This window comes from Podarcis cretensis, assembly GCF_951804945.1.
Source record: "Podarcis cretensis genome assembly, chromosome: 11".
NCBI classification, from domain to species: domain Eukaryota; kingdom Metazoa; phylum Chordata; class Lepidosauria; order Squamata; family Lacertidae; genus Podarcis; species Podarcis cretensis.
The window spans coordinates 31,010,191-32,163,623 of NC_137180.1; the positions used below are offsets into that span (position 1 = coordinate 31,010,191).

Here is a 1,153,433-nt window from a genome sequence, read left to right on the forward strand (position 1 = left end):
GAACTATGCTCTCACCTCTGAGCCTTTTTGACAAGGGGTTACCAAACATTTAAAATAAAATAATTGATTTCTAAGGCTACATATATTGACTGTGTTTGAACGTCATAGTAAGCATAGCTGAGATTCCTGCATTGTAGGGGCTTTGACTAGATGAACCTCATGGTCCTTCCAACTCTATAATTCTATGGACAGTTTGCCCCAGTTTTATTGCTGCTCCCTCGAGAGCAGATGCAACAAACCACAATCCTTGGTTTACGAGATTGTGTCCAAACGAGGATTGTGGTTTGCTCAAATTAGGCCTATATTACTTTTGGGCAGGGTATCTTTCCAATCCCAACTCCAGGAAGCCAATACAGAACGACCACAAAACCCTAAAAGCAGATTATATAGTACATCTGATATACTGTTTTTCATAGCTGTTTCATACCTGTCTACCTAAGGTTTGCAGAACACCATGCATAACAACAGTGTTTTATGAGAAGCAACAATAATAATGCAGGTAATAATAATTAGCACTAGTTACTATATATTGGCAATTGCTAGGTGACAAAATTCACTTCAACACTGGGTAAAATAATGTTGACCAAGCTACCCTAGGAGAGCTTGGTCATCTGAATGAGCTCTAGATTATCTGCCCATATGATTGAGCTGCATTTCTTCCCTTAAAATTGCTTCCACAAAACAAGTTTCCTGCCTTTTCCAATTATTTAACTCCTTTCTTCCTCGAAGATACTAGTAGGATTGTCTAATATGTTCCTCATTTGAAAATTCTGATTTCAACCCCAGGCAAGTAGTGAAGGGCAAGCAAAGTGAGTTCCTACAGTTGCACACACAGGTGTCACGCAATGATTAATACTGACCCTGTTAACTCACTTAATATGCACTGTTAGGATAAGTGAAGTAATTTACATAGGGAAGGAGAAAGGCTGTATTCACATTAGTATTCATAGGTTGTGCAGCTACTGTCCTGTTCATCAAGTTGAAAATATACCCTTTTGTATGGTGATGGGAAAATGTCATTAGGTACAAATGGTTACAGAAAGGAGTGTAGCAGGGTCACAGCAAATCCCCCTTATTTTGTTTTCCTTGAGGAAGTGCTCTGCTCTAGCAATGCTTATTTGATCCAATAGTGTCTGTAGCATCTGTCTGAAAAGAAATGCTGGGATTCCCTTAACCTGACCTTCCCCCTTGCTATACCACCCAATATTTTAAAAGTAATGTTCTGCTAAAGATACATCAGCAGTGATATGTGGCACGATAAACACTCAGCTTCGTCACAGGAATTGCTGAGGAGAGTCTACAAACCTCTATTGGTTTCCACCCACAGCTATGTGACTGGTGTTAAAAAGCAGTCTTTCAAAAACAATGCATGAGGGCTGAGTTTTCAGTTTCTTTGTTATTGACAATTCCACTTTTTTTCATGGTCATGTCCAAAAAGGGATTTGGCTGAAAGTTTCTCTAGCTGTCACTTTGTGGTTGATTTATGCTATGTTGTTTGCAATTCAAGGATGTTTACGTTGTTCTGGTTGTGTTCTGAAAGTTACCTTGAGTTCACTTGGTGAAAAAAGGCAGGTTCTAAGTTCTTAAAATAACACAAAGATTTTTCTTTAAAAAAAAGGTTTCAAATGTGCCTTGTCAATAGGTGAGTAACATTAACAGTTGACATTTCTCTTTAGCCACTAAGCTTTTCTGCCATCTACAGACATCACAAGTAAAATGAACTGTTCTGTTTAGAAAGGTCATTTTAATTCCTCCATTGACAGGCAAATCAGCCAAGCTTTTCTCCTCATGCTTTTCTTTGGGGAAGGCAGGCAGATTATTAATTCCTACAAGTAAATCATAGTTACTAAATGAGTATTAATCAATGTATAAGCATATATTAACTAACAACCTTCAGATTATTAGCTTAGAATGATCAATATACACAGTGTCTGTTGTTAAGAGGAAGCCTTGATCTGGACCTTGTGTGGAAAGGAATTCAATCCACAAGTGTGGTGAGAGCCAGTGTGGTGTAGTGGTTAAGAGCGGTGGACTTGTAATCTGGTGAACCAGGTTTGATTCCCCGCTCTTCCACATGCAGCTGCTGGGTGACCTTGGGCTAGTCACACTTCTCTGAAGTCTCTCAGCCTCACTCACCTCACAGAGTGTTTGTTATGGGGGAAGAAGGGAAAAGGAGATTGTTAGCTGCTTTGAGACTCCTTAGGGTAGTGATAAAGCGGGATATCAAATCCAAACTCTTCTTCTTCTACCATAAGAATGTGCTTCAAAGCTTTATTGCAGAACAGTCTTGAATACCAGTTACAATAAGAGAACAGTATGAGTTTAGGGACTGTGAGCATCATCATGGGAGGCGTGTTTTTAGGGTTTGAAACTGTGAAGCTCCCTGGTTATTTTTGCTATTGAATGCTGCATGTTAAGTAATCATATATATATATATATGTATATATATAGTATCAAAATGTGACTTTTTGTATGTTGTTGTATTTACTATAGTTTTGCTGTGTCATTATGAAATTGTTATTATGCTACTGTATTGCTATGTTATTATGAAATTGCTTTTGTCATGTTTGTTTGAAATGCAGTCCTCTTTTCTTTGTTGTAAACCTCTTTGAGCATGTTTTGTGTTTTTTTTTTTTTTGGTGCAAAAGCGGAATATAAATAAAATGAATGAATAATATTTAAAATGTTTGCAAACAAAAAAACCCCAACACATTTTTTGTATGAAGTAAGATCCAAGTTATAAAGATGAAAAATTCCTGCTTTTTGCTCTTGCTTTTTAATGTTTTGGTAAACACGGTACTCCCCAGTCAGATGCACTAAAATCCTGGATAGCTGAATTGCTTTTTATGGGACAGCAATCACTTCTCTGCATGGAATGGAATTAAAAGAGATCTAGAGGTGTGGGGAAGGATGAAATTATCATTCTGGGGAAGAATGTCAACGATAAAGATGAGTGTTTTGCCGAAAATGTTATTTTTATTCCAGACAATTCTGGTTATAAAAGGGGCAACTATATTTAAGGATTGGCAAAAAATAATTTCAAGATATATCTGGCAGGGCAAGAAGCCTAGAATAAAATTTAAATTGTTGACAGATGCGAAAGAAAGAGGAGGCTTCGCCCTGCCGGACTTGAAATTATACTACGAAGCATCTTGCCTCTGTTGGTTAAAGGAGTGGGTGAAATTGGAAAATACGGAATTGTTGGACTTAGAAGGATTTGATAATAGATTTGGATGGCACGCTTATTTATGGTATGATACGAAAAAAGTTCATAAAGGTTTTGCAAGCCACATATTTCGAAGATCTCTGATAGAAGTATGGGATAGGTATAAAAACCTATTAGAAGCAAAAATACCCCATTGGTTATCACCTCTAGAAGTTATGAGTGTGAAAAAAATTAACATGAAAGGGGGGTGGATAACTTACGGGGATTTGATTATTAAAGAAGAGGGAAAATGGAAGTTAAAACCATATGAGGAAGTCAAGGAATATGTTAATGATTGGTTGCATTACTATCAGATTAATGAAATGTTTAAAAAAGTGTTAAAAGAGAGAGGCTTTTCGGAAAAAGAGTCAAAGTTTCAAAAAGAAATAGTGAGTAATGAAATTAAAAACCTGTCAAAAATGTATAAATTGTTGCTAGAATGGCATACTAAAGATGAAGAGCTAAAATCAGTAATGATTCAATGGGCCAGGGATTTTGGGTATAATATACAATTTGATGAGTGGAATAAATTATGGATTGAAAGGATAAAATTTACAGCTTGTACTGCACTGAAAGAAAATGTGATGAAGATGCTTTATAGATGGTATATCACTCCAGTAAATGTCAGGGAACTGCAGGCAGTGAGGGAGGAAAGAATTAGAGGATACAGGGAAGGATCTCCACTGCTCAGTACTGAGTCCTCCTCAGAAGACAGAGAAGAGGATAGTGAGTCTGGGGAGGAAGGGGTGCTTCAGAGAGAGGGGGATCCACGTCACAGGGGAAAACGGAAGGGGCTGAGCCGTTGGTTCTGTTGGTCTCGAGGGAGAGGGAAAAGAGAAAGTAGTTAGAGCAACGCGTCATGAGAGACGGGTCGCTTTGTTTATTCTGCATGTAATCTTGTCAGAAGGAAATAAAAAAAGGAATTTATGGCTAGATGCCGGGAGTGTTTCTCTGCTAAGTGCAGCAACGCATGCAGCTGGCTAGCTGACAGTAAAACTAGCAAAAATATATAAAGTAAGTAATAAATGTTGGAAATGTAAAGAAAAAGAAGGAATATTTTACCATATGTGGTGGGAGTGTAATAAGGTTAAAGTATTCTGGGAACAGACATATAATGAGTTGAAAAAGATGTTGAAATATACATTTGCTAAAAAAAACCAGAAGTTTTTTTGTTAGGAATGTTTGGAAATGAAATAAATAGAAAAGATCAGAAATTATTTCTATATGCAGTGACGGCATCAAGGGTACTACTGGCCCAAAAATGGAAACAGGAGGAACTACCATCTATAGAAGAGTGGAGAATGAAATTAACAGACTACGCAGAACTAGATAAATTAACAGGGAAAGTCTGAAACCAACGAGATCACAAGTTCACCGAGGACTGGAGTAAATTTGTGGATTATATGAAAAGCATATGTGATGAACAAATAACGTTTGTGGGTTTACAGGAAGCTTTGTGAAGAAATATGTATAGAAACATTGTAAAAAAGGGAAGATAAAAGACAATGACAAATTTTGAACTTGCAGTATAAAGACGAGAACATGGAGGATTCACGGATGAACGTCAAAAATATGTATTTGTGATTGTATTGAAAATGTATGACTAAAAATTCTTTTTTATTGGAAATTAATAAAAAATAATTCAAAAAAAAAGCAATCACTTCTCTGCAAGAGAAAATAAACAGAAAAGGTTTAAAAAGAAACCAATAAGATGTTAGAAGTGATGAGATGCAACTCAGATTACACTGAAGGCTGATGTGTCTACATACAAAAAAGGAGAGGAACCTCCAGATTTTGTAGACTGTCCTTCTTCCTGACCTAACCTTCTTCCTTGCCTCAGGTGTGCTACTCCAGCATGGATTCAGTATTCAGGTATGAAGAAGGAGGAGCATCAGCATAGTCTAAGACTGCTTGGGAAGTCGAGCCGGGAGGAGATTTAGGCAGCTGTGGGAAAGCATGGACCTTCAGCCTCTACAATTGCCTCATAGGGGCAAGGCCTACTGAGAAGAGTTGCTGTGCTCATTAGGCCTGGTGCTTCTAAGCTGGCTGTGTTTCCTGTAATAGTTAATTTCACTTACTCCATGTGATTTATTTATGACACCCGCTTCTTGTCTGACATGGAGCTTTAAAGGGCTTTCTTTTTCTTTTTCTTTGCACCAGAGCTTTCTCTGTAAAAAAACCACTCTTTAATGCTGAATCAGAGCATGCAATGTGCAGAAAATCTGAATTGCTGCTTGTTGCACTACAGCTTTAAATAATGAGTTTTCGCAGGGAAAACATCACAGCAAAAAGCAAAAAATAAAAGCGGAGGTTCTGTGCCTGGGAATTGTGGGGCAAAAAGGTAAGTGTGGATATGCCTTAAAGAGCAGATTTTCCCTAGGAAAGGAGGGGGCCAAAGGCAAACCCGCTCAGGCCTTGCTTTCTTTAGCAAGGGACAAGCAGAGGTGTGCATGATGTTTTCCACCTTGAAGTCGTGCTTCAGGGTACAACAGTTCAAGTCAGGACGTTTCAACCCCGGACTTTCGTCTGTGATACTATTGCAGCGCAAATGACTCTCGAGTTGGACGGGTGGGACGGATGATGGTGTCTTGATCGGGTGTGCATGGGCGGGTTTTTTTTTTTAACCCATGATGTATTCCAGGCATCCCCAAACTTGGCCCTCCAGCTGTTTTGGGACTACAACTCCCATCATCCCTTGCTACCAGGACAAGTGGTCAAGGGATGATGGGAACTGTAGTCCCAAAAACAGCTGGAGGGCCCAGTTCGATCCTCACCCTCGAAAACCATTCCAACCCACTCGTTTATAGAGAATGGTTAGGACTAGATCCCAGAGTTCAACTAACAAGTTGCGACTCCTGCCCAGACTTTTGCCACGCGCGGTCCGGAGGCTCCCTGCCCTGCTTCCCCGCCTGAAAACAGGGAGGACCCTGTCTGCCTGCCTGCCGAAACGCTGCGCAATACGCAGCCACTAACCCCCCCCCCCTAAACTGCCCCCCTCCCACAACGCGCCGCTCTTCCTGAAGCCGGAGCCGAGGAGAAACCCTCTCCAAACACCCGAGCGCGACAACCTCCCCTCTCCGCCGTTGGAGCCAGCCGCCTTTGCGCCTGCGCACACTCCCCGCAGCTCCCTCCGACGGGCCTTGGCGGCGGGCGGAAAAAAAAAAAAGGGGTGGCGCTAATTTGCGGACGTGGCGCCGGCGCCGCTCCGCTGCCTCGGCCGGGGCCTGGCCTGTCAGCGCGGAAATAAGGCGAAGCGGCTCCTCGGAGGCGGCCATTGCCAAGAGCGGGTCGCGAGGGACAGGTGCCGCCTCCAGTGTGAGGGGCGGCGAGAAGTCTGTCAGCGTCGAGGCGGCGGCTGAGGCGGGAGGCTGGCATGTCTCTTTCGCGGGCTGCCTCCCTCCACAAAGAGGAGCCCCTTCCTGAGGGAAGCAGGTAGGGTGGAAGGCGGGCCGCTGCGGGGCCCGGAGCTGCAGTCCCGGGGAAAGGGGCCCGCTCTGTCTGCTTCTCTTTTTGCCCCCTTGGTTAGGAGCGTTTGCTGTTCCCGAGGGGTCGTGGGCGGGGGGGGGGGGGGTCGGCGGAAGCCCAGCTCGGCCGGTGGGGGTGGGTGAGCCGCCGGTGGGGGTGGGCAGCGCAGTTGGGGCCCTCGGATGCTGCTTTCCGGTTGGCCGCCGGGGGCCGGACTAGACGGGCCACACTGGCCTGGCCCAGCAGACTCCTCCGATGCCCTTCATCATGCGATGCTCTGGTCGGGGTGTGGGGGGGGGCTCCTTAGGCATCCTCGCCTCGCTCACTTCTGAGGGTCTTCGGGGGGGGGGGAGGCGCTTTTGATGACAACGCGTGTTGTTATTTCACTTCGGAATGGGAGGCGAACTAGGCCTTCTGGGCTTTAAGGGTCCTCCTGCTCATCTTGCCAAGGGGTGGTCCAAAGTCCTGCCCTCCTGAGTGCTCCGCTTCTAGGTTTTGCCAGCTTTCCTTTCTGGGCTTAGCTACCTGGGTGTTTAGGATGTGTAGCTTCCAGACCATCATTCAGCAGGTGCCACTTTTCCTCCAACTTGCTACTGTTAAAAAGACGCAGGAGGGTGTCAGAAGCAAACTTGGCTTCTTCTTACAGGTCCAAGCCCCACTCCTCTGCCCAATAGGCAAGCTTGATGTAGGGATCCCTATACAGATAATGCCCAGATAATGTTGATGGGGGTTGGTTAGGAGCTGAGAAGATGTGTTTCTGTGGTGGGCAGGTGGTTCTTGTATACACTGTAAATCAGAAACAGGATTGCTTCCTACTGAAATAATTGGCTTCTCATATAGATTACTAGATAGTTTTCTTACTTCCAAATATGCAGGTTCAATGATAGTCTTCATTCTCTGTTCTTCCCTCTCCATCCCTGCAAGCACTGTTGTCTCTCTAGTGTCCATTTCTATTTGTTTTGTTTTCAATTATTAACCTGGAGAATCTGTGCATGCCAAATGGTTTGGTGTTTTTTTTTAGGAATATGTGTGGGTTGGCAGCAGGGAGGTGAAATTGTTGTCCTATTGCTCATAGGTGTTCTATATAAATTAGTACTTAAGCTGGGGTGCTCTGTTTGACTGGTTGTCCTATTTTTCTTTTTCTTCTGTTAGACTCCTTTTGACAGAATGACAGCAAAAAAACAGAATTTCAGTTTCCAGCTCCCTGCTGCAGTGCAGCCCACAGTGGATAATCATATGTATACATTTGGGAATGGTATCAGTTCTGACAGTGATGTGCTGGAAGATGAAACGGAGCTGTATGAATTGCGACCCAGGGGAAGGGAGAAAGTCCGAAGAAGTACATCAAGAGAGAGGATTGATGATATCGTATTTATAACCAAGGATATAAAGGAAGGAGACACACTAAATGCAATAGCTCTTCAGTATTGTTGTTCAGTAAGTCTGTATGCAACTTTTCCCAGTGGAATTTTGTGACATGTGAACACAGAAAGCTTTTAAATTCTTATACAAAAATATTAACTTATTTGCAATAGAAAAAACTTGTTTGACACAACCCAAGATGCATTGTACAACTTGATTTGATAGATTCATACCACATTGAAGTGTGCTGTGAAGCAATTACAAGAGTCTTGCATAGGTTTTGGAATTGTATTTAACTTTTACTAAGTAGACCCATTAAAATGAATGGGCATTACTAGCTTAGGTATATTAATTTTAAACTAAGTGGAATGTAACCCTTGATGGTTTTTGCCTCACTGAATAGGAGTATATTATGGTGCTGCCACAGAAGGTTCCAGAACTTTGTTGGTGATAGCAGGTGAAAGTTTCTGCTCTTATGTGCAGTGAAGTGATAACTTGGTATCAGGATACCCATGCGTGGATGTGCATGCATGTTCAAATGAATCATCATTTGGATCTACAACAACCAAATGGTTGCAGACCTAAATAAAGTGGTATGTGTGAGTCAGCACACAATAATTATGTTTCCAAAATGTTTTTTGGATAATGTTTACTTCTCATAAATTCTAGTCCACTAGGCCCAAATTACATGTTAGAAGAGCCCCTCAGATTACTACTACATTCATTCATTTAAGTGTAAAAACATATATTCCGGTGGGGGTAAATGAGGAAAGAAAAGCAGCAAGTCCTACTGTTTTAAATGCATATAAAATCTTGGGGGTAAGACAAGCAATGGGTAGGAGCAGGGAAAGGTTTGAACACAGGTCCTTGCTTTGTCTGAACTCTGTTATCCCCAGTAAAGGCTTGGAGGTAATTCCCTTTGACCTTGCTGCCTGGTAAATGGATTTTAGGATTGCAGCCTTAAAGGCTATTGGGCTACAGTTAGCAGCTATTTACATACAGTGCATAGTTTGGAACTTGTCAGTTAAGATATTGCACAAATTAATGTTCAAATACTTTTTTAAAAGGCAGAACCCCCTGGGTGTTTCATATGTAAGCAACCTAAGACACAAAGTTTCTTAATTTTTTTAAGAGAGGTGCATTCCTCTCCCCTTTCTTAGACTAGGGTAAATTGCAAGAAGGGCAACACAATTGCCTGTTTCGGAGAATGTGGTCCCATATCTTTAATCAAGTGACTAACATTTGTTATAGTAGCTGAAATTTCTATAGTATCCCATCAGCTGCTACTTTTATGTTCCTAAGAAGTTCTGAACAACCCCTTATACCATATGGAAAGCTCTTTGTTTTTTAATTGAAAGGCGTTTTCAAAAGACGGTTTGTAATATGTCATGGCAGATGGGGAGTACATATTGTTTAAAGAAAAGGATCTTGAATACAGCTAACTTAGGTTTTCCAGATACCAGCATCTTGCCAGTTGTGGGGAGTCAAAGCACTTTGTATGAGTGGTAATTGGTTTAGATGCATAGAATAGTAGAAACGGTGCTTTACAGCTAGTTATTTAATCAGTTTCATAGAACAAAAATGCTGGTTGCAAAAATAAAAATAAAAAATGGATTCTGAAAATCAGATAACTAAGAGAACTAAATTATTTTTTTCTTAGGCCACAACAGCTGTAACAGGCTTTGGGTAAAGTGCTTACTAGGTGCACATGTGACACAAGGATCACCTTTAGGAACTTTTTCTTTATATGTGTAGTGTTAACGGGCCAATAACAAGTGCATTTAAATAAGACTGGGTGTATGTGGAACACCTGTGACTTACACAATATCTGGTTTTGCCCTTGAAACATTGGACTACATGTTATCCTATCAGGAGTTTCTTGAAGCACTGACTCACTCCATGACTTTCCCTGCCCTTCAGGAAGGAGAAAGAACCCCAGAATAGCTCTTTGCCTAGAGAAAGGAGCCATGGTTGGCCCTAGGTAACCCAAACTCCTGCTGCTAACTAGGCTATCATTTTCTTTTTCAGTTGAGTAGTTGACTCTTTAATAACAAATTTCCTCTGCTTCTCTCCTGATTAAACAGTTTAAGCAGAAGAACCATAACAAACAGTACAGCAACATAGTTGGAGGTAAAAAGCCCATTCTAAGTCATTTGATTCACAGGGGCTCTTCTTACCATCCTGGGGAAATAGGAAAGGCAAGGTGAGCCAGTGCTTCCAGCGCCCCTCTTTCTTTCTTTTTCTTTGACCTGTTGGGATTAGTTCCTTTAGACTCCCATAGCCTTTCCTACCCACAATCATAATTGGCTGTTTCAATTGCAATAACATGTAGCCAGGCTTTTTGTTCCAATTTATTTTTTAAAATAAGTTCAACAGTTAGGACTTGGAAAATGAATGCTGGTCACTCAAGAGCTGCCTTTTCAAAAATGCTAATTCTTTCCTTTGTTAACTGTTGTGTTTCAGGTAGCAGATATCAAAAGGGTGAACAATCTTATTACAGATCAGGACTTCTTTGCACTGCGAACTATTAAAATTCCAGTCAAGAAGTTCAGTGTATTGACTGAGACACACAGCTTTCCAAAAAGCAGGCAAGCTTCAAGATCTGCCTCTACTTTGTACTCTACAGAAACCCCAGATGCATCACAAGCTTCTGAGCCATTCTCTACAGAAACTGTTGGTAACTTTCTGAAAGAAGTAGACCGTGATATAGAACAAATAGTAAAGTGTAATGCTACAAAGAGAGAGAATCTTAATGAAGTTGTTTCTGCCTTATCAACCCAACAGTTAAACTTTGAACCGGACGGTAAATCCATAAAGCGGAAAGATCCTCATTATGGAGCAGACTGGGGAATAAGATGGTCAACAGCAGTAGTGATAATGGTAGTGGTGGTAATAATAACTCCTGTTTTTTATCTTTTATACTATGAAGTTTTAGCTAAAGTGGATGTCAGCCACCATTCTACAGCAGAATATACTTCAGTTACAGCACCATCTCAGCCCAAACCACTAGAAAATGGAATAAATCACCCTATTTCATGATAACTGAAATTTTTGCTTTACATGCTAAAGTCTTTGGCAATCATTCAATGTGTTCTGCAAAGAAAAAAGAACAACGGGTCCTGTGTGGAGTTGGAAAGTAGCTATCTTTGTGGTGGCATTTAATAAAAACTCTTGCAGAGGGTATGGAAGACATCACCTTTCAATGGAAAAGTTGTTGCCAAGTTCAGTGTGAGATTGTTGATTGAATACCAATTGTCTGGATCTGCCAAAATATGTGGATCTAAGCTGGCAAACTTCCACTAAGTGAAAGTACCTTCATTGCAGCCAGCAAACAATGAAATGGTTTTCTTTAGTCTGGAAGTAAGCTAGCTTCCTGTATTATAAAAGATAAACCATTCTCTTATAGCATGGAATATAATACAAATCATGAAGGTAGGGGTTAAAAACAGTTTAGCTTATCAGATATGCAGAACAAGTACAATGCTCTGTTGTTGATCTAACATACACTACATGGACTATGATATTTACAGTACCTTTTCGTGAGAAAAGACCAATGAGACTAAACTGCATTTGGCATGCAAACATCTGTAATAGTGTACTGATACTGTTACTACTTTTAATAACAGTTTTGGGAGGGCAAAAGCTGTTGAGCAAGGAAGGGTATTCTTAAACCATTGCCTACTTTTAATCTTTCTGCTCCCAAGCGACCCCCCTAAGTGCTGTTACTATTGAAGAGTTCCAAAGGTGCAAATGTATATGTAATTTGGTGCATTCTCCCCTACCCTTTAAATGGAAAGGCATTGGAGTCCCAGTGGACACTTTTTGCAGGGAACAGTTACCTGGTGTGAAAAGAGGTTTTAAGCCTTGCACCAGCTCTGGGACTGCTAGGGATGCTCTCTTTCCCCCTCACCTGCAAGGTGGCTCCAGGACTTTGACTATATGTGATGTTTGCATATATGACTAACCCTTGGAAGTGAACCCCTGTGTAAAATGAGGGATTACTCATACAAACATGTGACTCACATGTCTAAACTGATTTTTATTGCAGTAAACAGGGATGTATCCAGTGTTAATAATACTCCAAGTAAACCATTTGAAATTGATGGAAATTGCATTACATTAATTAAGGTGGACCTGCCCTGAGTAGAACGTCATTGAATAAAACCGTTACTTAATGCACTTGACTACATAGAGTCAGCTAACGGTCCCCTAAATTGTTTTTCTCTAGCAAAAAGGAAATATTTATGTTCTTATGCAGAAGCATACTTAACCATGAAACCATGATGCCTTCTCATGTCATATTAACTTGCAAAGTTGGAGTTTTGCTAATAATAATACTAAAAGGCAGAGAAGCAAGCTAACACAAGTTGTTGAGAAAAATAGAAGCCAGGTTTTTTCTTAAGCAGTTCTTGGTTATTTTGAAGAAATATATTCTAGTATTCTAGTTTAAAAGTTCCACAGAGAACTCATGCAGTAGAAAAAATGGCCAAGTATTAAAAAAACCTGCTAGCTGGGACTACAGTAATTGAAAATTAGTGAAACACACATTCCCATAATCCTAATTTAATATGCCCCTTATTTATACATAAATGTTTCCCTCTTTTTTTAAAAACAGTAAGAAGTATGCTGCCAGCCTGTGCAATACATAAGCTTGCTTCCGCATATTTTTAGATGTGTCTTCTAGAACAGGATTTTGGCTGCAATCTGAAGCTTCCCACATTTTCCTGGCAGGAAGCACCACAGAATTCATTAGGACTTACTTCTGAGTAGACATGGTTCAGATTGTCATGTTAATGTATTTACATGACATGTAATGCTAAAGTGTACATCATGTATACGGGGTAGAACTTCGTAGTCTCAGTCTCCAACTCCAGCCCGAACAGAAGGCCAGTCCACTTGTGCATGGACATATGCAGCAGGAATTCCAACAGGCAAGACCAATATCTAAAGAAAGTATTGGTCCTGCCTGTTGGTATTCCTGCTGCATATGTCCATGCACGAGTGGACTGGCCTGTTCAGGCTAGAATACAAGTTTGGCACTTAAACTGTCATAATAGAATGCCGACACAGACATCTTCACATCTAGTCACTATGACTAACGGCTCACTCTTAAATTCTCAAAAGCAAGTTACTGCTTTATATACACTTGCTAGAGAACTTGATAATGAGCTGATTATGATTCAGGCAGTATCTAAATCTCAGCAAGTTTTTTGTGTATGAGAAAGCTTTTTGGACTTGATGTTAAGGAGGGCTGGGCAATATCTGGTTTTCAACATTACAATATATCACCAGTTAAACATCACAATATAACAATATATCACAGTGTCTGAAAAAAGGATGGAGCTGTGCAGAGGTATTGACTGGCTTCATGGTTTTCCCCACATAATTTTTGCATAGCACACACATATACATCATGATTCAAAATATATTGCCAGGTCAAAAACTATGAAACAGATATCATGATATGGACTTCCAGCTGGTTTTGGATGATATATCAATATATCGCCCAGCCCTAATGTTAACTATTCATTCCTTTAGATTTTCTAGGGTGTATCCATATATTAGGACAGACCATAAGAAAACTATTTGGAGTTAATTATGTTGGCTTCGTGTATAATTGCTTTCATAGAATTAAGTTTTAGTGCTGTGCCCTTGGCTTTTCTGGATGGCCACTCTAAGATATAACCCTTGGAACAGTGTTTCTGTGTTCTGGAAACTGGTAGTGAACAGTATCCTCTTAACATTACCCATGACCCTATATATAAAGATCCTTCTGAAAAAATACCTGTCTTGAGTTTAGCTGCAGGGAAATGTTTGTTGCATCAAGTGAGTTTGTGTGCTTTTTGATGTTGGACAAGGAAAATTTTATGTTGGCTGCAGGGAAATTAAGAGCCAAATCTGTGGTTGAACTCTGAATGTCTTTTTTCTTTTCTTTGTTATGGTTTATAGCCGAACAAGTAAAGGTGTTGCTTGACAATATATAGTTGTAGTAAAATATTCACATGTGTGAAATGATGGCAGCAGAAATCTTTATTATATAGACTCTTTATTTTTCAATAAAAGCCACAGAAGCAAGCTATTTACAACTTATTTTTAAAGTTTGGTTGTAATGTGGTAAATAGCCCTTATTTTTAAAACTGTGCTATGGAGTTCCAAAAACAGAGTATGTTATTTGTAGGGAAGATACAAGGTTTAAAATTTGAACAAAATCTCTGAGGCATAGGCACGTTCATCAGTTGCAGGAAAAACATCACTGGCCCAGCTCACATGCCATGCTAAAACATTCTCTTAGTGTTATGCTCAAGTAGGGATCATAGTTTGTTTCACACCAAACAAACCACAATTGGTAAGCCAAGAACAAATTGTAGTTTGTCTGAAGTGAAACCAACCACTATCCTTGCTTTGGATGTAAGGCCAAGGATCAGAGTTTGTTTTTTGGAGCAGCCAAGATTGGTGTGTTCACAGTCAACCATTAATTGTGGATTATGATGATGTGTGAATGATTCCAAAGTCCTATGGGATTCTAAATGCTTAAAAAATTATTATAGCGGAAGCTTTTGTGGACCACACAGTTAATGTTATCAGATTCATGAAGCATTATTCTGAATTACTAGTATTCATCCCTGGATGTGGTTGCTCTGTTTTATTGTGACTCGCTTATGGAACAACACCAATGCCGTTGCTTTCTGCATGTGTTACTCCATTTTTTCTTTTAATGAATTTATAAGAACAGGGGTGCTTAGCCATCTGGTTTTGTGTTTTAAAGCTCCCTTACCATCCTTAATCATGCGTGAAAATATCTGAGATGTACTTCATGAAATTCCTCAGTTCCCCATGGGAAAGCTGTGAATTTCATTGTCTTTAAAAGAAATGGAGAAAAAAGTATCACTATCACTATGCAGCCCAGCACTGTATATTACCCCTTGGATGTGTGGCTGGGTTTGGACTGCTTTGATGTGGTGTTGGGTGTAGCATATCTTGAGCTTATCATCCTCCTGGATTAGAATGGGGAAACAATGGAATGTGCTTTCAATAGGGTATTTATTAGAATAGGCTCATCCCCATTCATATTCTGCTGCAAGTAGTCACACAAATACGATTTTTTCTATATGACTATGGCTGGATCACAGTTGATGTGGGCAGCAAAAAGAGACAAGAGCAGTATAGCAGGATCCATACAACTGGATAGACTGCTTCACCTAGCGAAGAACTATATCTTCGGTGACCTAGGCGACTGTTATACAGGTCTTTAAAAAAAGACACTCTAAGCCACTAGCTCAACTTTTTCTGACCCAGGATCCACCTTTAACCCAAGCATAAATTTAGGGGCTAATAAAAAAACATATATTTGTATGGTGGTGGTAGTGGTACTCTTGCAACCCATCTTAAACCAGGCTGTAACCTATAGCGGTTCTTGACGCACCCACTGAAGATCAGTGCTCTAAGCAATCAGTTTCGCATGTGAATTCAAATGAAATGACCTGAGGGAATGGAAAACTGCAGGAAAAGAAAGTTGCAGATGTGCCACTTCTGAAATTTTTTTGGGGGGTGGGGTAAAGTGGAATACCAAACACAGCCAAGTGTAGAAGAGTTCTAAACATAAAAGGGGAATTTATAGACCTAACTAGATTTATTAAAATTCTCTGTCACTTTTTAGATAAAACTTGCAAGGCAGCATGCAGTAAAATTTCTAAACGACCTACACTTGAACTGTCTACACATCACAAAGACTGGTTGGTGTACCACAGCTAAATCATTTTTGTGGTGATAATTTGAACTGAGGCATCTGAAAAATTATTGTCAAATAGTGAAAATAATAATCAGCATAGTATTATGTACCAAAAATACTACCTTGGACTTTGCTATAGCTCAAGGATCTGTGCCTTATTTCTGCAATTTAACTATGCTAAACCTGTTTCTTTTGTGAAAAAGTGAATAGTGCAGTCATGAAATTGAAGGTCTGTTGAAATATCACAATGAGGACCTGCTTGTTTTATTAAAGACACTGATTTATTTTCTGTGTATGGGACTTGCAGTAGCTTTAAGGAAAAAAGTATGTTAAAGCACTTCATATGTGCTGTTGGTGTATGTATTTCTCTTTTCAAAAACAATGTGGCAGAAATGAGTACTTTGTAATCATGTGTGGTGAATCTATGGTTTGGCAAGGATAGAAAAAGATAATCTAATGTTCCAGAAAATGGATTATTGGATTATTATTATTATTTTGCTGTGCATTCTAGTGGTTCCTGTTGACAAATCTAGCTCAGTACTAAAGTTGTCCAAGCCTCCTTTATTTCAGGGGGAACTTCTGCCTACATACTTAGGGTTACAGTAGTAAATTTTAAGAATTCTACAAAAAAAAAAAAATATTTAGAATATGGTCACCAGATTTCTAAATACAATCCATGGTTGAACAGGGAAATTGGCTCTTAATCTGTGTATTGTACTATGAAACCACGTGAAATGTTTTTACCCCTGGATTGGTTATTCAAAGGAAAACTGCCACAAATGTTCTTTACATAATTAAGCCGTTTATAAAAGTTTTGGAATTTATAAGATGGCAAGAATATATTTTCTTTTTGAATTCTTAATTCCAGAAAAATAAAAATAAAGAAATATATTTTTAATCCTGTTTAGTGATCAATTGATGTACCCTATGGATATTCCACACTAATCCAAAAAGCCGCTTTAGCTACAGCAAAGGATTTTGGCATGCCCATTTCTGTGTTCTACTGTGAAAAGCAGACTCCAACACATCAGAGGTGTCAAGAGAGGATTCTTCTGCAACATGTTTCTTGTGCAGCAGATCTCCTAGTCCAAATTTTATTTCATTATTGATTTAAGGTGTTTATATATACAGTACGGCTGTTCAGGCACACCCAATCAAGCAGTTTACATAAGATTACAACTTGATTTTTTTTTAAAAAAAGCTACAATGGAAAAGACAACAACAACTGTATTTTGGAGAAGTCCCTGGGGTGACATTTGGAAAAGGGAGAGGCCACTACTGGAAACTGGATGGTAGGATATATGGAATTAATTGTGCTTCTTTTAAAAAAAAACCCTTTTAACCAGGGATATAAGAAGTACTATTACTATTATTTTATTTTATTTACTACCATAATGTTTCTTGGAAGCACTGCAAGACTGTCATTGTTGGTGAACTTTTATCAGACAGCAATAAATCAGTTCTTGCCATTTGAGTTTTGGTTGTCCTGTAACTGAACTGGAAGTTCAGTAAGCATTTTTATATTATTATTCAGGTGGCCTTACCAAGTACTGTTTATCCAAAGCTCTTGTGATGATGCAAGGGGGCAACCCTTTATTAGAAAGCAAGCTAACCTGCAACTGTATTTTATCACACACCGGATCCTGTTTTCAGTAAACAGTTTTTATTATTTAAAGGCTAGATTTTTAAACTTCAGTGCACACATTTCTCTTCCTTCCCCACAACATAGTTTCATAAGCAATGCAAAGTGATATGGTACTCTGCACAGGCTAGCTCAGTATTATGTTGTCAGGCACATAACATTTCTGCAAATTAGTTCAGGATAACAAAGCATGGCCTATATAGGACACATCTGAGTGCTTTAGCATGCCGCCAACACAATCGTACCATTCCATCAACTGGAAGTGAATATACAGCCTGCTTCAAATATTGAGTCAACATACTCCCATACTGCAGCAAAATGAGAGTTAATCATCATTGTTAATCCTCTGAAATTATATTATTTCATAACTAGAGGTAACTCAAGAGCATGTTCAGACTTTCCAACTGTATTTCCCAGCTACTCAAAACAATTTCAGTAAGTTGCTTCATCCATGTCATCATCACTGCCTGCTCCATAGTCATCTCCATCTTCAAAATAGGAAGCAATATAGTCGTTCTCCTAGAGGAAATCATATTAGATACTGTAAATTGCTACGTGCAAGAAGTACAGTCGCAGATACTTCCTTGTGTTTATATCAAACCTTATGTAACTGGTGGAAATCAATGTTACACATGCAGCAAATAAATATAGATCCCAGTGAAACGTGCTGGTAGTTGAAGGCAAGGTAATTATAAATATAAATGCTTGTGTTAACAACATACCTAATTTAAATGTTTTTCAGTCACTTTTGACACCCATGCCCTCCATTCCTAAATGAATTTTCCTTGGTAGCCAATTGATTTCAATGTAATGTACTTTCAATTAAGTGTGGTTAAGACTATGGCCATAAAGCATTTTCAGAAGTGACACAAAAAGCAACCTCCCCCAATCCTTCTGTTGACAATACAATATACAGTAGAAAGTGGAAGAAAGCTGCTTTATAAAGTAAACAAGATACAGATTGATATGGTTCTTTCATTTGGTCTGCAATGAAAATACATATTATTGTTAACTGTAACATAAAGTGCGAGGAATGGAAACATCTTATGGAAACACCATACTACTTACGATGGGGAATCTGCAGCCCTTCAGATGTTACTGTACTCCAATACCCATCAGCCCCAAGCAGCATGGACAATGGCCAAGAAATGATGGGAGCTGTGGTTCAGCAGCGTTCAAAGAGCCACAGGTACACCAAGTTTATTGTACTTGCCCCAATCATGTATAATGTCAAGAAAATTATTGCCACCATCTTGCTCTCTACATAATTTTATTTGTTAAGAAAACCAATACCTCTTCGTGCTCTTCTTCCTCATACTCCTCTGGTTCTCCCTCCTCCTCCTCTTCCTCTTTATCTTTTTCCTCCTCATCTGACTTTTCTTCGTCTCCTTTCTTTTCTAGCTCCTGGGAAAGGTTAGCAAGATGTCTGTGACATCATCTGAACTTCCAGCTAAGTTTTTTTTTTTATTATTCTTGCTGGTCAAGTAACGAACGGATAGGTGAACTAAGCAAAGAACTCAAGGAGTTCAAAAGGATTTTAGAAATAGCATGATTATGACATAATTCTTGGACTTAACTGTAATTTAATTTCATCTCATCACATGCTACTTATTTTCCAAATGGGGAATGAATAATCCTTAACAAATTTCTGGTATCCCTTTCCAAAGTCCCTTACTCAAGGATCAGAAAAAAAATATGAATTACGAGGAAGTGGATCCAGTGGAAAATCCAGAAACCTTACAATTTAGATAAGAGAAAGTGGCTTAGTCAAACGTAGGGTAGACCCACAGGAATCAATAGTGCTTAAAATACTCTAGCCATGATTTCAATTGGCTGGCTTCAACACAATGGTTTGTGTTCAAATCTTTTTAAAAAATATTTTTAAATATTTGAACATGCCAGTTGGTTGTTGTTTTTTATTTGCCATCCTGTCACATAGCATAAAATTGCTCAAAGCAACTATCAGTTAAGGCAAACAAGAACTCCTTGCAGTTATGTAAAGGTGCCCTAAATTATGCATAAGTTTGTCATTCCCCCCAGCCCAATGAGTTTTATAGAGCCTAATCTACTTTTTACATCACTGTTCACAGTGGAGACATACTAGCAATAGTGACTACTGCTGAATAATAAAACCTAAGAAGGTAAAGCAGAGTAAACTCTACCTCTATCTTTTTCAAAACATCCACATTAGTTTTTGGTGTTGCAGTTTTTGCTTTCTTCGGTTTTCCACCTGCTGAAGAAAAATCCTCTTACCTTAATACTCTTCAAACGCAGTTATAACAAAGTTTACTCATTATGGAAGTGAAAAAGCTCCCTGTTTGCAAAGAATGAATCAGGAAGAATTTACTATACCAAGAACCAAGTTCTCCTGTGGAAATCCCAGGAGTAACTTCATTTGTGTTAGAATTGGGAAGGAGGTGTTAATCACACACACACACACACACACACAGAGAGAGAGAGAGAGAGAGAGAGAGAGAGAGAGAGAGAGAGAATGAATAACAGTGTAATTTACCTGACAGTGGCAACTTTTGTCAAATGCTTGTAAATTTCAGGATTACCAGATCAATCCCTTGCAAAACCAAATGCCTAAGTTATTTTAAGGTTTTGGTTGTGTGTGTTTTAAAGTATTCTCTTTTCTATGATCCAACAACCAATCACCCCTTTCTCATTACAATTATAGCACAAAATAAGGCATACTGAACAATATTGTTGGTCAACAGCCCAAGAAAATATTTTTACTCCTAAGAGGCATGTTACTTAATATTACTTAATATGCATGTTACCTTTTTCAGTCTTCTTCTTTGGTTTCAGCTCTCTTGGGAGTCTTCTCCAGTCTTCACAAAAGATACATTAAAGTTTTAGTTAATTTAATAGTTTATGCTCCTTCACGTTAAAGGTATTTCTATGACCAAAGACATTTTATTCAGAACAGTAGCAAGACTTTCCCATCCTGGCGCTTGCCAGTGGAGATCATGGGACTGTAGTCCAGCAATTCAGGGGTGTAGCGTGGGGGGAATGGCCCTGGGCACATTTTTCTGGGGGATCCTGCTCATGCCATCATGCCAGCCCTGTGCCACTTTGCGAGGCTGGGATCTGATTTGAATGATTTGCTGGGTGAATCATTTCAGATCAGATCCCAGCATCGTAAAGCAGTTCGAGGGTGGCAGGGTGGTGTGAGACAAACATAACAGCCATGCACCCTTTGATCCCAGCCTTGCAAAGTGAGGCACAAGATGGCCACTGGTGTCCCAGTTCCAGCTATCAAGCTTCTGTTTGAATGTGGATAGTATCATTACTTGAGAATTGGCAATGCTGAGAAAAGGGAATGGCAGAAGTTTGATATGTGGGCTATTTACTGAGAAATATGGCCCTCAGTATTTTGTACACAGCTCAAGATGCACATTTTGACTGAGAAGACCCGAAATGACTCAGGGGAGTCAACATATACTAGACCAGGGAGGAGGAAACTTGTGCCTCTCTGACTGGTGCTTAACAAAAACTTCCTTTATCCATGACCACTGCTCATGCTGATTGAGTCCCACAAGTTCACTAGCCCTGTTCTAGACAAACTTGGCCTCACCACAATTACAGGCCCTCCATCTTTCAAGTAAGTGTGGCAAAGGAATGTATTGTATTCCTGAGGGACCACTGGGAAGCAGTCCTTTCTTGAAAGATGTGAAAATATGGGAATGAGTCTATCAGCTCTGAATGAGTGTTTGTGGTTGGTTGAAGTGGAAAAGAATTCTAGGTGTAAATGCACTTTTAAAAAAATACCACTCAACTCTGGGTGAGAGGTATTTATTTAGGTTTACATTTTTTACTAGTTGAATAGCACAGAGGAACCTAAAACAAACAATGAACCAACCATGAAATGGGTTCTACATCTAAATACTGGAAAACAATGCAAAATTCTATGCCAAAATTAACTGGAATTTATGTTTCCTTACCTGGGGTCCATTCTAGGTCTTTTTCATTCATCTGCAAGTATTTTTTGCTGTATCTTTCAAGAGGTACAAAACCTGAAGACAAAAACCTAGAGTTGTGAAATATACATACTATAAATTCAGACAAAGCCAATGCAGAACCACAATCTTTATTTAGTTAAAATGCACAAAGGACTATTTTCAGGGGGGAAATCCCTCTTCTGCTTTGCTCACGATAACATATTTGTGCATTTATTTTGTATAAGGCTCTCAAGAAAAACCTTGGGGATTTTATGGGGATAACCACCTTCGTTTGAAGGATTTGGATCACATCACAAACAGAACTAGAAGATGGGTTAGAACATGTCCAGATCGGAGGGGTACAGATTCAATGGCACCTTAACACTGTTCTTCAAGAAATTACTGATTGCACCCTTAGTTACACAGGATTAATTCTATTACAGAAAAAATTGCATGCACAATACTTTCCAGAATAAAATGATACGGCAAACTAACCTTCATTTTCATTCTTTTTGGTCATAAAATAAGGCGTCCGTTTCATTGCCCCTCTGAGCTCTTGTTTTAAAGCCAAAAGGTAATCCTCATCCTCTCCCGTTTTCAGTGGTGTTGGTTTGTAATCTGTTGTCTGTGAAAATCACACATATTGGGTTTTTTTAATGGTAGCTTTGTACTAGTGGAAAATTCTTTTGCTTGTGTAAGGTGAGACACACTCTTCCTCATCCAATCCCTGCTACATTCTACAGCCATTGCACCATATCCTGTCTTGTTCCAGAGGGGCTCCCAACTGTGAGAAAGCAACTTTTTTTTTGGGGGGGGGAGTGGTAGGGGCTGCAATGCGTCAAAGAGATTGGCAAGAATCAGTTGCCCCTCCTTGTGCAAGTGTAAGTGCCTTCCAACGTCATTACTTCAATTGCAAAATAGAGTTTTATGCCGTTCTCTCTGTCTCTCTTGAAAAAGAACTCACATAACCTTTTTTTATTTCATAGGAATCTTCATAAAATGCTTCTCCAGCAATGACAGGAGTACTGGAGGGTACAGCACACAAAGTGCTGTGACATCTTTAATTACTGTCAAAGAACAGCAGCTAAAAACCCTGGGCACTTTTTATACCAGTAGCCCAAGTGCATGCTGGTTTGGTAATCTAAGAGAAACAATTCAGCCAACACACACACACAAATGCGCCAGCACCTGGAGAGCCACTACCAGTCAATGTGGACAGTACTAAACCAGATGGACTAATGGCCTGACTCAGTATAAAACAGCTTCCTGTGTTCCTGTCTAGCATCACCTTCACTAAGTTTAAGCCTAAAGGCCTGGCCTATTGTTTTCCAATATTAGTCTACCAGCAGTAGGACTTGGCATTTTCTTGCTCTTTTTATGTGGCATGCAAGTGCAACAGTTCACCCCAATGGCAACTTGTGGTTTGAAATTCTGGCTGCTTGCTAGATACTTACAGGATATAGCGGAGAAGGCCCAAATACTGCTTCAGGTAGCGCTTCGCCTTTAACAAAGCCAATTGCTGCAATGTCAAAGGTCAAGGCAGCACGCCCTCTTCCTCGGCCTGACCTGGCCATATCAAATTCCTGAAAAGAACACCTTGCATTTAATATTTATTCTTGTTCTACAGAGTATACACAGAAAATATGATTTTTTTAAAAAAAAACAAATAGCCACCGCAAGAAGTAACTTGAAGAAACACATAATCCACTTTTGCTACTAATTAGCATGCCCGTCGTATTAATAAAAAAGCACAAACCAAGTGCAGAACCTGCAGTCGGTGGGGTTAATTAGGCCTCGCTGTACAGCCGACAGGGCCATTTGGCAAAGCCACATCCAACTGCCATATGACAACAGCAGAGCTGTTTTAAGCATATGCGGTGCTGAGGTGCAAAGATCCGCCCGGTGCCCCCCAGGTTGCCCAGTCCCAGGTGTGCAGGAAGGTGGAGCCGGCCAACCACTTCAGTGTCTCGCTGGCTCGGTTGACCCCGAACTCGCGGTGCAGAGCTGCCCGCAGCAATAGAGCCTGCCATGGCGCTCCGACCAACGGGCGGGCTTTTCCTCGGACTCAACTCTCAGGCCCTGGACTTTCGGCCTGGTGCCCCTGAAAGCCGGCGCCCGGGTGCTCCACACCCCTAGCGCCTCTGGGTGAGACGGCCCTGGACATCAGGTAAAGGACACGTAACAATGTGGCCCAGCCAAAAGAAGGTTTGCTGGCACTGCTTATCCTTGGTACCCCAAGGAATCATGGCAGGAACAGCAGTTTTCTTCCCCCGCCCAGGCATTTTCAGGAATGCAGCCCCTTCCCCCAGTGAAAGCCAATGCCTCCCATTTCCACTGATGCACATGGAGCAGAAGCATCTAGCAAAATGGCTAATGGACAAGCACAAAAGCAGGTTGCCTGCAAATGACCCTCAAGGCAATAGGGTCCTTGCTGGGAAATGGGGCAGAGTTTTACCCCTCACCAGCACTTTTGAGGAGTGTAACCTTTTTCCAGGGTTGTGGCTGGTCTTCCTGCTGTGTGAAAAAAGACAGATAAAGAGGCAATGATTGGACAGTGTCATGTGCATGCCCAGTAAGAAGCGAGTGAATGAAGCAGGGCTAAATGCCTAATGGGGAAGCACTCCATGTCCCATTGAACCAAATTGATTTTGCTTTAAATAAACATGCATGGAATCATGTACATACATACATGCACATGTACTCAGAAATAAAAACTCCACTATCCAGAAGGGCTTCATGCCTCCAGATGAGGTGTCACAGATAAAAAAGGAGACTCTTGATGCTCCTTTCACCCTCCCCACCTTATGCACCGATGAAACCTTATCTCTGCCTGTTGTATACTAAACTGATCACAAAGCCATCCTTAAGAATACTTCATCTCACAATGCGCCTGTCTGCAATTCAGTACAGCAACATTTGCTGTTGGCGGTGGCTTAGAGAAACCACACACTGGCTTGACAGGACCAGACACTGGAGCAGCCTTCCTCAACCATAGGTTCTCCATAGGTTTCGGACTACAACTCCCCTCAATCCCAGCTAGGGCCAAGATGCAGTTGCCCCTTTCCCCTTCCATCTACAATCATAGAGTTGGAAAGGTCTCCTCAGGGTCATCTAGTCCAACCCCCAGCAAGGCAGGAATCTCTTGCCCAACAGCTGGAACCCAAGACCCTGAGATGATGAGTCTCACGCTCAACCGACTGAGCTACCTCACGAAACATTTTTTTATCATAGGAGTGTCAGTGCATTAGGAGGAACAAATAAAAGAAAAATGAACAGGGGCAGCTGGAGCATATGGGATTGGGACTCACTTCCCCAGGGTGCGCGCTTGGAACTGCACGAGATAGCCCCAAACGAAGCTGCCGCGAGCAAACGACCCTCCGTCGACTCTCACGAAATATTTAAAAGGGGGAAAGCATCGGGAGAGCCGTGCCTCTTATTCAGCAGCACGTCAAGCACCATCATCGCACGGCATCTTCAAAGCCCAGCTGCAGCCGCCTTCTCGCAGCCTCACGCCTCTCCGGTGCAGCCTCGCCAGGCCGCTCCTCCTGCAGCCTCGCCTCGCCCAGCCCGCCATCCCCGGCCCGCCCGCTCGCTCGCTCGCGTGCCCGGCGCCGCGCTACCGCAGTGGGCAGGGACGGGGCGGAGACCTCTCGCTCGCTGGCTCGCTCTCCCGAGCACGTCCCGCTCCGGCGCCTCCGTCCCCGCCTCCTCCCCGGGCTCCGCCCCAGCTCCGCGCGAGAGGCGCTGCAGGCGGCCGGGCAGGTCGGGGCGGCGGCGGCGGCGATGTCGGCGCTGGAGTGGTTCGCGCACAAGTCCCTGGGCGGAGGCATCTACTGGATCCAGGAGCGCTTCTACGAGTCGGGCAACCGGGCCAACATCTGGCTGGTGCGCGGCTCGCAGCGGGACGTGGTGATCGACACCGGCCTGGGGCTGCGCAGCCTCCCCGACTACCTGCGCCTGGCCGGGCTGCTGGGCGCCGAGGGCGACGAGAAGGCGCTGCTCCCTGCCGAGGGCGCCGCCGGGCGGTCCAGGCCGCTGCTGGCCGTGGCCACCCACGTGCACTTCGACCACGCCGGCGGGCTGCACCAGTTCGACGAGGTGGCAGTGCACAGCGCCGAGGCCCGAGCGCTGCGCCGCGGCGACAACTACGAGACCGTCACTTGGCTCTCGGACAGCGAGGTCGTGCGCCAGCCCAGCCCGGGCTGGAGCGCCCGCCAGTTCCGCGTGCGGCCCGTGCAGCCCACGCTCGTCTTGCAGGAGGGTGAGTAAAGGAGCACGACCGGCGGCGAGCGGATGCCCAACGCCCGCCCGGGGCAACGCCAGGCTCCGGGGCCTCTTCGGAAGGACGGAGCTGGACAAAAAAAGGAAAAGAAAGAAAAAGCACCTCTGGCCATGCACAGAGGGACTTTCTCTCACACCTCCAGGGAACCGTCTGGGACTTGCGGGACTGCAGGCGGGCAGGTTTGAATTGCAGCAGTCCGACTGCTCGCCTCGGGTGTGCCAGCAGAATGGCACGGATTCCCCTCAACTTAGTTAGAAAGTTTCCCATTATTTTGCAACGAATAATAATAATAATAATAATAATAATAATAATAATTTATTATTTGTACCCCGCCCATCTGGCTGGGTTTCCCCAGCCACTCTGGGCGGCTTCCAACAAAGATGAAAAATACACAAAAATGTCACACATTAAAAACTTCCCTGAACAGGGCTGCCTTCAGATGTCTTCTGAATGTCAGGTAGTTGTTTATCGCTTTGACATCTGATGGGAGGGCGTTCCACAGGGCGGGCCACAGGGCGAAGGCAGTTGGAGTGGCAAATGTCCATGTGGTATGAATTGCCCCAAGTGCCTCCACCTCTCATGTATAGTTAGCAAATGTGCTTGTGTATGTCACGAATATTAACACTGTCCTTTGCATTCTATATGTAATTATATTGCTCATGTTACTATAGGTGCATCATAAATACTCAGGGCTGACGGTGGATGTGTGTTTGGGGTCTGTTGCAGAGAATGACAGGCGGGGGCGTCGGCTTCAGTATACAAGACAATGTGTAAAGGGAAGGGGTTTTTTTGAATGCCCTGGTCCTATGTATACAGAGAGAGCAGAATCAGGGCTGTTCCTTCTCTGGCTTCACCTCTTGGGATGTGTAAAAGGGCAGTTCTGAGCTTCGAGAACTGAGATTTCTGGGATAAATTAAAGGTAGGCAAGTGCATAGCTTCACTTGATAGGCTTTGAGATGCCTTAGGAAAAACATGTAGCAGGGGTATGGAACTGCTGGTAGGGTAGAGAAAGGAGTTGGAAAGGGACTGTTTTTTGTTTTACATGGATTTTGTATCTGTAGACACTTTTTTCAAAAGCTTGATAAAATAGAAGCAAAAGGCTGTAGCCCACCCTTTTCCCTTTTATAGGGAGGGAAAGAGAGAGAACTAAGGATCTTATAATCCTACTCTTCATTTTGTGCCCCCCTCCCTGCTCTGTGTGTGTAATGTGGGGTGTGGTATCTTCTCCTTTAAGGTTTGAGCATCCATATATGCAGGAGTTGTGGGCATCTGGCAAAATCCACGCATGTTGATATATTTTAAAGGGCAAACCAGCATGAATATGCACTATGTCTGTGAATGAGACAGTATGGGTGGAGACATTTCTAGTAGCTCCTGAAAAATATGTAGGAGATGGTCTTAGGCATTTGTAGATGTTTTTGCTATCCATAATGAGTTTTGAAAAAAGAAATCCCCAGTAGCAGATGCAAGCTTAGCCAGCAGATATATGTAGCAATAAGAATCTACACTGGAGGTTATCACTTCGGGGGTGGAACTAAGCCACAGCCTTAGTTTATGGCATGCTTTCTCTCAGCTGGTATACATCAGTCTATGTACAATTCTATTTTTTTTATATAAAATATTACATTATATATACACATATTGACCTAAATTAATTAGTAAAGAGAACAGATAAACAGAACTCTACAATTCTATGATTCCTTTTAAGCACTACCCCAAAGTAACATCCTCTGATAATAATCTAACAGTCCTGTGCATCTTTACTCAGAAGTAAATCCTACAGTACTTAGTAGGGCTTGTTTACTAATAAGCATGCTGAGGATTGCAGCCCAAGTCATTGTGATATACAGTTTCATATCTTAACTACAGTTCAATTATGTTCTTGTCTCTAGCTGTCCTATTAATTAGGTTGGTTTCCCCTCTCAAATGTACGTGTTACATAACAGGGATGGGGAAGCCTTGTGACACAAGGCAAATCAGATCTCCTTTCCATCTGTGTCTTTTCAAACCCCGCCCCTATCGCACCTATTATTTTAGACTGGCTTGGGGTAGGAAAATCTCAGGCCCGGCAGCTGAATGTGGCTCTTCAGGACATATCAAATCCTTTGACCTGGGTGGACCACATCCCTGAAGTGTCATAATGCTGTTTGCTTAGAGGGATGGAGGATGCAGAGATGTTTGAGGGGGCTGTAGAAAACTCTGTTTTTTGAACAGCTGGAGTACAGCCTACTGTGCAAAGCAGTCTGCGGTTGTAACAATTGTTTTTCTCAAAATTTATCTTCTGTTCCATGAAAATAAATAAAAACAGAAAAAATGTCCCCCCATTGCTCTGCCTGCTTTTACCTCCAGCCCCAACTATCAACTTTACCCATGGGGGAGTGTGGTGATTGGCTTGAAAAAACGGTTTCCCATCCAGGCTCTTCGTTTGTTTTTAAAGCCAAATCTGAAGCAAAAGGACAGAGCTTTGGCTTGTGTGCGGACACCAAAACGAAGAGTTGAGGGCCCCTCTGCCCCTCTCCTCCACTGTTAAACAAGCATTGGGTAAAGACAACACAAGAACAAAGAGTGTTACTTGGCTTCCAGTCTCCTCACAAATTTTATATAGTAATTTATGAAGCTGCCTTGCTGTAGTTTGGGCTGTTGGGACACCTAGCTCAGTATTATCACAGTTGCTGTGTTTGCACATAATACTAAGCCATGGTTTGTTCAGCAAACCACAAGTTGTCTCACAGATAAACAAAAAACCCACAGTTTCCTCCCACACCAAATTATGGTTTGTTTGTTGCCAGAAAACAATGGTTCGTCTGCTAAATAAACCATAGTAAGGGCAGGGAACTAATTGTTCACAGGCCAAATTTGGCCCACCTTGCCCCCCCTATTTGGCCAGTGAGGCTGTTATTGCCATACCACACCCAACTGCCCCACACCTGACATCATATGTGATATCAGGTGTGGGGCATGTAGAGACATGGCCTGTCTTCCCCATAACTATCATGGTGACTATCCCCACACCCTTGTAGGCCAAGTTTGACAACTAGGCAGGGTGACCAACTTATCGATCAGCTGATATTATGACATCTGATGATTGATAGGTGGGTGGTACTGACCACCTATAAGAATTGGCCCACGGGCTGGAGAGAAGATAAAGATCTGAAATCACTGGTTTTAGATGGGTCTTTCCCAGCCCTTCCTGGAGATGCCAGCGTTTGAACATGAGGTCTTTTGCATGGAAAAAATGTGCTGCATTATTTTATTTTTTTTATTTTTTTTATAATAATTTTTATTAATTTTCCACACATATAATAAAGAACAATATAAAACAGTATAACTTCATGCTCATCGGTTCATACCCTTCTTTCTTTGACTTCCCCATACCTCCTCATCCCTGCATCCTTGTTTAATAATTCTTTAGCAACCCTTAAGTCCATTGTCTTAATTCCCTTTCATAAAAATTTCTTAAGTTTTTTTGTTTACTGCTGCAATTCTTTACTTCTTACCCCCTGACATCTTAACATTCCTCAATTTTGCAATTATTTTTAAGATATATTTTGAATTTCTTCCAGTCCTCTTCCACTGTCTCTTTCCCCTGGTCCCGGATTCTGCCCGTCATCTCGGCCAGTCCCATAAAGTCAATCACCTTTGTTTGCCATTCTTCCAGAGTAGGTAGTTCTTGCATCTTCCAATACTTTGCCAGTAGAATTCTTGCTGCTGTAGTGGCAAAAATGTGCTGCATTATTGCCCTACAGCCATTTCCCCCAAAGGTGAGGCTGGGATGCCAGGAATAAATAAGGTATTTGTATCTGCCTTAAGTTATATTTAATAGTGTATTTGCAATGTTCAAATGTACGTATTACCATGTCCATGCTTAGTAAGTTCTCAGTAACAGTATATCTACATGTGGGCATCTAGGTGTATACAGTGTCACATTAACGGTTCTGCTAACCATTCTTGCCAATTAAATATAAAATGCAAAGTGTTTGGGAGAACATTAAAGGAAGCTATTGGTTATCGGTTGTAACATTTCATTATTGAATCCTGATTTGTCTTCAGGGTCCTTAAGAAGGGGTGACTAAAAGAAACAAATATATTATTTTCTGATCTAACTAGATGAAATTGGATTCTGAGTATACTGTTCTCTCATGGGGAGGTGACGTTTCAGAGGTGATAAGCATGCCAGTTTGCCTCTTTGATTACAGGAAAAACACAGCTAAGGTCCAAGAAGACCATTTGATTAAGATGTCAGAGTGAGATATGAGATCATAATCCCATGCACTCACATTTCCAGATGGAGCACACAGTTTCTGTTAGTGTCAGATCCCGGAAAACTTATCTGAAATATATTTCCTGGGATCACAAGTTCAGCATGCAATCATCAGATCACATTATTTGAAGTAAACGTTACTGAAATAGTGAATGGTGTTATTGTTGCTAGCTCTCACACAGAAAGGCTTACTATGGTGAAAACTCACAGTGGCCTGTTTTACACATACGATCCCAGATTTATAAACCCATGTATTATAAAGTTAGAAACAGGCATGTTCTTTCCTTGCTGTTCCTATCATCAGCCCAGGCATCAGCCCAGAGATCCAGGTTAGTTTTAGAACAGAGTTCCCTGATATATTTGAAACAGGAAACTTTGGCTTAATGTTGGCTGACTAACCAGGATGTCAAATCAGAACCAGGTCAGGTCCCAGCTTAATATCCTGGTTAACTGATATTATCCCAAACTCCCCCATTTTGGACACAGTGGGGAAATCTGGAATACAACAAAGATATCTGGACTAAATAAATCTGGTATGTAAGGAAGGGAAGAGCAAGGAAAAAGTTCATGGTTCCAGATCACAATGCCTGTAGGTTTGCAGCCTTTGTTTAGACAAAAAGATGTCTTCTTCTGAGATGACTTAAGAACAAATAGCTACTGGAAATATTCTGAAATTAATTTCAAGCAACTAAAAGTATTACTGAACAGAAGTTAAAGTGTTTGTGTATATATTTAAAAAGGACATGGTTACTACGAGATTTCCTGTCAGCAATTTTGATTGCCTAGATTTGCAAAATTAAACAGATTTGAAATCTAATAGGATTTATGAAATGTAGCAACCCAGCTTTATGCACTTTATCCCTTAACTCCTTATCCTCTGGTTCATCCCATTTCAATTATCATCGATACTATGAAAAGAGAAGAATATAAATAATTCTAATGTGTTTATTGCCAAGAAAATCCAGCCAGTGATACCAGCCAGTAAGAATTCACTATAGTGATAAGCATTTCAGAATAATCTAAAAAGTTTTTTTATTTAATTACAGGCAAAAACAAGTGTTGCCATATGGCCTGGTTATTTGGGATTGCCCAGATTCTGGGCATGCCATCCAGTGTTGGGGGCCATTGAGTTGGTGCAGCAGATTCCCAGCATTTTCCCCGATCTGTAGATAAGACAAAAGTTCAGGCACTATTCTGCTGAATTGCTTGATGAGCACTCACTTGAACCTTCTGTTGCTCTAGCCAGAGACAAGTTTCAGCTTTGATAGTGTTCTACTTTGTCTCCCTTCCATATATGACCAAGAAGAAAAATACACGTACGTATACACGTCCACCCACCCCATTGGAATAATGACAGCTGGGAATGGAAGTCTCTCCTAGTGTCAGTATTCTGATATTTGTTTGTTGGTTGTATGGGAAATTTTATTTCTTAAACTTTTTTTTAAAAAAAACATCAGAGTCCCTGAAGATGCTTTTAAGAAAATGAAACATCTGGAAATGTGAGTTTGGCCCTTTGCTGTTATGACTAAAGGCCACTGGCAGACCTGCCTTAAACCCACCGAAGCTTGTGGCCATTGCAGCATCATGTGAATTCTTTTAAGAGGTGATTGCACACTGTCTCCCAGTAAACATAGTTAAATAATAACAACTTCTATTATTTTGACAAAATTAGCAGCTGTGTTTGCTCTTTTCACACTTTTCTAAAGCTCTGCTATCATCTACCCCCTTTCTGTGACAAAAATGTCATTCACCACCCCACCCTGCGATTATTTCAAATGCCCCTTTTGTACCTCAAGCTCAGCAGGGTCCTTTCTGAGAGGCAACATTTTTTATATGGGCAATCCTGTTATGAGATGATACTGCTGGTTGTTTCATTTGACTTTTTTACTGCTGCAATACACTGAGCTGACGTTTTCAGTGACATTTCTTTCATGAACACAAGACCACTTTGTGGGTGTTTGCAGCCAATTCAGGTTCTATCTGCATAAATATGAAGGTTAGATTAAAAAAACACCCCCAAAATGTATCACTTTGAACTTATTTGCACTGAATTTCACCTATTAATTAGCATGCATAATGCACATTAGTGCATTCAGATGAGAAACTCGGGTGATACGGTAAAATAATTTCATGCCAAAAAATCATTTGAGAACTTTGCTGTGAATGTGTCTGTGTTCATGTGCAAAATTTATTAGAAAGGGGATATTTTTATTTATTGTATTTCATTTTAAAATCACCCTTCATCTAATAGCATCCTAAAGCAGTTTACAAGCATTGCTACATTAAAAACAATTTAAAAATTCACACTACAAATTTGAACCCATAATTAAAATACCATTGGAAATATTTTACAGTGGGCAATCAACATAACCGCTAAGCTTAATGGGTCAATTTCTTCCAAAGGCCTGGGGGAAGAGGTACATTTTTAACTGGCACTAGAAAGTTAGGTAACATCAGTCCCAACCATGTCTTTGAGGGGAGGGGATTCCATAGAGGGAGCACCACCACAGAGAAGGCACTGTCTTGCGTCCCCATTCCAGGGGCCTTATCTAGCGGTGGGACATCCAGCAGCGCCTTCCCTGCAGCTCTTAGTAGTAGTGGTAGTAGTAATAGTAGTAGTAATAATAATAATAATAATAATAATAATAATAAATTTTATTTATACTCCACCCTCCCCAGCCAAGACTGGGCTCAGGGTGGCTAACAACCAATATAAAAACAAGTTGATTGAAATATAACTTAAAAAAACAAGATTAAAATAAAACATTAAAATGCTAAAACATTAGTATATGGGCGGACTAGCATAGGGTGTATAGCTTGGCTGATACAGGGAGTGGTGCTGGACCAATAAGCAAAGTGTTCATGCATGCATTGTTTGACTTCCTATTAACATTTCTAACGCTGAGGTTTGTCAGAGAGCTCAACCTTTGTAATGGAAGTAAATTTGGTGTTATGTTTCTTGCGATCATGCTTCAAAGTCCGATTCCTCCCCCCCACATTATTTTGTTCTTTGTTTGTAGGGGATGTGATCCACCTTGGTGATAGACAGCTCACTGTCATGCATATGCCTGGCCATTCAAGAGGAAGCATTTGCTTACATGACAGAGAACGGAAGATATTGTTCAGTGGGGATGTTGTATATGACGGATCAATGATTGACTGGCTTCCCTACAGCAGGATAAATGACTACGTTACATCCTGCCAGCGACTGATAGACTTAGTGAATAGAGGTCTTGTAGAGAAAGTCCTTCCGGGGCATTTTAACACATTTGGAGCTGAACAGCTCTATCGTTTGGCTTCCAACTATATTTCTAACGCTGGTATGTGCCACAAAGTTTCTACATGTGCAGTCAGATCGATTGCAAGCCTAGCACTCCGGGCCACAAATTCCAGAACAACTTCATAGTATAACTTGTTTAATAATAGTATTATTATTGTAAAACCCAATGGCATATGTAAGTTTATTTAAAGGAAAAGCTGGCTGATAAGCCATAAAGATTCTTATTTTTATCTACTTAATTTCTACTTTAAAAAAATACCAATATAAACTAGTAGCTGTGCCAAAGCTACTCATTTTCCTTCTATTTTTTCAAGGCAGGTTTGCACATACGTTGAGTACTGTTTGACAGATGTTCTAAATTAGTTGTTTTGTATTTTGAAACATATATATGCTAAATGAAAAGTTTTGCACCCGTGTCAAACTTTATTGATGACATCTTGAATTAGGGTAGGGATATGTGTTGAAAGTTGATTTTAAATGGTTGAAAATTATTATAAGCTGTAGTGGGGGTAGGTTGGTCTTATAACATTCCACTGTCTCATTACATGCACTAAGATAAAAGTATCAATAATTTCATTTTTATTGTATGGGGTGAATTTAACCTGAAGTCATTACCAAATGTTAATATAAAGCACTGCACCCTAAGTTGTTACTTTTCTTGAATTAAGTCTGTTGCATTTGACTATTGTTTCTAAAATGAAATGTAAGTGAATATTTCAAGTGTATTGCTTGCTCTTTAAATGTGACTAATGGTGTATGTATGAGTACGTAACTGTTAAAAGATTCCGTCGGATAATTTTAAATATAATGCACACACCCGTGATCATCCTTGGTTTCTTCTGTATAGCAGCTGTAGAAACACTTGTGTGTTGCAAATTGTTTTATGGATTGTAGAGAATAAATTGGGTCTCAGGAGAGTAAATTGAAATTTTGGGGGAGATAGCTGCCAAAAAGCTACAGCTCTTGAGTCATATGTGGTTCTTTTCACATTACAGGTGTAGTTACGATTTCAAGTAGTAGCTTTGCAACCTACAAATGTCATTCTTCTTCTTTTGTTTCTTTTTCCATTTTCCATAATGTTTACTTTCAAGCAACTTGACAAAAATTCCTTGTCTGTTGTTTGTACTTTTCCAGTATAAAAATCCTGTGCAGCCCTCTGGGGTGTTACCAATTTATTGTGCGAAGCAGGTTTTTATCTTGTAACTATGACACTGAAATGAAATCGATAGTTTGAGATATATTAGGAAGGATATTAACAGTGGCCCTTGTCTTGTGAGAACAGTGAACAGCTTTGGGTTGTGGCTGTCACACAAAATTAATTTTTATCCTTTTGCGACTTTATTGCATCATATTTCCCATACATCAAAGAGTACTGCACATACAGAGCTTGACCTCAGTGTAATCAGCACTTTAGCCCTCAAGGGTGGATAGGTGGATGTAGTTAATTCTTTAAATGTTAACAGTGCCTATTTCCTGTTGTAGACTAAAGCACAACAGTAAACAGGAAGATCAGACTTGCTGGTGAATGACCACTTAGAAATGAGGTTAGCAATTTATTTTAGCCCTTATCTTGTTTGAAGCTTTCACCAAACTAATGGCGAAAGATATAATGTTTCAGACTGCTTCACTTTGGCTATTGGCTTTGGAAATACCATTTATTAACAGCCAAAGCCACTAATTTGATACCTTTTAATGCTAGGGAGAAAAGGCACCCATGAGCTTGCAACTTTACAAGATATTAATCTAAAAATTAGCAAATGCAAAACTCATCAGGTTGAAGGCTAGTGCAGATATAATGGAGAGGCCCTCTTGACTGTGGTCAAGCAATTAGAAATGGGTTGCCGGATCATTCACTCCTACTTTTAGTGGTGCCAACTCCAGTCCCCACCAAACTTTTGCTGTGGGTGCCTGGCCACCCACTGCCAGTCGCCACCTTACCTTTGGTGCTCCAGTGCTGCGGGGTCGTGACATCATGTCACACCCTGACATCACGGTGTTGTGGTGTGCGTGCTGGGCATCCACAGTCTGGGGCCCAAGTTGATGCTGCTGCCTACCCATTTCCTTCTCAAGTGAATTCCCTCCTGTTTTAACTGCTGCTAAGCATTGTGTCGACAGCAATATTTAAGCACAGTTAAGGCTAACCTGGTTCCTACTTCAATTTGCAGCCAACTTGAGACTGGTACCTTGTTCATTTTGTAGAAATGTGCACCTTTTGGAATCAACTGCTACAAAATCATTCTGTTCTACTGGAATACTGCTGAGGTGCTAGTGATTTTGAGGCTTTAATGGTGATGTTTTTCCCAAAGTTAAAGCAAACTGCCTAAAGCCTCTATTCCTTCTTTCCTACCCACCTTCTCAGTGTCTTGAAAGTTCTTTTCCAAATGCCTTACTGTGAGTGGCACATACTAGACAGCTCACTGTGGAAAGAATTTAGCTAAGGAATACTGTGATTGTCAAAGGTTAGACTACTCTTAAGAACTGATCTGAGTTTCTGCTCTTGGAACAGTTCTGTTGGTACATTTTTGTTCTATAAAATGGTACATTTCTGTTCTATTTCAGTGCTCACAAAGCCAGATTATCTTCTGAAGTCTTAAGTAGTTAAGTAGTTCTCGGGAAATGTAGTCAAATAGGAATCAGGCTGTGAAACTCTCCCCAAGCATGTGTTTACTCAAAAGCAAGTTCCACTCAGTTCATTGAGTCTTTATTCTTCGTAAGCCTGAGTCAGAGCTTTAACTTAGAACAGGGGTGGCTAACCTGTGGCCCTCCATAGATTGCTGAACTACAACTTCCATCATCCCTAATTATTGGCCAAGCTGAATGAGGCTGCTGGGAGCTGGAGTTTAACGTCATCTGGGGGACCACAGGCTAGTCTTCGCTGACTTAGAAGTAAGTCGCACTTGGCTTTGGTTAGTAAAGTACAACCTTAGAGTGAAAATATATAATCTTATCTTTTGTCTTAATTATTTTTATATTCTAAGACCTTGTGTATTTCTGAATGAATTTATTGAAAGACCTTTATCATTAATTATTGTAATGCCTTTAAAAACAACAAAATATATGTGTTCACTTTAAATATTACAGAGTATGATACATTTACTATTGCTTTATTTGTAAACATTCTCTTGACATCCCCTCTGGATTCAGTATTTACAAAGGCTTAAAATGAAATTCTGTTCAACAATGTTCTTGGGGTTAAGGCAATGATATGTTGTTGATTCAACAGTTTTTGGATTGTGCTGTAAAATGCAATTTAAAAGCATTTTAAAAAGTTGTAATGCATTGTTCTGTCTACTGATGAAACTTTACTAATGTGCCACTGTTTTCAAGGGGAAATTGTATATTATTTTATCATAGATATTGATAATAAAAGAATTATGACACAAAACAGCTCTCCAGTGATCATTTCCATTTCCTCTTTAACCCAACCAAAGGAGAAAGTTACATATGTGTTGCTTTTGAGAGATGGAATGGATGATGCCAAATGGTAGTCGTGTGATAGCCAGGCCATAACAGCTGCCATCACTCTGAAATAGGTTTTTGTGTGGGGTGGGGTGGGCTTTTGAAAGTTGAAAGGGTTCCTTGCGGAAATGCCCAAATCCTTTTGTGAAAATGAGAACATTGACCATAATTTCTTGGGATTATTTTGGAGCATAAAACCATTACATCCTACATCTTGCTCTAATGCCGCAGAAAATGCTTTCATTGTGTTTATTATAGCTGATTCAGCTAACTGAACATCAGAGCTCACCCACACTAACTGAGATTGAGGACATGTTCCTAGGCACTATACTATTTACACCACTTATGAACACATCTCCCTTTGCATCTGGATTCATTCCGGTTATCTTCTGTTGTGCTTTTTCTGTGTTCTTTGTAGATAACTGTTTAAATAAGTCTGGTTGCTCACCCATGTAAGAGCATAATGCAAAAGGAATAAAAAAGTTTGTGCCTAGAGTAAATTGTAGAAGAGAGGTTCACAAACAAATGCAAAGTGAAAAACACAAGCTCAACACGTTCACACTTCTCATAAAAAGGGATAAAGGGAGAGGTGAAAGGTGTTTTCAGAGTTTAGGAAGTTACAAGTTGCTTGAGTTTTGCAGTAGTTTACAAGACAATACAGCTTATGTATTATGTATGTACAACGCGGGTGGCGCTGTGGTCTAAACCACAGAGCCTAGGGCTTGCTGATCCCCCCAACAGGGTGAGCTCCTGTTGCTGCTCCTGCCAACCTAGCAGTTCGAAAGCACGTCAAAGTGCAAGTAGATAAATAGGTACTGCTCTGGCAGGAAGGTAAATGGCATTTCCATGCGCTGCTCTGGTTCGCCAGAAGCGGCTTAGTCATGCTGGCCATATGACCCAGAAACTGTCTGAGGACAAACGCGGGTTCTGGGGCCTATAGAGCGAGATGAGTGCTGCAATCCCAGAGTCGTCTGCAACTGGACTTAACGGTCAGGGATCCCTTTACCTTTACCTTACAGCTTATGTCTGAAAATGTAATGGGCTGGAGCTAGTTAGAATTTTTGTTTTTACTTTCACACAGAAACCAAATAATCTCTTGGAGAAAAAAATGTGAGTAAATAGAACAAAGTTTTATTCAGATATTAAGATTCTCTTGTCCTTTCAAATATATACTGAACAATTACTTTTTTAAAAGAGATGCCATCTGCTGGTTTAGTTCTATATATACAAATATGATATGACTCAGTTCAAAATACGATTCTTCCGTGAATAGCCTTCAGAAATTGTAACAGATGAGCTTAACTTTTTTTAAAAAAAAACTACACTGAGGCAAGAAATGAAAATAATACAAGCTGCAATTTCAAACAGTGTGTAAGCTCAGAACTAAGTTCTGAGAAAAGAGATGCTGAGGAGGAAGGATTGCATTAGACTGTAAAAAGTAATCTTTGTGTTTTTTTCTCTGGTAGGTCCCTTAAGGCTCTGAGAGAAGGAGTTGCCAGTTCTGACCTGGGAGTTCTACTCTTAGAGTACCTCAGATGTCATCTAGTCCAACCCCTGCCAGTGTAGTAATTGCACTGCTGCAGCAACTCTGCTTAAAAATCTCTATCAGAGAATCTATCACTTTCCAGGGGCGCCTGTTCTAATGCCTGTCAGCTCATACCACCAGGAAGCTCTTCCTAATGTTCAATTGAAACTCTGTTCCTTGTAAATCGAACATGTTGATTTGGGTCCTACTCTCTTGGAGTAACAAAGCAAAATTGACCCATCATCACTGTGACAGCCTCCCAATAGTTGAAGACTGCCAAACATATTGGCTCTGAACGTCCCCTTCTCCAGGATAAACATACCCATCTCCCTTATCATTATTCACACAGGAATGGAGGCCCGAGCCCTTACCATCTCTTCACGTTGTAGTTTGTCAGTAGCCACCTTCAGTTGTGTCCAGAACCGGACATCGTATGCCAGGTGAGGCCGGACCAAAGCAGAATAGAGCTGTACATACCATTACTACTTGTATCTTGGACATTATACTTGATGCTTGATGGGGTCTTTCTGTCGCCAAATTAGGAAGAAACGGGGTAAACTAGGCTGAAAGCTTGTGACTTACCGAAATACACTCTGTGGGCTTCAGGTATCCAAATCCAAAATCTTGGCTAGTCCAGGTCCAAAGCCCTTGCATCACAGTGGCGTATTTTTCATCTTCAGAGACCTCCAAACAATTGCAAAGTAAGCATGCACTGATGTAGCAAATTCATGCTGTCAGTCCCCCCCCCCCTCATGTGTTCACCAGCTATCAGTCAAGAGCATAGGGCCAGGTACTGGATATAATGAAGAGACATATACTATGTCCAGTAGCTATTGATGGCTTCAGTTTTCATGGATTTGTCAAATCCTGGTGATGTGATGCCCATAACTATTACCTTGTGATAGCCAGTTCCATAGTACAGTACAGCAATGACTTGTGTGAAGACACACGCGAGTGTAAAGAGCTCCCTACTCGTAGAAAGGAGAAGGGTGTGTGTATTAATGTCAAGAAGGCTATTCTGAACGGTGCTCCCGTGTGCTTTGATTTTCTCTGAGCAGAGCCTTCTCTATGTGAGGCCATTCAAATATGCGCCCTCCAGAGCATGAAGCTTTCATTACTAAATTCTGTCCATTGCATAAAATGCCCTTGACTGATAGGTTCGGATTTGTCCCTCCTAAAACGACGACTTTATTGCTTTCGTATTCATATCCTAGGGAGGATGCGCTACAAGGCTGCAGCCATTGAGACTCTGGGACGGGCGGGCTCTTATTGCGTCAACAATCAGCGCGGCGACAATTTGCCCTGAGCCGCGACGTTCCCTCTCCCCGGCTTCATTGTGACGTCTATAAGCAGCAACGCCTTCTGGGTAAAACGTTGGCGGCGTACCCACCAATTTTCAACAGGAGACCCGGGAGGCGCGCCTGGGACTTGATTGACAAGCGGCTTAGCCACTTGCGATGGCGCTGTGAGCGGCGGGGCGGGAGGGACGCTTCGCGGGGTCCAATTAAAGCTCGCAATCCGAAGAGGGGAAGCGGCGTTGTCGGAGGGAACGGGTTTCGCGCCCCGCTTTCGAGGGAAAGGCTGTTGTTCCTCTTGATTCCGGGTTCCGGTGGCCAAAGTAGCCGAGACACGCTGCCCCCCTTCCCGCCTGGTTTTAAGGGGTGGGGCTGGGAGAATGAATTTGGTGGCGAGGTTGGTACCTTGGCAGGAGGGAGGGAAGCCGCGAGCGAAGGGCTTTTTGCTTCTTGTTGCCATGGCAACGCAACGTGTTTTCTACCCCCCTCCCCACCGTCGCGAGCCGCCTTGTCGCGATATTTGCCGCAGCGAGCGTGCGCACTGGCTCCGGCTGCCGCGCGGCATCCCCTTCCCCCCTCCCGTCGCAAAAGCATTTGGGAGCCGACCGATTCCTCTTGTCTTTCGAGTCGGGGATTTCAGCTTTTTATTAGTATTATTATTTTTTATTATTTACATCTTGTTTTGTTGATAGTTGCCTTGGACCTTGTAGGCGAGGGAAGAGGAAGGAAGAATAATGCGCGTCCCCGCTTAGGTTCTCAAAGCTGCTTGTGGAAGTGATTTAATGCCATTTAGATTTATAATCTAAGCACCTTTAGCGCATCGAATAATGTAAGCTGGCAACCAAGGTGAATAGGTAGGCAGCAGCCCAGCGTTCACCTTAAAGGATGGAGTGAAAGCTAGAGACCCTTCTTATGTAGGAAGACACGCACAGAGTTGTGTTTTCGGGCTGTGATGCTCCAGGCCATCTTCATAAACGTTAGATCCTTGGTGAGGTGGGCTGCCACTACAGAGCACAGAGCCATAGCTTAGTGGAGCAGCAAATGCCTTCCCTGCACACATTTCCAGATTGGTTCTTGGTATCTTCTAGGCAGGGCAGGGAATGCCATCTCTGAAGCCATGCAGAGCCTCTACCAACAGAGCTTTCCAAACTGTTGCAACACCTTAGTGTCTTGGCTGCAATGCTCCCCGTGCTCCTTACCAGAGCTCAAAAGGGGTTAGTTTAACCTCTGGTTTGCTAGTAAAACTGAATTACTGTGTCATAGAATTATAAGAGTTGGAAGGGACCCTGAGGGTCATCTACTCCAACCCCCTGCAATGCAGGAATATGCAGTTGTCCCATACAGGGATTGAACTTGCAACCTTGGCATTATGAGCACCATGCTCTAACCAAGTGAGCCATCACTAAATGATGCATGTCTAAAAAATGTGTCACCAGCCTGAAAAGTTTGGAAAGCTCTGCAGTCTACCATAGTACTGAACAAGATGGTTTAATGGTCTGACTTTGTAGAAAGCAGGTTTTTTTGTGTTCAGTTAGGTGCAAACACCAGCACCCTTGCTTTCCTTACTAAAGCAGTATAGGAACTCCCATAGCCTTTAGGAATGCAGAAGTCCATTTTAAGAATATAATATCAGGGAAAAGGTGAACTAAAAAGAGCAGAAGGGAGTCTTGATGGCAGACAGAGTATGCTGTTTTGTCATTGCAGTCTCTAGTCCAAGTGTGGCAAACATTTGGCCCTCCAAGGTGCTGGAAGAACTACAGCTCCCCTCATTCCTGGCAATTGGCCATGCTTGCCAGGGCTGATGGAAATGGTAGTTCAGCAACATCTGGAGGGCCAAAGCTTTCCTATACCAGCCTTAGCCCAAATACAGTTGCGTATGAATCCATCATAAATCTTAAAACTAAGACTGGACATTTCATGAAATCGGTTCTCATTCTGTTTTCTTCATCAAGGTGACACATACCTACCCACTAAGATATGCCACTGAACTAAAATTGTGTGTTCTTTAAGAGAGAAAAAAGCATACCTGACTACATTTGTCTTTATGTTCTAGATCTGAGCTTCCTGTTGACAAAACCAAGAGAAAGAAAAGAAGAGACTTGACTGAAGAACAGAAGCAAGAAATTAAAGATGCCTTTGAGTTGTTTGACACAGATAAAGACAGAGCTATAGATTATCATGAACTGAAGGCAATTGATTTTCTTATAAAAATATTGATATTTTGCTTTATAATTGTACAGTGTTGTATAATCCTTATAAGGTGTGTTAGCTACATATTGTGATACATTTTTCTGTGGTATACATGCTATGAACGAAGATGGCTGATTCATACAGAGTAAAACTGTGGTGTAATAGCATTTATATAGCACTTGCTGAATATTCAGTAAGTATATAGTATACAATATTAGTAATCTTTGCAACCTTCCTATGAGATAGGCTAATATTGCCCCCATAGTGTAGAGGAGGCTGAGATTGTAAGGAAGTGGTTTGCATGTAGTGAGGTTTGAACTAGTTTTATAGCTCACACTTTAGCAACTTCACTGCAGCAGCTCTTGAATTGGTGTTTTTAATGTTTGCGATCTGTTTCTATGATGTTTAAACCAGCCATAAGGCAGAAGCACTTAAAAGTAAATACTAGGAAAGATGCATTCCCCTTGGTGCTCATAGTTAACATAGATATGCATTCCAGAGGAAACTATAGATCTAGAATTTTAGCATTGTGGTATGGTATACATGATACCATCATAGCCTGTTTCTCTTAGTCAGAAACATCTTAAGGCTGCTATGCGGAGTTATGTGCAATATATTAATGTTCTAAGAACCTTGATGTCAGTGGTTCTCCAGCAATACAATCTTAAACTTGTTTGCTCTGAGGAAAGTCTCCATGATTTCAGTAAGGCTTAATCCCATGCAGCCTTGATATAATAAACATAATTTTCAAAATGTCATACTGTCAAATCTTCTGCTCTCATTTTGTAAGAGCCAAAGGCAGCATGGGTGGGAAATTTATTCCATCTGGTTGCCATCCCAGAGTGTCTTTTTCATAGAGCTATTTTTTTCTTGTTCTTTTCTCACAGAAATTCACTTTTGGAACTTGGAAACATAGAAGTTGTTGCTGAACTGTTTAGGATACTGACAGCACAAACCAATACATTTCTACTCAGTCAGCATGCTTATTTTGTAATGTCAGTAAACAAGAGGTTAAACAAGGACGGCAAGTTGGTAATCTGCGGGTGCACCCAGTTCTCTCCATTCACTCCAGCAGTAGCATAGAATAAAATATTATGCTCCTTCAGCATTTGGCTTGATCACTGCTGCTCTCCTAGTGAATTTCACTCTGAAAAAGTGCTGGCAAGGCCAAAAGTATAGCAAGAGTTACCTTTTTCTCCCTCCACTGGTAAACCTCCACCCAGAAAACAGGAAATCACCATAGTGGCTCCTGTGGCATCACAGGATCACGTTAACTCTCATCTATCAAAGTAGCACTTCAGGTGCTGCTTTTGGAGGCACCAGACGCTTCTTGGCTGGAGATCAGGAAATAAAGATCCATAAATGATGTGCAGAGTGCTGTTTGGCTTGGCTTCAGAGCACCCATTTTGCTCAGGAATCTGAGATTGTTGCAGAGATCTCTGCAGTGTTGCAGGAGCCTCTTGGTAATGCCCTGTTTGCTGCCAAGAGGGAAGTATTGCTTCTCCCACTCTGGACGCCAGATGTGTCAGCTTGGGTACAGCAATCATGTTCTGTCCCCCCCAGCCAGCCAAGCACTTAAAACTGCACAAACTCCAATTTTTTTTTGTCCTCCAGGCATTTGTGGAAAAGTGGGCAGACTTTCAGAAATGTTTAACCATTTGGAAGTTTTATCTTTACAATCCTATACATATACCTAGGATTTTTTTTCTTTACTATCATCTAGGAAATTCTCATGTGAGTAAAAATGTCATTTATTATCATCAACTTGCTATTGCAGTCAGTATGAACTACGATGAATAAATGGTTTGTGAGTCAACATTGTTGCATTTCTGTCTTTTCCCAAAAGGTGGCAATGAGAGCCTTAGGTTTTGATGTGAAAAAAGCAGATGTGCTAAAGATACTTAAAGATTATGATCGGGAAGGAACTGGGAAAATCACCTTTGAAGATTTTAATGAAGTTGGTGAGTATTGGATTTTAAACATATATTGACAGGAGGAAATTGAGCAATAATTGATAGCTGGAAATTTAGCTGGTTTGATTCTTAATGGATGGGTATGCAAATGTATCGGGGATAACAGCTGAGCCTTTTAATGTTTACAGCATTGTGTGTGTCCCCCCAAAAGAAAGAAAGAAAGAAAGAAAGAACGAAAGAACTATCAACATTTTGCTTTGACCCTCTGCATTCACTTTCTTCTCTTCTATCCCACCTTTATCTGCCAAAGGGGATAGATAACCTTAAACTTTACTAGCATTCCATAGGTTTTTCATGTCCTGCTTCCCCCCCCCCCCCAGTATCTCCTTTTAAAACTGATTACTTTTTTTTTATTCTGTATCCACAACTTTTTTAAAAAAAACACCTATTGGACTATGGAAAAGTAATTATTAGGGGCAATTTTTGTATTTAACTTCGGCAGTCGTATGTAGAAGATTCCTACAATATTTGCTGTTGCTATAGAAAGATCAAAAGAGAGAGTGGGTTTTCTGCAGAAATGAAGTATGACTACTCGGTTACCTTTCTAAGTATTTAGTAAGTTGTGACATTTTCCATATATTCACTTCCTATGTGGAGTTCAAATCCATGCAGTTGAGGTTACTACATGTGCATACACCCTGCCCCCCGCCTCTTTAGGTAGATGACGAAAGCTAATCTTTTAAATTCTTTGGGTCAGAAACCTGAGGGTTTGGAATAGAGTTGGAGCATTTCAATGCAGAATTATTATTTTTTCACCAACAGAAGTAGAGTTAATTTCATAGAAATAGACAGATCTCCCAATTGTTTTCATTTTAGTGACAGACTGGATACTTGAGAGAGATCCTCATGAAGAGATACTCAAGGCATTTAAATTGTTTGATGATGATGATTCGGGTAAAATAAGCCTGAGAAACCTGCGCCGTGTAGCTAGAGAACTTGGGGAAAATATGACTGATGAAGAACTTCGGGCAATGATTGAAGAATTTGATAAAGATGGTGATGGAGAAAGTAAGTTCTAAAAGTGTTGTGTTCATGTGCTAATCATAAATATGATATAGAAATAGTGCATTGAATTTGTTTTCTGTGTGATGATTTTATGGTCAAGCAAGTGACTGATTTTCTCTCCAGAAAATGTAATCCTACAAACTACCCATGGATCTGGGAATGAAATTCAATTTCTCCCTATTAAAGTATGAAATTATATGCCGTAGGTTATACATGAATGTATTGGCCTCTTCTGTTATTTTGCAATGAATAAATAAAACTGGGGTGAATTATTGTCTGCCTACGATGCTGTTGAATCTGCAATATAAGTCACTAAAAAATAACCATAGAATCTTCTTCAGAAATCAGGAATTTTAAGTGTACCTTCAAATTTAGAAGACAAGGCCAAGAGGATTTGGGGCTTTCAGCAATATGCAGCATGAAATGTTAGCAGCAGATATATATATATTTATATGTAAATAATTACCAACTAGTCTGTTTTAGTAAAGCTAAATTATTTTTATTTCGTGTGATAATTGCTTGCTCTGAGGATTTCATACCAAGTTAATCCTTCAAAAGGATCCACTACAGACTTTCCAAATGAATGTCAATTTGCTTTAATATTTTTGAGAGAATTTCAGTATTTAGCCTCCTTCAGACTGCCAAAAGGAGCTTATTTGATTGATAAAAGCTTTCAAATAAGATATGCAGTCAATACTTACCTGTTTTCTTCGTTTTTTTTCAGTCAACCAGGAAGAATTTATTGCCATCATGACTGGAGATGTTTAACGGTACAAGAAAAGAAATGAACTTGGCACAAAAAGGAAGGATTATCGGCTTTCAGCATTGAAGCTGCCACCTTTCTGTTTAAGTTAATTTCTGTAGCAGGAGCCATGCAAAAAATAATTTCCCTCAAAGGACCAAAAGAAACACAAAATCTATGTACTAAGAGGTTGATATTTTATATCATTAAATTTTAGATTAAGCAGTGTTACGTTTGAGTACTCATTTGTAAAATAGCTTTGTATAAGAATTTTAAATTAAATCATAGTATAAAACCTTTTGAAGTTGACATTATTTTAGCATTAGCCGTGGCCTTAGTTTTTATATAAGAGTTTAACAGACATCCATTTTAATAAAGTATTCTTTTTATATTCTGTAACCCTTGTTGGAGTGTTTAATCCAAATGGATTGTGGTTGCAATTGTCAGCTGTAGTACTGCTTAATTTGGTGGTGAAATCACATTTAGCCTTTTAGGTTATGCTTTTGTTATGCAGCAGTAATTGTAAACTATTTATTGCATTACATTTTGTGCCACTCCTTTCCCCCAAGGGGTTTACTCCGAAAGTCTTTCTCATGAATGAGTATAGCTGCAAGGCAGCAGCGTTCTAGGATCAGTTTACCATCTCCTAGATGGGCTACCTTCCCAGGTTGATGAGCCCCACCTACCCATCATTTTCCTCTATGGCCTGTACGGTAACCACCTTCTTGGCTGTTGGATCCACTATTGCTGTCATCCGCTCAATACTCCGGAGCCTGTCTTCACATGCAGAGGAAGACTAACTCACTGAGGGTTTGAGACCCATCAGCTACCATTGGGGTGTATGAGGTGTTAGGGAAGGGCTAGAACCTCTGGTGAGGGTGATGGGCTTCTGGGGTCCTTTGTCCACCACCCTGCACTCAGCTCTTACCTGTGGCTCCTAGAAGTTTTCATCATGCAAGTGGCCACACCCTGGGAAATGGCTTCAACTGTCCAGCTAAACCAGGTAAAATAGAAAAGTAACTGAGTTCCATTCCTTTCGTTAGGTCTACTCTTGAGTATGACTTGGGGAAATAACTTGCAATCTTATAAGAGGCAAACTGCCTTCTAACTACTTCCTTTTTCTTGGGGAAACTAGCTGTAACCTCAGTATACAGTGGTACCTCAGGTTACAGATGCTTCAGGTTACAGACTCCACTAACCCAGAAATAGTACCCTGGGTTAAGAACTTTGCTTCAGGAGGAGAACAGAAATCGTGCAGCAGTGGCACGGCAGCAGCGGGAGGCCCCATTAGCTAAAGTGGTGCTTCAGGTTAACAGTTTCAGGTTAAGAACAGACCTCCGGAACAAATTAAGTTCTTAACCCGAGGTACCACTGTAAAAGATTAGATATGTTGCATAAAATGCATTCCTGATTGATCCAATCAGAGGCTATGTTCTTAAGCTATCATACCTTTTTTGTTTGCCTTTTGCATGCTTTATGTGTGTTCTGGTAAGTCGTCTTCCATTTGGCTAGATGTGTCATTGCTGCAGACACCCTTTCAGCAACTTTGAAGTTAGGTACCACAAGTTACTGGGAGATAATGTTTTGATGTTGATGCTCAGAATCTTAAGGGTCGTTTTTTTAGAGCAAAGCTTGCTTTAGTTGTTTGAGAGATGCATTTCATATATCCGAACACAAGATAAACTTTTTTATCTGAAGTTTAAACAACAAAGTTGAAAGCGTAATGCAAGGATGCCAGATGGCCCTGCTAACATCAATCCTAGTGTTGGGGAAAAAATGGCTTGCATGTCATGAAGGGAGAAGAAGCAAGTGATTCACACATTCTTCACCCTATTTTAGGTGTTCCTGTAAATCAGGCATAGGGAACCTGTGGCCAAATTAGCCCAGCAGGGTTGCTAATTGGGCCTATGAGGTAATTCTTCCCTAGCCAAGCCTACCTGTCCCACACTAAATGCCATATGATGCCCAGTGTGGAGCAGATAAAACCCTACAAAGTGCACTCCCAATTATTCCTCTGCAAGCAAGGCTTCCGCTGGGCATCTTAAATTTGGAGCCAAAGTCCTAATGAAATGAGTTTCTCTCAGGAGCTACAAGTAGAGCTGATCCCTGCCAAGTCAAGTCTCTTGGCAAGTTGGAGTGGAAAGACGGCAAGCAGAGAAGTAGTTAAGCATCCTTTTCCTCCCCACTTTTTCTAATCAGAGCATTTGAAAGCTGCTTTGCAGGGGGAAAGATGCCAGAACAACTAATATGCACATTATAATGGTAAGAGAGGCACTGTACACTCTTCCATGCTTTTCAAACACTCCTATCACCCTCTGCCAGCTTGGCCAATGACTAGAAATAATAAGAATTGTAGTCCATAGGGCCACAGCAGCTCTACTTTGAAGCAAGCTCTTAAAAGAATATACAGTTGCGAGAGTCCATTGTGTTCTCTGCACTTCTTGTCCCTGCAGCCAGACTCCGACAAATATTTATTTAAAAGGAGGATGGATAAGATACTTGTTGCTTGACTTCATTCTGGGTTCCTGGTATTCAGATGATTTACAGAAGACAAATGGGGTGCATAGCTCAGTTCGCAGAGCATAAGGCTTAACCACAGGGTCATGTGTTTGAGCCCCATGTTGGGCCAAAAATTGGACTAGAGGACCCCCGTGTTCTCTTCAAAACATTGCAGTGAAGAGTGCTCCTCTTCCCTGGTGCTTTTTTTCTAGAGAAAAAGGTGCCAGAACGCACCTCTTTGGGCTGGGTGTGTGTCTCCTTGAGAGCCATAGGCTTGTTGAGGCTGCTCCGCTGAGGCGCAGAGAGGTTTCCAGAGCAGGATGGGGGCTTGTTCAGCTGAAGTGTGGCTTTCCCACTGTCAGCTGTTAGCTGGAAGGCTGCAGAATCTCAGCAAAGGCCTGCTGCACTTCTGGCTCACGAGGAGACCTTCTCAGGATGTCCCCATCAGGCTCCGGGGAGGGTCTCCTCGTGAGCCAGAGGCCCAGCGGGCCTTTGCTGAGGCTGGCCATGTCTCTCCCCACACTTCCGTGGCCCAGCTGAGGGCTGTCGGAATGCCTTTCCAGGAAGTTCCAGCTGGAGGAGAGAAAAAAAGCCACCTCGAAATCAGCTCTCCAACCACTGAGCACGCTCAGTCCTCATTGCACTGTTTGGAGGGTCCTCCCCTAAGGATTTTTCTTTTTTCTAGACATTTTTGGTACTTCTGCAAACCTCCCACAAGCTGGCCACTACAAATGCTGTGGTGAAAATTGCTCCCACTTTCTTTTTCTTTTTTTCTATTCTCCAGCATTCAATGGGGGAAAAAATGAAAATTCAAAAATTAGGAAATTTCTGCAAATTTCTAATGGATGGGGCACAGGGTTTTTGATGCACTTGCCTTTCTTTCAAAGTTGCGAGGGGAGAGTGCCTGTTATTTCATTCTACAAATCACTTTTTCAGTTGTGTACACACGATACTTTCTTGGGAGCCTGCATTTCTTGAAAACATGACATCTACCACTATTTTGTAAGTACTGGAAAGTGAAGATGCTGCCTACTGTGTGCCTGACAACTGCTCATAAAAAAGTGAAGTGTTTTCACTTTAAAGAAATCAGTGCTGAATTATTATTATTTAAATAAAAAACAGAAAAGAAAAAGAAGGTCTTCACTTGAAAAGAAAATCGGCGAGTGCACCGACCACACGTGCTTGACAGCCATTCTTCTATGTTTCCCACGTGTCAGTTTCCCAGTTAAAGTTCAAGGGAAGAAGTCATGAGGTAACTCCCCCCCCCCCAGGTCAGCTTCAGGGGGTTGGTTCCAGGCATGGGAGAATATTTTACTCATTTCGTAAAATTTATATACCTCTTAACTGTAAAAACAAACCTCAATGCAGTTTTCAAATCGGAGAAAACTCTAAAATCATCAGTAAAAACAGTTAAAGATAGTTTTTTAGAACATTGATGAAATACTTAAAATCAACAAGAAGCTAAAAATGGATTAGAGCACATGTCAATATTTTACATAGCCTCGCCTAAATAGGAATTATTTTAGCAGGTGCCGAAGAGAACAGTAAATGTGTCTGCCTGATGTCAATAGGCAGGGAGTTCCAAAGGAACAATGTGCCACCTTTGGCAGCACCAATTCTGCAGATCAAAGTCACCAAATGGACATATATGAGGTAAGGCAATTTCACAGGTAAAAGCACATGCGCTTTACGGGAAGAAAAGCACATGTGCACTAGCAGATCTCTGCCTGGATGGTGCTGTTTTGGCTGCAGAAGAAACCACATTCATCTCTGAAACAGAAGGAATGATTTACTGCTTTCTTTAACTGTGTTTGGATATTGTTGGATTTTCTTAATGACTAAATGAGGAAAGCAACCAGTGCAGAAGGGAGAACAATTTGTCTTGTACTAGAATTAGCCGGTGCAGAAGCCAGAGCTCGTTCTACTGTTGTATTTTTTCATTAGGTCAAGAGTTTCATCAGATAGCGGCTGTCGTCAGCAAAACCTTCCAGACATCATTTCTGTACCAGTCTTGGGAGATAATTGCCACTATAGCAAGTCTGCAGGGACATTCGGAAGGTTTTCATCATTGGTTAACAAAAGGAAAATGGTCTCTCTGAGAAAAAAGAGAGGTCAGTGTTTCAAGATCTTCCTTCATCCCCACATTATATCAAGGGAAAATCTGTACAAATACAATTGGGTAGTTTTGCTACAATATCAAAGCTGAACAGGAGGTCACGCGAAGCTTCAAAAATCTATACAGAGGATTGTTTGCTTTTCTGTCTAGCAAAAACATGCTACAGGCACTATCTATTAGCTGTGGACTAGTAAGCATTGCATCTCAAAAACGTAAGACAGCTTGCTTCTTAATGCCATGCATACACCATGAATATGACTTAAATATCTCTTTGTTGCATAATCCTGACATTGAACTCCATGCTATTTTTAACAGAAAACTCAAAGATCCACTACTCCACTGCCAAAACTGCCTCCCCAACCCAAGTTATCCAAAAGTGTTTGAAAACTATTATTAATCCACCTCAAATATGCTGGCACACTTTTGCCAAGATATTAATACCGCTATGAGTTTGTGAATACAAGGACAGTTTGGTGGAGAGGAGTGCCTGGATCCAGCACAGATTCAAATGCTGGAATAGCCAGTCCAGACAGGTGATTAAGAAAACCAAGGAAATGGGGCTTTGTGCCAGATGACAAATGGGTAAGGCTCCTCCTCCAGCACTTAGATATGAAACTAGGCCTGGGTGACGTATCAGAGTTTTCATGTCAGAGTCTGAATTTTTAGGGCAAAGTTAGCTGTTATGTGAGCCAGGAAAGGGAGAAAAAGTAGCAAGCCGAGCGTAAGATATACCTCGGTTTTTGAACGTCTCTGTTGATGAACATTTCGGAACTCGAACGCTGGAAGTAAATGTTCGGTTTTCGAATGCTTTTTGGAAGTCGAACACCCCTTGCTGCTTCCGTATTGAGTTTTCCATAAGTAAATGCTTCGGTTTTTGAATGTTTCGGAACTTGAACGGTTTTCTGGAGTGGATTACGTTCAAAAACCAAGTTACCACTGTACTTGATAATCAGATACAGTAGTGCTAATATTCTTTACTTGGACATCATTATTTTAACCAATGCACAACTGTACTCACTCAACATGCCCATTTTATAATTTTGTTTTTCTCTTTTAATTATTATCTGTTATATTTGTTCTCTCTGTTTTATATACATCATAACAGAAAATTATCTTAGTGTGAGACAAGGTTTAGGAAACTCACCAATTACAAAGGGAGGGAGATGAATTGTCTTCTTACTTTTCCAGACACAATGCTTTCATGTTAGAACTCATTTTTAGTGTGTGCACATGCTACCTATTAATTCCCACCATACCCCCCAAATCCTTTTTAAAACTATGTAGTTGTAGGTCTGTGCTTATTTTGCATTGTTATACGATTTGAGGAACTTGGTACACATCAACGGTAAATCCAATGTAATGGATTGAGTATTCTGTTAACGTGATGAAATACTTAGCAGGTAAATTTCCATTTTTGTGCTTGTATCTGGACTGGTGGGGCTTCTGATGTGATTGCTTAATGAAGCAATTCAGTACTGAAGAAACAGCATATCTTGCATGATATTATTAAAGTGGCATACAAAGCTTAATTAAATCTCTTCAAGCATTCATTTTTACGAGTGGGAGAGAACTTTGAATGTAACAATCAAGGTTGCCATAGTGGATTAGCACAGATAAATTTAGAAGTTGAACAGCATAGATTTTAGCTTTTTCCCCCACTAGGGGGACCTATTGTTATTATATAGCAGCATCTGAAAAAGTAATAAAGGGGAAAAGTGGTCTTTTAACTCTGTCAGTGCATTGACACCTTAAAAGGCATAGAGTTTTTCACCTGTTGTAATCTCTGATTTTTTTAGACATCTAATTTTTAAAGTAATCTCAGATTTCTTTATAGCACCACAGACAAAAAGTGAACATTTAAAAATCTACACACGTTTGATCTTTTTTTGTGTTCTATAAAATACATTCTTCATAAGGAAAGAAGCAGGCATTATGTGAGTTTAACTCACTTCTTTGTTTATTTTACTGAGAAAGCTAAGATTGCACCATTCAACTCATGGACATCCAATAAAAGGAAGTGCCTCTTTGCAGCTCATAGTTAAACTATGGTTCTCATTCCCACAGGAGGCAGTAAAGGCCACCAACCTAGATGTCTTTGACAGAGGATTAGACAAATTCATGGAGGGCAGGGCTATTGGTGGCTATTAGCCATGATGGCTCTGCTCTGCCTTCACAGCTGGAGGCAGCAACATGTTCAAATACCAGTTTCTAGAGACCACAGGAGGGGAAGGTGATCTTGTGTTCGAATCCCGCTTGTGGGTTTCCTACAGGCATCAAGTTAGCCCCTTTGTGAATAGGATGCTGGACTAGATGGGCCATTGGCCTGATCCAGCAGCATCTTCTTACATTCTTACTTCATCCAGCTGTTTACATGTCAAAAGCGTGTGTGTGTGTATCTCAGTGGCGTGAGTGGATGGAGGGCAAAAGCCAAGGGTAAGATGGTTTCCCTCCTCAACAACAGTTAGTGTTTGTGTAAAGTACTGTACTGTATATGGTATTCTACCCATAGAATCATTTTTTAAAAAAATAATATTTATTAAAGATTTTCAAATATAACAAAAAAAGAAAAGCATCCAAATTTAAGGCCTTATTTTCAATATCATCTTTCCAGGACTTCCCCCTCCCCACCCCCTCTTATATTTCAATTCTTTCAAATAGATTCAACAAATTCTTACCCCAAATTTTAAAATTATTATCATTAACCCAATTTAAAAAATATTTTCCCATCCCCTCAAATCGACCTGTTCCCTTCCACGAGTTCCCCTCTTTAATATAAAATACAGATTAAGATAAAAAAATTAAAAAAAGAATAAAATATAATTTAACACCCTTTGAATTCCAAATTTCCCTCTCCCCTTTCCCGGTTGCGTTCCCAATGTCCATCAATATCTACTGTCTCCTGGAGCTCCCACATCTAAGCCATAATCCTTCACCAGTCCGCTTTGCCGTCTTTTTAATAGTCTTTACCGTCTTTTAATCATCTTTAATTTCAAATGTCCAATCTTGGAAGGGGTCTATCTTCCAACTTTGTCCAGTTCTTGTTATTCTTGTTGTTCTTGTTGTTCTCTCTTCTCCTCTTTTTTCCCCCCCCTGCTCTCCTGCACAAATGTTCTAATTCCAAAAAGCTTGTAATTCCTCTACAGAGGCTTTGTTATTCAGGAACAAAACATTACGTCAAGTCCCTTCCATTCTTCAGTAGATAAATCTATTGTCTCCTTTAGTGTGTAGACCTCTGTAGACAAAATAGTGTTCCATTTCTGCAGTTTCCCAGGAGATAAAAAGTCCGATTCAAATTCCATGCCAGCGATACTTGTAATAACCCACAGCTCCTCTAGAGGGATTATAGTAACTCAGTTTCATTCCCGATCTCACCCACCAGTCAAAGTAACTTATTATTCCTTGTTTTAAACAGTTTATATCCAATTTATAACAAATGTAACCAGCAAAGTCCTCGTAACAAAGTTCTCTTTTTGTTCTTCAGTTTTGGCAGCTCCTTTGACAGCTGTCAAAACCTCTATTTCTCCTCTCCAGGCGCTCTCACGGATCGCTCCCGGGGTTTCCGGGGGGGGGGGTTGTCTTTTAATTCACATTCCACTCTTCTCCTCCAGCCCAGCTTATAATTTTCCATCGCGAAATTAATATCTTTATCAAAAAAAAAAAAAAGTTGCACTCGATGTTAGTTGTCAGGTCCTTTGCTTTAGCTCCTCTACAACAGGGGGGAGGTTGACTTCCTTTTTATACCTCCCCCGCTCGCTCCGAATTTAAGAAAAAATTTATTCCCCTTTTTAATCCAAGTTCCAATTACTCACGGGTTATTCTTTTAAGTCCAGATTTTCAATGGAAGAAGTCAGCGCTCTCCGCCAAATGGCATGCGGCTTCGCTCGGCAGGGGAAGCGGAGGACTCACAGCACCCCCCCCTGTCACCCGCTCCGCAGCCTTTAAAAAGGCTCCTTCGCGTGGTCGGGGGGGGGCGCAAACGGTGCCCGCCGAGTCACCATGCCCATGGGTTTCAGCGCCCATGGTTTTTGAGGGTCCCCGTGTCGCTGGCGTGGTAGAACCCAGCGCCTGCCGAGCAGACTCCCTCCGGAGCTCGGAGGGAGTCCGCCATTCGGCGATGGCGCCAACCCGGAAGTCCTCTACCCATAGAATCATGAGCAGAACGGAGAAAATAGCTTCTGTGAGACGGTGTCCAAGAGTACCTCTATTAGGTAAAATTCCAAAATCCATATTAGTGCAAAACGTCTATTAGCGCAATCAAAATGTCAGGAAAATAGTGTGCAATCTTCTACAGGTCTCATGCTTCTGCTTGTGTGAGAGGCTGAATCTAGTTTCCCCTTTCCTTCATTACACTCAGCATAAGGTATAAAATATTCCTCTGGGAGCAGTATGCATGTTTGCATGCATAAAGGCACCTTTGGATACAATCCATAGCACGCACACACATGTACTTATGTGAAATGCACGTGTGTGCACACTCACAGTTGGTTGAGAGAGGGCTAGGTTCAGGAACAATGGATTTTTATTATTTTTTATTTTATTGTTTCTGAGCCCTGAACAGGTCTGGGGAGAGAGGTTTAAGTTGTTGCTGGTAAACCAAGCAGGCTGCTGCTATCTCATTCTTTTCTGGGCTAAAGTCCAACTCACACAGCAGTTGCAAAGGAAAAGCAAACGCATCGCTAAATTCATCGAGAAATATTTTAACAGTATATAATCTCTGTCAAGATAAAATTGCTTTGTGATTTACATTACAATAAATCCTGACCTTGAAGCGCTGCAGACTAAGCGAAACTGCACTGAGCTTTATCCTCTCACTGAATCAGTGCATGGGAGTTGAAGTACGATGACTGTATCAATCCCACTGTTATGGTATTGGAGCGTTTATGGAGGCAGAATGTTGTACCTCAGTTGCAATGTGCACAACTGATGTAATAATTGTGGTAGGTTAATAAGCAAACTGAAGAGACTCAATGTCACTAGGAATAGAACTTAATTAATGGATAAAATATTAAAAGCTTGAATTTAAACACACACATTTATTTTTTTTGAAATTTCAGTGGGAATTAGAAATCCAGATTGATTCGAATGCCCACTGTGAGGTAGAAGTGTCATCACATTTTCCTACTTGTGAGGTAAAGCCTTCTTGTGAAAGCACCGCCAAGTGGTACTCTCACAAATTACAACATCCTGGGGGAAAACCATACACTTTAAAGCAGAGGAAAGCAGACAGTAGGTTAGGATCTACTGGTTAATTTTTGGGTAATTTGTACCAGATTGCTGAGTTTTTGTCCCCCAATTATTTAAAAATAGCAGTGACCAAATGGCACTACCAACACATTAGACAGTTGAAATGAAGAAAGCTTGGAATAACCAGAAACTGATTTTTGTGAAAGTGAGTTCTTTTGTGGAAGAAATGTGAGCTTACTTAAGTTCTGGTACTTAAAACAAGTCCCTGCTCAGAGAACTCCTGATCTTTAATTTTGCACCTGGCTCCAATTGGTGGAACTGGGGGTTCTAGTAAAACACAAAGTAGGTCCTATAAACGTGAAGTCTTCCCTGCTTCAGTGTGCTTTTAGTGAATCTGAGATCATCACAGGGAAACACTTAAACAAGACTAGTTTTTACCTAGGAGCACTGAGGATGCAATATCACTGTGTGGTGAGTTGACCCCAAAGAATTAGCATTGGACCTAATCCTCATAAATGGGCCACTCATGGTGCATATAACTGCTCCTTTCTAAGATCCCTTATTGGTTATTTATTTATTTATACATAGCTTCCAGATTACCTGTCTATTGAGCATCCATCCCGATTTAGTTGAAGGAAGGTTAGATGACATTGCATCAAAGCAAAGTGTTATCCTATACCTTCCAGTGCATTTCATCAGCACTTTCCATATTGCACAAAGTCTGATCTTTTTGGGAAGTAGGTTTGCTGCAGAAGACCTTCCAATCAACTACAACTGAGCAATCTGAATTTGATAGTACTTGACTGAATTCCATTTGAAAATAGGGACAAGCTTGAAGGTTCCTTGGTATAGTTTTTGTGGGAGGAAAATTATATGAATCCTTATGACTCACATGTGTAAATAATAAAAGAATGGGCTGGGTGCCTGGTTTCAAAATGTGGCCCTTTGCACACACTCTTGCGGGAGAGAGCCCCCAGCAGAGTAATAAACAGCCTCAGAATTAAGCAGCAGTATAGTGTGGAATATAGGTTGTTAAACCCTTTGCATACCCCGTTTAGTCTGCTTTAAAGTTCTTGACCCCCTCTCTCAACCCCTTTACTTACTAAATCCAAAGGTGTGATCCATACATTGTTCCATGCAGCAGCAAGCTGAACACAGGTAGATTACTATAGAGTGCAAAATGCACAATATAGTTTCAAAGATGTGGTCTGAACTAAGAGCAAGTTCTGACACATCTGTCCTGGTCGGTTACATGGCTGGAAGAAGAAGAAGAGTTTGGATTTGATATCCCGCTTTACCACTACCTGAAGGAGTCTCAAAGCGGCTAACAATCTCCTTTCCCTTCGTCCCCCTCAACAAACACTCTGTGAGGTGAGTGGGGCTGAGAGACTTCAGAAAAGTGTGACTAGCCCAAGGTTACCCAGCAGCTGCATGTGGAGGAGCGGAGATGCGAACCCAGTTCACCAGATTACGAGTCTACCGCTCTTAACCACTACACCATACTGACTCTCACTTGAAAAGAGTGAGGAAAGGAAATAGAAGAAACTTCACTTCCTCCCCCACAGAGGAGAGGGGGCATGACCTAGCTGGGTCTAGGATATAGAACTCTCTGGTCTTAACCCCTTTCTGCTGCAACTAGCACACATACATAGTTATGTTTGACTGCAATCTCTCACAATTTTGTGTTATTACACCTGATAATTTATCCACACCTTTTTCTGACCTGAAGCTTGTCTCAGAGATCCCCAGTGAACACTCTTGCCTGGGAACTGGCAACAACCAAAGAGTTGGTCACACTGTGTTACTCAGGTCCAGCAGCTTAGCCTCAGATGCCTCAGAGATCCTTAGTTGATCTGCTGCTTGGCAGGAAGGTTAACTGGTGAAGACTCAAAATGAAGGCAAAGAATGCTGCCTTAATAAACCCGGCACTGTGTTGCTACAGATGATATTTGGAGACCTTTCTGAATGTATCATGCACATCTATTGAAAACTGTTTTGAGAGCCTCTTCAGACAATGGAGTGTAAGTATTCTAAATCAGGGGTTCCCAATGCTCCATGAGTTTCATTCGGTGCTCCATAGCATGTCTGTAAAACAGAATTTAAAAATGTATATAACACAGCACATAACAATTGCTACAACAGGCAGAAAATTGTTAAATGGTTCACCAAGACCCTCAACATTCTTCAAGTAGTTCATGCGGGAAAAAGTTTGGGAACCACTATTCTAAATAATAAGCAAATTATAATCACCTAGAGATCAACTCACAGATCCAGATCTGCTTCCCATCCACCCATATATTTCTCAACGCAGAGATTTCTGGACACAAGAACCTGCTTTAGTGGTGTTGAGAAATAACATACAATATCTACTTTGAACTTTTAGTTCCCATATTTATATATGCACGCAAAGGCACTCCTAAGATTGCAATATATTTAAGGCTATTCAGACTCCCCCAGACTAGCTGAACAGTCTAGACTCTATAATTTTGCATAGAGGGTATCTCATGCTGTGGAACTGACTGCTTGTAGGTGCTTTGAGTGATACTATTAACCACATTACTTCAAATTGTACTGGCAGGGTGGGTGGGGGCGACTGCAACTATTTTTAACTAGCATAAACCGGTCCACCTTGTTATATTTCTTCAAAGGTCTGTTACACTTAAGTTTCATTCTTGATCTCAGACATATGTATGCATGTACATACGTATGTATATATGCGGTGTTTTGAGGAGGTTCACAGTTACATTATTTGCCATTTTTTGTGAGCTCTTTTCGGATTATAATGCAGCTCCACTTATACTGTACATGCTTACTGTGGACATATGCTCACACTAGACAAAATCTGGTAATCGTTTGTCACAGATGGCAATGAGTAATGCTTTTGCTTATTTCACCCACGAAAATCACCCATATAGCACTCATGCAAAACAAGTTCCCAGCGATTCATCTGGTGCAAACAAGAAATGCATTGTGGTGGTATCTTTGTTTCTGTAGCCACTATTATTAGTAGCAATGCTCAAAAGCCAATAACCATCGTAATCAAGGAGGATACAATTACCTACCTTCTCTTCTGGATTCTGTAGCTGGCAGAGAACCAAATAATTCATCTAGCTTTCCTGAGAAATTGTGCCGTCATTTCAATATGTGGTCTCAGATTCCAGCTTCATTGTAATGAATGGAAGCAGAGGTGCATTGGTCAGACGCACCTTGGCCAGGGAAAGAATCTCTTTCTTCTCCTGTACTCGGTGGGACTGGGTGAGCAACTTGTCTGTATGATGAGCAGCAGCATACATGCCCCTCAGAGCTCACAGATATGACTCAACTGCCTATTTAGGGTATGGGGGACAGAGCACTTTTTAATGGATTGCATTCAGTGGCATCATCCTGCCACTGCAAAGCCCATACTGTTAGTGCAACCGGCAAATCCAATGGTTGGATTCCATTTTTGTAAGATGTTGTGCAGCCACTAAGGTACATAGTGGAATTTATTGCAATTTTATCCTACTTCTTTTCAAAGGGGCTCCAGGTGGCAGACCCTGGGGGTTGTGCAGAAACCACAGGTGCAACTAGGCAAACTCTTCACTGTTTGGGAGTAATGTTAGGATTGATGTCACCCAATACTTTGCTCTTCTTTATCACTTTCCTCTGGGTGCTTGTATTTACTTTTCCTGTAAAACAAACAAATATCATTATGCCCTTTTGCCGACAAACATTTGCTTTACTTGAGAGGCAAATTGTAACGAAGCCACAAAATCTCCAAATGATTTCTCACAGAGTTCCACTTTGAAGGAGGTGGTGACACCCTTGGGATGATGAGCCAAGTCAGGGGTGAAGCCAGTTTTTTAAGCAGGATGCTATCTTTTGTGACTACAAAGGTTAAATAGAGCCTTGTCATTTCCCCAAGCTGTCTATGTGAGAGCAAACACAGTGACTGTTTCCACATGTTTTGGAATACTTGAGCTGAATGAGGTGAAGGTCCGAAGCTCAATGGTAGAAGAACCGCATCCAGAATGTCCTAGGTCCAGCAACCTCAGGTAGGGCTGGGAGTGTCTGTCCCCTTGTCTGAAAGCCCAGAAAGTCATTGCAGGCAATACTGCACTAGATGGACTGACTCAGTACAAAGTAGCTTCCTATATTGTTGTTATTATTTTTTAAAAGTTTTATTTATACTTTTCAAATTTATACATTTCATTAATTTTACAGTCATTTTAACATTTCAAAGTATGACTTCATTCCCTCTCTTTCTGCGGTTCCTTAAATTAATTTTTTTAATATCTTCTGCATATCCAGATTCATGTAATTTGCTCATTTAATTATCTACTTTAAATATATATCCTTATGACGCTGCAGGTTATTACAATAATCCTGCCAATGTTTTTACCTGTCTGCAACTTATCTGTAAATATTTAATAAACCATTTCCATTCTTTTATAAAAAGTTTGTTCAGTGGCGTAGCGTGGGGGGTGCAGGGGGGGCCGGCCGCACCGGGCGCAACATCTGGGGGTTAGGGTTAGGGGGCGCAAATCCACGGGTTAGGGGGCGCAAATTACTTGCCTTGCCCCGGGTGCTGACAACCCACGCTACGCCACTGAGTTTGTTACCTTGATTTCTTATTCTTCTGGTAAGTTTACCATTTCTGCATATTCCATAAGTTTTTGTACCCATTCTTCCTTTGCTGGAACTTCTGCTTCTTTACATTTTTGGGTGAGTAGCATTCTTGCTGCTGTAGTAGCATACATAAATAAATTTCTATACAATTTAGGTAGTTCTGTCCCTATAATTCCCCAAAGAAAAGCTTCTGTTTTTTTTTTTTACAAAGGTTATTTTGAACATCCTTTTCCATTCATTACGTATCATTTCCCAGTAATCTTTAACCTTACTACAAGACTACCACATATGATAAAAAGAACCGTCTTTCTCTTTACACATGTTTGATTTAGATTTATACATTTTTGCCAGTTTACTCAGTGTTAGATACCAATGATATATCATTTTCATATAATTTTCTCTTAAACCATAACATGCTGTAAATTTTATATCCATATTCCACAACTTCCCATGCTTCCATGACTATATTATGACCGATATCTATTGCCCAGTATATCATTGAGGATTTTACTTGCTCATCTTTCCTATGTTCTTAACAGGATGTAAGGGCAGCTCCAGATGTTACTTGGTGTGTCAATCAAGAGGAGAGCCTCCTGGGAACTGGACCATAATGAGAAGCAGGAGCTGACAGAAAATAATACGGATAAGGTATTTAAACACAATCTGCACAAGATAACTAAAGTGAAAACATTAATGGGTGTGCATTGCAAAATATTTGCTCATGTGTTCATGAGTTCACTATTGACAGCTAATCCCAAAAACCACAGACAGTATTCAGTATTTCCCCATTACACCTTGGTGATGGACTTCTATTACTAGAGCAACACCATGGAATGCAGCCGTTCCCCGTGATGCTAAAGATGGCCCTTGAAACAAAAGCACTCAAAAACAAATGATCTAAGACCACAAGGGTAAGAGCATAATGTAATCTTAAAGTAACATATGACATTTATTTAATACATTTATGTACCAGTTAATACCAGGACAGTCTCTAATGCAGGTGTCAGCAAACTTACTGTGCCTCGGGCCGGTGTCTCCAGCGCCTATCGCACAGCAGGCTGGAGGGCAGGGGAGCGCATGCCCATACGCGTGCGCACACGCTATTTTGGGTGCACATCTGGGTTGGAGGAGCACCAGAAATAGCTTGTGCACATGTGCAAGGGCCTCCTCTGACCCGGATGTGCACCGGAAATAATGCTTGCACATGCACAAATAATGCTTGTGCATGTGCACAAGCTATTTCCGGTGTTCCTCCGACCTGGAAGTGGGCAGCCAGGCAGCGCAGCACTGGTAAGAGCGGGTGGCGGTAGCGGGGGGTGCCACAGGCCAGATAAACGAGTCCCTTGGGCCTTATCCGGCCCACGGGCCTTAGTTTGGGGACCCCTGCTCTAATGGTTTCCAAAAATAGCATGTGTATTGGGTTCTATCCAACCAAATCATCCTATTCATGCAAGGACTTCTGCTAGGGCAATGGAGCTGTCCCCCTCTCCCCATGTGCCCTATGTGTGCCTCCTCAACTGCTCTGGAGGACTTGGGGAACATCCAGTACACATTTGGGGGGAGTGCAGGAGGAGAAGAGGAAGTTCCAGTCACAAGTCCTTGCATGAATGGGATGATTTGGTTGGGTACACACACACACACACACACACACACAGAGAGAGAGAGAGAGAGAGAGAGAGAGAGAGAGAGATGGCCACTGAGCTTTAAAGTTCATACAATAATCCCACAATTTATGTACATTTAACTTGTATGCATTCAGTGTTACATGCTTGGCATGCACGCGCGTGCGTGTGTACGCGCGCACCCCCCCCAACACTGTATATATGTATGTGGAAAAGGCACAGGCATCCAGGAAAAATGACAACCCACCCACCATTGAACCCAATGTGTTTTGACTGTATGAGATTTTGGCTTTAGGCTTACTGTAGCTACATCTCTCTATCTTTTCTTCACCCAGTTGACAGTTTTGTGCTTTACTGGTAAGTTACATTAGAAAAAAAATCTACAACAATGCAAATTGTTGATGTATTGTGTGTTGCTGTGTTGCTGTTTTAATTCCTGAGCTTATTTTATTTTTTGACGCAGTGTGCCGTTGGCAACTAACGGAGTGCAAAGCGAGCACTGGCATTATAGAACGTGGTCTCCCCTCCAACTTCCTGAACGGTACCATAGCTGGATCTTTAAATTGGTTTCTGTGGTCATCAACTACAAAGAGTAAAAGAAATAGCAGCAATCTCTTAGACTGCCTGGGTATTTTTAGATGCTTTGTGGGATATGTATCAATTACTTGATAGCATAGAGTTAGTAAAGAATGCACAAGATACATTTAGTATCCTTTGAGTGTATTTTAAGAGCATTTGGTCCAGACGTTTAATATATAATTTACTGGATTGCAAGTTACATCATTATAATGCTACATGTTGGGAAAGCAACCAAACTAAAAGTCTTTGAAGTGTGAACTGGTATGAAGATACATTCTGGGCGGTGGAGGGGGGGTGATTTCTTTTTCTTTCTTTTTTAAAACAGTCTTTGGAGAAGAAGAAGAAAAGATTATTTGCTTCCTGCCAATATTTCTGAACTTAGAAGGGAAAAAAAAAATCATCTGTATTTTTATCTCTGACATACTGCACACTAGTGACATTTATATGTCCAGGATCTTCCCAAGGACTTTCAAAAGAATGGGCAAAGTTGTTGTCCTTCAAAAGAAAAACAAAGAAAAGAAGCAGACACAGAAGTAAAAACTAAGCGTGATTGCAGCATATGAGAATGGAAAGATGTTTTGCTTTATAAGGACTACTCAGACACCGATATTTTGTTCCCACCCCCTAATCGGCCTTAGAGCTGATTAACTATGCAACATGGTAAACGTACGGCTCCAGTCTGAACGAGGTATAATATGAAAGCAGAGCAGGTGAGGTTGTGTTCGGAGGACCCTGGAACCAGCCTCTGCACAAAACCTATTTTACCCCTTTCATAACTTGCAGCATTGATCATCACACAATTCTTCCAGCTGATATAGGGAGTTTCCATGCCAGTGCTTCTCATTTCTGGTGTTGGCTACCATGGGATCCAACCAAGTCCCTCAGGCACTTCCCAAAAGCTTGTCCTTGTCATGGCTCACTCTTGATGCATCCTGTCTCCCATGGCAGCCTTTCCCAACATGATGCCCTCCAGATCTTTGGGACTACAACTCTCATCAACGCCAGGCAGCATGGCCAATGGCAAAGAATGACAGGGGTTTTAGGACAACAACAGTGGTAGGGCACCAGGTTGGATTGTCCTATGAGCTATTTCTTCCAAGAAGCAGCCAACTGTAGTGCAGTTGTAGAAGGACAGGTTTTGAGCTGGATAAGTAGCATTTAAAGGTAAAGGGACCCCTGACCATTAGGTCCAGTCATGACCGACTCTGGGGTTGCGGCGCTCATCTCGCTTTATTGGCCGAGGGAGCCGGTGTACAGCTTCTGGGTCATGTGGCCAGCATGACTAAGCTGCTTCTGGCGAACCAGAGCAGCACACGGAAACACCGTTTACCTTCCCACCAGAGCGGTACCTATTTATCTACTTGCACTTTGATGTGCTTTCAAACTGCTAGGTTGGGAGGAGCAGGGATTGAGCAACAGGAGCTCACCCCATTGCAGGGATTTGAACTGCCGACCTTCTGATTGGCAAGTCCTAGGCTCTGTGGTTTAACCCACAGCACCACCCGCGTCCCTTATAAGTAGCATTTGGGAAATGAGTTAGGTGAGTTATGGCTTCATGGATTGTGGCTTATTACTGGCAATTTGTTGAGGGACATGAGTGGCGCTGTGGTCTAAACCACAGAGCTTGCTGATCAAAAGGTCGGCGGTTCGAATCCCTGCAACGGGGTGAGCTCCCGTTGCTCAGTCCCTGCTCCTGCCAACCTAGCAGTTCGAAAGCATGTCAAAGTGCAAGTAGATAAATAGGTATCGCTCTGGCGGGAAGGTAAACGGTGTGCTCTGGTTCGCTAGAAGTGGCTTAGTCATGCTGGCCACATGACCCGGAAGCTGTACACCAGCTCCCTCAGCCAATAAAGCGAGATGAGCGCTGCAACCCCAGAGTCGTCTGCGACTGGACCTAATGGTCAGGGGTCCCTTTACCTTTACTGGCAACTTGTAATATGGGCAAAGCTTCCAGTTGAGGGTGATAGCCCCATAAGCTGGTTGTAAATGCTCTTGTAAGGTGATTGGACAAATTCACAGAGGAGAAGGCTGTCAATGGCTATTAGCCACAGCTGGAGGCAACAATGATTCTGGATACCAGGTTCTGGACACCACAGGAGGGGGAAATGTTCTGGCACTCAAGTCCTGCTTGATGGTTTCTCACAGGCTTCTTCATGACCACTATGAGAACGGGATGCTGGACTAGACGGGACCTTGTCCTGAGCCAGCAGGATGTTCTTATTCTCACCTGCTGTTGACATCAACCGTGGGACTGACCGTGCACATAATTTTTGCATTAGTGACATATATTTCAAGAAGAAAAACATAAGAATAATGTGGGTGATGGCAGAGAGTTCTTAAAGTATGTGTTGCCACATTGGCACATCAAATCACTTTGCAGCATGTTGCTTTACAAGATGCTGAAAGCACTGAGTGGTTGCATGTTTTTCAGATACAGAATCTGCTTGTGCTGGTCACCTAAAGTGACTGCTTATTTTTAAGCATTTTAACATTCAAATACATGCATATTCTAGGTATTTATGTTCTACTATGCCAGAGTCCTCATCCATTACTAATACATCCTTTATGCAGAGGAAAGCCTAACTAAGTACTGGCCTGGGTAACCAAGTGTTCCTGGAGTGAAGACATTTGAAAGACATTTTATGCAGTGGCACCATGCAGAGGGCATTAATATTGATTGTGATTTCCTCTTACTGTAACAATGAAAAAGCTTTACATGTAGAATTCTCAGTAAATCAACCATTCTTGGGAATTTAGATGCACAGTGTGATAAAGGCAACAACTTTCAATACCTAGAGGCAATTTCCCTGTGCTTTGTACACTGGGATGTTTGAGAAATAAAGCTGTGAAATTTATATTTAGTACTGTTTAAAATGCAATCACTGAATTATGATATTATTACTATCGAGTAAATAAGTCCTTTTGCAAAAATGAAATATAAAGCAGCAGAAACAATTAATAAACAGTTAATTAGCACACATTGTATGAAGTTTCATTTAGGATATAGCCATAATTGCTTAGAAAGTCAATTGACTGAAGCATTTATTACATAGTGCAAGAACTTAGTATTATTTTGCCTATGAGCAATGCATGTGCATGAATGGAAAGGCATATATTGCATGAAATTAATGTATTCAGCACTGTATATTAGAACCCCCCTTGGTGTGTTGTCATTTCAGAGGGCGTTTGGGCTACAAAAATTGAATATGTTTTGATACTGCTCATCATTTGCCTTTTTGTTTTAAAAATCCTCTCACTAATATGTTAGGTTGTTCATCAGGACTATATTACAGAATTACGATATTTTAATGTTCTGACTTTGATATTTTGTTAACCACTTCAGATGATTGACTGTGGGATGCCAAAGTTATTAAATAAATAAGTAAAGTATTTGACAAAGCTGGCACTACTTTCTTCAATGTGTGTCTTTCTTCAGTGCAGTTTGAAGAAGCCAAATATGTGTCATTTTGCATCACAAAGAGAAGGCTGACCATGACTAATCCTCAGGCATTTGTCAAGCCTGGGTTTCCCATGGGAGATGATTTCCCCCCTCTTTTTCTATACTCCATAGCCCTGGGAGCAAACTGGGACACTGGTTGTCTTTTCACATGGATAACAACTTTACATGACATCTAAGTAAGCACACATTATATATTAATTGACAGCTTAGATCCCCACAACTCAAGAGAAGCTGACAAGTGTGTGAAGACGGAGTTAGGGTCAGATGACAAAATGTGAAATGTCACTGGGTGGGTCATGGGCTCATGGAACACCTAAGAAATAACTTGTGTGTGTGTATTTTTAAGTTTATCGTGATATTTCAGCTTTGTAAGCATCTCAAACATTTATTTATGAGGATCAAATACCATGTAAGTTTTCAGTACAGTCAACTAATTTTAGGAATGAGTGTCTATGAGAGGCGAAATATCTGATAAATTCAAAAGGGTTACTAGATGTGGGGAAATTACCTTTTTTTCTTCTTCTTTTGTTTTTATTCCAATTTTGGAATTGCCAGTAACCAGATACTGAGCTGAATCTAGACTTAGGCACCTGTCTGGGAGTAAGCATTACTGAATTCTGTAGACCTTACTTCTGAGTAGACATGCTTAGGATAGCACTGTTAAGTCATGACTAACAACTCACATTGCTTTCAGGGGAGCACTTGGTCCAGAGATACTGCACCTCCGGGAGAGTATAACATTATCTTCATTATGCTGTGCTCACTGAGAAGAACGTTTTGTGGCAAGCATTCTGAGGTATGCATACAGCCATCAATCACAATTTTTCTGTTCACAGAAATAGGCCTGATCCTTTCATGTTCATGGCTAAGTATGTACCACATCATGTCCACAAATGGGGATGTGTAAGGTGAGATAAAGTTCAGACCCTCCAAGTGTCCTTAATTTCCAGGGACGTCCCTGATTTAGAGAAGCTGTCCCAGTTTCTGATTTGATCCCAGAATGCTCCACTTTTCCTTAAAGGTAAAGGTAAAAGATCCCTCACAGTTAAGTCCAGTCACAAACGACTCTGGGGTTGTAGCACTCATCTTGCTTTACTGGCCGAGGGAGCCGGCGTTTGTCTGTAGACAGTTTTTCCGGGTCATGTGGCCAGCATGACTAAGCTGCTTCTGGCAAAACCAGAGCAGCGTACGGAAATGTCGTTTACCTTCCCGCTGGAGCAGTACCTATTTACCTACTTGCACTTTTTGGCATGCTTTCGAACTGCTAGGTTGGGCAGGAGCTGGGACCGAGCAACAGGAGCTCACCCCGTCGCGGGGATTCGAACCGCCAACCTTCTGATCGGCAAGCCCTAGGCTCAGTGGTTTAGACCACAGCACCACCCACATTCTTAGGATGTCCCTATTTTCATTGGAGAAATGTTGGAGGGTATGGAGTTATCCGACCCTCAAGCTGTCTGAAGGCAATCCTGTATAGGGAAGTTTTTTTAAATGTTTAATGTTTTATTGTGTTATTATATATGTTGGAAGCTGCTCAGAGTGGCTGGGGCAGCCCAGTAAGATGTGTGGGGTATAAATAGTAAAATTATCATTATGGAAAGGGATGTCCCTATTTTCATCAGAGAAATGTTGGAGGGTATGAAAGTTATTGTGGGGCAAACCATGCCATTTCACAGAGATAGGGAATCTGTGGCACTCCAAACGTTGTCTGACTCCAGCTGACCTCTGAGGCAGCATGAGCAATAGTTAGGGATTTCTTGCCCCTAGCATATAAGATGAAGGGATAGTAGCAGTTCATTTATTTGTCAGAAGAGGAAGTAGCAGATTTGGTTGGATTGGGCTGCAGGATCTAGGACAACTCTGACAAATTCTACAGTCTCACATTTGCTCCCTTCTGTCCTAGTCTCTGGTGTTGTTTTTTTGCAAATCATGTTCAGCATGTTTCTCACCTGTTTGCGTGCTTTTAATGAGGCTGTATTCTTTTCTTTTCTTCCTTTGCTATAAAACATAGCAGATTCTATAAACAGTAGTAGGCTGTTAAAAGAACGTGCTGCAGATAATTAATGCAGTTATAAGACAGGAATTAATCAAGGCAAACAATACATGACTTGTCTGTTATTTAGTTTAGAGAAACTATTACTGTCATTAAACAACCGAAACATATCACTTATATCGAGCTGTTTCCTTTGATGACTCTATCCAGACAAAAAGGTCTGATTGTGCAATTGTACAGAAAGATAAATATCAATTGCCAGGCAGTAAATATGCCTTAGGCAGTAAGGTTAAGAGTTTGGGCAGAACTAATAAATAATTTCTAATTTCAGAAATCCTTGTTTGTAAATTGTCCAAAGGAGGACACTGAAGAACATATAATGGCAAATAATTACCACTTAACATCCTTTAACCACCCTGTCATTATTACAATCAAGGTGGTTACACAGATATTAAAGGGTGGAGATTTTTTTATCCTTTCCACGTATGCTTGTAGGTGAATGCGACTGTACTTTCTGATAATTCTGATAGTTTTCCACATGATTTAGCATGGAGTATGAGGCCATGATTTTGTGTGCATGGTATAATTTGTGCAGATTAATCCTTCCTGATGATTTTCCTATTAGAAGCAGCAGTTTAACCCTGTTTAAATTTAAGGTTGCGGGGGAGGGTTAAATGAGGAGAATGCAAGTTATTTTATTATGCTCACTAACTTGCAGCAAAATTATTGCTGCAAGCCCACAAAGTGTGTTGTTCATAGTACATCCACTTGTTATTTAAGGGTTCGTTCAAAAAGATAACAGAGACATCCTTAATAGGGCCTATAACATATATAGGCTACACCAGTAAGATGAACAATGGCTGGTGTCATTTCTTGGTTTCTGTTATAAGTACCCTAAGGTATTAGGGCACAAACACAAATGTGCAATTTTTCTTTAGGGGAAAAATGGGACCTATAGACACTATCGTTTATGTCTCCTTTGAAAGAAGCATTTAGTACTGCTTTTGATTGTAAACAATCTATATACATGAGCAGCATGCAGTTTTGTTCAGTTAATGCTACCTTTAGTACACATTTAACTGAAATATATCTCCTGTATTTAAATTATTGTATTTTTTTAAAAAAAATATCAAAAGGAAGATCAATAGCTGCTATTTCTTTTAGTTGGAAAAACCTACAGGTCCACTGAGTGAGATCTCTCTTTCTGTCAAAATGCTCTGACATAGGCATTACTTGTCTAAATTTCAGCCTATATTTTCCGCGAGAAAGCTGGTAATTTAGTTACTGCACAATGGCATTTGCTGGTTCGGAGCATATCATCTGTAAAACCCAGCTGACTCAAGAGTGGAATGATGGACTTTCCAGGATCTGAGAAAGTACAAGTTGTAAACACTGGGTAATAAAAATGCCTTCTGTGCTATTTCCCATTGGCCAGTTGTCAAGCTGTTCCCTACCCACATTTGTATCTTCCAAGATCCATCCTTCCTTAAACCAGTGACTCTGTGATAGTGTATGCTCTGGTTTGGGTGCTTAACACACATTCACAGTTGTACAGATGAAGCAAAAGCGGGTTCAGTATTACTAGGGGAATGTCTGCTAAATGCTGTCACCCAATATAACATCTAATTGCTTGTTTTGAGCTCTATGGCCCCTGGGCTAGTAATAAAGCAAGCATCGAATGGTTTAGTAGAGTTGCAAAAATTAAAGATATATTTTCCTGGTGAAACATTTAAGAGGAATCTTAAAACTTAAAACAATAAAGAAATCACATTACTGACAATAATTTTTGTTGCCCTTTAAATCATATCCTCCCATCAAAATAACCTCCCAGGCAACACACATAAACCATGCAGGTGACTGCAAGTACAGAGTATTGACTTCCCCATTTACAGTTTTCCCACTGGAAAAACTAGTGGAAGATTTGCATCGGTCTGCTGCCATGTTATTCCAACAGGTGAAAGTAAAAGAAAAGGCCAAGAGCTTTCTATTTTCTAAATCCTATCTCTGTTCAGACTTAGTATCTTTAGGAAACTCCTTTCATGTTGACTTGGCTAACAAGGGTGCTTTCAGACAAGAACTTTCTACTACCATTCTGGGTCCCTCCCCCAATGCACATTTGACATGTTAGCTTCCAAGCATTCCCATTGCTTCAGTAACAATCTTCATTGCTGTGCCACCCCTTGTTGCCAACATTTAAATGGTGGCTTTTTGTCCCTTCCCTCAACCACTCCTTCACCACTCCCCCCTTGCCCTTTTCTATTCTGGGCCTGCTGTCTTGCAGGAAAGGTTGTCCACCATCACCTCTCATTAAGGAATGTCCAAGGACTGACGGGTCAAAACCTGCCACAGAATTGTGAGGGAGAGACATTCCAGTACTCACAGTCAATTCTTGCTAGATCAGTTCTTTTACACCAGGCTACTTGAGGATCTTGTCTATGCTCATCAGTAGCATCACTGACTTTTTCAGGACTTAGAAATATCCAGACAGGCTTAATCCAGTTTGGCATAATAGGGGACTTGATAGATAGTGGAAATTAGCCAGAGTCTATCCAACACTCCCTCTCATTTTTACAGAAATAATAGGAACCATGTCCATGTACAGAGTGCTTACATATCACAAACTGCAAACCCCAACATTTTAAGCAGTTGAGCAAGTCTCTGAAAGAACTAAGAGATTTGGTTACACACCAGCAACAATCGGTTTGCTTCCTGGACTTCCACCACACCAAGGAAACACCAAACTGAAACACCATACTAGACACTGACTCCCAATCAGGCAGGTTGGACCAGTCACTATATACACAGCACTTCCGCTCCTCTGGTCTTGAGGATGACCACTTAAGACAAATAATAAAATAACAAATAACAAAACATGTTTCAGCCCCCTCCAGGCTACTACAATATGAATACAGTCGTACCTTGGAAGTCGAACAGAATCAGTTCCAGAAGTCTGTTCAACTTCCAAAACATTCAGAAACCAAAGTGCGACTTCTGATTGGCTGCAGGAAACTCCTGCAGCCATTTGGAAGCCACAGAAGCCCCATCGGATGTTTGGCTTCCAAAAATAGTTCGCAAACCAGAATAGTCACTTCCGGGTTTGCAGCATTTGGGAGCTGAAGTGTCTGAGAACTATTCCTGACTGTTACTTTAGAATTGCTAGTTTCTCTGCCACACTGCCACTTCCTGGTGAGCCAAACCATTTGAGGTGTTACCTGGAACTAGCCAGTCCAGTTGGATCTGGCCCAATTCCTGCCAGTCAACACCAGCTCCATTAGATTGAGACTGATGCCCTGCCAAAGACCTTACACATTTCCTCCCTTAGATGCAGGCACAGACTGAAACAAGGAAACTTCCAGCTTGTGAGCCTATGGGGAAATCAACCCCCCTCTTCTGCTTCTGCCTATTGCACACCAAAAAACTCAGCCTGAGCTAGTTCTAGGCAGCTCTGCATTTCAAAGCAGAAAACAGATAGTCCTGCCAAACTTGCCTCAGTGATATCAGGCAACACTTTTCAGTTGTGAACTCCTGAAAAGTTTGTTTGTTTGTTTTGTTCCTATTTTGTTCAAGTTTTAATATTGTTTTATAGATATGCATATTGTCGTAATTTGTGAATCCTATAATATGATTTTTGGTGTAACTGTGATGTCTAGCTTATTTTTTAGTTGTTTCATTAATAGTGTTACATAGATGGTAATTGTTTTATTTGTGATTGTTTTACTGATGATTTGTTAAGTATTCTATGCAATATATGCTGTATTTGTGATGTTCCACTATGTTATTTTTATCTTTTGTTTGTAAGCTGCTTTGGGATTTATTTGAATAAAAAGCAGCATAGAAATACTGTAGAAAGAAAAAGTTTTGTCATCTATTTTGAGAGAACCCTATAAGGAAAACATATTTAAATAGTATCCATTATATATACAATCAACACAGGAGAAACTTCAGCAAAAGAAACCTCTCCTCTCCCACTCACAGCTTGCAGACTGCATCTGAGCTCTGCATCTGAGACTGTGAGATTTATTGCAAATTTTACACCCCCCTCTGAACCAGGGAAAAACCAAGAAACATTACAGGTTTGTTTCCTCTTAAATTGCTCATTGAAGCTTGTGGTGTCGGAGCAAATCCTTCTGTGGCTGGAGAGATATTGCATGTTCTATCTTTTGGGTTCCCTTTAAGGGTGACTTACTCCCAAACAAACCTACAGAGTTTTAACTTTCTGCAGCTGAGGACATATCATGTCAGAGGCCACTTCAGGGCCTCATCACAGACCAGATGAGGAGGTTCTGGGGGCACAGCAGGTGCCACCACTATTACATCCAATGGAAGGCAAGATTTTGGAGTCACATAGGGCACCACTGAAATTTGAGATGCCAGGGTCTGCCACTGATCATGAATTACCTTATGGCCCCGTGCTAGGACTGTCAGCTTGAGAGCAAACAGACCCGGTGGTATTCAAGCTTGCTCTCTGAATTTCCTGCATCTCATCTGTTGGTTAGTAAAAGGTACCTGTTGCTCCATGGAATGGACTCCTTCAGGAAGTTCATTGGAAGTTTTTAAGCAAAGTTTGGATGGCCATCTGTCTTGGATACTTTAGCTGAGATTCCTGCATTGCAGAGGCTAGGACAAGATGACGCTTGGGGTCTCTTCCAACTCTACGATTCGATGGTACTGGTACCCAGCTTATTCAGGTGGATTTAAACATCTAGTCCAGGAATGTGGGTTGGCCAAGTAGCATGGTCAATAGCCAAGGATGAAGGAAGATGACATCCTGCAACATCTGAAGGGGCATAGATTCTTTACTCCTATTCTGAAGCATATTGCTGTGGTCCTACCCTTGACCAGTGACTGAGAGACTAACTTGAAAGAAGAGGCATCACCAGGGCCAATGACTAGGAATGATGGGGATTGTAGTAGAACAGCTTTCGGAAGGGGCACAGGTTCTGCATCCCTGAGCTAGCCCATGTTTGGAGTTGCAATTATTGTTAATTAACAAAGTGGGGAATGTGCAATACCTTGGATCCCTTTGCATTACGTTGAGCCGGAAGGAGTTACACCAGAGGTGGGCCTTTAGATGCCACACTGCATATAATAATAATAATAATAATAATAATAATAATAATAATAATAATATCTTTATATGTCAGCTCTCTGCATCAGTGTGATGAATTTGATTCTAGTAGGTTCCTTCTGGTTCCCTGAGCAGCTGCTTCTACCTCCTGAGGAAGAACCTTTGGAGAAACGGGATTGTTCCAGCCTTCCAGATTCCCATGTGCTATTATTTGTCTTAGCACTAGGCAATGAAATAAATAGGTGGGAGTGAATGGTTCTAGGCATATGCTAGAGTCATTCCCTTCCATTTATTGTCCAGTTCTGAGAAGCTGGTATTTATTTCCTACTGGAGAGGGAGCATCTGCAGAGGAAGCAACAAAGCATCACTTCCCCATACCTTTTTAAAATAATAATATAATAATAATGGAAATGGAAGAAAGCAGCTTTATTTTACAGACCAAGCTTAAATATCTTAGCACTGAATTATTCATACCAATAATATACTAAATCTATAATCCTGAATTAATTGCCCTTGCTGGTGAGTGGAACTAATAATTTGCCATTTGAAATACAAACATATCTTGCACTAGGAAAATATTAACATAATTCATGTCATAGGCTTGCAAACATTGCCACCTTTCCTGTCGCTGTTTCAGACCAAATTTCACTTGCGCAACCTGCCTCTGCTCATATGGTTCTGAACTGGTTACTCTTACTGTGGAACATTTTTTAATATTTGCAATTTTATTCTGATATTATTGATTCTTCTAATTCACAATTAGGGGTTGACTAATCTGTCAATTCCTGTTTCTCTCAGTGTCTCAAGTTTTTAGTTTTCAGTTCAGTTTGGTACATTTTTGTATCAGTTTGAGATCTCCACACACAACTGCCCCTCACCATAATATACATTTCTTCTAATGCACACTTTTTTTGTAAGCAATTTCTTCTAATATAATAAGGGAATAATAATAGATTATTACGTATGTTATTTTCACTGATATGTACATTTTAATGCACATTTTCCCCTAATGCACACATTTTTGTATAACTTCTTTGCTTGGTGAAGTGAATCACAAGATTTAGAAAAGTGTGTGTATTGAAGGATAGCTGGGTTTCGGTTTGTGAAATGTTTTGAGAATCGCAAATTAAGTAGATGCACATTAAAACAGAGAACTGAACCAAATCTTCCCCCATCCCTAGTGACAAATCAATATAGGCCGTTATTTTGTCTACCATAATTCCTCACCCCCCAGATATAATTCTTTGCTGGGGTGCATTTAAAGTGAAATTAATGGAGTTGGGTACGTTTAGCCTGGAGAAGAGGAGACTGAGAAGAGATATGATACCCATCTTCAAATATCTCAATGGCTGTCACATGGAAGAGGAAACAAGCCTCTTTTCTCTTACTTCTGGAGCGTAGGACTTGAAGCAATGGCTTCCAGTTGCAATAAAGGAGAGTCCGACTAAACACCAGGAAGAACTTTCTGACAGGAAAAAGCTGTTCTCAGCAGAACAGTCTCCCTCTGGAGCTGGTGGACTCTCCTTCCTTGGAAGTTTTTAAGCAGAGGTTGGATGGGCACCTGTCATGGCTGCTTCAGCTGAGATTCCTGAACTGCAGGGGGTTGGGCCAGATGACCTTTGTGGTCCCTTCCAGCTTTACAATTCTACGATTCTATTAATCTATGGTTCTCATTGAAATATGTGGCTTCTTCACCATAGAAAAAAAAAGTAATCCTGCCTCACACTTTATCCTGTGAATACTTTTGGGATGGGCAGTTAGCTGCTGTGCACTCTTATGACTTAGAAGTCTCTAGAGATCACACAACACATCCATTGCTCCCTTTCTAAGAAGTGAAAAGTATATATGGCAATGGATGTTCTCCCCTTCCTCTGGGTGGGTGGTTGTTACAGAGCCTCATGCTCCGTCACCAGCCCCAGGCAGTCAGAATGCACATGGCTGGGTGGCTGATGGGGAATTTACCTGGTCACCTGGCCAGCTGGCTGAAGCTCCTGCCAGCTCCTGCAGCTCAAATTGGCCAATGAGAGGCCTCTCTGGAGGGTGTGCCTTGCTGGCCAAAAGGGCATTGGCTGCCCGCCTATCTGGGCAGGCAACGAGGCATAAAACCCAGCAGTGGTAATTGTCATTCTGGAGAAACTGAGCACCTCCTGGGGCACATTTCTCCTTTGTTGTATCTCATGCATAAATTTGATTTACTTTTTTAAATCTATTTATCATTTACTACCTTAAAGCCTAAAATTGGATTCAAAGCACCTTTCTGATTCATGGTTAAAACATGAATAAAAACACAATAAAAAACAGGCATGCAAAGGAAATTAACTAAAATTCCTCTACACCATCAACAGACCTAGTGTGGGCAAACTTCAGTTTGGTGGGTTCTACTTTGCTTTGCTTTATAAACCCTCAAGGTGTACCAGTGATGACCTGACACAGAATGGGAGGTGGACCCGGATGCGGTAAGTTGGAACCAACCACCTACTACACTCAGTGGGATTTGCCACATATGCAAATACCTACCTAAAGCAGAGTTACGACAGATGAGTGATTCTAACAATCTGATTTAGAAGCGGGAGAAAGCTGCTTTGTTGTTGCTAAGAAACCCTCCCCAATTTACAGCAAATAATCCAGAGATCTACCAGTGGATTCTGATCTTCCTTCTGCACACCCCTCATATTGATCACCCCCCCAAAAAACTATTGAACTCTGCAACAAAAAATGGCCCATCCTTCGGACAAATGGCATGTTGTTGCAGGTACCGGCCCTCTGTCCCACTAGAATAGTACATACCGCTCTATGTTTAAAATCTGTCTTACAATTGTAAGCTTAGTCACAGTTTTAGATCAGAGCACTACAGCCAAGCTATTCTAATTCAAACGTCTTGTTCTCCGTTTTATATATGTAAATAAAGCAATTGCTTAAACAAGGTGCTCATAATTAAGGCTTTTTATATCCTGCACACGAGCTATATAAGCTTCTCCTCCTTTTCAGATGAATACCGCATTCCAGAGGAAGCTCACTCGACATCTATAATCACGCTTCCTCCTTTTTATTTTTGCTTTCGTCGACTCTCTAACTGCTGTGCACCGAAACCTGCACCAAAGACCACATTCGGTTCAGGCTAGCCAATAAAACACTGCCTGGGAGGTTGTTGTTGTTGGTTTGTTTAGCATTGAAGTGGCAACACGATTCACCCAGAAGGGGGAGCTGTCAGCCTGCATGTCGTGCAGGAAAGATGCAGGCTGGTTATTCTGTTCTAAGGCTTAACATTTGTCTGACGGAAAACGATCAGTACAAATCATGCGCTCTGGTGCTGAAGCATACTGGACTTCATCTGCTGGGAAAGATGTGCAGATATACTTATCACACTTCATAATTTAATAAACTTATATATATGTACTCCCCTCCCCCACTCGAGCAATGCAAGTCTTGTACCCAAGCTCATGTAACCACAGAGACATTTAAATATTTCACTAATATGTCAGGAATGCTGTGCCCATTGCAAATTAATGAGTCTCTGAATAGCAGTGTGCATTTGTCATCTGAATTTATGCTAATCACTGAGGTCTCCTGATTATTCCGATAGTCCACAGCAGCTGCTCAGACTATAAAGTCGATAAAGGCATATTATTTCTTTCCACTTTTTGAATTCTTTCCCCCCCCCTCCTCCCTCAGATTTCCTAGGCTGTCATTTGGGCAGCAGTCCTGCAGCTGGTTATTGATAGGGCTGCTAATTATCTTTGACTTTACACCACAGGTCTGACCTCAAATGCTGAGCAGAAGTAATGGATCAGTGTTGAGAGAATTATGTACATCACACACTGACAGCCTCAGACCAGGAGGTCAAAAGAAGTTCACTGGGAACCAGTGGTATTTACCGAGTGTGTTGGCACAGTAACGGATAACATTTTTTCCCAGATACAGAGTATAATTTATATTAATAAGTTGGTCTGAGACTGTAACTGTGCACATAGGACTTATATTTCACACTGCAGATAAAGAAAAATTTAAAATTTGAGTGGGGAGGGGGATGAAGGAAGGCCCTTTAACTCCTCAAGTGGTTGATCATGGCCAAGCCACTCTTACTCAGAGCAGCTTAGGACATAAATCATATTTTCACATACAAGAAGTGTGTGAATTTATGTTTTCTGTGCACACACATCCACCACCACCTTCCAGAAAGAGCTGTGTGCACCGAACTCATGTCAGCGGGTCATGTACCTCCCTGCTTTGGAAATTAGTTATATCTGCAAATGCAGGAAGCATAGTCACATGCAGGAAATGTATCCACATGCTTCATGTATTTAAGCATATCATGCAAATATTAACAACTTGCTCCCCTCATATTATTTCATTTTCCTTTTTTATCAAAAGAAATCTGTCTGTCTGTCTGTCTGAGTATCATTGGTCAATCAAAACTATGCAACAGTAAGATCCATAATATCTTCACATTCCTTTGCTCTTCACAATACAACACACCACCAACTTATGTGAACCTGAAATATTTGATTAATGATCAGCATTTAAATTATCCATTGGTGAGTTAATGGCCTCTCGCCCTCCTTCTAGTCTTCAGCAGTGAGAGTTCTCACTGGCACAGACCAATAATAACTTATGGAAATATTCTTGCAAGAATCAAGAGCTTTTCAGGCATTCTAATCCTTTACATGATGAGGAAAAGTGGGGATAAGTGCGCTTGATTTGCTTCTCACCACCGTCCCCATCACTTCACACAAATGTGAGTGATAACTTCTGAAGCAGGAAACCCTAGAACTTGTATCTTCCAGGATTCTAAATTGGGATGGAAGAGAAATTTGATTTTGTTTGAGTTTTAATGAGAAACTACCTTACCTGGCCTTCTTGAACCAACAGGCATACCAAAACATAGCTATCCTTCAAAATTCACACTCAGGGCAATATTATACACACTACTCAGCACTAGCACCTGAATCATGAACAGATATCTTCTGGGATAATGTTCTCTGGATAGTCTCTGGAAGAAGTCCAGAGAAATATGGGCCTTCCCAAATGGCAATGCCCACTGATCCAATTTTCTCCTTAGCACTTTGCTCCTACAAGCCCTTATCTGTCATTAATACTCTTTCTTCTGAGGAAAAGTTACAACACTTTTGGGACTTTTTAGTTAGGGGGAAAAGACAAATAAGAGGGAATGTGGTAGAGGTGCGTAATATTGTGCACAGAGTGGAGAAAGTGGATAACGAGATTTTTCTCCCTCTCTCGGAATACTGGAAACTGGGGCTATCCAATGAAACAGAACATTAGATGATTCAGAACAGACAAAAAAGGAAGTACGGTACTTCTTCACACTAACTATGAAATTCACCACCACTAGATATAATGATGTCTGCCAACTTGGATGGTTTTCAAAGGGGTTTGGACAAATTCATGGAGGATCAAGCTACCAGTGGTTACTAGCCACAATGGCAATGTAATACCAGTTGTTGGGAATCACAAGGATTGAGGGCTTATCCACCTTTCCTCTGCTCTTTCCAGGCACTTAAAGCTCCATGTCTGAGCGCCCTTTCTTTTCGTTCCACAGCCTTCCTTGTGAAAGTCCACTCTCTAAAACTCAATCAGAGCCAATGGCAGTCTATGTAAAACCCAAATTGACATTTGTTCTGATGCAGCTTTAAAGAGTGGGTTTTCATGGGAAAAGCTCTGAAGCTCTGAACAATAACAACACACTCGGACATGGAGCATTAAAGCAGACAGACCTCTGCCTGAAAAGAGTGGGGCAAAAGATAAGTATGGATCTTCTCATAGTCATCTGGTTGACCACTGTGAAAACAGGATTTTGGACTAGATGAGCCTTTGGCAGCAGGCCTCTTATGTCCTTATACAAGTTTAATAAAGAAAGAAAAAGAATAATAAATATTTATGTGATGGTCTGATATCACACAGTGTGTAGGATATGCATTTGCTGGAGGTATGGGATATGGAGAGAGGGATCAACCTATCTGTGTTTGAAAAATGCACTAAGAATGTTCTAGTAAATAAATTCAGGGAGATATGCACTCTGGTGTCCGAGAAGGTGTCCACAGAAGTAGGGAAAGGACAGGGGCGGGCGGGAATTGATTGATAGCACAGCTTTATGTAGATATTCAGTGTCTGGACACTGAATATTCAAAGGGGAAGCAGTGAAGGTGCATTTGAACATATGCATCTAGGTTGGTGGCAGGGCCTGCTGTTATATGGTCTAATATAATGTTAGCCTGACAAGTGGCAGACTTTGGGCTCTCAAATTACAGTGGCGCCCTGTGTGATGCTAAAATTCTGCACCCCCCCTTGCGCTCCTGCATTGTTGTGGCACCCCCTTCAGCTTGGCACCCAGTATGGCAGAGCCAGTCATGCTGCCCTAAAATCGACTCTGGGCTGACTTCAGGCTTGCAAAGTTTACATTGATATCCCTGCCCCTCTGCCCACCCCAAACACCCAGATCGACCAACTAGAACCAATTGCAAAATAGTGGCACAGCAGGATGGGCTTAGAATTAAGGAAGATTTTGCACTAGAACTCATGTACAGATAAAAAATTTCTGCTCTTAGTTCCAGATCTAAGCTCAGAGTCTTTTCACATAAAATCCATTCCTGGTCCCATCCTTCCAAAGCTTCTTTAGATGAAGTATGGCATTTAACTTTAGCTACTATAAAACAATAGGGTCGGAGGTCTTCACTATGTGCTTATTGACTGCATCTCACCCAGCACGTCCCGATCTATCTTTTGCCCACCCTCGTTCTAATAACTGCCCTAGAGTAGAAGTAGCTGTCATGGGTGCCCTCCCATCAACCCCAGTCAACATGGGCAGCGATCAGGGATGACGGGAGTTGTAGGCTAGCAAGACCAGACTGCCTATCCCCAGTGGCGTAGCGTGGGTTGTCAGCACCCGGGGCAAGGCAAGTAATTTGCGCCCCCTAACCCGTGGATTTGCGCCCCCTAACCCTAACCCCCAGATGTTGCGCCCGGTGCGGCTGGCCCCCCCTGCACCCCCCACGCTACGCCACTGCCTATCCCTGCCCTACATTTGGTTTGTTAGCAGAAACAATGTTAGCAGAGCAATGACTCGTAACTGTGCAATCCTATGCATGCCTCCTCAGAAGCAAGTCCTGTTCTGTTGGGGCTTATTCTCAGGTAAGTGGGTATGGGATTGCAGCCTAAGTGGAACAGGATGGAGTTACCAATGTCGGAATTGGCTTGAAAGAGGTACCCCACTGCCTCTTAAATACTGGGATGAAGAAAAAAAATTGCACCAGTAGTTAATCTCAGAATATTACAAGCTGAGCTCTTGAGCTTGAACAATGGAATATACAAAAGGAAAAGAGAGCTGACTGTCTCCACAGCTTCAAAGCTGTTCCACACAGACTCCCGGGAGGGCTTCTTAATATATATCTAGATCTGTGTATCTAGCCCCATTCTGAGGGTTAAAGGCCCCCTTCAGAGGAACAGACTTTGCTAAGAAGCAGCAAATAGCTCCTTTGCTACAGCTCGGCAGCCCTTCTTATCCAGGAGGGATAGACATTTCCCCCTGTTCTCAGCAAACTTTGAAATGTAAACTCATTGGATTGATGGCTCCTTCTGGTCCTGGCAGTCTTTTTGATAGCTAGTGCTCTTTTTGGTAATACTTGTTAAAATGACTCTCCAGCAAAGTTTCCCTTTCCCCCCTCCCTGCGCTTTCCCTTGGAAAGAAGAGAGTGGAGCCAGAGTGGCAGGCAACCCCTCTTGCGTGAGGGTGCTTGTCCAAACACAGTAGCCTTAGCTAGCTGCAAGCCTTCCCGTACATGATTGGGTAGGATCCCACTTCAAATAAGGCTAGAGTGAACCACACTACCAAATTTGATTTGGTTTGGCTTTCTCTGTAGCATACTTCCAGAATTAATCACCAAGACTGTCGCTGTTAGGAGGACTGCTATGCTTCTCTTTATCAGTTCCCTGCTTTCAAAAAGTTCCCTGAGACCCAAGGGCACTGGAACAACAGACCTGCCCTGGACTCGGTTGTTTTGTTTCCCAAAGAGAACAGATAGTTTTCATTTGCTGCTTTGTCCCTGGAGGAATGTTCTGAATATTCCCACCAAAGCTTTTGTGTCAAACAATTCAAAGTGTTTGGACAACCACCTTCCTGCTTCTTTCTCCTGCAGGCCAACAAGGCATCAGCCTAACAAGGCTTCTAGCAATGCACTGGTAGCCATTTCCTTTTGTTTGCTGTGAATGCTGAAGCGCGAGATATAGGCCTTTGTGATTTGAAAGCTCGCTTCAAGAGCTATATGAGCACTCATTTCAGACAAGGGTATATCACCTCACTCATTTGCTCTAGCTTTCTAGATCTGTCAAAGCAATGTAGCTTCTAAGATCTGTAATAGTTTTGTGGTCTCCGATCTTGAACTGAAAGGAGCTTCCAGGTGGGAATTTGGTGTGGTACTGGACTGCTCATGAATCTCCACCAGGGATGGGCAACCATTTTGGCTTCGCAGGCTAAATCCATGTCAGGATCTGCCTTGCAGGCCAGTTTTGACAGGTGGGGCTGGCCACCTGCCAATCACATGGCAACATTATGTCACGTGATTGACAGGAGGGTTCTTTTGCCCACCTGTCAAAATCCCTTGCATAGAGTTCCCAAGCGCACAACAGTCAACTGGCTGTCTGGTGTTTGACAATGGCAGCACAAGGGGCATTGTTAGTCGTGTGTTCAGAACTTTGAGGATGGCTGGCATCATGGGACACTAGCATTAAATTGCTCCCTGCAATGGCTGTAGCCACAAGTCAATTGGTTCTTATGGGGTAGCTTACTATGGAAGCTGGCAGGCATCCTCTTTGGCTTTCCATAAAACCCATTTCCTGACCCACACAGGTAAATCTTATTGCTGATATTAATGTTGCACAGCTTGAAGCAATAGGATGAATAAAAACTGATTCCTCTTGGAATAAAAATTGTCCAGACCAAAAATTATGGTTCTAAAACTTTACTAACAGACCTTGTTCCAAAACAAGACACAAAACAGTCAATGTTACATCCAGATAGTTGCATAAAATTATATGCTTATCCAAGCATAGGCTTGGCTTCTTACAAATATAAAATAACTCATAACAGACCTGAAATCAAAGGTCTTTCTCACCACATAGACTCTATTACAGACTGGAGCTGTTTTCTCTTCAGGAGAGATGTCGTTAGCACACCTTTGTCTTCGGTGACTTGAGAGAACAAAGACTCACACAAAACAGCGGCTTGCAACTCTTGCGATCTAAGGTTAAATGCCACATGAGAGAGCAGAGCAGAGATACATCCTAAGTTAATTATCAACCCTTTAGGTGATCAGAGAGCTCTCTAGTTTAGCTCAATGGAGATTCCCCCAATGTTCTCTTTAGCAATACACATTCAGAGTTATTTTCCATTTCCATGTACAATTAAATAATTATACTTAACAATAGGTAGACTTCTGTACACTAATGGCTCAGAGTTTGGATACAGCAGCAAAGGGAACTGTAAATCAGCCATTTTGTGTGCATTGGCCCAGAAAGTGCTATATTACTGGTGTATGTAAATAAAATATTTTGGTAGCTGGAGTGCAGAGCTCAATCCAGGAGTCATGATTGCCCAGGAAGCCTCAGGGAAAAGGTGTGCATCAGGTTGGGGAGAGGCTGTATGCTACTTCTGGTATTAACTATATTGGATAAGCTATTATTTCTAGGTGGAATCCAGCTGCTAGCTGCAATAACGTGGATCACTGCCACCACTCCTCACATCAAGGTCCCACCTTCTCTCTCTCTCTCTCTCTCTCTCTCTCTCTCTCTCTCTCACACACACACACACACACACACATTTTTATTTTCCCACACAGGAAATGGTAGTGTTGCCTGTCCCCCCATTATGACTCTCACAAGAGAGCTAAAAGCAGACCCACATCTTCCAAAAATGGGTCTACAGAGCAGGCTGAGAGAGGCCTGTAGGCTAGATAGAGTGAAAATTTAGGCCACCTGCACATGACCCAAAACCAGCAGGTTCCCTTCTCTTCTGCAAACCCATGTTAGTTGTGGCACCATGTAGTTCAGAACCAGCTTGCAGAAAATGGCCAAAAACTTTCAGCATGCAAGTAGTGTGCGCATTCTCTATTTTTGGTAAATGTACAGCATTTAGAAACTGGGAGCTGATTTTAGCTTGTAATTGCCATTTAAATGCACAGTCATGTAAGAAGGAGGCAGGTGGATCTGAAGTTAACCAGCAAATCGGCTACGGGCTTTTGATGCTGTTGTTTCTAGCTATGTATGTACATGGAATTCGCTACTTTAAGAGCCAGTTTCTGAACGTTTCCTCACTAAAACACATCACTATGAAAGTGGCACGTTTACAACCAGCACCAAATGCTGGGCTTCTAAATAAGGGTTCAGGGAGTGGCCACCCAGCCACTTAGCCCACCTCTCTGCAGCCAAATGATATGGCAGCCACTGGAAAACTCTGTGACACTTCCAGATGTGCCACATGAAAAATAATTAAACTGCATTACTGCAAATGATGGGTTCAGGGCATTTTGGTTGCTGCCATATGCTCCATCGTGCTGTGAATCAGCCTTTTCCAGGAAATGTGTTGCTTCTGCTATGGAGCAATTCAGTTTCAAAGGTCGCTGTAGCCAAAATGTCTTTGGGTAGAACATTAAATGAGTCGTGCTCAGTAAATGAATCAAATCACACCTTATGAGGAATGGTTGAGGGAGTTGGGTATGTTTAGCCCGGAGAAGAGAAGACTGGGGTGATATGACAGCCATCTTCAAATATCTGAAGGGCTGTCACGTGGAAGGTGGAGAATGCTTGTTTTCTCCTGCTTCATAGGGTAGGACCAGATCCAATGGATTCAAATGATGAAAAAGGAGATTTTACACAACTGAGAAAAAATATTCTCTGGTGCACAGCCCAGTCAGATTTAGATGCTACAAACATCGAGCAGCTATGACTGAAAGTAATTTTCAACCAACTACTGTGTTAAATTTCCCAGGTACCTTTCAAAGGAGATTAAGAAGAATTTTCTGACAGTAAGAGCTGTTCAGTGGCGGAATGGTCACCCTCGGAAGATGGCAGACTCTCCTTCATTGGAAGTTTTTTAACAGGTTGAATGGCCATCTTTCAGGGATTCTTCCATTGTGATTTCTGCCTTGCAGGGGGTTGAACTAGATGTCAATTCTATGCTTATGTGATTCTAGTTTCTGGTCTGTCTGTTTTCCTTTTGGTAGCACTCCTATGCCATCCCCTTTATGCCAGATAGTGTACCAGTTGGAGTAATTGCTGGGGTTTGCAGCAAACCACTCTGCTGTGTCAACACAATACCTTGGCTTGGCTCATGGTACTAGCACAAGCAAATTAACCAGGGGCAATGCATGCACAAACCCCTCTGGTGAACACAGCAGATCCGCATGGGGAAGGCGGTGCCAGTGACATTGATCTGTTTATTTACTTAAATCCATTTATGAATCTCTTCTCATACCTCAAAGTGATTTTGCATGAAAAAAGCGTTAGCAGCAAAAACAATTTCACAATTTCACATGTATAACAATTACAATGTTGGGGGGGGGGAGAACCCATTTGAAAACACTTTTGTTTGTAAAAACAATTAAAAACACTTTCTTATATAAAAACAATTTCAAATCTGATGCTCGGAGGATTCCGCAATGGAGAGAGAGGAAGTCCCCACAGATTCAAAACAAAGCAAAACAAAAACCTCATTCCACCACCATCTGCACCAGTCATCTGCACCAGTCATTCCACCATCATCTGCACCAGTGTGGTGCAGTGGTTAAGAGCGGTAGACTCCTAATCTGGGGAACCGGGTTCGCATCTCTGCTCCTCCACATGCAGCTGCTGGGTGACCTTGGGCCAGTCACACTCCTCTGAGGTCTCTCAGCCCCACTCACCTCACAGAGTGTTTGTTGAGGGGGACGAAGAGAAAGGAGAATGTTAGCCGCTTTGAGACTCCTTCAGGTAGTGATAAAGCGGGATATCAAATCCAAACTCTTCTTCTTTTTTAGTGGTGCTGTGGCTCAAGAAGATCAGCCCAATGGCTTCACAAAGGCCACTCACCACTTTCCCAGGGGGCGACGGTTGCAGCCCCCCACTCTCAGCCTCCTTTCCTGATGGCCTGGGCACACACATTTTCCGGCCATTTGAGAGGAATTCCCTTCAACTAGTGGAATCTCAGGGTCAGTCTTCCCACCCAAAAGGCATCTTAAAATTAGCCAATGAGTGGCCTCTCCTGGAGGTCAGTGCCTTTCTATCTACAATCCTTTCAAAAGGAATTATCCACGAGCATTTCTATGATTCTAGCATTAAAAGGGTACAGTCACATCAGCTGAGCGTGCACCTGTGGCTTAGAGATGGACATGAAAGGGATGGAACTGACCCTCTCTTTCTCCTGCCACCTTGAGTGTCTCTTTCTCTCCTACTCTAAATTAAAATGTTTTCCTAAAAGCCATTTGTTTGATTTTCTATATGCAGCTTGCACAGATGCTATGTGGATGCCAGAAAGCTGTTTAACATACTAAACGGGATGAGCTCCTAACTGAAGAATTGGGCGGGGGGAGTTGGGGAGGTTTCTCAGAGACATTTGCTTGAAACATGTTTTTCGATCCACCGAGCATCTTAGCGCGTGTCTCCTCTCGGCAGAATTCAATAGCTGAAACCAGCAATGGCACCCAAAGCACCTCTTCTCTTCTTTAAGCTGCACAATGCCGGCATTCTACAGCCACTAATATGCCGGATCAATAGTACAAGTGATTCGGCTTCTGTCCTTTGAGATTTCTCCCCTCTCCACATCGCTGCAGCGTTAGCCCTTTGCATATTCTCAACCTTTTATCCACAGGCCCCGATTCTAGGCTCTTTTGTACATCCGCCTATACAGTGGAATCAAAAGAGTCTATTGCTCAAATGTTATCTTATGGTGTGAAGGGGTGTAATTAATAGTCAACATCTACTTTATTCTATACATGACACGGTACTCATGCTTAGTTCACAGGATGTATGGCTATGGAGGGAGAGGGGCAGTGAGGTACTGATGCAGGAATGGGAATTTGCATCTCTGGGATGCTTTTTAATGGACAGGTTCCCCTTCCTTGCTCTGGAATGGGAACAAGGCTTTCAAGTTTTGCTGTTGTTTGTGGCAGATTATCATAGCCGGTGTCAGAAAATGAGGAAAATAGTCAAGCAGAAATGAAACACTTCATGCCCTTGATGGGGTCCTACTTCATGCTAGACATTAAAATGGGAGCACTTTTTGCACAATTGTTTGCATTTCTTTACTTTTATAAAAATTATTCAGTTTTACACTATACATTTAAAATCAAACAGTAATCCTAATCATCAACATTTAGGATTCCCTGAATCCTTAGACTTCCTTCCCCCCTCCATGGTTTCCATTACCAAATTTTATCTATTGCATCATGTAATTTCTCCATTTTTCTTAAAGTAATCCATTTTTACCTTAGTTTTTAGTACATTACAAGTGTTGCTCAAATCCTGCAAAAGTTTTTAATTGTTTACAATGTTCTCTTAGACAAGAGGACCAAACCATGTTTCAATATGCAACAGTAGCTGCCAGGATACTGCTAGCGCAAAACTGGAAAACCCCTAATATTCCAACCATTAGAGACTGGCAATCTAAGTTATTTGAGTATATAGAGCTAGCAAGGATGACACAGAAGATCAGGCATCAGAAAAATGTAAAATTTATTAACGATTGGAGTAAATTCCTTATATACATGGAAGCAAATCTAGGTAACGTTAAAATCACAGTTGGCGATATATAAAGTTTGAGAGGTGTAAACAAGGTAATAAAAATACCCCGCAGGAAAATAACATGGGAGTATAACTCAAGCCGTTTTGAAGGGAAGTCAATCACTGTTTTGGGATGGGTGGGTGTATATATATATATATATATATATATATATATATGTGTGTGTGTGTGTGTGTGTGTATGTGTATATATATATATATATATTCTCTTTTCTGTATGGTTGTATGTGTTGGTGGTTTTGTAACTTTGCTATATGATACCTTTGTTTGTTATTTCTTGTCCTTTTTTTTTTCCCTTGTATTCGTTTTTTTTTGTTTGTTTGTTTTTGGTCATATGAAAAAGAGCTCAATAAAAATATTTATAAAAAAAAAAATACAATGTTCTCTTAGGTAATTTATAATTTTTTCCCCATTTCTTGTTAAGGTTTCTATCTTCCTGGTTTCTGATTTTTTCGGTCATTTTCGCCATTTCAGCGCAGTCCATCATCTTTATCACCCATTTGTCTCTGGTCAGAACTTTGTCTTCTTTCCATCTCCGGGCCAGTAGTATCTGTGCTGGTGCTGTCGCATACATAAATAATAGTTTCTGCTTCTTTGGTAATTCTACATCTAATCCTAGTAAGAACGCTTCTGGTTCTTTCCACAAATGTTATTTTAAACATTTTTTTCAACTCATTGTATATCATTTCCCAGAATGCTTTTGTTATTCTGCACGTCCACCACACATGGTAGAATGTGCCTTTGTTTGCATTTCTAATTGAAAGCTAAATGGGGAAGCTCAGTGGGACAGCGCATGTTTTGCATGCAGAAGATCCCAGATCTAGTCCTAGCTGCATCTAAAGGTCTGCCATGATGAGCTCCTGCCCTTCAAAATTTAGCAATACATGACTGGGGGTGGGGGCAAGCTGGAGTTTCCCAACTAGAATCTTGAGCTTCCCCCAGATACAGAATGTACCCCTAGCAAAAAAAACCCCAAATCCCCTCATGCAAGCATACACTGAAGGTTGCATGCCTCTCAGTAATTGCTACCACATACCAGTGGTTCCATTGTACAGAAGGGAATATCAGCACTTCCTCTCTCTGCTATGTGCTGCCTCACTTGAAACAGAAACAGGGCAGCCCCTGAGCATGCAGAGCAGTGTGTGTGCCTTTGTTTGGGCCCCACGGATCCTGCCTAGTGAGGGCAATATAGAAAATATCAGGTACCTCTACACTGTACTGATAGCAGCAGATTCACACACTTTTCTGTATGCTCACAAATTACTGATTTGAAAGGTTCATGGGCATGCCTAATTTTAACAAAGATTGTTACAGAAAGTGGTCTATGTGTTGCTGCCCACCTTGTTGACTGCCTGGGTGAGGGAAAGTGATATTTCTTCTCCAGATTTGATTTAATCCAAGCCAGAAAAGAGCTGGGGCTTTTACTGCTCACATCCTCAGTGCTAAGCGTTGCAAACCTCTGCTTTGGATCACATAATTGTAGCATTGGAAGGGGCCCTTGAGTCCAATGAATGAATTTTGATGGCATCTCTGCTTATAATATGTGTATATGATTGTCAGGGAAGAGACACGCCAAAGAGAGCTTGTACATGCAAGACAAGCATGCATTCTGCTTTCCCCACCTCACCCCAGCTGTCCTCACAGGTTCCAGAGATTATGCATGATGAAACAAGAGAGGATGTCATATTAGACTTTGTAGTAAGCTCTCTTATCCCTTTCAGGTGGGTAGCAAGAAAATTTCCCCGGCTTTGCTACCATCTTTTAAAGCGCTAACAAGTGTTCTGTGGTTTCTAAAAGACTTCTCTTTTTCTTTTATAGCTACAGGGTTACCACCCCGGTAGGTAAGGAAGATCTTTCTTCAGTGCTCCACGAGACACTTTGTGAAACGCCATCTAGCTCAATTCAAGGAAGAATGGGTATGTCATAAGCCAAATGATTTTATTTTTTTACTTTGTTCCTAAAAATCCTAGGATACTTTATCTTTTTTATGTTGTAATGCAGGAGTCTTTTATTGATAGCCACCTACTTTTCCTGATCTATGTTCTGACAAAAGCCTGACCTCTTAACACGTCTTCATTTGGAGCGTGCTTCTAAGGGCTATGAAAGGTACCTGGGAAATTTAACACGGTGTTTGAAAATGACTTTCAATCATAGCTGCTCGATGTTTTTACCAACTAAATCTGACTGGGCTGTGCACCAGAGAATATTTTTTCTCAGTCATGTATATTTGTGCATAAAATCACCAGAGCTGAACAGGAAAAATCAGGGGAGAATCTATTAAAGGAACTATAAAGGTTTGAGTCCAGCTTCCCAAGGCCATTTAAAAACAAAAAAATGTCATTGCAATCCAAAGAACTGGTTGCATCCAAAGTCTGCAGCCAAAGAACTGGCTGGTTAATTGTATGCCCCTGTCTCACTTCAGTCTTTTTCCTCAAGCCTCATCCTCCACAGATCATTCCTCAGGTTCCTCTTTAGTAATCCACAGTCTCCCGTTTTAGTATGGATAGAATGAATCCACATGAAGAGGGGTGGCATTGTGGTGGCAGACTCTGTCCTGGTCAGCATCCATTCATTTTAATATATGAAATTGCTTAGGTATTTCCAAGCACACAACATGTAGACTTGCTTGTGATATTGCAATCAATGCACATAGGTGAGGGGCAGATCCCACCTCTGATATGCCACCCTCCCCATGCTTTTTTCTACTCAAATCGAGTGTATGAAAAGTGCTCTAGTCTTCAGGCATCCCTTGTGCAAGGCGCTAATCCCAGCCAAACTGGCAGCTTCCCCTTCCCTCCCAGAAATTGGATTAACAACTGCTTTGTTCCCTGATCAACTGAACATTTTAAGCTGCCCCAGCTGCTCAGGTGTCAGACACTCCACTTTCACATGGGCAACACAATAATAAATGGCCGGTTGCAAAGGGCAACAAGACTTTTGCACCTTTAGTAGTTGTACAAAAGAAGGAACTTGGGCACGTTGGACTACTTGTCGTGCAGGGTTAAGAAAAGCTGCATCTGCCAAATCCCATCTTCTGCAGAACTATTTAAAGGAACAAGAGCCTTGCTTGCTTTGCATTTTGTCATGCTAATCACTGATGAACGGAGAAGTTCTCCTCGAACAGTGAAAATGCAATGCAAACAGCATGTAACAGACACACAAATTATAATGGAAAGTGTACTTAGAGAATGAATAATGAATAAGCAGACATTGTTTGACAAAACATGTTAATAATATAATACGGCAATACCTTGCAAAAATGGGGTATCATATGCTATCCTGCTAATGTGTATAGTGGATATGTGATTGCTGGTCATTTTCTTGTTCTTTTTATGTACATTTCCCAAGACACAGATCCCATATTTCACACATTTACCATAATGTGGGTGTGTGGGTGCATGTCTGTGGGAACATTAACTATACAGTATCTTCACCCCAGTCCATTAACCATAAAATGGGTGAATATGTTTCCTTTTTCAAAACTAAATAAATTAATATCCCCCCCAAGTCCATTTATGTTATTGTTGTTTTCCAGATGGGAAACTGAGGCTAAACTAATGACTTGCTCAAGGCCACCAAGTCAGTCTCTGGCTCTGCATTCCAGAGTCTCATCTGCCCAATCTAAGTCAAGCAGTGTATATCCTCTAATTAAAACAACAGCACACTTCTGAAATGTATGCTTTCGTGGCTGTTCACTGACTCTGTACAGCATAACAGGGATGTTAGATCGCTCCTATATCAGTATGCATACTTATTAAGCAATTATGTGCTTGAGCTAATTGCTTAATTGTGAAAAACTCAGCTCTTCAAAAGCCAGTTACTTCTTCCTTTTGATTCTGTTCCCATTTCAAACACTAAGCAGGTGCATGGTGATATTTGCTATGTTTGTAGCAAAACGAGTTTTGCTTTGAAGATTAGACTTTTTTGTTTACATTTATCTCAAGTCATCTGTGCTAACTCCAAGCTCTGACGACTGCTGGCATGTGGTCTTCAACTGTTGGCCCACTCCTGGTTTTGAGTTCAAGTTGTTTGCTGAGACTATTGAAGCCTGGTCATATGTGCATGCAAAACACTCAGAAGGAGAATTGTGATGACTTATGCTGTTCTACCAGAATTATAGCTCTTGTTTTATCTATCTATCTATCTATCTATCTATCTATCTATCTATCTATCTATCATCTATCTAGATGCCCATTGCTTACAATAAAGAGAATCTAGCCAGATCAAGGCAGTCTTTGTATGTATCTTGAATATAAAGTCACTCACATCTGTTCTGATCTTGACACTGCAATTGGTACAATCCCAGTGGAGGTATCCAAAGCACCACCTAATCAGATTTTATGGGATCGCCTTCAGTTATTGTGGCCTGAGGAAGCAGACAAGTTTCTTATGACCTTACAGCTACTGAGACTTATTAGCTACTAAGCGTCAGCTGAGGGGGATTGACTGGATGGGGCAAAGGGGTGGAAAATGCCTCCATGTCAGAAAGCAGTGCCTTCAGCTCCTGAGGAACCCCTCTGGACCCTGCTCACAAATACCACTGTACTGGGAAAGGTCTCAAGAGAGATTGGGGACTGGGTTTTTTTTTTTTTTTTGAAGAAAACATATTATCTAAACACATTATAGTCTTCTTTCAGTCCTGATGTTGGGATTAAGATATCCTTGGTTGCCCTGGTAGATGACCTCCTTTGGGAGACAGACTCTGTTGATTCACATTTATCTATCAGCAGCTTTTGATACATCAGCCATGGTATCTTGCTGAACTGGCTCTGTGGGGAAGAAGCTGGAGGCACAGTGATATGGTGTTTCCAGTCCTACCTGAATGACGAGTTCCAGAAGGTGATAGAGACTGAAGTTAATTCTCCATGGCCGTTATGCTCTGGAGTATTACAGAGTTCCTTTCTGTTCCTCATACTGTTTAATAGTTATATGAAATCACTGAGTGAGGTCACTAAGGAGTTTGGCCTTGGATGCCAATATGGTGCAGATGACACTCATCTCTAGTTCTCCCTCTCACCTGAGTCAGCTAAGGAGGTGGATGTGCTGGACCAGTGTCTGAACGCTGTGATGGGCAGGATAAAGGTCAATGAAGTTTGACGGAACTCTGGAAAGCCAGTGGCTCTGTGGATTGGTAGTTCTTGGGGCTGGGACTTAGGCAGGTGACCTGCTGGATGTGGTTGCATCCCCCCTGAAGGAGCAGGTGTGTAGTTTATGAGTAATCCAAGATCCATCCTTGTCTATCAAAGGCCTGGAATTCCTTTGGCCAGCTACGACTGATTCACCGACTATGACTGCTCCTTGTTAGAGATAGCCTATCCTCAGGAGTAGGGGTGTAGATGTAGAACAGCTTATTTTTAGGAATCAGATTTTCTGCAAAATGCAAAAGAAAAGAAAAGAAAACGTATGAGCTGGTATTTTGATGACAACGATATCACGACAAGCAAAACTGTGTGCATGAGTAACACCAATTCCACAATAAACTCCTATCTGGAAACCCCCAGAGCCTCAATAGTGATGTTTTAACATTCATTGGCTTGCCATTTATAAAATGCCTCTTTTCAACCAATCACACCTTTTGCCTCTATATCTTACCTTAGCTGTTGTTTTTGTCGACCTTGAACATGTTTGATCTGATCCCATCTACCTCAGACACAGATGCCTATGTTTTGGGCATCTGTTTTTGCACTCTGAAAAAAAAAGAAGAAGCAACTGATAGTTATTTTGTGCCTTGTTTTCTTCTCAGCCGAAAAGAAGAATCTACTAGTACACCAGCACATCTGGGAGAAAACATGTTTTCTAATAGTTTGGTGAAGGTTTGTTTGAAATGGGGAGCTATCAAATTTGATGTATATGTTATAGGGAGAAAATGCACAATGATGCCTTGTTGGCAAATAACGGATTGCTGCAAGTCTAAAGCGAGTGTGTGTATATGTGTGTAGGAATGAATGATCAGCCTCAAGGTTCTTTTGTTGTATTGCTTTCATCTTGGGAAAAGTCCTTTAAGGATATTGAAGCTTGATTTGTTTTCCTACTTGCCACTTGCAAGTCTGTCCAGTTCACAAACTTGCATTTCTTTGTTGTCTCTCTGGTTCTGCTGCCTTACACAACACTTTCTCTCACTCGATCTTTATTAAAAAATCCCTAGGCCCCAAGATAAAACAGATGCCCTGATGTAGTGACTGGCATATACCAGCTATAGGCATGTTCACATGAGAAAATGCTTTGACAAATATTTCGTCTATCTGAGATATTTTCCAGCTGAGTTCCTGCCCTATCCTGTTCCCACCACATTCTCAGCATTGCATTGTGAAAAAAGTAGGGACATTTAACTTCAGCAGCCAGACCCAGAAAGTCAGGCTTTGGAAATAAGGATATTTCCCTCCTCTTTGTATGCCCCCTCCTGCTTAATCTTGCCCTTGTTAATGGGAATAAACTTCACTTCACTTGATTCTCTCTCCCCCCCCCATCTGTTTTCAAAAAGAGCAAATTGAGGAAGGATTTTTTTGTATTTCCTGACTACTGTCATTTTTCTATTACAAGGCACTCCCTTATTATTGACAAATTACAGAGACTGGGGTGGGGGTGGGATGGAATAACTATGTTGCCACTAAATTGGGCTTCCAACAAATACGACAATTTGGGAGTGGGTGGAAGGAACATGTTTACAGAAAAATACATGACTGCTACAACTTCTTCAGTAGAGTAATAGCAATATTTGTGTTAAGTTTATTCTATTTTTAAGCCACTGATGCAACAAATATAATGTCTAATGATAACAGATTGGCAGTCTACTATCAATCAGACTTTTTCCATACAGTTCTGTAGTTCCTGCTTTTAGGGATTATTGCCAGGGAATACAGAGACATTTGAATCAACAACCACAAGGAATAACTCTGCAAACAGAGTATACCAAATCTTTCATATATCTTGGAAGATGGCCGTCTTCTACACATACCAACACAAACTCCAAGGTCCCTTTCAGAGGCCCTTTACTTTATTATTATTATTACGGCTATTAGCCCATAAAATATGTACAAACATAAAAGCACAGAAGCATAAAAAACCAATACATCTAACAACAGAAGGGGAACACCACGATGCAAGGGTGGGTCATTGAGCAGTGACAAATAACAGCTTGGGGCCCGGAAAGATCCAAGGGACGGTTCACAGAAAGGACGGTTCACAGAAAGGAAAACTGGAGGCGAGATCCGTCATGCACTCTCGTCATAACTGTCCGATTAGTTTTTGTTGTTGTTGTTGTTGTTTGGTGGTTTTTTGGTGGTTTCAGAGGCCCTGCTACAAGTGACACAGGTGGCTAAAGGCACAGCACAGACTCTGAGCAGGGAGGAAAGGCAAGTGCACCTTGCTTCATAGGAACCAACCCCCAGGGGCCACGATCCCTTCTCCGCCCCTCCAATAAAATATTTGAGGGGCCCCCGCCCTCAAAGTTGATGGGCATTGCCATTCAAATGGTGTGCGTGCACAGCATCTTGTACAGGGTGGGGCTCCCCAATATTTTATTCAAGTTGGCACCTCTGCCTTGCTCCAAGTACCCCATAACAGGCAGACCTAATAACAGTAATAATGATAATAGATATTGCAATTTCTTACCCACCCTTCACCATAAGGTCCCTGGGCAGGATAGAACCATTAATAATACAATACTAGAAACAGGTTTTTTTTATTTATTCCTAGCCTTGGCTCTAATACAGTTCAACCCTGTTTGATTGCCTGACAGTAGAATTATTGAGGGGACGCGGGTGGCGCTGTGGTCTACACCACTGAGCCTCTTGGGCTTGCCGATCAGAAGGTTGGTGGTTTGAATCCCCACGACGGGGTGAGCTCTCATTGCTCGGTCCCAGCTCTTGCCAACCTAGCAGTTCGAAAGCACACCAGTGCAAGTAGATAAATAGGGACCACTGTGGCGGGAAGGTGAACAGCATCTCCATACGCTCTGGCTTCCATGCCCATCACGGAAGCGGTTTAGTCATACTGGCCACATGACCCAGAAAGCTGTCTGTGGACAAATGCCAGCTCCCTTGGCCTGAAAGCGAAATGAGCACCGCAACCCCATAGTTGCCTTTGACTGGGCTTAACTGTCCAGGGGTCCTTTACCTTTTTTTTTAACCTTTAGTATAATTATTACAATATTAATTTAAAATAGTGCAATGCTAGTATTGCGTGGTGGATAGAATACAGAGAATCAGGTTTGACTTCCCACTGAGCCATGAATTCACTGGGTGACCTTGGGCCAGTCGCCATCTCCCATCATCACTCACCTCTCAAGGTTGTTGAAAGGATAAAATGTGTGTGAGAGAGGGAGGAAGGCACCTGTATGCCACCCACAACTCCTGGCGAAAGTGTGAGGAACGTAATACGTATTTTGTGTTTCTCTCTCTCCATCCATTAAGATTTCTTATCACTGTAAGCAGTAATTGTGAATTCTTTAATAAATACCCAAAATGCAGCCGGAGGGTGACTCAATATGATACACATGGTTGCTTGAGCAACAGACTAGCAGTACCCTCAGAAACTCTGTGGGACAGCGATGGCAACCACAAGGGGTAAAGGGGTCACCTCTGCACAGGGGCTTCTTTCATTGACACAGACGGTCAACTAGAGGGCACATGCACAATGTTTCTGGCACTCTCTCTGTGTGCATGAATCCTAGAGCTGCAGATTTTGGGCAGGATGGCATCATATATTATTAACAAGCCAGAAGAAAAAGCAGGCAAACAGCAAGACTCGCAGCTAGCAGAACAATGTGGTATTATTAACTGGGTTTTACTGGAATAGAGGAAACGACAAAAACAAAATAGAAACCACCAATCTGGCCTTCCTTCTTTTAGCATTTAGTGAGGCTGTTTGCTTTTGTATTTATTTATTTATTTTTGCTGAAAGGGACTCTAGTGGTCTCTTCCATTTCATTGTAGAATGTTAATATTTCAGTTTGTTATCTCTAGCCTAGCACCCCTTCTTGGAGTCCCAGCTCAGCTTTTTCCCTAGCAAAGGATGAAGCAAGCAATAGGACAGGCAGAAAAACCATTAAGTGTTCTGCCAAGGTCCTCAGCAATTTTGAAGTGGTCCATGGGAAAAAGGAAAAAAAAAAGTAGGAACCACTAGTATATGATATATTCATTGCCTTGAGAGCAATAACATCTCTGACAAAATGTTCTGAAACCACTCAACTGATTTCCACTATATGGGATACAGGGGCATTAAAAATAATATTGAGAAACAACATCAACTTAGTTAGCCCTCAACATTTGTGAAAAGTTTCTTTGAAAACCCAGAAAGCTTATGTTTTATTTCTGACACCCGAAGGCAATTTCTTAATGCAAGCAAGACAATTTGCCCCAAGGCAGAATAATTTTTAAAAAGAGTATCTGTAGAGATAAAAATCCCTTGGTTATTTAGCAATAACATACAAACAATATCAAGAGCTTTCATGTAGCATGGATCCATATGTTCATTGTGTAGTGGTTGCGGGTTTTTTTGGGTGGTGGTGGTTAAGCACATAATAACTTATCAGCAACAGGGTTCTGAATAATATTTGTCTTTCCTTTTAGTTTGCTCCCCTCCCCTGAGGAATTTTAAAAAATCAAATCTTGGCATCATTACTACCACTTCTCATCATGAACTTCAGGAGGATATTCGTGTGCAGATCAACTTACTCTTATTTAGGCTGTTTACCCTTTTTCAGCGACATCGTTAACCTATCATTTTAATGGCATCTTCATTGCAGTTGCTAAATTTATGAAATTACTGCTTTATTATCTGGTCTAACATTTTATGATGGAAATTTCAACATGATAAAAATCAAAACTGCTTGTATCCTTTCCTCCATGGGTGGGAAAAGGAGCTATTTCCGACAGGTAAATGGCAGGAATGGAAAGGGTTAAAGGCATACTGCAAGACTTGACTGGGGCCTCTGAAGCCACATTGTCTTTTTTTTTAATTAAAAAAAACACTTCTTTAAAAAGGATCAAGCAGCTGAATATCATATGTGTTTTGAGTAAATCAGGTCCTGGAAACTAAAAGTGAATGCCTGTAAATACTGCAAGGAATATAAATAAAAACTAGAAAGAATCCCATCAAATCATGAAACTAGAAAGGGGGCTATAATGGCAATCTGTAGCTGTCTCTGTTGTTGACTGTCAGTCACAACTTCTTGCAATGGATCTTTCCTCTGGTCTATGTTTTCTCTTTGCTTCCATCCTGTGGGGCTCTTTCAGCTCTATTACTACTTCTTTCCCCAAGTCACACAAAACCTTGTGGTTATGTTTCCAGACAGCAGCTATGCTGTTGCTCTTCACTGACTCCCCACATTCATTCTTGGCCTTGCTTAGCAGGATTGTCGTTGAGTAAAAGGGAAAGGGAAAGGGACACCTGACCATTAGGCCCAGTCGTGACCGACTCTGGGGTTGCGGCGCTCATCTCGCTTTATTGGCTGAGGGAGCCGGCGTACAGCTTCCAGGTCATGTGGCCAGCATGACTAAGCCGCTTCTGGTGAACCAGAGCAGCGCACGGAAACGCCGTTTACCTTCCTGCTGGAGTGGTACCTATTTATCTACTTGCACTTTTGACGCTAAGTTGGCAGGAGCAGGGACCAAGCAACGGGAGCTCACCCCGTCATGGGGATTCGAACCGCTGATCTTCTGATCGGCAAGTCCTAGGCTCTGTGGTTTAACCCACAGCGCCACCCGCATCCCTTGTCGTTGGGTAGGCTTTGCCTAATAAGCCCCATCAGCGGAAGCCCCACACAAGGACTTCCACTTGCACAATGGGGCTTCCCCTCTCTCCTTCCCCTGTGTCCCCTTCCCCTGAAATTGGATCGGGGGATTGGGAGAACCCCCAGAACAGTGTGCAGAGTGAGGATGGGGGGTGTCATTCCATCTGGTGAGCCGAAATGCTTGTGTTGGCATGACATTCAAATCCACCTTTTGCTCTTTCCTAAGTGCCTAGTGTATGAAGCACACACATGGTCCAATATGAGGGTGGGGATTGGTTTGATGACTGCTGATGTCACCAAAGAAACAATCACTCTCCAGAGCAGGGATAAATGATGCTCACCCCACCCACATGCATGTCTAAAGGAAATGGCATTTGTAAGGTTCCCAGGTGAAACATCCTAAAACACAGTGTTACTACCTTTCTATTATTCTCAGCTTTCATACAGTACTTTGCCCACAATGGCACAGCAGATCAAGAGATCAAGACAGAGCAAGTAGTCCTCTTCAGGTGTTTCTTGCCTTACAATCTCAATTACAGACTCCTACTGTTGCACTCTGTGCTGGCCCTTCCCCAACGTTGTTGACTGAAATAATTCTCCTGTATTTTTAAAGAACATTTCCCATCAATCAATGAGAAAAGAAATTGCATTTGAAAATTATCAAAGTGGAATGTTCATGGGTTTTTGTTGTGCCTAGGTTACTTTTGAGGTGGCCAAAAGGTGCTTGATAAATGTCCTTTCTCTCCCTCCTCCCCATTAATTCTCCAGTGGTCTGCACTTTACAGTCTTCCTGGATGCCTACACTTCCCCTGGTGTCTTCAGCTGGGTTCTCCCTTCAGTGCAGAAGGAGAGGTGCAAAGGGCAGACAGCTTACCATGTGCTTGACCACTCTTTGGTGTTTTTTGTTTCAAAGTGAAGTCTCTCTTTTTTCAGTTTTAAATCAATGCACATTTTGTGTGTGTGTGTAAAAGGAAGGGCTTCCTTAAAAAACAAAATTAGTGAGTAGACTAATCTCACTGCAACATTCCTCTTATCCCAGGCCTTTGGCTAATTAAACTATGGCTTTTTAAACTGTGGGAGGTATTGTTTTGTTTGTTATGATGGTATTTTTTGTGTTTTTATATTGTAAACCACCCTGAGATCTTCAATTGAAGGGCAGTATAGAAATTCAATAAACAATAGTAATAGAAATGCTCAGTAGCCATCTGTCCCTGCTTTTCACACTTAATTTGCCATGTAATAATTCCTCCCATCACCCTTTTTGAGATCAGGCAGCACAGGCAGCTGGGGAGGCTGCAAACTGCTGCAGAAATATTTAATATGGTCATCTTTCAACAATAATGTAAGCTCAGTCACCCACCAAAAGTATACAAAAAAGCCTAAAACTTTTTGTAAAAGAAGTATGAGCAATACACAATGCAGGAGCCTCTTTTCCAGGTGCACAAAATGAGGACATGGGTGACAGGTTTTGACACAAACCTACTATCAACATGTTAGGGGAAGATGTGAAGAGGGGAAGTTGCTTAACATGTGTTGGTGTCCCTCTTAGCTGCCATGCAGGGTTCTAGCTCATGGAGAGAAGAAGAAGAAGAAGAAGAAGAAGAAGAAGAAGAAGAAGAAGAAGAAGAAGAAGAAACAACCTACCGTATTTTTTGCACCATAACACTCACTTTTTTCCTCCTAGAAAGTAAGGGGAAATGTCTGTGCGTGTTATGGAGGGAATGCCTATGGGTGGCGGGGGGGATCTGCTGCAGTCATGAGCAGAGGATCCATGGTTCCCCTTCCTTCCCTCCTCCGTGGCTCGCTTTGAAACAGCAAAGCGGGAGAAGAGCCGCTGAGTGGGGAGGAGAGAGGGACAGAGAGCCTGCTTCTTTAAAGGAGCAAAGCGGGAGAGGAGTGGAGCCTTCTCCCCTTATACCCCTCTTCTGCATTATTAGCAGCATCCTTCTCCACACACCCCACGCGTGCTCCTTGTCCCTTGAGTGCTCTTCCTTCCCTCCCCACTTAAAATGTGGTTACAAAGCACGGATCCACATGGGTCCTCAGGATTTTTGCACTGGGTCACCCCAAATTCACCATCAGATCACATAGCATGTCCATGGCTACATCTTGCACCAAAAAATCACGCACCCACTGTTGCCTGGGGCCGCAGTGGTGCAAAAATGTGGTTACAAAGCATGGATCCACATGGATCCTCAGGATTTTTGCATTGGGCTACTCCAAACTCACTGTCAGATCACATGTCTGTGGCCACAGTATGAACCACAAAAATCATACATCCACTGTTTCGTTTAGAATATTTTTTTTCTTGTTTTCCTCTAAAAACTATGTGCGTGTTATGGTCGGGTGCATGTTATAGAGTGAAAAATACGGTACTTATACCCATCTTACTGGGTTGCCCAGCCACTCTGAATGGCTTCCAACATAATATACATAAATAGACAGGCTTCTCCCCTTCTGACTTCCTGATTCCCAAAAAATGACAGTATGAGGACGGAGTGTGGTGATGCATGCAGGGCAAGGAGCTTCACCCAACTGCCTTTCTCCATGTGATTGAAAACCCATGGAGACAAGCGTTCAGAAAAGGCCTAGAGGCCCACAGAGGTGTAGACATTGTTACACAAGATTATTCCAAGAGTAGACATAGAGCCCAACTATAGAACACATCATTCAGTTCCTTTTGAAAACAATGTTATCTGGTAATGAAACAGACCAGTAAGGACTTTATACATAGAGCGAATGCTGTAAACATACAACAAAAATGATGGGCTTGCAGCCTATCTTGGGGGAGGAAAAAAACAAAAAAAACCCACAAGCCAAATTAACTGTGATTTGATGTACACATGAATATTCAGTTGTGCCTCAGAGGAGCACTAGGAAACAAACTTAATGGAAAGAAAAATGTTTTTCAGAAACCTATTGCTGATAATTAGTAAATTGTTACTAACGTCAATAAAGTATGATTATGATCATGCAAATCCCTCACATCCTGCGTGAGTGATTGCTGACTATTAAGCATTTGATGCTTTTATGTGAAGTGGAATGGGGAGAAGACACCCACTAACATACTCAAGTTGTCCAGTATGTCTGCTTTGCTGCCATGGATGAGGAGAGTCGACGTTGCCCAGTTGCACCAGACTGGTTAACAAATAAAGTAGAAGAGGGGCCCACTGTGGCTTAGTGGCAAGTGTGTGAATGTCTGGATGGTGAAAGACAGCTATTGTGGGCCATTGTTGGCTACTAGCCATGATGGCTATGCTCTGCCAGCAATGCTTCTAAACACCAGTTGCTGGAAACCAAAGGAGGGGAGGGGCTCTTGTGCTTGAATCCTGCTTGCAGGTTCCTCACAGGCATCTGGTTGGTCATTGTGAGAACAGGACGCTGGACTAGATGGGCCATTGGCCTGGTCCAGCAGGCTCTGATGATGTTCTTATGTGCTTGCACCCCTATATTTGTCTAGGCATGTGTCTTCTTTGGACAGGCTCCAGTTCCAGACTTCCCTTGAAGACCTCGTGCTGATTCAAGCAAGAGTTACAGAATTCATGGGAGCTTCCCTCCTTGTCTCTCCCTGTGAGCATATATTTCAAAAGTCTTGGCATACCAAACTGTTTTAAATTAATTGGCAGAGCAAATTGTCTGAAGTACCCAATAGTGTGTTAGTCATTGTCTGGACAGTGGTCTACATCCTTGTGGTTTAGCGAATAAAACATTCTTCAGTTCTCTGTACAATAAACAACACAAATCTGTGCTCTGTAACCGGTGACATTTTTCTTTTCTTTTCAGACGAACTAAAAAGGAACAAAGAGCCACAATCAGTAGGTTTTCTAAAGCTGGACGTCCTCGTTCGCAAAAGATAGGACAGGACAACCTGAATTTAGTGGTCATCTGTGACAACTTATTAGCATACATATTAGCATTCTATTAACATTTTTGTGACAATATTTGTTTTCCCATTATTTAGGTCCCTTTTCGTTTCTAAAGGTGATGCAAACTCGTTATTATTGGCAGGGTTATCAGGAAAGAATTATCCTTCGACTTCTGCATTGACAGGTTTGGCAGGGACATTCTGTAACCATTTAGGTAAAGCAACTGGGCTCATGAAGTGGACTCAACATTGATTTCTTTCAGAAACTTGCCAGTAGGTGCCAGTGTGACAACGTTAATGTAGACTCCTCCCTGCAACCAAACGCAAAGGTCTCTTTCCATGGTGAAAGAACCTTCTCTGAATCCAACTCACATTCCAACCCCCTTTGTGAAAATGAGAGACTTTTCTGAATTTCATTTTTGAAAACACATTTAACTATCCTTCAAGACTTCTTGCCTGATCCTTTAACGCCAGATCCTTTACAGTTTTTTCTTAAATATAATTTAATTTCTCTCTTGTAAAATTGAGATGAAGTTATCGTATGCAAGGACAACAATAATAATAATAACTGGCTTCCCACCCTTGCTCCTCAAACCATCAAAAAAAATTATCACAACACATTTTTGAGGTAGGCTAAGCCAAGAGCTCGTTTCAGGTCACCCATTAAATTTTATGGCTGAGCAGGGATTTAGTATTAAACCCTCTTGCCACTACACCACACCATTTCTCTCAAGTGGAGACAAGGTAATTTTTTTTTTAAATGTTCTTGAAAAGAGTCTGGGTATGTGTCACTTACATACTATCTGTTGCCAGAATCTTCTTTCATACCAATTGAGGATTTTAAAAATGGTGTGTGTGTGTGTGTTTATTCAATACTTTTCCTTTTGAACCCCATTCAGAACTTGATTCTTCTATCTCCACCTCTTAGTTTTACTTAAGTATTCATAATGTGCGTTTTAATGCGTATGGCCACCAAACTTTCATCCACCAAACTTTTAAAAAGGTGGGTCTGAGACCAGTGTTGACTTCCAGGTACTGTATAAACTTTTTATTTTAAAACAATGAGCATTTAATGATTTATTTATTTTTGTCATCAGTAGAGAAGAGGCCCGTGCAAGTCCGTCCAGAGCTTGCAGTTTAACTCTTTGTAATGAATATTCAACATCACAAGCATATTTATGACAAGAAATATTTTCACAGTCTGATGTGTGGGCAGGAACAAATTATTTCCTTTTGGTAACCTTCCTCACCTCACAGCCTGTATGCTCATCGTCAAGGAGAAGCAACAGACGTTACTACTTCTTTTCGCTCAGCTCAATTAACTACATATAAAAGTTTGAAAAAAAGAAGAAAAAGGAACATAAGGAAAACATTACTTTTTTTTTTCAAACAGGCAGAACTTGTATGAGCTAAAATGACTTTGGATCAGATATGTAAGCAATAAAGCAAACACTGAAATGATATAAGAAAGGAAACATATTTGCTTTACTAGGTTGGGCAGATCGTGTTCCCCTTCTCACTCCTATTGCCCCAATCAAGCCGTACAGCCAGCTTAAGAAATGTGAAGACAGAAAGAGAAAACCTGTAAAAAAAAAAAAAAGGTTCTTTCCATTGCCAAACAAAGCAGAAATCTTTCCAGTTTGGATTGTACAGTTTACATAAACCTACGCTTTGAGGGATTTTTTTTTAATGAGGAAAAAAACCCCCACCGAAAATTAACATCAGTGATGTGTAGTGAATACATTGTATGAGAAAGGAGAAGGCAAATGTGAAATGGAAGGTGTGTTAGTTCCCAGTTTCCATATCTGACCATTTTACCTAATCATCATCATCATCACCTCAGCATTTCCAGCAGACATGGGAAGCTTTTTCCGCATAAGCCTGCATTGTAACAGGGGATTGAATATCTTAAAGACTTTCTTTTAAATGTGACCATTTAAAAAAACCACTAAGAGGGGTATTGTAGGTTTTCTGCGTGCTTGCTGAATGGTGGAAGAATGGAAAATTATCCTAGTAAACAGGAGTTCAGGTCAGAGGTGCTCTCGTTATTAAATCTGATTATTCACCTGGATGGTTTCTGTCCAGTGGTATTTTAGGCTCTTAAAGAGAAGCATGTGGATCATCATAATCCATGCTGCGAAATCCCCAGCTATTCTGCTTCTAAGATCTCCCACTGTCATCTTCAAAGGTGGTAAGGTGAGAAGAAAGTAGCATTTTTTTTAAAAAAAAAAGCAAAACACAGCATTCTGTAGAGCTCCAGTACTGACATTTTCTCTTTTACAGCTTAATCCTGATTCCCAGGGTTCTGCAGCCTGAAAACAGTAAGAAGGCAAAACTCGAAAGGAGACCATTCTTCCCAACCTTTAATTCTGGGGGGCTTCTGAAATGTCAGATGTCAGGTTCCCCTCTACTGAGAAATGAAAGCAAAAATGAGGAGAAGGCCATTGAGGAGCACCTTCACATTTTCCCTCTTCCCAATATCATAGCCAGCTCTTGGGTATACCTGTATTGTATAATTAAATTTGTAACTGAGATGGGAAAAGAAGAAGATAGTATATTTTGTGATATGTAGTGATGTAAATGTACAAACAGCTAGCTGAGAAATAGTCCAGAGGTAATCTTCCGATTGGCTTTCATCTACCTGCAGAGCAATGAATAATTTGTCCCTACAGTGAGCTCCCAGGAGGTCACCAGAGAAAGACCACAAGAGCGTCATTTTGGCCACAGACTCCATATTAGCAAACTCGGGGCCAGATGGTCATGCGCAACAATTGCCTTGACCAACTTCCTGCAAACCCCACAAGGAGATCTTTGTTGCTGGTATGTAACTCTTGCACTTCCCCAATCTTGCACAGAATTGGGTCTGGCTATACCTAAGGCCTTCCCAAGTATTCAGTACATCCCTAGCAACTGTGTCTTTGACCCTTTGGCCAAAGAAATGTCACACTTCCTATGACACATAGCTGTAGCTCAGTAGCAGACTTCATGCTTTGCATATAAGAGTAAGGTTACCCGACGTCTCCAGTTCCTGGGGACAGTCACCGGATTTGCAAATATGTCCTCGGACAAATTCTGTCCCCGGAATGTCCCCAGATTTGCAAATCTGTTCCCGGGAAACGTGGCAGTGGCAGCCTCAGCAGCCCGGAGCTAACCTGATAATGCAGTTGGCTCTGGCTGGCTTCAGGAGCTGCTCGCTGCTGTGGCACCTGCCATTTTTCCTCTCTGGAAGTCCCCATATGATGTGTCTTGTGCGCAACTCATCATATGGGGACTTCTGGTGAGGGAAAATGGCAGGCACCATGGCAGTGAGCAGCTCCTGAAGCCAGCCAGAGCCAACTGCGCTACCAAGCTGGCTCCAGGCTGCTGACTGCCGCTGCCATCGCCACTGCCAAAGGGGAACCAGGGATGTCTGGCGATACAGATCTCCTGCCCCCTTCCCCCTTTGTTTTGACTGATCGGGGGAGGCTCGGGGTTGCAGGTGGGCGGCCGTTGCCCAGTTTTTTAAAAAAACTCTGCGCATTTATATTTCACAGGGTGTGAAAGAAGGGCTTTGTACCTTGCCTGGCAGAGAAACCGTGCACCTCCTGGGCACTGGCTGGCCGCCCACCACTCCCGAGCCTCCCCGATCTGTCAAAACAAAGGGGGAAGGGGGCAGGAGATCGGGGAAGGCTCGCGAGTCACGGGTGGGCAGCGCGTCATTGCCCAGTTTTTAAAAAACGCTGCACATTTATGTTTCACAGGGCACAAAAGAAGGGCTTTGCACCTTTATACAATATGCATGTGTGCTTGGGCCCAGGGTCTTTTGCCTCACCACCCCCACTACTGACTCCCTGTTGCTACTCAGCTTCATAATAATAATAATAATAATAATAATAATAATAATAATAATGTGTCCCCGGATTCATTGAAAAAAAACTGGTAACCATATATAAGAGGGAATATGTTGACTATATCCTGCCAACCTAGCAGTTCGAAAGCACATCAAAGTGCAAGTAGATAAATAGGTACCGCTCTGGTGGGAAGGTAAACGCTGTTTCCATGTGCTGCTCTGGTTTCGCCAGAAGCAGCTTAGTCATGCTGACCACATGATCTGGAAAAACTATCTGCAGACAAACGTTGGCTCGCTCGACCAGTAAAGTGAGATGAGTGCCGCATCCCTAGAGTCGTTCATGACTGGACTTAACCGTCAGGGGTCTTTACCTTTACTTTTCTATGTTGACTATGAACTACATAGATGGACTGATCGAGCATAAGGTAGCTTCCTAAGGGAGATGAAAATTCTTGTTTTAGCATTGTATTCCTGCCCCCTTTTATTGGTGAACGACAATCTAAGGAAAATCATAACAGTAGTTCCACAGTAGGAGAAATTCTGTTTTTCTTTTTTTCTTACTTGGTGATCATTGGGTTCAGGCTTTTAATTCTTTTCTCCTCTCTGTGTTCAGAGATTCAGCTTTTTTCCTGACCAAAACTTCTTTGTTTTAGGAAGAGATATTTTATCTTTTTGCCCTTTGCTGTGATTGTCAGTTATTTTGAAAAGGACACTGTCTTTCTAATTATATGAGCTTTCATACTGAACAGGTAAAAAAAAATCTAAAACCATCAAGTTATATGCAAGGGCTCCCCCCCCCCTTTTCAGGTAGCATTATTAATGCCTGTCATTTTGAAGATAAATGCATTTCCTCATTTTCTAGGTTGAACGGATGGATTTACTGGCATGTAAAATTTGTACCTTTCAGTATTTGAAACCATGTTATATCTTAGTGACCCAATTTTTTCTCAAGCAACACACCCAGACCTGTGCAGGTGCAAATGTTTTAAGAGGATGCACTTCCATCAAGATTGAAGGAAATTGTATAGGGGGAAAAAGAAAACAAAATCAGGAACCCAAAGTTCAAAGGCAATTACGGATAGGAAATTAAAACCACTTTGTGATGCTACACAAAATGTTGCAGTGCGGAGTGTTGCTTGTTCAGGGTTTCAGCCATTCCATTTCCACTCTCCTCACCCCCATTTTCTGCCTCCTTCCAACAGTTTATCAGCATTATGCAGTCACTGAACATGCTTGGTTCTCACTGGGGTTTTGTGGCACTGTGGGTTAAACCACAGAGCCAAGGACTTGCTGATCAGAAGGTCGGCAGTTCGAATCCCCGTGACGGGGTGAGCTCCCGTTGCTTGGTCCCAGCTCCTGCCAACCTAGCAGTTCGAAAGCACGTCAAAGTGCCAGTAGATAAATGGGTACTGCTCCGGCGGGAAGGTAAACGGCATTTCTGTGCACTGCTCTGGTTCGCCAGAAGCGGCTTAGTCATGCTGGCCACATGACCCGGAAGCTGTACGCCGGCTCCCTTGGCCAATAAAGTGAGATGAGCGCTGCAACCCCAGAGTCGGTCATGACTGGACCTAATGATCAGGGGTCCCTTTACCTTTTTAATCCCCATATGAATTTCCTCACGGATGTCTTTGGACTTTTACAAACCTTGGGGCTATACTAAACCTGCCACTACCTTCCTCTTGAGTATGGCTGGTGCTGTTTTAGCTACTTAACCCAAAGGCAATGACAACCTAAACATCAGAAATAGAGGGAGTTACATACTCTGAGTCCTAAACAGCAGTTTTGCACAGCCTTCCCTAAGGGGGTGAGGGTGTAAGATTGAACTGTCCCAATCCCCTCTGAGATATCCTTTCCCTCAGGAGCAAATTGAACCACCTTTCAAGTTGTCCTCTGCGCATACAGGGAACTTGTGTAGGGAGAGTGGAATTATGGCAACAAATCCAACCCCTGGTCTATGTCCATTCACTAGACCCATTGTTCCCAACGTGGGGCACATGCCCCACAGGGGGGCAATTTGATTTTTAAGGGGGGCAATTCAAGAATGAGTTATTAAAAGTGAATGGCCTTTTATGCTTCCTCCCCTGAATAGGAGTTCACTTTTTGAATAATAAGAATTATATGTCACGGGGGTGGGGAAGGCATCAGGGTTTTAGAGATGCTTAGGTGGGGCATGGCCAAAAAATGGTTGTGACCACTGCACTAGACCTTCAGAACAGTCCTGTATGCACATAGGCTCAGTATATACTTTTGGGGACTAAGGAAATGGGGGGAGGTATTGTATTGCTTTTGTTTTTATTATATATTCTGTGTTTTTATCTTGTATTGTTATGCTGTGAACCACCCTGAGATCTACGGATGACGGGCAGTATTCACATTTAATATTTAAATTAAAAAACCAAAACGAAATAAATTCTGTTTGCCTTTAAAAGGCTATCTAAACTGCCGAGCCTGGGGCTTGCAGATTGGAAGGTCGGTGGTTCGAATCCCCGTGAAGGGGGATAAATAGGTACCACACCAGCGGAAAGGTAAACGGCGTTTCCATGCACTGCTCTGGTTTTGCCAGAGAGGCTTAGTCATGCTGCCCACATGACTAAGAAAAACTGTCTGTGGACAAATGCCAGCTCCCTTGGCCTGTAAAGCGAGATGAGCGCCGCAACCCCAGAGTCGTTTGTGACTGGACGTAACTGTCAGGGGTCCTTTACCTTTACCTTCACCTAATTCAAAGTTTCTAAAACAATACATGACCTGAAGCACAGCCGTCCTTTGAAATTCAAACTTTTGAATTTGGCAACACAGTATTCCATCCAAGTAATGTGTACAACAAATCATATACGAGGGTAACACCTGCATAAAAATACATGTACTGGTGAAAAGGCCCACATATTACATGAGGAAATTGCTTTGCAAAAATGTGCATGCAGTATTAGGGGAAATTGCATCCCCAAATATGCATATGAGGAGAAATTTGCACTAAAATGTTGATGAAGTTTTGTGAGGACTATAAAAAGAAATTGCAAATGTGGAGAACTGAATTTGAGACTAAAAGAATTGAAGCTGAGGGAAACCAAAACTGACCGATCTGCCCAACCCTACTGGGAACTAACGAAAAGCATGGTTATTGACTGCATATACCCCCAAGCATTGTTTGGTACTTCTACCTATGCAGCTGCGGAGAAATTAATGTGAAGCAATAACTGAGAACAGTAAGGCAAGGCAGGCAAATGATTTCCCCCTCCAGAAAGTGATCCACGGCCAGGAATGTGGGCTGTTTCCTGTTGGACTATTAATACATGTCTATCCAAAACGATGTTAAAGTACTGTTTTAGGCTCTCTTTGACATTGGCAGAGGTTTCTGGCACAGGATAGCCTATGGTCATCATGGGATGGTAAATCAGATGTACTCATTCAGCGGATCAAGCATGTGGGAAATTGAGGAAGGTGTTTTTCTGGGAGGTGTAATTGAGCTGGCATAAAATGCTCTTTTTTCTTCAGGCACACTAAACTGAACTGATTTCAAGCAGGAAGTCTGTGTGAAAAGATGTGTAAAACCCTTATACTGAAGCCAACACTCCAGGCTTTTCTAATTAGGTCATTTGGAAATAATAAAAAAAGATGACCTTTTTGTTTCTGTGGTGCTTTCCTTTGGATCAAGTGTCTCTAATTATCATTTGTATTTTATTAAGCTGTCGACAAGCTCAGACCGTGTGCGCGAGGGCCTGTGCGTGCCAGTGAAAAAGAAGGGAAGGTGGGGAGAATGTAGACCTTTGATGGAGCCCAACATTCTTCTGTCTTCAAACATGGAGAAAATTAGAAATTGAGAGGGAAAAATGTGCACAACTGATATTATCATTAGAAGGACCAGCTCAGATGGTCTAGCCATCAGCTCGGTATGGGAAGGGCTATAGTTTGTGGCATCTACTTTGTGTTCAGAAATTCTCAAGTTCAGTCCCTGCCATCTCCAGGTAAGGGCTGAGACTCCTGTCTGAAATTCTGAAGAACTGCTGCCGGTCAGTAGAGCTTGATGGACCAATGACCTGACTCAGTAGGAGGCAGCTTCATATGTTCCTATGCAGAAATAACAGTGAGCGGTCTACTCACATGAGCATTGGAACATCTGGTAAGGCTATTCATTCACTGAAGCCCTATGGGCATTCTGTGACTTACATTGCTCATGCAAGTAAATGGGTCGTGTATGTTTTTCATTTCAGAACCATTCTTTTAAACTTGTCTAATATTGTTCTGGGTGTTAGAGAGGATAGTTGAGCAAATGAAGAAGAGTTTGGATTTAATATCCCGCTTTATCACTACCCGAAGGAGTCTCAAAGCGGCTAACATTCTCCTTTCCCTTCCTCCCCCACAACAAACACTCTGTGAGGTGAGTGGGGCTGAGAGACTTCAAAGAAGTGTGACTAGCCCAAGGTCACCCAGCAGCTGCATGTGGAGGAGTGGAGACGCGAACCCGGTTCCCCAGATTACGAGTCTATCGCTCTTAACCACTACACCACACTGGCTCTCTGAGTCAACGATTAGATTTTTTTCTGAATCAGCTTTCGGATACATGGGATTTAAGTGATGAGGTAACTTTATGGCAGTTTTCTACTTTAAATTATTCAGGGCTATAAAGCTTGCTTTACTTGTTGGTAAAATCTGCTCTGATATTTATTTTGCTCCTGAGTGCTGGAAGTTGATTATACTGCAGAAGCCACATAAGGAGTGATTATGATGTTTTCCTCAGTAGAACATTGGCTAATTTTCTGTAGTGTTTGTAATAGATGCAATCCCTAAATCTAGGACGAATTCCAAAAGACCTTTAAGTTAGTTCATCCCAAATGTTATAATGAACTAAAAAGATAGACGGAACTCTGGGAAAAACAACCAGTGAGTTTCTTGAATGGGTGCATGTGATTTGATCTGTTAAATTCTCATGGTTTATGGGTCTTTGAAAGCATCAGACCTCTGTGCCTTTAATTTCTAAGCTTCCTTGTACACAGAATGTGTGCTCACAGTGGCTTCTTAGTGGTGGCTTACTTGAACCCACTCTTCCCCAACCTGGTGCCCTCCAGCTATTTTGGTCAAAATGCAGCACTTTCTTCTGAATTTATTCTTTCTTTTCTTTATTTTCTCCTCAGCACATTTTTTTAAAAAAATGTTTTCTTTTAAAACCTGTTCATATTTCATTTTTTTAAAAAAGAAATGTACATTACACCCACTTTTAAAATAGTAATCCTACACAGCTGCTTTTGCTTGTGTGAATAATTCTGTAGTATTTATTTCTTTTCTTTTCTTCCTTTTTCATTTCTGTCAGCTTTGTGTGCGGAGTTTTTCCTAATACTACTGCTTGCCTCTTTATTTTGAGCAGAGTCCTTGGATTCAAGTTGATGGATCTTTTACAGCAACCACCCTCGGTCTTGTGTCTCTTCTTCATCATCTCAAAAAAGCTTTTCTTTCCCAGCATATCTCCCCCCATTGCTTCTAGAACTGCTGCTTGTCTCTATAGCATCTATTTTCCTGTTTGTTGAAAACAAACATGCATGCTTGAGTAGTATTTTACTTTTTGTGATTTCTATATATAAAAAAAAGATGTTCTTTTTCCTAGGATAAAAGAGTCATTTCCAAGTCCTGAAAGCAAGGGTGCTTGTGGATATGGATATTGCTCTTTGTCACCCTCTTGCTTCTAGGTGTCCCAACCTGTCTTGGCAAAGGAGTCCTCAAAGCAGGCAAGCAAGGTTGGCGTTGGAGCATCACAAAATGCGTAACAAAGGTGAGAGGTGAATTGTGGCCTCTTCAGCCTCAGTTTCCATTCTATTTGTCCTAGGCTTCACCCCCCTTTTTACAGCACCAGTCCTTAAAGGGCCAACCCTAAGACCTGCCAACTGCCACTTCTTTTGCACTCCTTGGCCTCCCACCTAGAGGACCCCCTGCCATTGGACAAGCAAGGCACTCAGTTCTTAGGGCCCAGGGGAAGGCATCCATGAGGCTCTGGATCTATAGGCACTGATAATGTGGGATCTGGTCCAGGAAGCTTCTACCCACCAACCTCAGATTGAGTGGCATTCTGGTCATCAATGTCAGGATCAGAGTCAGGAACCTAGTCTGGCTCCTTAGCCAGTAATTCTGTAAACTTGGTATCTTAGTTGCTGCTGGAATCTGGAGTCAGGTCAATTCAGACTGATATATCTGAAATAATGAGTGAGATCCAATGTCATACTATTGGATGTTCAGGGGGGTCTCCCAACCCATCAGAGCAGATTTGTGGGGCATGTGTGTGGCTGCCAATGAAAGATTGATTGTAAACTAGTCCATCCAAGGTGTTTAACTAGACAGAACAGACTGTCATGTATACCTGTATATGATCTAGAGATAATTAAGTTTCCCAGCATTTGTTTGCCTGTAATTTCTGACAGTCCTGGTGTATTTGGGACATTGGCTAGAATGATGGATTAGGCCAAATTCGAATCACCACACAGCCCTGACATTCACTGCATGACCCTGAGCCAGCCATCTATCAACCTAACCTACTTCACAAGGTAGTTATGAGGATAACCTAGGAATAGGATTATGTACACCACCCTGAGCTCCTTGGAGGAACTCAAGAAAAGTAAAGTAATATCAGTCAATCAACCCAGACCATTGCAAAATTCAGTGTATATGCCAGGGAGAGAAGGGACTTGAGCTATTGTATAATGGTGGCAATTGGATCGGCAGTGGCCCTTACATTGAAGTGTTACAGGTTGAAATCCTATAACCATATACCATACTTTTCTGTGTATAAGATGAAGTTTTTTTTACTGTAAAATAATGCTCAAAATTGGGGCTTGTCTTATACACGGATACTGCAGAGGGGGGGATGGGTGATTGGTGGCAGGAGGTTGTCAGCGGCGGTTGGGTGGGTGATTGGTGACTGTAGCAAGGGCTGCTTTGGATTGGCTGCTGCTGCGTCCATTGGGTTGTTGATTGGTGGCTGTGGCAAGGGCTGCCGTGTATAGACTTCTGCTGTGGCAATTGTGCATGCTGGTGGTGATCAGGCAGACGCTTTGTGGCTTTTGTGACACATGCGATTGGCAGTGATTGGCAGTCTGGTGAGTGATTTTCAGCATTCCGCCTCAAAAAAGCTCATCAATTCTGGGCAATCCCCCCCCCCATTTTTTGAAATTTGAGTCCCCCCAAATAGGGGGCATCTTATACACTGAAAAATACAGTACTTGGGAGTAAGCTCCATCAAATTCAACGGGACTTACTTCTTAGAAGATATGCATAGGATTACACTTCCAAGTATAATAATAAATTTTATTTATATCCCGCCCTCCCCAGCCAAAGCCGGGCTCAGGGCAGCTAACAACAATAAAACAGTACAAAGTACAGCACAAACAGCACTCTAAAATCATTCATTATAAAATTAATTCAAATCAAGTCACTGGCAACCATTGGGCCAGAGCTCCACGAAGATTGGAGAGGGAGGGAGTCAGGCTGTGCCCTGGCCAAGGGCCTGGTGGAACAGCTCTGTCTTGCAGGCCCTGGGGAAAGATGTCAAGTCCCGCAGGGCCCTAGTCTCTTGTGACAGAGTGTTCCACCCGATCGGAGCCACAGCCGAAAAAGCCCTGGCTCTAGTTGAGGCCAGCCTAACTTCTCTGTGGCCTGGGACCTTCAAGATGTTTTTATTTGAAGACCGTAAGTTTCTCTGTGGGGCATACCAGGAGAGGCGGTCCCGTAGGTACGAGGGTCCTAGGCCGTATAGGGCTTTAAAGGTTAAAACCAGCACCTTAAACCTGATCCTGTACTACACCGGGAGCCAGTGCAGCTGGTATAGCACCGGGTGAATGTGATCTTGCAGTGAAGACCCCGTAAGGAGTCTCGCTGCAGCATTCTGCACTCGCTGGAGTTTCTGGGTCAATCTCAAGGGCAGCCCCATGTAGAGCGAGTTACAATAATCCAGTCTGGAGGGGACCGTTGCGTGGATCACAGTGGCTAGGTCAGGGCAAGAGAGGTAAGGAGCCAACTGCTTAGCTTGGCGGAGATGGAAAAATGCCACCTTTGTTATAGCTGCATTCTGCGCCTCCATGGAAAGGGAGGTGTCGAATATTACACCCAAACTCTTAACGGACGGTGCTGGCACTAATTGCGCCCCCGCAAGAGATGGGAGTTGCCCCCCAATCCCATATCGTCCCGTCCCAGCCACAGGACCTCTGTCTTTGAAGGGTTTAGCTTCAACCGGCTCCCACGTAACCATCCAGCCACAGCTTCCAAACATCTGGTCAGTGTCTGGGGCCGAGTCAGGATGGCCATCCATCAACAGATAGAGTTGGGTGTCATCAGCATACTGATGGCAACCCAGCCCAAAACTCTGGACAAGCTGGGCGAGGGGGCGCATAAAGATGTTGAAAAGCATCGGGGAGAGTATCGCACCCTGAGGTACTCCACACACCAAGGAGTGGCGCGATGACAATTCCCCCCCAAGCGCCACCCTCTGTCCCCGACCAGAGAGAAACGAGCGCAGCCATTGAAGGACTGTGCCCTGGATCCCCACGTCGGCAAGGCGGTGGTCCAGGAGTTCGTGATCGACTATGTCGAAAGCTGCTGACAGATCTAGAAGAATCAGCAGCCCCGACCCACCTCAATCCAGCTGTCTATGAAGATCATCTGCTAGGGCAACCAGAGCCGTCTCGGTCCCATGACCAGCGCGGAAGCCGGACTGGAATGGATCCAGAGCCGATGTTTCATCCAGAAACCCACCAAGCTGTTCAGTAACCGCTCTCTCAATCACCTTACCCAGGAACGGAAGATTCGAAACCGGGCGGTAATTGGATAGATCTAAAGGATCTCATGATGTTTTCTTTAGGAGCGGGCACACCACTACCTCATTCAGTTCCCCTGGGAATGTCCCCGTGCCAAGGGACAAATTGATGATATCCCCCAGGAGGGCCCGCACCTCGTCTGGACACGCTCTAATCAGCCAAGACGGGCACGGCTCGAGAGGACAGGTGTGGGCTTTCCAGCTCGGAGTAGTCTGTCCACATCGGCTGGGGATATCCAGTCGAAGTGGTCCAATACTGGACCTGAGGACAGTCGAGGGGCCTCCAGTTCCTTTATTGTATCCAAATTGGCGGGGGCCACTAGGTGGCGCATCGGAAGATGGCTGACAATAACATCTCTCCGACCCACACGAGGTAATTTGGAGGCTATGATGGGGGTAATTAGCCTCCTTAACCCCCCCAGGATTATGGGGGGGACGGCCCTTGCCTGCTGTGCCCTATACCACCCCTGAATTTGTGGGGGTGGGGGCACTAGGCACAAAGCCCTCCTGTGGGATTTTCGGCACTCCTCGACGCCGTCCCCGATTCGCGCCGCTGGTTGCAATGATCTTTAAAAGAAATAATTTGGACATGATTAATTGCACATACATCAAGGAAAAAGGGGAGTAAATACTGCTGACAGAAGAGATCTCTGATAACAAGACAACAATAAAATACGAGAAGAACGTCAAGATACGGTAATGACTGAGGGGGGAGGGGGGAAAAAACCTGCCTCTACCTTTTTATGTGATTTAACAAGAATCCCCCTCCCCTAATGAGTCAGAAATTAAGGACTTAAGCTGTGGATTTAAGGCTGTGTGGAGATAAACTTTCGATCCAAAGCAATGTTTCAAGATGAAGCTGGAAAGCTAAGAGTTTTGGAGTGACGCAGTCAGGAAAAAATGCCGTTCGCCATTTTGTGAGGCATTGTGGGAGCTCTTGGGTCTGGGAGGAGAAAGAGAGAAATAGAGTTGTTTACATATCGTGAATCAACTCCTCGGTGGGACTTAAGAGCGACAAATGCCAAAATTTACGATGGATAAAGTGATGTTATCTACGAAGGAGATATATGGAAACCATCTGGACTTAGTGGAGGAACGGGAAATCCACACAGGATTATTACACTTGCTATTGGCTTAAGGAGACTAACAGAAGAGATCGTAAAGGAAAAAGAGAAATTATACGAACAAGATATGATGTGGCAACACCAAGATAAGACTGGATAGAATTATGAACTTTGTTTGGACTGATTGGGACTGATTTGGATATTAACACAGTAATAAGATGATCTGAATTCCCCTTTGGATCTTGAAGTATGGGTTCCCCCAACAAAATTTAAAAATTTGGCTTTGTAATTCGGAATTTATATGATGTGATTTAATTTGATGTGATTGGCCAGTTAATAAAAATTATTTTTTTTAAAAAAATATTGTATCCAAATTGGCAGGGAGGTCATGGAGCAACAAGACCTTCTCCGCAAAAAAGCTCGCAAATGCCTCACAGCTGTGTGTCAAATTGTTATTTAAATTTGGCTGTCCCTCAAGGGTTAAAGACCTGATTATACTAAATAATTGCGCCGGGCGAGAGCTAGCGGATGCAATGGAGGCCGAGAAGTAAGACTTCTTAGCAGCCTTCACTGCCATCTCGTAGGTTTTCATAAAAGCCCTATAAGATGTTCTTGAGGCTCCATCACAGGCACCCCGCCATACTCGCTCTAGCCGGCTGAGGTCCCGCTTCATTTTCCGGAGCTCCTCGGTAAACCAGGGAGCCCGGTTTCTGCGGGGTCGCAGAGGGCGCTTAGGTGCGATCTCATCGATGGCTGCCAGGAGCTGGGTATTCCAGCCCTCAACAAGCTCAGTCAATGAGTCGCCAGGGGGAGCAAAGTCCCGCAAGGCTTGACGGAATCTATCAGGGTCAATCAGCCTCTGCGGGCGAGCCCAAATCGGCCGCCACCTAAGCAGGGTGGGGGTGGAAAGTCAATCCTGGCTTTCAGAGCGTAGTGATCAGACCATGGCACCTTCATCGAAGGAGATATGATCACATCTATACCTACGCCAAAGATCAAATCCAGCGTGTGGCCTGCTTGATGTGTGGGGCCCGAAACAAACTGGGAGAGCCCTAGTGTCGCCATGGAAGACACCAGGTCCGGAGCGTGTGAGGAGGGAGTGGCATCAGCATGGATGTTGAAGTCCCCCAATACCAATAGGTTAGGGAACTCCAAGGCCCAGCCGGCCACTGCCTCCAATAGGTCTGACAGGGTGGCTGCTGGTGCGCTAGGTGGCCGGTACACCAGCCAGACAGCCAAGCTCACCTCGGAGCCCTACACTAGGCCAACACATTCAATGCCGGGGATCAATGGCGATGGTAAAGCCCTGAAAGAACAATCTTCCCGGATTAATAACGCCACCCCTCCCTCCCAGCCCACAGTCCACGACTGGTGGAGGACGGAGAAACCTGGGGGCACCATCTCTCGTAAGGTGACTGTTGCCCCTTCGTGCACCCAGGTCTCCGTCACACAAACCAGGTCGACCCCCTGCGAGGTAAAGAAATCTCGCAGGGTGGCAGTTTTGTTGCCTATAGACCTGGCATTGCACAGCACCAGTGACGGAGGTGAGTAATCCTTGCTCACCCTACCCTCGTCCCTCGGGATGAGGCGCAGATTGGAAGGGGTACGAACATATCCATATCTCGATCCCCTTCGCCTATAACATCTGCCCCGACCGCCATACCTCCCTCGCCCCTCCACGGTAGCAATCCCAAGCCTCATAGTAGCCTCCATTGATGGCAATTAATGTTATTCTTTCGCAGCCTAAAACAATAAAACCTTAAAACAATAAAAACAAAAAACAAAAACAACCCAGAAAACAATAAAACAATACAAATAAAAACTGCAAAAATTACAAATTCATCAAAATCTAACAAATTCCCAAGCCCACCCAAACATCCATCCCATCCCCATATATAAAAAATCTAAAGGGAAAGGAAAATTTTAAAACATGTTAAAAAGAACTCTGCCCCCCTCCGGGTCCTCCTGGGCAGTAGCAGCATCAGTGGCAACAACTGTCCTTGTGAGGCCCCACCCTGGGCCAGATAGTAAGTGGCAGGAGCAGTCCTTGTGAGGTCTCTCAGGCCCCGCCCTGGGCCAGATGGTAAGTGGCAGGAAGGAGCAGGGTCCTCAGGCACTCACAAAGGGGAGTCCTCCTGGGCAGCAGAGCAGTCCTTTTGAGGCTTCAGGCCCCGCCCCAGGCCAGATGGTAAGTGGCAAGAGCAGGGCCCTCAGGCACTCACACAGGGGTGCAAGAACATCTCTGTTTTCATATTAAATATTGGAGGGGAAGTGCCTCTATACTTAGAATTTGGCCCCAGTTTTTAAAGCCAATATATACAGCATCACAACGTGTTAGTTAGCAAGATCTGACAGTGCAGTGATGCTTTACTAATTGAGGAGACTTTTGCCTAGAACAGCAGCACCCTTACGTTACAATTTATTCTTATATGCATTTCTTTTTTACATCAGTTGCACAAATGATAACAGACTCTTTGAGTTCTTATGCAAGGCAGCATTGGTTGTTCCAAAAATGAGATTCCTCTCTTCATTTCTACAAGGAAAAAAAAAAAGAAGAGAAAAGAAAAGCTGTTTACAAGGCGAAAGAAAAAAAGTTCCCATCTGTGAGTCTAACTTTATTATAATTATATCAATTCTTTTGGTGAAGAAGAAAATACCTCTTATTTCAAAGCTAGGCAGTTTTCAGCATTTGGTTTTCAACATTACCACTTCTAGTAGACACCAAAGTCTTGTTGAAAAGCAAATCTGGTGTGACCATGAATAAAAACTACCAGCAAAATAGTTTGCATTGTTATTAGTGCAGTAAATCACTTAAGTGAAAATCCCTTTGTAATCCTGGGATTTTCATGTCACCCTCCTATTATTTTCATCTTAAAATTTCTTATTAAAAAAAAAAAAAGTAACAAAGGCACTATGCAGAATACCACAGGCAGCTGCCTCATACCAGATCAGGCTATTTAGCCTAGTATTGTTACCTCTGATCGGCAGGGGCTCTCTGTGGTTTTAAGGGCTCCTTTAAGATGTGAGGTTTAATGCATTAGTTCTACTGGCTATAATGTTAGTGCTTTTGTTTCAATTTCTAATGTTCCTTTTACACTCAGCTCAGAAAGAAGAAACGACATGGTACACCTGCACCAGCACAAGCAGATACCTTCATCTGTCCCAGCTACAACAAAACATGTCTTCCATATCATTCTCGACAGCCACAGCAGGCACCGTAAACTCTCCAAAAGCTTGATTTCAATAGTGGGCAGTCATTGGACTAAGGGTACTAGGTTATTTCCCTAAAGGTTCCCCTGGTGTCTCCAAAGCTCTGGTACCTCCTTTGCAAAGCCCAGGAAGCTTCTGTCTGACTTAGGCAAGGCGGAGTGATGATGATGAAGAAGAGTTTGGACTTGATATCCCACCTTTCACTCCCCTTAAGGAGTCTCAAAGAGGCTAACATTCTCCTTTCCCTTCCTCCCCCACAACAAACACTCTGTGAGGTGAGTGAGGCTGAAAGACTTCAGAGAAGTGTGACTAGCCCAAGGTCATCCAGCAGCTGCATGTGGAAGAGCAGGGACGCAAACCCGGTTCGCCACATCATAATGTCACATGAATGACATTGGCACCCCACCCCCCTCACAAGCTGGCGCCTCTGGATCAAACTGTTCCTGTCTGGAAAATTTCACTGCATGCCACTCCTTGATTTCAGCCCCAAAGGCACACTCTTCTATTGTTTTTTGAGACAGACAGATGCCAACGAACCAGTTGTGTTATGAAACTATGGCTTTTTTATTGATATCCTGCCACGTCATGCTACATTTCATTCACAGCAGTGGAGATGGTGTGCCACAATGAATATCATGGGAAGTGTTGTGGCTATGATAGCCATCTTCAAATATCTAAAGGGCTGTCACGTGAAAGATGGAGCAAGCTTGCTTTCTCCTGTTCTGGAGAGTAGGACCAAAACCAATGGAGTCAAGTTACAAGAATGGAGATTCCAACTTATCAGGAAAAACTTTCTGACAGTAAGAGAGGTATGGCAGTGGAATGGGCTCCCTCAGGAGGTTGTGGACTCTCATTCATTGGAGGTTTTAAAGCAGGGTTTGGCTGGCCACCTGTCATGCATGCTTTAGATGAGATTCCTGCATTGCAGGGGCTTGATGACCTATGGCCTATGACCTATGACCTTCCAACTCTACATGTCTATGATTCTATGACTACTTCCTCACACTTTCTGAGCATGACTGCTTCTGTTCTCCTATTGGCTCCTTATCCTTATTCAAGTTCTCACTTTCCCACAGCAAGTAGGTCTCTCCTGGGAATGTCAGTGTGCTAAAATATTTCCCAAAGTTTTGTTATGTGAGCAAATCTTCTGCGATATTAAGGATTTCAAGGGGTGCAAACAATTCCCATGGAAATAAGCACTAAACCTACACTAGATTCCATTAGATTCCAAAAACACAAAAATTAAATAATCATCAGGAATATGAAGTAAAGTGTCGTCTGAATGCAACCAGTGAGAGACAGATGTTTCTGAGCACCTGCCTCCTGATATCAGTTCATTTAGAGGTGCTAAAGACCTGCATTCAGAGTTTGTACTCTGCTACTGAGCTATGGACCCTGCTTGCACTGTTTTCATATTCATTTCATTCATCTTAAAACATGAAGAGCACCCAGAGAGAAAATTCAGAGGTAGGTATAGTTAATCCATATATGTCAAACCAAGGCTGCAATCCTGTACGTGAACTCAGTGGGCTTTACTTCTGAGTAAACATGTATATGATTGTCCTGTAAATTGATTCTCTCAGCAGTTCTTTGGAAAGTTCATATTATGAGCCACAGATCTGAAAAGTTCACAGCTGCAGTACTACCTTCTTTAAACCTAATAATCTGTATTAACTGATACATCTATACCTTCATCCAAGTGCATGGAAGGGAGCCTTTCAAAATAGCTGAAATTCTGATGATTAGCACTTTGGCAAGGAAGAGGGAGCAGAGGGTGGGTAGGATGAATCCTGACCTCTCTCTGCTCCCCTCTTGAACAAGTGATAAGTAGAATATTTGAAAGTGTTCCCTGTACCCGACTGGAAAGGAGAATCACACATACTTAACTCTGTTGTCCCTGCAGTTTCTGTTGGGTTGAGACTTTGCATGCAGAATTGTACTTCCGCATGCATAGTGAATCTAGATGGATCAGAGTGATGGAGTGTTTCCTATGTCCTGAACTACCATTGTGTTATTCAGGACAAAATTGATTTTCATTTGAAATTTTCAGAAATAAGCACCTTATATCACATCTCAGTATTGATTCACAGAGATCTCTCTTACATAATCCAGTAAAATAATTAATAGGAGCATAAGCACAAAATTCAAACCCTCGTCTGAAATCAAAGTATGATTAGCACTCTCTTTTGTATAATATGTGGTTGCTTGGTGTAAGACACAGAGGCATTAAGTATGATGGTAAAACATGCTGGTGAGTGGGTGGTGGGGTTGCATGGATCAGTGTATTTCTGTTCTGCTCTGTTTCACACATTTCCCAGTTATTGATCTGTTCTGTCTCATTTCCACATCAGTGTATTTTTTTTTTTTAATGCACAACAGAATTTTGCTGAAATACAATTATCATACACATAGTCATGAGTTTATGGGTGCCAGACCTCCCTAAATTCCTAGATCCAGTAAGTGTTAGAATTTAACCAAGTCTTGGGGTGTTAGCAGTATGTGATGTTTTAGAACAGGTGTCACCAACCTTTTTCAGCAGGGGGCTGGTCCACTCTCCCTCAAACCTTGTGGGGGGCCAGACTATTTTTTTGGGGGGGAAATGAACGAATTCCTATGCCCCACAAATAACTCAGAGATGTATTTTAAATAAAAGGACACATTCTACTCATGTAAAAACACACTGATTCCTGGACCGTCTGTGGGCCGGATTTAGAAGGCGATTATGCTGGATCTGGCGCCTGGGCCTTAGTTTGCCTACCCATGTTTTAGAACAATATAGCTAATATCATTCTAATAAAGTTAAAAAGGTCAGTGTAGATCCAGCCCACATATGGTAATCACACCACAGTCTCTACTTTACCTCATTCCAAAGGAAACACAACCCAAGGTAAGCACCTGAAACCTTTAGAATCTTACACCTCTCAGAGATTGGAATGACGTGCAACAATATTTTGCCTATTCTTGGGCATATTGGTTTCATTTTGCATATATGTACAAGGAGAAATGCAGCATCTAACTCATAGTTGGTCATTGCTCTGTGCAACGGTTCAGGGGCACATGTGTTCCTGTGCAAATGTCGATTTGGTCTGCATCGAAATGTGAACCAAACAAAATACACAAGAGTTCCTAATTGGTGGAAGGCTGAAGTTCCTAGAACAGTGTCATAGACATTATTTTTCTTCCACTTTGCTCTGTTGGGCTCCCATGCTGAATGACTGTGTGTGTGTATGTGTGTGAGAAAATACTGTAACCACAAAGGCAAGACCAATCGCATGGGTCTTTCCTGCTGTATTTAGACATTCTCTAAAAGCTACCATGTGGTGGGAAAATGGCTGAGTGGAACCAGCTTTTAACTTACCACATGCTAAAATATTTTCACAGTTAAAAGACAAACTGTGCTCTTGGGTCCAAAGAACCAGGAACAGAATTCTGTTTCTGAAATGGGCCCTTTCTTTCCCATCCCGTTTCCCTCACTATATATTTTCTTCATTTTAATCCAATAAGTATCTAGCACATGGTTTCCTTAGGAGAAAAAAGCCATGGCCGAGGAGGTCAGCTCCTGGAGAACTGTGGCTTGGCTGGAGAAGTCACTACTCTGTGCAAGGCCTCTTTCAGAATACAGTTTGCTATATCATTAATTTAGTTTGTGGTGAGTTTCTCTATAAACAGAAAGGGACAAAACACCCCCATCTCACTGTACTCCAAAGGGTTGGGGAACCCTGCAGAATGGCTTGCTGAAGAGGGCACTATAGCTGGGGAGGAATCAGCAGAAATGGGAGGCAGCCCCACTCATGCAATTGAATGTGCCCCCCCTTCTTGCAACATCTAAGCGGTGGAGTGTTTCAACCACGGCCTCTGCGACAATATATGAACAAATCACCAAGTGGGCAGAATCAAATAGTTAAATTAAAGCATTAAACTAAGTCTTAAGGCTCTATTTTTGTCTCCACAAGTTCAATGCTTGTTTGAATAAGCACGTATTTCTGGTTTGGGTTAAAATATCCATACTGGAATAATAAGCTAATAGTACTATTCCAATTTAAAACTTCACGTTTTCTCATGGAAAATAAATGCACTAGGCAACCGAAGCATCTGCTCCTTTTATTATTTTTGACTAGCAGCAAACTGTGGTGCTAATCAGGCAATGCCGACTCTGTTTGATCAGTGTTTGAGCAGCTGTGTTCGATGCTAAAGATGCACTCCTTAGATTCTGTGTTACTTTGCAAATTGCCTAAAGGTTTTGCGGCAGCGGGAGGGGGAAAATAAAATGTAGAATTAACATGAAGGTATTTTGCCTTTAATGCCATAGAATACATATTTCAGATGAATGCATTGCAATCTTTTTTATTGCTTAATTTCTAAGAGCTTGAAAACCATGCGGTCTGCTTGAGGGAGATTGGAGAAAGGTACTCTCCACATGCTCAGAGTCACTTTTCCTTACTCTTTTCAAATACTGAAGGGCTCCAACTTGGTATTGAAAAGGGATTCTGAAGTGGAGTATTACTTAAACCCTGGTTTTCCTTTAACTGCTTGAGACTTGGGCTGTGTACACACTCCCATTTATGCTGCATCCTACACACTCCCACTGATGGTTTATGAAGACATTTACGCATGGAGTTAGCCACAATCCACATCTATCTTGTAGTAGAACCCATGTGGTACAGTAGTTAAGAGTGTTGGACCTTGGGTTCAGATTCTCAGTTGGCCATGAAGCTCACTGGGTCTCCTTGGGGCAGTCACTGCCTCTTAGCCTAACCTACCTCACCGGGTAGTTGTGGGGATGATAATGATGATGATTATGAATGATGCCTCTGCTTCCAGTGAACGTGGATCAAAAACACTAAGACAGGAATCCTGTGGTCCCTGGGGAAAGTGTTCCTGGGATCAAAGCATATATTGGAGACCCCTGTCTGACATCAGAGTTCACCTGAAGCACTGGCTCAACTGATGCTAGAGCTCCAAGGTTGGAATGGCAAAAAAACAGGCATTCTGGGAAGTCGCTGATACATAAAACCTTCTTGGGTCCCTGGAAAACTGGGGGGATGGGGCTTAAAAATAAACACAGTGTAGGCCCATAAATCGATAGAAGAATGTATAGTGTTCCTCTGTGAGAGAACGCTAAAGCACTGAAAAGGACAGTAAAAAGGCTTTTGGATTTTGTGCCCCTCCTCTCACCAGAATGCACCCTAAACTGGACGTTTTCCATGGGAAAGGCTTGCCATTTTTGTGCTGGGGACAAAACAGTTCAAAACGACACAGAAAAAAGTAGATATTTTTGTCAAGACCTGCTGACTGGAGAAGTAAAGTGCGATGGCTGTCAATGAGTTAAATCAATATGCATTGGTCTCAAGTTTGGCACATATTCTCAAGAATCCTCTCCAGATGGTACAAAAAGATTCCTCTTACTATTATTTTTAATGCTCATTTGTTTCTTCAAACTAGAATGTTGTAGTTTAATCTGTTGCTTGCCAAACTTTTTAAAAAAGAGATGGGATTTTCTGCTTTGCCTCTGGCAAGTCAAGCCCTTCTTTGTCCTGTTGTGCCAAAATCTGTCCTCCAATTTCTGAAAATTTTCCAGACAAAAACACTCCTCTGCAACCAGGCCTTTGACTGATTCATATTCTACAGCCTTTTAAATGTACCTGAGGGAAGGGTAGTTATTGTTTTGCTGTTTGGTTTTATTTTTTTTTACTTGTTTTATCCTGTATTTTATTCTGTGAACCACCCTGAGATCTTATGATGAAGGGTGGCATATAACTCTAATGAATAATAATAATAATAATAATAATAATAATAATAATAATAATAATTCTGCATGCAAAGCAGATGTCCCATCATGGAGGAACAGCTTTTTGTACTGCTCAGGCATACATTCATACCTCAGGTTGTGAACGTGATCAGTGAGGGAGGCACCTTCGCAACCTGCAGCGTTCACAGCCTGAAGTGCTGCATCTGCGCACACGTGTGACACGATTCAGCACTTCTGCGCATGCGCATGTCATTTAGTGTTTCTGCGTAAACGCTGATACCCAGAAGTAACCCTCAACCCGAAAACACGCAACCCACAGCATTCATAACCTGAGGTATGACTGTATAGGAAAAAGCAGGTACATCTAGGATTACTTATGATTATTGAATAACTGAATAATTCTCACAGCTAGGAATGAGCCCCCCTCCCTGCACCATGGAAGACTGGAGTAAAAGTAAAAGTAAAGCTGACCTACATTCTAACAGTTTTTGCTGACCAGATTATTTAAAAGGATAAAGGGCTAACTGTGGCAAATCCACATTATGTGTTAGCCAAATAATCCCAATAATAAAATAGATCTTAAATTCTTCATTAAGTCCTGACAGTTTCTGGATCACATCCCTGCTTCCTGAGCATGTATTCTAGTGATACTCAATTTGTGCTCGATGTGGAGAGAAAGAAACCAGGGACTGAAAAAGGAAGCAGGGATAAAGCATAGGCAAGCCCCAAAGCCCTGTTGCTTGCAGAGATCAGTATTTTTTCACTGAAGAGAAGCACTGTATCTAAAATAAACTGCACTTATAGCTAGTGAATTAACATATGTATTTACAGCACTATGCACATGCAATGAAACTGTGCAGCATTAACATTAGGGGAATGGAGAATACTTAGATCTTTGAAAACTGTTTTATTCTGAAATATCTTCTGCGACTTTCCTCCCACTATCCTGCATCAGCCTCTCCAGTTTTCACACTAAGAGAAATCCCTTGTGCCACACTTATGTCTTCTGCAAGACTCCAAAGAGCCAGGCTGGCTGCTTAAAGAACATCTTTCACATGCAAGGGCTGTTTCCGATATTACAATTTCTGTTCGTGTGGGTGAACATGCAAGTTATCTCCCCCTACCATGCAAACTGGAGTTGCAGAAGGATTTACGGAATAAAGATACTCAGAAATACTGAATGCGATCTTCAGCACTGTTACATTTAGCTTGTGAGAATGTATAGGTATAAATCAGGGGTCATCTGCCTGGCCCCCATGGATTCCAGAGTGCCTGCCTGTACCGCCAATGGTGCCTGCAAAAAAGTCTTAGTAAGTCTCCCCTGAAAAATCAACAATGTATGAGAATGTATACATCATTTCCTGTTCCTGTCTTCTTTCTGCTCTTTTATATATGGAAGCCATTTTGTGTTAAGCCACACCCACATGGCTGCCATTTTGAGACTGGTACTTAATGGATATATTTTCCATAAATTGGCCACTTTTTAAATGTTCTATTTGGTTGTTGCCATAATATTTTATAGCAATACATTTTATCTTGTTTGTCCTGTGCATAGTTCCAGCCAGTTTTGTTACATGAATGTTTTGAAAATGAGAAATAATGTTATATTTATGCATTCTCTCTTTGAGGATTGTTTGTTTTTTTAATTATAATCAAGTGGTAAATCAATTTTATGAAATTAATTCTCTCCATTCTCCATTACCTCATCCCTTTTCTTCTTTCCCTGCTTTATGGCTATAACCAAAGAAAATTTGTTGTTGTCGTCGCTATCATGTAAATCTCTGCCATTAAATATTGCAACCTCTGTGATATTTTTGTCTTTGTCATCGCCACTACCAGTAGTTCTGGTGCTGCACTAAGATATGTGTTGCCCAAACTTGGGCTCATTGTGTCGCTCTCTCCCGAGACTAACTATGAGATGTAACCAGGGATTGGGGGATAAATTCTTTTTGGTTCTCATTTACAGCCAACACTATCAAATTTTTACTTTCTAAAACAATATGAGAAGCAAACCACAGCTATCCTATGAAATTCACACTTATCCAAATTTTGCGATGTGGCTCTCCAACCAACCTGTGCTTACAAAATTGCATATGCTGCATTAAGGGTAAATGTGCAGAAAAATTCCATGTTAGTGAAAATAACATACACAAATGCATTATATTAGTCTAAAACTGCATACAGTGGTACCTCGGGTTAAGTACTTAATTCATTCTGGAGGTCCGTTCTTAACCTGAAACTGTTCTTAACCTGAAGCACCACTTTAGCTAATGGGGCCTCTCACTGCTGCTGCGCCGCCAGAGCACGATTTCTGTCCTCATCCTGAAGCAAAGTTCTTAACCTAAGGTACTATTTCTGGGTTAGCGGAGTCTGTAACCTGAAGCGTATGTAACCTGAAGCGTATGTAACCCGAGGTACCACTGTACATAAATGTGTTTATTAGGAGAAATTCACACTAACATGCTGGTGAATTTTCATGAGCATGTTAAAGGAAAAAAGTGAATAGCTGCAGAAATGTGGAGAACTGGGTTTCAGATTGTAAAAATGAGAAATTGAGAGAACTGAAACTGATAGATCCTTCCATCCTTAGCTGTAACCTTTGTTCTATGGTTTAGGAATTGTGGCTTGTCCAAGAGAGCTAAGCAAAGAGTTCAAGTTCAGACAAGCTGCTAAGCCAAGCAATGCTTAGCTCAGCGCAGCAGCAGCAAAGGAGGGAGGAGGGAAGCAGATGCCATCTCCTTTTTGGGAGCCCACACACTCATGTTTTGGGGCTAAGCCATTGTTGGGCTTCACATGACATACTAACCAGGCCAATGAAAGACTGCAACTTGAAGTAATGTAATGAATCAAGGACCTGTTTGTGATCAATGCAATACTGAAATCATCAACGGCTATCTGAGACTCAAACAAGTGATGTAATCACATATTTTAGGGAATTAAAGGAAGACTAACATTTTTTCCTCATTAAGATAATTTTCTAATCATTCTCATAAGGCCTTAATGAGTGACACACTGACACCAAATACAAATTTATGATTTCCCAAAATAACAATTTGACTAGCTTGAGTGATATATCTTGCATCAAGTAATCACACTTAATTTTTCTTTCTGAAGAGATTTGACTTTGCCAGTCTATCATGTCAATGGGCATCATATAGGCGGTATTTCAGTAGCTCCTCTTGAGGAATTCCTGTGAAGGCATTAGACTCATGGCATTTTGGGGCATGTGCATAGAGATATTGCAGATTAGCAGAGCAATCCTAAACATAGGAAGCCAGGGAAATTTGTGCCACTTAAATTAAGCTGGCCTATGTTACCCCTACTCCAGTCTCCTTTCAGGAGCATGGCTGTGTCCAGCAGAGAGAAAAGCAGGTCTAGAGTTCTTCTTCTTCTTCTTCTTCATAATAATAATAATAATAATAATAATAATAATAATAATAACAGCCCACCCATTTGACTGAGTTTCCCCAGCCACTCTGGGCGGCTTACAGCATATATCAAAACATAATAAAATATCAAGCATTAAAAACTTCCTGATACATGACTGCCTTCAGTTGTCTTCTAAAAGCTGTTCTTTATCTCCTTGACATCTGAAAGGAGGGTGTTCCTTTCAGGGAGGGTGCCACTACCAAGAAGGCCCTCTGCCTGGTTCCCTGTAACTTCACTTCTCGCAGTGAGGGAACCAGCAGAAGACCCTCAGAGGAAGACCTCAGTGTCCAGGCTGAATGATGGGGGTGGAGACTCTCCTTCAGGTTTAGGCCATTTGACTTACACCACCCTTTTTGTCTGCATAAATACCTGTGAGTTGCCAGGCCACATGACTGAGATGAACAATGTTTGGAAGAGGTGTAAGTTTCTCCTTGTCCTGTTCTGCCTCTACCACATCCCCAGAACATCCATTTTGAGGAGCTTCTGCTGATTTCCCTGGCTGAGCCAGTACAACTCCTGCTGAGACAGGTGAGAAATTGACCCTGGTGTAGCTCCAACTCAGCCAAGACAGCCCAAGATCTTTCTATTCCAAGTTCACTTATTCCAGAAGATCTTGGGTTTGGATTGTGCTATTAGTCATCAACAGCAGATATCTTAAATTCATTAATATAATATACTGCTTTTCAAAAATAAAATTCTGCCCAAGGCAGTTTACAAACTATATGAAAATATAAGCCACAGAATACAGTAAACACCACTGAAAACATCTTTCATCATCTCAACATGTTATGTGTGCAACATTATTAAAATTAGCAAACACAGCTATAATCCAACAAAATATTACATAGTGTAACTTAATGCAGCCACCAGAACCAGACTTCACAATCAGCTTTCCAACAAGACTTAATAAATTCCTAAAAGCCATGGTAAAAAAGTGGATTTTTAAAGCTGGTTTGAAAAAGATTCAGGGATGTGGCCTGAATAGCATGTGGCCAGGGATAGCATATGTGGTCATACTCTACTGCCCAAAGTGCCTTGGTTTGTGTGCTTACCAATCTAACTTCCTTAGCTGGCAGATTGGAGTTGTACAGAAGGCACTCTTGGTAGTGGTGCCCGCCCTGTGGAACGCCTTCCCATCAGATGTCAAGGAAATAAACAACTATCTGACTTTTAGAAGACATCTGAAGGCAGTCCTGTTTAGGGAAGTCTTTAATGTTTGATGTTTTATCATGTTTTTAATATTCTGTTGGGAGCCTCCCAGGGTGGCTGGGAAAACCCAGCCAGATGGGCGGGGTATAAATAATTTTTTTAAATTAATTGTTGTTGTTGTTGTTGTTGTTGTTATATACAGTACTGTCTCAGTATATTGTCTCCGACAGTGTTAATGCTTTGACCAAGGATAATGCATAATTGTTAAGGAAATATAAGATGTACCAATGGGAAACCTGGTTTAAATCTAAATGTTATACAAATTAAATCTTTTCTTCTTGGTAATTTCAATCATTATTTCAATCATGTTGATTTAAATCATTCTACTCTGGAGCCAAGAAGCCAATTTGCAATACTTAAGACTGAACCTTGCTCAACCAGCCTAAAGGTTTTAGCCTGCGGGAGTTACATAGGACTTCTGGGTTTACTTCTGTTAGCATTTGAGACTCGTTGGAAGAATACTGTCAACATTTCAAGGCAGGATAAAACATCTAGGCAGCTTCTTCAGATGTCTTGCCTTCATGCAAATGTGGTGGTTTTGTCAGGAACTCCTGTGCAAATAAAACTGTTAAACAGTAACAGAGGAGAATGCACTTGGTAGCTGGAAAATTATGCATATGGGCTGCTATTGAGCCTTGCACATCTCCTGGAGCTCCTTAGAGGAAAGGTGAGACATAATTGCAACCAGTCAATCAATCAATCAATCAATCAATCAATCAATCAATTAATTTATCTATACTTTTACCAGAGCAGCATCTTTGGGTTGTGTGAGAGAAGCAGAGGGCAGATCCAAGAAAGTCGCATGGTACAAATCTGACTTTCCCTCCTCAGTCTTTGCTTGCTTCCTAGTTCCAGTGCCAGTTATTTGCCACAGTAATGTACCTTGAAAGTAAGAAAAGCAGCAGAAGCTAGCCAGAACTTTAAGACTATGCCAAAGATTGGATTTTTTTTGGGGGGGGGGCAATATTTAAATTGGAACCTAAGAGACCAAGGTTCACATCTCCAATCAGCTATGACTTTCAAGGGGTGACCTTGGGCCAGTCACTGCCTCTCAGTCTAACTTACTTCGCTAGGGAAGAGGTTTTCAATCATTTGGGGATCATGGCTCCTTTGACCAACTACATTCATTCTGCGGCACCCTTATGGGGCTCAGGAGCCCAGTTATGTCACCCCTTTCCAGGAGAGCCAGCAGCCCCTCACCACTTCCCTCAGCCTCCTCTCCTCTCCCCTCTCCTTGGGAGTCCTTTGGGCAGCCACAGCTGCTGCCCTGGTCTCTGAGCCACACTATCCCCCACCCCAAAGAGAGGTGCCTCCTCACACTGCCCCACATGGGGCCTGGGAAGCACCCCCTGGCCAGCCCCAGAGGCACCATGTGCCTGTTGAGCTTTTAGCCAGGGCTGCTGCAAAACAAACAGCTGTGCAAGCCTTTGAGAGGCAGAGACGCAAGAGGGCAACAGAGGAAGGGAGGGAAAGAAAGAGGGACATAGGCCAGTGTTGCCCCTGACCATCATTCAAGGCACTCCAGGGTGCCACAGCATACTGGTTGAAAACCACTGCACTTGGGTGTTGTGGGGATTAAATGAGAAGTGTGTGTGTGAGAGAGAATCATGGGAGAATCAAGGAGCTCCTTGAAGAAAAAGGTGGAATATAAATGCAATAAATCTCTCTCACACAGTCACACACACACCTACTACTCTGTTGATTGGTCAGTGGCTTCAACGTTCTTCATAATCCCATCCTCATTATTGCATCACAATGGCCAGGGTTAAAGTCTTCCCTTGTCAAGTCCTTCTTTTACCAAAAGAACCAAAAGAAGGTTCAAATCCTTCTTTTACCAGTGATTCCCTTACCTTTGAGCTCTTCTGTTTGAGTAAACAGAAGAGGTTGGACTCAGATGGCCCTTCGGTCCCTTTGAACTCCAAGATTCTATGATTCTATGAAACTACTTGTTTAGTGTGGTTAATACTTAAGTCCAAGGAGTCACTGTTGCATGTAATGCCCTTGCACATGGACCACAAACCAAATAGTGACCCTATAGCAGAGGTTTGTTTCCTGCTAGGCATCCAACATTCAACTCTGAATGAGCTGAACCTTTGAACGTACCTGGTTTGTGTGCTCACGAGAGCCCACCTACTATCTTAGTGATTGTAGTTATTGAGAAAAGAAAGGCAAATATCCTTGAAAAGGAGAAGCAAATACATACGTCAGCCAATTGAAAGGATCGGAGAGCCGACATTCTAAAAAATCTTGTGAAATGTCAAGTCTTCCACGCACGAATATGTACTTAGCTTCCCTTCTTATCTTTATTTTTTGTCAACCCGCAGCAGGATTTGGTTGCCCAGTGGAAATTTGACAACATGCTTGCCTGTAAGCATTAGTAATTTGAGGACACTCAATCTATGCATGGCTATTTTTGGTAAGCTAAAGGAAAAATAGCAGCCTGCATGGGAGAACATCTGGGAGTCTGCCAAGGCCGTGATGTAAAGCTCTCCAAGTGAAAAGCTATGGGTGAATCATAAAAGCATATCTGAGGCGGGTTATGCTGCAAGATTGCTCCTCTTGAAATGCAACTCCACATCTTATATAGAACGGAGGTGGTATTTCAGGCCATTAGTAGCTTTTCACTCAGGCGAGGCAAACAGTTTTAATGGTCTAAGTTGCAGAGGCTCTTTAATTAGGGTAAGATACTTGATTCAGTATTCATTAGGGGTGTGCATAGGTCCCAAGGCTCACCTTGTATCTGTACTTAAAAAAACCACCCATATCTGTTTTTGAGGCACTCTGTCTTCTTTGATCTGTGATTTAGAATAGCTCAGTTGGTAGAGTAGAAGGCTCTTAATCTCAGGGTTGGGGGTTTGAGCCCCACGTTGGGTAAAAGATTCCTCCATTGCAGGGGGTTGAGCTAGATGGCGCCTGTGGTTCATTCCTGCTCTACAATTCTATGAGTTTTGAGCTGCTCTGTATAAAATGCAGCTTTATGTCCCACATAAATGGACATATATTTCCGCCCCCCTTTTAGGCAGAAGTATATGAAATCCAGTCCCACTCTTGTACTTTCCCCTCCTTGTTGAAAAAAATATATATGAAAGGAACATAATTATCATTCTTCCAGTTTATGGTCACCTCTTTGAATGAGAGAAAAATCTACAAATGTTCTTGAGTATTGCCAGTTTAGACCAGCTGACTCATACCAGCACAATGAAACAATGTTTTTGGAGGGAAAAGAGAGATGTATTCTCTTGCAAGCTATTATTATTTAATATAGCAGTTGAACATCTGGCCTGGGCCTCTGCCTGCTTTCTGTACGGGCAAGTTGTGGATTTTGTATACTTAGCACAGCATCTTCTCATCTTTACCTCCACTGGCTTCTGCAATTTGCCCCCAATGCACTTTGCTTTCTTGTCGTATTTAACTCTGCAAAGTGTTTTGGGATGCCGTTTATTTAAAATATGATCTTTGAAATACAGATGTATTACAATGAGTTACTACTTCCCATGACGATAACTTTGCCTCCTTTGGCAGCCTGTCTGCTTCTTCTTCATGTTGAGGCTGCTTAAATCTTTAGGGATATATATATATATATATATATATATATATATATATATATATACTTCCCAAGCCCCAATCACTTATCTTCCTGGCTCTTTTGCTTTAAGACCTACATTCTGGGCCCAAGGTGCTCTTTTAATCCTGTTATTCCATGAATATCCTTTATGCCTCCCCACTGGGAGACTAGTACTGACACATATTTCCTTCCAGCACCATCCTGTTCAATTAACATCCTATGGCAAGTTGTGGTCCCTCCTCAGGAGCAATGAGGGAGCAGGAACATAAGTCTATCTTTTGTTTGGCAGCTCTACAGAGGCATCTCATCTGAAGCCTAATTCTCTGGTGAGAAACTAAGTGAATCTCATTCTCTGCTAATTTGCATCTTATACCCAGTATCTTACTTTGTTTTCATTTATATTGATGATGCATCCCATTATATGGGCAATTCCTTCCAGAGCAATTTTCTAGTTGCCATTAGCCTTGAAGACACCAGTCTCAGGCAAACAGCTGAGTGCAAGCAAGAAAGGCAGAATTGTCTCTCCAGCCCCAATTTAGCATTTGTAGCCAAGGCCAGATGAAGGTGGTTGGAGGCCCTGGTGCAGTTTCAAATATAGGCAGTTCCCCCCCCCCCATCTAGAACTTGGCAGAACTTGGTTCTGGCACCTCTCATGTGGGTGCCGTTGCCATTGTAAGAGAACAAGGGAGGTTTTCATGGAGAGTTCCGGCACCTCATTTTCTAGAAAAATCGCACTGAATATAGGGATCCCCCAGCCCCACAAAAGGAACACATAAAAATGTACCACAAAAAGTCTTGTGGTATGTTAAAGAGTAACATGTTTAAAATGGTATAAACTTTTGTGGACTACAATACACCACAACCCCGAGCTTATGCAGTTTCATAACTCTCAGCAAACTGCAAATGATTTTTTTGTTTCCTACCTTGATAAATGAAAAGAAAATACTCTGAGAATGTACACTCAACTCATCACTGCCTTTGTTCGCTTCCTGCCCTGGGCAGGAAACCAACTCTCAGGCTAATCTACCTCACAAAGCTGTTATATACTCCAAAAAGTTTTTGCATTCTCTACCTGTCTGGCTGGAATTTAGTGCTGACATGGTCCAAGAAAATTATGATCACACCTTTCTAGGGTTTTTTTAAAAAACATAATAATATAAAAATGAATATTTATCCATTCTCCAACCATCCACAACAAATTTTACCTGGCGTTGATTCCTGGATGCTGATATTCTCTATGCAAACATGTGAGTATTTGTCTTTAAGAAAAGATCCCACAGAATAGCTGCAAAATAATTACATCCTTAATATTTTGGTAGCGCAGTGGTGCATGCTATGTAGCACTTCAGTACTTGCAAATAAAAACTATTGGCAGAAACTTGTGTCAGATGCAAAATCAGACACATAATGAAGAGGCAAAATAACAGTGACATGATTTCCTGTCAAACTGAAAATTAATGAGGAAGATGGAGAGAAATTACTGTATGCCTTCCACCTGAGTTAGCTTTTAATTGAACCAGAACCTGTGTGCTCTGTATAAAAGTTATTGTCATCTCGGAAAGTAACTATTTACCTTCTTCCTATGGTTCATGCAAAATAAGAGACAGAATCTTATCATATGCAGTGTCTAGTACAAACTGACTTTAAAACAAAGAAACCAGATTAATACTGTCAACTATGTCACTTTTTAATGAACGAAACACTTTGTTTTCTGTAAATGAGGAGATCCTTCCTTGGTCTCTGTGTTAGTTTAAGCTGGTCTCATTCCTTGGGAACATGCTGCATCAGATGCACGGGGCTGATAATTGCATTGGACTTTTGCTCTTTTCCCGCACGCTTAAATCAGCAAAGCAGGGGTTAGTTCTTTGATTCTCCCACACTCTAGAGACCTACTAGTGATGATTAAGTTGAGAATCCCAACCCTGATAATTAGCTGAGAGATTCTGGATTCCTGTTGAGAAGAAGTGTTTTTTGGAGCAGTTAGCCCTGGGGGTTGCTTAACCAGCTGTCTCAGATTTGGGAACTGTCAACATCTGGCTAGTCAAAATAGGTGTATTGTATGAAGGTAGGTGAGGAAAAGGTTTCTTTCCAGTTTCTCAGAGTATTCTTATTCTAATTTTCTCTTTGAGATCTCGATGAGAGGAGGGTTTTGTGTGTCTGAGTTTAAGGAGAATTAAAGGAGTCAAGATCTAAAAGGGGGAGGGGCATGGAGAAAACAAGGTAGTAGAATCATATATTGTCAAATATCCAGTCTTCTAGATTCCATTCAAGGCTGCATCTGAACTACAGCTAATCAGGGACCAATCCCATAAGATCTATTTTAATGTCATGGCTCAAACCATAAAATATGAAGTTATTTTTTAAGTGCCTCTGAACATGTGCAAAATTCCTTTCCATCACTTCGGAAATGTTGCTGTTTGCAGCAACCTTCTCCCATCTTAAATAGAAAATTATGGGAAAGCAATTGGTTTAAGATTAACAGCACCCACATGAGATTTTGGACAGATAGCAAATTAGATTCTCACGGATGGAATGGAGTATCCTGATGGAAAGTGTGGCGGATTGGCTGGAACACCACACAGGTATGCTCCATACCATAACATTTTGCTGCAGTTCTACTTATTCACAACTTGTGCTCACTTTTGACCAGGTAGGGATTTCTCTGTCTTCTCTTTTGCTGAAAGTACAATGGAGGCAGAACCTTGGGGCTAAAACGTGTGTCTCTGGTACCATCAGTAAATTCAAAGGAAAATGTACCACTAGTCCTTTCAGGTCTATTGGGGATCAGCAGCTTCTTCAAAAATTAGAGGACCATTACCCTCTCTTCTAAATCTTGAGCTCTGAGCACAAGGGACCCTAGGCTCTTATCTTGAAGCACACACCCCTCCCTCATCCACTACATTCTTTGCATTGAGAAAAACCCAGGTTTTGGCAGAAAAGTTTGCTTTGAACAATCGTTAAAAAATATGGAAAGAAATTTGTTATCTACTTCTTGTCTCAGTTATAATTCAAGTTGCTTATTTATTTATTTTAGATGTCAGTAATGGGCAATAAACTCAAATAAACCATAGCATTCATGTTTCCATCATCAGTGCAGAATAAACAGATCTTTGCAGCTGAAACCTTCATGTTTCATTTAGAGTTGCTGTGTTCAGGGATCAGGTGGTGACAAAGGCAAAGGTCAATCAGCTACTCTTGTCGGGAGCAGCATTCATGGAACTGAAAGAATCTAGATTCCCTAAAGGAGCACAGGCAAGTCCTTTGACAGATTTGCCCAGGGAGGGAGTGAGAAGAAAAAGAGGGGGGGAATTGTTCTCTAATCCCCTTATCTTACCAAGGGGAACTGACATCTTTTCTAACCCCTTACGCATAAAGTGTGTTCCTTGAGGATTCTTAAGATGTGTATTCTGCTGTCTCAAACAGTGCTGTAGAGATCAAGCATTCTTTCCCTTCCCAGAGTGTGTTTGACTGATGTCCTTTCACAACGATTTCTCTTGCTTATGTAAGGTGTTATGGGCTCAATTCTCCGTCTAGTATTAAAACCTCCCCCCCCTTTTTTTTGCCAGAGCTAGGTCAAAAGCAAGACCAATTCAAATGAAAACAGACAAGCTGGCGTCTGATTTTACTATATAAACAAATAGTAGAACTGCCTATCATCACAGTGTGGGCATTTTCAGACCTAGGACAGCTGGCACTGTACTTCCGGAAGTAGGTCATTAAAAAAAAAAAAGGTGTACCTTTTGCACATTGCAGGGAGGGAGAGTCATTACTCAAAACGGTGAAAGCAATTCAAGTGCCTCCTGAACTCCATGAAAAAGAAAGCACCTCCATCAGAAGGGGATGTCTTTTTCTTTCAGCAAAAATTGTATGCTTTTCAACCGAGAGACTCAAAGGCAAAGCTTTGTTCTGTGAGCCAAAGTGACAGGGCCAAAGTGGCCATCCTCCCCACCTGATGCTATCAAAGTATAAAAGACATTCATTTTTTCACATTAGCTAAGGCCACAATCCTAAGCCTACGAACTGGGGAGCAAGTCTCACCAAGCTCACTAGGAACTGATATCTGAGTAAACATTCTTAAAGACCCCCCAAGTGCCCCCATTTTCCAGGGACAGTCCTAGATTTATAGAAGCCGTCCTGGCTTCTTATTTGATCCCAGAATGTCCCACTTTTCCTTAGGACGTCCCTATTTTCATTGGTGAAATGTTGGAGGGTATGGAGTTATCCAGCCCTCGAGCCATCTGTAGGCAGCCCTGTATAGGGAACTTTTAAAATGTTTAATGTTTTATTATGTTAGTATATATACTGAAACCTGTCCAGAGTGGTTTGGCAACCCACTTAGAATGAATGGGAGGGTATAAATACAACAACAATGATAATAGTAATAATAATAAGACATCCCTATTTTCATCAGAGAAATGTTGGGAGGGTATGTTCTTGGATTGTGCTCTATGGTTCATAATCAACCCCAGATCAATTTAATAGTAGGCTGCCTTAAGGTGCAGTAGACGCTCCTTTAATATGTGGCAAATTGGTAGCAAAATTACAACAAAACAACACTAGAGAGATGGCCAGCTTTGAATCTGACAGTCCAATCCTCTACATTTCTATTCTCATTAAGTACAATGGGGGCTTACTCCCAAGGAAGTGTAAGTATATTGCAGTCAAAATAACACACACACACACACACACACACACACACACACCCTCAGCACTCTCTCTCTCTTTCTCTCTCTCTCTCTCTGGACTGCAATTCCCATCAGCACCAGCCGACCGTGGCTGATGGGAGTTGTAGTCCAAAACTGATTGGTGAAGGCTGCTCTACCTGGTCCTATGCTATGTTTAAGACTGAAACACAGGATAGAAAAGATGCTCTGTTCTTATTGACAAGGTACACATGGCATGGCTCTGGATCATGGATAGCTCTATATTTGACAAAATGAGGGTGGTTTTGGAAGTGGGAACATACCTTGATCATAAACATCTGCCACTTCCCTCTTAACTCATAACTGATCCAGCTCTGCACACATGGAAACCATTGCTGAATCAGAGCAGGAATGTGAAATATAAAAGACATATCCCTGCAGGAACACACCTCCCCTTGTTTCCCTAAGGTGCTCTTATTGTTGCCTTCACTGCGCTTCACTTTCAAAGTCCTCTTCTTGTCTAAGTGAAGCAGGTTTTGTACATTCTGGGACTGTCTCTGGAAAATCAGGACACTTGGAGGGTATGCAAAGCCATCTCAGAGAAAATGCTCCCTTTCATGACTACTCGGAGAAGTACCATTGAGCTCAATAGAGTTTGCTCCAAGGTAAGTAGAAGAAGATTTCAACCTTGACCATTTCCTGGTTTTCCCCAAAATTGAGTTATTTCACATGCTTTATGTTAAAATAATGGCACATGAATGTTGCCAGTTCGGCTAAGATACATGATTAAAAAGTTAAAAGGTAGCTTGTGAGGATGATACATTTATTTAATACAACCACAGAGTAGGAAGGACCAAGTGGCCATTCGTTTAATCCAAAGTTCTGCCTCCAGGTATGATTCTCCTCACCTCAGACACTAGACAAAAATCAAGATCTCAAGGTGCAGAGGAGAGAGAAGCATTTTATTTTGGTTATTGTGCCTTTCTGTTATTTGCTTGCAATTTAAAAGAAAGGCCTGCACATTTATTTTTTATTTTTAAAAAACCAACCACCAACACCTCTACAGAGAATCTTAAAGAAGTTGAAAGTGCAAATCAATATCTTATATTTGCCAAAGGCAGCTTAGGAAGAATGTACCTCTAGTCATGGATTTCTGTTCCCAATTCCACCAGAAAGGTCAGAAACGCAGAGCAAACGCAACAAAGAGTCTTCTGGCATATTAAAGACCAAGGGTGCTTCTTGATAGGGATGGGGAAGAAATTTGATTCAGTTTGCATTTCAGAAGGTGCAAGTTAGGTGCATTTCCCTTTAAATGCGAACTGAATCAAATTCCATCCCCATCACTATTGAGAAGACTATGTCCGAACTAAAGCACAATTATTCAAAATTCACACTACTCTCCAAGACAATAATGCCCACTCACATCACAAAGAACTCATAACCCACCTACTCTCAGCAACGAGAAACATCATAGCCAGACACTTGAGAGACCTGTCAGGAGTAAGCATGGACCAATGGTACCAAATAGTATGGGAAACAGCCCTACTAGAAAAATTAACCAATAAACTGAAACTGACACGGGGACAAATAGAAGAAGATGCCTTCACCCTGGTATGGCTCCCCTTTATCACATACACAGCCCAACAAGACAACGACAAGAATCCACCAACAGCACATGAATCAGTATGGCTAACCTGATTCAAAAACACCCACCCACCCCACTCACACATGAAAACAAAGTTCACCACAGCCAATCACAAAGAAGCAACCACATCCTAGGCCAACCCCAATTTCTCTCACCACCAAAAGAACACAAGCAAATAGCAAAGAGAACCCGCACAAGTGATGCTGACTCAAAACCCCACACATATATTAAGCAAATTAGAAACATCGCCTCCCGACCCCATCCCCACTCGCCTTTCCGCCCTCCACCTCTCCCCCCCCCTTTTCTTCCTAATGTAACCCTAATGTCTCAACAAATGAAACTAGCCTATGGAAAATGTAACTTGAAAAAAGAGACATTGTGCATACCTTTGTAAACCAAGAAAACTAATAATAATAATAACAACAACAATAATAAAAAAATCACACTACTCCAAATGTTAAAATGCAGTTCTTCAGTCAAGAAATGTGTACCAAAAATGTATCTACCAAGGTAATGTGTGCATAAAAACACTTATAATGGAGAAAGAAAACATACAAAAATGCATTACATTAGAGGAAATTTCTATACACAATTAGGCAAAATCCTGTGTCTATCCCAGATAAAAGTTTAGAGACTTAATGTGATCCCTGGTTACCAGCCTGCTACAACTGCAACTGTATTTTGGCTGAATCTTGTCAAATAAAATTTATTTATTAAATTTATATGCCAGCCTTCAACTGGGGATCACAGGGTGGTTTACAGTAAAAAAGACCACGGTAATACGTAGCATTGAATCATATAATTCTATGTTCTGTGCTATCGTGTTGCCATCCTCCAGATCTTTCATGGAGGGAGCCAGTGAAGAAGGGACTCTGATGATCACAGGGTCTGGGTTGCTTCATATAGGGAGGGACAGTCTTTGAGGTGTTGCAGTCCTGAGCCATTTAAAATAAAGTTACTTTCTGTAATGGAAAGATATCCCCATTCACAATTAAATCTGACACCAAGAGAATTAAATTTGGTGAATATCCCAGGAAACCTAAATAGTCTTTGACTTGTTTCTCAATATTGTCATTTTTGTATTAGATTTGAGTCCTTTTTATTATTCTTATTAGAGGCTGTCCAGTTTCTTCTCTGTAAATAGCAGATAATGTTGGCAGGTAATGGCATATATCATGAGCAGGTGAATGAATGCCTCACTGTATGGCAGACATTATGAAATCTCCTAATAGTGTTGTCTAAGTGCAAATTGGGACATAATTGCCTTCAGGATTGTAGGGCCTGGTTTCTGGGCTTGCCTTTGTAGGGTTTAGTACCTTTTCTTGCTAAAATAACTCTCAGTGATAATTCATTGTACTTAATTGATTTTGTGGCTCTGTGAGATTTGTGCAAGGAAGGCCTTTTCTGGGATGCTTGAGACCCAAACCATATAGAACTTCACAGGTCAAAACCAGCATTTTGAATCGGGCCTGGAAACATTCTGGAAACCAATGAAGAAGTTGGTTACCAATGCCTGTGACCATTCTTGTTCATAGATGCAAGCTTGGACCACCTGCCATTTATGAACTGCTTTCTTTTTAGGGCATTCTATAGTAGTCTAAGCTAGAAGTCACCAAAGCACACAAGAATGCGGGTGGCAAGATATCTATCTTCCAACAGTGTGCATATCTGTTGAAAAAATATGAAAGACACTCTTGGCCTCAGCCGCCCCCTGAAAACCCAGTAGCCAAACCATGAGAAGCTTGAGAAGCATCAAGCTAGGAACCTACTTCCTAAGGGAGGGTGTTATTCTATCAAGGAAAGAACTTTCTTCCACTACTTATTCCTCCAAACCCAGCATAATCAACTCTTAATTTGGATTGATGCAGTGATTTGTATAGTGATTACAGTTATGACTCAATAGCCTGATTATGTGGAAATGGGTCAACTTGGTTGCATACTTGAAGTTTTGTTTATTGTTTATGACTAGTTTTGTTATGCTTATAGTTATAAAATTGTTATAGGCTATAAGCCAATTGAACATGGCTTTTACGTCGGAAAGGTGGCATACAAATAAAATGATCGAGTGATTGATTATCTGAATTTCCAATACGTGTCAGGCATACTTGCCCTGCACCATAAACACACATGCATGTTTCTGTCAGTGGGGGATGATAAACCAGATAAGTTGATTTGCATGTGAACAGCTTGTCAGAAAAGCTCAAGAAGGAAAAGGGGAGAGGGAAACACCCACATTTATATTGCTGAATTTCCACTTTCTTTCCTCCTTTAGCTGTTTTCAGCTCAGATTTAAATTGAGCAACAAAATTGGAAATGTGTTATTTTCACTGTATTAAAAATATTATAAATGACTCGAAACAGACTGAAAATATAGTCACATATTGGAAAGAAGATAATTATTAAAAAAAGGAAGACAAGACCAATTAACAAAAATTAATTAGCAATAAATGCATTTTTTAAAAGGCAGGAAAGGTGTTTATAACAGAAGTCCATACTATTTTCTCTTATCCTTCTGCTATGAACTATATGCTCCATAATTATACAAACAGCTTCTTTTGGCGAAGAAAGAAAATGTTGCCTGTATTTGTTTAACTACATGAAAATCTAAGAAGGCTTCATGCCCAAAAGGTCTGCATATCTTCTGTGAAACATATTTCAATTAAAATTTATATTTTCCATCTGAGCAGTTCACCCTGCTCAAAGGGCCAGTGTAGTCATCATGGAATGCAGCAAGCTGGACGTGGCACTGAGAATTAGGAGTTCAAATTGTAGCTTCAGTGAGGGTCAAAGTAGATATGGGCAGGGCAATCTCTTAGATCTTCTTAAGTGTGTGCTTGCCTTATTCATGTAGATATTTGAAGATGGCTATCATATTTCCTCTCAGTCTCCTCTTTACCAGGCTAAACATACAGTCGGGTTGAAGTAGCTTCAGGATGAATATTTTCGGGTTGCACTCTGCGGCGACCTGGAAGTAACGGAGTGCGTTACTTCCGGGTTTCGCCGCTCGCGCATGCGCAGATGCTCAAAATGACGTCACGCACATGTGCGGAAGTGGCGAGTCACGATCCGCACACGCGCACGGACATGGGTTGTGTTTGCTTCAGGATGTGAACGGGGCTCCAGAACAGATCTTGTTCGCATCCAGAGGTACCACTGTACTCGGCTCCTTCAGCCATTCCTCATCAGGCTTGGTTTCCACACCCTTGATAATCTTGATAATCCTCTGTGCATGTTCCAGATTGTCAATATCTTTCTTAAATTGTGGCGCCCAGAACTGGATACAGTACTCCTGGTGTGTTCTGGCCAAGGCAGAATAGAGCAGTTTTAAGACTTCCCTAGACTCGGACAGTATATTTCTGTTGATCCAGACCCTTCAAGTGTCCTATTTTCCAGGGACAGTCCCAGATTTACAGTCCCAGGTTCTAATTGATCCCTGGATGTCCCACTTTTCCTTAGGACACCCCTATTTTCATTGGAGAAATGTTGGGGGGGGGGTATGGAATTATGTGAACCCCCAAGCCAAGGAGATAAATAACTATACAACATTTACAAGACCAGACCTCTGAAAGCAGTCCTGCATATGGAAGTTTTTAAAAATATTTAATATTTTATTGTGTTTTTATGTACATTGGAAGCTCCCGAGAATATTATGGAATAGGACTTCCCTATGTTCATTGGAGAAATGTTGGAGGGTATGTAGATGCAGCCTAGAAGAGCATTCATACTTTTTGTTGACTCATGTTAAGCTTGGGGTCTCCTAAGACCCCTAGATCCTTTTCATATCTACTGCGTAAGTGCAGAACCTGACATTTGTCCAATCTGCTAAGGTCATCTTGAATCCTGATTCTGTCTTCTGCACCATAAGCTGATAAACGTGGTAGGGGAGAGAGAATGTTGTAAAGTCAGCTATTATTGTGGAACACAGAAATGTGTGCCAAAGTCAGTTAATGGTGGGTGCTATGAATGTGGGATAGATTTGATTCACTTCACCTTTAAAGGTGCATCTACATAATTTACACTTTCTGAGAGGATACTAGAACTAAAACACAGAAATCCTTTGAAATTCATACTTCTCCAAATTGTTCAGTGCAGGCCTGCAGCTTAGTAACATGCAGAAAAATGCATATGCTGAAAAATGCATTTATTGGTGAAAATAACATACCAAAATGCATTGTATTAGGGGAAATTGTTTTGGAAAAAAATGTGCATATTTGACTAAACAGAATACAAATGTGTACATTTGCACTAAATTTGCACTAAAATGCTGATGAATTTTCATGAGGGAGTTCTTTTTTTAAAAAAAATTGCAAACTGATGTGGAAATGTGGAGAACTGTACTTAAGACTGGAAACAATGAGGAACTGAGAGAAAATGAAATTGACAGATGCAGTCATCCCTCGTGGGTGACATTGCATTTTGTGAAATTGCAAATTGTGTATTAGATTGAGTGCAGTTGGCAGCAATTACTACCTGTTTATGAGGGAAAATCCATGGATTTTCATGGTACTCCTGCATGACATGCCTAATTGGAAGCAGAATTGCATCCATCAGTTGCTGGGTTTCTTTCTTTCTTTCTTTCTTTCTTTCTTTCTTTCTTTCTTTCTTTCTTTCTTTCTGCCTTACCTATGCATTCTTCCTCTACAATGTTGTGGCATACTCACAGGTAAGTGTGCATAGGATTGCAAGGCAGACAAGCTGGAACTATCTGTATTTAAGATTGTGGCCTCCAATTGCAAGGAAGGTGAGCTGGAGCAATTCATATTGCTACCAACCTTCAATGCACAGCGTTGCTGCTTCCCCCTCCTTTTTGTGTGGATTCCAGATTCTGATGTACCAGAAAGGTCATCACTCAGGTTTGGATGCTGTTAGAAACCTGAGTAAGGAAATACATTTCTCTATGTAAGCAAGACTGACAAATCAATAGCTGGTACTCTATGCTGGAGGGAGCCAGAATTGAAGAAAAGAAGGGTGGGGGAAGAAAGAAGAAGAAGAAGCAAAACATTGAAGCTGCTGTGTTGCATCACTGAGGCTGCAATCCTGTCCTCAACTACCTGGGAGCAAGGCTCACTGATCTCAGCTGCACTTGCTTGTGAGAAGACACATATAATTTGGCTATGTTAGTCTCATTCTAGCCATGCCAAAGTTATTTTTTTAAAAAAGGATGTCTAGGAGGAGGGAAGAGAGGGAAGAGGGCTCTGAAGCATTAGCAGAGGCTTTGAGTGAAGGTCAGCTCCAATGAGGCAAGTTTTTTTGGCACTGCAGCAACACCACCTTGCATTTGCCTCCTCGGCTCTGTTTCCCACCCCCTCAGAGTCTCGGTAGCTTCGGGAGCGATGCTTTCTGACAGACAAAAGATAATCTTACACTTGCCTTCCAATATCAAGGCTTTTTAAGTGGCACACTTTATATTGAATAATTCATGGGCATTCAAGCTTTACTTCACTCCACAAAGAAAAGTGCTTTCTCTTCGCAGCGACAGTAGATATGAGCAGCTAATTCATTATTTAAAGAGATTAAGTATTAGCAACTGGTATGGGCTCTTTGGAGCTCTCTTTATTCCCTTTGCTCATGTTATCCCCTGCCACTCGCCTGCCTAGTACAGAGTTTAGATTTATTTTGTCACATTAAAATCATCTTCGGAAAAGATCACCCGCTGGCTTTTCGGAATGGCACGGCTTTGTTTTGAGAACGTGGAGTCATAACTAAACTGAGACTTGTGGCTGGTTGCTTGGATGCCTCGAAAAAAATGCTTTGTGTTTCCTGGTGTGGGAAAAGTAGAGGGGAAACCTATTGTTGTTGTTGTTGTTATTTGTGTGAAGGAGATGCAGAAGAACCTTGTCCACAGGGCCAAGTGTAGAGCAATGTCACCTGGGGATACTTGGTGCACAATTTTGGCATAATCAATGGGATTCTCTTACATATGCTTTCACCAGCTTGTGTGGCTTCTACAAAACCCTGGCTTGCTTCCAGATCAGCACTTTGGAACTGCCATCCATTGGTCAGTCTTAAAGAGCACTCAGAAAGCATGTTGTCAGCCTGTTGCGTTTCAGTATTTTCTGTATTCCCGTTTTACCCAAACAACAATTGGTGCTTTTGATTGATTTTGCAAATAAATCAAGATTGCACCAGCTTCATTCGGTGCAGACAGGCAAAGTGCCATGAAGACTTGTATTTTGTGGGGTCCTTTCCCTATAATTAAACACTTCCTGTTTACAGGTTCAGCCCATTTTATTACTTCCTGATGAGTTCAGGTGGGTGATGAATAGGCTACTAATTGCCCCTTGAATAGCTTTCCTTAATTGCTCTGGTGTCAGTTTCTGATCCTGCGGGGAGGCTTTAATTACTCGTTGCCCATCATTAATCATTAGTAGGTTATTTATCACTGTTACCCTGCCCATGGCTCATCAGGAAGCAATAAAATGGGCTGGGCCTACGAGAGGGAAATTTTAATTAGTGTTTTGGGGAACCTTTGCTGCACAGGACTTGCTTGAACAAATAAACATTATTGGTTGTATGTATCCGACTAAGTCCAAGTTAGACCCATTGAAATCAGTTTAGAAGTTAGTCATCAAGGCTGCAAATCTAACTATGCCTACTAAAAAGTCAGAGCCATTGAATTCAGCATGGTTATAATTCTGTGTCCCGCTGTTTCTGGAAATACAATTCCTTAACACTGCTCAAAGGTTCTAGAGTGTAATCAGCTCTTCTTTAAACCCTTTCCTTTCATTCTACTTTTCAGAAAAAGACAATTTATACGTTCAGCGCATATATTGCATAAACAAATCCCCATTGAGATAGAAATGTCTACAGAGTTATTTCAGTAATTTACAAAACACACTCACCTATTGGTGAATAAATATTGTAGATACTATGCGTTATCAAATATGTTAATTTTTCCACCTCTGCACAATCTATGCACTTCAGCAGCTATCCCCACATGGTCAGAGATGGTGGATTCCCTACTTATTCACCCATATGATTTTTGCTGAGATTAACAAATCAGAGGTGAAAAATCAGACGGTATATCTGTTAAACAGTTTAACTATCTAGTTAAAAAGGATAAGCGTGGGCCTTAATCCCAGCCTTATCACTGTAATCTCTGATAAATATTTCTCTCCAGAAATCATTTGTAGATGTTGTATTTTATTAATTACTGCACAAGCATTCCCACTCAAATAAATAAATAAATAAATAAATAAATAAATAAATAAATAAATGGTGCTACATGCTTAATAAAAAGGAACATTGTAGTTTGTTGCATAAGCAATAACATGAGGGCTGGGGGAGGAATTGCAGGAGATGAGCTGAAACTGATAGGTAGAATGCTGTTAGTGCTAAGAAGATACTGGTAGTCTTCTAAAATTGCCCCAACCACCACTGGAACACTGTGTAGCCCTGTGAGAACCTAGAGAGACCTGTATATCCCAAGAGAAAACAGAGAGGAGACATGGCTTATGGCTTCAAGTCAAAATACCAGTTTCAAAAACTCAGTCAAAAGATTGGAGGTGCCCTTTGCAGATAGCAAAATTACAAAGACTGCTTGGCACCTTTTGCTGCAATCATGCACACAGTTAGGCTACTTAACTTTCATTGATTTGGGTGGGAATTAAGCAGTCCAACTCTGTGCACGATTGCCATCTTTGAGACTAATTGGTTTACAGCAGCATACACTTCCTTTGGCAAACAAGTCAGCATCAGCATTTTCAAACCTTCTTGTAATTGGGGAATCCTTTGATTTGATCTGCCATTGAACCTTTTCTACACTGCATAATATTCTAGGGGGCATTCACATAGCCAGGTCTCTGTCCAGGCCTGTACAGAAAATTCATTTGGGGCTGTGCAAAGCTGGGGAGGATGGAATCAGCATCGCGTTTAGGTCAGTGCGTACAGTTCCCATGCACAGGCAGCCAAGCCAAGGGGGCACAAAACTGAGAAGATCTGTAACTGAGAAGATTTATTTGGGGGGCACCAAATTTTGACCTCACTCAGGGTGCCATATTACCAAAGATTACCAAAGTCTGCCACTGGTGGAATCATGGACAAGCTGCCTTTTAAGGAAGTGTTTCTGCAATTTGTGATCTACTTACTGTTGAGGAACTATGACTGTGTGTGTGTGTGTGTGTGTGTGTGTGTGTGTGTGTGTGTAGAGTCTTCTTCTTTCGGCAGAATCCATTTTTTGTAAGTCTTCCCCAGAAAAGCATTGCAATAGAGTGCCACCATTCAGCTTGGATGTAGCCTGATAAGCCCTGGGATGTCTGGCTATTTTGGAGTAGTGGTGATTCGAAGCCTTGTCGATGCGATCCATCTCTCAAGCTCAGCTCTAAAAGCATTAGAAAAACTAGAGTTCCTCATGGAAAAGATAAACTTAGAGAGCATTAGTCTCTTGCAGAAGACCTTTGGTCACCTGTGTTGTGTAGAGATCTTTATTTATCCCATGTATTTATCAGAATTAGAGGCCAATGGAAACCAGCCTCCTATTTGAAACAAAGAGTAGTTTGGGATAATGTCAATCCCAGCTCCATGTTTGACGCAATCGGTCAAAGTAGCCAATCAGAAATTACTTAAAATGATGCTTGCAAGATCTGAATGATGCTGCCGAAATTGGGTTAAATAAGTAAAGAGAATTAAATCCAAAATCAAGGATATAGATCTATGATCTTAGTGTGTTTAGCCTGTCACAATAGAAGAACAGTTGGTTAATGTAAAGGGGGCGGGAAGGAGTTAAATATAGAATCACAGAACTGTGGAGTTGGAAGGAACCCTGAGAATCACCTAGTTCAACTGCCTGCAATGCAGAAATATGCAGTTGTCCCATATGGGGATTGAACTTGCAGTCTTGGTGTTATCACTGCCACAGTCTAACCAACTGTGAAGACTGTATCCTACACCAATGCTATAGGTCCTTATAAGCTCTTGGCATGGAACCAAAGTCTAGGACACCCTAGATGCCACTGAACATCTGATGAGCTTCCAAAGAAGCCTAAAGTCTCCTTCACACTTTACTCATTTGAAAGGGCATCACAAGATTAAAAGTCTTCAGGGAATGGGCTAGGGCTTGGCCAGGCTGAGCTGGAGAGGTAGTCCTGCAGCCCTTTTAACCTTGGAATTCCCCTTCAGGTGAATATAAAGAGACCATGAAGTTTTTCAGAACACAGTTTGAAAGCCAAGAGCCTACATGAAGCATTCCTCAGCAAAACTGGATTTTTGAAGTCCCATTTCAGGGTTTTGTTTTTATTTCAACAGTAGGCTATATTTTGAGAACATTTTTTTAAAGGATTTATTTTTTTTTGTATGGGTTGCCCCTCAATCATTTCCTGTACTTTTATGTTCATATAGGTGGAGACAAGACATATTCACCAGAAATTGAGTTTCCTCCTATCCTCAGAAATGAGGCTGAACAAGCAGGACTTTGTGGTTTTGAATCTCGTATGAAATTGAGAAGGCCTGGAGATTTATCCAGCATGCTTAATAGGCCTTGCGTAGCTGAATTTCACATTTTTCATTAACAATTGCAGCAGAGATGTCCAAATACCACCCATCAACTTCTAAACTGCATTCTGTGGCCACTCTCATATTCACCCTAGAATTGCTATTTATAGAAACCACCAGCTTCCATGGGAAAGTTCTCTGTCTTGGAGATTCGGACAGATGCTGTCTGTCTTCCTTTATTCAAAACAGGTGCACTTTATGGCAAATGGCCAGATGTGTGGGCCATCACAATCAAGACATAAGACACCAATCATTTCCATACCATTGGCACATCTAGTCATCTTTAATGGTGCCTTTACTTTTATGGGCATAAAAGACCAACGTACAGAATCCTTTGGGAACCTCACCTGACTGCAGTGAATGGAAGCATAGAAAAATGCAGTTTAGCAAAGAACCTCTCATTTCAATGCATTTTGGCATGGGAAGTTTTCTGGCGGATTGTGGACAGTGAGATGAGAAAGATACTCTTCAGAACTGAACAAAGTGATTGTACCCATAATCTTTTATAGTCTGTTTCTTTTTAGTTTTTCTCCTCTCACTGCTATTATAACTCCCTGCCCCCAACTTGGCCAATAAACTGAAAAGAAGCATTAAAAACAACATTTAAAAAGGTTCAATTTCCCTTTTGGTCATTCTTTCTTGCTTATGTTGTTTCTCCTTCGCTACTCACTTTAAAACACATTCTTTTAAACAAAGGGAAAGAATCTCTTCACTGCTGCCAGTGCCAGGCTATTTTGTACCCTAGGAAAGGCTAACTAAATGGACACCGCCCAAAACATTGCTAACATCAATATTCAAAAACAGATGTCTGGTGGAAGAAATGAAAAGCACAAAACTTGAAACTGCAGAATTTATTTTAAATCGGAAGAATAAGAAATACAACAATCTTTTACTATCTTTATCAAATGCAAAAGAAACTGCCTTCTTGACCTATGGACCCAATATTGGTCTCGTCCAGTCAATCCACTGGAGCCTGATTTCACATGCAAGGGAAGTCCCTAAGTCACCGAGGGTCTGAGACCCATCACCTTCTGCATCACACTGTTGACTCATGTTAAGCTTGTGGTCTACTAAGACACCTGGATCCTTTTCACATGTACTATTGGTAAGCCAGGTGTCCCCCATCTTACATTTGTGCAGCCGGTCATTCCTACCTAAGTGCAGAACCATACATTTGTCCCTATTGAAATGCATTTGGGCCCAGTTAGTTAGTTAGTTTGGGCCCAGTTCTGCAGTCCGTTAAGGTCATCTTGAATCCTGATTCTGTCTTCTGCAGCATTCCCAGTTTGGTAGCATCTGCAAATTTGAGCATCCCTTCAATTCCTTCATCCAAGTCATTTATAATGACATAAAATAAAAGTAAAATATTATCAGAAATTTATAAAATATATAAAAAACTAGTCTGTATAAAACTGTGATCCTCAAAGGTCAGTACTGCGCTGTTCTGAGTCCCGTGCCTTAGATTGCTGCCTAGTGATAGCACCAACCCTGCTCTCCTCCACCCCACCATCAAAACGTGAAGTCAGAAAAATCAGTTTTGTTCAGGCTGTCACTGAAATTATAGCCAAATAACTTGCAAATCCCAGGCTTTGCAATGAAAACGAGCAATAGCTCCGGATCCAGTATAATAAAGCTAATTCGCACCACTTGTTTTAAACTTCATTTCATAAAAGAAAACCAACATATTTTTGTCATTAAAGCAGAAAATAGAGCCCCATTCCCATCCTTGGGAGGATTTGGTATGATTCTTACTCTTTAAGTCAAGCCCAGTGAGCCAAACCTGTGGCTGGCTGAATCAAAGCATTGTTTCTGAAGAAAGTGCGAAAAGGAAACACTCATTCTCTGAGTTTATGCAAAGCCACAAAGTTGGCAGGCCAGTGAAACTTCCCAGTGCAGTTCACGTCAGGTAGGTCACTGGTAGATTTTCTTGGATCTTTCTATTGCTATCATTTATATCTTAGAAATTCCACTTGTGTATTAAAACAAAATAGTGGGAAAACCTTGCCAACACAGTTGATCAGCCCATTTGCCATCCTACAACGACCACTGCATATGATCCATGCTTGTGGGTATCGAGCAAAGCTCATGAAGGTTTAATTCTATTATTCCTCTTGCTGTTTCTTCTTCTGTGACTCTCTTTTCACTTAAATGAAAATTGTACATTAGTTCCATGTACAATTAAGAGAGCAAGACCTTCCAATAGTATAACACGATGTGAATTTTATTTATTTGGAACTTATTTTTCTTTTAACAAAAAGTATTTTTGCCTTGTATGCTTTATTATATCCTGAAGCAATATATACTGTATATACATAAGTAAGCGCTAAAATAATAATAAAAAAGTGCAGCAGAGTTAGGTTATAAAGACTTACAGAATAAATTTATTCAATATTGCAATGCTAACTTCCCTGCAATAAAAATATACTATAAAGCTTTTACTCAGTACAGCTTTGCAAGCTGTTGCATGCTTTTACCACTAGGTCACATGTAGGTTTACAAATCCTAAATATTTCTTACAGAATAATAATCATGATAAAAAATACACATTTGTCAAATGCAAGTTAATGTGCATGAAGCTGCCAGTATATATAACTTTCACTAGAGGAAATGAGACTTTGTAAACCAAGAAAATGTACTTGTGCAGAAATAATACAATGCACATTTGCCAAATTTCCATTTGTGTCTGGGACATTTCCAGACCTGGTAATAAATATTGGCCTCGGTCTAGAGTCCCATGTGCTATTTTGTGCTCACACTGAGCTCCTGCATAGACAGGCTTTCCATTCACATCAATGGAGAGGACATTTTTAATACATAGATCTTTTAATATGTAGAGCTGCCCCTTCCGTTGAAGAAAATGGGAGATCCTTCATGAAGGAGGTTATTGTGCTCAGAAGGGCACTTGATTGGAGCCATGACATATTACCAAGGCTTAAAATAAGATCCTGGCTTTAAATGTGAATCTGACAATTTTCATTCATTCACCACCATACCATAAACTATCAGCACAGTGTAGAGTTAAAGCATGGAACATCATATATATATATATATATAGAGAGAGAGAGAGAGAGAGAGAATATTTCTATATTGCAATATTGCAAATTTATATTGACTTGTTTATTATACAATTGTCTTTGTGGTTTCTAAGCTCATGTATGAAAAGTGAGATTTTTAGTGAGGTAGCTTCATCTGTTGTTAATCTGAACTGAGAAAATTCAATTATGAGCCACATGCTCAAAGGTCTGGCAAGGTCTGGCTTCCTGTTCACTTTGGTGGGGAGGCCAAATCAATGCATACATCTCTTTGAGTTTATACAGGACGTTCTGTGTGTATGTATCAGAATCCACACTCGCTGCCTCATCTGCAGGAAATGTTGGAGCAGAAGGAAAGTGTGGACTTTTAAGCATTTACAAAATCATGCCAATGGCAGCCGAATAATAATAATTTATTTAATAATTTATTTCTACCCCACCCATCTAGCTGGGTTGCCCTAGCCACTCTGGGTGCAAGACCCCATACCTCCTAAATATGCTCTTGAAATAAAATTAAATTATGAAGAAGGTTGCAGGACCCTCTAGGGTGGATTTAAGTGGGACACAGAGTTAGAGAGTGAGAGGGAATCTCTGAAAATTGTCTCTGTTCCCATGCCCATTGAGGGATACCTTTTGTCAACCAACCAATAGTATTGGATATTATGCAGCCCTCAGTTTCTGTGGGATATTAAATGTTTGGTAGATCTTTTTTTTAGCTCTTATCTACATCAACTCTCTCTCATATTGATCAGGGATGGAGGCCCATGGAACTCCAGATGTTGCTGCTATACAGATGTTGTCATTCCTGTCCACTAGAAAGACATGAAGGGCCACAGATTCTGCATCCCTGAGATGGATACATAAATAGAGATCTCTATTAAATACATGCTTGTGTTATAGGGATTCTATCTAATATAGCATATACAAAATTGAAATATTACTAAAATGTGATACTATGTCTGAAGTACTTTTGCACCCATAATATTATAAATATATACTACTATGTATGTAATATTTTTCCCCTGGCTAAGAATTGATTTTGGAAATATTGAAAAGCAAAAAAGAATCTTATCTGTTTGTTGTATTTTTGTCAGTCAGTAAAAGATGTGTAGTCAAAATCACTTTGTTCAGTGGTCTCTTTTTTTAAGCATAGGCTTTAGGCTATTGGCTCATGCAGCTTCCTAGATAGCTGGTCTAAAGCTATATCTAAGGCAAATGTGTCTGATTTAAGAGTGCTTTGCATGCTTCTGATTTGTAGCTTAGAAAGAGTTAAGTACAATGAAATTCAGTGCAATGAAATATCTATTTTACAATATGACCCTGCACATGTTTACTATATTCAGTGGGACTTACTCCTATGCAAGTGTGCATAGGATTAGTGTCTTCATATAGGAAAAAAATGTATATATCATAAGGTAGTTCTAACAACAGTGCAGGGATATGAAAAACAAATTTGTCCAGTTTGTTTTCCCCCAGTTCCTCATTCCCCTTTGTCTGAATCTTAAGCTCAGATCTCGGTATTTCTGCATTAATTTGCTCTTTTTAAAGAAAAATTCATTGGCACGTTAGTGTGAATTCCTCCCAATATAGACAACTTCGTATGTAATTTTGCCTATTATACACATTTTTACAAGCAATATTTCCTGATATAATGCATTTTTCTACGTTATTTTCACAGATGCAGAAGCATTGCAACACATTCTTTCCCCTAATATATGCATTTTTGTACACAGTATTTGGTTGTAGAACTGCATCACAAATTTCAGATCTAATCCCTGGCAACTCCTGCTAAAAAGGATGAGGATGGGGGAAAGTCCTCTGTCTGGTACCCTGGAGAGTAGCTGCCAACTGAAATAATCATTGCTGGGATATTGGAACAAATAGTCTGGGCTGGTATATGGCAATCTCCTCTGCATATTCCTTAAAAAAATAAAATAAAAGATTACAGGTCCCTTTGAGCCCTCACTTTCACACTCCCATAGTCTGATCATTTTTCAGATTGTAGTTTATCCCCATTGAAAGGACGTCAAGAGCCAGGCACAGCCCACCAATTGCATGCCAGCTGATACTAAGGGCAGAACAACATTTTCAGGGCTTGTGCCAAAAACTACCATTCAGTCTGGTGTGAGGAAAGAGCTGCACGTTGTCAGCGTACGGGCATGATTTGAATGTAATTATTTCTTGTCACATAATTTGGGGGAAACAGTAAGGTGGGGAAAAGGTAAACACTGCGAGCAGACCTTGTCTTTTGTTACACCTTATCTCTTGCACGCAAACACAGCGAAGTAAAATATACAAGAGTCAGGGTCTTTCTGAATGCACAAAGCAGAAGTGATGATTACACAACTGTAAACCGAAGCCTGATTAGGCTAATACTAAAGGTATCGGTAATTGCTAACTATGGCATACTCAGGCAGAAGTGATTGCCTGCGAAAAAGAACACATTGATGACAAGAATATCTTTATTTTGCACTAGCCGTCACCACATGTTAAAGAGCCCGCTGACGATCTCCCGATAAAGAGATGCAAGTTTTGAAAAAAAGGAATTAATGGGCTGTATTCAGATACCTACAAAGCCTCCAATGCAAACAGTTGATGTGTGCATTATTAATGCAGTCCTTTCACATAAATAACAGCTACCTGACCTTTTTGTTCTGTGGATCAGGCAGTGAATTGACTATAGGAAACCTATGCAAATGTTTAGCTTCATGTGGAATCAGACAGGGAGCTTGTTCTGCCAATGGAAAGAACAAGCAGGCAGCTTTTCTGTTTCCAGAACTGGTCTGCTGTCTTGGCATAAGGAGAAATTAGAATAATATAACTGTTAAGGGAAATCAGTGGGGTAGTTAGGTCTTACAGGTGGCTCCCTTTACATAGTAATGTGAGTTTCTTTTTTCAAAATGTGGCAAGGCAGCCTTGCTGTGTTTAACGGCCCTCTTGCACATTCTGCTGGGTGGGGCCCTGGACTTCTGCCCAACAGTGATGTAGCGTGGGTTGTCAGTTCCCCGGGGCCATATGGAGGGGTGTGTGGGAGGGAAGGAAACGGATGGAGTACGCATGCTCTTTCAACCATCTATCAACGTCTATGTCATCCAGGAGACTGCAGTCACAGAGATAAGAAGAGTCATTCCATTGTCTGGAGAGGTCACTTCCTGATTCACATGAAGAAGACGTTTTCAACAGAGCCCAGTGATTGAAGTGCGCAGCACTATTGGGGCAGCATCAGATGTGGAAATTTTGTACGCCTAACAATTTTACGCCCAGGACAACCACCCCTGGCCCCCCCACTCTATGCCACTGCTGCCTGAGGGTGGAATTCTAACTCAGTAAGAAGGAAGGCCCCCATATATAGTATGAGGCATCCAACAGAGTCAGAACATAAGAAGAATCTCCTAGATCAGGCCAATGGTTCATTTAGTCCAGGGTCCTGTTCTCACAGTGGCCAGCCTGATGTCTGTGGGAAGCATGCAAGCAGGACCTGAAAGCAAAAATATCTGAGGCATTCTGCATCTTGCTGGGAGTCTATTTAACTGTCTGTCTCTCTCTGTGTGGTGGAGGTATCTTTGAAAAAATGAACTGTAGGTTAATATTCTAAATTTAATATTTTATTCATTCCATTTCTATACTGCTTTATATTTTTAAGAAAAAAATCTCTCTATTGTATAAATATGTCTATTGTTTTCTGTCAATCAAACACAAGTAAAATTATTAAATATTAAAACACAACACAACAGTTTTACAGAAACACAAAGCTAATAATTAGGCAGACTTTCTCTCTTTAAAATAAGAGCCCCCCCTGAAAAGCACCTCTGTTTCTGCCCCAAAGTCCTGACCTGACAAGAGGTGAAATGTCAGATTTAAAGCCATCTGGGCACAGGTGTCATTTCTGAACAGCATTTTGATGTGAAACAAATATTACCAAGTAGAAGTAGTGGAAGTAGGCATCTTAAAATAAGCACTACAGAGTTACTACAGAGTTTGCTTTCTTTTGGGTAAGAGAGCACTGGAGACTCACTGGGAGGAATTCAGTGTTGCACTTTTCTGATCGTTCCATCAGTGCTAGTATTTCTGCTTGCAAGATGGAACAAACCCCACTCTCTCCTCCCCCTGTGTGCTGTTTGGGGATTCTCCTGACCCTTTGCAGTGGATTTGGGGCCAGTGTGGGGGCATGCAAGGGAGTGAGAGAGGGGAAGCCCCATTGCTCTAGCAAGATTCCTTGCGGTGCCTTCCGCTATCACGTCAGGTCAGATGAATCTGGGCCATTGTGTCATGGATATTGATTTTATTTCTAAATATACAAGCAGAGCAAAGGGGAAGCTAGCAGGCACCCCTTCAACAGACAACAAACACCTCCTCAGAGAACATGTGCTGCCCTTCCATGAGAACGGCACACCCTCTACCAATGAACTTCAGCTATAAACTCTCAGCTCTCAGTCTATTTGCCTCCCTGCTAATTGCAAACTGATGTTTTGTGTGCTTTCTCTCTGTCCCCATCCTGCGGCAGCCGCAACAATATGTTATTTGCCATTCTGTTTTAATTAGTTATAAAATATATTTGTTGCATTTATTCATTCATGTATTTGGATTGTAGCAGAGATGGGGAACCTGATGCCCTCCATGTGATGTTGGGCTGACTCCCATCATCTCTGCTCTTTGGAATGGGCTTCAGCAACAACTGGTTGGTCCCTTGTCCCCCACCCATGAGTTACAGTCTACATTTGAAGCAGGAGAAATCAAGTCATGAAATGAAAAATGAATCTACTCACCATCTTTGGGTGTTGTTTAGGAGTTAGGTTCTTGTGCTCCCATGACTGAATAAAGTGAGAGGATTACACTAAAATGAGCTGAAGTAAGTGCTTTGAACATTATCCAGGGCAGTCTAAATGGGGTAATTGTGAAGAAAGCTCTTTTCCCTCCCTCTTTGTGATATACCTTGTTCACTCCCAGGGAATTCTGGGGGAGGTAAGTAAATCTCTCCTATGTCAGCAGTTTCAAAATGCTGTATATTGTCACCATGTAGGTTTTGAAATGCAAAAATCACAGTTATATTTGTAATTTATATATGCTCAGTGCAATGCATCCTCGGTGTTTTAGCATGGCTCTTCATTTTTCATTTTACCCCCTTCTTTTCTACTTCATTTTCATTCATATTTCATAAGATTTTTTTAGACAATGATGCTACAGAACAGAGTAACTAATTTATTATTACTTTAACCAACCTGCCCGGGTCCATATGAAACAGATGCTTGCTTTTCTAACATGTCACTTTTCATTTTTCTTCTCTCATTCCTGCTCCACATCAGAGTCCCTGAATCCAACCCCTTTTGTATTTCATAAACATTGTACCCTGATGCCTTGCTTGTACCTTGATGCATTGATTTAAATAAATTCTGGATATTACTGTTTCAGCTGTGGCTTGACTGTGGGCCAGTAAAGGCCACTGAATATGTGCACTCAACCCATATTGTTGTCAACAGGAGCTGAACACGAAAGCAAAAAGTGAAGATTCTGAAGTTTTATGCATCTTGCCAGCAGATTTGCCATAACTCACAAAATGTTGAGCCTCAAGGTCCCCCCTTCCCGGCAAGTTCTTCCCTCTGTCAATAGGCATATGTTTACTATTCTAGAACGGAGGATGTGTAATTCAAAACAGATCTCAGAATAAGATCTTGAAATCTGTATGCTTTTTGAACTCACACAGTAGTTTGTATTGTAATGAGTTTGGGGTCAGTCTAGCTGGTTCCCTGGATCCCTTCAAATTCTTGGTATTCTGTACCTGTTGGGGTAGAATGTATAAGTGCATGCTTGAAAACCCAGTTCTTTTATCAAGGTAACACTAGTTAAGCACCAGGAACTAGCATAACCACGGACGTTGCTCTGTGCCATAGAACAAATGTGTGGGCCTTTCCCTCACTGCCCAGCTGCTACACTGGAGAACAATAGCCTCCTATGTAGTTGGGTAGTTAGTGAGCTGTGAGCTGGAGGCAGAAAGATCTGTCTTGCTCTGGGCTACTCTGTGCTGGGTTTGGGGGACTTCTTTGGAAACCTAATGCAGAAACAAGATCTGCCCTCCACCTTATGCTCAGGTTGTATATACAGTGGTACCTCAGGTTACAAACGCTTCAGGTTACATATGCTTCAGGTTACAGACTCTGCTAACCCAGAAATAGTGCTTCAGGTTAAGAACTTTGCTTCAGGATGAGAACAGAAATCGTGCTCCGGCAGCGCAGCAGCAGGAGGAGGCCCCATTAGCTAAAGTGGTGCTTCAGGTTAAGAACAGTTTCAGGTTAAGAACGGACCTCCGGAACGAATTAAGTACTTAACCCGAGGTACCACTGTACGTAAAAATACAATCATATATCCCAAAGATACTACAGTCCCAATGATCTTCATTTGAGGGAACCCAGGAAAAGTGCTGGGAATCCCCAGAGTCTCTTACCATTCAGAGGTTGGGGTGGAATGTGGCAGTATGCTATGTCCATAAACTGTATGGTAAAGATGAGTCTGTTAAAACATTGACTTGTGCACACCTACAGTCCTAGCCATCCCACAGTAAGCATTCCTGCTGACAACATGATGAATAAACTGGGCAATGCACAGATGCAGTTAGAACTGGAGGATGCTAGGAGCAGAAAAAGCTCTTTTATGCAAGCATGTGCCTGAGGAAGACTGGGACTGCCTATATAGCATGGTGGAACTTTGTTCAGACTAAGAGCCACACTCCATTGGAAGATATGCTATGTGGACCACATGCCAGTGGTGAGTGGTGCCAGAGGCAAAAGTGGGTGGAGCAATGGGTGTGGCTCTGACATTTGAGCTGTGTAAATCACAGGTTCACACACACACACACACACACACACACAAAGCTCTCCATCAAACAAGCAACAGGGATCATCACAGTTGAAGGACTTATTACAAAGCACTGAAGGATAGTTTGGTGAGTCATTTAGAGACAGGCATGGACTGAGGGCTAGACAGAGAAGCCTGGTGCACTGCATTTGGGTACTGAGCCTCAAGACCCCCAGCCTACTGTAGAGTCAATGTTTTCTGTGAACCAGCATTGTCTATATACTTCAATAACACACACTCAAGTTGCTACAGTTGTCCTGAATTCTCAAAAGTTGTAGTGTTTGCTGATAGCCCCACTATTTTACATTGGGTATGCAAAAGCTTAGCCATTTGTAAAATTACAGCAATGCTGTTGCCATGAGTTGAGCTCTGGAGTTATTATTAAGCACTCTTCGGTTACCTGAGCAGGTGAGGTCCAGTGACTGTGCTTCAGAGTTCAATTTCCTTCTGATGACAGAGTTTTAATTATAAATGTAGAAACAGAGCATTTGTTGTTGTTTAGTCATTTAGTCGTGTCCGACTCTTCGTGACCCCATGGACCAGAGCACGCCAGGCACTCCTGTCTTCCACTGCCTCCCGCAGTTTGGTCAAACTCATGCTGGTAGCTTCGAGAACACTATCCAACCATCTCGTCCTCTGTCGTTCCCTTCTCCTTGTGCCCTCCATCTTTCCCAACATCAGGGTCCCTTCCAGGGAGTTCTCTCTTCTCATGAGGTGGCCAAAGTATTGGAGCCTCAGCTTCACGATCTGTCCTTCCAGTGAGCAGCCAAGGCTGATTTCCTTAAGAATGGACAGTCCATGGGACAGTCCTTCTTGCAGTCCATGGGACTCTCAAGAGCATAGTACAAACAAATAGACTCCTAAAGCAGGCTGCAAAACTGACATTCTTGCATCAGATGCCCAGAGAGCAACTGCACCCCGATGATGGTTTCATTTTAGTCAAAATGAGCTAAATACTTTCTGCTTTCTTTCTTTGCCTCTCAATTCAAAACTCCCAAGTGCTTCACCATTTTACCCCTAAGCTTTGCAGATTATTGTCACAGACACTACCCTTCAGGGAAATGGCCCATTTAGGTAAACATCTCCAATCATTAACTCCCAGTCAGAAGGTATCAACTGATTGTCCCTATTTGCTAGCAATCAAAGGATGGCTACCCATTAGTTTGTCAAAACTATAGCAATAGGCCCATCCATTCTAATCAAGACAACAACTATAGGTTGTAGTTCCCATGTGACCCACAAAAGATGCAACAAAAAATTGGTTGCCATTGCAGTGATATTTCAGTAGTTTACCGTTTAATAGTAGTATTATGATGTTTCTGTCTCCCATGATACGTCTTTAATGTTAATAGTCTCCAGACAACTAACAATTAATAGTTGTAATCAACTGAGAAGCGGGTTAGGAATTGCATCAAATGACACTCCTGTTTTGCATGGAAACAACTCAATTAGCCCTCGGGGGAATTAGTTTATCCTCCTCAGCCAGGGCTCTGGCACTTTATATCTCAGTGCTATCCCAACACATTTTAACACAGCAGTGCTTGCACAGTAACCAGTTTTGTTCTTCTTAGTATGAGCATGTCTCTTTGGGGAATATTTTGTAATGAAAAATCAGATACAAGAAGTGAACACAGGCCCCAAAGGGGATTGATACTAGGGATATTAAACCTCCAGAGTTCTTATCTGCATTGCACTGCTTCTCATTATGACAAGGAGAGTGTTGATTCTCAAGCAGATTTGTAGCACGAATCTTTCTTACTACAATTCTGAAGTTTACATCTGAGATGAGATGAATGCAGAAATCCTTTTGATAGAATATATTTACTTTGTTAAAGCAGTGGAAACATTCCAGTATAAGGAAGGAAGGCAATAGGTAGTTCAAGATGTAAAACTCAAGCTAAAGGAGAAAGAAATGGTGAAAGCACAGGCTAAATTGAGGTAATAATAATATAGAAGAATACAGAATTGCATCAAGTGAAAAATATTGTCCCTTAGCATAGGTAAATGCATGCCTGTTCAAAAGTACCTACAGACCCTCCAAGTGTGCCTATTTTCCAGGGATGTCCCTGATTTAAAGAAGCCATCTTGCTTTCTGATTTGATCCCAGAATGGTCCTGCTTTCCCTTAAGACATCCCTGTATTCATTGGAGTTATCCGACTCCCGAGCTGTCTGAAGGCAATCCTGTATAGGGAAGGGTTTTTTTTTAAATGTTTTATTATGTTTTTATATATGTTGGAAATTGTCCAGAGTGGCTCGAGGAACCCAGTGTGGGGTTTAAATAGTAAAATTATCATTATGGAATGGGGCATCCCTATTTTCATCAGAGAAATGTTGGAGGGTATGTACCTATGCAACAGTATTCTCAATATACATGTTAGTGTTGTGGCTCTGTGCTTAACTCACAAACCCAGATCTGGACTCCTGAAATAGTAAAAGAGATTTGTGTGAGGGGGGAAAGTTTCAGAGGAAATGTGACTGTCAGGGGAAGGGTTTATCACTCCCTTTCTCCCACACTTTCTGTACACGTGACCACAGTTTGCCCCTCAGCATTCCTGACATAAATCTCTAACTCATTCAGATAGAATCAGGCAAGCTGCACAAAGGGAAAACTTCCATCTAGCCCCCTCCCCCACCTCCATTCTTGCCTCTCTGTCTTTCCGTTTTTCTTATGTTTGCTTGCAGCTCCACCCTCATTAAAGCACTTGAACTTTCTCCTGCAGACAGAACTTTTCCAAAGGCCACAGAGAAGGGAGATGTAGAACTCCAGCAGCATCAAATGGGAATGTAATCTTTTTAGAGGCAGCATTGATTTATAAAGCCAACTCCCAGAGGTTCAGACAGGTTTATCATACTGCTATAAATGTCTGAATGCATAATGGAATGCATGGTCTAATTTCTGTAATGTGTTTGGATGATGCATTGCTCATCAGGAACCACAGATGAAGCCAGAGAGGAAAGCTCAAGCACATTCTTCTGAAACTTTGGCCATCTAATTCATTATTAAAGATTCTAGATAAAAAAGAAGAAAATGCCACACAATCTGGCTCAATAGGAATAGAGTTCACGTGCTAGCATTTGACTGCAATTTAATCTATAGGAATGAGCCCTTGGCTTCTAAGCATTTACAAATGCACTGAAAACACAGAGCTCTGAAAGCTTAGATTGGAATCAGCCTTTCCTGAGAAATAAGTATAATTTATGATTATGGCGTGCTACAACTTTCTGAGGGTGCTTGTAACCTCTGCTATGGTCTTAACAAGGATATCGGAGTCACTGTATCTTATTAAGAGTGTACAGCTTGAAAGTACCACTGTAATAATTTATGCAATTGCATTTTGATTATTATCACATTTGCATTCACCAGTTAGATAAATGACTTTATTTTTATAGTTAGTTTTGAAAAAGCTACAACAAGATGAAAAATGTAGCATGCAATTGTCTGAATGTCAAACAAGATTTTTTTTTTTAGTTTGCATTTTGTGGTACTAAAGTTATGATGTTCTGAATTGGACCTGAGACAGCCTTGAACAGACTTGCTCCTTGAAACTGGATTTTTACAGCCTGAAGGATAAATTTATTTTAAACCCTTGAAGTGGGCATCAGAGGATGGAGTACTCTAAGCAGCTGACCAGTCTCAGAAAGAGCTGGGTGTGGTCATGTTCAAATCTATACTGGATAGATGCAGAATGGTTGCTATCTAGCTTTATAGTCAAGCTCTCTGCGAGCTGATGTTCAATTGGCGCTGAACTGAGCTATGTCCCTTCAGTTCATTTTATCCCTGTGGTATACATTGGGCAGAATCCAACATGAAGTGCCTCTGCACAATCCTTTTGAGTTGTATAGAACCTACATGGGCTCTCTTCCCGGTAGAATATGCCCATTCACCACCCACTGTGTTGCTTGGCTAATGTGGGGACCAATGGACCATGAACTGCCTGCCAATTTTGGCTTCACATTTTTCAAATATTCAGTTTGCCACATGTATGCATCAGTGTGCATTTTTTTAAAAAAAGTTGTTTTCTCTTTGTTGTGTTTGCACTTTTCTCCTTCTTTGTAATAAATTTATACAGTACGTATATTTTTTAAAAGTCCTGACAAAATCCACCAGCCTTTCAGTGTGCATTTTTCTTACTATATACATTTTAATACACAACTTCTAATGCACAACATTTTTGCAAGCATTTGCCCTTCATATAATGCATTTTTGTTTTCTACTTTCAGCAATATATGCATTTTTATGCACATTTCCCCCTAATGTCCACATATTTGTACACTTTTTTTTTACTTGAGAACTGTACCACAAAATATTTAGGATTGTAAATTTCAAAGGATTGCTGTGCTTTAATTCTGGAAGTGCAAAATAAATCACATTTCTCCCCCATTCCTAGTGGGGAATGGGGGAGCTCAATCACGAGCATGACAACTGACATGAGCTCAGTCATGACCTCTTGGCCTTGATGTATTGCAGACAGTATTGCAGACAGCTAGACTGCATTTGGGTCAATGGAGCAATGCCATAGGTCTGCACATAGAGAATCAGGAAAGCTGATACATCAGGGGTTCCCAAACCAGTGGTCCATGAGCTTCATTCCGGTGGTCTATGGTGTCCATCAAAAGGCAGTTAACAGCATACAACATCCAGCACAGCTCACTGCAATTGCTACAACAGGCATAAAAACCTTTAATTAGTCTGCCAAGACTCTCAACACTTTTAAAGGGGTCCATTGGAGAAAAAGTTTGGGGACCACTGATCTGTGCTATAAGGTTAATGCTGCATTCTGCATAGGCAAATAGATTTTTAAAAAATAAATAAATAAATTTACCTACACTGGAAAACCAAAGAGACATTCAAAGCAGAGCAATAGATTTCTTCAAAGAGCTTCACTTCTCCTTCAGTTTCAGTATCATCCTAGACAGATTTGCAAGTACGGCTTGCAACCCAACTGACAGTGCTAGTTAAAGCAATTGAGATCTCACGGCCATTGGTTTGCAGCCCTGTAGTCAGCATATGTCAGTGGAAATTCATTCTAACTGCAAAGCATAATCTCAATTCATTTTAGGGACGGTCATGCTAATAACAGAAAGGGTTTCCTTCCTTTCTTTCCATTGGGTGGCCCACTCATTCATATATTTATTCCAGTGAATTTACACACCCTGCCTTTCTCAAAGCAAATGAGAAACTCCATCTTTCAAGGTATAAATCAACCAGGGGAGGGGAACCTGTGACTGCTGTATACAACTCCTAATGACTGAACATACTAGGTAGGGCTGATGGAAGTTGGAGTCAACATCTGGAAGGCCACAGGTTCCATACCCCTGGCAAAAAAGTAAAATTTATTATACAATTGTATAAAAATGTATTAACAAAATTCTTAATAAAATTTTTTTTTAAAAAAAGCAAAAAAGCAAAATTTATTAAGATTGCCATCTAATTAATACTCTATACTATACAAATAGCAACCTCAGCAGATCAACACTCATACATAGCTATCCATCAGAAACCCAAAGCATGCAGAAATAAGAAAACTTTGACTGCCAGTCAGACCCATAACTTCACTGGGTATTTTACATGATCCTTGACTTTATCTCTGCGAAGAATATTGCATTGTCTCAGTGCCTGAATATTTAGGGTCTGAGCAAACTCAATGTGGCAACTGAAGTAGAAAGGGAACAATGTTGCTCATGTATTCTGGTACAGACAGGCTAAATGCCCAGCCTTTAACATGATTTCATGTCTGGAATGAAATGAGATCATCCAAAAAGCGATATGATTATGGAGGCGATGCAGAGTGGATCTTTTAGCTAATTATTATAGACACTGGTTATACAATTCATGGCACAATAACAGCATCCACTCCAAGTAATACTGTTAATGGTCCCAAGGAAGGAAATACAGCACTTAGCCCCACTTCCAAAGAGAGGTCAAGGGCTGTGAGAGCAAAACATGCTGGAATGGCAAATACCTTATTCATTTGTTGAGCAGATTTATGGTTATTGGTTATCAGATGCTGAGTTGTTTTGCATGTTTGTAAAAAAAAATGGATCCAGTCTTACTGGGTATCTTGGTGTAACATGGAATGCCCTGGGATACACATGGAAAACTACCATTGCACCAGACTCTTGAAAACAGTAAATTCTATTTTTGTCAGAACCCCAGGCTTCTTAAAAAGTATATTAGAGAAGCAGCAAAGAAATGACCAGACTACAGAACTTTATAGCATGTGACTAGACAGACCTAAATTTGGATCAGGAGGTAGCTATAGTGGCTAAAAGCCCATCCGTCAGAAACATGTGCCTTTTTGAACACTTAGATTGGCTTGAGGACTTGCTCCATGTTCCCTGTTTTACTGATATAAGATCTGCTATGGTTCAGAGAAACACACCGAAGATCTGGATTGATTTCCCATGAGAAGTCTACCTGCTCTGCATCACTACATGGCAAGTTGAAGGTTCTGATTCAAAGAGGCATTTCTTGTTTTGGGAAATCTGTGACTTGTTTGCTGTTTTTATGAAGTTATTTATTTACCTTCAGGATTAAGTGTGTAATTTGTTATTTTTTCCTGATTTCACATAGATGTTTTTCTTGTTGTTAATCTTGGCATGGCCGCAAGGAGGAAATAAGGAACTTTAAAAAAAATAACTTTTAAGCTAACTACAGTTTAGCATTATGTCTGAACAAAAACAAGCTGTGGCCAGTCTTAATTACGATTTATTGAAACAAGCCAACTTCAAACCTCAGGTAATAAGCCATCGCTTAGATTAACTACAATTTAGGTTTTGGACATAACACTAATGTGTGGTTGACTGAAAATGGCAGTGAATGTTTATGATTTTGTATTCACAGCAGTGCCAGATTTCGGATGGTGGGGACTGTTCCCCTGCACAGGGCGCCAAGCTGAGGGAATGCAAAATATTAACTGAGTTGCCGTAACTATGATGCAGTGCACTTTAGAAGGATGGTTTAGAAAAACTTGAGTTGAAGCAACAATAAATCAGCTAAACATGTCTATCAGGTAGACCTCCCTTGCCCATTGGTGGATTTATCTGGTAGTGGCAGCATAAGGGTAGCTGGTGCAAGCCACCAATTTAAATTCTTACAATGTCTCCTTTAAACGACAGCTAGACCCAGCCATCCAGCACTACTTGAAGCACTTGTTTGGGGAGCAAACTAAAGAAAGGCAGGTTAATGCATGTATCACTGATGGTCACGTTGAGGGCTCCAGAAGCTTCCCAGTATGCCATTTGCTAAAGCTGGTTCTATGAGCAGCTCCAGAATGATCCTCCCTTCTTCCTTCTCTAACTCGCATCAGTGTCACACAGTTAGTATCATCTCTTGCATGGACTTCTGGGAGGCCAATGAGCTTTGCTTCTTTCCTGGTCCAAGTGAGATTGGAAAATGAGTCCTGACAAATATACAGTATAGCACTTCATAGCATACCCGCGATCCCCAATAGACTTCATTGTTACCAGTTCTGCTCAGTTCAGTTATAGGGTTGTTCCTCTTGTAATTCTACTTTGTCCCTTGTCTGGGGAGAGAAGTGGGGAAGTCTTGAATCATTCAGCATCCCTTGTCCTTATAGCCATCAATCTACCATGAATGAGCCATGAGGGCCTACAGGTCTTTAGCATCAAAGGACTTAAGCTTGTCCATCATGGACCTATCTGACTGGCCCACATCTGTGTCTTTCCAGATGGGATCCTCGTAACTGTTGTGGTGATCAAGGTCACCAGGACAACCCAGACCTTCGCCTGAGAAGCAATGCATTTTGTTCTGAGCTTCTGAAATCTCTCTACATCTTGGCTTGATTCTAGTCCTGTTTTTCACTCCTAGTTCCTCACCGCAACCACATAACTTGGCCACAACTCTGGATGCTTATGACTTAGAGATGGTTTAGACATAGATGTTCATTGTTCAGCTCTGTTCTGTTTCTTGAATGCTCTTCCTTCAACCTGGACCCTGAGACCTACAGTTTGCATGTTCATCCTGTAAGTCTTGACCCCAAGAAGCTATAAAGGGGTTGGCTATATAGTTAAGTGCTAACCTGTGTCAGATATGAAAATATGGGTAGGAATGTGCAATCTGTTCCAGTACCTCACTTCACGTTTATGGTCAGTACCAGTTAGAGAATACAGTTAGGGCTACAGAGTACAACCTGATCTTCCTACCCCATCTTTATATCTCTACCAAACTGACACAAAGAAGAGCACTCAAAGTTCAAATGCACGTTCCCAAGAACACTCTAAAATATAAAGGAAAAATAGCACAAACAAGTCCAAGTAGTCTGTTTATATAGCTCTAGAGATTCTGATAAAGAAAAACAAACATAACCTTTTCAGCTGTTCCTCACAAGGGAAAAAGAAAATGAAACATTTGATTATAATTGTTTTAATGAGCTGTGATTCAAAATGAAGTTGTAATGGTCTGGCTAAAAAATATTCTGTTAATGAGCTTATACTTCTATCAAAATGTGTGAGATATAAAACTCTCTGAGGATAAAGTTAAGCAGCAAGGAATCTTTAATTACTGGGGGCGGGGGGGGGGAGGAAACTGAACAATATTACACTAGTGTTAATAATAGTGGGGGAGTATAAGCTATGCAACAACCTCTAGTAACTATTTCCATTCCCCGAATCCATTAACACTTCCATGAATATTGGACAGTCTTCATGGTTTTAGTTAGAGTTAATTATACAAGAAGCTATAGTGGTCACTTCTCTATTAATCTGCAGGGGGCAATGCAAATTTGTTTATCTTGTTGTAGGGAATGATCTAGTTGATATGGTAAATTTGTTGGTGGATCCTCAAAATGGTGGAGAAGTAGGGATGGGAAAGAGGTTGCTCATTTTTTTACTTGGTGGTAAGCTCTGTTATGTCGGATCTGGAATAAATTTCATAAAGGATACATACATATTGGGCCGCTGCATTAAAAGACAGCTTATAATTGGTTCAAAATGCAGACACCAGGATGTTAGCTGAAGCAAGATGTTCAGAAAATATTACACCAATCTGATATCAATTGGACTGCCATTTGTTTCTCAACTTAGAAGTGCCACTGTTAACCTTTAAAGAGCCTAGAACTAGTTCACCACTTGTGTCTATGTAATAAACCCACTGAAGCTCAAAGATCAGCCTCTATAGCTCTGGTTTTTGGCCTGACAATAGCAGTGATAAGTTAACAGCTACCAGGGGCAGGGCCTCCTCAGTGGTGGCTCCACAACTGTGGAATTCCTTCCCTGATAAGCTATATTGGTGGTGGTGAGCTCTTTCTGTTTTTAGATTAGCTTTGAACACTGTTTTACTCTGCAAAGCTTTTTATGAATAATTAATATTAATTAGTTAGTATTTTATAGTTGTGTTTTTTTCTTATTGTTGCCATTTGAGATTTTAATTGTTTTAAGATGTGATATAAAAAACACACAGTAAGAAAATGTGAATATACACCAAGTTGTACAGTAGTGGCCATTTTAATCTAATTTTACAAAACAGTCTTTTCATGCCTTAAAAGCAGTGCAGACTTTACATTCGCAACTGCCAGGGGGAGAATAGAGAGGTTAGGTCCTATCACTGCAAAATGACTCATTTTGCGTCCAGCTCCTTAGGCTTCGAAGGAAGTTCACATTTGCAGCTGAGCTTTCTGACAACCTGCTGGGCTTGAGTCATCCTAGTCTTAATTATTGTCTTTTGCAGGGTCCGTGCTTGTTTGTTCTTTGGCTCAGAGGAACTTTAACACCTCTCTCTTTTTAAAATAGGTACCAGAAAATCAGCTGCACTTTCCCCTCCTTTCCTCCTTGTTGAGAACTATTTATGGGTCCACTTTCACCCATCCTTAAAGTATAGAACAAAATGTTCCCTGAAATGTAATTTTACTTGGTGTTGGACAGATTCTGAAAGCCTAAATCCTGAAGGTACATGAGATGGTCTGCAGGTTGCCATGGTTACATTCTTCTGTGGCTCAGATAGGGATGGGGCCAATTATCAAGTTTTGTTTGCTCAGTTTTAAGTGGTTTGTTACCTGGATACTCAACAACTAAGAAAACAGAAAATAAGACTTGTTTTCTTTCTTAACTGAAGAAAAGAGGAAACAGTCATACTTGCTTTATAAAAAAGAAACCCACACCATTTCTTGGCTGCACAGTGAAGTATTTAACTGAGATGAAGACTTTGTGAACTGTTGCCTTTGCTGAAAGCTAGGGAGAGGTTTTGAATAAAGGTAAGAAGAGAAACTGCCGTAGAAATGAATTTCTGGCTAAATCAGTTGTCACTGTTAGACTGAATTTTCCCTCCTCCTACCCCCTTTCTCACCTTCCTACAATTCTAATATGACAGTTGCATTTTAATACATAATTTAGTAAAAATGATACCACATGTCATTTTTGTATGGGTAAGGAAGGAGTGGATTTAAATCTGAGAATTTAAATCTGGGAAGGATACTGTAAAACAGAACATTTCTGCTCTGCAGCATGGCTTGCAGTAAACAGATGCTCATATGATTATCACTGAAATGGAGTGGGGTGTATTTACAACCCCCTCCCCTCACCCAAGAGTTTCATGCGTTCCCTTTGTATCAGGAGGAGAAAGTGGTGCAGGAAAGAGAAATCTGGTGCAAAAGGGGGGAAAGGGGGCATGTTCACAGATGTCAAAGAAAATGATTTGAATTTCACATGTCCTGCAGATTTCAAACATCTGCACCATGGAAGGTCCCACTTTCAGGAGCATGGAATAAAACAGGCTACAACTTTATTGTCAAATAATAATTGAAATTTCTGCAAAACATTACATTACAACTAACAAAATATTATACCTAACAAATGTCACTTTGGGGAGGAAGGGTGGGATATACATTTAATAAATAAACAGATAAAATAAAAAGGCTAGTGATGGAGGAGATCACCATCACCCCCAATTCGCTGTGACTTTATTTTAGATGCAGTTTAATGCAGAAATGGAATAAATTTATGGGCAAAACCAAAAGTGGCAGAGCCTGGAAATGGACAAATTACTCTACCCCTAATCTCAAGGGCAGCATTAGGTCTGAATGCTTGGAGAGCACTCTGCTACATAGGTTACCACTAGAAAAGCTCCAGTTTCCCACAAAGAACAACAAACATATACCTATCAATCATCCCAATTTAAGCAGGACATCCTAGAACTACAGAAACCATCCCAGCTTCTGCTTAGATCCTGGAATGTCCCGTTTTTTGCTCCGGTGCTCTGGGTCTCGTGCTCTCGCATGAATCAGCTGTCATTGAGAGCTTGGGAACAAAAGATGCTCGTTTCCCCCCACATCTCATGCTCTGGCGTGAATCCGCTGGCTCCCACGAGAACTCGGGACCGAAAGACAAGCATCCCAATCAGCAGGATGTTGAAGGGCATGCAAACATAGGGCTTGAGTTAGGCCTGATTTCAATTTGATGCTGGACAAGTTACTCACACTTCTTTTTCATGGAACCTGCTTATTGTTTAAATTGGGCCCCTCATCACTAAGTATGCAGACCATGATGTCTATATGATGTCTGTCCAGGTGAAGGGTCTCTGACATACTTAGATGTGCCAGTTATGTGGAATGATGCAAGGGTATGGTGGTATTTTGTGCTTTTTCTTTCTTTTTTTTAAAAATGCACCTAGCACCCGTAATGTAGGTTAAGTTCCAATTCAACATACCCATTCTGGCAATTAGGTAGTAGTATGCAAGAGTGCTTCTGGGAATGTAAGAACACTCACGATGGCCTCAATAAAAACAAAAACAAATGAGAGGACACCATGCAAAATAGTTCCGTCACCCCTCCATGTTCTAAAATACCCTGCTATTTTCACCAATAATCTAGTTTGCTGCACTTTATTAATAGCACTGCTTGCTGATGGTTTTCTATTTTGAGGGGGGGGGGTAACTTGTAATTTTCAAGCAATTTATTTTAAAATAACAGCTGCCTGTTTAAGAGTAATACTAGCTCAGAGTTTATATTTATTTAAGGGCTCACAATGTGCTACATAGTATATTCATTTGAAGATGAATTGTATCATACAGCTGTTCTTTCCCACTAACCTAGGCCCAAACCACATGCCAATATGCATTACAAGTCTTCTTGTCTCTGATGCATGTTTTAAGGCTTGTGGGTGTTCCACTTTTTGAGTGTGGCCAAGGAGATTATGTTTACTGTCTTCATTAATTCTTTTTAACTGATGCAGCTTTACAAGCAATACCTTGGAGAAGTAAGGAAAACGGAGACTTGGTCAGTGAACCAAGGTAACATAGAGTTGAACTGAAAATAAAATGGCGTCTTGCCCTTTGTTTACACAGAGTTCCTTTCCCTACCAACTGGGCACACCACAGTGACCAAAATGATAGCCATGGACTTCACTTTAATAAAAAGCAACACGTTTTTAGTGTAAAATTAGCACTAAACAACATCAAGAACACAAGCATGTGTCATAAACTGGATCTCACATGCTCACTGACACACAGTATTGCTGTAAGACCAAATCCGTTTGCCTTTTGGGCTTAGCATGAGTTAGAGATAAAACATTCATCCTCGAAAACAGTTTCTTTGAAAAAAGAAACAGATGCTTTTAGCAATTCCATTCAGCCTGAGGGAGACCTTTTCATGGTACTGGGAGACTAACTACAAAGCCTGATGAGTGTTTAAAATTTTCTCTTTATAAGTAAGCACCAAAGTTCATTTTTAAGCTTACAATTGAAATTGTCCACTCCCATTTTTCATAGTTGAGTATATAACAGTTTGTATGATACAAATTGGGCATCCAACCTTTACCCGTGTTCTACAGAATAACTGGAGTTTAAATTTGCATTGCATATAGGAGTTACATGCAAGGAAATTACCATTAAACATTCAAATACTGTTCACCAGTGGTCAAAAGACCTGGAACTAAGTAGGTGGAATCCCTCACACCTTAGAATGAATTTTGATTGTGGTGGTGAAGCCTTGTCAGGAGGGAGATGGAAATGAGCAAGATGGGAGGGAAGCAATGATAGGTGAGAAGCAGACATTGGGTTGATGGTACTACATTCCATGCTGAGCCTTCTTTGAGCCACATTGAAGCCTACTCATTAGAAATCTTCCACAGCTTTTGAGATTATTTGGAAAAGGAACATGACACTTAGAAGCCTTCCTATGATCAGGAAATCTCCTTTATCAGAAGGGCAGCACACATGCCTCCAGTCTCCCTACATGCCTTTTGCTCCGATGTGCTCAGGCTAAGCACATTAAAAGCACCATGATGGGTTGAGCTAGTCAGGGACCTCAACTGAATATGACAAACTTACTGGTTATATAGGAATGCAGAATAAGCCCTATAGACTTTAGAGCAACAAGCCAATAACTCAGGGGAGAGGAAAAGACTTCTCAGAGGACAGGAAAATGTGTTTGGTTACTCCTGTGGCATACCTTCAAAATACTGAACTCTGTATCTTTAAGGAGAGTGCATTTGGCACACACACAGTTTCTGTGCTAATGAATTTCTCAAGTTGCAGTCATAATGGCCTTTTTAATCTTAGTAAGAGTAATTAAACAGACATTTGTTATTAATGATGTTGTTAATGGCAGTAGATATTATACCGAAGATATGCTATAAGAGAGAGAGAGAGTTGTGTTTTTTAAAAAAACGATTTAGGCTAAGTTCGGTTAGGCAGTAGATTTAAAAAAGCGTAGCATCTTTTCTTATTCTTCGAGCTGGAGCTATTGATTTTTATGTGTGTGTGTGTACATAGAAGCAACTGCTTTCTTTCTGATGTATTCTTGAGGGGGCCAGTTATCTTCTCAGTAACATGTTTCCTTAGGACAGCTTGACCCCTGTCCTTCTGCAGGCCAGAAGTGATGCCACTGCATTGTTGATAAAGATTGCTGCCAAGCCAAGAAGAAAAGAGAAAAGAAAAGAAAAGAAAAGAAAAGAAAAGAAAAGAAGCGTGTTGTGTTACATCACCTCTTCATTTTCTAACTGTGCCTCTTCTGCTTGCAGGTTGCAAATATGGGAAATAAGGTGAAATTGGCTACTTGATTCCCATGCGATAACTTATGCGATTCCTTATGCGACTACAAGGTTATCAGAGCAGCACCCATTGGTTTGTGTTGTGCAAGCATGACATCTGGTAGCTGGGGTGAAATTCCAGGAATCTCAGTTTTAATCATTTGGAACTAATCTGCCAGAGTTGCCATATGTCCAGGAAAACCCAGACATGTCCTCTTTTCGGGGGCCAACATGCCCATCTGGGCAGATATTGTACATTTTAAAGGAAATGACTGGTTCTTTTGCTTTAAAAAAATAAATTGGGGGCTTGGGAGGCCACGCACATGCTCGGGAAGGTGCTGTGCCCCGGAAGTGGAAGCCACCACAGTGAAGCGAGGCTGTCACAGCGAAGATTAGGTAGGAGCTGGGGTTTTGCCTCTGCTCGGGCTGGCAGTGGCTCAGGCTCATGCTGCTCTGTACACCATGTCCGCTGCCAGCTTGAGTCAGGGAAAGATCTGCAGCAGCCACGTGTGCACGAACACCTCTTTTCCTGGCTCAGACTGGCAGTGGCTCAGGCTGTCCTCTGTTTTGCTTTTCAAGATATGGCAACCCTAGTTTATAGGGTGGGTGTGTACCATAGGATGGATGGATCAGACTATTTCCTTGCCGTGTCAGTTTCACGTGCATTTGATGATAAGCCCATTCAGTTCCGTTTTCTTTGGATCTTTTTAAAAGGCACATGAAAAATTCACATTTAAATTTAGCACATGTTGTATGCACTCCCCTATAAAATGCACACATTTTTATACCCTTAGCCCCCCAAATATGTGTTTTGTATGCTTTTCTATGCATTTCCCTCTAGAAATACAAACTTTGTATGCATTGGGTACACATCCCTCCCCTCAGTAAGATGTGCATTTCTTTGGAACTGAAACTGCACCACAAAATTCAGAGAAGTGTGAAATCCGATTATTAACTGCATTCTGATCTGCAAATAAGTCTAAGAAATGAATTCAGTAGTGCTGGCTGTTGCCCCTTAAAACTGGCAGGGCAGAAGGAAGGGGGACCAAGTGCAAATGAAGCCAGAACTAATGACCGGCAGAGCCATCTAGCTTTGTCCCATTTCCTATCTGCTAAGATCTATAAGGACATTACTGAGACTAAAGAGCAAGAAGCTGACATCCAATGCCATCCCCTGGACTGCTTGAAGGCAAGCAAATGGGCAGGAGGGTGCTGAATGAAGCTGGTAGGGCACTGCCCCAGTAGCCCAAATAGGCCAGCCTCCCCTAAATTTGTGTGTGTGTGTGTGTGTGTGTGTGTCTGTGTGTTCAACCTTGTTAAACGGAGCTGTGTCCCTTTCCTTATACAGTGGTACCTCGGGTTAAGAACTTAATTCGTTCTGGAGGTCCGTTCTTAACTTGAAACTGTTCTTAACCTGAGGCACCACTTTAGATAATGGGGTCTCCCGCTGCCACGCCGCTGCCACGCGATTTCTGTTCTCAACCTGAAGCAAAGTTCTTAACTTGAGGTACTATTTCTGGGTTAGCGGAGTCTGTAACCTGAAGCGTCTGTAACCCGAGGTACCACTGTACAAATCTAATTGAATTCAGTACTACTGAATTATTTTGGCCATTTAGGGAAAGTCTCTTGTATCCTCACAGAATCTTGTGAACTAGTTTGGCTCCTCCTGCCATTGGAGACATTTAATTCTCCTGAGAAAATGTTTTGCTGCTTGTTCCTTTCAGGACAGTGTTTGTTAGGGAAGCTTCCAAGCTCTCAAGCCTCTGAGAATTCCAGCTAACACCTTTTCAGGACTGTTCACCCTGACTCTGCATTTTTTCTCACGAAGACCAGAGCGTTCTCATCTCAGGTCTGATATCATTTCATTTGCCTTTTTATTTCCTTCTCTCAGAGATTTCATACCACCATGACATTATGCTATGAGCTCCCCCCAACACCCACCCACTCCAAACCTGGAATCAGTTGCTAATTTTTCTTGTTCTGTCAAGATTAGGCGAGCAGTTCTAAGTAAGCCTGCTTTGTTTTCTCAAGGGAGTATGCCTGAAATAATCCAGTGTTTATTTTTATTCAGATTCTCACAGTACTACAAGGTTTCAGCGACTTCCTGGGATGTTTCTAGTTTTTTTCCACTGGGCCAAAAGGCTATTCTCAGAGGTAACTCCTTCATGTAAACCTAAAAATGGAACTTTCCCACATTACAGCTTATTGGGAAGTTGAAAGTTCATTCGTCTGTCTCTCAGGAAAGTAAAGCAAAATGCATATCGGCAGTTCCCATTCCACTTTCCGCCCAAAATTGTAGCTCAGTCATCCTAAGTGCAGCCTATGACGGCTGAACGGACTTTAGGCAGCCTTTTAGAATGAACATCTCTGCACACACCATTTGGTTCTATCAAAGATCTGGTCCTGTGATCTCTTCTTTAACTCACTACTCATTAATGCGTGATGCATACTGATACCTACTATCCATGCTTAGAGCAGAACTATAGTTCACTTGGCAAACGCAGATTTCCTAAACCTGTGTTTACCATGTGTTTAATTTAAATCTATTTATTTTAAAAGCTTATATCCGGCTTTATTCTACCAAGCGGACTCAAAGCAACTCATGTATCACTAATGACCAAGGGAAGCATTGTAGGGGAGAATCAGCTGGGGTGTGTGTGGCACTTTAACCTTCCCGCTTTCATACAGATCCCCCTATATTTTCCACACACACCCCGCTTCAAAACTGGGCTTCAAAATAAGAAAAAAATCTAGCTTCTTTTTCCTCCCAAAGTAGCTCCTTTTACCCCAGTGCTGCCACAAGGTGGGAAAACTGTATTATTGGTTTTTCTAGTGCTGGGGCATCCTTTTGCAAAAGTCCCTGCTCACTACGAAAGAGGATGTCTTTTGTTTGGGGTTTTTTTGTATCTTTTCCAGATAAATTTGAAGAACATTTGAGGGGGTCAGGGAGGTTCTACTTGCCATTTTAAATCTACAAGTTGGTTGAGTTGGTATTTTTTTTTCTTTAGCAAGGGTAAGAAACATTTTCGAGCCTAAGGATCATGTTCCCTTCTGGGCAAACTTTAGAGGTGAGAGCACATGCCAATGGTGAGTGGGGCAACAAACTTGAATTTGAACTTTGTACCGGTAGACTGGTTTCTACACATATTTACGTATCATCCTTATTTGGCCTCCATCCAGGCAAGGAAGAGCCATTATCAGAGTTTGAGAGCACTCACGCCAAAACACTCAAGGTGGGTGCAAAGTAAGGGGGGGGTGAGGAGTACAGACTTTGGAGGGGGGGAGTGCGACATAGGGGTAGTCTCAAGAACTAGACAGAATACCCTTCAAATAGGCCTATAGGGCTGCATTTTACTTCTGGGGCTGAGATTCCCCACCCCTATTCTGTAGAGGGGGAAACTGGAATATTTACAAAGGTGAAAGCTGTTTCTGAGTTCTGCTGGATCTCTCTGCGGCTTTTGATACCATCAACCACGACATCCTTCTGGACCATCTAGAGGGGCTGAGAGCTGGGGACACTGTTATACAGTGGTTTCGCTCCTTCCTCCTGGGCCATGTTCAGAAAGTGGTGTTGGGGGATGAGTGTTCAGACCCCTAGGCTCTCACTTGTGGGGTGCCTCAGGGTTCCGTCCTCTCCCCCATGAACCCACTAGGAGAGATCATCAAGCGGGTTTGGGCTGGGCGTTCATCAATATGAGGATGATACCCAGATCTACCTCTCTTTTAAATCGGAACCAGTGAAGGCAGTAAAGGTCCTGTGTGAGTGACTGGAGGCGGTTGGAGGATGGATGGCGGCTAACAGATTGCGGTTGAATCCTGACAAGACAGACGTACTGTTTTGGGGGGACAGGGGGCGGGTGGGTATGGAGGACTCCCTGGTCCTGAATGGGGTAACTGTGCTTCTGAAGGACCTGGTGTGCATGGAGGCACAGGCCAATTCTGTGTCCAGGGCAACTGTCTACCAGCTCTATCTGGTATGCAGACTGAGACCCTACCTGCCCGTGGACTGTCTTGCCAGAGTAGTGCATGCTCTGGTTATCTCTCGCTGGGACTACTGCAATACACTCTATATGGGGCTACCTTTGAAGGTGACCTGGAAATTACAACTAATCCAGAATGTGGCAGCTAGACTGGTAACTGGGAGTGGCCACCAAGACCACATAACACTGGTCCTGAAAGACCTACATTGGCTCCCAGTAAGTTTCTGGGCACAATTCAAAGTGTTGGTGCTGAGCTTTAAAGCCCTAAAAGGCCTCGGCCCAGTATACATGAAGGAGTGTCTCCACCCCCATCATTCTGCCTGGACACCTGTCCAGCGCCGAGTGCTTTCTGGCAGTTCCCTCACTGTGAGTAGCAAAGTTACAGGGAACCAGGCAGAGAGCCTTTTCGGTAGTGACGCATGCCCTATGGAATGCAAACAACTATCTGAGTTTTAGAAGACATCTGAAGGCAGCCCTGTTTAGGTAAGCTTTTAATATTTGATGAATTATTGTATTTTAATATTTTGCTGGAAGCTGCCCAGAGTGGCTGGGGAAACCCAGCCAGATGGGTGGGGTATAAATAATAAATTACTGCTACTACTACTACTACTACTACTACTACTACTACTAGTTTGCTAGATAGGCACGTGAAGCTCACAGAGTTTTCCTGTAGGTTTGATAAAGAGAACTCCTATTGTGCCCTGACAGGGGGAGGGTGTAGCCATATATAATCTCCTCACCTGTCTGGACACCTTGTCTTTGATCTTTCACTGCATTCCAGCAATGTAGAACATATGCTAAGTTTGAGCCACAGCTCAGACAAAATCTTAAGCTAGACTTAAGCACATCATTGTAACCGAATCACCATTTTAAGTCTGCCAGAACAAAGCTGCTGTATCTATTATTTCGCAACAAGCGTTCTGAGTGAGTAAATTTTTTTTTTTTTAACCTTTGAAAGATTGCTTGTGTGATTATTGTTTTAAGGGGGAGAAAGGGGGAAACACCAGGAGAATCCAGTCTGCCTTGAAGCATCCTGGATTACTTAAACTAAAAGGCTGAAACTAGCCTAACTAAACTTCCGTTTTAAGCTGTAAAGAGATGCACTCTGCTGAACTCACAAACGTGAGGAAGGAAGGAAAATATTTAATAAATATATCCTCTCTTGGCATCTATGCAAACCCCTACAGAAACCCTTGCCCTGTGGGAACAAGTCCCATAATGATAATGTGGTCATGTGACATCAAGCGGCCAAACAATCTGTATAGGAAGTGCTGCATTCTGGGAAGTTTTCAAGAGGAGAGCCTTGCCTCCCTTGCAAGTGTGAACAGGGCTTTTCTAAAAGGTTCAGAGCAACAGTTGTCATATGTCTGTACCTATCATATATTTTCCAAATGTCTAAAAACCTTGTGCTCTAAATATGACAAATGAGAATGTGCTGATGAACAGAGCAGGCACTTGCCTACAGTGAGATTGTAATGGCGGTAACTGTAAAGAAAGGTGAAGCAGGTTGTTGAAGGATGGAGGAGATTGTTTGGTCCAGGGTGGCTGAGGGGAATGGAGAGTGAAGGTGGCTTGCAGGCCAGGTGAAGAAAACAGGGATGGGAGGAAGCAAAATTTCACACATTGATTTGAAGAAGCGAAAACTCTGACTGCAATCCCTAGTATTATTTCAATTAGGCAATGAGCCATTTAAATATCTGTTTCCCAAAGATTATGTTTCCTTCCCTCCCCCTGCATTTAGATACCTACTATGTGAAGGCAATGAGGTAATGTGGTCTTGCAGCTTTCGTGTGTGTGTGTGTGTGTGTGTGTGTGTGTGTGTGTGTGTGTTCTTTTCCCCAGCTCTTTCTTTTGGCACACGTTCCTACATCTAAATTTCAGCCAAATACATTTTCAGTGTCCGTGAAGGGATATCCAAAAAAAATTGCAAATCTAGCTCTTGTATTTCCACCTGACCCAAACAGAACTGTTCATCTGGTATAAACTATACTGCAATTTTCTTAGAGGGAAGAGTGGTGTGGGGTGGGGGAGGGAAAAAAAAAGACAAAAAACAACAACTCTGGAATGGAAGTCAAGTGTCTAATTTCTCTCGGATCCAAATGTGAGCCTATAAAATGAAAGGAGCCCCACTGCCTTAGAAATGGGGGGAAAATGAGCCATTTCCAATTGTTCCCTTTGGCAGGAATTGAGATCAGTAATTTCCTGAAAGATAATTATGAATAAATTCAAAGGTAATTATAGCCGAAACCTTCTCTTCAAGCATAAGCAGTTGTTTATAATCATTTGATTCAACTTGCATCAGTCACAGAGGAAACAAGCATATGCACTCGGCTTGGCAAAGTGGGACTATTAAACAATCCAAAAAGAACCCTGCCTCCAAATGCCAGGCCCAAACCTTTCTGTATTTTCTCCCCCGGGGCTCGGAAGCCAGATTGTAGCCCCATGTTGGCTACATTAAAAGGCTTGGCGGTGATTGTTGAGGCAGCAAGTCCTTTCCTCTACATCTCACGACTGAAACTGTGCAATGCATTTTTCTCTTCAGTGAGGGGCACCAGTCCAGTCTGGTATGTGTCAGGGACTACAAACACCCACAGAGGGTAGAAAGCAGCGTCACCTTGAAAGCCATGTTTGACTGACAATTTTTTCCTCTTTGGCGTGTGTCCCTTCCTTCCTTGAAGCAGGCAACAATTCTCAAAGAGGCAGAACAACTAGGGTGGCACGATGTACTTGTCACTTCTGGTCTCTTAGGGCCAGCAGGACATTGTGCCTTCCGTGATATCACCCTGCAAATATACAAAGTGAGTCGGGAAGGGATGGGGGGTGGGGGGGGTGGGCTCGGTTCATATTTTAAGGAAAATCTATCAAATTTGCACAATGGGAAACAATATTAGAACCAGCCATTAAAAAGTCACACTTATCTGAATTTTGTGATGCAGTACTTCAAGTGAACAGTATTTACAAAAATGCATATATTAGGAGTAGTGCTATTTTTCTAGAAAGAGAGGTGCTGGAGCTCACCATGTATGCCTCCTTTGTTCTCTTAGTATGGCAATGACACCCACCTGAGAAGTGCCAGAACTGAGTTCTGGTGAGTTCTGGCTGAAAAAAAGCACCGATTAGTTGAAAGTGTGCATAATAATAAAAATATTTGTGAAACAGCATACACATTTTATGGTTTTATGCAGCGCTTTTCTTCTAGAAAAAAGGTGCCTGTACTCACCATGAAGTTGTTACAGTCAGTGCCAGACTTTTAACCAGTGCTTTTCTTCTGGGGGAAAAACTGGTGCCAGTACTGTGTGCCCTTGAGTACCACCAGGGGAAAAAAGCACTGGATATATGTACTGCCAGTGTAAACCACTTTGATTTTTTTTTTGGGGGGGGGAATAGAGGTATATAAATAATTTGATTTAAAATATACATTGTATTAGGGAAAATTGTACATAAATTCTCACCAAAATGCTGTTGATTTTTTATGAGGGGTGCTTTTTCCCCCAGAAAAAAGAAAACCGCTGCAGAAATGTGGAGAACTGCATTTAAGATTAGAGAAATGAGAATCCAAGAGAACTGAACTTGACAGATCCTTCAATCCCTAGTTGGGGGTCAAGATTTCAGCATCCTGAAAATCTCAAATTTTATAATTCCTTAAAAACGAATTCATCTGTGTCTGTGGGGCACTGCCTAATTTATGTGTATCAGGGCATTTGTAGGGAGCCCCAACATGAGCAGAACCCTATGTGGGGGCTTCTACAGACAATCTAGTGAATGCACATTGCCCTGGGCAGAGCCATCTCCCTTTCCTCTATCGGCACACATTCTGCACAAATGAATGCTTACTAAAGACCGGCTTGTGAGGCATTGTAATATCACAGAAGCCAGAGGACAGGCTGAACAAAATTTGGAAGCCAGATCTTCAGTGCTCTGCACAACACTTTGCCCTTCACCATGATGAGCTGAATCAGGGTAAAATTATACGCATCCTGATGAGCACATTTGCATAATTTATACAGGTTAGATATTTTGTTGGTGTACACATTTGAGGTGCAGCACAGAGTGCACACAGATCTGCTGAATACTCGTGGGGTCCTAGAGGTGTGGGGTAAGAGAGACGTAGGTGTTTAGCCTCAAAATGATTATGACACCAACAGTGCAGTCCATCCACCAAGAAAAAGGCCAATGAGCTCAACAGAGCTTGCTCAATGGGATTGCAGTCTAAGCTTACTTTCTTGCAACGTTGCTCACAGAATAAGCAATTTGTTAGAGTATTTTGAGGCAGGGTATTCATTTCCCTGAAATTTCTAAGCCCCCCCCCCTTTCTTTAAATTATCTGATGTCAGCATGGAAGAAGCAGAATTTGTCAGTGAAGTTAACTCTTTATTCAAGAAAATGACATACAACTCAGCAACACTTCCCAGCAGATCTTGCCCCAATAGAGCAGTTGCCAGAACTGAGAGTTTCTCCTCTTCCCCTGCACTGCTCTAAGTCTCTCCCCTCTCCCGGATGTTGTTCAAGCATTCTCAAGCTACGCTTGCACAGAACTGGTCTCTGTTCTGCTCTCATTATCCTGCACTTTCTTGGAGACTATGGGGGAGGGGAGTTTGTCACAGCAGGAGAGGGAGATTCCCAGATTCTTCAGCAGGCTCTTGGCCTCCTTCCTCTGCTTCAGCCTCTGTGTCTGAATTGCTCCCTGCCACTGGCTCTTCCTGCTCACTAAACCCTGTTGCCCCTTCAGCATCTGAACCTCCCCGCCCAATCGTCTCCCTTTGACCCCTCCTCAGTGTCCCTCCCGTGGCTCTGAGCCTTCCTGCTCTAGGGTTTCCCTGGGGGGTTCCCAAGTTGGTGCCTCCCACCAATCCTCTTTGTTCAGCCAGTCCCTGACATCTGGGTATGATTCAGACCAAAGTTTCTCTGTCTTTTCTTCCCTAGTGGGGAAAGTTAAGCAAGTGCTTACATTGTTTCATTGAAAACAGTGGGAATTAAAAGTCCTCAACTTTGCTGAGCCACTTCAGACAAATGAGATAGTGGGGTGTAGTGCTGGAGCATGGCTGGAGAGACATAGGTTTAAATCTCCCATTTAGCCAGTCATTATCTCAGTCTGTAAAGTATCTACACAGGCCTCTTCTGAGGGCATATAGGGGGTAGGGATGCTCTATCACCTTGACCTACTTGATGGAAATGTGGAGTTTAAATAAATACATTAAAATCATAACACTTCAAAATGGAAGGAATCACACATTTTCCCAGAGAGAGAAGCAGGATATTTACCCTGCAGTGGAATACGCAACTGATTTTCAGTTCTTTTAAGGATTTTATTTGAGTCTCCTGTAGGCTGATTTTTTCCCCCAGTTGAAGTTGGTAGCAAGGGCCTTTTAGTCAAAGAGAGAGAGAGAGAGAGAGAGGGAGAGGGAGAGAGAGAGAGAGAGAGAGAGAGAGAGAGAGAGAGAGAGAGAGAGACTTCCGGGTTAGCGCGATCCGGTTAATGGCGGATTCCCTCCGAGCTCCGGAGGGAATCGGCTCCGTTGCAGACGGGTCTCACCGCGACGGCGACGCGGGGACCCTCAGAAACCGCAGGCGCGGAAGCCTGCGGACCTGGTGACTCGGCAGGCACCTAAAGCGCCCCCCGACCCACGAAGAGCCTTTTTAAAGGCTGCGGAGAGGGTACGGGGAGCGGCGTGGTGCTGTGAGTAGACCGCTACTGCAGTGGAGCGAAGCCGCGAGCCATGGCCGGAGACCGCTGACTTTCTTCCCTGAAATTCGGACTTTAATTAATCCGTGAGTAGATTGGAATTTGGACTTTAAAATTTTTATCCTTGAATTCGGCACGATCGGGGGATGTGCTAAAGGGAAGTCCGCACCCCCCTGCTTACAGAAAATTTAAAGCAAGGATCGGAGAACTAAGGTGGAGAGTTCTTTCTTTGGTGTTTTGTAAAAGATAATATTTGCACGAATTTGACAGAAGAAGATTTGTGCTGGAGAGTAAGAGTGGAATTTTAGAAGCTTTTGTTTAAACCTCCCCAGACCCGGGAGTGTCCTCTATGTGAGCTGGAGAAAAAGGAACGAGGAGTTTGACAGCTGTCAAAGGAGCTGTCAAACGGGCAGCGAAAGTTAAAAACCTTATTATTTAACACCTTTCTGGACTTAATTTGCTACATTTGAACTAAAGTGGTTGGAAACAAAGTAGGGAAATAACAAGGTAAAGGACTATTGGGAAAAGACTATTAAGTAACCAGAATCCCCCTAGGGGAAACATTGAAACACTACAATGGCTGCAGATGGAAAATTACAGGCAGAGTTAGAAAGAATGTTTTTTCTTGTGGGAAAGCTGCAGGAGCAGACTACGGCTATGAGTAAACAACTTATAACCTTGAACTCTAAAATAAGTGACTCTGCTGAAGGCACAATGGACTTGACTGGGGAAAAATCTGCAGCTGAATCAGAAGAGATAACTTTGGAACAGGGGGAGAGTGAGCAAGGGCCAGTACAGATGGAGAGTACCAACCACAAGCTTACATTGTTAGAATACAAAGAAGAAGACCCTTGGATTACAAATCTGCGAAAGATGCGAAAGAGGAGGGAGGAAGCCCCTGGAACATTTGGAATATTTGAATTTAAAAGAAACAAGAAATATGACTGGGGCTTCCTCTTCGAGTATGGATTAGCTGACCTTCTGCAGCAGCTGGTATCAAGTACTTTGGATGGAAGAAATTCTGATGAGACCGAGCTAGAACTCCCTCGAGACCCGAGGACCAGTAAAGAGGGCTACCAACAAAACCGGCAAAGAGAGACTGATAGGGACTTAAAGGCCTCAGATGTGAGGAATCCAGGCTAAAAACTGTTTTTGTGGACATGGGGACATTGGGAAGGGACAGAAACCGGGGCTGGGGGGGGGAAAGGAAAAGAATTTTTTAAAAATGTTTATGACTTTTGTGTTTGATTATTATGATCTATTTTTAAGATAAAAGGGAAATTCGTGGAAGGAACTCGAGTCGACCTTAGAAAAGGTTTTAATATTTATAAGAAAATTGGATAAGTAAAATCTGGCCAAGTAAAAGGTTTTTTAAAAATATATATATACAATAATAATATGTAAAGGATGAGAGATATGAATTTGCTGAGTTAATTTAATTGAATTAGGATGTATGAAGGGGAGGTGGGGGGAGGTCAAGAACTGGGGTTAGGAAAGTAAGGTTATGAAACTTCATATGTGTTGTCTTTGTCTATATGTGTGTATGTTTGTCTTTACAAAATGTGAAAATTTAATAAAAAAATTTATAAAAAAAAGAGAGAGAGAGAGAGAGAGAAACAGAGATAGAGAACTGAAAAGTTAGCCCATCATAAAAAAATAGGCTAATCGTTTAATTCTTAAATGAGGGAAGAGATTATAAGAGATCTGGTATGTATGACCAATAACGCACACCTAACCTCACCACTGGTATGTGAGATAGGATTGCTCCTCAGGAAACTAAATGTGCACACACACACACACATGCCCAGCTCACAAGGAAGGATTTGTACTTTGGCAAAGTCGGAGGTGTACTGGTTAGTTCAGAAAAAAAATCAAGCCGATATTGGGTTTATAGGGTTGCCACATTTTGTTCATAAGGGACTCCTCCGCCTTTAAATAAATGCATGACTGGCAGAAATTCAGTAGGTAAAAAAGCTTCCCCATGACTTCAATTTTATATTTTTGGAAAATATTCACCTGTTTAATATTTGCCATCACACATCTGCTCAAATAATAGAAGCTCTGACAGGAGAGAGAGAGAGAGAGAGAGAGAGAGAGAGAGACATGGCAACCTTCCAAGACCCTTTCCCCATTTCCCCACCCCCTGGTGCCTGAAAAAAACAGCTCAGTAATTACTGAACTAATGTTATCAATTCCAACAGATATCACATTTATTAAATAAAATAAAAAAGCTAGATTGCTGTTCATCAGTTCACAATGTGTATAATTGAAACATGAATATGATGCCGGTAAGAATATATGTGATTCATCACGAATCTTGTAAGCCCCGCACACACTTTCTCCTTTTCTTAATTAAACTGTCAAATGGAAAACTGATAATTAATGCAACAGCATATTTTCTTCCTTACCTCCCTGTAACATTCTGCACAAATGTCAGAGGAATTTTCCATGTGCAGTTGGTATACTAACTAGAGATGCAAAATCTCCAAAAGCATGGGAAAAGCTGGGTATGCTATTTATTTATTTATTTATTTATTTATTTATTTATTTATTTATTTGAATAACGCATAAAATAGACTAAGGAGGTGGTTCTGATTACTTGGTAGGGAGGGAACAGCCAGCTGCCCATGCTCAGAGATGCCTTCTGCCATTGTTCCATTAACCACTGCAGTAGATTCAGTAGGTTCTCAAACTAAAGATCTGGTGATCCTTTATTTGCATTATGCCTTGAACAGTCTGAAGGTTTGCCATCCCTATAGTTATGTGGTGGAGGAGAGTCTTATCTCACATTTACGATCACTGTGGACAGAGCCTAAGAATTGTCCTTCCAGATGATATGAAAGTTTCAGCTCAACACTATCACCAGCAGAAGGCATTAGACCCATGCTTCCATGAAACTCACAAAGAGGCATGATGGAAAGAGCCTTCTCTTTTATCCATCTGAATGATCTATGTTCTATGATTTCATGATTCTATGTCAGTTCTGGATTCCCCTGCCCCCACACACATAATGTGTAGCAGCTAACTGCCATCATTATAATTCCTAATTTCATCTGCTAACAGGCACTCATACAAAATGCTGGTTTTATTTCGGATGAGTGAAGCTCACAGTGCAAGAATGGTCTCTCCAGCAAACAAGACCCTCCTCAACTTGGCCACAAGATTTCCATCTGCCTTTTTACACCTCACATCAGATTTACAACGGCTTCATTTTTGTGCCAAAAGAAATACCTAAACAGCAGACAGAGGGAGGCACTGGGGTTTGTGGGCACTTGCAACTGCCAAATGGAGCAGCTGTATTGCTGCGGGTGCTTGAGAAACCAATTAAAAACACATGGGGTGACCGAAATGAAAAAGAGAGAGAGAGAGAGAGAGTACATAACATAAGATTAGCACAGTAAATGTTGTCACTCTGTGTGAGAGCAGGCAAGCAATGGTAGAATGGCACCAGGGACTAACACAGGGAGAAAGTATTCATGGTGCCCCAAAGACAAACGGGAAATTGGTCTCAATCTTCACAATGATCTGACTGCGTTCCCAACGCAGAGGAGGGTGATCATAACCATAAAGCCTGTTGCTACTGAATTTTCAAAGATTTACAGGAAGTGGTGACATTCAAAATGCATTTACTTCAATGAAAGGGGAATATATATATATATATATATATATATATATATATATATATATATATAATATTAATTTGTCCATAGTCCAGTTCACATATACAGTGGTACCTCGGGTTAAGTACTTAATTCGTTCCGGAGGTCCGTTCTGAACCTGAAACTGTTCTTAACCTGAAGCACCACCTTAGCTAATGGGGCCTCCCGCTGCCGCCGCGCCGCTAGAGCACAATTTCTGTTCTCATCCTGAAGCAAAGTTCTTAACCTGAAGCACTATTTCTGGGTTAGCAGAGTCTGTAACCTGAAGCATATGTAACCTGAAGCATATGTAACCTGAGGTACCACTGTAATGCAGACGCATGATTCCAGCCAAAGCCTGCTTCCTTGCACAGGGGTTCCACATATTACCCATAACACCTGTGGCATCCCTGGACAGAGAGAGCTTAGCCAGTTATCTAAGCCTCTGGTAACATCTTGGATTGGCAATTAATTGTGTTGTCTGTGGGTTTGGCTCGGAATGCTGTTCAGAAACAGGTAGTTCAAAATTTGGTGATCAAGCTTCTAAGACATGGAGGGGTGACCCTCTGAGCATATAGCAGGTTCTCAACTTCACAGACATTTCTGTAATGATTGCCTGGTGAGGAGTTGGGTGTCATTGGGGATACAAAGTTTGTGGTGGGATCTGGGGACATGTTCTTACGATCCTCCTCAGGTGATTGTGTGGAAATCCAATCTTTATTTGTCCAACATTTAAACTGCCCTTCATCCAAAAGAGATCCCAGGGTGTGTAGCTTAGAATGGAGGAGAGCTGACATCAGGCTTGAAGGATCTACTTTGTTTTTACCAAACCCCAAGACCCACTCACTGGAGCAAGGCAAAAAAAGAAAAAAAAGCCATTTATTTAGAATTAAAGAATTCCAAGCCCACAAGTTTGTTTTGAGTACCAGAAATGAGCTGAGTTAACTTCTTCTGCACAAAATTCCGTTCCCGGTTAATCCCCCCCACCCAAAATTTTCTTTATCTCAGGAGTATTCTGTATGTGTGGAGTCTTTTTGTTGTTTCCATTGTTAAACAATTGGGACAATCTACTTCAAATCATCCCATAGATCCCAGTCTACCTTCGGCCCAGCCCTACCTTGGGGTGTTGCATTATACCAAAAATCTTTGGCAACCTTTGTTCCCTTAGCAGACAATTTGATGTGTGCTAGAGTATCTGAAAGTTGATGTTACAATTGCCGGTTCTTAGTTTGCCATTCTTTATAATCATTTTTACTGAGGCTGTGATCTTGTATTTTGTGTTATTGGGCAGTTGCCTGTAGTAACCGTACTACAACTACTACTGAAGGGAGAAAGTTTGACCTGTGGGGCAGGAAATAAATTCAATGAGAGCTTCCTCAGCTGTTTCCTATCCAGACAATATAGCCTGAAAGAAGTTAGCAGCATGACTTCTCACTAACTAAGCGGCAGAAGCACCAGTTTGCCTTCAGCAGAGATACAGAATGAGAGATTTTGCTGACAGTGGTCTGATGTTTGTAGGGCAACAATTACATTGGATTAAACGGCAATGTAATCTTGTAATATGTTTAGTTGGCTGGGCAGCAAAAATGCACGTCACCAAAAACTGATTACGCCGAGGAATAACAAGAGTGATAGGAGAGGAAATATTTGAGTGGAAGCACAGATACACATCCTTTATTACTCAAATCTGCCTTAACAGCTACAAGAGACCAATGGACTTGGTGAATTTGATTTTGATATTTTTTCTTCCCATCAAAAATATTTCATGCCCTTATTTTGTGCCCCTTTCGGTATATTGCAGGGCTTTACTAGTGGCTCATGCCCAATTTATTTCTGTGAATTCAAGCAGACAATGCTCTCTCTTCAATTTCCGAAGGAGAGGAAAAAATATACACATTTTCTTATTTGTTTCTTCCCACTGAGGGGACTTCAGTGTAAATATTGTATATTGTATTGTAAGACAAAAACATCCTTATCAAAACCTTACTTAGAAGTTGATTCACTGGTTATTTGCATCAGGGTTGATTGGTCCAATGACAACAGCTTGTGTTTTATTTAGATGGTTATGTGTGGGTAACTCGCTTAAGTTTAAACCTTGTACCCATGCCTAAAGCAGATTCACAAACATGGTTGAAACTGGAAATTTTGACAGTTGTATACAATCTGCCCACACTCACTGATGTGCAGTCTCATAAATGAGCAAATGAGCCTTGAGCAAATCAAGAAAATTGTATCTGTGCCATTGTTTTGTCAATATGCATGCCTAGTCATGGAAATTGCTTGCTGGCATTATCCTAGGTCTAGAATCATAACTTATTCTGGCAATTAACAAATGCTTATATTACAGAGGAAATGAAAAGAGGTGTGCTTTCTTTATGGAAAGTGAACAGAGTGTCCCATTTTATCAGGGGCTGCCTTTGAAGATGATTTAGTAACATTAACTGGTTCAAAATGCAGCTGCCAGGAGGTTATATCACATTACAACTATACTAAGCCATCTCAGAGGCGTGGTGTGGGGGGCAGAGGGTCTGTGGCTCCAGGTTTACATTTTTGAGGTGGCACAATCAGGCGCCCTCATGACAGGCATGGAGCCCTGGCAACCGAGGTGCAGCAGCAAGCAGGTTGATCTAGTGGGCAGGTGGATTGAGGCAGCGGGTGAGAAGCCTGTTGGAGGTGGGTTCCGTTCAGTGCCGGATTTATGTATAAGCTAAACAAGCTATAGCTTAGGGCCCAACTCTCTTGGGGGCCCAAAAAATTTTAACGGAAATAAAACCTGGATGTACATTTCCAAAATATAAGATAAGAAACAAATAAAACAAAACTTACATATAGCAACAGTGTTTTGTGTTGTGTAGGCTCCTATTTGTTATGTGCAAATGACTTTAGAAACCTATTAAGTCCATAAATTACGATATAGCATACAGTGGTACCTCGGGTTAAGTACTTAATTCGTTCCGGAGGTCCATTCTTAACCTGAAACTGTTTTTAACATGAAGCACCACTTTAGCTAATGGGGCCTCCCGCTGCCGCTGCGCCGCCGGAGCACAATATCTGTTCTCATCCTGAAACAAAGTTCTTAACCCGAGGTACTATTTCTGGGTTAGCAAAGTCTGTAGCCTGAAGCATATGTAACCTGAAGCGTATGTAACCCAAGGTACCACTGTATATTCAACACAAAAAACAGTGATAATTTGTTGTTGACAAAGGACAGCTGGACATATAAAGTGCCCCATTACCTTCAGTAGCTTAGGGCCTCATCAAACCTACCATAAATCTGGCCCTGGCTCCGTTCATCCTCCATGTGGGCTCAGTGTGTCCTCCGGCACACCCACCCCACCCCAGCTGCTCAGTCCACAAGGGAGGTGCAAAACTTTCTCTACCCCAGGCACTGGCAACCTATGCTACACCACTGAGCCATCTTCAATGGTAACCAGATTGCTCAAAGGTTCAACTCAAAGTTGTGGTGCTGGGTCAGGATTAGCAAGAGCTCTGTCCTCCCAGATGAATCTGCCCTGAACACCAAGGTTATACCTCCCAGGTCCTATAATACATTTGTACATACTCCTGTGTATCAACACCTCTGTGTGTTTAAAACAAAAGTTTGTTACAAAGTGTTTTAGGGGGTTACAGGATCTCCCCCCAATGCAAAATAAATAGGGCTGAGCTAAAGCGGCATTCTTTAGTTCTCCACATTATTTGTGGATGGAGAAATGAGGGGATTTTGCTGAATATGCTCATGGGAGAGGTGAAATTCAGCAACAGTTTATCTTAGAAAACTCTCTTCTGTGGAAATTTAAGCTTACTAAGTTTGTATGGTTGGATAATATAACATAATATTAAAACTGGAGCCATAGTTGTACCCAAAGTGCACGGATAGATAAATTTGGGGAGGCAATTTCACCAATTGTTCTGCAGAGGTGGACTGAAATATACTCAATAGTTCAGGAGGAATTTGAAATGCATTTTTTTTCCTAAAAGGAACTGCCAAAAATTCTATTTGGATACATTTTGCCTTAATTCTAAAAATAATATTGTGAGCAGAAACCATATAGTAATCCTTAAAGATAACAGGAAGGCATGCTTATCTTCAAAGCTATGAACTCTTGCAAGTCTTGCTGAAGGAAATCAGGCTTGCTTTTAACACCATGGTACGGAGGTTGGATTGAGGTCGGTGACCAGGATTTCAACAGATCTCTGGTTGCTCCCAAAGGCTATGGAGAAATGCAGAGAGATGCACAACATTACGAGCCTTCACATCAAAAGTGGACACCCCAGCTGCAAGAGTTGTGCAACAGGTCACAAAAGCACCTTATATGATTAAATCCATGACATGTGTGAAGAAAACTCAGTGGGAGTGCTTATTGATTATGCCCTATGGTAGAGGCAGAGATAACTAATGTTCTTTAATGATTCTGTTAATGCATGGATGGCAGTTTTAATCCTTCTCTTACATCCACTCATCATGTTTATTTAATCGTAGCTGACGTTTGCCTTTTGTGGCCATTTTGAAAGGGCTCCATGAGTGCTCCTGCATTTCAGTAGGGAAGAGAAGAGACACTCAGCATTTACTGTTATTTCTTAGAGATCACAAAAATGGCAAGCACATTGTGTCACATGGGCAGTGACATCACAAGAAAGCTCCAATTGGTGCCTGTGACCCTTGGGCAACTGTATTCCATACTCCTAATTTGAGTACTGATATATTGCAATCTGTACTCCTTTAAGGCTGCAATCCTATCAGTTAGTGAGGAATAAGTTTAACTGAACACTTTCTGCTGGTTAAATGTGTACAGGATTGTGCTGTTAGGGAGGAAGTTTCCAGTATGCAGCTGTATTCTCATAGTAGTCTATGGATACCTTGGCAGCAATATCTGTCAATTTGAAGCTGTCACATTCAGCTGATTTGGTGTCTTTTCTGCTCAAAAAGCCTGTCTGGAAGTTATATCTTTTGATTTGGCAGTGCTTCCACTAGATATATGAGGGCTGGCTGCGGTCAGCGGTGAGGCAAAGGATTTCTCCCCAGCACATCCTTGCAGAAATTCATATTTAATTTTACCAGAAGCCACAATACCACCCAATAAACTGACCTGACAAGGTCAGATTGGTACTCGGGAGTAGTTTACTACAGGGTAAGGCCAGAAGGGACGTGGATGGTGCTGTGGTCTAAACCACAGAGACTAGGGCTTGCTGATCAGAAGGTCGGCGGTTCGAATCCCCACGACGGGGTGAGCTCCCATTGCTCTGTCCCAGCTCCTGCCAACCTAGCAGTTCAAAAGCATGTCAAAGTGCAAGTAGATAAATAGGTACCGCTCTGGCAGGAAGGTAAACGGTGTTTCATGCGCTGCTCTGGTTCACCAGAAGCGGCTTAGTCATGCAGGCCACATGACCCGGAAGCTGTCTGTGGACAAACACCGGCTCCCTTGGCCAGCAAAGCAAGATGAGTGCCGCAACCCCAGAGTCATCCGCGACTGGACCTAATGGTCAGATGTCCCTTTACCTTTAAGGCAAGAAGAGAATCACAATACTGTGTTTTGTCATTTACAACTCCTAGCTAAAACCAGTTATCATTGGTATTCTACTGAATAATGAATTCCTCTCACCCATTCCTCATTTATAGACATCCCATTGGGGGTCTTCAACAAACTGAAATTCCAGCTCTGTCCCTGTATTCATTCAGTGGCACTATTATGGGATGTAATATCAGCATTCAGGCCATCAGGGCCTCATTCACCTCTTCATCCTGCCACCACCTTTTTTAAGGGAAGTTTTTAATATTTAATGCTGTATTGTTTTTAACACTCGATTGGGAGCTCAGCCAGATGAGCGGGGTATAAATAATAAATAAATAAATAAATAAATAAATTATTATTATTATTATTATTATTATTATTATTATTATTATTATCACTTGCAAAAACTTCTCCTCTTCTCCATAGGACAAACCTGCCTGTCTCTGTGCAAGAGAATAAATACCGGAAGTTACTATTTGATAACACAAAGTCATTATCCAGAAACTTCTGGAATGACATTCTCCAAAAACACTCTGCAACAGAGGAGCTATAGCAACATGCCATAGTCTCAAATCCAGGGGGAAATATAGTGTATACACTATATACACTATAGAGCTATAGTGTAACAATAAGTTTGATTATGTTCATTTAGGACTTGTTCAAGAACCAGGTTCTTCCTCTCATTAGTTGCATTAAACTAGCATACTAAAACTAGGAAGATGGTTTTATCACCAAATACAGTACAGCTGTTGTGAATGGCCACTGTAATGGTTATACTGTATATACATTGCAGCTTTGCATAAAGTTACAGATGGCAACTCTTGTTTGTATATCCTGGCCATTTGGCTCCACTGTTTATCTATATTTGCCAACTAAATCTAACAGTTCATGTATCTGATGTCGTGGGCATCAAAAGGCTATGGCACAATAAACCTGTTAGTTTTTAAGGTGCCACTAGACACTTTTTTTGGTCTTTACTGCAACAGACTAACATGCCTGGCCTGCTGGGATTTGTGTCATAAAGTTCAAAATCCGATTTCATGAGTTCTGACTTCTTTTTAAAACTCAAAATAGCAGGGGACGTGCCTCTAACCTTCCGCACTTGTGCCCAATCCTTCATTTCCATTTACTGAGCCTGCTAGAGAAGTGAGAATGTGTCTGTCTGTTTTAAGCATTATTTTTGCATCCTGATGTCTAGGCGCTGCAGAACTTGCTCCAAAACCTGCTCCCTGGGTAACAGCTCAGTTGGAAAGATCAAGGGCGCATTGCTCTGCTGGCATGGCTAAAGAGTGAACACCCCCTTTGCCAGCCGATCACATTCTGCTGTCACTTTTGAAAATGAATTTGGAAATTAAAAGTAAAAAACCCTCTCCCTCATTTAAAAATAGGATTTAGATGGGATTCCTCTTCCCTTCATTGCCCGATTAGGTTTTCTGGGGATGGAGCGGACATGAAATCTATTTCTGAACCTGGAAATGAATTCACAAAAACCTGGCATTAAGGTCTAGGTCTCAGACTGGCTGAGCCTAAACCGCAAATCCAACACTTTGAGGCACACTGGAAGTTATATGAATTCAGGATCCAAATTTCTGTCCTAGATTTGCTGTGGATATGGAAGATTCATTTTGGATGTGCCCAGTGAATTTAGTTTCTTACAATGCCGAAATTGTAGTCTTAAGACTGGCAGGCATATACCTGATGAGACCTATTGCTAATTCCATATTTCCACAAGAACTGAATTCCTTCTCCACCAGCATTAACCTGCATTACTAAACCAGTTACTTCCATCTTTACAGACAGATGGTGTTATTTCTTCTAATATAAAATGGCAACGACATTTGTAGAAAAGGAAAAGATTTCGATGGATTTTTATTCACCTTGAAAACAGTTGCAATTGTAAGGAGCAGGCATATAAAGTTATTTAGTGCTGTACTTTTCTTAAAGAATTTTCTAACCTGTGACTTACATTCTGTATTGGAAGGTAATGACTTTACACTCTCTCTATACTGGAGCTTTTTGCCAATAGAGATGACATTTCTGTAAACATCAAGGCAGAAAATGCTCTAATTACATTTAACAGCACACCCCTAGGGATGTTTCTTCAGAAGTCAGTCACTATGTTTTCAGTGGGGCTTACTTCCAGGTATGGATTGCAGGGTCTGTGCATTTTGATTTTCCTCATTTTTTGCAGTCTTAATTTCAGTTACCTACATTTGCACATCATTTTTTTAAAAAAATTAAAATGAAAAGTCAAAAGCAGTTTAATGCAAATTTCTCCCAAGACACATATTTTTGTGCAGTTTTGCCTAATGTGCACATTCCCCCCCGATATAATGCATTTTTTGCATGCTGTTTTCACCAATATATGCATGTTTAATGCACTGTAGTATACACATTTTGTGTACACATTGCTTGGCTGCAGAACCGCATTGCAAAATTCAAAGAAGTGTGAATTACAAATTGGCAGTGTTTCTCTTCACATATTTGGGAAATGCAAAGTTTGTGGGTTTGCCTTTAAATGTGAGCTGAATTTCTCTCTCATCCCTACTCCCCAGTAAGTGTCCATACAGGATTGCAGCTGGGCAGAGCAAACCTTCTGGGTCAGGGAAGGAAATGGTTGTGGCAGAGGAGTCACCAAATCCAGTGCTTTACTGGCAGATTGCAAATGGGAGCGAGCTGCATTTCCCCCTTGTCTCCCTTGCACTATGACATGCTGCAGACCAGTGGCGTAGCGTGGGGGTGCAGGGGGGGCCGGCCGCACCGGGCGCAACATCTGGGGGTTAGGGTTAGGGGTAGGGTTAGGGGGCGCAAATCCACGGGTTAGGGGGCGCAAATTACTTGCCAGCAGTGTAAAAAACAACAAGCCTTCATAAAATACCTAATTGGCCAAACTAAGACAGATAAGAATATTTTACATGTTTTTTTTTAATGCAGGAGGTCTGCAGGATTTCCCTGAAAAGGGAGTTCCATAGCTGCAATTGAAAATACCCAGTCTTGGGTCCCCACTATTCCTACTCATAAGACTATGTGTATGGTTTCTCCCCCAAACTGCAAAATGCAGGTCAGAACATACTGGTGAAGGTTCCAAGTCATTTAGGGCTTTGTACACTAGTATGAGGGATGTGGGTGGCACTGTGGGTTAAACCACAGAGCCTAGGACTCAGCGGTTCAAATCCCTGCGATGGGGTGAGCTCCTGTTGCTCAGTCCCAGCTCCTGCCCACCTAGCAGTTCAAAAGCACGTCAAAGTGAAAGTAGATAAATACGTACCACTCCGCTGTGAAGGTAAACAGTGTTTCCGTGAGCTGCTCTGGTTCGCTAGATTCATGCTGGCCACATGACCCAGAAGCTGTACGCCGGCTCCCTCGGCCAATAAAGTGAGATGAGCTCCGCAACCCCAGAGTCAGCCACGACTGGACCTAATGGTCAGGGGTCCCTTTACCTTTTACACTAGTATGAGCACCTTGAATTTGGTCCAATAGCACACCCCCTGGCTCATTCACATTTCATTCTAAGTTTTGTTCATGCATTACTCATGTGTAACAAATAAATGTGTAAGGTGAGGAGCAAGCCTGTAGTTTTAGCCCTGTTCCTGCAGCATTTCCCAACAACAGCTTGTTGCATGCACTTGTGTGAAAAGAGAACCCAGTGCACGATCTCCTGTTCACAAGTAGGAGCACAGTCCCCTATGCACAGATCCCCTACTTGCGAGCAGGAGCGTGACCTGCACATAATTTGTGGTTGTTTAAAAAAATGTTACATTGGGGCAGAGCTAAAAGAATGGTCCTCACTTTATGCCAGGGAGGGAAAACTGTGTCCTTGCAAAAGTTCTTGGACTTGGACTCTCCTCCAGCCATCATTGTCAATGACTAGGGAAGATGGGAGTTGTAGTCCTGCAACATCTGGAAGGCTGCAGGTTTCCCATCCCTGTTCTACGCACTTAGGCTCCATGAGCAAGTAGCATGCGAATGGGGCTTTCTAGTCAACTATTTTTTTTTGCAATGCTCAAATGTAAATTACAGTATATAGAGCAAGTAAATAAAATATGCACATATACAACTCTTTCATGCTTATGTGCAGATGCAGACTACTGCACATTAGTATTAAGAAAGTGTTTAGAATATGCTAATATTCTCTCTCAGTCATCAGCTATTATTTTATCTTTAGCCGTCCACCTGTCTCTTCTGCTACCCAAGCCCTTAATTGTGAGTGATGTTTATGACTCTTCTTCAGGGATGGGCCTGCCTAGAAAACACCCAAAGCCATCCTAGGAGACAGCAAAGAAAGTGCCATAAATTTACTGCTGAATCAGCTTAGAGGGGAAAAGCTGGGGCTAAAGAGTAACAGCTGGCTCTCGGCTGCGTGTGGGAAACAGTGCAGGGATCATTAGTACTGGTCATTCCCATGAACTTGAAGGTTCCAGCAGGGCAGCTTGGGCGGGTGACACCAAAGTTTGTGTAAAGCTTGGATCCCAAGGATGATAGATTGCTTGCAGATAACCAACAGGTTCTATCTCCTCTCGTAATGAATGGGTTTCTTCAACAGAAGGAGCTTCAGTGTACTCCTTCAAGCAGTGAAAGGTAAATTTCCAAATGTAAATAAGTCCTTAGTCGAGTGAACGGCTTACATCTAGCTTCACAATCAGTGTAACATAATCCTAAACATTTGTGCTGCTCTGTCTGCCTGTGTCATGGGCATACCATGTCTACTATTGCATACCAAAAGCAGCAAGTGTCGCCCGCCTGTCTGTCTGTCTGTTTCTGTCAAGAGGCTGCAGAAACATGGCATCAACAAGATTCCTATTTGGACATTGCAATTTTCAACCCATGAAGGGGTAAGAGGGATTGCAAGCAGTAGCTCCACTCCAAGAAGTTCTGAATGGGTTTCCTTAGGAAGATGATGATAACAACAACAACAACAACAACAACAACAACAACAACAACAACAACAGGGATGTCCAATAGGTTGATCGTGATCTACTGGTCCATCATGGACTGTCATCCTTCCCCAAAAAAGCTTTGGCTCACCCCTCTGGTCAATCCAATAGGTAGATCACTGCCAGTTTATTTATAGTGGGAGCAGATCGCAGTCTCTTAGAAGTTGGACACCCCTGATAATAATAATTTATTTACACCCCACCCATTTGGCTTGGTTTCCCCAGCCACTCTGGGTGACTCCCAACAGAATATTAAAAACATGATAAAACAACAAACATTAAAAACTTCCCTAAACAGGGCTGCCTTCAGATGTCTTCTAAAAGTCGGATAGTTGTTTATTTCCTTGACATCTGGTGGGAGGGTGTTCCACAGGGCGGGCACCGCTACCGAGAAGGCCCTCTGCCTGGTTCCCTGTGAGGAAACTGCCAGATGGCCCTCGGTGCTGGACCTTGGTGTCCAGGCTGAATGATGGGGTGGAGACGCTCCTTCAGGTATACTGGGCCGAGGCCATTTAGAGCTTTAAAGGTCAGCACCAACACTTTGAATTGTGCTTGGAAACGTACTGGTGCATAATACTGAATCAGACCAACAGCCCATCTAGCTCAGTATTTCTTACATTAACTGGCAATGAAATTTCTCAGAAAACTTTTTAAAAAACTGCTTTTTGAAACTTTTCCTTCCAGAGATCCAGCCGATGCCACCCACAAGTAACCAAAACATTAAGACTGTCCAACATCCCCACCCCATCCCTCTTGTTTGAGTTTCAGCTTATTTGTCCTCATCCATCCCACAAGTGCCTCCAGAATTTCAGTCTCTCTGGTGTATGGAAATGGATATGAGACATTGAGCAGTGTGTCACACAGACGTCCTGATGACAATTCCACCCAATTCTGCAGATAACTTCTTCATTCCAGTTCTGAAGTGTGTCTATCGGTTACCATTTCTATGTATTTCCCTCGCTCTTGTAGCTACACACATACACAAAGTGAATTAATGGCAACATTTTTATGGCCAATATCAATCCAATATCTTTCCTTTCTCTTCTAAACTGAGCTGTGAATGGCCACAGGCTCTCCCTTTGCTGAGATAATAGAGAAATCAATCACCTGGGAGGGTTTATCTCGATGTCACAGTTAGATCCACAAAGCTCTCTGGAGTTACATAATTATCCCTGTCATAAGAAAACACTGTTCTTATTGAAGTAGCATTTCTACTCCCAGTTAGCCGAAACCCTGTCGGCTACTATTGATTACAATCAAAGCTGTAAAGAAGATCACCCAAACCATCTCTCACTCTCAGCTATAATATACTGCAGTGATAGTCTCTGAAACAGAGTCAAAATGTCAGCAATCATGAACCACTAGAGTTGAAGAACAGTATGGGTAAAACATTTTCAATGGATTGGTTTCCTACTGCTATATATTTTTTGCTAATTAGTTCTCCAGTCTGCTATCTTCCATTTTTGTATGCAGAAAATGGGTTCTTAAGGACTTGAAGTTACTAGACTTTAAAACCAATGGCATTAGTATACATTGCATGTGTGTGTGTGTGTGTATAGAGCCCAGTCCTAGAATGAATTTACATGACCCTTTTTAAACAGGGGATTCTCCTGGACTCAGTGCTATCTGCTGAAGCATTGGCAGTGGTGGTGCTTTTTTGTGATGGCAGTACCTTCTCCTTCTCCTTTGGCTGCCCATGGTGGCCATTTTGTTCTGGCACCCACTGTGTTGTTGTTGTTGTTGTTGTTGTTGTTGTTGTTGTTGTTGTTGTTGTTATTTAGAATATATATACCACCCTATACCTGGGAGGTATACGAGGGACGAGGGACGCAGGTGGCGCTGTGGGTTAAAGCCTCAGCGCCTAGGACTTGCCGATCGAAAGGTCGGCGGTTCGAATCCCTGCGGCGGGGTGCGCTCCCGCTGCTCGGTCCCAGTGCCTGCCAACCTAGCAGTTCAAAAGCACCTCCGGGTGCAAGTAGATAAATAGGGACCGCTTACCAGCGGGAAGGTAAACGGCGTTTCTGTGTGCGGCTCTGGCTCGCCAGAGCAGCGATGTCACGCTGGCCACGTGACCCGGAAGTGTCTCCGGACAGCGCTGGCCCCTGGCCTCTTGAGTGAGATGGGCGCACAACCCCAGAGTCTGTCAAGACTGGCCCGTACGGGCAGGGGTGCCTTTACCTTTACCTTTTTATACCTGGGAGTCTCAGGGTGGTTCACAGAGTAAAATCAAGATATAAATCCACAAAATTTATAATAAAAATAAAAACACAACCCAATAGCCACCCATATTTATCAAGCACCTCATATTTATTTATTTATAACTTTAAAAATGATGGCCTTTGCTATCTCAGGTTAATAGACCAGATGTGGCCCTATTAACAGTGGGCCTTGCCTTGGTTATTTATGTCCCAGCTGCAGCCATGCTAGACTACTAGACTACTAATTTCGTGTCAGCTGCACCAATTACCTGTTCATTTCCAGGCCCCATATAAAGTGCTGATATTGATCTTTAAAACCCCCAAACCATTTGGAATTAGGTGTTTTATACACACGGTATATATGTACACACAGACACACTGCAAAATAAATAAAGCTACTTAATGCTGCTGCTTTTAGTTTAACTTTTTTGCATATTGGCTTTTACAGGTTTCTATTATACAGATTTTATAATAAACTTGAGAAAACTTTTATTTTGAAAGGGGGCATAAATAACAGCTCATCTGCTTTCACTGAAACCATGAAAACTAGGAGTTTATGTTTGGTTAGTTTTTTTTTTTTAACCCTCAACACCATCAACAACTTTAGTCTTCTTCAGTCCAACTCGTCATCTTTCCTGCTGCAATGCCAGAAAACACATGGCATGAAATAATCGCCGCAATGCAGATTTCTGTGTATCACCTGTGGTACAGAAGCAACAGCTTGTGTTATTAACCAGATTGATTTTGTCATTCACATTTCCCCCCCAAATTGCTTGTCCAATACTGGTATTTAATATTTAATAGGAAGCAAGACGAGAGTGGGTGGAATCTCTCCCCGAAGCTCTATTCCCGAAAGGAATAGTTGTTTATCCCATACAGGTTGCAAAATAATGATTACACTGGAAGGCATGATGACTGCCCAAAGTATTCCTGAGTCAGTCAAGAACCAAGGAGAGGGTTGTTCTTGGGGTGTATTTTCTTCCTTTGCTATTGAGTTGCCCTTGGAAATATAAACACTCTGTTGGTATTTTGGGAAAGGTTTCATTAAAAATGGATTTGGTGACCATAAATCAGCTTTTGTTCGTGGGTTCAACACCAGAGCTGGGCTGTGTGTACTTTGCTAAATTCATATGGTAAACAGTACAAGGCCTAGGATTGCTCTGGTGGGTTTTGTGGTCAGGTCACCGAGGAGGGGCAAGAAGACAAGAAAATCAGTTACGGTCATGGACTAGCTACATCCCTTTTATGCCCGTGCATAAGGCCAGGACTCATGTTTGCAGCAACTATTTCACAGGGATGTATTGAGACTTGGGAAGCGGGGGAAAAACACCCCTGACTGCAGTCCTTGGCAAAATGACAGTGTGACCACAGAAGAGAAGTGCTCACACATACTCACCTCAGCTGCCCTTTCCTCTAGCATAAGCCCAAGATAACCCTACTTCCCTGTCACCAAAAAAAGAGAGAAGAGGTGGGGAGAGTATAATCTATTTTTAACATGTCTTTTAAAGATAGATTGTGCTAAAGGAGAGTAGTAAAACTGAAAAATACTAGGGAAAGAATACAAATACATACTATACAGCCTTGAAACTTTAATGTGTTACTAGGGGTTTTTTCAGTGTGAAGCTTATGCATAAATCTGACCTCTTAGTTCTATGGGGTGGGGCAACGCTTTTTACACATCCCTCCAGCTATAGCAAGTGATGGACAAATATATCAGTTTTGGCTTCTCTTGGTTTCTCATTTTTCTAATCTCATTTCAGTTATCCACATTTCCATATTGGTTTGCATATTTTCCCCCTAAAAAATACTAATTTCCCCATGAAAATTCATTAGAATTTTAGTGTGATTCCCTCCCCCCCCCAAAATTATGCATCTTTATATGCAATTTTGCCTAATGTTCTCATTTTTGCAAAGCAATTTCCCCTAAAAAAACACATTTTCTAAGCTGTTTCCACTAACATATGTATGACTTGACTGGAGAACTGCATTGCAAAACCCAGAGATGTGTAAATTATGAAGGATGGCTGTGTTTCAGTTCATGTATAGTTTCAGAAAGTGTGAATTAGGTATGTTTGCAAACCGGATGGAATTCCTCCCTCATCCCTATCTATAACTAAAGGGTTTCATCTGTTGCAGAATGCAACCAGCAGAATAAGAGGACTAGAAATACAGTGCCATGTGTGGACCATACCATGGTGATGTGATATGGGGGAATCCAAGCTCTGCCCCTGCCACCATCTTCTCACAAGAATTTATAGGCATGTTCCAAAAGCTAAAGCAAGCACAGTTGAGGAAAATAATAATAATGAGCTACGTTTCCACTGAAAGTGGAACCACAATTTAAGAAGGATATTGACAAGCTGGAACGTGTGCAGAAGAGGGTGACCAAGATGATAAAAGTTCTGGAAATGAAGCCTTATGAGGAATAGTTGAGGGAGTTGGGTATGTTTAGCCTGGAAAAGAGGAGATTGAGAGGAGATATGATAGCCATCTTCAAATATCTATTGGGCTGTCACATGGAAGATGGCGCTAGCTTGTTTTCTCCTGCTCTGGAGGCTAGGACCCAAACCAATGGCTTCAAGTTACAAGAAAGGAGATTCTGATTAAACACCAGAAAGAACTTTTGGCAGTAGAACAGACTCCCTTGGAAGGTGGTGGATGTTCCTTCATTGGGAAGTTTAAAGCAGAGGTTGGATGGCCATCTGTCATGGATGCTTTACCTGAGATTGCTGCTTTGCAGGCGGTTGGATTAGATGACACTCAGGGTCCCCTCCAAATCTAAGATTCTTCAATTCTATGATTCTATAAGGTGCCCCATTCAAAGAGTGCACTGCCCAACTTTTTGGATGCTTTTGGAAACTGTGGCCACATGCTAAGCAGCTTTAGCCATGTTTCACATATACTTTTCACAGGATGCTGCCTTGTACTGAGTCAGTCAAAAAACCCCTCAGTATTTTCTACGACGACTGCCAGCAACTATCCAGGATTTCAGATAAGATTCTTTTCCAGCCCTGACTGCAGACAGAACCTTCTGTATGCAAAGCAGGTGCTCTACCATTGAGTTATGCCATGCTTTGGATATTTGCTTCCTGGAGTTCATACTTTCAAGGTGCTTGGACTAAAGAGACTCACAAGATCAACTCTACAGCCGCATTTCAGCAAATAATAATCTGAATCTCTATATTCTCAAGCTGAGTGTATTCTGTTAAGTAAGCAACATACTTATTAAAGTATCATCAGACTTTTCAATTCTGGTGATAAATTCTGGGTGCCTACACATAGATAAAACTTGTATTTCATTAATAAAGACGGTGGTTTTTAATATAAAAAACCCATACCCAGTTTTTTTTTATTTCCCTAAAGATAGAAGTTAGGTAGATATCCCTGCAGCTATTTATTATAGTTCAAAAGCAGACAGTAAAAATATTTATTTTTAATAGTTCAAATTCTCTTGGGGAAAAAACCCTGCTTGTTATTCCTTTGATGGATTTAGTTTCTTAAATCCCTACTAAAAAATTGTCATATCACATTTTTGGATGGCCATCTGGTTTGTTGAAGACTAGAAAATCTGCCTAACACCAACGCAGAAATCTTGTCAGAAAGAAAACAAATCTCAAAGAAATCACTGCAAGCATTCATAACAAAACAATTTAAAATATATATGTATGTTACACACACACTCCCCACATTCCCTAGGGGCAGCACTGCAGACTTTAGTTATCTTTGTATGCAAGAGCACTGAAGTCTTATAGGGTGCATTCAATTGTGGTGATTACTACATTGGTTTTCCTGGTTGGGATGCCAGTGCTTCTGTCCTAGTTTCTAATATTCTCTTCTGATTGATACTCTGCCACATTGGTTAAATTTAATTCACACTGGTGGTCATGGTGTGACACAACAGAAGATGTCACCAGACACATCACCATGGCACATGGACATACACAAAATGGCAGGGGGGGAAATGATATGGCAGAATACCACCCCAAATTTCATTGCGAGCACACACACTGAACCCTGTCCGTGGAGCCTACCCTCCCAAAGAATGAGACCAGAGACCGAAGTATGTATTCAAATTGGCCACAGCTTTATTTAACTTCAGAATGTGGGAAACTTGGCATAGGCCTTGGCATGTAACCCTCTCAGCCCGTCCGGGACCAAGGATGTGCAGGGCAATGAGGTGCAGTGGGAGCGGACTGTAAAGCACAGACTTACACAGCGTGCCCTCCTACTTTACCTCAGCCGGGAGTTTGACCTACATGCCGCCGTTCTAGGGCACATCACCATGGCACATGGTCATACACACAATGGCAGGGGAAAAAATGATATGGCAGAATACCACCCCAAATTTCATTATATGAGTGGTGGCAGCATGATTGATGAAAACTGTGGGGAAATCACAGCACAAAACTTTGATTTTCCAGGTTAACAGGGTTGTAAGTGGATTTCTTTTTGGAAGCAATTAACATGGAAATGAGTGCTAAACTTCCACCAGATTTTCAGAAATGACTTTTGTGTCGTGTGAAATATCACATAAAGCACAAAAATTCAAAGGTAAGGAAACATCGGGAAAATGACAATGAAATGCTGTCTGAGTGCAAACACAGGGTCTTTGAAAAGAAAACACTGTGGGGAACAAACCCCAAACACAGCCACTAATCCTGCGTCCGATTCCCAAATAGTCCAGCTAACTCCAGATGAAAATTTCTCTGTGTGACTCTGTCCGTACAAATTCAAATGTGACATATTCTTCTAGTTGCTTCCCTAATGGTGTCGCCATCCTCATCTCTCTTCTCATAAGATGTCACATTTTGGAGGCTAGGAAAGGAAATTTCCAGGTCATTTAAATCCTATAATCTATTTGTTACATAGGTGGTTATCCACCAACCATGTAGGGCCAGTTCTGCCATTAGGCAGAGTCAACTACCCAGTGCCTAAGACTTAGGTATCAAATGCTAATGGCTAGGGAGTACGGATGAGATGTTGGAAGACAGGTAACTCTATCTGTTCCTGCGTCCCCTACACAAGTATGGTGCCCTGCTGCCAGTGTAGAAGCAAGATTCAACTCCCAGTCTGGTTGGTTTCTCTATATGGAATGGGGATGGGGGGGTGTCATTTTGTTGTTTTGCCTCAGGCACCAAAATGTAATGGCCTGGCCCTACAACTGCATCAGGTAAGACTATAACTTTTTCAACTTTTTACACCACCCAGTGGAGAGAGATGGAGATACCCCTGTAAACCATCCAATTTCTGTGCCTCTAATAAGTTTTGACTGCAAGTGTGTACAACAAACAGGAAAACAGATTTTTAAATGATGTGTGTTTGTGTGTGTGAAAGAGAAATGTTATGGATCCAACAAATGTCAGTGGTGTTAGCAAAAAAGAAACCAATCAGAAAATGCTTTAAAGAACAACAGCCAAAGTTCAGGTGTTGGTGATGAAAGCATATAAAGAAGCAATCAACCTGATATCTGATCTACCTACAGTATATTTTACTCTATAAGACGCACCAGACCATAAGATGCACCTAGTTTTTGGAGGAAGAAAACAAGAAAAATAAATTCTGTGCAGCGATCCCTTTCGCTGTTCTGGCTTCTGGGATAGCTGCGCAGCCTGCATTCGCTCCATAAGACGCACACACATTTCCCCTTACTTTTTAGGAGGGAAAAAGTGTGTTATAGAGCGAAAAATACGGTATTTTAGGATCAAGAAAACTTTGTCATTGTCTAACTGTGGATTTTGGAATTAAGAAATCCAGTCAGTCAGTCAATAAGTGCTGGGCAAAAGCGATTATAGTAGTTGACAACCATAAATCTAAACCTCTGGAGTACATTGGGACAATTCCACACATATTAGCATTTTAGTGATCTTCTGAACCAATGTCACATATCAGTGGTCAAAAATGACCATGCAATCCCAACATTGTAGCTTTTAGTGGGTACACAACAATGGGTCTTAGGGATGTTGTTAAAGTTTGTAATTACCAGGTTTGTGGTGCAAATTTGTCCATCACACAGTGCTTGACTGCATTGCAAATTGAGCACCTGTCTTCCTGTATGTTTTTCTCTGCTTCAAAATATAAAGTGAGGTTGTGGGCATGAAGTTATTATTCAACATAGTGGATGCCTCAAGAAAAGTGTTCTGTAAGAGCCTGAACAAGGGTTAGTCAATGTTAAAGCAGTTATTTTCGCGGAGACACTTGTTGCTTGTTGTGAGACTATGTGAACTACAATCTGAACTGCTATGCAGGTTGCTTAGTATTAACTTCTTATGCTTGATGTAACTTGATGTTGCTGTGAGCTACGTGGCTAATTCCTCCCAGGCAGCTCTTGTGCTTTGAAACTCCCTGTCTATTGATGGTAGGCCAGTACCCTATATTTGTTTTAGATGCCTCCTGAAAACTTGTTTATTTTAGCAAGTTTACCCAGAAACAAACTTCAGTTGCCTGCATTTGTTCTAAAAGATCTGTTTTTGTTGTTGCTACTCAACTGGGAGAGGAAGCTAGACCTTGGTTACCTCAGAAAAGTAATTTTGAAAGTGACGATGAAGATTTTTTATTATGTATAAGGAGTGGAAATAATTTAACAATGGAACTCGCTCTCACAGGAGGCAGATTGCCACTAACTTAGCTGACTTTAAAAGAGGATGGGACAAATTCATGGAGGAAAAGGCTATCAGTGACTCTGAGCCATGAGAGCTATGAGCTGCCTCCACAGTTGGAAGCATCAATGCTTCTGAATACTGGTCCCTGGAATCCACAGGAGAGGAGAGTGCCCTTGTTCTTGGGTTTTACCTGAGGGTTTCCAAATGGCATTTGGGTGGCCATTGTGAGAACAGCCTGTTGGGCGAAATGGGCCATAGTGTTTCTTATTCAGATTTAAAATGCTTTTCTTTCCCCTAGTGTGTTTGAAGGGAGTGGGGAGTTGAATTTCTGAGTACGTCTCTACTATGTCTGGTGCTGGGAACTAGATAAGGCACATACCTATTGCATCACAAGGGACATCAATCAAAGCCAGTGAGAGAACCCTTGGAATACAGAACTTCCCCCCTCAAATATGTTCAAATAAATCTAACATTTGCTGAGACGAATCCAAAAGAAGCTGAGGGAAATTGTCCTATCACTAGGTTCAGAAATGTTCACCCAATGTATCGTGGAAGGGGGCCTTTAATCAGAAGTAGGGCTGGGTGAATCTGTCAATTTTCATTTCTCTCAGTTTCTCAGTTTTCCAGTTTTAAATTCATTTCTCCACATTTCCATGTTAGTTTGCAATATTATTTTTAAGTCCTGATGAAAAATTCACCATCTGTTAGTGTGAATTTTGCTGAATACATGTTTATATGCAATTTCCCCTAATATACACATTAAAAAACCCAAAACATTTCCCCTAATATAAGAAATTTAGTTTGTTATTTTCATACATATATGCATTTTATGCACACTTTACCCCAATATATGCATTTTTGCACACATTACTTGGCTGGAGAACTGCACTGCAAAATTTGGAGAGGTGCAAATTTCAAAGAATATCTCTGAGTCACCTCTCATATTCTTTCAGAAAGTGTGAATCAAGTACATTTAACTTTAAATGTGATTTGAATTTCTCCCCATTCCTACTCAGAAATAAGATTAATAAAAACCAACAGCATTTCCTTTCAGGTAAATCAGATTCATTTAGCAAGGTTTACTAAGAAATAACTCCCTATGACTTTAGTGGGATTTACTCTAAAGGGTGTTTAGAATTGCAGCCTTTGTGTTGGGAAAGTAAGACTGCAATCCTAAGCAATTAGCAGGGAGTCAGCACCAATGAGCTCTATTTCTGAGTACAGTAAATGTGTTTAGGATTTTCCCACTAGGATCCTGACAATCTTGTGTAGTGAATTTTCATATTGTACTCTAACTTGATCCTGTCAATTAGAAACAATCCATTCAATCAAGTTCACCAAAGGGATGGAGGAATTTTTTTACCAACAAAAGTCATCTTGGCCACAACCAGAGATATCACTCTGACACACAAACCTTATAGAGAAAATATTTTATGGCCACAAAAAATGGTACTGAAGCACAAAATTAAAGTCTGTCATTAACACATTTAATTTGGTTCTAAATCTAAAGTTTTATTCCTTTTCACCCCTTTTATTTTAAAAAAGAAAACCTTGCATCAACATCTGATAATCTAGGTTTTAGTACAAGCAGATAAAGGGCAAGAAATGCTTAAGATCTCTTTGGACATGTGGTTTAATTACAAGTTTGTTGATAACAGAGCAAGTCCTTTTTGGAATGGTATAATTACAATTAATTATTGTCATCAATTCATTATACAGCACCAGAGATAGGCAAAGAATTTTACACACAAATAATAGTGGCCTGTCTGTATCCTAAGGTGCTCTATAATCTGAATCAGACTGAGCACAGCAAGGGATTGAAGTTCTCAATTCCTCCTGGGAAAGGGATATTTTGGTGGCAAATGGGTGTAAGATGCTTCTTACTTAAAAAAATAATAATCAAATATTGCAAACTTAATGCATGCATGTGAGGCCCCTATCAAGTCTTCCTTTCATATGAAGCTTTGAATCAGTTGTAATTATATAATCAAAAGGGCCAGCTGGAAATCTTAGCAGTGTCTGGTAGAATTTTGTATCACATTTTAATAAAAGCAAAATTGCCTTTTTTTATCCCTTACTGATATGCTTTGAGAAGATGTATCTGGTGCTGGCTTCCCCATCTCAACTTTTCTTGTTGATAGGTTTGCTAGATGGCTGCACCATGTTTTGGCATTTTCTTTCCCTCCTTTTCTTTCTCTTTTTCACACTGAATTGATTACTGCCCCAATTTCCCAAAGTGAATGTGGAAAAGCAGTGCATCAGTACACAGAATGCATTGCTTAGGAGCACTGCCTGCTCACATTGGAACAAAATATTTTTAAAAGTTTTTATTCATTATGTCCAAAATGTTTAACTTCTCTATCTCAAACGCTAGGTCACTTTTACTAGCAGTTTATCCTACAGCTTCTGCAAATATATGTGTTTCTTTTCCCTGTTATATCTGTGCAATCATACATAACCATTTAGCCTTAACAGCAAGGGTTTTGTTTCTGATCATTAGACAAATATAAGGAAGCTCCTGTCACTGTTGTCTTCAATCCCACTGTTGTCCTGTTTCAGTGTTGGTCAAATGTTAGATCTGAATCAGTGTATGTGTGTCATATGGGAGAACACATTCTGTAAGACCAAGATGGCCAACTGGCAGTCCAATGGACTGTATTACGCATTGAAATAATGGGTGGGAGAAAAGTAACCAAACGTTTCAGGAGGGGATTGCCTCTTGTTTTACTGGGTCTTGCCAGCTAGCGGGAAGTTGTGGAGAGAGCCCCATTCCACTTTGTGACAGCAATGCTTCCCAGAATGCACTGGAAACAGAGCAATGTGACACGGCATCATGTCACTCTGAAACCATTCCTGGTTGTATGGCAGCTGGGAAGATGGGGAGAGTGACTTGTATTGTTTTGAGTAGTGTAGGACTTCTTTTTTTTAGGGTTAAGAAAGGAAAACATGGAAAACACTTGGCCACTTGGATGGGGTTAAATAAGATTAGTGGCACCCCTTCTCCTGAAACTTACAGAGAATGACTTCCTCTTTTGTGGGCTGTCCCTGCCATGCTTTCTGGCCAAGTGACCCATTTTAAGCAATGCTAAAAAGAGTGAGGAATGAAGACAGTGTGTAAAGAGGGGGCGGGCAGAAAGGCTTTTTGAAGCATTGGGCCGAGCAGGTGAATGGGTGGGTATGGATTGGGCTCCAATTTAGAAACACCTGGGGATAGCAACAGAACTGCACAATTTGCCCTGCAGCAGCTGGCACATTAGTTGTGGCACCACAGGCCTGACCGTTCTCTGCAGGAGAGGAAACTGTAGCAGGGATGAGGCTCCCTGGCCACTGAACTGGCCCCCAACATTTTGCTGTCTGAGGCAGAGGAGCAGATGCTGCTGCCTCTCGCAGGTTAAGACACTTCCTACTAAGAACTGGCTCAATGTCGGCTGGTGCCCGTTGGGATTGGTAGGGTGAAAGGCTCAAATAGTAGGTGGAGCTAGAGCCAATAACAGGCAGAGTCAACTAACCCAAGTTTTGTCCCAGTTTTCTTCTTACAAGCAACAACTCATGAGATTAAGGAGGAGGAAGGTGGCAGCCAATGCCCCATCTGGTCTGGATGTATATAATGCAGGCAGGTGGGGGCTGGCTGAGGGAATACTGAGTTTGGTGTGGCAGTGCCCTGTTTGCCTTAATGGAGCAGCTTCTCCTAGTCTGGTTAAATGATTTTGGATGTTGAAAAATCCCACATGCACATCTCATTGTGAGTAAATATAGAATAATCATCTTTTTTTATTTTTTTAAAAAGTAGCAATTCACTGCCCTTTCATGACACCTCTAATCAGCTGCCAGGAGCGGCCACATCGCTCTATGCCTAACAGTAGGGCCGGTTCTGCGAGGCTGCCTTTTCAGCAAGCATTGTTCTCAGTTCTTTCTTAAAAGAAACTTTGGTTTGCATTTTACTTTTGATTTAGCAACTATCAACTTGAGGCTAAAAAGCCTGTCAAGGAGGCAGAGAAGCCAGATTGGAGGAGGAGGCGGTGAGAGTTCGGAGTGGGGAAAAGCAGGAGGGTGTGTGTGTGTGTGTGTGTGTGTGTGTGTGTGTGTGTGTGTGTTTAAAACTTAAAGCTTGGAAAGTAAAGAAGAATGTGGATGGTGTGGTAATTAAGCTAAGATTCTTTTCTTTTCTTTTCTTTTCTCAGTTCTAACTCTTAGTGCCAGTTTCTTTGGAACTCTTTTCAATTCCCTTATCCACAACTCTGAGTCTACAGGGGATTTTTTTTTATTCCACATTAGGGGGGCAGTTTTTAATGCCACAGTAAGATATTTTAGGGTGTATTGCTGAGATAATATCAATACTTGGATGGCTAAAGCATAGAGCCTTTGGCCTCAGCTCTGGAAGACATGTTGGTATCCTAAAGAGCGGGAGAAGCTGAAATGTCATATCCTGGGGAGAAGGAACTGCTCCCCTCTAAGAGCACTTTGTGAAACTGCCGCAAGTAGTTCAAATTGTATTGTCTAATATTAGATGTGCAGATGTCACTTAAAGAGTTTTGGCAGTCAAACCTTTAATGAAAGTAACAGGTTCTCCCACTACTCTCTATAAAGATAACTTACATTTTAACATGGCATCTATATCCAATTTGTTTGGCTGATAAAATGACTGGCATACATGAGCAAGGAATAAAAGCCCCCCCCCCCCACTTTAAAACAAACAAAACTTTGATATAGCAACTATCAACTTGAGGCTAAAAGAAATCTGACTTGATATGAGAACATATAAAAGTTTCCTTGTATTGCCTTGGGGATGGATGGTTCAGTCTTTTTCCAGTTTGAGTCCATTTCACATGTACTCATTCGGTTTCCACATTAACCTGTGCTATTTCTTTTTCTTTTATTTAAGTACACACTTTTTTATTTAAGTACATCTTTTATTCTCTATTTTATTACAAAATACATATTTTATAGCAACATGCATGTTTTATGCAAAAATACATGACATGTTTTGGTACATGTTTTGTTTTTGTTTTTAGCTGAGAACCGCACCTCAAATTTCATGAAGGATACATAAGTTTCAATATACACAAAGACATGGATCAGGTCAGTTTTGCAATGGAATCCACAGAAACCCAAATTTCTTAAGCATTCATGATTCATTGTATTGAATACAGTCGACTCCAGCTGGCATAGGCTCTCAGGCTGGGGTCCTTCACCTCATCCTCCTGCTACCCAAGAGCTTTTTAGATGGAGATGCTTAGGACTGAACCTTGGACCTTGCATGCACAAAGCATGCGCTTTGCCACTGGTCCTATGGCACCACTGATTGATTACGTTCATTAAGCTGCGTATAAGGGCTGTTTCACCCACGCACTTTCCTCAGCATGTGAACAGCTGTGGCCCATCCACAGAATATAACTCATGGGGGGAAGATTAGTGTGAAGCATGGATACAGTTGCAGAGAGCACCATTACTGTGGCAGCTGAAAAAAAGTACTGCTAGATTCGCCACATGAGATGCTAAATGGCCTCCGTATTATGATAATGTGTAGATCACACTTCAGAGAATGGATGCATGGACCATGGGGATTCCCCACCCCCTAAAGTTAATTATTACAATACCTTCACTAATGAAGAACAAAGCATGGAGACACCGTGGTATAGTAAATATGTGTGTTGGACTCTTTGGTCAGAGTTCAAATCCCTACTCAGCTATGAAGGGGAATGGGTGATCTTGCCCCAGTTTTGACCCTCCCTCTCAGTGTACACTACTTAACAGGGCTGTTGTGAAGATAAGGGGTAACTCACATCTAGGTACACCACCCTGAGCTGAGAGGACGGTTGGGTGTTAATAACACTATTCTCTTCTGACATATACTGCCCATATTTGTGTCACTTTATACCCAAAGTTAATTTCCCACAAGTAGGTTTCCGTCCAATTTCAGGACCAGAACATGAAATATTTTTTATCAGTATCATTCCACTTTAACAGTCATGGAGAGTCCTGGGAACTATAGTTTGTCAAGGATGCTGGGAACTGCAGCTTTGTGAGGTCAGAACCCTGAACAAACTACTACTGCAGTTCCTGGGGGTTCTCCATGACCGTTGAAGTGGCATAAAATGTGCTTTAAACAGATGGTGTTTGGCGTGACCTGAGATCAATTTGATCAAGTTCTAGAAATCATTTGCACTGCCTGGAATTAATTCTGAAAGAAGTAATAATGATGACTGATCTCCTGAGTGTGTGCAGAGTATATTGTACTCCAGCTTAAATAATGAGACATTTACAACTCCAGCCTGTCTTTACACTCAGATCATCTCTGCAGGCCTGCCTTAGAATGCTAAGATGAGTAACAAATGAGGGAAGGACCTACTGGGCTGTATGAAATGCACTCTCTCTCTCTCTCTCTCTCTCTCTCTCTCTCTCTCTCTCTCTCTGCTTCCCTCTTGGCATCAACTTCAGTCTTTTAAAATTTAATCTGCAGTGGGAAGTTTTAACTACTGCTTTTATTTGACTGGTAATATATGTTGTTCTGGTGCTTATTTTTATTTGATTTTTTCCGAAACTATTTATTCATTATTGACATTAACAGAAATAGATTCCTTTCAAGGCTCGCATTTCCAGGTTTTACATTTCAGAAGTTAACAAAGCTATTCCAGCTTTCAGCAAAGTTGGCATCCTGTAATCTGCCTTCTTTCCTTTGAATCTGCTCAGCTAATTTACCCATTTCCACAAGTTCTAAACATGTTAATAACCATTCCTGATCTGATGGAACCTGTTGACTTTCCCACTTTCTTGTTTATAAGACGATCCTTAGTAAAGATTTCAAGTCTTTGTACATATCCTCCTTGATCACATTAAACAGGACCAGCATTGGTGTATAATCCCCATCATATCATGTTATGTTTTTATATATATATATGTTTTGATTTCTAGAATGTAACGCGGGAGAAGCATTCCCCTTAATAAGGTGTTTGAAATGCTATAATTTCCCACTGATAGCTTAAAGCTTGTAATCATGACTCATACAAAAGTTTGGACTGAGTGACCTTAGAGATCTTTCTGGATTTCTGAGTATTTTTTTTTTTAAGTTCTACAAAGAAACTACAAGAGACTTCATTCTGCAGAACAGTAAACTGTTTTTTTCTTGTAGGTTGCAACTAACAGACACTTACTTCCAAGTAAATTGGAGACCTTGATGTTAATTGTATACTATGCATGACTAAATTTGGGCTGCAAAGAAACCACCAATACCACCTAAGATTTAGGGTTATTTTTAAGGGCTAGCCAGGCAATGGTCCCTTGTGTACATTTAAGCAAGCTAGACTCTGCACCACTTCTAATCTGATTAAAGTTATGTAGAATGACCAAAAGTATTTTTAAAAATATGTAGTTATGATTAAATCTTAATATTTACAAAGGATTGTGTTCAAAAGATGCATCAATTCTAACTCTTGGTTATGTATTCAGAGAGATTAAAAACAGTAGAGGTTGAAATTTTTTAAAAGAGGCAAATATTAAAGTGAAATGTAATTTAAAGGTTTTGGTGAATTCTATCTGAAACAGTTTCAGATCAGATTGGGGAGCGTGTATATGGGGGGGAACAGGCATTAAATAGCTTCCCATTAGTCAATAGGCAACTGGCAATGTATTTCTGTGTGAAAAATGGCAATTCTAGATTGCAATCATCTTTTGAGAGAGCATAAAAGTAGCAACATCAAAGATGCCTTGAAAAAAAATGGCACAAGGTCTTTACCACTCCAAGTTTTGATCAGTATTATTACCCCTTGGCTGCACACTTTAGCTCTCTTTGTTAGAAAGCTAATCACAGTGCCACATATCTTGCTACGCAGCAGTAATTAAGAATTAAGCAACAAAACCTAATACATCATCCACTGTTGTGGGGATTCAGTGTTCTGACAGAAGGGGGGGGGGGGGAGAGTTCACAGCAAAGGTAGAATTTGCAGCAATCAATTATGTTCCTTGAATGAGCAAATGGCATGCCGGTGAATCAGAACCACATGGCAAAGATGTCGCGTTTCAACCGCGTGGCTTTATTTCATGGCAACAATAAACTGGAAAATGTGCACCCTGATACCTGCCTCGACCATCACTGTTGAGCATCATGCAAAATTTATAATGGCTCCACGAAACCACTCCATTGTTATTTAAATATGCCACAGAGGGGCTTTCTGTGAGATTCAGAATGTGTGCATGATACATGCTTTTTGTGTGTGATTTTTTTAATTTTTTTTTTGCATGCAGCCTACATATCTTTCTTTAAAGCAGTACTAATGGGGGGCACAATGGCTGGTGCAGTAAGACAGAGGTCAGTCAAGGAGGTCAACAGTAGGGGGAGCCAGAGCCCATGAGAAACACAGCCAACTAATTCTAGTTTCCCCCCTACCCTTCCTTCTGCTAACTTTAGACAAAGGAGGAAGAAACTGACAAACAGTATCACCTCTTGGAATAGATATAAAAGGCGAGTGGGGGCTGGCTGGGGACAGAGTGCCCCATTAGCCCTAACAAACTAGCCTGTCTATGGGGCGGGGGGAGAGCTTCACATACATCTCCTATACTGAAAGCATGTGGGGGTGTTGAGTCAGCTAGACCGACTCTACATTGATGCATATGCCAGCCAGCTGTATATGTGCACATGTAAGGCAGGGGGGAATCCTTATTGGCCAGCAATCTTCCCTCTGGGGAGGGAACTAGGGGCTTGGAGTCTGTATGTGTAAGACACAAAATTATCACCCTATTCTCTTTTGTCAGTGCATGCTTTATGCTCCTGTCAGATCTTACAGGCTGTGAGTCCTGGGAGACCTGCTCCCTGCCTTGCAGGCCTTTTTCCACCTGGCCTGGGAAAGTGGAATGACTCCAGCTACAAAAACTGAGGCAGCTGAATAGACTCCTGAGTTGTGCAATGCTTATGGGGGTTTTGTTGGAGAAGGTAGTTGCCGCTATTGATATTACAGTGGTACCTAGGATTAAGAACTTAATTCATTCTGGAGGTCTGTTCTTAACCTGAAACTGTTCTTAACCTGAAGCACCACTTCAGCTAATGTGGCCTCCTGCTGCTGCTGCACGATTTCTGTTCTCATCTTGAAGCAAACATCTTAACCCAAGGCAATATTTCTGGGTTAGCACAGTCTGTAACCTGAAGCGTATGTAACCTGAAGAGTATGTAACCCAAGTTACTACTGTATTATCATTATTTTGTAACTTTTTATTTTTAGACCTTATTATGACTTGTGTGGAAATTGTTTTGATTTGGTTCTGTACTTTTAAATGTGCTTTATTTATTGTTCATGACTACTTTTGTTATATTTGTAATTATGTACATTTTTCATGGGACGCGGGTGGCGCTGTGGGTAAAAGCCTCAGCGCCTAGGGCTTGCCGATCGGAAGGTCGGCGGTTCGAATCCCCGCGGCGGGGTGCGCTCCCGCTGCTCGGTCCCAGCGCCTGCCAACCTAGCAGTTCGAAAGCACCCCCGGGTACAAGTAGATAAATAGGGACCGCTTACTGGCGGGAAGGTAAACGGTGTTTCCGTGTGCTGCGCTGGCTCGCCAGATGCAGCTTTGTCACGCTGGCCACGTGACCCGGAAGTGTCTCCGGACAGCGCTGGCCCCCGGCCTCTTGAGTGAGATGGGCGCACCAACCCCATAGTCTGTCAAGACTGGCCCGTACGGGCAGGGGTACCTTTACCTTTACCTTTACCTTTACATTTTTCATGTTGTAAGCTGCCTTGAGCATGGTTTTAACTGTAAAAAGGTGGCATACAAATAAAAGAAAGGTAATCCAGCTCTGGTTTATTCGTGGACACACACCCCCAACAATCTCCAGAATGAAGGCAGGAAACATTGCTCTCTCTCTGAATTGGCTTCAGATGTCACTGTGTGGCAGTTTCCACAAAGGCGGATTCCAGAAATCTGGAGTCTTGTGGGTAAAAGTAAAGTGCTGTCCACCATCGGTATGCAGCAAAATGGCTGGCAAGCTTCTGCCACACTTCACATCTGTTTGCACCTCTGAAAAGATATTAAATGAAACACTCCCAACTTTGTAGGCCCTGACTAGGGTGGTGGAATGCAGGGACTGGAGGGAGAAAGATTTCACCTCAGCCTTATACAAAATACTTATGAGAATCAGCTCTCAGACATATATAAAAAAGTGAGGCATATAATCCATTTTGAATTATGATGCCTGTTTGTAGTTGAGGTTCTGTGACTAAAACGTTTATAGAGCATGTTTTATAGCATGTCTCAATCAGGGAGGCACTGCAGCCATCAGCCTACAAAAATAATTTCTGATGTGCTTCTGAAGTCTGAGTTTCCCATACCTCTTCTAATTGGTAGAAGGGAAGACTGAGGATGGATGGCAGATGTTTTGTTAATTAATATCCTACTGAGTTAATCAGCAGAACCTTGGGAGATGCTAGAAGACTATTGATGTATCCTGGGAGGAAAAATCCTTGATCTATAGATTTCTTTTTTAAAATTTTGCTCATAGCTCTTCCAGCTATTTGATTATGTGATACTTTTAAACAGTAAATAGCTGCTAGTAAGGAATTAACATTCTTTGTATAACATTATTATGCAGTCTCTTTTACATCTTTCAGTGACACGTGCCTGATACTGATATTAACTGATAATACGTTTTGCCTGTACAGTATGTATTTCTTCATTAGTCATTCTTTGATCTCGATATTTCCCCACAATTTCACCGTAGTGTACTGCGTTTTATCCTAAACTCAGGCTTTGCCACACATACCAGATTAACAGGACTAGTATTACCAGGTATTACTGTCATAATGGCGTCATCACACAGTCTTCCAAAGACTGGTGCATGATTTAGCAATGTACCTGTTCTTTAAAGAAGTCCCTGATTTTGTGATTCAGTAATATTTTCCAAGTTTGAGGGAACCACTACATATGGTATTATGACAACCTTATCCAAAGTACATGGATGAAAATGGGCTTTATGCAACCTCTTCAAATAATTGTCCTGTCCCTTTCCATCAATTGGCTATGACTCTACTCCTTTCAGTCCTCCACTGAAGGACTGAAAGATGCAGTGCCATTGCTTCCTTCATCCACTAATAAGAACTAGCTGTAGAGTTTCATTCAGCGCGGAGCTGAAGCTTTTCAGAAGAGATTTTCCTGAGAAAAGCTTCTTCCGGGAATATTTGGGATGTATAAAATCTACAAACCACACTTGCAACCTGGTCATAATGCTGCAGTAGAGAAGAAAGATATATGTCACAATTAAAGGTACAGGAAGGAACTCTGCCTGTTTCTGGATCTTTCTACATAATCCTAAGGACAGTTGCCCTATTATACTCATGAGTAAGAACATATGAGTGGACAGAGTGGGGACACTAGTTCTGCCCTCCTGTCACCATGTGTTGGGGGTCAAACTTCTGAAGGGAGGTGCTGTTCTATTTGTGTAAACTCCACCATGATGAAGATCTCTGGAAACTCAAATTCTATATCATACAGGGAGCCTGCACAACTGTAGGAATGTCCCCGCTTCAGATGGCCACCCAACAACTTGTGTAGGGTGACAGGGCAAACAAGATGGGGTGAAGCTTGTCCCCTCTGTCTATCTTAAAGGTAAAGGTACCCCTGCCCATACGGGCCAGTCTTGACAGACTCTGGGGTTGTGCGCCCATCTCACTTAAGAGGCCAGGGGCCAGCGCTGTCCGGAGACACTTCCGGGTCACGTGGCCAGCGTGACATCGCTGCTCTGGCGAGCCAGAGTCGCACACGGAAACGCCGTTTACCTTCCCACTGGTAAGCGGTCCCTATTTATCTACTTGCACCCGGAGGTGCTTTTGAACTGCTAGGTTGGCAGGCGCTGGGACCGAGCAGCGGGAGCGCACCCCGCCACAGGGATTCGAACCACCGACCTTTCGATCGGCAAGTCCTTTCGATCGGCAAGTCTGTCTCTCTTAGGAATAGGCAAATCATTGAATTTCAGTTTCTCTCAGGCTGGATCTAGACACATCAAAAAAATGTTTCAGGAAAACGTGTTGTCAATCTTATAATGGAAAATGCATTGGTGAAAGACAGAACTCCACAGCGCCATCTGGTGTCACAGTGTTATAACACATTTAAAATGCTTTTTCTTTACTAATGTTGCTGAGTCCTCAGTTAATCATTTTTCCAGTTCAAGATCAGTTCTTCACATTTCCACATCATCTCACAATTCCTTCTAAAACACACCTCTTTGCATGCAATTTTGCTGAATACAATGCATTTTGGCGTGTTACTTTCACCCATATACTCATTTTCAACCCCACTTTACTATAGTATATGCGTTTTTGCACACATTACAAGGCTAGAAAACTGCATTGCAAAATTCAGAGAAGTGGAGATTTTGAAGGATGGCTGCATTCCAGTTCACATATTTTTTGAGAAAGTATGATTTATTCACATTTAAATGCAAACTGAATTTCTCCACCACCTCTGCTCCCTGTACATGTGTTCTACTTGCTTCTGAATGGAATGGCTAACAGAGCCTAAAACTCCAGTGAAGTAAATGGAATTCATTTCTAAACACTATTTGGAAGATTGAGATACCAGGGTAATTTCACTGAAAGTAAGGATGAGTTTACACATAAGCATGTTCATTGCTTGCTGACTGTCTAATCAAGTAGTGGCTTCCTTCTGCAAAACCAGAGGTTGGCTTATTATACAATAGAGGCAGTGCTTTCTGGTTACTGGGCACCATCCCAACCACAACATTTCTCAGTTGAAGGCATTTCACAGATGCAGCTAATGAGACACTTAGTGATTCAGATGCACTGTGAATAAACTGAATAGGCAGTTTAGGCAGAATAGGCAGAATAAACTGAATAGGCAGTGGTAATAATTTAAACAGAGATTATTCCCAAGTAGTTGTGATTAATGCTGGGCCACCATCTACAACCCACCTGATAGACACTGTCCATGTGAGGGTGATGTCATTTACTTGGAATGTAAAAATGGCTCAGAAGAAAGGTATAAATGAAGGTTCTTTCAGAACAAAGGACCATTGGATTCCAAAGTATTAATAGTCTATGGAAATGCCTTGGAATATGTGCTTCCAGTAAGGTAATGGAAATTCAAGTAGCATGCAGCAGGATCCTAAGTATTTTTACTTAGAAGTAAGTCTCAGACTGCTTCCAGATTGCTGCTATTTTGTGTGTGGAATTCAGCCGCACACTGGAAAATTCAGGTTGTGCAACTGAAGTGGATTTGACATTTTTGCACAACTAATACCACCACCCAAAGCAGACTATTTGCAATAAGGAAAGTGACAAGAAATGCACTAGAAAGTGTGGGATAACATTTGCTTGACATGAAATCATATAACCTCCTTTCAAATGAATCGGGATGAATGCTCAATAGAGATAATCTGGAAATGATAGCATTGAGTTCATTGAGACTCGTTTCCCTGTAAGAGTCCATAAGACTGCAGGCTCAGTATGTATCTGAATCAGGTTCAGTGTATGAATACATAAAGGCAGTGCTGAGATTACAGGAGACCAGAACACACCTTTTGTGATGGTTCCCTTAGTTACCTTCTGGAAGAGGCTATGGGGATGCATGCTTTGGCTTTGAGAGTCAGGGTCTGGGGCTTGTGGCTTTCATTCAGAATACCCTACTTTTCTACCACTATATAGATGGTAGTAGTGATACATTCTTCTGGGAAAGAAATCTTCCAGAAATGCATCCAGTAGTGTAAATGTGAACGTTTTATAAGATAAAAGCAATCTAAAAATATTTCCTCAAAACTGGGTCAAAAAGGAAGTTATAATCCAGCATCTGATCCTAATTAATGTCCAAGAAACTAAAAACGTATTGAATTCACAATGGAAGTTTCACTATATGAAAGCATATTGACAACCAATTATGGCTCACAGAAGTTGCTGCCGTGAAATGCCAGTGCATCTGTTCAGCGAAACAATAATGAAGAATGAGTTTTTTGTTTTTGTTTTAGTGGTGAACTACTACATAAACGAGACTAATACATAGATGTGAGCAATGACAGTAAGCTTCAGAATCCAATAAACTTGTGTCGGAGACAAGCAGAACACAGTAATATTGTCCAAGAACGCTGCCCCCCTCCCTTGCCTGGTTTTGCACATTGTAGTTTCAGCTCTTGGGGAATGCCATCTCAGAGTGGAAAGGAATTACTTGCCTCTTAAGATGACAGAGAAATCACTTTTTTAACTAATCACTGTAAATCTTTATTGTCTTCAAGCTAGCTCTCTCATGTTACGGCTGTGTAAAGAAATTTCAGTGGATTACTCTTAAATTACACTGGTGTGAGTGAGAGGAGAATTGGGCCCTTTGAAATCCTGTCAGGTTTCTCCTAATTAGTAATCCTAATTAGCCATCTTGATTGTATTAAACCGAGCAAAACAATAGACAGTGGTATATGGAAAGAACTCCACGTTGGTTTCAAAGAAGAAGGCCAGAAACAGCATGACTGGGAGAGGAATGCATTCCTGAGATGACACCATTTCCATGCGCTTCACATCTAACGCAGTTGACTGGGTCACAACGCAGTGAAATCTGGCATTCTCCTGTCAAGAACAACGTTGCTGTTCACTGGACTTTTTCGGGGGGGGGGGGACCAGATTTCATCATGCCAGGGCACAGTAAGAGAAAATGCTTGCCTTTGGGTGGTGTTAGTGACTCAAAAGTGATTGAGAGAATTGGATCTCAGTATCTAAAGCAGGAATCACGAACATATGATGTTGGGCTCTAACTCTGATCAGCCCCAACCACCAGGAACAGTGGTTAGAGATGAAGGGAGATGTAGTCCAATTGTTTCTGGGGGGCCACTGGTGCTCTATCACTGACCTAAACAGAGCCTTTCCTGTGAAAAAGCAAATATTGTGGTTCGAGGACCCGAACCCCGCGAAGTGAAATGAAGACACAGGGACACGTGATATAAGGTTAATGGGCTAGAAAAGGCCACAACTTTATTGATTACAGCAATGAAAAGGTATTGGCTTAGGCATTGGATCGTGAAACAAGTGGGTTTATTCACCAGGGGTTCATCACCTGTTGATGCTAATCCAACTATAGGCTCACCCCTGATGTCACCGAGGGTCGTGCCATGGCCCTCCCGCCAAGCAGGCTTCGGACGGAATACACGACCGCCAGATTCCTTTAACGGAATACCCCTAGAAATTGAAGGCATAGGCGATGGCCACACCTAGCACTTCGACACACCACAACACATTATTCCAATGCCTAACCTACCCACCAATACCACAAAAAGTTGTGACGATTGCTACGAGGTAGGCGAAAAAAACCAAAAAGCCTAATGCCAAATGGAAAAACTCCTACCAGGCCCCCCGGGCAACCGGGGCGACCAACCTAAGGTCCATAGCAAGGCCAATGACCTAAGCCCTAACTCAAAGGGAGTGGAGGGTGGGTGACTCGCACAGGACGATGAAGAGAAATGAGGCCGGGGAGAGAGGCTGGCACTGCAGCATAAAGGCTGCTGGACACGCCCCCCATGGCACCTGGTTGGACGGCCACTGGGGGGGTGTGAGTGCCAGCCAGGTGAGCTGGAGGCAGGGGGCGACACCCCCTGCTAGGAGCGGTGTTCGGGTTCCCGCCCACAACCACTCCCCTCTCTTTCAGGGAGGAGAGTCTTTCCCACGCCCAGCTACTACAAATACACACTGTGGACAGCTCAGTTGGGAAACTCAAGAGGCCCACATACTATAATCCTATGTTCAATTCAAATGTCTCTGTGATCCTCTGAGGTCCTTTCTTGTGTGTCTCCTTCACAAGTGCTCCAGAGAATAGCAATGTGAGTGGCTCCCCATTTGTGGAATGGTCTCCCCAGGGATGTTTGGCTACCATCTTCATTATACCCCCTTAGGCACCAGGCAGAAATGTTTGTCTTTAACCAGGCCTTTGACTATTGACATCCAATGTCTTTTTAAGAGGGGATTATTGTGTCATCTTTATTCTCATTTTTATTATGTATTTTGTGTTTTTGATATTGTAATTCTATGTTGTGAACAGCCCTGAGATCTATGGGTATAGGGTGGTATAAAAATTTAATAATAATAAAAAGTCAGTTTGTTTGTTTTAAGTTAAATAAAAAAATTCTAAACAATTTTTATTTGGTATATTCATTCTGGCCTGAGAGAAAATCTGTATGACTGTGGAATAGCTATCACAACTTGTCATAGAATGATATACCAGTGTGTGGACTACATCAAACTTCAAATATCTGAGGGCCCCAAATGTATTCTGTAAGTGAGGTTGTGATCCAGGAAACAGGGAATATCTGAGTTACGAAGGTAACAGGTAGAGCCTTCTTCTGTAGGCCCTGAACCAGGAAGAGAGACTGTGATGAGGGATGTGCACCCAAGCTGGGAATCCCTTTTCTTTTGTGAACTGGCATTCTGCATGGAAAGGTTCATCACAAATCTCCAAAGCTCTTTCAGATAGCTGCTCTCATGTTTCAAATTTTAGCAATTTAAACAAGGTCGCAGCCACACTGTATAGATAAAGCACATTTAAAAAACATGGCTCCCCCAAAGAATCCTGGGAATTGTAGCTTTGTGAAGAATAAACTATAGTTCCCAGGACTCATGGTGGGGGGGAGCCACACATATGGTGTGGATGTGATCTAAGTAATGCTACTATTGCATGAACCCTTGGAACACCATAATTAGGGAAGCTTGAGGAAATCATACTTTGCAAATTTTGATTATTTTTTTTTAAAGACATGATCCACACCATTTGAACTGGTGTGTGGAAGGCAGTTTGCTTGCAGATTTCACTCTTTTCTCAATTTTGCGATATGGTTCTCAGGTCAAATAATGTATCAACATATACCAATTTTCTAAGCTGGGAAGAAAATAAATTTTTATGTGGATTTTTAAATTTTTTTAAAACCTACAAATTAATGTGCAAGTGGGATATAGTTGACTTATTTGTTAAGCTTACACAGACTGGAAGAAGACTGAACTGTCTATCCTTTCCTGTATTGCTGCCACTTCTACATTATGCCACCCTGGCTACCAGTATTGTCAGCTCCTTGCTTCAATGCTTGCTCTGTCCTGGGTTAAATCTCCTCCACTCTAGCAGGAGGTGTCGGGGGAAGTAGATTCCCTAAAACGATTCTAAATTATTGTACAAATCATACCTCATGGTGAGTCAATGCTTAGCTCAGGCATAGGTAATAATAATAATAATAATAATAATAATAATAATAATAATAATAATAATAATAATAATTTATACCCCGCCCATCTGGCTGGGTCTCCCCAGCACCCTGGACGGCTTCCAACAAAGTATTAAAATACAGTGGTCTGTTAAACATTAAAAGCTTCCCTAAACAGGGCTGCCTTCAGATGTCTTCTAACAGGACCAGTGGTCAGGGATGATGGGAAGTGTAGTCTCAAAACATCTAGAGGGCTGAGTTTGCCTATGCCTGGCTTAGCTGATTCTCCTATCAGTTTGTAAAGCAGATCTATAAAATAGATGCTTTTTCTGCTCAGCAATTCATTTCCATGCTAAAATGATTGTCCTTCAGGCACAGAAGCAGTCCTTTTGGAGCTGCCATCACATTTATGAAACAGGGTTTTACGATCCCAACTTGTTTGGGAAAATGAATGTTCAGCTCATATGTGTCATAGAACACAGATTTCGAGAGTCACCATCTGTGAGTGTTCACACTTGAAGCCTGATTAGAATCAAATTTATTCGATCAAGGAATAGAAAGAATGTGATGTGACTGATGGGAATCAATCAAAACTCAGGGTCAAATGAGACGAGCCATGGTTGTTCTCTTGATGTGCCATTTCTTTTCCTAAAGAAAGAAGCTTTGAAGGTAGGATTGGATTGTCCCATGGCACTGGGAAAGAGTAAAATAAGCACTTTGCCTCCCATTCCATTTCCCAACTGGATGCCCACCCACCCCCATTCCAAGCTGCCACTAGCTCTTGAATGGGTGGCGGCAAACAGGTAAACAACATAGGGAAGGCTTAACCCACCTCTCCCTAGCACCCTGGTCCCAATTCAATTCAAACTCCAGAAGAAGTCAGTAATTGCCAAGTCCTCTTAAAAATCAATGGGTCAAGTTAGATGTGACCAATTTAAATCCTGTTAATTTCAGCAGCATTTAGGAATAACTAGTATTCACTGGACCAGAGCTTAAGAAACTGCTACAACTGTGCCAGCACATTGAGAAGCATGTGGGCTTAGAACAGGGGTCAGCAAACTTTTTCAGCAGGGGGCTAGTCCACTGTCCTCAGACCTTGTCGGGGGCCAGACTATATTTTGAAGGGGAAAAAAGATGCAAGAGCACCACGAGCCCCGGTGACTGCTTACCTGTGTCTTGTGAGCTGCAGGGGCTGGTGGCGGCAGTGGAGGGATGATGAACGGCACACAAAAGGGCTCCAGAGAGGGGCTGCTTAAAATGGCAGCCGCTCGAGCGCTGCTGCTGCTTACACCAACAAAGCCCAGCCCTTTTCCTCCTCTAGGCGGGGCGGGGAGAAGCCAGGAGGAGGGAGGGAGGAGGCGTCGCCACCGCCGTGTGAGGGAGAGGGAAAGAACTTGCATGCTGGCGATCCATGTGGTGATTCCCAGACCATCCGCGGGCCGGATCCAGAAGGCAATTGGGCCTGGTCCGGCCCGCAGACCTTAGTTTGCCTACCCATGGCTTAGAACATTGGAATGTGTTCAATCAGATATGCTCATTCTGCATCACCACACTATCTACTTACAAAGAGAAAAAGAGTGGCAGTTCATTGTTTCTGAAAGTGTTATGTATTTATTTTTGGATATCAAGCATGTGTTGAAATGAGAGGTGGGTGTATGCTAAAGCAGTTCCGTTATCACACGGGGCATCCAAGTCAGCCCTCAATAAGTCAATTTTGCGTTGTGTTTCTAAGTAAATATTTCTGAACAAAAGTACATGGCATTTCTTAAACGTGTAGAACACAGAATCCCACAGGGGACAACTCATTTGGAGTTGATACTATATTTTAGCCTATCAGGCTGCTATTACGTGTGTCAATTCCACTCTTCACTTCCACTCTGTGTGAAAAAGTTTTTGTTGGCTCTTCCACCATCATCCCCTACCAAGGATTGAGCAAGACAATAATTGGTATGTGGTGAGTCTGAACAAGCCAAGCTGATAGGCATTCAGGTAGACAAATTACCTGAATCAGGAATGATAAAATCAGGTAGGCTGTTCTACAAAACATGTGCAGGGAATATGCTTCTCTCTCTAACAGCAGTGTTTGCCTCTTTGATATTTGTTCCAATGAAATTGCAAGAGCCTTCTGTAGGTCAATATGATTCAAATGTTCAAGAATATGTGTTCATTTGCTCTAATTAGCTGGCAGCTTGAATTATCCGACACACTGTATCTAAACACCTGGAAATATAAAAGTAACCACCTCCAGCAACCTGTCTTTTTTTTTTTTACTACATGCAGTTTAATAAGTAACCTTGAAACCCAGTCCCCAGTCAATTTATAATTGCCAAGATGAAGCTACCCAGACAATATCTGTACTGTTGTCCCTATTCTTTTGTATTCTAGCTGATGTCAGATTTTTATAAATCTGCCTGGATGAAGGAATTGCTGCAAACAGTTTTTAAAGTTGGATTATCTCCATCTCATTGATTACCTATGAACTGCGAGTAAGGCAGATGCATTGCTCAAACCATAACCGTTTACTCAGACTTTCAGCTTTGTTGATGTGTTAATCTGATCTACCAATTTGTGGTGTATTTTGCATTTCTTTTGTGAGTGCAGTTTTATTGTTGGTTAATTTTTTCTTAATGCTGGTGGTATAGAATTTTTTTTTTCAAATAAGTAAAATAAATAATTGCTAAACAGAGACTAATGGACATTGACTATTGTAACAAAAGCAAAATCACCATGGTAATTTTATATGCACATCACCTTTCCACAAAGAGAATCATGCTCAAACCAAATCTCAAAATCAGCCATCGCAACAATTTCATAAAAACATTTAAACAGCACAATAGCAACAACAACCCAAGTCAGTACTATAAATATACCGTATAAATTGGACCAAATATAAGCCGCACCCGAATATAAGCCGTATGTTTAAAATTCCGCAGGCACTCACACCCATTCTGTTTTACCGTACGTCTATTTCAGCAGTGGAATCATAAAAGCCAATTTTTGTAAGGACACGATTGTAAGCCGCACTTTAACTTTTCACATTTGGAATTTGGGGGGGAAAGTCAGGCTTATATCCAGGCCAATACAGTACTACACCAAGATGACATTAATAGCACCACACATGGCGGCAATAGAAAAAATAACAAGAGAGCTTGAGAGTTCCACCTTGACCCTAGAAACACCCTTTCCATTACAGTGGTACCTCGGGTTACATACGCTTCAGGTTACATATGCTTCAGGTTACGGACTCCGCTAACACGGAAATAGTACCTCAGGTTAAGAACTTTGCTTCAGGATGAGAACAGAAATCATGTGGCGGCGGCGCGGCAGCAGTTGGAGGCCCCATTAGCTAAAGTGGTGCATCAGATTAAAAACAGACCTCCGGAATGAATTAAGTACTTAACCCGAGGTACCACTGTATTTTGCTCACAGTCCCTCTCTTGCAGCAGCTTCTTATAAGCAGAGAGTGGGGTAGCTGGAAGCTCACTTCCCTGGGAAGTTCACAGTCCCTCTAAATTTATTGTTGAAAAGAGTGGTTTGAAAACAGAGTCTCACCCATTTTTAAAGCCTTCTGTGATGAATAATATGTAGGCAGGCAGAAGTGGAATAGGTGAAGCTTTTCTCATTTTTGCATTGCACCAAACTTGTTGAATGTTTGGCTGCCCTGTAGCCAGGAAAGGCACGGGAGCCCAGCTAGGGATAAACAGGAACAACTCCAACTTGATGACCTAATTGCCTTATTAGAAGGGAGTCTATAGTATGTCTTTTGGCGGATCTATGTTGGCTAGGCTATACACATGAAGCACTAAAATACCATTTCCCATAGATATGAATAAATTGGATGTGAGGATTGTAAAAGGGTTGGGGAGGGGAGAATAAAATTGACAAGTGTTCTGTTCAAAAAAGGCCTCTGGCTGATTAATTTTCCATCTGGTGCTTGTCTGTGTTGGAATTGTTACTGGTTCTTTTGTCATTTTTTTATGATTGAGTTAAACTTGGGTTGTTTCCCCCGCCCCCCTTTCCCCTTTTTTGTATTTGAATATCCTGGTATTCTGATGTGTGAGACATCATGAGTTCCTCAGAAAGTCGACTGAATATAAGTTTTTAAAATAAGTACAAATTCTGAATAAGCCTCCACTCTCTCTGGAAAGCAGCAAAGGGGGAAGAGTTAATGCTCTGCTTGAGGTCTTCCCAGAGGCATTTGCTTGGTCACTGCAGAACATGGGGCGTTCTTTTGGGGGCACCACTGGCTGGATCTAGCAACATCTTCTTACATGCCCTGCATTTTTGCAGAACAAAGCATAAGTGTCAGAAGTGCATATATAGAATTTCCCAAAGTAAGCTAAATGCTAGCTAGCACTGCTGGCTTCTAACATGCTCTGGATTTTTGTAGAACAAGTGGATTACTTTAACAGTTCCGGTGACAGCCAGCCATTTGTCCTCCCTCCTTTGCTAAATGCTGGAGGATGCAAGACTATAGTTTTCTTGACCTGGAGCTGTTAAAGTAATGGACACTATCTCTAGATCAGGAGCTTCAATCCCTATCTGTTGAGCATGATTAGGGACAGGATACTTGCTTTTAAAGCACTTACCAAGCATCATGCAAGCTTCTTGCGATCAAGAGTGGAAAAAATGACTGGAATGGTCCCCTCCACCCTACTTCAACAGATTCTGTGTTAGTCTGAAAGATAGTAGGTTCCTGGTTGTTTTCATTGTTGTTGATGGTGATATCATGTACAAAAATGTCATAAATCATATAAAAATAGAATATGCACTTGAAAGTCATCACAGTGTTGCCAGTTGACAAGGGAACAAAATCCTTTGGGCTATTCAAGTTTAGGGTTTTTGTCTTTGGACAAAACTGACTTGCAGGCATTGTGCTTTAGGGAAAGATGTCAGGGGCAGAACCTTTGCTAGTTATCTGATCCTAGGATGTCCAAAACCATCCCACTTTTGTTTGCAAACACAGCTCAAGGAACTGACAGGTGAGCTGAAAGCTCTTATTTACCTGTCCAGCGAGAGCCAACTGATTTTTCATGTTAAAAGAAAACCAACTTTCCCTTTTAATGCAGGCATTTTTTATTCTGTTTAACGCAGGCTTGAGTACTTGTTCTTCTATACATTCTTCCATTTCAAACTGGAAAATACTCAAAATAGATCAATTATGTTGGAAACCATTTCACTCAATAATAGGCCTTTTATGGGCAGTGAATCTTTCAGAGAGACATCTACTTGTTATCTCTGAAACACATATTCAGCAGAGTGCAATTCATTGACTTCCAAGAAAAAAAGAGAGGCTACTTTGCTTCAGTAAACAGAAAAGCAACACTGGAAGAAGAAATACTGACAGAATGAAAACTATGCTACCTTTAATTTGTAATATAAATAAAAAATTGAGGAGAAATGAGACCCAAAGCTAGTATGAACAAGGCAGACAGGTGCTATTTTAAATTAGGGTGGTGTATATTATATTCAGAAATGTAAAATACTAAATTCTAGAAGAGTTGTGTCAGGGCTGATTCAGATGCTAAAATGAGAATATTTTCTGAATCCTTCCTAATAAAGAGCACAGTACAGCCAAATATATGCACAATTAAATCTTATGTTCCTTAACATCTATATGAAGTCATCAGGGAGGCTAGGCAGCAATGCTATCAATATGTAGATGACACCCGGATCTGTTTCCACCTCTCTTCTGAAGCAGGTAAGATTGTGCAAGTGTTAGGGAGCTGTCTGGAGGTAGTAATGGGCTGAAGGAAGGCCAATAAAATGAGTTGGAGTCCAAGAGGTGCTGGGAGTCTGGACACAGGGGTAGATAGCCTGTTCTGGATGGGATTCCACTCCCTGTGAAGGAAGAGGTATGTAGCTTGGGAGAACTTCTTGATCCAGCTAGGCACTAAAGACCCAGTAGCCCAGAAAGCCTATTTTCAGCTTCAGTTGGTTCACCGCCTACAACCATTTCTGGATAGAGATGGCCTTGCCGCAGTAACCCATGCTCAGGCAGGAATGAGCAGTGGAGAAGGGTGGTGACACCTTCCTTGTCTCCTAGCAGTGCTGTCACTGCCATGTATGGAGGAAGGGTAATGAACATAATGAGTGAGGAAAGCCCACATCAGCCATCATCTCATCAGTATTTATAGGTATTGCATTTTTGGCCCTATAAGTTGACATCAGTATGCACGTTTCTGAGCATTGAATGGGTTCTGCTTGACCATATCAGGGAGCGGATGTTGTGACCATGGCATGTAGCCAGGGCAGAGACAAGATAGATATGCTATCTATGATTAGATTAGTTGGATTTTTACCCTTCCATTTCCCATGGGTTCGGGAAGGATTGCAACATCTTTAAGGTCAAAAGATAAATGAAGCTGTTGAAGAAAATAAAATATATAAACTGTCAGAACAACACTCCAACCAGATTAAAATTACAAATTAACCTCCCTCTCCTTTCCCTTCTATGTAGCAGCCTGGTAATTGACACTGAAAGCCAGCCGAAAGAGGACAGATTTAGGGCTGATTCACACATTTATGTACCTTACTGAAATATGTCATGCTTGAGGTAATAATATGATGGCATTTGATTTTTGACAGCTGCTCACACATTCAAGATCTCCTGATGCTATAGGCCTGGTTATCACAAAAGGAAGATGAGAAAGTCAAGCTCTTCCTGGCCCACACTTCTTCACATAGGGGCTCATACAAAAAAGTGAATTCCCCAATATACAAAGAATTGTGAGAAGTTCCCTTCTCTCACATCTACTATTAGTGAAAGGCACCTGTGGGAATATTGGCCTGATGCAGTGGGCTCAGCCTAAGTGGTTATGTTCCTCTGTAGGTTTCTGATTGGATCCATACCTGCTTAGCTTCTGACAATGCTTTAGCATTGGATTCTCCCACTGCATTTTCTCCCTCCAAAATTGATTCGAGAGAGAACATAAGATGAGACATAATTTTGATTTAGAAGAACTATCAGATTTAGAAATTGGAGTAGCTTGCATAAAAGGCCTTCAATGCTATCAATAATACACAGCGGTGGCTCCTGACGTAATGTTACCTTATCCTAGTTTGGGACCTGAGCCAATGCTGAGTTCTTATTGCACAAAACAAATCGTTCCATTATGGGTTAGCAAGACAGAGTCCATTTAACAACAAGCGCTCAATACCAATGCTCTCACTCAGAAACATTTTTGCCTTAAAAAAGAAAGAAAACCAGCTTGAAGAAGATTTCTGTGTAGCTCAAAAGCTGGCATACTGTTTGTGACCATTGGTTGATCAGAACAAAGACATTGCTTTGCTCTCCCTATGACTGCTATATAATCTGTAAAATCAATATTTGTTGCCATCAGAGTGGTTGTATAAACATTTGGAGGCTTCCTCCAGCGCCTAAAGAAATCAATAGAAATATCTCACTGAAGCTTTGGGCCTTGGCTCAAGCATTATCTGTGTCCTCTGAGTCTCCTTTCTCTTTCCCTCTCTTGTTCCTCTGTCCCATTGTTTCAAATTCATTTATAACAGCTCTGCTCTAATTAGATTATTAATCCTTAGTTAAGTGTCAAAGCAGTCACACTGCAGTGTCTGAGTGTGGGAGGGTTCCTCTTTCTGAGAACTGTCTGTGGATCAAACTGTGTTGTCACCAGATTCGAGTCTTCCAAGTTCTTTAAGCAACTGTCTATGACTCGCAGCTACATTACTTTAAAAGGTGTGATAAATTTATTTCAACACCAGTGTGGAAACAACAAGTTGTATAGAAGTTAGGCAGTCTAAATGCAAAGGGGGTATATAGTTACGGAAATGTGTTTAATTAAAATTTTAACCAGACAAGCAAGGAAGTGTTTAGATTGTATATAAGCTTTTAAAAAAGAGGGAATATTTCTACATAGCTTTCTGTATAATCAGTACAAGCAATGACTTCTTTATATAGCACCACAAATTTACATAGTGCTGTTTGAGTTTTAAGCAAATGCTTTAAAAACTCTCTTTTATAAGGCTGGCCTTGAATGATAGACATAAAATACCAAGCAGTCATTCAAATAATTCTTCCCTACAGAGCCTCAAAAATGTCATGAATCAATCATCTCTTTCCTATCCTGCTTATCAAGAAGATGTCTAAAATATAAGAAAATTGGATTACCTTAGATGGCATGGCACTGATTGAAGCTCATTACAGTCTAATATGAATGCTAATCTTAAAACAGTCAAATTTACTTTCCTGATTATGAAGACTTTCGATCAGAAGTTAGCTTCCATAAAATGGGAGCATCAGATTTCAAAACACATTTGGATACATGTAAGTCGGTACCCTTGTATCCGAAAACTTTCTGATTCTGGTTCTCTAAATTTATATGCCACCTGTCAGGGAACTGACATCAGAGTGAGAGGCGGAGGCAGGGCTCCAGAGCGATGCCGGAGAGGGGACCAGCAGGGGGGAAGGAATTCAGCGTAACACCAGTAGAGAAGAGAGGGAGATGGAGGAAGTGGAGACAGCTCTCCAAGACCCTTCACCAGAGACTAGTGGAGAGAGCGCTGACATGCCCCTGCCTTCCCTGTACTTGCGCAGACGAGTTCCACGCAGGGAAAGTAGGAGGAGACTAGGCGTCAAACAGCTCTTATGCTGGAAGAGGTTCAAGAAACGCCCACTGACGGATTCTGCAAGTGACTGACCGGTCACGGAGTGTGAGCTGTCAGCCAAAGCATGGTTGGCCAGGCAATATAACTAAAACTGAAGGCAACTTACGCACAAGTAACCCCCTTACAACCATTACACCACCCTTTATCAAAAGACCATGGGGCAGTTGAAGACATAGAAGACAGATGTGATGTTACATGACACATAAGCAGAAACACAGTCTGGTTTACTCTAGCATGCTTCCATTTGTATGTCCCTGGAAACTTTCCCCTAATCATCCACGCACCATTTATTAACTTCGTCTGTTTCAAATGGTAATGGCAGTACAGTGGTACCTCGGTTTATGACGAGTCCAGTTTACAAATTTATTGGTTTACAAACTTCGCAAACCCGGAAATAGTGTCCCGGTTTGCGAACTTTACCTCGGTCTACAACTGGAATCCGAATGATGGAAGGGCACCGGCGGCGGGAAGCCTCATTGGGGAAAGTGCACCTCGGTTTACGACCGGACGTACCACTGTATTGTTTAGCTTAGTGCATTGCCCAATAGTTCTCCTGTGGACCAGAAGAGAAATGACTGCTGATATGAGTGCAGAGAGCAGAAACACCATGGTGCATCTGTAATAGTGAAACCAGACACCTCCATCTGCCCCAACTGCAATGAAGCACGTTTCTCCCGGGGGGAAGATGTTGCATTCAAAACAGTGTGAAAAGGAAGAAAATTATTAGCAAAATTATCATAGGTTGTTGCAGCATTTGCCTTATTTTCAGAGTAGCCATTGGGATTTGTGAGCATCATTCCTTTCATCACTCAAATCAATTCACCCATAGTCTGTATTCTGAAATTTACTGGGTGCTTGTGTTTCCTGGAAAGCAAACAAACCATTACATCCTCAGCTGGGCTTTTCTGTAAACACAGGAAGACAGGGCTGGCCCCAGGATCAATAGCACCCTAGATGAGGAGTGCCTTTGGCACTATTTGTAGTCATATTTGTAGTCATCTTTGCAGGGCCATCTAGAGGGTTTATGGGGCCTGGTGCAGGTGTGATGATGGAGGCCCTGCTACTGTTTCCTTACAAGGACCTATGCATGTGAGTACCAAGCTGAGGGCCACTTATGAGAATCAATTGCATGCATGTGAGAATTTTTGCCTACGCCTCCTCCCAACCTTGGGATCAGGCAGAATTACAGATATTTGGAGCATTGCTACCAAATACCAACCTACTTCAGACCCTCCAAGTGTCCCTATTTTCCAGGGATATTCCCACATTCACAGAAGCCATCCTGGTTTCTGATTTGATCCTGGAATGTCCCACTACCCCATGTTGTTTAGTCATTTAGTCGTGTCCTACTCTTCGTGACCCCATGGACCAGAGCATGCCAGGCACTCCTGTCTTCCACTGCCTCCCACAGTTTGGTCAAACTCATGTTGGTAGCTTTGAGAACACTGTCCAAGCATCTCATCCTCTGTCGTCCCCTTCTCCTTGTGCTCTCAATCTATCCCAAAATCAGGGTCTTTTCCAGGGAGTCTTCTCTTCTCATGAGGTGGCCAAAGTATTTTTGACCACATCCAGCCTACCATTGTACATGGATCTTACATTCCAGGTTCCTATGCAATATTTTTCTTTACAGCATTGGACTTTCCTTTCACTTCCAGGCATATCTGCAACTGAGCGACCTTTCGGCTTTGGCCCAGCCACTTCATCAGCTCTGAATCTACTTGTACTTGTCTTCCTCAGTAGCATGTTGGACGCCTTCCGACCTGAGGGGCTCATCTTCCAGCGTCATTACTTTTATGTGCCTGTTGTTTTTGTCCATGAAGTTTTCTTGGCAGGGATACTGGAGTGGCTTGCCGGTTCCTGCTCTAGGTGGATCACGTTTAGTCAAAACTCTCCAATATGACCTGTCCATCTTGGGTGGCCCTGCACAGCATAGGTCATAGCAACTCTGAGTTATTCAAGCCCCTTCACCACAACAAGGCAGTGATCCATGAAGGAGCACTTTCCCATAGGAAATAACAGTATTTATAGCTCTTGATTCCAAGGAATCGCATGAGCATCTTTGAAAATTGTATATAGTAAGAGACCAGACATTAGAATGAAAGACTCAAATAGTTCTGGAAGGGCATCAGGGACAATCTGCCTTGGGCTTCATGTATCGGAAAGCCTTCAGTGGTACCAAGGTGACAAATTGCAGCCAAACTTCTAAGATTATTCCTCCATTGCACAATGTGCCCTTCGCCTTGTGTGACTCCTCTTCCTGATTACTTGTCAGCTGCTGCAAAGAGTTCCAGTTAAAGTTCATTGCAAATAAATTCTTGCTTCTAATTTCTGGGTAGTAGTGTGTATGCTGACATTTCTGAACACAGCACTCCCATTTTGTAGCTTGGCTCTTTGGGACCCAGTTGCCGTATTAGCAAATATTCAACAAATATTTACAATATTTGTAAATAAGACACCAGAGCACTTTATCTCCTAAATATTATCTGAAATGATATCTCAACAGAGGGTTTTCTTTTCTTTTCTTTTTTAAAAAAGCCCACAACAATCATCACCCAGTTTGGCTAGCGCTCTCCTCCTTAGAAGTGAGACTGCTGTGAAATGTGAGGATAGCACTTGATGTGTTACTATTTGTTGTGAAGTGATTTAATAAATGTTTAAACAAGTCGATGCTGCTGTGACAGCATTTCTTCGTGAGAAGCTGTAGTTTGGATATTTGTCATGCGTGTGGTCCTGGAACGCCCCTCCCCCTTTTAACGTGTTCCACTCCAGTGTTCCACTCCAACAATAGTTTTTTTCTGAGTTTATATTCAATTTTACTGTCAGAACAAAGGACCAAACCAGAAAAGGAATATCCAAATCAGTCTTTAGGGGCTTACCAGGAATCTCTGGAGCACCGTGTTTCTGTTAGTTGTGACATACTATCCATATATTTTGTATTTTTTTCTTGATTTTCTTGAGGCTTTTCTTAAACTTAAGCGGTGTATGAATTTCATAAAACAAATAAAAATGTACAAGCGAGGTTTGCCATTGATTTTAAACTTGAATTCAGGGCTTCTTTTCAAGGGGAACTCACAGGAACTCAGTTCTGGCACCTCTCAGGTGGGCACCATTGCCATTCTAAGAGAACGAGGAAGTGTTCATGTTGAGTTCCGGCACCTCTTTTTCTAGAAAAATAGTACTTGCACTTGCTTGAGTCTTTTTTAAACAACAACAACTTGGATTTTTATATATTTTCTCTATCTGAGGGCCCTGTACTTGAAAGTACTGAAATCCTTTCCACCTGCCTACAGGGCAATTCTATGCATGTTGTTTTTTTAAAGGAAAGCCCATTGTGTTCAGTGCCACTTAACTCCCAGGTTAATATGTTGCATTAGATTGCAAGATATCAGTTCATAACCCTCAATGGCTTTCATCTCTTGATGTTTCCTGCTACAACTGGTGCAAAGAGGAGAGAAAGATATCAGAGTTTGGAATAAGCAGCTACTGGAATCAGTGGAATAGAATATCAGAAAGGCCTCCCCAATTTGGCTCTTACAATAGCTTGAACAATATTAAATAAATCAATAAATCAATAAATCAATAAATCAATCAAGTTTCTTTTTTTAAAAATTTTTTTATTAAAGTTTTAAATGTTACAAAAGGAAAAAGAGATAATTCCAAGTTAAACAAAAACTTAACAACACATCACAATAAAGAAAGAGGAGAATAGAAAAAAAATATTATAAAAACCAGAAAAACAGAGAAATAGAAACAATTAAAAAACACAACGAACCTTCCCATAACTTATCTTTCATTTACTTGTTTCTGGTTTACTGCTTCCGCTTTGTCCGGAAGAGCCTGGGTTCAAATATCACTAAGCCAAGCACTGGCTGAATTCATAGCATCATGGTAACAGTAGGGCCGGAGGAAGAGTAAAATGACCACAGTCTTCTCATCAGAAGCCCACACGGTTGCTTGTTTGCAAAAAAAAAGATCGTAAGCCTTTTTTTTTTTTGTAGGGACTGTATTGTTTTGTTTGTAGATTCAGGTAGGTAGCCGTGTTGGTCTGACACAATTGAAATAAATAAATAAAAATTAAAAATTGTCCAGTAGCACCTTAGAGACCAACCCAGAACAAACTTAGTTGGTCTCTAAGGTGCTCCTAGACAATTTTTAATTTTTTTTGGTTTTGTTTGTATACTTTTTGGCTGAAGAGCAAGGTACCAATGCTCTAAATAAATAAATATAAATAAATCTATGCTGCCATCATGTTTCTTTCGCTTCAACCAGTTGCTTTCAAAGTGTTGGGACTGCAGGAGGAATAAATAATTATTTCTTTGTTTTAATTTTTTTAGGCAAGGACTTTTACTTATTTTGATGTCTTGCTAATTAAAACAAAGTTTAAAAACAGTGAACAGGAGAAACTTGACAAGATTCCTCATGGCCTCTGACAAGGTTCTTTATGATCTCCATTCATCCACATGACTTCAGGGCAACCGTTTTCATCATTTCATCTCTGCTGCTTGGCAACAGAACTGGAAATTAGTAGTATAATACCTCTCAAAATAGGGGAGGGGGTAAGAAGATGACATACCTCAGAAATAATAAGCCAAAAATAATTATTTGTTTGCTGTTGAGGTGGTGCTTTTGCAGAATCCCGCAAGCTTTACCAGTACAGAACTCCCATTAAATTAAAAGGGTGGCTCCTATTTCTTATGAAACTGAACCCATTAAATGGCTTGCTGAAAGCTAGATATGTTGACTTGAGGCAGAACATGAGAGAACCCTGCTGGATCAGGCCAATGACCCATGTAGCTCAGCATCCTGTTCTTACAGTGGCCACACAGATGACTGTAGGACCTCAGCACAAGAGCACTCTCATTTCCAGCAACTGGTATTCAAAAGCACTACTTCCTCTGATTGGTTCTGACACTGCAGGGTGGTCAGCTTCTCCAATGGAAAAAGAGAGTGCCCCTACTCTAAGGGCAGAAAGCCACTGGGCATGTCTACAGTAGGAAAACAGGAAAAGGCCTTATATGGAACCAGATGAGTAGGCGAACTCTGTTTACACCAGAGGTCACCGAGCTTTTTAGGGTCGTGGACATATTTGGGTTATCTTTCCTCTCCCCTGAACCAGCTCCCCCAACACACAGAGAGAAAGAAAACACACTTTGCTTTTCCAAGAGATCTGGGTAAAATAGTTCATCTGAGTCTTGAAATGCTCATACAGATTAAGGAAGAAGTGGGAAAGCATGTTGCACTTCCAACTTCTTTCTTCACATTTATGTATTTTTTTCCTGGGAGAAAACAACCACACTAACCATTGCATGATGAAGTGGGAAAATATAAGAGGGGAGGTTAACATGAATTCTGAACATTAGAAGAAGACCTCAGGACTGAGTGCCATTTATGGTCTACACTGATTCACAGCAGTTCTGTAGGTTTTCAGACAGAAATCTTTGTCAGCCTAGCCTGGAGATCCCAGGGATTGAACCTGGGACCATTTAGAGTGATCCTAGAAGTGTTTGCTAAAATATGGGAACGAGATTCTGTGTGATGGTGGATGGGTAGAGGAAGAGAGATGCAGCCTTTTGAATCATGGCTGCCAAAACTGTCAGGTATTTTCAGAGCCACCCTGTCCATAGAGCACAGGGGGAGAGTTGCTTCAATCCTTTTGGAATGCAAAATGATCTTCTTTGATTGGTCTTCTATATTATTCTAATTTTCCTCTTTTCCTCCTTTCCCTATCCTTCACTCATTCCCCCACAAAAACAACAATGAAACAACCTGAAAACAATGGCTGATTCTGGAGAAAATTAAGTAATTAATTAACAAACAGCACTACCAAGTTGGGTAAAGCAAGTTTTGTGGAATTTCAACTGCTGGTTTTCTTAGTACACTGACCATAATTTGCATAGTTTGGTGGATTTTGAATATAACATTCTAAAGACTACACACACACACACACACACACACACTACCGGTACTTTTTTTTTTTTTAGGCTGCAGCATGTACTGTATGTTTTTCAAGACTGACACAGGGTTGTAGTGTTGAGCCAGCAGTTGACCTCCCTTGCACTACTGAAAGTGAGTGGGTGGGGTGGGGGAAGCTTTCTGCCAGGCCTAAGCGATCATATTTCCCGAGGATGTGAGCTCCGTCTTTTGCATGTGCAAAGAGAGCAGAGAAGCTCAGAGCAGCACCAAAATGGCATCTGTTCTTTATACGAAAATGAAGAAGCTGCAGAAGGTTTGTGGAAACTTGCTGAGGCTTGTTGTCACTTAGCAGGAAGTGTTTAGGAGTTTGTGAAGAACAAAATTACAATTTGTCAAATGTTGCAAACCTCAGAGTGCTCACACAGCCTCTGATTTCACTGTTTCTATAAATAGAAATTCACTTGACATGATTTCAAGATGACCAACTTTTTGCTTACTGGTAATGCTCGGTTCTGTTCTTCTAACTTTTAGACAGAAAGTCCATACAAACAGAAAAGGATGTTTAACCGCAGTATGTGCAATTTGTCCAGCCATTCCTAGGGAACTGTATTAAGGGGCACGGAATCACTTTTCTTTGTGCAGATTCAAACATGGTGTGCTCTGAAATTCATATGGATAAAACCAGGGCTTTTTTTTCAGCCGGAACTTGCTGGAACTCAGTTTTGGCACCTCTCTGGTGGGCACCGTTGCCATTCTAAGAGAAGAAGGGAGGCATTCATAGTGAATTCCGGCACCTCTTTTTCTAGAAAAATAGCACTGGCTATAACATAGAAGACAGTAGAAAGAACTTAGGCACTCACCCTCATTTAAGCTGCATTCATACATGGGGTTCATTGTGTTAGATTAACTGGTTATAATGCCAACACTTCTGTTCTTGTTTGTAAAGTTCCTTTTATACTGCAGTGCCTGTTCTGTTATGGGACTGTGGCTTCTTGATCAATATATTGCCACAACGCACTAAATTTTTAATGGTGGGAAACAACTGTATGCCGGGATGCGACCCAGATCAGATTCTCAGATTCTCAAACCTTTATTGGCATATATACAGAATGGGATGCCACCCTAAATGTAATCACGTGAACTTCCAGTGCAAAACTTGTGGATTATTTTTTTCCTGGAAACAACATGGAAATGACCTCTAAACTTTCCACTAGATTCCACTAGATTTCCAGAAGTGCCTTTTACATCATATGAATGATGACATAATATGTAGAAATTATTAGGTAAGGAAATGTCAGGGAAATGGAATAAAGTGCTGTCTGAATCCAGCCTTAATTGGTGTCAGTTTTATCATGGGCAAAAAGATGTGTTTCCATTGCAAATGCACTGCCACAATACAGCTTATAAAAATGGTGCTTTACTTAACTGGAGACTATGGCAGTATTCAGATTATCGGGGAGAATAGGAACCACTTAATGAAATCTATAAGGCCTGGCCCATGAATCACCTCAGTTTTAGCAAAATTCTGCCCACTTCCCTATAACTTTCTAAAGATAGCCAGTAAGAAGGCTGTCAGAAAAGTTAAGGAAATAATCAAAACATGGAGTTTCCTTATAAACTGCTGGAATTTGAAATGTCAATTTAACATGACCTGAAGTAATGATAATTTCTTGATGTCTTCCTTGTTTCTTCATTATTTAAAATAATATATGATATAATCATTATATAGGGAAACATCTGATGATTTTATGTACAAAAAGCAATTGTTTTGCATTTTCTTTTTTCTTTCTTTTTACAAAAGTAAGGGAGCCAGTCCCCTTCTAATTGCCCTGTAAGTCAAGCACTGAGCATGGCTGATGATAGGGAATGAGGTGGCTGAGAGAAACAGAATGGTTTCATTGCAATAATGGAAATAATGCCATTTTCACAGAAAAATGAGTATTCTGAAGGACACACATTCATCAGAGCTGTATTAAAAGGAAAGTAAATGTATGAGGAGATGCAATGCATTCCAAAAAACACAAAAGAGCGGATCACATTTCAAAGATTGTTGTGATTTTCTCACACTGGGCAGGAACAAGGCTATTGTTATGCCACTTCAAAATTTTCTAAAAGATCACTTGAGGCAGTGTGTGAAATCAAGATTTGGGTTCATAGCAGAGTGCCCATACAATTGCTTCATCATGTTCACCAGTTGCCAAATAATCTCCAAAAGTATGAGTCCCCTTTAGCCTTAGAAACTATGAGAAATTTCTTATATGGAGACAGCCTTGGCAATAAACTGTTGAACTTGCTTACATTCCACACACCCCCCAACCAGTTCACCTAAGACATTTTCTCCTTGTCAGCATTGGGGACCAACATGGGGAAAATATATCATAGTTATCCATGGGAAGACCTTTTCTGTGGTATTTTTAAACCTGCTGTTTAATTCCTGCTTTTATATCCTGCCAATCTATTGGTTCTTCCTTGCTTTTTCTTTCGTTGATTTTTCATGTTAGTGTGTCTTACCAAATCCCACCAAAAACGTTTTTGGCTCCAAGGTAGCCATTTTGCAAATGGATAGTGTAATTCCATTTGTAGGAAGACTGGCAATTCAGTGGAATCGCCCATTCAGGGAAGGAGAGGGGAGGCTTTGCCAATTTCCCTTCCCCCTGTAAACTCATTCACTTCACTCTTGTGCTGTTCTGGAGCAGATTGAGGGGGTGATAGCCTGCAAGGGAAAGGGGGAATAATAGAAAATTGTTTCCAGCCTTCTATAAGTTGGAGGTTCTATGAGTTGAACTATTTCTTCAAGTTAACATACAGTAGAACCTTGGTTCTTGAATGTAATCCGTTCCAGAAGACCATTTGAGTTCTGAAACATTCAAAAACCGAGGCGCAAATGACAGCCTGCAAATTCAATACAGAAAATGGGAAAACATGCAGCAGAAGCCATTCAGATTCCAAGGCACATTAGAAAATGGAAGCATTTACTGCCAGGTTTTTGGCATTCGGGTTCCGAAACATTCATCAACGGAGACTCTTGAGAACCCAGGTACCACTGTAATTTGTTCAAATATAGATTTTGATAGCCAAGCATTCTTGAAAATTTATGAAAAAAACTCACAAGTGCATGGAACACTTCAGGGAACATAAACTATAGGAAGTAGAAGATGTCCATTTGCCAAATCTTACACCTTAAATTGATTGGCTTGATCAGGCCTCATTAAAAAGAGGGAAAGTGCCTCTGCTGTGTTACCTCTTAAAAATTGTTGTTGTTGTTTAGTCGTTTAGTCGTGTCCGACTCTTCGTGACCCCATGGACCAGAGAACGCCAGGCACTCCTGTCCTCCACTGCCCCCCGCAGCTTGGTCAGACTCATGCTGGTAACCTCGAAAACACTATCCAACCATCTCGTCCTCTGTCGCCCCCTTCTCCTTGTGCCCTCCATCTTTCCCAACATCAGGGTCTTCTCCAGGGAGTCTTCTCTTCTCATGAGGTGGCCAAAGTACTGGAGCCTCAGCTTCACAATCTGTCCTTCCAGTGAGCACTCAAGGCTGATTTCCTTCAGAATGGAGAGGTTTGATCTTCTTGCAGTCCATGGGACTCTCAAGAGTCTCCTCCAGCACCATAATTCAAAAGCATCAATTCTTCGGCGATCAGCCTTCTTTATGGTCCAGCTCTCACTTCCATACATCACTACTGGGAAAACCATAGCTTTAACTATACGGACCTTTGTTGGCAAGGTGATGTCTCTACTTCTCCAGATGCTGTCTAGGCCTGTCATTGCCCTTCTCCCAAGAAGCAGGCGTCTTTTAATTTCGTGGCTGCTGTCACCATCTGCAGTGATCATGGAGCCCAAGAAAGTAAAATCTCTCACTGCCTCCATTTCTTCCCCTTCTATTTGCCAGGAGGTGATGGGACCAGTAGCCATGATCTTCGTTTTTTTGATGTTGAGCTTCAGACCATATTTTGCACTCTCCTCTTTCACCCTCAATAAAAGGTTCTTTAATTCCTCCTCACTTTCTGCCATCAAGGTTGTGTCATCTGCATATCTGAGGTTGTTGATATTTCTTCCGGCAATCTTAATTCCGGCTAGGGATTCATCCAGCCCAGCCTTTCGCATGATGAATTCTGCATATAAGTTAAATAAGCAGGGAGACAAAATGCAGCCTTGTCGTACTCCTTTCCCAATTTTGAACCAGTCAGTTGTTCCATATCCAGTTCTAACTGTAGCTTCTTGTCCCACATAGAGATTTCTCAGGAGACAGATGAGGTGATCAGGCACTCCCATTTCTTTAAGAACTTGCCATAGTTTGCCATGGTCGACACAGTCAAAGGCTTTTGCATAGTCAATGAAGCAGAAGTAAATGTCTTTCTGGAACTCTCTAGCTTTCTCCATAATCCAGCACATGTTTGCAATTTGTTTTTTTTATATATATATAAATATTTATTAAGATTTTTTTTAAATACAAAATGCAAAAATGATAAACAATGTAACATGAATCATAACACATTTTTCAAAACTTCTTTGGACTCCCTCACGTCTCCCACTCCCACTTACATCATTATGACCTTTTTCCAGCAATTTATCATCTTGTTTACATTCTTAGATCTCGTTCAATTAATTTAATCTAATAATTCTCCAAAAATTTTATATTTTCCTCAATCTCACTTATCGTCAAATTCAAATCTAATTCAATGGTAGGCAGTTATTTATGATCTAGTATCCTTCTTAGCCTTCTACCAAATTACAATACTTTTGTAAATAAATCTTGAATTTCTTCCAGTCTTCTTCAACCCTCTCTTCTCCCAGGTCTCGAATTCTACCAGTCATCTCGGCCAGTTGCATATAGTCCATCAGCTGCATCTGCCACTCTTCCAGTGTGGGTAGATCTTGAGTTTTCCAACTCTTAGCGATAAGTATCCTTGCTGCCGTTGTTGCATACATAAAAAATGTTCGGTCCTTCTTTAACACCTTCTGGCCGACAATGCCCAGAAGGAAGGCCTCTGGTTTCTTAGTGAAGGTATACTTAAATACCTTTTTCAACTCATTATATATCATTTCCCAGAAGGCCTTCACTCTAGGACAAGTCCACCAGAGGTGAAAGAATGTTCCTTCATGTTCTTTACATTTCCAACATTTATTATCAGACAAATGGTATATTTTGGCAAATTTAACTGGGGTCATGTACCATCTATATATCATTTTCATTACATTTTCCTTCAAAGCATTACATGCAGTGAAGTTCAGCCCTGTGGTCCACAACCTTTCCCAGTCCTCAAACAAGATATTATGCCCAATATCCTGGGCCCACTTTATCATAACCGATTTAACCATTTCGTCTTGTGTATTCCATTTCAACAGCAAGTTATACATTCTTGATAGTACCTTATTTTTTGGTTCTAACAATTCTGTTTCCAACTTCGATTTCTCCACCTGGAACCCGCATGTTTGCAATTTGGTCTCTGGTTCCTCTGCCTCTTCTAAATCCAGCTTGCACTTCTGGGAGTTCTCGGTCCACATACTGCTTGAGCCTTCCTTGTAGAATTTTAAGCATAACCTTGCTAGCGTGAGAAATTAGTGTAATTGTGCGATAGTTGGAGCATTCTTTGGCACTGCCCTTCTTTGGGATTGGGATGTAGACTGATCTTCTCCAATCTTCTCGCCACTGCTGAGTTTTCCAAACTTGCTGGCATATTGAGTGTAGCACCTTAACAGCATCATCTTTTAATTTTTTTTTTTTTTAAAAAAAGGTAAAATTTTAAATAGTTCAGCTGGAATACCATCACTTCCACTGGCCTTGTTATTTGCGGTGCTTTCTAAGGCCCATTTGACTTCACTCTCCAGGATGTCTGGCTCAAGGTCAGCAACCACACTACCTGGGGTATATGAGACATCCGTTTCTTTCTGGTATAATTCCTCTGTGTATTCTTGCCACCTCTTCTTGATGTCTTCTGCTTCTGTTAGGTCCTTTCCACTTTTGTCCTTTATTATGGAAATCTTTGTACGAAATGTTCCTTTCATATCTCCAATTTTCTTGAACAGATCTCTGGTTCTTCCCATTCTATTGCTTTCCTCTATTTCTTTGCATTGCTTGTTTAAGAAGGTCTTCTTGTCTCTCCTTGCTATTCTTTGGAAATCTGCATTCAATTTCCTGTATGTTTCACGATCTCCCTTGCATTTTGCTTGCCTTCTCTCCCCCGCTATTTGTAAGGCCTCATTGGACAGCCACTTTGCTTTCTTGCATTTCCTTTTCATTGGGATGGTTTTCGTTGCTGCCTCCTGTATAATGTTACGAGCCTCCATCCATAGTTCTTCAGGCACTCTGTCCACCAAATCTAAATCCTTAAACCTGTTCCTCACTTCCACTGTGTATTCATAAGGGATTTGACTTAGATTGTATCTTACCGGCCCAGTGGTTTTTCCTACTTTCTTCAGTTTAAGCTTGAATTTTGCTATAAGAAGCTGATGATCTGAGCCACAGTCAGCTCCAGGTCTTGTTTTTGCTGACTGTATAGAGCTTCTCCATCTCTGGCTGCAGAGAATATAATCAATCTGATTTCGATGCTGCCCATCTGGTGATGTCCATGTGTAGAGTCGTCTCTTGTGTTGTTGGAAAAGCGTGTTTGTGATGACCAGCTTGTTCTCTTGACAGAACTCTATTAGCCTTTGCCCTGCTTCGTTTTGATCTCCAAGGCCAAACTTGCCAGTTGTTCCTTTTATCTCTTGACTCCCTACTTTAGCATTCCAATCCCCTATAATGAGAAGAACATCCTTCTTTGGTGTCACTTCTATAAGGTGTTGTAAGTCTTCATAGAATTGGTCAATTTCAGTTTCTTCAGCACCAGTAGTTGGTGCATAAACTTGGATTACTGTGATGTTAAAAGGTCTGCCTTGGATTCGTATCGAGATCATTCTATCGTTTTTGAGATTGCATCCCAGTACATCTTTTGCCACTCTTTTGTTGACTATGAGGGCCACTCCATTTCTTTTACGGGTTTCTTGTCCACAGTAGTAGATATGATGGTCATCCGAACTGAATTCACCCATTCCCGTCCATTTTAGTTCACTGATGCCCAGGATGTCAATATTTATTCTTGCCATCTCATTTTTGACCACCTCCAACTTACCCATGTTCATGGTTCTTACATTCCAGGTTCCTATGCAATATTTTTCTTTACAGCATTGGACTTTCCTTTCGCTTCCAGGCATATCCGCAACTGAGCGTCCTTTCGGCTTTGGCCCAGCCGCTTCATCAGCTCTGGATCTACTTGTACTTGCCCTCCGCTCTTCCCCAGTAGCATGTTGGACGCCTTCCGACCTGAGGGGCTCATCTTCCAGCGTCATAACTTTTATATGCCTGTTGTCTTTGTCCATGGAGTTTTCTTGGCAGGGATACTGGAGTGGCTTGCCGGTTCCTCCTCCAGGTGGATCACGTTTGGTCAAAACTCTCCACTATGACCTGTTCATCTTGGGTGCCCTGCTCGGCATAGTTCATAGCTTCTCTGAGTTCTTCAAGCCCCTTCGCCACGGCAAGGCAGTGATCCGTGAAGGGGTCTTAAAAATTAGCATGCCTGAAAAATGTTGTTCTAAACAAGAGATTTTGTTTGCATTCACATGCTCCCCACTTCCTTATGTGATGAGTTGTTCCTGGGAAATTGCTGCAGGGCTTAATTTCTCCTTCCATCAGTAGAGTACAGGAGAGTTATAGTGTCTTTGTAATATTTATTTTCTTTCTAACTATACGCAGAGAACAGTGGATGCAAGTATGTCTTGAAATTTTCCTAATTCTGTCATATAGCCAAGGACTCATTTTGTGGACAGACAATAATCCTGCATTAGATCTCCAAAGAGAGCATCTGTACCCTATATTGATCCCCAGGGCAGGCTGGTCTCCCTCTTGTCATGGCGCACAGTGGCCCTTGATGCCCTGACTGGTGACTGAGGCTGGACAAGGGGCTGCCAACATGGTGCCTTCCAGATTTTGTTGGTCTGCAACTTCCACAATCCCTTTCTATTGGCCATGCTAGCTGGGCATGAGAGGAGTTGTAGTCACACAGCAACTGAAGGACATCACATAGGCTACCTCATGCCAGAGTATATTACCCTTTGACTGAGCAACAGTTCACAGCTTATCCACCACCACCAATTCAAAACTGGAACCTTTCAACTTCTTTGTTTGCTCTGTTTCACAACTGAAGAGTGTGATGGTTATTACATCTCAAACGCAGGAGATATTCCCATGTCTAAAGAGAATGTCTTTTGACATTAGCTTCCATGAAGGAAACATCAGCTATCATTATCCAGGCCAGAGCCTGACAAAGGATGATCTTAATTTACCATGTGAGGAATTTCCAAATTGATAGATCTTTGTACTGTACAAAATAAGAGACGGTGTGGATGTTTCTTTATAAAAGCCATAGTGGATTTTCACCAAGTCAGTAATGGAACTTTTAAAAGCTGCACAAAGAGAGAGAGAGAAAGAGAGAGAGAGAGAGAGAGAGAGAGAGAGAGAGAGAAAGGTGTATCTTATGAAATTATGCAACCTGAACAGTAAAAAAGCAGGTGCTGTCTGAGTCTCTGTGAAATGCATGGCAGCTACCTGGGTTGCAAAATGATTGGTTGTCAAGGTTAGGACTTAAAGCCAAAGAATTAGCAGCTGCGGTTTACAAAAAAAAAAGAAAAGAAGAAGTTTCAACTCATCAGTAGGAAAAAGAAAGAAGGAAGAGTTTATCCTGCTGCTAAGCAGGAATATGTCATTCGATAATAAAAAGGTATGGAACATTGAAAGGGGAAGGAAGGCGTGTGTATCCCCTGGCTTGAGTCAAGTCAACATAAATCGTTTTTGGCTGAACAACCCTCGCTTCAGCCAATATAAACCATTTAAAGTTTCAGTCAGCCTTTCCCTTGGCAACGGGAAGGAAATCAGGATGGGGAACTGTTTGCTGTATGAGCTAAGCCAAAGCTTTGTAAGAGGAGGGACTTCCTAATTGATCGAGCTTCCCCTCCCGTCTAGTCTGGCCATGTTGAAAGATTATTCAGATCTTGGTAAAGCCAACACCTTGTGTTGCAATAATGGTTAGGCAGGGAATGTCACTCAAAGCTGCTGCAGTCTATTTGCAGTCCCAGGACTTGTTGTTCTTTATCTTATCTGTTGTTCATGCCAGTGTGCCAACAATATGCCAGGTGCCTTGCAGACACCAGAGCTCATTCAGAGCCAGAGCTTGGCACAGTTTTGCTCTAAAGCCTGCTTTCAGTGCCAGGAGTCAATCGTGAGACGTGAGAAGTAATAACTGCAAGAATGGAATGCCTTCTGGAAGCAAAATAGTGGCCTCTACAGAAAATGGTGGTCACTTTGTGTTAAGGAATCCCTTTTCTTCTCTTGAAACTATGTCACTGTGGCTCATATTCTGTGGAGTGTCTCCTTACTCCAAGGAGTGTGGAGAGCTGGGTGCACCTAACATAGTCTCTGGATTTCAGGGTATATTCAGTCTATCTTGGGCCACATGCTAGTACATTCTCGCAGACAGTTTGGGAATTGCTAAAATTGGAGTTTAGGCTTCAATCAATTTGTCTGCAAATAGCCAGTTTATAATGCGAATGCAAAAACTACAGTGGCTAGAAGCAGTGCCGGATTTATGTATAGGCTAAGTAGGCTGAAGCCTGGGGCCTCTAAATCTAGGGGGCCTCTCCAGCCCACCCACTCCCCAGCGGGCAGTCTCCCCTCTCCCAAAATTGCAAACCCAAGACTTCATGCGAGGGCAGAGCAACTCGGGCCCAGCAACTATGAGACTCAGGGCTAGCCAGTGCAGCCCAATCTGAAGCACTGGGGTGCAACTTGATTTTTTTTTTTTTTTTTTGGAAGGGCCCCAGTTCACAGCCAAAGTCTGCAAAATCTTATAGATATAAATAAAATCCATCTAGATTGCACTGGTGTGGGGCCTCCCCTTAGGAGTGGTCCACAGAGCCCAATTTAGCCAAATTGCTCCAATTGCCTTAAGGTCAGCCCTGATGAGACTGTGCAGGGGTTGGACTGACAAGCCCTTCACCTTCTAGGTCCCTGGTGTCGCCATTCAGAGTACAGACTCAAGGACTTGTTATGGGAATAAAGGGGGGCAGTTTTGTCACCTCTTCCCCCTCCAAAACCCCGAGACTGAGCCTAACCACCTTTTATTCACAGTTGCATAAGCACTACACTACAACATGGCCATAAACCTGTACGTTCAACCGCTGAAACATGCACCCAATATTTAGCAATGGAGATTTATGTTACTGTTTTATGAATGAACCCCATGTTTTATGACTGGATTCTGTATTTTGTGAATTACCTAAGAGCCACCAATAGGGAGCTCTAGAATCTGACAGTTAACCAATCGGGTACTACTAAACATTGACCCCTATTGCTGAAGCAGGTAACCAGCAGGGAACACTTCAGCTCAGCCTTTGCACTGCTCACTAAACATCCCCAGCTATGCAGATAATGGAGAAAGCTCATAAATTGTATCCCTTCTGGCATCCTGGCCAACTCTATTATACTGGTGTAAATGCTGGTACACCAAAAGCCCAGAATAAGAGCAAATAAAATCCACTCATATGTCAGCAACTGATAAGACTTGTCAACCAGTTCTTCCAAAGTCTTCTTAAATTTTAAAGCTTCAAATTACAGGCGAAAAGAGAACAGGTCTGGGAAAAGCGAAGCATACAATGGACACCACCAGTGGAAAGGCCCTGCTTCGTGTAGCTCCTGTCCTCCCATTTGATAGGGTGCCCACTTGCCCTCCTTCTTGACATGGAATGCTCTCTATTGGAGTCTCCAGGTCCAGTACAAAGACCATAAGAAGGGAAAGCAGGGACCTTGAAGTTCCCAACAGCTGTTAATCAAGCAAGCAAGGAAGCACACATGTCACCTTTGTCACAGTCAGGGCACCTATGTCCTGGCCAGGCCTGCACCCAATCTTGTTTTTTTACAATCTTGTTTGTTCTCAGTAACCAAAATTATCTTATCAACACATACAAGCAGAAAAGTTGTTTTCCTTCATTTGCAACGAATCGTACAAAACAAAGTGGCACTAATAAAGATAAGTTCCAGGGTGGCAATAGAAAGCAAACTAAAAATGCTTTTGCAGTTCATGAAAACTATCCATCAATATCAAGTTATAGGAAAACTGGTGGTATTAACAATAATCCTTCTAGTTGGTTAATTGGTTCGGCGGCTTCCTTGCACATGATGTGTGATGTTAATTATTTCTCCAAAGAGTTAAATGATAACTAATCAGAGGCAGCTACAGTTGCAAATAGCAACAAAATATTTGAAAGGAAGAGGAACAGGTTTGCTCAAGTGCGTTGCAGGTAGAAATACTGTTTGTAATGAAGTGAGAGTAGTAGTTTACTTGCTCGAATTAACAAATAAGAAAGTTTTGAGAATTTAAATTCTAGATTAAAATTGATTACTTCATTGAGAAGGGGTTTGTAACAAAAACACTGGGGCCTAATTTGAATAGTAGAGTGCCTGGTATCTGGTGGGCAATCTCATCATTTATTTCCACACTGCGGCTGCAGACCAAATCACCTGTCAGGAGAGTTATGAGACTCGCCCTTAGACTACTGCAATGCATCAGAGGGAAGACCAGTGAGGAAGCGGGCTCAATAGGCAATACTTCAGCTTTCTGCACCCGTCTCCATAGGGCAGAGGTTTTCAACCTTTTTGAATCCACAGCTCCCTTGACCAACTACATTCTTTCTGCAGCACTCAGGAGCCCAGATATGTCACCCCTTGCATGCAGAGCTGGCAGCCTCTCACCCTTTTTCAAACACCCTCCCTTGTGGAGTGTTCCCTCAGCCTCCTCCTCTCCTCTTCCCCTCCTTGGGAGTCCTCTGGGCAGCCGCAGCAGCTGCCCCATCTCTGAGCTGCCCCCCCCCACTCACAGAGGGGCCTGGTAAGCCCTCCTGCCCCTGGCCAGCCCCAGAGGCACCATTCGCCTGGGGAGTTTGTAGCCAAGGCTGCTGCAACAAACAGCCTTGCAAGCCTTTGGGAGGCAGAGATGCAAGAGGGGATCAGAGGAGGGAGAAAGGAAAGAGAGAAAGAGGCCAGTGTTGCCTACGGCACCCCTGGCCATCATTCAAGACACCCCAGGTTGTCACGGCACACTAGTTGAGAACCACTGCCAATATGGCACAGTGGTTCTTTGCTTCCCTTTTTTAGTTGAGTCCCAGTTTGCTTTTGGAATGTGAAACTCAGCTGATTCTCATACATAGTGCCTCCTAAGGAGCCATTGTCATCCATTGTTTCAGTGAGCTGAAAATAATGGGAATGTCTCATTGATGTCGATAATGGCTTTCAAGGAAACAATTCTGCTTAAATTGTGTGGCACCTGTGGAAAACTATAGAGCTGCGGTGGTAAAGATGTTCTGTACTTTCACCGAACTCCTTTGAGGCCGTTATGATAATGCATGAGGAACATTAACAGTGTATTTAACAGTGTATGTCATCTTTTGCCTACAGTGGTAAAAAAGAATCACACATGAAACCTGAACAGTTGTATAAAAGGGGGGGGGATATGAAACTCTTATCATACACACATCCTAAGTATATATAATGCCTCATTTGCAAGAAGGCTGGTTTTTTCATATTCTGAAATAATTAAAATTAGTCTCCCTCAAGATCTCTGCTCATAATCACTGACACGGGCTATAATTTCCATTCTCCCCAAAAGCATTTTTTGAAAGAATAGAGAAATCAGCTACCATTCTACAACCAGTATAATTGTGGGTATGAGGGTCAGGGATTCAGCTTTCATTTATTGGTCCCCATCAAGCTCATCATGGCCTCCACACACTGATCCAGCACCTGCACAGCCTCTCCTGGGTCAGATGCAATAGAGAGGTAAAGCGGAGCGGCATCTGCATATTGAAGGTATTGTGCTTCAAATGCCCATATAGCTCCCACTGGCTTCATATAGGTATTAAAAAGTGTAGGGGACAACATAGATATGTGAGGGGCACCACATCACAAATGCCCTGGGCCCAGTCTTCTTGTGCTACTCTCTGGCAGCAATCTAGATAGGAGGCAGTAGGCACCCAGGAGAGGCCATTTGGTAGCAGAACAAAATGGCTGGGAAACCTAAGGTGAACAGCTGTGATATTGCTGCCACCCATCATCTGTGGTGGTCACATGCTTCTCCCCAATTATAGGACCATCCCTGAGCATGGGCAAGTGCTATTGGACACTTGCCCATGGCAGTTATGTGCAAATTCAAACCCAAATTAGCACTGGATATAGCCATTGACTGAAGAGACTATGAACAACCACCATATGTCGTCTAAATCTTCCTCCTGAATCTCTGTTGCAAGGGCTCAGCTAACTCTCATCCTCTGAAATTAATGCGAGTGTTTTATTAGATCCCTTAGATTTATTTGTTTAGGCCAGGCCACTAGTCCTTAACTGAGACCACATTTTGGCTATGCATTGTTTATGGACATATAATTGCTGTACATAACGGAAATGAGTTCATGGCAAATAAAAAGCTTTAGCTTAATTTTCTGGCCACTGTCAGCCCCATCAAGGCTATTTTGTCTTCTTTTTTATTTATGGCTCTTGGTGATATGAGTGTTAAATAAAATATACGTCTGCCTACAGTGAATTAAGGGCCTAACAGGTGAATGAATCCTTGCCAAGATAATGCTGTGCTTGTCACTGCTTGTGCACTTGTAAGTGGTACATTGGAGAACATTCTGATTGTATCAACATTCTATAAATAGGCACAGGTTAAGAGCTCATTCATACTGTCAAATTCCTCCATAAGGTTATGTACACACAGGTATGTAACTAAGGACGGATAGTGCACTGAGCTACTACACATGACCACAACTTCACTTTCCCCCATCGAGCTGCCTCCCCACATTCAATACCTGAATTCCTTTAGCTTTTCTCTGCATAGACAGGTATAGGACTCTGACCATTGGAATGGGCCCTATACTGTATATTCTTGCCATCATTGGGTTAATGATTACAGATGATAACGTGCTTGAATGTAGGGGTCCTCTAGTTCTCCCTTGGGTCTAATATGGGTGCCCCTGACACTGAGGGCATGAGGCCACCCAGTGCAACAATATATGCCCTGGACTCAATTGCACTTAGGTTTCACAGTGCTCTGATGCATAAACACAAGGTTAGCGACATGCTATGTAAGTATAAAGTTCTCTCTCTCTCTCTCTCTCTCTCTCTCTCTCTCAAATCGTTTTTATTTGGTTTTACAAATGCAAAGTTATAAAAATCCAAATGTATATCCATATACTGAGATTACTCCAAATCTCGGGACTTCCCTTCATGGGGTCCCATATTAAACATGTAAAACTGCATATTCATCCAAACTCTAACTTTTATATCAATCCATATTATCCATGGCGATTGTTACACTACAAGTGAAATCAAAATCCTGCCAATGTTACAGTGGTCTTCTAAATAACATAATCCCCCCCATTCTTTTGCAATTTTTTTGTCCTCTTGGTTTCTGAGTTTTCTAGTCAGCTTTGCCATTTCTGCATAGTTCATCAGCTTGGTTTGCCATTCCTCTCTGGTAGGGAATTTAAGAACTATAATTTTTTACACCTAAATGAGAAAATGTGCTGGGGAGGAGGAAAAGAAAGCATCTATTTTGAAATTAATTGTATTTGGGGAAGCTTCACTTGCTGAACACCTTATCTTTTGAAGACACTCCAAGTATTTTTGAAGAGTAAAGATGTTCTATCATTATATGTTCACTAGAATATTTGTAGCGAATCCTTCAGCTTGAAAGTCCCTAAGGTATCTCCAAATTAAGCACCTTGTGGTCTAAATTACGCAGAATATCTTTGCTTGTTTTTTTTAAAAAATGGCCTGCATGTGGGTTTTGCATTCTAGCAGACATTCTGTTGAGAAAAAGCCCTTCCATCTCCCCATCAACATCCATGCCTGTGCAAAAAGGTTCTTAAATACCGTATTTGAATACTGAGACTTAAAAAGCTTCTTTGGCGCATTCAAACATTTTGCATATGCATGGATGTTGATGGGGAGATGGTAGGGCTTTTTTCAAAACACTAAAAACAAGCAAGTATCGGTTTTATTATGGCAAATACATTGAGGATTCCCCCCCCCCAAAAAAAAGAAAGAGAAAACACCAACCATGTTTCAACCTGAAACTAGAACTTGGCGAAATCTCAGAACAAACATGTTCCTTTTTTATTTTATTTGTACAACTGTATTAAGAAGTTGAGCAGATGTGCATGAACTTATTTTTGCTTAATGTCATTTTACCATATTCAAGTTACAGTGAAGGCTATGAACAGAACGAGGGGAAATAAAGCTTTTAAAGTAATGCTTATAACCCAATCCTGTTCATTCTCACTTAATTCAGTGGGATTTATTTCCAGGTAAATGTATATAGGATTGTGGGCTTAAAATAAAAATGCATGGAAACTACCACGTATGATTGTTCCTTGCATAACAAATCAAAACCTTCTATATTTATTCAGTTTAATTGTATTCTTTCTGCCACCATAGACAAGAGGCCCAGGATGGGCCACAGTAATACACTTCTCTCTCACACACTATGGCTGGATGTAGACACATCCAAGAAGCATTTCCATATAAAGTGTTGTAAATTTAAACAGGGAAAACAGGTAGAGGAAAAATGGGGCTCCATGTCGCCATCTGGTGGCACAATGTTATATTGCACATATGACGCATATAATTGGGAAATGTTGGGGATTGAACCTGGAACCTTAAGTGTGCAGAGCTGATCATAAGCATTGCCACTGCATGATGGCCTGTCTGTGTCAAACAGCAGAGCAAGGCTGGGGGATGTGTGGCTCTCCAGAAGCTGCTGGACTACAACTCCCATCACCCCAAACCATTGGCCGTGTTAGCTGAAGCTGATGGGAACTGTAGTCCAACAATGCGTGGCAAGCCATAGGTTCCCCATCCCTGTAGTATGGAGAGGCGGAGAAATTTTGGGAGATGGATTTGTGGCTAAACTATCGCTGCATAGCTCCTTGCGAAGATTCCAACTGCGACTCCGTCCAGTTTTCCAAAATGATTTTCCAGATAATTCCATTGCTCACACACATCTATTCAAGTTGCTAGCATTTACCTCAAGTGAACCAAGACTGGGACAAAGATAGTAGAAAAAGGCTCCTCTTGTACTTTTGGGAATCCCTTTCCAGACTGTTTTAAGTTCATTACCTGAGGCCCACTTTCCTACCCAGGAATATGATGCTAGAATGTTATTTTCTCATTTTGTTATTCAAAAAAAGGGGGAAGTTGGAAAAAGGGTTGAGACGAGATTCAGAAGAACAGTGAGGCCTGTGTAGATTTTTGTTGTTTAGTCGTTTAGTCGTGTCTGACTCCTTGTGACCCCATGGACTAGAGCACGCCAGGCACTCCTGTCTTCCACTGCCTCCCGCAGTCTGGTCAAACTCATGCTGGTAGCTTCGAGAACACTGTCCAACCATCTTGTCCCCTGTCATCCCCTTCTCCTTGTGCCCTCCATCTTTCCCAACATCAGGGTCTTTTCCAGGGAGCCTTCTCTTCTCATGAGGTGGCCAAAGTATTGGAGCCTCAGCTTCACGACCTGTCCTTCCACTGAGCACTCAGGGGTGATTTCCTTCAGAATGGATAGGTTTGATCTTCTTGCAGTCCATGGGACTCTCAAGAGTCTCCTCAAAAACCATAATTCAAAAGCATCAATTCTTTGGCGATCAGCCTTCTTTATGGTCCAGCTCTCACTTCCATACATCACTACTGGGAAAACCATGTCTTTAACTATACGGACCTTTGTTGGCAAGGAGATGTCTCTGCTTTTTAAGATGCTGTCTAGATGCTGTGTAGATTTACTTGGAAGTAAATTTCATTGAAGGGACACAGGTGGCGCTGTGGGTTAAAGCCTCAGCGCCTAGGACTTGCCGATCGAAAGGTCGGCGGTTCGAATCCCTGTGGCGGGGTGCGCTCCCGCTGCTCGGTCCCAGCGCCTGCCAACCTAGCAGTTCGAAAGCACCTCCGGGTGCAAGTAGATAAATAGGGACCGCTTACCAGCGGGAAGGTAAACGGCGTTTCCGTGTGCGGCTCTGGCTCGCCAGAGCAGCGATGTCACACTGGCCACGTGACCCGGAAGTGTCTCCGGACAGCGCTGGCCCCTGGCCTCTTAAGTGAGATGGGCGCACAACCCCAGAGTCTGTCAAGACTGGCCCGTACGGGCAGGGGTACCTTTACCTTTTTAAATTTCATTGAATGAAGCTAAACCTAGAGGTTCTGTTGAACTTAATGGGGCTTACTTCCAGGCACGTATAGAAGGAGTGGGGAACTGCCTTGCTGTAGGCCTGATGCATCTTCATCCACCCCAATGGCCTCTCCTCCCCACAGTGTCTGTCATTTTTAAGGTAAAAACAAGACATTCACATACACACATTTATGTATCCTAAATTTTGCTCTGCGTTTTGGCTTAAACCTGACATTTCTATCCTCCCTCTGAAATGAAGCCAAAGCACACCTAGATACATTTGCACAGCCTTTCTTCCTTTTGTTGTGTCTTCCCAGAACTAACTTTATCTTGTGAGCTCTGTAGTGCAGAGACCTGTTTTTTGCTTATTCTTTTCTATAAAGTGCATCAAAAGATACTAACATAATAAAGCTCACCATCACGAAGTTCACAATTCTCATCAAGAACAAGGCTTTTTCTACCAAGAAAGTTCATGGAGGAGCTGGCTAGCATGCCACTGAACAGAAGATTATCAGATGTGATGATTGCACTGAGTTTATATGTACACATGAAGTTATCACATGTGACAACGTATATGACGGATGCATGCTATTCCTTTCACAGGAATGCCCATTATGCAGCAATTTTGTCAGTTTTGAAGTAGCTTACTGAAGGCAATTTGCTCATCAATCATGTTTGGGGACTCTTATTTTAACCTGGTATAATTTGCATGATTAAAATTGTTGATCATCCTTTTCAACTCTTCTTCTAGTGTTTCCTTTCCTTTCCGTTTTTGTTCTCTTCTGTCATATTTTCTCACTTTTTTGCACTTCAGAAAACTTCATTGAACTTGTTCTTTTAAAAAGCCTGATGAAAAAATTATAGCCTTATTCCTGAGAAGAATGAAAGCTCTCCCCCATTATACAGCCTATTTCAATAAAGCTCTTTGGTGATATGACCAACTGTTGTCCTGGTATGATGGTAGTAAATATTTATCACTTCATTGAATAGATCTGATGAATGTTGACGGGTTTCCTACCACATTTTCTATAGCTGGACTCTGATGTCTAATCACAACAGCAAAGTACGACAACATAATTCAGTTTATCCATAATACATGCTACACCAGTTGTCATGGATGAGTTTAAGATAGAACTTTCCCACTTTTTTCCTTTTTCATCCAGAGCATTTGAGTTGATTTGCTATCTATACAAGAAAACAAAAGCACCATGGATGCCAAAGTGACTAGGAGCTTCATCTGACCAACCATGTGCTCTGCAGTGAAGCAAGTATGCCTATTTTCAACTAACACCCTGATGGGAGTAGCCTTGATGGAGCAGCAAGTGCTGCAGAAGCTTCATTAACATCTGTCATGCTGATATCTGGGCAGGTTTGCTCAGCTATACTCCATATCAGGGACAGTTCTTTGCTGCTTCTTGGCCTCTGCCCCAACATGGGCTTGCGATCTAGAGTTTAGTATTGTGGTGTCCAAATACTTGCAGGCATGCCACCCTCCTCCCTGTCACTAATAATTTCAGCCTTTATGTGGTCTGCCTGAACGTTAAGATCTTCACATGAGTCCCTTCTTCAAGTGGGCAAAGCACATTTTTTCACCACATTGTAAAGACTTATTTTGTTATTTTCCCAGGCAAGTTTATTGGTTTCTTATGGTTTCTGTTTGCTTCCTCGTTTGGGATTTTGTTGCCTCATACTTGTATTGTTGTATTGTGTTGTTTCATTATATTGTATTTATATTCTTGCACACTGCCCTGGAATCTAATGGATGAAAAGCAGTATATATGTTTTTAAAATAAATAAATAAAATAATTTCAATGCTACTTAATGACATTGGAGAAGACCACCCGCCATTACAAATTTTCTAGAGATAGTGGTTGCCCTTTAATTTGTCTCTGAAGAAGAAACCTTGCTGTACTTGGCTCAGTGGACCCACTGAATAAAGGAACACAAAAACCACACATGCAACAAACTTTCTATTCTGGTCAACAGTTTTCAATATACAGTGGTGCCCCGCAAGACGAATGCCTCGCAAGACGGAAAACTCGCTAGACGAAAGAGTTTTCCGTTTTGGAGGTGCTTCGCAAAACGAATTTCCTATGGGCTTTCCGAAAATGTCTTGTGAGTTCCTGCGGGTTTTCCCCCCTTTCCCCCCTCTTTTTCTAAGCTGCTAAGCCGCTTATCCGCTTATCCGCTAAGCCGCCAAGCCGCTAAAAGCCGCTAAATCGCTAATAGCGCTAATCCGCTAATCCGTCAATGGGCTTGCTTCGCAAGACGAAAAAACCACTAGACGAAGAGACTCACGGAACGGATTCTTTTCGTCTTGCGAGGCACCACTGTAGTGGCTTGTGTGATGTAAAATTTTTACTCAAGGCTTTACACTAAAGCAGGGATCAGCAAACTTTTTCTGCAGGGGGCCGGTCCACTGTCCCTCAGACCTTGTGGGGGTCTATATTTTGAAAACAAATATGAACAAATTCCTATGCCCCACAAATAACCCAGAGATGCATTTTAAATAAAAGGACACATTCTACACATGTAAAAACACGCTGCAGGCAGGATTGGGCCGGATCCAGCCCCTGGGCCTTAGTTTGCCTACCCATGCACTAAAGCCTTGTGGCTAAATGTCTCTTGCACAGCACCAGCAACTTCTGCCTCTCCTGTAGTCTGCTTCCTAAGGCCCTAGTGAGGCTCCTGGGTCAAGGCATGGGAAGGTGGCAGTGGAGGTTACTCTCTAGGCCCGGGGGGGGGTGTCGTTCCTCACTTGGGATGGGTCTGGACCTACCAGTCCCAGAATCACCTATGGAAACTGATGCTATTTGTGTCTTTTCTGTCAAAGAGAAAGCCCCCCCCCACTACAAGACCAGTCCCACCCTCAACAGTAGACCCAGTTCCAACCATAGAGAAACAACATCCTCTTCTGGGGCCTGAGGGGTGCCAGTCCCTGCCATCCCCTTCTGAGCCTTGTCCCAAGCAGTTACACAGCCCATGGAAAGCAGGGGAAAGGGGAGGTGGCAATAGTGGTTGCAGAATGGAGTCAAGGAGGGACCTGCGGCTGCCTTTTCTCCTACATAGCCAAATGTTATCTATACTAACTTTGGCTTTCTAGGGTTTCAGCCTGGGGACCTTGTGCATGCAAACTCTGAGTTGTACTACAAAGCTATGGTCCTTCCTCAATAGCTTCACCCATTTTGAAGCTCTCGAATCACCAAATCCCCACCCCCCACCCCATCCAGTTCAGTATTCTAATAGCGTCATAACATAATGATAGTAAATCCTTTCAGTTATCTCTCCCACACTGCTGCATACAAATCCACATGACAATCAATGTCACACATTCTTTCTTTGTGGATTATTCTCCTTGTTAATTTCACACATTTCACCCTAAGCAATAATAAAAAAAAAGTCAGCTCTTCTTGCCTCTCAACAGATGCGAGCACACAATCCCCCTCAATTCTGGTTTGAGCACATGGTAAATATTGAATATAAATGGGCATAAAATCTTTTTTTCCTTAATAAAAAACCCCAAAGAAACAAGTAAATTTGGAGAATCAACAGACATCCTAATCGCTATCATGCTCAAATCAATCAAGGGGTGCTGGAAAGGCTGTTCAAAACAGAACACAAATGCTAGGCATTGTTCAGTCAGATGAGTTAATATTTTCAGAAATGCTATAGTGACAGCCTTGCCTCAGTATACTTATTGTTTTTAAAATAGAAGGAACTCCCCCCCACCTCTTTAGCTCCTAAAACAAAGAGATTATGGCTCATTAAAATAATAATAATATTAATAGGTAAGAGGGGTTCTTTGTATTCCACAAGTATTGTCAAATTAGTTAGTTTCTAAAGCAAGGGTAGACAATGTGGTGCTCTCCTCAGATTGTTGGACTTCAATTCCCATCAGTCCCAGCCAGCATGGCTGATGGCCAGGGATTATGGGAGTTGTAGTCCAACACATGGAGTTGGCTACCCCTGTTCTATAGAGGAAAGTGACAGGATTTGGTTTCACTCTTGCCCAAAAGCCATGCATGGAGACTTGGAATCTCTGTTCCCTAATCCAAAATGTTTGGGGTCTAGCTCTGAAAGGAGAAAAGCAACTTGCATATGTTGAGAGGCATTTTGTTGCACCTATTCCAGGGCTGGGTGCTGTTGACAATCAACACAGCCCTAGCCATATTGACAGTGTGGTTCACAGAGCAAAGAGCTAGACACCACTTCCTTTCACATATAGTGTATCACAGGAGGAGGAGCAGGACCACATCTGCTCCTGAACTGACCCCAGGTGCTCATGGCATCTAGGCAGACAGAGCCTACCCATGTACAAGTTGAATGTGCATTGGCTTTTTCTCTCCAGCATAGGCTGTTGAGATCACTGCCCCTCTCAGCTGGTGCTTACTTTGGTGGCCCGCTTGGTATTTTAAGCCTGTGTGTTTCATAACCCAGGAACACTCGAGCTTTTGGCTTGAAACTCTCACTAACCAGTGGATGAACTTTGTTTCTGGGAGGCCTCCGATTAATACCTTTTGAAAATTTATGAAGTGAGAAGAATGACTTAGCGCTAGGGAAGGTCTTCTGTGTGTGTGTGCTGTAAGCGTGCCAGAAGCAAAAATCTGGTGAAGCGCTAATGCTCTGGCACAAGGCATTGCATGTCCTCTGATTCAGTGTTCAGACCCTGGCTAACCTATTTCGAGACAGGCTTGCATGGTAATTTTCATGTCATCTGCCCTCATAAAATATAGATCTCACCATCATATTCTGGATTCTTAGTGCCCAGGCTGTGGAGAAGTAATTTTGCAGCTCCCAAAAAGAAGATCTGTTTGAATGGAGATTATATATATATATATATTCAGATCTTTCATTGCCATGGCACTGCAGCTGCTGTAGGTCAGAATGAGATGGTGCATGACGCTCACTAGCAGCAGGGGGGAAGCCTTGAGGCCTTCCCTCCATTTTACTTACAATTTATTCCAGGAAAACATGAACTGAAGTCCATCGGATGTCAGAGCTAAATAAAGAATGTAATGATCTTAGCATCTGAGGTTAAATGTGCACCATTCCTATGTAGAAAACGCTGGTCTCCTCAATTAGGTTTGGAAGGCATTTTTCATGTTCTATGTACGGCTGCTAATATTCTGCGGCGATGAAAGCTGGGTCTGTCTTGATACATTGGCTTTGGGAACAGGCAGCTAATAAAATGGAGTCTGAGAATCCTATGCAGAATTTGGATGAAGGCCTTTTATACATATGTGAGAGTAGAAGGTATTCTAAGGTGTCTTCTTTGGAAAAATTCTTATTGAGAAACAAGGTCTGCCTAGCTCTGCAGCTTCTTTGAACACCTGCACAAAGTTGTTGTTGTTTAAGTACAACTTATTTATTTAAGCATACACCATACACTTTGGGGTGTATGAGGTGTTAGGGGAGGGGTGGTGTTATGTATGCAATGGTCTGTGTTTGCTTGAGCTTGAGTCTGGACTAAACATTCTGAGCCCCTGTGTTCTGATTTGTTACATGATATCCAATCACTGAACATTTCAGGATTTGGGACTCTGACATTGGCCCTTAAACTCTGACTTATGATTCGCAGATTGGAAGTTTAGACAGCCAATCACGTTGTGAGTGGGAGTGGCCCAGGCCTCCAGAAATGTATATAAGCAGTTGCTTTGCCCCTGTTGTCCAGTTATGTAGTTCAATAAAGGTTATTGCTATTATCACTGTGTCTTGCCTTGTGGGAGCCCCTTCAGGTAGCGCCTCTGGTGGGGGATATGTCATGCTCCTTCTGGAGTAGTTTGTCCAACTTTGGGCCTCACCCTTCACTCATCTCTCACTTGTGACTCCTAGAAGCTGTCAGCATGCAACAGCAGCCACACCCTGGAAATGGCTTCAACTGGTCAGCTAAACCAGGTGAGGGTAGCCAATGAGTTTCAAACCTCAGTGAGTTAGGACTTCTCCTGTATGCAAATACAGGCTCTAGCAGCAGACAAGACCAATATTGGGTCCAATGGTCGAGATGGCAGCTTCTGCCTAAGCTGTAGAGGAAAATGAGGGGTTGATGAGGTTCATTAACTTGGGAAGGTAGCCCATCTATGCAGGCTATTATGGGTCCATAGAAGGGGACGACAGAGGAGATGGTTGGATAGTGTTCTCGAAGCTACCAGCATGAGTTTGACCAAACTGCGGGAGGCAGTAGAAGACAGGAGTGCCTGGCGTGCTCTGGTCCATGGGGTCACAAAGAGTCGGACACGACTAAACGACTAAACAACAACAACAAAAATAAGCTGGAGCAGCTGTGTGGTGGATCATTTACACCTGAAGAAATTGCACTGTGGAAGCTGCCAGAATTTGATTTGTGCACCTTAGCTTAGAAAATAGAGGCAAAGGATAATATCTTACTACTTATTTATAGATTAGTTGTAGAACTGCCAGACAAACTCTAACAAACTATGCAAGCTACCTTGGACGGCAATCTTAAAATGTTCAGTGACAGAAGATGCTGAAGACTGAGAAAGAGACAGGTTTATCTATGTTCAACAAACAATCAGGCAGAAGACCACCCGCTGAAGTGGTAGGGATCAGGAGAGCTGAAAAGTCTTTTCCTTTCAACCTTCAGTGGGAAACAGGTGAGTAATGTTAAAGTATCAGTTGACAGTCACTCTTCATTCCTGGAAAAATGGACGGCAGTATCACCCCAAATTCATCCTCTATTTTCAAAGTTCCATTTTCATTATAATTTCTTTTTAAAGGGAAACCCATTTGTAAACATAATTAGATCAACCAATCATACAACTTATGCATTACTTAATTACACAATTACTCCCATAAGTATACCTAATTACAATCAATTTCTTAATAGTGCAGTCGGTTCCAAAATGGGACTAGCTAAGTGTTATGTCTTCCAAAATGTTCCACAGATACCTTTTGTCTTGTTACAAGGAGCTAGCTGTTGCAATTTTGCTAACACTCAGTGACCCAGTTCGCACAAAAAAGCTAAGCTGGACCATGGCTGAGAGTATGGGTGGGCAAACTAAGGCCCGGGGGCTGGATTCGGCCCAATCGCCTTTTCAATCTGGCCCAAGGATGGTCCAGGAATCAGTGTGTTTTTACATGAGTAGATTGTGTTCTTTTATTTAAAATGCATCTCTGGGTTACTTGTGGGGCATAGGGATTTGTTCATCCTGCCCCCCCCCCAAGAAATATAGTCCAGCACCCCACAAGGTCTGAGGGACAGTGAAAAAGTTTGCTGACCCCTGGCATAGAGGGAGCACCCAAGTGTGTGGGTCCGTGAAGAGGAGATTGTGGCTGCTTTGCTCTTCTTCCAGTTCTGCTGCTGATGCACCGCTGTCAGCTAAGCCATAGTTTGACTTAGTGTTTACCTCACTCCTGAGAAACCATAAGCTGCAATCAAGGTTGTTTCTTGATTACATCAGCCGCTTTCTCTTACCAGATCCCTTTCACAGAACAAACTTCTAGACCTGTGTTTCTTAACCTTTGTTAACCTGGGCCCCCTTTTAGCTAATATAAATGCCCCATGTCCCCAGGCTCCTCTAATTATTTTATTGAAATTTTGAAAAGGATTGAAATATCACTACTTTTAATCACAAGTAATAGTTTTGGACTTAGTAATAAAAATGCATCACCTCCCAAATTATTTCCCCCCATAATAATAATAAAAAATCCACATGAAATTTCAAGGATCGAACCATCAGTGATAAAATATAAGGCACCTTAAAGAACATAACGAGAGCCTGCGGATCAGGTCAATGACCCATCTAATCCGGCATCCTGTTCTCACAGTGGCCTCACAGGCTAGCACATTTAATGTAAAAGTAAATGACCCCTGGACAGTTAAGTCCAGTCAAAGGTGACTATGGGGTTGCGGCACTCATCTCATTTTCAGGCCAAGGGACCCGGCATTTGTCCACACACAGCTTTCCAGGTCATGTGGCCAGCATGACTAAACCACTTCTGGCACAACTGAACACCATGACAGAAGCCAGAGAGCATGGAAACACCATTTACCTTCCCGCCACAACAGTACCTAGTTAGCTACTTGCACTAGTATGCTTTCAAACTGCTTGGTTGGCAGAAGCTGGGACAGAGCAACAGGAGCTCACTCTGTCGCGGGGATTCGAACCGCCAACCTTCCAATCAGCAAGCCCAAGAGGCTCAGTGGTTGAGACCACAGCGCCACCTGCATCCCAGTAACATTTAGTGTGGTATAAGTTTGCATGGACAAGAGTCCCTTGCAACAGATGCATGAACTATACAGTGTGAAAATAGGATTTAAATGCCAATTAGAATTTAAATGTTTGTGCAGCGACCCTTTGCAATAGCATGGCTATATAAGCAACTTGAATTGATTATATATTGGGAGAACCCCTTGGAGCATCAAATTTTAGTGGCGCCTTGGTGTGATGTGAATTTCAGTGTCTCCTGCCTCTCACTTTGCATTCTACCCCCAAGGCTCCATGCCCAGTGCACCTGAACTGGCTGCACTCCCCTAAATCCCCATCTGTCTCAGTCCAACACCATTGGTCACTTGGAGGAAGATCTGGAGACAAATAGATAAGAACACATGAAAAGAAGAGAGGACTGGTTCTGACTCTCTCTCTCTCTCCCCCCCCCTGCCTTTCTCTCTAGAATAGTCTCAGGTTCTCAGAACAATTGCAATTCAAAATATCAGGCAGTATCCATGCTCGAAGCTTTCTTTTATGTTTCTGCCTTGTTGCTTCATGTAACATCCCCTTATGTCACAGCCCATCAATGAGATGACAGGTCTCAGAGCATCAGCTGACACCTGATACACCGAGATGGGGGAAAATCCCTGCAACAGCAGCTGCAATTCTTGACCTAAATGATGACTCTCAGATCCAGGCCACAGGGAACAGTGGAGCTGAAGCAGCCACATTTCAAATCACTCTTAGTAAAAGTCCGTGCTTCGCTGGGGGACGGGGTGGAGTAACAGAAAGGAGGCAGTGGGGAATGGCAGGTACTTGCCTGAAAAAAACACAGGTAGAATATCTGAAGAAATTTTTTGGTAGAATATCTGAAGACATCCATGGGGTATATTGCTGGATACAGTAAAATAAAGAGGTGGTAGAATCCAGTTCCATTTAAGTCAATCACAGTTGTACTGTATCTCGGTTGAGCTATGGATTGTCCCTCTTTTCAGCCAATAAATCACCCCTCTTATTATTTTATACACACCATTGATATTTGTGGAGTGGCAGTAGATATAAGAGTTTCCTTTCCCTCTCTAGATGCAAGATGAGTAGAAATAATTACACAGCCATGGTTACACAGAAAATTAAACTATATGATTATTACTGAGATCATATCACCAGTGTAATATAGGTGCTGCAATATAGTAGCAAATGTGAATAATTTTCTAAAGTTAATGTTAGATGTAATGCAACAAAAGCTTTTTGTTTGTTTTTTTGAGGTTGGGATTGAATTGCACCATTGTCAATTTCTTCTTCTTACATGACTACTGGTGAAGAACATTAACTGCTCACATGCCCACTAAAAAGATATATAAGATCTCTCAGATTGGTGGACACAGGAGATGGAGACTTTTTGTGATGGTTCCATTTGGAATGCCTTTTGGCAGGATGTATTCCTGGTTTCCTCCATGTAAAAGAAGGCATTGAAAGACCTTGATGGTTCAGCCTGATTTTAGCTGATTTTAGTAAATTTGATAGTTTACAGTTATGGGTTTAGCTGTTACCCTGCTTAAAAAATATTTATGTCTTGCTTTGGAATGTTGTTTTAATTCCATACTTTCGGTGAACTGTATTATATATATATCATATTTTGGCTTTCTCAATGGGCTCGAGAAGCTTTTTTACATTTGAAGCCAATGTGAAACTATTACAAATAAATAAATAACTTCTGAATTTCTAGCCAGCCAGAGTTTAGACTTTATTAAAGTGCATTTGAGTTGCATGCCTTTTAGCTTTGCTTCATAGTTTGCAGCTATATGTCTGAATAACAGATATGAGAACACTAGGAAACAGCAGGGGCACAATACTATTATCTATCTATTACATTAGGCATGTATGAAATTTATGAAATAGCACATGTCTTACAGATTTCTTAGATGAGTTTGTGATGAGATGCACATGCATCACATTTCAGAGATGTCACAGAAGCATGGCATACCTAAAATGCTAAGGGATGCTATGACAAATGGTGGTGAGTCAATTCACACACATTTATTAAGCCATCTTCCTGCAACATGACATGGTCTATGGTGATAACCAGGGGGATTTGCTCGGAGCTTAAAAAAGACTCCGAGCAGAGGTCCATGACATACATTTGCATAAAATCGAATCTTAGATCTTTTTATTTCACTTACCTGATGCCTTTTTCACTGTACAAAGAACTGAATACCAGCAGCCAGGAAAGAGCTGAGAAAAGAGAAAGATCTTGAAATGTCTGCAAAAGTACCCCGCCATAGTTGCTCACTTGATCTCTGTAGGGAGCTCATTTCAGAAAATGGGCACACAGTGGAGGACGGCCTCACCCCTAGATTAGTAGACAAACGTCTGGAGACTAAGGCTATCAAACACTACTAGCCAGGATGGCTATCTTCTGCCTTCACTGTCGGAGGCAGTCGGCCTTTCAATATCAGCTGCTAGAAATCTCAAGTGGGGAAATTGCTATTGTGCTCAGGTCTTGCTTGTGCAGACCCTCCAAGGGTCCCTATTTTCCAGAGAAAGTCCTGGATTTACTGAAGCCACCCAAGTTTCTGATTTGATGCTGGAGTATCCCACTTTTCCTTAGGATGTCCCTATTTTCATCAGAGAAATGTATGGAGGGTATGGAGTTATGTGACCCCCCCCCCAAGCCAAGGATACAAATAACTATACAACCTTTAGAAGACATCTAAGGTAACCCTGTATAGGGAAGGGTTTTTTTTAATGTTTAATATTTTATTATTATTTTTTAATCTGTTGGAAGCTGTTCAGAGTGGCTGGAGCAACCCAGTCAGATGGATGGGGTATTATTATTATTATTATTATTATTATTAATTCATAACATGGAGAAATGTTGGAGGGTATGCTGTGGGCTTCCCATAGGCCTCTAGCTGTCCAATGTGGGAAAAAGATGTTGGACTAGATGAGCCTTGGGCCTGATCCAACATGGCTCTTCTTTTCTTCTGACTTGTAAATTTGTGTGAAGGCGCATGCACCAGGTTTGAAATAGTATCTCCAACTAGGTGTCAGGCTCAGGGAATCTGATTTCCCCCTACGGCTGGCTGCCAGGGATAGAAGACAGGAAAAGCACTTACCCAAGTCTTTTATTCAATATTCACAGAGAGAGGCTTAGAAAGGTAGCCTCTTGGAGTAATGGCGTTGCTCTGAGTAAACTCCTCCCCCCCCTTCCCTTCTCAGTCGTCATCATCACCCCACCCCCCTTACGGTGGTTGCTTAAGGCCAATTGCTTCTTAGCTGTTTGCTCTCCTACTTTCACTGCTTGCCAGGTTCTGGGAGAAGGAGGGGTCTGGAATGCTCTCTAGTGTAAGGTTTCCAGATTTTTTTCATTGAAGTCGGGGACACTTTTCAACTTCAGTTGGAATGATAGTGGAAATGATAGGGGACTGATTCACAAATCCATGGACTGTCCCATGAAACGGGGACGTCTGGTAACCTTACTCTAGTGAGAACATGTCAGCCAGCTGTTCCTGCTCTGCTTCTTCCCCCTCCTCTTCTCCATTATTTCCCAGCTTTGCCACTCTTCTATCTCTGAGCAGTGACACTCTGCAAGCCACCGATGTAAATCTATACTGTCCTCCTCTTCTCAGGAAGGTTCAAGAGGAGAGAGAGGAGATCTCCACCATTCCTCCTTCGATGTCCAGTCCCTGACACTAGGTCTTGCAAAGTGCTTTCGGGATGTTGTAAAACAACAACAACAACAACAACTGCTGTGGGGGGCAGCATGGAAGGGAACTCTAAGGGTGGGCAAAGGCCTCAGCTCAGAAGTAGAGCATCTGCCTTGCATTCCCAAATTCTTGGCATGTCCAAGTAGGGCTGGGAGAGATCCCTGCCTGAAACCCCAGAGAGCTATTGTCTGTCATTGGAGACAGACCTGAGCTAGACAGACTGTTGCTCTAACCTGCTATAAGGCACCTTCCTGTATTCCCAAGGGAAGGATGGGAAAGATCCCCAAATGTGGAGGAAATACAGCTGTGGATTTAATTAAAATCGCCAGGCCCCTGGGCAGGAAATCCAGTTGCACTCTGTATACATGTCAGATTGTATTTTTTAAGGTGAGAATCACTGGATCATTGTTCTTCTTTGTTTGAGAAGTGTGGCCTTGATTTGGAATATAAAAAAAATGAAGAATAGAGATGTTACTATTATTTCCACATAGCATTGACTGTGTATTGATGGTTCAAGGAGCATTTTCTAAGCAAAGGATGAAATGGTGTTATATGGAAAACTATGTGGTCGTGTGGAGCGTGCATGATTTAATTACAGCCCAGAGGTGCCACTTTCTTTTAAGGGATTAACATCTGTGTTCTGCACTGTAACTGGGATTTGAAGTTCAATGTGAACGAGCTCTGTTTATTTTTCAGATATGTTTGATTATTCCCAAGCCTGTGCTGATTGCCCCTCTGGGTATGCAGTCCATATTGTCTAACTTTTGCAGTGGATAACTTAATTTCTGCTGTGCTAGTCTCGAACACACCTGCGTAAAGATTTAACAGCTTGTAAAGCTGAAGATGTTTCCCTTGCTCCCTGTTGCACAACCATCATGGCCACCCGAGGAACCATCAAGAAAGACAACATAATAATAGCTGGAAACGCAGGCGGGAAAATGTCGGTGGTGGAGGTGAAATGTAGTAACACTTTGAGGGTATAATGAACAGAGCAAGTGAAACAGGTCTGGTGAACTTCACAGTTTTCTGGAATTAGTAATTGGAGAAAGAATCCGAACAGGTAAAAGGAGCTTAGAAACTGACGCCCTACACACACACACACACACACACACACACACACACACAATCTGCTCACAACTGCCTGGTGAGTACTCTGAAATTTAAACTGCAAGGAAGACGGACAGGTTCACAAGTGTGATTTAAGAAGACTTTTAAGAAGAAGAGATGTTTTGCTGGCCACATACATAAATTGCATCAAAAGAGCAGAAGTGAATTATTAGCTGAGGCTTTGACAGCAATGAGCAGTGTCAAGGAAGCATTATACGCAGGACCAACACCCAATTCTACAAACCTCTGACAGTGTTGTTCACTTATTTGTATGAAACAAACCCCAGGCAAAGCTTCTGATCCTCTTGCTACACTACATTGCCAGCACTAACACTGCCATAAAGCTGAATTAACTGGTTCCTAGAAGATGCTTTTTGGAGTTGCTAGCATATGTCATGGCCATGATTTGTTTCAATGCCCAGCTATTAAGATAGGGCCACAGCTTTGTAGAAGAGACCAGGGAACACTTATGGGTGGGGAACCTTCAGTCTGTTAGCCAAATGTAACCTACAGTCTTTTTTATTTGGCCCCCGGGACACTTCCCAGCTCAAACCTCCTTCATAGACTTGCCAGATTGTACCCTATAGTTTGACTCTGGCATGAAAATCTCTTGGCTTGATTCTGCCTACTTTGGACATTTCCAGTTCTCATAGTTGACTGACACGAATAGCAGGACTGATCAACCACAAAGCACACACTCAGGCATGTGGGATGTAAACACAGGAACAGTCAATGACAACATTCCTAGAGTGTACATGTTAGAACATGGGGAGGGATGTCTGTCTAGCAAGCAGGTAAACTTCCTAGGGACAGACTTCCTCCGCATGTGACCAGAGGTGGGTGTGGCCTCACCTGTGCAGGTAAATGATAAAAACACAGGGCAGGCAGCCATATCTCTCTCTCTCATCTTCATCTTCTGAAGGAGCAACATGCCCTCTCGGCTCTCAGCCAAGAGAGGACAGTACTATCTTCCTATAAGATAGATTCTGAGTGTATTTTACCTTTTTTAAGCTGTCTGCCTTCTGGGATCATATTGTGAACAGAACGTGAGTAAACTCTTTTATACTTTTATAAAGACTGTGTCGTGTCTTGTATTTTAAGAGGGAACAAAAGGGGAAATTACCAGAGTAATTATTATAGTGGTTCTAGTGAACCTGTGCAGACGTTACCGTTGTGAACTAAAAGGGGAATGTCATAAAATCTGCTGATATTTTGGGAACTTGTTAGCACAAGTTGGATTAGGATATAATCTCACAATATATCCTCTCCTGCACCCCTGAACATTCCCACAAGGCAATCCTCATCCCAATTCCTCATCTCTGATATAGACTGGAAGTCTGAACGGCACACAATATCATTGCACCTAAACTGCAGTAGTAGCGCGAACATCCTGATCTCTTCAGAAGGGTTTTTCTGTGTTTTTGATACCCCGGCCCCCATGAATTTAGCCTTATTCTTCATATCTGCTCTCAAGATTTGAAACAAAAAAAGTAGCATTCCTTTCTCCAGACAAGGAGTGATAGCTTTTGTTGGTATGTTTGCTTGTTTTAATTCAAGCATTGTCATGCTTAATTGAAACTGTCACAGCCATTCAGGATCCTTAAGAAAAAACACCCCACCTTTATTAAGGATCTGCAATATAGAAATGTAATCAGTTAATTAATTGGTTGAAAGTCAAAACAATAAATTTGGCTAAAAGATCTTTAATAGGCTGACAGCTCTAATTTTCACTCATCGGAAGTGATCATTGTTCAGCTAAATGTGATTCAGTGTCGGCTGGTGCATGAAAATCCCTTCTTCATGGCATCCTGTGTGTCTCTATTGTGCCCATTTGCTATGTGGTGCCTTGACTCATTCACCAGTGGCAGGAGTTGAAATTTTGTTTCCTACCATTAGGTATGGGCGATTCCATCCATTTTCATTTCTCTCAGTTTCTTATTTTTCCACTCTTCAGTTCAGTTCTCCACATTTCCACATCGGTTTGTGAATGTTTTTTATTTTGTTTTAAGATTCACATTAATTTCCCCAGCTTGCTCTGGAACCTATTAGAGATTACAGAATGCAAACAGGGTACAAATTGTACCGTCATCTTTGTATGTGTTTTTGATTAATAAATAGACTCATTTTGTTTTTGCAAAACTATTTCCCCTAATATAATGCTATTTTCATGAATATATGCATTTTTATACAGACTTCCCCCCCAGTATATGCATTTTTATATACATGGCTGGAGAACTGCACTGCAAAATTGGGAGGAATGTGAACTTGGAAGGATGGTTGTGCTTCATTTTGTGTATTTTAAAAAATATTATTATTATTATTGTTATTATTATTATTATTATTATTATTGTTGTTGTTGTTATTATTATTATTATTATTATTATTATTATTATTATTATTATTATTGCAGTGCACAGATTAGGTATTAGGTTAGGGTCACTTTTAAATGCAAGCTAGATCCGATTTTTCCCCACCCCCACCATCCATTATGGAGAAGTTTGTAGCAAGGTCAAAGGGCATGGTGGCAAGGAAGCACAACTGACCAATGATTTAATCTTGATCATGATTTTCTCAGTTTGAATTGGGTGAGTCTGCTTTGGAATCTGCCTAGTAGATGCTACAGTGGTACCTTGGCTTAAGAACTTACTTCGTTCTGGAGGTCCGTTCTTAACTTGAAACTGTTCTTAAACCTGAGATACCACTTTAGCTAATGGGGCCTTGTGCCGCTGCCGTGCGATTTCTGTTCTCATCCTGAAGCAAAGTTTTTAACCTGAGGTACTATTTCTGGGTTAGCGGAGTCTGTAACCTGATGCGTCTGTAACCTGAAGCATCTGTAACCTGAGGTACCACTGTACTAAGTTCCGTGGACCTTACTCCCAGACTGTCCCGACTAGTAACTCTGCATAAGATTGTCATCATGTGGATCCTAATAAACTGGATAGTATGTATCAGAGCTGCCCCTAGGTCCCAGCTCACAGAGGACCAACGCGAGGCTGTCGTTATGTACAAAAGTCTTTATTGAGGTTCAGTTTCCATTTCAAAGCCGCAGCGCGCAGCTCTACGTCTTAACCCTAGACCGGCGAAGTACCGTCTGAGTCTCCTCTCCTATGACACCAGTTTAAGATCCTAGCCCTGCTCCACCTTTTACGCTGCTCTCTCCTCCTCTGGGTCCTCCTGCCCGCTGGGGCATTGCCCTTTCTGGACTCTTCCGACGCTGAGTCGCTTAGCTCCTCCCCCTCCCTCCGGCGGGCTTTAGGACCCGGTTCCCAATCCTCATTCTCTGCTGTCCCGCGCTCCTGTACATTTGAACTTGCCTCTCGCGCCAACCAAGTGACCTTCCTCCTGACCGTTACACTACTTCTGTCACTGCTTCCCTCTTCCGGGATACTGGCCGGATCTGACCTCCCCTCCGTTGTCTGACTCTCCGATGGAGGTGTGGTCAGCCCTGCCTTATCTTCTCTCCCTGGTGGGAAATGCACTGGCCCCGATCCTTGGGACTCTTCCCCCCCACTCTGCTCTGGTGGGGAAGCTGGTCCTGATTTCCAACTACTGCTCTGGGAGTCCCTGCTGCCCCCTTGCTCCTGGGCCGTTCCCCTTGGGAACCCCCTACCTCTGGCCACTGGCGCCCCCTTCTGTGAATCTTCCGATTCGCTGGAGAGGCTCATGGAATCCCTCGGTCCACTGTCCTCTTCTCCTACACTCCCCTCGGATTCTTCCCCTTTGCTCTCCATCTCCTCTCTTCCCTGTGCCTCTGCTCCTGAACCCCTGACAGTATGCTTTTGGTGTATAAGCAGTGTCCCCCTCCCCCCCGGGGTACTTAAGTGTACATAGTACAGGCACCTTGTTTTCTAGAAGGAAAACACTGTATATAGGTGTGTGAGAGTGTATGTGTGCATGGATATTATAATGATAGATCCACTTCCTGCATGTTATGATGAGCTCCTGCACGACAAAACTGACTACTAAACCCCTGGTTAATATTTGTGAATCATGTTGGTCTGCCACACATAACATAAAGTTCTCTGCCCAGCCTTCGACAAGCCACTGGATGAATACTGCTGTGAAGATGCCTTTGTCTTAACACTTTTTATTACAAACTCTGAGGGACATGATACAGCAGGCAAATGGCTTGCCCTCTACCCTGCCCTTGCTATTTTATTTTTGGCCCAAGATTTGGACAAGAGCTTCTGCTTTGGCATTGAGAGCCAGTGTGGTTTAGTGGTTAAGAGCGGTGGACTCGTAATCTGGGGAACCGGGTCCGCGTCTCCGCTCCTCCACATGCAGCTGCTGGGTGCCTGTGGGCCAGTCACGCTTCTCTGAAGCCTCTCAGCCCCACTCACCTCACAGAGTGTTTGTTGTGGGGGAGGAAGGGAAAGGAGAATGTTAGCCACTTTGAGACTCCTTCGGGTAGTGATAAAGCGGGATATTAAATCCAAACTCTTCTTCTTCTTCTTTCCATACATCCCTTTTGGACACAAGCCAATGAAGGAAAAGGATTGTCTCATAAAGTCTTGAAACAACCTTTTCTCTTAAGCATTGCATTCCTTGAATAATTTCCTAGCAGGTACCGCTGTTGTTGCAGAAGAGGTGAAGCTTTATGCCTGACTGAAATTGCTCTGCAACCAGTTCCTTACAATTTGGGTGGGCATGGGGGTGGTTGGGCAGGAGGTGGGGGAGGGAGAAGGGGTCAGAGGTTTTAGGCAAATGAGCACTAATGTCAGTACTCAAATGAGTACTTGCAGTATATTCTTCCCCCCTCCCGCCACCGGAGCAGCAACAAAATGGCAGAGATGCCAGCTGCCTCATCATACACATACACAGACTCCTACACAAACTATGCTTTGTACATCAGATGTAGCATAAATACCATGTCATGTGGCAGTTGCCATGGTAACTTTTATTTAATGAATAGCAGATGGAATAAGCATGTAAAACTTACAAAAGTTGTTAGTAATTCGTAAGTAACAGCAGATCTGCTGCTGCTGTAAAGTTTATTTTTTTTTGTTTTTACTGTTTCTATCCCCCCCCCCTCCATACAATTATCAATCACTCCCTTTCTTCCTGCTGAGTCTACCCCACTCTGAGATACATGCTCTGGTGGTGCATAATAAACAGCAGAAGCTAATTCTTTCTCGATAAGGTTTCTATAATAATACACCGGGCAAAGTATACTGTATTGGAGGATAAAGCACGGAGGATAAACCATGTTACATTTGCTATATATATATATATATATATATATATATATATATATATATATATTTACAAAAACAACATGGTTGTGTATATTTGTGAGAATGTGTTGGGGTTGCACTAATATAGTGACCAGTGTCTTTTCCCCCTAGAAAAATAGGTGCCGGTACCCACCATGAAGTTGTTAGTGTCACACTTTTTAACAACAACAAAAAGAGGTGTTGGTACTGTGTACCCTTGCGTACCCCCTGGAAAAAAAAAAGTATTATCATGAAGCTTCTCTGTAGAAATTAAAGTTATTTTAATGAAAAGCCACCAGGGTTTAATGTAGCAATGAGGGCTACATTAGAAATGATTCAAGGCTATTCTTGGTTAAAATGCTGAACTGGTAAGCATGAAAATCTCTTGAATAAAACTGCCATAATAAACCAGATGTCAGAAAGGAAGAGGTAAATAAATATTCTTTGACTAATATTGGGAAACTCAAAGCCTTTATCTTATTTTCATAGTGTTACACATTCAAAGCATTAAACCTTAACCACAATGAAAGGTCTTCAGGAACATCGATGCTAATAGTACATTCTAATATTCCATGGGATTTCTACGTAGGTAATAGGAACAGTTGATTTAGGCCGTTGAATTTAAAGTCTTAGAAGTTATTTTCTCTCACTGGGAAACAGGGAGGAAATAATTACTGCATTCTTCTTATCTCTCTTACTAAATTAACCCTTCACTCTGTGGGAATCTAAGTGAAAATTAAGTGCTCTCAATTCACGAGCGCTCCATATTTTTCCGCCTTAAATTTACATTTTATTACAAGTGTAATTGCAGGCTAATTTTGTTGAAGTGGTATATTGCTTAGAACAGCAAAATAGCTGTAATATGAGTGCGGGAGAAAATGCTTTACTTTGAATGAATTTGAAGGCTTTTTCAACCCTGAACAGGAACTCATGAGAGGAACAGCAGCATTTGGGTGAGGAACGTTACCTTCTTTCAGCATTCAGTGCTTTAAAAAAATCTCTGTGCCAAAGAGTCATTTGCTTCCTACATAAACAGTAGTTTCCTCCTCCTCCTTTATTTCATCTGCATGGGAACATGTATGCCCCCCATAAACCACTATGATAGGGGTTTGTTTGAAGACTAAAACCCCAAATTTGCTTTGGGTGGCAGGTTATTTTAGCAATATTTCAGGTCAACTTTTTATTGAGTTAAAGCAATACTTTCAATTAGTATGATGCAAAATTTACAGACACCAGTGTAACAATCTTCCTGTATAATTCCACTTTTTCTGGTCCTCTCAGACACTCCACTGTGCCTTCCCAGTTTTTCTCCTCTGTGTCTTATCTTAACACAGGGATGGGACACTTCTGGCCCTTCAGATGTTGTTGGACTCCAAGGGATGATGGAATTGTAGTTCATCCACAGTTGGAGGGTCACAAGTTCATCACCCTTAATGCATCTACTTCTAGACTATAAATCAATACTGATAAATAAACATATCCGATAAAGGTCCATTTGGTTACAAAGCAGAATGAATGCAGGCTTTGTGGTTTAAGTTCATCTACATGAAACAAGTCCTCCTTGACTGAAATTTTGACTTGTTCTTTTCCATGAAGTGCAGCATTATTATTTTTTTAACAAAAAGGTGCAAGAAATACAGTGGCTTAAAATAAGAGGACACCACAAAGTTTCCTAATCTCCATGCAACTTTTTATTGGTTGCATCTCAGGCTGCTTTCTGCTCTTTGGGAATATGGTTGAACTCATCCCATTTATGTCCGACTCATTATGGCATGAATTATGATTTTAAAAAAAAGAATAAAAAGTACATAACAGAGTACATAACAGAAGAGAGGACAAGCAATGTGCTAAAGAAAACAAGAATTACAATAAAACCAAAAATGTAACCCACTTCATTAGAACATAATTCATTCTTATGATCTTAAAATATCATCATAATTTAAACCATCACACCCTTAAATGTACACATAAATTCATCTCTGGCAGATGTGTTAATAAGCCTATGTAATGAAAAGCAGATCCTACAAAAGCCATGGACTGGCGAAAGCTGAAATCAGTGCAGAGGATTCATGACAAACTAAACTAGTGAAAGTCTTGAAAAGTCTTAAATGGCCAGGGACTTGAAAGGCTACTGTGGACCAGGACCAGGTGAGCATCCTTGTTTTCTACACAATGAATGCAGATTCCCATATGAATAGGTGGGCTACACTAGCCTACCCTTGAAAGAATAATGGCGCCTCCAGACTATCCATATTTTGTGGGAAGGATTCAAGAACATATCAGAACTTTGGGGTTTTTTTGCAGTTTACACAGATTGAAGTGTTTAGTCACACAAGTACAACACATCTACTTTGTGGAGGGAAACCAACCCTGGATTCTTTGAAGTTAGAAAAGTGATGGGAAAATGTACTATAAGGTGTGGGAGGATTGAAGGATTAAAGGGAAGACGTGTAAGCACCCCACAAGCAAACCAAGACGAATGCTCCTTGTTTTTATTATCATTATTTATTAAATTTGTATACCACCCTTTGTCAGGGACTGGATTGAGGAGGAATGGTGGGAGCACCCCCTCCTTTTCTGAACCTTCCCAAGGGCAGGAGGGCAGTATTGATTTAGAACAGTGGTTTGCAGAGGGACATAGTCCAGAGGGGAGAAGCTGGGAAATACTGGGTGAGGAGCAGCTAGAAGAAGAAACACCAGGAGAGAGACAGATGGCAGATTCAGTGTTCTTGGACAGCATTCATGACACACACATCCTTCCCCTAAGACTAGACGGGCCTGGAAAGTGATGGCACAGAAAGCACAAGGGCAACAAGCTCAGATTACCCGACATAGGAGATGCGTAGATTAATGGGGATGGAGGGGGTAGATCTTTACTGGGAGCAATGCCATTTTTTAGTGTGATGTGCATTCCTTTGTCTCTCACTGTAATTATTAAAGAACTTATCTGGTAAGAACACTCCTTTCATTTGACCTGCTTATTTACTGCCACCAGGGAAGGGATCCAATTCCCTTAAGCCAGACATCTTTCAACTGAAGATCACAGGGGGGTTCACACTTGAAAATGTAACAGCTCCCTCCTAATACACACAGCCAACTATAGCCATCCAAATTGATAGCCACCACCTACATCTTATGGGGAGTTAGTCCCATAGTTTAACTATGGCAAGAAGAAAATTGTACACACCCCACACCCCAATGATGGTACTGAGGCTGTACTTCTACACAGGTGACTTCTCACTTATGGGGGGGGGTGCACACATAAGTGAAATTGCATAAATTTGGGAGCACCCTCTAAGCACCCTCCATTTTATCCTCACAACAATCCTCTAATGTAGACTAGGGTGAGTGCTAGTGACTGGCCCAAGATCATCCACTGAGCTTTGTGGCAGAGTGGGGATTTGAAGCCTAGTCTCCCAGTTCCTAGTCCAACACTCTAACCACTACAGCACACTAACCCTATAAATGAAAAAAATGAAAAATAAATCTACATTTTGCCCTGAAATTCTTAGTTCTATGGAGATACTGGACAACATTTACCAATAGCTTCTATGAATTTTTCTTTTTCTTTCAATGCAACTGTTAGTTCAAGCATACTCAGTTGTTTCCATCATTTTACTACAAAATCTAGTATACTAGGTTCCCAGTTACTTTCCCAGGAACTTGCATACAGACTCCTAGCCAATGTGGTGCCTGATTTTGATGGTCAGGTCTTGTGTAAGTTTTCACATATTTCAATAGGCGCTAAAGGGGTCTAATGCTACTTCACAAAGTTACCATATGCCAAAAGCCATTCCTTTATAGCATTTCTACCATAAATGAAAGTAGTCATCCTTATCTGCATTGCAATGCCAGCATTTGCAGTTCTCATATTCTTATGTAACATAAAACAAATGCACAGATTTCCATCTGACAAATCATGGAGAATATGCAGTCACAGTGATGGTTCTGAGTCTGTCATTTGTTCTTAGCACTCTGCTGTTTTTTGCAAGAACTGCTTCATAATTTACACTTTTTTTTTTTGTATGTAAGACTACAAGAAGAGCCCTGCTAGATCCCACCAAACGGCCTCAGCTCAGTAAGTATACCTGAAGGAGCATCTCCACCCCCATCGTTCAGCCTGGACACTGAGGTCCAGTGCCGAGGGCCTTCTGGCGGTTCCCTCACTGACAGAGAAATGAGGTTACAGGGAATCAGACAGAGGGCCTTCTTGGTAGTGGCACCCACTCTGTGGAATGCCCTCCCATCAGATGTCAAGGAAATAAACAACTATCTGACTTTTAGAAGACATCTGAAGGTAGTCCTGTTTAGGAAAGTTTTTAATGTTTGATGGCACAAACATTTGTGTTTTTAATATTCTGTTGGGAGCCACCCAGAGTGCCTGGGGAGGCCCGGCCAGATGGGTGGGGTATAAAATAATAATAATAATAATAATAATAATAATAATAATAATAATAATAATAATATAATCATCCAGTATTCTGTTCTCACAGTGGCCAACCAGATGCCTCTGGGACGCTTACAAGCAGGATCTGAGGACAAAGCACTCTCCCCGCTTATGATTCCAACCAATTGATGTTCAGAGGTGTACTGCCCCTGACCAGGGAGGGAGAACACAGCCATTGTGCTCATGAATGTGATCTTAGTGACAGGAAGAGCATCACATATACCATCACACATGAACGGTGCCATCCTGCTTATTTTGTGTAGCATGGTGGGAAGTTCTGAATGGTGATCACTTTCCAGTTCTAGTCATGTACGTATGTAGTAAAATACATCCATGTGTGTTCGCTTGAGCTGTATATGCGTTTTCATGAGTGGGAATCCTGATGATATATGAAGGCAGCACCACGTTCCTCCTTGGCTCAGTCTTCTAGTAAGAACTATGTTTTTTGCAATAATAGACAACATTCACTTGAAATGAATCCTTAATTTGAACAACCAAGTCCTGTGAGAGGAAAATATGTCAATTATTATTTCTTTTTTTAAAAAAAAGACAACAAGATTAAACACCAAATCCCACCACAACAGGAGAATTATTTCAAATCAATGGAAAGCTAAAAGCAAAAATTTAAAGAATAGCTTCTGGACATAAATCAGTTTTCATTTAGCTTATAGGACTCTAAACTGTACGGCATCCAATAAACTCTGGGCAGTGTTTCTGCAGCAGCTTTCTGCTGAAGAACCTTTATAGATCATCAGTATACTAATAAGGGAGCAAACTGAGCAGTCTAAGCAAGATCCTCAGATACTATTAGTTTCATTGACCCGACTACGATTCAGCAGTGACTGCTTCATTCATGTCACTAACAAAAGTCAATGATTGCAACTGTGGGATCCTCCTGGGCAGAGGATGTGATGAGAGCCTCATGGCAAATTGCTCTCATGCACAAATGTTTACTGGAGAGGGACCCAATTGTGAAAGGAATAGGGAAATCTGAACAAAAGAATCTCTATATCTTGTCTTCACAGCACAAGCATTCTATATACTTCATCTGAAAACTTTACAAACAACTTTGAGCTAATGGAAAAGTGGTATAAACTAGCAAAACTAAACAGTATATTTTCCAATTTAATATAACCAACGATATATAAAATGTTCTTCCTCTTCTTGCTATCCTACATACAGGACAGACAGATTCTGTGCAATATAAATTCTACTGTTTGCCTGTATAGGTACTTCTCTATATTATCTATGCACACAAATGCATTCAAAGATGCAAGTGGAGAAAATTAAATCACATTTTTCTCAAATCTTACTTCATTATAAAAATCTTACTACAGATGTTTCTTGTAACAATGAAATCTTAAATAGATCTTCAATTTTCCTACTTTTGCTTTCAGGTGTTCAGATAATGTTTCTTTTTATAGGAATCTAAAGATAAAATTGCAAATTCCCTGCATGCATTTACTGGCGTAGATCTATTGTGCTTTGATAATTTACAATCCACAAAGACACGATTCATAATATTTTGGTCTCCAAAACTATTGTGAACTTATTGTTTTATGTAGCCTCATTTATGTTTTCTTTGTTTCAAAGGGCAATCTATTACAGAAACGAAAAACCTAGAGAAGTTTCTGGTGAGATCTGGAACCTGTAGCAACTTTCACAACTGTCTGTTGCTATGATGTTCATGAACTTCGCAACAGCAGTTGCTCCCTTCGACATCTTCTGTAAAAATCCCCAAATAGGTCCCCAAATCTGTGGTGATGCTAAAAGAGGAAATAATTGCTAAACCTTTAGCGTAGGAAAAGCACTAAAAATCCCCCTTCTAAACCACAGTGTAGGAACTCAAAGGGGGAAGTAGACTGCTGGCCTATCTGAAAAGCCATTGCACCTGGCAGTGGCAGAAGCTTCAAAGCCTCATTAAAGGCTTGTGTGCAGAAACATCTTTTTCTCTGCAAATGGGAGGGAAGAAAGATGAGCACTTGAGCAATCTTTCCAACAAAACCCATTTGTTCTGGAGTCCTAATGTGCACATCTGCAGTGAAGCAAGATTAAGAAGCAATGCAGCCATTGCCATATGCTCCTAGTTCTCCTCGCTGGATTACTGAGAGATAAATGTAGATAATAAGAGGTGAAAGTCACTGTGGCACAGTAGAGACTGAAACATGGAGGGTCCCCCCCCCATTGGCAATAGCCTACTTCATCAGATGCACACGATGAACTTTGGCACTCAGCATGTATGTGCTGAGTGTTTAGGTAGATAATGCACAACTTACAACAGAGGGGCATGATCCAGTCAAAGTGAAGCACTTGTAGGTTCCTGTAATTCAGCTGGAGAAACTGAACATGTGCCAAATTCACCGACACCTTGAAGTGCTTAATTCTGGCTGGATCATGCCCAGGATTGGCAACACATATTACTTAATTCTTCATAGCGGTTAATATACTGGCTGTGAGACACTTCTGTTGGTTAGAACATTATCTACATTGATCTTCTCTTAATGGGCCACCACACCTGCTCAAATATGTGCTCTCATTTGCCTCCTTGAAACTGCTCCAAGCATTGCAATGAAATATTATTCAGAAAAGTAAAGAGCGAGTCACTGGGATTTGCAGTATTCTATACAACAGTCATCTTAAATGTTTCACTGGCCAGAAATTAACGATGGCTCGGATATTGACACACATTCTAACCGCTTAGTGCACGAGACCCAGATAATATTGAGAAATGGTAGAATGTATGTGAGGCAAATGAAAAGTCTGTTTTTTACTTTCTTAAAAGATTTATAGTCCACTTCTTCTCCATGTGGTCGAACTGGCTTAAAATAAGAAATGAAAGCAGCAAATACTTTATATGCATTTTGCAATGAAAAGCCTCCCACAGGCCTTGGAGATAAGCGGGATGTGCAGTTGGCAAGGAAGCTAAAGATTAAGGCAGGTGTGTTGGGAGGCAGGGCAGATTGAGAGTTGAGAGTGGGAAGATTGCATAAAGGCCAGAAAGGTAGGCTGTGAACTGGTTTAATGCAAGGACAGGTGTGGGAAGCAGACAGCTGAAAGAGAGATGTGCAGAGGAGTTAAGAGAACTGAAGTATCATGAAAAGGAGAAGCCTGGCAAAAAACCTCATTCATGGCTTGGCTGTGTTCTGATGGCAGGCAGGAAGGGGCTTTTTATTGACTGCAGGTGTCCAAGCTGTCATATCCGAGTTCTGGTTGTTGTTTTGTGTATAATATTTACCATATTTCTTAGTAGGCAGAAGTTCAGCTACTGAAGGTTCTACTGAGTTAGACTTCATCCCCTCTTGGAATTGAAAGGATCTTTCCGAAGCAAATGACACACTGACTATGCCTTTGGGACATCTTGCAGAATTTTTATAAGTAACAACATTTAGGAGTCGGGATGGAAAATCAAGTGTATCCTGTCCAATGGGAATTAAAGTAACTGTTCCAGATGCATAGAACAGAACTTGGAACAAGTCCAGGAGACTGGGGCTAACACCCCCTGTGCTTGCATAAAATGCCATGGGATCTTTTCACAAGACTAACTTGCAGATTGCAAAGCAGTTACCTTAACTGGCTCCTGATGTGCTATATCACAACTCGCTCAGATTTCCATCTGTGGTGTCTGTAACTACTGTTCATATGCTGGAAGTTCATCGGCAGAAATAAATAGGCTGGAGATTGGCAATGCTGATGCCAATGCAGGATGCTTTTATCATTTGCCAGGCACAACCATTTCATCTGAAGGATGCTTTAAAACTGTAAGAATGCCCAGAAAACACTACTTAATAATCTGGGGTTGTTTGGCATGAGTCCTGCCACCAACCCACCATCTTATAAAATTATCTCATTGTTATATTCCAGCTGCATACATTGCTTCATGAAGCGTCAGTCAAATAGTTTTGGGTCTGGTTCAGATTTCACATGGAGAAGGTCTGATAACAAATTCATGATACAGTATTGATGTTTCTTTATAAAGCATATCCTAACTTATCCTAGTATTGGCTTTCCTTTTCTGCACCCCACTCAAACGCTTTTGTCTGGCTGGAGTATGTTCTTGAACTATGCTTATGCCTCTTGCTCAACTGGATGGAGAAGGAGAGCTAAGTGTGGAGAGACCACCGGTTTTTGAGTGGCTGGAACGTAGCCTGTTGAACAAAGGTAAACATCACATGGTTGCCCATCAAACTTTCACCTCTGGCCCTACCCACAGCTAGCATGTCACCTCCAGAAGGTTGTCCATTTAAAAAATGTGACCCTCAGGCTGGAAAAGTCCCCTGCCCCTGGCTTCAAAGCTTGGGACAAAACAACTACAATGCTGTGTCAGAAAACTGGCTTATTTATGCCATAAGCACTTTTCGGAGCCTACAGCTCTGCATGGACACACATCTTTCTAAGATGCATTCTTGTTTTGTTACTTGCATACGTGCCAAAGATGGGCTCCATCTGTTAGGATATTTCAGTTCCACCTTAAAAGGGAGCAGGTTGTTGTGTCACAGCCTGCGTATTTCCTGTTCACAGGAAGTTTCTCTTTTGTTTATTGCTTTCGTTTTCTCTCTGTGTCTGAACATCAAAGCAGGCAGTCATGTTTTTTCTTTGTTCTGACCAACGCTGAATAAAGTTGTAAATAATGCTCTCCTGAGTGCATCTTTCACTGTGGGAACTCTGCTGAAAGAGCATGCACAAGCCTTGGAATGTGGCATGTTATTTCTGAGGCTCGAGTCGCTAATTGACTGATACTGTATCTACGGGAGATCGATGGATCATCCAGAGACGGCGTGGGGGCATGATGGCCTTTGTCTCCTTGGCAGTATCCCAACACCATCCTGGCCAGTGAATACTCTTTGGTACCTGTGCCTTGAATAAGATGCAAGTTAGTTAAATGCAAGAGGTGTTATAACATGGTCATTCTGACAGATAAAGAACAACTTTATCACCATCACCATCATCATTAGAATAATAGAATAGTAGAGTTGGAAGGGACCCTGAGGGTCATCTAGTCCAACCCCCGCAATGCAGGAATATGCAGCTGTCTGATACAGGGATCGAACCTGCAACCTTGGCATTATCAGCACCACACTCTAACCAATTGAGCTATCCAGCAAGGTTCTTCTTCTTCTTCTTCTTCTACTACTACTACTACTACTACACATGGGCAACACAATGCTACTATCTGTATAGCATGAGCACCTCAACAAATAATTTCAGCAAGTAATGCAATATGTCACATCAGTGGATGGCATAACACAAGAGGTCTGCTTAAAAGAGAAGAATCCTATGGCTTTGTGGTGCAACAAGGGCTGCACTGGGGGTTGGCGCATTTCCCTTTTAGTTTTCACAGGAGACACCAGTTCCTGCTACCATCTATCCTCTCCTCACAATACAGCCTAAAACGTGTGTGGCAAAGTCAGCCCTGGGTGAAATGCCCCGTATGATATAATTTCAGGTTACTAGGTGTATCTGCTTGTGTCACTCGGCTGACAAAAGCCTTCCATTAGAACGAAGCATTTTGCAGCAATTTTCCCACTCTGCAGCCTCCCTCCCCATACACCCCATAATCGGGTTCCAGAAGGTTGGGGGATCCCCTGGGAGAGATGGAGAGGGTGAGATGGAGGCTTCGCAAGGTAACAGGTAGAAATTTCTTTCCTCCTCGTTCTCCTGATGGAAGCCTTACTTTCAGCTGATCGACAGCAGTGATACAACCCTGTGTTCTGAAAAAGGATAAAAACTAGGATGGTTTCAGATATAGTTACATACAATTTTTTTTTAACAGAAATACTTCACTATACAAAGCCTAAGCAAAAAAGGAAGAGTAGATGTATTTCTACTCCAGCTAATAATTTGTGTGAATTCAATCTGCCATTATTTTCAAATTTGTTGCTTACATTGGGGAAATGAATAACTTCAAATACTAGTGTAAAAAACAGCCCTTCTTTCTTTCTCAGTACCTGAAAGCATAACTCAAAGTGTTTCAACAAATATGTAAATGTATATGATTGTTTTTTGTGTTTGTTTTTTTTAAAATAGAATTTACCTGCCCAAAGAATCCCTGTTCTTGCCCCCAAACAATTAAGTGGAGTTGCGTAAGGGATAAATTTGGCTCTTGATGTTAGTAGGGAAATGGGATGAGATTTATGTCAAGCTGTTTTTTATGAACTTGAATCCAATTTCTAATCATCCAGATTGCCCTGTACAATAAACTCTTGATTATGACTGCTGGCATTTACAGTTTATAAGACAAGATGATGTGTAGCACAATTTTCTTCATTCATCTCTTCTTCTGCCACTGCTCCTAAAAAGACTTTATATTTTTCTGCTAGCTTTGTTTTTAAAAGTCAAGTAAAATTATTGACATTATCAAGCATGTCACATATCCCCAGTGCACATGGAGTATTTAGTTGATTGCCATGGAGTCTGTCTTTGGACGGAGGATTCAGCTCTTGTTGATGGTCTAGGAAAGTTGACTTTCTTGTCTTCAGGAAGCCACATCTACGGATGTCACTTTCTTCTTCCAGTAAAAGGAAGCAGACATCCCAAAGTGGTGTTTGTTTTAGCCAAGTACACTGTATGCATCTGTTTTATGCTTCTGATGCCTTCCTTTTATTTTTTGCTGCCAGTTCTAATTTAAAAAGTAACATAGGAAAAAATCAGGCACTGGCCTAGCCTGCAGTCATGAAAAGCAAGCCACATGTTGGAAAGTTCAGTCAACATAATATTCAATATACAGTACAATATATGGATATACAGACAATATACAATATACTGGTGTTATATTAGCTGCAGGACCTCAATAATATCAGGGTATTGTGTCATGATTTGTATTGTTAACAGTGAATGACTGCCTGTATTATGTGGGATGGGGATACTGCATCTTCCTCTGTGCAAAAGACTCCAATTTGTGCCTTTGTGTGAAGGACTGACTTTGGTAACTAAGAGACTGTAAACCTTGAGGCTTTACCAAGCTCTTCTTTCTGAAAACCTTTCAGCTGTTACCAAATTACTTCAGTAAAAGAAGAAGCATAAGCAAAGAGTCAGAATACATTTGAACTGACTCTGTTCTTATACCTCTAAAAGATAACTGTTCCCTAACCATAAACCACCTTCAGGATTTGCTTATCTAGTCTTTTATTAAGAGAGTCTTTTTATTTCATGTATATTTTTATAAGAAACATGTCATATGGGTAGGGATATGGACCCTGACTCACTTTCATATTTCATTGGTTTCAGTAAGAGAACTACATACTCATCCTCCTCATTTTGAGTAGATTTTTCCTGTGTCTCACTAAACACTCAAATATCTGCTGCCATTATCCCATTGGTTTGCATTCCATCCTCATGAGTAAATTGTTTTCTCCATCTTCCATTTTGATTATTGACAGCATTTTTAGATATTTTTAAACTGACATATTTTATCTTAGTGGAATCTACACACATATATAAAATGTTCTGAAAATACTTTTTTTTTTTTTTAAAAAAAGCATTTTTAAAAATAGTGGTACCTTGGGTTACAGACACTTCAGATTACAGACGCTTCAGGTTACAGACTCCGCTAACCCAGAAATAGTACCTCGGGTTAAGAACTTTGCTTCAGGATGAGAATAGAAATCATGCAGCAGCGGCATGGCAGCAGTGGGGGGCTCCATTAGCTAAAGTGGTACCTCAGGTTAAGAACAGTTTCAGGTTAAGAACGGACCTCCAGAATGAATTAAGTTCTTAACCCGAGGTACCACTGTATGTTGAATTTTCCATAAGGCTCACCATCACCATCTAGTGTCACATTATATATTGCACTTAAAACACACTTAAAATGTTTTATGTGCAGCTGCAAAGCTGCTTTTACCAACAATGCAAAAATTAATAAAACCTCCCCAGTTTTCTTTCCTCGTTGCTTGCTTTTAACCTTCAGTTTGTTTCCATCTTTCTTTTGGTTGCTTTAACGGTACACAAATTTCTCTTTAAAATATTATTTTGAAACCATGATAGAAAGTAACATATGCCCATTTCCCTTTTTTGCTTATGTCTGAACTACACATTCAGAAATACCATGTGGTGCATCTCTCCTAGGGCTGTATCACTTCAGAAGGCAGTTTGGGGCATCAGGTCCCAGGTGGCAGCTGGTGAAAGCAGGTCCCTTGTTCAGAGTCACAAATCTTGTAAGAAAAACCTGACTTCCTGTTGCTCAGATTCCCCCCCCCCCGATGGCACGTGGGAAGATTTAGGGTGTCGAATAGCCTGGATCCTCAGAGGTGCCACACTCAGCTGTTTTGTTTGGAGGCTGCAATATGTTTCTTTAGGAAGTGAAAAGGAAAATGAATTTTGCTGCCCCATTCAAAATTAATGGAACTAGTCTAGAGAATTCATATTTGCATTGGCATCCTCTTTTGAACATCATTATTGCAGCCCTCATTAAGGGCACCAGTAGAATAGACTTTTTTAAAAACTCAGATAGGAGCCAGGATGTGGGTAGATCAGATTAGGATTGCCGTGCTGGGGGAGGGAGAGTTAGACAATTCCTTCCATGCCTTCTTCTCTAATTAAAAACACTACCCCCAGAACTGTAATTTTTTAGAGGGGGGGGCAGCGCATATTGATTGACATCCTGTTTCACATCAGGATGGCCCCATCAGTTTTAGAGAACATAGCATCAATTTCTAGGCCTGCAAACATCAACCTAGCCTTTAAAGGTGAAGGTATGTAAATTCTACAGCTTGTTCCACCATTTCTAACAGCAATCATTAAGATGAAATGGCACTGGCAATTTTGTTGATGTTGCAGCGTGATGCACAATAGTGCTCTTTTGTTTTGAGGTAGGAACATTAGTATGAGATTACTGACACACAAAGAAAAGTAAACCTATAAATTCTAAAGACACAAAGAGAGAAGAGACGGACAGTAATGAGCTGCCACCACTTTTATTCACTATGCCTAGCTATAACTATATTTCAGAAGATAACTCCCTGAAGATTTCTAATGTTTAGCAGAACATTTATTTTCCTTTAGTGGCTCTCAGATGCTCCTTCTCAATGGCTTGATGGCTCTAAGAAGAGAGAGATCTCAGTATATCACCACAGTATCAACTTTTTCTGACTGATTATGGGTGGGTTGGGACAATCACCGAACAGCAATGGCTGATGTGGTGATTTTGGGGCCAAAAATACAGATTAGGGATTTTGCTGATGTACTGAAGACCACACTGCCCATCAGTTCCTTCCTGAGCTGGCTGAGGTGGTCTCTGATATGGTGTTGGAGAACCCATGAATGGTGTTCCTGGAGAATTTTCAAAATACATGCTGAGGCTGCCTTAGAAGGACCAACTTGGAACTTCATGCCTGCCATTACAAGCAGGGGGCTATCTCTAAACCTCACTGGTCCAACTTATTGTGGGGGATGCACTCTGGATCTGATCTTTTCTATAGAGCAGGATATAGGTGGCCTGAAATTGAGAAGTAGGGGTTGTAATAACCCTGTTGCCATGGTCAAATTACATCTCAAAGAAGTTTAGATTGAGAGTGCCTTTCCCCTCTACACCAAATTCTTATTCACTCTGGCATTTTAATTATTGTAACTGGTCCAAGTATTTTCCATGTGTGGGTGTGGGGATGTTATTAGCCTTCTCTGTTGCTTTAGCCACCTCTTTGTATTTGGACGAATCTGTTGCTTGTAATTGTTGTTTATTTTGTGTTGTACTCTACCCTGGTCTTTCTTAGTACAGTGGTAACTCGGGTTACATATGCTTCAGGTTACATACACTTCAGGTTACATACGCTTCAGGTTACAGACTCCGCTAACCCAGAAATAGTGCTTTAGGTTAAGAACTTTGCTTCAGGATGAGAACAGAAATCGTGCTCCGGTGGCGCGGCAGAAGCAGGAGGCCCCATTAGCTAAAGTGGTGCTTCAGGTTAAGAGCAGTTTCAGGTTAAGAACGGACCTCCAGAATGAATTAAGTACTTAACCCGAGGTACCACTGTATAAGACAGCATAATACATACCTAGCAAGAGAAGGCTTACTTTTTCTGGAACCTTCACCTTTCTGCCTCATGAGGAGGTGCCCCAAACAATGTAGATCAAGACTGGGGAATCTGTGGCCCTCCAGATGTTATTGGACTCCAGTTCCCATCAACCCCCAACCAGCGTAGCCAATGGTGGTGAATGAATGGAGATGGTGTCCATCAACATTGTGGGGGATGGGAAGAGCACAGGTACCCCATCCCTGGTATCGCTGTCCAGAGGGCATATATTTTCAAAATCAAACTCTTACCAGGAGGATGTCTGTTGGTGAATATTTAAAAACAGAGACCCATAAATATCATGGGTCTGTTATGGAAAGTTAGGTTGTCAGATGTATGAGCCAATGTGATAGATAAACATTTTCCCTACACTTTCCCCCCTAGTGCAAAATAAAATGTCGAAGAGCAGTGATAAGAGTAGAAGGGTTACACAAGAGAATTCTGTTCCCCTTCATTTTAGTAAATGTACTTTGTTCATCGTATCCATACCCTTATGAAAACTCTCACTTCAGAGTGTTTGTTCTGGGCTCACAAAGCTGTACAGGTGGTGCTGGCTCAGCAGGAAACCTGCTCCTTGCTGAAGAGCTGCCAATTACTTGCTGCGAAACTAAAACAGAAGAATAAATATTGCATGTTGATGGATGCTTGTCAGGAGACGTAGGGGTACTTTCAACAGGGCTTGTCAGGTGAAATACCTTCAACAAATCCACATGCTCAGTGGCAAAATGGAGAGTTTGCTCCAGCTGCTTCACTGGCAAACCTCGAGCTTTGTCACATAAATTTAAATTATAGATGACATAGTGGTGGAATGGAAATGGATTGCACCTTTAAAAATAAATCCCATGAAAAAGCTCACACGCTGAGGGCTTGGCCATGCCACGGAAGAGCCTCAGAATGATCCCTCACCTTTCTCCGTGTCTAAAACTGAGGAGATGCCGTCTGCCTTCCCTCCCTCATGGCAGTGGCTTCTCTAAGCACTCCAGAACGAGCTGTTCCTGTTTCTCAGCTGCTTGCGGAGAATACTGGGGATGCAAGTTTGCAACTATAACAACAAGCTTGCTGAGGGCTGGCATATTTTCAATTGTGTCAGCAGTTCAATACTTTTGCAGTGTTATTCTACCACAGGGTGATGGGAGAGAGAGAGAGAGGGAGGGAAGTGTGGGAGTAACCCTTCCAAACGCAGAAAAGATTATTTGACAGAAAGCATGCAAGGGGTGTCAATAAGTGCCGTGAAAATGATTGCCTGCATTGAAGATTTAACATTAAAACCTTCAGTGTTATTCCCTCATAATAAATCGTCAAACAAGGGAGGTGACAGGGGGGAAGGAGATTGCAAGAAAATGTCCGGCATCTGATAAATGGGGGGAAGAGGAGAATCTTTGTTTGAAATATGCTGGCAGTCTATGCAAAAAATAAAATAAAATGCAATGGCTAAAGTGCACTCTACTGAACAACACTTTAAAAACAGGGTGCCTCCCCATTTCCTCTTCCTCTATCTGATTCATTGAAAACTTGTGGGAATAGCACTTATAAAGACTGTGGTTTTCCATCCTGAAATAACAGAAAGGAACATTTATAGCTGATTTGCTGTTGGTTGTGTAATACTGATGTATGTGTGGGTAAAGGAGAAGTTGGGAGTTCATTAGAAGCGGGTGAGGCTAGCTACTCACAGCATACAGGTCCACTGCATTTCTAGAGTCCAGAAAGATAAAACAAAGCAGCACATTTTATTTTTCACTATTAGGACACACCCTCAATACTACTGTAAATGGTTTTCCCCCCTTCACATTTATGGGAGGAGACAGTTCTTTTTAAAAGCACTTATAGGAGCCTTGCCTAACCTGATACCCTCCTGATGTTGTTGAACTTCAACTCCCATCACCCTTGACTGCTGACTGGGTTGGGGAAGATGGGTTCATAATAATCAGCTCTTGGGGAGACAGGGCTGAAGTGATCTCATGGAGGACACCGTGTGAAGGAGAAGTCTGATAATAAAAGAAACTTCACGAAAGAACATCCAAATGCCAAAAATTAGGGCAGAATCAAATGGTCTCCAGCAAAAGTATTTCATATGAAAAAGGAACTCTGGGGGAAATGGTTCTTGAAAGAGCTTCCTTTTCCAAACAAGTTTGAATGTTTGCAGCCCAGATCAGCTGCTACTTCAGTGAAAAACACAAACCCTTCTTGATACTAGTAATAGTGATGTCATTATACAACCAATCCTATTTTGTCACTGAGCAAAGCATAGGACATGGCTGCTCCCATGGAACATCTTAGGGTCAATTGATATAGTTTACTGTCACACAGGCAATACCATATACCACCCTCAAACTCCCAGACAAGACATACAATCCAGAGCACAGCATTTCAAAAGCGAAGGTTCCAACATAAGCCTATTCCATAATAAATTTGTTCATCATTAAGGCATCACGTGATTTTTTTTTGCTTTTTTGCCACAACAGCCACAAAGGCTATCCCTCTAGAAATAACAAAGGTGGGCCATAGGTATTGCTGAACTGCAAGTCCCATCATCCCTAGCCATTGGCCATCCTTTAGTGGAACTTTTGTGGCTGATGGGACTTGTAGTTCAGCAACATCTGGAGCCCCAAAGGAACCCCCATCTGCTGCAGAGCAAATGGGTGCCCAATTATTAAAGTAAGTGACCAAACTGCATGTGGTAAGGAAGGGCAAAACAGCCAGAGAAGACCTCAGTGTCAAACAGCACAAAGTCCTTCCTGACTCCTGTAGACCACTGGTAGAAGGCTAAGGATATAAAAATCCTATAAGCTCTGAAAGTGCAACGTAATAGCTATGCCTCTTACGTATCTTCAATCTAGTGCAGTTTGCTATGTTTCTTCTTCTTATTCCCCAGTTTTCCCACCTAAGCTATCAGTGTGTTCTTTACTGCAGTAGCTAAGTGAAGCACCATCTGACTGGTCCCTCATGGCCAAAGTCCTCACTGGAAACTGCAGCTCTAGCTCTGAAGTTCCACTAAAACGTGTGGCATTTCCCCCAAGAGGCACGGTGTTCCTTCTCTGCATTGGTTGGACCATTTGCCACTCAAAGGGACCCATTTCCTGGTTTCTTGCTTTCTTTCTTTTTTGTTCTTGCAAAGTTGAGGGGGAAAACTTCAACAGACATTCCAAGCCTGATCTTTCCCAGAAATGATTCTGAATGCTTTAAGATATTAGCGTAATTATCAAAAGCTAATGAGTTTTTAAAGCTTTTCAATATGAAACCATGATTTCAGAACCTCTTGCTGTCAGAACTATAACTAGGTTACAGACGCAGTGGCATGATTTATGACCCATTCACACTAATGACTAGAGAATGAAGATACAGCTCCTTATGAATAAGCACTCTTGCCTGATCATGACAGGGCAGTGAAAGCTCTGAAAATATGCTTATGTGCGCCCGCATAATGGATCAGAGGCTTAATAAAAGGCCACCTTAATAGCATGCATATATTCCTCTACTAATATAACAAGGGGTAGCTTGCAAGCAGAGCTGAGTGCCTATTATCTGAACTTCTGCTGCTTGCAAACTTCTAGTTAGCCAAATTCTCTTGTGTGCATATGTCAACCACCCACATGTTGCTCCTATTATCATTATGAAATTAAGACCCTAAAGTAGATGGGCATGAGGAATTTGATTTTTCTGCATTCCACTGTGAACTGACCCAATCCACACTTCTCAGATTTAGGTGTAGATTGGAATGCATTAGTCTCTCAAATTTTCCACTACACTTGTTGGCTAAAAAAAAAAAAAAAGTACCAAAATGCCTTAAAAACCTTCAGATAAAATATATTTAGAAACATTTACAATGATATATAGTATTTTTCTGCATGGGTATTTTGAATTAAAATTTGTACTTAAATATGAATTTTTGTGCGGATTTTTTGACTTTTTTTTTAATCAAAGATTCATGTGAAAATGGAGTATAATGGGTTTATTAATTAACACATGCAAAACTGCCACAGACCATACCTTGGAGTCCCTGGGTTTTGTTTGTCTTCCTGAAGTGTGCTTCTTTGCAGATTCAAAAGCAAAAGGAGATGGATTATGGGGGAAAGAGCTTGCCAGCAGGACTCATTTGGGCAGAGGTGGGGAGTTATTTATTTGCAGGGTGCTATACTATGTCCCATCAAGCAATCATTATTCCACACATTCCAGTGCATTCCCCCATCATTTGCCTTACTGCAAGAAGTTTGAGGTTCCTTTTTGGATGGGAGTTCCTTGTGCAAGAGCACCAAGTCGGCTTAACTTACTCAGCCTGAATTTGCCAGTTCATGCTTCAATTCTACCCACAAAAATAGCGGCAGTCTGGAAGTGGTCTTGCTGATATGGAGCATGGGAGTAGTACAGCTGTACTGGAAGGCAGAAGGAGTTGAATTTGGCTCTCAGGAGCTTGTAAACATTCTCCCGTTTGATGGCCCCAAGATAAGATAATGTTCTGGTTTGCTTGTTCTTGGAGAACCACAGCAGCAATCTTCAGGGTGCCACCACTGCTGTGAAAAGGTCAACACTGAATGAAACCTGAACCCATCCATATAATCTGTCTATATTGGACTGGAGTTGTTTGGAGGTTTGGGACTCAATTCCAGAGCATGTGGTTTGCATTCTCGTTAAAATTACTTGGGCTTTTTTTTTTTTTTTAAGATCTTTTGAGATCTTTGTGATTTTCTGGCTCTAAAACATAGCTTTCTTTTTCTTAATCATTTGATTTGAGTTCCTTTTTTTGCTATCCTATGTCTTGCATATAATCCTAAAGAGAGCTCTGGAGGTTTTTTATTTATTTATTCCAGGCATTGCATCATTGGTTGGCTGTGGTTTTCTGCTGCTTGACATATATTAATCCTTGAGCAGTTATGTCATTACTCAAGGGAAAAAAAGTTGTCCCCCCCCCCAAGCTTGCTTATTGCTTTTGTCCTTTCTGCCTTTTCCTGGGAAAGCTTTCATAAGCTGTAATTATTTGCCTGTATGTTCAGGGGATTTTGAAGCTTTGTCTTTTTTCCAATGGAACAGAGAGGCAGGGAAGTGGCTGGCAACCCGCACACAGCTCTCACTGGGCTATGCAATGGCAACAAAAACAAATTTAATAGATTAATACAGAACTAGGCACAGAGAGCCCAGTGTTACACATTCTTACTCAGCGAAGTCACTGGCCATGATCCAGTAGTGCACGTGCACCAGATGTGTGAGCACATTAGGTTTATTGGGCTATTTGCCTTCTTTTTATATAAATAATTTTTATTAATTTTCCAACACAAATATACAATTTTATCGAAATTTCCACAAATTTAGTTCTTTTTGGACTTCCTTTAGCTTCTCTGGCGATCATCCATATTTACCTCTCAGTTACACATTTCTCTGTTTATACAGTATTGCCATTAAACTTCCCTCCCACTCCTGTTTCTTTTTAACAATATATTTCAACTTTCACAGTGCTTCTTGAAACCCCGCCAGCATTGTTTGCACATCACATATTCTTTTCAGATATTCAACAAATTTTCCCCAGTCCTCCATGAACTTTTGGTCTAGAAGATATCTAATTTTTCCGGTTAGTCTGTCCAGTTCTGAATAGTCTGTCAGCTTCAGTCTCCATTCTTCTATCGTCGGTATTTCCTCTTGTTTCCATTTCTGGGTTATTTGCCTTCTAGCAGCTCTGCATGTGGAAACACGTGTGTGTGTGTGTGTGTGTGTGTGTGTGTGTAGCCCTTCACTGGTTTCAGCATTGCTTCTTGCATCCCTCTTCTTGGGCAGATCCCACAAGCCCGTTCACCACTCAGTAGAGCTCTGCTGGACAACTACTTGAGAATGCAATGGTGGCAGAGAAGCACGGCTTTTTTAAACCACATGGTAGGCACAAAGATGTGCTCATACCTGTGTTTACCAAGATTCATCCTGAGATTTATGCCAGCTTTGCTCTAGCTGTCATCCTTCCTGCTTCATTACCTGCAGCAATCTTGAGTTCGAGGGAGATTGTAGGCTCTGCAATGTTGGAGGAAACACCCAAGAATAACCCTGTCTTCTTCTTTGGTGATCACTCGTAGTTGAGTAAAATTGTCTTCCATAATAGCCGATCACCATGGGACTTTGGGGGGCTTGGGATGGGTTTTTGGAAGACGCCTGTGCGTGAATTTGTTTTATGTGTGTAGATCAGTGCACACTGACCAATGCACAGTCTTCACAGTAAGACTCTATTCCAATGGCATGAGTATCACGATGACCGGTAGATTCTTATCTGCTGCAGCCTTCATCCGCCTTCTCAGCTATTGTAAAATACTGCTTGTTATCATCTGCCTGTTCTGCTGTTGAGGACTTATTGGATCATTCTTTGTCTAGCTCCTCCCTTTTGACCTTACCGCCTTGGGTGACCCTGCTGGGTGTATGAGACTCTCAATGGCTTCGCTCACAAGGGTCATAGGAACATGCAAGCCCGCTCACCACGACCAGGTGATGATCTAGCGAGTGTCTACAGCCCCTTCTGCCCACCTGTTCTACAGGGAGACTGGAACATCAAAAGAGGCACCAACCATATCACTTGGAATATCCCTCCAGAGCATTCAGGAATCCATCAGATTCCATAAGTCTCTGTGGGTGGACCATCTTAATGCCCCCCACCCCTGCAAAGGAGTATCACTACTGTCAAACCAAACTTCACCAGCTAACAATTCACCTGTGACAACAGGCTCACCATGAACCCCCCACAAGAATATAACACCACCTTCACACCTTGCTCCAGAATAAAATGAAACATATGTCCTACCACATGGTTTCCCACCAATCAGTGCTCTTCTGCTTTTTAAAACAAAACAAAAACCACAGCAATAGCTTGCTTGCCCTGCTTCAGGCTAGTCTGTTCTTTATTCATAAATGTAACGCAATGACTGACAAGACACTACTGGGCATGCAGCTAATGAAAAGAACTAACATAGCTGCATAAAAAGACCATCATTATTTTACAGATTGCCTGCATAGTGTACAGTCCATTATATGGATGACTGGGAATCAGTGTTTCCATATGGCAACTGCAGTGCCAAGCACACCAGTTACATGGAAAATTGCATGCTGAGACTGACCATGGCAACTTTGAAACAAAGCACAAACTCTCTATTTGGAGATGAAACATCCATTTCTTATTAGTCAGAGCACATCAGTGGCCATAAACAAACACAGATGAATCGCTCACCACAAATTAAGTGGAAAATCAGAAACCGAAACATTCACCACATCAGCTAATTTCCTAAGGGTGATACAGAGGCTGAAGAACCTTCATCTTCAGCCAGGTACAACCTCAGTATAATCAAATTCCACGTAAAGGAATGATCCTGCAAAGTCATGGTACCATATAGAGTTTTAGCTTTCCAGGAGTGCAAACAATAATTTGACTGCTGTTGTGAAGCTCTAAGTAAACTTGGCTGGGAATGAAGTGACCTGTGGAGTAAAAATCTGGGGCTAGGGAAGAGTTCAGGATGTCCCTACCACAAGCCTACCACTTACCCTGTTCAGGGAAGTTTTTAATGTGTGACATTTTAATGTATTTTTAATCTTTGTTGGAAGCCGCCCAGAGTGGCTGGGGAAACCCAGCCAGATAGGCAGGGTACAAATAATAAATTGTTGTTGTTGTTGTTGTTGTTGTTGTTGTTGTTGTTGTTGTTGTTATTTGCCAGAAACAGTCCTTTACAGTTGTTTGATTCAACTCTTCTTTGCTTCTCCGGTTAATTCTTCATGCAGCATACTTTAAACCTTTTGATAACAATCTTAACAATGGGAGGGCTCGCACTTTACCATGTTTGCTGGAGAAGACAGTCACCCAGTTACCAAATATAACTTGGTTGGAGGCAGTGATGCTTCTGAATACCAATTGCTGGAAATCACAGCAGGGGCGAGTTCTTCCTGAGGGTTCCCCACATGTATATGTGTGGCCACTGTGAGAACGGAATGCTGGACTTGATGGGCCATTGGCTTGATCCAGCAAGCTCTTCTTATGTTCTTCCCATGGAGTGGACAAAGTCACTTGGTACACTCAGTTTAGTAATCTGGACACCCAAAGTGTCCTGCAAGATGGTGAGGAGAATTTGCTATACCTTTCTATTTCCAGATTGCTGTTCTCTTCACTCCTTGGCAGGACTACATAGGTCAGGGTGGGGGAATCGCAAGCACAGGAGCCAAAGGCAGAGAGGCCTCCCTCAGAACTCTCTCACAGACATTAGCCCAAGAGGTACAGATCAGGTCATTTTATATAGGGATTTGCACAGATCAAATTCCCCAGTCGTCCTTATTTGGAATGCTGTTATGGTAGGACAAACCCTACCCTCCGTTTTCTACATACATTCTAATTCAAATTTATCCATAAAAATGACATGGGTTGTTTTTGTCTTTTCACTTACAAAACTCCTCACCTCTTCTTTCCAAGGAACAGTGCGCTGCTGCTCATCATGCATATATTTAGCCCCCTAATCTTTCTAGCCAAGTGCTTGTCATACTTCTCTTGACATCTTTTTGTATGTTTCTTGACATTTGCTTGCAAACTCCTGCAGCCTATTCAGTCCCGATATTCAATTTTTTTTTTCATCTGATGATGTTTCCAGACTCCTTAGATATGCAGATTTCATGGGTTTCTTCCAAATCTTGCCTCCTAGGTCGTTCCAAGACAGTCAATCCTGGAGGCACCTTCCTGTCACTTCTGCATTTGTTATTGCTCTCGCTCCCCGCCAACCTCAAGATCTCCATAGGGACAGTGGAATCCATTTGGGAACACTGCACTTGACAGATATTTCAGCAGTGCAGCAGTTTAAAGACAGATAAACTGCACCAGCTTAAAAGTGTCCATGCGATTGCTCTAAAAGGTTTGGCTGGGCTGCAGGCAGCAGTCTGGAGTGACCCAGTGTCAGAAAAGATGACCAAAACTAGTAATGTAAGAGTTCTCTTAGACCTCATCCAAGTAAAGCACCATTTATACAGAAAGACATCAACTTTATATTCCTTTCTGCCCAGGAGGAGTAAATTGCCAGCCAGTAAGTGGAACTGGTCCAGAGCCTGGAAGACTTTTCATTGAGTAGCTGCAAGTATGTGCATCACCACTTGGGGTGTCAAGTCAGCCATTCCCACCACAAAGGACACATTCCAAAGGTTTATTTCATTCCAGGGAGACATTTGAAAGGTGATACTTGTACCTTTGGTATCATTGAAAAATCAGAGATACACATATATATTTAATGCAAGTAAATATCAGACCACAGCCACAAACTATGCAGAATGTGCATAGTCTACTCATTGACATCTGTTCCTCAAGAGGAACAGAGAATCATTGGAATCATTACACATTATCATCACTGGGTTTATTAATTCCTACCACATCTTTCTACGAAAGTAAACAAGGCAGTTTTCATAGAGGAGGAGGAGGTGAGGAGCTGGTGGTAGTGGTGGTGTATGGGTGGTGTATAGGATTGCATCATTCCTCCCACCTCTCCAGCAGTCTCAAACAGGTTGCCTTCTTGAACAACAGGGATGGATATACAAGTACACATGTCACTGAATGTGGTCCACAAAAGAGGTCATCAGAAGAAGCCACATATTGTCAGGCTTCAGGGAATCTGATCCCTCCCATGGTGGCAGCCAAGAAGCAGATAATAATAAGAGTTCTTACCATGTCTTTTATTCAATATTCACACAGAGAGAACATAGAAATGAAATGTCTCTTAGACAATGGCGTTGCTCCGAGTAAAGTCCCACCCCCTCCGTCTCTCTTACTATACAGCATCCCTGTGTTGGCTGATCAGTGCTTTCTGCCTCTGAGCTTTCTGTTCTTCTACTCTCAATGCACGCCAGGTCCTGGGAGAGGGCTAGGGTCAGGAATGCTTTCTAAAGACACTGAGTCTGTCAGCTGTCTCTCCCCTAATCCTCCTCTCCCAATATTTCCCATCTTTTCTCCTCTGCAGCCTCTGAACTAAGACCTTCTGCAAACCACTGTTGTAAATCTATACTGTCCTCCTTCTCGGGAAGGTTCAGAAAGGGGGGGGGGGTCCACACCATTCCTCCTCAGTCCAGTCCCTGACACATATGAATGGTGAGATGCAACATCCATGTGCTGGCTTTCACCCTCTTGGCCAGCCTTCTGCTTCTAGTAAGTACTGTCAAGCTCAGTATATCATGAGGGCTCCATTCATGATGTAAGAGCATTAGTAGATGGTGTGATTGGGCTGCATGGCCATCTGATGTCTCTCTCACCCAGTCACTATGGCTTACTAGGATGGAGAGGGGAAGGGGCATGGCGGTGGCCAACTCAGTGTGGTGCAAACACAATGGCAGGAGCAGCAGTTTGACTCCGCCGCTGCATCAACACTGGACCTACCACACCACCACCTCAGTCCTCTCGCTCTTTGTTCCAGTATGCAGCAGTGGCTCATCCAGAGGGGGGTCAGTTAAGCAACACAGCCCTTTCATGCCATCTGCTAATAAATAAAGCTCACAACAACACTCTCTATATCCTTGCGCATGAGAGTGTACCAAAGCCTGAGAGACTCTTAGGATCTATGTGATTCAATTTAGACCCTGGGCAATTTGGAATCCAGTCCAGAGTGAAAGACTGTGGAAGGAGACTCCACAAAGCTTGGCAGTGATGGGAATCTTGGTTTGGGAAAATTCTATAGCAATCCTAGTTCTTTGGCCATTGCCTTCATGCTGAGCAAGTGAGATGAGGCAATTTAGTGGACAGTCTAATCTATCAATACAAAGGTGGAAAGACATACATATATGCATTGTTTGCAAGGCTTAGGAGTTTGGAATAAATATGAATAAGGAAATAACCTGCAAAACATACAGGCTGAGGGTTTCCCAGATGTAGCACATTCATTAGAAGATAAGGATAGAATAATAGCATAGAGGTTAGAAAAGTGGAATTTCATTTCCTCCGGTAAAACTGGCAGCCAGGGCTGCCACAAGCCATCTTGCTGCCCAAGGCAAAGGGCTAAATAGTTCCCCACATTCCATGTACAGAAGCTCTCCTGTGGCTGTTGACTTACTTCCGAGGCAGAACACCTGAGGGTTCTGTTCTCAAGGAGGGCATAAAACCGGGGTGTGCTGCCCGAGGTGGCTGCCTCACTCTGCCTCATTATAGGGCCAGTCCTGCTATCAATCCTCACTCCTAGTAGTGAATGACTGAGCACTAAGCTTATGTTAAAAATATGTAATTAGCCTTCAGTTGCCCTGGGTCTGTCATGATGTGCCTTATATCAACTGAGGTTAACTAAGTTGATGTTATAAAATTTCATTAAACTACAATCTTTGTATGGTGCTATTAATTACCGAAAACTTGGGATATCATGCCTTTAATAATAAAAATGCTGACCTTCAGCTGTTCACACACTCCTCCCCTTAATTTGCAAAGCATGTCACTTTTCAAATTGTGTGCACAAATGGCCAAAACGCATGCAAGTGTTCACAAACACTTTTGTTATAATAGTGAAGGTACCAACAGTGAAAGTGAAGGTATTATGCAGGGAAGGCAGAGACTGGGTAAAAGCCCCTGCATGCCCAGGAACTGAAGGGAGCTCTCTAGGGCTCCCTACTTGGTCCCTGGGACTTTCCCTATGCCAAGCCTCCTTCCCAGGCTTCTCCTCAAGCCAAACCCAACACTAGTCTTGTTTTATGCCCTCCTTGAGAGATTTTGCCTGCCTGGATGTGTCTGCTAACGGAGATAATGCCTCTTGTTTGCCTGGATAGAGGTTTGTGTGTGTGTTTGTTTGTTTGTTTGTGTGTGTGTGTGTGTGTGTGTGTGTGTGTGTGTGTGTAGAAATCTGTGGCTGGAATACTGTATTGCTCCACCCTCTCTTTTCTGTAGTCCCACCCACAACTGGTATTCTGACTCTGGAAAGTTCCTCACAGAGGAATTCAGCCCTTGGCCGAAGACATTTCCTTGCCCCTGCTCTATAGAACACCATTTGTTTTATTATTTCAATTTTGTTTGGTCTGTATTTTCAAAGGACTCAGAGCCTAATCATCTGGAGGTCAGAGACCTGGCTAAGGAACACCCACCCTAACTTTCCCCGAACTTGATTTATTTATCAAGCTATAGCCAGGACCAGTGGACAGAAGTAACTTCACACCCTGTGTGTTATCTAGGGGAAGCTCAGAACTATCACAGATAATATCCCTGTGTGATTCTGGGCAGTGGTAGCTGGTGCCCATTGGGCTTGGTAGGGCACAGGGCTGGGCAGCGAACAAAAAGTGGATCCATGAATCGCAAATTCACTTTGTTTTACATAGAAAAAAGTTTCAAAAAACGCATTCCAGAAGAACATATTTCAGAGCGTTCTGAGAGGCAAGCCGGTTACCAAGACACGCAAAGTGTGTGTGGCTTGACAAGAAGGGGGCAAGGAAGCACATTTCAGAATGGTATCAGTAGTAAATCCCAGTGAGTTCAAGAGGAGTTACTCCCAGAGAAGTGCTAACATATGGTATCATAATGTAAGGCTGACTGTAATCTCAATGGGGGGAAACCTAATGGAAAGGGTAGAAGAGAACTTGGTTTAAAATAAAGTTCAGTGCCTGCTTTAATTTACTGTAGTTAATTCGCTTGAGAAAGGGGAAAACCTTTTGTTCTGTACATGAAGTGGAACTTTAAAAATATTATATGTGAAAGCAAGCAACAAGGTACAGTGGTACCTCGGGTTACAGATGCTTCAGGTTACAGACGCTTCAGGTTACAGACTCCGCTAACCCAGAAATAGTACCTCAGGTTTAGAACTTTGCTTCAGGATGAGAACAGAAATTGCCCAGTGGCAGCGCAGCGGCAGCAGGAGGCCCTACTAGCTAAAGTGGTGCTTCAGGTTAAGAACAGTTTCAGGTTAAGAACGGACCTCCAGAACAAATTAAGTTCTTAAACTGAGGTACCACTGTATTTGAAAAACTTGCTGCTGTTGAACTGTCTGGGAACCAATGATTGGGAAAGCAGGAACACCAGGAAAGAGCAGAAGCTGTTGTTTAGAAGGTGCTTCTCTTGCTTTCCTAAGGCTCAACAACAGGATGAGTTTACTGGATGGCAAAAACACTCAGACAGCATCTCTGGAAACATGGCTTTGTGTGGTGTGTATATTTTTTAGTCCAAAAAATTGTAAACTGACAGGTTTATTTCCAAATGAAAATCCCACACCATTCATACACTGCTATCATCCCTAGGCCTGTTTGCTCAGAAGTGACTCCCCAGTGGATTCTATGGGGTTGCCACCAGGAAAGTACAAGGTGGGGAACTCAGGCTCTGATGTTTGTTTGTTTTTTGTGGGAGGGCTCCAGCTGAAAACCCCTCCCTGATCACAGGGTCGCTAGTATCTGGCTAAAACAGGTGAATGAATGCATTGGGATCTGGAGCAGAGGTTAGGTCTGTGTGTTTGAGGCACTGTATTCTGTACTTTCCATCAAATTTAGAAGAGCCATATGGGCAATACTCCTCAATCTTTTCTAACGATATTGGAATTTTAAGAAGCTATTTCTTTAAAGTATTTCATGAGAAATGGATGTTTCTCTGGATATGTAAACAGTGAGCTAAAGGACTTGACTTCCTGAGGTGAAATAAGTTACTTCCAACAGTTGTTAAGGTATCATTAATAATCATGCATGCAATAAATAACACAAGAATTAGTTCCTAAGAGATATATGGCTGCAAATTGCAGTAACAAATCATGGTCTGTGTAAAGAATGATCATTACTCCAGTGTGTACAAAAGCTCCTTTAACAACTATATTCTTTATTGAGAAGCTCACCCTAATTAGCCTCTCCGATTCCCCAGAGAACATCTAAGGAACATTTTGACATTGTGATGTTTGAGCCGGAGAAAGGAAAGAGGGGAGAGTTTCTAAACCTGGAAAGCACTGGGGCCACAAGCTGTGATTTCAATTATTCCACTGTATTAATGAGTGTAGGAAGTAAACAGACCCCCTTTAAGTGTACAGATAAATGGGCTATTGGGGAATAAGGGAAGAATGAATCAGTTAGATGGGTGTAACTACCATAGTATGCAGATCTTTATTGTATTCTTGTCCATGTAAATAGACAATACTCACGTTCTTTGGACAGCTATGTATGACAGTAATCCTGGGCTATGTGGCCGAGATTGATGTTTTACACCCAGCCCCTAAAATTACCAATGCTTTTGATGGCAATTTAACCACTTACAAATAATAAAGGTATAAAGGCATATGGAATAATGTGAAAATAATGAGACATGATAGTAAGCAGAAAACTCATTATTTTTGTACAGAAAGCATTAGCAAAGTACACAGAGCATAAGTGAGACTTCAGCCTATAACTTGTAACGTTTTCTAGCAGGTGTCAATTGCAGGTGGACAGGACTCACTGATAAAAAAATTAAGTGGCCAGAATTATTTTGGCATGGAGACTGTAAAGTTCTCATTTCATAGACTTATTTTTTTTTATTTTTTTTTTAAAGTTAGATTTTTCTGCAGGCTTATTTAAAACATATAAAAAAATACATATGTCACTAATTTATTAGGAACATATAATCACATCTTTCAGTGTATGTAACTATATGGTATATACATAGTGTTGTAGAAACAAGTATATATTTCAGACACCAGGAATACTCGTAACATTTTAGATCCAATTTGCCAAAACCAAACAGAGAAAATCATGATATGCATTTACCATTTGTGGCGATTTTGCCAAAAATGCAATATAAGGATATGTTTACTTTTTCTTCAGTTACATGATTGCTTGTTCTCCTATCAGATATTTTATGAAGTGTGGGGGGCGGGCGCAGGGGAAAAATAATTTTGTTGCCATTTACAATGGACATAGATTTTGTTTAACATACCCTTTAATGCTTGTCATAAGTGCACTTAAAATCTGAAATGGTATCAAGATAAAAAAGATACAATGCAGAAGATTGTTGAGGTTTGTTTTTATACTGAGTAATAATTTGTCACGATTTCTTTTTAAAAGAAAAACCCTTCATTTAAAAACTGGCTCATTTACTACTTCTTTCATGATTGGATCAGCCTTGAAAAGGACTGCAGTTGTCAGGATAGCTGTCAGTGGTGTGGAAACTCTCCATATGATAGGAATGATTCATGTGGCAAATCACCCTACATTTTAGTGTATTATTATTATTATTATTATTATTATTATTAATAGTAGTAGTAGTAGTAGTAGTAGTAGTAGTATTAGTATCAATATTGTCACAGGACAATTCTTTCCCTGTCTCATGGTTGCTGCTTGCGGCAATTGTTTTAGCTACTCTTATTGTAGCACCAGCCCTATCCCAGAGTGCAACTTGATAGCCTTCCTTCCTTCCTTCCTTCCTTCCTTCCTTCCTTCCTTCCTTCCTTTCCATTCACTAATTCTCAATCCTTTTTATGTCAAAAGAGTTAATGGACTGATCCATCTGATTCACTAAGGGAAATGGAAAGTGAACCCTTATGTGTTATTTCTAGCTTCTTACTGAGCCCAGGAATGCTGGGATTCTCACCAGACATGTCCAAAAAGTAAAAGCTTAAAGTTCACAAGTTCTGTGGTATTCCACAAAGACAAGGAACATAAATTACTGGTAACCAAAGAAACACAAAGTTAAAATACAAAATTTGGTTCAATCATATTCCCCACCACTCTTGGATTTCTACTTGATTTAGCAACAGTTTGAAAACATTGACATTACATTGAAGTTAACATCTAAAATTAATTGTGTATTTACTCATCGCTCCTCTCTTGCTAATGATGTCTCTGGTTCTCTAGCAGGTGCCTAATCCTGGCCTTGCAAGGAAAGTATATTCTGATTTCATGTCACTGGACAAATATTGAGGAAAGTTGGCATGAGCTTTTAAACAGAGCCATTTCTCCCTATGACCATAAGCAGTGTGTTTGTAAAAAACTAAACTAAAACTACTGACAATTTTAGAAGCAAAGCTAATACTGGTGGTTCTTGGGTTTTATTTAAATTAAAAAACCCAGAAGCCCTGACCTAGCAAGAGCAATATGTATGCATTCCCCATACTGAGGTAGAAACTACACATACAAACAGTTCTATGTAATAGGGATGACTCTGGAGTTTGCCTGAATCATTTATTTATTTAAAAGCATTTTCAAACTAGGTAACATTTAAAAACCTCTAACATAAAACTGTATCATTAAAAACAGAGAAACAATATAAAAAGGGGGGGCGGTTCCTATCTTATGGGTTAGAGAACGCCTGGGGGAAATGATGCGTCATAAGATCAGCCTGCTGGATCAGGCCAATGGCCTATCTAGTCCAGCATCCTGTTCTCACAGTGGCCAACCAGATGCCTGTGGGAAACCAACAAGCAGGATTTGAGCACAAGCACTCTGCCCTTCTGTGCCTTCCAGCAACTGGTATTCAGAAGCATTACTTCCTCTCACCATGGAGGCAGAGCATAGCCTTCATGGTTAGTAGCCATTGAACCGACTGATGAATAATGCTTTATGCATGGCAGAGGGAAAGCCATTCCACAGAGCAGGGGCAATGGTGGGAAATGCCTGTTTTTCATGCTTGAATAGTGAACTTTGGGAGATCCCATCCTTCCTTCTCTGATGCTCCAATGTCCTCTTTAGCAGTATGTCAGCCAATGGACTATAATAGTTCATGGGGATGGTTTTTCCAAATCCCACAGCAACTGCCCCTTTCTTCTTCTTTGTAACTGTGAAGAGAAGAGTGAAAGCATCCACTTCCAAAATGTGGTAAGCTTAAACTAAGATTTATTGAAATAAAGCAAGAACAAACTGTGGTTCCCGATCTTGCCTTGCTTCAATATTCCATGCTTTAAACAAACCACACTTTATCCGGGTTCAAATGGAACAATAAACTGTGGTTAGCTAAATTCAAGAAACAGTGGATTCCAGTGGCTCCTTCATGGTCACACAGGCTTTATCACTGTGCCTTAACTGGGCCTATGTGTCAACTTTTGTCACACATGCATTTATCCTGGTCTCATGAATGCTTCGACGTGTGTTAAAATTATATGAAGAAAAAACAAAGACTGACTTTTCTATGCTAATGAAGATTTCATGGGGGGGGGGGGGCGGGAGAGACAACCAAGTCTGAAAGTAAAAAATCTGTCATAAAACTTTAAGCACTCCAATATGAACTCAATATATTTGGATAAATTGGAAGAAATATGCTGGTTGGAAAGACAAGCATTTCATAAGGACAAATGCTGCACGCAAATGCTCTGTTCTTAATTTTTTTACAAAGAAACAAATGATTTTAGTAAGGCGTCTCTGAGCTTTTAAAATGTAGTTAATTAATATAAATCAGCTCTATAAAAACAATTTGAGCTTATTTTCACATTTGTTCTTGGTTAAGCTGCTTCCATCAACTGACTCCACATGTATGGTAATCACTCTTGCTACCATCCCATCTGAGAAGTCTAGACAGAAAACGTATGATTTATGCTTCTTTGGGGCATAGACTTTTCTGCATTATACAATGATGCCTTCTTACCATGGATTTTACTATTCATGATGGTCAAAAATAGCAGGTCCAGTTAATGGCAGTTCTGGAGTACATTTCTAGGTTTTTACTACAGCCTCTTGATATTAGCGTATGAGGAGTTGTGTCAGTCAACTTCAGACACAAACAAACGATAACTGTAACCAATAGTTGTGAATAATGAGACATTCTTTATTATGGTTCTCCTTCATCCCTGCTTGTGTGTGCAATCAGAAGTAACTTGCAATCAGATGTAACACAGCTATAATTTAAGAGAGAAATCACCTCAAAATAATTTGTTGGCATGGTGATCCATTATGAGAATGCCTGACACATACCAATATTGGGTTGGGATCTCAGTTATGGGATCTCTGCTACCAGCCTCCCTCTAACACTACAGCTTCTGGCAACACAGCATCCGATGAGGAAGATCTTTGGGTTTTCCTGTCAGAAAGGGGAGGCACCGTATTTTTCGCTCTATAAGACGCACCAGACCATAAGACGCACCTAGTTTTTGGAGGAGGAAAACAAGAAAAAAAATATTATGAATCTCAGAAGCCAGAACAGCAAGAGGGATCGCTGTGCAGTGAAAGCAGCAATCCCTGTTGCTGTTCTGGCTTCTGGGATAGCTGCACAGCCTGCATTCACTCCATAAGACGCACACACATTTCCCCTTACTTTTTAGGAGGGAAAAAGTGAGTCTTATAGAGCAAAAAATACGGTACATTTTTGGATTTTCCCAAATCCTGATACTCAGCAGAAGAATCCTAAAGGTCTCAAAACCAGACTAGGACCTCTTAACATCCCTGTCCCTTGAAAATTCCATTAAACGACTTTTGTCTAAGTATTCTAAGAAATGACTGTATGAAGCAGTTCTTGGCCATTTATTTAGTAAGTATACTGACAGTAGCATTTTGTATGAAAGAATATGCAGCATCTATTATTTTGCTTCCGTGTGCTCTCTATTTCCTAAGGGACATGACTTTGACAGGTGAGCTGGGTGTTCCAAACACACACACACACACACACAGAGAGAGAGAGAGAGAGAGAGAGTGTTTAATGAGGCCCCTTGGTTGCTTGCTGTTAGTTCCTTTGTGCAATAAAGAATAAAGAATACCTACAGCTGCAATCCTATGCACATAGTCCAACCTCCTACAATGCTGGAATCACAGTCAATCACTTGTTGGGAATTAATGTCCATTGAATTTTGCAGGATTTACTTCTGAGTAGATATGTGCAGGACTGCAACCAGGATTACACATGATTAGCGTTCCATTCTGCTGACTGAAATATATACTGCTTGCTCACAACCAGACACCTTTATCTACCCCAGTTGCAAAAAAACCATGTCTCTCCTGTATCTTTCTCTACATCCACAGAAGGCACTGTAACCTTCCAACAGTTTGACTCCAACTCCAAGGCGCACTCCTCCACTGTCTCCTGAGACAGACAGGTGCTCACCATTTGAACACTATTACTTTATACATGTTTACATACATGGCACACACATGCAGATCAGCTCTAGAGTAAATCACATTGTGAGAGATATCCTAGATGACAGCTGAGAATCAAATGTGAGCACCTTTTGAACTTCCCTGTCATCATTACATATAGTGAGGCAACATTTTAGCCCAAAGAGGATTAATGGGGGTGTCATACTACAGAGATAACTAGATCCTTGCAATATGAGACTTTAAAAACCTTGCAATATTGATACTACATTGATTATGGGTTGGCGGCTATCAGAGGCTGAGAACCTTAGCATCAAACCCGATTGGCGTACTTGAAGAGGATCAGGTAGGATTAGAGTTGGGAGAACGTTATCTTCCTTTCTTCAAAATTGGAAAGCCTGCATTTAAAAGGCAAGCAAAGTTAGCCTTTTCTTTCTCCCATGGTCCAACAAACAAGGCATACAATTTTTTTAAGGAACTGTTTATATATAAAAAAATAAAAAATAGAGCCATTTAATAAAATGGACATTCTGCCTGATGAAGAACTACAGGACAACGCCCCATGGTTTCACTCCTGATTCATTAAAAACTATGGGAGGTTTGCAATTGCCTTCAATGGGGTCAGATTTGAACCCTGCGTTTTTGACCTTTTAGTGTCTTTTGACACAAATTGATTTTCTTCTCCAGAGTCAAAAGCAGCTTGTCCCACTGATTGAGTAATTCAGAGGATTACCCAGCATGCAAGCATTTTTTGCCTTTTTAAACGTGGGCTTAGGTATATTTGGTTTCCTTTAATTAAATATTGGTATCAACGATTAGACTGATGTGATTTCACAGGCACAACAGGATTCATACTGCAAATTAGAATTGTTTTTAATCTTTGACGCAGTACTGAAAACAGCTGGATTGGGACAAAAAGAGAGCTGGGTGAGAATGGTGGTAGGGGGGCACTTTGAAAGTGTCACTCAGTAGTACAGCCATGCGACTCCCATTAATATAAATCACTAAATCACCACTTTGAAAAATTGCCCCTTGAAGTCTGTTTCCAAAGGAAAACCATCAGGTAGTTTCAAAGTGCAGTTCTTATTGTCTCCCTTAGTTTCAAAAAGACCACCAATTTATTTAACCCACTATGGAAAAATACTTATTACTTTGCTATTGTTCTTTTAGTTAAATTCAAGACTGTTCATTGTCTTTGGTGTGCGTTATTCATGCTATAATTGCAGAGGTTTCTGCTTACGATCCTGATATATAATCTATGTGATCCACTATGGGCTCTTTGCAATTAATAATAATGTGGAGCTCAGTTTATGGTTTACATGAAACCTGTTGCCCATCTGCTTCCTCAGCCGGGAATCTACAGTCTCAGGATTTATTCAGACTACTCTCTTTTCAAGGAACAGGGAAGCTGGATAAGTTACACCTTGATGTTGCATAGCTAAGATGAGAAGATTTTCTCTCTGCTTCTGTTCCTTCATTGTTTCTGTGCTGCATCCCACTCCACCTGAATTCCAGTTGAACTGGGGTAATTTAAAACAATTATTTGTTTTTAAATCACTGTATTTTTCGCTCCATAAGACACACCTTTTCCCTCCTAAAAAGTAAGGGGAAATGTGTGTGCATCTTATGGAGTGAATGCAGGCGGGAGTCTCTGTTCAGCGCTCCCTTTAAAGAATAATTTTTTTCTGGCATTCCCCCTCTAAAAACTAGGTGCGTCTTATGGTCAGGTGCGTCCTATGGAGCGAAAAATACGGAAAGTCACTTATAAATTCAAGTTGCAGCTTGCCACACCTTTTTATTCATTTGCATATTTCTTCCCCTCTTTTTACCACCTACATATGTGCATTCATATAATGCTGTGCACACACCCACAAGTAATCTTGATGTTTGCATATATCATTGCATCAAGATTCATTTTCTAAGTGATATGCACTCAATAAACACTACACAAAATGAATTCTGCTAGCCCAGACAATCTCATCCAATGTGCTTTTTTGCAGTGTTTTATCAATGAGCACCGTGTACCAGTAATGAAGACAAGAGGAAAGACACAAAGGAACTGAAAGCTGTGGAAACTGGGGGCCTGCTAGGGGCGCCTTGGAAGATGGCAGATATTAACATCTATCCAGCTCGCACAAGGTAATTAGAGGCTGATTATGGGGAGTAAATCAGTCTCCCTTCATCTCTCCAGGGGGGAGAGATGCTGTTTTTCACCCGCTGTTGCCATAAATCACCTCCGAGTTCAGAAAAAGGAGGGGATGAGGCACTGGGTGTACAACCCTCGGCGGGCTTCGGAACTCCTCCGAAGCTGCTTCCAGGTGTGAAACTAGTTGCGCTACTTAAAAGGAAAAAAATTGGTGAAAGATAACGCACATGCTTCAAGAGAGGCAGGAGGTTTTTATCTACTAACAATTTTACCACTGAAAGGAAAAAGACTGAGACGGACTGAGAAGGAAGATTACATCAAAGCACTACTGTTATGGTATGTGGATTGGAATGCAATGGAACTAAGGGGGGGGATGACTTTTTATTTCTTTTGCTCTATGTGATTTACTAATAACCCTCCCTCTGAAGATCCGGCACAGCAATTAATTGCAAATGGGACTAAAAATGAATTGTGTGGGAATAATATGAACTTAAAGGTTTTACTCTGTGAAGGATTTGGAAAGAAGAAGGGCTCTCTCTTGTGATGCAGTAAGAATGGAGATCTGATATAACACCTGTGTTGCTGGAGTTGGTCTTGGGGAGGGCGAGCCGAAGATATACTATTTTCGATGAGATTGTGAACTGGAAGGGGTAGCCCTCCTGGAAAAAGACTAATTTACAATGCAACAGGTCGGGAAAGCAAAAGAGCGAGCTTTTAGACTGTATTTCATCGGAACGACAATATGGCGATTGCTCGCTCGAGCGAAAAGGACTGTTGGATGAGAGTGATTTATGAGAGAGCAGTACAAAGCCCACACAGAAACACAAATAAGACTGTTTTTTTCAACCCACTTGCGGAGCAACTCGGAAGTGAATGAAAAGGAAAATGAGTAATGACAAGGATTGCGAAGAGGGGACTGGAAACATCATTCTTAATATGAAAGCAGAACAAATATTCGAGGATTGGACTCCTGCCAAGCAAGAAGCATGGGTACCCCCCACAAAAATTTATAATTTGGAAAACAATTGGATTATATGATACGTATTGTTATAATTTGGACTAATTGGTTTGATGTGTTTAATTTGGTAATATGAAACTTAATAAAAATTATTAAAAAAAAAGAAAGCTGTGGAAACCTTCAGAAACACAATATTTTGTGCAGCAAAGGGGAAATTTCTAATGTGCTAGTTTCACAAGCCCAGGTAATTTGTTACTCCAAAAATGCTGCAAGACTTGCCAAACCCTAACTACCATTGCACAGCAGCTAGTGCTTTTTCCCTTTCCATGAAAAATTATTCCATGTCAATAAAGAATGCTATCAATGCTAAATGCCACAGCATATCACCTATCAGTACTGTCAGGGAACTGCCATCAGAGAGTCAGGTGGTGGAAGGGCTCAAGGAAGCTAGGAGACCCTCGGATGCTGAGGAAGGAACCAGCAGGGGGAGAGAGAGAGTTCCCGCAGAAACTCAGTCGGAGGGATGGCTCCAAGATACTTCCAGTGAGAACAGCGGAGAGGTCTCAGGACTTCCGCTGGGGATGCCTACTCCGCGCAGGAAACTGTCACGCAGAGAATCCAGAAGGAGAGTTTCCGTTAAGGATCTCTTATGTTGGCGTAAATTCCGGAAGCGCCCACTGACGGATTCTGCCAGCGATTGAGGTGGCCATGCACCCATGGCTCCGCAGTCTGGGAGAGTTTTTAGAAACTGATTGCATGAGTTGAGAACTCAACCATTTACGCACAAGCAGCCCCTTAACCCATAACAAGTACCTATCAGAGATCAAATATTGAAAGCCAGTATCATCAAATACAGCAGCAAAAATCAGATATCAGATATTGTCGGACATTAAATGCTAACAGAGATCAAACATTTAAAAAAATTTTATTTAATTATTTCCCTTTAGCTGAAAAGGCTCTCAGCGGTTTATAACAATCAGTGCAAAGATGGTCCATGCAGCCATCAGGCTCACAAACTAAAAATACATGACATGCAAGGAAAAAGAAATGGGAGGGAGGAGGAAAAAAACATTCAGTGAATATTAATCAAAATGTGCAGAGGAGTAGGTTGGGGAGAAAAATTATTTCATCACAATAAATGGTGCCTCTAATAAATCTCTTTAACACTTTCTTTGTTTACATTATCAATGAATTCATAAATGTGATGTCCATAATAGTTGTGTGGTGCAGTAGATCTACAGATTCACCAACAATACTAAATTTGCACATGTAAAAACATTTTGTTACAACCCCCCCAAAAACCTCTACTACAGATCATCCTGATATTCTGCTCCTTTTTAATTGTTTAAAAATAAGTTGCAAATATGTTATTTCAGAATAAACTACTATTTCTTTTTAACTAATAATTCACTTAACTGTCTGACACTTCAGCTGGAATGATTAAATTATGTACCAGTACAGAAACCTCAGGAAACACTGACAGGCGACAGAATTCTACTAATAGTTATCTGAAAGTGGGGGGAAGCAAGTCAAAATTCTATACAAGATTCAGCTTCATTGTTTTCTCAGGGGGAAAAAACCACCTTCTAGTTGATGTATGTTAGCTATTTAGGCTGCAGTCCTTTTCCTAGTTACTTGAGACACTAACTGCCTTTCAAGTTAAGATTAGCTTTCCAAAATCTGAGCCATTATCATCATCATCATCATTATCATTTATTACATTTGTATAGGGCTTTATAGGTCAAAACCAGTACTTTGAATTGTGCCTGGAAACTAATTGGCAGCCAGTGCAGCCAGACCATGGCGGCTATGCTCAAACCATCTTAACCCCAGTGAACAATCTGGCCACTGAATTCTGTACTAGCTGAGTTTCTGAACTGTTTTCAGAGGCAGCCCTATGTATAACATATTGCAGTAATCTAATGCAGGCATTATCGGAGCCTCGACAACAGAAGTTAGGCTATCCCTGACCAGATGGGGTGCAGCTGGGTCACCAGCCAAAGCTGATGAAAGGCACTCTGTGCCACTGAGGCCTGAGCCTTAAGAGATAGCAGGAGATCTAGGAGGACCCCCAAGCTACATACCCGCTCCTTCAGAGGGAGTGTAACCCCCTCAAGAGCAGGCAACCCCCCATTCATCCAGTCTCAGGAACCACCCACTAACTGTGCCTCAGTCCTCTTCTTCTTCCTCCTCTTCCTCTTCCTCTTCTTCCTCATCTTCTTCAAATTTGTATACTATACTTCATCCATAGAGCTCAGGGTGGTTCACGACCGGGGGTTACGGGGATTAGATAGTTCATTAAATAGTTCAGGTCTAAGATCCCATAAGCAGACACTTATGGGAGCTTACATGTGAGGTGAGGGAAGTATGTCTTATCAAGCAATGTAGCTTATGCCTCATAAAGGATTCTGTTTTTTCTACTAACACAGATTATGCAAGGCTGCTAAATTAAGCTTTGCTAGCCGAGCTTGCTAGATCAAAGCAAAACACTTTGCCCTATAGCTCAGCTCCTTGGAACACTTAGAAGCTAGAGCAGGGGTGAGAAATATCAGGACCATGGGCCAAATGTGCCCTTCTAGGCCACTTTGTTAAGCCATCAGGACTCTTTCCATGTCTTACCCCTTCTCCATACCTCATCCCTGGTAGCATTTGGTGTCTAGATGCGAAACCATATGGGAACTCTACAAACACCCTTGAGCTGCATGGTTGAATAGCTCCCATTAGAAATGTATTAGGTAGATGATGATAGATGATAGATAGATAGATAGATAGATAGATAGATAGATAGATAGATAGACAGATAGATAGACAGACAGACAGACAGACAGACAGATGATAAATATCACATATTGGTAGTTCAGTGAATAGGTCAGGTTTAATGTTCTTTGCTTTTGTAAAAAAAATGCTTTTGATATTGTTAGCTAGTTGTTAAAAGTAGAGTTTGGGGTTTTTTTAACCCCTTTAAAACAAAAAATTATTTTGGGAGGTGCAGCTTGAAATACACCTGCCTTTTCCCTGAGCACTCCTTCTACTCCCTGTCCCAATTGTGCCCTCCAAATGGCCTACTCAAGATGTTTCTTCTCAGGAAAGTCTGTCTGATTCATCTTAATTAAGACAATCATTTCTTCCCTTTGGAACACAATAAGCAAATGCTCTGCTAGGAAGGGAATGGCTTGTTATCGATCTTTACATGATTCAAATTCTTAAAACCCATGGAAAAAATTATAAACCTCTGTGTTGGCTTTTTCCTAATACTTAGGACCTATGCTGGGTGTGAAAGTGTCACAATGTACTGAAGTTTTATTCAGGGGAAATCTGTTTTCAGCGAATTTGATTTATCAAATTCTGCAGCTCACAGTGCTTGTAACAATTCAAAGCCCCTTGTGGAATTGCCTAAGTAATCCCTCTATTCCTCAGAAGGGACAACAAAGACATGTCTACTGATTTATTTCCTGTGCTCTCCAATGATGATTTCCTCCCCCTTCCTCCTGCAACACCAACTGCTCCCAACCCTTACGATGTGGTGGCACACTTTCTCCCTTGGAGATTAGCAAGCATTCCTCAACAATGAGTTCCTGCAGTAATCGTTCCCCAAAGACATGACTTCTTTCAGGGAGCCTTCTTACACTCATTAAAATGTTTGAAGTGACAAAGCTCTTGGTTCTCATTTCCTCCTGAACTACATTCAATCTCTGTTCTAATTCTGTTAATTGTCCAGTCAGGCATAATTGCACATTTCTATATGTGCAATAGCCTTAATGCCCCCCCAAACCAGAGCAAAAAACTCAACACATTCAATCAAAGGTAGGAGGTGTTCATGTTGAAGATCTTTCTGGCATTATCAGCCTTTATGTCATGTCTTGAAAGTCTCATTCCTAAAAAAGACTAAATGGGCTGACTGACTGGATATTAAAGCAGTATCGTACCACATTAAACAGTCATAGTTTCCTCCAAAGAATTCTAGGAACTGCAGTTTGTTAAGGGTGCTGTGAAGCATCAGAAAACCCCCGTTCCCCTCATTTGGCCTTAAAATGAAGTACTGGAGAGTTGCAGTTAATTGTCATGTTACGCAATACCCATCAAAGTTGAGCAGATATAACAGAAGCTTAGAATCTGACTGGCTAAATATTGTGTTCCTCCAGTAAATGTCTGCTTAAGGCTGAATACCTAGGAGTCTCTTTACGATGAATTCACTAGTGGAATAATTTCTCCTTTGCAAAAAAAAGGGGGGAAACACAGAGAACTGGAAATATTATGAAACATGACCTTTAAGACTGCTATCTTCTGGTTCAGAGGGCGAAAACATTTCACTATGGGTAGGTTGTAGTTTGATTTTAGAAATAAAACATCTCTCAGGCCTTCAGAAGCTAATTGGTAAAATAAAATAGAAAATAGAGTTTCTATATTTGAGGGCTTGAATTGTAAGGAAACTGAAGTCTCACATATGGATGCCATGAAACCCAATCTCAGGTGTCTTGGAGCAGGGTGCACTGCGATGAGAGAAATTAACTCCAGACATGCTCAGGGACACTTTGTTACCAATATGTCCTGAATGATGCTACTGTACCTCAGTTTAAGAAACAATAATTTGGCTTAAGAGATAGTTAGTCAAGGATCCAAAGCCCCAACAATATGGCTTTAAGGTATATTTAATTAAACTTCTGTGTGGCCAAGGGGTTATGAACAAAAAAAGATTGGCTGGGAAGTTTCTGCACCGTTTCTTTCCCCACCTGTTAACAGGGAGAAAAACGCTTACTTTTTCTCTCTCCACGGCTTGCAGCTGATTATAGCCTGTTTGTATTATACTGTAAAACATTGGCTTTTCACCCAGCAAAAGAAGGATTAAATTTATAAATGTTGCCTAATTGTAGGGATTTTGACAATAAAAAATCAAGAATTACAAAGGAAAACATTGGTGTTATTCAGTCTAAGGAAGAAAGTAACTGACATATGCATCTATCTGATATTCTGGAATCCCCATTTGCTTATGAGATTCATTTATTTGATTCAGTTGCTTTTGTGTTCTGTTCCATTATGCTGCAGAGAAACTGCTTGGTATAAAAGCCTGATTGCTGTTGCTGTTAGCAATGGTACATTTCCATGCGTAATAGTCTTACTTTTGTCTTCTGGGAAGCACTTTACTTATTCTCTCTCTGTCTTAGCTGTGCATACAGATCCTGAACTGTGAAAAAACAATCAGGGATTTGTTTATCTGAATTGCTTTAGTACATGTTTCCTTCCATTTCCCTTTTAGGGTGTAATATTAAAATAATAGCTTAATATGCTTCTGCTGGTGCTGATACTGCCAAAATTGAAGCATCCCTATCTTATTCAGGGGCTTTCATTCGGATCTGCAGGGTATTATAAGGGGGGAAATAGTTCCACAGGGATTTAATAGTTTACCAATATCATCCTGGAGAAATTGCATAATGGTTCAAGAACAATAAGGAGACTAATGGCACCTTAAATGCAATCATATTTCTTATGGCATAAGGTTTTTTGTAGACTAGATGAAATGGACTTTAGTCCACCCTAGACATTTCTGTTCATCTTTAAGGTGCCTCAGAACTCCTTAAGTGGTTTTGTTGCAGTGGGATATAACAGTTGCACTCTGGGCCACCTGAGGCAAAATGGGAATTGCCGCCTCTTGTCCCCCTGCTGTGCCACTGCCCACTGGTACCACCACCATACCCCCCCCCCATTTCTGCTGCTGAAATGCCCTGCCTCTCACTGAACTTGGTGGGAGTTTGGGCAGTCTGCATGGTGCTGCTGCTTGTCATGTCTGCCCCAGGGTGGGGAAGCTGAGCTGAAATGCCACACACTGGAACAACTCCCTCTCGCCAGCAAGAGAAGGGCATCCTGCTGGCGGCAGAAGTGGTGGGGCAGGTGGAACTCTGCCCCTTGTGCTTCTGCCACTTGAAGTGGGCACTTCACTGTGCCACATAGTGGGCCAGCTCTGGCACCCAGTTAGAGAAGTCTGCTCTAGAGTTAAACAACCACACGCGAGTCCCAAAACAAACCAATTAGCATTTGAGAAATCTAAAAAGGAAAGCATTGCTATTTGACATTTCTCTGAGCAGTTCTCTGGAAAAAATAAGTAATTAAGAATGACTGGGCAGTCATTAAATAACTAGGCAAGATGGCAGGGTGCGGGTGGGAAACGCTAGGCCTTGTAACCTGGCTGACAAGGCATGTGCCTTTCTGGCTCTCTCCCAAAATTGAACATAAGAAGCTGCTTTATAGTGAACCATTGGGCCAGCCAACTTAATGTTGTCAACATGGACTGGCTCTCTAGGGTTTCAGGCATATGTCTTTCTCCGCCCTCCTTGGAGATGTCAGGATTTGAACTCCTGCCTGTAAGGCAGGTGCTCTATAGCTGAGCTACAGCTCTTCCCCAAGGTACTGGATACTTATGCAATGGCAGAAGCCATGTCAAGCAAACTCAGGATCTTCAAATCTATTCTTTTCATTCTGGTGTAGTATGATTAATACCATATTCAGCACTGCTACCCGTGTACCCTTTGTGTCTTATGACTGACACCACTTCACTTCAAGGGTATTTTCCAGTTGGAATGAAGAGGAAAAAGCCACATACCAGGCATCATATTCAGGAACATGCACTATAAGACCTCTAATGAGATGGGTCTTTTCAGAGTCTATAATTGGTGACAAGGTAAGGCAGCTTCATATCAAAAATAGATGTACAACACAGGGGTTATTAAGGAGGATGAAGCGTCATCGTCAAGAAGTCTTCCAGTGACTGGAAGACAGGAGATTGTAAGGGGTGCTTTACATGGATATGTCCAATATCTTCAATCTGCATTATAAAACCTTTATGTAGGCTGGTTCAAATTAATCTCTGATGGGATCCTGTTCACCTTTGCAAAAAAAGGGGGGAGAGATAAGTAATGTGGCCAGCAATCCATCACTTCATTTCCTGGTCCTACTAGACAGCAGCAATGTGCAGTCCTGCAGAATTTAATTGGGTTACTTTGGTAACTCTCCTTTGTTTTAAACTTTAAAAAAAGAAGATGATGTGCAGTCATCTAAGCACATGAAAACTAGCCACAGTAGAGCTAAGAATCCCATAAAGGTGAACTCTTGATATATATAGAAGACACATATTTTTAAGAGTAAAATTTGCAAACAAGTTATACAGACAACAATAATACTGTCAGTTCTGCCATCAGAGTAATCATTTTCTCAGACAGTTGCATTATAACTGTTAAAATGCAGGTGGAGGGGCATGTTTTCAGCATCAACAAAGAGTGGGGGCAGGAGAGAAAAGTATTATTTGGGGTACATCTTATTTCTTCAATGCAATTTATCAGATTATTGTTAGAAAATATTTGAAGATGCTATGACTTGTCTTTAGATTAGCCATGCTGATCTCCCTGAAGATCAATGCTTCTGTTAAATCTCTCCCTGTCGCTGTTCCAAACATTCAGGCTAAAATATTTTGTATCAAATATCAGTAATTACCAATTAAAGAGTTCCCCACTCCTGCTTCAAAAATGGATTCTTCACATTTGGTACTGCTGCAGAAAGTGTGAAAGAGGGGGTTATTCAAAAGTTTAAAAGCTGGAGGTTGAAAAATTGGGAGGTATGATATACTTTCCTGTGGAGGTGCAGCATTCACACAATTGTGATCTTCATAGGGTTCAAGCAAAATGACTCTCTATTGTAATATTCCATTTTTTCTTTTCCATCCTTCCTCAGCTGGTGATGCTACACCTCTTGGACCTATATGCAGATAGGACACGGTTATCCTTTGGATTTGACACTTCTCTCTGAATTTTGTGATTATTTAGCTGTTCTTGGCTAAATTTTAAAAAGCCCCATATACATGTGTATTTTAAAATAAGAAACAATTAGAAATGCATATGTTGAGAGAAAATATGTTTAGAAATGCAGGCTTTGAAAAAACGCAAGTTCAATAAACATAAGTATTAATAAGCACAGGTATTTCTTACTTTACTTTAAAGCAGATCAAATACAGGGAGAGGACAAAGTGGGCTTATGAATGAACATATACAAAACTGACACATCCATACCCTCGGCATGCTCAGACTCCAGAACAGAAGTGGAAGTCTAGATGGGTATATGGGAGACACACAGAGACCTTCTATTCCGTATAAAAACCTCTTAGATGCCCACACATGATCCCCTCCATGTACCAATTGGGAGTGAAAGGAAACAGGGCTTTATTGATCCCTATGACTGTGCCATTTTCCTGCATTTCCTAGCTCCAGGATACCTTCATTTGAGTGGCCAGAACTATACACAGTATTCTTAAGGAAGGGATGGAGAACCTGTGACTGGCCAAAAGTGGCTGTGCAACAAATTGCCATCCCTGACTGGATAGGTGGGACTGTGGAAGTTGGAGTCCAACAATATCTGGAAGGCCTTGTAGTCATAATGGAGTCACACTTTGGTTTCATAACGGGGTTATACTACATAGTTTCTGCATCTGCCCCAAAATCGTTGCCCTGAAGTTGCTGCTATGCTTGCTAGAGCCCTACAGAAAGGCAAGATTCAGACCATGAGCTTCTGCAGAATCATGTTCCACTGCTTGGAAAAGCTGACGACATTACCTCTGAGATGTGAAATGCAGCTTTTAAAACCAAGACAGCAATGTCTGCTTTTGAACGGTAAGCAAGTAAGCCTATTGTCAAAGTGATTTCAAAGACTCTCATGCTACCAATGGCACCATGCAGTCTGCACTCTGTTCTAATGGGTATGCACTATTGATGACAACTAAATAATACCAAAGGTCAAACTTGCTGTGAGTGGAAGCCATGGGAAAAAAAGATCTCAGTGGAAAACAGATGGAACTCTCTTATGAAGATCAGCCATGTGGCAACACTGTGTTTGGTATTCTCCCTTGGGGTCTATATTCTTTCCCAAGAGATGACTCTCCCTTGGGTGGCATGTCTTGAAATATGAAAACCTTGTTATTTGGATCCAAAGACATCTATTAGAGCTGGACCACAGAGACTGCAGTGAAATTGACACAGTCTAGCAAACAGCTCTTTCATTCACAGAACTCTTCACTAAGAGCAACTTGGTCTAAAGAGTTGTAAAAATAATTGCTTGTGTAGTGGTTGTTTCCCCCCCACACACAGTTAATCCAAATATATTAATGCACTAAAGTGTGCATAAAATTTTGTTTGATGGGTGCTTTAAGTAAAAGACATCATGAACTGATGCATGGAGCTTATTGCCACATCTTGTGATGAACCCCAATAGCTTAAGTGGTGCATTGCTTTAAAAACAACACCTATCAGACAAAATCAGGGAGGACAAGGCAATTTGCATTAATAAACAAAGGCTTCTATAACATAGGAAGCTGCTCTATATCAATTTAGCCATGGGTCTCTCTGTTTCAGCACTGTCTGCTCCATGGGTGGACAGAAGGTAGAAGTAGATCTCTGGGTGATTTGAAGAAGTGTGTGCATTGGTTCAAGATTGTGTTAACATGTGAACCAAACAAATTTCTTCCCCATTTGAAGATAGCATCTTCAGAGAAAGCTTTTAATAGCTGCATGCAATAGCTTACTGTAAGCAGGAGTGGAGGGATTTGTTAATTTTGGTCCTCTCATGTTCTTGGTTTCCCAGTCTTCAATTCAGTTCTCCATATTTCTGCAGCACTTTGCAAATTTTCTTTTTTAAAAAATCCTCATGAAAATTGTTCAGCATTTCAGTGAGAATTTATCCTAATAAACATATTTCAATGCATTTTTTACTGATTTACACATTTTTGCAGGCAATTTTCCTAATATAATGCATCTTGTATGCTGTTTTCGCTAATATATTCATTGTTTTGCTCACTTCCCCCTAGTATATGCATTTTTGTAAACATTTGTTGGTTGGAGAACTGCATCGCAAATTTCAAGTGCAAAGTTGGCTGTGTTTTGGTTCGCATATTGTTTTGGAAAGTGTGGATTTAATAACTTTGGCTTTAAATGAGAACTGAATCAGATTTCTCCCCAATCCCTACATGTGACCAAGATGCAGTGATGGTGAACTTTTGCCTCTCGTGCTCAGGAACCCTGTGGGGAGAAAATGCAAGCACACATTCCACTGATTAATAACAAACCTGTTTTAAAATGTGCTGCTTCGTAAAATCAGTCTATTGTAAGCTTGAAGATGTGATATATCCATAAGTGTTCTGATTTTGCTTGGGCCTTGACCAAGTTAAAGATGCCACAGACCTTGCCTGCACCCAAACCATAACTTTATAAGAAAACGAGCAAGGCAGGTGTTGTATATGTAAGCAAAGAGTTGCCACAAGTGAACTGCAGAAGTTGGTGGTGTGTCTCATTTGATGAACTTATTTGTTATTCAGAATTTAGAACTGAAGAATTCTTTGGATGCATTATTCATTGCAAATTTGACACTTGAGAAGGGAAAGAAGTTTCAAAAAATTAAAAACCTGTTTTTGCCCTCGGCTTGGTGTTTTAGTTTCATGTAGAGTTCAGTTCCTTTTAGGGTTTTGCTTTTGATGTCTTGTGTAGCTAAACTTCAAGAGCTGGTTGGAGAGCAATGTTTGCTGCACCACCACTCCCAGTTAATACACAGTGCATCTGTCAGTAGACAGCAATCTCTCAGCTCATCTGAATCACAACTTTCTGTGTCATTCGTAGAAACACCATAGTCAGTCACTGTAATGCTATAACCAGTGAGTTGCACTGAAGAAAATAGTTATTTCAGGCAGCTGGCCCATGAATATGAATCTTGCTCTCTCCTCACAATGGCCAGATGTTTCACTAACTTCTTCACAACATCCATTCTTCTTAAAATAAATCATATCTTCTTAAGATCTGGAGTAACTACTGTCTGTTGTAACCAGACAGGAGCACAATAAAATCAGAAGGCATGCATGTGTGGGTGGGTGTTTTCTATATTAAAAAAAAAAAATCACATTAACAAAATCAATTTCTTCTCTTGATGCGGCATTTCTCGTAATGTAGTAGTTTTCAGGTTGGGGGAGCAAAGAATATCTAGCCAATATCAACAACTTTCATGGCTGTTTGAAAACCTTTGCCTTGAGATGCACAACTCCAGCTGCTGGGGATCAGTCATTTTAATGATAGGCACTATAGTGTATAGGAGAAAGGAGCAAAAACCATGAAATGAATCAAATGAGTTATACCTTCTAGGTCCCTGTAATGCAGGTTTGGAGAATCTCTGGCTTGCAGAACATTCTTGGCCCACCAGGTAACCCAGTTTGGCCTGTGAGGCCATTTTCCTCAAAAAAACCACCCACCCTCCCACCAGTGTCATTGGTGATGTAATCCCTTATGGAGATGCTTATTTTTCACAAGTTAGGTACAGTGGTACCTCTGGTTATGAACTTAATTTGTTCCGGGAGTCTGTTCTTAACCTGAAACCAATCTTAACCTGAGGTACCACTTTAGCTAATGGGGCCTCCTGCTGCCACTGTGCTGCCACCGCATGATTTCTGATCTCATCCTGGGGCAAAGTTCTCAACCCAAGGTACTACTTCGGGGTTAGTGGAGTCTGTAACCTGAAGTGTTTGTAACCCGAGGTACCACTGTAACCCGAGGTAGCACCTTTTATCATTACATTTTCCACACAAAGGTCAAAAGGAGGCCAACACAAGCTGGCATTGGGGGCATATTCATCGTTGAAGATACGGAGAGATTAAAACAACATTGTCACTAACTTCCTCCCTAACTGCTACCCCTATCTTGGGAACCCTTGTGCTATGTTCGGTGACGATATCTCTAGAGGTGTCTTAATCCAAAATAAAAGACAGAAAAATGGACAGATGTACTACTTTTCAAAATATATACTAGATGAATATTTCTATCAACACTTTACACATAGTGAAAATGTGTGACACAATCTACAGAAGTACCTAATTCAACCAGCAACAGAGTTCAGGAGCAAGTTTTTCCACAGCAAGAAAAGAAAAAAGCATCAAATAAAGTCCTCTCCCATCTCTAATAAGAAGTCAAATGAGTTCAATAGGGTTTACTCCCCGTTAAGAGCATCTTGCTGCTTAAGTTTGTTAGAGGAGGGGGATGGGAAAGTGTTGTGCATGGAGGACTGCTTTCTGGACTGCTTTCACAATTTTTTAAAAGGAAAAAACACAGAACCATATTACAGTTGTGGCTTCTTCAGATAAAAAGCACATGCGCAGCCCATTGACTGTGTTATCAGGCAGGAATCTGATGCCATCACAAAGCTGGTGAAGCTGGAGTGTGGAGGAGATGCATTTCCCTGGGAATACCCATGGCTCAAGTAGGACAGCCGAATGCAGAGAGTGAGAGAGGCTGGAGAGACTTTAATCTTGAAATTCTAAAGTCAATGGGCAACTTTTATTAAAAGCTTTGTCAGTATTGCCTTCAGTCTGTGGGCTTGCAGTTCTCTTGCTGGAAACTTGTTCAGTGCAATTTCACCCAAAGAAGACAAAAGACATGTCCAATCCTTTGCTTTGGAGAAGATGTGCTTCTTGAATCTTGACTCCGGGAGGTTTGGAAATCTGTTTTTATATATATGTATATATATATACATATATATACATATATATATATATATATATATATATATATATCCCCTTCATGGATCACTGCCTTGCCGTGGCGAAGGGGCTTGAAGAACTCAGAGAAGCTATGAACTATGCCGAGCAGGGCACCCAAGATGAACAGGTCATAGTGGAGAGTTTTGACCAAACGTGATCCACCTGGAGGAGGAATCGGCAAGCCACTCCAGTATCCCTGCCAAGAAAACTCCATGGACAAAGACAACAGGCATATAAAAGTTATGACGCTGGAAGATGAGCCCCTCAGGTCGGAAGGCGTCCAACATGCTACTGGGGAAGAGCGGAGGGCAAGTACAAGTAGATCCAGAGCTGATGAAGCGGCTGGGCCAAAGCCGAAAGGACGCTCAGTTGCGGATATGCCTGGAAGCGAAAGGAAAGTCCAATGCTGTAAAGAAAAATATTGCATAGGAACCTGGAATGTAAGAACCATGAACATGGGTAAGTTGGAGGTGGTCAAAAATGAGATGGCAAGAATAAATATTGACATCCTGGGCATCAGTGAACTAAAATGGACGGGAATGGGTGAATTCAGTTCGGATGACCATCATATCTACTACTGTGGGCAAGAAACCCGTAAAAGAAATGGAGTGGCCCTCATAGTCAACAAAAGAGTGGCAAAAGCTGTACTGGGTTGCAATCTCAAAAATGATAGAATGATCTCGAGACGAATCCAAGGCAGACCTTTTAACATCACAGTAATCCAAGTTTATGCACCAACTACTGGTGCTGAAGAAACTGAAATTGACCAATTCTATGAAGACTTACAACACCTTATAGAAGTGACACCAAAGAAGGATGTTCTTCTCATTATAGGGGATTGGAATGCTAAAGTAGGGAGTCAAGAGATAAAAGGAACAACTGGCAAGTTTGGCCTTGGAGATCAAAACGAAGCAGGGCAAAGGCTAATAGAGTTCTGTCAAGAGAACAAGCTGGTCATCACAAACACGCTTTTCCAACAACACAAGAGACGACTCTACACATGGACATCACCAGATGGGCAGCATTGAAATCAGATTGATTATATTCTCTGCAGCCAAAGATGGAGAAGCTCTATACAGTCAGCAAAAACAAGACCTGGAGCTGACTGTGGCTCAGATCATCAGCTTCTTATAGCAAAATTCAAGCTTAAACTGAAGAAAGTAGGAAAAACCACTGGGCCGGTAAGATACAATCTAAGTCAAATCCCTTATGAATACACAGTGGAAGTGAGGAACAGGTTTAAGGATTTAGATTTGGTGGACAGAGTGCCTGAAGAACTATGGATGGAGGCTCGTAACATTATACAGGAGGCAGCAACGAAAACCATCCCAATGAAAAGGAAATGCAAGAAAGCAAAGTGGCTGTCCAATGAGGCCTTACAAATAGCGGGGGAGAGAAGGCAAGCAAAATGCAAGGGAGATCGTGAAACATACAGGAAATTGAATGCAGATTTCCAAAGAATAGCAAGGAGAGACAAGAAGACCTTCTTAAACAAGCAATGCAAAGAAATAGAGGAAAGCAATAGAATGGGAAGAACCAGAGATCTGTTCAAGAAAATTGGAGATATGAAAGGAACATTTCGCACAAAGATTTCCATAATAAAGGACAAAAGTGGAAAGGACCTAACAGAAGCAGAAGACATCAAGAAGAGGTGGCAAGAATACACAGAGGAATTATACCAGAAAGAAACGGATGTCTCATATACCCCAGGTAGTGTGGTTGCTGACCTTGAGCCAGACATCCTGGAGAGTGAAGTCAAATGGGCCTTAGAAAGCACTGCAAATAACAAGGCCAGTGGAAGTGATGGTATTCCAGCTGAACTATTTAAAATTTTAAAAGATGATGCTGTTAAGGTGCTACACTCAATATGCCAGCAAGTTTGGAAAACTCAGCAGTGGCCAGAAGATTGGAGAAGATCAGTCTACATCCCAATCCCAAAGAAGGGCAGTGCCAAAGAATGCTCCAACTATCGCACAATTGCACTAATTTCTCACGCTAGCAAGGTTATGCTTAAAATTCTACAAGGAAGGCTCAAGCAGTATGTGGACCGAGAACTCCCAGAAGTGCAAGCTGGATTTAGAAGAGGCAGAGGAACCAGAGACCAAATTGCAAACATGCGCTGGATTATGGAGAAAGCTAGAGAGTTCCAGAAAGACATTTACTTCTGCTTCATTGACTATGCAAAAGCCTTTGACTGTGTCGACCATGGCAAACTATGGCAAGTTCTTAAAGAAATGGGAGTGCCTGATCACCTTATCTGTCTCCTGAGAAATCTCTATGTGGGACAAGAAGCTACAGTTAGAACTGGATATGGAACAACTGACTGGTTCAAAATTGGGAAAGGAGTACGACAAGGCTGCATTTTGTCTCCCTGCTTATTTAACTTATATGCAGAATTCATCATGCGAAAGGCTGGGCTGGATGAATCCCTAGCCGGAATTAAGATTGCCGGAAGAAATATCAACAACCTCAGATATGCAGATGACACAACCTTGATGGCAGAAAGTGAGGAGGAATTAAAGAACCTTTTATTGAGGGTGAAAGAGGAGAGTGCAAAATATGGTCTGAAGCTCAACATCAAAAAACGAAGATCATGGCTACTGGTCCCATCACCTCCTGGCAAATAGAAGGGGAAGAAATGGAGGCAGTGAGAGATTTTACTTTCTTGGGCTCCATGATCACTGCAGATGGTGACAGCAGCCACGAAATTAAAAGACGCCTGCTTCTTGGGAGAAGGGCAATGACAGGCCTAGATCGCATCTTGAGAAGTAGAGACATAACCTTGCCAACAAAGGTCCGTATAGTTAAAGCTATGGTTTTCCCAGTAGTGATGTATGGAAGTGAGAGCTGGACCATAAAGAAGGCTGATCGCCGAAGAATTGATGCTTTTGAATTATGGTGCTGGAGGAGACTCTTGAGAGTCCCATGGACTGCAAGAAGATCAAACCTCTCCATTCTGAAGGAAATCAGCCCTGAGTGCTCACTGGAAGGACAGATTGTGAAGCTGAGGCTCCAATACTTTGGCCACCTCATGAGAAGAGAAGACTCCCTGGAGAAGACCCTGATGTTGGGAAAGATGGAGGGCACAAGGAGAAGGGGGCGACAGAGGATGAGATGGTTGGATAGTGTTTTCGAGGTTACCAGCATGAGTCTGACCAAGCTGCGGGGGGCAGTGGAGGACAGGAGTGCCTGGCGTTCTCTGGTCCATGGGGTCACGAAGAGTCGGACACGACTAAACGACTAAACAACAACAAATATATATATATATTCCCAAGCAGAGTGGGAGAGACTCAACATTCCCAGCCCAAACCATTTATCCTCCCACAAGAATCTAATGGTCTGGTTTCTATTATAATTAGTAGAAAGCTTTTAAGCTTAATATACATTAATAGGAAGCACATCGCTGCAGCACAGCTCTGGTTTCATTGGTTGCAACCTTGATCCTACAGGGATCACAGCTTTATTTTGATCTTGACTTCAGGGGAGACAGGACAGCACCCAGTGACTTACAAGGAAAAAGAAGAGAAGTTAGGTTGCAGTCCTCACCTCATTTACTTAGGAGTAAGCCACCAATGAATTCAATAGTCCCGAGTTTAAGATTGTACTGTTGGTGACATGTGAGATGTGACACGCAAGTTCCATTCTTGGACTGCAATTCTGGAGCAGCTGCCCTGGGGGAGGCAATATTTAACCCCTTGCCCTGCCCCATGCCTTCTCCTCAATATAAACTACTCCCCCCAAATCCCTATTACCTCATGAGGTGAAAGAGGACAGGCATGCTACAGGTGTAGGCACTGCTTTGCTGCATGTGTATTCTGTAAGGACCTGTGTGCATTTATCACTCACGATAATCCACACACAGATTTTGCCATATTTCCTAAATTCAAGAGCTTCAAATGAAGGAACAGTGACAAATCTGAAGCCGCCCCAAGCTGGAGATGCGCAAGTAGGATATGTGGCTTTTCATAGCCTTGTGACAATGACAGCCATAATATTAACGCCACAATATTAATCATCTGTAATGTGACACCAGTGCATTAAATTCACTTTAGACTGTGACAGACGGGCAGGCAAAAAAAGAGAGAAAGGACATGTCTAGGAACTGCTAAGCAAAACTCACTTCCCAGGCCCAGGTATGATGAAGGGAGGAGAATGGAATCTCCAAATATATAGCTCTAAATGTTTTTTCTCTCAATTTTGCAATGTGTTTTCTGAGTTTTCTGAGCTGAGTACTATGTTGGAACATTCATTAAGTGCAGTGAATAAGTAAATCCCAACCCACCTTTTAGCAGGAGGCAAGGACCAAGTCATGTTACTCACACAAACAAGGGGTAGCTGGGCTGCCCCTGAGGTTGCACAACCTCCCCAGCTCTGCTTCCAGCATGGATGTCTACAGGGGGAAAGCCTACAAAGCCAGATCTTCACACATCAGGCTTCAGTGGGCTCTGTCAGTCAGTGTTCAAGGTCCCAGGGAAGCCGGAAACATGGAGATAATAGGCCTCCGCCTTCAGATATCCATGCCTAATGCATGGACATTGGAGGAAGCTCTATAACCTCAGCGGCAGAGCCAGCAGCCCTTGGAACACAGGAGCAATGTGTGAATGGGGTTTATATTTCTCAAGCATGCCCACTCCCAAATGTTGTGGGCTTTCTGACTTCTCCCATTTCCAGAGTCCTTATATTTCCATCACCGCATTAGGCCTATTCTTCTTTCACTTCGCACAAGCTAGAAACTCTCACTCACTTCTTCGCAGCTTGGAGGTTGAAGACTGAGTTTCTCCTTCTGCCCTCTCCACAATGCCTCCTTTGACCAGGCTCGTTGGTCCTCAGGATGTGGCTAGAGAAGGCAATGACAAGGAGAGCAAGGAAAAGTTTCTACTTCACACAAAGGACTGATCTACACTGGTCAGTTAAAACATTAAAAAGGCATTATAAAAATGTGACACCAGAGGGCACTGTAGAGCAGTGATCTGTCATCAATGAGGAATTGCATTGAAAGCTATATTGTGGGCATTTTTATATCAGTGTAGATCCAGCCAAAGTCATGCTCAGGAGCTTTGTTTTATTTTATTTATGTTCCCTTTGGTGAGCTGCCCAGAAACTGCCTGTGTAGCACACAAACCATAGTTTGTGGAACCTTTAAGGAAAGAAATTTATTAGTTTGCCTCTGTCTGCACTTCCATAAAAGCTGACCACGTCTTTTTTTATTACTTGTTTCAAAATAAAGTCCAGCAAAACATTCTCGTTTTGAGAAGGATGGGGCTAGAATGGGGTTTATAGTGTACGCTGTATGATGAAACTAAGACATTTCTCGGATGTATCATACATCTCTTTTGGCTTTCTGTTTTGATTAGCTCATTGTAAGAGTTCATGTCTAATCTTGATAAGCTCATTTATATCGCACAAAAGTAGAACATTGCCTCTATTTGCATTTGCTTGTGCGTGCGGATGAATTTGATAAAGCATCAATTATTTGGGAACTGACTAGTGAGTTTGATGTTCTAGATTTTATTTTCACATGTCTGCCAGAGTATAATTGGTTAAGACAACACATTTAAGTCATTAGCAAAGCTAAAAAAGAAAAGAAAAAACCACACACCCTATAATGACGATTGTGTTTAGTAGGTTTTGTGATCTTCCCCAGTTGCAGATCAGCAGAAATACCAGAAGGGCTCTATTCATGTGGTATGCTTAATTATAACCAATAAGCCGGGATAGATTAGTCTTGTGTATGTCCCTGCTGGATATTTGCTTGTATCATGATGGATTGATATTTCTTGGAAGCAGAGGGCCTTTTGAATAGAGCTCTGGACTGTTACTTAGTTGCTATATAAAAGGCAGCACACATAAGCAATAAATTCAGCAGTAAGTAGCAAAAGACATTTTCTAGATAGAGCTGATTCTAGCAGGCTGCTGCTTGCCTGGATGAAGGGGGAAGGAAATCATGCATAGACACCTCCTTTAAAATTTGTTGCTGATCCCCAGGACCTTAGACTAGGGATGGGGAACCTGTGATCCTCCAGATGTTGCTTAACTCCAACTTACATAAGCCCTGGTCACGATGAACCATGGCAACAGTGGAATGTGCACAGGTTCCACATCCCTGCCTTAGACTTATAATCATGGTCTCAAACAGGAAAATTGTTGTAAGCAGTAGCAACAACAACAAATTTGACTTAGAATTAAGGTGATCCTGTTCAGTCAGTTGAGGGAGGATCTAATGGGTGCAGGTAACTGCAGATAAAGCAGAACTGGTTTCAGCTGAGGGCCAAACTGGTACAAAACAGTGAAAGTCGACTTCCGGGTTGGCGCCTCTGGCAATGGAGGAATTCCTCTGATCGGGAGGAATTCGCTCCGTGGAAATTAGGGTCTGGCCGCCATGGCGAAGGCAGAGACCCACTAAAATCACAGGCGGGAGAAGCCTGTGAACGTGGAATTCGGCTGGCACCTTTTGCACCTCCCCTACTCGTGGGGAGACCCAGTTTCGGGCATCCAGAGCGACGTGGGGTGAGCGGCACGGTGCTTTGAATTGATTGCTTTTTTCACGGAGTGAAGCCGCATTGCTGTTGCTGGAGAGCGCTGACTTTTTCCTGTGGACAATTTGATTCTAAACAACTACCCGTGAGTAGAACGGAAAATTGGATTCTTAAACGTTTTAATTCGGCACTGAAATGGGGAGGCTCTAAACAGGAAGTCCGCCTTCCCCTTTTGTAAATAGATTGAAGCAAAGAGCTTGTAAGCTAAAGTCTTGGAAAGTCCTCTGTAAAGGATTAAACTTCCATCGGCTAAAATAATTAAACCCCCCTTGGAAGCAGGAGAAGAGGGGGGAAATTTTGGATCGCGTAAGCCTGCAGGAGAGAGGGAAGAAAGTCAAATTACCACCGCTCTGAACCTGGAAACGGGCTGCTAGCAAGACCGATGTTTTGGGAAAGTTTATTGTTGTTGACAGCTAGTTAAATAAGAGAAATACATTGTTTCCATTGTCTCCTTCTGCGTTTAAAAAGGAGTAAAAGTAACTGAAAATTGAAACAAATTTTATTGCTTGAACTGTGCCTAAAAGGATTGATACAAATAGAAATGGTTTCCCTCTAGAGGGAGCCTTTGAAGCTGTTAAAGGGGTTGATCTGGGGGGATTTCCAGCTGCAAGATAAAAAATTGTGAGAACCAGGGATTGACCTTGGATTGTTTAAGAATGTTGACAGAAGAAGCCTTAGTGACTGCATTTTGTAAGATAAGTGATTCATTGGAACAGCTCCACAAGAAGATGGACGTGGTGACTATTAAAATTGACAATTTGGGTCAAAAAGTGACCAATTTTGGACAAAAAGTGAATATCTATACAGAAACTATTCAGGAATCGACACAGGAATCTATTTTGATATGGCCAACTGTGGAGAACGCGAGGGAGAAAGTTGTTGTTGCTGAACCTAAAGTAATACAAGTGGAGAGGGAGAGAGCCCCAGTTTTACAGAGGCAATTTGATGATTATAAGTTGTTGCCTTCAGAATTCAGAAAAAGTCAGATTTTGAGGATTGGAGGCCTGCTTGGACTGGAGAAGGAAAGTTGGATAGATCCCCTCATGCAGGGATTTACTGACCTTTGGGACCTGGACCTGGGTCAGGAGGAGATTGGAGTTGTGGGGACCTTCAGATTTGGAGGAATTTTGAAACATGTCCTGAAATATCTTTTGGATTTTAGTTTTAACTATGGAGATTTGGCTGACCTGTCGAGAAGGAATAAAAACATTGCTAGGTCGGTGCTTCCTCGAGATCTACTCTTTAGCATCAAAGGAAGGAAATTAAGAACAAGATCAGCAGAAGACAAAGTAAAGTGCATGTATAAATATGAAGAAGACATGCAGAAGGGACTTGGAAAAGAGTTAAGAGCCTCAGACAGAAGATCACCAGGTTGATGGACTATATGGAATTGATGGAAATGACTGGCAGAATCCGAGACCAGGGAGAAGAGACGGTGGAAGAAGATTGGAAAAAGTTTAAAGTTTATTTATAGAAATATTGTAAAATTAATGAGTGTTAGAAAAATGTTGGAATGAAATTATATGGCTTTAGTAGAAATGTTATAAGGAGTTAAGCATAAATAAGTATTATAGTATTAATGGAAAATAAGGTTAAAGTAAGTCAAGATAAGACAGAAAATAGAGAAAGATGGAAAGGAATTGCTGAAACAATTAATAGAATTGGAATACAAAAAGGGAGGTGAGAGGAGGTCGAGGAAACAAGGGAATGAAGGATAAGACATGGAAATGGTATGATGTATGTTTTTAAACTGTTTTTGTTCAGTTTTGTTTAAGTTTAATGTGTATATTGTAATGTATTGCTTTTTCTTTCTTTTGCTTTTTCTTTTTTCTTTTCTTTTTCTTTTTTTTGTAAGGTTTAAAAGTAATAAATATTATTTTTAAAAAACAAAACAAAACAGTGAAAGTCAACCTTGGGATGGGGGATAATAGAAGCTGCAATTTAATTTTGGAACAAAGGCATTTTGAGAGGGAGCACTTAAATCTGTCCCCTGCAGGCCATGTTTGTGATCAAAATGCTCCCCTTCCATCTGATAATGTTGACAGCCTTTACTTGGACTTTGTTATCTTAACCCATGTGCAAATGTGCTCATTCTATGTGCCTGTTTTATAATTTCATTTTCTCATTTTTATCTGTTGTTATCTACATTATAAAATGAAATAATAAACATTACCAAAAAAAGAGCTCTCCCTCCAATCTGCTTTTCCAACCATAGAAGGAAAATACAGGGGACTGATTCATGTGCAGTTTGGCCCTCAGCCATCACAAGGGAAGGGATACAGGTAGAAGGACCATTGGCACAAACAACAGTCAGCTCTGCATCTCAAGTGGCTCAGTGGGGAACCAATCAGTCAGGAGCAACATCCTTCTTGAACCGATCTAGAGAGCTAGAATTCTTGAGGCTGCCATATATTGAGTCACATGAGAGGTCCAATTGGCTCAGCACCATCTCGTTTAATGGGCAACAGCATTTCCAAGGTGCCAGCCATGTTACATGATATCCAGGTAGCTGGAGACACCAAGGAGTGAACCTGGGATCTCTTGCATGCCAAGCATGTCTCGCCTAGGTGAAGACATTGCTGGAACTGACCACTGGCCCCCACCTTCCCCCTCTAGCCTCTCACTGCCGATCCCTCCCAGATGTAGACTGCAGTGAGGGGGTGGACTTCTCTACTGGACCTGTCTGGCCTGTAGCTCAGCAATGCGAAGGACCCTTCTCAAGTCCCCATGTGTCAGGGGCGGAGGAGAACCAGTAGGACTGGGAGTCAAGCTGCTGGGCAGCAAGGGCAACTTCTGACTCCTCTCTGTCAGAGTCTGTGCTCACAATGAGACTCTCAGCACTCAACCCTGTCCTGGAAGAGCCTTCATCTTCTGACACACACACCCCGATCACTTAACCCCCCTGCATCTGGCATCTCCCAGCTTGTCCCTTCCGCAGATTGGTCCTGTGTCCCACTACCACTGTCCTGGGCTATTGTCATCTGTGTCATCCCTGGGGGGCTGTTGTGTGGGCAACACCCACCCCTCTTCCTCGTCCAGCCAGTCCCTGACAGATGGGCAGATAAGTGGTTAGTCTTAGGCTTCTTGAGCTGGCCTACACTACCTCCCACTGGTGATGAGAGATTTCACTTGGGAGGAGCCTGAAATGTGTATGCTCCTGCTAAAAGAAACAAACGCAACCTCCCTTCCACTTTGTGTTGGGTGTAACTCTCTCTAAGTTGAGTCCAACTCAAAATTAATCTCTCACCCTGCTCTTGCCTAGAATGCTCACCAGTCATTTCTACTTTCTACAAGAAAAAGAAAAACCACACACAATGAATCCCTGGGATAGGAGAAGAGTGTAATAGACTGACTAGAAGGCCCTAGAAGACTTCTCTGAAGTGGGAATTTGCGGGCATGATTTCCTGGTAGGAATCATGGGACTAATCATTTATTAGTCATCCCACAATCTTGAATTCCCACAATCCCCAGCAGAAAATGATGTTGCATGCATCACTGCCAGCTAAAGTAACAGGGCTTTTGGTATTTTTCCTTGGGGAAGGTGGGCAGATTAGCAGGGAAGTGCATTTGAACCAGTAAGATTTTTGAGCATTTGACAGGACTGCTCAAAACCTGCAGTCATTTCTTGGGATATGTGTGTGCCAAAGAGGCCTCCACATCTTATTGCCTCATGTGGGTACAATGTTGGGTAACTGCCTGCTTGCTGTCCTGAATTTCCTTGTAGAAAGGATAGCCTACTCATGTGGTTAATAATAATCATAACAATACTAAGGATGTGACCCCAACAGCAGACTGAGATTTCTTCTTCTGCTCATGCATAAATTATCTGCTAAAACAGTCATAAGGAGAAGCACAACAAATATAGATCCAATGCATTTGCAAAGGTAACCAGCTGTTATCAGCCAAATATGACATGGCTTCTGTAAATGAAGTGTAAAAATATATCCGTTCATAACCTTTTCTTTGATAGGCATGCCAGTCTTGGCACTGAATACTTGCACTGCATACTCTTACACTTCGAGATAATGAAGTGATTTGGAAAATAATTATTAATCTGGTAATTTATTTTTATTTAAAATACAACATCTGATGTTGCTTCAAGTACAATCTGGGAGACAAGTGGAGCTTCATAAAAGGGGTTATTATATTATTAATATATCATCTCAGAGAAACAAAATAAGAAGCAGAAGTAAGCTGGAATTTATCCAGAAACCCAAGAGAATTAGAATAGATTATTACAAAACAACTTGAGCACTGAAGTTCTGTAGGAACTAAAAAAATAATCATGCAGAAACAAGCTTGATGGTCAGAGCATTTCTATGGGGACAGGGAAGGAAGAATCTGTGGCAGCAGAACCATCAGGTCCAAAGCTTCACCAGGCTTCCATTAACAGGGCAGAAGAGGAAGTTTTGCCCTGGTTTTGTTTGTAATCACTTGCCACTTCCTTTTATATCTGTCCTTTCCTTTGTATTTTTCCTCCCATTGATTCCAACAGGGATGGAAAAACTGGTATGCCAGCTCCAAAGCCCACAGAGATGTCACCACAGGATTGAGCCCTTGCTGAATACTCACAATACAAAAGCCTTTTGAGGAAAATCAATGAAAGGATATAGTTTTGGAGCAAGTATATACATAAACATATAGATGCATAAAAATCCATGGCTGCCGTCACACAATGCAGCTTGCGTGGTTAACTTCAGCATGGTGAACAGCAGGCAGTAGAGTGAGGAAGCAGTGCTGGTGCATTTCTTTAATGGACAAGAGGAAAAGGCGTTTCGCAATATGGTCTAGCAAGTTGCAGAAGGATCAGGCAGTGGCCCATCTAGTCCAACATCCTGTTCTCAAAGTGGCCATTGAAGTGAAACCACAGGGGAACTGCTTGCAGGAACTGCATGAGGACATAGAAGCTGGTTGGGTTTAAATACCCAATAGGCGAACCAGAGTGAAGCCTACAGGCTTAGTCCAATCAGCCTGGATTAGCGGGCAGGCTATAATCCACTTCCAAGGCTGGCACGAGAACCATTTTGGGATTTCACCAGCCTAGGAAACCCCCCTCCCCCTATACAAAGCCCCTCACTGGATCATGGTGGAGTGAGAAGCGTCATTCTACAAAGCCCCCTGACCATTTAAGGTAAGCAGGCTTGTGGATTTATCACTGGCATCTGGCTGGCAACTTATAGCAAGCCACTCTGTGAAAGGCTTCTCTCTCTGCTCTGTGTCCCTTCAGTCATACAGTGCAAGAAGGTGACTGGTGGGGACGAGTCGTTGGGGGTGGGACTTTGCATACAAAGTTCGCTGCCCTCTCTGTGCATTTTCCTGAAGAGCATTTAGGTGCTAGAATATCAATGGCAATAATTCAGAAGGCATGGAACAAAGGAAATCTGATTGCTCTCAGTATTATTAACACTGCCCAATCAGCAAGCAGAGAACAAGCTGTGACATACACATGTATTTGAAATGATAACCCATATCAATCACTCCTGAGCGTATTCTATGGTATTCTAAAGAGGCCGTCTAAAAATGTTGCTGCAATTCAACATGATCAACATTTAGTACTAGCGAATTAATTTTTTTAAAAAATGTGAATGCTTGGACTAAATTTAAGCATCTGAACCTTCCCTTGAACTATTTAATTGTAATTCTGTTTCATCCAGTGATGGCCTTCACTGAATTGCAAATCGTTTAACAAGCTTTCATACTGTAATGCAAGGGGAAAGCTGTCTAAGTTACAAATGAATGATCAGAACACTTTCAAAGGATTGGATCATTCAATTCAGACAGTTGGATTCCAAGTTTCAAAGGGTTACATTGAGATTCAATAGTGCCAGAGGGTTAAATCCAGGTGTTTCAGAAAGTTGGATACCTGTATTTCCAAAGTATACTAATTGTATGACAACTTTTTAAATTAACTACAGTGAGTAGCAATGCAACAACAAAAAGTACATCTAAGAGAAGGGAAAATAACCACACAGAAGATGCTATCTAATGATGAACATCCATGAGCTGAACAGATTTCCCATCATGCAGAGTGACTTCCCCTTCTTTTCCTCCCACTCACATCCTCCTGTGTGTCCCTCCCCCATCTGCTCTCGAGAAATGGGAGTACTCTGGATGTACCGTATTTTTCGCTCTATAAGACGCACCAGACCATAAGACGCACCTAGTTTTTGGAGGAGAAAAACAAGAAAAAAAAATCTGAATCTCAGAAGCCAGAACAGCAAGAGGGATCACTGTGCAGTGAAAGCAGCAATCCCTCTTGCTGTTCTGGCTTCTGTGATAGCTGCACAGCCTGCATTCACTCCATAAGACACACTCACATTTCCCCTTACTTTTTAGGAGGGAAAAAGTGAGTCTTATAGAGCAAAAAATACGGTATATTTGGTCGGACAGAAGGGCTGCAGGTGGGAAGAGAGGAAGGTGTGTTTCCCTCATGCAATGTTGGATATCACTCAGTATTTTGAACTATGCTGGCTACCCTCCCCACAATGATTAAATTTGGGTACAAACAAATATAGGGGTTTTGTTACCTAACAGCTTTACTTTATGAGTTTCATCTATTTACTCTTCAAATGCATGATAATTTACAACTTCTCACTTCCTATTCATACATCAATGCTATGTTGCCATTCTATTTTGATGTCTGTATAATTGTTTCAATTATTCTTCTATACTAGATGCTCCAGTGTTGTGTAAATAAATGCTTAATTTTGTTATTTAATACAAAATAAATAAATAAAATATTCCACAACCTTGGGATTCCCGGGAAATCTAATCCATGTTGTTGAGTGTTAATAAAAACCAGTTAGAGGTGCAAAGAAAGTAAGTGTGGGTGTGACCTAATATATACCTTAAATGAGAATTAATTTTCTTTTTTTGCTATACATTCCTTGATCCCCCACCCCCCAGTTTGCAATACAATCCCACATGGTTGTGCTATTGCCTTTGAATACGTGCTTACCCAACTATCTAGTTAAGGCTAGAATGCTGCAGGGGCACACTTTGAACTGATCATCTGGATAAAGTTTTAGTTGCTGGTTACTCTCAATAAAACATTAATCTTATGCTTTAGGCTAGCCCAGAGAACTGTGAATGACTCCAATTAAGAGGCGTGAATATCATTTACACCTTTCTGTTCCACTCTGAAGAAAGGCTACAGCTGCAAAATGCAGGCTGAAAAAAGTGGATGTTTCGAACAGAAATGGTAGAGCATACTTAAAACCATAACTTTTTTAATGGAGGAAAAATAATATATGCAGCATTTTAAGGAGAACTAAAATTATTACTTTCCTTCTGTTTGTTCTCACATGGAAACAAAAACAGAAGACGATGAGACAATGGCTGCCATCCAGTAGCCATTGATCTCAGAGGGTTGCAACTCACTCAGCTTGCTTTGGATAGCAACCGAAGAAACCATGCTTCAAATTTTTTAATAGCTTTCATTTTAAATCAATATGTTATCTGCATACATAAAAAGTGATTCTAGTAGGGTCAAAGGAACTAATTAAGTAATGGATCAATTTATTTGATAGAGCTGATGCAGTTTTAGTGATAGCCAGTTACCCCAAATCAAAGACTTAAAAACCACATGAAGATTTAGGTTGTGCAAAATAAAACAACCTTTCCCATCCCCCATTCAACAACTGGCGCTTTGCAAAGCTGCTATCCTTGTGCCCACCTCTAACAGCAGGCTGGTTCCACACATCCTTCTTCCCTAAGCTCCACTTTCTGATGCCTAGGGCAGGACTTTGGGGCAGAAGCAGGCCTGTACAGGGGGGGGGGGGACAGCCAGGTAGTACACTTGCCCCAAGCCTTGGAAGGCTAAGCTGGATGGCTGGGAGACCTGCCAGGGACCTGCCAGGGACCAGCTGCTTTTTTGTTTGAGTGTATCCTCTCTAGGTTTGTAGACAGCATCTTAAAGCAGAGACAAAGGTCCATATAGTTAAAGCTATGGTTTTCCCAGTAGTGATGTATGGAAGTGAGAGCTGGACCATAAAGAAGGCTGATTGCTGAAGAATTGATGCTTTTGAATTATGGTGCTGGAGGAGACTCTTGAGAGTCCCATGGACTGCAAGAAGATCAAACCTCCTATCAATTTTAAGGAAATCAGCCCTGAGAACTCACTTGAAGGACAGGTCCTGAAGCTGAGGCTCCAATACTTTGGCCACCTCATGAGAAGAGAAGACTCCTTGGAAAAGACCCTGATGTTGGGAAAGATTGAGGGCACAAGGAGAAGGGGACGACAGAGGACGAGATGGTTGGATAGTGTTCTCGAAGCTACTAACATGACCAAACTGCGGGAGGTAGTGGAAGACAGGAGTGCCTGGCATGCTCTGGTCCATGGGGTCACGAAGAGTCGGACACAACTAAACGACTGAGCAACAACAACATCCTCTCCAACCGCTCCCCCCAACAAAATCTAGTTGCTCTTTCACTATATCCTCTGCCTTTGTTTTGGTGCTACCTGAGCAGTTTGTAATAGATGATGCTAATTCAAGATTTAATTGTGGCTCAGAGGGCTCATGATTTAATTGTGACTCAGACCTGGGCAGGTAAGCCAGGTGAGCCAGAAGGTTGGAGAGTGTATGTGCCATCATCCATCAGATTATCCTTTCTGTCACCAGGAAATCTTCTGAACTCATGAAAAAAGCCTATCTTCCACACATCAGAATCACCCCCAATAGATGAAAGGACTGTAAAACAGAAATAAATAAAATGAAGACAATTCTCCCATGAATCTCATTCAAACTGTGCTTTCCACTTAATGAAAAGAAAAGCTTTAGCGAGATTTTTACAGCCTAAGCAGTTGGTTCCAAGGTGTTGATGGTCATTAGCAATATCTCAATTCAGCCAATTAGAACTATTTTTGTATCAAATTAAGCTTCAAGTTTTCAAGGGCTTTGTTATGCACAAACCTTTCCCTGACAATGCTTTGGAGAATTCCCGTTCCTTAACAAGCAGAGAATGCATTGAAAGAAAATGTATTGCTAGATTGAAGAAGGAGGGGAAGGGAAAAGGCATCAGCCCGTCTGAAAGGTGATCCAAGGTCACCTCAGAGAAACAGGATGGAATGCCAAAGGAGACAGAATCAATGAGAGTGCTGGTGGCATCTTGATCTTCTGGGTCTGAGGAGACAAAGTTCTATTAATGAGACTGGAATTAACAAAGTGGTACAAGAAGTTTCTGCATCTGTGTCATTTGCCACCACCGCTGCTGCTGCCACCACCTCCTGTCTCCCAGGTATATGAGCTGAGAGAAGAGAAGGCAGCAGAGATAGGAGAAAGGTTTAAGGCTCCAAAACATTGCACTTCCCTTCTCTTCTATCCTGGTTTGGCGACACTTTAGAACCTGATGAATCCATGAAGGCACTTGTGAAGTGGACAAGTTGTGGACTCCAGAACATGCACCCTTCTTCTCTGGAGGATGTTAAACATGAGCTCTGGTCCAGAATGTATGTCATGACTTTTCCCTGTGCTAAATGAGAAAGTATGCATGCAGATGGTGTCAACTACACATTATATCCAGAATATCACTTGCATGACTCTTAAATTATTGTGTGGCAAGAGCCCTTCTTATGACATTTCACTTCCTGGGGAAGAAATACCAGCATCAGTGCCTTATTTTCAAACACATAACAAATGTTTGAAGAATATGTTGACTACTCAAGTTGTCAGCAGTCATTAAGGAGTCTAGCATGGCAACCTATTCAGCTACTAACACAACAATTTCAGGATTGCCTTGAATGTATTATGTAGCCACACGGGAATGCTGGGGAATGTTTCTCATGTGGCATATCATCTTTGAGGACATCTCTGGAGGGCATACTCAGCTAATCCAAGGTAACAGGTGGAATATCCTTTACAATTTCACTCTCTAGTAAAGCAGGGGGTGGATCTTTCATTTGTAAAACTTCACTGCGTTGGTGATAAGTGATATCACTATTCCTGCTGTCATGAGAAAGTCCTTTTGTTCACGTTAAGCAGAATCTCTGTTAGCCTGGTACTTTATTGTAGTAAGTATATCAAGCTGATAGGCTGTGCACTTTATTAGAGGAGTTCACAGCATAATCCTATGCATATTTACTCAGACGTAAGGCCCTTTCTGCACATTTATAGTGGCTTAGTTGCTGCGGAGGGGGTTCTGGATTAATGGACATGGTGCCACATGGCACCATCCTTATTCAGCTAGTGTTCTGATATACTGTACTAAAAAACTTCTTTTTCTTCTATTGTAAAAAATCCAACTTTTGTGAAAGATGCAGGTTGGAGCCTTGATAATGCTTGGCATGTGGATAAGCATCACCTCAGTTTCTGTATGGAGTGGGTGTGGTTTGAGATACATCTGCCTAGTGCCACTTTCCCCTGAGTCGTTTCAGCTGTCAGTTTGCGACCTCAGTTCAGGCGATAGAGATGGCAGAGAAAGATGATGGACCTGAGTAAAAGTACTGTGCAGTAGAGCAATCATTAACTACAGACACAATTTAATCACAGTAACCAGGTATTCTAAAGCTCAGGCAGACCCGTAGTCAGGGGCGTAGCTAGCTGCTCCAGCACCCAGGGAGGTGGGGGCAGGGTGATCCGCCCACAGGGGTGGGGCAATCTGCCCATGGAGGTGGGGTGATCCACCCACAGGGGCGGGGCAATCCACCCAGGGGGAGCCACAGTGATCCACACATGGGGGAACCATGGCAATTTGCGCACGGGGGTGTTGTGGCAATCCGCACACGATCCCTTCCATGTTTGCAGCACTGCCCCTGAAGTGGCCCTTTAAATCCACTTGATAGTCCAGCTGTAGGTGCTCGTCTTCCGGGCAGAATGAAAGGCACACCCACTGATCCCACTTCCCTTCCTGCCCCCCTCCATTGTTCACTTGCCTGCCTCCTTCCCATCCTCTCCCCTGCCTGCCTGCCTCCTCCAGCCAGGAGCGTGGGGCAATGGTGCACTGTCCACGACTCCCAGTCCTAAGCCTACCATGAGCCATTGGGGGAAAGGGTGAGCTGCTGCGCCGCAGCAAAGTGGCACAGCTCCCTGCTTCCCCCGACGGCTCACGGTAGGCTTGGGACTGGGAGTCGCAGATGGGCAGCACATTGAATGTCACCCCTCTCAGGGATGACACCCAGGGCAACCCCACCACACCCCCTTCCTCCACCACTTCCCATGGTTCCTCTTCTAATCTCCTATACATCCACAATATCAGTATTGTAGAATGCTAGGCATCAAGGGCTATCTCCATGCACATGTTCATAACACTGACATTTCTTGTCTGGAGGTGGTGGGCTCACATTTATTGGAGGTTTCTAAGCAGAGGTAAGATGGCCGTCTGTCATAGATGCTTTAGTTGAGATTCCTGCAATGCAGGGGGTTGGATTAGATGACCCTTGGGTCCTTTCCCACTCTATGATTCTGTGAGAGTTGTGATTACAGCCTTCCATTAGTGTGGAAAAGAAGAAAAACAATTTGCTCTCAGACAACAGCGGCAGGTGACCAAAGCTGCAGTCAGTCGGCCAAAAATTCTGAAAAACATTCAATCCAACAGTTACTATACCACATGTAAATGTGGAAAGCTCCTGAGTCTTGCTATGCTTGGTGGGACTAATTCCTCAAATAGGAGCACAACCTCACTCTTTGAAAAGTTATATATTGTTGTATCCCTTGGTCTTTTGAACAGTTCTGCTCTTGTTTACATTATTTTTTGCCATCCGTAGATCCAGTTATCTTGCCTTTTGTGAAACTCCAGAACCGGCTGCCCTGGTGTATCTCTAACACAACTAGTGTTTATGTTTGGTTTTGACTAAAGCTCAGTCAAACTTTTCAGCACAGCTTTTTTTCTTTTTTCTACCGAAGTAAAAAAAATGTGAGAATATGAAGAGAAAGAGAAACAGAATGATAAAGCAATTATTGGGGCGCAATTAAGCAAATCCATCCCTGAGTGCTGGCTTACTTTAACAAGTGTTGACAATAGCAGCAGTGGCATTTTTATGCATGTTTTTTAAATTATTATTATTATTATTATTATTATTATTATTATTATACAACAGATTGTAAGTACACCACTCTGCTCTTATCTTTGGAGTGCTGAGCTGGGTACCATCACTCATTCCTGATGCTGCTTGCTGATGTGCTGCTGCTCACCCTTCCATTAGATCATAAGGGAACCACCAGGACAGTGCTGCCCCTGATTGACATGAAGCCTATTCTGAGCAAGGTGAAAGGTTCCTGCTCTCACTCTGATTTGGCTTGGTGACACTGGTATGTAGAAAAATATGAAGTGTGACTATGTGACGATGGTGACCATGTGATCTCTGATTGGCTGGGGTTGCCTCAGGAAGAAGCCCTTGAAAAATAGCACCAAAAGTACAGAATATGAAACAGTTGTGTTCAGCATGGTTTGCTGTATACTGGAATGGAGGGGAGAGGGGGAAGGCTGTTGTGAGATCAGCACACTGTAAATGCACCAGATTGGCTTTACTACCTTACTACTATCGCCCCCTACCCTTTCAATCTCAGTATGCAACAAGGATGCAGGTGGAAGGAGGTCAGGTAAGTGTGATGCAGCCCAAACCCATTCACTACAGATGGGAAACAGTTGCATAAACAAACAAACAAACAAACAAACAAAAAAACAAACTTTTTACCTATCCTCCCTTTGTATCCTACCCACTTTCATGGGCAAAACTATAGTTCAGCCCTAGTCTTGTAGTTTAATTCTTTGTTTTCTCTAAACCTAATACACAGCAAAATGCAGTGCGAAAAGCACGTTTATAGGCACTTGCATAGTGCTAGTACTTTCAGAGCATTGTGTATTATACATAATAGCCTGGACCATTAATTCCTGAACTCACCAGCCCTTCATTGTCTGCCTGTCTATATTTCCCTCCTCTTGCTTTTCCAGAAGATTCCCAGCTTCTCAATAGGGTGATGGGTTGCTGTTGATTAATTTCCATGTTTTAATGTCCACATCAATGTCACTTTTAAGTGGTTGACTTTACTGGGGGAGAAATTTATGTTAGCTTCACACCCCAGTCATTTTTCAGAATTGACATAAAATTAAGACAAACCTATCCATTCAAAACTGACTTCAGCAGGAGCCTTAATATTCACGTCCATGGAAAGTCACATATGAAATAGGTCTTAAAAACTCTTGGTTCTTTTTACAAACTTCTGCAACTCCAGCCCCATACTTTCTACACCTGCTTTTATTTTATAGATGTAGTGCCATTACAGGAATGACACTTATTAGGGCTTTTGTAGCCTAACATTTTGAATTGAAAAGGTTGCCATTTGGTTGATTAGCTTTCCCTTTCATTATGGCCATTTGTTCTGGCCCTAGCCAACCTGATGTTCTGGCCAGACACAGATATTGGACTCCCTTCCTTTAATGACTCAGTAACCCCCCTCTGACATATCCCATCCCCTTCTGTGGCATGCCCTCCATTGATTCAAACACTACTTCTTGGAACATAGCAACCAAGGAAGCTGCATTGTACAGAGTCAGATCATTGGTCCATCTAGATAGTATTGTCTGCACTGACAGGCAGTGAGTCTCCAGGGCGGGAGTCTCTCCCCAGCCTACCTGGAGATGTTGGGGGTTGAACCTAGGACCTTCTGCATATGAAGATGTTTTATAACTGAGCTATGACCCTTCCTCTCTGATCCTTGCATGGTACAGCAGTTCCTGCTTCCTCTCTGCTGTTTGATGCAGAGATGCTTAAGAAACATGTCCTATGGATGTCTAGCAGCTGCAGCATGTTTCCCCCCTCTTCCCCCCAATTCTTGACCTGGGAAAATTTAACCGGTTTAACCAGACAAAGCCTCACCAGGGATGGTAATGACAGATGGTGGCTTTCACAGCAACATTCAGGACAACAATTCTATGTATTCAATAAATAGACCAGTTGCCGTACCTGTCTTTAATTTTTGTATCTGTTGTCACCTACTGATTAATGTGCTTTGGTGGAATAATTCCAGCCCAATATCAATGTGCTCCTATCGAAATGAAATCGTAGAGGGAGTGGCTCGTACCAACACATATTTAATGCAAGGCAAGTGGGTGAGTTCATCAGGCCAAAGCGCCTATCAGTTACAAGACCAGGGTTTTGTTTTCTTTGTTTTTAGCAGGAACTTCGGCCAAATTTTTGCCGGAGCCAAAATTACACCTATATTTGTAATCAATAAAGTTGTGGCCATTTCTAATCCAGATCATTGTCTACTTAAGATTATCAATCCTATCTTACATTTAGCCACTGCCCCGGGGGGGGGTAGTGGGGGGCACTGCAACTGGGCGCATCATTTTTCCCAGAAAAAAGCACTGTACAAGACGATTGTAACTGCTTACTACAATATATTAGAGATATAAGAAAGCCGCCCAGAGTGTAAAAAATGAAAGAGTACACACTACACCATCCTCCTTCAGAGACAAGGAACTTCAGGAGTAAGACTGAAATGTAGGCACATGTCACACTGAAATAGCATCTCACTTAGAGTGCAGCGAGGCATAAACTGAGCTGAATGCTTTCTCCTCTCACTAACATAACATTATTCCAGCATGATATGTACGGCAGAGTATTGTAATTATCCAAGTCCTAAATTAGATTTATATATATATATATATAAAGAGCTAGCCTTTATTTCCCATAATTTCATATATGCCCTAATGTTTTCTACAATGCAATATTAGTTGTTTACAAACATTGTCTTATTAGAGCCATTCAGTGTCTCCCTTTTTTAAAAAAAATAAGCCAGCCACAGCCCCTTCGCAATCTTGCACCCCAGTCATTAACGAAGATGTGTAATGGCGAAAATAGCCAGGCTGGCATGTCTTCAGCTCTAAAATAGTACGAATGCTCCTGCTCTCTGTTGAACCTCTGCCATTTACCTTGAAATAATTAAAAGAGCCTCATGGTTTTATTTTTATAAGACAAGCGCAGTGATCGAAGCACGTTTGGTTTCAAGTTACCACCGCAGAGCTAGTCAGCTATCCCCAAAGTCTTTTGCTCCCGTTCTCGTGTCAGCATGAGATCACAAGCCTCCCAGTTACCCTTCGGGTGCTGACGGTGAGGGTCATGCTCTTACAGCAGCATGTGAGAAACCATGCCTGACTTTTCTTTGGGGGGGGGGGAATCATTCTTTTGCCCATAAAAGGAATGAATCAACGAATGTGTACACAAACTTCCTTGTCTTGAAAATTGGGGCTGTTTGCTACCTTCTCACAGTACAGAGAGCTGATTTGGACAAGCACTGTGGTCCATTGTGTGAACAATCTGCTTTCAAACTTGTCCTTTCACAGTGAAGTTTTGTATCCACAAAAAAGATCAAGGAGGGATTAGCCATTGGGTTGAACCTGCTACAGAGCAAAGGCAATGCTAGATAAAGAACCCCTGCCATGGCTGAAATAGATGGATCCTTTTCAATGCGTACAAAAGGGGGGGGGGCACAATTTTTTTCTCTGTCCTGAACTTCTTTAAAAAATCGTAACATGTGAAATAGTGGCTACCCTCAACAATAGACAAAAGAGCAATGGGCACTTTCCCCCCCAGAGGTAGGCAAATTTACTGATAAGGATAGTACATCTAACAGCATTGGAACAAAATACACTCTGTAATGCAAAAGGTATTTTTGTGGGGTGTTTTTAGGGCAGGGCAAAATAAAATGAACAGGCATGTGTGGGTGTGCATTTGCTTCTCTCTAGTTTTTGGTGTGAAGATTAGTATAGGGTTATATAGAACTAAAGATGCTGCAAATATGGAAAAGCTTTGAAAGGGGGTCACACATTTACCTCCCTTTGCAGTGCTGAGGAACAAGATTGATTTTTTTAAAAAAATGGGATATATCACCAAAATGGGATATATCGCCAAGTTGGAATGTGTGCCGAGGACGGCAACCAAGATGATCAAAGGTCTGGAAATCAAGCCATATGGAGGACAGTTGAAGGTGTTGGGTATGTTCAGCCTTGAAAAGAGGGAAGCCATATTAAAATATCTTAAAGGCTGTCACATGTAAGATGGAGCAAGCTTGTTTTCTCCTGCTCTAGAGGGTAGGACTTGAACCAATGGTTTCAAGTTGCAAGAAAGGAGATTCTGACTAAACACCAGGAAGAATATTCTGATGCTAAGAGCTGTTTGACAGTGGAAGGGACTCCCTCAGAAGTTAGTGGACTTTCCTTCCTTGGACGTTTTTAAGCAGTGGTTGGATGATCATTTGTCACAGATGCTTTAGTTGAGATTCCTACATTGCTTGGGGTTGGATAACATGACCCTCAGGATCCCTTCCAACTCTACAATTCTATAATTCTATGATAGAGAATTGTGTCGCCAGAAAAGAATTTTCTAGATAATTATTCTCTGAGTCCCATCCAAGTCAATGGAGCAAGTGTGCTGCTTTTGCTTATGCCAAAAAGTAGGGGCAGCGATCTAGAAAACTCTCCAGGAAGGGATTCATAAGCTGTCTGCTCTAGATCAGGTAGATGGAATGTGTGGCCCACCAGATGTTATTGGAATCCAACTCCAATGAACTCCAGCCAGCATGACCAATAGTCAGGACTGATAGGAGATGTAGTCCAAAACAATCTTATTCCTGCTCTAGACCTTTGACGTTTCCAGAATGTGGGGCAGGAGTGGAAGTGTGTGTTGTGCAAACTTCATCCCAACATGTTAAAGTCAGTTTCTCATGATTTTCAGAACTATCAGACTTTCCAAAGTGAATCCAAGTCCTGCATCGTCACAAGTGAAAGCAGTAGTGGATTTTCCCAGGAACATTAGAGGCCTCTCTACTAATTTCAAACTCTACTAATTTACTTACACGGCTGTAATTGCACCTAGGAATTCAGTTACATCTCAGTTTAATGCAAACCACTGAATTTGTGTGTCCCAAAACAATACACAAAGCAAAGCACAGATAGCCAATGAAATTCACACTTTTCTGAATTTTGCAATAGAAGTCTCCAGCAAAAAACATGTACAAAAATGCACATATTACAGGTAAGTGCTTAGAAATGCATAGATTCTGTAAAAATAACATGTTTTATATATGTTTTATATTCGAGGAAATTGTTTGCAAAAATGTGTATATTAAGAGAAATGTGCATTAGAATGCTGACAAGTTTTGGGGAGAATTTTGTTTGGGATGTGGGAATGTGGTGAGCTGAACTTACGATTGCTAAAATGAGAAGCTGACAGAAATAAGAAAGAGCAACCCAGCTCTGGGGGAGGGTTGGGCGGTGGTCCTCTGCCCAGCTCTGCTGGCTAAGCTGACCTCGCATTGGTCAATGCTGACAGTGACAAGGGGCACCTAGTGCAGAGCTTTCCCTACCACCCACTGAAGGCAGACCAGGGGGAAGTGCCACTGGCAGGCCCCTAAACAAGGTTTTCCAGTGGTGAGGAGGGAATGTGCCAGGCCCAGTCACTTGACCAGCTCTGGGATATTGCAGCAATCATCTTGTTCCCCACCTTCCACCCAAGCAGAGGCGGAGCTTCCTGCTCCAGCACCCGGAGCGGCTCACATGTGGGAGTGTGGCTGGTACGCGTCTCTGGGGGCATGACATGCATCCCAGGTGGTGCATGGTGAGTGCCTCCCAGGGGCGATGGCGTGCAATGTCACCCCCTGGATGACACCTGGGGTTGGCCACACCCCCTGCACCCACCTTCCTCCGCCAGTGCACCCAAGTCACCATTCATGGCAGGGCTGCAGATGTGGCTGTGGCCCCATCATTCTGTAAAGCCCCACTAGTTATCAGCCAGGGTCTGGGTTGCCTCCTAAATTACTATTAAAGAGAAAGACAAATGCTTAAGGTAAAAATGCTTACTCAGGGTAAAATGATTTGTTCATAGATTTGTTCATCTTTTTACTTGGACACTGTTTTACAGACACTTGGTGCCAAAAGCAGTAATTGCTGAATAAGTGTTTGAGGATTTGGTGATGGGGACAGATAGCACTTCCAACTTGCAATATTACTAATAGAAACTATAATGACTGACCATGGGATTGGAATCATCTGTATGCTCTGTGTTTTATTTAGTTTCCTGAGGATATTCTTTCTGATTCATTTCAAATGTTTGGTGATGGAGAGCCAATTTTGATATAATGGAGGGCTTGGCATTGGAATTGGAGCAGGGCAGTGGTTTGTTTCAACACAGCAGCATCATCCACAATGCACTTTTGGCAAACAAATCAGGCCTGTGTCCAGCCTAGAATTGCCAAGTCAGTATGCATAAAATTATTGGATGAGCTTTCAGTTGTAAAAGAAGCCCCACTGAAGATCCTTGAGGAATATTGGAGTAGAAGTTTTTCTGTTGTGCTTGCCAGACTATCTCCCACGTGTACACTTCTCACATCAAAATGAAAAGCAGAATTTTTTCCCTTTGTTTTCTTCTATCAGTTGAAACATTCATGTTTGTGGGAAATGCCAGTTTTATTCCAGCCCCCTTAGATTAGGGGTTGGATGAAGGGGCTGTTCTGTTGATTGTTAGCTTTCCAGTTTTGGCTTATAGCCTACACAAGAACATTTGACTGTTCATGGTTAGGAATTTAGGCCAGCAGACTAAACAGTTGTTGCAAAATCCCATTATCAAATCTTAGCCAGTACTAGGGGGGACTGAATCTGTCCATTTTGGTTTCTCTCATTTTTCCAACCTTAAAATCATTGTCACATAAGTTTGCACTTTTATTTTTAATAAATACTTAGGAAAATTTGCCAGCACTTTCATGCAAATTTCTCTTAACATATGTATATATGTTTGTCTGCAACTTTGTCTATTATAAACAATTTTTAGTAATGCAATTCCTTCTCATATAATGCTTTACTTTTTTTTAGTCTTAGTAACATATTCACTTTTAAGCACACTTTCCTCTAAAATGTGTGGTTTTGTACACATTCTTTGCCTAGAGAACTGGCTGCAGGTAGCCCTCAAGTGTGCCTGGACTCAGGGGTAAACAGAATAGCCCCCTGCCCACTTAGGAGAGGAGACAATCCTACTTACCACTGGCTCAGGAGAGTGATTGGTGCACCAGAGCTAGCAACCAAGTGCTCTTTGCAGCAGTCTCTACCATGCCTTTAATGATAATTCCCACATTCTTTAAAAGGATGAAAGGAACTGCTGCAGAGGGCTCAGTCCCTAATCTCCCATGCTCGGATGAGAGAGCAAGGACTGACTTAAAGCAGGCACCCTTTGACGCAAAAAAGGTTCCCCACTCCTGGTGTAGACAGTACTAAGCCAGACAGATAAATGCTGAGTTAGTCCTAAAGTAGGAGTGGTCCAATAGCAGGGCCCTGAGGCAAAGTCAAGGTCAAGCATGCCAGAACAGAACAGTCAAGAGTAGGCAAGAATCAAAAAGTAAGGTTTTAGGTGCAGGGAAGGAGCAGGAGCAAGAAACTAAGTGGTTCTAACTGGAAAGGTTATGTAGTCTGGTCACCTAGAACCTGTGCAGACCCAGCTGTAACTGGTTACCCCAGCCTTCATGGTTCTCTGCTTCTGAGGAGGCCTCATATTCCTGAGGAGGCTAGTTCTTCTTAGTCTTGAGGTATAGAGCCCTTTGATCAGCAGTTGTCTATGCCTCCACCTTCTGACACCAGCATTTTCTGGTTCTAGGAGACAGTTCAACTCCACTCTCTGATTCCTCAGGGGAGGCAGCTGGTACAGGGGAGTCAGGAATCTTGTCCTTGAGTCCCTCCAAATGGGCCCACTGCAATGTTTCCTGAGATGGTGGAAGTGTCACAAGTACAGCTGAAGTCAGGAGGCCCTGGGAGTCCCTCATATCATTGGGTTCCTCATCTGAGGAGGAGTCAACCTGGCTTGGACCTGAGTCAGGCCTGGATGAAAGGGGGCATTCCTGCTTGCTTTCCTTTCAGCTTAATTCCAGGTATGGGCCCATTCATGAGTGTCGCTGTCTGCAACCAATGTTTGCAGGCTACTCGAGGGCAGTGATGGTGTGTGCTCAGCACTTTATCTCTGCCACCTCTAGTGAGCTCATGATCCTCATGCATTTCTCAATGGTCCACCATATTTTTAGAGGCCTGATCCAAGCCTTCCCCACCTCTCCCCCTTGTTGGTATCCTGCGTGTTTGTGCACAAGTTACCTACCTTCCAAAACAAGGTGGAGTAATTTGTCATTGTGAGTGTTTTTCAACATTTTTATTTGTGTGGGGTGCTTAGGGAAGAGAAATTGCTGTATAAAAAGGGTCGTGATACATTGGTGATGCAGAATGGATGACTTATAAACACAAAAACCATCAAACTGCTGTTTCTCCCCCCCTCCAGTTAATGTACCAATTTGGTGATGTGCTTGATGTTTCACACTATTTCGAAATGGCAGCAGAAGCATTTCATTATTATTGCACTCTATTTGCCTTATGAGTAATTCTAGGAAGATAAGAGAATCCTCCCCCCTCAATTGAGCTGATTAGTTTAAGAATGACAGGAGCAATTTTCTTTTGTATCATCCTGTTTGCAGTGATGATAGCCCTGAAGCCACTGTGGCATGTACACAGAATGAGTCATGAGAAGAGACACTCAGCCTTCTTACAGTTTGAATATGTACTACTACTCATCTTTTAACTACAAGACTGCTATCCACATCCATCTCAATAAATTCTATTTTGGTACAGTATATAATCTCTACCAGGGGTAGCCAATGGGGTGACCTCCAGATGTTGTTGAACTGTAATGCCCATCATTCTTGACCATTGCCCATGCTGGCCCAAACTAGTATGTTCAATAACATTTGGAGGGTACTACATTGGCAGCACATGATCTATTTTAAAATTTACTGATCCCCCCCCTTAAGTTCCCCCAAGCACTAGCAGAAACTACAATTTCCTTTAAAGTGCAAATCAAATATTTTCCCCTTTCCATTTTAGAATGGGACACACAAGGATCTAAAATCATGGCCTAAATCAAGAGGTAGGCTGCCAAATGTTATCCATGCCCAATCCAAGACAAGAAGGGTCCCCACCCCCAATGTTCTTCTCTGGCTCGGTTTTTAAGCTTTACTTCTTTTTCACTTTTCTCTCCCTTCTGGTGATGCTATTGCCTAGTCTATGCAAGGATTTAGGAAGGACCATATCATGTTGAAGTATGTGTTTGGGTCTTGTTCACTAAGCCATGGTTTTGCACTATGAGAATGAGCCACAGTAGCCTCTAGATCTGATGCAGAAAAGAGGAGTTTGGAAAGCTTTGTTTTGCAGCTTCTTGTATTGTCCAAACCTAGGCACACTGTGGTCAGTGTTAACTATGGAGTTTATAAAGTTAACTCATTTCAACTAACCATATATAAGAGTCATGGAAGATAAGGCTACCAATGCCTGCTAGCCATGATGGCGATATTCTGCCTCCATGTTCTGGAATAGGCAAGAGGGGAGAGTGTTGCTGTGCTCTGGTCCTGCTTAGGGGCTTCCAATAGGCATCTGAGTGGCTACTAATAGAACAGGATGCTAGACTAGATGAGCCACTGGCCTATTTCAGCAAGGTTCTTGCTAGTCACAGTTTAGTGTCCTGAGGACATACTAAACTGCCTTTAATTTAAAGTGGAAGCTTCTAGTCTCTTTCTAGCTGTGCTGGAAGAGGAGATCTGGAGGAGCACATAAGCCCAGGGTTTGTTTCAGCCCATTCTCATAATTCTGTGGCATGGTCAAGCATTACATCTGAATATCGGCTATGCCTCAGGATTATATTTATGCAACAACAGATTGTTTTTAATTTAGGTGTGAAAAATGTCCCTACTTTTATCATTTGCAACAGTTAAGTGCTATCCCAAATAAGCCTATTCTTTTCCTGCTGTTAATGAATATTCCCAAAGCTATAGATTCAGTAGTTGCCTGTGGCTGGACTGTTTGTTACCTCTCAGTAATGCTGAAAGCACATTGTACTGTTACAAACTAGACATTAATTAAGGTAAGCAGGGGACTGGAGCAGATAATTACTGTTAGAAAGTGTAAAGGATGTTGAAGAGAGTAGCAAGAGTTTTCTTTAAAAGGGAGGAAATACAGTGTGTGATCCTTCAAAATACCATGAAAGAAGAGCTGAGAAACACACTGGAGTTACAGAATTTCATTTTCTTAATTATCATCTTAACACCTCATGGATTTTGCATAAAAATGACCTTCATATATAAGATTCTTTTTTGGAATGCATATACTATAATTTCTGTCCCTCTATATTATTTGGATCAAAGATGAGAAGGATTTATTCACTTCATCGTGTGTTCTCTCTCTGTGTGTGTGTATTTACATGCATAATGGCTAATACAACTTTTAAGAAAAAAGGGGAAGGAAATCCTAAAGATTCAAGAACAAGAATAGTCCAAATCTGAATGACACTCATATCTGTACAGTCAGAGACTGTCAGCTGGAATAGTTTGGGGGGAAATGGGCACCATTCATCTCTACATGTACAGAGATTAGCACACAGCTCAATTGATTTCCTCCCTCTCAATTCCAAGCTAGCACAAGGAAGTTACATAAAAGAACAGAGTGCTTCTTGGGGCCATTTCTTACTCTGCATGGAAGCATAGCCAGGCTGGACACCTAGGCTGCAATCCCATATAAAGGTAGCTGAAAGTAACCCCCCTTTTAATTCAATGGTACTTCCATCTGAGTAGACTTGCATAGGGTTGTGCTGTTATTTATGCATTGCTACGTATAAAACTACTTCATTTGCTCTGAGTGGCTAACAACACAGAATGACGAAATACAATTAGAATCACAAAATCAAAAAAGAGTTTTGCTTTGTGAACTCAGATGCAAAACCCTTTCCTCCGCCTCCTCCTTCTTGATTTGTTTTTAAAAAGGAAAGAAAAAGGTCTCTCCCTAATGGAATAACAATTGTTTGTGTGATGTTAGCTGTAGATGCACAACCGTTTTTGGGGTACGAAACCTTTGATCTGTGCACAATTGTTGTGCATCTACAGCTAACATCACAAAAACCATGACAATGAGACTGAATTCCATGCACAATGCAGTGCTACTGTGCAGATTAGACATATCATTAATCAGGAGAGGGATTCTCCCACCCACCCCTGTCTACGAGGTGAAAGATCTTGGCTGCTGTTGGAACATCTCCTGCCCCCATCGCTTTCTTCCCAGGCCTGTATCTGCCTAAGCACAAAACAGATTCCATAGTCATACGATAGTGACAGAAGTAGGCTACAGATCTGAGACTATGTCCAATCAGTGGCAATATGCATACTAATATGTGGCACAGCTTGTGTAATGAAGTTCCCAGCATGCAGCCTTGAAAAGGTATCCTCAAGTGTGTTGGTTGATTTATTTCCTCTGTCAAGAGGCAGGACAGTGAGGACTTGTCCTCCCCTTCAGTACCTGCAAGAATACTCTGTCATTGTTTGAAATTTTAATAACATCTGGAAGTGTAGCCTTAGTTACATTATTTAGCATCCTTTCATTTAGCAAGGTTACTCCCCCCGCATCCCTTTTTCATCCCTTGCAATGGTATTAAAACAGTTGTTCCTATCTCAGTGCCAGGGAATTGGAGGTGGGAAACGAGGGCCGGCCTCCTTCTCATTTTAAATGAGAACCTGCTGCCATTTCTGACTTTACATTCATCTTCCGATAGCGGCATCCGTTCTCATAACAGAATGCCATCTATGACCAGCATAAAGGTGCAGGCTACATTGCTTTCTGCATCTATAAAACCGGCCATGGAGGAATTGGCCGAGAATTTCTTCTCTCTCCTCACACCACTGCTCACCCCTACCCAGAACATGTAAATACATGAACAGAACCAATAGTGACAAATGTATTCCCCTCCACTTTGGCATAAATCAAAGCTTTTTCAGATAGAAAAGCAAAAGTTGCTCGGCAGGTGCGGTGAAGCTGCTACATTAGCTTCCTGGCCTGTGGGTTGTTGTTGCTTTCCAGGAAGGGGAGAGGGCAAGGTGGAAAGGTGTCCAGAATGGTGCAAACACACCAGCAGGAACTCTAGAATGGTACACTTTCAGCACACCAGTGTTTGCACAAGAGCAATCCACAGACCAGGAAGCTGGCATGGCAGCTCTGCTCCACCCAACGAGCAGTTTCTGCATAAAAAGGACGTAAAATTAAATAAATGAACACATCTTAATATTTTGTAAGTTTCTTGTTTTTTAAAGCAATGCATGGGAAGCTTTGGGTGTGAAAAATAAATGCATAAACACATCTTAAAATATCATTTAAGGTTCTTTTTAAAATAATGCATGAGGATTGCTGGGAATGCTTGGACTTTCTTGGTGGGTTTTCTCTCCAACCATTGTCACATATATATATTTTTTAAAAGCGGTCCTCTTTTTAATGAAATGTCTCCTTAGGAAATCTCATAAGCAGTAGCAGCAGGATCTTTAAGGCAGGTTTAAGAAAGAGAAAATGGGCATTTTGAACTTCTTGCAGTTTTTGAGAACTTGTCACGCTTTTCAAAGATTTCTTTGTTACTGAATTCTACAAATAAATGAGGTATGAGTCCATATGTGAGAGGGTAAAATTCCTAAGAAAATCAAGAAATAAACATATGTGGAGTTATTCATTTATGGCAATCGTAGCAGCATGCAGACTTTTTATCTTCAAATATGTGTCCTGAGAAAGATCCAGGATTTTGTGAGATATTCTTCACACATGGTGGTGATAGCTGGAGAAGCTATTTTTCTCTTCTTTCATGTAGCGCAGTAATTAGAAACACCCTTTAAAACTCCTTGGTGGCTAACGATCCCATTTTACAGAATGGAAGCTGCTGGAGGGGAGGATGCTCTTCTGTTTGGGTCCTGCTTGCCAGATTCCCACAGGCATCTGGTTGGCCAGTGTGGAAAAAGGATGCTGGTGTAGATGGTCTACTGGCCTGATCCAACAGGCTTGTCTTAGGTTCTTACATGTGAACTGAATTTAATTTCTCCCTGTCCGCAGCAGAGGAGAATTGTAAGTTGCCCGCTCCAAATGGGGATAGCAGCAATATGGATGACAATTAACCCAAGAACACTCTGCAATTTATTTTAATATTGTAATTTGTTTGTCTGCTAGTGTAGGAAGCAGGAGGCAGAGAAGCATAACATTTATGCCCATCTCAGGAATATCCCACCTGATGCTACAGTACGCCTATTAACCCTGTATTTCATAAGCACATGGGAGAGAGAAATGCTACCACAAACTTGCATTGTATCAGTGTATAAGCTTGCAGAATTACTCTTAGCACATTTCCCATTGAATTCCCCCCCCCCATCTTCTGCCATTGAAAAACCAAGACTGGTCTGGCAGCAAAACGAATGGAAAACAGCAAATCTGTGTCCATTAGGACCGTAGCACTCAGGTATGGCTAATGTAAATTCAAAAAATGCTAATAAAGTCAGAAATTTCCCAGTGGGGGAGTAATGGAATGCTTTTAAAAAAGGTACTTTCACTTAATGACTAAGGCTTTTTTTTTTTTCATTCTTCTTTTTGCTAAGAGCAATTTGGCTTCTTCTATCAGGTACCAGGGAGCGGGGCGGAGGGGGGAGGGGGAGGGGAGGGGGGAGGGAAGCATTAAACAGTAGATTAAAATGTCTTTGCTGCTTCTCAGTAATGCAAGTCGATGCTGCGAGCTAAGACACATGAGAAGTGGCAATTTAGCTGGTGACCATGTTTCATTTTCTGGGAAGGGCAGTCAGTCAGTGCCCTGCTCAGAAGGCAGCTCTTTAAACACAGAGGCATTGAAAGAAAGTAGCGGAGCCAGGTTGGTGTCGGTCACAGACTCTACAATCTGTTCCTTCCTTTCATTTGTGTCACTAATTAAGACGCACTCGCGACAGAACACCGAGAGTGTACATAACCTGTTGAAATTCTGTCAGGATCCATCTCCGCTTTCTCGTGTAGTTATTTATTTATTTTTAAAATTCTGCTCAACAAAACGTCTCAACTGAGAATGGAAGACATGTGCGGGAGGAGAACAGATACTTCAGATTAGAATCTCCTTCCCTCTCGATATTTCTCTTTGCTTGCCTTGGCCTTTGCAATCCTGCTCATCCAAGACAGGCACGCTAAATAATAAACAGAGCTGAGGCGATATGCCAGGAATGTCTCCTGCGCGGGTCCCTTTCATTTCAATGGGGCTAGTGCCCCAGAGGATTTCATTTGATAGTGCCAGGATGTAAATTCCACAATTTCCCCATTGCTGTGAGGACCAGAGCAGAAGCTGGAAACAGAACACCTAAACATAAATGTAAACCCAGCAGCACTGCTATTAAAGCAAGAGGAAAAAGGCATATTTTGCCAACAAATACCATTTTTATGAGGTACGCTTTAAGGGAAACAGGCAAATAAGTGTATTTAAAAAAAAAAAAATTAAAAAGTGCTCTGTGTGTGTCCTGTTACAGTTCTTTAAATATTTCCCCTCCCCGTCTTTTCCTGGGTCTGCCTTGGCAGGTCTTAGTCTAGGCTACCAAAGTCCAACTTCCCCCTCTTTGTCCTTAATTGGTCCTCCGTGCTATATAACGGTTCATTCTTGTATAAAAACTGGATTGTATTACACCAATTGACACTGTGTGTGTGTGTGTGTGGAAACCCATTTTTATAATGTTAAGGCTTATGAACATTTCAACATCTGGAGCCCATGGAACTGCTTATGGAAATCTCATAAGAATCGGAGAACGTTGCATTGGTGTTTCTTCAGTGGTATGATGGGTTTGTTCCCAAGCTTTGACTCTCTTGCCTTCCTATTTTAGATAACTTCATTGCCTGCTAGAAACTTGGGTGGGTGGGTGTTTGTGTGTGTAAGGAATCTGTTATAGGTTTCAGAAACTGAGGAGTCTAGTTTAGGAATTTCCACTAGACTCTATGACCTTTTCTCATGGGCCTCCATCCAAATATAAAGGACTTGAGCTTAGGCATAACTTTTAGCCACTGTGTAGTCAGATTGATTTCGCTGGAACTTCTCATGTGACTGAAGTTATGCACACACATAAATCATTGCCTGGTTTATGGTGATAATATTGTGACCAATCCAAGGCTACAAAATGTCACATGGAATGCTGATGGTCTTATTGTGGATCTCATCACAGTGCCGACATTCACCCTAGAGGAACATGGGAACAATGATTCTCGTGAAACATATTGGCAGCATTTAACATGGCACTTGATTGCATTTCTTCAACGTCTTCCTTACTGTTAATTTTTGCATGATATCTGAGCTTCCACACGACATAAAAGCCACTTCTGGGTAACTAATGAAATATAGCACATGTTTAGCACCCATTTCTCTATTACTTGATTTGAGAGGGGGAAATCATTTGCAGTCCCCTTAACCTGGAAAATTGCAGAACTAAAGTGACAAAATGTGGGCAGTTGTTGTTGTTGTTGTTTAGTTGTTTAGTCGTGTCCGACTCTTCGTGACCCCATGGACCAGAGCACGCCAGGCACTTCTGTCTTCCACTGCCTCCCGCAGTTGGATCAAACTCATGCTGGTAGCTTCAAGAACACCATCCAACCATCTCATCCTCTGTCGTCCCCTTCTCCTTCTGCCCTCAATCTTTCCCAACATCAGGGTCTTTTTCAGGGAGTCTTCTCTTCTCATGAGGTGGCCAAAGTATTGGAGCCTCAGCTTCAGGACCTGTCCTTCCAGTGAGCACTCAGGGCTGATTTCCTTAAGAATGGATACGTTTGATCTTCTTGCAGTCCATGGGACTCTCAAGAGTCTCCTCCAGCACCATAATTTAAAAGCATCAATTCTTCGGCGACCAGCCTTCTTTATGGTCCAGCTCTCACTTCCATACATCACTACTGGGAAAACCATAGCTTTTACTATACGGACCTTTGTTGGCAAGGTGATGTCTCTACTTTTTAAGATGCTGTCTAGGTTTGTCATTGCTTTTCTCCCAAGAAGCAGGCGTCTTTTAATTTCGTGACTGCTGTCACCATCTGCAGTGATCATGGAGCCCAAGAAAGTAAAATCTCTTACTGCCTGCATTTCTTCCCCTTCTATTTCCCAGGAGGTGATGGGACCAGTGGCCATGATCTTCGTTTTTTTGATGTTGAGCTTCAGACCATATTTTGCGCTCTCCTCTTTCACCCTCATTAAAAGGTTCTTTAATTCCTCCTCACTTTCTGCCATCAAGGTTGTGTCATCTGCATATCTGAGGTTGTTGATATTTCTTCCGGCAATCTTAATAGGGATTCATCCAGCCCAGCCTTTTGCATGATGAATTCTGCATATAAGTTAAATAAGCAGGGAGACAATATACAGCCTTGTCATACTCCTTTCCCAATTTTGAACCAATCAGTTGTTCCATATCCAGTTCTAACTGTAGCTTCTGGTCCCACATAGAGATTTCTCAGGAGACAGATGAGGTGATCAGGCACTCTCATTTCTTTAAGAACTTGCCATAGTTTGCTGTGGTCGACACAGTCAAAGGCTTTTGCATAGTCAATGAAGCAGAAGTAGACGTCTTTCTGGAACTCTCTAGCTTTCTCCATAATCCAGCACATGTTTGCAATTTGGTCTCTGGTTCCTCTGCCTCTTCTAAATCAAGCTTGCACTTCTGGGAGTTCTCGGTCCATATACTGTTTGAGCCTTCCTTGTAGAATTTTAAGCATAACCTTGCTATCATGTGAAATGAGTGCAATTGTGCAGTAGTGGGAGCATTCTTTGGCACTGCCCTTCTTTGGGATTGGGATGTAGACTGATCTTCTCCAATCCTCTGTCCACTGCTGAGTTTTCCAAACTTGCTGGCATATTGAGTGTAGCACCTTAACAGCATCATCTTTTAAAATTTTAAATAGTTCAGCTGGAATACCATCACTTCCACTGGCCTTGTTATTTGCAGTGCTTTCTAAGGCCCATTTGACTTCACTCTCCAGGATGTCTGGCTCAAGGTCAGCAACCACACTACCTGTGGTGTACGAGACCTCCGTATGTTTCTGGTATAATTCTTCTGTGTATTCTTGCCACCTCTTCTTGATGTCTTCTGCTTCTGTTAGGTCCTTACCACTTTTGTCCTTTATTATGGTAGGGCAGTATACTGGCCTAAAGTTATTTTCTACCATTTTCATGGGGGAATCATGGGAGAGCAAAAGCACACTTGTATGGACAGAATGGGGGAGTACTGACATCAGTGCTTTTTTTCTTTAAAAAATTGTTTAGGGGTACTCTCATTTTGCCTCAAGAAAACCACCATTTTATAGTTCGAATTGGGGAAAATAAATACAGTAAATGGACAAAAATACAAACATTCACAAAATGTTTAGGGGTATGCGTCCTCCCAGAAAAAAGCACTGAGTGACATTGCCCAATGACATTTGTTGTTGTTGTTGTTGTTGTTGTTGTGACATGCCAGTATATCAGCCAAAAAGTCACAGTTCCATAACTTAACAGATGATAGGTAAAGGGACCCCTGACCATTAGGTCCAGTCGCAGACGACTCTGGGGTTGCGGTGCTCATCTTGCTTTATTGGCCAAGGGAGTTGGTGTACAGCTTCTGGGTTATGTGGCCAGCATGACAAAGCCGCTTCTGGCGAACCAGAGCAGCACATGGAAACGGCGTTTACCTTCCCGCCGGAGCGGTACCTATTTATCTACTTGCACTTTGACGTGCTTTTGAACTGCTAGGTAGGCAGGAGCAGGGACCAAGCAATGGGAGCTCAGCCCATCAGGGAGATTCAAACCACTAACCTTCTAATCGGCAAGCCCTAGGCTCTTTGGTTTAACCCACAGCACCACCCGTGTCACAGATGATATTGCCATATAAAAAGAGCATTAGAAAACAAGGCAGAAGTGCTACCATGATAATCAGGAACGCTAACAAAATATTCTCCACTTTTGAATGGACCCGTTGTCAATGAACTCTGGATCATTTTCAGACAATGTGGCTTTGCTTACTGCCTGTGTCTACTAATTGCAGCTTTGAGGTTTCTGTGTCTATCTCTGGCTGTGTCTATCTCTGGCTTTTTAAAAGTGGGAATATAAACCTACAAGTGTCATGTTGTCAGGGAGTGAAGGTTTGGACTAAAGGATATTTAATACCTGACAGCTCAGTTGGTTGAGCATGAGACTCTTAATCTCAGAGTCATGAGTTTGAACCCATGTTGGGTAAAAAGATTCCTGGATTGCAGAGGGTGCAATAATAAGGGACCCCTGAGGTCCCTTCCAACTCTACCATTCTATGATTCTACTATTCTATGAAATGCAGGAAGAGAAAACAAGTGAATAATTTTGACCACTGTAGATTCTGATATTTATTTATTTGAAACATTTCTATTCCATCTTTCTAAAAGTAAGAGGCTCGTGTCAGAATAAAATAAAATAAAGCAGTCATTACAATCAATGTAAAACACTTTCATGGCACTTACAATTAGCAGCATTTAAAATTATATACATAGTGCAAGAAACACAGTTTGAGGCAAGTCACAGGCAAGCCTAAGCATAACATTTATTTATCACTGACACCAGTTGAAAGTTCCCTTGAACTGCAAATAGCAGCTTTAGAGAAGATATTTTTGTCAGAACTTGAGAGGGAATATTGACCTCTTCCTTGCTATCTTCCACAGTCCTGAAGCAGTTCAGGCTTCTTTTGTGGGTTTTATTTACACAACAAGAATGTGCTCATTCACACAACTAAAGTCTAGGAGTCATCAACAATTGAAGGGAGGCAGTGGACTCCCAGGGCCTTCTTGGAGGTAGCACATTGGTGCTGAAAGCTCTTCCCAGATTGGTTCAACAAGTGCCGCCTTCTGATTATTTCAACAAAAGGCAAATACTTTTATATTCCCTCCAGAGTTTTGCATACCATGATCTTCATGTCTTGAGTTAGGGATGGTTGAATCTGCCATGTTCTGGTTTCTCTAAATTTCTCATTTTTCCAGTGTTGTGTTTGGTTAGCTCCAGTTTTCCATATGTTTGGATTTTATTCACCTTTTTAAAAAGAAATCAACATGAGAATTCATATCTACTTCTTATTCATTTATCCTAATACTACATGCACATTTTTCTAGCAATTTTGCCTAGTATATGCATTTATGCAGCCAGTTTCCCCCCTCATAGAATTGCATGTTGTTTTCCCTAATATACACAACTTTTTCTTGCACTTTTCATTAACACATGCATTTTTGTATGCATTTTTCTGTGGGAGAATTGCATTGTAAAATTCAGAGAAGCATTAATTTTGAAGGAGAACTGTGTTTCGGTTTCCATATTTCTTTGGGAACTGCAGATTTGGTAGCTTCATATTAAAATATGAACCAATCAAATTTATCCCCCATCCCTGGTTGTAATTTACTACTTTTACATTGCCTATTTTTCGTCGTGCTGTGAAACTGGTTTTATTTATTTGCTGGCTGCATAAATGCTTATGCTGTAATTTTCATGTTTTAGGATACTGTATTTTAATATTTATTTTGTTGTTTTATGCTGGTTAGCCATCTAGGGAACCATTCTGGGGAGCATATATGAATGATGTAAGGAAACAAATAATTTTTTTCAGTAGAAGCTGGCTGGTCTCTGTGCCATCAAATTCACTTCCCCTCTTTACTGGAGTAGGTTGTTGTATTTTCCAAGCCTAACAGACAAATGTTTTATCAAATATATTTGCAAGTTTTAGTAAAAAGATGGCAAGTGTCGGGGAGAGATGATGAGGAAGAGAAATCAGTACACTGGATTCAGAGTCAAGGATGTATGTCATTTGAAGAATGACCACTGGTTGTGGGGGGCAGTTGGTTTCTTTCTTCACTAGAAGAAAATTCACACATACCTGTTGGGAAATATGACTGTATAACCACCACCACCCCCCACACACCCCACACTCTTAATTCTGTCAGCTCTTTCTCCTGTAAGACTGCAATGAAAGTTAAACAAATGCAAGGCTTGTTGGGAATGGCTGGGTGGCATGATTGTAGCTGGTTGTGTGTTTAAAGCTTTTAACCTCCCCCCTTAAATAAATTCAGACAAGACTCAAATTTTGGTTTGGTTTTTGGCAGAATTTAGGCCACAACTTTATTGATTACATCAAGTGAGTGGTTGCATAGGCTCTGGTTTGACTAGCTCCCTGCACTGTGGCAGGTAGCGCTGACCCAGGCACCAGCATAGGTCACCAGCATAGGTCAGCCAAGGGTGAACACCTGGAACAGCGGAAAGCTGGGGTCAAGCTAGTCCACCACCCAGATGACTCAGGCACAGGCACAACCCCCTCTCAGGGTTGACCAAACCATCAAGTCCCTGGATTCCTTTAACAGAATACCCTTCACATCCCTATCACCTGAACAAGAGCCTATTTGCAACCTTACAAGTTGTGACAATTTGCTACATGGCAGGCGAAACCCAAATGGCACCAGACAATCAGCCAAGTGGGGAGAATTCCTGCCGTGCCCCTGTCCCAATGACAGATGACACACAACGGCATAGCCAGGTCAAGCGCAAGCCTAAATATAGGGAAAGGTGGGTGGGTGTTTCGATGCACTGGCCCAAAGAGGAAGCTCAGGGTCACATGCATGGGCATACATAGGTCCCTCGATCCATTTGGCTAGCGTCCCATTGGCCTGATTAAACCCAGCATCAAGGGACCTACCGATAGGGTGTTGTGGCTATCCAATTGTACCCACCCCACAACACATGGTTTGGTTGCCAGGTCACACCACAACATGTGCCCTCTTTGAGGGAGGACACAATTTATACCACAGAATGCCATTTGATCAGACTAAAAAATGCGCACAAATTTAAAAGAGGACAAACTGGGATGAGGAAATATTGTCAAATATACTATGGTGGTCTGACTTACAAATTCATAAAACAGGAGTTTGCGTGGCAAGTTACCTCCCCCAGATGAAATGAAGACACAGACACATTATTTAAGGTTAATGGGCGTAAAAGCCACAACTTTATTGATTACGGAATTGAAGGTATTGGCCTTAGGCATTGGCTTCTAACGACTACCCGGCATGGTGACCGGGAAGGGTTGAACACAAACCGCAGGAGTCCTGTTGAAGTACGCCAACTAGGATCCCACGGGTGTCACCACTCGGGGGCGTGCCGGAGGCCCTACCTCTCGAGGCTTCGGACAAGGCCATGCCCCCCTGGGAGTCCTCTACCGGACTACCCCTTCTCCTTGGGGGAAGGTGATGGCGCTCCCTTCCCCCCTCCATTTCCTAAAATTTGCCCCATGCCAATGCCTAACCGCCAATACCCGAAAGTTGTGACGATTGCTACGAGGTAGGCGAAAAAACCAAAAGGCAGGAAGTGCGCCAATTTGGAAAAATTCCTACCAGGCCCCTTGCGGCGACCAACCGGAGTCCATAGCAAGGCCAATTCTAGCTAAACCTGAGGGTGGGTGGGATGGGGAAACCGCTCAGCTGCTGGGTGAGGGGGAAAAGAGGGCGGTCCCTGGGCGTGCCTGGCCTTAAGTAGCCCAGGCCGCGCCTCCCCTTGCCCGCCGATTGGCAGGCTGGGTCGCAAGCACGCCCAGGGATTCCCCAGATCTCGGGGGGGGCGAGGGAAGCCCCCGCGAATGTGGGAGGAGCCTGCCCGCAACACCCTCTCCTCTGCAGGCTCGGAAAGGGCTTTGCGTGGCAAGTTACCTCCCCCAGATGAAATGAAGACACAGACACATTGTTTAAGGTTAATGGGCGTAAAAGGCCACAACTTTATTGATTACGGAATTGAAGGTATTGGCCTTAGGCATTGGCTTCTAACGACTACCCGGCATGGTGACCGGGAAGGGTTGAACACAAACCGCAGGAGTCCCGTTGAAGTACGCCAACTAGGATCCCACGGGTGTCACCGCTCGGGGGCGTGCCGGAGGCCCTACCTCTCGAGGCTTCGGACAAGGCCACGCCCCCCTGGGAGTCCTCTACCGGACTACCCCTTCTCCTTGGGGGAAGGTGATGGCGCTCCCTTCCCCCCTCCATTTCCTAAAATTTGCCCCATGCCAATGCCTAACCGCCACACGAGCAAAGCTTGCCGCCAATACCTTCAGGCCCGTAACCAACCCCTAATCCCTGCTATGATGTCCCCCAACCAAATGTCATTTCCAGCATCTGAAAGATGCACGCCATCCCATCTGTAGAGGGCCTCATTGCTGTACTGGATGCCTGGGTGGCCGATGACACACCCGCCCAGATCCGCCACTCTACGCGCCACAGCCCGCTCCAAGACCTTTCTAGCTTTATTAATTCCAGCCGGGCTCACGCAATCTCTCCATGTCCTCCTCTCCAGCAGCGAGGACCACAGAATGGCAACGCTTGGATAAACTGCCCTCAAATCTGTCAAATCGTCAAAAATGCTCCATCTCAAATCGATAGCTTTGCGGTACGCCAAATCGTTTTCGCCCAACTGGATTATCAACGCATCAGGCGGCCCCTCAATAGCAGCTCTCGCCATAACGGCTGGTTTGAATTCGCTCCAGCGCATCCCTCTACGCGCAATCCAAGCCAGCTCGACATTCGCAGGCAGATTTAGGTTATGCCCCATTCCGGAACTCACAGCGCGGTTTTTGGCCCAATATACAATGCTGTGGCCCACCAACCAGATGCGCACCTTCTTGGGTTCTGAAAGGAAAGTAGACGGGAAAACGAAGGTCAGGACTATCGCTGCGAGTCACAGGTTTTTCCTAACGTAAGCTTTGTATGCATTAGATTTCCACCTCCCAAGATCCTTGATCCTCTCGGTGGAGAGCCCTAAATGCACTGCGGTGGTCGCAGCTCTGATGCGAAAGGAGTGGGCTGCAAATTCCGCCGCAGGAAAACCGCAAGCTGCTAGTGCAGTGCGTAGCACCCGCGTGAACTGGTGCCTAGCCAAGAGTGACCCATCCGCATGTATCAGAAGTGGGCCAGGGCCGCTGGGCCTCAAATAGAGGAAACACCGTGTATCCCTTACAGGACAGGGTCCGCTACCTTGCACAGCCGCTAGCCGCAGGAGCGCACCCTTACCAAGCTGGTCTGTCTTAGAGCTCCGCACCAGGACGAATAGCTCGGACTCGGACAGGGACAGATCACTTATCAGTATACCCCGTTGGAGGTGAGCCGCTCCGCGCTCGCAGACGACCTCCCCAATGCGGAGAGCGCCAAAGAAAGCGATGGAATAGGCGGCCGAAAACAGGCGCGCCTCGTATTTTGACCAGCAAATTTCCTGTAATTTTTTGTGAATCTGGGTCAAAATGTCAATTGTTATGGGCCTCCTCCTATCCACACTGGGGGGGTGCTGCCGATGCCAACCCTCGAGAGTCTTACGGACGATAAAAGCTGAACATGGGTCTGTTGCGAAGAAGGCTTTGCAAAAATATGAAATCCCTGCTGTCAGGGGCTCAGGAGCAGAGGCACAGGGAAGAGAGGAGATGGAGAGCGAAGGGGAAGAATCCGAGGGGAGCGTAGGAGAAGAGGACAGTGGACCGAGGGATTCCATGAGCCTCTCCAGCGAATCGGAAGATTCACAGAAGGGGGCGTCAGTGGCCAGGGGTAGGGGGTTCCCAAGGGGAACGCCCCAGGAGCAAGGGGGCAGCAGGGACTCCCAGATCAGTAGTTGGAAATCAGGACCAGCTTCCCCACCAGAGCAGAGTGGGGGGGGAAGAGTCCCAAGGATCAGGGCCAGTGCATTCCCCACCAGGGAGAGAAGATAAGGCAGGGCTGACCACACCTCCATCGGAGAGTCAGACAACGGAGGGGAGGTCAGATCCGGCCAGTATCCCGGAAGAGGGAAGCAGTGACAGAAGTAGTGTAACGGTCAGGAGGAAGGTCACTGGGTTGGCGCGAGAGGCAAGTTCAAATGTACAGGAGTGCGGGACAGCAGAGAATGAGGATTGGGAACCGGGTCCTAAAGCCCGCCGGAGGCAGGGGGAGGAGTTAAGCGACTCAGCGTCAGAAGAGTCCAGAAAGGGGGATGCCCCAGCGGGCAGGAGGACCCAGAGGAGGAGAAAGCAGTGGAAAAGGTGGAGCAGGGCTAGGATCTTAAACTGGTGTCAGAGGGGAGGAGATTCAGACGGGACTTCGCCGGTCTAGGGTTTAAGACGTAGAGCTGTGCGCTGCGGCTTTGAAATGGAAACTGAACCTCAATAAAGACTTTTGTACATAACGACAGCCTCGCGTTGGTCCTCTGTGAGCTGGGACCTAGGGGCAGCTCTGACAACTGCGGACTGAATGTTGAGTGTTTTTGGGGCCCTGCCCAGTTCCCGCAGGTGAGCCAAGTAGCGGAGAACCTCCCTCGTTGAAGGAATGGAATATAACCCTGTGTTGGGCCTGCTGCTGCGAAATTTTAAGAAGTCAGCCCAGGCCTTCTTATAAGATCTCATAGTGGACGGGGCCACGGCACCGAATAACCCCTCCATCACTTCTTGCTCCCAATATTCCAGAGGTGCTCCGGGAAAGGCATCGATGATTGCTCCGTGTCTGGCGCCAACGAGCGGAAGCGCTCCATCTGAAAGCGAGATAAAGCATCCGTGATGTCATTGTTAATGCCAGGTACAAATTTGGCCGAAAAGCATATGTTATGCTTTAAACACCTAAGAACAAATGAACGCAGGAGATTACCAACTCTGGTGGAATGCGCAGATTGCCTAGATATAACCGCTACCACAGCTTGATTATCCGTGTTGAAACACACCCTACAATTACAGAACTGCTCTGACCAAAGGTGTACAGCTACTATAATGGGGAAGAATTCCAAGAATGTGAGATCCCGGGTGATGGGTTGGCCCTGCCACTCTGGAGGCCACCTTTGGGCGCACCACTGTCCCCGGAAGTAAACCCCGAAGCCTAGGGTTCCGGCAGCGTCCGACTGAACTTGGAAATCAGCCTTTAGAGACATAGAATCTTGCCATAAGGATATGCCGTTACAACTGTCGAGGAATTGCAGCCACATGCCCAAATCCGCCTTTACCTCCTTGGAAAGGCGAACTCTATGTTTGGGAGCCCTAAGTCCTGCGGCCAATCTAGCTAGGCGAATGCAAAAGGGGCGGCCTGGCGCAACAACTCTACAGGCAAAGTTAAGGTGGCCCAGCAGGGATTGAATTTGTCTAAGGGTGATCTTCTCAAGGGGCAGGAGCTGCTGGATCACTGCTCTAAGGGCGGATAGCTTCTCTTCTGGCAGGCGAGATGTTTGCGCCACTGTGTCCAATTCGATGCCTAAATAAACCAATGAAGTGGATGGGCCCTCGGTTTTTTCGGCAGCAAGGGGGACCCCTATTTCCTCTGACAAGGCTGTGAAAGCCCCCAGAAGGTTGGCACAGCCCTGCCTACTATCGGCCACTACGATAAAATCGTCGAGGTAATGGGACACACCTGTAGACCTTGTTCTAAAGCGGAGGGCCCATTCGAGGAAAGTACTAAACGACTCAAATGCCGCGCAGGCCACAGAGCAGCCCATAGGCATCGCTTTGTCAATGAAATACTCCCCTTGGAATTTAAAGCCCAGCCAGCGAAAGTCAGCTGGGTGGACTGGGAGGAGACGAAAAGCCGACTCGATATCCCATTTTGCCAGCAGTGCTCCCTTCCCAAATTGCCGAATCATTTTGACTGCTTGGTCGAAAGAGGAATATTTTACCGAACAAAGCTCCTGGGGGATGGCATCGTTGACAGAGCCTCCCTTCGGGTAAGATAGGTTATGTATCATGCGAAATTCTCCTGGGGACTTTTTTGGGATGATGCCCAAGGGGGATAGGTGAAGCCCTTCGAATGGAGGCACGGAGAAGGGTCCTGCCACCCTGCCTGCCTTAATTTCTTTTTCTATCTCCTTTCTTGCTATATCGGGCCTCTCCCTGACTGACTTCTGATTTTGTGGCTCACTAGGGGTAGGGGGAACCGCAACGGGTATTCTGAACCCAACAGAGAAACCCTCCCAAAGATATTGCGCGGCCTTTTGGTCTGGGTAATGATCGAGAAGGGCTCTTAGGGGCTGAAGACGGATAGGGGTATAGGCCAAACCGAGCTCCAGATTACTGGCGGTTACTCGGTCCTTGGTGAGAGGGTCCGGGGGTGCCTCTGGCATTGTTGTGGAGGAACCCCCTGCCCCCCGAAAGGGCTGCTGTTTGTTCTTAAAGCACGAGGAGGCAGGATGGTTTCCCCAGCACCTCTCACATTCGTGGGTATACTTACAAAAGGGGCGAGAACAGACGCCCCGATTGAACTCCCAGCACTGGCGGCGTCTTTTTGCTTCAGTTTTACCGTTTTTTGATGAGTCCAGGTTTTTCTTATCTATGTACAGGTTGACATCTTCTCCCCAGTAATTAGGATCAGTTAGGTCCCAACGTGAGGACGGCAGGAGAGAGGCATTCCTACGAAAATTCTCATCATACGTCAGAGCTGCGTTTTCTCCCGCGAGTGAGTACGCCCTCCTCACATGGGCCAAGTAGGCCACTAAATCTATGGATCTCCGGGGATACGCAGCACAAATGACCCCCATAAAGACCTGATACCCATCTAACCAATTTTCAAATGTGCGCTCTGCCTTTGGGGTTCTATACCTCCTTTTGCCATAGGAGCGCCTCTTTTCGCCCTTTCCTGTTAACTTCGCCGGGGGGAGAAGGGTAAATATATCGACATAGTCTCCGTTGAGGATCTTATTCCTCTTTTTTTGAGACAGATGATTCCCCAGTATGAAATCCATTGCCTGGTTGGTGGAGATTTTAACATCCTCAACCAACGCCCCATCTTTCCAATCCAGCACCCCATTGAAAGTTTTTCGATGGGAGTTAGCCCTCCTCTCGTGAGCCCAGAGCGGAATCCCATGATTGCTCTCACCTAAAACCCTGTACCCATCCATCTGGTCCTCAGAATCTGACCCTGAAGAAGACGTACCTGAGTCGTCCTCCGTCTCAGACTGCTTGCTCCGCTTCGTCTTTGACGACGTATGTTTCTTCTTAGCTTTTCTCTTACCCCCTTGTTTCTCACTGACTGGTGTGGCCCCAGTGGCCGCCGGCTGAGCACTCGGTGGATCGGGCTGCTCCCCCTCCGAGCCAGAACAAGCACTGTCTTCAGTTGAATTATGCTGGGCTTGCTGCTCCTGAAAGACACTAGGGATGTCTGTGGCCTGTGAGAGGGTGTTGCTGCTGGTTCTTTTTGCAGGTGCCTTCCCCTTACTAGAACCCTTCGCCTGCACCTTCCCTTTCCCCGTGTTGATGCCTGTCTTCCTGGCGATGGCCGTCTGGGCACGGGTATTGGGGCGGCTTGTTATCGAGGGCCCGGGATGTGAACTGCCCCCCAAGTTTGTATCCGCACCCTGCTGCCCCTGTTCGTTCGGGGGAGTATCAGGAATCATATCCTGTGATTGCTCGGGTGCCGGAAGAGCCAGCGCTCCTCTAGACCTACATTTTTTGTAGAAGGTTTCAAAAGCCATAAAAAATTGGGCAAAAGCCTGAGGGTCACATGGCATGGCTGGAAAATGTGTGCCCCCAGGACTGTTGAATGCAGGCTGGGTGCCGGAGGTGGAAGGCTGCTGATCACTCCCTGAAGCCATACCTAATTTAAAGGCCAACTGCCTAAAACTCACAGTCCAAGAGACAGTTCAGTATGGGCTACTCTGGCTGGCTGTATATGGCTTACCGTTAAACCTTTATTTATTGAGTTTCCTACCCCCCTACCTTTTTTTTTTTAAGTTATGTTATTTTATTATATTTACTTATCCGGGTTTTTTTTTTTAATTATTATTATTATTATTTTATTTTATCTTATTTTATTTTTAATATATATATATATATTTATTTATATATTATTCCTATTGTTATCAATTATTATTAAAATTATCTAACAATTTGTGAAGCTAATCTTATTTAATTAGCTTATTAATTTATTATTATTTTTTAAAAAAAAATTTTAAATTTTTTTTAATTTTTTTTTGAATTTTTTTAAAAAAAATTTTTAAATTTTTTATTTTTTTTATTATTTTTTATTTATTTATTTATTTATTTATTTAATCAAGCTCCCAATTTATTAAATTTAATTGTATAATTGTCCCCTTATTCAATCCTGTATTTATTTCCCTATCCGCTTAAAACTTCTTATCTGCTTGCGCGTAATTTACTTATAGTGCACCCCTGAAAATTTTATTTTTTTATTTTCCGCTAATCGTCTCTTGTAAACAGGCAATAAACCTCAGCTGGACGCTAGTATACTTGAGCCGCGCACAAATTACTTCTGTTGCCCAACAAAATAAAGGGGGTCGAAATTACACTTAATTAAAGGATCGAAAATTAAAACCTCGCAAAGGGGTGTAGTACTACACCTCCTGCCACTAGATGGTGGCGCACACCAGGAGTTTGCGCAAAACCACGCAGCTAAACTAATGTACAACAATTCGCTGCTCAAAATTAGGTAGAAGCTGCAAGTAATTACTAGCAACACAAAAGCAAAGGATAAATAATATAAATTTTGAAAGCTAACAACAGCCAAGGCAAATATTAAAAGACTTCTAAGTTCCGCTTGCCAGCCCCTTTCCCTTAAAGAAAATGGCCGCCTCCTGCTTCGACACGTGGCCTCCCCAAAATGGCGGTCAGAAGGTGGAGGTGGTTGCTGTCCTGCCCTCAGTTAAAATGGCTTCCAAGCCTTCACCACAAGGCTCCTCAAAATGGCGGCCGGAAGGTGGATGAGGTTGCTGATCTGCCCTTAGCTAAAATGGCTTCTGAGCCTTCACCACGTGACACCCGCAAGCTTCTATAGCAACCAGCACCGGGAAGTGCACCCCTGCGCGAAGCGCAACCGAACGGCAACCTGAGCTACTGATGAGAATAAATAAACAAGCCCACGCAGCAGACGGAAGGGGGTAACGGGGGAGAGTGAGCAAGGAAGCTGAAAATAAACCGCTAATACCTAGCAGACACGGTTCCAGCACACAAGGATTCAAGGGTTTTGCTTTTTAAAGGACAAAAGGGGGGGGAGGGCTAAAGGAGGGGGAAAAGGACGCACGAAGCGGCAGCAGGCGAGGGGAGGAATCCAGAGCACGTTATGAAAAAAAGGGGGGGCAGAAGGGGAAGGAGCAAGGAGCAATGAGGTTGAAATGAACTGCAAAGAGAAGGGAGACTCGGCAAGCGCGTGTTACCCTTTCCTCAATCAGTGCCGTAATCAGAAATCTCTGCCAATCTTTCCGATGCCCGCTGTGCCCACGAGACTATCCAGGAAAAATTCCAGAGCAGGGGATATCCAAACTGCAGTTCTTCGCCGACAGGTAACCTTGGAAAAAAATTCCTCAGCTGTACAGAAAAGCTCCGCTCAGCTGCCAGGAAGAGGAAACCGCTCAGCTGCTGGGCGAGGGGGAAAAGAGGGCGGTCCCTGGGCATGCCTGGCCTTAAGTAGCCCAGGCCGCGCCTCCCCTCGCCCGCCGATTGGCAGGCTGGGTCGCAAGCACGCCCAGGGATTCCCCAGATCTCGTGGGGGGCGAGGGAAGCCCCCGCGAATGTGGGAGGAGCCTGCCCGCAACACCCTCTCCTCTGCAGGCTCGGAAAGGGCTTTGCAGTGCTATAAAATGTTTCTGGGAAATTATTCACATGTACAGTGGGGGGCGGGATCTTTGAGGTTGGGTTGAAGCCATAGCTGTCAACTGTTCCCTTTTTTTAAGGGAAATTCCCTTATTCTGAATAGGATTCCTCGCAAGAAAAGGGAAAAGTTGACAGCTATGGTTGGAGCCGATCTAAACAAACAAACAAAAAGGGATCCACATTTAGATCATATTGTTGTTGGATAGAACAAAAACACCCCTGCTGGAGATGCCCTAGCATACGTCAGGTATTTGTGAGAAAAGAAACCCTGATCTCAAGCTATTATCTCCCCCTCCCTCTCAATTTTGAGGCAATGCCATTTCCAGTTCTCCCAGCAAATTAATTAAGGGAGGAGAAGGCGATCAGACAACTAAATATAAGTGCATAAACAGAGGTGTTGGCTGTTGGTGTGTAATATGTTTTTTATGATATTATTAATAGTATTAATTTATGTAGCACTTTTCAGTTTACAGTCATTTTACAGTTCTAAATTCAACGTGGAATGTCAGATAATGTGATTGAAGTGCCTCCACTCAGCCACACAGATGAAAGTAAAATATTTAATGTCTTACGGAACTAGGTTTACGTTTCAAATCTTGTTTGTTGGCAGGGGAGATGGAATAAAAAGCTACATATGTGGGATTTTCTTTTCATGAAAAAAAAATGTATTTCTTATCCTTTTTTCTAGCACACTTTTTTTTTTTTTTTGCTCAACCCTAAACATTGTGGGGATGTGTGGCATGACACATGGGTGCCAAGTGAAAAGCCTCTGGAGAGGGCACGATTTATTTATGTAAGACTTGGATGACATTTACTTTGAGTATAAACCATAGCTGCACCCACCCAATGCCATTTAAAAGGTAACAATTGCTCAGTTGTGAAAAAAAGTGTTTTTCCCTAATTCCCACTTGCAAGGGTTTTAACTAAGCAAAACCAATTCTTTATATAGCGTCTTCAGTGAGTCACCAGCAGCTCCTTAAAATATTTTCAAGTTTGTCCTAAAAATGTAGTTAATATTACTCTGATCTCACTGAACTACAGACAGGAAGCTTTTCATACATTCATTTCAGTAACTTTTTGACCTTTTTGCAAACTTTTAGTGCGGTCTCTTCTCCCTACACAGCACCCCCTTGTTGGCATTTGCTTTGTATATAGTTTATGGTTTCTACGCAAGGAGTTTTACAACGAAACAAAGAAAGTGAAGACACTTGTGTCTTAATGGGATGCTTTCCCCCTAGGTTTCTTGACTTGGCAATCATCATCTATGGTGCTGCAGGGGGCTCGGTGTGAGGTATCAGGGACAAGTAACTTCCATTTCATTGACACAAGTAACTCACATGCCAGCCAGACCCTAGCAATGCAGAGAGAACAGTTTAAAACATGCAAGACATTTTTATTGACTTCATTCAAAAGATCTAAAATGAGAAGCAAATCTTAGCTGCTAACATTCTCTCACCAGCACAGGCTCCCTAATAATCTGAGGTGCTGGAGCACCCCAGATTATTGGATAAGCATCCTTGTCTCAGGGCTCCAGAATAGACGTCTCCCTCCTCCTAGCATTTAACTCCTCTTCCTCACTAGCACTTAACTGTGCCAAAAGTTTCCAATCTATATTATCAGCACCCCACCCCATGGCTTTGAGTAGGTGAACCAAACAGGAGCTCCTCTGGACTTTGCATTTATTGGCCAGAACACTGGGACATGAGCAGATTTCCTCCTAATTGAGCAATTGGTACAATCCTGCCTACGCACAAACACTCCACAAGTAGTAAGAGTTAGAGGTTAACTTTTTTAAATTAAATCTATAAATTTGGGGGTTGTCTGGAATATCCCCACAAGAGAGGCAGGAACACCCTACTCCAGGCCCTTCTGTGCTACAGCATTTTTAAATTTTTTCCTCTTATTCTGCTGCACTAGTATGACCATTCAGTTGCTTTCACACCTCCTAACTCTGCATTGCTCTTTAGTTATTGTTTGGAGCGGGACGGGGTCTGCCCACCCATGATACAACATAAGGCAACCTTGTCAGGCAGCAGGATCCACAGGGGCAACAGTTTTGATGTAGATCTTTATCCCCCCCCCCTTTTGTTCCTGAAGTCAGTGTTCACTCACCCTTTCTTCCCTGGCAGGGAAGAGGGGGCCATTTGGTGGTCACCTCAGGGGTCAAAATGTCTTGGGCCAGCCCTCGGGGGTGAGGAATAGGGGGAGAGAGAAGTTGAGGAACTGCACAGGGGTAGAACCTTTCACAATGTGAGAAGTCACATACAGTGGTACCTCAGATTACAGACGCTTCAGGTTACAGACTCCGCTAACCCAGAAATAGTACCTCACGTTAGGAACTTTGCTTCAGGATGAGAACAGAAATCGTGTTCCAGTGGCGCGGCGGCAGTAGGAGGCACCATTAGCTAAAGTGGTGCTTCAGGTTAAGAACAGTTCCAGGTTAAGAACGGACCTCCAGAACAAATTACGTTCTTAACCCAAGGTACCACTGTATTCATACATCTGCCATTGGAAAGCTAGAATTATTAATTTTGAATTAATTTATGGGAAGGGGCTGAGAAAATATCTCCCTGTTCCAAACACACACACAGAGAGAAACACATCAGTAAACTCTGTTGAAGGAACTTGCTCACAAGGAAGTGGGATTAAAATCACAGCCACAAACTATTTCCAGGAATAAGCTTTGTGTTGAAATGGAAAACTGTTTGGCCCTATTTACCAACCAAGGCAATAGTTTTGTAGCAGCCAGGAAGTAAGTGAGAAAGCCATATGTGTTGAAAACTCCTAGAAAGAGGAGCCAACTTGTGAGTTAAGCGTGTCAGGTTGCTCATACCTATTTGTGGCTGGAGGGTTTTGGTGCTCTGGCCTACCAATCCACAATTGCTGCCCTGCCAAATATTGCATTAATTTACTGTCAAAATAAAAGTTAAACACGAACTTGCAGATATTCCTGTAAAATACCTCTCATCTGTTATAGGTTTCCGTCTGATCAATATTGAAATTAGACTAAGTAGGAAACACTGTTTCTACAGTTTCTGGCAATAATCAAAAGCTTATAATTATAAATTTTTGAGACTGTAAAGTGTTCTATTTTGGAATAGAAATATAGATTATTACCACCTCATGCTGCTATAATTATTACCACTGACTGCAAAAGCACGGCCTGCCGTTTTATAGTTGCAGAAGTTATCTATAGTTATAAATCTGCGAAGGAAAGTGCACAGTATGAACTTCTCCATTTGCCCAGGATACGACAAAAAAGATGTTGTAGTTCTGCTCCTGGTGCTAAACCTTTCTCTCAGATTTAACCAGCGGTTAGTAGGAAACATTTGCCACATGGCTGCAGGATGCTTGTACTGGACACCTTTAGTTTGAGAGTTTTTCTAAAGCTTTTCTTAATTTTTTTTTTAATTTTTTGGTCCAGATTGAATTAAATTTTAGTCATTTAATTCTATTTTATTTATGAAATTTACATACCACACTTCATCTCAGAGTGGTTCACAAGATTATAAATACAGGATAAAAGCACAAAATAAATAGTTAAAACAAAACAAAACCTTTTCAGACAGGTTCACTCAGTTTGAGGACATGAATCTTGGCAATTTCAGATTAGCAGCAGTAGTTTGGGGATCTGCTCAAATTCCTCCCCTACATTAATTGGAAAGACACCTATAACTTTTTCTTTGTTTATCTGACTGAGTCAGATGAAATTTGTAGGTACAAGTGCCCTTTCGGAGGCTATCCTGCTTGGTTAAATGTTTGGAAATAAGGAATCAAGATATGTAAAGTGGGTTCAACTAGGGCCCCTTTATACTGAACAACAACATATCTGCAGGGAAAATTGATCAGTGTGGGGACTAATAACCTTAATTTGGCAAGCCTGGCCTGCAATATTGTTTGGTGAGCAAACCCTGTCAACTGAGCAGCAGTTCTAACTGTCCCTGCCCACCTCCCAGCCCCAGAAATAAGTTAGGAGGCATTCTTGCATCACCACTCCCTGGGCCGCCAAAACTCTGGACAGGTGAGGCAGTTTGGTCCCAACGTTGACCTGTATCCTGCCTAGGCTCAGGGATCTCGCATCACCCTAAGGGACCTCACTGATATCCTTACCTTTCCCAAAGTTCAGCCCCTAACTGCCAAAATGAACAAATTTAACTGTTTAAAGACACCCCTAGCTAATCAATTGCCTGAAACCTGGTGGGAACACAGTATGGTGTCGGTGAAATCACAAGGCTAATGCACGAGGAAGCCAAAAATTCCTACTTGGCCCCAAATGCAATCAGCAAAATTCTTGTATTGCGACCCAAACAGGGTAAGGTGGGTGCTGGAAGCTAACAAGAAGGAAAGGAAGACAGGACAGCCTTCTAGAGCCTCATATGCTCCACCTCTCTGATGTTCTCCAGATGCATGTAGATCCATGGCAGCAGACCGTGTCTCTCATTCATCCTACCCTGCTTGCAAACTTCCCTGCTAACCGGTGCCTGCAGCCTGTGTGATGAAGGAAGGTAGATTCCTCTTCCCATGAGTTTATAGAGCTGCTCTTCACTCATGTATGGGCGTATACCCTATACTACAATGCAGACTGGATAATTTAATTTACTGTTTATCTCTAGTTCAACCCTCCAGACTGGTTGGCATTGCACAATCCTAACCATGTCGCAGTAGTCTCACATTCCCTTCGATCAAACCAGAAACCAGTTTATTCCTCATCCAACACATTTACTTGTTGTAGTCCCAACAATAGCAGTGTTAGTCAATCATATGCAAAATATTAATTAATGTCAAGCAAAAGTTTGTATGATGTAATTTACAAATATCATCATGAAAAGTGCTGTCAAAATGTAGCATTTTTCATTTGAGTTTTTTTATTCTTAAAAAGAGGGATTGCAGTTTAGATGAAAGTGACAAATGGGAAATTTCTTTTTCTAGCTATGTTATTCAGGTAAAAACAAACAGATTGGTGCAATTACTATGGGGTGTTGAGTTACCAGGAGTTTTCTGTATCATCAAAGGCAATTCATTATAAATGGTTTTATTAGAACACTGAAAGGAAGTTGCTGTTAGATGTTCCTGGTGGTGGATGGCTGTGCTGGGTATTTTTTCCAAGTGTTATGGGTAATCCATTGGTGAGCCATTCTCACTATACTCCCACTGCACAGAGGAACCAACATGTGGAAGCTATTACTTCCAGCCTTCTAAAGGCTGGTACCGTGCACAGACTACCCTGATTCTCAGCTTGCACCTTGAAAGTAATAGGATTCTCACCCCTGTGAATTATATGGCAACAAAGGATAGAACCACCTGATTCATAAGATGGCCAGGATGTATAAGGATATTGTAGTAGTTTGCTGGTGCAATGACTGACATATCAAATCATAGCTACTTATCTATCAGCTGAGCAGAGTTTTGGATCAGATCATTGATCTGAATTTACCTTTTGGGAAATAGCACGTGTCATTAATTCAAAGAAAATCAACAAGAAAAAACATATCTGAAAAGGAGCATTTTGTTCTATTTGTTTGTGTTCAGTTTTGGTCACTCCATGACCTTAGACCATCCCATGTACTCCTACATACACAATGGTGGTCTTCACCATTCTCTTCAATGGAAGTCAGTACTGCATTCAAAATAAATGAATGGGGAAACCCCTGCCCATGTGAGATGCCTGTAACAATGTTGCAGTTCCCACATGTCCAAGGTCCTGTTAGATCAAGGTGCTTCTTGTTATCTTCTCTCCATAACCTTCCATTTTTCTTTATGCATTTATATTTCCATATTTTCTGTATTTGCTGTCTAATAGTATGCATATCGTCGAATCTTTTCAAATATGTTTTCTCATACCATCCATATTTTCCTCTCCTTAACATATTTTTGTTTAATATTTATGTATTGTAAATAATTTTTAACAGAGACAGACCTTTAAACATAATGTATCTTTTTACAGTATGATCCACCCACTCTGTTAAAACACACACACACACACACACACACACACACACACACACACCAAAATCAGAAGAAAAAATCCTACAATTTTGGAACATATAGTTTAAAATATCTACTCAAATTAACACCTCTTGCTTTATCAAATTTCCTTAAAATACATTATTTCCATTAGTATGTACAACACAAGCCCCCAGATATTTGCAATGGGAAATATATGTGGGAGCCCACAGCACTGGATGTTTATACTGTGGGTACCTCATTAATTTATTTCATCATGCTAAGATGATTACATGTTTTAGTGAGAACCATTTTTGGAGCAGAATGGAGTCCCCAGAGCCAATGAGAATATTGGGGGATGCCACAGGGATTTCTGGACTGTGGATTTTTCTTTGAGAAGTAGAGGTACCATTAGGGAAGACAGGGAAACTGTCCTGCTACTTTGTCTTTGTTGATATGTGTTGATTGTCCCTCAGGAATATTTCTGGCCAACTCACTGGTTTTACTCAAGACACTTAATTCAGACATAATAACAAACTACTGCTTGCCATTACATACATGAACAGCAGTGATCCTTGGACATGGATGCTTGATCCACTGAACTGAAGTATATAGAGCAAAGCAACCAACAAGCCCTTGGAAACCCCTATACAAATGTTAAGCAATGTTCTCCTCCTTCTCCATGGTCCAGGGCAAAGGCAAAAACCTACACTTTGTCAAACTGTGAATCATATTATTTGAATGTGCTACATAGCAGTCACGAAATTAAAAGATGCCTGCTTCTTTGGAGAAATGCAATGACAAACCTAGACAGCGTATTAAAAAGCAGAGACGTCACCTTGCCAACAAAAATTCGTATAGTTAAAGCTATGGTTTTCCCAGTAGTGATGTATGGAAGTGAGAGCTGGACCATAAAGAAAGCTGATCACCGAAGAATTGATGCTTTTGAATTATGGTGCTGGAGGAGACTCTTGAGAGTCCCATGGACTGCAAGAAGATCAAACCTATCCATTCTTAAGGAAATCAGCCCCAAGTACTCACTGGAAGGACAGATCGTGAAGCTGAGGCTCCAATACTTTGGCCACCTCATGAGAAGAGAAGACTCCCTGGAAAAGACCCTGATGTTGGGAAAGATTGAGGGCACAAGGAGAAGGGGACGACAGAGGACGAGATGGTTGGACAGTGTTCTCGAAGCTACCAACATGCGTATGACCAAACTATGGGAGGCAGTGGAAGACAGGAGTGCCTGGCGTGCTCTGGTCCATGGGGTCACGAAGAGTCAGACATGACTAAATGACTAAACAACAACAACACATGGAAAGGCTTGTTTTCTAGATTTATGGTGAACTGTTATTATTACTTAGTTTGTGAACCACAGGTATAAAAGCTGCAGTCCTCATTATTCAAGCCATATCCTTCAAGGCTTGCGCGCGCGCGCGTGCGCACACACACACACACATACAGAGTGAGAGAGAGAGCACAAAACCAAATGAGAGCTGGCAATGTTGAGCTTCCTTGTCCAATGTGGTTGCTGACACCCTCCTCCAAATAACCTCTATACCTGATATGGGAAAATAATTTTGGAGAGTGAGAGAAAACCAAGGAAGTTATGACTTGATTACAAATTTGTTTTAGCAAGTCCAAACAGAGAGGATGAAACAATGGCTACCTGCCATTGCCCCAAAAGAGGTGGTTCCCTGATGCCAGCTTTGTTCTATTTTTACGGCACCCTATTAGGCTGGCAAATCACACAGTCTGTGTTTCTCTTCCTTATAGTTTAAGGATGTTGAATAAATCAGTATCATTCTCTGTGACCTGACAGCATTAAAATGTTAAAATGTTCATTTCAAAGAAAGTTAAAGAAATTAACTAATGCATTCACAGTTAATTGTCCTAACCATGTCCAAATGTCAGCATCTATGAAATATATCCTTTTCAAAGCACTTAGTTTCACGTGCTTCTCTTTGGAATATTCAGAGTTCCTGGTCTCCTTTCCCCACTCTCTGTTGTCATTATAATGGTAATACAATAATATTTTGGTATTGTGGTGAGTATTAAGGTGGACCAAAAGTTCTACAACATCCATAAAACCTCTATTTCAATATCATCCAGGCTAGTTACAGTTATGCATAGGACTAAAGTGATGTGAAGAGCAATAACGGCCACATCTGCACCATACATTTAAAGCACAGCTTTCCCCAAAGATTCCTGGGAATTGTAGTTTGAGTTCTGAGAGTTGTTTGAAAACCACTATCCTTCTCAGAGCTAGAAGTCCCAGAATTCCTTGGAAAGAATGGCTAGTTGTTAAATTGCTTTGGGAATTGTAGCTCTGTGAGGAGAACAAAGTTCTCTTAACAACTCTCAGCACCCTTAACAAACTACAGTTCCCAAGATTCTTTGGGAGAACGGTGACTTTTAAAGTGCTATACTAGTACTTTAAATGTAAGTGGTCAATGGCTTTCTCTATAGGGCCCATCATTAAACACTGGAGATAGTGATGACACATAGTCACTCATCACAGTATTCTAGATTTCTCCTAAGCCTCCCCAAGTTAACCTATTTCAGCTCTGCATTTTTTTAATGCTTCTTGTCTTGTATATCATAACATTGCTTTTATGATCTGCATTATGTTTTATATTATTTTCATGCTCCTTTGATTTTTGTATTTTATTGTTACATGGAGTTGGCATTTATTGGAGACTGTAAGCTGCACAGTGGAGGAAGTTCCTCCAAAAAGCAGAGTATACGTTTTTAAATAAATAAATAACTGAGAGAAAATGTGCCCACCGCAGTTCTGTTTTCCTGAGTCTTCCTTATGGGTGAACTAGCAAAGAAGTATTTTAGGAGGCATTCAGTTGTACAATAGGTCCACAATTTTGATATTTCTGTAAAGAAAGGACCTCATTTCTGAATACAAATCCAGAAGTAATCCTCTAGACTGCACCTACTACTGCAATTGCTGTCTGCCTGTAACTTGCAGCCTTAATTTGTAATTTCTTTGGATATTTTTTTTAAAATGCAAATATTCAGTCTGCAATCAAGTACAGACTTTGATTAAAATGTAAAGCTGAAAGTGTCATTTCCTGCTGTGCTTTACCTCTAACAAGGTTATACTTATTTCGTGTTTTCTTTTGCCTAAGGTCATTTTGCATAAACGAGCCTTTTTTTTAACATTTAAAAAAATGTAGACAATGCTTTTCCCATGTGAAATTACCACCTGTGTACCACTGAATCTAGTATGATATCTTTATTACTTTTAATAACATATTGGAGAAACCAAAAATCTCTTAATTGACGTGTCCCCAAGTAATTATTTTCACTAGATCAGGAGAACTAGCAGTTAAAAAAACAACCCCACAACAAAATCAAGGTGTTGCTTCCTTCTCTATGGGATAAGCATTTGTGCTTAAAATAACAATGTATGAGGTTTTAAAATTCTCCTCCCACCCGTCAAGAGACAACTAAAATGTTGTGCATGCAGAAAATGAAGCATCTTCTTAAGGAGATGTTAGATTTCGATTCAATAAAAGCTTCAAAGACAGGAATCAGAGGCTTTGATTTGACGTGCTGATTTAAGCAAGGGAGCCATGTAGTTGTTTGAAGTTGGGAGATGAGTGTTTATTGGAACAGCTGGTAAATCAGCAGGAAAACACTGATTTTGAAAACTATTATTCTTCAGAAGAAACAGACCCATTTAGCAACACTGTTATAGCTGAACCCTACAAATACATTAAAATATCATTAAGGATAAAAAAGAGAAATGGAGAAAGCCAGCCTTTCTCAATTAAAGGCTGTCACAGGTCTGCTGAAGGCTGAAAGCAGTAATTGAATAGTTGGTGTGCTTGATTAATTAATAGCAATTAAGTAAGGGATATAAATTGGATTTTAATCCAAACTGTCATGTTGGAAGTGGTATTCATTCCACATTGACAGCATTGTTGATAATCATTTGTGTGCCTCTCCTGATTCAGGCTCTGTGTGTTTGAGGTTTTGTAAATACGTGGTAAATTGATTGCAAGCTAAGCAGTAGCCTTGACTGTTAACTGTGGCAGTCTTCACACATTCATCTTCATTCAAAGGAGCAATGGACCTGAGGGGGCCACTGTTTAGCTCCGCCCCAACATCATACAACTCCTTCTAGATCTTCACGTGTTGAGGAATAACTTCTGAAGCAGGGAGCCATTTCCATCTGTAGAGGCTTCCCACATGATTTAGAACCCTGATCTTCCAAGGGAGCATCCATTCGACTTCCAAAATGTTTGAAAACCAAATCACAGCTTCTGATTGGCCTCAGGAAGCTCCTGCAGCCAATCAGAAGCCCATGGAAGCCCCACCGGATGTTTGGGTTCCAAAAGAACATTCGCAAATCGGAACAATCACTTCCTAGTTTGCGCCGTTTGGGAGCCAAAACATATGAGTTCCAGGGCGTTCAACAACCAAGGTACGACTGTAATGGCAATGGCGGCCACCTGAGAGGTGCCATAACTGAGTTCTGGTGAGTTCCAGCTGAAAAGAAGAACTGTGAGTAACCCATGTTGTTTCAGCTGATAGTGCTGTAAAAGTTGCCTTCCACTGGCTTATGCAACTAGTCCTTGACCTCTGAAATAGAGAAATGTCACTAAAACATTACCTGATGATGTATGATTACAGCGATGTGAGTCATTTCAGGTACCAGGGATTCAGCATGGTGCTCCAGGAATCTCCATGTCTTAGGACTCCTTGGTTATCTGTGTATGCCCAGAAGCTCAGAATATTTTCCAAGCCAGAGAAGAATGTCACATGCACAAAATGCTTAATTTGTAAAGTGGCTGAGGATTCCAAGTTGGCAGAATTCTTGGGCCATGCAGGTAAATCTGATCATCAGCAACATCACTAGTGGAAACTACAGCAGTAAAAGCAATAAAGCAAGCTCTGGCTGTACATGAGGGGAGAACTGCATGTACATGTTCTGTGTTTTGGATAGAGCCTCATATGGCTATGCTACTCTGCATAAAGAAGTGCAATCTCTATTAACATTCTCACTATCCTAGTTGCATAGTAATCCTTATCAAATTGAGAAATCAGTTACAAATCATGGCAATAAATAGCAGTTTATTGCTACATGAGGTTCTAGAGTTATCAGAAAACCCTATGGAGCTGGTTGAAACACAGATTTTCCTGACAAATGATTTTAAAATATTCTTCTCTGAATGCATTTATTTTTATTTTATTTCTTTATTTTGACAAGAGAAAAATCTCTTTAAATCCAGCAGGGAGAGAAGTCACCAAAGAATTCAATCCGATCACATTTCACTCACAACGTTGAGAGTGGTACCCTTCCTCATCTAAAAGAAACACAAATGTTGAAGAACATTTTTTATGCCAAATAGCGGTTAATGGTACTTCAGTGGATTTCATGTAAATGCATAGACACTTGTTGGCAGACACGGCAGAAAAATGATCTTATGTATCCATGCAGATTTTCTGAGTGCATACAATATATCACTCCCCACCACCCCAACTATATATTTGGTTCAGCTAAGTTAAACAAGTTAAGACTATTACGCCAAATCACAGTTCAGAATCTCTGGTGCAGTTGTGTGTTTCTGCAGAAGTTGATTTGCATGTGTCCCTCCTGCCATGGCTTTGCTAATGCTGCTGTGCATAAGGCTTAAAACTAAAATGTGGTGTGTGGTGTGGTGTGTGTGTGTAGATAAAGATAGATTGATAGATGATATAGATATAGATATAGATATAGATGATATAGATAGATGATTGATAGATAGATAGATAATATAGATGATAGATACAATGCTATTACACAGACTTTCCCATTCCTTTCATTGAAGTGTGCAGTTCTACTTCCACAAACAAATTTCATCTCTTCTGGATAGGGTAGCTCTCTAGACCTTGGAGACTGTAGGCAAATCAGGGCCAGTGTCAGGCTTTGGTGGCCCTTTGCTAGGGAGCTTCCAGTGTTCTCCCAATGGTGACCTGGTCCCTGGTCCCCTCCAGGGCTCCACTGCTTCTACCACTATCAGGCTCCTGCTGCCATCCGCTACTACTGCCACTTGGATCCCTGAAAGCAGTGAAGCTGCCAGTCTCTCATCTTCTCCTTGAGACATGCTCAAGCAGCAGTCTTGGTGCTTTTGGAAGGGATATGAGTGGCCATTTGGCTCCATTTGGTGCCAGCATCTTGGTTGGCAGCCATCTGTCTCGGGAGACAATGGAAGAGTGCACCTTTGAAGGTGAAGTCAAACAAATGGAGAGTTACAGTGCCTGCTTTGGCTGTAGAGACATGTTTTGTTGCAACTGGGGCAGATGAAGGCCTCCAGTTGTGCAGATGCAGATGCACCGTGACATTTCTTCTCTCTGCACTCCTTCCTGCAGTCATTCCTCCTCTGACCAGCATCTTATATTTCCACCAGCCAATGCTGGGCAGACCAGCTGTGTCTCTAGTTGCAATAGTGGATCCAGGTTTCCAGATCTTATTCAACAAACATACACATCTTTTTTTTTTAAAGAAGTCGGTAGAAAAATAGAAGAAATTTGTAATTGGTAACAACAACAAATACAAAAATGGGTTGCAATGCTCACTATCTGCCTGAAAAATTAATCTATGGATGTTTCAGCCACTCTACTTTCCTGACTCCCCTTCATGGATCACTGCCTTGCCGTGGCGAAGGGGCTTGAATAACTCAGAGAAGCTATGAACTATGCCGAGTAGGGCACCCAAGATGAACAGGTCATAGTGGAGAGTTTTGACCAAACGTGATCCACCTGGAGGAGGTACTGGCAAGCCACTCCAGTATCCCTGCCAATAAAACTCCATGGACAAAGACAGCAGGCATATAAAAGTTATGATGCTGGCAGATGAGCCCCTCAGGTCGGAAGACATCCAACATGCTACTGGGGAAGAGCGGAGGACAAGTACAAGTGGATCCAGAGCTGATGAAGCGGCAGGGCCAAAGCCGAAAGGACGCTCAGTTGCAGATATGCCTGGAAGCGAAAGGAAAGTCCAATGCTGTAAAGAAAAATATTGCATAGGAACCTGGAATGTAAGAACCATGAACCTGGGTAAGTTGGATGTGGTCAAAAATGAGATGGCAAGAATAAATATTGACATCCTGGGCATCAGAGAACTAAAATGGACAGGAATGGGCGAATTCAGTTCGGATGACTATCATATCTACTACTGTGGGCAAGAAACCCGTAAAAGAAATGGAGTGGCCCTCATAGTCAACAAAAGAGTGAAAGCTGTACTGGGATGCAATCTCAAAAATGATAGAATGATCTCGATACGAATCCAAGGCAGACCTTTTAACATCACAGTAATCCAAGTTTATGCACCAACTACTGGTGCTGAAGAAACTGAAATTGACCAATTTTATGAAGACTTACAAGACCTTATAGAAGTGACACCAAAGAAGGATGTTCTTCTCATTATAGGGGACTGGAATGCTAAAGTAGGGAATCAAGAGATAAAAGGAACAACTGGCAAGTTTGGCCTTGGAGATCAAAACGAAGCAGGGCAAAGGCTAATAGAGTTCTGTCAAGAGAACAAGCTGGTGATCACAAACACTCTTTTCCAACAACACAGGAGACGACTCTACACATGGACATCACCAGATGGGCAGCATCGAAATCAGATTGATTATATTCTCTGCAGCCAAAGATGGAGAAGCTCTATACAGTCAGCAAAAACAAGACCTGGAGCTGACTGTGGCTCAGATCATCAGCTTCTTATAGCAAAATTCAAGCTCAAACTGAAGAAAGTAGGAAAAACCACTGGGCCGGTAAGATACAATCTAAACGAAATCCCTTATGAATACACAGTGGAAGAGAGGAACAGGTTTAAGGATTTAGATTTGCTGGACAGAGTGCCTGAAGAACTATGGATGGAAGCTCGCAACATTATACAGGAGGCAGCAACGAAAACCATCCCAATGAAAAAGAAATGCAAGAAAGCAAAGTGGCTGTCCAATGAGGCCTTACAAATAGCGGGAGAGAGAAGGCAAGCAAAATGCGAGGGAAATAGTGAAAGATACAGGAAATTGAATGCAGATTTCCAAAAAATAGCAAGGAGAGACAAGAAGGCCTTCTTAAATGAGCAATGCAAAGAAATAGAGGAAAACAACAGAATGAGAAGAACCAGAGATCTGTTCAAGAAAATTGGAGATATGAAAGGAACATTTCGTACAAAGATTACCATAATAAAGGACAGAAATGGTAAGGACCTAACAGGAGCAGAAGACATCAAGAAGAGGTGGCAAGAATACACAGAAGAATTATACCAGAAAGATATGGAGGTCTTGTACACCCCAGGTAGTGTGGTTGCTGACCTTGAGCCAGACATCTTGGAGAGTGAAGTCAAATGGGCCTTAGAAAGCACTGCAAATAACAAGGCCAGTGGAAGTGATGGTATTCCAGCTGAACTATTAAAAATTTTAAAAGATGATGCTGTTAAGGTGCTACACGCAATATGCCAGCAAGTTTGGAAAACTCAGCAGTGGCCAGAGGATTGGAGAAGATCAGTCTACATCCCAATCCCAAATAATGTCAGTGCCAAAGAATGCTCCAACTACCGCACAATTGCACTCATTTCACACGCTAGCAAGGTTATGCTTAAAATTCAACAAGACAGGCTTAAGCAGTATGTGGACCGAGAACTCCCAGAAGTGCAAGCTGGATTTTGAAAGGGCAGTGGAACCAGAGACCAAATTGCAAACATGTGCTGGATTATGGAGAAAGCTAGAGAGTTCCAGAAAAACATCTACTTCTGCTTCATTGACTGTGCAAAAGCCTTTGACTGTGTCGAACACAGCAAACTATGGCAAGTTCTTAAAGAAATGGGAGTGCCTGATCACCTCATCTGTCTCCTGAGAAATCTCTATGTGGAACAAGAAGCTACAGTTATAACTGGATATGGAACAACTGATTGGTTCAACATTGGGAAAGGAGTACGACAAGGCTGTATTTTTGTTTCCCTGCTTATTTAACTTATATGTAGAATTCATCATGCGAAAGGCTGGGCTGGATGAATCCCTAGCCGGAATTAAGATTGCCAGAAGAAATGTCAACAACCTCAGATATGCAGATGACACAACCTTGATGGCAGAAAGTGAGGAGCATTTAAAGAACCTTTTAATGAGGGTGAAAGAGGAGAGCGCAAAATATGGTCTGAAGCTCAACATCAAAAAAACGAAGATCATGGCCACTGCACCCATCACCTCCTGGGAAATAGAAGGGGAAGAAATGCAGGCAGTAAGAGATTTTACTTTCTTGGGCTCCATGATCACTGCAGATGGTGACAGCAGTCACGAAATTAAAAGACGCCTGCTTCTTTGGAGGAAGGCGATGTCAAACCTAGACAGCGTCTTAAAAAGCAGAGACATCACCTTGCCAGCAAAGGTCCGTATAGTAAAAGCTATGGTTTTCCCAGTAGTGATGTATGGAAGTGAAAGCTGGACCATAAAGAAGGCTGATCGCCAAAGAATTGATGCTTTTGAATTATGGTGCTGGAGGAGACTCTTGAGAGTCCCATGGACTGCAAGAAGATCAAACGTATCCATTCTGAAGGATATCAGCTCTGAGTGCTCACTGGAAGGACAGATGGTGAAGCTGAGACTCCAATACTTTGGCCACCTCATGAGAAGAGAAGACTCCCTGGAAAAGACCCTGATGTTGGGAAATATGGAGGGCACAAGGAGAAGGGGATGACAGAGGACGAGATGGTTGGATAGTGCTCTCGAAGCTACCAGCATGAGTTTGACTAAACTGCGGGAGGCAGTGAAAGACAGAAGTGCCTGGCATGCTCTGGTCCATGGGGTCACGAAGAGTTGGACACGACTAAACAACTAAACAACAACAACAACAACAACTTTCCTGACTATCTTGGGTTATTGAAGTTTGCCAAGAGAATTATAAGCAGCACCTGTCAAAGAGGATTGCTTCACTATTGTTCATGCAAACATTTATTCACACTTAGATGAAACAGAGGTGGCTCAAGAACACCTAATTTTCTAGAGGTGATCAGGTGCCATTTCAGCTCACTTCAGCTTCTGATCTCATCTCAGAATATGTTGATGCTCAATGGTTGAGCTGACTTAACCAGTTCAGCCACTTTACACTGTGGAGAAAATTCTAGAAAGTCTGGAGAAATGCATAGCCACTGTGGCTGACTTAAGGTTCCCTGTATTCTCTCTCACTCTCCTCTTCTGTTAAAGCTCTGGAGAGAGCCAAAGAAATGATCAATAGGAAAGTTATTAGCCATGAGATCCTAGTACGCTACCCATAACTTTCCTTTTAGTGTTGTGTTCAGAACAGCATTGCAAGAGGGTCTTCAGTATATGCTGAAATCATTAAACTTGAATCCCTATGGAGCATATTTGAAATTGTTGTACTCAGATAATGGCTTTATTAATGTGGTCTCAGTAGACTTGAAAAGCAATTGTTTGACCGTGGCCTTCTTAGTCTAGCAGTAAAATAATTTACTGCTATAATATGGCTTCCATTAACTTGAACTAACATCATTTCCCCATGGTAACAGGGTCCCTGTGGAATTTAACTACAACTGTTTTGCCCTCTGCACGGCATGATGGGTAAATTTCTTTCAAACGACTCAGAGTATACTTGTTGTGCTTCTCTTCATATGCAACATTTGACGTATAATATTTGGAAACACAGGGTATGCAACTAGTTTGTCCAGGTTAAACTCCCCCCCCCCAACCTGAAAAGAAGACTGAAATTATTCTTCTAAAATAAATAGAAAATATTATCCAGTGTTTTGGCACAGCGGTTACAACAGAACATGCACAAATGATACTTGGAGATTTGAGTATACTGGTGTTTTTTTGAAATTGATTTTTTAAGAGGTCACACTAATTCAGTAACCATACCCACCAAGCCATACAGCACCCATTATGCACCTGTGGCAATCCCTAAGGACAGATGGACTGAATTGCGCAGTCAGAGCTAATAGCACACACTGTACAATATAGCAACTCCCTTCACCTCACCCTGTTTTTCTACATTTCTACTTGAGATTAAGGCAGCACATCAGAGGTACAGGAAGTTCTCAGGAGACCATTGCCCAAGCTATACCCTGTCTGACACTACAGTGGTACCTAGGGTTAAGAACTTAATTCGTTCCGGAGGTCCGTTCTTAACCTGAAACTGTTCTTAACCTGAGGTACCACTTGAGCTAATGGGGCCTCCCGCTGCCACTGCGCTGCCAGAGCGCAATTTCTGTTCTTATCCTGAAACAAAGTTCTTAACCCAAGGTACTATTTCTGGGTTAGCAGAGTCTGTAACCTGAAGCATCTGTAACCTGAAGCATCTATAACCCGAAGTACCACTGTATACTGAAATGTAGATACAAGTGTGTGTGTGATGGAATTCTGGTCAACAATTCTGGTTCCATCACTTGCCAACTCTGAACTGAAAATTCCAGCAGCTGTTCTGAAGATCTGCTGTGTTTTCCATCAGTCCACCTATGAATGGGCTGAATGGCTGTTTTCTGCCAATCACCTATGTTGTTATGGCATTTAAACCTTTTGTTTTTGTTTTTGTTTTTTTGCATAAGGGGGTATACTAAATCTCCTTCATTCTCAGGAACACAAATGAAATGATGTCTGCTATTCCACTTAAAAATGATAAATTCCATGATGCAACAGCAAGCTAAACATGCAACAGTGAAAACATTCCCACAGTACCAGCTGATTTTATCTCTACATGCCCTCTTTTTTTTCCTATGAAGAAGGAATGATGTAGCTTTTCAACAGTTCAAAACATTTGTGGGAAACCTGAACCAATGAAGCATCACATTCTTGTGTAACTTGAACAATCTGATTCATTTATTTCTTTTCACTTGTATAAATCTCACACAGAAGAATGAGGAGGAAGGCTGTGGTTAGAAGCTGATGGCCTAAGGGGTGAAATCTTCTTTACTGCTAAGAAGATTTATGTAAATCTCCACGAAGGGAGTGAATTTCAGATCTCTGGAGAAACTTTCATGATTATAATGTGACGGGTACTTGTTTTCCACTTCATTTGAAGTGTTTCCTTGTTCAAAAAAGAGCAGAAAAATGTGTCCTCTTAGAACAGAATGTAAGAGCATTTAGCAGTTGACTGCTGTGGAATTTCAGACAGGTTGTATGTGACATTACATTAATGAGTATTTATTTTACCATGGAGGTTTTTCTCACCAACCTTAGTTGCTTGGAGATGCCTACTAAAGCACCACTCATGCTTTTAATTTACAGGCTAAGCCTCTCTTCCTCTGCATTTCTGCAAGTATACTGCACATTTTTAAATATAAGATACGTGTCACCCTCAATGAAGTTTTCCATAGTTATTTGCTGGAGCTCCTCTCTGAACTTGGCAGTGGTTGTAAGTTTGTGGACTTGCAGTGCTAAATTCAGATGAGCCTCCTTCAGCTTTTTCCTCATTCACGGTGACTGAGGAAGGATTCAGGGAAAGGGCACAGCAGAGGCAGCTTGATGAAGTGCTGAGGATAACCGAGGGCAGGGAGATTAAAGCAGAGGGATGATTTGTCCAGGTTTTAAGGGCAGAGCACATTAACTTGCTTAATGTGGCCATCTAAGGACACAGAGCATGCCCACTATGTGGCGTTGGCTTTTTAAGGGATCAGAACACGCTTTTGTACACAGCTCCTTATGCCACATAATCTCTAAAGAGGCCATTTTATGCCATCTGGCTTCTCTTGTTATTCTCAGTCAGCATTTCACTCTTGAAATATGTTTCCCTTTCATTTGGGATAGATCTTCTCAATACTATTATCCACACTGAATATATAAAATCAGACCTGGAAATGGAAGTATTCTTTTACAGTCACTCTACCTATGACTGACGGCAGGCCCCATCTCAAAATGCTTTATTCCCTTCACCATAGCTGCCCAGCTACTTACACCTTAATCTCGGCTGAATCCCCTCCTAGGCTTTTGCCAGGCTAATGGGCAGGTTGAGGGTGCAAAGATGATATGAACATAATAGGACAAATCAAGTGCTATTTTTCTAGAAACAGAGGTGCCAGAACTCACCACGAATGTCTCCCTTGTTCTCTTACAAAGCCAATGGTGCCCATCTGAGAGGCAAGTTCCAGCTGGGGGAAAAATCCCTAGGACCAATATTTTCAAAACAAGGGGTTGTATTCAATGTAAAATGAACTTCTGCGTCCTGCCCCTAAGGAACTGAGCTGTGACTCACTGAGGTTTTCCCATTCACTTTTATTGAGATTTTTAACTCACTCTCACACCAATGGCAACAGAGTGCACTGCCGCTAATATACTCATTTTTCATACACACTTTCTCCTAACATATGCATTATTTGATTGAAAAACTTAATTTCAAAATTCAGAGAATTCTGCATTTTGTAGGGTAGGTGTATTTCAGTTCCAGTATTTTTCCCCAGCAGATGCAGATCATGTAATTTCACACTAAAATGCAAACGGAACCTAATTTCTCCCCCATTCCTAACCTTGAGAGCCTAACTAACCGAGGGCCAGTGTGGTGCAGTGGTTAGAATGTCAGACTAGGATTTGGGAGACCAGGGTTCAATTTGGGTTCAAATTTCCACTCAGCCATGAACGAAGCTCCCTGGGTGACCTTGAGTCAGTGACTGCCTCTCAGGCTAACCTACCATACAGGGGTGTTGTGGGAATTAAGTGAGGAGGAGGAGGAGAACCATGTTTGCCACCTTGAGCTCCTTGAGCCAGCATGGTGTAGTGGTTAAGAGCGGTGGACTCATAATCTGGTGAACCGGGTTTGCGTCTCCGCTCCTCCACATGCAGCTGCTGGGTGACCTTGGGCTAGTCACACTTCTCTGAAGTCTCTCAGCCCCACTCACCTCACAGAGTGTTTGTTGTGGGGGAAGAAGGGAAAGGAGACTGTTAGCTGCTTTGAGACTCCTTAAGGGGAGTGAAAGGCGGGATATCAAGTCCAAACTCTTTTTGTTTTTGAAGAAAAAGGTGGGATGCAAATGCAATAAAAAAAAGAAAAGGAAAGGAAAAAACACCCCTACATGTAACATTGATGAAGGGATTGGCAATCATACTCCATTTTTAAAAATGAAATAAATAAATAAATAAATACTCAGCATTGCAAATCACACACACACAACTCACACACAAATCACACACACACACACACACACAACATGCAGGATTAGTATTTGCAAATAGACACCTGTTCATAGGTTTTGTTTTCTAACATTAATTACCCCAGTAGGTTTGTGTGTTGATTTGCACCAAGACTGTGTCCGATGAGGGGAGGCTTATATTTACCTTCCTTTTGTGCTTGGGTGCCACTAACAACCCCCTTCCTCCACATCTGGTGTTTATTTTTATTTTTTTAATGTGCAACGTGGTTACAAATCACATTATTAATGGAATTGTAGTCAGGCCTTTAGTCTGACTCAGCAAGACTCTTCCTATGTTTTTATCCCTCCTTCCAAATCCAGGGGAAGGCTGGCTTGTGTATGTATTTGCATGGGTGAGAATCAAATCTAAAAATCCTTTGCTTTCAGGAGGCAAAGGATCCCATTAGGACTGACTCAAAACTGGCAGGCTTTGGTAATCTAATGCAAATTTCCGTGACATAGCAAAATTTACCTAGTAACTTGAGAGCCTGGCTTCTGATATGGACTTCCAGAGTCTCCTTCTAATCTGCGTTGCCTCTTGAAGCGAAAAGGTCAGTCTGAATCTCTTTACCTGACCATAGGGGCAAAAGCCTGCTGAGACGCTCTACCTGCCTTTGGTGAAGAGATGACTAAAATACAAGGCAGATGATAAGCCTAAGGTCAAAGCTTCTCTCTAAAGATCTTCTGTTTGTTCCAATACTATGCTGGCCACATTGATATCCCTAACTAAGAGGCGATACTGTACACTATCATGGATCAAGTGCACTAAGAATTAAACCATTAAATGATTTTAGAAGAGATGCAATGAGATCTGTCTAAATCAATTTGGATTTCTAAGTGCCATTAACCTTTGGAATGTAGGTCGAAGCCTTTGTATGTGTCTATATGCCTGACCCAGGTTATGCTGGCTCTTTCTATATTGTGTCAGGGAAGGAAGGAGAAAAAGATTTCCCACACTTCCCACTTCACCTCTCCAAAGGGAATTGAACAATACTGTAACGAGACTTTCGCCATGTAAAAAAAGTCAAACCCCAGGCCACATTTTCAGACAGAGATCTGGCACATGTAAGGGGATGGGGAGAACAGAAACCGGACCTTTTCTTTTATTTGTTTGTCTCCCTGCAAATGTTTCTCATCCCCCCCCCCAATATGTCTGATTTCCAACCCGGAGATCAATCCACCCCCTGCTTTTCCTCGTTCTACTTTTGTGCTGGTATTGTCTGAATCCCAGAGTGAACAGCAATACATCATCCTGCTTCAACATCTGCTAGAGCCCTCTCTCCTCCTAATCTGCCCAGATCCCAAAAGCCTTCCCCACCTGCTATAGCACCAAATGCTCATTATAGCACACAGCGACGCCCTTCGCTGTCCTTTCTCCCAGACTTTCAAGGTTAACGTTGGAACAATGGCTATTATTAAACTGGGATGGGGGTGGGGGTGGCCTTCGAGAATGGAAAGGCAGCCTGGGTTTGAGGGAAGGGGGGGGCGGAGTGCTGTGATGCCAGCAGTGCTTGTAGCTCAGATCTGCTGGAGGGCTGTGGCCGGCTTGCCAGTTGAAACGTGAGTCACCGAGCAAAGAATAGCTTCCCTGTTCTGTGGCTGATGCAGGCAGGAACCACGCCCAGCTGTGGTCTCTGTGTCAGGGCACTGTGGGCACTGAACGCAGCAGTGTGGTGGAAACCAGGGAATCAAACTGGCCATTTTAAAGGAACTGGTTCCCCCCGTGGAAGGGGAATCATCACTTAGCGCTCTGCAGTTTTTAAGTAATTGTAAGCCTCCCCCCCACTCCCACTTGTACACTTTTCAGCATATTGGTAACTTCTGTGCTACAGATTAGCTCATGCTGCAGACCTCATCAAGCTGCTGTCAATAGAAAATGAAAGGCAGATCAAGCTGGGCTGCAGGAGAAATCAGGAATGAGCCAAAAAAAGAAAGGAGGAGACAGTTTAGGGCACTGGCCATTGCAGTCTAAGCAACTTTTCATCTCAAAAAAGCCATCTACTTGAATGTGATCAAGTAGTTGATCAGCTGCGTCATAACCTGACCTAAGCCCATTTTCAGGTGTTACAGGTTAAATAAACTCATCAGGGACATCACCATAGCCGCTCCTGTCACCCGTAAATTATCCTCATAGTCAAACGAAAAGGCATGGCAGATACTGATCAGCTTCTTTTGCTGAAAGAAGCCTTCTGGATGTACATGTTAAATGTAGATTTATCCACGGATTTGATTGAGAAATTGGAGGTTCAGATATTTCTTATGTGTATATCATATTTCTGCATTATAACATTTTCTGTCATGTCATTTTTCTAGCAGTTAAAATTGGTCAACCCAACAAATCCAGCTCTTGTAATTTGATGAATACCTGAAGCCCTTTCACATCTTAAGTTTAGGAGCAAGGATAGGGCTCTTTTCCTACTATTTGGGGGCTATTTAAGAGCTAAATGGTCCAATATGAGCTGCATCAAGATTGGCATATGGGAAGGATCCTGATGTTCTTTTGTTACATTACTATTTTTATTGTATTTTAAAAATATGTAATTGAATATTACTTGTAAGCCATGTTGGTAGGATTTATATGGTGGGGTTTAAATAATTGCAATAAATAAATTAAATGAATAAAAAGGAGAGATTAATTATCCACCATTTTTATTCCCACCTTTAGCTGAATAAACTCAGGTGTAGTTCTGAGGATACAAACAGAATTCTTAACAAGACTAAAGAACTCTCCAGCTTAGGGCTCATCTGGCCTTCATTTTGTGCGACATTTTTAGCTCTTTTTCTGACTTGCCAAATGGCTGTTTTTTCCAGTAAAGCCAGTGCTTTTCTTCTGGGGGGACATAGGGGTACGCATACCACTAAACATTTTGTGAATCTACTCTAGCACGGTGAATCGTCAGTTCTGTTGCTACCCCCAAGGGCGGCCTCATTTCCTGTCACGAAGTTTCCTGAGTCTCAGACGGAAGCAAGCATTTAATGTGTGAAGCAGTGTGGAATGTGGATGTGTGATATTTGCGTGTTCAGACCCAGAAACCTCCCCCCTAAATAAATTCACACATGACTCAAATTTTGGTTTGGTTTTTGGCAGAATTTAGGCCACAACTTTACTGATTACCTCAAGTGAGTGGTTGCATAGGCTCTGGTTTGACTAGCTCCCTGCCATGCAGGTAGCGCTGACCCAGGGTTCCAGCATAGGTCAGCCAAGGGTGAACACCTGGAACAGCGGAAAGCCGGGCACAGGCTAACTTCACCACCCAAATGTCCCCCTGGACTCAGGCACGGGCACAACCCCCTCTCAGGGGCTGACCAAACCATCATGTCCCTGGATTCCTTTAACGGAATACCCTTCATAGTGATGGCAAGAGCGTTCTCCCATCCCTATCACCTGAACCAGAGCCTATTCGCAACCTTACAAGTTGTGATGGTTTGCTACATGGCAGGTGAAACCCAAATGGCACCAGCCAATCAGCCAAGTGGGGAAAATTCCTGCCATGCCCCTGTCCAAATGACAGATGACACACGACGGCATAGCAAGGTCAAGCGCAAGACCTAAAAGTAGGGAGAGGTGGGCGGGTGTTCTGATGCACATACCAAAAGAAGAAGCTCTGCAGAAGTATTTCTTGGGAAATGCCATGTAGTTCAAGAAGAATGCTTTATACTTCCACTTTTGCTCAAAACTGGCTCTTGCTATCTTGCTTGAATGCTGATTAAGCATTATTATTATTATTATTATTATTATTATTATTATTACCCCACCTTTTTATGCATGCATTTAACATAGCATCTGTATGGGGCTAATGGCTTTTAGTTGGTTCAGATGCTCAGCTGGTAGTACTTATCAAATGGAAAGTAATCCAGAGAAGCAAAATCAACTGATGTGCCTCCATGTTTGAACTGGTACTTATGTAGGGAAATACTTTGACGATGACCGGTATTTTGTAAATCTGAACTATTAAATGTTAACATCAAATATAGCAAGACTGGCCACTCATGATTCATTCTCTTGAGCATGTGGTACCTGCAGGAAATAATTTGTAGAAGACAAAGCAGGCTATCATGAGACCGCAGTCAGTTGCCAGCAAGGAAAATAGGAAAACTACAGCTTTGGTACTTTAATTTTGCCTAGCAGTTGACCATTGCTTACAGTTCCAAATGAACTGCTCTGCTAAGTCACCATTTCCAGGGCAAAGAACCACACAGCACGCCCCACCCAGGGAGCCTCGCCCTGTAACCAGCCTATCAAAGGGTCTCAAAATAACTTCTGAAATAAATTCAGTGCTGCATAAACTGTGTATCTGCTCTTGAAGCATTCCATTTAAACAAGAGGAAATTATTATGTAAAACATACTCTGCATGCAGCACTTTAAAAACTCTCATCCTTTTTTAAAAAAAAAAGTGTTTTGATGATAAATAGCTGTTATTCTAGCAGGACTATGATAGCAGCTGCTCTAGCTAATGTCACCCAAATGCAAGGTGCTTTTAAGAGCGTTACCTGGTGAATTATGGCTCTTTTTACAGTCGTAAGGTTGGGAGAAGGGAGGAGGTAGGGAAACTTTGGAAAATGCTTGGAAAATGAGTCTAACTTTTGCTCGTGTTGGACGTCTGTATAGCACAGCAGAACAGCTGCAGCAATCTACCCGTTTCTTGTCAAAGCTGGCATGGATGTCATTGACTCCATTTTATGTCTTTCTTACCTGTAAATCATTGTTATGTCATATGAGACAGCCTCAGATTGTGGCGTGCCTTATTCTGAAGCAAGAAAAGATGGTCTGAATTAAATTTTTAGAAATAGTTTCTTTCATTTATTATTGGTGTGTGTGGTTAGGGACCACACTTCTGTCAACTGGACTCTCTAGCATTTCATAGTATGCACTTCTGGCCACGTTCCATGGGGAATTTCAAGATGAAAAGGCTTTGCATATGAAGGAATGGGTGCATCTTTCTAGGAGCCCGTTCGTAGGGTTCACAAGCATCTTGGCTGTGTTCCCAAACCCATAAAGACCCACACAGATTTGAAACCTAGGTGTAAGCTCCAGGAAAATGCGAAGAAGTGATCTAAGCAGATGATGGTTTTATCCCTACAACTTCAGTATCAGACAAATACTTAAACTGAATGTCAGAATCTTTCATGGCTGCCTAACTACCCCAGCCTGTGTAGAGAGTTTGAATACAGTGGTGCCTCACAAGATGAAATTAATCTGTTCTGCGAGTCTCTTCGTCTTGCGGTTTTTTCGTCTTGCGAAGCACGGCTATTAGCGGCTTAGCGGCTATTAACGGCTTAGCGGCTTTAAGAAAAAGGAAACAAACTCGCAAGAACTCGCAAGACGTTTCGTCTTGCGAAGCAAGCCCATAGGGAAATTCGTCTTGCGAAGCACCTCAAAAAACGGAAAACTCTTTCGTCTAGCGAGTTTTTCGTCTTGCGAGGCATTCGTCTTGCGGGGCACCACTGTATCAAATTGCATCAGGATTGGAAATGTTCCTAGTTTAAGCATTCTAGGACTCCTAGGAAAAGATGGACTGGTCTTGTAAATATTACAAAATGAAGATCGTGTTTCAGTTCCTGACATCCCAAAACAACAGTCACAAAGGACTAGCTATCACCCTATGTCTGCAAATGACACGATTCACCTCCCGTTTGTACAGAGCAATCTTTTTGTGCAATTCCAGTTCCCAGTGCTATAGCTTTGTAAAGGCATTTGGTACAGATGAGCCCCCCAAAAGCATGTTCCCTATTGATTACAGTACTCATCTTAGTCATTCAAACATATTAGTGCAAAGAGAGAGAGCTTACTCTTATACCCACCCAGTCTCTCCACTGTCCCTATGAAACCCCTATGTGGTAGGACTGGATGAAATCCCCCCTCTAGGTTCACCCAAAAGTTCCTCCCCTGATCAAATGAGGGCCAATCTTCTGTTGCTTTCTTTGAGGCTGGCAGTTGAGGCCTGCAGTTTGCGGAGATGATTCACAGTGCCTTGCACTGCTCTGACCAGCACATGGATTATTAAAAAAGTTGTAAAGCAAGCAGCTGGTGGGAACCCCTTGGTCTCCTCGTAAAGTTAAGTAAAGTAAGCAGCAACGCTCTCCCCATTTATTTATTTTTTGAGAAACACCCCTACCTGGTTTTTCAAGAGACTTTCACTTTGCCCAAGCCCACCCAATGAATAACTTGAAATTTCCGACATGTATCTACCATGTCGTAATACTAGTACAAGCATGGAAACAATGGAAAGGGCGGAGTGAACAAGGAATGAAATCCTGTGTGATGTAGCAATAAGACTGTGGAACTTGGGCCTGAGAGACCAGGTTTCTAAGCCCTACCTGGCCATGAAGCTCACTGTGAGATCTTGCACCAGTTACTGCCTCTCAGCCTAGCCTACCTCTCATGGTTGCTTTGAAGATAAAATATGGAAGAGGATAAATATATATGCCTTCTGGAGCTCCTGGAAGGAAAGGTGGGATAGAAATGCAAGAAAATGAGTAACAAATAAGTTGCCAATCAAATGGGCTAGTTTGCTTCACTCCTAATAAATTTATTGCTCTATATGCATGGCAGCAACTGAGGAAGTTTAGTCAACCTGCTGTGTTCCTTCTCCTGCACACACATTTGTTTCGTCTCCTTTTTAAACAATGTATGGGGAACAACTGTTTATTTAGCATTTCTGAAAATAATTAAATGGGATGTTAAGAATTTAAGTACTAAAGTTTGGCTTATGGGAGGGGAAAATCTTGTGTGGCTATCCTTCAGGAATTCCTCTTCTCCAACTTTTTCAGACATCCTGGATGAAGCAGCCCAACCAGTGGCTTTCTGGGAGCTGGCTACTTCCATTCAGCTGACATTTTAAAGGTAATTTAAGAATGGAGTGCAACTGAAATAATTCATACTCCATGTACCATTAAAACTGAGAGACAGAGAGAGAGAGAGAGAGAGAGAGAGAGAGAGAGAGAAAGCTTCATTCATTTCAGCTGGCATCCTTTTTATCAGGTACACTATATAAGCAAACATGGTGTTGAGCTGTTGAGTCTGAGGTCATGGCTGTCCCGGAGCTGGAGCAGTGGTATATTTTAGTATGCGTTCATTACAAGGTACAGTGTACAGTTAAGAAACATGCCTGTGGCGCCAGCATGTGATTATGGCAAGACAGACTGACCACTGGGAAATTGCTGAGCTAACAGGGAGGGAGCCGGGCAAAACTCTCCTGGAGCCAAGTTTACAGATGGTTACCACACCAGCACACCTTCTAATGACATATGTGAAGCACTCTGTCCTCGGGATATTTGCTGCACTGAGATCTTGGGTGGGTTCCCTCCTCCTCTTTTTTTTAAAGGTGGCATGCCATTTATGAAATTCTCCTTCTAATTTTTAAAAAAAATCACTAGTGTGTTTACATTGTCTCTTAAATTGTCACTAGGGGGTCATGTTCCATATCCTCCAGAAGCACTGCTGTTTTCCACAAGACCTTCTTCATAAGCCTTCAGTTTAGGAGGAGGTAAATTTCTTTCCAGCTTTTGTGGAAGTATGATCCTTTAATAGAGCTGCAATCACTGTTTCACACAACCACTGCTATAATGGGATAATTGTACTTTTCAAATGACAAACACAATCACGTGAATTGCTTCAAATTGTTCTGAGGCAGGTAGAATGTGAAAATATTGGATAATTAAAGGATACCCGTTGAACATTTGTCATATCAAGCGTATCTATGTCTTTACTAGTGGTCCAAAATATTGCACCTATACTTTTTTTTTTGTCTCTTCCAGAAATGGGGGGCAAGTAGGCAAAAATGGCACCCAAAGATTAGAATAATCTTTGAGTGTTGGGTGAATTTTGTTGCTTAGGGCAGTGGAGGTAGATTGACATTAAAGAGAAGCAGGCAGGGGCTTCTACTTCCTTCCACACGGAGACAAACAGTTTTGCTGCCTCTTCAAAGGGCAGTAGGGCTACCTGAGTAGTCTGCTTTAATTTCATGCAGAGTAGCCCAATTAGAGGGAGGCGGGTGGTGCTGTGGGTTAAACCACAGAGCCTAGGACTTGCTGATCAGAAGGTCGGTGGTTCGAATCCCCATGACGGGGTGAGCTCCCTTTGTTCGGTCCCTGCTCCTGCCAACCTAGCAGTTCGAAAGCACATCAAAGTGCAAGTAGATAAATAGGTACCGCTCTGGCGGGAAGGTAAACAGCATTTCCGTGCGCTGCTCTGGTTCGCCAGAAGCGGCTTAGTCATGCTGGCCACATGACATGGAAGCTGTAAGCCAGCTCCCTCGGCCAATAAAGCGAGATGAGCTCTGCAACCCCAGAGTCGATCACGACTGGACCTAATGTCCAGGGGTCCCTTTACCTTTAGCCCAGTTAGAAAGATTCTTCATCATGATGTAGCATCACCCCCATTCGAGCATTCAGTTTGCAACAAGGGTCGAACGCTGCTTATTTTAACTATGTGGTATGTAAGAAGTATTTCTGTTTGTCTGCCCTGAGCCTCACAACATTCAGCATTACAGTATTATTATTGTTGCAATTTATAACCCACCCTTCACCATACAACAATTAAATCACAGCACTAATATTAAAACACAATATTAAAAACAGTTAAAAGCGATGTAAAATTCCTTTTTAGGGAAGGGGTGAAGTTTGTGGAAGTTGGTAAAATGTATTCCTGGCCAGTAGCGTAACTTGACTTGGCTTCCCAAAAGTAGCCCAGAATGTGGGATGGCACTTTGACTATGCCTGTGAAAATACAAAGGGAAATGAGCACGCCTCATCCCTCTAGGTAGAGAGGCCACAGACTCAATGCCAAGAATGCAGATTTGCATCACCAGCCAAGGAGACAAAGGGCAAAACACATTTCCGTGTACAGATTCAAATTTAGGAATAATTAGAATAATTTAAATAGAAATGCAGGAAACTCCAGCTCCCTGAATGAGGCGCAGATTACCCCAAGTTAGGCTAAATCCATACAGAGGAAAGAGAGAAAATCCCACAGTTGCACACAGTATACATTTGGTATTTTAGAGGAAGGTCTTAAACGTCATTGCAACCTGAGCACAATCTTGAAACAGCAGCATCTGGGACGAAATAAGACTCCTGCCTGGTCAATGCATTTTGTCTGTTGGTTTATCCATTCCATGAGGCTATAGGAGAGGGAAATAGGAAACTTCAGGGACTCTCTGTTAAATCTGCTGAAACATCAGCAACTTTTGACTCCTCCTCTCTAAATGCTTCCATTCCAGCTGGTCACTACAAGAACTCAGTAACTAAGAAGCAGTGCCAAAACTTTCCCTTTCTCAGTCCCTTTTCCTCTTCTGTAATGCTTGTGAACCCAAGGACAGAAATTGCCTTATCAATTATATTTGTAAATCTTCTTGGGATTTTGTTTTGTTTTTGCCAAAGAGCAAGATAAAAATGTTTTTAATCATCATCTTAATTGTCATTGGCTTACCCCTAAACAAGAAGTACTAGTTAAGGACTGAGGTAGTTGCCTCTCAATCTGTTTTGGAGGGGGGGAAATAATAGATGTGAAAACCATCAGAATTCCATACTCCAAAAATCACAAACAGGGAGATGTTGCATCATACATTAAACAGACAAAGTGGGACACGGAGTGGGGTGGGAAGTGAGAAGAGACCATGAATAGAAGTGAAACAATTAAGGACATTGTGCGTAGCATGTTAATATCCAATTTTTGTCCATCGGAAACATCTGTCAGGGCTTTTGCAATGTTTCATGTAGTCCACAAACATCTCCATTATTATTTCCTTAAGCTGAAACCAATCTTATTAATCCGGGTGCAGAAAGAAAGCTTTAGCATGTAAAGTCAGATATAATAGGACCTAATAAAGAGGCCAGAACCTGGAAGCACGTTTGCCTCATCAGGACTAAATAACACACTGGCAATTGAAACCAAAGAGTGCTCTAATGTCAGTTCCTGGGTTACTCATCGGTTGTCTAGCGTATGATACATCTAATGAGCTGTGGGGGCTTGCACTTTAGTTTTTGCCTTTGTAATGGAGCCAGATGATACTGATCTACTGTAAACCAATGCTATTGATCCAAAGGCACTGTGATACCCATGAGCAGCCATGGAACTGACAGTAAGAGATTAAGCCACACTTCCCATGCAGAAGCATTAATGGTTCGGTATGTTTTAGAGGTGCATACTTCCTGGAAAATCAACAAAGTGTTTTGTAACAACTGAAAGCCTAACACATGTCATTATGGCATCAGCTTTTGTGGACTGGAATCAACTTCAACAGATGCATGAAGAAGACCAATCCTCACTTGCAGGTGGTAAGTGGAGGTGGCAATGAGGTCAGAGGGAAAGGAGGGCACAGTGATCCTTTACAACAGCAGTGATTGGTGTGAAAACCATCAACCTGACAAGGCACCTGCCATTCAATCCCCATATTTAGTGAGCTACTTAGGAAAATGTTTAAATCTCTTCACGGTGGTGGTGATGTTTTCCTGTCCACCTCATCAGATAGTTTGAGAAGCACTGGCGTAAACATGCAGTGCAGGGTGGGGATAAACTAGCTAACTGCTCTTCTGTCAATATTCCAATAACCCTCTGCATTTTGGAGGGTCTCCTGTACTAATGGAAGCTGTCAGCTTTCTAAAGCACACAGAGTGCCTCCAGAGGTACAGGAGACCCCATTTCAGAAGATCACCCTCCATGAGTCCCAAAATGACAGGCATGGAGACGGGAGCTAGGCTAGCATGCTAATCCTTGTAGCCATCTCCCTCCTGTATTTACTTTACATATTGTCAGACAGCTGCAAGCAACTCCTATGGCCAGTCGCCCGGACTGTACAAAGACAAGGAAAAGTTTCTTACCATCCACTTTTTATCCAATATTTACAGAGAGAGGTTTTGGAACACAGCCTCTTGGATAATGGCGTTGTCCCAAGTGACTCTCTATCCCCCTTTTCTCCCACTTCCTCATTCGACATTGTCATCACCTCCTCTATGTGTGCCGCTTAGGGCCCTCTGTCTCTGAGCTCTTTGCTCTCCTACTTTCAAGGCTCGCCAGGTTCTGGGAGAGAGGTGGAGGTCTAGAATGCTTTCTAAAGACACTGTGTCCATCAGCTGTCACCCCCTGGTGATTCATCTTCTTTCTCCTCCTTTCCCATTATTTCCCAACTTTCCCCCTCAACTGCCTCTGAGCTGTGACCTCCCTCAAACTCCTGTTCTAATTCTGAACTGGCTTCCTTTTCTCTGGAAGGGTCAGGCTAGGGAAGTGGTCTCCACCATTCCTCCTCTGCCCAGTCCCTGAAACATATACACTTGATCTGAATGAGCTTGCAGGGCAGCAGCTGAAGAAGGAGCAAAAAGGGTTTTATTGTGTGTGTGTTTCTTGTGGCTGATTAGCTGCTCTCCCTGTGCAAAGGTCAGAGGGGGCAGGGTTTCTGTTGAGGCAGGTGATTGGCTGTGGGAGGAGCTTATCAGAGCTTGCAGGGTAGCGGCGCGCGCCTAGCGGCGTGCGCAGTTTGATCCATCTTTTAGATTTAGGGGAGCTAGTCTCAAACGTTTGTTGGGGGAGACCTAGGGTTTTTTTTGGGGGGGCGTTATTTGTCCTGTCTTCACGCTTTTTATGGTGGAGGACCACTGTAGTCACCCCCAACGACACGTTCTCAAGATGGAGGATGAGGGAACAGCTGCAGTCGCCTGCGGTTCCTGCGCAATGTTTGCCATCTTGCCAAAGGTTGCAGGCAGCTTTACATGAAGCAATTGCATGTTGATTGCCCTCTTAGAAGACAAAGTCCAGCAACTGGAGGAACGTGTAGCTACGCTCCAAAGAATTAGAGAGCTGGAGCTCTTCTTGGAAGCAACAGAGCACACCATCTCCACCAAGGGGGAGACAGGGGACTCCCCTGAGAAGGAGGCTAGTTCACCAACACAGGAGCCAGATATATGGAGAAACATGACTCAAAGAAGTAGGAGGCCCAGGGTTCGCTCTGATTGTTTAGAAATACACAATTGCTTTGAGGTCCTCTCCCCTAGCATGGAAGACGAAGAGCAGACTCCATTTGAGGATCTCTCCCTCATTACAGTCGATCAGGTATATGAAGACGAGCAGCAAAGTCAGTCCTGAGGGAATGTGCAGGCGACCTTGGAACGGACAGCTCACGGAAGAACCCCGACCAGACCTAAGAGGAGGCGTGTAGTGGTGATAGGGGATTCCCTCCTGAGGGGAACAGAAGCAGTGATCTGTGGGCCTGACAAGATGTCTCGGGAAGTGTGCTGTCTCCCCGGGGCTAAGATCCAAGATGTAACTGAACGACTGCAACGAATCATAAAACCCACTGACAAATACCCCTTCCTCTTGGTTCATGTGGGAACCAATGACACTGCAAGCAATAGCCTCCAGAAGATCAAAAGAGACTACGACGCTCTGGGCAGGAAATTGAAGCAATTAAATGCACAAATTGTCATCTCATCTGTCCTCCCAGTTGAACGACGTGGCCCAGGGAGAGAGGGGGAAATAGTGGAAGTGAATAGCTGGCTTCGCAAATGGTGTAAACAGGAACGGTTTGGATTCTTAGATCACAGACTGCAGTTTCTTGAAGATGGACGTCTGGCAAGTGATGGGCTGTACCTCACAACGGTTGGGAGGAATGTTTTTGCCAAAAATCTCAGAAACCTCATCAGAAGGGCTTTAAACTGACTAATGTGGGGGAGGGAGACAGTGCTCCTGAAGGTAGGAGTCTATCAAGTGATGAAGATGATCATCCAAATGTCATAGACCAAATGGAGCAAACAGCACGCAGACCTAGTGGTGGGAGGAAAAAATCCTTAAATAAGAGTCACGGGGGAATGATTAATGGACTTCAATGTCTGTACACTAATGCGCAAAGCATGGGAAATAAACAAGATGAGCTTGAGCTCTTGGTACAGCAAACTAAATATGATATAATAGGCATCACTGAAACCTGGTGGGATAAGTCCCATGATTGGAATGTAATAATAGAGGGATACAATCTATTTCAGAGAAACAGACCAGACAAGAAAGGAAAAGTGGTGTTATATGTCAGGGATGTGTATACCTGTGAAGAGATCCAAGATTTAGAACCTCAAAGCCAAAGTGAGAGCATTTGGGTCAAAATTAAGGGAGAGAAGAATAACAGTGACCTCATTGTGGGAGTTTACTATAGATCCCCAAGCCAAACGGAGGACATAGATGATGCCTTCCTGGAACAGATGGCCAAGCATGCAAAAGGAAGGGAGATAGTAGTAATGGGGGACTTCAATTACCCGGATATTTGTTGGATGTCAAGCTCAGCCAAGAGCATAAGGTCAAACAGATTCCTCACTGGCCCTGCAGACAACTTCATTGTCCAGAAAGTGGGAGAAGCAACAAGAGGAACAGCCATTTTAGATCTGGTCCTAACCAATGTTGATGACCTGGTTAGTGGGGTAGAAGTGAAAGGATCATTAGGCGTGAGTGATCATGCTCTTCTGAAGTTTAGTATACAGCGGAAAGGAGCAGCCAAGCATACTAGGACTCAATTTCTTGACTTTAAGAAAGCCGACTTCATAAAACTTCGGGAAGTGCTGGGTGAGATCCCATGGACAGTAATACTAAAAGGAAAGGGAGTTCATGATGGCTGGGAGTTTGTTAAGAGGGAGATAGTAAAAGCACAACTTCAGGCAATACCAATGAGATGGAAACATGGAAGGTGCCTAAAGAAGCCAGGGTGGCTATCTAAAGAACTTTTAACTGAGTTAAGATTAAAAAAGGATGTGTACAAAAAATGGAAAAGGGGGGAAACCACCAAAGAGGAATTCAAACAAATAGCCAGCACGTGTAGACACAAAGTCAGAAAAGCTAAAGCACAGAATGAACTCAGGCTTGCTAGAGAGGTTAAAAGCAACAAAAATGGCTTTTATGGGTATGTTCGTAGCAAAAGGAAGAACAAAGAAACCGTGGGGTCACTCAGAGGAGAAGATGGTGAAATGCAAACAGGGGACACAGAAAGGGCTGAACTCCTCAATGCCTTCTTTGCCTCAGTCTTCTCCGATAAAGAAAACAATGCCCGACCTGAAGAATTTGGAGCAAATGATTCAGCAGAGGAAACGCAGCCCAGAATAACTAAGGAGATAGTACAAGAATACTTGGCTAGTTTAGATGTATTCAAGTCTCCAGGGCCAAATGAACTGCATCCAAGAGTATTAAAAGAACTGGATCTCAGAACCACTGGCAGTCATCTTTGAGAATTCCTGGAGAACAGGCGAAGTCCCGGCAGACTGGAGGAGGGCAAATGTTGTCCCTATTTTCAAAAAGGGGAAAAGAGAGGACACAAATAATTACCGCCCAGTCAGTCTGACATCAATACCAGGGAAGATTCTGGAGCAGATCATTAAGCAAACAGTCTGTGAGCACCTAGAAAGGAATACTGTGATCACCAATAGTCAGCATGGATTTCTGAAAAATAAGTCATGTCAGACTAACCTGATCTCGTTTTTTGACAGAATTACAAGCCTGGTAGATGAAGCGATCGCAGTGGATGTAGCCTACCTTGATTTCAGCAAGGCATTTGACAAGGTGCCCCATGATATTCTTGTAAAGAAGCTGGTAAAATGCGGTCTTGACTATGCTACCACTCAGTGGATTTGTAACTGGCTGACTGACCGAACCCAAAGGGTGCTCATCAATGGTTCCTCTTCATCCTGTAGAAGAGTGACTAGTGGGGTGCCACAGGGTTCTGTCTTGGGCCCGGTCTTATTCAACATCTTTATCAATGACTTGGATGATGGACTCAAGGGCACCTTGATCAAATTTGCAGATGACACCAAACTGGGAGGGGTGGCTAACACCCCAGAGGACTGGATCACTCTTCAAAACGACCTTGACAGATTAGAGAACTGGGCCAAAACAAACAAGATGAATTTTAACAGGGAGAAATGTAAAGTATTGCACTTGGGCAAAAAAATGAGAGGCACAAATACAAGATGCCTGGCTTGAAAGCAGTACATGTGAAAAGGATCTAGGAGTCTTGGTTGACCACAAACTTGACATGAGCCAACAGTGTGACGCGGCAGCTAAAAAAGCCAATGCAATTCTGGACTACATCAATAGGAGTATAGCATCTAGATCAAGGGAAGTAATAGTGCCACTGTATTCTGCTCTGGTCAGACCTCACCTGGAGTACTGTGTCCAGTTCTGGGCACCACAGTTCAAGAAGGACACTGACAAACTGGAACGTGTCCAGAGGAGGGCAACCAAAATGGTCAAAGGCCTGGAAACGATGCCTTATGAGGAACGGCTAAGGGAGCTGGGCATGTTTAGCCTGGAGAAGAGGAGGTTAAGGGGTGATATGATAGCCATGTTCCAGTATATAAAAGGATGTCACATAGAGGAGGGAGAAAGGTTGTTTTCTGCTGCTCCAGAGAAGCGGACACGGAGCAATGGTTCCAAACTACAAGAAAGAAGATTCCACCTAAACATTAGGAAGAACTTCCTGACAGTAAGAGCTGTTCGACAGTGGAATTTGCTGCCAAGGAGTGTGGTGGAGTCTCCTTCTTTGGAGGTCATTAAGCAGAGGCTTGACAACCATATGTCAGGAGTGCTCTGATGGTGTTTCCTGCTTGGCAGGGGGTTGGACTCGATGGCCCTTGTGGTCTCTTCCAACTCTATGATTCTATGATTCTATGAATGCCTGAAGAAGGCAACAAATGCACACAGATATATATTTCAAAATGACCTCTGGATTACAGTCAGTTATCAACTTTCACTAGAAACTGATCTAACTGTGGTAGTTTACATAACCTGTCAATGAGCCATGTTGAATGCATTCAGATGTAACAAGAAACAATGGCTTATCATGATGTGAATGACTGTGGTTCATCAGCTGCCCCTCTCTCTTCCACCTCCAATAAAACTGCAACGAGTCTGGAAGCCTTTGCTTCCATTTTTTAACAAACCATGGTTTAGCATTATTATCTAAACCCAGGCAGACTGCAGCAAGCCTTAATTGTACTGTACTAAAACAAGCCAACTTCAAATCTTGGTCTATGCAGCTGACTTATTTCAACAAACCATAGTTGAACAAAGGAACACAGGAAGCTGCCTTATAATGAGTCACACTATTGGTCCATCTAGCTCTGCACTGATAGGAAGTGACTCTGCAGGGTACAAGGCAGGAATCCTCCCACCGCTAACTGGAGGTGCCAGGTATTGCACCTGGAACTTTTTGCCTTACTACTGAGCTACAACCCTTCTGCTAACCTTCTGAGGTTAGTTTAAGATGGAAGGAAAATCCATTTTTCATCTCCAAGTGGCCACATGAGAGGAGGGGAGGGGACTGTATTACATTCATTCAATATTCATCCAAATACAGCCATTGTGTCCCAATACTTCCTTTTCATATTCTTAAAAATTAATGTGTCTAATCCGCTCATAGTTAAATTTCAGTTCTTTGAATTGTTTCCTTGTATCTACAACCGATCTTCATCCTCTGCTACTCTACCTTTTATTTGATACATATAAATATATATTTTCCGATGCAAAGATTCTCTCCATTTTAGGATTCAGGTAGGTAACACGTGATGTAGTTTTACATTAAAAAGGTTTCCTTGAGCCCAAAAAAAGCACTCTATAGTTCATGATATGGATCCAGGGTGCAAGGAGTAAAGGAGGAGGAGATTCAAAACCCTGAATCTATTTTGCAATTTGATTTGTTGGAATTCAGATCCAAAATTTGTTCTGGCCTAATTTTGGTCTTACCTGCAGCTTCACATGCAACCTTATCCTCCAGGTAAATTTTGCCAGCTGTATCTAGCTGAGCTTGTCACTCCTATCCCTGCCTGCTGTCAATTTTATTGCTTTTCCCATGACTGATATTCTGTTTTCTTTTAAAAACAAGCTTTTTTAAAAAGAGAGAGAGAGAAAAAAAGAGAAGGAGGGAGGGAGAAACTTAGTAATTTAAATTGGAAGTTATTTGTTTTTCACAACAGATGCTCTGTGAATTTTTTGAACGTATGCACGTCAAAGCTTCTCAGAAGTATTCAGATGCACTGCTGCAACCTGTAAAGTTTAGCAGGATAAAAGAGAAAATTATTCCTGACATCTATTTGCACTAAACTATATGCATCCGAGAAATGCTAAGCGCCGTCTTTGCACTTGCTAGAAAAGATCTAGGGTTTCAGTGGCACGGCACACACAAAACATAAGTGCTATATAAAGCATGTGACCTAAAGGGCTGGATCTTAACACTGATCCAATAAAAAAAAGACAAAGTGAGAGAAAGAGGGAGAGAGAGAATGGGGGAAGGAAACCCACCATATGTGATTCAATAATTTCAGTGCATTTTTTGGGGAGAAGTTTGCTTTAATCTTTGCTATTTTTTAAACTCAGTCTGGAAAAGGATAGTCACTGATCACTTGAGGTATTGGGTCAAACGTTGTTTTCTCATGGAGCTATTGGGGCATGGGGAGTTGCCATTTAATTTTGAGCCCATCTAGTCCAGCATCCTGCTGTCACAGTGGCCATCCAGATGCCTGTGGGAAACTCTCAAGTAGGATTTGAGCACAAGAGCACTCTCTCTTCCTGCGGTTTCCAGCCATGGGTACTCAGAAATATTACTCCCTCCAGCTGTGGAAGCAGAACAACAACCATAATGGCTAGTAGCCATTGACAGCCCTTGATAGCAAGAAATTATTAGAAACTAGGCCTGTACTTAACCAGTGAATTAAATACACAGCAGACAGCTTTGTGACTTGTCCCCCCCCCCCCGAAATCATTATAAGGGTGACATATAGTGGAGCTTGGTGTATTAGGGTGAATGGGGCACTGCCTTTTGCCTGAGTAGTCCCAATGGACACCATCCATTGGTTGGTGCCCATAAATCAAAATGAAATAATGATGATGATGATACCAATGCAAGTTAAAAGTGTGTAAAACCACCCTCCTGAATTTTTCATTCAAATTCAGGATATGCAACATGGGATATGGCAGAGATTACTTACAGATATTGTCTCCATTTTCCTCTGCTATGAAACCAGCTGCTTGTTTGGGACAGCGCAAGGACTTTATAAATAACGGTGCTTCCAAAACTGGTGTCCATATGCATTGCAGTGACTTACATTTGTTACCACGGCTCATACTATCATTCTCTTTTAGATAAAGGTAAAGGACCCCTGGATGGTTAAGTCCAGTCAAAGGCGACTGTGGGATGCAGCGCTCATCTCGCTTTCAGGCTGAGGGAGCTGGCGTTTGTCCACAGACAGCTTTCTGGGTCATGTGGCCAGCATGACTAAACCGCTTCTGGTGCAACAGAACACTGTGATGAGTGCCAGAGCACATGGAAATGCTGTTTACCTTTCCATCGCAATAGTACCTATTTATTTACCTGCATTGGTGTGCTTTCAAACTGCTAGGTTGGCAGAAGCTGGGAGAGAGCAATGGGAGCTCACCCCGTTGCACAGATTCGAACCGCCAACCTTCCGATGGGCAAGCCCAAGAAACTCAGTGGTTTAGACCACAGCACCACCGTATCTCTTCTATTCTCTTTTACACAAGCACTACTGTGGGTAAAAGCCTCAGCGCCTAGGGCTTGCCGATCGAAAGGTCGGCGGTTCGAATCCCTGCGGCGGGGTGCGCTCCCATCGTTCGGTCCCAGCGCCTGCCAACCTAGCAGTTCGAAAGCACCCCTGGGTGCAAGTAGATAAATAGGGACCGCTTACTAGCGGGAAGGTAAACGGCGTTTCTGTGTGCGGCTCTGGCTCTGGCTCTGGCTCTGGCCAGAGCAGCGATGTCACGCTGGCCACGTGACCCGGAAGTGTCTCCGGACAGCGCTGGCCCCCGGCCTCTTGAGTGAGATGGGCGCACCAACCCCAGAGTCTGGCAAGACTGGCCCGTACGGGCAGGGGTACCTTTACCTTTACTTACACAACATTAGTTTCTCCTTTCAAAGTTGTTCTTGAGTTTCTTCATCAACTTTTTATACACAGATGCAGATGGTAGAACACATTACTCAAAGGAAAGGTTTTCTCTTCTTGTGTTCTCCCAGCATTCCTTGCAGTTACTGCCTTTACTTTAACAGAAAGTGCCACAGAGAATTCTTAGTATGAAAGAAATAAAGTGGAGAAAGAGGCATTCTCAGAAGGAGTTGAGACAGCCCTGCTCCTGTCACATTCTGAGGAACTTCCTCTTTCTCCCTACTTTCAGTATTAATGCATTGAGCAGAGAAGAAGAGAAATGTAGGGTGCCTCAAGACCACCAGTATTTTGCAGAAAGCCTTTAAGGGCATACCAGAACTTCAGGTTTGCACATCTAAAGTGGATTAACACACGCTTGCCCTAGCACAGCAAATCCACATATATATTTTTTTTAAAAAGAAGAGGAGGCTTCATGTGGCTTGGAAAGTGCTGAGGAAATGCATTGAAAAGTGTGGGGTGAACAGGAAGGCGTGCAAACACCTTGCAAGTGGATCTGGATGAGTGCTTGTTGCAGTGCAACCACCCCACAAACAAATCAGAATGCATCTTCAAGAAAGACTGAACCAGACATAGTCTAACCACCGGATAAGCTTTGTGCAAGCAAATCAGAATGAAAGTGGAATAAACAATTCATCTGGGGGATCCTTTATATAAGCATTTAAAGTCTGGTTCTTAAAAATACAGTTTAGCTTGTGAATGCAGTCAGCAAGATGAACAAACTATGTCTTGATGTTATCTGCAGTAAGTTAGACAACAAGAAAGGACACAGCTGCCGCCGCCACCACGAACACAGCTGTTATGGTGACAAATACCACAGCTACCGAGGCTCCTGTTACCTTAAACCATAGAAGGGGACCATCTGAACAAATGCTCGAGTTTGACTGTCAGATTCTTAGATGTGTCACATTTTTTTCTGTAGAGCTTTGGGCTGTTGTAACAGCTGTTTGTAAACACCGCAAATCCAACATTAGCCCAGGAAAGGAGGAAAGTATCTGTTTCCCTCACCCCTTATTCTTCTCAACGTCTTTCTTCCTGCTCTGTGATTTTAAAATATTGCAGATATGCTGACACTTCTGCTGTTGATTTAAATAGCAACTAGTCTAATCTTCCCACTGAGCGACCAATTGGCAGGCTCTATCCTTGACTCCTTCTGTGTCAGGTGACTCATCAGCATGTCTGAGAATGTCTATTAGACTGCCAACCCCGGTCAGACAAACACAACAGTCAATTAGAAAAGTATTTGGGAGATGTCGGAATTCTGGCTCTGTCCATTCTGGTGATGAACAAATATATTCATAAAGGTGTTAGCATGTGCTGAGTCCCAATGAGGTGTACAGGGTGATAGTGCTGAATGCCCCTGGCATTACTTTTCCATAACACTAGGCTGAAACAGTGAGGAGAAGGAAAGAATTTCAAAATAGACACACTCATACCTCCATCTTTGTAATGAGCTGACAGTCAGATGCAAGACTGAAACAGGAATTTGACAATGAGCACTCACACTTTACATTGTGGGTGTCCTTTGTGGGATCGCGCGTGGTGCTATCGTTCCCAGGGAGCTTAATGGGAAACAGGGGCTGGCCTGCCTCTCAGTGTTATTATTTGGAGGTTCACACCCAGCCTCAGTAGTCAAGTTGCTCAGGAGATTCACCCACCCTACCCTCCCTTAGTTTAATGTTTTCTCGTTTGCAGGTTAACTTTTTCTTCCTGTTCAGCGGGTGCTTCTATGGTCTTTGACTGGTTGCTGTTGAAGGACCTGGAAGAAATTTTCCTGTATTGGCAGGTTTTTGTCTTCCCGTAGCAATTCATCACAATTTTGGCTGTTTATGGCCTTGGGTGGAATCCTTTAGTCTTTTCTTCCCTATAATGGGGGGTGGGGTGAAGTGGTGACTCACCCCCCTGTGGTGGCGATTCCAGGGTCCCCTCTTAAAAGGGGTTATATAATGGGTGTCACTGGCCATACACTGAAAAGCTGTCAGTGAACTACCCTGGGTGCAGGGATATGGGCTGGGCTGCCCGTGTACACATACATCTTGCAGTGCATCCCCATATCCCATTTACCTCAATGTGCCTCAGTTGCCCCAGCTGGGGGGCTGGGAGGGATACATGCCCAAGGTCTAAGCCAAGGTCTTCCTACATTCAGAAGTTTAATAAAGTTGTGGCCTAATTTTAATTCCATAACACATTTTCAGAGTCTTTATTCCTTTCTTATAATCCCTGGGGGCTGGGGCTGTCGCGGCCTGGTCACGCAAAGCACCCTGAGTCGTTGGCTACATGCACACTAACCCATTTGTAGTACAAAAATGGTTTCCCCCCCCTCATTCCAGAATTGTTCATGCTCATCCTCAACATGCTGATTTCAATCTAGATTTATTCTAGATCCTGCCATCCATAAGGATACATTTGGTTACTTGAGACACATTTGAAAACTTGCCTCTTTATTAGGTTATCCATGCCTTTTGCTTCCTGCACATGCCCCAGGTGAATGACAAAGGAAATGTGGATTGTGATGTTGATATACGTCCACACACAGTGTCAATTGTGAGGTGTGTTGTTCATGTCTATAACCTCATAACAGAGAATCTGTATCTGGGGAGCTGTGGATACACATACACCCTCATTGCCAAGGGTGCATACATCTGTTTTCATCTGTTTTGAAATAGACACACTGTGGCATATTCTAGAATTATTCCACAATGAGCTTTTCTTTCCAGAATAATACCAGTTTCTCAAGAAGCGCTTTTCAGGGGCATAAAAATATACAACAAATAAAGATTGTGTGCGGACGACGTAGAAAAAAGTACTCAGTTTCCATTGATTTGAGAATAACATGTTGTCTGTCCATTGCCTTAAAATGGCACTTGAACTTTAGGAATACTAGGTATAGTAGGGCAGAACTGTTCATTTCAATATATTCTAAATCTCCTAGCATTTTAGAAAAAATGGAAAATTCTTGATCTTGGCAGGTCTCTTCAGGCACTACAGCAAACGCCTGAGAGCTTAAACTGAGGAGATGCACTCAGGGGTGAGAAAAGGGCTTTATAGTCACTTATTTTCTCAGGTGCCCATTGTCAGTTCCTCAGACCTTGAAGCGGAGGGAAGAGGAGGTATGGGAAACTTGGAGGTGGAGGAATATTGTTCTTAATTTATTTAAATATTAATCATTTGCTTTCTTTTTTCTGTATTTACATTTATTCCCTTACATTTATATCCTGTCTTCCAACATGGAACCCAAGGTGGTGTGCATGAGGTTCTTAGGCATGTGTCTAGGCATTGACAAGATCTAGACTTGCTTAGCTTCAGCAAAGTGGTTGCTTCATGTGCCATACCCTCAGGTAAAGTCCAGAGTGTGATAGGCAGCTGTTATTCCAGCATAGACTCATTGAATTGTAGAGCTGAAAGGGACCCCTTGCAATGCAGAAATCTCAACTAAAGCATCTATGACAGATGGCTATCTAACCTCTGCTTAAAAACCTCCACTGAAATGAAAAGCACATATTTAAAAAGTGTGTGCTATTGAAAATAATATGTACCAATGCACTGTTATTAGGGGGGTTGCTTGGAGAAAATGCATACACAAGGCAAAATGAGAAACAAAAAACACACAGAAATTTTCATGTGGATTTTTTTTTAAAGAAGTGTATGCAGAAATAAGATGAACCAAAATTAGTCAAACAGAGAGAAACTGAAACTGACAAATTCATCCATTCCTAATTACAAAGTGAATTACAAATCCAGTTGTTTCACTGACTGAATCAGATATTAAATGGAAGCATAGCACCAGAACACAAAGGCAGGCAGAGACACACACAGAGTTTTTCACAGCTGGAGCGGGAGTGAGAAAGAAGCTAGGTAAGGGACAGGATTTTGAGATGGCAGCTTTGGAACTGGAGGTCGGAGACTACACCCAAATTAATCCCAATCATAAACTAATCAAGAGATGTTGCCCCATCTTTAAAAAACAAAACAAAATGAAAACAGCTTTACATATGAGTATAGTCGTTCACTGACAGCCTGATCAACATAGTTTCCTGTGCTTAATTCCCATGCTTAATGAATTCAGATGCCACCAGCTGGTCTTAAAAAATCCCATTGTTTAAATAAATAAGAGCAAAAGAGAGAGCTATGAGCTGGTAAGAAATAATAAATACAAATCATATTGGGTCAGCAAACACGATTATCAGTCAATGGTTCAATTCAGATATCATGCCAAATCATGGTTTGTGTGAACCATAGTTTAGAAGACAAACCATTGTTTCATCTTTCAGCAAGCAAATCATGAATTGCAGCTGCTTGTCCGCTTCCATTTTCCCTCTGCTTAGCACTCAAGTGTTTAGGTACTGTGGCCTCAAGAGGCGGAGCAACAAGCATAATGCTTCATTATGTCAGAGATCAAAGGAAATGAAAGAACTACATTTCCAAAGCATGTTTTTGACTCTGATCTACCAGCCTTTTGCTGACCATAGATTTTTCACTTCATGCATCATTCGAACCCAGATGTCGTTATGTTCCAACTCGCATCAGCCCTGTCAACATGACCAGTGGTTAGCAGTGAGGTGTTGTCCATCTTTGGAGGGTCACAGGTTTCCTAACCCAGCTGCAAATGATAGCTAAGCTTTCTTATCCAGAATATGGAGCGAGGTTTGAATTGAGCTAAATCCTCCTTTGATTACACATATGTAAATTGATTACTTTGATTACTCCAGTATTTGCTGTACTTGTAATGACTGATTCCTTGCGCCCTTTTCTAAAGCAATTGCAGGAGCATCTGATAACGTTTATTACATACTGAACGATAGGCAGTATAATGATTCATGCACCACGCACCATCTTAGTCCCAATGATTCTTTCTGTGTATTATGTGAGGGTTTTTTTTTTTTTTTTTTTACTATATTCCCCTTTTCAACATGAATCACAAGTATTATTCTTTTAAACATACAATCTGTCCTCTTTAACTCCTTGCAACCCCCACAGGGAAAGTGTTTGGAAAACCACACAAATCTCAAAATAACAATATAAAATTAGAACTCAAAATGCTGTGACCCTCCACATTTTCCTTCAACATATTGGAGCCCACCTACAGTAGCTATTTTGGTTCAGCAGAAACTGAACTGCAGCCATGCTGCCAAGACTACAGTGAGTAGGATAATTACGAAAAGTGTAGGGGTTGTTGATTTTTATTGTGTCTGAACAGCATTCGAAACCAAATGGCTCAGCACAATCATTATCTTGGTGGGTGACAGCCCACTCCACAATCCATTTAAACCAAAGGTCTTGGATTTAGAAGCTGAATAAGAATCACTGGAGTCAATGGGACTTCAGCTAATCTAATGAAGGCCACGAGACTTCAATGGAACTGAACACAGAAGTCAGCTGAATCATTTCCTTCCAACATCAGCCATGATTTCTCATGCTGCTGCTGAACCCGCAGTCGGAAGGCATGCTATTTGTGTTCATAATTCAGAAAGCTAGTTTGTCAGGTGTATGAGATAATCCTCGATAAAATGAAACCACAGGGTGGGTGGGGAACATCAACACCCATGAGGTGGGGGTGGGGGTTTTCTTTTAGCAGGAGAAAATAAGATTAATAAAATGGAAATGGTCCTAATTTTTTAACATTTAACAATTGCTGGTGTTTTGAGAGCTGCTGCTTTACTGTGAGTTCACATTTGGTGCATATTATGAATGCCTCTATTTATTCCAAGATTAAATCTTTCACCAATTAACCATTCAATTTAAAGCTTGCAAGCCTAGTAAAACTAGGTTACATTTACTTATCAAATTGACCTGAGAAGACCAGATTAGGGGGCATGCAGATCTATAAACTAGGCATAAGAGAGAGGATGATAGCTCAGTGGTAGAGCATCTGTTTTGCATGCAAAAAAATCCAGGTTCAATCCCAGACATTTTCAGGTACGGCTGGGAAGCCTGTCGGAAACCCCAGAGAGCTACTGTTAGTGTTGATAATAGTGAGCTTGATAGACGTTTGGTCTGACATGGGCTGTATACACACGACACATTTAAAGCACATGACTTCCCCCAAGGAATCCTGGGAACTATGGGTATCTGCAAAAATAAAACTAAAAAGTGGGGGCAAGGTCTATGCCTTTTAACTACAGGCTGCTGACTTAACTACTTGCAGTCTTTACACATTAATGGTCCAGTATTGTGTTAGTTGGTAAAATTTTGACACAGCTGATAGAATATTTGCTTATGGTATATATTTCCCGATATCCAGCGATTCCTGTCATTCAGGTTGTACAGCCCTGATAGCTGCCTCCATCATTTAAGTTGGGACATTCTCATCCCCTCCCGCTGGGTCATATTATGTATGTGCTCAGTGCTCACTAGCTGTCTTCTGCTTTTTGAAGTAATTGCTTATATTCTTAACTAAACAAATGGAAATGGATCTGCTTCTTTGTCTTGTTTCTTTAGCAACCTTGTGCCTTCTTTTCAACCTTCAACCAAACAACTAGCACTAAGTTTCTGCTTGCTAAGAAAATGATTTCTGCAACTCATTTCCTGAGAGCCTTGTCAGCAATTTTGGTTTCTGTTCCGCCGGGCTACTTTTGGTTTCTATTCCTGCCCTCTGCCCCTCAAACCTTGGCTTATATTATCATTGTATTTCTAGGGTTTCCAAATCTTGTAACATTTTCAGAAGCAGCACCCTTAGACCAGTACATTTACCTGAGCCGCCTTCTGACCCAGGAAGATTTTCCTCCAGAAAAGTCCAGGTTTGGTAGTCCCTCAGTAGAAGAAGTCTCAGAAATCACTCTAAAGGTCTTGTTGACTAGCTGACACCCAGGCTGGGAATTGCAGTTTATCCCTCACCAGAGATGCAATTCCTAGCACCCTTAGCAAACTACAATTCCCAGGATTCTTTGTGGTAAGTCATGTGCTTTTAATGTGCTTCAGAAGGTATGGTGTGTACACAGCCTCAGTATACGGCAGCTTCCTACGAGATACATTTTTAGACAACCCATGGAACCATGCCCTTTAGCAAAGTCTAATATGGAAGCTTCCATATTCTTTTAGGAGCATGGAAGAGCTTCTCACAGCTGCAACTCCAAATAAGTATTATTGTTCTGTTACCAATTTTAATTCATCAAAGGCACTTATATACACACAGAGAGAGAGACAAGCCCAAATGAGTCCATACAGGCATGGATATGAACACAGTGAGTGGGCAATTCTCTTGCAGACGACATGGCAAATGTCACTTAGGAAGACTATGAGCCAATAATAGCCATATACCCTTCCAACAGCAGACCTCTCTGTCAGTTAAACTTCGTAATCTCCCAGAATACATCACAACACCCCCACACACTTTCCTTTCTGAAATTCTCCAGATAGTTGTCCATCTGCCAAGAAAGCCTGGTCCAAATAAATAAAGGCCACGCTGGATAGCTGCAGAATGCAGATGCAGTTCTTTAACTTCAGACAAATCTAGAGACATCCTGGTGAACTTGAAAGAATGAATATGCAAGAACCCATTATCAGTGATAATTGTGACAGCAGCCCCCCCCCTCCCAACACACACAAACATTGTAGCTATTCTGACCATTATGTTTTCATTTTGTTTTTCACCTGAAGATGATGGATGAAATATTAAAAGGTGCGCTTAAGGTACATTCTTCAGATATAGGTTGAACTGTCAGATAAGCAAACCAAATCAAACACTGATTCAAGCTGGTGTTTTCACCCCAAAGTAATTGAGCCTTCAAAAGAAATGCTTAAGGGACCCAACTGCCTTTTCCGCCTGCTGCCCTTTTCCAAGGGGGGAAAAAACATATTGGGGAGTGTGATCTCCCTCAATGATGGAAGAGGTTTGCTTGGCACTCCTCTTTTCAAGATCACAGGAATTAAAACATGGTCAGTGTAGAGATAATGACGGGGCTTTTTGGTTGCTGGCAGCAAAGATGCTGACTAATGCCTGCCTCACAGGAAGATGAACAAGAATGATTGCACAGTCAAACCCTCAGCTTCAGATTATCTCCTCATCTCATCCCTCTTGTCCTGCCCTTCCCGTTCTCAAGCACCTAGCAGCACTTTGATAATTTTCTCCAGTCAAAGAAAGTGATGGTGGGGCAGTGAAGGAGGAAGGTGTGAATGAGCCTGGAAGGGGCATCCCCAGAAGTGAGAGAGCACACTTTTATATTTGGATGTGTCGTACCTCTTGAGTCCAGTTCAAATATGACTCACATTACATGGAGATATTTGAAAAAAATGCTTCTGTGTGGAAGCTCTCCACTTGGTGAGGCATCATATTTGTCCTGGGCTTACCACACAAGTCATCTCAGCCACATGAAATGGCTACTTCATTGCTGCATTCCCCGCTGGAAGCTGCAGTAGAGACATTTCACCAGATTCTTTGACTTACACATTAAGTACATTGCAAAAAGTTTTATTTGCTGGAGCACCATAACACAACAACACTACTTAGATTCTTCACTGTGGACTGAGTAATATTTGAATTGGCCCAGCGACTTCATGAATCTGGTTTTATCTTTTTGTAAACTGCTTTGAGATTTGTTGTTGTTTTTTTCAAAAAAAACCAATCAAGCAGTGTATAATTTTTTTTGGAAAGAAATATCGAGTTGTTGTTTTTTTCAAATAAAGGGTGGAAAACTCTGAAATTACACCAAATTGTTGCCCAGCGCAATAGATACTCTTCTATTCAAGTATCTGAAGGACTGTCACATGGAAGAGATAAGAAGCTTGTTTTGTGGGGGCCCAGAAAGTAGGCCCCGAACCAATGGAATCAAATTGCAAGGAGATTCCAACTAAACATCTAGAAGAACTTTCTGACAGTAAGAGCTGTTTGACAATGGAACTGGCTACCTTGGACTCTCCTTCATTGGAGGCTTTTAAACATAACAAACTGAACATTGCGCAATGTGTTCCACAAAACAATCTCGGAAAAGCTGTTGCCCCAGTGTCAATTCTCTGATGTATTCTGTTCACCCTCACACAGAATGCATTGATTCTGACTTTCATTACAGAGGACTCCCCACTTTCTTGCCACCTGGGGGGTGGGTAGCTTCACAGGGTAGAATAAGATTCTATCCTTCTATAAGAGCAGTTCAACAATGTATTGAACCAATTGCTGAGGTGGAGGACACACTCCAGGTCTGCATTTCCTGCATCAAACCACTGTGCGTGTGTACTAAATGGCCTACAAGTTTGCCCTCCATTCTATTATTCTAAGAGGCCCAAGCACAACCCAAGTCACCCTTGGCAGCAATAGGCCTCCCCTTTCCTTTCTGAGCCCTTTAAGTGCTGAGCGGGCCACAATGTCCTCACTCTGCTGCTAGTGCAACCTGAGGGAGTCTTGCCCACTTGTGGTAGGCTGCCTCTTAGCTTCCATAAGTGCACCAAGCTACTGGCCCTGTCACTACTTCCTCATATCGCAATGGAGGCCTCCAGGATAAAGTGAAGGATGCCACAGGTAACATGGTGCCTATCTCTCAAGTAATTCCAAAAGAAGCCTAAATCCTGCCTAAAAGCATAAAGATTCAAGTTCTGGGCCCACACTTGATATACTTTCATCAAAGCTTTGGTTCTGTGATGAAATATGGGACTACTTGTGTGTAAGCGCTTGCACTCTCAGAGTTTTGTAATCAGTTTCAAAATTGTCCCTCTCCGCGCAGCCATCGGTGCATGGCTGCCTTAATCGCTGGCAGAATCCGTCAGTGGGCGTTTCCGGAATTTCTTCCAACATAAGAGTTCTTTGACAGAAACTCTACGCCTTGATTCTCTACGTGACAGCTTCCTGCGCAAAGTGGGCGTCCCAAGGGGAGGTCCTGAGCTCTCCCCGCTGTTCTCACTGGAAGCGTCTCGGAGCCGTTCCTCCGACTCTGTTTCCGTTGAAACTCTCCCTCTCCCCCTGCTGGTTCCCTCCTCAGCATCCGAGGGTCTCCTAGCATCCTGGAGCCCCTCCACCACTTGGAGCTCCGATGGCAGTTCCCTGACAGGTTCCAACCCAGATTTAAATCTGTTCCATCTTCTAGCTTGGCAGTGTGAGTATGTGTTGGTATTTATTGTTGTTTGCATGGGCCTTTACCTCCTTTCCTCCTCTCCCCTCTGTACAGCTATTTGTACTAGTCAGAAATATACATATCATAACAAGAATAGGCTGGATTTCCTACCCTGCTTGCAGATTACGCATCCATGAAGTGCCAAGGAAATGCCTTCACTTACGAACAAGCTTGACCTTTGGTCCGTCATAATTTCCTTTCTTTTTTGGATCATTTTACTGAAAACGTACTGCCTGAATGTATTTCATAAACTGATATGTATTTGATCTTCCTCACCCCACCGTTTGCTATAAAGCTGGTGATGGTTTAGCTTTGATAGCAGCAGGTGGTAATCCAATGTGACTTGGATTTCCTAAAGCAATAACTTTTGGCAGCTTCACTCCTCATTGTGAGGATGCATTTCTATTTTTGGCCATACCTTGTGGCAGAGCCATAAATATAGAAAGCTTAATGGACAAAGGATTTTTTTTTTTAAGTTGCATGGCATGAACCCCATTTTCTTTATTAGAGAACAAAAGAAGGAATCCTAATGCACTTTTTAACGCACCACATGTATTTCAAATGTAGCACACTGTTGTTTAAATAGAAAAAATATATATGAGGATCCTGCAGAAACAAAGTATTTTGCAGTGCAGACTGCTCCCTGTTCAGCTGGCCAGTTTTGCCCTGTCCCAAGATCCTCAATTCCATTCAGTGGCATAGCGTGGGGGGTGCAGGGGGGGCCGGCTGCACCGGGCGCAACATCGGGGGGGGGGGCTCGCCGCCTCCGGAGTTGCTGAAGAGCCTCGGGCGCAGGCTGTAGCAGAGCCCCATGGCAGCAGCCCAGGCAGCAGCAAGAAGAAGCTGGCAGCGGTGGCAGGTTAGGGGTTAGGGGGCGCAAATTACTTGCCTTGCCCCGGATTAGGGGGCACAAATTACTTGCCTTGCCCCGGGTTAGGGGGCGCAAATTACAACCCACGCTACACCGCTGATTCCATTTTCTCCTCCCAATCTTTTCTCTCCACATTCCCTCCACAGTCAGACTGTGTACACACCATGGATTTAAAATACACAACTTTCCCCCAAGAACCTTGGGAACTGCAGTTTGTCCCTCACAGGGCAACAATTATAAGCACCCTTAGTAAATGCCAGTTCCCATGATTCTTTGGTAGAAGCCATGTGCTTTAAAGTTATGGTGGGCACGCATCCTCAGTCAGCAAGTCCAGTTCTCATTAGACTGTTTTTGGGGCTCTTCACCCTTAGGGTTCCCCCCTAAATATGTTTTGTACTTCTGCAAACCTTGGAGTTTCTCAAGCATGCTGAAACTCTCTCTCTCTCTCTCTCTCTCTCTCTCTCTGTGTGTGTGTGTGTGTGTGTACATTGTCACTTCCTCACTGCAGAATGGAAAAGATAATGCAATCTGTTGCAGAAGTTACTGTAAAATGAATTTATACTTTTACTACCCTTTGATGAAGACTGCAATCTGAAACATCTGGATCGAAGGAGGATCAGTGCAATGGAAGGTCATGGGCCTCCCTATAAATTGGCTGTTACTTTCTTTTCATATATATAAAAAAGATACTTTATAACTCTTTATAATAAAGAGCTTTGTTAGCTCTTGAGTATTCCAATGAAGAATGCGTTTGGAATGTCTTTCTACATGACTACTGTTGCATGCGACCCCAATCTCTAAGTGGTGCAAGATTCCAGGATACCTCGTACTTACCTAGGGTTTGTGTTTTCTTTTGGGAATGAGGCAAAGTGGTGACTGTGGTTTCTTTATGACATATGGTTTATTCACACACATAAACAAGTTGAGCCTACGATGGAGGGGTTCACAGTATGAACATCTCAATGGGTCGTGTTTCTCCCACAGTCACAGGCTAGCGCTCTCAAATATTGTTCTTGCTCTTGCTCAGCCTCCAGCTTGTTGCTTTACTTCTAGATCACATCCCTGCTTCCCCAATATTTTGAACTCGTCTACCCATTTGCCATCTTGTACCCTTTTGCCCCTTAACTCCCCCTTAATGACTCATCACCCAGGTTATCACCTCACCAGGAGGCTAGCCTGGCTATTCCAAGAATTAGAAGCCTTGATTAAATTACAACACTTGCAGGATCCAGGGATTACAGGGGTCTGGCACTCATCTTAACATAACACTGTGCTCACACAGAACAAGACATCTGTCCCCAAATCTACAAACAGCCAAAATACAGCTTTCTTGTTAGCAAAGGCATTATAACACATGTCATCAAAAAATGATAATAAAATACAATTGCACTTTTAACCCAGCACCAGCACAGTAACAGCTTATTCATTTCTAACAAGTTCCAGTAAATCAGAATCTCTTCAGGCCTCCCTCTTTCTCTTTGGTGCACAATCCCAGTCTGTTTCGTATCCTAAAGCAGTTTACTCAGTCTCCCACATTTGGCAGCCCCAAAATGTTGAATTTTGACATGTTTAACTCAGGATGCAAGCCTCTGTACCAGAGCTGTGTTATTCAAAGACTTTGTTTATTCTTTCCTTTGTGCTAATGCAACACAAAGCAACTTACAAACAAACACATAGTTACCTGAACCATTCCTAAAAACAGTTCCCATCATCACAAACAAGCAACAAGTACAAATCAACAGCATTTCAAAAACCATTGCCAAAACTTGCAGGAAATGTCCCTGCAGCAAATAAGCAAACAGTCCCAAAAAGCACAACCCTGTCCTAAAAACTGCAATACATTTTGTATTGCCACTGCAATTTTCAGTCAAGGATTTGGACTTCTACGATGATAATATTCTGCTTGCATTCCACTTTTTGCAAACAAACAAACTATTTCCCCCCCTTCTGGTAGCACCTTAGAGACCAACTAAGTTTGTTATTGGTATGAGCTTTTGTGTGCATACACACAAAAGCTCATACCAATAACAAACTTAGTTGGTCTCTAAGGTGCTACTGGAAGGGGGGGGGGGATTATTTTGTTTTGACTACAGCAGACCAACATGGCTACCTACCTGTAAATAAAATAAAGTGTGGCACATCAAGTTTGGTAGAACAACCAGAAATTTCTCAGGACTCTCACAAAACTACAATCTCCAAAATATCTTGGAGAAGTTTAAGAATAACTAAAGCAGCCTAAATGGTTAGATTTGTAGCATTCCATACCAAGAAAAATCAGGATAATATATTCTGTAAAGAATTTAAAATGGCTACCCCTTGTCATCTCATCTGTCCTCCCAGTTGAACGACGTGGCCCAGGGAGAGAGAGAAAAATAGTGGAAGTGGTGTAAACAGGAACGGTTTGGATTCTTAGATCACGGAGTGCAGTTTCTTGAAGATGGACTTCTGGCAAGCGATGGGCTGCACCTCACAACGGTTGGGAGGAATGTTTTTGCCAAAAATCTCAGAAACCTCATCAGGAGGGCTTTAAACTGACTAATGTGGGGGAGGAAGACAGTGCTCCTGAAGGTAGGAGTCTATCAATTGATGAACATGATCATCCAAATGTCATAGACCAAATGGAGCAAACAGCACGCAGACCTAGTGGTGGGAGGAAAAAATCCTTAAATAAGAGACATGGGGGAATGATTAATGGACTTCAATGTCTGTACACTAATGCGCAAAGCATGGGTAATAAACAAGATGAGCTTGAGCTCTTGGTACAGCAAACTAAATATGACATAATAGGCATCACTGAAACCTGGTGGGATAAGTCCCATGACTGGAATGTAATAATGGAGGGATACAATCTATTTCAGAGAAACAGACCAGACAAGAAAGGAGGAGGAGTGGCGTTATATGTCAGGGATGTGTATACCTGTGAAGAGATCCAAGATTTAGAACCTCAAAACCAAAGTGAGAGCATTTGGGTCAAAATTAAGGGAGAGAAGAATAACAGGGACCTCATTGTGGGAGTTTACTATAGATCCCCAAGCCAAACAGAGGACATAGATGATGCCTTCCTGGAACAGATGGCCAAGCATGCAAAAGGAAGGGAGATAGTAGTAATGGGGGACTTCAATTACCCGGATATTTGCTGGATGTCAAACTCAGCCAAGAGCATAAGGTCAAACAGATTCCTCACTGGCCTTGCAGACAACTTCATTGTCCAGAAAGTGGGAGAAGCAACAAGAGGAACAGCCATTTTAGATCTGGTCCTAACCAATGTTGATGACCTGCTTAGTGGGGTAGAAGTGGAAGGATCATTAGGCGCGAGTGATCATGCTCTTCTGAAGTTTACTATACAGCGGAAAGGAGCAGCCAAGCATACTAGGACTCAATTTCTTGACTTTAAGAAAACCGACTTCATAAAACTTAGGGAAGTGCTGGGTGAGATCCCATGGACAGTAATACTAAAAGGAAAGGGAGTTCATGATGGCTGGGAGTTTGTTAAGAGGGAGATAGTAAAAGCACAACTTCAGGCAATACCAATGAGACGGAAACATGGAAGGTGCCTAAAGAAGCCAGGGTGGCTATCTAAAGAACTTTTAACTGAGTTAAGATTAAAAAAGGATGTGTACAAAAAATGGAAAAGGGGGGAAACCACCAAAGAGGAATTCAAACAAATAGCCAGCACGTGTAGACACAAAGTCAGAAAAGCTAAAGCACAGAATGAACTCAGGCTTGCTAGAGAGGTTAAAAGCAACAAAAAAGGCTTTTATGGGTATGTTCGTAGCAAAAGGAAGAAAAAAGAAACAGTGGGGTCACTCAGAGGAGAACATGGTGAAATGCAAACAGGGGACACAGAAAGGGCTGAACTCCTCAATGCCTTCTTTGCCTCAGTCTTCTCCAATAAAGAAAACAATGCCCGACCTGAAGAATTTGGAGCAAATGATTCAGCAGAGGAAACACAGCCCAGAATAACTAAGGAGATAGTACAAGAATACTTGGCTAGTTTAGATGTATTCAAGTCTCCAGGGCCAGATGAACTGCATCCAAGAGTATTAAAAGAACTGGCAGATGTGATCTCAGAACCACTGGCAGTCATCTTTGAGAATTCCTGGAGAACAGGCGAAGTCCCGGCAGACTGGAGGAGGGCAAATGTTGTCCCTATTTTCAAAAAGGGGAAAAGAGAGGACACAAATAATTACCGCCCAGTCAGTCTGACATCAATACCAGGGAAGATTCTGGAGCAGATCATTAAGCAAACAGTTTGTGAGCACCTAGAAAGGAATACTGTGATCACCAATAGTCAGCATGGATTTCTGAAAAATAAGTCATGTCAGACTAACCTGATCTCGTTTTTTGACAGAATTACAAGCCTGGTAGATGAAGGGAATGCAGTGGATGTAGCCTACCTTGATTTCAGCAAGGCATTTGACAAGGTGCCCCATGATATTCTTGTAAAGAAGCTGGTAAAATGCGGTCTTGACTATGCTACCACTCAGTGGATTTGTAACTGGCTGACTGACCGAACCCAAAGGGTGCTCATCAATGGTTCCTCTTCATCCTGTAGAAGAGTGACTAGTGGGGTGCCACAGGGTTCTGTCTTGGGCCCGGTCTTATTCAACATCTTTATCAACGACTTGGATGATGGACTCAAGGGCATCCTGATCAAATTTGTCAACCATATTTCAGGAGTGCTCTGATGGTGTTTCCTGCTTGGCAGGGGGTTGGACTCGATGGCCCTTGTGGTCTCTTCCAACTCTATGATTCTATGATTCTATTCTATGATTCTACATGATTATCCCCCATAAAAAGTGTTATTCTTCAAAACTATACATGCAGAATTAAGCATAGCTGTCAACTTACAGATTTGAAAATAAGGGACCAGCAGCCTTGAAAATAAGGGATCAGCAGCCAAAATAAGGGACCTGCAGCCTCACCTGTTCCAGGCACTCCAGTCTTCCTGTCCTCCTGCAGTCTGGTCAAACTCATGCTGGTAGCTTCGAGAACACTGTCCAGCCAACTTTGTAACCAGAGGTTCAACTGAATAGAATCTGAATCACATGCACCACAAGGCCTATGCAGCCTCAACTTAAGATGGCTCCCCGGCCTGGCTTTGCACTGCAAAGTTTGCAGCAGCACGTGCAATAAAATGGCATCCAGCATTCAAAAACCTCCTCAGCTTGCATTAACTAGCCACACACACACAGCCTCCCCCCCCCCCCGCCACGAGAGCGCCAGTCATCCACCATTTTAGGCAACCAGCTCCTTTTCTTTTCCCCATAAGTCAATCGAAGGAGCCTCCAAAACAAATTCAAAAGCCCCCCCTCCCACGAGATCTCCTTTCCTATTCCCCCACCATGTGCCCCCGCTCCAGACAGACCTTTTCGCCGGCAAGGGTGAGTGGGCTGTCAATAACGTATCCATCCAATTCCGATCCGAGCACTCAGCACAGGTATGTTCAACTTCTGAGCCCCTCTGAGCCAAAGGCAGAAAGCCTAGCCAGCAGCCAAATGAAGCCTCAAGAAAAACCACCGTCACCTCTCTGCTGGGAAGCACTGAGCAAAGGCGAGTCCCCGGGGAACACAGCCAATTTGATCAGCACAAGACTGCAAGCTCCACCCCCCAGTCATTCTTAGACTTCTTATTGGGTGAGCAACACAGCCAAGCAAGACAGTTGGAGCCTCCCTCCTCCCTGGCCGGCAGGGAGGGAGGGAGGGAGGGAGAGGAGCTGCTTCCTTTGAAATTTAAGGGACATCATTTAAGGGACATTTAAGGGACAGCCATCAATAAGGGACAGCAGTGGGACATGGCGCTGGAATAAGGGACTGTCCCTTCAAATAAGGGACGCTTGACAGCTATGAGAATTAACATGTTTCATGTATTTTGATACTGAGGAAAACTAGACATTAGTGGTTCATTTACAGCACATTCCTACACGTGTCTTCTCTGAAGTGTTTAAGAGTGCAGCCCTAATGTATTTAACAGTGATAAATAAAGATATAGTGCAAATGAACCTCAAATACTTTCCGAGCAATATCCTGTAAGAGTATGATTCCTAAAAAGCAGCTTCCTATTGAGTGGAAAAAGTAGTATGAGGGATCTGTGTTATTCTAAATAATAGCACAGGAAGGGGTGAGTGGAAAAGAAACCAAGAAAATATAGCTTTTTTAAAAAAAAAAAAACACCATCAAATCTTTGGGCTTTATTTGGGTTGATGAGCACTCATAGAACTCAGACACTGTACATGTATGAGTCCTTTTATTAATATTGTGAGGTATTATGTCATTCTAGCTGGGAATTGTTTAAATACTCCTGGTTGCATAGGAACTGGGTTTCCATAAAGTGAACTTTCACATAAGCAGTTAACTTTAATTTTCACATCATAAAAGAACCTGTATGTCATGAATTGCCAACTCAGATCATAGTTCCGTACACACTGCTAAAAAAAAAAAGTGGAACTTCCATTTCTGCAATGGGGAGCCTCAGGTTACATCCATTCCCTACTCTAACCACAATTCATTGTTGTTCAAGTCAGTCCCCCGAACCCTTGAGAATGGCTATTTCTAGCCTCTTACACCATGGGCTAGAACTCATTTGCCAAGTTCAACATGTGGAGCAGTGAGGTGATTTTATCTAAAAGTGTAGATATTCAAAGCACGAACCCTGAGCAATAGATCAAAGGCAACAGCTTTCACTGCACCAATATATTAATTAGAAGTGTGAGCATTTTCTGGAGCACAGGTGTAATATCTGTATCCAAGATGGACCACTAACTAAGCAGTGTCTTGGGCAGCCTTTCAGGCAATAAATATAACAAGTCAACTCGGGAAGGCCAACGAATGACAAATGCCTGCAAACAATGAGAGAACATCCGTATTTTCATTGAGTGCATTCTCCTCTTCTGAATTATTTTCTTATCTCACAAATACTGCTTTTGAACATGCAAGAAACTCAGTCATGTTAATAAAAATAAGAGCCCCTTGACTGCTGAACCATATTTGAGGGAGGCATGGTATCATACTACATTCCTGGCCAGGACTCTATACGCCTCACAAGGAACAGAAAAGACAGATATTTCAGCTCACAAAGTTTCATTCAGATTTAGGTATCCACCATCAATGTATCTATAACTTGCAGCCAAGAGAATCACAATAGACGGTCTGCCCTGATGTCTGTCTGTCTGTCTGTCTGTCTGTCTCTATCTTTCTTCCTTCACACAGGGACTGATCCCACTTATTGTTCACTAAAACATAAACAGAGAGGCAATAAAATAACTCTGCAGATTTGCTGTTTTGGAGTTAGAGCACAATCTGGAGAAACAAAGGTCCAGAATAATGCTACAAACCTTGATTTTTTAGCATCTTGCATCACTAACCCTCTAATATTTATTTTGATTATTTATTTATTCCCTTTATATCCCACCCTTCCTCCCAAAGGAGCCCAGGGGCAGCAGACAACAAGTGATAAAACAATAAATAATAATATTAATAAAAAACAATTCCATTTTTTTAAATACCGGTAATATTTATTAAAGTTTTAAAGGTTACAGAAAGAAAAAATAAAAATACCACATTAAGCAAAAACAAAACAACACATCACAATATGAAAAAACAGAAAAATAAAATCCATTAAACAAAAACGAAAAAAAACAAAGAAAAATACAGCAAATCTTCTCATTACTTATCTTTCATTAGCTTATTTCCTTGACCTCCTCACACCTCCCTTTTTTGTATTCTAGATCAATTATCCATTTCAGCAAATTCTTTCCCTCTTTTAAAATTTTAGTCCTGTAATTTATCTTAATATAATGTAACTTTACTTTTCCTCCTTTCACCAATTAACAGTCAGTTATTCCCAAATCCTTTATATCATTCCTGCTAAAATCATATAATATCATTCCAACATCCTTCTAACAATTATTAATTTTACAATGTTTCTGTAAATAGTCTTTAAATTTCTTCCAATCTTCCTCCATCGACTCTTCTCCCTGGTCTCGGATTCTGCCAGTCATTTCCGCCAGTTCCATATAGTCCATCACCTTCATCTGCCATTCTTCCCGGGTGGGTAAATCTTGTGTCTTCCAGTATTTTGCAATAAGTATTCTTGCTGCTGCTGTAGCGTACATAAAAAAAGTTCTATCCTTCTTTGGCACCAATTGGCCGACCATGCCCAGGAGAAAGGCCTCTGGTTTCTTCAGAAAGGTATATTTAAATACCTTGTTCATTTCATTATAGATCATCTCCCAGAAAGTCTTAATCCTTGGGCATGTCCACCAGAGGTGAAAGAATGTACCTGCAGTCTCTTTACATTTCCAACATTTATTATCGGGCATATGATAGATTTTTGCCAGCTTGACTGGTGTCATGTACCACCTGTATATCAATAATAATATTAATAAAAAACAATTCCAGTCCAGATACAGACTGGGAAAGAGAACAACTTTAAAGCCTTGTTAAAGGAGGAAGGTCTTCAGTTGTCACCGAAAAGACCATCGTGACAGCAGCTGTCCTATATTCCAGAGGGGAGAATTCCAAGTGGTAGGTGCCACAATGCCAAAGACCCAATTCCTACATTGTGCAGGACAGATCTCCTGATGGCATCTGCAGGAGGCTCTCAGCTGCAGCAGAGTGATCAATTAGGTTTATAAAGAGATGAGACCATTTTCTGGTATCCTGGTCCCAAGCTGTATTGAGCTTCATTCACAAAAATCCAGCACCTTGAACATAGCCCAGTAGCTAACAGCAGGGTAATGAATTGGCAATATCCTGCCCTAGAAGATGCTTGGGAAATTGATCTTTCCAAATCCTTCTGCAAAATGACCTGCTAACTCCTGGGCTAATGCCTTGACTACAGATTGGAGTTAAGGCGGAAAGAGTCTAATCATGACCTTGGGGTCGGATAGCATGCTGAGCCAAACTTTGGCCTAGATACTGCACCATATTGCACTAAAGGGACTGGGGAGAAGCACAGAGGGTGTGAGCTGCTCTCTAGGATCCAACTCATTCATGCAATCCATCTAAGTAAACCATAATTTGGTTTACAATGATGTTCAGATCAGGCCATAATCTGACTCCCCATCTGTAGTACCAGTTTCCTTGGTCTTGGGAGACAAAAGGATGTGCATCAATTTATAATGCAAATCAGGTGGCTTAGAACACACTACTAAAGGTTCTTTTTTTAGTTTTCTCAGCCATGCGTAGTGGCTTTGAGAAAAGAGTCTGACTCACATGGTAAGCTGCTGCCATCAAACAGTTCTCCATGCAGCCACACAACCACCGTGTGGAGCTATACAGCATGATAAAAATCACTGATTAGCCTGACACTGCTGAAATATAGTTTCACATATAAGAACTGACAACATGATGCAATAACCTCGATGAAACGAAACCAGTCTGGGTCTGGTCACTGCCTATAAGAGAGACCATCTTGAAACCTCTCATCATCCATGGAGGCTAGGTGAGATAGAAATTGAATTAATGAGAATATACAAGATGCTTGCTCCCAGGGCCGTGTCAAAACAAGGGCTAAATTTTAAAGGTGACCTTACTTTTCTAGTGTCGTCTTTGGACCAATAGTCAGTAATACTCTAACACTGGAAAAGTAAATGTTAGTTGCTAACCAGATGAAAGTTGTCTTCATTCTTGGGTTGATTATTCCTTCTCTCTCAGCAGGTCTATCAACAATGAGCTGGAGGTGAGCTTCAAATGATCAGTCAGCAGCTCCCAAGTTTTCCAAGCCTCCCCCTGCACCTCGTATTTGAAATAACAGTTTTTCCTGCATTGTGATTTTTGCATAGTGTGTGCGTACACACCTACACATCATGAGTCGCGATATATTGCCAGGTCAAAAATGATGAAACCAATATCATGCTATGGACTTAAAAGTGGATTTGGACAATATATCGATATATTACCCAGCCCTATTCATGTTGCAGAATCAGTGCAGTTTGTGTGCATTTTGCTACACTGCACACGAACAAGGCTGTTGTGTGAATACACTTTGTCATCAGTTGTGAGAGTGGCTAGATGTCAATGCTCTGTAGAACACCACCAAGAGGAAGGGCTGTAGCCTTGTCTTCAAAGGGTCCCAGATTCAATACGTGGAACCAGCAGGGGATTGTCTGAAACCCTGGGAAGCAACTGCCAGTCAGTGTGGACATTATTGAGGTTGATGGCTCAATGGTCTGATGCAGAATAAGGCAGCTTCCTTTGTAGGAAATGCTCAGCAGTGGATGTACACATCAGAGAAAGCTATGATCCATTAGTGAATCCCGTCCGATGGAATATACAAAAGATTTTTGTGTGTGTTCAAAAATGCCGCTTGGCCCTATACGTTGTTGTGGAATATTCCCACAAATCCTTTTGGAAGTTCAGCCTGTTTCAGCCAGCAGAGAACACAGCAAGAAGGGACAGGTCAGCTCTCACCCTAGAGAACAACCAATGCGTCAACTCAGGAGCTATTTTTATAGCAACTTGTTCTATAAATAAGCTCACAAAGAATTGCCAAAGGAAATGAAAGCCCCCACAGCACTTCTCGAGAGAATGTCTCTGGGGGAAGGGCTGGGCAGGAGGAGGAGAAGGGTAGAGACAGACAGGTTCCGTTGTTTACTGTAGAGTGTTATTGCAACGTGCCTTGGCAGAATCAGATCAAAAGTGTGAAGTACAATGGGCAAAAAAAGGGGTCAAGTATAAGCTCTGGTATTCCGACATCCCTGCAGATAAGAAGAGAAAGCTTATCCAGATATTCACTTCCTAGCAATCTCTCCATCTTTGAAATCATGTCCAGCAAGAGCACGATATTTGTTAGAAAGTCATGACCTTTCTTGTTTATATCAAAAGAAAGACTCGTTCAATAAATCGTTCCTATTCTTTCACCCAAAAGTTACTGTCGGTGTCCTCAGCTGTTATTGTGGAGAGTTATTTGCCAGTTTCCCTGCACTGAATCTCTGAAAGTAAAAGTATTCAACCTCCAAGAACTATCACTGCAACTGCACTATGGGGCCTACTTTTATTTTATTTTTAAGTATGCATGATTCTTTGAACTGGGATAAAAACTGAGTTTTGTGCATGCAACATTAATCTTGAAACCTTAATATTCACATTTTAGCTAGTCTAACACAACCCAATGTGTAGTTCACATAACATTGCCACCTTATTTTCTTTAAATATTTTTTTAAAAAGAATTGCTTTGTTCCTCCCCTCCCCAAATCTGCATTATGTAGGACTTTTGATAATAATAAATAATTGGAAGTAGTGATCAGCCCAAAGCATAGAGGTCAAAGCACAAACATTTGTCCACCTGCCATTGTGCAAAAGTGGGAGAGCTATACATTCCCCCATATCATTGTTAGTAGCAGTTGTTCTGGGTGCCACAATTTAAGAAGTATATTGACAAGCTGGAACGTGTACAGAGGAGGGCAACCAAGATGATCAAGGGTCTGGAAACTAAGCCTTACAAAGAGCACTTGAAGTAGCTGGGTATGCTTCGCTGGGAAAAGAGGAGACTGAAATGAGATATGGTAGCCATGTTTAAATATCTAAAGGGATGTCAGAGGGAAGAAGGAGCAAGCTTGTTTTCTCCTGCTCTGGAGGGTAGGACTCAAACCTATGGTTTTCAAGTTACGAGAAAGGAGATTCTGACTAAACATCAGGAAGAACTTTCTGACCGTAAGGGCTGTCACCCAATATTGGAACATTGTCCCTCGGGAGGTTGCGGACTCTTCTTCACTGGAAGTTTTTTAGCAGAGGTTGGATGGCCATCTGTCATGAATGCTTTAGCTGAAATTCCTGCATAACGGGGGGTTGGACTAGATGACCCATTGGGTCCCTTCCAATTCTACAAATCTATGGTAGCTGCTGGGGATAAATCTGTTTCAAGCTCTGTCTGCAATAACTCTTGTGGTGGGAGCCTTTTTTTGGACATACATCCTTTTAAAGTGAAGCTCTTGTCATTAAAATACACCAAATTTATGATTCCTACTCAGTTCCTATCTGCCCTGGCTTCACCTACATCAAGAAGGGCTAGAAAATGTTGACATTTCATTGGATGCCACAATTTGACACCCACCACCCCTTTCATTCTAAGCAGAAGAGGGAGGCAAAATGTCTGCTGCCCCTTCTCAACAACAGATGAAGGAACATTTGTCCCTCCAGATGCTGCTGAACTACAACTCCCAGAAGTCCCAGAAGGTATTATCAATGGCCTGGGATCATGGAGTTATGGTTCAGGAACATCTGGAGGCACAAATGTTTTCCACAGTTGCCCTGGAACCTGCCAGGGGAATTCGCCCGCATGTAACTTTTCTCACTGCAGTATTGTGACCTGCCAACCACTATTTCTTTCTACAAATTATCTATCGTTATTATTATTAATGTGAATACTCTGTCCTTAAACAGGTTCCAGAGTTAGCTTATAAAAAGTTACAAAACTTATTGAAACAAAGCTATTAAATGGCTACAATATAAAAGAGCACTAGGAAATCGGTCAGTAAATATAACCCTTTTTTGACAGACTGTAATGAAGAAATACCGCATGAAACGGAATTTGCAACTTTTGTTTTACCTGATTGATCAAATTACATTAAACAACAGAGCTAGTAATGTGCTGCAGGGCACTTCATTGATGAACAGGAATCGGATGGAACATTGTGAGGGCAAAATAAACAAGATTAGTTCATAGGACTTCAAGACATAATGACTCACACATTCAGGAAGGGTCTGCTGACAATATATTTTGGAACAATTGGGTAGTAGGAAGGAAGCATGAGTGGGTGGAAGAGAAGTGGCTGATACTCATATGACTCTCTCTCTCTGTCTCCCTCTCTCTCTCTCTCTCTCTCTCACACACACACACACACACACACATACACAAAGTCACTGATGCAGAACATAAAGGTGTTAAACAACTTTTCTAGCAATGTTTCCAAATGATTTTAAAAAAAGAAAAATGCAACCATTGCCAAGTTTCTTTGCTAATGTTTCAGTAGCATGGAAATTTTCACAGCATTAATTTTGCTGTTTTCTGCTACTGGAAAAAAATGTGATTACCCTGATCTCCAAGAAAGTGCAAGTGTTCCATTTGTCTGTGCCCTGTGGCTAAGTGGGTACACTAGCATCACACCAGTGGCACTTATTGGACAGTTCCTGTGATGTCACTTCTCATGTGCTACAACTCCCCCTTCATTGCCATGCTATTTTTAAAACTCCATTTCTTCCCTTATTAGTTTTTGGGTGTGTTCATGTGTGGTGGGGTATTTGTGTGCATGTCCATATATAGAAATAGCTTATCTGATGACGCCGTTCCACTTCTTAGCTGTTCTGATTATTTTATCATTTGTGTGTTTGCCACCCTTTGGCTCCTTTGGGAGTAAGGACAGGGTACAAAACAAGCAAATAACTATTATGAGATAAAACATGTATAAAAATTTGTACATGTGTGTTTTTTCAAAATATGTAAATATGCATGTGGATTTTTAGGGTGACATCCAGTGGGCTTCTGCTTATGCAGAGTAACTTGTCCTTTCTCTCTTCCCTTTCACGGCTCCTTGCATGGATACCAAATCAGCTTGGGAGGGTTGGGGGCTCTCTGGGGCAGATTTGGGAGGCACAGGGGCTGCAGGGTGGGGAAGAGAGGAAGGGCAACTCCCATCACCCATATCTTGAGATTTTTTTTTTTAAAAAAAATAATCATTGAAAGTGATGGAATTATATGGGTAAAAGCCAGCAAAAGTGATACAGACTTGAAAGAGATGGCTTCATCCATCCCTAATAACTCCCCACTAGAACTACTTAGGAGACTTGTTTAAGGTGAGATGTGGGCAGTCTTCAAAGGACCATGAGGATGGCAGCGTGCAGGTAATTGACAGGGTTAAAAGCACTTAGATCCTTAGATCACCGTAAATGATGATGAAATAAAGCAAGCACCAGACTTTTCTTTACAGCAAAATGGTCAAGAGAATCTTGCACTGCTTGGTGCTTTGCGGGGAGGGACCTAGGAATTCTATAACAGTGCAAATTTAGTTTTTAAAGTAGAAAACATGCTAAAAGTCTTGAAAGGTCTGTCCATCATTGTTCTTTTCAGAGGCTTTTAAACAAATGGAGGAGGGGGTGGATTGCTGTTACAAAACATATAGTAAGTGAACTAATGACCTGCTTCTACAGGGAATGCACAGTATTCACAGGCACTTAGGTGTATCTAGATTAACAAATGATAAGGGGGGGAAAAACCCACGAACCATTTACAAAGCCATACTGGTTCTTTGTTTCCAGTTGCAATCATAACCTCATAATTGTGAAGTAGGAAGGGAATAGTGTGAAGCCACAGGGAACCTAAAAGCTTCATGCCATGTAACTCACCAGCTTGTCTGTAGCCTTTCAGTTCCACTATCTAAGTGCTACGTACTCTAGTTAAAACCTTGTGTTTATCTCCACTGGTCTCCTGTTTTGGGGCCTGGCGTTCATTACTTTTCTTCCCCCCAGAGGGAACCATATGTTAGAATCTAAATGAATAACTAAAGTAAATGATAACAGTTATGCACATTCCAGATCTAGTTAAGTGTAAATGTCTTTGCGAGTGCTCTCTCCCCCCCACCAGGCAAAATAATTCCTGCAGCATTGCCAGGTTTGGCTTTTAGGGTTCACAGCAACGATTGATGGAACGAAGAAGGGAAGGTGGATGACAATATGGCAGGCAGCTTAAGAAGTGACAATGTGCCTCCTGAGTTATGAGAAGACACAACACTCAGCGACATGCTATTGCAGCATCTCTGATGCACTCATTCCATCTTCCTAGAAAGCAGGCCTTCATGACACTTTCAGCAATCACTGATAACAAATTGTGTTCTCAACTTGTCATGCCCTTTCTCATGTTTTCTTTACAGGCTGGTAGTTCTCTATTTTAGTTTTATTTATATGCATATGAAGGAACCATGCAGTTGCTATAGTTTGCCCTGTTTCATCCCGGGCAACCCACATCAGTGGGAATCACTGGGAACAAGCATGCAAACTTGACTCCTCATGCTCCAACAACCTTGTCCAAAGGTATCCTGCTCTCTCAGACATCTGCTTTCTCTTGTGATTATTGTTATACCTGAAAATGCCTCCCTGAATGCCATTTCTCTTCTTTCCTTCCATCGCTTCTCAGAAGCTATCTTTCCCATGAAACCTCATGACATCCCTCATACTGCATGTTATGTGAATGGAATTCCCTGATCTGGACTTTGAGCAGTATTCTGCTCAGTATGAATCACTATGAATCACTAAGCTCTTCATGCCAAGAAAGATTTTCAAATTTTTACTGCAAATTATCCTTAAACTTGTTACAAAGAAACCTGTTGTAAATACAAATCAACACATTGCTCTTAAACAACCAGTAATGCAATTCAGTTTTCCTTAAGTTTTTACTTTCAGTATAGTCCAGGAACTCTCTGGTCCCAGAGAGAGATTCAGATAAACAAGTTGCTTCCTCAATATGCTGACAACTTTTGAGTGAGACCCAGACTCCCAGGAATGAGTCAATTAATTAGCATAACATTGAAACAAACATTCCACCCTCTTTTTGCAGCTTAACATCTTTTGCACATGCTGCAGTTCAAATGCAAACCTGCATTAAGTTTCATACACAATGCATACAAACATAGCATTTTATGCACATTACATGGCAGGTGTGCTGAACCTTTCCCCTCCGAGCCCTGGGGCTGTGTTCACCCTTGTTCAACTCTCTAGAGATCACATTCCAGTGGGGACAGGAGTTCAGTGCCAAAATGTAACCATAGCCACTAGGTAAAGGTAAAGGGACCCCTGACCATTAGGTCCAGTCGTGACCGACTCTGGGGTTGCGGCGCTCATCTCGCTTTATTGACCGAGGGAGCCGGCGTACATGTGGCCAGCATGACTAAGCCGCTTCTGGTGAACCAGAGCAACATACGGAAACACCGTTTACCTTCCCGCCGGAGCGGTACCTATTTATCTACTTGCACTTTGACGTGCTTTCGAAGTGCTAGGTTGGCAGGAGCAGGGACCAGACAATGGGAGCTCACCCCGTTACGGGGATTCGAACTGCCAACCTTCAGATCGACAAACCCTAGGCTCTGTGGTTTAACCCACAGCGCCACCTGCGCCCCAGACCATAGCCACTAGGAGCCACTAGGAGCTATCAATTTCAGTTCTCAGTTTCTCATTTCTACAATCTTAAATTCCGTTGTCCACATTTTAGCACCAACTTGCAAACTTTTAAAATCAAAATATCCTCATGAAAATCCATCAGATTTTAATATAAAATTCTACTTATAAATGCATTACTGTAAGCAGTTTCACCTAATATACACATTTCTGAAAACAATGGTCATGATGATTATGAATCACAGAATTTTTGTTATTATTCTCCTTCCTCCTGATTCCTGGAAGGAGAGATCTCCAAATATTTCAAAAGGACACCAGTAAAGAGCTGAAGCTGTGCATTTCCTTTTTTAAAAAAAGGTAATACAAGATACGTGAACTAACATGGCCACAAGTATTTATTCACTGACAGACAAAAAGGAGCTGGTTAAATTGCTTCCCAAATTGATATAAGGAGCAACTTGAGCCTTCAGCAATGCAACACAGTTGTTTCTTCCCACATGTGTAAAGAACTCTTTGGACCATGGCCTCAGTTATTTCTAATAGATGCCTAAGGATGGCCTTTTGCACACTAAAGGCTTCTAGGGATTTTTTAAAACTACTTCACAAGAACATAATGAGAGCTCTGCTGGATCAGAGCAAAGGCTGATCTAGCCCACCATTCTCTTCTCTACGTTGCCAATCAGATTATTCTAGAACTCTCCACAAGCACAACATCACTCTCCCCATCTTGGATGCAAGAATGGAGCAAGCTGCGTGACAGAGAGATTTTAGTTACCTCTCTGTTTGGCTGTGGATAACACAGCTGTGAGCTGAAGACAAGAGACTGCTCAGCATGCGGTTCAACAAATGTAGGTGAAACGCCGTCATTACACCATCGCAGTCAGACTGAGGGTTGTGTTTGCTGTGGAATGGTGCTGTAAATAGGTGAAGTGGAATAATCTCTAAATGAAGAAATCCGAGAAAATTAGAATTCTGCCTGGGGCGATACCTGACAGCCAGGAGGAAAGTTAAGTCAATCATGTCACTTGCTTCAACACAGTGGGAGCTCGGGGTGAAAACATTATGAATGGGTGAAACCTCATTTTGATAGTAAAATCTACACACATGAAGCTTGCTGTGTTGAATGCATCATATCGGATTTGGTTAGCAAACTGCATTACAGATCATGAGTCGAATAGGAAAGATGGGGCTGGAATGCCATTGTTTTTTGACCTGAGTGGTGGTGGTTTGCTCAAAGGTGAAGAAGAATATGTTCAGACATCTACCTAGCCTGGCTGATCCTTTCATGTAGCAGTAAAATGGATAGGACACACATTCTTCTTTCTGCCTAAGTTTGCCATATTCCAGCTCTGCAAATCTAGACAGGTTAATTTCCATATTATACATTTTTTGTCAATTATGCAAATCAAGTTGTGGGTTGGGAAATGGCTGAGCACCCTTCTGCTGATTTTCCACAATAGCAAACCATTGTGCTTTTCTTACATGTTGCATGGCAAAGTATTATTTAAGCCTCAGAGGTGAAATAAAAACAAATGCTACTTTAAATTGTAACAAACCTAAGGATGAGTAAGCAGGATTTACTTTTGTATATAAGATTGCACTGTTATTCTAACAAAGGAACCCTCAACTTATGTGCATATGCACCTGCATATACAACTCAGATCAAAACTTCATTAGCTTACCACGCAATTGTTTGATAACACTGTTTTGCCTTCCTTCCTTCCTCTTCCCACAGCCCACTTGTTTTATATGTGAAAACATATGTGGAGCATGACTGAATATGGTCATGTGCCAGAGGAAGCGGTCTCTTGAAAAGCATGCTTGAATGTGGAACAGAAAATGGTGAGGTAAGGGTTATACAATGCTAAATAACAAGCCTGTGCATATTTCTTTGAAACTGGTTCTGTCCCTGCTCAGATTTGTACACTATTGGAAATTCTAAGCTGTCAGTTACCTTGCAAATCCATGTTACCTTCCCATTTTCTCTCCCCGTTGGTCAAGTTTTGGTGTTGAAACATGTTTCATGTGTGGGAACAAACTGACTTGGAACATAGTCTACCCCCTAGCAAGCAACAGTAATGCAACCAACCAGAGGTCAGGTGAGGGGCAGTGTTGAACCACACTGTCCGCTACTGATTAGAATCCCCAAAAAGTGTCCAGAAATAGGGTGAAACAGATGGTGATGATTCCACTCATGAAATAGCCACATGGTTTATGGAGTAAAACATAAGAACACCGTCATCCAATAAAATGAAACAAATCATATCAATAAAAGCTGCAATCCCATTAAAATAGCAGTAAAATCAGCACAGCGAAACAAAAGCAGTCTTAAATGAATAAATAAAACCTCAGAAAAAGGAGGCTTTCCAATTCTTTTGGAGCAAAGAGGAGCCTAAAACAAACTCTCTCAGGTTTCAGTTCACTGGGGCTGCCACAGCAAAAGCCCTGCTCCTTGTAGAGGCTAATCTACTTTCAATATACAGTGGTACCTCTGGTTAAGAACTTAATTTGTTCTGGAGGTCTGTTCTTAACCTGAAACTGTTCTTAACCTGAAGCACCACTTTAGCTATTGGGGCCTCCCGCTGCCGTCGCACCGCTGGAGCATGATTTCTGTTCTCATCCTGAAGCAAAGTTCTTAACCCGAGGTACTATTTCTGGGCTAGCGGAGTCTGTAACCTGAAACGTCTGTAACCCAGGGTACCACTGTATGATGGAATCTGGGGCAATGACACCTCAAAAGATTGTAAATGCCAAGGGATGGCTGGGCATGCCTGGGAATGATCACAGATAAGACAAATCCATCACTTTGAATTAGGCCAGAATCTAGTGTAGGACCTGATAGGGCACTACATTAAATCCCAACTATCTATATAGCAATGTGTTTTGGTTTCTTATGTAAAAGATAGATGGTGTAACCAGCAGCCATCAATACTGCAAAGACACCGCTTGCTAATTTCGCTCTGGCATCAGTGGCAGTCTGGAATGAACACTTACTTTATAAACTGGAGCACACAGTAAACTATTAATGGTGGTGAGGAAATGAAAGAAGAATGCTAAAGCATGAAACCACTGAGATGATGACGTTTGCAGTTCACAACTGTGCCCCAAGCGAGCCTCTTGGAAATATTTGCAAGCAGCCTGTGCACTCCACTGCTTTCCCAATGTATCACTGCAGGCAGAAATAAATATTGATTGATTGCATGATCGGTGTGCATTGTGTTTTATACAAGAGGACAATCACAGACCATTTGCCAGCCCACCTGAGCTACACTTCATTCAAGCACCAAGATATCTATGGCTGACAAATGGAACTGAAAAGGTGCTGAATGGCTAAAAGTAACATTTTAAGACAGCAGCCTTTCATCTCCATCTTTCTCTCCTCTGCCTGCCTGCCTATAGTTATATATACTATAATATAAGTAGTGCTTTTTTTCCTGGGGGGATGCAGGGGTACGCATACCCCTAAACATTTTGTGAATCTAAGTTTGGCCTCATTGGGGGCAGTATTTCAATATGAGTAGAAAACAAAAGTACCCCTAAACATGCATATATATTTTTATAAAAAAGCACGAAATATAAGTGTTTGGTTTTGAGCAGACATGAGGACCAGGGTCCAGAAGCCACTTTGCCGTGTGTTATAGAACTTTGGGTAACTTTCCCTGCAAATGTTTCAGGGTCCTTTAGCCCTTCTCCATCTACTACCAATTCACGAAGCGTAAGTAAAAGTAGCCCTATATAAACAACACAGATGGAAGTGATGCTAACGGTACAATGTCAGCAGTATCCACAGATTGACAGCATGAGTTATGTTGCCAGATGCACAGAATGTTGCACTACTTGTTCTTTATAAACGAGACTTGATGGAGTATGTCAATGTCAAACTCCTTGCTGATTTACACACGAACATACAGAGACAGGCACACTGACAGTCACTTACGTTCCTGTGATCTATATCAGCTATACCATCTGCTTTCTGCTTTGCATGTGGTAGCGAACTAACTATCCTACTGTGCATGGTTATCACAGATTACATGCTGTGGAAGTAAGCGACAACAGTGTTCTCTCCCTCCCCTTATTCTACTCTCTCTTTCCCTATTTTAGTGTTAGAAAACAAGCTGTTTATCATCTATCATCCATGATGTACATATATTTGACATGTATTTCTGAAACTTGATTTTTGGTTTTTTCCCTGTTGTTTTTTTTGCTGTTGCCTTTGCCAGTGCAGCTTATTCACACTGATCAGACAAGGAATTTCAATCTGTGCTTAACAGAAATTCCCTGGCTTCTAGCACAGCTCCTCTATCAATTTCTGCACACCCTGATGAAGCTCTTTAAAAAAAGAAACCACATTTAATGCAGCTCCTCTATCCTCCACAAAGAGACAATTTGCACAACTGCATTTTCATCTTTGGGAATAATAATAATAATAATAATAATAATAATAATAATAATAATAATAATTGCAGTCACCTCATCAGGGCTGGCTCCAGGTTCCTACCAGATGTGAGGAGTCAGCAGGGCATGCTGGAAGAGGAAAACAATAGAAGTAGTAGTAGCAGTGGCAGCAGCTATGATCTTTTGTTGAGCACCAGGTGGCCACCATTGCAATTAGAGGGGAGGGGTTGTGAGCAGAGCCAGTTCCTGCATATACAGGGATGCCCCCTGCTTTTGTTACCTGACTGCCGCGCCGCATCCCCTGCAGCCAGCCAATTGGTCTGGCCTGGGGGTGGGGTTTAGCCGCACTCTAGCAGCCGTGGTGGCACTGCCCACTCATTTGGTCCTGGGAGGTTAGGCATTGGAATATGTGTGGTATGTTCAAGGGCAGGTTGTGGCCAGCACCTACCCCTCGCCTTTTGGGTATTCCTTTAAAAGGGTCCGGCGGTCGTGGATCCTGTCCGATGTCCTGCTGGTGGCTAGGGCCATGGCACGACCCCCAGTGATGTCAGGGGAAGCTTCCAGTTGTATTTGCATCAACAAACTCCTCCCACTGGTTGTTAACCCACTGATGACTCCTGCAGAGCAGGGTCAAGTCATGTAGAGATCATTTCATCCAATGCCTAAGCCAATACCACTCACATGCTGTAACCAATAAAGTGGTGGCCTTATTTAGCCCATTAACCTAAAATACATGTGTCCTTGTGTCTTATTTATCTCCAAGCGGGTGGCGGGTCCTCGATTCACAACCCACAGTGCACTAGAACTGTATAGCATTAATCTGGGGCATTCCAGGTAACTGCAATGACAGCAGGTTGACACTGAAAATGGAGTCCAGGGCAGCAGCAGCAGCTGCAGCAGCTGTGGTGGGTTCTTTGCACCTGCCTGAAGTTGCCACCTTCTGCCAGCAGCCTACACCTCACAATAAGGCTCACATGAAGATCAGTCTTCCTCCCAATGCACAGCACACCCATCATGCCTTGACTCTCCGTACCAATAGTCTTGGATCCAATCAGACCATACTACAAACTGCTTTGATCTATGAGTCTTCACATGCATCAAAAGCAACTCAAAGTTCTACTGGAATATTTCACATAATGCTTAATTTGAAACAGGGCTCACATTTAAACAGATTTCTATGGCAAGACTGAGTCTTACACAGGGACATAAGAACATAAGAAGGACCTGCCAATGGCCCATTTAGTCCAACATCCTGGTTTCACAGTGGCCAACCAGATGCCTGCAAGCTAGAAATTAGCACAGCAACACTCTGCCCACCTGCCATTCCCAGCAATTCATATTCCGAAGCATCTCAACATTTGTAAAATAATGCCCTGTTCCCAATTGCCATAATACCCTGGTTCCAAAGTATGATCTGAAGGCCTTGGTGATGCTAAGTGGGTCTGGTCAGTTCCTGGATGGAGGATCTCCTGCACACCACATGTATGCCCCCTAGGGGTTCCATGATGCAAGAAAGGTGGGAGAGAAATGTAAGGAAATAAAAATAGTAACAATGAGATTCCCCACAGATCAACCATTTGGAAGCAAAAGTTCAAATGCAGAAGGTATGAATTTCCTGCAGCCCTAAGCCCCATCATGTTTCATGTTAGATATTAAAGCCTTACTTCAAAGGAATGGAACGGAAAAAGGTTTACTTTTTGCCTCTGTTGCTGTCAAAGGCTTCCCAGAACCTTCTCCCCCTTTTTTGCATGAAAGTCAAAGTTGAATAAAATGCATAGAGGCATGTGGGGTGGGATTGTGTCCCTTGGTCCTAACCCCCCTCCCCACACTCATGTGTAGACAAAGCAATGATCAAAGCCTACCAATGCACAAACTGGGTGCACATCGACTTGGTCCACATGGAAAGGGTCTGGGCTGGAAGTCTGAAAAGTTGAAATATTCAGTTGATATTCTAAGGGGGGAGGAGGTTGAACCCCCTCCCCTCTTTAATATTGGTGGGGGGCAGGGAGAATTTTGGGTGTGGAGGAGAGACAAGCCTCAGTAGCATTCCTTCTGCTCCTTGAACTGCTGGAGACATTTTATTCCAATACGCCTCTTAGAAAAAATGCTACACCACTGCCTATTTCACATGTTATACCTGCGAAGGAATATCACATGATTAAGGGGGAAGCAGGGCAGTGCTTCTACCCTGACTCCTGACACTGCCCATCTCCCCAGACCTTCTCCCACATCCATGCTTTGTATATGGACCTCTGAAAATGAAAAGAAAACCCTGGGCATCTGCTTGCATGCCAGTTTCTCCTTTCACATATCTGTGATCTCAGCCTACAGGTGTCAGGTGGGAGAGCAAATAATGTGGCCTAACTATACAGTAATATCTAAGTCAAAGGCAACAATGCTTTTGAATACTAGTTGCAGGAAACTGCAGGAGGGGAGCGTGTGCTTGCGCTGAACCCCACTTGAGGGTTTCTCACAGGCAACTGGGTAAGAACAGGATAATGAATTGGCCAAATCCAGTAGATTCTTCTTAATACGTTCTCACCATTTCCAGCATTGCTTGGGATTACTTCTTTACCATGAAACAACACAGAGGCAAAGTCTTATGTGATACCTGTGTCAGGTGTCAGGTGACTCCCAGCCGTTAGGTGTCCTATTAATGCAAATCCATCCAAATTGCCTGACCAAATATGAAAACAATCATATTTGAAAGAATGGCCTCCAATGTTTCGGCACCTATATTTTACTATTTTTAATCACTAATGTGCAACAAGAAGCTTTTTATCATGTACAGGGAACTCATTCTTTTTCATTTGGTGACAACAGAAGATAGCGCATGTAAATGAGCTCTTCAGTTTCAAGTAGGGTTCAGCTCCTGTAACAAACACATTTTAAAAATTATTTTTGATGGACAGACCTTGTGCATGTGTCTTTTGAAATGTCTTTGTCTAACATCACTATCGGCTCTGGGGGAAGAATATCACAAGACAGGAACAGCGCTGGAAGGGACAGAAAGCTGACCTAGCGACAGCCAGCGCCTAAGGTCTCTTTCTGACCTATTTCCTTGTCTGGCACCTGTCCTTATGAAATCTCTCTCGGAAGATCTAAGGAAATTACACTTATCCTCTGGTAACTAGGTAACATAATCTCCCAAAGGCTAGCTAATTGCAGCCCATGATAACTTCACATACTCTGCAACTGTTAAATTTTTCATTTCTTTCAAATTATTGTGGATCAGTGGAGAGGGTATTGATTTGATTCATTAACCGATTCCCAGTTGTTCCAAGGTTAATGATTGCATGTATCTCAATTACATCTTTAACAGGTTATACTCTATGATTTGTTTCAGCTGCATTTGTACATGGCGTATGGTCCACACCTGAAAGCCTTCTTAGCACTTCATGATTTAACAAGGCATTTTCTTTTTCCCCATTATGCTGTGCATGCCTAGAAAGAGAAGAAAACTCTTTGGGAAACACTGTAGAAAGGAAGCTTTTGTCCAAATCTTGAATGAACATGCAGGGCACACAGTTTGAATAACACCCTTTATAAGGGCAGATGGATATAAGGAGAACATTTGCAGATGGTCAGTATTGCAAATGAATTCCGATTAAGCTGAATGGGGTAGCTTTTTTCTTTCTGCTTATAGTTGCAATTCAAGCTTTGATGCCTGAGGAGCCGCATGCCCATAATTAAGGAATATGTTTGGTGTGCAGATGATGTCTTAAGCCTTTGATCTCAACAGTGTACTGTGGTGGTCTATTCCTTATGTATGGGCAGGGTCTAAGCAAAATGAGAAGTTAATATACCTTCCCTTTTGACTAGACTTTCATTCATTTTAAAACCACCTGGAATTTTATATTCCAGATAAATAAATAAATCCCAGTGAGTCCAATGGAATTTACTCCAAGGATTGTATGCAAACCTATCCATGTTGTCTACTCAGAAGTAAATGCCATTGCAACCCAAGTTTCATATCCTAAAGCAAAGTCCAAGTTAAGAAACACATCTTAATGCCCATTTTGTTGCTCTTACTTGTAGGTGATATTGCCTAGAGGTAGTTATGCTATTAACAGAAAAAGAGTACTTCCAGCTTTCTCTCCTCCCCACCTCCCTTTCCTTTTCTTTAGAAGCCCAAGATACTGTAGTTTAGTTTAGTAACTAGGAAGCCAAATGAGTATAGTCAAGAGGAAAGACTTCAGTTATACAATCCATTAAGTAAAACAATAGAGCCTGCAGCTGAGCTATTAAAAAGAGTAGAGCAATTTTTATTTCAATGCCTACATTTTATTTCCTCTTCTGAGTGACTGTTAACAAAGGGCTGCTGAAAGGACTGGATAAAAAGTAGACGTCAGATGCAGGATCCATGAGTTAAACAACATTATTAGATACAATTTCATAAAATCTAGTTGCTTTTCTGCTACCAGAAATCATGTCCTTTTGTCAACTTGTGGTCACATCAGCACTTCTGTTGATATAATTTGCTCCAGCTGCAGAGTGTAGCTGGCCTGCAAATCAAGGACTAGAATAGGGACAGTCAGGAATAACTCAATAGCTTGGATAATGTGCAAATCACTACACATCTTGCTATTAGTATAGTTTATTTTCACTCTGAATATTTGGAGCATAAAAAATTTATCTTTAGCAAAACAGCCGATCTGACACTTTCACAGAGCAGAACAGGGATGCGTAGAATATTAGAGCCCCCTCCCCCCATGACCCCATATCCACACAGCACTTTGTAATCATTTAAGTGGGATTATCATATCAAAACCCTTCATTAAGTTTCATTGAATTGAAACCAAACACCTCATTTTGTATATTGTTTGAGGTCTCTCTGTATCACCGCTTGAATCCCTTTGCACTAACTCATCAAATGCAAGAAGGGGCCATTTTCTATTCCATACTTCTTCTCTTCTGTTTACCCCTTCATACCCTTTGACCAGAAGTTACACAGTGGGGGTGGGACACACACCATATTACCTTCACAGCAACAATATATTTCAAATGCAAGATGTAAAAGGAGATGGGAAGCTGAATTTTTAAAAAATAAAAATACAGGATTCAGTGGAGCTGAGAAGGAATGTATCAGCATAGTATAGAAATGAAGGTAACTACTTTCAAGAGAAGTTAATACAGCCCTTTCAAATGGGGACCACATGGAGAAAAGTTAAATTACATTTAATTTGTTCACACAGATTATTTTTTAGGAGGAATATTTAAAATATTGTGAACTTAATATGATATTTACATATTACATTACATATTACATTCAATTTATTTGCATGGATTATTTTTTTAGAAGGGGTTTTTCCAAATACTGTGTCCTTAATATGATATTCACGTCACTCAATCACGCATTGATTCACAGGGTGGAAGACATGTTACTGAGGGGATTTAAAGGATGGGGTGCTGTATTCCTATAGATTTCTGTGAGGGATAATCAGAGTTTTGTTAATATAATAGGTTGGGATACATTAATGGAGGATTGGCATCTCAATTGCTATATTTGTGATTGCTAGGAATGGACTCCCTTGCTCCAGATGTGATTTCTCTCTACTCACAAGGCACTGGGGACAAATAGCAGGGCAACACGTCACCCTCCAGATGTGACTCGATCAGCCCTAACCAATGGGCAGGGTTGATGGAAGTTGCACTACATCAACACTTGGAAGGCAATAGTTCCCCACATCTAGAGTAGTGGACAGCTTCACCAATTGTCTCCTGCTTACGAGTTACTGTCAGCCAATATAGACCTTTGCTCTGAACCAGCACGTCTCGACTTAGGAAGTAGTTTATAGGTGACAGCCATGTGGAAATTGCACTATACATCCCTTAACCCCTTCCCCCATCCAGGTCCATAGCATTCATATCTCTGCTTGAATTCCCACATACCTCCAACACAGGGACTAGACTAGAAAGCCATATCCGGCACCTACATACATGAACTCACAATCAGAAGTAGTAATTTAAGTTGACCTATGACACTGATGACGTTGTCCACTTCAGCACCTGTATAAATGCTGGCAAATCAAGTGAGCAGATATCAAAGGACATGTGGAGAAGCAGTGGCCAGCTGAAGCTCAACCCAGAAGTGAGTTAGAAAGAGTGAGGAGGAAGGTTAGGCTCGTTGTCTAATAATTTGCTCACCAGCCATTAGGGCACTGTTCCATCTTTAGATTGCACTTGTTTTGTGAGGTCTATAAATACTAATCCTCCCTCGGAGAACAATAATAAATACCCAATTCAAAGATATGAATGGGCTTAATTAAGCAATCAGGCTGCATCCAGGCCTAATCAGCTTCAGAGTATAGTTTTGTGGCACACTGTTTATTCAAGGCCTTCCTACAATGGCACAGGAACTTCCTACAATGGCACAGGAACACATGGTGTGCTTCTCATGGACACATGGCAAAAGGGGACATATGCATCACACAGGGAGGAAAGCAAGAGAAAGCTAGGAGCAAGTTTTTTATTGGTTATTGCACTTTTTGCTTAGTTAGGAGAGTGCTTTGTGCCAAGTTAGCATAATGGTAGGTTAGATATTGATGGTTTTGTAAAAAGCTTCTAGGATCCAATACATCGGCTACATAGGGCTGCAAATACTAATAGTCCATGCCGTTTTATATTATTAGCAGGAAAAGGGAAGTGGGGATCGTGGGGGAACTTGATTCAGCTCACATTTAAAGGCAAACATATCCAAGTTGCACTTTCCCAAAAAATATGTAAACCAAAACACAACCTTCCATTGAACTTCACAGTTCTCCGAATTTTGCAATGCAGTTCTCCAGCCAGGAAATGTATTCAAAAATGTGTATGCTGGGGTAAAGCCATAAAAAAGGACATAAAACAAGAAACAACATGCACACATCCAGTATATTAAGAGAAAATAATTTGCAAACCTGTAGAGTGCGCAGAATTGCATACAAAAGTGTGGATAAATTCACACTAAAATGCTGGTAAATTTTCAGGTGGACTCTCCCCCCCCCGCCCTAAAGCAAACTGAGGTGGAAATGTGGATAACTGAATGAAAAAAATGAGAAACTGAGAAAAATGAAATTGTCAGATTCATTCATCCCTAAATGAAACTGAATCTAAAAGTGGATTATGATGGAGATTTCTAATCAGCAAGTTTCTTCACCTGTGCAACAATTTGTGGGTGTCTAGACCAGGTGATAGATAATGGTTGATGCTTTAAATGATAAAGCTTTTAAAAACCTATTCCCAGATTATTCTTTTGACATTCATTTTTGAAAATAAGAATAAGAAATACACATGTTTTCATGGTGGACTTAAAAAGAAACCACGCCTCTATTCTGAATTAAACTTAGTTGAATACCAACCACTGAATCCAGTCAAGATGGAGGTGTTGTGTGTTCCAGGTTCTTGGGTCTGGGAAACAAAATTACTGCCTGCTCTAGATGGAGTTTGTACTCCCTGGAGGAGCAAATGTATAGCAAATGTATAACAATGCATTTATTTCTGAAGTGCATATTGCACAGGCATTGTGCTGCTTCTAGTGGCAGATAAAGTCACACATATTTGTGCATGTTTTTGGAAAAGTGGGGTGAGACTATGTCTCAGTTGATTTAATCTCTTCTGTAGGGGCAGGGAACCTTCTTCCCATGGGCCATGGGAGCAATTTGCTGGAATATTGGGTGCTTCCAACCACTGATGGGTGGTAGGCATGTGTCTTGCTCAAGAGGAAGAAGAAGAAGAAGAGTTTGGATTTGATATCCCACTTTATCACTACCCGAAGGAGTGTCAAAGTGGCTAACATTCTCCTTTCCCTTCCTCTACCACAACAAACACTATGTGAGGTGAGTGGGGCTGAGAGACTTCAGAGAAGTGTGACTGGCCCAAGGTCACCCAGCAGCTGCATGTGGAGGAGCGGAGACGCGAACCCGGTTCCCCAGATTACGAGTCTACCGCTCTTAATCACTACACCACACTGGCTCTCAAGGAGAGGAGGGAGCAGTTCCTATTCCATGGAACCCACTTCTCCTTCCCACTGCTGCTCTTTGAAGCTGCCCCATGCAGCCCCTTTCCACCTTTGACGTAGGAAGTGGAAAGGAGCTTTAAAAGCCCTTTACCGTCCTCCCTACATACTCCTTCCAAAATCAGGGGTAAGAAGGAGAAGCATTTGGGAGGATTGCAAAATGCTCTGTAATTCTCCCCATGTTCTCCTTTGCATCTCTGACATTTGAGGTGCAAAGCAGAAGGTCAAGGGATATCACAAAACCCTTTATTCTGCTCCTCCTTTCAACCAACAGTGTCATAGCTTGGAAACATTGCCATGGGGTGGGCTTTGCAAGCATTCCTGTGCTCCGACTTTCAACCTTCAATGTTGCAGGCTAAAAGGGAGGAGCATGGGGAAGGATTGACATCCCCAACTTGTGGGGCTGATACCTGATTTTGTCCACCACTAGTGCAGAAAGTGAGAGAAGGAAGCCTGCATTTTGGGAACTACCAAATACATTATTCATCTCACTATTGGCTCAATAATGATTATGCAAATTATGTAAGTCAGGAGGACACACGTATTATTTTCAGATTTAAAGCAACTGCAGCAGCAAAACCTGATCACATTCACTAGATTGATTTCATTTCAGGGCATGAGATGATGAAGAAGAAATCTCCTCCCCTGTTTCTGTTTTTATCAGAATTCTCTGACAACCCTACTTACAACATTCCTGTACCAAGAACTGGGCAAAGTGTAATTGGTAAAGTGGCTCCCAAAGAGAGAAAATGCATTTCAACTGTACTTTGTGGCCTTTGATTCTGTTTGCGTGTACAAAAAGTCTATGGCTGATCATTGTTAAAGTTTGAATACATTCTTGCAAGCCAGCAAAATGTACAAAGCATGGACAAGCGATGATGTAAACACACATGCTTTGCTGTCCAAAATTATGTATCCTCTCTTGTTTGGTCTGTGTCTAGAAATGGCCTGGCAACCAAACTAGCTACATTTTCCCGTGGTTTCCTCTTCTAAAAGGAAAATGTTGCCCCCCCCATCCTGCTAAAATTAAAAGAAAAAGACACTGTATTGGGGAAATAGTTCTCTTTTTGATTCACAATAGCCCATCTTTCATTTTCTCCACGAAAGGCCAGTGAGAGGGTATTGATCTAGAAAGTCGCTGGCTGTTATGGTTTTCTATGAAGCAAAACTTGAGATTTGGTCAGCTGACACACACACATAAAGAATCTCTATGAACAGTGAATGAGCAACTGCTGGGATCTGGTTTCGTAAGGTGTAGGACCTGCAGTGCAAAGAGAAATTAATGCTTTTCGATCACCTCAAATTCAAAAGAATCATAGTATGAAAGATGGGAATGAGATTATTGCTAGTTTGCAAGCTGGTCTGCTAGTTTAGGAAATGCTTTTACTGGCAGTAGGTGATTCTTGTAAAAGATAATGCTTTGTGCAAAAAAGAAAAAAAAAGCTTTTCATACCTTTTAATTTTATTGCCTTTCCTTCCTGCTTCCTGTAAGCTCATAATAATACAGCAGAGATGTCAGCTGGCCACAAGAATATGCTGGGGAAGAGAGTCACTCTGGTGGGACATTTTTGACGTGCAGAAAAAAAGAAAAGGGAAAACCAGCTCCCAAGTGCCACAGAACTCTTGGGGCTGAACATAATCACAGAGCTGATGATGAAGGAATCCAGGACAGAAAAGAATTTGGAACCCTTTATGTTATTCCATCAGTTGTTTTGTCTGGTTGAAAGAACTTATCGGATTGTTCTCCCTTTTGTTTTATTTTGCATATGGTTCTCTTCACTGAGTTTATTGGAAACAAAGCGCAGTAGCACAGACAAAGCACCAGAAGGGACAGCACTTGTTCAAACTTTGCAAAAAAGAGAGAGGATCATTTATAAAAATTAGCACTGAAACTTTGGCAGCTGGCCTGCAAGTGGTTTCATCATTCTCTTCTCCCTACTCGATGGTAAAGCTTGGTTCAGTTGCTGGAGAGCAGGCATGGGACACTAGGCGTTCAGATCTGTTTGCAGCTACACAGTTGTCAACGTGCCTTAGTTCTGCTCATCTATGAAATGGATATTATAATTGCCTCATTTTTGTATGCAAAAGATTAATGCATTGAGTTTTGCCTAGCTTCAACAAGGCATTTGTTTTGACAAGACCACCCTAAATTCAAAACACAAAATCAAATGCAAGTGGTAGCATAAGTACCTCAGGAAACTGGTCGGTTAGGGGAGAGAGAAGGCTCCTCTGCTATGTTATTTATCTCTATTGTATTTAACTGCTCACGTGACAAGGCGTCTGTGGCGCAATGGTTCAGTTTTTTTGGCTGTTAACCAGAAGGTTGGCCGCTGTGGGCAGGATTTCTGTGTTGCAGGGAATTGAACTAGATGACCCTCTGGGTCCCTTCCAATTTTACGTTTCTATGATCCTATGAACCATGTATCATAAGTTTCCTTCTCTGGAACTATATTTTTCATGTGAGTAGTCCACTGGTAGTACCTTCCCAGTTGTCCCTCTTAGTTCTGCTGGACTCTCAGTGATGTTTGATACTATTGGTCATGGTATCTTTCTGGAACATCTGACTGAGATAGGCCTCAGATGTACTGTTTATGGTGGTTCCAGTGCTTCCTTGACAGTTGACACATGGTGTCATGATATTGCCCTCCATACTGTTAAATGTCTACATGAAATGTCTGGGAGATATTATCTGGAGATTTGGAGTGTGTTGTCCTTAAGTTGCAGGTGACACACAGCACTGTTTCTTCTTTTCATCAGATTCCAGGAAAGTGGTTGGTAGATATTATTTTGGTTGAGCTGTGGAATAGGAATCCACTCTGTTTTGAACAATATTGCACTCCCCTTAAAAAAACAAGTTCCCAGTTGGGGGGTACTTTGGGATCTGTCTCTGCACATGGACATGTGACATCAACAGAACAACCCTAAACATTGAACTGAGATCTATGGCATTTGTTTCATTTCAGCTATGTAAAGGTTGAATTCAGCGGAGTCAGTAGGGACTTGACTTAACTAGAATTTTAAAGGGGTGCAGCCAACCTATGTAAATATTATCACCTTGCTATTTAGAAAATCATCATTTACCTTCTTTTAAATTTCGTTTCACCCAAAACTCATTTCTTATCTGCCTGACCTGCTAGGACACTTACCCTTTCCTTTCCCAGACATCCTGCTTTGGTTACAGATAGGTAGCCGTGTTGGTCTGCCATGATACCCAGAGAGAACTTGCTGCAAGACAGACCCAAAAAAGAAAATAACAGAACACCTCTAGTCATCACATACAGCTCCCAAGTTAAAACAGTACAACGCATCATCAGAGATCTACAACCTCTCCTGGACAATGACAGTTCTCTTTCTCCAGCTCTGGGAGGAAGACCTTTCATTGCCTACAGACAGCCACCCAATCTTAAACAACTCCTAACCCACAATAATACTACAACCAGACTTAACACGGACACTGGCACCAGAGCCTGCAATAAACCCAGATGCCAACTTTGCTGCCACATACACGCGGACAACACCATTACTGGCCCCAACAACATCACACATACCATCTCGGGACTATTTAATTGCTCATCGTCTAACATTGTGTATGCCATCAAATGCCAACAGTGTCCTTCAGCTCTCTATATTGGACAAACAGGCCAAACCTTACGCCAAAGAATAAATGGACATAAATCTGACATCAGGAATCACAAGACAGAGAAACCAGTAGGAGAACACTTCAATCTCCCAGGACATTCTATGCAAGATCTCAAAGTAGCTGTTCTATTACAAAGGAATTTCAGAAATAGACTGGAAAGAGAAGCTGCTGAATTGCAACTTATTACCAAATTTAAAACCATGGAGAGACCTGGTCTGAACAAAGACATTGGATTCTTATCTCATTATACATGACAAAGCCATTTTTCACCATCTCACCCCTTGCTTTTTCCTGTAAGACCTATTGCAGTCAGTAAGAGTCATCAACAGGCTCATCACAGCTATCTGCCAATCACCCAATCCCACCACCCTTCTGAGCAATACCCCTCCCCACCTTCTCACTATATAGAAGGGTCTGGTGACTTCTGTTTCAGTGTATCTGAAGAAGTGTGCATGCACACAAAAGCTCATACCAAGAACTAACTTAGTTGGTCTTTAAGGTGCTACTGGAAGGAATTTTTTTATCCTGCTTTGGGTGAGTGGAGAAGCTGGAGAATAAAACTGGGATTCACAGGTATGGGTAGAATAAGACCCTTGATCCTTTGGACTCTCCAATTAGAGCTATGCAGCTCAGTCTTAATATGTCTACTCAGTAGTAAGTCCTATGGAATTCAGTGGCACTCACTCCCATGTAAATGGGGTTAGGATTGCACTTAAAAGCCTGGATTTCTGGAAGCTTGGAACTTTAATAAATAAACAGCAACATTAGAAACCTCGCCCACAGCTAGCAATTAGCTGTTTTCTTTTTAACCCACATAGGAGCGTCCAATTTTCTTTGAGGAACATTTCTAGAGATGGATGAAGGGTGATATATTTATAGTAGGCGTTTAGGGTGTCTCTTACAAAATCATCAGATTAGTGAAATACCCCAAATCACAAAGTCTACTATGTACCTGAAGGAAACATTTATTTGGAAATGTGTACATTTGTATATATTTATACACAAACACTCTTCTTCAAATGGAGTAAGCAGTGGGAAGACATGTATAAACGTGTCGTCTTTTCACATATATCTGCAACATCTGGGCATGGCTTGTTGCTACATGAATTCACAAGATTAACCAAGTTTCCATACAGTGCTAAAATGTTGGGTCTTCCTATAGATATCAATCCCTGCTATAGAGAATGAAAACATGGCAAAGCAGTACTTCACATGTAATCTGGGTACAATTTATCAAGCAAATATGTGCAAACCAGACATTCAGGGGAGATCAGTCGAAGAACCAATATGTGTCTGGATATCGTTCAGGCTTTCCTGAGATACTTTGCTTTTATTCAGGAATATTAATGCACAGACAAGGATGGACTGATTAGCCCATTTCCTGTCCATGGCAATCTCACATGTGTTCATTCACTAGTCTCTTCTTGTCCCATTTCTGCATTGAATTGGAATAAAAAATAAAAAATCTGCAAAAGCAAAAACTGTATTTAAACCGTGTCACAAAATACATGCTTAATATTTTTATCTGAATGTACATATTTCTCAATGTACCTTATTCCAAGGCACACATTTTATGTGCATTTTTTGCACGTCACTTGCTTTTTTTTAGCCAAGCATGGTATCACAAAATTGGGAAAAGTGAGAAATTCAAAAAATAGTTATTTATCAGTCCACATGTTAGTCTGTGAGGGGTAAAACCAGGGCAGTTCGCATCAGAATTTACCAAAATAGAATTTCTCATGCATTCCTGTGCACAGATTGAGGCTTTGTTCATTATAAATTAGTTTGTCCTATCTTCTGAAATTGCCAGTATGCAATTTTCAGTAATCCTGAAAGAAAATCTTAGACTAGGAGAAGATGGGGGGAGTTGAGCAGTGTTGCGTAGGTGGTTTTGATTAGAGTTGGCAGCAATTTAAAACAAGATGCATCTTCCAGAAGAAAAGATAATTTCATTCAGGGAAAATAATGATAAGACCTTTAAAAAGGGATCAACAAATTAATTGAAAAGGAGTGTTTTTAAGAGGAGAAGGGCAGATTTTTTTTAAAAAAGACCCAAGTAGCAGGCACTTATTCCCACTGAGTTTAATGTGGATTTAAGAGTATAACTGTCTTCTGTGATTGAGAAAATTGCCCCCTGCATTCCAAGCCATTTCAGACTTCACTTGATCTTCCATTTCCTCCATTTCAATGCTACAAGGTTGACTCGTTATGCTTTTACATTCTTGCTCTGTTGTTATTGCATTGCTATGCATGATCGCACTTTTATGATTTTTGTTGTTCTTACTGTAAGCCACTAAGAGAACTTGTTCATCGGGCAGATGTCAATACTATTGGCTATCAAATTTATAAATTAATATGAAAAACTTTTCTTTCTTTCTTTCTTTCTTTCTTTCTTTCTTTCTTTCTTTGCCTGTCCCTACAAAACATCAACATATTCTTCTGATTATGATGTTGGGGTAGAATTAGAAAATTTTCCAAAATATCTATCCATTTAATTACTTATTTGATTATTTTTCTGTTTCCTTTACAGAGCACATAGTTAAGGTTCACAATAATTCCCACCGACATGGGTGGCACTGTGATCTAAATCACTGAGCCTCTTAGGCTTGCTGATCGGAAGGTTGGCAGTTCGAATCCACGCAATGGGATGAGCTCCCGTTGCTCTGCCCCAGTTTCTGCCAACCTAGCAGTTTGAAAGCACACCAGTGCAAGTAGATAAATAGGTACTGCTGTGGCGGGAAGGTAAATGGAGTTTCCATGAGCTCTGGCTTCCGTCATGGTGTTCCGTTGTGCCATAAGTGGTTTAGTCATGCTGGCCACATGACCCAGAAAGCTGTCTGTGGACAAACGCCAGCTCTCTCTGCCTGAAAGTGAGATGAATGCCAGCCAAGAATTATGTATAAGTTACTAACGGATGCAAAAGAAAGAGGCGGCTTCGCCCTGCCAGACTTGAAATTATATTATGAAGCTTCATGTCTCTGCTGGTTGAAAGAATGGATAAAGTTAAAAAATACTGAGTTATTGGACTTAGAAGGTTTTGATAACAGATTTGGCTGGCACGCATATCTATGGTGTGAGAAAAGAAAGATTCATAAAAGGTTTCGAAAACCACATCTTTAGAAGATCTCTCATAGAAATATGGGAGAGATATAGAAGTTTATTAGAATCAAGAACTCCCCACTGGCTATCTCCGCTAGAAGTTATGAGTCTTAAGAAAGTCAATATGAGGGGGAACTGGATTACATATAAAGAATTGATTATAAAGGAAGGAGGAAAATGGAAAATGAAATCCTATGAAAAAGTGAAAGTGTGTGTGTATGATTGGTTGCATTATTATCAGGTTAACGAAATGTTTAAAAAGGACCTAAAAGAAAGAGGTTATGAGGAAAAAGAATTGAAATTTCAAATAGAAATAATAAGCAATGAAAATAAAATTTTGTCCAAGATGTATAAAATCTTGCTAGAATGGTATACAAAAGACGAGGAAGTTAAATCAGTTATGATACACTGGGCCAGAGATTTGGGTTATAATATACAGTTTAATGATTGGATAAAACTGTGGAATGAAAGTATAAAATTTACGGCATGTACTGCATTAAAGGAAAATGTTATGAAAATGATTTATAGATGGTACATCACACCTGTGAAACTGGCAAAAATGTATAAAACATGTAATAAGTGTTGGAAATGTAAAGAAAAAGAAGGAACATTTTATCATATGTGGTGGGATTGTAAGAAGGTGAAGGGCTTCTGGGAAATGATATATAATGAGATGAAAAAGATGTTGAAATAAACGTTTTTTAAGAAACCAGAGGCTTTTCTTTTAGGAATAGTAGGAAATGAAATAAATAGAATGGACTGTAAACTTTTCCAATATGCAGTAACAGCAGCGAGAATATTATTGGCCCAAAGATGGAAACAGGAACAACTGCCGACGCTCGAAGAATGAAGAATGAAACTGATGGAGTATGCTGAACTGGACAAACTAACAGGAAAGATCAGATATATACGAGATCAAAAGTTCATTGAAGACTGGGGAAAAATTTCAGACTATCTGAAATGTGTATGTGATGAGCAAATAACGCTAGTGGGATTTCAAGAAGTTCTGTAAATGATAGAGGACTATTGTATTGATGAAAACTAAGTGTGTGAAGGTTTATAAAATGCAATATAAAATCAGGAAATGCGTATTTAAAAAAATTGAATAATGGATGATTGTCAGAGAGGTTGAAGGAAGTCTAAAAGAGAACATATGTGATAAATTTAGATTGGATACTGTAATGGGGTATGGGGTTGCTTGTGCGTAAGTCGCAAACTGCTCCGAGCTGAGTAGTTTGGTTAAAACTTTCCCCAGGCTGGACAGTCAGTACACCGTGACTGTCTCAATCACTGGCAGAATCCGTCAGTGGGCGTTTCCTGAATTTCTTCCAACATAGAAGTTCTTTCACACCCAATCGCCGCCTGCCTTCTCTGCGCGAAACCTTTCTGCGCAGAGTGGGCGTCCCCAGAGGAGGTCCCGTGCTCTCCCCGCTGGCTTCACTGGAAGAGTCCTGGAGCCTTCTCTCCGAAGTTCCCTCAGACTCCCCTTTCTCCCTGGCGTCACGTCTATTTCCTTCCCCAGCGGAGGCTTCCTCTCTCTCCTTGCTGGTTCCCTCTCCAGCATCCTTTTGGAGCCTCACCACCACCCTTGGCTCCAATGGCAGTTTCCTGACAGATACTATAAATGTATGTTGGAAAATTTAATAAAAAGAAAGAAAGTGAGATGAATGCCACCCCCCATAGTCACCTTTGACTGGACCTAACCATCCAGGGGTCATTTACCTTTTACCTTTACAATAATATTAGAAATATATACTATACATTAAGCCCCAGGACCATTAAATATTAGATCAAGTCTGACTCCTCATGTGAACACAGCCTACAACCAATAGGGATGTCAGAAGGCATCCATTTCTTTCCTGATCCATATTCACTACATGCAGAACTACTATATATCTCTTCCACTGCAGCTTCCAACAAAAACTGCATTATCTATACTGTTGTCTACTGCAGCATAATTTTATGTAATTCACTATGTTATCATTTCATTATTCCACACCAATTATTTCAATGAAATGGCCACTGTATGTATGTATGTATGTATGCATGTTTTACAAGTTCATTCACAGAAACATATTCTTGCAAATATTAAAATTTAACGCAAGATTCTTTCAAATCCTAGGATTTCCCTCCACCCCTCCATGGGTTTTTTGAAAAACTTTTCCAGCTGCATATTATAAGTCCATCCAGTTTACAGTCCTCCATTATATCCTAAGTCAAAAGGGCCACTGATTTTAATGCAAGGGGTTGGTGGCAGCTCGGAAGAAGGCCTTCTCTGTGGCAGCCCTAAAGTTGTTGAATTCCTTCAACACAGGGCTGTGCCTTCAGTATACAACTTTCAGTGAATGCTAGGGTTGCATTCACTTGCCCCCCACCCAGGTTGGCCGCTACTGCTGAGTCCGAAGTAGAACCAGAACAGCCCACACCAAAGCCCGAGCACGAGCATGAACCCGAGCCGCTCACACACAGTTTTTTAAACCCTCCCCCCAACCCGGCCATATGCCTACAATTGTAAAAATACCCCAGAATGGAATGTAGGCCTCCCCAAACAGGACATGTCCAGGATTTTCTGGATGTATGGCAACCTTAGGAATGCTGAAGACACATCCCTTTACTCTGGCCTTTGACACCTGGGAGGTGTGTTTTCAGGGCCCACCTATTCCTGTGACTGTAATCTGTTTTAACCGTTTTTAATTCCAAATTATTGTAACCTGCCCTGGGACCTGATGGTGAAGGGAAAGTAATAAATGTATAAATCAATAAATAAATCACAGAAACACAATGCAAATGGGAGGCAGGCATATTGATTCTGTAGCATTTATAGGCTGCAAAGGCGGAAGCAGCAGCAGCAACAATCAGGGCTGATCGTATTGGTAATGTCTGCTCCTGTTTCTGTCAGAATTCTTTGACATCTCTAATGACCAAAACCCAATACAGATGGCCTAACCAAAACACTACTATCATCCCAAGGCCTGTGTGCTTAGGTGTGTCTTCATTTGATGAAAAACCAATGAGGCTAATTTACACACCTCCAAAGGAAGGAGCTTCATGCATAAAGGCTGTCTTTAACTATATATGAAAAGTAGATTGAATTGTTACCTGTTAACCAGCAGCAAGTCCTTGCTGTTCTTGGTTGTCAAAATAACTTACTCCAGGAAAGTAATGTATCATTACTTTACATCACCTCAAATATGGTTTCTTTTCCCCCTGGGGTATCAGTTCACACATTCTTGACATTAGACAGCTGCATCTGTGACAGTATCACTTCTCCAGCTAAAAGAAATAGGTATCACTGGGTGTGATAACACCATCTCCAGATCTTTTCAAGATCTGTGGAAAATGCATGACCAGCAGTCTCAGTGCTTGACAAGCATCAGATTCCAAGACTACATCATACAGTGATGACAGGGCCCACGAACAGGATGGTAACTGGTATGCTTTATGCTAGCCCAGACTGCTACCCATCTTCATAAGAAAAAAATAAATTATGAGGCTATGCAAACTCATTTCCCTAAATTTATGAATTTTGATAGGGGGTCAAGATGCTGTAAGATTTTCTGGAACCAATCGGAAACAATATTAGAGCAGAACAAGCAAAATTATGAAAAATGAGCTATGGTCACAGCCTTCTAGAATAGAGGTAAGCCCACATACCCATAGCAACCAAGCCCATGTATTCTGGCTTGGTCTGAAAGGGGCATCGAACCCAACCTAAATCAAGAGTGATGGAACACTTGCATTAGCAAAGCCCAGGGCTTCTAGTTTGAGACACACCAGTGGTGGCCTCTGGGATGGGGCAGAGCCATGAAGCTGTCCTCCCAGTACCTGTTTCAGCGCAGCTTACCTGGATGGTGTGCTGCAGGTAGCAACAAAGACTTGCAGCATGTCTGGCTGCATATATATGGCGTCTTTAAGAGGCTATCTTGAAATGGGAGTTTGAGGTGTGGTCATAGAAGCCCAGCTTGGAGCACATTATTTAGGCCAAATTTATCACATTTGTATCCCATCTTTTTCTCCAAGGAGGTCAAGGTGGTGCAAATGGGTCTCCCTTTCTTCATTTAATCACCACAACTACCCGGTGGAATAGGTTGGGGGAGAGGCAGTGACTGGCCTAAGGTCCCTCAGTGGACTTCATAGCTGAGTGGAGACTTGAACCCAGATCCTAGTCTGAGACACTAGCCTTTAAGTGCAGGGAGGGGGAGTTTCCACAAACTGTCCATGCAAGGGGCGCAAATCCAGATCAAAACCTTAGCATACGGGGAAGGGGGCTTTACTTCCCATGACTATGGAACTAATCTGGACTGGGACTTTGCAGCTGCAATTTGCACTGGAAAAGAAAACCACCCATTCTCTTGAACAGGGGCTTTTCCATTTTAGGGGAAAGGGTTGTAGCTCCTCTTACTACCACCACCCCATTAGAATCCTGATCTGGATCAAGGGCCCTGTGTTAAATTTGTGTTAAAATGAACAGTTCTTCTCCTTGGAGTAAACTCATTGCTTTGGTTTCTTTTTACATAGGACTCGTAGGAAACAGAGGCCTGAGCAGTGAGTTTGGATATAAGCTATTTTGTAAATCCTGTAAGACACAGCATTTAAATCACAATCTTCACTCAATAAGCTTCTTTCCTTTCTTGCTGAAAATGGGAAAGGCAACCCTACAGCAACTGAATGGTACCCCCAAATTGCTCTTTTGACCATATGTGCAATTAAGAAACAATTCACTATACAAACTGTAATTACTGCAAATTGTAGTAAGTACTGGCAACTGAAACACTGCAACCAAAACTAGATGGCATTTTGGGGTGAGACAAACAGCATGGCAAGAAAATGGGGATGCCAACAAGTTGGTCCTCTCAAACCTATCTCTCGGGAGCCATTCCTCTGAATTTTATTGGAGTATTCCAGAGTAAAGAATGGAGCTGCAGGGGTGGCTGCAGCTTAAGAATCTTGGCATTAGAAGCAAAATGCTTTCCAAATCTAGGACATCTTCTTAACTTCTAAGGCAAAAGAAGAGCTAATAATAACGTTGTGTAAGAAAATGTGCCAACATATCATGACAACTGAGGGCTGCTTCGCTTGTTACTTGTTGCACAGAAAATTGTGTGTGAGCTGTCACTTTGTGTTAAAACTTCTTAGATCGCTCTCTCCCCCCTGACTCCCCTTGTTCCATATTGTAATAAAACAGTGTTAAAGTAAAATCATCCTCATTGTCAATAAGTGGGAGACAGCATCTTACAAACATAGCAAATAAGTGTTGAACATTTAGTCACCTGGAATGGTCAGGTTAGGGCAAATGTTCTACACATACATCACATCCATCCATGAAGAATATATCCTACAGGTATTTAGTTACATATGATTGATGCATTTTGCCAAATCTACACACCGCAGGAAGCTCCCATCAATCAATGCTTTCTATACCGATGACATGATGAAATAAAAACATGTCTAATGAACTGTGGCTTGTTCTGTTTCATGTATTGTTCTTTATGATGTGATGGACTTATTTACATTTGTGACCCACCCACCCTTGGGATGGCATGGTTATAAAGGGCATGATATATGTTTTGGCCAAAACATCACCATTTTACCTTGCCACTACAAATGTGATAGAAGAAGAAGAAGAAGAACCCTCCCCCTTGAAAACATCATGAAAGCAGGCTTTGTTGATGGGTGTATATTTCCAGTTTTGTGATGGCAGGATATAAATTAAGTTGTGGAGCAGAAATGGGGAATTTAACGCAGGGCTGCCATTGTCGAAAGCAGCCCCAACTACATTAAGTGGGTTATTCCATTCCAAGTCATAGTAGTACTTGTACTATTATGTTAAGGATTAACGAGTCATGATTAACGGCAGTATTCAGCTAACACATCCCTTCAGTGCAAGGATTTATGTATGTACAATGGGACTTTCCCTCCTCTTTTCTCCTCATGCACATCCTGCGCTCTTTGCAAATCTGCTCCAGGGGTTTGAGAGAACCCCTAGATCAGATTTAGGGGTGGGGTGGGGGGAGAGAGAGGGGAAAGTCTCATTGTGCAAGCAGAAATCCTTCCACTGACGGGATCTCTTTCTTAGTGCTACATTGGATACAACCCATTGTGACAGATTAAAGATTAATATGATAAGTTGCTTAATTGCTGTATCAGTGCTGTATTCAGATATCCATCCATTACTGATGCATGCACTGTAGCAAGAGGAATTTTACATGGAAGGGCCAGAATGAGCAGATTAGGAAAGTAAATGTATGAATACACACACACACACACACACACACACACACACACCAAATGTAAAAACTGTTTCTGTACTGCTTTTCAGGTCAAATAGCCTCACAGAGTAGTTTATAATCAATAAACATATCCAGTCAAATATTATAAATATTAAATACTTATTATGCAAACTGCTTTGAGGTCACTTGGTGATGAAAAGTAGTATATAATGACATTAAATACTAAATACAGACAGACAGAGAGGCATGCATGCATTCATACTATACATCAAATATAAAAGAAAATATAAACCCAGGAAAGAACAAATACCCCATTTAATTCAACATCAAAAATTAACCCCCAAAAGCCAACACAATCAAGCTAATATTCATTCATTCCTGTTTGGTGTTTGTATACTGCGCCATTCAATGGTTGAAAATGAAAATAAGGAAATAAAAAGGTTCAAAACACCATCATGTTGGCACTAGGCATGCCTTTCTGAGCAGAGTATTCTGATGCCCTGGTTGCCAATTATCTACTGAGCTAAAGTCTAGATGTTAATTGCTGGTGCACAAAGCCCTATGCAGCTTGGAACCAGGATACCTAAGAGATAGTTCACCCTTTATATATCCAGCTGATCACTCTGGTCTGTGTGAGAGAGCATCCTGCAGATACAATCTTATCCAGAGGTGCATTCCATAGGATGTAGGAATTGGGCCTTTAGCATAGTGACACCTAAATCCTTTGGAATTCCCTGTGGCGTAGCAGGGATTGCCAGCACCCAGGACTGCGCAGAGCGGGTGGGAGGGAAGGAAATGGATGGAATAGCCATGAGCATTCAACTGCCTAACGGTGTCTGCATTGCCCAGGAAATCGCAGCTGAAGAGATAGGAAAAGATTCCATTGTTTGGAGAGGTCACTTCCTGGTTCACATGGAGAAGCCATTTTCAATGAACCCCATGCTAAGGAAGCATGTAGTTGTATTGAAGCAGCGCTGGGTGTTGAAATTTTGTGCCCTTAAACAAGTTTGTGCCCAAGGCAACTTCCCCTGTGCTCCTCCCCACGCTATTCCACTAGAACTTCCTCCTGTTACACATCAGACAGATGCTGTCCCGATTGCTTTTGGTGCCTATCATAGGCCTTCCTTTTAAAAACAAGCCTTGTGAACGTCTTTATCCTAGTCTGTAGCTGTACTGGATATGAAATTGCTTTTTTATGTATGAAATGGTCTTTAATTGTTTTTGCTTATGAAATTGTTTTTAATTGTGTTTCTTCCCCAAATTGTTTTTATAAATGTAATTGTTTTTAATTGCTGGTGCTTTTATTATGAAATTGCTTCAAGATAGTTTGTGGAAAGCGATTCATAAGTGGAATCAAATAATATAAATGCAAAGCCAAAGTGCCAGCCCTGAAAAGACTTGCTCTCTATTATCAACCTCAGAAGATCTTCTTAGGGTCTGAGTCAGGTGTAAGCCTAGTGTGATGGTGGGGACAATAACCGAAGGAAGTTAACTGCCTTATCCTAAGCACTGTTAGGCTTGAGCTGGGATGACAGTTGGAAGCTCTGTCCATTTCCTGTTTTGCTTTTGCTTTCTTTAGCATTTTCCATTTTCCTCCCCATGTCAAACAAGAGATTTAGACACAACTCAGGAGTGTGGTAACTTTGGCTTGGGGGCATTTCAAGGGATTGAAACAGCTTTGGATCCTTCAGATCCCATCTGGCCTCAAGTCCTCTCAAAGTACGATCCCAACATATCACTTTTTTGACCCCAGCAACACCAGAGCTTTAGTGTCAATTGAGCCAGGGCACCAGAGGTTTCCACTGCAAGATCCCATCCCACCCCCATCTTCCCATAGCTCTATTGTTTATTTCTCTTTCTCTTTTGCCTTTTCTTCATGATTTTTTGTATGGTGTGTGGTCCCCAATTCAGGGTTAATGAGTGGTTAACATGCAAATGAAAGTGATGTTAATTGATGAAGGACCCTGTGTGTGAGGCAGAGAAGGGAGGATGGAAGAAGAAAGGAAATCTCCCAGGTGAGAGCTGAGAGGGCTCACCTTTCTCTGTGTGGGACGAGCTAAGATTTACCTGTGAGGGAGGACTTTTTATTCTTTCTCTCCTGGTTCTTTGCTTTTGTTTAGATTAGTTTCTTTTATTGCAATGTATTATGAAAAGTCTTAATAAAATCTTTTTTAAAAGATTATATAGACACATAAAATATTGGGGAGCCAAGGTAAGCCCTGCCCCACATACTTAAACACAAGGTGCAGCACATACATACCATTTGAATGGTAATGCCCATCAACATGGGGGGGGGGAACCAACCAACCCCTCAAACATTTTATTGGGGGGGCGAAGGGCCCTTGGCCCCTAGGAGTTGGCTCCTATGTACTTTGTTCTCCCTGGGATGTTCCCCCAGAAGCCCTGAGATTGCTCCCTTAGGGTTGTAAAGGCTATTCTTAATACACAACACTGGGCCTGGTAATGGGCTGGAAGGCAATGCAGATGGCTGAGCTGTGACATAATATGGCTTCACCCTTCAGCCCCTGTTAACAGTTCCAATACTGGAGAAAGCTTGCTTTTGATTTCCGTCAAGGAACAGAACCCCCTGGTGCCTTTATGTCACGTTTCTAAATATAGGAAAGCAACTGGAAAGAATAAGGCTAATTTCTTCTTAGCAGCATTAAAGATATTTTAAAATGCAAATGGTAGAAGAATAGTAAAAATTCCAAACAGCAGCCAACTTCCATCAGTCTCCTTCTACTCCCAGAGGTAGTCACAACTACAGGAACTGTGTCCTGGCTCAGGTATTGAAAAGTCTCATTGGAGTTATTTATTGCACGCACGCACGAACACACACACACAATTTCTGGACACTTAACACACCTCTAAGAGAAATGCGCTTTGAGCTTCTGGTAACTTTGAATTAATAGGGGTGCGAATAAAATGCATTTTTTTAAAAAGCATCCGAATTTTTCAGCACTTTGGAATAATGAGGTCCTGAAATACTTCCAGATGGCGGGCGGCTTGGCCAGAAACAAAATGAATTCTTGGCTTGTGAAGGGCATTCAGTGCTAGGATTTGACATTACATCTGGTTGGCCACTGTGAAAACAGGATGCTGGACATGATAAGGCTTTGGTCCCATCCAGTCCGTCTCTTCCTATGTTAATCCCAGGAAACAGCAATGGGTGGGAGGTGGGGGAGAGATTACAGGATACAGTTTTGGCTCTTTCCCCCAGACAATGTTTTGATTTTGGTTTCAGTTTAATTATAAGTATTTGTTCTACAACAGAGACTAAACATGAGGAGACTCTCCTTTCATCCCTTCTTTGGTTATGAAAATGTTTGGAATTGTATTTCATTCTGCTGTGATGACATGCTAGGGAAGGTTGCCGTGGTCTTTATGTCCTGATCCAGAGAAGGAGATCAGCAAGGGGATGCAAGCTTTCATATGCAGATCTTCTTTTCTGGATTAGGAATTGTGTCATAAAGTGCCCAGACATGAATATCATCCATGTGCACCGCATTGCTTTAAATGAGATCCATATGCAGACTCCATCAACATTCTGGTGTAACTAGTCACATTTGCTGTTGCGTTTGGTAGTTGTAGTTCTTGGCTGTAGCCAGGAGTGGCTTTGCCCCAGTTGAGAGTCAGGTGAAGCAAGTAATCACTATGCCCGTTCCTGGAGAATGCAGATGTGGCTACGGTGACACATGCCTTAGTTATACCACATCTGTAATGTGTGCTACATGAGTACTTGGATGACTAGTCCAGGATGCCACAGCCAGTGGCTGCATAGAGGGAGCATGCTACTTATCTGTTGAAACATCTGCACCAGCATCTTCTGGACTTAGACCAGGGGTATCTGAAGGACCACCTTCTATACTATCCTGCCCACCTCTTGAGATGATCTTTGAAGATCCTCCTGGGAGTCCCAGAAGCCTCAGGAAACCATGGAATTGCACCCACATGACTTTTTCAAAAATCCAAATGTGCAAATGAGTCCCAAAAGTTTGGTGATTCCATCTGAGATCAGCTGCCATCAAAACCTGAGATGATATATTACCACAGAAAGAGGATCTGCACCAAGATTCAGATTCCCAACAAAGAGACCAAGAAAAGGGCAAAAAGTGATCTCCGGAGGTTAGCACCTCGTGGGACATCTTACAGCAAAATTCAGGGGAAATTGTTCTCTTAAAAGCTACAGCTAGGGGTCAGTGGAGCAAGGTGGATTCAAGGTGTTTACGAAGCAAAACACAACAGATCTGGGGCCAGAAGGACAAGATGTACCCTGTGTTATCTGTTGCCTGCTATTTGTCTCCAAGTGGGACTTTTTATGTGCCAGAGCACCCAGCTGGGAAACATTCATCCAGAATGTGTGTCAACCTCAGCATTAAAATTTCAGAGCAAGGCACAGACTCAGATAGATAAAAGCAAAGGCACCTGAGACTTGGTCCTCACATCTTTTGCCATATGGAGCAATCAAAAAGCATCACTATGGGGCAAAGACAAGCTGTGCTGTAAGCATTGCCATTTGATTTAATGGTCTAACATATTAAAGGCTACAAAAAACTCAGGCATCTGATCACCTGCATGCCTCGGAATTTGGTGCTCACCTATAGAGCGCTCAAAGATTTGGCTTTGTATAGTGTAATCGACTTTAAAATGTCAATTTTTAAAGAAGATATTGCATCCGGGACTCTGGAATATTCTTCAAGTCTTGGCCACATTGCAAATTAAAGCCTATTAGGCATTCTTTTTTAAAATCCCAACAGGAACGTACATTTTATTCAAATGCAACACTAGAAAATATAAAAGAACTATCAAATCAGAATCTTGATGATAAGGTGTGCAAGGTGGCTCACACCAAATTAAACACAAACTCTCTTACATACACAATAAAATCACAACAATACAATGAGGGATGACTGCATTTGTCTATTTCTGGTTTGAATCAGTTTAGTGTGTGTTCATTCATAAATCCATTGCATCCCCATTTCATTAAGTGCTATACTTTATTTTTAAAAAAATTCACACAAATTTGTGTTAATATAAGTCTTTTTGAGTGTTACCTCACCCAAAAACACATTTCTAAATGTATTTTCTCTTGAAGTCCACATTTATAAACACATTGTATACCAAAAATAAACAAACACACATGTTTACAAGACTTTTGGTAAATTTTTGAGTGGAGTACTACATTGCACAATTCAGAAAAGTGCGAAATCTGCAAAATACTTGTGTTCTGATTCACACATTAGTCTGAGAGGTTCAGATCGGATCAGTCCCTATCATAATTTGTGAAGAATGAATTCCTCAAGCAGTACGGAATGAAGTACCGTATAATAATAGCTCAAAAACTGGAGCAATAGTAACACAATCCATGAGTAGGAGAAAAGAAAACTAAATAATTAAGACAGTCCAAATGTCTGGCAAAGCAGGAACAACTTCACAATTCACTTGAATACTCAAAGAGATGGAGCCATCTGGGCTTTCCAAGGGAAGAAATTCCACAACCTTAAGATTATCTCCTAGGCAGCTAAACCAGCATACCCAGCTCCACTATATTTTTAAGCAATATTGTACCACTTTAAGCAGCCATGGCTTTCCCTAATGAATGCCCAAACTGTGATTTGTTAAGGATTTTGAGAGTTGTTGGGTGACCCCCTATTCCCCTCACAGAGTAGTTTAACAATCAATCCCTGTTCCCAAAGAATTCTGGGAATTGTGGTTCTGTGAAAGGAACAGGGGTCTCCTAATAGCTGTCTCAGCACCCTTAACGGACTACATCTCCCAGGATTCTTTGAGGAAAGCCATGACTGTTTCAAGTGGTATGATGCTGCTTCAAAAAATATAGTGCAGATGTGGTCACTGTGGGGGAAAACTCCTGCAGGGAAGGCAGTCCTTCAAATATCCTGGTCCCGGGACTTCCGGGTTAGTGCCTCCGGTAATGGCGGAATTCCTCTGATTGGGAGGAATTTGCTTCGTGGGAATCCGGGTCTGGCAGCCACGGCGAAGGCAAAGACCCACTAGAAATCACAGGCGGGTGAAGCCTGTGAACGTGGGATTCGGCTGGCACCTTTTGCGCCTCCCCTACTCACGGGGAGACCCGGTTTCGGGGATCCGGAGCGACGTGGGGTGAGTGGGGTGAGTGGTGCGGTGCTTCGAATTGACTGCTTCTTCCACAGAGCGAAGCCGCATAGCTGTTGCCGGAGAGCGCTGACTTTTTCCTGTGGACAATTTGATCTTAAAGCAACTACCCGTGAGTAGAGCGGAGAATTGGATTTTTAAACGTCTTAATTTGGTGCCGAAACGGGGAGGTCTAAAACAGGAAGTCCACCTTCCCCTTTTGTAAATAGATTGAAGCAATGAGGATGCAAGCTGAAGTCTCGGAAAGCCTAGTGTAAAGGACTAAATTTCCACCAGTAAAAAATACTAAACCCCCCTTGGTGGCAGGAGAAGAGGGGGAAAAGTTTTGGACTGAGTATACCTGCAGGAGAGAGTGAACAGAGTTAATATACCACCGCTCCAATCCTGGAAACGGGCTGCCAACAGGACTGACGTGTTCTGGAAGGCTCATTGACCGTGATTAGAACGTTCACTGACAGTTAGTTAAATAAGAGAAATACATTGTTTCCACTGTCTCCGTCTGCATTTAAAAAGGAGTAAAAGTAACAGAAAATTGAAACTAACTTTATTGTTTGAATTGAGTTTAAAAGGACTAATACAAATAGAAACTGTTTCCCTCTAGAGGAACTGTTTCCCTCTAGAGGAAGCCTTTGAAACTGTCACAAGAGTTGAGCTGGGGGAATTTCCAGCTGCAAGATAAAAACCTGTGAGATTCTGGGGACCTTGAATCGGTTAAGAATGTTGACAGAAGAGGCCTTAGTGGATGTATTATGTAAGATAAGTGACTCATTGGAACAGCTTCACAAAAAGGTGGATGTGGTAATTACCAAAACCGACAATTTGGGACAAAAAGTGAACACCAATACAGAAACTTTTCAGAAACTGACACAGGAATCTACTTTGACATGGCAAATTGCGGAGAAGGCTAGGGAGAAAGTTATTGCTGTTTAACCTAAAGTAACACAATTGGAGAGAGAGAGAGTCCCAGCCTTACAGATGCAATTTGATGACCATAAGTTGATGCCTGCTATGATTGACTTTAAAGAATATCAGATTTTGAGGATCAGAGCCCTACCTGAACTGGAGAAGGAAAGTTTGATAGATTTCCTCACACAGGAATTTGATGATTTTGGGACCGGGACTTGGGTCAAGAAGAGATTAAAACTGTGAGGGCCTTCGGACTTGGAAGAGGAGAAGAACAAAGAGAAGAACAAAATAAGAGACTGTTGGAACTACCAGAAGAACCTAGAAGAACAACAGTCAATAGTGGAAATTTTAAAAGACGTCCCGAAATATCTTTTGGATTTTGGGTTTAACTACGGAGATTTGTTGCCCTGTTGAGAAGGAACAAGATCATCTCTAGGTGGGAGTTTCCCCGAGATCTACTCTTCAGCCTCAAAGGAAGGAAAGTGAAAATAAGATCAGTGGAAGACAAAGTAAAGCTCATGTATAAATATGAAGAAGACTCGCAGAAGGGACTTGGAAAAGAGTTAAGAGCATCAGACAGAAGATCACCAGGTTGATGGACTATAGGGAATTGGCGGATATGACTGGCAGAATCCGGGACCAGGGAGAAGAGTCGGTGGAAGAAGATTGGAAAAAGTTTAAAGATTATTTATAAAAATATTGTAAAATTAATGAGTGTTAGAAAAATGTTGGAAAGGAGTTATATGGCTTTAGTAGAAATGTTACAAGGAATTAAGTACAAATAGACAAATTAGAGTATTAAAGGGAAAATAAGGGTAAAATATGTTAAGACAATTATATATTAAAGGGAAAAATAAGGTTAGGATATATTAAGATAAATTACAGGACAGAAAACAGAGGAAGATGGAAAGGAATTGCTGAAACAGTTAATTAAAGTGGAATACAAAAAGGGAGGTGTGAGGAGGTCGTTGAAACAAGTAAATGAAAGTTAAGATATTGAACTTATTAGATGTGTTTTAAATTGTGTTTGTTTGGTTTTGTTAATTTAATGTTTTGGGGTTGGTGTTGTGTTGTGTTTTTGTTTTTGTATTGTATTGTATTGTATTATTTAATTCTTTTTCTTTCTTTTGTAGTCTTTAAAATGTTAATAAATATTATTATTTTTAAAAAAACAAATATCCTGGTCCCAAGCCATTTAGAGCCCTACAAGTAAATAATAAATTGCTCTTTGGATTATGCCTAGGAACAAACTGGAAGACAATGCAATTCAAATAACACCAGTGTATTTTGGTCCGCATGGCTGACTCCAGCGAGACCTGGTTGCTGCATTTTGTCTCAATGGAAAGTTCTGAACACTTTTCAAGGGCAGTCCATGGAAGAGTGCATTGTTGTCATGAGCTAATGTGATCATAAGTGTAAAAGCTATCTTTACAGACAGCCTCATGGTCAGAGAGTTGAGCCTGAAAGTAAATGCAGTACACTTACCATCTGGAATTTCCAATTCAGCTTCGAAAAACTTTGAAAAGCAGGTATCACCATAGATACCAACATTCCCAATCTATAGAACTTGATTATCCTGGATTATGGGTGATTTGAGTACAATGTGATCTGGTAGGAAATGACAAGATCTCAATATGTTTGTTATATTTTAAATTATTGATTAAAAATGCTTACTGAGTCGAGTCTGTTCTGACATGCTTCATTAGATAAAAACTTTGTGCTAGAAAATGTCATTGCTGATCTGCCTTCAGTTCTTTCATGTCACCCTAATTCCACTCCAGATGATTTTGTCAGCTTCATTTCACTCTGAAGTTCTGAACCAAAGGTGCTCTTGCAAAACAGTTTAGGTAACATATAGTCTCACAACTGTTCTGCTCAGGTCAGGTTATTGTAGGAAATAGGAGTTCTTCTGCACTCTGTTGCTGGAGCTTTCTGACTCCTGACTCCAGAAGTCAGAAACTATAATGAATCTCCTTATTCCTTCAATGTGCTCCATTGTTGATTTTAGAATCTCAGGGGTCACATCCAAACCATGCAGTTAAAAAGAGACATTGCACATACTTTTGTAAACCAAGAATTTTTTTCTTAAGTTAAATAAATAAATAGCTATTGTACTACTTTAACGGTCATGGAGAATCCTGGAAATCTCCTAATATACATATTTTTGTATGCAATTTTACTTAATACATCCATTTTTTTCAAAGCAATTTCCCCATATATATAATGCCATTTTGTATGTTATGTTCAACAACAAATGCATTGTTTTTGCACATGCTCCTAAAATATGCTTTTTTTGTACACAGAACTTTTCTTGAGAATGGCATTGCAAAGTTTGAAGAGGGACATTTTTTGAAAGATGGCTGTGCTTTGGGTTTATTGATTCCTTCATTTATAGCATTTATATCCCATCTCCCCCGCCACAAAGAGCTCAAGGTGGCGTACATGGGTTTGCATATTGTCTTGGAAAATACGAATTGAATAGGTTTGCCTTAAAATGTGGACTGAACAGAATTTCTCCTCCATCCCCGAATATCAGGCAGGAGAAAGGAGGAGGGACAGAGAGAGGGTGGGAGTTGGGTGACTGGGAAAGAGATCTTTCCATTGTCCAGTCATGGCAGGAGGCATGCAAACTTTTTGACAAATACTACATTACACCTTGCAGTTGCATTACAGCAACAGAAATTCAACTATTAAAAATGTCACACTAAGATAGTTAAAATTAGCAATGGGTTTGTATAGCCGGCTAAATCAGGACTCAGACAGTCTATTCAGGGATTGCCTGCTACTGCTTGGGTTCCTCCCCCCCATTGCACCAATGCAATGCAGCACTCTTGTCCTCTGAGTACTACTCTGTTAACAATGAATGAATGAATGAATGAATGAATGAATGAATGAATGAATGAATAGGTATTCAGTGGTACCTCTGGTTACGTACTTAATTCATGTGCTGCTCTGGTTCGCCAGAAGCGGCATAGTCATGCTGGCCACATGACCCGGAAGCTGTACACCGGCTCCCTCAGCCAATAAAGCAAGATGAGCGCCGCAACCTCAGAGTCGGTCACGACTGGACCTAATGGTCAGGGGTCCCTTTACCTTTTTATGTAACCTGAAACGTATGTAATCCAAGGTACCACTGTATTAAGATATCATTATTGAAAGGTTAAGTTGGCTTTGCTCAATATGTTTGCTGTTACATCAATGCCCTGAGTCAGGGAGAGATATTAAAGTCATGCAATCATTTTCCTGTTTCATTCTCTGCTGCCACCAGTCAATCTTGTTTGTATTGTGGTGAGCCCCCCCCCCCATTCCACAGCTCCTGGGCTGCCCCTGCATGTGGCATTGTTTCATTTCGCTCTTATGCCCTAGATGCAATATCCTGAGCTCAGAAATATGGCATGATTCCCCATAGTTCAGCAGGTTACAGGCATCCATTTGCCTGTAACTGACAAACCCACATGAGGAAAAAGTCCACTGACCCTTTGCTCACCCTCTTGCTTCAGAGCTCCAGTCTCCTCCAGGAAAAAATGTCAGATTAAAACTCCACATTGCTTGGGCATTTTTGCTGAGGAGTGAGGAGGATTCTGCTCACCTTATCATACAAGAAGCAGCAAAGCCTAAACAGATGCAGGGTCAAAGTGGCCACAGAACTGCACAGATTAAGTGTTGGAGAATGTGCTTCCTTCATCCAGGAATTTGGGTCCATTCATTATAGAAGAAAGACTCTTAGATTCAATACCTAAAAACTCTTTGGGTTCAGCCTTCCAGGAAAGCTGAGATTCCAGGAGTGTAATAATAAACCACAAGATATGGGAAAGGTTCAAGGGCAGAAGTAAAGTATTTGTTTTCATTTGGCTCTCTGGCTGCCTTGGAAGCAAAGGAATATTTCATTAGTTTTACTGATTATAATGCTAGCATTTTTGTTTTGTTTTCTAATGTACCTTTCACATTACTATACTTCTTGTGTTAGGGAACTGTGGCTTTTTTGATCAATATACTAGCATTTTATGCTAAATTTCATTCACACCAGGGGCCGTGCTGTGACACAACAATGAACATCATTGGATAACATTGCTATTGCCCACCTTTTTGCACATGTTTGCTACTGTTCCCCATGATTCAGCCATAAAAATGGCAAGAAAGATCTGTATGCTGGTATACAGTCCCAAATTTTGTCACTTTACGGCCCTTACTTTCCAGGTTAATGGGGTTGTGAACTGGGTTGTGTTTTTTTTAATGAAATCATTTAACATGGAATGGAATAAACTTGTGTGAATGCAGCCTAGGCAAACTGAAGCATCACTTTAAAACTTACAGACAGTGGGTCAAACCTGCCTCCAGGAGTGGTTAAATAGCTGCATTAGCAGCACCGAAGTGACCTCTCCGGGATGCAAGCCCAGGCAACAAGACTCCCTTCTTGGCCTCGCTGATGTGATCCAAAGGAAAGCAGAGCAATCTGTTTGGCATCAGTTTGGCTGCAGGAGTTGCCAGAAAGAGGTGTAAAAGGTGCCATCTAACTGTCTTAGGGACTCCACTTGAGAGCCAGTGTGGTGTAGTGGTTAAGAGTGGTGGACTCGTAATCTGGTGAACCGGGTTTGTGTCCCCACTCCTCCACATGCAGCTGCTGGGTGACCTTGGGCTAGTCACACTTCTCTGAATTCTCTCAGCCTCACTCACCTCACAGAGTGTTTTTGTGGAAGGAAAGAAGAATGTTAGCCGCTTTGAGACTCCTTCGGGTAGTGATAAAGTGGGATATCAAATCCAAACTCTTCTTCTTCTTCCACTCTGGATTTGTGTAGGGTTTACTCCTTAGCCCTTTCTTCTCCTGAAGATATCCCACAAGCCAACAGAGGTTTGGGATCAGAGTTTTCCTTCTCCTAGACAGGTTACCTTCCCAGGTTGACGAGCCCCATCTGCCCCTCAGGTGTGGGGGATGTGGGGGGTGGGAGCCAAACTATTCACACCCTATTCACACAATTAGCAGTTGTTGGTTCTTTAAAAGTAAATGGCGGCCATGGGGACAGGAGATGTAGATCAGAACTGTAGCCAATGGCAGAGGAGATTCAACAGTTTGACCCTGACAACTGACATTATTCCACTCACCCACCTACCCTAGGGATGTTGTTTAGCAGATGGGTGGAGGGTCAGAATGAGGACCACAGCAAGAGAAAGGTGTTAATCCTGGGGTCTCCATAATAGTGCCTGTGGGTGCACATGCAAGTTGTTGAGGCCTTCCTTGGGTCTCCTCCCATGCTGAAAGTATGCTGGAAAGAAGCCAATATAATTGGTTTGTTGTTGTGGTGTGTGTGTTGTTTTTCCTGTTGCTCTTTTTTCTTTCCCATCCCCCACAGATATCAGAGACTTTGGTTGATGATTTCCCCCGTTTCAAAAATAGTTTGGTATATGCCATAGTGCAGGGGTATGGAGCCACAGACCGTGGGTTGGGGGTCAACTGCAGCTCTCCAAGCCCCTGGGACTCTCTCCTGACCACAACCTTCCTTACCCACACTCTCTGTCCTCCAGGCCACACACTTTCTCTCCAGGCTTCACATTGTCCTGGAGTGTGTTTGCCTGGCTGGAATGTGTCCTTGAACTCTGATAATGAGGCTTGCTTAAGAACATAAACAGAGCTGTATGCAAGCCAAAGGCATGTCTAGCCCAGTATTGTGTGCTCACAGTGGCCAGCTAGATGCAATGGGAAGCCTGCAAGATGGGACTGAGTGCAACAGCATTTTTCCCACTTGTGATTTTCAGCAACTGGCATTCAAAGATATTGCTCCATCTGCGCCTGCCTGAGTGGGGGAAAGAGAGGGGTGTGTGAATGTGTGTAGACATACCACACAAAGTTAAGATTATATTCATTGTTGCACTCACTTTAATTTCCGATCTCACCGGAAAGTGTGCATAAATGTATATATTAGCAAACAAAGCATACAAAAATGAATTGTGTTAGGGGAAATTGCTTGCCAAAATTGCACAGAAATGGTGCCTGTTATGCACCAAAATAGCGCAAATGCACAGTAAAATGCTATGAGGACTTTTTAAGTAAGCAAAAATTGAATGGAAGACGGGGAAAATGAGAAACGGAGGGAAACCCAAATTGACAGGTTTGCTTATTCTTGGTGCACATGTATGAACACACACATGCATGCAGTGGGATGAACCAGGATTTGAAAGAGAGATTTGAAACTGGTTTAAAATTGGGGTTATGAGGAAACTCTGATTGGTCTAGGTCATTTCAGTAGTGCTCACCTGTAATAAAAGGGCACTGCTTTCATATATTTTAAAAATAGCCACTTTTTTGTTTTCTTTTTAATTTAAGGGGTGAGGAGCCAATTTCAGCTTCCCAAGGTGGGAGATGAGATAGCATTGGCTTGATCCCTAATAGTTTATTGCCAAATACATGCAAAGATTCCATTGCCTTCCTTCTGTAAAAAAAGACCTCCTTTCAACTCAGACAGAGTCCTCATTTGATCTCAGCTGGGGGTCTGCTGTTAACTGCTGTTGGGAAGCGGTTTCAAATCAGCAGGTCAGCCAGACCTTTTGAAGATAGAGCCATTTATTCAGTAACGAGAACAGCAACCACAAGCAGACAGAAAAGCATAAATTTTATGTCTGGAGTTGGTCATTAAATAGGGGTTTACTGTCTATGGTCTTGAACTGACTCACTAACGCCATTGCTATAGGAAAAGGCTGGACGTGTAGTCAGTGCAGCTGTAACTTAGTTGTTGCACATTGCAGACTTGATTTAACATTGCAAGAGCTTGATTTCAATAACATTCCAGCAGAATCAGATACCTGCAATTGCAAATGCAATCTGCCTAGCTAAAGATTGTTTTAGGTTTGTGAAGAAAGGACTTCTACATACATCCTTGATGTGTTATACATAGGCCTGCCTTGAAGACGGTTCGGAAACTTCAGCTGGTGCAGAATTCAGCAGCCAGGCTGCTCACCAGAGCAAGATGGTTTGAGCATACACCAATCCTGGTCAAACTGCACTGGCTACCAATTAGTTTCTGGGCCCAATTCAAAGTGCTGGTTTTGATCTAAAGGTAAAGGGTAAAGGGATCCCTGACCATTGGGTCCAGTCATGGCTGACTCTGGGGTTGTGGCACTCATCTCACTTTACTGGCTGAGGGAGCCAGCGTACAGCTTCCGGGTCATGTGGCCAGCATGACTAAGCCGCTTCTGGCGAACCAGAGCATCGCACGGAAACGCTGTTTACCTTCCCGCTGCAGCGGTACCTATTTATCTACTTGCACTTTGACGTGCTTTCGAACTCCTAGGTTGGCAAGAGCTTTATGGGTTTTGACTTATAAAGCCTTAAATGGCTCAGGACCACAATACATCAAGGATCGCCTCTTCCCTAGACCCTGAGATCATCTTCTGAGGCACTTCTTTGTGTGCCTCCTCCTCGAGAGGTATGGAGGGTGGCAACACAAGAAGGGGCCTTCTCTCTGCAGTGGCTCCCCATCTGTGGAATGCACTCCCCAGGGAAGTTCGCCTGATGCCTTCACTATGCACCTTCAGGCGCCAGGTAAAAATGTTCCTTTTCAACCAGGCCTTTGCCTATACCCCTTTTAAATATGCTGGCTCTTTTAGGGTTTTTTTAATTGGGTTGTTGGCTTCATTTTGATTTTATGTATTTGATATTTTATGTGAACCACCCTGAGACTTTTGGGTATAGGGCGGTATAGAAATTAAATATAAAATAATAAAATAATCATCCTTGCGAGAGATTTGGCTTGCCTTAGTGCAGGCCACTATTGTGAATGAGACATATATACTGACAGATACATATTTAAAAATCCAACTGTGAGCCTTTTCCAGTAATCAAGGTGTCTTAAAATTGGATGCGCAAATTTTGTATCTGTCCTGCAACCAATCAGTGAGTGACTCAGTGAGGTGTGTGGGTGTATTAAAGATGAATATGCAAATTCCAACATTTTTGTTTTCAACATTTGGGGAAAACTTTTCTTTTGTCAAAATCTTCCTGAATTAGCCTGCTTCCTTTCTCCACAGCTTTAATTCCCACTGTCTTCATGATTTATTGTTTCAGGATCTGTATTAGGTTTTATATGCCATTTTTGCACACCACTCCAGTATTCTTTGAATGTAGAACAACTTATATCCTCTGAAACAGATAAATACTCCCTATTCTTTTCCATTATCATTCCACTTATTCTCTTTGCTCTGTGTTCCACTCCAGTATCATGTTGATCAACTTCTACAATAAAGTAATCTTAATGCATGGCTGTATCAAGCCAATATGCCAGATAGGATCAATAAATCTCCTGAGCCCAAGCATGTCAATATGAGCTTCCATGTACAAGGTAACATTCTGAAATTTTATCTAGAGGGTCAAGGAACCAAATACTAAGCATGTTGAAACTCATGGCCAATCTAGGATTCATGAATTGATATATTAAAAAGCAGGCAGGCATCCATTCATTCATTGTAGCATTTATTAACCACCCAATTAATAATGTCCTCTGCATGGTCCACAAATTTAAAACAATGGGTAACAGCCAACTGTGTCCACTAGCAGAACAAACTTCTGCATGTGCAACAGGACCAGTAAATATTTGTTATAGGAATTGATCTTTGGTGCACTTTTCTTTGTGAAGTATCATTGCTTAAGACAGGATGACATATGCATAGAATGTCTTGTACAAACCTCCATTTCTCCCTATTGTAATATACATGTAAGAGCTAAAATGAACATTCTGCCCCCCTCAAATACATTAATCCAGCTGGAAATAAATCTCTTTCATAAAAAAAGAAAAAAAGAAAAAGAAAACTTAAAAGCAACCCTGCACTCTTGGATTTGCATCAAAAAATTGGCTGTGGCTTAATTCACATTTGTCGCATTAAACCAAGTTGGCAACTGCAACATTGTTTGATTTGCTTTGACAATTTGGCTAAAATCAAAGCTGACACTATTTCCACTCCAGTATCATGTTGCTGGCCATCAACCAAGCCCGAGTTTCACTGATTTCAAAAGCTGAATAAAGGAAATATTAATAGCAAATTCAGAATTTGTGAGTAAGGAAGAGCAAATCATACCTGCCTGGTTGACAAATATTAAAGGATCCCCTGAGCAGGTTAAACTTCAATTTGTATATTATAGATCCTGAAAGATTTCTCACACGTGGTCCTATAATGCCACAAGTAGTTTGGCTTTTATCTTATTTCCCCCCTTGATGTGCATAGTAACCAGTGCCCTCAGGTGCCAGCCTGAAGAATATAGCATAAAGACATTGGCCTATAATTTTACTCTCTCATGGGTGGGCCATAGAAAAGGCAAGTTCTATCTCTTGTGTGATGTATCACATAGAGTATCATGGGAGATTCACAGAAGCCAAGACACATATATCCAGCTAGCCACAAAGCTCACAGAATGAGTCTGGGCCCTATCCTACCTTGCTGGGTTACTGTTAGGTCAAAGCCGGTGAGCATACTTACCTGAGTTCCTTGGGGAATGAGCAGGAGATTCAGCTGGTTAATTAGCTAGCTGGCAAGCTATTGCGCAGCATCATGTGGACCTTTTCGACCCCTGGTATCCTTTGACCTTCAGGTTTAGGAAAGTAAGGACAATTCTAAGATCCAGAAAAATGATGTGACGCACTCCTCAGACATTGACTGTTCCACCAGGACCACATCCACACCATATTTTAAAAGCGCTATGATACCATTTTGAACAGTTATAGCTCCCTCTAAAGAATTCTGGGAGCTGTAGGCTTTTAAAAGGTGCTGAGAGCTGTTTAACAGGGAACTCTAGGAATTGGAGTTCTCTGCAGGGTCAATCTCCTCTCAGCACCCTTTACAGGCGGCAGCTCCCAAAATTCTTATGGGGAAGTCATGACGGTTTAATGGGGTACTGTAGTGCTTTAAATGTATGGTGTGAATGTGGCCCAGCTCAATATTCTTCCGGGAATAGAAAGCCATTTTTTCATGGATAAAGCAAATCTTCTCCCTGATGTGTGCTATAGAGATACCCCCACCTTAAACTATGGAAGCATTCAGGTATGTAGATCAGACCCTCCAGGTGTCCCTATTTTCCAGGGACAGTCCCGGATTAACAGAAGCCATCCTGGTTTCTGATTTGATCCTGAAATTGTCCTGCTTTTCCTTAGGACATCCCTATTTTCATCAGAGAATATCGAAGGGCATGGCAGTATGTCTCTATTTTCACTGGAGAAATGTTGGAGAGCATGGAGTTATCTGACCCCTGAGCCACCTGAAGGCAGCCCTGAATATAGAGGTCTTTAAAATGTTTTGTTAAATGCCTTCTCAGTAGTGGCGCCCGCCCTGTGGAATGCTCTCCCATCAGATGTCAAAGAAATAAACAACTACCTCTCTTTTAGAAAACATCTGAAAGCAGTCCTGTTTAGGGAAGTTTTTAATGTTTCATGTTTTATCGTGTTACAGTGGTACCTCGGGTTACAGACACTTCAGGTTGCAGATGCTTCAGGTTAGAGACTCTGCTAACCCAGAAATAGTACCTCAGGTTAAGAACCTTGCTTCAGGATGAGAACAGAAATCGCGCAGCAGCAGTGGGGGGCCCCATTAGCTAAAGTGGTACCTCAGATTAAGAACCGTTTCAGGTTAAGAACAGACCTCCAGGATGAATTAAGTTCTTAATCCGAGGTACCACTGTATTAATATTCTGTTGGGAGCCACCCAGAGTGGCTGGGGAGGCCTGGCCAGATGGGCGGGGTATAAGTAATAAATTATTATTATAATTTTACTATGGAATAGGATGTCCCTATTTTAATCAGAGAAATGTTAGAAGGTGTGGTAGATTCCCCTCCCCCCCCCAAAAAAAAAAAAATCCCAGGAGAATTGTATCACAGGCTTGTGTAAAGGTTTGCATTTGCTTTAGGAGTGGGGTGTGGAGATGTTATGGCATGCAAGGCAGCCTGTTCTTTCTCTGGCTTGCCAGGAATAGGAACCCACTTTGTCTGCAGCTGCACATGCCATCGTTTGCAGCGCTGCAGTTTAAGCTCTTTCCTCGGATCAAGTTGCCTGGGTCGTCATCGTCATCCTTTAAAAATTGCATTACAATTCTTGAGGGGGCCGTTATGACAGCATCACGTTGCTAACATTGCTTGAATGTGCAGTTTAATGCAAAACTACTAATGAAAAAAAATTAAAAGAGAAAGCCTTTTTAGAATTGGCCTTTAGGATTTTTAACAGCACATATTTAAATTGCCATGAAAGATGACCACTGCCACAATGATGATAATAGTACTAATAATCATAAACCCACCCACCCCATTATTGTATTGAGGGGAAAGTGTGCTTTTTGCATCCTTTGCCATGGACCAAGCTCAACAGAGTCTATAAACTGAATACATCTCACTAAAGGAAACTTTTGCATGCTAAAATTAGTGTTAATCCACAAGAACATTATAAACAGGGGTTTTTCTTTTCAGTCGGAACTCTCCAGAACTCAGTTCTGGCACCTCTCAGGTGGGTGCCATTGCCAGAACAAGTGAAGAGTTCATGGTGAATTCTGGCACCTCTTTCCCTAGAAAAATAGCACAGGTTATAAATGCTGATACATGAGCAGAAAACACCAAATCCTCATGGGGTAGGGCAGTGGAAGGAATCCTAATCAAACTATATGTTTTCACAGTAATCGGGGGGGGGGCAGAAATGAGAGGAAATGAAGGTTCTCCACAGGCTTTGTTAATTTTGGATTGAACTCCATGGTTACCACATTCTCTTTTGCGCTCTTTAGACCTTTTAGCATAAATTACCCTTAGAAACTCAAAGAACTATATCCTTTTAATACTTATTTTCATGGTTGCTTTAGCTGAGATTCCTGCATTGCAGGGGGCTGGACTAGATGATCCTTAGGATCCCTTCCAGCTATACATTTCTATGATTCTGTGATTCTATTCCATGTGCACACCCTTTGCATGAGCTTCAGGGTGCCCTGAAGCTTGCAGCGCCAATCTCCAGCAATCCTGCCCCACCTCCTTTGGCGTTTCCAGAGAGTCAATAAAGTCAACCTATTCTAATGCCTTGCAGCTCGTGTCCTAGAGAACCCACTCCTGTTGCGGTAAATGCAACAGTATCCACCAATTCATTAGTAACAGGGTCATTCCTGGAAGTGCCAGCTGTTCCAGTAACTTGTTGCCGCTGATGTTTTTAACCATATTTTCCCTTTATGCAGTCATTATGGAACATTTTTTTAAAAAGGACTAATAATTACAGGCACAGCCCAGATCACTTTATACGTATCTCTGCTACTTGATCTGACCATTTCAGCTATCACAAAAAGGCTGCAAAGGCTTTTAGGTTTTGGTGCCGTGCCTAATATCTCAAATGTGCGACTTTAAAGACCTTGTGCAAACAATTGCATTTCTGCGGTCCTGACATTTACGGAGCTAACCGCGCTTTAACCTATTTTGCAAGAAGAGAAAAGGAAGGCAGCGGGGACAAGAGGTGGTGAAAGTATAAAATAAAGGACATATTAAGATGGGATTAATTATTCATTCTCTTGTTCGGTGAGCACCCCCCTCCCCCCCATGCGTCATCTTTACTTGGATTACTGTCATTATTTTTAGAAAGGGTAGGAATAGGACATTAGAGCAGTCGCAGAGACGGTATACATCAGTCTATGAAATATGCTCACCCTTTATTTCAGGACATATCGGATTAGTGTCATTTGGGAAGGCAGAGAACTAAATAACTAGATTCACGTTCCCAAACTAGCAGGTACACAACTCAGACAGAGCGTGCACTGCAGTATCCAGCATTCCAGTGGCAAGTGAGCTGTGGATTATGCCTCCGTCAAGCTTCACTCGGCAAGAAGATATATTGTAAAGAATCCCCCATGGTATAATTAACTACCATTACAGTATGCGCATAATATGCACACATACCACTCATTCTGTACCCGGCTCTTTTCCTTGAGCCCCCTGCTATTCATTTTCCCACTCCCCGTGCTTAACTTTCTTGAAAACTTTGAGATATACGGAGGAGACGGCGGGGGGGGGGGGAGAGATTCTATGTCATTTTCACTTCCCAAAAAAATACGCAAAGCAAAACACAGCTGTACTTTGAAATTTGCCTTTCGCCAAATCTTGCACCCTTCTCCTACCCCGAAAGCATGTACAGAAATCAGGGGAAAGTGTGTAGAGGAAAGTACACAACCATATATATAAATCATGTATAGAGTAATGAAAATTTATAATAATAATAATAATAATAATAATAATCATCATCATCTGACTGGGTTTCTCCACGTTGTGGAAGATGGTTCACCATAATGTGTGCTTTAGGACGCCGACAATCTTTTGTGAAGTTTTTTTTTTTTTTTAAAAAAAACAGCAACCCATAAAACTGACACAGAAACATGGAAAACAATTTAAGGCTGGTAAAAATGAGAACTGAGAACAGCCTAATTGTGTGGGCTGATTCACAGAAACGAAGGAATTGAAATTGGACATATGAGTCCTAGAATTGGCGTGAAGGAAAAAGGCATCTCCTGCTGCCAGGTCAGGGATCCAGTCACTGATCCTGTATCCATGCTGTTTCTCTTCTCCCATGTGGCATAGCTATGCTAAGCATGTAAGGAGTGGATATGAGGCTGTGTGGGTGTTAGGGAAGAAAGGCTACTTGAGTGGCAGTCTTCTGTTTTCCCAGCAGATAGGAATAGAAGGCAGTAAAGCTTCTGAATATGTTGCTAGGAACTGCAGGGAGGAGAGAGGGCTCTTGTGCTCAGGTTCTGCTTGCGGGTTATCTATAGTAAGGTTACCAGATATTTTCAAAGAATCCAGGGACACTTTTTTGTTTTGTTTTTGAAAAGAGGAAAAAAAGTTTTTTGTGTTTTTTAAAAAATTAAGAAGTAATATCTTCTCTTTTGTGGTCTCCTCTGTTGCACTGCCTTCGTCTGGGCCCCAACCTGCTCTCTTGGGCGCTAGCTGCCATGGAGTAGGCTGAGGTTGGGCCTGGGCTCAGCCATGTGTCCTTGCCCTCCTGGTGCTCTCCAGTGTGGTGTAGTGGTATAGAGGTTAAGAGCGATAGACTCGTAATCTGGTGAACTGGGTTCGCGTCTCCGCTCCTCCACATGCAGCTGCTGGGTGACCTTGGGCCAGTCACACTTCTTTGAAGTCTCTCAGCCCCACTCACCTCACAGAGTGTTTTTTTTTGTGGGGGAGGAAGGGAAAGGAGAATGTCAGCTGCTTTGAGACTCCTTCAGGTAGTGATAAAGCGGGATATCAAATCCAAACTCTTCTTCTACCTCTCGTCCTCAGTGGCATGGCAAGGTCAGGGCTCCCCTCTTTTTTCTCCATCCTCTTTCTCTCTCTTCCTTTTCCTCTCCTCCTTCTCCCTGCATCGGCCTCAGAGCACTGCTGGGCAGTCAGCTGGGTGGCGGGTGCTCTCACTCCCTGCTCAATTTGGGTCACAGCGGGGGGGGGCAGTGGTTCCCCCAGTTGATGCAGTGGGTGTCCCCAGTTCCTCCTCAGCAGTGGCGGTGGCAGCAGCAGTCTCAGCAGCCCAGAGCAAGCCTGGTAGTGCAGTTGACTCTGGCTGGCTTCAGGAGCTGCTTGCTGCTGTGGCATCCTCCATTTTGCCTCACCAGAAGTCCCCTTATGATGTGTCTTGTGCCGTTGAACCAATCATGCAACATTCATTCCTTACTAATAAATCTACTTAAAATATAAATCCGGGGACATTAAATGAAATCCGGAGACATTCCGGGGACAGATTTTGTCCAGGGACAGATTTGTCAATCCGGGCACTGTCCCCGGAAAATGGGGACATCTGGTAACCATAGCCTACAGACATCACTTTGGTCAGTGTGAGAACAGGATGCTGGACTAGATGGGTCATTAGCCTGATACAGCAGGAACTTCTTAAGTCCTTACATATGTTCCAGGAGGAGTCCTGAAGTTTAATGGAGCAGACATTCTTGTTGGATTTCTCAAGCATAATTTGGGGTTGATTATTTTGAAGTAAGACAATCCAAGGCTGCTCCAGACCATTTAGATTTCAGGTGAAAAAGCAATGCTTTCAGGAAACTGAAATATTTCCTAAGGGGGAAAGCCCTAGAATGTGGAAATGTTTACCGTTTTCCAAAACAGTTTCCCCTATCCACTTGCTGCTTGGGCTTCATTTTTTCCTGGTTTGCACTTCCCCCCCCCAGAATGATCCTAGCCCATAAGGAATCACATCACAAACATGATGATATTATGAAGCCAAATATACAATATGATTTTCTACACAGGTATATGGGTGATACCAGTCAGTGAAGCGTAATCGAGATAATGTGAGTGAGGGAACTACTTCCTGAATATGTGAACATTTCATCCTGTTTTGCATCAGTCATGGAAATATTGTCAGAAGAGGGAGGATGCCTTTCAATGTTGGGTAAATTGTTTGCAGCACTCTCCTCTCTTTTGTTTCAAGGCTGACATACCTGGCTTGTTCAGGTGAAAACAGGACTTTAATTGAGTTGGGTCTCACAGTACAAGTCATTAAAATGCGAGACTTAAATTGGCCTTATCTCACTTTGTATTGAAAATTTAAAACCTACATTGACCACAATGTACATTTTATTCCCACCCCCATTCTGTTCCACATTAATGACTTGTACATGTAGCTCAAACAAAGATAAAGGTAAAGGTACCCCTGATTGTTAGGTCCAGTCGTGGATGACTCTGGGGTTGCGGTGCTCATCTTGCTTTACTGGCCAAGGGAGCCAGCGTACAGCTTCTGGGTCATGTGGGCAGCATGACTAAGCCGCTTCTGGTGAACCAGAGCAGCGCACAGAAAAGCCATTCACCTTCCCACCGGAGCAGTACGTATTTATCTACTCACACTTTGACATGCTTTCAAACTGCTAGGTTGGCAGGAGCAGGGACCGAGCAACAGGAGTTCACCCTGTTGCAGGGATTCAAACCGCCGACCTTCTGATTGGCAAGCTCTAGGCTCTGTGGTTTAGACCACAGCGCCACTCAAATGGGCTTCTTAGCCTTTACAAAAGACTCAAAGGAGGATGCCAATAGCGGTTTTTCTCCTAGGATAAATGAAACATTGTGGTGTTCTGGTGGGAGCTACTATTGAAACATCCTCTCTCAAGCTCATCACAGTCAGTCCAGATCAGGACCCCACCGGCATAAAGGTAAAGGTAAAGGTACCCCTGCCCGTACGGGCCAGTCTTGCCAGACTCTGGGGTTGTGCGCCCATCTCACTTAAGAGGCCAGGGGCCAGCGCTGTCCGGAGACACTTCCGGGTCACGTGGCCAGCGTGACATCGCTGCTCTGGCGAGCCAGAGTCGCACACGGAAACGCCGTTTACCTTCCCGCTGGTAAGCGGTCCCTATTTATCTACTTGCACCCGGAGGTGCTTTCGAACTGCTAGGTTGGCAGGTGCTGGGACCGAGCAGCGGGAGCGCACCCCGCCGCAGGGATTTGAACCGCCGACCTTTTGATCGGCAAGTCCTAGGCGCTGAGGCTTTAACCCACAGCGCCACCTGCGTCCCATCCCCACCGGCATATGTGCAATTTAGTATGCAAAAATCAGATAAGCATGGGGCAATCATCTGTTTGGTTAAAAAAAAGGTAAAGGTAAAGGACCCCTGGGCGGTTAAGTCCAGTCAAAGGCAACTGTGGAGTTGCAGTGCTCATCTCACTTTCAGTCCAAAGGAGATGGTGTTTGTCCAGACAGCTTTCCTGGTCATGTGGCCAGAATGACTAAACTGCTTCTGGTGCAACAGAATACTGTGATGGAGGCCAGAGCTTGCACAGAAATGCCGTTTACCTTCCTGCCAAAGCGGTATCTATTTATCTTCTTGCACTGGAGTGCTTTTGAACTGCTAAGTTGGCAGAAGCTGGGACAGAGCAATAGGAGCTCACCCTGTCACGTGGATTCATACCGCCGACCATCTGATCAGCAAGCCCAAGAGGCTCAGTGGTTAGACCACAGCGCCACCTGCGTCCCTTTTTACCTTTTTAACCATCTATTTAATGTCACACTGAGTGTGGTGTCTGACTTTGAAACATGTCTGCCACTGGCTGAGGGCACGATGTGGGGAAGCTGTGTGTGCAAGCCTGGAAGCAGTTTGTTGTGTTAAAGACTCAGGCTGCACCTGACAACAACTGTGTATTGGGACAGGCTGAGATACAATACTGTGTGTAATACACACACACACACAGAGAGAGAGAGAGAGAGAGAGAGAGAGAGAGAGAGTGAAGGGTGAGACAGGGTAAAGTATTTCATGTTTCTGTGGAAACCATTCCTTGTAATGAGGATAATCACAGCTGGGACTGCTTATCTTGTGTCACCTTAGAGCTGTGACAGTAATTAAACTTCCGATGATAATGGCTTCTGACAACATTAGACATCAGTTTACTTGTCGCTAGCATATTAGAATTGTCCAGACATTTCCATCAGCGATGGAGTGCATCTGTCCAGGAAATGCTTATTACTGTGCTACAAGTGTGAAGCGGCACTGTGGAGTGCTCCTCCTCTTCACTGCTCCAGAATGGCAGCGAAACTTTCCTGGAGGACACTCTGTTCCAGTTCCAGGATTTTGCTACTCCTCGTTGCCTACAACATCCTTAAAAACTCTTTCTACTTCTGTGAGTTTGGGTGTTCCCAAACCAGTGGCAGGTGGTGAAATTTTTGGCAGAGAAACAGTTAGAGGTGGAGGCACTGGCTTGCAAGGGCGATTGGGCCAGCATCGCGATGTCCCAATGTTGCATGTATGAGCATCACACCTCCCTCTCTAAGCTGGGCAGAAGTTTCCTGGGCTTTGGGAAGGAGGTGCCAGGTCTCTGGCAGGGTGCTGGAGTTTTGTTGTCTCCTTCCCAAAGCTGGGCAAGCTTGGGGAAGGTGACAGGAGGACACTTGGACCCATCAGAACATTGTGCCTCCCTCCCAAAACTGGGCAGAAGCTTCCCAGGCTTTGGGAAGGAGGTGCCAGACTTTAAGACTTTAATACTCTAGTTTACCTGGAATACTTGGGGGACTATCCTAGTCTCCCAAGTCCACTGACTGCACACCACTATCTCAAACATCTCCTGATACCTCCCCACCTTGTGTGTGATTCCATTTTGGCTGTATAAGCAAAGGCACATTCTGGCATTGCAAAATTCAGACAAGTGCAATTTTTCAAGGATGGCTGTGCTTAAGGTTTTCATATTGTTTCAGAAAGTGTGAATTAGGTAGATTCATCTTGAAATGCAAACTGAATTCAATTTCTCCTCCTCCACCACCCCACTCATGCCACAATAATTTTTTTTATTGCCAGGTTGTCAGTTCATGTGAGTGAAAAGCTCTGGGAACTGCTTCTGGGGAAGATGCATCTTAATGCTTTTTTATTGTAATCATGACCTACCATGAGAGTTTTATGAAAGGCGTTGTAGATATATTTTTAATAAATACAAAAGACTCATGAAAGCCTCGCGTTTGCAGCCCCATCTGTGTACTCAGTGGACTTAGCAACTCAGGACCAGAGGGTGTCTCTCCAGTGCCTCACTGGCAATTGTTTCCATAATAGAGCTCACATTTCTTCCTCGGGTTTTTCTGACAATTCATCAACTTGGTGATGCTCTTCAAAATTCAGTTCCCTAAATTGCCACACCCATTTGAGAGGATTGTTACAATAAGCTGTCTGATTCTGTGATGTTCTGAAACAAGGTGCATCCATGATGGTGTCTGATTAAGAAATGTCTATTATAGCATTGGAGCTACAGTGCTTAGAGGGAGCATCTAACAAACCTATTGAGTTTCTACAGATCTTCCTCATTGCCATATGACTGAATGTGGTTTCCTTCACTGTGTGCAGAATGAATGGACATAGGCTCTAGAGGCTTTCTCTGAATGAAGTGCCTTTCAGAATATCTAGCTGATTCCAGCAGATGATGCATCCTGAATCAGTGGGGTGTCTGATTCAACTTTCATCAGTGTGTAGTTGATGTTCAGTTCCTCAAACTGATGCTTGAGTTACACAATGGCTTTGTCCAATACAGGAAATAAAATGGTGAATAATCAATGCTGGACATGGAGACTTTATGCCCTCACTGAAGCAAGCACACATGAGATTCTGAATATATTTTTAGGGTGTTGATGCCCCAGAGGCTTATTTTTTCTGAAATTTACCTAAATGTTTTTCAAATAAAACAGGCCCTCTAAAAAGAAACTCCTGCTATTGTAGGTTCAGTTTACAAGTAAAATGCTTCCTCTTCTGAAAGGGAGCTTCTTGGTCTGCTACTTCAAAGAGTGCTTCTCCTTTAACTGTCCCACATGCAGGATCTTTCCAAAGCCAGTTACTTCTCTCCTTCCTGACCATCTGATTGGAAGAGCTGCCATACATCTGGAAGATGTTCCCAAAGAAAGCTTAACAACTTTGACCAAAAAAGTTGTTGTAATGGCTGGATTTTCACTTTTGGGAATATGGCAACCCTGCTTTTGGAAGATCAGCTGTCTACAGGAGTCCTAAAGGAGAAACCCCTTTTTAAGTGGGGAGGAAGGAAGATGCAATCAGACTTCCCCCTCTCCTTCACCTGTTGGGGGAACCTTTGGAACAACACACAGGGGGAGAGAGGGGGATCACTCTGTCCGGTAAACTGGTGGAATGATCGCCTCAGCATGACATTGAATTCCTCCCCATGTGATCAGGTCACTTGGTTTTGTGGACATGCGAACTCCATGAAGCTGCCTATAAGCAGCTGCTCACACATAGGGGTTCCTTTGAAGTTGTGCAACATGTGATCATTGAGGACAGGGCCAGTGCAGGGATGCTCCTGTTTTGTCATGTAGTTGCCCTACATGCGGAAAATATGCAGATTGGTCTCTCAATGGTATCAGAATATTGGGCTTTATGAATGGGGATGGGGATTTGCCAGAGGTCACCTTTAAGCTTCAAAGTGGCACCATACATTTTCCAAACCAAACAACAGCTCTAATAGTGCAATAATTAAGCAAGCAAAGGCAATTCATTATTTCGGGATTATTTAAAGGATTTATATTGTGATATTGCTATGCAAGTCATCAATTCAAGACGGTAAGTGTGATGCTGCAAGGTAAGAGCTAGACAACATTGCTGAACTGCTGTACCGAAAGCTTCCAAAACCTGTTGTTCCTCATTTGTGAACGGAAATTTATTCCTGTTAAGCAATCACATGCCTGCCTGCCCATGCGGAAAGGCAAGAAACATGTCTAGCAGTCGCTCGCTGCCTTTGCAGGAGGGAAGAGGGTGGCCTTTTCAAAACCAAGAGGAAATTTTCTCAAGAGAACAACTTGCCTTTGATTCTCACTTTGATTCTCAAGCAGTCAGGCATTTGCATGGTTGTGGTTGTTGTTTAGGCTTTGAGGAAGCCACAGTTAAGCTGACAAATCTGTAAGTTTGGTATGTAGTTTGCAAGCTGCATTCAGGAGAATTCTAGGGCAGAACTTTGCAGGGGTTCCTCAGTCAAGGCCATTTCTATGTAGTTTAGCTTGCCAAGCCCCCAGCCTTCTTTTCTGCAGTGTGCAACTGCAGAGGTACAGGGACACAGGTGGTGCTGTGGTCTAAACCACTGAGCCTCTTGGGCTTGCTGATCAGAAGGTCGGCAGTTTGAATCCCCACAATGGGGTGAGCTCCTGTTGCTCTCTCCCAGCTCCTAGCAGTTAGAAAGCACACCAGTGCAATTAGATAAATAGGTACCACTACGGCGGGAAGGTAAAGGCGTTTCCATGCACTCTGGTTTCTGTCGCGGTGTTCCGTTGCACCAGAAGCAGTTTAGTCATGTTGGCCACATAACCTGGAAAGCTGTCTGTGGACAAACGCTGGTTCCCTCGGCCTGAAAGCGAGATGAGCGCTGCAATCTCAGTCATGGCCAGTGGGTGGGGCAGAAATGCGAGCCACCCTCCTAATACTGGGACCCCTGTAGCTTAACTGGAAGGGGTGGGCTACTGGTGAGGTCAGAAGTGTGTGGACACCCCAGTGGGAGCATCAGATTGGCTCCACTGGTGTATCCATGCAGCCCCAAGCTCAGCATCATCCTGCCCTTCCCCACCTCTGTCCATGTAAGCTGATGTAAAGCCATTGTTGTGAGGATGGCTAGATCTCACTCTCACCACACTGGCACTGCTGCTCTGGACACAATGGTATACGCTGAGGGAACATTCGTTGAACATTACATGTGAATCACTGTGCCAGTGTACAGATTAAGAGGTTATTTACACAGGTACACAAATGTTGAATGTAACATGGGAACACCCCTCATTGAATGTAACATGGGAACACCCCTCATGGGATTGTTCATTACGTGGGTGAATGCTTGAAAAGGGGATATGGAGAACGAAGATTGGTTAACATTTTGAAACAGACAGCTACTTTTCATCCTTTGGGAATATCCATCCCTTGCTCTTGGGCTTTGCATGCATATGGTCCCAGATTTAGTTCCTGGAATATCAATGGTCAGACTCCATTTAAGCATATTCCTATGTTCCAATGTACTGTACAACATGGCAGGATGGCCAATGAGGAGATCAGGGAGATGTGCAAAAATATTTATTTAATCCTATCCTATTTATTTATTTATTTATTTATTTATTTATTTATTTATAAAAAGAGGTTTTTTGGCTTTTTGCCATAATTTTGCTCATGAAATGTTTGATGCCTAACACAAATTAGATATTGGAATATACCGGTATATATATATACTCAGAGCACAGAAATGGAAATGGGGGGAGGGGAATAAGTGTCTCCTTTTTCTTTTCTTTTCTTCTTTTTTTAAGAATGGCAATTTCTTGTGTCTCAGAAAGCTCAAGCTTTGATAACTGCTTTGATATGCCTTTTAGCTAATCCTACGACTTTGATGGTGGATTAAGGTGATAAAGACCAATGGTGGTGTATTAAAATGATGAGTATTTTAATGTTTTAGAGAGGCTTGGCCAACACTTCAAGATAAGAAAGAGTTGAGCCAAGGGCTTAGATATTGCACTAAGGGAATTCAGCCTCCCAAATGTGAACTGTATATCGTCCAAACCATCTCATCCTACTTTACAACCCACAATATGTTATAGGAAATATACTAGATGCATTTTTGGCACTGGCTGACTAATCTGGATGAAGGAACTCTGGGTGCCCAAATACATACAATGTGCTTATCCTGAAGTTTTCAAACTTTCTGTTTCCAGGGCCCACTTGAGAAGGCTTAAAATTCTGGATGCCTAGCAGTAACAAAATGGCAGTGCAAGGGCAGAATCAGTTAAAAAAATAATGCTGGCAAATGGAGACAGAGTTTGGCATCATCAGCTGGCAACAGACATAGTAACATGTTCTAATCTTTCTTTGGATACTGTTCAATAATTTGCCACCGTGGTTTCCTTGTGGCAGGGAGTTCTGTAGCTTAGCATTCCTGCTTTGTAGGATTCATTTCTCTGTTTCGCAGTTTTAGGCATATATTAGGGAAAATAACATTCCAAAAATGCATATTAGGGAAACAGCTTGCAAAACCATATGTGTATATCAGGCAAAATTGCATACAAAAATGTGCTTATTAGGAGACAGTCACACTAAAATGCTGATGAATTTTCATGAGCATTTAAAAAAAAATGAAATCAAAAATTGCTGTAGAAATGTAGAGAACTAAATTTAAGACTGGAGAAATGAGAAATTGAGAGAACCAAAACTAACAGATCCACCCACCCCTAAATACTGGTGACGTAGCACCAGACTTGCTTAGAAGGCACACAGCAGGCTAGGCGGCAAAGACAGCTCTGTGCTGTAACACCTCATCACCATGCCCCACACTCCCAAGATCTGCTGTCTGAGGCAATCGCCTCCCTTTGCCTAATGGTAGGGTTGGCCCTGCAGGGATCAAACCTGGGACTTTCTGCACACAAAGCATGTGCTCTAACACAAATATTTAGCCCTTGCCTTGTATTACATGTCGACTTCCAAATGCAAATTCTTGCTATAGTTTTGTACTGTGACTTAATCTCTGCAGTGTAAGGATGCTTAATTCTGAGCCTGGATAGGTAGGAGAAACTCAGCACATAGTATAAAGGAAGCATATAAGTGAGTCTGCAAAGTTCAGAATACTCTTCTTGCATAATGTACTTTGTCATAAATTCAGTACTGGTAACATGTCTGCAGTGAAGAATTAAAAGGGGGGGGCGAGTTGTGCAGTTATGGGCATCTTAAGTAAAGCAGGATTAGTTATTTGAGAAACAGTTCAACGGAGCCATTTCTGATAGAAACCTTCATTTAAATGAATGGGGGAATGCACAGGATTATAGCAGCCAATGCCATTAGTTTAAAATTGTCATCTTTATTTTTGATAGACCTCCTGTCCCTTTAGTGTCTATGCAAGATGCATTAATTAATCAAGAGTAGTTTTTTTCTAGCACAGAAGAGCAGTGGCAGAGAAAGCTTCACCTGTTGTATTTCTGCCTTTGTGCAGGTATTAGAAAGGCACGATGGAGTAAAAATGTGGCAGCCTTGTCTTTCTTTCGATGGTCTCTGTTCTGGAAATTTTCCTGGTGTAGTAGGTTTCCGAGTGCCACTTGTGGGTGCTCACTAGAGCAGTTTAAATATACATCAGTGACACATGAAAACAATGCAGCTAATTAGCTATCATCTCTGTACATTTCTGCCTTATATCTTGCACAATGAAGATATTCACTTAGGTTCATTGGGTAAAACGAAATACCTACATAATGTTTTATATTTTTAATTCATACACTGATCTGGTGATATGGAGTCACTTCTTTCCATTTCATTGGACCATTTTAATATTCTGACACATGCTTCAAACTCTTTCATAATTATGAAGCAGGAATGTTCTTGAAAATTTTCTATAGAACCCATCTAAATAAATTCTTCAGACTCAACAACTAAACTCATGTAGGGTTGGGGATATGCAGATCCAGTTTCTTCTCTAGCACGGTGAATTGTCAGTTCTGTAGCTACCCTGATGGCAGCCTCATTTCCTGTCATGGTGTTTCCTGAGTCTCAGACGGAAGCGAGCGTTTAATGTGTGAAGCAGGAGTTGGAATCTAGTACGGTGATTGGTCAGTTTCATTGTTACCACCTCCGATGGTGGCTTCAATTCCTTTCCCAGTGCTTCCTGAGTCTCTGTTAGTGTGCACAACCTCATGCCAATATGGAAGTTACTGTGAGCTGTCAGCTGTGTAATATGAGGTAATGCATGTTCTTTGGTCCATTTACTGTATTTGTTTTTCCCGATTTGAACTGTAAAATGGTGATTTTCTTGAGTCAAAATGAGAGTACCCCTAAACATTTTTTTTTAGAAAAAAAGCACAGTACAGATCAGACAATTTTCGATCTATTCAGGCTCCCATTTGCAGACCTCATGCTGAACATCAGACTGCGTGTTGTCCAGAGCACAGTCAGTAGGTACAGTCGCACTCTCTCCTCCATACATTGTCTCTAGAACACCTCTAGAGAACTAAGAGAGGAGGCAGAGTACTTGCCAAGACACAGAGAGGGGCTGCGTTCCACATCATAGTGTGGGTCACTTCCTTTGATGTGATGTGTTTTTTAAAGGGGACAGTATGCAGCACTGTGTGCTGCATGATCCTCCCTCTCTCTTGCTATTTTCCCAGGAGAATAGGTGGGATCATGCGACATAACGCGTTGCAGGTTGCCTCCTTTAAAGTGGAAACAGGCGCATGGAAGTTAGCAACCTGCAACGCAGAGCAAAGCTCCTTTCAGCTCTTAGCCAGCGCTTTGCCAAGACTGGGAGACAGATCATGATTTTGCAGATTATAATTTTCCCTGTGGAAATTTGGCACAGCTCTACTGAATATTCAACAGGATTTGTGTTTTGCATTCAGTGTGTCCGTTAGCTTTAGTTGGTTCACAGTTACAAAACAAAAAACTATCTTGAACTTTTACCAGCATCCAGCTCAGCGGTTTGCCATGGTGATGGCTATATTGTGAATCAAATTGGTAAAGCCCAGCCGTACTGCAAAAAATAGTATCAATTATCATTTTGGGACTACAGTCAATCCTTGTGTTACATTTGCTTCATGTTGTGGCTTTTCAGGTTATGAATGCAACAAACCCAGAAGTGTTTACTTCCGGGTTTGCCATGCGTGCATGTGCAGAAGTGATCTACATGCTTCGTGCATGCACAGAAGCACTCTTTTGTGCTTCGTGCATGCGCAGGAGTGACACTCTACTTATAGTCTTTTCGGAGTGTGAATGGCACCCCGTAAAGGATCATGTTTGTAAGTAGAGGTACCACTGTAATGGCTGACAGCCAATGTGGTGCAGTGGTTAGAATGCTGAACTTGGAACATGGAGACACTGGTTCAAATCCCCACAAGGCGATGAAGCGTATGGAGTAACCTTGAATCAGTTGCTACCTCTCAGGTTATACTACCTCACAGGGCTGTTGTGTGGATAAAATAGAGGGGAGAAAGAACCACAAATGCTGCCTTGTGCTCCTTGCAGGAAAGGTGAGCTATAAATGTAGAAAAAAACATGAAATGAAATTTGCTTTATGCAAATTATTGGCTAGCCCAATAATTGAAGTGACGCTTCCCCACTTCCGTGAGCCACTCTTTGTTTTTGGCTAACACCTAACACAATCACCAAGTGCTTTGCTTGTTTGGAATTATGCAATTGCTGTTAACCCAGGGCTGCCATTTTTGGATTTCTAAAAGCAGAGGGCAGTGCCTGGTGAGTCCAGGCTTGTGCATCATAATTCACACCTACAGAAACTAGAGCTCAGTAGCTTTTCATCTGCCAGTGCATGATACCTGACAGCAGACCATTTTACAGGACAGACCAGTAATATAACGGCTGGTTGGCAACTCCCATCTCCCTTGCATGCATCTGTTTTCTGTGTTGTTACTAAACAGCCTGTGGGTGATAGGTAAGGTAATGGGCCCGATTTCTCCATAGAACTATACATTTTTGATATTACACTTAAAGAGAAGTGCCTGTGATTCTTGGTAACTGAACAGTAGGTGTGCTACCTCCTTCCAGGCTCTGGTGACCCATCCAGCAGACAGTGGCGGGTTGGATTTACCTTACCTTCCGTTTTGTGCAGCCAAAGGAAAAGAGGAGGTGAGCTGTTCCTGTTGCTCTTTCCTTGCCAAGCCACTGGCAAATGGAGAGAAGGCCTGGGACTCATTCCAGGAATCTTTCGTTTCCCTTCAGCAGCTGAAGAACCCTGAAGCGAAACTTACTCAATACAAGTCTGGTAATGTATCCTAATGTGTATTCAGTGAGGCAGCCGACTTCTCCTAGAAACTCAAAACCTGGAGAAAGGTTTGCTTCATGTGATTCTTGCCTAGATCTTGGTCATGGAATTCGGAGGTGGGGGGAAGAAGGAAATGGTAATATTTATCTATCCTTTTATTGCTATTTTAACTGTGCCAATGAAATAAACAGTTTGATAGCCTCTGTCTTACAAACCCAAATTTCATCTGTTTGGGGTTTTGTGTGCTAACACCATGAACTGGGCTTGGTAGCTCACTGGCGGCCAGTGCAGATCTTTTAGGACCAGTGGGACATGGTCCTATTTGTCTACCCCATTGACCTACTGAGCAGCTGCATTTTGCCCTAGCTGCAGTCTCTTGACCTTCTCCAAGGGCAGCCCCACATAGAGAGCAGGACATCACTGGGATATGGACAATCAAGGCTAGGCAATCCTGGTCTAGGGAAAGCCTAAGCTTCACATAAGCACTCCACTTGAGTCAGGCATGGCCAAACTTGGCCCTCCAGATGTTTGGGGACTACAATTCCCATCATCCCTGACCACTGGTCCTGCTAGCTAGGGATGATGGGAGTTGTAGTCCCAAAACATCTGGAGGGCCAAGTTTGGCCATGCTTGACTTGAGTCTTCAATAACAAGTTGGGATCAAGGAACACCCCCAGTCTATAAACCTGTTGCTTCATGAAGAGTGCAGCCCCTCCCAGGACATGTTGTACCCAACATGTTGTACCCAAACACAGGAAGCACCTACCCCCTGCTCTTCCATCTTATCTGGATTCAGCCTCCTTTTATTAGCCCCCACCCAGCCTTTCACTGCTTTCTTCATAAGCTCATTATCTTTATTGACAAGCCAGGGGCTAAACAGAAGAACTGGCCTGCATCCCCCAAACCTTGAATGCAACAACATAGGTGTAAAGGTAAAGGTACCCCTGCCCATACGGGCCAGTCTTGACAGACTCTAGGGTTGTGCGCTCATCTAGAGGCCGGGAGCCGGCGCCGTCCGCAGACACTTCCGGGTCATGTGGCCAGTGTGACATCGCTGCTCTGGCGAGCCTGCACCAGAGCAGCACACGGAATGCCGTTTACCTTCCCACTATAAAGCGGTACCTATTTATCTACTTGCACTTAAGGGTGCTTTCGAACTGCTAGGTGGGCAGGAGCTGGGACCGAAAGACAGTCCTAGGCACTGTGGTTTTACCCACAGCGCCACCCGCGTCTCCTTGAGGTGTTGTTGGTACAGTCCATTAAAAAGAATTTTATTTTGCTTTTGCCAAATATAAACATCCACGGTATGACAATCTTATATGGATTTGTTATACATAGCAAATAACAGGAATACCTTTCTTTTTCTCTCTCCTATAGCAGGTAATGTTTATAATGTTTAAGATCATGTGCTTTGTTTTTTTGTGTCTCAGCCCAGCATGCCTCTCCATGAGACGTTAGGACTGGAGAGCTGTTTGGTTCAGTTCTGGCCCATTGCATGAACCTAGATTCAGTCTTCCCAGCTTCTTAAAAAAGTGATTGGCACTGTCATGGCTGCCTCTGTCAAAAACTGACTGTGCCAACCATCTGTCAGAGTTTGTGTGTGAGGACCTAATCCGGCATAGAACACCATGTATGCTGCCCAGGTACTGGATTTTGTGTTATGAATATAACCATTTTCTGAGATGAAAAACTACAAGCTGAAGCAAATTTTGAAAGTTGTGTGAGCCTCTCTCTGTGTGTGACAAACTAAAATAGACTCCATTTGAAAAAGTGGAAAGCCAGGAAAAATGTGTAACATATTTTCCCTTGATAAAAAATGCAAAAAGCTCAAAACTACTCTTGAGACATATGTATATCCTTCTGCTGACTGACAGCTGTAAGGGCAATACATCTGAGAGAGAACCTCATGAAGTAAAAATATTTTTTTTTCTTCCTTAAGAAATATCAGGGACATGCAAAGTACATCCAAAGTGCATATAATGGTGCTTCTCCCCCCTCACTTCCATATTAATTCTCTCCTTCATTTCTCATGGATATGTGTGATTTCCCTAGTTGATAACCTCCATTTGAGGTTCTGCCTCTATCGCAGTGAGAAAAATAGGTACACAAGAGTCAAGTACTGAATACTTTTAACATGCTGGCATAAAAACGATTACAGATGCCGTGTTCTCTTACTGTGCCACAAGGTGTCAAGTACAAAGAGAGAAAGAGTGCCAGGGATGCTGTATAGTCAATTGAGGCTGATTGAAACTTTGAAGAAGCCACTCCAGCAGAGAGCGAGAATGAACCAGCTCATATCCTTGAGCACCATGAGTGGATACTCTCTATTGAACCAGGGATTTACAAAAGCCTAAAGGGAAAATACAGTCAGGGGCTGAGGCCTAGAAGCTTGTATGGAGTGCCAAGGTTTGATCTTGAAATTGGTGTAGGCTAGTATGAACCTGCAATAATAGCATTTGGAAGACTGGAAAATGTAAGAAGAGAGGTGAAAGGGATTCATGGTCGCTGGGATAGCTGAGATCAAGAACACACACACACACACACACACAGAGAGAGAGAGAGAGAGAGAGAGAGAGAGAGAGATTAATAGTTGAGATAACTTTGTATTTTTGAATGGATGGAAGAGTGTCTGGAGACCACATAGATTTCATACAAAAGAAGGAAGGTCAAGGTCATTCTAGATTTTACAGGTTTCTGCTCCTCTCTGGGATTTTGAATAGACTTGGGCAGAAATTCATGAAAGTGAATGACAAGGATACAAGTTTGGGACAAGGGTCCTGATCCAGGGAAGTAATAGTCCTGCTCTATTTTGCCTTGGTCAGACCACATCTGGACTACTGTGTCCATGTCTGTGTGCAGAGGAGGGCAACCAAAATAAAGGGTCTGGGAACCAAGCCTTATGAGGAATAGTTGAGGGATCTGGGTATGTTTAGCTTGGAAAAGAGGAGACTGTGAGAAGAAATGATAGTCATCTTCAAATATCTAAAGGGCTGTCACATGGAAGATGAAACAAACTTGTTTTCTCTTGCTCTGGAGAGTAGAACTTAAACCAATGGAATCAAGTTACAAGAAAGATTCCACCTAAATATCAGGAATAACTTTCTGACAGTAAGAACTGTTCATCAGTGCAACAAACTCCCACAAGAGGTAATGGATTTTTCTTCCTTGGAGGTTTTAAAGCAAATATTGGATGACCATTTGTCATGTATGATCTAGCTGAGCTTCCTGCATTACAGGGGGTTCAACTAGATGACCCTTGGGTTATTTTGCAAAGACTCTCCTCCCTGAAAGAGAGGGGAGTGGTTGTGGACGGGAGCCCGAGCACCGCTCCTAGCAGGGGGCGTTGCCCCCTGCCTCCAGCACACCTGGCTGGCACTCACGCCCCCCCAGTGGCTGTCCAACCAGGTGCCATGGGGGGCGTGTCCAGCAGCCTTTATGCTGCAGTGCCAGCCTCCCCCCGGCCTCATTTCTCTTTGTCGTCCTGGGCGAGTCACCCACCCTCCGCTCCCTTTGAGTTAGGGCTTAGGTCATTGGCCTTGCTATGGACCTTAGGTTGGTCGCCCCGGTTGCCCGGGGGGCCTGGTAGGAGTTTTTCCATTTGGCATTAGGCTTTTTGGTTTTTTCGCCTACCTCGTAGCAATCGTCACAACTTTTTGGTGGTATTGGTGGGTAGGTTAGGCATTGGAATAATGTGTTGTGGTGTGTCGAAGTGCTAGGTGTGGCCATCGCCTATGCCTTCAATTTCTAGGGGTATTCCGTTAATGGAATCTGGCGGTCGTGTATTCCGTCCGAAGCCTGCTTGGCGGGAGGCCATGGCACGACCCTCGGTGACATCAGGGGTGAGCATATAGTTGAATTAGCATCAACAGGTGATGAACCCCTGGTGAATAAACCCACTTGTTTCGCGATCCAATGCCTAAGCCAATACCTTTTCATTGCTGTAATAAAGTTGTGGCCTTTTCTAGCCCATTAACCTTATATCGTGTCCCTGTGTCTTCATTTTACTTCGCGGGGGTTGGGTCCTCGAACCACAACTCTACAATTTTATGATTCTATCACCAAAGAGGAGATGTGTGTACACAGTGAAGCTTTTACCTCACATTGGTAGCTCCCAGGCCACACCTGTACTATACATTTAAAGCACTGAGAGTTTTTAAAGGTAAAGGTAAAGGGACCCCTGACCATTAGGTCCAGTCGTGGACGACTCTGGGGTGGCGGCGCTCATTTCGCTTTATTGGCCGAGGGAGCCGGTGTTTGTTCACAGACAGTTTTTCTGGGTCATGTGGCCAGCATGACTAAGCTGCTTCTGGCGAACCAGAGCAGCGCACGGAAACGCCGTTTACCTTCCCGCCAGGGCGGTACCTATTTATCTAGATTAACAAGTAAGATCCACCCTCTATTGTGTGGGCAGGTAATCCCTCCCCTTACCTGGCCTGGTTTCCCTGGCAACGCTTCCCCCAGGTGGGATTGAACAACTCACTGGGGTAGGCGGGGACCTCCAGGTATCCCACCTGAGGGAAGGCAAAGCCTATGCTGATGGGGCTACTCCAGATCCAGGGCTGCACGCGTCCACGCAAAAGGCGCCCCCCGTTTTAAGTGGGGAGCGGTCATTATCTACTTGCACTTTGACGTGCTTTCGAAGTGCTAGGTTGGCAGGAGCAGGGACCAAGCAACGGGAGCTCACCCTGTTGCAGGGATTCAAACTGCTGACCTTCTGACTGGCAAGTCCTAGGCTCTGTGGTTTAACCCACAGCGCCACCCATGTCCCACTGAGAGTTTTTAGGAGATGCCTATTCCCTCCACACACCCACAGAGCTATCTTTCCTAGATTCGATCCTTCTGAGGGAACTTTGGAAATTGTAGCTCTATGAGGGGAACAGGGTTTTCTTAACAATTCTCAGCATTCTTAACAAACTACAGTTCCAAATAGTCTTTGGGGGAAGCCATGACTGGTATCATAGTGCTTTAAATGTTCAATTCTGATGTGACCCTACTTACCACTCCTTCTGGTACCTCAGTGCTAGATACATCCTCTGAGGCATGGTTCAGAAACTCTGAGAAGAGCATAGCTGTGTGCATGAGAAAGGCTGTGTATGTGGCTCAAAGCCAAGAATGTGGATTGCTTCAAGCATTGTCACACAAATAATTTGCATTAGCATTTCTGCTTGGGACACCAGAGGGACATTGCTTTTTAAAAACACTGTGCAAGTGAGAAGTAACTAGGCAAGGTTGGTAGCCTATGCAGTCACTTTATGTCTGTCAAAATGTGTGAACATAACATTAGAACTTTGAAGAACCATGAAGTTGTTGAGTGTTTGTAGTCTTATTTGAATCTACTAAGCATTGTAAATGAATAATTGCTGCCTCACTATAATTGAAAATGCTGAATTCGTGAGACTGCTCCATTTTGGGGGTAAGCAACATCTGATTTGCATTTCCCTTGCAATAGTTTTCTCACCAGCTTACGTAATGAAGTCCATTTGGTATCCTATAGGGACTGAGAAAGGGGAAATGGGCTGAAGAAAGATGAGGCCAAATCATCTGTGATGTGGGAGATATGTGGAGAGTTTGACTGAAAACAAAACAACCTTTACTGCAGATATGGGAAACTATAAAGTAGGGCTAGGTTGGTCTTAATCCTTTCCCTTTTGGCCATTTTCCTGAGCTAAATCACCAAATCCCATGGGAACAAAGAAATGCCTGTTCACCGTACTAATCTTTATATACTGTCTGTTGTCCATTGTTGCTTCAGTTTTCTGTACACTGCTTAGAGATATTTTTAAATATATTAAGTGGTATAGAGATTCAACCAGTCAATCAATGCCAATCGCCATGTGTCCTCGGTGAACATTTTTAAAGGACAAGGAAAGAAGCAGATGAGGGGATTCTTAATAGGGGAAATGAGTGAAGGGGAAAGGGTTAAGCATGCCTCCCCAGTGCCCCAAACACATTTTGAGTCATCCCCCCCAGCGCCGCAGTAAAAATATAAAAAATTCTCCCATGTATCTCCTACACCCCTATAGTTTAGCCCTGACAAAATGCATCAAATTAGTCCAAATATGGCAGATCCTTGCTGCATTTGTTTGAAAATCTATGAACAGAGCTTGTGAATTAACAGAATTTTGCATCTTAATCAGTGTGATGTTAATTGGACACTTTTGAAATTTTGATTAATGTGTTCTTGACTTATTCTCCTTTCTAGGTTCATTTTTTTTTTAAAAAAAAAGATAAAAGCAAATGGTTGTGGAACAAATAGGAAAGGTTATAAAGGTTGTAACCTTGACACAGATAATAAAGGTCTGCTGTGCCTCTTTTCCTGCTGGTGGTGCTTGTTCAGTTCAAATGAGTCACATGATTCACACATTGGTTTAATGTTTTCCTCTCTCTTTTCCTTCTAGAAATAGAATCAGTGGTGAACAGACAAACCCACAGTTGCCAGTTTGTAGAGTCTTGTGGTTTCTGACAAGGCCTACAAGCTCACACAGAGGTCTACCAGATAATGAAGACAAACTATTTCAGTTTCTGAGAGTGTCCATCTGCTCCTCTGCTGAGTTCTGGTTATCACATAAAAAGGACAGTAGTGGTTGAAGCTGCCTAAATAGTAAAAAAGCAGTTTTTGTTTTTTAAGAAAGAATGAGAAAGAAGGAACACCTTACTGTTCTCACTAACAACCTCATTGCGATGAATTTCAATTGTCCACAATAATTTACATTAAAAGCATTTTAACAGGAAGTCAGTATGTTTGGGGCATTTGTGAGAGCATATCATGATGCTAACTCTGGTGAACAGCAAGTAAATATTCTAAATCCTTCTTGTTTATTACTAGAATTTGGACCCTGCTCTCTGCTTGAATCCTGTGCAATGAAAAACCCATAGCCAGGCAGCCTTGGAAATATCTGATCCCTCCAACATGCATGGCATTTGATCTCATTTGATCTAGTGTGTAAGAGAGAACTGATCAAAACCATTATTCCAAGGCAGCCCTTCAAAACAAAATGTGTACTGTCAGTAAAATGAGCACTGATCAAAGTTCAAATATAGTTTAACAGTTTTTAAGCTACACAGAAAATCATGGAGCTGGATTTGCATATATAGATATAGATATATAGATGGGATATATATATGGGAATAAATTTCTGGTAGAAGACATGGTGTGAAGTCCTCTCTTCAGATTGTTTCATTCCTAAGAGGGTAACAAAGCGTGTCCATTTCAAGTGCTTGAGTCTCCAGATGTTGTTAAGACTCCAGCTTCCATCGTTCCAGACCATTGACTAAGCTGGCTGGGACTGGTAGGGGAATGGAGTCCCTTGAGGGCATTGGGTTCCCCAGTCCTGACTTAGAACTGCCTTTCACAACAAGTCTCTGAAGTGGAGATTTTCATTCTAGTCTGCATCTGTACTGGATTTGAAATTGTTTGTATACTGCATAAACTTTTACTGTTGATGTTTGTAATGTTAAATCACTTAAGAGATCTTTCATGGGAGTGATTCCTAAATCAAGAAATCAAGAAATAATAAATCCATACACATCTAACTACTATTGTGCTTGGCATTCATCTGTCTTAAGAGAAATGGAGTGTGCCTCTAGAGGTGAATTTAAACTACTGCATTAGGAGCAGCAAAGTGACCTCCCTGGAGCAGAAGCCTGGGCAATGTGTGTGAGGTCCTTGGCTGCCGAGACAACAAGATCCCCCTCTTGGCCTCACTGATGTGGTCCAAAGGAAATTGGAGCAATCCATTTGGCACCAGCTGGACTGCAGGAGTTGCCAGAAGGAGGCACCACCCAACCATTGCAGGGATTCCACTCTGGATTTTTGTAGGGACTCCACTCTAGATTTGTGTACTCCTTAGCCTTTTCTTCTCCCGGCGATATCTCGCAAGGCAGTGGGTGTGGATTTCCCCCTCTACAGCACATGCAGTAACCGCCTTCTTGACCCTTGGACCCACTATTGGTCTCATCTGCCCAATCTGCCGCAGTCTTTATATGCAAGGGAAGCCCCTAACTCCATGAGGGTTTGAGACCCATTGGCTACCCTTGCCTTGTTTAGCCAGCCAGTCAAAGCCATCCCCAGTGTGTGGCTGCTGTTGCATGCTGACAGCTTCTAGGAGTCACAAGTGAGAGCTGCGTGCAGGGTGGGGACCAACTACCCCAGAAGCAGCATGACGTGTCCCCCACCAGAGTTAACATCCTACCACTACCCACCCCATGTAACTACTACTGGCCAACTAATTTAGGTATGCAAATACTATTCATGTATTCAAAAAACTGTCGTCTCAATATGGGAGCACCCAGAATATAAGAAAGCTTAATGCTGCCTTTAAGTATCCATTTCTAAAATTATGGATAAGCACTGCCATCTCATCAGCAGTACACTTTAGTGTGTTTTAACTAGCTGCAGATAACCAAGTGTTTGAGTAAAAATCAACGCTAAACTTGTCAGCTTGTACAGTGGTACCTTGGGTTCAGAACTTAATTCGTTCTGGAGGTCTGTTCTTAACCTGAAACTGTTTTTAACCTGAGGTACCACTTTAGCTAATGGGGCCTCCCGCTGCCGCCATGCCGCTGCCGCATGATTTCTGTTCTCATCCTGAAGCAGAGTCTGTAATCTGAAGCGTCAGTAACCCGAGGTACCACTGTATGTGTATACATGAGTTCCCCAATGCCTGTTAGTGCAAAATACTTTAGGGAGCAAAAATATGTGGTTGATCTTACAAAACCTAATATCGGTCTTGTATTTGCTCAGCAGAGCTCAGGCTCCTTTTAGTTCAACTTCAGCATAGCTCTTCTTATTCGCTTCCCATGTATTACTTAAAGATGCTTTAAATGAACTTTTCAACAACAGAAAAACCATAAGACTATGGTCTTATGCACACTTGCTTGGAAGTTAGCTAGAGAGGGATCAATTGGCCAGCATCAGTTTCTGCATGTGTGGAAGTCCAATCCATTCTATTTTCATATTAATCTGTGATTTATTTATTGTTTAAAAAATCAGTATAAAATCATATTTAAACACTATTCAAATATGTATTAAATATGTATAAGCATGCTGATATGTATGTTTGAGATCAGTATTTCCAATGTGCAAAATCCAAAAGATAATCGCATCCTGATCTATGTTTTAGATGTGAATTAGTTTGTTTCACTTAAAAATGCAGATGGAATAAAATTCACCTTCATCCTCGGAGTAAGTTGCAAGCAAAACAACTTTCTTCCAATAAACATATATAGCACTGGGCTACAACAACAACTTGCATTCTTTTCTTGTTGCTGTTGCATGGATTGTGTTTCTTTCAGAAGGGTTCAATTTCAGACGCTGACAGCTCCATTTCTGGGGTGGGCAAAATGCCCTCAGATGGCTTGAAGGAAAGAGGATTTAAAGAGCTATCCCTTTCTTCTTCTAGAAATGCTGTTTCAGTCAGGTGGGAAGCCAGCAAAATTCTTATCAAGGTTCAAAGGCCAGGCCTCAGATATATTCAAGAGTAATTTGCAAAGAAAAGGGGAAAAAATCTGTGTTGAAGAGCACTTAGTGTTCTTTTTATATATCTTACAGGTCAAAAAGTTGGTAATTATTTTCCACCCCCAGCAAAGGGATGTGTGTCTTTGGCAAGTGTGCATAATTGTTTCTACTGATGATTTCTCAGTGAGCAGAGGAAGTACTATGGCCAGAACTGTAGGAAAAACCATTGTCTGAAACACCGGAGAGATGAAATCCCAGCACATCCTTTTAAAGCAGGGTTGAGGAATCTCAGGGCTGGGGGCCAAATGTGAACCTCTGGGCTTCTCTGTCTTCCCTTTATGCCTTTCCCCAGTCCTCAGGCCTTAGGGGCCCTGCTTTGCATCCTGCTTGGTTGCTTTTGCCTGACTGGAATGTGTCCTGGAACTCATGTCTCTTGGTCCCCTGGATGGAGAATGGAGGCTAGAGAGGGCTGTGTGTAGAAACCAGCCTGCTCTTCCAAACTGAATTTTACATTCATTTCCCTGTCCACTTTTGCCTCTAGTTCCACCCACCACTGCCATGTGGCCCCTGGAATGTTGCCCAGAAGGAAATGTGACTTAGCCTTGCCCGAAATGCTGCCTCTGGTTCTTTCATTTCAAAGTAGCTTCCTCCTGTTTAATCTGAGTAAGGGTTAGAGTTCAGGCAGTGTTGTTGCCTCTCTTGAGGTTTTCATAATGATCCCAGACTTCTGTTGTGTTGTGGCTTGAGACTGCTGCTTTTGGAATACAATGGAAGATTTGTCATAAGCTTCAGTGGGAGCCAGAGAAATGCATACAAATAAATACTGTTGATCTATGTTTCATTGGAAGCATTTCTTAGTCATGTCACATTTAGATTAATTGTTTGGGATGATCAAAGAGACAGCAGGTGGGGATGATTTAGAAACCACAAAATTGATGTTATCTTGATGATTGACATCCTATTAGTGCGGCATACATTTCCTGTTTGTCAGAAATATAGTATCTTAACATTTTTTTTGGTGATAATATCTAACAATATTTTGGGGGGAAAGGGAAGCGATTGGCTAGCAACAGTTTAACAAGATGAAAGTCTTTTGTTCAGTTGCAGAAAGACATCCAGAAAGCATGAATGGTGATTCCAAATATTTCTGCCAGTGAAGCAGCTACTGCTGCCTGTTACCAACATTCCTTTGAACTGATAATCGTTTCTTGGTGTCTCTGTATTGTATTGGCTAGCCCAGGGATGTCCAACGAGTAGATTGTGATCTACCGGTAGATCCCTGGCTGATCCTGGTAGATCGCGGGATCCTTATCATGTACAAAAAGTTATGGGGGGAGCTAAAAAAACTCTGTGCAATCCTCCCCCCAAAAAGCTCAGCAACTCTGGGTAATCCACCCACCCCACGCACGCTCCTCCTTCCTCCAGTGACAATGGGTAGATCACTGCCAGATTTTTTTATGCCAGGAGTAGATCACACTTTCTTGGGAGCTGGACATGCCTGGGCTAGGCAAAACAAAGCAAAGTCAAAAACAACCTGCAAGGAAACTAATCAGAATGCCAGGGAATCATTTGTCAGTTTATGGCACACATTGGGAAACTTGCTGTAAGATCGGTTCCTCTCCTCCCTAGCCAGGCTTTTTCCATCTGTTCTGATTTAGATACTTCTAGGACTCTATTGAGGAGACACGGGTGGTGCTGTGGTCTAAACCACAGAGCCTAGGGCTTGCCAATCAGAAGGTCGGCGGTTCGAATCCCTGTGACGGGGTGAGGTTCCGTTGCTCGGTCCCTGCTCCTGCCAACCTAGCAGTTCGAAAGCACGTCAAAGTGCAAGTAGATAAATAGGTACCGCTCTGGCAGGAAGGTAAACGGCATTTCCGTGTGCTGCTCTGGTTCGCCAGAAGTGGCTTGGTCATGCTGGCTACATGACCCGGAAGCTGTACACCTGCTCCCTTGGCCAGTAAAGTGAGATTAGCACCCCAACCCCAGAATTGTCCGTGACTGGACCTAATGGTCAGGGATCCCTTTACCTTTACCTTTTTTAAGGACTCTATTAATGGCATATATTTCAAGTCACAGCCAATGTTAAGCCCAATGTAGCTCATCAGACATGTCACATGGTAATGTAGTTCATCACTAACCATGTCTACTGAAGAGAAGGTCCTATTGAACTCAACGGGGCTTACTCCCAGGTAAGTAGAATATGCTCCATTGGATTAAATTGGGGTTTCTTTTCAGTGGTTAGATTAGGTTTCAGGCTCATATCTTTGACATCTTCTTGGCATATATGGGGATACATTTCAAAAGGAAACAGGTTTTTTTCCTTACGTCAAAACACATGAACTAAAAATTTCAATCCTAATCATACTTTCTGAGTAGTAAATCCCACTGTCCTTGCATACTTGGCAGGAGTGTGCCTTGCATCTGTAGCTTTTCTGTTAAAAGAATTCCATCTATTTCTGATCCAGTCTGTGCTCAGTCTGCTTCGACCTGTAACTCAGATTCTGAAGCACTCTTTGTCAAATGAAGCTCAGTGTTCCCCATTCACATTTATGGGAAACCTAAAATGAATTATATTTTCCCACCTTTTGTCAAAAGCAAATTTAATTTGCTGGCACAGGAACATGGGCTTAGCCAGGATTTTTCTTGGCGGGGGGGCAGGACTTTTGTTAGGGGGAGCAGAACTGACATGATTGGTTAGTTAGTTAAGTATTTTTAGTTGTTTTACTTGATCTACTTGATCTGCCTTCCCCTGGCCCCCCTTGGCTACGCCCATGCACAGGAACCCCCTCCAGAGTAAATTAAACCTGAGAAATTGAAGACATGAGCTTTTGTGGAGGTTGAAAAAAGGATTAACTTTCCTCTATGATCCATATTGGGATGCGGGTGGTGCTGTGGGTTAAACCTAGAACTTGCCGATCAGAAGATGTATGCCGGCTCCCTCGGCCAATAAAGCGAGATGAGCGCCGCAACCCCAGAGTTGGCCACGACTGGACCTAATGGTCAGTGGTCCCTTTACCTTTAACTTTTATGATCCGATCGCTAAAAGCTGGAAAACTCAAGAATTACCCACACTGGAAGAATGGCAGATGCAACTGATAGACTATATGGAATTGGCAGAGATGACTGGCAGAATCCAAGACCTGGGAGAAGAACTGGTGGAGGAAGACTGGAAGAAATTTAAGGACTATCTACAAAAAAATTGTAAATTGTATGAATGTTAAGAAAGATGTAAGATTAGCAAAAACATGGCTTCAACAAACTAGGTATAAAGAATAGAAATTTAAATTTAATTGGAAGACGAAAAGATAAATTTTGGATAAGTAACATTTTATGATTAAGTTTCAATAAGAGTATGTTAAATTCCAAAATTTGAGATATTAATATTGGAAAATTATATTATATGAATTAAACCAAGTTAATAATTTGCTGGTAAAATTTATGAGTTTAGAAAGCAGGAACAAGGGTTGTGAGGAAGTCCAAAGATGAATATGAAATGTGGATATTGGAAAAGATTGTGTTATTATCTATGTATTTTATTGTTAAACTAAAATTTAATAAATATTATAAAAAAAATAATAACTTTTATGATCCGTATTAGGGCAATACCTTTATCAGGTCAGCTAAGGCTCTCAAATCTGCATTCGCTCCATGGTTTAAGGAAGGAGAATAGGAGTTTGTCTCTTGGTCTTTCCCACCTTAAAATAATTAAGAGATGTCCAATGGCTTTGCATTTTTGCTTATGCATCTTTAAAAAAAAAAACCACTAGCAGCTCCACACCAGCCTTTTCTGGTGTTGTTTTATTGGGAGGGGGCATCCTTCAAAGGGAATAACAAAGTGAGGCTGTCCTTAATGCTGCCTGCAAAGTGCTGGAGAGCTCCATGGGATTGTTTTTCAAGCAAAGCAGTGGATGATTCTTTAAAGAATTAAATGAATCTTTTAACTTTTCAATAAATCATCTGCTGCTCAGCTTTACAAAATAAATAAATAAATAAATAAATAAATAAATAAATAAATAAATAAATAAATAAATATTCAAAAAAAAATCATCTGGAGCTTTTCATTGCCTTGCAGGCGGCATTAAGATAGTCTCACATCTTGCAATGCCCAACAGTAGAGGAAAAAAGGAGACATAGGCAAATCAGAGAGATAAAGCTTATAGAAAAGAGGAGAGTCCAAAAAAGCAGAGTGACACCAGGCTGCATGGGGAATCTTATCTGACTGGAGGGGTGGGGTAAAATCTCCACAAATCACCCAGATTCCCCTTGCTATTTGGCCACAGCATAGACTGGTTGCACACTCCTAATATTTAGAGCTGAGGCCAAAGGACAGTTCAGTCTCAGAATATTAAAACATTGTTGGCACTGCCAGTATTATGGTGCACTATTATTCCTGTGGGTCTTTGTGTATGCTGGTTTGAAGTGTTTTACATTTGATTTCAACTTCATTGCATTTATTGTAAAATTACTTGTAGGTCACTTATCACGATCCGAAAGCCTGTTGCTGTGGCTACTGTTTTCTTTAAGTCTGGTTAGAAAAGAGAAAGGAATCCAAACTGCACGAGATGCTAATTGCTTGATACATGTTTGTCACAAGTATATGCCCTTCATCTTTTTGTCTCTTGCAGACTGAACGTGCTTGTTAATGCATCTGCTGCTCACACTGCTTTATAGCAGTGGAAGATCAATTGAAAATAGCTCGTGCAATCACTGAAATCCAGCTACTGCAGTTTAACAGAATAGAAAAGGCTATTAAAAACAAATAAGTGCACACAAATTATTCATAGTAGCGAAAGGAAGGGCCAAATCTGCTTACATTCCAGTCAGTGAGATATACAAATTGCATTTGTTCTGTACCCCTCAAAGTGTTCTGGGGTGAGTGAAAAACTACTTGTATTATGCATCATATGGATGGTGCATAAACCCTTGTTCTCTGAGACCTTCCTAAACTCATCTGACATGGTTTTGATCAACCCATCTCATGTGATCTATGACAAGGAGAAAAATACCTTGAGTACAGTAAGGGTATGTCTAACTTTGCATTCCCTAACTCAAAAAATGCAATCTAAGCAGCATGTAATGCTTGCCTCAAATACAAGCTAAGCATTATTGGCCTGAATGTTCTTCTCTATCTCAGATTTTAATCTGAGCCAGAGAAAACGTCGAGCCCACCCTTTATCTCAGGTTTTTTTGTTTTGTTTTTTAATGAGCAGGATCTCTCTGGAGATTTTGACACTTGCCCAGCTTTCCCAAACCCTAAATAGGTAGGCATAAAAGCTCAATGATAAAGCACATGCTTTGCATGCAAAGGTCACAGTTCTATTCTCTGGACATCTCCAGCTAAAAAAATCTCTGGTAGCAGCATTGCCAAAGGGACCTCTGCCAGAGAACTTGAAGCTCTGCTGTCAGTCAAAGCTATGCTAGATAGCCCATTTGTCTGGCTCAGCATAAAACAGCTTCATAATACCCACTCCTCTTATTCTCTTCCCACCCAAGCATCAAACCTATGCAGGCGATAGGTATCTAGTGAATCCACTACACTAATATGGACTGGCGACTGTCGTTTCCTCTCTAAGGATGCTGGGCCCATTTGGATGGCCCGCCTTTGGAGACTGAGGGAACTGGATCCCTCCACTGGGGGATTTTCCAGTGGAGAAAGCTGGTGATCCTGTCAAAGAGCTGGTCTCACTATGGAACAGCGAGATGAAATGGGCAGTTGACACGATCACTTCTGAGTGTCCTCTCTGGCATTTTGGAGCTCCAGCAACTGCTTGTTACTCTAAGGAGCTCTGGATTATGAAGCAAGCTGAATAAGGATTGCAGTGCAAGCGGCGCAAGTCTTGCTCCGAAGCCAACCAAATGCTGGTAAGAACACATACCGGTAATAGTGCCTACGAAGTGGCAATGTGAGCAGTGCATTATCTAGTAGCCGGCCAACAGAGTTATTTCAGACTGTCTGGAGATCACTGACTCGCTGCATGTGGGAGAGACCTCTGGAGCCCTCGAAGAGCCACTGTTACCAACTGGCCTACACATTTTAAGGATGAAGGTGCTCAACTTCACACTGATCTTGTCTCTGCACTTGTTGCAGCTCCAGCTGAAGCACCCAGTGCCACTACTGAGGATGTTTTGTACGATCACTTTCACGTTATGCAATTAACTGATGTGTACAAGGTGCTGGCAGTTTGACTTCACCTCTGGAAGCGCACTCTATTGTCTCTCAAGATGGATGCCAACCAACCAATACCTACTAAAAATCTTTTAACTAGAGATCCCAGTTTGGAGAGAGGCCAAATTTCAGTGACTGAGATTGCAGGAAGTCCCAGATTCCCAGATCCCTTGACTATGCAGTCAGAAAGGTTAGGGCAGCAAGTGACATGAAAGATTTCTGCCTAAGACCTTGGAGAGCTGCAAAAAGAATATCCACTACTGGAAGTGACAGACAAATAGTCTGGCAGCTTCGTATGTTCCTACATCAATGACTGAGCCTAAGACTTTATTTGCTTAAAACAAGCAAACTACCACCAAGCTTAGCTGCTGTCCAAGGAAGTTTCCTGTTCAGGGGGCTATGGTTAATTTCTATGCATCCTAAAGATTTGCAGCCATGTCTAGAAATGTTTCTCCTCTCTGTCTTCATCGCCATTATTTGTACAAGTGTTGCACTTAAAAAACAAACATTAAAAATTCATCTTTTTAATGGTGGTAGTAAATCGTCAGGCATTTAAGCACCCACCAGGCTCTTTTTCACCAACATGAGCATAAGTTTATGAACAGTAGGCATGACTTTGACTTACACTATCAAAGGCCCTTTAATGCTGCTAGAACAAAACAAAAGAGCTTAAAATGGGGATGAATTATGTTTCGCTACAGTGTAAGGCTCCTATGGTATACCAAGAGTGTTGTAGGCCTTGCTAAGGTAGATAGTTGCTAATGAGGTAGATAGTTGCTAATGAAGTAATAAGCTCCAGCACATTGGGCCTTCCATCTTGGTATTTGTGAGCAGAATTGCTGCAGTTTCTCCCCACAAAAATGCATTTAACATCTTCATGTTCCGGCTTGCTCTGCATTCTGAAGACTCACCTCTTTGCCCTGGCCTTCAAAGGTTAAGGTACTTTGTTTTCCGGACCCCTCTCTTTTGTTGAATCTATGCTGGCTGAACCTATTTTGGTTATTATACTCTCTCTCTCTCTCTCTGTGTGTGTGTGTTTGTGTGTGTGTCTTCTGTGTAATTGTTTTACTTGTTTTTGTAACTATATATTATATATTGTTGTATCTTGCCCTGTGACCTTATGGTGAAGGGTGGGTAAAAATAAATAAATGCATAGATGAATAAATATGTTTACTGAGAGATAAGTTTCTTTCCAGTTCAATGGGATCTGCTCTCTAATAAGTGTCTTTAAAAGATTCATCCTCTGTCTTCCCTTCCATCCTCAACATCTTTCCATGTATTAACAGATTGAACAGCCTACCATTTCCATGGCTTTCCTTCTTGCCTTTTTAAAAAATACATGCATTATGCTGGCTCTCCTCCAGTCTTCTGGGACCATTCTGGTTCTTCATGTGCTGTCAAATATAATAGTAAATGGTTCTGTGATTTAACAGTGACTCTCCACTCTTTGCTCCAAATCACTGACAGTTTAAAATATCCATACCTAAAAACTGAGGTTGTAGCCTGAAAGGATAAAGCTGCCTTCAAAGAAGAGCATATGAACAAATTCTTCCTTCCTTCACAGTCAGAAAAAACTCCCATTGACTTCAATGGAAGCCAGATTATGTTATGACTTGCTACTTCTGTCCATATATCTCTTTGACAGGTTTAAGGCATAAATGTGGGCCACATATGGATTTTCATTGGATTTTGTTTTAGAAGGTGATTCTGATTAAAAAATGCTTTTTTGCTGTTTTTATAATGTTTTATTGTTCCACAGCAAGCCAGACTGCCTGGGACTAGAGACGCTGCATAATTTAAAAGTTAGCCTTATTTGTTTTTTTCAAAAGGCCATATACCTAATGCAGATGTCCCTTTCTGTGATTTTGTTTGGGTTGCTTTAAGGGATAATATGAGAAAATTCAGACAGACAGAGAGGCGATATCAGTTTTCCAGAACTTAAAAGATAAAAGTGTTGCAGAATCCTGGGCATAAATGGCTTTCCCTCTACAGCTGTGGTTCTAGATCCAAGGTACAAAGAAAGTGAAACCTAGCGCAGATTTCTCTGCAGCTTAGGGCGAAAGCATATCTTATGACAGCTACAGGTAAATGTCTATTTGTGTAAACATTCTATAGGTGCCCCATCACATTAAAATGTTCTTATCATGTTCATTGGCCCATTTGTGTATAGCAAAGACTCTGTGAGGTTGGCAGTGTGGGCAGATATGCCCCTGGCATGCTGTTGGTACACATGGATGGTGCAGCACACACATTAAGGACATTTAAATATGGCAGGGCAAAGTGGTAATATTTTATGTGAGTAAATTATATAATCATAGAATCGTAGAACTGGAAGGAACCCCAAGTGTCATCTTTTGCAACCCCCTGTAATGCAGGACTGTCAACTAAAGCATCCATGACAGATGGGCATCCAACTTCTGCTTTAAAACCTCCAAGGAGGGAGAGTCCACAACCTCCTGAGAGGGACCGTTCCACTGTCAAACAGCTCTTACTGTCAAAAAGTTCTTCCTGATGTTTAGCCATAGGTTTGAGTCCTACCCTCCAGAGTAGGAGAAAACAAGCTTGTTCCTTCTTCCATGTGACAGCCCTTGAGATATTTGAAGATGGCTATCATATCTCCTCTCAGTCTCCTCTTTACCAGACTAAACATACCCAGCTCCTTCAACTGTTCCTCATAAGGCTTGGCTTCCATGCTTTATCCATGGCAGCCATCATATGTGTTTCGACTCTCAGACACTTTACTACACTTTATCAGCCCAACTAGGAACAGTGAAACTAAATATGGAAGAAAGGAATCCAAGTCAACTCTTAAATGGAGAATTGCTCCAGATGACTAAACCCAAATGGTTGACACAGGAATACCAACGTCTGAAGCTGGAAGCATTAGCCCAGTGATGTCACATATTAAAGACCCCAGGTTCAGCGTCTGGTATATCCAGGGGAAAGGATAATAGTTTTCAGGGACACTGAACAATCAGAGTAGACTGGTCTTCCCAACCTGGTGCCCTCCAGATGTACAGCTCCCATCAGCCCCAGCCAGAATGGCTAACGGTCAGGGGTGGTAGCAGATAGTGTGGAGGGTGGTTGCTCTGTTTCAATCAAGAATAAGCTTATGCTAGGAAAACATTCAGACTGTGACTGAAGAGCTGGATGCAAATCTAGGAAGGTCAGATTGGGGAAAGAATCAGCATCTACATTCAGAATAACTGAATGCATTCACATGAAGATTATTCTTGCAATGATAGAATGCCTCATGGCATCAGACACAGGGTAAATTGCACAGTTTTGACCACTGGACTTTTTCAAAGTCTGCTATGGGTCCATGATGTGACAAACCAAAGTCAAACCACATCAGTTTTCTGAAAGCATATTCAAGAGAATTCTCCACAGCCTACAGCTCCCCTTCAGGGCTCCACATTGGCTAGAGGGTTGTGGAATCTGAAGCAGAATAGATCCACGAGGGAGAGGGACTTAAGATGCCCTGGAAACTTTGTAACTTTGAGAAGAAAACTAATGAAGTTAAACATCTTATCGGAATGAGTTTAAGGTTTAATCGCTGGATTAATTTTGCAAGTAGGTGGAGAAACTTGTTGGAACAGTTTCACAGCTCCCATGCAGTCTTACAACTCTTACTACTAATCTTGAACTCCTTGCCCTGAGGGCATATTTATTGTTTCTGCTCCATTGCTTTGTAAGAGTCCCTGGAGCAGATTCTGCTCTTTCCTAGCTGCTCAGATTGTATCATTAGACTGGTATAATAAAAGTTTACTTCTTTACTTGCAAGTAAATGCCTCTGTGGTTTGGTCTTGGGGGAGAGCCAGGGCATAGCCAGCACAAGTCACAGAGCTCAGAAGCAATTTGGGAGCTGATGTCGAAGAATTGTATTTACCGTATGTGGACTGGAAGATGGGCTCCTATCGGCAATCCAGCTGCAACATTTTGTAGCAGGTGGAGTTTCCAGACACTTTCAGGACAGCCCCGCACACATTACAACAATGTAATCTGGTTCCCAAGAGGTACCGTATATGTGACCATGGCAAAAATCACCTTTCTCTGGGAACAGGCATAGCATTTGCACCAGCCTAAACTATGAGGCAAGGTCCTTGGCAACAGTAGCAACTGGTTATCCAGGAGCACTGCCAGGTCTAGGAGCACTCCTTAAGGAAGAGTGCAGCACTGAGGAATGAACTCATGGAAAATGTTGTTGCTGTAACATCTAAAGGGTACCCGGCTGTATGGGAGAAAAATAAAGCAAATGCGTTGAAAGATCCATCAACCATATGCCCCTCAGTGAACAACAGTGGTGAACAATCTGTCAAATGCACTTCATCACCTTCCCTAGTTTTCTTTACCAGATGACACGGAGGTGGCATGTTTCCAGGTAGCATGTGATTTTCATACTGGGAGGCGGTGGTGGGTTTGCCCATTTTTAATTTTGCAATTTGTGTCGCAGTGGGCCAGGTGCCAAGTCATGGAGTGTCTGAGCAGAACTTAGTGTGTTTGTGGGGAAGTCTGGGGAATATATGAAGGCTCAGAATAGAATCAGGAGAGTTAAGTAGAAGACCTAGGGCAGAGTCTTGTATGTCAGGGTCATAGCTGAGAACAAATGTAGTTGTTTAGGGGTAGAAAATGATAGAATCTACAACTTCTGTGTAGTCTAGTGGATAGGACGTCGGTCTTTATAACCTGGAATCAGCAGTGAACTCATTGGGTGGCCCAGGCCAGACCACTCTCCTTGGCTGCAGTTCAACATCTGTGAAATGGCTGTGAAGATGAATGAGGCAACCACTGAAACACACTTTCTCTGCCTGATCTTTACTTCCTCATCACTCTAGAAAGCCCACTTAAGCTCCTCCACTTAAGAATTTTGAATGCCCATCAACTGCTTCATTACAAACAGCAACATTGTTTTTAGAGTCAAAGACTACCAAAAAGATAAGTATTTGAACAGTGAGAATGAAGGAATTCTTTTATGGTTCAGAGGGTCTATCTGTAGAAATGGAGCGGGTATTCAAAGCAGGGGAGTCTCCCTTTGAATAAAAGAACTTCAACTGAAGCCATGCATGTGGGTGTATCCAGCATGCTTAACTCTAGTTAATGCATGAAGGGCCATAGATTAAGAACATAGATTAAGTTGTCCTGCTAGGCTTAGCTAGGTCACACACTCTCATCTTGGGGGGAAGAGTTACCAAACTCTTCGTTCTCTCTCGTTCCACCCTGTGAACCCAATGACTTTAGCAAGCCATCTTTGTGTTTCTATACATACAATTTAAAAACTCTTACCATTTTTAACAGGGACGCAGGTGGCACTGTGGGTAAAACCTCAGTGCCGATCGTATGGTCGGCGGTTGGAATCCCCGCGGCAGGGTGAGCTCCCGTCGTTCAGTCCCAGCTCCTGCCCACGTAGCAGTTCGAAAGCACTCTTAAGTGCAAGTAGATAAATAGGTACCGCTTTATAGCGGGAAGGTAAACGGCGTTTCTGTGTGCTGCACTGGTGCAGGCTTGCCAGAGCAGCTTTGTCACACTGGCCACATGACCCGGAAGTGTCTCCGGACAGTGCTGGCCCCCGGCCTCTTAAGCGAGATGGGCGCGCAACCCCAGAGTCGGTCACGACTGGCCCGTAGGGGCAAGGGTACCTTTACCTTACCATTTTTAAAACCAAGTTATACTACCTGTCATTTCTTGCTGCTGCATGGAAAGCTCATGAATCTGACCTTTGAAGAGTTTGTAAGTAAACCATTTTTAACTTACCAAATAAATCTCTCTATGCAAAGAGAAGTAAGAGTAACTTTGGAAGGAACTTGGAAGGGGGTATTTTTATGGTCTAACAGAGTCTGTATTTCCACACTTTGCTGCATGTTTTGTGATTTTAAATCTCTGCTGGGGCTCTCTCACCAAAGAGTATTTGTCCCAAACCTGGATCTAGGCACCCAAGGAATCCTCCTTTTGTTCTTTAACCAATTTACAAAAAACAAGACACCACCACCACAAACAACAACAACACAACTCTCTTTTAGCAATCTGGTTTGGATTGGGGCTTGCACCACTCAACCTCCATCACTCCTGGTCTCTCTGCCAGCTCATCTTCCTTCCCTAAAGGAAACAAAGCTAAGCTTTTGAGAAGAGGACCAGGTGGCAGAGCGCTTCCTTCAACACAGGAAAAGCCTTGTGGGGGACCCTCCTCAAATCCCTCCACCTCACTTCTTATGGATCATGAGGCTCGTAGTCCTGGATCTTTGTCAACATTTGCCAAAAACATTTGTGTTGATAGGAACTCTTCTTCTACATTCTTCCACTATCTTAAGATAAGGGATTCTTTTTCTCATGGAGAAGGGTGAGGGAACATAATAGAATACAAACACTTAAAGCTTCCCAAATTGTTTTCAGGGCAAAAAGAGTAGCACCTCACATTATTTTTAGTCACTCACTGCTGAAGTAAATGTCCTATACAAGTGCTCAAAAGTAACCAGCTATATAGCCAGGCAAAAATTGTGATGGGAATCATAAGGATAATTATGGTTACAAAGTCCCATATCTGGTTACTAAAATGGGCTGTGATGTGCAACACTGAGAAGCCCAAGCTGAGACAGAGAAGTAAAGAAATAAAGCTGATTTCTGAGACTTTCACCTGACCAACTGAACTTTGCTGGGGTAGATCTATTGGCAGGATGAAATGATTTCAATTTAGCTTCTACCCTATCTCTATAGAACAAATAGAACTAGGTCTTAACAAGGGGATGGAGATAATGGGTTTTGTTTTGTTTTTAATCAACGGATGTCAGACACAAGCGCTTCATTATCCCACATCACATATTCTGGGACTGTCTGTGGCACTGGGAACAGGTTCTGAGGATCAGCTCTCTGGTGAAGTCCTATTGAGCAACCAATTGTGCCTATTCCCTCTGTACCACTTCAGTCACTCTGCTTAGCAGAGCAATTAGAAAACTAAAAAAGTTAGATGCAAAAACAGGAAATATAAGAAGGTAAAATAGGTCAAGTGAAATAAATGGGACTCCCGGCATGCCCTAATCACAGAAATGAAGAAATTCCAGAGGGTCTCCTCAGGGATAAATTTCTACCACCGGAGATTCAATGAAGGAAGATCTGCCTCAAGGCTAAGTTCTGAACGAACCTAAGGACAACATACACATTGACTCTGGCTGATGTTAAGTGATATTTACAGATCAAGAAGTTATCAAATGAAAACCATCAAAGCCCCTGGCCAGAAATATATATATATACACACATACACCTTCTTAGCAGAATGTTTACAGCACTTTCCCCTCTTGATATGTAAGTCCAATGAAGTCAATTGCAAAATTTCAGTTCAGCTGAATGAGAAAGAACCTATGTACGATATACTCTTTGAAAAGCAGGTACTGTAGCCTTTGTTACCTGTCATTTCTTGTTTCCTGATTAGCCCCCTGGAGGAGTGGCCTGGAGATGTATGCACAGCTGGGTGGGTTTTGCAAATCTATGATTGCAGAAGTTTTCACAGAATTTGGCAGCTGCTCCAGGATTTGTCAATTTCCACAAAATTACTGCAGAATCCTGCCAGTAGGCACAGGATAATCAAGGAGTAGCAGCTCACATAGGCAGCTCTCAAAAGCCAAACCTATGCAGGTCATAGAAAACGATGGCAGACGTGTTTCATGCTAGCTTGCTTCTGTATCATGGAGAGTATATAGTGTTTGTAGGGGGTCTGAGGGCAGGGCCTGCTCCAGGTCTGATGGAGCCCTTACAATGTACCATTTCATGGACTCCTTCCTTCTTATGATGGTGTTCCCCTCCCTGGGGTTCATGGGCCCCCTCATTGGGAGGCTTACTTCGGTGGGGGATGGTGGCAGGTGGTTCACAACTATCATCTCCATTTCTGGCCATGCCCTGGAAACTGAATTGTTCCAAGATGAAGGCCTATCAGGCTTGCGTGTTGAGCATGCTACTTTATGGAAATGAGTTGTGGGCAACTTACAACTGTCAGGAGCGATACCTCAGTGCCTTCCACACATGCTGTGCCAGGAAGATTTTGGGTATCACATGGCAGGACAGAGTCTCAAACAAAGATGTGACCTCCCAGGCTCACATTCGCAGCATGTTTGCACTTCTGCCTCAGTGACGTCTACGCTAGCTTGGTCATGTCCACAGAATGGAAGATGGCAGGATCTCCAAGGACGTACTCTACAGGGAGCAGCAGGCTTGTTGGCAGACAAACTCTATGTTACAAAAATGTCTGCAGACATGACATGAAGGTGAGCAATCTCAACCCTGCCATGTGGGAATCCCTTGCAAATGACTACAGTGCCCGGAGACAGACAGTGAGGTCATGTATCCATGACAGTAACCAGAGACAGAATGACCACTGGGAGGAGCACAGAGGATAAACACCATGGTGCATCTGCAGCAGCACAACCAGAAGTCTTCATCTGCCCCAGCTGCAACAAAACATGCTTCTCCTATATTGGTCTCTACAGCCACAGCAGGCACTGCAACCTTCCATCCGTTTGACTTCACCCCCAAAGGCGCACTCCTCCATTGTCTCCTAGATGCCAGAAGCAACAAATTGGGACAAATCTAATGCTAGTTATGCAAGTAGACCCACTGAGATGAAGGTGCATGACTAACTTAGCTTCAGTAATGTTAATGGGTCTACTCTGAGTAAAGCTTAGTTGACTATAGCCCAGAACAGCCTCTCGTGCTGCGTGCATGGAACCAGTATCTGTAGAGTGGGAAAATTAACCAAAAGAAATCAATGTGCATCTATAGGACATGAGACTTAATTAAAAGTTTCTGTTGTTGTGGTTTTTTTGAAGCTAGCAGGGCTTGAACAAGGGCTTTTCAGGGTCTGGTCTCTATATGCCCCTAAGGATGAAGCCTGGATATTGAACGCACTGGTGGTGACTGTGCTGTTAGGGAGAGATGAGTAGCAGAGGCTCATTGTAGTGAGTGGTTACAGACTGGAAGAGCAGCTGCTCATTTTAAAAACTGTACTATTATTTGTTTATTTAATTTTTAAAATCTGTTTCATTAATTTTTTTTGACAACTTCCAAGATGGCTTGCAATCAATGTTTCTGCAATCATGATAAAAAAAAAAAATCCCAACTTTAAGCTAAAGCAGCAGAGCGGACCAGCAGAACCAGACCCATCAAACAATGCATTGAAAAGGTCTATGTAAGTAAGAGATGAAAGGTTTTCACCTGTCACCATAAAGAGAGGAGATTTGATGTCAGGCAAATACTCTGTGGAAATCATTCAACTGAAATAGCCCTTTCTCAGGTTGTTTCCCACATTACCTCTGAAGGTTGCAGACACCTAAAAACAAGTTTCAGCATTTGAGTAAGTTTGTGTTATTTTGATGCAGCATTTTTAGCATGCAATTTTATTATGTATATTGGTTTTAAAATTGCTGATTTTATTTCCATATTTATATATTTTATGTCAATTTTTTTTTCACCTTAGGGTTTTGGGTTTTGGTGGTATTCTTAATGAATGTTTTATATTGTTTTATGTAAAATGCTTAGAATTTTTTGGTTGAATTTTAGCGTATGTGTGTATCTCCAGTGTCTCTTTAAGTTGGAGGCAGAGCTTGGAAAATAGAGGAGCTTTGCTGCATTGGGCTCTTGTGGATTAAAGAGTCGACTGAGTGAGAAAACAAGAACAACATGTGGAGGAGGAAACAGTAGAATTCCTTAAAACACTCTTCAAATTTACAGCTATGCAAGCATTCCTGCTTGCCAGAATGATCTCTCTCCCTCCCCCACTGTTATGGGGGTTCTCAAGATCCCCCAGAGTGAATTCTGGGGTGCACAGAGGGGGGAAAGTCTCATTGCACAAGGACAGAATTGTCTTGGAAGAAAAACAGGATGTGTGAATTTTTGGTGAATGATCCAAATTACACACCAATTTGGTATTTTAATATGTTAAGTACATATATTTGATTAGATTTTTTACCCGCTATTCTTACCACAAGGTCCCAAATGAGGCTAAAACAATAAAATACATGGAATGCATAAAACATGTTTTTTTAAAAAAAATTAAAAAAAATAAACAACTAAGAGACAAAAGCTGTGATGGAGGGACATTTGTGGTGGGTTTGGGGAGGAGGTGGTTGAGGCCTTGAAGAAGCCACCCAACATTCACTTCTTAAAGTGCTGCATTGGCAGAATTAATTGCTGGCCAGGGAAATGTACTCTCAGGCTTCATTTTGAGTCAAGAGAATCAGACTATTAGAAATAAGATTTCCTTGCATTCAGGAATTGGAATGTATTGTGCCTTTCTCTTGTTGATACAGGGACACTTCAAGGCTAAAATATTGACTTTTTCCTCAGCTGTACTCAAGGACTACACTTCAGAAATCCTTTCATACACTTTCCCTCCATTATAACCAAAGGCTAATCAATATATATATATATATATATATATATGCGCGCAACAAGGCTACTTGTTGAGCAAATGCTACTTAACATGATAAGAGTGACTGAATTTGGCTCAACATGAAGGATGAGAGAATATTACACCCTTAGTGTTATTAATCTATAAGGACAGAGTGTGAGAGAACAAGGCTGAGTCAGAGTTCAGTTCTTCTATATTTAGCTCCTACTAAAACCACACTGACTGTGAACCATTTATGAGGCGAAGAACTACGTTCATTTAATCCATGGTATGTGAACTTTGGCTTCATTTTAATTTTCAAGAAAATCTTAAGGAAGTAACTACTCCAACTGAAAAATATTTATCAGTTACACATTTGGGTTGCTTGGGAAATTCTTTCAGTGGTATTGTTGTGTGTTTTTGTTTTGTTTTGTGGATTTGTTTTTTTCCTTTTTTTGTTCAAATTAAATTGATATTCATTTTTAGATAAGGAAAACAGGGTCTTGTTTCTACTTTGCTTTTCCACATGTGGAATTCTTATTTCACAGTTCCTCTGTCTGTGGACCTGGACCATTATTATCATTTGAGTCTCCCTTTCTGTTTGTTTTCAATCCCTGTTTTTCCCACCAACCCTGCAGGGAAGAATATCCTGAGAAAAGCCAGCTCCTAAGCAACATCAGGTGGAAGAAAAGAGCAACAAATTATTTAATTTGTTGTATTATTACTGCCAGGGCACTGAGAATGAGGACCAAAGAGATAGCTTTATTCACTGGAGCCTTCAAGACTAGGTATAGACAAACTTGGCCCTTCAGATGTTTTGGGACTACAACTCCCATCATCCCTGACCACTGGTCCTGTTTGCTAGGGATGATGGAAGTTGTAGTCCCAAAACCTCTGGAGTTTGCCTATGCCTGTTCAAAACCATCTGCTAGAACTGAAAATAAAGGCCTAAGGAGCTGCCCAGTTATATGACTCCAAGACAAGTCCTCAAATTGCCAAGTCCTTAATACCAAGGGAATGCCAATAAATTGCAATATGTATCATTACAGGGGTTGAGATTTGTCTTTGGATACCACAGTGAGTGTACTTTCACTGCTGCTTGTCTATTGTTATGGCATAAATTTACATTTGGTTGCTTGAAGGCATAGACAAAGTCCTTGCTTCCTTGCATTGATTGACCTTTGCCCTTAGTTGCTAGTGAGGGCAAGACTGGTGACAGTAACACATCCTCTTCATTGTAAATAAGGCCTTGTAGAAGGGTGAAATTCTGGCGCTGCCAAAAGAAACTGTAGCCCAGCTGTAATTCAGGGGGGACGACAGGTATACAGCTTAATGGTGCTGCTAGACTTTATTTTGCTGTTTGATGTGCAGGTGGCAGCAGTGGCCAGAAGCATGTCACCACATCACCTTGTGGTTGACCACAGGCCTCTCTCACTGAGATCTAGCAACCATCAATCATGCAACAATAACCTTACATTTGGACTAGTGTGAGGCACCATATGTTAGGCAGGTGACTCAGAAGCTTTAGGTTTGGCTAAAGCTTAGAGGTGAGAAGAACATCATGGGAGAAGTATTTCCAGCTATCTCACCCTTTGCTCTTGAAAGCCTTATAAGAAGTGGGTTTTGGGTTCCTGTCCAGGACCATGGTGGCGGCTCTCCCATTTGCAGGAGAAAGTCAGATGAAGGGAAGGACGATGCGCAAGGCTGTTATTTTTGCTATTGGTTGCTGCATGTTGTTAAAGTAATTTGTTATATTTATAGTGATGAAATGTGTTTTTTGTATGTTATAATTTATTTTTGCTATGTTATTATGAAATTGTTTTTGTAGTGTTTGTTTGAAAGACATCTGTATTTCTTCATTGTCAGCTGTATTGAGCATTATTTTGTGTGGAAGTACAGCATACAAATAACATGAATGAATGTGATCCCATCATGGGTTTTAATGCTACTGGAGTGGCCGCCAATTTGCTTTCAAGCTCAATTCTAAGCGCTGGCTTTTACCTTTAAAACCTTTAAGTGGATAGATTCCCAGACATCTTGGTCTCACCCTGTATCTTGGCTATCTCTTGTATGACTTGTGGATAGGTCACTGTCTGCATTTATTTTGTGTTAATTTGTACAGTGTGTTTCACATCATTATATCTTAGTTATGTTAGGCACCTAAAGAGATATATGCTTAGCCTCCCCATCACAATTTTTAACCCCCCCCCCCCCCGTATTCTCAACAACCATTCATTTCTTATACTTGCTTCTAAGATAGCAAAGTGGTCAGACTGACTTCAAGATTTTTCTCTTGTGTTCTTTTGACATCAATGGCAGTTGCACACAGCATAACATTTAACAAGTCATTGAGCTTAATAGTATGGACAATGTAAGGAGTTTCATGTTCTCATGGAACGTTATTCCTATACTTTTCTGCCATACAATTCCTGAAGCGATCCACTCCTTCTCCTTTCTGAAAGCTTGTGGCAATTTTAAGAGCTGCCAAATGCAGATTACATAATGTGAGCAGAAATCCATCAGGAATTAAGTAAAACTGAGCAGAATAATTTCACAGACTGTCTCTTGCAATCATTTGTTTCAGTGGTTCTCATTAAAGTCCTGTATGCTGTTAATCCCTCTGTTAGTAGCAGACCAAAATGACACCACTATTTTCTTATGCTAATATTCCTGCCCTATACAAAGCAGCCTCAGAAATCTTACAAAGGTGACTTTTAGAGATCAGAAGCAAACAATACTAGGGCTGAAGCAATAGGAAACTGCCCTCTGACCCACCATTGAAGCATGAAACCTCCTCCACATGGTGTGGTGTCAACCTAAGGTAGCATCACTGCAATGGCCAGATTCTCCCTGCAAATGAGTTCCAGAGAACGAGAAGCCTCCCTTCTCTCTCTTTTATTGGAGCGCTGAATCAAATGTCTAGGAAATGGACTCCCACACAGACACACCACATGTACTTGGGTGTTTTTTGTGGACAAACTGGATTGTCAACTGAGAAGAAAATAGAATGACCTAGGAAAGTTGTTGGCTTCTGGGCCAGAGCTGAAGCTGGGATAGCTCAGTGAGTAGAGCATGAGACTCTTAATCTCCGGCTCATGGGTTCGAGCCCCATTGTGCTGGTCCAGGGGGGAGGTTACCGTGGGGCGAGGTCCAGGACCTGAGTTGAGGGTCGGCAGACAGTCCTCCACGGGCGAAGTGGGGTCCACAGCGAGAAGCCGGGCAAGGACAGGAACTCTGGGGGAACAGGACTGGATGCTGGCCGAAACAGCTCTTCAATGATGTTGCTCCCACAACCTGGGACCGGGCTGACTGGCCTTTATCTTCTCTGAGGCCAGGGGCGGTCCCGGCTCCCAGGAGACCCGCCTCTCCTGGCCTTAAGGCGAGCACTCCTCCTGGGAGAAACCAGTTCCCTTCGCCTCTCTGCCCTGAGCCTCTGCAGTTCAGGAGAGGCTGAAGGGTTACTGGACCCAGGGGGAGACTCACCTGTAGGCACTGAGTCCTCAACCACCTCCGGAGCCAGAGTGGATTCACCTGGTGCCTGCTCCTGAGGATCCGGCACAGGTGCAGGCACTTCAGAATCAAGGCCCTGCCCCAGCTCAGCCGGCCCTGGAGGCGGGGACTCCTGTGCAGGCTGGGATTCCTCCGGTTCAGCCTCTGAATTGGATTCCCAGGCCATCACACCCATGTTAGGCAAAAGATTCCTGCACCCATATTAGGCAAAAGATTCCTGGACTAGATGAGCCTTGTGGTCCCTTCCAACTCTACAATTCTATTCTACTTGTGTTGATAATTCTACAATTCCATTTGTGTTTGAGTCAGCAGCACTGTACTCATTTAGTACATGCGCTTGAACTATGTATCCAGTTCAGCTCACCTCTAGTCCACAATTTCACCTGCTGCTCCATGAGACACCACAATGGGGATGTGCAAAACCCATGCCTTTATTTCTGTGGAGTGTTCAGCTTTTCCACCAACCCATGGTCTTTGAAGACTTACTAGGCACAGGAGAAGAGGCTGCCTTTTTGGTAATGGCTCTTTCAATTCCCAGTACTGAACAACATAATGCAACTGGTGCACTTTTTGAGTGAGCATGAAAATACCCATAAATAAACAAAAACAGTTCCCTAGATAAATATACCATGGTCATTTGTTGGATTGCTTTACATACAAAATAATTAAATGTGCATGCAAAACTTCAGTCCCATGGTATGTTCTGACTCATTGAGCTTTATGTCATTTCCTGATTATTATTTTTTTTTGCATGTTAGCAACGCTTTCAGTTGTTCAAATCACTTTTCTTTTTTTAAAAAAGCTGCAAAAATATCTTCTCAGTATTTGCCTTTGATTTTCCTTTTTCCTTTTTGCTCTTTTTATATTACCATTATATATTTAGAAGCCTGCTGCAATTTAACCAGCATATTAAAACCATTAGAGGTATTGGACATGTGCTTTTCTGTTGATTTTCCCAATCTGCTGCTCATCTTATGGTATGCTAATAAATGTCATATATCAGTGTGGTGTGGTGTGAATATCTGTTCTTCTCAATTCAATGGACACTAGAGTGCAAAACACTGCAAAACTCAGATAAAATTATTCCGCATTTCCCCAGAAGCTTTTGTTCTTTACCCAATTATTGTCTTTATAATATGACAGTGGATTCAGTGGTGCGGGGGAGTGCTCAGTTGACAACTCTTGTGATAGAGGGTCACTTCAATTACACAGATGCTTCCTATGTATTTTTTTTAATATAGTAAGAAAAAACTTTTGTTAATTCTGAAGTTAGAAAATATACCTCTTCGAGTTTACATAATCAAGCAGATACAAAGCAATTGATGTCACACCAGTAAGAGTTGACTGGAAGTTCAAAGAGCTACTGCTAGACCAGCCTTCCCTAACTACTGGCTAGGAATGATGGGAGATGAAACCCAACAGGATACTAGATAGGCTGGTCTAGATACTAAGATCTCCAATGAGGCATTCATTTACAAAAATTAACCCCTCAGGAATCCTGGCCATGATAAAGCTCCCTTATTCCTATTGCATATGTTAGCTAGCTTTCCTTCCTTTTGGTGCAACATGAAATTATCCTTAGCAGATAAAGTCATGCCCTTTGACACCACCCCTATGCAGGCAGTTTTGGGTTCCTTACCTCAGCTCACAGCATTCCATACTTCACTCAAAGAATTCAAGAGAAGACTTTGATCTCTAGGTATTGCAGCTGTGATGATCAATTCATTCATTTCCTAGGAAACACTAAACTCTTAGCCCTCTCTCACATTAATCTATTTGGACTGTCCTTTTTATTCCAATCCTATGCACATAATCAAGAGCCCTTCTTATCATACTGTCCCTCTAGCAAAACTCGGGAGTTCTTGGTAAAGTTTCCATCACTGACTTAGTTCCCTTTCTCTGCCTACAATAACCAGTCCCTCAAGCTCAAACATTACTTTTCAGCCTGCAATTCCCATGAATCAGACTGTAGCAGGAGGAAGCAGGGCTATTATATTGCCTTTGCCAAGAGACCAACTCCTCTCTCCCTCAACTGTCACCTGGCAGCAATCATTCCATCTAGCTGGAGCAGGAGAGATGGGAGAACAGATCCTGCTCCACTGGCTCTGCTGAGAGACAACCTCCAACTGACTCTTCCTCTGCATGAACTATTTCCATTCCAGCTGGTCATTATAAGAATCACTTTGCAATGTTAGGAATGGGTGCCAGCAGTTCTCCTTTTCCCCCTCTTATCTGCTCTGCCCTCACCTAGTTGTGCTCATGCCTCTAATCTAGATGAGTGAAGCAGTGTCATAGCGTGGGTTGCCAGCACTCGGGGCCACGTAGAGGGGGTAGGTGGGAGGGGAACAGATAGAGTATGCATGTGCATTCAACTGCCTAACAGTGTCTGGGTCACCCAGGAGATCACAGTCATAGAGATAAGAAAAGAAGAGTTGTTCCATTGTCTGGAGAGGTCACTTCCTGGTTCACATGGAGAAGCTGTTTTCAACAGAGCCTAGTGACAGACGCACACAGCTGTACTGAGGCAGCACTGGGTGTTGAAATTTTGTGCCCCTAACAAATTTTGCACCTGGGGCAACCACCCCTGTGCCCCCCATGCTACGCCACTGATGTGAAGTCCTTCAGTTTATGGTCACTAGATACTAGCCAGGGTTGGCCCTACCATTAGACAGAAAAGGTAACCACCTCAGGCGGTAGCTGCTGAAGGGTAGCAGGAACAGCTCCCTGGCTGTTTCTCCTGAGCTTCCTGGGAAACAAAGTGAAACACAGCTTGACATGTGTCTCCACAATTAGCCTGCTTCCCTCAGGTGTGGTGTGGACACTATCCTGCTGCCAGTGTTGAAATAAGAATTCAGTGCCCGTCCAATCAGCTTCTGGGTGTGGAAGCTTTGCCTCAGGCAGCAGTATGTCTTGGGCGAGCCTTTGAGATAGCCCACCTGACAGGCAGGGCTAATATACTATTTATTATTATTTATTTAATTCATATACTGCCTTATACCCGGAGGTCTCAGGGCATCCTTCTAGCAGTCTAAATAGCTGACTCTTCTAGGGAATAATATACACACTACAGTTCCCAGCTGAAAGCATGGGACACTGTCATGTGAATATGTCCCGCTTCAAGGTTCAGTCATCGGCAAAGAAAACACAAGGTCTTTTCCCTGACTTGCTAACCTAATATAAAACTGTAGATGACTGTGTGCTGAGTGAATGCTTGCATTCTCTGTTGCCTTTTGGACTGAGTTTTCCTGCACGGCTTTCAGAGGGATTCATCATACCCATTTATTTCAAAAACAGTGTGAGGCCTGAAAGTTTCATTGTAGTTGATGTGATAAAGATGAATCTTGCACAGAAAGCTAGGAGGGGATCTCTTTCAGTTCTCTCATACATTATGTTTAAAGTAAGCTATTGCAAAATGTCAAAGGAAAGAAAGGAGGAAAAATAAGGTACTTAGGGCTTAAGATGTAGCTTTCTTTTCAAAACGATGCATAAGGAGCTATGGTTAAAAGCACAAATCCCATTATTTGCATGGTTTGTGAATGAGGTTTGTGCACATCTCCCAACATGTTGTTCAGTCTAAAAAACATTTTGTTTGTCCTTGGTGTTTGAAAATGTTAGCTCAGTGAGTCACAGGATGAAAACAATATGAAGACACTAATGTGAGAAGGTTTTAGTGTCAAAAAGAATACATGAAATGCAATAAAATGAAAAGTCTAGTACAACATCTCTTTGCTTCCCTACTTCATTGAGCTAACTATTGTTTGTAAGGATGCCTTTAATTACTGATATCATCATCATTATATTTTGTTTTTGTATTTGCACATAGTAGAAAGATAGGACGACAGGCTGCCTGTGCTACTAAAATTCCACCTGTTCTATTGATTTTCTCATATTATTCCATGGTATCACACAATCTGTAGTTAGTACACTCCAGATATTTCAACATCCCAAGCATGGAATTAAAACTTCAATCAGGCAAAAGAAAAGGATGAGTTATGACTGAGTCAGATAGCTTTTGTTTCTTTTGAGAGAAACTCCTTCATAATTAGCAGTTTGGAGGCAGAGAACAGAGTGCAGTGTTGAAAAGTTGGCTTACTTATAATGCTATGTTAGAGCTGGCTATATCAGCTTAGAAGATAACAAATGGAAACATGTGAGAGGGGGGATTGTGAATTGGTCTTTGGCTCAGCATTACCTTATCTTCCAGCTCAGATATAAAACTATTTGCACAATTCACAAATTGCACACACTTCTCACCCCATTTCCTGTCCCTCATCATGCAAACACACAAACAAACCCAAGTCCCAACTTAGGTAGGAGATGGAAGTGGAGGTGGGGGACACAAAATGGTACTGAATTAATGGAGAATTGTTTTGGAGCAGGTGACAGAATCAGGAAAGAAGCAAGAGAGGCTTAGAAGAGATTCAAAGCTACTAGCCACAATAGTGATGTTCTACCTCGACTGTTGGAGACAAAATGCTTCTAGATAGCAGTTGCTAGAAATTGCAGGTGGCCATGAGAGTGTCGGAATTCAGGCTCGGTCAGAGGTATGTGCCTATCTCTCCAGGCACCGGCTGAATTCTTTCGACCTCCCTCCGGCGACTCCCGGCAGGAAAAGCACACGAGGTCCGTTCCGGCGATTTTCCTCAGGCTGTGAGAAAAACACACCAATTGCTTCTCCTCCTCCCTGCTCTCCAGCATATCCCCAGGGAGGGGAATCAGACTCAGACAGAAATGTATCTACATTGTCTTTATTCCTGTCTTTCACTCAGTACAGAGAAAACATGTCTGCTCTCTTCAACAAACAGAGAGAAAACTCCAAACTCCACCCATGTACATCCTGTACAGGTCATATGACACACACACTGAGCTAACATCCGGTGCTCAGTACAGAATGGACTGCCCCTTTGTTTCCATGGCAACAGTCACACACATCCTGTTTGGCTTTCCAGCCACAAGTAGCTGACTTGGCTGCTGGAGCCTTTGCTTGCTGCTGCATTGCTGCTTTAGAATAACATACTCCCCCTAAAGTATCAATGCGTGCAGCGAGCAAAGCGTCATCCAGAGAAGAAAACAAACAGTTGTTATATGTATAACACTCCCCTGTTGTTTCAGTTCCACCCTTGGAACTACCCGCCACTGGTTTTACCAATGTACCTCTCTGGTTGTGTGACTTCCAAGGAATGAGTGCTTCTGCATTACCTTGGTTAGCAACTCTCTGTTGTGCCTTTGTCTCTGACTCAGACACAGCTTCAATTTGACCTTGGTCGTTTACAACAGCAACACATGCAATAGCTTGGTTGGCAAACTCTTCTGAATACCTCTTGGGTGGTACACCCTTCGTTGCTCTCTCAGACCTACGTAAGAGGTGCTGCTCTTCTCTGCTTTCTGGTTCAGCCTCTGAACTCTCTGAAGAACCAGTACTAAGCTTAATCAGTGGTTCATCCTCCTCTTCTGAGGGTCTAGTCATTGTGTGAGATATCCTCTCAATGACTGTGACAACTGAGCTGTCTGAGCTATCGCTGTCATCATCAGTACTACTGAACTCAATAAGATCAAACTCATCATCATCACCTGTGGGAAATGTGTGAACAATCACTTGCTCCTGTTCAGGAGCACTCTCTAGAAATTTTGTGAGAATCACCTTACCAGATTCAGACAAAATTACTCTGTAGAGACCCTTTTCATAACCCACAAAAATGCCTCTGGCATTCTTTACTCCACCCGGAGCTTGTGTCCTCACATGAGACCCAAAAACCTTGAAATGGGCAACAGAAGGTTTTCTGTGGAAGAGTTTCTCAAAAGGAGAACATCCCAAGTCTTTTGAAACCTTTCTCAACCACGTGTAACAAAATGACATTAGCGACTCAGCCCAGTACTCATGTGGCAGATGTGAACTAAGCAATTGCGCTTCCATTCCCTTTTGCAATTCTTTGTTCACCCTAACACAGACACATCTGTTCCAAGCTTCTTCGGAAGCTGCAATTTTGTGTCTTATCCCTTTCTTCTTCAGGAACCTCTGGAAATCCTGTAAAAGAAAAATTGGCTTCTCATCTATGCAAAGACAATCTATGTCAGCATCATGCATATTTTTAACCTTGTCACAAAACTCTTTAAACCTTTCTAAGGCTTCTTTCGGTCTCTCCAAAAGATAAATCCAGACAAAACCTGTAAAAGAATCAACACATATTAGGTAATACTTTGCATTGCCTCTAGATGGTGCTAAAGGACCAATCACATCAGCATACACCCGCTGAAATGCCTTGTCGACCCTCGAGGTGACCTGCTTGACGTTCTTCTTGGCTACACCTGCAAAAGAAATCATGTTAGAATCACAAGAATTACATTCCATGTAATCACTTTGATCAAAAGTCAACAAATACAGTCCATCTTTCTCTTTGGCAGAAAGATACAACTCTCCATCTTTGTAGATCTCACAGTTCTGATCATCATAGCACAGTTTTAGTCCCTTCTTGGCAATCTGCGAAACGCTGAGCAGATTGTACTTCAACTCTGGAACCAAATAAACATCGTTTATAGTCAAGTTCAGACTTTGAAGATACACAGTCCCAATTCCGGTGGCTTCCAGCTCTTGACCGTTGGCTTGTTGTACAACGAAGCTTTGCTTCTTAAACGACGAAAACAAATCCCTGCGATGGGTCATGTGAACCGTCGCTCCCGTGTCTAAAACGAAGGAATTCCCCACTTGTGGTGTGGCATTTAGGGACATCAAAGCCTTTGCAGGCTTCGCCTGTGACTTGGCATGACTTCTGCCTGACGCCTCAGACTTCGTGGAGCTTCCCTTGGCTCCTTTGTTCTGACGTGGCTTCCTGCAGTACCGCTGAAGATGCCCAGTCTGTCCACAATTGTGGCATCGGACAACGTTCAAAGCTACGGCGTCTCCTCCAGTAGCTACAGCAGTGGGGGTGTTAGAACTCCGTTCTTCCCTCCCCCTGTCCTTGACTTCCAGGGCAGCAAGTCTGTCATGTTCGTTCAGGACCACGGCAAAGACCCTGTCCGACGTTAAATCTTGCGCTGGGAGAGACCCCAGCTGACTGGCAACCGTTTTGTAAGTCCGATTCAGGCTGTTGATCACCATGAAGCAAAACACTTCCTCCTGCAGACGGAAATTGCGTTCCACCATCTGCTGACGCAGAAATTTCATTTCCGTCAGGTGCGCTTGAACATCTCCATCAGGCGCAAGCCTCAGGTTAGTCAGCTTTTCAAAATACAGCAACGCTGAAGAACCTGCATCTCTCTGATGTGTCCTTCTCAGCGTGTCCCAAACATCTTTCGCGTGCTCTAAATCTTGTATATGAACAAGCTGAGAGTCTGACACGCACAGAATTATAGCAGTTCTGGCCTTCATATCCTGTGACTCCCAAACAGGCGTTGGTGCTGCAGGGATGGGGTTCTCAATCACCCCAAACAGTCTCTGATTCTGCAGCAGGGCCTTCATCTTAATAGACCAAGATGCATAATTGTCACTGGTCAAAAGGGGTGGAGAAGGCAGGCCTTCCCCCTTCTTGGCATCCATTTTGAGTCCTTGCATTGACTCTCAAACACAAGCCTCTAAAATCCAATAGCTGGCTTGTTTACACTCTGTGCACCTGGCAGCAATAACACTGGCCGCTTGGAAAGTCCCCTTTCACAGTTCCTTTGTAAGGGCCTAGTCAAAACACGAGCTGTTTGTGCCTCTTTGGGCATAGCCTGACTTCCAGCCCTTATCTTGAAACTGGCCTGCGTTGCTAAGCAACCACATTCCTTTCCTTGGACAGGAAAAATCACAGGAATGTTTGGAATGCAGACTCTTCTCTCTCGGAGCTGTTTTTCCCAAACGTTGCTCCCATGAAGCAGAGAATTAATCCATCTGCATTCACACTCTTAAGCCCGAAAATCTCATACCTGGGCTCCGTAGCTTGGCTTTCAGCTTCTTCTGGTGAGCTCCTGGCTGCAGAGAATCAGCCTCCATCTCAGGCTCCTATTTATGCAGACGTCCATGGACCGTAGAAACCAGCAGCTCTGCTACCATTTCTGCAGACTTCCATTGAATCGTAGCAACCGTCCTCTGCTACCAATGTCGGAATTCAGGCTCGGTCAGAGGTATGTGCCTATCTCTCCAGGCACCGGCTGAATTCTTTCGACCTCCCTCCGGCGACTCCCGGCAGGAAAAGCACACGAGGTCCGTTCCGGCGATTTTCCTCAGGCTGTGAGAAAAACACACCAATTGCTTCTCCTCCTCCCTGCTCTCCAGCATATCCCCAGGGAGGGGAATCAGACTCAGACAGAAATGTATCTACATTGTCTTTATTCCTGTCTTTCACTCAGTACAGAGAAAACATGTCTGCTCTCTTCAACAAACAGAGAGAAAACTCCAAACTCCACCCATGTACATCCTGTACAGGTCATATGACACACACACTGAGCTAACATCCGGTGCTCAGTACAGAATGGACTGCCCCTTTGTTTCCATGGCAACAGTCACACACATCCTGTTTGGCTTTCCAGCCACAAGTAGCTGACTTGGCTGCTGGAGCCTTTGCTTGCTGCTGCATTGCTGCTTTAGAATAACAGAGAGGAGGGAATTAGTATGCATCAAGCATGGAAGAATACTTGGGCAATGTTAGAAAAGGAGAGGATAAGTAAAGGGCTTTGGGTGTTTGTGACAATAAGGAGGAAGGGAGGAGCCCAGGTAGCAGAAGTGTGTGCTGAGGGGCGAAAAACAAAGGAAGCTTAGCTGGGACAAGGCTTCTGTCACTGAATTGCTGAAAAGCTGAATTGCTTTTCATCTTATGAGCTGTCCACTAATTATCAATGGAGTTGTTGGGCATGCTTATTCTGAGAAGCCAAATGTGACATCCTACTGCAAGCAAAGAAAGCTTGTTTGTTTGTTTGTTTTTGCAAGCCTCTGTGATTGGAAGAATCCATCAAAGCCTAAAGTAACTACTTCAAGCCCAATAAAATATTCTGTATGCTTGTCCAACCCAGGTACTGGCAAGTTTAGGAATAAGAGCATCCATGAAGGGACTCTCACCTGTTTCATGCACCCCAAACCAATGCAACAGAATACAATAGTGCCCAGACACAAACGCATAATTCATTTTGTATGAAGAATGGCATAGGAATTAGGGATGGAGAATAAATTCAGTTCGGTAATGTGAATCTGCCTAATGCTCACGTCTAGAAACAATATTTATAGTTTTCCAGATTTTGCAATACAGTTCTCCAACCAACTAATGTTTTCAAAATTGCATATATTAGCGGGAAGTGTGCATAAAAATAGATATATTCATGAAAATAATGTACAAAAATACAGCACACTAGGGAAACAGATTGCATACACATTATATATGTTTTAATTGCATTTTAAAAGACTTCAGGAAAAATGCAACCTGACATGGAAAAATGGTGAATTGACATGAAGATGGGAAAGATGGGAAACTCAGAGAAAACAAAATTGAGAGATTCATTCATGACTGCACAACATCTAATCAACCAATAAGCTCACTGTGATGGAGTATGTAGGGCACAGTGTGGTAGCTCAATCTTAACCCATACAATCTAAGTGTAATGCCAATTTACTTTCGGTTATTTCAGGATGCTTATCCTTTTCTGCTTCTTGTCATCCAAAACTTCCCTCATTACATCTTCTGCAATGAATTCCTCCCCAGTTTTCCTTTCGGTGACTCCTACATCATCTCACCTCTCAATTCCTTAAAAGGAAGCAATTTTTCTGTTGTAATAAAACTTGCACATTGACACACTTCTTTTCATTTGAATGATTCCACTTGCATATGGTGCTTTTTTCTGGTGAGCCCATCCATGCACAAGGAAGGAAACACTTGGCGTGAGCAAGTGGAAACTGTGTACTTCTAGACATGAAAGAAAACACTAAGTTTTTCTTGAATATGCGTAATTCTGAATTGTGGACACTGAGATTACCATGTACCTAATTTGGAAGTATATGTCACAGCATAGAAAGCATGTAGTGGGTCAGAGGTTCCTTCAAATACGTTTGCAAGGACTAAATTAAGTACAAATGGCAGAGGCATTCATCTTACTCCGGTCATACTTACCAAATGGTATAAATTAGCACCTTTGTTGGGAAACCTAACACACTATTAGGTTTCCTTGAGGAGCTGCATATATTACAGGAAAATTATTTAATAAAGTTTTCATATATTTAACTGGCACAGTAAAAAGGTTCTTGATAAATGCAATTTGGTCCATGCATAGCATTATACATGCTATAGTGTGGTGCCAACTACTTACATGCTTGCCAAATTTTTGCAGTTAATTAAACACTTGGCCTAATTCATTTACTTCAGTGGCGGTACCCCAGGGATAAAATTGGTCAATGTTTGTGAAATGCTAAATGAGTTCTCCGTAGTAAGAAGCTTGATTGTGGAGAGAGGGTTTTTGTGAATTCTGAATTAAATTCAAGTATAAATTAGACTAGGCGCATTGATACTGCTTTCAGAACCATGGCTCTTCATCATATAAGTGCCACACCATAAGACATGGAGACTGTTTTCTTTTAAGTTACCTGTATTCCTTTAGTTTCCTGTTATAAGATGCACACTCCCCACCCCTTACTAATGGAAGCATTTTGGGGGATTGGGGCAAAAAAGATACACAAATGCAAATTTGGAAGTCAGTAAAAAGTTATGGGTTGTTTTGGTTAATTCAAAACATTAGAAAAGCAAGCACTTGGGTTGGCATAGGGAGGGCATAATGTTAGCTAAACAGCCCTTTGGGAGGCTGAGAGAAGCTGCTAAAGGACAGAAGAAGAAAAATTACAAGCCTGTGCAGAACAGTCATTGTTTACTTTAAATGCAAGACATAGTCTTTTGAACTGAATATTGTGTTAAGTGTCAAGCCAAAACCAAAATTATATGAATGGAAAAAAAGTAAAGGTTTTCAAGTCCATGATGAATTTTTTCAATTCCTGTGGAAAGTTTGAAGGGCTGCCTTTCCTCTTATAAATAAACTATTGTGGTTTTAAGACATGTGTTCAGTCTTGGTTTATTTAATTCACAATACCCAGTAAAAAGGGCCCACTGGGTAATACGGAATATATTGTCAGTCCAAGTAAACTACACTTGGCAAAAGCAATTTAATTGCCTACCATTTGCTTTGGTTTTATGCTTTCCAATTATCTATATCACATGCACAAAGAGCTCTTTAAAAGAACGAAAGCTGAAATCCTATACGCACTTGCCTGGCAGAAAGTCCCATTGAACTCAATGAGGCTTACTTCTTGGCAGAGATGCGTAAGAGTGCACTGTATGTCTTCAATTCTCTCTGTGTGTACCCCTCCCTCCCCACTGAACATACTTCCTAGTAAACATACAAGGGGTGTGCTGTGTACATTTAAGCATGGAAGTTGCACCATAGTCAGATCTCCCCTGGAAAGTCATGGTGAATGAGTTTCCCTTGTACTCTGGGGCTAATTGTTTGCCATATTTGGAATTGAAAATCCACTTGCCTTCATGAGTTCATAGAACTTGCCTTTGTGGCTAATGATTCTGGGGCATACTAATAACAATAATACTCAGCATTTATGAGGCGTTTTCTCCAAGTCTGTGAGGGGGAAGTTGCCACCTCCAGCAGCCCTTCAGACAGTGCAGGCCCACACTTGTTCTCCAAACCATAATACCCCAAAGTGACAGATTTCAGAGGAGAGAGAGAGAGAGAGAGAGAGGGAGAGAGAGAGAAGCGACCTGTCCAGTGATGGTTCTGGCTCCACCTACCACCAACTGATGTTTATCCTCTAAGGTTTATCCTCTAAAGAAATGTGGCATTCAACAGTGGGGGGGAGAGAAATTCCCCAACATGGCTTTGTTCAAGCAGCAGTGCTGTCAAGTATTCTGGTATTTTACTCCCCCTATAACAGCTGAAGGACTGGAGATGAAAGACTGCAGTTTGATTTGAATTCTTGGATAAACTCAGATTTGGAGTAGGCTCTTCTTGGCTCACAGCTCACTAAGCACATGCCTTTCTCTGTCGTGTGTGGCTTGGCTTGCTTAAGAATGGCATTATTTGTTTTGCAGGCAGCTTTCTCTAGTACACTTGCATATTATTTATGGCATGATGTGATATAGATAATTTCTGCAAAACAGCATAGGCTGGTAGATGGGTAGTCAGACAAGATTGTTCTTTTATTTCTTCCAGCTCTTTGGTTCTATGACTATAACTCTGTTACAGCCTATGCAAGGAAGGCTGCTATATTTTGATGGCAAGCCATAAGCAGAATTATCGAGACAAGATGATGAGAACTAAAGATAAAACCCATATCATATTGTAATATGATTACCTTTCCCCTCTATGATATCTGAATGTAAAACCATAGGTATTGATCACTCAGGTGTGAGTACTAATTATCCAGGCATGTCCTCAGATTAATGATGTATCTGCTGTAACTGCATATATCTGCATATAAACGGTCACATTTATATCTTCAAGTGATTATTTTAGCCTTGAATAATTTCCAAGTTATTTGAAAGGGACGCGGGTGGCGCTGTGGGTAAAAGCCTCAGTGCCTAGGGCTTGCGGATCGAAAGGTCAGCGGTTCGAATCCCCGCGGCGGGGTGCGCTCCCATCTTTCGGTCCCAGCGCCTGCCAACCTAGCACCCCCGGGTGCAAGTAGATAAATAGGGACCGCTTACTGGCGGGAAGGTAAACGGCGTTTCTGTGCGCTGCGCTGGCTCGCCAGATGCAGTTTTGTCATGCTGGCCACGTGACCCGGAAGTGTCTCCGGACAGCGCTGGCCCCCGGCCTCTTAAGTGAGATGGGCGCACAACCCTAGAGTCGGACACGACTGGCCCATATGGGCAGGGGTACCTTTACCTTAATTTCCAAGTGATGTGAGTTCTACAGATATCCAAGGTTTAACACCCGGTACCAAAGTATTTTGACATAAGCCTTGGTACACTGATCATGAATTTGATCAGAAGGAGACCATGAATTAATGTCATTAGTTACATCCCACTAACCCCCCCCCCCCGATCCCTTTACTTAAGAAAGCAGACAAGGCTCTGTTGATTTACATGAAGTATTCATGTACATGACTCCAGGACCAAACAACAACAACACAATTTGCTGATGCAACACAGAGGGTTAGACTAGATATGACATGGGGAGCCATGTTTGTTATTTGTGTATCTGAAAGAAGATGGTGAAATATGACATGGGAGGAATCAGTTCTCCTCACCCACACATACCTTTCCTCCTACCTCACCTCCTGCTTTACATGTGAATTGGACAGACATCATTATCATCATCACAACAACAACAACAACAACGAATTTCCCAGCTCATCTAGTTTGGCCGTGAATAGCAAGTTGTAGTTTAACTCTAATCCTTACCCTATACAAGGAAAGTAATTGGTATTATAACAATAATTGGCATTATGTTGACATAGAAACTGAATAGATAAGAGTGTGAAATTAGCAGGAGGTAGTGGCAGAAAAAATATTGGGGGGTACAGAAGGGGCAGAGCATATTTCTGGGGGAGAAAGCTTAGTCCCACATATTTCATTTCTGAAAGAAATACTAATATATTTCACATTAATACTGCTATCCTAAATACTAAGTCCTATTGAGCTCAGTAAGTTTTCATATAAGCAAGTTTAGGATGGCAACCTTTCTGCTTCAACTCAGGGCTACTACCAACAGATGGAACTTTGCAGTATGACTTGTTCTTTATGCATGCAGGTTGATAATTATAAAGAAAAATCTGGTATGTGAAGAGGACCTTTCCTTTACGTAACCACAAGAATCTGGCAACAGGGAGAAAGAGATGGAATTTACAGGCACAAAGAACAGCACAGTCGATTTACATTGTACTGTTACCTCAAGTTGGAATCTGGTATAATGTAGTGGTTAACATTTTAAGACTTCAGTTGGGCTGACCTATGTTCAAATACTTTGATCCCAAAGCCTATCAGATAATCTTGGGCCGTCACTTTTTCTCAGGCTAACCTACTTCTTAGTGCTGATGTAAGGATAAAAATTGATTGATCATATATGCCTCTCTGAGTGCTTCAGAGGAAGCATAGTATGAAAAATAAATTTTAGAAAGTAAAATGCTGTCCTCCCCCCCGCCCCGCAAGGCCTTGTGCACAGAATGCTATTTTACAGATTGATTGATTGATTGATTGATTGATTGATTGATATCTGTCTTCTCAACTGGGCAAACATTATCTTTGTCTTCTAACTATTTACTTCCAATATAACACTTACAGAGTGATCACAATGTGTGGGTAGCATAGACATCTTTCCTGCCCATTTGAAAACGATAATGTGGGCTAAGCTACATTTCCGTTCTGAAGTGCAGAATTATGCCTGCCAGCCCATACCAAGTTTTATTGGTCTCTTACTGTTTAAAGGAGATTCTTAATTATAAACAAAATGTCCAAACCATGCATTAAATCAGTGTCTGACATTGTTCAGTAAACAGGATATGAGAATTTGTCCACAGCTCTGGTGAATTTGTCATATTGACCTGCAAACCAGCAAACCAAGGCTTCGGGCTGCCACTCCAGCTGCAGCAGCTATATTGCACAAAGTGCCCCTCATCCCCGGCATGTCACTCCATCAGATGCAATCCTGCTACTCAGAAGCACAAGGTGCTCCCAGAACGCCTGCAACATATGACAATTCAAGCCTTCCACCACCTGTCTGTATATACACCAAATGCTGCCATAACATCTCACTGAATTAATCTTTGTGCCAAATTTGCAGTGCTGTACCTGAGCCTTCTTTTTCTCATTAGGAGTGAGTCTTTTCCTGAGCAAGGCAGAGCTCTCACATCTGTCAGCTGAGGAAATCTGAGCATCAGATGGAGCATCATTAGCTTTATTAGCCAAGGATGAAGTGTTCGAGGGACATAGATGGCATCTGGTGCCCTCTCACTGCCCCCCCCCACTTCATAAGCAGAGCATATGGCAAGGTGGATTGACCTTCTAGCACTCCAGAGTTACGATATTTTCCAAAGGAGTCCTAGTAGAGAGATTCGAGGGCTCCCTCCCTCAACCAGCCCAGATCCCTGTAGAGATGAGTTGTGCACAACCTAGCACTTAAGCTGTTTGCTGCCTTGGTGAATTTGCCCTTAAAAGCATTCAGCATCTCTCTATGATTGACAGTGATAGCACACATACCTTGAAAGCTCTACTGTCGATGATTAAACCTTAATAAAAGCAAATAAGTTGGTGTCTGCAAGTACCATGCAGATGTCTATCTGGCATCTTGTAAATTAATCTGGGTGTTTATGCAGTAGATCATGATGAATGTATTGCTATAGCAACGTACATTTCTTCCATTTCCCCCCCTGCTAATTACCTTAACATCTCCACTAGCGACTAAATCTTTGCATTCCTAATGAGCGCATGGAGAAAGCAACTCCACACTCTCGTCTCTCCTTGCAATTGCCGTGAGATAAAGCGAGGAATGACGGGTGGGTATTGATTATTGAGGTGTTATTGGAGTCTGCCAGCCTGCCATTTTCAGACATAGGCACCCAGGTCTATCTTGCAGATCGATGGGGGCTCAGACTGGAACCCTGTCAGTGATATAGTTTGAGCTGGTTGGAGTGAGTCATTAACGGGTGAGGCAATCTCTCCACCAGCTGCTAAGTTTGTTCTTCTTGCAGGCTCTCAACCCTTGCCAGCTTGGGACTCAGCATGGCATTTGAATTAGGAGTCTTTGCCTAGCAGTGTGTTACCACAACACCCACTAGCCAGGCACATTTATCTATTTAAGGGAAATGCATGAAATGTAGGGTGCAACGCACAGTCCCATCGAAATCACTGGCAGAACTCGCACAGATTTTATTGGAACTGGATTCCTCTCTGCAACAGGGGAACAGGGCACAGTGGTATGGGGGAAAAGGATAGAGTTGCCAAACCCAAAATGGCAGTTTCATGCTGTTCTGTTCCCTGTGAGCCACTATTAACAAACACTTTAACGGATAGCTGGCCTGATAAAAGTTATGCTGCCACTTTTCATTCAGTAGGACTAAGGTACTACCAACATCGCAATCAACTTGTGGAGGATACTGAAATTTCTGTTACCATAAAAAGAGAAATTGTACAACAGGAAGACAAAAGAGGCCAGATATGAGTCACCCCCGCCTCAGAAAGGATATAGCAGTGCTTGGGAAAGTACAGAAAAGGACATCATAAAATTTCAGTGAGGATAGATCATCATCCTTGACCAGCTGGGGCTTTTTCAACTTAAGAAAACAAACTGCTGTGTGTGGGGTGGGGGAATGAGGTAATAATATTATCTATTGTTTATAAAGCACCTCAAGAGCGAGGAGCATTTAGCTGTTAGAATGTCCGGATAAAAACCAAAACATGTAGTTTGCTAGTCACACTTCACCAAGTGGTTCATGGTATGTTCTTTGGCCAGTTTGCCTTTCAGGGTTGTTGTGAGGCTAAAATGGAGGGTGGGGGCAGAGAATCGTGTGCAGTTAATTAGAATGTAACCATTGCTATCTCCATCTGCTGCTGTTTCATGAACTGGGCTGGCCTCTTCTTGCCCCTCAGAGGCCATCAGAACCAGCTGCCATGTAAGGAAAAGCAGCAGCAGCAGCCAATGAGGCAAACTAACATTCTCTCCTCCGACTGACACTGGACCCTTCCTTCCCTCACAGAAATAATTAGAATTAGAAAAGGACCAGAAAGCTGAACTGTTCATCATTACCACCTCTTTAAAGTGGCTATTTATTTATGGACCACTCTCATTTCTTCTTTTTAATGATTTCTTATTATTTTTATTGATCTTATGTAAGCCACTCTGGCAGGGAAAGGGGACAGTGTGGCATCTACAGGTGCTAAATTAGTATAGCAATGCTAGGAAGATTGTGCTATCTCCTGATACTATTACCGCTGCTTTGAATAGTCACTGTGCTTGTCGGCTACATATTTAAGCTTAGAATTGTCACAGAGTGTCTCACACATTTCATGGGCTCTGGGTCTCACTGTTTTCAGTGCCTTCCCCCAAGCACTTACATCTGCATGCGTGTGTGCATATAGACATGTAATATTTAGGCCAACAGAAGATGATACTTCATGCACCTAATGAAGGAGTCTTATAGTTAATGAAAGACATAAACCTGATAGTCGTTATGATGTCTCAAGTTTATTCCTACCAACTGAGGATAGCAGGGCATGCATCTGTTGAAATGGACTCTAGCCCTCAAAAGCTTATGCCATAATAAATATGTTAGCCTTTAAGGTGCCACAAGTTTTGTTGTTTTTACTGTAGAGAGAGCGAATCAAGACAGCTTCCTGGATCAAACACAAATAGTCACCACAGACTGAAAATGGGCTGAGTGAGAAAGTCATTGTATCTCTTATGGCTCTCTGAAGGCTCCTGACTGTCCAAAGTGACTATTCCAAATCCATGACACACTATTAAGGTCAATCAGAGGCAGACTTAGGGCAGTGCGAGGGTGTCTTCTCAAAGCTGACTAAGGGCTTGCCCAGCTTTGGGAAGGAGGCCTGAGGCCTCTGACAGGGTCCTAGAGTCTTCCAGACTCCTTCCCAAAGCTGGACAAGTGCTTACCAGGCTTTGGGAAGCAGGTAGGACGGTTTTAGAACCCTGCCACAGCCCCACTCCTCCTTCCCATGAGGGCTGAGGGGAGGGTGTCAAATGGCCTTGCACAGGGCGTCATATTACCAAGGTCAGCCCTTGGGTCAATGGTGCTAATCTTCAGCCGGTTAGATTCCACTGGTGGTAAATTGCTAGATGAGAGCATAAGTACTGCCTTAGTGACTGAATGTCCATATTGATCCATCCCTAACTGGCAGCATCTGTCTTGGGTCTCAGAAAAGGAACTTGGTCACTTGAAATAATTTTACTGAAGATCCCATCAATTTACTTTGGAAGGTTCCACATACAAAGCGTGTACACTAGGTATTTAACGGTATTAAACTTGAACCTTAAAAAAAAATTAACTGAAACCTTTCAACATACAATGTAATATAAAAAGTAACCTAACTAATCTAAATAAAAGTCAAAAACAAAACAACAGAAAGAGAAAGAGAAAGAAAAGAAAAGAAAAGAGAAAGAGGGGAGAAATACATAACACTCTCTTAAAGGTAGACCCTTTGTCTCAAACAGTAAGGGGTAGACCCTCTCAGCTCTCACCTGGGAGCTTCTCTTTGTTCTCCTGGCCTCCCACCTTGGGAGTTATTCCCTTCCCTGTCTCTCACTCAGGGAATTTCACCTGCCAACCATCACTTTCCTGTGCATATGCTTATTAACTCAGAGCAGAGGGTGCGCACCCACCCACCAAAAATTAATAATAATACATAAGCAAAAGCATAGGTATTACCCTTAAATCTTGATGATGGTGGCTATCCATACATGAATGTCTCAATGACCATCAGACATTCCATTTTAGTGTCATGGGATGTTAAAAGCAACCTGCCCTTCCCATCACAAAAGTGGATTCCGATGACAGGCTCTAAACTGCCAGTGGGCCAGAGAGCTCACCGGCTGCGCTCTATTTGCCATGCTTAGCTTCAAATGGCACACATCTCTCTCCTACCGCCGTGCACAATAAAGCTATTACAGCTAGCAATACACCACATGTCTTATCTTACAGATATATGCCTCCCACTGACTGCAAGGCATTGTGTTAATAATATAAAATACACTTGAGAGTTTCAAAGAAAATGCAGCAGCCTTGGAAAGTGCAAATAATAGGTACATGAAAGCTCTTCTATACAAGATAGAATAATGAAGTCAAAAGAAGATACAAATGCAAAGACAGGGGGGAAAAGATGCCTAGCTCTGGAGAATGATGTTTTATATCTCTGTGTCTATGTATATTCCTAATAGTTGGTGGTAACAGTAGCTTATAGGCTGCACGACTGGTCCTTTAGGGGCACAGTTACCCCATTCAGGAAACCTGCCTGCCCTTGTCCCTCAGAAACAGTACTTTTGTCTTGTCAGGATTCAACCTCAATCCTTTAACTGCGATCCACCCTACAACCGCCTCCAGATACTCACACAGGACATTCGCCGCCTTCCCTGGCTCTGATTTAAATGAGAAATAGAGCTGAATGTCATCTGCATACTGATGAACACTCAAACCCCCCCCCCCCATGAACTCTCAGGGATAATGAGAGTTGTAGTCCAACATCTGAAGGGCATCATATTGGCTTCCCTACCGTATACAACATACCAAATTAGGATAACTGCAAGAGTTTGTAAGCAGAGATCACTTAGGATGCCTTCCTTCACTAACAGTGAATACGTACGTGTGCACACCCTCTTTAAAAATGCTCCTTCTCAATGCATCTTATTTCTGGTTTTATTGCAATATCTTCAGATTTGTCTTACTTCATCATTTAAAAGAGGAAACAAGAGAGGGAAGGATGTCAGCAGAACTGACAGTTTGTTGTAAATAATACAGTTTATTGTAAAACAACCAACACACACATACACAAACGGAAAATGACTAGAGCCCAGCACATTTTTCATTAACTGGGGGGGGGGGGGGAAATCCCAGTGGAAAAAGTTGTGTCAACTTTGTGTGGATGTACAGTGGGTGACTTAGAAACATATCCATCCATATGGATGTGTACAACAAATGTGCAAATGTGTTCAGAAATGTAGCCGGGGAGCCATGGGGAGGGAGAAATGACCTCACTGCATTTAAAACCAGTAATGTGTTCACAGCCATACTAAAACAGGGCAAAAACAAAGGATTTCTCTCTTTTTTTGGATCCATCTACTTATTGGTGCTATCCTCCTTTTAGGTTTTTTTCCTCTCACTTAAAAGTTTTCAACAAGCCACCCCCTTGTGCAAATGCAGCAGGGTGTTTTATTTGTTTCTTCTCTGAAGAATAGCTCCCCTCATCACACACATTAATTGGTGCTTTTGAACCTATGGGGAGCTGAAATTGGTGGTTTGGGTGTAGCAATGGAAGAGGGGCTAGTGTACAGACGAAATATGTCCTTATTGCATGTACATTTCACCATGAAGCTTCCATCTCAGAAGAGCTGTACATCATGGGCTAATGGACTAATGGCCTGACTTGGTATTCCAGCATAATGCAGTCCCCCACCCCAACTCCCTTATTGACCCCATTCACTCAGAGGCGGTGCCTTTTTTTCCTAGGAAAAAAGTGCCAGTACTCACCGGTGGCCCCTGCATCTGCCCTGCCCTGGCCATCTGAACGCCAGCAGGATGCACACAACCAGCAGCAGAGCACAATGCACAGTGTGGTGTAGTGGTTAAGAGTGGTAGACTCGTAATCTGGTGAACCGGGTTCGCGTCTCCACTCCTCCACATGCAGCTGGTGGGTGACCTTGGGCTAGTCACGCTTCTTTGAAGTTTCTCAGCCCCACTCACCTCACAGTGTTTGTTGTGGGGGAGGAAGGGAAAGGAGAACATTAGCCGCTTTGAGACTCCTTCGGGTAGTGATAAATCGGGATATCAAATCCAAACTCTTCTTCTTCTTCTTCAGGGGAAGCACGTCATATGCCACACCACCCACTCTTGTGCTCCTTGGGGAGTGGGACTCATATGCTCCTGACAGCCCCAGGGGGCGGCATCCTGGCTCCAGCTGGGCATTGCTCATGCCGCAGCTCCCCATGCAGTTGAGTATCTCGGGGGGTGGGGAAGGGGGTGGTACTGTGTACCAGTGAGTACCACCAGAAAAGAAGCACTGCTCATAAGCTTGCTTCATTTCAGCTAGGATGCTACAGCATATAATTTCAACTGTTGCCCTATTCAAAATTCTGGGATTTGCACAGCTCATCCTGCATGCTTGTCTGGATCAGGGCCATGCATATCCAATTTTGGTCTATCAACAACAGATTAATCTGGAGTACTTGAGCTTGGGATCAAATGAACAAAACCAAATAACTTTGGCATCATTAGACTGTTTACATTCATGCTTTGATTTGTTCCTTTTGATCAGTTTGATATCTTTAAAACTAAGGTCTGGTTTGCCCATGCTTGTACATGATTTGATTTGTCATCACTTGATTACTATATACTGATGTTTCTCAGCCATATGTGTGAACTGTTTCAATGAAAAAGTATCACACATTTGAGTTCATACTAGGTGAAATTACAATTCTAAGCTGCGGTAATTGATGGCTTCTTCATACATTTAATAAGTAAATTGCTGAATGCTACCAGTGATGAACAGTGTGTAAACTGGATGCAATTTTAAGTTGATACTCAGTGGGGTAAAGAAGTCTGACTACTTATCAAACTTGCATTTTAGTCCTATTCATTCCAGTGATACCCTCAAGACATTTGGGCTTGAAGTAGAAATTCCCAAAGGTCTCCTCTGTGAAGGTAAATATATCTTACAAGGTTCCAATGAAAGAAAATTAGATACAGAAACTAATGGAGTATGCAGAAATTGCAAAACTTACTGGAAGAATAAGAAATCAAGACTACAAACTTTTTAGAAAGGAATGGAAGTGGTTTATTGAGTATTTACAAACAAACTGTAAATAGATTAAGACACTGGCAGGATTCTTGTAAAAACCTGCAGTTAAAAAAAATGAGATATACTGTATATTAGAGTAGATGAATAAAAGAATAAGATAAGACAATTTGGAGTATGCAGGAAAGGATGAAAATAAATGTAAAGAACTGCAGAAAGAGGGGGAAGGGAGTCAAAATTGAAAATGTTAAAAATAATTGTTGCAATGAGTCCCAGGGACTGCAAGAAGATCAAACCTATCCATTCTTAAGGAAATCAGCCCTGAGTGCTCACTGGAAGGACAGATCCTGAAGCTGAGACTCCAATACTTTGGCCACCTCATGAGAAGAGAAGACTCCCTGGAAAAGACCCTGATGTTGGGAAAGATGGAGGGCACAAGGAGAAGGGGACGACAGAGGACGAGATGGTTGGATAGTGTTTTTGAAGCTACCAGCATGAGTTTGACCAAACTGTGGGAGGCAGTGGAAGACAGGAGTGTCTGGCGTGCTCTGGTCCATGGGGTCATGAAGAGTCAGACACAACTAAATGACTAAACAACAACAACAATATAAATGAAACAAACAAACAAATAATAAAGGATATCATACAAGAATGGATTATTTGCTGCCTTTATTCACTCCCAAACCTGCTGCCTGTGGCATGTCACCTCACCTAGAGCCAGGCCTCATTTATTCATTCAGAGAGGAAATCAAATGGTGAGGATGGGAGACATCTGGGTGAAGCCCTCCAGTCACCTCTCTTCTTGTATCCAACAGAATTTACACCCCCATTTCACATGTTTCACTGGGAAACACCAAAATAACTCCTATGATTCCTGTAACCATAGGTGCAGTTCAGTAATTTTGCACCCTGTGTTCTTACATGTGCTACCTCTTTAGAGGGTAATGTGTATTTACCTCCCTTATTTCAAAATATAATGAGCCTCCTCAGCTGGGTTTGTGTACCCTCGTGCTCATTCTCTTGAATGGAACCCTGAACATCTGACACCATTGCCTGTAAGAATTAGGATGTGAAGAGCTGGCTTCACTTTCACTATAGACCATCTGGTAGAGCACTGCTAGTTGTTCCCCATGTTACTAAGGCCTGGCTGACCTGCACTAGAAGCCGAGCATTTAGCATCAACAGTTCTATAGTATGGAACATTCTTCCAGCCGAGATTTGGTAAACACCTTTGCTTTTGATTTTCAAAAGTCTCTTGAAGATTGATTTATGCAGACAGTCCTAGGCAACTATTTAAATTTTTTTGATCTGCTTGTCATTTAAATCATTTTGTACATTTTATATGTTATTGTATATGCTTCTGTACAGCACAATGTTATATTGTATGATCTAGTGGTATATAAAAGCTTTTATAATAAAAATAAAAAATAAATGTTGCAATTCCTAGTAGAAAATTGAAGTTTCTCCTCTATTAATTTTTGTTCTGCTCACTGAAAAAAAATGACTGCTCTCCCAATCACCTAATGAAGACTAACATAGAATGAAGGCAGAAGTTTATTTGGAGTGCAATTTCCACCATTATATTGATTTTAGGACATGCATACTTTTATTTCCTGTTGGCCTGTTACCTCATGGAAAACAAAGCAGAAAGTACAGCTAAATAAAGCAATCCATCTTAGGACCTACCAAGCATCACTATTGTGCAGTTTTCCTCTATTGATGCTATTGTAATGAACTCAAAAGACAGCTTGATTGTTTAATATATTGATTGTGGTCACAGATAATTGTGTTAGGTGGACATAATATACACATGGAGCACTAGATTACTGCTATCGTATGGTCTGGCTTGCTGCAACACCCCTTTAATAAGAGTTTCTTGCCTTACATTTTCAAATGATTATAATTTAACTGACCTAGTCTGTGGCACTGAAGCTGATTTAGGCTTTTCCAATGAGTTCCTGTTGCATCTCAGATCAGGAGAGGGATGGCAATTCTCAGAGAATGATGAGTCTGAGGTGGAATTTTTGGAGCAAGACATACGGGATTTTCTATGCTTACTAGGGCTCCTAAAAGCTGTCAGTATGTGACAGCAGCCACACTCCAGGAAACGGCTTTTTTATTTTTTTTAATTTTTTTTAAGGGAAATGTCTTTGACTGACCAGCTAGCCTTAACAGGTGAGGGTCTCAAACCCTCAAGTGAGTTAGGGACTTTCTCTGCTTGTGAAGACAGGCTGTGGTGGACTGAGTGGACAGGATCAATAGTGAGTCCAATGATCATGAAGGTGGTTTCTGCATGCACTGTAGAGGAAAATGAGGGGCTGATAGGGCTTGACAACCTGGGAAGGCATCTAGGATAAAGAAAACTCTGATCATAAGCCCACACTACCTTGTGGTATACTCATTTGTGAGACCTGAGGAAATCCTGAGGAAAAAATCTGTACCTGCTCCCTTGTGGGATATCTTTGGGAGAAGAATGAGCTACACAACCCTACACAAATCTGGAGTGGAGTCCCTAAGACGGTTGGATGACACCTTGTACATCTCCTTCTGACAACTCCTACATCTCAGCTCATGCCAAAAGTATTGCTCTGCTTTCCTTTGGGCATCAGTGAGGCTGAGGAGATGGGAGCAGCTCTTGTTGTCTCAGTAGTTCAGAAACTCTATATATATTGCTCAAGCTTGTGCCCTGGAGAGGAGGTGAACTCCATTGTCCTCTAAAGAGATGAATGTCAACAACAACTAGGGCTCTGTACAGATTCCTCTATCCACCCTGTGGTTCTTATCTGTGGCCCCTGGATCAGACTGATTCATCCTGTGCCACCCTGGAGATCAACCCCCCCCCCCCAGATCATCCATGAAGCCTCAGGAGTTGAGCTAAGGGTTTAAAATATTTTTCTAAACCCTACTTTAACATACAAGCTATTTTCACACCCATGATTCTTTCCAGGGTCCTATGTGTTCTTCTCACTGTCCTGTTGTACCAATAGATGCACATTTGTTCAGTATGCGGAGTGAAATACCCAAATAACTAGGGGTCAAAAGGATGCAGCACCTACCCCAGAGCATCAATGCTCACTTTTTGAGGACCAGGAAGATAGTCAACAGGAATTTTGCTACTATATATGCAATTAAGCCCAAGTACACTAATACGGGGGGGGGGGATGCTTAAAAGGAGCTATGTTTTATTTTGATGATCAAGGATCATAAATATTTGGCAATAGATTTGTTTTTTGTACATATCTAGCAGGATAATTACTGCAGCTTCTACCATGGGCTTTCAAAGCAAGCAAATTCAAACCAGATTGACTGGAAAGGGGCAAACTCTCAACAAAGCCACGTTTCATGATAAATCTTTATTATCACACAACCATGGACCAGCTTACTGTTGTGGAAGGAAATTACATAAATCTCTTTTTTGGATAGCCAGGCACAGAGTATTTCAGCCAAGATTTTACTCTAAAACGCTTGATGCTTTGGAAACTCAATACGATATGCATCAGCCACAAACCAAAATATGGAACAAAACTGCTTTTCAGAAATGACTTAATTGCATAAAGAAGCAGCTTAGTGTGCTGCCCTTATCACAGAAAACGTGTCTTTTCTTGGCTTCTTTAAAGCTGACAGTTATTGGATGCAGGTGTAGAAAATCATTGAAGTTTAGAGACACTCCCTTTTAACCTGATTGTTGCATGTGTGGGAACCAGTGTCTCTCTCCATGTTGTTGGCCTGCAGCTCACAGCAGCCTCAGTCAGCATGGGCAATAGACAGAGATGATGGGATGCAGTCCAGCAACATCTGGAAGGTCCTGGGTTGCCCATCCCTGATCTGTGGAAAAGATCACAGCATGCTATTTTGCAAGGCAATTCAATGAATACTTAAGCTTCATTATTCCCAGTCATCATCCACATGTTACTAGATCAGCAGGGTGGGCAGATTAATATTATATTAAGGCTGAGAGTTCCACATATTCACTCACTCTGCTTGCCTGGGTGGGCAGGCTGCTGCTCTTGAGGGAGTCCTTCCTTCTGTCCTTGGATCAGCTTGCTGGGTCATTATGGTGAAGGATAGGCCAGGCAAATAACTTTGGCCTCCAAGTCAGGAAATCCCACACAGAGGAATGGAGGGATTTACCAACTAGGGAAACATTCAAGGGAAGAAGGCTCAGAACCCAGGGATTGGTGGTGGGACAATGAAGAGTAGTCAGAGGCAGAAGAGGGAGAAGAGGGAGGAGGAGGTGCTGGAAGCTGAAGAGGTAACAGGTTTTACTGGGCAGGGAGAGTCTGTGGCAGAGAGAAGTCCAGAAGCTGAAGCTGAAGCAGGAGCAGAGGGAGGCCAAGAGGCAGAGATACATAAGTCAGGCTGATGAAGAAGCCAGGGTATCTGCAACAAGCTCACCTCCCTCTGGTCTCCCAGGACCTGAAGAGGTCTGAAGAGGGAGGAGCAGAGACAGGCGTAACGACATAGTCTCAGATTGCTTGGTAAGGACCGGGGGAAGGAGGAGACTTCAGCAGCTTTGGGAGGTGGTGACCTTCAGCCTCCACAACTGCCTCATGGAGGCAAGACCTACCGAGATGAGTTGCTGTGCTCATTAGACTTGGCCCCATTGAGCAGGTCTTGTTTCTTCTAACAAAGAGTTAACTTCATACTCCCGTATGATTTATTGCTGGCTGACTCCCTGACATCTTCTCTCCTAGATGCTAAAAATACAAGAATAAATAAATAAAGCTTATCTTTATGATTATGAATCGTTTTAAACTTTTTAAAATATTGTGTTTTAATGTTGTAACCCACAATGGGAACTTAGGGTGAAGGGCAGGTAATAAACAAATAATAAGGAGGGGGAGCAGGAGATACTGACTATTTGGTGCCCTTTCATTTGAGACTCCGTCATGACACTAAGCATTAGCTACTTGAGGCAACTGCCTCACTCTTCCCAATGATATTAGTGTTGGTTCCCTACAGGTAAAAAAGTAGACAAATAATGATCTACCTGAACACTTGTTGTTAAGTGAGCAAGAACAACTGTCAGGCACTTTGCACATTAAAATTGCTATATCAGTGATGAGTACTAATCAAAAGCTAGCAACCAACTGTAAACAACATGTCACTTAAGTGTTCTGGATAGGATAGATGTTAACAGCTCAACTAAAAGAAGCACATAGCTAGGAATAAAAGAAAACAAAGGCCATCCTATATATATACATATATACACAGTTTTTTTAGCCTTCATGCAGACTTTAATTGAAGAAACATTTTTTTAAAAAAATTAGCCAGGCTTTCAGAAGCATGTATTAGTCACTAGCAATATATTCTCATACATATGCTCAATATTTGGGCAATTTACTATTTTTATCTTAATTAAGATATGTCTTTTCAGCCAGCAACAAGCCAAGTCATCTGTACTGTCATTATGTTAGTACGGCTCTAAATTCAGGGTTTTGTCTGGCACTGGGGGATGGTTCTTAAGGCAATTTTTAAAATATCCCTGTGCATGTATGTTTGGTTTTTAAAATGGTGGTAATTCTAGAAGCAGAATCTTGGAGAACCGATTGTTGCATGTTACTGTACATGTAAACCCTTATAATTGGCCTCAACCTGGTCTGGAGAGAACATTGGCTGTGATTTATGTTCCTGCCCCTTTAAGATATTTGGTAGCAGCCCATTTCCTGCCCTCACACCTTGCCTCTTTGTGTATGTTTCCCTCTGTTTCCCTACTCAACCTAGTTGCAGTCATTTTTACTGCACACAATAACATGAGTTGTCTTCTGTCATCTCTTAGTATGTCTGTGTGATAAATGACCATGAGAAAAGTTTCAGAGGAAACTGGATTCTTAATATGACTCTGAACTCAAGAGTTTTTTAAAAGGCTCTGAGTGAATGGATATTGAGGGGAAAGTGTTAAGATATGTGGGCATAAATTGTGTGAACATGTGTGTACATATGTTAGGAGAAGCACAGAAATCAGTTAGAATACGTGATTTGCATACCCTGCAAGTGTCCCAGAGAGAATGGTGACCATTTTGGTTGTTGTGATCTCGTGAGATTTCGCAGTGCGATTGCCTCCCCCCCAGTACTTTCTTAGGGCCACGCTCTTGCACGGCACCCCAAAACTCACATTTTTTGGTGCCTTGTCCAAAAAAAAGCACTCGGGGGGGGGGGAGGATTGCAGCGTGAAATCGTGTGAGATTACAGCAACCCAACTGGCTGCTGTACTCTCGCAATAAAAAACAGGAAGATGATGTCGAGGAAGATGGCATCCCAAATTTTGGCTTCAAAGTGTTGGAGGGTATGGCTTTGTACTGCTTGGATAAATATGATTGCTTCTTAGGTACAAAGTGAATGGAATGGCAAGAATAGGGCCTCAAATTCCCTATAGAAAAATGCACAGGAGCTTTACAGCAGCAAAATATAGGTGGGGGATAAGAGGCTGAAAAAAGTAGGGAAAGCGAGAAAGCTCAAAAACCATGAAGGGCAGTCTCCATTGGCAGTGCCTTCCACTGAAGGACTTAAAATAATAGAATCATAGAATTGTACTGTTGGAAGGGAGCACAAGGGTCATCTAGTCCAACCCCTTGCAATGCAGGAATCTTTTGCCCAACGTGCGGCTCAATCATCCTAGAGTAAAACATACTTTCTTTGGTATTAGTGTCTTCTGTGACATAAACAGACATCTCTCTTAGAAGAAGGCTAGTAAAGGATCTAGAAACCAAGTCCTCTGAAGTACAGTTGAAGGAGCTGGGTATGTTGAACCTGAAAAAGAGAAAGTTAAGGGGAGACACAATTGTTTTCAGAGCTTGAAGGGTTGCTGTGAAGATGGTAGAGGAGAGTTCAGTCACTCCAGAGCTGATGGCTAGAAGCAATGGGTCATTGGACATCATTGGATAACATTGCCTCACCCCTATTCCTTCAGCACATGCATGCTTCTGTTTCCCCTAGAAGCAGCAGGAAAGAACTGCATGCTGGCATAGCCTCCCATATTTTGTCACTATACTCCCACCATTTTCCTTGTCAAGGGAGCTGCAAACAGATTTTTTTTCTAGAATCAAATAAGACAGAAATGAGCACTAAACATGAACTATATTCCATTACTTTTTCAGGAGTGAATTTTACGTTGTGTAAAAGCTCAAACGTAATGTGGAAATGTTGGGAAATTGAATAAACTGCCATGCGAATTCAGCCTTTGGCTAAAAATTAGGAGAAACTTCCCCTGAGTATAAGTTGTCCAGCTAGGTAACAGACTGCCTCAGGATGTGGTGGATTATATTTTGCTGGAGGTACTTGGGCAAAGGCAGGATGTCCATCTGTCAAGAGTGTTGTAGTTAAAGCCTGCATTGCAGATCCTGCATAGAGAATGGTGCTGAATAGCTGAAATGAATCCTCAGAGTTTAAACATTCAAAAGGGGCTAGCTGTCTCATTGCTTCACGTTTAATGGACAGGTTGAGAAGTAAAGAGCACAGTTGGCAAAGGGATGGGAGTGTCCCTCAATTTCTCATTTGGAAAGCCATCTTTGAGGCAGTTTCTCAGGCGATATAGCCCAAGGGATTTCCTGTGAACAATAGCATATGCCTTTTCTTTGTTCCTAAATGCCAGGTGATAGGTTAGGGGGAGTAAAGGGGATATACTAGGAGCTAGACACACTACCCATTTGATCCATATTTTAAAAGTATGTGAAGTGAAGTGGTCCATGCAAACACCAAACCTTATGCTTCGTTGGTGGTTTTTAAGCAGAGATTGGATGGCCATCTGTCATGGATGCTTCAGTTGAGATTTCTGACTTGCAGAAGGTTGGACTAGAAGACCCTCAGAGTCCCTTCCAACTCTACCATGCTATGATTTTATGAAAAAGAGTTGGCACTTGATAGTATTTCAGCAGGTAAGTTTGATAGCTTGTTCTTGTTCACAATAATGGAGATCATACATCTTAGCTCACAAGTTTTCAAGTATAGGAGGAGATTAGGAATTCCCTCACTTCCATCTGTGTAGATTGTTATAGCAAAGTTATTCTTACATGTGAGAGTTTACAATGGAATATGAAGGCATTCTTATTATTATTTTCTGCCAAAGGTTTAAATATGCTGCAGAATTTCCAACAGTAAAGCTGTGGGGGTGGGGTGGGGGTGGGCAAGACAGGGATAAGGCAAGACAATGCCATCATTTTATCAGCGGTTGATCTGTCTACTATGGACCGGTGGAACTTGTTCCATCTACACAAGTTATAAGGTTCAGACTTCTGAATTAGTCCAAACATTTATCTGGAGCTGTGGTTAGATTTCCGTTATTACTTATCAGCTAGCATTATTTTTTTCCCCAAAAAACCCTCTTGTGCATTGTTATGTTACAAAATAAAGGATCAAATTTCTGTGCAGATTCAGCAGATTATGGATATACAAGTCATTTCTACAATGCATGCATACACATATCTGCTGGAACAAGAGCTGTGGCCCACTGTCTGCCACTTTGCTAATGTGATTTTGCCTATGTGCCTTTTCAAAAAAAGTATTTTGACAGGTAAAGGTAAAGGGACCCCTGACCGTTAGGTCCAGTTGCGGACGACTCTCTCGCTTTATTGGCCAAGGGAGCTGGCGTACAGCTTCTGGGTCATGTGGCCAGCATGACTAAGCCGCTTCTGGCGAACCAGAGCAGCGCAGGGAAACACTGTTTACCTTCCCGCCAGAGCAGTACCAATTTATCTACTTGCACTTTTTGGCGTGCTTTGGAACTGCTAGATTAGCAGGAGCAGGGACCGAGCAACGGGAGCTCACTCCGTCACGGGGATTCGAACCGCCAACCTTCTGATCGGCAAGTCCTAGGCTCTGTGATTTAACCCACAGCGCCACCCGCGTCCCCAAAAAACACAGTGTTACTACCTTTCTATTATTCTCAGCTTTCATACAGTACTTTGCCCACAATGGCGCTACCCACATCCCCCCCTTTTTTTGACAAGTAGGGCCATAGCATATAGCAGAAAACATGCACAAGGTCCCAGATTCCATCATCAGGAACTCAGGTAGTAAGATTGAGAAATATCTTTATCTAGCACCTTGGAGAGCAGTTCTCCATGCCAGAACACACAGCCCTAGGCTAGACAGATTGGCCAGATCGCAAATAAGGATGCTTCATGTGTTGCTATAGCTATTCCTTTAACTTTTCTACCTACTGGATGCATAAATGAACTGTTAGAATCACAGTGCTTAATTAGCTTCTTCATACTGCAATCCTATGCATGTTAACATATAAGTATTTCATTTCATTTCACAGAATTTGTTCACCAAATCACATAAGCAGTTTCTATGAAATGTACTTAACTATTTCCCACTGACTTCGGTGGAACTTGAACTCAGCGGAGGGCAACATGGTGGGGTGCCACCTCACATCTGCCCTCCAGGCACCTGCATCACTCCTGCTTTCTGGCAGATAGAATGGGAGGGCAGAGGTGGCACTGAGGTTGGTGTGGCTCTGCTGGTGAGTTTGCACTGCACTGACCTCACTGCTGCTTTGCCCCTCCCCCTCTTTCTCCTGGTCAGCAGCAGCAGCGCACCTGATCAGAGGTCAGGTGAATGGTGCTGCCCCACCATGAATTATGCCATTGCTTGAACCTTATTCACTACTTCTGCCCTCCTGCCACACAATTTCCAAAGCACACACTTGTTGGAACCTTGATACTTCTCATCCCCAGAATCATATTTGCAGCTCCACCACCTTGTGCTGGAGACTGAAAGATGGAAGATGGCTGGGAAAGTCTGCAGGAATGAGGTAAGAACCCTGTGGCCAGTGAGCTCAACCACACTCTCTACTTGTGTAGAGCATTGCAGTGCAAAGCAGAACCCTCCTGATATACCCCAGTGTATTGTAGGCTGAACAGTTAATTTAGAGTTCTAACTTATTCTTTAGCTACCCAAGGACATGAAAGCTACCTAACGAAAGAAAAAGAAAAGAAAAAGAGTAATATTGGCTAGTTAGCTTCCATAGATAGACCTGCTGTCTATTTAGCATAGCTAATCCCCCCCATACTCCGCTTTTCATATCTAACTTTATTTAAAACACATTAGTTGGTCTGGGATAAATAATTGTAGAGTATAGTTCAGCAGGTGGCCTTTATGTCTTTTAACCGGGCACTGAAAAGTGGGAGAAGCAACTGCAGTCAGAGTACCTTTCCCAGTAGTGATACTAACACCCTGAATATCTTATGAAAGGTTAATGAACACATAATAGGTCTAGCTGCTGAGAATACACGCATGCGCACGCACACAACCAATTCTGTCATTATGACTCATTCTATTAATTATTGATTATTAATAATAATTACAATTATTAGTACGTGGAATTACTTTTATTACTGTATTACCATGGTTATTAGTAATATCACTAATAATACCTCTAGCAGTTTTAACTGTGCAAACTGTGTTTTACCATTCTTATGTCACTCATTTAACACTTTAGTATAGTGGAGTTGCGCTTTCATTTTCTATTATATTCCTGCTAAGTCATTTTCATGCAGATCAGATTTAGGGCACAGTTTGAAGAAGTAGTGGATTAAAAAAAATCAGAAGAAGCTAAAACCCCTTCTAGCTGGTACTGAAAGATCAGGAATCTTCATAGATGTATAGTAAGTCTAGATGAATAGCTAAACTCTTGACACCGTCGACTCTACAAAGGGGGCGTTCTCGCTGTGGTCTTTGCACACACACATCAAAAATGTCATTCTCCCCAGTGATCTGAGGGTTTTTCCTGAGCAACAGTGATCTAAAAGAGAAAAACTGAAATTACATTCAAAACTATGTGGATGCAGACACCCCCTCAGAATATTAGAGTTTCAGTAGCCCAGGTGGGCAACATTTTTTGTGTCACAGGGTCACATTCCCTCAAACTGGCAGGGGCCATATCCTGGCAGGAGACAGGGCTGAATTCAACATTGCCACCCCTTCTCTTTCTCTCTGCTCCCCCTTTTCATTCTCCCCTGTCAAGTTTGCTGCTGGAAGGACAGCTTACTCATGCCAGAGGTCTGAACTGATCATTTACACAGATGTTCTGAAATTATGAGGATCATATGAAATTAGGGCAAGGCTTTAGGGCCACATGTTGCCCACCTCCACACAAGACTTTCTCTCATTCAGTTGCAGAGATTATGGATCCAATGTGGGCTTGTTTTACTTTCACTTCTAGCTTCTGCAACCCAGACCTGAATTTGGGTAGCAAAGTACCTGCTCTACCTACCCTTAACAAAGGTTCAAGGAGATCCCAAGATCAAACATGCACAGGGGAACGTGATTCCGAACATGGAAACCTAGAACCTCTCTAGCTTCGGGCTGGCACACCATCAGCATCTCTGCCTTGACCAAATTTGATAGCGCTCATCCAGACCACAGCTTGGATTCATTCACGTATGTCACCATAGCTGCTTAATTTGACGAAAAGGAAAAATAAAAGTGAGAGTCATCATACTGATGACACTGCACTTCAATTCTTCCAGCAGTTGCATATATTATGTTAAAAAGCAAGGTATGCAAAAAGGAGATTTTGCTGTGGTATTTTATGCACTGTGGCTTCCTGTTATTTCTGTTGATTACAGTTTACTAATTATTATTGTAATTGTCAAGAGTGAATTTCTGTTTAATTATTATTTACTGATATTTTGAGAGTTAATTTTATTGCCTATTATTATATTCCAATGGATTATTGAACATTACTTGTGAGATAACTTGTTTATTATGTGAGATAACTTGTTTATTTTAAAGTTATCTTTCTATTATGACTTTTTTATTGGATCAGATTGTGTGATCTTCTCATATATGTTGCTGTTTCTTCAGTTTACAAACCACCTTGTATATAGTAATATAGAAAGGCAGTATACTTATTAAAGGTGAAAATGAGATGAAATGAAACAAGACAATCCCTGTTGGGTAAAATAGCTGTCACTCAACATTGCCCTTTTGATGCCAACCCATCAGGCAAGAGAAGAATAGCTCAGGCGGTAGAGCATTCGACTCTTAATCTCAAGGTTGTGGGTTCAAGCCCCACACTGGACAAAAGATTCCAGCATTGCAGGCGGTTGAACAAGATGATCCTCGTGATCTTCCAACTCTACAATTCTATGATTTGCAGTGCAATGCTCCCAACATCTAATCATCTTATGTAGTCGCTGTAATTGACTGTGTACATATTATTGGTTTAAAACACAGCAAGGTCATCCCACCGCCCACTGTGTTTCAAATATCATTTGCATGTTGTTGTACACATAGGTATGACGGGATGTGTTTTTAATTCTCCCACTGTCTGTCCACACCAGTGGGCAAAAAGTGGGTGTGGATGTCATCATAAGACTTACATTTTCAAATCAGGTGGAAGCTGGTTTGTGGGGCAAGGGCAAGGACACATCAAAATGCAGCATTTCTCAAGGAACTACAGGATAGATGTGAATTGTAGCTAATGTCATGTGTACGTACAAAGCTTCATATGCCATTGGTGGAAGTGTCCTGGATGCCGAGCAAACAGCTATTGCATGGGATCAAATGCCACTAAGATATTTAGGATAATTTTAATGTCAAGTGTCACACTTCTGGTGCAGCTCCAGATGCAAATTGTTGACTAGGTTAACCAGGAAAGTTTATACTCTGAAGCTAGGTTCATTTTCTATACCAATCTCACCCAGAAGATCCTTGATCTGCTCCCCACCCTTCAACCCATTCAGTTACTTTGTCCCCGAAATGTCAAGTTGAATACAGGGTAAAAAGCATTTATATTGGCACTTGACTGAAGTATTCAGCAAAGCGAAGTTTCAGGAATTGAAAACTGCCTTCTTCAACCTAGCAGGTATCACCTGTATTATATTCACCCCAGCTCTCACAAAAAAGTATTGTTATTCAAAAAGCAAGTGAAACTTATCCAGCAAAACTGGGCAGGTGTAAACTTAAACTCCAATCCTATGCATGTCTACTCAGAAGCAAGTCCCATTGAGTTCAGTTGCAAATGTACCTTTCAATCAGAAACAGCTTTTTTTGGTAAACACAGTTTTTAAAAATCTACTCTAGGCAAGGGATGCCAGTGTTTTGAGAACTTTTATTACAGGGATATAGTATACCTATCATTTTCTTATGCTTCCTTAACCAGCAAATGATGTGGTAAGATTGTGGGTAGTGGCAGCATGTGGAACAGAACCATTTTAATTTGTCCCATCTGGCATATTAACATTAATAAAAGATGTTTAAAAAAGAGAGATGCATTGAAAGGCTTTCACCTACTGATTTAACAAGATAATAAGGAAAGCTTGCAATCTGCCGCTAAAGCTAACTGATAAGAATAAGAAGGAGTTTAAGATGATGCTCAAAGAGATTAACCTCTGAGACATGGATATTAAAAAGCCTGCTGATTTCAGCCTAGGTGTGGCAGAGCTGGCTCTTAAAAGCCACTTATTTTTGATTAATTGAGTAAATCCACTTCCAGAAAAATTTACACACAGCTAATTTAACAAATACTGTAAACCATCTAGGGATGTTTAGGCAAGGAGGTCACTGCAAAAACTTGAGCATTCCTAACCCCAGACATGTTGCACAAAGGATACCTCATGCTGAGGAATTAACTACTCTTTGATTGTTCCATTAAAATTTAACCATCAAAGACATCTATTTTAAGACTACACTAAGGGAGTAGAAAACAATATTAATTCCACCGGCATAATTGTGCTCGGAGTTATTGTGGTTATTTGGATAGCAAGGTCCTAAGTAGGAATATACGCCTACTGCTTTTAAATGAATTCTGGAGAAGTGTGGCATAATGGTTAGAGTGTTGGACTAGGACCTGGGAGACCAGGGTTTGAATCCCCACTCGTCCATGAAGCTCACTGTGTGACCTTTGGCCTGTCACAATCTCTTAGCCTAACCTACCTCAACAGGTTGTTGTGAGGAGGATATGGGGAGAAGAAGGAGAACCAACAACCCCACCTTGAGGTCCTTGGAAGAAAAGGGTGGTATATAATAGTCATAAAAAAATTCTTTTTTATATAAAAGCAACAGATTAATGAGATTGGAATGGATTTGTGAGTGAAAATACATGAAAGTGAAATGGACTAGAAATAAATCTATAAGTAATGCTTTCAGCTTTCTTTCCTGGGCAGGTGTCAGGCTTCCTCTCCTGTTGGAGTAGATAAGCAGAACAAAGGAAAAGGAGTCTTCTTAACATTTGTTGTTGTTGTTTAGTCGTTTAGTTGTTTCTGACTCTTCGTGACCCCATGGACCAGAGCACGCCAGGCACTCCTGTCTTCCACTGCCTCCAGCAGCTTGGTCAAACTCATGTTCGTAGCTTCAAGAACACTGTCCAACCATCTAATCCTCTGTCATCCCCTTCTCCTTTTGTCCTCAATCTTTCCCGACATCAGGATCTTTTCCAGGGAGTCTTCTCTTCTCATGAGGTGGCCAAAGTATTGGAGCCTCAGCTACACGATCTGTCCTTCCAGTGAGCACTCAGGGCTGATTTCCTTCAGAATGGAGAGGTTTGATCTTCTTGCAGTCCATGGAACTCTCAAGAGTCTCCTCCAGCACCATAATTCAAAAGCATCAATTCTTCGGCAATCAGCCTTTTTTATGCTTCCAGCTCTCACTTCCATACATCACTACTGGGAAAACCATAGCTTTAACCATATGGACCTTTTTCAGCAAGGTGATGTTTCTGCTTTTTAAGACGCTGTCTAGGTTTGTCATTGCTTTTCTCCCAAGAAGCAGGCGTCTATTAATTTTGTGACCCAGGATGTCAATATTCTTGCCATCTCATTTTTTACCACATCCAGCTTACCAAGGTTCATGGTTCTTACATGCCAGGTTCCTATGCAATATTTTTCTTTACAACATTGGACTTTCCTTTCGCTTCCAGGCATATCCATAACTGAGCGACCTTTCGGCTTTGACCCAGTCGCTTCATCAGCTCTGAATCTATTTGTACTTGTCCTCCGCTCTTCCTCAGTAGCATTTGGACACCTTCCGACCTGAGGGGCTCATCTTCCGGCGTCATAACTTTTATATGCCTGTTGCCTTTGTCCATGAAGTTTTCTTGGCAGGGATACTGGAGTGGCTTGCCGGTTCCTGCTCCAGGTGGATCACATTTGGTCAAAACTCTCCACTATGACCTGTCCATCTTGGGTGGACCTGCACGGCATAGCTCATAGCTTCTCTGAGTTATTCAAGCCCCTTCGCCACGACAAGGCAATGATCCATGAAGGATCACTTACCAGTTAGAAACTTTAATAATCACAGCAAGAGAACAAAGAACACATCTCCTAGTAATGGTGCTGCTCCCAATTAATGTTCACATCCTCTCCATCCCTATCTACGTCACTCTTATGTCTTGTAATCTGAGCTTGTACCCTCTGCGCTTTCTCTTCTGAGACTTTATGAGTTCTTCTCAATCTTGGGGAGGGCCGTGGAGGAATGCTGTCCAGAGACTGTGAATCTGTTAACCATCTCTCTTCCAGTGTTTCTTGTCCTAGCTCGTTCCCATCCAGTATTTCCCAGCTTCTGCTTTCTGAACTATGTCCCTCTGCAAGCCACTGTTCCAAATCTATACTGTCCTCCTGCTCCTGGAACGATTCAGGATCTGGATCAGGAGCAGGGGGAGGGGGAGGCTGCCACCATTCCTCTTCAGTGCAGTCCTCTGCAGCAAGGTCCCTGACAGCAGGGTTTGTTATGACCCTCCCACCCCTCATAGAAGCAACTGTATGTCCATGGAATTTAGAAAAAAAATGAGCTTGTGAAGTCAGGGTGGGAAGCCTGCTTGAAGTGAGCTGCACAGCAACAGTGGCACACAAGGGGGCAGAGAGGCAGCCCGGCTGGTGGTCACCAGGATGGGACTGAGGCAAGGGAAAGCAGCAGCCAAGGGGCGGCCACAGGTGCACAGGAACCTGAAAGATGCCCAAACTGCCAACCTGCAGATCCTCCAGCTTCACACTGCCTTGCTACGCCCCTTCTACATCCTGGCAACTGCAGCACTGCATATTTTGTCTTATTCAAGCTGCCCCTCGGGGGTGAATTGCCTTTATGTGTAGCCTAGTTACAAGTGAGGCAAGTTGTGTGGCATTAGAACTGCTTACATTGAGCTGCCGGGCTTGAAATTCTAGATCAGAATTTCCAGATCTGCTTTGCAGAATCTACATCTAGAATGTGGCAGGTTGTTGTATTATTTATTTATCAGTGATAAATTAGGTGGCTTGTTGTTGTTGTTTTTTTATTATTATTTAATTTATTTATTATTACCCATCATCGGGTACTCCAGAGCTCCTGTATATATATAAAAAACCTCTAGATGGTGGTGGAAATAAATACCATTTAATTTCTTGATTTCAATAAACAATAATTATTTGTTTGTTTATACCCTGCAGAAGGAAGCTAGTTACATCTAATGTAATAAAAAAAAAATTAAAAAAAAGATTTGAAAGGCAAGCAAAACATTACCTGACAATCAAAATGCTATAATGCTATACTCCTGCCTGTCAAACTTTATTTTACCATTATGAGTGGGTGTGTTCACACCATACATTTGGAGCACCATGATACCACTTTGAACAGTCATGGCTTCCCCCAAAGGATACTGGGAGCTGTAGTTCATTGATAAAAGTTGTTATCACAATTCCCCTTCCGGAGCTGCAGTTCCCAGAGATTCTTGTGAAGAGCGATGGATTGTTAAACCACTCTGGAAATTGTGTTTGGGAGGGAAACCGGGGTCTCCTAACAATTCTCAGCATCCTTGACAAACTATAGCTCCCAGAGTTATTTGGAGAAAGCCATGAGTGTTTGACATTGCATCATAGTGTTTTAAATGCATGCTGTGAATGTAGCCACAGTCTTTACACTCAAAAGCATTCCACAGCATTCCCATAGTATTCTCTCCCATGAGCCTCTGTAAATCGTAATGCAAGGAACACAGACTTTATTTATGCATTTGATATTTTAAATACTACTAATGGGTTATTTCTGCCCTTTGTTTGTTGTTCTATAAAAGGATTTAAGTTTATTTGGGAACTGTAAAAGAGGGACACAGAGAGAAAGAAAGAGTTCTCGCTGCACAAAATTCAGATTTGCAGCATTGAATCAGAGCTGGCTCTTTTTCAGTGTCTCCAAAGCACAGCTCTGCTACTGAAACCCTACCCCTGCCCTACAGAATGCCCTTGTGATTCCAGTATGGAGTAGATACAGGCAATCTGAGTGAATTGAACCAGACAACTTTATAGCTCTGTGATGTGCTGAAAGAGTGGATGGGACCGAGAACTATTTTCATCGTTTTCTGAAGTCCCAAAATATTGCATCAGGAAACAATGGATCATATCACAAAACATATGAAATATACATGAAAATAATGTTAATCCAAAAAGCAGAGTGTTGTGAACACAGTAATTTCCATTAGCAGCATAAATAGAATGCCGAGAAGAAAATGACAACAACGAAACAATGCTGGTAACATATCCGTGATGCTGAGACAGGGAGAAGTAATGTGTATGGCTGTTTACAGAAAGTAGGTTTTATTTAGCAGATCTATTTTCAACTGGTTATACAGAATACATATTCTAAATGTGCTTGTGACTCTAAATTGAGGGGTGTGCATTTATGAGACAGATGATGGGTTTGGCACAGTGCTGATAAAGATTCATTAAAAGTTAAGGCATCATCCAAAACTGGGACCATACTGAATTGTTGAGTTTTTTTAACTCTACAATTATTCGAACACACATCAAATTAGTACCACAAACCCAAGGAGGCTTTGTGCTTGCACTTCTGGAACACAATGCTGCATGGCGACATTTCTATTTATGTGTGTTTAATCCCTTATAGCTTGACTTATAGTTTGGGAGACTCTCAGGGCAGCTTACAAAAGAGTCTCGTAATAAGATCACGTTCACATCTAGTGGAGGAAGAGAAAATACATGGTGTCCTTATGGAACCAGAGCTATTACCCTTGTCTTTATACTCCTCATTGCCATCACAGACAGCAGTTACTGCTGAAGTCATCTGAGGCAAGGGAGTGGGGCTGAGAAATGGGAACTCTCTCAGCCCGTGATGGAGGCAGTATTCCCTGACTGGCAGTTGGCTGTTGCCAGGCAATAACTCCTACTGGTGTCCTCTGAGGAAAGAGTGTAGGCCTGAGCCTACTTTTCTGAAACTGAAAAGTGGATGTCAGGGGATAGTTCCAAAGGGAATGCCAGAGGAGAGGAGAGTTCCAAAGGAAAAAAGTAGAAAATAAAAGTGGGCAGACACAAGCCTCATATTTGCATCTCTGGATCTCAGGCTATATGTTTTAGACTGAGATAAAATAGCCTCCTAAAATTCTCCAGACTATTATTGGGAGAGAGAGATGAAATCTCCAACCATTTTTCTTAGAACACTCTCTGCTGTGAAATTTCAGGTCAGTTGATTGTGAACAAAACTGTAGTTACTTCATTAAATAGCTGAAGGAACATCTCCTTCAAAGAAACCTGCCCATGCATTGCAACCATTCCATCTTTGGGATAAATGTGTATTATGTGTGTATAAAAGAGATAGCCTTCTCTGTGATGGCACCTCATTTGTGAAATAAAGGTGGCACTAACACTATATTCCTATTGGCATCAGGGTGATTACTGGTTAATAGCCCAGAATGGGTGACCAAGATTTCCTTAATAGAAGCTTCGGGCTGAAATGAAACTCTCCAATAGAGAACTGAATATGGACATCTGTAAAGTGAGAACCATGTGGATCTCTAGGGGAAGGGAGCACAGCCTAGGTGCTGTATTATTTATGGCAGATTCATTCCTTGGTCCAGAGCAGGACTCCAAAATGCTCTCAGCCAAACATAGGCTAGTCCACCCCAGGATTTATGGTGGGCTAAGGGACGCAGGTGGCGCTGTGGGTTAAAGCCTCAGCGCCTAGGGCTTGCCGATCGAAAGGTCGGCGGTTCGAATCCCTGCGGCGGGGTGCGCTCCCGCTGCTCGGTCCCAGCGCCTGCCAACCTAGCAGTTCGAAAGCACCTCCGGGTGCAAGTAGATAAATAGGGACCGCTTACCAGCGGGAAGGTAAACGGCGTTTCCGTGTGCAGCTCTGGCTCTGGCTCTGGCTCTGGCCAGAGCAGCGATGTCACGCTGGCCACGTGACCCGGAAGTGTCTCCGGACAGCGCTGGCCCCTGGCCTCTTAAGTGAGATGGGCGCACAACCCCAGAGTCTGTCAAGACTGGCCCGTACGGGCAGGGGTACCTTTACCTTTACCTTTAAGTGAATTCTGGAAGGAAGAACATCAGTTTGCATGTAACAGTGAGCAAAGAAGACACTCTAAAATAAACCTGTCCATCTAACAAGGACTGTCTGAGTTCAGGTTCTTATTTCTAAGAGTCTAGGCCTCTGAACACATGAGTTGCTGCTTAGAGCAACACAAGGGGTCTGCAGGATAGGGCATTTGCCAAGATCACAGTCTAGCAGAGCATCCACTACTGATCCTCAGACTTTCTCAGACCATTCCTTCTCCTCTTTCTCCTTCTCTTAGAATTGCCGCCTGTTCGTTTGCTGTCATGTTGCTGGGAGCAGGCTCCACTTACTTTGTTTCCTCATTCTGGGAGGAGATGCAAAATAGGCACAGAAGGAGAGGGTGACAGTATGAAGGAGGGGCCCCTGCTAAGGCAACTTGTTCTAAAGCCCCCCAGATCTGTAGCTAACAGTGGGTGCTACTTCCAAAAAGTCCCTGCCCTGTATTACAACCAGCAATGCCTCTGGCAGTGGCAGCACACAGCTATTGCACCTAGAGACTTGAATGCTGAACTCAGAATCCATTAATACGTTTCTTCTCTCCTGATGGAAGCCTTGATTTCAGGGGCCAGACAGCTTCCCTTGAAAGCAAGTGCTTGGCACCACATAAGCAGCATTTGCTTGAAACAATGAAGGGGCACTCATAGTACGTATTTTCAGGGTCATATGGCAGCCCTTTCTATCAGAATTAATGCATATAGTGTTGGAGGTTTGCTGATAACCGGGGGAAGAGAGTGGAAATCAAATTGGTTCTAATATTGCTCCAAATTCCCTACCGTTTTTTTCTTCTACATGCGCAACCTTTCTCTTTGTGAGTCTCTCTTGCTATCTCTTTAGCTCTTGTTTCTCATCTGCTGCCAGCTTTTCTCCCGATGCCAGCTTAATAATTCATTGTGCCCCTCCCTGGAGCTAGCTAGCAGTTAATGGATAAGACTCTGAGGAAGCAGTAATAGAAACCGCATTCACAGAAAACGTTCCTTCAAATGGGTCAGAGTCCATTCAGATTGCTTTGAAAGGGATGTGTACATAGTCTGTTCTAGATGGTAACCTTGCTGTTGTTTTAAAGATCTAATGAAAAGAAGCCTCTGTAGTACAAGGAACTAATAAGCAAATCCTTCTTCATGAAGATCTATTTTAAGAAATAGGAATTTCGTTTTCAAATACCAAATGAGGAAAGGAATGGAACTGGAGATTCAGGTTTAGTTGGATGAAATGGCATTGTGCTTCTTGGCCTCAGTCCAAAGTTCTGTGGACACACAGGGTGGGCTCATCATGCATTGCTGACCATGTGTGTCTGCTCCTGCCTAGCTGCCTTGTCAGCACTACCAACTCTGTCTGAGTGGATCCTCTCTCTGGAAGACAGAGGAGTTTAACAAGGGACAGCCCTCTCCCACAAGGAAATGGTGAGGTTGCCTGGATTCCGCTTCCAAGCCCTTCGAGCCAGTGATCAGTGCTGTCCAAACTGACAAAACTGAGCATCTGGTCTCCACTTCAACTCAGTCTGGGAAGTCACTTGTGCAGCAACCTTGCACACACTTCCCTTAAACTGGGAGAAGGTGTGTGTTTAAGTCTGAGCTACATGTTCATCCCCAAGGCTGAACTACCCACTTGAGTACAAAAAAGCTAAACATTGCCCTACATAGGTGAGGACTGTAATTGATAGTTAAAAGAGGCAGACTGGGGGTTTTGTTCACCCCAAAGTGCTAATACAAGGCACTCTCAGAATGTAATTCATGACATTTCTGGAATTGTATGGCCTGTATTTTATCACATGACACGAAACATGGAAATCATGTGGGTTTACAGAATGCATACAGTGGCACTCAGACACCTCTGCAGACCTTTTGACAGAGCATATTCTTGGAAAATACTCTTGAGATTGTCTTGGGTGAGACTGTTACCATTAAACAGGGCTGGGGGAATCTTTGGCCCTCCAAAGTCTGTCAGACTTCAACTCCCATCATCCAACTTCTCTTCAAAAAACTTAATGTAGATACTCTGCTACCACCTCTCAGAAAACAAAGTGCTGGAACAGCAGAGGTGAGTGTTGGTACAGGACACATCTTGCACCCAGAAGAATCTAAAACTGAAAAACGTCAGCTGAAATCAAAATGTTCCAGAAAACATCTTCTTTCCCAGAAAGTTTGCAATCATTTCTTTTTTATTTTAAGATGCTCCAAAACAGAAAGAATCAACTAGAGGGCGTGCATGGGTTTTCCCTCCTCCCATAAGGTTCTACTTTAAGACCTCCATATGCTCAGTTTTAATAATTTGTTTCCAGAAACCAGGAATGATTCCAAAAGAGAGTTATGAAAATAATGTGGCTCTTATTAAAAGGGAAGAAAGAAATCTGAAGTCCAGGTACCATATCTCTGCAAGAGACCCATTAAAGGAAGGAGCAGGAGAAGCTGTACATGAACTTTATTTGCTTCTTTCCCAGAATCAGATTTCAAAAAATTTGTCAATTTTTTACTGCAATGTCAAGCTTAATATCACTGTTAGTTATGTTAGTGTTTGCATGGGTTAGGGTAGCTACCTTTCTACACATCTTATATAGGCTGTGTAGATCTGTAACCATTTGAAAGAAGAACCATGAGAAAATGTGGCAGAACAACATTTTAATTATAGCACTGAATAGATGGCCCTTAAAAGTGAATGAATAGAAAGTGATTGTCCCACAGTAAGTGTCCAGGATGGAAGTACCTCCTTGGGTCTTAACTAGTGATGAAGCAAATTTGCAATCTGGGGAATTAATAATATTTTGAGATGGGACCAGTCTTTTCACTCAGATCTGTCTTGAACAAGGATTCGCCTCATAGCTGATCAGCCCCCCCCATTCGCTAATCCCCCCTCCTATTCACAGGCAAAAAAAATATCCCTTGCTTTTAAGAAGGAGTGAGTAAGTAGTCGTGGGAAGGACTTCAACACTGGGGGGCAGGAGGAATTCTCAGAATGAGCTACTAGTGAGTTTTGGTCATGCATTCCTCTTCGTTCCAACCATGGCAGTTAGATGTTTATGGGCTTTAATCTACCCTTGGTGTTAATAGCTCTTAGTAGCTAACTTGTTTGGTTGCTAATGGTCTCAGGCCTCCTTGGATGACTTCAGGGCTAGGAGGAGGTAGGGACACAAAAGGAGAATGGAAGAACCCAACAGCAATGGGCAGGCAAAGAGGGAGAAAACTATAATAGTATTTTCTTTCACTAAGTAAATAAAAAGCCCTTCCTGTATCAAAGAGAGATAGGTGAAACTTTCAGTTTCAGTTCATCACAGGGTAGGGGACTGAGTTTCTAATCTTGAGATCAGTTTGCCACACTTCTGTATCATCTTGTTTTTTGTTTTTTTAAGTACTTATGAAAGTTCATCAGCATTTTAGTACACGTTTCTCCCAAGACAGTTATTTGCATACAGCTTTGCCTAATATAACATTTCTGCAAGCAATTTACCCTAATACAATGGATTTCTGTATGTTATTTTCACTAAAATATATGTTTGCATGCACTTTCTGCTACTATAACCATGTGTTGGTTGGGGAACTGCATCACAAAATTCAGAAAAGGGTGAATCTTGAAGACGCCCTGTGTTTCAGTTTGTTTATTGTTCCATGTAGTGTTAATTAGTCCACATTATAAGGCAAACTGAACCAGATTTCTCCCATACCCCATAGTATCCCACTATTTCTGAAGTACCGTTAATGTATATTCAGAAGTAAAGCATAAAGATGCAACTTCTTTTGTTTTCTCTCTCCAAACTGTTGCTCCTCTGCCACACACACATGCACTACCTAAATTCAGATTTTCAGCTCTATGGGGCAAGGAACTGAGGAGGAGGAGGATGGAGAATTAAGCAGCCACATCAGCTGCTCCAAATCTCTAAACCTGGACTGCTCCACCTCCTTGAGTTTGAAAAATGAACAAGCTCTGTTTAATTTGAGATGGGAACTTTCATCTTGCAAAGGGCTATCTCTTGAATAAAAGCACGTTTTGAAGCGTATGTGACTGATGGAGCTCTGAATGAGGAAACGGAGACACGGCATTATTGGAGCTGAACTAGCCATTCTACAAAAGTTATTGAAACAGTTCAAGGGGAGAAGATCACTGAGACAATGGCCAAAGGGGGCACCTTTAATGCAATGAACATAAGCTGTCTTGCTTCCCAGTGGTGTGCTGGGATTTCTTCCAACTTGTCGAGCTGGAAATAGCAAGTACAAAAAAATAATAATCATTAAATGGAAAGAATAATTGTTACTGCTAACATAACAACATGAAATTTTACTTCAATGGGTGATCTATTTAGCTTTCTAATTTGATTTCCAGCTTTGCTCATGTAACACATGCATTACATTTATTTGTTTTATACTATGCCACTAATCTTATATTGTATATACAGAGGTACCTCGGTTTTCGAATGTAATCTGTTCCGGAAGACCGTTCTGAAACTTTCAAAAACCGAAAACTCAGTAGCCGACAGCTAGTCCTCAGGATCTTTCACTCAGTGGAAGCCGCGTGGCATTTTTGACTTCCGAGGTGTGTTTGAAAACCGAAGCATTTACTTCCAGGTTTAAAAGGTAAAGGTAAAGGTACCCCTGCCTGTACGGGCCAGTCGTGACTGACTCTGGGGTTGCGTGCTCATCTCGCTTAAGAGGCCAGGAGCCAGCGCTGTCCGAAGACACTTCCGGGTCACATGGCCAGTGTGACGAAGCTGCTCTGGCGAGTCAGCACCAGCACAGCACACGGAAACGCCGTTTACCTTCCCTCTATAAAGCGATACCTATTTATCTACTTGCACTTAGGGGTGCTTTCGAACTGCTAGGTGGGCAGGAGCTGGGACCGAACGACGGGAGCTCACCCCGCTGCGGGGATTCGAACTGCCGACCATACGATCGGCAATTCCTAGGCACTGAGGTTTTACCCACAGCGCCACCCACATCCCTACTTCCGGGTTTACGGTGTTCAAAAACCAATATGTTCATCAATGCAGACATGCAAAACTGAGGTACCACTGTATTCTGTGTCCTAAGCAATCTAGAAATGGGTTCTGGAGACCAATACATCCTTTACATTCTTATTGCTCTATTCCCATTTTGAGTCCTCTCAATGTGGTCTAACAAGAGAACTCAGGCGTCTGAAAAAGTGCAGAACATGAATGAGCCTTCTGGCTACAGTTCCGGGTGCATGCTGAGAATCCTGAGTTGAAAGAAAACTGCACATCTCTTATTTGGAGATGAATGCAGAACGTTCCTTGTGTGAGAAAGTGCACACACACACATGTACTATTAAAGAGGTGGTCAGCTCTGACTGCACTGATCACCTGTTTTGGGAGAGCTGGCTTCTGACATCCCCTTCTCTGTCTTCCTCTTGAAAAATCATACATTTGGTGGGAGAATATTTGATGGGTTGGAAGCAGTGTCGTCACTCCACTTTGCTTCAGTTCCTTGGAAATGCAGCAGACTCAACTAGGAACACATTCACATGGCTATGCTCTTATCTTTTTTATCTAGAGCTGTTGATGGATTGCACATCTTTTTTAGCCAATTAACCAGATGACTTTTAATTAACTAACTGATGAAATATTTCCCAGCCAGGTTTGGCTTTGTTTTAATGCACTGGCATGGTCATATTGTCAACCATATGTTTACAGCACACTTTCATGGGCACTGATGTGCATTTGGGGCACAGATGCATGCAACGGAGGGGATTTGTATAGACTTCCTTTTCTTCCTGCAGAGCATGGGTTATTTTAATGTGCAAGTTGGCACACTGGGGAGGAGAGTGATGGTTGGCTGCATGGATTGGAGGCATGCTTGGGCCTCCCACTGAAAGCACTGGTTGCCATCCTCACTTCTGTGTGCATCCACACATGTAAGACTAAGAGTCAGCCAGGAAGTGGGTGTGAAATATTGAGTCCTGTGCTGATTGCGTATCTTGTATCCAGTACTGCTCACAGGGGGTGGGTCATATTAATTGGCTGAAGTATTTTCTTAGCACAAAAGAGGCCTGTGTCACAGGCCTTCGTGACTTTCCTGATTAAATAACATACTTTTTAGAAACACATGTGATCAAAGCTTTCATTAATGAATCACACTGAATGGCATTAAAATTGCTGCCACAACAGGATTCTTTTTTCTTTCTTTTTTTGTCTGAGTCAGAAGGAAAGGATTCTGTGTAATGTGAAAGCTTGCTTTCTGTATTTTTAAGACCTTACTGAAAGATCTTGTCTTATCTGATCTGTATATCTCCTTTATCTGATCTGTATATCTCCTTTTGTGGGACCACCAGAGCCAATACTCTTAGTAAAAAGAAAATAACCCACATTTCTTCAACCCGAAAAGGACAAAGCACCAGGTTTGCTGAGAAGTTTCTGCCATAGTTACTTAGAATTTTTTTTAAAGCTGAGCTATAGATACATGCTAAGGCTTATTCAGGCATAAGCGTCTCTCGATGCCTGGGGCGAGGGCTGTGTGAGATAAAGTGTAGCACTAAGCTCCATTTGTCTGAAGGTTTATTTGACTGACAGGTGTTTGTTGTAAGCTGCAATTAATGTGTCAATTGTTTTTCACGTCACAATGATTTTTTCACACATAGTAATGGGTGTATAGCTTTAAATCAATCCAGCACCATGGCAATGAAAACGCCTGAATAGCTTTTTCCCTTGGGATCTGGGAAAACTGCTGCACTTTGCTCCCGATTCCTGCCAGCAAGTAAGGCAACAGCTGTAATATCAAATGGGTAGTTGAAGGGCAGAGGAGGAAAACCACACAAATGCATCAGCCGTACTGATAACTGGTGACAGTGATACGGAAAGCTGATCCTTTGACACTTGCGTATATAAACCAATGCTCTGGATAAAATGACAGCACCATTCCTTCCTACAGATAACAATCGTTCTACATAATTTTCGTGAGCTAGGTGGGTACAGCTGAGTGGTTTGTGATTTGAAGGAGAATGAAGTTAGCATAGAATAGCAATGAGATTTTTTAAAAAGAATTTTTTGGGGTTTTTAGCTGGCCTTTGTTCTATGGGACCAAAAGCTTCCAAACCAGTCTGCCTCCCAGTCACTGCCCAGAGCCAAAAATGGTTGGGTTTGGAAGGTTCCTGCATTATATGCCTTGGGCCCATACCCTGAGCTAAAGGGAAGGTGCTAAGAAGCCTCTGGTTCAAATTTTACTTTTGATATCAACTCAGTGGGTAGGTCAAGTGGTGCCATCAGTGCTGGACTTTGAGGCAGATGTCCTCCCCACACGCCACACCCCAGATCTGCAGAACAATCAGGAGTTTCCCCAAACGCAGCAGGATTGGCTTACCATGTTTTGAAGTAACTGTACTTGTGCAAATTACCATCTGAAAAGCGCCCCCCCCCTCAAAAAAACCCCTGGTAAGTTCAATGTCTAAAATTACCTACTTGGCATCTGCCAACATCAGACCTACGTATCTCCAAGACTAGACAGAAATAATAATAGTACAGTGGTACCTCAGGTTACAGATGCTTCAGGTTACAGACTCCGCTAAACCAGAAATAGTACCTCGGGTTAAGAACTTTGCTTCAGGATGAGAACGAAATCGTGCGGCAGCGGGGCGGCAGCAGCAGGAGGCCCCATTAGCTAAAGTGGTGCTTCAGGTTAAGAACAGTATCAGGTTAAGAAGGGACCTCTATAACGAATTAAGTTCTTAACCCGAGGTACCACTGTAATGATAACTTGCTTTATATGGTAGCTGTAAAAAAATTCCTTGCTCCTACTCCTTCTGCCTTTGTGAGCTTCTGCTAGTTTACAGCCCCTCAACCTGAGTCCAACCTGTCTAAGATATATTTAAACAAGTCAAATCACAAACTTCTCTCTTCAAGCCTGGCTCTCCTCTTGTCTCTCCACCTTTCCCTATGTGTAAATTAATGTGAGTGTGCACATGCACCTGGCCCTCACTTTTCACTCCCCCCCCCACCTTCATTTTCTGTCATGTACTCATTGATTGACCTTGGAGAGTGACTTTTTCCCTCAGTCTTGGCCCTCTTTCTCTGATTCCTATCCATATATGGTAATACTACACTGAGCCACATTTCAGACAGCATGTCAGGGCAAACCTGGTAAAGAAGGGAAGGAATAATACTCTTTTTTTAAAAAAAAGTTGTTCTTATTTACTGTAGCTAGGGATGGATCCTAGAATCATAGAGTAGGAATGTACCCCAAGGATCATCTAGTCCTGACAGCACAAGAACAAGCTGTCTTTATACACGCACAAGTGTTTGAGTGAAAGAGTGTATCCTTTCTGATTATTCATCGCAACTATGCGAGGAGGGGCAAGAGATTATAATATATATATTTAACTGCTCTGAAGCTTTTTAAAATCAAATGGTGTATACACTTAATGAAATAAATGTATATAAATTGAAATATATAAATCAAACTAGTATTGTGCACTGATGTACACAGACTCATCAGTAGCAAATGAGTTCAGTGGAGATTGCTCCCAGGAAAACGTGTCTAGTACATTTTGAGGAATTGGGATCATTCAATGAGTCCCTATAAGTCTATATAAGCACGTTAGCCCTATCAATTGCTTAGCTGCAACGATGCAGTGGAAATGCCAATAAATAAAAAAGACAAAAGATTTTACTACTCACAGAATGGCTGTAAGTCTCTGTGCTCATTAGGGAAGTGGTGTAAAAAAGAAAAAAAGAAAAAGAAAAACCTGCTGGCATGCACATGTAAAACAAATTAATTTTGTATTAAAAACTTTCCCCCCGAAACATTTGTTTTTCATCTGGCATCAAATGAAATTTAATTTCAAGTTGTTTTATGTCATTTTCAAAAAGATGCACAGGAGGTTCCTAAACTTATGTATACACATCTCATTATTTCTCAGTAGGATCTGTGTTTTTACCACCTGCTCGTAATTGGGAACACTTACCCTAATTCCACTATAGCAAACTTTACCATTGGGCTCTTCTTACAATACAGTTTTAATCTCTTTTGCATTGTTCCATACCACATTTCAAAAAGCGAGAGGAAATAAAGGAAGTTGCATATGGGCTCAGGTTATCTGAAAACAGCATTCTCCCATATGAGCCTGCACAGATTTTAAGATCCTTTGAAGAGTCCCGTCTGTCTGTCCCACCAGCATCTGAAGTGTAGGAATGCAGGGAGATGCTGAATCAAACCACTGGTCCTTTTAGTTCAGTACTGCATATAATGACTGGCAGTAATGGCCGACCTCAGGTCAAATTCCCTCTCCCTCTCAGTGCCCCAATGTGTTGGGAAATGGGAGGTCAATGGTGCGCCACCTGCAGTGGCTCTCCAGGGTTTCCAACAAAGTTCTCTCTCAGCCCTACCTGGAGATGCCAGGGATTGAACGTGTGATCTTCTCCACACAAAGCAGATGCTCTACCACTAAGCTACAGCCCTTCCCTGAAGCACACTTAGTAGGAACTCAAAAGACTGCTACTAGGTTCTGACAGTTCAGTTGGCAGAGCATGAGACACTTAATCTCAGGGTTGTGGGTTTGAGCCCCAGGTCGGGCAAAGGTTTCCTGCATTGCAGGGGTTGGGCTAGATGACCCTCAAGAGGCTACAATTCTATGAAGCTCTACCACTCCTTGCCAAGGAGGCCCATGGCTTCCCCATTTCTAACATCCACTGGCAGACATTTTTATTTAGACAGGACGTTGGCCATTAGATCAGTTCCTCAACCTTAAGTCATCAGATGTGAACTTCACTGGTGTCCAATTAATTCCTGTTAAAGTTCTGATTGGCATGGGTCACTCTAGGGTATTCCAGAGATCAGCTCCATCCCTATGAACCTACCTATTCTTTTAACTGTGGAAGTCCTGCTTCCAATGTGCCTACCATAGAGACTTTAAGGTCACAAATACAATTTTCTTTCCCATGGTTTTATTGTTTTATCTTTTTAAGCATACTGTTATTAGATCTATGCTCTTCTTTTGGTTGGAGCTTTTTTGAATTTCACTATTTAACTATTTAACATGGATCATTCTGAAGAAAAGGCAGCAGAGAAATAGATGATAGATGATGATGATAGATAGATAGATAGATAGATAGATAGATAGATAGATAGATATAGATAGATAGATAGATAGATGATAAATAGATGATAGATTGATAGATAGATATGTTGGCAGCTACTGACATACTCGGCAAGTTTTGTACTTGGGCTGGAGTTCAAGCACCCATTTTATTCCTCTGAATATCCTTGGAATTTGTTGTATGATTCCGAGCAATTGCTATATTTCCAGCAGTCTCCTGTTCACAAGAAAATGTTGTTACCAGTGTCATAAGTATGCCTAGAGTGGACCAAGAGTAATGATGAACAGTGGATCACATACAATATCTAAAATCTCCTCGGTTAAGTAAAAATGTGTAAATGTTTCTTTTAAAACCTCTGAATAACCATATTTTACATCTTGGCAATTCATATTTATAAGCCACACTCCTGTACTTCACTAGCCTAGTCCAACGGCACTGAAACATCTCTAAACAATGTCTAACATTGCCAGAGAAGAGAGAAAGACTGAGAAGCCGTCTCTGCAATGTATCATTTGACAGGAAGTCAAGCTATCAGAACAAAGCTTTATAGGAATCAATCTTACACCCATACATGGTGTATGTCCTAGTTACTATACAGATATGAAGAGGGCCATTAGGGCTTCTTATCAGCTATATATTGGTGTAATTAAAAGGTTTGATAGCATTAACCTGCGCTGTGAAAGTCTCCAGACAATGCACTCTATCAGTCATCTGACCCTGGAGTTTAAACAGTTAGTGTTTCTCCTCTACTTTTCAAAGGACACACAGCTGCTTATGTAAAAGTCAGTGATTTTTTTTTTAAAAAAAACCCCACCATTTTCTTTTTTGTTCCTTAAAAAAAAAAACTCCATTATGACACAAGGAAGTAGGTTTCTCTGGCATTTAAAAATGAATGTTTGATGTGATTAATATGTGCAAGTCTTGCTTCTTACTGTAATTCTATAAACTGTAGCTTGCATTCAACATAACCTTAAAAAGAGCACAATTTAAATTGCATTGCCAGTTATTGCATTTTACATACCCATGATACTTTACAATGTTTCAGATGTCTTTCAGTCCTCTAAAACAATGCACATAATCTGGAACTTGCAAGGAGTGAATCGTTCTTGAATTCAAATTTGATGCTACCTCTGTACATAAAGAAAAGTGTGCTAATAGAAGGTTGATAACTGGCCAGTTTTAATCCAGTTACTTATTTTCTTTAGCTCATCCTCAATGTTGGGCAATTCAGCTTTTAAAAATTTGTATGCATTTAAATTAAATTAATATGAACTACTGAGAACTGGGCATTTCTCCCATTGCATGAGAAGTGGTAACATTAATTTAATATCCTTTTACCAGGGACAGACATTGTTGGTAATAACTTCCCATTGTACTTAACAAAAGCACCTGCTTTACTCACTTTCAGAGAATCAGCTTTTCATTGGTCGCTGCTGGTCTGTCTATCTTTCTGTGTCGTGTGGATGAAAGCTGATGCGTCCTTCGAATATAATGGCTTATAAGCCTGGGCTATTCCCACACTCCCCCCACCCATAAAATGCTTGACCTTATGGGATCTTTTCTTATTCTCACAGGAAGCTATAAATTGCCAAATACATTCCTCCCTCTTGACTCATAATTTGTGATGGGATAATATTGGACCTAACAGGGCTGTGATTTATCATGTTTTCTTGTTCACTGTTTGACTTGTGAGAATTATGTGAAAGCAATAGCGTAACTGTACAGCTCATTCATTTGAAAGGAAAGAGTCTGGGATGAAGTTTCCATCATTCTTTAGTTTCAGTAAAGTCGTTATTATGGGACTTGAAAGGACAGCAGCAGCAACAAGAATACTGGAGACCCCCTGAAGTCCCTTAGCATCCTTCTTAGCTGCCCCACAGAGACAAACAGAAAGCCATGTTTCATATTTCATGCCATGGTCAATCTCTTGTAAGCTGCCTTGGAGCTCATGTGATTGAAAAGTGGAACAGAATTCTCACCCTCGTGCACACATACATCCAGCGTAAACACAATGTCCTTCCTGTGTGACCTCTGACCGCAGGATATTCAGTAGTGACACCTTTGACACTTCTGATGCAATGGGCAGGAGTAGAGACCTTAGCAACTCATTCAGCCTGCTGTGCCAGAACAGGAAGTCTTGCGAAGCCCATCCAGTGTTGGAGATCTAATCTGGTATGTGTCTTTTGTCCTACCACTATTAGGAGTGCTAAGATTATTGCTATTGCCATTACTGATGTTTCCACATTTATGACTGGTTTTGCTACTATTGAATCTAGAAAAGTGGGCCTCTTTTTTTTTTTTTTTTGCAAACAAACAAAACAAAACTGACAAAGACTGGCATGTTTACTATGTCATAAACATTTAGGAACTAATGCCCACTTGATGGAAATGTGTTGTTCTTTCAGATGCCAGCAGATTCTTGGTTGTTTTTTCTACTGCAGAAGCAACTCACTCACAACAGGGCTTGCCCTGTGGGTACCAGTTTGCCTCTTCCCATGTTCAAACTGGATGCAAGAAAAGTGCTTGTGTTCCACCCTGGAAAAATGTTCATAGCTTGTGATATTTTCAGGGTCCTTTCCCCACCACTGCTACATGCACTGAGTTGGCTGCAAACAACCAAAGAAAGACGGTCATGCTGCCCTTCACACATTACAAATTAATCTCTGAGTGGCAGCAAAAAAGCAGTGTGCTAAGCCTCTCTCATTTGCATCTTTCTGTACAGAAACATTTCCATTTCACTTATTCTTAGAATTTTAGTTTGGGTAAAAGTGTCCGTTTGGTTCAGATATGGCTTGGCCATGTCACAAGTCGAATCAGCCTTCATAGCCCACGTGTTTGCTAACTCTCCACTGGCTTGGAAGGTTCCTTCCTTGTGAACATAGGTGCCAACTCCCTGGGGCCATGGGTGCCCGAGCACCCACAAAATTCCAATGAAGGGGCTGGGCACCCACATATTTCAGTGCTAGGGCCATGCACACTGCATGGCACCCACAGCCCCTGGCACCCATAGTCACTGGGACAAGTTGGCACTCCTGCTTTTGAAGATTAGAATTCCTTTTACATATATGGACATGCACACACAATGTCCATCTGGTTTTAAATGCGGCTGTGGGATTGGTTGCCAACCACGGACCCCTTGAAAATTCACCAACAAGATACAGTAGTTCCATTTGAAGGCTTATGATGTGGGCAACTGCTGAATGGCGTATAATAATACAGGGTTATTCAAGACTCATAAGCTGGTGTGGTTTGCTGGAAACATGTCAGCCCAAATGTCAGATGAAAAGACAAACAAAATTGCCCACAAACACATGGCTCTTGTGCTTTTCCTTGCCATATAAACCAACCAAATTGATCTGGACCAGCCTGCTTCAAGTAAAGCATAATGCCACAAATGTATATAGAATCAGCATATCTTTTCATTTAGTTCTTCCTTCCCCAGCTGTAATCAGGAGCTTTAAAATTAAGGCTGCAATGCAAATACTGCTGAAATCTATGGCAAAATTCCCAGCGGCCTGAATGTAATCTGGATTGTACATGCAAAATTTATTTCACTGATGTATCTCTTAGTGCTACTCACTGGATGATTTGACCTGAAATGTAAACAGTGAGTCATCATTAAGATTGGGTGAATTAGGTGGAACACATTAAAAAAAAAAGTAAAGAAGGCTCTAGTTGCACGCTGAGCTGCACTGGAGAGGTGGAAAGAAAGAAAGGCACTAGAAAACACAATCTCCAGGTTGAATCCAAGCTACAAGCCAAAGAGAACAGGATAGAGACAGCAAAATAGGTGAGTTCCACAAACAAAATACTTTACCTGGCAAAGGACAGGTTAAAGTGTTTGTCTTCAGCAGGTGGCAAAAACTATACAGTGAAAATGCTGGGAAGGGAGTTCCACAGAGGAAAGCCATATCCTGGGCCTTTATTCCCTACAATTCTGAGAGTGGCAGAACTCCCAAGAGTTTTTTTATCATCCAGAAGGATCTGTAGGATTGGAAGCTGTCTTTCATATATTTGGGGCCTAAGTGGTTTAGGGCTTTGTTAATCCCTTGAATTGGGTCTGGAAGCAAACTGGCAACCTGTGCAGTTGTTTTAAAATGTGCTTTACAATCTCTCAGTCGTACTCTGACTAGTAAGCTGGCCACTGCATTTTGGACCAGTTGAAGTTTCCTCATGGACTTCAAGGGCAGCCCCATGTACAGCAGATTGTAGCAGTCCATTCTGGAAGTTACAAGAGCATAGAATACAGTGGCCAAGTCATCTCTGCTCAAGAGGGGCTGGAGCTGGTGAATGGGAGACAGGCACTAATAGACAGCAGTGACAGTTCTGTTTCCAGGAGCACCCCTAAGCCACAGATGGGCTCTTTCCATAACAGAACAAGCCATTTCCCCACCTCTCAGACTTGTGAACTCAAACCTCCCAACACTTCTCTCTTTTCAGGATTCAACTTCAATGTATTAACCGCATCCAATTCATCACCACCTCCAAGCGCCAATCGAGCACTTCTAAGCTAGGGCAATTGGTGGTTGTGACTAATGGGAAGATGAGGATCCTGTGTCTTGTGGTAGGAGTTGGATAAAATAGCCTTCAGTTCCCTTCCAGCTCTCTGGTTCTATATATACAGATTTTGTGAAGAAAAGGATCTGCAGTTCCTTAGCATTGATTGGTAAAGTTGAGCTACAAAGCTGATTATACCAGTGGCACAAGCAATCTTACTTTAAGAGCAGCCTGTGTGGTCATGAAGAAAAACTTCTGCTCAATTCACTTTTGACAGCAAATCCATTGCTGTGATGTGCAGCGATGTTCGCACAGCCTCTGGTGAGTGTTTTTTATCATCCCAAACTGTTTAAAATAATCATTCTCATCAAATATTAACAGGTAGCACTTTGTCGTGCTGCAAACTAAAGGCAAGCTGCCTCCTTCATTTACAAAGGTCTGAATCAAATATCAGATTAGGTGCATTGTTCAATCAGTTCCCATACAGAGATGGCATCTTTTCTGACAAAAGCATCCAAATTAATTGCCATAAAACACAAAGGCAGGAATATGAAAGGGTGAGGTTGGACAAGAATACTCAGGAGTGGTCTGTTTTTGAAACCATCTAAAACAATTCCAAAGTGATTAAATATCTGGGGGGGGGGGGGTGGAGAGAAATTACTTTGAACACTGCTTGTGAATACCAGTTAAAAGACCTACATTACCAGTCAATTATGTTACTTTAACATGTACTCAATAAAGTTACGGTCACCTGGGATAAAGCCTGACGTGACAATCCTATGATGTCCCCTGCGGTCTTGCATAATTAGGAAGAGGATCAGGTTGTCATGACTGATTTCATGTCTGTTTGTGAGGTTAGACTAGAACCACTAATGTGGTGGGGCTGATTTCATGTCTGTTCATGAGGACTAGGAACACTAATAGAAAATTTGCTGCAGTTGGCTCCCAAATGATAATCCCTACAAGAAAGTAGTCACCCTGATGCATTACTAATGCACATTCTGGATGCTCAGCCCCAACCAGAAACTGTGCTTAAGTGGATCAAAGGACGCAGCCAGTCCCTTCATTAGGACTGCATCTGGGGCCACCAGTTGCTTGTGGCTACAAATGGGTGCCATACTAGCAAATTGCCTTATAGACCCTTTATAGCACTATTCTATCATGTTGTGCCTGTCTGTAAGGAACTGAAGAGCAGGCGTGCTGATAATGGGGAATGGCTTGCATCAGAATGCTTATCATTACTCAGCTTCTACAAGGCATATGATGTTAAGTGGTTTTTTTCTTTTAAGCTTCATCACCCTTTCTGATTAATTTTGAGTGCCCAGCACTAAGTACTGTACTATGCCTCTGCTTTAAAGCAGTCACTTAAAAATAACTTCAAATTATATGTAATCCTTTTCGCTTTGCTACATTTCAAGAGCAAAATGTATAGCAGCTCTACAATTAAAGTGCCATTTCTTCTCTATCGCATTAAGGGATACTATGGATCTTCAATTGCCACTGAAATGTCTCTGTAAACTATGCAATCTTTTTGCACAAAAAGATAATTACGAAAGAAAGAGCGCTCATTTGACCGTAGCCAATAAATAATTTATGAGCAGGATGTTTGAAATTATGCAAATATTCAAAATACTTTTCTTAATGCCATTTCAACTGAGTGAGTGCCATGCAAGAAGAAAGTGCGCTGTGGATTAATAGATTCCACTTCCTTTTTCCTTTTTCAGATGTTTGCATTTCGACAGTGGACTTTTTCTTTTGCCACCTCCTGCTATCTTTAGTATCATGGCTCAGAACACAATCGCTCCCTATACTTACGAAGTTCAGAGATGAGTGTGGGTTCCTTTGTAGCCAAAACAGAGCCATCCATGCATGAGAGAAAAGTAACAGCCAGCTTGGGGCAAACTCAAAGCTTGCAGAAGTGCAAACTTTTTAAAAAAAAACTAAGAGGGGGAAGAAGTCCAAAAACAATCCACTGCCCAGTAGCCACCAAGGAAATAAGAAGGCATCTTTGTCAATTCTGCTCTGTATGCATTGCATGCAGCACTGTTTCCAATCTGCTACAGTTCATCTTCCACTAAAAACTGCATTATTCGTCTCCCTGTCCATCGTGATGAAATCACATAGCTTACATCATTCATTGTTTAAATTACATATATTGTAAAAGTTGCATTGTCATTACATTATTCAATCCCATGCAAAGGAAATGTAGTGCAAATTAGCAAGGGGAAATGTAATTGATTACATATCATTTGCAGACAGTGAACACCAATCATATTCAAGCGGTTGGTTTCCATTCAGGACACAGGACACACAGGAGAACATCAGCAATGTCCACTCCCATTTCTGTTCTCCTTGGAGCCATGCGGTGTAGACTTATAGTTGCTGGAGGAGAGGAGAGCAGAAAATCAAGTGGAGATGGAATATCCTGAAGTAAGGCATACCACAACATTTTAACAATTTTAAAATACGTTTTTATTGCATGTTAAATAGCATGTTTATTATTGAAGAGTTTGCAACCCTGAGCTCCTTTGGCAGAAAGGGTGGGGTATAAATTTAATTAATAAATACACAATCCCTGGCATCTCCAGTTCAAAGGGGTCTTGGGCAAAAGTCCCAAGAAACTCATTTTCCTGAAGTGTTGGGAAAGCCTCTGAGTCAGAGCAGATAGGACTGGGCTAGATGGATCTGTCTCAGCATAATAAAATAGTATCAGATGTTCATATTTCATCTCAGAATCATTGATAAAGGTTTGTGTGGGAGAGAGTTTTGAGCACCTATTCAGTTGGTCACCCTGCTGCTAAGACAATATTCTTTGTTTGACTGACTGGCCTAACGGGATGCCAGGGTGTTTGCATGTGCTTTCGATGTTGATGCTTGCCGCCAAGTGCAACTGGTGTGCTCAAAGAGGAAGCCAATGAAAGCAGGAACTTCCTGTAAGGAGTCCCAGCTGAGGTCCAGCCCAGTTCAGGTCCCAGAGATTTGTACAGCCTTATTGTAGCAACTTTCTTTTTTTAAAAAAAGCAGGGGCCATATTTTGAATTGAGCATGAGCTGAAGGACCAGCAACATCATCCCTTCCCACTGAGTCAAGTCTGGAGATGTAGTCAAAGAGGGGTTTTTTTTAATCCTACACACACACACACACACCATGAACAGCAACAGCTGCTCTGGAAGAGTTCTCTTCTTAAGCACCTCAGCTGCTGACTCCCATGCAGGAGCCAAGATACAGGCAAAATTGGGAATGAGCAGCTGAGATACACAATGGAAAGGCAAAGCTTGACAAAAAGACTGTTGCTGATCACATTGCAAGGGAAAGAGGATTAAGGAGCCCTTTGCCTGCCATGAATGACTTGAGGGGAATCATAAAGGCCAAAACCTCTGTAGCCGCACGTGCTGGAGAAGATTGATGAGCCCCTTTACCTGCAATTGCCCTTAAAACTCAAGTAGCATTGTCTGTCCCATATTTTATGGCTGCAAAAAGGAAGAGGCACTTTGGAGACAGACGTTCATTCCATCCCAACAATAGACAGTAATTATGACGTAGCATCATTCCCCTGGAAGTATTTGGGCAGGGGGATGTGCCCAGAAGCTGGTGCTACTTGTCCTGGGGGCAAAAAGTTTTTAAAAGAAAGAAGTACAGAGGGGATATACCTAGCCTACCTGGTACAGTGGTACCTCGGGTTAAGAACTTAATTCATTCTGGATGTCCGTTCTTAACCTGAAACTGTTCTTAACCTGAGGTACCACTTTAGCTAATGGGGCCTCCCGCTGCCACTGCGCCGCCACAGCATGATTTCTGTTCTCATCCTGAAACAAAGTTCTTAACCCAAGGTACTATTTCTGGGTTAGCAGAGTCTGTAACCTGAAGCGTATGTAACCAGAGGTACCACTGTATTTCAAAGGTAAGTTCCCACCTGGAACTTAGACAAACCTTTGTCTCGGTCCAGTATACCTGAAGGAGCGTCTCCACCCCCATCGTTCTACCCGGACACTGAGGTCCAGCACCAAGGGCCTTCTGGCGGTTCCCTCACTGCGAGAAGCCAAGTTACAGGGAACCAGGCAGAGGGCCTTTTCGGTAGTGGCGCCCTCCTTGTGGAATGCCCTCCCACCAGATGTCAAAGAGAACAACAACTACCAGACTTTTAGAAGACATCTGAAGGCAGCCCTGTTCAGGGATGCTTTTAATGTTTGATGTATCATAGTATTTTAATATTCTTTTGGAAGCCGCCCAGAGTGGCTGGGGAGGCCCAGCCAGATGGGCGGGGTATAAATAATAAATTATTATTATATTATTATTATTATTTGCCAGCTAAAGGAAGGCTAAAGCTATCTTCACCCCGTTTTTGAAACTGTTGGAAAAGATGTCAACAAAAGGTTTGGCCCAGCACTAGATTTTTGCCCTTCCACTTACTGGCTCTCTGATGCTTGAGGGCTTTTTGTCTTCCTTGGATCTCCCCTTGCCTTGAATGGTGAGAAGGTTTAGAAGTATTCTAAGTATTAAGATATCCCTTGTTGTTAATGCTGCTTTTTGTTAATGCTGCTTGGGGTGTTCTGATATGTTCCTCCTCCCCCGTGGAAGAGGGTGTTTTATAGATTGTGTATTGATTGGATTGTTTAAATTATGATACTCGTTGTTGTTTAATGTATTTACATTCTGCCTTTCCCCACACTGGGATTCAAGGCAGCTTCCAACATTTTAAAAACTTTCATTATAAAATTAAAAATAATAAAAGCAATTAGTTAAAAACAATAGTTAAAATACATTAAAACACATTTTACAATTTTGTATGTTTCTAGACTTGATCGTAAATTGCCTTCAACAAATGCAATATCCTCCAGATGTCATGGACAAGCCATTGGCCATCTTGACTGGGGCCGTTGAATGCTGGAGTCCAACATATTTGAAGGACACCAAGTTGGAGACCCCTGGTCTAAAGGTTGTCCTGTGTTCAGCTGCTGGCAATTTTAAAACAAATAAATAAACAACCTCCTGTTTTTAAAAGTCCAGGGGGAAACAAGCATGATTACTGAACCAGCCATTCCTGCTTTAGAACACTTCATAGAGAAGGGACAGCAGTGGAAGGATAAATGTGAACCTGACATTTGAGCTTCTGAGTTGTGATATGTCAGGAATGTCCCTTCCCAGAGCGACAGCGGGGACTTCGAAGAGGAGGGGTGGCAGGCTGGGGAAAACAGAGGCTTGCTTCCTTCCCATACTGAGAGTGATGCAAGCCCCTCCTGTCCTGGAGTGCTGGCTGTGAATTCCCAAGTTAGCGTAGGTCAAACAGAGGCAGGTTCAGAGGAGCTGCAGCCTTTAGAGATGGCTCCAGAGGGGGATGGGCAAACTGCCCCTAAGTTCCCACGGACATGACAAAGCAGTAGGGTCCAGGCTTGGCGTCAGTCCAACAGTAGGAGGGGAGGCCGATGGAGGATATCCTGTTGGCGGAGGACCCGCCCTTCAGTGAGCTCAACGTCGTCTTCGGCAGATGATTGAGCTGTGAGCTAGGACTGAAACCACTGTGTAAATACTAATAAATCTAACTGCAATTAAACTGCCAGCTTGCTGTGTTCTTGGTGTGAGAGGGACATCTGTAATCCTGATATGATATCCTTTCGTACCAAAGAGTCGTGAAGGGATCTGGCTGAAAGAAAGGAAACCTCATTTGTTGCCGTTCTTCTGAAGGTAGACCTTAATGCCAACTGCGGGCATGTGGAGCGATGGTTGCAGCCATGCATTGCAGGCATCTACAACTGTGCACAACTGCTTTAAAGTGGCCACAGAAGGAGCTTTTCAATCTCTAAATGAAAAGCAAATGCACTCTTCAAAATGTGCTTCTTGGCCTTATGCTCAAACAAATGAATATTCTTCATGGAATCATCAAAATCTGTTCCTCATATTCAAACTGGGGTGAACCAGCGACGTAAGCATCTGTTTTACAAGTGGGGCTTTAAAATGCACACACACACACACACACACACACACACACACACACCATAAACATATTAGGGAATCGGTCAGGTTTCCATAAGTCTTGGGTGATATTTTCAACATGCAGGATCAATCAACTCTAACCGGTATCCAAGAAACAACAGGAAGACAGTGGTGTAGAAAGACTGCATTCTTTGCTGTAATTTCAGTGGTAAATCTTTCTAAGGGATACCATTCTACAAATAATCCAAAAAAAAAACCATTCTGTAAATGTTTACAGAGTTTAGTGGGACTTGCTCCTGCTGAATCCCAATGCAGTTAGAATTTTCTTATCTCTGAATACAACTAACATGAGTGAAATACTCAATTTTGAGTCATCCTTCAAATGTGTAAGCTGAAACATAGTTGCTGTCAGTGGTAGATCGAGGCCTTTAATCCTTGAGGTAGTAATACACTTCCATTATGTTTAGCATCCACTGATAGCCATATCTTCCATAAATTTGTCTGGTTTCCTTTTAAAGCCATCTAAGTTGGTGGAGAACCTTTGGTCCTCCAGTTATTAAGGGCAATACCATTGGCAGTATTGGCAGCAAGAGCAGCAGATATGGTCTATACTTATGTTTTATGTTCTTGCTAAATATGCCGTTTTAAACGTGCATTTTATATTTGACTTCTTTTAGTAATGTTTTTATGTTAAAATGCTTTAAGGTTTTTTTTGTTAACTTTGTTGCATTAATATGTATTATGTAGTTGACCTGCTTTGCAATGTTTTATTTTGAAATCTTTAAGAAAATATTTTAGTTTCCTGTCAATGTTGCTGCTTTTGACTTTCTGCTGTAATGTTTTATTCTCAATAGCTTTATTTGAAGTTTTACTGTAGGTTGTAAACTGCTTTGAGATTTTTTTCCTTAAAAATATAAAGCAGCATAGAAATGAAATGAATAATAATAATAATAATAATTGTTGAACTATGTGCTGTGTAGCAAAGTACCGGTACTTCCTTTTCTCTATCCTGAACCTCCTATTATTTAGCTTCATTTGATGTCCTCAGGTTCCAGTACTATGAGAGAGGAAGAAAAATATCCATTTTGTGCACAATTTTATAAAATCTCTGTCACGTCCCAGACATTGCAACTTTTCTGAATTGTATAGCCTCCAAAATACTCAAGCTAAACAGCCCTTTGATCATTTCAGCTGCCCTTTTCTGCACCATTCCAAGCTCCACAATACTCGTTTTTGAGATACAAACTGCAGTTCCATGCAAAGGAGCAAAATTGGAACTGCTTTCCTCCTCCCTCAGTTCTGCTGCTCTGTTAACTCTAGTTTAAGACACCTTTTGCGGGAGCATGTCTTGGGGATCACGTGGATGGCAGTTTCCCACAGGGTCCCCAAATACACTTGTCAATCAATTCCTGGGTTAATATATTCATCCCTAGCATGAAATTCACTAGTGGAGGATTTATATCCAATGCAGATATTAGATTTAGCAACTCCCCCAGATGGTGTAATTTGCTCTGTTAAAAAAACTGCACATTAAGAGGAAAGTCATATGTGACGTCACCTCTATGCTGGCCTTCATTTTTTTCTTTTCTTTTAAAGTTAGGTTATATATTTGACTTCTTGCCAAAAAAATCTGTTTTAATTAATTGATATTCTCTCTCTCTCTCTCTCTCTCTCTCTCTCTCTCTCTCTCTCTCCAACCTGGTAGTTTAGTTTGGCTTATTGTATTTATGAATCACTTCCCACTACAGAACGTCCCAAAGTACCGTAATTTACAAAAAAACAATAAAACAGAATGGTACAGTAAATATATTACAAATACTATCAGAAAAAAGATATATCCAATCATTGCAGCTTCCAAATGCTCGGGAGGGGGGGAGGCAATAACTAAGCTGGCACCAGATGTTGAAGGGGTCCTTGGAGAGGGCATTCCATGCTCCAAGCAACTGAGCCATTTGACCACCAAAATCTGGGTCATTCATAGAATTCATAGAATTATAGAGCTGGGTGGGATGTAACCTCCTCCAATGCAGGAATATGTAGTTGTCCCATACAGGGATCGAAGCTGCAAACTTGGCGTTATCATCATAGAGGGGAAGCTACTAAAGAAAATACCCATTCTCTTCCTGCCATCCTCCAGACCACTGCCAGAGGCAGGGAAAGGCCTCAGATGTCCATCTCAGGGCCTGTATATGTGGTGGAAAGCAGCTATTTGGGGGTCCTGAGCCCAATGATAACATAGAGAAAGCAAGGAGCATTCAGGGAAGTCAAGAAGAAAGAGAGAGGAATATATCTCAAAGGTGCCAAAATAATGGAAGCTTTTGTTGTAAATATGCCCAGTATCCTGCATGACCAATCTGGCAGCAAAGGAAAGGCCTAGTATCAAAATTGGCAGGCTTCTGTAAGCTGCAGTGATCTGTAACAGCAAAGGCAGATGCAAAGGGAAATGAGGATAATCTACCGTTGTGGTGAAAAGGTTGCTTTAATTGTTTTAATGTTCCGATTGGAGCAGAAAACTGTGCAAAAATATCAAAATCCAATAGTAAGCAAATATGGCTAGAAGACACAGCCATGGCCATATAACACCATGTTAATTTTACAGGGGGAAAGTGAAAACTGTTTAGACACTGAATTGCTACAAGTTCCAGGATAATAAAATGGTCTTCTGAAGCTCTGACTAGCATATTTTGGCCAGGAGCCCCAGAAAATACCACAAACAAAATATTTGTATAGCTTATAAAATTCTCAAGTTGAATATTAAAAGCATCTGTTTTCGAGGAATGTGGCGTAATTAGAAAGCACTTGAAGTGCACAAGAAGGCTGGGATAAGAAACAAAGCAAAACCGAAAACCTGTCCTTCAAACTAACCATCTAATGATTTCTGAACAGTAGTATTAGAGTGGGAAGAAGAGAATTTCATCCAGAGTGACTCTCTCTCCATCACAAACCACATTGGTGGAGCCAAAACTAGTCATGATATCATCATCACTATTTTAGATACATATGTGGAAGTGAGAAGATTCTGTGCCTCTCTGCCTATGTGTTTGATGCTCCCAATGCTCTATTTATTTTCCAAAAAAATGCCAAGGCACTTGAGGCAAAATATCCAAATGATCCCCCCCCCCCGAAATTAAATCAAGAAGAAAGTAAACAAATAACCGACAGTCTGCTGCTCTTTAATGGCACCCAGTTCACAACAGGCCCTGCCCTGTGAGATGAACAGCAGACATCCATGTAGAATATTTCATTTATAATAATAATAAAAACAATGTTATTATTTATACCCTGACCATCTGGATGGGTTGCCCCAGACACTCTCATCTGAACTGTAGTGGACCCAGAGGCACTTACCTGATCTTCAAGGGTGGGTAACATCCAGCCTGTGGGCCAAATTTGGCCCGGGGTGGGTCCCAGTTTGGCCCACAAGGCTGTTTTTCCCACATCACGCTCACCTGTCCCTATATGTAGTCTCAGATGTATGGTAGGTAGAAATGCAGCTGAACGAACTGTGCAACTGAGTCCCCCATGGGCAGCTCCATCACACGGCTAGTACTGGTGGGTTGTCCAACCCTCTTGTCAAATTTTCCCCATGGGGTAGGGACAGATTGTGATCTGGCCCTCTGGTCCAAAAAGGTATCAGAGGTTGTGGGAGGTCATAGGAGCCAACTCCTAGGGGCTGAGATCCTTTTGCCCCCCCAAAAAATTTTTTTGAGGGGCCGGGGGGCCCCAAAGTTGATGGACATTGGCATTCAAATGGGGGGTGTGCACTGCATCTTGTGATTGATTATGCAGGGCAGGGCTTACCTGGCCCCGCTCCTCTCTGTGGTAGGCTTCCATCCCAGCAAAACTAGCAATGTTCCTTTCCCTCACAGAAACCACACTGAAAATGCTGACATCCTGTGCACTTGAAGCACCCACGATCGTTTCACACAATTATACCAGCTCAGCTCCATGATGTCAAGAAGCTGCAGTGACACAAAACAATGCAAGTGATACAATCCAAACTCATGGGTGGTCAGTGCAATGTTAACTGCAGGGCAGCAAGGCAGCAGTGGCCAGTGAGTCCCAAGTTAGAGCATGAACAGATAATTGGATAAGAGCTTGGTGACTGGAGAGGGGTGGCTTTCCTATTCTCTGCCACTGCTGCTTTTGCTCAAACCAGGAGGCATTTTCTACAGTGGTACGTCAGGTTACATACGCTTCAGGTTACAGACTCTGCTAACCCAGAAATAGTGCTTCAGGTTAAGAACTTTGCTTCAGGATGAGAACAGAAATCGTGCTCCAGCGGCGCGGCGGCAGCAGGAGGCCCCATTAGCTAAAGTGGTGCTTCAGGTTAAGAACAGTTTCAGGTTACGTACGGACCTCCGGAACAAATTAAGTACTTAACCTGAGGTACCACTGTATATGCATCCCTTTCCCCAGCCATAGCACCTCCAGCAAGAGGAACGGATGGGGCAGGGGGGAGGTGTTTCCTTTCCTCTCCGTTGTGTATACTTACACTGTGGGCTGCTGAACTCCAGCAGCACCACTGAGGAAGTGGAGCGGAGAAGCGTGATGTTTATTGTTGGTGTTTTGCAAAACAGCAGAGAAGAGAGCACCCCTTTTTCAAGTGGTTTTGGTGTGAAGCAGAGTGACTATGGGCTTGGCTTTGTACAGTTTGAGGTAAGATGGGGAAGAACATGAATGGCATGTTCACCCAAGGCACTTTTAAAGGTCATGAGTTTTGGGACTGATGTGAGAAAGAGAAGAGAGTGCCAGAGGCTAAGGGTGAATTCACACAGACATGCCTTGCAGAATCTGAGACTTCTGAGGGCCTTGGGTGATGGTCTCAAATAAATCATGTAGCAACACTCATGGAGTAGAGTGGGGTGCAATATTGCCTCTTTCTTCCTGCACACTGTTATTTATGTATCATTACATTTATAGTCCACTTTTCCTCCAAAGAGCTCAATACGATATACATCATTCTTCTTTCCCTCCCCATTTTATCCTCACAATAACCATGTGAAGTAAATGAGGCAATACATGAATGACAGTTTTCTTCAAATGTTTACCTGCTAACAGTTCCACTTCATGCATTTGCCACAGGCAATAATAATAAGATGTACTTTTTCAATATAAAATGTGATCCTCCAGCACTTTAAGGCCAGTTTCCCCTCTCTCTTTCACATAATGGTGCTATAGCAAAACAAATAAAAAGCCCTGGTCAGTTGAACTGCTTTATCCCTCACAATGCCACCATCTTGCTGCTATGACATGTACTGGTGCCACTATTATGGAGAGAGCTTCTGTGGTGGCATTAAATCAAAGTATTCAAAGTCCATCCACATGATGATGGAGGTACTTGAACAGGTTCGAAATCCATTTTGCTAGAAGTGGAAACATTTCTTCACCTTAATAAATTCTGCCAACACCATGTTTGAGTTCACCCCCGTCTCTCCTCTGATGGAACAAGAAACAAAAGATGAACGGCATTATGTGGAAGAATTGCTCAGAATGAAGTAAAGCATTGTAAATCCCATTGTGTGTGTCCTTTCATTCAATATGTACTTTCCCCTGCTCGTCCTGCCTTTCTTAAGGCATGCTAGAATACAGTCTGAATCCCTGACTGCTTTAACAAGAGCAAAACCTAACTTGTATGAACAGAGGACTATTGTTTTTCTTCCTCTCCTTTTATTTTTTAACAAAGTGGTAAGCGCGATCGTGAACAAATCAAAGCCTAATAGGCCTTATACGTACACGCTCTGAACAATAACGTTGTACATTTGTGCCTTAGCTACTACTGCTGTTTTGACACTATCCCTGTCCTAAGCCTAGATCAATAGAGAGTGTCATTTTTATAAATTTGAAAGGGAACTTTGAGTTTTGTCATCTTCGAAAGTCTTAAACTATTATTTTATAATACAGAGTGCCTGCAGGTGCCATTCTAAGAACTGGATCTTATTGTGGGAAGGCCTGTTCATGCACATATTAAGAGACAGTCCTTCCCCGGAGAGTTACTCTAAGCATGCAAGAAAGACAAAGAGTGGGAGAAAAGAAACAGAGAGAGGAAAAACCTCATATTAACGGAAATGCAGTTGTCAAAAATCCCCTGATAGTCCATCTATTGTTTGTCTCCCAGATCATTTTTGTCACTTGAGCACCAGCCATTAATAGGGTGAGTTTTGCCTTGGACAATAGCTTTGCCCAGACACCGAGGGCTCATTTGTACCCTATCTAGAGCAAGGGTGGGCAGAAGGAAGATTGGAAATCTACTGGTAGATATTGGGGCAGTTTGCAGTAGATGAAATGGGTTTGGGGATGAGCCACGCTGAATTCACACATCAGAAGAATGGGCGAAAGAACAGAGAGAGCACCCCAGTTTAAATTAAAAATAAATAATACCCCAAAATAAATTTAATAAACAATATCCCAAAATCCTTAGCACATGGACACAAGTTGGGATGGAGGAGAAATTTGATTCAGTTCACATTTAAAGGTGAACCCACCCAATTTGCATTTACTTCAACAATATGTTAACCGAAACACACCTATCCCTCAGGATTTGCACTTATCTGAATTTTGTAATGCTGTTCTTCAACGAAAGTATGTTTCTACAAAGGCATGCATTAGGCAAAAGTGTGCCTAGAAATAAATATATTGCTGAAAATAACATGTTAGATTAGGGAGAACTCCTTCCAAAGTATGAACAATTGTCAAACTACATCTAAAAGTGTGTTTACTAGGACAAATTCATATTGAAACGCTGATGGATTTTCATGAGGAGTCAAAAAAATCCACAAATTGCTGCTGCAGAAATGTGGAGAGCTGAATTTAAGTTTGGAAAAATGAAAAACTAGGATTACCAAAATTAAGAGATCCATCCATCCCTATTAGCAAGCATCTCTCTCTCTCTCTCTCTCTCTCACACACACACACACACACACACACACACAGAGAGAGAGAGAGAGAGAGAGAGACAGAGACAGAGACAGAGACAGAGACAGAGACAGAGACAGAGACAGAGACATGAAACAAAGTACACAGAGCAACCTATTCAGTTGGCTACAATGCTTCTAGTTTCAGCATTTCTGCACCCATGGACACTGGCAACCCCTGCCTTACTACCAGCTCTTGAAAATTAATGAAATTGTCTCAGAAAAATCAGACAATAATAATGCTGATATTGTTGGTATTTATTAAGCGCTTTTCAAAAGTGCTCAGATTACTTTGCATACTTTGTTTTAGTAATCTTTACAACAATCCCGCCTAGTGGGTCATTATTCCCATATCCATTTTAATTGATTGATTGATTGATTGATTGATTGATTAGTACAACCTATCTATAGTGACAAAGTCGTTTAGTGGTACTTCCAGGTCTGCTCTACTCCTCTGTCCCATCTTGTCAATTCCACCAATTTTAAACCAAAGGAACGGATGCCATCCACTTTGTCCAACAAATAACATTGACTAAACCCTGGTTTTGGACCTTGTTAGTCAAAGGGATGTTAGCTTCATGTTGGCATGTTTTCACATTTACTAGTGCTGCTGCTGCCGTCTGGGGCGTCTTCTGCTGCTGCTCTTTGAGATTTGTGCAGTTCAGCTGTTGCAGTCAGAATGGGAGAAGGAAAAGTATGTGAGAACCATGTTTTAGGGGAAAGGAGCAAAGGGACAAGGGGGCTGGAGGTTATGGAGTGATGATATCGGCCAAAGGGCAGCTGTAAACCTAGCAGGTCACCCTTCTGCGTAGAAAGGTAATTGTAACAGGAAAGCAGATGGTGCAGCCAAGCACATGCTGTGTGCTCCACAAAGTATTCAAAGTAAGGAAGGATGAGGGTCCCCAAACACACACACACCTTGATTCATTACCTTACACCAAATAATCATTAATAAAAGGAACAATGACAAAAACAAAAGCAGACGATTTAGGAGGAGGAAGTGAAATCTGTTGGCTCCCTTCGTCTTTCCTACAGCGGAATATTTCTGTGTTTTCTTTCTAGCTTTGGCTAACAATCATTTTGAGGCAATGCAGAAGAAAGTGGTGCCTTGAAGCCAGGGTTATCTGCTCATGCATGGATCACCAGCTGGATGAGAAGCCCACCCATCACCCTTTTGAACACTGCTCAAATCCTGCTGATTTGAGACTATTCAGGAAGGGGAGCAGAAGACTGGATTCAATCTCCCTCCCCCCCTTCTCCACTGAACAACTGTTCAGCATGGGTTCATTGGGGGTTAAAGGTCTACTGGCACAGCAATACATCTAGGGTGGGTTCTTGGGGCTGAGGCCAGAGCTCCACAGTCCAGGACCCCCCAAAGTGACTACTCAGGGAGGTGCAGATGATGGAGACAGTGGAAAACAGGTGTTTTAAAAACACTTTATAGTCAAGGGGCAGCTGGTTGGGCATGTACATGATGACAGCTGTTCATCTTATTATTTTTGCTTTAAATATATATAGTCCTTTAAAAAAAACACACAACTTATTCCCAAATAAATACTCTTAGCACAAGGACAGCAGATGCCAACTCAGTTTTATTCATGTAATTATCAACATCATCAGTTTATTATAATTATATTATACTTATTTAAACCCCACCTTTCTCCTGACAGGGACTCAAGGTGTCTTACAGATAAGAACACACAAACACACACACACACACACACTTGCATTGCAGGTGTTGGACTGTATTTACCCTCATGGTCACTTCCAACTCTACAATTCTGTGATTCTATATTTTGCATGCAATGGCCAGAAGGAAGGAAATGATAACTGAAATACCTCCCATGGTCATCTAAATGGGAGGCCTGTGTGACCATTTAAACCAGGGTCTAGAATTACTTAGCTGCAGACCTTGCCACTACCCATATGTTTTGTTGAATCAAAGTCAAAGGCTGTGTACACATTACCATTTGCTCTGGCTCCAGTGCACTCCCACTGTCGGTGTTTGAAGCTGAGTACACATGATTTTAGCCACAATATATGTCTCTATATATCCTGCAACGTCTCAAGAAACACTCCTTTTTGGTGCATTTTTCCTCAATCCACTCCCATCTGATTTGAAAACATAAACTGTGGTTAAGCTGAGGTGTGTACATTTGAGGCAGCCATTACACATGTGCAGATTGCAGTGTATGTGTAGAGTACAGCTTTACTGAAATCTGGGAAACAGGGAAATAAATCTGGCAGTGCACATTGGTTAAAGACATCATTGCTCTCTCTTTGGTGTGTACAGCAACCTAAAAATGTGACTTGGAATGCAGCAGTGGAAAGCAATCTTACTGCATCATCAGCCACTAATCCATACATAGATAAAGAGTCTTGTGGCAGATTGAAGGCTAACTAAAGCTCATTACAGTCACTACTAGAATATTGTAGAAAACTGCCACCCTCATAGCATTGGCGACTGATCCCTGCCCAGCCTGTAATATTTAGAAACACCTACAGAGCCCAACCTTCAAGTTGAGAGTCTCCATGCCCACTCAGCTGTCTGCCAAAAGGGCAGAGAAGGACATGGGAACTGCAGAACCCCTTCCAGGTAGTGCTTCTAAATGGGCAAATGGGTCTCCGTCACCACAGAGAGGTCATTTGTGGTGGGATTTTTGTGGCAAGTGGAACAAAGGTTCCAGCCGTCACTTGTTGGAGCATGGGGTATTCTCTTACTTTTTGTTTCAATTTTCAAATTTTATTCGGTTTAGAGGTCTTAGACAAAAATTGACAGTGAAATATATGAAAAAGCACTGGGTTTTTTTGCTGGGTGTCAAGGAAAAGCTCCCCACAACCCAAGTTTGCCATTCTGTAGAGAAGTCCCACAGGCTGCCCTAAATTCTGAATTGCGGCTCAGCTTGTGGTCTGTGCTTGAGAAGCACACTGCATAGTTTGAAGTCAGGTAAGAGGCATTTTTAGACATTTCAGTAAGTGTCTTGGAGTCAATTGAATGCACCAAATTTCAGATTTCCATCTGCTGGGGGAAGTGCTGTAACCATTTTGATGGCCCTGTCAGTGTGTGAGTCATTCAGAAACGCTAGAGCATCACCATATATATGACAGTCACATTTTCCCCCTCCCAAAGGGCAAAAACATGGAGGCACATGACCCTTGTGGGCCCCCCCAAAATAATGGCAACATGTTTTTACAAAAGAATATGTTTTTTGGTAGGCCTCTGCACTGAATGTAGTCTGCTGGGCTTCTTTGTAATTTGATCCTGCAAATAAAAAAATGTGGGAAAGGGGGGATGTTGTTTGCTATCTCCTTGACCTGTTTCCTGCAGTGTCGATCTGATGAGAAAAAGGCAGCATCTTGCAGACAAAGAGAAAGGTGGTTTGGGATAATATAAGAGATAGATTAACCCTATGTGCTTATCACGTTAAGTGTCAATAACAAAATGTGACTGGGCCCCTGCATTGTTTCCTTGGAAATTTCTACTCTCCCACCTGTCATACCTCAAGATAACTATCCATCATGGAGTCAAAGTGGCAAGCAACTGTGTGGTCCTTTGATAAGGAACAGTGACACAATTTGTCTCTTTCTCCTCCCACAGATTTCAAGTAATGGGCTAACAGCAGGTTAAGACAGCACCAGAGTAGATTTGAAAGACTGTTCAGGCAACAAAGCAAAGCACAGCTGCAGAAACAGCCTGTAAAAACCCATTGGTTGAGACGAGCATTGGAAGTAGCATGTAAAATTAAAATTAAATCAATCATAAAAGCACTCTTCATAAAAGGAAATTATTTTCCTATATTGGAAGCCTCCTTTAACAGAGCTCTGGTAGGAGCCAAGCCACAGCCCTAGCATTTCTTTATTGTGCAGCCCCAGAGAAGAATCATTTCCAAAGGGATGAAATGAATTAGAGTTTGGAAGCGATCCTAAAAAGCATTTTCTTTAAAAACCCTGGTGTCCTTCCTACAGAGCTAGAAATGACACTTTTCTCTAAGTGACAAGGTTAACTAAGGCTGCAGCCCTGTACACACATACTAGGCTGGGGGCATTAGTCCTATTGAAGTCAAAGAAATTTACTTTGCAGTAAACTGACATAGGATCATGCTGCAATGGTCTACACTGGAAGCTGATAGGCATAATCTGTGATTGAAAATTATATGAGGTGGGACAGTCAGCATCACATTGCACTACTTATTGCTGATATCCCTGCATGCCCTGTTTTGTTTTTGTTCTTTTCCCACTGAGAGGTATGCATCGTATTAAATGGGGTAGAAGTCTCATGCTGTTCATCTCCCTGGTCATAAACCTGTTCTTATTCCATCCTTGTTGAAACCATTAAAAACACTGAATGGGTGGCATTCAGTGCTTCCATTTCACCTTGCGCAGACAGGAACCTGGTTAATTGTGTCTGCTAATTTCTCTGAACAATGTTAACCTGGCCACTCCACAAACTTCAAATGTGGCATCTCTGCAATTTCATCACAAGGTTTGCCATTGCTTTTATGAAGCAAGGTAGGTATTTTAAGTTCATCAGTGTGGGTAAGGCAGCACAAATACAATTTGTAGAATTGACATTCCTTAATGGGACAGGGGGACTAGTAATAGGCCAAACTCCCCATCCACCCCCCTCACGGTCAATTCAGAATTGGCTCAGTGAAAGCAATTTGTTTCCAATATACATTTTAAAAAACTACAGTGTTTTTTGTTTGCTTATTTGTTTGGTGAATCCACTGCATACTTGAGTTGGGCTCCTGACAGGGCCCTCCTGCCACCTTTAGCAGTGGGGAAATAATGGTGTTTGCATGCACACGTATGCATACACACACACACACACACACAGAGAGAGAGAGAGAGAGAGAGAGAGAGAGAGAGGAGTCACTGTCACACTACTGTTAAGAATAAGCCCCCACTCAAAACAGAAGTGAATTTCATTACTTCCCCTCCCTTGAAAATAAAAAGTGAAATGGCCTCATTTCAGGCACCTGAATTTTACCAACCCCTACTATTTAAGTTTGGCTAGATGTTATTTTGTCTAAGTAACAAAACCTTGCCCAGAATCCATTGTGGAGAAATGACATCATCACCATGGAACCATTCAAACTAAAATGTGCAACCTTGCCTGTGATGGACCTAAACCGAAAGCTTATATTCAACAACTTCTGGACACTGTTCTGTTAAAACCTGTTTTAGAGACAGACAGAGAGAGAAGCCTCATCAGTCACTTGAAATGGTGATTAACTTTGGAAGATAATGAATGGCAAGAATGCTCCCCCTTCCTCTTTTTAGGCCATTAATGTTGGGTTCTGAATTTCAAATCCAGAAAGACAGCCATTGTTCTCTTTTGTTAGGGAGAGACTCAGACCCTCCAAGTGTCCCTATTTTCCAAGGACAGCCCTGGATTTACAGAAACTGTCCCAGTTTCTGATTTGATCCCAGAACACCTCTCTTTTCCTCAGGACATCCCTATTTTCATTGGAGAAATTTTGGAAGGTACACTACAACTGTGGGCACCAATTTCTGGTGGGTCTTCAGTTGCGGGTTCCTGACATGAGCTTGATCCTAAGAAGCAACAAGTGGAAAGCACTGTGTATACGTTTTGACCAGGCAAAGGCAGAGAGGCCAGGCCCCTAATTGAAAGCTAGCAAGCTGCAATGGATAGAACGTTGGACTAACAGACATCCAGGTTCAAACCTTCATATAGGATGCAATTCTAACCCCATTTATCTGTTAGTAAGCCTCATGTGCCATTTTTGAATCATGAAAAGTATATTCATCTTTCTTTCTTTCTTTCTTTCTTTCTTTCTTTCTTTCTTTCTTTTTGCACTTGGGTACCTGAAAGAGAGTGCAAAAAACGCAAAGCAAGAAGTGACCCTGAGTTCTCTACAAACACCTTGTTCATTCCAGCTCTCTCCCTTGGTTTAACCTGCAGATGAACTGGCTTGTGAAGGATCTGCTGGGGAGGTGAAAGTTGAGTTTTGATGGCCTTCTGTTCTCCTCAAGTGTAATGATTCCTTACTGCAATGCCTAAGCATCCTACACATCCTATTTCCTGCAGGGCTAACTTTCTCCTGTTGCTCTCAGAATAAAAATAGCCTACTTCTTAACTGCTTTTGCTACAAGCCCATGCAGTTCCTTAGGGGAAAGTGATTCTATTAAGTATGGAATGATCCCTGCTAAGAAATGAGAGCTTGATTGGTGCCGTGTCATAGGAAACAAAAGACAAATATGATCAGATTGTCAAAGAAATGTCACTGACTCACATAAGTAGTTGTGACACCTGTGTGACAAATTACAAAGACAATGTATCATAAGCATTGTGCAGCTTAACATGCACCTAGGACCATTTCTCCTCATTCTGGCAATCTGAGCACTAATCATTTCTCCCTAGGGACTGAGTTCTACCATCACTCCAAATTTCTGAGCAAATTCTAACAGCCACACTTCTATATTTAAGCAAATGCCCCTGTCCTGTCCTTCGTCATTGTATTGCTGGTTTTCTGCAGAGTAGAGAAAGTAATGGATCTGAAAGATCACCCACATGCCATCTTTTAAAGAAGAGGTTGATAAATATACTGTAAGATTTTGATATGCATGAAGAAATGAGAGCTAATACATTTCAACTTTTTTGAATACAAGGTTGACTGGATCTCAAAGCCACATTTCTAAGCAGAAGTTCTTTCTGCTCTTTCTAGAACTTTCCCTGCAGACTGTCTGATAAAAGCTCATTTTGAAGGTTCAAAGAATAATACCTACCAAGGTGCTGTGTTAAGCAGAAATATGAAAAAGAATGTAAATATATATTGATTGTAAACACTGGAAAATCCTGGTTTCAGAGTGTTGGTCTAGGACCTGAGAGACCAGGATTCAAATCCACACTCAGTCATGAAGCTCACTGGATGACTTTGGGCCTGTCACTGTCCCTCAGTCTAACCTACCTCACAGGGTTGTTGTGAGGATAAAATGAGAACCAGGTGTGACACCTTGAGCTCTATGAAGAAAAACTGGAATAAATGTAATGATAATAATCCACTTAGCGATTTTATTGCAATCGAACAGCATATTAATTTGGGAAATAAATATATAATAGGCAGCTAGATAACATTTTTTTTCTCCCTCTCTCATCATGCTAGAACTCAGATGAATGTTGGAAGATTCAGCACAGGCGAAAAGAAAGTACTTCTTTGTGCAGTACCTGGTTCAGTTGTGGAATGTGTTCCCATAAGATGCAATGATGACCACGAACATGGATGGCTTTAAAAAAAGGATTAGACAAATTCATGGAGGATACGGCTATCAATGGCTACTAGTGACAGTGACTATGTTCTACCTCTACTGTCTGAAGCAGTGTGACTCTGAAAGCCAGTTGTGGGAAGCTGCAGGAACATGGAGTGCTGTTGCACTCAGGCCTTGCATATAGGGTTGCCAAGGGCATCTGGTTAGGGTGGCCATCTTTGGTTGGGCAAAATCAACTGCCTTTTAAATAACCAGTTGCTGCTCCTCATGGGGTGCTTTAATTACTGGTTTTCTCTGTTGTTTTGCCTCTCAATTTCTCTCTTAGCAAATTACTACTTTACAATAAAAATGAGATGAAATCAGTCTCTTCCACAGGAACCAGGAACTGACTATAAACACAGAATTAAGAAGTGTAAAACCACTGCTGTGGTGAATATGAAGCACTAGCGAATATAAGTGGGAAAGGGGAAACGACTGTTGAACAAGGTTGGGGATTTATCATTTCGTGAATGGAATTTGCTTTCAAGTAAACATTACAGAAGGACCTTCACCATGAGGCCAGGCAATGATGGATAATATACTGCATTGTGGAACTACTTTATTAATTCTGCTTCCAACTAATTGAAGAAGAGCAATGCTTCAGCTGCAATGAAGCTGCAATTGCTTCCTATCGTAGAAGCAATTCAGTAATGTGGAACATTCTCAAATATGTTCAGTGTTTTGAATGTTCAGTGTTTGCAAATAAGCTTGAATTAAGCTTTTCTTATTGCCTGCCATAACTATAGCTTTTCAACCCAATCCTATGTGTGCAGCCCAATCCTCAGAAGAAAATTCCACTGTGTTAATGGACCTTGCTCCAAATTAAATATGCTTAGGATCACAGCCTTTGTATCACTGCTATCTCTCTCTCTCTTTAGTGTGCCTTAGCACAGCTCTGGTATAAGATGTCTTCCTCCCCCCCCCCCCCAACATTTCCTGGACAAATAAAGAGGTTTCTAAAAGCAATAAAGAGTTTTTAAAAAGTGTGATTACTAGTAAACCAGTGCACAGTTAATAAAGCTTGTATTACAGAAGTAAAAGCTGTAAGAAGCCAGCCTTTCTTTCTGTCTCTTTTTCTCTTTAAACTTTATTTATAGCCTTGCAAAATACTTGCATTCATACAACCTGCTTTGCAGACTTGCCAGAAGATTAATGATATCACAGTGTTCTTGAGAACAGAAATGTGTCTACCACGGTGTTGAATAATCTCTCCTTTCACACATTAAAAGTGAGATGAAGCCCACTTTAGAAAGCAAGGACAATGTGTCACACAGAATTGGCTTATAGACATACCACAGTAGCTGTCCTGAATCACAAATTGCTTTTTTGCTTGAGGTATTCTGGAATAAAATAAAATAAATAAAAATGTAAACCTTAGGCAATATAGTTCCCGGTTCTCTGGACTGTGAGTAATTAGGAATAGTGACTTTTAAGGGGTCTAGATATTGTTTGTTGTTATTTAAATCAGTAAGTGTGCATCCTAATAAAGAGGTGCAAACACTTCAGTTATAGGTCTCCACAGAATTCATAAGCTGCAATTCACCTTATTTACCAGGGACAAGGCCTGCTTTCTAGCACTGTTCCTAGAAAATTACAGTTCAGACTTTGGTCGCTATTCTGCCTTTTGGAGTAATTTTGTGGTGGCTTCACAAACTGGTTGCTGATGTTGTTGTTCTTTGGGTTTCAGCTCCCGCCCTCTTTTCTGGGCTCTCTGGTAGTGGAAATTGGGTTCGATTCAGAGACACAAATGCCAGTACACTGCTTCCCTTCTGCACATATACACAGCCTGACACCCACAACTACAGAGAGTAAATGCTTGGCAGGTAGAGAAGAGTCTTCCTCCATGTGTAATAATTTGGGAGACAGGAGTTGAGCTGTGACCTTTGATGTGAGAGTAGGCAAGGCTGGTGTCAGCTGTAGGCAACATCAGGCATCTGCCAAGGCCCATATCTTATCAGAGGACCCACTACCAACCCCTGCCCCTCCTCCTTGCTGACACCCATTCCCCCTAAGCATGCAAGTAGTTACAAGAGAGATTAGTTAGACTAGCATCTTCCACCTGCCTTGTGGTCTGAGTAGTTATCCAGATTGGTCAAGTGAATAAAGCAACAGTAGCTGAGCCCATTCAAGAATGCCACCACCACCATCAATGCATGTTGCCTAAGAGTCCCCAAACACCTAGAGCCAGCACTCAGGATAGACAATACTAAGCTGGATAGAGCAATGGTCTGACTTGGTGTAAGGCAGTTCCATATGCTTCTGTGTCCCTCTGAAGCTGCTCTGAGCAGTCTCTCCCGGACTACAGTCTAGCCAAATCCCACCTTTGGTGTGTGAGATCTGGGTGACCTTCTTGCCCACTTACAAGAATCATCAATTCCTGGCCATCAGCCTGTTCCTTCAGAATATTGAAGTCTAGAGTATGTCACACCTTTTATGTCAGCCTCTTTGGCTCAATCTACAAACAAAATAATAAGGGGCAAGTTGTGACTGCCCACCAACTCCCATCAGAACGCAGCCTACCAATCATGTACAGTGACTTGCCAAGGACTTAATAAATTTCCCATTTTGTTGCCTGCCTGGGACTGCAAAATACAGGGTGAATGTCAAGGACTTGGCAGGCTGCCATACTTCGCTGGTGAGCTGCATTTGGCTTGGTGGCTTACAAATTGTGTAGGCTTGCAGTAAGACTTTGTCTGGGCACACAATTCTATCACCAGCTGAGGATTTGGATTCAAACCCAAATCTTTCCCATAAATAAGTAGGATGTTTTTTGATGGATGCTAACATTTGTTTAAACTTTCAAATTTGTATCTTTGGCAGAATAACTATCTGGCCTTTTCCAGGCCTGAAATAGATCTGAAACAAATGTATCTTGGGTTTTTGCCTGAGGACTTCGTGCTGTGATTGACTGCCAGAACCATAGCAGGATGGAGGAGAAGCTGGGAGATCCCAGCAGCATCTAGAACAGAAACAGTCCCTTTGGCAATTAAATTGTTTCGATTACACAATCTTACAGTTTTGCGCTGTGGCTGCTGAAGTTCACGCATTGGACTGGGCCACCCATTTGTAGCCTTCGTGGCTGCCAGTAAAAACTTGGGAAGTTTGGCACTTCAGAGTTCAAAACAAGGCACGAAACTATATGTACATTAATTCTTTACAATCTCATGATTCAGCCCAATTTCATATTTTAGATATTAGCCATGTACGTTACAGGAACCTGAACTAACAGATTCCTAACAGTGACACTTTCGACAGTATGCACAGTATTCTGAATGTTGTTCATGGCTACTTAATTTTAAAAGTCAGAGGAGCTAAGAGGCTTCTAGTCCAAAGACTAACATCAGACCCTAAGCTTGTGATGCATTTACAATTAAGTAATGATGTTCCATTAGTTATTTTGCTGTTACACATTTTACCACAGAATTGTTCTCTAAGCTGCCTCCTCATATGTGCCCTTGTGATAAATTTTATCAGTGCTCAGCTGGACAGTTTTATACTCTGCAGCTGCATAGTGGCTTTTTATCTAGGTTGGCACCCCCCAAAAAACCAGCATATCCCTGACTTAATTTATATTGTGGCATTTCTGTCAGTAGATGTAAAGTCAGCAGTTTGTGTTCCCTGAGGAAGTTTACAAGGAAGCAGGAGCTAAGCCACAGAATAAAAAGAAAGAAAAGAAGATGGGATAAAAGTAATACAAATTGTAATTAAGAAGTATTTAGCAGCTATCTACTGCTAAACAACAAATAACATGGAGTGTTTGTTTCGTTGCCAGTCTGTTTTTCAAACTCTCCATATTACACATTCATTTAATGGCATTTTGTGGCAATGCTATTCATGCGCTCGGAAGAGCGCCTGGACCATTGTTTCCATATTATTTCCCTCTGTTTTAAAGAAAAACAAATCGAGGTTAAGACTTGATACAAAAAGGGCTGCTGACACAAACAGATAACAGAAGTGCCATTCCATCTACTGAAATTTAAATCAGCTTTGCGTCTGGCTGTTTTTGATTGTATACTCCATTGTCTTGGCTTTTGCTAACTTATTGCAATTTTGTAAATTTAATGTACATTTTTGATAAAAAATGTATTTTTTAAATGCCATTACTGTGTTTATAGTGCAGTCCCGTCTACATTTGTTGAAGCACCCTGGAAGGCTGACAGGATGTGTATAAAATAAAGACCGGGTGTTCACTGCCTTCTCGCACCCTCATAATACCTGTTCCAGTATTACATTTCCAAGAGAAATAGATGAGTTAGGTATCCATTGTTATCACCTCCCTAAATTATATAGAAGACCAGTTAATCAGAGACAATGGGCTGTGCCTTTAAATACCCTCAAAGAAGGGGCCTTAGGTCAATAGCAGAGCACATGTTTTAGAAGGTCTGAGCTTCAAATCATAGCATTGCCTTTAAATACTTGGTTCAGCAACCAATGGTCTGGCTCAGTTATGAGCAAGTTTTGTAAGCATGAATTACAGCTAACATGCTAAACTATTGTGAGAACTTATGCATCATGAGCCCCATTCAGTTGCTCTCCACATATGCATAGAGAAGACCACACTGTGGATCTGGCCTTGACATCCTGCATTGGTGTCTCCTTAGTAAAAGCCAATGTATGAGTAGCTGCTCACATATAATCTTCCATATCCTCAGAACCCCTTTCTATAGACTTTGCCTATGTAGGTGTTCACAAGCCATGGTTCCATTGCTCCCTTCTCCACATGTAGATTCTGTGCATGGGAAACAACTATCCAGAGCTATCGTCTCATAACACATTACAGTGGGAAAGATAGGTAGCCGTGTTGGTCTGCCATAGTCAAAACAAAAAAAATTCCTTCCAGTAGCACCTTAAAGACCAACTAAGTCAGTTCTTGGTATGAGCTTTCGTGTGCATGCAGTGTGTATCTGAAGAAGTGTGCATGCACACGAAAGCTCATACCAAGAACTGACTTAGTTGGTCTTTAAGGTGCTACTGGAAGGATTTTTTTTTGTTTTTACAGTGGGAAAGGCAGTTCTGCCACAAGTCGGCTGGCACACAAGATTAATGTGTGAGTGTATTTGCTCCTGTTTAGTGATGCATGAATTTGTTGGTTTCCATTTCTCTCTCTTTTTTCCAGTCATAAATTCAGTTCTCTACATTTCCACAGCAGTTTGTGATTTGTTTATTTTCAAAAGTTTTCCACAGAATTCACCAGCAGTTTAGAGTGAATTTCTCCTAGTATACACATATTTGTGTGCAATTCTGGCTAATATACACATTTTTGCAAAGCCATTTCCCCCCATGTATTTTTCTATGATATTTCCACTAAAATGTCAATTTTTATGCACACTTTATGCACAATTTTTATGTGTTACTGGGCTGCAGAAGTGTGAATTTCAGACAATGGTTCATGTATTTCCTTGGAAAATACAAAGAAGGTATGTTCTCCTTTAAATGAGAAATGATTCAAATTTCTCCCCTATTCCCAGAGTTTCACTGAGCTAAGAAGGTTGATGATACAAAGATTCCTCACTTTATAAACAGTGCTAGCACTTGTTTCTTAGTTAATAATTTTTTTGTGCATTTTCATGTCTGCAACTCAAGTTTACCCCTCAGACTATAATAGTGCCAAAGAAGCATACTTAAATACATATGATATTGGTACCAAAATGTATATTTAACTTGGTAAATATGTCTTTAAAATGCCTCACTATTTAGCCAATCCTAAATATGTATTTACACAAGTCTACTTTCTATGTTTACCCAAGTGATTGGAACAGTCTCTCGGGCAAATAACACTGAGTTTATAACCTTCCATGAAAGTTTATTTTTATTTGCTCTTGGGGGGGGGGGGACTTTAGCTTTATGGGATTTTTTTTTGGGGGGGTAGGAACTTCTACTACTTACAATGTTACTACTGGGTGCTCTAACGGAAGCACCCTGAAAGCAAATGCTTTATGGTCTTAATTACCTGCAGGCTTTTTAATTACCATTCTTACTGTGCCAGTTCATCAGGATAACAAAAAATGGCCCAAATTCAACTTATATGTGCAGTCTTTCACATTACCTTGGGCAGCGGTGGACTTTGGCATCTCAAATTTCAGTGGTACCCTGTGTTACGCCAAAATCTGTCCCCTGCCCCCCCACCTCTCAACTTCCATTGGACTTATTAGTGGTGGCACCCACTGCAGGGTCCCAGAAGTTGTGTGCCAGGTGCAAGATCATATGCAAACTAAGTCCCACCTGTAAGCAATTTAGTGTTTGCACAAAGCAAAATTGGAAATAGTATTTCTAATAATGACTGGAAATAATGATATTCCAATTCCCGAAATTTGAAAAAAGAAGATTTCCCCCCATAAGCTGTGCCCACCATGGGAATGGCCTGTACTGTTGTGTGAATGTTGCAGCACACTTGCTTGCTTTGAGTGTAACTTCCAGAGGTGTTCAAGGATTGTTATAACTCAGGAAGTGTGGCCATGATGTCAGCAAAAACCCACATTAACATCTGTACATTCACACATCCCTGGAACATGCCTTAATAACCGTCTCTCTTCTTATAAACTTCTTATAAAGGTTGTCCTGTTTGCAGGGTTGAGTATTATGAAAACACATCCATTGAAGTATTCAACAACCTACAGGATCAAGCTGTATGCTTAGGAAAGGTTACAGCCATCCCTTAGGTCCTGGCAAGTCCTTATCAACCAGCACATGAGCCAGAATACTAGAGTTTAAGTCATAATCTCATTCTAGCCATGAGGAAGTTATGACAGAAGAAATAAACCTCATGTATGAGAAACAAGTCAGGAACCTATCTGAGGTTTGCTTCATTTCTTATCAGCTTCATCCACCTTCAACCCTTTCAAAATGTACTAGGAAAAATACAAATACTAAATAAGATATAATTGCTGTAAGTCTTGCTAAGAACTTCATTGTTCTTAGCACCGTTCTTAGCTTTGTGCAGCACTGAATTAATCAGCAGAATTAATGGCTTGTATAGGCAGGGTTAAGCTCTTGCTATGAAAAGAATAGACCAGAATAACAAATGAACCCAAGACCTGGGACAAACAATCCTTACTTTTCACTTCCATCTCTCTTATGGTTATGTGCTACAGTCATAGGTACCATTCCAAAATCGTTTGGTATTCACATCTAGATACTTCTGTTCAGGTTTTTATGTTCAGGGCCGATGAAGTAGGCTGTTACCAACTGGAGTTCATGCCATGGAAAACTGGTCACTCTTTAAGATGACTGTCTCATCAAATAACATGATATGCACTGTGGTGTAAAGAACTCGAGGAACAAGACCAGTGTCCGAATCTGCACCCTCAAGCAGAATAACTAGATAAAACTCTGATGACATGAAATTTATAGACTGCCACACACCTGAATCATTTCCCACCTTCTTTCAATATGGATGAAATATTAAGTGAAAACTGGATTATCAAAAGGTATAGCTTTGACATTTTTTACCTGGAATGTATATATTCACTCAATGGAAATCATTCATTTGCATGTTTTTAACAGACATATAGAGAAGGCTTCAAGCCCTTTTTGCCAAGATTAATACCCAGATAGGTAAGAAACCTGTTTTCTGACCTTTGCTTTCCCATGTCTTGCTTTTTAGGCACAAGCGATGCTTGAATTTGTGTGTCTCTGTGAACAAGTGAGCAATAGCCATCTTTACTCTTTCTGTTTGCAATCTGGAAATGACCCATTTTGTTTTTGGATTACCACTGACAGAAAGTGAAATAATACTGCACTCTATGACAGTTCTCAGCTGTTAATATAAAATTTGTTGATTATTTAAACTTGTTCTGTAGGTTGACTATGAGCCACACTTTTTAGTCTCTTTATAATTGCTATGGAAGATGTTTTCTACACAGAGCTATCACTGTGACCTACGGCTTAAAAACTTACATGAAAATGCTACTTGGATAATAATTCTATTTTGTACAGTGGTACCTCGCAAGACGAATGCCTCGAAAGACGAAAAACTCGCAAAACAAAAGAGTTTTTCATTTTTTGAGTTGCTTCGCAAGACGGATTTCCCTATGGGCTTGCTTCGCAAGACGGAAACGTCTTGCAAGTTTGTTTCCTTTGTCTTGCAAGTTTGTTTCCTTTTTCGTAAAACCGTGCATTCACTTCGAGGAGCAACTCATAGCACGCGGTGTGGTAGCCTTTTTTGAGGTTTTTGAAGACTTTGGTGATTTTTGAAGCTTTTCCAAAGTCCATGCTTCACAAGACAAAAAAATCGCAAGACGAAAAAACTCGCGGAACGAATTAATTTCATCTTGCGAGGCACCACTGTATTTGATTTCATTGAAAAATAGATGATCAGATTGAGCTCAATCGGCATGGAGCATTTTCAAATTAATGCATTAAGTTGTTCTAAAAATCCATGGGAAATGATGTTGTAAAATGTGACAATAATTTAATGGAAATTGTCACTAGCTAGTCTGTAAATATGTGAACATGGGTTCCTTCTTGCCTGCTCATTTAAGAAGGACTAAACCAGGGCAGTACCAGTGGTAAAAATCAAAGCAAAACAAACATAGAACATCTCCTTCTTGACCAACATTGCATCTGCAAAGTGTTCAAATCTTCCAGATGGTGAATTGTTTAGTCACCCTTGACAGTCTTCACCCAGAAGCTGAGTCATGTTTAGTCCGCTGTGATGAATGTGCAGCCTACTTTGCAAATACTCTTATATTATCCAACTTGGGAGTTACTGAAAAAAAGTTAGTTTGAAACTTTAAAATATCTTTTCAACCTGTCTTTCCCACTGATGCAGAGATGTGAACAGCTAGTTAAGATTTGGTTTCACATAGCTCTATGGGTCTTGTTCTCGGGTGAGTGAATATAGGACTGCAGCCTAATTTGTTGTGAGGCTTTCTTTTAAATCCCAGATCTGCTGACAAAAGCTGCAAAAATTTCAATGGTTTGCTACCAAATGGCTCAGTGGCTGTTAAATAGTTCTTTCCCAATTTTGCAACTGAAGATTAATGTTTTTCAGCATTCTCAGGCATGTTTAAAATCGTTATAAATCTGGGCAACATACTAAGCAAACTTTGACAGAAAATTGGATAGAAATAATAGCAGATATGGTCAAAAGGTCAAGTGACAATAAAAATCAAATGCAACAGTTTGAAATTTTAAAATGTTCCTTTCTGTCAAAGCTTTATATCATTTTTTAAGCAAAACATGTGTACAAAATATGGAAGCAGAAGTGTCTGTTTCCCATGTGATGTTGCAAAACTGAGAGCTAGACTCTTTCAGATGGATTTCTGTGACAAAACCGATACACTTCAAAAACGGAAACATTTGCTCTGTACGAAAATACTGGTTCACATGTGATAGCAATGTGTTAGTTACCTGTGTACTGTGCTTTGGGGGCAGGGAATTAAGGTGATGATACTCAGACCTTGACAAAAGTATTGTGGGTTTTAGCACACCATGGGCAGCAAAACCTAGTTGAGCCTGAACTCACCAAAACTCAGTCCTGGCACAAGGGAGGCATTCATTTGGTGAGTTCCAGCATCTCCTATATATATATAGCACTACCATACTCCATACCACTGCCATCACAAAAAACCTGCCTGTAGAACATACCTTTAAAAAAATGCATTAGCTAAGAAGTTATTATGGTGGCTTTCTTTGAAAGAAAACCTCAAGTGATTTTCAGCAGTGTAGTTCACAGGAGTTCCTGTCACTGATATGCTGACACTATGCACATGTGAATGAACCAAACACAATAAGAAGTGGTCTTTCAGGTTTGGGGAGCCTTAGGTACTTAGGGCTTTAAATGCCTCAAATTGATCCCAGAAATAAACTGGCAGCTAATGCAGCTGTTCTAAAACAGCTTTCCCTCTCTCCTGTGAGGTGTTGGCTGTTGTTGTTTTTGTTTTTTACAATGCTCAAATTGGGATGGCAATGACTACATTGCACTTGACCAGAATAAAGTATTTGCCACTGAAGACATACATTCAGTAGGCTGTAGCAGTGGCGTAGCGTGGGTTGTCAGCACCCGGGGCAAGGCAAGTAATTTGCGCCCCCTAACCCGTGGATTTGCGCCCCCTAACCCTATCCCTAACCCTAACCCCCAGATGTTGCGCCCGGTGTGGCCGGCCCCCCCTGCACCCCCCACGCTACGCCACTGGGCTGTAGAACGCAAAAGCATTACATTATATTTAAGAGTGATTAAATTTGTATCTTTAGGACTATATGTTAGCCAGATGTCCCTTCAGTTCTACCTGAATAACCATATCATAACCATATCATCATCTTTTAGCACAGGATATGGCAAGACTGGCAGACAACCTGGAATCAATTTTGCTTATCTTTTTAAAGTTGTTGAGAAGATTCAGAAGTTGCAAGGCCCTAAGCTATAAAGAAAATCTTGGAACTAAGAACAAAGACTCATCAAGAAGAAAGGCTTTTTTGCTTCAGAATCTGATCTCCGGATCCTGGTGTGTTCCGTAGAGAAAGAGATCTTAGAGAAACCACTTCTTGTTTATTAACACAATCAGATACCAGTGGGTTTGTTAATTAGCACAGTAATTTTCCAGAAAGGAAAAAAAATGGCTGCTTTATTAACTTAATAAACAGCCCAGAAGGGGCTCTCCAACCAACCACACATTTTCTGCGCATTTATTTAATACACCATATAAATACCAACTAAATACTTTATCAGGAAGCACCCATGCAGCACATCCTTGGAAATGTCATTTTTAAAGCTATGAGCTAGTGCAAAGTACTGTCAGGCTCCAGGTTTGTATGTACCTACACTTTTCAACTCTGTTCTTCTATACTTGGTGAAGTTATGGAGAAGCAAGCTTTTAGAAGTGTATTTGCAGCCATGTTTATATCCTTGTACTTCATGTGACCAGGAAGCAAGCCACATCAAGCTCATTGGCACTTGCTTTCAACTGTGTTTGGAACTGGGTGGTTCATCTAGAAAAAACTGGCTCTTTTGCTTCAAACATTTGCTTACCTATGAGCACAATAAGCAGATTAAGGGACAACTAGTCTAAATTGTGTGGTTTTAAATTTCTGTCCAGTCTGTGAAGCTGGTCAATACCCACAGGTGTTTCAAGTGTGTGTGGGGGGGGAACCCCACACATTTTTATTACAGAGTGACTAGGAAGACTAGGAAGTTTGTACACAAACAAACTCATAGAGTCTTTGTTGAAATAATACTTCTTAATATTCCCATAGTCATCAGGTTGGTTGTTTGCTTCAGAAAACCGGTTCAAAGAAATAGCATTCCAGTCCAAAATGCAGGTGTGAGTTACCTGCTGTCACACTGATTTAACATCACTACAGTGGCAAAATGGCACATTTTACAATGTTGCTGGAACAGTATTTCTTATTCATTCCTCATGCTAAACACATGTATGTCGGTACTGCCAGCTCAAAAGCCAGTTCTAGAGCCTATCATGGAGGTGATCTTATATTACTCCACATCAGAGGTTTTACTGCAAAATGGATCATTTGCATGCAGCAACACAGCAGGCAAATCAGGCTCCCCACCCCCACACCACCACAAACATTTCTTTTTGGATATTTGTAGAGTACTGTGGTGACAACCACCCAATCTGCATGAATAGCTACTGTACATATATAGCTCACTCTTCTATGAGAGCAACTGTGCTGAGGGATTGAAAGTGGCCTTCACATAAGCTCTATTCAGGCATTCTGTGTTCAGTGCAGGAGGGCACTGAAGCAGGAAGAAGGGTTATGCCAAGTAGCCCTTCTACCTGCCTACAGCACAATTTTACCTGCATACAACACAGTTTCAGACTGCATGGTAGCCTGGATCATAGCTGTCAACCTTCCCTCTTTTTTGCAGGAAATTCCCTTATTCCAGCGGCTTTTCCCACTGCTTCACGCTGCTATCCTGGATTGTTCGATATCTCGTAGACTGTCCCCAGGACAGGTGAGGCTGCTGATCCCTTATTTTCAAATCTGAAAGTTGACAGCTAGGGCCTGGATGTTCAAAGCCTCCTTCTCCTCGGATGTTTGGACACCAGGAGGAGAGGCTATTCAGTACGACCTCACTTCCCACTCACATATTCTCCTCAAAAAATGAATAGAATGTCTGAAGAGCCCATTAACCCATTTTCAGTAGAAGCGTTGCCTTGATTTAAATGGTTGTACACTGGAACAATTGAGTCATAGATCAAAGCTGCTTGTCTCTCTGCATGTATGGCCCCCTTTGGCTTCCAGCTTTATATTTTGTTCTTGGTTTCTTGCTTTAATTCACTCTAGGGGAGAGAGAGAGAGAGAAAGCCTGAGATCAATATCTGCAGAAGCTTTTGAGTATCTCAACAGATATCAATGGACAGCCAAACTATCCTGGAGGATCATGGCATATTGCTAAGTGTCTGCATATACATATTGAATTAAGTTGTTGTTAGGGAGAGGATAACTATTCAGTCATTGCTGGATCATGTTTTCCCCATGACCTTTTAATTTAAGAAAGTTTTTAGATTTCATAATTCTATTGTGGTCATCCTACTCTATGAATGCTAGTCTCTTAAGACCGTAAATTTGTCTTAATATAATAAACATTGATCTCCTTCTCACAAACACATACTTTCCCCCAACAACTAATTTAACCATTGCTATTATGGCTCAACAATTCCCATTGGCCAGGAACACTAATATTTTTGATGCTGCTATTAATGTGGGTGAGTTTTATAAGAATAATGTATGCTCTTGCTTCTTGCCGAATCAGTAAGAAGTAGATATTTCCATTGCATTTATTGGCAGAAGTAGGTGGAATTAAGCCTTTAACTATCAAATAAAGCAAATGGAATTGCACACTGAATACTGCAGCCTAGTGTCATTGTGGGGCTCTCTAAAGCATCAGTTCAATTTAAAATAATATTTTTTCTTTCAATTAACTTTGATGAAAATGAATTTTTAAAAACTAATGATGCATGAAATCCTTCTAGCTTTGCCTTAGTTTCCACTTGTCTTTTCCAATCAAGTCTTTGACTACTCAAAAGCAAGTTGACTAGATCCGCCCACCCACAACCTTCCAGTTAGATGTGGCCCCATTGTCCCTTTCCTTTCCCTTTCCTCAAACATACCTGGTGGGGAGGCAGTGGCAGCAAAAATCTCACGCCTTAACACCCTCCCACCATTGGGAGTCCTTACCCTCCAGCATTGCTGACCTGAAGAAAATCATATTCCCCTGCAGCTGCTATTTGCCCTGTTATGGAGTATGCATGTGTACAACAAGCCTGGGCACAGCACAAATTTCCCAAAACAACAGTTTGGGCTGTGTGGTCAGTCTTCATCAGAAAAAATGGCATGGGAGAGGGGTTAATACCCCAACTAGAGCTGTGATCCCAAGGCAGATCACCTCCACACCATTGCTGCTATATGACAACATATAGATCAGATCACAGTTATTTGATCATCTCATCTAGCTATATAAACAAAATATTGCAGCAGCAACATCAACAATAAAAGAGCTCAATAAATGCCTTCTATTGAATTCTTATAGATGACCCTATAAAGAGCAAGATTCTGACATATTTCTCTAGCACTGCATAGCCTCATTGGTTTCAGTGAAGCAGTTTGGTCTGTCTGTACAAACGTATTCAAGTCATCCTAATGAGCATTTGTTTTAGGAGTGTTTCTAATGTTTGCAAGTGCAAAAGTAAGGAATAGACAATGTGAATTAAAGTAAGGTCTGCTATTGACTGCTGTAATTTGATTCTGGTGTGCAGTGGTGGGACAGAGTATGTGGCGAATATTGACTTTCTTTAAAGGTTGCTCATTTTATTGTTTAAGGCTGGGAGAAGAAGGAAAATCCGGAGAAGAGATACAGGAGCTGCTTTCCTTTGACATCTGGCAGAAATGTTGGCAAGCCATGAAAGATTCTAGTGAGAGCATGAAACGAAGGATGTTATAAATACAATTATTATAGAAAGTGATATTTAATAGGAAAATGAAAGGTCTCTGAGTATGAAATGATACACACTGGCTTATGTGCACAGAGAAAACAGGGCTCCATTATTCTAATCTTGGGTACCAAGTGATGATAACAACATTTGCAATCCCAAGGTAAGTGGTAGATACCCATTATCAGAGGCAGAGTTGGTGATTATAGATTGGCTGCATTTTCTGCATGATGATCATGGGAGGCTTCCAATATTGGCTCAAACTGTGGTGAAGTTTGTTTCTGTAAACATTTTAAAAGCTGGTTGAGCACTGGACAGTTCAATGAACCATAAGTTGTGTTCCTGGTGGAAACCTCCAACTATTTCACCATGTGTCAAATACCTTAATCAACCTTAGCATTTATAGCATGGGTGGAAGGAAGTAATTCACTGCCATGCTATGTTGATCATTCCATCAGAAGAAGCATTTCAGCTTGCCAGATGGAAGGACGCTCCCTCTCCTATCCACATGTGTTGCTCTGGAATTTTTCCGAGGGGCCCAGGAGCCAATTTCAGGAGTGCAAGAGGGAGAAGGGGAGGAAAGCCGCACTGTATGAGCTGAAGTCCTTGTACTGGCTTCTACTGATGGGACTCATTAGTTGCATCCCACCCCAGATGTTGTTAGACTCCAACTTCTATCAAGCCCATCTCACTTGATCAATAGTCAGGGATTATGGGAGCTGTAGTCCACCAATATTTGGGGCACACAAGTTTCTCACACACACCCTCTCTATATACAGTGTGTGTGTGTGTGTGTGTGTGTGTGTGTGTTTTCAAAGCATCAAAACACACAACCATCTGCTTTCAGTAATTTGAATTACCAAGCCTTTTACCTCAATGTTTTAAGCATAAGATATCTATGACCAGCTGCAATTTCTAGCAAATCATTACTTAATAGGGATGTCTTCTTCACAACTGTCTATCTGTAGTGCTGTAGGAATCTAAAGGATTAATGTAGGTGATGCTTGGAAATTGAAATGTGTTTATTAACACTGTCGTACAAAGACACAAAGTGTTGCTAGAATGAAATAACAGTGTATATTGGTAGTTTATGACTATACATTCTACTGCTGTCAAATTACCCAGTACAAATTTGTCAGGTAAAGTGGGCATCCCGCTAAGGGAAATCTGTGCTTTTATGACTTATGCTGATTGCTTTTGTTACAGTTCTAAGGCATGCTCTAAAACTCTTTGAAGACGAAAGGATAACTTGTTGGTTTTACTATTTAATATTAGATATTAGGCCCCCCTTGGCACAACATGCCCCAGTGACAGGACCCTCAGCTACTGCAATAGTGGAGAAGAGGCAATAGTTCAATATCTCTAATATTTAATTTTTTCAGTGTCAACTTTTCAAATCAGAGTCAGAAGTCAATTTTGTAATCTAATCACGTTCCATATACTATCCAGGAAACAAAAGTCCCTGTGCAGGAACCATGTATTTACAAGGGCTGCAGGGAATGGAAACTGGTAGCTATGGGGATGTGTATAAATCTGTGTTTTGTGGGTATATACATTCTCCTGGAAAGATATCTGATTTCACAACAGCCACCTCCACTGCCTCGGAAGGAAGGGACTACTGGAAATACTAATTCACTTGGGAATGCACTTGTGATTTGGTAGAAGACAGGATGGTGAAATCTTCCTTGCACACTAGTGCACATACACTGAAACAGCCTGAGTGGTGCAGGGTGAAAATGAATGGACTTGATACTCAGAAAGCTATGCTTTGGCCATAGGATTGGAAAAATTGTTTTGTTATTCCTGTCTATAAAATAAGGTGGATTACTCTGAGGGTGAACATAATAATAGGCTGTAAACACTTTAAAAAAAATTTATTGGCTTGTATGAGGCTTGAATATTATCTAAGGTTTGCATTCTCTTCTCAGCTACAAAGTGCACTGGCAACTGGGCAAATGGAAAGAACTATTTCTCAGTCTAACCTACCTCACAGGGTTGGTGTGAAACCATAAAACTGCTCTGAGCTCCTTCATACTCAGGATGGGGGATAAAGTCTATTCAGTTTCCATATAAAGACAAGCCTTCTTAAGTTACACTTTCTGAAACAACACATGAACTGCAACACAGCCTTCCTTCAAATGCATATACTAAGGTAAGGTGCGTTTTTAAAAGTGCATGATATTAGGAGAAATTGTTCTGCAAAAATGTGCATATTTACAAAATTGCATACAAAATGTAAATATTAGGAGAGATTAATTTCCATGATGACTTAAAAAAAAATTTGCAAGCTGATGTGAAAATCTGGATAACTGAACAAAACTAGGAAAATGAGAAACAGAAATAAGTTTTATTATATATATTATATATATCCCCAGGAGTTCAGTATACTGCAGCTGATGCAACAGCTTGGCAACCTAAACTCTAGAAACTTTTGACAGTGTTGCATTGGTTATCACTCAGTCAGAGCACACCACAAAGGAAGCTTGAAAGAACAATAAAAAGAACAATTTGTAAGTGTTGTTTTGAAACATGTAAATAGTGCTGTCAGTTGGTGGTATTTTTTTGCCTCCATTTTGTACATTTACATTTTCTGACTGCAGTTAAAGAACATTTCACTGCATGGTACTATCAATCATACTTAACCCAGAAATGTGCTGTACATTAGTAATGCTTAATTGGCATATTTAAAGTAAATAGCTACTTCACTTTTGCTGTAAATTCCCTGGAAATAATTCTATGATACCCTTGGAATGGTTTGTTCTGAAAATAACTAGAAGGGATATGAAATATGAATTCTGATAAGAAACTATTGGAAATGAAATATTCAACTTGGCAGGTTACCTGTATTGCAATGCCCCTTTCACTGGATTACCATCAAAATGCATTTCTAGTTTCAGACTGGCACCTTCAGTGAAAAGTGGCATATTCGAGGGAAAATAGCACCTTAGTTCTGAACAAATTGATTTAGAAGCCAAAAGTGATCCGTATGGCTATAAACTTCAATCTATGAGGCCATTTTTGTTTGCTTGCTTTCCCCTAGCCAGTTTTGAACGTGTTCACAACACTCATGAATTCACTACAAAGTATGAGCACAAATCACTCACAAAGAGCCTCAGCAGCCCAGCATAAAGGCTGTTCAAAGAGTGAGGAGTTCTCTCACCAGGCTAGATGGCGATAGCTGGCTCCCTCTTCTCTCCTCCAGAGGAGATAGACCAACAGCAGCAAATGTGAAATGCTGGTAGGTCCTCTTCCCCGGCCACCTGGAAGTTCCAACTGCTTCTGCAGCTCTTGTTGCATTATCCTGAAGAGAACGTCACCTTTAACAGAAATGAACAGTTTGCCCAGCCCTGGCCTAAACTGGCCATGGACCAATTCTCAACTAAATTGTATTTCTTCTCCCTATCCCAACCTTTCCAATCCATGTTTGTTTGCCCTGAGTTTCCTCAGTGAGTTGTAATAATAAATAGTTCAAGTTTTGAAAGAAGACCCGTGTATGCTGCTGTAATCACAGATCCAATCACTGCACCCATGGATTGGAACGGCACAGTTTTCACACAGTAACATGTTGAACCATGTCACTGGCTCAAACCTTAGGTGTGATATCTGAATGGGAATGGCTGGGAAGGCCTCACACAGAAATTCCTGAGGGAAATATAAGGTCTGAGCTAATCAGCAGCCGCTCTGTATTTGGCCTACCCTCCCTCCCAGGAATACTCATAACCACCTCCCCCACGCTGTTTTGACTGATTGTCTAGCCCTGCCAGTTATCGACTCAGTGGATCTCATTGGCTTTGACTCTCCTTACTGGCTTACTCACTATGTGTGTAAGGGGTTAATTAATCAGGATAAAATGATACTGAGATTTGGAGTTCACTTGTATCTGATTTTTTTTAAAAAATGCTTCCCTTCCACCACGTGAATTCACTTTGCTCTAGCAACCAGATTGCACAATCCTGCAAATATATACTGAGTTTTGAAAAATCTAACCATTGAAGAGTCAGAGAAATGGGATGGGATATGTTCCTAAATAGGAATTCACAGAGGAACAGCCGTCTACTGAGCCACTAGTCAATCTAGCTCAGTATTGTCTACATACTGGCAAGCAGTGGCTCTCCAGAGTTTCAGAAAGGGATCTCTTCCACCCCTAATCTGGAGATGTCAGGGTTTGAGCCTGGGAACATGAACCTATTTACATTCAAAACATGAGATTTCTATTTAGTAGGGAAATATCTATTCCGAGATTCTGAACATAGCTTGACTTCCTGGTATTTTCTCTATTAAATGCATTCCCTACTTTGGCACTGCACTGCCATACAAATGGTACAATGTTGACTGGCACTTCCAGTACTGTGTAGTGTTTCATTTCAAGTTGCCAGCTGGCTACCAGTAGCCAAATGTTTGTACGGAAAGAGAAAGAGAGAGAAATGGCCATATCCCTTGGCACAAATAATAACAACAACAACCATTGTATCCTTCTCCCAGAACAGGCTGGTAGTTCTTGAGCCAGACCCTCTGTTCTATCTTTGCAACTCTGAGGCATTCTGTGATTCCCCATTCTACTTCTGGGAACTGTGCAGCAGATTGTTTGGGCTAGAGAAAGATGGAGACATGAAGCCCCATCTGGTAAGAGTGCTTCACTTCTCTCTTTGCTCTGTATTGGCTCTTTGATTTTCCCCACAACTCATGCAAGTTTTGAAGGAGCTGATCCGGGCATGGGATAGTGTAAGCTTTGCAGTCTCTGTTGCTTTTTTGCAAAGCATTCAGCAGCATTTAGAACAGCACTGTTCCAGAAATGGCTCCCACTGGAAGAGACTATGAACACTGGGGTGGCCACCGTAGGGAGAAGAGGACGGTGGCCTGCATTTTTAATAGTTGTGTCAAAGAGGGGATGTGACAAAAGGATGTAACATTATTCAAATAAAATGGCAAATTAAAAATAAATCATTGCTCTTAAAACATAATGACTCCTTGAGGACTGTGTTGGGGAGTAAGACACCTACCTGCCCACCCACCCCCAGCAAAGCTTCTATATTAAGCAGTATTAAAGTAGAAGTAATGTAAATGCAACTAGACTACTTGGCTATGATTTTGCAAAGTGATTTTGCAAACCCTCCAAGGAACTGCTGAAGATGTCTACAGTTTCTTGCCTTCCGCTGTTGGGCAGCTGTTTGATGGGAACCTTACATGGACAAAGTGATCAGTTTTCCTGACTTTGACTTCACAAAGGTCATTCACGAAACTCAGTTCATTTTGTTTAATCAATCTCATTGATGATTTCTATGGAAGACTGGCTGAAAATGGGAGAGGTACAGCATGGGATGGTTTCAGAATACTAATATATCCTCCATTTCCATTCTGAGATATTTTTCTGATGACATGTGAAAAATGAGGATTTCTTCATTACCCCAATCAATTTCACAACACACGTGGATGATTCCTTATCAAAACACAGGATGAAGAGTGGGAATAATAGATCCGGAGACAAGGTGTAGGGCTCCCCCCTTTTTTTGTCATGTCTTCTGATTTACCGCTAGAATGTCCTGGGTTCTTACTAATGCAAACTGAATTGCCTCCATGCTGCACTACACACAATATATCCAAGGGCTGTTCACAATAAGAATGAACAATAGAATGTAATGCCAATTCTAGACCTTGGCTTAATGACCGTAAGACCGTTCTGGCGATGACTGACAATTTGAAATTAAAATTCAACAAGAAATTCCATATGCTTAGGCTGGAATTACATGATACAGCAGCATGATGCTGACCAAGAAAATAACAGTCACAGGCATTTCCCTACCCTCTCCAGGGTAATGTTTAGTAAGGCAAAACATGTGATCTGTCACCATTGCGTCAAGAATGTTTCCACTACTGCAAGCTGCAGCCAGTATGGTGAAGTGTGTGTTTTTTTTGGGAGGTGCACTGTAATGATGTAACATCATATTTTGCATTAATTAATAAACTTTAGGGAAAAGATGGAAAGAGCAGCGAGTGAGAAGAGGATTTGTCCTTCATATGCAATGTAAAATGAATGTCTTTCTTCTCCATGTTTTTAGACATGCTTTTCAATATGACTAATATTCCATCAAACCAGCTAAGATATCACAAGAAAATATTTTGAAGTGTGAAAGTGAGCTATTGATTGCTATGCCTGTGTCTAACCCATGGAGACGAAACACTGGCAGGAAGAAACAACACCTGGAGGGCATCTGATTTTTTTGATTTTTTGATTTTTTTAGGGTCTGGGAGATTGGTAATACATGCTTGCACGGATTAAGTTTAAAGATCCCATTTTTTTACCTCTATGGATGAATCTCACAGGAGAGCAGTTAAAGCCTTGAAAGTGCAGGAGCAGGATAGAGCAACTCAATGGTCATCCCATGATGGTGACCAAGTTAGAGCAGCATGACACTGGCAAGGCATTGTCAGGACCCTATGCACAAACAGGAAAAAAGCTTAGAGGAAAGCGGTGTAGTAAAAATGAGAGAATGTCATCCCACCAGCCACTTCTCCAGTGTCCACAGCATAGAAAATAGGAAGCTTTGATATACTGAGTCAGAATGGTTCATTTAACTCAGGGTTATCAACACTGAAGGGCAGCAGCTCTCCAGGATTTCAGACAGGGGTCTCTCCCAGCCCTGTCCAAACATGTCAGGGATTGAACCTGAAACCTTCTGCATGAGAAGAAAGTGTTCTGCCACTAGGCTGTGGTCCTTTCCACCACCACCATGTTGGCTGATAGCAACTCCCATGTCAGTCAGTATTGTCACGGTCTGGTTTACGGGCGGTTGAAGTCCTGGCGGAGGACATGAGGACTGAGGGCAAGACGGCGGGATGGGAGCAGGAATGAGAGTTTGGAAGCCAGGAGTCAGGAAGCCAAGGGTCAGATAGCCGGGAGTCAAGAAGCCAAGGGTTTGAGGATCAGGAAGCAAAGAGTCAAGAAGCCAAACACAACAAGGCAGGAAGCGTGTTGCTGTGTCAAACAGCCAAAGGGAAATGCTGACCTTCTATCCCTTCCTGGCTCTTGCCACCAGGTGCTGTGATTTACCAATCGGCCTCACCTGTGCCTCTTCAGAACAAACTTAGGAAAGCCCCAGTCCTGCAAAGCCCTACTGGTCACAGGGCCTGGCTCCTGCACACACTCCTGACAAGTACATGCTATATACTTCATGCTATAAAGACTGCAAAGAATAAGTCTAGTGTTCTCTGCCGGACCCTGGGACTATTTCTGCCTCCTCCTATTCCTTCTTCTTCCCTTTGAACCTTGCTGAGCCTCTTCCTTCACTCCTTTTGAAATGTCCCCTGCCCACTTCCGGCATCCTGAAAAGCTGAAACAGCACATGATGGCAGGGTTTCTTGTGCTGAAATTCAAAGGAAAACGAGAAGAGAATAATGTGATATAGAATGTTGGTGCTCACCCATTGGCTTCCAGCACCATCAATCAACAGAAGGTCACAAAATCCACGCCACTGCATTCCACTGAGAAGGAATGTTCTAATGCGCCAATCAAGAGCATATTGTAGGTATTGAGCTAGAAATTGGTCATGAAGTAGCTTGCACCTCCCTGACTAGTGGTTTGTGTTGCTATACCAAGGTCTGTTTTACACTCTGACACATGCTGGGCTGTGGCAAACCTGAACAGCACAAATTTAGGACAAATGGAAAGTGGATTACATTCTCCACAGCCGCATAACATAAAAATACAAGATATTTTGAAACTATTTGTAATTGCTCAATTGAATAGATTGGAATTTTTTTTTCTGCATATGCAAATCATCAATTACACATCCGATTTCTTTTTGCCTCTAGCCTCTGTCAGAGAGGCTTCTTAACTACATCCCATGGGAAAATGCATATAGCCTGACTCATTTTCAAGCCCTGACAATTGGGATCCCCTGCAGTCACAATTGCTGAAGCACTCTACATTGTATTTTTTTTTAATATAAAAAATTCCCCTGCTATACATTTCTTAAAGGTGCTGACTGATTAAATCTAAACCTCCAAAAGGTGTCTAGGGAATGTCTTAACAATGGAAAGTTAATGCAAACATCAGGTGCACCTGAGTTGCTTCTATATGATGAGATCTACATCTTGCAAGAGAGCAGATTCAAATGTTAGCATTTCTATGGGGAGTGTGAAGGCAGAAATGGAGAGAGTTTTGCAAAGTCTATAAAGAAATTGTGGAAAGCCAGGGAGAAAGGGATGAGATGAAGTTAAAGCAGAAAGGGTGGTAGATGTGAGCTAATAATTATGAGGGAATAAGTAGACCTTTACTTAGGTGCAGCAATATTAAAACTTTAGAAATGGAGAGTTGATAGGAAAGGCTCATGCCTCAACACAGACTAGGCATAGCTCTATGAAAGATCCTTAGTATGCAGAAGGTCTCAAGTTCTATATCTGGCAACTCTGATTAAAACAAGTAGCAAGATGCAGAGAGAGCCAATTCCAAGTGGAGAAGACTAGATGAACAACAGTGTCATATTAATTACCATAGATTCAGGTAGGTAGCCGTGTTGGTCTGATGTAGTAGAAATATATATATAAATTTTTTAAAATTCCAGTAGCATCTTAGAGACCAACTAAGTTTGTTCTTGGTATGACCTTTCATGTGCATACCCACTTCTTCAGATACGTGGAAATATATATATATATATATATATATATATATATATATATATATATATAATGTCCAGTAGCACCATAACGGGGTGCGGTCCCATTGCTCGGTCCCTGCTCCTGCCAACCTAGCAGTTCGAAAGCACATCAGAGTGCAAGTAGATAAATAGGTACCGCTCCAACGGGAAGGTAAACGGCATTTCCGTGTGCTGCTCTGGTTCGCCAGAAGCAGCTTAGTCATGCTGGCCACACGACCTGGAAGCAGTCTGCGGACAAACACCAGCTCCCTTGGCCAGTAAAGCGAGATGAGGGCCACAACCCCAGTCATTTTCAACTAGACCTAATGGTCAGGGGTACCTTTACCTTTACCTTTTAAGGTGCTACTGGACAATTTTTATTTTTAAAAATATTTATATTAATTAGACTTAATGATAGACAACTAAGTAGCAATAAACAAAGTTCAAATACATACTCAAACTCTCTTCCCATTAGTCTTGCTACCAATGAACTTCCATTTGATTTTTTAAAAAAATATTACTGATTAGCAAATCACACAATACAAATTAAATAGCAGATTTTTAAAAAAATAAATCCTGAAAGCAATAGCTTTTAGATTCATGTAGACATCCCCTTATTGTGCTGTTCTTTATGCAGTGCTGATTTTAGATATCTAAGTGAAAATTAAGCCTCAACACATCACATAAAGGTGGAGCTAGGTGATAAGATAATGATGCCCATTTGGAATCTGCTATCTGTAATGATTAGGGACGCAGGTGGCGCTGTGGGTTAAAGCCTCAGCGCCTAGGGCTTGCCGATCGAAAGGTTGGTGGTTCGAATCCCTGCGGCGGGGTGCGCTCCCGCTGCTCGGTCCCAGCGCCTGCCAACCTAGCAGTTCGAAAGCACCTCCGGGTGCAAGTAGATAAATAGGGACCGCTTACCAGCGGGAAGGTAAACGGCGTTTCCGTGTGTGGCTCTGGCTCTGGCTCTGGCCAGAGCAGCGATGTCACGCTGGCCACGTGACCCGGAAGTGTCTCCAGACAGCGCTGGCCCCTGGCCTCTTAAGTGAGATGGGCGCACAACCCCAGAGTCTGTCAAGACTGGCCCGTACGGGCAGGGGTACCTTTACCTTTACCTTTATCTGTAATGATTGCCCGTGGCATTCAGATTTGAAACGCATCTTCCATTCTTTTTCAATAGGTGTTACAAATGTTCTTATCAAGGGCATAGGTGGAGAATCTTGTGGTTGTTGGACTCCAATTCTCACCAACCCCAGGCAGCTTAACCACAGGCCAGGGTTGATGGAAATGAAAGTCCAGCAATATCTGGAGAGCCATAAGTTTCCCACCTCTGGAATAAAGGGTGTTATCCAATTGCTATAGACAACAGCAGTTTCTTTTTGAAAAGAGACATTTCAAAATGCCCTAAATTTGCCTGGTTTGTCTCTCCCCCACCCCAACACTTCAAAATGTGGGAGGTAAAAATACCACTTTACTTGGATTTTGAAAATATTATTTCAGCATTCTTTTGATTTGATGTAGGGTTTTCTCCATAAACATGAGGTTATGCTACTGCTGATGTAAAACAAACAGTTGAAAACCACCATTATAAGTATTCTTTGAACTGAACTAACATGCATTGTTCAGTACGAATCTGTATAATACTCTCAACAATAAAAACAAGTTAATAGCAAAAACAGAGAGTAATTTTTCAGGAAACAACAAGCAGGTAACAGACTTGTGCTGCCAATTTCAAATTAGTCACACTTCCAGTTCCTGTATCTACACAGTGGTTCCAAAATATATTCTGAGTGAAGTCTACTTTTTATTCCCAGTATGTTATCATTCTTTTTCCCAAGTCCTGGTCATGCAACCAAACAAAGTATCCCCAGACTCATATAAAGGTTATTAGAGCAAGTACTTAACATCGCACACACACAAACACACAATGAAACAACAAATTGCACCTACTCATCATTCTAGTAGAATCAGTCACACCACAACCTTCATGGAGTCATTAACTGTCATCAGCTGTTGTGTACAGAACTCATATGGATATATATGGAGGTACCGAGTATCAGAGCCCCTGCTCCAACTTCAACACATTCAATATCCTGCTCAGTCATGTGAACAAAATCTTTAGCTCTCTTCAGGTGTGTGCAAAGCCAACATGAAAATAGGAGTGAGCATGCCAAGGTCCACTACCACCCCGCTGCCTTCTTACTTACCCAACACTGGTGGTGCAACAGCATCTTCCACTGCTGCTGAGGGCAGTAGGCTAGGACAAGTCAGGCCATGTGGCACAAACAGCTCTATAGTGGTACCTCAGGTTAAGTACTTAATTCATTCTGGAGGTCCATACTTAACCTGAAACTGTTCTTAACCTGAAGCACCACTTTAGCTAATGGGGCCTGCTGCTGCTGCCGTGCCACCGGAGCCCGATTTCTGTTCTCATCCTGAAGCAAAGTTCTTAACCTGAAGCACTATTTCTGGGTTAGCGGAGTCTGTAACCTGAAGCGTATGTAACCTGAAGCATATGTAACCTGAGGTACCACTGTAACATCTTGTCACTGCTCCTCACTCACCTGTATTTGCTGCCTCAGGCAGCCACCTCATTTTACCTAATGGTAGGGCTGGCCCTACTACAGAAATTTGTGTAAATGGATGAGAAAGGTTAAAGAACTTGCAAATGTTTGGAGGGGCTCTTTTCATGCAAAGCTATCTTCAGTGTAGCCAGTTGCACTTCAGGGTCTGCTTTGACAATGGGTTAAATCAACTCAGAAATATGATATCAAGGACCAAACTGACTCACTATCCTTATGGAATAAAATAACATGGCTAACCTAAATGTTTTTAGACATTCTTAATATTTTCACAGTAATTTTATTTTTATTGTGTTGTATTGTTACTTTGTCATTTGCCGCCCTTTGGCAAGCTACACTCCTTTGGGAAGGAGAGCCAGAAATGTAGTTAATAAATAAATATTAGGTGGGGGGGAACCTATCATAAAGAGGGGGAAAGTATTCAACTCATACTGTTTCTCACACAATCTTAAAGCAAGATCTCTCTTCTTGTGCTATCTGTTGCTTCAATTATATCCTTATGCTGAACTTACATTAATAATAGTGTACTAATAATAGCAATAATTATGCTGCACTGTTACCTTTACAGCTTCAGAGATTTTTCAGAGCCATTAACCAATTAGTACAGCAGTGTATGATTATCATTCCCATTTCACAAAAGGGGGAAATGGAGGCAGCTTAGGTCAGAAGTCCCTGGAAGGAACCACTGAAGTGAAGAGTTAAATGGCTTGTAGTTTTTTCCATCACATATATTGCTATTGATCCTAGTTATGCACTATTTTCAAATCCCTCTTGTCGAGTAAATCGCTTTGAATAATCTAATTTCTGTAGCATTTCTTTCATCCTGTGGAGATTCAGCAGATCAATGTTTCATAAGATCACTGTCTCATCCCAGCTGATTTTCAGCTCTAAGTATTAAATTAGCCAATGTCTAAAATGATGCTTTCACAAACCAATGCTCTGTTGATATTGTCAGCTTAGAGGATTGATGGGATGAGGGAGTGTAATACAAATTACAAATATCAAAGCAAACAATCACATCAGTGCTTTGTGTGATTGCTAAAATGCTTAGCAAATGTGTTTACTCTTCAATTGTCATAGCACTCCTTTTGTTGGGACTTTGGAACAAAATGCCAGTTCAAGTATGACAAACATCTGTGCTGTTTCTTCACATAGACATGTCTGGTGTTAGGATGTACGAGAGAAATGTATGAGGAGAATTTCTAGTTTAATGGTAGCTCTCTCCGACTCCTAACCTGGCCTGATTCGATGCTCTAGTCACCTCAGCCTGGAGAGCACAAGTGGCCCTCTAGTGCCCACTCTCTGGACACATCCCCTCCCCACCCACACACCCTCTTTCCTCAGGCTACACTGCTCAATGACTTTGCTGTGCACCCTCCTTGGGTGTTGTTGCTTGCTTAGAATATGTCCTTAAACTCTGGCCATGCCTCTTTCTTGCCTAGATGAAGGACAAAGAGAAGTGTGTGTGCACAAAGGTGAGATTTAGATGTGTTACTCCACCCACTTTTTCCTCTGGTCCTGCTTGCTTCTCTGTCCAGCCTAACTGGTTCTTGGCACAGACTTTAAAAGCCTTCTAGCCACGGCTGCGACAATCAGCTTCACATACCTCTGTCGCTGTCAGGGGTCTCGCAGCAGCCATCAGCAGCCTTACTCTCCTGTAAGCGCCATGGATCTGGGCCTATAACCCTGCTGTTGGAATACTGCCAGAAAGATGGGGGCATCAGGCAGGCATAAGGCAGGCCCCCAGCTGGCTGCAGCCACCGGCTGGCAGCCGGTCTCCCTTGGAACAGCATCAATTAGCAACACGAGCCTCAGATACGTTTAGAGACCCATGCACGCTCTGTCAGCAGAGTGCGTAAATCTTCTCACAGCACAAGAGGCGGACAGAGAAATGTTTAAGCATAATGTACATCATTTTATTCAGCATAGTTCAGGAACAAAGGAAAACATGTCTGCTTCCCTTCGTCTCCAGCACAAACAGCAGTAACACAAAAGCTGTATACAAACGGAGTTCCCAGCAAGTGCTAGAAGTAAACAGGCATGTTCCCTTTTAAGGTGGAACGGAACTATATCCTAACACCATCCACTACTGGCATGTGACTCCCAGAAGGTTGCCCAAGGAGAAATGTGGTCATTGGGCTGGGAAAGGTCCCCACCACCACCAGGTGCTCTAGCTAATGCTGGGCTGAAGTATAAGGTCCTGTTTTTTCCACCAGTTTAGGACTGCATGGAGGCAGAAATGGTCCTCAGAGATTGGTATATTCTTTAGGGGCATGCCAAAATGGAACATTTGTTGGAGAAGTGGCTAACTCTTCCAGTGAAATGGCTATGTTCTGCCTCCCCAGTTAGAGGCAATAATGTTTTTGAATACCAGTTGCTGAAAACCACAGGAGGGGGTGTGTGCTCTTGTGCTCAGGTCTTGCTTGCAGGTTTCGCACAAGCATTTGGTTGGCCACTGTGAGAACAGGATGCTGGAACAGATGGTCCATTGGTCTGGTCCAGCAGGCTCTTCTTATGCTCTGAACATCTCCCTCTCTTTTCACAATACAAACATATCTAACATGTGATGCTGGTGGAATAGCCTGACAGTGTTTCATCTTCATTTTGAATGGAATAAGGTTATTTGGAGGACTAGGAGGAAGAGGAGACAACCACCCACTCCCCTAGTTTTGCTGAGAAACTTTTTTCTGATAGTGCTGATCCAAACTTTAAAAAGAAAATTTCAGCCTCCTTTAGGATAGTTACTTCTTTATTGTGGAATCAATTTGCCACTCAGGGGAATGCCTGACTACTACAATTGTTAGGAGAGACATTTCTTAACAGTGCCTGTATAGCATTTGGTGTAGCAGTCTCATTACTGTGGAACTCCTTACGTATTAATATCAAGCAAGTGCCTGCAATATGAAATTTCAGACACTTTCTAAAAAATTATTTATTCGCTCAAGCTTTCCCTGAAGTATGAACCAGCCATGTGTTATATATGTTGTATCACCAATGTATTTAATAGTTTTATTGTTTGCATTGTATCTATATTTTTTATGAGAATCCGATGTTCTTCGTGGCTTAGATCTATCTTATAATTAAACATTGCACAAATCTGTATAATCTATTAAGTGAAACCTAGAAAAGCATTGCACATTTTGACTGATTATATACAAAGGACCCCTGCTAGAATCCAGTGATTGATATGGCAGGGAGATGCGTCTATACACTAAGCCATCAATATTACAAAAGTTAAGTGACCTTGACCTTTCAAAAGCTCATAGCTCAAACACCAGTATCTCTGAAACTCTTTTCTCCATTTCTTCAAGTGCACATCAACTATTATAAGAGTGCTCAGGAGCAGCTGGTGACTGAAGCCACATTGCGCTTGGCTCTGCGCTTGCCATCCTCTGCCCCCTAGCTTTTCCTGATTATTCCTCATTTTCTAATGTTCCTTTCACATGGCAGTACCTGTTGTGTTGTGGAACCATGGCTTTTTAACCAAAATACTAGCATGCAGTGCTAAACTTCATTCCTACCAGTTGCTGTTGTGTGATGCAACAGTGAACAACACTGGATAATGTTGCTACTCCTCTTCTCATTCTACACATAACTGCTTCTGTTCCCCTATGATTTCCCCATGAAAACAGGACTGGATGCTGGTATACTGCCCCAAATTTATCACTTTTCTGCCATGATTTTCCAGGTTAAGGGGCTGCAAATGATTTTTTCCCCTGGAATCAAATAACACAGAAATGACTGCTAACCTTTTTCCCAAAGTGGCTTTTATGTTGTGTGAAGGCTTACATATAATGCGGAAATCAACAGGCAGGGAGATGTCTGGGAAATGGAAGAAACTGGCTTGTGTATGCAGCCGGTAATGGTTACAGTTTTTACTTGATTACTAATGATCCATGTTTAAGTTATCAAGACATCAGCAACCATGGGATTCTGACATGTTATTGTTGAAGCCAAGCTGACAAACCTCACATGGGTGGGTTGTGCATTCACGGTATACTTGCTTCCATGCCATTTAAAGCATGCATTGCTAACAATTGCCATACAAATCTTCCTAGAATCTATTGAGTAGCTTCAACTAAACTAAGGCATTAATTTCAGTGTGTCTCTTCCTCTATGAAATATGATTTGTTTGTTTTCCATTGTGTAAACATCTGCTCGGGAGATGCTTGCATAAAATGTCTCCTGTTCACCCCAGATCATACATACCTAGCACAATAAACTCGCTATTGTCATTTCAGACTTGCAGATAACCTCATTGTTTCGGGGAGGAAAAAACTGAAGGTGAGCCTAAACTGTCTTTTAATAGAATTGATAGAACAGTTGTTTAGAGATGACTGTCAAATCTCATAACCACAGCTCTCTGCTTCACAATATTAGCCATCCAATACAGTTTTCTGCTTGTCATATCAACATACATAATGTATCAGAAGAATGTGGAGAGACAATGCATAGAATTCCTTGCCCTTTGTTTGGTTTGCAGCTTAAATTTTAAATATAGAGTGTACTTAGCCCAAAGGTAAGTCATTTTAAATACTGTTGAATTTAGTGGTAGAGATTTGACTGCAGTTCTAAATTTACTTACTAGGAAATAAGCCCCATTGAAATTAGCAGGATTACTTATGGGTAAACTGTTTTACACTTAAAACACATGCTTAACTCCTCACTGAAATTCATGGGGCTGCATGATTATAACTGGATCCTGGCCAGTTTACGCCCATGTTAAGCCATTTATAATATTTTAAAATAAAAAATAAACAGAGAAAATCCTTAAAACAACTAAGTTTAAATGGTTGGGTGAACAGGAATGTTAAAAAAAGTCTGCCTTTTTAAGGAAGGTGTTCCACAGCCAGAGCATCATTGCTGAGAAATCCTTTATCAACGGTATTGCTATTGTGGAATTGCAAGCTTCTGCTGAAGGAGGCACCTGGACAAAGGCCTCAGCAAATGATCTACAAGCATAGGGAGATATGGAAGAAAGCACTTTCTCATGTATTTCTCACTAGTTCCCACTGAGACATGTGGGCAAAGCAATGCTCTATCATACTTCTGAAGTTAACAGCATTCACATGGATCATTTTTAAGATCTGTTGAAATTAGTGCTGACAACTGGCCAACTATGGATGGTGGCAAAGAAGAAGTAAGCTATGACTCAGAGGCACCTTGTGGGGATAGAGGGCTCTGGACATAAAGTCTGTCAGTGGAGATGATGGACTAACTGCAGTCACTGGAAGGTCTTGGAGGCCGTGACAGCAATCTCTGATGCAGGACAGGCTCTCTCCATCACCTACCACTGTAACCATTTTCAATCATTGCCTTTGTCGCCTGGTGAAACTCAAAATCCTCACACTTCCCTAGACCGGATCATCAGGTCTCTGTGGACATTCCATTGTATCTTTTCAGGCTAGAAACATGATGCGCTCATGATGACAGATTTTTTCTTGTAGACTCCAATGACAGTCAGCGAAAGAGAATGGCACAGATGATTCAGGGCTGGGGAGCATTATTAACACCTTAACGAATGAGCTTGCTACAGTGTAAGCAGGTTAATGATGAAAAATAATTAGTTATGTAATTAGACTCTGTCCACATGAGACACATGCAGGTCTAAGTGCTTTGAATTAGATAACACCTGACTTACCCAGAGAGAGAAAATAATGAAAACTTGTTAAGAGCTCTGCTCTTTTAATTGGAGTACTGTGGAGTCCTGAAATTTTCTCAGTTTGTTATTTTAGTTCCTGGTTGGGGAAAACAACAGCTTCTCACTGGTGTCTTGGCCTGCTAAATTCTTTAGCATTCATTTAGACCAGGACCAGAAACTGTGGCCCTCCAGATGTTTGAGGACTCCAACTCACATCAGTCCCTGCCAGCATGGTCAGAGGGTTGCACTCAAACAACAAGTTCTGGGTGGTCACAAGTTCCCCACCCCTGATTTAGAAAACAAGTAATGTTGGTTAAGGTGTAATGCTGATAATGCCAAGGTTGCAGGTTCGATTCCCATATGGGACCGCTGCATATTCCTGCATTCCAGGGAGTTGGACAAGATGGTTCCCTCCAACTCTCCAACTCTATGATTCTATGACCTGTCTGCCCTGCTTCATTTTGCCAGACTTAGACCTAGGGAAAGACAATCATGCTTTTGTAACCTACATGGTAGGCTAGAAAGCTCTACAGAGGGTTATCCAGTTCATGACAAGGGTTTTCTTGATTTTCATGAGAAGTGTCTCTTTAAGAACATGAGAGCATAAGAAGAACCTGCTGGATAAGACCAGTCGCCCATCTAGTAAAGTATCCTATTCTCAAAGTGGCTAACCATATGCCTGTGGGCAGGACCTGAATACAAGACCACTCTTCCTCCTCCCTCTGTGGGACAATACCAGCAACTGGCATTCAGAAGCATTACTTCATCTGACCTCTTTCTCTCTCCTAAGACTAGAATTCACTATCACTCAATGGCACTGATCAAGAGCAAATAGAGGGTGGACAAAAGGCTAGACATCTTCAAATGATGGGAGAGAAATTTGATTCAGTTTGCATTTCAAAATGATCCTACCTAAATGTGCACTTTCTGAAACAGCAGGTGAATCAAATCACAGCCATTATTTGGAATTTGCAGTTCTTTAAAATTTTGCAGTGCCGAGTGATGTGCCCAAAAATGCATATACTAGGGTAAAAATGTACATGAAAACATATATTTATAAAAATTTACATTTACAATTGAAGAGGGGTTGATTTGCAAATATGTGTCCATTGGGCAAAATTGCATACCCAAATGTGTATAGTGGAAAGATGGTCATTAAATGCTGGTGCTATAGTTTCATGAGGTTTATTCAAAACATTTCTTATAACTCCCATGAGTCAGGAATCAAGATGATGGCTCCATCAGAGCTGTGGCGAATCAAATTTAAGATTGGGAAAATGAGAAATGGAGAGCAACAGAAATTTACAAATTCACCCATCCCTACAAAGCACATAATTCATTTTTTGGAATGTGCTGCTGCAAGATGTGATGACAGTTGCTACCTGAGATGACTTTGAAAGGGGCTGGATGAGTGCCCAGTCTACCCATGGCTCCTACTCATGATAACTAGATGGAATGTCCAGGTGTCTTGGTATCAACTACCGGGAAGAAAGAATGGGAGAAGGCAAATGCCTTCCTGCCCAGATACATTTGTTTGGCTATAGTGGGGAATAGGATGCTGGAGTAAGTGGACCTTTGGTCTGATCAAGCATGGCTCTTCTTATGTAGCCAGGATCCCAGATTGCAGGCTCGTTAATCCTAGGTTGCACACAGGACTAGCAGCTCAGGGGGCATTCTGGGTTAAAGAAGCAGCAAGTGGTTGTTTTCATGTATGATGCAGACTTATTATAAATCTAGCTTGAGCTTGCTTTGAAAGCCTCGAGCCCTGTTACCTGTTTCCCAGTTCACTGGGACACAACAAATTCTTGGACGCTGCCTCCTTCCCCGTGTCCCAAACACATATCTCAAATTAACTCAAAGTACCCTCTTAGCAACAGCATCTGTGCCTATCTTTTAATTTATTTTCTTCATAAACTGATACAGGAAATGCATCAGAATGCTCTTTGACTATGGCATAGGATCTCTGACCAATCACAGGTATGCCCTGTTGCTGTCCTAATTCAGAAGCATTTCTATTATCTTCCCACAGTTTCCTTTGTTTCAAACACAGAACGAAAGAACAATGGAAGATTTTGCAAGTCGGGAGGAAATATTGCATTCACTGCATCTGTTTCCCTGGGGATTTGACATACACTTGCTTTCAAGTCACACTTTGTTCCTTATTACCTTAGATTGTAGAAGCTAAAAGCAAGAATAGGTTCATTCTTCTGTGGAAAAACCAACTGTAGCACCTACATGTGATATCGTCAGTCTACGGAATCCCACAAGCAGCTGAGAGGGTCAGTCTCTCTCTCCCTCTCTCTCTGTCTCTCTCTCTCTCTCTCGCTCTCTCTCTCTCTCTCACACACACACACACATAAAAGCCTGCCCTGTTGATAACATTTTCAAAGAGTGAATAAAAGATAGTACATTTGAAAACAAGGTGGAGAAAGCATCCTCTCAGTCTACAGTCACAGAGCCATTTCTCTTCTAGGAATTTTGTGCTGCTGCTCTGACATTGACAAGGTGTTTATATAGTGCAGGGAGGGACCTGCATTTCTCAAGATGTCCTTGGTTGGAGGCCTGGAGAGTTGCCACAAGCTGACACATGAAGTTCCATGCAGCGCACAAAAGCCATGGCTGTACACAGCAACAGCTGGACGGCCACATCCGCCGATTGCTCCGATAACACTTCATTAAGAAACACAGAAAATGCTCCAAATATTTCCATGCCTCACTCTGAACCTGGTAAACTGATCAGGCAACGAAGGGAACTGAATGTTGAATTCCACCCTATGAGTTGTCGCCTTTTTTGTCATAATGTAGTGTAGTTGCTCAGAAGCCTTGTAATAGTTAGTCTTATTCCTGATTTACTCCCATGTAGGGCAAACTCAAGTGGAGTGGGACCAAACTTTTAGTCCCCAATCTTGACTTTGAGCCTCCTCCCCTCCCTTAGTTTGGGTTGAATGTGGTTGTCTGCATAGGAAGGTCAATGAATGAGCACCTGCATGTGTGTAGAGGCTCAGTACAGTCGGGACACTCACACAGTCCCAGGTGCCCTGGTCATGCAGAATCCCTTCCTATGCAATTAGCCTTCCTATGCAGACAACCACACTCTGCACATGGATGTAAAGAAATGTATGAAAATCCCTGACGTCAGGGATGGGGCTACAGGTTTCCCTCTGCTCTCATCTGTACTTGAGCATGCCCTACACACAAATGGCTTCTGCATGGGCCTACTACCTTGCTTGCAGTTTTCTCACAGGCATCTGGTTGTTCACTGTGAGAAGAGGGTGCTGGACTAGGTGGGCCATTGGCCTGTTTCAACTGGCTCTTCTTGTGTTGTCATGCACCCAGTCAAATTTACTTCTGCTGATTTTAAGAGGTCATTTCAAAGGATATTTCACTTTTCAGAAAACATTGATCTAATTAATCATGGATAGAAAGAAGTGCCATTTTAAGTGGAGTGCCGTGACATGAAAAGTCCAGTGCCCAGAATTTGTTGAGGGAGGAGATCTGAGTCTTCCAAAATGACTAAATCAAAAGTGACTCCGACATGCCGCTCAGCTTGCCAAATAATGTATAGGCTCATTTAAAAATAAATAAATAAATCAGAAAGTCCTTTTTCTCTCTCATTTAGTGCTGAGCTCTGCAAATAAAAGACATGCATTCATCGGAAGAAGGCGTAAAGATGTGTGCATCGAAAGGCTGAAATACTGACAGTCTTGCCAGTGAAAATCCTCTTTATCCAAAGGCGAAGCACTCTGCAGGCAGCTACACAGAAGCTTAGAGTCCTTATGTTACCCTCCTAATAATAATCTTTAGGGCTGAACAGCAATGCAATGCCCATGTCAGCTTAAAATGCAAACTTCCTGCTGACTGAGTCAGACAGATGATTGTGAGTGAAGGACCTTCTCTCTCTCTAAGAAACAAATTCCCTTAAGTATTACAACTTCTGTATTTCTAACCATATATAAAGGCACAGCAACCATCCAAAAATCAAGTTTCTTCAACTGCTTCTATGGATTATATATTTAAATTCCTCAGCTGAAAACAGAGGACTAATGAGCCAATCCTAAGGCTTGCTGAGCCAGCACATGGCTGCTTAGGATGGAGTCCTGCTGGCTGCTACAACAGGAAGACTGCAGGGATATTAATGCTTGTCATTAAATAGACATTGTGCCAGGGTTGCAAGCAAGAGAAGATGAACAATCTTGGGGGCCTGGGCATGGATACTTGCAGAAATAATTCTGGGATGGGGTCTATAATATGTAACTACAGGTTATTGGCTTGCCAAACACAGTCTTTGTAGAATTGAACCCCATGCACCATAACATGGTGCTGAAGAGAAGCAACAGCAAAGAATGGTGAGCTGTACCTGTTGGTGATTTCCTGGATTGCCTGGGATTATACATTTCAAAACTAATTTCGAACAAATTGCCTTCCTAGAATCATAGATATGTAAAGCTGGAAGGCCAAGTAAGCCCTGCCCTGCATAATCCATCAAACAACACAGTGCACAGTGCACCATTTGAATGGCAAAGCCCATCAATTTTGGGGTAATCGATTAGAATATAGAACCATAATAATTAGTAGTCATTGATGACTAGTGCTAGCAATAAATCAATTGTTACAGTACAGTCATACCTTGGAAGTTGAATGGAATCCATTCCAGAAGTCCGTTCGACTTCCAAAACATTAGGAAACCAAGGCACAGCTTCCATATGGTTGCAGGAAGAACATTCACAAACTGGAACACTCACTTCCGGGTTTGCGGCATTTGGGAGCCAAAACGTTCAACTCACAAGGCGTTCGGGATCCAAGGTATGACTTTATATCACAGAAGTATTTCAGCTCTCTCTGTAGCTTCTGTTTCTCTTAATTCCTTCTCTGCTTTCCTGGAATCTAAGCAGAAGTGTTAATTTTTAAAATCAAATGGAGCACATTATGTACCACTTTTTGCCAGTCTCCTATCATTGGTCCTAAGTCAGTTTTCCATTCTTTTGTAATTTCAGTTTGTGCAGTTATAATTACATTACTAATCATCTCCTGGTGTCCTGTGTGCACCAAATTAGCGACATAATTCTAGAAAAGCCTCAAGTGGAGTTAAGGGCAATATGTATGGGTATCGCCCGTAGCTTTTCTTCTGCAATGTTTTGCGTTATGTATACAGTGGCGTACGTGTAACAGTTGGCATCGCTCATCATTCCTCACCTTACACATGCTGACAGGGTGCAAACTCATTACATTATCTCGATGCAACTTAACGTACAGTATTATGCGCCCTGGTATTGAATCTGAGCTCCTGAAACATGCTGCAACCCAATGGAAAAAACATCCCTATAAATAGCAGTGCCATTTCTAGGCAAAGAGAAGCAGTATTTGACATTTTCTTGAAAATGTTCCCACCTGGTTTTGCTTGGAACAGCAGCACGATCGTTCAATGACAGGAAAACTCTCTGCCAAGCAGCTTTTCCTTCAATATGATCCCGCTTCTCTCAAATCATGCAAAGAGGGTTCATATAGCAGTGCTTTAAAATACTGTATATGAAGAGCTATATAAAGCGGTGTGTTTTGCTCTACATCCCATATTAATAGCCTTCTGCTGCTCAAGCAACTTTTTACTACAACGTATTATTCATCACCTTCTATTCTAGTAGTGATTATTTTGTAAACGCAACACAAAGGTCTGTCATAGGGAACTATTCTAAATCATACCAGCAAAAATAAACATTGCTGTATCAAAGCCCATTTCTTTCACTAAGGTGCCTTATAATGGCACATTAGCATAAAAGACACAGTGCCGGCTTTTCAGGTTCACCCATAACGAGGCATTTGAGTCTAAGTGCATTAGATGCTGTTACACATGCAAATGATTTTGGCAGCAGGCTCAGTTGTGAATCATATCTGCACAATTTAAGCACACTTATGCAGTCTTGATGTGTGCTTTGCCTAACGGTTACTAGCCATGGATGGATTGGTGCCCAATAATTCTCTCTTTCTCTCTCTCTGTCTCTTTCTCTCCCCCACCCCCTTTAACCTATCATAGATTCTAGAACTGTAGAGTTGGAAGGGACCCCAGGGTCATCTAGTTCAACCCCCTGCAATAGTAATAATAATAATAATAATAATAATAATAATAATAATAATAATTCATTTATTTATACCCCGCCCATCTGGCTGGGTTTCCCCAGACACTCTGGGCAGCTCCCAACAGCACGATAAAACATCAAACATAAAAAACTTCCCTATACAGGGCTGACTTCAGATGTCTTCTAAAAGTCAAATAGTTGTTTATTCCCTTGACATCTGATGAGAGGGCGTTCCACAGAGTGGGTGCTACTACCAAGAAGGCCCTCTGCCTGCAGAAATCTCAACTAGATAGATGCTTAAAAACCTTCAAGGAAGTGGAGTCCACCTCATCTCATGGGAGTCTGTTCCACTGTCGAACAGCTCTTACTATCAAAATGTTTTTCCTGATGTTTAGTATGAATTTCCTTTCCTGTAATTGAATCCATTGGTTCAGGTCCTAGCCTCCAGAGCAGGAGAAAACAAGCTTGCTGTATCCTCCATGTGAAAAATCTTTAGATGTTTGAAGATGGTTATCATATCTCCTCTCAGCCTCCTCTTTTCCAGGCTAAACATACCCCTCTCCTTTAACTGATCCTCGTAAGAAGCTTGGTTTCCAAACCCTTGATACATTTCCTCCTTTGCATACATTCCAGCTTGTCAATGACCTTATTAAATTGTGGTGCCCAGAACTGGACACAGTACTTCAGATGTGGTCTGACCAGGGCAGAATAGAGTGGTTTTATTACTTCCCTTGATAGGGACACCAGAATCCTGTTGATTTGTCCCTACTGAAATTCATCTTGTTAGTTTGGGTGAAGTTTTCCAATATGTTAAGTTCCTCTGGAATCCTTAATCTGTCTTCTGTGGCATTGACTGCCCCTCCCAGTTTGGTGCCATCTGCAAATTTAATGAACATGACCTTATTATGTAAAAGTGAAAAGGAGTATTTCCTTTGGTTGGTCTTCTGTACATGCTTGAATTGAGCTTCACTTCTGCTCCGTAGTAGGATCAGAGAGCGGGAAAGTTCATCAAGATCACATGAAGATAATTATGTCCCATTGATCCTATGAAGTCTTGTATCAAAGGGAAAGTATGTGATAATGTGTGTTGTCTGAAGACTTGTGCAGTAATTGTCATAATTTACAAAGCCCTGAACAACTTAGGTCCGCAATCTAGGGACCACCTGAATCCTTATATTCCACATCTATCATGGAGATCATCTGCAGGAGCATTGTTGGTTGTTCCACAAGTTTGCAAGGTTCATTACTATCATGGCAGAGTACTCTGCCAATACAGATTCAGCAGGCACCTTTTGTTTCAGCTTTTAAATGCCTACTGAAAACTTTTCCATTCCATCAGGCTCAGGCAGGCAATTAAGAATACAGTGGTACCTTGGTTCTTGAATTTAATTTGTTCCCGGAGTCCATTTGACTCCCAGAACAGTTCTAAAACCAAGGTGCAGCTTCCAATTGGCTGCAGGAGTTTCCTGCACTCAAACGGAAGCCATGGAAGCCGTGCTGGATGTTCAGCTTCTGAAAAAACTTTGCAAACCGAAACACTTACAGTACTTCCGGGTTTGCGGCGTTTGGGGGCCGATTTGTTCAGGAGCCAAGCCATTCGAGTACCAAGGTACCACTGTACATCTTTCCATAATAGTTAGCTGAGACAGGGTTCTCAATCCTGTCTGAAGATGCCAGAAATCTAACCTGGGACCTTATACCTGCAAAGACACTGAGCTATGGCCCTTCTGTTGTTCCTTTTAAGGGCACCTTCGCATAATATATTTAAAGCATATTTAACACACATGTCAAGCACACATGTCTTCCCCATTAAGGATCCTGGGAACTATAGTGTGTTAATGCTTCTGGGAACTGTAGTTCTGTGAGGAGTAAACTAAGTTCCCAGAATTTTAAAGTAATGTGTGTTAATTGTTCTTTAAATGGGTTGCGTGGATGTGACCTAAGATTCAAGGCCTTCTCCAATTGCCTTATAAAAACCCATGCTCATTTGAATCAATCAGCACATGATTATCATGATTCAGATAAAGATGCATTTGCAAGCAAGGCTTTGTTCTCTGAATGCAATTATAAGTAGCCATTGTGCTAAGAACAGCGTATAAATCCATTGTGAAAACCTGGATTCGATTGTGCCTTAGTACCTGGAAAATTAGAGCTCCTTCATGCACACAACAGATGAACACTCCCCTGCTCAAGACACCCTGTCACAAATCCAGAGCATGGATAATAAACTGGCACTGGGCAGAAATCACAGTGTGGCTCCCTGTCTCATCAAGCTGGGATCCTGATCTCCAACACCCTCTTTCCTAATCCTCAGGAGATTTTCTTGGAAATAGTGGTATGTTCAGTGGGAAATTCAGAAGTGCAGGGCCCCTTCATGAATGTCATGTCCCCAACCATGTCCCATCTAAGAATATGCAATAATCTTAAAGTTATATGATAATAATAATTAGGGGTGCATTGCAACAATCAGTGTGAATCTCCATGGGTTGCCTTTCAGTCAGACGTTCTATTCTCTGTGCACATACATGAACAAATGATTTGGAGAGTTCCAATATCTTCTTGTAGGGTGACTTAAGTTGTGTTTTCCATGACGTTCCATTGTATGTGACAGAAATTGCACACCCTTCTCTTGAAAGCACCCTGTGCTTGCAGTGTTCCTAAATCCTTAGTTTTGGAACCTACAGAGGCAAAAACCCTCTTCCCTGTCAAGCTGATTGGGCAGCTCTTGGATTCTAGAGACAGAGGTTCTGCAGGGACCCTGCTGAAGAAATTGTAACAGGCAGTGCTGTTTTTCTAGAAAAAAGAGGTGCCACAGCTCACCATGAATGCCTCCCTTGTTCTCTTATAATGGCAATGGCACCCACCTGAGAGGTGCCGGAACTAAGTTCCAGCAAGTTCTAGCTGAGAAAAGCCTGGGTAACAGATATGTGACACAGACACACACAAGTGACCCCATATTACTCCCCCACTAAATATGGCAAAGTGGCCTCCAGGATCCCAAAGTTTGCTTTTTTCCAACCCACTCCTTCAATTTTCTCACCTGTTTCTCTCCTTGGACAACCCAGCCCTATCCTCTTTTGTACATCTTGGATCAAAATGGAAGGAGGGTTTTTTTGGTACAGCCAGTTGGGCCTATAGCTTAGGAATGGAAACATTCATATACACAATGTCATGTCCACGTCTGGCACTGAAGGAAGCTATCCATCTGATTGGAAAAACTCGGGTTGATGAGCTGTTATAAAAAGGCAGGTGCCTCGGCTTCCAAAGCCCGGCTTTCCAGTTTGACTTCCACTGATTCTCTGCGGGCCTCCAGTGTTTGGAATACAGCATAGGAAAAGATCGGCATGTGATGAATGCTCAAAGGCTCACTTCTCCACTTAATATTTTTAGATGATATATTCCACTTTCCAAGCTGCGGTTGGCTTGAACCACAGCCACTGCGCTGACGACATTACAGGCAAGAAAGGAATTCTGAAATATGACATATCCTAAAGTCTGTTCCCTTGCTGTACAACAAATCCCCCGTGTTTTCGATTAAATTAGGGGAAACAGGAAGCAGAAGTTGAAGTTTATACGGCATTTCACTTTGTTCTTTGAACAAAGTTTTGTCTGCTCCCTTCGAGTCAGTAAGAATCAAAGTAACGTTATGGCTCTTTAACACATAGCTAGTATGGATGGAAAATTGTAAGGGCTCATAAATCAAAGATCTATTAGAGGGCAGAGCTCAAAACTAATTACACTAATATGTGACATGCCCTTTTCTTCTCATCCAAAATATGCTCTGCTCACACCCTTGCCATCTCCTTTGCAAGTTTTAACTACCTTATTTATTTTTGCACATTGCCTGCAGGCAGCTCACAGGACAGAGGGACCCTTCCCCATTTTACAGGCCCATTTAATGGTTTACTTGGCAACCCTAAAACTTAAGAAATAGTGTGTGTTTTTTATGATAAAAGAAACAAAATTATGTTTTAACCCTCATCTCCCTCAAATCTGAAGCTCTTTATCCGGACTCATTGTTGGAAGTTAATACACTGCTTCACTGAATTTAAAATCAGTGTATTGAACAATTATCTCTGCCCTCCTGAAGCTTCGAGCATCATTGGAAATCAGTTCTAGAGAGCAAGAGTCAGAGTTAGCAGATGCAAAAGACATCGGGTTCAACAATGACTAGGCTGTGTATGACCTTCTGCTGATTCACCTTCACCTTCAACTTCCTCTTACTCCTCCTTCTCCCTTCCTTGCCAGCTTTGTTTGTTTGATTTCTTTTTACACAGTGGGAAGATGGGCATAACATTTATTATTATTATTATTATTATTATTATTATTATTATTATTATTCTATACCGCTTAATATATTAAAAATAACTCTAAGCAGTGTACAAATAACTGAAGCAACAACAGACAACTTAAACAAAATATTACAAAAATACACCATTATATATAGAAATGTTACATTAATACAAAGTTACTAATATAAAATGTCACTGGTTTTTAAAGCTGAAAGGTGATATACATTGTTAGTAAGTTAAAGTTATTAATTTCAATGGATTTACTCTTAGTTGGATAGCAACTGAAGACTCACCCATCACAATACAGGAAACAGTTTTAAAGTGAACTATGGGTGTTTATGTGTGATACTAAAAGTTCATTTCAGCTCCATTTACACAATGGGAGCCCATGAATGGGTGCTACTAATGTGGGCATCCATTATTAGAGTAGTGTGGCTACATGGAAGAGGATAATCCAAATTCAGCATCTTGCTGAAAAGGGCTGAGTCAGTGTGTGTGTGTGTGTAAATACTTATGTCACTTCCAGCTGTGAATGGCACCAAACCATTGGCGCCTGTGATGTTGCCAATAAATATCCCACTCCTGCAAAGAAAAATCTTTAGAACATGTATGCATGTCATTTGAGCTGCAAAGGTAGGATGAAGCCAGGCTCAGCTCAGGGCTCAGGGGTGTAGTGACAGAACTCTTTGTGTTAGGACATCTGTCTTCACCATCATAGTGGATCACTTTAACCTCTAGGGTTGCCAACGCATGGAAGACAACAATTTTAGTCCATGGGCCAGGGGGTTCAGAAGGCAGAGAAAGATGTGCCTCTGGAGACAGAGTTCAAGGATTAAAGGACAGAGCTCCTGCGACTGGGATGAAGCCCAGGATTACATGCAGTACATGCATATGTGGTTGAAAACCAAACGCAGATCATTCTAACACAATCCAGACTACAGCTGTCTCACAAGCATAAAGCAAGACCTAAGAGTGCATAACTTAAGTAGTCTGCGGCTAGGCTTGTCTACTCCTCAGATCACAAATATGGAGCCTATTATTCAAGAATTGGGTACTCAGGGGGGGGGGGGGGGAAATCTAGAAACTATTTGTCAGTTTTACAGGGAGGAAGCACCAAAACAAAGAGTTTCTATCATGGAGGACAAGCAGAGAATTCATAAAGCGAGCTCAAAAAACATGCAAGGCAGATAATTCAAGGAAGTGAGCCAAGCCACAGGCTATAAATTAAGAGAACGCGTAGCAGAGGTATCAAAAGAGCAGATCACTCAAGAAAGTGAGCCAACTTAGCCACAGACTACAAGTGGTCATAATAGGCATTGTATTGTCAAGCAACTAAGCATGTAGAAAACATGTTCCCATTGCAAACCACTCCCTTTCATAGAGACACTCTGTCACAAGAGCATGTGGGCTAGTAATCGTACAGATGAAACTCCAGTTAACTCTTGGTTAGCAAAAACACAATCTCCACAGACTGAGCTGAGTGTCGGACCTAATGAGCACAGCAGCTCATTCCTGGTGGTCTTAATCCATGAAAATAAGTTGCTGAGAGTGAAAGTCCCTGCTTCCCCATAGCCGTCAGTCCCCTCCTCTCCAGCAATCAGAGCCTGTGTGAAGTCTGATGCTGCCCCACCTATTTCAGTCCTGCAAGGATGGCTGCAAGGATACTTCTGGCTCAGAAATGGAAGAAGCAGGGACTTCCAACATTGGAAGAATGGCAGATCAAGATGGTGGAATACGTAGAGTTGGCAAAGTTGATGGGGAAGATCTGGAATCAGCACGATGAACTGTTTCAAAAGGACTGGAGCAAATTTATATTTTATATGAAAGAACATTGTAAACATCTGAAAACAATATTTTGTAATGTGAATATAAGGAACTGATTTACATATAATGAGGTGAAATATAAAAAGAAGATAGAAGGTAAAAAAGTGGCTATAGAAATGCTAAGAATTTAGTAAAGATGTTTGGAAGTCAGAAAGAGGGAGGGAAGGAGGTCAATGCTCAGTTTGAGCAATGTCTTAGGTTATAGAATTATGTAACAGAATGTGATTATGATAAATATGGAAAACAAAAATTATTATTTTAAAAAATCCTATTTCTACTTCTGGTTCTGAGATACAGGGCAGGAGGGGAGCTTGTCGCAGTAGGAAGAGGAAAAACCCATGACTCTTCATCCGCCTAACTCATCTCTGCCTCTTGGCCTCCCTCCTCTCCTGCTTCAGCTTCTGCCTCTGATTCTGGCTTTCTCTCTGCTACAGACTCTCCCAGCTCACTAAGCCCTGTGACCTCTTCAGCTTCTGACATCTCCTTTTCTCAGTCTTCTCTCAATGACTGCTCATCGTTGTCCCACCACCACTTCTCAGACTCCAAGCTTTCCTCCCTTGGTGATTCCCCAGCTAGCTCCTCCCACCATTCCTCTGCATCCAACCAATCCATGATACTTTTCACACATGCACACAAGCACAAACATGATCACATTTTCACTCCTAAGACAAGAACATCTCTCTCACTGACTCACACAGTCACAGAGCAGCTACTATCTCTGGATGGTGTGGATGGGGAATGGCCAATATAGACAGCAAACAGTAGTGGTAGGTGGCTGGTTCAAGGAAGAGGAGCACCATCTCCAGCTGCTCATCAGTATACTAATGAGACTCCAATCCCATGGAAACTTTCCAGTGCTGTAGCCCACAGTTTTTCTTCCCTCTTTAATTTTGATGTCATCCATTTCTTTCCTTCACTAGATTTCTTTCCTCTCCTCAAATATTCCTCTTCAGCAGCACATGATAGCAAGAAGTGGAAGGGGAGACAACCCCTCTAGAAACATAACTAATTCTTGCAGAAATGGCTTTCCAGTTAAATTTCTAATGGGAATGTTTTTGAGAGGTATTTTATTTCTGCCCAGGTGCTAAGGAGCAAAGTTAATAAATTAAATGTTCATATTCATTTCTCTTTGGTCACAAGTTAAGGAAAATTTTTGCTGTCTTGGAATGATGCTCAGGCCAGCATGCTCTCATTTTTCCTTTTGGAGTACGTTGAAATGTGCATAACCATTTGTTTTAGTGGTTTTTACTGAAAACTGACCATTGTAACAATAAATACGGCAGAGACCTTTTTATTCAGTTATGACAGGGAGAATGAGCTTGTCGAGCTGATGGAGGTAGGAACGGGAAACTTATTTTACTAGGGGCATAGAGCCAAGTTGGGGAGTGAGTTGACATTAGAATGTAGCACTCTTCAGACACACACATTAAATGCGTGAAGATAGCTACAGGCTGTGCACACAAGTGCACCCTGAGCATTCCATGACTCCTGGAGACCTTCCTACATTGAGCAGGAAGGTCTGAAGGGTTTAAACATGCTTACCTGTAGTTGGGAGGATTTGGGGTGGCGAAGGTGGGAATGATGCATGCTGGGATACTGGAGATGGGACTGGTGTGACTTGTTCCATGCCCTCTACACAATTTGGGATACATCCTGTTCAGGAATAATCCCTTCTACTAACATCCTCTTGGCACTGGAACAACCCCAAAACTTAATAACTGACAGTTGGGTCAAATCTCACAATTTCCAGGGCATTTTCTTTTTTTTCTTTTCTTTTTCTAAGGTTCAGATAGTTTACAGTTGCAGAAGATAAGGCTCAGTAAAACAGTTCCAGATGTTGATACAGCTTGTAGGGTTTTGCAGATACAGATACACTTACAAGTACAAATGATCTCTGTTCTTCTAACTAAATTGAGCCATTCTATCATTTACCTTATTGAAAAAGACCGATGTTGAGAGATGGAAAGAAGAAAGAATCCCTACCAGAGAGGAATGGCAAACCAAGCTATTAGACTACGGCAAAATGGCAAAACTGACCAGAAAGCTCAGGTACCAAGAAGACAAAAGCTTCAAGAAAGAATGGGGAAAATTTATAATTTACTTAGGAGACTGCTGTAAGCAGATGAAAACATTAGCAGGATTTCAACCTCACTTGTAATATAACAACTACTATAGACAATATGGATAGATATAAAATATAGATTATGATATAATTTGCAGGACCCATGGAGGGAAGTCTTGAAATTCGGAGAAATCTCTTTATATGGAATGTATTTGGTTTTGTTATAAATATATATCTGTAAAATCAAATAAAAACTGTTTCAAAAAGAAAAAAGAAAAAGACTGATATTGGGGTGTTGGGAGAGGTTTGTTGTGTGTGCCAGAACTCCAAATCCATTTTCATCATGCGACCTCAATTTGCCAGTATGTGATTGAATCCCTCCTGAAAATACAGTCTGGAAGCTACCAAGGTGAGAAGCCATGCAGGTGAGCTCATTTCCAGACCCATGAGCCAGAGGTAGCCCCCAAAACAGAGCCCTTTTTTGTTCTATGCCGTTACACATTCAGGATACGTTGATGCATTATATGAAGCAGTTGGGAGTACAAAGTGTACCTAGAGGAAGCTGTGCAGTTAAAAGGACTGAATAAAAGTGCCTTACTGTAGCAATAGCCCTTATTTTCCCCTCTAGGCTTTTGAATCCTTTACCAAAAGGCATTCGGAGCTGTGTCAATTCCCTTGCCAAAAAAGGTGTAGTTTCTTGGTGAACATCTTAACAGAGCTTGCAACTTCAGATCTTCCTCTGGCCTGTGGCTTGGCCTGTGGCTAAGCTATTGATAAGCTCTTGGGGCTTAGAGTGGCCACCCATCTTGTTCTGCAGCTAAACCTCCCAGTTTTGTAGGTGCTTTCCTGCCCTTCCAGTTTTGAACTTACAGTTTGATCCCCCCCCCCATCCACTGTGATCCTATCATGCTGCTATCTAAGGTTTGTGAGGCAGCTACATTCTCTTGAGCAGTGTGTGGTAGTATAAGGAGCAAATAAAGTACAAGAAGAAAGGGGAAAGCTTTTACCCTTTGCCTGGCCTGTGTAAATTGATCCGGCACAAAAAAATTGAAGTGAATAAATGCTTTAGAAACCTCAACAGGAGAGAGCAAACTTTTAAAAGATCAAGGCAGCCAGGGACCCCGAATGATTTCTGGCCTTCCAGTGAACAGAAACAGAAATACATATTGCAGCAATGTGTCTAAAAGATGATTGATTTGTAAGATCACACTATCTATAGGAGAGTCACAGTAGATCTCATCCATCCCACCCCAAGTCTTCAACTCACCATGCTAGTGTGTATCAGCAGTTCTACTTCTATTGTCTACATCAGGGTTGGTGAACCTGTGACCCTCAATTTGGACCACACCTTCTACAATCCTAGACCATTGTCCATGCTGATGAGAGTTGGAGTCCCATGACATCTGGAGGTCCCCATCCCTAGTCTGCAACAATAAATAAGTAATAATAATACATATTGAAATTACGAGAGTTGGAATCCATCAATAGTGGATGGGCTGAGAGCGGTCACTAGTGGTCGAGCTACATGGGTGGGGAAAGTCTTCTCCACCTTCTCTAGCTTGTCACGGGTATTGCTGGTAGTACCTCAGTTGACTATTCATTCTCACAATGTGTTGTTCCATACATCCATCAGGCATGGTAATTTTTAATGTTCTATCTTGATTGATTGATTGATTGATTGATTGATTGTAGAATATGTATATGTATCTGTGTTTGTGTATATTCAGGCATACATACACATGTATATATGCATGCAAAATGTGGCCATTATACACTGCACTATGTGTGTGTGTGTATATATCTATCTATATTCACACATGTATACATATAAACATGCACATACAATACACAGAACTTTCTGCCCCTACTTTAGCTCACATTCTGGGCATAAATATAATGCATACTCAGTCTGGGAAAATGTTTTTGTTGGTTAATGCTTCCTGTCATTATTCCTTCCAAGATCACCAGCAGCTTTCAATGCCTGATTTAGCCAAGGGCCTGGCATGATATAGGTTTGTGCTAATCAATCCTTTAATTTTCTCGAAGTAAGTCATTCCTACTAATGTTCAAGAGCAGCAGTGGTGCAACTTGTGCAGTGTTGAAGGCCACAGTGGAAACATATCACAAACCACATCAAATACGCATTCCTCTGTTGCATGTGATGAACATAACTTCCACTTAAAAATAACAAAGCAGCTGGGTTTAACTGCTGCCATATTCTGAACCAGTTGAAACTTCTGAACCATGTTCAAGAACAGTCTGATGTAGAACACATTGCAGTAATCTAAGCTAGATGTCACGAGATGTCATGGCTGCAGAAACACTTTTTGAATATCCCAACTAAGGGCTTCTCTCATGACATGAGAATCATGCCCCCTAGTCCAAAAAGACTGGCCCTGGGCTGTGGGACATGTGGTATACTACAGAGTCTGTTCCTGTATTAATGTAATTACCGCAATATGCTGATGATACACAACTCTACTTCTCCTTTACATTTGCGGTGTGGCAGTGGATATACCGTCTTGCCTCAATAATGGACTAGATGACAGTCAGTAAATGGAAGCTCAGTCCAGATAAAACTGAGGCACAGTTAGTGGGTGGTTCCCTAGACCAGATGGGTGGAAGTTTGACTACTCTTGAGGGATTGCACCACCTCTGAAGGAGCAGCTTGCAGGTCCTCCTGGATCTGTTGCTGTCACTTGAGCCTCAGGTGGCCTCAGTGGCACACCTGCCTTCCATCAGCTTCAACCGGTGACCTAGCTATACCCCCATCTGGCCAGGAATAGCCTAATTCCTGTCATCTATGCTCTGGTAACCTTCAAGTTAAACTATACAATGGGTTATACGTAGGGTTATCTCTGAAGACGGTTCGGAAACTTCAGCTGATGCAAAATTCAGCAGCCAGGTTGCTCACCAGGACAAGATGGTTTGAACATATTGCACCAATCATGGTGGGACTGCACTGGCTGCCAATTAGCTTCCGGGCCCAATTCAAAGTGCTGGTTTTGACCTATAATGCTTTAAATGACTCAGGACTGTAGTACCTCAGGAACCACTTTTCCCCATATGAACTGACCCTGTGATCATCATCTGAGGCTCTTCTTTCTGTGCCTCCTCTGTGAGAGATTCAGAGGGTGGCAACTTGAGAATGGGCACCTTGCTTGTGGAATGCTCTCCCCAGGGAAGTTCACCAGGCACCTTCATTACATATTTTAAGGTGCCAGGCAAAACCATTCCTCTTCTCCCAGGCTTTTGGCTAATTGAACAATCAATGGCCTTTTAAACTGTGGGGTGGTGGTGATCATTATGATGGCGGCAACCACATGAGATTCTTAAGACAGATAATATGCCAGGATTTAAGACACTGACAGAATTAAGACACTGATATCAATCGCAGTGATACTCATACAGTCATAATGCAAATAGCTAAATATATGCAGAGAGAGGGATATGTTGTGTTTGCATTCTTGCTAGCTCTCCATTTCAGAACTGCCAGACTGTTCCCACAACCAAACAATTTCCTGTGAAGCATAGGATATTTATAAAAAGCTGGTGTATGTGTAAAAGTACTGAATAATGTAATAAGTTTCTTTGCACAAGTAAGCAATACCTGTAGACCTTTCTTGACACCATTTGGTGATTTATATAACACCTAACACCCCTTAGCAAACAAGCTCTAGTTTTAAAATTAAAATGAGCGTAGGTAAAACACCACCAACAAAAAAACCAACCCTCATCCTAAAAAAAAAAAAAGTGCTTTCCAGAGGACCACAAAGAGTTACACAATAGGGCTTCTGTAGCCGCCAAGATTATCTTGAAAAAGCAAATTCCGGACATGAAGCAACCCATCCGAGACAAGGAAAGATCAACCATTTGCAAACCAAATAAATACAGCCTGCTGCTGTTGGCTACCAAATGTGACTTGGCGTAGGAGGGGAGGAGGAAGAGGAGGGATTTGGGGAAGCAGGGACCATTTACCATAAATGAAAGCGGAAGGTGCCCAACAATGGCAGCAATCGTAGGTGGAACACTGCAAATGTCCCTCCAACCCTTGGGAAGAGATCCTCACATTTTAGCAAAATAATTCCATACACGTTGCATGAAGGGCATTTACATTCCTAATACATGTGCATGAAGATCATTCATCTATATGGTGAACATCAGCAAAGTAAGAGAAAAGGAGGAGGAAAGGAGGATTCATAGAACGCCTTGTGATTTCACAGATTTCACAGAATTGTAGAGTTGAAAGGGACCCTAAGGATCATCTAGTCCAACACCCTGCAATGCAGGAAGACGCAACTGTCCCAAATGGGGATCGAACCTGCAACCTTGTTGTTATCCGCACAGTGTTCTAACCAACTGAGCTTTTTAATATCTCTGAGTCCCTCAAGACTTGTCCCTCCTTTTCTGGCCTATTTCCACTTGACCTGGGTGGGAGGAGCACTTGCTGATTCCAGCTACAAAAGTTGCTGCTGAAGGTACAAGAGGCCACTCTGCATGCCCTCCAATATTTCTCCAATGAAAATAGGGACATCCCATTCCATAATAATAATAATAATAATAATAATAATAATAATAATTTTATTTACACCCCACCCATCTGGCTGGGTTTCCCCAGCCTCTCTGGGCAGCTTCCAACATATGTAAAAACATAATAAAACATTAAACAATAAAAACTTCCCTATACAGGATTGCCTTCAGATGGCTTGGGGGTTGGATAACTCCATACCCTCCAACACTTCTCCAATGAAAATAGGGACACCCTAAGGAAAAATGGAACATTCTGGGATCAAATCAGAAACCAGGATGCCTCCTCTAAATCAGGGACGTCCCTGGAAAATAGGGACACTTGGAGGGTTTGACCTTGCTGTGAGCCCAGAAAAACTTGTTAAAATGCTTTCATTAACTTATTGATCATTTAGATTTTGTTAGATTTTGTAACTTAGTGGATCATGTGATACCCCTCCTCCATGCTGTGAACCACTTTGAGCATAGTTTCCGATGAAAAGATGGCGGACAAATAAATGGTGATGGTGAGAAATCTTTTCTCAACTTGTAGCTGCTATGAAGAGCGTGTTACTCATCATCATATGCTGCCTGGGTAGGAGATTGCAGCTGTCATAGATGTAGTGACCAGAGGGGCAGGGCTAGACAGTGACTTCGTACCTGCACATACCAGCATTTTGTGCATACATAAAGGCTGACAAATTCTGTATTAGGGCAGAGGTTCTCTACAATGCAATATACTGAGCAGAAACTGGGTTTCTCCTCATTCTTAGTGAATATGCATTGACGGAGACATGCAGTTCGCTGAAACCCAATCCTGCAAATAGACACTTGTTCATTCATCATTGTACTTCTATTTCAGTAGCCACCACCTAATAGTCTATTCCAGTCACTAGAATGTGTAGTAACTTACCATCACAAATCGAGGGCACTGGTTTGTACGATGTCAGAGATGTAAGGCTGAAAGGGATCAAAATATGAATGTAAGTGAATATTCAAGTTCAAAGCTACTCATTATTTAGACGAGGTTGCTCAAGGATGTCTGAATATGCCTTTGATATTTAAGATCTGATTTCATATATGCAACTGATATGCAATGTCTAATTTCATATATGCAATTGAAAATATAAATTTGAAAATATAACCTTGGTTAAGGCCTCGTCATCTTTTGAAAATTCTGTGACTTCCTGCCCAAGACTGTGGGAATCTATATAATTCTAAATATATTTTTAAAAACCTGGAAAAAAATATAAGGGGGAAATGCTTACACTAAAACCCCAGCTATAATGAACTAATGTAAAAAAGAATTCACATTATATGCAAACAACTCGTGGGTAATATCTGTCACTGGGTGCTTGTGAAACCTTTTCCTCTTTAGAAAGCCGCAAAGAAGCAAATCCATATTTAGTACATTTGGAATAATCTCACAGTAGGTTCTCAGAGGGTCTCTGGTTTTTACATAATACAGATTTACTCTTAGTCTTCCGGGTAGCATAACAAAGTTGTCAAGACATTAATTGCTGTGATTAACTTCTGTGTGGTCTTCTTCCACACATCACATGGAACCAAGTCATTATTCAAAGTGACAAGGGGCTGATTAGATATCCTTTTCATGTCATGGATCCCATCATTGGGAAGGTTCAGAAAGACAGATAATGTCTTGCCACTATCACCTCTGAGTATTCATATCTATTCTCAGAGTGGTTTAACAGTCAATCCCCCTTTCCAGGGAACTCTGAAAATTGTAGTTTCCTGAGGAGAACTGGGTTCTCCTAACAACTCTCCCCACCTTTAACAAACTACAGGTCCCACAACCCTTGGTCGTGTTTGTGATTCCGTTTAAATGATACGAGGACAATGGAAAAACTTGTCTTTGCTCAGTTTTAAATCTGTATGCTGAATGAGGCAACAGTTCCACCACTGGTCTGAGACAGGTCTGCCACTGGTACAAATATCACCCCTGTATCAACAATGGAGAATGAAAATGATGTCTTCTTCTGCAACATATTCTCTGTTGCCAAAAGCTTTGGTGCTTGCTGTTGACTGTCCACCAAGGGGATAAATTTAGCTTTCTGCTATGAATACTTATTTGTTCTCTACTTCTTTTGAATTATTATCAATTCTTTTCTTTGTGCTTTCACAAATGGGAAAAAAAGTCAGAGCCACAAACTGTTCAGAAGCTTAATCTGCTGCACAACCAGAATTAGATGTGATAATGAAGTTTCTGTTGCTGAAAGAGATATTGCTAACTGATGTATGTAGTGAGAAAGATGTCCACAAAACCAATACAAAGGCTACGTCAATTTTTAAACATCTTGTTCATTTTTTTATTCAGCTGATGTCACAGCATTTGCATGAAGATGTTCTTTTAATTAATTACGTTATATGTTGGAGAGCAGTTTCTTCAGTGCTCTTATTGAAAACTGACTGCAGATTAATAGCATCAGGAATATTCCACAGACCGATGCAGACCTATCATCCTCAGAAGACTATGAGAACAGATGCTTTCAATGCGGCCTGAGGGACAACTTAGTAGTTGCAGGGATGGTTCTTATTTGTGATGGAGAAGATTTGGTGTAGCTTTTTAAAAACAAGCAAAACACATTGAATGTTTCTTTTAGGCTTCAGATAAGCAACAAAAACACGAGAAGATTAGTGTCTGAGTCTCTTGAGATGTGACAAAGCCTTTCCAGCATCTTGCCAACAATGAAGTTGAGTGGCAGGCTGTTTTCTTGAAACTTTGCACAAACAGGAGTCATATACCGGTAGTCATCAGACTAACATCAACAATCAGAAGGAAAGCAAAGATATTGGAATATCAAATCCAGGCATTATGTATAGGGAGTTTCTCCATTCAGTGGAAAGGTACGGAATAAGCCATAAAACTAACTTAAGTTCTGTTGACTTTAAAAGGATTTCAGTTTGATGAACACGGGTTAAATCAGAGCCAGAAAGTTGAATGTATGAAAATCACATGCACACCATACACCTAAAGCACTCATATCACTTTAAGAGTCCTGGCTTCCCCCAGAAGCACCCATAACAACCTACAGTTCTCAGGATTCTTCTACCCACCCTTATTGTGCAACATCTGAACTGGAATGCTGTACATCTTCCCCACAATGAGAACCATGAACTAACTATTTTCTATTTGCTTTCATTAGCTAGCTGGCGATTCATTTTGCAGTATGTGCGGACAGGCCCTATTAATGAGATGTTCAGTGCCCGGAGACATGATATTCTGATCCTTCTTTATATTAAAAAGTTTGTCTGTGTTCTCAGTAACTTTTTCTTCCTTCCTTAGTATTACAGTTTCATCAAGATGACAAGTAAATTGGTCAAAGAATCAAAAGGGGAGATTGGTGGCATTTGGTAACCTCATTAACCAGTGGAAGGCTGTTCCACAATAGCTCATGCTATCAGAAAACAGGTCTCCTACTTCTCAATAAATTGCATGAAATTACATGACAGCATGTTACACTTTCTTATGGTGTCAAATTATAGACATAGAACAGCAACACTTGAAAACAATATGATGCTATCTAACTAGTGCTGTGATGGAACGTGAGAAGGGGGGGCGGGAATCATTGATATCCTTCCTTGAAATCTACCACCTTACCTGGATTGTTATAAAGAGACAGGGCTTCTTTCAGAATTCCCATTATCAATATTAGAACACTGTTGACAGTCTTGCTGAACTTCAGATACATGACTAAGATTTTCTTGTTGCAGCAGACATTTTAAAGTAGTGTTGAATTTTGTGAAACATTTCTATTGTTTGAGTGTCCCATTTACTGTGGATTGTTTTTATGTTCACCTCTTACAAATGTGAGCAATTAAGTGGTATACAAATGTCTCAGATAAATAAATAATAAAACCCACTTTATTCCCTGGAAATGGGGTGAGAGTGTGGTGTCTTTATGATACATGGTTTATTTACACATATATACAACCTGAGGCAACGATGGAGGGGTTCCTAGCACTACATTCCAAGAGCACCTCTTGCTTCTCTTTAGGGCCAGCAGCCTTGGATGCAAAACAGAAATCAGCCATGCTCTCTGCCTCCTTTTACAACCCATCCCAGTTTTGCTAACTCATAGCTATTAACTGCAGTCCTTTAAAAAATGAACATGGGCCTTTTGTCTTAATACCTAAAACCAGGATCTAGGGAGGGGCTTCACCCATTTGGCTGTCTAGCATGGAATCTCCTCATGGTCTTGTCATGCCCCTCGGGGGGGGGACTTAAACACAATGCAGAGTTCCCCCCAAAAAATAGACCAGAGGCATTATACTTCATCCAGCAAAGCTTTACTGCTACTGAAGGCAAATGAGCATAATAGTCACAAATCCAATACATTCAGGATTGACACAGTATAAGAAATGCAGTTGCAGCACTTACAATAAAACTTACAATACTTATAATAAGACTAAATTTTAACATGAAGCGCACAGAACACCACACCAGAACAAAGAGACAGAAAGAGAAAGTAAGTGAAAACCCAGGCTCCTTCTGGCCTCTTATTATAGTTCGCATGACCTTGACAGAAAGATAACAGAACCAGTTTAAACCAGCTGTACTCTGCTTCTCAGAAGAAATAACCCAAACAAGAACCTTCCAGAACACTCTTGAATTAATCAGGATAGGAAAGATCAGATCAATACTTTCTGTATTAAGAAATGCAAACTGACAGGTCTCTCTGCCTACCTTTCATTAGGTCAACAACTTTGCCATTATCAAGTGAATACCTCATGAGGAAGCTGGCCTGTGTTATTTCCAACCTTTGCTAGATCCAGGAATTTAGGGCTTTGCTTGAATTCCAGCTCTCTACTGAATCCAGAGTTTTAGGGGAGTCTAACTGCCCCCTCAGAAACTCATAAGAGTCTGTATCAGTACTGTATGTCAACACACATCAGGACGTGATCCAACCCTTATACACTCCTGTGTTTGTAACTTTTGCCGCTTATGGAGATCAGGAACATATCCAGAAATGTCCTAAGGCTCATTTCTCAGAGTATGATGAAACATAGATGTAACACCAATAGAAACTATGTGTCATCTTGAAAATATTCACACCTCACTGAGGAGCTAAATGGGGACAGTAGGCTGCCCACTGTCAACACTGTTGAATGCAGTTTGTAAGAGAACCCTGCATACTGTATTGCAACTTAAGGCTCATCCAGACTTCTTTTTGTACCACGTTTCTAGACACAGGGCTGCACTTTAAAGTTCAGTGTCTGAGCACTTGTTTGTTTGTTTGTTTGTTTGTTTGTCTTGACCCGGTGATTTCCCCATGAAAACCAGCTCTTTAACCGCTGAAAACAATTCTGTGGAAAACCTAAATTGTCATTTGTTCTGATTCAGAGTTGGTTTTCCTAGAAAAAGCGGAGGAGGCACTTGGTCATGGACTGGGAAAGTGCTGATCTATGCCTAAAAAGTGCCTTAAAATTGTGTATGAGCCCTTTGGTATTCTGCTTCATTTTAATCCTGCAGTCAGGACACACATGCAGCATGTGGCCCATAGTTTGTGTGAATTGGTGTCTCCTCCAAACACTTATGAGTTGCCTCCATAACACCTGCTATGGCTGTTGTTCAGAAAAGTGCTGCCGTGATGGCATCAGTTCTCACAAACAGACTCTCATGTGAGCTATCACTTGGTAAATGAAGAATCATGGGCATAAATCTGAGGCACTTCCCAATGTGCATCAGAATGGACATCTGAGTGCCAATGCAATCTGTCAGTCATAGAGCGTGCGTCCCACTGAAAGCACTGAACTGCTGATGAGGGAAACTGCAGCCCAGTAACATCTGAAGGGACTGTGCTGGCTGTCCCTGGCCCAGCCCATTTATTAAGCTGTCATGGTCTGAGTGCTGTGAGGAGGCTCAGGCATGAAGACCTAGAGCAGAGCAGCAGTTTGTTCTGGGGCAAGATGTTCTGGGAAAATCTTGGAGGAGGCCAAGTAGATGGTCCGGAGACGTCTGCTTTTCAGCTATGATGCTAAATCCTATGAGGTATCCCCCCCCCCCTTTTGGTCCTAGCCCAATGCAGGCTTCTCAGGCAGGCCTGGGTTCTGGCACACTTCCAGGGAATGTCAGCTTTCTCAAACAGACAGGCCCAGAGCCATTATACAAGCATATATATAGATATATATAGATATAGATATAGATTAGATAGATATAGATATCTGAGCCACCTCTACACTGTCCTGTAGGTTGGTGGCAATGCTCTAGAGAGCTAGAAGATTAACACAGAGGGAGGGGAAACTAGAGGAGCTCTCAGTGGCATTGTGATGGCTGTAGAGACAAGGCCTGGCTTCTGATTGTCATTGTCAAGACTTCTATCTGGGTGGTTTTTGAGACACAATAGCTTCACATGTGCTCTGTCCCTGAGCTTTAGCCTTTCCAGACCACCCATGTTGGTGGTTGGACTTCCATATGCCCTCATCCCTGGTTTAACCCAGCACCATTCAGGAGCATGCCTAAATGAGGCTCAAAAGTGTCCTGTACCAGCTGATAGTGAGTGTCTGCAGTTGTCCACTCCCCAGCAGCTGTGAAATCCTTATATTATTTCACAGTACCACACCGACTTCTCAAGCTTTTTATCATCCTTTTTCTTAAATAAAAAAAAATAAAAATAAAACAGAACCCATTTACTTCCCACTTCAAACTCACCCTGGAATGACTTAAAATGAGCAAACGAACACACATCAGTTTGTGTGCAAATCTGAGATGATCATGAAAAGCACACCAAATGGGACAAAGAAGGAACAATAAACTGAGAAGTAAAAATGGCAAGGATCGCTAGAGAGGTTTACTGAGGCAAACCTGAAATCAGAATACAGGTCCTAGTGTGGTCACCGAAACACAGAGTCGCCCCTCAATTTATTTAGATACATCTGTACATATAAATATCTTCAGCTCCTCATCGCGAGATGTGTTTAGGTAGTCGGCATCTGGGTCTGGAAGGCTCCCCTCCTCAGACACTGAATCGTCAGTCTCCTCTTGACACACAAGTGCAGCAAAGCAGTAGCTTCCCCTCATGGCACCAGTCTGAGCAGCTGTATCTCCTAAATCATCCACCCAGGTCTCCGCTTCTGTGTGGGTGGTAGAAAGAGAACAGAATGACAGAGCAGGCAGCTAGTGCCAAAGAATTTAGGAGTAGTAGCTTGGGTCATAGGAAATAGCTAGCGATGTCTATGTGAGGTGGCTGGGCTCTGCCTGCCAGTCAAATCTTCACTCAGCCATGAAACTTACTGGAGGATCTTGGGCCAGACGCTATTTCTATTGTGTAGATGAAGGCGGAGAAAGGGAATCTCTGCTATCTTATTTAAGCAACTTGGAGGAATGGCAGGATAATGATAGCCTAATGATGCAATCCTTGTGTATATTAAGGTGTGCATTAGTTTGTACATATCTTTATATGTGTGAATGCAAGAGTGATGTCTGAACTTGGTAGAAGGGTGATCTTAATTGGTGGAAGCTGTCTTTTTATGACACACACACAGCCAGTTCTTGATCCTCTTTGGGAACAAGTACCCGGAGTGTATTTTGATTACATGTCAGTGACTGTCTCCTCAACAAAAACAAAAGCCTTGCTCACAAGCAATGTAAATATAGGAAGTGACTAATTCACAGAAGATCACCCTTTTTCCCTTGTGAAATGGAAATTTGCAGTTTTCCATTTCAAAGTAGAGGAGCTGTGATCTCGTGCAATTGTGCAGCTCCAATGATACAAATCAAACTCTCTATGTATGTGGGGATGAGGGGAGGTTGCTTCCAGACTGTCAGTATTTTGCAGGAAGCATTCAAACAGAAATTTAGGTTTGCACAATTAAGGTGGGTTAAATAACTCTGGTACAACAAATCAACTTTTTAAAGGACAGGAAAGTGATAGGAAAATGCACACAAAGAGTGTCCAAGATTGGGGAGGGCCTGTCATGCACTGCACATGCAACAACATGTACGTGACATGTGTCACACACATAATGTTGCATCATCGGGAGGAGGCTGGCATGATGCGGCTTCTTCTTATGCACTTAGGAGGAGACAGTCACTGAACTGTGCCACACTTGGCGTGGCGCTCAACTTCCTCCACCCCCCTTAATACTGAGGGGGATCAGCCCCCTGCCAGCAAATATTGAGGGGGACCAAAGACACCACCCCTAAGAGTCAGCACACCTGCTAAGAAGTGTGGGGTAGATTGATAATGTGAAGGTGTATAACCACGATGCATCTAAATCAGAATAAATGTGCATCAGGATGAAGCTCAATGAACAGGTTGCTTAGAGAAGCTGAGAGAGTATGTTTGTTTTGACTGTTGCCAGGCATATCACTGGAACTGATCCTTTTTGATCATCCCAATATGAGTGGTTAGTGCAAGTATGTAGTTCTGTTATCACTTGTTGATCACAAATATGGGTACATTTTTCCACTGAACCAGTTAAAGATCATGTAATAGCTGCTTAGATACGTAGCATGGGTCAGGACTGCTTATGTTTGGGGAGGTTCCCCCCACCCACTCCCGATAGGATGGAAGTGAGCATCAGAAAGTTAGAAAAGGTTATGGGTTAACATTTGATTAACATAAAATACGTTTTCAGCACAAGCTCACTGAGGTATAGCACTTTTCTCCCACCAGAAATGCAATTCAGCGTGAGTTGTTTCCTAAAGGGAAAAAGTACATGTGATAATTTAGATTATTTTGTCTAGCACAGCTGCTGCCTGTACTGCAAAACGAGAGCTGCAACTGATGACAAGGTAATATGGAACTTGACACCTCTCTTGGCGTTCACCCAAGAACGCAGAATGTTTTAGCTGGCCTGTGGCATGCGATACATTTCTTAATTGTTGATAACATATAATTAGGACAATGTAAGCTAAGTTTAATGAAGGCAGTAAGTTAAACCAAAGAGCTTTACTATACTTGGACAGACTCTGTTAGTCTTGGAGTGTGACTCTGCAGAATAACATTTTATAAACAGGACAAAATAGCATCTTCTCTTCACAAACTATCAACCTAGAATTATGGCTGACACCCTAAGCCACAGTAAACGTTGTGTGCTGAATAAACGTCAGCTGGTCTGAAGGGGACACGGTGCCTAAAATAAACTTTTCTCCTTAAAGATGCTAAAGTCAAAGCCTGCATGGAAATTTCTGGCATGCAAAGGAATTATTATCTCATACTGAATACTCTCTGCTGATCTTTACAGACTTAGGCTGCAATCCTGTGCACACCTTACCTGGGAGGAAAATGAACTGAACTCAGTGGAACTTACATCCGCGTAGACACATGTAGAATTGCACTGCACTTTGGTCTTAAAGGTAACATTATGATGGGACATGATCTAGTCATGCTGAGCACTTTTGAAATACCGATGCCTCCAACTGAAGTGAATTAAGACTGCATAAAAATATATTAAAATCTGTGAGAGCTGAAACAGCTTAATCGAATTAACTCCTGACCACGCATTTGCATGGTGAGCTGCCATCAGGGACAGGTGCCGGGAGCAGGTCAGTAATAACTCACACGGCATCAGTGAAGTTAACTCTTTATTCAAAGAAACAAACAGCTCAGGAGACCAGGCCTAGTGAGCACAGCAACTCTTCCTGGTAGAGCTTGCCCCAATTAGACAGTTGTGAGGATTGAAGGTCCCTGCCTTCCCACAGTTGTTTAAGTCTCCTCCCCAACCATGTCCTTCCCAAGCAATCTGAAACTCCTTCAATGAGTTTATATCTGCTCCGCCCTCTTCATAACTCTTCTGGTCCTGCAAGACCATGGGGGGGGGAGGGGAGCTGGTCACAGCAGGATGGGGAGAGTTCCTGGACTCTTCTGCAGTCTGCCTCATCTCTGTCTCCTGCCCCAACTCCTCTTCTACCTTTGAGTCTGGACTGCCTTCTGCCACAGCATCTTCCTACTCACTAAGCCCTGTTACCTCTTCAGCTTCCGACACCACCTCCTCCCAGTCTTCTCTATCTTTTTCCTCTGACCACTCAATGTTGTCCCACCACCAACTCCCGGGCTCTGAGCCTTCTTCCCTTAGGGTTCCCCAACTGGTTCCTCCTACCACCCCTCTGCATCCAGCCAGTCCATGACATGTGCTGTAAAAGCATGAGTCACTTGCACAATTTTGTGTGACTTATTTCCGAGTAGACATTCACAGAATTAGATCGTAAGTAATAATTACATCCTACTCTATTTCTATAAGAATACTATAGGCTAAACCTTGGTCTCCCACACCAACCCAATTCTTCCATTGCTTGCAAAAGATACCAAGGCCCACAATTTGATGAGCCTTCTACGAAAGGAAATTCTTCAAAATATGAGAATGAAGGGTGATTTGTAAATTATAACATGAAAGACACATGGAAGCCCTCTTTGGGAATTCAGAAAATAAGTTAACTTAACACATGCAGGGTATGAGGAAGAGCTTTCTAGCTCCACTCCCTCACCATTTCTGTCACTCTCCATGAGCCAGAAGTGGACCTTCTGAAGATCAATCAATCAATCAATCAAAACTTTATTAGCAAAGCCAACAGGCCACAGCTAGACAAGAATTAAAAATAAAAATAAAAATAAGAATAAAAAGAAGAAAAGAACAAGCAAAAGGGGGTCCGTCAGATGAACAAGTCTGTCACTCAGATGGTGGCCCTCAATTTCACAGCTCTCTCGATGTACCTCGCGACCTTCTCTGTTATCTGACTAGGACCTTCTGAAGATGCAAACCTACTGAACTCATGTATGCTTCCTACATGTTTTAGAACTCTGATGTTCCAAACGTAGGAAGCCCACACAAAAATAGACTCTCTGCTTCAGAAAGTCACCTTCCAACTCAGGCAGGGTTGACAAAATCTGTGGGGGATAAATCTAGTGTGCTGTGCTTATCTTCACAGTGCCCCCCATGTTAAGTTACAAGTACCTGAAGGGGACAAGCTGTTTGATATGGTGGGTACCTCCTTGCAAAAATTCATTAGGAGATCGCCATACATGAGGGTTTTGCCAAGGTTGAAAAAGACTAAATATATTTGGGCACAGTGGCATGAAAATACTCTCCTAGCCTGTATGGTAAGCTGCTGCAGCAGCCATCAACACAGAGGAAGAGCTGCCAAATAGATCAATTTAAAATAGTGACTATGTAGTGACTATCCAGCATGTGAGCTAGTCCTAGGAGTGGGAGAAAAATTTGAATCAGTTCTCATTTGAAGGTGGACTGGACTAATTCACACTTTCCAAAGCAATATGCAAACCAAAACAAAAATTGCACTTTTCTGAACTTTGCAGTGCAGTTCTCTGGCCAAATAGTGTGTACAAAAATGTATATATTAGTAAAAATAACATGCCAAATAGCATTATATTAGGGCAATCTGCTCTGCACAAATTTGTATAATAGGTAAAACTGTATAAAAACCTGTGTCTACTAGGATAAATCCACATTTTTAAAAAAGCACAAGCTGATGTGTAAATGTGGAGAAATGAACCAAAAACTGGGGGAAAGTGAGAAACTGGGAGACAGTGAAATTAGCAGATTTGCCCATCCTGAGTTGCTCTTCCCATATTTCATGGAGTCATCCAGTTGAGCTACTTCCAAATGAAGATTATATACACATTTGTTACTGTGATCTCCTCACACTCAGGTACTCTTAATTATTGTAAGCAGCAAATTCATTTCAGTGCATTCTTATACATGTCTACTCAGAAGAGGTAATCCTTGTTGGATTCGGATGGCTTACTCCCAGGAAAGTGGGTACAAGATTGCATCCTTGATGAACTGCTCATCTTGATGGATTCCTGTTATGGTTATTCAAACAATCCTTTGTTAAATAAAATTTAAAAAAACAAAACAGAAATAAAACGTGGCCAGGATTCCAACACAAGAGGGAAAATGCAATTATTTCAGTATATTAAAAGAAATCTGCACAGGGAATAAAGATGGTTCTGTTTATTCACTGCATGCTTTCGAAGGCTTTTTGCTCTTTAAATTTGTTCTAATGTTATCAGAATTGATTTTTCATCTCTGTAATCCCAGAGAGAATGCCTTTGGTGAAGCTCTCAGTGGTTACCTATAATGAAGAATCAGTTTGCAGAACAGTTGCTATGCTTGCTCTTAAATCCAGAGCTTATCTAGAAAAAAATCCAAAGGGCTAAATATAGAGGTATGGCATATATGAAATATTTATTTTGGCACAGGTGTCTAGAATACCAGGAAAGGGTGTTTGTTCGCATATTTTATAGACTTTAAAATAAACTTTGAGTCTTGCTGTAAGCTTGCTTTAAAAATTCACAGGAGATAATAATGCAAGAGACAATATCATTGTGTTGCCACTGATGTCATTATAAGGAGGGGTTTAGCAGCAAAGCACATGTTATGCATGCAGTTTCAATCTTTGGCATCTCCAGATAAAACCAAGAGGTGATGATGGGAAAGATCTCTGCTTGAGACCTGGAGAACTGGTGCCATTCATCAGTGGTGACTGGCCCATTTGGGCACATGGGGCACTGTTGGACCCGCCAACCTCAGCCTGCCCTCAGCCAACCCCCAGCTGCCTGCCTTTCTACTGAACAACCAGTCCAGTGGTTGGTACTGCCCATCAGCTTCCTTCTCCTTGGTTTCAGTGTTGCCCTTTGTAGAACTTAGCAGGGAGAAGGATAGGGGCTAAACTAGAACGATCTGGGGTTACTTGTTATTGGCTCTGGCTCTGGCTGTCATTGGCTCTGGTTCCACCTACTGATGAGACTCCCTGCCTCCTGCCCTACCAGTCACAATGAGCACCAGCCATCGCTGGTAGATAATACTGAGCTGGATAGGCAAATAGTCTCACCTAGATTAAGGCAACTTCCTATGCTCTTGAGAATGAAGTCTCTTAGTTGACACTAGAAAACATTGTGTTGCGTGAGAGCTAGTTGCATGTTTACTTTTTACCTTTATTTAAGGATAGCATTTTAATAGAGCTGGCTCTCTTGGGCAAAAAGCCCAATACTATTTTGGGGTGTTAAGTGTCCTAAACTGTGAACTACATCACACAGAGCAAGGCGGCAGAGAAAGAAGCAACATATTCAAGTTCCTAGTAGTTTTAAGAGGCAGCCAACATTTCTGAATATTTGCTAGAAAGTCAACCCTTCAGCCACACCTATTTCCCTGATCTACTAACAGTCCAGAAATAAGTATTAATTTATGCATACATCATTCTGTTTCATGTATGCAAAACATATATTTAAAACATGAAAGGGAAGAGGAGACTAAAAACATGGCAGCAGAAAACGACAAGTGGCATACAATTATCACTCATTTTTTAAACTCTTCTCTCACAATATCTGTATATTGAGAACTGGTACATAATGCAATCCCAGAAAAAAAAAACACCCCTATAAATCTCTTTGCTTGATAATGCAGCTTCAACTTCCCCAAGCAATTACTGTTCACATGAAGGGCTTCACTGATTTCAGTTACCCTTACAGGGACAGGGTTGAATTACTGGCCCCTGCACAGATGTCTGTGTTTACAAGGCAAATTTTGGATGACACCTTTTTTTTTTCCACCTGCACTTGCCTGTTTGCCATTTGAAACTCTGTTCACAGCCCTGGCAATCAAATTCCATTGTACAGATGTTTCCTGAAAACTCAACTGCATACTGGCCAGCAGGCAGCTACAAAAATTGTCTGCAAGTGGTAGGAGGAAATGGGAACTGTAGTGGCGGCTGATGACTAAACAGAAACCATTGATTAAAAAAAACACAATTTAGCAAAAAATACTATGCATTGCACCGTGTCTGACAGTGCTTTTACATTAACTGGGGGGGACGGGGACGGGGAAAAGTAATGGGTTAACATCCTAATAGCAACATTTTGATGCCTTCATAAAGTTGGCTACCTCACTGCTTACTTCTGACTAGGGGTGGGAGAATCTGCCATTTCTCATTTTTTTCAATCTTAAAGTCAGTTCTCTACATGTCTGCAGCAATCTGCAATTTTATAAAAAATATTCATGAAAATTCACCAGGATGTTAGTGCAAATCACTCCTAATAAACACATTTTTGTATGCAGTTTTAACTAATGCACACAGTTTCAGAGACAATTTACACTAATACATTACATTTTAGGGTATTTTCACAAATATATTCATGTTGACGTACAACTCCCCCTATTGTATGCATTTGTGTGGACTGGAGAACAGCATCACAAAATCTGAATAAGTGTGGATTTATTTCAAAGTATGGCTGTGTTCTGTTCCAAGAAGTGCAAATTTGATAGAATCACCTTTAAATGTAAACTGAATTGAATTTCTTCTCCCTCTGTACTTGCAACTGCAGATAATTTATTAATATGTTAAATATCACCCAATACCAGTCATTGACAAATATTTTTGTTTATGTTCATTGTTTGTTATTTACCTGAAATAAGATAGCACTTAACACTTACTAGAGTGAAGAGCCCATTAATGCTGAATCACAAATTTTATTTAGTTTATGGAATGGCTTTGTGGTCCTACTTCCTCCCTGAAAGTAGCAGCTGGGGAGGTTAAGAATCTAAGTCTTATAAAATGCTTTAGTCCTAGAGAGGACTTCAGATAGAACAGGGGAGGGGTAAGACTAGAAACAAGCAGGTGCTTGCTGGCTAGAAATGTAGTGGTTTGTTTTTAGTTTGGCTGCTATTGTAATTATCAAGATAGGGGTTTGTGGGGAGGGGGTTAATTATGCATATAACTTTCACTGAGGTGTTAGCATCAAGCTGGATGTCTGACTTAACATTTCTGGCTGATTTCTGGACGAAGCATAATTGCACGTCAGCTCTTCATACAACCTTGTATTTCATGTTCTGTAATGGGTTAGCAGCCCAATAAAGGCCTTTGGGACACGGGTGGCGCTGTGGGTTAAACCACAGAGCCTAGAACTTGCCGATCAGAAGGTCGGCGGTTCAAATCCCTGCGACGGGGTGAGCTCCCGTTGCTCGGTCCCTGCTCCTGCCACCTAGCAGTTCGAAAGCATGTCAAAGTGCAAGTAGATTAATACAGTGGTGTAGCGTGGGGGGTGCACCGGGCGCAACATCTGGGGGGGCGCGAGTCCAGAGGGAAGGGACAAGTTCCTTCCTCCGCCGGGCTCCCCGCCGCCACCGCCAGCCTTGCGCCGCTGCGGCTGCGCTCCACTCACTGCTCGCAGGAGCAGCCGCTGCAGCAGCGCCGACGCCGCCACCAACGCCTGGCCGGGTACGGGCAGCCTCCGCACCCCGACGCCACCGCCATCCCCTCGGACCAGCCACAGGCGGCGGCTGCTTCTGCCGACTGGGAGGGAGGAGAGCTCCGAGGGGCCTCGCCGTGCCCTGCTCTCCCCAAAACCCTCCGAGAGGAAGCCAGCGGGCGGGCGAGGGTCTCCCGGCGGAAGGGGGCGCCGCTGGCTCCGGCTCTCAGCGCAAGTCTCAGCCGCGGGGGGCGGGGGGGTCGGGCGAGGACGGAGCGCGGCTGGAAGCCCCCGGACCAGGCCGGAGGGAGGAGAGGCGCTCGCCAAGCCCGGATCTGGAGCGCCTCGGAGCGCGGGCTCCACCTACAGCCCAAGGAGAGGAGGGGGCGGGGAGGCGCCCGAGGGGAGGGGGCTTCGGCTGCCTCGGCCCGCGGGGGCTCTGCAAATAATAAATTTAATAAATTCCTGCTGAGCCTTAAGGGGGGGTCCTTGGCTCCTTCGCTCGCCCCCAGCCCCAGTGGTGTAGCGTGGGGGGTGCAGGGGGGTGGCCGCAACATCTGGGGGGTGCGCTCGCACTCGAGTGCTAAAATCCAGGGGTTAGGGGGCGCAGATTACTTGCCTTGCCCCGGGTGCTGACAACCCACGCTACGCCACTGGATTAATAGGTACTGCTCTGGCGGGAAGGTAAACGGCGTTTCCATGCCCTGCTCTGGTTCGCCAGAAGCGGCTTAGTCATGCTGGCCACATGACCCGGAAGCTGTACACCGGCTCCCTCGGCCAATAAAGTGAGATGAGCGCCGCAACCCCAGAGTCGGCCACAACTGGACCTAATGGTCAGGGGTCCCTTTACCTTTACCTATGTTTTCTCAAGAGTCTCTGGTGAGGGGCTTCAAAGGGTTTTGATGAAGTCTGTGTATATGAGGACTCCCAGTTCATCCTTCAGTTATATGTTTGTTGACACTCTCAACAAATTCTAAAAAGCTGATAGAAAAGGATGAAGCCATGCTGATTCTTCCTCAGCTAGGCTTGTTGTGCTTGTTGCCTGAGGCAAAGCTCAAGATGACTCCCTATCCCTCCTAATCCATGTGCAGAAAGCCCATCAGACTTCATAACAGGATAGCATCCTCCCACCACGCCTGAGGGCAGCAAAATAGCTTAGGGGGACAGGGTAGGTCACGTGATGCTCACAGACCAGTTTTCCAACAACTTGCCACTGTTCTGCACTCCCAGCATCTGCCGCCTCAGGCACCTGCCTCACTCTGTCTCATGGTAGGGCCAGCCCTGCTCCTGAGCAGATTGGAAACAGGTCTTCTCAGGTTCTGCTTTCAAACTTCCCATAAGCATCTGGCTGACCATTGTGAAAACAGGATGCAGAACTAGATAGGCCATTGGCCTGATCCCACAGGCTCTTCTTATGTTCTTAACACACACACACACACACACACACACACACACACACACACACCTGATTATGGGTATCACTTAGGTCACCTACCCTTTAGTTTGTTCTAGAGCACCATTATTTTATTACACCTAGAAATTTTTGTCTCTTTGCCGTGATCCACAAGTACATTTACCCAAGATGTGTAAAAGCAACTGAAGGACAGAACTGTCTGTTTTTCTCCTTGGAACATTAACATGTTTAAGAATCTAGCTTTCAAACACACAATTGTCCTGACAGTGAATTTTACTGAAGTCTTAAATGCAAATAAATAGTTTGAAACAAAGGTTGTGTAAATATCCGCCTGTGCCAGCAGTTCAGTTTGAAAGAGAACGCTGTAAACATGAAGTAAATTAAAAAGGGATCTGCTTTTGTGGAGCACTTGGAGGAGTTATTACAGAGAAAACGTCTGCTGTGTGGTGCAACAGCACGTACCCATGTGGCTAACCCACAACTGGTCAAAGAAACAAGTCCTGCCCATACCTAGGACTTCTGCTACAGCCAGACCACAATTCCTGAGAGGGATAAGCTTAATTGGCTGAAAATAAAGCCCAGGCACTGTTGCAGCTCATTAACTGGTCACAGACATGTTGCAAGGGAGGGAGAGTGGGATCTGTTGGACGAAGCTACTTCTCTGTGCACTGCAAATAAAACAGACTATTGGTTTTGTTGATAAAGGAACATTGTTTGGCTTGTGCCAACTAAGTAATGGGAGTCAGTGGCATTTTTGGCCAAATATAGCCCTCCCAGATTACTCCAAAAAACCCAAGCTTTTAACTCAGGAGCTGAAACCATTGAAAAGAAGGGGAGTAGTTTACATTCCGGCAGTCTCCTGTAGCAAAGCCAAATGAATGTTTGGCTTAAGTTGCATCTCTGTCACGAGCCTCTCTCAAGCCAGAAAATGTCATTTCTATAATCAAAGAATTGAATGCAGTTTACTATTACTGTGAGGGGCATCATAAGGTCACTGCAGTGGGCATGGGAGCAGCAAGCCAGTAAATGCAGAGCTGTTGCTGAAAACAGACACTGCATCCTTCAGAGACATGCTGAATAATTATTACCTGGGTGCCCGCTTCTTTCTTTTTTTATTGAAAATCAATATAGCCACCCTTCCATATTTATTTATTTATTTATTTATTTATTTATTTATTTATTTAGAATTTATATAGCACCCCCACCCCAATCAATAAAAATCCCTGCGACAGCTGAAGAGCAATTCAAATTACAATGTATGATACAGTGGTACCTCAGGTTACATACGCTTCAGGTTACAGCCCAGAAATAGTGCTTCAGGTTAAGAACTTTGCTTCAGGATGAGAACAGAAATTGTGCTCCGGTGGCGCGGCAGCAGGAGGAGGCCCCATTAGCTAAAGTGGTGCTTCAGGTTAAGAACAGTTTCAGGTTAAGTACGGACCTCCGGAACGAATTCAGTACTTAACCCGAGGTACCACTGTAATTAAAATATACCCCCCAAAATAAAAAAGAGCAAAAGAAGCACAAGCACTTTCCCATACAAGAGGCTACTTTGCTTAAAACCCTTTTCCTTGCAGCTCTTTCCCTAAACACTTTGCAGCCTAGATTTAAAGCTCTTGGTGAATAATAAGATCTTAGACAGCCAGCCAAAGAGAAGGGGCAGGCAAGCCTCTCTGCAGATGAGAGTGACTCTCAAAGTGTCTTGTGAACACCCCCCAGTGTGATTTTGGGGTTTCTACCAAATCCCCTTTTGGACAAAATTGCTTGGGGGGAAAAACAGCTTTGCTGGACAACAATGAGAAGATACAATGGCGGAGGAGAAAAATGTTTCATTGTCTCCATCACCATCACAATGTAGGTCTGGTAAGGCAGGACTGGGGACCCTGACTCCCATCACCCTTGACCATTGGCTATGTTGCCTAGGATTGGTGGGAGTTGGCATCTAACAGCATCTGAAGGGCCACAGGTTCCTCAGCCCTGTGATAAAGCTTTCTGTTTGATTCACCTTTATCCCAGCTTCTTCAGGTGCATTTCTATCCTAACTTCCCAGCATGCCTCAGGCCCTAGCTCAGAAGAAGGGACTGGAAAGATGCAACTGCTATAAAACAGACAGTCAAAACAAAATGTTATAATTTTCTGAGCTCTCCTTGAGGATAGAAAGCAGTTGTTATGGCTCTTGTAGCTGAAAACCAGGAGTGTGGGCAGTGACATGAAGAATGATAGCTCTCTGTCTGTCCCTCTCTCCTTTTAACAGCTCTTGGCTGACTACAATGTGGACTTCATCTATGTGCATGCACTGGGACTAGGTCTAGATTTTTGTGACAAGAGATCCCTTCCAGACAGTGTGCTCCTTCCACAGCAGGAGAGCCCTCTGCATCACACCCATCCATTGGTCTTCTGAGCAGCAAGAATGGTGATTTGGGAATTACAATCGGGCTCAGTATCTAACTCAATGGGCCCTTTAAACAACCAACAGCCTGCTTACGGGTTGCTGATTTTGTTGGGTATTGGTTTCAGCCGTGATGCCAGCATTACAGATCTGTTGACTATGGGCCACGAGAGAAATTTACACATGATCTTATCATAACAAATAAAGCCTTGTGCTGCAAATGTGCAGAGAGGAGAAGCAGGGCAGTGCCAACACTCCTTGCTCCTGACCTCCATGCATTCATTCAAAATTCTAAGCAAAGCCTGTGGATATACAAGCTTTGTGCATCTACACCCAGTTGGTGGGGTCCAGGGACTCTGCCTTTTGCAAGTTTTCCACAAGTGCAAAGAGACCTGAAGTCCATTGCTGTGTTCAGACCCTCAGGTGAACAGAACTTGCTATCAAGTAACTGTATTGTATTTAGAACTGTCTGAAGTCAGTGCAGGCTGGTTCATTAAGGTGCTGCCCAACCAATTTCAGTTTGCCCTCAGCCAGCCCCCAGCTGCTTCCCTTCTTATTTATGACCAGTCGAAAGAGTGGAACTGCCTGCCAAGTTCCTCCTCCTTGGTTGCAATGTTGCCCTAGGACTCAGCAGGGAGAATGGGGACAAAACTGGAATTAGTTAGCTCTGGGCTTGTCTGCACTTCCACTTGTCCTATGCCTGGAAAGCATGGGTCCCAGCAGTTTTCTGCATGCCCTATACTTTCTAAGCATGGCTCCAAGCAATTTTACCTTTGCCCCGATGTTTTTCCTCGGAAAACCTGCTCTTTAGGGCTAAATCGGAACAAATGGCAATTCGCAGAAAACCCAATTGCTGTTTGTTCCAATTCAGCACTAAACAACAGGTTTTCCCAGGAGGAAGTGACAGAGCAAATGGATGCATGGTTGAGCCTCCTGCCTCTCATTGGCTGTGGTTCCACATCTTGGTCTCCCTTGCCTTCTGCCCTATCAGTCCCAATGAGCACCAGCCACCTCTGATGGCGGTGCTACTGTTGTTATTGTTGTTAAGGGTATAAATGATCGTGATGATCATCATGCATTTTCCTGAGTTCAGTCTTTGACTAAACTGATCATAGTGATTTTACCTAATATTTTAAGGGTTCCCGTTTCAATTACCAAAACACCCAAGATGCCTTATGAATAAGACAGCAATGTTTTTTAAAAGAATAATAAAGGAATTGTATGCTTGTACTCTGAAACAATTACTGAAAATGTATTAGAAGAGGGAAGCTTCTTCTGCTAATATGGTAATAGCAATGTATGCTGCACTGAGCTTCGTTCTGTGTTTTTATTATGTGGGGGGGGGGAGCCCTCCGAGGGCAGAAATTTCACTTCTATACTATTTCTAAAATGTCTAGCCAAACTCTAAATTAGAGGTACCAACATATTATAGGTGAAAGCTCTCCCTGACTTCAAGTAAGCACCAAAATTACGTTCTTGCTGCCTCCAAGCTTCACCGTGTTAAAACTTTTGCCTGGCAAAAGCTGATCTCAGGGGTGGGAGAAATGGGTGGAAAACAGATACTAAAAGCCTGAACACATGAAGGAAAAACACCCAAGTGGATATAGCAACAGCGTGCTCTACTTCTTCCACTTGGACGGGTTTATGGTCACACTTTTGCTTGAGCTACTATGACTGATCCTGCTGCCAACGCCAGCACTTGATGTTTTGTTCCAAATAACAGTCCACGAGGAAATGGGGTGGAAATTTCCAAAATGCAGGCAGTCTGTTTTGGATAAAGACTGCCTTTTATATCACTCCAGGGCCTAGCCTGCCATGATCACTGGTTCTGTGTGGGTTTGCTTGTGCGAGTCCACGTGGATGGATTCCACAAATGAATGAGGCTCTCCCTCCCCCGGCAGTCATTGACTCCTGGGGTGTTGCAAAGGAGAGGGGGGGCAATTAAGCATGAAGGGAGCTGTCAACAACCCCTTGCAGTTAACACACAGCTCTTACTGGGAGTGCGCTTGGCTCAGGGCCTAGAATGGTGTCATTGTCTTCTTCCATAGGGTGCAGAGGAAAGGATTTTTTATTTATAAAAAAAAAGTTTGCAAAAAGATGCTGTTCTTAGGAGGGGTGCTTTGCTCACATACAATACTCTTTGCTCAGTGGTAGCACGCAAAACAGATTGTGAATTTATGGCCTAACATTTACTCTGCTAAAGCAAATGCAAACGCTCCCGCTGCCAAACGCAGGGGTGGCAATAAACGTTTAATGATCCAGGGAGGCAATATGTTATAGTGGTTAGAGCACTGGCCAACGACTGGGGAGAGCAGGGTTCAAATCTCCATTGAGCCATGAAGCCCTTTGGGTAATTTTATGTCACACACCCTGTCAGGTGTGGTCCTCACAAGAGGAGGAGGAATTTTGTACAATAGTGTGGACTCCCTGGACAAAAGGTGAGACATGAATGTAAACAGTTAGGTACCGTATTTTTCGCCCTATAGGACCACTTTTTCCCCTCCAAAAATGAAGGAGAAATGTGTGTGCGTCCTATGGGGCAAATGCAGGCTTTCGCTGAAGCCTGGAGAGCGAGAGGGGTCGGTGCGCACCGACCCCTCTTGCTCTCTAGGCTTCAGGAAGCTCTGCGCAACCCTTGGGAGCCCGGTGCGAAGTCGCACCGGTCTCCCTAGGGTTGCACAGAGCTACCTGCAGTCCCGGGCTTCGCGCAGCTCTGCACAACCCTAGGGAGCCCGGCGCAAAGTCGTGCCAGTCTCCCAAGGGTTGCGCAGAGCTGCCTCCATTCCAAAGCCCGGGACGCGCTGAAGACCACGCCCGGGCTTCGCGCAGCTCTCCACAAGCCTGGGGAGACCAGCGCGACTTCCTGCTGGGCTCCCTAGGCTTGCGGATAGCAGGCTGTTCTGGGGGCTGGGGTCGGGGGAAGCTCGGGGGGGAATATTTTTTTTTTCCTTTATTTCCCCCCCAAAAAAACTAGGTGCCCCCTATGGGGCGGTGCGCCCTATGGGGCGAAAAATACAGTAATTGCAAATCTCATTCATCTTGTTTACTTTGGCCATCGGACACAGGGCTTATCCACACTTAGATTTTGCCCTGTTCTTTCCAGGCACAGGTTCACACTTTAAAGCTCCATGTCCGAGGGATCAATTTTTTTCCTTGGAGCTTTCACCATAAAAACCTGCTCTTTAAAGCTGAAGCGCAACAAATGGCAATTATGGTTTTCCATGGACTGCCGTTTGCTCCAGAAAGTGTGGAGGAAGGGAAGTGTGGATAAGTCCACAGTCTCTCTTACAAATGTAAATGCTAAGTAAACATGAACATATTATTGCACTGAATAATAATAAAAAAAACTTTGTTCGAGAACAAGAGGAAGAAAATTCTGCATGTGCTGCTCATAAACGTTTGCACTATTATATTAGCCTGCAACACTTAAGCTGCAATCTGTTACCTGTAGAATTCAGTGTACAGATGGATGGCTCAATCAATCAATCAATCAATCTATATTCAACCCATGTCAGTTGTTGTTTTTCATGAGCTAATTCACAACAGCTTTTCTGTTGCATTTCCATGTCACTCTGCAGATTAAAAAGAAAAGGGGGGGAAGAATTTGCATTATTTCTCACAAAATATGCATTTTTATATGCATTTTGTCCTAAAATATACTTTTGTGAGTCTGTATATTTTAACCTAAGATATGCATTGTATATGCATTTCTTTGAAGTAAAAGCTGCATTGGGAAATTCGGAGAAGTGCACAAACTGAAAGATAACAGTGTTCCAATTAGCATGTTAGTCTGAGAAGCACAAATCAGGCCAATTCACTTAAAAACACAAACTGCTTGAAATCCTTGAGCACCCCGAATTCAGTGGGCCTTTTCCAAAGCCATATACTGTATAGGAATACACCATGCAATACTGTTCCAGCATACGATTCCATGCTTTGTAGTCCTGTACAGTGTGTGTGTAGGCACAGCAGTCCTACAGCCATTTCTACTCATTCATGAGCTGTCACAGCACATTTTAGCGCCAGGCTATTAGTAACCAAAAAGAAGGAGAATATCCACAACCATTTTTTTTGTAAATGCTGGTAACAAGAGCATCAATATTCTCTGGCATAAAAAATTAATTGTGTGTGTGTGTGTGTGTGTGTGCTTTAAATACTGTGAAATGAAGCAGCTGAAATTAGTTGTCATTGCCAGTGTTTTCTAAATATGAAATGAAATGAGTTTATTACGGTCATAGACCAGAGAAACATGGAACAACAATAGTTTACAAAGGGAGTAATGGTGTCAATTTAAAAAAAAAAAAAAAAAAAAAAAAAAAAAAAAAAAATTGTAAAATTATACATAAAAAGCAACACATATGCACACACACACACACACACACATATATGCACATTTATGCACTGCAATATATGTATAGGCTTAAAAGATAAGGGGGCTTGTCCAGGGGTCAAGTCTTTTACTTTTTTACAGCTAATGCCCTCCGCTTGATCGCAGCCGCAGAAAATTTGGCCACTTTCAGTGTTACTTCTGGGTTTTTATCTCCTAGTAGGATTTTCAGCCGCTGAAGTTCAGATCGACCTGGAAATTTCTGAACGATGGGGGAGATAAACAGTGACCTAATATCCCCGTAAAGGTCGCAGTGTAGCAACACATGTAAAGCCGTTTCCACCTCTTTCAGACCACATGGGCAAACTCGTTCAGCATAGGGTTTGCCCTCGTATCTGCCCTTTAGTAAGGCAGATGGCAGTACATCAAATCTGGTAAGGGTAAACGCCCGCCTGTATTTTGCGATTTGTAGATCCAGCAAATATGGTGTTAGATTAAACCCTTTTCCATAATCTTGGATGGCTGGATATTTATCTATCTTGCTCATATGATCCTGAAGCTCTGCATCTCCTATTCGCTGGCTCACCATCCTTTTAGCCTTTTCAAAACCTGAGGCTATAAGTTCTTGTGAGGAAAGCCCCAGGCCCTTCAATTTTTCATAAAGCGACACTCTCCATTTAGACTGGAACGGGTCTAATAGAGTCAATGGAGCCACTCCCACTGGGAAAAATATAAGTTTTAGCCAGAGGTGAATCTTCAAGATCCATATCCTGGCATTTATAGAGAGTTGACCTACCTCCAGCCTAATGGCTGCGTTGGAAACGCAGGTAGGTAGCCCTAGTAGGGAGCGGTAAAATTTAGTTTGTACAGATTCCAGGGACTTAAGTTTTTGACAATTGAATATCTGGGTGCCATACATCAGTTGTGGAAGTATTTTTGCGACAAAGACCTGGGAGGCAGCAGGAACATATTGACCTCCTTTTCTGTAGAAAAATCTTATGATAGCTCTAGAAGATCTTTGCGCATTTGCAATGGAATTCTTAATCTGATGGCACCAAGATCCCTTCTCATCAAAGATTATTCCAAGGTATCTAAAAGATGTTACTTGCTCAATAGGTTGGTTATTAATTTTCCATTTATGTCGGAGTTTTCTCTTGGAGAACACCATAATTTTTGATTTAGTGTAATTTATTATTAGGTCTTCGGCTTCGCAATACTCTGTAAGAGCTCGTAAAAGTTTTCTTAGGCCCACACAAGAGAAGGAAATAAGTGCCGCATCATCTGCGTACAAAAGGACTGGAATTGGTATATTATTTAGGTTTGGGGGGTGAGTACTTGCTTCCTCCATCTTTCCGACTAAGGAGTTTATATAGAAATTAAATAGAATAGGGGCAAGAACACAGCCTTGCTTGACACCATGGAAACTTTGGATTTCCTTTGATAGGTTCCCATAACGGTCGCATCTAACACGGATCCGAGTATTTTCATGTAATCTACGGATGAGAAGCAAAAGACGTCTGTCGATGTTTGTGGCATTTAATTTTTCCCAAAGTCTGTGCCGGGGTATCAAATCGAAAGCTGATTTGAAGTCTATAAAGGCTACATAGAGGGAGCCTCCTTTCTTTGAGGTGTATTTCTCCACTAGATGTTGCAATACCAGTCCTTGGTCTAGAGTTGATCTATGTGCCCTGAAACCAGCCTGGGCTTCCTTAAGGATGTGCTCCCGTTCCAGCCAGTCCGCAAACTTTCCACGTAAGTGAGTTGCATAGAGTTTGCTGATGATGCTTAAGAGACTGATTGGTCTGTAATTGGCTGGATCAAGTTTACAGCCTTTCTTGAATATGGGAACGATGATTGCCAATCCCCAGTCCTCTGGTATTATTGCTGTTTGATCTATGCTGGTGAATAGGCTGGCAAGGACTGGGGCCCACCAGTCAACATTGGCTTTAAGAAGCTCAGGAGAGATATTATCTGCTCCCGGGGCTTTTCTGTGTTTGAGTGCCTGAATAAGCCTCCTGACCTCCGCAACCGACACCGGAGGCCACTCGTCACCTGCCTCACATTGTGTTAGTGGCTGTGTCAAAGGCAGAGCTGAATATGAAGATTGGAAAAATGCCTCCCATGTCCCTGCAGGTATAGTATACTCCACTTCTGAGGAGGTAGATCGCACTCCATTTGCTACCATTCTCCAGAAGGTGGCCGAGTCTCTCTCTCTGGATGCATCTATTAGGCATTTCCATTCTCTTTTCTGTGCCAGGAGTTTTTTGTTTTTGATCAGGATTTTATAATTTCGTTTATCTTCAAACCAGACCGTGGGGAGTTGGGGTAGGTTGGCAGATCTATAATTCTTGTATTTTTTCAGTAAGTTTAGCTTCATGTCCTGACATTCTTGATCAAACCAGGGTTTGGAGTTTTTATATACTGAGGATTGCCTACTTGACCTGTTCCTTTTTTCCTTCAGGGAATCTTGAAGGAGTGAAATTAACTCCTGAAATAAATTTATTTTTAATTCATGGCTTGAGGAAGTTATAAGGTTATCTCTCTTAATGAGGAATTCCTTTGAACACAGCCTACTTGAAATTTCCTTATGCAGTTCATCTGTCCATCTGATACGAGAATATCTGAGCTCCAAAGCTGTAGGGCTCGAATGTTCGATTTTCTCAGCGCAGGATAAATCCTTTCCCGCAACTACGAGTGCACTTAATGGCAGATGGTCACTGTCTAAGCGCTCCTCCACTTTGCATTCCAAAACTTTGTTTTGAAGATCATACGACACGATTATATAATCAATTGTGGAGGCGCCATTATTAGATATAAATGTAAATTCTCCGACCTTCTCCCCCTCAGTACGGCCATTCAGTATAACCAAGTCCAACTTGTTGACCAAGTGTAATAGGCATAAGCCGGCATAATTGCAGCCTTTATCCTTTGAGGTTCTAGCTGGTATTGAGTAGGCTTCCTCTATAATGGGGGCTGTTTCATGGAAATGGGCATACAAGGCCTCATCAGATTGTCCAGTTCTGGCATTTAGGTCGCCTGCCACCACTACAGAGGCATCAGGAAATTGATTTGATAGTTTGTCAAGATACTGTTCTAACTGAGCCCAGGTATTTCTTATCAATCTTTTCTCTCTTTGTGGGGGTAGATATACGTTAATCAGCAGCAAGCTGTGGGTTCTCCACTGTACTTGCACAGCTGTGGCCAGATGGGCTAGTGGGTCTAGTTTTTTAAATATGGCCCTTAGCCTTGTTGAGATTAAAGTAACTAACCCACCTTTAACTCGCCCCCCTCTAGTACTTAAGAGACCTGGGAGGGAGAACGCAGAAAAGCCATTTAACTCCACTTCACTTGTGCTCCAGGTCTCCTGGAGAAACACAATGTCATGTCTCTGAATATATTTAGCAAAGGATTGGTCAGAAGTCCTCTTTTGCCAACCTGCAATATTCCAAGTTAGCAGGGCAAGGTTGCACGTTGTCTTGCCAAAAGTTGATCTTAGTCAATTTGCCTTTAAAAGGTTTTTAGGGCCTATCTTTTTATTTATTGGTTGAATTTTGTTCATTTTGGCAATGTCCATAGATGTATTATCACCCAGATACTCAATGGAATCGATTGAAGGGTGCAGCGTGCTAACATTAGTGATCAGTACTCCTTTTTTTGGCGAATCTACCTTAGGGTGTTCTATTTGTCTGATACCAAGTTCATCCTCATCCAGGTATCTCATGCTAGTCCAAGAGCGCGTTGTAGTTGTCATAGGGATGGTTTCCTTCTTAGATGGTAGTTTGTTGCTGTCCCTTACGCACTGTGTTAGATCTGTTGCTGTCAGATTTATCTCTGCAGCTGCAGAGATATTGTAAGGGTAGTCTTTCATGGTTGCCATAGGGATGGTTTCCTTCTTAGATGGTAGTTTGTTGTTGTCCCTTGCGCTCTGTGTTAGATCTATTGTTAACAGGTTTATCTCTGCAGTTGCAGAGGTATTATAGGAGTAATCTTTCATGGGGTCTGTCTTGGCTTTTTCAAGGAGGTTCTCTTTCTTTAATTGGTCCGTTGCCGGATCTTTCTCTCTTACTTTTTCCTGAACATTCATCTCTGTTAGCTTATTTCTAAGGGTCTCCAATCTTCCCAAGATCTCAGATTGGGCAAGGAAAGGCAACAATCCAAACTGATTTATTAATGCCTTTTCTTCTGGATAGAAGTTATCAGTCCCCTCATTAGGCAGTCTCATCTCCTGTCTTAGTTTCAGGGACCCTTGCTCAGTATATTCCAGTTTGTCTTTTGAGTGTCCTCTCTCCTCCTTTGCTTTACGAGTAAATCTTATCTCAGCTGTCGTAAGATCATCAGAAAACAAATTCAAACATGTGCTGTTTTCAAAATATCTTGTTACCGTTATCCTTTTCTTTAACAGCAAATGTCTTAATCTATATATATATTTAGCCAAGTTTTGATCTTTGAAGGAGGCAATCACTCGCAGGGAGTATCCATTGTAGAATATGAAATCTACTGAGATAATGTCATTTAATTTTATTTTCCCTGGCAGCATATCATCTAAAGTATTCACAAAATGCACCGAGCGTTCTTTCTGTGTGAGGAAGCCCTTTGGCTTCGGGTAGTTTAGAAAAGCCAACTTCCTATCTGCCAGTATCAGTTTCCATCCTTTATCCTGGGACAGATCTTGCCCTGCTACTGGCTCATCTTGAGATCTGCCATAATTAATGGTATGGGGTGAGTCTTCTTTAATATTTATGGGTCCTTGAGGTTTCAGCATAGAGCACCCGGGTAGTGATTCCGTTACCTCACTTATTTTGTTGGGCAGCAATGGTGTTTCTTTCAAGGACTTCAGCTGGATCTTTTTTCCTGGATCCACACTGTTGTTCTCTCTGCTGCCGTGTGTAGCAGGTTTGTTAGAGTTTGTTTTTGATTTTGTTGGAATCAGCTTATATAGTCTTTTCCAACATACTTTACATGCACGTCGGTTTATGACAGATTTCCTTGTAGTTTTTATGTTCTTACTTTTCTTTTTAGTTTCAGCTTTCTTCTTATGGGATCTCTTACTGATACCTCGCTTCTTTTGATTTACTTGGGTAGGAGATTCAGTTTTGGGGACAGAGACATACAACCCTATGTCCTTTCCTTGGTATAAATGATTTTCCACTGATGATCCTTGTGTGCACTTGCTGGTTGCTGGTTGCTTTGTATATTCTGACTCTTGAGGGATGGTTGGTGGGTCAACACCATGAGATTCTGAGCCTTTAGCTTGGAGGGAATAATTTTCCACTAGTGTCAGGAGCAGCCCATTTGTTATTGTTAAATATTTTTTCATAGCTGCCAGATCCAGATTTATAGAGAGCAGCCAGTCCTGAGGATAGCAGTCATTGTTTTCCGTCTGGGAGCCCATAGATGAAGTCTGGGTTTTCTGGGAGTTTCGGGTTTCTTCCTGTAACTCTGAGGATAATATCTCAGCCAAGACTATTTCATGGGCCAGGCTCATTGTATTTCTATTTTGGTTGTTATTCTCCGAGTCCTGTATTCCTCTAGAGAAGGTTGAGTGATCTTGAGCAGCAGAGGAAAAAAGAAGGGCCTCATCCTGCTTCGACTCAATCATCTCAGCCATCTTTTGCTCGTTTCCATTTCCATTCTCGTTGTCCCTTGTATGTGAAAAGTATTGCGTGATTTTACTCTGTTTCTCATAACACTCCTGGAACAATGGACTTGTCGCTATCCCCAGGTCCTTACGTTTCTTCCTAGTAAGTACCATTTGTAAGTCTTTGTTACCAGTCAGGGGTTATTCTTCCTGTTTCAGAAACTATGTCTCTTAGGAAGTCAAAAACTCCACCCAGCTGTAGACTGAAGTCCAAATTGAGGCAAGATTTGGGGTGGCTGTTTGTAATTTGATAGCTTATAGTTCAGAGCATAACACGGAGTTGGCAATAAATTAGCTGTCACCCGTTTTCCTTATTATCGGACAGACTTGAGGAGAGTGACGGCGTGGGGAGTAAACCCTCCGGACATTAAGATAACAAGAAGGGCTTTGCTGGGGCTGGATAGGGAAGGATTAAAATAAATTAAAATAATGTCTCAACTCTTTTAGCAGCTGAGGCCGGCTCGCTGATAAGAGAGAAACAAAGAGCAGGCTGCAGCAGTCTGGAGCAGGGCCAAATCTCTCAGAGAGTTTCCATAGCATGCGGCTGCAGCAATTATAAAATACTTCAAAAACTGACTGGGTCAGTTAAGATAAAATATACAAGATTAAAAGAAGATTAAAAGAAGTCCGAAGAGCACCGGTAAGCGCGTCTTACCTCGGCGCCATTTTAAAAATACTGCCCGTTTTCTAAATAAGGTTTTTGGAGCTTGCTTCACCTGTTCCCATATTAGGAGATTTTTCCTTAGCTTCTTGAAAGATTTTCTACTTTTTTTGTCAAGGAATTCACAGTTAACATAAACTGCAATAAAATGTAGAGTAACACGAACCACTTGGCAGTACTTCTCTTGCTTACTGCTCTGCCATTAGAGTGGAATAAGGCTACCAAAGAGGAACTGCTTTGAAAGGGGTTGATGGAGAAATTGGATTCTCTCCATGAGTTTAGAGCTCTCATCATTTTCCTAACAGCCAAAGAAAGTATTTTCCAAGAAGAAGAATGGCTAAATATAAGTTGAATGCTTAAGTGAACTTCTTTGAACACACATGAATGCGCACACATGCACGCACACACACACACACACACACACACACACACACACACACCTGTGTGAAAATACAAAAAAAAGTCATTATTGTTTCTTGAATTGTGATGATATTAGAAACATAGGAAACTGTCTTATCCAGAGTCAGACCGTTGGTCCATCTAGTTAATTTTGCCTACACCAGTGACCCCCAAATATTTTTTTTCCATGTACCACTTGAAAAATTGCTGAGTCTTGGCAGACCACTTAATGATTTTTCTGCCTGTTTGAGAAATCACAATGCACTGTGCTAGATTTTAAATTGCATTCTATTGCTTTTCTTATTTCTTTCTTATTTCTTATATTGTGTTGTTATTGTATTACAATTTCAATTCCATAGAATTCAATTTGTAAGAATTCAGGCATGCAGTGCACAACCTGAATGCAGCTTGTGGACCACTGCTGCATAGGCTCCACCTATCCCCCAAGTCCTAGGATAGTCCTGGAAAATCACTAGTCATTGCAGCAGAGATGTTGCCGTGGGCCAAAGATTGTGGGGTGCTGCGGCATGGCACGCACAATATCTCACAGACCGCTTCTCCCCATATGAACCAACCCAGACCCTGTGATCATCATCTAAGGTCCTTTTTCATGTGCCTCCTCCACAAGCGGTCCAGACGGTGTCAACAGTAGAACAAGCCTTTTTCTGTGGTGGCTCTCCATTTGTGGAATACTCTCTCTTCATTTCATACCTTCAGGCACCAGGAAAAAATGTTTATCTTTAACCAAGCCTGTGGCTGATTAACATTCTATGACATTTTTAATGTGTTTTGGGGAGGTGGCTTCTTGGTTTGTTTTTGTTTTATTATGTATTTTGCGTCCTCATTTTATATTTTTATGTTGTGAACCACCCAGTGATCTTCGGATGAAGGGTGATATACAAATTTAATAAAGAATAACAAACCATACACTGACTGGCTGCACCTCTCTTGAATTTCAGGCAGAAGTTCTTCCCAGACCTACCTGGCGATACTGGGAATTGAACCTGGGATTTCCTGCATGCAAAGCAGATAGTCTACTGCTTTTGCTATAACATGGACTAAATAGCAATGTCTTTTCATTTCCCCTTCCTGGGTTATGAAGTCTCATGCTTCAGATCAATGTGTTTTTTGGAGAGCAATCCCAAGCAATCATGCGGTCATGGGAAACTGGAACAAATGACCACTTGCTGTGGAAAGCAGCACAGTGTGAGGCTGAAATCACTCTTGTTTACCTAGTGCCTTGACTCTCAGCGACAGGTTAAAAGGGAGGGAGGCAAGAGCTGCCTGAAATATCATGTTGGGCCTGTAAACCCAGGAATGCTCAATCAGCTGCCAGCAGTGCCCCCAAATGATCTTGCATAGTTTGCCTTCCCTGAAACCTCAGTGAATTTCAGACATTTCTGACTGAACAAGTTTGCCTAAGGTGAGATTTATCAGACAGTGTCAGAGCTAGTGTACGACACATACTGGGTTCTCCTTAAACCTAACTTCTGCTCCCAACTCTATGGACACCCCAATGCACACTGAAATATACTCAGAGTCGAGAGCAGATTTCATGCTCTTTATTCAGCTCATAGTGGTGAGGAGGGAATGGAAGTCCCCTCAAAGTATCTGCTTTATATACATTATTTAAACAATGGGCTGCACGTGATTGGCTAATTCCGGAATTCTCCTGTAGGCCAATCAGGTTGTGGATTCACTTCTATCTGGAGCTGGATTGGGTGGCTCCTGCCGACCAGTCATACTGCTGCATTGTTCTAGGACCAATCAGACTGCTGCATTCTGAATCCTATTGTTCTAGGACCAATCAGATTGCTGCATTTTGGATCCTATTGTTCTAGGACCAATCAGACTGCTGCAGTTTGGATCCTATTTAACTCAGTACATAACACACACACAGAACTCTGGGTAATCAAAGGGATTTGTCAGCACTGCGTGATGGAAGGTAGGTCTCTCTTTTGCAGCGTAGTTTTGGAGTTGCTGTGGACATGGCAGTGTTTCAAAGGAAAAGCCCCTTGAGACATTAGAACTCCAGACATGTTTTGGAGGTCCTACACACGTAGCAAGCTTCTGAATCAGGATGTTTGCCAAATTCTTTTCATGCCAGTTTGAAGCAGAAGCATAAAATGGTAGACTCCCTAGACCAGCTTATGGTACGTGGGACCAATTTTAAGGTGAAATTGTTTCGTTACAAAAAAGTTGCTTACAACACTCAAGTAAATGTGTTAAGAAATCAGCATTCTTTTAAGGAGAGGGAATGTGAGGTGAGTAATGTGGGGTGAGGCTCCGTTCTCCCCACTCTTAATTCTGTCACGCAATCCACAACACCACACCAGCTAAGGGCAACTATAAAGGAAACCTCTTGATAAATGGTGGGAAGAGGGTGAAAGTGTCAAGAGAGAAAATTGAGGCAGAAGCAGAAGCTATAATGGAAAGAGAAGGAGGGAGTGAACGACAAAGAATATCTAAATTGAGCTTCTGTGCAGTGGATAATTCTTTTTTAGTAACATGCATCACCTGGAAATGTAAGTTGAATATAATAAAGAGTGTACTACAGTTATTTAGAAACTTAAGAGACATTTAAATTTAGTAGAAAGCAACCCATTTCATTCAGAATTCAAACATAACATTAGGACTGTTTACTACCGGTATTTTAGATTTACTTTTTAAAATATATTAAATACCCCCAGTGGTGGAGAGCAGATGGGGGCAGGGCTGGCGCACGTCCAGAGGGCATGACGCGCTCCCCTCAGGGGCATGGCGCATGTCCTGGGAGCATGGCATGTGTCCTGGGGGCGTGGCGCCCAGCGCGGGTGGGGGATATAGCCACAGTGGCACCCCATCAGGATTGCGCTGCCGGGGGGGGGGTGCGCTCCCCGCACTCCTCTTCGTCCACCAGTGAATACCCCTTCATCCTGTGGATTCCCTATTTAATCCCTTTTTAGCTAAACAAGCACTGCCTTTGGATCAAAGAAGGCAGTGAGGGCCACTAACCTAGATAGCTTTAGAAGAGGATTTCATAGATTAATGGAGGAAAGGGCTATTGGTGGCTACTAGCCATGATGAGGACTATGCTATGCCTCTGCAGTTGGAGGCAGTAATGCTTCTGAATACAGTGGGGAGAGTAATCTTGTGCTCGAATCCTGCTTGTGTAGCCACTTTGAGAACAGGATGCTGGACTAGATGGGCTCGATCCAGCACAGAGCTTCTTATTTCATTTTTTATTTGAACACTTCACAAACATTATCTTGTCACAATCCCTGTGAGATAGGTTAGTGTCATCATCAGTATGTAGCAGAGGATAAGGACAAGAGATGGTGGCATGTGTCCAGCCACCCAGTGAGTTCGTGGAAAAATCAAGATTCAATATGGAGTTTCACAGCTTGGCCTCAGCCACTAATTTCTCAAATGACCACATTACAAAGGGACTGATTCATCCCCAGTTCACAGGCTACCATACTACCCAATTAGGGAAGCAGATGCTTTTATTTAGCATTCCCTCGGTTTTTATGTATCTTTTTTCCTTCACTATTAGGCTTATTGGTGTTCTTTTTAATCAGGTTGGTGTTAATGAAGTAAAACACCAAAACAAGACCAGCAAATCAGTGAATGCATCAATGCTACCAACACTTCACAACATAATTCCTGTGGAGTCTGTCAGAGTGAAGATTTGGGGCTCATTGTAGCCATGAAGAATTAGCATGCTTACACACATTGGGGCTGCACACACAAGTTAAACTTGGTCAGCCTAATAATATCAGGACGTGGGCAGTTTAGACGGGGGAAAGTAAAAGATGAGTAATAAAGAATGCTTTCTTGAGGTAAACAGCCTTCCTGTAGTGATTTGCCTCTATTTTCTGTTACACCTGACCCAACTTTACAGTGAGAAAAAATATCTTGTGGTATTTTCTGTTTTTGTTTTTATTGAAAACCAGGCATATCTGTGAAGGACAGTGGACACAAGAAGAAGCAACCATCTCTGCAAAGCAGGAAATGAAAAGAAAGAAAGGGCAAGTTTTGTAATAAGTACAGAAAAATAGTTCCAGTTACAGATAGGTAGCCGTGTTGGTCTGCCATAGTCAAAACAAAAAAAATTCCTTCCAGTAGCACCTTAAAGACCAACTAAGTTAGTTCTTGGTATGAGCTTTCGTGTGCATGCTTGGTATGAGCTTTCGTGTGTGTATCTGAAGAAGTGTGCATGCACACGAAAGCTCATACCAAGAACTAACTTAGTTGGTCTTTAAGGTGCTACTGGAAGGAATTTTTTTTGTTTTGACTACAGAAAAATAGAGTTGGGAGGACTAGCGACCAACTATCTATATGGTCCAGGGATAGGGAGGAATCCTGTGGTTCTTTAAATGTTGTCGGACTCCAACTCCCATAATTCCTGATCATTGGCCATGCCAGCCAATGACATCTGAAAGCCCATATATCTAGTCCATGAGGAAGGAAACATTCAAACTTCTACCATGTTCTCTTTAAAAGCTTCCACTTGTAAAAAAAATAAAATTCCATACAGCTATTTTACTTATGCATTTTTTGCCTCGTATCCTGTGCTTCTTCAAATGACTTCAAGGTATCACATATGGGGAGGGGTTATTCTGTTTCATCCCCACAACAATCCCATGATGTAGGTTGGGCTGAAAGATCAACTTGCTCCCAAATTACTTTGTATATTTTCCCGGTCGAAACCCAACCTGATCCAAGAATATTGATTGACCAGTTGGGTAGGTGGTTGAGAGTCGATATTCTAGGCTCAGCATGTGTTATGTTTTAAATTAAGTTGTGTATGCTCCCCAGCCATTCTCGGCTTGAAGGCACTCCCTGTGTGGCCTGGTGCCCTGACTCATTTCCAGTAAGACGGTGCCTCAAGTCTCATTCCAAGTAATGGCTGTATTTCATTTCCTTTACTCCTTCTTTTTGACAGCTTCCACCTGCTGCGCAGCAGGAGCAACTGGGGCAAAATCAGGCTGGGGAGAAGGAGAGGTGAACTTACTTATACAGTTAGAACTTTAGGCAGGAATACTAGTTCTCCTTAGAAACATAGGAAACTGCCATATCCTGAACCAGACCATTGGTCCACATAGTCAGTGACATAGCCTGGGTTGCTAGTGCCCAGGCTACACAGAGGAGGAGTGGGAAGGAGGGAAATGGACAGAGTATGCATGCACCTTCAACCCGCCTAAGGAGTCCATGTCACAAGTGCAGAGATAAGAAGAGTTGTTCCGTTATCTGGAGAGGTCACTTCCTGGTTCACATGGAGAAGCCGTTTTCAACAGAGCCCAGCAATGGAAGCATGCAGCTGTTTTGAGGCAGCATTTTGAATGTTGAAATTTTGCACCCAGGGCAACCACCCCTGTGCCCCCTCCCATGCTATGCCACTGCCCCGGCCCAGTATCTCCAGGGTTTGGGCAGGAGGAAAGAACCTGGATGATAGAAGCTGGGAGCTTTTGCATGTAACACACATGCTCTACCACTGAGCACCTGCCCTTTCTCACAGTCTTCCTGCCTATGGCTTTCTTAAATATTCTGCAAGGCAAGCATCAGCTCTGCCAAACCCTGTGTTGCTAGCTGATAGTCCAAAAGCACTAACAGGATTAGCATGGGGAAAAGAGCAACCTTTATGCAAAATCAGTAGCTGTCATTTCAAACTTCCTAGTTTCTTCCTACTTTCAAGCTGATGACTGTCATCACTGGAGCAGGGGGAAGGAAGCAATAGGATAAGTGCATCCATGGCTACTTTTAGGTTCAGGGCCATTCTGCATTATATCTCTGAAAAGCAGCAAGAGTAGAGTCACTGCCTTCATATCCTGCCTTGCAGGCTTCCCAGAGGCATCCAGCTGGCCACTGTGGACTAGATGGACCCTTATGGTCTCACCCAGCAAGGCAGTTGTTATGCTCTTACGAGAAGTGCCTGGCTGTCAATGATGTTCACCTCAATAAGATGCCTGTGGAGAGCAGCATGTTCATTGATGGTGTGAAAAGCAATGGAAAACATAATTATTTAAAGCACCAGCAGCCCACACTTCAGAGACAACTGGAAGAGCGTACATGAATTCCTGTGTTTCACTTTTGTCTACTAAGCATTGCAACACAGTATCATATTCTCACTTGTCAGAAGATAACTGCAGGTTCAGTCATATAGTGGGATGGGGGATTACAATGTTGTGCTCTGGGATTTACATTTGTTGATGCCTGCACCCCCCTGAATGTGTGTCTTTCAGGACTTCCATCCAAGCAAACATGTTGAAAACATAAGTTGCTGCCACTTCGCTGTGTGCCTTTGTGGGAACTCTTTATCAGTATTATGTCTGTAGGTATATTATGCCCTTGAATGTTTGAAACCACTTCAGATATTAAAGCTGGGAAGGTCTGAGGAATCTGATGTCTAAATAGTAATTCAGTACAGAAGGCTTTCTACTCACATGCTTTTTCTTAGGGCAGGCCTGAGTTATTTTAATCTTTATGTTCATGTCATGATTCTTGTCCTTTATTTCCACTGTTCATCTTATCTTATGTTGTCTGCTTTGTAGTTTTGAGTCAGTAATTTCTTTTCAACCATAGGAATCACATGCAAGAGTGGGGGGGGGGGCGTTCCTGCAGTGGCAATAGCAACGTCCCCGAGACTTCTTCCCAGACCTGCTCAGCTCAGTTAATTTTCTGTATGTCAAGTAGACGTGATGCCTCCTTTGCCTTGGGACTTTGGTTTCTAATGGATCTGGGCATTAAGCCTTCTCCCCTCCCTTAATCCTTTAGAAGAGACTTGCATTCTGCTTATTCACAGACAAGTGGATTCCCACCCACCCCGCAATGCTTTTAATCTTTTCAGACACAGATGTAATGTGAGCACGGACAGAGTTCTCTCTCAAAACCAGGAGGTACTCACTGCAGGAGGACTGAACGCACTAGCTGTGCTCATTTCCCTGTGTTGATCAAGTCTTTTGCACACAACCTAGGCACACACATGGAAACCTGCACATGAATTCTGCATGATGCAGATCATGCCAACAGAGCCTGCACATATACAGTTGGTACAGGTGTAGGCTCCATGCAGAACACCTTGACCAACATGTGGAGATCTGGCAGATGGCCAATGGATATGAACATGCTCCTCTATCCATGCGTTGACTGTCCCTGGATTTTTAATTGTCTGACTCTGCAACACCTCACATGTATGAACATACTCCACAGAGCCCCTCCCCCCCAGCATCCATATCTCTCACACAAAAAGCATATCTCACTCACCGTCATGTTTGGCAGGAAGGGAAACTGGGGGTGGGGAAGGTGGGGAAGACATGTCTCTCTGTTGGAGCATTTGCTAAGGATATACTGGCTCTGGGTTTGCCTTGTTGAACTATACCACACAAAGTAGGTGTGTGTGTTGTGTGTTGTGTAGGGTCCCCACCTTCCTTTTCTTCATTTGCAACTTCTTCCTTTTAGGAATTCCTGCTCTACTTTTGTGTCTTAAGTTTTAAGACATCAGCTAAGCATGTTGTGATACAGACTTTGAAAACAGAGATTGCAAGTGGTGCAGAATGCAACAGCTAGGCTGCTGGTGGATGCTCCTACCCAGACTCACATCAATTGTTTTGAAGGATCTACACAGATTGATGAATCATTTCCAAGCCAAATTCAAGGTGCTTGCCCTGACATATAAAAGCCCTAAAAGACTTGGGACCGAAATATCTGAAGGAATGCCGATGTATTTCTGTCCTGCCTGAGCATTAAGATCTGCAAGGGAGACTCTGCTGATGGTCCCTCTGCAAGATGTTCAGGGAGCAGTGGCAAGGGAAAGAGCCTTTTCCACATTGGTGCCCCATCTCTGGAATGACCTCTTCTTACAAGTGTGTTTAGCACTGACACTGCTGACTCCTTGTCTGATGGTGAATATGCGCCACTTGGCCTAGGTCTTTGGGAGGGAGTGACAGCTATAAGGAAGCTGCTTGTTGCCTCATGTAAGTTGATCTTGCATATTTTAAGGATATTTTATGATATAGATAGTTTTTGTTGTACTGACCTGTACTTTTATTGTTGTTTTCCAGTGTTGGGACCAGTTAGAGAAGGGTGGGTTAAACATACTATAAAGCAGGGATAGGCAACCTAAGGCCCATGGGCCACAAGCGGCCCATGGGGGTCATTTAACTGGCCCACAAACCGCCCACTCCGCATGTCCCCACACGGTGCACTAAACCAGTGCAGCACAGCGTGGGGACTCGCTTCCACAGCGCTGAAAATTGTGCATGCACAGATACCTAAAATCACATCTGTGCAGATGCCGAAAATCGCTGGTGTGCGTGCGATCCAGCCCACAGAGGGATCTCCGCTGGAGTGAACCGGCCCAGACAAGGTAAACCTTGCCAACCCCTGCTATAAACAAATAAAACAAAGAACAGGCTTGAGGATTGGGTTCACTGAAAGCCTTACTGATATATACTCACTACAGTTATGTTACTAGCAACCTTTAGGCAACCCAAAAGGTGGAAGGGGATTGTTGTTGTTGTTTTACGCATGAAAGGATGTACACTACAATGTTTGAGAATTGTTGCTTAGTTTAGAAAGTCACAAAGAATCAGAGATTCAGCAGGAAGAGTCAAATGTGTATGGCTCAGTCTGTCCAACACACTGGGAATTTCTAATGCCAAATGATTTGAAACTGGCCTTTTCTCTGCCTTAATAAGGATATATGGGCTTTGACTTTGCCTTCTTGAAAATATACCACCTCTGGCAGAGGAGGAGTGTGTGTGTGTGTGTGTGGTGTGGTGTGTAGGCCATCACCTCTTTTACATGTTTAATTGACAACAGAAAGGAGACAAAGCATTAAAAGGTTATTATAATTATATTTGCTTCCATTTCTTTTCATTAGCTGCATTTTGTTAACTTTCTAAATTATGCAGTGTTGCTTCGACCTATATTTTTAAATGCCTGAAAGAATAATAAAAGATCTGAAAGGCAGTAATTTTGGACTTAATGCTTGAACTTTGAATGCTTGTATTTTTAGTGCATATTCTAAAGGTGCCTGAAGAAGGAAAAAATAGGTTTAGGTCAGCTAATAAGAGTAATTTGTGAAAAACAACAGCCCTTTGTGAGCTTTTTTTTAATTGTTCATCTTTTTCATGTCTAAGGACGTTATTTCCTTTTAAACTGACAATTATGTAATATCACAAAGTCTGACCAAGAAATACTAATCTATTGTAAGCACTTAATATCAATGAAGTCTTTTACCCTTTTGAGATCTTATGAATACCTTCAATGTAACAATGGAAATAAGTGTAAAATGAAGATATCTAATTACAATAAAATGATGTCATGACATGTATTCCAAAACAGAATCTAAGCTGTTTTCCATTCCAGAGGCTATCAGAATATACTCTGCCGGATTCTTAAGGGATATTTGGAATTCAAGAAGCACAAGACATGCTCAAATCCTTGGAAACTATGTCTCAGACTTGGTGGCTGATGGCTCTTCCAAATGGAAAAAAAGTCCTACGGTGAAATCTGACAAACATGAAGCAACTGTTCCAAAGAATGTGCTTTACAGTTTTCAGATTGAATGACAGCAGTTGGATTCGGTGTTCGTAGAGAGTACAGACCAGTGGAGCATCACACTTCTGTTTCATTGGGAGCATTCAGAAAGATTCACCCAAATAGCACTTTGTGGAATGCAGTTCCAGTGCAACATCCACTGAAGCAGACAAACAGTTCCAAGGAGCATTACTGCTGCTTAAGAAACTGTATTGACCTATGCAGAACTGCTTCTCATATAGGGCATGGGATCAGTGGCGTAGCGTGGGGGGTGCAGGGGGGGCCGGCCGCACCGGGTGCAACATCTGGGGGTTAGGGTTAGGGGTAGGGTTAGGGGGCGCAAATCCACGGGTTAGGGGGCGCAAATTACTTGCCTTGCCCCGGGTGCTGACAACAGACGCTACGTCACTGCATGGAATTGCACAACTCTAGAAGTAATGAAGCAGAAGTAGACAAAGTTTCACAAATTATGCTGGCAGCCCAGATACCAATGGAAAATTACTGCTATTATTTTCCTTCTGCAAATAAGCTTTTCATAAAGATATCCTCACATTCCTTAAGAAATCTCATTGCCTCGAAATGGCTCAATATCATAAGAATAGGAATTTATCTTGTCCATAATTTTAGGTCAGCAGCAGATGTTGGCGAATTCCCATAGAATATGTGCCCAGCATGAAGGCATTTGTTTTATTTTATTTTAAAGTGGCAGAAATCTGCTCGCTATTCTTGCATTATCTGTAACAGCTGAGCAATCTTTCAGTGCCACAGGGAGATTGAAAACTTGGCTGAGATCTAGCACGGACAAGCTTGCCTTAATCACATTGCTCTTTTACATTTGCACAAGGACATCAATACTGACAGTGCCACAGTCAAGCCGCCATTTGCTGAAAACAACTGTCAACATTTTTGAGTTTTTGGAACCTTTTATAATGCGATCTGTGTGGGCAAAACTTATATCACTGTATTCATCGGCTGTAAGCTCCCTTTACCAACATAGCAATATGCAAAAAAAGTGCCTGACTGACAATCAGAAGAAAAATGGAGGGGGTTGCAAAATGAATAAATTGAAATGAACAAAAGTTTGTGTCAAATTATCTGTTATTTAAGCCTTCCCACAGCTTTGAACCTAACCCAGTATTTTTTTCTTGAAACACACAATTGGTCTTCTCTGGCAAATATTTCAACAGGGAGAAAAGAAAATTAAACTAACTGTCTTTGTTGGTCATGGGGACTAGCCAGTTGTTTTCTATTTGAGTGAATGCTCTTGACCACTCGCTTCTGTTGAGTCTGTGGCAAAGCTGAAATCTCAACAATGACACAGAAGCAAAATGTGGTCTAGTGAATCATCATACAATCCTAAATTAAAGTCAGATCTCTAGATAGCTTTTTAATAATCTTATCTTTGTAATAGTCTGTGGCAACTTCTCCCTGTAGGAGTGTGGGACAAGTTAGAAAGGTCTGCCCCCAGAGACTCAATGAACCATGTGGATTCCTGAATGTTCTGGGAGATTTTCCATTGCTGATCCTGCTGAGGTTCTGGTCTTGCTCTGGAAAGAAGAAATGAGCTAAGCCTGAGTGTCCTATGTGGTGCTATGAAGCTCACATTGGTCCCTCATATACCAGAGACTTGTGAGTTATAAAGCAGGCAGGGTGAAGGAGTGGAAAACTTGTTTCAAAACTGGCCCAACATTGGTGAGTAGCATGTAGGTAACTGTGCTTACTATGTAGCATGAGGGCAGTGAAGAAGGCCTGCTCTGCTGCCTCCATTGCATCCTCTATTGGCCCCTCAGGGATTTTTGCTAGGCCCCTCAGAGAGTCACTGTGATGAGTATACTGCCTATCATGAGAGACTTTTGAGTATAAAGTCACTCAGCATTGGAATGTATAGATGCATTGGAATGTATAGAAAAAAATGTGCATTTTAGGGGAAGAATGTATATAAAAACACTCAAAATGCATGCAATTTAAAAGTGAATATATATATATATATATATATATATATATATATATATATATATTGCACAGGATGTATCTGTGATTGAACACAGGGAAAACTGACATGGAATGAAAATAAGCTGGTCCATTCATCCCTAAGATATATATAGGTATACTTGATGTAGGTAGGAAAGCCTTTTATCACCTTAGCCACTATTTCTAAAAGGCACTATCAGTAATCCTGCTGATTCTTTTACATTAGGTTGTTGTTGTTTTTGCCACCTACTAGCATCACTTCTTATAGGGACGCAGGTGGCGCTGTGAGTTAAAGCCTCAGCGCCTAGGGCTTGCCGATCGAAAGGTCGCGGTTCGAATCCCTGCGGCGGGGTGCGCTCCCGCTGCTCGGTCCCAGCGCCTGCCAACCTAGCAGTTCGAAAGCACCTCCGGGTGCAAGTAGATAAATAGGGACCGCTTACCAGCGGGAAGGTAAACGGCGTTTCCGTGTGCGGCTCTGGCTCGCCAGAGCAGTGATGTCACGCTGGCCACGTGACCCGGAAGTGTCTCCGGACAGCGCTGGCCCCTGGCCTCTTAAGTGAGATGGGCGCACAACCCCAGAGTCTGTCAAGACTGGCCCGTACGGGCAGGGGTACCTTTACCTTTACCTAGCATCACTTCTGAGATCTCTGAGTAAACACTAAACAATTCTTGGTACTTAGCTGTATCTGAAGTGAAAGACAGAAAAGGGAACATGTGTAGAGCACACATCTGGCCCAGAGAGTTTCCTTTCCTATGAGAGGTCTGGGCTCCCTGTCAGACGGAATGGTGTCTTACAGTTAATTTGTTTAGTGGCCGGCGGCAACAAATAATTCTTGCCCGATGCCAGGAATTAGTCAGCTGTATAATCAAGACCAAAGCCTTTGCTTCTGTAAAGCCAAAGGCTTTTTGGCCATTCTTTTTCTTTTTTCTTTTAGAAAAACGTGGAGATGATAAGGAAATGTATACATTGCCACCGGCTCAATGAGGTACTTGCTCTCGGCTCTCGGTGTAATTAGTTTCTAATTGTTTCCAAAGTTTACAGCCGATAAAATGGTTAATCTGCACGATGGCAAAAAGGAAGCAGGGGGAAAAACGTGACACACTTGAATGAACTGTAAGGAAATAAAGTGCACAACATGTGATAATGCCATGACTCCGTGTTGCTGCTGCACATTTCTGGGCTGAAAAGATATAGCTTGATGGGTAATTTGTCATGCTGTGCAATAGAGAACAACAGTAAAGAGACTTCAGACAGAAGAAAATTACACAAATAGTAGGGTGGAAAGGTATAATTGAAGATGGCAAAAGATTGAAAGAAAGACATTTAAAATTACTGTACTGACCTGCTAAATGCACTTGGGCGTGGAATCCTGACCCCACAAGAAGAGGCATTAAATGACTGCAGGCTGTGACACTACTACAGGATAATGCCAATCTAGCAAAGAGCTGAGAAAGAAGGGGAGGGGGGAGGCAGGCAGGCAGGCACCTACTGAAGTTACAGGAAAGAACCTGAAGCTTATTCACGTGGAATTCAAGCAGTTTAAATGGGACAACCCTGGATAAAAGGGAGAAATGAAATACAGAATCAGAATTTTGTTTGATGCTCCTGTTGCACTGCCAGCGCTCTGATGACAATTTATCAGATTTTAAACTGCACAAAAATGCTTCTAAAGGTTCGCCTTCACCATTGCCGTTTTACAAGTGGGGAAATAAGCTGTCTCCTGCTTCTCATGGGCTTTGCCTCCACCCACCCACCCTTAACTGCAGCCACTCTTTCTCCCTTGTTGCACCTTCCCCTTTCAGCACAACTGGTACTGAGGGTCAAATAAGATGTAACTATGAGGACGGCAGCAGACGTGGAGCAGTGGAGGTTTGCTCAACCCTTTACTCACCTGCTGCAGCTCAGAGGAAACTCCCTCTACTGAAGCTGCTATTTGCGTCCGGAGGAAATTCCTCACTGGTTCTGGCCAGTAGGGGATTTCTCCCAATGCAAAGAAAGTGGCTTCAAATTTTCCTCATTTTCACAGCAGGGGGAGAAAGGGTTAAATTCCCCCCTGCACACCTGCTGCGGTGTCTAGAGGTAATCAGCTCTTCTTGCCCCCACCTCCAAGATGATGCTATTTGCATTTTTTAAACTTGCACATTAACTGCAGAGGCACATTTAATGTTCATCTGGTTTAGTCCTAAGTGTGTAATCCAGGTGTCGGGAACTTCTGGCTCTCCGGATATTGCTGAACTACAACTCCCAACATCCTCGCAAGCATGGCTAACAGCCAAGGGTGGTGGGGGTTGTAGTTAGGTAACATTTGGAAGGCAAAAGGTTCCCAACCTGCTCCGTTTCTTACAGCTCTTCCAAAACCCTGGTGGTGGTACATATGCCAGAGCAGAAACTCAGCCCTTTCATCAGTCTGTGGTGGAGAGTAGCTGCTCCCACGGCCAGTACCAGCTAATGTTGTGGAGAAGGCAAATTGAGGGTGTTTATACAGGCCTGTTTCCTAGTATGGGGTATCTAGATCTTGTGAGATTTGCTGGAACCAATCAGATACAATGTTAGGACAGAACAGGTACCTTTCTAAAAAGTGAGCTGCTGTCACAAGCCCCTTTTGAGTATTTGTGCTTTTTTTAAGCTTAGAAAGGACATCCATGAGGATTCCATCACGGAGAACCTCTATCCTTTCTTGGCTTTCCTTATGCAGTACTAACTCTGAGACTGAAGATCAGCAATGCATCTAAGGAAGTAGAAAACAGTTTCCCAAGAAACACATGAAATGAAAGACAGCTATTCTTTTAAATTCACTTTTCCGAATTTTGCAGTGCAGTTTTTCAAAATATGTATTCAAACACACGCACACATTATATGGGAAAGTGTGCATAAAAATGTATGGCATCGGGGAAATTGCTTGCAAAAGTTGTGTGAATTTGGCAAAACTGAATTCAAAAATTATATGTATTAGGAGAAATGCACTGTAAAATGCCAATGAATTTTCATGAGCGCTTTTTAAAAATCAAATTCACAAACTGATGCAGAAATGTGAAGGACTGAATTTTTGGAAAAGAGAAAAAACTGCAACTAACAAATTTGTCAATCCTTAGACACAATCGACATTTAATAATTATGTTAATATAATACTACATTATGGAGGGCACCACATCTGTTAATCAACAACAACAACAAACTCTCAGAGGAAGGCTAAAGGTAAAGGTAAAGGTACCCCTGCCCGTACGGGCCAGTCTTGACAGACTCTGGGGTTGTGCGCCCATCTCACTTAAGAGGCCAGGGGCCAGCGCTGTCTGGAGACACTTCCGGGTCACGTGGCCAGCGTGACATCGCTGCTCTGGCCAGAGCCAGAGCCGCACACGGAAACGCCGTTTACCTTCCCGCTGGTAAGCGGTCCCTATTTATCTACTTGCACCCGGAGGTGCTTTCGAACTGCTAGGTTGGCAGGCACTGGGACCGAGCAGCGGGAGCGCACCCCGCCGCAGGGATTCGAACCGCCGACCTTTCGATCGGCAAGTCCTAGGCGCTGAGGCTTTAACCCACGCCACCTGCGTCCCTTCAGAGGAAGGCTAGGCAGGTTTAAACCTTTTCTGTAAAAAAGGACACTTGGTTTTGTTTTCAGCTGAACATCAGGATGCAGCTGGCCTCTTTAACCTCAGAGAGTTCCCAGTTTCCTCTGAGAGTTTTACAGGTATGCGGGTTCTAGGAAGCTGCTAGGCACTGCAAACTCTGGAAATTTGCCATGGCAACCACCTACTCCATCTTCAATCTGGGCAGGGAAAAGTGATATTTTCTGGGGTTTACAGAGAATGAGCAAGAATAATTCAGAGGATTCTAGTTTGCTTAATTTAAACGCAGGAGACCTGGCTAGGCAGACTGACTAGTAGAGTAGCACAGGGGCTGAAAAGCTTATTCCATTCCTGCAGGGAGCATCACACTGGCACAAACTGTGTACCTTAAATCTCTTTTGCTGAAATTAGTGGGGCATCAAAGTGATTACCTTTGAATGGACCGTGCTCAAGAGTTTTAAGCAAATGTGTTTTTTCTGGAGGTGAAAACATTCAAAGGATCTGTGTTTTGTTCAAATGGTCTAAATCTTTTTCATCTGAATGATCTCCAGGGGCAAAGAGCAATTCAGGTGAGCATAGAAAGGGGGGGAAATAGGGCCGTCACCTTCATGTGAGTCACAGCTCTCAATATAGTTATGCTGAGTCAGTTGCTGCATCCTCTGTGTAGTTCAATGGGACACTGTAAGGATGCCGTTTATATAGAATTTTAGGGCAGCTGCACTGGGCCTCAATATTTGGCATGAGGGCCAAACTAGCATATTGTTAATTTGTTCCATAAGCAGCAGGCATGAGAAAGCCTGAGCTATCATGGTCGTGTCTAAAATTGGGGCTTTTTGTATTTCAAGGAAAGCTATTGCCCTGATCGACCATTGGTGTCAACATCAAAGAGGTGATTTTTTATAAAAAAAAAAGAAACAGATACCAGGATATCAAGATAGCTCAAGTTTCCTGGTGGCTGCTGTTTATAACACACATACATACACACTGTGCGTGTTAATAGAATTCATAAAATTAGCACATGTCTACTTGGTCCCCAAATGCCCAATAACGTGGGCAAGTTCTGTTTCCTGGGCACGCTGCCCCAACAGATTAGGGAGGGCCATAGCTCACTGGTAGAGCAATTTTTTTCATGCAGAATTTAAAAAAAATGTTTAATCCCCTGCCTCTACAGGCAGGGCTGGAAAAGGTTCCTATCTGAAACCCAGGAGAACACTTGTCATTCTGTGTAGACAATACTACACGGATGGACCATTGGTCTGATTCAGTATATGGCAGCTTCATACATTCTTAAGAGATCCTGGTCCTGACTTTAATGCTAGCTCAGAAAGGAAGTCGACAGAGGCAAGCAGATCATTATGACATACAAAATGAAGAACTACCCACAAAGGCGTTCTGAAGAGTGGTACTAGAATCTGTACACCAAATGTGGTAGATGGCAATGCATGATTATTAATGATCAACAAAGCTAGTATGCTACTGTCAACTTAAAACAGTAAGAGCAAGGCAGCGTTCCAAACAGCAATTGGATTTTACGGTCTTGTCTTTTCCAGTATTCACTTATGGTTGTTTAAAATAAAGGGAGCATGTCAATAATGCAAGTTTCTGCATTTGTTTAGGATGTCCAATGAATGTGAAGCAATGTCCAAATGTTATTCTGTGGCTGCTGAATATGCCAAATAATCCATCTGCTTCTGCAAAACTTGGCTCCAAAAGCAAACATCCACTTTAAGCAAATTAAATTAATTAAATATCATAGCTCCACCCTTTGGTAGCAAACTAAAATCTTGCCAAGTTTCAGCTGCGGCTGCCCTATTGATCTCAAATTTGTATAGCACCGATGGCCAACAGAGGACATTGAAATGGGCAACAATGTAAGCCAATCACCATCACTCAATTTTTGCAGATACCTACATGTTTTACATTTGGAGGAGGTTTCACTTGACTAGAGACTGGAGGTGCCTCTGGTTAGGTGGCCACAAACTGATTTCCGGATTTTATGTATAAAATAGTGCCTTTCAGCTGGCAGAATGACTCAGCAAGATCAAGATTAGTATACTATGCAAAAATTGTGTTCAAGGGCAGAAGTGAATGATTTTGAAACAAAGAAGGAAAATTTGATGGGAAAGTCGTCTGTTTAACTCTACTCAGATCTCACCCTGGGTGGGAGCCCCATCTTTCCATATACCAGCTTGTTCCATTCCAAATATCTTCTATTTATGCATGCAATATAGACCAATCAATGTATAGGTACATAGAACTTTCATGGCCAAGAGATAGTGCATCTCTGAGTGCTACACCCTATAGGTGAGCTTCTAGAGGTATTTAGCTGCAGATGGAAGGCAAGTCTTTCTTCTTCTTTCTGATGTTTCTTACCCAATGTTTGCTTTCCTGGTATATGTGAAAAAGGAACTAAGTTCAACTAACTTAGCCTGCATCCACGGCGGGTTCTACCATGAGACAAAGTGAGGCAGCTGCCTCAGGTGGCACATACTAAAGGGAAGTGGGTGGACAGAGCTGTGTGTGCATGTGCCATGCAGTCTGCTCTGCACCTGCTAGGCCAGTCTTCTGCCTTCAGGTACAGTGCAGGATGCTGAAGCAGAATGCAACTGCCAGCCTGGTCAGTTTTTGGACATGGAGTGTATCCTTGGCCTCAGGCAGCCCAATGTCTTGGATCCATCTGAAAGAGAATTGTTGCTTGGATCTCCGCTATTGTACTTCATGCATCATAACAGACAGTATGGCATAATGTAAAGCATTTAGATCAAAATATCCAAAATAATGGGACAAGTTGATGACGGGCTATTTTGCTGGGGGCAAAATGCTGTCATACAGCACTGAAAGCTACAAGGGTCCTACAAAACGCTGTCATGCAGCATGCAAAGCTACAAGGGTCCTACATGAAGATAAAAATTGGCAGCCTGTAATGTCCCATTGGAAGTGGGCATTGCTAGCATTGCTAGGAAGCCTGGAAACAACAGACCTGGCTTATGTTGGCCCCAAGCTCTGAATCAGCTAGATCTACAGGTTTGGGTCTGCTCATTATCTTCATCCCAGGACCCTTAATCAGTTCACTTTCCTCCCACCGTACAGCTCTGAGTGTCTTCATCCTCACTAGGGACTAATTCAATCCTCCATCTCAAACTCCTTCTGCCTTCAGAGTTCTTCCTCCTCAGTCAGCAATCCTTTCCTGCCTAGGATGGTCACATAGGTCATCCTGGGAAAGGAGGAAATGCATTGCCCAAAAAACATAGCATGACATAAACTTTGCATACCCCAGTTCATGTGTTGATGAAAATTTAGAAATCACGTGTACGGTTTAAAGAGAAATACAGTGCATCTTACTATGGGGAGGGGAGCAGCCTGACTACCAGTTCAGCCTGCGGTTCAATGGCTAAGTGTCAATGGGCAACTTGAAGGCCCTTGCTCTTCCTTCAGGTGGTTCTTTATCCTTCATCTTGACTTAGACCAGACAGCCTCTCGAAACAGACGCCTGTCCCCTGGCAGCCTTTCAAATAAAGCGTGGCACATATCCACCTACTCCTGCCACCTGTTGTTCTTTGCTTCAGCCCACTGGCCTTGGCATTATTCTGCCAGGAATCCTCGTCTCTGGCCTGAGGCTCTGTTCTTACTTTTTCCATTCTTCTCCCTCCCCAACATGTGACTCGCTTGCTTTGTCCTCACTGTTCCCCACCCCCACCTCTAGCTCTTATATCTGAAAGCACAGGCTCCTCCTCTCCTCTCTCCTTTCTTCTCTTCTCCTTTATCCTCATCCTTTGCCTCCCTGTCTACAGGGAAACTGGAGTGTGTGGCTATAGATTTCAGAAGCTGGATGCCAGCTTGCCACGCTTGGTGGTTCATACCGGAGGGGGGGAAAGGTAAAGAACCCTGAACAGTTAAGTCCAGTCGCAGAGGACTCTGGGGTTGCAGCGCTTATCTCATTTTACAGGCTGAGGGAGCCGGTGTTTGTCCACAGACAGTTTTTCCAGGTCATGTGGCCAGCATGACTAAGCCGCTTCTGGTGCAAAGGAACACTGAAACCAGAGCAGCACATGGAAAAGCCATTTACCTTCCCACCGGAGCGGTACCTGTTTATCTACTTGCACTTTTCGGCGTGCTTTCGAACTGCTAGGTTGGCAGGAGCTGGGACCGGGCAACAGGAGCTCACCCTGTAGTAGGGATTCAAACTGCCAACCTTCTGATCAGCAAGGCCCAAGAGGCTCAGTGGTTTAGACCACAGCGCCACCCGTGTCCCCTTCGTACTGGGTAGCGAACAGCAATTACACAAGTGACCAGATATCAGGTGGATAGGAAGCTGCCTTATTAGGTTCATCATATGCTGTCATTGGTCCATCTAGCGCTTCCCTGTCTACACTGACTGATAGTGGTTCTCTAGAATTTCAGACAGGAGATTTTCCTAGCTCTACCTAAAGGCACCAGGGGTTGAACAGGGACCTGTGTGCAAGGCTCTAACACTAAGCTACAGTCCTCCAAGGCCCCTGCTATGCCTTCTTCTGGTTCTTTTATCTTTATACCATGTGGATGGACAACCTTTCAGACAGGAGTCTCCTTTCACATATTAAAAACTGTCTTCTGTAAAGTAGGACATGCAGCCAGCCTATTTCTAGCGTATTCATCCAATCCTTATTGAGATATTGGGTACAAGTGAGAGAAGAGCAATTCTGTTGTTTCTTAGCAAGCATCTGAACATGCTTCTTAGCAGGAGTCTCTCATGGGGAAATTGACATGCAGTCAGGGTCAGCTGTGCTGCCAAAGAAAGGAAGGAAGATATATTTTCTGTAGTGAAGAAATATGCTCACTTTTGCACAGGGGGTGCTTTACACAAAGTAGTCTGATGGATTTTAAAAGTAAAGCTCACAGGATGAGCTGACTTCTCACAGTATTCATGCTACGCTCCTCTGTGCGTGTGTATTTTAATATATTTTGGAGGACAATGATAGGCATGAGCGCAGAGTGAAAAAAAATAAGAAGAATGCAGTAATCCAACAAACAAATGCTGAGTTGGTGGAAAAAGCTTTGCTCATGTTACAAAATAATATTGCACAAGCCGAGTTGTGTGATGCACTCCGAACAGCTAATTAGAGCAGATCAATGAAAGCTGGAAAGATATGTGACAGTTGTGTGTCATCAAAAATGTACCTGACCTATCATCCAATCCCCACGAGAAGATGGCCCTGGTAAGTACTCTGCAGCAGCCATCCTCAAAGCACTAACCTGACAACACACCAGAATAAGCAATTTTAAGCTTCTGCCGCAGCAGTTCTCAGACCATTTCCTGATCATATGTTCCTTTAAAGGAAAAAAAGCAACTTAGGACCAAATTCCAGGGCCAGCCCAAAGCACTCTCGGGGCTGAAGGACAAGATGACTTTCCCCATCTCTCTATGCACAGAAACTGACAGGACTGACAGCTGGATCTTACTATAGCACTGGCCATGGGACGGTGTCCTCCACTTCACTTGAAGACAGTTGGCTACTTTAGGAAGTGCATAGCAGGTCACATAGCACATACAGCTCTATCCTCCAATGCCTTGCCACCGCCGCCACCACCCCCAACACATACCTGCACCGAAATAAGTCCTGGAGCGGCACTCCCTCTCCACTATACCACTGGTTTCTGGGGATAAAACGTAGCATACAAATGGTTAGCTGGCATCCATCTGTCTCTAGAGATAATGGGGTGTATCTCCAGAGCTGTAGCACATAAATATACCATTGAGAAAAAGGGGGGCGGGAATTGGTATTTACTCTGGACACTTCTAATTCAAAATAGCCCCCTCTTAGTTTCAAACTTTCTTGTTTTTAATACTGATGTAATTGTGCAGCATTACAGATCTGCCAAAAAACTAAGTTCTTGGCTTCAATTTAAAAAACTTTGTTCGAAGTCGCTAATTAATTATTTTCCTTTTACACCTAGTTCTTCTTTAACCTAAAAATATTCAGTTTTATAATATAACTCTTGGCAAGCTGAAGAGACTAAATAGGCAACTAAATACTAAAAGCAAAACTATGCAAAACAGCAAATATCACAAAAGCTTAACACTAAATAATCCACACAATGGATAAAGCAGACGTCCATCTGGCCACAATCAAGAAGGTGGCCTTTCCTGTGATGATGCCCACTCTCAGAAATAGTCTCCCCCTCTCCTGACCAAAAAAAGGTATACACAAATATCTGCGCAATTCAACACATGCAAAAAATGTTTCTGCTGTCTATAGTTTTTGCTGGCTCCAGTTCTCTGCTGCTGTATAACTTTGAGGCTTTTTTAACCACTTGATTCTTATACATTGCTTTTTATATTGTATTTTATGATCTGCTGCAAACATGACAGGCAGCATATACATATTTTTAATAAAGAAATAAAATTAATATTAAGAATAACCACAATAATAGTAATTTTTGTTTATAAGTAGACACAATTTGGTATGCAGTGTAAGCTACAACCCTTGGGCACCCGTGGCATTATAGAGCAGCAGTACACAAAATATTACTAGGCATCTGTGAAACCAGCTTGGGAATATATTATTTATTACTTATTGCACACTTCCTTTTACCAAAGTTGTACAGTGGAACCTCAGTTTTCAAACTTAATCCATTCTGGAAGACCGTTCGGCTTCTGAAAAGTTCAAAAACCAAGGATCAATGGGCTGGCTGCAAAGTCAATGGGGGGAAAATAAAAACGCACCAAGTAAGCCATTCGGCTTCTGAAAATTGTTCGAAACAGGAGCATTCATTTCCAGGTTGTCGGCGCTCAGGTTCCGAATTCTTCGGCTTCCGAAGTGTTCGATAATCGAGGTTCCATTGTACTTACATGAAAATCCAGGGGCCAATTCAAATTTCATAGAGTTCCAGTTGCACACCAGTTCATTCAATATTATAATTTCTGTATCTTATGCAAAAGTTTCCAGAGGTTTGTTTGTGTTTTTCATTTGCAATAGCACTGCATCATGGATTTTTAATAGATACAAAATTGCCTAAACAATTAAATCAGTGTTCACAAGGATGCGTGTTTGGCTCGTAAGAATGAGGATGGCTTTGCCACAAAACTTCAAGGAATGATCCATGCTGCTAAGTTGGAGGTTTCTAAGGATGCTTGGGCGATCCCGTGCTGAAAATTATATACTGTAAGCATCCAGACCTCCCTGCCACAGCCTTCTTCTCCTAGCTCTGTAGTCTCAGGCTGGTAGGGCAGAGAGTAGTGTGGAGGCCCTCTTTCCTATCAGGCAGATTCCTAAATAAGGCTAGCACGCTGCTTTTCCCAGTTCCTCTACCAGGCATAGGCTGGTAGGAGAGGGAAAAGGCTTGGCGGGGGGGGGGGGCTCCTACCTGCTTTCTATCTAATCAGTGGAGTGGAGAGAAGCATCTGTTCTACATTCATCAGCAACAGCACCTCAAAATTCTGCACATCTGAGTGCATCCAGAATGGGTGCCAGAAAAGCTTTCAGCCTGCCATTTGCACTTCCGTTCCAACTCCCCCTCATTTTCTGCACCCCCTTCCATTCAGTTAACATTATGTGTGTTTTTTTAAAAAAAATAATATTTATTACTTTTAAAACTTACAAAAAGGAAAGAGAAGAAAAAAGACAACAAAAAAACAAGAAAGGGAAAAAACAATACAATACAATATATTAACAATACAAAACACAATATTAACCTAAACAAAACAAAACAAAAACAATTTAAAAACATACATCATACCATTTCAGTAATCTATCTTTCATACCCTTGTTTCATCGACCTCCTCTCACCTCCCTTTTTGTATTCCACTTCTATTAATTGTTTCAGCAATTCCTTTCCATCTTTCTCTATTTTCTGTCATATAAATATCTTAACTTATTTTTACCCTTATTTTCCATTAATACTATAATGCTTATTTATCCTTAACTCCTTATAACATTTCTACTAAAGCCATAAGATTTCATTCCAACATTTTTCTAACACTCAGTAATTTTACAATATTTCTATTTCTGAAAATAAACTTTAAACTTTTTCCAATCTTCTTCCACCATCTCTTCTCCCTGGTCTCGGATACTGCCAGTCATTCGTCAATTCCAAATAGTCCATCAACCTGGTGATCTTCTGTCCAAAGCTCTTAACTCTTTTCCAAGTCCCTTCTGCAGGTCTTCTTCATATTTATACATGCACTTTACTTTGTCTTCTACTGATCTTGTTCTTATTTTCCTTTCTTTGATACTGAAGAGCAGATCTCGGGGAAGCTCCAACCTAGCAATGCTTTTATTCCTTCTCGACAGGTCAACCAAATCTCCATGGTTAAATCTAAAATCCATAAGGTATTTCAGGACATGTTTCAAAATTCCTCCAAATCCAAAGGCCCCCACAGCTCCAATCTCCTCACGACCCAAGTCCAAATCCCAAAAGTCAGTAAATCCCTGCATGAAGGGATCTATCCAACTTTCCTTCTCCAGTCCAGGCAGGGCTCCGATCCTCAAAATCTGACTTTTTCTAAATTCAATCATAAAAGGCCTCAACTTATGGTCCTCAATTTGCCTCTGTAAGGCTGGGGCTCCCACTTGTATTACTTTAGGTTCAACAACAGCAACTTTCTCCTTCGCCTTCTCGACAATTTGCCCTGTCAAAGTAGATTCCTGTATCAGATCCTGAATAATTTCTGTATTAATGTTCACTTTTTGTCCCAAGTTAGTCACTTTTTGTCCCAAGTTATCAATTTTAGTAGTCATGACATCTGTCTTCTTGTGGAGGTGTTCCAACGAGTGACTTATCTTGCATAATGCAATCACTAAAGCTTCTTCTGTCGACATTCTCAAATAGTCCAAGGTCAATCCCTGATTCTCACAGTCTCTTATCTTGCAGCTGGTTCCCCCAGCTCAGCTCTTATAACAGTTTCAAAGGCTCCCTCTAGAGGGAAACAGTTTCTATTCGTGTCAATCCTTTTAAGCACAGTTCAAACAGTAAATATAGTTTCAATTTTCAGTTACTTTTCCTCCTTTTTAAACGCAGAAGAGGACAATGGAAACAATATATTTCTCTTATTAAGCTAACTGTCAAGATACGTTCTATTCACAGCCAATGAACTTCAAAACGTCAATCTTACTGGCAGCCCCTTTCCAGGTTCAGAGCAGTGGTGATTTAATTTTCAACACTCTCTCCTGCAGGCTTGCGCGATCCAAAATTTTCCCCCTCTTCTCCTGCTTCCAAGGGGGGGTTAATAGTTTTAATCGATGGAAGTTTAATCCTTTGCGGAAGACTTCCCAAGACCTTAGCTTGCAGTGTCTTTGCTTCAATCTATTTACAAAAGGGGAAGGCAGACTTCCTGTTTAAAACCTTCCCATTTCGGTGCCAAATTAAGACATTTATAGATCCAATTTTCCGTTCTACTCATGGGTAGTTGTTTAAAATCGAATTGTCCACAGGAAAAAGTCAGCACTCTCTGGCAACAGCAATGCGGCTTCACTCCGTGAAAGAAGCAATCAATTCAAAGCACCGCGCCGCTCACCCCACGTCACTCCAGATCCCCAAAACTGGGTCTCCCCGCGAGTAGGGGAGGAGCAAAAGGTGCCAGCCGAATCCCAGGTTCACAGGCTTCTCCCGCCTGTGATTTTTAGTGTGTCTCCGCCTTCGCCGTGGTGGCCAGACCCTGTTTCCACGGAGTAAATTCCTCCCGATCAGAGGAATTCCGCCATTGCCAGAGGCGCTAACCCGGAAGTCCCATTCGGTTAACATTCTGTGGCCACAGAGCACACTGTTTTGAGGTACCACCCCCATTTAGGGGGTTTTCTAAATATTTTTGAACATCTGCAAAACCTGGGGTTCCCCCTGCCCCCCAAGTCGGCTGATACCTACCTCTTGTGCGTGGAGGGTACCACTTTCACCTAATAAGGTTCCACACTCAGAAAATGAGTTTGCTATCAGCCTATAGGACACTAATAATAGCATCATAAGCCACCAAAGTGGTTGCATCACTGCAGTTGACAGACCCCAAGTTAAAACAAAGGAGATGCAATGGTTTGTCTTGGTTAACCAGGCTAGCTGTGCTTTCCCTTGTGAAGAGTTAGCTGGAAATTACCCAGTGATGCTACAGCAATTGCTCAATTGCGTGGGCAAACCTGCTCATTCTTATAACTTTACTTTGCAAAACCACAAGAATTGTGACAAGAAATCCAGTTTACCTCATCTGCAGGAAGTAAATCACACCTAAAAGCTGGTCCATTCCTCACCCCATTTCTGCTGGGCTAGAGCTACGCACTTCTACAATGCAAGTACCCAGCAGGACTCCATATTTTGACCACATCCTTTTCTTGGCTTTTATGTTTAGCATCTTCGCATCATTGTAGTAGATCAGTGCCTGCTCTCAGTGATGAACTGAATGAGAGCCAATCACCTAAAGCTTAATCCAGATGAGATTGCGAAATTGTTAGTGAGAGGTTCCCCAGGCCAAATGGGTGGAGTTTGGTCTGCCCTAGATGGAATTACACTCCCTCTGAAGTAGCAGGTGCATAGTTGGGGGTTACTTCTGTGTCCATTCAGACTGCTTGAGGTTCAAGTGGCCTCAGTAGTGCAGAGCTTTGGCTGGTGGCCCAGCTGAGCCCCTATCTGGACAGGGACAGCCTAACGTCTGTTGTCGACACTCTGGTAACCTCTAGAATAGATGACTGTTGTATGTGGGACTGTCTTTGAAGATGGTTCAGAAGCTGTAGCTGGTGCAGAATTCAGAGGTCTGAGAATGTAACACCAATCCTGGTGCAACTGTACTTGTTACCAAGTAATTTCTGGGCTCAATTCACATTGCTGGTTTTGACCTATAAAGCTCAGGAATGCCTCTTCTGACATAAAATGTCCTGTACAGTGCGTTCATTATCTGAGACCCTTCTCCTTGTGCCCTGTCTGAGGGAGGCATGCAGGGTGGCAACACAAAAACAGACCTTTTCAGTAGCAGCTCCCCATCTGTGGAAAGCTTTCCCCAGAAAAGCACACCTGGCACCATCATTGCCTGTTTTTAGGCACAATCCAAATACATTTTTATTTACCCAGACCTTTAATCATTAATTGGGAAGGTAACTAATTCTATCTGGGGTCTTTTCCCCACTTTAATCATAAATGTATGTACAAACATATAACCACCCAAACAATAACATAATCATATACGGAGCATATTTTATATAAAAAACAAATTGAAGAGATGCAGTTAGATTTAGCCAAGAGGCCTTTTTTTAGTGCTTATCCTTTTATTTTTATTTTTATTTTTTTAATATTTTTATTAGAAATTTCACATTTTATCAAAAAACATATCATTCTTCAATTTTCCCTCTATTTTTCCCCTCCCCCTCCCCACAAGTGCATATCTTTTTAAATGAGGTAGGTAGGATTTGCACAAGGTCTTGTTTTATTGCTGTTTTATATTTGGCTTTAGTGTTTCTTGTATTTATATTATGTAAGTTGCTTTGAGACACTCAAGAAGTGATTAATATATACAACAATACCTTCATAGGCATTGGGGGGTAAAGTTATCTTGGGCAAAAAAGAGAGAAATACATCAGTCTATATTTTTACCGTGTCCCCCACTTTAGAAATAATAATAACAACAACAATAACAACAATAATATACCACCCTTCATCCATAGATCTCAGGGTGGTTCACAGCATAAAAAAACAAGATAAAACACAAAATACATGATAAAAATAAGAACAAAAATAAGCCAAGCCAATAAACCTCCCTCCTTCCCACAGACACATTTCAAAGGATCTGGGATGTTAAAACAAAATAAAAAAATTCCTTCCAGTAGCACCATAAAGACCAACTAAGTTAGTTCTTGGTATGAGCTTTCGTGTGCATGCACACTTCTTCAGATACACTGAAACAGAAGTCACCAGACCCTTCTATATAGTGAGAAAGTTAGCCAAAGGCCTAGTTGAAGAAGAACCTTTTCGCCTGGCACCTAAAGGTGTATAATGAAACATTCCCCAAAATAAAGAGCAGCAGTTGCAACAACAGTGGCAAAAAACCCTCTTAGTACTAAAGGTAAAGGTAAAGGGACCCCTGGCCATTAGGTCCAGTCGTGACCAACTCTGGGGTTGCAGTGCTCATCTTGCTTTATTGGCCAAGGGAGCCGGCATACAGTTTCCGGGTCATGTGGCCAGCATGACTAAGCCGCTTCTGGCGAACCAAAGCAACGCACGGAAGCTCCGTTTACCTTCTCACCGGAGCAGTACCTATATTTCTACTTGCACTTTGACGTGCATTCGAACTGCTAGGTTAGCAAGAGCAGAGATCGAGCAACGGGAGCTCACCCCGTCACAGGGATTCGAACCGCCGACCTTCTGATCAGCAAGTCCTAGGCTCTGTGGTTCAACCCACAGTGCCACCCACATCCCCTCTTAGTACTACTAATAATTAAATTATTATTTCATGATTCCAGCCAGCCATGCCCTATCCCAGGATATGATATTACACTCATTTCCAACTGTACATACCAGCCCTTCACCCCTTGGAAAAGTATCTCCTCCTCATCTGGAAGCTGGGCGGTAATAAGAACAGACACTCATGGGGAGAAAATAAAATATCCCCACCTCCCGTACCAGTCCTCCTCTTCATCTCCCTATTGCAGTGGCCGCAACACAAAGGACTATAGAAGATGTTGTTCTCCCAAGAACTCTTTCAGGAGTTCTTGTGAAAACCAACATCTACCATAATCCCCTGGGTTCCAGTCCACTGTTAGCCAGCACTATGGGAAGAAAGGGAGGGGGAGAAAACTTCCATCCAAGCGGGGGGGGGGGGGAATCAGGGCTAATGTGCACCTCTCAATTGGACGCAGGCTTTCCAAGTGCCTGTCGTTCTTTTTCTAGCCTGGCTCAGGAAAACTTCACTGGTGCCTCTAATTTTAATATTGTGCTGAGGCACATTTAGAACCATCTTCCATTATTTTGTATGAAATGCATATTTCGTCCCACTGCACACGCCAATATTTTTGTTTGTTAGTTTTATGTTGAGTAGACAACAGTTGGAACATCACACACATACCCTTACCAACCCCATTTTAAGCAAAGTAAGAATGAGAAGTGCCTAAAATGGCTGCCCAAGTAAATATCTGGTTCTAAGTGTCAGAGCACAGCAAAGTCCCCTATACGCCCCTCCACAAGGGGGATGAATTATCTAAGGCCTTGGAATAGATCCAACCATTTTTGACCAGGTTCTAGAATCACAATGCTTAAGTAAAGTATAAAGAATCCGTATGCATACAGACCTGAAGAATGATGCGGAATCCGAAGCAGGCATGTGGTAAAGTAACATTTTTATTGCAGTAAGAGAAGTTTAATATAGAATGTCTGCAATACCATTCTGGCTTATTGAGCAGAGAATCTGTGGGATCATTCATGCCATCTGCACTCAGCAGGGACGGGTTGCTGAGAAAAGTTAGCAAATAAAAACAATAAAGAAAGTAAATGAAAATAATATGCAGAGTGATAAAAATAGGGAAGCCAGAACTCTAAACCAGTTGGATTTCAGTTACCTCCGCTGGATCTTTCAGCAGAGAAATGTGTTGCGGTAACGGCTATATTTAATGAAATGCAAATATAAGAACCTAGTCCAGGTAGGGGAACTGCTATTTACCTGACTGAGGCTGTAATTCATAAACTACTTAATCGGGATTAGTCAGTGAAATCCATGCAAAATGAAGCTCGTTTTAAAACAGATCTTTTTCTCTCTTCATTTTCAAAGGTAACAGATTCATAATATTATCTCACTGGAAACTCTGAAAAAAAATGTTTTAACTGCTTGTGTCTGGAATTTTTGCAAGACTTCACACTCTAACAATTTTTTTATCTTAGTATTAGAAGGCATCATTGAATTTTTTCCTCTTTTTTGTAGTAACCTTTTTTTGTTTTATTTTATTTTTATTTTTTTACATTGCCTTGTTTTTGTTTTTGGCTTTTTGTTCCATTAGAAGACTATAAAGATATTAGAAGACTATAAAGACAATACCATCATTTTCAAAACATTTGTTAGAGCTAAATACATAAATACCAATTATTAACCACTCCAAAGTCTGCTGGAACCACAGTACCTTTACTCTTTTTCAGGTTTAAGTAAACTTTACTGGAAAAGAAGTTTCATTACTATTCTTGGACATCATGCTCAAGAATGATCTATCTGTTCTTTTCATGGTCAGGCCTCATTTCCCAGTTATATGGAAACTTGATCAGACCTTTTCCTAGTGATCTTGCTAGGTGCAGATGTCCATACTACAATATGGATATTAGTCGCTACAACTTTGTTCTGAAGAAAAGGGCACTAATGCCATGAGATTAACTGATAAAAAGTACTTGTGGACATGATAGACATCTGGGCATCCAAAAACAAGCGTGGATGTTTCTTAGCTCCCTTGCTAAGAAACTAATATTTCAGGGAAATTGATATCCCGTACAGAAAAGAAATTTGAACACCTCCAGATCACAAAGGCCATCTATAACCATATCCTCCATTTGATCTAGATTCAGCTTCAATTGGTTTGCCTTCATATATTCCTAGGTGTGAGTCCATAACCAAGTTTACTGTTGACCAGGCATAGGCAAACTCGGCCCTCCAAATGTTTTGGGACTACAACTCCCATCATCCCTAGCTAACAGGACCAGTGGTCAGGGATGGTGGGAATTGTTGTCTCAAAACATCTGGAGGGCCAAGTTTGCCTATGCCTGCTGTTGACTCTTAACAAGTATGTGTGAGATCCTAAGTTCTACTATCTTCAGAGCACAACACTACCATCACTTATGCCTCATTATCTTCATGAATATTTCCACCCAAGACTGCAGCCTACACACAAATACTCTAGCCTTTAAAAATAAAGGCCTTTTTAAAAAATGATTTCATTTGATTCAAACACAGTGCATGCAATTCTGGCCTCTCACTCTAGTTAAAGATTTCATGTTGCCTGGCTAATTCTATGACCTAACAATCAAGGTATAAATGCTTTGAAAATCCTCCTATTTTATTTTGTTTGGGGGGGGGGGATACAATAGGAGCACTGCCTAACTATTAAGTAAACAAAGAAGCAGCTTTGTACTAACAGAGGTTCCAAGTTTCAAACTCCTATTCACTGGGTCTTGAAGAAGGTAACTTGCATTTTTTGGTGTGTGTGGCGGGGTGTGAATAGCTAGAGAGTCTGTACCTCAAACACATGATTTTTAAAAAACATGATGAAAGCATAAGGGCTTTGTTATGGCACATGCAACACCCCAAACCTGTTTCCCCTTTGCGAGCTTCTAAAAAGTATCTCCCATATAATTATTAAATGAAAACACTCACTTACCCAGTACTCAGCCTTTAAATCTTGAAAAAGAGACATTCACTCTGAGAGAGGTACTTACCGTGTTTCCATGGATACTGGATGATGCCAATCAGGTCCATGTTTTTATCTGAAAGAGGTACCCTGCAGAGAAATGAGTTTGGTGAGTAGCTGTTTATGTGCAGTAAGTAAATAGGAAGCTTGTTTATTTGACAAAGGGCCTGTGACCCAGCCTCTCCTTCCCAATACCTCTCATTCTCTCTCCCCTCAACCCTCCCCCCCTTTAAGCACAACAGTACTGGGGCATGTCGTCAAATAGTTTGCGTAGTTTCTTGCCAAATTGCTGAAGATCAGGATTTTGGTAATGCAGATAGATCATTTGCCTGGTATTTCACCCATTTGGTGAATTAACGATACTAATGGTAACTACCAGATCCCCCCCCCCCCCCATATCTAGTACCATACACTTTTTTTCTCCCCAAGGGGAGGCAGATGAGTAACAATAGGTTACATAAATACAATAGAAGTTACATAGTCAAAAACAGCCTGTGAGTTGTGTGTGTGTTGTTACCAGGATGAATAACAATAGCAGACTGGCGAGACATAAATGTCCTTACCTTAGTCTAGAAAGGAGAAAAAATCCAGAATGAAAGTGCTTCAAGATTTAACAAGGTCATACTTATGCACATTTGCTCCGATTCCTCCATTTTGAAGCCTCTGTGTAATTCTGAAATGCAGTCTCTTAACACGACATTCTAATTTGGGGAGCGAGATTACTGAACCCTCTTTGAGAAGTTTTAGGTTTCTAATATTTCTCCACATAAAAGTAAGAGTGAAAAGGGAAAGAAATCCACTTTAATACTTAACATAGTTTAATAACCCGAATGATGTGTGTTCTGTTTCCATTTCTAAAGAAGTTTCCTTCCAGCTGTAATTAAAAAGTACAAAAAGTTGTCTTGTTCTAAAATTATTCTTGGAAATAAGTTTTTTTTTTTAACTTCACTGTAAAAGAGGGGTATCCCCCCACACACACACACTTTTTTCTTTTACTTTCGGCCATCTGAAAGTCATTTGATTTTGCTTCCTCCCAAGAAGTGATTTTTGGATAAAGCTACTGATTTGATATTTTCCAATTGAATTTACAGCTTGCTTTGTAGACAGAGCAATTCTATGTTCTTTCGCCAGAGCTGACAAAGGTCTGCTTGTCAGTGATACCTTTTACAGCTAAATTTACTCTCGAGTGACAGGAGCAGGTGGGGCCAGGCATGCCAGACACTTGTGCATGGAAATCACGCATCTTACAGGTCAACAGCAAAGGGGAAAAAGCTTGTGCCTTCATAGCAGAGGGTGAGTGAGGCAAACAGGACCCAAACTGGGGGGTTTCTCTTCAAAGCCAGCTGGTCTGGCTTTATTCTACAGGAATTTTTTACCTGTCAGTTTAATCATCGAAACCCTCAGCAGGTGCTGACGGGTACATCTTCCTGGAGAAGAAGAAGGGCACTGGTGAGTTTAAATAAATAAAATCCTTTTTCATATATATATATATTATATATAAAAATAGAGTTGAGGCTGATCTCCTAATTCTACTATAGAATTCTGCCTAGGACCAGGAACCGCAGGTAAGTTTACAAAAACTTAAGGGATTTTTTTTATTTAAAAAATGAGACACATTTGGAAACATGCTTCTTTCTAATAATTCCTTTGACAAAAGAAACTTTCATGACCAAGATCCAGTGTTTTATATTACTGCCGCTTTTTGGAAAAGGTATTCTGAAGACTAAATGCTGAGAATATATATGTTTAGCATGCGGGGGGGGGGGGGGAATTGGCAGGAAAGCTAGGAAGCACATGCCCCCCCTTTCAAAATGATTTTCCTTTTTTAAAAAAAAGTGAGCTGAAAAGAATGTGTTCCATTTTGTTTCCCTCATTCTACCTATGATTCTGTATTTGTTTCTGACCCCTGTTTAATATCTTATCAGATATAATGTACAGGAGTGAGTTTTTCAATCAAATGGGGCGTGAATGTGGAAGACTTTTTAAAATTTTAAGATGTTACTGATCAAAGGGCAACCATACGTTAAATACTGGTGGTGTCACTGGGGAAAGAAGTTGGATTATGAAACAAAAGCTACGTGTGAATATAATAGTGTATTTGCACCCTGATTTCACTATAATTGCATCATGTGTTCTGTTTGAACAACTGCTAATTTCATAAAACCGCCATTCTGCTGGTGGAGTCTACAAAGAGGAACATTTTTTCAGGACAATCTTATTTTAATTACTGCAAAGACGTGGGGGGAAAAGATCAAATGCTAAGGCGTATTTTAGGGAGGAGCAGAATTTTTATGATGAATTTCTATTTTCACAAGCTTGTGCTTTTAACTGTGCTTCACAGCAGTTCTTACAAACTGTCAAACAAATTGAAAGCATTTCTGTAAACAAGTAATCAAGTTTTTTTATTTAAAAAAAGAGGGGGGGAGAAGAAGAAGAAGGGGGGGGGGAAACCCAAGACAAAGTCTATATACAAAGAGAACATATGAAACTGCTTTTAACAACCAGATTCCATACTGACATACTGCCTGGCACGCAAGTTTAAAGAGCACAGAACAACAGATAGATAAATTGTGACATTAATTTGGCACTGAAGGTTATTCTGCTTGGAAAATAGGCACGGGAGTTTTAAAGCTAGGATTGTTCAACAACTTTAAAGAGATTTTCTACATGGAATATTTGTGATTTTCCCTATGTATGGAACATGAAGTCCAGGGGTTACTGATCTCAAGAAATGGGCAAGGTTTTTCAAACACTAATCGGTTTTTCAAAGTAAATCCAAACAATTTCCTCTCTTTTTTCTACAAGAAATTTGTGTTTACGATCACAGCCTTGGTCTGCCTGTCTGTCTGGTTCATGGAAAAAAAAATGAAGCATGCAGAACAGCTGATTTGTCTTTATATCTGTCCTAAAACCAGGCAGCTGCCAAAGCAGAATGCCATTGACACAGACATTTGCAAGAACAGTTTTCAATTTGTGAACTGTCACTGTAGGTCACTTGATTTCATACAATGACACAAATTATGTTCAGAAAGAAGGGGAAAATATGTAATCGGTAACTTAATTGGCTGTTTAAGGAACCTGAACCTGTGTTTCCTCTGATATCAATCCAAGACTAAAATCCTGTGCACACTTGCTTGGGATTAAGCCATATGAAATACAGTGGGGTTTACTTCCAAGCAAACACGAATAAGATAGCACTGCATGGAGCTATATACTGATTGATAATACCTAAATATGTAGCATACCACATCATTTGCTTCCTAGGCTGTGATCCTAAAGACATTGTGACTGTGGTCCTACACACACTTTACTGGGAATAACACAGGGGGACTTATTCTGAGTAAACAGGCAAAGAAGGTTGCCTTTAATTTCTGAAAATCCTCCATGCCCATTATCTTGAAAAATAAATAATTCTAGAAAGTTTTCTTTTTTTAAAAGCAAAACAGATACCTATGGGAAATTACGAAACTGTACAAATTCATGAGCAATGGCAAAAATAGTAATCTACAAACTGTTTTTCTTTTTGTGGAATCAAGACACCTGAGCTTCTGTTAATGTGACTCACTTAATTAAAATCTTTGTAAATAGAGTTTGTAGCCTGAGTTCCTTCTGTTTAAAAATTAGTCTGTTTTGTTACACCTGAAATCATAAAGTAGTTTACTTCTTTTGAATAAGAAACCTAATTTTGTGTATTGGCAATCATATTTGCAACTTATTTAGCTTCATACTGATTAACCCTGATCATTAGCTTTTGACATTGTTACCATATCATCTAAATATCTGAGTGTGACTGAATAATAAAGGGCTAACATTTATCTTAGGGACGCAGGTGGCGCTGTGGGTTAAAGCCTCAGCGCCTAGGGCTTGCCGATCGAAAGGTCGGCGGTTCGAATCCCTGCGGCGGGGTGCGCTCCCGCTGCTCGGTCCCAGCGCCTGCCAACCTAGCAGTTCGAAAGCACCTCCGGGTGCAAGTAGATAAATAGGGACCGCTTACCAGCGGGAAGGTAAACGGCGTTTCCGTGTGCGGCTCTGGCTCGCCAGAGCAGCGATGTCACGCTGGCCACGTAACCCGGAAGTGTCTCCGGACAGCGCTGGCCCCTGGCCTCTTAAGTGAGATGGGCGCACAACCCCAGAGTCTGTCAAGACTGGCCCGTACGGGCAGGGGTACCTTTACCTTTACCTTTAACATTTATCTACTAACAGATAGTATCTGTTAAATGGACCTTTCCTCTTGTCAGTGAAATTTAAAATAAATAAATGTTGTTTATTTAAAGGTTGGATGGTTTAAAAAGCAGAATTGGTGCACTTTTGTCCTTTTCCTAAACACATGCTCAGGAGTGACTGAAACAAATTTAAATGACTGCCATCAATAGCTATGTATATTCAGAATTGTAGACTCTTAAGATTTGTAAACCAGCCCGGGAGGACCATGAGTCCAGTCCCATTATTTAAGGCAGTCTAACCTGCATCTCAAGCTTTTCTGATGGGCACATTCACAGTATTTGCATAAAACCTTGCAAGGAAGAACATTCTGGAACCTCCATTGGTAATTTCCTGTTGCAGAATTCTTCCTAGTTCTAATCTTAAAATTTTGTTTGTGTAATGTGAGGCGGGTGCTTTGTACTCTATACTTGGAAGATATGGGGCATGGTCACTGGGGACTTCGTAATAGGCAAACCCTATCAAAATACACCTTGCCTGGCCCCTGTTCATTGCCATGAGATTTCCACCAGGGGACTTCCACATAGATTGTGCCTATAGTTACTCTCTTCCTTCTTCCTCACACCCTTTTAAATAGCTTAAAACGGCTCATATGAGCCCCACAACATTGGGGTGGGGGGGTGGGGGCTAAATATACTCTGTTTCTCCAGATTCTCCAGATAGACCTTTTATTATTGATTCCATTTCTTTATGTAAAAACGACAACACCCAGCAATCTAGTTCACTTTTCTACTACTTCTTTGTCTTTACCAGTAAATTGTAAAACTTGACAAAGTTTTCTCTATGTATTGTCTCTAACTGTGACTCCCTGGAAGTGCAGAAGTTTTGTGTATGCTATTCCTTCTTCCAAACCTTCTTTCTTTCCCTTGCACTAGGGAAAACACATAATAGCTTTAATGAAATTAAGATAATGGACAAAACTGTTGAAATTATAATCTTGCACAATTGCCCTTGCATACATCTGTTTGCATATATATTTATTGATATTTCATTTTAAAAGGTAAGTGATACATCTGAAAAGCCAATCTGCAAACTGGTTTTCCTTTTGTGTGTGCGTTAGATGCAGTATTCCTGCAGTGTAAACCCAATGCTCCTCTTCCTAATCATTTAATTTAGAGCAGTCTTGAAAAGTACAAAAATATGGCCTAAGAACAAAATATTCTATCAGAATCGCTCAGGTACTACAGGACCACTTGAGTGGCAGATATAGTAAGTTATTCTTCCTGGAAGGAACTGTTACACACCAAGGGCAGTTGAATGAGTAGGAAATTGTTAAGTTCTTAGAATAAATTGTAGATCATATGAACCAATACTCTCAAAATCAGCCATGCTCCGATTGTGACTCCTCACTAATCCCTGAAATTAATTGAATACTTCCTTGACGTTGTCACATTCAGAGCTATTTGACCCCCTCCCCCTTTCCTCAATGTATTCTCATTCAATCATCTTGGGTGATTATCAAACACCACATTTTAATTCTACTCCAAGCCTGCAATAGATTATCCTTTTTGTATTTCAGTCATGGCCTTACAGTCCAGTTCCATACTATTGGAGATCCAGCAGCTTAGGGAACTTGCAAAACAGCATCACTTGCAAAATATCCATATAGCTGTCTCAAGACACTGGAAAAAAAATACAGTATAGGCGTATAAATGAAAAGAGTCTAATGTAGCATCAAACACAACTAAGAACCAAAATGTACTATGGTGAAAAGTGGCAGACTCTGTTCTTCTATCACTCTAGTATGTTATCTTGGAACATACTCCTCCAGAGTTAACACCAAAATGAAAGCTGCCCTCAAGTATCTGACAGGCTTTCATGAGAATGATGAAGCAGACTTGTTCTCTCTTGCTCCAAAGAGAAATTAGAAATTGATAGAAATCAGAGCTGGGTTAAATATTAGGAGGAACCTCCTAACAGTAGCAGCTGTTTGACAGTGTCTTTTCTAGAGGCCTGTCAGAAACATTGCAGCTGCACCCTGTATTGTAGATAATGCACCGAGCCGGGGGTTGAGCTAGGTGACGTCCGAAACTCCTTACCAACGCTAAAGTCCTGAAATCTTCCCTGATCAACACAGGTCACATCCACTCCATATGTTTAAAACACATTCATGCCACTTTTGCAGCCATGTCTTCCCCCCAAAAAATCGTGTGAATTGTAGTTTACCGTGCACAGAGGCACAATTCCCAGCACCTCTTAACAAACCACAGTTCGCTACAGGAGTTTTGGGAGAAAGCCAAGTGCTTTAAACATATGGTGTGGATATGATCATAGATATGGGCTGTGTTGCCCACATAACCAATTCAAAGATAGAATTCGAGATGGTAGAGAATCCCAGACAGTGAATCAAAGTTACGAGCCCAGAAAAAGGGGAATCCAAGATAGTGGGGTGAAACCCACATCTCACTGTAGTCCATGGAAAATCTCGCTTGTATTTCTGTGAATCATATCCACAGCATGCTCTGACTTGTTCTTATGATCAAACAAATTATTTACACAGCGGACCTTTATATAGGTGGGTTGTGGTTCTTTCTGTCTATTTATAAAAAGTTATATTTATTCGGGAGAGTGAAATTGCTAATTTTTTTACCAACTATATATCTAATAAAACTATTTAATACCGAATGTACTGTACTCCTTGTTTAACTCCTATTTACTAATTTGGCTGTCTTCCAAAACTCCTGGAAAAAAAAAAGACTGACCGTTTTTAATAGAATATAATGTATTTAGTTTCTGAGAAACTTGTTAGGTGTTGAAGTGTTTTAACTGATTTCACTCATATTCACAGCAATGCAAAGAGAAAGGACAATGAACAGATTAGAAAATCCATATGAATAAAGAAAGGTAGTTCAAATGCTAATGAACAAGCACCATTTAAAGTTTAAAAAGAATGTTTCTGATTGATAACTTAGTAATATTGTTATTGTAATCCCAAAACTACCTGTTTTAAAATAAAATAAAAAAATACTCTGGAGTGGCATTTTACATATGTTTCTGTATTAAGAGACAACTGCTGCTTTGTGGTGAATTTCAGGTTAAAGAAAGGAATCAAGCCCAAGACATTTTTGCTGGCCTAGCATTTAGATTTGTAGTACTGCAGATGAAGTGGGATCTCATTCCTGCAAGCCTGGCAAGGCAAGCTGGCTTTATCCTGCTTGTCAGAAAAGCCTTCAGCTCACTGCTTTGCTTTCCCAGTCCCAGTGCATCCACAGTTCCTACAGCCCATAGAATCCAACCTTGTTTTAAAACATCGTTTTAATACACTGAGTGCCATTTTATATTGCACTGCACTGGACTATCTCTCTTCCACACCCAGCTTGACTGCCTTCCTGTTTTTGAAAACCTCTCTATTCAGTGTTTGCTCTCACTCCCGAGAGCTTGTGTTTTGTCCACTGATAGTGCAGTGCTCTCTCTAGCAGGTTCACATGTTGTTTCATTGTTTCAGATGCTTACTGAAAAACAATATACTGTATACCAATACTGAAAGTTTTGTGGTTTGCAAAGCAATGGAACATAATGGTGAGGAGCATTTTGTTTTGTAGCTCATGCTGCTTTCATACTCCGGCAGCTGACTTTCAGGCTAGATTTTTTTTTATTATTTTTTTTAGATTAACCCCAAGGCTAAATATGCTATTGAACGAGGCTTGGACCCCACAGTGTACAAGTACAGCCATGCAGTGCTCTATGAGCATGTAAAGTGTGGGCTGGGCCTATATTGCATGCCTTCATTCCATGCCAGTCTCCTTTCAAATTCCACTCTTCTCTGAACATGGCAGCTGTGTGCTTAATCACATGACAAGGGAAGAGTGATATCATGTTCCCCAGTTAAGTACCAAAAGGCTGCAAAGCATGAGAAGCAGGATAATGAGCAGTGTGGGACTAACGTGGCATGAAGAGGATGCTTTTAGGGGCTTAATTGTGCCAGAGGCAGGCTCAAGATCTGTTTCCAGCACAAGGGCTTAACCCTGGAGAATATGAAGCCCAGTTTCCACTCTCAAACAGGACTCCCATTGCAACCACATTTGGGGAGAGATCACATAGCAATAGCATACCTCTTACCTAACGTTACAAAGTATTGTGAGACAGTTGAGAGACCACACCTCTCCACTCCACCCTGAGTTGCACGAAGGGCAAGTCTTCTGTATGTCCAGTCCCCTGTTCCTTGTATTTTTTTTTTTAAAAATATTTATTAAGATTTTTTAAATACAAAAGTGCAAAAATAATAAACAATATAACATGTATCATAACATATTTTCAAAGCTTCTTTGGACTCCCTCACGTCCCCCGCTCCCACTTGCATCATTGTAAAACTTTCCTCAGCAGTTTATCAACTTGTTTACATTCTTAAGTGAGAGTCCCATGGACTGCAAGAAGATCAAACCTCTCCATTCTGAAGGAAATCAGCCCTGAGTGCTCACTGGAAGGACAGATTGTATGTTGTTGCATACAGGAAAAAAGTTCTGTCCTTCTTTATCACCCTCTGGCCGACAATACCCAGGAGGAAGGCCTCTGGTTTCTTGGGGAAAGTATACTTAAATACCTTTTTCAGTTCGTTATAAATCATTTCCCAGAAAACCTTCACTCTAGGGCAAGTCCACCAGAGGTGAAAGAATGTTCCTTCAGCTTCTTTACACTTCCAACATTTATTATCAGACACATGGTATATCTTTGCAAGCTTGACTGGGGTCATGTACTATCTATATATCATTTTCATTACATTTTCCTTCAAAGCATTACATGCAGTGAAGTTCAACCCGGTGGTCCACAACCTTTCCCAGTCCTCAAACATAATGTTGTACCCAATATCCTGTGCCCACTTTATCATAGCCGATTTAACCATTTCATCTTGTGTGTTCCATTTTAACAGCAAGTTATACATTCTTGAAAGTACCTTAGTCTTAGGTTCTAACAGTTCTGTTTCCAATTTCGATTTCTCCACCTGGAACCCTAACTTTTTGTCATTTTTAAAAACTTCTTTAATCTGAGCGTAGTGTAACCAGTCTCGCACCTTATCCTTCATTTTCTCCAAACTCTGCAATTTCCAATTGTCTCCATCTTTTTCTAGTATTTCCCAATATTTTGGCCATTTGGCCTCCATATTGGGTTTTTTTGGGGCCTTAGCTTCCAGCGGTGAAAGCCACCTTGGAGTTTTATTTTCCAATAAGTCTTTATATTTTGTCCAGACATTAAACACTGCTTTTCTGACAATATGATTCTTAAAGGCCTTATTGATCTTAACCTTGTCATACCATAAGTATGCATGCCATCCAAAAGCATTGTTAAAACCTTCCAAATCCAGAACGTCAGTGTCCTCGAGAAGTAGCCAGTCTTTTAGCCAGCAGAAAGCTGCGGCCTCATAATACAACTTTAGGTCTGGCAGGGCAAAGCCCCCTCTTTCTTTCGCGTCAGTTAATATCTTAAACTTAATTCTGGGCTTTTTGCCCTGCCAGACAAACTTAGAGATGTCTCTCTGCCACTTCCGGAAGCACTCCGTCTTGTCCACAATCTGTAGTGTTTGAAACAAAAACAACATTTTTGGCAATACATTCATCTTAATAGCGGCAATTCGGCCTAACAAAGAAAGTTTCAATTTTGTCCAACTGTCTAAGTCTCTTTTAATTTCAGACCAACATTTTTCATAGTTATCCTTAAAAAGACTCAGATTTTTTGCTGTTATGTTTACCCCTAGGTACTTTACTTTTTTAACCACAGTTAGTTCTGTCTCTCTCTGAAACCGTTCCGACTCTGTATCTGTCAAATTTTTCCCCAACACCTTAGTTTTCTGTTTGTTTAATTTAAATCCCGCCACCCGACCAAAGTCTTAAATCAATTGTAACACTCTTTTCGTACTAGATTCTGGCTCCTGCAGAGTCAAAACTAGGTCATCTGCAAAAGCTTTAAGTTCCCCTGTTCCTTGTAATCCATTGATGAATATACTGCTTAATGCCAAAAGAGGATTCTAAGTGGTTTACAAGTATAAAAACCAGTGATGTATTCTATTGCCTTTTTCTCCTGCAAAAAAATATAGGCTGAGTGAGGATTTTTTTTGCCAGTCCATCTGATTTGGCTTTGGTGGCTTTTGCTGTTCTTGTTGGCCTTCTTGTATCGATTTGGGGACAGGGTTTATGTTCTGTAGGAACTGCCACAATTGGTGCTTTAGCATTGGGCAGCAAATCAGGGTTAGAGATATTAGCAACCCATTTGGGAGTCACCTTAAGGGCTTTGGGCTACTAGAAATAACTGTATCCCCCTCTGGGTCAAAGGTTAGTTGGGGTCTATTCTGCCTTCCACCATGTGGTTTTACCAAGCAGGAAGGTTGGATGCTGCATGTTGATGAGGAATTGCAGCACTAGACGTCATGTCCTCTTAATGTGAAACTGTCATAAGTTGGTAAGGGCTTTTTTCACCCAGCTCAGTACATCTGGTTTCTGGTGCCTTTTGCTTCATCTCCACCACAAGGATATGTAAAGAGAAGATAAAAGGCCTTCATCAGCAAGGGGCTATAGAGTCCCCCTGCATACCAGGGATTAGAGGGAAGAGCTTACAGATCAAATGCCAGTAGCTGGAAACTGCAGGAGGGGAAAATGCTTGGGTCTTGCATGCAGGCTTCCCAAAAGGACACTGGGCTAGATGGGCCATTGGCCTGATCCAGCAAAACTCTTCATATATACTTATATTCTTAGAGGTTGGTATTACCAGGTAGATTTGATCCTAAATATGTAGCTTTCTGGATCCTTATGATTTATCCAATGTATGCTTGCTTTGGGGATGCAGGTGGCGCTGTGGGTTAAAGCCTCAGCGCCTAGGACTTGCCGATCGAAAGGTCGGCGGTTCGAATCCCTGTGGCGGGGTGCGCTCCCGCTGCTCGGTCCCAGCGCCTGCCAACCTAGCAGTTCGAAAGCACCTCCGGGTGCAAGTAGATAAATAGGGACCGCTTACCAGCGGGAAGGTAAACGGCGTTTCCGTGTGCGGCTCTGGCTCGCCAGAGCAGCGATGTCACGCTGGCCACGTGACCCGGAAGTGTCTCCGGACAGCGCTGGCCCCTGGCCTCTTAAGTGAGATGGGCGCACAACCCCAGAGTCTGTCAAGACTGGCCCCTACGGGCAGGGGTACCTTTACCTTTACCTTTTTATGCTTGCTTTGATATTTGCCCTGACTAATAGCTCAGATGGGAGAGCATGAGATCTGAATCTCAAGGTTGTGGGTTTGAGCCCCACATTGGGCAAAAGATTCCCACATTGCACGGGGTTGAACAAGAATGGATAATCCTTGTGGTCCCTTCCAACTCTACAATTCTATGAGTCTACTGTGGTCAAAAAGAAAAGGTGATGACAAGACCTTGCATTAATGCACAATGAACATTATATAGTTTAGAAATATGTGATGTTGGGGTGGGGGGCAGATCCCATGTTTCATGCCTCATTCCCCAGTAGCACAGTTGGAGGCAGTATGTCTCTGAATACGAAGTGCTGGGATGCACAAGTGCTATAGTGTGTGTCTAGTGTGTGCTTGTGGCTAGCCATTGTGAGAAGAGCCTACTGGACCTAAATGGGTCTTTGCTCTGATCCAGGAGGGTTCTTCTTAATGTCATTATAGTGTATGTATTTTTTACTACTTGTTACTTTGTTACTTACTTTTTTACTGGCATGGAGGGAGGAGAGGTGCTTGTGGGATTTTAGTTGATTAATTTATGTTGCCTTGGGAGCCAAAATAACTCGATAGGTCTTCATTACCATGCAGCTTAACTTCTTTGCGACTGGCGAGAGAGAGCATCTGCTGCTCCACCCCAGGTACCAAAATGCCTTGGGCCATCCCTGTTCAGAGGGCATTCCCAAGCAGAGAATGAGGAGTTGTCTCAGAAATACGGCATCCTGACATCTCCCCACTTTCTGAAGGGCAGGGGCAAATGTGTGAGCCCTGGAGATCTTTTTTGTTTTCCAACCTTATACCTTATACATTTATACTCTTAAATGTAGACCAGCCTATCTCCCTAGGGAGTTCACAGCTGTTATGCTAACTGGTGTGTACGTGCCACCAGATGCTAATGCCAACTTGGCTTTGGGATGCCTGCAGAGCCTTATCAGCAGCCAGCAAGACAAGTATCCTGAAGCTGTGCACATCATTGCGGGAGACTTCAACCATGTTGAACTTAAAACAGTGCTCCCATCGCTCTATCAGCATGTGAAATGTCCCACAAGAGGGGACAAGACACTGGATAAAGTTTATTCGAATGTAAATCACGGCTATAGGGCTTTACAGTTGCCACATTTGGGCCAGTCCGACCATATGTCTCTGTTCCTGGTACCAGCATATATCCCACTCAGGAAACGGGCTCCCACAATATCAAGGACTGTTAAAATCTGGCCTGAAGGTGCTATTCACCAGCTGCAGGACTGTTTTGAGAGAACCAATTGGGATATTTTCGATCGTTCAGACCTGGAGGAGCACACGGCGGCAGTTCTGTGCTATATCAATCACTGCACAGACACTGTCACAGTAAATAAATCCATCCGGTTTTACCCCAATCAGAAACCCTGGATGAATAGAGAGGTCCAATGCCTGTTGCGGGAAAGAAACAGGGCTTTCAGGTCGGGCGAGGTGCAGCTTTACAGTGTGGCAAGAGCAAACTTGAAGAGGGGTATTCGACGGGCGAAACTGGATTATAGACAGAGGATTGAGGATAATTTAAGGAGCAACAACACAAGACAGATGTGGCAGGGGATTCAGCATATTACCAACTATAAACCTAACCTTGGTGCTGTCGACGGTGACCCTTTGCTGGCGGAGGAGCTTAACCTCTTCTTTGCTCGCTTCGAGAGGGAGCCACCTGAGACGTCGGTATTACAGCCACCAGCCCATAGGGGCCCCTCATTCACTGTAGAGGAGCACGAGGTGAGACAGGTATTGAGGATGGTGAATCCGAGGAAGGCTGCTGGACCTGATGGCATCACTGGAAAGGTGTTGAAGGGCTGTGCGGATCAGCTGGCGAGGGTCTTTACTAAGATCTTCAACAAGTCCTTACACCAGTCTATTGTCCCACCCTGCCTGAAGTCGTCAACTATTGTTCCTCTGCCTAAAAAACCCACAATCAGTAGTTTGAATGACTACAGACCAGTTGCACTGACTCCAATCATCATGAAGTGCTTTGAGAAACTGGTGCGCCGTCACATTATTTCCTGTCTTCCACCAATTTTTGACAACTACCAGTTTGCATACAGGGCAAATAGATCCACGGAAGACGCTATCACCACCACTCTCCATGCTGCTCTGTCCCATCTGGAGCAGCCGGGGAGTTATGTGAGGCTGCTGTTTGTGGATTTTAGCTCTGCTTTTAACACTATCCTCCCCCATAGACTGGTGTCCAAGCTAGAGGCGATTGGACTCTCCAACTCCACCTGTCTCTGGGTTTTGGATTTTTTGTCAGAACGTTCTCAGAGGGTTAGAGTAGGGTCACATATGTCCAAAGCCCTTAGCCTTAACACCGGCTCACCACAGGGTTGTGTGTTGAGTCCCCTGCTCTTTACTCTCTATACGTATGACTGTACAGCCATCTATTCCAGCAACAAAATCATCAAGTTTGCTGATGACACTACGGTGGTGGGGCTCATTTCAGGAGGGGATGAGTCCGCCTATCGGGACGAGGTGGAGCGGCTCTGTGTTTGGTGTGGAGAGAACAATCTGGCTCTTAATACAGCTAAGACCAAGGAATTGGTGATGGATTACAGGACAAAAAAGGCGGTCATTCAGCCCTTGTATATCAACGGGGAACGGGTGGAGAGGGTGGCGGAATTCAGGTTTTTGGGAGTGACTATCGATCAGGGCATGACTTGGAGCGCAAATACCACTGCTCTGGTGAAGAAGGCTCAGCAGAGAATTTATTTCCTCAGACTTTTAAAGAAGAACAATCTGAGTGAGAAACTGCTGGTGTCCTTCTACCGAGGCTCCATAGAGAGCATTCTCACATACTGTATTTGTGCTTGGTTCTCCAGTTGTACAGCTAGGGAGAAGAAGGTGCTCCAGAAGGTCATAACCACAGCCCAAAGGATTATTGGTCATCCTCTCCCATCTTTGGAAGAACTGTACGGTTCCCGTTGTCTTAGGAAAGCAAACAACATCCTGCAGGATGCATCTCACCCGGGATACAGTCTGTTTGCACTACTGCCTTCTGGCAGGAGATATAGAAACATCAAGTCAAGGACAAATAGACTGAAAAATAGTTTCTATCCAAGAGCTGTGGCCTTTTTGAATGCTGTAACTCGATAGTGTGACCTGGGAGTTTGATGGGTGTGGGTGTGGGTGTGGCTGGAATGTGGTTTGTTTGGTTGTTGTTGCTGTTTTGCTTTTGTTGTTTTTTTAAGGGATGACATCCAATTTCGTTGCACTGTGCAATGTTGCACTTGTGTAATGACAATAAAGAATCTATCTATCTATCTATCTATCTATACCCCACCTCATGTTCAAAAGAATCTCAAGTCAGCTTTTACAATACAAGACATAACACCCAAATAAAATGTATAAAACATGCCATGTTTCACTGCAAAAATGAAAACGTGTGGGAATGAGATCTTCTACTCTTCTAAAGCAACATGCCCTGAACTGGTGCCCTCCATTAAGTTTTGAACTACAACTCCCAGCACTGGGGCTGTTGAGAGCCCAAGACACCAGGTTGGGGAAGACTTTCCTACAAACCTGGCCACATTCCTGAAAAAATGATTTTGTTTAAGAACACACCTGAAACACAGAGAAGAGGATCGTCCTCATCACATATTTCTAAACTTCTTTTACACGTATGTATGAGATGACTCCCGATAGATCCCCAAACCTCCTGCCAAACAGAATCAACCCAGAGCACCCAGGGAGTTATCTTTTTGCTAGGAGATTCCCCCGCCTTTCGGATGTGGGTTTTTTCCATACCCCCCAAATCCTTGTTGCAGTTGGAAGAGGAGGATCTGATCTCTGCACCGTGGAGCGTCTGAGCTACTAACTGGCAGCCAAGCATCAAATCGCTTTGCAGCAGGAGGAAAATGAAGAGGGGCGGCGGGGTAGCACATCAATAAGGTCCGAATGGAGCGTTGGAAAAGTATGAAGCGCTCTCCTCGCTCCCCACCCCCGCACCCCCGTTGGTCGGTCCCAGTTTCTAGGGCTTCCTGCCAGCCGCGTGGCTTGGGCCGCACCAAAAAAAGACTGGGGGGGGGGTGAACGAGGGCATCCGGCAGACTGGACGCTCCTGGCCCATCGGCCCTTTGGGCTCCTCCCCGGCGATATCCAGGCGCAGGAGGCGGCATGGCGGCAGCCGGCATGAGACGGACGGAAAAGGAAGTCTTCCGGCGTAGCCGCCGTGGGGATCGCAGCCCCGTCCCGACGCGCCTCGTCGCCGCCTGCGCGGTTTTTCTGGCTGGGGAGCGGCGGGGGATGGAGGCGGTGAGCGGGTTGCAGGCGTCGGGCTGTGCGACCTCGTTGGCCCCTTTGAGGATCTCTCTCTTTCCTTCTTTCTGAACCTTCCCTGAGACCTGCGTAGGAAGGCAGAAGAAAGAGGGAGTCCTGACACATACCACCAGCTCCCACTTGGCATGAGAGGACTCAGTCAGCCTCCTTTTTATATAATGTATTTGTTTTAGTGTTTAACTTGCAAGCCACCTTGGGTTTCCTAACAGAAAGGCAGTATATAAATCCAGTCAATAAATACACTTTGAGGCCACAGGTTGACCCTCTTGGCTTTTCAAAACCTTGAGGTCCTTCTCCGTGAAGCCTCGCTCTGCTCCCTACCCCCTTGGCAAGGACAGTGACAGTGGCTCTCTTTTTTCTCCTCTGGAAAGTACATGAAGCTGAAGATGCAAAGTTGGAAGAGGGACACCGTGGCTGTACACACACGTCTGTTCGCCCAGCTCAAGCACACTCCCGCTTCTGGTTCGGGGAGAGGTGTGCGCATGATGTTTGCCAGAGCGATTTTGCAATTTCTTACGAAACGCCGCATTTCGACGCTTCCTCTGCCACCCCTTCTGAAACAAGTTTCGATCCAAATTGAGAAAAAGAACAGCCTAGCTGCATTTTAAGCTACTAAATGTGTGCACAGTCTAGTTCTCACTTCCTCTTTCAGCTGTATGGGCTTTTCAAAGCTCAGATTAACTCTTCTAAACCCTCCCTTGATCCCTTGGAGAAGTAAAGTTTGTGCGCTCACTTTTTCTGTTGAATGAGGGTGGGCTGATAAGAGGGAGTGACAGGTGACAAGACGTGGGGGGTGTCCATGGCACTCACACCAAAAATCCAAATGTGTTCTTGGGCCTGAAAAGGTTGGTGACCCCTAACTAAGAGTTTTTGCATGCCAGAGAATTCAGGAGACCACGTGAAAATGCCCACAACTCCCCCACAGTAGGTTTTGTGTATTGTGTGTACAACTGCATCAGAATGTAGAAGGAATACGTTAACCCGCAATCCTTTCTAGCAGCCTCCATTGTGGAGGAGGTAAAGTGTGAAAAGAACAAGCAAGCTGAACACAAGTCTGCAATGCAAAAGAAAAAATCAAGGCTGCAATTGTGGGCTTGTTGTTTATCTGTGACTAAGGTCCATGGACCATAGTAGGAATTGCTTCCAAGTAAACAACCCAAGACTCAAACTGGCTTAGACTCGATACAGTTAACAGGGTTCTGATGTAGATACAGACTATCAACACTTTGTTACATGGCTCCCCCATGATTTTGTGAGTTAGGAACATAGAAAGCTGCCTTATTTTGGTTAGACCTTTGATCCATCTAATTCAGTGTTGTCTATGCTGACTAGAAGTAGCTCTCCAAGCTTTCAGGCATGAGTTTTCCACAGCCCTACCTGCTAATGCTAAGGGTTGAACCTTGGATCTTCTGCATGGAAAATGTGTTCTACCACCAAGTTATGGCAACAACCTAGAATAAAACATTCGCACACATAATTCAGTTAGTGATGCATTGTATATCAAATGCTGTGTGTGCGCGCATGCACATGCATGTGTGCATGCGTTTTCACCCTCCTTGCTTCCTTCAGAAGTTCCAGTGAGGCCGTTTTATGGGGGCATTTTTTCTGTGAGAGACTTAAGGCCCCTCTTGTAGCAAACTTTATTTACAAAATATACAGGAGAAGCAGCAGTAAAAGTCACCAAGCAACACCCGTCCATCTTCCCAACGTCCTTTACCAGCTACAAACCTCTTAGCAACCACTTCTAGTAACCTCAGCCTCAGATTTCTGTTTTCCCCTTTTTGCTTATATTCAAACACACACATCCAACAACAACAAAACCCTATATCTCTCAGTGTCTGCCTAGGCTGGTTGGGTATGATAAACTCCAGTGAATTAGGGTAGCCAATAACATGGGAGTAGCCAGGATTTATTTTGGGAGGGGGGCACAGAACTGAGTTATATGTGATGCAATTGGTTGGTTAGTTAAGTATTTTTATTTATTTACTTAATTTAGGGGGCCTGGCTGCACGTATGGCCAATTGTCCTCAAAGCCATTAATCAGGAGACCCTCTTTCCACCATCAGATGTCAGGTTGGAGAGGTCCTTTAGCATGATCAAGAAGAATGACTATATCTACACCACTAGGAACTAGAATTACTTTGAATCACAGCCCTTACAAAGCTTTAAAAAAATCCAAAAACCCACCCGTGTTCCAAGCTAAGATGGTAGCTCTGTTGTGATGTATTGACTCTGAAAGGTTGTCCACATAAGACTCTTGTGCTTCTTGTTCAGCACCTTAACATACAACTAGAATGTAGGTAGAAGTACTTTGGGGTGTGTAGCACCATGTTGACCAAATATATTCTCAAGGGACTGTATCCAATGTTGGTCAAATTCAGAACAGACCCATTAAAATTTGTGATCAGGTCTAACTTAGGTACCGTAATTTCAATGGGACTCATCTGAGTGGTGGTCTTTCCATTAAACATGCCACCAGCACTGCTATCATGATCCCTCTGATTTAATATATCTATTGAAGATGAAATAGCTGTAAAGTTATGGAGCTCCCTCCTACTGGAGCTACAATTGGCCTGCCCAATACTGTAATGTTTTTCTAACACATTTATTTACTCTGTCGTTTGAAGTTGAGGCAATAGTTTCAAGTCTCTGGGACTGTTCTATGCTGTCAGATTACTTTATTTTAATGCTATTTTAATATTATCATTTTGTTTTATTGTATGGTTTTATATTATGTTGTATACTGCCCTTAAGATGAAGGGTTGTCTAGAAATAACAGCAACAATCAGTATAAAGCATCTCACATAATATGCCAGTTTGCATTTATTTCAGTCTAGCGTTCCAGATTTGGTGTGGTTCACTATTATGATAATTCAGCATCTTGGATAATTTAAACAGTATTTACTCAAAATACTCAATCTTAGTTGCTTGTTAATACGTAGTTTCTAAGTGATATCAACCAGTTTGCCTAAAGCTTTACAGGAACTGTTGTCTTCAAGAATTTTCATATTATTTGCTTCACGAATAGAGATCTGCATTTTAATAATGTCTTACTGTTCTGCTTTTAAACATTCAAGGTGCCGACTAAGAGTTGTAAACTGTGAAGTAACTACTATGGAACAGCTTAAGTAAAGCACTGAAGGTGGATGAATTTGAAATACAGAGGGTGTATGTGGTGAGTGTTTCATATTTTAATTCCCTGCCTCCTGCAAGATCATTCAATATTACAAAAAGCTCTATTTATTGCTTCCTTTTTCAGATTTAGGGCTCAAGCTAAACTCTGCAGTTGTGTGTACTAAAAGGTATACGGATGACAAAGCTTCTCCCTAATCACTACTTATTGTACATTATATCGTTTTAGCCATGGCATGCCACGGTATTTAATATACATGTGTCACCCTTTCAGCTCCTACCTTTGAAAATATATTTTACAATTAATTCATTCCACAAGAAATTATATACATTTTCATTCTCCCCTACGGATTGTGAAATATTTAAATTACCCTCCTGGAATCTACATCCTATTATAACGAGATTTTGGGAATTTATATGTTATGGGCAATTATAAAAGCAATATGGATTGAAAGAATATTCTGAATGATTGGAGAACAAATACAGTATTGTTGAATAAAATCTTGTGGGGTAGATCAATCTATAGCCTTGGTTCCTCTCAGGGTGGGTTGCTGTGGCAACCGCCCCAGCTTACATATATATATATATATTCCCCTAAAGCTTGTTTCAAGAGCTGTACCCAGCATGGGCCAAGCTTAAAAGCAGACAGATGTAGAAAGAAGTGCTTTCGTGAACTACTCTTTCAAGACAGGACTGTGGTAGAGAGGCACACAGGAAGGCATGGGGTGGGGCTGAACTATGAACAGAAATTGGAACCCAAGTCACCCAGGGTTAGGATGTATAAACTCTGGGGTATTCAGATGTGACTCTGGCACTCTGTAATTTAATTGTCGCTTTTGCAATGTAAATTGGCAGCACTGTTTCTTCTGAAGAAATAAACATTTGACTATCACTCCAAATTGAAGAAGGGAGGGGGGACTTGGATAATTACTGAAAGGGGATGTTAACTGAGCTCACCATGAAATAATCATACTTGTAAGGGAAAGAGACACTTGGCTGCACCTCAGCCCGTGGTAAGGGTATGGAAGGGTTGATTACTCCAATAATTACACCTCCTGTTGTGCATTTTTCCCCCTGTGTGTTTTGTTTAATTCAGATGTAAGTTTCAGGTGGAAGGCTGGGAAATGGTGCAAGATTTTCTGTTTCCTGTTGCCAGCAGGCCTAGGCCTAACAGGAACCCTTAATCTTACCTTCCTGGAAGAAATCCAACAGGGATTTGCTGCCAATTATTGGCTGTTTGTAACACATGTTTTTAAAATAATGGTCTGGAGGTGATGGTGTTTCAGTGTAAATTATATTGAATGCTAAATGACACAGGAAGATTCTTCAGGTGTTGTAAGAACTATTTTTATTTGAAGCCTAAAAATATTCTCTACTGAGTTTCAAGAATGAAGGAAACAATTTGACTTCTATACTGCTTGTCTATGAAGTACTGAGCCACTTTTTTTTTTTAAAGGGGAGGTGTCCTATTCATTGCTTTGGGCATCTTTGCTCTGACTGAAAAATAATGTTGGCACAAACCACTGAGTATCAGTCCCCAGGATAAGGTCATGTCTATTTAAAAACTGGGCCCTAATAACCTAAATATGTAGACGATGCACAGGACATATGAAGCCACTGCATATATTTCTTTCAGTGGTGTCATTCTCTGATTTTGGGCTATTGAGCCAAAGTAGTGCTGACCTTTGCCCTGTCAAGCTGAGAGCCTTGCCTTTGAGACATTTCAACACTTTGCAGCAGCCTCCCCCCAAAGAAATGCAAGAAATTATAGAATTTTGCTCACTACACTTGGGTTGGCTTCATATAATTCCCCCTCCCCTTATTTCACCCTCTCCCAAGTGATTTTGTGTTTTGTGTTTAGCAACATACCAAGATGACAGACACTGTTGCGTTTTGTCACCCCTTGTCCAAGAGACAACCATCTTGGTGCATATAATTTCCTGCATTTTTTTCAAAGCCCCCAGCTTTGCTTTGAATAATTTCAGACCAGTTTGGGCTATGTGAACATACAGTTCCTGGGTTACCATAGTTAAGGATTTTCCAATGTATTTCTTTCTCTGTCTAAACAGCAGCTGATAGCCTGTAGATTGAATTTTGATCACCCTATTTTTGTGCGCAAAAAATAGACACTTTGAACAAGTAATAGCTTCTCTAGATACCATACCATAGATACCATCAAGATATCTATGAAAGCCAGTTCCTAAATCCCATCTCAGAGCCACTACCAGACTGTTTCTATTCTGTGGATAAGAATTCAGTTGCAGATCTGCAAATTCACTTTGCGAAATGAAAGTGGATTTAGCCTTCTTGCACAGCAAATCTACTTCCCCCCAAAATTGGACATTTTCAGTAAAGAAAATGACTGGAAAGTATGAGGAAAAAATATTTTGATACAAAGTTGTATAGACTCCCCACAAACAAATCAGGATGAGTGTGCAACAAACAGCCAACATTGTACAACCTCCCCGCAAACTTTGTGAAGAGAAATCGGGATGAATGCTCAATAGGTCACCTGGAAGCAAGTTTTGTCCTACTGAGCACTCTACTGCCCTTCTAGCACATGCTAGAAATCTGAAATGACAAAGAAATTGTGGGGACCGTAGATTTTTGTTTGTAGTCAGATTCATTACTGAACTCTATATGAAGTCAGGTTATGGTAGGCTCATAGGTCTCTGTTTCTCTATGCGTATGACTTCTTTCCTTGGGGGCAAACTGGCTTTAAGGGTCAGGTGGTGCTGCAACTTATGAAAGAGAAGTTTTCTCTCCATGGAAGAGCCAAGCCTCCATTCATGCCTTGCTTGTCTCCTTGGAGACAACCAGGGTGTGAAGGGACAGATGGGCCTGTGAGAGTGAAAGAAGGAGTGTTCTCTCTCCTAGTGCAGGCTGATGACTCTGAAAAGAATTGAGCCATACCCCATGACCATGCAGCCGCTCCTCCCGCAAGCAATGGGTAAAAGCAATGTTTCTCTCACTTCTAATTTCTCCGGTCTTAATTTCATTGTTGTTGTTGCTTTGGAGAATGAAGTCCTCATGAAAATTCATAAGCATTTCACTATGAATATCTCCTAATATACAATTTCCCCTTATGTACATATTTTTGCAAAAAAAAAGCTTTCCTGTAATATAATACAATTTTTAATGCTATTTTCACTAATATGTGCATGTTTATTTACAAAGCTGGTGCATCATGGTCCTCTATCCAATTTATGGGGCTGTGAGGTTAGACAACATTATGTGTTCGCTTCTTCTTCTGTGACTTTGAACAGCCAGGTATCTTGAAAGGAATTCTTGGTGTTACTGCAATTCAAGACGGATCCTACAAAAAGTTACATGATCTACCTTAAAGCCCGCAGTCCAGATCCAAAGGGACCACCTAAACCTGAAAGCTGAGGAGAAAACGATGTGCACATTTCATCAAACCTTTAAGCACTTTGAAGCTCCATTGATTTCAAAAGGAGAGATTAACTCTCCCATTGAAATCAACGCAGGTTAGCAGAAGTTTCTCCCTGCATTTGGACTTTTTGATGGCTGCAACAGCAAGTAGTTATTTCCATATGTGAAACAGCCATCACAAATCAAACACCATCTCACACCATGTCAAGCACAATGATTTTCAAGTGAGGCAGCTCACCACAATCAGTGGCAACTCACTGTGTGATGCATTATTGAGTGGTGTGCATTCATACATGCATGTGTCAGGAATGTGGCTGCATAGTGACGAAGTGATATACAGTCAATGAGCAAATTGTGCAGGGGTTCCATTCTTGGACCCCATGCGTGTTAGTGGAGAACGTATAAGCACACCCCACCCCATTCTGCTCTGCCCCTGTTCCACCCTTTCAGTGACGTGTTTTCTGACGTTTTCAGTCATTTCTGGGTTTGGTGCTGTGCACACATGTGCTTTTATGCATCTTTTGGATACATCTTAAGCGGCCATTGCCAGTATTGTGAATTTCCCCTAGAGCTTGGTCCCAATAATAGGTATACATTGAATCTTGAAACTACAGAGGAGTTATAGTGTATCAACCTTCATAGTGCATTGCAGCATGTCATCTGTCTGGATTTTTCCTGTTGTCTACACCATTATCACGTTAAAGGTGTTTGTTTTGTTTGTCACTGTGGAAGAAAGAGCAGGGTTGGTGCTGAAAAGAAATGCTAGTGCTGTATGACTGAATGTGTGGCAGTTATCAACAGGCTCACATTGTCCTGGATACTATTTGATGCTGTGGATTTCAATCCTGAACAGTTTCTACATTGTTTCAAAACCAGTTCCTGTTCAAAATGTAATTTAAAAAATCCCAAATACTGAACAATGGTAAAATTGCTCCTCAGCCATTTATGGTGTGCCTCTTATACCCATGACAGAGATGTGTCTGCCTGTTGAAATACTAGAATATCAAGTCTTTCCAATAACACATGGATCAGTGAAGCAATAAAACAATATCATGTTGCTCTTAATTTACAGTCTTACCTTGTATTGTGTGCTATGATAATTGTCACTATGATGTGCAAGAGTTTTGTCTTTGGTGTTCAATGGGAACCTGGAGGTTCCTTCTCCAGGCAATAAAAAGAAGTTATTCTACATTTTCTGGTCTTTATGCCCTCAACTCTGGAAGTTCACAGGTCATTTATTTATTTATTTATTTATTTATTTATTTATTTAAAAATTCATTTATAAAGTTCAATATGTCTGCATACATATACTCTGAATATGTAATAAACCATTCTTTTGTGGTGCATCCAAACTGATAGGCGCTTGACCATATGAGATGGCATCATCATCATCCATTCCTCCATCACAAAAGAGGAGTCATGCCATGGCCAGATTGTTGGATGTGGACATGAGAACGTTAAGTTTAAATCTGCCCAGCACCATCATTGTGCAGTGCTTGAATAAAGCTTCCCTTTAGCAAAAAAAAAAAAAAAAAAAGTGCAGTATCTGATGGGAGTGGTAGCAATTGTAGAAGAATGGCTGAAACTGGATTCTCTCTGAAACAAAGTCGTGTGCTTCATAGACACCTCCTGCTCCCTTCCTGTTCAGCTATAGATTCCTTAGTCTATCTTTTCCTTATGCTACTATCTATAGTGTCATCTGTGTGCCAGGTGCTGGACAAAACACTGAAGTCTGGTCGAGAGGACTTGGCAGTATTTAAATTACGTAATATGTATAAAAGGTGTGATCAGAACTTAGAACTTATCTTAAACATTCCCATCACGGTGATATACCAAACAATGTAAGGATTCAGATATCATACAAAATGCTGGAAAGTTCACTCTTCAGTGGCATAAATCCTAACACCCAGAAAATAATGCTCAAGCAGCAGCAAATTATGTTGAATTGGTAAGTGGGCAGAGCAATCATAGGTGGTAGAGGACTCTGTGGCAGAGAAACTGCAACTTTATATAAGTTCTGCCAGCAAGGGGTGTGTGTGTGTGTGTGTAGGAGACGGGTTTTCCATTCCCAAGACCCACCACTGTTCAGCCTTCCAAATTTCTCCCTCCCGATGACACTGATATTCTATTTTTGGGAGCGTGTTCAGTGAATGAGAGGGCCTTGGATCCAGCATGCTTGAACACCCTGTTTCTGGCCTTGCTCCTTTCAGAGTTACTACTGGTAAACTCTGACAGCAGCAGAACCTGGTCCCACACCCAGAAAGCCTCTGTCTGCAGAGAGGGAGGTCTACACCACCCAACAGCTTCTTAGCCACCCTTGCAGGGAACAGAAGTTCAGTCCCTTATTCCATATAAATAATTAGATATCTTTCCATTCCTTTTCTTTTTAAAGAAAGCCACTGAATTCCAAAGTACAGATACTTTTCCTTTTCTTTTGGCAATAGGGATATTTAATTAAATATATACTTTTATGTTTCTGTTAAAAAAAAAATACAAGTGGCTGCATTGGTTCATGGGGTTGGGGGAATCTAAAAGTTAGCAATATGGTGATATGCACAGTAGGAGAAATGTAAATGTCTCCACGTACTGAGCAAGCTTCAAAGTACTCCAGCACTCTTCTTCAGATGGGTTGTTAAACAACAAGCAGAAAAAGAGAGGAGGAAAGAAAAAAGATGGTCTTGGGCATCTTAAAAAAATAAAAATCTCTCCATTTGCCCACATTCTGTTTTTTGTTTTGCTTTACATCCAGCCTGAAGAAGCATTCTGTGGAACTTCAAAGCTTGCTCTCTGTTGTGTGACATTTCAGTTGGTCTTAATTAAAAGGATTATCCTGCTCTTGATTTTGGATTTAACCTTGTTTTCAGGGCCTCTTCAGGTTGTGAAGTGGTGTGAATGTTTAAGCAATATTCATATAGCTGAATATTCATGGTGAGAGGTGAGGCTGCAGGGAACCAGGCAGAGGGCCATTTTGGTAGTCACTCTTGCCCCGTGGAACACCCTCCCAGCAGATGTCAAACAGATAAGCTGCTATGTGATTTTTGAAAGACATCTGAAGGCAGCCCTGCACAGGGGATTTCTTAGTGTTTGATGCTATATTGTGTTTTTACTGTTTTTTGTTGGGAGCCGCCCAGAGTGGCTGGGGCAACCAAGACAGATGGGCAGAATAAGAATAATAAGAATAATAAGAATAATACATGCTCCATGCCCTTAATTTATCACCTCTGTAAAAGTCATGTTTTATTCTGCATTTGAACGCAATGAACACCTTTCCTCTATCCTCCCCCCCCCCCCCCGCAATGAAAACACAAGCGTCCACGTACAGATCAGAAGGCAAGTGCCAAAACTACGACGAATCCAGAAAGCAGACCGTCGTGGAGTTTCACAAGTGATCTATCGCCCTAGAGAAACAAGGAGGAAGGTCAGCAAGTCAGCCTGTCCCCTTTCCGAGAGCGGCCACTTTAGGGCCCAGGGAGCGCTTCTTGGCCGCGCTGCGGTCGCCAGGCACAGGGGCAAGGTTGCTCTCAAGCTCTTCCCGGGCAATGCTCTCGCAGAGCTGAGCTGGTGAGCTGGCACAGCGGAGTTTGCGAAGGCCAAGTGAGGATCTGTTCAGACGGGGCACCAAGGAACGCGAGCTGCTGCCAGACGAGCGAGCACGCCGAGGCTTCTCTGAGACCCGGGCAAGGAAGGGAAGGAACCGTTATTTTATCTTCCAGCCACCCCGACCCAGCTGCCCTACTGGCAAAGCCTGGCGAGTTTTATCTGGCTTTCCCCCCCCCTCCCCAAATCGTAGGAGCATCCCGCTTGTTCCCCCGGAGCCCGCGCGCCTGTTTCCTGTGCAGTTTGTTTGGAGACGTCCCGGGTAAGTGAAGTCCCGCTAGAGCGGGGAGACGGAAAAGCCGCCCGAGTTTGGGAAGTGGGGCTGCTCCACTTGGCGAGAGCGGAGCGGAGGGTCCGCGAGGAAGGCGCAGCAGAGGTGGAGGGAGGAGGGGGGCAGAGGAAAGGTCAGCGCGCTGCGAGAAACAGCAGCCTGCCTCTCGCCTCCCACCCCGGCTGGGCGAAGGCTTTCGGGCAGAGCAATGTTTTCAGAGCACGTTGGAAAGTTAGGCTGGCTGGACAGCGTGGAGCGAGCGCTGCCGCCTCCAATGTCGACGAGATGGTGCTGCCGCCGCTAGCGGCGGACTTTCCCTTGCAGTGCAAGCGGGACTCCCTCTGCTGCTTCCTCCGAGAAGCTAGCCGCTCCTCCGATCTGCTATCCCGTTAAGCCGGAGGGCTCGGATCGGAGCCCATCCGGACACTCACCTCGCGTTTATCTGCCGGTCGAGTCCCTGCTTTAGCCTCATCTGTCGTTATTGACCTCAATGGGCAAACGAAGACGCCACGCTTCCTAAGCATTTAAGCAGCTCCCCCACCCCAGCTCCGTCCCCTCGCCCTCCTGGCTCCACATCTATCCCATCCCAGCCAGCCAACCCACCGACCACCGGTTTAAAAAAGAAGTGTTGCCGCTGGGGACCTCCGGGCGCCCTCCTTCCTTCCTTCCTTTCCTCCCTTTCCTTTCCTCCCTCCCTCCCTCTTAACTTCCCAATCCACGCGCGCCTGGGGAGCTGCCGGGGTTGCCTCTGGCCGAGACCACTTCGCTGGCCTAGACGACTCCAACCACGATCTCGCGCGCCCTCTCCTCTTCGCCCCCACCCGCCCCTGTCCAATATCTTCTGGGGGCACAGACAGACCTGATCAGGAGGGGGACCGGCATCTGCCGGGCGGTGTTCTTCGCCTCTCTGCCGCGCGATCGCTTTGCTCGTGAATAATAATAATAGTAATAATAATAATAGGGATTGTCATCAAAGCTTGTTCCGTGGCATATGCCAAGTCCTTCGACTCCCCATATCCACTAACTAAGACGTTCTCTCCCCCCCCCCCACTATTGCGCGCGCGCGCGCTCTCCCTGCCCCCCCCCCCCCTCCCGTGGTAAAAAACTAAAATTAGCAAAATGTCAGGCATGGCAAGATTGATTCAGCCAAGATGCAATTATCATTTAAAAAGTGCTTGATTGAGGTGCCTGATGTTGGGTGATTTATTCTGCATACCATATACATAATTAAAGTAGGGTAGTGGAGTAATTTATCAATCTCGTTGAGACTAGAGAGGGGCGAGAGAGAAAGAGAGAGCGAGAGCGCTTTGCCATCGCCTCTTCCTCCCCTTCTAGACTCCTAGCTGGTCTCTCGCCTCACTCTCACTGTGTTTGTTTTATTAAAACGCTTTCGGGATGTGATCCCGCCCCCTTTTTTCAAGAGTGAAACTGATTATTTCTCCAGCTCGGCAGGAGAGAGTCATTCGTTTGGGATTGTGGGAGAGAGAGGGGAGAAGAAGAGGAGGAGGAGGAAGAAGAAGGGAGGAGGAGGAGAGGAGGAGGAGGAGGGAGGACACAAGCAAGAGAAGCTTCGCCGGGCGTGTAGTTGTGAAGCTTCCTTTCCCTGCCTCTGCCTCTCTCTCTCTCTCTCTCTCTCTCTCTCCTCCATCCGTGATGTTACAAAGCCTGTGAGCTGTTCTTTTCCCCCACTCGCCTCCTGTCACTTCCTTCCTAGACGCTCTCAGGACGATTCCTGCTTACTTTTAATCCGGCCAGCAGCACGGGCACTTTCGCCTCCTGAATCCTCAGATACACACACACATACGCCGCCACCATCGCCAGAGAGCTGCTGGCTGCTCATTGGATTGCTTTGCAAGGTTGTGTGGTGCGCGCGTGTGCGTTGCGCGCGCGCGTATGTGCGGTTAAAGGAGGCTGCATGTTGAACCAGGTGGTGAACATCTTACAAGGCTGGAAGAACTAACGGCTCCCCCCACCCCTGTTTCCTCCTCCTCCTCCTCCTCCTTCTCCCCACCACTCTCCTCGGTCTCTTGTCTCTTCTTCTCCCTCGGTTGCTCCCAAGAAGGGGGAAATATCTCAAGGACTAGCCTGATCATCCAGCCCTTTGCAATGTAAGTACACGTGCGATTTCATCGCGAAGTAGCATAGACTTGCTCCTTCAGCCCCTCGTGGAGGCATTGCAATGTTTTGTATGGCAGGAGGCTTAGCATGTACTGGGAACATGCGTGGCGCAGACATAGCGTAATCGGGTGGCTTTAAAGTAACTTTGCACTCAAACCCAGCATAGTTAAAAGTTGCAGAGAAATTGTGTCTCTTCTCTCCCCCCCCTCCCCATCCTCCATCAGCTGCATGAGTATTTAAACTTTCATGAAGTTAGTTCACGTCATTGGTGTGTTTTGATATTGTGAAGTGCACTCAGGTTTGTTTGTCTGACCTTGGAGTACTTGCCCTGCGAGTTATCAAACAGTGCAGTGAAGAAATAAACTGGCATAAGTGCAAATGGCCTTTTCAACTCGGCTGTGTGCAGCACGTCACTTTTGTTTTAATGCCTCGGTTTTCGACACAGCATCCCTCCCAGAGCATCTTTTTCATTTGCACACTTTGCTTTGAGATGGGGGAATCTGGGAGATCCGAATGGGGAAAGGTCTCTCTCTCTCTCTCTCTCTCTCTCCAGCCTTTCCAACTTTAGCTGTAAGTTAAGCAAAGCTAGATTGCTCCCTGGCAAGCTGTCTAACTTCATTATTTATCTAATTTTCACCCGGTTTTAGTTTTGTGTGGAGGAGGAAGGGAAATCTATAGAAGATAGTTTTTCATTATTTGAAAATAGTTATATTTTGGAGTAGCTCAATAGACTTGACTCCGGAGATCATGTGAGAATAGTGTTACTTTAATAATGCTGTTTGTCTGAATTGTAGAACTTGTTGTTTTCATATTTATGTAACTGGCCAAGCTTGTAGTGTCTCATCTTTAGAGTAACCAAGATAGGTCTTTTAGAATTAAATGCTTATGGTACGCACCTCATACCTGCTACTGTTTTAAGATGATTAAGCGGAAGAAGGGCATTCAGCCAATATTTCAGTGGTGGTCTATAGATTCCTAGCTCAAGACAAAATGCTTTTTAGTAGCATATATAAAATGAAACATGAAGGCCATTGTCTTAAATATATATCAGTACCTTACATTTGCTTTACTAGAGGATATAAAAGTGTCCAGTTGGCCAATTACATTAGACAGATATGTGAAGCCTGGATTTTTTTCCCCCTTTCCCAGTGGCACTTAGCAGTGGCATTGTCGTTATAGAGTATACATATTTATATGTAATATAATAATGCTAAACCCTAAGGCATAATAGAGGCAGGGCATAGGAATATAATCACCTGTGAACCAAGACCTATTTTTTACAGAGTAATTTCAGGATGCTACTTCAGTCCTAAATAAGGTTCAAGGAATATTTTATCATAATGTGTTACTTATGTTTTAAGGAAGTTATAGTCAATAAAATGAGCATCTTTTGAAGCATTTATATGCCCCCCCCTATGCTTCAGTGTGCATTGTATCTATTCTTAATATTATACAAGATTACTCAATGCCACTGGAAGCACTGGAATATATTTCACTAGCTAAAATCCTCAAGATTTGGAAAGCATTGCCTGAAATCTAGCAAAACATACGTATCTGAATTGTTATTGTATGTTATGATATTAGTTTGGGGGGGGCAGTTCTATGATTTGATCCTGCACATCTTTCTATGAGTTAGATTTCACAAAACTGCTTGGGTGACAATAGACAACTCATAGGTTCCAAATATGACATAAATGATTAGATAGCCATTTTATCCTTGCTGATAACTGCATATAGTTGGAATATATGAGTTTCGCTTTTCTCTAAAGTGTGCTAAATTATAAACACTGCACCTATAGTGAGGTTGTCTCAGAAATGTGTACCTGGGGTTGCATTACAAATATCATTGTACAGAATGCAGTTAAAGTTACTTGTTTGGGTTGCCTGTTCTGGAATCCTTAATGTGTGTAATAATGACAATGTTGTACCCTCATGGTAAGGATGTTTACTTGGAAAAGAAGTTGTAGGCAAATAACTCGCTTGTTGATAAATTCTTATGATAATAGGGCAGATGGCTGACTTTTCATAAACCATCATGTAAGCAGGTACCTGTCTTAATATACCTAAACTATATACATTTATACACCTAAAGCATATATTCAAAGATGTAAAAATATTTTTGTCTTGTGATTTAAAAATATTAAGTAACTCTTAGGAGTTACCAGTTCTGAACTAAAAACTAATTAAGTTCTATATTTTCCATTTATTACGTGGATAAAAATGGGTAACACCGCACTCCAAAACGCATTTACTAAGTTGTAAGTTCTGTTGAAATCTATGGAACTTGCTTCTAAAGGAAAGTTATTTGCCAGTGTTGTTGTATTTAATAGAATTTGTTCACAATTATTTTGCTTTTAAAATGTCTTATTTGTAAGAAGTAAATTTTTCAGAAGTTTGACACACTAATCAAGGGCATACTATCTCTCCAAGACAAGCAGCCTTTTAAATGTTTTCAGCAAGTCATGATTTCATGTCAGATGCCAGAGAGAATGATCACTTTAATAACTTTCAGACTTTAACCTGTTGGACATAGACCAACTTCTTAGCTATGTAGCCTAACCAAAATTAGAATAACATGGATCTGAGTGGTTTTAAACTCTCTGATTATTTCTATATGAGGTTCACAAAGTTCTATTCATGGAAATAAAAATAGTATCTTCATCATTTCTACACATCATGTTGTATTTTGTGTAATGTGGGTTCTCTCCCCATGTTAAATTCAAGTTTTATGCAAATGTACATTCCTGGCTACCCGGCAAGTTAAAGATAGATAGATAATACTTTATTCGGCTATAAGCCCACAAGGGCAAGTTAAATGTTATAAATGAAATTCAGAAAAAGTATACATCTTGCTAAAAAGTTTGTTAACTAACTGAAGTGTAGCAAGTTGTGGCTTTAAATGACTGATGGCATAGGTCTGCAGCGTTTATGTTTGTAAAGTACAACGTATATACTTTAGAACTAGTTGACGCAGACTGCAGAAGTTGCAAGTGAAATCTGCAGATATTCAGGCACATCCCCTTGTTTTTTGAATATAGTAATTGGTTTGCTGCTCTGAACAGATTTAAGTTAATCTCCTGAGAGCTGACGGTCAATATGTTACATGCGGACAGGTGATTAAATCCCAGTATCTTCAGTTCTGTACCTTAATCTCAACTGTCGCATTGACTGCAGTGCAGTAGAGCTTGGCTGTTCGCTGGGATTTGTCATCTTTAGGAAATCAGAGCAGCTTATAGAGACAATTCACAAAACCAACAGTGACAACAAAGTCTTATGTGTCTTACAAAAGGAGGATTAGGCAGTTCAGATGTCAACTTGATTGGACAGAGATAAAAGCTGATTGCTGCTGCGTGGCAAGGCACACTTCATTTTCAATTGGTTATTTATTACATAAGGGCTACTATAGCATGATTGCTTAGTCATTGTTAAGTGCAATTGGAAGCATGGGGAAATAATTTTTTTAAAAAAATTGGAGGGGGGATTGCAATGTGATCATTCAAAAATTGCAGCTTAATGGTATTCTAATGCTTTGAGAGCTCACTGGCTGTGCAATTACGACAGAACCTTAAAGTTTTATGTAAATGCACTACCTGGTTATATGAACCTTCTTCCCAAGTAATCGTTCAGAAAGTCAGAGACTACACCTATTTCTTACTGTACCTCTATAGCAAAATGCAACGTAAAGGCACAGTGAATCCTCTAACAAGTTTATTTTGGAGGATTTCTGTTGGAATCATGGAGATTGCTATGGAATAATTTCAGGATGGCAGCTATTTTCCTCAGTTTATAATTTATTTATTTTTTATGTGTGCAAGGCTTTTAAACTCTCTTCCTCCCGAAAGCTTTTGGATATCTTTTAGAATGGAATACTCAGTTGTGTTTTTTGTATTTGGATCTCTGGAGGGTTAACTAATATTTTTTGAATTAAACTTTGGAAGCACTGAACTTTCTAACTGACTAATTGTCTAGTTTCTCCCCTTTTATTAAAACCTGATAAAACCCCATGGATACCTCTTGGTGTCTTACGCGGTGTGACCCCATAGAGTCAGCCATAAATGTAAACATACCATTCCATTGCCTTTGGCAGAGGTAAAGGTGATCTCTAAAATAAATACTGATACGCTTAATTTTTTTTTTTTTTTTTAGTGGTGGTTTGTATTTTTAGAATTTAAAATAAAACACTCATATAGCTATAGATTTCCCCCTATTTGTCATATAGGAAATTTCATTTGCCCTCATCCTCCCCGCCCCCACCTTATTTGTAGGATTCATTGCTTGGTTAAGGTGCAGTACATGTTAATAAGCTGATTTGGACTGTGATCCTAAGCACACTTACTTGGAAGTAAGTGCCACTGAAATCAGTGGGGCTTAAAATAAATGCTTATAGAGATGAAGAGCCAGTCACTAGAGAGAAGGGACTCACCCAAAGCTATGTCCCTAAGCATGTTTACTTGGAAATAAAGCTCTTCTAAAACTAGTGGGATTTGTTTTTAAATGATGTGTTAGGACTCGGGTGCCAGTCAACTTAAATCAAAGCACTCTGGTTTAACTAGATTGTGGACTGGAGTGTGTAAGCATTGAAAATGAACAGTGGCAAAATTGCCGTCTTACTTTGAGGCTGCAAAAATATATAAACAGTGTAATAGAGCGTTTAACCTACCCTGAGCGTTTCATAGCACTATAAAGTAGAAGTTTAAGTGGCAAGAAACTGTTTTAAGGCATGTTGTTATACTTCATGAAGCATTATTAATAATAAAGTTTAATAATAGAATGTGTAGATGCTGCTGGGAATTAAATGTATTCTTTCAACTTACTCTCAAGTGTCAAGAATAGAGTGGAAGTTCACAACTGCTCTGGTTTATGTTTGTGTTACATGTTTTTATAAAATCTGGATATGTATGTGTTTGTAAGCAGCATTTTCAGCGTACAGATTATGATTTCAATCTGTAAATATCTCTGGTAGTGATTATTTTCAGTGGGGGCTGAGCCACCAAACAAAAATTTCTTAGTTTTCCCATGTTTTGTGTGGTCGCGATGGATTCTGAATAACTTAATGAAGTGAATATCATCTAGCAGTAGAGGGGTGTATTAGGAAGGGAGAAACTCACTTATCAGAATTTAGCAACTTTTTCTTATTGTTATAACAAAAAGTTGTGAGATGGTCTTTTATGGGTCACCAGCTGTGTTTTTGTTGTGTGTGTGTATGTAATCGTGAAAGTCTGTTTAGGTGGCATTAAACCATTTTTCACAAATCTCAACTTTTGGAGAAAGTATTGGGATATGAACATCCTCAGCAATGAACTGTATTTTCTTTCTGACACAAGACCAAGATGTCATAAGGTGCCATAAATGTGGTTTATGGCCTAGACTGCAAATATAGAGGTGATAAGACACTTAGCCTCATTCTGTCTAGAATTTACACTATAGACTAAAAGCATCTGAAAGAAACTGGTTCCCACCCTCCCACTACAACCCACAGCTGAAGATGTGTGTTAATATACACTCAATTTCATATAACGATTAATTAAAACAATTTTCTGGGTGTGTAGTTCTTGCTGACATGCTGAAATTTGTTATTATTATTTTTTATCAAGTGTGGCAAATCTTTAGGCTAAAATGCTGCCCACACAATTAGCTGTATTTCAAATGTCTGTGCAGTAGAAAAAGAACAATTCTGGAATCTGCCACTTATTCATGTCATTTGTGATGGGACTATGGCTCATTTGTCACCTTACAGATTCTTGCTATCAAGTTAAGTGGTTTTAACAAAGGCATCTAATGAATTAGGCTCTTGATGAGAGCTCTTGGGCTACTATTTATCAGTTGCTCAGGTGCCACAGGATACTTTGGCTGCAATCCTGCACATAGTTAGGCTGTTTAAATTTCTCTGGAGCCAGTGGAATTTAAATAGATTGATTGTGCACAGGATTGCACCTGGAAATGTCTTTTCTTCAGGGGAGGGGGTATACTGCAAGCTGTACTGAATGTATAAGAATGCATGAAATGTAACATCCCGGTAGACAACAGATTAGTAAGTGTATGTGCATGTTCACATGAGTGTGTACTCCAAGTTACTCCAGAAAGGTGCTATAGAACTGAGTAGGTTTGGAGGGGGGGTGTTACACTCTTTTTGGCTCACCTGTCCTTCCAGCAGGAAATGGCATAGCATATGATAAACTGTGTTGAAGCATTCCCTAGTAAGGCATTTGTGGCAATTCCCAAATGGTTAGTTAAATATGTACATGCTGGAAATGTCAAAATACATGAGAGGTTTTCACCCTTTAGCCAGGAAAGCAAACAAGCAAAACAGATTGCAAACTTTCCCATGAAAAGACATGCTTTTCTTTTTCCTGGAAAACAGAAGGCAACTTTTAATGCTTGCGTACATTGCATTAAAGAAGGACCTGGATTTTATTGGGCAATCCTGTTAATCAAGTGTGCCTAGAAGATCTTGTAAACTATTGTGGCAAAGACAAATGTATAATTTCTTTCTAAACGAGATCATAGTAGCGGCTCTGCAACTAAGAGTAAAGTAAGTGGGCTGGATTGGAATCAGTAAATGCACTGCTGCTGCAGTTAAGAGATTTAGTTATTTCTACCGTGCTCCATCTCTTACATCCTTAAGTCTTGACCCTCTCCCCCAGTTCCTACAGGTTCCCCCTGTCCATAAAGCTATCATAGCAATTCAGGACATCAGTGATGAATGAATGAGAACATCTTGGTAAGCCAGAATGATTTAAGCCAGGGCCCATGTTCTGTCACATCACTGTCAAGGAAGGATTTCAAGGATTGGAGTAAAGAACAGGAAATGGAAGGGACTGCATAGGCCGCAGGCTGGACGCCACTGTATCACAGTGTCACAACAGAGTCAGCTGTCAGAGGAGGCTGGGAACTAGGAGCTGAGCCAAGGAGTTAGCTCAGAGAGACCATAGTGGGAATCGGAGCTGAAGAATGCACAGGAATACACCAGAGCAAGGAAGACCTTGTTCAGGAAGTCAAAACAGGAAGCCTTCATAGTCTTTCATGTCCCGGAGGACCCAACAGCCAACATGGATCTAAGGAACAAGTCTGGGACCTGAGAACACCGTTGCCAGGAAGGTTGGGTAGCAGACGACACAGGGCAGCCATGCAGAAATGAAGGTTCCCAGTGCTATTCCTGGCAGGTCCTGACAAACAGCAAGGAATAATTGCCTAATGAAAAACAGCTAAAGAGTTTTCTTGTAGGCAACAGAGCCATGTGTGGTGCTGCCTTGGTACTCTGGTGACATTCTGGGTATGTCAGACTGATGTTGGCAAGTTCTGTCTATAGCAATTTCCAGATTATATCTGATAAATTAAGACCACTGTAGAGCTCTGAGCTTTGGAACTTGTTCTAAAAAATTCTTTGTGGTGGAGATGTTACAAAAGAATTGACGCTACCTTTAGAATAAACAGTTGTTTTGGCAGACCCAGCTATGTGGGCATGCCAGAATATAAAGAGTAAACTATATGTTACATGCTCACTCACTTCGCTATGCCCCAATGCTTATTTTGACAACAACAACAAAAAATTACTTTGGGAGGGGAAAATTTACAGCAAGCAAAACAATGAAGTTCAAGTGTGATTAAACTAACACTTGAAGCAAACCTTTTAGAGAAAACGACACTTGGACAGTGATTTGAAATGGAGAAAAATGTGATCAGGGAATGAGTTACATGTGTGCTCCCTCCTCTGCAGTTAAAAAAGATAACAAAAAGAAAAGATAATTATATGTGAAATGTTGCTTTATTTCTCAGTGGGGCAGAGAGGGGCTAATATTACCAGTGTTTAATGTTGGTTGCTGACAGCATTCAGTTGACCCTATTATTTGCAATATGATTGAAGTCAATGCTGAATTTATATGCTGGCCTAGGAATCTATCTAATATATGTTTTAATTTTTTATCTTTTAGTACTTTAAGCCAGAGATGTAGAGTGAGATAAACTCAGTTAAAGACAGTGGCTGAGTTTGTAAACGTAGCAGGATGAGTGCCGCTTGTGGTATGCAACTATTGCCTGGGTTAAACTGCAGTATTTGCTTTTAAATATTCAATCAATACCTGTTTAAAGAGGAAAGACTTTGTACAAAGGGCTGAGAGGACTAATTGCTTAGAGACAACTTCTATAGAAGCAAAGTTAGCGGATCAAACAATCCTCAGGAAATGATGTCTTTTAACAGTGAAATGATGTAGCTATTGTGAATGTTTTCTTAATTTTAATTGTCTGAAAATATAAACTATCAGTGCAGTTAAAGACAATGCAATTGCAAGAACTGCTTCAGTTTTGATGAAAAGCAGATTTTTGTTCTGGATAGTGAAATGGACAAAGTTGTTCCTGCACAATTGGTGACAGCAAGAGAACTTCCTGATTTAAAAAGGAAGCCCAATGTGGTCTAAACAGTCACATCAGAGTGAGGATTTGGGTGGTCCTGTTTCTCCTTTGGTTTTGCTACCCTAAACCACATTTTAGAAGGCCAAGTCTTCATGTCCATGTTAACACTGTGGACTCCCAGAATGACAACGTTTTTGCTTCTGGTGGTGGAGAACCTCCGGAGCCAAACAGTGGGTTTAATTCTGAAGCCCTAAGGACAATTTACTATGAAGTAAGTCCCACTGAACTTGTGGTTGTTACTTCGGGCTAAAACATGCTTGGAATCCCACTGTGGATATGTTACTTTGTTTGGCTAGATAATGCCAAGAAGATCGGGGATGATGATTTCCAAAATAAATTCTTCATCTCTTTGATTTTATTGCTCCAATTCCATATTCCTTTCTCATTACCTATTGTACAGAGAAATTTGCAGGTGGGTTGTAGCTAATAAAATAATTTTTCAACAAAATACTGTCCTTTTATAAAGGAGACACATGTGCATTTGGTTTTAAGGGGTTAGACAAGCTAGACCAGTGAGGAGGGAGAGGCAGATGAATCTGGTTTAGCAGTTTCCCTTAACCATTTCAGGGTTTTTTTCCCTCAAAAATTCCTTCAAAAGTCATGGGCAGATTAAGTTTAATTAATAAATAAACAGGATACTGTTATCACTAATGTTTTTTTAAGTGTTTGTTTTGATTGAAAGGTATTTTGTAGCAGTTTTTGTACATGCTTGTCTGGAAAAAAAGAACTGACACACATTACTTGCAGTGATTTTGCTGTCCATGGCAAAAGAAGTTGTCAACCCCAGTTTACAGTGTTCAAAATGTGAACTGGAATGTTCATAGGCGCCTTAGACATTCTGTACATCACACAGCTTAAAATGCAGACTAGAATATGCATCCTTGCCACTACCATAGCATGTAGCTATTGAACTTAACCAAAAATACATTTATGTATAAATTCACATCACAGTAATATGATCGTTAATGTTAATGAGGTACGGTAACCTGATAGACTCATTAACTACCAAAGAGAATGAAACAGTATTTCATTAAAACTGCTTAAAGTGTAAACATTTTGTTTAAAAAGAATTTTGTAACCTAGTGATATCAGATCATGGATACTGTGATTAAATTTAAAAGCATGGCGGTGCCGACAGTGGAAGATAATTTAATATTGTATTTTAAAGGGAAAGCACTAATTAGTCGCTGGAAACCCGACATTTTAAAAGAAGTGATTGAATGTGCAACTACTAAAGTACTTTAACATATATGTGGAATTGATGCCATGAGGCCATCAACTTAGTGGGATCAGTCCAGCAGGAAAAATTTTCTTAGCAACTGTTCCCAATGAACAATTACTTTATTTGTCCATTACTTCTCAACAACAGAAATTTGAAGTATTTTGAAGCAAATTTTCTATTTTGATTCTGTCTTTTGAGTTTTGTTGAATGCAAGAAACCTTTACCAAACTTCTTTAAACTGTACCTTTCATTATTTTGAATGGCTGACCTGTATGCTTTATGGGCTGCAGACTTTGCATAGCTTTTTTGTTTTAGAAGAGTCCCATGCCACCCTAAAGTGGTCTGCTACAGAACTTATTGCTGCGTGAAGTTGGGGGGCTTTTTAGTTAGCCTTCAGCACTGAAAAATAAATTTGCTCTCTGATTGCAAGCTAAGATATGTACGTTATATAATGTCTCACCTAGTATATTTAAATGGTGACTTTGCAATGGTAAATTATGATGGAGGGTTTGCTGACTTTGACCACAGGAGTTATGTTTTCCTGTGTTTTTATAATTACATTTAATAGATATTCAAAATATATGTGAAATGTGTCACAAGAGGCTATTGAATGAGAATGACAGAAGATCATTTTTCTTGAGTTATTGGTGCAAAAATGAGAGTCTGGGGATAGAATGGGACAGTCAAATGGCACAATATGAGGTGGGGAGGATTGTGGTACCACTATAATAATGCTGAAGGGACACAGGTGGCGCTGTGGGTTAAACCACAGAGCCTAGGACTTGCCGATCAGAAGGTTGGCGGTTTGAATCCCTGCAACGGGGTGAGCTCCTGTTGCTCGGTCCCAGCTACTGCCAACCTAGGAGTTCGAAAGCACGTCAAAGTCAAGTAGATAAATAGGTACCGCTCCGGCGGGAAGGTAAACGGCGTTTCTGTGCACTGCTCTGGTTCGCCAGAAGCGGCTTAGTCATGCAGGCTACATGACCCGCAAGCTGTACGCCTCCCTTGGCCAATAAAGTGAGATGAGCGCCGCAACCCCAGAGTCAGCCACAACTGGACCTAATGGTCAGGGGTCCCTTTACCTATAATAATACTGACTCAAACTAGCCAGTAGTTGCATTTTGAAGTAATGCCATCATCAAAATAGCTTATCAGCTGCCCCTCCCCTTCTCAGCTGTGAGGAGGACAACTTGTGCAATTATGTGATTATACAAGCTCAGAACCCATCCACCCCAACTCACTAACATCCACACCAGAAACCCCATTAATACGGGCTTCTTGCAGTGGAAATACTTCTATTTGTGCTTTTCCGCAGTATGGAGGTTTAGGTCACTATCAAAATATGTTGGTCTCTGCATTGCTTTGACTCTTAATGAAAATAATCCAACAGAACGATTGTGTAGTGAGATCTACCGAAGGAATCAACAGAGTGATTTTCCATTTAGGAGGGAGCTAACAAGCATAAGGCCTTCACAGGCTCATTAATGCAACCCATAGCACTCCTAAGACAATCTATACAAAGCAGCCCAGTGGGTGCTAGTGTGTACCTCTGCTTCAGCCTCATCCAGATTGAATCTAATTGGAACACAGCCATAGAAAAAGGAGTGTGTGCTTTACTAATGTCAGAATTTGCAATGAATAGTGAAGGATGTAGAAGGCTGACAGTGGCATGGGCGCTTATGTTGGCAGGATTGGTGAGGGACACAGGTCTTTGGTTTGTGAGGATTTGCAAGGGAATGTGCTAACCTTGAGAAAGAGCTGAGAAGGTGAGGAATGGGAAGCTTTGGTGTTGCTTAGACCAAGATGAGTGAGAACTGGTGGCCTGAGTTTGCAATAGTAGTAGCAATGAATGGGTTTGGGGCAGGCAAGACATGGAAGGTGTGAAACTTTGGGACTTGGTTTTAATGGGTGTTCTTAAGAGTCATCCCTGGTCCTACTGCTGTGAAAAAAAATTGTAGCTGAGATCTCTGGGCACGTGCTGTGTGAGGCTTTAAACCCTGCAACCCATTTCAGATTGCCGCCTGTAATTTAGGGAAATCACTGTAATAGAATAGCCAGTCTACTGCAGTACCATAATACTTGGGGAAAGGGCTGTAACTCCATGTTAGATCATCTGCTCTGTGTGCAGAAGGTCCCAGCTTCCTTGCCTGAAAGTTGAAAGAGCTGCTGGCAATCAGTGTCAATCAACTAAGTTATATTCAGAGTACATCCATGGAAATGAACGAACATTCCTAAGTTATCTCTATTAATTGCTGTGGGTCTACTCTGAATAAAACTTAGTTGAAAACCGCCAAATATAAGGTTGCTTTTTCATGTTCCTATGTACACATACAGTGGTGAGCAGCTCATGCAGTGGGGAGTTAATGGTAGTAAATGTCCCGTTTCTGGAACTGTTAATATTTACTGTGCTGACTGAATGGCTGTGAATCTGCATTTGATTTTATTATGTTGCCTGAAAGAAGAATACCAACAAACTGGGCTAGAACATCCAAGCACATATTTATTCCTGCCAGGCATTTATCTAAAGGTAATTTCAACTTGAAAACAGTTGGTTTGCAACTGAAAATTATTATTTTTTATTTTTATTTTAAGGCGGTACAATATTTACACATATAGATGCATCTGATAAAAACAACAACTTGTAGCATGAAGATGAGCTGAAGGCCAGATTTATCACTGGTCTACTTTTGTCTTAAGTGGAGATTGGCAATACAATACTACTCATTTTTATGTGGAGGCTTGTCTCACTGCCTTCATTGGGGCTCACATGGGATGGCAGCCTGCATCGTACTGCTAAACCTCTGAAACATGCAGCATTCCCCCTTGCAGCCATTCCCGTCAGAGTGCTGCTGCAACAAGGAATTCACTGAAATGCAACATTGTGCTTACTAATTCTTATTTTCTCTGCTACTGTTCCTTTGTGGACTCTAGCTCAGAGTTGCAAGTGTATCTGTTTGTGGCTCCCAGTGGCCGGGCATTCCAAGCAGATGTAAGAAGTTAGCAAATCCTCATCCTGCTGCTGCTTTCGTTATCTATCTGTCACTCTCTCGTATTCTGAAGCCGGAGCGTAAGGAGATGCAGTGACGGTGAGATAAAGCAGGGCTTTTTGCTGGCTGCAAAACCAGAAGTGTCTATAACTTTATCTCTTAGAGTTGTTAGGTATAGAATGTCATGAGATGCTGGAATTTGGGAATATCAGATACTGTAAATGTAGGATGCAGCATGACATGTTGCAAGTCTCTCTCTTTTTCCTGTTTGTTTATTTGTGTGCACGTATGCAAAGCAATACACAATGAAGATGTTAAGAATTAAACTGGATGTGGAAAATACAGATCATAGCAGCAGACAAAGAAGAGGAATCTTTTGTACTTGTGTAAAAAAACCCAGGTGGTTTCCATAGAAGGTTTTGGCCAGGATGCACTATGCTAATTTTTCTCAGATGGATATTTCGTCATGTGCCTTAAGCAATGTGCTAGAGTTGTGCATTGGTGGGAAGATTCGGGAATGATTTCATTACAGAATGGGAGAGGGGGAGTACCTACTTTTTGTCTATTGATTTCAACTATATTGGAACAATAAACACGATTAGAGTAGCAGCAGAGTAAATTTGTAGCATCATGAAAGTGCCCTACGTTTCAGCAAGCGCTCAGGATTCCCACTTCTGTCCATGAGCAGAATACTTATTTGGTGTAGGACTTTAGCTGTTGTAGTCTGTGGGCTGAATTTGTTCCTTAACTGTATAACTGAATGGAATATAACTGAATGGAAGTTGAACTCTGCACTTCAAACCCTTCCAGAGCGTTTATCCTGCATGCAACATACCTCAACGTAGAACACGGCCCTTGGAGGTATAGGATAAGCTTCAAGTAAATTTCCATGAGTTGAAAGGCAGAAATATTAGCACTGCTACTCAGACATCCCAACAAGAAGGGGAAAAATCTGAAAAACAAACAAGCATGAATTATTAGGAATGACTGCCAGCTGACTGACCTGTCACTTGTGACATGGTTGTGGAATGCCTTGCATAGAGCAAAAGCAGGGGTGTTTAACCTCAGACCCAAGGGCTGAGTGCAGCTCTCCAAATCTGGGCCCCAGATCTCTGCCCTGAGACCACACCCTTCCCTGGCCCCATGCCACACCCTCCCACAGTTCTTTTATGTGCCTGGAATATGTCTTTGAACTGGAATAATGCCTCTTGCTTGCCTGGATGGAAAGATGTGCATGCAGAGATGGAGAGAGAGAGAGAGAGAGAGAGAGAGAGAGAGAGAGAGAGTTTGCAAGGGTAGACTGTACCCTACTTTTAAGAGATAAGAGACACATCCATTGTCCCACCAACCTCTGGCAATGTGGCCCCATAGTTAACCAGAGGGATAATCAGGCATAAGAGGGGCACTTAGATGAATGCTCATGAGCTTCATGGGTAAAGCCCCGAATAACATGTCTGGTGACCATTGTTTTTTCTCCTTGGGTACATTTCAGCCAGTAGAACATTAAAGGGGGGAGGGCGGTATTTCGTTTAGACCACTTCTAGTACTATAGCTCAGGGGTGGGAAACTGTGGGCTCTCTAGATGTTGTTGAACCTCAGCTCCCAGCAGCACCAGCAAGCATGGCCAGTGGCAGGGATGATAGAAGTTGTAGTCTGGCAACATCTGGAGGGCTGAAGTTTCCCCATACCTATTACAGCGGTACCTTGGGTTACAGACGCTTCAGGTTACAGACTCTGCTAAACCAGAAATAGTACCTCGGGTTAAGAACTTTGCTTCAGGATGAGAACAGAAATCACGTGGCGGTGGCACAGTGGCAGTGGGAGGCCCCATTAGCTAAAGTGGTACCTCAGGTTAAGAACAGTTTCAGGTTAAGAACAGACCTCCAGAACGAATTAAGTTCTTAACCCGAGGTACCACTGTATGGCAAAAGATGTGTAAAAAGAGCCACAGTTTCAAATTTCACACACACACACACACACACACAGAGAGAGAGAGAGAGAGAGAGAGAGAAAGAGAGAGAGAGAGAGAGAGAGATTTCTTAACGTCTTACAAGGGAGTCGTAGCTCTCCTTTTAAAGCCCATGTACTCAGAATTATTCCCATCTGCCCTTCCTCTATTCCCATTCAGTAACCTTGTTGCAAGGTTATGATTAGTTAGAAATGGATCTTAATCACCAGTTGTAATGTTCCCCTTTTTGCTGCAGCTGCTCGAGAGAAGCGAAAAACGTTGCAAAACTTTGTCTTTGGTTTTATTTGCTACCCAGAAAGAAAGAAAGAAAAGAGAAAATACTTTTCTATACATACAGGACATGGAACTCAACAGCGGGGAAAGAGAAAGGATGCTATATAACAGAACATACTTGTTTAGGCGTATTAAATGTGTCTCTTTCAATGGCATTGTGTTTAGTTGGGCCGAGTCATCATTAAATGGATAGTAGAAGGAATAACAAAAAGCATTCATTATAAAGTCTTTACCTTAAAAAGAAAAACTTCAGAATATATTACATGCATGGACATTCAGTCTACAATATGCTGCTGAATTTATTTAATTAGAATTTAAACATGTCTCTCTGATTATTTAATTGTGTGAGGGGAGGGGGGATTTGTGTTTCTTTTTCGGTAGTTGTGCCAAGCTATCCGTTTGTGTTTCTTTGGTGGTCACCTGCCTCGTTCCTAGCAGATGCATGCAATCTGCTCATCTTGAAGATGTTAGAACGTGCTGCTGGTGTAGCTGTAGTTAATGCATGAATCTTTTCTTGGGCGGAGGGTAGTAAAACAATTAAATAAGGAAGCTGCTTTATACGAAGCCAAGCCATTAGACTATCCAGCTCAGCATTTTCTGCACTTAACAGGAAGAGGGTGTCAGGAGGGTTTTCACCAAGCCTAACTTGAAGACTGAACCTCGAAACTTCTGCATGTAGAGCAAACGTTTTACTACTGAGCTATAGCTGCTTCTTTGCTGAAGTGCTATTGCTCAAGGTGTGGTGATACCCATAAGCAGTAAAAATGTCTTACTTCAGGAGGAGTTGAACAAGGGACCTTCCAGGAGACAGGCTTCAGCCTTGAGTCATTTATTCTCACTTAAGCCCACTTATTTTTAGCATGCAGACACAGGTCACCATCATCATGCTTATACACTATATCATAGCCTATGTCCCTCCAGATGTGGCTAGACTACAACTCCCATCATCCTCAGCCATTGGCTTTGCTTACTGGGGCTGATGGGAGTTCAGCCACATCTGAGGCCCAAAGGCTGCCCCCACCTGCTGCTATTGCTGCGGGGGTGGGGTGGGGAATGTTGTATGATGACTGCTCAGAGTGGATGAAGGTTTCCTTGCGGGTCTGTGGGCATTTCTGGCATTTTCACATCATCACCATCATGGGTACTACTGTTTCCTGTTTCACTACATTTGATGAAGAGGAAAATCCCAGAATACCAATAGCAAACTATTCATTGTGACTTGTTTTTTTACATTGTGACTGGATGCTTTAGGGCATTGGTAGGCAATCTAAGGCCCGGGGACCAAATCCGGCCTAATCGCCTTCTAAATTCAGCCCTCAGATGGTCCGGGAATCAGCATGTTTTTACATGAGTAGAATATGTCCTTTTATTTAAAATGCATCTCTGGGTTATTTGTGGGGTATAGAAATTCGTTCATCCCCCCCCAAAAAAAAATATAGTCTGGCCCCCCACAAGGTTTGAGGGACAGTGGACCAGACTCCTGCTGAAAAAGTTTGCTGACCCCTGCTTTAGGGCCCAACTGCTGATGGGGGGGGTGCTTTCCAACTCATGGGGTAGAATCTCTCCCTGCCATCCATACCCCTTCCCAGGCCACCTTCCAACCTCTTTAGGTCTTTTTTCATGGCTGGAATGAAGAGGTATATGTGTGAGTATATGATTTTTGATTGACTGACATGGGGCCCCAAGAAGATTGGATAAGTCAGTTTGCAACCCTCCGACGTACAACAATTCCCCACTCTTGCTGTAGATGTTCTGTTGCATAAATGTCCTGTTACTTATGAGAGGGCGTTATTTGTGGTGATTTTTTTTTTTTTGGGGGGGGGTTACAGCATGAGGAGAATCTCTTTTCACTTCTCACCACAACCAATAAAAAGGTGCATATCTTATAGTGTGCTCTGAGAACCCAGCTTGCTATATGAGGCAGAAGGTAGCAGTTGTTTCTCTGTGGGAAGAAAGTTCTGTGTTATATGAGCTTACACGGCTCTGAGGAAAGCGTTGCAATGTGTGGACTATGGTACAGGAGCTTGGTGGATAAGATGCCCACTGTCAGTGGACCAGGACTGATACATATTTTGATATACACATTGGATTTGTTATTCTCACTACCCATCGGCATACCCAGTGTGATAAGGAAGAATAGAATTCAGAAGAGCAATCCAGATGGAAGTTGCATGCACATAGCTCTTGCTAATTTACCGCATTCTTGCTTGTCTAACTGTGCAAACCTCTGTATCAGTGCTTTAATGACTCTGGTCAAAAGGTGGATATACATTCAATAAACAAACACGCACCTTTTTAACTTTCTCACCATCATGCTAGTCTACACAAATCTTAATAAGCAGAAGGGAGGTGTCATTGGCTACCTGCCTTTCTTTCCAGCAGCCTACCTGGGCTCATGTCTGAAAATGGAGCTCTTGTCAAGGGTAGCCAATTGAAACATAATTGTAACTCCAGGCTGTTGTTTTGTGGCAAATGAAGCAGAATAGGGTGCTATTCATTTTACACTACTGTTGAAACTTCATGGAACTCTTTAAATATATTTACACCCATGCAGTGCTATCTTGAGATCTTGAAATGAACTACTAGAACAAGTATAGCATTTTTTTAAAAAGACGTGTGTTAACATTAAAAATGTGTAGACACAATGCATTCATACCAAAGAACAGAATTTGTGTTACAAGTTAATGTCATCCATCATCCTATTATTCCCATTCTTAACGATAAAACTTCTATCTTTGAATTGCCCTCTTTTCAGAGGAGTTGATTTCTTTGGGCTTTTTCGATAGCTAAAAAATTAATTCTTCAACAGTGGAAAGCTCCATTAATTCCCAAAATCAAAGACTGTTTTAATGAGCTTAGTGACTTGACTGAATTTAAAGTAGCTGCAATATACATTTACATAAATTAAATATATTTAAAGAATTTGATCTCTATTTTTAGTGGGTTTTTTAAAACAAAAAAATCTGTTCTACTTTAGGGCTGGTTGCCATGAATTTAAAACCCAAATTATTCATGGTTATTGAGTCAAGAAAAAAAAACCCTACTATGTGTTTCTTTAAACAAGCTCAGGTGATATATTAATAAAAATTATTCAATGAAGACAGTCATATCTGTAGTGTACTGTTGGTGACACTAGCCTTCTGTTTTTAAAAAATGGATCCAGGAACAGCAATGTGAAACATTATTTCAAGATGTGAAGTGATACTTTTAGTCTGAAGTCTAAAAACACAACTTCCTGTATGCTACTTCAGCAGAGTTAATGAACAGATAAGTCTAAGACATCTTAACATTACTTTATATATACTTTACTTTCTATACAAATGGCTAAAAGAACCGTGGTTGGTTTAAAATGCTGTGAAAAACACATCAACCTGTACCTGAGCCACAAAGAGCCAGGTTTCCTCTTCTTCATGCTGTCAGTTTCATGGCAGTACTTGAGGCCCTCTCTGTCCCCCATGGATGTGGTGTTACTAGGGCATTCCAGTTGCCAACTGAAAGTGAACGAATATATTTTGGAGTGGGCACCTCAATTAGTACACTGGATATGCAGTTGCTCCTAGAAGTAAAAAGCAGCAGCAACAAAAATCTTAGCCATAATAATATCAAAGTAGTATTTCAAATAGACAGTTTCCATATTAGAGCTGTATACAGTTAAGGCTGCAATCCTAGACCCATTTACCTGGGAGTAAGCCTGTGAATTCATCTACTGCTGAGAGGGATATGTTAAGATTGCACTGTAAATTTCATTCATTTCGGTAGGATATAAGTGACCTACCTGTGTGCAGGATTGCAATCTAAAAAACTCCAGCTAGAATTCTAGTGCTGGTAGTCTGAAATAGGAAAATTCCTTCCTGGGCCCAATTAAAGCTGTGACACTGGACAATGTCCAATGATGGTGTGTGTGTGTGTGTGTGTGTGTGTGTGTGTGTGTGTGTGTGTAATGTGTTAGGTTGCTGGTGTCCACATTCTGAGGATAAGTGTGCTGCTAGCCTCCTGAAAGCCAGAGAAGACTGGGCCAGCAACCTCTTGCCACCCAACAAAATAACTCTGACATGCCTTCCCTAGCCTTTCAGAACAAAATTAGCTCCCTCCTCAGTGGAGGAAGTGGAGATATGTGGGAGAGAGTGTGGTATTTTCAACCACTAATGGACTAAAAGCCTGCATAATGCTTCTGTTATTTCTGGACGTCTGTGTGCCTGGTTCTTTTTGATATCTGTTCCTTATGTGAATTCTGAATCAACATTTGTGAATATCTGAATTACCCCTTCAGGATAAACTACCTGGAAAGGAGAATGTATATACACTAAAATCTTACTGTTCAGTCCTACACATGTTTACTCAGGAATAAACCCCATTGAACTAAGCGGAGCTTGCTCCCAAAATGAGTGCATTTGATTGAAACCTTATAGTATAATCCTTTGCATGTTTACTTGAAAGTAATTTCCATTGTGTTCACTGGGGATTATCCCCCCAGTTATGTAAGTATGTATAGGATTGCAACCTAAGACAACTTTGCCTTAAACATCAAACATTTAGTAGTTTATCTACAGTCAGAAATAGTCCAACCCAGCAAAAGGCATACCTCATGGAGTGTCTGAATATTGGTTTTTAGTTCTTGGACTGTATTCTTAAATGTACTTATCTATCTTATTGAACTCAAGATAACCAACTGACTGCAAGTTTATATTCTATATTAGGGACGGGAAATCTCTTTTGAATCTCCTGAAGGTAATGAATTGAGGGCTGCATGCTGGCAGTGGGTGTGGCAAAAGGCAGTGGTAGACAGGGCTAGACCACATGTATCCCACACGTGTATTTCCTTGAAGAAAAGGTAGAATAGAATTGCAATACAATAAATAAAAGTAAATACATTCCACACTTCAGCTAGGCAATTGCTCTTGGTATATCTATCTTCCCTCTTCCAGTGGTAGTAAACACTGTTGTATAACTCACAGAGGCAAAATACTTCCCATGTAATCTATTCATTTTTTTTAAGAAAAAGAAAAAGAATCACCTTATCATTCATCACTTATGATTTTCATTTAGACAAAGATAGCTTTTATAAAACTGGAATGGAAAACAATTTCTTCCCTGCGGTTATACCATGGGAAATTAAGGAAATGGCATTAGAGGCAGAAAAATATATATATAAAAAATCTCTTGGTGCAGACAAGATATGACGAGCGTGGGCATTTTGCACTTAAAAATACCCTGCAATGCCTTTGCCAGCAGCCTCTGTTTCCGAAAGGGAAGGACCACCCTCTTTAGTGGTGAAATGCAACTCTTTAGTCATGCCTTTCTTGGGAACAGACAGCTTGTTTTGTGAAGCTGTCCCAAAATATGTATTATTCATGGGTGGTGGCCCACCAAGGAGACTTGGTACAGTTGTAATGATAGGTTAGAACTTTGCCAGTCCAGTTCATGCTCTTCTTCAGACTCTGTTTCAAGTGGAGTGGGGAAAGCATTTATCTTGACATTTCTTTGTCCATGTCTACATGTGCTTGCTGTGTGGTGTTCATTGTGGTGTTCAACAATTCTGAGTTTGCTGTTCAAGGTGTGAGTCCACCTGAACGTGATCCCCCTCTCCCTGACTGTGTCAGATTTCTCCCTGGTTTGTGTGTGTGTGTGTGTGTATGTGTATTGATCTGATCTCCATAGCTCCCAAGCACATTTGAGTGTATAGGGACACAGCATGGTGTGTGGTCCTGCAAAGTATTGTTTGAAGCCTATTTCAGCAATTTTTATGTCTTAGTCGGCGACTTCAGAGAGAAATCTTTGCTTTTCTAGCTGTTTTGAAACTTCAGCTGTCGTAATCTGCTAAATGGAGTGGTCAGCATTTATCCCTGGCTGGCTGTGCTTCCTGATCTGGAAATATCCTCATGGGAGGAGTTGCCCCATGAAGCATGTACCCAGAATGCTTCAGGGTGTGGACCATGGTTGAGATGATGTATAGAATGGTGGGAAAGGGAACCACATGACCCCAACCACCTCAAAAGTATGGTGAGTGGGACAGAAGACTTTAGCTGATGGAGTGTTCCTTTTACTGTAAATAAGTATACATGAAATTTTTGATTTTGTCTACTGCTTCTACCCCTTGGAGCTGATGTAGTTATAAGTGTCATTGTTGTTATCTCTTTTGCCTGGTCTTTGACCATGATAAAGATTGGTGGATTGAGACATAAATGCAATTTTTCTCTGGATTACATAAAAAGGTAAATTGAGAAAATGAGCACAAAAAGGGGTTAACAAATCTTTTAAATAATAAAATAAAATAATGGTTGGGATCTTTCCTAACATATGCATTCACTGGAACCTCAAAGCATGGATGCAAAACAACATCTATAGAATATCACACAATGAAAGGAGAAAGACAGTGAGAAATCCCCTTGGTCCTTATACTAACCTTGAGAAATTTGTTAATGAATTTTGGTGCTTCAACATCTTGTTCCATCTGTCAGTGGCAATTTTTCTTAAAGTAAAGCAACCTTAAGCAACCAGATGGAAAATGTCCAGAAAGAATTAAATGATCCACTAGTTTCTATATGTTCTCATCTTTAACGCCTGTCTGGCTAGGGGTATTATGTTTTCAGAAAGTTTGACGCCATATGGGGGAAACAGGAGTTTAAGTATTTGGAGGAAGTAGAAATATATGCAAGACTTACTTATCAAACCTATCCATCATTTACTACTGAAATGTAATGTGTAGTGGATGAAATTCTACGGTTTGGGATACTAATGTCTTTTTTTTATTTTATTCAAACCATAATTGCAAATGCACCTAATGTTAGAAATAGAACAGCAAACTGATTCATGTCCCAAGACATCTTAGGATAGCCTAGTCTTTGCAAATCAAGGAGAATAGGTATAGAATACAAATTGAAAATACGAAACTGCTCTCATTGCAGTGAACAGAAGGAAGGCTTTATTATCAGGCCTATAGCAAGAGTGGCCTGGAATGAAGAACCACACAACTACATCCACAGACCTAAGGAGGATATTTGGCTCTCTCAAACAGGAGCCACTTCTGCTGCACATGGAAACAGGGGAGTTTTTAAAGCCAATTAGGAGCGTAGGAAGTTTCCTATACTGAGTCAGTCCATTGATCCATCTAGCTCAGCATTGTCCACACTGCCTGGTAGTGGCTCTCCAGGGTTTCAGGGACGTTTTTCTCCCAGGCATACTTGGAAATCCTTGGCACCGAAGCTGTGACCAACTGCCTGCAAAGCCCTTTCCAAAATTAGGCTTCAAGTCTGTATTTAGACTCAGTCTGAAGACAGAGATTGCAAACCGAATAAGAGATTTCCTTCTACTGAGTCAAAAGTTTTGCCCATCCAGTTCAATTCTTTCTGCACCAACTCACTTTAAAAACAACAGCAATCCAAATTGATGCGGAAATGTTGAGAACTGAACGTAAGATTGAAAAAAGAGAAACCGAGAAACCAAAATGTGACAGATTCACCTATTTCTGGTAGACATGTATAGGAACAGACAGCAAGCATTATTGTAATTTAAGAGAAAGACTCTTAAATTTGTTTGTTGAAATAGTCTTTCTCTTTCTTTCTTTCTTTCTTTCTCTCTTTCTCTCTTTCTCTCTTTCTTTCTTTCTTTCTCTCTCTCTCTCTTTCTCTCTTTCTCTCTTTCTCTCTTTCTCTCTCTTTCTTGCTTTATCCCAGTAAGTGTTTAGATGTTGACAAACTATGTTGAAGCTAAGAAGAGGAGTTTGGATTTTTTTGCTTCTCGTTTCAGTTAATTAGTTTACTATTATTTCTGAACTGTGGTTTATCTTAACTATAGTTTGTTGAAACTTGCTTTCTTTCTTGCTTGCTTGCTTGCTTGCTTGCTTCATCCCAGTAAACAATAAACATGGAGGAAAATTAACATGATCCATAGTTATTGCTCTTTCACATGTTAGATTACTCCTTGACTACACATGTGAATTCAGTTTATTTTACTTGATGAAGAAAGATAGAAGAATGGCCAATTTCTCCATTTCAGGCCAGAAAGTTTGTCTGTTTGTGGGGGGGATTCCCCTCTCAGAAAAAGGAAAAGAAGAGAGAGTTCAGTCTTCCTGGGTCGTAGCATCACTGTTTCACTTGTCATTGATAGATATGGGATTAAATTATGCTGACCAATATGGCTGATGTTCTTAGATCCAGTAACAACACTGGAATATTTGAACAGAGCTAGCACTTGCATTTGTTTGGAGGTTATTCATTTTCAACTTTTATAATTTCTAAAGTACGTTCCAGTTCTTTTCATAGTTATCATCACAGCAAACCTATGAGGGAAGTTATTCTTCAAGATTTGCAGAAGATAGCTGGGGGCTTAATGTTTTGCAATGAAAGTCACAGTACAAATCCATGATTTAGTCACGATAAGAACACTATTTTCCTGATTCACAATTCAACGTTCTGTATCTGTGCAGGGGTAGCCATGATGGTGCCCTTCAGAAGTGGTTGGACTCAACAGGCAAACTGAAAATTCACGCAGAAGTCTTTTTCTTTGTCAGGACTACAGAGTTAAGTCAGCCTGATGCATCTCTGAGAAGTTCACATGGTGAATGTTACTGGCTACCTATCTTCATGCCAGAATTATTAGCCGACTATATTTTATTGTGTCAAGCATGGAGTGAATAACAGTTCTATTTGAAGCACCACAGACGTGCTGAAATTTGCTTGGCAGATAACAGTCTCATCATCTGACCCTGGGTAGCATGAGCTGTAAGCAGCAAAGTCCTAGGCCAGTTGCTGAAGATCAGAGTTGCTGGCTTTTGAAAAGGCTCTGCAGTTGTGCCTTTAACAGCTGCTTGATACATAGGCATTAAGCAGGTAATGATCTTTCACCCTGTTCATGTGGTACTTACATGCACAACCTAAGTGTGGAGAGCAAGGAGCTTTTAGGCTCTCCCAACCTAACTGCCCACCCAATAACTTCAGGTGACATGTGGATATGTGAAAAGAAAGCCTGTGTGAGCTCCTGCTCATATGCAATCAGTTTGGGGAGACCTCTGGGATCATTACCGTCATTGGAGGCCTGAGTGGATTTCTGGATCCATTTGTTTTGCCTCAGGCAGAAGTGGCCTCATTGGTACAGAGTGGCTTCCATCAGCTTGGGCTGGTCTGTCAGTTGCAACCCTACCTGGCCAGGGATAGCCTAGTTTCCGTTGTCTGTGCTCTGATAATCTCTAGATTAGATTACCTCAAAGACAGTTCAGAAACTCCAGCTAGTGCAGAATTCAGGGGCCAGATTGTTGACCGCTTTCATCATCTGACACTCTTCTTCATGAGGGAGCTTTAGAGGGTAGCAACATGAGATGCAACATGAGATGCCCAATGGCCATCTCAGTGGTGGCTTTCCAACTGAAGCATATTCCCCACAGAGATGCATGAAGAAATTCCTATTCACCCAGACATTTCACTCTTAATTGGCTTTCATCTTTTAGTTGGGTGTGGTTGGATGTGCCCTTTTCATATTATTGCAACACTTTCAGTTCATAACTTTTTTTATATAAAAAGCACACACACGTATTGTATGCTTTTTAAATATATATGTAAGTTTATTTGAGGCACTTCTTTAAATAAGCAACAAATAAATATTTTAATTGATCATTAAATGATAAGATAACAATTCCAAGGCAACAGTTCCACCGAAAGCAATAAATTTGGTAGAAACATATACATCCATTTATAGATCATGCAACAGTTGCTATGAATTGCTATCCATAATATCCAAATAAATAATTTTTTAAAATGAAAATAAAACCTAATTGTGTGGGTCTCACATAATGGAATAATTCTCCATACAAAAGCGTAAGAATAAAGTATGTCGGGGGGGAAGTTCTGGACTACCCTTCTCTCTAATGCTCTTGTTTTCCATGTGTAGGATTATTTGTTGGTTTGTATGGAGTAATATTTAATTTTATATGCTATCCCCCTGCCCCCACCACCACCGCCAGTAGTCCAAAGTGGCACATCTCAGAGCTGTTGGATTACCACCACAGTAAGAACAAAACCTTCATCAGTAAATGATTTTTTTTTTAGAAAAACAAAACAAAACAAAAAGACCCAGGCCTGATATTCATTTTAGTCTGTGTCAGTCTGAGAGCTGAATCAGTTAGAAAGGTGTTGTTAATTGTTTTTGGAGTTTGTGTAGATTGTGTCCTTATTTATCCTGCTGTGACCTCATGATGCCACACACGCCTCTTAGAAGTGGGACAAGGATTATTGCAATTCCCTCTAGAAGCGCTCCTCTGTCACTTTCAAGCTATTGAGAATGCTCACCGTCTCAAACAAGAGTACATTCATCTTAACAAATTAGCTGCAGACGTTTTGAAGCAAGGGTTTGATTTTTAGACAACACTGCAGCTTTCAAAGGCCTATAACAATGTGGATCTGGGATGTTTTCAAGATGCTGTCTTTGAACTTCATTTTGGCAGGCAAGTGAACCCAAGCACACCATGTTCCCTTTATGAATCTCTTCATTGTATATGAGATAAGCAAGTGATCAAGCCTTTGGCATAGCAAAAGCCTGCGCTCACCCACCATGATTTTATTTTATTTTTTTGTAAAGCAGACATAAGACTTTACAGTCTTCCGTATCTCCTATCTCTGCCCACTACTCCTAACATCTTGTTTTCAGATACAAAAAAGGAATATTATTTGTTTTATTGTACTGCAGATTTTATCAGATGTATTACAACATGGAGCATCACATGTTAAGGTCCTGAACCAAAGGACTTCAGAGAAGTCAAAAGGTTATTATGTTCGGTCTTCCATAGCTCTGTCAATCTACACCAGTTTATTTTATTTAATTGTTACTTACTGGGGACAGCAGGAGGGCCATATACCCACAAAATAGGAGGATTTTTAGGCAATGTACACACTCTCATTTACTCTGTATCCAGTATGGTCCCACTACTAGTTTGAGAAGTGGTGTACATACAACATTAGCCACAATCCATGTCTATCCTGTATCTCTGCAGTTGTTTCTTAGGAGGTAGTGTGCTTTGATGCACTCCTCCACCCCTCCCAAACCAGCTCCAACCCAATTTGAGAAAAGGGACGCCTGAACTATGTTTTAAGCTGGTAATGTGTACATAGTCTTAGTGTGGGTCATATTACAGGGGAACCTGATACATACATTGTAAACCCTGAACCAAAGGAAAACTGATTTTCTTCTGTAGCCACTTGACTGTGCTTTCTATGTATGAGAAGCACAGTAACGAATCCACATGGAATCGGTGCTTTTGGGCTGATCTGCTCAAGCTGTATAGCAATTTTCCTGTTTTGTATTAGCAGAAGCCATGCTTCTAAAAATTTTGAAGCTCATTTTTCATATCAAATTTGCCACTAAATGTAAATTATTGTAATAGTTTGGGTATTCTGTTCATTGGCACACAACTCCTGGGTAGACGGTGCTGTGTTCTCTGGCGAGCAAAGCACGCTGCTGTTTGTTGTGAGCGACATATATTACAAACGTGCTATATAAAGAAAAAATGTAGGAAACAGGGGAAGTTGACGTAAATACCTACATTTCGACAGAACTATATTTAGTTCCTGTGAAACTAAAAATATTTTGGTGTATTGTTCTGGTCAGATCAGGTCACATGGGTTGGACAATGCAGTTACGTGGTTAGTTGTCTGGCTTCCTACTATTGGCAACTTTGTTTTGCTAGGTTACAAGGCATAAGGAAGTTGGAGGTCATTTAGCAAAATTTCTGGTACACCTCGATGGGGAGGGGGGGGAGTAATAGGCCTGCTTTGATTTAGGCTTTTTGAATTATATGTTAGATCTGGCACTGATTATGTCACATTAGGTTTTGACATATCGTATTGTTCATCTTCATCCTGAGCATCCAGACAAAACATGGTGCATTTTTAATAGCAAAGGCTTATAGCGAGCAAGCTTTTATTATGGCATTCTGAAATATTTTCTATGCCTTGATGGTATATCATCTTTGGATACAAGTCAATAAAGATATGTGCTCATCTGTTTTGATTCACAGTTGCAAAATTGCTATGCTTCTGATTTGTGAATATGGACATTTTGATTAAATTTATTGTAAGTGCATCTGGCAGCCCATAATTGCATTGAACCGAACTATCTTTAAAAACACTGAAACCTCAGATCATTTGTGAAAATAATCATTTGGAACATAAAACACAATTCTGCCATGCCAGCTTGTTTCTTCAACACCCCCACACCCCTGCTTTACCACACTCAGGAATGGCAGCTTGAGGATGTGATCATTCCCCACATGCACTTTTTTAGGTCCCCTGCTTCCCAGTCTGTGTGTATCTATAGGTTGTATACAGTGCGATTGCCCAGGGATGGTTACCAGAATATTGGGACTGTCCCTTAATACAGACTTGTTCGATCATATTCATGAAATAGTGAATGGCCCAGGCTCTGCCCCCAAAAGTGGCTTTGGGGATGAGTGTTAATGATCTCTCAAGGTCCCCAGCTCAGTGGTTCTGACTGTAAAAAAACAACCCAGGGTTAGCAACTGACAAGAGTATAGGAATTGGCCTGACAAGAACATGCCCTGTTTTATTTGAAGATTTTCAACTGAGCTGCTGTTCGTTCATGAGAAAGAAAGATTGTGGGTGGAGGGGGTGGGATAACTTATTTTTGTCTGCTGTCTGGCCTAGCGAAGGGGGCAAGCTACGTTGCCATTTGTGGCCCCAAATTGGGCCCAGATTTGCTGGAAGTGTCCCTCCTATAAACCTAATGGGAGAGGAGGATCTTTTGGGATCCCTCTCCTTGCTGATTAATCAGGGTAGACATAGCAGGATTCACATTCCTGACACGATGTCTTTCTGTCTGGAGAGAGGAGGGAGACAATGAGTCACTGAGGCTTCCATGCCCAAGAGGTATCAACCTTTGGGGGCCCAAAGCTATTGTGGGCACCGCACACACCACACAACCAAGGCTGTTTGCGACAATAGAATGCTTCTTTCAAGAATAATTTCAACGGGAGAGGGGAACTCAGTGGGCACCGGGAATGGCCTTTGAGGGCACTTGGGCACAACACAGGTGACCCTTTCATATATACTTACCCTGGGAATAAGTCCCATAGAACACAACAGGCTTGCTTTTGATCCTGGGTGGTTGGACATGTATAGGATTACGCAGCAAGGATCCTTGTCACCTTGCCTTCTGAATGCAGAGAGAAGGATCAATGGCAAAAACAAACAGGTTTTTAGGTAGGCTATCAATATCCTTCTGAGACTTGAAAACACTTGGAATTATGCTTTAGAAAGCATACTTAGGTTTATTTGTAACATTTATTTCCCGCTTTTTTCTCTCGGTGGCTTAGGACCATGTACATTATTCTTAACCCCATTTTATCCTTACAGTGTCCCAGCAAAATCAGATAAGCTAAGATGGTAACCAGCCCAAGGTGAGCCTCATGGCTGAGTAGGAATTGGAATTTGGGTCTCCCCTTTTCTACTCCAACCACCGCACCAGGGGTAATCAACGTGGTTGGTTTCAGACTGCAGCTCTCATCATCCCTGATTGTTATCTATACTGATAGCAGCTGATGAAACTTGCAGATCAGACATCTAGAGGGCATCCTGGTAACTATTAGCCCTGCACAACACCATGCTGTCTCATCTTGAATACAGGCAAAGACCAATTTGCATGGGGGTTACAGTCCTGTTATGTCCCGTTGTGCCTCCACTTCGCCCCCTGTTCTGCTCCCTTTTCCAGCCACTTCCCGGTCACCATGATCCACACATGCACAATCACACATCAGCTGGTCATTGCCTATATATTGACAATATCCTAAAATGTCTTTATATCTTATCCCCAGCACAGATTAATAAGCATGTGTGAGAAGAAAAGTAGCTGACTTTCTTTTAAGATGCTGGAATTTTATTCACCTACTTGAACTTCACAGTGTTATATTTAAGAACATGGCAGTGCTCAGTGGTGGGATGGGAATAAAGACAGCTTTTGACTTATGATGTCTAGCACTTTACAGTACATGACCAAGCTGAGTCTGACCTTGTTGGCATCACATGAGTAATCTTTGCATAGGGACGAACAGTTCTTTGAACAGTTTCTAATGCCTATTGTACAAAAGGTTTTCCCTTCAGTCTAGTGCATATCTTTTTCTTCATTTTTTTTGTACAAATGTAAAGAGATGACTACAGTGGTACCTCTGGTTACGTGCTTAATTTGTTCCAGAGGTCCATTCTTAACCTGAAACTGTTCTTAACCTGAAGTACCACTTTACCTAATGGAGCCTCCTGCTGCCACAGCACCGCCAGCGTGCGATTTCTGATTGTAACCCAAGGTGTTTGTAATCCGAGGTACTACTGTACTGGCAAAATCATGCTTTCTACTTCCCTTGTAGTTTCTTTTCTCATGCATGGTGTCTTGAACTTCCATAGATCTCAGATGTGGGGAATAGAGACATATAAATATTTTGAGTTTACATATCATCAATTTAATACATGGGGAAGGGATGCAGCTTGGAGGGAGAGCACAAGTTTGTATGCACTGCTCATGACAACAATTCCAAAGCAATATTATTTACCGGTATTTAGGATAATAATTCATAATCATTAATCTGGGACCCTGATGCTGTGAAGATTTTTAGATTAATATTACTTAAAGAGTGTCACAAGTTTACAAAAGTGAGCATTTTATATATCGTATAGATGTTGTCGACACCCATCTTTCTCGGGAGACAATGGAGGAGTGTACCTTTAAGGGGTCACAGATTGAAGTGCCTGAGGTAGAGACCAATATGGGAGAGGCATGTTTTGTTGCAGCTGGGGCAGATAAAGGCATTTGGTTGTGCTGCTGCAGATGCACCATGGGGTTTCTTCTGTTTCAGTTAGAATTTTATTTGATCCTACATGTGCAAAGGAGATAGCATTTAGGGATGGAAGGGTCTGGCAGTTTTGGTTCTCTCAGTTTCTCCCTCCCTCCCTCCCCCCCCAAAAAAACTTCAATACAGTTCTCCACATTTTGCAGCAGTTAATGCTTTTTTTAAAAAAAAAAACTCATGAATAATCATCAACATTTTGAAGTGAATTTCTCCCAATAAACAAATTTTTATATACAGTTTTGATTAATGTACACATTTTTGCAAACAATTTCCCCTAATGCAATGCAATTTTGTATTTCTTTTTCACTAATATCTTTATCTGTGTGCTCCATTTCCCCAACTATATTCATTCTTGTAAATATTGTTTGGAAGACTGCATAATTTGGATATGTATGAATTTTGAAGACTAGCTGTCTTTCCAAAAGCTCAGATACAAACTGAATTGAATCTCTTCTCTATCTGTAGTAGCAGTAGTGTATATTTTATGTGCATCGTGCTCCTTTGTGGTCAAATGCTTGGCAGTGAACCCATTCATGTGACTGCACACAGTTTTGGGCCAGGGAGACACCACAGTACACGTGCATGAATGCAAAAGTCAGAACAGAGCCTTAATGCTATAATCCAATCAAGGGGATCTGCTGCTATCATAATCTCAGACTGAGTGGTTCATAATCAGCAGCTGAGACTGGGAATGAATTGCAGCCCTTAGCAACATATTTACTCAAGGGTTACGCTTAAGAAGATATTCAAAACATATGTTAGGTTTATTGGTGAGGACAATGTCAGGATGTGTTTTCTCCTTTTGCTTGGAGATCATTGGCTGAGTGAAGTGAGGCCATCAGTTTAACTCAGCGGTATATCGTTCTGTTTAAATCTGTTTGCCAGTCTGTAATGCGATAACACCATTGAATATTGACATATCAGAATGAAATTTGGTATACACCTTAAGGGCAACTGTTATTTGCTTCAGATTGGAATACCAGCTGGATCCTTGCACCCATTTTCAGAGGATGTGGGGATAAAATGCAAGCTATAACACACTGTGATATGTGCCTTAGAGACAAAGATATCATAATGAAATTTGGTACATACATTCAGGGCAACTTACTGCATTTCAAATATGAACCTTTCCCACCTCTACAATAGAATTTTTAAGGTGATTTAACCAGAACTGTACCCCGTATTCAAAGTATGGTAGCACCATAGATTTCTGGAATGGCATTATTATATTGGCCATTTTATTTTCAGTCCCATTCTGAATGATTGCTAGAATTCACCTTTTTCACAACTGCTACACACTGGGTCAACATCTTAAACAGTCTATCCACTGCAACCCCAGTGTCTCTTGACTTGGTGTGTATGTGAAATTAGGATACTTTTGCCCCGATGTGCATCATTTTACACTTGTTTACACTGAATTTATTTGCCATCTTTGCTGCCCATCCACTCAGTTTTGAGCGATTGTTTTGGAGTTCCTCACAATTCCTTTTTTTGTTTTAACCACCCTGAACACTCTGGTATCATTAGCCAGCTTGACTGCCACACCGCTCACCCCTAACTGTGGATCATTTATGAACAATTTAAAAATCAAAAGTCCCAAATCCTTGGGGAAAAGGAAACTGAAATGACAGATTTGCAATATTACATATTGATAACATGTTTCATTCTACAGATAGGTAACCGTGTTGGTCTGCCATAGTCAAAACAAAATAAAAAAATTCCTTCCAGTAGCACCTTAAAGACCAACTAAGTTAGTTCTTGGTATGAGCTTTCGTGTGTATCTGAAGAAGTGTGCATGCACACGAAAGCTCATACCAAGAACTAACTTAGTTGGTCTTTAAGGTGCTACTGGAAGGAATTTTTTTATTATGTTTCATTCTATGAGTATGCATCTGTGAAGGCGCAATACAGTTTCCTTCATTTAGTATTGGGAGCTAGAACTTGCTTTGTAATACTGTAACAAACGTAATATACATAGGGTGGAAGTGAATGTTGCACTAATGCAACATCACTGCAAGTGTTTCTACTTGCCAGATAGAACCATCTCTGCCCTCCTTCCCCCACGCACTGTTCTGGGGATACTCCTGAGCCTCCAGAGCAGATTTGGGGAAAATCCAGGGGTGTGCAGTGAGAGGAGAGTGGGGAGAACCCTTGTTGTGCTAGCATGAGGTCTTTTGCTGGCATCCTCTAGTTCTTCAAAGCAATCACTTGGAGCCTTAGAAGTGGCTTTATTCCAGAGCACACTGCTATTACTTTTACTAGAAAACATTTACGTAATGCTAGCAAATTTTGTTTAATTTCAGTTTGGATCAATCTTTTGGAGTGAATGGCATTCCAACTGCAGAAGTGCTCATTGGATTCACTCCTTTGTTGCCAGATTCCATTTTGGACAGGTGACTCACCCCTTTACATCCACCAAGCTTGGGGCAAGTTCTGCTGCTGCAGTTTGGAAGTTGTTCCATCCTGTGGAGCTACAGCCAATAACATACATTAATAATAAGCATAATTACGGGTGTATAGGCTTTTGTCCAAATGGAGTCTGGCAATCTTACTTGAGCTGTGAAAATTGAAGATAAACTTTCAATACTTATTTCAGTCTTTTCCTTGGAATATCAAGTCTAAACTTTATAAATACTACCTATTTAATCCCAGGAAATTTTCATTTGGTTGTACCTGGCAGAGAATATCACTGGGTGACTAATGCCATTTCTGCTTGCGGGGTTGAGGGAAGGCATTGGGTTTTAGTGTGAAAAGCACTGCACAGTGGCTTGAACAGCGAACACATTGCATGCTAGCAATACATTGTGTTTATCCATCTGTGTTAAAACACCTTGGCAGTTCCAGGGCTCTGAAAGCAACAGTGTGGTTTGGGTCTGCTACCATGTAGTATCGGGGAGTGTTTTAAGATGAAGTTGTTTCAATTAGAAGCTTATAAGATCAGATGAGTGGGGGGGGGAATCTTAGCATTGGCAGCGAGCATTAAAGTTCAAGTCGGTGTCAGCAATTGGCAACAGTTGGTTGCATCTCAGCCTTGGAAGGGGATTTGCCCTTGAAAGGGTTGTAAACAGCACTAGGCACATGTTTGCGATCAGGTCTCTTTATCTGAACTGCATTTTATTTTTGTCTTGCTAGACACCATAGAAAGGATGTTTTCTCCTCCTCTTTCACATGACAATGTTTTATTTAGGGTTTTACAGTGCTATACCACACATCTGTGTCTGATTTATGGGATGAAGAAGAAAGGAAAACAGATTTTTTTTTTCCCCAAGCCACATCTACACCTCCTTTTCTCTTTCATCAGATTAATGAGCAAGTGTTCATACGACATACTGGAAGTTGGGACTTTCATGAGCTACCAATAATGTCTGAATAGCTGTCTTCTAGTTTGGCCATGATTAGTTCTTATAATGTGGGCAAGAATGTTTAAAATTCAAGGGACAGACTAGTCTGGAAAATCATACTGCTTTTCTTTCAGACTTCGCAGGTCAAGATAGATACCTTTGCATTCGAAATAGCTACAACACTGCGACATAATGCAGCCATATTTCTTTCTCTGTGTCACATGCATATACTTGGATAATTTCCCCCCACTTTCAGTAGTCTGGTAGACAAATGTATATCAACCTTCAACAGACATATCAAAGATCTATGCATTTTTGTTACTTTGTGGCTTTATAAGGTTCCTGCCAGGAATAACAATTCAGTATATAGGTTTCTGAAATGTAGCTGTCACTGAGATAACAGGCTTAATATTCAGCCACAATTATTCTTAAATAATAGTACTTGACATTGGTATGGTACTTCAAAATGCTTCACGTAAATAGTAATCCTTCCAACAACACTGTAATGTTATTTAATTAAGTATTGTTAACCTCCATACGGAGTCTGAGAGAATGGCAGAGGCAAGTTTTGGACCAGGGACCTCTTGAGTCATAGCTCAGTCTCTTAGAACGTTAAGAGGACCTTGACAATGTGTGACAGGGTTGTTTGCTGAAATGCCTGTAAAAATGCAGCTTAGTGTTTCTTCATTCTCTTGCCTTGTAACATTAACAAAAAGTTTAGTACTTTTTGTCCTGTGAATTGTGTTGAAACCAGCGAACTTACGCTTCCTCTTAATCTGTTTATGCCTTGCTTTGATGTATGTGTTCCTCCTTGCTATGTAGCCATTGGCCTCTTTAAGAATGTAACCATAATTTGTGATTTCAGAACAGAAAGTAAAACTTACTGTACCAAATACCTTTGAAGGAAAAGCTTCTTCTGTAGTAAACACAACAGGCTATATCCAGTGGTGTTATTTTTGGACGGCTCTTTGATCTAGTGGAGGCTTCCATGAATGGAAGGGGGAAATAATTTTTTTGCTGATTCCCCCTTCTCCCAGGGGACTCTGGGTTCCCTCGGAATATCACTGGAGGTGTTGTGGGTGGGTGGGGGCTCTAGGAGAAAGGGAAAACTTGTCCAAAAGTGCTCCCCTCTCTGTCCATTCACAGTTAGATGAAACCTGTCATAGAGATCGTAGACAAATCACAGTTCATGCATCTGTACACACATTATCAGAATATAATGTGTTTGCATAAACTGTGAATTGACTACACATTGAATTAGTCAGTTAGAGCGCATGGAGTAATCCTATGATGTCAGGTGTTTAAATGGTTGTCTGAATTTGCCTTGGTTTGTGCAAAACATCGACAAAGTAAAGTGCAGGGTGATTATGTCTTATTGTGGTGGAAAATGAGCTGAGGAAACCCAGCCATGCAAACTCATTTGCAACTTCCACCAGCAATTCTGCAAGTGCCGTCAGGAACATCATTTTCTAAAAAGTAGTAATTATTTTCCATGAAATCGTTCAAAATGGGAATATATGAATGATTGCTTCCTGTGAGTGTCAGAGTGTACTACAGAGTGTAGTCTATGGTAAATAATTTCTTCATTCTGCACTTTGTGTTAATTGATCTATGTTTTTATGGTTTAATAAGCATACACAGGCTTTTCTGCTACTCCCCAAGCAAGAATGTGTTATGAACTGAAACTGGCTTCTGTTTCTTATGAATCTTGTCATTGCAGAATAAGAACCGAACATAGACCCAGAGTATGGCATCGCCTGCTATGCAAACATGAACACACCAGTTACTGGCATGAATAATTAACATTTTAAAGAGGCATTTGCACAACCAATTACACCAGTGTAAGTTCCACTAAAGTCAATGGGATTATAACAGTGTAAGCTGTCATTGAATCCCTCCCACCCCCAGTAACTGCTCTGCCATGGACCTGATTGGATCATGTCAGGAGCTCATGTGGATTCAGGGAGGCAGAAAGTGTCTCTTTCTCGTTAACATGGTTTGGCCATATGTCACACAGTTTAAGTAGTATGTGAGGCCTTTTATTTTATTTTTATTTTTTAATAATATTTATTGAACATTTTCAAATATAACAGGGGGGAAAAAAGCATCCATTTTATAACCTTATTTCAATTGGCATCTTTCCAGGACTTCCCCACCCCACCCCCTCTTGTATTCCAATTCCTTCAAATAGATTCAACAAGTTCTTACCCCAAATTTTAAACTTATTATAATTAGCCCAATGTTAAGAATGTTTTTCCATCCCCTAAAATCGATCCCGCTCCCTTCCACGAATTCCCCTCTTTAATATGCAGAACAGATTAAAATAAAAGAAAATAGAAAAAAGAATAAAATATAATTTAACACCCTTTGGATTCCAAATTTCCCTCCCCCTTTCCCGGTTGCGTTCCCCAATGTCCATCAATGCCTGTTGTCATCCTGGAGATCCCACATCTAGGCCGAAATCCTTCACAAGTCCACTTTGCCGTCTTTTTAATAGTCTTTGCCGTCTTTTTGATCATCTTTAGTTTCGAGCGTCCAATCTTGGAAAAACTCTATCTCAAAAAGGTCCATTTTTTCCATCCAGATCTCTGTATTTAAGAGTAAAAACTCCAATTTTGTTTCTTTAGACCTTTCAAATCTGGATGTCCCAAATGTTCCCACTTCCAGCTTTGTCCAATTCTTGTTGTTCATGTTGTTCTTATTATTCTCTCTCCTCACTTTCCTCTAGTTTCTTTTCCTGCTCTCCTGCAAAAATGTTCCAATTCCAAAAGCTTCTAAATCCCCTACAGAGGCTTTGTTATTCAGGAACAAAACTTTACGTCAAGTCCCTTCCATTCTTCAATAGATAAATCTATTGTCTCCTTTAGTGTAGAGACCTCTGTAGACAAAATAGTGTTCCATTTCTGCAGTTTCCCAGGAGATAAAAAGTCCAATTCAAATTCCATGCCAGCAATACTTGTAGTGTCCCACAGCCCCTCTAGAGGGATTATAGTAACTCAGTTTCCTTCCAGATCACACCCAACAGTCAAAGTAACTTGTTATTCCTTGTTTTAAACAATTTATATCTAATTTGTAACAAATGTAACCGGCAAAGTCCTCATAACAAAGTTCTCTTTTTATTCTTCAGCTTTGACAGCTCCTTTGACAGCTGTCAAAGCCTCTGTTTCTCCTCTCCCGGCGCTCTCGCGGATCGCTCCCGGTTCCCGGGGGGGGGGGGTTGCATTTTAGCTCACATTCTACTTTTCTCCTCCAGCCCAGTCTTATAATTTTCCATCGTGAAATTAGTAACTTTATCAAACTAAGGTAACACTCGATCTTAGTTGTTAAATCCTTTGCTTTAAATCCTCTACGACAGGGGGGAGACGGACTTCCTTTTTGCACCTCCCCCGCTCGCTCCGAATTTAATTTTTTTTCCCTTTTTAAGTCCAGTTTCCAATTACTCACGGGTTGTTCTTTTTAATCCGAATTTTCAATGGAAGAAGTCAGCGCTCTCCGCCAAATGGCATGCAGCTTCGCTCAGTAGGGGAAGCGGAGGACTCATAGCACCACACACACCCCCCCCGGCACCCGCTCCGTAGCCTTTAAAAAGGCTCCTTCGCGGGTCGGGGGGCGCAAACGGTGCCCGCCGAGTCACCATGCCCATGGGTTTCAGCGCCCATGGTTTTTGAGGGTCCCCGCGACGCCGACGCGGTAGAACCCAGCCCCTGCCGAGCAGGCTCCCTCCGGAGCTCGGAGGGAGTCCGCCATTCGGCGATGGCGCCAACCCGGAAGTCCAGTATGTGAGGCCTTTTAATTAAGGCTGACAGGCCTTTAAATGGACAAATCTATAGACTGGACTTGGCCAAACTAATCTTCCCTCCCACATTCTTCTCTTGAATTCTGCATATCTATGTTCTGTTGTGTCCTGTGCCAAATAAATCCCCCCACTTTTCTCTTCCTCTTCATCATTTGTTGATTTTTGTGAGTATCCTTTATTTCATTCTGCAAATCATTCCTCCATTGGTGTGCACACTGCAGTCTTCATATCAGATAGCTCAGTGAGTAGAGCATGAGGCTCTTCATCTCATGGTGGTGGGTTTAAGCTCTATGTTGGACAAAAGATACCTGCATTGCTGGGGGTTGGACTAGATGACCCTTGTGGCCCCTTCCAGCTCTACAATTCTATGATTCTAAGAATCCTTGCTGTTTCCTGCAAACCCCATGATATCTGCGACTAACTGTGCAATCTATGCCTGACTTTGTTCAATGAAGCTTACTCCCATGTAAGTGTGCATAGGATTTCATTCTTAATCACATGGGCACCCCAACTCACTTTCTCCCATTTCCACATCTTTTTATAACCGAGAAGGTTACTGACTTTGGTAGAAGTGGTCATGGCACAGCGTGGGCAGAAGTATTTGCAGGAACAAGGGTGTGGCTGAACTGGAACTGATATGTGACTGATGAAATAGGAAGGGATAAACAGTATGATATGATCTTCAAGGGAATGAATTTCATACATGCACATCCGATATAAATAGAAGTGATATACAGTTCAAGTACTTGAGCAGAAGAAAACACCTCTTCCATAATGGGTGCTCTTTTATGTATTTACTTATTGACTTGTTTGATTAAAATTGGACCTTGCCCTTCTCCTCAGGGCACACATGGAGTTAGTTCCCTTGGTGGACACAGATGACATCTGCAAATTTCTGCAAGTTTTTGCAATAAAAACTTTTGCAATTGGTAAATAAAATTAGATTCCGCTGTTCGGCTTCAACAAGAGGAGTTTGGGTTTTTACTGATAAATATTCATACTCAGAAGTTTTAAAACCTTTGCATTTTTTCCAAAAATGGAGAGAATGAAAAAAGGAGAAGACATGCATTCAGAGCCACACAGATGCACAGGCAGAATGGCAAAACAGAATGGCACATTTTAAAAAGATGCAAAGGGCAGAATGTTAATGTTCCACAATATTTGGGGTGAAAGAGCCCTATCCTTTGTATATACAATGAACTTAGAGCCATTATTAATGCATATGATGTAGGCAGATGAATGGGTTGCATCTATATTGAGCTGGTGTCTGCTCATGCAAGGACTGTTACCCTTCACACTTGGGAGTTGAATGAGGAAAGGGAAACTTAATAATAATAATAATAATAATAATAATAATAATAATAATAATAAAATCTTATTTATATCCCGCCCTCCCCAGCCAAAGCCGGGCTCAGAGCGGCTAACAACAACAAAAGTAACACAACATTCTAAAATCAATTCATTTTAAAAACAATTCAAAATCAAATTCATGGCAACCACTGGGCTAGTTTGAATCTTTTTTTCCCACTTGCTTGTGTGAAGCAAGTGGGAAAAAAAGATTTTTTTTGCTAGTGGCTATTTTTGTTCTGCTTGTCATTCTTTGGATCTGTGGATTTGTTGTGCATGCTAATGCTTTGTAACATTCCCTTCAGTCCACCCACCTGACTTGGGCAAAATCTATCCAAAGTTGAATTCTTTGGAAGATGCCTCTTGGAGTCCAATGAATTTAATTGGTATTTTGTAAATAGTGTTTATTTATTCACTCAACTTTTGCATAATAATAATAAGAAGAAGAAGAAGAAGAAGCTCCCATCACTATTAGGCCTAGGGAATGCCAGGATTGCCTCATGTCCCTTAGGCCTTGCAACAGTTCTCAACAGAGCTGTAAATGACCAGTTGTAGCAGTTCATGGTCAGAACTGTAAACTCATGGCACTCTGTTCCTAGCTAGGAGCTACTGTGACTGCCCTACTCATTCACAAGCACCATCATTGCTTGATGGGTCATGTCAACACAGTTTGGAGAATTGTGAATCATGCCATATATTTAACTATGATCAGATTCCCAGCCCACATCTGTCATAAGTACACTTTCTTAGTCTTAAATCCAGTAAGTTTTCAGTAGAATTTGCATTCAGGGGCAAAATTCACTATTTTAAACCAAAAACAAAACATTAGCTCATTCTTCCCTAATCTGGTGCTCTCCAGATCTTTTGGACTACAGTACCCTTAATCCCTGACTGTTGACCATACTGGTTGGGTTTGATGAGAGTTGCAATTGGAAACATCTGGAGGACACCAGGTTGGTGATGGTCACATTAGAGTCATCTCACAGTAGTGTAGGAATCTGGATTCCTGAGCTTTAGGGTGCACAGTTTAGCTGGATTTTGGATTGCAGTCCTGAAGCACATGTGTTTGTATTTGTGTAAAAATGAGAACTGACTGTGCTTCCACTTGACATGCCAAAATGTATCACTGAAGGCTCCCCTAACTCAGGGGATGGTCTGTATTTTCAGATGCCCTTAATACAAAATAGCAGTTGTGGTGTTAGCAAGTCTTGCTACTATTCTAACTACCAGTGGTAACTCCAAAAAGAAAGACTACAATTTCTCTTCTGTTTTTAAACCCTAGTATCCATTATCAGTTGAAATACTAAAAGACTAATGTTTATTTCTTAAAATACAGAATATTGGATTTGTCTTGGCTCTTCTATCATATATTAGCAGTTCTGGAGTGTCCCCCTCCCCGGCATATGTTAATTGGTTGTTTTCTTTGACAAATTATGGGCTCTTTCTTTGATGAGGCTCAGTTGCAATCATGATGGAGTCAAGGATGTAAAGTTTCCAGTCTCTGCTTGCATCTTGAACCACTACAAACATCTGCATGTTACTGCAGTGCTGAGTAATGGTGAGATTTGTGTTGGTCTGATTTCCCTAGAGATTCCCCCCCCCCCTCCTCCCTGGATATTTTCTGCTCTGTGTACTAAATCTGTTACAGGGTTTGTCCTTCATACCAGAAGTATGCCCTAAAATTACCATCTTTTCCTATTACTAGAACACAGTCAGAAAAAGTATACAAAAATAATGCATTTGTATCAGGCCTGACAACTATGACCCACAAAGTCAGAGGCAGTTCACTGACTACTGCCTGGGGCTTCAGAAGTTGCCTGATTTTTCTGCATGCCTTGGAGGAATATCTCACAACTGGACCCCCCCCCCATATTGAAATCAATGGTATTTACTTGTGAGAAAATATGCTTCATACTGCACTGTTAGACTCCCTTTTAGTCTACTGATGTACTTTTAAATAAGAGGCACACGCCATCAAGAACTTAAGCAGAATCTAGAGTGCAACTTGGAAGTCCCTTCTCTATTAGATTCTCCTTGCAACTAGGAACTAATTTAATTGGTTGTTTTAATGATTTCCCAGGTGAAGCCACCCTGTGCTCCAGTTCAGAGGGGGAGGCAGGGTACAAATCCATCCAATTAATAAATAATACTGTGGAGAACCTGAACTTTATGATGACTCCATATCTCCCTTTCTTCATAAAGAAAAATCTAAAATTACAGCAGAGTAAATTTGATACTAAAGTCTTCAGATGAATTCTGTGATACTGTAAAGTTGACTTCATGAAATATAAATTGCCTTTGGATTCTCCTGGCTGTTCTCCCTTCTTTTGCTTCCTCCAGAGAGAACAAGCAAACTCCTCTCTTACACGATCACTTGACAGACACAGGCTTTCTTTTGGTTATGTCTGAGGCATGTGTTTTCAAAATAAGGAATTGACTAACATTTCAGAATTCAGTTAGTTTCCGTGGAAAGCATGCCTCCTTCATCTCACCCCTCCTTTATCTGAGGTGCATTTGGCATCTTGCATCTTGTCCTCACAGAGGCCAGTCGGGGCCTGTAGGAAACCCATAAACAGGACAACAATACTGTCCCCACCTGCAATTACCAGGAACTGGCATTCAAAAACTCACTGCCTCAGATAGCGGAGGTAGAACATCACCATCCTCATAGCTGGTAGCCAGCAGCCTTATCCTTCGTGAAATTGACTTCTTTTAAAGCCGTCCAAATTGCTGGCCATGATGTTTACATATTCTGAGAGAGAACTCCATACTTTACGTATGTGCTATGTGAAGAAGTACTGTCTTTTGTCTGTCTTGAGTCTTCCAACATTCATTGGATGGTCCCCCGTTCTAGTATATGAGAGACCTGCTCTACAATTGTGCAAGTTTGTGGAGCTCTCTGCCTCAGGAAATCCATCTGACTCTCACCTTATGTTTTTGCCTCTCTTTTAAGATCTTTAGGCAGTTGATAACTTGGCTAAGCAAATAATTATTTTAAATACTCTATTTGTTTTTAATTGTTGCAGAAGTTCTTTTGATCATGTGATGCTGAACTATTTTTAAAAATTGATTTTGAGCCACTTTGGGTGGCAAGGCAATATATGAATCTTCTTCTTTTAAAATAAAATAAAAATACAAGCATACAATAATTGTGGATTGTGTATAAGACTCCTAGTTGGACATCCATTATTTCTACTTAAGCAGTAGCTAAGTAAGAATGGTTTTGCTATATTTTATTGCCTATGACCTTGAAGATTGGTTAACAATCCTTAGCTAGATGAACCATTGGTTTAAACTCGGAATAAAACGCAGTGGTAGAAAAAGCATACGTTTGCAAAGGAAAATGTATCTCTTTTTTTATTTCATTGTGAAAACATGCTAGTCTCAAAAGACACTTGAGTGGAGTGGATCTTCACAGTGAAAAAAGAAAGAAAAGAGAGACGTTTTTCTTTGCAACCTTGTACTTTTTCTATCACTAGATGAAAGTCTGTTTTGCACTATCTGGTCCTTTGTTATCTCCTTCAGTTCTGAAAGCCATTGTGTTTGACTATATTATTCCTGCAACATGGGGAACATCAAATAGAAAACACTTTCCCCACCTACCCAGCAGTATTAATCGTTGTAAAGAAATATAGCAGATATTCTTTCAGCTGCCATTTTCAATGTCGCATCTTGATGAGACTGTTTGAATAATTCTCCTATCTTTAATGAGCCATTGATTAAAAATATGGCAATGTACTTTATGTGTTATCGTTGACAGCTGCACTGTCTGTAGTGACTGTCATACTGAAGATATGTATATGGAAATGTAAGAAGTCATGTTTTTAAGAGGAATACAACATATGTAGGGGTAGTATCTTTCATGGTCTGCTTCTGCAGAAGAACAAAATGTTGGAAATAAATCACTCTCTGAAGTATTCCTTAATATTTGGATTAGCAACATGAAGATGAACTAATCCTCCTGTTCCATATCTGTCTGATGAAAAGTTATGTGTACCTTGAAAAATCCTCATCCCACCACTAAACATAGACATATACACTAGGGCTAGGAAGCACAGGATCTGATGTCTGTATGTACCACTGTGTAAAAAACCCCACAGGGTTGTAATCTTCTTTTCCTCTGAACAAGGGGATGGTTGATTTCCATCATGACAGCATGTGTCTACATGGGGTGAAGACAAGATGTTAGTGGCCTTAAACATGCTCTATGCTAATTAAAATAAGATAATATCAAAAAATTATCATTTTTATTCTGGGGATCCAGTCTCATGGCATGGCCATAACCCAAGGAAGAACAGTGATACCCTCCTTTAACATTAGCAGTTTAAATGAATAAAGAAGGGCATAATTTATATCACAATAATTGTAGCATAAGGCCATGTGGCTGTGCTTTGGCCTCCAGAAAATGACTAGAGATAAATCTCTGCTGTTTGTTCTTCAAAGCAGAAGATGGAGGATAGATTCCCAGGCAGGTGTTAGCAGTTTAGATTAAGATGAGCCAGATGTGTCTAGAAACTACTTTTAAGTCTCTGGAGAATGGTTTTCATTCATTCATTTCCCTGGAGACTTCCCAATCAAGGAGCTCCAAATCCTGAGGCTACCTGCATTTCAAGTGAGGCACAGTAATGTCCCTCCAAATCTTTGTACATAAACATGTGTGAACAAATTAGAGCAGAAAATTAAAGATGTGTTCTCATCATCCCTTCCAAGTGTACTTTCCATGTGTCTTTAATTCCCGTGTCCCACAAAGAATAAGTCATTTGTTCCAGTCTTCAGCTAGTTTTGCCCCAAAACAAACAGAGGGTTGCTAATCATGAATAGCTGCTATGCTATTTAATAATAATAATAATAATAATAATAATAATAATAATAATAGCTACATGCCCTGGTGTGAACAGACATTTGATCTCCAAAAATGAGCAGGAAGGGTATGGCGATAAGTATGATTGCCTGCTAATTCCTACAAATCGTTGCTAAAGACATAGAAGCAGGAACCAGTTCAGAAGCTGACAATTCCAATGGTTACAGATTCCAAATGTGGGGTGGTGTCCAACTAACATGTTCCATCACTGCAAGCATTTCTGCTTGCAAAACAGGACTCACCCCCTCTCACACACCCCACTTTCCTTTTGCATGGGCTGCAGCTCTTATAAGTCACAGTCATGGCCAGAAGTGGTTCACCAGGCAGGATGGAGCTCTCACACTAGTTTTCTGGCAGGTGGGGCACTGTTGTTTACTGGGAGCGGGTGGGTAGGTTGGCACAGTCTAGACACCCTAGCAGAGCCAATTTAGCACTCCAGCTGATGTGCTTGCACTGCACTGACTGCCCTGCCATCTCCCCCCATCCTCTCTCCCTTCCGTTCAGCAAGAGCAACACACCTGCTGGGAAGCTAGCTCCACCTGGTAAGCCGCTTCTGGTTGTGGGAAGAGTAAGATATCATTTAGAATAGTTTATGAAACATAAATAATGGGTTAGATCCAGATTACGTAAATTATGCTTTAGTCTCCTTGAAATAACTGGAACAAGTTATTACAACACAATAGCCTTCCACTAGAATATAGATCCTTCTTTTCTCCTTTCTTTTTTTAAAAATACAGTTCAGGACTTCTATTCACAAAACTAAATTTAAAATAGGAAATGATATCAAGAGAAAGAAAGTATCAAAAATAAGGGGTGCCAGTAAACTCAAACACAATTTGGTATGTTGGCTCTTCTCAGGTATTTATCCGTTTACATCATTTTGAAAGCATAATTGTAAAGCACAAATCAGTCAGCCTCTCTTTCTCATACACACACACACACACACACACACACACACACACACAGTCACTTTATTATAATAGGTTCATTAGAACAGAGGGAATGTTTGCAGAAGACCTCGTCCATTACTTGGGTATGTCTGAGCTACAAATTGATACGTTGTATCATGAATTAGGACTCACAATAGCCTTCAATTGCACTTGATCAGAGGAGCTTAATTGGCATTAAGAAAATAGACCAAAGTAAAGAGAGATGTACAAGTGAGAGGATTCGTCACTTTATTGGATTTCAAGACCCTGTGAGCCATGAATCTTAATTGGGGCCAGTTGGGATCATTTAATAATTGCTGTCAGAAGATCAGATTTAATTCTCTTTATAAAAATACCACAGTGGGATGGAGTTAAGCAAATTGTCATTCAAGGTTTCAAATGAACAAAGCTTTAATTAGGTTGATTAGCCTACTGTAAGGAAGAGGAAAGATACAGACAATTGATGAATCTACTATAAGCCATATGTGGGCCATATATGTCAGAATTATCAAATACCTTTATTTCAGTTTGGTAAATGTTATTTATCAATATTTATTAATATGCTACATTTCAAGAGTAGCTTCCAAGGCTGTTTATTTCTGTATTTATTTTGTTTGTTCGCTTAGATCCATTGTTTTGCATGTATGTTAACTTGGAAATTTTCTGGAAATTAATCATTTATAGCACACATTTACCACAAAGTAAAATGGGGCTGGCTGCAACCTTACCTGAGATTAACCCATTTTACTAAATATGATTTTTCTTTCTGAGTAGATATGCATAGAGTTGCATTGCAAAAATTGAAGTGTTCAATGTTTTGTCATGATGGCATCTTCTATGTTTTCTGGCCACAGCAGAATGAAATATTATACCTTTTTATACTAATGTTCATTCTATAAATATGTACCTGTGTGATGTGCTTAATAATGACTAGTCAATTTGTGCCAATAGAAAGTCTTCCTGTTATATTCCTTCATTGGTCCCTCTAACCTTGGGGCTGTGGAAACTCGCTCTTCTCAAGTGCAGAAACGTTGGTGGACTCCATCTAAGTGTAGAAGCTGTCAGACCTGGAGGGTAGTGTGAGTTCACATGTACATTGTTTGTGTGAATGCTACATCAAAAAGAATTAGCACAGGTGTAAACAGCAGTCCAAGTTCAGTGGGGAATGTCCAACCTGATCCACACTCAAAAAATGTAGAGGATACCCATTTTGCCCTGCTTTGTCTGTGAAGTGCGCAGTTCCTATGCAAATTTATCCAGAAGTAAGCCTCAATTGGGGGATTAGACAAGCACATGGAAGACAAAGCTCTCTGTGGCTACTAGTCATAGTGGCCATAGGCTGTTTCCAGGAAGAGCAGCAGGAGGCCTGTGAATACGAGCTGCTGGAGAACAAGAAGGAGTGCTATTTTTCTAGAACTCAGTGCCAGAATTCATCATGAACGCCTCCCTTGTTCTCTCATAATGGCAATAGCGCCCATCTGAGAGGTGCCAGAACTGAGTTCCAGTGAGTTCTGGGCAGTGGCGTAGCGTGGGTTGTCAGCACCTGGGGCAAGGCAAGTAATTTGCGCCCCCTAACCCGCACGCCTGGCACCCCCCCCCTCCACAGTGGGCAGCGACCCGGCGGCTCGGATCGGATTCGCACAGCCAGCACAGCAGTGAGAGAGAGTGAGTGAGTCAGGTAGGGGCAGAGAGCTGCAAGTGCGCGCCCCCCCAAGATGTTGCGCCCGGTGCGGCTGGTTCCCCCTGCACCCCCCACGCTACGCCACTGGTTCTGGGTGAAAAAAACACCTGGGTCTATTGCCCTTGTGTCCTTCCTTGGGGCTTTCGGTAGGGAACAGGATCTGGACTATATAGATCTTTGACCTGCTCCTGCATCAATCCTTTTTCATTCTTATTTTAGTAGAATATACTCCCACTAAGTAGGCTTAGGATTGCATCTGTAGTTGCTACCCTCTACTATTTCATTCTCTGTGTAGCACCATGGGGCAGAGAGGAGTAGGGTGGAAATGGATGCAGAATTTTGCTGGATCTCGAAAGTTCTCACACTGGAAAGTGTTCCACTGCAACTGGGTGTGGCTCCCATCCGTGTTAGTGAATGGTGATTTTTTTCCTTTCTCACAGGTTGCAGCTTTTAATATCCTTTTGTCACTCCGTATACTAACAGGTTACAAAGAGCCATTTCTGAGAAAACATAATGCACATTGAAGGCCACGAGAAAGATTAGCTAATGTACCTTCCAATTGATTTTGTTTATTTTTTTTCCGGCTTACTCATTATGACAATAATAAAATGAAAAATATTGACAATAATCCTGAAGTGGAAAAAGAAAGTCTTTCCCCCACTGAAACAGAGATTGTTAAGTGAACGGGTATTTGGTTACTAAAAGCTAAAAAAAAAAAAAAAAAAAAAAAATCAGCATGACAGCAATATTTCACCTATGTAAATGAAGTGTGTTTGTATTTTTGTGTCAAATTGATACTGACCTTCAAGGAGAAACTCTGCCAAACTATACATCCATCCATCTGCAGTCATGGGCAATGTCAAAGTATCTCCTATTTCTATGTACACTCCTATAAGTGTCTCTGCATGGTTGTTCATATCTGTCTTGAGAGACAATAGAGTCTGCCTCTGTGGGTGAAATCAAACGCCTGTGTTTGCAGCATTGAAGTGACCTCTGCAGAGCAGAAGTCTAGGCCATGTATATGGAGGTCCTGGGCTGCCCATATGGCAAGACCCCCCCCCCTTCGCCTCACTAATGTGGACCAAAGGAAAGCCGAGCAATAAGTTTGGCAACAGCTTGGCTGCAGGAGTTGTTGGAAGTAGGTGTACAAGGAGCCATCCAAGCATCTTAGGGACTCCAGATTTGTGTAGAGTTTGCTCCTTAGCCTTTTCTTCTCCCAAAGGTATCCCGTAAGGCAGTGGAGGTTTAGAATAAGAGTTTTCCTTCTTATTTTGGAGCCTTTCTGTTACAATTGCTTCTCCATGCAAGGAACAACCCTGGAAGATGAGCCTGCTGTGAAAGTCTAGAGTAATTTCAGGCTTTGATTATTCAGGACATAATCAGATCCGTGTCTCTTTTGCTAGCAGCCTACATCAGTGTTTGTCCTTACTGGTGATCAGACACACTATTTTGTTTATAAAATAATTTCTATAAATGAATAAATTTATGTCTTTTGGCAATGCGATATGGAAAGATGAAATAGTTCTTTGTCAGAAGGAATACAGTTTTACTATGTAATAAATCTCATCTGTAATCCATAGAAGAATCTATAAAAACAAACACACACAAAAGCTTTATAACAAGTTGAAATCATTATCTTCATCATTTAATATTTAGAGTGTCATTGTATGCTGTAGATAAAATCAAATAAGTACTTGCCCACCAAAGTCTAACCCAAATTTGTAGTTTATACTCAGGGCTGGTCCTACCATTAGCCAAGGGAGGTGGGTGCCTCAGCTGGCTGAAATTGTGGGATGGTGAACAGAAGCAGTTGGAGAACAATATTGTGTGTCTGTGACACATGGTTTGTCCTGCACTCTCTAAGATAGCCTGCTGCCTTCAGTTGCACTGGAAGACAGGGTCCCATCATCAGCTTTGAAGCAGAATTCAGTTATTGCCACTTTGATCAGTTTTTGTACTTGGAATGGGAGAAGGGAGGCATCTTGATTTTTTTGCCTCAAGCAGCAAATCATCTGGGGCAAACCGTGTTTATGCTTGTAGGCAAGGTTACAGCTTCTGTATGACTTCAGTGTTTGTGCTAAACTTCCTGTTGTAAAATGCATGCTCTCCTGAGATGAATTTAGCAGATTAGAATGAAATCCCTTGCACATCTTTTAATGTGGCAGACCAGTCATAAGATCAAAACACATAAATGTAGGTTATGTTAAATTTCTGAACTGGAATGTTTGAGACAGATGTTTGAAATCTTCGGATGACTCAGATTCACTTTATTTATTTCTTTTAAAAATAATGGCTTTCTGCCCAAATTAGATTACTGCATATAGTGGAGCACGCTGTTCGTGTGTTACAGATCTAGTGCAGCAGTAATGACATCTAGTGTATAACTGTATAATGAAAAAGTTGTTTTAAAGGAGCCAGATTCTGGTTATATCCTTGTGTGATTGGTGCCAGGGGAAATGGATTTGGCAATGTCTGTACTCACCCATGCCAGCCTCTATATATTCAACGGCAGCATACAGATCATGTCCCATAATAATTTCTCATTGGTGGTGCTGGCTGGACTGGATTTAAGTATTCCAGGTTCAGATTCCTACTTAGCTGTGTGTAAAACTCTTGGTGGCTTTGAGCAAATCTCTGTCTCATTCAGCCTGATTTATCTCACAAAGTGTTATTTTGAGGCGAAGGCTATGATCTTATACATTCTTATTACTAGGGAGTAGGTTGCATTGGAAACTGTGGGGTTTATTTCAAAATCAACAGGAATAGGATGGACAGAATATATGTGTAACAATATGTGTTATGGCCCACATCAAACCATAGATTAGCATGAATTTAGGATACTCAGCACCGATATACAAACACTCTGTTGCGCATCTGCAGCTCTTCAGTGTTGGGCTGCGCCATGACCTGCAGTCGTTCATGGTCCTATAAGGCAGAACAGTTGAAGCTTTCTTTGTTTAATATTAACTAGACTTTTCTGTGCCCATTGTCATATTGCTGCTCTCTTTCGGGCATCAGTTGGGCTTTCTCTCTTAGTGTCAAATGTACAGGCTGTGCTTTTTGAAGGAATAGAAGCAAGGCCCCTTGTTCATCTTTGAAAACAGAACAGATTTTTATTTTTATTTACAGGACAATCCGATATATGTTTATTCAGAGGCAAGTTTACTTGAAGTCAATGGGGCCTGGGCATAGGATTGCAGTCCTATTCACACTTACTTGGGAGTAAGTCCTAGTGGGAATTACTTCTGAGTAGACCTATCTATAGGATTGCGCTGTCAAACTCTGCCCATGACACAAGCTTGAGGGTTCTTTTGTTTTTGTTTCAAATGTAAGAACCGTTACATTTGAATGTAAGAATATGTACAGCCAGGCAAAATGGGTGGGGACTGCTATTTAGGGGACCCTTTTTGCATTTTCTAACAAAGCTTCCATCACCATTAAATAAGTTTTCCCTCTGGCTACCACTTTGTTTATAAATTGGATGTATTGAGAGTCCTCCGTTTTGCTGCTGCTTCTTGCCCCTTGGGTGACTTGTTCAAAGGGACCTCTGTCTGGGGTGTTATGCAGCCGAGCAGATTCAGAAAGTTCTGTTCGCAGAAGGAAGTAAAGAGTTTTGGTTCCCATTTTGCACTTCTGGAACAGTTTAAGGAAGGAAGCACCTTTACACCTTTTATTGTTCGTGGTTGCTGACATCATCTCCTTCCCTGACCACTCAGTGCGTGTTTCCTGCTATTCTGTCAAGATTCTTCTGTGTTAGTGAGCGGGAGGGAGAGAGAAGGAGAGGGGGGGGGAAATGTGTGAGAGAGGGAGTGAAGAATGGCCGTCTGCAGTGCTGCATCTGCCCACTGGAACTCAAATCACTTTTCCCTCAACTATCTGTGCCTTTGGCAATCATAGAGCGAACAGAAGCCCGCCAAACTGAAGTTCCTCTTTTTAGTAAACAGTCTGATTTTATTTTATCTTTACAAAAGTATTTGGGTTTCCAAAAGGGGGAAAATGCTGAAGGGCTGTGATTCTGAAGAATGTTAATATCTGAATAATGAAACATCGACATTTTTTAAAAAGATGCATTTGTTTACATATAACTCTGTCATTAGCCTGGAAGGTTTATTTAATGTGGACACTATTTTGACAGGGCTTCTGGAATAATTTTAACTTGCCATATAGCTAGTTTTGCCTAGTGCACTTTTTTATTTTTAAATACAGTCTGAGGGTTTATGAAGCACTGCAATTTTTCTAACACTTGTAGTGTACGTAGTGTATGAGATAATGCCCTCTGCAACTCAGAGCATCTTTTCCAAGTTCCAAGGGCAGGTGGTAAGGAATTCTGGATCTCCTTCACTCTTGGCACAGATCTTTAAAAATATTTTAAGGTTTATGGTGTTTTTGTTCATCCCATGATGTATTTTAATTACATTTCTATGTACGGTACTTTGCTGTATGGTTGGGAGTCTTGCCCGTATGTATAAATTAAGATGGATCCTCTATTCATGCAGTTTTGCAAAAATGCATGTGCGTGTTTGTGTGTGGTGTTAATAAAATAATGCATGTTAAAGAGAGAAATCGTGAAAAAAACAAAATAGTATGGTTTTGACATTAAGCTGGATAGTGTGCGGGGGAATCCTAACAATGATTTTTAGTCAAAACAGTAGCACCAAACTGCAACTTCCCTAGCTATAGAACTGCAGTATTTCTGTGTGGTGTGGGCTTACATACCCGCATAAGCATGTATATATGGATTAAAACAGTTGACACATTGTTTCTTGTTCCTCAGCCTATATATATATATATATATATATGAGAAACAACAACATAATAATTGGACTCAATGCTTCCTTTTTAAGCCATACAGGCTTCTTTTCCCCACCTCAATCTCCCGCCTCACCACTTGTCAACAGATTGTTGCTGCGAATGGGAACAATGATTCAAATTCATTTCATAACTTACAATGATGTACATTTGGAATTCTTTCGATGTACCCAGTGAGCTTGCCCTAGATTTACGTCTGCTAAGTCCAAGAAGTGTTTGTGGAACTATTTGGAGAATATTTTTATGTAGTTGTGGAATGCTTAACGTTCCTGACACTGGGCTGTTTATAATCTCCTCCTCCTCCTCCTCCTCCTCCTCCTCCTTCTTCTTCTTCTGAAAGCTCAGTATGAAATGTGGAACTGCTAGTTGTGTGGGAGGGACTCACCACGTTGTTACTTCACCAGGGGCTCTGCATCCTTGTCCTAACAGACGAGAGTGTCAGCATTTTGTGATCTCTCCCCCGCCCCCTCCTCTTTCTCATTCGGCTCCAGCAGCTCGATCCGTAAAGCAGTGCTCCTCTTGGCTAACCCCGTGTCACCACTTCTCTAATCTGTCCACTCTGACCTTCCACCCTCAACAAAGCGACAGCTTAGGCAGGCATAGGACTGTAAGCCGATAGTGCCTCGGGCTCCACGTGAATGAAAGGAAGGGAAATTGTTCCATATGCATTTGCTGTGGATTAGTCTATTGGCTTACTGTTGTGGAGAAAGCCTGTTAGACTTCCTGCACGTACATGGGAATTACCTGGCTTTTTATATCAGAGGTAAGCTTGACTGTTGGGGTTGGAGAGATGCGGCGGGGGGGGGGAGAGAGAAACTCCCAAGGAAGCAGTCGAGCTGAGAGAAGTTGAAAAAAATTCAAAATCAACTTGTTGTCCTAGTCACCAGCGAATGTCAGAGAATGCAGCTTTTCCAAAACATGCTTAGATTGTATTTAAAATACTTTACAAAAAGAAAAAGAATCTACTACAATTGAGCGTGTGCACTCTTTCTGTGTTTCAAGAGTAATGAAAGGTAGGGTTGTTTTGTCAACTCAGACTACATAAAAGTGAGTTCATTAACTATTTTAGATGCCTAAAACTGCAGAAATGATGTGAGTTGATAGTTTCGTTTCTCTGCTATACTGTAAAGTAATGATACCAGCACTGGATTCCTTAAGACTTGGTGGTACAGTGTAAAAACTAACTTATGGTGTATAAGATTTGGAGTTTGTGACTGAGTAATAGCCTTCTAATTTTTTTATTAAGAGGCCAGAACACAGAATAGCTGTAAAATAAACTGACGGAAACAAAATGAGCACAAAACTGAAAATTTGAGTAAAGATTAGCTTTTCCGATCTGAATTTTCAGGCCAGAATTTTCAGCTTCAGAATAAAGTTACATACTGTACCTTTGGGGATAATTTAACAGGTTGGCTATAGGAAAGCCAGCCTAAAGTTCAGATTGCACTGTCATATTTTAACATTCTTGTGAATTAAGAAATCATTTTATTGGAACACGGTGGTGTGTGTTGGGGAGAATTAGGCACTAATAAATATAAATGCAATTTTCGATTTCGCTCTATGTGTGCTAAAATTTGTATTTTAGCCTATGTGTGTCTACTCAGTAGTGAGTCCTATTGAGTTAAATGGGAGCTACACTTGGGTGAGTATGTATAGGATTGCAGTCTCAGTAGACATACATAATAAACATTAATGATTGCAATGTGCTACAGGGAGATATTTGATTTTATCCACATAACTGTCATATATCTTTCGCTTGTGACCTTTTGCTTATTTTTTCAGCTTTTGCTTTGCTTTTTATGTAATGTTTTGCAACAGTTTTGAATGAATCCTCTGGTTTATTTTTTGTGTGGAAGAATATTAGGAACACATTGTCATGTGTTTATGAGCTTTCTTTTGCAGTTATGACTCTTTATGATGTGATTAGCTTTTTGCCCTTATGTGTGAAGGAATGGTAGATGTGTGGATTATATTAACAACTGCACCAATTATTACACTTATTGTAGGTGGAAATATATACAAATATATTTAGTCTGTAAAAAAAACTCACTTTTCAATAAGATAGAGCTAAAGGGGTATTTTTCTCTTAAACTATTTCATCTGCAGTCATTCTCTTTCTTTTAAAAATGGAATATAAGGTTAAAGGATTTAGATTTGGCTGACATTTCTCATATATCAAATAGTACTTTAATAATGGTCTAGCCTAGTTTGCATAATAAGAAACATTATCACCTCTTCTGTTTTCCTTCAAAAGTGAATTAGCTTGATTACTTAGCTTGCACAGGTATGGAAAGGTTCATTAACTCCCTGATTTAGGTAATTTTTCATATTTCCAAGGAAGTCTTACAGAATAGAGAAAATTTGCATCTATGAGAAGTATGAGTGCATGCACTTTAATTGTTTTAGTGATGTCTTAAAAGCTTTCTTCAGCGCTTATATCCAGAGCCTAAGATGTATGTTCCCCACTGAAAGAGCATCTCTTACTTCTGAATAACTGTCTGTAGGATTGAGGTGCCATAGCTACAAAACAAAACAAAAATCCAGTTTAGCGCAATTACTAATAATAATAATGCCTAATCATTTCTGACTTTATTGCTTATTTAGCAGTTCTGCATTCAAAACCACACTTAAGCCAGTTGGTAAGATATCATAGTAGCATCATTCTATAAAGATTATGTCCAAATAACTCCCTAACACTTCATTTCTTTTGTGTACTTAGCAGGAACGGATGCAGGGGTCTGTGAATTGAATCGCGTAAGTGCTGAAGAAGGATTCTTGGTTTGAGGAAACAGGAAAGAGGAAGGAAAGATAAGAAGAAAATACACGAGTGTAGGAACGAACGAGAGAAGAAAAACGGGGACTATGGGGAGAAAAAAGATTCAGATCACAAGGATTATGGATGAACGTAACAGGCAGGTAGGTTGCAAAATAATCCTCTTTGCACTTCACAGTCACATCATGGCATAAGTCAGATCTGTGCTTTGGGGTTGATTTTTTAAAGGGCTCGAAAACATCACATCTGCATCATATATCTGACATTTACAGTAATATTCACATGCTATTGTCTGTGAAGCTTCAATATTTTTATGCATATTGTTACATGTTATACACTTTAAAAAACACTCTCTAGTTTTAATATAATACAAGATCCTTCTGCTGAGGATATATCACTGTGACACCTGAATTGTTGTGTAAGATCAGCTCCTTTCTATCAATTGCAAACTACTATAATTCCCAAACTAACTTTGCTTAGATTGAGACTGTTGCCAATTGCAATGTCAATATTTATTTTATAAACCAGAAAAGCTCAAGGGGGTATGTTGTGGACCTGATCAAGCAAATTTTATTATTTTTCTTTGTATCCCCCCTGTCAAAAATCTGTCATGGACTAGGGTTTTTAGTTATAAAATTTTCAGGCAGAATTTCAGTCCTGAAATACTACCAATAAATCTGACACCTATATGGCAACCATAAAATTGAATTAAGACTTTAAGAAAAGTTTGTTACTTCCGTTTTAAAGCAGAGTCAACCTTATAGTAGAAAGGTGTTTGCTTAGACAATCCAATGTACAGAGCAAGAAAAGTACAGGAATAACAACAACATCAAGAAGAAGAAAAGCGAGACAAGCAAACAAGTAAATAACATTGTAGCTTCTTACCTATTCAAGAAGAGGTTTGTGCATGTGTGTTATGATTATTTTTATTCTATCCAAACCTTCCCACAATATTATAGGATAGGTCATGATAACTGCATGTTAAACCGTTCTTTAACAGTGCAGATGTCACCGTAAAACACACTCATACTTTAATGTTAAGGCTTTAAAAGGCTCTGATCCAGAGAAAACTGTGGGTAACAAGGTGTTGCTGACTACCAGCAACAGGCAGGTAATAGCTATATGAATTATCCCCAAGGGATGCACATTCCCCTTTTTATTATAAAACTGATGAGAAGACGTCCTCCCATCTGCTCTGCACAGTGCTGATGTCTATGTACATTTCGATGCACATCCAGTCTCTGCCAGCTGTGTGCTGAGCTCTGTATGCAGAGTTCTCACTGGAAGCCGTGTGTAGAGTCCCACATCCCAGCTATCTGTGTTGGGGCTCCTTGCACGTTTCACCTTGTTGTGTTCTTAGATTTCAATCCAACAAGGGCAACTTGTGTAGCTGGAAGCCAGCTTGTGTGCATGGCCCTCCGCTAGCTGATGAGCCACGTGCCCCTTGTAGAAAGAACCCAACATAGAAATAATTTATTGTTCTAATTTTCAAGCAAGCCTTGTATGAAATTTAAAACGCTGCAGTGCAGGCATAACTTGCCCTCTTTGTGGCAGAAAATCAAGTTTCAAATAAAGCAAACAATGATAATATTTATGATTGATGCATTCTGAATTTTCCCGGTAGGTTACTTGTTGCCCTGGGCCAAGCCAGAAAGCAATAAGTCTGTCAGTACCAAACCACCATATTTGCTTTAATTGTTTATAGCTTAGAATTTAAATTAAAAATGGAATAGTGAGCAGCATTAAGCATTTAGACATCAGTTGTTTTGTCCATGAGCATATTGCCAGTTTGTGTAAAAAAAAAATATGCCTAAATTAAATTAATTGTTGAGGGGATTAATATTTGGCAAAAAGGAGCTTATTTTGATTTTTACTATCTATTTAAAATATGGACAATAGTTCGGAAGCTATTATTTTATTCAAGTGTTACTTTATCAAGAAATAGAACACTCTTACTTCCCAGAATATGGAGGTCCATGGACCTGTTAATCACCTTTCCGCCAAGGTTTAGCACAATCATTTAACTCATTCATATTGAATCAATGGGTTTGGGCATGATTTTTGTTTATGGAATTGGCTTTCCAAGGCAGTTAGATTTGCGCAAGGTATTGCACAAAACTAAGTTAACCACCCTTTAGTCCCATTAAAATCAATGGGGCTAAGGGCTTGTCCCCACTTTCGCTTGCCCTGCCACTTTTCCCTGGGGAAGCATGCTACTTGCCTCTGAATCTGAGCAAACGTCAATCAGGTTTTCCATGAACTGACATTTGCCCGGTTCAGCGGTAAAGAGCTGGTTTTCCTGGGGAAAGCGGTGAAGCAAACAGAGAATCCTTCTGACTTGTGCCTAGATAGAAAGCACAGGGCAAGTGGAAAACCTCTCGGACCAATGGATGAGCCTTTAGTCATGACTAGCTTGTTTCATTTTAACTTATTTCCTCAGGATCAAACCCACAGCTGGTCATTTTAGATTGTACAGTTTTAGGATCTACGTGTTTGAGCTGTAGACTGTAGACAGTAAGATACAGTTAGAAGTCTTGAAATGAACTACAATATAAGCTTACTCTTTGGGCACTATAAAGGAAAGTTTCACATTCTTTACGAAGAAGAGCACTGGGAAGGATTGCAAGCGTAAGGGGAAGGGGAAATGGCTACGTCCTCAACATAGGAAGCATCCTCATACCAAATTCACCCACCTAACTGAATGGCAGGTTTTCAGAGAAGGGACATTCCCAGTCATATCTGGAGATGCTAGGAGTTGAATCTGGGGCCTTCCACATGCAAAAGAGATGTTCTACAACTGTGCTACGTCACTCTTCACTTACTGTGAGAAGACTATACAGATGACACGATTCATTCAAAGCTAAGCATTTTCAAAGTCCTGGTCACTTCCATGGTGAATTTCAGAAAGACTTGTTTCTTCTCTTGAAATCAACGAGGCTTGAACTTTGCATCCATAATGGCTCACTGAATGTGCTCTAGATTTCAATGATTTAATAGAGAGAGAGAGAGAGAGAGAGAGAGTGAAATCCTGACCTGGAAGATGTCAGGATTTGTCTTTCCTCTTAAGCTAGCCCTGCAGTTGCAAGATGAACTCATGAAACCGATTTACATTTATGGCATTAAACTATGCTTGCCATTTTCCCTTTGTGACTGCATGTCACACATTCAAGGCTGTGTTCTCAATCTTCCCTCTCTACAACTTAACAATGTTAGAATTGTTTGACTAGTTTTAAAATAGAAGCTGAGATTCTCAAGACCTCAGGTGTATTTAAAGAACCCTAAAATCATATGCTGTTGCAGATTTTTAGTAATGCTAAAAATAATCTAGTGCGATTTGAGAGTTCACTGAAGTAAAATTTGCAGGGTTCTGCAACCCTTGCTTTTGAATATATCTGTGTTTCGAAGTAACCCTGATTTGAATCCAGCTATGTAATACTCAGAATTCACCGAAATTGATGGACTTAGCTTTGAAATTAGTTGAATGCAACCCACAAAACTTGCTATTGTTTTAGGCTTATTTTTGCCAGAAGGTGTAGAAGGGAATGCCCAGGTAAGGAGTGTGATATGTGAAATGTAAAGACAAATTAAAGATATCCAACTCTGTATTTCCCACAGTACACTAATGTAGGGGCAACGGGTAAGAAATAAATTCAATCCTGTTTGCATTTATAGGCAAATATACCTAGTCTACATTTTCCAAAACAATACGAGAACTGAAACACAGCCATCTTTGGAATTCACACTCCTCCAGTTCATCGCAGTTCTCCAGCCAAGTAATGTGTACAAAGATGCCAACATTTGTGAAAACAACCTACAGAGATGCATCGTATCGGGGGAATTGCTTGCAAAAAATGTATATATTAAGCAAAACTGCATTAAAAATTTGGCTCTTAAAATAAATGTGCACTAAAATATCAATGTATTTTCACTTTTTTAAAAAAATCAGAAAATGACGTGGAAATGTAGAGAAAATGATCAGGAACAGAAAGATTTTCTGATTCACTCATACCTTAGGGGAGGTGGGGGATTAGCATATAGGAAGGAGAGTTTAAGCTGTCCCCTGCCAGCTGATTCTCACCTACAAATGCCTTCACTCCCTGGCAGTTTTAAATCTTCTTCCAAGCTGAGCTCTGAAACCACTAGTCAGGGGTAAAAGATGCAAGGAAGTCATTGCATAGAATCATAGAATTGTAGAGTTGGAAGGGAGCCCAAGGGTCATCTAGTCCAACCCTTTGCAATACATGAATCTCAACTAAATCAAACATAACAAATGGCCATCCAACCTCTGCTTAAAAACCTCCAAGGAATGAGAGTCCACCACCTTCCAAGAGAGTCCATTCCACAGCTGAACAGCTTCTACTGTAAGAAAGTTATTTCTGATGTTCAGTTGGAATCTCCTTTCTTGTAACTTGAATCCATTGGTTCAGGTCGTCCCTCTGGAGTGGGAGAAACAAGCTTGTTCCATCTTCCATGCGACAGCCCTTTAGATATTTGAAGATGGCTATCATATCTCGTCTTTTTCAGGCTGAACATACCCAACTCCGTCAACTGTTCCTCATTAGGCTTGGTTTCCTTAATCATCTTGGTTCCCTCCTTGTTTGCAAATGAGAAGCAGCATAATATCCAGGAAAACAAAGATTTGGCCTATTGTCCTATTCACACTGACCTGGGAGTGTTACAGAACTGAGTAGGATTTATATCCAAGTAGGCATACATAAAATGGCACTGTTAGACTTCTTCTGGCTCACAACCCAGAGAAGGAGATTGCCTTTTCCAGACATTTCACCCTTAATATAATTTTATTCCTTCACAATGAAGATACTGTTTCTTTTTGTATAAGCCTGCTTCGTGTAGCCAAGCACAGGAGTACAAAGTTGCAAGATGGTACCCAGCAACTCACGAAACTGTTTAAAATCACAAAATTAAAAATACAGTACAATAAAGTTTTGTGCAACTTTGTTTTTGCTGTTAGGAAGGGAAACATTTAACAGAAATATATCAACTGGAGCAAGCCTTGTGAGTTAAAATACAAATCAGTAGATATTTAGAATATTTTTCTCAAAAGAGTTACCTTAACTCATTTAATGTAGCTTGAGCTTTCGTGGGGAAGAGATTTTCAACACTGCAGTGAGACACGGACCCCAAAACAAAATCCTACAACAAACTCTGCTGCCAACTCTTTCCACACATATAGGACTGAATGATATAAATTACAGTATTGCATAGTTATACTACCACTGCAGTGTTTTTAGTTGATTGGCAAAGCAATTCTATGGTGGGGTGACAGGAGATCCAAAATGGAGTCCTGCCAGGTTGCAGAGAGGGGTTGACAGCTATATATTACCCTTTACCCCTTACCCCTACCATTGACTCAAATGGAGGGGATTTAATTTGGCAGCTCCAGTGCTAGTATAGCTTTGAGCTGATTTTGGCACTATATCAGGGGAACCAAAGGGACTTAGAAATCTGCAGATCTTTGGTTTCCCCCGACCACTTCTCTACAATACCCCATTTCTGTGACAGTGGTGGGTCTTTACACGGCTGCATCAGGAAGGCCTCTAGTGGTGGACCTCTCTCTCCACCTGTAGGGGGAAAAAAGAGTTCTGCAGCAGCTTCTGGCCCCTCAATTGCCCTCCTAGAGTTTTGTTAGCGTCATCCATTAAAATCCCTTTACTGACTGAAAATATGGCCTTATGAATCAGGCAGCAGAGTCCCGTCCCTCTGAGCATTATTTTTTATTACAGGAAGATCAAAAACATAGTGGGTGGCAACCATCTTCATGACTGAGATGTTGCCCCAGCTCTCCTAAACGCATTAGAATGCACTTCAAATATGGCATCTGTTGTGACACACATGGGCATCATCTGAAAATGAATGGGAACTGTTTTCTTCCTATTTTTTTATTCATAGGGAACCAAATCAAGATGTGATACATGAGTTAAACACTTAAAAGTCATGTGAAGAAGATATCTTTAATTGGGCCATAGCCTTAGTTCGTATATGTACACCTTCTCCATCAATGCCCTTCTGTGGTTTGAATGTGGTGAACATTCAACATCTCCTTTATAAAATTGTATTTATGAATGGATTGGACATTAGAAATGGACGAGAGAAACTTGTGGGGGCAGGATTTAGTCTTCCGTGGCATTCCATTTGTGACCTATACTTCAGGGGGGAGTTGAAGAGACAGATAAAGTATGCTGAATGAATTCATCTGTTAATGAATTACCAGATGTGACACACTTTCTTCTGGTTTGAATCATGAACTCAATAGGCTAGGTCACTGCAAACAGAAATGATCTCATGTATGCTGTGTCATGCAAATTGAGCGCAAGCCTGCAAGTGTTTGGGGGGGGGGAGGCAGAATCCATCTTCATTTATGGGTTTCTTAACTGAATGTCATTTATGTTGATTTGATAGATGGTGTCTCTGCTTCAATTGTGTGCTCATTTTTAATTCCAGTTTACAAGCATGTGTGCACACACAGCCCTTCTTTTTCACTGTCTGCTTCGTGCATTAAATGAAATCTTCCCTATGAAAGCTAATGCCACAGTTCATACTCCAAGTCATAAAAATATGAACTAAGCATTGATTCCTATAAGCTTGTATTCTTGCTATTATTTGTATCAAGACCTATTTTCTTCCTGATAGCTGTGAACAAAATATTCTACTTTTAAGAACAAATTCCATTTCTTTCTCAAAGTAGAAAGCAATGTTTGCTTCTTCAGCCTAAGGACATTTTTTATTCCAATTAATTTCGTTGGGAATCTCACATAATCACACCTGAAGTCATGTTTAGTTTTATTGTCTGGGATCCCAGTTTGATTTTTTTTAATGCTCCTATAACACAAAGTATTATTCATGATAGTGTGTGTGTGTGTGTGTGTGTGTGTGTGATGAAACAGATTTTGAAGGCAATTGCTAAACAGATTATGAACATCGTGGCACTAGGCTGTTTGTACAGTACTACTAAACTATATTGGAGCACAATTTAGATGAACTAGCTTCAAATGATATATTTAGATCCCACTGCTTTTAATTGTTAGTATTATCAAGTAGACAAAGTAAAAAGCAAGCCAAGTCAGTGAGTTGTCACAGACACAGGCAAAAGAAATGATCACTTCTAAAATTCATTTGGAAGGCCCTGAGGGAGTAAGAGCTGGAGGTGGGAAGCAAAACTAAAGTCATTGTGTGGAGGAAGAAGTTGCACTCTTCCTGTTTTGACAGGAAATGGAGACAAATGTGCTTCCTGACCATTTGCTCAGTAGGGAATGAAATATTCTCTGACCTTTACCTCATGAACATTTTAGCTTTGTTTTAACTAGTAAACATGTTTTCACCCCAAACATTTATTTGTATTTGCCAAAATGTAATATACGGCTGAAATGACACCCTCATTGCTTATGAGGGTGTGCAGCATACAAACTCATTTGCAGCGTGTGTGTAACGTTAAGCGGGGTGGATTCTACTGCAAACGAAATGTTCTCCTTAGAACTTTATAACATACAGTTCTCCAAGGTGCAATTTCAAGCCCCACAAGATTCATGATTCATGTTCAATTTGGTATCTCTTTTGACCACCTAACTTTTCATGCATGTATGATTGCCAGTTGCCAGCATGTGTTGGTATGAGACAGCATGAGGAAAGGAAAGCAACTCGGAGTCCTTCCATCTTGCAGTGCATAACCACAAAATGCAGCTGCTATTCTGGCTTATGCTCATCTAACCAGGATGGGGTAGAAGGGAGGGGAGGGAGGGAGGGAGGGAGGGAGGGAGGGAGGGAGAGAGAGAGAGAGAGAGAGAGAGAGAGAGAGAAAGAAAGAAAGAAAGAAAGAAAGAAATGTTTTAGAATATGGGAGAACAAGAGATATGAAATACTTCTAAACCTTTTAAATTCTGGATTCTTAAAACACCTGTTAATTAACATACCTGTGAACTATCTCTCTTCCTGTTACTCTTGAAGGCAAGTGTTATAACAGAGAACAGCAATCCTGTATTTGAAAACTTAGGACATGTACTGGGTTTTTGTTTTGTTTTTTTACTAGATAGAGGGTGCAATTTGAACAGTTTGGTTAACTCCGTGCTCCGTTATTTGTTTGCTACTATTCTTATGAGATGAAAGAGAGAAGACCCTTTCTATGATGTTCTAGACTGTTCTGCTTTATCACATCTGTCTACAGTGTTAGAAACTGAGATATGAAATCTAGGAGCTACATTACACCTTAAACCTAGGTTATGGGTGCCACCATGGAATGTCTAGGTGCACTTTTTTTATAACACGAATACAAAGCTGAAAATGAATGAACTTCAGCTTAAATCCTATGTTGATTTTTCACATGGTCTTGTATGAAGACTGCAAAAACCAAAACAAAGCCATGCTTCCCCTGCCCACCCCCTTAATATTCTTATGTGGGTCCCTCAAAATGCTGTCTTTCTGTAAGGCCAACTGAGAGGCAGAATCTATCAGCTTGCTTGGTGCTGCAGTGATCTCCTGGAAGTTGAGCAGGCAGGAATTTCTCCTCCCACACCCTCAGCACCAGCAGTGGCAGTTTTAATCTGAAATCTTAGGCGCAGTACTGCGCCCAGAGCTCAGAAATTGCTCTCGCTAATGAAATTCCAAGTCGCAAAATGCACCTAGAACAATGGGAGTTTTGAACGCTGCCTGTGTAATCTATTGCGCAGTTGAACTGGAATACAGTATTTAGTTCTGAGTCCATTCATTTCCACTGAAGTCAGTGACACTAAATCAGTGTACATCTTAATACTTAGCAAGCTTGTCAATTCGCTGCTTGCAAGGTGGGGTATGTGTGCGATTTATTATAGCCACAGCTTTACAGCATCTCTCAGGCAGCTAGGGATCAGCATGCTTGTACTGATGACAATGGTTCTCTTCGCAGCCTGCCTCAGTGCTGTCTTGTCCCTGTGAATTATCCAGAAGGATTATAAGAACATGGCAGCAGGCTGATGAAGTGTGCCTGGCTGCTCTTTTTAACGATCCTTTCTTTTAATGGGTCCTGCCCAGTCCTTACACAAAGGAGGATTTGTCAGGGGGGAATCCTTCAATGATGCTTCGGCCCATCACTGCTGTGGAGTGTAACTATAAAGCTGGTAGAAAAGGAGCCTTTGTTAAATCATGATTTGAAAACACAGACACACACACAAGGAGATGCAAACTTGGGAATCTCATTACTGCAGAAAGTCATGTACAGCTTTTTATGAAAGCTAATTGTGCTTAACTGCTTTGGATGCTTTTTTAGCAAACACATGCAAAAATGTGATATCCTGGAATAAAGAGACTTTCTGGCTTTGGTGGGGAAATATATAGAAATATATAAGGAATGGGAGAAAAAAGTGTTGTTGAACAACAGTAAAGAGTTGGATCCAGAATGAATTAGTCACACTTGGGGCTTGTTGAAATCTATGTGAAAAGTTAGTCATCCTGGATTAATCTTAAATCCTGCTGATTGTCATGGGAATGAAATGCAAATAACTCAGCCTGCAATCCTAATTCCACTTACCTGAGAGTAAGCCCCATTGAATCTAGCAGGAATTGTAGACATGGTTAGGACTGCGCTGTTAGTCCAGATCCAGGGCAGCATGGCAAGCAATGTTAAACTGGCCCTTCAAAGTCCTTTGTAATCCTTATGAAATTATTTTAAAGCAAGGAAGCTTTATTTAAATATGCAAAATATTTAGCAGACATAATTCCTACCTACACATCGTACGCTTATGTCTCTATAGAAATGCCATGGTATAATGGCTCTAGTTTGTAGAGCGAAAAAGGACTTAAAAGGTCACAGTAAGTCCCTTGTCCCTCTACACACTTGGTGGACATCAGCACTGTTATTATGGGATGGTCAAAATTATTCTGCCAGCTTACTAAAGGGAGAGACAAGAATAGTCCGGGGAGTGGGGGCAGAGGAGGGGCAAGGACGACAACAACAACTACACCCTGTATCATTCCCTATCCCCACAAGAGCAGATGACAAAGTGGGTAGATTTGTGGCTTTTACCTTTCACCAGTAATTTTTGCTCCTACACGGAGCCAATTAAAGCTAGGAGTGGCACAGTATGTCATCTGTAATTTTAGATAAACATAAACAATGGCCAAGTGCTGTTCCTTTTTTGCTACCACAAATTGTTGGGGTGGCTTCTAGGTGGAAGAAGTCAAATTTGTTATGTTTTACAAAGTTATATGTGAGGGGACCTGCCTGCAAAACAGGGAAGCTTCATTCACTACAAAGCAAAAGGCTACTTGATCTCTGTCTGCAATTACCATACACATAGGATCATATTGCAGTTTGTATACAGATTTATATTTCAGCAAGTCCTAGTCCTGTTCACTTTCACTAAGGCCATCTTCCACCAGTGCTATTTAAGGACTAAGGACTCATTCATGACCACTTGAGCCCATGCTTGCCTGCACTGTTTTTCACTGATGCAGCCCAAGGTTGAGCCAGGAACTTGAAAGCTGCACACCATGTGTAAAATGAAGACAGACTGGCTTTTGGCATGTCATCCCAACTGCTCAAAAAGCTAGGGTGGTTTGTCTATGATCAACTTAGATTGTGGCAGGCTGGCAGCATGAATGAGAATGAACTTTTAAAAACCACAAGCTCAGATGGTCATGTGAATGATCTGTAGTGTTGTTTTCAGGGGGTGCAGCTGGCAATATATCCTTAGTGTGGTTCCCCTCTCTCATCATGTTCCCCTCTTCTTAGTGGGACTCCCCAACTCCATTGTCCATATCTTCAGCTCCTCCTTGCCATTGCTGTGACTTGCTCTCTAGCTAGAGAGCCCCAGTGAGCAAGCTGCTGTCCTCCCCATTGCTGTCCTCCCCATTGCTTTCATCATTTACTTGCTTACACTTTCCGAGTCAGAGAAAAAGGGTTAATGTATCTGGAACCCTGCAGGAGAAAGAAAAATAAGTCAAGGGTAGAAGAGAGAGGATTTGATGAAGGCAAGTTGCAGGTAGAGGTAATTTTAGCACACACACACACACACACACACAGTGGCTTCGTAGCTACACATTCCCCTTTCTGAAGTTGCCTTTTAAAAAAGGATGTTGGGGATTTACTTCAGTTGGTTTTGTGCCATTTCAGTAGCATTATTAGAAGACCAAAGGTGTTTTCAACTATCTACAGCTGGCCGGATGCAGTGATGTCTTATAACCAATGACTGCCATGTGAATTCCTTTTGCGTGTTTTGAATGTTAGTGAGATGTGAAGTTTTAGTTGTCTTTCCTATTTTGTCGTGCCTGGTGGCAGAGTAGGCCAAATGTCTCTCTAAGGAGGGACTCAGTTGAAACTTAGTGATGTGTGATATACTTGGAGGTTGCCTAGCACCTGTTTTGCTCTCCAAGTAAGAGCTGGTTTACACGTTCCTTTATTCATGTGTAGCAGATTTCCACCCGATGATTATCCTCACCATTGCTGTATCCTCACCATTGTTGCTACTCGGATCCTCTGGAATGCATGGGGAGTTTTTATGCCAGTACCAGATGTTCTTTGCAGCATCTGTTGCTTGTGCAGAAAGTCTCCACAAAATCCTGATGATCTGTGTGGCAAACCACACTAGACAATACAACCCTTGTTATGGCAGCCAACACAGGGAAGCCTTGAGCATATTGTAATGTGTAGACTGATATTAATTCTGAGTGGTAGAATAACAAAGTGCTCTATGAGAATTCTTTTAATTTGAAGTTCATCTTTAGGAACATTGGAAGTTGTCTTGCACCATGTCGGAGCATTGGCCCATCTTGCTCCCTGGGGATTCAACAGATCTATCTGGAGATGCAGGGAACTGAATTTGAGACATTCTGTGTTCAAAGCAGATCCTTCTACTCAAGTTGTTGCTACAGGGTAACCTACAGGCCTGGACAGCTTCAAAATTTTCTTCAGTATCTGAGCCCATGTTAGTTGTGTGTGTTTTCTTGGCAGCATTGACATTCTTCCGGGAAGACCAGTGCTCACAGTGGAAGTGAAGGGCACTGTCAGAAGGCATGATTAAGGGCACTGGAATGTTCTGGAGCACAGGAGATGTTGCAGCAGAATGGTGCTTCAGGAAGAGTGGCCAGAATTTGGGTTGCTAATTGAGAGAGACTGAAAAGTGGATTAGCGAATAGAAAACAGCAAGTAAACAGAAATAGTTGACTAAAGCAAAAAGCAATAGAAATGATATAGGGCTGTTGGTCAGTGGTAGAAATTTTGCAGAATGCTCCAGGTTCAGCCTCCTGCATCTCCCGGAAGACTGAGAGATAACCGTGTCTGAAATCCTGCACAGCTTGTGCCAGTCAGTGTAGACAATGTCAAGCTACATAGGCTGATTCAGTATAAGGCTATCTTCTCATATTTGTGAAAGATGGATGGTTCTTGAAGCTCTGAGCCATTCTGGGACTGTACTGGGCCCAATCATACCAAAATGGGATAAGGTATACTTAAATGAAGACTTGACGTTCCATAAGTGCAGCATCTCCCATTATGTTGCAGTGATGGGGGAACTGTTTTGCTTCATACCCTAATTGCATCTTCTATACATGATTCATTCACAAAAGGAGGGGGCAAAAGAGAGAGAGAGGCAGAGGGACCACTTACAGGACCACAAACCTAAGCATGCAGGCAAACAGGAAAGTGAACACACTCATTCTGACATGAGTGCACAGACAAAAATACCCCTATCAGTTTTCAAATCCCAAGAAATGATACACACCCACAATGCAGCAAAATCAAACTTGAGCCTGACGTTTTTAAAACTTTCCTTGCAGTTGCCTCACTTCTGGCTCTCTGCAAAAGAAGAAGGCACAAGCATGTTAACTTATTTCTCACAGGTCTTCTGGGTAAGAACTTAGGCAAATTGTTTGTTACAATCAGACTCTTCTCCCTGTCATATACTTCAACTCTCAGTACCTTTTGACTCTGTATGGAAGTGGCATAATAGAGGAATAATCAACAACACTTGGAAATAGGGCAATAACTTGCACCGGAGATAGAAATCAGAAAAAGTAGTTGCTTCTCCAGGGTAGGAACTGGGTCCCACTTTTGAGGCTCCATGCTCTTCCTTCACAATCTAAGGGTGTGAACCTCAGACGACCTGGCTACCCTCCTGGCTAAACTGTTTTCTGAAGATCAGACTGCACTACGTTGCCTGTAGACACTCTTCAGATATTTAGAGAGCTTCTTTGTGGATGCCCTTACGAAGAGTCTCATTGCAGAACTATATTTATAAGTATATACTAATGCTGTGCTGCAACCCGTACTCCAGTTTCTCAAATTATTTCTTCCCGAGACCGAAGCTCAGCTGAGGATATTATGGGGTTTTCAGGAAAGGCAGTACCCATGAAGGCTGCAGAGTGCAGACCATGATTTGTGGAATGAAAAAAAGGGCATCCACAAACATCCCTTGTCAAACTTGAATGTATAGTAAATACAACAACCCCCCGCCCCTCACCCCTTTGATAATGGACACATGTAATTTCTTTTCTTTTCTGTTGGTAGAGAGTGATAAAAAATGTGGGGATAGAGAATGCTCGAAAAGCATTTCAGCATAGCACACAGACCACATTAATCCTTTGTGCAGACAGTAGGTCATCCACTGAGTAACACCTAGCTAGGTGGGCTCATTCCTCTAGGGTCCAATGCATTTCACTGTTTTGTTTAAGCGCCATCATCCCTAAGTTTAGACCTGTACATACAGATCGGCTGCTTCCAATTTTGTATATAGTTGTGTATGGTGCTGAGTAATGTAAACCAACTTACAGAAAATTTAGTGTAGCCAGTAGGGTAGGGATAGCCAACACAGTAGCCTACAGAGGTTGTTGGACTACATCTCTCATTGGCCCCAGTCAGCATGACTGTAGTCCATGCTGTAGTCCAACAAGGACTCTCCTCCCTGAAAGAGAGGGGAGTGGTTGTGGACGGGAGCCCGAGCACCGCTCCTAGCAGGGGGCGTTGCCCCCTGCCTCCAGCTCACCTGGCTGGCACTCACGCCCCCCCCAGTGGCCGTCCAACCAGGTGCAATGGGGGGGGGCGTGTCCAGCAGCCTTTATGCTGCAGTACCAGCCTCCCCACCGGCCTCATTTCCCCATTGCAAGGTTTTTGTGTGTACCCATTAGTCCAGCAAATGAAAACTTTCATGAGCTAGATCCATATTCCTGAACATGGACTGAGACAAAGAGATGACATGTTTTAATAATTCATGAAAACTATATAGCAAAGTACAGGGACGCAGGTGGCGCTGTGGGTTAAAGCCTCAGCACCTAGGACTTGCCGATCGAAAGGTCGGCGGTTCGAATCCCTGCGGCGGGGTGCGCTCCCGCTGCTCGGTCCCAGCGCCTGCCAACCTAGCAGTTCGAAAGCACCTCCGGGTGCAAGTAGATAAATAGGGACCGCTTACCAGCGGGAAGGTAAACGGTGTTTCCGTGTGCGGCTCTGGCTCGCCAGAGCAGCGATGTCACGCTGGCCATGTGACCCGGAAGTGTCTCCGGACAGCGCTGGCCCCTGGCCTCTTAAGTGAGATGGGTGCACAACCCCAGAGTCTGTCAAGACTGGCCCGTACGGGCAGGGGTACCTTTACCTTTACCTTTTTATATAGCAAAGTATATAGCAAACTATATCAGCAAAGTTTTCTCAAATTAAAGTCAATGTCTGCCATCTCAATCTATGCTTATCAGCTAATTATAATTAGCTGAATAGCTAATTGAGTAGACTGGAGACCAATTCCACAACTTTTAAAAATTTAATATTGATTTTTAAATTTTATTATTAATATAATGGGCGTTCAAAAGATAATATACTTTTGTTTTTAAAGTATGAATAATGGAAAAAAAGAAAATTCATTCTTAAATACCTTTCAAGATGTTCCAAATAGTTTCTGAAGTCTTTGAACTTTCAACTGTTACTAAAAGAATAGATTCATTTGTATGACAAGTTATTGTAAAAGTATGAGATATTAATGATTTATGGTGATATTGTGTTAAGTGCAAAAATGTCTTTAAGTTTTTAACTCTAAATGAGTGGCATATTTTAAAAGAATTGTGAAATTTCTCTTTCACTTTAGAAACCGTGATGCATAAAAACAGTTTTATCTCTCTGTGAACAATGGTAGCATCGTGATATAATACATTTGGAGAAGATGATAATGAATCAATGAGCAATTAAGATTACATTTTAAAGAGAAAAAATTAAACAAAACTTTTATTCATTTCATCTTTTTAATTGTGATGAAAAGAAATCATTTGCAATGGTCTGTGACACGTCTTATGAAAATTAGTATGTGCTGTGTAGCATATTTATGTGGTCTCCTAAATGTTCAGGAGGACCTAACTGTAAACACAAACAGTGGCCTTAAAGATATTTCTGTCCCAAAGTGTACTTTGATGGTGAGAAGCTGTAAATTCTGAGGTTTCTCTGCAACAGAAACCATGCTATATGCAGACACTCCTCCTCCAGTGCTGTGGTCTGCAAGTCTGATTGAAAATAGCTTGAGATGCAGCACAGTATGTGGGGTTCGTGCATCCTACTCATTCCATGTCCTGGGCTGTACTCAAGTCATGTATTGCCATTTCCTGTGAAGCAGAGACAGTCTTAAAACAGCATTAAGTTCAAAGTTACCAGGTCTGATGGGTTCAAAATGATGGTTTGACTTCCTCCACACCATCATGCATGCATACTTAAGCATTTTTATCAATTCCAGTTGTGTAAGTCAGCTTCCCTTCATGAGTTCAGGTGCTTTGTCTAGATCATTTAATTCAGACTAGTGAACCATTTAAACCACACTTTAGGGTTCATATCTTACATTCAACATGCATACAATCTGCCTTCCTGTGTACACGCATACAATTAGATAAACGTAAAATTCAGCATGCTTACACAACAATGGAGTTGTAGAGACTGTGCTTGTGTTCAGTTTAAAAAAACACACAGAACGAAAGATAAGGGATCCATGTACTTTTTTCATACAATATTTATTGAATTTCATTTTTAAAACCAAACAGTTAACATTTTCTCTTATCACCACATATATTTTGACTCTCTTGAGTCTTTGACTTCCCCCTAACTACTTTCTTACATAATTTCTTTAGCATTTCAAATTCCCCCTATTTACCTACTTTTATTCTTTTTTTTATAATTGTAAACAGGTTCTACCTCTACTTTGCAAAAAAAACAAAACCTTTAAGTCAGTCCTGTTAGTGTTGTCAAGCATTTACAATGTTCTTTCAAATGTAATAAAAAATTTCTCCAGTCTTTTTCAAACAGTAAGTCTCGCTAGCCTCGGATTTTCCCCGTCAGTCTTGCCAGTTCTGCATATTCAATCATTTTAGTTTGCCATTCTTCTAATGTTGGTACATCTTGTTGCTTCCATTTCTAGTCTAAAAGAGTCATCGCAGCCATTGTGGCATAGAGAAATATATTATAGTCATTCTTGGGAATTTCTTCTATTATACCCAACAGAAAAAGCTTCTGATTTTTAATGAAATGTATTTTAAAACATTTTTTAAATCTCATTATATATCATGTCCCAGTAAGCTTTAACCGTGGAACAAGTCCACCACATAAAGTCAAAATTCCCTTCTTTTTCTTTACATTTCCAACACATATTATCACTTGTCCTATACATTTTTGCTAATTTAGTTGGTGTCAAATACCATCTATACATCATCTTCTCTATATTTTCCTTTAAGGCTGTACATGCAGTGAATTTAATTCCTTTTTTCCATAGCTTTTCCCAAGCCCCTAATTGAATATTATATCCAAAATCCTTAGCCCATTTTATCATAAACATTTTAACTTGTTCATCTTTAGTATGCCATTCTAACAACAGATTATACATCTTTGACAAAAAATTACCTTTACATCCTAACAACTCAGTCTCCAGCTTTGACTTAGTATTTGCAAAGCCATTATTTTTAACATCATCCTTAAAAACATCATGCAATTGATGATATTGCAACCAGTTGGTCAATTTTCCTTTCTTTTCTTTTTTTAAATAATTTTTATTAACCGGCCAATCAAATCAAATTAAATCACATCACATAAATTCCGAATTACAAAGCCGAATTTTAAATTTTGTTGGGGGGACCCATATTTCAAGATCCGAAGGGGGATTCTGATCATCTTCTTGCTACTGCGTTAATGTCCAAATCAGTCCAAATCAATCCAAACAGAGTTCATAATTCTATCCAGTCTTATCTTGCTGTTTCCACATCACATCTTGTTCATATATTTTCTCTTTTTTCTTTATGATCTCTTCTGATAGTCTCCTTAAGCCGATAAACACCAATAATAATCCTGTGTGAATTTTTCCGTTCTTCCAGTCCTCAAATCGAGATGGTTTCCATATATCATCGCCTTCATAGATAACATCGCTCTTTCCATCATTAATCTCGCAAAACTGTCGCTCTTAAGTCCCACTGAGGAGTTTCACCCACAATATAAAAACAGCTCTATTTCTCTATTTCTCCTCTCAGACTTAAGTCCTCCAACAGAACTTCCCAATATGGCGACAGCATTTTTAACTGCGTCATTCCAAAGCTCTTATACATTCCACATTCTTCTTAAAACATGCTTTGGTTCAAAAGTTTATCTCCACACAGCCTTAAATCCACATCTTAAGTCCTTAAAACGACATTTCTGACTCGTGAGGGGAGGCGATTCTTGTTTAATCACATAAGGAAAGAAAGGAAAGTTTTTTCCCTCCCCCATCAGTCATTTGCCATACCGAGTCTTGGCGTATCTTCTCATGATTTCTCTTGTTCCTCCAACTCGTCTTATTTTATCAGCGATCTCTTCTGTTAGCAGTCTTTTACTCCCCCTCCTTCCTTGAAATATGTGCATTGCTTCATCCAAATTGTTTCTTTTGAAGTTCTTGCAGCTAGTGGCGTGGATCAGGGACGGCGTCCAGGAGCACTGGAATCCCACAGGAGGGCTTTGTGCCTAGTGCCCCCATCCCCACAAATTCGGGGGTGGTATAGGGCACAGCAGGCAAGGCAGTCCCCCACACCATCCTGGGGGGGGGGTAGGGAGGCTAATTACTCCCATCATAGCCCCAAATTACCTTGTGTGGGTCGGAGAGATGTTATTGTCAGCCATCTTCCGATGCGCCCCCTAGTGGCCTCCCCGGTCAATTTTTCTTTCAACTCTTCAGAAGACTTTAATTTTACCTCGTTTTCAACTTCTGTTAACAAATCTTTATATGTGGCTCAATTTTTTTCCATATTTTTCTTTTTAACCAATGTATGTACTTCTAATACCTACAGCATAAGTGATTATAGGATGAGCAGCTTTTCTTCTGCATGGCAAGCTACACCACCAGACTCTCATTTTTACACAACTGCTTGACACCCTTTGCAGTCAGTCATCATAGAGACGAAAAGAAAAGATGGACTAGGGGTTGGGGTTGGGGTAAGGATAGAAGCACATGGATATTTGCTTTCTTCAAGCCCAGCATATTTTCAAAGGAAGCTGTGGTCACAGGTAGCCCAATCCACAGCCCGGTTAAGCCTATTCAGTCCCACTATTCAACGACTGTTCAGTTGTTCAAACCTGTTCTCAGATCATTTGCTACTGGACTCCAACACTGCTGCATACATATTGGCAAATAGATAATAGCTGTTGTATGTTGCAGTCCATCAAAATTGTTGGATAGTTAGTAGCTGTAAACTGGGTTCAAACCATCCCTGAAAGCGGGGAGAGAAAGAGAGAGAGTACCATCCTGGTGTTGCAACCCTTTGGTAAAAAATAATTTTGTAATGGGAACAGGAAGATTGAGATGGCAACACAGAACATCATTTGGGTTTTGTTGTGGAAAATAAATGTGCAGCGAATTGGCATCTGGCCACATTTCTTTTAGATGGACTAGCCGGTGGGATTAGACAGACTTAATGTCACGTTTTCCATGGCATGACTGTCCGAGATTTCATGGCAGACTGGGGCTGCTGTTAGCATTAGCCTGCATTAGGCATGTAAGAAGATAAAACGACAGCTTTGTGAGCCATGTACAGTAGAGTCTTTTACGTCTAGCAGAGATCCATGTGCAGAGGTACTTTTACTTATAGCATTAAAGAGCTGATAGTAACTAGCATATCTTTAAGTAGCCTTGCCCCATGTGCACTGTAGTGCTATGATTTTTACTATAGCTGTCTTTGATTTGGCAAATTGCTGTAGAAACTTGCAGTGGACTTTATCTCACAAACAAGCAATACTATATGAAGAAAGAGTGAACATACTGTTTTATATTGAAGAGCTTTTTGTTGTTTTTATTGTGGACAGGGTCACTTTAAAATAGGCAATAAAGTTATCCAGTTTTTATGTGCACGTATTTCTCCTGTTAAGGCAATACAAGGTAGAGCAACAAAAAATTAATGTACAAAGAAATGCATTTGCCTGGGCACTATTTCCGTTCTCCCTGTCCCAAGTAGGATGCAGAATTCTCCACTGTTGTGATGTGTACAGGGAGAGGATATCCAGTTTGGACTGAAAAAGGCCCCTGTTTGAGGCCCTTGATGGCCGCTGTCAATCAGTGCTCTGATTCACACATAGTACTAACCCGTACTTAACATTAATTATAGTTAATATTAATTATAATTTAATAAACAATAGTTAAAGGTGAGTTGTCTGGCAGATGATCACTTCAACCTTGGTTTATTACATCACAGAGTAATGTAACAACATTAAGCAGAATTGTTTGTTTGTTTGTTTGTTTGTTTGTTGATATTCTGCCTCTCCCGGTTTAGGACTCAATAGCTCACGACGTAAATTAAAACAGATACAAGTTTTTTAAAAAACAAAATAAATATAAATAATAGAATGTTACAATATATGAAACGTAAATATCTCTAAATGAAATATAAATAATAAAATGAAAGCATTATCCTTTGTATATTTGAGGGTTTCTCAAAGCTAAAATGGAGTCAGATTGGCGGCATATGTAAAGGAGTCTGCTCTTCCCTCGGAAGAGAGTACATTTAAAATATTGCTATTGCTCGGACTACACTCAAGGTAGCAAATTTTAGTAAGTGAGAAGCAAAAGTTCATGAGTCTGAAAATACATGAAACAGTTTGTGTATTGGTAACCAAGTATGCTGAATTGCCTTATTACGCAGAGGGTTCTAATGCCAGTGTTTTGAATTTGTAAATAAGAGCAGAGACACCCAGCCCAGATTAATCATTATGCTTCTTGCCTTTCTTGAGCATTAAGCATTGTTCATATGTCTTTCCTCAGTTACTTAAACGTCAGAGATATTTATATTATTTGTTGGTACTATATTTAGGTTGGCTGTTTCACTTCCCTCCTGAATTTGTTCAAGCCCAGGAATTATATCAACTGCAAGGTAACATTTCATGAAAAGCAAAAGAGACGGACCTGACTTCTCCCTTTCTTTCTTTTTTTTTCAGGTGACATTTACGAAGAGGAAATTTGGGTTAATGAAGAAGGCTTACGAGTTGAGTGTTCTCTGTGACTGTGAGATTGCTCTAATAATCTTCAATAGCACCAACAAACTGTTTCAGTACGCCAGCACTGATATGGACAAGGTGTTGCTGAAGTATACAGAGTACAATGAGCCACACGAGAGTCGAACGAATTCAGATATTGTTGAGGTAAGAATACACCTCCTGCAACTCCTCCCACCTATACTTTGCCATGCAAATTTCATACCGACTTTGTTTCCTTCATGTCAATTACTTACTGACGTTCAGCTGAAATAGCTACATGTGTTTCTTTCTACAACTCACAAAACTGTGGAATACAGGACAAAGCAATATACTATTTGAGTCACTGTTTGAGTCCCTTAATTAATTTTGCTTCCATTTTATATTTATAAAGAAGTCATTTCCATCCAGTGCAGAAACCCTTTCTTACTGTCAAGCATGATAATACAAGCCATCACCTTCTTAAAACAATGGATTGACATTAGAGAGATAGGTAGGTCGCTAGATAGCCATCCAATAGGTTTTCTAATGTGAGTGCAAGTTAAACATCATGTAAAAATTTTATCACACAAAGTAAACCAGACCTTTTACACATTTGGCCTTAATGTATTGTTCAGTGTGGTTTGAAATAAATATTTTGTTGCTTTGCAAATACCGAAAAGGAAAACCCAGAAGAGCATTGATTCCCAAATGCATTGTATTCTTGTTTGCTGCCATTGATTTACTCTGTAATCTTATGGCAGTACTTTTAAGTAAAGATGTAAACAGATAGGTGAGTCACCTAACCAGCCTTAACCGTCTTTGAGAAATACTTATTTCAATGTAACAATCTCTGGGAGTTTTGCTGCTGATTTCAGTGGAGCCAGAATTTAAGTGCCTGTCTGCTTGGTGGCTTCCTGCACTTTTGGTTTTATGTTTTAATGCAAATCCAAAAGTGCACAAAGCAGTCCCATAAAGAAGAAGAAGTTTGTGCTCTCCTTCCCTGTGATAACTGTACCAACCCTGCTGGCTCTTTGGCTGACCAGACACCATGGTTAAGGCTTAGGAAATGCATGGGTAGCACATTGTTTGAAGGTTCAGAGTCTGCTCAGCAATCTGAGTACTAGGGAAGGTAAACGATGTGCGCTCTGGTTTCCGTCACAGTGTTCTGTTCCACCAGAAGCGGTTTAGTCATGCTGGCCACATGACCCGGAAAGCTGTCTGTGGACAAACACCGGCTCCCTCAGCCTGAAGTGAGATGAGCGCTGCACCCCACAGACACCTTTGACTGGACTTAACTATCCAGGGGTCCTTTACCTTTTACCTTAGCTAATATTCTAGTTCTTCAACCACTCAGCCTGGCCAGTAAATAATATGTGGCAACTATGCTTTGTGACAGGATGTGCAGTCGTGAGTTTGGTGGCCATGAAGTTGTAGCCATTCATAGATTTGTGTCAAAAAGGTTTCAGGCTCTTTCTACCAAAAAAAGCAAAAGCTGCAGGGACACGTTGGCAATCATTTTGGTAGATTCAAATGGTTAAGCGATAATCACACAAAAGAGAGACAAAATGCCTTGAGTACTGCTTATTCCATATGGCTTGCTGGCAGCTAAAATAGCTTACTAACTTGAAAGGATGTGATTTTCTATATTCAAACTGAAATACAGAGTGCAGAGGTCACTCTGGATTCAGCACTCTTTCAGGGTCAGAGAAAATAGTTTTGCAGCGTGTGTGGGTGTTTTTTTGGGGGGTAGAATCTTTACATTAGGGAAAAGGAGGAAAAAAACTTCAGTGTAATTATATTGTTTTACTTGATAATTAGCATCACTGTTGCTAGTACAATGAAGCAAGAAAACAAAAGCTGAAGAGGCAGGCAGCTTCACACACAAAAGTAGCTTGAGTACATGTCTTAGTGCAGAATAAAGAATTGCTGTCTTTTAAATATTTAAATGCGCCAGGGAAATGCAAAAACAGAAAACCCTATCCCACAGAAAACCAGAAATCATCTTCTTCTAAGGTACCCAGCATTGTTTGACATTGATCTCATTCATATATACTGTAATGCTAACCCAAATTGAGCAAACTGTTCTCCCAAGAAAATGATATTTATCTTTTCATACTACAGGATTTCTTTCTTTTTCCTTTTTTTTTCTTTTTCTTTTTCTTTTTCTTTTTCTTTTTCTTTTTCTTTTTCTTTTTCTCTGTGATTGTTTAACAGACTTTAACACATGGGTAGGCAAACTAAGGCCCGGGTGCCGGATCCAGCTCAATCGCCTTCTAAATCTGGCCTGCGGATGGTCCGGGAATCAGCGTGTTTTTACATGAGTAGAATGTGTCCTTTTATTTAAAATGCATCTCTGGGTTATTTGTGGGGCATAGGAATTCATTTTTATTTATTTTTTCCAAAATATAGTCCGGTCCCCTGCTGAAAAAAATTTCTGACCTCTGCCTTAACAGAATCCATACTGCTTTTTTGCCACATATTGGCATCTGGTATGTGGTTGAGTCTTCTTTACTTCATAGTGATGCTTCTTTCTAAAATGAAGTTTCAATTCTTAGCCTATTCGAACTGAGCAGCTTAGAAGCATGGCCTCGGTCAGAGTAGGATAATTAGATGCAATTTCGCTTGTAAAGTATATATGTGGGAACTGCATGGAGGGATTAGGGAACTAAGTGTGTTTTCAGTTCTCAAGATCCAAATATGACTGCTCCCTACAACACACTCTGGCAATGTGCATCCTTTTATTTTAAAAGCTATTTTATTTATTATTCATCTTCAATGGATCCTGCTGGAGCTAATAACACAGAGTACTTGCTATCAAATGTCAGAGTAAAACTGCAGTGGGACTATGTGCCCTTGACTCCCATGTTTTTCAGAAAATAGAGATTTGATATCCTTTGCTTATCTGACAGGGTTTTCACAGCAAATTCAGGTATTAGACATGGCAGAGCAAAAAATAATCATCACAGATTAACTTTTTGACCTTCTAAATAATAATAGTTATTACTGAAATTGCTAACAAAATCATTCCTCCCACTTAAGAGTGAATCAAAATATACATTTGGAGACTCTGAATGTTGCCCTTTCTAGTTTAGACAAAACTATAAAGGCAGGGAACAGACTTTTTTTTTAAAAAAAAAAAATTACCTATGAAATGAATTTGCTTTGGGACTCTGAAGGCTTCAGCATCTGGTGTGCAATTATCTGGGCTTTTTAATGATTTCAGGATAACATTTTATTACTTAAGGTTTTATTTGTCCATCCCAATCCCCTGGCACCACATTCTCATTGGTTGTACAGTGGTACCTTGGGTTACAAACGCTTCGGGTTACAAACACTTCGGGTTACAAACTCCACTAACTCGGAAGTAGTACCTCAGGTTGGGAACTTTGCCCCAGGATGAGAAAGGAAATCACACACTGGCGGTGCGGTGGCAGAGGGAGGCCCATTAGCAAAAGCGTGCCTCAGGTTAAGAATGGTTTCGGGTTAAGAACGGACTTTGAGGTACCACTGTACTTCGTAACCCGAGGTACCACTGTACTTTTAATGCATTTGCTTAATTGTAGCACTTTAACATTTTGTGTTTTCTTCTCTATGACTGCCTCCTCAATTCCCATCCCCTGTTATACAAAGTATTGCAAACCTTTCCCATCCCCTGTACATTGGTATTTCTTGTTTCTTCATTTCCATTCTCTCTCGTCTTTCACATAAATCATTCTTCTCTCTTCCTTCCAGACCATCACTCACCCTTTTTGTTACCTCCAGCCAATCAATCTTTTATTTCTCTGGTATTCTCACAAAGCTTCACCCTTTCCTGTCCTCGCCAATCCACTCCTTTCTACCAAGTCCATGGCTGCTACTTCATAGTTCAGATTCCCTGCTTCCCTGAAATATTTCCTTTCTCTCCCTTCTAGAACCTCCGTCTCAGCAGTTCTCTCCTTAATTACACAAACGCAGAGACAAAGACACAACACACAGACATTCCCACATCCCCTTCAAACATTTTGGAAACTCACAACAACTCACTCTACTGAACAGTTTTGATGCTCCCATACAGTTATCTAGAGATATACACACTGCTAAGAACTCTTTTTAGCAGCAGTAGATGTAGCTGCTTTTTAATAAGAATGCTTGGCTGAGTGCATATACCTCTAGCAAAAGTTAACTGCACCGGTGGTGTTGTGTCACTGCCATGAAAAAAATCCTTGTATATGTGAGATATAAGCAAAACAAGTTTGTAAATGTGACTGTTGGCACTGGAAAGAGAATCCATATTTTCTGGAGGAATATGAAACCAGTGCCAGTTTACAATGGGCATTTCTTAAGAGGTCTGTTTGCTTTACATTGGGTGATGAATTCCTTCACTGTGAAGTTCAGTTGTTGCTGAAAATTAAAGAGAGATTTTATATAAGCAATAATATAGTCTTAACAGACATGAGCTGTTGAGGAGGGGGGGAACCCTCTGGTATAGGACAACACAGGGTTCAATGTCACAACTTCAGTATTCTGAAAAGTTGGCAGCCATTCTGTACTAGCTGCCATTTAGATTGCTTAAAGAGCACATATCCATGTGACTTGCTGCATAAGTGATACATTATGTGTGAAAGAAATGACACCATCCCATTTTGCTGATTGACTTACTACATTTTGTTGCCTCAGACCTTTATTGCAATGGATCCTATAGCATACCTAAGATTAGTTACCTGGTAGGAGGTTATGAATGAGATGAAGGAGGAAGAAATCCCCTCTGTCAATTATTTCTAAAGGTCACAGAGCTAATGACTAGCTGAGAGGTTAATTAGATTCTGAAAGCCTTTTTTTATATCAATTAAGACTCTTATCTGTATATCCATAGTAAATAAGCACCTCTCACTATTTCAACTTGTGAACCTTTGTTCTCTTGCTCTGAGTGGCCTTGCACATGACAAAAATGCAGGGAAGATATGCTTCTCCATCACATCTGGAACAAAATGGTTGCATCTTCCCTGTACCATGAGATGCACAGAGTCCCAGGAATGTGCACATCTCACTATGCAATGAAGCAAAGTATCTCACCAACACCTCCCCATCCTCTGTGAAGCTGCTATCTGGGTAGGATTCAACTGATGAGTCCCTTTAGTGGAAACCTATGCCATGATTTCTGCTAGCACAAAGGGGCTTCCTCCCCTCCCCCCACTCTGCATGCTCCCTGTGCCCTTGAAATTAGCTGAGGGGAATCAGGCCACCCCAGAACAGCTTGTGGGTGCGAGAGCAGGGATTGTTCTCCCTGGCAAGCTATAATGCTTGCACTGACAGAATGACTGTCCTAGTGCCACACTGAATTCCTCCCTAAGGAGTTGATCCAAAGGTTTCCCAGAAAAGGTGAGTTTCATTGAGGCATTGCAGGAGGTGGTTCCAGGTGTAAGGGGCAGCAAAGGAAAGGGGAGCAGGAGACTTTTGCAGAGCTGAGGATGTAGAGTTGGACAAGCAAAGGTCACAGGAAGGGATGTGTCAGGAAATAAGTACAGAGAGATAAGGAGGGGAAAGGCCAGGGGGGGTTGAATTTGAGAACAAGAGGTTTGTACAGTATCTGGAAATGGACAGGAAGCTGGTGCAGAGATTTATCACATGGCCAGAGTGACAAGAGAAGTGAATAATTTTGGCACACTATTCTGAATGGATGCAAGTGGGAAAAGGTGAGACAATGGAAGACCAAAGGAAAGAAGACTGCAGTAGTCAAGGCAAGATACAACCAGGATATGGACAAGTGTTTTTGTTGAAGGAATCGCTAGGAATGTTGTAAAGCGAGAAGCAACATGACTTGGCAACTGACTGAATTTGGGAGGCAAAGGAGAAAGAAAAATGAACAGGGGGGATAGCTGACATTGTCAATAGATATAAGGAATGGCCGTAGCTCAGAGACAGAACATCTGTCCCACATCTAGTCCCCAGCATCTCCATGTAGGGTGGTGAAAGACCACTGTCCCAAACCCTGGAGAGCCACATGGTCTGACTCAGTCTGACTCGGTATAAGACGGCTTCCTATGTTCCTATGACTTGGCAGAGGTCTGCAAACTTTTTCAGCAGGGGGCCTGTCCACCGTCCCTCAGACCTTGTGGGGGGCCAGACTATATTTTGATGGGGGGGGGGAATGAACGAATTCCTATGCCCCACAAATAACCCAGAGATGCATTTTAAATAAAAGCATGCATTCTACTTATGTAAAAACACCAGGCAGGCCCCACAAATAACCCAGAGATACATTTTTAAAGGACACTTTCTACTCATGTAAAATCACGCTGATTCCCGGACCATCCACGGGCCGGATTTGGAAAGCGATTGGGACGGATATGGCCCCCGGGCCTTAGTTTGCTTACCCATGACTTGGGCAGTAAACTCAGAACCATTAACTGAGGAACAAAACAACATTCTAACATAATAAGCTTCCAGCGAAGTCACCATATTAGTTTCGTCCTGCAAGAGCAACGAGAATCAATGTGATGAAGTGGATTTTGTTCCAAAGAAAGCTTATGGTGTAATTAATGTGTTCATCTTTAAGGTGCCACAAGGCTCTTGTGTTGATTTTGACTACTGTTAGGCAACCACAGAGACAGTGTAAAAGCTGAAGGGGGGGCTTTGGAAGCTGCCTTAATTTTTGTGGGAGGGAAAGTAAGTTTATGCAAGCAGCACCCATGCATTTGTCCTAATTTTTCCACTCTCGTTAGTCATCCTATGAGGCAAAAGTTGGATGGGGTGCTTTAAAATTAACAGCATATAAAGAGCAAGGTCTTGAGTCTGCATCATGCTCTGCTCGTTCTGCTTCATAGATAAGTGTTTCTTCTTCAAGGCATAAGATAGCTGGCTCAGGAGCAGGGGGGGGGGGGAAATCTTGCACATTTGTGTAACATTCTTATAACCTAATAGGTCTACTGTTTTGTTCTGGGTTTTTTCTCTCCACTCCCTCCTAATCTCATCATTGGATAAGGTTCTTTGTTTTTGTAGTCACTGTTTCACATAGTAACAGCTTGTTGTGTTTTGGTCTATTTGCCAGAGGCTAGGTTTATTTTTAAATCCTTGAACTTTTGAGTTTTCTTTTTTTCCAAGATTGGAAGCAGCTGAAATGCCTAGAGTTACAGGTTGAAAAGCTTGCTTTACAATATGAGAAAAAGGAAGCTCCGATTTTCCCCTCCCCCTTTTGTGCTGCTTTGCTCCTTCTTTTTTTAATTTTTCCTAACAAATGTCTCTAACTGGTAGTTGCCTAAAAATAGAAAACCACCTAGCTAAAAATAGGTTTGCTCTCAGTCTTGCCAAGGAAAATGGAGAGGAATGGGGCGTGGACTCGGAGGCTGAGTAATCCAGCTCTATTCATTCAGAGATCCCTTTGAGAATGCAGGCCGATGATAAAGTGCCCTCCAAAAAAAGGGGGGGGAAGCCACAGGCCTCAGTTGCTCTCTTCAGACTGCTAGGTGCCAATAAACTTTTTAGCCCAAGGATATATTTTTTTCTCAGAGTCGTAAACATTTTATGAAAGACAAGGCTTTGTTTCACAGAAGCTAACTTGCTGTCAAAAATAGCTGGCTTTTCCTAAAGCCTTCCTCCGTCTCCCCTTCAGCCATGGTCCCGCTTTCCTCAGAGTTAAAAAATATTTTTTTTTAAAAAAGGGGTTTCTCAGATACATACTGCCAGTGTGTGCAACTGAGATACAACCTAACATTTTATAAATTTAATAACTCGTTGACGCTGGGATACATGCGGGCCTTGCTTTCAACACTTGCCCAAGTGAGAGAAATGGCATTTCTTTTTTTGAGTTTTAAATTGGTGGGTTGCTATAATTTCCTAATTAACTCTTGCATCGCCTCAGAGTAATTTTCCGGTTTTTCGCGTTCAGTGTTCAAAACCCAGGAGCTAAGGGATCTGTTTATGAAGTAGCATTAAATGAAGGAACTGGAATAAAAAGTATTCTTTTAATCTGAGGGACCATTAGGCACCTCTCTACCATATTTAGGCAGATTCCTTATCCTGCTTGCATTTGTTTTGTGTTTTTCCACAAAGAACCAGAACTTTGGGGTGTATAAACAAAATAAAAAAATTCCTTCCAGTAGCACCTTAAAGACCAACTACGTTAGTTCTTGGTATGAGCTTTCGTGTGCATGCACAGAAGTGTGCATGCACACGAAAGCTCATACCAAGAACTAACGAAGTTGGTCTTTAAGGTGCTACTGGAAGGATTTTTTTAAATTTTTTTTTGACTATGGCAGACCAACATGGCTACCTATCTGTATTTGGGGTGTATGTATGTAAAAAGCTCTTGGTTTGGAAACATGTTAGTTCTAATAACACAAAACACTTGGTTCTGATAACACAAAATCAATACCATATTGATTCACATACAGTGTGGGAGAGACATTAATAAATAAGTCAAGGTTTGGAGGGTGGATTGAGAAGGAGGCATTTTATGTTCTGAGTGGACCTTGATTATTTTTCTTTCCTTTTTTTACTTACACAGAGCACTAGCAGAAATCTTACAAGCTGCAGCATACTTTCAAACGGCTTTCCTTGAGCTTTTGTTTTTGGAGTACAGTACTTTTAATTAAAAGTAATCTTGACAAATATACCAGCTGGGTGTGTAGAAATGTCAGCAGAGTTCAGGAGGTTACATGGGACTGTGTATTATTATGCGCAGTTCCTGTAAATGCGGCTGGTGATAAGACTCTGAAGACAAAGGACAATAATTGATGAGAGGGGACTTAAATCACCCCAGAAGAATCAGAGCCCTTGTATCTATACACATTAACTCTTTTAGTCTCTTTCCTGCTTATGAGGAATTTTGTCATTGCATGTTGCAACCCTCCCTCATTCCCCCCCCCCAGCTACTGCTTTTTGTGATGGAGGCAAGGCAGACCACAAGTGACCTCTTTATGCAGTAAACAGGGTGTGATTGTGTCTGTGTGGTGTATTAGTAATTACCAAGGCTGAATTCCCATATTGAATCTTAACTGCTTGCATGGAAAAATAGGACACACAACCTTGTGCAACTATTTCCAACCTAGATAGTGATCTCCTTATTGCTGTGTTGCAGAGACAACTTTTGTTTAGCAGCAAATTCATTTTTCTATGCTTTATCATTAAGTCATTCCTGTTATGCATGATAGATGCAAATCTTGTTTATGTGGAATTTGTTTATAGGTACTATTCAACAGATGCTTTGAAGTGCCACATCATCATCGTGTGTGTGTGTGTGTGTGTGTGTGTGTGTGTGTGTATTAACCACGTACTGTAACCAAGGTTTGTTCTTGGTTTATGGCCTGTGGCTTGAACAGGCAAGCTAAATGACGAGTCCAAGTTCGCACACCATGCTAAGCTAACCCATGGCTTAGCTCAGTGCTGTGCAACAGCAACAGCAGCCAGGGAGGAATGAGACAGCTATGAAAACTAGGCCACTGAGTGTTAACATAATCTCTGAAAAATTTTGTTTGTTTGTTTCTGGTATATAGTCTGGTAGCCAAACCCCACAGTGGCCTGATGCAGGTGAGGTGCTGACAACATTGCCTGGTTATTTGCTCCTCTCCTCCACTCTCAGATGGGTATCTGTGGTTTAATGTTATGACACTAACTCTTACTAGCCAAAACATTGCTGCAGATGTAATACAAACCATAGAGGAGTTTGTATGAAAGCTTAAGCATTCTCAGCAAAACTTCTAAACCTTTAAGGTAAATTTTTATGGATGTTTATAATTTATTTTTCAACACTAAGATATAAGCCTGGTTTCAGCTCATTAAGATATAGAACATGCCATTTTGGGTTGGATCAGAAGCCCAGGGAATTGAAGAGGGGCTGTCCTTTGATTTATTTGTTTATTGGAAAAATCCTAATCTTCTCTTTCATAAAATGCAACAGGGAAGCTTACAAGTATAAAATGCAACAAAATTAGCCCATAAATTATAAAACGTAACTAAAAGCATCAGCAATGTGGCTAAACAGATGGGATAACAGGTAATTCTATACAGCAACCTGCAGATATTAGGAGGGCAGAGAGAACTTATCAGACTGCAGTTGTTGGGAGTAGTGCAGGTGGGAAGGGACAGGTTGGTGGGAGCCATGTCAGTAAGAACCTGGCCCAGGGCTTAATTTTTAAGACTTCAGCAGATAGAGTTCACATGTTTCCAGGTTTTTCTCTCCAAACATGAGGGCCAGTGTCTTAACATTTTTAAAATGAGGAAGGGGGCAGCTGTTAAAACAGAGTCCTGGCCGTTGTACAACTATATCCACAAGAAGTGGCAGAATGCTTCACTGTTTTTCTTCAAATGTAGCCACCTTCATAGTTTTCCTAAATTCAAGGTGAATAACTTGCTCTTGACTTAGGATCCTCTCCTTCATTTTTTATACTTTTGGCAAAAAACTTGGTTAAACTTCAAAATATGCTGACTTCCCACTTTGTTACAGTAAACAAATGTTAATTATTTATCTGTGTTCTGCATAATTTGCATCCATACTTTATGAATTAAGTAGATGTTATTGATTGGACTCCATTTGCCTTCTGAGAGGTCTCTAAATGTATGGCATGGGTTTACCTAAAGCTCAAGATGAAATTAACACAAATTATAAAATTCATAGTTATGTAAAAGTTTCAGTTACATTTGCTTTATTAACCCAGATACTTAATAATCGTAGGGTCAATGATTCACTGTGAACTATGTTCAGAATAAACAATTCTAAATTATTATTAATGCTTATGTATTAATTGTTCAATGCTGTTTAAATATACAATAATGATTTGTATCCAGATGCTTTATCATTTCAGCAGATCAGCCTAGATCTTCTTCTATTATGCTTAGAAATTAATGACCAAGTAAATGTACCAGTAAAAGAAGTCTGCCCAACTTTATTTTGAATAATTTAATGTCTTTGCAATAGAAGCTGGCATTAAGGGTGAAAATCTTTGATGTATTGGATATGCATGCATTATAAAAGTCTCAAACCTACTTATTTACATCATCCTGTGCAACCTATAGACAACTATAATTACATTTTATAGAGCTCTATTATATATAAAAAAGTGCATGCACTTTACGTTAGGGTTGTTAAAGCATGAGTTTATTTCTTTGATCAAGCATTACACCACAGAGGCTGTTCAAAGGAAGTAAATTATAGAATAGTCGATAAGAGTATTTTAAACAACATGCAGCTGCTATAGATTGACTCAAAGGAGATCAAAATCTTGACGGAGAAGCAATTCCTAATGGATTGTGTGCTGTGTGTAGGGGGGGGGAGAGAGAGAAAAAAAAATTTCACTGCCACAATAGGACCATATGTAGAATATGACCGAACGTAAAAAGCACATAATGTATGCTTCTAATGCCTGTAATTGAGGGACTTGATATTGGTTATTACATGGTTTTAGTGTGTTCAAACTCGTATCAGCAAAATCGCAGCTCTTGCCCCCTCCCCAATCCCCACCAGTTATAAAATGTGTAGGTTAGCAGTCACATTTTTTATTTTTATTTTAATGATATATGAACATGACATTGATTCCTAAAATGTATATTTCCTGGAACACACCTACTGAACAACTTCCATCCCACCCTGCAAGGCTTTTTATTGCCATTGTGGCTTCCTTTCATGTGGTATCTTTGGTTCCTTCTCTTCTGCTCCAAAGCAGCAGGATGCTGTTGGGGTGGTGGTGGTTATATTACATGGTTCTTTGATTCCATAAGACAGGAAAAATCATGTCATGGGATGTCCCAATCCAGTGCTGTAAAAACCATGCAGACTCGGTAAGACTAATCATGTCTTTTATCTCTCTGGTTGCTTTTTGGATTCTGTGGGTCATTTCTGCATCTGTGTTGTTGTTGTTTAGTCATTTAGTCATGTCCAACTCTTCGTGACCCCATGGACCAGAGAACGCCAGGCACTTCTGTCGTCCAGTGCCTCCCGCAGTTTGGTCAAACTCATGCTGGTAGCTTCGCGAACACTATCCAACCATCTCACCCTCTGTCGTCCCCTTCTCCTTGTGCCCTCCGTCTTTCCCAACATCAGGGTCTTTTCCAGGGAGTCTTCTCTTCTCATGAGGTGGCCAAAGTATTGGAGCCTCAGCTTCACGATCTGTCCTTCCAGTGAGCACTCAGGGCTGATTTCCTTAAGAATGGAGAGGTGTGATCTTCTTGCAGTCCATGGGACTCTCAAGAGTCTCCTCCAGCACCATAATTCAAAATCTGCATCTGTGTATATATGTGCATATGATGTGCAGCTAGCTTGCAGCGCAGTGTCAATCCACTCATGTTGTTTGGATGTTGTGCCTTAATACTATCTGGATCCACAGTTAGCCTAGTATGCAATGAAAGAGGGCTATGGAATTATGTAGAGAAGGCAGAAATATGAAGGATGCCTATTGGCAGGGCATGCTATGTACTCATACAGTAGGTGTCTGCATGTTACATTCTACAAGTGTACACAAAACATTGAGCTGTACAAATCAACAAGTGTGCGCTCTTTCACACAAGTGCATGCATGTAGAGATAGCTTGTACCTGTATTCATCATAACGTGTGAACAAAGCTATAGGTGAGAAAAGACAGGGAAGGGGGTTTTGGAGAAGCAAGGGCAACATTCCAGGGAGCATTGCCTATCTCTGTCCCTCACAAGCAGACAGGATTTTTGACTGTTTTCCCCAGCATGAAGTGGGGGCAGAGAGAGAGAAGTTCAGAGGATATTTAAGTTGCTGCAGACTGTTAGATATTAATGGCAGAGGAGTAAAGTGGCTGTCAAGAGAAGGTAAGGAGAAAGCAGAGACAGCTGCAATTAATGTGAATGAAAATGAGGTGTGTAATGGCAGCCTTTGTAGGTCTGTATAGAGTTAAGGCAGACTTTAGACATGGATCTTAAAAACAGAAAGATTCCATTTTTTACTCAGCTATGGGCTCCTTGCGTGACTTTAGCCATTCATTAACTCTCTCTCAGCCCTAGTTTCCGTTTTGTGAAACAAAAGTATATTTGCAGATGCTTAACTGTGGTCAGTCCCTTCAGCAGACAGTGACATTGTTAGTCTCGGAAAAAACAACCCCATATTTGCATCAAAACACCAGCCTTCTTGCTGTTGATGTATCGCTAAAATAACAGCTTCCATAAGGAGCATCCAGTACTCACTATGTTTGTTGTATGTTGGCTTGCAAGATACACAGTACTCTTCCTCAGTTCAAGAAAAATTATTTTCTGAAGCTTTGTCTAGGGATTTAAAAGGTGTTTCTCTATTTCCTTCTCTCCAGATGTCTCCATTTATAGCTTCTAAATGTTGTCAGGTATAAATGGTTTCACCTAATTGTCTTCATTAGCAGAGGCCTTGAACTGTCAGCCCCCCTGCAGATAACAAGATTTGACAGTTCTGACTAGAGCTGCTCTTCCTGAACCAATAGTACAAAGTACAAGTAGCTGAGAAGTCTTACTAGCAAGGCTGTGCAATCCCCTCACCCCATAACAACACACTACACCACATGACAAAGGATCCCATTTTACTTTTGCATTGCATACAATGTATTTTCTGAACCTGCACAATTTCATGGTGTGTCCTGAGCTTTAGTTTTTGAGAGAGGAGAAAGATCTGTCCCAATCCAAAATATATATACCATTCATAATTTTATAAAGTTCTGACTTGACTCCCCAATAGTCTTCTTTCTTCTAAGCGAAGAAACCTCATAGGCTTCACCCTTCTTTCGTAGGAAGGTGATTCAACCCCTTCATCATTTTAGTGGCACTTTTCCAATGCTGGGATAACACTTTTCACATGGGGCAACAAGTATTTCAAATGTGGGTGCACCACTGAAAGGCATTATTATTTTCATGCCTTCCCTTATGCTTTGTTTTCCTTTTTAAATATTGCAGCATATTTAGCTGATTTTGTTGGATGAAATAGGAATTTCCTGGACAATATTAGAGCTTGGAATTCAGTCCACAGAAAACTGTGCTCCCTCGACAACTCCTTGTCTGGTTTGCAAGTGGGGCTTCCTTTCGGTGTTGATCAGCTGATCGGAACAGAATGGAAGCTCTGCTGGGATTGGCTGCAGCAGGGAGCTCCCTGTCAGAAACTCCCTATTGCGGCTGGGGGGATGTGGAATCTCACTTTCTATGTTTGGAGCAAGTGGTTTGGATTCAAGCTGCTTCTTCCAAATGGAGTATTTTTATCTCTGCAAACGTTGCAGCTGCTTCCTCTGCTGAGGGGGAAATACTCTGTTTGGACTTCAAACGTAGCATCCCCTCCTTCCATAATCTGCAGAAGGAAATATGCTTTGTATTGAAGCAGCAGCTTGAATCTAAATAGTGTCCTCCGAACAAACTTTGAAGGGCTTCCCTGTAACTGCCAAGCAGCTGATAAGCAGTTAGAGGTAGCTCCTTGGAGCTTCATCAAGTGATTGGCCCACCTGTCAAAGTTGGCCAACTAAGGTGGAGGTATTGGGGATCTGACCCACTGGCCAGATCCAGTTTCCCACCAGTGCTTTAGTTGAAGTATAGTTTAATGTGATGTGTGAACCAAACCTTTGTTGATCACTTTGTTATCCACAACTGTCTAAGCAGTATAACAGGGACCTAATGTGGGCAGTGGACATGGTACTATTGAAATGATGAATTTGGCACAATTCATAATGTATTGTGCGCACATGCACAAATAGTGCCTTGCTGTGTCTCCCCTGCCCACTGTCCCTTTTTGTTCACTTCTACTTGATCACAATATTGCACAGCCAGCAATGTGAGCAGCTGCCATCTCAATGCAGCCTTAAATAAGTCTTGAAACCTCTTTGACAACAATTTTATGCTGAGCCATTTCTTCTTCCCTGATGGGACAACAATTAACAACCATTTCTGAACCATAATATTTGCCATTATTGGATTTATGAAAGACAGGATCCTGTTCGATAAACTCCAAAACTGATGGAGTGGCATTTCTGTCTGTTCAGAGCAATGTAGGAGAACCATATTGTTCAGATGTTTTGGACGAACAGCTAAGTCAGGAGAACCATGTATTTTCTCTGTGCAGTTTATTTATCTCACTTGCTCACAGTTAAACTCATATGAAGGTTACAGCTGGCTATATTAGTCATACCCTGGCATGGCCAGGATGAAGATTTGAAGCAACAACATGTAACTTAAGGAGCAGGGTGTGTTTAGAGCTATGACCCTGCACATATCCATTTGAAAGGAAGTTCCACTGAAATGAATTGGGTTGCTTGAAATGATGATTCAAATGTTATAGCTCCTCACATGGAAACTACCAAATGGTCCTTCTACTTAGTAGGAAATCTTTAAAACAGAGTTCTGGTTTCTCTGACCGATTGATTCCTTCTCTGAAATAACCACCACCAAACCTGTCAGGTTAGTGGTTAGGTGGAGAATCTTCCTGAAATTTAGGTGAACCAGGTTTATCCAGGAATTCAGATATTTCAGCAAATATGACCACAAAGAATAGAAGTTCAGTGATTTGTAGAGCTGGAGCTGAACCTCTTGAACTAGCTTATTCTTGCAAATAAATGTGTTTGAGAATCTGAACAAAAATAGTACTATCTTATACAGTTTTAAATGGCAGAGTAAATATTTTGCTTTTTGCTTTTTAATTATTACTGCACTGCATTCTGCGTTAAACTGGAAGTGATATAGCAAATGACTTCCAGACTTCTAACACTTTGTAGCTAAGAGGGCAGTCCCCCTTTCTCCACCTTCATTTGTTGGCGGGAAGATGCCTTTCATTTGGGACTATTGTATAGGGAGAAAATGTTAGATATTATCCCCCCCCCATTCCTGATCTTGATTGGCCCCTGCATTTTTTAGGACAAGGGAGACAACAACCATGTTACCTGGAAAAGAAATGGTTAAAGTCACAGATTTGGTTTCTAGAGAGAAGAAAGAAAGGCCATAGTGAAGGAAATTTCTAGAGCAATCTATGACTGTGTAGACACTATACTTCTGGGATTTGTAGCTTGTTAACGGTTGCTGGAATTTGTAACTCTTATACCTTACAGTGGTGGTTCCCAATTAGCTAAGTACTTTAGAGCCCCCATTTTTCCAAAGCCAAGCCGAAGCCTTCTTTTGGAAATTTTTATATCTCTGTTGTAGCTTTGTTATATGAATGGGACCATGGACCACCAATTGGTAACCACCGCCTTTCAGAATTACAAATCCCAGAAACTGTTAACAAGTTGCAATGCCCAGAATTCTTTGAGGCAAGGACTGAGCTTCAAATGTGCTTTAAAGGTATAGTGTGTGCAAAGCCTATACAGGCCATAACCAAATAGAATAGTATTGTGATAGGCCTGCAAAGTTGTTCCACTGAGTTTTTAAAGCAAGGGGGATTGGGGCAGATGCTAGAGCAGTATACAACAGTGTTGTGTGGACTGAGTGGGAAAAAAGTGTGGCTGTTCCACTGTAATTGTCCAGTGTGAATGCAACTGTGCATTATAATTATCATTATGCTGTATTTCCAAATAAACAGCAGAGAATCATTACATTTGTGTTCTTCTCACCAAGTAGATCCACTTTCTTTTTCTCTTGCTGCTCTTCGTATCTTCTCAGATAGCTACAAAAACATGAAAATTGGCTCCTTGACTATTTCACAGCTGCTCCTGGAGTTCTGAATACCAGCAGTATAATTGGCCAAAATCTTGTTAATTTCACTTGCCTGTTGCTTCACGAAGCTATGAGAAACAGCAGGGGTGTTGACCCTGTATTTCTATTCAACTTTGTAAACCAGCCGTGCTCTTAGCTTTTATTACATGATTCTAACAATTCTTTCTTACTTCCCTATTGTTTTCTGCCATCTCACTACATCCAAAAACCTATCCTGGAGTTGGGAATGATGTGCATTATTGTTGTTATATTTATACCCCGCCCATCTGGCCGGGTTTCCCCAATATTGTCAGGGAGAGGTGCATATGGAGGGAGGAGTTTGCTGAAAATGCCTTTGTTGTGTGAACAGAGGGATCCAGTCAGTTATCTTTCCACACGGGATTTAATGAGTAGAAGAACTTCATATGTTTAAATGAAAGTTTATATTTTACTGTATCAGTTTTCATCTAACAACAATATCTTCCTAAAACTAAACAGATCATCCCTCTTCTTGCACATGCTTGCAAAAATTATATTCTGACAGAGAAGACCATAATGGTGGTGCTTAGCATTCCAGAGTCCCTATTTTCCAGGGACAGTCCCGGATTTACAGAAGTCATCCCAGTTTCTGATTTGATCCTGGAATGTCCCACTTTTCCCTAGGATGTCCCTAGGAAGGGTATGGAGCTATGCATCCCCCAAGCCAAGGAGATAAATAACTATACAAGCTTTAGAAGAATTCTGAAGGTAGTAGCCCTGTATAGCGAAGTTTTTAAATGTTTAGTGTTTGATTATGGTTTCATTTATGTTGGAAGCTGCTCAGAGTGGCTGGGGCAACCCAATCAGATGGGTAGGGTATAATAATAATAACAGTAATAGGATAGGACATCCCTATTTTCATCAGAGAAATGTTGAAGGGTATGGCATTCTGGTGAGGAATTCCTCCTTATTTATAAAATGTGAAGGAACAATATTGGGAGGAGAAAGCACTGAAAAGTTCTGTGACTGTGTAGTGTGATAAATGTGATAGTGGTGTGCCCAAAGCCCTGGTCTATGTCGGTAGGGCTTTGTTGAGAAGCACACTATGTCCCGAACTACACCCAGGTTGTGGTTTTGTAGCTTTAACCAAAGAACTGCTCCCTTTCACTCTATTACTGTAGTAGATGACTAATTCCCGCCCCTCACTGTTAATATCGGCTCAGTCATATTAACTTACCAAACTACCTTATGCTGAATTGGACAATACTGTATATTTATTCCAGTTATCTGGACTAAATTGCCACTCTGGTTGGCAGTGACTCTCTAGGGAACCTGTGGTTCTCCTACATGTTGTTAGACTACAACTCCCATCATCTATGTCCATTGGTCATGCTGGCTGAGGCTGATGGGAGCTGGAGTCCAGCGACATATGGAGGGCCACAAGTTGCCTACTCTTGCTGTGGATTGTACCTAATTGTTACTGTATTTTTCGCTCTATAGGACGCACTTTTTCCCCTTCAAAAATGAAGGGGAAATGTGTGTGCGTCCTATGGAGCAAAGACGCCATAGCCCCGCGACCCTCTCCCGGCTGGAGAGGTGACGCGTGGCTTTGGAAGGAGCCTCTATAGCCGCGCATCCCCTCTCCAGCCGGGAGAGCGCGTGCGGGGCTAAAGAAACCCCCCGCGACCCTCTCCCGGCTGGAGAGGTAACGCGCGGCTATGGAAGGAGCCTCTATAGCCGCGCATCACCTCTCCAGCCGGGAGAGCGTGCGGGGGGCAAAAGATCTCATTCTTGAGATACCCCAAGCACCTTATAAGTGTACCTAATATACAATGTAAGTGATACATATTATAAATTAATAGTAAAGATAAACAATTTCAGCAAGAACAGGAAAGTTGTTAGGCTAGCAGACCCAACACCAACCAGAGTTGGTGTTGGCCCATTGAAAAAAGGACATTTCCAATACCAACTAAATACCACCTAGAGCCATTTTGCCCTCTGGTCAATGAGTTCCATGACTTGAGCACAATTGCAAAGAGTCCCATCTAGTGTATTACTTATCTGTCATGGTGGAGGGACATGGGGAAGAGTGTCTGCTGGTGAGCTAGGTGGACAGTTGGGCTGCATGCCACACCTTTTACTCTGCCACAATTCCTTCTTTCCCTCTCATCATTTTCATAATAGACATTTAATTGAGAATTATAAATGTTTCCGTTTGCAACGTTTGGATTTTTTTAGTTCAGCTCTCTCCCGGGAATGTCTGTGAGCAGACACATTGTAAACTAAAGACATTCTGATGAGCAGATAAAACACCTACAACTCTTAATAGCTGTTTAAAGACCAGGCCTGTGATCTTACACACAGGGGTTTGGGGGGGTGTTATTTTTTTGAAGGTGCACAGGTTCCATTAGGTGTATTCATTGCAGTAGAAGACTTTTGTAATTTACTAGAATCAATTCTGTAGATTTATTCACTGGTATGTTGCAACCATTCTGAACAAATAAGCAAACAGCCTGCTGTGATGAGCACTGACTATTTCTGAGGGGCTGCATGCGTGTTGACTGGCAAACACAAAAATGGACCCTTGTGCCATTTTTGTGTGTGGTGTTTAGAGCAGAGAAAGCAGAAGGGTGTTTTTTTCAAGGGAGTCCATAGTTGCACTTCCTAATGTCCATCTAGCAATTCATTATTGTTATGTTGTAAAAATAATGTAGAGCACGCGGGGGGGGGGGGGGATGGAGAGAATTATCCCAAAGAAAAGCTTGCCTCTAAGAACCATTTTTTAAAAAAGAAACTTCTAAGGAACAGCCAGGTGCTGTCAAAAGTGGGGTTGGTATCTCAGTTGGTGGCAGGCGTTCTGCTGAGTCAGCATTGACTGGCCTCTGCCTTCAGTGCCATCTCTGGAAAGTGTGTAGCCCTCTAGATGAAATGCAAAACCAAAATATTGGTTACTTAGAATTCCACGGCCTGTTATACAAGAGTGACTGTATTACTTCCAAAGTCTAAAGTGGGGGGGGGGGGGAGTCAGGCTCTAGTAATTATATTCTGCCGTTCAGTTTCTGCTGGCTGCATCACACATCATTTCCTGCTCTAAAAATAGTTGCTGGCAAAGGATAATTCTGATGTTTCCACCCTAGAGGTAGCCGCAGCTTGAGAGAGAGAAGAAAAAAAAAAAACTTTTAAAAATTCTTTTTTAAAAAAAGAACTGGTGGGGTATTTTAATTATGTCCATACAAAATATGATACATTTAATTTTTATCGTAAGCAGCTTTGCTTCTCATTTTAACAAAAAAGCTGGATATAAATAATAAAGGAAAACTTCTTTTCCGTAAAATTTATGGCACATGCTTTTTTTTCAGATGTACGTGCACCAGACTTTGTTCCTCAAGTGCAAACTTAAACATGGAAAGTGTAACTGAGACAGACCTGTGCTTGCAGATGTTTGTGTGTGTGTTGTGCAGGTGCACGCATTTGGGAGTCAGGATATGCTGTGGCTTCCTATTAAGTAGATGCTCAGCATCAGGCTCAGTAAGAGGTGGTGCATATGCATTTATTTCCGTGAGTCTTCTCATCTGCTTCTGACGTTGGGGATGGAGGAGCTTCCTTTATCTGTGGAAGGACAGAAAAAGGCTGAATTCACAGCCACCACTGTCCCCTTTTATTTTCTTTCTCAACTCAGTTCAGGTATTGGCACCAGAAGTAAAGGGATAAAGGGTCTGGAACCACCAACTGCAGGAAGCGGGGAAAGAATTCAGTGCCTCTCTCCTTTTAATGTGATAAAGTGGTGGGAGGGTGAAAACTACGCAATATGCCAGTCACGAGGATTGTAGTTTTCACCCTCCCACCAGGGGTTTTTTCTTTTCTCAAAAATTCTGCATGGGTTCCCTGATTTGGTTTCTGGACCCTGGCATACAAGGCTAGGGGTGGGGTGGGTTTTTTTAATCCTTTGCTCCACAGTGTAGATCTCATCAGTAGCAAGGCCCACACACTATTTGCCACTGAGACAAAGGAAACCCTAGTTGGATATGGCTTCAGTATCCCCATGAAATACTGCAGAGCAAGGTGTAGAATGAAACATTGGGGGACGGACAATACGTACAGTTATTGTGGAAAGTAATCCTGTATTTTTTTAAAAAAATAAAAATAAAAATCATGAATATTATGTTCTTAAACACTTAGCACAGTGAAGAGCTGAAAATTGTGACAACGTTACAAGTACAAAAAGCAGACTGCTGAAATCCACAGAGATTAGCAGCCCCAGTCTGCAGAGACACAACTGAGAAAAGCCATCTATGGCCATGTTGCAGCAGAAGCGACGGCGATTGGCTGCTGTCATTTGGTCTTTGCCAGAATAGACAACAGGTGCAGAGTCGCTGACAGGTGTGGATATCTAGGATAAGTAAAATTGCTGACGCCTAGTGATGTAGCCTTATGTCAGATTGTAAACTGCTGAGCTCTCACGGAACAGGGAGCCAACTTGCATGTTTTCAGATCACTTGATGTGCCCTCGTTCACTCCCTCCTCCCCACAGAGGCTCTTGATGAATGTCTGGATGACTAAACTCAATCCCTGCCAGTGCCCCAGGATGTTGGTGTGTCTGTGGGCATAGCCCACCAGATATGTATCCTGCATTAAGTCTCTTGAGATTAAGAGAGGGGTTGTGTGTCTTGCATTCCAGTTGAAGGAGACTTGCGCAGAAGAAGTTTCCATCCTAGGAAACTGTGCCCTACGAACGTTGTCGTCGTCATTTTTGTCAGTTGGTGACTTCCCCTTTTTAAAAATAATTTTTATTAGAGTTTATAAAGAGAAACACAAAACTTAGTCTCAAATATCTTTTCTCTTCCAACATTAATCTAAGATAAAAACATGAAGAAAAAGGAAAGAAGGAAAGAGAAAAAATAGAGACAGAAAAATAAGGAAAACTTTACCTTTCTTATCTTTTCTATTTCCACTTGAAAGTTGGTGATTTTCCTTAATGATTATAAGTTGGGGTTCAGTAATGTTTAAATTTTGCTTTACCACTTCATACTTGTTCATATTAAGGCAGAAGACTGAGAAACTGTATTACATTAGAGCATTATGAACGTCCTGGAATTTGAAATGAGATTCAGAGGTATGGAATCATAGAATTGGAGAGCTGGAAGGGATCCCAAGAGTTATCTAGTCCAACCCCCCTGCAATGCAGGAATTCTGCCCACTGCTGTCCCTGGGTGGGCTCGAACCAGCAACCTTTTGGTTAACAGCCAGACACACTGCCCCATTGTGCCATAAGAGAGTCTGCGTAATAAGCTGAGATATATGGTTGTAGTCAACAAAGTCATTGTGTGAGCAGAACAACTTTCACTCCTTCTCCTGCCCCTGCACAAATACCCCAAATATGCTCTGGTAGGGCTGACATTACTGGGACTTCAAAGGTGGAATTGACATCTGGGGGGGAATTTCCGAAAGGCAGGTGCTTTGTCCTGGATCTTAGGCAAGTCAATCGGTTTTTTGGCCTTTGTCTTAAGAAAAAGCTCAATAACTTTTCCCTTGCTTATACTTTTGGAAATATGGCAACCCTGTGCTCTGGCATTTCCCCAGCTATCCAGAGCAGATTTAGTTGACTGTGAGTAGCACACTGAAGAGAAGAGGAGAGGGGAAGGGAGGGGAGGGGAGGGGAAGCTCCATTGCACAAATAGAAGTCATTCTGTTCAAACAATGACTTCACTGGGATTCAAACCATAGATTACACTGGTCAACAACAAATTTGTTGTCTGCGTTTTTTCAGCTGATTTAGGACGAATCTGATGCGCTGAATCCAAAAATCACATTGGTTTTGCTCAATCAGGTCAAGTTTTTGAGCTATGGCTACATGTCATTTTTTTACGTTTTTGTTCACATGTACGCTTGTGTGGAGCATTTTAGAAGAAGTTGGTGGGGGTAAAATGCCATGTCAAATAATTGTTTTGATTGGAAATGATTATTTTAATGACAAGAAGTATTCAGGTCCGATAGTTCTGGGTGATTATGTCGAAAAGGGATCAGTTTGAAGTCATAAAACCTCGAAATCTTCCATAAATTGGTGCGGCAAAGCATAAAGTTGGGGGATCAAAACTAAGTTAATGGGGCAGCCGTGCTCAGCATTACACAAAGAAGGACTGGCCTGTGTGGGAGGAATTGGTGCCTTGCAAAAAAAGGAACGGCATCAACGACCCTCTGGTGGGCAGAGACAGAATACTCTTCCTGCCGCTGCACATCAAGCTTGGCTTAATCAAGCAGTTCACCAAGGCTCTGGACAAGGATGGTGACTGCTTCACTTACTTGTGCCAGGCTTTTCCAGGATTGACCATGGAGAAGTTGAAAGCTGGCATCTTTGACGGTCCTCAGATCCGTCAACTCATCAGAGATCCAGAGTTCAGAAACTCAATGAACGAAGTGGAACTGGAAGTGTGGAAGGCATTTGTTCTGGTAGCCAGAAACTACGCAGAACTTGTCAACAACATGCTGACTGCTTTCAGAAACCTGGGCTGCAACATGAGCGTCAAGATGCACTACCTATTTTCACATATGGACCGGTTTCCTGAGAACCTGGGTTCAATGAGTGACGAGCAGGGGGAGAGATTCCATCAGGACGTGAAAGAGATGGAGACCAGGTATCAGGGTCGCTGAGATGCAGTCATGATGGCTGACTACTATTGGACTCTGAAGAGAGACCTCCCTGCCGCTGAGCATTCCTGGAGTTCCAAGAAACGGAAGTTCAAGCCCTGAAGTTTGAAAAATGGTGAAGCAACATGCAATTTACGTGTACTTACCTTTATCAATGCCCACCATTCAGTTTACAGTAATCAATGTTTCTATCAGGTAATCAATATAAGTTGTTGAAAAAACATTTTTTTCTCTTGAAAACATATTTAGGATGATATGTGTTGACAAAAATCAGCTGATAATGCCACAAAAATGTAATCGATTTTGTCACAAGATCTGATTTTTTTCAAATCAACATAGCACAAAAACCTGACCTGATGAAGAGAAACGGATGCCAGTTCCTGATTCAGCAGTGCAAAAATACCCTAAATCATTTGTAGAAATCTAGACAACATTCAAAAAGTAAAAAAATGTTGCCCAGTGTTAGGAATCAATGACTGGAGCCAAACGGTCACTTGATCAGTACAACCTGGCTCTTTAGTAGCCATACCAGAAATGACAGTGGGATATGGAGGCAGTGGCAGCTGCAGCAATTGTTTACAGTCCACCGTGCTAATAGATGGTATTCAAGAAATGAAAGCAAAGCAAAGGCACATATCTTTTTCCAATTTCAGTTTGCATCTATGTGTAGCTTTGCAGATGTTGAATTATCAGCTTGTCACTTGTGCTGTGCTTACTTAAATAAGCAAGCACTGTTGCTGAATATTGAGTGTAGATCTGGCCACTTTGACTGTGTTGAATTTTCAATGATGAGTTTGTTCAAATGAAATCCTAAAAGTTTATATCTTTTAAAACTACACTATAAAACGCACCAGTTTTTAAACAGCATTTTGAGTGACTAAGAGCTACTGCTCAGAAATGCTATCTAACACCTTTATTGAACTTTCTGCATTACCAAATACAGTGGCAGCCTCTGTACTCACAGTAGAGGTGGACTGGGAATATACTGCACAGATTTCTGCCTCCTTGAGTTACTTGAGACATAAATCTTCCTAATGGGAGCAAGGAGCGTAAGACCTGGCTGGCCTTCAATGACAGAGAAAGACATTTCAGATCTGCAGCAAGAAGCAATGACCAAGGGAAATAGGTTTCCCCCCAGCACTTGAGGGTTTGTTCCCTTCCTACACACTGTGTCACGAGGAAGGATTTTTAAAAGAGTGGCACTTTGAGCCTTTGTGGTTTTGTTGCGTTGATTATCCAGGCTACTGAAATCTGAAAAGAAGATACCCATTAGATTACTGTTCACCTGATGGAGTTCAAAAGCGACTCTAGGAGTAGATTTTTTTAAATCATTTTCCTGAGTAATACAAGAAACTAAAATATACAAAATTCACAATGAGCAGTCCAGGACTTCACAATCTGCTGCTATACAGTGTTTCCTTGCAAGGTTCCCACTGTGTTTAATAGGATTTACTGTACATCCAGGTATGGATCCCCTGATAATAGTCTCATTCTTTAAAAAGAGGCTTTCAGAGAAAGTTGTCACAAACAAGTTGGAGAGACATTTTAATTTTATAGTCAAATTAAAAAGAGAAAGTTCAAAACGAAGGTAAAAATTAACAGAGCTTGAGGCTGTCAGAAAAAAATAACAACTTGATCTTCATTTGGCAAGACAAGGAAGACAAGGAGCAAACTTTACTACCTTTGTGCTGTTTGATTCCTTCTGCAGACAGCCATGCAAGGGGCTTCAGTAACAACAATATCCCTAGCAGTTTTTTCCCCTCCCCTTTAGCCATTTTGCCTACTGTTTAAATTCAAGTTAAAGCAGAGACATTTCAACTGGCTTGAGGCATATATCTGAAGGTCCCAGATATTGTGCTGGTGATGTGGTGATCCAATGTGGTGTAATAGTGAGGGGGAAATCCATGCTCAAATGACCACACCATTGTGAAGTTCAGTGGGCCAGTCACTGTCTTTTAGCCAAGCTTATCTTCAGGGTTCTGAGAAGATAAAATGAGACGGGAGGGGAGATCCATACATACCACCTCGAGCTCCTTGAAGGAAAGGCAGTGGTGGCATCCTGGCTTTCAAGCATCCCCCATAGAGTGGCCCATGTTGCACCGATGCTATGATTCTGTCAGCATGGGATTATTATTATTTTTTTAATGTGGGTTAATTTAATTGATTGCAAGTATCACTTTACCATCATATTCTATCAACAGATAGATTTTAGAAATCCTAAAAGTGACACAGAAATAAGGAAATAAAAGAAACAAAGAAAGAAGGACTATCCCCTCCCAATGCGCTCCTATATTTAAGATCTTAGTAAGAGAAAAGTGTACGTTGTGTATATGTAGACACAGGCATGTTGAGCTGCTCAGTTATGCTTTAGCATTACTTATAAGTAAATACATCAATTTTTCTGTTGAATTGAGAGCTTGTGTGTGGGACAAAGAAAGAATCTGCATCCAGGAGTTCTATCCATTTCGAAGCTCATTCAGTGTCTTCTTTGATAAACATAATTAATAATGTGTTGTTTGTATTTAAAGATGTTTTAAAGGTCTCTTCTTGTGTTATAATTTGGGCATAAGGGTGAGAGTAGCCTAGTGACTTGAAATTGTAACCTGGGCAGTACTGACTTAACTGGACAGTGTATCCTGACTTAACATCCTTATTTTAGTCCTGCCCTGAGAAGTAGCAAGAAAGTGTCTGCTGATTGACACAAAAGCTATTACAGGCTTAAAACTGCACTGCCTTGAAAACTGCCTGTTGTTGTTTCTGGGATCATCATTCTGTTCACAGAGAAGTGCTAGCAGCTCCCTATTTGATCAAATCCATTACCCTTTCTGTGTGCTAAAAAAGATGTGAATGCTGAAATTTTTAACCCACTGATGTTTCCGTTGCAGGCATAATCACAGATGGTAGCATAGACTTTTTATTAGATTGTATAATCTCTGCATTTATTGACTGACTCCAGATTCAGACGAGGTCACCGTGGCTTCTCTCTTTGCCGCTGGTAACAAGAGCCGTAGTTTGTTGACCTAATGCTTTTCTCTCCTCTTTCTCTCCCTGATGTAAAATGTAACAGCTTTCAACCACCAGGAAGCCTGAACTGTTTTAAAGGCCCTGGATCTCTCTTGCAGCCTATGTCAAGGCTTGAACTTTCCAAATTATGTATTTCAGACGTTGAGAAAGAAAGGACTTAATGGCTGTGACAGCCCAGACCCCGATGCAGATGATTCAGTAGGTCACAGCCCTGAGTCAGAGGACAAGTACAGGAAAATTAATGAAGATATTGATCTAATGATCAGCAGGCAAAGATTATGTGTAAGTACTCTGAACTCCCTTTCATTTTTTTTTTACTTTCTGATATTTCTCTGAACCTGGCAGGCATTGAACAAGAAAGAAAACAAAGGCTGTGAAAGCCCCGATCCTGACTCCTCTTATGCCCTCACCCCACGCACTGAAGAAAAATACAAAAAAATTAATGAAGAATTTGATAATATGATCAAGAGCCATAAAATTCCTGTAAGTACCAAAGGTTAGATGGCTGTCTGCTGATAACCGCTGCAGTAACACATCCTAACCCTTTCAGTTCTGGTTTCTTCCAAAAATGCAAATTCAGTGGGGGACCCATTTTAATAGCTCCACTTGAAACCAAATTGCATGTAGGACATACCACACCAATGTATATATTTTGGTCCTGAGGTGTGTGAAGTTCCTTAAAAAGATTTATTTGACAAACCAGAGGCAAAGCCTAAAGAAGGAAGTTAAAAAATGTACGTTACATACAGGAGATTTTCAGAATTCTGGTTTACCACACTACCTACCCCCAAAATGTATTTAGAAGACATCTGGGAACCTCACTGTGGACAGTTTAACACACTCACAGACAACTTTCTGTGGGTCTAAAGGGAGGAAAAAAGAATGGCTTCAAGTTGAATTAGAGAACGTGCATCCTGCTACCACTATTATTACCATTATTAAAGCTATGCTCTAAACTCAGTTACCACACTGAAGGGTTACGTAGCTAATTGCTGGTTGCAGGAAAACAGACTGCATGAGAGCCTAATGGTAGCATTCAGTCACGTTGGCGTGTTGGAGGTGATTTTTACAGCTTTATCAGAAGATTTGCTTTGACCCCATCAGCATTCCTCTTAACGCTTTAACAAGCGCTAAATTTTGTTTTAACCAAGACAGAATTTCTAACAGTCATATACCTTGCCAGATACTTAAAGAGAAATAACTCTGCATGTAGCTATTTTGTTTGCACAGACATAAAGGGGCAAACTTCACATGAATACTGTAAGCATTACATAAGTACAATTAAGTATTGTTTGCGTGTACTGTATTTGGTCACAAATTTCAGAAGGGCACTTGTTTTCTAGGCAAAACAACCAAGATCCCTGTGGCATCTTAAAAGGTTTAACAAATATATCTTGTCATAAATGTGGGTTAGACTCTGCTCTGTGAAAGCTTATGTCACAATAAATGTGCAAAGTCTTTTAGCTATCACAGGGGCCAATGTTAAATTCTGTAGCATTGTGTTTGTGACACTGATTTAGGGGGGGGGGGAATCCATAGGTGATTTCATTCTCATAAAGGCACAGTTTTTAAGAAAAGAAACTTCAGACAAATTCACACACGATAACATACTGCAGGGGTCATTATGAAAATTTGAGCTCCTTATCTCTTTCACTTTAGGCACTTACCTAACGGTGGGGACCAAGCTTGCAGGGAGAGGAGTACCAATTAAGATCCACCCTCTATTGTGTGGGCAGGTAATCCCTCCCCCTTACCTGGCCTGGTTTCCCTGGCAACGCTTCCCCCAGGTGGGATTGGACAACTCACTGGGGTAGGCGGGGACCTCCAGGTATCCCACCTGAGGGAAGGCAAAGCCTATGCTGATGGGGCCACTCCAGATCCAGGGCTGCACGCGTCCACACAAAGGGCGCCCCCCGTTTTAAGTGGGGAGTGGTCATTACCTAACGGTGGGGACCAAGCTTGCAGGGAGAGGAGTATGTCAACATACCATGGCTCTCACTTAAACCAAATCTGTAAACTGTCCTTTAAAGCTTGTAGGCTATGCTAATTTACCCCATACTTGAGATAAGATTGTTCCAGTTGTGCCTTTTTGGACACTGAAGCAATGCATGAATCTGTAGGGACAGAAAGTTACTTAGGGTTGTCGTAACTCTGGAATTTTCCAAACATAGCCGGTATTCAGCGCTTGTAAACAGTGTCCAGGCAGAAATTGCTAAAAAGTCTGGGAAAATCCAGACGCATGGCATGGAACAAGCAGAAGTGTGGATGAGCCCAAAGAGAGGTAACATTCCATGTTCTAGATGTGCCATTTGGTCTGTTTTGCAAGCCTCTTGCTCTGACCATGCAAGCCCAAGTGATCTGCAACACTGGATTACACTTCCAGAAGTGAACAGGCAATCATTTGGCACAAACAATTTGAGTACTAGGAGACACAAAAATCTGTGCCTGAAAAAAATATGTATTCTCCATATGCAAAATGTGCCTAGCCACTTGTGTACACACAGCCCATTACATGTGCAAAAGCTGACATCCAGATGGGAGACATTTGCTCTTCAGAATTTCTGCCACAATTTGGAAAAAAAAATAGACGTTTTGTAACTCATTCCTATGGGAGCAGATCTTTCATGTACGTTAAAGAACACTTTACTGAATTGATCTGGCCTTTGTAGTAAAAGTCATGCTTTCGCAAACTTTTGGAAAACTTAATGTTTTACCCAGGAGACCAGAACAGCTCCAAATTGGACCAGTGTTCCATTTCAGAGCACTTTTTTCCGAAATACTTAACATGTGTATTCAATTTTTAATTGAATGCATGCACACTTGTGTTTCCCTTTCCACTCACGCTCTTCTCACTTGCCTAATTCCATATGTCGGAAGGAGAGCTTTGAAGCTGCCACTGTGATTTTAGCAAGCCAAGCTCCGACACTGAAGTATTGCTCAATAATGAAACAGCTATAGCCTTTTACTGACTCAGTGGTCTTGTGAAACCTCCAGCCCTTCTTTTTCACCAGGTGGAAACCTTGCCACCGAAGACCTTTCCTCTTTCTTTGTTAAACTATGGTAGGGGAACTAAAAGAGATAATCTCTGTTCAAATGGGATTCCAATAAGGTATCCAGATTTAAGAAAGAACTGAGGTCTTGTGCCTTTTGTGGGTGGGTAGAATTTCAGCAGATACATCTCCTCTTGCAATGCGGAGTCATATTAGAGCAGACCAAAGGTCCATCTACTGTAAGCTTAACATCCTGTTTTCCATGGAGGCCAATCAGACATTTCTGGCACTGAGGGCAATAATTCTCTACTGTGGCTTCCTCTCACACTGTCTGTAGATCCATCATGGACTTGTTCACTCCCCTTTTAAAGCTATCTGACCTAATAGCAATGCCCACATTTAATGCAAGGGAATTCTATTCAGTCTGTGAAATGTAAAGAAGTGTTTATTTTGTTTGCTGTGAATCTGCTGCTAGTCACTGGTGACAGTGGGAGGTAAGGTAATAGTGGGAGAAGCTTAATTTCCTTGAATTCCACCCTTTAATGCTGGAATTATTATCACAGCCCTTCCAAGCTATGTCAAGCCACATAGGTTGCTATGTACCCTCAGAGGCTTTCCTTAATGCCCACAGGGTTCCCCCCCCCCATCCTTCCCTCTGCTGAACGAGCCACATTTGGCCAATAGAAGGCTTTTTAAAAAAGGCTAATTGCAGTGTGTGGGGCATTTGTGGGGTCAGATTACTGTGCACCTGAGGTGCTTACAACAGTTTCTCACAGTTGAAAATGTACCCCTGGCCTTGCCTGTATTGCATCTCAGCAATTTCAGAGTCCAGGGTCCAAGTCTATTGACTTTTCTGTGTAAAAGACAGTAGTCTTCCAAAAAGTTAAATCTGTTTACTTTAAAAAGTGGGGAGGAGCACGTCGAGAATAACAGAAACAACAGCAGCAGGAACAGCAGTATCAAATTTACTTTTTTATTTAAAATATCAGAAATCCATATCTGGCAGCATACTTTTCTAATCTGAATTATACATGGTGGCATATTTTTGTGAATGGACTCAATCGAAGCATCTAGCACCACCTCCAGGGTAGATGTGGTAAAAAGCTTGTTTATTTACTTATTACTTAGTTAGTACATGTTTTTAGCCCCCTTTTTTCAGATAACTAGAAAGACGGACAAGGGAAGAAGAGTGGAGGGGAAAGGCAGAGGAGGTGATCACTTCTTCTGGGACAAAATAAAGCAGTGAACTACATCAACTTCTATCTTGTTTGGGCCAGGCTGGTCTACCCTTACTGGTGTTCTTGCTTGAATAGCAGTTCATGACTCTTGTTCCCTTGTCAAAGTGTTTCCCCCCTCTTGCTTCTGAAACTGGCCCTTGGAGCAGAGTGTTCTGTCTGGCAGGAAGGGGGAAAGCATGTTTCCTGCAGCTGTTCCATCTTTGGCTGATGGACGGGGCCAGTTTGTCTCCCTGTTGCTGTGATATTCTTCCTTGTCAAGATTGTGTTCACTCAAATTATTCCCAATCTCTTCTTCTGCCCTTCCTCTGGGCCAATAAAGTATTGCATCAGTGTTAAATACTGAGCAGCCTCATACAACACTGCCAGTGGCCTTTCCTACTGCTGTTGAACAAATCTGTTCCGCTTGTCTAGACGTCAGGGAAACTGCACATGGCCATTCCACCCTCTGCAGGGCTGGTGTTTGTGACTAGCATCTCATCTGTCTCCATTTGTAGCATAAGAATCTGCCTTGCATTGAATCAGAGCAACAGTCCATCTGCCCTGACTCTCCGGAGTTTTAGGCAAGAGACATTTGCAGCCCTCCCTAGAGAGTCCAGCTATTGAACCTGGGACATTCTGCATTCAAAGCTGATGCTGTACCACTGAGCTACTGTCCTTCAGTTTGCTATGGACAGGAGCTGAAGTTATGCAGTTCTGTGCTTCAGGCAGTGGAGAAAAGTGGTCATCATGAACAAAGCAGTTGTGTGCTCAGGTGTCCATTTTTTTCTTTGTTGGAGAATGTGAACAGGCTTTGCAAATTCCAATGTGAACTGTCCTGATCTGCACCTCCCAGGCTAATAATGTATGGATCAGAATGTAGCTATCCTGAAGATATCATACATCGCTGAAGTTTGCAACCACTTGTCTTTTAAAAATTATCAAATAATGTTTACAAATCCATATCTTAGGCTAGAATACATTTAGAAATGTGTATTCTGAGAGAAAAATACACTTACGTATGTATTTATTATTATTTATTTCATAAAATCTATACATCACTTAATTGTAAAAAAAACACACCAAAAAAACCTCAAAGCAATTTACTAAATATAAAACAATAAAACATGCATGTGGTTTGGGGGGGGATTGAATTAAAAAATAAGTATTTAAATATGATTATTTTGTGCAGATTTTTTTTAAAGTAGATTAATGTAGAAATTGAGCAGAACTGATTTATGGATCAACACAAAGGAAAGTGATATGAACCAGAAATAGACTGAATTTCCCATATCCCAAGTATTAACAAGAAGAGGGATAAATGTGTTTCCTTTCAACAGTGTGTGAAGGGGCTTTGTGTGTTTCCTAATGCATATGTCTCATAGTTTACGGCTGGCAGTTGAAATAAAAATATGGAGCGCAAACTAGCTTTAAAATTTCATGATGAAAGGCATTGGGTCAGCCCAAATCAACACAACTATCTCCAGCATAGTAACTGCTCTTCATGCTTGCTCATACCCAGAGCTGAAGCTGTTGTGTGACAGCCAAATGCTTGCAGTGCACACAATGATATGTGGGCTGGCCTTTAGCCAGGCCATTTCAAGAACACAACAGGGCTTTTTTACAGTGAAGACAATCTGCACAATCTGTGTGCTCAAGACAGCAGGTATGTGAATGCCACAGTTCCTAGTTTGCACACCAGTTACCATGCTGACATTGTCTGAGTGTCTCAGTCCTAAGCCTATATGATCTCTTGTGTGATCTCGCCAGGGGCCACCTCCAACATTCCTTTTGATATGCAATGGACCACTTTTTATTGTGTTACCTTTTACAACAGTTCCCTTTTTTCTGGGGTGGCCACACATTGCAGCCATCTGAGAGAGAAGTTGCAAGTTGGGCTGAATAAGGCATGCCCCTTTTCTGACAGAACCCACATTTAGAGCAAACCTTTGAAAGGGCAGCATTGGGCATCAGTTTGTTTGATTTTATTTTTAAAAAGAGTGTGTGTTTTAATATCTCCATATCGTGTTTTCACATTTGTGGACACACCCACATCTTCTGATTTTCATGAGATTGCAGTCAATGTTACCTCTGTGGTCTGCCTGCAACATACCTAAAATGATCCAGTGTGGTGGAGTGGTTAGAGGATAAGGTGAGGAACAGGGAGATTGAGGTTCAAATCATTACTCATCCAGCAAGCTCACTAGCTAACCTTGGACCAGACACCATCCTTTAGCCTTTGTTTGGAGTAAAGGAGCAGGGATGGAACAACCACCTACATTGCCATAACCTCTTTGAAGAAAATGCAGCAGAGGACTTTTTTAAGTGCTGGCATTGATGTGTCCATTTTTATTCTCTGCATGAGGCTAGAGAAGAAGGCCTTTACACAAGAGACATCATCACAGAAAATGATATATCTCTTAGAGAAGTGGCTGTGTATCTAAAGTAGCATGTTCACATCAGGCAGCTCTAAGGGCTGGTTCTCAATTTACATTCTGTACTCTAGAATGGATGCCCAAGTTGAAAATCCATGACACTCTCATAACGTGTAGAGGAGTCTCTTATAGCCTGTTAAACTATTCAGAAGCAGGAAGAAAGAAAGGATTGAGTATCTGCTTCCAAGAATTAAAAAATGGTACACACTTGACGAAATCAGTGTCCATGCCTTAGTACAAAATGCAATTGGAGAACTGAAATACTGTACCTAGATCCTAAGGTTAAGTGTATGTTAGCAGTGGTTCAGTTGTGTTTCACATGCACTTTACCATCTGCACTTGCAATGGCCTTCACCATTGCAGGGAGGGCCTATCCTTTGCTTGTGAAAGGTCCCATGTTTGATCATGTAGCTATGCTAGTATCTGTGCCTGATATACTGGAGAACTGCCTGTAGTCAGAGTAGACAATAGATAGACCAATGGTATGACTCAGTTTAGGGCAGCTTCCAAAATACATATGGGTGCAATCATGAATTGAGGTGTCCATCTGATCACAGGAACACCAGGTCCTTCCAAGCTGCATCAGTCCTATGCACTCTGCCCCCGCCACCATCACCAGTATTGCAGACAGGGCCTGAGTTCATCACTCAGTTTGGCCTGACAGCTTTTACCAATGAGAAAGGAAATTAACAAGGTAATCAGGACTCAGAAATGATTTGTAGGGGGGAAATATGATACCTGTTTAGCCATTTTTCTGGGCTTATAAGGAAAGAAGAACAAGGCCAGAAATGTATTTCCCAGGGAATAGAGGTTATGAAATGCTATTTTGATAGTCTAGAAAGGATTCATGTGCACATCGGCCAAAACATCTGATAGCAATTATACATTTATTTGGGCTGCAAAAGATTCTGAAAGCTTATAAGGAAATGCAGCTATGAAGGTCACTTTACCATAATGTATTTTTAAGGTCATGACAGGTTGAAATTAGAAAGCAAGACCATTTCAGCACTGCACTACACTGGAGTCAATGACTGCAAAGCATTTCAGGTGCTCTTTTTCCAAATTGCCAGTGTTTGAGTTGTCCGGAAATACCAAATAGATCCCCTTACAAATTTGTATTTGATCTGTTCTGTGATTTTTGAGATGGATGCAAATTGAACATGGCAGCAGTCACTGGTAATTCTGGCAAAGAAGACAGATAGTGTGGCATAATGGACACATTCCACTGGGAAACTCTCTGCACAAGCCCCATTGTAATGAAAAAGAAAGTTTTATGGGAACAATTAAAAGGATGTTCATGGCAGTCAACCCAAGATTGGCCAAAGGGTTTCTGAGGTTCTACATATGTTTTCATATAGCACAAGATCATTGAAACAAGAGTTTTCCATTGACTTAACTGGCCTCAAGACAGATACAAAACTGCTTGTTCAAATGAAGTACAGTTGAGAACCAGCTGCTTTACTCTATGCTTCTTAGGCAAATTGGTGCTATTTTATGATAACTTGTTTGCATATGTATTATCCATAAGTAGAAAAGTACTGCAAGCCTGGCTTTTAGAGTGACAGGTATTCATGGACAAGCTTCTTTTCTCTTTATTGTAACGTAATGACTAGGTCATCCACACCTTTTCCAGTTGTCTGTCTGCCCCCTTTTCTATAAGCTCATTTTCCCACCTGTGTGTATCATTCCCTAGCCATATCCAGAAATGCTTTTTATATCCTCCCAATTCTTGCCACCTCACTCTGCCCTAGCATAGAGCTTGAACATTTAAAAGCTATAGGGAACAATCCACCTTTGTCTTAAGTGTAATCAAGCCCAGCTGAAATAAACTGGAGTTGCAAAGGAACACAGTTGTACATTTTTCCTACATGCATGGTAAACCAAGCATTCCCCTCAAATTCACTTTGATACGTGACCATGATGAAAGACTACACAAACCCTCTGATCCTACAGAAAGGAAAGGATGTGGGCAGGCGGCCATGTGTGTGGTTCTCCAAATCTCTTAGCACCCTGCCAGGTCAAGTGGCTTCACGCTAGCCTGTTCACTAAAGCGACTTGGAAATGGAATTATTACATCCACTTTGACATTGGTTCATTTTGTAGACACTTACATGTGCCTGTTTGGGTCTTGGCAGGTATGAAATTCAAAATAATTATTTTTTAAAAACAGCTTGCCATTTCGTGTGTATGGTCTTGATTTTAGGGGAGCAGTGGTGATCTGAGAGTGCTTTGTATTGTGTACTATTTACTATCCAAAATCTCCGGTTTCTACTACATAACGGCAAACTGTAAAATCCCAAGGCCCAAAGACACAAAGGCAGCACCTTTGTGGAAGCTAATCAGGTGTGAGCCTTCAGTTCCTGGATGAGAGATGGTTTCCTGGGAACCCAATGCGTGCAACCTTTAGTTTGCTCATGGAAGAAAGGTGGGATAGAAATAAAATAAATAAAAACAAGAAGTTGCTATTGGAGGCTTTGTGCAGCAATAAACTACACTTCTAGGCTTTTTTGAATTCGAAGTAGCTCTTTGATTGCAAATGAATCACCCAGAAAGACTGAAATCTTCGCTCTGTTGTGTAAGAGAAGAGCTGTTGACTTGGGTTGCAATTTCAGCCTATTTGCCCTTTTTATTTTTGTTTTTAAGTGAAGAGGGATTAGACTCTATTCGCAGCTCACAAATTCCAAGAAGTTCCTGTCGCATCATCCTAGCATTTGGGCTCTGAGCTGTAAAGGGTGAATTTCATCCATTGTATTTCTATACTTGGATACATAATTGTATGATATTTTAAATTACATGGTACATACGTTTCCTAAGAAACTAAGCCTTCATCATAACTCATGCGTCTTCCATTGCTGCGGTGTATGTGTTGAAAAACAGGCTCTTCTCCCAGACCCTCATGAGACAGGTTAAGTGTGGAAGCAGAAGAGATTTTTATTTTTCATTTTGGGTTAGAAGAAATTTCATGCCAGGGTTTTGCGACACAGCAATGACTCTCCCTATTTTTAGATTGGCTTCAGACATTCTAAAAGGGCAGCAGCAGAGGAAGCACAAGTGAATTGCAATTTTTTGAACTACCCTTTTGAGGTTAGAGGCACAAGAGTTAGTTTTTTCAGTGTGTCGAAAGCAGCCCGAGAGTCAAGGCTCGCCCCACTTCCATCTCTGTGAAATGGGTCTTGCAAGATTTGGTATTGTTTCTAAAAAAAAAACCCTGCAAAACTTGTTTGATAACAGAGAACACAAGAAACACCTTTCAAATCACCATCAGCTCCCTAAAGAGCTATTGCAATTCTCCAGACTGGTATTGTAATGCTACTAGTAGTAATATTAATAATGACTTGTATTTAACAAGTCTGATTGGAGGTATAATTCAGCACCATCTGGAGAACACCCAAGTTGGCTACCCAAACCTAGGGGTCAACTATCTATATCCCCCTATTGACCTCTGCTGTTTTGGTAGCTCCTGGCTAAGACAGAGTCAAGTTTATTAGGTTGCTTCCTATGAATGCACATGGAAACAGTTTCTGAGAGAAACTGGTTTCCTCAATGATAATAACATTACCAGTAAGTGATGTGCATTGTTTTTTACAGCTACTGCTCTGTGGACTTTGGTATCTTAGATTCCACTGATAGGGAATGTTCCCTGGAGAGTTTCAGCTCCAAAGGTTCCTTTTTTCACAAACAGATGTATACTTAACTTGCAAAATGATTATACCTTATGAAGGGCAAGATCTGAGACTGAGTAAACATATATTGCTCATCATGGGCCTTATTCAGTATGTACCTGTGAAAGTTGCTCTACACAGCAGCCATGCATCAGCTGCAGCAGTGTTGGTCACACTGCTTCCAAGTAGTTTCCATATACGGTAAATTGAAAAATACCATCAAAATTGCCAAATTTTGGAAAAGGCTGCTTTAGACCCAATGAAATGACAACAGCTAGGCTTGATACAGGTCGGTCTAATCATGCAACTTCCATAGTACAGGTCATATTGTGCCTTCCATAGTTATTGCTATGGAATGCTCAAAAACAAAGCATATGAACCAGCTTATAAAGTAATGCTGTTTTGACACTTCTAATGCATTTCCATTCAGCCTGACAAAGATTTCTTTATAACTTGAAAGTCTGCACATACCAATCCCAACTGAAGTTGTGTTGTTGTTGTTGTTGTTTTATGCTGGTTCTATCTTTGGATGTGATTTATTATTACTAAGAATTTTAAACTTCTGCATTAAGCATGAAATGCTTTGTACATATAAAAAAACAGTATATTTTAAAGCTATGGTAGAACTCCACTGGGAAAACATAACTTAGTGCTGAGTGTACTTCAAGCTCTAGCATAGATTGTCATTTCTGACTTGATATATTTCCCCAATAAATGAGAGCAGGATAGGGACCTAGTGCCTACCTTTGTAGGTTTTGTGGAGAATCCATAACAAAACCATGATAATCGTCATCATCCTTGCCATAATCCCTTAAGATAGTTTCAGTATCATTATCCTTTGTTGCAGGGGGAAAGCGTATTCCTAGCCCTGTATTACAACTCTTGACTCACCACTATGTTCTTTTTAAATTAACAAATTTCTCCAGGGTCAAACTCATTCAGCTCTATGACATCACAGATTCAATTCTTCTCAGAGGAAGAATTCACCTCTATCCTATTCATTGAAGAGTTTTGATCCAATAGATGCCTCCACGGGTAGGATGGGGGGGTTGATTTTTGTCATTTTTCTTTTCCCCTGCAGCAGTCACCACTACCTCTGCTGTCAAAGATTGTCCAACCCTTTGGATCAGTTTTGTGGGGTGGGGAGAACCAACAAAAAAGCCTGCCTCCTCTCCACCTCTTCCTCCAACAGCAGCTTTTTGTCAGTGGAGGTCCACTCATGGGAGCTTAGAAGCCAAGCCAATGTGTTGGTTTTTTCATATATATGGGTTGCAGGCAATGTTAGTTCTAGACCCACTGAAATTAATGCACACGACTAAATTGAGGCCATTAATTTCAATGGACCTACTCTGGGTAGAATTTAGTTGGATACAACCCATTGTCTCCATGAGTGTTCTTGTTTTTTTAATCTGTATTTGGCCTGATACATTCGTGGAGATCAAGCAAAGTGAGTACATTTTGCAAAAAGAAGAAGAAAGAATACAATATACTTGTCCCTTTCACAAAGCAGATCATAATCCCAAGCTTCTAAGATTCTTGAGACTGAAGCAAAAAGCTTCCCTTTTGCATTCCTCACCCTTCTAATATTTCTCTGTAAAGTGAAGTCATCGTAATCAAGTGTCTTTGATCTACATTCTTCCATGACACCATATTAAGATGCCGCAAGTAAGCAATTACAATTTCAGTGAATGGAAGAAAGCTAAAAATTGAAACTTAATGAAACAGGGTTTTCTTTTAAACAGAACTGTGAGAGAAAAGACCTCTCCAGTCTTTTAATACAAAGGAAATGTAGAAATAGGAGATGGGTGTGTGGGGAGAAAATAAATATTAATTCACAATCCATTAAGCATTTTAAAAAGGCTTTTCTCAAAGTTTGATGCTGTGCGGATTTACTCAGAGTAAGTCCCACTGTGTTCAACGGAACATACTCATGAGTTAGTCGGACAGGATTGCTGCCTCAGAGGTTAAAAACTTGCTGGTAGTGACATTTCATGTTCCTGACTCTTTTCTGTGTGCTTTTAACCAATGGTTACAACATCTTTGCACTAAATGTAGCATAAGTGTTCTCTGAGACTGTTGTGCCTCCTTACTATTCTTGTTTTTTGTTTCCTCCTCCCCGCTTCCTCTTGTACAGGCTGTTCCACCACCTAACTTTGAGATGCCAGTTTCTATCCCAGTGTCCAACCACAACAGCTTGGTATACAGCAACCCTGTAAGCTCATTGGGTAACCCCAACCTGTTGCCTCTGGCCCACCCTTCCTTACAGCGGAATAGCATGTCTCCTGGTGTGACACACCGGCCACCGAGTGCAGGAAACACAGGTAAGGCACTACCCAATCCTATTTCTTCACTTTCAAGTTTGGAAAAGGGCTGTAGCTTAGTGGTAGAGTATCTGCTTTGCTTTCGGAATAGCCCAGGTTCAATCCCTTCCATCTCCAGGTTGGACTAAGAGAGACTCGTGTCTGAAATCCTGAAGAATTGCTGCCAGGTAGAGTGCACCAGGGTTTCCTAAATTTGGGTCTTCAGTTGTTTTTGGACTACAACTCCCATCATCCCTTGCTAGCAGAACCAGTGGTCAGAGATGATGGGAACTGTAGTCCAAAAACAGCTGGAGACCCAAGTTTGGGAAACCCTGGTATAGGCGGTACTGAGATCATTTCTCAGAATTTTCATTTAAAAAGAAGTAAAGTTAAATTCTAAAAAGAGCTAAATCCTTTGTGAAATTAAAGATAATTAATCCAAAGAAGACAATGTTTTTAAAATGAAGAGAATTAATGAACTCAAGCTACTGGGAATGTTTGTGTGACACCCAACAAAAGGAACAAATATTCATGTGGTAGGTAACTTGCTCACGAACATGAAGTAAAATGGTTCTCTTTAGAAAGTGCCCTTAGACTTCTGACAATAAATCTTTTTTACCCTCACTGTTGTCCTGTTAAAGACTGTTTCAAAATGTAGGCTCTGAATCTAGGCCCATTTGTCTTCATGTCATTAAAAAGCTACACATCTTCTTTCATAGAAGAAAAAACTGGGAAATGAGTTGGAAGTAGCGAGAGAGGTTAATCCTTGCTGGCAAAATAGGTCATTTGACTCCACAGTTAAGAGGCTAAAAGCAGCCTTTGTGATAATGTGTCAGGTCATTAGAATCTCACTGATGGTGATGTATTGTTTGAACTCCTGGCTTGTTTGTCTCACTGTACAAGCAAGACGTTGCCATCCACCCAGGTGTAGGATCACCTGTAAGTAGGATAAATAAGGATTAGGATCCTTCACTCTGTCTGATTGAAGCAGAGTCAGCCTTAAGCGTGTTGACCTCAGAAAAGTCAAGCAAGGTCTCCATCGTAAGGAAGGTAGTAGAAAAAACAAGCCATTGATGCTTGCGAAAATACCAAGAATGTCATGCAAAAATACACCACCATTTGTGTTCCAGTATGTCTTTGTAAGACTTCGACAACACAGGATTTGCTCCCTGTTGTTCCTGATATTATGCACTCCGGTCATGCAGGAGTCTGATTATGCCGTTAGGGGGTGGAATGCAAATTCACAGTACACATGAAAAACACTTGAGTCCCCTAAAGAGCTGTTTGGATCCTAGCTCTAATGTGCAGCTGGCATCCTAAAGTGTCATAACTGTACATTTTGTGGGACTGGGAAACATGAGCGAAGGAAGCTGCCTATCTAGCTCAGCACTGTCAGTTTGATAGGCAGCTGTTCTCCAAGGTTTCAGGCCAAAGCCTTTCCCATCCCTGGTACCTGATATGCTTTTTAAAAAAGCAGAACAAAAACAAAATATTGAAATGTCTTGCATTTCAGGGGGTTGGACTAGATGACTGGAAAGGTTGTGAGAGGCATATAGATTATGAAGCAGCAGCAAACCAGCCTCACATTGGCGCCAGGGCTGCTGTGGGCATCCTGAGCCTTGCCAAGCCTGATGCTTCTCACTGCAGCATCATTTCTTGCTTCTTATTTAAAAAAACCAAAACATTTTGGCGTTATTGGGGGTGGCTGCCCAGACCTAAACACAGTTATGGATGCACATGTTATTTTGAAAGTAAAAATACTAATTTGGGCACCTGTTTTTTGCCATTATTTTTAACAGCACCCTTTTCTGTAACAAAATACTACTTATTCTCAAGTAAATGGGTTTATCATCAGGCAAGAGAAGCAACAAACTCCATTTTACTCTTGCTGTCAAGATGATGCTAAAGTTTAATCAAATATGAAATATAAACCATCAGTTGCTCAGGGTATTATTACTATTATTATTGACAGAATGTCTGTGCAGTTCGAGAGGAAATGGATCCGCTTATACATATGTAGACAGAAGTCAGCATGGCTCAAGCAGCCTGATCTTTATAAGTACCCTGGTGGTAGGAATTGCTTTGAGGAACAGGCTGTAATTTCTGTTTGACCTTTGTGGTTTCTTTCAGCTCCTCTCTCCATTTGACTATTTTATTTGTCTTCTCCTAGGTGGCCTGATGGGTGGGGACCTCACAACCGGTGCAGGCACCAGTGCAGGTAAACAGAGGAGTGTTTTATGTCCCCTTTTAAAATGGTTGCAGACTCCACAACAGAGAGCTAGCATGAAGCCGGTCTTAAAATAACTCTATATAATTTCATTAGGAGCAGAATTAGGTTAACCCTGGATGCTTCTGAAAATCCTACTCCCAAGAGCCTTCTCGATATTAAACTTCCCAATTTCCGTGCATTTAAAGACTTCCTGTTGCTGTTGTTTTAAAAGACTTCTAATGTACTGTCACGGAGACTCTCGTTACCAAGAGTTCCCATCAGGCGTCACCTACGGTAATCAGAGGACCCTTTCACAAATCCCTCACTGAAGCTGTCACATACCAGTGTGTGGTGGGAAAGAAAAGGGGGGGGTGATTCAGGAATGGTTCTTGGGCCTACTCCATTGTTCTCATGCTACGTTAGAGCAGAAATCATGATTGTGCTTACACCACTGATTAAAAGGTGACTCGTGAAACTGGGTCCAAAGAATGCAAGTTTGAGTTACCTAACAACTCAACCTTTTTATCCAAGTGAATGCTTGGATTCTGCACTAATCGCTCCCATGTTTCAGCTTTTAAAAGCCATGGAGACTGGTGATGTCTCATTGGATATGGCAGCATTAAAACCTCTGAAATAGCATCTTGACATCGCATCAACATTATGCAGTTTGTGGCTGCAGAATTTGTGATGCTTTTTACGAATGTAATTTATTGTTGATTTTATGCTTTTTACTGCCGTGTGTGTGTGTATGTGTGTGCTGTTTTTTTAAAAAAAGTTTGTTTCTACAGTCACTTAAGTATAGAGAGTGTAGAAAGCATGATAATCTTCATTGTTAGTTTCCCCCCACTTTTCTTGATTCTGTTAACCAAGTTCTGTTTCATGTTGGTGATATCTGTTTGAAGCACGTACTAAGATTCTTGACCTTTTATGTTAGAGAAACTTGAAAACTGCAGAGTAATAAGATAGGAATGGAACTTGATTGACCTACTAATGAGTGTCCTCTGCTGGTTTGTTAAAGCATAGCATTCTCCCCCCCCCCCTTGCTCATAGGAAAGTGACAAGAATGATTTTTTGGTCTTTGGGAGAGGGTAACTTTCATGAATTGAAATGGAGATTTCTCTACATACAGAATTGGTTTAAATATCACCAGTTTTGTTGACTTGAAAGACAGTTGGCGGGAGAGACTTCTCTTGACAACTAGAAAATGAGAGAAATTCTATTTTAAAAGTGTAAAATATATTATTGACTGGAGAATTTGATTTTTAAAAAAAATTAAAAGTCCTGATGGCTCCTTCCTGTGGAAGAGTAGTGTTTATATGAAGAGATAAAAAGTGTGATTGTGCCCAGAATCCTGGTTCCTTTTGTGTTTAGACCTTATTGCAGATGTGCATTCTTCATGTCTTAAATTTGGAGCAGTAAGAAGAGTCATTTGCTGTAGGGCAGAAAGGAAGAGGAGAGGTCATTACGAGGTTGAAACGTCTGCCACAGTGGCATCATTCAACAATGGTTCTATTTTGGAGAGTCCCCTCTCCCTCTTAAATATCAAAAGTTCTTTGTTGACCATTTTTTCTTGAGGAACAGAGGCCCATGTGTACGTCGCCATTGCCATCTTAGAAGCTGATAGGGTGATCTTATGGATCAATTTGCCAGGGTATACAGTCTTTGTCAAATTAGAAGTTCATGCATTTGCATTTTTCCTGTGGCACCTAAAAATAGCCAGTTTGCAACAAAGGAAAAAGAATGTAGTTATTTTTGAGTTTTACTACTGTAATTATAAAAAGAAGCAACTTTTGATTGCTAACATAAGGGCATCAGTTCCTGCATTACTTTAACAAATTACACCGTAATGCGAAGATGGGAAACAGGGGGGGGGGGGAAACCTACGTAGGTTAGATATACCCATGTTTTCAAAAGGCTGCTATTTTGTTGGTTTGGAACGTTTGGTATAATAATCGTGAAATTATCCACAACTTTACCTTGGGAACCTACCCAAGACATAAATAGAGCCTGGAAATAGTGACTACTTTTTATTATCCCAAGCAATTAAATACCAGTAGTGGTATTTTTAACTAAAACCAAGGTTATCTCAGGTTTGCTAGAGTACATTTGTTCAAAACTTTTCTCCAGTTGGGTAGCTTATGCCATGTGACCATCACAACTGCCAACAAAATGAGAGTGGACTTCCTATTTAGTAGTGTTGCTAAGCTATAAATAAAGCCACGGGTTTGGCAACTTTCTTTGAAACAAGAAACTTGTGATTGAAAGGAAAGAATAAGAACTGTTTGACCTTAAGCCATCATGTTTTAAAACAATCCTATAGTTACATTCTTCATCTTAACACTCAGCTAAGAGAAAAAACAACTGGCAATTAACCTATAAAATTTAAAATATTAGTTTGCTTTGTTTTTAAAGGGGCACACACATTGAAATGTGGCATAATCCTTTTCAAATTTGGACAATAGGTCAAGAAGTATATATCAAGTATTGAAATGGGTTTTGAACTCTGACTATTATCTGGCCTATAATTTTCTTAATAACAGAATATTAGTATTAAATCTCAGGGGGAAACTCAACATATCAAATGAATAACACATTTTGTAAATGTATTGTGTGTGTTCCCATTGCAAATGTGTTATTGGCTCTAAAGAGGCTATCCTGGTCCCATTAAAGTCATTTGTACCAACTCACACAGTTCACGGAACTGAGACTATATTTCTACTACTCTAAAGTAATACTACAACTTGCACTATGACCGATGTTTTATCTAATTGACCATGTTTTATCTAATTGTTTTCATATTTGTCATTTTGAACAGAATATTATCTGACTGCCTCCCGCCTCCCTTTTGCACTAGTGTACATTTTAAAATGGCAGTCCTCAACTTAATTTACCATAAAATCATGAGGAGCTGCTACTGCTTTGTCTGACATTTGGCCCACTAGATGTCTGGCAGTGGAGATGGCAATGCCATCATTTTTGTTGAATAGTGGGTAGACATAGCAGACGACGCAGCGATTTCTCCAAAGAAGCTCTTTATTTGTAAGCTGGAACAGAACTGAACTGAAGGGTTCAGCCAGCCTGCTTATATAGAGATCCACTAGAACGCAACAGTAACCATTTTCTGTAACTATCCAATCACTGAACGTCACTTTCGATCCCTTATTTGCATATGTGGACCTGAACTATCTACATTATCTCCCTGCTGGCCCAGGGTGAAAACTTCGGTACAGAACAATTTTCACATCATGCTAAGCTAAACCATGGCTTAGTGCAAACTTTCTAGCTCCGGAGGAGGAGGAGGCTGTGGCTGCTTTGCTCCTCCTGGGACTTTCTAGGTAAGCACAGAGCAGCAGCTAATCAAGGTATGGTTTAGTGTGTTGTCCAAGCACAGGATTGTGGTTAAGGTCTCTCCTTCTTACCCGTGGTCTGTAGCCAAACTTTGGCTAAGCTACCATCCTGTGCTGACCTAAAAAGCCTGAGGAGGAACAAAGCTGGTGTGATCAACTCTCCTGGAGCAAGTCTCACTTACTCCCAAATAAAGATGAGTAGTTGCATTCTGTTGTTACACAGTAATGTAGGGCTCATCACCAGTGCCATGCAAACATCTTCGAATCTAAAGCTTAGATGCTGCAAGCCCTGTACTGGCTATGTGTTGCAACATTCTCATGGAGGAGGAGATAGGTGGTAATTGTCCCCAACACTCTAGCTGCAGAAGGGCTTTTTGCCAAGTTAATGGGCTTTTGGCTCCTTGAGGGTTACTATAGTGTTAAGTTGCAGTAACCCTCTTCATGGAAGCTGATGACCCCTTCCCATTTCCAGCTATGAAATGAAAGGGTAGTCTTCATGTTCAGTAAGTATGGATACGTGTATCTGTGTCTCTGTGTGTTTCTCTGGTTCATTCTTTATTTTTCAGTGCCTCCCTCTTCAAATAAGTTTTTAGAAACTAATGTACAAAATGTCCCATAAATGATCTTTGTGTTCTGCAAACTGCTTCTGATAGAATTGCATTCTACACCTGCCTTTACATAGGAAGTAATCACAAAAATCTGCCAGGAAAAAAGCCTTACAAATGAGAGAGAGAGAGACAGAGAGAGAGAGAGAGAGAGAAGGCAAAGGCAAACATTAAGCTAACTAGAGAAGACTTCCTGTAAATTAAACAAATCAGATATTTTCAACAAGGCATCAGGTATTCAAAATGCTCCCCTGGCCACCTACTCCTTGAAAGTCCATCACCTTTACCACATATGTGAAGTGAAGTGATAGGCAGGAAGTGCCTGGCAGCAGCAGATGCCGTATAAAAGCTTCCTCTTGGAATTGTAAGCTCAATATGACAGTGATTGTCAGACTTGGCCAGCTTTAAGCATTGGGCCTCTTAGCTAGATTATATCTTGTTAGCATTACACTACTCATTTTGCTGCTTTTGGTCACACGTTGGCCGGGTATCAATTTATTATACATTTCTGCTAGCATTTCAAACTAAATACAAATGAAGGTAATAGCTATTTATAATTTATGGGTCTCTAGGCCGGAAGAATTCTGGGCATGTTTTCAAAATAACATAACTTAAAGGAATGATTTGCAAAATGAAAAAAAGAAAAAGAAGGCAATATGCCCAAATAAGCTTATACCAAACAGGCACAGTATGAAGCAAGTAGTAGTGAGACTCTGAGCAGATCCTAAAATAACACGAGGCACCCAAAACTCATAAACATCAATGCTATGTACACCTAGTTCCCCTTTGTGCCTTGGCAATGCCAATCTAAGCAAACACGCGCACACACATACACATGTGTCACTGGTAGGCAACCTAACATTATTAGTTGCATTCCACATTCCTTTAGCTCTGACAGTGTGCTACATGCTGTACAGAATGTGATTATTTGCCTCCAGATGGTGCTTTAGTGGCTTTCAGATATGCCCTGGTCACTGGGATGTCACACAGAATAATGTGAATGTCATTGCAACCCTGTACATGTCTCCTGGAAAATAAACTCACTTGAGTTCAGTGGGGCTTAGCTGTCAGGTAAGTGAGTGTAGGGTTGCAGCCAAACTGTAAACACTAGCTGCAAGGATACGATCAAAAATGCAACCATCTCAAAAAGCTTTCGCAAATACAGCATCTCCAAACACGATGGATGCCAGAGTCAACACATATTGGCAAAATAAGTACCAACCCCACGTTGCCCTCAATTTTTTATACCACAAATGTTCTGGTATATTTTTGTCCATGTTTGTTGCACTATTATTGCCTTCTGGCAGCAGTAATGTGATTGCACTGGGCAAGCATTGCAACCAACTAATAAAACAAAATAAATCCACCCCTAACGCTTTGTCATTATGTTGTGAACTTGCTGCAGAATACAGCCACCATTTCACACCAGTCTGCAGTCGGCCCCTCATTTACTCAGGTGTGCCTGGGAAGTGTTCTGAAATCCATTTTGCACCCGGAACTGCAGGTGACCCATGGCATCTGGCTGGCCACTGTGGAAACAGAATGCCAGACTAGATGGACTTTGGCTCTGATCCAGCAGCACTCTGCTTATGCTCTGGTGGAGGAAGAGGAGTGCGGAGGGAGCACACCGCCCCCGGCAGCGCAATCCCGGTGGGGTGCCATCGCAGCTGCCCCCCTGCCCACGCTGGGCGCCACGCCCCCACAGGTGGTGTGCCACGCCCCCGGGATGCACGTCAGGCCCCTGTGGGTGGTGCACCACGCCCCTTGATGCACGCCAGCCCCGCCCCCGCCTGCTCTCCACCCCCCGGTGCCGGAGCATGAAGCTCCGCCACTGTGCTTATGTTATTAAGAGAGCTGTTTCCAGCTTTATCTGATGATGAAGCCTAGCTTGTCCCTCAGATGAGGCAACCATCTTTCATGGCTTCATAAGTCTACCAGTTGTAATTTGCCAGTATTGGTGGGTTCCTACTGAAGCCTGCAGATGATGGTGAAGCTTCACTACTTTCAAGGATGTCCATTTCTGTGAGGACCAGTTTTATATCAGTGTGCCAGAGTGTGTGTTGGCTGCCAGTAACTTTCCAAGTATAATTGAAGGTTCCAGCAAAAACAGCCTGTGGGGAGCATTGATAGTTTCTGCTTCGGGAAAATGTGGCCTTTGCCATCTCTTTCAGCATTGTTTGCCTTAATATCATTCTCTTTTTAAAAGTGTTCCCAGTCTTACCTTCTCTCTAATTTACAATGTCTCAATATTTACCTTGGTACAATGATGGATTGAAAGAGTAAAATCATTGCACCAACTCTGAGAATCCCTCCTATTAAATGAGTCATAGAAGCTGCTAGTCTTTTCAAGGTGAATATTTTTTTTTTTAAGGATTGATTGACTTTTTTCCTTAAATAACAAGCAATTAAGTTTATTCTTATTGGGAACCCACAGTCAAATAAAAAACTTTTGAGTTGCTGCAGTCTGTCCAATCCACGTGCTGGTGCCAAGATGATTGTGGTGTGTTTTCTCTCTGCACACAGCAATCTGTCCTTTTATTCAGAGAGGGAGAGTACAAGGAAGCATTGCAAATCAGCAAACATCTGGATTTCATGCATACCCTTGAGTATTGAAAGAGATAGTTGATGCCTTCTGGATACTTGGCTGCAGCTGTGTGTTTGCTCCAGAATGAAAAGCAAGCCATGCATTTAACTCCTTGGAACAAGAAGTCCAGATTTTGCTCCATGCACTATTGAGTTAAAACAATCCTTTCCCTTTAACTTTTCACATGAATTCTCTTTAAATCACTTTGGCTGCTTGATGTCCACATGCTTTGCAAGCGGATTAGCCTCTTGATAGTTGCCGAAGCTTTGACTTTGAGAAAAGTAAATAGATAGAAATTGAGAAGAACCACACTTTGGGCCCATCCAGGTGTCCTTTTTTAATTGTGCATCCATAATGATTTGTGTTCATTATGGTATTGGGGTGGATATACAGTACATGATCCCACTTTAAGTATTGTTTGTACCTGCAAAAGTTTCAGGATGAGCATACTACTTTGTATGCAATAAGTGCATGTCCCAGAGCTTGCTGCTGAAATTCCTGTAACTTTTAACGCTGCCTATTGAGGGAGGGGGGCTATTTTTGTTTCTCTATAGCACAGAATTGCCTCTCCAGATAGCAATAATGCAGTAACATTGGGGAAGCATCACAGAACAACTAATAAAGCAGAATGATGTGTGGATGGTCCAGTACAAATCCACTACTACCTTGGTTTAATAATAATAATAATAATAATAATAATAATTTTTTTTTATACCCCGCCCTCCCCAGCCAAGGCCGGGCTCAGAGGGGCTTACAAGCAATAAGAACAGCTTAGTTTATGAACAACTTGTATGAATAACACTACAAACCCGGAAGTAGGTGTTTTGGTTTGTGAACTTTGCCTTGAAATACGAACGTGTTCCACTTCTTGTTGAGTGTGTTCCGTTTGTAAATTGAGTCCCCCGCTGCTATGGGAAAGCACGCCTTGTCTTATGAACGCTTTGGTTTAAGAACAAACTTCCGGAACGGATTAAGTTTGTAAACCAAGATGCCACTGTTATGCACTATTATTGTGCCAATGACATGTTGCGGAATACACACACACACACACACACACACACACCAAAAAACAAACAGCACCATTCTGGAGGAGCTCTTTACTTTTAGTTTCTCTTTGACCAGGGTTGCCTCCAAACTGTGATTATTTTGCCAGAGCCATGCTTGCTGGGATTTGTAGTTCAGCAACATTTGGTGGGTCAAAGGTTCACCACTCCTGTCCTGTATCATGTAGATGCCATCATCTGTATGCGGTATGATAAGTTTTGTTGGGTTATAGGACCACTTAAAGCCATGGCAAAGTTCCTTTGGTGTCTTTCTCCATGAGACCAACCACACAGTATAGCAACAGCTCTAACCTTGAAGAAGGGGGAAACACAATGTTCACACTTTATGGCCATGCTCTATTTGATGTTAATTTTGGTCTAGGACAACAGCTCAGAAAACAAATATCTGAGAGAGGCAATTGATTTCCAGCCACAGATGGAGGTAAATGAATAGCCCTCTATAGAAAGAAGAAGGGAAAAAAGCTTTCAGGTAGTCAAATGGGGATAAGTGCAAGGCAATGATCTACAGAATTGCAATGCATTCCCCTTGATGCTTCCCCAAAGGGGAAGTTGTATTTTCCAGGAAGGTGTTTGGTCAAATTAGCTTTTCTTTTTCTTTTTTCTTGTTTGATTTAACACTCTAGGAAAGTTAAGCTACCACCACCACCCCGCCCCACACTAGAGAGAGAGGGAGAGAGTTAATGTAATTTGCTTTCTGTGTGAAAATTGCATCTGTTGAGGGGTGGGGGCCCACGGAGCAGATCAGATATGGATTCATCACCTGCATAATTGCTTTGCTGGATTCAAGCCCATCCCAGGACAGGCCGTTTGCACTTGGCAACTGTTGTTGGATTCTGTTGCTAATGAAAGTGTGGGAAGTTTGAGAAGCAGCAGCAAAATCTCACCGTGGATTGATTCCTTCCCAACTCTTTATTTTTATGCTTGTGGTCTCTGCAACCTTTTGAACTTGGAAAGTAATGGCAGTGATATTTATTTATTTATTTATTTATTTCACGTGTAATGCTTTAAAGAAGAGGCTGGGGACTCTTTGTAGATTTTCTTCTAGGGACCTCGTGCCAATGGTGAGAATGGCCAGAGGCAAAAGTGGGAATTCCCGAATAAACACCAACAATAATAACAAAGAGAGGTATGCTTAACAACAAAGGAGAAGTTCACATATATTTTTAGTATGCTAATTTTTTTTAGTACCCCTGTTTTTTAATATCCTTTTTTTTTTTAGTATCCTTTCTCTGTTCTTTCTAATCTGGGGGAAAATATTTTATATCACTTCTAAATATTTTACTTGGAAGTTATGGGTGGGGTTCCCCTAACCAGCCCTAGCAGCAAATACCCTTCTCAATAACTTCACTTGCACAATGGGGCTTCCCCCACTGTTCACGCCCTGCATGCTCTCCACACACTCTTGAAATTGGCTCTGGGAGGGTCAGGAGAAACCCCGGGATAGGCAGGAATTGTTCCATACTTGTGAGGATGGAGTGTTTGGAAGAGTGAGATGTTGAATCCCCACCACCTCAAAGACTTGAAAAATCCTTTTACGCACTCCCTGATTTGTTGTTTTGCAATGATGTGTTAATATTCTTACAGATGTGGGCTTTTATTTGCATCAACCCTTTTTGATTATGTTAGTTTTGATTTTGATTTGTGTGTGTGTGTGTGTGTGTGTGTGTGTGTGTGTGTGTGTGTCTGTGTGTGTATTACAGTTTCCCCCTGTGGTTCTAAACATCCTTGAGATATGATGTGTTTGGGAAAGTTTTTTAAGTGTGTGTGTGTTTAGGGTACAGTGGTACCTCGAGTTACAAACGCCTCAGGTTACAAATGCTTCAGGTTACAAACTCCACTAACCTGGGAGAGTTACCTCGAGTTGAGAACTTTGCCCCAGGATGAGAACAGAAATCGTGTGCCGGCGGTGCAGCGGCAGCAAGAGACCCCATTAGCGAAAGTACGCCTCTAGTTAAGAACAGTTTCAGGTTAAGAACGGACCTCTGGAACAAATTAAGTTCGTAACTAGAGGTACCACTGTGGAAGGGAGAATCAGACTGCTGTGTGCCCCATCCATCTTCTGACATCTGTGCACAGAACAGTATTCCAGCAGGCTCTCCACATGATCAGGAACCCCAGTTGTGCAAAGTTTCCCATCACACATCAGCTCCCCTTTTCAGATGCTGCACCAAATGTCAAGGGCAGGCTCAGCAGGTGTGGTCCTCCTCTGTGCCTCATTTCTGTAAAGGACTCCAGTTTATAGGAATGGCAAGGGCTCTAAAAAGCAAGGCGAGCACTGAACAGAGAGCACCTGTCACTGTGGCAAACCTCTGCTTCTGCGCCCACACATTCAGTATCCAGTGCTACAAACCTGAGTCTTCCACATCTAGCAAGGATTCTTAAAGCATGCATACTCAAGACTCATATCGTTCACACAGTCCTTTGGATGGAGGAGATATTTGATTCTGTTCACATTTCAAGGCAAGTTTACCTGATTTGCACTTTTCTGAAACGATGCATGAACCAAAAATGCAGCAATCTTTTGCACTTCTCTGAATTTTGCAAAGCAGTTCTCCAGCCAAGTAACTTGTACAAAAATGCAGATAGTGGAGTAAAAGTCTGAATGGAAAATGCATATGTTAGTGGGGGGGGGAACCCTAACATGCAAAATTGCATCATGTTAGGAGAAACTGCTTTGAAAAAAACAGTTATTATAGGCAAAATACATTTGTTAAGAATGCTGATGAATGTTCACAATGACTTCCTTTAAAAAAAAAAGATGCAAACTGATGCAGAAATGTGGAGAACTGAATAGTGGACAGATGAGAAACTTAGAGAAACCAAAATTGGCTGATTTGACCATCCTACCCAACCCCCACAAATGGCTTCCATATAAATAGAGCTTTTTACCTGCCCATATAGCAGATGCAGGGAATTGTGGGTCTTGCATAAGCTGCACAGAGTAATGTGAGCCATGTCATGCCTTCCTTTTGGAAACACCTAATTGGAAGTGTCAGAACCTCCCAAGTGAGCTTACACTTAACCGTAAAGCCTAACCATGCGGTAAAACTACAATCCCTTACTGTAGGACTGCAGCATTCAATCAGTTGACCTTGATGTTTTAAGCCTTTTAAGACTATGGCCATTAAAAAAAAAAGAAGAGTCAGATGTGGACATCAGCATGTAATACTTCTAAGTGGCTTGTTTAATTAATTAAAATGCTATTGCTGAGTTGACTGGCCGTGGGGTGGGGAGCTCCTAGGTAAACAAGATAATGTGATAGGTATAGTACAAAACAGTTTTGCTGAAGTGGAAACAAATAAATCAATGCAATTAGTAGCAGAGAATATAGGAAACACATGTTTTCCTGCATTACAGCAATATATTTGCCATCCCCCTCCCAATCAGATACCATTAAGAAACTATAAAGCATAAATTTCATAGCCTATGATTGCAAAACTGATAGTAGTATTGACTGCAACATCCATTCCTCACAAAAAAAAAAAACTCCAGGATCCTGATTCTGCACTTTATGCATGGCAAAAATATTACTTTGCCTTCAAATGCTTCCTTCCCTGCAAAAAACTGTTCTGTCTTCTCAGTCTCTGTAGTAGTACAGCACTGGGTTGACCGTGGCAGCCCCTCTTATTCCCCAGTCGGCAGTGCAGATGGGTGCAGCTATATAAAGAGAAACTGCATACAGTACTGTGCAGGAGCTAACAGGCAGTGAGAGACAGTGTGGTTTGGAAGTGCTGGTTGCACTGAATGTTATCACCAGAATTCATTCGTTTCATTGGCTCTTACCCATACATGGAAGAGCTTTAGTTCACTGGTAGAGCAACTCTCTTGCATGCAAGATAGCCCAGGCTCCTGGCAGCTCCTGGCAGGGCTTTGAGAGGCAGTCAAACAAGTAGCGCTTAAACTGGGGCTATACTGAATTAAGAAGATGCAGGCCATTGATGCTAAATTTTCCCTTTTTTGAACTCCTGGGCCACAGGTAAACCGTATAGAAAAGCAATTTGTGCAATGATTTAAAAAAAAAAAAAAATGGGACCTGCAACAAAACATTTCATTGTGAAGTTCCCCTGTTTAGGTTTCCAGTCACTCTGTTCCAGTCACCACCAGACCTCTCTGGTATTCCACTCCTGCCTCCAACTGCCAGCCACCATTCCAAGCCCACTGAGCATGCTCAGTCCCCATTTGGCTGCCTTGGGGGTTTCCCCCTACCTGTAGGTTGGTTGGTTCTTCTAAGAAACTTTTTTGTAATCTAACAGCCTTGGGGTTTCCCCAAGCCTGCAAGTGCTTCCTTCTTGTGCACGTTTCAGCAACATAAGAACTGACGCTGTTAGTAAAAAAAGAAAAAGAAAAACGGTGTGGGAATCAGAAGTTACTTCTAAAGATTTTCTCTCTCCTTGTTTCCACTTGGGTTTCCTTTGCTATTTGCACTTAGCCAAGGTAATGTACTATGAAATGCTTAACAGATGTAACATGTGAGTAGAAAGCTTCAATTAGCTTCTTGGGGAATGGGGTGGGTGGCAATGAAGCTGGATTGTAGGCTCAGAAGTTGCATGGTTTTCTGGCTTTCCTTTTTGATTTTGTGAGTCAACACATTATTAATTGTAAGTATGTTTGTTTATTTTTTTGATGCAACTTAGTTAAAAAAAATCAAAAACCTGCTAAGATTAATATCCTGTCTTGTCATCCAGGGAATTCAACGTGGCATGCATGGGGGCTACTTTCCCCCAATAGCAAATCCTCTGCAATGGCCCAGTGTGACCTGGAAGCCAATGTAGCTCATCTCCCTACTCACCTGTGTGCCTTAGGGGTGAAGAATTATCTGTCTCCATGCAGTGGGATGGGGAGGGAGTTTCCATACAAAATGTAAATACCCCTTCTCCTGCCCAGCCTCCCTTCACTCAATTTCCAAGGATGCTGAGAGTTCTTTTCATATTAGCTCTGGGCCCTCTCTATCTGGCCTCCAGGACTCTCCCCAGACCTCTTCTTCTCAGCCCTGCTGCACCCCTTCCCTGAGTGCTTTTGCATGGCTGGAAGTTGTCCTTGAACTACAGTAATGCTGCTTACTTGCCTGAGCAGAAGAACAGCTTGGTTGAATCAGGCCACCTGGCCCAGCAGTGGCCGACCAGATACCTGTTGGGAGCCTGCAAGCTAGAAATGAGTGCGACAGCACTCTGCCCACCTGCAGTTTGCTGCAACTAGTTTTCAGAGGCAGAGTGTCTAGATGTCTGAATTGCGCATAACTTGAATGACAGTAGAGTCACATGTACTGTGACAAGAGTCACACCTTTTGCCCCACCCACTTTTTTGCTCTGGCCACGTCTGCCAGTAATTGCCTGATAAAGCTTCCCTACTCCTGCCCCCCCCCGGCCGAGAGCCTTCCTAAATACATCACATTTATTTTATTTATTTATTACCTTTATATACAACCTATATCTTCCAAAGATCTGAAGGTGCTGTAGATTGTTTTCCTTCTCCCCATTTTCTCATCACAACAACCCTGTAAGGTAGGTTAGGCTAAGAGATGGTGATTGGCCAAAGGCCAATCAGTGAGTTTTATGGCTGATGAGGGGGGATGAGGGGGGATTTGAACCCTGCTCATTATAGACAATGTATCTCAATATAGATCCATTCATTATCTATATTGTTTCACTCAGGGTAGTAGGGAAGCTTTTTAAAGAAATTACATTTTTTTGGATTTTTTTTTATCAAGTTAGGCATCTCTGTACAAATGGGGAGTGGCGGTGTCCTGTCAACAAAGTTCACCCTGCTCATTTATTTAACAAAATGTCCTTTTCAAAGCTCTGACTGTTTCCCCTTAAATGAGGAGAGCAGAAGCAGTGACCAAAAAAGAAGGAGGTGTTAGACAACATTCCATTTCTTTTCTCCCGCTGCAGTGACTTTGGTTCGTACAAAGGGCTCCCAGGGCATTCCGGGAGAAAGTGGTTATTTGCTGCAGCACTACACTCAGCAAGAAATAAACTATCTGTAAACACAATTTGCTCAATAAAGTCAATAAAGCCAAAAGCAAGTTCTTGTAAGGGTCTAGGGAAAGGAGAAGTTTGCACTTAAAGCACCTTGGCTGAGGAAGACTATAAATTTACACCTCCTGACACATGCCCTTTGGAAACTTGTGCTTCCTCTGTTTTTGTTGTCATTACTGAGTGCAAGTGATACCCATAAATGTTGAGGGTGTGTGTGTGTAGATATATATATATATATATATATATATATATATATATATATATATACTGTTTCAGCAAATGTACAGCTTTTTAATCGAATGAAAACGCAACGCAAACTCAGCCGAGATCTCATCTGGTCTTCATTTTCTCCTAATTTATAATCAGGAAATCCATTCGTACAGGGCATATAATTTTTGCGCTTTCTAGTGGCTTGTGGAACGTACCGTTCTGCACACAGTCACATTTAAATTGATAACCGTCCAGGCAAAGTGTAATTTTAAAGTACAGGCTAAAGGAAGGGTTTGATCTCTATATTAGAAGGGCTGCTCCAATTTTGTTGCTGCTGGGTTTTCCCTTGAGTTGTTTTGCATCTGAATTTAACCAAGACCACCTTCTTCTCCAGTGCATTTGACTAAAGCTGCCTCAGTAGAGGCCAAAGCTTTCAGCGTACAGAGGAGGATGCGGTTTAAGCATCCAGATTAAATGCAGGCTCTCCTTAGCTGCAGGCCACATGCATGTATTCATCACTGATTTCCAAATGACGGGTTTGTATATCATTGGTTTAGAGTCCACAGCCTTACATTCCGGGACCCATATTCTGCCAAAAGCATAACAATTTGGTGGCTGGAAGGAGAAACAGTCATTATATGGCTCCAAATTGCTAGCTGGCACAATGTGCCAAGAACAGCAGAAATCCGCTGGTAAGGAGAAGATTGCAGTCGCTCTTTAAAATAATTTGATGTTCTAAAAATACAAATGCAGGAAATGTCATCACGTTTCAAAATATTTTACATTAGTAGGTAAATACATAAAGAATTGTGTGATTGGTGTTTCTAAGTGGCACCGTCTCTAAATGATAGGAAAGCATTCCTGGTGTTGCGTTTTTGTATTAAATAAATTGCTTTGATTTGAAGTAAATCATTTGTAGAAAAGAATCCCTCCCCCTGCACCCCACTCCATTTCTCTTCCTTAAAATAACAAGCAGGAAAATAATCAGACTCTTGTAGTATAAAGACAGACACATATACATATTTGTTATATTTTAAAAATTGCATTATGTGCAACGTGTGTTTAATTGCACACATGCAAGAACGCCACATTCACACTCTGAACAACTGCTAGTCATGACGCATTATATGGCATGGCCAACATATTTTTCCAGAAAAAAATAGTCCCTTTATGTATATTGTTATCAAACCAAGCCTTCCTTCATGTCTTCTTTATAGTACTTTCCTGAATTCCGTAAATATGCCTTTAGTTCTTTCCTTTAAAAAAAAAATGTTCCCAAAAATAATTGTAGATTCGGATAATTATTTGAATCCCATTTCAAAAAATGTGGTTTGTTTGCAAAGCATTCCTGCATTCCTGCATTTCTTTACAGTGAACTCCTACCTTTACTTTTTACATTTCTTTGCGTCACCGGTAATGCCAATCAGAAATCTGAACTAGCAGAATACATTAAAGTACATAATGCAAACCTGGCCCCACTTACCTGGGCGTAAGCCCCATTGAACTCAGCAAGACTTACTACTAAGTAGACGTGGTTAGGATTGCACCAGGAAGCTTTCCTCTGCATGCTACATGGAAATGAAATGCCAAGATAATTTTTTTATGCTTATGTACAGTATACGTTGTACAAGGGCAGAACTTCCTGAAACTTTGGCCCTAACTTTGTAGTTTTAAGAATTTCCCGAATATTTGTGGTACAGTTTTCCTTCAGTGTTGTTGGACACAGATTATTTGACTGGTTGGGTCTAAAAGCAATTGCCATGCAATTTGATGCCTTTTTAAAGAAGTCTTCCTATGTTGAAATGTGATTTAGATTTTAAACAGGGGTGGCTAACCTGCAGGTGTTGTTGAAGTCCAATTCCCATGATCCCCAGCCAGCGTAGCCAATGGCCAGGGTGACCAGAGTTGCAGTCCAGCCACATCTGGAGGGCCACCTCTGCCTTAGTCTTAACTATCTTACCTTTGGCAAATGTAAAGCAAGCCTATTTTCTTTGTATTTGCCTAGCAGCTCTCTGTGCCTGTGTTTTGTGCGAGAGAGTTTGGGAGACTTTCTTTGGCAAACACTGTTGATTCCCTGCTATTAAGCACCATCTCAGACTTGTACGTTTCAAATAATTCTATCAGGGTTTCAGGATTCCATGTGCCACTGGAGTTCTCTGAAACACAGGGTGATTAAAGGCTAACTCTTTTGGTGGCCTTGAAAATGTGCCCTTAGATTTGAGGCTTCCAGCTATCTAGGCAACCGCACAGCAGGTGGCTTTTGGCACAGAAGTCGCTGGGGGAGAAGAAGGAAGGGAGGGAGGGAGAGTCAATGAAATGTGAGCAAAAGCCCCAAGGAGGAGAGTTGGGAAGCCAGTCCCGGAGTAAATATGTTTTGGGGCTTTCTTCCTCTTCTTCTTTTTAGTAGGCGTCTCCTTTTCCCTGAGTGGCGTTCATGGGCGAGAAGGTGGATCCAGCTTTTGGGCGCTTGGGAGAAGGTGCTAATTGCAGTGCCGTGCCAGCCGTTATCATTGTTATTATTGCCGTTGCAGAAAGAGAAGGGGCTGCTTCTGAAAGCACCAAATTAGCACAATACGGAGATGCTTGAATGTCAGGATGTAAAAGCCTTAAAAGCAAAAGACAGCAGAGATGAGATAGAGGGGTATTTTCAAAATCACACAGCCAACTCCTCCTGCTGAAATCAGCGTTCAGGATCGAGCTCTGAAGGTGGAGGAAGGGAGAGAGGAGAAGGTGGAGGAAGGGAGAAGCATTGAAGAATTTTCCTAGTCCTCCTCCAGTTGTTTTTTGCTATTTCTCTCCCCCCCCCACCAGCCTTTCACCCCCCACCATGGAAATTATAGCCTTGCTGCACTTTCCTTTGTTTCAAAACAAAAAAAAAAACCTGAAGGGGGGGGGAGGAGTGAGTCAGGCAGAATCCTCTTGTATTTGTCCATGAAAACAGCCTGATCCAAGAAGGGTTTTCTTTTGTTCTTTCTGCTTCTGTTCCCCACCCCCACTCTCCCTGCAATATTGTCTGAGGTTAGAGTCTTTCTTCTAAGTAATGCACACTCGGTTGTATTCAGTTCAGTGTTCGATACTATATGACAAGCACGCATAATCCAATCACCTGGTTGCCTCGGGCAACCCAATTTGTTCCCAAGGTCACCAGGATACCTGTTAGGACCCTTAAAAAAAGTTTGGGCTTTTATTTTTAATCTCCCCCACATTTTTTGTCCGTCTGTCTGTCTTAGCTGTCTATCTTTATATAGTTACAGAGAGAAATGGGAAATAGAAACCTGGGATATTGGGTAGTATCCAACTAACTTGTTCCATCCGTGCAAGGATTTGCACTTGCGCAGTGGAAACCCCTCCCCCCAACACAACAAAATGCACTCCATGCCCTCCTCATATTTCTTCTGGGTTTTCTCCCCACCCTCCACAGCAGATTTGGGCGAGGGGGAGGAGGGAAGTTCAGTTACATGGACATAAATCCTTGCACTGACAACAGAGCAAGTTAGTTGGATAATGCGCATTGTTATTAATTGTGTATGTATACTCCTAACTGCCTCCTTCAGAGGGGTCACAGCTGTGCGCTTGGGCATATCCCAGTCTCTCCCCCCCCCCCACTCACTTTTGCATCAGTCCTGTGTGGTAGGTTAAGCTCTGAGAGTTACCGAATGAGTTTTATGGCTTCCTGGTCAAGTGGTAAGAAATGCTTCCCAAGTACAAGGCTGTGGCAGGGCTGTGATATAGACGTTTGAGCTCCTAGAGGGGTATCCAGGCTGAAGGCTACGCAGATATTTCCCCAGTTTCTCATTGAAGAATCTGTGGTGTCTTTTCCCTACACAGGATGCCATTGCTATTTTAAAGTATTTGCATTTGATTTTTTAAAAAATCTGTTATGTTGTTTTCTGCCCTTTTGGATGGGATAGAAATTTAATTGATGGTGTTGATGAATTTGACTTTTGGCCTCCTTACACTGGGCAAAAGTAAGGACTGGCATTCTGCTGCCTAATTTGAAGCAGCAAAAATGATATTAGAAGAGACTGCTGGATCAGGCCAGGGGCCAATCTAGTCATGTCCTCAGGCTGTATCCACATAGCAGTAGAGAGGTGAAGAGTTGGGGCGCAGAATAAGGGAACTGCTCTGGATCTGCATATGGTCAAAAAGAGAATAGTATATAATCCTATTTACTAATTATCAGGATTATCAGCACTAATAGGTGCTGATCCTTTTGTAGCTAAAGTGGAACCATTGAAGGGCAAGAGATAGATTTCGGGGGTTCCAAAACTCATAGAAGAAGAAAAATAAACTTGGGGGGAACCAAAGGGGATCCCCAAAAACATTTGTATAAGGACTGACCCCACCAGATGCTGACTGTCCCATGCAGGACATGGAACTTGGGAAAGGGCATGGCTGTCGGGGCAACAACACCACACTACTGTACAGCCTTTCGTTGCAGCTCCCATGTGTTAACAGAATATATTTGGCAGCTGATCACTGTTGGCTACTATGTGTTTCAGTAGTTTAGCAAGTCTTCTGATTCTATTTGTATGGTTGATTCACAGCCTAATGGTGACATAGGACCGTCTGCCTTTCCTGTCAGTGTATTATTGAATTAGGGAATGTATAATTGTTTCAAGTACATTGCTCCACTTGGTACCTAGGCCACAATTTCATAGAAGAGCACAGTGTTTCCGTTATCTGACGCTTCTTATCATCCATGCGCCGTTGGTGTCCTCCATGTGATATGTACTCTTGTATTTCAGGTGTTTCGCATAGCTCTGGCTTTGAGATGGGAAACCCAAATGATGATGATGATGATGATGATGATGATAAAAATATTTATATCCCACCCTCCCCAGCCGAAGCCAGGCTCAGAGCGGCCAACAACAGTAAAACGATAAATGATACCCTCTCCTCCTACTCCCACAAATTAACATGGGACACAATCCGCTAGGGTGTTCTTTTATGCATGCCTCAATGAGATAAATGGGACCTGTGCATGATCATTGCCAGGAGATGGTGTGGCTCTCATTTCTTAAAAGGAAGGTGGTGCAAGAGAACATTCTGGTGGATTGTGTACAGTGACAAATATCCGACTACATTCCACATTGTGCTGCTCTGAATGGAATGGGAAATCTGCAACCACCCCATGTCGCAGACTCTTCTTCCAGGACCACTGAAATAATCCGAATATATAGGAGATTGCAATATTTCTGGGGGCATGTTAGTGTTAACTGAATTCAAGTGTCAGCCTACGTACCAAAGAAGCGTTTTTCAGTCCGCATCTCTCCTTATCATTTTTTTTCTCTCTCTCTCTCTTCAAAATTCCACAGGGAACGGGTATGGCAACCCCCGAAACTCACCAGGTCTGCTGGTCTCACCTGGCAACTTGAACAAGAATATGCAAGCAAAGTCTCCTCCTCCCATGAACTTGGGAATGAACAACCGTAAACCAGATCTCCGAGTGCTGATTCCACCAGGCAGCAAGAACACGATGCCATCTGTGGTAACACATTTTCATCCTTCCCCTTCAAGATAGAAGTTTCCCAGGCAGCACTAAGGCCATGGGGGATCGAACACAAGGGCTTGTCTAATGTATCTGTTGTAAGGCTTCCTTGCTTAAAAAGGGAGTTGCTCAAGCAAACTGAAACAAAACAAAGACTTAAAAGTCATATCTAATTAAAATGTATCTAATCTAATGTAAAAAGCCTGAATCAAACTTAAGAGTTACATTGTTTCTGAATCAAATTAATTATCACTTCTCAGAACACATATGAAATCAAAGTCCCTGTACATAAAGTTTGATGGGGCTGTTTGATGGGATTCTGGATAGCAGAGGGCCTTAGGGGTAGTTTCAAATAAATTTTGTTGTCTTCTGAGTAGGTCCCTTCTCTCTCTCTCTCTCTCTCTCCCTCCCTTCCTCCTTTCGATTTTAATGTATTTATTTTCTTCAAGTCTTTTTCTTTCCTACTTTTTGTTTTACCACTTTGCGAGGAAGCCTGCCTCACCATGAGCAGTGGTAGATAGAAAGCCCATGGCTCTCCATCAAAGAGCTGCTTGACAGCCTTAGCCTTTTGATCAAGCCCAAAATTCTCTTAGTGTATTTGATACTGCTGGGACGGCTGTTCAAGAAAGCGAACATACAGGTGCGGTGTGAAATCCACACATTCTCCACCTTTGAAATCAATGGGGGTTGCAGTGCGGTATGCTTTCCACTAACATGCTTAATAAACCTTAAAACACAAGATGTAACATCAAACCATGGTCTGGTACTACGTGAACAAGCCTGGAAAATGGGTATATCCCCTTGCATGCTCTGAGCTGTTAAGTAGGAGGAACACAGAAAATTGTCTTGTACCGAGTCAGAACATTGGTCCACGTAGCTCAGTTTTGTAAAGTCTGCCTGGCAGCAGCTCTCTGGGGTTGCAGGCAGGGTCAGACCAGGAACTGAACCTGGAATCTTCTCCTTGCAGGCTATGATGGAGCTACAGCTCTTCCCTTTTAACAACTTCCTCTTCCTGTTGTTCTTGTTGTTATGTCTAATACCCGTCCTTCGCCAGCAGGTCCCAGGGAGGACTAGAACAACTTAAAATCCAAACATATCACAGTCACTGGAATCGGGTGGGCCCTGAAAACATGCATTTGTCACAGACCAAAAGCTGTACGGGAGCCAGTGTGGTGTAGTGATTAAGAGCGGTGGAATCGTAATCTGGTGAACTGGGTTTGCTTCCCCGCTCCTCCACATGCAGCTGTTGGGTGACCTTGGGCTAGTCACACTTCTCTGAAGTCTCTCAGCCTCACTCACCTCACAGAGTGTTTGTTGTGGGGGAGGAAGGGAAAGGAGAATGTTAGCTGCTTTGAGACTCCTTGGGGTAGTGATAAAGCAGGATATCAGGTCCAAACTCTTCTTCTTCTACAGCGAAGAAGCCAGATACACCTTTATGGAGAGGGAATTCCACAACTTAGGGGCTGGTCCTCTCCTGGGCCACCACCGTCCAAACATCCGAGGGAGATGGAACTTCCAAGGGGGGCTCCTGTGCTGGTCATTACACCCAGGAAACGTGCAGCAACACAGTGTTGCCAAACAGCATTTGATCCCAATTTGCAATCCCAGTTTTCAGGACAAACTGGGGTAGGCAACCTGTGGCCCTCCAGATGTTGTTGAACTATAGCTCCCAGCCTTGGACATGTAGGTTAGTGTGGATGGGCGCCTCCCCTGCCACAAAGTCTCTTTCTACATTCCCTAGGAGTGGCGACAGACGCCTTCCTCCTACCCCTATTCCTAGGGCTCATACAAAGGCCTTCTTTGTACCTCCCTGTGGGAAAATGTACATTCTGGCCTCACCCCAGGAGAGTGCAATACTGCCCCTCAGTGAGGCCAAACTTAGATTCACAAAATGTTTAGGGGTATGCATACCCCTGCGTACCCCCAGAAAAAAGCAGTGGACCTATATCTTTTGGACAGCAACTTCCACCTTCCTTCTGTTTCACGGTTTCCTCTGTTAATATCACAATAGGAATTTCTAAGCTTCTTCCCAAAGATTTGCAGAAGACCAATAGTTGATTCTTTATTTCACTGAACGACTTCAAGAAGTGATGTTTTTGAAAAGTGAAGCTTTAAATCTTCCACTCTGGAACCAGGGTCACATTTTTCAATAATCGGAAACAGCAATTATTCTTCACGGAAAAATCCTTTCTGTTATTATTGGTTTTTTAAGGGGGGGGGCATTATTAATTTGGTGTCGTCAGATTATGTTAAATAGAACTAGGATACTGTCAAGCCATCAAAAGTCCATGAGACATGCTAGTGTCTTTTAATTCCCTACAAATTAGCATAGTGGAATGTGAATCTTTTACCAGAAATCTAACATTTAAAAGGAAAACATATCACCCTACAACCCCCATTGATTTTAAAGGTGGAGAATGTGTGGCTTTCACACTGCATTTTAAAAAATAAAATAAAAAAATAAGTAAGATCAAGGTGGCACGTGTAAGTGACGCAGATAATATTTGTTTTCTTCATGTAAAATGGCAAGCAATATAAACAGTTCTATCTTCGCTCCTAGCATTATGCATTATGAATTAAATTTGGCACTCAAGGTAAAACTCCCTAAATGCAGCACTCCGCTCTTGAAGCAATGATATAAGTACAATCTCATAGGCTGCTCTTCAGATGACTTAGACAGTGACACGGCATCTCCATCAAATGATTTTTCCCAAGGAACATTTTCAAGGGGTTCTCTTCCTGGTGGGGTCTCTGGAAACCAAGTACTTTGCAGCCACTGGGGCTGAATTAACAAAACAAAGACTTGATTGGGGTGAAAGCTGGTCTTCACCTTTGAGGCAAATGTCTGGAGGTACTAAATGCAAGGCTTTATTCAGCAGAGACAGGCCCTGTGAGCTTCAAATAATTTAATGAGAGCAGCTCAGGTTATTACTGCATGGCGAGATTACTCTGGAGTAAGCAGTTTAAGAGAGAAAGAGAGGGTCACCCCAGCTATGCTTTGAAATAGATCTATGCCTTATAGAATAGCAAAGTGGCATACTTTAGAATATCTGCTTTTGCTAATTATTCATCCTCCTTTCTTATGCTGTCAGTCTGAGGATGTTGATCTGCTTTTGGTAAGTGAGAATGATCTTTGTTTTAGTAATGCAAAAACAGTTTGTTTGCCAGCCCTCACTGAGCTAGTAGGAAAGCTTCTTTACCATGAAAAGTTTTATCAGAATATTTTTTTTTAATGCCATGTTACTTTCTGTCAGATCCTATAATTCAAGAGTTGGGAGTGATTCTGAATCCTCTTCCTGTTTAGAAAGAATATTGCTGTTCTAGGGATTTCATCTTCCGATTTCCCCAACTTTCATATATTCACACTGAATGCTCTGTACATTTAAGTATCCCAGGCTGAATTTTTGCATGTTAATAGCCAACACCAAGAAAATATAAGAAACATCTTATCCTTTAAAAAAAAAAAAACCACCAAAAAATAGTTTAAATATCCTTCAAGTAACTTTTGCCATTGATGAAAATGAAGTGGTCACAGCACCATCTGCTGGTGGAAAGTGAACACGCAGGTTTACGCTTTCATATACAGTGGCTTGCTTATTTGCAACATACAACACTCTGAAAGAGATCTGTATGAGTAAGCATGCTTCTGTGCACATGCCACTTGCTGGGCCAGGAACTGTGGGTGTGACTTGGGTGTGCATCCATGTACATGTGCAGTCTATCTGCACTGCACTGCTTTCAATCAAGTGTGCATTCAGTGCTCTTCTATATTGTGACAAAGCTATCATATATACCTGTTTAAAGCATGGCTGACTTGGGGTAAAATGCCGTCATTTTAATAATACTTTACAACCAGATTTTTAAAAAACCTAAACAATGCAAGTTACATATAATTAGTTATCATCATAGCCTGTTGGCTTACTAGTGTGTCAGGGTGGGGTGGGGGCGAATCTTATATGTTACTAGTTTGGTTACCTAGGAGATTCTGATGTAATGGGTTACTATGGAGACAAGTGGTCTCTTGAAAGATTGTAAATCATAAGGATTGGCAGAGTTCATAAAAGCCAAACGATAAATGATTAATTTTGTGAAATCTTGTGTACAGTTGTATATCGTATGAACAAATCTGACACCTAAATATAGCTCATTTCGACTGTTTTGCACCCTGCCATTAATATGTTTATTTTACTTACTTTAAAAGAATCAGAGGATAAATAACTCTCAGTCTGCTCAGTCATTGGCTACCCCAGTGGTTTCCGTGGCAACTCCTACTTTGCCAGGGCAAGGGATGGGAGGATACCCATCAGCCATTTCAACAACATATGGTACCGGTAAGTTTCCACATAAGATGCAAGCAATGTAGATGGGGGGGGGGGAGAAAAGCCAGATATTGACAGTACTACTCAGTACTACTGAAATGTCTTCTTGTGCACTACTTCTCTGAGTACCATTCTGGCAGAAAATGCAGGAATAAATAAATTGTCAACTGAATCATAGGAATAGAGATGTATTTTTTATTGTGCATCTCAATAAGAAATTACGTTAAGTGAGCCACTTGGATTTTCATCATTTGCTCAACAGCTTCCGTAGAAGCTTAAAACTGGTGTTCACCACCAGGCATCAGGTACAGCTCTTACCTGATGCTTACCCAGTTCTTAAGGTTTTCAAGTATTCGGTGCTATTTCTGATGTGCTCCACTATGCATCTGTCCAATTCATGTCGTACATCTTTTGTACTCCCACACTGCATCCATTTGTGCAGCAGAAAGGTGTGGTCGAAAAGTGGTAGCAGCACATCTCATCTTTTAAATTGGACCCATCTGTTTGCACAGTCTGTCAGGGCTAGGCTGGGCTGTGGTTAAGGTAAAAGGTAAAGGTATACCCCTGCCCGTACGGGCCAGTCTTGACAGACTCTGGGGTTGTGCGCCCATCTCACTTAAGAGGCCAGGGGCCAGCGCTGTCCGGAGACACTTCCGGGTCACGTGGCCAGCGTGACATCGCTGCTCTGGCGAGCCAGAGCCGCACACGGAAACGCCGTTTACCTTCCCGCTAGTAAGCGGTCCCTATTTATCTACTTGCACCCGGAGGTGCTTTCGAACTGCTAGGTTGGCAGGCGCTGGGACCGAGCAGCGGGAGCGCACCCCGCCGCAGGGAGTCGAACCGCCGACCTTTCGATCGGCAAGCCCTAGGCGCTGAGGCTTTAACCCACAGCGCCACCTGCGTCCCTGGGCTGTGGTTAGATGTGTCCAAATCTTCACCTGGAAGGGACGCTCTTCAGCACAGGATCTCCAAGCGCTGGACCCTTAAGTACAGAAGTGTTTTCTGATCTGGCCTAGCTGAAGGCCGGGCTCCTAGAATTCACCCCAGTCTTCAGACTGCAAGAGCTGACATTGTGCAGCCTTGTTCCCTTCTGCACCTGAAGGCTTGCACATACAAAGTTCACAGGAGGTCCCTTGATGAGATCCCAGCCTCAGAGGTTGCTGGCCTGTGAGCTTGGATGCCAACGTTATTCTCACTTTGTAGTTCCCAGTGATCCTCAATAAACCCTGTTCACTTCAGGCCATATTCAATAAGATGACACTGGAGTGAATGGATTGCTGGCTCCTGTTTCAACATACATTTGTGTTTGATGGTAACAAATGTATGCAGAAGATTTAAAAATTGTCCTCCAGGAATACAGAGAATCTGATTCAGTTGGCATTTGTTTCCCAAGATAACAACCTGAATTTAAGCTTTTGCTGGGGCAGTTGATACAGCTTGATACCACAGGAGTACTTAAGGCACAATGGCTTATCAACTGAAAGAGCAAATGCTTAGGTCTGCAAGTGTATATCAGGTTTTCCCATGACTTTTAAATAATGGCATGTTTTCTGTTCTTGCACCTAGAATACTCACTCAGCAGTGCAGATTTGTCATCGCTCTCTGGCTTTAACACTGCCAGTGCTCTCCACCTGGGCTCAGTAACCGGCTGGCAACAACAACACCTACATAACATGCCACCATCTGCCCTCAGTCAGCTGGGGTAAGTCACTACATCAGCAAGTGCTGTGCGCTCCTGAATATTGCATCGTGGTGGTCCGAGTGAAACAACAATGGCTATTCCCCCCGGGGCAGACCCCTGTCTCTTGAGTTGATATATAGCAGCACAGTCCCGTCCGGGGTGAATTAACAACAAGGGCTCACCCAGCTCAGTAACAAGAAGTATCAGAGAACAGGATCCATATTCTCCTATGCAAATGCTGACTCTGGAGGGTGTAGCATGCAGAGGAGATGGAGACCACAGTCTTGTCAGAGAGGCAGTATCTACTTTGTCCTTGTCAGAAGTAGCTCACAGACAGAACCGGGATGCTAGTTTCCCAGCAGGTGAGTCACTGTTGCCTCCAGGAAGGGAGAGAGGTGAGGCTGCAGGGAGGTCGGTGTGGCCAATCCAATAAATCGACACCCACCTCTCTGCTATCTTGCCCCTTCTCCTCCCCATCCTGGCAGACAATAGTTCCAAATCACTTCTGGTCTTTAAATGAAGCCTGGGAATCCTGGCCCTATCCCCTTTGCATATTCCCACTTCTACGAATAAAAGTTGTTCTGCTGGTTGCAAGCTACTGAGAAAGCCCCTTTCATTTGAAAAGCCAAGTTTAACATGTAATAATAAACTGGCTGGCCCGCGACGTGTCAGTGATGGATACATCATGCAGATACAGTGGTACCTCAGGTTACATACACTTCAGGTTACAGACTCCACTAACCCAGAAATAGTGCTTCAGGTTAAGAACTTTGCTTCAGGATGAGAACAGAAATCATGCTCCAGCGGCACGGCGGCAGCAGGAGGCTCCATTAGCTAAAGTGGTGCTTCAGGTTAAGAATAGTTTCAGGTTAAGAACGGACCTCCAGAACAAATTAAGTACTTAACCCGATGCAGGATGTCTGTCATTTGGTCACACTGAACTCCTGGGGTGTGTGCAGTTCAATGTGTCCAGACTCCCTGCCCACTTCCGACTGAGTTTGCTTGCCCCATAGTCTCTTCCAGCTGAACTGCCGTGGTGTGGAAGTGTTGGCTCCACCTGAGATTGGGCTGCTTTGTTAAGGAGGGCTTTTTCCCCCTTCCCTCCCTCTCTTCGCTTGGCTCAGAGCAGCAATAACAACCCATGTCCAGAAGTGGCCTGTCACTGTGCCACTATAGTGATGGACAGGAATCCTTTATGCAGGAGGCATGTTGTTAATACTCAGATGCTTTTCAGGTCAAGCAGTTTCTATCATTTTATGTTTGCAGAGGGTAAGGATCTAGAGTTGGAGAATGGGGGGGAGGGTGGACATTGCATGCAGAAGGTTCCAGGTTCAGTCCCTGGCCTCCCCAGTTAAAAAGGGATTAAGTTGCAGATAATAAAGATCTGTGCTTAAGACTCTGGGGGGCCACTGCTGGGCAGGGTAGACAGCCCTGGAAGAAATGGGCAAAGAATCGCAGAATCTTTCACCCAACATGGGGCTTGAACCCACAACCCTGAGATTAAGAGTTATGCCTGCACTCTGGTATAAGGCAGTTTCCAAATTGTTAATCTGCCCCTGATTTCAACTGTGCTTAAAAGTCATATTTTAAATATCCAAAACCTGAATGCAGGTAAGGCAGTTCAAATGCAACCTTACACCCCCACCCCAGCCCTTCTCCAGTCTATTAACACAAAGGTTGTTTCACTATTTAGAATTCTAATATATATCTCTCCTCTACTTTTTTTAACTAAAGCTTTAGCACTGCTCAAACTTTTTAACACTTTGCTCTACCAGTTTGCTGTGTATCTTTGCCTGATGTGTTGCCGAGTGACCTCACGTTGACTCTTATGTTTATCTGGCCATCCTCGCACAAGCACATTTCACTTATTTGGAATTCCATTCTAGGAACACAACCTAAACGCCTGCAAGCAAAGCTCAGTTTTCTTTCCCAGTTAAAGGGCATCCGTTCCTGCCCTCTAGTGGCTATTGCAGGAGAGCTCTTTCTTGAAAGGAATGAAGCCTGTTGCAAACCTTTGAAACTTTCAACAAACTACTAAATTTGCACAACTGTAACGGAACAAAAAATGCAGAATACAAAATGAAAAAGAGCAAACAAGCTGAAGTGCTGACTTTTCTTATGAGCTGAACTTCTACATACCATGAATGGGACAGGCTTGATGTAAGAAATGAAAAAGCCTGTGCCAAGTAGCATTAATATCAATGAACAAATTGCTTTCAGTAGTTCACCATAAGATGTAGCAACAAGCCTGTCTGTTTGAGGAAGCAAGGTAATAATTAAATGCTAAACCATCTGCAAGCCTTCAAAGAAATGCCATGCACTATCCTCAATTTCCAATGCAGTCATAAAATAACTGCCCTAATTTTACCTGGAAAAATTGTTCTTTATTCATCATTCTAACTTTGACAGAAACCAGCACTTTACGGGCAACCTTTAACCACACTTTAACTTTGGGGTGACCTTTAACCACACTTTCAGTGACCCCACAAGACACCCCTGAATTGAAAGAGCTTTTTTTTTCCAAGCCAGAAGAAAGGTTAGTGAAACTGAGTATTATTTGGGCTTGGTATAATCTCCAAGCTGGTATATAGGCTGGTTTAAACATATTAGAAACAGACAATTACTAAGAAAAATAATTTGGAAATCAACAGAAACCAAATCCACTGAATAATGTTAGGTACTAAGGGAGCAGAGATTATTCAATAGATTTCAGAATGCATTAATTCCTTTGTTCTAAAATTAAGCAGTGCCTTTCATAAATGCAGTATAATGCACCCTCGGATAAATTTGGGGAGAAATAGGGACAACCAACAAGCCTGTCCATACTAAGTAGAGTAACAACAGAAATACTATGGCGGGGGGGGGAGAGAGAAAGAATTACACTGGAACAAAAAGAGTTTCTTGAAACAATATAAATTTGTAGGTGCAAATGTAACCTTTATTAAACCTACCCTATCCAACATGACATTCTAATCTGATGGGGATAAGAAACAGTAGACACTGGAATAAAAAAGAGTTACTTGAGTCTGTGAGTAAATAAGAAATTCTGAAAATAACAAGTGCATCATCCACTTTTCTCTATTACACCAATGTGTATTGTAAGTGGATCATTTTGGTGTTTTAAAACTTTTACAGATTTGAAAATGTTTTATATAAAGCTATTTTACAGCATCAAGAAATGCTTTTAAATTTTCAGTGGCTCATTTGACCTAATGGCACAGTACTTTAACTACATTGTGGCCCAGTCCTGTGCATGTTTACTCAGAAGCAAGCCCCACCGAGCTCGTGGGGGAAACTTGTTGGGCAAACTCACAAGACAGTGTACGTGGGATTACATCCTGAGTTTATTGGCTTCAGGAGCCCCAAACAATGCCTATCAGAGGAAATGCTGCACTTCCATTTGCTCCTCACACAATCGCAACTGTAGGGCCAACACACTTGTCCTTTCTGTTTGGGAAGATAACGGCACCAATTTTGACAAAAATCTGCTGAATGCTGGGCAGATGAAAGCAATTACCCATGCAGCGTTCGGTTCTCTCTTTGTTGCCTAACAATAGCCATTCATTATTAAACATTGTGACAATTAGTGAGAAAAGCACCGCCACATCATTCCAAGTACAAATGTGTTCACATGAGATAAAGCATTATTTTTGCGTTTTTGCAGAAATTTTGATAGATATTGGCTACAATCCTCCAGTTCTTGGCTTGGGAGGGTGTCCCACTAAGATTGCCAGAGCCGGGTGCAAATATTCATGTGCAAGTGGAGTCTCCCCTGCAGATAACTTTTCACTTCACTTCAAAGGAGCAACCAAATCTATGCTCAGAAAGGGTGACACAGGGCTACCATGTGCAAAGCACATCAAGCCCACATCAAATTTAAGTAGGAGCATGCTGAAAGTTCAGTTTGATGCATGGTTCCGGAGCGTGATTTCACTCGTAATTGGCCAGCTTAAATGGTCGGTGTCTCCAGAGCTGTTCAGATAAACACTTACAACAACCATAGAACCTTTAAGGGGCAGAATGGTATAGCACCCACTAACTGTGCTCTAGCCAACTGCATTCAGGGTTACAGTACTAGGAAAGGAGAGGGGCATGTGTGATTAAGTGGGGAGGGGCATAGTCAACATTGTTGGGGTTGTGGCTTAAAGATGTAGTCCTGCTCCCCCATCTCACAGGTTCCTTGAACATGTTGGAGGGCATCTGAACAGTCTTTGCCTTTAGATGCAAGAAACTCCGTAGTGCAGGCATTAAATCTCACTTTAATTTAGACATTTCACATAGCTATCGTATCAGACTGTTTCCTACCGTCAACATTTAATTTATACTTCCCGTTGAACTCATGCACCTGCTCCGGGAGATATTCAAAGAGCAAACAGCTCTTGGGGTGGCCCTGCGCATTCTGCAACTGCCAACCTGAACGAGTCTCTTTAATTGAAACGAGTGCTTTTGAATTCTTATCTTTCATTTACTCTCACAACACTTCTATAAGGTTTGTCAGGTTTGAGGTATTATTCAGAAGTAGAGCAGTGGGTGTGACAGAATAGTGCCATTGCTGACAGCAGTATCGACATACGTTTCTCCACACACACACACACACACACACAGCCCCATCCCATAGCAACTTATCATCAAATTGGTTTTGTCATACTGGTTTTCAGTACACTTCAAGCTGAAATCAGGACAGCCTGATCCCTCCTCTGAAGAGGCAGGCAGAGAGTAATTCCACAGATGTACCGGTAATTTCTGTTGTGGAGCATGTTGGCTGTTGCCCGTGACACCACTGGAACACAGTAGTTTTACAGCTGTCTGTGTGTGTGTGTGTGTGTGTGTGTGTGTGTGCGCGCACGCACGCACGCGTGTGCACGCACACACTTTTTAAAGTAGCTATATAGATATAGGCATAGAGAGATGTACTGTATTTTTTGCTCTATAAGACTCACTTTTTCCCTCCTAAAAAGTAATGGGAAATGTGTGTGCGTCTTATGGAGCGAATGCAGGGTGCGCAGCTATCCCAGAAGCCAGAACAGCAAGGGGGATCGCTGCTTTCACTGCACAGCGATCCCTCTTGCTGTTCTGGCTTCTGGGATTCAGAATATATTTTTTCTTGCTTTCCTCCTCCAAAAACTAGGTGCGTCTTGTGGTCTGCTGCGTCTTACAGAGCGAAAAATATGGTAGATGTTATTTTCCTAGGCACCATTTTTCACTGAGCACACAGACCCTCTTTCCACCACTAATAGTCTACATCTGCTGTATTTTTAATTTTGTTTAAAAATAGCAAACCTTTCCCTCCATAGCCCACCCCACCCCTTTTCCATTTGTATGGTTATTGAGCTTTGGAAGCAGAACTTGGGGATAGGGCTGTCATCATAGAAAGGGGGAAATTATTTTTAAAATGTTGAAGAACCCGAGATAATAACCCAGTTTAAAAGTAATGCTAAACCATCGTTTATGAACAAGGCCTGGGCTTGCATGCTTCTGCTTCACCTCTACTCCAAGTTCTGATTACTTTAAACTATGATTTATTGAAATACAACAAGCTGGAGGAGGAGAGGAGGGAAAGAGCCCGTGAGTCCAAGGCTCGCTGGTGCTCATTCATGTAAACTTTAAACAATAGTTTAGCATTACATCTGAACCACCAGAGAATTTTCCGAGAACTTTGTTGAGCAAGGATTTAAATCTCCCCCTCCCACATCCAGGTTAATCTTTTGAGTGCACTAGAGAGTACAGAGTGCGGATCCCTCTCGCTGTTGCTGGAAAGTGTGGTCTGAGTTTTGACCTTTCTTAATTTGCCGCATCCTGGCTCGAACCTCTTCTCAAAGCGGCCACAGTGATTTGCAGTTCCGACAGGCAACGAGGCGTTCACGAGGTCAAACGGCCCGGCGGGGCAGAGCCGCAACACTAGCTTCCTGGCAGCAGCCCTGCTGCCACTTCCTGAGAAGGGCTCGAGGGAGGCTAGAGATGTGCGGATGCACCAGTGGCACCAATCCCGCATTCCCACAAGCGAGCCCACACAGCCTTGACCTCCCCACCGCTGCCAGAGAGTAGGGTTATGGCTCCACCCCTGCAATGGGGCCACTTCCACCTCTGTAAATAATATCACCCCTTGCCCTCCTCACTTCCTGGCATGCCCCGGTCTCGGCCTCGAGTCTTTGAGCTGTTGTTTTGTGTTACGTGTGCATTTCCGGGGGGCTCTGCCTCCTCAGTCTGTAACTGGGTTTCCTTTCCTCCTACAGAGCTTGCACTAGCACTCATTTATCTCAGAATGCAAATCTCTCCCTGCCTTCTACTCAAAGCCTCAACATCAAGTCAGAACCTGTTTCTCCTCCTAGAGACCGTACCACCACACCTTCGAGATACCCACAGCACACGCGTCACGAGGCGGGAAGATCCCCTGTTGACAGCTTGAGCAGTTGCAGTAGTTCGTATGACGGAAGCGATAGAGAGGATCACCGGAACGAATTCCACTCTCCCATTGGACTCACCAGACCTTCGCCGGACGAAAGGGAAAGCCCCTCTGTCAAACGCATGAGGCTGTCTGAAGGATGGGCAACATGATAACATTATTAGCTATTAGGGGTTTTTTTTTCCTTGCAGTGTGTGTGTGTGTGTGCGTGTGCTATACCTTAATGGGGAAGAGGGCGGGCGGGCGGGGGTCGATATGCATTATATGTGCTGTGCGTGTGGGGGCGGGGGGAAAAGTCAGGTACTCTGTTTTGTAAAAGTACTTTTAAATTGCCTCAGTGATACCATATTAAAGATAAACAGCAATGCTGAGATAAGCTTCGCACTTGAGTTGTACAACAGAACACTTGTACAAAATAGGTTTTAAGGTTAACTTCTTTTCACTGTTGTGCTCCTTTGCAAAATGTATGTTACAATAGATAGTGTCATGTTGCAGGTTCAACGTTATTTACATGTAAATAGGTGGGGGAAAAGAGGAAAAAAAGGAAACGTTTTTTTGCCCAACAGTGGCAGATCTTTACTGAGAGAGAAAGCAGCTGTTATGCAACATATAGAAAATGTACAGACGTTTTGGGAGACCCAGAAATTGGGTGACCAAGTAAAAAAAGAAAAAGGATGGTCACCTAATATATCTGAAATGCACACAAATATGTTGGCGTATTATTGGAGTATGGCATTTAAAAGAGGACCATACTTGTAAAAAAAAAAAAAATAGTTTGAGGGCTAACCTATTTAATTTTTAAAATTCTGGGTCTGCATCACTTATTAAATAAAAATATAAAAATATGTAAATTACATTTTCCTTATTTTCATATTAAAAAGTAAGACAGAGTTCGCAAAGCATTGTGGCTTTTTGTAGTCTACTTAAGCCAAAATGTGTTTTTTCCCCTTCATAGCTTCGCCAATATTTTAAACATCCCTGAAAGAAACGAAAGGGGACTTTTTGTTTTTGTATAGAAAGCACTACCCTAAGCCATGAAGAACTCCATGCTTTGCTAACCAAGATAACTGTTTTCTCTTTGCAGAAGTTTTGTTTTTGAAATGTGTATTTCTAATTATATAAAATATTAAGAATCTTTTAAAAAAAATCTGTGAAATTAACATGCTTGTGTATAGCTTTCTAATATATATAATAATTATGGTAATAGCAGAAGTTTTTTGTTATCTTAATAGTGGGGGAATTATATTTGTGCAGTTGCACATTTAAGTAACTATTTTTTTCTCCTTTTGGTTTTTCTTTTAATCTGCATACATTTTACAGTATCAGTCAGCTGTTGAAGGCTAATCTGCAAAAGATTAGATTCCCCCCCCCTTCCTATAGCAGCCCATATAATTCTAATCCATCTGCCATCAGTTTTCTGATCCATTGTATATACTGATCAGCTCCATCCTACTGATCTACACATTTGAGGCCCTCTTCTTACTTTATTTATGTCTTGCGTAACTTGTGGCTTTCTGAAAATATTGATCACAACATGATCTGACTCAGCTTGGCCTTCATTCCATAAATTCATCAAAATTGGCATCCTCATCAGATTTGCTCTGATTTGCAACCTGGAGGAAAAAAAGAAAGGAAGTTTAGGGTAGCATCCTTCAAAGCATAGACATCCATGGTGGGAGAAGGCAAAGGAGGCAGTTCCCCACCCCTAAGAACCATAATATCCTGATCCTCAGCTCTTTGGGGTATTTTTTAAATATTAAGTCTAAAGCATTTTTAGGACCTGAGATAGGAGGCAAAATGAACAGGCACTGTTCTCTTTTTTGTGAGAAACTAGCCTGCTCCGCATTTCATATGCTTTTCCATTGCCACCGCCACCCTTCCTTCAGACTCCCATGCTTCAAAGTGAAGTGGAAGTAAATATAAAAATCCAAGAAGGAGTTACCTAAAAGGGGAGGTGCTATCCCAAGTGTAACTGTCTTTTAAACCCAAGGAAGGTTACGTTACCTCAGAAATGTGATTTGGCATGCAAGTGTGGAATATCTCTTCTAGCTTAGACAAAAATAATGGAGGACAGGAACAGCAGCACACCAATTCTAAAGCTCATTGCAAAGATGAGTTGATGGAACCCGAGGCCTGATTTATATATGCATATACATCACTTGCAGCACAGTCTTCAGTGGAGATTACTGCCAGGTAAACGGGTTATAGGATGACAGTCTTGGTCATGCAGCATTATGGTGACTCAAAGCAGAATGGGTGATCCATCTGCAGTGAAAAGTATTGCATTTGTGTTGGGATCTTTACTTAGTCTCGTGTTGCAATCAGAAAGTGATGAGCGTGCAGGTCTGACCCAGCAACTCTTAGTGAGTCACAGGAGCTGACTGTTCCACTCAAGAGCAGTCATGTTTTGCACTGCCTTTGTCACGAGCAGACAAGATGGCCTCAAGTCCCAATCAATTGCTGTGTCAGTTTCAGGCATCCCACAGTTTCATGACCATGCAAAAAGAATAGCCATGTTGTGCTATTTCCAAACCTTCATTCCACCATCACCCCAATATGGAGGAAAGCAACTGCGGTTGTCAAGCAGAAACATGTCCCACAGGGGGAAAGTGAAGGACCTCTTCTCCACCCGCCATTTCTGTTCTGATGGCTGCCTCTTGAGACTTCTTTTCTTTAAAGAAAAAAAATTATAATGTTAGGAGGAACTTACACCTGCATGTAGCATTGAGTTTGTCCCTTATGAAATGACATGTTTTGTTAAGCAGAAATAGCACTGCGTGAAAGAGAGCGTCATTCATTCCGAATGCATCTTTTCCTTCTCGTGTGGAACTTCAGTGGCAAGTGATTGGTAGTTAATTCATTTTCTTTCTTTTAAAATAATAATAATCCTGAGACTGAGGCTTGTTAGGAATCCAGTCCCTCTATTCCCAGATGTGTGTGTGTGATGGTGGTGAGGCTCTATGTAGCTTCTTGGTAGGATAAGAAAGGCACTCTGCAAACAGGTCAAAACACCCTTTGTCTTCATCACAACTTACCGTATTTGAAGCTTGACATGGGGCATTCCAAACAAGTCCTGCATATCAGCCTTGCTGAGCTCTGCAAGTGATGCAGCACATATTCTCAGTTGGGAAGGAGGAATACGAGTTAGAAAGCCAAGTACTGTAAACTTCTTGTACTTCAGTGACGTAAGTCAGCTGGTGCTGCTGCTGTTCCTAAATTATCCCTACCTCCCACATAGATATATTGCCAGTATAAAGAAGAGTGGAGAGAATGGAGGACCTCCTATCCTTTATTACCTGTTAATAAACACTCTTGCTGTGCATTGCTCATTAGTCAGCAATACTTTTTCAGTGTACAAGCGAGAATTGCACTATGACATGTATGCAAAACATCCATCTTACATTGGACCAATGCTGATGTAGATTCATAGGTTTAGTAGACAGAGGTGAACTGTTTAAGCTTGGTTTACGCCACCCATCGCAAATTGTAACATGCTTTTGTTGACTCCTAACAACCCCCAATAATAAGCATGAACAACATAGGTGAAACTTCCCATTTTTTTCTCATATCATGAATGTTACTCTAGACCTATTTCCAGGTATACATTTGCACCTGTGTCTCTGCCTACTACCACAGCTTGTAGCATTGCCGTTTGGGGTGATGAGCTGGTTCAGCAATTGCTTGGTCCCATCCTAAGTATTTATTGGCTGGCACAGAAAATCTTAGGAACATGCTGAGACCACATATTCCAAGCACAGAAAAACAGCTGATCATGCATCATTCTTACAGGTGATTTACAAAAGATACGCAGGCATTAAAAAAAAGTGAGAATGGGGCAAATAATTGATTTTTTTCAAGACATCTGCCAAATTATATCCCTCACCTTGACATATACCAATAGTCACATTCTCCATTTGGGAACTTTCAACTTAGATGTGTCTTAAATATGCAAATATGTCACAATTGTACCTTGTCGTTGAAACAAAATGAGAGGGAGAGAGAAACAATATTTGGTTTTTCAGTATTGTTGGAAGTAATTTGTCGATGGGGCTGATGGGGTCAGTCTTCTGAGTCTGAAGAATAGCCATATGAATAGTTTACCGTACAGCTGCCTCAGCTACACAAGAAGGGGGGGGGGGAGAGATAACACTTGAGCTTCTGAAGAGAAGTGGGTGTGTAATGTTAACTTACCGCATTGTACCTGTGTGCAAGTAGGTAACAGTGTAAACAAGCTCATGCAACTAAGCTAGGCAATCTCTTGCAGTTAAAACCTTGGTTTTTATACAGCCACAGAACTGAATTGTGTGGAAATAGACGTGTTTTCGCTCCTCTTTCCTCTACTGAGCTAAAGTGAAGTATAGGGGCAAGAAGTGAGGGTTAATTCATAATTGTAAATGGAGTTAATTAATAAAGAAGCACAACTTTTAATTGTGATGTCGCTTTCTAGAAACTTTAACTGTCTATCTTTAACTGTTCCTTTTATCTGTACCTTAACCATCTATTGCATTTGCAAAGCTACTTTTTGGGCTTATTGTGTGATTCCTTTATATTTAAGCAGTTTGGGGCAGCGCCCCAAGAATGGATTAAGATTTACTTCAACCCAGGCAGTACAAAGGTATAGGCAACGTGAGATACCTTAAGAGGAATCTCCTCCTTTCTTGCTGATCCTTATTTGGGAAAGCCTTGTCGATGACGTTATTAAACCTAATCGCTGGTGACAATGATATGATATACACAATCTGCACAAATTTGTATATTGTATGCATTGATACCTTTCCCGGTGAAGTCTTTTTAATCATTTCAATGTTTTTTCAAAGTTGTTTTGTGTAACCAAATGGTTTCTATTTTCCCCGGAAGCGGAATTTAAAATTTTTTAATGATTAATATAAAGATATCTGCTGTTTCTCAGAGCTTTTTTCAGGCAAAGCTAAAAGCAAGAATAAAACAACTGCTACGCTGTTTGCAAGAATGTCAAGAACCCCTTTTTATTGTTTGCATTTGTCTTAGGCCCATCTTCCCTAGTAGACACAACATATGTGGTTTTTGTTTCCTTTCTCTTCTCCTTCCCCCAGAAGGCAAATGCTTTGTCTTTGTTTCCCAAAAAAGCCACTTGAAACCTCAATAAAGGCTGTTGCCTAAACACAGCATACTTCATCTGCTCCCGTTTTATGCCATCTGCAGTGACGTCCTCACTTCTGTGGCCTCCATTTCCTGGCATTACAGGTCCCGTGAAGGAGTGGTGGGACATTGGGGTCGGTTGAGAATGCTTCACTGTTAGCTAATAACAGGCTTTTGTGAATATACTTTAACCAAAGATGTGGAGCAATCCAAGTGTTGAGTTCCATACATCCTGTATCATGTTCCGTGCTGGATTATGAGCATAACCAGGTCATTTGGCTTCACCATCCCATCCCTGTTCATCCCTCAGACTGACCCATGCCTCAGTGTCATTCAAAGAGGTCAACCCCATGACAAATGAAACCCCCAGCATCGATGCTCTCTGTGGAGCCACTGACATCAGCTCACATTGCACCACAAAGCATTTGACTTGGATTGCTTCAGATGATTTGCTTCTGTTTTCTTTTCCTGGGGATTTGTTTTGATTAAATCAGTGATAATTAAGAAATCATCCTGTAAATGGGGGCATACGAGCATTTTGCAAGAAATATTAAACTTAAGAGGCTCACAGCGGCATAAGCTGGACTTTGTCGCCACTAGATAACAAGACATTATAACCAAGTTAAAAATCACATCTGTGAATCTCAAGGGACTTAATTCAGCTGTCTGTAGTGAACAATAAATAAATAAAATGGGAAAATTTCAAATGTTTCTCCTGCTGGAAATAAGGTATAATTTGTATTTTGCAGCCGAATCAGTAAAGTTACTGGCTTTCTTAGTGATACAGTGTCTCTGGTGCATTTTTTAAAATAATCATAATAATATAATTATAATAATTAAATAATGCTCTGCTACTCAGTTAGACATTAATGTAAGCTCAAGACCTGGAGTCCCTGCCTAAAGCTTCCAGAGGTTTTCAACCTTTTTGAGTTGACGGTTCCCTAGACCAACTATGTTATTTCTGCAGCTCCCCTGTAGGGAAGCTTGCTCCGAGTCTCAGAAGCTCAGTTATGTTGCCCTTTGCCTGCCAAGCTGTCAGCCCCTCACCCCTATTTTTGACACCCTCCCTTGTGGAGGGTTTCATCAGCCTCCTCTCCCCTCTCCTCCAAGGCCACCTCAGCTCCTGGCAACCAGCACCCCCTGGCCAGCCCCAAAGGCATGATTCGCCTGGAGAACTAGTAGCCAGGGCCACTGCAACAAACAGCTGTGCAAGCCTCTGGAAGCGGAGACTTGAGGAGGGAGGGGAGGAATAGAGGCCAATGTGGCCTGCGGCGCACCTGACCACTATTCAGAACCACTGGCTTAACCCACAACAGAAGAAAAGGGATGATTAGACCATTAAGGACAAATGGTGCCCTGGAGATCATAAAGCTAGAGGGGAGGAACTGACGGCATTTGGGTCACCTGTGGCTCTTAAATGAAGTTCATAAATCCATCTGCATGGAATTAATTCACTTCAGGTTTTCTGCAAGTGCTTGTTCAGACCTGTTTTAGTGGAGGGCAGGAAAGCAGGGCAAAGCCAAAACAAGTGGAGGGAGGGGACGCACAGGAAGCGAGAAAGAACACTCTGCAGTGTTGCAATTTCCACCCACATTTGACTAGTTCAGCCTACCATGAGTTGACTTTTCTCGTAAATCAGTCTTTCGTAGGAAAACAGTCCTGTCTTGAAGCTAAAAGCAGGATCTTCAGATACGGATATGGAACTTAAAACACAGAAACTCATCAAAATATGTTATTGTTTTCAGGGTTGGGGAACCTTTGGCCTCCTAGATGTTGGACTACAGTTCCCATCATCCCTGATTGTTGGCCATGCTGGCTGGGGTTCATGGGACATGTAGTCCAGCAACATATAGAGGGCTGAAGTTTTCCACACCACCCGCTTCATATGCTGTATGCTATTGGAACAATGCAGAACACTTAACATTTCAGTAGGTTGGGTCAAGCCCAGAAGCATCTAACATAGCAATGGTGAAGCCAAACAATCATGAATCTCTGCCTGGATGGGAGACCACTGAAGCCCCAAGTAAGCGGTTCTTGGCTGTCTAAGGGAAAAGTAGGCTATAACAAGCATGGTTCTTGGCATAGCCTTCTTTCCATTTCCCTCCCATACTGCTGAGCTCCCAAGAAAGGAGTTAGCAGCCAAGTCTTTCTGCAGATAACATTTCTAGGGGCAGTTTTGTGAATGCAAAATCTGTGCAGAACCAAGTGAATCACATACTTGTTTGTGCACTTTCTGTGCATCGTTGTATCAGAATCAAGAGTTAAGATCGTAAGACACACCTTCCTGGATCTGACAAAAGGCCTTACTAGTCCAGCATTCTTTGTTCACTGGATACTCAGCAAGAAGCCCACCAACCACAGCACTCTTCCACTCATCATCTGCAGCAACTGATATTCAGAGGCAGTGACTCATAACATTGACTAAGCAAAAGTATGAAGTAGGCCCTCCTCCTTGAGGTTTCTACCCCTAGTATACCTTTTTCTTATTAAGGTCACAAAGAGGCAAGGGCAAACTCTGTGGCCTAATAAGGCAATATGGCATTCACATACCCTTCAACATTTTTCCAATGAAAATTGGGACATCCTATTCCATACCCTCCAACATTTCTCCAATGAAAATAGAGACATCTCCTCCAACATTTCTCTGATGGAAATAGGGATGTCCTATTTGACACCAGCCAACATTTCTTTGATGAAAATAGGGACATTCTAAGTCATCTAAGGAAGAGCGGGACATTCTGGGATCAATCAGAAACCGGGGCAGTTTCTGTAAATCTCGGACTGCACTTGGAAAATAGGGATACCTGGAGGATTTTCATTCACAGCCAGATAGCAGAGGTCAGATATCCCTGCATATTCCCTTGCAGAGATCCCTGGAATAATAATAATAATAATAATAATAATAATAATAATAATTGTTGTTATTATTATATTATTATTATTATTATTAAATTGCTATACCACCATTCATCCAAGGATCAGGGGGGGCAGTTTACAATATAAAAACACAAAATAGCATAGTAATAAACAAAAACAATTCCATTTTTGTGTTGCTGCCAATCAGACCTTTCCTGGTGGAGGCACACAAAGAAGGGCCTCAGATTATGATCACAGGGTCTTGGTCAGTTTATATGAGGAGAAGCAGCCCTTGAGGTATTGAGGTCCTGAGACATTTAAGGCTTTATAGGTCAAAAGCATCACTTTGAATTGGGCCCAGAAACTAATTGGCAGCCAATGCAGTCAGGTCAGGATTGGCATTCAGTGCTCAAATTGTCTTGCCCTGGTGAGCAACCTGGCCACTAAATTCTGCACCAGCTGAAATTTCTGAACCATCTTCAGAGGCAGCCCCTTGTAAATTGTGTTATAGTAACGTATAGTAACGTAACCTAGATGTTACCAGAGTATAGACAACAGACGTTAGGCTATGCTTGTGCAGATAGGGGCGCAGCCACCAGCCAAAGCTGATGGAAAGCACTCCATGCAGTTGAGGCCACCTGAGCCTCAAGCGACAGCAATGGATCCCAAAGTACATCACCTCCCATCCAGCCAGTCTAGGGAACCTCCTGCTAATGGTGCCTCAGCCTTATCTGGATTGAGCTTTGTTCAGTTTATTGGTTGCCATCCAATCTATTACTGGACTGGCACATCCACTGCCACACCTGCAGATGTAAAAGAGAAATACAGCTGTGTGTCATCAGCATATTGCAGACAATGTACTCCAAAACTCCAGATGACTCCACTCAGCAGTTTCATGTAGATGCCAAACACCATGGGGGATAAAATCAGACCCTGAGGAGCCCCACAATGAAGACTCCACAGGGCCTTCCCCAAGCATCATCCTCTGGAAACAACCATCCAAGTAGGACCAGAACCACCACAAAGTGGTGCCACCCACCTGCAACTCGGACAGCCACTCCAGAATACCATACCAGGATACCATAGTCATTGATATTGAAATCTACTGAGAGGTCAACAAGAATTAACAGGGATACATTTCCTCTGTCTCTTTCTCAACAGAGGTCATCATACAAGGCGACCAAAGCAGCTTCTGTGCCAAAACCGGACTTAATCCCAATAGAAGTTGATCTAGTAAATCAGTTTCCTCCAAGAGCACTTTTCCTTGCCTTTTCCAATTCCTCCCCTGTTCTGCCACTGATATCAGCAAAAATAAAAATAAAAAAAAATCACTACATGCCCAACATCTGATTAGGGAGGCTGTAAGACTTCTTTCTTTCCCTCCCCATTTTGTAACTACACTCCTTTTTGTAATTAAAGACCTCGTCCTTTTCTTTGTTGAAATCACACTCCCTTCATTACATTTGTTAAATTACGCTGGGTATCTTACAGTCACGTAAACTGCGGGGGTTAGTGGGGCATCTTGGCAGGTGAGTGACAGATGGAAGCTGCCAGGAGTGGCCATTGTGGTCGGCTCACCTGCTGCCACCACCATTCACTTTGGAATGAATAGAAATTGAATGGGACACGTTCATTTAGAAATAAATGCACATCCCTACATCTGACTTTTTTCAGCCTGGTCTGACATACTTGCATTGGGTAAATCTAGGAAGTAGCAAACCATGATGGAGAAACAGGCTTGGGCATATGGCAAAGCAGTTATATGACAGGTTCACCATCTGCTTAAGCTTATAGAAATCAGCAGAATCAAACACTAAAGCTTTTTTTCTGAACCGTTCCAATTTAAACTGCAGGGATGTGTGTGTTGCATATTCGGGAGGGGAAAGCATATTGGGAGAGATAATTTGAAGACTTGATATACATCTTCCACCCGCAACACACGCAAGCATTTATGGGCCCTTTAAAAAGTGCAGGATCCATCAGCAGTTCTTAAATGGCTACAGTAATGTTTAAACCAAGGGTGGAAAATGAGTCGCCTACTAGATGCAGTTGGACTACATCTCCCATAGTCCTTGAGCATTTGCAATGCTGGCTGGGGCTGGCAGGAACTGGAGTCTAGCAACATTGTCATGGAGCCAGCTGGTCAGTAAATCACATGGCTCAAAGCTGGAGTTAACTCTTTATTAGCGAAACATGATCTTCACAGACTTAGCTGAGTTTCAGGCCTAATGAGCATGGCAGCTTATGCCCTCCACGCAATTAGTCCCCAACTCCTGACAGCCATCTCCTACATGTCTCCTCCTCTCCAGGGCTTCTTCCAAGCTATAGGAGACTGTGCCTGCATGCAGCCTGACTTTGCTCCTCCCTTTTCATACCTCGTCTGGTTCTGGGAGTCAAGAGGAAGGGGAGCCTGGACTCTTCACCAGCCAGACTCATCTCTACCTCTTCATCTCCCTCCTCCCACTCACCTGCTTCAGCATCTGCTTCTAATTCTTGACTTCTCTCTGCCACAGACTCTCCCAGCTCACTAAGCCCTGTGAAGGGGTCTTCAGCTTCCAGCATCTCCTCTCCTCCCTCTGACCACTCATTGTTGCCCCACCACCACTCCCTGGGCTCTGAGCCTTCTTCCCTCGGGGGTTCCCCAGCTCATCCTTCCCCCCATTCTTCTGTGTCCAACCACTCCATGACAGCAGACAGGGCATCTGTCATGTGTGGAAAACTCCTGGTTCAGTCCCCAACATCTCCAGGTGGGACTGTAAGAGACCTTTGTGTGAAACCCTGAAGAACTACTGCTGCCAGCCAGAGTGGGCAGTACTGCTCTAGATGGGCAAATAGTCTGATTCGGTATGAGGCAGCTTTCTATGTTCCTATTCAAGCATCTGCAAGAAAATGCACATTTCTCCATCAATTCAAAAAGATGGTTTGTTCATACTCTTTCATCATTACATTCTTATGAATCTGCATCAGCCTCTGCCGCTTTCTGCACTTGAAATGGTTAAGCAACAATATTATACAGATTTTGTGCATTGCAGTTCATTGATGGAGTTGTCCAATTCTTTAATACTTGAATGCCTCTGCTAGTTCTCTGTAATTGGAACACATGGCCCTGGCAAAGCCCCTTTTCTTTAAATCCTGCTATTGCATTATATTGCACCTGATGTGACCTATTGTTTTCTGTGCTGGGAGGAGCTGTTCAGCTGGGCTTTAATGACCATCAGTCATCTCTTTTTTCACAATGGCTGCTCATTTCTTGGGTTTCCAGTTCCCTCTGATTACCATGTTTGAGGATGTGTCATCTAATCAGAAAAAAAAGGAAATTACGGGGAAAACATAATAGGAGTTAAAGAGGGTTCCGCAACCAGATGCAAATGAATGCACTGAAATGTTCAGAGGCTCCATTATCAAGAAACCGTGCTGGAAAGGGTTTTTACAAGATAATGAAACCATGGCAAGGAACCAAGTGATGATCGGAAGCAACTGATTCAAAAAAGGATGCCAACCTCTCTCCCTTTCAATGCCCCAAGTCACAACATTAAGCACAAAGATGAAACCACGAGAGTGAGGGACAAACCCTCTTCACTTGCCATCTTGGTTGGGCTTTTAGGCTCGGTTTGGAAAGGGGGAGCAAGAGGGAACCAAGTGTGGGGAAAAGAAGTATGGGAAGGACCTCCCACCCTTTGCTTTCTCCACTTGGTGACTTTGCAGAGCAGGAAGAAGCAATGGAGCTGCCTTGTCCAGTCTGAGTCATGCGCATGGCAAGACCTGAGAAATGGAGAGACTGCAGGGGTATCAACTTGAATAAAATATGGGAGGGGGGCAGGTAAGCCCTGCCTCACATAATTGATCACAAGACATGGCACACACATACCATTGGAATGGCAATGTCCATCAACTTTGGGGGGTAAGCCCCTCAAATGTTTTATTTGGGAGGCTGAAGGGACCTCGACCCTTAGGCACTGGCCCAGGTTTATAGCATCCTGGAGGACAGCATGACTGACTAACAGGCTGGTGGAAACCCTGCCAGTGTGGTGTAGTGGCTAAGAGCAGTAGACTCATAATCTGGTGAACCAGGTTCGCGTCTCCACTCCTCCACATGCAGCTGCTGGGTGACCTTGGGCCAGTCACACTTCTTTGAAGTCTCTCAGCCCTACTCACCTCACAGAGTGTTTGTTGTGGGGGAGGAAGGGAAAGGAGAATGTTAGCCGCTTTGAGACTCCTTCGGGTAGTGATAAAGCAGGATATCAATCCAAACTCCTCTTCTTCTTCTGAGTCAATAACACTCCTGAGCAGCATGAAGATGCGCTGCAACATATTGTTGTTGGTCCCTCTGGTTGGAGCCTGAATTTCCGTCTCCCAAAAACAGCACATCTCCATGGCAAAGCTTTGGCTCGCTTGCTTCTTCTGCAATTCCCTTTCTCAGAGGAGGCAGTAGGAACTTCTTTTCTTTTCCCAGCACAGATACCTGTCAATGTGGGGGGGGGAGGCGGGGGGATGTGTGTGTTGTGACATTATCCCACTGTTTGTATTATCTCCAGTTCCCGAGTTTAGTGTTGCCGTAATGCTGCACCAGCTCTGAGTCAAATCATGTGCTTTTCTCAGTGTGCAGTTACATTAATAGCCTTCTGTTTTGATAGATTTGCAAAGGAAAAACTCGAGCCTGGTAATAGTCTTGAGAAGCCCAATTCTGCCCTCACTCTCCTGGGTTCAGCTCCCAGGGGACAGCAGAGTGATGGCTGAGTTCGCTGCAGCTTCTGAATTGACTCCTTTTCTGTCTAAGACGGTGACTTATCCTGGTTTGCACAATACCAACAGGGAGATGGTTTGGCACTGCAGGGACACAAGCAAAGCAATGCCAAAGGCCCTGGGGTTTGCCTGGCTTTTTTCTTTCTTTCTTTTTACTTCAAAGAAGTAGGAGAAGGACTCTAAGGTTGCAGCCCTAAGCACACTTCCTGGGGAGTGAATGTAAATCCCACTGAATTTTTGGGAGCCAGAGATTCAGCTGGCTCCCTTTCTGCCCACTTAGAAGCAGAACTTTATTGTTACAGTGGGCATTTTTAAAGCTATTTTTCATCTGGTTATTTTAATATACAAGATGAAAAAAATTACAACACAGGAAAAGACAAATGCTTTCTGTATGAATTAAGTTGATCTAAGGACACCAACTAATTTATTTTGGTGTCCTTAAAGGTAAAAGTAAAGGTACCCCTGTCCATTAAGTCCAACCATGGACAACTCTGGGGTTGGGGCACTCATCTCACTCTACAGGCCGAGAACCAGGCATTTATCCACAGACAGCTTCCGGGTCATGTGGCCAGCATGACTAAGCCGCTTCTGGCGAAATCAGAGCAGCGCACAGAGACGCCGTTTACCTTCCCGCCAGAGCAGTACCTATTTATCTACTTCCACTTGACGTGCTTTCGAACTGCTAGGTTGGCAGGAGCAGGGACCAAGCAACAGGAGCTCACCCTGTCATGGGGATTCAAACCGCCGACCTTCTGATCAGCAAGCCCTAGGCTCTGTGGTTTAGACCACAGCACCACCCACATCCCTTAAGGTGTGAAAATTATGGGGAAGTTTCTCAAATAACTGTTTGTTTGTTTTTTGTTTGTTTGTTTGTTTGTTTGTAAAAGTATTTGTATACCACTATATCATTAAAAAATCTCTAAGTGGTTCACAGCAATAAAAACATAAAAACATTTAAAAAAATTAAGCAGCTAAAAACAGACATCAAGTAACCATTGCAGAAGGATGTATTCTTAATTGCCTGTGTAGGAGCCAACTCCTAGAGGCCAAGGTACCTTTACTCCTGCCTCCAATAAAATATTTGAGGAGGCTGGGCCTTCCCAAAGTTGATGGACATTGTCATTCAAATAGTGTGTATGTGTACTGTGTCATGTGACTGGTTGTGTAGGGCGGGGTTTACCTGCAAACCCCCCTCCCTCCATGTTTTATTCAAGTTGCCACCTCCAATTGCCTGCATAGGCCTGGTGGGATAGAAAAGTTTTAAGTAGGCACAGAAGACATCTATGGAATCAATATTAATCTTTGGATGAAGGGTTTGTTATTATCGAATTTGTTATTATAAATCTAATAATAAGAAGAACAATAAATTCCACAGGACAGAGCCAATGACTTTAAAGGCTCAATTTCTTATTGTTATCAAACAAGCTTCACCAACTCAGGGAGTGACAAGTGATGTTCCTGCAGATGATTTGACTTTTGGTTCCTGCTCTTGTTATCATGGTTGGTTTATTGTGTAAATATATGTAATTTTGCTTCTCTAGTTTTACTTTAAGATATCTGAAGCAGCCTTGAGTGGCATTTATGCCTTGAAGGGCAGGGTGCTTGTTTGTTTGTTTGTTTGTTTGTTTGTTTGTTTGTTTGTCATATTGATTACTCACCATTCACCCCGGGGGGGGGGGTTACAGCATGAGAAAAAGAATAAAATACAATAGACAGTAAACAAGTAAAACAACAGCCAAAAATTATAACCAGAAAGCAAACAGAGAGGCAGAGGGCTAATTTAAGGGAAAATAGAGGAGGGCATGTGGAACAGCCAGCTCTGTTCTTGGGTACTATGCTGCCTTTCCACAGTATCTGCTACCTAAAGCAGCTGCTTCACTCTGCCTAATGCTAGGGCTGGGACATAAACATATAATGTGCCTGGGATTTCTTGCAAGATAAAAATGTCCAGAGTGGGATTTTTTTTCTTAGATCAACATAAATAGCTGCTTTATAAATAAATAAATAAATAAATTTTATTCGTATCCTGCTCTCCCCAGCCAAAGCCAGGCTCAGAGCGGCTAACATCATATAAATAAGACAATATGCATAATACAATACAATATGCATATAAAATAACATTCAACATTCATTAAAACAATATAGAATAATATTAAATGCCAGCATTTCAAAATTAAACAGAAATCCACTCAACAGTTACAATAAGTAATTTCTAAACTCCAATCAATAAAATAACAGCAAACCAGAGTGCACAACATAACACAATACAAAATGAGAAGCAGAGACTGGAGGGCGGAGCAAGGCAGGTGGAAGGAGGCCTTGCCTGATGGAGTCTCTCCCCTCACAGTTCTTCCTCCAGGCACAGCTCCCTTATGAGGAGACCCAGGGCCAGAGGGTGGGGCAAGGCAGGTGGAAGGAGGCCTTGCCTGATGGAGTCTCTCCCCTCACAGTTCTGGTTTTAAATCTGGTTTGTAGGTTAAAATATTTCCTCCCAAAGGTAGCACTGAAGAAATAGGTTTTTTAGGTTTGACTTTTTATATATAAGTCCATCCACTATATAATCCACAACCCAGTTAAATCAAACCACTTGCATTTACATGAGCTTTCTCAGTGGGCATCAATGGGATTAAAATGTTTTGAATCCAAGTATTTTGGTTTCACTGCATTGTATGCTGGCTTGCCAGTTAGCTACAGACACCTCCTTATAATGGAAACATGATTCTCCTTACATAAAAGAAAGTCATTTTGGCTTCCTTTGTCAAGCTCACATTCACCATTTCCCTCTAAAGGAAAATGGGACTTTTTTCTTCTTCTTTTAACAGAACCATTTCTTAGCAACCTGAGTATACCGGGGAGAGGAAGGCAGGCAATGAAACTTTCGGCTCCATCCTTGCCAGTATTGTTATCTTCTTCTTCTTCTTCTTCTTCTTCTTCTTCTTCTTCTTCTTCTTCTTCAGTAAACATTGCCTGCAGCAAAATGTCAGCTCTCCCTAACAAACAATCAAACCAGATGCAACCGACATTCACAAACAGGCTGTCTGACAAGTGTGCCCCAGTGATTCATGCAGCAAATTTGGCATCCAAACAGCCAGACAAGCTGTCTCTATTGACATCTGCTCCTGTTCAGCACATGAGTTATCCTCATGGGCTCTCTCATCTCCAGATATTCCAGTCCCTGAGACCATGACTCATTCCTCCTCTCCAGCAGGCCCTCCATTATCCACAACTGGGACATCATACACTCTGCTGAGTTTGCCCCACTGACACCTAAATGCACAACACACTTTACAAAACACCACCATAACTTTCAAATCAAGGAATGTTCCTTGTGGAACTAGGGAGAGGTTGAGCATTGCCAAGAGATGCCATTTGGGGCTGGTTCCATGGCAGGGGTACGAAACATGACAATGACGATGATGACGATGGACATTCATTTATATTGCATCACCAATGTGCATGGCTCTGCAAATCTACCCCCAAAGGGCATACAATCCAAAACAACACATTAAAAAAATATTAATAAAATCAATAGTTTAAAATGTACAATTTTTCAGAACGGCATTCTTTTCCAGGCAAACGTCTGGGGCCACATGGCAGTGGTGGGAGGGTCAGATACAAAAGTGAGTGGAGGAAAAGCCAGTTAGAGTGTGGTGCTGATAACGCCAAGGTTGCATGTTTGATCCCTGTAAGGAACAGCTGCATATCCCTGCGTTGCAGGGGGGGTGGGATTATTATTATTATTATTATTATTATTATTATTATTTATTTACAGTATTTATTTATACATACATACATACCCTGCCCATCTGGGCAGCTTCCAACAGAATATTAAAAACATGGTAAAACATCAAACATTAAAAACTTCCCTGAACAGGGCTGCCTTCAGATGTCTTCTAAATGTCAGGTAGTTGTTTATCTCTTTGACATCTGATAGAAGGGCGTTCCACAGGGCAGGCGCCACTACCAAGAAGGCCCTCTGCCTGGTTCCCTGTAGCCTTACATCTCACAGGGAGAGAACTGCCAGAAGGCCCTCAGAGCTGGATCTCAGTGTCTGGGCTGAACGATGTGAGTGGAGACGCTCCTTCAGTATAACACTCATTAGCCGCAAGCAGTCCAGCAAGCACAGAAAATGGTTATCATCAATTCAATTGGTCTTTATTTACAAAAGCATACATCCAGAGTGGTTCTCTCACAACAGATGTCCTAATCTGAATCAGAGCTCCGCCCCCAACAGGAACAGCTCCAAAACCCCTTATGCCTCTTCTACTGGGTCCTGGGGGGGCCACGTTCCTGACATTCAGGTATACGGGGCCGAGGTCATTTAGGGCTTTAAATGGGACTAGATGATCCTCAGGGTCCCTTCCAACTCAGCGATTCTATGATTCTATGTTATCTTTGTACAATAGGCTAGTTTTGTCACCCTCACCCCCTCTCTCTATTCTCCACCTAAGTTAAGCAAGAGGTATTATCAGGGCTTAGGGACACATTCCAGCCAGGCAAAAACACTCAAAGAGGGTGTGCAAAGCAAGGCGGGTGAGGGTCTGGATGAGAAGGGTGTGGGGTTAGATGAGAATCCTGAGGGTCAGCTGGAGATGCCCTCAGGCCTGAGGCTTCCCACCCTGTTCTAGGGTTCTGGGTCCTGAGGTCCCTTTGTGATGTTTCCCCTAATGTATGCCCAAAGGTAGCTAAGTGGCTGGGGTAGTAGTAGTAGTAGTAGTAGCAGTAATAATAATAATAATAATAATAATAATAATAATAATAATAATAATAATACGTATCTTAACATAGGGTTGCCATACATCCAGAATATCCCAGACATAGCTGAGATTCAGCTGTCTGTAACAGCACCCAGGCAGAAATCACAAATTTCCAAAAAAAACCACAACTTTTGTGTCTGGATTCTCACTTTTGGAAATATAGCAATCTTATCTTAACATGGCGGGTGATTTCTTCCAGAAACAGTCAGTACTAACTTAAAGCCATGAACAGCAAACACCTATTTTGTCAATTTCCTTCCAGGAGTAAAAGGGGAGACGTTTTGCTGAGGTAACTAAGGGCCACCATTTTTAAACCTGCAAACAGGATCTGCAGTGGATTAACAGCCCCTAGTTAATACTAAATCTCAATCCCTAATACAGGTAACTATTTGGTCTACAGCAGCAGGTGCTGTTTTGCTCCCAACTGCAGCCCATCCTTTTGGATAAATCCACTCTGTCTCAGCACTACTGCAGTAGCTACTCAGAGGGCAGTCTGTCTGTCTATGACTACCAGCTGCTGGCAGTCACAGATGAGGAAAGTGACCCTGAGTACCTGTCCTATTTGTGGACTTTCCATGGGTATCTGGTTATAAGGCACTGACACTGAGCATTGAGCAAACAACATTGACTTTAATAGAATAAACAGTCCCTCAGATTGTTCCCAACAACATAGGTTACTGAATATTCATACACCAACACATAATGAAATCATTCTAGGTGAAGTATGAGGTTGAATATATAATGTATGTAAGTTGTGTGTAGTGCTATCATTCAGGGTTCCTGCCCACTAGCCATGCCCTATTCTAGGGTATTCCATTTTGTTCCCGCCTCTTATTTCCCATTCTAACCCCAACCCCCACCATGGACAGTCAGCATTCAATGATAATTGGGCATGATCATTCATTGTGAGGCTGCTTTGGGGTCTCCCCATTAGTTTTTCTTTCTAAAGTATTTTGCACTTCTGCAGAAACTGTGGCTCTCCTGAGCCTACTGATACTTTCCTCTTGGGCTTGGCTGGTGCCACTGTGAGTTTGCCATTAGTATAGCAAATTTGTGATGGCACACATCTTTTTATTCAGTTTATTTACTCAGCCCTGTCTTCCAAGGGCAGGAGTGTGTGTGTGTGTGTGTGTGTGTGTGAGAGAGAGAGAGAGAGAGAGAGAGAGAGAGAGAGAGAGAGAATATCTTTGTGTGTTCCATAATGTAGTTCAGTTGAGATGTTTGCATCATCTTCTGTGTTTAGGAATTGTGGACAGGAGAGATCAAGCAGACCAGCAATGAAGGCTTGGGTCTAGAAGAGGACATCCTGTTCCTAGTAGAACAACATGTGTTTTAGGAGCTGCAAAAGAGCAACAGGAGAGGCTTCTCCCATCACTGTGTCCCCAAGCTGAGTGCCTGCTGGCTGTGCAGAGCTCTTAAAAAGCACAGAGTCTTTGTTGGGAAAGAAAGGTGGTGACCTTACCTGTTGCTGTGCTCACTGACTTTGTAGGAGATCATCTGAAATCAACCTGGAAATCAATTGGGCAATGCTAATCATTCCTGCTGTGATTCCTGCATCTCAGGGCATTGGACCAGATGACCCTTTGGGTCCCTTCCAACTCTACAATTCTATGATTCTGTAATGGGCTTCAGTGCTGCTGTCGGGCACACCGTTCACTCTGCAAAACCAGGAATCCCTTAAACACGTGGCCTGGAATAAGGGTTGTTGTTTTAAAGCTAATCACATCCAGGCAACACATTTCTCCAAACATTTCCCAGCTATCCATTTGCTGGAGGAAGGCAAAATGGGGGGTTAGGTTGTCACCTTTCACCTTTCCCTGCCAGAAGTGCATGGTGGTTTAAAAAACAAAACAAAACATGTGCATTACAAACAGACCTTCAACAGGCGCTGCTTTTCCCCACCATTGTATCTCTTGGCTAGCAATGTTGCGCTGGTGAACCATTGCCTAGTGTCCTGAAACTAGGAAAGTCAGAGAAAGCATCTGTGAAGAACGGGGTGGCAGAAAGAAGGATAACGATTGTGTCCCTAAGAAATTAAGTGCCCAGCCTGTGACATAGTCTGAAACCAGTCAACACAGCAACCTTGCAGGAACTAAGTGGGCCTAGATGGGAGACTGCCTGGGAAGTGTGCCCTGTATAGTCCCCATAGGAAAGATGAGGCTATAAATTCATAATAAAATACATGCAAATATAATCCTAACATTGAAGATCTCCCTGTGCTGCCTCCACTCGGTGCAAAATGGGCTTTGCATCATTTGGATTTCAGCAGGTTTGTGTTCACCTGGAAATGCCAACAGACTTCAGCTGCTGTCTGGTGCTGTGGGCTTGCAAGCTCCTATCTCACCCACGTGGCTTGAGCATCCAGGAAACCCCTGCGGGGTGGAAGTGACTGAAGCTTTTCTTGCTGTGTTAAAACAAAAAACAAAACAATCCCGTTTGTTTGTTTGTTTGTTTGTTTGTTGTGCATCCCTCTTCTTACTAAAGGTCCATCTTTCTGGCCATTTTTTTCACTCTGCCCTTCCGCCTTCTCGATTCCTTGAGCTGTCTTCTTCAGCCTTGTCTTCCCAGACGCTCCTCCACTCTAATTCCCATCTTCCCCACGGGTGATGGGAGTTGGCCTCCAACCACATCCGGGGAGCCAAGGATACAAGGCGTCTGGGCTGGAGACCGATGGCTCATCCTCACAATCACCATTATTAACCGATTTCACTTTAACAACTTTATTTTTTTTTCTTACCTGGGTTATATGTTCGCTCCCTCCCCTTATTTTTCAAAACCTCCAGGTCCGTCCCTCCAGAAAGCTTTCCGTGGAAGCGCTCTACTTTTGCGTCCAATAATAAACCGAGAAGACAGACCTTGTCGAACTGTCTTTATCCAAGTGTCTAGATATTTTGCACCCAAATTGTACAATACTGTTGTGTGTTATACCGGATACATAGGATGCTCTCATGCAGGAAAGGGGGAAGAGAGGTGGTTTCCGTTTGATTCCTACATTGTTTCAGAATACAATCACAGAATTGTAGAGTTGGAAGGGACCACGAAGATCTTCAGGTCCAACCCCCAGGAATGCAGGAATCTTTTTGCTCAACGTAGGACTCGAACGCACGACGCGGAAATTAAAAGTCTCAAACTGTACCAACTGAGCTATCCCGGAAAGAAAGAAGAGGGGTAGGCTTCAACATGGAAATAGTTCAATAGTTGGGAGTGCAAATAATTTGGGGAAGCGTGCAGTTTTTTGGGATACAGGGTATCGTGGAACATGAGGACTAGAGACTTAGGATTTCTCCTTCATTCCCCGTCGCTGTTAGGGATTCGTTTGTTTTTAGAGGAACTTTTAAAGACTTGGCTTTGCCTTTCGGTTCAATCACAATTTCATTTGGGCGCGGTTAAAATAGGCACCTGCGCGAACCCAGAAGGGGAGCGCGGATTTTAGAGGGTGGACAGAAACAACAGGAAGCTGCGGATCCTGAACAGGCCCGGAGGATTCCTTTGCAAGAAATCATTTTGAGAAGGATCGCATCCCTGCTCAATTCCCCTGCCTGCGCGTCTCGGTGTCTTTAGCGCACTGCGGAATCGGGGAAACTGAGCGAACAATATGATCGAATAATGTCCATGGCTATTTTGGCTGTCGATCCTAATTCCAGTGCCACCAAATTTCTGGAAGAAACTCGTGCTTGTGGGAACGCACGCGGGCAGAATCGCCCAACCAAAAATCGGCCACTTTTTGAAAGCCCCGTTGGCTTTGGCGAGAGAATTAAAGACCGTCTGTCCCAATAGGACTTCAGAGTGCGTAACGTTAACTGGATCGCGCCCTTGCAGAGTAAGTTCTGCTACGGCCAGAATTTCTTCATATGAAGACTCATGGAAGTACTTTCCATGGCGGCTTCTTTCAAAATCCAGCTATTTTTTTTAGGCTACAGTTCTGAACGCGCTTGGCTGAGAGTAAAGTTTCTTGCTTCTCAAGAAACGGGCATAGGATCGGACTGCGCGGGTCTCGGCCATCCCCGCTGGATTCAGTTGAACTACTGTATCTGCAACGCGCCCGTTTAGAACCTCTGGGGTTGTTTTATTTTGCTTTCTTGTTTTGTTTCTTCTATTTCAGCGTGCTTGGCAACACTAAAATCATTGTGTCGTTATTCCGCAACACGCCCATAAAATCAATCGCAGAAGCAAAGGTATTAAAACAAGACGAAATAAACATAACGAGAATAATGGAACCCGCAAGAGCCATCTGTGTAAGTCTCTCCTTTAGTCTGTCACCCTGGCCGGCACCTTACATTTAAACACATTTACAGCGCAATCCTGTTTATTCAGATATCCACTGTTTTAAAGGTACGTGGGTGTATAGGATACCCAAGGAAATGAGTTGGGATTTCTATGGAATTCGCTCCCGCAAGAGGTATTGATGACACCCAACCTGGGTGGCTTTTAAAGAGGGTTAGACAAATCCATGGAGGAGGATGCCATTAATGACTCCATAGGGTCAGAAGCAGCAGCAATGCTTCTGAGCGCAAAGTTGCTGGGAATGGCCGCTGGGGAGAGGGCTCCTGTGTGGGGGCCTGCTTGGAGGCTTTCCATGGGCATCTGTGAGAACAGGACGCTGGGCTAAATGGTTCATTGACCTTTCCCTATGATATTGGACAGGCACAGGATTGCGCTGTGAATTGGCACGTCCTGCTAACCTCAGCCGGACTTCCTCCCAAATACATTTTCTTATGGCAGAATCGCAACTTCAGCGTATCTGGGCACAAGCGTACCAACCTGAACAAAATTTTGTGTGTTGTGGGGGGGGGGGAGAGACCCAGGTAAGCCCCGATCCACATAATCGATCACATGACACGCTGCAATCACACTATTTGAATGGCAATCAATGCCCATCAACTTGGGAGGGGGCCCCTCAGATATTGGGGGGTGGGCGGAGACCCCTTGGCCCCTAGGAGTTGGCTCCTATGTCTGGGTGGGAAATGTGTTGGCTAAGGACCGGAATAACCGAATTGCTATGTTTGTTCAATCCGGTGTGGAGTTTCAAAGAGTTATTTGCTAAGCTTGCCTCTGTTGACCCAAGATGCCCGCATCTCCCCGTTTCCTCCCCGTCAGTGGCTCTGAGCTTGTGAAGCTGCCCTAGCCACAATTCGAATCGTTGCAGGACTCTTTGGTGCAACATCGCATCAGCTCGAGTTCCGGCTGAAAACTTTCTCTCTCGGGGAGAGACGCGCAGTTGAGACGACCTGAGCGTTTTGTTCAGCCAGTTTCCTTGCCTCGGTTCTTCAGGCGTGCATGGCCTCAATTCACCACTAGAGGTCACTGTCCCATCGCAGTCTCGCTCTCGCTCTCGCTCTCTCTCCCCAGTTCCACCTCCCTTCACTCTTAAACTCAAATTAGCACAGTATTAATTAACGCTGTAGTCTATCAACCGGCTTTCCACAGCACAGTGCAAACGCAGGGTATGTGTAGAACAAAGAAAAAAACTAATTCTTGATTTATTTTCAAATGACACCAAAAAGCCCCATCGTCATTCACAAAACTGGAGGCGAGCGTCCGAGTTTCCAAGGTACAGTTCCTTCTGTCTTTTATAACTTGGGATCTTAATTTCCTTGCGACGAACTCTCTTCTCCGCGTGCATGTTTCCAAGGTGGGAGGGGCAGAAGGAGAATGGACATTTCCTCCTTGAATTCTCCCTTGTGCCGGAATATAATTCTCTTCCTCTAACCAGCCTGATTTTACTAAAATAATAATAATAATAATAATAATAATAATAATAATAATAATCTCGTTTCCTATTTAATAATCTACATTGGAATGAATAAGAATACTTCAATTATCTCAGTGTTAGGCTTTCATCCCCCCCTTCCCCAAGATGGGCTTCATGTTTCGGTTTTAGAACAGCATGTATGAAGAAGAGGGAAGAGAGTAAAGTCTTCTGGGAGACTAGATTTTTGCCCCAGATAGCTGGCAATCTCTTCAATTGCATGAATGAAGAGGGGTTTGTTTTTAAGGAGCAGAGATAAACAGAACAAAGATACTGTAATGGAAGTAGGAAGTGAAGGTTTTTTGTGGGGAGAGTACGCATTTTTTTCAACATAGACATTATACTGTACTCAGGAACCCTCCCGACGCTGTGACCTTGCCAGATTTCCTTTTATTTTCTGAGTTTTTTGTACGTCTTTTCGTCCGCTGTGAAAAGGCCCGGTCGGTTTGTATTTGCCAGCTTGTTCCTGTTTAGACATACGCCAAGTGTCATTGACCAGATCTCCCACCAGACCAGCCCTGATGGAAAGGGGTTCTATTCGGAAGCGAATAGATTTCTTCTTTTCTCCCTTTCCTCTCCCAGGACCAATTTTACCTGTCTGCTAGGAGGGTGTGTTTTGAAGCACCGGTCGCTTCCCCCCCCCCCCCCGCCGCCTCTCTCTGTCTCTCCAGCTCTCCCTTCCTATAGGCCGGGAGATTTCGGGAGGAGGGAAGCCATTCAGCGGCGGAAGCGATTAAGTGGGGATCCATCATCGCTGCGCCAGGGGCCGAGCTGCCTGGGCGGCGGGCGGCGGTCCCCAGGGTGGGGCGGCGGGTGACTGGGGTCAATGACTGGTCCCTCGTAAGTTCATTCGCATTTCCATAGGGGAGCAAAGACATCCGGATGTCAAGCAGTCCGAGGGGACGGGCAGGGCTTTGGTGGTCCTTTGTTGGGGAGAAAGGCCCAGGGTCAAATGTCATCCTGCTTCCCCTCCGCCGCCCCCCCCCCCAGCGCTCTCCTCAGCCGGGCTGGGCATTTTAGGCGCCCGCCTGGCTCTGCGCCCTCGTCAGAAGCTCCGGGCTGGCCTGGAGGTGCTCCGATGCTCAGAGAGGCGCGCACCTTCCAGACTAGCGGGCCGATCCTGTGCTCCCGGGGCCGTGGAAACAGCCTTCGGCCGTCCCACCACCTTCCACACCGGCCCGAGTCATTCGGCTTTCCTCTTGAAGCCCGGTGCCCCCCGTCGATTTCTCAGCCACATATTTCTTGCTTACAAGAGCTTGTTCCGCGTTGCAATGGCCGCGCTGTGGAGCGGGGTGGGTGTGGGTGGGTGTGAACGCGGCGATCAGCTGGAACACCGCCCGCAGGGCTTAATGGGCACAGGATCGCGGGCAAGCTACTCAACAGCCTGGGGGAGCAAGACCTACATTGTGACACACATACACACCTCACTCGCTTCCATCCCGGCTGCTGCTTTTGAAAGGAAAAATAAAACTGAGCCCGCAAATCACAGCGTTATGTAACAGGTTTGGCATTGCGATCCCTACCAATAAGGATGCAGGAGACTTCTCCCCACGACGGGGTTACCTGCAGCTCAGCCGTGTGAAGGTAGGGAGTGCTTCTTGGCCGTGTGAGCGCGGTGGGAGGACACGCGTCAGTGGCAGGGATGGAGAAGGGGAAGAAACCGGGAAGCGATCCTCCTATCCCGCCCAAACACAGACACTTAGTTGGCACCGACAAGGCAGCTGGGAATACTCCCTCCAACACAAACATACACATACACGCCACCCTTCAGATTCAAATTTATTTGCCCACGGATACAGCGTTTATAGTCAGAAGAGCTTGGCTGTGGTTCTGGGTTGAAGTAGGCAGCGTTGAGCCAGATCCTGCAAAAATCCAAACGGGTGGCTGTTCAGTATGAAAGCCAATGCAGGATTCACCTGTGTGCCCGTGACTCACCAAGGCTTGGTCTCTATGAAAGAGAAGGAGAGAGCGAGCGAGGAGAACTGGTACCCAAAAGTAGCTTTGATGGCTGGGAGCTGGGGAGGAGGGCTCGTTCACCTTCATCCTAGCACTTAAAGGCATCTTTTTCTCTCTCCTTTTCCAACGCCCGTGGAAAGAGTCGCCCGTCTCCCACACGCGATTCGAATCCAAAGCGTTTCCCTTCACTGGAGCGCGCAAACCAAGCGTCTATCGGCTTGCGTCCTTCAGCGCGACTGAAAGCGCTTTTGTTTGTGTTGATTCCTCCTTCTTTTTTCCACTCTTTGAAAACACTCCCGACTGGAGGGCTTTCCCCTTCCCCCCGGTAGTATTCAGGATGCCATGGGGTCCTTTTCGAGAACTTTGCTATGATCCGAGCTACCCAGGGGATAGGCGCGCTGAGTCCTTAACGCGGAAGTCCCAAAGGATGCCATCCACAAACATCTCTCGCGCGAGAGCGCTTGCGTTTGGAAACGACTTATGCCTCGATCCTAAATGCAGTTTATGAAGCCCCGCTGACTTCAACAGATCTCACGTCTAAGTGGAAGCGCTTAGCGCGCCGCAATTTTAATGGCACGCTTTTAACCCCTCCAAAGTTCAACGGAATCGTTTCGTTTTTAAGCCTTTGCACGGTCCCGATCCAAATGGGTTCATCTTGCACCTCTTATTTCCTCAGAGTTAGGCTCGTTTCAGCTGCATTTTCGCTCCTGGTGGGTAGGATAGAGGTATGTGGTTTAAGAAAGGGGCTTAGCCCGTTTAGGAATTGAGCTCCAAAAAAATCAGATGGAATCTTTATATAGAATTCTTACTAGGGGACGATAGTGGCAAATATGTCACTAAAATGAAACAAGCTGCGGGGTGGGGGGTGTCTTCACGATTTTAAAACAATCAAAAGCGTCCAGCGATAGACTAATAAGACGCTGGTTCTTTATTGGCTAGTCAATATCCCTTGGAAATTTCTGAAGGGATTTTCAAGGTAGCGTTTTGTAGCCCCCAGAGTTTGTGATACTTCCGCTGTCACTAGGCGAAAACAAAACAAAACCCCAATTTCGGCAGCTTTGCATAAACCAGGAGTGGCCTTGCTTTAGAGTTATTATGGATCTCATGTTTTCTTTTGTGATAACTGAGCAAGGCGCAGCCAGGTAAGTCCTGCGCATTTTCACCCTGGAATATGTCCCAATGGATCAATGGGAGCACTAACTCTAGTAGTAAGCGCGCAGCTGGTTGTAGCTTGAAAAGCTTTTTTAAAAAAAGTTAATAAAAACATGACATTTATTTATTTTTTTGTTTTTCTTAATGAATTGTTTTCGAAGCAGATTGTTCCATATGGAAAATTTTTGAACTTAAAGTGGAGCGTACACAGAATCCTCAAAAGAGAGTAGTCACCCCAAGAAAGTGGCAAAATGTTTTCCCAAGGTAGAGAGGGTCATAAAAGTTTCCACTAATCTAGAAATAAAGGGAAAATGAAACTCTGCAAAGGTTTTTAAAATGATTTATGCTAATTTTAGCCTCCATTTTTTTTATTTAAAAAAACACCAGCTCCCCAAACCCTTCCTAGGTACTGTAATTATCACTGATACACAATACAGAGAAAGGCAAACTTTGTATAGCCTGTTCCCATACATATCCTTTCAAAAGTCCCACTGAGTTCAATCGACCTTATTTCAGGTAAGTGGGCACATGACTGCAGCCTCAACGTCCCCCTGAGTTCAACCCCACTGAGTTGGATATTGTTTATGTTTTTATTATGGTGTGAGCCACTTTGGTGTTTTTTCAGTTTGTTCTGGGTAAATGAAAAGCGGTATAAAAATCCTTTTGGTAACATAAAACAATATATCTGAGATCATCACATGTTTAACATTTCCCCCATTAAACTAAACTGGACTTAAATATTAAATTTGAACTTGATATTGTCTTGTGTTGCTGTTGTTGAAGGGGACCATTGGAAGAAAGTCATGAAAGAGAATGGAATAATAACGTCTCCCCATGGAAGTTTCCTGTGCAGCTTCCGTTCATTTCAATGGGACTTGCGCAAGAGATCTTTCTGCTGCTCTGTAGTCCGATATAACCGAATATATTTTTTGTTTTTCCCGTTTAAAAAAGAATTTTGAATCCTGTGTGCCCTTGTTAATGGTTTTAAAAAATCTGATCAGCAGTTAGGTTTGGGCCATCATCTCTAGCTCCTCTGCTTCTAAGTAAATAACTCTGACGTCCAAGCAGGCAGGAGATATCAACAGAGGTTGTGTGACCTGCACCTTGATGCTCGCACCCATTTACTTCTGAGGAAGTCCTAGGGAGTTTAGCTGACTAGCCCCAGAAACACAGCCCCAGATAATCATATAAATGTGGCATGTGAAGTCAGCGGGGCAAGGAACCTCAAAAATCTCATTAGGCAGAAGCATATGCATTGAAGCCAATGATTGCCTGTGTGGTTGGGTATAATCATTCTGCTACAATGGGACCTGATCGATGTTAATCCTAATTCTTCGGTTTAACTGATAAATTGGGTTAAGGTTGTCGCGGGTAGCTATGTAAGCAGTTTGTTTTCAGTTCAGCTGAAATCAGTGAGATGTTTTCTCCATCTCTGCACCGTGACCAAGATGTCCCTCCTTGACTGGTTCGTATGGATGCAACTGTAGCCCAGAAGCCAGCTACAGTACTTATTTCAGTGAAACTGTTTAGGAACGAGGGGGGGGGGGGAGTAAACAACTAAGGTATTGGTCCATAAGAAAAACAAAAAACCTCAAAATCCAGAACTGGGCAATATATTTATTAGGACCAACCGAAATGTCACAAAATAATGAGCAAACCTTCGAGTTCTCCGCACGAGTTTCGAGTTACACAAAGCAATGGGAGGGCGGGGCGACGAGGAAGGACAATACGAAACACGACACGCAGATTGGGCAGGATCTTGTAGCCCTGAGGTCTGCGCTCAGACTTAGTGTCTGTTACATACTGCAAAGTTACACCAAGGTTTCTGAAATAAAGACCTCATGTCAGATTCCAGTTTGTCTGGTTTTTGGTTTATTTACATATAAACCGCCTGAGATCTGTGGATGGACTACTACTACTATTACTACTACTAATAATAATAATAATAATATCATAAAGCCTAGCTGTAACTCAGATCTGTTAACTTTAAACAAAGCTCTTATGAGAATTAGTGAGGTTTATCAGAAATAGTTTATGAGAGTCCCTAAAGCACTAATAATGGTTCCCCCATAGATCACTGAGGATGCAGTCTGCAGTTAACAGACCAGGTTGCTTCCAGTTTCATTTAAGGCAGTTTAGTCCTGACAAGACTGTACCCGAGCTTTTGACAATGGGTGGGTTTGGGGGGCGAGCTGTGCTTTATTTTGACAGTTGACAACAAACGTTTAGACTGGGGAAATGTTTCATACTAAAAAAGAAAGGAAAAAAAAGGATTTTTTTTTTAAAAAAAAAAAAAGTACAAAGGTAATTTCGAACTCCATCCGAATGAAATATACCATGTAATTGATGGTCCACAGTATGAAGTCAGTTAATTTAGTCATTTGGCAATTTTATGGACAATAGAAGGAAAAATTACTCTGCTAATTCCTGGTTTGAATAATAATGGACCGAAATTTTACATGCTTCAGATTATGGCACATTATAAAACAATATGCAGACGATTGTTCTCCAGAAGTTTCTCATAGTCGCATTAAGTTGATTTTCTTTTCATTTAGTGAAATCTGGCCCCAAAATATAATTTAAACGATGTTCCCAGTTTTGTTTTGACATTAAAAACTTTATGTTTTGGAGAACATGTTTAAATTATATTACTGCAGAAAATAGATCATTACATTTAAAAAACATAATTAAGTGCACTTTGCATAAAGCCAGATTTATTATACATATTCTATTTAAATTTAACCAGATTATGTGGAAGACTAAGGGCCTAAGACACAATCCACTGGGATGTTCTCATTGCAAGCCCCATAGAAATGAATAGGGCTTGTGCAGGAGAACTTCTCAGTGGGTGGATCTTCAAACAAAGCAGTTTATCCTCCGTTTATGAAACCAATTGTATAATGAGTTCAGAATCTCTCTAAAAGAGGGGGGGTTGTGGCACCCTGAAGAATTTATTGTAGCACAAACTTTCCTGGACTAAAGTATACCTTTCCAGGTGACTGGTACACACAGAGAGGGGGGGTGGAGAGAGAGAAATGTACACTGAAAGCCCTTGCTGGATCAGACCTATGGTCTGTCTAGTCCAACATCTGCTTCCCACCCCCTTGGCCAACTAGGTGTGTCTGGGATGACCAATAGGGCATGAATGCAATAGCCCTATTTGTGTGTAGATATAGTAAACCGTGGGGCAAAGCCGAAGAAATGCAAGTAAGTCAATTTTTTCCTGCAAGACTGAAATCTATGCTAAATAAGGACACAGTGACGATTTGCAACAGCAATGATTCGCAACGATAGTAATGATCAATAAGAGTAGTAATTGGGGTATTAGACCCACGCAAGATAATTAATACCATCCAGAGTGCACGGAAGTCAAAGTTACTGAGAGGGGCAGCTCGGCAAAGCGAATAATTTAAGAAGGGTGTACTGGTCAACTGGAAATTCGTTCGCTTGTTAGCAAGCCCCACTAACCTCATAGGACTTGCTTTCTAAGCGAGACTGAAATGGAATTAAATCTGAGCAAATATGACTGGGGAATGGGCGGGCTTAAGCATGTTTCGAGCCTCCACCAAAGAACCACATGTGTACCTTGATCCTAAATACATTACAGTGGTACCTCTGGTTACGTACTTACCGTAATTCGTTCCGGAGGTCCATTCTTAACCTGAAACTGTTCTTAACCTGAAGCACCACTTTAGCTAATGGGGCCTCCCGCTGCTGCCGCGCCGTCGCCACGCGATTTCTGTTCTCATCCTGAAGCAAAGTTCTTAACCCGAGGTAATATTTCTGGGTTAGAGGAGTCTGTAACCTGAAGCGTATGTAACCTGAAGCGTATGTAACCTGAGGTACCACTGTATTTAAAAGGAGGTTGTCTTGACACTGGATTAATTTCCAAGTAATGCATTGAGGACTAGAACTTTACACCCTCTCCCAAATCTGGTTTTAAATTCCGCCTCCTGCCCCAACCACGTTCCAGAGTCCTAAATATGATTACTTGCAAGTAACTGCTTCTCAAATCCGCCTAACTCTTCACTAAATAAATACATCTAGGATTAAGGTGCTAATCTGATTAAAAGGAAGGGTTAGGTTTAACTGGTTTGCTGTATATCGGATTGAATGAGGCGAACCACTCTATTCTGTAGCTGAGTAACAACAAGAATTCGGATTTGCAGGATGCACTCTAGATAGCGCACCGAAAGCGCGCCATCCTTCAAGCGCCATTACCTGGAAGGCGTTCTGATTAGTCATCGTTTGAATAGCGCTTACGCGGTAGTTTTAACCTGCTAGTCAAAGCGGGGCGTGTTGGTTCTCGGTTTTCATTCAGGCATCATTTGGAGCAGCCCTAGGTAAGCCAATATGGCGATGGACAATTTGCTTGGGGCTGGCATCAGATATCCATAGATAGAATCAGATTGCACGTTAAGCTCAGCCGGCTCCCAGGCAATGTTGGAGAAAAAATGCAGCTGCAGCTTCCTTTAAAAAAGAGCTAGTTGGCTTTTGGATTACTGCACAATGCAACGAGTGTTTACTTGGAAGTAAAAGTGCCATTGTAGCCAGTGGGTGTACTCACGGGTAATAGAACTGCAGCGCAAGTTTGACATATCAGTGGTATAAAACGAATAAAACAGGGTAGGGGGGTATCTGGAACGTGTTAGGACCACGGCACTATGAAACAACTGTATAAGGTTATAGGGGAGTTTTATGTTTTAGTAAAAGATTATTGAGTTACTACAACATATGCCTGATAGAGAGATCCTATGGCTGGATGTCTGCTCTGAAGTCCCATTCAGTTCAATAGAACTTATTCCCAATAAACGGGAATCCTGTGTACATTTAGGAATAAGCCTCAGTGAAGACAATAGGACTTACTTCAGAGTAAGCAACCATAGGATCGGGCTGAACATCCATCCCATTGAAATCAATGGGACTTAAAATGTGATTAACTGACCAGATAAAATAAATGAAGTGCCTTGAGGGCTTATAAATAATAGATTTCATAGGCATAATAAATAATATTATATTACAACTACGTACTTGAGATCAATAGGAATTACTTCCAGCTGTGTTTAGGATGGAAGTGCCAATCATGTGTTTGTTATAAATGGTCTCTGTTAAAATATGCTGTGTCTGTGAGACTTCCTAGTAAAAAGCCATTTTGTTTCACGGCATTTATAAAAAGAAAACACATTTTATTTCTCTCGACTTTAACAATTCTGTCTTTATACACACAACTTGGAAGTCGCATTGATTTAACACTTACTTCCAAGCCTTGCGTTTAGGACCAGGGACGAAGTTCTTCAATACAGTGTCTTGTAAATGCCACTCTATAATTTGAGGCAGGCGAATTCACTAACTCAATCCAAGACGACGGAAATACTAAAGCTGCAATTCTACGCACGTTTGCCTGAAAGTAAAATCCATTTAAACCCCACCCCACCCGTGTAAATATGTTTAGAATTTGAATGTAAAGCACATCGTCATATCTCCCATCATGCACGTGTTCACATCTCTATTTACGCAGCCCTCGCTCCGGCACATAATACCGCTTACATAACTTCATGCCAGCCACCGTCTCCCCCTTGTGCTCGGCGCACCAGTTAAATATTATCTGCCCAATCATACTGGGGCAGAGTTTGCATTAAAAGAGGAGAGGATTATCCCGATGCATCGGATCTTGTGTAAACTGTGGACAGACTGCTGTAGATGTAACAATTACAACTGCAGAAAGGGGGTTATTTTCAAGGAGGCCTGAGTCAACTAATGTAAGCTGTACCGTGTTGTGTGCGTGTGCGCGCGCGCAGGTATTTTTTTTTTAATGCCTATTAGTCTTCTGTAGAAGCACCGCTCACTTTCAGTTCATGCAGAAAATCAAAAAGGCAATTAGCGTGTCTACAATGGCGAGGCATTTGTGCCTGCTTTCTAAAAGTGTGTGAGAGAGAGGAAGAGAGAAAACGAAATTCCATTCAGAGATCAACCTGGGCGCACAAGAAATCCTTAGGATACAGTGCGAATCTTTGACATTTGTCTTGCGTACACACCTTTCCTTTCAGGGAAACGGCTAATTCTGCGATCCTAGGTGAACTTCTCGAGTTTAATGCCACATTCCTCTTTCAAGGATGCAGCAATCGAGGCAGTGGAAGGAGCATAGGCTCTTTGTTGGGGGGGGGGGGAGAAGCTCAGTTAGTTAGTTAATTATTATTTTTAATTTATTTATTTGATTGGCTACATCCATGGGAAGGAGAAGGGCGCTACTAAGCGGACATGTTAGGAGCACAACGCCAGCCTTCGAAGCGATGGTTTCCTTCATCCTTCAGGCTCCGACCCGGCCCTCAAGTTGAACTGGCCACGTCCGCGAGAAACCAGTCTCCCGCTTCTGAGGCCGTTCTCTCTTCCCCGGTTTAAACTTGGGAGAGACCCATTCATCTCTTTCCCCTCCCTCCCCCGCCGCCCATTTGGTTCCCTCCAGGATAGAGAAGAAAGGTGGCGAATGAGTCTTCTCAGGGCTCACAGATTCGCCCGAAGACCCTCCTACCTAAACAGGTCCAGAGCAAGTCTGGGGGACACGGGGCGGGGGGGGGGTCTGAAAAACGCGCGCTCCTTGAAGCAGGCGGCTCGGGGAATGTCTCTCGGCAGGTTGTCTGCTCTGGAACGAGAAAGGAATCTAGTTTGTGCGCAAAATAAATCCGGGGCTGAAATGAGCTAGGAGTGGGGGACGACTAGGCTATCTCCCGCAACACGACTGTGTTATTACGCTACTCAGGCGAGGATCCATTCTCTCGAACCCAGTTCGTCGGGCGATAAAGATCCCCGGGCTGAGAGAAAGAGCGAGTTCCCCCGGGGAAATGTCGGCATGGGCAGGATATGGAGACGAAGGTGTGTGTGAAGAAGGCGGGAGACGCGAGTCTAGGCAGGAGCTGCGCGACGCCGCCCTCAGATTCGAAGCAGCCTCGCCTGTAGGGAGAAGAAACCCTGAGGGAATGGGAAACGCGACGCCAGGCTGGTTTGGTCCCTGAGGCGGATTCCCGTTGGTTTCGCTCACACAGACTAACAGGGAGAGTTTTAGGCAATTTGGCCTGAGGGAAGAGACCGAGTCTAAAAAGATGGAGGGGGGTTGTTCTTATTAAAAAAAACTTCCTGAAAAAGAAAAACAAGGTAGAGACTGAAACAGGAAGCTGTGGTGGAGGGAGAAAAAAGAACCGAATCTGTCCGAAGGGTTTGTTGGCGCGCTTCACTGAGGAAAGCTGCCTGAGAACGCAGGACGCAGCGTGGGAAAAACAACGGCCGGAAGGCGAGCTGTTGGCGGGAAGAGCCCGCCACTGCCTGCTGCCAGCCTGACCTCCATTTTAAAGGCCCCTAATGCCAAATACGTCGACTTGACAGTAAGTCCCGTTATTTCAGTGGGACTTGAGTAGCCGACTTCCACGAAGGACATGTGTCACAGCCCCTTCTGGCACTTGGCGGGGGTGCTTTGAGGTTTCGTCAGACATGACCGGATGCTTCCCGTGGCTTCCCGAATCCTCGCGCCTGCGTTAAAATTGGCCGGCTGAGGCGCCTCGCCCGGTTTCCCTTCTCTCCCCCACCCCGCCCCGCCCTTCCGCGAGCGCTATTTGGTCCTGGAGGGGAGGGGGGCTACGGAGGGGGCGTCGCGTCCCAGCAGCCCAGTTAAGGGGCAGCCCCAAAGCCACCTCCCCTAGCCGCTCCACCTCGTTCTCTTTCAGGCGCGCGCGCGCGCACACACACGCACACGGGCTCTTGGCTCGCGCTGAATGAACAGCGCTCGGTTCGCAAAAGTCAGTCACAAGTATAAGCGCAGGGGGGCGGGGTGCCGTCGAGAGAGGCGCTGAGGAGACGCCTGCGAAGGCCGCCAGCTCGGGAGAGCGCCTTGGCCGACGCCTGCGCTGCTCATAGGGCCGCTGCTGAGGTGAGTTACGGGGAGCTGGAGGGAGAGCGAGCGGCGGCGGGAAGCGAACCCTCTCGCCCTGCTGTGGCGCCAGCCCGAGCAAGACTCGGCGTCCTTCTCCTGGCTCCTGAGGGGAAACTCGTGAGGGTGAGACAGAAGGGAGAGAGGGAGCGGCGGCGACGGGACGCCGACCATTTCAGCCGCGCGGGAGAAGAGGGGCGAAGCGGAGGAGCGGCGGGTCGCCATCTCCCGCTCCTTTCCTTCCCGCGCTTTGCACCCTTGAGGCAAGAGCTCCGCTCATCCGCTCTAGAATCCCAGAGGGGGCGGGGACTTTAGAACGCTGAGGACTAGCTGGCTGACATTATTTTACCATTACTGTACTATTATTATTCGATTCTTCCCGAGCGAATGTGCGCGCCATTCCATTTCTTTGCTGTTAATGAAGCTATTTCTGCAGAAGAGGGAGGGGATAAATACTCATGCTAATACGAATACAAATAGATCCCGAAGTTCGATCATCAGGTGGCAACCTACCTATAGGGTTAAAACAAAAAAACTCGACCAAACTGAACTCCCGAGGCCTTTTGGGAATCTCTGTGGGCATTTATTGCCATTTGTGGGGTCAGCGATGGAAGTGACGCACTTACCCCCGAGGCAGGGGGATCTGAGGTGGCATGGCAGCCCTTCGAAAAGGCCAGGCGGTGTTCGAGACCAATTCATTTCTTTATTTTAAAAAGAAAGAAACAGGAGGAGGAGGAGGAGGCTATTTCTCAGGGCATGTTGTTTACGGAGGGAATGTCGTTTGCTGTGACGCTGGAAAGGTTGGCACTTGTTGGCTCACAGGTGTGAAGACAAGTGGCTTCGTGGGAAAGGAGACCAGTTCTCGCCTGGTTTGGGTCCTGGCTTCCGCACCGGCGGGGCCTGGCACTGGGAGCAAGCAGACAAACCATTACCAGAGGCCTCCAGCTTCATCCAACTCTTGGAAACCCTTGAGCAAAGAGAGCTGGCCGCCGAGCGGGTTCCATTGAACCACCCCGCATTAGCTCTTGCATAAAATATATTATTATAAATCTATCCTCAGTTCAGATATTAGCTTTAAGCCGGACTGATCCTTCTCCATATTAATTCTAAATATTAATTCTTTTCTGTTTTCTGCTTTGTTAATAGACCTGTGGATCTCCTAAGGGATGATGATGATGATTGGGGAGAAATCAAATTGTTTTGTCTTAACTGGGCTGTGGAAGATTGCGGTCCACAGGCCAGTTAACCAAAGGCCTCAGTTTAGGAGTTCTGTCTTTACTTTCGTTTAAGTGCAGCTCCAAATACATTCGGCAGTGGCGGATACACTTCCAGCTGAACTTGTCAGAAAATGTGCTCCCAGATGCCAGGCCAAACAAATTTAATAGTTACTATAATGCTGTAATACCAATCAGAGGCCCGGTTGAACTTTAAGGGAATTTACTTCCAAATGGGCCTGCTTGCCATCGGGATGCAGCCTCAAGTATTCTGGATTAGCTGATAAGTAGATTGGTGTGCCAAATTTTGTTGGCAGAATTTAGCCTGGGAATTGACTTTTTTTTTCCTGGGGCGGACTGTGCAAAGATGTTTTAATGAGGCTGGGGAGGGGAGGGGAAACCTTTTGAAAATGGCTGCAGAGCCGGCCACTCCCAGGGAGTTATGCAATAGGCCCACCGCATCTCCAGAACTAGCGCCAGCAGAGAGAGCTCTGCGCACTGTCAGCTCTGGACTAATCGGCTTGTTTCCTTTCATTGATTAGCACTCAAAAAGCGTGGACAGAAGACAACCAGATTGGGGTCGGGGCGGAGGGAGTGGATTTTGAAGATGACATTTTAGGACAAAAGGTCAGGCCGATTCGTAGTGCCACTGACTAATCTGCGTTTCCTTGTTCAATCTGTATCTTAAAAACAAGAGAGGAAATGTATAAATTGTCTGGAAACCGTTCTCTCCGTTTAAGGATTCATGCAAGCAATTAAGAAAAGAGTTGCAATCTAGTAGCGCTAAAATACCTAAAATGTGAGGGAAAGACCAGTATTTTATTTAAAACATTCGCAAGTGGGTTTTAAATTTAACGTGTGTATAGCATATTACAATAACTGCATTCGCTAATTCCCGAATGATATTGCCATTGCCATTGTTATTTTGTTTTAAAAGCAAGCATAGCAACAGCAGTTTTCTACACTTACTAGAAAGGAGGGGAAGGAAAGTACTGAGTCAGTCTGATCCACACAACCAAGCTAAGCCGAAATTGTTGGATTTAAATCAGTTTGCGCTCTATGGCAGACACCAGACTTGATCAGCTCCAGTGCATAGAATTGCTTGGGACTGTGTTGTGGACCAGGCCGAGAACAACTGCAACCGTTTCCATTTCTTTCCCCCCGCGGGCCAAGTCAGTGTGTTTAGGTATGTCCAGAAGGGAGTAAAAGCACGTATTGGCACTACATCTGCCTTGGAGAATTGCGGTTAAATGACGCCCTAGCCTTATTCTAGGAAATTCAGTGTCGTATAACGGGTGGAGAAATCCACGTTTAAATACATGCACCGCAACGCTGCGCGTGTTTCCTCGGAAGTACATTGGACCGCTTTCAGTTGTACTTACTTCCTAGTAAGACTGACGAGGACTCCAGCCTTTGACATGCAAGAACAAACAACAAGAAGAACCGAAGAGCAAACAAAATTAAAAAAATTGACCCACCCAGCTCGCTGCAGCAGCAAGAAAACTTAATTTTCTCCTATCCCTGTTTCTTTTATTTATTTCTTTAAAGGCCCTAGGTGTAAAAAAGGAAAGAATAAATGAAAAAGATTTATTTATGAATAGGTGTGCAAGACATAAGATATACTTTCTCTCTCTCTCTCGCTTAAACATACGCACACGCTTAATTAACTGCTGAAATAAAGATATGAGCGAAATGGCTTCTTGTTCCAAGCATAGGTACTCAGCTACCTGCTGCAAGTCCTGCGTATTATTATAGGCCTCCTTTTGTATACCCAATTACTTCGCTGCTCTTTCTGTCCCTGAAATTAAGGATTCCCCTTTCAAAGACGAGCTCGACCCTTTTTTTCGGGGTGGTGGTGGGGCGCTCAAAAAGATCCAATGAGGGAACCTCGAAGTTGCCTCCTAGCAGAGAGCGGGAAGATACTGTCCCTTAATGTTACCTTCCTCGGGCTAGTGAAACAGTGCCGCTTCTGTCAGCGAGCTAAGAAGTCGTCATACATTCAAAAAGCCCTCAGGGGAAATATATTTTTAAAGGGGAAAGTCGCTCCTCCCTTCCCCCCCTTCCCCAGCCATCTAGAGCAGCGGCAGAGGGTCTACCTGGCCAGATCGTGGGCCTGGCGACGGGGAAGGAGCGAGGCAGGCGAGCTCTGTGGGTAGTCAGTGCTCCCGGCTCTGCGCATCCGCGGCGTCCTTTTCTGCCTTCGTAAGAGAGCCCAGTTAAGGATTTCTAATTGCTTTCTAATTTCGGATTAACCTAATCCTTTATGATTATCGTTTAAAGAAGAGGATTGTCAGCTTTCAGTGGTCTAGCTTGGAGTTTTGATTCGTTTACTTGCTTCCCCAGAGAAGACTAGTTCTGGAAGACCCAGTATTGCACGATTACAGTCCATTGAGTCTCCCTTAGCGTTGGTGGTTATTTGTGGTTATATCTCTCTATCTATGCTATCTATTTGGATGATTGTGCTAGGGCTGTGTTTCCTGGAATTTTAAGAGTGGCTGAAATCTAGTTGCGAAGGTGTTAAATACAAGTGCTGGGTTCCCTACCCCCACTTTCCCCCCTCTTTGTTGAAGATGTTATATCAGGGAGACTAGCGCGATCTTAGCTGTTTAAACGCTTCTTTTATTCAAATACACTCGCCCCCTCCATCCTTCCCACCACCCTTTGGATTTGTGTGGGCAGCCAGTAGGTGTCGCTGTCCCCCCGCTGGCCAGAATAGGGTAGCCAAGAGCCATTCAGGGGCAAGGAATGCTCTGCCTGGTCCTTTCCCTCCAGGGATCCATTAAGGCTGCAAATAGCCTCAAAGTGACAGACAGCACTGGCTCACCTCTCGCACTTGACCATCCTACCAGGACGGGGCGCGCGAAAGTTGTGTCCGTTTAGCTGAGGCATTTTCTGGAAGGCCTCTTCCTCTACTTAAATGGGCACAAGCAATGGATGGGCCGAGCGAGAGAAATCCAGTGTCGGGGATCACCGTCCGCCCCCCACCCCGTGCGCCATCTACATCCAGATTTTAACTTGGTCTCTGCACAATATAATCGCTGCCTCCTTCCAGCCAACCATCCAATTGGTAAGAGAGAGAAAAGGGCCTAATGGAAATAACCAAGGAAATAACAGATCAGATCAGATTTTAGAAATTTTTAAATTTTAAAACCCGGTGCTGAATTAGGGAGAAGTAACCATAATAAAAAAAACCCTACCCAGATTTAGAAAATAAAACTACTCTGCTACTTGGGGAATATGTGGGCTGACGCTTCTTCTGGAAATGTTGGGCTGCAATCAAATCCGCATTGGCTACTTTACGCATGTGAGCCTGACCTTAACCGTGTTGAATACTCTCAGTGTTATTGACTCACCTAAATGCTTTTATAACAAAGAGCTTTGCCCACGTCTACACCCACACACCCACACACACCTTTCCCCAGTCCTCATCCTCTACGGAAAACTAGTTCTCAATTATCTGAAATCCATATTCATTTCCAGACTATTAAAAGCTCTACCCCCATCTCCTCTTGCCTTCTGCCTTGAGATGTCATGCAAGAGATTATTAATAAACAGGAGGCTGGGATTTTATTTATTTTGTAATCTTTCAGGAAGAATCCTTATCCCCCCCCCCACGAGGTGTTTTAAGCGTGCCTTTTACACAAGACTCGATCTCAATTTATGAATTGAAAAGGGGGGAGGGGAGGATTCGTGAGAGAAATGTTAAGCTAAATTGGAGATGATTGGCATAGTGCATTTGCATTCGGAATGTATCTCATTTCAGTGGAAATTGTTCTTAAAAGCATGCAAACAACGCTGTGGGCTACGAATGTGCTGTGGTTGTTGTTGTTGTTGTTTTTAAAGTTCTGCTTCCAGATCAATATAACACACCTTCCCACTTTGCAAAATCTAAAGAATCCTAAAAATTGCACGTTTTCATACGTGAAGTGTTTCTATACGTGTCTCATCATATCGAACGTGTCTTGCGAATACGTATTGCAGGTTTAAAGGGCGGAGGACCTCGAGAAAGATAAAAGCAATAAATTTGCTTTTTGGTTTTAGAGATCCCACTAAATTGAAACGAAGAAAATATTATTTGGAGCATTTTCTGACCCAGTGCTTAAATTATGAAAAAAGTGGTCCTTGGCTATATAAGACTTGGCACGAGGGGTTATTATGAATGGGGCGGTCGTTATCTAACGTTTATCCATGGGCATCGCATCGCTGTGTATTTGGGGTGCAATCCTAAACGAGAGCAATGTGCGATACGATATAATGGTGGTCGTGGGCGACTCGCTACTTATTGTTCGCGCCGTCATGGTTCGCGTTTTCGTGGCATGTGGCACAAGACGAGGCAGCTGTCCCTTGGTCTCCCTGGGGCCCAGGCACTTGAGGTGCTGTGGGTGGGGTGGGGTGGGTGGGGGCGAAGAGGGAGACGAGGAGAAGAGGGGAGGGGCTGCGAGATGCAGGAGGGCCGTGGAATTGGCCTTCACAGCGAGAGCAGCGTGCGAAGGAGTTGGGATTTGTGCAGATTGCGAGGCTCATTCAAACGCCGCCCGCTGGTGCTGCGATTCGCAGGAACTCGGCCTCCATATGGTAATTTTAGCAGGGCAGGGGGCGGAGGTGTGTGGGGCGCGCGCGCGTGTGCCTGTGTGTGTGTGCTTGTGTGTTGGAGTGGGTTCCCGACTAGCAGCTAGTAGCTAAGCTCGGACAGAGCACGGGCACCGAAGGCAGCGGACGCCACTCTGCACCTTTCTTGCAGCGACAGCATCCACGGAGCCGTCGACCCCAGGGTAGCAGGAGCCAGCGGGAACGGGAGAGAGCTGGGGTTAGCAGGAAGCAAGACATCGCATGGACCTCGGTAGGGACTTAAGCATGATAACGACACCTAGATCGAGGTGTGTGTGTGTGCGAGAGAGAGAGAGAGAGAGAGAGAGAGAGAGAGAGCACTTGTAGGCATGGGGTAGACGCCCAAGCAGATGCCTGCGATAACAGATCTGCTCCTTGAATGGACACATATTTTACTCCCACGTATGTATCCTTCGTGTGCGGCGATCCTCTTTAGATCTCTGCAGGACTAGAGCTATAGCCAGCTCAGATGTTCACGTGGTTTAATTAGTCACTCGAGGAGGTTGGGATTGTCTCAATCAGCGAGGTGTCCCCAATGTTCTATGTAAATGGCCAAGTCGACTGGCAGTCGGTGCTGTTGCTGGAGCCATATATATATAGGCTCTCTCTATATATAGCTGAGTATATATATATGGCATATATATATGGCATATATATATATGGCATATATATATATATATGGCATGTGGCGAGCATACTCACCTAAATGTATTGTTGCGCTCTCTCGCTCTCTCTATGTGTATATATAGGTAAGAACTCACCTAATGGAGGAAGAGTGTCTGGTGCCCCCCTTTAATGTTTTACGTGTCGCCATCTGACCACTTTTTATTGGGTGACATATCATATGAGCACTTTAGTGTAGGGCACGTAAAACTGGAGATGGAGGTAGGGCTGAACATGCCATAAGACTGCTCAAAGAACTAAAGTGAGCAGCTCGGGGAAATAGATGCTGCATACCACAAAAACGAAAAATTGCTCTCCTGAGCCTTTCTCAAAACATATGCATGGCTGGCTTTGAGGAGAGTTAACTTTCACCCTATGCCTGTGTGCAGGTAAGTCATTCATGCTGTGCCTAATTACCTATGCATGTGCTTTGGCTTACTTGGCTTTAAATAGGGATGTGATGTAAGTGTGCGTTCATTGTTCTTTTGGGTGTGAACCCTGCGTTATTTTAAAGACGTATATAGATTACAGGGAGAGGGTGAAGGAAATGTTTTATTTGTAAACAGGATCGAACTATTTAAAAACAAAAAACACCGAACTCCAAATAAAATGTCTCTCAAATAACCTAATATTTTAAGGTAGTTCTAGGCCCCTCGGCTTTCGAGCAAACAGAAAAGCATTCGCATAATAGACACTGATTTGAAACAGCATATCAAATGCATTGTCGCTCAGTAAAGCGGTGCTTGGCTTTAAGCCAAGCAAGTTTTAAACGAAATGCAATACATTACTAATGTACCGCAGCTAAGATAGAACATACAACATGGTTGAAAATGTCTTCCTTAGATAAAGCTCTCCCTCACCTGGGTCTGGGCACATTTTTAAAGAGCGTATTTGAAAATTAAAGGTTCCCAGAGCCAAAACAGAAATAAATGTTCATACAAGGCAGCCTACAGCACTTTAAATTGTCCCTATTATGCAAGCTTCGGTTTTGCTCCGCCCTCTATTTTATTATATTGCTCATGATGAGGTTACTAATCAAACTTTTGAATCTCCGGTTGCTGCCATTATCGTCGATCAACATAACATGCAAGTATATATTATATTTTTTAATATAGAAATCCAACCAACCGACCTCTCCTCTTTTTTATTTTTTAAAGAGGCTCCTGACGCTTGAAAAAAAATGCGTTCGAAACAATGTCGGTACATATTTTGTAAGCCCTATGGAAAAGGAAGAAGCAGGGAGCAAAATTGCATCTATAGAGCAGCGACATGGCAGAACAGAGGTATTGCCAAATCATAAACAAACAAAAAATATTATTTAAAAAAAATGTTTTGTTTATATAAAGAAAAGAAAAGAGAGAGAAAGGCAATCCAAAGACCGTAACTTCCAGTAAATGTTTTAAAAATGCAAATCTACCTTTACATATGCATCAGTATGAAAAATAATACCCGCTGGAGCCAACCGGAGCAGCAGCAGGAGGAGGAGGAGAGCAGAATGGCGCAGCGTTGATTATGCAGAGAGAGAGACGTCTGGGCTGTGCCGGAGCCTCCGGGTAACCTGCTCGGCTTCTGCGGCTTCTTCTCCCAGCAGCGCTGCGCGCAGGCCGGCTCCCTCGGTTGGCGCCAGGAGCCGATCGGCAGGAATCTCATCCCCCCATGTTTTAGCAGATCTTGGCCATTTGGGCTTTTGCTTGTTTGGTTTGGTTTGGTTTTTTTGGAGAGGGGGGCAGTTGCTGCTGCTGCTGCTGCTGCTGTTGTTTTAGGACGAAAGGCTTGCTTTGGTGAGCTCAGCTTTTTCTCTCTCCCACCCCCGCCCTTCTTCATCTTCTTCTTCTTTTTTTGCGTTCCTTTAATTAAAATCTTCAATGAAAGGAGGCGATCGCTCCGGGAATCTACAGTCTCTTCTTCAAGCGGCAGGATTTGCATATTTTTTAATGCCCTAATTTCCTTGATGTATGTAAATGTAGCCGGACGTACAGTAAGACTCGAGCTGACGTCAATGGACGTGACCTCGCTGCTAAACCTTGAACGTGAAGCTGGGATGAGGGAAAGCGGAGAAGGAGGGAGGAGAGCGAGAGAAACGGGGGAGAGAGGAGGAGGAGGAGGAGGAGGGAGAGAGAGAGAGAGAGGGAGATGCGAGAGAGCAGTAGCTGCTGCTGCTGCTGCTGCTGCTGTGCAAACAGAAACGGCGGAGACGACCGGAAGATGCAAAGAGACAGCCGAAGACCCGGCGAAGACTCCTAGTCAGATATCGCCAGCTCTCTCTGCCTCCTTGTACAGCACTGTGCGAGCCTGGCAGCATCTCCCTCTAACAAAATAAACATTTGCATAACCCCTCCGCCTCCCAATATATTCCCTCTCTTGATAACAAGAAAGCAAATGCAACGTGTGTGTGTGTGTGTGTGTGTGTGTGTGTGTGTGTGCGTGTGTGTGTGTGCGTGCGTGCATGTAGGGGAGATGTCCCCAGTAGACCTATTTTTCTCTCCTCATCCTCCCAATGCACAGCTCTCTGAAGTGGTGATACAAAAGTGGGGGTGCAGCGACTACTTCTCCTCTCCAGAAGATCATGGGCTTCAGAGAAGGACCATAGCCAGCTATGTATGTGCCACTCACCACGCCAGCTTACGTGTGTTGCGTAGTACAGTGGTGTTGTTTTGCAGTGTGAAGGGAATGCCGATGGCACGTATGTACACAAAGAGGAGGAGGAGGAAGAAAGAGTGTGAAAGAGAAGAGGGAGAGAGGAGACATTCATGGCCCCTATATGTATGAAGGAAGGAAAAGAGAAAGGCGAGGACGACTAGGAAAAGCACAGGGGTGTAGCTAGATCACCTGTGAACTTGTAACCTTTGGCAATTCAACCTGATCATCATACAGTTTTTCTGCGGGCTCAGATGCCGAAGTCAACCTTGAACATGGTCTTCTTTTGGCTTTACTGTATTCTGGTTTGCAGCCAGAGACTGAATGTAAGGATAACCCGGATTCCTGCAGTCAATTCTGCACTGGACTTTTTAATTTTTTTTATTTTTGGAAGAAAAAGGAGCTAAAGAAGTGGTGTGCGGCGTGGTGGAGGTGAGAAGGATGTCTGGAAATCTTGCTTTCCCCGTCCCCTCGCCTGTCATCCCTTCTCGTTCTTGTTAAACACAACAATAGTATTATTTGATTCGCAAGCGCTAGGTCGAGTTTTCTCGAGGATGGCCCTATACTTGGAGCCTATCCAGCTTTGGGTTTTTTTGAGAGAGGGGATGAAGACCCTCTTCAGTCAGCGTCACCTGGCTCCCTTTCCACCATCCAACCCGCAAACCATCCTTTCGACGTGGTCCACCATGGCATTCGCTTCCGATTCTGCCAGGGCCTTTTGGAAAGGTATAAGACAGCCGAAGAGGCAAACGAGCGCCTTCCCCTTAATTCTCCACCCAGTGATTCACCTGTATTAAAATATCGAGGCAGCCTTGACAGTTAGAAGCTATTTGGGCTCCTCCGTATTGTGCAGGAGAGCAATACGTAGCCCATGGAACATTCTGTCCCTGCTTGCTACAGAGAGAGGTGCCCCTGTGCAAGATACAGATATATCTATATCTATCCCCCGAATAATGTGTTCTTTCTCCGCTCTTTATTAGGCTGGGGCAGGCAGCTAAGCAACAGCCAGAATACTCCTGCGGTGGTGGGTGTGTAAAGAGGAGGCAATGGCAGCCATTGACGAGAACACGAGTGACAGCCTCTCCTTAGGCTACATTTGGCGGGAAAGTTGCTGCCAGAGCAGAAAGGTCTGTGCTTTCAGACGGCGCCTCTCCCTCCTTGGGTTTCTCATTAACGGCTTCCCCGTCCCCGTCCCCCCCACCTCCCGGCAGCCCACATTTCCATACGAGATGCTCATTTGAATCTGTGCCCCCTCCCTTCGCCTGGCTCCACCCCTGCAAGCCTCCCCCTTCTCTATCCCAGACGCACGTCTCCAACACGCAGCTGTGGACATCTCGCGACACACCTACAAGCGACACCCAACGGCCTCTCAGACGCAGCCCTGCTGCTGGGGAAACGTGTCCACATGCAAACCTCGTCGGGAAGGAGACGCACCAACCGAAGCGCTTCTCTCCCAAGGCGCGGAATCCTTAGCAACGCCCCAGCACACCCTGGCCATACTCACAAGTCAGTATTCCTGTATGCACTCTGAGCACCCGAAATCACACAAGGGGCTAGCCTTCTCCGTTGCGCAGCCCTACACCCGTGTCCTAGGACACAGACGCACACACGCGCGCTCGCATCCTATTGCACTGAAACTTGCGTGTATAGGGCGCAACCTGCACCCGCGTTCTTCCAAATGAACCGTACTAGGGCTCATTCTCTTGCCAGCTTCTGTGAGCAAGGAGGACGGGTGCCCTTTCAGATCCTTCTGCGCCGAAGACATCAACTCGAGCAGCCTGGTGCCGTTGGCTTTTACCTAAAAAGCGTTTAAGAAAAGGAAAAGAAAGCCGATGTTGAAGTACCGGCAGCCCAGGCAGCCCAAGTGTTCGACAGAGTCCTGACCTACCGCGGAAGAGCACGGAGCAAGTTTACAAAAAACTCAGATGGCCATGAGTGTTTTGCAGAGAAGAAGGCAACAGCTTAAACTCACAATAGCTCGGTTGCCTCAAGAATTGAAGAAAGAAAGAAAAGGAGTGAGAAGGGAAGGCAGGCAGGCAGGCAGGAAGGCATAGAGAGCAACTCTATTCTTCGGAAGGAAACATTAAAAAGAAAAATCGTGAAAGTGAAAAGTTTTTTGTTTTGTTTTTAAAGGCGGGCTCTTGATGCAAAGGCAGTTTTTTAAAAAGAAAAGAAGAATTCCACGCAGAAATGCATATTTCCCTGCTCTTCCACCACAGGGAAATGTAGCCATTGCTCCCGTTTAGGCTAGACATTTCTAATTTGTTCCGTCTGTCAGAAAAGGGCTGGGAGAGGGTTTGGTGCAAATTCATTATCTCTGGCAACGCATAACGTATAGCAGGGATTGAAAAAGACCGTGGCAATGGACGAACAATAGGGCTTCAGTTCGCGAGCAACAAAAGCGTTGGGGAAACTGGTTGAATTTCAGAGCACGTCCTCCTTTCCAGAGAGGGCTGGGCTAGACCTCGCCAACCCACCCCCCCCCCCCGTTTAAAAAAAAAAACTTGCAGAGTGGCTCACACATACAATACTTCACTTTCTACTCTGGCGCTTTGTGCAAGCTGTATTGGGAAAAGAAAACTGTTTGTTTAAATCCCCTCTTCATTCTCACCCCCCTCTGGATGGAAAAGGACCCATTTTAGAATCCAGTCGTGCAAGTGTTCTACGATGGAACTTTAAAAAGCCAGTTATAAATAGAGATGACGAAAGGGATGATCCGAATCTTGGGAGACTTTGAAACTGCTTTCTGCGATTTAAAAGGAAGTTTTGGCTAAGGAATCCTTGTTGCTTGCCGAAGATTCCACCACATTCACCTAAGATCTAGGATCAGACTGTCCTTCCCCCTCCCCCCCCCCGAATCTGTTGGAACGAGAAGAAACGAGAAAAAGTAAGTATATCTGCCGACTTCTCACGACTAGCCTTCTTTATAAACTAAATGTGGGGAAACGGGGGAAGGGAGAGAAAGTGTGGACTATGCGAGAACTTTATGCTACAGTTGTTCATCTGATTCATGAGCGGTGTGTGTGTGTGTGTGTGTGTGTGTGTGTGTGTGTTACTCTGAACGTGAACTCCATCGGTGTCTGTGTCAGGTTCAGGGCTAGAAAGAGGAAGAGTGAGATAGCTGCTTCATTGAACAGGTTGCATTGTTAGAGCTCCCATTGACTTTCCCTGGAACCTAGGAGGAAGATCAACAGAAGTGGAGAGCTTTATGGGTTAACCGGAGAGCTTCTGATGATTTTGGACGTGTGATATGAAACCTGTTGGCGTTGCAGGCACTTCCTCGGGACGAGGGGACTATTAATTAGCACACAGATTGACAGCGAAGGAGGGGGTGGAAGAGAGAGAGAACAGTGAAAAATGGGAAGAGAAAGTGTTCGGTGAAATTAACTCTGGCTGCACATTTGCTTATTTTAGAGAAGGGTGCAAGGGAGGCGTTTTCTCACAATCTATTTAGATCCAAACTTCCCGACTTAGCACCTCCCTTTGATCCCCTCAACTTGGACTTTTGTGGCTATACCAATTGAAAGGTATATTATTTACTTGCATAAGGATTGAAAAGAGTGAGGAGAGCTGTTGTTGTCGTGTCTTACATCTAGAGAAGCAGTTCTTTCTGTAACTTCAAATAGGCATGACTGGTGAAATAATATGTCTAATGAATTCCTAATTTGAAACTCATTCCCTACTTGGACTGCCAAATTTATAAAGAAAGTAGTGTAATTAAATTTATGGCAACGTGAATTTGCCTCGCAAGTGTATGTGGATTTATTTACCTTGGCATTGTTTGCAAGTAGCTTTGGAGGTGTAGATTAGAAGTCGTTGGCAACGTTTTCATTGGTTTTGCTAGTTCTGAATGAGACGCTCAGGTTGTGGGTTCGAGAGCGCCTGCGAGGAGTGTGATAGCTTGGGAGAGTTGCGAACAGCTCCATGCACAAGTCAGTTAAGGCCCAAATCCTGTACAAGCTTACTTGGGAGTAAATCAATGGGGCTTGCCTTAAGCAGACACACACACACGTTTGCGTCGTAGACCGACTTAGGTGATAGGTTTTGGAGTCGATGTCGCCCTTGGATTTGAGTCGGTTCAGCTAGCGTTGGGTTCTAGATCGGCCTAACTCCCAGATTGCCTGGCTTCGCTGAGCTGCCGGAGTCTTGGAGCATCCAAAGCACAGGTTGCTATTAAGCCGGTGGAGTTTCGCCTCCACGCTCTCTCCTCCCATCCACCTTGAATGCTACTCACTCTAAGCACACCCAGTTCGCCAGCTCCAGCGCGGAACAAAGTCGAGAACCATGTATTTATGCAAGAGGACTCATTTAAAAAAAAAAAAAAGGTGGGAGAGGAGACTGAAGAAGGATACCCAGTATATTCAGGGAAAAGAGCAAATAGTGCTTCTCCTTGTCCTTTTTTATTTTTTTAAACACACGTGATTGATTGGGAGTAGCATTAAGACACCCCCTTTCTCTCTACCCTCCCTTTTTGGCTGAAGTGATTAACACCATCCTGTGATGCAAAGAAGAGGGGTGGAGTGGGGGTGGCGGTGGCGAGAAGGAATACATGCACGAGCACTGCTCTTCTTTGAGTAAATCTGTAACCAGCCTAAGTCTGTTTAGAGCCAAGTAGCTCCATGAAGCCAGCCGCGATCTGAACCTGCGAGGCTTGAAAACACACAGAGAGAGAGCGCGTTTTGCATATTTTGAAAGCGGAGGCTAGGTGGAGCCTCCGACCTTTATTAAGCAACTGGCAGCCTACAGCATGTAAATACAGACGCCTCTGCCTTCCCTGCCTCCCACCCCACAAATCTATTCTTATAATCTCAGTTTAGAAATTCGTCCTCCCTTCTCTCATATTCTGGGCTTTCTATCCCAGTTTACCACTGAGGATATATACATATATATCTAAAATGAAATATTTAACTCTTCTGACACCAGAAAAGAACATACACCCCTGGTTTTCTTTTCCTGTTCAGTATATAGATTCATCTTAAGAAAATAATATTAGCAGCTCTTTGGAAAATGCAGTTTGGAGCCACGGGTCTCAATCCATCAAGAAGTTCTCCTGAGCAGCCCTCATGACGAGAGCTGGTGCAGGCAGCAGGATAATGCCCTACCCCAACATATTAATTTTCATGGGGGTTGCGCAGGAGAACTTCCTGGAGGATTTTGCCTCTAGGATTCAGTGGATTGGCTGATCTGCTGCTGCTGCTGCTGCTATACAGGCCTTGAATCAGAATGCACTTGCACAATCCATGAATAAACATAAATATTTATTTTTAAATGATCGTTCGCCTCTCTCTCTTTTTGTCTATTTTCCAGAGCCAGACAGAAAGCGACCATCAAATGGAGTGACAATCAGCACATAAAGGTAATCCCTTTTAAACCTAATGATTAAATTAAGAAATGTACGTGGCTGCCGAATAAGCAACAGCACAAAAAAATAGCAAAACATTTGCCTCTGAGAGACATTTTCAGACCCTTTACCTTTCGCACCCTGGATATTAGGTGTGGCAATACTGCAGACATATGGTCGTAAATATATTGTTTGTGGAAGGTACAGTAGGTATAGAAACCAATATCAGGATTGCAATAAAAATCCAAGCAGGTACAACGAGACTTCTTGGGGCATGCAGATTCGAGGAATAAAATGACTTTACACGGGGCTCCAAAGAGAGGATTGCAGTTTACGTTTAAGGCTGCAATCCAGTTTCCTGTGAGTAAGTTCCATTGAATTCAATTGGACTTACTTTTTAGTAGCCATGTGCAGAATTGAGCTGTAAGTGAATTATCGAAGTATCAGGGATTGGAGTGTGTGCTCTTCAGTCTTGGGATTATGGGCATCCTTTCATGGGAGCCTAGTGGGCTTCCTATATAGACACCCCCTTCCCTACCATGAAACCGGAGGACTTGTCCCGAAGGCAGAATTTTGGTTCGTAGGAGGTGCAACAGATAAGATCCACTCGCAGGTTAACAGCGCTTGTTTATTCCAAAGGAACCCCTTCCTTGCAGGATTCTCCGCCTTTACGTCACAACCATCTGGAGACCCATAAAGAGATTAGAAAACAAGCATGGCAATCACATCCAAATCTACAGGCCATTTATTAGAGAGCCTAGTTCAGGATCTTTCAAATAACGCAGATTGCTTTAAAATGGCGATTCCATCGTTCTCGGTGAATTTTTATTTTAAAATAAGGCTAACCCATTTACTGGAAATGCCTATAATGAAAAACAAAACAAAACCCAGCAACATGGCGGTGTGGGCAGTTTAGCATTGCCAAAGGCTGCATCTCCTGCTTAACCAAATACGGTTTATTTTACGGACATACGGAATTGTAAAGAATACCTGGAGAGAACAATTGATTCATAGGCACTGTAGACATTCAGAGACGTCAGGGGTTTTCTACGCTGCCTTAACAACACCTTAGTCTTAAACACACGTAATTGGAAATCCCATTGAAAGCAACTGATAATTCTTCCATGTGAAGACATTTAGAATAACGTGTAGATTTCCTAGACACCTGCAAAGCAAAGGAGAAGCAAGGAGGGCGATCCTTTCTGTGTTTAATGATCAGCAAGGTCATCCTTGTGACGTTAGCTGTTTTCACGTCATGAGGGCTCCAAAGGCTATCGATCTGCAAAACGACACAGGTGTGTTTCTTGATCTACGTGGTAACTGATAGAGGAAAACAAGTCATTCTCTTTTTAAGTGCAGGAGGTGAATAGTAGCAGAAGTCCCATTGAATTCAATGGATCCTGAAGGCAGCGTCAAAATAAATAAGAGCCAAGGCTTGCCTCCTTAGCCAACTTCATTTTAAACGCATTCAGGCGCGTGTACACACGTGTATATATGCCAATATGTATAGCATGCCCAGAGAGACCTCACATTATCTGAATGTTCTTGTCTCTGATTTTAATGCATCAGCTCATAAGCCTGGTCTGTTATAGCACATGCCCGATCACTCGCACTGCTGCCTCTAGCTACTGCGAAATAAAGTGGGGGGTGGCAGGGCTTTGTTCTGTGTATCTGCCAATTCAAAGAAGCTCATTAGACTTCTACAGACCATCAGAATGAACGTGTGTCTTTATACATATTGCTGCTCAACTCACTAATGCCGCTGGTACCCATGCAGCCTCAGATGGTTTAAAAAAATAAAAGCGCAGCTCGCTGCACTGTACATAGGAATCTTCACCATTTTGTTCTGTCTGTGGAAAAACAGAGGCATGGCCTTCTCGTGTCGTCTTATATAACATGACACTGACGCCGTAAGCATGGTTTACCTGACTATGGCATTTCACGATGCATAATTAACAATACAGGGAGAACACTGAATGAAAACAGTTGTGGCTTGAGTGCATCGTCAGTTGTGAAGGTGCTTTGTTTTTGGAACATTTATAGGTAGCATCAACCTAGGAATCCTGTCAATCAATTAATCGGGGACTTTGCCTTGCCATTACTTTATTTTGCTTTCCTTTTGCCTGTATATATGGCAGCATTCATCTTTAGCCGTTGACAAGTCTAATTTCGAGTATTGAAAGTAGACATTGGGAAAGTAGACATGTCTCGCTCCACAAAACCCCACAGATTTCGCCCTTCAGGGTAGTGACAGGCATGCAGGTTAGATACCCTGGAAAACACACAAGTATAATGCAAGCACGTTAATATGGTGATGATGGCTGGTTGTGGTTGGTGTGTGGGTGTGGAGTGCACATACACGTAGGTATCACACACAGGCGCGCGAGCACACACACATACACAAATGTTGCCTTTTTTATATGTGAAGGAGAAAATAAATGCTAACTTATGCAGGTATGGCACATTGTAGGAAATATGCCTTTTTAAAATGCACTCTGAAGACTGTCCTCTAAACAATCCTGGACTATATTGAACAGTATAGTATATATTGTTTCCTTTTGCCCTTAACATACTATACTTTAACATGCAACAGCAGGACTCCTGGTTCCTTTTGGAGTGTGGGGGCAGACATAGCTCTGCTGAATATTTAAATATAAACTGCCAAGCGGTTGAAGTGCATTTATTAATTTGCTCAGTAAACAGGGCAGATCTCTGCCGTGAGATTCATTGTTTCCCATATAATCAAGAGGGCCTGTAATGTTTGCACTTCACACTGGGAAGAATATATAAAATCTCCCTGTCCAAATTCTATAGCAGGAATTCACAGGGTAGTGCCCCTTATGCCTCTTTCTGAATGCCTGCTCCTTTTTGCCTTTTGGGAGGTTAGGGGAATGGGAAGAGGCTGAACAGGGTGTTTATGAACCTTTCAGGACGGAGGGCTTCCCTGGGCATACTGCTTGCCGTTGCCATTGCCATCAGCAGCGGTAGGAAGTTTGAAAAACAACCCAGAGTACATTTTCGCTGTGTTTGGAAACATCTTCAAATGAAACGGATGCATTAAAATTGGAAAGGAAAGCCGCATGTTCGCTTGCGCTGCGCTGTCCAGAGCTGGGAAGGGTCAAGGGAAAGAGGGGAGAAATGTGCTATGTGTGAAAAGGGCGAGCGGGAGCGCGCGTCGGTTGGAGAGGGGGATTTGCTGGAAACAGAGAGCAGCTCGGAGAGGAAGAGAGGGAGCGAGGCTTGAGCAGCCTGCTCTTTGCAGCATCCGCCCCCCTCCTCCCCGCGCGCGTAAACTGCGTTGTGCAACCTCCACGGTGCAAGTAGCACTGGCGGAGAGGGGCTTGTAGCCCCCGAGCAGGGAGCGAGAAGTGAAGCCATTTCCAAAGCGCCAGACGGGCAGAGCGAATTAGCAATGCAATGGCACCTCCGCTCGCGCTGCGTAAAGACGCGCGTAGATTCCCAGTCCCAGAAAGCAGGCCCTGCTTTAAGCAGTCATCGCAGCAGCAGCAGCAGCGAGCCGCGAGTGCCTGGCTCAGTCACACACATCTCCCTGCACAGCACATGCAGAGTCTGCCAGAAGAGAGAGAGAGAGAGAGATGCAGGCAAAGGCGCCTCTCCTCTCCTTTCCCCACCCCGCCCTATTTCCATGCCGCTCCCCGCCTCCCCCGACCTGAAACGCTTTTATCTGTCCTTAGAGAGAGATTCCTCCCAGTCTTTGGATATTAGAGAGATCTGCGCTAGCAACGGGGAAGGTAAAAGGCCGCGATATATATATAAATATATATATATATTTCCCGCCCCTCTCTCTCCTCCCGGTAGCGCTAGAGAAGGCGATCCTGTGCTGGTTGGGAGAGTAGGAATGGTGTTCCGAGGGTGCTGCTGCCGCTGCTGCTGCCGCCGCCGCCGCCACCGCTCTTCCCCAGGGCGCGGAGGGGGCAGATCGCTGATCGCTCATGCATAGCAATAACCGGGTGTACTTGAGCTTCCTCGTGACATCATCATTACCTTGGTCTCCCGCGGTCCAGGACCTCTGACCTTGCCGGGCTGGTCAACATTTTTTGGCACTGCAAGCCCTCCAATGATAGCCCTTTTCTCCTTCTTTCAGACCGGGGGCAGCAGCAGCAGCAAGCCAGCCAGCCAGCCAGCAAGACCTGCAGCTCCTCATGCGCAGCAGCTCTTGGAATCCTGAGAAATCGTGGATCTGCCAGGTTGCTTCCTCCCCCACCTCCCCTTCAAAACCCGCAAGATATTTGCTGCCACCATTTGGTTAAAATAAGAATTTTTAAGAGCGCTCTGATGCATAATCCGCAAAAGGGATCAGGAGGGAGAGCTGGATCCTCGCACCACCACCACCATCATCTTGTCAATTTCTTCTGAAATGGGAGACACTCCCACACCCCCTGCTTCCTCCTTGCTCTGCGCTGGAAATTGCCGATGGCTTTACATCTTTATAGAGGCTAAAGACTTTTCACGAGAATGAAGCAATTTACAATGCAAATAGAGGCCTGTGGAGGAATGGATGCTTCGCACTCTTAACAGCTTGATGCACCTTAATAGCTGGTTTTACTTTCTGATATTAAACAGATGAACAGTTGGTCCATCGCTGCCGGAAATCGCTGGCTTTAAAGGAGGGAGAAAGAGAGAGGATGGGGGTAAAAGAGAAAGAGACAAGAAAAGTTCGGAATAAAACTTTGAAGGCGACGGATCTACTTGGGATGTGGTATTAGAAGCACACACAAGTCCAGACACTGTGAAGCAGGTGACAATTGCGCTGAAAGGATGAATATTTTAAGGCACGGCTGGTGTTCTTGGAGAAGTCTATTTGCAGAAACAATCTGGATTCTAGAGAAGGAGGGGCGGAAAAGACCCTCCAGTCGACCTCAGAGCATATGAGGGAAGCGAGTTGTTATCTTTGGTTATCTAGCTGTATGAGTGTGTTGGTCTTCATAAAGCTAGATAACCGAAAGTAAAAACTCCTTCATGATCTTCGTGCTGCACAAGGAAACGAGAAACTCCAGCAAGAGACAGACCCAGCCATGTCAGGAATTCTTATTGAATGGCACCTTTTCTACAGCTCAAGGCGAGAGAGAGAGGACGAAATTCAGTGACATACGAGTGCCAAATCTTTCTGTACATGCATACATGTACAAGATGACAGGCACAGGATGATGAAGAGTAAACCATACGCTGCAAAGAGGATATGGTGCTCATGGTAAACAAATGCATGTGCAAGTTTTTGCTGTTCTGGGAGGTGGGGGATGATTAAGTTAATACTTTAAGTTCTGATGTAATTGTTTTCCAGCGGTTGCACGCTTCTTCAGAAGCAAGTTCCATTGAGTTCAATGAAACTTACTCCTGGGTAAGTGTGTACAAGACTGCAGTCTTTGCTAAACATTGAGAAACGATTAGCATGTGTTTGGAAGCATAATGCTGCGGCCTGTGTGCTTTTAAAGTATTTATAATTTATTTTTAAGGGGTGTCTGTGTGTGTCTGTGTGTGTGTAGGGCCAAACTCTGCCTGTGAGACTTTTAAAAGTTTTGTAGTGTTGCTGGGTATGCTGTAATTCCAAGAGACGAAAGCCAAAGCCTAAAATAAAAAATAAACATTTGGATTGAAGAATAAGGCTAGGTTAATCATTTCGGTCTACTAAGGATTTGGTAGAGTTCCACAAAACTGAGGGGGGGGGGGGAGGAGCAAGGTGAAGGTTGATTACTATTACTATTACCATTACTATTATTATTTTTAAAAAAAATGGGGGGGGGGGGTCCACCAGCCGACCAGTCTTCTATTCAAAATGCAAGCACAGATGCTTCTCTGTTCCAAAAGGGTTTCCTTGAGGAAGCTACTGAAGCAGAAAAACGTGATGGAGACGAGACTGCCTCCGCCCTTGTCAAAGTGTTAAAAAGTAGTCTGTGTCTTATTCTGCGTCTAGTATTAGAAATGAAAGTGACATTTACGCCAAAACCCACGTGTGCGCCTGCTCTCTTCTTGTTTAAGGATGATCAGATCTATCCAGGAAACTGCTCAGGCATCTCAAACTGAAATAATTAGGACGTATATAGACCTGACCAAAAGAGAGAGAGAGAGAGAGAAGGCAAGGGGGTGGGGAATCTGAGGGGTCTGGTCTTGCCTAATTGATTCCGTTAAACGGAATGCCTGAGATGTGAACGGCTGGACGCTCCCATTCCCACGCTCGGGGGCAAGTGGCAAAGCTATGGGCCCGGCAGCCTATGACAGACAGCCCTGTGGGGGTTGCCTATGAAAAAAACATCAAGTGCACCACACCAGACTCATCTCCATCCCTTAAGAAAGTGGAGGCATTTCCCACCCACAGCCATCTGCAGGCTCCCAAGTGGGGACCCCAACTGTTCTGTAGCTGCAGACTGTCTGTTTCTGTTAATTCTATAACCACTGTTTCAGCTACTCATAATCAAATGTAGCTTTGCTTCTGAGATGGAAATTTTCTACAGTGAAGCTCACAAAAGAAAAGTGGTGGGAAGCAAGGTGTTTATATATTTCCTTGGCAAATCCTCTCCCTCTTTACCAAACACCCCCCTCCCCAATATTTAATTTTAATTACTGCACTTTGCAATTTTTTTTTTAAAAAAAGAAATTATATTTAAATCAGCTTGTTTTGGAAGTGCAGTCTTTGCCCCTGGGATGCTCCCAAGATAAGAAAGCAGACTCTTTATTTCTGATAAACTTCAGAGCCACCCTAGGCCAGAATACACCATGTGCATATGTGTGTGTATGTGTAACACATGTGATAGCAAATTCCTATGTGTTTTTAATCAGCAGTAAGCCCCAGCATATAAACTTGCAGCCAGTAATGACATGCACTTGGCATTTAAAAATAAAATAAAAGCAAGGATGTGGCTTTAAAGTAAGGCACCGTGGCCTGCAGACATAAATGATTTTGCAAGTTTTAAGGAGCTTAGCTTGTTACAGTATTTTGCGCTGAATTTTGGATGGCGAGACTGTTTACAAAAGAGCCGGTTTTGGCTGCTGTGCACGTGCCAGAGTTTACTACTCTAGTGACCAATGAACAGTCCCCTTGTTTATTTACTTTGGAAGTTCTGTTTGTGTGACCAGCCTCTCATTGTTAAGTGCCTTGCTGCCTTCCCCCCTCTTCTTTACTGCATGTCCAGGGGTGCTGTTTACCTAGGGTCATTGTCTACTACAATTAACATTTACATTACAAAGTGTGTAGTTTTCTTAAAGAGGTTCAATTAAGGTAACAAGATGCTGTCTGGGGAAATCTTTTGATTAGCAAAAACAAAAAAACAAACAAAAAACCTAGTGGAGTGAAATTACTTTTACTTTGTGAAATGAGATCTTATTTACCTCTTGGTCCTTTTCTGTACATTTGTTAAGGAAAGCACCTAAGGATTCCCCCCCCCCCTTATGATATAATTCTGTGTTAGCCATTGTCACATCAGAATTGTTTTGTACCCTGCTAATGTTACATGAGTATCAATCAATAAAATACATTTAAATGTTATTTTATTATTATTTATTATTTCTCTTCCACCGATTTGACACAAAGTAGGTTAAGTTCATTTATTCATTATTATTTTTACTCCGCATACTGTCAACCTATAACAATTGTGAGAAAACTTCAGTTTGGTTTGTGATTTACAATATTTCAGTCAAAATTATTTTGTGGCAGTAAGGTGATATTACTTTTGAGAGCTTGAAATAGCCTGCAAACATAAAGCTTAGTCCACAGAAGTATAAATATAATCTGAGCAGGCCTTTGATGGCTAGCTTTAACACTGGAGGAGCCCAGATCAAATTTATTTAGCATACCATTGCATTGTAAAACAGTTGGGAGTGAAGTTGCAGGCTTGCGTGAGTATGCATGTTAACTAGTGGGAACCAGCCTCATTCTTTTTTGAAAAGAGAGCACCAGATTGCTCTGCAAGGCCAATGTTAAAAAGGCAGCTGAATTTAACACCATCTGGAAGAAAAGATCCCTTCACGACTTTCTCACACCGTCAGACAAAACTAGTGTCTCTTGTTCTGAGCCCTTGTCTATGTGGCCATACAATACTGAGTCATTATACTTTTGCTGAGAGAAAATTTGAGAACACAATATGGGTAACCAGTGAATGACCAAGTTTCATTGTGCCCGCTTAAGTCGATTGAAACCTACGTCTAGAGCCATGAATGGCAGTATTGTTTTCCTCACTAGGGCTATGCTAAATGTCAGCACAGTGTAAAGAAAAACTTGAAGTCTGCAAATAACTTACCAGATCTCAATTATAATATTTTCCCACACTAGAACTAATATCATTGCTAGGCTGTACAATGCACAACATAACAAAAAAGCAACTAAAAAAAGGGGTCTTCATTTAAAAGTTATTTCAGGCAAGCGAACTCCCCCCCCCCTTTCTTTCTTCCCAGTTTGGGAGTTTGAACTGCTGAGGTAGAGCCTGGGTAATCCTTTCTCTAGAAGTTCAAGTTGCAAAACTGCTTCTCAAGTAATCTAGAAAATAAACAGCATATACAGTCTGTATTCTTAAAAAATGTTTCAGTTGGCTGGTTTCATAGTAATGATAGCCTAGAAAGTTTGCTGTGGTTAGCTCTCCAGTTTACTATATTTAGGACTTCTCTTTGAATATTAATCAGTTTGAGCTTGACAAACAACACAGTGTGTGTGAGAGGAGCTTTAATGAGGAATTACAGGGGCTTGCCCATACAGGATTGGGTGCCACAATAGTGCTTCACAATGAAATACTTTGCTTTCATCGCTTTAAGAAAATTTATAATGATAACTTATAATGGACCTAACCAGTTCAGCCTTTGATTTAGCATTTAAAAGGGGCAATTGGTGAAATTTTAAAAAATAAATCAGTAGTTTGTGATGTTATACATAATTATGCTGCTTTTGTTTTAATTCTTACTCTTTCCACTATTTTGTTCGCCATTAAGTTTTATTGTGTATTTTTTTCAAAAAAACCCCACGCTTTTGTTGAGTATTCCAGCTATCAACACCATGAATTATAAAGGACTAATTAACTAGATGAATAGTAAAATGTGATCATAATGGATTACAAAATACTGTTGGTTGAGATGAAGGGGTGGCAGTATCAAAATGGTTTACCAAAAGTTAATAGTAAAATGTTTTCTTTTCTTAGTGTTGTATCCAGCTATGCTCTACTTGGGTTGACCCATTGAAATTAATTGACATGACTAACTTGGATACATTCATTTCCATGGGTCTGCTATGAGTATGATTTATAGTGAATTCAACCCTTAACAATTATGGGTTAGCCATACTCAAAGTACACCCATTGAAATTAATGGGCATGGCTAACTTTGGTATAGTCATTTCAATGTGGGTCTACTCTACTTGGGTAATAATGATTTTTAAAGGTTTTGAACATAATTCAGTTATTGAACTTCCAAGAGTGCATGGCACTGGCCAGAGTCCTCAATTCACTAAGGTTGCAATATTATACTCACTCACCTGAGAGTAAATTCCATTGGAATCATTAGAGTTTACTTTTGAGTAGACATGTATAGTATTGCTGTTCACTGGAGTAAGCTATTTCAGCTGTAGGCCCCAAATAAAAAAAATTATGCATAATAACTAGCCAACAACAGCCAACAATTTTTTAAAATCAGCTGTAAGTCTGGGTACTCAAGGGAAGGTCTGAATGAACAAGTAGAGAACTGGACCACAAAGTTTGTGTTTCTAAATATTTATTCGGAAGTATGATCCATGGAACCAGTGGAGTTTATTTCCACATAAAGGAACATAGAACTAGGGGGTTCATAGGGTGTCATAAGAGCCTCTCCATTGGCTAAAATAATAGTTGTCATCTGTACATTTTGGGTTCTTTTACACAAACATTTCACAAACATCTTTAACTTTACTCTGTTGCTTAATCAGTGTTTCTCTGTCAAGGAAATGGTGGATTTACTGGGATTTCTCGCCTGTTTCTCATTTAATTAGGGTGGGGCAAAAGGGAGGTTGTGAAGGAGGTAGCAAACAGAAAGTAACCCTAAGAAGAAAAGGGCATTCACATTTTGAAAATGCACATTATTTTTTAAATGATTATCTAAACTGACTGGGAGTGTATTTCACAATACCAACACATGTATATTATTTACCTTTTGATAATTAATGATGATGGAATTTTGACATCTTAATACATTTCAATTGTGTGGGACTTAATTTTCTAGTGAAATATGCCAGTAAGAGTTTCTTTTATGGACTTTGCCAAGACTGAAGTTTAATCCAAGACTCATAAATTGCTTCCAGCAGCAATTTACTGTTAACCTCAATGTAAACAGGGTTATGACTCTATCCAGGACTCTGTCTGACTCTGTCCAGTTCTTTGTCTGAAGTACCTGTATGGAAGTTGATGTGCAGTACAATCTTATGTATGCTTACTCATAAGTAAGTTCTCTTTAGTCAGATGGAGCTTATTCCCAAGTGAGCAGGCACAAGGCCTTAGTCCCATTAGCTGCAGTGGAATTACACAAGATTACACCCAAGTCTTCCAGCTTTGTAGTTTAGGCTGCAAATCTGTTTTTTGTTTTAATGCACAGTATGTTTAAATCAGGAAGACCTTCTTTAGTCACAGATTTTAGTGAGCTGAGGGTCTGATCTGTTTCAGGCCCTATGGAGAGATCCACAGATCACAGGAGGGACACCTTAGCTTGGGAAGTTCCCAGAGCAGTAACCCTTTCTAGTCTGTTACCCCAAAGACAACAGCATACAACCTTGTGGCACCTTACAGACTAATTCTTTTGTCATGGCATAAGCTTTTGTGGACTGCAGACTACTTCATCAGTTGCATTAAGTGCTATTCTGATACACACACAAATACTTTGTGGGGTGGAATTGTAAGCAGTGAGGTCAAAGGAAAATGGAATACAGATAGTCCAGGCAGTGACAATTGTGTTATTAATATTATTGGTTTTCATGTTATGGTTCTACTATTATCCTAGGTGGGTATAAGCAGAAGCCTTTCTTGGTTCGTGGCTCTGGTTCCCCTTTCCAAAGCTAGCTGCTCTCCTCCTGGATAGCCCAGAGGAGTGAGGGCTCCGGCTGGAACAGAGAGCCGTGTTGCTGTTGTTGCTGCTGAGCCTGACTCCATGCTGGTCGTTCCCTAGCACTGTGCAATGTGATCTTAGTGCAGCCCTTTATGAAAGATGCTGAAGATCATTGAGGGCAGGGAGGAGGTGGACAGACAGGCAGCTGGCCTGCTGAATTCCTGCCGCTTGTTGCTTAATGACCCGAGGCTACAAGAAGAGAAAGGAAGGGGGGGGGTGAGAGTTACCTGCAAAGATGCTCAAAACCAAACCAGCACCAGACAAAAGAGGAAGGAAAGTTTTTTTTGCTGTTTTTTGTATTATTACTGCTTTGTTTTTTTCCAATCCCTCTCGTGAGCTGAGAATATCAGATTACTGTATTCTGATGCGTGTGTGCGTTTTTCTGGGGAGAAGGCTAGGCTAGTTCAAAAGTAGGTGCACTTGACTCAACCGTTTGAGGACGGATGCTGCTGCTGCTGCTGCTGCTGCTGCTGCTGCTGCTGCTGCTGCTGCTGCTGCTGCTGCGAGAACTGGCGTAGCAATGGCAGCGAGCGGGCCGCTGGGCAGTACCAGGCTGCTGTGTGACAAGCACCAGTTGCCTCTCAGGCGCGAACAGTGATTGGTGTTTCCCGGGAGACGGGATGGCTGATCTCCTAGGCTGGCGCGCGCTCTCTCCTCCCTCTGGTGCAGGCTCTGCCTCTGCGAGTGCAATGCAGCGTCTTCCCTGTCCTCTGCCTTGTCAGGTTAGGCATGTCAAAGTTTCCCACCCCCACCCTGTACTCTCTCTCTCTCTCTCTCCCTCTCTCTTTATGCCCTTAGGTTGCTGCCTTCCTTTTACCAGCCACTTCCCTTTGCAAAGGCACCCGGTTTGCACTGAATGTATTACTTTCATCTTTAGTTGCTACATCACCACCACCGTCATTTTAAACACGCAACAATCTAGTCCGTGGGTAGGCAAACTAAGGCCCGGGGGCCGGATCTGGCCCAATTGCCTTCTAAATCCAGCCAGCAGATGGTCTGGGAATCAGTGTGTTTTTACATGAGTAGAATTTAAAATGCATCTCTGGGTTATTTGTGGGGAATAGGAATTCATTCATTATTTCCCTCCCAAAAAATATAGTCTGGCCCCCCACAAGGTCTGAGGGACAGTGGACCGGCCCCCTGCTGAAAAAGTTTGCTGACCCCTGATCTAGTCCTCCGATGAAGATCTTACAAAAGCTGTAGCCTCTTCCCATTAGATATCCCTGCAAAGTTACTGGCAGTTATTGTTCCTTTTGATTTGTTACTCTGACTCTGTGAAAATCGCCTCCATAGTTAGATGGGGTGGCTGGGTTTGGTGGTGGGGAGAACTCGGCACTTCTCATCTACATTTCTTTCATCCAGTAGCCACAGAGTGACATCTTTCTTTTGGTGGCATCAAGGAATCATTGCAATGTGGAGTCTTTAATAGCACCACGGAAGCAAACTGGCTTTAATGGTAGCGATGTTGTTATGTTAGATTGTCAGTTTTTAACACCGCTTCATTGGTTAAATTCCTCTTCGGAGATTCTTCTTTTTTTTTTCCAGCCAGCTGAAGCTTTGGCATAGAAAAGTAAAACATTTCTGATGCTATATAGGGATGTACACAGGTGTTTTGGCTTTGTAGTCATGTTTTTCAGAATGCAAGCCTTCAGTCCTCCTGCTTGCATGACAATCTAACACATTCTTAATAACAATGAAATGTCAGATAGGTTTTTAAAATTGAAGTTTCTAGTCCCTAGGACTGTACCCGTTTCCCAGCCAGCTGTAACATTTACAATTTGTTGCACTCATGGAGGGAATAACACCTACATATGTAGTTCTCTCTCCCTCCTCCAGTCTTTGCAAATTGTAGTCTGCACTGGCTAGCTGCACCTTTGTTGCTAGGTACAGTAAAACATGTCTAGAGGTGGCTTAAAAAAATTCCGTGTCTTAAGTACTCACTAAAGCCAGTTAATAACATCATGCATGGACATTTAAACTTGTTGTAAGTTCCAGAGAGGATTAGAGGGAAATCATGCTGTGCGCAACTAATGATACCATCTTAACTCTTCAACCGGGAGTTAAATCCACCCACCTCAGTGTGGCATGGAGACTGCTTTCTCCCATGCCAATAGGCCAAAGAGGAAGGGAAGAAAGAACTTGACTTGAGTTTAAAGAGAAAACCAGTCAAAGAGCATAAGAGGACAAGTACACATTTCCTTCTGGGTTCATCAATAGGGCTGGCAGATTGCAGCCTTCAATGGATGTTGGTTCTGTTACAATAAGTCATACACCTGCTGAATTTGTCAAAGCAAATGTTTTACTTACACTGGCAACAATGTTTTGTTTCTAATGACTAATTGACTAATGTTGAGTGCCCAGGATATGGGGAATGCTAAATTTCTTATTCTAGAGGCAGCTGATGAGCTATAACTTGGAAAACTACCTTAATGGGCTTTCTAATAAGCTGATGAAGAAGCCAGAGTTGTATGTGTCTGTGTATCCTTAATTAGCCCAGGTCCAGAATATGGAAATAATACTGTTATTTAAGGAACTGTTGACATCAGCAGGGTCTGTTATTGTGTATATTCTCTGTTTGTACAGTGTGCTTTTGTGAGCTTGAGTTTATTTTATTGAAAAATAGACACTCTGGAAACATACTTCTTTTTAAAAAGTAGCATTCTAATACCTGCTGGTATCCAGCTCTATTGCTCAGTGTTATCTGTTTTTAATTATAGTGGCTGGTTGGCTTCCAAAATGTTAAGAGATTCTGTTTGCAAAATAGGTAGCAGCTCTGGAAATGGTTCTACAACAGGTGTTTATGTGGTCACACCCATACATTGTACAGATCGCATACAAAATTATATGGGCATCTGTACACGCTGCATGCTGGAATAGTTCATACATTCTCAATTCCTCCATCTTTTGAAAATTTTTATACTTACAAGTAACATTGCATGTATGCACAATGGTCCATGCTTAGAGAGAAGACTGTTATTTTTAGTCTTGACTAATGTATGCGCATGTGAGTGAATGCCTGTATGCATAAATATGTCCAAATGTGTATTCTGGCAAATAGATAGACATGCAGCTGTTGCTAAAATTAGAGGCCTATGTTGTTAAGAAGTAAGCAAATGCTATAACAGGAACCAACTACACAAGTATTTCATTTCACATTACAACTGGAAAACACATCAATTGCTCCATTTAAAAAAAAAAGTTTGGGGAGCAATTTGTACGTTATGACCCCACAACTGCTCTGCAAACCAAAGACAGGCAAACAAGTTGCTTATCAGCAACAACAACCAGAGTCCTCAATCCACAAATACATATTTTTTGGGAGGACATTTGCTTCCACTAAACGTATTTCAGGTTGGGATGTTAAGAAGACCCTGAATTCAGCAGCAAAGATCCCACTGATTGGAATAGTTGCAGACTGAATCCCATGTACCTGGAGTTTAATCTAATGCAATGTATTAGATCATTTTGTGTACTTTATGTCAATAGCATCTATTCTATGTACATATTGAAAATATGCCTGGAGGGCGGCACCTAGGTTTAGGTATGGGACGATTGCCAGGTATTATTGGCCGTGTTGGCAATTGTCCCATAATACTTGTCTAAGCACAAGCCAAAAATAACAAGGAATCTTGCAATTCCTTAAGGACTAGCAATTTTCATTATGCCAATATTGTTTCAGTGCGGTGTTAGCTAGAAAGAAGGAGGTGGTAGATCCTCTTCAGTATCATTGATCTCTTCTACCATCATAAGTATATTGTGTTAATAGAACATGCTTGCTTACACTATTGAACCTTTTAAAAGAGAAGATAACAGATGTCATGAAGACACCACATGTAAATAACAAGAAAGCATTTCCTAAAATATAAAAAGGCCATAACTCAGTGGCAGAACACAGAGAGCCAGTGTGGTGTAGTGGTTAAGAGAGGTGGACTTGTAATCTGGTGAACTGGGTTCGCGTCCCTGCTCCTCCACATAAAGCTGCTGGGTGACCTTGGGCTAGTCACACTTCTTTGAAGTCTCTCAGCCTCACTCACCTCACAGAGTGTTTGTGGTGGGGGAGGAAGGGAAAGGAGAATGTTAGCCGCTTTGAGACTCCTTCGGGTAGTGATAAAGCAGGATATCAAATCCAAACTCTTCTTCTTCTTCGCATGTAGAAAGTCTCAGGTTCAGTCCCTGGCATCTACACATAAGAAACTCCGCAGAGCTACTGTTAGTCCATGTGGGCAATGCTGAGCTAAATAGACTGAAGGTTTGACTCAGTCTAAGGCAACTTCCGAAAAATGGCATAGAAAAAGCTAGTTTATTTTATTGTTCTAAATCCACATCCATCCATTGGTAAAGCATTTCTAGCATGGCTTACAGAAAGATGGTTTACAGCAAGTATAGTGTCATGAATTTTAAAGCAAAGCACACTTTCTTATGATTGTCCAGTGCAGCACAATATTCAAGAAAAAAATAATTCGGGTTATAAAGGAATATTGTTATCAAGAGAAGACATGGTCCTATGGTTTCCTGTAATTCAGATCTGAAATGCACCATCTATCCATGAGATTCTTGGAGGGAGGATGGAACGTATCTGCACAAATAACTCAATGTTCAGGAACAATTGTGAACTTACTGGAAAAAAATGAAAAAAGGGGGGAGTACTTTTCAAAAATGCCACCTGTAATCTGAGCCACTTTGGAGGATAGGAATTATTGGACCATTTAGGTTCCTCCATCTATAGGTACGAAATTACTTCCTTGTAGGAATGGATATAGAACTACATTCTTCAAGAATATCTGATCAAAAAGTCTTCTCTTGTCTCAATTTATGTGACTCAATAGATGCATGTGACTAGAAATGAATTATTAGGGTATGTTAAAGGAGAGACCCAGAAAAATATTCTCTCCCTCTCCTTCCACCCATTGTTTCTCTCATTCCATTTTTTCTACCTATTTATTTATTTGGTTAAGGGTTAATTCTATATACCTGCAAGTAAGCCCCACTAAGCTCAATTAGATGTAATTCCAAATAGACCTTGATAGGATTGCACTGTGTTTCTTCTGTGATTTGGTCATCCTGAGGTTGGGCTCTGGGAGAGTGAGCAGGCATCTGGAAGGGTCCTGCAGTTTTATGAGAAAAGGTTGGACAGGTCAGGGAACAGAAAGCCTGCATTTATTATAGATCAAATGTTTTGGTATTGTTTGTTATATTTCACATTTTATTTGTTTATTAAATCTTTATCCTGCCCTACCTTCCAAATGAGTCCAGGTTGGCAGGTGCTACAGAACAGAGAGCTAGCAACTATTTTGATGTACACATTGAATATTAAACAGATGGAACGCCATCCTAAACACATTATCTGGAAACAAATCCTATTGATTTTAAAAGGATTAATTTTTGCATGCTTGGGGATGGAGCATCTCTAAGATGTTTATGGAGGTATATATTCAGTCAGAGTCAAGCATTTTGAAGTCTAACAGATGCTACTGGCAGAATTAACCATGTGCTCAATGGGACTTCAACAGCATCATGCCCAGTGTTGTTTTGTTTTGTTGGTTTTAGGTCAATGAATGAACCAGATCGAACACAATGGCTTTAGAATGGCAGAAATATAAAAATTTATGCCATTAACATCTACATAGTATTGAAAATGCATTGTTCCTGGAAAAAATTATGTTAAACTTCAATGACCTACAATAATTACATACATATTACAAATGATGTTGATTATTGCAATTATTGCAATGTGTTGTACAGTGGGCTAGAGACTGCAGTTGGTGCAAAGTAGGGCTACCAGGTTGTTAGCTGGTGCTGGTGATTTGATCATACCAAGGCACTGCTTTGTTAGTTGCACTGGCTCCCAGTCTGTTTCCTGCTCAGTTCAAAGTGTTGGTTTTATCCTTGTACGTTCCTAATGGTTTGAGACTGCCATGCCTGAAAGATCACTGTCTCTCAGATACATCAACCCAAACAATGAAATCCTCTTCTGAGGCCCCATTCCAGGTGCCTTTGCCAACTAAAATGAAATGCGTGACTACCAGAGAGAGACCTTCCTCATTTGTAGTTGTGGAAGGTTCTCGTGCCACCTTATTTTTGGTCACTTTGGCACCAAACGAAAAGGTTTTTTAAAAAATTATCCCGGTTTTTATTTTTATTTTTTTAAACAAAACTAAAAAAAACCTGTGCTCATAGTGTTTCAAATCACTGCATATATTAATTATCTGCATAAAAGGTAAAGGTAAAGGTAACCCTGCCCGTACGGGCCAGTCTTGACAGACTCTGGGGTTGTGCGCCCATCTCACTCAAGAGGCCAGGGGCCAGCGCTGTCCGGAGACACTTCCGGGTCACGTGGCCAGCGTGACATCGCTGCTCTGGCCAGAGCCAGAGCCAGAGCCAGAGCCGCACACGGAAACGCCGTTTACCTTCCCGCTGGTAAGCGGTCCCTATTTATCTACTTGCACCCGGAGGTGCTTTCGAACTGCTAGGTTGGCAGGCGCTGGGACCGAGCAGCGGGAGCGCACCCCGCCGCAGGGATTCGAACCGCCGACCTTTCGATTGGCAAGCCCTAGGCGCTGAGGCTTTAACCCACAGCGCCACCTGCGTCCCTAATTATCTGCATACCTGTATATTAATAATCTGCTTTTATCCTTCTCTTTGCTGGGGAATTTTAAAGCTAGAAATGTGCTAAAAGTGGTTATTTTAGGCTATCGTGTCTTTTAATTGCATTTTATCAGTTTGTGTTGTCTGCTGGAAAATATTTGTGGCATTATATTAAATATAATAAAAATATAGCAAAGCTAACTCTGGCCAAAGGCCAGCTGAGAGCTGCTTGGATGACTCTGCACCACCCCAGAGGCACCAGTGTGGTGTAGTGGTTAAGAGCGGTGGATTCATAATCTGGTGAACCGGGTTCACGTCTCCGCTCCTCCACATGCAGCTGCTGGGTGACCTTGGGCTAGTCACACTTCTCTGAAGTCTCTCAGCCTCACTCACCTCACAGAGTGTTTGTTGTGGGGGAGGAAGGGAAAGGAGATTGTTAGTCACTTTGAGACTCCTTAGGGTAGTGATAAAGCGGGATATCAAATCCAAACCTCTCCCTCCTCCTCCTCCTCCCCCTCCTCCTCCTCCTCCTCCTCTTCTTCTTCTTCTTCCTGGCTGGTCCACCCACCCCAGAAGCAGCTCTGGTATACCTATAGAAAGCTCCACGGGTGTAAACATACCACTGAGGGGTGGGGTTCAATCCAGAGCAGTTAAGGGGTTGCTTGGTTCTCCTCAGAGCTCTCTCATGCCCCAAAAGTCTTTCAGTACAGCCTCCATAACTCTGTAAATCCTGAAGTGGCTTGGTTAATTTACCTCCCATTTAAATCAGAAGGAACAAAAATCACAGCTAGCTTCTGCCTTGACTACAGCAGTCTAGCAGAACTTTGAAAATAGTGCCATTTAACCACTCTCTATCCCATTTAGGATTACTCTATAAATATTGTAAACAAACAAACAAACAAACTAACAACTATTTACTCCTGAGGAACATTTCATAATGTGACATATCTAATATGAGGCACGTTAGCCCAGTCTCCAACTATAATGAGCTTTGGGCCTTTGCTTTCGGTTTTAACTTTGATTCTTGATTAAAAAGGAGCTGATGTATTTCAGTAGCACCTAAACTGGCTTAAATCCGGTGGTTGTGGCTTGATTGATTTGTGGCTTGAGTTATAAATATTTATGTCTTTGGCTTAACTGGTTTGTGGATTGGGCTGTTTGCCTGAATCATCTGGAAAAAAGCAAAGTGTTTTTCAGAGTACCCTAGTTATTGACTACAGCTCAGATCTCTTCTAGTATTTAAAAAAACCAAAACAAAAAAACGATAGTAGAAAAACATTGCCTCTGTTAGTTCTCTCCCTAATAGTTCTGCATAAGAAGCAGAAAACAACACGGGCACCTTTATCATTTAAAAATGATTCATCAAATACAAGGGATATTAGAGATTCTAGCATCTTGTATATGATATTGCTACATTATTAAGTCAATCTAATGCTTAAGTCATTATCACACTCATGGATGTCTTTCTGATATCTCTCCAGTCCACTGGATTTTGAACTGTGATTATGTAAATTATTTTTTTTACTGATAAATAAATTACTCTAATTGTAGTTGAAATACCACTCAAATTCTTAAGACCATTGCATCTAAATAATATATTATGCATTACTTAATTATTTATCAGGACTAATTTAAAATAACTGTAGGGCAAATCATACATTTATTTTTGAATTGCATGCCTCAAACACACACAACACCAGGTACAAAGATGTTTTGGATGGCAAAATGATTGGGGTGGGGTGCAGCAGAGAGAAAAGAGGAAGTCTTTTGTTGTTTTTTTAACGTGACCCAGTTGTTTGGCCTAATAATATTGCTAGGCATGCCAATGCCATAGCCTTCATACTAGCTTATTATGTGTGAATTAAAGAGGAGCGGTATATAATGCATGAATATGAGGTAGGCACAATTAATAGACAGTGGAAGAGAACTGATTCTCTCATCATCATCATCATCATCTGCTTAACTGGCACATGGGAAATATCAAAACGCTCCCAGAATTTGGACCAAATGTGCATAGAACAAGTAAAATAATTAAATATATATATAATTTTAATTTGCCATTCAAAATCAAATGCAAAAAAAATGCACAAACAGCTTTGCTGACATACTGTATATGAATAGGACCAATGCTTTCAGAAAGCTAATTTCTCTACATTTCTCGTTTGGAAAACTTACATAAATCCGAATCTTCACATATATTGTCACCATTGTATCATGTAATCATATTCTAGGAAGCAACACAACATTTCCCTCCCTTCCTATTTCTCTCCCCCCCCCCCTTTCTGACCCCACCCTGCGTAAGCTGCTAATGAAATACTGGAGATTGATTGCAGCGAGCTTGCAAGGGCATATTTACTGTACCATATATAGTAAACCCCTTTTGGTGCATTAGCATTTAGCCATTTTATGCAAATTTAGTGAGAAAATGACTCATGTATATGATTTAATATGCATCAGCGATAACTCGGAACATCCTTATATGAAGAAATTAAAAATTCATTACGGAACTAGGCTGGTGTTGCTACATGGTTAAAACATTATTAAAGCATATTTCAGTATTTTGCTTACACTAGTGCTCTCATCATGGTGCCACCATCTCATGACAAAGACCGCAGAAGAGAAAACATTCAACTTAAAATGTCTGCTGGCACACATCGCTGGATTTGTGTGTCACTAAACAATGAACGCACATAGCCTCGAATACCAACTATTTAATTAGCACTTTTGCTAGCCATGCATAGAAAAACAGCTCATTTACATGCATCATGCTTAACAATTATTCCCATAAAAGCCACCTTTTTTATATATATCCTAGCATGCTAATGTAACACCGCATGGAAGGGGAGGGGGAGCGTTATTCGTTTTAAAACCTCAAAATGCAAGGATCTGATTAAAACAGACAAAAATCACGATATTTCCATGGGCGATACAGTTCAATTATTTAATATAACCATCTATGTGCCATAAAAGGCTGGATACAACTAATAATTAAGACTTTCAAAGGGCAACAGAAAACCCTGTAACAATCGCCAGTTTAATTAAAGGCTATTATTATAAGCCTCTTGGATGTACAGTTATATTGAATGACAAGTGGCGATACGAATTTCTTATTGTAAATATTGGGAGAAACTGCTGCAATGTGTAAATTAATCTAGTAAAAATATTACGCTTGATAATTTGGAGAGGGTGGGAAGACTTACATATTTCCATGTCTTTGAAATTTTGAATTATTCTGCTTAAATTGTTTCTTCAGGTGCATTCAGTAAGATGGGGGAGTTACTGTTGCATGATGCTAGCCCATGTAAACATATATATCAATACTTATTTGATACACAACAAAACAAGGCATTGGTAAATACAACTGCTTCAGTATATATAATCTGGCATGTCGACCCTGTCAAAAGAGATTGCAATTGTAAACAATTCACTTTACAAAGATAATTTTCAGAGAAAACTGATCGACAAAAAACAGTATGTGCATTATTGCTGGCAAATAAAACACTTTAGGGTATTTATTTTGTGCTAGTGGGCCTTGTTTATATAAACTTAAATTTTATATTATAAAGATGCAATGCACACTTAATTTAGAGTATCACTGAACTCATTGGGGCTTACGTCTGAGTAGAAATGTGTAACATGGGTTCACATAATGGTTTGTTTCCATTGGGCCTAGAATGCATAGAATCATAACAGTTTATCACTTTCCTTTGCATTAAGTATGCAGACTTTCATAATCCACCAATAGATTATTCTGATACATGACACATATGAAATTTTATATTGCAATTGCCCAGTGCTGTAGTTAAATGTTGCTTAATTAAATGCAGCATTAAGAATTTGCAGGTATATGGAGTTAGAATAGCTGAAATACTTGGTTTTCTTTTGATAATTAAATAAAGCAGCAAGCAGTTTATATGAGAGATTTACCAGAAATTTCAGAGGAAAAATAATGAAAGAAATTTACATGCTTAATAAATGGAAATCTGATTTCATAGAACACTGTTTTCATAAATGCTGTCTTGCTTATTCATTGCAAAAGACCAAAAGGAATTTTTAAAGGGTGTTGGGATGAATTTTTAATCTAGAGAAAACATCGTATGATCTAAATATACACAGTGAGAGTTTTTAGACCCAAAATAACAAAGGATTACATTCCATGACTCTTGGGAATGTCCCCTAATTCATAAGAATAGCCAATTTATAAGGATCATTCCACACTCTGTGTTTTTCCTACATGGGTGTATACTCTTAGATATGAAGATTATGTAGTATATGTTAGCACTTTCAATGAAAATACATTTATCAAAATATGATCACCAGATGTGAAAATGTACACAGGTGCAGATAATGTCATATGTGAAGCAGCCTTAAACAGACATTTGAATAATACCTCATATTGGTATAATCATGTTTAGAATTCATATTTTTTCCAAATATTCCCCCCCCCCCAAATAATGTGGTAAGCAGGTAAACAGCACATATTCTGTATAGCATATAGAGGTGAGTGGGACTATGAAATTCAATGTGTAGAGCAGGGGTGGCTAAACCCCAGCACGAGGGCCTGATCCAGCACCCCCCACCCCTGTACGTTTTCCTGTGTCTACAAGAACTCACTGATTTTAGGGCAGCAGAAGCAGCAGAAAAGCAAAACAAAACCCTTTCAAAAGGAAGCACAGGGATGGGATAGGCTTCTCCACCCAGAGTCTTGTTGGGAATGCAAATCCTGATTATCAGATCAAACATTTGATGAATGGGGAGAGGATAACCTGCTCCTCAAATTCTCTGCATGGATCAGCTGAGGTAGGAGGCTGTGTGTCACGTGTTTGCTGAATGACTCACAGTTGTACGTGTTTGTTCAATGTACGTTTGTATGTGTGCATGCAAGAGTGTGGGATAGCTAGACCCAGTGTGGCCTGATGCCAATTGGGACTGCCATAGTGGGAAGCTAGGAGACCCATGGTAGGCTGAGTCAGAGTCAATAACAGGAAGAGTCACAGTCATTCTATTTTTGTCCCCATCCTCCTCTCTACTGAGGTCTGCAGAGGTAACAATAAGACTAAAAAGGAGGAAGCTGGCAGCAGACAATGCCAATGCCCTGACCAGATGTAAGGAAGAAGGCAGACAGGTGGGGGCTGGCTTAGAGTAGACTGTGTTGGATGGGGCAGTGCCCTATTCACCTTTATTTTCTTGGCATCTGTCTGTCTGAGGAGACAATGGAGGAGTGTGCTTTGAGGGTGAAGTCAAACTGTTGGAAGGTTACAGCACCTGCTGTGACTGTAGAGACCACTAAGAGAGAGACAGAGACATTTTTTGTTGCATTTGGGGCAGATGAAGGTTTCCAGTTTTGCTGCTGCAGGTGCACCATGGTGTTTCTTCTCTCTGCAGTCATTTCTCCTCTGGTCACTGCTATGGATGCACAACCTGAGACTCTGTGTCTCATGGCACTGTGGTCATCTACAAGGGATTTTCCCACACAGCAGGGTTGATGCTGCCAGCTTTACAAGAAAAGAAAGGTTTTCTTTTCTTGTAAAATTCAATAAAAATTATATATATAAAAAGAAAAAAGATGCTGCCAACCTTCATGTCATGTAAACAAGCATCCATGGGCCAACCATTGCTAGCATGTGGACCTCAGAGAGCTGGCCAGGGGTGAACCCTTGCACCAAAGAATAATAATAAATAACTTCCTTGGTAGAGAGCTGAGCTTGGAATTGATGTTCAGTTCCCACACTGGGAATAATAGTGGGAACCATAGTGGTGGACCTGTCTCATAGCATTTCTGTGTGGGTAACAATAATAAACATTGTAAAGCACATGGCAGTATAAATGATAAATAATGATACAGTGGTACCTCAGGTTACATACGCTTCAGGTTATATACGCTTCAGCTTACAGACACTGCTCACCCAGAAATAGTACTTCAGGTTAAGAACTTTGTTTCAGGATGAGAACAGAATTTGAGCTCCAGCGGCGCGGCAGCAGCAGGAGGCCCCGTTAGCTAAAGTGGTGCTTCAGGTTAAGTACAGTTTCAGGTTAAGAACAGACCTCCGGAACAAATTAAGTACTTAACCCGAGGTACCACTGTACCAGTTGCTGGAAAACACAGGAGGGGAGAGTGCTCTTGTGCTCAAATCCTGCTTGCTGGTTTCCCAAAGGCAACTGTTCCACCAGTGTGAGAACAGGATATTGGAGTAGATAGGCCATTGGCCTGATCCAGCAGACTCTTCTTATGATGCTGTGTTATGATAGTGTATGCAGGCAAGATAAGAACAAATATTTATATGCTTAATGATGTGGGTTTCTTTTGGTGATGATGTGGTTAGAAGACTTATGCCAAAGGATACTTACAACCCCCAAAGGGTATGGTCTAATTCTTGCATTGTCCATCAGTGCAAATAATTGCCAGTATGCAGGTGCAAATGCTTCAGAATGTATGTTGTATAGCTGTGGTCCACAACACTGTGAAGGCTCCAGTCCTAAGTATACTTGCTTGTAAGCATGTTCCTCTGGAATGAATGGGAGTTGCAGGTAGGAGTCCAATGCTAGAAGGACCTTCAGGTCTGAGGGTGGTCCTGTATCTTTCATGGTTGTACAGAAAAAGGAATTTCAGCAGATATAGCTTGCATGACATGTTACACCTGTGGAAATTCGCTATTTTACATAACAATTGAAGGCACAGAAGCCTTGCCCTACAACTCTGATCATATGAACGTTTAATTAGGAACAACCCCACATGTTTTGCAGAGGCTTTTTTGTAAAGTAAATTCCTTTAAAATCACAGCCTTAGGGTGTTTCCACTGGCAATTCTAAGAGGGCATTCCTAATTTGTAAATCAGTAAAAGAGCTACACTGACCAGAACATAATACAATTTAAATATGGCTCTCTCCTGCTTTTTATAATAACATTCTGAAGCTACACATGGGAGCCTAACAGATGTTCATAGAACTCCCTTATGAATATGCCCTTACTTTACTGATAAACAAATGGAATGGAAGGGAATGTGTTTAGTCTTAGTGTGTTCAGGGCACTGATTGCACCCTTACTTAGGGTGCAGTGGTAGCACAAAGCTACCATTAATAGCAGGAGATGCCCAAAGCTTGCCTTTGAAAGCAGCATTTGGCCTTACATGGAAAAAGGTGTGAGTTTGATTGGTGCAAGGGGGAATACCTTGAAGCAGTGAATGAGGTGCAGCTGAGCACTGGAAAACACAGGCAGACTATCACCACATATTTCCTAATGACAAAGTACGTCATTGAAATGGCTTCTCAAAGGGAGCAGCAGAAACTCTGTTCTTGCATCATTAAAATCTAGAATTGTAAGAGAATCCAACAGAAAATAATCTATGATACAATGCTGCATAGAAAAAGATGGAGCAGATCACAATTTTATTCCATTTTTTAAATGGATCTTTGTTTTTAAAAATAAAAAAAAATGGAAAAGAAATGAAAATACACTTTGAGCTTGCTTTTCAGATAAAGCCTTGATGTTTTAAGAGCATCCTTCAGGGCTAATTTGCATAGTGGTTTGAGAAACAGCGCTGATGAATGCCTTGCGTGGCAGTATTCCTGCCCAGGTACCATCATGGGAGTAATGGAAATACAAACATAGGTTTGAAGTATAAATTTAAAAATCAGAAATGAAAATGACTGGTTTAAGATGCACAGGCTTATGCTGTATGTCCCAAGGGTGTAATTATATTTGACACAGGTACATTATTCCCCTTTATTTGACACAGATAGATAAGAATTGTCTATGCTGTTTCGACTGTATCATACAAAGCAGCACATTAAAACTTTCTTTTTACAAGAAAAGGTGAATTCCAAACATAGCATAAGGAAGTCATATTAATAAATTAAACACATTTAAACATACACTTTTCTGGAGCCATAGGTTCCATGCATTTGCTCCTATTCTTCTTTTTTAATAGAAGAACACAGCAAAACTGCACAGCATTTAAGGAGAAAAGACAAAGACCTGTATAGGTGCAATTGACCAAGAACTGTTTCCTTACACCTTCACTTTAATGGGTTTTTCACAGAAACTGTACCCCCTTGATAGTTACAAACAGCTTCAATACTATGTAATATATTATTGATTTAGAAACTTAGAAACCAGACATTATTAATTCTGGCATGAAACTGTAAAGAATTAAGAAGCTAGGATGTTATAGTAAATTTGAACCAGGGACACTGTGGTTCAAATTTTCACTCATCCATGAAGTTCATTTTTGGTGAATCTCTTAGTCAAATCTACCTTGCAAGGTTGTTAAAATGATAAAATAAGATCACCTCCACGTGTGTTGCCCTGAGTTCCTTGGAGGAAGGGCTGGGTATTATTGGAATATGTAATAATATAAAGGCTACACTCTTGCTCATAGTTACCTGGCATTTAATTTAATTTTTGCTAAAATCCTAAGGTCCACCAATCAGAGTCAGATAAAAGCAAAAGTTAGAATGGGGCAGAATCACACTTGGGCATGACCTCCCTATATATGAACCCATTTGCATCTGTGTTACTAATGATGAGGGATATTATAGCAGCCTGATTTGGAGAAAAGGGAAGACTAAAGCCTTTGTTATGTTGCCATTATTAAACAACAGAGAATCAGAAATCCCTGCTGATTTGCAGAAGTCCCTGCAAATCATTTAGTGATCTACCAGGAGAAACTGACCTACCTCCTGCCTGGTGCCCTAGTGTAGATGTCCCAATTAATTGAGTCAGATACCAACCATATATCATAGAGACACCACAGTCTCTGCTGTGCCTTATTCCCAAAAGGAAACACAAACCCTGCGTAAGCACCTGGAAGCCCTGAAGTCTCTCACACTGCACGGTGGAGATTGGGGTGGCATGTAACAGTATCTTCACTTATTTCTGCATATCTAGCCGATCCCAGACTGCTAGGTCTCATCAAGCTGCTGACTGTCCACCTACTTCTCATTTCCATTTGACTGCTTCCTTCCTGCAATTCTTTCCCTCATGCCTCATCCTTTCTTGCCTCGTATTCCTTGCTGCTTCTCATTAGCAGATGTGCCGGCTTCTGAAAAGACTGGGGCCGGGGATAGCAATTTAGTTCTGCAGCCTCCATGCACATTTTAACCTTCCAAATATGTGCTGCTGTTTGTGGGCTACAAGCCAAGTTCACAGGGGTGTTTCATACGGTTGTTCACATGTTTCTAAACAGATATCAGCTTCAATTGATGGAGGTATCACGGGATGGAAAATTACAGACATGTGAATCCCTACTTTTCATTGGAATTCCAATGAGAAAGTATTTAGAAACAAAATTTGAAACAAGATGCACACAAACCTGTTTCAATGTGGCATTTCCAATTGTTGATAATTGAAATGGAGTGTTAGCTTTATTCAATACAGCTTTCCCAACATGTATAGTATTATTTTCATCAGGAGAAAATAAAGGTTAGATGCATCACTTTGACCAAGGATGGAGAACCTGTGCCCATCCAACTGCACAGCTCCCATCATCCCAAGCTGGCATGGCCAATAGTCAGGTCATGCAAATTGTAGCCCAAAAACAACTGGAGGACCAACTATTTCCCATTCTAGAGTTAGAACATACCAAGGCAAAATATAACTTTCGGGCTACATTCAGCAGCATTGAGATGCATGGCACACACTGTATATCAAATTTAGGGCAGTTGTATGACCACCTAAACTCATAGCAGCCAGTGTTTTGAGTCAATTGCATTGGCTCTCGGCTAAGTTGTCACAGGTCAGCACACACGGAAGACTGTGTGGATTGATTTTACATTTGACTGCATCTTAGGACCAAACTAAATGTTACACTCAAATGCAATGGTTCATTCTTTAGGAGAAGGCAGCTTCAGATGGGGGCAGTTTCCAGCAAAGAAATGGTAGCTGGGAGGTGATGTTTAACATTTCCCAGCTTTTCCACTATGACACCACCCCATCCCTGCAACTGCTTTTCCTGTTGCAGGTTTCCATATGTTTTTCAACAATAAGCATGCACTAGAGCTCTTGTGGGGCAGAGAAGCCGCTTTAAGCTGAGGGAACTACAATCAAGGTCAAGCAGAACTTAGTTAAGTCTTGCCCAAGAACTTTTTTCTGAAAATGTAGCATGGCGTGTATCACAGGACAAATCTTCCTAAGGAGATGAGCTGAAGAAAGAAAGAAACTGTTGGTCCTAATGGTGCAGCACCAGCATGTAAACTACAATATTAAATAGCAAATGATACTCAGAAATACTCACCAAGTTAAAGGTGTTGTTTTGGCTGCTAGGCCTTCTTCAGGCCATGAACTAAAAATTGATATTTTTCTGTTTTTCTTCAGCCTACAGAAGACCCAAAAGACAAAGTGTTGCCTTTAACCCTTTTCAGTATTTTAGTATGTATTTTAAAGACTAGAAGGGTGTTGCTGGGGCAAAAGAAATGAGGTACTGAAAGATCAGAAGAAAACCATCATTATTTTCCTCACCTAAAGAAGCTCTGAGAGCCTCACCCACAGAGATATTCTAAATTCAGTATTCTGTCTAGTGATTCCATGAGAAAATAAGTCAGGCAGCAGCTGACTTCACAAAGCTAAGTTCTGAATGTAAGCATTATATCTATTTTTATTGTTACATGCCCTCTTTCTCTCCTGAATAGACAGAAGTCTTGGGGTAGCACCATAGGATTGAGTTTCCTATGGATGTAAGAAAGCTGGAGACTTAAGATGGTTCCCCCCCCAATACTTGCTTTATTTACCACTATACAAGCTGAGAATAGTGAAAGGAAGTGCAGACTGATAAGCAGGCAGCAAAGTTGCTTTCCAAAGAAAGTCCCTGCAGCCCATGACTTAAGCCAACTCCCAACTTTTTGTCCCTGATTCTCCTAGTTCAGACTACTGAACTTGCAGTTCCCTCCACCAGCATTGATGAATGTCATATTGCAAAGACTAGGTCTATCAAGTAGGAGCCCCATGGTACAACACACCCCAAACTGACAATGAAAGGTGATGTACATATGGAGTAATTTCACTGTTGTAAATAGCATATATTTATAGCACAATCTTATACATACCTACTCAGAAGTGTGTATAGAAATGCAGCCTCAAACTGTCATCAAAGTAAAACTCAAGCACTTTGCGTACAGTCTACCATGTGGATTTTATAGGGTCTCCAGTCCTTTTAATAGACCTTGCATGGAAGCTGGGCATGATTTCAATTTAAATGTGGGTAGCACAGCACCATGCAATGCAATGCAATGCAATGCAATGCAATGCAATGCAATGCAATGCAATGCAATGCAATGCAATGCAATACATATCTTAATTAGATTTATTTTTCAATTTTGATTTTCAATGTTGCATTATAAACACCAACTGCTCTGATGGATTTGGGTGGGTTATAATAGTTAAAGAACCAATATAGTTTATTTCACTTATACCCTGAAATAAGTATATTTCTTATTAGTGAACTCTTCATATAAGTCCTGTTACGTAACATACACACTAAAAAGTTCTGCTAAAAATGGGCTTGCTATTGACAGATATGGCCTTAGGCATGCACAGAGTGTGACATTCAGAGTGTAATGTATGAAAGTCTTAAACACAGAGGCTGCTTCTTGCCAGGCTTCTGAGAATGAAGTGACAGATTCATAAATTGTGAACTTGGAATATAAGTGAACTTCCTCACAACGGCAAGTAGTATTGTTCAGCATCATACTAAGAGCAAAGCCTCTTCCTTCTAAGCACTTAAATTGTATTTTTGTTCAGTGCAGTACAAAAGAATTTGATAATTGATCACTAAGGAAGCTGATTAGAGAGAATGCCTTTGCACCTAATATAATTACTTTATCTTTGCCTGTGACAATAAACAGAGTGGTATGTTGACTGAGGAGTATGAAATGAAAGACTGGAGAATTGATGGCTATGTTTTTGTTCTGAAAATGCAAAGCAAAATGCAGTTAGTAGCATGTTTGTAAACAAGACATTGGCAAGTGGTTAGGAATCCCATTCTCCATTACCATGCATGAGAAACTGGACTTGCTCCAGGCAAGTTCAATTGGAATAAAAGTATCCCCCTTTCTATTTAGGCCATTAACTGTTGGAGGGCTCCTCACTGTCCAGGAGACTGAACCCTGGGTGAGGTATAAGACCTGTAGCATTCAGGGAGGAAAGAATTCTACCTCAGGTTAGAATAATTCCTTCTCTGGAGCCTTCAGGGGAAGATACACTAATTCACCCCATGCTGTATTTATGCTGCACAGGTTTGGCAAGGATATATATTAGGGGAGAAGCCTCAGGACATAATACAGCAAGGGAATGGCTTCCAGTTTCTGGATATGCAGACTATATTCTGAGATAGAGACTAATGCAAAACTATTTACATATTGCATTTAATGCTGAAAACACAATCCAATTAGTCACTATGGACAAAACAGCACAATCCTGCATATAACTATTCAGAAGTAAACCTCACTGAGTCAAATTCAGCTTATTCCCAGGTAATTGTGTATAGGATTGCTGATTAAGATCATGATCCAGCCAAAAGTTAAACATTTTGAAGTCCTAATGAGTCCAGTGGCAGAAAGGAGATCCAATGGGATTCAGAAATGTTTAACTTTGGCTGGACCATACCTCTCTCAATATAGTCCTTTATCTTTTGCATACTTGAAAGAATTAGAAGATAAGCAAAACAGTGAAACCTCATAATTATTTCTTCTTCTTTTCTTCTTTGGTACCTACCTTTACTTCAATAAGTGTTATGAATGAGGATATGGATCCCAGTATTTTTTTAGAAGTGCAAAGGAATATAGCTCAAGAAAGCTGATTTTCTGATGACAAAAATTCCTCCTTACACCATCTAACATTCACAGTATCACTATCTTGAAAGAGTGTAGAAGTCTCCAATAGGTAAATAATGCAAACAAAACTTCCCAAAAGACAAAAAAGAAGATGCTGGAATTGGGATCTTGAATGGACCTCTCCTTTGAGAAGAACTGGGCATCCAGTTTCTTAATATCTATTAAATATGTGACAGGACAGACTACTTCCTGTCATCCTATTGAATTTAGTGAAGTCTTTAGAAATTTCAGCTTTGATGTTTGGTTATTATTCCCATGCCTGCTTGAATCGCTCTGCTTTGGACGTTGCCCCAGTCTTTCCACTCAGTAGGGAGAAGAATAAAATTCTAGATGGCTCTATCTAGATGAACAGAGAAGCAATGTATTATAATCTGTCCATTTTGTACAGCCTTTGGTTATTTTGACGAGATTACAGTTGATCTCTGTTTCTACTTGCCCATGATCACCTAATAGCAAACCTTAGAACTGTAACTGCTTAGTGACCTGGCACATTCTATAAGCTACTTACAACATACATTTCTAGAGAAAATGACTTTTTTCCTAGGCTGAAGGTTGCTAAGTTAAATTCTTCTCTTTCATGTTTAAACTGGTTGTTCCATGTCTTTTTTTTGTCACTCAGTCCCTTGGTGCATTAATCTACCTGTAAAATGACTCCAAGATTGCTCTCAGATCTGCTCTGAATTTCATACTGTTTTTAATCTTTTGTTTTGCTTGCAAGTTGCTTTGAATGGGCACTTGCCCAGAAAAGGGACCTAAAATATAATTTGGATACATACATACATAAATCTGCTTTAGATTCTGCTTTGTATTTCCCCAGGTATATCATAGAGGATCTTAGGGCTACCCTTCTAAAATTGCATCTGAAATGTTAGCATCTTCTCTACCTTCTTGAGGGAAGGTTGCTACTATCTAGCACAACTTGTCAGCTGCTACATAGTGGTTGGAGCTGTTAGTCCCTAGCATGCCATATCTCTTTCTAGTTGAAGCCGGTAGCTATTAGGCATTTAGTGGAAAGAGAACAGACACACTTTTAAGTGTTAACAGCCCAATCTTATGCATGTATTCAGTGGGACTTATTCCTGAGTGCCATGGAATAGCAGCCTTAATGCATTTTTCTTTCTCCTTCAGCTGCCATTGCTTATTCCCAATCTCTCCCCTGAAATAATATACTTTCCTTTTGACTTGCTGTTGGGAGCATCTCATTGTTTAACAATGGGATCATTCTGTAGTCTGGTATTTCTAGGTAAGCTTAAGAAGAGCTCTGTTTGTTTTTGTTAGAATGTCAGCTACCTGTCCTTAAATGAAGTATAAACACATTTTGAATGTGCACTCTGCTAATTCCTTGTGGTCATTCATGTCATTCACATTGGTACTGATTATTACTATTTTTACCAGTGAATCCATTTTCATTTCCAGATGGAATTGTGCTTGCTCAGAAGCCATATAAATTTCCCTTGTTTTGGCAAGAGAATCACTGTTTTGAATAGTACAGTTTTGTTGCTGGTGTTCTGTGTGATGGTAGAGGCCATTGTGATGATCTAGAGAATCTGTGAATGCATTCACACTTGGAATTCCAAGTCATTTTCTTGCCACACATCCCCGAGACAAAGAACTCAAGTGAATGTTTTGTTTCAGAAGTTGTGTGCCTCATTGGTTAAGCGAGCTGTACGGGCAAACTGCACTTTTGGTTTCTTGCCCAGGAACACACAGTGTCCTTGGATCATGGCCTATGCAGCATGTTTTGCCAAAATATATTTCAGTTTAGCTGGATGTTGTGGGTGGAGAATTACAGCTCAAGCTGAAGCTGAACAAAAGGCTCCCTAATGGCTTGAGTAGGCGCTAACCCCAACACAATGACCACTTTGTCATCCCACTCATGCAATATCAAAATACAATAGTGACCAAAGAAATCAGTAGTCTGATTAGGGTGTATTAAAATACCTGTGGCTCCAGTGAAATGAATACAAAATATCAAATAATGCTCAGGCCAAAATATACAAACACCTGGCATTACCACTACAATAACCCAAAATGTGGAGGGGTTTTTATGTGTGTGTGTAAAAAACCCTTTGCCCCATGTCATCTTTCCACCTCTTTTCTCAGTAGGATATAAGCTGTTTTCCTGAAATAGATTAGTGGAAAACATTACTTACTGGTAGCTCTCTTTTCTTACTTTTCTTCTTTTGCTTAAGGGTTCATTTCTGATTAATGAGGAAGGACAGGGAAGGGTGTACTGCAGGCATGGTTGCTCTGTAGGTTCAAGAGGGCATTGAATAATAATGATGGCGATAATGATAATAATATCATAGAAATCATCATCATCATCACCATTATATCGAAAGTTTTCAGTAAGGAAGTAAAGAGAAAGAAATGAAAAGAAACAAAACCCTATAAATTTTAAAAGGGTCAGTGTTCTCCACAAAACTGCTGTGGCTGGCAATACCAAATAATTTGTTACTTGGGAAATACTATCACCCCTTTCACCAAAGTGCTCAGGGTGATCTTGAGGTGGAGAATGAAATAAGAGAGGCAGCCAAATAATAAGTATTGCAGTTAAGTATTGCAGTAAATGATTACTGAATTGTCCTCATATTGACTGGTTGTGACAAAGAAGAGGTACAATTTTTAGGTAGTGCTTAGAATAATTGGCCATGGAACTGACGAGAGGGGGAGCCCTAAATTTAATCCTAAATACTGCCCTAGACCAGATGTATCTGTTGAACTGATTGGAAACAGTGACCACAGGGCTATCAGGTTCAGTTTATATCTAAGTGAACAATTGCTAGGGAAGTTTAGCACAACCACGTTTGGCTTCAGAAGAGAACAGTTCTGAAAAATGAGGGGACTGGTGAAAGTGAAAGTAAAGAAATGCCAGCAGGCAATAAGGAATGCAAAATAAAGAAAATAATGTGAATGGCATATCTAAAAATATTAATACAAACAATAAACATTGTTGAAGTACATCATGAGCAATGCTAAGGTTGTGGTTGTACTTTCGGATGATAAGATTGCTAAAGGTACTCTAAAGGAGGATTAGTTGATCCCAGAGAGGCAGAATCAATTATTTGCATCTTTATTCAGTGCAGAAATGTAGGGTACATGTCTGTGTCTGAACTGAAATTTTCAGAAACAGAGCCTGAAGAACTGAGGCAAATTGCGGTGATAAGAGAAGATGTTCTAGGCCTTACTGACAGATTCCCCACCCCACAAAATCAGTGGAATGGGATGGTATCCATTTAAGAGTTCTTAAAGAACTCAGATGTGAAATTTTGGATCTTGTAACAAAAATACGTAATTTAGAGACACAGAAGGTTTATACCAAGCTGGCACATATTGTTCAGTCATATTGACACTGGCAGTGGCTCATCCAAGATTTCAGATGGGGTCATTTCCAGCCCTATCTGGAAATACTTGGGATTGAGGCTGCTCTACCACTGCTCCTGCCAACCTAGCCATTTGAAAGCATACCAGTGTGAGCACATAAAATAGGTACCATTGCGGCGGGAAGGTAAATACAGTGATACCTCGGGTTAAGAACTTAATTCGTTCTGGAGGTCCGTTCTTAACCTGAAACTGTTCTTAACCTGAGGTACCACTTTAGCTAATGGGACCTCCCGCTGCCCCCGCTGCACGATTTCTGTTCTCATCCTGAAGCAAAGTTCTTAACCTGAGGTACTATTTCTGGGTTAGCGGAGTCTGTAACCTGAAGCTTATGTAACCCAAGGTACCACTGTAGTGTTTCTGTGTGCTCCAGCTTCTGTCACGGTGTCCCATTGTGCTGTACATGACTTGCTATATGTATAAAGTTTAGATGAACAAAACAACCATGAACAGGTAAAGCCGTACAGAAACTTTATCACTTCTCTGGGTCATGTCCATCATGGAATACCTCTTACCCCTCATTCTAACTATATGGCATCAATACCAGCCATCAGATACACAGAGCTTTGAAGTTCCCTTGTGTTGCTGTTGCTTTTTAAATGCTCTTTTAGACTATTTTCACTGAAGTCATTGGAAATTTGGTACAGGCATCCCCAGACAAAATTTGCTGACAATAGCTAAATGCTCCTCAAAGTGGAAGCTTTTGTATAAAGTAATAACAAGGGGATACAATGAAATGCACTAAGACAGTTACCTAAATTGTTCTAAGATTGTTCTTTAAAACCCATGTGAAGCTTGATCCTCAACCTAGTTAAAGCAGAATATGGATTTAGGCTGTTTTAGTTCAACAGACTTCAACAGGACAAAAATGCCTCAAGTCCTGATAACTTGAGTTAAATGGATTGTATGATTCTCTGCCCTTCATATCTAGGAACCATCTAGTATGTATTATTTGTAGGGTGTGATACTCTTTAAAGCTCAGTTGCTGCTTGTTCCTTTTAAGATGAAAAGGGGGTAATCAAGATAATACAAGGCTAGGGGCCCAAGGAAGACTCAACCACTCAAAAGGCATAGGAAGAGCATTTTTATATTATTTTAAGAACTTTAATTCAAAAGTATTACAGGAAGAAACAGATATAGCAGACTGAGAGCACATCTTCCTTTCCTGGTTTTCCCTCCTTAGTCCTTTACAAAACTCAAACCTCACACAAATGTGCTAGAAAGCAGCAACCTGGCCCACCCACTTGCCAATTTATCTTTGATATTGCACAGCAATAAACTCTCAGGCATGGCTCTGAGAAGGTTATTGTTTCATTCCAATAGGCCGCTATGGGAATAATGCCTGCCTGTTTTGCCAGATGATGCATAGTGCTCTTCCCCTAGTTTAAGTGGAGTGTGGGAGTGGCCAACAGCTCAGTCCTATGCATGCTTACTTGGAGGAAAGGCCCATTGAATCAATATAGCTAACTCCCAAGTAAGTGTGTATAGGAGTGTAGTCTAAAAGGGCAAGCTGTAAACCATGAATTTGCAAGGTGGCCTGAAACAAGCCATTCTATTTCAGTCTCTGCTCTCCAACAGAGGATAATAATTTCAACCTACTTTACAGGGTTGTTGTAAGAATTACCAGCTAACTGGAATAGTCTAACAGAGTAGCAGTGCCTGGGCTGAGGGAGCACAGTGTGGAAGATTCTCTGCTGCATCTGCAGCCCTGCTGGATCCAGCTAGCCAGTGTGGCAGAGACGGGGCAGTTATTCCACCTATTCTGCTGCACCAGCTCTGGACTAGCATTGTAGGCTCATCAGGTGATGGGCCAACTTTGGATTCAGAGAATCCATCACCTGTTTTGAGGCCAGGATCATGTTGACAGTAGCATGTGCTTTGCTGCACTTTTGGTAGATGTAATGGGGGTTTCCACAGTGGTGGAGCCCACCCTGCCATCAGACATCAGCAGAGGGACACACTGCCATTGAATCCTAACCCCCACTGGCAGCACAGATCAGAGGCTTGGATTGCACTGTAAATTTCTGTATACAAACTAAGAATTGTTATCTTCAGTTTGGCTCTACAACACCCACCTCTAAAAAAATTAGCAAAATGTGAGACCTTAATATAGGGTATTAAGGAGATTTAGAATATAGGCAGTTTCTCATTAACAGGCAGAAATTAGAAACATTTATTTATTAGTTGCTTATCCTGTTTTTCATAAAACACAGCCCAAATGCATTTACATCAAAATATCACACAATAAAACAAAATAAACCAGAAAAAAATGAGCAAAATAAATATGAAATATATTAAACAATTCCAGTGATAATTCATAAGAACAAAAAGAGCATGATACAAACAGACCGATTTGGAAACAGGGGCCTCAAATCATACTCTCTGAAAGGCCATCTGGATGAGCCAAGCTTTGTTCTGGCATCTGAAAGTCCACAATGTGTTCAAACCTCACGGGTCACCCTAAGGAGGATGTTCCATTAAGTGGTGACACATTTCAATAGGCACTGCTTCTGGCAGATACCACCAGAACTTGGTCTGTAGGGGCTCATGGAGAAGGACATTAGAAGTTAAAGACTTCTCCCTAGGGGACATATGTGGGAGCAAGTTGTCATCATGGTTTTCAGAACATAGGCCATTTCTATGTTTAAAAGTCAAAACCAGCACCTTGAATTAGTCTGGAAGCAATTAGGGACTTGGCACTGTTTTTACAAAATTGGAATTATGCATTCTGATTGAAAGCTTTCAGCTCAATAATCTGGCAGGTAGGGTGGGGTTGTTGTTGTTGTTTGCAACAGCTGAACTTTTCAAACACTTTTCAGAGGCAGTCCCATTACAGTAGTCAAGTCTGAAGGATCTTCAATCATGAATAATCTCAGGAAAAGGTGAAGCCAGTGCTTGGGCAAAAAAATGGTGAATGCATTCCTGGTCATCATCACAATCCAGCAATCTAGGTACATCGGGTTCAGGCCCATGCCCATGCTGTGAACCTAAGGACTAGGACCACATGCATACATAAGTTTATTTGTATGCTGCATTTCCACAGTTCAAACCATGCTCAAGACAGCTTACAACACAATATCTATATCCATAAGTACAGCATAACAAAAGTAGTTTTAAACAATAAATAAAAAGGTAAAGGTGAAGGACCCCTGACAGTTAAGCCCAGTCACAGACGACTCTGGGGTTGTGGTGCTCATCTCGCTTTACAGGCCGAGGGAGCCAGCGTTTGTCCGCAGACAGTTTTTCCAGGTCATGTGGCCAGCATGACTAAGCTGCTTCTGACGAAACCAGAGCAGCACACAGAAACACTGTTTACCTTCCTGGCAGAGTGGCACCTATTTATCTACTTGCACTTTTCGAACTGCTTTCGAACTGCTAGGTTGGCAGGAGCTGGGACCAAGCAACGGGAACTCACTCCATCATAGGGATTTGAACCGCTAGCCTTCTGATCGGCAAGCCCAAGAGGCTCACACAACCAAACTGAACCATTTCCACACAAATCACAACAAAATCTCAAGTAAAGGCACAAAAGGCCAACAGCAACAACAGAAACGCTCAGCAAATCCTACCACACAACACCCCAGTGCAAGAGTCCAAGACAGCCTGCACTCTTAGTCCCATATCTGATGCTACCCTGGCCAACAGTACTTTATTTATTTGATTCCATCTCATCAGGATTAAAATTCAATTTGTTCTCCTCCATTCAGTCCCTCACAGCTGAGAAGCAACAGTTGAGGGTTCCCTGTACCTCTCTAGGGTCTGATGGAAATAAGAGAGAGCTGGATGAAGTATGGAATGCAATTCCAAAGTATTGACTATGAACTTACTTGTGAACTCACTACCATCCTCTTCCTTGTCTATGCAGCTCAAGATGCAGATTTCTGTGTAACATGTGAAGGGCTGAAGCACAATGGTAGATCATCTGCCTTGTGTGCAGAAGGTCAGAGGTTCAATCCCTAGTGCCTCCCTGTAGGGCTGGGAATGTCCCCTGCTTGTAGGACTGTTGTCCATCAGTGTAGACAGTAATGAGCTAGATGGTCCCATCACTCAGTATATTGCAGCTTCCTATGTACCTTCTCAGTGTTAAATAATGGCTTCTTAGGATTTGAAAGTGAAGCTACAGTATCATGTCTATCCATCAATGCTGAAATAGACATTGGTATTTTTCGTTCTTCTTTGGCCTTTCTCCCTTTGTTTGTACGCAGTCCAAGAGGCTTTCTTTGTTTACCTCTTTTTCTGTAATTATGTCCCCTGTTTCCAAAATTAGTGCAGATTAATTCAATAAAAGCAGCAAACACAGGCCAACATAAATATGCGAAAGCCGTGTTATCCAGTCCATAAGCAGGGAGAAAAGAGTGTACGTTGCAAGATACATTATTTAAAGTATATTCCAATTGTGACAGGAATCACAGAACTGGTATTATAGTGCATTTTATGTATACTTAATCATCATAAAAAGCAGTAAAATGTGAACCAAATTTATAGCCTTGAATATTATAAATCATCTGAAGGATCATTTGATCTCCGCATACATATTCATCAATATGGTGTTTTTTTTAAAAAAAGTATGGGCATTTGAGAAGTGCCCCACATCTTCAACCTCAGGTCAATCAATGCCTTCATAAATGGAGAGCAGCACACACAATAATATTTTACTCATCATCATATACTTAAATGAAAGCACTAAGATCCAGTTAGACCTACAATCATGAGACCACACAATTTATATTTTTCTGTGTGCTATATATCTATTTATCTCTTTAATGTTCTATTCCAGGAGCTATTGAGAAGTTCATTGCTGTAATCTGTTTTATCATGTGTCAAAGGTAAGGTGCAGTCTTCAACCTAGGTCTGATGTTTGCAGACTTGGCCATGGTATTTCAAGCTCCTCCAAGTCGAGAGAAATGGTTTAATCCTCCACTGTGAAGTTGGAAAAAAAGAAGATCAGATATGGCTCTGTTTTACATTTGAGTAGGAAAGAGTAGGAGCAGGGACCTATGAATCTATATTGTCCACTCTTACTAGGGAGTAATTTTTAGTCCCAAAACAAAGCTAATTTGGTTGCATGGTCAAGACATAGTCTAGCTCTCACAGAGATGGTAAACCTGAGGTGAGATGTACTGCAAATGTGAAACAATGCCCCTTCATTAAATAAGAAATCATCTGCACACAGAACACTAGATTTGATGGAGAAAAGGAGGTTAGAAGCCCACTCCCTGGTTTTCTATGTGAGAAGATTTTTCTGTGTGGAGGTACATCCAAACATGTGAGGCCCAAAGTGAAGTAGTAGCGTAACCAAGGCACAGATCGACACACTAGTCCATTGTCTGTTCACCAGAAAGTCCGGGACTGGTTAGTTGCAATGGTACCCAAAATAATTTTGTATTTTTGTCCTAATATGCTCACTGAAAAGTCAAACACTCATATTAATATTTTGTCCATAAGTACAGTTTTCAGTAGAATTCCCACAGCAATGTACAGCAGTGCATTGCTCACTCCAACTGTTATTGAACTGAGAGGTAAGTTATTTCATAACCAGAGTTACTGGGTTGTTCCATATCTTTGGACATTGCTGGAAACACTCTGTTTTTTTTGTAACCCACAGAACAAAGTGTTAAGGAAAGGATTGTTTCACTGTAATCTTAGACAGGTTAAGTGGCATAACATGTTTTCTTCCCTATTCTCTAAATAGATACATATACACTTTTTCAGACGAATGAACAGGCTGCATTTTGCATTTTACTTTAGTGTATAGGGAGAAGCAATGTTGAACAAGTACTTTGCTAATCTACAAGTTTCAGGAAGTCCTTCCCATGCCTCTGCCATATGACATTCATGGCATTTAATGACTGGACATGAAGGAGGGAAGGGATCCATTCAGTTTAAATTTATCTTTTTTAGGAATATGCTCTAGTTTACATGAGTTTTGTAATCTAGCTGGAAAAACGATCTGCAGAGTATCCTCCCAGTTCAACACTTCTTGTCTAGGTTTGATGTTTCTTATAGTCTGTAACTCCTTGGGGATATACAAGGTGGCCCAAAAGTAAGTATATTGCTTTAGAATCCACTTTCTTTGTTCTTGACTCAAATTCGCTGTCACCATCCACAATATCAGTATAGATACCAGCCTGAAATTTAACTGCCACTTGTGTGTCAGTTGTGTAAAGGTAAAAAGTAAAGGACCCCTGGACGGTTAAGTCCAGTCAAAGGCAACTGTGGGGTTGCAGCGCTCATCTCACTTTCAGGATGAGAAAGATGGTGCTTGTCCACAGACAGCTTTCCGGGTCATGTGGCCAGCATAACTAAACCACTTCTGGCACAACAGAACACTGTGATGGAAACCAGGGCGCACGGAAATGCCATTTACCTTCCCACTGCAGTGGTCCCTATTTATCTACTTGCACTGGCATGCTTTCGAACTGCTAGGTTGGCAGGAGCTGGGACAGAGCAATGGGAGCTCACCCTGTCAAGTGGATTTGAACCGCCAACCTTCTGATCGGCAAGCACAAGAGGCTCAGTGGTGAGCCCACATGTGTAGCTGAAGTGATGCAGCCTGGACACAGGTACAAACTGTAGTATAGAGACTAAGGTATGAATCAGGAAATCTCCAGCATTGATCTCACAAGGTGGCCTGAGGTAATATGGGGATAATCTGTAATATGGGGATAATAATACCTGTCTGCCTTAATATAAGAGTGTTTTCAATACAGTTGTACCTTGGAAGTCGAACAGAATCTGTTCTGGAAGTCCGTTCAACTTCCAAAACATTTGAAAACCAAATCGTGGCTTCTGATTGGCTGCAGGAAGCTCCTGCAGCCAATCAGAAGCTGCAGAAGCCCCATCGAATGTTCGGGTTCAAAAAGAATGTTTGTAAACCAGAACAATCACTTCTGGGTTTGCGGCGTTTGGGAGCCAAAATGTCCGAGTTCCAGGGCATTCGGGATCCAAGGCACAACTGTACTCAAAAGTGCTATAAAGATGTGCAGACCTAAGTGTACAAAAGGCAGCAGTCTTAAGAAGTGTTCACATATGTGCAGGCATATGCAGCAATGTAGCATCACCACCCAGAATTCACCCAGTCTACAAAAAGATAACTATGTGCCAGAATTTTGTAACATTTGCAATTTTGTAAGATCTGCAACCCATCTCAATATGTTTCCCCATATGTCTGCTTCCACAGGTTGTGTGTTTCTGTGCATGCGTGCATCCCAAGAACCATTTGGGTAGACAAGTGTGGTACCCATAGATCAAATGATATACATTTTATTGCACACAGTATATAGAACATAGTAAATGAGTATAGAATATGAGACTTCATTGAGTTCAATTTAACATGAACTGTAGCCACAGTATACTGAAGTCTTCATTTGTAAAGACTTTTGACCTTCTACTTGGCCACCACATGTTGGTCCAGATTATTTTTTGAGTGGTTGCTTTGAAACCAACAAGGGGAACATCCAACAGTGTTTGATAGCACCGCATACTAAGGCCGCTCTCAAATCGAGACAAAAATTCAGGCAACGCCAATTTGTAAAGCAAAAGAAACCAGCAAAAATAAGAGAGCAATGGATAGGAACAGCATCTGTTAGGCACTGCAAAAAATGGCTGTGTGTTCTTTTTGTGATGCCCTCTCCTTCTGAATAATCAGTTTTAGTTGGCACTAGCTGTTTTTGTTCTCGTGGCAAGGCAGCAAGTAGGCACAAAAGCACAGGAATGGAGGCTTGATGAAGGCCCTGGGCTTCTGTCAGGAAAGAGCAGGATCCAAAGAAGCTAAAGTGCTGCAGGGGGCTTTCTCACTGGGGGAATAGATAAATGAGATATGCAGCGATCTCCTGAATTCACTGCTGAGTTGCCTTTCTCTTGCCTGGGCAGACTGCTGCACCTCTTGACTTACGTTAAACACCAGCCCTAATTGTCATAGCACAATATTTTGTTCATTAATACTAGATTCAAGTAGTATTCATCCATTCCCTCCCCTCCCTCTCATTATATATAAGGGTCTGGTGCATGCACACGAAAGCTTATACTGTACTCAGTTGGTCTCTAAGGTGCTACATTATAATTTTAAAATTATTTTGGAAGGATTCTTTTAAAGATCATATAACTTTTTTGAAGGCTTGATTCTTTTAAGGGAGTTTCTAGGTTTTTAAGAAGTGTCCTTTTAACTATCTTTTTAAAGAATTGTTTTAATTTATTTTGTTGATTAATGTTACTCTTTCAATTTGGCTCTCTCTCTCTCTCTCTCTCTCTCTCTCTCTCTCATGTTTCGATAAGGAATCATATTCACATATTTTCAATGTGCTCCTAGAATTGTCAGCTCAACTGTATGTTCAGATGGCAGCAGTGGCCAGGGCTGTCTTTTACCATCTTAGGATATTATGCCAGCTGCACTGTTTCTTAGAGATGATGGACACCTGCCATTCATGTCTTAGCAACAAACAGATTGGACTGCTGCAATATGATCCACACAATGCTACCTCTGAGAAGTTTTTGGAAACTTAAATTATGGTGCCTATAGTCCATTGGTATTTTGCAGGAAAGATTCAAGCACATACTGGGAAATGTGGGTTACTAAAGTGACAGAGAAATGCACTGAAGTGTAGGATGAATGAATGATCTACAGGGAAATGTGTAAAGAACCTACAAAAAGATCAGGATGAATGCTCATTGAAATATAACCTACCCACAAACAAATCAGAACAAAAACTTGATGTAACCAGGTATAATCTAGCTTCTGCGTAAACTACATATATATTACTTTGTGTAAACAAACCAGCATGAATGCTCAATAAGTAGGCCAGTAGTTCAAAATACAGCCAACTGAGGGGAGACATTCAGAGCATATCAATCCAGTATTGTATCACCTCACTGGTTACCAATTTGCTTCTGGGCTCAGCTGTAAGCCTTTGTCTTGATCTTTAACATCTTAAGTAGCGGGAAATCAACGATGTCTCAAAAATCATCTCTGTTCATCCATACCTGTCTGAACGCTTAGGGAGTACAGCAACTGAAGAATCAAGAAGCAAACAAAGGTTAAGTGTAAATGCAGAATGACACATGGCTCTTAATTTCAGTGAAGTATATTTCACTGAAATCAAGTGTTAATGGGTCCATCAGTAGGTCACGAAAATCTTAATCTCAGGGTTGTGGGTTTGAGCCCCATGTTGGGCAAAATATTCCTGGATTGCAGGGGATTTGTCTATATGACCCTCATGGGCTCCTCGAACTTTACAATTCTAGGATTCTATTTGTTTTAACACTGTTAATTTCGGATCACTTTAACTTGCTTGGTTGCTCTGGGCCCATTGTTATTATTGTATCCTGGAATAACTACCCTAGAACTCACTTCAGCTTCTGATTTGCTTACACACTCAAGGATAAAATGGGATGAAGCCTTGCTGGCAGCCACTGATAAGTCAGTGCATTCCTTTCATCCCAGGATACTTGGTCACATAAACCAATATTAGATTTGTGGGTGGAGATGACTGTTCTATGGATAAACACAGTGCCTTTAAATGACCTTAATTAGCAAGACAGTTACCTCCAGGCAGTTTTGGAGCAGTGATCTCTGGATCTTGACAGTGTAAGTAATCCATATTGCAGAGAACGGTAGTCTTCCCAAGTATTCTAAATCTTTTCTAATTCAGATTGTCTGGGATACCAAATTAGGGGAATTGCCAACACGGTATTTCTAAATGAAAACAGAGGTAAGGAAGCAACCGTTGCTTTCAAGGGTCTCTCTTCATTGCTCTTAACCTCATAGCCATTGACCACATAAATACGATACTGAAGTGAGACAAGAAACTGTTATTTTGAGATAAGTGATTGGGTAAACATGTCTGAGTTATCTATGGGCAGTATTTCATAAGTGCTGAAGTTCAGAGAGAAAATAATTTCCTGCAGATGAATTGCAACCTTTATCCATTGTTCTTGCAAGTGGGTTATCTTGCATGATATCTATTGTGGATTGTGACTCAGAACTTTTGCACTTGTATATTATTGTTAACAATCTTGATTACTGAAATCCCTGAGCAAAATAAAAATAAAGCAAAATGAACATTGCCAGAGGGAACCTACATTATCTTTGTTTTTAGGGAATATTTGTTCTGTTTTACATTCTGATCTTAGGGACTGGCATAACTGCTATGCTTTCTGTTACCTTAGCTACAGAAGCATCCCACTGAGGGAACAACAGGGAGTCGGTGTGTTGCCTGTTGATTTTAATCCCTTTATAGCAAAGATGTTTCATTATATCAATGAGCTAAGTTTGTATTGACATACTTGGTTCATTGGTGGCCAATGTATTATGACTTATCCAGCAGCAGACAGTTATAGCTCCATTGCGCCACATATTTTGACATTCTGTTCACCTAGTAACCTTTGTACTGAACCCTACTGGTTTCATCCCACTGTTATACTCCCAGCATTAGTCCATGAAATGATTACTCAATTATAAGAGAACCTATAGACGCAGTAATATACCATTCATCTGAATCCTCCACATTTTCAGAAATCTTTCATCCTTGTTTAGGAATTATTCTGTATTCAGCTAGATTTAAATAAGAGGTCCTACTGTTTGACCTAAAGTAAGCTAAAGCTCTTTTGCTGGAGACTGTTCAAGGTCACATTGTGTTACCACCACTACTCACAGTAGCCCTCAAAGCTGAAAACTGGCATTACCTGGGTTTGGGCTGGACATACTGGGGCAGAGCAGGACATAATGACTTTATTGGTCCCTCTTGGCCTTATGATCCTATGAGCTTGAGTAAAGGTTCTTGCTTTTGGGGGTGGAAGGGAGAATTCAGATTAAAATGCAAGCAAATACTCTGCGGCTTATGTACTATTTTAAAGGTAGGTGTATAAAACATACGGTGTATAGTACTGTATTATAGTGTACATTTGGGGGCTTGTTAAATAGAGCTGTTATTGAATCTTTATATAATGTGTGTTGTGGACTGCTAACACCAAAAAGATGCTATTTTGCATTTTGTTATAAAAAAAACACATTTATTCTTCATTCTGATATAGTTCTTGTGAATAGGAAATGTATTCATATAGCAATTTCCATTTTTTTTTTTTTTTTATAATGATTTTTATTAATTTTCCACACATAAAATGAAGAACAATGTAACACAGTATTACTTCATAATCATCGGTTCATACTTTGACTTCCCCATACCTCCCAATCCCTGCATCCTTGTTTAAAATTCCTTAGCAACCCTTAAGTCCATTGTCTTAGTTCTTTTTCAAAAATATTTCTTAAGTTTTTTTGTTTACTGCTGCAATTCTTTACTTCTTACCCCCTGACATCTTAACATTCCTCAATTTTACAATTATTTTTAAGATATATCTTGAAGTTCTTCCAGTCCTCTTCCACTGTCTCTTTCCCCTGGTCCCGGATTCTGCCCGTCATCTCAGCCAGTCCCATAAAGTCAATCACCTTTGTTTGCCATTCTTCCAGAGTAGGTAGTTCTTGCGTCTTCCAATACTTTGCCAGTAGAATTCTTGCTGCTGTAGTGGCATACATAAAGAATGTCCTATCCTTCCTTAACACCACTTGGCCCACCATACCCAAGAGGAAAGCCTCTGGTTTCTTAGGAAAAGTCCACTTAAGAACCTTCTTAATTTCATTATAGATCATTTCCCAGAAAGCTTTAACCTTTGGGCAGGTCCACCAAAGGTGGTAGAAAGTGCCTTCAGTCTCATTACATTTCCAACACTTATTATTAGGCAAATGATAAATTTTTGCAAGCTTGACTGGGGTCATGTACCACCGGTAGATCATTTTCATAATATTTTCTTTTAAAGCATTACATGCAGTAAATTTAATACCGGTGGTCCATAACTGTTCCCAGTCAGCAAACACAATATCATGACCTATGTCTTGTGCCCATTTAATCATAGCTGATTTCACCGTTTCATCCTGTGTATTCCATTTTAACAGCAAGTTATACATTCTTGATAAATTCTTAGTATTGGGTTCCAACAATTCTGTTTCTAATTTTGACTTCTCTTTCTGAAATCCTATTTTCTCTGAAATCCTATTTTCTATATAGCAATTTCCAGAGGGGGTATTCATGTTAGTCTGTTGCAGCAAAATCAACCCGAAAGCCTCGTGGTACTTTAAAGATGAACAACTAACTGTATTATGCCATAAGCTTTTGTGCCTACAGTCCCCTTCATCATATAAAGTTAAACCAAAATACTTGAATTCAAGTTGATTTTGGCTTCATCTTGACACGTTGCTCAAACACCCACAAAACAGATTTAAGCTGCACCCTGAACCCATTTATCTGCAAGTAAGCCCTTCAGGAACTCCACACAGGCTTACTTCTGAGTAGACATGCATAAATAGTCAAATTGTTGGTGATCTGGGCACTGTTGCTGAAATTTGCTGGCATGGGTAGGTAGCTTTGCTTTGAGAGCAGGCAAACCTTGTTTTCTAGCATATCATTGTTTCTCTTCCAGTTTAAACAAGCTGTTCTGTGTCTGCCCTGAGGCATAAGAAGAGGTGCAGTGAAATACATCAGTCTGGTGACAAGGTCCAAAATAAACATTACAAAAGGACTCCACATGGTACTCCCTGACATCCACATGGGTGCATCACTTGGAAACTTGCAATGTGTGAACTGAGCCCTCACTGAGGACTCAGCTACATTGGCAGAGAAAATATGCTCTATATGCATTGTTTATGCACTCTAACAATGTGACACCAGAGGGTGCTGTGGAGTTCTGTTTTTGCTAACCCGATTTCTCATACAAAGTTTGCAACACATTTAACTGAAGCACCTCTTTGATGTGCCTAGATCCAACCTGAATACAGCCACAGGTTCTTGGGAACAGTTTCATTGGTTGCAGCAGCAGACAGATGTTCATCCTCAAATTTGGAGGTTGCTACCAGGAAGCCATATCTGTGCCTGTGGGGGTGTTTATTATGAAGGGAAGAGATAAACTGCACTGTATGCACATATCCCAAATTTATAAGAAAGTGTGGTTTTAAAATACAGTACAGTAGTACCTCGGGTTCCATACACTTCAGGTTACATATGCTTCAGGTTACAAACTCCGCTAACACAGAAATAGTACCTCAGGTTAAGAACTTTGCTTCAGGATGAGAACAGAAATCATGTGGCGGCGGTGCGGCAGCAGTGGGAGTCCCCATTAGCTAAAGTGGTGCTTCATGTTAAGAACAGTTTCAGGTTAAGAACGGACCTCCAGAACAAATTAACCCGAGGTACCACTGTAAATTAAAGTAATAGTGCAGTTCTATACAGTCAAACCTTGGTTCCTGAATGGCTCCGTTTTCAAACGTTTTGGCTCCTGAACGCAAAAACCTGGAAGTAAATGCTCCAGTTTTCAAATGTTTTTCAGAAGCTGAACATCCAATGCGGCTTCCGCTTGAGTGCAGGAAGCTCTTGCAACCAATCAGAAGCTGCGCCTTGGTTGTCGAACGTTTCGGAAGCTAAACAGGCTTCCAGAACGGATTACGTTCAACAACTGAGGTTTGACTGTACATGTCTATTCAGAAGTAAGACCAACTGAGATCAATTGGACTTACACTTTATTATTTATTTATTTATTTAATTAATTTATATGCCACCCTACACCCAGAGTTCTCAGGACGGTTCACAGAAAGGTCACAATATATAAAATCAAAATAAAAAGAACAACCCAATACAACAATAAAAATCTTTATTACGGTCGAGAGACTCAACAAAACATTACAAATCAATACACAGTTCATACAGCCTACCTCCAGGTTAGTCAAGCATTTTGTTTAGAATATAGGGCTCATTTGTTCTTGAAACAACCCAATACAGTCATACCTCAGGTTGAATGTGCTTCAGGTTGAGCGCTTTCGGGTTGCGCTCCGTGGCAACCCGAAAGTAACAGAGTGCGTTACTTACGGGTTTCGCCGCTCATGCATGCGCAGATGCTCAAAATGACATCACGCGCATGCACAGAAGCGGCAAAATGCATTCTATTCAGGATGCTGACGGGGCTCCGGAATGGTTCCTGTTCACATCTCGAGGTACCACTGTAATGTAACACCCTCCCCCCCACACACTTGTTTAAATATGCATAGTTAAGAGTGGGAAATTCATTCATCATGAGAGACAGTGTGGTGCAATGGTTAGAGTGTTAGACAAGGACCTGGGAGACTAGCATTCAAATCCCCACTTGGCCCTGAAGATCACTGGGTGACTTTGCTTCTCAGTCACTGCTTCTCAGTTTAAGCTACCTCACAGGGTTGTTGTGGAGATTTCTTGAGAAGGAGCAATCCATGTACGTCACCCGAAGCTCCTTGGAGAAAAAGGTGGCATATGAATACAGTAAGTAAATACACACACACACACACACTAAAAGGTAAATTGTTCTATACCTCTGTTTCCTCCCCAGGAGATAACAAAGACATAATGCAGAAAGTTAAAAAAACAATCTTAGTTACTTTTAATTTAGAAAATGATAGAAATGTTTTATTTTTTATTTAAAAAATAGTTATTTGGAATTTCAGATCAGAAGATGACTAGCAAGCTCTTTTCTGGGGAGGGACAACTGAAATGGCTGCTTGGGATAATTCTTAGCGTAAGCCCAGGGTGAGCCCTTCTCTGCCAGTCTAAGGTAATTCTGACGAAAGGCAAGAAATCCAAAGTGATGTATGTCTAGCTGGTTGTGTGTTGACAGTGGCAGGCCTGGCAAAAGTCCCGCCTGCCTGAAGCCAAAAGAACAGGGAGAATGGATAAACCTAGACTCCATCACTGCAAGGCACAATAAATGCAAGCTTCTTTTTCACAGGTTTTCAGTTGGGGGACTAGACATAGTAGATAAACCCTCATCATGTCTTCTGATAATGTACAGAAGTTACTGGGAAACCAAGTGTGTAGTTAGTCATGCTAAGCTACTCATCTAGTGCAATAAATCTGGCCAGCAAACAAAATCAAGGAGTAAAAAGAAAGTACAATCAAATGCAAGAGCTTTGTTTAAATTTGAATGAAAAACCTTTCAAGCTAATTACCCTTTTTTTTAAAAAAAAACTGCTACAAAAGACAGGTTTATTTACTTCTTTTTTTTTAAAAAAAAGATTTGATAACATACAAGCCTGCAGAAAGAAGCTGCTCTTGCCAACACATGGCTTAATCTGTTTCACCAGAACATTGGTGCACATTGGAGTGTACATCAATTATGGTCTTTTCCTTCAGAACTGCACTTGTGTAATAGAACAGTAGAATCTGGTCCACCGGGACAACAACTCTCATTTCAGAAATGTACAATTGCACACTGTGGCTATTAAAATCTAGCTGCTTCCTTAAAAATGTGCTTTCAACATATTCTCTGAATTGCTTTAACCACATAACAGCAGAACATGCAGTGAGGTCTGAGGTTTATCCTGCTCTGTCTGAGGCGGCTTCCTTGGGGTTACATAAATTATGTATACTCCCTTCACTTTATATAACGGCCTAGTCCCTGAAAGATATTAATTATTATGTAATAACTTCCCCTAATTGTTTCTCCCCTTTGAGTATTTAAAAAAAAAATCAGTTGTATTGACAATAGTGTGAAGGAGTAAAAGATAATTAATGGCTGCTAAGTTGTCAGTGATGCAAAATAAAATACTTGGTCTCTGCTTATAATTCTTGAGAGGGAGAGCCAGAAGTATTTTAGTGATTTTTTTTGGGGGGGGGGTTCTTTTTATAAGGGGAAATTGTTAGTTTGACGGTGATAATGAGTAAGGAGTTATCGTTAGATTATTTATAAACACAGCTTCACTAAGGTGCCGGGAAAATAATACATTAGCACATTATAGATCTTAGTACAATTCCATGCACACCCAAGTGTTAATTGGAAATTTGTAACTACAGGACTGAAAAGCTGGGCCACTGCTATAGATATGTGTGTGTATTCATGGACACAAGAAAAAATAAAAGACAAAATAGGCATGAAAGAAAATATCAGGACTGTTAATGACAACAGGAAAATTTCAGCTTCTTTGGCCATATCTATCCTAGAATGATCTCCATGCAGGGTTTTAATAGAATATGGAAAAGAAAGGTAGAGCTGAATGTCATCAACATGCTGGACTTCCCCCAGCAATTTCATATAGATGCTAGAAAGAATGGGGGACAATATGGAGCCAGTTCCTTACCAAAGAGGTACAAATTTCCTGCATAGTATTTGTGATGCCTAAACCTGATGGAGTAACATAAATAAGTCTGGCAAATGCTCGTGTAGCAATGGGTGAGAAATTTGTTTGGCTCGCTGTTTACAGTGGATCAACCTGATTCAGAACCCCCAAACTTGATTGCACATCAGAACACAGTTTTGGGGCTCAAAGAGGGATCACACAAATGCATATTTTACATAAAAGACACATACAAAATGTGTATTTGAAGCATGAATTGAGTGGAAAGAATTGAAAGCTGTGGGTTTTAAATTTAAAATGTACGTAAAATGTACGTAACACATATTTCATGTAAAAAGTGGTATACAAACACTTTCAATTTCATGCACCCACACACAAAAGGGAGAGAACAGAACAGCGATTGAGCACCAGCAAGATTGTAACAGGATGGAATTAGATGTCATGGACTGGTTGGAAGCAGAGAAATGGTGGGAGGAACTAGCTGGGAAACCACCAAGGGAAGAAGGCTCAGAGCCCAGGGAATAGTGATGGGGCAATGATGATTGGTCAGAGGGAGAAGAGGGAGAAGACTGGGAAGAGGATGTGTCAGAAGCTGAAGTGGTACCAGTTTAGTGAGCTGGGAGAGTCTGTGGCAGAGAGAAGTCAAGAATCAGAGGCAGAAACTGAAGCTGAAGAGGGGGAGGAGGGAGGTCAAGAGGCAGAGATGAGTCCATCTGGTGAAGAGTCACTAGTGTCTTCTCCTACTGTTGTGACAAGCTCCCCACTGACTTCCCTTTTTTAAAAAAAATAAAAATATATTTTTTAAAGTTTCAAAAAAGTTACAAAAATCAGAAAAAAACAAAAAAAAACAAAAATACAAAATACAATAAAATAAAAACAATTAAAAACAAACCAACTTTTCCATATCTTGTCTTTCATTTACTTGTTTCCCTGACCTCCTCTTATAGTATTCCCTGACCTCCCTTTTTCGTATTCTAGTTCAATCGGTTATTTCAGCAAATCCTTTCCATTTTTACTTTTATCTTACTAATTTATCTTAATATATTATAATTTTACATTCTCACCTGTTAATAATCCATCTTTAAATACTCCTTTATAACATTACTACCGAAACCACATAACTTCATTCCAACATGCTTCTAACATTCCTTAATTTTACAATATTTCTGTTGATAGTCTTTAAATTTCTTCCAATCTTCTTCTACCGACTCTTCTCCCTGGTCTCAGATTCTGCCAGTCATTTCCGCCAGTTCTATATAATCCATCACCTTCATCTGCCATTCTTCCCGGGTGGGTAGCTCTTGTGTCTTCCAATACTTTGCAATGAGTATTCTTGCTGCTGTTGTGGCGTACATAAAAAAAGTTCTATCCTTCTTTAACACCAATTGGCTGACCATGCCCAGGAGAAAGGCCTCTGGTTTTTTCAGGAAGGTATATTTAAATACCTTTTTCATTTCATTATAGATCATCTCCCAGAAAGCCTTAATCCTTGGGCACGTCCACCAAAGGTGAAAGAATGTACCTTCAGTCTCTTTACATTTCCAACATTTATTATCGGGCAAATGATAGATTTTTGCGAGCTTGACTGGTGTCATGTACCACCTGTATATCATTTTCATTATATTCTCTCTTAAGGCATTACATGCCGTAAACTTCATACCTGTGGTCCATAACTGTTCCCAGTCAGCCAGCATAATGTTGTGTCCCACATCTTGTGCCCATTTTATCATAGCGGATTTCACCATTTCGTCCTGAGTGTTCCATTTCAACAGCAAGTTATACATTCTCGACAGAGTCTTAGTTTTGGGATCTAACAGTTCTGTTTCCAATTTTGATTTTTCCACCTGGAAGCCAATTTTCTTATCCAATTTGTATGCCTCCATTATTTGGTAATAGTGGAGCCAATCTCGCACTTTGTCTTTTAGTTTTTCAAAGCTCTGCAATTTTAATTTATCTCCCTCTTGTTCCAAAATTTCACAATATTTCGGCCATTTGGCCTCCATATTGAGCTTTTTCTGAGCCTTCGCTTCCATCGGTGACAACCACCTTGGGGTTTTATTTTCAAGTAAGTCCTTATATCTTGTCCAAACATTAAACAATGCTTTCCTGACAATATGATTTTTAAACGCTTTATGTGCTTTGACCTTATCATACCACAAATATGCATGCCACCCAAATACATTATTGAAACCTTCTAAATCCAAAATGTCTGTGTTTTCAAGAAGCAGCCATCCTTTCAGCCAACAAAATGCAGCTCCCACTGACTTTCCCTCCCTACCAACTTCCAGAACCAGGAGAGGCATGAAATGGGAGGAGCAAAGGCAGTCTGCATGCAGGCACAGTTTCCAATTGCGAGGAGACATAGATGGCTGTGGGAAGGCGGGGACCTTTACTCTCGCAACTAATTGCATGGACAAAGACCTACAGGGAATGAGCTTCTGTAGTCATTAGGCCTGACACTCAGTCAAGTCTGTGAAGATCATGTTTTTGCTAATAAAGAGTTACTGCCAACTTTGAACCGTGTGATTTACTGACTGGCTCACTCTGTGACAACTGTACACTCAGGCAAGTGGATGCACTCACAAGGAAGTGCCCTTGCTCATTTTAGTCCTATACTGATGTTTGCATGTGTATACTGCAGCTGTGTAAAAACTAGCAAAAGAAGAAAAAGGGTCAAGGGGTGTCAAAATAAAAAAGGTAATTAAATAGGTTAAGGGGAACAATGTGGACACAGCTGTCAAGGAGGGAGTCGCTTTCCCAAGTCCTCCTTCCAAGCTGCTAATTAATCACACGCAGGCACTGAATGGGTTACCAGGTTTTACTGGCTTCTTTTCTGGCACCAGCTACAGAACATCAAACAGCAAGTCTAAAATACGGCATGTTCTCTTTCTCCCCCAGGAGGTTAACGCACAGATTTATAGGGGCTGGGGGATGTTAGCAACTAGACAGCCCCATCACATGCTCCCACCTGAGGAGGCTAATTCTTATCACCTGCCTGAGGGGCCCCACACAGCAGTTCTTGCTCGCAGGATCACTACTTCATGACATCTTTCTTTTCTCTGAAGATGAAATTCTAGATGTTAGAATTTTCATCTTCAATTAGACTGAACCACAAACAATATATTTACCAGTGTTTTTTTCCGGGGGGAGGGGAGCAGGGGTATGCATATCCTAAATATTTTGTGAATCTAATGGGAGAATTATTTTTTTAAAAAAATTAGTTTCTTCTCTAGCGTGGTGAATTGTCAGTTCCATTGCTACCCCCGATGGCAGCCTCATTTTCTGTCACAGTGTTAGAAAACACTTAGACAGAATGAGAGTACCCCTAAACATTTCTTTAAGAAAAAAGCACTGATATTTACTCTAACAATACTAAAACCAATGATAACAAAGCAAATAAGTTGCAAAGCAAAACAAGAAATATCCATAATACGACAACATTAAAACACACCAGTTAAAATCAGCTTTAATCCTCATAGATTCTAGATAAACAGTCAGCAACTTTCACAATCAAGGTGCTGAAGACTCCCACATTACTTCACTACTGTGACCATCTCACTTCACTATGATTCTCCTCTGCCTTGTGCCTTTTAAACCTATATGGAGACTCATAATGTTTGTTCCACAAATTATCTGTCACGGTCCAGAGATAATATTATAGTTCACAGTTATGTCCCTACGTTGAGGTAGAGTAATTTCTGTGAGCTTGGTTCTCCCCAGTCTAACATCTCATTTTTGCCAAACCATCAAATCAACAGTTAGTTCCTTTTTTCCTTATTACATTTTTTTCTGGAACTGAAGAGACTTAAATAACTCACTCTGCAAAGTAGTGAATCAGTATTTCCACAAGCAAATCCATCCAATTCTTCTCTGGCTAGGTAAAATAAAAAGGTGCATTTATTTTAAGGGGAAGAAGAAAATATACAGAATGTCAAGGGAGATTCCACAGGGAGATTGTGCTTAAATGGCTGCAAAGAGCAATGTACGGTAATGCCTGTGCAGTCTTCTCTGCCAATCAGCTAAGCTCAATAATTTCTTGAGAATTTGTATGACCCTATGCTAAATTGTGGTGTATCCCCAAAGAACAGCTTCAGATGGGACCTCATTATATGATTATGATTTTAGTTGTGTGGGGTTTTTTAAGGAACAATAGAGGAGTTATATCATGCATGGCTCTGCTAGTTTGACAGTTTGGAAGAGAATGAAAACTACAGCTGTTGGAAAAGCTTCTAAGCCACCTTCAATTAAAAATGTTTTAACTCAAGTTGAAATCAATAGCATATTTTTAGGTAGTCAGATCACCTACAGATAACAAGACACATGCTTTCCATGGATATTATCTTTATCAGTTTTATGCTGCACAGCTCTTTCCAAGGCCAGTTCCCATCCCAGTAGAATTTTCATTAATTCTTCACTTCTCACACACAGTTCTGTGCCCTGTTTGTTCTACTAAACCTTGGCTTTTCTGCCAAGCAGAAACAGGTTTAATTTACCAACTCTCCAGAAAAAAAAGTTAATTAACTTGCTAATCAACTAAGTTGTACACATAACTAGCAATTCCAAAGCAGGATTGCTTCCCAGCTAACACAGTGTTCTACAGAAGACAAAGGTGAAGGGTGTCTGACATCAGTTAGTACTAGTTCAACTTCAAACTTCAAACAAAAAATACTGCTGCCTGCTAAGCACCCCTTAGCCCATCAAGCCACATTAACAAATCTAGCCTGGAGCCTTGGGTCCTTAGATCCAAGACTCAAAGCTGCTTTATTTTCTGTGATCCAGGTGCTGTCCAAAGCTACCTAAAAGAATAGAAAAAAAGGAAAAAACAAACTATCACAGACGGTTTTAGCAACAAGCGGTAGCTTCTTTAGCTATAGGTAAAGGTAAAGGGACCCCTGACCATTAGGTCCAGTCGTGACCGACTCTGGGGTTGCGGCACTCATCTCGCTTTATTGGCCAGGGGAGCCGGCGTACAGCTTCTGGGTCATGTGGCCAGCATGACTAAGCCACTTCTGGCAAACCAGAGCAGCGCACAGAAATGCTGTTTACCTTCCCGCCAGAGTGGTACCTATTTATCTACTTGCACTTTGATACTTCAAGTCAAAATGGCCCTTTTGTTCATGATCTTGGCCAGGCTATTTCCTACCGGGTTACATCTGATATGACATATTCTATACCCTCCAGCATTCCTCTTATGGAAATCAGGAAGTGAGTCTTTTGGTGCTGTGCTCAACGAGGAGGATGAGATGGCACTCACAACTGGCGCTGGTGCTTGCAGTGGTGCCGTGTTCTTGCACAAGTGGCTTCCAGGAGAGCATGGCACCACTGCAAGAGCTGGCTCTTCTTCCTCCCCAAACCACCCAGAGTGGCTGGGGAAACCCAGTCAGATGGGCGAGGTATAAATAATAAAATTACTACTACTACTCAGAGCCATAGCTAGATGATTTTGCGCCCCTGGCAGAACTGTCTGGATTGCGCCCCCTAGCCATGGACAAATTAGCTCTTCTTTCCACCTCTCCTCCAACCCAGCCCCCATTCAATTCACCCTCTATTTAAAACCTTTTCTTATGATGCAATAATCAATATTTTTATTTATAGACATATTTATGTACATATTTTAAAGCTGATTTTGTGCCCCCTCCCTCGCTTGTGCTTCTGGCAGGGACCCACTTTCCCACCCCCTAGTTATGGCCCTGCTACTACTACTACTGAATAGGACCTCTACTTTCATCAGAGAAATGTTGGAGGCTACGTCATTGGCCTTGATGTCAGAGGCTGAACTCACCCTGCTTGCAGACAGGCCCTCCTTGGCCTCATCATAGGATCCTGGGTCCTTATCCTCTTACAATTTGGTGTAAGGTTGGGTCCTCCTAGGCCTCCTCTGATGAGAATCTCCATAGTTGAAGCAAAATAACTACATTTCCCCCTCTATATTTTTCCTTTCCCTCCCTCATTTTACCAATATTCTCTTCTGTTTCCTTCTTTCTCTCTTCTTTCTCCCTTCTTTCCTGCCTATCTCTTCCTGTTCTCTTTCTTTAAGAGGTAGGCATGGGCCCAGTTGCTTGTGTAATAGGCAAAGCTTAGAATAACCCCTAGACACTGCAGACATTGGATGTCTTCTTGACTGAAGCTCAGTATTGAGCCATGAACATATCTTGCAGCTTCTGAACTTCCTCAGAATAAATGGAAACTGGATCTAGGTAGTTTTCAGGATCAACTACAAGACAGGACGAAAAAAGAAAGAAAGTTCACAATGAAAGCTTAGCCAGAATATGCTGCTGAGCACTGTGTGACTAGACATTTTCACAACTTTTCAAGGCCCTCTGCAGATAGCAGAAACACATTTGCCAACTGTTCAATAGTATAATTCTTGAGAACACCTACAGTTGTTATCAGCAGTGTTGAAAGTCTCACCTTAAATTTCTGTGACTCTGGGAGTCCAAGTTTTGAAGCTATATGAGGCAAACCTGCGTGGAAGAATGTGTTAAAAAATGATGTGCAGTTACCATAACTGAAAGTGAAAACTGCGGTCTGGAATCTAAACAGCAATTCTGTGTATATTTGTGTGCAGGCATGATTCTATGCAAGCTTGGAAAAATACACATAATGCAGAATATTTTTTCAACTGGAGTGCCACAGGCTTCCCTTCTCACAATAGGTGGTGGTTCCATTTAGCTTCCACAGCTAACAGCTGTTAAAAGACCAGAAATTCGTCAAATCATTTTTAATCCCATATGCACATGGTTTCTTAGAAGACTATTGATACTCACATGGTCTCCAAATAGGTGGCTGGCATTGTCAGAACTGACCCCACAGTTCATTGAGCATGTGAGCAATCCGCTACTCAGATGCATGAATATGGGAGTCTTGTAAGCAGAACCCTTTTGAGAGTGTAGTACCTTAACCAAAAAGAGACCTGCAGATGGAACTCTTCACAGACGGAGCCAACTTACTTGCAGTGTAAGTTGTAATATTTCAGGAAGCACATAACTCAGGGTTTTTCTAATGTTTGCTGATATGCCTCACTGAAATAAATATAGATGTAGATGCCAGTCATTTTAACAGTTACATTGACTCAGAGGTTTAAGAGAAAGGATCTCAGTGTGCCAGATCTCAGTGTGCCAAGTTGCCCATGAGAAACAAGAGTTCTGAACTTACCTCTTTCCGCTCAAGACAGCAGGTAGGGAGGTGTCTTTTAAAACTGTATCTGTATATCAGCTTCTTTTTGCTGGGATTATTAATAGAATTGTTTGATTTTATTAAGTGCCCCCATTCTTTTTCAACACTAGACAAAGAAGCTTCTTTTTTATGGCAGATGCATCAATCTGAAATGCAGAAAGCCTTTAGAAAAGAACTAGGGAGCCTGTGGCCCTCCAGATTTTATTGGGCTTTTAACACCCATCAGCTCACGTCAGTACAACCAGTGCTCAGGGATGATGGGACCTGGAGCTCTGGAGGGTTGCATATATCTGACATGTTTTTGAAAATTTTAAATTGATGTTTTAGATCAAAGCAATCTGAGTCTAGCAACCTTGATATGCAAAGCAAAAAGCTGTCAGGACTGCATGCACAGAATACGACAAACTTCATCTCTTGTGATTAGCCTTTTGTGATTGGGCCCATTTTCTGTTGTATTCCCTGGGGCTTGAGAGTGAGGCTAGAATGCTCAGAATCGGACATTGTTCATCCTCTAAGTCTGTGGTTAACAGAAAGTGCCAACAGGGTTGTGGTGTGTCTAGCTTAGCCATGCACTCTGTATAACCTGTTCCATGCACTCTATACAACCTGTTCCTTTAGAGTCTACAGACATGGGCAGTGGATCACATGTCCTGACCAGAGGATCTTCAGTGTTGCCCTTTCAGAATACTTTCACCTCTGAACAGGTTATGGCATCCCACCATTGAGAGCTGTCCTTTTCTGCTTTAAGGTCAAAGAAAAGATAGAGCTCAGATTAAAAGATAAACCCATTCTATTTCTCCTATTCAACCATCATAAAGGCACATTTCAAGGGATTACTTTTTCAAGATCCTAATAGGTATAACAGATTGGGCTATAGCGCTACATTACCTACCTGTTTGTGACCTATTGCTTACATATATGTTAGACGATTAAAATGTGCTAATGCATAAAACACATTGGGAGAAATTTGGCAATTGCCAAGTGCATCAGTTGAGATCGTGGAATTTAAACGGTTAACTGGGCATCTAAATACCATTGATATCAACGGGACTTGAAACACCCTACTTTTCTCTAGATTGTACCCACAGACACCAAGTTTGATTTTTCTAGAAAACGTTAAACATATGCATTTTAAATTGCGTGTATAATTGTTGCCAATAGTATTTGAAGAGGATGTATCTGGCCTAATTAAGATTGCTTTATAGTGCACCCACATATGCCAGATAGACGAACCATCCTTTAAACACTCAGAAAAATTTCATTCTTCAGTGTACCACTTGCTTTGCGTGTGTGCCATATTCCATATCTATAGAACAAAGGCTATCTGCATAACTACCACATGGAAGCAGAAATCAGCAAAATTACAGTGGGGGGAGAGACGTAGAATACGATAGTCAGTATAATGACCAGGGTGTATGGAATTTAAATGTTTAATGCTGCACATTCAGACTCATTTTTCTGCAGTCCTTTTGAACAGACTGAGATTCCTGGAAGGACAGGAAGAAAACATTGTCATTTGGATACATGTTGGTGTATATACTGTATATATTTGTATGCACAGTTTGCAAATATGTATCTTGTGTATCTCTGAATCAGAATAGAGATCGATGCAATAATTAGCAGCTTGGGAAAGCAAGGAAAAAGAAGCCTCTGCCAAATGCAAATCCTGCATTTATTTATTTATTTGCTAATGCACTGACTGAATGCCAGCTTCCTATTTCCCAGCCATGATGGAAACTTGGAGTACACAATAGAATCGCTGCAAAAATGTGAATTACAAAAATGCACGCATATCTTACTGTGCTATCCTTTCTCCCACAGCTCTCAAATGAGTGTCTTCTAAAAATAGCTACCTACTGTAATTGGTATATTTTACACACACACACACACACAGAGAGAGAGAGAGAGAGAGAGAGAGAAAATATTCACCCAAACGATACAATCATGCCAAAGCTGAATTGCTTAGCTCCTCCTACTCCTATTTAACATATATTTAGTGCCCAGTGCCTGCTCCACTCTATAAATGAACATTTTATAAATGTTATAAATGTCATTTAATAAGCTCTGCGCCCAGCATATGTTGCAATGCAACTGCCTTTGCTATCTGTGTGAGTATTTTATTCATCCTGAATGTATGATGCTTTGGCATCTTGCATCAAAAAGAATGCATGTTCTGTATGCATAAATCGAACTGCTTTTCCAAATTAGTGCTACTGGGTCAAATAAATTAATGCACAGTCTTGACAAAATGCCTCATTAATATACAAATGTAAATTGCAGAGAGATGGGGGGGGAGTCAGTTAGCGGGATGTATATTAAGCCTGTGATGTGACTGCAAGACCTTTAGTACTTTGCAGAATCTTTGGTATTGCAAGTCATATTAAGATCACTGTTAGTGTATAAATGGGTAAGTACATACATATTTGTAATATCAAGCCCCTAGCCTGTAAATATTAAGCAAATAAATCATTGGTGAAATTTATGAAACAACCCCCCCACGCCAATTTGACAGTGAAACCACTATGCAAATATCCATTTCATGCTTGTAATGTTGACTGAAAAGCTCTCTGAAAATTAACTATGAATGGTTTCTTTTGAACTGATAAACCCTTTCTTCAGTGGAAACCAAAAGAAATGCTGAAATGAATAAGTCTTTCTTCAGCATGTTAACCCTTTTGTGAAATATTTAAATGTTGTTAGTATGTGAGTACTGAGCTTAATCAACAAAATTGACTGGATTTATGAACTTTTCCCTTCCAAATGCATTTGCATATACCCAGGCATACACATGTACATAAATCCATTTTATTACAGCCATTTTATACAAACTGAACCTTAAGTAGCCGAAGTACTAAAAAAGCCAATCAAACTACTCTTCATATATCTGCAAGTCCAGAAACCTCTTAAAATTCTCTCTTCTAAAAAAAAAAGAAGAGGGAGAAGAAAGAAAAGGGGAGGTAAAAACAAACCAACCCGGAAGCCCTGATAAATTATGAGAATGTAGACAATATTGCAGAATATTTGCTAGTTGCATTTTTATTCTTATTTGAAATTTCCACAGGAACATGGGCATGACAGCAATATAAACTACAGAAACAGCGGAGGAGGGGAGAGAAGTAGAACACAGGGACTTGTAAATAAATCCATGAATATCAAGAAGCAGAGATGCTAAGATTATGCATTTTACCACTACACTTCTGTGCTTGTAACCCATAAGGCCAGACATTTGTAAGATGCAGAGCTGCCAGAGAGAGATTGGGAGGGAGGGAAGGAGGGAGGGGAATGGGGGGAGGGACAGCCAGACACAATGAAGCATAATGGCATTCCTGCATGTCTAATAGCTTAAATATGCCATGCCTCACTATATCCACACATTGTGAGTAATGTCAAAGAATCAGTTAATATTTCATCAATAGTTTACTTTTGAATTAAATACTTTTACAAAAAGGGAGATTAGTAGTTTTGAGTGAGAGAAATGAAATGATTAGAGTTAACAATATCCCTCAAGTGCAAGCAAAGCTCTCTGTAGAACTCGCACATTTATGCCAATCATAAACACTGCCTTTTTATTATGTATATGTGGCAATGCCAGGCGTGTGTGTGTGTGTGTGCTCAGATATTAGGCAAATGAATGCAGATGGCTTCAGCATTATCCCCCCCAAAATACATGGCTATATATTTCCAGTGGAAAATGCAGCTATTAGCTGCCATGTTTCTCTCCAGATATTGCTAGAACATATGGATCTTTCTATGGAAGTGGAAGGTGAGGCGGTTGTTTGTTTGCCAGTATGTTGATTGGGCAGAGACTCTGCCTTTAACAAAGAATGATCGGATTGTCTTAACAAAGAAGATGAAGGCACTATGTGTTGCATACAATAGAGTAGCCACCTCCCAGATCTCTTCAAGCCACAAGTATATGTACAAGGGAGTCCTGAGTGGCTTTTATTTCCAGTGTCTTTTGTAAGCTTTTTGGAGAGCGCCCTTTTCCTTGCTTCCTTCCATCCTTTCTTCTTCTTTTTTCACCCTTCCCCTGCATCAAACGTCAAATTAATTTACAGGGTGCTATTACTGATATTTTCCTTTGGTTCGTGATTTTCTGCGAAAGGCAGGCAACTGAGACCAAGTCTTAGGATGGGGAGGGGGGAGGGGCAGGAGGAGAACCCGCCGCCACTCTCGTGTGCCAGCCAGCGTCTATAAGCAGGTCTGCCTCTATTTTGACAGCAGGCCAAAGAAACCTCCAGACTTCATTTGCATCCTGAAGAATATCCAGGATTAAATGGAACTTATTTTCATACGGGATTTAGATCTGACATTTATTATTCGGTTCGCAGACCTCTTGAAGGAAAGTTTGTTTTCCACTTAGAGATGATTCTCTCTCTGTGTGTGTCTCTTTTTTCCTTCAAAAGATAAATAAAGGTTGGCTTGGAAGCAGCAGTAAATAAATATCTCCTTGGTAATTCTTAGGAATTTATCTTACATGATCGCAAGACAGATGCTTGCCATTAAATTATTATATTTTGCTCCTTAGCATCCAAAAGAAAACTACCTACCGCATCCAGTCTCTGTCATTTGTAATATGTGGCCATTTAACGCGAGAAGCTTATTTCCTGTAAATAAAAATGGCAATAGGATTTTTAACAGCAAATTAAAACAAGAGTTTGAACAGGAGTGATAAATTAAATGTCTGAAAGTATTTCATTTTATACCTAATTTGCCTGGTTCTCGAATCTTTTGTGTGGTTTCATTAATTTTTCCAGCTAACTGTACATTAGTATTTTTATTACACAATCTATGAATTATTGGGTTTCACCCTTATATACTGAGTATACAAGATATTTCTAGTTTGTTTGTCATTGTTTTTTAGATCAAAAATATTTTGGTAGTGCAAAACGTGAAAAGTGATTTAAAGTGTTTTACTGAGGTTCAGTGAAGCAAAACTTTACTTTTAATTACCAAATAAAGGGGTGTGCTTGTTTCTTTGTGCAACCCAATGTACGAATCTCTTCAGCTCCATATATATATGGATTCCCCTTTGGACATATTATACTATTCTCTAGGACGGAGATGCCCAGGGTTCTGTGGAGCTAGCTGGCACACATGGGCAAATTACCTGCAACACAATTGGTCAGTTAGTTAGGTATTTTTATTTCTTTACTTGATGGGGGGCAGCCTCACACCCCCGGCTATGCCTATGATGGCACATGCCTTTCACCTCGCATATTGTGCATACATCACTCCCCCTGTAGATTACTAGTGCCATGCATTCAGCTGCATCCTCAGTGAAAGATAATGAGCACAATTAATACATCAACATAGATAGTCATTGTTGGTTTTCTCATTGGTGGGTCACTGGGAGGTGGAGGGGCAAGGCAGTGGGGCAGTCAGTGTGCTACAAATGCACCAATGGAGCGAATACGGCACTCCTGCTCATGTGTTTGCACCACGCTAACCTCCCTGCTGCCTCGCCCTCCCTGTCTTAGTGAGCAACAGCAGTCAGTGGAGACAATACTGAGCTAAATGGACCAGTGGTCAGACTCAGTATATGGCAGCTTCCTGTACTCCTAAACATGAACACATTTTAGGGGAGGGGGGATTTAGGGAAAATATTAAAAGTACAGTTAAAGCCATCCCTATATAAGACAAGTGGCTACTTCCAGGAATTAGAGGTGCACAGCAACATCAACCCCAAGAAAAGGCAGCATCTCTGAAGCTCCAGAAGTGCTTCTGTTAACCATTTCCAAAAACCTAGGCACCCTTTTTCTTTTTCTCTAGTTAAATTCAAAACTTCCATCAAATCAAAGCCTAGGGTTGCTCTTTTAGTCTCTCATTCCAGATAGCTCAGTTGGTTAGAGAGTGGTGCTCATAATGCCAAGGTCACAGGTTCGATCCCTGCATATTCCTTCATTGCAGGGAGTTGGATCAAATGATCCTCAGGTCCCTTCCAATTCTACAATCCCAAGATTCTATGATTCCAGATGCTGCAGCAGCTTGGAGGAGCCAGCTGTTATTGGGGCCCATTAATCAGGACTCTACTGAATGCAAGACCTGTTTAAAGAATGCTACTGTGAATGATAGACTAGTATAGCATATTGCAAAGTTCAGGAGTGTCCAGCAGTCAGAGATGGATTTAGGGCAGCGCAATTGGTACCCTGCACTGGGCACTGAGCTGAGAGGGGTGCTGCATGGTACCACAACTATGACGTAGTGCACACAGAGAATGGATGTAGAGATGTGGGGGGGCTCAAACTTTGGACTCGTACAGCACACCGCTGAAATTTGAAAGACCAACATATTCTGTAGCAGATCTTAAGGTGGCCACATGCCAACTAAATAAAGTTTCAGAAGCAGACTCCAAGGTGAAGCTGCCAAGGCAAAATTTATTAGCCAACCTGACACTTGGAAATTTGGTCTCAACAAATCCTTTCTGTTGGCTTGCTTGCTACAGAAAGTATTGCTGCCTCCTTAGGTGTTTATTTACACTATTGATCTAGCTGTGCCTATTCATCATCAATGTCTGCTAGTCTGGAGTGAGCTAACTGGATCTTATTTGTTTGATTAAAATCTGCATAGTTCTGTGACACACGTACAAACTATCTATTGCATTTTGGTCCCTCGTTGTGAAAAACCTCAAACATTGCAAACCCAACTTTTAAAACATACCCCTCCCTTTCCCTCCCTCCCTCCTTCCCTTAGCTTCTAGACAAACCATAGATCAGTGGTAGAGTACATGTTTTGCATATAAAACATTTCTGGGTTCAATTCCTGAAATGCTGGAGGATCACTTGCAATATTGAGCTAGTCCTGTGCTCCTAGAACAAGGTGGGCAAATTTCAGGTTTTGTTGAATGTAGTGTTTGTCTCCTCAAGGTTTACTAGCCACAACTAGGTGCAAAAGAAAGGCATACCCAGTGCCCATTTAAAGCATACTACTTCCCCCAAAGAATTCTGGGTACTGCAGTTTCCCTTCGCAGAGCTACAGTTCCCAGCACCCATATCAAACTACAGTTCCTAGGATCCTTTGGGCAAAGTCAAGTGCTTTGAATGTGCATAGGATGTGTTTTAAATGTTCTCAATATGAGGACAGAACTGAGCTCACACTCTCTTCATGCTGAAGTTCACTCCCGATTAACCCAAGGATCGCTGCAGTTCAGTTGCATTGCCTGCTTTGCAGGGGGTTAGACTAGATGATCCTCAGTGTCCCTTGCCAATCTATTTCATATCATCTATAGACCTACCCATAAATCCAGATTTCCTTTATGCGCAGTCCTGTCCTAGCTGATCGCTTCATGCATCTGACAAGGTGGTTTCTCATCCATAAAAGTTTTTGCCACAATAAATGTGTTTATCTTTAGGGTACAATAATACTTTGTAAAATGTGATAGGAGGGCTGATTTGCTGTTTGGACTTGTACTACCGAAGTGTAAATGTGTGTGTGCTCACATATTTCTCTTAACGGTTACCTTGCCCTTTCTCACCATCTTGCCTCATCGGAGTATTTAACACCTGCATGGATATTCTACTAAATAGATTGCTAAGGGTGAAGACAGGTGCAACATAGTTAGATCAGCAGGTACAGAATGGAAGCCGCCTCATTGCATTCATTTTTTTTTTTAAAAAAAAAATAGTGATTCCTTTCCAAGAGTGAGTTCTAAAAGTTGGTTTTGCAGGTTTCCCCCAGAAACTGGCTGGATATAGAACTGACTGACTGATGCTCGTGAGTTGACCAAATGCCTCTTCCACAATCAGTTTTGCACTTCTAAAAAAAGTCAGATTTTCAAATTAATAAGAAGGTAAACAGATAAGCAAATAACTGTATATGCAGTTAAAATAAAACCCTACACCAGCGACCACCAGCAGGAGGACCACTGGAAGTAGCCTCCTGTTCGCTTGGGTGAAGGTTGGACATCTGTTGCAGTGGAAGCCCCCCACCCTACCACCAGCAGAGCTCCTCTCCACCAGTGGAGGCCAGCAGGGAGGGGCTGCACTTCAACGCAACACACACCCCAGCCATCAACATGGTGGAGTAAGGATTGCTTCCTAGTTATGTCTTTAGTCTGTCAGGAGAGAGACAAGGGAAACGTGTCTCTGCTAATTCTCCTCGACCTCTCAGCGGCTTTCGATACTGACGAACCTTGGTATCCTTCTGGAGTGGCTGAGATGGAGGTGGAGATGGTTCCAGTCCTACTTGGAGGTTTGTTTCCAAAGGTTAATGCTTGGAGAATGCTCTTCAGCCTTGTGGAGCCTTCAATGTGGGGTTCTTCAGGATTCAATTTTATCCCCTATTCCAGTGGTTCCCAATTAGCTAAATACTGCGGACCCCCTGTTTTTCAAAAGCCAAGCCATGGATGTTGATACCTCTGGTTTTTGTTATGTGAATGGTACCATTCACCACTCTGTGTGACTTCCAACATATATAAAAACATATATAACATTGAACATTAAAAAAACTTCCCTATACAGGACTGCCTTCAGATGTTTCCTAAAGGTTGTGTAGTTACTTTTAGACTCAGCTTGGACTAAATGGAATGTTAGGGTCTCTCCCAATCCTGTGACCATGACTGCGATCACAGAAGGCCAAGCTGGTAGGGCAAAATTAGGCTGATAGATTTGTTGTGAGGAAGAGCGTCAGCCAAGTGCAGGTGATTTGTTGCCAAGGAGGACAGAACTATTAAAGTCCAGCCCAGCTCAGTTCTGCATGGGGACTGGACTGAGTCCATCCTGTTCCACGCAGGTTTTAAAGGGCAAATCCTTTAAAAGTTCAACAAAGGCTCAACAAATGCTAATCAAAAGGATTAAGGCTCAAAAGGAATTACATTATGTCTCAATTCCAGGTAGAAATGTTACAGATTTTACATGTAAATGAAGTTTCAAGCAATGAATTCCACCATAAAACCAGTGAGAATTTCAAACTGATTGGATAGATCTGATTCACTTCAAAAACCTACACTTAACATGCCCACTTTTCTACTTTGTCTTTGTAGCCTATCGTGACGTCAAACAACATACATAGAACAACAGAGGCTTAATTTTTTCCCTAAGGCAGTAAATCATCCTTCTTAAATCACGACAGCCTATGATATTTTAAAGTTAAAATCTGACTTTTAACTAATGACATTTTAAACAGTAATATGCTAGTAGAGAGCTTTGTTGGAAGGAATATTTTTTTGTGGGGGGAACACCCCTGAATTTCTTTCTAGTTTTTGATTATTTCAAAGAGCAAGATAATATTTTAAAATACTATGGAAATAAAACCATAAGATATTTGTCACTCTTGTTTAAATTGATGTGTGCTGCTGTCCTATAAACGTCACATTAGATAACCCTGGAAAATTACCATAGATCTCCATATTTACCCATATTCATGATGCTGTTTTGCATAGGACTAGTCGCTAGCTGCCTGTACTTAGGTGGGGAGGAGGGGGAGAATAACCCAGTGATTTGACAGACTGAAATTATTACCAGCATCCTAGAAAAAGACGCAGCAACTGCTCAATTTTGTTTGGTTTATCAGAGAAAAAGAAAAGCCCTAGTAGTAATTATATAAATGGAAATGTTCTGCTACATATTGTGCCATAGAATGTTAACAAAGATAAAATGCTAAGAAATGTCAGCAAAAGTTTGAATGTGCTTCTTTATTACGGGAAAATTTAGACACTAGAAATGGAAAAGTAAAAGAATATTTTCTCCCTAATATAATCTGTTAGGCAGCATTTCCAGCAGAAGATCGACACAGTGAGTTCTTACATGATACAGACAAGCTGAGTGCAAATTATATTAGGCCCTCCGTTGTTCCTGCAATGACTATGAAGCCTGTCCTAATGATCCCGTAAGTTGCCAAAAGACTATGGGCGCAATCCACCAGGAAGGTTGCTAGGAGCGAGCCCCATTGAAAGGAATGTCAGCTGTGCAAGGGCACTGCTGAAACCCCTCATTTCAGCGGGGCTGGTGCAGAAGCAGCTCTGGGTGGATTGTGCCCTCGGAGTGATAGCCGTGTTGTCCTGTTTGTGGCTCAATAGCTTTTTGTGCTGAGGCAGAGAGCAGAGTTAATCAGGGGCTCGAGAAGTAATTATCGGAAGAGTTTGGGTAGTACAAATGCTTGGGTAAACAGCGATTGTTCTTTCCACAAAATTCCGAATGGAAACAACAATGCTGGCATTGTCCTCCCTTTCTCATTAAGGGGATTCAAAGATGGAGCTGAGCACTCTGAAGCGGATGGGAAACTGACAGGGAAACTGTACTCTGAACGAATCTCTCATGATCCCACTACAACAGTCTCTGGCTTTTGGCATCAGCAGTGCCAGCTGCATTGGAAGAAGCCAAGCCTGTCATACCATCTTCTCATCAAATCCTCAATATACAGGGCAAAAGCATAGTTAGAGCTTAATGAAGAAACAAATACAAAAGGCAAGATTAGGCCTTGTTAACACTTGCATTCATTTGTCCTTATAAAAACCCACACCAAAGGGTTTTCCTTGGGAGATCTGGTCCTTGTTTTTCTTCTAAAAGATCAGCAATATTGGTGAGGCCTTATTTTCATAAATGCTCTCTTGTTTTCTTGTTTTCTTAATTTCCTTGTCGGTTCTCGCTGTGGCTGTGCAAATATTAGGCAGTAAATTGCTTTTGCCAAAAATGACATTTAAAGCGGTTCCACCAGTGACAACTGGCCATAAAGATATATGTTAACATAGTTGAGTCAGCCAAACAAAAAAAATCATTTATTCTTCCACTGTGTTTTTTTTCTTTATGATTTCCTTACATGCTTTACTGATGCAATAACACCTTCCTGGAAATGGTTATGGGGAACTTTATCTGTTAGGAGACAAAAAACAACAACAAGAGCTCCCAATCAAGGATACTTGCTGCATTTGCTGATGCTGCATTTGCTCAAACACAGCCCTGTCACCATTAAGGGTGTATGTATGTATGTATGTATGTATGTATGTATGTATGTGTCTATCTCTATCTATCATCTATCTATCTATCTATCTATCTATCTATCTATCTATCTATCATCTATCTATCTACCTATCTATCTATCATCTATCTATCTATCATCTATCTATCTATATCTATCTATGCCTCCCTTGTTCTCTTATAATGGCAATAGAGCCCACCTGAGAGGTGCTGGAACTGAGTTCTGGCTAAAAAAAGCCCTCTGTCTATCATCTATCTATCTATCTATCTATCTATCTATCTATCTATCTATCTATCATCTGCATGTGCATATGTATATGTATATGAATACAGTGGCACCTCAGGTTACAAACGCTTCAGGTTACAGACTCCGCTAACCCAGAAATAGTACCTCGGGTTAAGAACTTTGCTTCAGGATGAGAACAGAAATTGTGCTTTGGCAGCACGGTGGCAGTGGGAGGCCCCATTAGCTAAAGTGGCACTTCGGGTTAAGAACAGATCTCCAGAACAAATTAAGTTCTTAACCCGAGGTACCACTGTATATGAATATAAAAAGCAGACTTATTCTGAGTGACCACTGGTCTGTCTAGCTTAGTTGCCTGGCAGTGACGCGCAGACATGGAACTCTCCCAGCCCCACCTGGAGATGCTGAGGAATGAACCTGGGACCTTCTGCATGCAAAGGAAATGCCCTGCCTCTGAGCTACAGCTTTTCCCCTCAGCTGGGGGGGGGGGGGGAGAGGTCTCTGGACTGAGCTAAATTTAGTGCTCATTTTAGACCAGGGGTGCTGTACAGGGGAACTGAATGCAGCCTAGCATGCTGAATATAGGGGTTTTCTAATTTCATCCTGGCATTGGGATAAAACCGCATACAACAACTTGATCCATGCACAGATTGGGTTCTCTAAAGCGAAGCTGTTCTTTAAGACAATCTGGCTGGAGACTTTTCTGCATCTTCCTGCCAACCTTTAGGGTCACCGTATTTCAAAAAGTGAAAATCTGGACACGAAAGGTAGGGTGTGTGTTTTGGCCAAAGATGTTGAGCTTTTTTTTTTCTTTTTTTTTTTTTTTGCCAAACTGCAGAAAAATGCAGTTTTTTAGCTCTCTCTTTTTTTGGCAAAAACAACACTACTGACATGGCTTGCCATACGTCCAGATTTTCCCAGACATTATTCCAATTTCTGCCCAGACACTGCTACAGTTTTTGAGTTATGTCTGGGAAGTTCCGGGTGTTTGGCAACCCTACCCACCTTGTTTGCTGGGCACATAACCCTTGGCGCTTGATAAATATATTCAAGACACACACACACCCCATGGAGAAATGGTTGGAGGGAAATCAGTGAGGTATTCCCTCTCCCCGCCATTGCTCCACTCAAAAATCATAGCTTGAGGTTGCTTTTGGTACTTCTTCACAGGGCACATGCCTAAACTTTGGAACTTGCTCCCACGAGAGACAGTGATGGCCACCGACTGGATGGCTTAAAAAGAGGATAAGACATGGAGGATAAAGCTAGTAATGGTTCCAGACACCAGGGCTATGTTCCAGCTTCACTATCAGAAGCTGTATGCCTCTAAATACCAGCTGCTGGGAATAGCAGGTGGGCAGGATGGTGTTGTGCTCAGGACCTGCTTGTGGTCTTCTTATAGACATCCGGTTGGCCAATGTGAGAGCAGGATGCTGGGCTAGAGGTGCATTTGGTCTGATCCAGCAGGACTGTTCTTGGGTTAGAAACAAACAAATGACAATTTTAGGAGAAAGAGACATGTGAATCTGTGTCAGATCGAGTTTGTGTCTAAGGCCAAACTGCACATTATATGTAACATGTGAAAAGGTGATGACGCTGCCCTTTTTGCACAGGAAAAGCTGCTTCTGGAAGAAACAACTGAGATCAGACAAGCATTGTGGGGGAACTTTTTCTTTTTCTTTTACACCACTGATTTAAAATGGAAGCTTATTTATTTATACACAACTTTCAAAAATCCATAAAAAGCAACTATACCAAAAGGAATTATTGTGAAAAGAAGAAATATTTAGGAGCATGAGCCATATTTGGTCATTGCTCATGGCACCATATTACCAAAGTCTGTCCCTGGTGGAAAGGAAGGGAAAAGAATTTAACTTTTGTCCAAACTGCATTTCCAGAAATGAGTGTTTTCATGTGTGTTTGTGTGTGTGTGTGTATGCAAAGAAAACCAGCCCTTGGCTACTGTTATGTATGTAAGACAGTATTTACTGTAAAACTGCAATTAGTTACACCACTGATTTAAAATGGAAGCCTATTTATTTATACACAACTTTCGAAGAAACATCTCCACAAAGTGGAAATCTCTCTCTCTCTCTCTCTCTCTCTCTCTCTCTCTTGTGTGTTTGCATGCATTGCAATCTTTCTTCAGAGGGCAGTTGCTTGGCACCTAGGTGGCAATAAGACCAGGCTGGCTTCCTTAGGAGGAGTTCCACAGATGAAAACACTCTCTCCCTGGTAACACTTGTCTCAGTTCTTATGGTGGAGGTACTCAGGGAAGGGCATTGGCCAGTGATCTTGAAGTATGGCAGATGGATAGAGGAAAAGGCATTTCTTTGTCATAAAGCTTAATGAAGTTAGTCCTGAAATGGATGATGCAGCAGAATAGGCACTGCTGCACATCACGTGATGTCTTCGAGTTCTTTCAATACACATATTTGCACAATTTATGTAAACAATCTCAATATAAAACATTTATATTTGCAAGGGTATTTACTAATAAGATTTGTGAAAGGGGCATTTGAGTCCTTATTCCACTAAGCAGTTTACAAAGCATAATTTGTTTGTTGAAATCATACATTAACAGGTGGATGCAAGTGCACAGACAAACAGCGACAATCAAATGCCATTGTAAATGTAGTTTTCTACAAAGATCACCACATATATTGAAATGTAAGGGCTCCAGAATATTTGGAATCATTGCAGGTTTCACATCAGTAGTAGTCCACATGGTAGTCTGGCTTAGTTTCTGCTTAGCTCGACAGGGCTGGGATGGCACAGGTGGATTAGGGGAGCACAACCAGTTTGCTCGCTACAACAATGACTTAGAATGGAAGGTGAGAGGCAGGTGTGTGTGCTGAATCTTGGCGTTGCTGAAATTTTAAAATCCAAAGTCTGCCACGGTGGGGTGGGGGTGGAGTAGGATGGTGTTGAGTACCTGTGTGCATCTGTGGATAAGGTACAAGTTGCATGTGAAAGGAAAATGAGATAACCAATTACAGGAGAGGCATAAAAATACTTTGAGAGGCATGTGGAAGGGAAAATATTAAAGAAATTCATATGGAGCTCAGCTAGCAGAGCATGAGATCTTGATCTCAAGGTTCAAGCCCCATGTTGGATAAAAGATTGCTGCATTGCAGGGGCTTGGACTACTAGATGATTCTCACAGTCCCTTCCAACTCTACAATTCTTTGAAAACTGCCTTCTCCACTTAGAGATTCAGGATCAGCATTTCCTGCCTAAAATGGGGAGGCTGAGTCTCAATACCTCCAGAGCAAATATGTCTGAGCTCATTGTGAGGAAAGCTGAACTATGGAACTCCTTGCCACAAGGAAAACACTGTGGCAAAGAATTTAGTTATCTCCAAAGAGTGACTGGATGGCAATAGAAAATAATGTCAGTAACTGCCTACTGATTATGTCAAATCATGCCTCCATCTGTTACCATATTGCGACTAGATCTGGTTCTGAACAACTATTTTGTGACTAGTGTGCCTCTGTAATTTTCAATCATTTCAAGTGGGATCTGGAGAACCCCTGGGGTAGACTAATATTCTTTCTATTTTTCAGTTGGGAGGGGGACAAAAGTTCTATGCAGAGAAAGAGAGATCGAAGCCAATTTCAAAATAGTTGTGTTAAATGTCATTATAATATCTTATTAGTTTTAGAAATGTTGATACAATTATGATTTGTATTCTGAGAAGTATATATTGTTTCAATTGTTGTGTCTTATGGTTAGTAAGCCGCCTTGGGCATAACCTCTTTTGGAAAGATAGCATATAAATAAACTGAAGCTGGTGATTAAAAGGACTTTTATTGCCTTTGCATTGTAGGAGATCAGAGGATGAGAAAATAGTGATTTGCTTAAGGCCCCCTAGGCCATAGTTGAGGTGAGAGTTGACCCAGAAACTTCCTAGCTCTCAAAGGAACGGATATAGATTTTTTTTTTTCATTACTGTGATGCAACTATCATTTAAAAATGTACTATGGGTTCCAGTTAACCACCACCCTAATTTCAAAAATAGTTTTTTTATTTCCAAGAGTTCCAGCTCATGCCAATATGGTTGAGAGCCAGGGTAGGCAACTGATTAGAATGATGTTTTATTTCGTGCACTTATTTAGCTGCTTTGTTTTGTCTGTGTGGAATACCTAGTTCATTTGGCAAAAATGAACAGAACACCCACAAAGATGAGTGAGCACCCCCAAATTTGATTCAGAATGGATTCATGTAGTATAATCAAATTTGGTAGCAAAGCTACAGGGAACCAGGCAGAGGGCCTTCTCGGCAGTGGCGCCCGCCCTGTGGAATGCCCTTCCATCAGATGTCAAAGCGATAAACAACTACCTGACATTCAGAAGACATCTTAAGGGAGCCCTGTTCAGGGAAGTTTTTAATGTGTGATATTTTAGTGTTTTTTGGTTTCTATGGAAGCCGCCCAGAGTGGCTGGGGAAACCCAGCCAGATGGGCGGGGTACAAATAAATAATAATAATTATTATTATTATTATTATTATTATTATTATTATTATTATTATTTAGATATACCCAGAATCAGCTTGTTTTAAAGTCAGGCCCATTCTGAGCTTCAGATCTTCTCCTCTTCCAGTGAGACTACTGGGAACCAACATAACCAGAGGCCTCCCCAGTCCAACACCATTGTGAGCTGAGAATAATCTAAATGATACCTCTCACCCACTATCTTGTCTGGACCATTTTCAAATAACACACTAGGATTTGCAGCTAGAGAATCAGAATGTGCTGCTTGACACAATAGCTTCACATCATCACTTCATGGCAGAGCCATGCTTTTTGGATCAAGCTTTTTTTCTGTTATCATCATTATCATTATTTATTAAATTTGCATACCACCTTTCATCCAAAGATCACAGGGGGGTTTGCAACATAAGAATACAAAATTAGAACACAAAATACGTAATAAAACATTAACAAACAGAAACTAATTACCCCTTCCCACAAACACATTTAAAAAGCCATCAATTGTTTAATCCATGAGTAGGCAAACTAAGGCCCAGGGGCCAAATACGGCCAATCGCCTTCTAAATCTGGTCCGCGGATGGTCCAGGAATGAGCGTATTTTTACATGAGTACAGTCATACCTCATGTTACGGACGCTTCAGTTTACGTGTTTTTGGGTTGCAGACTGCAGGAAACCCGGAAGTAACGAAATGGATTACTTCCTCTTTTTGCTGCTCGCACATGCGCAGAAGCACTAAATCACACTTTGTGCATGTGCAGAAGCACCAAATCACGCTGGCACCTGCGCAAATGCGGCACTTCAGGATGTGAATGCTGCGGGTTGCGGACGTGCCTCCATCACGGATTACGTCCACAACCCAAGGTTCCACTGTAGAATGTGTCCTTTTATTTAAAATGCATCACTGGGTTATTCGTCCATTCGGAATTCGTCCATTTCCCCCCAAAAAAATATAGTTTGGCTCTCCACCAGGTCTGAGGGGGACAGTGGACCGGCCCCCTGCAGAAAAAGTTTGCTGACCCTTGGTTTAATCATCCACACATTTATTCAGTTTTAAGTGCCATTGAGATCAGTGGAACTTACTCCATTGTGTGTGCAGACCATTCCACAAGTTAGTTTAGTTAAACTTTCTGATTAATGTTAGAAAGCAGCCTGGTTCTACATGTGAGTGTGCTGTCAAATACATCCTGGCAATCACCCACCAACCAGTAGCAGGAGATCAACAATAGCTGGCCCTCCAGATTCTGTTAGACTGTAACTCCCATCATCCCTTGCATTGGCCAGACTAGGTTGGACTGGAGTCTGGAGGACCACAAATTCCCCACCTTGGAACAGGGAGAAGCCATGCCTGTGACCTACAAGTCTTGCTTGTTTCTTGTACATAAAGATGAATCTGCTGGATCAGGACAATGGCTCATCTTCTAGACCAGCATCCTGTTCTCACAATGGCCAGCCAGATGTCTGGGGGAAGTCTGCAAGTTGGAGATGAGCGGAACAGCACTCTGCCCACCCGTGATTCTCAGCAACTGGTATACAAAGGCAACATGTCTCTGACAGTGGAGGTAGAACATAGCTATCATGGTTAGTTGATAGCTTTGTCCTCCAACTTCTAGTATTATGTGATCATGAAGGCTAGCACAGCTTTGTGCCAACAGCAGTAACAGTGAGACATTATGGTTCATTTTCTGAAAGGGGATCAGTAGCAAAACAGCATTGGGTTGTTATTTGCAGGGTGCATCCAGACTGTCAACATTTTCAGGTGGGATTCAATCATGTTGAAATTAGGCCGTGAACTTATTGTTGACTTGGAGGTCTTGCACAACAAACCCATTTCCCCCAAAGATCAGACTTTTTTTGCTGTATGGAAAGTGATGGGAAATGCACTGCAAAGTGTGAAATGACACTTGCTGGCAAAATGTCTGTCTCAGCTCGGTTGACTGTAAGGCAATGCTTACATTCTTAGGTCAATCTTTCTCCAACCAATTCTTGCTTCATAATATAACCAAAAATATTAAAGACACACTATAGGTGTCCTTAAGGAGAAATCGTTGGCGGTTTTATTGAGGGGGTAGGGAAAACAAACGCTGCATTGCTAATATAATTAATTTTCCCAAGAACATTTTAACAGATCCTAAATTATTTTGAGCAGTAATCAGCATCTGGTATGTGATGCAAGGCAGAAATCAGACGACAGAAAGCCTGTCACATAGCAGAGCAGCTTGTGCCTCAATGGCTGCACATGTTGACGCTAACCATTTGATCAGCGGTGACTGGCTTTGTTTTGTTTTGTGTTTTCTGTTTTGTAAATGCCACCGCAAGCCCAATTAAAATGCAAAGCATCTCGGCCGTACCATTACTAATAAGTGATGCAGGGTTTCAGGATATGGCAAAAATGTCAGTTGAAGCTAAGCCTGGGGATTGAACAGTGGTAATGAAAGGTGGTGCCATAGGCCCAGCTGCAGCGCCTGTGTCTACTGTATATGGAATCACTGGAATGGCAAAACCAGTTTAGGTTCAAGGTCGCTGCTGACATTCAGCTGTCATGGCTTTATTGTCTGCATGCCTTCTTGCCATCGAAACATTCAAGAGTACTTTATAGCAACCACAAAGAACCAGTCAATTGATACCATTACACTTCATGCACACATAAGCCACAAGCCTGTTCAGAACTGTTGATACAGTCTAACATTTATTCATTAGCCGCACCATTGAAATTGCAACTTGCCAAACCTCACTTCTAACAACGTAGATGTACTTGTTTAGCGTAAACATTTAGCTTTGTCTTTTTTCCCTTCAGATTTTGCACAGCCTTCCCTAATTGAAAGAACATAATCTGCATTTTAATGCCAGGCTGTTTGTGGCCTATGGAGAGAGAGAGAGAAAAAAAAAAAGAAGAGAGAGAGAGAGAGAGAGAGAGAGAGAGAGAGAGAGAGAGAGAGAGAGAGAGAATATATCACCTTAGAAGATTTCAACTATTTGTGACTCTATAATAAATGCATGCAGGTAAAGAGAGATTGTATAGATACACTAGATAAGATGCATATGTGCAGGGAAAGAAGGGGTATTTATTTAGTTGGAGAGTGCCATAGAAAGCCAATTGCTCAGAAATGAAATAAGAGTCTGGAGTGAAAAGGAGGAAAACATAAGCTTGGGTCAGGGAAGAGGCAGTGATAAGCTCCATTGTTAGTGGCTCTTTGAGCTTCCATGGGTCTAAAGAAAAAAAATCACTAATGAAGCTATTGAAGCTTGCCAGAACTTTGTGTGGAAGACAAGTTATGGTGCTTCCCTAAGACGTGGTAGTACAGCATGTTGATACAGAAAACAGAGCATGTGTCTGTATTCAACACTTCAACACAGAACCCAGAAACACCTTTAAGGCTTTTTTTTTATTTTACACATATACTATGTTCCTAGGCACTTCTCCTTATAATGGGAAAGAAAATGAGCAATAACCTACTAAAGCCATTTTTTTTTTAAGGAAAGCATGAAAACTAGTAAACATAAGTTCAGATCCACAATCCAGGTGCTAATCAGTGCAAGAAGGGAAATATATATATAAAACACCAAATATATATATATATATAACACCAAATGTTTATTGGGTCAGGTTTCCTATTCACAGCTACAGGATGATTGTTTAATGCAATTAACATTGAGGCTAGTTTCCTTTTATGGCTTTTCAGTGTTAGTTGTTTATTTTTCCAAATCAGCCTGATTATTAACAAATACCTCCAGGCAAAAAAGAATGCAGAGCTCTTCACTTTAAGTCGCAATATGAGTCTGCACATCAAAGGTCACACTGGGGATGTAATTCTACATACACCTGATAGTGAGTTAAGTCTCTTTGCATTCCATGGGACTGCTAAGAAACATTATTAGGATTTCACAGTTACCGGTAATTATTTTACCTGGTGAGATGTGTGTGTGTGTGTGTGTGTGTGTGTGTGTGTGTGTGTAATATTCCATTGTTATCTGTATCAAATTTTAGTGGATGTGAAATGCACTAGAAGATACTATAAACTGAAGCTCTATTATCACAGAAGAGGTATAGCAGAAACAGGGGCAGAGCAAACGTCTTATGCACTGTCCTTGCAACATGTCTCAGTTTTGATGGGTGGACCACCTCTCCAAAGGTTATAAGGTTGCTGAGAGACACAACAAGGGGGCCAATTAGTGTCAATTATTATGGTGTTTGGGAGTCAATGAATACCTCTCCTTGATCACATTTTGACCACTTGATCCAGCATGCTAGAAGTGAATGTTTGGTACAATCTACAGCCATTTATTCAGAATGGTGTTGCTGAAATTCTCATGGAGGGATATGAGGATAGACTGTAGTCTCACTGTCTGGTTGTTTATAGCCTCCCTTACCTGTGTCTCACTTGATTCCTGCCATTCTTTTGTTGTTGTTGTTGTTGTTTGTTTAAACCTTAAGTCTTTTTTTATAATTGCAAGTTATCACCCCAAATGCAATGCAATGCAAGGTATCACCCCAAACATGCGAAAGTCCTTTTAAATAGGGGAAAGTAGAATAAAGCTCTTGTTTTGGAAAATATCAGACTATCCACATGATTATTTGGACATCAAGAAAAACCTGTGACTACAGTCCAGAATGTATAAAGCAAGTGAAATGATCTTTGCAATCTGTTCTCCACCTGGTTAATGAACTACTGCAACACATCAAGCTCATAGTCACACATATCTTACCTGTGCATGAGTTCACTTTGAAATGTCTGAAGCGGTTGAATATAACTGCTTGGGAAATGTATCCAAATATTGTTGTCAAGTGCATAATGTTTTGTTTTTTTCACAGTCAAAGACAAAGTTTGCACATAGACATTCTTTCACTGGCATCTGACTGAGGACAAGTTGTCTGTCAGTGTGATGATTAAATGTGTAACAATATACAAGAGACCAAACTGGTTGAAGTGGCATCTTTAATTGGGCAAATTTATATTGAGAAAGGGGTTAGCAAGCTTCCAGGTAACAATCAACTAAGCATATACTGAACTACACATCCAGCAGAATGGAAATGTAGCTGATGATGCATGGGTCGTTAAGATGCTGTGTGGCATTTTAATATTGATTTATTGTTTATTTTACGTTTACACCCCTCCAAAAGAAACCCCGACAACACCCCTGCCAATCTGAGGCTGCTTCAAGTTTGTGAAGATCGATTTTACAGTGCAGCACTTTTTGCAAGGGCAGAGGAGGTTGGAAAGGGTTGCAGCTCAAGGAAAGAATGCAGGCTTTGTGTGCGAAAGATCCCAGGTTCAATCCAGGTGGCACTGGAAAAAGAATCGTATCTGAAACCCACTTGCTGAAGAACAATCCCATTGGTTTACATCAGATCTGGAATGAGCGGGTGATGGGCTGCAGCTTGAAATTTGCTTTGTTATTTAAATTTCATACAGGTATTGTTAAGAAGGAGGCTTTTCTCAGTGCCTAGACTCCAGCCACCCACAGCACACTTACCACTGGAAGCATCACTTGCATTGATGGAACTTGTTCTGCCAAAGTCTTTTGAGGGATCCACATGATGCTGCACTGCTAGTGTACTCTTACATTAGATCAATGGTTTGTTGCCATCTTGAATTTACTACAAAAAAATGAGATCTCTTTTATTTTAAATTGGTCACGATTAAGCCGAAAGTAGGTGCATTCATTGTTTGTTTGTTTGTTTACAAAAATTCTCACGGTGAATCTTTTATAACAGATAACCAATGTGACAACTTTAGCATTTTAAGGCTTGTTTATTGTTTGGCTTGTTGATGTTTACCAAAGGAGACACTTCCTTTCAGGTCCAGTCCTTAGAACCTCAGGGCTCTCTTTTAGCCACTCCAGCCTAACAGAATTAAGGCTGACATGTTTCGAGTCTATTCCTTTGTGAAAACAAACATAAAACAAGGGCTCGAGCTTTCTAATGAAACTCTTGAGCCAGGCAAGCCTCAAACTTTCCCCCCTGTTCCTTTTACACATCTGTATATATACGGTATATATATACATGAAGACTATCAAAAAGAGGGGTGCAACTGGATAAATCAACATGAATTTGAAATCCACTGCAGCACATTAAATGGTGGAGTCTCACTGAAAGAGAGGACGACCCTGCGGCTTCTTGCCGTTTGAAGCTAATTGTTTTGGTCAGGATGGAAACGTCTGGAAGTCCAGTGCAGTGTCCCACCAGCAAGGCTTCAGTAACTGAGCTGGCCTGCAGAGAATGAACCCACTTTGTAGCGACACAGCAGGCTCAGACACCACCTATTCTGCTCTCCAAACTGTCATGCATAACAACTTTATTGTGCTAAATTGAACTTGAAAGCAACCAAAGGCTATGAGAAGGAGACGCTATGAGAAAAGCATGCTGTCAGTGCTGGCAAAGGCTGACCTGGAAAGGAGGCTCAGAGACAGGAGAATAAAAGATCAGGGCCCATGAACACAGCATATTGTTTCATTTTAAAGTATGATTCCCATACCAGAGAAAGTAGCAAATGTGATGTAAATTTATTTAAATAGATTCCGCTGCTAAAAAGTTTGCCAGCCGCTCTTAGCCAACTTTCCCAGCTCTCTGATTCGTTACATACAGTGGGAATATAATGACATATAGTCATCATTGTAACAGCTTCTTTGCAGGGGCACAATGATGATTAATAGCTAGCAGCAAATTTTCACATGGGCTCTAAAGCACTATAGCACTAAGCAGCCAAACACTCCCAAATCCCCCTTTTCTGTTCCACTGAAAAGTCCTCTCCTTGTACCTTGCAGATATGAACAAAGCCTATCTTAATTCCAATCAGCTTTTCCTCATTCAAAGAGACCTTCTCTTTTCATAATTGATTCATGTGCATTTTTAGTCTTTCAACCAAGCCTGAGCTATTTTTCTCCTTTTCTGTGTACTTTTCTGGTAAGCAGAATCATTTAAGCAATAATTTGTTTTATTCTTTTAAAAAATTAATAATAATCTGCTGAATAGATTTTTCTTCGATTAGTTTGAGATTATCATTATTTTTTAAAAGTAGAGTAATACCATACTAAAGAAAATAACTCTTCACTTTCCGAGTTCTTTGAAATGCGTTACCTTAGAACTCTGAGGTAGCAGCTCAGAGTAAAACTCTGGCAAAGATAAGTCAAAGACTTGAGTGCAACAACAATGCATTGGCTCTATTTATTGTGCCAGCCCTTATTCCCATGAGAGACTTATAGCTGAAACTGTGGAACATAGACCTTTGAAGGGGGAGGGAATTATTTAATAGACAAAAGCAACTTTGAAGGTATTTAAGTTTTGTAAGTTTATTTATTTTTATTTATTTATTTTAAAGGCTGCCTGAGTATTTCGGAATTACTTGATCTTCTACACTACAGCTATCTTCCAGTTATCACAGAAATGATGTGTGCTACTGCTAAAGGCTAAATTTTGCACTCACATTTCAATGGTTTTTACACTTGTATACAGCTCACTTCTGGGACTTACTTCCTATTTACTTCTGTACAAACATGAAATTATAGCCTTCTAAGGTTATGATTTTCTGTCTCCTCCTCACAGGATAGTTCCATTTAACAGAGGCATTTTGAAATAAAGTGGTTTGAGGATTACTGTATCTTTTTCTAATCCAAGTGTGGATACACCTTATTAATATTAAAGTATCAAACAGATTTTAGATGCCAGCCCATCTCATAGATTTCTTCCTGTGTATCTGCTGTACAGTGTGGTCCAAATACTAAATCTGTTACAGTACTTTATTTTAAACACATAACAAAAGGGATTGGCTAGAGTGCTTGAATTTAAATCAGTTTCTTCCTGCTTAAGGTCTGTGGGACCGAAGGCTATGATCATAAGCACAGTGATCTGGAAGCAAGTTCTGTTTAAATCACTGGGAATTACTTCTGAGAAAATGGTTTTAGGCATAAATTAGCTTGAATCTGACCATCTTCAGTTTACACTGTTAATGCAACACTGTTTATGAGCAAGGTCCATGATGTGAAAAACAGAATTAATGTACCTAAGAACTCTATATGTGGTCAGTGTTTTTATTTATATTTATGATTATGAATCACATTCTAGATAGAAACACAATCCAGTATGATTTTAATAGCCATTTTCCCCCTGCTGATGCATCTAAAAGATGAGCCACTAAGGTTCAGATACAGATAATCTGTCTGGCCATGAATCTCTATGGGCCATTTAGGGACATCTGGCTAGTCTAGACAAGAAGGGTGTCTTGTCAGGTAATTAGCATACAACAAGGAACCTGCCCAGTCAGATGCTGCGCTGCAGTTGTATTCACCATATATCTGATGCAGTATGAGTGATAAGGACAGCATACAGGGCCCAATCCAGACAATCTTAATTGGGAATGCAGCCCTGTGGGATGCAACCCAGAAACAGACATGCTCGAGTCCCACTGATGATTTAAGCATTCCTACATTTTCCTGTATTGCATCCATAGAGTCATAAGAACACAGGAAGCTGTTTTATACTGAGTCAGATAATTGGTCCATCTTGTTCGGTACTGTCTACACACCTCTCCAGGATTTCAAGCAAGAGTTTTTCCCAGCGTCAGCTCGGATTGAGCCTGGGTCCTTTTACAGGCAAAGCATGCATTCTACCACTAGTGTCCATAGTTTACGATATCACATACCCTACCAGTACACTGCAGGCCACATTTGAGATGCGTAAATTTAGCAACCACTCTCTATTTGAGCAACTTGCCTTGTAATTAGATTTGTAGTACCTGATTTGCTTCTCTCACACATATCTCCAACAGTGTTACTCAGCTGAGTTTAGTAGAGCTCCTCCTGATTAATGTGTATCTATATATGAAGGGAAACAGGCCTGTGGGGTTTTTGTCATGTGGTATAAACTCTCAATGAAGTGGAAATAATAGTGCAAAGCTGGCTTTTTAGCTGCAACCAGAGTGTGTCGTGGCTTTTACTTCACTGGGAACCAAGCTACACGGTTATATCTTGCAGAGAGCTCTCTCATGGCTCATATGAGAATTTTTAGTTCATCATTTTTTTTCTCCCCATTTAAGTTGCTCAGAATTGGTTAAATATATATTTTCCTCCTAATATGTACTGTGCAAAGGTATGCTGATAATGCTTACATTAGTCGTTGAACACAAAATATTACCTGCCTGACAGAAGCAAAATCCTGAAACTGCATATAGATGAAGGTAATCTCTTCATTGGTTTATGGACCCAAAGTTTTCAGACAGAGTAACAAATTTAAATGATGTCCCTGGGTACCAAGTATTGCATTCAGGTGTCTGTGGTAGCTGTAAAGTATGTAAAAATCTTATGTAGCCAGAAAACTCTGAACTGAAAACACACTAAGCAAGAAAATATGTAGCATGCATGCATACACTCTTGATGCCTCCTGAGGTGTAGATGAATAACTGACATAAGGGGCTCAAAATCTCAACGCAAGCGCACCCAACACATTCTTGTTGCCTGATGTACCTTCTGAGGGAGAATAAACCAATCCTGCTACTACATTGATTGGTGCATGCATAGTCAGAAAATACACAATTTTCATATTTAGTGCACTTTCACATGAATGTGCAAGGAACACACACACAAATGCACAGCATAAAAATGATTCCTTATGCTACATGCTAAACATGCGTACTATCCTGATGATGTATACAAGTGGACAACATCCATTTGGGATAATGTATATTAAATGGTCAATGCATGTATTCTCTATTTGGGGATTATTGTGGGGGCAACATAGGACAATAAATAATAAATTATTATTATTATTATGTTGTGGAGACTGTATATGGAGACTGTATATTAGCACTGAGCCTCTTGGGCTTGCCGATCAGAAGGTCGGCGGTTCGAATCTCTGCGACAGGGTGAGCTCCCGTTGCTCTGTCCCAGCTCCTGCCAACCTAACAGTTCAAAAGCATGCCAGTGCAAGTAGATAAATAGGTACCGCTGTGGTGGGAAAGTAAACGGTGTTTCCGTGCATTCTGGTTACTGTCAGTGTTCCATTGCACCAGAAGCGGTTTAGTCATGCTGGCCACTTGACCTGGAAAGCTCTTGACCTGTGGACAAACTCTGGCTCCCTTGGCTTGAAAGCTAGATGAGTGTCACAAACCAATAGTCGCCTTTGAGTGGTCCAGGTGTCCTTTACCTTACATTTCATCTTACCTATTAGCAAGGCAACACATTAAATGGCCTAACTCTTTTGGAACCTCGGGATCCAGGGTTTGATTTCTCCATCCTGCCTCTGATACATATCATTTCATTTGTGCTGTATCTGTGACATAGCATTATTTTTGCATACCTTGGTCTGAAAAAATCCAATAAATAACTATATAAAATGAGAACCACACAGCTGATCAGGACACATGCTACCTCAGCAAACATCATGCCAGTCTGTCTGGTTGCTTAGCAACACCTCCACCTCTCCCACTTGGCTAGTTGACTTTAATGCTAACTTAATTAACACTCTAGTTGCACATGGAATGATCTCTGCTGTTACACTTCCATCAAAAACACTGGTACCTTTATGCAGCTAGAGCTAAGCTGCTAAAATGATCCGCTCACATAACTAAGCTTCTGGGCACTGTGGGTGGATATCCAATGCACATAGGAATGCTCAATACTAGCACAGATGCGATTTTCTCACACAGCATTCCTTTCAATGGGACGCATGTTTGAATGCCTTCTCATTTGGCCTGTGAGGCCATTTAGGGAAAGCCATGCCCACTTGCTTTGCTCCTTGCATCAATCAATTATTTGAGAACCACTGGGCAAAGCACTTTGCCTGTCTTCATGTTTGGCCAGCTAATTATGCCAGGTGATGGACAGGTGAGTTGCCTCGCCCACCTGCCAAAATTGGCCTGAAGGGATTGGGGACAGATAAGAGAAACTGGCTGGTTAATATTAACTCCCTGCCTCTGCAAGTTGCGTGGCAAGGCTCCAGGTCCCCTGCAATTCCCTAAGATAATAAACACACGGACACCAATATTTTGGGTTAATGGGATAAATTAGGCCACAACTTAGGTTACAGATGTGAGCGGTTTGGCTTAGGCATTGGGTGAAACCAGACTATATCCTAATGACAATCTAATAACACCTTAAAGACTAACAGGTGGGAGAGGGGGGAGGGTTAGTGTGACATCAGCTTTTATGGACAAGCAAGTGTCACCATCTTCATCACATGAAGTGGACTCTGCTCCATCAAACCTTAGTGCCCAAAGTGTCACAGGAATCTTTACTGCTTTGCTTGCACAGCTAACTCTCTGGAATATGATTGTAGAGCAACTCATAAGTTCAGGATGAAAGGAAAACAACGTTAAGAGGGGAACCTCCTCTTGAAATGTCTTATATCAGATACTTCCTTCCAATCACGCCTACATTCCAGACCTTGAAAAAACAACCTACAGAGCTCATTCAGTCCTGTATTTCTCCTCTTCTTTTTCCACTCTCAGTTACAAAAGAAAGCAATTGAAGTCTCACCTAGACAGTAGTCAACACATTTTGCTTTTCTGTTTGGAGATGCCCCTGTTCACCTGGCAATCCCCTTCCAGCAAAGCAGGTTGAATAAGGCAGTAATCCCATACTACTTACCTGGAAGTAAGCCCCCTAGAATTCAGTGGGACCACACTGTATAGGACTCACAGATCTATTTCCTTTTGAAATAGGTAGCTATTCATCTGATTTCAATCACAACCCTTTTTCACTTTCATATACTCATGGCAGTTTTTTGCCCTTTTGTTCTTTTAAGATGCTTGGACATAATATTTTTTATTTTTTGCCCTTTAAGACTCATACTTGCAAGTCAATATCTTGCCTCAGACTTTTTTGTTATCATTTGTGATAAATGGAAAAAAAGTTATTATTAAAGAGATGTTGCTATTTGAGGCTCTAAGTAGAAGAATAGCTTCAACTTTTCCTGACTAATTTTGGTGTACTTTCCAAGTGTTTGATTTTTTTGCTTTTGTGAAATTTTAGAGATATGGTTTCTTCCAAGATGCAACCTTCAATAGTCTTTATTGTTAAGGATGTAACCAGATGCTCTGCTAAAATGTTAGGGTCACTCAGTGGAAAGCTCTTTCTTTCTCTCTCTCTTATTTAAAGGGAAGGTAGATGGGTGGGTAAGGTCAAAGCTACAGCGTTCCTTTACTTTGTCAGCAGAAGAAGTAATCTGGATGTATGTTTTAGAAAAATCTCACTCCGAGCACAGAAATAAAGCCCAAGCTAGAGCTGGTTTCAAATTTAATATCTTTCATTGAAATCTGGGTCTTTTGAAATCCAATGCAAGGTAGAACTCACAAGGTGGGATTTTTTTTTTATTATTGTAAGGATTAATTGCATTTCTTAGCTCAAGTCTGGATAAGCTCATATACATCTTTTCCACTTGACTTGTGCCTTTGCACATGATATAAGCTACTGTCACATGTTTCGGAATACCTGATCTAGGTTTAAAGCCTGGTATATAGGTTTCAGTGCGCCAAACATTAACTTTTCTTCCCTTAATGTGATTTATACCAATTAAGAAGGAACTTGAGCACCCTTTCTAGGAAAGTCTGACAGTAATGGATATAAATGGTATAGTAAGATTGTAATTCAGGTATTGCTGTTGGGCTTCCGTGGCATTATTTTTTCCCTAAGGTGAGTGTTTGGTCTTATGTTAAAACTCTGGTACAATGTTTAGATACCCCTCCAGTCTCATTTCAGATTACTTCTGTCACACTTCTCGGCCCCAGTCAGATTTGATGCAGTTGTATTTTCCTCTCCAGTTCTGATTAGTTTTTAATTAACTCTGGTGCACTACATCTATTTTTCCCCCTTGCTGTGAGTTGGATAGAATAAGTAGGATTAGAGTGAATGGGGCACTGCCCCACTAACTTCAGTCTGCCAACCCCTGCCCATCTGCCTTCTTACAATCAATTTGGAAGACAGCGCTGCCCAGCAGTTTCCTTCTCCTAATAAATCCACAGAGAGGAAGATAGGGACAAAACTAGAATCAGTTGGCTCAGCCTGTCATTGGCTCTGGCCCCACTTACTGTTGGTCTCCCTTCAATCTGTCTTTCCAGCCCTGTTGGGCACCAACCACAACCAAGTAGCAGCCTTCCAGCTGTTATCCCAGAAATATGAGGTGGCATATAGAAAAAGTTGGGGCTACAGCAGCGAAGATGACTGCAGAGAGTTCTGCAGGGACCAGGTCCCTGGGCAAGCAGGCACATTGGGAACAGCTCCTGGGGCAGGATTATAAAGCCAGTTTGCCTGCCCTGGGGGCAGGGCTGCCCCCGAAGGGGTGACACCAAAGGGGGTCATCCCTTTCAGGTGACCTTTTGAGGGCGGGATAAGGGTGTGGGATAGCCCCCCTGCATTAATCTGTAGTTGTTTTAATTTATATTGTATTGTTAGCTCTTTTTTTAGTTAAGTTAAGGGGGGAGGGCAGGGCTGTCTATGAGGGGGCCCCAGCCAACAGAATGGCTGGGGCAGGTTCCACTGGGGGGGGGGAATGCACTGGGACACCCAATCTCAATGATCATGGGTAGGAAGAGGAGTTAGGGCCAGACCATGTCATTACTGAGGAGGCAGGTTTAATCACTGAAGACTATCGCTACCTCCAGCTCTAGTCCTGACCAGAAGGATACAGGAATCAACAAGGCTGAAGTGCTTTGTAAGCTGCCCGATTTGTTCTGCTTCACTATTCAGTATATTTTAAAAGTTTTAATTTTGCCTTTTTTATATAAGTGGATTAAATTTGCAGATATTGGGGATAAAGCCTAATAAACTACAGGCAAATAGGTCCAAGGGCTTTTGTACTGAACACCTTTAAAGTTTTCTCTCTCTCTCTCTCTCTCTCTCTATATATATATATATATATAGTGGTACCTCGGGTTAAGAACTTAATTTGTTCCAGAGGTTTGTTCTTAACCTGAAACTGTTCTTAACCTGAAGCACCACTTTAGCTAATGGGGCCTCCTGCTGCTGCCATGCCACCAGAGCACAATTTCTGTTCTCATCCTGAAGCAAAGTTCTTAACCCAAGGTACTATTTCTGGGTTAGCAGAGTCTGTAACCTGAAGCATTTGTAGCCTGAAGCATCTGTAACCCAAGGTACCACTGTATATATAATGTTTTTATAAAAACAAAACAAAAGTGAAGGCAGAATTGGATGAAATTTGCAGGCATTCTTATGCCTTCTGAAAGAATTACCGGTAATCCTGCCAGGATACCTGCAGTGCTGCCTCCCCTGCAAAAAAGGGATCGCTGTTACAGAAACAACTTTTTCTCTCCTAGTCAGTGTTTTCAGGATAACTTGTCTGAAAATTGCAGACACAAGAGAGGTTCCCCTGGTAACTTGCTAGGAATAGGTCCAGGGGCATTTGTGCTAGGCACTTTTAAGTTGATTTGGGGATGAGGAAAACTAAAATGGATTTGCTTTCCGAGTAAAACCACTCTCTCTGATTACAGGCATATCCTGTCAGTCACAAAGAACTTTTCCTCTACCTTCTTCCCATTGTGTCATTTGCTCTCCCTTCTCCCATCACTCCATTACTTCATATATGGTAAGCTTAGAGACACTACTTTCACTTTTAGTAGATGCTTGTTTGCACCACAAGGTACTTCAGGGGTCCCTGTTTCAACTCATGCCATCTCATCAGATCCTGCTTTACCTCTGAAAGGCCCCCAAACTCTCTAAGGTACCCCTACTTTGATACTGAACCTGATGCACACACCCTGCTTTTTACACTTTGGGTTGGGAGAAGAAATATAATTTGGTGGCAGATTGAATAAGGAGGATAACAGAAAGGAAGAAATCAAAGGTATTTATTTACTTCATTTATTTATCACCCAAATAACAATGTCCTCTGGGCAGTTAACAATAAAAGACAATAAGAACTCTAAAAATAAACAAAATGAAGCCAACCAAAGTACAAAATTAGGTAACTAAATATAGCCAGCAACACCAAACTATAACTTAACACAGAAGAGCCAAGAAAACTGAATATCTTAAAATGATCTTCAAACACAGGTAGATAAAAAGCTCTTACCCTGGAACTGAAAAGACTATAATGTTGGTGCAAGGTGAGCTCTTAGGAGGAGGGAATTCTACAATTGATATGCCACTGACCATACATCATGTGGTGAGGGCATACAAAAACAGGCTTCCAAAGAAATGTTTAGGTTCCAGATAGGTGAGCAGGTCAGATCAAGGCTTTATGCCTGGTGAATAGGAAGGGTTATGGTGCCAATGGATTCATAGAGTAATAAAGGAAAAGTCAGTTTTTGAGAAGAGAATATTAGTAATGGACATAAACACAGAGCAACACATAAAAGCACCTTTTCACCAAAAACTTGCTCTATCCCTTGTTGTGCTTCTGGAAATGCTAGGCATTGACAAATTTGTCAATGCTGGTACAGTGGTACCTCGGGTTAAGTACTTAATTCGTTCTGGAGGTCCGTTCTTAACCTGAAACTGTTCTTAACCTGAAGCACCACTTTAGCTGCCGCCGCACGATTTCCGTTCTCATCCTGAAGCAAAGTTCTTAACCTGAGGTATTATTTCTGAGTTAGCGGAGTCTGTAACCTGAAGCATCTGTAACCTGAGGTACCACTGTATTTCTTATTTCTGCAATCTGAAATTGCACTGTTTCTGCGTCAGTTTGCACACCCTTTCCTTAAAATCCATACAAAATTTCAATGCATTTGCATGCCCTTTCCTCTTAATCTGCTTATTCTGCACACAATTTTGCCAAATATATCCATTTTTGTAGAATGTACTGAGAGGCCCTTCTATGAGGTACAAAAATGCAAGTGTAATATAATGCAACAACTTTGGCCAAGGCCAGGAATGGAAAACCTATGGCCCTCCAGATGTTGTCAGACTACAACTCCCAACATCCTGACAATTGTCTATGCTGGCTGGAGCTTATCGGATGCCACATCTGTGGCAGCATGCCCGAAAAATCCAAATCAGCACCACCCTGCAACTATATCACTATAAATGGTAAGCATTTAAAATCTTACGATGAGTAACAACACAATCTTAACCATTGCACCACACCAGTTTGGATTCTTTTCCACCCAGGATGGCTACCAAGTCCTTTAAGTACTTAGCAAAGGCCTTGCAAGGAGACCATGCAGGTAGAAATTTTAATAGATTGCAACCAAATATTGTGTCAATCAGACATCACCATTCTTAGAGCCTTAAAAAGTTCTAGCAAAAAGCAAACAATAACGGAAATATAGGAATTTCATTTATTTCTCTCAAAATACAGTTATTAACAGAAAAGTCTATGTCAAAGAATAAGATTCTTCTGCTACATACTACTAACATTGCAACTGCTGCTAAGATACTATATATACCCCCTTAACTGCTACATTGCTTAGATCAGAGGAGCCAACCTTCTTCAGAAAATATAATACAGATAGCACAAGACAAACATATGTCAGAGATTGAAAAGCTGCTACTTGTTGAGACAGCAAAGTGTTCAATTTCTCTAGATAATTCCACCTGTCAGCTAATCATGAACACGGGTTATTGAGCATCCAATCTGAATTTTTAACTGGAAATAAAATAATAAGGAATCCTGGGTTTTTTAATGTTAAAAACACTTTCTGTTTTCAGACAATGCTTTTTAAATATTACTTCCAGGGAGGCGGTAGAACCTAAGTACTATATCTGAAACCTCTCCTTTTCTTCTCTCATAGATAAAAGGTGGAAATAAAATAAAAAGACAAATACCCAGTTCTGATCTTTCTGTTAACTAAACAATTTTAATTGCTGTTTATCTAGGTTCTTATATGTTTGATACCCTAAATTTGATTTCATAAACCTCTCCTGTCATTACAGTGCTGAGGTGGAGAAATTGTCCCATCTCAGCGCTGAGTAGAGAGGAAAGAATTAATCTCTCCTCTCAGCTCAGCGCTGAGATGAAGAGATCCATCCCTTGCCCCCTCTCTATATGAAAGAGAGTGTGTGGAGTGTGTGTGTGTGTGTGTGTGTGTGTGTGGAGTGTGTGTGTGTAATCTGTATTTGTGGGTTCAAACTTGAAGATGAAGCAATCAAGAGAGGGCAACAGAAGACCTTCAGAAACCAGAGGATGGTGGGATTTCTGCCAGTATAAATTATTCAGGTCACTTTTAGAATGGGGCAGCATCTCAGATTGGTACTAACCCACAGGAAAGAAGCAGTAGAAGTGTATCATCCAGGTATCACACCTTCACTCTTGTTGTTGTTGTTTAGTCATTTAATTGTGTCCGACTCTTCGTGATCCCATGGACCAGAGCACGCCAGGCACTCCTGTCTTCCACTGCCTCCCGCAGCTTGGTCAAACTCATGCTGGTAGCTTCGAGAACACTGTCCAACCATCTCGTCCTCTGTCATCCCCTTCTCCTTGTGCCCTCCATCTTTCCCAACATCAGGGTCTTCTCCAGGGAGTCTTCTCTTCTCATGAGGTGGCCAAAGTACTGGAGCCTCAGCTTCACAATCTGTCCTTCCAGTGAGCACTCAGGGCTGATTTCCTTCAGATTGGATAGGTTTGATCTTCTTGCAGTCCATGGGACTTCTCAAGAGTCTCCTCCAGCACCATAATTCAAAAGCATCAATTCTTCGGCGATCAGCCTTCTTTATTGCCTTCTTTATGGTCAGCTTCTTTATGGAAGTGAGAGCTGGACCATAAAGAAGACCACCTTCACTCTAGAGCAGTATATACGTAGGTATGTTGATCATATTGAAAGAAAAGCGATTTCTCATCAGAATGTTTGCTAAACTGTTTTCTGCTCTGTTTCCTTTCACAACTGAAATTCCCCATCTCTTGAAAAAAGAGACACAAAACCCGCTTTTTTGCTATAAAACCTGGTTTTCACTAGAGCTGTGTGTAAAAGACCTCTCAGATTATTCACCCTATTCATGAGAAGAGGAACTGGAGAAGCCATTTCATTTAATTCTTGCAGGAAGAAGATAAATATTCAAATTTTGGCTGGGGTGGGAGTGGGTGAGGCTTACCAGTAACTGTGTAGTAGCACAGCTTCTTAGTTTTGGTTTTCCTCTTGAGAGGTTTGTTTGTTTGTTGGCACTGCCAAGCTGGTAGCCTGGCAACCATTTTCCATTCTCCACAATGCCTGTTGTTGTTGTTGTTTAGTCGTTTAGTCGTGTCCGACTCTTCGTGACCCCATGGACCAGAGAACGCCAGGCACTCCTGTCCTCCACTGCTCCCCGCAGCTTGGTCAGACTCATGCTGGTAACCTCGAAAACACTATCCAACCATCTCGTCCTCTGTCGTCCCCTTCTCCTTGTGCCCTCCATCTTTCCCAACATCAGGGTCTTCTCCAGGGAGTCTTCTCTTCTCATGAGGTGGCCAAAGTACTGGAGCCTCAGCTTCACAATCTGTCCTTCCAGTGAGCACTCAGGGCTGATTTCCTTCAGAATGGAGAGGTTTGATCTTCTTGCAGTCCATGGGACTCTCAAGAGTCTCCTCCAGCACCATAATTCAAAAGCATCAATTCTTCAGCAATCAGCCTTCTTTATGGTCCAGCTCTCACTTCCATACATCACTACTGGGAAAACCATAGCTTTAACTATACGGACCTTTGTTGGCAAGGTGATGCCTGTGGCCTACCATTATTCTGTGGTATTGTGAGGGGGAAATGGTGGAGAATATTTAGAGAAAATTCTGCAAAGTGGTCTTCCTTTTCTAAGGTGGTGAGAAAACGGAAGTATCAGAAATTTGTCTGCGGGGAAAGGGCCTCCCATGAATTTCAGCTCAAATCCAGTCTCAGCCAAATCAAAATCTGGCCTCATAAATCCACAGTCCTTCAATTTTTCACCTCTCAGTGTTGAAAGGAGTTGGAAATTTGAAATCATACTTGCCAGTTATGAAAAAATACAGCAGTTTTAATTAACATTTTTTACCTGTGACAATCTCTTGACAAATGGAGAAAAAAAGAATTGTTTGCTGCTCTCCTCAGTCTATTGGATGTTTCTTTATTTGTTCTTAGTTTAGATGTTGTTGTTTGTAATGCCATTGGCTAACAGAAGTAAAACGCCCTTTAGGGAATTATAATTTGCCACCATAATAGACCTACATACAGAATTAAAATTTGCTTGGATTTTGGGGAGATAAATATTTTCTGGGAGCCCAACAATGTTGTTTTCTTGCCTGTGCTGTTTTGTTTGTTGATGTATTCTATTTGTTGCTTTGAGATTCATCATATTTTACCATGTTGGAACCACCCTGGGCTCCTCTGGGAGAAAGGGAAGCATATGAACATAGTAAATAGTAAATAACCTAAACCCTTTACTCTTTCAGGTGTATGAAACTTCCATTCTAGAGAAAGCTGGTGTTCCACATTGACCAACGATGTAATCCCATGCATGTCTGCTTAGAAGTAAGTCCCACTGAATTGCGTGGGACTTATTCCCAGGTAAGTGTGTATCAGATTGCAGCCTTAATGACTGAGATTAGATGGTTTAGGCAGCGCCCTGTGCCTCAGTCACCTCTGTGCAATATCAGGGTAAACGGCGTTTCCGTGTGCGGCTCTGGCTCTGGCTCTGGCTCTGGCCAGAGCAGCGATGTCACGCTGGCCACGTGACCCGGAAGTGTCTCCGGACAGCGCTGGCCCCTGGCCTCTTAAGTGAGATGGGCGCACAACCCCAGAGTCTGTCAAGACTGGCCCGTATGGGCAGGGGTACCTTTACCTTTACCTTTTTACCTAACAGCACTATTGTAAGGTGTATTGAAATTGTGCATGTGCAGCTACTGAACACTCTAAAATGATATATAAATTATTATTATTACCAAAAGAGATACAAACGAAAGTAAACTAAAATTGTGCTTGAGGAGAATAATAGTGAAGATAATAGGCTCGCTGACAGAGGTAAACACATATAATAGTTGACTCATGCATTCTTGAATGCTTAGCTAATTGTGCTAAGGAACAGGAATTAAACACACACAAAACAGAATGTTGGAGACACAGAATCCTGAATGACATGTGATTATATTTACATAGATAATGAGACAATAAATGTAAAAAATAAAGGTATTCATTTCATCTTGCATAATTACCTGGAAAAGGTTTAAATTAATAACATTCATTGAGGAACAGAGAAGAAGTTATAGCAAATGCTTTATTTTGAATTAACTATGAAGGATTCTTGCAACAGGGCTTTGTATATTCTGCTCTAGTTTGGATTTACTGAATAATTTAAGTTCATTTCTGATGTGAGTTTCAAAAAAGAGACAACTCTTTTCATTTCTATCTCAAATCCTAGGTTGCTGTTGTTTTAATGTATTTCAACCTTCAAAATGTTGTACTAGTGTACAGAAATATCTCTACATTGGCAGGCAGATTGAGAGCTGTGGCTGCTGCTATTTTCACAGGAATGTTCTTGGAATTTTATATTTTCCTGCAATGTAATGTTACCATTCTGGTCAATGGTTTCCATTCAGGTAGGCAGGGAGTGCCCAGAACACAAACTACATGTTGGATCCAGTAAAAGTAGCTTCTGAGTAGGAGTGTTTGGAATTGTGGTATAAACTGATTTGCTACAGCTACTCTTTCCATGAGTTGTGGAAGTGTCCTTGGTTTGTGTAGCTGACCATGAACAAGGGACTTTTTTGTATTTTTGGAATTTATAGGAATCTGGGAGTAGCTACCCGGTACTTATATCTATGACCTGGAGCAGTGGTATATAATTTAGTTTAAACCATACCTTCCTTACCTGCCCAAGTGTAAGCAGTGAGTAACTGATTAGTCTATTACGTACTATTACGTCTGAGTAATAAATATGAAATATAAATGATTCTGCCATTTAAGATTACTAACTGATCATTTCTGATGAGGCTTTCAAATGAAAAGATGATTTAATGCCGAATACAGTCTTCTTGATGTTACCCTCTTTTAAGTCATTAACATCTATTATCTACAAATTTAGAAGTCTCTAAGTAAGCTCCATAGACCTTAAAGCTTCAAAAGAAATTAAAAAATTTAAATTGCCATAATTATGGGGCCAATAACCCTTTCCTGAGAGAAACCCCCAAGGAAGGAAGTAAAGGGGATGAAATACTCATGTCATTTCATTTGCTAAGATAATTCTCTAATTGCTCTGTGAGATGATTATAGTTGGATGGGGCCATCCTCTGCTGTGAAGTAGGCCACGGATATAATGTCGTGCCACAATGCACCCAAAGAAACGGAGGACTTTAAAGCTGGAGACTGCCCATTCCTCCAAGCCAGAGAAAGAGCAGAGATGTTGGGCTAGAAAGGGCCCTGGTGGCCATTTCCTCCAGCTTCCTAACATGGAAACCTGCATATCTTGACCAAACAGCCCACAAGATCCAAATTTAGTAGAAGTGGAACAGACAACCTGCCATGACTAAAGAGAAACTTGGTGAGAAAATAAATTGGAAAGGCAAATAATATGATTGGGAGAAAGTGCCTTATCCCTCCCAAATTTCAATGCAAAGCAGCATATATCCAGTTTCCTCAAGAGAAAAATGACTGAGTCTCTAAGGCCACTTGATTTTGCCTGAGACAATGAATGAAGCCCAGTCTTACTGGTTTTAGCAGCCAATACACAAGGGCCACCACAAAGTAGACTTGAATGTGTGCTGGATTGTGGCCCAGTATTTTAAAACCATACGATTTCCTGTAATTTATTAGAAAAACAAGGTTATCTGTTTCCATAACTGATCTAGTAAGTCTGTCTCAGAAATTTTACTGTATTGGTTAAAAGCCATTTTCTGATCCTTTTAATTGACAGAAAATTTAGCCCTCTATTCTACCAATTTCCCTAATATATGCTCATTTTGCTAGAACAACCAGTGCCCCCCAATAACAATTTTCAACTACAGCTCTTTTAATATGTGTCTATAGATAAGCAATTATATCCTTTAGGCTACAATTCTAAACACACTCAGTAATAAACCCCATAGGACACTGAAGGGTTTACTTCTGAGAAATTATTAATAAAATTGCTATTTGATAGTGAATTAATATAATGCAGGATCTTTAAATTTTTCCTTTAAGCTGCAATCCTATATTTACTTACCTGGGAGTAAGCCCTATTAAAGTCTGTGGGAATAGGCCTATATTGAACTATACTGTAATAAAGTTTGGTTTATTTTTTAAAGTTTTTGCTATATCCTTTCTGTCTGAGCTGGATATAAGAAAATTATTTGGCCATAATCCAGTGCAGAACCAAGTGACACTAGTTCATTGTTCAATGGCAATCATAATGTTTAAATTAAACCCACTAAAATTTTTAATATATTGAATTTTAAAACAATTTTTAATAAAATTCAGCTGAATAAAGGCATGCAGTGCAATTGTGTATATGTCTACTCAAAATCTAGCACCACAGACTTTTGAGGTCCCTGCTACCAGGTAAACTGCAGCAGATTATATAACATGTTCATGTGATGTTCTGTTTTTAGGCCAGGACTGTAACACAAATTTTTGCAATGTAACATAATCGTTTAAGTAATTTGATTTCTTGGCCTCTATGTTTAATATCATTACACTTAGGTTTTTCATCATAGTAATATAGAAATCCAAGTTTCTTATTAAATTTTGTGGTGCTCACTTTAAACCAAAGGGGTATGTTATTTTTTAAAAATATTTATTAAAATGGGAAAATCTTGTATTTTATCAGAAATGTCATAAACTGCTGTAGGTCAGCCCTTTGATGTTAATGTTGTTCCTTCTTTTTATTCAAAATTATGTGAATGCTTTTGTTCTAAAACAGTAATTCTGAGGTAGAAAAACCAGAACTATCATATTACTATATCCAACTTATATGGTATTTTTCAATAAATAAATAACGCACATAGCTTTATTACAGTCCATAGACCCAAAATAAACAGTACATCAATAGTATATATAAATCCCAGAATCTACACAGTAGCCCTGCTCTCTTTGGTTAGATTAGTTGTTGTTGTTTTAAAAAAATGATTTACATGGTACATTGCAATATTTGGGTAATACGAACAGGACAGTAGCATACGTTTTCTACTTAGTGCTTCTGCTTTGTTTAAAAACATAAAATGAAAATGTTCTGTATGTTGAAACAGTGCCAGTTCCCATCGCTAACTTGGTCCATAAAAGTAGCAGGGGTGGAGGGGAGCGAAATTCTTTATCTAAACTGTAACTGTATCTGCTAAATATTTGCTAACTGCCCTAAAACTGAAGTGCGGGGGGGGGGGGGGGGGGCAGGAATCCCAAAGGCAAAGTAACAATGAATACAAACAATACTGGTCAGCTGCATTTGTTGCATGTTGTTTGAATGAAAACTAATTTATCACTTCTGAAATAAAAAGCTGTTTATTCCTGTGTTCCACTGTCTCTAAAAAATCTTTACAATGTATCCGCTGAAGGGAAAAAAGTGAGAAACTGTACCGCTATTAGCATATGAATAGTTGACACATGAAATTGGTTGTACAATAACAGAAGGACATTTGCTGTTGGTGTGTGCACATAGACAAAGCAGCCATTTTGGGGGGGGAAATGGTGTTGGGGTTAACTCTTTGCCTGTCTGTCTGGTTTCACACTATTGCTTTGATAAGGATAGCCTTGGAGAAGGCATCAAAACACTGGGAATATGTGTGTGTGTGTGTGTGTGTGTGTGTGTATCTTTCTATCTACACATACAAATACACACACAGCTTAAGTAAAAAAACAAGACGAAAAGGCAAACTGCTGCATTATTTCTCCACATATAAGGGGGGGGGGGAGGAAATGTGAGAAAAGAGAAGAGAAAGCTCTATATAACTGCATCTGTGCATTTGCATTTCTGTACCTCCCAACTCCCAAGTGTGGAGAGGAGGGCAAAGTCAGCTCATGTGGAGAGTGTCCAGGAATGAAACATTGCCCTGCCTGCACACACTTTTTATTTCATGACAACAACATTGTGGTCCTTGGGTCAGATGTGTGAAACTATTTCTCAAAGAAGCTGCATACATAATTGAGGCCCGATGACGGGTTCTCAGCGAAAGTTGCCAGGCTACATTCATTTAAAAAGCAGAGCCATTTGTTATCAAATTTAAATTAACTCTCTTCACACTGAAGCTGAAAGCAGCCTTTTTTTTATTAAAAGAAAACCTGGAGAGAGACTGTGAGCAGTAAATAATTCTCCCCCACGACCAGCACCCCTCTTCCAATAACAGGTGATGCCCTTAATTGGACTTTAAAAACAACAATCTAAGAATATTGATTTCTGGTAGCATGATTCTGATGTCACTTGGAGACAGTTCATCACATTTAAATTCCAATCTAATTTAACCAGGTAAAACAGGATTAAGAACTTAGCCTTCACAAAGTATAAATATCTCAAGGTGCTGTGATTGTCTCTGAATTAAACGTGTTAGCTGTATATTATTCCACATAAAGAGAGTGTGAAAGAGAACATTCACAAAGGCTAGGATGCTAACAGAGCGATTCTAATATGATGCTCAGGTTGATGAGATTTCATGACAGAGGAATCTGCCACTTCTTCAGCCCTCCTGACTTACTCCAGCCACAGAAGGTAGCAATGGAAGTCTTTGTCTAGCTCCCACCCCCTTCCAGTGACACCGATGGGGTAGGGATGGCTGCTGTAGCTCTAAGACCAGTGTGGCTCATCACCATTTTCAGGACCATATCAAAGGAGCTTTGGATCCTATGGAACCAAGGCTCCCCACAACACATCCCTAGAGCACCACTTTCCACCCCAACACCCACTGAGTACCATGAGCAGTACAGTGATGATGATGGATCCTTTCAGGGGAGAGCCCTTTGCTGGGCCTCCTTTTCCACCTGTGGACCACTAGGGAGAGCGAGCTTCACAGCACCCAGCAGCCCCTCAGCTGCCCTCCTTGGGAGCTTAGGGTTGTTCTCTTAGGCTGCTTACATACCTAGAGGTAAGTTTATTGAACTCAATGAGACTTACTTCTAAGTAGACATGTATAGGATTGCACAGCCAGTTGCTCCTCTCTTCAAATGAGGAGGGTGATTTCTGCCCGTTCTTCCAGCATCTGAAACACTCCTACACCATTTCCAAGCACCACCAATGTCGCAAGAAGGACATAAAATGGCTTAGGGGTGGGGGGGTTAAGGAAGTCCTGTCCTCTTCTGTGACTGTGAAGTCTGTTGCATTCACCAAATGATTTTTTTCCACTGTGTATCAATATAACTGGGCTACTTTTATTCATTTTAGAAAAAGGAACCTCATGCACAGCAATCTGTGGTTTTAACCTTGGAGAATTCTTTTATATTATTTGTCTTTGTTTACATAGATGCCCATATTGAACTTACCTGTTATACAAAAGTAGTAGATTCTTGATGTTAAGTTGTGTTCATTCTAATAAATTCTAGGATATGTCTTTTGAACCATAGCCTGAGGCTGTAGTCTTATACATCTTATACACTGCTATCTGGAAGTACATCCTGATGGGCTTTTTCTTCTGAATGGGCATGCATAGGATTGTGGTTTAGAACACTGGATGTAGACATAGGTAAGAAATTGCATGCCATGGCACATGTGTCAGCATAGGTAAGGACGGAAAAGTTTTGAATATTTCAACAATTGATTATTATTACAGAATATAAAAGGTTTAAAAGAATCAAGAGATGCATAGAACCATAATATCACGTGTTCACACTTACTCATAAGTATGCAAATATGCATGTGGCATCAACTAAGCTCAAATTCAGTCCCAGGATGCAAGCATTCAAATGTGCTGCAAAAGCAGACTCTGATATTTATATGCACCCAACAACTGTGAACAGGGTCTTAACTTTGCCAATGCTACAAAATGGGTACAGTACATTTTCAATGATAGAGTGCCAGCATGGGTTAGCTGTCTTTGTCACATGGGTCCTTGGGAGACAGTAAACTCACTGAGCTATTCCTGAAGAAAGAGCTGAAAGATTAGGATCAGCACCCAAGAGAAAAAGGCTCGCGAGAAGGGGCTTAAGGCGGCAAGTCATTTCCACAACAGAGATCTGAACCCATCTACTCAGACTTCAGTCATCAGTGTCAGATCTGAAAACTGTCACATATGCAAAGCCCATACATACATACATATGCACTCTGAAAGTATTCCTTGTCCATGCTTCTTTAGTGTTCCATTTAACTAAATCAAAATCTATGAGTAATTGACCACTCAGCCCTAAACACCTCAAACATAGCTATAGGTCCCGCTGAGTTCCACTGGGTTTTACCTCCCAATGCTACCTGGAGTTCATTAAAAATATTTTTTCTAAATTGCTGATTATGCAATAAAATGGTCAGATAAGTTACATGGTGCTCTAGAGACATAGATATTAAAATTCTTAACAGTGTTATGTGTGTGTTTTTTGTGTATCCTTACCTGAAGAACGGGACGCGGGTGGCGCTGTGGGTTAAACCACAGAGCCTAGGACTTGCCGATCAGAAGGTCGGCAACAAGGTGAGCTCCTGTTGCTCGGTCCCTGCTCCTGCCAACCTAGCAGTTTGAAAGCATGTCAAAGTGCAAGTAGATAAATAGGTACCGCTCTGGTGGGAAGGTAAATGGCGTTTCCGTGCGCTGCTCTGGTTCGCCAGATACGGCTTAGTCATGCTGGCCACATGACCCGGAAGCTGTACACTGGCTTCCTTGGCCAATAAAGCGAGATGAGCGCCACAACCCCAGTCGGCCATGAATGGACCTAATGGTCAGGGGTCCTTTACCTGAAGAAAGTTATACATGTTCCTTCACAAAAGATAAGCACAATCTTGGGAAAAACTAGTCACTACTCAGACTGGAAGCAACGGAATGATAATGAACATTTCTATGGATTTCAACTGCCTGTCCTGATGGATATCAACAGGGAAGTCCATGCTTTACATGCAGAAGGTTACTGGTTCCAGTGCTATTTTTCTAGAAAGAGAGGTGCTGGAACTCACCATGAACGCCTCCCTTGTTCTCCTCTAATGGCAATTGGGCCCACCTGAGAGGTGCCAGAACTGAGTTCCAGTGAGTTCCGGCTAAAATCCCCCTGCCTGGTTCCACCCTTGGTGTCTCCTGGTAGGGCTGGAGAAAGATTTCTGCCTGAATCTCTGGAGAGCCACTGCCACTTAGTGTTGGACTAGTGTTCGAATGGACCTACATAGGGTCAAAATGGAAGTGACATTAAACAGGAGGCTGGCTGTTTAATGTGGCTTTCATTTACTAAATTGTCACTCTAAGGGCAAAACCCGGATTGGGACTATTGCATGGGGAGAGATTAATGCAAACCTTTGCCCCTACCACAGTTTTGATTTGAGAAACTACTGCTTTATATGTTTAGAACTGTGTTCTAATGAGAAAGCTCTATGATCTTTATTTACAGCTTTATTCATATAAATCAAATATGTAGCATCTCCTATATTTTAGTATGCACTCCTTCTTCATATTTAGATGAAGCTTTATCAGAAACAAATGAAACCTGTTATAAAAGTTGACACAATCAAGAGTGACCTAAATTTTGCATTTTGTGTCATCTTTGTTTCAAAAAAGGCCACATAATTTTAATTCAAGGTAGCTAAATTACAAACACATTTCCTTCAACTGGAGTTACTTGTAAGCCATTTATTTAGGACTGCTATGAGATGTTGGCCATAAGAATCCTTTTTCTTGCCTTTGGTAATAACAAGAGGAGAGGCAATCCACTGGGAAGTTCTCACAAGGATGCCCTATGGAAATGAAGGGGGCTTGTATCCCATTCATTTCATTGGGTCTCGTACAGGAGAACTTCCCAGTGGACTGCATCCATAGAAAAAAGGTTAATTGCCACTTTCAATTTACACTGTGCTTGGCACCTAGATTCCAGATCTATTAATTCGCTTAGCAAGATCTGAACTTGACTGACCTAATGGACCATACATGCTCTCTCAACTTGCATTATTAAATATTGTTTAATAATTATATATACTGACTTTGATCTCATTGGAGTACATCTCACCATTTTCAGTCTGTTTGCAGGTGTACACCTTAATAAGTGAAATAATATATGCAAAGATTAGTTTTAATTAAAATATATATCAAATATAAGCAAGAACAATGCAATTATACACACGCACATCAAATGCACATCCTCTCACCACTGCATATTAGTTTAAACCCACAGCCATTTGCTTATTTAAAGCTCTTAGCAGCTAACAATACTACAAGCCTAGCAAATCCTACCAGGCACTCTTTCAGAATCTTTATTTACTAGTGGAAGTAATGTACCTTACTTGTGTATCCATGACAACAGTGTAACATGCCAGAGCAATACTAGAGTTTTCCTTGCAACTGCAATATGAGATTAAAAGTAAGAGGCTAAATCTTATTAAATAGCAGAAGCTTTTCAAAAGATAAAACATAAAGTTTATGGGAGCATATGATAGTTGTTCATCATAATATATTTGTGCCATTTTCTTTCTTCTGTTAGGTCTGGCCCATTGATCGTAAACAGCACTGAATAGTGTGTGCAATGCATGCCGGCAAAGATACAATTTAGCAATTCCTACCTTAGATTTTTGCAGCAGGAAAAGGTAGTTTCACAAAGTTAAAGGTGAATTGTTAACAATACAGGTTTGAAAGAGTATTAACTGGGATCATTCTGCAGTTTGTTGTTGTTGTTGTAAGGCTTTCTCCAGGCCAAAGTTTATTTCATTATCATACCAAATACTTTGATTAAAAGTTGTTTTTGAGCCAATGGATTAATCCATATTTTTGCCTTGCTCTATTTATAAATTCTTTTGTGCTGTCTACAAATTTGTCTTGGCTGTGTTACTGATATTAAGTGATATACATACAACTTGAGTTCACCATATGAAGGTATATGTGGCAGAATGCGTTTAAATGAAATAGAAAATTAGAATTTGAATGAGCTTGCTGAAAAAACTTTTAAAGTAGAATACAAGAAGGGAAGGCGGGAGGAAGCAAGGAAAATAAGGTTTTGAAGACTATTAGAATGAACCAGAGTTTTCTTTTAATGTTTCTTCTATTATTATGTTGAATCTTTTGTATGTTTTTGTTTTTTTATGTTTTTTGATATTGTTTGTATTTCTGATGTTTGTTGTTTGTTGTTTCGAAGTTTGTTATATTTTGTGAAACTTAATAAATATCATTAAAAAAAAATAAAAAAAATAGAAAATTAATTATGAACGAAGTCTCAAGATTTAGTAACATGGCTTTAGAAAATTTAATTATTTTCACTACATTACTCTAAAGCAGGAATAAACAGCATGAGGCCCTCCAGATATTTCTGGACTATCATTCCAATCCTTCTTGGCCATTGGAAATGTTGGTGGATTTGATGGGAGCTGGAGTCAAATCTAGAGGGCACCATGTTGACTACCTTTGAAGGTGACCCGGAAACTGCAATTAATCCAGAATGCAGCAGCTAGACTGGTGACTGGGAGTGGCCGCCGGGACCACATCACACCGGTCCTGAGAGATCTGCATTGGCTCCCAGTACGTTTCCGAGCACAATTCAAAGTGTTGGTGCTGACCTTTAAAGCCCTAAAAAGCCTCGGTCCTGTATACCTGAAGAAGCGTCTCCACCCCCGTCGTTCAGCCAGGACACTGAGATCCAGCACCGAGGGCCTTCTGGCGGTTCCCTCATTGCGAGAAGTGAGGTTACAGGGAAAGCATGTTCTCCATAACAGAGAGCACGTGTTGCGGTTGGGGATACAAGCCACCCTCTTGTTGCTGGGCATATTTGGATAAACCCAAGCCATAAGTGGTTAAAATTGGGTTGCTGGGGAGTTTTGATTGTTGCCAATTTGGAGGAGGGGTCAGAGTCTTTAAATACAGGACGCCCAATGCTGGGCGTCCTCTTGGCTGTTTTGCACTGGATCACCCGCCCACCCTCCCTTTAACAGGGGGGGTTTCTTGATCGCTTGACCTTGCTATGCCTGTCATGGGGTCGTCTGCATTGGTGCAGGGGCCTGGTAGGAATTTTGCCATCTGGCTGATTGGCTGGTGCCATTTGGTTTTTGTCTACTGCTTAGCAAATCGTCACAACTTGTAAGGTTGGCGGTTAGGCATTGGTTATAATTGGTTGGTGGAGGGGTAAGTGCCTACCCCTACAATGGTGGTGCGGAAAGGCAATTCCGTTAAACGAATCCAGAGGCTTGCCATTCTTTTCGTCCTTGTCCCTGGCATCGGACTTGGGCCGTGCAAGCCCCACAGGAACATGAGGGTGAGAAGTGAGGGACTGATGTCCAGCTTCATTTTCTCACCCAATACTTGTTTCCCACGCTGTCTTCCGCTGGAATACGGAAGTCAGTTCTGTCCCTGGGGCAAGGACAGATAGTCATAATCAATGCCTAAGCAACCACTCACATTTTTGTATTGGAATAAAGTTGTGGCCAAAATTATGCCAAAAACCTTAAACAAAAATTGATGCGTGATGTGTGAATTTTTTGGGGGTGGCATTGTGGGACTCAACACGCAACCAGAGGGCCTTCTCAGTAGTGGCACCTGCCCTGTGGAACGCCCTCCCTTCAGATGTGAAGGAAATAAGCAGCTATCTTCTCTTTAAAAGACATCTGAAGGCAGCCCTGTTTAGGGAAGTTTTTAATATTTGATGCCGTATTGTTTTTAACACTTGATTGGAAGCCACCCAGAATGGCTGGGGAAACTCAGCCAAATGGGCGGGGTATAAATAAATTATTATTATTATTATTATTATTATTATTATTATTATTATTAACAGTCGGGGCGCTTCCCAGCCAAAGGAATGCACACGGCAGATAGTTAAGTATTTATTTTCAAACAGTTGCTTGTACAGCTCTGGATACCTACGTACATCAATCTAATGGCTTGGCAGCTATTCCCAAGTCTGCATCCTATGGAGCAGTTGCAGCAACAGGTGACTGTTCCCCTGCCAGCAGTTTATATACCTTCCCCTGATGGGCTGTGTGCATGCAGCCAGAGACTGTGCCTGTGCAGAAACTTCCTTCCTCCTTTTCAATTCCATCCAGGTTCTGGGGGACAGTGGTGCAAGAGAGGGTGGCACTTCACCTGCCTGACCTGCTTCTTCTGATGCATCCTGTGCTCCACCCTCCAGCTCTGAAGCTTCCCCTGCCTCTGATTCTTGACTTCTGGCTGCTGCAGATCCCCACAAACCACTGCCCCACTTCAGACTCCAACCCCACTTCCCCCGGTGCACACTCATCAGCGTCCTGCTGACACTACCTCTGCTGTAAACAACTCTTATTTCCACACCGGTAGATTATAATTTTTTGGTGATATGTCTTGAAGCTAATACCTCAGCCCAATTCACTGTAGACAGGATGCTTCCAATAGCTAGCGCTGAAAATTTAGAATGGTCAATTAGGTGCCATATTCTCTTGCCCTTCTAGAAACAGCTATGGCTTATATGTCTGCAACCATGCTTTATACCACTGGTGGCCAAATTTGGCCTTCTAGCTGTTTTGGGACTACAATTCCCATCATCCCTGACCACTGGTCCTGTTAGCTAGGGATGATGGGAATTGTAGTCCAAAACATATGGTGGGCCAAGTTTGGCCACCACTGCTTTATACTAACCAGGGTCCCTACTGTAACCAGATTTGGAAACCAGTGTTCTGTGACTTGCTCCTGAAGTCTTAATGATAGTTAGACTTCAGTATCATTATGTCAGAATCAGATATTTAAGTTACAGTGGATGGTCTGGGGCAAATTTGTGGGAGTTCTTTCCCATATAAATGTATGGTGCACTTAGACTCCTTTGACATCAGAGAGCGAATTCCTATAATTCTGTTTCTCTAGCCACCATTAATGTATAACCTTCCATTTCCAGATTTGGGGGTTTGTTTGTTTTTTTAAAAAAGTGTTCATTCTTCACAGCAACTCAATTGTAAAATTGTTAATTAAAGTCAGAGCTAAATAAGTACAGAGAATGTACGAAACGGCTTAGTCTTATTTCAAGTCATTAAAATGAGAAATTACTGTACCAAATATTTTGAGAAAGGAGAAAGAGAAAAACACAGCGTCAAGATAGTGTGTGTCTGTGTGTGTGTGTGTACTTGTGTGTGTGATTACTCTCAGTTTTATGCAGTATTGGAGCTGCTACCTCCCCACTAGTATCTGTATGGGTCATTGAGGGGGAATTAGACTCCCATACAGCCACTGTTCCCCTGCTTGTAGGCACTGAAAGCAAGCACAGTGAGGTCAGAAAAAGGCAGGGGTGTTTTTCTCTGTGTCACATCATTCTGGATTCTTTAGTCATTAGCTTACCGCAGTTTTGTTCCTAGGGTTAAAAGTTAAAGCAGAAACTTGGGACATCTCATTGCATCACATGTACATATTCAGACAGTAAAAAGTTAGACTTCTGCTCTCATTCTCAGCTTAAGAAGGTAGTCTTACTCCAGTCCCTCATTTCGGATGCCTCACTTTTCTTGCAAAGCTAGCAGTAAATCTGCTTCCACATTCACAAAGTCAGCTCCAAAGTTGGTTCTTAAGTCAGCTTGCAGAAACACACATCTGAGGAGATGGCATATAGCTCTGTCTGAAGGGAGAAATTTTTAAGCATTTTAAACAATGGAGCTCCACTTCTGGCACTTTGAATTATGTATTTATTGAAATATTTGCACCATGCTTTTCTGTTCACATATGGGACCTCTATGGCAACTCACAATCAGCACTTAACAGAATAGCAGTAAGAGAGCAGTTAGTGAAATAATGCAGAGATGCAGAACAGCAGATGAAACACATCAACTGGCAAAAAAAAAAAAAGTTTTTAAAAAGTAAGAAATAACTTAACTATAACACATAACAAAACATTCCAGAACAGGAGAAACATCTCACTTAATTTATTGTTTTGGTATGGATAGTGTGTGAATGAGCAAATGAATAGATAACATGCTCTTTGACTTTAATACATCTTTGTGTCATATTATCATTAGAACAGAAATTAATATTCCCCATGGTACTCTCCTGCTTATAAACATGATATGGATTGTTGTATGCATTTAATTCTCCTTGCTTTCAGGACCAGCCCTACCATTAGACAGAGGGAGGCAGCTGCCTCAGACGGGAACAGTGGGTGGTGTTAGAGGGCAGAGTTGTGTGTGGCATATGTGCCCTGCCCTAAGCTAGTCATTGATCTCAAGTACACTGCCCTATTTACAATGTTGAATAAGATTCAGCTATTTGTCCAGTTGGCTTTTGTACATGAAATGGGGAGAAGTGCCATCTTTTTATTATTATTATTATTTTGCCCTAGGTGGTAGAATGTATTGGGCCAGCCCTGCATTCTTTTATTTATTTAAATTGCTCTGTGTAAATAAATACAACAATATACTCTACCTAGGATCCCTGGAGCAGGCCTGGCTGTGGCAACAGCAGAGATGACAAAAAAGGCACTCTTTAGAAATTCAGAAACTGGAGCAGTTTGGAAACTTTTCATTATTTCTACTGAAGAACATTTGTTTATTGATGTTGCTGCTCTGTCACTTTCTAAACTTTCAATCAGAACTACCAGCTCAAAAAAACCTCCACATTATATTTTATTTAACGGATGGCTTATCTTAATTATAATGGTTATCAAACCATGAACCAGGGATCTCTTGTGCTTTGTGGTATACTTGGCTAAGTAGAAGCTTCACACTTTTCTCCTTATTTTCAGCTTATATTAGGGGCTTAAATTACAATATAATTTTTGTATGTTGCGTAATGCTTCATACTGGTTGGGAATTTTTTTTTATAACAAAGATAAGGTAATCCAATCAACTAAAAGACACTCATATTCAATGCATTGCTTCTCCAACATCTTTAGATAGATGCACATTTGTTTTCATGTCGTCTAATCTATCATATATGTCACAACTCTGCAGTGAAAACTGGCCACACTCTCTAGATGCAGCAAGGGCAAGAGTGTTGAAATACATACGTGTTGTCCACCCATACATATGTTGTCCAAAGATGGATAATAATAAGTGGAGAGACAATACAGGTTTCCTTCCAAACTATATATATATATATATATATATAATCATTTGAAGGGGAACTGAAACCTAGAGGAGCCCAGTTTAAGAATTACAATTTTATGGTGCCTTTTTTTAAAAAGTCTCTTTAAGACTGAAACATCATTGAAGATTCATTCTCAATTATAACACATATTTTACTAGAGTTATTTTCCCCAACATAAAACAGAGTGAACTTTATAACACACATACACACATAGCCAGCTCAATACATTTAGCTCCCTGAGACAAACCACAAGATAGGGATGGACAGATCCATCAGTTTCATTTTGTCTCATTTTTTGAAATATTAAGTTAACTTCACCACATTTCCACATCACTTTGTGATGTTTTTTTTAAGTCCTCAGGAAAAAATCACCAGCATTTCTGTGCACATTTCTCTTCATATACACTTTCCAGCTAGTCATAATGCATTTGTATATGTACGGTAATTTCCATGAATTTGTGCATTTTTATGCAAACTTTCCCAGTGACACAGAATGGAGACCTGTAACACAGAATATGGAGAAGTGTAAATTTCAAAGGAAAGCTATGTTTTGGTTCACACATTATTTGGTTTTGCATGAGGAACGGCCTTCAAAACTAGGTTAACCACATAGTATTTATTTGCGGTGGGGCAGAGATCCTGGTTGGACATGTAAAGGGCTCATAAAAATCCTAAACTTTTACGAGAATAAACGTTTAGGGAGGAATTGATATTACCATGGTTGTGAAGCAAAGGGGAAAGGGAAACACTGACAAATTAAACGAGAATGAAATAATATGGACATGATAAGTTGGTTAAACTAATTTTATTGACTGACAAGGTTGAAAAATAAAATAAAATGTAAATTTAAAGATACACTGCTAGATAAAAGGACAAGTTGACTACTTTTATTTATTTCATTTATGCATCACTATCCATAAAATACCGTAACTGAATAACACCTCTGACCTTCATGAGTGTTGGCCACATTGTGCACACAAACAACTTCAAATGTGATGGCATATTTGTATTTGACTAAATTTCCAAACGACGAATAAACTTGCACAGATTTTGTCTTAGTTTGCTCAGTATTCAAAAGGTTGCCATCTTTGATACTAGTGTTGAGTTGATAGTTTACTTGCTATTCAATGTAGTACGTAGCTTTATCAGAAAGATCAGTGGAGTTCTTCACACCTACCTGAAAAAAATAAATAGAACAGATATTGGATTTGTTTTGTTTTGTTTTCTTCAATATATAAAGTAGGTAAGCAGAACCAAAGATAACACCTTGTGCATGGATCATATCTTAGACCTACGTGAAAAAGAATTGTATGTTTCATGGACATTTGTCTTAAACAAAAGGTTAAATTCTAACTACTTTTTTTTTTTAACAGATGGAGCTTCTTCAGGTCTGCAGAAGTTTGACTCTACCGAATGGAACAACATTTTCTGCTGCTGGGGCTAGATTTTGGATCAAGTATATTGGGATTAAACAACAAGCAAACCAGTGTTTGCGTGGATTTAGATATTCATTGGGAAAGCAAACAAATAAATCTGGATGGCAGTCAAAACAAAATATGCTTTAATCCAGGAACTTGCATGTGTAGTACTGTGTGAAAATATCTGTCTTCACCTTCCTGACAAGCAGATGGCCCAGGGCGAGATCGGGCACCAGCATCAGTGGCCTACTTAAGAGGGGGAGAGAATATTGCATTGAGTCTCCCATAAGCCTCTCCCCCTCAAAAAAAAAAAAAAAGAAAGAAAGTTGGTGCTTTCAAAGTATATGGGTCCAACCATCTCCCCATTCAAAGTGTTGGTGCTGACCTTTAAAGCCCTAAATGGCCTCATCCCAGTATACCTGAAGAAGCATCTCCATTCCCATCGTTCAGTCCAGACACTGAGGTCCAGCTCCAAGGGCCTTCTGGCGGTTCCCTCCCTGCGATAAGTGAGGTTACAGGGAACCAGGCAGAGGGCCTTCTCGGTAGTGGCGCCCGCCCTCCCATCAGATGTCAAGGAAATAAACAATTACCTAACTTTTAGAAGACATCTGAAGGCAGCCCTGTTTAGGGAAGTTTTTAATGTTTTATGTTTTATTACTGCTTTATTAATAATAATAATATTCTGTTGGCAGCCGCCCAGCCAGACGGGTGGGGTATAATTTTTTTATATTATTATTATTATTATTATTATTATTATTATTATTATTATTAATATTAAACAAGAACTGATCAGGAAGCTGTCTTGTTACCAAGTCAGCCCATTGGTCCACCTAGCTTACTACTGTCCAAATTTAAACTGATATAGCTCTAAACTGATACAAAAGGCTCCAGCTTCCAGGGGCATAGTGTTGGGGACAGGGGACGGTAGACCTGGGAGCACAATTTTGAGGGGGTGCAAACCAGGTGCCCCCATGCAGGAATCCCCATCCTACCCTGCCTGCTGCTGGGGGTCTTGACTTAATTGTTTTCATTTCAATCAGTATTTCCAGATGCTATTCATTTGGTCTGCATGCCTTCACACACACACACACACACACACACACACACACACACGCTCAAACCACAAATAGAACTGTTTTGGTGTGGGTTGCAACAAACATATTGTGCATCTTTTCTGCCCTGTTTAGATTGGGCTCCTTTTTGAACTTGAAATACTAGCTATAATCACCTTCAAAGAAAGCCCTCCCTCTGCTCAAAATAAAGGAGTGGAAATCATCTTATAAAGACAGCATCACATGAGAACCGGGCTTGACTCCTATGTCAGCGTGCTGAGGATCAAAATACAAGACTGCATCCGTGTTTGTGAACGACATAAGCATCTGAAGGCAAGCACAATTGTCCTCATTATGCAGCCTCCCAGCCGTCCCCTATGCTGATGCTTGATATCTCACCATATTTTCATATTCAAACAAAACACTTGGTGAGGTGTGCGGGGAGTGCTTGCCCACTGCACAAGCATCCATAAATGAGAGCGCAATTGAGAAATGTGCCTTATTCTGCGCCCATTGCAGCCAATCCCACTGCTCAAAGCAATAACTTAGAGGGAATGAACAAATATGTTTCGAGGAGATGGAATTTGTTTCATTAGCAATGTTTACATTAAATTAAATTTTAGCAAGAGGAGTCATTTGCAATATTGGCATCCCTGTTTTTTTAAAAAAGAATACTGCCTGGAACACGTGGAAATTGTCAACCAACCGGAAAGCTGCTTTTCATATTTTGTTATGCAGCATTTTTTTAAAAAGTAAAATAAAATATATTTTATTCTGAAATGGAGTAAAAAATACAGTCAGCAAAAACAGATCCACACACAAGACAATATAAGAAGATCACAAAATGAAGAAAGGAAGACATCAGTTACAACCATCCATAGTATGCAATGCTTGGGAGAGAAACAGCTCACCAAATACGGGTTGTGGCCAACTAAGTTTCACTCAGAGTAAGCCCATTGAAATACCGGTAAATAGGCTGCAATTCGTCCATTAATTGCAATGGGCTCTGTTCTGAGTAAGACCAATGTGGGTTATAACCTTGTATCATATAAGGGAGTGAAAGTGCTTTATTAATTTAATAACATTTTTTAGAAAATGCCATTGCAATGCACTTCATCCCAAATATTCTTTCTGTCTTCTGTTTGTAGTGATCTTCATATTTTTGTTATGCTTTATTATTATTTCTAGGAGTCATTCTGTAATATCTCCTTGCCTTATTTTTATGTCCTATAATCTTTTTGTTAAAATGTAGGGCTATATTTGAAAAATTAGAGAAAAGCTGGGTTTTTTAATTAAATAAAATTTCAAATATAATTAGTTTATTAGATCGTTTGTCTGTTTGTGGTTGCCCGTTCTTTTCTTTTCTTTTCGAAACAAACTTCATACTGTAACAGTAACTGTACAGGTTCCAATGAAGATGTAGAGTTATATTAAAGAAACTTTGATTACAAAACACATGAGCTTAGTGAGTGTATATTTGATTAAAGAAAACTGGACCATTGGGATTGCTAATTAGGAACACAGGTAGTTGCCATCTACTCAGTCAGGCCCTAAAATGATCCTTTGTGGTGTGGGTTGTGTCAGCACACCTGGAGTTCCTCCAAGGGTGCTACTGCCCTGGCAGCTGACCTGAGGGTGCTACATGCTGGGGATCCTATTTTCAATTCATTGAGTTATATGGTAGAGGAAAGATAGGATAGAAATATAATAACATTAATCAATAGGTAATCAAGGGATGGCTTATGGTCTGACTTGCTATAGGAGCACAGAGCCAGCTGCTGGCAATCAGGTCCTCTAAACCAGGGTTTTCCAACCTTAGGTCGCCAGCTGTTTTCAGATTACAATTCCCATCATCCCTGACCCCTGGGTCTTGCTAGCTAGAGATGATGGGAGTTGTAGTCAAAAAAAAAAAAACAGCTGAAGTTCCGAGGTTGGGAAACACTGGTCTAAACTACTGGGGGCCACACTGTGTATTTGCATGGGCAAATTTGTTCTTCAAACTGTGGGTTGTGTTTTGCCACAGAGAAATATATTGTCATAAATTATCAAGCTCCATTATAAAGAAAATGGTTTCACGTGTGGAGCACATGTACTCAGGAATAGCACAGCAGTACAGTGGTACCTCAGGTTACAGACACTTCAGGTTACATACACTTCAGGTTACAGACTCCTCTAAGCCAGAAATAGTACCTCAGGTACTATTTTGCTTCAGGACTTTGCTTCAGGATGAGAACAGAAATTGTGCTCGGGCAGTGCAGCGGCAGCAGGGGGCCCCATTAGCTAAAGTGGTCCTTCAAGTTAAGAACAGTTTCAGGTTAAGTATGGACCTCTGGAACGAATTAAGTACTTAACCCGAGGTACCACTGTACTGGAAATGAACTACTTATAAGCGGCATAGTTCTCATTCCACATCCCCCACAACATGGCAATTTTCAACAACAGGCACACTGTGCGTGTGTCACTCATGGGCCAGCCCAAGGCTAAAGTTATAACACCTCTAGACCCCAATGGGCTCTTCAGCAGGCAGGCAGGCAGGCAGGCAGGCAGCAAAGTGCCCTGGCAAAATAGGCTTGGCTCCATGATGCAAGTATATCTTGCTGTTATAATTGCTCGCACTACACTAAACATTTAATATGCTAGGTGAAGAATGAACCCATGGACAAAACAATGCACATGTGCAAACACTGGTTCACATTCAGCCACTGGAGCATTTGTGACATCATGCAGTTCACAGCTGCTCAAGGGAGGAGGCTGGCAGCAGTGGCCACGGAGAGGCAACAGGGTGCTCCCTTGCAGCTGCCAATGCTGTTGCCGCAGCTTAGGATGAGCATCGGCTCATCCTCCTCCCTGAGTTTGGCAGGAACAGTGCTGGTGGGGGAAACAGGGACATTCTGGGATCAAATCAGAAGCCAGGATGGCTTTTATAATTCCAGGACTAACCCTGGAAAATAGGGACACTTTGGTGGTATGTTGTCACGTGGTATGTTGTTGTGGGTACTGACAGCATTTTCTTGCTCCAATCAAAGCTGGATTACCAAAGAGGCAGAGAAGGCAGCACACCTTTTAGGGGCCCTGCGACAATGGATCAAAATAAATACGGTTCATTTGTGTAATAAAATTGGTTTATTACAATTATTGGTTGATAGAATCAAAAACGTATTAGGTGATGTTTTGCGAGCTTCCCCCCCGCCCCCCGCCAAGATTTCAACATGCTAGGGGCCTCCACAGGGTTTAATCCTGTACTATGTACATGGATTCAGTTAATAGGAAGTGTGATGCTGCATCAAATTTGTCATCCATAGCATGCCCCAATTTGGATACATAGTATCCACCACTACAACATGGAAATAGTTAACATTCACTGGAGGCCAGAATGTCATGAGCTCAAGACTACATCTGCCCATTCCTCTTCTAGTATTTTAGGCTGTAATCCTAACCCCATTTACCTAGGAAAAAGCCCCATTAAAGTCAAAAGGACTTACTTCTCAATAGACATATAGGATCAGGCTGTTAAAGGCCTTTCAATCACCTAGACTGATAAGACTGTTTGTGCCTTTTCTTAATGTAAGATAGATCAAACCGATCCATTCTTAAGGAAATCAGCCCTGAGTGCTCACTGGAAGGACAGATCCTGAAGCTGAGGCTCCAATACTTTGGCCACTTCATGAGAAGAGAAGACTCCCTGGAAAAGACCCTGATGTTGAGAAAGATTGAGGGCACAAGGAGAAGGGGACAATAAAGGATGAGATGGTTGGACAGTGTTCTCGAAGCTACCAGCATGAGTTTGACCAAACTGCAGGAGGCAGTGGAAGACAGGAGTGCCTGGCGTGCTCTGGTCCATGGGGTCACGAAGAGTCGGACACAACTAAACGACTAAACAACAACAATGTAAGATGTTTTGCATGGGTATGACAATTTGCAAAAGCCATAGGATGCCTCAGTATAAGAAGCTGGCTGCCAAAGCAAAGTATAGCACAAAAATCAGCAAAAAACCCCACCAAACATCTCTTGGATGGTGTATATATAGTATTGATTTTCAGTTTAGTAAGAGGACGAAGGGAATTTCAGAAGCATCAAACAGTATCTAATCTGTTTAATGACTGCACTCATTTCCCTTTTGTGCCATTCTTGGGCGTGAGCCAGTCTACAAAGCACTTGCTGTGGGTGCTTTCTGTTATTTTTGTCACACTGCAAGTAGATCAAAGAGTTAACCAAACCTCCCTTCTCTGAAAGGTCATTTCCAAACTAAATGCAGCAATTCAAAGTGGGAAATGTAATGTGTGCCAAGGAGATGTTTAATGAAGTAACATTCGAGCTGTATCCTTTCAAGAACATTTGTGGAATTGTTTGATTGCCGTAGAATACACAGGAAACAATAAACCTACACAAGCGCTAACAGGGTCTCTGATGGTTACATTTTGCTGAAAAGCTGCCAAACTACTTGGAATTATAAGTACAGCCGAGGCTGAATTATCTCATATGGTAGAAATCTCACCACATATTCTGCATAGCAGAATAGTTGGGGGGTAGGGGAGAGAGAATTTATTTTGTGGCTTAAATACTCAAATACAATTAACCTGCCTATTCATGTTGAACATTACACATCTATTTAAATAGCATTAAGCATACTTCTTAGGGTACATTCTCACGATACTATTATCCCACAATATGCTGCTTCCATGAAGTCTGAACCAAAAATCAGCTCCTGCTGCAATTGATGGAGCTTGCTGCGAGCACACACTGCATTTCTTATGAGCTTATGTGAGTTGAGTGAGCAGGAAAATGCAGCATGATGTGTTTCACACACATCACACACTAGGCATTGTGGGTTAGATGCAGAGAATTATGGAGGCAGTTGTAGTGTAGTGAATTAATAAGAATCCTTTCCCTGAAACATGCATGGCTCACTTGCTCAGGCCCTGAAAGTTGCCTCTTGGACTGCAAAGAAATAGTGATTCAACAATAACAGATGTGAAACTGATCAAGTAATTTGAGGAAGAAACAGTGTCATTAAATTACCCCACCCTGATATTGTTTCTCTGATTCATTTAGCATGCTTACTTGGGAGTAAGTTCTAGTGAATTCATCGGACAAACTTCTGAATAGATATGCACAGGAAATATTATTATTATTATTATTATTATTATTATTACCCCGCCCATCTGCTGGGTTGCCCCAGCCACTCTGGGAAGCTTCCAACATATATAAAAACATATATAAAAACATATGCTTTTTATATATGTTGGAAGCTGCCCAGAGTGGCTGGGGCAACCCAGCCAGATAGGCGGGGTAATAACAACAACAACAACAACAACAACAACAACAACAACAACAACATTTCATTGTCCCTGAGAGGGGGCAATGACAATAAAGGTATTATTATTATTATTATTATTATTATTATTATTATTATTATTATTTTAAAAAAAGCTTCCCTAAACAGGGCTGTCTTCTGATGTCTTCTAAAAGTCAGGTAGTTGTTTATTTCCTTGGCATATGACATGAGGGAACAATGGGGGTGGAGATGCTCCTATACAGGGCTGAGGCTGTTTAGGGCTTTAATCTCTAAAATTAATCTCTATATCTCTAAAACTTCTAAACATTAATCTCTAAATCTCTAAATTATTCTCTAAATCCATGCCTCCAAAAAAGGAAAGGAAAGGAAAGGAAGGGAAGGGAAGGGAAGGGAAAGGAAAGGAAAGGAAAGGAAAGGAAAGGAAATCATGGTACATCTTTTAAATCTTAGAAAAAAACCGTATTTAGGTTTTGCTTTTATGCAAGATGTTCCCATATGTAAAGACTTTGAGACATTAAAAATGTTTTCCCTTCTGGTTTAGGATTAAAAGTAGAGTTGCAAGAAATGGCAAAGCTGTGACTTTAAATTTGTAACAATCCCGGTTTACTCCCTATCTTTTCTTTGGATGGGTAATATTTAGTGCTACACCTCATAAATAAGATGAGCTGCTAAGGAAGGATTTAGCCTATCTATGGTGGAATCTACACACATATAAAAACTGTTCTCAAAATGTTTTTTTTAAAAGCATTTAAAAAAATACATCAAATTTTCCATAAGGCTCACCATCACCATCTAGTGTCACATTGTATATTGTACTTAAAACACACTTAAAACATTTTATTTGCAGCTGTATAGCTGAGTCCTGTTAATATGTTTCTCTATAGATACTCAGCTAGGTGCTGCCAGTGATAGAAAAATGAGGCACCTTTTTAATTAAGGGAGCCATTCTGAATTTCTCAAAATCCAAACCTGAGAACAGAATTATCTAGCAAAACAGAATGGTGGCTGGTGTGGACATTTGTGAATTATATGGGCATATGTACCTGGTTGTTAGAGACTATTATTCCAGATATCTGGAAGTAAGACACATGATTGATCGACCACCATCAGTTGTTCAAATACTGTATTTGCCAGGTGGAGTGTCCCAATGAACTTGTAATGAATAGTGCCCCACAATTTGGAGAGGAATTCACCCACTTTGCAAAGAAAAATAATTTTAGCCATAGTACAACCACCCCCCATTCAATTTGTTGTGGTCAGTACAATTGCCTTCCTGTCAAATACAATGGTACCTCGGGTTACAGACGCTTCAGGTTACAGACGCTTCAGTTTACAGACTCCGCTAACCCAGAAATAATACCTCAGGTTAAGAACTTTACCTCAGGATGAGAAGAGAAATTGTGTGGCGGAGGTGTGGCAGCAGTAGGAGGCCCCATTAGCTAAAGTGGTACCTCAGGTTAAGAACAGTTTCAGGTTAAGAATGGACCTCCTGAACAAATTAAGTTCTTAACCCGAGGTACCGCTGTAATTTCAACTTGTTCCAAAAATATCACCAGAACAATGCAGACAGTTTCGAGGCTGTACAAAATGGTTGAGAAATAGCCCATCTCAGTACAGCCGTTCTGCCTCCAGGTGTACACTGTTCACCCCTACTTCTCTGACAGTTTGGACAGGTCAGACGGTCACAGATTGTGCAAGTATAATGAGTCACAATCTTTCAAGTCTGTGCAACCAGCACATCCACTAGTGCTCACCTTCGTTTCTTTGCTACATTGCCACTGCATAACTGGGCCATGTCACAGCACAAATGCTATTCTGGAACTATTGCAGATGGAGGCATAGGACTATTTCAGGCCTGAACATAGGCAGAAAGCCCAGCACAGTTTCCATTTGTCAAACAGTAAACATTTAGAAATTGTTCAGTGGTGGTCTTGAGAAAGAACTACACTGAGCTGACCAGGAAGAGCCCAGGGTCTGGAAATTGATGGCCTTGAATTATAAAAGCAACCGCCTGAACAGGTGCCAAGTAAGCACCCAGGTGTATTGGCAATAGCTGTTTATGCCACAATGAGTGGATTATGGATTAGGGAGTATTTGTCAGCACTTAAGTCCTATCTAGAGATGCCAGGGATTGTGCTTTACCACCAAGCTATAGCCCTTGCCCGCAGGCTGATTGGGATCGGTTTCCATTCGCTTTGTCCACCAATGTGGAATGAAGGTGAAAGCCAGCTAAGAAAAACGTCAATTCTCTGGTGTCTGAGGAATATCAATGCACCATTCAAGAACCCAGAGGGTGGCTTAAAAAGGAAATATTTCAAAACCTATTGAATCAGAGGCGTATAAAATGCCTTCATCTATGCACACAGGACATAAATGCAGTTATAATTTGCATTTAAGAGGAGACATTTAAGAGCAGACATTTATCCTGACAGAACCCACTCCCTGTTTTGTCTGTTCATGCAGTGAGATACAGTGCAATGCCTTCCGTTGTGTTTTGTAAATTTATTGTTAAATATTTGCTTGGAGGAGGGTGCGCAAAACAGGCTACTCCATATCTTCCCATGATAAAAAGAGATGTGGACAGGCAGAAGTTCAGTTGGGAAAGGTGGTTTCATATAATCCTTGCACACCTCTTATCATGATGATGGAGATACACATTGAGTTGTACATTCACAGATCATGGCAGCACATGCACTCAGTGGGGAACCACAACCCTAAACACAAAATCAAACTTTGTCCATCAAGTGCAACATGTATACTTAGAAGCAAGTCTCATGGCTTACTCACAAGCAAGTGTGCTTAAGATTGCATCCTACTTCATTATCACACCCTTGGAAAAAGGAGTGAGTTGCCAGGATATGGCAGCCCAAAACTGTGCTTGAACATTTTCAAACATCAGATTTCACGCAGATATCCACCACGAGGTCAATGCCAATAAAACGGAAGAGACACTATAGGAAATCTACACTATACTAAATGATTGTCCTATATCAAGGAGCAGAACAATAAATCCACATCTATAAAACCAGATTTCCAAGCCTGTTGATCCTGCTGTCTCTAGAGTTACATTCAGAAACAAAGCTGGAGGAATCACTTTTTTCTGTTGCCATGAATCCTTTCTGGGAAAGTTCATTTTAGGGCTTATAACACATAGGAAGCCACCTCACACCATGTCAGGCTGCTGGTTCATCTAGCTCAGCATTGTCTACTCACATCTGGAGGGCTCTGGGTTAGCCATACCTAGTGCACTCTGACAACAACTCTCCAAATTTGCAGGTAGGATTCTTTGCCAACTATGCTTTGAGATGCCAGGGATAAACTTGGGACCTTTTGCATGCAGAACAAGTGTTTCATCATTGAGCTATGATCTTTTACCTTAAAACAAGCTTCTACATCATTTATAATTCCACTAAACCCTGTCAATTTATATCCTTATACTGGTAAATAACTCCTGAGACTTTTTAGGGTTTTCCTGTGCCTTTTACATTAAAGTTTCTTGTTTGCAGGTTCGACCTGATTTATTGTTTCTGTTTATCTTTGCAGCTGGATTAGTATAGCTTGCCCCAGCATATATGTCTGACCCCAAGGAGGAAGGGCATTACTTGCTTTGTATATTTCTTTCCTTAATAATTTCTTATGGTGAAATCAGGGCTTTTTTCAGCTGGAACTCAGTTCCGGCACCTCTCAGGTGGGCGCCATTGCCATTATAAGAGAACAAGGTGAGTTCCAGTACCTCTTTTTCTAGAAAAAATAGCACTGGGTAAAATAAAGCTATTTTTAGTTAAGGGGCTGCTCATTGTTGATCTCCCAATCAACAGGAAACAACAAAATAGACTGGACACTTTCAGTCAGTTGAGTGAACTTCTGCTGAACAGGACATACTTATGAGTAGACAATACAGAAGCACTTTGGCCATGGAGAAGGCAGAAGATAACATAGTAAGTGCATTGCGGAATCTCGTTTTTAATCTCACTTCTATCTAATTACAGAAAATCAATGCCTCAGCAGTGCTAAAGGTCTCTAGTGTAGATACAACCTGAGTGAAAGTCAGTGCAGGCCAACGAAAACATGGCCTAGGATCAAAGGCTGGCATGAAAAAGACCTGCATTGCACCAAGTCAGCAAAATATGGTTCAGTCCTTACCTCACAAATGAGTGCCAGAGAGAGATGTAGCCAGGGTTAGTATATATATATTTTTTAAAAAAATAATTTTTATTAAAATTTCAACAAATTTTATAATAACACAGAAAACAAAACAACACAACAACAAACAATAAACAATAAAAAACAAAAATCAAACAAAATTAAAAGGTTCAATTCTTAATTTCATACAGCTTTCTTTCTGGACTTCCTCACATCTCCCTTTTCTGTTTTCAAATTTCCAATTTAGTTTCAGCAGATTTTTCCTCTATTTTAACCAATTTAGTGTGTCTTAATTTCTTTTAAGTTAACCATTCCTGCTGCTATCCACTCATCTTTTAATCTCCCATCCTTAGGTTAACTAAGCTATGATTCTTTTACTTATTACTAATAAAACATCTTTGCATATTCCTTTCAGCTTTGTCACTAATGCCACATTGTCTCAATATCCTGCATCACATTAACATTCATATAATTTACAATGTTTTTGCAGATAATCTTTGAATTTCTTCCATTCTTCTTCTATTTGTTCTTCTCCCGTATCTCGGATTCTGCCAGTCATTTCTGCTAGATCCATATAGTCCATCAATTGCATCTGCCATTCTTCCAGGGTGGGCAAATCTTGGGTCTTCGTAGCCAGGGTTAGTATAACTGAAAATGTTGGCTAGATCCATTCGTAGTGTAAAATATACTAGGAAGAAATGTTCACAAAATATTCACCCCATTTTAAAAAAACCCTGATATCCTTGTTTTTAACTCTGGCTTCTCTATGTAGCCTCATAATTATGAAGATAATAATGTCTTGGTTTTAGTTAATTCTGTGGAGAGTGGTGTTAAAAGAAGAAGAAGCCATTTCTATTGAACCCAGTTAGTTTTTCTGTCTTCCTTCTCATATGCCACCATTATTATTTCTCACAATCTCCTGGAGTGATGCTACCTCATGAGCACTGTGGGAGATTCAAACAGAAGCTAGCCCAGCTCCCTGGCTCTGCTAGGAGCACACCTCAAAGCATTGGCGCTGCCACTGCTTCCCATGAGGCCACTACTTGATAAGCCACCAAGACAAAATCGAGGTGGGAGAGGAAGCCCAACATTCTACCAACAGTAAGATAGGGATCTGAAAAGATTGCTTTGCAACTGAGAGAAGAATGCTAATACGTTATTTTAAAATGTTGTGGAGAATAATCAGCATCAAATCTGCAATTCTTACATGGTTTTATGTGGCATCTCAGATGTGGTGAAGTTACCCAAAGCTTTATTTCAAATGCAGTTAAAAGAAGAAGGAGCAAATACACACACGGAGACACAAATAACAGTGTTTGTGAGAACCCTGTCTTTAAATGACTTAGGACCTGATTTGGAAAACTCCACTTCATACAACTGGCAATGATATGATTGCTTGAAACAAGACAGTAACTTTTTTAGAGGGTCAGAGAAATCAGAGTATTTAAGGCTAAACAAATTCTGATTAGCCCATCTGTATTCATACATACGGTACATTTATTGTGAGTGAAAAGTGCTTATATGTCAGGTCTCATGCTAATTTATGGGATCCAAGTTGTGCAATTATGAAATTATGATTTTATTATTGTCATCATAAAAAAACCCCAACTACAGGAGTATCAGAAGTCAGGAAATGATTGAATTACAGAATGCACTGGTCTACAAAGCTAACCTTAAACCAAAGGGCCCTCTACCTTCTCTGTCATGATCTGTATTATAACAAGAGGGGTTTGCTTATACATTTGTTTGTTTGCTTGGGGGTTTTTTTCTGTCTTCCTTCTGACAGATAAAAAGTGTTTGTCTAAATGAAACACCTGTATAGTCACTGACATTTCAAGCAAGGCAGTAGAGGAAGTCCTTGGAAGATCCACATTAAGCATTATTTGATGAGGCAATGATAAACGAAACCATATTTAAATAATAAATAAAACATTTATGCAAGCATTTGAAATAATGGCTCTCTTGGTCTTTGAGAACCCCCCACCCTTAACTCGGTTGCATGCAGAGTCCTATTGGTTCCTCAGCCAGCATGATACGTCTTCCAGCTAGATACAAAAATCTACTCCATTTTTCTACCTTTCTTTGCATTGCATACACATCTGCAGCTGCTTTTCAGGAAAGAGGGTGGGAGGGAAACCAACCCTTAACAATTCTTTTTAAAAGAAAAGAAAAAAGCCCAACACCAAACAACACTTCATTATATTTTAATTCTATACCACAGCACATTAAAATGAAAAGCATTGGCACCTTGTATTAACTGATGAGCTTTCCAGAAATTGTCATAATTGCGTGCAGGGTTTTTTAATGACTTTTGTGTAAAATACCTTTGGTGGCGCGAGATCAAAGGAAAGCAGTGTTGCCTGCAACAAGATGATAATTCAGGTAAACACCTTCAACAGTAAAAATGCAAATGTTTCAATGAGATGGATTTTGCTTCCATTTTAGGTTTATTTTTGGCTGCCAAAGAAACAAGTTCAAATGAATTCCATGATTTCTGTAACATAACCTCCTACCACCGCAAAAAAATCCAAACATACCTATAATCAAAGAGGAGGTAGAGAGATTGCAACCCTAGAGCATGAGACTCGTAATCTCAGGGTTGTGGATTCCAACCCCATGTTGGGTGAAAGATTTCTGCATTGCAGGGGGTTGGACTAGATGACCCTCGTGGTCCCTTCCAACTTTATGATTCTATGATTTACCTGGAAGCAAGTCCAAACTGGACTCCTTCTCAGCAGACATGCATAGAATCGCACTGGTAACCTAGATCTCCAATGTTTTATTTTAGTCATGTTTTCTAGAAGGTACAGCAACGAGAAAGGGAAGACTCAAAGACATGAGTCTCACCAGAACTATCTAGGAAAACCAATTCAGTAATAACTAATCAAGACAGTGTCAGAATGCAGTTTCCCTTCTACAGCCAATACCGACAGCCAGTTCTTTCTGTGCAAAATGGACAACACAGAGCATTAATCTCCTCTCACTAGCTAATCCATCCATTTATGATAGGGGCAAAGGTGAACTTTTAAAACACTAGAAGTCCAGTACAGAGCTCCTCTGTATCGCAAATGGATTTGAGATGTGTGTGTGTATTATAGAGCCATGTTCTGAGCAGCTCGGAATAAAATGAATTTCTGTGGACCTCATTCACTGTGAGGAGAAATCTAAAAATGACAGTAGCTAATCCCTGTTTAGGCCAATGTGAATGAAATTTACAAGAGCCACTCCTGAATGAACTTGCCAAATTGCAGACAACTGGGTCCACAGGTTTGTGGTCCAAGAAAAAGTGATTTGCATTTTCCCATAATCCCTTGTGACAGAGGAAAGCTGGGATTGTCTCCCTTGCTCACCTCACCTCTTAGTTGTCTTAGTGGTGTGTATTTTTGCATGTACCTTAAAAAAAAAAAAACCTTTTCAACTTCCTATCAGCCTTTCCTTTCTGGTACTTGTATCCTCTGACAGGATTTGCAACATTAAACTGTCCAAAATGTAGCCTGTGGTGTTCAGAAGACTTCTGGATCTGTTGTTTTTTTAGCTAAAGCAGAGCCGTTTGTTATTTTTTAAAGCTTTAAACTTTTATTGTTGTTGTTTCCTTGCAAAGGGAGAGGGGAAGTTGTCTGCATTATATTGCTTTTGCCAATTGCTCTAATCCACACTGGAGGTGCAGGCCTTAAAAGGAAGAGCAGGCCTTAAAAGGAAGAGCACAAATAATTAGATGATCACAGTTCGTGTCAAGTGTGACAAAAGCACAGGCTGCAACCAAGCACACTGTGAGGGAAGCAGTGGGCTGGATCAAAAGCTTCTCTTCCTCTGACAGAAGAAGCTTCCTCTAACAGTGGAAGGGGAGTATGAGATCTAATTTAATGGCAGCTTTCCTGATAACATTTCCTGATAACATTTCCTGATAAACAGGTCCCTGGTGAGGCAGAGAGCAGAAGTCATGAGAAGATCCCTGCTGGATAGGATGAACGGCCCACCTTGCCCAGCTTCCTGTTCTCCTTGTGGCCAACCAGATTCCTATGGGAAGCATGACAGGAGCGCAACAGTATTCTCCCCCACTTGCAGTTCAACACAAATGTTCAAGTGGGGGCAGGAGTCAGGGTGACTAGCTCAGCATTTCCCCTAAGGATGCATTCACAGATACATTGCATGACCTATGCTGTCCTTCCCAACAATACCACGCCATCTTTATTCTCCATAAATTCCTTCTGTGTAGCTGCATCTCCTCAACTTTGTATACAGGTGTTCTCAATTATTGGGCTAATGGTATTCTGCCAACCTGTTACCTACCATTTTGGATTAAAACAGATCTATAATAGATCTCCAGCTATGGATATAGTAGTGTATCACGTAGGTGGTGGCACTGTGGTCTAAACCACTGAGCCTCTTGACCTTGCCGATCGGAAGGTTCGTGGTTCGAATCCCCATAATGGGGTAAGCTCCCATTGCTCTGTCCCAGCTCCCACCAACGTAGCAGTTCGAAAGCACACCGGTGCAAGTAGATAAATAGGTACTGCTGTGGTAGGAAGGTAAACAGCGTTTCCATGCGCTCTGGTTTCCGTCTGGCCACATGACCTGGAACCACATGTCCACATGTCTGTGGACAAATGCCGGCTCCCTCGGGCTGAAAACGAGATGAGTGTCACAACCCCCTAGTCACCTTTGACTGGACTTAACCTTCCAGGGGTCCTTTACCTTACCTTAGTATATCATTTCAAATCTGTGTATAGGGGATGAGGTCCCTTCGGCCCTTCCTCAATAAAATATTTGAGGCCCCCCCCCAAGTAAATGGGCATTGCAATTCAAATGGTGTGTGTGTGCTGCGACATGTGATTGATTATGTGGGGCAGGCCTTACCTGCCCACCAATATTTTATTCAAGCTGGCACTCCTGAATCTGTGGGTATAACCATGGCTTAAACATGAACCCACATCAGCCTATACAAGCAGCTGGTCATTCAGCTTGACTCCATCTGGAGTCCCCCATCCCTACTGAGTGTTAGTGTTATATTTCAGGCCTGCCTGATCCTACTATGGATGCTCTCCTCCAAATCTACACCCATCTCTTTGCTACGGTATCTCAAAAATGTTTCTGATGACTAGAGAGATCAAACATATGTTAAAGCATATTTCAGACACACATGCCCTTGGGGCAATTTGGATAAGCTCTTCAAAGGGGAAGCCCATCTTAAAAATTCAGCAAAAAGCCATCGTGATCCTGTGGGGAAAAGAGAAATAATAACGAAATCCAGCTCCTGAAAAACACGTATCCATTTATCACCAATCCACCAGGAGAATCACACTACATCATTTAAGAATTGCAAAAAAGAAGAAGAAAAAAGAACCACATTTATCCCTATTTCCTAACTACTTATTTACTTTTGTGTCACATGTGATGGATCTTTTCATTTCACATGAATACAGAGTTTTGCCACTTAAGGATACAAACTATGCAATAATATGACGGCACAAAGAAATAGGAAAGTTCTGTTTTAAGTGCATTTATTTACTTAAAATATTTCTAAGTCACCCTTCAGCCAATGGATTTCAGGGCAGTGTACAATAATGATAATAAACACTCATACAATACTAGTACAATAAAAACAACATCCTTCATAACTGAGAGGCAGCAAAACTGGAAAAACTAAAAGACGTAAGGCAACATTTAGAAATATATCTGAAGCTGTTGATGACAGAGAAGTGAAAAATTACACCCTAGCAGAACATGAAAGAGAAATACAAAAATTCTGACTCAGAGAATTCCACAGAGCTAGATATTCATTACATGCCTACACTGGGGCTGTGCTAAGATCTGCTCTCCAATTTCATGAAAGTTTTCTTACCCTGCAAAAGAGGTTTCCATTTTTCTGCCTCATTCCCAGAGCACTTTAGTATTTCAATGAATGTGACATGAGATCTTTGGGGGCACAATGTGTGTTTTTTCAAGTTCTATGCAGACTCCCTGGCTGCCCACACATCCTGAACTGGTAAAAAAAAAAAAGCCCCATTAGTAGGAGTTAACTCATGGTGTCTTCTCCTAGGCTATAATTAAAGTGTAGGCATCTAGGAAGGCTGAAGAGCACAGACCACTTTTGAGATGATGAGCAGAACAAAATAAAGGACACTTAGAAACAGCCACCACCACCTCAGAAATATCAAAAGCGTTATGAAAATCCCACCCATGAAAATTTCACAGGAATTTCTCTCCCCTTTGATTATTTTAGAATGCAATTTCTTTTGAAGAGAAAAAAAAAATCAGGATAACATTTCAGCACTGTGTTAGTCTACAGCAAGGCTGAAATCCTGGAAGTAAATCCCACTGAACTTGGTGGACATGTATAGGTTTGTACTGTACAATATTTAAGAACAGATAAGGGGGGAAAATCCACAGTAATTACGGTAATGACATGAAAAACCTAGTTTTGATCTCTCCACTACCCACAATGTAGATGTCAAGTGGGGGCTGTAAAGAAAGATATAGAGGAGCATATTACATAGAATAGGTATATAGGAAGTTGTCTTATACAGAGTCAGACCATTACCCTATCTAGCTGAGTGCTGTCCACTTTCTACAATGACTGGCAGCGGCTCCCAGGGTTTCAGATAGGGGTCCCTCCCAAACTATCTAGAGATGCCAGGAACTGACCCCGGGACCTTAGCTCTACCACTGAGCTAAGGCCCTGTCCTGGAAATATATACCATATTTTTCGCTCTAGAAGACACACTTTTTCCCTCCTAAAAAGTAAGGAGAAATGTGTGTGCATCTATGGAGCGAATGCAGGCTGCGCGAAAGCCTCTTCAGGGCACGGGGAGCCTTCACCTCCCACAAAAGCCCCCAAGAGTCACGCTCCCTTTAAAGAGCCACACAGAGTGTGTGTGCAGCTCTTGGGGGCTTCTCCCTCCTCGGGGAAAAGCCCGCAAGCACCGCACACACGCTCCACGTGGCTCGTGAAAGGGAGTGCTGAGCAGAGCCTGGGATGCACTCAGGCTCTGCTCAGCGCTCCCTTTAAAGAATATTTTTTTCCTTGCATTCCCCCTCTAAAAACTAGGTGCGTCTTATGGAGCGAAAAATACGGTATCTGATTTCAAATATTAAAACAGAGTTTGCAGCTTTGGCAAGAAGAAATATTCTTGCATTGCAGCAGGTTCAATTCCATGATCCATGGTTTTACCTTCCAGCTCTTCAATTCTATGATTCTGTCATTCTATGAAATAGTAATTTGTAATGCACCAAAAAAATGGGGGGAAACTATGCACGCACCCATAGACAAATCTTTCAAGAATGCACAACCTGAGTTAACACACAGTTTGGCTATTATCTACCGGTAGCCAAGACTCTCCGTTACTGGCTAATTTGATATGATGTCACAAAAACCTGGAAGTCAAAGCTTTCGTCTTCATTTGGAAATTGGCAAAATATATAGTAATATTCCATGATTTCAATAAGATACATATAAATTGTTTAGATTTGGCTTTTGTAAATAGCAGTGCTGGTGCACATTATTGCACATTGGACAAATATAAAAAGATATTCTGTACATTATGACTTCACGAGCAGCTGCTGTTCCCATGCCTTGCATATTCATTAGCAACTTCTCATCTCACAAACTAGCTGAACTGGGGAGTCATTTCAAACAAGCAGAAAGAACATTCACATACCTTAATAGCATACTCACAGCTGTTAGACAGAAACCCAGTTTATCATGTCATAATTTGATTGCATGCAATGGTCCATCACAAATCGCATGATATGCAACCTACGTATATCTGAGGAAGGTACCTGGTCCCATTTCTACATTCACAGACAGTGTGCTTTCTCAGGTACACATTCTGCATGTTAACCATCACATATCAATGCACTTGCCAGCAAGTTGGTTCATTTTTGTGGAGAGTTAGGGTGCATTCAAATGTGGGGATTGTTGCACTAGCTTTCCTGGTTCTGCCCAGCTTTCTAATTCTCCTTTTACCTGTTGCATTATGGAACTGCAGATTTTTAAATCAATATTCCATGCTGCATTACATTTCATTCACACCAGTGGGCATGGTATAACACAACAGCACTTGCTGGCAGATATGTCACCACCATGCCACCCTTTATGTACCCGGGCACTTTTTATCCCCCACAAAAACAGTGGGAAATAATTGTACAACGGCATACTACCCTGTGGTTTTCCAGCTTACCAGGGCTGCAAGTTGGCCTTTTCCTGCATGCAATTAACATAGAAATAAGTGCTAAACTTTGGCTAGATTCCACTAGATTTCCAGAAGTGCCTCGTTGTGTGAAATATGGCATAAAATGTGGGAATTATCCAGTAAAAAATAATAATGCAAAAATGGAATAAAGTGCTGTATGTGTGCAGCCTTAGTGCACCAGTCTGGCACATTGATTCCATGTGGTAAGCACAGTTATATATGATGAGGCATGTGAGGAATGCATGTGAGGAATGCCAAGCAAGCACTTGGTCACATTCATATGTGTCTTGCACTTAAGACCAAATTTCTGTCATGTGGTGGGGACAAGATGAGGCAAGAATGGTCTATTGCAGGAAATAGAGAGGCAGGGTCACATTTGTTGTTGTTGTTTAGTCGTTTAGTCATGTCCAACTCTTTGTGACCCCATGGACCAGAGCACGCCAGGCACTCCTGTCTTCCACTGCCTCCTGCAGTTTGGTCAAACTCATGCTGGTAGCTTCAAGAACACTGTCCAAGCATCTCGTCCTCTGTCGTCCCCTTCTCCTTGTGCCCTCAATCTTTCCCAACATCAGGGTCTTTTCCAGGGAGTCTTCTCTTCTCATGAGGTGGCCAAAGTATTGGAGCCTCAGCTTCAGGATCTGTCCTTCCAGTGAGCACTCAGGGCTGATTTCCTTAAGAATGGATAGGTTTGATCTTCTTGCAGTCCATGGGACTCTCCAGCACCATAATTCAAAAGCATCAATTCTTCAGCAATCAGCCTTCTTTATGGTCCTGCTCTCACTTCCATACATCACTACTGGGAAAACCATAGCTTTAACTATACGGACCTTTGTCAGCCAGGTGATGTCTCTGTTTTTTAAGATGCTGTCTAGGTTTGTCATTGCCTTCCTCCCAAGAAGCAGGCATCTTTTAATTTCGTGGCTGCTGTCACCATCTGCAGTGATCATGGAGCCCAAGAAAGTAAAATCTCTCATTGCCTCCATTTCTTCCCCTTCTATTTGCCAGGAGGTGATGGGACCAGTGGCCATGATCTTCGTTTTTTTGCTGTTGAGCTTCAGACCATATTTTGCACTCTCCTCTTTCACCCTCATTAGAAGGTTCTTTAATTCCTCCTCACTTTCTGCCATCAAGATTGTGTCATATGCATATCTGAGGTTGTTGATATTTCTTCCATATTGGTTAGTCTGATTGCTGAGCAAGCCTCACCTTGGAAGCTCTTAAAGAGTTCAGAGAATGTCACATTACTTGCTCTGTCTGACCTATTGTTATTAAGAAGACTCCCTCTGCGGTTGGAGTGCTGGGATGGTTTAACAGCATTTCCCAACTTAAGCCAGAGCTGTGTGGTGGAATCCAGTTTCTCTTGTGCATCTGAATCTTGGCAGAGCAGCAAATCCTATCAGGTAACTGTTAGCCTAAACATACAAGTGAATCTGCTCCATTTCATGCTCTTCCGACTTTTATCTGTGATGAAAAATGCACAAGTCTGAATGTTTTACAGATTGTATTGGTCCAGCCAACTGTTCATAAAGAAATCATTTAATCTGCTCTTCCCCCTTGTTCTTTGGGGCCCAGAGCAGCTCCAAACTCTCTCCCCCTTGCCTCTTTTTCTTTTTTAAAAGTGGAATTTCCTCATCCACTTTCCAAGCAAGCTCTAGACTTAGCTCAATTGATGCCAACTGATAAACTACATTACTCTCTCCCTAGAAATGTAGCCCCAAAGTGTGTGTTTTATCACGACAAGAAAGAAAGAGATAAAAAGAAGAGTAAGTCATTTCCTTTAGGAAATCACAACATGTAGTGGGGCTGGGGCGGGGGAAAGAAACACGGGAAAATAAACTTAAATGGAAGTGTAATCCCCAAAGAAAACTCTTCCGTAATGCTTCACTCACAGCTGATAGCTCACAAACATGTAAATCATTTTATCTATAAATAACTCAAGATTCCAATAAATCAGGTAAAGACAGTTTTGGTTAACTTAAACAAGCAGGATTCTTAAAAGAGAGTTATGGGAAGTTAGGCATTTGATACCCATGGGCTAGGCTGCTCAAGACATTTGGCACCTGAGACAAACCACAAAATGGTGCCTCCTTCTCCGCCAGGGAAGAAGGGGTGAGTGAAGATTTACGTCAGGAACAAGGGGGAGAATAATTGATTTATTATTATTATTATTATTATTATTATTATTATTATTATTATTATTTATACCCCACCCATCTGCTGGGTTGCCACAGCCACTCTGGGTTGCTTCCAATACATATAAAAACATAATAAAACATCAAACATTAATAGTAACAACCTGATCCAATATAATTGGATCACAACAACTTTAAAATAAACAACTTACATCAAATAAAGCAATATTCAACAACCCATTAAAATCTATAGTAAACAGTAAAATTAAACATCAGCAAATGATAGTTTACACTTATCAGTTATGATAAAGAATTACGAATCTATAATCAATAAAAATTAATACCAAATCACAATGCATAATATTCCACAGAATCTACAAAAATATGTAAAAGGATCGAATTGAGAAACAAAGACACACAACTTGTAATTTATTTATTTTTTAATTATCCCTGAAGTCCTCTCTTCCCAGCTGCTTCTGCTGTACAGTGGTACCTCGGGTTAAGTACTTAATTTGTTCTGGAGGTCCATTCTTAACCTGAAACTGTTCTTAACCTGAAGCACCACTTTAGCTGATGGGGCCTCCTGCTGCTGTGCCGCCAGAGCATGATTTCTGTTCTCAACCTGAAGTAAAGTTCTTAACCCGAGCTACTATTTCTGGGTTAGCGGAGTCTGTAACCTGAAGCTTATGTAACCTGAAGTGTATGTAACCCAAGGTACCACTCTACTCAAAATCATAGTCTGTGGAAAGCTCCCTGGGCTGGAGGGTGAGGCAAGGCAGGTGAGCAGTTTGCCTGCTGGCCAGCAGAAAGTCTCACTCGCCTCACCTACACTGGGATCTGCTGCTGTTGTGGATCCTGCCGACCACCTCACCTTGCCTCATGAGTGGGCCAGCCCTGCTCATGGGTACAGAAAAAGTGAAGGGGCTCTTTAGAATGCAGGGTCTTCCAATCCCCCCCCCACAAGATATCAATGTGTGCCAGCCACACCTCCCAGCAGGGGTGCCAACTTGAGCAAAATATATGGGGGGGCAGGTAAGCTCTGCCCTACATAACATGGTGCATCCACATCATTTTAGACTAGCTGTCTTTCTAACATGCAAGGAGATTTTTGGCAAAGGCCACATTCTAAAAATGGAAAAATATTTAAAAGGTATTATGACTGAGTCCAAACAGATACTGTCTAGAAAAGGACTGTATTTCAACAGGCTCTTAACGCTTCTGAATTCAATGGGGCTAGGCCTAATCTTAGCTACATTTACTTTAAAAGAAACCATTACTTTGTACATATCATATGATTAGGAGAAACCTGGACTGATCTTGGCGATTACTCAGTCTGTACCTGATCTCGGCAAAGGATCTCGTTTTGTTAAGGCTTGTTATGCTGGGACTTATTTGTGGAAATGTTCAAGGTGGCAGGAGAGGATATATTCTTTTTTAATATTCTTTCTAACTTGTGCTAGCAAGTTCCTTTATGTGGCAGAGTTACATTTCCCTTTTAATATGCACAGCAGATAGTGAGAGGCTCACACGAGCCTGCAACCAGCTATTAAACAATTCAATCTGTCTCAGATTGAATTGTACATTCCTGGTAAATTCCCTTTTATCCCTCTTAAAAGAATAAAGACACAACAATCTTATTTAAAATCAATAAAAGAAGTTTACTCACATCAGTTCACAGTTGGCTTCCTGAAGGCAGACTTAGTTACAAATATGTGCATGTGGATCTACCCCATATGGGGGAATGATCCCAGTGCTTCTGCTAGCTAAGAGCTAGCAGAGCAGTCCTAGCTAGAAGTTGGTCAAACGAAGAATGAAGTCAAAAAGAGGAAGGTGTGCTGTGTGACTCGTCCTTTTGTTACTTGGACAGGTTAGGCCACACCCACCTTCTATCACATGCAAAAGGAAGGATGCTCCAGCCAGCAGGAAGAGGAAGTTTCAACTGGCTGGACCAAACATTCCCTCACAAGTCTCCTCTAGCATTACAAGGAATGTTGTACTTGACTGCCTCTCATGGATCACATCCCGCATTATTATTATTACCCGTATTTTTTGCACCATAACACTCACTTTTTTCCTCCTAGAAAGTAAGGGAAAATGTCTGTGCATGTTATGGAGCGAATGCCTGTGGGTGGCAGGGGGGATCTGCTTTATTTGTGAGCAGAGGATCCATGGTTCCCCTTCCTTCCTTCCTCCGTGGTTACAAAGCATGGATCCACATGGATCCTCAGGATTTTTGCATTGGGCTACTCCAAACTCACTGTCAGATCACATGTCTGTGGCCACAGCATGAACCACAAAAATCATATATCCACTATTTCGTTTAGAATATTTTTTTTCTTGTTTTCCTCCTCTAAAAACTACATGCGTGTTATGGTCTGGTGCGTGTTATAGAGCGAAAAATACGGTATTATTATTATTATTATTATTATTATTATTATTATTGATGCTGTATCAAAGCAGGGGTGCTGGTACCCAGCAGAGTTCAAGTCACAGTTCCCCATAGAAAGAAATCTGCTGTGGATTCCAGCAACCAGTTTCTGCCAAGATAGCACCACATATCAAAAGAAAGTGCATTGCTTGATGGGCCTACATGGGCAGTACAGTTCTTTCCCCATCCACCATGGCATACATGTCATTCAAATCTCATTGACTCGCTGCTGGAACATCGTGTATTCACTTTGCTATCAGCATGGCGTGGTCCTCTCAGCAGAAACCTGTCTTGCGTGCAAGTTGTGAAGTGGAAGGATCCTGCTGTGCTCAGGTGCCCGGACCATATTGTTCACAGAGGTAGTGTGGCAATGATCCCACAGTAAAGCAGTTTGAACCATGCCGCTGGTTTGTACACCAACAAAATACTCCAGCTCTACTTATACATATAATGTTACATTTTGAATTTATTAATAAGGCAACCAAATAAAGATTGCAGCCAAACAAAAACACATGGGCATAAATTATACATAAGAATGATACAAAAAGATAAAAACTTGACCTGTACAATAAATTTAACATACATAAAACACAGAATCTTAGATCTTGAGTGAACATATAATAACAGCTACAATTACAGCAATAAGGCAGAATGCTTTCTTCTTCTTTTGCATTTTTAAAAAATATTTTGTCTTTTTTAAAATTGTAATTTTATGTTGTGAACTGCCCTGAGATCTATGGATAAAGAACAGTATACAAATTTAATAAATGATAATTTTAATTAATAACAACAACAATAATAATAACAATAATATACCAATGCTCAAATCCCCACTGATTTTTTTAAAAGACAAAATGACCATTTTTTAAAAATGACCAAACAAACAAAGCAATAAACAATGAAACATAAGATGCAATGTGAAACATTTCAGCTTAACTATACATAACATTGTGCTGTTTGTGGTGACAAAGAAGGGGAAATATTTTGAAAAATCAGTTAAATTCTTTGGAAGGGATAAATGGACTTTTTTCTATATAGGTGCCGAACTGTTTATTTATTGTGTTCTGGGTCCCTTCCAACTCTATGATTCTATGGTCATTACAATTTTTTAAAATCCCCAAAGGTGGAAGAGCATGGAAGTGAGCAATAAAAATCCACATAAGGAGATCCATGTGAAAATATACACACACATGCGCATGCACGCGTGCGGACACACACACACTATGAGAACTATGACCACATATACAAATGTGCATTAGGATGCACATGTACATAAGAATACCCATTTGGATTGCAGTACTCCTTCACTTCAATTGGATGCGCCACATTTGGATGTACATCCACATTTTGGTGCAAGAAGTGTATCTTTGGAACTCCCTGCCTATTGACCTTAGGCAGGCGCCATCATTGTATTATTTTAGCTGCCTGTTGATATGTTTTGTCAAGCCTATTCAGGCACCCTGGGTTACCAGTTTTATTACATTTCATTGTGTTTCATTGTTTTGAGGCATTTTAAGCAGTTTTTGAATTACAGTGGTACCTCAGGTTAAGTACTTAATTCGTTCCAGAGGTCCGTTCTTAACCTGAAACTGTTCTTAACCTGAAGCACCACTTTAGCTAATGGGGCCTCCTGCTGCCGCCACACCGCCGGAGCCCGATTTCTGTTCTTATCCTGAAGCAAAGTTCTTAACCTGAAGCACTATTTCTGGCTTAGTGGAGTGTGTAACCTGAAGCATATGTAACCCGAGGTACCACTCTATACTAAATATGTTCTTATTTTATTTTTAATAGTATTATTATTACATATATGTTTGCCACTCTGGGTTCATTTGCCAGAAAGGGCAGGATATAAATCTGATAGATAGATAAATAAATAAAATAATGGAAATTTCTCTGCCAATGCCCAGTTTCTATTTGGGGAAAACAAATATAGGCATATTTGGACTTGGTGGGTTCACCTCCTTCACTTTGCATGGGCTGAGTTTTCTATGGCTGCTTTTCTTTGGACTCACCACATTACTGTTCTGAGTCATTTCTGTATTTCAGTTATTATTTTCAGCCCTCAAACGGCAGCCATAATTCTGCTCCCAGTTAAGTTGCCCAACATGCCACAATATGTTGTAAATCATTCTTCTGACTCATGTGTCCTATCCAGCTCGGTACAATGAGTGAAATAATCTGGGTTTTCTCCCCCACTGCACAAAAATGGCTCAGATCCTAATTGTCCACAGCAGGGGGCGATTGTGCTAACCCCTGAAGGAGATGGCAGAATGAAGAACCATAACTTTTGAAACAACACGGAGTCCTGCATTTGCCCACGGGTCAAAGCCAAAAATGCATGCTTCTTTATACATTGGAATTTCCTTCCCCACTGGTAACCTCTACTGTGACCTCCAAGATGCAGTCTCTTTCAACTGAAAAAAGTAGAGTTGGTTCTTACACTTCTCAGAAGGTAGAAACTGAAATTTATGTCAGATAAAAGTGTGAAGGAGGAAGGTAATCGTGGTATGATGCTGCCTGAGTTCTGAACTGCCGTTCACTAGGAGCTAATCCACACTAGATTAATTCCAAATCTACATGCTTTGCTGTTACTGCTTTTTTGTGAGAACTCAACAGCATTTTGCAAGACTTTACTCATAGAATCGTAGAGTTGGGAGGGACCACAAGAGTCATCAAGTCGAACCCCCGAAATGCAGGAATCTTTCACCCAATGTGGGGCTCAAACCCACAACCCTGAGATTAGGAGTCTCATGCTCTACCAACTGAGCTTAATCTCAGAGGCCCATGACCCCTTTTAAAGCTGTACTAGCATCACGCTTTCCCATTGCATAATCCTCTGCCACTGTGATAAGCCACTGAATTTCAAATGCATGGACAAGACCAATCATGAAGATTAGGGATTGGGCATTCCCATGTCTCTTTGCCAGCTGGAGCCAGTGGCACTTGGCATCCATCACGATCAAGGAAGGGCACAGTTTCCCCCATCCCTGGTGGACTTCCTCCCCACTGACCTGACCACAAGAGTTGGAATAAGAATTTACAATCTCTTCTCTTAAAAATGAGAAAGGAAGGCATATGACAGTTCTTAAATTAGATTTTAAAAAGCTTCTGTGGTCAGATGATGGGGAAAATCACTACTCATGATGGTTATTTGCTGTTCATGCTTTTGGAGTCCATGGCCCTATGGGGTGAACAAGACTGGTGGCCACAGAGGAATGTCTATTCTTCAGAATGTTCATTGCAGTAAAAATTGGCAGCATCCTAGCCAACAATAGGAACATAGGAAGCTGCCTTATACAAAGTCAGACTGATGGTCCATCCAGCTCAGGACTGACTACACTGATTGACAGTGGCTCTCCAAGGATTCAAGCAAGGTTTTCTCCTCAGCCCAGCATGAAGATGCTGGGAATTGAACTACTGAGCTATGGCCCTTTCCAAAAAATATATCAACTAGTGTAGAGTTCTGGAACTGCAGTCGCTATTCTGACTCTGCCAGGGGTGGCGGGACTGGGGCTGCAGGTCCCACTGTCTCTGACTAGTGATCATGCCAGCTAGGACAGATTGAGTTGGAGGTCCTGAAACATTTTGAGGGTCACTGGTTGCCCATCCTTGGTGCATGCCACGCTTGCTGATGAGAACCAATGTGGTCCCCTGAACAGTGTGCCAAAAAGGCCTGGGTTCAAATCCCGCAATAGTCACAAGGCACATTGGATGGCCTTGGCCCAGTAACTCTCCCTCAACCTAACATACTTCAGACGAGTCTTGCAAAGATCACATGAAACTGAAAGCCATGAATGCCTTGTTGGTGCCATTTGTTAATCTTGTATCTCAAGGGGCTGAAAAGAATGGAGGACGGTTATTTGCCTTTCCTGAGCCAAGAACTGTCTGGATTTAGGGGTGTCTGAGCTGATATAGCTCTGGCTTTGCTTGCCACACCCCTGTAAGAGATCTGCTCAGCTTTTACATTTGTAAGTGAAGAGATTATTACAAACATGATTAGTTTTTAATGTGCTCTCTCTCTCAAAAGGAAACTGACCTGAGCCTGAACTGCTGAAGCCCTTGGCTGAGCTGATCATTGATTGAAGCATGGAAAAGTAGAACATATAAATAAGATTCTTTCTGCTCAGCAAAAGGAGCACATTTGCTTTTTCATTTTTTAAATTAATTTGTGGGTGATTTTTTTTTTTTTTTAAATGGACATACCTCCTTTATTCCCTGGCTACAGAAGATCTGGGCTGGGGTTTTATAGGTGCATGCTGTGAACCATTTATTTTTATTTATTTTTTAAAAAAAAAATAATGACCACATAGACACCTTTAAAAGATTTCTTTATTTGGAGGTATTGTTTGGTCTGTCAAAATGCAAAACTACACTGTATGTCACACCTCTCTCCATTTCCATGCTATGATCTTATTTGGCCAAGAAGGAAAAAAAGCATTCCGACTTCTAAGAAATCATCCAAGACTCATTTATAATCCATGTGGCTTTATCTTCTAATTCTAGCAAATCACATTTTAATTACAGGGGAAATAAAAATCGTAACATTTTTTTTGTACATGATGTGTATGCTGCATGTGTAATATCTGAACATGTGACACTATATGGATGGGCTGGGCTTTTATATGCTTAATGCCAATGAAGATTTATAAAAGCAGCATGGTTGCAGGGATGTTTATGTTCAGATTCCATATGCAGGTTTTATGTCATACATTCAAGCATTACAATAAAGGGGGGGGGAGAGAACAGCTGATACACAAAAGGGGCCGTCTAGACAGTACCCCATCAGTCTGGCTAAATTTGGTGTTGGCATTCCCAAAGGGACTGTAATATAATTGTTCTGTGTCTGAATCCATTCCCCCTGTCAAACACCATCACAAACAATAAATATACATTCTCTTTCGTATAACAACAGGCCCCAACTGTACAGCTGATAGGGTGAATGCTGCTACAAAACCAGCATTTAAAACAAAACAAATAAAAGCTAAGCAAGTTTTGCCATTTCTGGGAGAAATGTCACACTGTTTATGAAATAAATAATAATAATACCCAAGGAAATTGCTTAATTGACCTACTGAAATTGTAAACTACTTAAAAGGATCCTTTTAGACTACATAAAAATCTCTACTCTGTGTTCCCCTCCCCAACATTTATTAACCTCCCAAAGAAAATTTAACACAAACTCAGAGATGTGAAAGTGTAATGATGGACATGGATCATAAATTCTAATGAACAAAAAAAAAAAATCTAATGAAAAGGAAAAAGTGATAATAAGCAAAAGCACAGAAAAATATAAATGTCATTTCATAGTTAAAAATAGGCTCTCCACCTTTCCTGAATTTCTTTAAAGACATACAGTCTTATATAAAATGTTAAAGATGCAATCTTTGAAAACAGAAGATGGGGATAATTTAATATATTTTTGGACAATAGCATTACACTGGAATGTGACTATTCCTGGATACTTAAAAACAAGAAAAACCAAATTAAGGAGATTGTCTCATGTCACAATACTTTACAACAATTTCTGCAAAACATAATAATATAAATATATTAAAAAGTGGTGGCTTTGGGATGACTCTTCCTCTTTCTAAAACAAAAGTAAGGATGACAGTCCTAAGCTTAAAAGTGGATTCTGCTGGTTTAAGGAAACTTCTAAGTACAGCAAAAACCTACTCAGCAGTTAAGTTCAACTGAATTCAATGGGTCTTGCCCCCTAGGTAGGTAGAAAAAAATTGCAGTCTAAGCATGCTTAGTATAGGTGTGCTGCCTGAATCTGGGAACCAAGGAATTCCTTAAGATCACAAAATTTTAAAATTCTGCTTCTGATCACACTGCTTGTATACGTTTAAAAAACAAATTTCAAAATACTGTTTACCAATTTTCAGCATGTAAGGCATGCTGTATCCTTTAATAATTTAGATTAGAAACATACATTCTTTGGTTTGAAATCCATACAGTTCAAAAATAATAGGACATGACATCACTGGCTCTCTTACATGACTTCTGATGTGATTGTGACTACTCATTGGAAAAGAACTGAAAACAGCATCAATGTTGTACTAAAACTCTTCATTTGGAACAGAAGACAAATAGCAGAATTGAACCCCAAATAATGGAGTTCCACCAAACTCCAGGAAAAAATATTGACAGCCAGTCTCTCTCTCTCTTCCCTGTTCCTATCATACAAGAAGACTACAATCAAAGTGTGATGTTCCACCAATCTCAAGGGGGGGGGAGATGTCAGTCCAAGGAAAAGAGAGGTGGGCTGGCAATATTCCCCCCCCCCCTGGAGATTGTTGAAACACCAATCCTATCTGGAAGACACAAATTCAACTACAGCCTTTATTTCCAAAATAACTTACATACAACCATTAATTATATATTTCTTTAAAAATACATTTTGTCTATATTTTTTTAAAGAAACAAAACAAAAACCCAACCCAACGTGATTTGCAATATGAAGAAATTAAGAACAATAAAGACACAGCCAGGGTGAAACCAGCAAAGTTCATGATAGGACTGTTATCGAAAGATGTATCAAAATACATCACTATCCATAAAGATCCAGATTCAAATTCTGGAGAGAATAGAAACATCTCATAGCATACCAAGGGCTTGAATTATGTGGGGTAAGGCCAGGGGTCCTTAACGAAATCCACAAAGGCCCCTTGATCCACCACCCCATTTTTAAAAACCAAATCATGGTTATCCTGTACTCTTCAAAAAGAATGGCTAAGGGAGCTGTTATGAAAGGAGCTAAGCAAATCCTGCCGCCTATAATTTGAGCACTGCATGCAATAGCAAGGCAGCTTAGTAGGACTCTTTGGGGAGGCTGGTCCATAGAGAAAGTCCTACCTTGTGCAACTCTAGATATTACCTCTCAAGAGAAAGACACCCACAGGCAAGCCCCCCTTCCCCATTAGTTCTTAAAGAACAGGAAGGCTCATAAGAGCGCTGTAGACCATAGATTTGTCTGATACGGAGAACTATTGCCGGGTGGAAGGCCTAAATCTTAGTAGATTATACATGTTCCCCAGTATTAAATCCAAAACACTGAATAAAGAGGCAGAGTAGATGAAGTATTGGCCCAGAGAGACCTAGGTTCAAATTTCTGCTCTGTTACAAAACTTGCCATGGCCAGATGAAACTCATTCTCTCAACCTAAGCTACCTCACAGTTTATGAGAATAGGGAAAACTGCTTTAGGGATGAGATTCATCGTATTTGTGGGGGGGTGGAGGATTAAATCTCACCCCTTATTCTGAATGTTCTTGCAACTTAAAACAAACCAATTGAAACTTTGTAAGGAACACGGTCCTTCTCTCCCACCCATCTTATAATACTACACAGGGACTACACAATCCGTATTATTACAAGCAGCCCAAGTCATTCCCTTAATGTCTAGACACACATCAAAATACGCATACTTGCTGAATGACACCTTTACCAACAAACACAGGAAAAGAGAAGAAAAAAGGTGTGGTGGGGAGGTGAGCCACTATCTGAATGGGGGAAAGAAGCTTTTAAAAATATCCAGATCTGCATTTGTTTGTTTATTTATTCTTAAACTAAATAAATTGTTTATTTCTTTATTCTTAAAAGTACAAATTACTTAAACTTGTGAAAGCAAGCAGTTGCTGCATCATGCACCGTGGCCCTTTCCACAGTCTTCCAGCTCTGGCGGGTGGGATAAAAGCCCACAACCCAGTACCTTCCAGGTACCTCTCTCCCAGAAGCTGTTTACAATTAAGCTCTATGAAAATGAGATGCTTGAATTGTATTTAAAAGAGCTGGACTATTAGGAGCTGCCTGCTGCTGACTCTCTCCTCCTTTACTCTGCCCCTTTACAAGATCTTGCAATGGGGATGTCTGCATGGAAAAACAATGAAAGATTTCCTTGAGATCTTTCACTCTTGGAGCGGAGGTGGGTGGGTGGTGGGTTGTTGTGGTTTTGCTTTTTTTAAAAAAATGCCCTTTTCTGTGTGATTTCTGTGAGAGGTAAATCCTTAGAGGAATGTTAATTTTATTTTATTTTTCCTTTAAGGAGGGAGAGTGAGAGAAAGCAAAAAACAGGAAGAAAACCAATGTTTGGGATGGAGTTCTTTTCAGCTAGCAAATGTCATTATGGACTGGCACAATGTGGTACAACAGAGGAAAGGGAGGTGTGTTGCGCATGGGCCTGCGTCCGGGCTGCTGGTTCTTGTGGCAGAGAGAGGAGTGGCATCTGATGCTGTTGACTCAGAAATTGCTGGGCTCCTGGTTTTTTTTTGTTTTTGTCTGCCTGGGAGTGAGAGTTGAGGGGGAGAGAGAGAGAGAGAGAGAAGGAGGGAGGGTAAACAGTCTGGAATTTCAGGTTCAGGTTGGAGTGCAAGGAAAGGGATTGTTGCTCTGTGTGAATGCATTTTGCTGATCGCCACTCTGGGTGCTGCAGTTCAAGGCGGGAGGGGGGAGTTAAGGCGGGGAGGGGAGGGGAGAGGGGGGTCGCCCTGTCTGCAGCTGCCCCTCTCACACTTGAATTCAAAAAGAACTTTAAAAAAAATCGGAGAGGGAGGAGAAAAAATCCGTGAATACCTCTCCCCAATAAGAGATGAGGCATATTGAAAACTATATTAAATTACCCTGATTAACAATTTAACCACGAACAGGGGAGCTTTGGGAGAGCTCTATAGGCAGGGCTGAGGGCTATTCATGGCAACAGCTCAGAGGTCGAAAGGGTTCTGAAGTTCACAGGCTCAGCGCTTTTGTTATGCTAACAGACAATCTCAAATCAGCTGCCTAGTGGAGTGTGAAATATAAATGATTCCTTGAGAACTTCCAATAAGTTGTCACTCTTGCTCTCGCCAAATACCAGGACAGGCTGCACATTTCCTAGCCGGCCCCTTTTCAGCCACGTCCCGGACGCGCAGCGATGAATGAAGGCCTTTGTAGTTTTCCCAGGGAACATTGCTGAACGGGCCCCGCCAAGTCTGCGTGGCCTACTAGCGCGAGAAGATCCTCGGGGGCACTTGGGCTTGGACCAGTCCGTGGAAACTGAGGGAAGGCGGGGGGGGGGGGGGAATCGCGAGAAAATTTGCCTGGGGTGACTCTCCTTCCCCGCCTCCTTTTAAATTCTCTGAAGGCGGGGAGACACACATACGGAGCTGGATAATAAAAGTTTCCAGACACGGCAGGCGGCCCAAACCCATTAGCAACAGCTTGAACCCTGGAGTGCCTGCGAACTAGACCCTTCAACCTCCTCACCCTGAACCCAGACAAAGCCCAGGCGAAGATTTACGGGGTCTGAAACTGCTCCCCGCCACCCCCACCTGATAATCCACTGCGATCTGATTTAGGTCACCTTGTTCCCCAAGGGCGCACCGTGGCCACCCGATCTGAAGCAGCCACCGTCCAACAAACCAGCTGCATACGTCTGCGGGTTCAGTTTGTGCAGTTAACGCAACCCCAGAAGTCTCAACTTGAGTCTGGCTCTAGGGATTTTATTTCCTTCCTTCGGGATCAGCCCGGAACCCAGCAGAAATGATATATCTATATTATATCATCTCCAATTCTAGGATTCTATGCGGCTATGCCCCTTTTCTCTGTCTCTTTCTACCACGTTTTGCCACCAACTGGTGGACAAGTTGGTGGGAAACCCTGGAAGGAGACAGAGAGCGAGTTAATTATCTTTATAAACAGGGAGAAAATTAATCCGCGCCGGGGTGGGATCTCGTCTAACGCGAAGGATGGAGGCGGCAGAAAGCGCGACGCGGAAATTGGGAGACCCGGGTTGGGCGAAGGAGCGCCTGGCGCAGACGGGTGTGGCCGAGACCTGGGGTGTTTAAATCTAGAGCCATGTTTACGGGAGCGGAGAACCTATACAAGTTGTGTCTTGTACACACACAAAAAGGGGAGAAAGAGAGGGCGCGCTGGAGGAGTTGCACTCTTTCCTATCGTTCTCCAAACCTCAGCTCACTTTTGGTTTTAGTACTCGCCCCCTGCTCTGAGACGTCCAAGGAAAGTTCACATGCGTGGTTAGGTCTCTAAGGATCAGGTCCCTGCTCAGGGTCAACTGCCACTACTCCTGTGTTATTGTTTTTAAATCTATAGGCACAAGCAGCAGTTTTACTTCTGCAACTCGTTCTTTCCCAAAGTTGTTGTCTGCTCTTTTACCGGATAGTTAAAAATCTTAGGGGAAGGGAGTCCTTTCCGTATATTCACGGAGAATGTTAAGAATCAATAGTCCATTTTCAAAAAGCTTTCTCTGTGTAATTCCCCCTCTAAGTTGCATATACCAACCATTTCACTATAAAAAGATCACTCCCCACCCCACCCCGCACAGGGTCACTTGCGGGCATATTTTACAGTGGGAAAATTCTGAACAAAGTATTTATTTATTTATTATTAGTAGTAGTAGTACGTAGTAGTATTCTTCAGGAAAAGAGGGGGAGAAAATAATCGGCGATTGTCTCCATATAGCTAGAGTTCTTCCATAACCTGCTCTTTTAGGTTAATTTACAAGTTGCTGTCAATGATGTCCTTATCAGTAGCTGAACGTCAGCGGCTCTTTCAGGGACTGTTTTTTCATTGATAAATACCTCCACATAATAATGGTTAATAATATTACCGGTGAGACTTTCGAGACTTCATTTTTAAATCAACTTAAGGATTATGAAACGAGAATTCTGGCATATGTGTGCAGACGACAGCGTTAGTTTAATACCATGATTGTTCCTTAATACAATTAGGAGGCCAGAATTCCTTTAGGATGGCTGCTTTTGCAGATGTTCCCACTAACCATTTCCAATACTTTTAAGTCACTGGAAGATTAATGATCCAAGGTGCAGGAATCGACACCCAGCTTGCAGTCCTTAACTCTTTAACTAGGGAGTGCAAGTTCTACAGACTTCCTTCTGAGTAAACACGCATCTCCCAAATATTGCCTGCGTAAAATAAGCATTATTAACTATTCGTGTTCTTCTCTCTTCCTCCTTCCTCCCCCCTCCCCTCCCCAACGTGGGAAACTATTAGCTTAACTATAAAATAAATCCTTCGACGACACATCATGCAGCACGAAAGTTAATCTGGAAGAGTGAAGCGTTTCACCCTCTTCCTCACTCTCGACTTGGAGAAGAAGCATCTGAAAGTCTGCAGAAAAATCAAAATGGCTCATCAGCTTTGGGGTACTCTCGTTACATATATTTGCTTGTAGTAAATAAACCTCAGCTCACACTTGCGCCATTGTATGCAGATCTCTAAATGAAAGCAGCTACATTACAGCTGTTGTAGCAACCGCAAGGATTCCCTCTCCAGTAGGAAAGGGGAAAGGCAGGTTTGCTATGGACTATGAAAGGGCGGGAAGATAAGACCTGATACACATTAGTATCTTCCGGGCTAATTAAGCAGATAGAAAAAGTCAAAGGGGGGGGGGGTAAAACAAAAGGGACTGGGAAGACGACGAAGACAAAATGACACCCACAAGATGGCTGCCTTCTCATTCTCTCTCTCTCTCTCTCTCTCTCTGATGGTAGCCTAATTTCTACCCACAAATTAATTTGAAGGCATTGTTTAGCAGTGCATTAAGCAATCCGAAAAGGAGGAGGCCGACTGCCCTGAAAGATCTGGATCGCTCCCTGCATATAATATCTCGTGTATTGACATTTTCCCTTTGCATTTACCAGAAAGGTACACTAAAAGGTGTAGTACTGTACACATCTCTCATTATGCTAGGCTCTCTCCACGCCTCTGTATGGGGTTGATAATGGCAAACACTCCAACGCAGGGGAAGAGTGAGCGAGCGTGCGCGCGCAGGAGAAATCAGGGCTTTTGCAAAAAAGGAAGAAGCTGGAATAAAGGAATATAGCGGAGAGAGGCAGAGATGACATCACCCCCTCTCTTTTTAAAAAGGAGAGAAAGAAGAGGGTTAAAAAGCGTGCTTCTTTCCTTAGATATACATTTGCATATCTGATCTGACGAACTCATCGCCCCTTTGCTTAAACCTACAATTATGAAACGTCTCCCCCCTTTTAAAACGTGCTGGGTTTTTTATTATAATTACTGGCAACTCTTTCTGCAGCACGGTTTCGGAGGTAGGGTTAAGGACTAAATCCAACGTCGATGCCAACCAGCGAGTTAAGCAATTAAAAAGAAAAAGAAAGAAAGAAAGATATTGGGGGGGGCACTGTAAATAGTTGCGTTGTGCGTGTGTGCTTTTAAAAGACCCCCTTTCACTAAAACAGAGAGGTGAAAAGGTTACTCTGGGAGCTGACACTGGCGACGAAAACAAAGGCAACAGTTCAGTTCCAATAGGAAATATAATAAAACCTCCTTTATCTAAAAGCCATCAGGGACAAGCACCCAATGCGAGTTAACAAGCAGGAACTGATAAGATAACATTTATATGAGGTCAGAAGTCAAATGCCAGTCAAAGGCATTTAACCTCTTGGGTCATCAGTAGGAATAGTTAAAACACATAGATGGTTATTTATCGGATTTTGAAGGTACCTGATCATTGAGGGAGGCTTAACGGGATGATTCAGCTAATGAGGATTTATACAAGGAAGACGTTGTGGTCGTTAACATTAAGTCTAACACACACACACACACACACACACACGGACGCACACCCCTCCATGCCTCTCATTCGTCTTAAAAAAAGAAAGAAAAAGGGGGAAATGTTTCCTTCTGGCAGTCATAAATCTTGACATCCAAGCAGGCAGATCAATGACCAAAACGTTAAGATTTGTTTTAAACAGGATCCCAGAGAGACACCCCACGAAAAGCAATGCTCTGAATCTCCTTAAAATCCTCGTGAACGATTGACAAGTAAGCAGGCGAAGATGGGACGTTAGTAAGAGGGGATCTTCTGTACGGACGACCCCCGTCGAAGTTCTCAGAAAACAAGATAAAATCGAATCCTGCTAGAGAAAAGAATGGCCAACTCTTGCCACATTATTTCTAAAATTCTTTTTTCATGCATGCACGATTCCAGAATAATATTTAACGCTGCTTGATAACACACTTCTTCCTAATGGGGAGGAGACTTTCCTATTATTATTATTATTATTATTATTATTATTATTATTATTTTGTCCTCTTATATATTTACTATTGCAAGTCCATTATGACAGACAAATCTACGCTTAAACGAGCATTTTGGAGGTCCCGTTTAACCGAAATGAAGATAAAATATACAAATCAATTCATCTAGCGAGAGTGGGGGGGGGGGGAATCAGGTTGCAAGGCCTTTCCAGGCCTGCTGCTTCTGTAACCAGGATTTGCACAAGGCACTATATAGACGAAGCACAATGTGGATTGCAAATGCTTTTAAATATTTATCAGAAGCATTTTATCGCCAGATTTCAAATGACACCTGAAGTGCACTCACCTTTATTGACAATCTCTGTTCTGAAAGTCCATTTGCTTCCCGAAAGCCCCCCAAGCACAACAAAGAGGACAACCCGTCTCCATTCAGTTAATGTTTAGGGAGGGAGGGGGAAACCCTCGGCAACCTTAATCAGCATGCTGATTGCATCGTCAACTAACAAATAATTTACTACTCCGAGCATTGCATTCCATTAAAACCTCATTAAATTTTCTGTTCTCCAATGGGAGCTTTCCCTTTCCAACTGCATGCTTGGGCTCGGAATTATCACTTATTCAATTTTCGCAATATTTCAGTCCCCCCTCCCCACATCCCAAATCATAAGTGAACGTTTCAAAACCTATAGCTGCTAAACACATAATGATCCGCGCAGCTTTGCCCCTGATCCAAAGATACTCGTGATTTTACTGGAGAAACAGTGCAAAGAACCCAAGACGATGCTTTGCTGTTAAGAGACGCCCTCACCTGAGATTGTGGCAAGGTGAGGGCTGTGAAAAGTGAACAAGGATTGATCGTGGATTAATGATTTGACAAGGTGGGTCCCTATCCCAGGCAGGGGTCCCTCCCCACTTCAACTGCAGCTGTAAACCCTGCAAGGATCCTCCCCCCCTCCTTTTTTTTCTGTGCAAACTGAGGATCCCGCCCCCCTTGCAAAGTGCTCATAGACAGCCAGTGTGCGAAAGGAGTCAACTTACTACCTTGCTCAACCTGAGTGGGGAATTTAGTTCATATGTCCGGAGGCTGGGGGTGGGGTGGGCGGAGGAGGAGGAGGAGGAGGGGCCTCCACATTCTCTCTCCCCTCCCCCCCCGCACCAGCCTTGTCTAGTAAACTACACATAATGATTATATTTAATAAGTAAAAGGCAATGAAATGTCAGCTCCCAAATTAACATGCATTTGGGCTTGCTAATTGTGCTCGCTGCGAAATTTGGGTCATTTTGCATGAGTGACTCTAATAGAGGGGCTGAGATTGCCATGGAGCGGGGTGGATTCCTGATTCCCTGCGCTAATCTTGAACTCCCTGATTGTGTCAGGTGCAGTTCTGTCTGCTCCAGCAGCTGGCTCATCCTCATCAATGCAAATAAGGCAACTCCTACAATCAAAGCCTCGTGAGTCGAAAGCCTGATTGCTGAGGGCAGGCGAAAGCACGAACACACACACACACACACACACAGGCTCTCAAATCAGGCTAACTGACAAGACAACTGCAATGTCCCGCCAGTTCAAAATTAACCAAAACAAAGGAAGCGGCCTCTGGGTTTACTCTTGTGAAGATGTGTGCGCATCTATTTCTGGAAACGCAGAGCTTGATCTTTTCCTGGATGTGGCCAAAGAGCCCCCTGAACTTGAATCAAGTCCCTACAGTTAGAGACTTTGGAGTGCCCTTGTCAAACACACACACACACAAGCAGCTAGTCCGTTCTGTGTAGAGAATGGTGTTTTCAAAGGGAAGCGTCTGGTGGGTCTCTAAGTGTCCCTCCCTCCCTCCATGTTCTCTCTCCAGGGGCGCGCGGGTGGGAATAAACGCCTGCTGTTTTCACAGGTGATTCAACTTGACTCCGACGGCACCCCTTGCAGCAGCTTCGCGGAGGGCGTTGCTCTGTTAAAGAGGCAAGACTACACACGCGAGAGAAAGGCCCGCAACACCCTGTCTTGATTCTCCAGCGAGGGAAGGCTGCCGAGCGGAGTTATTTCTGTAGAGAGAGAAGGCCAAGCTGGGGCTGCTATTATTGTCGATATAGTCTCCGAGAGGCATTAGGTTCTCCCAGCCTGGAGGCTTACTTTCAGCGATCGACTCTTTTAAGTTTCCCAGTCGGAGCAGCCCGCCCCAATTCTAATTTCCCAGTTCCAAAAGCTTAGACTAGTTCACCGCTTGCTTTAAGCAACCCACAGCGTAGCGACCGGAATTGTGCAAGCTAAACTTGGACTGTTCCTTGGGGAGAACGAACCCATTGCCGTGGTAATACAAAAACATACCTCTTATATTGGGGTGCCCGTGTTGGTTTGATCTTAGATCGCTACGTCTGAATAGGCATACGGGACAAGACCTGTGGCGCAGCTTCACTCCCACCGGAGAGATTTTGTATCTTTTGGCGGCTACAGGACGGGCAGTAATTCAACAGAGGCAACTATTTCTGACACAGAAGTTCGCAAAGTTCTCTTTGGGGCCGTTTCTTTTTATCCTATCTGGCAGGTGTCTGTACGGGGAGCAAGTGCAGGTGTCTGTATGGGGGACGGAGTTCATATCTCATGCACCAAAAATTAAATAATTGGGGATTAGCAGTGAGGGTTAGTGGCAATATTTGGGTGCTGAAAGTCGCACGGTTAGAATCTGCTGGTTTTCTCTCCCTTACTCTAAATTCATCCTTGGCAATCGCAAACTACTGGAGGAAAAAGTGAAAATAACGGTCCCGCTTTCCAGGCTCAGAAAAGGGGGAAAATAACTTTGCTCCTCCATTTCTCTGGCTATGTTCGAAGTGGTTGACAAACCCACGAGGTTGCAAGTTATGCGCTGCTAGACCAGCCGTTTCCGCTCTATGCTTGAAGTTATGCAAACTCTCACTCATGGTATTTAAAGAACAAAAACAGAAGCGAGAGAACAAATAAGATCCATCTGTGATCCTAATGTCATCGCTGCTCCCAGCAATATTCCCCCCACTGCCCTTCCTTTTACACGCACACTTACTTTTCCTATGTGATAGATTTAACAGGCATTTCTCTAAAAAGGAGAAGCGGTATCTGCCAAATGACTAGGGCTGCAGCGTTTAGTCAGTGAATCAGTTAGATTAATTGATTAAAACTATTTTTGATCAAAGTGCCTCCAATTAATCAGGCAGTAGAGGCTTTTAAATTGCTAATTATTTTGCATACACGTACTTACGAAGGCCTCATCTGATGTAAGGAATGTTAGTCGATTAACTGCATTTTTTTTTTGGTGGCTCAATCGATGGGCTAATTGATTATCTGCATATATCTGCATATAGGAAACCAATTCGTTTATTTTAAATGGTGTGTGTATGCTTACTTCCGCTGTCCTAAAATGCCACATCAGGCTTCTCAGAAGAGGCTCACACTCTGGAGTGAATGCCCCTTTGGGTGGGGGGTTGTCATATTTAATTTTTATATGTATTAAAAACAAGGTTAAGCTTTTAAGAATCTGAGTAATTAGGGACACTTTTTTTTTCTTTTTTTTTAGTGCTTCCAGATATATTGCATCCAGCACATCTTGTCCTAAGTGCTATAACTAAGGACTGGCCTACATATGCAGCACAGTGAGTTATAAATAAGGTGACAGAGCAAACTGTACTTCAGGCTACAGGTGGAGAACCACGTGGATGCATGTTCCCCTGCCAGCATAGTAAAAGGGCTGGGCTAGAATCTTTTACCATTGGATGAGTGAGGCTTCTTGGCTTCATGTGATGAAATGGCACTTGTCTTCTGCATTTCTTTCTTTGGAACATAATATCTCCCCTGAAGATATGGAGGTATCCTCAGGCCCAAGCTCACCATACAACATCCTGGGGCAGCTGCTGAAGACCAGCAGAGCCCACTGCTGATGCATGTCCCCAAGCCCTTCTTGAAAATGTCTCCCAATGCGCTGGAATGGTGTTACAATGGGGGCATTGTTGGAAATTGAAGTGGTGGCTTCTACCCACCCAGTGCTAGAAGTTCTAGCACCACGTATGGTAAGCCCAGCAGGGCTCATTGAGGAGAACTAACCAGAGAATGCTTTGCTAAGACTCCCCCACCTCAAAAATAATAATAAAAAAATCTGGGGTTGGTTCTGTATACCAAAATAGAAGGCAGTGTGCACATTCAGGACCCTATTCTAGTTTTCAAGTTTAACCACCAGCTTAAGCCCTGCATCCTTTTTCGAGGGGGCCAGTCAAGGTATAAAACAGATCTTAATGTGGTATGCCTTTTGAGCACTGAGGTATCAAAAGAAACTTTCTAATATATTTAGAACAGGCATTGCATGACAAGACTGTTGTGCCCATTTCTTTCAATGCGAAGAAAGATGGAAAGATGGGATTTATAGTTCAGCAACATTTGGAGATCCACAGGTTCCCCTCCCCTGACTAAGACTTGCCCAAGCCCACCACAAGCCTTCCACATCTGCGCTGCTTCCTCACTTCTGGGATTCGGGCATCAGTGTCTTTTTTTGCAGTCACGTAACATTACCCAGATTTCCTCAGCATAGGAGCTGCTGGGAGAGAGAGAGCCTTGTGGGCTGTTGCTGCTTAACTCAATGAGGAATGGAGGTGGGGTAACAGAAACATAGATGTAGGAAAGGGAGGAATGAACTGAGAGACGGGGAGGAAGAAAGAGGTAAAAGAAACTAGGATAGCTGAAATGTGGTTGTGCAAAGGGAACTGGGGGGGGGGAGTAGGAAACAGTTTATCTTCCATGAATTTGCTTATCATTGGATGAGTAGTAGGAAGAAGAAGAAGAAGAAGAAGAAGAAGAAGAAGAAGAAGAAGAGATGACTAGGGCCCTGTGGAACTTGACATCTTTCTGCAGACAGAGCAGTTCCACCTGGCCTTTGGTTTGGAATCAGTCTGACCCTTATGTTTCCCTCTGCTTCTGGTTTTGATCTATGGGCTACTATTAAAACGAGGCTGCATTTTAAATTGTATTTTTAACCTGTATATTAAATTGGTTCTCCCCCCTCCCATTATGTTTTTATTGTAATTTTACTGGTGTTAGCCACCCTGAGCCCAGCTCTGGCCTGGGAGGGCGGGGTATAAATAAAAATTATTATTATTATTATTATTATTATTATTATTATTATTACCCCACCCATGTGGCTGGGTTTCCCTAGCCACTCTGGGCGGCTTGCAACAAAACATTAAAATACAATAATTCAATCACTTTGTTCTCTCCCCAGGGCTGGAAGGAGTATGCTTCTGAATACCACTTGCTGGAAATCTTAGGAGGGCATAGTGCTTTTGTGCTCAGGCGCTGCTTGTGGGCTTCCCACAGGTTGGCCATTGTGAGAACAGGATGGTGGACTAGATGGGCCATTGGGCTGATCCAGCAGGCTCTCTTATGTTTTTAAAAGGTACAGAGAGGTAAGAGACAAACAGTGGCAACAGAAGGAGAGAAGAGAGCTCTCTATAGGGTTTAGAGAAGAAAAGGGTAAAAGGTAAAGGTAAAGGATGAGCTAAAAACATACAGTGGTACCTCGGGTTACATACGCTTCAGGTTACAGACTCCGCTAACCCAGAGATAGTACCTCGGGTTAAGAACTTTGCTTCAAGATGAGAACAGAAATCGTGCCATGGTGGTAGGAGGTCCCATTAGCTAAAGTGGTACCTCAGGTTAAGAACAGTTTCAGGACCTGCAGAACAAATTAAGTTCTTAATCCGAGGTACCACTGTACTTGGTTTAAATTGTGACAAACATTCCACCTTCAAGATGGTGACATAGCCTTCAAATTGAATATAAAACCGGTTGTTAGAGTGATCAGAGTAGCACACTTCTGCTTTAAGACAAAACTCTTCATTTCAAGGTTCAAACAAAAAATTAGCCTATCACTGGTGCATATCATAGAATCATAGAATCATAGAGTTGGAAGAGACCACAAGGGCCATCGAGTCCAACCCCCTGCCGAGCAGGAAACACCATCAGAGCACTCCTGACATATGGTTGTCAAGCCTCTGCTTAAAGACCTCCAAAGAAGGAGACTCCACCACAGTTAATTGGTAATAAACTATATCACTGGAGGTTGGAAGGTAGTAGAGAGCAGGTTTGGGCTGATCTTATCTGCCCTTTTGAAGAAAACATACATGTGTTGGAAGAATTCACTCCCCCCCCCCCCCAAATCCAGCAATTTTACTAGAGAATAGAAAGGGAAGTTAAAAGCAGTGAAACTAACAAGATTTCCCCATAATATTTCACTGGAAGCCAGTAATGAATTGGCATGATATTAATGGAAACCAATGAAATTAATGGAAACCAATGAATCACTGGATGAGGGAGAGCCAGTGTGGTGTAGTAGTGGTTAAGAGTGGTAGTCACGTAATCTGGGGAACCGGGTTCACGTCTCCGCTCCTCCACATGCAGCTGCTGGGTGACCTTGGGCCAGTCACACTTCTTTGAAGTCTCTCAGCCCCACTCACCTCACAGAGTGTTTGTTGTGGGGGAGGAAGGGAAAGGAGATTGTTAGCCGCTTTGAGACTCCTGAAGGGGAGTGAAAGGCGGGATATCAAATCCAAACTCCTCCTCCTCCTCCTCCTCTTCTTCTTCTTCTTCTTCTTCTTCTTCTTCTTCTTCTTCTTCTCTCATCTATGCATTTATCTATCATCTATTATCTGTTTCAAATTTCAGCCGAAATCTATAAGCGATTTACAAATCTCAACAAAAAAGGAATTAATGTAAGAAATACAATACAAATCCCATTCAAAACCAAAACTATTACTACTAATTAATAAAAATTCCATGGTTTATGTAACATAATTTGAAAAATACTGTATCTCCAAATGATGCATGTAAGTAAAACAAATTTTGTATTCACCTTCTCCAAAATGTATCTAAATACATGAAAATGCAACATAATTATAATATATCACAAAAATCTCATAAATATTACATACACACCATACATAATACAACCATCAAACCATTCACCTACAGTATGCATTCACACTACACAGAACTACACAGTAAAATGATCAAAGTCTCCCTTCTACACAGGGAGGAGATGCTAAAATGTGAAAAAGCTCAAAAGTGTCGAGGAAGAACTGAGCGAAGCATTAAAAATCCTTCAAAAACCATTTGTCATTATCATTTCAGGTTTCTAGCCCCTAAAAGTGTGGGGTATAGGTTTGATGAGAGCACTCTTTAATTCCCTAGTTAGGAGAAGTAGAAGAAAACCTTCACTGTTTTGTGAGTACGCAGGCTTACATTGTTCTGATTGATAGATTTATGGAATTGTACTGTAGTTTGATGCATATGTTGTTGTTTTAATATGCTGTTCACCACTCTGGGGGCCCTTGAGCTGGAAAGCAGCAATTGGCAATAATAATAATAATAATAATAATAATAATAATAATTAATAAATTAAAATGTGCTTGAGATAAAACTCTTCGGTGATGTCACAATAACTGCTAGGAGGTTGATATGTGTTTGCAAATCCATCTTCTTGCATTGTGTGTTAATTGGTTTCTAGCCTGCTGCAACAGTATTTAAAACTGCATTTCTATCATTTGCAGAATTCAATAGCAGCAAAGAGATTCAAAAGTGCTGGAAGGGGCAGGTGTGAAACCTGTCCAAGCTTTCTCCGTCAACTTCCTGCTGTTGGCAACAGTAACAGATTAACATGGCTAGCTGCACCTCTGGAATTAGCAAAAACTGTATCTGGCTGTCTATCTAGCAACATGCACAGTCTAGATAATATATCTAATATCTGGATCACAATGTACTTGAATTTTAAGAAGCTCTCTGAAATGCTAACTGCAGCTGTTTCAAACCTAATTAATATTCCACAACATTTTTAATTTTTTTCTCCCTTTTTGCTCTTTAATTTTTTCGGGATTATTTTTATAGCAAAGGGACATGTTGACCATTTCCTGTGCTGATTAAATTGAACTGTGCTGGTTTTTGCTTCATCCTCATTTTAAAAGTGTTTTCAGTGATTGCAATTAGTAAGTTTTAAATTGGCTAGGTGAGGATTTTACATAAATTAAATGGATGTAGTAATTTATTAAATTGGGAAATGAAAACATTATAATGTATACTGATCTGAAGTGCCAACTGGTAGAAAAACACCTTTTCCCCCTCTAAGTGCTAGGACACAAAAGCCTTACTTTTTAAACCAGAAAGTTTGTGCATAATAACAAAGGGACGACATTCAAATGGGAGAAAACTCTTCCTTCATTGAATTGTAGGTGCATGATGATTTCTACTGTCCGTTCATTATAGTTTAGAATCTGCTTTGTTTGTGGGCTTTACTATTCATGTCACATTAGGACTGAAGTTGAATAAGAGGGGGGAGAGAGAGGAGGAGGCAAGAGAGACCAGCTGACAAGTGTGTTGGTCAGAACAGGGAAGCATCTTGAGCCAACAAACTGAATGACACTTGCCTTGGCAGTCTGAAGACTCATATTTGTCTCCAGGTCTGCATTTGGTAGTAGACGTCATTATTTCACAGTAACCTATCTGGAAACCAAGCCTTATGAGGAACACTTGAAGGAGCTGGGTAGGTTTAGGCTGGAAAAAGAGGAGACTGAGAGTAATAATAATAATAATTTATTATTTGTACCCTGCCCATCTGGCTGGGTTTCCCCAGCCACTCGGGGTGGCTTCCAACAAAGATTAAAAATACTTCAAAATGTCATGCATTAAAAACTTCCCTGAACAGGGCTGCCTTCAGATGTCTTCTAAATGTCAGGTAGTTGTTTATCTCTTTGACATCTGATGGGAGGGCGTTCCACAGGGCGGGCACCACTACCGAGAAGGCCCTCTGCCTAGTTCCCTGTAGCTTTGCTTCTCGCAGTGAGGGAACTGCCAGAAGGCCCTCGGCACTGAACCTCAGTGTCCGGGCAGAACGATGGGTGATGGTGGTGGAGACGCTCCTTCAGGTATATTGGGCCGAGGCCATTTAGGGCTTTAAAGGTCAACACCAACACTTTGAAATGTGCTCGGAGATATGATAGCCATCTTCAAATATCTCAAGGGCTGTCTCATGGAAGAGAGAACAAATTTGTTTTCTCCTGCTCTGGAGGGTCAGACTCGAACCAAGGGCTTCAGGTTACAAGAAGGGCAATTGTGACTAAATATTAGGAAGAACTTTCTGAGAGTAAGAGCTGTTTGGCAGTGGAAGGGTCTCCCTTGGGAGGTTGTGGACTCTCCTTCCTTGGAGGTTTTTAAGCAGAGGTTGGATAGCCATTTTCCATGATGCTTTAGCTGAGTTCCTGCATTGCAGGGGGTTAGACTAGATGACCCTTGGGGTCCTTTCCAAATATATGATTCTATGATACCTGTTGGTTTTGTGGACTTCATTCTGCTGTCTGAGCCCTCATTTGACTCACAACTCTGCAATGCCCAAAGGGCAATCCTGATGTTGTTGACATAGACTGGGTTGCAGTTCGTCTGTTGCGACTTACGCACTTAACCACCACCACATCTCTGTTCTGTCCACTCACAACATATTCAGTAGGACAGTGGCACAAAATAAATACTGTTGCATTAGCCAGAGCTTCTGCACCACCAGCAGCATTGCTGTTTGCTGCATTGGCGACTTGCAATGTTGCACTTTGACAACAGACCACACAGCAATGAGATGAATTGGGGGGGGGGGGTGAGCTGGAAGAGCATACTTATACAGAGGCTATACTTCTCAGCCCCAGAAAGATGGATGATAAACTTGTGCATTTAAAACTCAATAGTAGTGCAATTTAGGACCAACTAAAATGACACAAAGCTGTGAGTGAGGTTTCAAGTTTGGACAAGCTTGCTACTTTGTCATGTTTCAGTTTGTCCTGCTAAAGATACACAGCAGGGTTGGGTACAGGCTACAAGTTACATAAATCATATACAGTACAGTGGTACCTCGTAATTCGTTCTGGAGGTCCGTTCTTAACCTGAACCTGTTCTTAACCTGAAGCACCATTTTAGCTAATGGGGCCTCCTGCTGCTGCCACGCCGCCGGAGCATGATTTCTGTTCTCATCCTGAAGCAAAGTTCTTTACCCGAGGTAATATTTCTGGGCTAGCAAAGTCTGTAACCTGAAGCATCTGTAACCTGAAGTGTATGTAACCCAAGGTACCACTGTAAAAACAATCATGAACTAGAAAATCAACATAATCAGAGCATTTCAAACTTCCTTTAAGCTACAGCACTTGCCTTAAAACAATGAAGAACCTGCACTAAATACTGCAAAGCATGGTAAGTCTTTACTTGGCAGCAGAATGATAAATGTGTTTGCACTAAGCTTCCAAGGAGAAGGGCATTCCACAAATGGGATGCCACCACAGAGAAGGCCCTTTAATTAGAGGACTGACTTCTGTAAAGTAGGGTACTTGGCTACCCAGGACCCAAACACCTCCTACCTATTTTTATGTCAGTCCATCAGCTTTCAGAAGCCTTAGCTCTCAACTGTATGATTAATGTTTCTTACTGAGAGAAAATGTCACAAGGCTTTCTGTGTTCCTGCTCCACATATCTTCAGATCTTAACGGTCCTCTCAAGTATTCTCTTCTATTTCTCAAGAAAGGAACAGGGGGAGGAGAATGTGTACATGCCACTCTAAGAGAAAGTGCTTGGATTCCCCCTTCTTCTATTTAGCAATTGTATAGCGCTAAACAGTGTAACAGTGGCAGGCTTACAGTTCTGACTTTACATATTCATGGCGCTTCAGAAACGGGGGTGCCTCCTGAGAGACTAAAAAGGAAACAAGGCCATGTTTGCACACTTCCCTTTTCTGTATTTGTCCTTTATCCAGACTGGGTGGAAGCGGGGAGGAGAGAGAGATGTGGTTCATACCCAAGAGGCAATCCACAATTTTTTGCTTCGTGTCTAATGCCTAATATCACGGGTAGGCAAACTAAGGCCCAGGGGCCGGATCCTGCCCAATCGTCTTCTAAATCCGGCCCGCAGACGGTCCAGGAATGAGCGTGTTTTTACATGAGTAGAATATGTCTTTTTATTTAAAATGCATCTCTGGCTTATTGGTCGGGCCTGCCTGGTTAATAATAATAATAATAATAATAATAATAATAATAATAATTTATTATTTGTACCCCGCCCATCTGGCTGGGCTTCCCCAGCCACTCTGGCGGCTTCCAAAAAAAATATTAAAATACTCTAATACATCAAACATTAAAAGCTTCCCTGAACAGGGCTGCCTTCAGATGTCTTCTAAAAGTCTGGTAGTTGTTGTTCTCTTTGACATCTGGTGGGAGGGCGTTCCACAGGGAGGGTGCCACTACCGAGAAGGCCCTCTGCCTGGTTCCCTGTAACTTAGCAGAATGTGTGCTTTTATTTAAAATGCATCTCTGGGTTATTTGTGGGGCATAGGAATTCATTCATTTCCCTCCCAAAAAATATAATCTGGCCCCCACAAGGTCTGAGGGTCAGTGGACCGGCCCCCTGCTGAAAAAGTTTGCTGACCCCTGCCTAATATGCTTACAGCACAGGAAATAGTTAAGGTTCACTCTTCTGTTCTGCAGTGGGAATCCTTAAATTCACATTTACATTCTGCAGTCCCTGTTAGGCTGACTACACATTCCTTCACACATTTCTGCGTGAAAGACAAGGGAAAGAAGTGGTGCAGTGTTGCCTGCCTTTTCTGGCTAGGCTCCTGTGAGACACGAAGCATACTGTAATTTCAAGTTAGCTAAAGCTTCACCTGTTGAATTTTGCCTTCATCAGAAACATGTCGTCTATCACCAAGGGTGATTGGGTAGATGCGCACCTGTCTGCTCCCTTCGCAAATAGGGTTCTTTCACCAAAAGGAGTCCATGGGGAGGAGAGAGGGAATCTGCTCCTCCCTCACCTCACTGCGTCTTGCTCTTTTATGCCCCCCCCCAAGTTTGGCTCTGATACTGGAAGTGAGCCAAGAAGGGAGAAAATTGCTCCAAGCAATGGAGCACATTTCACCACTTCTTCCCATAAAGCACACAGCATTGCACTGCCAGTCAATTAGATGTTTACATGCATTGATTCAAAATCATTCAACTAAGAAGGCACCTCATTTATCTGGCAACAATTCTTCAATACTTTTGAATGTATTTTCAGTATGTGCTAGTCAAGTCTATCCTGGGGAAAAGAGGAATTTGTTTTATGATTTGACCACCTCCATCTGTTTTGCATTGGTTTCTAACTTTGCACTCACACTGGACTTTTAATTTTTGTTGAAGTCACTTTAAGACTTTGGTGGAAGCGATAAGCCATAGTAACTGAATTATTATTAATTAATGTTGTTATTATTATTTAATTTATTATTAGCAGTAATAATAATAATACAAGCTGAAAAACTGTATTTTTCATGACAGACATCCCTCTTGCCTCTTTCAAGATGGTGCATGCTGTGTCATGTGCCGACAGTCTCCAAAAACAAAGTATGCATTTTTCTTTACAACCTTTGCTACTTCTACGCAGAGGCCTGGATATTTAATTCATTCTTAAATTAATAGTCATACAATTAATCAACTAAGATTTCTTTACTTGGGTGACAGCCCTCACCTGAAGAGAGAAGAGTTTTAAAATCCCAGAGCTCATAACTGAGTTTGTTGAAATTCCCAGGATTATTGTCAGAGTCATAACAACAATTAGTACTCAATTATTAAGTCCCTTTTCACTTTTAAAGGATGTTGAGTAGAAAAAAGAAGGCATAATGCTTTTGCAATCCAGAAAGAGTAGCTGAAAATGGTAGATCTTTATAAAAAGATGGTGTACACCTAAAATGAGCTGCATTGTAATGAGCAATGACAGAGACAGGAGAGCCATAGCCATAGGCCGAATTTTATGCAGCCCTTGACTTAATTTTATGCAAGTCACAAGGAGAGGGGGGAAAGTTGAGAACATCATCCCCTTACACTGTATTCTCTCTCACCTTAGGAGAGAGAAACTATGAAGGTGGTGATCACCCTCAAGAGAGATAAATTGTGTGGGGTGGGGTGGTTCTGGGGAATTCATTTTCAAAAGGAACTAGTTCTATCTAGTACAAGAAGGAGCTAATTCCAGTTCATTTTTGTCCAATTACAAAATGAATTAGCTTGGTTCACATTCATCCAAATTATCATTGGCAACTCTTCCTGACCCTCAGTATTCAGAATGTCACAATCTGCTGTGCTGAAGTATAAGACTAAGAAAACATCAAAGCATTCACAGAGTGAAATAGGAATTGTTTGATTTATTTCCCTCAACAATTAAGATTTTGAAGCTTCAAGGACCAAAGAGTCAAAGAGTTAAAAAAACAAACAAACCATACACACATGTAAGAGAATGAACTTAGAAGATGAACTAGAAATCATCAAAAGTTCTATTCCAAAATGAACTTAATTCGCATTAAATTCACCTGGCAATTATGAAAACTGCTTTAGGGTATAATTGCTGTTATGCCTGTGTTCTTAAGGTAAAGGTAAAGGTAAAGGTACCCCTGCCCGTACGGGCCAGTCTTGACAGACTCTGGGGTTGTGCGCCCATCTCACTTAAGAGGCTAGGGGCCAGCGCTGTCCGGAGACACTTCCGGGTCACGTGGCCAGCGTGACGAAGCTGCTCTGGCCAGAGCCAGAGCCAGAGCCGCACACGGAAACGCCGTTTACCTTCCCGCTGGTAAGCGGTCCCTATTTATCTACTTGCACCCGGAGGTGCTTTCGAACTGCTAGGTTGGCAGGCGCTGGGACCGAGCAGTGGGAGCGCACCCCGCCGCAGGGATTCGAACCGCCGACCTTTCGATCGGCAAGCCCTAGGCGCTGAGGCTTTAACCCACAGCGCCACCTGCGTCTCACGCCTGTGTTCTTACTTACAACCAATCCAGAGAATGAGTCTGCCTGTTAGCTGCCTGCTCTTTGGTCTTAGTGTTGCTTTTGTAGAACTTGGCATGGAGGACAGGGACAAATCTAGAATGATTTGACTTTGCTTTGGCTTTACCTGCAATCCGTCTCCTTGCTTTCTGCCCTGCCAAATAAGATTCCAGTGTGACAGCAGCTGCTGGTCTGCTGCAAGAAGCTGCTAATCAAAATCTGAGGTTTCAAACAGGCTTAAAAATTACAAACTCCTCAGCATTGTAGTGGCCCTACACCAGGATTAACATGAGCTTCCTTTCCTAAATGTCTGTCTCTAATCAAGCTTCACTTTTGTAAGCTTTGGCTTTTTATTTTCAGGCAGTTGTAAGTAATAGTTCACCTGTTTACTGTTCTAGCCAAATCCCATGACAAACTTATAGCAATCGTATTAATAAAATAATACAGAGCATGCATCCATCATATAAGCCAATATCCATGATGGTACGAGAGAGAAGAAATCTGAGACACCAACAAGTTATGTTTCCTGGGTTTGTTTGTTTTATGCAGCCAGTGCATGGAGGGCCGCTCTGTGTTACAAAGCTATTATTGTGTCTCAAAAGAAACCAAAGCATTTCTGCTGGGTTGTACTGTTTGCTTGTGTGCACAAACATTTCAGAAAGTAATCCATTAGGTTTCTATATAAGGGGCAGGCTAATAGATAATGAACATTGTCTTCCACTTGAAGTTGACCACAAATACAGTCTGTCTGCATACAGGACTATGTGGTAGTGGCCACCCAAGACTGTGGTGGGCATCACTTGGAAATGCAGCTCAATAAAAACATTTCTTAAGAAAACTGGTGAGTTTGGTCAGATAAAATGCTTTGTTCTCAGGAGTGGATACCAAGGGGGAAAGTTGGTGTTCCTAATTAGTTGCGGATACCTTTTGGATTGTCTTTGTCCATGGAGTTTTCTTGGCAAGGATACTGGAGTGGCTTGCCGGTTCCTCCTCCAGGTGGATCACGTTTGGTCAAAACTCTCCACTATGACCTGTTCATCTTGGGTGCCCTGATCGGCATAGTTCATAGCTTCTCTGAGTTATTCAAGCCCCTTTGCCACGGCAAGGCAGTGATCCATGAAGGGGCAGTGATCCACGAAGGGGAAGACAGGAGTGCCTGGCGTGCTCTGGTCCATGGGGTCACGAAGAGTCAGACATGACTAAACGACTAAACAACAACACCTTTTGGATTCTACCCAGAATAGCCAATCCCTTAGTTGCCACTTATTCAAGATCAATGTAGAGTTCTGTTCTCAGTCCCAAAATCACTTTAAAATCCATGTTTGAAAGGCTGGCACTTTCTAAAATGCACCTTCTTATTGGATATTTGCCAGTTCAGAATATAGTGGGCCATTGAGCCTATAGCTGAAAGTGTGGATGGTTGTTAATTCCATCATTTAGATCACCCACTTACTTTCCTATCCAGCTTACCTATGGTTAAGCTGTGGTAGCTTAAATTATTGTTTTATGTATATTAGATTTCCTACCCATTATTAATTTTCTATAAATACCCTATTTCTAGATGGTCAAGGAACTGTTCAGCCACCACCTTCCCTGAATTCCAGGACTGTAGGAATTCACCATAATCATTACTTCCATTTCTGAAGTTCATGTGGATTCTTAATGGCACCATCTGTGCACCAGAGGAAGAAAGGTAGCAGCAGATCCTAAGTTTTGCAAAAGTATAAAAATACCCAGAAAAAGACTTTTATGGGACCCTCAAAACTGCCCTAGAAGGATTAAATGTACTCACTTGAATGTGGAGTGAATGTTGAGAGATGAGAATGAGGGAAATGGAGTATCTTAGGATAGGGCTTCACTGAGTGACTCAAATACTGAAGAAAAATACTCTACAGTATGGTATTTTGTTGCAGATCTTACTTGTATATCCTCACAGAACTAAACGAGGTGATTCCATGATTCCCTGCCCCTACCCAGCCTAACCATTTGAAAATGGAAGGACCCTGCAATTTTTGTTCCCATCTATCAGGCTTTCAGTATCACTTAGCAAAGGGAAACATACAATTTCATTGATCACTTTACATATCAGCAAGCACATAAAATGACACTTATTATGCACAGAACAGAGTTCTTCACATTTTTACCTTAGGCCTACTTTGGATTCACATTAAGGCACACATGGGCCTAGCTGAAAACTTGACAGGCCTCACTATTCTCTGGGTTTTTAAAAATTTGAACTTAATATTTTAAGTACATGTCCTGTATTTAAAAAGTGACCCAGATTCTGGTGTAATTGCTGAAGTCAATGAAACTGCACCAGGGATTATTTTCCTCTTAGTATGAACAACTCTGCTTTCTCTGTAATCTGCCTATATCAAGATATTTCCAAGGTTTCCTCTGTTTGAACTAGGGTGAATAGTCAGCCATATAATAGCACTTGCAGAGAGACACACAGTGAGTAATAAGTACAAACAACAAAAATCCTCACTAGCTTTTATTCTATGATCAGACATCATCACTTCCAGCTAATGCTATAGAAGCAATGACAGACTTTACTATTGGGTATAAACAAAACATAATGAGCATCTATGGGACACCACACAACTCCCACCAGTGAGGAAAGACCTTCATAATTCACATGTTGGTTTACCACTTCAGTTTATTTAACTCTGTCATTAGGTAGCAATTGTGTCCTCAGCTGAAAGTGGCAACTGCATGTTTCTGAAGCACTGAAAGCATAAAGGGGTCCCACCTGTGTACTTTCAATGGGAATGGGGAGGAGATAATTTAATACATTATGCATACGCGCTGGTGTTCTAGCATTATTCTTTAGTCAGAAGCCAGTATAGGTGAAAGCAACAAACTGACCCTTTATACTTCCACGTGTTTGAATGACCCCTGAAGTCTGGCCCCTTTAATTGATGAGCTGGTCTTCGTGCTTCAGACAAGACAGAAGAATAGGAAACTCGCCATCTGACCTTGATATCCCACCCTGACCCTTGCTGTTCCCTAAGCATCAGCGGTCTTTCAGCAAAGAGAAAAGCTGTTGCTTGAAGCTCATGCCCTGACATTTATTCAACCTAGGTCTTTTTCTTTCTGGTTTGCAGAAAGCTTCACATATCTGAATGCCCTTAACACATTATAAATATGACACAGGGATTCTTCTACTTGCGCTATATAATATAAAGCCTGCTCTATGGACACGTGTTTCACATATACTTTCTAGGAATCTCATGAATTAGGATCTTTAGACATTCCCAACAATTTGTCTTGGTGGATTTATTTATAAAAATATTTACATACTGTTCCATTAAAAAACAACAACCCACAAGAGTCAATTACAACAGCCATACATAAAACCATACAATAAAAACCTCCTCCTCCTCCTCCTCCTCCTCCTTACATATTTATTTATACCCCATATTTTCCCATGATGGAACTCAAGGCTGCCATATAAACATTTAAAAAGCAGAAATCAGCTAAGTGTTATGGAAAGATGTATTCTTAATTGCATGCATAAGCCTGGCAGAATAGAAAAGTTTTCAGCAGGTATTTAGGGGCTGAAACAGGTGCCTGCTGAATCTCAGTTGGCAGAGTATTCCACAGGACTGGGCTGATGACACTAGAGACTTGGGTTTGTTGTTGCTGTCAAATGAGTCTCATTGACTTGGGGAATGACCAATGATGCTCTGAATATGATCTCAGTGATTGAGCTGGCATATCTTACCTTAGGTGATCCCTAAGGTACCCTGGACAGTTCAGGGCTTTGTAAATTAATGCAAGGTCCAAGAACCTGTCTTGGAAGTAGATGGATAGCCAGTACAGGAGTTTTAACAATGGTTTCCACATGTTGTCAGCCAGGTACCCCATCAGCAGTCTGGCTGCCACACTCAGCATAAGCTGGAGCTTTCAAACCAGATCCAAGGGCAGTCCCACATAGAACACATTACAGTAAACCAGCCTCAAGCAGTGTTAGAAACTGAGATATGAAAGCTAGGAGCTAAATGGCACCTTAAGCCTAGGTTACGCGTGCACCAATGGAATGTCTAGGCACTACACACACACACACACAAATACAAAGCTGAAAATGAATGAACAGCAGCTAAAATATTGTGTTCATTTTTCCACATGGTCTAGTCCTTCCCCTGCCCACCTTCCTAATATTTTCCAGTCTTCAGAGAGTAGCTGGAAGTGGGGAGGCAGAAACAGTTCCTCCTTTCCTTCCACTCTGCAGTTTTAATCTTAGGTGCAGTACTGCACCCAGAGCTCAGAAACTGCTCACATTGATGAAATTCCATGTCTCAAAATGCACTTAGAACAATGGGAGTTTCAAACACTGGCCTCAAGGTTACCATCACATGGACTACAGTGGCCAGGCTATGCCTGTACAGCAGTCGTTGGTGAACTAGACAAAGCTGGTAAAAGCAAGTCCTAGCCCAGAGCTTTGCAAACTGTGTGCTGTGACATGTTAGTGTGTTAGCTGCAGTGAGTAGGTATGTTGCGTGAATGCTCCCTGCGCTCTTCCTGGGGCTGCAAAGGGGTTAGTTTAACCTCCGGTTTGCTAGTAAAACTGAATTACTGTGACACGAAATGATGCATGGCTAAACAGTGTGTCACCAACATGAAAAGTTTGGAAAGCTCTGTCCTAGCCACAGAGAACACTGTTGTATCCAGGAGTACCTGTAAGCTACTTGGTCCTTCAGAGGAAGAGCATCCCCATCCAGAACCAGTAATTTGCCCATCCCCCCAGACATGGAACTACCCACCCAAAGAATCCCCATCTTTCCAGGAGTCAAGCATTATTTATTTGCCCTCATTCAGCCCAGCACTGCTTTCAAGCACTACTGAGATGAGCAACTTTACAAGGTAGTCTAAACTTTTCCCAGCAGTTCCCAAGCACTCCCTTTGCAAAGTTAACTGAAGACATTTTTAAAACCATATAAGCAATAATGGACTGGACTGTCTCTTAGGTTTATAAGCTAGTAGCTAGCCTGCCAACAATTCTTAAGCTGCAGTGCTTGGTTTTCCTGTACAGATAGAAGGCAGTACTTTTGTACCCATCCATATATTTGGAGCAAACTTCATGGCTGCCTCAGGAGCTCACAACCCAGACTGGGCCTATGGCATTTTTCAAAAAATATTGTTTTCAGGTAGTTAACTTGCTCCCAAGCCTCAGAACATACTGTAGTTATTTTGTTCATTACAGTAGTTCCCCATGAAAGAATGGATTGATTTTCAAATTCTGTTTCTGACCTGTGTGACCTTGCACTGGTCAAGTTCCTGTAGACTTGAATAATCACTGTTCCCTACCTGTCCAGCAGGAGCAAGTTACTTTTAATCATTTGCTATTATGTCTGAACACTAAGAGAATACAAAATCTTTACACAGGATGCACTACAACTCTAGAACTCTGATTCTCAGATAAAAATGATCCTTATACAAAAGAATCCATTAGTTTGTACCGATGGGTAGGACCAACACATTCTAATTGTTCTGATCACATTCTTATACTAATACAGATTTCATAATTGTTTTCATTTAATATTTTTGTCGTTAATGATATTTCTGCAACTAACCTCCTGGGATGTGCAGTATTAGAGAAATATAACTCCTAAATCCCATAAAGGTAGTATGTTGTGGAGCATGAACAACTACTGTGGGATAAAAACAGCAATGAGTACTGAAATTATGTGCAGTGTGCTTTGGAGATAGAAACCTGCTAGTTCTTTAAAGCAACGGTTGGTTAGAAAACCAGTACACTGTCAGACAAGAAAAGAAGTAATGGCCACATCTTTCATCTCAGAAACCAAAGGATAATATTTGAAACTGTGACATCCTAAAATTTAGTTGTTGATATGCAAAAGGCTTCTTTTAATGTTACTACATTGAGGTTTTCATGTTGTTGTATCAACATTGCAATTACCAACTGATTTTACAAGCTTAGTTCCGTTATGGTATCCCAGTAATGCTACACATAACTGTAACATTGGCTGAGATGTATGCTAAACCATTTTAACAGAGATATGGCAGAAAGCTAGCCTATTAAATTTACATCTATTATAGGGCAGCTAATTGAATCTTTTGGCTGATTGTGTGTGTTGGCTTTGGAGAGCTGCCACTGATATAATTAAAAATGCTGGTCCAGGTGACTCAACACATGCCCTCCTAGTATGCACTCTGCTTTTTTCCAAGCCAGAATACAGTATTTCCTTATTTCCATCATTTACTGGTTAACAGGTTTTGTTTTGTTTTCAAGACAGTTGGTGGTTCTTAAAATGTATCCATATCAGAAATTATTTTGTTGCAAATGTGACATTTACACCTCTGCCATTGTTAAAAAAGTGTTTCGGTTTGTGGAATTTGGTAGCTTCCAATTACAGTATGAGGTTCTTTTTCAGTCCTGGCCCACCAAATTGCAAGATAGAGCATATTTCAGAACACTTATGGGCTCTTCTTTACTGGGCTGGCCTTTGAAATTCAGGGTTAATTTGGAATGAGTAGGGGAAAATGGATGGGGAACTCGTATGTGCAAGCGTGTGTGTGTGGGGGGGGATGTTTTGGATCAGGCTTTTGGTATCAGTGGACAATATACTTAAATTAAATAGAGAGAGGAGTGAGAACACAGAACAGCCTGGAGAAATCTAGCTCCCAAGGTTCCAACTGAGATGACTTTTTGTTACCCAACTGCCACCACAGGATTATCAAAAGCTAGGTTGCCCTGAGGAAATAAGGTTCTCAATTGCAGAGCCACCACCAAAAAGCTCTGTACTTGCCAACGTAACCAATTTCACCACAGGAACACAAACCAGACCTCAGACCTGGATCTTAGATTATGACCATGGTTAATTGCAGCAAGGTAAGGTAAAAAGGTAAAAGACGCCTGGACGATTAAGTCCATCCAGTCAAAGGCAACTATGGGGTTGCGGTGCTCATCTCGCTTTCAGGCCGAAGGAGCTGGCGTTTGTCCAGACAGCTTTCCAGGTCATGTGGCCAGCATGACTAAACCGCTTCTGGCGCAACAGAACACCGTGACAGAGTACACAGACTTCGATTTAGGCCTAGAAAGCCAACACAACTGGTGCAAATAAGTGGCGCCACATCTTTAGGCCTTCTGGCTACCATTGGAGTTGCCTTCAGAGGTAGCCCCATAGAAAACACATTGCCTTAGTCCAGTTTTCTCTCCCCCTCTCCCCGCGCCCATCCAAACTGCCTGGTGTTGGGAGAACCCCCAGAACACCTCAAGGGAGGAAAAGAGGGGAGGTTGCTCCATCAGCTCAAGCACTTCTGCTTGCCTGATGAAACCATCTCCTAAGTACTACACTGAATCCCTCCCATAGCATCCTTCAGCCACAAAATGCCTACAAACAGGAATGTCATCCTAGGATGGAGAATAGGCCAAGCAGGGGCTGTGCATGCATTAATTTTCAGCTGCAAGCTGAAAGAAACGGGAGGCTTGAGTTTCTCTGCAGGCTAAATCCCACAAAGCTGTGGTTTGGTGGGTGGCTGGGCTCCCATTGAAACAAGAGCTGTTGGAACATCCATGCTGTAACTCCTTCCACCCTATGCTAGTCAGGATGCACACCTGTGGATCCATATATCCTAAAGACCCCCCAGTCTCTACTGATTTCCATTCCCAGGATACCAAACCCGGGTTAAGTGCTGGAGCCTCTCGGAGATTGGGGTGAACGCAACAGTATTATCCTTGCCCATTATGTTCATTTCGATTGTAAGCCACCTTGTATATTTGTTATAGGAAGGTGGAATATGCTGCTTTATTATCTTTATGTGGTGCAGGCAATTCTACTGAGGGGTGGGTGAGGGGCGTCCACATTTCTCTCGCGTCAAAGCAGCTAGAATTGACACACATTGACACACACTCCTTTAGACTGAATATATATATATATTCGCGACTCGGCAACCAGAGATGAGCTCGTGCAATAATTTTGGTGTCCGCGTTAAGGAGCTGGGAGGCTCGCGGTTCTGCACGGGTGGAAGCAACGCGCGCTGAGGCTCCTCGGGCGGGAAAGAGCCTCCTCCTCCTCCTCCTCCGCGGCCTTAGAATAACGGCAAACGTAGCAGGCGGCATGCGCGAGCCGCCCCCAAGCGCCTTTCGCCTCAGCAGCTCGCGCGAGACTCCTGACGCACCTCCCTCCGCTCCCCCTCCTTCCCGGGCACGAGACATGCCAGCCAAAACTTCCGGGTGTACGCACTTTCATACCAGGCGGCGGTTGGTTATAATGATGCGTGCGCACTCAGCCGCCCTTAGCGCTTCTCAGGGCGGCGCATGCGCTAATTGAATGCGCCACTCCGCTAGTCAAGTCTTCCCTCCCTCTCCCCTCATTGACTATGTCTCTTATCTTGCTCTCGTTATTTGTCCATCTCTTCACACCGTTTTTAAAAGCCTAGCCTTTGCCAACGATCCTTGTGCTTAGCTACCTATGAGTAGCCGGCTTGCGGGGGGTTGGGAGGGGTGGACGGACAGCGACCTGCAATACACACAGATAAGAATCGCAAGCGAGAGGCGTCCCCGCTTCACCTCAGACTATTTTTCTCGGACAGCAGAAAGGGCGACTCTGGTGACCTCCCATGTCACGTGACAGGGCTCCTGCCCTTGCTGCCCGGCATCGGGATGCCCTCCCTTGCGCCTGATAAAACAAATAATTCAAGAACAGCATCTTATGGGCGAAATGCATTCCCTTTCCGCTTAGAGTCTCGGTGTGAAGCGATTGCATCTCCACCGCGACAGGAATGCGGCGAAGCGGTGCGCCGCGAACCGAGAGGCTCTTCCTTTTTCAGGCGGATCTTCAGGGCAGCCCTGCTCGGGGTCCTTGTTCACCTGGGTCCCGGCGTGACCTCTGCAGGCTTTGGGAGGCGTGAGCCGGGCATTAGAAACCGGCGTTGGCTGGCGAGAGGGGTTCCGAGCGGCACCGGAGCCTCCCCGCGAGCATTCTGCGCTTCTCGGCTCGCGCGGGGAGGATTTATGAGCTGGGTGTGGGGAGAGCCCGCGAGGCGGCGGCGGCGGAGGCTCCTGGGGCAGCATGGTGAGTCTCTGGAGGGTGAGACCTCGGAGGGGAGAAGAGAGGCAGGGAGAATTTGAAGTTCTCCCTAGTGCAGGACGGCCCTTTTAGGGCTTTCGGGACAAATCTTGTTTTTGAGAGCGAGGGCTGAAGCCGGAATAGGGGTGTCTCTGTGTGTGTGTGGGGGGGGGGGGAGAGGTCGGGGGTGGGGAAGCTGTGGGCCTCTGGATGTTGCTGAACACCACCTTCTGTCCGCGCCAACCAGGATGGCCAGTGACTCGGGGTGATGGGAGCTGTAGCCCAGCAGCATCTGCAGGGCCACAGGTTCCCCATCCCTGATCTGAAATGAAGGCCGGGCCTTTGGATGCTGCGGACTCCCACAATCCCTACCCTATGGACGGCAGCCCATCTTCTGTCCAACTGCCTACTTGGGGATGTGGGGTTGCCTGTTTTCAAATATCCGTGTGCAACCTCACAGGAGGGCAGTGGTGGCCACCAATTTGGATGAATTTAAAAGAGTACCGAGGAAATTTGAGGCTATCTCCTGCCAACCTAGCAGTTCGAAAGCATGTCAAAGTGCAAGCAGATAAATAGGTACCACTCCAGTGGGAAGGTAAACGGTGTTTCTGTGCACTGCTCTGGTTTGCCAGAAGCGGCTTAGTCATGCTGGCCACATGACCCGGAAGCTGTACGCCGGCTTCCTTGGCCAATAAAGCGAGATGAGTGCTGCAACCCCAGAGTTGGTCATGACTGGACCTAATGGTCAGGGGTCCCTTTACCTTTACCTTACTGATGGCTATGCCCTTGCCTCCACAGGGAGAGGCAACGAATGCTTTTGGATGCCAGTTGCTGGCAAACACAGGGTGAAGGTCTTGCTTATGGACTTTCCACAGGCAGCTGCCTGGCCACTGTGTGTACAAGATGCTGGGCCAAATGGGGGCAACTGTGCTAATCTAGTAGGCTCTTCTTAGGTTAACTTGGGGAAGCGTGGCCACATGTGTTCTCCTTTTTCCTGTGTGGGTGGACTTTCTAGGTGGGGTGGGTGAGGCCTAGTTTCATCTGACCTGCCACAGGGCCCAGGCCTGCTGATAAGACATTGTTCCTGTTGAGGTGTTCCAGCTCTTCATTTGTGATTCAGGGACAGTCAATTGATCAAGCTCAATGGAATGCAAAATGTGTGTGTGCACTGAAAACAAAGAAATCACCAAGTCAATGGATATAGTCAACCTGAAACTACAAATTTATCCAGATTTCCAGCTATTCTAATATATACCCTATGAAAAAAATACAGTTGGGTTTTATTTGCTTGTTGAGAACTGATTTGGCTGAGTCTAATCCGTTTAATATTGCTGTTCTTAAATATAAGCACAAGCTGTGAGGCTGGATAAGAAGGGCATATAAACGTGCTGAAATAGCAGTTCCACCTCACCTGCTTCTGTGATGAAAGGTGGTTGTCTCCTTGTACCATACTTGATAAATTTCACTTGGAAATATACATAAGTATGAGAATGACCACTGGTGGTATTGGTACAATTTGGGGGAGTGGGGTTGGCTGCAGATGGCACCTGTGATAGTAGTATGCATTCCAGATTTCAGTGACCCAACCACTGCTGAATGAGTGGTCAGCCTGTGTTGTTTCAGTGACCTGCAAGCCCTTCTGTAAAACTTCAAAGAAAAAAAAATCAACTTCATATATGTGTTTCAAATCACCCTGAATATCACTTCTTACACTCCATTACCTAGATTTGCCACCAAGCATACACTGAGTCATGGTGTCCTATGAAATCTCTGCTCTTTCCCAACTGTATTTGTGTGATGTGTCATATATGTGTTTTGCAAACGTATTTGCCACATTTGCACCATGTAAGCCTTACATGTACACCTAAAAATATTAGTGGAAAATGAACCCAAGTGTATATGGGATGGATTGCCCCATTAAATACTATTAGTCATATAGTTAAGTGGAATTGCCATACCACTGAAACTGGATGCCTCAACTGTTGGGAGAGGACAGCTATCAACCACTTAAGCACATTGCTTGTGACCTTTCAAAAGCACCCGTTTATCTGCTGTTGGAAAAAGAATGCAGTATTGCTTCCAATTTAGTGATGAAAGTCATTATTTATTTATTATTTTTATAGTATGCTTAAAATTGTTTTATAGCATTAAAAACAATAAAATTCAATAAATTGCAAAACAAAAAATGCAAAACAAAAAATCAATAAAGCAGGATGTAAAACAAATAAAAACATGCAGTATGCTCTAGAGTTCTTCATTGTAATTTCAGGTGTATTGTCCTTCAGTTGTCAACTTGAAAGTGAGAACTGAGACCTTAGTTATCCACTGAAAAGTATTTTTTGGTACTTTTTGAGTAAAACCCTGCAATAAACTGGATTCTCCCAATATTAGGTGAATGATTCCTGAAACATGGTATTGTGACCAGCTGAGTGGATGTCCACTGATGTAGATCTGGAAGGGAAGAGGTTCTCTTCTTATGTTAACCTTATGGTTTGAAAATCACTGCTGCACATCTCTTTTCTAGTTTGCTCTTTAGACCAGGTCCTGTATTTCAACATGGCTCATTCCATGCTAGTGTTGCCTTATTGGGGAACTGGGGTGATCCTGGCATGGAAAGGAGCAATATTTTCAACTCCCTTTCACATGGCCCGAAGTTTCTGAAACCACAGAAGAGATGCAAGAAGGAACCAGGCTACAGAGAATCCCATGCTGTTGAGACTGTTGAAAGAGCTTTAGAATTCATACTACATATTATCTTTAGGGGCAAAACTTCTTAATGTAGGCATGATAAATGTTGCATGAGATATATCGTACTTTAAGAACCTCTTAGCCAGTGGTGTTTGAGAAACTGGGTCACTAAGCAGCAGTCTTCTGAACTACTTATTATCTTCCATTGATTTAGACTGTGGGAAGCAGCCTTGTACAACTGCAACCTAGTGAATCCTGCTAGGACCTGTTTAGTTTCTGTTTTCAGCCTGGACTTGAGGATCTGTTGCATTCCAGCAGAGCAAGGGTGCAGCTCCCAGATTTCCAGCTCTACAGTGCCATTGGTTGCTTATAGTGAAGCTGTTGTTGTTTTTGTTAGAGAAACTACTAATGCTGCATTGCAAACAGTTTTGAAACTGAGTTTCAAAAGCAGCGTCCCGAATCAGCCCTGTAGTCATGTTATTTCTAAAGAGCAATATAAAAATCTGAGAAATAGTGCTGTTGTGCTCTGCATTTCACCTTATACATTTTTCTCTCTGTTAACCTAGATCATGTCTTTCATATTTAACCTGTTTTGTCAATTGCTCTATGCATACCACTTATCACAATGCCTTATCAGAATGTGGTTCCAAACTGTCTGACCTCTAGATATTGTTACAATGCAGCTGCTAAATTCTATTCAAAACAAAGTGCTGCAGCAAAAGTAAATATTAGGCATAATTATGTGCAAACAATTTTCTTGCCCTTGAATAAGTTATTTCCTGGGGGCCTTTTATAGTCTGACTGTATTATGGTCACTATTTTTCCATGAAATCTCAGACTATGATTTATCATAGCACTCGGATGAAAAGTGTATACTATAGATTTACGCAATAGTAATGTGTTTGTAAAGGGACGCAGGTGGCGCTATGGGTTAAAGCCTCAGCGCCTAGGACTTGCCGATCGAAAGGTCGGTGGTTCGAATCCCTGCGGCGGGGTGCGCTCCCGCTGCTCGGTCCCAGCGCCTGCCAACCTAGCAGTTCGAAAGCACCTCCGGGTGCAAGTAGATAAATAGGGACCGCTTACCAGCGGGAAGGTAAACAGCGTTTCCGTGTGCGGCTCTGGCTCGCCAGAGCAGCGATGTCACGCTGGCCACGTGACCCGGAAGTGTCTCCGGACAGCGCTGGCCCCTGGCCTCTTAAGTGAGATGGGCGCACAACCCCAGAGTCTGTCAAGACTGGCCCATACGGGCAGGGGTACCTTTACCTTTTTTAATGTGTTTGTAAGTAATAAAGTGATGTTTAGCAATTGGTAAGCCTTGCTTTTTACCAATATTTTTGGGAAACATGGATTGCCGACTTGGGTATATAAGATGCTAAAAGCATCTTGGGTAGTTTTCTCTCACTGTGAAGTAAAATGTTAGTCTGCTGCATCTCAGATGGTGCACTATGCATGCCTAGCAGTTTTTTTTAAATTCCAATATGCAGAAACTTGAATATGGGTTCTAAATGCCACATTAAACTGATAATTTTTGACTGGTGTTGGTTGCCAAATACCATATATACTTGAGTATAAGCTGACCTTTTCAGCACATTTTTAATGCTGAAAAAGCCCCCCATGGCTTATACTTGAGTGAGGCGGGTGGCAGTGGCAGAGGGACGAGCAGGCCGAAAGGAGCCTTTTCTCGCCGCTTGTCCCGCTGCAGCCCACCTCTCACAAGGGCAGGCACAGGAGCCGCGGTTGGGAGAGGCGCTGCGCTGTGCCTCTCCCAACTGCAGCTCCTATGCCTGCTCTTGCAAGCGGCAGAGGAATGAGCAGCCCAAAAGAGCCCTTTCGGGCTGCTTGTTCTTCCTCCACTACTGCTGCTGCCACCACCAGGGTTGTGGTGTGGTGAACCGGCTTATACGCGAGTCAATAAGTTTTCCTACTTTTTTGTGCTAAAATTAGGTGCCCCGGCTTATATTTGGGTCAGCTTATACTCGAGTATATACGGTAAATGCTTTTTTTGCTGCTGCTGCTGCATCACACTGTTGACTCATGTTAAGCTTGCAGTCCACCAAGACCCCTACATCCTTTTCACATGTACTGCTAGTAAGCCAGGTGTCTCCCATCCTATACAGTGGTACCTTGGGTTACATACACTTCAGGTTACAGACTCCGCTAACCCAGAAATAGTACCTCATGTTAAGAACTTTGCTTCAGGATGAGAACAGAAATCATGCTCCGGCAGTGCGGCAGCAGCAGGAGGCCCCATTAGCTAAAGTGGTGCTTCAGGTTAAGAACAGTTTCAGGTTAAGTACGGACCTCCGGAACGAATTAAGTACTTAATCCGAGGTACCACTGTATTTGTGCATCTGTTTCTTCCTGCCAAAGTGCAGGAAGTTTTTGTTTTGCTGTCTTTAAGAATTGAGATGCAACTTTTATGTGGATGGGGTGGGATGTGCATTATCTGTCTTGCATTGGTAAATGGAGAACTGGAATGTGAACCTGATGTGTGATATGGGATGGTGCTTGGGGAACATTTTGTGTTTGCGCGCTTTCCTTTGCTAGCTGGAGAGCCTTTCTCGCTCCACCCACTGTGTGGCCCCTGGAAGATGGCCATCTTTGAATTCAGCCCTTGAACCAAAAGAGTTTTCCCACCAGATATTTAGTCTCTGGTTTTTTCTTTGTTTTACTTCTTATTCCATATCTTTACTTCTTATTCACCCAATATAGATTTCTAAAGGCTTATAGGTATAAGACTTTGTGATGGAAATTACCACATGTATTCTAATTATGCAAATTCATCACTACAGTATTGCACAGACCACATTGGATAGTATTATACTCACAACCTCTTTATTTTAGGCTGCAGGCTGGATATGAAGGTGTACAGCATGGTAGCATGTAACATTAAAAAAAAATAGCTTTATTTACAAAATTGTTTTATTTATGAAATTGTCATTTTTATAGTTCAGTTGCTTTGAAATATTTTATAGTAAGTTTCCTATAGTAGGCACAGGTGTATCTGGGCTTCTGCATGTATTATGGATCAGCTCTAAATAACCAGTTTTTAAAGATAAAAGAGAGAATGGACCCAAGTCTGGAAGTTGTGACTTGTTTCTGACAAGTGACTAATTGCAAGCTTGGCCCAGGCAGGGTAAGAATTCGAAGTGAGCATTCTCTGTCCCCCTTTAAAACACATTTTTAAAACTAATGTTGGTGGTTATGTAATTTATTTGATCTTCAGAAATAGTGTGCTACAATGGAAAAACAGCTAGATATGTGCTTTCTTTCCTAGAAAGCCATATTTCTGAATCCTTTATCAATGCCTTTATGGAGGGATTAGGACAAACAGTCGTAAGTTCACAGTTACAAAAACAACCCTGCAGTATATAAAGGTTCATTTTAGAACTGTAGGCTTTGAAATATAAAAAAATGTTCCGGCATGTTAACATACATTGGCTTATTTCTCCACAGGGTGTGATAGGTGTGCAGCTGGTGGTTACCATGGTGATGGCTAGTATTATACAGAAGATCATACCTCACTACTCTCTGGCGCGGTGGCTTCTCTGTAGTGGCAGGTAAGATAAGGGCAACAAATTGAACGTCTGACAAAGTGGGTTCTAGCCCATGAAAGCTTATACCATAATACCACTGATAAGACTGTAAGGTGTTGTTGTAATTGCCCAATTCTGTAATGCATTTGCGTTTACCTAGAAACAAATCATAGTGATGTGCAGATCTTGAAAGTTTGGCTTTCAATAGAATAGTCACTTTCAATCTTTTAAAGTCATTTGGAGATTTATCACCGTACTGTAACTTCAGATGAAATTGAGTAATACGTGATGTGCTTAGTTATACTACTGTGTATCTTAATGAACATAACTCTTGGCAGGGTTCTTGTTGCAGACTATTCTGTTCCATCGAAGTTCCTCTTAATCCTGTGGCAACATATTTCTTCCTTAAGTGCCTGTAATAAAATACAGTTTCTCCTATAGTTGAAATACGAAGTTGAAAATGAAGCAAAGTAGCGGGATAGTTTATTCACAAAACAAGCTGTTGTTAGGGGCAAGTATACTATTTGTGATACATTTCTTAGTGATCTGGATCACAATAGTTCAAGATTAGTCATAAATTTCCATTTGGATGTGTTCTTTTCTTTGTGGGTTGTCTTGTCAACAGATAGTTCTGAAAAAATAGTGAAGTATTAGCAACATAATCCCCTAGCTTGCAGACTATTTTGATATAAATGTTGTGAAATTCCAGATAGCAAGAATTAATCTTTTTTAAAAAAAATATTCCCATAGTAAGAAATCAGTTAAAGATGTTGATTAAATAATTCCACACCTAGTTCAAACAAAGTCACTTTAAAATGTGGGAGGCTTAGGTGTTCAGCTGATTGGTTTTACAAGTAATAACTAATGGTTTTCCCATTCACCTTAAATTATTTCTGTTCCTAAAAGGGGTGAATTGATTATTCAAGTAAGGATTGTATGAGCCAGGTGGCTGGATGGGAAATGCAAGGAAGGATTGTGGGAGCTGGTAGTCATTATCAGTGGCTGCTTGTTCTAGACAATTGCTCAAACATCTCACTAGAGAGGACAGGTAGAAGCACAAATTAGGCAGAGGGGATGATATAGTTGCATTGGCCCTTGCTTGGTGTTAAAACAACAGCATTTTGTTGGTCCATTATGGACTCCTATAGAGATTTTTACAGCTACTCCTGGGTATTCATGGGGACTGTCATAGAATATTGGAAGTCCTAACATTAATTTAGCTGCAGTAGTGAAAATATTGCATGTTGCCAGTGGTTATTTTTGCATAGCAACACAACCCTTTTATGTTTTGTTCTGAACTCTTAATAACCAAGTTACTTAGTGTCAGGGGCTCAGGAGCAGAGACACAGGGGAGAGAGGAAACGGAGAGCGAAGGGGAGGAATCTGAGGGCAGTTTAGGGGAGTATGACAGTGGCCCGAGAGATTCCATGAGCTTCTCCAGCGATTCAGAAGATTCCCAGAGGGGAGCGCCGGTGGCCAGGGCAAGGGGGGTCCCAGGGGGGACACACCAGAAGCAAGGGGCCAGCGGGGACTCCCAAAGCAGCAGTGGGAGATCAGGACCAGTTCCCCCACCAGAGCGGAGTGGGGGGGAGGAGTCCCATGAATCAGGGCCAGCGTCTTCTCCAGTAGGGAGAGAAAATGAGTCAGGGCTGGCCACGCCTCCATCGGAGAGTGAGGGAACGGAGGGGGAGTCAGGTCCAGCTACCCCCCCCCCCGAGGGGGGAAGCAGTGACAGGAGCAGTGAAACGGTCAGAAGGAAGGTTGCCGGCTGGGCGCGCGCGCCAAGTTCAAATGTACAGGTGCGCGGGACAGCTGGAAGCCCGGATTGGGAGCCAGGTCCTAAAGCACGCCGGAGGCAGGGGGAAGAATCCGGGGACTCAGCATCAGAAGAGTCCAGAAAGGGCAACACCCCAGCGGGCAGACGGACCCAGAGGAGGAAAGAGCAGAGGAAGAGGTGGAGCAAGGCTAGAGTCTTAAACTGGTGTCTGGGGGGAGGAGATTCAGACGGAGCTTCAGCGGTCTAGCGTTGAGACGTAGAGCTGCACGCCATGACTTTGAAATCGAAACTGAACTTCAATAAAGACTTTTGTATATAACAACGAACTGGCGTTGGTCCTTTGTGAGCTGGAACCTCGGGCACCCCGACACTTAGAATGTGGGATTTTGGTTTCAGAAGCTGTTTGAAAGGATGAAAATGCTGAAAATGTAGGCAAATGGCAAAAAAGTGGGGTTTGGGCAGAAATGAAGAGTGTGATTGCTTTGCCCCCCACCTCCAGTCACCAGAGGCTTTTGGTAGTCACTGTGTGCTTTTAAAACTATTTTTGAACCTCATTAGTTGAGTCACAGCACTTTTAAACTGATATCTTTGAAGCTCCTTATGTGCGTTTCTGTAACATAGTAAGCTACTCTTTTGAAACCTCAATGTACAAAAGTGACACCAGTTTGGAAGCTCATTCTGATAAACTAGGGCTATCTACTACAGGGCAACATTTATGTAAGGCAGTATGTGACATATGATAACATCAGCTTGAAATCAGGAATTTTGTGAATGAACAAGAAAGCAAATTCTTTTATATTTAGTCTGACAAACACCTGTATTTCTCTTGGTACCTGCTTCTTCAAAAATCTGGTAGCTTGCGATGGTATCTGCATCCCACAGAAGAAGAATTACGTATTCTTGCCGGGAAACAACAAAAAGGAAAAAGCAAGAAAGATAGGTAAGTAAGCAATATGAGCCCGTCACTGTTTTTCAACCTCTGTCTCCTAGCTAGAAAATGGGGATGACTATTTGCTATTCCAATTAGTCTTTGAAAATGAAGAAAAATACTGTTCTACATATGGAAAACTGGATGGATGTGCACATCTGCCCCCCAATACACATAGAATATAATAGAATCTCTAAGGTATTTGCCTTCTCTCCACCATTATCCCCATATTGAGTATGGCTTATAAATTTTGTTTGTTTACTGTAGGAGTGGCTAACTCTTCATTTGCAGCCCTGATCCAAACCATTTTTCCCACTCCCTCTGACTCCACCAACTTTGGCTGCACCCTGATGCTAAATAAATCACACACATAGAGAAAGAAAGAGAGGGAGACCTGGTAACTTTGATGGCACTCAGCATATGGAATGGTTTTTATGATGTGTCTCTCTTTACAGGAAATATAATGGTCATATTGAAAACAAACCGCTAACCATTCCTAAAGACATTGATCTTCATCTGGAAACAAAGTCTATTACTGAAATAGATGCATTAGGTAAGGGTCTGAGACCATTATAAACTGCATGGTGTCACAATTGTGTATTCTTTAATCCGAAATGTATGGTGTTGTCCAAAGAGAGCTACATAATTCTTAATTCCAGGTTTGTTCAGGTACTTTCTTGTAGAACAAACATTTTCAAAGGTGCAAATTAGCCTTTTTTGAATTTCTAATCTGGTCCCTGTTTTAAAAGCATCTAGTTTCTAAACAATGACTTGCAATATTAGTGGAGAACTTGGGAGGTGAAGGGTAAGCTCATTATAGCTGTCCCTAGCTTTGCATAGTAAATTGTGTATGTTGAGAAATGAATGTCATGTAACAACCATTATTTGTTTTACAGCCAATTTCAAATAAATCATGAAGGGAGGAAGCTATTTTAAGTTTTACGTTGGAAAGATTTACTTCACTTTGAGCATCAGTGCATGCTGGAGGAGGACTTTCTGATGGCATACAGAAAGGGCTCCAATCAGCATCATTTTAGAGAGAGAAGACCCACTATACATTGTAGGCTAAACTTAAAGTTTTTAAGCTGTCCCAAGATGATACTGATATCAGACTGGTCATGGTAGTTCTCATAGAGTTATGTATTTGATGGCAGGTAGAACACACACTTTGCATGGATGCAATCCTGATCAGTCCATGGCGTCGTCAGATAAAACGCCTGTGGTTGCAGAGCTGGGGAACATCCCTGTTTGTGATCCTGGCAAGCCATTGCTAATCAGAGTGGACTGTATGAAACTGGATGGACCAGTAGTGTAGCTAGGTATAATAAAGCAGTGAATCCATTTGAACTGGATTCAAGGAGCAATATCCTCCTTGCCAGAAAACTTGTGCCTTCTATTTGGTGTATCTGGATATTCTAGCTATTTTCCGCATTTTGTGATTGGTCGTCTAGTAATCTAATTATAGTTGAAAGTTGTTGTTGTTGTTGTTTTAAGAAAACAACAATGAAAGGTTGATAACTGCAGTTCATGTATGGACATCCTGGGTGTATTTGAAACTCTAGGAACCACAGATGCTAAAATGTTTTCTGCTTGTATTTCAGTTACTAAGTAACCATTTATATTTCAGCCTTGCATTATTTTCCTGAATATCAGTGGCTGGTGGACTTCACAGTTGCGGCTACAGTGGTATATTTGGTTACTGAAGCCTACTACAGCTGGGTGAAGCCCTCACAAGAAATGAATATCAGTATAGTCTGGTGTCTGCTTGTTCTGGCTTTTGCAATGTATCCTTTTACAGTGTCACAACTGTTCTGTATGACTGCTTAAAAGAAGATCTAATGTTCTGTGAAACACGCAGGAGATAATTTGTTGCTTTTAATTGAATCATAGGAAGTCTTATGGTAGCGTTCATCTAAAGCATGCATAATTCATTATTACATAGTGCATTATTCTGTATGAAAGAATTTTTCTTTGTCCAGAAGCATAGCCAACATCTACAAGACATGCACAGTACTGTGCAGCAATGCTAAGCTTCTGCTTTCTGGTTCTGGCAATGGTGACTGGATAGTACCAAAGAGGTGTTTAAAGAATGCTGAAACAGTCTTGCATGGCCTGCCTATATTTTGCAGAGACAGAGTAAGTTGCAAATAAGTTGTTGAGCCTCATGCCAAGCCTCCCCGCTCCGTCTTGTTCTGGATATTTTTGGCTTTAAAAATGACTTTGTATGTTTTAGGTCTGCACAGCATTCTTTGTCAGGCTGGCTTCTGTTCACAGTGATGAGATTTGTAAGAAGGCTGAGTAAATACCCTTGATTTCTAATGCCCCCCCCCCCCGTCTAGTGCTAGTGATTGACATTGCTGCTCAGGTATTGATAAATAGTCTTTTATTATTTGTTTGCTGACGTAAGTAGAATAAATCATATTTCTAGTTTTAGGTTTCAGATTTTCTGCAAGATGCTGGTTTTAATGTCTTTATTGTAAGATATGTTAACTAAACAATGCACTATAAAACTGTCCTATTTATGAACACTTTCAAGGGCATGGCTGTAAAATCTTAGCCTAGATCTTGTTTTGTAATTATTTGCATAGGCAGAGATCCAAAATTGTAACATTTTGTTAGACTCTAAATACAAACTTGTACTAAATAATTGGACTGCAACAAAATTAGGGCTTCTGCCTACAGCTGCCTATATTGCACAGCATGCAGCAAAAGTCATAGTTATGAATAACATATACTAAAAGGAGCACTTGTGTTCAGACTGCTATTGTAGAAGAGTACCACCAGCAGCAATCTATATATAGCTCTTTTTCTCTCCTTTGTAAAAAGATCTCAGCATGTGCCAGCCTCTGCTTATCTGCAGGCTTGCTGTCAAAGAGGAGACCCTGCAAAAATACTGCAGCATTTAGGGTAGGGTATGAAAAAAAGTCAAATTGCTGATTACTATCTCTTAGTTGCATAGATTGTCCTAAAAACTATTATTTTGCATTCTCTTGAAGCTTTAGACATGCTTTAACTTAAGACATTTGCTAACTTTGAAAAAGGATAGCACTGCATTATCTACTGGATAGCTCAGTTGGTTAGAGTGTGGTGCTGATAATGCCAAGGTTGCAGGTTCGATCCCCATAAGGGAGATCTGCATATTCTATGCTGGCTACACTCACCCACACTCACAACCTCTCATATTATATGGAATGAGATCTCCATTGAAGAGTTTTTTGCACTAGTTTGCATCCCTTGTTGCTGAAATCTGTCCTCTCAACCATAACCTACCCACCCAAAAAACCCAGATGGATATATGGGCAAAAAAATATGAAGAATCTGACAGTGCTCAAAAGGTGGTGGCACCAGTTGTATGTGGCAGCCTTCTTTGTACTCCAATCTGGAAAACTCATACAGCTTCTGTACATTGTCACATAATTAAGAAAACAGACCATTGCTGCTTCTGTAACAAGTGCTGGTCACACAGCTTTCTGAAGAGAAGCTTCATAATGAGTCTAAACTGGTTGAAGCAGAGGAGGCAGAGTTCACTGCAAGATGTTGGTGTCTCTTGAGCTGATAAAGTCAAATGAAACAAAATATTCACAGTGTTCCTTGTACATGGATAGCGGTTTAATCAGTGTAGTTCATGCCTAAATTAATATTTACCTCTACACTATGAATCAAATAAATGCCCAATAGGAGGTGACATTCTTAAGTATGCATACTGAAATGTGCTTTGGGCATTGTTGACTAATGAATCCCCAGGCCATAGAGTGTATGTACATTCAGATTCTGATGTACATTATATTAAGAATCAGTATGGATTGATACAGTTAATAAGTGCTTGTTTGTGCTCTTAAAAGTGTTGCTTCAATAGCGATATGTCTGCATTAGTTGACTAACAGTCAGTACTGTATTGTGTTCTTTATTTTTTTTTAATGAAAACTCATTATGTTATTTAAACTATTTTAAAGTCTTTTGGAAACTGATGATAGTGTGATTAATAGAGGAAAAATGATTGTGTGATCATGTTATCAAGTCATGTTTTTGTGTTCAACTTCTGCATAAAATTTGTTAAATTCTGGAGTTTCTGATCAGAAAGGATGTAAGCTTTAATATCCTAATATCTCAATTTAATTCCAGCTTCCTTTAAAATAAGTGAAATTAATATTCAACTGTACAAAAAGCTTGTTTGGTTTCTACAAAATTGTTGGTTTTGGATGTAACTTGAGAGAAATCAAACTTTGTTAAGATCAACTCCTTTTATACTTCATTTCTGAATAAATCCTTGGTGCTAGCTCTCTTTAAATACATCTCTTTAATAGGTAAACTGGAAGTTGTATCTAATTGTGTCTCTCTAGTGATGGGAGGCTCGTTGTTTCGAAAGTGGCTTCCATTAGTGGTGAGGGGGGCAGAGTTGGTTTTAATTTATACCCTCTGCACCACCCAATCTACTCCAGGGAGTTTGGAGACCCTTAGGAAAACCGGGAGTCACGCAGGGGATGCCTCTCCCCTCACAAGCCCTTCCACCAGCGGAAACTTCTGCTGAATTAAGCAGCCTTCCATCAGCAGAGAGAAATATACAATTGGATACAAACCAGGATCTGAGCAGCTAGATGTAGTAGAATTTTAGTTATTTTTACTTTGATCAGCAACCCTCCCCCACTCCATATCATTAATTTCTTTTAGTTGAACTTGCCTCTGTTTGAAGAGGAGGGGACCATGTGGCATATTGGAGCTACGTGCTGATGATGAAACATAAGCCAAATTCCCTTTGGGCATATGGAACTAGTTGTCTGATTTTTTTGTAAAAAGTTTAGTATGTGTTGGCAGCACTGTGTTTAAACAAATCCATTCAGCTATGCTTTCTCCATATAATTTTCATCGTAAGCTAATTTTTGGCTAATCTATGGATTGTACAAAACTGTTCTTTTCCTTAACTATTCTTATGTAGCAAAATATTGTTTTCATTAACTGCACACTACTTCAAAGTAGAAGAGGGAGGTGAGCGATCCGTCTGCGTAACCTTTGGCTTCTTTTTCTTTGTCAAAGCCATGACCATTCTGATAGTAACAGAAAATTATCTAGAATTTGGACTCGAGTCAGGTAAGACCTTAAAAGGTTATGTTTGGGCAGCATTAATATCATTTAGTTGGATCCAGAGAAATGTTTATACAATATTCATCTATTTCCAAAATTTATACACTGCCATTCACCACGGGTCACAAAACGATTTACAGAGCAGTCCATAAAACAAATCACCGATCAAATAATTTGGTGTTTAAAACAATAATAAACACAGGGAAATTATAAAGTGGGCATAATACAACTTCTTTTAAATGCATGCTGGAATTGAAAGGTCTTTGTCAAGGAGACCAGTGGAAAGTGACTTTTTGATCTGGCAATCCCCAAGCCCCCCCCCCAACCCTTGGGCCCTGCCAAACGGGTAGGATGTGGAACAGGAGGAAGGGGGGATAATGTAAAATCAGGTGGAAATACTTGTGCTGCTCTGGTTTGCCAGAAGCTGCTTAGTCATGCTGGCCACATGACCCGGAAGCTGTCTGCGGACAAACACCTGCTCCCTCGGCCTATAGAGCGAGATGAGCGCTGCAACCCCAGAGTCGCCCACGACTGGACCTAATGGTCAGGGGTACCTTTACCATTACCTCTACCTTCTGTGTACAAGATCTCTCATAGAAAGTGGTTCTACAAAATTTCTAGCACTAACTTTTTTCTGCTCTGCACCGACACATCACAGCACACCATATACTGACCTTTGATGAGCCAAGGTTCAGCCCAGTGTGTGTTTTACAAACAGATTCTTTCTCAAAATATTTACTACTCTTTTGCCTACTTCTAACCTTAGCTTGTTTTCATTTCTTCAACTCTTTCCCCGTTACTGCAGTTGCCTGAAGTACCTCTTCTAGAAATTGGTTATGCTCTTAGGTTGTAATTTAGGCCCATTAAGATCAACACTGTTGACTTCAGGTGGATATAGATTGCACTCTTAAAAAGAAGACACAGTCTGTTCACCCTTAAGAGAACATACAAATAGCTGAGAGATATTTTCCAAGGCCTTGCCTGTTCATAATTGAATTAGAGCATTCTGCCTGGCGAATGCAGAAAAACCTGGCTAACATTTGAAAATTACCTCTAAAATGTTTTGTGTTGCTAGTATTCTGAGTTTCTGCGTTTAACCTTGTGCAAAATTTTCCACATGCAGGCTTCTCAAATTTTTCAGAAAGTGCTGTGCAGTTTTTTGAAAAGCAAGGCTTGGAATCCCAGTAAGTATAACGAACAACTATGTAGAGATGCGTATTGTTATTACTGGATTCTATTCAACTAACTTTTACTCAGAAAGGACCCCCTGAAATTAATGGCTATGATTAATTTAAGGCATTCATTTCAATGGGTCTACTCTGAGTAAAGGCTAATTGAATACAACCCATTGAAATGTTATCCATGCTCTCCTTTTAGTTGAATTTTGTTTGTATTAAGGTTCTTTAATTCACAGGAGCACACGGGACAAGGGTTTCAAACCCAACAAAGCCTTTCACATTCTGTTCATGACAGTAATTCTTTGTATACCTCAAACTGCTTCTGAAACTGTTGGGTACAGCTTCTGATGTGGCACGTGAGAGCTGCTCTTGAGAGAAAGTAAAGGTTCCAATGGACTTTAATGATATGGGTCCTGTTGCAGTAGGACCTCATATTCCTGAATACCACATTCCTGATGTACCAGACCACGCTTTCTGTTTTTCAGTTACTCCTTTTGAATTTGTAGAAACTTCAAAAGCCTATGAATCAAATGTTTTCGAAATGGGAGTTCATAATTTGCAACTCCACATTTTTAGAGGAAAGGTGATGAAATGCAAGTGAGAACAGGGCTCCTGTCCTTTTTTAATTATTGAGTTTAGTTGCATAACTAGCTGCAGTTGCTGAAATTTCTTATTGTATTGGAACTCTGTCTTTTTCATGAGTCATGGTGGCCTGACTTCAGGAACGGATCCCGTTCGCATCCAGAGGTACCACTGTATTTTGTTGGAAGCCGCCCAGTGGCTGGGGAAACCCAGTCAGATGGGCAGGGTATAAATAATAAATTATTATTATTATTGGCTGAATGGCAGGCGAACAAGACTCAAGAAAAAGACAGAGAGCCCTGTTCTCATGAGTGTGACGTTATTTCGAGCGTCTGCGCATGCGCGAGCGACAAAACCTGAAAGTAACACGTTCCATTACTTCTGGGTCGCCGTGGAGCGCAACCCGAAAACCCTCAATCCGAAGCTACTTCAACCCAAGGTATGACTGTATTAAAATACAATAGTCTGTCAAACATTAAAAGCTTCCCTAAACAAAGTAATATCTAACTAATTCTGACCACTGTAGTGGTCAGAAATTTAATTCTGATAATCATCAGGTGAAACCTCCAATTTGTTCATCCACAGATGTAACAGATTCTTTAAAAATTGCTAGCAGTAAAGGGTGACAGTGGGCAAAATGGTATTGTTCTCCACCCTGTGGTACGCTACAGCATCAGTGTCATGATTTGAAGGGTGTGTGAGATTATACACTTAAAATAATCTTAGAAATGATGAATTGGAAGGGACCACAATTCCAATTAGTCCAACCCCCTGCTATGCAGGGAACTTTTGCCCACGACCCTGAGATTAAGAGTCTCATGCTCTACCAACTGAGCTTTCTCTCTCTTATGTATGAAACACACAAGTGGAATCTTCAACAAAGATACTGCATTGTAGAGAGTTCATATTCGGAATGCAAGCCTTGCCCTCCTATAGGGTATTCTGTTCCACTCCCTCTTCCATTCCACTCTGTTCCCACTGACCATGCTAAACCCTCACCAATCATGTTTTTGGTGTTCTTCCCCTGCCCAAGTGCACACAGATTTTTTGGGTACTTTTGTAAACCTGGAGTTTTCCCCAAACTTGCTCCTGTTACCTCTCTCTTCTGGGTGTGATTCATTATGTTGCCTATATAAGTATCCACAAATGGAGAAAGAGTTTTCAATTAGTATATAGCAAGAGTGGGCAACTGGATCTGGTGGACAGGCTAGCGCCACCCCACCCCAAACACTCATCAATCATCGAATGTCAGGTGACCTATTTTATCTACAATGGGGCTTGCAAAACACTATATACAGCACTCTGCAAGCCCTTATAACTGGTTGGTTGTTGAGGCTTGCAAAACACAATGCAAACCTACTTTTAGCCCAGTTGCATCTTTCCCTGTATCTCATATGAGGTTATGTGTAGGTATGGTTTGTTCAAAATGGCCTGGCAGGACAAATTGGAATATCTGGCAGACCTAATTTGACCCATGGGCTAGAGGTTCCTTACTACTGATACATTGATGTTGACACACAGAGATGCACACATGCACCTGCTATTCCTCTCCTGTAAAAAACAATGAACAACCCATTATTGGGCAGCAAGTACCAAAGGAACTTTTGCATAAATGACTTGATATCTCAGAAGACACTTTTTTACTATTACAGTCATACCTCTTGTTATGTTTGCTTCAGGTTGAGTGTTTTCAGGTTGTGTCCTGCGATGACCCGGAAGTACTGGAAAGGGTTACTTCCAGGTTTTGCTGCTCAAGCATGCACAGAAGCGGTGAATCATGGGACGTGCAGACGCAGGTTGCGTTCTTCTAATGTTGCGAACAGGCCTCTGGAACGGATCCCGTTCGCAACCAGAGGCATCACTGTATGCATCCTACAAGAGTAGATTGGTTTAAAATTTCTGATTTTCAGTAATAAGTTTATTTCTTAACAGTTGGAAGGGAAATATGGCTTTTGTTTGCTTTTTTGTTTTCCTTTGTCATGTTATATAAGAGCAAAATATATACCATGTCCTTAAAATGTTGGAAAAGTTGACCATTGTTTCCCCTTTTCCCTTTTTTCTTAGGGGTCCTGTTTCTAAACTAACCTTCAAATTCTTCTTGGCTATCCTTTGTTCATTTATTGGTGCTTTTTTGACATTCCCTGGATTGAGATTGGCTCAGATGCATCTGGATGCTTTGAGTTTATCAACTGAAAAAATCACCCAGTAAGCCACGTCATGTAGAACTTTGCTTAAATCTGCCAGTAGTAATATTTGGGCAGCACTTTTTCTTTTTCCTCAGCTAAAATACCAATTCATAACCAGTTTTCAGTGTACAATAAAAGTCAAGGAAGGGCTGAAAAAGTCAAGGAAAGTTGTAGCAATTGTTCAGCATGCAGAAAGTTTCAGATTCAGTCCCATGCATCTCCATGCAGCACTTGAAAAGATTCCTTTTTGAAACTCTGAAGAGCTGCTATTGATTGGTGTAGAATGTACGGATCTAATGGGCCAATAATCTGACTCTGTATAGGGCAACTTCCTATTTTCCTAATGAGAATATGGCTAAACCATCTATTAAACATTTTAAAAGAAAAAAAGGTAGGGGTGAGGAGAGGAGGAAAACAAGACCTGTGTTCAGAAGTCTTAAAGGTGAATACCCGGAACAGTTGAATATCTGAATAGAGCACATTTATTCAGTGAGGAACCTGGCATTGTGCAGGTGAAGTGGCCTGTGCTGTCTTAAGGCACAGCGGTGGCAGCTCCAAATTGTGTGTGATATCTGAGACCCCAGGAATGTTCAAGAATGCTGGACAGGAATAATAACATCATGGTTGCCTGTGCCTGTAAGCAACCTTGCTGCTGCATTCTGAACAAGCTGCGAATGATGGAGAAGCACTGTTGGAAACCCCTATAAGAGGATTAACAGACATTTAGTCCTGTGGCTAACCCAGAGATAGGTTGCAGTGGCGGGTCAGCCTGGGAAGTAGTTTAGGGACATTATGCCACTGTGAAGAATCCTCAGACAACTTGATCATTGGATATGCTCATAGAAAAGTCACGGAAAAAGATGATGCCCATAAATTATACTTGATCTGCTGCCTTCTGTTGGGCCCCATTCACAAGCAGAAAAACCCAAGGGAAAACATAAGTTTCATACCAGCTACCTCTTTCTACTTGCATTGCCTTAGTGCTTTCAAATTGCAGAGATGTTGTTTGCTAACTAAACAGTTTATCTGTTTCAGAGTTTCCTTCTCTACTGTCTAATCAACAAATGTGCTACTTTAGAATAACAGTAACTGAATTATATTTTGGTTCATTAATAAATTTGGGAATCAGGTTTGGTGTGTGGATTAGGGGTGAAGCTGTGCATTCATTGGAATTCCCTACACTTAGCTTGACTGTCAATGTAATAGACTGAAATATCTGTTTGGGAACCCCAAAGCCCAATGAGTCTGCCAGAGAGTGGGGGGCATTCCTGGGCACATAGCTAACTCATATTCATGCTATCGAGACTTTTTGGGCTTCACTGTTGCACTGTGCAACTGGATAGTGAATCTTAAAATATAATCTAAATTGAAAATTTGGTAGTGGCAAGCAAGCTAGAGCCATTGTGGGTCTTCCTCCTGAAGAAATGATGATGATTTATTAAATTTATATACTGCCCTCCATCTGTAGATCTCAGGGCGGTTCACAACATAAAAATACAAGATCTCCTCCCATATACAAAATTCATATTAAATACAAGAACAAAAACAAACTAACAACCTCACCCAGGATTAAATACAGGAGCTCCAGCATTTTCAGTGACATTTTGAAAACCACCATCCTAGCTGATAAAACAAATGTATCAGAAGGGCTATGAGCTAGTTTGTATGTAGTTTATTTTATTTTATTTTCAACACAGCAGTTTGAAAATGCAGTTACTATGGTGCATTAATTTTGTTTCTCTATTTAACTTTCAGAACTTTGCTGCATATAAACTTCCTGGCACCCCTCCTGATGGTCTTATTGTGGGTAAAACCCATTACTAAGGACTATATAATGAATCCCCCATTGGGAAAAGAGAATGTGCCTTTGTAAGTTGTTCTTGAAAATCTACCTTGTAAAATCTTACTGTACATGTACCACTTTTGTAGAGGGACATGGGTGATGCTGTGGTCTAAATCACTGAGCCTCTTGGGCTTGCTGATTGTAAGGTCGGCAGTTCAAATCTCTGTGACGAGGTGAGCTCCCATTGCTTTGTTACAGCTCCTGTCAACCTAGCAGTTCAAAAGCATACCAGCACAAGTAGGTAAATAGGTGCCACTGCGGCATGAAGGTAAACGGCATTTCCATGCGCTCTGGCACTTGTCACGGTGTCCAGAAGCCGTTTAGTAATGCTGGGCACATGACCTGGAAAAGCTGTCTGCGGACAAATGCCATCTGCCTCGGCCTGAAAGCAGAGATAAGTGCTGCACTCCATAGTACACTTAACCGTCCAGGCTCCTTTACTTTTATCTTTTTTACTTTCTAAACCATTATAGCTCTATTGAGTGGAAAGAGGACAACTTAACAATTGCCCCAGCTTTAATACTTGGAATTTTGTTCTTTTTTAGTACCAAGGAATATAACATATATTATGGTAGCTTGTTATTCATTCTCTTCTAATGGTTTAACTTTGATGGTAGTAACATAGAGAAAGGTGGCCACTGGAATCAAGAAAAGGCATTGGTTAATGTTATCAAACAGAACCTACTCCTTGGTCTACAGAGATCTCAACTATTAATACCACTATATTCCCTATATAACTGCAAAGGAGGCAGCTGCTTATGTAAATCACCGAGAAACTGTAATGCAAAAGATCTATTGATCTTTAGGCATTGGGGAGAAACTTCTGAAAGTTAGCTATAACCACTGCGTGCACAAAAATTGTTATATTTTAATATGCAATGTTCTTACACATCTGCTATGAATTCTTTGGTAAATACAGATGGTAAGGGTCTATATTTGGTGCCTGTCTTCCTGGCTCCTTCAAGCAAATCTTGCTTTGCCACTTCATAAAAATGTTTATATTTAATTTCGTAACTGTCACTGGGAGGTGGGGAGGAAGTGTTTAATAATAACTTAAGAACTTGCTTGTGAGCATAAATGGCACCATTTTATAGCTTGTTTAGCTCTCTGTAACAATGAAACGATTTCTGGGCTTGGATAGGATTTTTTTTAGCATGAACAGCATACAGAACAATTTGGAAGATTTCTTGTAATTGCTTGACATTTAATAGAACTGTGGCATGAGATAGAATGAGAATGAGACTGCAATACAAAGCCCAAAGCAGTAAAAAGACCAAATATCCTGTCCAGTAAACTGCATAAATTAAAAAGTCAGTATTAATTATCTTCTGTTGCATCCCTCCCTGTAAAAATTCACTGAACATATTTTTGTCCTTCTCTTTGACAAGGGAAAAGAAAGACACATGTGTCAAGACTCATTTATTTACTTGAGTACATATTGCACCCAGTATCTAAAAATCTCTGAGATAGGAATGCTAACTATAAAGTAGTAGTAATAAGAGATTTTCTACACTCCTTCTCCTAAAGGCTTGTGACCATCAACATCTCATTCACACTTGAATGTTTTCACTCTGTAGTGGAATTGTTTCTTTCAGCACTCCAGCAATCTTGTACAAAATGGAAAATATGTGCTTAGTACAGTGTAGGATGTCCTTTGGAAAATCACTGCATTCCTTTTTCTCTAATCTACAGAATGTCAGAAGCAACATTTGATACTCTCAGGTTGTGGATTATAATTCTCCTGTGTGCTTTGAGGTTAGCCATGATGCGTAGTCATCTCCAAGCCTATCTTAATTTAGCACAGAAATGTGTGGATCAAATGAAAAAGGAAGTTGGCAGAATAAGTACAGTTGAACTACAGAAAATGGTAAGGCTGCCTGAAAGAATAATAGTGTGTATAAAACAAATGAAGTAACTAATGATATATTTAGACTCATGATATATTATATATATTTAAATTCATTTGTACAGTACTGTCCCATCTTGTATTTATAGTCAACCTGAAATGTTATCTGGAATCATGGTACTGTGACTTTAGGGACATTTAAACCTAATATTTTCTGGCAATAATTACTTCTTGCTTTTCATTTGTTCTGAAGGATATTACTGCAATTCTAATGGTTAGTTGATAGAGCAATTCATGACATTGTAGGAGGGAAACAGTGGTTATCAATGAAAACGGCTGTTTTGATTGAAGGCTAAAAGACAATGAAAGTTGCAATCAGCAGATCTATGTTTTTTTGCCTTGGAGAAATAGTTCAGTGCTATGGTAGTGGGAGTCCCTTTGATTTTCAAGGGGTAATACTACTTTAACCAGACGAGTACATGAATGGTAAATCTAATCCTAATGTAAATTATATACTTGCTTTTAGGGAGTGTTTAGGACAGAAATAGCAAACAGATTTCAAAGGGATCACTATTAAAATTGCATGGTGTCAGGGGTTCAGGAGCAGAGGCACAGGGAAGAGAGGAGATGGAGAGCGAAGGGGAAGAGTCCGAGGGGAGCGTAGGAGAAGAGGACAGTGGACCGAGGGATTCCATGAGCCTCTCCAGCGAATCGGAAGATTCACAGAAGGGGGCGCCAGTGGCCAGGGGTAGGGGGTTCCCAAGGGGAACGCCCCAGGAGCAAGGGGGCAGCAGGGACTCCCAGAGCAGTAGTTGGAAGTCAGGACCAGCTTCCCCACCAGAGCAGAGTGGGAGGGAAGAGTCCCAAGGATCGGGGCCAGTGCATTCCCCACCAGGGAGAGAAGATAAGGCAGGGCTGACCACACCTCCATCGGAGAGTCGGACAACGGAGGGGAGGTCAGATCCGGCCAGTATCCCGGAAGAGGGAAGCAGTGACAGAAGTAACGGTCAGGAGGAAGGTCACTGGGTTGGCGCGAGAGGCAAGTTCAAATGTACAGGAGCGCGGGACAGCAGAGAATGAGGATTGGGAACCGGGTCCTAAAGCCCGCCGGAGGGAGGGGGAGGAGCTAAGCGACTCAGCGTCGGAAGAGTCCAGAAAGGGCAATGCCCCAGCGGGCAGGAGGACCCAGAGGAGGAGAGAGCAGCGTAAAAGGTGGAGCAGGGCTAGGATCTTAAACTGGTGTCATAGGGGAGGAGACTCAGACGGTACTTCGCTGGTCTAGGGTTAAGACGTAGAGCTGCGCGCTGCGGCTTTGAAATGGAAACTGAACCTCAATAAAGACTTTTGTACATAACGACAGCCTCGCGTTGGTCCTCTGTGAGCTGTGAGCTGTGAGCTGGGACCTTCAGATTGTTCTGTTCAGTGTTGTGATTTAGTCTTTTACTCTATTTTGATACTATGTATGCTTTAGATTTCAGCTTGTGATTTTGTTACTGCATTCTTTCTTGTAAACTGTTGAGAAGGTTTTTCTGTTAAGTGATAGATAAATTATACAAAATAAACTGCTTCTAGACTATTAGATAATACCAACAACTGTGCTTAATTGCTTGCTATGTGATAGTCATACTGCCTTGGCTTGTGCACTGAGTTACTCGATATTTTTGTTAACTTAGGTGGCCAGAGTGTTTTATTACCTTTGTATAATTGCACTGCAGTATGTGGCGCCTCTGGTTATGCTGCTTCACATGACTCTGCTGCTGAAAACGTTAGGTAAGATGTATCCAATAGAGAAAAGAATCTGCTAAGTAATGCTGTTTTCTAAAATGGTATTATTTTGTTAAGTATTCTGGGAAGAAATGGCAAGCCAAGATGTTGAGGCACAACTGCTTGACAAGCATTCCTGCATGCTTCTGTGTACGTAGCTCTTATCTCTGTTGCAAATCCAGGAATAACTGGCAGGATGTGCATATATAAGACAGCTTGCAATTAGGGCAGTTCTTGCTCAACAACAGCTGAAAAACTGAACGTATCAGTGGTTTTGCATAAAACTGTAGAATAGTTATATTTTTGTGAAGGGCACGCATGTATTTGTGCTTTCTGTCCATGAGATTCAAAATACGCTTGTTGGGCATAACATATTACACTCCCACTGCCTCCCACCAATAAGTGCTGTTCTTGCTAGAAGGTATAAATCAGTTCTTAGAGACACAAAGTTTGTTCAATACAAAATAATTTTCATTGGGAACTAGAGTTGGGAATAAGGTGAGCAGATGTTTTGGTCATTACTTGTAAAACTGTAGGACAGAGAAACAGCATTTCTTTATTAGTCTTCTCTCTGTTATTTATAAAAAATACTTTTACGTCACTATTCATAAAAAATATCAGAGTGGTTTATAATAATAGTATATAAAACCATACAGTGAAAACTGTACTAAAAAGTTAAAATCAGAAATCAGTTAACTATTGTGGAATTCTTAATTTTCTGAGTAGAAAGGTTTTCAGCAGGCATTTAAAAGTTGAAACAGAAGGCGCCTCTATTGTTAGAGTGTTGCACAATAATGAGTTGATGGAACTAAAGGCTTGGTTTCTTGTTGTTGTCAAATGAGCCTTTCCAGCTCAAGGAACAACCAACATCATTCCTGCAGACGATATCAGTGATTGACCTGGGATATAGGGTTTTAGGCAGTTCTCTTGAGGTACCTTAGACCTAAATTATTCAGGGTTTTATAAATTAATACAAGGATCTTGAATGTGGCTTCATATTAGATGGGTAGCTGGTGCAGAAGTTTTCCCCTTCCCAAGTCATGTATTCTTAATTTCTGAATGGTGCATGCTGTCCTAAATTTTATATCTCCAAGCTCAGGCTTTGCACACTAAAAACAAGAAGAAAGTATAACTTGTGATTTTGGAACTTGCACATTTGACTTCAGGGGAGATGTGCAAATTCCTGTTTCATCTGTTGCTGAGAGCACAAAAAACGGAAATTAAGTTTGTATTGAGCAAAGCTGCTTTGTGCATCTTGGGAGTCAGGTGGCTTCCATTTTATTACCTTCTAGAAACTGGTTCAGCTCTTTACACCATGAGCACTAGTCATATCCTTGCTTATGGACATATAATTAAAAATGATCAGAGAGACTATAAGCCTTAACATCTGTCTTACTTTCCTCCTGCAGGTAACTATTCCTGGGGCATTTATCCAGAAGCTACTTCAGATTTACCAGTGGAGAGCAGTCCACTGAGCAATTCAGTAAACTCTGAATCTTCATCTGATGATGGAAAGGTGAAGGTAACTGTAATACAGCTAACAATGGCACTGGCTAGCCTGAAGAACATTTTCACTCCACTCTTATTCAGAGGACTTCTGTCCTTCCTCACTTGGTGGATTGCTGCTTGTCTCTTTTCCACAAGCCTTTTTGGGCTGTTCTATCATCAATACCTAACAGTGGCATGACCTAACAAGTTCAAAGCTAGGAAGCCCATGTGCCCAAAGGAGACTGAAGAAAAAATGGAAGAAATAACACGACAAAGTCTTTTTCATAAATGCTTTCTCCATGTTCCGGGCAATTGTTGGGTAATGTTGGAAATCGCAAACGAGTTTGTAACTTTGTTACCTAAAGTTGTAGGTAACTGCTGAATTGTTTTTGGACTGCTTTGAAATATGTCGGCAGTACCTTCTGTTTTGGTGAACTTCGTGCTGCCCTGAAAACACTGTGTTATTCAGTCATTGATTGGCTGATCTTAGTGGTGTTAAGGTACTAGGGTTAATAGTCACTGCATAGAAAATGGAACGTTCAACTGAGCCATATAAGGGGGTTGGAGAAGTTATCCTGTTGGCAAAAACATGGGTGACTTTTCTACTGAAGAGCAAAGTCATCCAACAGGACAAAAAAATACTGTATATTACAGTAAAGGAAGCTGTTTCAAAAGAGTTTATTGTAAATAAAATGCATGGACTCAGCAAGCATTTGTGCTAAAGGACTTGTTTACATATTACAGTAAGGGTATTGTATTGCAATATTGTGTCACTTGGTTACTTAATGTATGAATGTTCAGGAGTGTGCAGTTGTCAGACTTTAAAAGCATTTCACTCTTTGAGCACTCACATACTTGAAACGCATCTTTTAGTGGTTATAATGGAAGAGCAGTAAGTCGTAAGACTGCAAGACTGTATGTACCTCACTCCTGCACATTCATGTATTAGAACTATGCAAAGTGGTATAATATGCTGAGGCTTCCACAGCATATGTGAGGCACTGTATCCTATAATGTAATGTGTCAGGAAGTCCTAAAGAATTTTCATATTGTAAAAGTAAATATATTGTTGCAGTCTTAATAGTCTTTTAAAAAATAATAAATGGCCATATGACTCCTTGGACGTATTGGTGCTAATATTTATCCACTTTGATCCATTTGGGTTTTACTGTTCTGAAATTAAGACAGATTTCATTGGATTCACAAGAAAGGTTGACACTAATCAAAGTCTCCTAAACTTATTTTACTATGTGTGTATAGTTAATAGATCACAATAGGTGAAAATATTGAAATTTCCCTATGAATGTGTACTGCAGGACAGACAAGCTTGGGAGAATTAATAAGGGTTATGCTGTGAAAAGATTCGTCAATGCCTTTAATTATGAGTAATCATAGCTGCAATGTCAATGAAAGCACTGTAGTTCAGGAGTAGCCAGTGAGATGCTCTCCAGATATTATTAGACTCCATCTCCCATCAGCCCTAGCAGCATGGTCAGTGATCAGGGACTATGGGAGTTAGGAGTTCAACAACATATTGAGGATGCTGAGTTGGTTCTAGAATTGCTCTGCTCTAGAATTGTAGTAGATTTTGTAATTTTCAGTGAGCCACCTGCCCTGCCTGGCTGTTACAATCTTGTTATAATGGATGCAGATTCTAGATGGTGTCAGCGTACGTTGCTCTGTTGTGGCCACCTTTTTGCTATGGCACATATAATACTGTATAGCAATAGCTGTTGTCACCAGACTATTAGCACCCTAGAATATGGTACCAAGTGCAATATGCAGAGTTAGCTCATGACAGCACCATGGATCACTGTATCACACTCGTGCAGTAATTGCTATGCCCCATCCTAAGTGTTCAGCTGTCGCAGTAGCTGTTGGGACTATGTTAAGAAACTTTGCTAACCCAGGTGAAGAAACTCCAGCTAAAGCTTTTAATTTACTTGTCTGTATATTCTATGTCAGTTGACAATGTTCAGTTGGAAAGATAGAAACAGCAGTTGTTCGTAAAACTGATTTTTCTAGCATTTTGCTTGTTTTTGTTTCAGGAACTGAACTGGGCATTCATATAGATAAGGTGGAAGGATTACTTACTGTAGCATGAGAAACAGCAATTCACAATAATCTTAACAGTTCCCTTTACTAGTGTAAACTTGAAAACGGGAACTTCTAGACAATTTGCCTTAGATACTTCTGCCTAACCAAAAAGGCAGTATTTCCCAAATGCCAGGCTCATCTTCTAAACTGACTGTTTCTTCATTGTACCGCTTTTGTTGGACCTTAAACTTAATTCATTATACAAGCCTTGGTTCTCTCTCTCTGTGTGCGCATAGACACAACACATAGAAACCTGAGAATTGCCTTGTGGCATCAAACTTGTCATCCACATGCCTCCAAGAGGTTCACAATTAAGGCATGATGGAGACACCTGTCCCTTTTTGGTTGATCACGTAATATGGAGGTTTCATTTCTCTGCCTTAGCTTCTACACACTTCTGCTTTTCTACTTCAGCTCCAGCCTGTTGTAACTTGACCTGGAATGTCAGGGACTTGTAACATTACCACCATTTGAGAAGAGTGTTTAGTTAAGGCCTAAAATGGTACATTGTCACCTTCACTGCTGGTGTTTATGCACTTTATTCAGACAGAAAATGCTGTTAGGATTGTAAATACTGTATCTCAAAGGTGATTATGCTGGTGTAGAGTAGTTAAAAGAATGAGTCCAACTGGTGGCTTATTGACCATAACAGAGTCACACCCTGACCTAAAGGGAGCCATACCTGTAGTGTCATCACTTGTACTTAAAAGAGAGAGAGAGAGAGAGAGAGAGAGAAGAGAAAGATGAATGTCTACCATCAAAAATTGGAATTCATTCCCATTAGCAGGGTGCATTTAAAGGACTGCAGGTCTGAAAACACCAAAGCTTAAGATTAAGAACCACAGAAAGAACTGGACAGAACAATGGTGAATGGTAGTAAAACTGATTTAAACATCTCTTGTACATCTCATTCTGCTAGTAATTATAAACCTGACCAGCTTTTTATAGGTAGGCAAGGTATTTGTGTAAAGTACTCAAGTGTTTCATTCATAGTCCTGGCTTGCATGCAATGCTTTGACAAACAATGACTTAGTGGAAATGTGCGGGTTGCCGGAGACAAGATTCTGACTGCTTTTCTCCTCCAGTCCTGGTGCTTCTATTTTGCTGTGAACTAAAACATAGTTTGGCTTAGCATCACATCCAAATCCAGGCTTGTGGTTTAACACAAGATGTAGCCGAGTTTTATTCTGTGGCATACCATTCATGATTTGTCTGAAGAAGATAAACCACTAGCCCATGTTCATATGTAATGCTAAACCCTAACTATGGCTTAGCTCACAGCCACAGGACTGGGAGAGGAACAAAATGGGTGCATCCTTCTCTCCAGGATCCCACACATTTGCTTGTTCTCACTAAGACTTGAAACCTTTTTATGAAGTGCCCTGGCAGGCTAACACTTTGTCAGTGATGCTGTGTAGACTCTGTGTTACTAGAATACCGTGTTACTAGAATACTTTACTTTGACTCTTTGTATGAAAAGTGCATGTGTACTTAAGCTTTGCACAACTCACATCTGAACATTGCAAAGGCTGGTGATATACAGACAGCATTCATTTGTTTAAGGAGAAGGAAAAAATCAGAATCCAAACAGTTGTTCTGTTCTGAAGTGTGGTATCCAGCCCGAGGGCTTAAAACCAAAAAATTAATGCAGTTTAGTTAGTTTAAATGGTAGTAGGGTTTTATGGAATTCTGAAGGATGCATTTTTTAAAAAATAATGGCTTGGATCCTAACACAAGCAAGTGAAAATCTACAATCACACAATGGAGCTTTCTTATCTCTCACCTCCACTGCAACCACTTGTGCCTGAAAAGCCACTTTTGAGGCACAAGATCCTCAAATATCATGGTACAGGAGACTGCGGCAATAGAAATGGGGGGATATCACTTTGGCTTGCACAGCTGCACTTTTGGATCCAAATCATTATATCAAACTTGGCCTGAAAAATATGGGTGTCCTGTGATGGCTTCTACAGCATTGACCATCCTTCTGAAAAACAGCTGTTACTAAATTAATAAAATACCTAGGTTATAGTGGTACTGATATGGTTCACCCCGAGAATGTTGTTTTTCTGCACATAAATGTTCTCATCAAGTGATTTCACCATGCAACTTGCCTGCATACCAGAGCTTTCGCACTCAAGTTTCATAGAGAGAGGGTAGCTCTGTGTATGTGAAGGAATATGCACCAGTGCCTCGATCAAAGTGAATGGGACAGCTTGCTTACATAGGATTTCCACATGCTGATTGGAGCATACTGAGTGATCTCGTGCCCGTTTGTGCTATTGCACTTCCGATATGTATATGTGAGCTGGAGAACATGAAGCATGGAAAAAAGATTGCGAAGGAAGGAAACAGTATGGAGAAAAGCATTCTAATAATTGGGGTTATCAACAGTGGCTGAAACCCAGGTCTTTCTTGATAAAAATACATAAAAATTGGATTTAGTTTTTAAAAAAATGCAAGTTCAAAAATAATCTCTGTTTAAAGGTATAGATCTTGCATTTGCTTGAATCTCTGATGTGACACACTATATAAATAACCCTTTCCATGCAGTTGATGCCTTTAGGTTGTCTTTAAATGCTTGTTAAGCTATGATACTTCACAACAATTTCAAGTAGAATTAGAACTGGCAACTTTTCTGGCTTTTAACAGGTGTATCTATTTCTTCATCACTGCACCACCATTTTTGCAGAAACTTTACCAGATGAATTTCTCCTTGTCATATAATTAGTTTAAACATAAGAGCTTGCTGGGGGAGAGGTGGATGTTGGCAACAGTGAAATACAGAATTAATCTTTCATTGCTTCATGATACTACTATACTTTTGCCTGTGACTAAGCTTGCAAGGCAGATTAACTTCATTTTCTAAAAATGTTTGGGGTAGCATAAAATTATACACCTGAGATCATTAGAAACCAATGTCTTTTTTTAAAAAAACAACTTTCTTTTTTGTAAAATGCAGAACCTATAGAAAAGATACTTTAAATTTTTCAGTACCATAGAGCAAGAACTATCTAATCCTTAAAAGAAACCCATTACCTAAGCATCCCTGACCATCCAACTTGTTTAAAATGCTCTAAGGAAGAAGAGTCTATTGCCTTCTGAAGCAATGTGTTCTGCTTTTGAACACTGTTAAGTTTCTTGTGATGTTTCACCTAAACCTTTTTTCTTGCAACTTGAACCCATTGGTTTGAATTCTACCCTCTCGAGTGCTAGAAAACAGATTTGATCCATCTGTGTGTCGGATAATGTCATCTTTGACATCCTTGCTGTGTGATCTCTTTAGAAGTGGTTGGTAAATTGGAACATTGTAGCAATGATAGTTTAAGATAGACATTTAAGGCAGGAGTCACCTAACTTTGTCAGTGGAAGCCCTGAAGAAGGACTTCTGTTTGCAGAATGGCGTTTCCCCCCTCCCTCCTCACACCCCCAGAAGAGTGGACAAGGGGAAGAGAAGGGTGATCCTTTCATTTGGCAAGCTGCAGTGCTTGTGCAGATGAAACATTCATCATAGTGTGATATCAACTTAATATTGTATGGTTTCAACTTTATCTTGATCCAATGCAAACACATCTGAATGGCAGAAAACCTTCTTAGAAGTTGTGCCTTTCTGGGCTGTTGTGTGATAAAACCAAAAAGTAATATGAGAATTAACTTTTTGGTCCCAGGTAAGAGAAAACAAGTTACACACATAAACCAAGAGACTGGACTAGTCACTAATTTTAAGTGCAGCTTTAAGTCCTGAATGCAGTAACTGGAAGAAAGTCTCTCAGTGTTACTTGAAAGTAATCATGTTTAAGTCTTCAGCTTCTTATAACCAACAGACATCTCTATCTTCTTGGCTAACTGTTATTTTCTCAAAACCCACACACAGCTGGAGAATTCAGATGAGAAATGAGCTTCCATATTTATTTATTTATTTATTCATTTATATATAAAACCTTCTTTTTAGTGGATCAGTTTACAAATCAAAGTGCAATGCTTGTAACTGGAACTCCATAAAATTAAGATTGTGCTGAAGGAAGCCACCCCCCCTTTCAAGGGGAAAAAAAGTCTCTTCTATACTTTGTCCATCTCTCAGTTCATTGCCCAATGCAGTTTGTGTAATATTCCAGTGTCCATAGGGTAGGCTATACTTCAAAACCAGCAGGAAGTAAGAAGGTATATGCAAAAGGTGGGGGCCAGGAGACCTCTTCTATAACCTACAAATTTTTACACCATGTGTAAAGAAATCGTATTGCTTATTGCTATATTTTATGCCTGCAAATAAAAGCAATATATTAATCTGCTTTATATTTTTGCATGTCAGGCAGCACTTTACTAATAATGGTGGGAAAGGATAAGAGGTAGTTGTAATAAGGCTTGTAAACTGCTCTGTGCTCTGCAAGTGCTATAGAAATTATATCCCATTCAGTGTGTGTTGATACCAATGTAGTAAACACTGTGACTCAAGATTTGCTTTTTGTATAATTCATCAAAATATTCTAGGAGGAGCCGGATTCTACAGTCTTCTCTGAAATGGGTTGCTGGCTAAGCACCAGCCATACTGGATTTATATGAATGTTAATGCCTACTGTGGATAGCAGTAATTGCATCAATAAGTTTGCCTCTGCAAACTATCACTTCAGCTGGTGGGAAGCAATATCGATTACGCTGAATTTACTAGGCAATAGAATGTTCTTAGTACTGTAATGTTAATGTTCACTGTAACTTGACCATTTAACCTGTTCGTTTGTTCATACCATACACGTAGACTGTTACTGTATCTGTTCCTATTGAATTGCCCAGATCAGAAAAAGGCAATTTATTCAAACCAAAGATCAATAAATATGTTGTGGTGTTGACTTCTTTTTGTACATGTAGAATGGATACACCTGCTTGGTCTCTAAGATAGTACCATTATTTGATTTGTCCTGTTTCAAAGCCCTTATAAATATATTTTATGCATAGTGAATATTTACGGGCCAAATCCTTAACAAAAGGCATTGCTGTTTCGCAGAAGTTTTCTCAACATAATCATGTGCTTGGCACCCTGAGATAAATTGTTGTTGTGCTTTTTATTTCTTTGGAGACTAGCAAAATAATGCTTAAAGAGGGAGTTGGGAACTTAGGAAAAGGACCCAAAAGTGCAACTGGAGTCCACAGAGGAGGTATACGAAACCTTGTTGGGAGTTGTGTGCTATCAATATGTTCCCATGCTTTCCCTACTTCCTTATTTTTCCAACTTCATGGTACTACACTTTGTGGAATTTGAAAGGAACCATATTCCTTTGAGGGTTGTGTGGTGTGTGTGTGTGTGTGTGTGTGTGTGTGTGTGTGTGTGTGTTTTGCTAAAGTAGTCTGCCTATACCTTTGAGATATTCAGTTGTTTTTTTGTTTTTTTAAAGACAGTATCAAGCTATTCAAGTGTGTGAGAGTAGCTTTACCATTTTTATGGACGGGGGGGGGGGGGGCAGGATTTGTCTCATGGATAAGGTGTGTGTATATATATATAATCTAATGTAAAAATATAAAAAGCAAAATATAAGAATCTAATTTAAGTTATAGGTTGGAAAATATAAATTCTATAAATGTTACAATTGGGCAAATGCATGAGTTTTATGAGGTGCTGATCACTGAAGCACTATAGCCCACCCCAAAGAGTCACAGCCTCCATAACTGCACATCCCCTCCATCGAAGAATCTGTATGCTCTGCTCTAACTCAGCTGAAATTTATTTTGAAGTAGGGAAACTGTACTCAGGGTCCAGTTCATCCAACCACTTTTGTTCTCCAGTATTGTCCTTATGAGAGAAACCTGTACCTTACTGTGCCACAGGGCTAGCGGGTGTGATAACTGAGAAGATCAATTGCCTGAGGTAAATTTTGTTTTTGGTACCACACACTCTTTTATGTCTTATCCAGCCCAATCTCTCTAGTACAGTGGTACCTTGGTTCTTGAACTTAATCCGAATGGGAATCCATTCGACTCTCAAAACCGTTCAAAAACCAAGACGCAGCTTCTGATTGGCTGCAGGGGCTTCCTGCACTCGATTGGAAGCCATGTTGGACATTCGGCTTCTGAAAAACATTCGGAAACCGGGACACTCACTTCCAGGTTTGCAGCGTTCAGGAGCTGATTTGTTCCAGTACCAAGGTACCACTGTACTATAATTGTCTCCAGAGCCCAGTTTGGGGGCAGGAAAGCCAGGGAAATAGTTGAGTGCCTGCCCCATAAATGACAACTCCCCACTAGCATCTATTGAGCAGCTGAAATAAAGACGCATGACAGATGGCCATCCAACCTGTGCTTAAAAACCTCCAAGGAAGGAGAGTCCACAACCTCCCAAGGGAAACCATTCCACTGTCAAACAGCTCTTACTGTCAGAAAAGTCTTTCCTGATGTTTAGTTGGAATTTCCCTTCTTGTAACTTGGAGCCACTGATTCGAGTCCTACGCTCCAGAGGGTAAAGAATAAACAACAGCAACAACTAAGTTAAGCAGAAGAAAAGCAAGCATTAAAAACTATTTCTGTCCCAGGCTAAAAGCCTGGGGAAAATAAAGAGATCTTGGCTAGGCAGTAATATAGTCGTCAGGTGAGCCTCTCTGACGAGAGCTCTCAAAAAATGGGGCACCACCACTGAGAAGGCCCCTCTCTGCTCGCCACCCACCTCACAGCAGGCAGTGGAGGCACTTTTCTCACCCACTGTGAAGTTTGACTCACCCTAGCAGGCAGGCTGGGAATATGGGCCACAGTAGCAGTGGGGGATGAGAGAGACGATCTTCCTACATAATCCTTCTCGGCTCTCAAACTGTTAAGGGCCATCCAGAAAGCACTGCTGAGCTTATTGTATCTTCCACTGATGCCTAGGGCTGCCTCTGCAATTCAGCAACAAACCTGCCGTATATTTCATTTCAGCTATGAAGGATTTCCTTTCCTGACAAGCCCATGGGATCCCCACAGGCTTCCTTAAACTGGCAAGCACAATGCAAGCTTGGGTGCCTAGGTAGAACTATTTGGGTAGGGGGGGGGAAGGTGAGGGAGGAAGGGAGGAATTTTTTTTGATTAGCTTTAATAATCAGGAAAGGGAAATTTTAATTGAAGTGCTTGCAATTCAACTGACAGGTTGAGTGTGCCTTTGGATGCTAAAAACGGTTACAAAATTAGTGCGAAATACTTCGTCTCAACTCAGTCACAAAAAAATGGGGGTGGGGGGTGGGAGAGGAAGTAAGCACATTTAAAAATTGATTAGTGCTGCACGAAGCTGTTCTCCAGAGATTTGAACTCTTGTGCATATGCCCTCCGAGCTATCTGGCTCGTTGCTGCCTTTGCCCATTTAGTCTGCAGCTGCCTCACCTTGTTGGTTTGTGCTGACCTAGTTTATCTGATTACTAGCATTGGCTATGGCAGAGAGCATTGTGGGAGGAGGGAGACCTTGTCCCTAGGACCCCTCTGGCCTCCAGCTCAGCAGTTTCCTCGGTATTATGATGGACCATCTTTGGGGCAGAAGCTGATTTGTGTGGTGAACTGGGCTGAGTTTTCCAACACAGGGAAAGAAAGTTTGTCCTGTTTACTACACATTTTGCAGAAGTCGAATGAAAGAGGCTCTTAAAACCATTCAACAGATGAGATGTGTTTTGGTTTTATTTTAAGCAAACATGAGGGACTCATGCATAACATACACATGGTATGACACATGCAGCTTCTACTTGCCTGCTTGCATAGCATGTTGGGAGATTCTGGTATTACTGCCGGCTGTACAACTTGGTATTGGGCTGTAAGACAATATTGTTTATTATTTCTGCACACTGCTGAACTAAAGAAGCAGAAGAAGGGGTGGTGGTGAGTAGGGCTGAGCGATATATCAATATACAGTAACACCCAAAACCAGTTTGATGTCCATATAGTGATATTGGTTTAATAATTTTTGGCCCGGCAATATATTGTGAATCATGGTGTGTGTGTGTGTGCTGTGCAAAAATCAGAATGTGGGGAAAACATGCTAATGCTTCTCTTGATTCCTGCAGCCCCTGTTAACCGCTGGCTCAGCTCTCCCCTGCCTCAAGCAAGGAGCAGTGAATCCCAAGAGCAGGCACTGAGAAAAATCACAATGCAGGAAAAACCATGAAGCCAGCCAATGCCTCTACATAGCTCCATCCTTATTTCAGACATCGTGATGTATTTGTAAATTACGATGTTTAGCTGGTGATATATCATGATGTTGAAAAACCAGATACTGCCCAACCCTAGATGTGAGCATGACCTGGGGGTAGATGTCAGACATAACCACATAACCTTGAACAGCATCTACGACTTCACGTTCAGGAGGAGTTAGGAACATGAGAAGCTGCTTTATACTGAGTCCGACCCACTGGTCTATCAAGCCCAGTGTTGTCTACACTGAGTGGCAACCGGTTTCAGACAGGCAGTCTCTCCCACCCCTACCTAGAGATGCTGGATGTTGAACTTGGGCCATTTTGCATGTAGAAGAGATGTTCTGCCACTGAGTTATGGCCCCTTGTATTACAGGAATTTGTTAAGATACCTCCTTCCATATTTGCTGTAGTGTGTTGCGTTGTAATAGGTCCATGGAAACACCTCATGGACCTGACTTAAACATCATATAGTATTTTGCCTATTGGACAGATGATTACAATCCCTTAGCCAGTCACAGAAAATAAGAATAAATTTGGTGTTCAAGAGCTTGGGTCCTAACTAGGCTTCTGCTGGCAGGAGCATCCCAAGCACTACTCCACTCATGGAATGCTCCCACCACTGGAATGGTTGTGATGGTACTGGGGAGAAGGGACTCAGCAACTCCCCTTTCCCTTTCCTAACCCTTGCGCTCTATGAAACTCTGCTCTGGGGGGTTGTTGGACCTGAGCTGCATGAGAGGTGACTTGGGAGGATGAGAGGAAACCATAAGAAGAGCCCTGCAGAACCAGGCCAATGGCCCTTCAAGTCAAGAATTCAGAGGCCTGTGGGAAAGCCCAAAAGCAGGAGCTGAGGGCAACAGTGCTCTATTGGTGATTCACAGCAACTGGCATTCAGGGACATACTGGCATTGCCTTCTCCTGCCCCCCCCCCCCAATTTGCTGGTATGATCCCTTGCTAGATCTTGATGCTGTCTGTGAATGGTGGGAGGCTTTCCATTTGCAGACACCAAGTTGGAATCCAAGCCATTATCTCTTGAAAACTTGCTGCATTCTGATGACTTCTGCATCTAAACATGGAGATGGTGTGTGGGATGCACATGCGCGACTATCTTATTTTGACCGTTTTTTTTGTGTGCTCGGTGAACAAGAACAACAACAAGGTGTACATGTGCACGCCTGAGGCAATACAGAACAATTTCATTCCTGAAATGGAGGAAGCTGATTACTGTCATTTTGATGCTGTGCCTTTGTATATACATTGGTGGTGGTATGGAAAGACACTGGCTTGGAGCACGGCATACTTTAGAGTGCTTTGAAATTGTTAAAGAACTACACATTTTACAAAGTGCTCCATTTTGCTGCTGACTCAAGTAGCATGGAAACCAGTGAACTGGCTGTTGTGTGCACAGAAAAACTCACTGCCAGATGAAGAACTCCAACTCCCAGCTCAAGTTTCTGCCAAAGGCTTTAATGCATGAATCAGATGGGCTCATAGGCAAGGTACAGGTTTCAAGGTGTAGTAGGGACACAACAGGTATATAGACACATGGCTAAGCACAAGCTAAGCTGTTGGTCCAACAAGTGACATGCCCCCTGCACCTTCCTTTTGAAGAGCAGAGCAGGCACAGCTCTTAGCACGGCAAGCAAACAGTGTCCTGGGACTCTGGGCAAGCAAACAGGCACTCCTTCAGGTGGGTTGGATTTGCAAGATTTGTTCATGCTGGCATCTTTGTGTCCATGGAGATAGACCTGGTGTTGGTGCCAGCGCAGGATCAGATTTACTCTCAGTTGCCACCCTTGAAGAAGGAAGCTCTTCACTGGCAGAAGGAGTCACTGAGTGCAGCTCCATAGCAGGAGAAACCTGAATAGGGGTTTCTGATGTCACCAAGCCGCTTGGTCCCTCCTCTGGATTCAGCCCTCTATTCCCTGGGCTACTAGATTCTTCCCTAGGCTTAGAAACTTCTTAGGGTCCTGATATGCTCTTCCCTCTCCTGCAAGAAGCTTCCCCAGAATCAACCAGATCCAAGTCTCTGATCTCCTCCCATTCCTCCTCAGGATTTGACCATCTCCTCCATGACACCTCCCACAGGGCTTGTGCCAAGAAGAGTTGCTCTGTCAGATAAGGAAATAATGACATATCAACTATTTGTTAGGGAACTAGGTGCCATATGCATTTTTAGTTGGTGCTGTTCCTAAGGGGTAGAATAAAATATGAGGGGGATCTTTACAGTCGTACCTTGGAAGCCTTGACTCCCTGCAGCCAATCGGAAGCTGCGCTTTGGTTTTCAAATGGTTCCAGGAGTCGAACGGACTCTCAGAACGCATTCTGTTCGAAAACCAAGGTATGACTGTAATTTAAAAGCTTGTAATAAATAACCTTTTTTAACAGGTCTGCATCAGCTTCTCTATTCTAACCAAAACGAGTTGATTCTCATGAAGCTTAGAAGTTAGTTTTAGAGCAGGACTGGGAGACATGTGGTCTTTCAGATGCTGCTGAACTACAGCTGGAGCTGATACGAGTTGAAGCCCAACAACAGCTGAGGGGCCACAGATCTTCCATCCCTAACTTAGAACAATTCTGTGAGGTAGGTTAAGTCGCTTTGGGTTGCCTTGGGCAATATAAAGTGGCTAACACATTTAATAAAAAATAATGATCACAGATAACCCACTGAGCCGGTGCTGAGCAAGGCTTTTGACTCTGAACCTAATACTTCCATCTTAATAGCCAGGGCTTTTTTTCAGCTGGAACTCAGCTTCAGCACTTCTCAGGTGAGCACCACTGCCATTATAAGAGAACAAGGGTTCATGATGAGTTCCGGCACCTCCTTTTCTAGAAAAATAGCACTGTTAATAGCATAGCTACAGCAGGCATGGTTAACCTCTTGCCAGGGGGCCTCATTCAGGCTCCCAGGTAACTTTTTCTGTCCTCTCTGTGGGAATGGTGTAGATACTAGGAGAGGATATATTGATTTAATAGTATCCTTCCTAACTCACGCTAGTGAGTCATACAGCAGAGTGCATTCCCCAATATATAGCAGGAAGCTAGCTGGTCGTTTCATTTGAATCTTTTTACTTATGCAGTCCAGTCTGGCTTTGTTCGGATGGGAGTATATTCCTGGTAAGACCCTTTTGTTTCCCTCCTAAAAGAATAGAGACACAAGAGTCTTCCTTATATGTAATAAGAAGTTTTCTCACATTCAGTTCAGGGTATGATCCCTGAAGGCAGGCTTTAGCTTAGAGTTACAGAAAAGGGTTTGAGTTCATCCCATATGGGAACTCATTCCACATGCTGCTGGCTGAGAGCCAGCAGTGCAGTCCAAGAGAAGTAAATGGAATCAAGAGAGGAAGGTGGCTGTATGAGTGGACCTTTTGTGGGGTCTGCCCACCTACCTGGTCACATGCAGGGGGATGGTGCTCCAGACCAGGTGGAACAGGAAGTTCGGCTAGCTAGATCAGCATCCCCCTGCCTGTGTCCACTCTAGGCAAACAGAAAGTGTTGTACTTGACTGCTTATGTTACATCCCATGCTCTCCCCACAAACCCACCAATTTTGGTGGGGGTGGCAAAAATATAGTTTTGAACACAGTGCTGGAGTAGGCAGAGAGGTTTAAGTCTCTCTTCCCATCCCAGCACCTCAATAGGGAAGCAAATCACCCCTCCCAAGTCTTCAGATGAATAATTCGGAAAGGGGTGATAACTGTACCCCTTCCATGGCTGATCAGCAAAAACCAGCTGGCTGCTGATGGTTGAGTGCCTCTGTGTATGTGTGTCTCCTAGTGAGTGCATGCAAGAACCACTGTTCTTTTGACCTCACACCCCCTGGCATGCAGCTGCTGGATAATTGGTAAATGCAACCAAAAAGGTTAGCCATTACTGAGCTATAGGCTGACTTTGGCTCTCATGACCAGAGGTTTGCAGGGCATATCCTCCACCAGGCTGATCTCACTATCCACTAGTTATGTTTGCTGGTTGCCATTATACAGACTAATCTTTTATGCTTGTTGAATGGGCCACATTTTAAAGCTTTTTGGATCTGAATGTTGAAAATTGCTGCAGTTTCCAGGAAGACAGAGATACTTGGTCATTTGCTATGTAGGAGGAAGAGATTTTGAAATTTTGAATTCAAAGTGCATTGCTTTTACTTTAAATCTTTCCAAAGAGATTTTTGGAGATGACTACTGACACAGCTTATGCTTTTAAAGTAAACGGGGACATTTGAATGTATGTGTTTTTCTCCAGTTATCATTCTTTGTCTTTGCAGCCTGCTGTACAGCAAGTATATAATAACACTTGCCACCTTATCTTGTATTCAAGATCTTTGCAAGTGTAAAGAGACTGCCTATTTTCTGTGCTCTTTAGAAAATGTGGTCTTCTTTTTCTATCACTCAGATGCCAAGTAATTATTTAAAAAACCCAACCCACACTGCACCGTAATTTAGTACATAGCTCACCTCCTAATTTTTGAACAATATAACTTTTCTTGATAAACACGAGTATTGTTTTTACATCTTTCAAGGAGGAGGAGCCAGAGGTGTTCTTGCACCAGAGGCAAAATGGTCCTCTATTGCTCCCACAATGGTGGAGCAAACTCCATAAGGAGTCTCCTTACAGTGGGACTGTGCATTGGCTCCTTCCTTCAGGAGAAGCCAGGGCAAATGCCTGTCACACTGCCGGATGGGAGAGAGAACTCCTTCCCTTGGCAGAGCTTTCCACCAGTCCCTTTCTGCCCCTAGAGCCCAGTGAGACCAGCTGCAAAGCTGGATGGTGAAATGGGGCAGGCACTCCTTGGGGAGGTGCTACCTGAGGTGGCTGCATTACCCAGCCTCATAGGCAGGCATCTCTGCTTTCCAGCAAACACCTTCCAGTTCAAGGCATGGAAGGCAAGACAATGGCAAGGGAAGTGCTTGGAAGTTCTGATGAATAATGTTTGAAAAGTTCTGTTTCTCCAAACCTAAGCTTCCACATTCCAAGTGGTTCTTGGCATAGTAACCAAGGAGTTAGAAAGTAAAAGCATTGCTACAAAAGTTGGGCACCACTCCCATGCTCTGCTGAGCGGTAGCAAGATTCCAGGGGGTTCCAAACACTCTCCCAGGATCTGTGTTCCTTTGAGAATCAAGATGTGGTAGACACTGCCGTAGTTTTAAGAAATATGATTTATTCACATATTTATACCTTCAGTCTGCATGGAGGGAGTCCAAATCTTATGCCATGGTCATCTCAAAAAGTGCTTGTTCCCTACAGCCATGAAGTCCAAGGCATCTCTCCCAGCCTGCCTCCAGCCAGCCTGCCTGCCTAAGATGGACCTCTCTCTTTGTTCTTCCATCTTCTTCCCAGCACACCTTGCTCAAGACACTCTTTTACTGTCACCTCACACCCGGTTACACTGGCATCCTCCCAAATCTCCAGTCTCCATTCGCACCTCAGGGCATGGAAGCCAATTCTCAGGGGCCTTGATCCCAACTGGTGATGAATTGGCAAAGCATGAGGAATAATAGGAGCACTTGAGAAGGGACAATTACTTTCTGTAGTGAGCTACTCTCTCCCAGAATATTAACACATTGTGATTAAAGTGTTCTAACATTCATTCATTTTTGTCAGTGTTCTCTCTACTACTTGTTCTTCCAACCATCTGCATGATATCAGTTCAGGCATCTAGTGCACATGGTTAAGGGCATTAAAAACAACAACCTTCCATGTTCTAATTTGCATTTCGTGTCAAAGTCTGCCCTATCAGTGGTTAAGACACACTGGTTCCTCTGCTCCTCTTCTTACCCTACAAGCTCTTTTGTCCAACAAGATAAACAAATTGCCTGGATGCCACTGTGAGCAGCATGGCTGAATATCTATCAGCCAATCAATATTTATTGCTAGCTTCACCTATCCAATTTTCTCCATGTTAATTTATACAGTATATAATAGGAATGCTTTTAAAAAATGCAGAGGAGAGGTGTCTGCCATCCTCCACCACCCCTCGAAGAAAAACAGAATTTAAGCAAAAGGTAAGGGTTGATGAATAACTAAATGTGACATCTATCATGATGATATCCTGGGTTATTGTTCTCACTATGGTCTAAAACCCAAGTTGTGTGCATCTCACTTTGCTCGAGTAACATACTCATCCTGCTTCTCATCCTGCTTCTCTAAGCACTGAGATCTTCAAAGGGTGTAGCACTTACCAGTACCTACCTAGGTTTGGTTCCCTTTGAGAGGAGATCATTGGAGGCTTATAGGTGCTTTCCAGTTTTTGCATTTCATTACTACTATAGAGGCTGTGTATAGATAGATGCCCAGCTTAAATACTCCCCCTCTATCCACTATTTGCATACCATGCCTTATTTTATAAACTTCTCTTGTGTTGCTTCTACCTTCCTTTTCTCTAAGCTTAAGAGTCCCAAACGCTGCAATCTTTCCTCATAGGGAATCTTGCTCCATCCCCTTAAACATTTGGCTTGCCCTTTTCTGAAGCTACAATATCCTTTTTGAGCTGAGGCAACCAGAACTGAACACCCCAAAACAGTTGCACCAAAACCGTTTGCAAGTTTTGCCCTTCTTCCCACACGATTTCCTCATTTCAAATGTTACTATAGCAGCAACAGGGAAATGGCAGAAATGTTGCCCAGATACAATAAGAGTTGGGTCTAATACGTGTGGAAAAATGTGGTGGCCAAACTTATTCTCTGTGCCTTGGGAAGTGTGGCCTTCACTGAAAGGGCAAGGTGCTGAAAAGTTTCCCTTATATGCTTGTACACAGAAACTTGTAGGCATGCATGGAAGCCCTTGTGTCTGTAGGAACAGTATTCATCAGCATAGCCAAGGGAGAAGGTAGCACTAAGTAACCAGGTTATATTTAGTGCACTTTCCTAGCAGTGCTTTTACCACTCTGCTAGCGTTCCATCTGTATAACTTGTCTACCAAAGGGAGATGGAAAGCTTTTTACAAAAAACACCTGCCATTTATGCAGCCTAGTGCTTTCCAAGTCCAAAAGCACATTATTTACAGATTTTTCATATTTTTTTATGAAGCCCAAGAATAAAAACCATCCATTAGAAAGCTTCAGCTGAACTAAAGCTGAGTAACTCACACAGCCTTTCAGGCTGTTTGATAAATCTCAACACAGGAATTCTCATGAATTAGTTTCAGTGTATACTCTGGTCCAAGTTCCATCCTAAATCCAGATTCATAACACTTGCTCGGCTATGAAGATCGACTGCCCAAGGTAACCAAGCAAAGTCTAAAATGGACAGTGGAGAGCAGACACGCTGCCTTGAGCTCCTAAAGGTAGGATATAAATGTAATACTTATGCCTTGTTCAACCAAACATTTACTGACCATTAGCTTGGATTGTGATCAATGACTGTGTGTGTGAATAGTTTGTTTGCTTTCTGTGTTATGGCTTGTTTTCCTTTATTTTTATGATGTTGCTAAATTATTCTGGAAACTGTTTAGTCATGCTAAGTGAAAAGATGCATGTAAATCATTCTAACTAATAACAATAGAATTGTTATAAAATGTAATATCATCATTTTATTTTAATAAGGTAATATACATTTTAGAATATTTTATTCATAATGAATTATTGATGCATACTTTATTTATAAAATTAGATCAATAGATAGATGACATAAAATAATGATGATGGCACAAAACAGGCCTTGGGTACATTCACTTGTATCCTGTTCTTAGTTTCTGATTCGATTCTGTGTATTGTATCCTGCATGTTGTACCCTCATCTGCCTTGTGGATGAAGGGCAGTTTACATGGCTGATGATAGATAGATAGATGATAGATAGATAGATAGATAGATAGATAGATAGATAGATAGATGATAGATAGCTCAGGGCAGCATACTTGGCTCCTTCCCTTGTCTGTGTTTATTCTCACAACAACCCTGGAATGTTTTTATATATGTTGGAAGCCACCCAGAGTGGCAGGGGCAACCCAGTCAGATGGGTGGGCTACAATTATTATTATTATTATTATTATTATTATTATTATTATTATTATTAGCTAGGCTAGCCCAAGATCACCTAGTGAGCTTCATGGCAGAGTGGAGATTTGAATATCTGTCTTTCTCATCCTAGTCTACACCATACAAGCTCTCATTGAGTGTCCTGACCCTGCGAGGGGCCACAGGAGAGTGCTGTTAAGTGAACACCTCCCATATTGTGATAGACATGGTCATATTTTGTCTGATAAATTGTGCTCATAAACTACGTTTCTTTGCATGTGATAAAATAAATACATGATAAGATTAATATTAGGGTGATCTCCAATTAAGCATTACTCAGAGCAGACCCGCTGAAATTAATGAACATGACTGAGTTAGGTCTACTAATTTCAATGACTCTTAACTGAATGCCACTTAACTGAGGTTCATCTCCAGTCTGCAAATGGCCACTGAAAGAGATGAAGGGTCCCCAGAAAGCTATTCTGAACTGTGTCTCTCGCCAAGAGTTTCTCACAGTTACCTCAGACTTGGGCTCCATATACCAGAGCAACGTATTCTTTGACTGAACTCTTCCCAGCCCTTTCCAAAAACACAGGATTCTCACACTGAAGACCTTTCCCATGAACTTCCACAAGCCTTGCATTTACCGAAACAAAAAGTTTCCCAATAGCCTGAAGAAGGCGGCTCCTCTCTCCTTCGGTTCACACAGCGCCTGTAGACCTACAAAGCAGCCTCCTCTGACCTGCTTCATCTCTGCAAGCTAGAGTTGCCATACCTGTTAGAATGGGTAGCTATGAAAAGCCTGTCTCCCATAATAGCCTGCTAAATTTTTTCCTGAAGAAAGTAATGACTGCCAACACAGGGAAGTGAAATAGTTTTCATTAGTGGGTGAAAGTACACATCTACTGGGATCCTAATTCATTCAATATCAAAAAAATGAGATATAGTATTTATTAAAAGCAAAGAAATTGAAAAGACTCTTGCATGATCTGTGTCTCTTGCCGTAGCTAAGTGACGGGACCTTTTTTAAAATGACCGGCCGAATTTCAAATCCATACCTTCTGACATGGTGCTGTGAAAATTGTACTTTGAAAATGGCTTTGTGCTATGAAAATGGTTCCAGGGTTATTCAAAAGCGACTGGATTTGAGCCAGTTTCCACTTCTATGCCCATTTGCTTGCAATTGTCCTGTTGATTTCAGCGGTGCCTGTGTTCATATATGTTCACTCCATGTGCAGTCTATAACCCATCAATGGCAGTTGTGCCATTGACTTCAGTAGAATAAACCTACATTTCCATCAGACATCACCTCTGATGGTGAGTCCAGAAAGAAGAATAACAGCAACCCTTCATATCTGCATCAGATAAAAAAGAAAAAGAAACCCAGAAATCTGGGGTGACATAGTAAGGGGGCATGAAATATTAAGGGCAAGCACAGCAATGAGGCCCTGCTTCCGATTGCATCTGTGATTGCTCTACATTCATGTAGCACATGGGTAGAACTACAGTGACCAAATCCATCCAACAAGTTTCATGATTTAACATCACCCTTGAAAGTGAACCAAGTATAAAAAATGGGGACAAAGTTCAAAATATGTATGCAATTCATACACCCACACAGTCGATTTCTCCCCTGAACCTTGTACAAGCTTTTATTTTATAATGAGCACTTTGACAATCCAGAAACAAGTATTAGATTAATAATTGGTCACGTTTTTTTATTAATTGCTAACATTGTGGAATGTATTATTACCAGAGCAGTCAAGTGCAACATTTTCCTGTTGCCTAGAATAGACACACAGGGGAATGCGGCTCCAGATAGGGAGGACTTCCTGCCATACCTGCTCTGGAGCTTCCTCCCCCTGTGTGTGACCAGGGTAGATGGGTGTGACCCTAGCTGACCAGATCAAATGGCTGGCCATGCAACCATCTCTCTCATGGACTCTTGGACTCTTACTCTTGGACTCTCGCTCCCCTGGCTCTTAGCAGCCCACAGCTCAACCTTCACATAGGATGGAACGCACAAGCAGAAAATCTGAGATGTAGCTCAGACTTCTTCTCACTGGAACCACAAGATAAAGCCTGCCTTCAGATTACTGCTGTGAACTGAATATGAGTCAAACGTTATTCTTACTTTTAAAGAAGACTGTGTTGTGTTGTTATTATATTAAGAGGGAAATAAAAAGGGAAACTTACCAGGAACAAGCCAGGCTAGATTGCTTAATTAAAGAATTCTAACGAATCATCAACTTGCTTCCAATAAGTTGCAAAGGGAATATGCTCTGCTGTTTACTCACTAGCATGAGTGAGGAGAGATAATATCAAAACAATATATCCTCTCCTATCTTCCTTTAACATTCCCACAAACCTTAACAGAATTATTCAAAGTTGCTCAATAAGGGCAATCATAATAATGCAATCCAGTCAAAGTTAGGCACATATTGGACTTCAATTCTACTGTCTCTTACTTAGCTCCTCTGAAATGAGAAGACTCTACTTCTGAATAGTCATGAATATGATCAGACTCTACATTGCACAGATTTCATCAGAAGAGTCACCCATGTGTAAATTCAAGACTAGATCACACCCATCACTAGTTGTGGCGGTGTTTGGTATCACTGCTGAAATGGGTAGAGATGAAAAAGCTGAAGAAGGAAGAGGAGGAGGAGGAGGAGGAGGAGGAGGAGGAGGAGGAGGAGGAGGATGGGGCTGTTGTTTCTGGGTGCCAGAAATCTGGGTGCAGATATTCTGGATGGAGTTGCAGTCCTCTTAAAAGATCAGGTTTGCAATTCAAGAATGCCTTTGATGCCCTAAGTAATTCTGCAGACTAAGAGACAGTGGCAATGGCAAGGAGTGTGCTTTATCAGCTTTGGTTGATATGCCAGGATGGCCTTCTCTAGAGAAACTGGAATTAATGCCTTAGTTATGTGGGATGTGAAACACATAGCAGTCAAATACAACATTCCTAGAGTGGACATAAAAGGAGATGTCTGGACCAGCCAGTTGGAACTTCCTGTTTCCTCCTGGGCTGGGACAGACTTCCTCTGTATGTGACCAGAGGTGGGCGTGATCTCACCTATGCAGGTAACAAAATACCTCAGGGGAGGCAGCCATCTCTCTTTCTGACTCCATTCCTTGAAGAAGCAACATCTTCCTAGCCTGAGATGCTCTCTTGGCTTCCAGTAAAGAGAGGACAAAGGAACTATCTCCTTATGGGATACACTCCAGGTGTATATATTTTGTAACCTAAGTCTGCCTTCTGGGATCCATCTGTGAACAGAATGTGTGTGAATAAACTATTTTATACTTTTATACAAGACTGTGTCATGTCTAATCTTTTAAAGAGGGAATAAGGGGAATTACCATGAAACTTATTTTAGAGGCTTAAACAAGCCTGGCAAAGATGTTATCTGCTGCACAAGTTTAAAAAGGGGAATGTTACTCTGCTATATTATAGAACTTGTTAACACAAGTTGGGAAGGATATAATTAAACAATATATCCTCTCCTGCCTCCCTGAACATTCCCACAAGTTACAGCCAGACTAGCTTACTATAATGTGTTGTATATGGAGCTGCCTTTGAAGAAAGCCCAGAAGGATTACTTGGTTCAAAATGCAAATACAGTGGTACCTCGGGTTAAGAACTTAATTCATTCTGGAGGTCTGTTCTTAACCTGAAACTGTTCTTAACCTGAGGTACCACTTTAGCTAATGGGGCCTCCTGCTGCCGCCACCGCACGATATCTGTTCTCATCCTGAAGCAAAGTTCTTAACCCGAGGTACTATTTCTGAGTTAGCGGAGTCTGTAACCTGAAGCGTCTGTAACCTGGAGTGTCTGTAACCCAAGGTACTACTGTACCAGGATTTAAACTGGGGTCCATAGATTAGACCACATAATTCTAATAACTCTAAGTGATCTCCATTGGTTACCAAATTGTTCCCATACTCAATTCAGAGTGTCGGTTTGCCCTTTAAAGCCCTAGCTAATCTGGGACCAGGAGAACTAAAGAACCTGCTCCTCCCATCAGAGTTTGCTCAGGCATTAAGATTGGCACCAGAGGACCTACTCTGCATTCTTCCATTGCTTTTAGATATTGGGTGAACTTGCTTGAGAAATGTCCTTGTCCATAGTGTCTCCTAGGGATGGGGGAGAAATGTGGTTTTGATGAAAACCTACGGTACCTAATTCATACTTTATATAATAATATGTGAACCGAGTTGTATTCAACCTCTGAGAATGCCAATTAAAATTAATGGACATGACTAACAAAGGTATATTGATTTCGTTGGGTCTACTCTGAATCACACACAGTTGACTGCAACCCAGAAACACAGCTTACCTTTGAAATTCACAGTTCTCCAAATTTTGTGACACACTAAGATATGTGGAGGAAAGTGTTCCTAAAGCATATACTAGTGAAAAAATGTAATATATTTAGACCACCTTCCAAGTTCTCAAGGCTATACATTATATTAGGGGAAATGTATTTATTAGGTAAAATTGCATACAAAATGTCTTTATTAGGAGAAATCTGCATTGAAAAGCTGGTGCTGAGATAAACTGAAATCAACAAGTTCATCCATCCTTAGTGTCACCTTGATTATGAACCACCCTCACAGGGAAGTTCTACCCAACTCCACCTTTGTATATCTTTCTGAAAGACAGGTAAGGCCTAATTATTTCAGCAGGCTTTTGGTGTCTATGGATGCTTTAATTGCTGTTGCTATGTTGATCCTTTCATTTGTTTTGTATGCCATATTAATATAGTGAGCAGAATTTTTAAAAATAATAATAAATGCTCTACTACACTATTAGATCAGAGTTCATTATCCACTTTGAATAACTTATCTAGAAAAGTGGGATAAGGATATATTGAAATAAATATTTGTTTAAATGAGTGTGCTGTGCCACTAACAAAGAACCACTCTAATCTGAGTGTCGGTTACAACAATTACATTAATCTGACTCTATAGTTTAAATTGCAGATTATTCCTCCCTCCAGGGATTGGATATTTTCATTTATGGGATGTAAAGCAGATAAAAATTCTGAAGCGCAGATGCTTTTCATGACAACCTTTTTCCATAGGCACAACCCTTAGAAAACTATACAACATAAAAGGATTGTTTAGCAGAGCAGACATTATGGTTTTGATACCTTTTCACCCTTCTCTGCTTATCATTCCACCTGTTGAAGAGTTCTGTAGGGACTCAAAAGCTTGCTCACTATTTTGGGACATTTTGGTTGGTTCAAATAAACAGATTCTCTCCCCCCCCCATCCAAAATAGAAATGGCAATTTAGCCCTTAGTCATGCTTGGTAATAAAACCTGCTTCTGCCTCTGTTTAGCTTATTTAGTGACTCTCCTTCTGGGGGGGGGGGGAGCGGGGAATGTGTGGCGTGGAGAGGATTGGCAAAAATCACCCCAGGAGATGACATCACAGTCCCTGCTATGAAATGGGTGCTGGGTGCTTCCTTCGTCTTCCGATACATCACTGAGGCAATGTAACCCTTTTGCCCCAACCCTATCCAAGTCTAATATCCTTAAAGTCCACCATTCAACACATGCCTAGACTGCAATTCTAGACACAGGGCAGACTCCTGTCAGCACGGCAGCGCTCACTTTTGAGCACACGCGCGCAGGACAGCTGTGTTAGATTTTGGATATGAATGTACGTGAAGATGCACTTCTAAAATGCACTTCTAAAAATATATATATTGTGCTTTAAATCAAACTCTGCCTGAGCTCACCCCTTCCTCCAACCTGCTGCGTTTTCACCCTTCGGACGTTGTTTCCTTCGCATGGTGCAACTTTGCGCACGAAACAGATACTTTCTCCGAGGGTGATGTAGACAGATAGTTTCCCAAGAGCAAATCAGTGAACATACAAGAAGCAGAAAAACTATTCGACTGGGTTAAATAAATGCAGGATGGAGAGGAGGAAGCGGCGAGGCGGAAGGAGGGGGGGGGGGGGCAGAAAAAAGAAGGAGCCAAAGTTTACAAAACTAAAACTCTCAACAGCTCTCGCTGCTTTTGCTTATTGGAAAATATATTTTTGCTGCCTTGTTAGGAAGCAAAGGATATCAATGCGAGCGTACTTGTTCCGTTCGTGTCAATTTCACACTCTTAGCAAGAAATAAAAGCGACAGGGAGGGGAAGTTAGGTAGAAATGCCCTAACTCTTTGTGTGCACAGTGTAGTCAGTGAATTTTCTCTTCCCCACTCAGCACGAATTGGAATAAAAAGGGCGTACTCAGGAGTAGAAGCACTTAGGCTATAGACATTTTGTAGGCTTGCCCTGTTAATTTGACAGCGGTTTCTCCACTTCGTTCCTTAACAGGGTTTTGCTGCGAAGTCCTCATTTCTATAAGGCTTACTTTCAAGTCAGAGGCTTGACGTTTCGCGGGTCCATCTTCTGATGTCAGCGAATATATTTTCCCTCCCAAGGGAATTCGAGAACGAGAGCAACACGATCCCAGGACGGGGCACTTTCTCCTGCTTGGAAATTGGCTGAACCTACACGTGATCCTACACGGGTCTGCTCAGAAGTAAGAAAGACCCTCGGAGTTCAGCGGGACTTATTCCTAGATAAGGGTGAATAGGATTGCAGCCTTAGAGTATACCATATTTCGAAGGAGCAGGACATCAGTTCAGAATCAGATTCTGCTTTTCCTTTATTTTCAACCTCCGGTTTCATTTAAGCATCATTTTTTGGAGCAAAGAAGCAGCAAACTGTATTTCCACTGTTCATAATTTGGGATGACGGGTGTTAAATAAATAAATAAGGCACAATCTATCCAACTTCAGCGACTTCACTGATGTCAATGGGGGACAGCAGGAGCCTCCTTAAGCCTCGACAGGGCTTAAAGGTGTTTGACTTTTGCTGGATCGTGCCCACTGTTTTCACCCATTGGACATATTAGCTCGGTTTGCAGCCCACTTAAACCGAAGTATTGGCTCTTAAGCAAGTTTAAATCCGGTTGGTTCCTGCGGGACTGGCGTACCATGGAAAGCAATGGGACTTCCTTCGGAGCCCTGAATTGTTGAGAAGCAAAGGCATCTTCATGACTGAATCCCTTTGCGATTACAGATCCACGTGTCGCGATTTTAAGCAAACATTGTTATTCTCAATTTCCTGGGGAGTTGTTTGGGTAAATCCTACACCTTCGCTTCCGGAATCCACAAACGTTTGAAAGGAATACTGTGACTCACTTCCTTAGTGAGAGCGATGAAGGCAGAAATAGGTCCCTGCCTGGGAGTTCATCCCATTGAACTCATAGTAGAGCTTCCCTTTGAATCGACGTGCATAGGATTGCACGGTAACTTTCCAATCCTAAAAGCCTGGATTTGGAAAACAATGGTGCTGATTTCTGGAGAACGTGGCTAGAAGGGAATTTGCTCAGAAACCACAGGGAAAACCTCTCGCCCTAACCCTAGTGATGCGCCCCACCTCACCCCCAAATCCTTCAAAGTAAAGATGCATTTATTCCAGTGGAATCTGCTGCCAACGCGGAGTGCACTTATCTGGCTCTGATGGCTTTCACTGACAGCATTGGCACGTAACGTCTCAGGAAATGGGTACACGTGTCTACTCGGAAGTAAGCCCCACCGAGATCGATAAGGCTTACTGCCAAGGAGGTGCGCACAGGACTGCCGCCTTAGGAAGTTTTACTGTGATTTCGAGCTGACTAGCTCCAGAAGTCCCATTAATTCACAGTCCACAAGTAAATGTATTCAGAAGTTATTTAGCTATCTTTATATTATTTTATTTGGCACGATCCACATTCGATACATCCTATCTGCATGCCTTGAATCAGGAGGACCCATATTTACTTCTGACCCTCCCTCCTCCCCCTCCCCCACGCAAGGACCGATCCTCAAGCAGTTAAGTCGAAAACCTTGGCATTTAAACTTTGAAGACACTGATTCCATCGTTTTGAATCTGGGCACGTCCAGCTGCTTAACTAGACTGCGGATTCCAATAACGGCGATGATTCCTGAAATTACTTATAATTGTCTACAACACGCTTGAGAGGCAGCCAGAAAACAAAAACAAAAAAAAAAAATCGCAGCTTTCCTGAACCAGTCTCTTCCTGCCCGATTCTCCTAGGCATCACTCGGAAGGGTGTTTAGTGAGATTTACTCCCAAGTCAGTGTTTACTCGGAAAATTGCACGGAAGCGAATTCAACAGGATTCGCTTCCAAGTAAAATATGTGATTGCAGCCAGCCCGCATCTCTCTGAGTCTGAGCTGCAGGAAAGTGTACCAACAGAACTCAGAATAGAACTGCAAACCCAGGCGTATTTCTTGACCTCGAGGGTCGAAAGTGGTGGAAGTTCCTTCCAAGATCACACGCCTGGGTTTGGGCTGCGGGTCAAGGAAGGATCCCATTCGCCCCACAAGGGGGATTTGGACCCCTCCTCGTTCGAGTTAAGCCTCATTCCTGTGGCTTCTCTTATCAGCACCGGCTGGTTGAGTGCAACAGAGGAAACCTTCAAGGGCTATTTAAACGCGGAGACCACTTGGCTCCATGCTCTGTTTGGGTCATTAGTGGGACCTGAAAGAGAAAAGCGAGCTACTTTGGCAATTCTACTAAGGCTATACAAGTACCGCAGAGCTAGCTTTGTGCGGTGGTCAGAGGGTAGGACTGGAACCTGAGAGACATGGGTTCAAATCCCTTGACCAGCCGTGGCGCTCTCTGGGCGACCTCCCAGGCATTGTCCCTTAGCCTTAACATACCTCACATCATGAGCGTGAGGTGAGGTAGCCGTCCTTCCTAAATCAATTCAAACAAATAAAAATACTTAACTAATTGAGGTTCTGCCCCCACTAACAAAAGCCTGACCCCCCCAAAAAAAAACATGGCTATGCCTCACATGGCTGTTGTGAGAATATAAAATAATGGGCAAAGAGATGGTTGACAACATTTTTCATTCTTAAAAAGGGGATTCATTCAAGGGGTTGGGGTGGTCGGAAGAGATCCCCCACACACAACACAAATCCTTGAGGCGCCAACTCCCTCCTTCGCCCCTTCTCATTTGCGAGGGGTCCAAATTCGGTTGCTGCCCGGGAGCCGCAGAGCACGGAAGTGGACACAATCTTTCTCCTCAGCCTGCCCTCAACTCCCCAAATCCCAGCCCAGCTGAAAGATTAGTTTAGCAACAACAAAACGGGCAGGATGCTCATTCAAAAGAAGAAATCTCAAGGCGATGAAAGAGAAGCGCGTTCTTTTAACTCATGTTTGCTCAGCATCTTGACGTCTTTTGCGGGCGAAAAAAGAAGGAACTTCTCGCCTAACTTCAGCACCTCCGAAGGGTGACAGCAACCTGGCTGCCAAGTCTCAGCAAGCGCGATACTGCGGGAAGCTCAAAATAGCGGGTGATTTCACCGGCAAATTGTGCAGGTCGAGAGCTGGTTTTTCACATCCAGAGATGTGTGGACCGTGGCTGGCTCCAATTTTGTCTCTAACGCGGTAGGTTGCGGTAGGTTTCCAAAGAAAACTTTGGAAAGAAAAGCCCTAAGGAACTTTGTTGCTGAGTTAAATGGAAACCAAGTGGAAATCTGTAATCAAGAGATCGAGAAGTAGCGCTATGAGATATCTCAATTCAGTTATCTGCAATTATCTACAGCCCTCCGACATTTTTTTAAAAAAGAACAACATTGGAGCATCGTGACATAAAAACAGATCAGTGCAAAAGTTATAATGCAAACTGATATGGTGCCTTGATCCTAGTTAAATGTCCTATCATTAATGCATTTACTCTGAAGTAAGCCACAATAGGACTTATGCCCTGATAAATGAGTTTAGGATTGCAGTAACAAAACGCTAGTGTGCTCAGAGCGCAGTCTTACTTAGATTTACTTTGGGAATAAGCATCACTGTTGGATCTAATTCTGAACAACAATTACTGTGGATAAATCAACGTATAAATAACGAATTTGCCAATGGTGTGGAAAATGTATGTTAAGAACCACTTTATTGGGGGACAAAATAATTGTGGTCTGATTGCCACTGTTAATGTAAAAAATTGCAAAGAAAAATTATAATGATACATCAAATGTACACGAAACAGACAAGTTTAGGGGTCAAGCTGTTTTATCCAGCTTTCCAACCGATCAAAATACTCTTGCTTTTTCCTGTGAGTCAGTAACAATTTCTCACCTCTTTACTCGGGATTAATGTTGCAATCCTGTACATTTCTATTCCAACCTAAATCTCAGTGGTTTAATCCTAGTTTACTCCCAGGTAAATAGGTATAATAATACAGTCTAAATCCCACGGAATCCAGTAGAGCGTAGCCCACGTAAGAGCACAAATGTACACATATTTATTCAAAAGAAAGCGTGATTAAATTAAATGGGGCTTACTCCCAGGTAAGGCAAGCATAGGATCCAATCATCCCGACGACCCCATTCCAGAAGTAAACGACAGAAGACATCATTGGATCATGCATAAGAACATGTGAGGTTTCTTCTGCACCATCCATTGGTCTATCCAGCTCAGTACTGTCTTACACTAACTGGCAGCGGTTCTCCAGGATTTGGGGTAAGGAGTGGCCGGATTTTGAACCTGGGACCTTCTGAGTGCAAAGCAGATCCCCTGCTACTGAGCTACGGCCCTTCTCCTTATTTAGACGGAAAACGCTTTTCAAAGAGGCACTTTGCTGCGCTCCTAAGCGCACCCAGCTTTGAAGCAAGTGACCCTTGTCTCAGCCCGAGGATATTTTTCAAGCAAAGGTGTAGTCTGAAGGACCACCTGCTTGGGAGGAAGCTCCATTGAGGGGACTGGCTGACTCCCGAAGCAGCAGCTTAGGATCCCCCAGCTCGCCTCTGACCTGTTAAAGAGTCCCCTTCCAAACTAGGATGACGTCGCTTGTTGGATCGTCAGCGGTGTGTCACCTTCCACACCACATGCTCACCTGCCAAGAACCGCCCTTGGATTTGCTCCTCTTGAACGATGCCCCTTAAAGGATGCTTGTCACTTTGAAAGCTGATAGGGAACCCATCCCATTTCCTATGCAAAAACGGTTCCCTAATGGTCACTTAAAAAAACCAAAAACCTGTTCATTTTTAAAAGAAAAACCTAATACAATTAGATAAAAGACGATAAAAGCAAAACGCCATTCATTTCAATGGAAGGATGCCAAGCACGTGCTTCACTCCCCCATTGAAATCAATGGGACTTCAAAGCGATTTACTTTGGCAGGATCGTTTCCAGCTGTGAAGTAGCATTTATCACTAATAATTAATAAATCGCCTCATTATAGGAGGGATTTAAATGGAACTTCATTTAGAGCAAGGTCGGTAATTCGAATGGCCTTTGGAACCGAAAGCCACTGTCACCCCAGACTCAAAGCCACGCTGAACCTTTCAATGAACCTTTCTTCCATGTGAAATGTGTTTAGGATCCCTGTTTGACTTGAAACTCGCCTGCGTTAGGCGGAATAGGGCCTCCCTTGAGGTGCCACACTTCAGAGGATGACCGGTTGGGAATAAAAAGGTGTTATGAGGAATCAGGGCGAAGTAGGAGGGAATGTAGAACTGGGATGATAATGGGACGAATCTATAGCATCACCTGGAAAAGTATGCGTTGCTTCCGCCTCCACGCCTATCCTATATACACAGTAACACAGGGAGACATATGAACCCCAAACCCTGATCCTACAGGCGTCCTGTTTGCTGCGCTCAAGCAAAACGAGCCCCGCAGGAGGGCGAAGAGGCATAAATAAACGCGCCCAATATCTGGGTCTCTCAGCTACTCCCACAGCTTATCTTGCCTCTTCCATTCTCTCGCTCGGAAACCGTTTTAGCGGGAGAGGGAAAGTTCAATATTTGAACAGAACTGTTAATAAAAAGGCAATTCTTGTCACGGGAGTCTGTTTAATAATTCCAAAAGCATTCCCCCTCCTTCTATATAGGAAACGCAGCCAGCTCGATCCACAAGCCACTTAAGCCGCTGCTCTTGGGATGAGGCTGCTTGACAGGTTTGTGGCACGATCCCTGTGCATGTTTACTCGGAAGAAAAGACCCCGTCTGTTCAACGGAGTTTGGTCCCCCCCCCCGCCATGTGCATAGGATTGTAGTCTTAGACTGATAGGATTTAAAACTCATTTACTTTCTCCCTCTTTTTCGAGAAAACCGCCCCCTACTTTTCTACGGTCTGTTCCAGCATGCTAATATCAACGTGTAAATATGTCCTCCGGCGGTGCCCTCAAGTCTAGCTGTTTCCTTCTTGCCTGCGTTTCTGTAAAAGTATCTTTTTGCCTGCGGAAGATCAGGATGAGCGAAGAAACCAGCTAGTATAGCACTCTTGCTCTCCCCACCCCCCGCAACAGATTAAGGAAGCTGCTTTTTATCGTATTGCGACAAAGCAAAGGATCGCACCATTACAGCCGAATCCTAAATAGCGCGATCCGGCGCAAGCCGAACATGTTTCAATGAAACTGTGAGACACATGTGAAGGAAGCGGTGACTTCTGATTTGCTACATTTTTATTCCTCCAAGAAGCCCAAGGAGTCGCAAATTATTTTTTACCCCCCCCCCCCTATTTTATTCACATAACGACCTTCTAAGAAAGAGTTCAGTTGGCCCAAGGTCACA

At 41.9% G+C, this 1,153,433-nt stretch overlaps 6 protein-coding genes and 7 long non-coding RNA genes across 32 annotated transcripts; 8 read left to right on the forward strand and 5 right to left on the reverse strand.

The window, feature by feature from the left end:
• Window positions 1-6,367: 6,367 nt before the first annotated feature.
• LYSMD3 (LysM domain containing 3) lies at window positions 6,368-16,659 on the forward strand. The gene is made up of 3 exons (XM_079995816.1): window positions 6,368-6,637; window positions 7,823-8,107; window positions 10,496-16,659. Exons 2-3 carry the CDS (start codon window positions 7,838-7,840, stop codon window positions 11,069-11,071), a joined length of 846 nt encoding a protein of 281 aa, XP_079851942.1. The 5' UTR covers window positions 6,368-6,637; window positions 7,823-7,837; the 3' UTR covers window positions 11,072-16,659.
• POLR3G (RNA polymerase III subunit G) lies at window positions 15,366-24,843 on the reverse strand. 2 transcript variants are annotated; one of them, XM_079995854.1, is made up of 8 exons: window positions 24,656-24,843; window positions 22,802-22,930; window positions 21,843-21,972; window positions 21,351-21,422; window positions 20,187-20,237; window positions 19,566-19,633; window positions 18,697-18,807; window positions 15,366-17,922 (listed from the first exon to the last, which is right to left on the reverse strand). In XM_079995854.1, the coding sequence occupies exons 2-8, from the start codon at window positions 22,919-22,921 to the stop codon at window positions 17,836-17,838; spliced, it is 639 nt and encodes a 212-aa protein (XP_079851980.1). In that variant the 5' UTR covers window positions 22,922-22,930; window positions 24,656-24,843; the 3' UTR covers window positions 15,366-17,835. The 2 variants fall into 2 exon arrangements, with proteins under 2 accessions (XP_079851980.1, XP_079851979.1); XM_079995853.1 differs by having other exon boundaries at window positions 19,566-19,636; window positions 24,656-24,841.
• Window positions 24,844-25,050: 207 nt separating this feature from the next.
• On the forward strand, window positions 25,051-668,332 carry MBLAC2 (metallo-beta-lactamase domain containing 2). 2 transcript variants are annotated; one of them, XM_079995810.1, is made up of 3 exons: window positions 25,051-25,608; window positions 32,911-33,345; window positions 668,307-668,332. In XM_079995810.1, exons 1-2 carry the CDS (start codon window positions 25,131-25,133, stop codon window positions 33,294-33,296), a joined length of 864 nt encoding a protein of 287 aa, XP_079851936.1. In that variant the 5' UTR covers window positions 25,051-25,130; the 3' UTR covers window positions 33,297-33,345; window positions 668,307-668,332. The 2 variants fall into 2 exon arrangements, with proteins under 2 accessions (XP_079851936.1, XP_079851935.1); XM_079995809.1 differs by lacking the exon at window positions 668,307-668,332 and having other exon boundaries at window positions 32,911-36,555.
• CETN3 (centrin 3) lies at window positions 39,509-45,758 on the forward strand. 3 transcript variants are annotated; one of them, XM_079995883.1, is made up of 5 exons: window positions 39,509-39,619; window positions 41,503-41,638; window positions 43,486-43,600; window positions 44,429-44,620; window positions 45,342-45,758. In XM_079995883.1, the coding sequence occupies exons 1-5, from the start codon at window positions 39,612-39,614 to the stop codon at window positions 45,383-45,385; spliced, it is 495 nt and encodes a 164-aa protein (XP_079852009.1). In that variant the 5' UTR covers window positions 39,509-39,611; the 3' UTR covers window positions 45,386-45,758. The 3 variants fall into 3 exon arrangements, with proteins under 3 accessions (XP_079852009.1, XP_079852008.1, XP_079852007.1); XM_079995882.1 differs by lacking the exon at window positions 39,509-39,619 and adding an exon at window positions 39,654-39,846; XM_079995881.1 differs by lacking the exons at window positions 39,509-39,619; window positions 41,503-41,638 and adding an exon at window positions 41,870-43,373.
• On the reverse strand, window positions 316,692-324,876 carry LOC307226536. The gene is made up of 2 exons (XR_013843484.1): window positions 324,785-324,876; window positions 316,692-318,589 (listed from the first exon to the last, which is right to left on the reverse strand). It is a non-coding gene; the product is annotated as an uncharacterized lncRNA (long non-coding RNA).
• Window positions 434,755-447,984, reverse strand: LOC307226537. Its single transcript, XR_013843485.1, has 6 exons — window positions 447,818-447,984; window positions 441,745-441,812; window positions 441,158-441,240; window positions 438,444-438,497; window positions 435,186-435,330; window positions 434,755-434,914 (listed from the first exon to the last, which is right to left on the reverse strand). It is a non-coding gene; the product is annotated as an uncharacterized lncRNA (long non-coding RNA).
• Window positions 602,687-630,252, forward strand: LOC307226542. The gene is made up of 3 exons (XR_013843488.1): window positions 602,687-602,787; window positions 626,719-626,761; window positions 630,169-630,252. It is a non-coding gene; the product is annotated as an uncharacterized lncRNA (long non-coding RNA).
• LOC307226148 lies at window positions 604,876-607,977 on the forward strand. The gene is made up of 2 exons (XR_013843342.1): window positions 604,876-604,924; window positions 607,638-607,977. It is a non-coding gene; the product is annotated as an uncharacterized lncRNA (long non-coding RNA).
• On the reverse strand, window positions 643,641-734,234 carry LOC307226910. 2 transcript variants are annotated; one of them, XR_013843685.1, is made up of 4 exons: window positions 734,179-734,234; window positions 707,289-707,350; window positions 669,289-669,415; window positions 643,641-643,791 (listed from the first exon to the last, which is right to left on the reverse strand). It is a non-coding gene; the product is annotated as an uncharacterized lncRNA (long non-coding RNA). The 2 variants fall into 2 exon arrangements; XR_013843686.1 differs by lacking the exon at window positions 643,641-643,791 and adding an exon at window positions 653,090-653,965.
• On the forward strand, window positions 708,529-882,311 carry MEF2C (myocyte enhancer factor 2C). Of its 14 annotated transcripts, XM_079995648.1 has the most exons (13): window positions 708,529-708,709; window positions 726,004-726,101; window positions 788,623-788,819; window positions 809,066-809,269; window positions 835,433-835,492; window positions 835,640-835,777; window positions 847,730-847,916; window positions 850,066-850,113; window positions 869,211-869,383; window positions 872,476-872,499; window positions 873,585-873,714; window positions 875,269-875,404; window positions 881,617-882,311. In XM_079995648.1, exons 3-13 carry the CDS (start codon window positions 788,766-788,768, stop codon window positions 881,936-881,938), a joined length of 1,476 nt encoding a protein of 491 aa, XP_079851774.1. In that variant the 5' UTR covers window positions 708,529-708,709; window positions 726,004-726,101; window positions 788,623-788,765; the 3' UTR covers window positions 881,939-882,311. The 14 variants fall into 14 exon arrangements, with proteins under 14 accessions (XP_079851774.1, XP_079851773.1, XP_079851781.1 ...); XM_079995655.1 differs by lacking the exon at window positions 835,433-835,492 and having other exon boundaries at window positions 708,530-708,709; XM_079995645.1 differs by lacking the exon at window positions 835,640-835,777 and having other exon boundaries at window positions 708,531-708,709; window positions 835,433-835,576; window positions 881,713-882,311.
• A 33,490-nt stretch (window positions 882,312-915,801) lies between these two features.
• LOC307226850 lies at window positions 915,802-1,038,702 on the forward strand. Of its 2 annotated transcripts, XR_013843583.1 has the most exons (5): window positions 915,802-916,035; window positions 930,465-930,513; window positions 1,022,601-1,022,719; window positions 1,028,665-1,028,783; window positions 1,038,611-1,038,702. It is a non-coding gene; the product is annotated as an uncharacterized lncRNA (long non-coding RNA). The 2 variants fall into 2 exon arrangements; XR_013843584.1 differs by lacking the exon at window positions 1,028,665-1,028,783 and having other exon boundaries at window positions 915,809-916,035.
• LOC307226904 lies at window positions 931,226-934,615 on the reverse strand. Its single transcript, XR_013843679.1, has 2 exons — window positions 934,504-934,615; window positions 931,226-932,770 (listed from the first exon to the last, which is right to left on the reverse strand). It is a non-coding gene; the product is annotated as an uncharacterized lncRNA (long non-coding RNA).
• Window positions 1,038,703-1,097,103: 58,401 nt separating the features above from the next.
• On the forward strand, window positions 1,097,104-1,129,597 carry TMEM161B (transmembrane protein 161B). Its single transcript, XM_079995242.1, has 12 exons — window positions 1,097,104-1,097,767; window positions 1,103,906-1,104,009; window positions 1,106,619-1,106,702; window positions 1,107,146-1,107,243; window positions 1,108,318-1,108,474; window positions 1,111,624-1,111,775; window positions 1,112,893-1,112,953; window positions 1,115,594-1,115,734; window positions 1,117,471-1,117,584; window positions 1,119,251-1,119,425; window positions 1,121,078-1,121,174; window positions 1,122,578-1,129,597. Exons 1-12 carry the CDS (start codon window positions 1,097,765-1,097,767, stop codon window positions 1,122,853-1,122,855), a joined length of 1,464 nt encoding a protein of 487 aa, XP_079851368.1. The 5' UTR covers window positions 1,097,104-1,097,764; the 3' UTR covers window positions 1,122,856-1,129,597.
• Window positions 1,129,598-1,153,433: the final 23,836 nt, after the last annotated feature.

Excerpts from the sequence above, each read along its gene's own strand:
- LYSMD3 (XM_079995816.1), top strand. The coding sequence starts at position 7,838 with ATGACAGCAAAAAAACAGAATTTCAGTTTCCAGCTCCCTGCTGCAGTG. Across the intron at positions 8,108-10,495 it reads CTCTTCAGTATTGTTGTTCA|GTAGCAGATATCAAAAGGGT; the intron begins GTAAGTCTGTAT and ends GTTGTGTTTCAG.
- POLR3G (XM_079995853.1), bottom strand. The coding sequence starts at position 22,921 with ATGGCCAGGTCAGGCCGAGGAAGAGGGCGTGCTGCCTTGACCTTTGAC. Across the intron at positions 21,423-21,842 it reads CAAAAAGAATGAAAATGAAG|GTTTTGTACCTCTTGAAAGA; the intron begins GTTAGTTTGCCG and ends TTTTGTCTTCAG. Across the intron at positions 18,808-19,565 it reads ATGTTTTGAAAAAGATAGAG|GAGCTAGAAAAGAAAGGAGA; the intron begins GTAGAGTTTACT and ends AACCTTTCCCAG.
- MBLAC2 (XM_079995810.1), top strand. The coding sequence starts at position 25,131 with ATGTCGGCGCTGGAGTGGTTCGCGCACAAGTCCCTGGGCGGAGGCATC. Across the intron at positions 25,609-32,910 it reads CACGCTCGTCTTGCAGGAGG|GGGATGTGATCCACCTTGGT; the intron begins GTGAGTAAAGGA and ends CTTTGTTTGTAG.
- CETN3 (XM_079995881.1), top strand. The coding sequence starts at position 43,185 with ATGTTCTGTCCCCCCCAGCCAGCCAAGCACTTAAAACTGCACAAACTC. Across the intron at positions 43,374-43,485 it reads ATCATCTAGGAAATTCTCAT|GTGGCAATGAGAGCCTTAGG; the intron begins GTGAGTAAAAAT and ends TTTTCCCAAAAG. Across the intron at positions 44,621-45,341 it reads TAAAGATGGTGATGGAGAAA|TCAACCAGGAAGAATTTATT; the intron begins GTAAGTTCTAAA and ends GTTTTTTTTCAG.
- MEF2C (XM_079995648.1), top strand. The coding sequence starts at position 788,766 with ATGGGGAGAAAAAAGATTCAGATCACAAGGATTATGGATGAACGTAAC. Across the intron at positions 809,270-835,432 it reads CGAATTCAGATATTGTTGAG|ACGTTGAGAAAGAAAGGACT; the intron begins GTAAGAATACAC and ends TATGTATTTCAG. Across the intron at positions 873,715-875,268 it reads TTCAACAACATATGGTACCG|AATACTCACTCAGCAGTGCA; the intron begins GTAAGTTTCCAC and ends TCTTGCACCTAG.
- TMEM161B (XM_079995242.1), top strand. Across the intron at positions 1,115,735-1,117,470 it reads TCAACTGAAAAAATCACCCA|AACTTTGCTGCATATAAACT; the intron begins GTAAGCCACGTC and ends TTTAACTTTCAG. Across the intron at positions 1,117,585-1,119,250 it reads GGAAAAGAGAATGTGCCTTT|AATGTCAGAAGCAACATTTG; the intron begins GTAAGTTGTTCT and ends TCTAATCTACAG.